At 45.6% G+C, this 1,153,433-nt stretch overlaps 1 protein-coding gene across 4 annotated transcripts; it reads right to left on the bottom strand.

Annotated features, from left to right (window-relative positions):
• Positions 1-264,356: 264,356 nt before the first annotated feature.
• On the bottom strand, positions 264,357-1,014,187 carry LOC141259324 (probable cation-transporting ATPase 13A5). Of its 4 annotated transcripts, none has more exons than XM_073675084.1 (30): positions 1,014,053-1,014,187; positions 852,660-852,830; positions 852,334-852,465; positions 786,668-786,738; positions 786,100-786,180; positions 785,566-785,635; positions 622,994-623,128; positions 622,837-622,909; positions 591,508-591,639; positions 590,907-591,077; positions 575,838-575,995; positions 567,762-567,950; positions 543,268-543,329; positions 542,807-542,957; positions 542,181-542,267; positions 536,965-537,121; positions 536,284-536,401; positions 534,957-535,081; positions 501,859-502,022; positions 501,066-501,188; positions 498,899-498,978; positions 497,240-497,282; positions 418,584-418,693; positions 418,072-418,168; positions 403,864-403,936; positions 403,559-403,733; positions 324,391-324,560; positions 295,567-295,655; positions 288,029-288,109; positions 264,357-266,978 (listed from the first exon to the last, which is right to left on the bottom strand). In XM_073675084.1, the coding sequence occupies exons 1-30, from the start codon at positions 1,014,098-1,014,100 to the stop codon at positions 266,733-266,735; spliced, it is 3,582 nt and encodes a 1,193-aa protein (XP_073531185.1). In that variant the 5' UTR covers positions 1,014,101-1,014,187; the 3' UTR covers positions 264,357-266,732. The 4 variants fall into 4 exon arrangements, with proteins under 4 accessions (XP_073531185.1, XP_073531184.1, XP_073531186.1 ...); XM_073675083.1 differs by having other exon boundaries at positions 501,066-501,192; positions 501,860-502,022; XM_073675085.1 differs by lacking the exon at positions 288,029-288,109 and having other exon boundaries at positions 501,066-501,192; positions 501,860-502,022.
• Positions 1,014,188-1,153,433: the final 139,246 nt, after the last annotated feature.

Genomic DNA, 1,153,433 nt, shown 5'->3' with positions numbered 1-1,153,433 from the left:
ATACAGTAAGGTTTTTAATATAGACAGTATAGGTACCGTCCCAATTTAGGGTCACCTTGCCGCTGGTGGGATGGCTTGTATACTTTTTTTGATCAAAAATAGTTCACTAAGTACCCTATATTTATTATGCAACTTTGCTTTACATTTATATATAATGATGGTAGGGTATGAGATATATTTTTGTCTTTTGTAGGTTTTGCTTCTTTTTGCTAGTGTGAACATGCTCCTATTTCTTGCATGTCTACCATCTTAGACCTCAGTTCACATTGCTTGGTTTTTTGTCTTATTTGCATTCTTTGCAATTTAAGGGTGTGGCATCCCCTTTGTTGAGCTGGTTAGTATATGTGTAGCTTACCACGGGCCTAGGTGTTCTGGAGTTGGGACCCGGTCCTATTTGTCTACCCTTTTATATGCATTACTTCAACTTTGATATACAGTAAGGTTTTTAATATAGACAGTATAGGTATCGTCCCAATTTAGGGTCACCTTGCCGCTGGTGGGACGGCTTGTATACTTTTTTTGATCAAAAATAGTTCACTAAGTACCCTATATTTATTATGCAACTTTGCTTTACATTTATATATAATGATGGTAGGGTATGAGATATATTTTTGTCTTTTGTAGGTTTTGCTTCTTTTTGCTAGTGTGAACATGCTCCTATTTCTTGCATGTCTACCATCTTAGACCTCAGTTCACATTGCTTGGTTTTTTGTCTTGTTTGCATTCTGTGCAATTTAAGGGTGTGGCATCCCCTTTGTTGAGCTGGTTAGTATATGTGTAGCTTACCACGGGCCTAGGTGGTCTGGAGTTGGGACCCGGTCCTATTTGTCTACCCTTTTATATGCATTACTTCAACTTTGATATACAGTAAGGTTTTTAATATAGACAGTATAGGTACCGTCCCAATTTAGGGTCACCTTGCCGCTGGTGGGACGGCTTGTATACTTTTTTTGATCCAAAATAGTTCACTAAGTACCCTATATTTATTATGCAACTTTGCTTTACATTTATATATAATGATGGTAGGGTATGAGATATATTTTTGTCTTTTGTAGGTTTTGCTTCTTTTTGCTAGTGTGAACATGCTCCTATTTCTTGCATGTCTACCATCTTAGACCTCAGTTCACATTGCTTGGTTTTTTGTCTTGTTTGCATTCTGTGCAATTTAAGGGTGTGGCATCCCCTTTGTTGAGCTGGTTAGTATATGTGTAGCTTACCACGGGCCTAGGTGGTCTGGATTTGGGACCCGGTCCTATTTGTCTACCCTTTTATATGCATTACTTCAACTTTGATATACAGTAAGGTTTTTAATATAGACAGTATAGGTACCGTCCCAATTTAGGGTCACCTTGCCGCTGGTGGGATGGCTTGTATACTTTTTTTGATCAAAAATAGTTCACTAAGTACCCTATATTTATTATGCAACTTTGCTTTACATTTATATATAATGATGGTAGGGTATGAGATATATTTTTGTCTTTTGTAGGTTTTGCTTCTTTTTGCTAGTGTGAACATGCTCCTATTTCTTGCATGTCTACCATCTTAGACCTCAGTTCACATTGCTTGGTTTTTTGTCTTATTTGCATTCTTTGCAATTTAAGGGTGTGGCATCCCCTTTGTTGAGCTGGTTAGTATATGTGTAGCTTACCACGGGCCTAGGTGGTCTGGAATTGGGACCCGGTCCTATTTGTCTACCCTTTTATATGCATTACTTCAACTTTGATATACAGTAAGGTTTTTAATATAGACAGTATAGGTACCGTCCCAATTTAGGGTCACCTTGCCGCTGGTGGGACGGCTTGTATACTTTTTTTGATCAAAAATAGTTCACTAAGTACCCTATATTTATTATGCAACTTTGCTTTACATTTATATATAATGATGGTAGGGTATGAGATATATTTTTGTCTTTTGTAGGTTTTGCTTCTTTTTGCTAGTGTGAACATGCTCCTATTTCTTGCATGTCTACCATCTTAGACCTCAGTTCACATTGCTTGGTTTTTTGTCTTGTTTGCATTCTGTGCAATTTAAGGGTGTGGCATCCCCTTTGTTGAGCTGGTTAGTATATGTGTAGCTTACCACGGGCCTAGGTGGTCTGGAGTTGGGACACAGTCCTATTTGTCTACCCTTTTATATGCATTACTTCAACTTTGATATACAGTAAGGTTTTTAATATAGACAGTATAGGTACCGTCCCAATTTAGGGTCACCTTGCTGCTGGTGGGACGGCTTGTATACTTTTTTTGATCAAAAATAGTTCACTAAGTACCCTATATTTATTATGCAACTTTGCTTTACATTTATATATAATGATGGTAGGGTATGAGATATATTTTTGTCTTTTGTAGGTTTTGCTTCTTTTTGCTAGTGTGAACATGCTCCTATTTCTTGCATGTCTACCATCTTAGACCTCAGTTCACATTGCTTGGTTTTTTGTCTTGTTTGCATTCTGTGCAATTTAAGGGTGTGGCATCCCCTTTGTTGAGCTGGTTAGTATATGTGTAGCTTACCACGGGCCTAGGTGGTCTGGATTTGGGACCCGGTCCTATTTGTCTACCCTTTTATATGCATTACTTCAACTTTGATATACAGTAAGGTTTTTAATATAGACAGTATAGGTACCGTCCCAATTTAGGGTCACCTTGCCGCTGGTGGGATGGCTTGTATACTTTTTTTGATCAAAAATAGTTCACTAAGTACCTTATATTTATTATGCAACTTTGCTTTACATTTATATATAATGATGGTAGGGTATGAGATATATTTTTGTCTTTTGTAGGTTTTGCTTCTTTTTGCTAGTGTGAACATGCTCCTATTTCTTGCATGTCTACCATCTTAGACCTCAGTTCACATTGCTTGGTTTTTTGTCTTATTTGCATTCTTTGCAATTTAAGGGTGTGGCATCCCCTTTGTTGAGCTGGTTAGTATATGTGTAGCTTACCACGGGCCTAGGTGGTCTGGAATTGGGACCCTGTCCTATTTGTCTACCCTTTTATATGCATTACTTCAACTTTGATATACAGTAAGGTTTTTAATATAGACAGTATAGGTACCGTCCCAATTTAGGGTCACCTTGCCGCTGGTGGGACGGCTTGTATACTTTTTTTGATCAAAAATAGTTCACTAAGTACCCTATATTTATTATGCAACTTTGCTTTACATTTATATATAATGATGGTAGGGTATGAGATATATTTTTGTCTTTTGTAGGTTTTGCTTCTTTTTGCTAGTGTGAACATGCTCCTATTTCTTGCATGTCTACCATCTTAGACCACAGTTCACATTGCTTGGTTTTTTGTCTTGTTTGCATTCTGTGCAATTTAAGGGTGTGGCATCCCCTTTGTTGAGCTGGTTAGTATATGTGTAGCTTACCACGGGACTAGGTGGTCTGGAGTTGGGACACAGTCCTATTTGTCTACCCTTTTATATGCATTACTTCAACTTTGATATACAGTAAGGTTTTTAATATAGACAGTATAGGTACCGTCCCAATTTAGGGTCACCTTGCCGCTGGTGGGACGGCTTGTATACTTTTTTTGATCAAAAATAGTTCACTAAGTACCCTATATTTATTATGCAACTTTGCTTTACATTTATATATAATGATGGTAGGGTATGAGATATATTTTTGTCTTTTGTAGGTTTTGCTTCTTTTTGCTAGTGTGAACATGCTCCTATTTCTTGCATGTCTACCATCTTAGACCTCAGTTCACATTGCTTGGTTTTTTGTCTTGTTTGCATTCTTTGCAATTTAAGGGTGTGGCATCCCCTTTGTTGAGCTGGTTAGTATATGTGTAGCTTACCACGGGCCTAGGTGGTCTGGAGTTGGAACCCGGTCCTATTTGTCTACCCTTTTATATGCATTACTTCAACTTTGATATACAGTAAGGTTTTTAATATAGACAGTATAGGTACCGTCCCAATTTAGGGTCACCTTGCCGCTGGTGGGACGGCTTGTATACTTTTTTTGATCAAAAATAGTTCACTAAGTACCCTATATTTATTATGCAACTTTGCTTTACATTTATATATAATGATGGTAGGGTATGAGATATATTTTTGTCTTTTGTAGGTTTTGCTTCTTTTTGCTAGTGTGAACATGCTCCTATTTCTTGCATGTCTACCATCTTAGACCTCAGTTCACATTGCTTGGTTTTTTGTCTTGTTTGCATTCTGTGCAATTTAAGGGTGTGGCATCCCCTTTGTTGAGCTGGTTAGTATATGTGTAGCTTACCACGGGCCTAGGTGGTCTGGAGTTGGGACCCGGTCCTATTTGTCTACCCTTTTATATGCATTACTTCAACTTTGATATACAGTAAGGTTTTTAATATAGACAGTATAGGTACCGTCCCAATTTAGGGTCACCTTGCCGCTGGTGGGACGGCTGGTATACTTTTTTTGATCAAAAATAGTTCACTAAGTACCCTATATTTATTATGCAACTTTGCTTTACATTTATATATAATGATGGTAGGGTATGAGATATATTTTTGTCTTTTGTAGGTTTTGCTTCTTTTTGCTAGTGTGAACATGCTCCTATTTCTTGCATGTCTAGCATCTTAGACCTCAGTTCACATTGCTTGGTTTTTTGTCTTGTTTGCATTCTTTGCAATTTAAGGGTGTGGCATCCCCTTTGTTGAGCTGGTTAGTATATGTGTAGCTTACCACGGGCCTAGGTGGTCTGGAGTTGGGACCCGATCCTATTTGTCTACCCTTTTATATGCATTACTTCAACTTTGATATACAGTAAGGTTTTTAATATAGACAGTATAGGTACCGTCCCAATTTAGGGTCACCTTGCTGCTGGTGGGACGGCTTGTATACTTTTTTTGATCAAAAATAGTTCACTAAGTACCCTATATTTATTATGCAACTTTGGTTTACATTTATATATAATGATGGTAGGGTATGAGATATATTTTTGTCTTTTGTAGGTTTTGCTTCTTTTTGCTAGTGTGAACATGCTCCTATTTCTTGCATGTCTACCTTCTTAGACCTCAGTTTACATTGCTTGGTTTTTTCCATGGAGGCTAGGCAGACCAGAAGGTGACACTAATGGCATCCCAATGGCCCCTGTCAACAACCCAGAAACAACAGTGCCGAGAACTTCTTCAGCGGAACCAGGACCTGTTTTCAGAGCTACCAAGACGTACGCAGTTTGATGAACAAGGAATCCTGATGGAACCACATGTGCAGGTGAACCAAAAGGCGTATAGCATCCCCGAAGTCCGCCGCAAGGTGATTTCTAAAGGCTAAAATTTACACGTATACAATACCCTGCGATGATGAACTCAGATTAGTGTCAGCTAGTGATGAGCGAGCATGCACGCTACTGCTCGGTGCTCGCCCGAGCATCTCACTGCTCGAGATGCTCGGTGCTCGCCGAGTATTTCCGGGTTGCTCGGGCAGGAAATCTGGTCCCCTACCTGCATGTTTGGCATGCCTTAGAGAGCAAATAAACATGCAGGGATTGACTGCCATGCACTGTAATGCCGCAGCCATGTTGGTTGTGGGCATTACAGTGATTGGCTGGCCGTACAGCGTCATCAGGTCTATATCAGACATGGCGCCGCCATGCTCGTCACAGTCACTCGGGATCAGACAGTGTAGGGAGAGCTGCTGCTGCGTCAGGGACAGATTTGATTGTGTATTAGGTAGTGTAGGGAGAAAAACCGTATATTACACATATCCATTTTAACAAACAGTCCTTCTGAGGACTAATACATCTGCAGAGATATCAGGCAGGCAGGGTGTATAGGCGGGCAGTGTACATAGCAGACTGCAGGGCATATAGCACAAGAGGCTCCATTCCAATTCTGCCTTCTGCTGCTGTTAAATATTTCTATACAAAGGCCCAGGTCTCAGGGGCCAGGAATACTTTTCTTTGGATCTTAATCCTCATTATTTGCTTAAATAGCAATCCAGAGAACATCATTTTTTCTGCGCCAATTGCTTGTTAGCACTGCAGAATACAGCCAGGTCCTTTCCATATTAGAGCGCTAGAAATCCAGGAATTTAAAACCGTGTTTTCTCCGTCACATGGATCACATATACGTTGTCAGAAAATACTGACATATCTGGCCTCCATTAAAAATTTCCTTTAGTGTGTCATTGAAGTAATTCACCGCAGTTTGCTGTTCAAACTACTTACCTACAGGCCAGGTATTTAAAACTCTGTTTTCTCCGTCACATGGATCACATTTACGTTGTCGGAAAATACTGCCATTTCTGGCCTCAATTAAAATTTTCCTTCAGTGTGTCATTGAAGCAATTCACCGAAGTTTGCTGTTCAAACTACTTACCTACAGGCCAGGTATTTAAAACTCAGTTTTCTCCATCAAACGGATCACATACATGTTGTCAGAAAATACTGCCATTTCTGGCATCCATTAAAAATTTCCTTTAGTGTGTCATTGAAGCAATTCACTGCAGTTTGCTGTTCAAACTACTTACCTACACGTCAGGTATTTAAAACTCTGTTTTCTCCGTCACACGGATCACATATACGTTGTCAGAAAATACTGCCATTTCTTGCCTCCATTAAAAATTTCCTTTAGTGTGTCATTGAAGCAATTCACCGCAGTTTGCTGTTCAAACTACTTACCTACAGGACAGGTATTTAAAACTCTGTTTTCTCCATCACACGGATCACAGATAAGTTCGCTCCAAACTCAGTCATTTGTAGTGAGCGTGGAAGATACTGTCCTCCATTTAAAGTGGGCAAGGCATGTGGCAAGGGACGGGGAACTGAATGTAATGGTAATGGTGCATGCAGAGGCCGAGGACAAGGCCGTGGGCAGGCTGAAATTGTGCACAACAAACACCCACATCTTCTCGCCTGACCTTCCTGTCCCAATTTCTAGGGGACCGCAGCACACCACTAATGAACCCAGAGCAGTGGTTGTTGGCTGGATAGCGGATAATGCTTCCAGTCATTTAGCCACCACCACCACCCTGTCTTCCACACGGTCAAGTCTCAGTAGCCATGAGTCTGGACCGCATATTCCTCACCCTGATCCTCCTTCCTCCCACCATGCCGAGTACCCAGAGACAACTGATCCCACACTTGGACACTCTGAAGAGCTGGTCACTTTTCCATTTATAGATTCGGGCCTCTCGACCGGTCCACTTGAAGCGGGTCAAGAGGAGATCGCGTGTAGCGATGCCCAAATATTTGAGCAGCCAGGGTCACACGAAGGTGACGGTGGGAAAGTGTCACAAGAGGTGGACGATGATGAGACACAATTGCCAGAAAGTCAGGAGGAGGACCAGGGTGCGGAAGTGGAAGACGAGATGGTGGATGATATAGTAACTGACCCAACCTGGCAGGAGGACATGCAGAGCGAGGACAGCAGCACACAGGGAGGGAGGCAGAGCACCCCAACAGGCAGGAAGAAGCAGTGTGGTGGCCGCAGACAGAAGGCAGGCAACCATTTCCCGTAACACCAACACAAAGGAAGTTGCCAGTACAACTGTTAGGTCTTCCCGAGTCTGGTTGTTTTTTAAAGACTCTGCCTATCACCCAAAAAAGGCCATTTGCACCACCTGCCAGGCCAGCATCAGCAGGGGTGGCAAAAAGACCAGCCTGACCACCACCAGCATGATCAGGCACATTGCAGCAAAGCACCCGACATTGTGGGCCGAACCCCAGGGTTCAGGAACAGTGTCTGCGGGTGGCACCATTGCTTCTTCTGCTGTTGTGCATGCAAGCCAATCCACTGTCCATGGTGTATGCGAAGACGCCTCCTGCCATGCACTTATGATTGCACACTCTCAAGTAGCACCATCAGGAAACACATCCATGCCCTTGTCCCAGCGCAGCGTTCAGTTGTCCATATCCCAGCCCTTGGAACGCAAGCGCAAATATGCAGCCAACGCCCCACAGGCCACACTTCTAAATTCTCACATTTCACGACTGCTTGTGCTCGAAATGTTGCCTTTTAGGCTTGTGGAGACAGAAGCATTCCGCAACCTGATGGCGGCGGCCGTCCCTCGGTACTCGGTCCCCAGACGCCACTATTTCTCCCGGTGTGCCGTCCCCACATTACACAAGCACTTGTCCCAAAACATTAGCCGTGCTCTCAACAAAGCAGTTAACGGTAAATTCCACCTAACCACGGACACGTGGACAAGTGCTTGTGGGCAGGGATGGTACATCTCGCTGACGGCACACTGGGTTAACATGGAAGCCGGGAACCAGTCGAACCTTGGGACGGTACACGTCCTCCCGACGCCAAGGATTGCGGGCCCTAGATCAAAAAGGGTTGCCCCCACGGTCTACAGCTCCTGCACCTCATCCTCCTCAGCCTTCTCCTCCTCTTCAGCCTCCATCTCCGAAATGACCACATCATTCACAAGCTGGAAGCACTGCAGCACTGCCTCGGCCAAACGGCAACAGGCTGTACTGAAGCTAATATGCTTAGCTGAAAAACCACACAATTCTGAAGAGTTGTGGACAGCTCTGAAAGAGCAGGCAGATCTGTGGCTTACACCACTGAACCTACAGCCAGGCATGGTCGTGTGTGACAAAGGCCGGAACCTGGTAGCGGTTCTGAGTTGAGGCGAGCTCACACACGTACCATGCCTGGCCCATGTGTTTAACCTCGTGGTTCAGTGGCTTGTCAAATCCTACCCGGAGCTGCTGGTTCTGCTTGTTAAAGTATTCCGCCTGTGTGCCCATTTTAGAAAGTCAGCTACAGCTTCTGCCGCCCTTGCCGTGCTTCAGCAGCATTTGCAGCTTCCCGTTCACAGACTAGTGTGTGATGTATCCACGCATTGGAACTCTATACTGCAGATGTTGGGAAGGACTTGTGAGCAGAAGAGGGCAGTTGTTGAGTACCAGCATCCACAGGCCGTCGGTATTCAGTTCAGACTCCACATATAAGACCTCAGGAGTGGACATGGATTTCAGACATATGTACCATCCTCCAAAACTTTGAGGATTCCACCAAGATGGTGAGCGGTGATGACACCATAAATAGCATTACGATCCCGCTTCTCTGTCTTCTGAAACGCTCTCTGCTCACAAGGAAAGAGGATGTATTGCAGACGGAGCACGATGAGATGGAGCAAGGAACAATACAGGGTGATTACACACAGCCAAGTCTGATTTCATCCCAACGTGGATTGGGTGACAATGAGGAAGAGCAGGAGGAGGAGGAAGGACAGGTGCTAGTTTCATGCACTATAGACGGTACTACCTGCACAGCTGTCATACCGTCTGTTCAGCGTGGATGGCCAGAGGACAGAGAGGAGGAGGAGGAGGTGAGCATGTTCAGTCATCCTCTTGGTGAGGACACGGAAGTCTTGCCTGTTAGTAGTCTGGCACACATGGCTGAGTTTATGTTACGCTGCCTTTCCCATGACCCTCGTGTTCTCAAAATTTTGGGTGACAGTCATTACTGGTTGGTGACACTTCTAGATCCACGCTACAAGGAGAACTCTATATCTCTTATTCCTGAGGCGGACAGGTCTACAAAAATGGGGCTGTACCAGAAGGCCCTTGTTGCGGAACTATTAAAGAAATTCCCATCTGAAAATGCTGGCGGCAGAGGGCACACTTCGTTAGACAACCAAGGAGTACAGGCGAGAGAGACGCAACTTCAATCCAGCAGAGGCAGGGGAACACTGTCAAAGTTCTGGGATAGTTTTCTCAAACCCTCCCATCGCACAGGCCCTGAGGCGCGTGGTACTTTCACAAGGAGTGTAAAGTTTGGGAAGATGCTGAGGGAGTACCTTGTCGACCATACCCACGTCCTCCGGGATTCCGCTGTGCCTTATAATTATTGGGTATCCAAGCTGGACACGTGGAATGAACTGGCTCTCTATGCCTTGGAGGTCCTGGCCTGCCCTGCCGCCAGCGTTTTATCAGAGCGGGTTTTTAGTGCCGCTGGTGGAATTATAACTGATAAGCGAATCCGCATGTCAACTGAAAATGCTGACAGGCTGACACTTATAAAAATGAACAAAGGCTGGATTGGGCCAGACTTCTCAACACCACCAAATGATAGCAACATAACATAAACTCAAATCCAGTGTCTTTTCTTGGGACGTGTATTCCCATGCACAATTTGACACCCACACATGGGTACACGCTTCCTGATTTTGGCTATTTGCTCTTGTCCTCCTCCTTCTCCTCATCCTCCACCACCATATCACCAGGGTGACCGTGATCCGTGATGCAACACCCACAGAATTTTTTTAAAGGGTGTTTACGATGCATGTAAAAAAATTTTTTATACATTATGTTCATGTATACTCCCCAGGGGTAAATGTTTGTCAGCCCATACACTTAGTGCAAGGGCATTACAAGTATAGGAGACCCGCTCCTTTCTAATGGGAACATTTTTTTATGAGGCCCTCCTCCACGTCTCTTCCAAGGGTCATTGAAGTGACTCCAAATTTTTTGGCAGCCCTTGCATTCACTGCATAGGCCAACACTATGCAAGACTCTCTCCTTTCTAATGGGAATTTGTCGTTACTGTGGCCTTGCTCTATGTGTCTTTAAATTCTTAGTGAGGTTTTTCCTAAAATTGGTCAGCCGTTGGACTCACTGCATACCCTATAACTGTATAACAGACTCTCTCCTTTCTAATGGGAACATGTTGTACTTGTTACTGTGGCCCTGCTCTGTGTGTCTTTAAATTCTTAGTGGGGTTTTTCCTAAAATTGGTCAGCCGTTGGAGTCACTGCATACCCTATAACTGTATAGCACATTCTCTCCTTTCTAAATGCATTCACTGCATAGGCCAACACTATGCAAGACTCTCTCCTTTCTAATGGGAATTTGTCGTTACTGTGGCCCTGCTCTATGTGTCTTTAAAATCTTAGTGGGTTTTTTCCCAAATTTTGGCAGCCCTTGCAGTCACAGCATGGGCATTACACCCGTTCCTTTTTAATGGGAACATTTTTTTTTTACTGAGACCCTCCTCTGTCTCTTCAAAGGGGTATTGGGTTGCATCCAAATTTTTGGTAGCCCTTGCAGTCACTGGATATGCAATAACAATATAGGAGACCCACTTGTTAATAGTGGGAACAACAAAACATAGCCGGCTGATGGCTCTCTAACAATAGCGAGGGCCGACTGCTGGCCTTCTAAGAATAGTAAGGGCCGTCTGATGGCCTTATAAAAATAGGCTTTATGACTTTCAGAGTCCCTCCATCATAAATAAAACAGGATGTGTCTGATGATGTGTCACACACCACATTGCCAGATAAGGTTGTAAAATGTTAAAATGACATTTCCCGGTGAATGCATTTGTTTTAAAAAATAACGTAAAAAACACAAAACAATAGGATCTTTCTTTAGTATAAAAAATAGCGTCACCAATTTAACCTCAATGTAATCACATTGTTCAGCTCATGCACCTCCTCCACCATCTCCGAAATGACTACATCAGTCACAAGCTGACAGCACTGCAGCACTGCCTTGACCAAGCGGCAACAGGCTGTGCTGAAGATAACATGCTTAATGCTTAATTGACAAACCGCCCAGCGCTGCAGAGTTGTTGAAAGCTGTAACACAGCTGCCTGATCTGTGGCTCTCACCGCTGAACATACAGCCAGGCATGGTCGTGTGTGACAATGGACGGAACCTTGTGACGGAGAAATGACAGCCGGGGTAGATACGGTTTCACTCTATGCCAGTCCTTTCACTGAGCTAAAGAATATGGCTGTGGTGAAATACAACTCCCACTGAGAAGCTGTTTCAGATTGAAAAACATTGTGCTCACCAGAGGATTTGATTCTGAGGGATAACCTTTCTCACCCGCTCAAGAGCCCCAGAGCAGCTGCAAAGTTAGAGCTATCAAGAACTCTCCTGAGGTAGAAGCCAAGGCACACCAGAGGATTCTCTGTTGGGACCGTCCAACCCTGCCGAGAAGCAGTCCTTGCTAAGAAAAGTGTGTGGGAAGGTTCCCAGACACTCTATTTTTACTGAGGAGGAAACACAAGCAAACACGGGGAGAACATACAAAGTCCTGGCATATGTTGTCCTTTTTGGGAACCCAGGACCCCAGCGCTGCAAGGCTTCAGTGCTAACCACTGATCCAGTGTGCTGCTGTTTACTCTCTAATATCTAACAGGCTGGAGAAACTTGCACCTACTGAAACTCTATCTTCAGCTCGTTTGGGAGAAAATGTATTTGGGCAGCCACTCAGTCTACCAAATAAAATTTCTGAGAAGGAAATTGGGGATGGCTTTGCTACTGGTACTGGGGGCAGTGCTAATACCATGGCGTTGTACCATAGTTTGCTGGAAATATTCCAGGCTGGTAGGAGGCAAGCAAATTCCCACAGAAAAGTACCAGCAGTAATGTTCAGGCCATATTTCAAGTGCAAGCAGCTTTAGAGGACTTCCTGGGAGAAATGACACGCAGGGTAGATACGGTTTCCCTCTATGCCAGTCCTTTCACCGAGCTAAATACAACGCTCAGCAAAAAAAGTTGTGGACTGGCTCTGTACCATCCCTGGCCACATTCACCTGTCCACGTGTTTGTGATTAGGCGGTCCTTCCCAGTACGTGCACTGGGGAGGGCACGGGTAATGTTGTGGGACCCGTGCTTGTGGAAGGCGGAGGCGATACCGGGAAATATAGTGCCAGCTGCGGACCGAGTATGGACACCCGGCCGCCGCGGGCATGAAGTTGTGAAAAACTTGCGCCTCTGCGAGCTTAAAAGGCCATATTTCAAGTGCAAAGAGCTGCCCAGAAATCTGGCAGTTTAGTGTTGTGGCCTGTGTGTGGGTGGGTGGGTGGCTGCATACTTGCACTTGCATTCCAAGTAACAGAAAACTAAGCAGATGGTGGCCTCTATCATCATCATGGCCTCACCTCGGCACTATGAACTCTACTGAAGGAGAAGCCAGGGCCCGCCGGAGGAGTCTCCGGTTCTCTGGTGGGCCCATTCAACCCAGCGAAAAACAGCCCTGGCTAAGAAAAGTGTAGGGGAAGGTTCCCGGACACTCTATGGCTGCTTTTTTAATGTGGGTTAGCCATGCTTATGCATGTTATTTCTCAAAACGCATTACAGATCAGGCCTTTGTCCTCCTCAGTATTCAAGACATTAAATGCGCAAAGAAAGATATGTGTGTTTCAAAGCACCACCGACAAGTGAAAGTTGATGTTGGATGGGCTGCCATTGCTTCAGCAACAAGCTCAATTACAGGACTTCCTGGGAGAAATGACACGCAGGGTAGATACGGTTTCCCTCTATGCCAGTCCTTTCACCGTGCTAAATACAACTCTCAGCAAAAAAAGTTGTGGACTGGCTCCGTACCATCCCTGGTCACATTCACCTGTCCACGTGTTTGTGGTTAGGCGGTCCTTCCCAGTAAGTGCACTGGGGAGGGCACGGGTAATGTTGTGGGACCCATACTTGTGGAAGGCGGAGGCGATACCGGGAAATATAGTGGCGGCTGGGGACTGAGTATGGGCACCCGGCCGCCGCTGGCATGAGGTTATGAAAAGCTTCAGCCTCCACGAGCCTAAAAGGCCACATTTCAAGTGCAAGCAACTGTCAAAAATTTGGCAGTATAGTATTGCAACCTGTGGGCGGGTTGGTGGCTGCCTGCATACTTGCGCTTGCATTCCAAGGAATGGGGTAGGGACAACTGAACGCTGCAGTGTGACAAGGATGTGGATGGTGACTGTTGCAAGTCTGCAACGACAGATGCATGGCGGGCAGCATCTTCGCATGCGCCAAGGATCACTTATGATGGGCACACTTTTAGGCAGTGACCTGGGAGTCAGAGATGCTTCCAGGCGTCTTCCCCATGCTGTTCCCATGTCTTTTCAGCACTGTATGCATGTGTCTGATGATGTGTCACACACCACATGGCCTGATAAGGTTGTATAATGTTAAAATGACATTTCCTGGTGAATGCATTTGTCTTGGTTGAAAGCAATGCAATAGTGCAAAAACGAATCAAAAACGCTACGTGTGAACATAGCCCAAGTTGTGGAGGAGTATTTTTGTTTTTGGTTATTTAATTTGCCTTATATACAAGTCATTACCCTGGAAAGGATGTTCCTTAACATATTTCCCAAGAAAATCCATTTTGGTTTCGTTTTTGCATTTTTTATTGTGAGTCCGTAAAAGTGGCGTAATACTATGACCACGTTGCTGACAGCAGTGATCTGGGATTCAGAGATTCTTCCAGGGGTCTTCCCAATGCTGTTCCCATGTCATTTGAGCACTGTTCCCATCGATTTGGGCAATTTTTAAGCCCTCTGAAGACAGCCGGCTGCAGCCGCCTGCAAAATGCTCGAGTTTCCCATAGACTTACATTGGGCTCGTTGCTCAGGTTGAGCACCCGAGTACTCCAATTTGCTCGACCCGAGCAACGAGTACCCTAGCATTTTAGTGCTTGCTCATCACTAGTGTCAGCCAGATACATCACCTCCCTGGACTTGACGAAGGGTTGCTGGCAAATCTTCTGTCAGAGTGTCAAGAAGAAGACAAACTCCTTTTCACATGAGGGTTTCTTCAAGTATACCAGAAGCCCATTGGGTCTGCAAAGAGATCCAGCTATCTTCCGAAGGGCCATAGACTGGATCTTAGCTCCTCACAAAAAGTATGCCGCTGCTTACCTCGACGATATTCTGATATTCAGCCCTGATTGGGGAAGTCATCTGCAGAAGGTCCAGGCCATGCTGGATGCGTTGAGGAAAGTGGGGTTTACTATGAACCCAAAGAAGTGTGCCATTGGAAAAAAGAAGGAAAAATACCTGGGCTACAGGACTTTATCTTTCATGTGAACACAGGCCTGGGAAGCTGTATAGTAATGCAGATACCAGTTTAGACTCCCCTGTTTGGTGACTGAAGGTGCCAAAACCTACTGCTTTGGCAGAGGGGGGGAATATGTGACAAGGTCACTGGCAAAGTACTAGAGGGGTGATATGTAGCACTAGGATTGATAGCTGCAGTAATTGTTGTAGGAAAAAGTTTCCAGCACACAAGTAAGTTAATCAGACATCTTGCTTCTAGGGTGTTTAAAGCACCTGTAGAAAGGGAGGAACTGGGAGGATACAAAAACACAGATGTGCAGAGCATTTGTGTGTGTAGTGGGCTGGAGGTGGAAGCTCTGAGCTGTTTGTGGCACACATGCTGGATGTATGGATATTGCAGGTCTCCGGGTGTGAATTCCTTTGTTAAAGGACATGGACGCTGGAATATAAGCCATGTGGGCTAAACAGCACTATTGTATGAACTTGTTATTTTATGTTTTACCTTCTGCCAGACAAAGGCAGTATTTATGTTTTTCTGGTGACGAAATTTATGAGAACTGCAATAAAACAGCCGCACTTTAAAAAGAAAAAGTTCATGTGTCTGCCTCTTTAAGAAGCCGAGTGAGTCGATCTACCACACCATCTATCTATCTATCTATCTATCTATCTATCTATCTATCTATCTATCTATCTATCTATCTATCTATCTATCTATCTATTTATATATATAACTATCTAGCTGTCTATCTAACTATCTATCCATCTTATCTACATATATATATAATATATAAAGCTGAATGTGTGTGTGTGTACAGTGGTGGCCAAAAGTATTGGCACCCCTGCAATTCTGTCAGATAATACTCAGTTTCTTCCTGAAAATGATTGCAATGACAAATTTTTTGGTATTATTATCTTCATTTAATTTGTTTGCAAGGAAAAAACACAAAAGAGAATGAAGCAAAAATCAAATCATTGATCATTTCACACAAAACTCCAAAAATGGGCCAGACAAAAGTATTGGCACCCTCAGCCTAATACTTCGTTGCACAACCTTTAGCCAAAATAACTGCGAACAACCGCTTCCGGTAACCATCAATGAGTTTCTTACAATGCTCTGCTGGAATTGTAGACCATTCTTCTTTGGTAAACTGCTCCAGGTCCCTGATATTTGAAGGGTGCCTTCTCCAAACTGCCATTTTGAGATCTCTCCACAGGTGTTCTATGGGATTTAGGTCTGGACTCATTGCTGGCCACCTTAGAAGTCTCCAGTGCTTTCTCTCAAACCATTTTATAGTGCTTTTGGAAGTGTGTTTTGGGTCATTGTCCTGCTGGAAGACCCATGACTTCTGAGGGAGACCCAGCTTTCTCACACTGGGCCCTACATTATGCTGCAAAATTTGTTGGTAGTCTTCAGACTTCATAATGCCATGCACACGGTCAAGCAGTCCAGTGCCAGAGGCAGCAAAGCAACCCCAAAACATCAGGGAACCTCAGCCATGTTTGACTGTAGGGACCGTGTTCTTTTCTTTGAATGCCTCTTTTTTTTCCAGTACACTCTATGTTGATGCTTTTTCCCAAAAAGCTCTACTTTTGTCTCATCTGACCAGAGAACATTCTTCCAAAATGTTTTAGGCTTTCTCAGGTAAGTTTTGGCAAACTCCAGCCTAGCTTTTTATGTCTCGGGGTAAGAAGTGGGGTCTTCCTGGGTATCCTACCATACAGTCCCTTTTCATTCAGACGCCGACGGATAGTACGGGTTGACACTGTTGTACCCTCGGACTGCAGGGCAGCTTGAACTTGTTTGGATGTTAGTCGAGGTTCTTTATCCACCATCCGCACAATCTTGCGTTGAAATCTCTCGTCAATTTTTCTTTTCCGTCCACATCTAGGGAGGTTAGCCACAGTGTCATGGGCTTTAAACTTCTTGATGACACTGCGCACGGAAGACACAGGAACATTCAGGTCTTTGGAGATGGACTTGCAGCTTTGAGATTGCTTATGCTTCCTCACAATTTGGTTTCTCAAGTCCTCAGACAGTTCTTTGTTTTTCTTTCTTTTCTCCATGCTCAATGTGCTACACACAAGGACACAGGACAGAGGTTGAGTCAACTTTAATCCATGTTACCTGGCTGCAAGTGTGATTTAGTTATTGCCAACACCTGATAGGTGCCACAGGTAAGTTACAGGTGCTGTTAATTACACGAATTAGAGAAGCATCACATGATTTTTCAAACAGTGCCAATACTTTTGTCCACCCCCTTTTTTAGGTTTAGTGTGGAATTATATCCAATTTGGATTTAGAACAATTCTTTTTGTGTTTTTTCATTGAAGACAAATTAAATGAAGATAATAATACCAAAGAATTTGTGATTGCAATCATTTTCAGGAAGAAACTGAGTATTATCTGACAGAATTGCAGGGGTGCCAATACTTTTGGCCACCACTGTATGTATGTATATAGGTATGTACTGTATGTGTGTATGTCCGGGATTGGCATCTGCACCGTCGCAGCTACAGACACAAAATTTTGCACAGTCACACATCTGGACCCCGAGAGCGTCATAGGCTATGTTGTGAGGTGACATTTTAACCCCGCGCGTTCCAATTCACCAAACAATTTTGCCCCTATCTACATAATGGGGAAAAATTGAAAGGAAAAGTGTTGCAGGCAAATTGACAGCTGCCACATGTGAACAAGGGAGAAATAAAGAATGAGAGCAATGGCGCCAAAGAGTATATAACGTACTGTTGCTAATGTGGGACCCCGACATGGGATACTCATACTCACCACACACGGGGATATGAACACACACACAAAATGCTCCACACACTACCACGTGCTTGAACACATATACCACCCTCAGCACACACAAAACTCATCTCACAAAGATTTATCAGGCTGCCAATAGCAACCAATCACAGCTCAGCTTCTATTTTGCTACAGTTAATTAATCTGAGCTGTGATTGGTTAATATAGGCAACAAAGGACATTCTCTGTATAACAAAGCTTGTGTAAGGTAATAAGATGTCAGTTAAGGTGTGTTGGTGGAAAGGCTGATGTCAGTCACATTACTTCTATTTGAGAGGATATAGAAACTGCCAGTTACAGACTATTTTTACCACAATAATGCCTCATAAGAAAAGCAATTTCATGGCACGAATGTCAGCTGATGCGAAAAGAAAAGCTGCATAACGGGCCAATGAAAAATGTGAAGACGGAGAAACAAGGCTGACACACATGAGAACAGCAGCTGCTTCCTCAAGAGTCAATGAACTTTCTGAGCAGAGGGAAGCGAGGCTTGCAGACAAGAGAACAAGAGCTGCTTCCTCAAGGACCAATGAACTTTCTGAGGAGAGGGAAGCGAGGCTTGCAGACATGAAAACAAGAGCTGCTTCCTCAAGAGCCAATTAACTTTCTGAGGACAGGGAAGCGAGGCTTGCAGACATGAAAACAAGAGCTGCTTCCTCAAGGGACAATGAACTTTCTGAGGAGAGGGAAGCGAGGCTTGCAGACAAGAGAACAAGAACTGCTTCCTCAAGAGCCAATGAACTTTCTGAGGAGAGGGAAGTGAGGCTTGCAGATAAGAAAAGAAGAGCTGCTTCCTCAAGAGCCAATGAGTCATCTCAGCAGAGAGAAGGCCGACTTGCCAAGAAGAGAATTGCTATTTCTTCCACCAGGTCACAGGAAATGGTTGGAGATTTGAAACATGCTGCCTTTTGTTACCAGTCAGACATAAACTATCAGGATAATCCTAAAGTTCAGATAGGAAAAATGGATGTAGTCTGCATGTACTGCAGTACCCTGAAATGGAAAGATGAACCGCCAGGTCTATGCTGTGCAAATGGCAAGATAATACTTCCACCTCTCCTGTCACCACTAGATCCACTAAAGTCTCTGATGACAGGTACCAGTACAATATCAAAGCATTTCTTGGACAACATTAGGAAGTACAACTCCTGATTCCAAATGACATCATTAGGTGCAACAAAAGAAATGTTTACAACAGGATTTATGCCGACATTTAAAGTTCAAGGACAGGTTTACCACTCAATTGGCTCACTGCTTCCATTACAAGGAGAAGAACCTCAATTTCTTCAACTCTTCTTTATGGGAAATGGAGAAGCAGAGGCTCAGCGGAGATGCTCTTTAATTCCTAACACTCGCCTTGATATTGTCACTATTTTGCAGCAGTTCCTTCACTCCAACAATCTATATGCACAATTTTTCAAGACTACACTTGAATGCATGCCAAAAGACGATTACAAGGTTCTCATTCGAGCTGACAAAACACCACAAGGTGAACATCAGCGAAGTTTCAATGCTCCCTAATTTGATGAGGTAGCCATCTTGATTGTAGGTAATGATTTTCAAAGCCGTGACATTGTGCTTCAGAAAAGGAACAATAATTTGCAACGAGTAGCAGAAACTCACAGGTCCTATGATTCTCTGCAATATCCTATCATCTTTTGGCAGGGACAGGATGGCTATCACTTTGGAATACCTCAGACAGATCCTACAACAGGCAACCCTTCAGGAAAAAAAAGTGTCTGCCATGGACTTCTATGCATATAGGATTATGACAAGATTTGCAGGGGCATTGGAGTTCCTCCAAATTTTTATCAGTCGCTGCTTCACTGCATAGGCAAACAGTATGGAAAACTCACTTCCTAATAATGGGAACATTGTTTTCAGGAGGTCCTCCGACCTCTACTTCTCTTGCAATGGGCATTGGAGTGCCTCCAAATTTTTGTCAGCCGTTGCTTCACTGCATAGGCAAACTGTATGGGAGACTCACTTCCTAATAATGGGAGCATTGTTTTCAGGAGGCCCTCCTACCTTTACTTCTCTTGCAATGGGCATTGGAGCTCCTCCAATTTTTTGCCAGTTGTTGCTTCACTGCATAGGCAAACAGTATGGGAGACCCACTTCCTAATAATGGGAACATTGTTTTCAGGAGGTCTTTCGACCTCTAGGTCTCTTGCAATGGGCATTGGAATTCCTCCAAATTTTTGGCAGCCGTTGCTTCACTGCATAGGCAAACATGCAGACCCGCTCCTTTCAAATGGGAATATGTCTTTAAATTGTTAGTGGGATTTTTCCAAAATTTTGGCTACCGTTGGACTCACTGCATACCCTATAACTGTATAGCAGACCCTCTCCTTTCTAATGAGAACATGTCATTACTGTGGCCCAGCTCTATGTGTCTTTAAATTGTTAGTGCCATTTTTCCCAACTTTTGGCAGACCTTGCATTACCACTATAGGAGACTTGCTCCTTTTTAATGGGAACATTTTTATTACTGCGACCCTCCTCTATGTTTGGCAGCCCTTGCAGTCACTGCATATGCAATAACAATATAGGAGACCCATTTGTTAGTAATGGGAACAACAAAGCATAGCCGGCTGATGGCTCTTTAACAAAGGTGAGGGCAAACTGCTGGCCCTTTAAGAATAGTAAGGGCCGCTTGATGACCCTATAAAAATAGGCTTTGCGGCTTTCAGAATCCCTCTATCATAAATGAAGCAGGATGTGTCTGATGATGTGTCACACACCACATGACCAGATAACGTTGTAAAATGTTAAAATGACATTTCCCGGGGAATGCATCTGTCTTAGAAAATAACGCAAAAAAAAATAAAATAAATAATAACACATTAGGATATTTGTTTAGTATAAAAACCAGACTCGCCAATGTAACCTCAATGTAATCACATTGTTCAGCTCCTGCACCTCGTCCTCCAGTTCGGCCTCCATCTCCAAAATGACCACATCAGTCACAAGCTGAAAGCACTGCAGCACTGTCTTGGCCAAATGGCAACAGGATGTGCTGAAGATAATATGCTTAATTCTTAGGTGACAAACTGCCCACTGCAGCAGAGTTGCTGAAAGCTGTAACAAAGCAGCCTGATCTGTGGCTCTCACCACTGAATATACAGCCAGTCAATGGGCAGAATCTGGCGACTGAGGAATGACAGCAGGAGTAGATACGGTTTCCCTCTATGCCAGTCCTTTCACTGAGCTAAAGAATATGGCTGTGGTGAAATACAACTCCCACTGAGAAATAGTTTCAAACAGAAAAACTTTGGGCCCACCAGAGGATTTGATTCTGAGGGCTAACCTTTCTCCCCTGCTCAAGAGCTCCATAGCTGCTGCAAAGTTAGCGCTATCATGAACTTTCCTGAGGTAGAAGCCAAGGCACACCAGAGGATTCTCTGTTGGGACCGTCCAACCCTGCCGAGAAGCAGTCCTGGCTAAGAAAAGTGTGTGGAAAGGTTCCCGGACGCTCCTTTTTGTGAAACTAATGTATTTGGGCAGCCACTCAGTCTACCAAATAGAATTCCTGAGAAAAGAAATTGGGGATGGCTTTGCTACTGGTACTGGGGGCAGTGCTAATACCATGGCGTCATACCATAGTTCATTGGAAATATTGCAGGTTGGTAGGAGGCAAGCAGATTCCTACAGAAAATTACCAACAGTAATGTTCAGGGACCCTTGCTTGTGGAAGGCGGTGACGATACCGGGAGAAATAGTGGCGGCTGGGGACAGAGTATGGACACCCGGCCGCCGCCGCCATGAGGTTGTGAAAAACTTTCTCCTCCATGAGCCTAAAAGGCCACATTTCAAGTGCAAGCAGCTGTCTAAAATTTGGCATTATAGTATTGCAGCCTGTGGGTGGGTAGGTGGGTGGCTGGCTGCATACTTGCGCTTGCATTCCAAGTAACAGAAAACTAAGCAGATGGTGGCCTCAATCATCATCATAGCCCCGCCTTGGCACTATGAACTCTCCTGAAGGAGAAGTTAAGGCCCACCAAAGGAGTCTCTAGTTCTCTGGTGGGCCTGTCCAACCCTGCCGAGAAGCAGCCCTGGCTAAGAAAAGTGTGGGGGAAGGTTCCCGGACACTCCATGTCTGCTTTTTTTAATATGGGTTGGACGTGCTTAATTGCATGTTATTTCTGAAACCACATTGCAGATCAGGCCATTGCCCAACTCTGTAGTCATGAAATTAAAGGGCAAAGAAACATGTTTGTCTGTCAAAGCACCACCGACAACTGCGAGCTGATGTTGGATGGGCTGCTGCCATTGCTTATGTACCAAGCTGCATTAGAGGACTTCTTGGGAGAAATAACAGCTGTAGTAGATACGGTTTCTCAAGTCCTTTCACCAAGCTAAAAAATATGGTTATGGTGAAATACAACTCACCGACAAGCTGTGGACTTGCTCCGTACCGTCCCTGGCCACATTCACTTGTCCACGTGTTTGTGGTTAGGCGGTCCTTCCCAGTAAGTCCACTGGGGAGGGCACAGGTAATGTTGTAGGAACTGTGCTTGTGGAAGGCGGAGACGACACCGGGAGAAATATTGGTGGCTGGGGACCGAGTATGGACACCCGGCTGCCACCGCCATAAGGTTGTGGACAGCTTCTGCCTCCACGTGCCGAAAAAGGCCACATTTCAAGTGCAAGCAGCTGTCAAAAATTTGGCAGTATAGTATTGCAGACTGTGGGTGGGTGGCTGGCTGCATGCTTGCGCTTGCATTCCAAGGAATGGAATAGGGACAACTAAACGCTGCGCTGGGACAAGGACATGGACTGTGATTGTTGCAAGTCTGCAATGACAGGTGCATGGCGGGAGGCATCTTCGCATGCGCCAAGGATCACTTATGATGTGCACACTTTTAGGCAGTGACCTGGAAGTCAGAGATGCTTCCAGGGGTCTTCCCCATGCTGTTTCCATGTCTTTTCAGCACTGTATGCATGTGTCTGATGATGTGTCACACACCACATGGCCAGATAAGGTTGTAAAATGTTAAAATTACATTTCCCAGTGAATACATTTGTCTTGTTTGTGTGAACATAGCCCAAGGTGTGGAGGAGCATTTTTGTTTATTTTTTTCCCTATATACAAGTCATTGCCCTGGAAAGGATGTTCCTTAACATTTTTCACAGGAAAATTCATTTTGGTTTTGTTTTTGCATGTTTTATTGTGAGTCCGAAAAAGTGACATAATACCTCTGACAACATTGTTGGCAGCAGTGATTTATACATCCAAAATGCTTCCAGGGGTCTTCCCCATGCTGATCCCATGTCATTTGAGCACAGTTCCCATTGATTTGGGCAATTCTAGGTCCTTTGCAAACCGCCGGGGAAGCCGCCTGAAAAGTGCTTACGTTTCCCATAGATTTACATTGGGCTTGTTACTCGGTCCGAGCACTTGAGCATTCCAATTTGCTCTACCTGAACAACGAGTACCCGAGAATTTTAGCGCACGCTCATCACTAGATATCATCATCTTTAGTACAGATTGGCATACCCACCTGTCTCACGTACAAGCGGTGCTGGATTCTCTCAGTCAAGCAGTGCTGGATTCACTCAGTCACGGGGCTAACAGCGAACCCCAAAAAATGCGCGATAGGTCTTGAGGAAGCCCCATACTTAGGGTACATGATTGGCCGTGGGGTTATCAAACTCCAAGTAAATAAGATTGAGGCCATTCAAAACTGGCCCAGGCCTTTGACTACCAAACAGGTGAGAGTGTTTCTTGGCATCATTGGGTACTACCGCCGGTTTATACCTAATTTTGCTGGGAGAACGGCACCCTTGACTGATCTCCTAAAGGGGAAGAAGTCAGTCATGGTTCGATAGAACCCTCAGGTGGAGGAAACGTTCCAGGACATGAAGTTGGCATTGTGTGGACAGCCGTTCCTCACCAGTCCCAACTTCAAAAAAGGCTTCATCGTGCAAAAGGATGTCTCAGAGGTAGGCCTAGGAGCGGTACTGTCGCAAGAGTTGAACGGAAAAGAACATCTGGTCACCTACTTGGGCAGGAAACTTACCCCTGCAGAAAAAAATTATAGCATAGTGGAGGAGTGCTTGGCAATTAAGTGGGCCTTGGAGTCCCTACGCTATTCTTTGCTCAGGCGACAGTTTCACTTAGTTACGGACCATTCACCTCTCGTCTGGATGAGAAACGCAAGCGAGAGGAATGCGCGGGTCACCAGATGGTTCCTGTCCCTACAAAATTTTAGTTTTTCAGTGGAACATCGGGCTGGGAAGTCGCAGGGAAATGTGGATGCCCTGTCACGGGCACCCTGTATGGTGACAAAGTGTTCAACCCCACAAGTTTGAACACAGGGGGGGATATGTGAGGCAGTGAGAGGGATCATATGCGAGGGACGGTATGTATCCCCCAGGATGCACATAGAAGAATTTTGAACCCACTGGAGTGCATTGCTATTACAGACACAGCTGTGATTGCAGTGCAGAGTAAAAGTAAAGTTTGAACTTTTTGGCTAAGTTGGATTTAAGAAAACCCGGCATGGCCTTTTATTCTTGGAGTGGTCTACAGGAAGGCAGTGGGGTGGTCCACTCACTCCAGCACGGGACTTACAAGTGGCTTATGGCCACAGATTCCCTTTTAAAACATGCAGTGAAGTTTGGATGTGTCAGTGTTGGTATTGCTAGCAGCATAGCAGGAAAGCTCTGCAAGCTTGTGTGAGGCTGAACACAGGCCTGTGAAGGCACCGCATCTGACGCACCCTGAATGACAGGGCGCGGCCGTCTCCCATGGCAACAGGGTTATATGAACTGTGTTGATATCCCGGTTGCAATCCGGAGGACAGCTTTTGCTTTGAAGTGTGAGTTTTGCTGAATAAAGCCATTTAAGTTGGACTTTCCTTGGGTCACTCCCTCATTTCTGCACAGTGTGAACACTGCCGCACTACAAATGACTGGCATAAAGCGGAAGCGTCTGAGTAATGATTAGCCAGATAGATGACCTTGGCTGCAGCATTAAGGCTGGACTGGAGAGGGGAAAGTCGATTGAGGAGGAGGCCAATTAATAGAGAGTTACAGTAGTCAAGATAGGAGTGTTTCCTGGAATCATTTCTGGGGACAGGTCCAGGATGTAAGTTTTGGGGCTTACGTGGAAAGGATGAGGATGGTAATATCCCCCCTTCATGTAGTGGTAGACTGTTCATGGGGTACTGGGGGTGTCAATCTGAACTACTGATTCCTTTCTTCCCTGTTCTTCTTGATCATGTACTGCTATATCATCCTCATCTCTTTCTTCATTCTTCTTTTTATAGACTGTATTAATTATTGGAGCTAAAATGGCTGCTGGGGCGGAAGTGCAATTACTACTTGAATAGGTGGCCTGACTTAAGATGGCTGCTGGGCCGGATGTGCCCTGATTTAAGATGGCCGCTGCAGTCTGGATTCTACATTTGACAGAATGTACATGTTCAGTCCTTCAGAAAATATATATGTATGAGGTATCCATGGTTCAGATGCAGCTGCTGCAACCGACACACTTTCCTCAGGTGATGACTGATTGGCATTCTCTCCACATCTGTCCTTTCACTTTCCTTGTCATTCTATACAAAGCTTCAGCATTCTGTAATAGTACCTGGGGTGCTTCTCTTTACCCATTAACACATTCTTTCATTCCTTCTTATCTAATCCTCCTCCTTTTGGGGTCAGAAAGAGGGTCTTTTTCACACGTTTTTTTCCTTGCTTTCTCCGCTACCGACACTGTGGGCTGTGTGTCTTCTGCATGTGTTGACTGATTACTCCCACCCATTTTAGCATCTAACGCTTGAAGGTATGGTCTGAGAGACATATGTGTCTTATTTCTGGAAACAAGGTTACCACAGGGTTTTAGATAGTTAACCTAGTAGGCGTATTTAATCTCAGTGTTTAAATTATGGACACGTGCTTGTCTTATGTTTAGAAATAGGGAAAAGGGTTCGCAGTGACTTGTGATAGCTAATACTTAGCTAATACTTTGAACACAGTGATAAAGGAGGTTCAGCTCTAGAGATGAGCGGTGTTCGACTAGAACTGTTCGCCAATCTCAAATTCGAGCTGTTTTGGGCAGTGTTCGAGTCGTTCGTCGAACGCGAACGATTTGCCAAAAATTCGGCTGTTCGAGGTTATGTTCGATAACTGTTCGTGCATGAAAAGCGTGTCCTGCATGTCTGGCGCTATTTAGAGCACCAATCATGCAGGGATTGTCTGCCACTCACTGTAATGCCACAGCCATGGTGGTTGTAGCATTACAGTGGTTGCCCAATTCAATGGGAACAGTGCTCACAGTGAAACATGAAAAGCCGGCAATTCAGCAGCGGCATACACCAGTACCCGACAATTTAGAACAGAAAGAATAGAGTATCACACATAGATTAGATAGATAGAAACATGTCAGTCACATATATAAGAAGTACAGTGACAGTGTTGGTTACTGTACTTGTCATTTAGTGTTAAAGGATTAATTTAAAAAAATATTAGAGTTTTCATGCACCGTCTCTTTAAAAAAGCCGGGTGGCAATTCAGCATCGGTACTCGACAATTTATAACAGAAAGAATAGAGCATCACATTTAGATTAGATAGATAAAAAAATGTCAGTCACATATATAATAATTACAGTGATAGTGTTGATTATTGTACTTGTCATTTAATGTTAAAATAAAGGATTTATTAAAAAAAATTTGGCGTGGGGTTCCCCGTAATTTTAGTCTCTAGCGGAGGTTAAACAGACGGCTGGGGCAGATGTTTGAAGCCTGGGAAGGGGGTAATACCCATGGAGCTTCCCAGGCTACTAATATCAGCCCCCAGCTGAATACCTAGACTTTACTAGCTATTAAAATGGGGACCCCAAAAAAAAACGATGTGGGGTCCCCCCTATTTTAATAGCTAGCAAAGGCTAGGCAGACAGCTGGGGCTGATATTAATAGCCCAGGAAGGGTGCCATGAATATTGGCCCCCTCCCAGGTTAGAAATACCAGCCGTTAGTCGCCCCAGAAATGGCGCATCCATAGGATGATTATTAGGTAACTTAATAAAAAACAAATATAATCCCATCTCACTTGTTTATTTTCACCAGGTAAACCAATATCAGTGCACAAAATTTAGAAATAAGCATTTCTGACATGCAAAAACAAAAACCAAAAAAATTAGTGATCAATATAGCCACCTTTCTTTATGATGACAGTCAACAGCCTTCCATCCATAGATTCTGTCAGTTGCTTGATCTGTTTTCGATCAACATTGCAGCAGTCACCACAGCCTCCCAGACACTGTTCCGAGAGGTGTACTGTTTTCCCTCCCTGTAGATCTCACATTTTATGATGGACCACAGGTTCTCTATTGGGTTCAGATCAGGTGAACAAGGGGGCCATGTCATTATTTTTTCTTCTTTTAGACCCTTACTGGCCAGCCACGCTGTGGAGTAGTTGGATGCATGTGATCGAGCATTGTCCTGCATGAAAATCATGTTTTTCTTGAATGATACCGACTTCTTCCTGTACCACTGCTTGAAGAAGTTGTCTTCCAGAAACTGGCAGTAGGTCTGCCATAGGATGCGTCAATTCTGGCACTTAGCCTCGCTCTTCCCACTGCCCTGTAGCGGTGGCAGTGGGGTAATAGGGCTGGGGTTGATGTCAGCTTATAATGCCAGCTGACATCAAGCCCAGGTTAGTAATGGAGAGGCGTCTATAAGACACCCCCATTACTAACCCCATAGTCAAAGTTAAAAAAAAACATAAACACCCAGAATAAAGTCCTTTAATTGAAATAAACACACAATTCTTTATTGTTCTAAATTAAACCATACTTACCATTATGCCCATTCCAGCTGAAGCCAACGATCTCCTGCAATAAAAGTTAAATAATACACCAACATCATCCTTACCTTTCCATGGTTCCCAGGATGGCTCCAGCTCTGCTACATTCACATGACAGGCTGGATCGCAGCCGAAAGCTGCCATCCATCTTGCCATGCCGCAAACACTGAGAAGCGCAGGCATGCTTGTGCTCCTCAGTGTCTGGCTGTGACGGCATCCAGATGAGCCGAGTTCATGTCCAATCACTTACTTACTTATTATATATGTGACTGACATGTTTCTATCTATCTAATCTATGTGAGATGCTCTATTCTTTCTGTTGTAAATTGTCGGGTACCGATGCTGAATTGCCGGCCGGCTTTTTTAAAGAGACGGTGCATGAAAACACTATTATTTTTTTAATAAATTCTTTAACACTAAATGACAAGTACAGTAACCAACACTGTCACTGTACTTCTTATATATGTGACTGACATGTTTCTATCTATATAATCTATGTGTGATGCTATATTTTTTCTGTTCTAAATTTTCGGGTACTGGTGTATGCCGCTGCTGAATTGCTGGCTTTTCATGTTTCACTGTGAGCACTGTTCCCATCGATTTGGGCAACCACTGTAATGCCACAACCGCCATGGCTGTGACATTACAGTGAGTGGCAGACAATCCCTGCATGATGTAAAAAAATCCAGTTACGCTTTTGGTTCACGAACAGTTATCGAACATAACCTCGAACAGCCGAATCTTTTGCAAATCGTTCGCGTTTGTCGAACGACTCGAACACCGCCCAAAACAGCTCGAATTTGAGATTGGCGAACAGTTCTAGTCGAACACCGCTCATCTCTACTCACCTTCTGATGCCTCGCGGTCTTCTCTCTGGTGTGTCCAGTCTTTCATACAGCTCTTGGTGGTGTAAAAGGACCTTACATGACATCATTTAGTCATGTGACAGATCATTCGACCGCCAACTTCAGCGGTCATGTGACCTGTAGCATGACTAAATGATGTCATGGAAGGTCCTTTTACACCATCGCGAGCTACCGGGAGCCAGGACTCACCACAGAGGAGACCGGGTGACATCGGAAGGTATGTATAAGGTATATTTTTTATTTTAAATTCTTTTTCTTACAGGTACTATGGTACCCGGGTCAGGAGGAGAGTCTCCTCTTCTCCAGACCCGGGTACCATCTGCACATTAATCGCTTAATATCCACATGTGCACATGTAGTCACACGGATATTAAGCAATTCAATGCAAGTCAATGGCGTCAATTACGCTGCTTGTCCGTAAAATTAATGGACATGCTGCAGATTTTTCCGCAATGATAATCCGCGGTGGAAATTTCCGCAGCATGTGCACAGCACATACGGATTATCATTGGGGACCATGGGGCACGTATTACCAGAGTTTTTTAAGTGTTTTCGCTGGGGAAATTCCGTGGCAAAAACACTTGAAAAATGCATAGTGGGCATGCAGCCTAACACAAATGGACACAGAAAAATGCAACTACGCTTAGTTAATAATTAACCACAGTAGCTTAGCTTCAATAGACTTTGTTCTCAAACACTAAATTGCACCAGTTAAAACATCAGAAGAAACACAATCTTATCCTTTTTAAGAAATTCTCTATTTACATGAATATTTTATCACTCTATTTTACAGCTCTGAAGTACGTAAAAACAGACCAGTTTATAACTAACTGGTGGCCGCGACCAATCATCGAATCGTATTAGTGAGGACTGGGGAGCGGCGCTGCCTGTGCGGGTACTTCCGCTGTGAGCAGCCGGAACATGACCAGCTGCTCGCAGCAGAAGTATCCCGACCGGCGGCGCCACTCCCCGGTCCTCCCTTCACACTTGCCATCGGGAGATCAGCGGCCCTAGCCTCTGATCTCCCAACGGTAGCCACATGGAGGTCAGCAATGCTGACCTCTGTGCAAAGCGGTGTTTAAATTTGGCGCCAATATCGCTGATTGGTCGCAGCCGGCGGTCGCGACCAATCAGCACAGCGGTGTTTAAATTTGGTGCCAATATCGCTGATTGGTCGCGGCCGGCGGCTGCGACCAATCAGCGAATTGTATTAGTGAGGACCGGGGAGCGGCGCTGCCTGTGCTGGTACTTTCGCTATGAGCAGCTGGGACATGACTGGCTGCTCGCAGCAGAAGTATCCCGACCGGCGGCGCCGCTCCCCGGTCCTCCCTTCACACTTGCCGTCGGGAGATCAGCGGCCCTAGCCGCTGATCTCCCGACGTTAGCCGCATGAAGGTCAGCCATGTCGCCGGTCGGGGTACTTCTGCTGCATCGCCGCTCACCTCTGTGCAGATCGGTGTTTAAAGTTGGCACCAATATCGCTGATTGGTCACTGCCGGCGGCCACGACCAATCAGCACAGCGGTGTTTAAATTTGACACCAATATCGCTGATTCGTCGCGTCCGGCGGCCGCGACCAATCAGCAGAGCGGTGTTTAAACTTGGCGCCCATATCGCTGATTGATCGCAGCCGGCGGCCGCGACCAATCACCGTCGTATTAGTGTGGGCCCGGGAGCGGCGCTGCCTGTGCGGGTACTTCCGCTGCGAGCAGCCGGGAGATGAGCAGCTGCTCGCAGCAGAAGCATCCCGACCGGCGGCGCCGCTCTCCGGTCCTCCCATCACACTTGCCGTCGGGAGATCAGCGGCCCTAGCACCACCGGTCGGGGTAGTTCTGCTGCGAGCCGCCGGGAGATGACCGCCTGGCGCCGGTCATCTCCCGGCTGCATCGCCGCTGACGTCCATGCGGCAGATGAGCCGCTAACGGCCGCCATATTTTTCTGAAATCCCACTTCGCTGATTGGCCGCGGCCGGACCAATCAGCGACTTGGGATTTCCTGGACAGAAGGACAGACAGACAGACAGAAAGACAGACAGGATAAGACAATTATATATATATTAGATTCTTTACTAAAATCAGTCTTACAATGATTTCACAATCTCACTAATCTCACAATGTATACAGAATGAATTCAAAACTTTTACTTTTACCTATATGCTACCTTTTTAGTATGCCTCCTGCCCGCAAATCATACACACAACATAAACAGATACGGATAGAAAAACAGCTTCTGATAACGCTACTACCAAACTTTGCAACAGTATTCAACTGAATGTTTAACCAAGTACCACCACATTACACAACCTATATGCCAGCCTGATTCGTAGAGATGACAAGTCTATTCCTGGGCAATACATACACTTTAAGCAGACAGGGATACAGCAATCACTTAATCACATCAATATGATAGTTCTAATTATCCTTCCACCCGTATAGTACTAAACTACAGCTGGAACACAACACCTTAGCTAGGTGGTTGAGGATGGGAAACTGCAATAAGTCATCAGTCACTCACTTAGAAATTGGAACGGCATACAAAATCACCAACCCCCTACCTATACTTAAAGAGATAAAAAGGGCAGGAACCATAAAACTTTAAAAATTTCAATAAAACATTGGCCAGGCCAAGAGCAGGTCCGGTACCAGAGTGACAGTGAATTTGTTCAGTACATCACCCTGTCTTTTTCAAGCTGGCTGAGGTAACAATCAGGTATGCAAACAGTATAGCAGAGAGAGATAAGGCAGAAAGAAAGCAGACAATTAAGGAAATCGTATGACCTGGTTCAAGAGAGTAGGACTTGTCAGTGTCAGTCACTGTGTCCATGTCTGACAGCTAACTGACCTTTTATCTCAGCATGGAGGCATGAGAGGTATTAGGTAAGATGAATAATTTTCTTACCTAGTTAGGAGTCGCAATCTCCTTCCTTGAGTGTGTACCTTCTGAGATTAGAGGTCCTTGTTTGAAGCTGGTCACCCCCGAATGTCTCGTCCTAGACCCATGTTGAGCGCCAATTGTTATGGGCACACAAAATGTGTGTTCTCATCTTAGTTGTCTGCCGCCAAATTGCTATAGGATCTATACAACCGCAGAAGGCACAAATGAGACTGGAATCGTGTCCCAAATGAGTTCTGCTTTATTGGTCAAATACACAGCTTTTTATAGGGAATCTCGGGGAATTCAGGGAATTTCCACTTTAATCATTATCTGCTTTATCTCATAATTGGTACAGACATTTGTCACCATATGTCATTTTCTATATTACCTTAATGGTAATAAATAAAACAATTGGGTCAAGCTGACCTCTGGTCTGGCACATAGGGTTCATAGGTGAATCAGTATGATCAGTTATCATAATTACCCATAATTATCCTATAAGCAGTAAAAGTCCATTCTCAGAGTCATTGGGGTTTTTCTATTTGGTAATATTTAGTGATGAGCGAGTACCGTAATATTTGTAATCGCTATACTCGTAGCGAGTACTTTGTAATAATCGCGCATTCGTTCCGAATAGCGAGTACATTGTAAGTCAATGGGAAATGCAAGTAATTTTCTGCTGGACCCTACAAAAGGGTCTAGGGGCCTGAGGAAAAGGCTGAAATTGATGGGAAAGTGATGAAACAGAATAGGAAGAGCCTGGAGAACATGCCTGCATGCATTTCTGACTCACATATGAATTCTGGAAATAACTTTATAGCAGTATTATGCCACTTTTACAGACACACAAGAACAACTACCAAACCTAACCTAAATTGCATTTAACAGGCCAAAAAGGTTAAGAAACAGTCTTTTTCTGCATAATCACTTTTATGTAAGGCTAAATAAACCAGAGAAACCAAAAACATATCCCTTTTAGCATTTGTTCACACATACTGTTGTGGCTTTTTTTCACCTTTTACAATTGGGAGAGCCCTGACTTTTTGTAGGTCCCTCCATCATTTTTAGTTCGGTATTCCTCAGCACTTTACAAGCACAGCTAGAACGTACCAGTAGGTATGTTGATCTTTGACCTGAGAGGCCTCAGATGGCTCCATCATTGACACTCAGATAGTGGAATACATATTCCATAGCAGTTTACAATGTGCCCATTGTAGCATTGGGCTTGATTCTCCTCCTCTTCCTCCTCCACCACCACCATGTGATACTGCAGCCCTAAATTCAAATGTTCAGAGGGCCTGCAGTGGGCAGGAAAGCTGAGTTTTGTGAGAACCCTCATGTGGCCCTGTAACATACATTTTGAAGTGCCCCCCTCTAGAAATTTTGCAGGTCCCTCTTGTGTACATTTGAGAGTGCCCTCAGATATTCATATAGTAGGGCCCTCACTCTAATATTTAACTCATTTAAGGGCAGAGACTACAGATAAAAAGGCCAAGAGACATTGAGTACTAGAAGGTAGCAGTGAGTGGGGCCTGCGATCCTCAGGTATGGCTGAACTCTTTGAACCAGAAAAATAAAGCTGCACTAGTCAAGTGGATGACAAGCTCAAATATATCACTTGTGTAAGTCAATGGACAAAGGATATATGGTGCCTCCCCTCCAGGATGGTTTGGAGAAGCTTCTCCAAAAGGCTCAGAGATATTGATTGTCAATATTCCCCAGATTATATAGCAAGAGAAGACTTCTTGATACTGTACTACTTGGTCCAGTGCAGAATGTGCATCATATTTCCAAAAATTACTCCTGGGGGCTGTGTCATAGGTGCAGGAAGATTCCATGATAAGGGCCTCCCTTGACAAACATTATCTACGATGGAGTACTGTAGTAGTTGTGGCCCTCAATTCAAGTTTTCAGAGGGCCATCAGTCGGTCATCAACAGTCAGTGTAAATTTCTATTGAATATGAATCCCCTATCTCAGTCACAATGTGGCACAACCTGTGACAAGGGCCTCCAATGACAAATATTAGTTTGGTAGGATTACTGTACATTCCATATTTGTCCACTGCACAATGTGCATAGGGTTTGTAAAAATTAGCCCTATGGGCTGAGTCATGGTTGACGCAGGAAGCCACCATCCCAAAGGCCTCCAATCACAAATAGAAGTTAGGTAGGAGTAGGAATACTGTCCTGGTTTGTCCACTGCACAATGTGCATAGGGATTGTAAAAATTAGCCCTATGGGCTGAGTCATGGTTAACGAAGGAAGGAAATGGGATTTTATGGGAAGGGGGTGACGTTAACAGCAGTATCATGAATCTGCACTTTTGGTGAATTTAGGTTGGCTTGCTGTCATCTGAAGGGATTACAAACTGTGGAGATATCCAGTCCTTGTTGAGTTTAATCAGAGTAAGTCTGTTTGCATTTTCCATGGAGAGGCGTGTGCGCCTATCAGTAATGATTGCCCCAGCAGAACTGAAAACACGTTCAGACACCACACTAGCAGCCGGGCAGGCCAGTACCTCCAAGGCATATAAGGAGAGTTGGGCCAAGTGTTCAGCTTAGACACCCAATAATTAAAGGGAACTAAAGCGTCAGAAAGGACGCACGTATGGTTACTTAAGTAACCCTTGACCATGTTCTTCAATTTATCCCTCCTTGGCATTGTTACAGTCACAGATAGCCCTTGCTGTTGTGCTGTTTTACTGAAAATTGCCCAACTTGTGCACATTTTCCCCCCACCTAATTTGGAGCTGGTGTTCGTGTCTCTCCCCATTATCCCTTGGTGTTGAAAAGAGACGGTACCTCTGCCACCAGCATTGTCTGACGGTGATGTTTTCAGCAACTGATCTACAAAGGCCCTCTTGAATGATTCCATTGTAAAACTCTTTGGTGACTCCAAAAGGAGATAAGGAAATTTCTCCTTGTACCATGGATCGAGAAAGGTGGCCAACCAGTATAGGTTGTTGGATAAAATGTGTATCACGCGAGGGTCTTGCCACAGACACTTACACATGAACTGTGCCATGTGGGCCAAGCGGCAAAAAAGCAAATGTTCTGTGTCCCCAACAGTAGAAACAGTACCTATCCTCTCCTCACGCTGACTTGCCTCCTTCTCCACCTCCTCCAGACATGAAGCTTGGGTTGGGTGTTCCCTCTGTGGCATTATGAGTCCCCTCGGTGACACAGAAAAACAAGTCCTCTCCCTCTTCATCCTCCTCATCTTCCTCCTTATCACGTTGGTTCAGAATATTGACTGGGCTGGGTAGCATCACCTATTGGAAAATCTGGCTTCATACCAACATTCTGTGCACTCAAAGCTTCCTCTTTGAGATTGTGCAGTGATTGTTTCAAAAGACACAGCAGCGGGATGGTTGCGCTGATAATAGCCTGATCACCACTCACGAGGTTGGTGCTGTACTCAAAGCTCTCAAGAACCTCAGAAATGTCAGCTATCCACACCCACTCGAAAGTTGTTATGTGTGGTGGCTGACTCTCAGTCTGATGGGCATGTTGAAGTTGGTATCCAGCTACTGCTCTCTGCTGTTCGCTAATCCGCGTCAACATATAATATGTTGAGTTCCACCGCGTGGGCAGGTTGTAAATGAATCGATGACTTGGCAAATTCAAGCACTTTTGCAGTGCTGTAAGAGCAGCAAAAGTGGTAGAGGAATGGCAGAAAAGGGCACTAATACGGTGAACCTTCTCAAGTAGGTACGGCAAGTCACGGTAAGTTTTCAGAAATTTCTGAACAACTAGATTCAGCACGTGAGCCATACATGGCACGTGTATAAGGTTTCCAACCTTTAAAGCCGCCATCAGGTTACACCCATTATCGCAGATGACTAGACCGGGTTTGGGGGTGCAGCATGAAGAGCCACTGATCCGTCTGTTGTTTTAAAGCTTGCCATAGCTCTACTGCAGTGTGTGCTTTCTGACCTAAACAGATCAGTTTCAGCAGAGCGTGTTGCCGCTTTGCAGATGCTCTGCTGCACAGGTCCCAGCTTCATAGTCATGGGGGGGTAAATTAGCAGAGGATGAGGACCAGGAGGAGAGTACAGAGGAAGTGAAATATGAAGAGGCGGAAACCCTGACAGAAGTTGAGCCCACTATTCTTGGCGTGGTTAGGATGTGTGATATTCCAGTTTGCGCCTTTGTCCCACCCTCCACCAGGTTCACCCAGTGTGCCGTCACAGAAATGTATCGTCCCTGTCTACAACAACTTGTCCAGGTTTCTGTTGTTAGGTGGACTTTCCCGGTTACGGCGTTGGTGAGAGCACGGTTCAGATTGTTTAACATGTACTTGTGTAATGCATGGATGGCACACCGGGCAAAATAGTGGCGGCTGGGAACATTGTATCGTGGGGCAGCCACAGCCAAGAGATCACGGAAAGACTGTGTTCCCTTAAGTCTAAATGGCAACATCTCCACAGCTAGCAATTTGGCAATTTGCGAGTTTAGTATTTGTGCCTGTGGGTGCGTGGCTGGGTATTTACTCTTTCTTTCCAATCTCTCAGGCACGGACAATTGGACGCTTCGCTGGGACAAGGAAGTGGATGTGGTTGATGACTGTTGTGTGTGAGCAACCGCAGCTTGTGGGCTGGAGGTATGAGCGCCTGCTTCCTGAACAGCAGATTCTGAAGGACATAACCCAGGCAACATGGTATTGGTTTGACCCGCAGACGCAGATTTGGTACCCTTGTGTTCTGTCCACTTATTGGGGTGCTTGGCTGCCATGTGGTTTTGCATACTGGTGGTGCTCAGGTTGCCTTTGCCTTGGCCTCTGCTCAACTTGGTATGGCAGATGGTACAGACTACAATGTTTTTCTCTGAAGGACTTTTCGAAAAAAAATTCCACACAGCACCTGAAAGCCCCCTTGCCCTGACTTGGCACACAGCGGGGGTGCTCTTTGGAACAGTTGACCCAGTTCTCACTCTGGGCAAACCACAGCCCCTTGCTGCCTGTGTTGGTGCTACATATCCATCTTCATCTGTGTTGCTGCCATGGCTATGTGTGCCAACGGTCCAGGTCGGATCAGTGGACTCATCATCGACCACCTTCTCTTCCATCTCATCCTCCTTCCCAGTTGACATTGTAGTCTGACCTGATGGCAACTATGTCTCCTCATCATCAGCCTCCACCTCTGGAAACAGTAAATGACATTCCTCCAAGTGGCTTTCTTCTGGCCGTAGTTCCTCAAATACTTGAGCATCACCGCACACCACCTCCTCTTGTCCCTCTTCAATGCTGCATGGTGATAGGCCAGCGCCAACCAAAGGATACGTACCAAACAGATCCTTGGAGTGGCCAAGCTTGGGGTCATAGGTCTCCTGTGACTGATAATGGCGGGAGGAAGGAGAACCAGCTTCAGGATTGGATGAGCCAGCCTTCTGTGTATCGACAGTAGACTGTGGGGTCGTGAAAGATTTGTTGCTACTTGGCAAATGCGTAGAGGCCTTGTTTGCTATCCAAGACATAATCTGCTCTCGCTCTTCTGGTTTCCACACACGTTTATGTTCCAGACTGGGAAATTTTTCCAGGAACATAGTGGATGCATCAAACTTCTTCTGACCTGACAACGACTGAGTGCCTTCTCGCACACCACTAGCAATACCACATCCACATCCCTTAACAACAGGCTTTTTTGGCATTTTGGGTTTTGTTTACAGATTTTCAGATGTTGATGGTACAAGCCAAGCTAGCTGTCACAGCCAAAATAGTGGGTAAAATGGCCTGGTGCATGCTCGGCAGCAGGCAGTAGGAAATGTTTCTACTACTGCTTTGTGTAGAGCACTAAACGCCTTTTTAAGGGGACTAATGTGGATAGAAGGCAGGCTGTCACCCCAAAAACAGCTGGGAAAATGGGCGGGTGCATGCCTTGTAGCAGGCAGTAGGAAATGTTTGGACTACTGCTTTGCATTGGACGCTAACCACCTTTTTAAGTGGACAAATGTGGACAGCAGAAGCCAGACTCTGACCCCTAAAACAGCGGGGAAAATATACCGCTGCTTTTAAAAATAAAGGCAGAACAAAATGCTACTACTCTGTGTGCTGGAAAAATATTGCTTTGCCTCTGACAAGAGCTGTTTTAAGATGGACACTGGAAGAAAACTTTAACCTCTTCCTACCTAATACACAATCATAGAATCATAGAATCATAGAATGGTAGAGTTGGAAGGGACCTCCTGGGTCATCTGGTCCAACCCCCTGCTCAAAGCAGGATTCACTAGATCATCTCAGACAGATGTCTGTCCAGCCTCTGAAGACGTCCATTGAAGGGGAACTCACCACCTCTCGTGGCAGCCTGTTCCACTCATTAATCACCCTAACTGTCAAAAAGTTTTTTCTAATATCTAATCTGTGTCTCCTCCCATTTAGTTTCATCCCATTGCTTCTAGTCTTTCCTTGTGCAAATGAGAATAAAGATGATCCTTCTACAATGTGACAGCCCTTGACATATTTGTAGACAGCTATTAAGTCTCCTCTCAGTCTTCTTTTTTGCAAGCTAAACATTCCCAAATCCTGCAACCGTTTCTCATAGGACATGGTTTGCAGACCAGTCACCATTCTGGTCGCTCTTCTCTGAACTTGCTCCAGTTTGTCTATGTCTTTTTTAAAATGTGGTGCCCAAAACTGTACACAGTATTCCAGATGAGGTCTGACCAAAGAGGAGTAAAGACCGATAATGACTTCACGTGATCTAGACTGTATGCTTCTGTTAATACATCCCAGAATTGTATTTGCCTTTTTTTGCTGCTGCATCACACTGTTGACTCATGTTCAGTCTATGATCTATTAGTATACCTAAGTCTTTTTCACATGTACTGTTGCTTAGCTCTATTCCTCCCATTCTGTATATGCTTTTTTCATTTTTATTGCCTAGATGTAGTACTTTGCATTTTTCCCTGTTAAAAACCATTCTGTTGGTTGCTGCCCACTGCTCCAGTTTATTTAGGTCTTTTTGAATCCTCTCTCTCTCTTCTCTAGTATTAGCTATCCCTCCTAGCTTTGTGTCATCAGCAAATTTAATCAGTTTACCCTCAATTCCTTCATCTAAATCATTGATAAAGATGTTGAACAATACAGGTCCCAGGACGGAGCCCTGTGGTACCCCACTTGAGACATTCATCCAGCTGGATGTGAAGCCATTTACAACCACCCTTTGAGTCCGATCACTAAGCCAGTTATGAATCCACCTAACAGTTGCCTGGTCCATTGCATACTTGGTCATTTTTTCAATAAGGATGGTGTGAGATACTTTGTCAAATGTTTTGCTGAAGTCAAGATATACTATATCTACAGCACTTCCCTGATCCACCCAGTCAGTGATTCTGTCATAGAAGGAAATTAAGTTAGTCTGACATGACTTGTTAGTTACAAACCCATGCTGACTCTGGTTAATCACTTCATTCTTATCCATGTACTTACATACATGTTGTTTAATAATTTGTTCAAAGATCTTTCCTGGTATAGAAGTCAGACTCACCGGCCTATAGTTCCCTGGGTCCACCTTCTTCCCCTTTTTGAAGATAGGAACAACATTTGCTCTTCTCCAGTCTTCTGGGACTTCTCCTGTGCTCCAAGAATTTTCAAAGATTATGGAGAGTGGTTCTAAAATTTCTTCTACGATCTCCTTCAGTACTCTGGGGTGTAATTCATCTGGACCTGGAGACTTGAACTCATTTATGTTAGCTAAATATTCCCTCACAATCTTTCTGTTTACAGATAACTTGGATTCCTCTATTCCTTTAAAAGGACAGTGAAGATCAGTTGATGTTACATTTTCTTTCTGAGAGAAAACAGATGCAAAATAGGAATTAAAAAGTTCGGCCTTCTCAACATCCTCTCTTACCATTTCTCCATTTTTATCCTGTAAAAATCCTATAGCATCTTTGACTTTTCTTTTACTTTTGACATACCCCCAAAATCCTTTTTTATTGCTTTTGACATCTCTTGCAAGCCTTAATTCATTGTCAGCTTTAGCTAACCTGATACGTGCCCTGCAGGATCTGCAGACTGCATTATAATCTTCTTTAGATATGCCTCCCTCTTTCCATTTAATAAACATTTCTTTCTTTCTTTTTAGCATGTGTTTAAGTTCTGTGTTCATCCATCCTGGTTTCCTTAAATGCTTCCCATTCTTCCTACTTTTCGGGATTGTTAACGATTGTGCTTTGAGAATCTCATTTTTAAAAATTTCCCATCCTTCCTGGACATTTTTGTCCTTAAGGACATCCAGCCATTGGATCCCTCCTATTCTCTTTCTGAGTCTCTTAAAATCTGCCTTTCTAAAATCTAACCTTGAAATTTGAGTCTTCACATGTCTTCCTCCTCTAGTTATCCAAAATTCTATAATAGCATGATCGCTGCCTCCTAGGGTCCCAGCCACCTTTACCTCCTCAACCATTTCCTCCCTGTTTATAAGGATTAGATCCAAAGTAGCAGATCCCCTTGTTTTCTCCCCTACCTTTTGGAAGATAAAGTTGTCAGCAAGAGAGGATAAGAATTTGCTTGACCTGTTAGTTTTACTTGAGAGAGATTCCCAACAAATGTCTGGATAGTTGAAATCTCCCATGACCACTACGTCATATTTTTTGGAGAACTTGGTCATTTGATACATAAAGAGTTCATCCATATCTTCAGCTTGCCCAGGTGGCCTGTAGTAAATGCCTACAATGGTGTCCTTTCCGTTGTTCTCTCCTTGTATTCTTACCCAAACAGTTTCCACAGAACTCCCAGTCTCTGAAGCTTCAATCTCTGTGCAGATATACGCTTTTCTAACATACAATGCAACACCTCCTCCTCGTTTATCAAGTCTGTTTCTTGCAAATAAGTTGTATCCTTTTAGCCTTTTATTCCAATCATGTGTATCGTCCCACCAAGTTTCAGTGATTCCAATGACATCATATTCCTTTTCCTGCATTAGTAGTTCCAATTCTCCTTGTTTGTTGCCCATGCTTTGTGCATTTGTATAAAAACATTTTAGTTTGTGATTGGTTTCTCTTCCTCCCATATTTTTATTATTTAAATTGTTTTGTCTTTGTTCTTCCTTTCCACTTCCAATAGCAGAGATCTCAATAGTATTTGTCAGCTGTATGGCTTTTTCTGGCCTTTTGCTTCCCTTCCCACATTGTTCTAGTTTAAAGCTCTTCTGATGAGTGTAGCAAGGCGACTTCCAAATACATGTTTTCCAGTCTTCGTAAGGTGCACCCCATCTCTAGCAAGTAGTCCATCATATAGGTAATTCATTCCGTGATCCAGAAATCCAAATCCTTGTTGACGGCACCATCGACGTAGCCAGTTGTTCACCTGTAGAATCTTATTCCACCTCATTGTTCCATGGCCATCCACTGGGAGGATGGATGAGAAGACCACCTGCGCTCCCAATTCTTTCACTTTCTTGCCTAAGTCTTCAAAGTCACTGCAGATGGTTTCCAGGTCCTTTCTTGCGGTGTCATTTGTCCCCACATGTATTAGCAGGAATGGGTAGTGATCTGTAGGTCTGAAGAGTCTTGATATCCTGTCAGACACATCTTTAATTTTTGCTCCTGGAAGACAGCACATTTCTCTTGAGGTTATGTCTGGTCTGCAGATAGCGGCCTCTGTTCCTCTTAACAGGGAATCCCCCATGACCACCACTCTCCGTTTTTTCTTCACAACATTCTTCTTTCTCCATCCAGGAGGATTCTGAGGGCTTACAAGGTTATTCATTGCTGGCAAAGTCTTATTTTGCTGTATTTCTTCATGGTTCTCCTGCGTGAGAGCCTGGTACTGGTTCCTGAGCAGTATGGGTGCTGACTGCCTCTCGATCCTCCTGCTTCTGTGGGTCACATGCTTCCATTCCTCTGTTTCGTCAGGTGCAGTTCGAATTTCTTCTCTTTCTGAATCATGAAGAGATAATTCTGCTCTGTCTAAGAACTCTTCACCTTCCTTAATGATTTTCAAGGTAGTTAACCTCTCTTCTAGATTTCGCAACTTTTCCTCCAACAGGGACACAAGCTTGCATTTCTGGCATGTGAAGTTTGGCTTTTCCACTGGCAAGTCTGTGAACATGTAGCAGGATATGCAGCTCACCAAATGGCTCCTGGACTCTTCCATGTTCTTATTGTTAATGTTCTGAAAACAGTGAAAAAAGCTTAAAAAAAAAAGCTTAAAAAAAAAGCTTCAAAATGCGCGTGCCGGCCGGCGCGCGGTTTACCGATGTCCTCTTTTCAGCTCCAACAGCCAAAATCCAGTGTTCTTTGAGCTCGCGGAGACTCTTCACTTACCCCAAAATGCAGTGGGACTATGCAAATTATCTCCTCAGGACTCCTCCCCTGGTTTTTGATCTCTACCTCCCTGTGCTCTGACGTTGTTGTGTGTCTTCAGCTCTGAAAAGAGTTATTTTTTAATGGTATTATGGAGCTTGTGAGTGTCTCCTTTAAACATTGAACTAGTATACACTGCAGGTAGCCTTTAAATGGGTAGTCCCACCTCCAAGATCCTATCCCAATATGTAGTAGGTGTAATTAAAGTAATTTTAGCAAATATCTCCAATTAGAAATGTAGTATATTTTTTCTGATTCGCTATCTCTCTTTTCTTTATGGGCAGGCATCACTGGACCTTAGGTATCCATGGTTACGTCCACTGATAAAGTCACAGTTAGTTAGCTAGTTGCTAGTGGACGTTACCATGGATACCTAAGGTCCTGCGATGCCTACCCATGAGGTAAGAGAGATAGCGAATCAAAAATACTATAGTACATTTCTAATTGGAGACATTTGCTAATATTATTATTATTACTCCTACATATTGGGATAGGATCTTGGAGATGGGTATACCCCTTTAAAAGGGCTTTTGTTTTATCAAAAGGCCTAAACACTCTCCATAGCAGCTCTGCGATGTCTCCCTATGCTTGTAGAACGCAGGCTCCAGATGCAATGTGCACAAAATGGTGGCAGCAGGGCTTAAATAGACCCTATGATGCTGCATGGACAGCCAATCACAGTAATGCCACAACCAAGATGTCTGCGGCATTACTGTGATTGGTAAATGTCTGCGGCATTACTGTGATTGGTTAAGAAGCCCAGCATGTTTAGTGGCTGCAAAGGAGGCACCAAAACTGCAGGGCGGGACATCAGAATATAGTGAGGCGAGTACAGAAATACTCGCAATATAACGAGTAACCCGAATACTGTACTATCCGTGTGAACAGCGAATGGTAACGAATACACTCGATCATCACAAGTAATTGTTAGGTAGCCTGTAAACTTTGACTGGATAAGGTGACTGGAGCTACGTGGAACATCTTAGACTTTGGATTTATGCAATTCCTAATATGTATATAAGTATGAAGTTACATTTCAATATAACTTCAATGAATATACATATTTTATATCCTTATCATTTTTATGAGAACCTCTGAATGACATCTGAATGACAAGAGTGATGAGTAAATGAGTATAAGGGACAAACAAATGAGTCCCTGATTTAGATAAGAGGTTCGGTTAGGCGTGGTCCCCTGTATGTGACAGGGAATATTCAACTCACCTTGAGTTGAAACAGGCAGAGTGATTGAGATTAGGGAATCTACGTGAAAGGAAAAAAAATATCGCCATGAAATAGATCCCTGAATGAGCACGCATGAAAGAATCGTTATTTGTCATTTTTGTGACTCTGTGATGTTATTCTGTGATTCTGGGTATAATATGTCAGGCTGAGTCCTACAGGAGTTTCATGTGGAATTCTTGGAGTTTTCTGTGTTATGTTGAACAAATAATAAGCCTATCTCATAGAAGGTATGACATTTGGAATGGTTCCTGTGTGTTATGTATGATCAATCTGTTCAATTTATCCTAGGGAGTCATTGATCTGTCCCTATAGTGAACCGCCTTGGTTTTATTACCCTAACTATGAGAATGAAGGTTTTGAAGACTGTATATTAATTATTCCTTTTTAACAAAAGTAATGAGCTTGTTAAGTACTGACAGCAGGTGCTACTCGACTCTTGTGTATGAGAGAGCAGGGGCGAATCTGCTCCAGATGTGCAGCTGTGGGCCTGTCAGTCTCTGTGAGAAATACTTTGCCTATTTTAGGAAATGCTGAAAGTGATTATTTGGTCATCAGTGTGTGATTGTACCTGCTTCCAGTTGTGTGCTGTATGACTGCTGTACAGCTGGTTAAGGATCAGCAGAGATGGGTAGCCAGCTGCACGGCTGATCTAGTAGGTGAAAGCCTGGGCCTTCCTACTTTAGTCAGCAGGTTTTTGTGGTGAGAGGCCGTGTGAGCCTTCCCATGGTCAATGAAGCTGGTCTGGTAGGAGAGGCCTATCACATGTGGGCTTTCCTATTACAGTCAGTTGGTATAATGGGGTGAGAGAGCTACCAGAGCCTTCCCGTTACACCCTGTAGGTCTGCCGGGTGAGAGAGCTATGAGACCCTTTCTGCTACACCTTGCCATCTCAATCTGACTTGCTAGAGTTTGGCCTGTGGACTAAGGTCCAGGCACACTGAGGGAGGGCATTTGCAGAAAGGTGAGTAGTGTGGAGAATAAGTCAAAGCCATGGGCAACTTGTTCTGTGTGCAGTCAGGGTCCCCCAATGGGATCCAAAACAGCTATAGAGATAATAAAAGACAGAGAAGGAAAGGAAGCAGTGAAAAATATGGGACCAACACTGAAAAAGGCAGACATGCCAGAGTGTGGATGTTTGGATGTACAAAAATGGGACAGTTTTAGGGAGCGAAATAAGAGTTGGATAAAAGACAAGAGAAGAGAACAACAGGTGAATAAATGGTGTCGGGTGGCTGAGGAAACACATCAGTATGTCTGTAAAGAGACTGCAGTGGGGTGTAAAGTGTATTATGAATGTTTTGATGCACAAAAATCTAAGACTATGACTGCTACAGTTCCATCATTGTGTGCCCAGAGACCTAGACAAGATGGATGGACTTGTAAACATTATAGTCAGCAAAACCCAGACTCGAGAGATACTTGTGTGACATGTACTACCACCCGACCTAAGCGAGTTACACTGACTTCGATCCAGACAAGATCACATGTAGTGACAGAAGGCGCTGACACAGAAGTGAGGGTTTTGACTTTTGAGAAGGAAGCTGACAGTAACCCTGAGAGGGAGGAAGATGTGGGACGCCATGTCACCTCCACCCAACATCCTGTTACCTCCACCACCAGACAACCATCCACATCAGGACTGAGAGGGGTGACTAGAGTAAGACAGACAGAGGAGTATTATCCCTGGAGCCCCTCTGACCAGTTAGCTATGCAGAAACAGCTGCCGGACCCTGAGAGCCAACCTTTCCCAGTTTACAAACAAATACAGACAATACAACAGACGTTTAAGTGCACTTGGGCAGACCTAGAGAGTTTGGTGACTGCAAAGCCAGGTGACGTACTAGGACATATAATCAAGACTCAAGCATGGAGCGTGAGTGGTCAACCTGTACGGTCTGGGGAGATGTACTGTGAAGCACTGAAAGAATGGAACACTGAAACAATCAGAGCAGTCTGTACTACTGACTGACGTGACACAGCAAAAAGGAGAAAGTATAGAAACATACTTTGGACAGACATGGGGTACAGTGCCAGGAACATTCTTGATATTAAAATACTGATAAGAGCATTCATTGTCGGTATGAATAAAGGACTACATAGGGCAGTACAGACAGCCAAACCTGAATGGAGAACTATGGACCCAAAATATCTCTCACAAGTTGCCAGAGGAGTTTAACAGGCAAGGACCAAGCGACCAATCATGTATGGTAAAGCACAAGGGAAACAGTGGAGACAAAGTAGGGAACCAAATGACCTTACAAGAGTGCAGTACTTGAATTGTGGGGAAGATGGACATTACGCCAAACATTGTAAAAACTTTAGGAAGGAGACAGAGCAGACTGACTGACATTCCACCTCCTCTGCCTTCAGTCTAGGAGCCACTCCTCCATGTCTAAAAAAAAATCAATAGCTCTCCCTAGGGGTATAAAAGAATATGTTCAGGCAGGGGGCACTGGTACAAAAATCATCCCCCTGTAACACCCCCTTGTATACCATTTAAAAAAAAAAAAAAGAGGTTTCCCTGACACAGAATGGTACATGATTTGAGATCAATTAATGATGTTATAGAGAGTGTGACCTTGATTGTTTCTAACACACACACACATTACTGGCACACATCCCAACGACCTCTAAATGTTTCACAGTAATTGACTTGACAAATGCATTTTTCTCTGTGCCGGGTTACTGCACGGACTACTGGACAAACCGGATGTTGACAACTTTTCTCTGTGCCCCTTCACCCTGACTGTCAGTATCTTTTCACCTTCACACATGAAAGGAAACAGTACTGCTAGACAGTCCTCCCACAAGGAGGAATGAACTTCCCTACCATTGATTCAACAGCAATGGCAAGGATCCTGTAGCAATGGCAATCACCTCATCCACAGATCGTGCTATTACAGCACGTGGATGACCCCTTGCTCTGCTATCTGGACCAGACATCCTGCAAGGAAGCCAGTTTCCTTGGTCTGTTTCTTAGCAGCAAAAGGTTGCAAAGTCTCACGTGACCCATTACAATTCTGAAAACAAAAGGTGACACTTTTGGGCTGGGTGTCCTATTGTAGCCTTGGATAAGCTCAGCTTCCCAAATGATGCAACCACTCTATGACTGTTTATCATCAGACCTCTTTGATTTCACTTAGGAAGTTATTCATTCTTTTAATTCTCTCAAACTGCTCATTGTGCCAGCCCCAGCCTTAGGCATGACATGCTATGATCAGATGATCAGCCATTTTCTTGTTTTGCACAGAGCAAGGAGGTCATGCAGTACTGACACAACAGCATGATGACAGACAAACACCAATAGCTTAGTACTCAGCACAATTTGACCCAGTGATCAGAGGATCTCCCACGTGGGTCTGTGCTGTATGTGCTGCTGCACTACTGCTAGGAAAGGCATGCAAGATCACATTGACTTTTCCTTTGATAATTATCAATAATTATTATTATTATAATTTACTCTCCACATGGCATTCAAGCTATACTCGTACAGGTTCAGCCAAAGCACCTGTCTATGGCCAGACAACTCAAACTTGAATGTGCTCTTAATTCCTGAGTATGTCACCCTGAAAAGATGTAGTGTTCTGAATCCAGCCACTGTTCTGCCTGTGGATTCAGAAAAGGAGGAATTGGTGACAGTGTTATCAAGTGAGGAAGAGTATTTTGACATGGCACTTGAACATGATGGCATAGAACTAATGAGTCAAGAGACAGTGGGTTTTTCACATGTTCATGATAAACCTGTTACTAATACAGATTTTGAGTTTTTTATGTAGATGGCTCCAGATACCACCAGGATGGGAGATTGTACACTGGATATGCAGTAGTATCCTCACATGAGGTAATCCGAGCTGAACCACTCTCTCCTCACATGACAGCACAGGAGGCAGAGTTGAAGGCACTCACTAAAGCGTGTAGAGCTGCTGCAGGTAAAGGTACATAGATTCAAGTTATGGATGTGGAATTTCACCTGATAATAGCCCCATCTGGAGAAGCAGAAACTTTCTTACATCAGCTGGTAAGCAAATTAAAAAAAATGCAGAGCTGGTGAAATAATTAATGGACTCATTAATGTTACCAGTCCAGGTTGGCATAATCAAGGTGAAAGCACACACAAAATGTGACTCCCTATAGTTAGCGGGCAATAGAAGGGCAGACGAGGCTGATAAAGTAGCAGCAAGGTGGACTAGGGAGCAGAGGACTGTGGCAGGGAGTCAATGAATTCCAGCCACGGCCAGTCTGGACATCCTGAAATCCCTTGAGCATCAGGCTACCCCCACAGAGAAGGAACACTGGAGAAAAATGGGAGCTGTGCTAAACTCAAATGGAGTATGGGAGACTAGGGATAGATTGTGCTTCCGGAGGCCCTGTTACTTGTGATGGTGCAAGCAACCCATGGCCCCACACACGCCTCGAAAAGTCACATGCGTACCATGGTAAATACCTTCTGGATCACTCCTGGTTTAAGTTACACAGCCGCAAAACACTGCAGATATGATGTCCCAGAAACCATAGAGAGTGACAGGGGTACACACTTCACTTCTAGGAATAAAAACAAGCATTTAACACCCCATATAGGCCACAAAGCAGTGGAAAAGTGGAGAGGTTAAATGGGACACTAAAACTAAAAGCTATATCAGACATAGGAAAGAACTGGGTAGAGTGCTTGCCACTTGCACTCTTTTCAGTCAGACACACGCCAAATAGAAAGACAAGATTGTCTCCTTTTAAAGTCTTGTTTGGAAGTGCCCCAAAGACAGAGCCTGTACTTCCTGCAGGTACTACAAATACAACACGATACTAAGACAGCATATGCCCAGGCCTTGCAGAAAAAAATTTGATGTGGTGCATAAACATGTGTTTCATCCATTCCAGATCCTAATGCAAGTGCAGACGTGCATCAATTGAATCCAGGTGATTGGGTGTTCATACGAAGACACATGAGAAGGAGCCTAGATCCACGATTTAATGGCCAATTCCAAGTCCAGATGACCACATCCACCTCAGTGAAGCTTGAGGGAAGGCCCAACTGGATCCACGTCAGTCACTTCAAAAAGGTCACTTCACTGACAAAATGAATGTCCTTTTTTATCATCCTGCTCGGAGTAGCAGGATTATTGCACCCTACAGAGACTCTGGATAGACTTTTAAATATGGACTGGGACAACAAACTTATTCGACATCATGCTTTTCTTATAAAGGACATGGAAGGAGGAAAGCCCAAAGACTGTTGACTGTTGGATCTGCACACACAGCCCAGTATCTACAAGGACTATGCCATATTTAGAGTATCTGCAAGGACTATGCCGTACTTAGCCTTACCTCTGGAGCCACAAGAGGTATAAACCCCAAACTTCATACACAAATGAGAACTGGACTCAATCTAAATTTTGGGGAAAGGCTGTGCCCTGTGATATATCTGCTTCATGGACTATAGTCGGATGAGTCACTAATCCCTGATTTCAGTTAAATATACAGTAGCGGAAATAAATATTTGATCCCTTGCTGTTTTTGTAAGTTTGCCCACTGACAAAGATATGAACAGACTATAATTTTAAGGGTAGGTTAATTTTAACATTGAGAGATAGAATATCCCCCCCCCAAAAAAAATCAATAAAATCACATTGTATAAATTTTATATTTTTTTTGCATTTTGCAGTGAGAAATAAGTATTTGATCCCCTACAAACCATTATGAGTTCTTGCTCCTACAGACCAGTTAGATGGTCCTAATCAATTTGTTACCTGCATAAAATACTCCTGTCCACAGACTCAATTAATCAGTCAGACTCTAACCTCTACAACATGGGCAAGACCAAAGAGCTTTCTAAGGAAGTCAGGGACAAGATCATAGACCTGCACAAAGCTGGAATGGGCTGCAAAACCATAAGTAAGACGTTGGGTGAGAAGGAGAAAACTTTTCGTGCAATAGTAAGAAATACTAAATGACTGTCAATCGACATCGATCTGGGGCACCATGCAAAATCTCACCTTGTGGGGTATCCTTGATTATGAGGAAGGTGAGAGGTCAGCCTAAAATTACACGGGGGGAACTTGTTAATAATCTCAAGGCAGGATCACAGTCACCAAGAAAACCATTGGTAACACATTATGCTTTAACGGTTTAAAATCCTGAAGTGCCAGCAAGCTCTCCCTGTTCAAGGAAGCACATATGCAGGCCCGACTGAAGTTTGCCAATGAACACCTGGATGATACTGTGACTTATTGGGAGAAGGTGCTGTGGTGAGATGAGACAAAAATTGAGCTCTTTGGCATTAGCTCAACTCGCAGTGTTTGGAGGAAGAAGAAGGATGAGTGCAACCCTAAGAACATCGTCCCAACCGTGAAGCATGGTGGGGAAAACATTATACTTTGGGGGTGCTTTTCTGCAAAGGGGACATAATGACTGCACTGTACTGAAGGGAAGATGTATGGGGTCATGTACAGTACAGACCAAAAGTTTGGATACATCTAATCATTTAAAGAATTTTCTGTATTTTCATGACTTTGAAAATTGTACATTCACACTGAAGGCATCAAAACTATGAATTAACACGTGGAATTATATACTTAACAAAAAAGTGTGAAGCAGCTGAAAATATGTCTTATATTCTTGGTTCTTCAAAGTATCCACCTTTTGCTTTGGTGACTGCTTTGCACACTCTAGGCATTCTCTTGAGGAGCTTCAAGAGGTAGTCACCGGAAATGGTTTTCACTTCACAGGTGTGTCCTGTCAGGTTTAATAAGTTGGATTTCTTGCCTTATAAATGGGGTTGGGACCATCAGTTGTGTTGTGCAGAAGTCAGGTGGATACAGAGCTGATAGTCCTATTGAATAGACTGTTAGAATTTGCATTATGGCAAGAAAAAAGCAGCTAAGTAAAGAAAAACGAGTGGCCATCATTACTTTAAGAAATGAAGGTCAGTCAGTCCGAAAAATTGGGCAAACTTTTAAAGTGTCCCCAAGTGCAGTTGCAAAAACCATCAAGTGCTACAAAGAAACTGGCTCACATGAGGACCGCCCCAGGAAAGGAAGACCAAGAGTCACCTCTGCTTCTGAGGATAAGTTTATCCGAGTCACCAGCCTCAGAAATCTCAGGTTAACAGCAGCTCAGATTAGAGACCAGGTCAATGCCACACAGAGTTCTAGCAGCAGACACATTTCTACAACAACTGTTAAGAGGAGACTTTGTGCAGCAGGCCTTCATGGTAAAATAGCTGCTAGGAAACCACTGCTAAGGACAGGCAACAAGCAGAAGAGACTTGTTTGGGCTAAAGAGCACAATGAACGGACATTAGACCAGTGGAAATCTGTGCTTTGGTCTGATGAGTCCAAATTTGAGATCTTTGGTTCCAACCACTGTGTCTTTGTGCAACGCAGAAAAGGTGAACGGATGGACTCTACATGCCTGGTTCCCACCGTGAAGCATGGAGGAGGAGGTGTGATGGTGTGGGGGTGCTTTGCTGGTGACACTGTTAGGGATTTATTCAAAATTGAAGGCATACTGAACCAGCATGGCTACCACAGCATCCTACAGCGGCATGCTATTCCATCCGGTTTGCGTTTAGTTGGACCATCATTTATTTTTCAACAGGACAATGACCCCAAACACACCTCCAGGCTGTGTAAGGGCTTTTTGACCAAGGAGGAGAGTGATGGAGTGCTACGCCAGATGACCTGGCCTCCACAGTCACCAGACCTGAACCCAATCGAGATGGTTTGGGGTGAGCTGGACCACAGAGTGAAGGCAAAAGGGCCAACAAGTGCTAAGCATCTCTGGGAACTCCTTCAAGATTGTTATAAGACCATTTCCGGTGACTACCTCTTGAAGCTATAATAATAGCAGAAATCTGGCACTCCAAAAATATGATGAGAAAAGAATTTAAGAATTTTTTTATTATATGTTTCTTTGATGTTTCGGCCTCATATGGCCTGCTTCAGAACTGTAAATTAAATTAACATAATTATATATATATATATGGGTATAACCCCCATATTATAGAATGAATAACACAACAGTTACTACACATATGAATCACATTTTGTATACTTGATATAGAGATAAGGCAAGTATACAATAGAGATATTACATAATACAAAAAGCAAGGCTCCTCTCAACAGGCGTGAATCACAGACATAAGACCATATAATAGACATAATGGAAAAATCTAGTAATACATATCAATATATCATGAATTACTATGGGTTATCATGAATCATCATTACCAGGGTTCTGCCCAGTGGATGTGTAGAAGCAACCCACCAATGACTGTAAAACAGAAAAATATGCCATGGATCACTGAGAAAGTGCACACAGTAACATCACAATAATTATATTATAATTTCAAAGTTCAAATTGCAGCTCACCAGGATTAGAATAATGCTGTGTTTGGAGAAAAAGCACTACCGTGCTGGGGAAGATACGGTGTCTGCCATAGCAATCTAACATGTTTATATACTTCCTGATCGCGGAGCTGAATGAGCGTCCGGAAGTCACATGATAGCCTATTAGACGCGTCACCGGAAGTGACGCGTCGGAAGGAATATGTCACCGCTAGGCGCCATATTGGTGGGATAAAAGTGATGTTATGTGTTCTATGTTGTAGTGTCCACCCGGAAATACCATAGCAGTTTTATATGTAAGCGGCTGACTAGTCAGACTAGACAAAACATTGGGAGATACCTTTGATATATTGATATAAGGAACAATGATCAGATGTGGTTGAACAAACTGCAAAAGCACAATTTAGATACTAGAATAAGGGATGAAAATATGGATATAAGAAGATTAGGACCAAGAGAAGAAAAAAGGAAAAGATTATATGACACCAGGGGGGGGGGGAAGAATGATAACATTATTATCATAAAGAAATATAAATAAAGACTGAATAGAAAAAGAAAAAATAATAAAAATATAAAATAAAAAATAAAAAGTAAAATGTAAAAATAAAAAATATAATAAAAAAAAAAAAAATAAAATAAAAATAAGAAATAAAAATAAAAAATTAAAAATTAAATGTAAAAATAAAAATAAAATAAAAAACACAAAATTAGCAAAAATGATTATAGATACAAAATGTAATCATACCAACCAGTTTGATGTTGGGACTCAATTTAGACGGCTCTATTGTGAGAATAAATAGAAAAAAAGAAGAAAAGAAGAATTAGATAAAACTCGAAATTTCATAATCCCTATTCAAACCCCTTGGTTCTAAGGTATCCAATCTATGTATCAAAAAGGATTCACGACGTTTTAATGTTTTGATTCTGTTGCCTCCTCTCCTAGGAACTGGCACACATTCAAGAACTTGAAATTTAAGCTGAGCTATACTGTGTTTTTTATACGCTCAAAATGAGATGGAATGGGTAGATAGGTCTTGCCACAACGAATACTAGATTTATGCTGCGATATGCGGTCCCGTATATGTTGAGTGGTCCCACCAACATACACCAGACCGCATGGGCACTACCTCATGAAGCTCATCAAGAGAATGCCAAGAGTGTGCAAAGCAGTCATCAAAGCAAAAGGTGGCTACTAGTGATGAGTGAGCATGCTCTCCATTGCTCGGTACTCGCCCAAGCATCTCAGTACTCGAGATGCTCGGAGCTCGCCGAGTACTTGCGCGATGCTCGGGCGGGAGCTCGGGTCCCTGTCCTGCATGTTTGGCGCTATTTAGAGCACCAATAATGCAGGGATTGTTGCCACTCACTGTAATGTCACAGCCATGGTGGTTGTGGCATTACAGTAATTGCCCAAATCAATGGGAACAGTGCTCCCAGTGAAACATGAAAAGCCGGCAATTCACCAGCGGCATACATCAGTACCCGACAATTTAGAACCGAAAGAATAGAGCATCACAATTAGATTAGATAGATAGAAACATGTCAGTCACATATATAATAAGTACAGTGACAGTGTTGGTTACTGTACTTGTTATTTAGTGTTAAAATAAAGGATTTATTAAAAAAAAAATTAGCGTCGAGTTCCCCGTAATTTTACTCTCTAGCAGAGGTTAAGCAGATGGCTGGGGCAGATGTTTGAAGCCTGGGAAGGGGGTAATACTCACAGAGCTTCCCAGGCAACGAATATCAGCCCCCAGCTGAATAGCTATCCTTTACTAGCTATTAAAATGGGGGACCCAAAAAAATGACATGCACCCCAGACGTTCACTTGAACTGCAACTTGAGTTCTGACAACATGCCAAAAATCCAGCCTGTAACCAAAGCCTTAATTATCAAGAGGCTGAAGACCAGATCCACTGCAGAGGTGGCTGGCACCTTTAATGTGTCTCAGGGTCAAATACAAAGAATAAAAAAAAGATTTGAAGAGACTGGAGAGGTGTTTGACAAGCCCAGGTCTGGCAGACCCCGCAAGACAACTGCTCAGGAGTAGTATTGAGCGAGCATGCTCGACACTGCTCGGTACTCGCCTGAGCATCTCACTACTCGGGATGTTGGGCGAGCACCGAGCATTTTCGGGTTACTCGGGTGGGAGCTGGGGTCTCCGCCCTGCACGTTTGGTGCTCTTTACAGAGCCAATGAACATGCAGGGATTGCCAGCCTGTCACTGTAATGCCGCAGCCATGTTGTTTGTGGGCATTACAGTGATTGGCTGGCCGCACAGCATCACCTCGAGTATTTATAACCGGGCGCCGCCATCTTGGACACAGTCGCCCGGGATCAAACAGTGTAGGGTCAGTGCTGCTGAGTTAGGGAGAGATATATAGTGCGAAATAGGTAGTGTAGGGTCTCTAAAGCCTGCCAAATCAAGCAAAAAGTCCTTCTCAGGACTAATATCCATCCCAGATATCAGGCAGCCAGGCAGGCTGTATAGGAGATGCAGTGGTTATACCAACAAACACTGCATTACAGTCCTGTGTGCTCCTGCTGGTCAAATTGCTAGACTTATCCCCCGGTCTCAGGGGCCAGGAAAAATCCTTTTTTTTTTTCATCTAAATCCTGTATATTTTTTTTTTCCTCAGTCAGACTGTACAAATACGCGTCTTATTAACCTTTTGGTTAACACCAATATATCTGTTTAGCAGATTCTGGTGTAAGCCAGATAACTAGAACTGTGGTTTTGCAGTTCCACAGTTCAAATCTCTGTATTATCCTGGTTTTGGCTTTTTTTATATTAAAAAAAACAGTAATAGTGTCTCCCTGACTGTTCAGACACAAATATATCTGTGTAAAAGCTTCTGGTGTAGGCCAGATAACTAGAACTGTGGTTTTGCAGTTCCACGGTTCAAATCTCTGTATTATCCTGCTTTTGGCCTTTTTTCCGTAAAAAAAAACAGTAATAGTGTCTCCCTAACTGTTCAGACACAAATATATCTGTTTAAAAGAGTCTGGTGTAGGCCAGAGAAATAGAACTGTGGTTTTCCTCTTCCACGGTTGTAATCTCCTTTTTGTTAACCTTTTTCCGTTGATAGTGCGAGTGTAAGCTATTTTACTTCATTTACAATGGGCAAGACGCGTGGCAAGGGACGTGGAACTGGACGTCCTGGTGATGGTGTGTATAGAGGACGGGGCCGTGGCCAAGGTGAAAATGTGCCAAAACCAACAGCCACATCTTCTCGCTCCCACTTCTTGGCCGAACTACTAGGGAAGCACACTAAAACACCAGTATTGCGAACTGATCAGTGTGAACAGGTTATTCATTGGATAGCAGATAATTCTTCCAGTTACCTTGGCACCACCAACTCCGGTCTGTCTTCCACACGGTAAAGTTTTAGTAGCCAAGAGTCTCGACCGCATACTCCTCCTCACCCTGATGCTCCTTCCTCCCACCATGCCGAGTGTCGTCAGACAGCAACTGATCCCACAGTTGGACACTCTGAAGAGCTGTTCACTGGTGCATTTCCATACTTGTGCCCCTCGCCTGCTCCGCTTTTAGTGGTGGAAGAGGAGATCCCATGTAGCGATGCCCAAATATTTGAACAGCCACGGCCTTGGAAGTCGACGCTGGCAATTTGTCACAAGAGGTGGACGATGATGAGACACAATTGCCACGAAGTGAGGAGGACGATCATGGTGCGGAAGTGGAAGAGGAGGAGGTGGTGGATGATCTAGTAACTGACCCAACGTGGCAGGAGGACACGTGGAACGAGGCCAGCAGCACACAGGGGGAGGGAAGCAGAGTACCCCAACAGGCAGGAAGAAGCAGAGTGATGGCCGCAGACAGAAGGCGGGCACAGTTCCCCGTAACACCAACACGAGGGACGTTGCCAGTACAACCGGTAGGTCTTCCAGAGTCTGGAATTTTTTTAAATACTCTGCTGATAACCCCAAAAGGCCATTTGTACCACCTGCCATGCCAGCATCAGCAGGGGTGACAAAATTACCAGCCTGAACACCACCAGCATGATCAGGCACATGTCAGCAAAGCACCCGACTTTGTGGGGCGAACCCCAGGGTCCACGACCAGTGTCAGCGGGTGTCACCACTGCTTCTTCCGCTGTTGTGTGTAAGAGAACCCCCTGTTGTGCGTGAAAGGCAATCCCCTGTCCATACTGCATGTAAAGATGCCCCCTCCTCTCAGTCTTCACTTGTTATGGCAGTTTCTCAAGAAACAGCATCAACGTCCACGTCCCACCGCAGTGTTCAATTGTCTATATCCCAGAGCTTTGAACGAAAGCGCAAATTCGCAGCCAACGCCCCACAGGCCACAGTCCTAAATTCGCACATTTCACGACTGCTTGCGTTGGAAATGCTGCCTTTTAGGCAGGTGGAGACGGAATCCTTCCGCAACCTTATGGCGGTGGCCGTCCCTCGGTACTCGGTCCCCAGCCAACACTATTTTGCCCGGTCTGCCATCCCCGCACTACACAAGCATGTGTCCCAAAACATCTGCCGTGCCATCAACAATGCAGTTACTTGGAGAATCCACCTGACAACGGACACGTGGACAAGTGCTTGTGGCCAGGGACGGTACATCTCCCTGACGGCACACTGGGTAAGCATAGTGGAAGCCGGGACCCAGTCAGACCTTGGGACGGAACACATCCTCCCCACACCGAGGATTGCGGGCCCTATGTCAGTCAGAGTAGCCCCCACAGTGTACAGCTCCTGTGCACCATCCTCCTCCTCCACCTACTCATGTTCAGCCTCCATCTCAGATATCACCACATCAGTCACAAGCTGGAACCACTGCAGTACTGCCTCAGCCAAGCGGCAACAGGCTGTGCTGAAACTCATAAGCTTAGGTGAAAAACCTCACACTGCTTGTGAGTTGGGTACAGATGTGAAAGAGCAGGCAGATCTGTGGCTGAGACCGCTGTACCTACATCCAGGCATGGTCGTGTGTGACAATGGCCGTCACCTGGTGGCGGCTCTGAGGCGAGGTGAGATCACACACGTACCATACCTGGCTCATGTGCTTAACCTCGTGGTTCAGTGGTTTCTTAAATCATACCCCGAGATGCCAGATCTGCTCGTCAAAGTATGCCGTCTGTCAGCTCATTTTTGGAAGTCGGCTACAGCTTCCGCCGCCCTTACCGCCCAGCAGCGTTTGCAGCTCCCCGCACATCGACTGGTATGTGATGTCCCTACACGTTGGAACTCTACCCTCCACATGTTGCAAAGGAATTGTGAGCAGAAGAGTGTAGTTGTGGAGTACCAGTTGCAACAAGGCTGTCGATTTTCAGGTCAGACTCCACACATAAGACCTCAGGAGTGGACCTGGATGCCTGACATATGTACCATCCTGACAAACTTTGAGGAGTCCACCAAGATGGTGAGTGACGATGACGCCATCATTAGCGTCAGCATCCCACTTGTCTGTCTTTTGCAATGCTCTCTGCAGAGAATTAAAGAGGAGGCATTGCAGCCAGAGAATGATGAGATGGATCAAGAAGCCATAATGGAAGATTACACACAGCCCAGCCTCATCTCATCCCAACGTGCATTGGGGGACAATGAGGGAGAGGAGGAGGAGGAGGAGGAGGAGGAACAGGAGCTGGTATCATGCGCTGTAGACGGTAGTACCTGTACAACTGTCATGCTGTCGGTTCAGCGTGGGTGGCCTGAGGACAGGGGGGAGGAGGAGGAGGAGGAGAGCATGGTCAGTCATCATCTTGGTGAGGACACGGAAGTCTTGCCCGTTACCAGTCTGGCACACATGGCTGACTTTATGTTACGCTGCCTTAACCGTGACCCTCGCGTTGTCAAAATGTTGGGTGACAGTCATTACTGGTTGGTGACACTTTTAGACCCCCGCTACAAGCAGAACTTTCACTCTCTTATTCCTGAGGTGGAGAGGTCTACAAAAATGGGGCAGTACCAGAAGGCCCTTGCTGCAGAACTGTTAAAAAAATTTCCATCTGACCACGCTATCGGCAGAGGACACAGTTCATTGACCAACTAAGGCGTACAGGCGAGAGAGACTCAACTCCAATTCAGCAGAGGCAGGGGAACACTGTCAACATTCTGGGACAGTTTTCTGAGACCCACCCAGCTTACAGACCCTGAGGCGTGGGGTACTCTCACAAGGAGTGGAAAGTTTCAAAAGATGTTGAGGGAGTACCTTGCCGACCATACCAGCATCCTCCGTGATTCCTCTGTGCCTTTTAATTATTTTGTATCCAAGCCGGACACATGGAATGAACTCACTCTGTATGCCTTGGAGGTCCTAGCCTGCCCTGCCGCTAGCGTGATATCGGAGCGTGTTTTTAGTGCCACTGGGTGAATTAGAACTGACATTCGCCTTTCAACTGACAATGCCGACAAGCTGACCCTTATCAAAATGAAGGGGCATTGATATTGTCTTTTTATTCCACTGTGACCTCCACCACTCTTCCAAGGGGCATTCATAGTCTTTTTATTCCACGGCGATCTCCACCACTCTTCCAAGGGGCATTAAAACTGTCTTGTTAAGCTACGGTGACCTCTACCACTCTTCCAAGGGGCATTAAAATTGTCTTGTTAAACCACTCTGAACTCCACAGCTCTTCTAAGGGGCATTAAAACCATCTTATTAAGCTACTGTGACCTCCACCACTCTTCCAAGGGGCATTAAAACAGTCTTGTTAAACCACTCTGACCTCCACATCTCTTGCAAGGGGCATTGAAACTGTCTTATTAAGCTACTGTGACCTCCACCACTCTGCCAAGGGGCATTAAAACCATCTTGTTAAGCTACTGTGACCTCCACCACACTTCCAAGGGCCATTAAAACCATCTTGTTAAGCTACTGTGACCTCCACCACTCTTCCAAGGGCCATTAAGACCGTCTTGTTAAACTACTCTGACCTCCACGTTTCTTCCAAGGGGCATTAAAACTGTCTTGTTAAGCTACTGTGACCTCCACCACTCTTCCAAGGGACATTAAAACCATCTTGTTAAGCTACTGTGACCTCCACGTCTCTTCCAAGGGGCATTTAAACTGGCTTGTTAAGCTACTGTGACCTCCACGTCTCTTCCAAGGGGCATTAAAACCATCTTGTTAAACCATGCTGACCTCCACCTCTCTTCCAAGGAGCATTAAAACCATCTTCTTAAACCACTTACCTCTACATCTCTTCCAAGGGGCATTAAAAGCGTCTTGTTAAGCTACTGTGACCTCCACGTCTCTTCCAAGGGGCAACAAAACCATCTTGTTAAACCACTCTGACCTCCACGTCTCTTCCAAGGGGCATTAAATCCGTCTTGTTAAACCACTCTAACCTCCATGACTCTTCCAACGGGCATTACATTTCCTCCTAATTTTAGTCAGCTTTTGCTTTTCAATGCATAGGCGAACACTAAGGGAGACCCACTCCCCAATAATGGGTTGAAGGTTTTTAGTACGCTGTAATCCATGTCTGTTTCAAGGGGCATTGCAGTTCCTCATAATTTTTGGAAAGCCTTCCATTCACTGCTTAGGCCAACAGTGCACAGGAGACCCAGTTGCTATAAATGGAAAAAATGGTTTAGTTAAGGCCCTCTGACCTCCATGTCACTTCCAAGGGGCATTGGAGTGCCTCAAAATTTTTGGTAGGCAATGCACTCACTGTATGCCTTATAACTGTGTAGCCAAACCACTCCTTTTGGTACAGAAATATATTCTACAAGACATGTGTGGTTGACTGGCCTGATATTGATGTGAATGGTCCCTGTTCCTCCTGCTCTCTCTCCTTTGCCACCACCTCATCCATCATTCATCACCTGAAGCTTTGTTTTAACGGGAGTCATAGAACTGGGGTAGTAGCAGGAAAACATCCAGCAATCCTCGGAGGAGGTAGGATATGCGCCAAAACGCTGACCACCTCAGGCCTAGCCGCTACTACATACATGCGCTTGCATTCCAAGGAACAGAAAGCTAAGGAGATGGATGGCCTCATGATCATGAATAATTTACTCATTGTATAGGAGGCTGACCACTGCTGCTGTCTACCTTTTGAACTTTGTGTTGAAGCCTGATTGACCCAGGACCCGCAATCCTCTATGTCTGGAGGACGTGTTGCATCCCAGTGTCCACCTGTGTCCCGGCTTCCACAATATTAACCCAGTGTGAAGGCGTCAGTCAGATGGACCATCCCTGGCCACATTCACTTGTCCACATGTTTGTGGTTAGGCTGTCCTTCAAATAGGGGTGGCTGGGGACCATTTATGGACACCCGGCCGCCCCCAGACGGCTGGGGACCGTGTGTGGGCACCCGGCTGTGGGGCGGCTGGGGACCGAGTCTGGACACTCGGCCGCCCCCTGGTGGCTGGGGACCAAGCGTGGACACCCGGCCTGCTGGGCGGCTGAGGACTTAGTATGGATACCAGGCCGCTGACGCAGCCATGACGTGGTGGCCAGATTCTGCCTCCACATGCCTAAAAGGCCCAATTTCAAGTGCAAGCAAGCAGTATGGTATTGCAGCCTGGGGTGGGTGGGTGGCAGGCTGCACACTTGCGCTTGCATTGCAAGGAATGGGGGAGGTACAATTGAACACTGCCCTGGGACAAGGACTTGCACGGGGATAGTTGCAAGTCTGCATCTTCTGATGCGGCAAGATCACTTCAGATGGGCACACTTTTAGGCAGTGACCTGGGTGTCAGAGATGCTTCCAGGGGTCTTCCCCATGCTGTTCCCATGTCTTTTCAGCACTGTATGCATGTGTCACACAGCACATGGCAGAAAAGGTTGTAAAATGTTAAAATTACATTTCCCGGTGAATGCATTTGTCACAGTTGAAAGCAATACAAAAGTGCAAAAACGCATAAAAAATGCTACTTGTGAACATAGCCCAAGGTGTGGAGGAGTATTTTTGTTTTTGGTTATTTATTTTACCTTATACACAAGTCTTTACCCTGGAAAGGATGTTCCTTAACATATTTCACAGGAAAACCGTTTCAGTTTCGTTTTTGAACGTGTTATTGTGAGCCCGTAAAACTGGCTTAATACCTCTGACCATATTGTTGACAGCAGTGACCTGGGGGTCAGAAATTCTTCATGGGGCGACCCCCATTCTGTCCCCATGTCATTTGAGCACTTTTTAGGCTTTCTGCAGACTGCCGGGGGTGCGGCCGCAAAAATGCTCGGGTCTCCCATAGACTAACATTGGGCTCGTTTCTTGGGTCGAGCACCCGAGTGTCACGGTGAGCTCGGCCCGAGCTTCGAGCACCCAAGCATTTTAGTGCTTGCTCAACACTAATAGGCACACATCCTTGGTGTTTGAGAGGGATTTTGGGAGGTACCGCTCACCCGACCCTTACATGAACTGCAGGATGTCAGTGAGTTGTAAGGTGGCAACAGGACTGATTGACAGTACGGGGTCCCTGAACAGATGCAAATCAGGGATCCTGGAGGTGGTCAGATCCTTCTACTCGCACCTCTTGGGAAGGAGGGATCCAGATCGGGATGAGATGTCGGCTTTCCTGGCTGAAATCATCCCTGAGCCAGGGGATGACCCCTCTCTTCATGTTTTGGCAGAAGCAATCAGGGAAGAGGAAGTGAGACGGGCGATTGATGGGCTTCGTCCCAAAAAAAAAATTTAAATAATCAAAAGAAAAAATCGCTTTGTCCGGATGGCTTAACATCTGAGTTTTACAAGACTTTTAGGGACTCCTTGGTCCCCCTCTTGACTGAAGTGTTTAATGAGTATCTCTCCTCGGACTCTGCCCAGCTCAATGAGGAAGTTAGCCTTGATTATTCTGTCAAAGGGTAAAGACTCGTCCCGTATTGAGAATTGGCGTTCCATAGCACTTCTCAATACGGACCGAAAAGGTTCTGGCAAAGGTGCTTTTTAATCGGTTGGTGAAATTTGCACCCCGGCTCCATTCGGGGGCCCAGCACTGCTCTGTTCCAGGCCGCAGTACATTTATGGCTGTGCTCGGCGTCCGGGAGGCAGTGGAGCAGGGCAGGTCACTGGAAGGGGTACTTGCTGTCCTTAGACCAGGCGAAAGCCTTTGACCGGGTTAACCATGAGTACCTCTGGTCCGTCCTTCTGAGGTACGGTCTGCCCGGGTGGTTTGTTGATTGGTTGAGAGTGTTATACAATGGGGCAGAGAGTTTTCCGCTCATGAACGGTTGGGTCGGATACCCTTTTGAGGTGAAGTCTGGCGTCCGCCAGGGCTGTCCTTTGAGCCCGCCGTTATACGTGTTCGCGATCGACCCCCTTTTAAAGAGGGTGGAGCGTGGACCGTTGGTGGGAGTCAGGATTGACCGGGCGGAGCCAGAGGCCACCTTGAGGGTAATGGCGTATGCCGATGATGTTTCCCTTTTTGTATCCTCGAGAGGGGAGGCAGATTGGGTCATGTCTGAGGTGGAGCACTACTCGGGGGCATCCGGGTCCATGAGCAACCGGGATAAGTGTGAGAGCCTCTGGCTGGGAGGGGGAGATCCTAGTTTTGATCTCCCAGACACCGTTCCAGGGCATTAGGCCACAGCAAAAATATTAGGCATCAGTTTTGTCCAAGGGGACTATCCCCAGCAAAATTGGGAGGGCAGACTTATGATCGCCGCCCTGAAGGTGGATCAGTGGAAGGGTTGGTCCTTGACCCTGAGGGAAAGGGTTAGCCTTGCCAAAGGGTATTTGCTCCCTTTATTAATATACTTGGGCAGTGTCTGCATCTTGCCAGAACCTCTTTTGACACGGTTCTACAGCCTGTAATTCCAGCTATTGTGGGGGAATAGGCTGAACCTAATCAAAAGGGAGGTCACGTACCGCACGAGAAGACTAGGAGGGTTGTATATGGTCAACCCAGTGGTGTTTCTAGTAAACACCTTTCTTAAGGCAATCATCGCCAACCAAGGGTTAGAGAGGGCTCCTCCGTGTGTATTCTCCTGTAGGAGGTGGTTTCGGCCTTTCTTCCAGGAATGGGAGACAGGAGGGCAGGTGAAAGACCTTCGAATGCCTCATGGGCATCTTCCGGCTTAGGCTATCCCCGGTTCTGAAGGTGATCCGCCGGTGGGGTCTGGGAGTGTGGGAGATCAGGACCTTGTCAAGGAGGTTACTTGACAATAGGGTCCTGTTGACCCACTTTCAGAAGCCCCTGGCGCTCAAGGATTGCCCAAGCCGGGATCTGGAGGCAGGGCTTGGGTTATTAAACTCTAAACGGATCCCCTTGAAGTTTTGGGACTTGGCTTGGCACTGCTTCCATGGGAGACTGTATATGAGGGACAACCTGAAGTACAGGAACTCTGATGACCGGGATTGTCCCCACGAGGAGTGTGGCAGCATGCTTGAAAGCATTGAGCACTTCCTGCTTTGGTGTCCTGCTTTAATACAGAGGTCTACAGTAGGGTGGGTGCTTCCATTGGCTGGCCCAGGCTGGCAGGCCTTTCCTATGCGGAGTGGGCCTATGGGGCATTCAGGTCCCTTGGTGGCCGAGATCAGGGCACTGTTTTCTTAGTTAGCTTAGTGACTAGGTTCTACACGTGGAACGCACGGTGTTTAGTGTCCACCCAGCAGAAAGACCTCCCCCGGTAAGAGGTGATTAGGAACATCCTGGGTGACATGGCAAAAGTGTGCTCGCTGGAGTATGAGAGGCTGGGTGCAGGGAGGGCTTCCCTTCTATTGAGGGGGTTCTCATTTAATGTGCCCTAGGGAGAGTTAGGTTCCGTGTGTCTGTGATGGGGTGAGTTAGTCTCTTTCTATATTTTATATTTTATATTTATTTTGTAGGGTCAGACATTTGTGTAGGGTCAGGGAGGGACAGATAGGGACAGTCTTCAGGGACAGGTAGTTAGTATTAGGTTGGTAGAGAGGGCCAGTGAGGGACAGGTAGGGACAGGTAAGGAAAGATTGGTAGGGCGGTATCCTTTTTCTTTATTAGGGAGGGACAGGATGGTGTGTGTTAGATTAGGGGGAGAGCCTCTGTAGTCTCCAGTTCCCTGGTGGTGGGCTGCCACCCTCACTTGTAGTCTTTTGTTTTGTGATATTGGAAACCGGAATATAGGGCTTGCAAGCACCAAACTTAGGTCTGATTTTGATTATAGCTAGTTCCTTAGAGTAAATTGTTATGTTGTCTAGATATATTGTTATGTTGTGTATTGTACTATTATGTTGCATATCGTTTATTGTATGTATATTAAGTGGTATGTGTATTATGATGCGTGTGGGGGGGTTAGTTTAGGTTGGCTGGGGGGGCGGGGTTGTGGTGTTTTGTGGGAAAAATTGGTCGTTCTGAGAAGGCAAAAGGACCTTTTTGTGTGAAATAGGCCACAAACTTTAGTGGGACCTTGTTGTGGTAAGGCCACAGACTCTCGTGGGACCTTGGTTGTTAAAAAATGGTGGTGGTAAAAAAATAAATAAATTAATAACAATTTTCAAAAAAAAAAAGAGAGGGTTTTTCGTATGTATAGGTGTTAAGTTTTTTGGCCAGGTGGCCTGTCTCTTATTTTGGGCGATGGGCCAGGTTTTTTTTTAGTTTTCCTTTTGTTAGGGGGTTAGGTGTGAATGTGAGCGAATGTTGGGGGTATTTTGAAAGGATGTATTAAAAAAGGAGAAGGTTAAGTAAGGAGTACGTAAGGTCTTCCCTTGCCGGGGGGGTTCTTGGAAAAGTAAGGACATTTCTGAGTGCATGTATTTTGCTGGACTCTGGAGAGTCTTGGACTCACTGGGGTTCTAGGACTATACTTTGCTGGGGTTTTAGTTGTTCTTGTACAGTGTTTGTATTTGTGTTTTTGTACTTTTCTAATTAAAAAAAGAGTTCCAGTTCTGTCTGCTGGTGCTTTTACAGATATTTGAAGAAACAGACCCACAGATCCTGGGCCAGGAGTAATTTTTTTTTTTATCTTAATCCTGATTATTTGCTTAAAAAGCAATCCAGAGAACACCGTTTTTCCGGCCATTTGCTTGTTGGCACTGCAGAATACAGCCCGGTCCTTTCCATATTACAGCGCTAAAAATCCAGCTATTTAAAACTGTGGTTTGTCCATCACACGGATCACATACAGATGCAGCTCATTAAATTAAAATAATATCAGAAAGTTAATTTATTTCAGTTCTTCAATACAAAAAGTGAAACTCATATAGAGTTATTACAAACAGAGTAATCTATTTCAAGGGTTTATTTCTGTTAATGTTGATGATTATGGCTTACAGCCAATGAAAAGACAAAAGTCATTATTTCAGAAAATTAAAATAATTACCTAAAACACCTGCAAAGGTTTCCAAAACATGAATGATGACTTGACAGATGTTAAGAAGGCAGTGATTGACACACTCCACAAGGTCCCAGAGTTCCAATTTTCATTTGGAAATCAAGGTCCCAGAGTCTGGAGGAAGAGTGGAAAGGCACACAATCCAAGCTGTTTGCGGTCTAGTGTGAAGTTTCCACAATCAGTGATGGTTTGGGGGGCCATGTCATCTGCTGGTGTAGGTCCACTGTGTTTTATCAAGACCAAAGTCAGCGCAGCTGAGTCCCAGGTCACTGCTGTCAGAGTATTATGCCACTTTTACAGATTTACAATAAAACATACAAAAACAAAACCAAAATAGATTTTCCTGGAAAATATATTAATAAACATCCTTTCCAGGGTAATGACTTGTATATAAGGCAAAATAAATAACCAAAACGAAAAATACTCCTCCACACCTTGGGCTATGTTCACACGTAGCGTTTTTGATGCGTTTTTGCACTTTTGCATTGCTTTCAACAAAGACAAATGCATTCACTGGGAAATGTCATTTTAACATTTTACAACCTTATCTGTCCATGTGGTGTGTGACACATCATCAGACACATGCATACAGTGCTGAAAAGACATGGGAACAGCATGGGGAAGACCTCTGGATGCATTTCTGATTCCCAGGTCACTTCCTAAAAGTGTGTTCATCATAAGTGATCCTTGGCACATGTGAAGATGCCTCCCGCCATGCACCTGTCTTTGCAGACTTGCAACAATCACCGTCCACGTCCTTGTCCCAGTGCAGGGTTCAGTTGTCTCTACCCCATGCAGCCAGCCACCCACCCACAGGCTGCAGTACTATACTGCCAAATTTTTGACAGCTGCTTGCACTTGAAATGTGGCCTTTTCCGGCACGTGGAGGCAGAAGCTGTCCACAACCTTATGGCGGCGGCAGCCGGGTGTCCATACTCGGTCCCCAGCCACCAATATTTCTCCCGGTGTCGTCTCCGCCTTCCACAAGCACAGTTCCTACAACATTACCTGTGCCCTCCCCAGTGCACTTACTGGGAAGGACCGCCTAACCACAAACACGTGGACAAGTGAATGTGGCCAGGGACGGTACGGAGCAAGTCAACAGCTTGTCGGTGAGTTGTATTTCACCATAACCATATTTTTTAGCTTGGTGAAAGGACTTGAGAAACCGTATCTACTACAGCTGTTATTTCTCCCAAGAAGTCCTCTAATGCAGCTTGGTGCATAAGCAATGGCAGCAGCCCATCCAACATCAGCTCGCAGTTGTCGGTGGTGCTTCGACAGACAAACATGTTTCTTTGCCCTTTAATTTCATGACTACAGAGTTGGGCAATGGCCTGATCTGCAATGTGGTTTCAGAAATAACATGCAATTAAGCACGTCCAACCCATATTAAAAAAAGCAGCCATGGAGTGTCCGGGAACCTTCCCCCACACTTTTCTTAGCCAGGGCTGCTTCTCGGCAGGGTTGGACAGGCCCACCAGAGAACTAGAGACTCCTTTGGTGGGCCTTAACTTCTCCTTCAGGAGAGTTCATAGTGCCAAGGCGGGGCTATGATGATGATTGAGGCCACCATCTGCTTAGTTTTCTGTTACTTGGAATGCAAGCGCAAGTATGCAGCCAGCCACCCACCTACCCACCCACAGGCTGCAATACTATAATGCCAAATTTTAGACAGCTGCTTGCACTTGAAATGTGGCCTTTTAGGCACGTGGAGGCGGAAGGTGTCCACAACCTCATGGCGGCGGCAGCCGGTTGTCCATACTCAGTCCCCAGCCGCCAATATTTCTCCCGGTGTCGTCTCCACCTTCGACAAGCACGGGTCCCACAACATTATCCGTGCCCTCCCCAGTGCACTTACTGCGAAGGACCATCTAAATAAACATGTGGACAGGTGAATGTGGCCAGGGATGGTACGGAGCCAGTCCACAGCTTTTTTTGCTGAGAGTTGTATTTAGCTCGGTGAAAGGACTGGCATAGAGGGAAACCATATCTTCCCTGGGTGTCATTTCTCCCAGGAAGTCCTCTAATGCAGCTTGTTGCAGAAGCAATGGCAGCCCGCCCAACATCAAACATCAACTCGCACTTGTCGGTGGTCCTTTGCCACACAAACATCTTTCTTTGCGCATTTAATTTCATAAATACAGAGTTGGACAATGGCCTGATCTGCAATGCAGTTTAAGAAATAACATGCATAAGCATGTCCGATCCACATTAAAAAAAGCAGCCATAGAGTGTCCGGGAACCTTCCCCCACAATTCTTAGCCAGGGCTGCTTCTTGGCAGGGTTAGATGGGCCCACCAGAGAACCAAAGACTCCTCCGGTGGGCCCTGGCTTCTCCTTCAGGAGAGTTCATAGTGCCGAGGTGAGGCCATGATGATGATTAAGGCCACCATCTGCTTAGTTTTCTGTTACTTGGAGTGCAAGTGCAAGTATGCAGCCAGCCACCCACCCACAGGCCACAACACTAAACTGCCAGATTTCTGGGCAGCAGCTTGCACTTGAAATATGGCCTTTTAGGCTCGTGGAGGTGGAAACCTTTCACAACCTCATTCCGGCAGCGGCCGGGTGTCCATACTCAGACCCCAACCGCCACTATTTCTCCCGGTATCGTCTCCGCCTTCCACTATCACAGGTCCCACAACATTACCCGTGCCCTCCCCAGTGCACTTACTGGGAAGGACCGCCTACCCACAAACACGTGGACAGGTGAATGCGGCCATGAACGGCACGGAGCCAGTCCACAGCTTTTTTTGCTGAGAGTTGTATTTAGCTTGGTAAAAGGACTGGAATAGAGGGAAACCGTATCTACTCCGGCTGTCATTTCTCCGTCACCAGGTTCCGCACATTGTCACACACGACCATGCGTGGCTGTATTTTCAGCAGTGAGAACCACAGATCAGGCTGCTGTGTTACAGCTTTCAACAACAATACAGCGCTGGGCGGTTTGTCAATTAAGCATGTTATCTTCAGCACAGCCTCTTGCCGCTTGGCCAAGGCAGTGCTGCAGTGCTGTCAGCTTGTGACTGATGTGGTCATTTCGGAGATGGAGGAGGAGGTGCAGGAGCTGAACAATGTGATTACATTGAGGTTAAATTGGTGAAGCTATTTTTTATACTAAAGAAAGATCCTATTGTATTTTTTTTACGTTATTTTTTAAGACAAATGCATTCAGCGGGAAATGTCATTTTAACATTTTACAACCTTATCTGGAAATGTAGTGTGCGACACATCATCAGACACATACTGTTTTTTTTATGATGGAGAGACTCTGAAAGTCATAAAGCCTATTTTTATAGGGACATCATACGGCCCTTACTATTCTTAAAAGGTCAGCAGTAGGTCCTCACTATTGTTAGAGAGCCATCAGCAGGCTATGCTTTGAAGTTCCAATTATTAACAAGTGTGTCTTCTATACTGTTATTGCGTATTCAGTGACTGTAAGGGCTGCTAAAAATTTGGACGTAACCCAATACCACTATGAAGAGACATAGAGGAGGGTCTCAGTAAAAAAAATGTTCCCATTATAAAGGAGCGGGTCTCCTATAGTGGTAATGCTGTGACTGCAAGGGCTGCCAAAATTTGGGAAAAACCCCATTAAGAATTTAAAGACACATAGAGCAGGGCCACAGTAACAAGTAAAACATGTTCCCATTAGAAAGAAGAGAGTCTCCTATACGGTTATAGGGTACGCAATGAGTCCAACGGCTGACCAATTTTAGGAAAAAAAGCACTAAGAATATAAAGACACATGGGGCAGGGCCACAGTAACGACAAATTCCCATAAGAAAGGAGGGAGTCTCCCATAGTGTTGGCTTATGCATTGAATGCAAGGGCTGCCAAAAATTTGGAGGCACTTCAATGCTCCTTGGAAGAGACGTGGAGGAGGGCCTCATAAAAAAATGTTCCCAATAGAAAAGAGCAGACCTCCTATACTTGTAATGCCCATGCACTAAGTGTATGGGCTGACAAACATTTACCCCTGGGGGGTATACATGAACATACTGTATAATTTTTTTTTTTTACGGGCATCATAAACACCCTTAATTATGTGGGTGATGCATCACGGACCACAGTCACCCTGGTGATATGGTGGAGGATGAGGAGAAGGAGGAGGACAAGAGCAAATAGCCAAAATCAGAAAGCGTATACCCATGTGTGGGTGTGAAAAGGTGCATGGGAATACACCTCTGAAGAAAAGACACTGGATTGGAGTTTATGTTATGCTGCTATCATTCGGTGGTGTTAAGAAGTCTGGCCCAATCCAGCCCTTGCTCATTATTATAAGAGTCAGCCTGTCAGCATTTTCAGTTGACAGGCAGATGCGCTTATCAGTTATAATTCCACCAGCGGCACTAAAAACCCGCTCTGATAAAACGCTGGCGGCAAGGCAGGCCAGGACCTCCAAGGCATACAGAGCCAGTTCATTCCATGTATCCAGCTTGGATACCCAATAATTATAAGGCACAGACGAATTACAGAGGACATTGGTACGGTCGGCAAGGTACTCCCTCAGCATCTTCCAAAACTTTGCACTCCTTGTTAGAGTACCTCTTGCCTCATGGCCTGTGCGATGGGAGGGTCTGAGAATACTCTCCCAGAACTTTGTCAGTGTTCCCCTGCCTCTGCTGGACTGAAGTTGTGTCTCTCTCACCTGTACTCCTTGGTTGTTCAATGAAGTGTGACCTCTGCTACCAGCGTTTTCAGATGGGAATTTTTTTAATAGTTCCGCAACAAGGGCCTTCTGGTGCAGCCCCATTTTTGTAGACCTGTCCACCTCAGGAATAAGAGATATAAAGTTCTCCTTGTAGCATGGGTCTAGAAGTGTCACCAACCAGTAATGGCTGTCACCCAAAATTTTGAGAACGTGAGGGTCATGGGAAAGGCAGCGTAACATAAGCTCAGCCATGCGTGCCAGACTACTAATAGGCAAGACTTCTGTGTCCTCACCAAGAGGATGACTGACCATGCTCTCCTCCTCCTCCTCCTCCTCTCTGTCCTCTGGCCATTCATGCTGAACAGACGGTATGACAGCTGTGCAGGTAGTACCATCTATAGGGCATGAAACTAACTCCTGTCCTTCCTCCTCCTCTTCCTCATTGTCACACAATCCACGTTGGGATGAGATGAGGCTTGGCTGTGTGTAATCACCTTGTATTGTTCCTTGCTCCATCTCATCGTGCTCCGCCTGCAATGCATCTTCTTTGATTGTGAGCAGAGAGCGTTTCAGAAGACAGATAAGCGGGATGGTGATGCTAATTATGGCATCATCACCGCTCACCATCTTGGTGGAGTCCTCAAAGTTTTGGAGGATGGTACATATGTCTGACATCCATGTCCACTCCTGAGGCCTTATGTGTGGAGTCTGAACTGAATACCGATGGCCTTGTTGATGCTGGTACTCAACAACTGCCCTTTCTGCTCACAAATCCTTCACAACATGGGCAGTGTAGACCCGTGGAGACATCACACACCAGTCTGTGAGCCGGAAGCTGCAAACGCTGCTGAAACACTGCAAGGGCGGCAGGAGCTGTGACTGACTTTCAGAAATGGGCACCAGGCGTCGTACTTTATCAAGCAGATCCGGCAGCTCCGGGTAGGATTTGAGAAACTGCTGAACCACGAGGTTAAGCCAATGGGCCAGTAATGTTAAGTGTGTGAGCTCGCCTCGCCTCAGAGCCGCCAACAGGTTTCAGCCATTGTCACACACGACCATGCCGGGCTGTAGGTTCAGCGGTGTGAGCCACAGATCTGCCTGCTCTTTCAGAGCTGTCCACAACTCTTCAGCATTGCTCGGTTTGTCACCTAAGCATATTAGCTTCAGCACAGCCTGTTGCGGCCTGGCCAAGGCAGTGCTGCAGTGCTTCTAGCTTGTGACTGATGTGGTCATTTCGGAGATGGAGGCTGAGAAGGAGGAAGAGGCTGGAGTTTTAAATACATGGCGTGTAGGTAAGTATTTTGAACAGCAAACTGGTGTGAATTGCTTCCCTGACACGCTAAAGGAAATTTTTAATGGAGGCCAGAAATGGCAGTATTTTCTGACAACGTATATGTAGTGATGAGCGAACGCGCTCGCCACTACTTGGTACTCGCCCGAGCATCATGGTGCTCGACAAGCTCGGCGATTATTTCCGGGTTGCTCGGATGGGAACTCGGGTTCCCTCCCTGAATGTTTGGCACTCTTTAGTGAGTCAATGAACATGCAGGTATTGCCTGCCATGCACTGTAATGCCGTAGCCATGTTGGTTGTGGGTATTACAGTGATTGGCTGGCCACACAGCATCATCAGGTCTATATAAGACCTGGCGCCGCCATGCTCGTCAGTCACTCCAGATCAGACAGTGTAGGGAGAGCTGCTGCTGTGTCAAGGAGAGATTTAATTGTGTATTAGGTAGTGTAGGGAGAAAAACCGTACATTACACATATCCATGTTAGCAAAACAGTCCTTTTCAGGACTAACTAATCCATCTGTAGAGATATCAAGCAGGCAGTGTATATAGGCAGGCATGGTATATAACAGACTGCAGTGCATAAACTGTAGGACAAGAGGCTCCATTCCATTTCTGTCTTCTGCTGCAGTTATATTTCTAAAAATAGGCCCAGGTCTCAGGAATAATTTTTTTTGCATCTTAATCCTCATAATTTGCTTAAAAAGCAATCCAGAGAACACCATTTTTCTGCAACATTTGCTTGTTGGCACTGCAGAAAACAACCAGGTCCTTTCCATATTACAGCACTAAAAATCCAGCTATTTAAAACTGCGTTTTCTCCGTCACATGAATCACATATACGTTTTCAGAAAATACTGCCATTTCTGGCCTCCATTAAAAAAAATTTTCAGTGTGTCAGTGAAGCAATTCACACAAGTTTGCTGTTCAAACTACTTACCTACAGGCAAGGTATTTAAAACTGTGTTTTCTCCGTCAAACTGCTCACATATAAGTTCGCTCCAAACTCAATCATTTGTAGTGAGCGTGGAAGATACTATCCTCCGTTTAAAATGGGCAAGGCACGTGGCATGGGAAGGGTAACTGGACGTGATGGTAATGGTGCATGCAGAGGCCGAGGACAAGGCCGTGGGAAAGCCGAAATTGTGCCACAACAAACACCCACATCTTCTCGCCTGACCTTCTTGTCCCAATTTCTAGGGGACCACAACACACCACTATTGAACCCAGAGCAGTGTCAAAAGGTTGTTGGTTGGATAGCAGATAATGCTTCCAGTCACTTAGTGACCACCCTGTCTTCCACACGGTCAAGTCTCAGTAGCCGTGAGTCTGCATATTCCTCACCCTGATCCTCCTTCCTCCCACCATGCCAAGTACCCAGAGACAACTGATCCCACACTTGGACACTCTGTAGAGCTGTTCACTTTTCCATTTATAGGTTCGGGCCTCTCGCCCGGTCCACTTGAAGCGGGGCAAGAGGAGATCGCGTGTAGCGATGCCCAAATATTTGAGCAGCCACGGTCACACGAAGGCGACGATGGGAAAGTGTCACAAGAGGTGGACGATGATGAGACACAATTGCCAGAAAGTCAGAAGGAGGATCAGGGTGCGGAAGTGGAAGACAAAGTGGTGGATGATATAGTAACTGACCCAACCTGGCAGGAGGACATGCAGAGCGAGAACAGCAGCACACAGGGGGAGGGAGGCAGAGCACCCTAACAGGCAGGAAGAAGCAGTGTGGTGGCCGCAGATAGAAGGCAGGCAACCATTCCCCGTAACACCAACACGAAGGAAGTTGCCAGACTCTGCTGATAACCCCAAAAAGACCATTTGCACCACCTGCCAGGCCATAATCAGCAGGGGTGGCAAAACGAGCAGCCTGACCACCACCAGCATGAACAGGCATATGGCAGCAAAGCACCCGACTAAGTGGGCCAAACCCCAGGGTCTAGGAACGGTGTCTGCGGGTGGCACCATTGCTTCTTTCACTGTTGTGGATGCAAGCCAATCCCCTGTCCATGATACATGCGAAGATGCCTCCTGCCCTGCACCTGTCGTTGCACACTCTCAAGTAGCAGCGTCAGGAAGCACGTCCATGTCCTTGTCCCAGCGCAGCGTTCAGTTGTCCATACCCCAGTCCTGCAAATATGCAGCCAACGGTCTACATCTCCTGCACCTCATCCTCCTCCTGTTCTTCAGCCTCCATCTCCGAAATGACCACATCAATCACAAGCTGGAAGCACTGTAGCACTGCCTCGGCCAAGCAACAACAGGCTGTGCTGAAGCTAATATGCTTAGGTGAAAAACCGCACAATGCAGAAGAGTTGTGGACAGCTCTGAAAGAGCAGGCAGATCTGTGGCTCACACCGCTGAACCTACAGCCAGGCATGGTCATGTGTGACAATGGCCGGAACCTGGTGGCGGCTCTGAGGCGAGGCGAGCTCACACACGTACCATGCCTGGCCAATGTGCTTAACCTCGTGGTTCGGCGGTTTCTCAAATCCTACCCGGAGCGGCCGGATCTGCTTGTTAAAGTATGCCGCCTGTGTGCCCATTTTAGAAAATCAGCTACAGCTTCCAACGCCCTTGCAGTGTTTCAGCAGCGTTTGCAGCTTCCAGCTCACAGACTGGTGTGTGATGTCCCCACGCGTTGGATCTCTACACTCCAGATGTTGTGAAGGATTTATGAGCAGAAGAGGGCAGTTGTTGAGTACCAGCATCAACAAGGCCGTCTGTATTCAGTTCAGACTCCACACATAATACCTCAGGAGTGGACATGGATGTCAGACATATGTACCATCCTCCAAAACTTTGAGGACTCCAAGATGTTGAGCAGTGATGACGCCATAATTAGCCTCACCATACTGTTTCTCTGTCTTCTGAAACGCTCTCTGCTCACAATCAAAGAGGATGCATTGCAGGCCTTGCATGATGAGATGGAGCAAGGAACAATACAGGGTGATTACACACAACCAAGCCTCTTCTCATCCCAACGTGGATTGTGTGACAATCAGGAAGAGGAGGAGGAGGAGGAGGAGGAGGAAGGACAGGAGCTAGTTTCATGCACTATAGATGGCACTACCTGCACAGCTGTCATACCATCTGTTCAGCGTGGATGGCCAGAGGACAGAGAGGAGGAGGAGGAGAGCATGGTCAGTCATCCTCTTGGTGAGGACACAGAAGTCTTGCCTATTAGTAGTCTGGCACGCAAGGCTGAACTTATGTTACGCTGCCTTTCCCATGACCCTCACGTTCTCAAAATTTTGGGTGACAGCCATTACTGGTTGGTGACACTTCTAGACCCACGCTACAAGGAGAACTTTACACATCTCTTATTCTTGAGGCGGACAGGTCTACAAAAATGGGGCTGTACCAGAAGGCCCTTGTTGCGGAACTATTAAAAATATTCCCATCTAAAAAACGCTGGCGGCAGATGGCACACTTCGTTGGACAACCAAGGAGTACAGGCAAGAGAGACACAACTCCAATCCAGCAGAGGCAGGGGAACACTGTCAAAGTTCTGGGAGAGTTTTCTCAGACACTCCCATCGGACAGGCCCTGAGGTGCAGGGTACTCTCAGAAGGAGTGCAAAGTTTGGGAAGATGCTGAGAGAGTACCCTGCCGACCGTACCAATGTCCTACGTGATTCCGCTGTGCCTTATAATTATTGGGTGTCCAAGCTGGATACTTGGAACGAATGGCTCTCTATGCCTTGGAGGTACTGGCCTGCCTTGCCGCCAGCGTTTTATCAGAGAGGGTTTTTAGTGCCGCTGGTGGAATTATAACTGATAAGCGCATCCGCCTGTCAACTGAAAATGCTGACAGGCTGACTCTTATAAAAATGAACAAGGGCTGGATTGGGCCAGACTTCTCAACACCACCCATTGATAGCAGCGTAACATAAACTCAAATCCAGTGTCTTTTCTTGAGAGGTGTATTCCCATGCACCTTTTCACACCCACACATGGGTATACGCTTTCTGATTTTGGCTATTTGCTCTTGTCCTCCTCATCCTCCACCACCATTTCAACAGGGTGACCATGGTCCATGATGCAACACAACATTTTTTTAAAGGGCGTTTATGATGCCGGTGAATTTTTTTTTTATTTTATACAGTATGTTCATGTATACCCCCCAGGGGTAAATGTTTGTCAGCACATGCACTTAGTGCATGGGCATTACAAGTATAGGAGGCCCGCTCCTTTCTAATGGGAACATTTTTTTATGAGGCCCCCCTCCACGTCTCTTCCAAGAGGCATTGAAGTGCCTCCAAATTTTTGGCAGCCCTTGCATTCACTGCATAAGCCAACACTATGGGAGACTCTCTCCTTTCTAATGGGAATTTGTTGTTACGGTGACCCTGCTCTATATGTCTTTAAATTCTTCGTGGTGTTTTTCCTAAAATTGGTCAGCCGTTGGACACACTGCATGCTCTATAACTGTATAGCAGACCCTCTCCTTTCTAATGGGAACATGTCGTACCTTGTTACTGTGGCACTGCTCCATGTGTATTTAAATTCTTAGTTGGGTTTTTCCTAAAATTTTGGCAGCCCTTGCAGTCACAGCATGGGCATTACCACTTATAGGAGACCCGCTCCTTTATAATGGGAACATTTTTTTTACTGAGACCCTTCTCTGTTTCTTCTAAGTGGTATTGGGTTGCATCCAAATTTTTGGCAGCCCTTGCAGTCACTGGATGCGCAATAACAGTATAGGAGACCCACTTGTTAATAATGGCAACAACAAAGCATAGCTGGCTGATGGCTCTCTAACAATAGCGAGGGCCGACTGCTGGCCATTTAAGAATAGTAAGGGCCGTCTGATGTCCCTATAAAAATAGGCTTTATGACTTTCAGAGTCCCTCCATCATAAATAAAACAGGAAGTGTCTGATGATGTGTCACACACCACATTGCCAACTAAGGTTGCAAAATGTTAAAATGACATTTCCTGATGAATGCATTTGTCTTAAAAAAAAAAAAAAACAATAGGTTCTTTCTTTATTATAAAAAGCAGTGTCACCAATTTAACCTCAATGTAATCACATTGATCAGCTCATTCACCTCCTCCTCCATCTCCGAAATGATCACATCAGTCACAAGCTGACAGCACCGCAGCACTGCCTTGGCCAAGCGGCAAGAGGCTGTGCTGAAGATAACATGCTTAATGCTTAATTGACAAACCGCCCAGCGCTGCAGAGTTGTTGAAAGCTGTAATACAGCAGCCTGATCTGTGGCTCTCACTGCTGAACATACAGCCAGGCATGGTCATGTGTGACAATGTGCCGAACCTGGTGACAGTGAAATGACAGCCGGGGTAGATATCGTTTCCCTCTATGCCAGTCCTTTCACCGAGCTAAAGCATATGGCTGTGGTGAAATACAACTCCCACTGAGTAGCTGTTTCAGATTGAAAAACATTCAATCAAGAGCCCAATAGCAGCTGCAAAGTTAGCGCTATCATGAACTTTCCTGAAGAAGAAGCCAAGGCACACCAGAGTATTCTCTGGTGGGACCTTCCAACCCTGCTGAGAAGCAGTCCTGGTTAAGAAAAGTGTGTGGAAAGGTTCCCGGACACTCTATGGCTGCTTTTTTACTGAGGTGGAAACCCACGCAAACATGGGGAGAACAAGCAAAGTCCTTGCAGGTGTTGTCCTTGCTGGGATTTGAACCATGGATCCCAGCGCTGCAAGTCTTCAGTGCTAACCACTGATCCATTGTGCTGCCGTTCACACTCTAATATCTAACAGGCTGGAGAAACTTGCATCTGCTGCCACTCTATCTTCAGCTCCTTTGTGAGAAAATGTATTTGGGTAGCCACTCAGTCTACCAAATAAAATTCCTGAGTAGGAAATTGGGGATGGCTTCGCTACTGGTACTGGGGGCAGTGCTTATACCATGGCGTCATACCATAGTTTGCTAGAAATATTCCAGGCTGTTTGGAGGCAAGCAAATTCCCCCAGAAAAGTACCAGCAGTAATGTTCAGGGACCAGCGCTTGTAGAAGACGAAGACAACATCGGGAGAAATAGTGACGGCTGGGGACCGAGTATGGACCCGAGGCATGAGGCATGTGGTTGTGAAAAGCTTCCGCCTCCACGAGCCTAAAATGCCACATTTCAAGTGTAAGCAGTAGTGTTGATTGAGCACTAAAATGCTCGGGTGCTCGAAGCTCGGGCCGAGCTCACCGTGATACTCGGGTGCTCGACCTGAGCAACGAGCCCAATGTTAGTCTATGGGAGACCCGAACATTTTTGCTGCGGCACCCCCAGCGGTCTGTAGAAAGCCTAAAAAGTGCCCAAAATTATAGTGGCAGTGCTCAAATGACATGGGGACAGCATGGGGATCGCCCTAGGAAGCATTTCTGACCCCCAGGTCACTGCTGTCAACAACATGGTCAGAGGTATTAAGCCACTTTTACGGGCTCACAATGAAACGCTCAAAAACAAAACTGAAAAGGTTTTCCTGTGAAATATGTTAAGGAACATCCTTTCCAGGGTAAAGACTTGTGTATAAGGTAAAATAAATAACCAAAAACAAAATACTCCTCCACACCTTGGGCTATGTTCACAAGTAGCATTTTTTATGCGTTTTTGCACTTTGGTATTGCTTTCAACCGTGACAAATGCTTTCATCGGGAAATGTAATTTTAACATTTTACAACCTTATCTGGCCATGTGCTGTGTGACACATGCATACAGTGCTGAAAAGACATGGGAACAGCATGGGGAAGACCCCTGGAAGCATCTCTGACACCCAGGTCACTGCCTAAAAGTGTGCCCATCAGAAGTGATCCTTGCCGCATCAGAAGATGCAGACTTGTAACTATCCCCGTTCAAGTCCTTGTCACAGGGCAGTGTTCAGTTGTGCCTCCCCCATTCCTTGCAATGCAAGCGCAAGTATGCAGCCTGCCACCCATCTACCCCCAGGCTGCAATACCATACTGCTTGCTTGCACTTGAAATTAGGCCTTTTAGGCATGTGGAGGCGGAATCTGGCCACCACATCATGGCTGCGTCGGCGGCCTGGTATCCATACTCAGTCCCCAGCCGCCCAGGGGCCGGGTGTCCAAGCTTGGTCCCCAGCCGCCAGGGGGTGGCCGGGTGTCCACATTCAGTCCCCAGCCGCCTGGGGGGCGGCCGGTTGTCCATATTCAGTCCCCAGCCGCCTGGGGGTGGCCGGGTGTCCATAAACGGTCCCCAGCCGCCCCCATTTGTCCCAGTGCCCCTTATAGACAAGCACACATACCAAATCATTACCTGTGCCCTCCCCAGTGCATTTAGTGGGAAGGGCAGCCTAACCACAGACACGTGGACAAGTGATTGCGGCCAGGGATGGTCCATCTCACTGACGCCTTCACACTGGGTTAATATTGTGGAAGCCGGGACACAGTTGGACACTGGGATGCAACACGTCCTCCAGACAGAGGATTGCGGGTCCTGGGTCAATCAGGCTTCAACACAAAGTTCAGAAGGTAGACCACAGCATTCGTCGGCCTCCTACACAACGAGTAAATTATTCAAGATCATGAGGCCATCCATCTCCTTAGATTTCTGTTCCTTGGAATGCAAGCGAATGTATGTAGTAGCTGCTAGGCCTGAGGTGGTCAGTGTTTTGGCGCATATCCTACCTCCTCCGAGGATTGCTGGATGTTTTCCTGCTACTATCCCCATTCTATGACTCCCGTTAAAAAACAAAGCTTCAGGTGATCAATGATGGATGAGGTGGTGGCAAATGAGAAAGAGCAGGAGGAACAGGGACCATTCACATCAATATCAGGCCAGTCAACCACACATGTCTTGTAGGATATGTTTCTGTACCAAAAGGAGCGGTTCGGCTACACAGTTATAGGGCATACAGTGAGTGCAATGCCTACGAAAAATTTTGAGGCACTCTAATTCCCCTTGGAAGTGACATGGAGGTCAGAGGGCCTTAACTAAACCATTTTTTCCATTTATAGCAACTGGGTCTCCTGTACACTGTTGGCCTAAGCAGTGAATGGAAGGCTTTTCAAAAATTATGAGGAACGGCAATGCCCCTTGAAACAGACGTGGATTACTGCGTACTAAATACCTTCAACCCATTTTTGGGGAGTGGGTCTCGTTTAGTGTTTGCCTATGTATTGAAAAGAAAAAGCTGACAAAAATTAGGAGGAAATGCAATGCCCGTTGGCAGAGTTGTGGAGGTTAGGAGTAATTAAAAATAACATTTCAATGCCCCTTGGAAAAGCTGTGGAGTTCGCAGTGGAATAAACTGACAATATCAATGCCCCTTGGAAGAGTGGTGGAGGTTACAGTGGAATAAAAAAACAATATCAATGCCCCTTGAAAGAGTGGTGGAGGACCCAGTGGAATAAAAAGACAATATCAATGCCCCTTGGAAGAGTGGTGGAGGTCCCAGTGGAATAAAATCACAATATCAATGACCCTTGGAAGAGACGTGGAGGTCACAGCAGCTTAACAAGACGGTTTTAATGCCCCTTACAAGAGCCATGCAGTACAGCATATTAAAAACATTATTCCCATTATTGGGGAGTGGGTCTCCCATAGTCTTTGCCTATGCCTTCCAAGCAAAAGCTGAAAAAAATTAGGACGGAGGAACTTGCAATGCTGGCAACACGGACCACGGTCACCCTGGTGGTATAGTGGTGGTGGAGGCTGAGGATAAGGAGAAGAGCAAAAAACAGCCGAAATGAGGAAGCATATACCCATGTGTGGGTGTGAAGCGGTGCATGGGAATACACCTCCCAAAATAGCACAGTGGATTTGACTTTATGTTACTCTGCTGTCATTTGGTGGTGATGAGAAGTCTGGCCCAATCCAGCCCTTGTTCATTTTGATAAGAGTCAGCTTGTCAGCATTGTCATTTGACAGGCGAGTGAGCTTATCAGTTATAGTTCCCCCAGCGGCACTAAAAACACGCTCCGATAACACTCTATCGGCAGGGCAGGCCAGGACCTCCAAGGTATACAGAGCGAGTTCATTCCATGTGTCCAGCTTGGATACCCAATAATTAAAAAGCACAGAGGACACTGGTACGGTCAGCAAGGTACTCCCTCACCATCTTTTGAAACTTTCCACTCCTTGTGAGAGTATCCCGCAGCCTTAGGGCCTGTAAGCTGGGCGGGTCTCAGAAAACTGTCCCAGAATGTTGACAGTCTTGCCCTGCCTCTGCTGGATTGGTGTTGCCTCTCTCTCGCTTGTACGCCTTTTTTGGTCAACGAACTGTGACCTCTGTCGCTAGCGTGTTCAGTTGGGAATTTTTTTAACAGTTCTGCAGCAAGCGCCTTCTGGTACTGCCCCATTTTAGTAGACCTCTCCACCTCAGGAATAAGAGAGTGAAAGTTCTCCTTGTAGTGGGGGTCTAAAAGTGTCACTAACCAGTAATGACTGTCACTCAACATTTTGACAACGCGAGTTTCGCGGTTAAAGCAGCGTAACATAAAGTCAGCCATGTGTGCCAGACTGGTAACGGGCAAGACTTCCGTGTCCTCACCGAGATGATGACTGACCATGCTCTCCTCCTCCCCCCTGTCCTCAAACCACCCACGCTGAACCGACGGTATGACAGTTGTACAGGTACTACCGTCTACAGCGCATGATACCAGCTACTGTTCTTCCTCCTCCTCCTACTCCTCTCTCTCATTGTCCCCCAATGCACGTTGGGACGAGATGAGACTGGGCTGTGTGTAATCGCCCGCCACGGCTTCTTGATCCATCTCATCATGCTCTGGCTGAAATGCCTCCTCTTTAATTCTCTGCAGAGAGCGTTGCAAAAGACAGACAAGTGGGATGCTGACGCTAATGATGGTGTCATCGCCACTCACTATCTTGTTGGACTCCTCAAAGTTTGTCAGGATGGTACATATCTCAGACATCCAGGTCCACTCCTGAGGTCTTATGTGTGGAGTCTGACATGATTATCGACGGCCTTGTTGCAGCTGGTAGTCCACAACTGCTCTCTTCTGCTCACAAATCCTTTGCAACATGTGGAGGGTAGAGTTCCAATGTGTGGGGACATCACACACCAGTCGGTGTGCCGGAAGCTGCTAACGCTGCTGCAACACAGCAAGGGCGGCGGAAGCTGTAGCTGACTTGAGAAAATGAGCTGACAGGCGGCGTACTTTGACGAGCAGATCTGGCAACTCGGGGTACGATTTAAGAAACCGCTAAACCACGAGGTTAAGCACATGAGCCAGGCATGGTACGTGTGTGATCTCACCTCAGAGCCGCCACCAGGTTACAGCCATTGTCACATACGACCATGCCTGGATGTAGGTTCAGCGGTCTCAGCCACAGATCTGCCTGCGCTTTCACTGCTGTCCACAAATCACAAGCAGTGTGAAGTTCATCACCTAAGCTTATGTGTTTCAGCACAGCCTGTTGCCGCTTGGCAGAGGCAGTACTGCAGTGCTTCCAGCTTGTAACTGATGTGTTGATATCTGAGATGGAGGCTGAACATGAGGAGGATGATGCGCAGGAGCTGTACACTGTGGGGGCAACTCCGACTGACATAGGGCCCGCAATCCTCGGTGTGGGGAGGATGTGTTCCGTTCCAAGGTGCGACTGGGTCCCGACTTCCACTATGTTTACCCAGTATGCCGTCATGGAGATGTACCGTCCCTAGCCACAAGCACTTGTCCGTTGTCAGGTGGACTCTCCCAGTAACTGCGTTGTTGAGGGCACAGCAAATGTTTTGGGACACGTGCTTGTGTAGTGCGGGGATGGCACACCGGGCAAAATAGTGTCGGCTGGGGACTGAGTACCGAGGGACGGCCACCGCCATAAGGTTGCGGAAGCAGTCGTGAAATGTGCGAATTTAGGACTGTGGCGCGTTGGCTGCGAATTTGCGCTTTTGTTCAAAGGTCTGGGATATAGACAATTGAACACTGCAGTGGGACGTGGACGTGGACGTTGATGCTGTTTCTTGAGAAACTGCCATAACAAGTGAAGACTGAGAGGAGGGGGCATCTTTGCATGCGGTATGGACAGAGGATTGCCTTGCACGCACATCAGGGGGTTCTCTTACACACACAACAGCGGAAGAAGCAGTGGTGGCACCTGCTGACACTGGTCGTGGACCCTGGGGTTCGCCCCACAAAGTTGGGTGCTTTGCTGACATGTGCCCGACTCTGGAAGACCTACCGGTTGTACTAGCAACGTCCCTCATGTTGGTGTTACGGGGAATGGTTGCCCGCCTTCTGTCTGTGGCCACCACACTGCTTCTTCCTGCCTGTTGGGGTACTCTGCCTCCCTCCCCCTGTGTGCTCTTGGCCTCGCTCTGCATGTCCTCCTGCCACGTTGGGTCAGTTACTAGATCATCCACCACCTCCTCCTCTTCCACTTCCGCACCACGGTCCTCCTCCTCTCTTCGTGGCAATTGTGTCTCGTCATCGTCCACCTCTTGTGACAAATTGACAGAGTCACCTTCCTGTGGCCGTGGCTGTTCAAATATTTGGCCATCGCTACATGGGATCTCCTCACGAAGCAGGCGATGGGCACAAATATGGAAATGGACCAGTGAACAGCTCTTTAGAGTGTCCAACTGTGGGATCAGTTGCTGTCTGACGACACCCGGCATGGTGGGAGGATGGAGCATCAGGGTGAGGGGGAGTATGCAGTTGACCTTGTGGAAGACAGACCGGAGCTGGTGGTGCCCATGTGACTGGAAGTATTATCTGCTATCCAATTAATAACCTGTTCACACTGATCAGTTCGCAATAGTGGTGTTGCTGTGTGCTTCCCTAGTAATTCGGTCAAGAACTGGGAGCGAGAAGATGTGGCTGTTGGTTGTGGCACATTTTCACCTTGGCCAGGGCCCCGTCCTCTGTATGCACCATCACCAGAACGTCCAGTTCCATGTCCCTTGCCACGCGCCTCACCCATTGTAAATGAAGTAAAATAGCTTACACTCGCACTATCAATGGCAAAAGGGTAATAAAAAGGAGATTAGAACCGTGGAAGAGGAAAACCACAGTTCTATTTCTCTGGCCTACATCAGAATCTTTTAAACAGATATATTTGTGTTTGAACAGTCAGCAAGACACTCAAACTCTTTTTTTTTTTTATGGAAAAAAGCCAAAAAAGTGGATAATACAGAGATTTGACCCGTGGAACTGCAAAACCACAGTTCTAGTTATCTGGCCGAAACCAGACTCTTTTAAACGGATATATTTGTGTCTGAACACTCACAGACACACTTTTGGGGGATACCAAAAGGTTAATAAGACGGGTATTTGTACAGTCTGACTGAGGGAAAAAAAAAAGGATTTAGATGAATAAAAAAGAATTTTTCATGGCCCCTGAAACCTCGGGCTAAGTCTAGCAATTTGTGAAGCAACACACAGGACTGCAATGCAGTGTTTGTTGGTATAACCACTGTGTCTCCTATACAGCCTGCCTGCCTGATATCTGGGATGGATATTAGTCCTGAGAAGGACGGTTTGTTTGATTTTGCAGGCTTTAGAGACAATACACTACCTATTTCGCAGTATAAATCTCTCCCTAGCTCAGCAGCTCTCGTCCTACACTGTCTGATCCGGAGCGACTGTGTCCAAGATGGCGACGCCCAGTTTTAAATTCTCGAGGTGATGCTGTGTGGCCAGCCAATCACTGTAATGCCCACAAACAACATGGCTGCGGCATTACAGTGACCGGCTGGCAATCCCTGCATGTTCATTGGCTCTGTAAAGAGCGCCAAACATGCAGGGCGGAGACCCGAGCTCCCGCCCGAGTAACCCGAAAATGCTCGGTGCTCGCCAAACATCCCGAGTAGTGAGATGCTCGGGCGAGTTGCGAGCAGTGTCGAGCATGCTCGCTCAACACTAGTAAGCAGCTTTACAAGATTTCCTGTGAGAAATGACATGCAGGCTAGATAGGGTTTCCCTCTATGCCAGTCCTTTCACCGAGCTAAATACAACTGTCAGCAAAAAAAGTTGTGGAATAGCTCCGTACTACCACTTGAAGCTCATCAAGAGAATGCCAAGAGTGTGCAAAGCAGTCATCAAAGCAAAAGGTGGCTACTTTGAAAAACCTAGAATATAAGATATATTTTCAGTTGTTTCACACTTTTTGTTAAGTATATAATTCCACATGTGTTAATTCATAGTTTTGATGCCTTCAGTGTAAATGTACAATTTTCATAGTCATGAAAATACAGAAAAATCTTTAAATAAGAAGGTGTGTCAAAACTTTTGGTCTGTACTGTATGTGATCCGTGTGACGGAGAAAACAGAGTTTTAAATACCTGGCCTGTAGATAATATTATACAACAACCCATTTGGATCACAAAGGAGAAAAATGGAGCCTTCAATAGCTTAGAACGATTATTCAAATTTTATTACATATAAAGATTAAAATCAGTAACAAAAAACACCCATATAACATTCATGCACAAAAAAGTGATCAACAAAGACCTCAAGCTGTGATCAGCCAGTGGCGTCAATTACAATGTGGTATCATGAATAGTGACTATGCCACAAGGGCATTCCTATATGTAGTACATACTGATAGTATCTAATGAGTCCATAAGTTAAACCCTGAGCCAAAAGGAAGGTATAGTACCTAGTACATCTTGGTAGTTATCAATAGGCTCAAGGGAGAATACATATAAAATAATTGGACTCATGAACATACCCAGTAGTTGGAGATGGACACCAATGGGACCGTCAGCCTGGTGAAAAGATTCCCCACGTCCCCTACGCACATTTCGCTTGTATAAATGACTGCTTCATCATGGGGGAATATACACCTATACCTTCCAGGACCTTCTTATACCATGTGATGAGTCACATGGTGTAGCCTCAGCCAATGGGAAAAAATGCACCTATACTTTCCAGGACCTTCTTACACCATGTGATGAGTCACATGGTGTAGTCTCAGCCAATGGGTGATGGTTCTGATGGTGTAGCCTCAGCCAATGGGGGAATATGCACCTATACCTTCCAGAACCTTCATGGCGGCTCCAGGTCTGATATAGACCTGATGACGCTGTGCGGCCAGCCAATCACTGTAATGCCACAACCACCATGGCTGCGGCATTACAATGAGTGGCAGGCTATCCCTGCATGTTGATTGGTGCTCTAAAGAGCCCCAAACATGTAGGGAGGGGACCCGAGCTCCCGTCGATCAACCCAGGAATTACTCGGCGAGCGCCGAGCATCTCGAGCAGTAGCGAGCATGCTCGCTCATCAGTAGTAGTGAGTGAACATGGGTTTAAGCTAAGTCTATATCTTTCAAATTTTTGTTGGTTATATATTAGGCATGCTCTCCTGATGAACCCATTGAAGGGAAAACGCGTCACGCTATATGCATACTTTCTGTCATGTCTATATAATAGCATGAAGATGCCTGCTATTTGGATGAGTGACTACACTGTGTTCCAAATTATTATGCAAATAATATTTTCTCCGATTTTCCCAAATTACCTATATGAATTGCAGTCATTGTAATTTTCCAGTCAAATAACTATTAGAGTACAATTGAAATGTTTTTGTACAAACTGCCTATGATAACAGTATATTTTTTAAAAAATAAAAAACTCAAACTGCAATCAAAATGCATGTTCCAAATTATGCACAGCAGAGTTTTCAACCTTTTCATTTTAATAAAGAACAAAAAAATTGTCATTTTTGGAATTATTCTTCAGGTAAGAGGAGTGTGTATGGCGCCGGAGATCGCGGTATGCATTCAGTGTCTACACATGCCGTGATCTCCGGAGCCATACTTGCATACTTACCTTACCGGGAGGAATGTGCCGTGGCACCTCTCTCCTCACCAGTGGCCGAGGCAGGAGTGAAGGCATTGGAATCGGCACATACGCATAGCGCTGTCCAGCGTAATTTTACTGAAGACACATTTGCAGTATGTCTTCAGCAAAATGGTGCCGGACAGCGTGGTATGGGCATGCGTGTACTCCGGCGCTGCACTCCTCCCCCGGTCTGGATGAGGGCTACCATGCATACCAGGATGAGGGGTACCATACATACCAGGATAGGGATGAGGGGTACCATACATACCAGAATAGGGATGAGGGGTGCCATGCATACCAGGATGAGGGCTGGGGTGCCATGCATACCAGGATTGGGGGATGAGAAGGCCATACATGCCAGGATTGGGGGATGAGAGGTGCCATACATATCAGAATTGGGATGAGGGGTGCCATGAGTGTGACCGGAGCGTAAGTGTGTGACTTGTGATTCAGCGACTTTGAATTCAGGGAGTTTGGAAGGGAAGAATTTGGACTGAATTGCTGTCTGTATTTTATTAATTCTTTACATTTTTTTTACTTAACATTTCTGTCTAGTGCAATCCCCATTAGGAAATGAGCTCTATTATTGACAATACTATCCAGTGTACATCTTGCTACATGTATGCAATCCTTGAACAGTGCATACTGCTGTGCAAGATGTGCGCTCGTTAGGCATTTGGAAGCCCAGGTACTGGATCTAAATGAGCCATTGACAATATGGAAAGGAGTCTGCTGCTTACTGGGGTAGATATGGTAGTAGGGAGCTGCAGGATAGTGAGGCAGCTAGCTGGGTGTCAGTTAGAAGGGGGGGTAGAGACAAGAGTGCCAGGGAGGCTCGACCTGACCTGGCACACCCCAATAAGTTTGCAAAGTTGGCAGATGAGGTGGGTGTCGGTACAGAGGTAGCACTGCTGCAGCATGGCATGTCCTCTGAAAGCCAGGGGAGTGTTAGCTCCTGTAAGGGGGAAAATAGGAGAGCAGGGCAGGTCAGGCAGGTGCTGGTAGTGGGGGACTCAATTATTAGGGGAAAACATAGGGAAATCTGTCACAAAGACAGGGATCATCGAACAGTGTGCTGCTTACCTGGCGCTCGAGTCCGTCACATTGCTGATCGGGTTGACAGGTTACTGGGAGGGGCTGGTGAGGACCCAGCGGTCATGGTGCACATTGGCACAAATGACAAAGTTATGGGTAGGTGGAAGGTCCTTAAAGATGATTTCAGGGAATTAGGCTGCAAGCTTAAAGCAAGGACCTCTCTGAAATACTGCCTATACCTTCTGCCACACCAGAGAGGCAATGGGAGATTAGGGAGATTAATAAGTGGCTCAGGAATTGGTGTAGGAAGGAAGGGTTTGGGTTCCTGGAGAACTGGGCCGACTTCTCAGTTGGCTACAGGTTCTAGGCTAGGGACGTGCTGCACCTCAATGCGGAGGGTGCAGCTGTGCTGGGGGACAAAATGGCTAGAAGGTTGGAGGAGTATTTAAACTAGAGATTGGGTGGGAGGGTATTCATTTTATAGTTGGGGAAGATAGTGCAGATAGTGACCTGGGCACAAATAAACAAATTGGGGGTGGAGTTAGAACAGTCAATATAGTAAGAAGCAATAGAGGTACAGAGAGATACATAAAATGCATGTACACTAATGCCAGATGCCTCACCAACAAAATGGAGGAATTAGAATTAATTTTGTTGGAAAATAATTATGACATGGTGGGGTTATCTGAGACATGGCTGGACGAGAGCCACGACTGGGCAGTTAATTTACAGGGCTATAGTCTGTTCAGAAATGACCGTACAAACAAGCGAGGGGGGGGTGTGTTTGTATGTAAAATCATCCTTAAAACCCTTCTTGCGTGAGAAGATATGTGAATCTAATCAAAATGTAGAGTCCCTGTGGGTGGAGATAAGGGGAGGGGGAAAAATAATAAATTACTGATAGGGGTTTGTTATAAGTCTCCAAAAATAATGGAAGCAGCGGAGAATATCCTCATAACACAAATAGATTAAGCAGCGACTCAAGGAGAAGTCATTATTATGGGGGACTTCAACTACCCTGAAATACATTGGGGAACAGAAACCTGTAGCTCAAGCAAAGGTAATAGATTTTTGACAACTTTGAGAGACAATTACCTTTCACAACTGGTTCAGAACCCAACAAGAAGGGGGGGCACCGCTAGACCTAATATTAACCAATAGGCCAGACCGCATATCAAATATACGAGTTGGGGGTCACTTGGGTAATAGTGATCACAAAATAATAAGTTTTCATGTATCCTTTAATAAGAAGTGTAGTAGAGGGGTTACAAGGACACTAAACTTCAGGAAGGCACATTTCCAACGATTGAGAGATGATCTCAGTGCAATAAACTGGGACGATATCCTGAGACAAAAACTACACAAAGCAAATGGGAGACATTTATTAGTGTCCTGAATAGGACCTGTGCACAATATATACCCTATGTGAATAAGCATGCTAGAAATAGGAGGAAACGACTATGGCTAAATGGAGCTGTAAGGGGCGCAATAAGTGACAAAAAAAATCATTTAGAGAACTAAAGCAAGTAGGTAATGATGAGGCATTAAAAAAATACTGAAAATTTAAATAAATAATGTAAAAAACAAATCAAGGCAACAGAGAATGAGACAGAGAGACCCATTGCCAGAGAAAGTAAAAATAATCCCAAAATATTCTTTAACTACATAAAAAGTAAAAAACTGTCAAACTAATATGATCAGCTTTTATGAGGAGGCAAGTTCCAGACTGGACCAAGGAAATGCAGTGAATGTTGTGTATATGGACTTTTCAAAAGCTCTTGATATGGTTCCACACAAAAGGTTGATACATAAAATGAGAACACTGGGGATAGGGGAGTATATATGTATGTTGGTTAAGAACTGGCTCAATGATAGGAAACAAAGGGTGGTTATTAATGGAAAACACTCAGACTGGGTCCCAGTTAACAGTGGGGTACCACAGGGTTCAGTATTGGGTGCGCTTCTTTTTAACATATTTATTAATGATCTTGTAGGGGGCATACAGAGTAGTATTTCAATATTTGCAGATGACACTAAACTCTGCTGGGTAATCAATACAGAGGAGGACAATTTTATATTACAGGAGGATCTATGTAAACTAGAAGCTTGGGTTGATAAATGGCAAATGAGCTTTAATGGGGATAAATGTAAGGTAATGCACTTGGGCAAAGGAAATAAAATGTATAATTATATGCTTAATTGTAAAACACTGGGCAAAACTGTCACTGAGAAGTACCTGGATGTATTGATGGACGACAGGCTCACATTTGGTGGCCAGTGTCAGGCAGCTGCTGCAAAGGCAAATAAAATAATGGGATGCATTAAAAGAGGCATAGATGCTCACGAGGAGAACATAATTTTACCTCTATACAAGTCACTAGTGCGACCACACTTAGAATACTGTGTACAGCTCTGGTCTCCGGTGTATAAGAAAGACATAGCTGAACTAGAGATGCAGAGAAGAGCGACCAAGGTTATTAGAGGACTGGGGGGTATGCAATACCAAGACAGGTTATTACACTTGGGGTTATTTAGTTTGGAAAAACGAAGGCTTTGGGGTGATCTTATTATTATGTACAAGTATATAAGGGGACAGTACAAAGACCTTTCTACTGATCTTTTTACTCTGAGGCCTGAGACGGGGACAAGGGGGCATCTTCTACGTCTGGAGGAAAGAAAGCTTAATCATAATCACAGATGCGGATTCTTTACTGTAAGAACAGTGAGACTTTGGAACTCTTTGCCGCATGATGTTGTAATGAGTGATTCACTACTAAAATTTAGGAAGGGCATGGATGCCTTTCTTGAAAAGTATAATATTACAGGTTATATATATTAGATTCCTTGATAGGGCGTTGATCCAGGGAACTAGACTGATTGTCGTATGGAGTCAGGAAGGAATTTTTTTTTCCCCAATGTGGAGCTTAGTGTTTGCCACTTTTTTTTTTTTTGCCTTCCTCTGGATCAACATGTTAGACTATGGGTTGAACTAGATGGACTTAGTCTTCCTTCAACCTTAAAAACTATGTTACTATGTATACCAGGATGAGGGGTACCATGCATACCAGGATGGGGTGCCATGCATATTAGGATGAGGGGTACCATACATACCAGGTTAGGTATGAGGGGTACCATACATACCAGCATGAGGGAAGGGGTGCCATGCATACCAGAATGAGGGATTGGGTACCATACATACCAGGATAAGGATGAGGGGTGCCATGCATACCAGGGTAGGATGGGGGCAGCACAAATCCCAGGATGGGGGGCAGCACATACCAGCATGGGAGACCATAAGACCATATACCAATAAAAATGCTCACCACCCGCTATTATATAGCGGTGTTGTCAAATTACCATGTATTTTTAATATATCTTTAATAAAAGTGATGTTTTATTAAATATTTGTTTATTTAGTGTTTAAGTCAGTGAAACTGTTGATTAATGAACTATATTTTTTGGAGGCTAATTTCCGCTTCTGCAGCTTGTAAGGTTATAATCATCTTACTTTCTATTAGTTATTATTTTCTTCTATTCTCAGATGAGATGTCACAAGCAACGTCCTCCGGCAAAAAATCCTTCATTAAAATGCAGCTATTGAACAAAGCTGTTGGTAATGGGACTTTTAAGTAGTGTTGAGCCACCCCCGTAGTGTTCGGGTTCGGTTCGGTTCGTCGAACACCGGGATGTTCGAGGAACTGTTCGTCGAACTGTTCGTCGAACACCTTAGAACACCGTCGAACACCGTTAAAACCAATGGCAGGCAAACAAAAACACATAGAAACACATAGAAAACACCTGCAAAGATGTCCAAAAGCTGACAAACTGCTCAGAAGACACTCTCTTTAAAAAAGCCGGCCGGCAATTCAGCAGCGGCATACACCGGTACCCGACAATTTAGACAAGAAGGAATAGAGCATCACACATAGATTAGATAGATAGAAACATGTCAGTCACATATATATGAAGTACAGTGACAGTGTTGGTTACTGCACTTGTCATTTAGTGTAAAGGATTTATTAAAAAAAATATTAGTGTTTTCATGCACCGTCTCTTTAAAAAAGCCGGCCGGCAATTCAGCATCTGTACCCGACATTTTATAACAGACAGAATAGAGCATCATACATAGATTAGATAGATAGAAACATGTCAGTCACATATATAATAAGTACAGTGATAGTGTTGCTTACTGTACTTGTCATTTAGTGTAAAGGATTTATTTAAAAAAATAATAGTGTTTTCATGCACTGTCTCTTTAAAAAAGCCGGCCGGCAATTCAGCAGCGGTACCCGACAATTTAGAACAGAAAGATAGAGCATCACACATAGATTAGATAGATAGAAACATGTCAGTCACATATATATGAAGTACAGTGATAGTGTTGGTTACTGTACTTGTCATTTAGTATTAAAATAAAGGATTTATTATTAAAAAAATTGGCGTAGGGTTCCCCTTAATTTTAGGCTCTAGCGGAGGTTAAGCAGACGGCTGGGGCAGATGTTTGAAGCCTGGGAAGGGGGTAATACCCACGGAGCTTCCCAGGCTACTAATATCAGCCCCCAGCTGAATACATAGCCTTTACTAGCTATTAAAATGGGGGACCCCCCAAAAAAAATGACGTGGGGTCCCCCCTAATTTAATAGCTAGCAAAGGCTAGGCAGACAGCTGGGGGCTGATATTAATAGCCCAGGAAGGGAGCCATGAATATTGGCCCCCTCCCAGGCTAGAAACACCAGCCGTCAGCCGCCCCAGAAATGGCGCATTCATAGGATGCGCCAATTCTGGCACTTAGCCTCGCTCTTCCACGCTGCCCTGGTGCGGTGGCAGTGGGGTAATAGGGTTGGGGTTGATGTCAGCTTATAATGCCAGCTGACATCAAGCCCAGGTTAGTAATGGAGAGACGTCTATAAGACACCCCCATTACTAACCCCATAGTCAAAGTTAAAAAAAACACAAACACCCAGAATAAAGTCCTTTAATTGAAATAAAGACACAATCCTTTATTGTTCTAAATTAAACCATACTTACCATCACGCCCATTCCAGCTGAAGCCAACGATCTCCTGCAATAAAAGAAAAATAATAAAGCAACCTCATCCTTACCTTTCCATGGTTCCCACGACAGCTTCAGCTCTGCTACATCGAGATGACAGGCTGGACCGCAGCAGAACGCTGCCATCCAGCCTGTCATCCCGCAGACACTGAGAAGCGCAGGCTTGCTTGCGCTGCTCAGCGTCTCTCTGTGACGACATCCAGATGAGCCGAGTTCATGTCCAATGAACTCGGCTCACCTCATGCACGTCACTGACAGCGTGGGAAAATTCTCACGCTGAAGCGCTGATTGCAGGAGAATTTTCCCACGCTGTCAGTGACGTGCAGGAGGTGAGCTGAGTTCATTGGACATGAGCTCACCTCATGCACATCACTGACAGCGTGGGAGAATTCTCCTGCACTCAGCACTTCAGCGTGAGAATTTTCCCACGCTGTCAGTGACGTGCATGAGGTGAGCCGAGTTCATTGGACATGACCTCGGCTCATCTGGATGCCGTCACAGCGAGACAGTGAGGAGCGCAAGCATGCCTGCGCTTCTCAGTGTCTGCGGGATGAGAGGCTGGATGGCAGCGTTCTGCTGCGGTCCAGCCTGTCATCTCGATGTAGCAGAGCTGAAGCTGTCGTGGGAACCATGGAAAGGTAAGGATGAGGTTGGTTTATTATTTTTCTTTTATTGCAGGAGATCGTTGGCTTCAGCTGGAATGGGTGTGATGGTAAGTATGGTTTAATTTAGAACAATAAAGAATTGTGTCTTTATTTCAATTAAAGGACTTTATTCTGGGTGTTGTGTTTTTTTTAAATACTTTACTAGAAATTCATGGCGGTCATGTCTAATACTGGCGTGACCCCATGAATTTTGGGCTTGGGGCCAGCTGATAATACCAAGCTGGCCCTAACCCCTTTATTACCCAGTGAGCCACCGCACCAGGGCCCTGGATGAGTTGGGTACAGCGCCAGAAGATGGCGCTTCTATGAACGCGCCATTTTCCGGGGTGGCTGCGGACTGCAATTTGTAGCGGGGGGGGGCCCAGAAAGCTTGGGCCTCCCTGCGCTGCAGATTCCAGCCCCCAGCTGCCTAGTTGTACCTGGCTGGACACAAAAATAGGGCGAAGCCCCACGTACTTTTTTTTTAATTATTTCATGAAATTCATGAAATAATTAAGAAAAAAAGGGCTTCCCTATATTGTTGTGTCCGGCCAGGTACAAATAGGCAGCTGGTGGATGGGGGCAGCCCGTTCCTGCCTGCTGTACCTGGCTGGACACAAATATAGTGCGAAGCCCCACTTCAATTTTTTTAAATTATTTCAGGAAATTCATGAAATAATTTAAAAAAAATTGACGTGGGGCTTCGCACTATATTTGTGTCCAGCCAGGTACAGCAGGCAGGAACGGGCTGCCCCCAACCACCAGCTGCCTATTTGTACCTGGCCGGACACAACAATATAGGGAAGCCCTTTTTTTCTTAATTATTTCATGAAATAATTTAAAGAAAATTGACGTGGGGCTTCGCCCTGTTTTTGTGTCCAGCCAGGTACAACTAGGCAGCTGGGGGCTGGAATCCGCAGCGCAGGGAGGCCCAAGCTTTCTGGGCCACCCCCGCTGCAAATTGCAGTCCGCAGCCACCCCGGAAAATGGCGCGTTCGTAGAAGAGCCATCTTCTGGCGCTGTACCCAACTCATCCAGGGCCCTGATGCGGTGGCTCACTGGGTAATAAAGGGGTTAGGGCCAGCTTGGCATTATCAGCTGGCCCTAAGCCCGAAATTCATGGGGTCACGCCAATATTAGACATGACCACCATGAATTTCTAGTAAAGTATTTAAAAAAAACACAACACCCAGAAAAAAGTCCTTTAATTGAAATAAACACACAATTCTTTATTGTTCTAAATTAAACCATACTTACCATCACGCCCATTCCAGCTGAAGCCAACGATCTCCTGAAATAAAAGAAAAATAATAAAGCAACATCATCCTTACCTTTCCATGGTTCCCATGACAGCTTCAGCTCTGCTACATCGAGATGACAGGCTGGACCGCAGCAGAACGCTGCCATCCAGCCTGTCATCCCGCAGACACTGAGAAGCGCAGGCTTGCTTGCGCTCCACAGTGTCTCTCTGTGAGGGCATCCAGATGAGCCGAGTTAATGTCCAATGAACTCGGCTCACCTCATGCACGTCACTGACAGCGTGGGAAAATTCTCCTGCACTCAGCGCTTCAGCGTGGGAGAATTCTCACACTGAAGCGCTGAGTGCAGGAGAATTCTCCCACGCTGTCAGTGACGTGCAGGAGGTGAGCTGAGTTCATTGGACATGAGCTCACCTTATGCACGTCACTGACAGCGTGGGAAAATTCTCCTGCACTCAGCGCTTCAGCGTGGGAGAATTCTCACGCTGAAGCGCTGAGTGCAGGAGAATTCTCCCACGCTGTCAGTGACGTGCAGGAGGTGAGCTGAGTTCATTGGACATGAGCTCACCTTATGCACGTCACTGACAGCGTGGGAGAATTCTCCTGCACTCACCGCTTCAGCGTGAGAATTTTCCCACGCTGTCAGTGATGTGCATGAGGTGAGCCGAGTTCATTGGACATGAACTCGGCTCATCTGGATGTCGTCACAGAGAGACGCTGAGCAGCGCAAGCAAGCCTGCTCTTCTCAGTGTCTGCGGGATGACAGGCTGGATGGCAGCGTTCTGCTGCGGTCCAGCCTGTCATCTCGATGTAGCAGAGCTGAAGCTGTCGTGGGAACCATGGAAAGGTAAGGATGAGGTTGCTTTATTATTTTTCTTTTATTGCAGGAGATCGTTGGCTTCAGCTTGAATGGGCGTGACGGTAAGTATGGTTTAATTTAGAACAATAAAGGATTGTGTCTTTATTTCAATTAAAGGACTTTATTCTGGGTGTTTGTGTTTTTTTTAACTTTGACTATGGGGTTAGTAATGGGGGTGTCTTATAGACGCCTCTCCATTACTAACCTGGGCTTGATGTCAGCTGGCATTATAAGCTGACATCAACCCCAACCCTATTACCCCCTGCCACCGCACCAGGGCAGCGTGGAAGAGCGAGGCTAAGTGCCAGAATTGGCGCATCCTATGAATGCGCCATTTCTGGGGCGGCTGACGGCTGGTGTTTCTAGCCTGGGAGGGGGCCAATATTCATGGCTCCCTTCCTGGGCTATTAATATCAGCCCCCAGCTGTCTGCCTAGCCTTTGCTAGCTATTAAATTAGGGGGGACCCCACGTCATTTTTTTGGGGGTGTCCCCCATTTTAATAGCTAGTAAAGGCTATGTATTCAGCTGGGGGCTGATATTAGTAGCCTGGGAAGCTCCGTGGGTATTACCCCCTTCCCAGGCTTCAAACATCTTCCCCAGCCGTCTGCTTAACCTCCGCTAGAGCCTAAAATTAAGGGGAACCCCACGCCAATTTTTTTAATAATAAATCCTTTATTTTAATACTAAATGACAAGTACAGTAACCAACACTATCACTGTACTTCACATATATGTGACTGACATGTTTCTATCTATCTAATCTATGTGTGATTCTCTATTCCTTCTATTCTAAATTGTCGGGTACCGCTGCTGAATTGCCGGCCAGCTTTTTTAAAGAGACGGTGCATGAAAACACTATTATTTTTTTTGATAAATCCTTTACGCTAAATGACAAGTACAGTAAGCAGCACTTTCACTGTACTTCGTATATATGTGGCTGACATGTTTATATCTATCTAATCTATGTGTGAAGCTCTATTCTTTCGGTTCTAAATTGTCGGGTATCGGTGTATGCCGCTGCTGAATTGCCGGCTTTTCATGTTTCACTGTTGGCACTGTTCCCATCGATTTGGGCAATCACTGTAATGCCACAACCACCATGGCTGTGGCATTACAGTGAGTGGCAGACAATCCCTGCATGATTGGTGCTCTAAATAGCGCCAGACATGCAGGACACGCTTTTGGTGCATGAACAGTTATCGAACATAACCTCGAACAGCCGAATTTTTTGCAAATCGTTCGGGTTCGTCGAACAACTCGAACACCGCCCAAAACAGCTCGAATTTGAGATTGGCGAACAGTTCTAGTCGAACACCGCTCATCTCTACTTTTAAGGTCAAAAATAAATATGACCTTGAATTTCCAGCCCTTCCCTGTGAAGAAATCATTCATCAAGCACAAGTCCTAATAGATTCGATAGTGGGCACTGATTTGCTGAGGACAAACTGTGAGCAATTGTCCGTCTTGCTGCGTTATGGAGAAAACATTTATATTCCGATATTTTTAAAGCAGTACTTTATTGAATTGTGGATAATTCACAAAGAAAAAAAGTTAAAATTTCTAAAGGCCATTACTCCTTGCATTCTGGACCCATACTTTCAATAACACCAGAAAACTGCAGTGAGTCTCTATTCAGCCTTAACAACTTTCCAATGAATAATTAGAAAGAATCTAAAGAAAATTTATATACAATGTTGCATTCATGGATCATATTTAGGATCCTACTAAATTGTGTTATATTTATAAAAAAAGGGGCAGGGGCACTTAGAATGATATACTTAGCGCTGCTATTTTGTATACTTTTCTTTGTTACCTTATCGCTTGAATATTTTTACATCGATGGTTTGTGGCCAAAATGTCAGTGTCCTCCACATATTAGCCCACTATATATAATGAAGAGGAAATTAAATTGAGCTTTAAACTTTGCTTACAATTTTTTCAGCATCCTCTCTGCTTAATAAAAAAATACATTGAATACGTTTTTAGCACATTATTTTGGCGGTCGGCGTATATACTGGGCAAATTTTAATATGTACAGTACAGACCAAAAGTTTGGACATGCATTCTCATTTAAAGATTTTTCTGTATTTTCATGACTATGAAAATTGTACATTCACACTGAAGGCATCAAAACTATGAATTAACACATGTGGAATTATATACTTAACAAAAAGTGTGAAAAAACTGAAAATATGTCTTATATTCTAGCTTATTCAAAGTAGCCACCTTTAGCTTTGATGACTGCTTTGCACACTCTTGGCATTCTCTTGATGAGCTTCAAGAGGTAGTCACAAGAGATGAGCGGTGTTCAACTAGAACTGTTCGCCAATCTCAAATTCGAGCTGGTTTGGGCGGTGATCGAGTCGTACGACGAACGCGAACGATTTGCAAAAAATTCGGCTGTTCGAGGTTATGTTCGATAACTGTTCGTGCACCAAAAGCGTAACTGGATTTTTTCACATCATGCAGGGATTGTCTGCCACTCACTGTAATGTCACAGCCATGGTGGTTGTGGCATTACAGTCTTTGCCCAAATCAATGGGAACAGTGCTCACAGTGAAACATGAAAAGCCGGGCATTCAGCAGCGGCATACACCGGTACCCGACAATTTATAACAGAAAGAATAGAGCATCACACATAGATTAGATAAATAGAAACATGTCAGTCACATATATAATAAGTACAGTGATAGTGTTGATTACTGTACTTGTCATTTAGTGTTAAAATAAAGGATTTATTAAAAAAAAAATTGGCGTGGGGTTCCCCGTAATTTTAGTCTCTAGCGGAGGTTAAGCAGATGGCTGGGGCAGATGTTTGAAGCCTGGGAAGGGGGTAATACCCACGGAGCATCCCAAGCTACTAATATCAGCCCCCAGCTGAATACCTAGCCTTTACTAGCTATAAAAATGGGGGACCCCCCCAAAAAAATGACATGGGGTCCCCCCTATTTTAATAGCTAGCAAAGGCTAGGCAGACAGCTGGGGGCTGATATTAATAGCCCAGAAAGAGTGCCATGAATATTGGCCCCCTCCCAGGCTAGAAACACCAGCCGTCAGCCGCCCCAGAAATGGCGCATCCATAGGATGCGCCAATTCTGGCACCTAGCCTCGCTCTTCCCACTGCCCTGTAGCGGTGGCAGTGGGTCTAATAGGGCTGGGGTTGATGTTAGCTTATAATGCCAGCTGACATAAAGCCCAGGTTAGTAATGGAGAGGCGTCTATAAGACACCCCCATTACTAACCCCATAGTCAAAGTTAAAAAAAAAACACAACACCCAGAATAAAGTCCTTTAATTGAAATAAACACAGAATTCTTTATTGTTCTAAATTAAACCATACTTACCATCACGCCCATTCCAGCTGACGCCAACGATCTCCTGCAATAAAAATAAAATAATAAACCAAATTCATCCTTACCTTTCCATGGTTCCCAGGACGGCTCCAGCTCTGCTACATTCACATGACAGGCTGGATCGCAGCCAAAAACTGCCATCCAGCTTGCCATGCTGCAGACACTGAGAAGCGCAGGCATGCTTGTGCTCCTCAGTTTCTGGCTGTGAGGGCTGTGACGGCTTTTTTAAAGAGAGTGTCTTCTGAGCAGTTTGTCAGCTTTTGTACACCTTTTGAAGGTGTTTTCTATGTGTTTTTGTTTGCCTGCCATTGGTTTTAATGGTGTTCGACAGTGTTCTAAGGTGTTCGACGAACAGTTCCATGAACATCCCGGTGTTCGACGAACCGAACCCGAACACTACGGGGGTGGCTCAACACTAGTAGTCACTGGAAATGGTTTTCACTTCACAGGTGTGCCTTATCAGGTTTAATAAGTGGGATTTCTTGCCTTATAAATGGGGTTGGGACCATCAATTGTGTTGTGCAGAAGTTTGGTGGATACACAGCTGCTAGTCCTACTGAATAGACTGTTAGCTGCTTTTTTCTTGCCATAATACAAATTCTAAGTAAAGAAAAATGAGTGGCCATCATTACTTTAAGAAATTAAGGTCAGTCAGTCCGAAAAATTGGGAAAACTTTGAAAGCGTCCCCAAGGGCAGTTGCAAAAACCAGCAAGCGCTACAAAGAAACTGTCTCACATGTGGACCGCCCCAGGAAAGGAAGACCAAGAGTCACCTCTGCTTCTGAGGATAAGTTTATCGGAGTCACCAACCTCAGAAATTGCAGGTTAACAGCAGCTCAGATTAGAGACCAGGTCAATGCCACACAGAGTTCTAGCAGCAGACACATCTCTACAACAACTTTAAAGAGGAGACTTTGTGCAGCAGGCCTTCATGGTAAAATAGCTGCTAGGAAACCACTGCTAAGGACAGGCAACAAGCAGAAGAGACTTAATTGGGCCAAAGAACACAAGGAATGGACATTAGACCAGTGGAAATCAGTGCTTTCGTCTGATGAGTCCAAATTTGAGATCCTTGGTTCCAACCACTGTGTCTTTGTGTGATGCAGAAAAGGTGAACGGATGGACTCTACATGCCTGGTTCCCACCGTGAAGCATGGGAGAGGAGGTGTGATGGTGCTTTGCTGGTGACACTGTTGAGGATTTATTCAAAATTGAAGGCATACTGGACCAGCATGGCTACCACAGCATCTTGCAGCGGCATTCTATTGCATCCGGTTTGCGTTTAGTTGGACCATCATTTATTTTTCAACAGGACAATGACCCCAAACACACCTCCAGGCTGTGTAAGGGCTATTTGATCAAGAAGGAGAGTGATGGAGTGCTATGCCAGATGACCTGGCCTCCACAGTCACCAGACCTGAACCCAATCGAGATGGTTTGGGGTGAGCTGGACTGCAGAGTGAAAGCAAAAGGGCCAACAAGTGCTAAGCATCTCTGGGAACTCCTTCAAGATTGTTGGAAGACCATTTCCGGTGACTACCACTTGAAGCTTATCAAGAGAATGCCAAGAGTGTGCAAAGCAGTCATCAAAGCAAAAGGTCGCTACTTTGAAGAACCTAGAATATAAGACATATTTTCAGTTGTTTCACACTTTTTTGTTAAGTATATAATTCCACATGTGTTAATTCATAGTTTAGATGCCTTCAGTGTGAATGTACAATTTTCGTAGTCATGAAAATGCAGAAAAATCTTTAAATGAGAAGGTGTGTCCAAACTTTTGGCTGTACTGTATATCCTGACAACCCCATAGACCCTAATTGACAACTCTTTGTTAAAAGGGTGTTCATTTGGCAAAACCTTGGTTGCAATAAGTCATAATTTCTCAGACCCAACTGTATAGAAAGTAAGGCTTTTTAATACCAGTGTATATAAACTATGTGTACCGTAGACTTGCTCAAGTAGTTTTCCTAAAGGAAAGAAGACTGTTACTGACCAAGTAAAGGCAAACCATTCCACTCTTCTAAACACAATTGCGGATACATTGGCACACAAAGCTTTTTTGTTACTGGCACTTCACGAGGAACAAGATGCTTGTTTTCTACAGTGCACACATGAGGTAGAATTCTTTAATATTGCAGAATAAAACAATCTGGATCATACTCACTGATTAGTGATGAGCGAGCGTGCTCACCACTATTTGATACTGAATCGAGCATCGGGTTGCTCGGGCATGTTCGATACTTGATCAAGTATCCCTGGTGCGCTCATGCTTGAATCCCCGCCCTGCATATTTCACGGCTGTTTTTGAGCCACTAAACATGTGGGGATTGCCTGCCAATCACGGTAATACAATAGCCATGTTGGCTACTGCCATTACTATGAATGGCCGGCCATATCATATCAACTGGTCTATATAAGACTGGGTGAAGTGATGCTCTCCTCACTGTAAATCAGAAACAGAATAGGGATAGTTGATGGAGAAGGGAAAGTTTGTGTTACAGGCCTATAGTCAGGGTTTATAGCCTTACAGTTCTTACAGCTGAAACCTAAAGCCAAATACTCCTCTTCAGTGCTACATCTATTGTTTTCAATATAAATATTGCTATTAGCTGTATTTAGTGTAAGGATAGCTGCTGGAAAAGGGAGAGCAGTGCATTACAGGCCTTGCTGCAGAAACCTAAAACCAAAACTCCCTATCAGGGCTACATCAATTATATTAGTGCATTATAAGCCTAGAGGCAGGGTTTATAACCCTACATTCCTTGCTGCAGAAAACTAAAACCAAAACTCCTTATCAGGCCCTCATATATTCAATTCTAGTCCCTAATAATACCACTCTTAGCTGCGTACCTAATTTAATATGTGCAAGGCGTCCGGTAAGGGATGGGGAAGTGAACGTGCTGCTGATGGTGCAAGCCGAGGCTGAGGCCATGACCCAGGTGAAACCGTGCTAGCTTTATGTGCACAACAAACAAGCTCAACCACGATACCTAGCTTCTTGTTCCACATTGCAGGGAGCGCAGGACACCACTCTTGAAGCCAAAACAGTGCAAACAGGTGGTCGGTTGGATTGCAGATAATGCTTCCATTATGCTTCCAGCACCACCCTGTCTTCCACGCGGTCCGGTCAAACTAGTCAAGAGTCTGGACTGGACTGGTCTAATCCTCACATTGATCCTCCTTCCTCCCACCATGGCAAGTCCCACACTTGGACACTCCGAGAAACGCTTTAGGTTAACATGTGTTATTTTTGGCCCTGAAAGTTTTAAGAGAGAAATGATTAGAGGGTGTGTAGTGATGTCCAAATATTTGAGCAGTCACAGTCAGAAGCAGATGATGGTGGGGAAGGGGAATTAATGTCTGAAGAGGTAGATGATGATAAGACACAGTTGCCAACAAGTGATGTACTTAAGTCAACAAGTCAAGAGGTCCAGAGTGCGGAAGTGGAAGATGAGGTGGTGGACAATGAAGTCATTGGCCCAATATGGGAAGGTGCCATGTAGAGCGAGGCCAGCAGCTCAGAGGTGGAGGTATCCACAACACCGCAACATGCGGGAAGAGGCAGTGGGGTGACCAGAGGGAGAAGGGGGGCAACTAGTTCCCAGAGCACCCAAACGTGGCAAGATCTCAGGTGAAGGGTTAGGTTTTTCCCAGTATGGTGCTTTTTTTACAGAAAGTGCGGACAAGAAAACAATCATTTGCAACTGTGCTGTACCAAGATCAGCAGGGAGATGACCACTACCACTGTGACCACCAACAGCATGTTCAGGTACTTGTCATCCAATTAGCCAACTAGGTGGGTGATACTACTGCCTCCTCCCCTGTGCTACGTACTTTCCAATCTCCTATCCAGGACGCAGGTGATGATGCCTCATGCCCTGCACCACCTGTTGTTGGACATTCGCAAGCACCATTAGAAACCACATCCACTTCCTTGTCCCAGCACAGTGTTCAGCTATCCCTACCCCAGGTCTTGTAACACAAGCAGAAAAATGCAGCCACCCACCCACAGGCCCAAACACTAAACAGACACATTTCCAGACTGCTTGTCCTTTAAAGGTTGCAGCTTACATTTGTGGACTCTGAGGCTGTCCGCAAACTCATGGCTGTTGCCGTCCCACAGTATTCAGTCCCCAGCCACCACTATTTCTCCCTTTGTGACGTTCTCGCCTTACACAAGTATGTGTGCCATAACATCACCTGTGGCTTGACCAATGCAGTTGCTGGGAAGGTCCATTTAACCACCGACACGTGGACAAGTTCTTGTAGTCAGGGATGCTACATGTCACGGGGATACTGTGACAGAGAAGAGGCAGAAGATGTCTGGATACTCAAACTCCTAAACTCATTAGAACTGCTTCACCTTCCATTTCACCGTTCAGGTTTTCATTGCTCTGTCATTGCACGGGTTATTCAGCTCTGTTGATCTTTTGGAGCTCTTCATCCTGAATTGTCTCAGCTGTTCTGTGTTGGCTACTCCCTTCTGGAGGTCCAAAGAGGCAAGCCATGAAGAACTATATCACAGAAAGTCTGGTAAGGCTACTGTCCCACTACCAGTATTTGGTCAGTATTTTTTCTCAGGAGTGGGAGCCAAAACCAGGTGAGGAACAATCAGAGAAATGGTATAATAGGAAAAAGTGCACCAATTCTGCATTTTTGACCCACTCCAGGTATTGGCTCCCACTCTTGAGAAAAAATACTGACCAAACACTGATAGTGGAGATGTAGCCTAAGGGTCATATCAGACCCTTCTCATCCCCCATTGAAGCTGGGCTTTTCTTTGTTAAGAAAAAAGATGGGGGTTATGCCCCTACTTAGATTTCCGAGAACTAAATTGGATTACGGTTCGAGATCCATATCCCCCTCCCTCTCTTCCAGACCTGTTTAATCAGATCATCGGGGCTAAGTGGTTTTCTAAATTGGATCTCAGGGGGGCAAATATTCTCATTCGTATAAAGGAGGGGGATGAGTGGAAGACTTCTTTTAATCCACCAGAGGGACACTATGAAAACCTTGTTATGCCATTTGGATTGACTAATTCTCCCACCGTTCTTCAGCACTTTGTAAATTACATTTTTCGTCATCTGACAGGTAGATTTGTGGTAGTATATCTGGATGACATATTGATTTATTCGCTGAACCTCGAGTCACATCAGGTACATGTCAGGCAGGTCTTATAAATACTCAGCGACAATAAATTATATGTCAAACCAGAGAAATGTATGTTTTCGGTTCAGGAGATCATGTTCTCGGGTATTTCTTATTATCCATTGCTTTTCTCATCAATCCGGCGTAAGTCCGAAAGGCGGTACTGGATTGGGATCTTTCTGAAGACTTAAAAGCTTTACAAAGATTTTTAGGTTTCACAATTATTACTGTAAGTTCATCAAGAACTTTTCGGTAGTGGCCAAACCACTGACAGATATGACAGAAGTGGTCTGGTCCAGCCTGTGAGGCATTTACTAACTTAGAGATCTTTTGCTTCTGCACTGATTCTTATACATGTATGCACATTTCGCGTGTTAAACACATGCTTTCTCAAGGGTAAGAAAGCACGAAATGTGCATACGTAGGGCTCTGCACTTTCTGCGTGTGCATTCCCTGGGGGGACTTCACCTGCTACATGGGTAAGGTTTTTTTCATTGAATTATTCGATGGTGGTTTTTCTGACATACTTTCATTTACACATGTGTGACATAGGACAGATTGTATACATGTCAAGATTCCACCTGTCAGTCATAATTTAATACCTTCTATATTAGCATGTTCCATGTGTTTTCCCTACCTCAGGGTTTTTGCTTGTTGCTATTTTGCCTGTCCTGGTACTTTGCAAGGACGTTTTTAACCAGTATTTACTAAAAGATTTATATTTTATACACACTCCCTTTGCTCCTCATCTTTTCAAGTATTCATTTAGGAGTGTTCTAGATTTCTTTACATGCATGAAAGATCTATGATGATTAGTGTTGAGCGAGCACTAAAATGCTCGGGTGCTCAAAGCGTGGGCCGAGCTCACCATAATACTCGGGTGCTCGACCCGAGCAACGAGCCCAATGTTAGTCTATGGGAGACCCGAGCATTTTTGCTGCACCCCCGGCAGTCTGTAGAAAGCCTAAAAAGTGCCCAAACCGATAGTGACAGTGCTCAAATGACATGGGGACAGCATGGGGATCGCCCCAGGAAGCATTTCTGACCCCCCAGGTCACTGCTGTCAACAACATGGTCAGAGGTATTTAGCAGCTTTTACGGGCTCACAATAAAATGTTCAAAAACGAAACTGAAACTGCTTTCCTGTGAAATATGTTAAGGAACATCCTTTCCAGGGTAAAGACTTGTGTATAAGGTAAAATAATTAACCAAAAACAAAAATACTCCTCCATACCTTGGGCTATGTTCATAAGTAGCATTTTTTATGTGTTTTTGCACTTTTGTATTACTTTCAACAGCGACAAATGCATTCACCGGGAAATGTCATTTTAACATTTTACAACCTTATCTGGCCATGTGCTGTGTGATACATGCATACAGTGTTGAAAAGACATGGGAACAGCATGGGGATGACCCCTGGAAGCATCTCTGACACCCAGGTCACTGCCTAAAAGTGTGCCCATCAGAAGTGATCCTTGCCGCATCAGAAGTTGCAGACTTGCAACTATCCCCATGCAAGTCCTTGTCCCGGGGCAGTGTTCAATTGTACCTCCCCCATTCCTTGCAATGCAAGCAAAAATATGCAGCCAACCACCCACCCACCCCCAGGTTGAAATACCATACTGCTTTCTTGCACTTGAAATTTGGCTTTTTAGGCATGTGGAGGTGGAATCTGGCATCAGCGTCATGGCTGCATCGGCGGCCTGGTATCCATACTCAGTCCCCAGCTACCCAGCGGCCAGGTGTCCACGCTTGGTCCCCTGCTGCCAGGGGGCGGCCGGGTGTCAATATTCGGTTTCCAGCCGCCCCATGGCCGGGTGCCCACACACGGTCCCCAGCCACCTGGGGGTGACCGGGTGCCCAAACATGCTCCCCAGCCACCTGCGGGCAGCCGGGTGTCCATAAACGGTCCCCAGCCACCCCTATTTGTCCCAGTGCGCCTTATACACAAGCGTGCATACCAAAACATAACCTGTGCCCTCCCCAGTGCATTTAGTGGGAAGGACAGCCTAGCCACAAACACGTGGACAAGTGAATGTGGCCAGGGATGGTCCATCTCACTGACGCCTTCACACTGGGTTAATATTGTGGAAGCCGGGACACAGTTGGACACTGGGATGCAAAATGTCCTCCAGACATTGACACAGTACCCGCAATCCTCTATCAGGCTTCAACACAAAGTTCAGAAGGTGGACAGCAGCAACTGTCGGCCTCCTACCTAATGAGTAAATTATTCTTGATCATGAGGCCATCCATCTCCTTAGCTTTCTGTTCCTTGGAATGCAAGCGCATGTATGTAGTAGCAGCTAGGCCTGAGGTGGTCAGCGTTTTGGCGCATATGCTACCTCCTCCGAGGATTGCTGGATGCTTTCCTGCTACTATCCCATTTCTATGACTCCCGTTAAAACAAAGCTTCAGGTGATGGATGAGGTGGTGGCAAAGGAGAAAGAGCAGGAGGAACAGGGACCATTCACATCAATATCAGGCCAGTCAACCACACATGTCTTAAAAACAGACAATGTGAACTGAGGTCTAAGATGGCAGACATACAAGAAACAGAGGCATGTTCACACTAGCAAAAAAGAAAAAAAAGAAGCAAGACAAAAATATATCTCATACCCTACCATAATTATATATAAATGTAAAGCAAAGTTGCATAATAAATATAGGGTACTTAGTGAACTATTTTTGATCAAAAAAAGTATACAAGCCATCCCACCAGCGGCAAGGTGACCCTAAATTGGGACGGTACCTATACTGCCTATATTAAAAACCTTACTGTATATCAAAGTTGAAGTAATGCATATAAAAGGGTAGACAAATAGGACCGGGTCCCAACTCCAGACCACCTAGGCCCGTGGTAAGCTACATATATACCAATCAGCTCAACAAAGGGCATGCCACACCCTTAAATTGCACAGAATGCAAACAAGTCAAAAAAACAGACAATGTGAACTGAGGTCTAAGATGGCAGACATACAAGAAACAGAGGCATGTTCACACTAGCAAAAAAGAAAAAAAAGAAGCAAGACAAAAATATATCTCATACCCTACCATAATTATATATAAATGTAAAGCAAAGTTGCATAATAAATATAGGGTACTTAGTGAACTATTTTTGATCAAAAAAAGTATACAAGCCGTCCCACCAGCGGCAAGGTGACCCTAAATTGGGACGGTACCTATACTGCCTATATTAAAAACCTTACTGTATATCAAAGTTGAAGTAATGCATATAAAAGGGTAGACAAATAGGACCGGGTCCCAACTCCAGACCACCTAGGCCCGTGGTAAGCTACATATATACCAATCAGCTCAACAAAGGGCATGCCACACCCTTAAATTGCACAGAATGCAAACAAGTCAAAAAAACAGACAATGTGAACTGAGGTCTAAGATGGCAGACATACAAGAAACAGAGGCATGTTCACACTAGCAAAAAAGAAAAAAAAGAAGCAAGACAAAAATATATCTCATACCCTACCATAATTATATATAAATGTAAAGCAAAGTTGCATAATAAATATAGGGTACTTAGTGAACTATTTTTGATCAAAAAAAGTATACAAGCCGTCCCACCAGCGGCAAGGTGACCCTAAATTGGGACGGTACCTATACTGCCTATATTAAAAACCTTACTGTATATCAAAGTTGAAGTAATGCATATAAAAGGGTAGACAAATAGGACCGGGTCCCAACTCCAGACCACCTAGGCCCGTGGTAAGCTACATATATACCAATCAGCTCAACAAAGGGCATGCCACACCCTTAAATTGCACAGAATGCAAACAAGTCAAAAAAACAGACAATGTGAACTGAGGTCTAAGATGGCAGACATACAAGAAACAGAGGCATGTTCACACTAGCAAAAAAGAAAAAAAAGAAGCAAGACAAAAATATATCTCATACCCTACCATAATTATATATAAATGTAAAGCAAAGTTGCATAATAAATATAGGGTACTTAGTGAACTATTTTTGATCAAAAAAACCACACATGTCTTGTAGGATATGTTTCTGTACAAAAAGGAGCGGTTTGGCGACACAGTTATAGGGCATACAGTGAGTGCAATGCCTACCAAAAATTTTGAGGCACACCAATGCCCCTTGGAAGTGACATGGAGGTCAGAGGGCCTTAACTAAACCGTTTTTTCCATTTATAGCATCTGCGGCCCTCTTATCCATACTCAGTACCCAGCCACCCGGCAGCCGGGTGTCCATACTCGGTCCCCAGCCGCCCCGCGGCCGGGTGTCCACACACGGTCCCCTGCCGCCAGGGGGCGGCCGGGTGACCGTAAACCCGTAATATGTATGGGTGACTGCTGTTTTTCTTTCCCATGTGCATGACCTTACATTTATCGGCATTGAACCCCATTTGCCATTTTTTGGCCCAACTCCCCAATTTATCTAAATCCTCCTGTAGCTGTGCCCTATCCTCATCTGTATTAACTACTTTACAAAGTTTAGTATCATCTGCAAATATTGCTATTTTACTATGCAACCCTTCCACTAGATCATTAATAAATATATTAAATAATATAGGGCCCAAGACTGACCCTTGAGGCACCCCGCTAGTAACCCTGACACACCCTGAGCTTACTCCATTGATAACCACCCTCTGCTTTCTATCACTCAGCCAGCTATTTACCCACTTGCACACATTATCCCCCAGACCAAGCATTCTCATTTTATATACCAACCTTTTGTGTGGCACGGTATCAAACGCTTTGGAGAAGTCAAGGTTAGTGTTGAGCCACCCCCGTAGTGTTCGAGTTCGGTTCGGTTCGTCGAACACCCGTGTGTTCGCCGAACTGTTCGTCGAACTGTTCGTCGAACACCTTCGAACACCGTTAAAACCAATGGCAGGCAAACAAAAACACATAGAAACACATAGAAAACACCTTCAAAGGTGTCCAAAAGCTGACAAACTGCTCAGAAGACATAACTAACACATGGAAAAGTGACAAGTACATATAGTCATGCGAAAATAAAAGAGGTGGAGGAGTAAAAGGAGGGGGAGACACAGATATAGGCATGTCATGCCCTTCTAAAATCCAAAAAGTGAGAAGCCGACACGGCCAGTCCGCTCCTGCCCGTGCCACCTCCGTGTCGCCGGGTTTGTGCCAGAGCCGCGGTGAACCCTGACGGCCAGCCCCCCTCTCCCAATACTGGTGCCTGTCCGCTGGTGGGTCGAGCGAGCCCCCCTGTGGTGGAGGCAGCTCTAAGCTTTTTAATTTAAATTGTCTCTCTAATTTGAATGAATACACTTTAAATCCATTTACAAGGATCTATTGGAGGGCAAGTCTCATGCCAGCAGCCGCGGTAATTCCAGCTCCAGTAGCGTCCACTAAAGCTGCTGCAGTTAAAAAGCTTTTATAAGGATCGAGCTCGGCTGTCCACCGCAAGGCATCCTACTGCCAGTCCCAGCCCCTATGCCTTGGGGTGCCTCCTGATGCTCTTCACTAAGTATCCCATGTTCCCGAAGCATTTCCTTTGAAAAAATTAAGTGTCTAAACTACAGGTGGTGCAGCTTGCTTAACAGCCGGGATAATCCGCTCACTAGCAGACACTGCTACTAGGCACAAAGTATTTCCTGGGCTAGATGCAGTTAAAAATTTGTAATTAGATACTCTCGTTGGATGCTGAGAAAGCATTCCATAGAGTCTCCTGGCACGCCATATATGATTCTCTTAAAAAGCTTGGGGTAGGGGTCTAGGGGACCCTTTTATAGCCAAAATCACGGCCCTGTATCGCAATACGTCACCTAGGCTGAAGATAAATGGAACTGTAGCACCCTGAGGGCTCGGTTGCTACAGACGTATTGCACCTCACCCAGAGGTGTGATATCTCACTCTCAGGTAAGGATGTAGTGTGGATCAGGACCCGACACCTGCATGCATTACACCACATTGCCGTGGGGCAGGGCGACCAATATGCCCCTGAGATGGGCACGACAGTCCCTGTCCCTGGCTGGAGTGGGGGGAGGGAACACTGAGGAAGGGGAACCCTGTAGTGCAGGAGCAGGGAGGAAGCAGTTCCTGGGTGCATTGAGAAGGGAGTATAAAACGTGGGCACCATCTTAGTTCAGTGCAGAGAAGTCTGAGCAGAAGTGGCAGGGAGCAGGGGCTCTGCATGAGCTCTGCTCCGGAGGCGGGCCTAGTAACAGAGGCCCAGGCCTGGAAGAGGGAGAAGGAAGGAAGAGGAGTGGAGAAGGCTCCAGGAACGAGGAATGAAGGGATCCCAGGGGTGCGGACGGGCGAGTCGCCACCGCACGCCCGAATCCACCTGCGTGGAGGGGTCAGGCCAAAGGGGGAGACCGGTCCCCGAACTAGTGGAGGCAGGAAACGACCCTCAGCTAGAAACCGGAAGCTCTGACATTTTATGTGGCGCAGCCCCTTGCTACACCCGCTAGGAAGGCACCACATAGGGTCAGGGAAACTGGCGCCAAGTTTACCAAGAGGAGGCCCGAGGCAGCCGGACAGAAGTGTTGGTAAGAAAGGCCAGACAAAGGACACACAAAGGGGGTCCTGTGAAGTGCTCCAAAGTTATCTGGGAGTTGTCTGAGCCCCTCACCTGGTGAGCACAGTACGACGTGGGCAGCCGTTACCTGCAGACGTGGTCTGGATAATAAGAACTGTGAGTAAAGGCCCTGAACTGCATCACTGACTCCGTGTCGTTACTGCTGCTGCCCTGCACCATCACCCCCATCCTCCGCATACACTGCCCTGAGGCTATACTCCTCCCGTGGGGAGTTATGCTACGCTCTGCTGCACCCACAACACCAGCCTCAGTGGTCTGCCCTGTAGCGGCGGTTCACTCTGACCGCAATCCATGGGTGTCATAGTCGGACATTTAAACATGAAAACCACATAAATAGTTCCGCCACTGGTTTGACCGCCCTGAGCCACGGAACTGGGTCGCCGCCACGAAGACTACAACCACCAGCATCCACCAAAAAGGGTCCGGCTCCGGGTGTCCCAAGGCCCAGGGGGTGCGTCAGAACATTTTCATCACCTTTCACAATCACCAATGGGACAAGGCAGTGATGTCCTCTGTCCCCTCTCTTATACATCCTAGTGACGGAGCACCTGCTCTCATCAATTGGCCATAACCCCAATATTAGGTGGATTGAGGTGGGAGGCACCGAGTACAAGTGCTCTCTATTTGCTGATGATGTCCTAGTATATATCACTCAATCACATATATCCATCCATGCTGTTATGGCTGAAATAGATCACTTTGTTACATGGTAAAATTTTAAAATCAATGCAGCGAAGTCTGAGGCCCTCGATGTCTCCCTCCCCAAATCCATATAGGATTCCATCCAGTCCAACTTTCCCTTTGCCTGGCCCTCACAGGGTATCAAATACTTAGGAATTCCTATTCATAGAGACCTCTCCCATCTATGTTATCTTAATTTTGGGCCCTTTATTGAACAACTCCATACAGACCACGGTTGGCAAGTTAGAACTGTAAGATTCACTACGTGAACCACTGGTGTTTTGTGGAAAAGCACATGTACACTGCGTTCCAAATTATTATACAAAAAGTGTTTAGGAGTGATAAGGGAAGAATTTGTTTGTTTGTCAGTTAAACTCATTGATGGTGATGTGTGTCAGGGCTCTTTATATCACTGTAAGCAATTGCAGACACCTGTGCTAATTAGTTTGGCAGGTGTGTCCAATGAAAGGCAAGACTACTTAAGAAGGCTCTCTCACATTATTAAGCAGCCTACATTTTCTGCCAAAATGGGAAAGAAAAAGGATGTGTCGGCTGCTGAGAAGCAACAAATTGTGGAGTGTTTAGGTCAAGGCATGACTACAATCAACATTGTGCGATGATCAGGATGAAGTGTCTTGGCAATCAAGAAGTATGTAGCTGATTCACAGTACACACGTGTGCGTGCTGATAAGGGCAAATTGAGGACTCTTTCCTACAGGCAATTACGTCAGGTTGAAAGAGCAGCGGCAAAAAAGCCTTGTCATAGCAGCAGACAAGTTTTTGAAGCTGCTTGTGCCTCCAACGTCCCCCGAACAACAAGATGCAGGGTCCTTCAGAGGTTTGCAGCTGTGCATGCGCCATCCTGTCGACCTCCTCTATCCACTTCACACAAGCAGAAACGGCTCCAGTGGGCCAAACATTACATGAAGACTGATTTCAAAACTGTTTTGTTCACGGATGAGTGCCGTGCAGCGCTCGATGGTCCAGATGGATGGAGTGGAGGATGGCTGGTTGATGGACACCCCACGCAAACACGGCTACAGCGCCAACAAGGAGGAGGTGGAGTAATGTTTTGGGCTGGAATCATGGGGAGAGAGATTGTCGGCCCCTTTAGGATCCCTGAAGGCGCTAAAGATGAACTCCATAATGTATGTGGATTTTCTCAAACAGCACTTCCTGCCATGGTTCAAGAAGAAGAACCGTGTATTTCACAGCAAGATCATTTTTCTGCATGATAATGCACCATCTCATGCTGCACATAAAACATCTGCATCTCTGGCTGATATGGGCATAAAAGGGGACAAACTTATGGTGTGACCCCCATGCTCCCCTGACCTCTACCCCATTCAGAACCTTTGGAGCATCATTAAAAGGAGTGTCTATGATGGCGGGAGGCAGTTCACATCTAAGCAACAGCTCTGGGAGGGTATTCTGTCCTCATGCAAAACAATTGAAGCAGAAACCATCCAAAACCTGACAAATTCAATGGACGAGAGAGTTCAGAAGCTCCTTTCGAACAAGGGGTCCTATGTGAAAATGTAACATCACCTAGAATAAAGTTTTGAGTTGAAAACTGTTTGATTTCAGTTTCTAACAACCTGCTAATGCTTATAATTTCAAAAATGACCATTTTTTTTGTCTTTATTAAAATGAAAAGGTTGATCGAAAAGTTTGGGGGATCTAAGAGTGTGGCAACCCAGTAGTCATGATTACTTCGAATTCTGACAATATGAGGGTCATGCTGCAGGTAGTGCAGCAAGAAGGCACTTATGTGCCTTGCGCATCTCGGAGCCCCAAAATTATTTTCCGGGCTAGATGCAGCTAAAAATTATTTTTAATTTTAAATCTGGTGAAGCTTTAGTATAGATGGCCTAATAGGATCAGTGCTGCACACTGCTACAAAGCCCAAATTATTTTCCAGTCAAGCTACAGATAAACATGATTAGTAATTTGAAAGCTTAAAACGGTTGGTAGGGTGATTTTAACCAATCATCAAGCTTTTACTCTCCCCAGGATGACACAGGGGTAGAAAAGTCGTTTCGGATCCATGATTTGTTCATCTTTATGAACGTGAGTCTGTCTACATTATCAGTGGAGAGCCGCGTGCGCTTATCTGTCAGCACACCACCAGCAGCGCTGAACACACGTTCAGACAGAACGCTGGCTGCGGGGCATGACAAGATCTCCAAGGCGTAAGTGGCTAGCTCCGGCCATTTATCCAGATTGGAAGCCCAAAAAGAGCAAGGGTCCAGTGACACAGTCGTGGCTTCAATGTTTACTTGGAGATACTCCTGTACCATCGTCTCTAGGCGTTGACTATGTGTCAGACTTCTTGTCTCCTGTGGCCTTGCAAAGGATGGGCTAAAAAAGTGGTGAAATGATTCCGCAAAATTGATGTTACCAGCAGATACTGTGGTTCTGTTACGGTTTGAGTGCTGAACACTTGACGGTCCCACGGTTGGCAAGTTGGAACTGTGAGATTCACTACGTGCACCACTGGTATTTTGTGGAAAAGCACATGTAAGATTCTGCAACAGTCTCTGCTGATACTCCTGCATGCGTGCATCCCTTTCTATGGCAGGAATAATTTCTGCAAATTTACTTTTGTACCGGGGATCTAACAGTGTGGCAACCCAGTAGTCAGGATTATTTCTAATTCTCACAATTCGAGGGTCATGTTGCAGGTAGTGCAGCAAGAAGGCACTCATGTGTGTTGCGCATCCAGGAGCACCAAGTCCCTGTTGTGTTGGTGGCGAGGTAACAATCATGCTTCCTTCCTCTGTCCTCTCCCCCCAACCTCGCACAACAGAAATGTGATCAAGGTCTCCCTCATCTGATGAGTCTTCCATCAGTTCGTCCTCCACTTCTTCCTGGGCTCCTGCACCTTCCTCACTAGTTTGGCTGCTACCATGCGCCCTGGTAAAACCATCTCTCCCACCCTCACATGCCTGCCGCCTTGGTGCTGCCGACCGTCTGGACCTTGCAGATGTTAGCCCTTCCACATACAACTCCTCCTCCTCTACTTCCTCCACCTCCTCTTGTGCCACCACCTGACTCCGAATTCTGTTTAACATGTGCTCCAGCATGTAAATCACCGGAATAGTCATGCTGATAATGGCATCGTCAGCACTAAACATCTTCGTCGCCATTTCAAAACTGTGCAGAAGGGTGCATAGGTCCCTGATCTGAGACCACTCCTCCAGCGTGATTTGCCCCACCTCTGAATCTCGTTGGCCCAGGCTATACGTCAGAACGTATTGCACCAGGGCTTGTCGGTGCTGCCACAGTCGCTGCAACATGTGCAGAGTTGAATTCCACCGGGTAGGCACATCGCATTTTAGCCGGTGAAGTGGCAGGCCCAACGACTTCTGTAGAGATGTAAGTCGCTGAGCTGCGGGATGCGAACGGCGGAAGTGAGCACACAGCGACCGTGCCCTCTGCAGAAGGCCATCTAGTCTGGGATAGTGGGCTAAAAATTGCTGGACAACCAGGTTCAACACGTGAGCCATACAAGGCACGTGTGTGACATTGCCCCGGCGAAGGGCCGCACCCAGGTTTGCAGCATTGTCGCACACGGCCTTCCCTGGTTTCAGGTCCAGTGGAGACAACCATTCATGAAATTGGTTCTCCAGAGCTGACCACAACTCCTCAGCTGTGTGACTCACATTTCCCAGACATTTCAATGTAAAAACCGCCTGATGACGTTGAGCCCTACTGCCAGCATAGTAAGGAGGTGTGCAGGATCCCTTCTGCGCAGTTAGAAAGCTTGTGGCATGACCAGACAGGCTTTGGGTGCAGGTGGAAGACCGAGAGGAGGTTGAGGAGGCAGAAGCAGTGGAGGAACTTTGACATAAAGAGGATTGACGCACAACTCGTGGGGACGGCAAGACTTGGACAGCAGCCCCTTGTCCTGCTGTCACCATAGTTACCCAGTGCCCAGTCAGCGACATGTAACGCCCTTGTCCATGCCTACTCGTCCAAGTGTCTGTGGTGAAATGCACCCTGTCACACACAGAGTTTCTCAAAGAAGCGGTGATGTTGTGTGCGACATGCTGGTGGAGCGCAGGCACACCTTTCTTTGAGAAGTAGTGCCGACTGGGCATCTGGTACTGGGGCACTGCGACGGACATAAGGTCTCGAAAATCCTCTGTGTCCACCAGGCGGAAAGGCAGCATTTCTGTAGCCAAGAGCTTGCAGATGGTGAAATTCAACCTCTTAGCTTTCTCATGGCTAGGAGGAAATGGTCTTTTACTTGTCCACATCTGAGGGACCGAGGGCTGGCTATTGTGCTTAGACGGGGTTGATAAGGGTGTCCCCGGCAAACTGCCGGTCTGTGAGGAAGATGCAGGCGGACATGTTAGGTTGCCTTGATCCAAAGGTGGTGCTATCGATGTCGGACAGCGCTCAACACCAGCTGGTGTTACCACCTCCAAAGAAAATGATGACCTGCCAATCACGCTGGCTGTTGCGGGTAAAGAGGTGGCAGGTCTGCGCCCCAAAACAGGTGTGACTGCTGTCCCCCCAGTCACAGAGGATGAAGAGGCCGCGGATGCACAAGATATGGCAGACGGTGATTGGCCCGGCCGGCTAGGCCGCATTGTAGCACACTGAGCTTCCCACTGCAACTTATGCTTCATGTCCATGTGCCGGTTCATGCATGAAGTACTCAAACTATGTATTTTTTGGCCTCTACTTAGCTTTTGCTGACAAATGTTACAGATAACACGAGTTGGGTCATCTTTATCGATCTGAAAAAATGCCCAGGCTATGCAAGGCTTAGCACCCATGCGACCTGAAGAGCCACCACGACTTGTGGTGAGAGGCAGAGTTGTGTTTGAGGATGCAGTTGTTGACGTGCTTCCAGTACTACGTCTCTGTCCAGGAAGGCGCAACCTGACCTCGACGTCACTAGCATCTTCCTCCACCTCCTCTGCTGACCTCATCTCTTGGCTGACTGTGGGTTGACAGTAAGTGGGATCTCCGACCTCATCATCATCACCCTGTGCGTTATCACACCCGTCGTCCTCAGAGCCAACCTGTTCCTGCCCTGACAAAAAACTAAAGTTGTCGCTCCAATCAGGTATTTGAGTCTTATCATCGTCTTCCTCATTGTCTCCACCAACAGGAGTTACAGTTTGGGAATGAGGGTCTACATTATGGTCAGAACCTTCTGCGTCTGGTCCTGGATCCGACTCATAAAGATTCTGGGCATCAGTGCAGATCATTTCCTCGTCTGGATTCACAGAAGCGCTGGAGTCGACCTCTGATTCCCAGGCTATAGTATGAGTAAACAGCTCTGCAGACTCAACCATCTGTTCTACCTCATACTCAGACGGGCAGCTGGAGATTTGGGAGCTGTGAGGAAGCAAGTGCGATTTGGGTGACACCTTTGAGGACTGGAGTATTTGTGATGTTGAAGTTGATGTGGAGGAGAGCCCACTTAAAGGAGCACTTGATATCCGTTGAAGCACCTGCTGTTTTTGTGCCTCATCTGGAATTTTTAGCGATTGGCGTGGCCGTAAGAAAGGGATCTTATCACATTGTCCGCTAAAAGAAGTAGACATTTTAGTTTGGCTGGAAGATGGTCTTTCTTCTGCAGATGTTACTGTTGCTTTAACACCTACCCAACGGACACAACCTTTTTTCCCCTTCCCAACACGCCTATTCCCCTTTCCACCAGCAGCAGGCCTTTTTCCACTCATTTTGGTGGTTAACTAATTCACAACTCTGGAGTTGTTTGCACAAAAAAACAATGGATGGTAACCGAGCAGAGCTGAGTGGCCAAATTGTGGTATTAGGCCAAAACTATTGGCTGGGTTAGATGCAGAAAAAAATTATTTTGAATTTGCAACCTGATCGAGGTCAGTATAGATGGACTAATACAAATAGTCCCACACACTGCTAGAAGCCCAAATATTTTTTCAGAGGTACTGTAGATGCAGATAAAAATTATTTTTAATTTGCAACCTGATGGAGGTCAGTATAGATGGACTAATAGACCAAGTCCCACACACTGCTAGAAGCCCAAATATTTTTTCAGAGCTAGATGCAGAAAAAAATTATTTTTAATTTGCAACCTGATGGAGGTCAGTATAGATGGACTAATAGACCAAGTCCCACACACCGCTAGAAGCCCAACTATTTTTTCAGAGCTAGATGCAGAAAAAAATTATATTCAATTTGCAACCTGCTGGAGGTCAGTATAGAAGGACTAATAGAACAAGTCCCACACACTGCTAGAAGCCCAAATATTTTTTCAGAGCTAAATGAAGAAAAAAATTATTTTTAATTTGCAACCTGATGGAGGTCAGTATAGATGGACTAATAGACCAAGTCCCACACACTGCTAGAAGCCCAAATATTTTTTCAGAGCTAGATGCAGAAAAAAATTATTTTTAATTTGCAACCTGATGGAGGTCAGTATAGATGGACTAATAGACCAAGTCCCACACACCGCTAGAAGCCCAAATATTTTTTCAGAGCTAGATGCAGAAAAAAATTATTTTTAATTTGCAACCTGATGGAGGTCAGTATAGATGGACTAATAGACCAAGTCCCACACACTGCTAGAAGCCCAAATATTTTTTCAGAGCTAGATGCAGAAAAAAATTATTTTTAATTTGCAACCTGATGGAGGTCAGTATAGATGGACTAATAGACCAAGTCCCACACACCGCTAGAAGCCCAAATATTTTTTCAGAGCTAGATGCAGAAAAAAATTATTTTTAATTTGCAACCTGATGGAGGTCAGTATAGATGGACTAATAGACCAAGTCCCACACACTGCTAGAAGCCCAAATATTTTTTCAGAGCTAGATGCAGAAAAAAATTATTTTTAATTTGCAACCTGATGGAGGTCAGTATAGATGGACTAATAGACCAAGTCCCACACACCGCTAGAAGCCCAAATATTTTTTCAGAGCTAGATGCAGAAAAAAATTATATTCAATTTGCAACCCGCTGGAGGTCAGTATAGAAGGACTAATAGAACAAGTCCCACACACTGCTAGAAGCCCAAATATTTTTTCAGAGCTAAATGAAGAAAAAAATTATTTTTAATTTGTAACCTGATGGAGGTCAGTATAGATGGACTAATAGACCAAGTCCCACACACTGCTAGAAGCCCAAATATTTTTTCAGAGCTAGATGCAGAAAAAAATTATTTTTAATTTGCAACCTGATGGAGGTCAGTATAGATGGACTAATAGACCAAGTCCCACACACTGCTAGAAGCCCAAATATTTTTTCAGAGCTAGATGCAGAAAAAAATTATATTCAGTTTGCAACCTGATGGAGGTCAGTATAGATGGACTAATAGAATGATGCTATGCCCAAAAGATTTTACTTCACTAGGTGCAGTAAAAAAATTGGTATTCTATACACAGGTGTTATATCTTGCAACACAGATAGGCTACTCCACTGACTAACACACTCTGCAATAGGCCAAAAAGGATTAGCTTTGCTAGATTCAGCCAAATGCTGTGAAAAAAACTTGCACAGCACTGGCACAGACCTGCCTGGCAAAAACTGATAGGAACTCATGTAACCTAGTCCTGAAAAGGACTCCAATTACAATTAGTCTTTACTCCCACAATCTATCTATTTAAGAGCACAGACCTGCCTGATAAAAGTCGTAGGAAATGCTGTAACCTAGTCCTTAAAAGGACTGCAATCACAACTATTCCCTACTCCCAAGCTATCTGTATATTTGTGCGAAAATTGGCTTGAAATTAACAAGGTATAGCGCACACAGCAACAGCGGTGCCGTCTAACACGCAGCTGCAGCAGTGAGAAAATGGTGGCGACGGGGAAAATGGCTTGGTCTTATAGGGCAAGGACATGTGACATACACTGCCAATGACACATGCCCTTGCTTGTGTGAAAAAAAGCACTTCGCTCCGTGTGTGCGCTGCTGATAGGCTGACAGATTGCACCTCCCCACTGCAAATGCGGGAAAGAGAAAAAAAAATGGAGATCTTCATTGTTCCTGCAGAGATCCATCCCCTGCCCCTCCCCCCACCCCGCTGTACACTCAAACTGCGTATTAACATTAATTTTCATCATTACTGAGAAAAAATCCAGTTATGATTTTGGTGCACGAACAGTTATCGAACATAACCTCGAACAGCCGAATTTTTCTCAAATTGTTCGTGTTCGCCGAACGGCTCGAACACCGCCCAAAACAGCTCGAATTTGAGATTGGCGAACAGTTCGAGTAGAACAACGCTCATCTCTAGTCAAGGTATACAACATCCACTGACTCTCCCCGGTCCAGCTGTGAGCTCACCTCCTCGTAGAAGGCGATCAGGTTTGTTTGGCAGGAGCAATCCCTCATGAATCCATGTTGATATGGAGTTAGACAGTTATTATCATTAAGATATTCTACAATAGCATCTCTAAGAAATCCTTAAAACAATTTACCCACAACAGCCGTTAAGCTGACTGGTCTATAGTTCCCAGGGTCACTTTTAGACCCCTTTTTGAATATTGGTACCACATTTGCTTGGCGCCAGTCTAGTGGGACAGTCCCTGTCCATAAAGAGTGCTTGAATATAAGATACAGCAGCCTGTCTATCACATTACTTAATTCTTTTAGTACCCGGAGGTGTATGTCATCTGTGTTAGAACCTTGCTGTTAGGTTTTTTTTCCTTTGCTGGTCACATGACCTTGTTGGCCTATTTAATCCTGCTCCGCCCTTCTGGCTTTGCTGGACTTCATTGTATATCTACTTTCTAGCTAGCCTGTGCTCTGTATCTAACTCTGTTAGTTTGCTTGGTCTACGGACCTCTATGTTCTATCTATTTTGTTTGTTCGTCTGTCTGCTACTATTTCTGTTAGGAGGTGTCCCATATTCCTCCCAGTCCTTAGTACTTGTAGGGATTCCCTCCTCACATCTATAGGTCTCCGTACAGACTAGATTAGGACTTTAGCAGGTCTGATCGCAGGATCAGGTTCCCTGTTACATCATAGGGATTCAGCTGAGTCTTATAGTAGGGACAGATCTCCTCTCTTTCCTTAGCTTTGGTAGCAGAACATAACAGTAAGTCCAGCCTGCAAATTCTCTAAGGAAAGATTTTTTTTTTTTTTTTTTGTTCCATCATGGTGTCGGTTCAGGATTTGGCTAAACACCTGCAGGGACTCTCTCTGGAAGTGGCCGAGCTCCGTCAGCACGTGAGTAACTGTCCTGGAGCATATTTCTTGGAGCCTAAGGTATGTTTGCCGGATTTATTTTTTGGTGAACATCGTGAATTTTTTTCATTTAAAAATGCTTGCTTATTGTATTTTCGTTTGAGACCCAAGTCCTCTGGGGATGAATCCCAGCGCGTAGGGTTCATAATGTCCCTTTTGCGCAAAGAGCCTCAGGAGTGGGCCTTTTCTTTGCAACCTAGTGATACATGCTTCAGATCAGTGGATAGTTTTTTTTCTGCTTTAGGACTATTATATGATGATCCTGACCGTGTGGCATCAGCTGAGACTGAGTTGAGACGTTTAAAACAAGGATCAGGTAATGTCGAAAAATATTGTACTCATTTTCGTCGTTGGTCCACTCAAACAGGGTGGAACGATTCTGCTCTGAAAAGTCTATTTCTTGCTGGGCTCAGTGAACGGGTTAAAGACCTGCTAATTGCTTATCCTACACCTGAGGATTTGCAACAGGCTATGCAATTAGCTATACGGGTGGATAGAAGACTGCGTGCTAGGGTTAATGAGAGCAAATCCTCTGCTATGTCAGTTTCTGGTTATGAGAATGTGTGTACTAACAGTGGTGAACCGATGGAGATTGGATCGGTGGCACCTCGCTCTCAAGAAAAAGACCGTCGTTTTTCAGAAGGCTTGTGTTTCTATTGCGGAAAATCTGGTCATTTGATTAAAGGCTGTGAGCTTCGTATGAAGAAAGAAAAAAAAATGGTCAGTCACGCCCGTATTGCCTGTTTAAATTCCAAGGGTGTATTTTTAGCTGCTTCCACGATTGCTCAGGAAAAATTAATGGAATTTCGGGTGTTTGTTGATTGCGGGTCTACACTGAATGTAATTGATGGGGGATTCGTGGAAAAACTCAATTTAAAACCTGAACCTTTATCATCCCCCATTGCTGTGGTTTCTGTGGATGGCTCCCCTTTGAAGAATATTACTCTCAAGGTCAGTGAATTTCCTCTCACTATTAATGGTGTTCACCATGAGAAATTGGATTTGGTAGTGTTGAATAACTTGCCTTCTCCAGTAATATTGGGTTTGCCCTGGTTAAAATTTCACAATCCTGTACTGGATTGGTCTACGAGTGAAATTAAATCCTGGAGCCATAAATGTTATGACAAGTGTTGTAACGGGCGTATTGCAGCTTTGGATAGGGGAGAATTGCCTGTTCCTATTCAGGATTTTTGGAGAGTTTTTTCTGAGAAGGAATCGCAGGTTTTGCCTCCCCATAGAGACTATGATTGTTCTATTGAATTTGTCCCTGGAGCGACTCTTCCTAAAAGTCGTTTATTTAACCTTACCATTCCTGAGAGGAAGGCTTTGGAGGAATACATACAGACAAGTTTGGCCGCCGGTCACATTAGGCCCTCTAAGTCTCCTGTGGCGGTTGGATTTTTTTTTGTAAAAAAAAAGGACGGCGGTTTACGTCCTTGTCTGGATTTTCGTGAGATTAACAAAATTACGGTACGCAATCCTTACCCACTGCCATTGATTCCTGATCTGTTTAACCAGTTATTGGGGGCCAAGTGGTTCTCTAAAATTGACCTTAAGGGGGCATACAATCTGTTGCGCATGAAGGAGGGTGATGAATGGAAGACTGCTTTTAACACTCCTGTGGGTCATTTTGAGAATCTGGTTATGCCTTTTGGTCTTACTAATGCTCCTGCATTTTTTCAGAATCTGATTAATGACATCCTTAGACCTTTGATCGGTAAAAATGTGGTTGTGTATTTGGATGACATTTTGATTTATTCGCCAGATCTGGAGTCTCATTGGCGGAGCGTGCGTGAGGTATTACAGTTATTAATGGACAATTCGCTTTTTGCTAAGCTGGAGAAATGTGAGTTCGCTGTACAGAGAATTAGTTTTTTGGGCTACATTATCTCCAGCAAAGGTTTTGAGATGGATCCGGTTAAGGTTCAGGCTGTGCAGGAATGGCCTAGGCCTATTGGTTTGAAATCGATACAGAGGTTTTTGGGTTTCGCCAATTACTACAGAAAATTCATAAAAAATTTTTCTAGTATTGTCAAACCTCTGACTGATCTCACCAGGAAAGGTGCTGATGCGGTTCAGTGGTCTTCTGAGGCCATTGAAGCTTTTGTGTATCTCAAGGAGAGGTTCACCTCTGCTCCCATCCTTATGCAGCCTGATGTTACTAGGCCGTTTTTGGTTGAGGTTGATGCTTCCTCTGTGGGGGTTGGCGCAGTATTGTCTCAGGATAACGGGGATGGATTACATCCCTGTGCCTTTTTTTCAAAAAAATTTTCGGAGACTGAACTGAATTACGATATTGGTAATCGGGAATTATTGGCTATTAAACTCACATTTGAACACTGGCGCCACTTTTTGGAAGGTGCGGAATTTCCCGTTCAGGTTCTTACGGATCATAAAAATCTGATATATCTTGATGCTGCCAAGCGCCTGAATGCCCGTCAGGCTAGGTGGGCACTGTTTTTCTCGCGGTTTAATTTCTCCGTTACTTACATCCCTGGTACTAAGAATGTTAAGGCGGATGCCTTGTCTCGCAGTTTTTCTCCCATAGTCGGTGCTGAGAAAGAGGAAAACATTTTACAAGAAGGTGTTGTGATAGCTGCTTTAGACTCCGTTTTGGAAGATGAGATTCTTAAAGCACAGGAGAATGCCCCATCTAACACTCCTCATGGGAGGTTGTTTGTGCCTGGGACCTTTAGGAGAGATTTGTTTGTTGAGTGTCACGAATCTCGGTTGGCAGGTCATCCCGGAATCTCTGAGACCAAGAGACTGGTGGGTCGCAGTTTTTGGTGGCCTGGATGGCAGAAGGAAGTCATTAAGTGGGTGCGCCAATGTACTATATGTGCTAGATCTAAGTCCTCACATACTCCTGCTGCGGGGTTGCTTTGTCCTTTGGAGGTCCCCAGTGCTCCTTGGACACATTTGGCTATGGACTTTATAACTGACCTTCCCTCCTCTGAGGGTTTTACTGTCATCTGGGTGGTCGTGGACCGTTTTAGCAAGATGTGTCACTTGGTTCCCTTCGTCAAACTGCCCTGCGCTAAAACTCTCGCTAAGGCCTTTGTCAAGGAAATTGTCAGACTTCATGGCGTTCCTACTGACATTGTTTCTGATAGGGGTCCTCAGTTCGTGGCTCGTTTTTGGCGTGCCTTTTGTGACAGGTTGGGAATTCATTTGTCGTTTTCGTCCGGATATCATCCTGAATCTAATGGCCAGACAGAAAGGAAAAACCAGGATGTTGAGCAGTTCTTGCGTTGTTTTGTGGCAGACAATCAAGAGGGGTGGTCTGAGTTTCTGCCACTTGCCGAATTTGCTCTGAACAATCATACATCTTCTTCTGCTGGTTGTTCGCCTTTTGTTTGTTGTTCTGGGAGACATCCGTCGTTTGGGTCGTTCTCCAAGTTGGGATCTGCCGTGCCTGAGGAGGAGAATTTTTCCGGTGATTTGGAAAGAGTTTGGACGGATGTGCGTGGTAATCTTCAGGAGGCCAACAGAAAATCTAAAGACTACTTTGATAGGAAACGACAGGAGGTTTTGTTCGCTGTTGGTGACATGGTTTGGTTGTCCTCTAGGAATCTGCGGTTGAGGATTCCTTCTAAGAAATTGGGTCCCAAGTTTGTAGGGCCCTTTAAGGTGCTTCAGGTTGTCAACCAATCTGCTGTTAGGTTGGAGGTTCCTACCTCCTGGAGAATTAATCCGGTCTTTCATGTCTCTCTGTTAAAAAAAGCTGTTGTGTCGGATGGTGACGCCTCTGCCTCTGTTCCTCCGGTGGTGGAGGACGGGGAATATGAAATTTCTCGCATCCTTGACTCTAGACGGTATAGAGGTAGTTTGCAGTATCTTGTGGCCTGGAAAGGTTTCGGACCCGAGGATAACTCTTGGGTGAGGTCAGATGATGTTTCCGCGTCCAGACTTATCAGAGCGTTTCACAGGAGATTTCCTGATAAGCCTGGTCCTAGGGGATCCGGAGGATCCTCTTAGAAGGGGGGGTACTGTTAGAACCTTGCTGTTAGGTTTTTTTTCCTTTGCTGGTCACATGACCTTGTTGGCCTATTTAATCCTGCTCCGCCCTTCTGGCTTTGCTGGACTTCATTGTATATCTACTTTCTAGCTAGCCTGTGCTCTGTATCTAACTCTGTTAGTTTGCTTGGTCTACGGACCTCTATGTTCTATCTATTTTGTTTGTTCGTCTGTCTGCTACTATTTCTGTTAGGAGGTGTCCCATATTCCTCCCAGTCCTTAGTACTTGTAGGGATTCCCTCCTCACATCTATAGGTCTCCGTACAGACTAGATTAGGACTTTAGCAGGTCTGATCGCAGGATCAGGTTCCCTGTTACATCGTAGGGATTCAGCTGAGTCTTATAGTAGGGACAGATCTCCTCTCTTTCCTTAGCTTTGGTAGCAGAACATAACAATCTGGGCCTGGTGACTTGTCTATTTTGATATTATTTAGGCGTTTCTGAACTTCCTCCTGGGTTAGGTGGGTGATATTTAGCGGAGGGTTTACTTTATCACTCTGCATTTCTTCCGATAAATTGTTTTCTTTTGTGAAAACAGTGGAGAAGGAGCTATTGAGTAGGTTTGCTTTACCCTCATCGCCCTCTATGATTTTACCCAGGTTATTTTTCAATGGGCCAACGCCATCAGTTTTTATCCTTTTACTGTTTATATAGTTAAAGAACAGTTTGGGATTCGTTTTACTTTCCTTGGCAATTAGTCTCTCTGTCTCCTCTTTTGCTATTCTTATTTGTTTCTTACAGATTTTGTTTTTTTCCCTATAAGATATTAGCGCTTCCTCGCTGCCTTCTTGTTTAAGTTTACCGAAAGCCCTTTTTTTGTTTTTCATTGCCCTCTTGACTTCCTTATTTAGCCACATTGGCTTCCTCCTATTCCTAGCCCATTTACTCCCATAAGGTATGTACCTTCTACAGTGACTATGTAGGACTGTTTTGAAAATTTCCCATTTTCTATCCATGCTCCTATTACTAAAGATACTATCCCAGTCTATAAGGTGAAGGGCATCTCTTAGCTGATCAAACTTTGCCCTCCTGAAGTTCAGTGTTTTTGTGACTCCCTTGCTGGGCACCCTACTGAAGCACATGTAGAATTGTATAATGTTGTGGTCACTATTTCCCAGGTGCCCCCGACCTGCACCTCAGTTATTCTGTCTGGCCTGTTAGTTAATATTAAGTCTAAAAGGGCCGTCCCTCTAGTTGGTTCCTGCACAAGTTGTGACAAATAATTGTCTTTGATAATTGACAGAAACCTGTTTCCTTTCTGAGATCTACAGCTTTCGGTTTCCCAGTCTATATCAGGGTAGTTGAAGTCCCCCATAATAATCACCTCGTTATTTTTTGCTACCTCGTCTATTTGTCTCATTAATAGACTTTCCGTGGCTTCTGCTATATTTGGTGGTTTATAACAGATTCCTATGATAATTTTATTATTGTTTTTTGCCCCCTGTATCTCCACCCATAAGGACTCGACCTCCTCATTTCCCTCCCATACATCCTCCCGTATTGTAGGCTTTAGACACATCTTTACATATAGACAGACTCCACCCCCTTTCCGACTTCTTCGATCCCTTCTAAAAAGACTGTAACCCTGTAAGTTAACTGCCCAGTCATAGCTTTCATCTAACCATGTCTCGGTTATTCCAACTATGTCATAGTTACCTGTAGATATTTCTGCTTCCAGTTCATCCATCTTGTTTGTCAGGCTCCTGGCATTTGCTAGCACGCAGTTTACACGATTTTGTTTTGTTCCAATCTTCTCCCTGTGGATTGTATTAGAAATTTTCTTACCTCCCTTCCAAGTATCTTGTCTTGGACCTTCTCTGTCGCACTTCATATCTTTCATTAGTATGTTCTCTGGTTGCATGTTCGTGTCCGGCGTTTTTCTTCCCATCCCCTCTTCTTCTAGTTTAACGCCCTCCTGATGAGTGTTGCGAGTCTCCTGGCGAATGTGTGTTTCCCGGGTTTGTTGAGGTGTAGTCCGTCTCTGGCAAGGAGTCCGTCATAGAGGTAATTCACACCGTGGTCCAGGAATCCAAATCCTTGTTGTCTGCACCATCGTCTCAGCCAGTTGTTCACATCAAGGATCCTGTTCCATCTCCTGATGCCATGCCCGTCTACTGGAAGGATAGAAGAAAAAACTACCTGCGCATCCAGTTCTTTTACTTTCTTCCCCAATGCTTCAAAGTCCTTGTAGATTGTCGGTAGGTCCTTCATTGCCGTGTCATTGGTGCCAACATGTATCAGAAGAAATGGGTGGACATCCTTGGAACTGATGAGCTTCGGTATCCTATCGGTAACATCCTTGATCTTCGCCCCTGGGAGGCAGCATACTTCTCTTGCGGTTATGTCTGGTCTGCAGTTAGCTGCTTCTGTTCCTCTCAGTAGTGAGTCTCCCACCACCACCACTCTTCTTCCCTTCTCGGCTGTCCTTTTTCTTGTCGCTTCTGGGTGTTTCTGGGTGCTCTTTTCTTTTTTGCTTGCTGGTAGTTCCTCATCCTTAGGTGTGCCATCTTCGTCCTCCACAAGTCCTTGGAATCTGTTTCTCAGTTGTGTGGTTGGTGGTGTCTCCATGGTCTTCTTGCTTCTTTTGGTCACTTGCCTCCACTTGTCTGCCTCTGGAGGTTCTCTGATGCTTCCTTGACTTTCCGTGACCAGTAGTGACGCTTCTGTTCTGTCCAGGAAGTCTTCATTTTCCTTGATGAGTTTTAATATCGCAATTCTATCTTCCAGTCCCCGCATCTTTTCTTCTAAAAGAGCCAGTAGTCTACACTTCTGTCAGGTGAAGTTGGTTTCAGCTTCTGGTCGATCTGTGAACATGTAGCACATGTTGCATCTCACCATGTAGGTTGTCACATCTGCAATGCTGCTCTTTGTCCCTGCTGACTTGATGTCTGTCTTCTTTCTTGTGATACCCTAGGATAAACAAATTAACCAAATTCAACGATCTTCTAGTTGAAGGAGACTCTTTGCTTTTCCCAGAAGGCACCTGGAATAAGCAAATTGTCCTCTTCAAGCTTCAATCCCTGGTTTGGCGATGCTTTCCAAGCAGCTGGTCCCGGCTGTACCCAACGATCTTCTAGCTGAAGGAGACTCTTCGCTTTTCCCAGAAGGCACCTGGAATATGCAAATTGTCCTCTTCAAGCTTCAATCCCTGGTTTGGCGATGCTTTCCAAGCAGCTGGTCCCGGCTGTACCCAACGATCTTCTAGCTGTAGGAGACTCTTCGCTTTTCCCAGAAGGCACCTGGAATATGCAAATTGTCCTCTTCAAGCTTCAATCCCTGGTTTGGCGATGCTTTCCGAGCAGCTGGTCCCGGCTGTACCCAACGATCTTCTAGCTGAAGGAGACTCTTCGCTTTTCCCAGAAGGCACCTAGAATATGCAAACTGTCCTCTTCAAGCTTCAATCCCTGGTTTGGCGATGCTTTCCAAGCAGCTGGTCCCGGCTGTACCCAACGATCTTCTAGCTGAAGGAGACTCTTCGCTTTTCCCAGAAGGCACCTGGAATATGCAAATTGTCCTCTTCAAGCTTCAATCCCTGGTTTGGCGATGCTTTCCAAGCAGCTGGTCCCGGCTGTACCCAACGATCTTCTAGCTGAAGGAGACTCTTCTCTTTTCCCAGAAGGCACCTGGAATATGCAAATTGTCCTCTTCAAGCTTCAATCCCCGCCAAAGATGGGGCATCTTTGCATGCAGTATGGACAGGGGATTGCCTTGCACGCACAACATGGGGTTCTCTTACACGCACAACAGCAGAAGAAGCAGAGGTGACACCCGCTGACACTGGTCGTGGACCCTGGGGTTCGCCCCACAAAGTCGGGTGCTTTGCTGACATGTGCCTGATCATGCTGGTGGTGGTCAGGCTGCTAGTATTGTCACCCTTGCTGATGCTTGCCTGGCAGGTGGTACAAATGGCCTTTTTGAGGTTATCAGCAGAGTCTTTAAAAAAATTCCCGACTCTGGAAGACCTACCAGTTGTACTGGCAGCGTCCCTCGTGTTGGCGCCATGGGGAATGGCTGCCCGCCTTCTGTCTGCGGCCACCACACTGCTTCTTCCTGCCTGTTGGGGTACTCTGCATCTCTCTCCCTGTGTGCTGCTGGCCTCGCTCTGCGTGTCCTCCTGCCACGTTGGGTCAGTTACTAGATCATCCACCACCTCCTCCTTTTCCATTTCCGCACCGCGGTCCTCCTCCTCACTTCGTGGCAATTGTGTCTCATCATCATCCACCTCTTTTGACAAATTGCCATCGTCGCCTTCCTGTGGCCCTGGCTGTTCAAATATTTGGCCATCGCTACATGGGAACTCCTCTTCCACCACTTCAAGCAGAGCAGGCGAGGGGCCAAAATAGGGAAATGGACCAGTGAACAGCTCTTCAGAGTGTCCAACTGTGGGATCAGTTGCTGTCTGACGACACTCGGCATGGTGGGAGGAAGGAGCATCAGAGTGAGGAGGAGTATGCAGTCGAGACTCACGGCTACTAACACATGACCGTGTTGAAGACAGACCGGAGGTGGTGGTGCCCAGGTGAGTGGAAGTATTATCTGCTATCCAATTAATAACCTGTTCTCACTCATCAGTTCGCAATAGTGGTGCTGTTGTGTGCTTCGCCAGTAATTCGGTCAAGAACTGGGAGCGAGAAGATGTGGCTGTTAGTTGTGGCACATTTTCACCTTGGCCACGGTCCCGTCCTCTGCACGCACCATCACCAGAACGTCCAGTTCCATGTCCCTTGCCACGCGCCTTGCCCATTGTAAATGAAGTAAAATAGCTTACACTCGCACTATCAATGGAAAAAGGGTAATAAAAAGGAGATTTGAACCGTGGAAGAGGAAAACCACAGTTCTAGTTATCTTACCTATACCAGACACTTTTATACAGATATATTTGTGTCTGAACAGTCAGCGAGACACTAAAACTTTCTTTTTATGTAAAATGGTGGATTACACCTAGATTTGAACAGTGGAAGAGGAAAACCACAGTTCTACACCGCATGCAGAATAATTAGGCAAATGATTTTTTTGTTCACTTTGATACTTTTTATACATGTTGTCCTACTCCAAGCTGCATAGGCTTGAGAGCCAACTATCAATTAAGTTAATCTGGTGATGTGCATCTCTGTAATGAGGAGGGGTGTTGTCTAATGACATCAACACCCTATATAAGGTGTGCTTAATTATTAAGCGTTTCATGGCAAATAGCCAACAGGGTCACAAGAAGCGTGTTGGCCAAAAAAGGCGCAAAATAACTGCCCATGAATTGAAGAAAATCAAGCGTGAAGCTGCCAAGATGCCATACGCCACCAGTTTTGCCATATTTCGGAGCAGCAATGTTACTGGAGTATCAAAAAGCACAAGGTGTGCGATACTCAGGGACATGGCCAAGGTAAGGATGGCTGAAAAACAACCACCTTTGAACAAGAAACATAAGATAAAATGTCAAGAATGGACCAAGAAATATCTTATGAATGAAATTTAAAAGGTTTTATGGACTGATGAAATGAGAGTGACTCTTGATAGGCCAGAGGCTGGATCAATATAGGGCAGAGAGCTCCACTCCGACTCAGACGCCAGCAAGGTGGAGGTGGGGTACTAGTATGCACCGGTATCATCAAAGATGAACTTGTGGGACCTTTTCGGGTTGAGGATGGAATGAAGCTCAACTCCTAGACCTGCTGCCAGTTTCTGGAAGACCACTTCTCCAAGCAGTGGTGCAGGAAGAAGTCGGTATCGTTCAAGAAAAACATGATTTTCATGCAGGACAATGCTCCATCACATGCATCCAACTACTCCACAACGTGGCTGGTCAGTAAAGGTCTAAAAGAAGAAAAAATAATGACATGGCCCCCTTGTTCACCTGATCTGAACCCCATAGAGAACCTGTGGTCCATCATAAAATGTGAGATCTACAGGGAGGGAAAACAGTACACCTCTCGGAACAGTGTCTGGGAGGCTGTAGTGGCTGCTGCACGCAATGTTGATCGAAAACAGATCAAGCAACTGACAGAATCTATGGATGGAAGGCTGTTGAGTGTCATCTTGAAGAAAGGTGGCTATATTGATCACTATTTTTTGGTTTTTGCATGTCAGAAATGTTTATTTCTACATTTTGTGCACTGATAATGGTTTACCTGGTGAAAATAAACAAGTGAGATGGGATTATATTTGGTTTTTATTAAGTTGCCTAACAATTCTGCACAGTAATAGCTACCTGCACAAACAGATATCCTCCTAAGATAGCCAAAACTAAAAAAATCCCACTCCAACATCCAAAAATATTAAGCATGGATATTTATGAGTCTTTTGGGTTGATTGAGAACATAGTTGTTGATCAATAATAAAAATAATCCTCTAAAATACAACTTGCCTAATAATTCTGCACACAGTGTAGTTATCTGGCCTACACCAGAATATTTTAAACAGATATATTTGTGTCAGAACAGTCTGCGAGACACTGAAACAGTTTTTTTTGTGCAAAAAGGTCGATTACACCCAGATTTGAATAGTGGAAGAGGAAAACCACAGTTCTAGTTATCTGGCCTACACCAGACTCTTTTAAACAGAGGGGGGAATACCAAAAGGTTAAAAAGACTAGTATTTGTACAGTCTGACTGAGGAGAAAAAAAAAAAGAGGATTTAGATGAAAAAAAAAAGGATTTTTCATTGCCCCTGAGACCTGGGGCTAAGTCTAGCAATTTGAAAAGCAGCACACAGAACTGTAATGCAGTGTTTGTTGGTATAACCACTGCATCTCTTATACAGCCTGCTTGCCTGCCTGATATCTGGGATGGTTATTAGTCCTGAGAAGAACAGTTTGTTTGATTTTGCAGGCTTTAGAGACCCTACACCACCTATTTCGGAGTATAAATCTCTCCTAAGCTCTGAAGCACTCTCCCTACACCATCTAATCCGGAGCGACTGTGTCCAAGATGGCGGCGCCCAGTTTTAAATACTCGAGGTGACGCTATGCGGCCAGCCAAACACTGTAATGCCCACAACCAACATGGCTGCGGCATTACAGTGACAGGCTGGCAATCCCTGCATGTTCATTGGCACTGTAAAGAGCGTCGAACATGGAGGGCAGAGACCCGAGCTCCCGCCCGAGTAACCCGGAAATGCTCGGTGCTCGCCGAACATCCCGAGTAGTGAGATGCTCGGGCAAGTACCGAGCAGTGTCGAGCATGCTCGCTCAACACTAATAATGATCTATTTATTTGTATTTCATTTTGCCTATGGGTCTTGTATTTCAAAAATGATTCTTATACAGCCTGACGTCACTCAGCCATTCATTGTAGAGGTTTATGCATCAGAAGTGGGGTTTGGGGCTGTATTGTCGCAGGGTTCATCTCCAAGTAAATGGCATCTGTGTATATACTTCTCCAAGAAATTGTGACTTATAGGCTGGGGGATAAGAACATTAAACTGGATGTTTTATATTGTTGTTTTCCGTGCGAAGAAAGTGATTGTGCATCGGTTGCTATATTACAGAAAGGTGTAGTTATTGCTACTCAGGGGGACGCCCCGGTTGCATGTCCTTCAGGTAAACTGTTTGTCCCTGTGAAACTCCATCTTAGATGGCTGGACATCGTGGTAATAAAGCCACCAGGGATTCTTGCTCATCGTTTTTAGTGGTCTAGAGTGCACCAGGATGTTTGGGAATAAGTAGCTGCCTGAATCACTAGTAAAACCAAACATACTCATCCATCCAGGGCTCTTCAACCTTTGGCAATTGCCTGTAGTTCATGGACTCATTTGTCTGTAGATTTCATCATTGATCTCCCCGTGTCAGAAGGAAACACTGCTATATTGGTGGTGGTGGATAGAGATGGGCGAATATTTCAATATTCAGTTCGGATTACGTTCGCCGAATTTGCAATATTCGTCGATTTATTCATTGAATATTTGTAGAACATTAGCGAACACCATAGGATTCAATGGGGGGGCAAAAACAAACGCATACACAACACCTTCAAACAGGCCCAAAACCTGCCAGAACACATCAAATTAGGGGTAGACACCAGGAACGTGCCATCAATTGATCCAGAGTACAAGAACTATAATAATTATTATTATTGCAGCAACATTTATCCCGTGGCGCTTTACATGTGAAAAGGGGTCACCGACTGGTGCAAGAGGATAGAGGACCCAGCCTGCGAGGGCGTACAAACAATCTACAAGGGATGGGTGAGGATACAGTAGGTCAGAGTACAGCTAGTCGTGCAGCGGTATGCTGGAGTGAGGGTTACCGCAGATTGTACGCTTGTCAGAAGAAGTGGATCTTAAGCTCCATTTTCAAGGTTTCCACGGTAGGCGAGAGTCTGATGTGTTAGGGTACAGAGTTACACAGTAGGGGAGATGCACAGGACAAATCTTGTATGCGATAGGGGAAAGAAGAGATAAAAGGGAAGTAGAGAGAAGGAGATCTTGGAAGGATGGGAGGTTGCATGCAGGTAACTTGTACAGGGAGACTAGGTCACACATGTATGGAGGAGACAGGTTTTTGATTGCTTGGTATGCCAAAATTAGGCTTATCAACTGGAATCAGCACAGATTAGGATAGATTGGAGGGCTGCGAGAGTGGTAAAATCGAGGCCATAGAGCTGGAGCTTGTAGTAGTCAAGGCGGGAGATGATGAGGGTGCGCATCGATGCTTTTCTAGATTCATGGTTGAGTAATGTGCGGATCCCCGAGATAATTTGGAGTTGGAGTTAGCAGCAAGTGGAAAGGGCTTGGATTTGAGATTTGAAGGACAGATTAGAATCAAGCTTGCGGGACTGGGGAGAGTGAGTAGCCATTCACTTTGCTGGATTGGTCAGCTGGGGGGAATAATAAGATTGTGGAAAGATGATGCATTCGGTTTTATCCATGTTAAGTTTTACAAATCTAGCAGAGAAAAAAGATGAAATAGAGGACACTATTGATGAGCAAGCACTAAAATGCTCGGGTACGCATTGCTTCGGTCGAGCAAATTGGAATTGAGTGCTCGGACCGAGTAACGATCCCAATGTAAGTCTATAGGAAACTCAAGCATTTTTCCAGCGGCATCCCTGGTGGTCTGCAGAGGGCCTAAAAATGGTCCAAATCAATTGAAACAGTGCTCAAATGACATGGGAACAGATTGGGGAAGACCCCTGGAAGCTTTTCTGACTCCCAGGTCACTGCTGTCAACAACGTTGTTAGAGGTATTACGCCACTTATACGGACTCACAATAAATCATGCAAAAACTAAACCAAAATGGATTTTCCTGGGAAATATGTTAAAGAACATCCTTTCCAGGGTAATGACATACTGCCTAAAAGTGTGCCCATCATAAGTGATCCTTGGTGCTTGCAAAGATGCCTCCCACCATGCAACTGTCATTGCAGACTTGCAACAATCACCGTCCACGTCCTTGTCCCAGTGCAGCGTTCAGTTGTCCACACTCCATTTCTTGGAATGCAAGCATAAGATTGCCGCCAGCCACCTACCCACCCACAGGTTGCAATAATATACTGCCAAATTTTTGACAGCTGCTTGCACTTGAAATGTGGCCTTTCAGGTGGGTGGAGGTGGAAGCTTTTCACAACCTCATGGCGGCGGCGGGTGTCCATACCGCCACTGTCTCTCCCGTTGTCGTCTCCGCCTTCCACAAGCATGGGTCCCACAACATTACCCGTGCCTTCCCCATTGCACTTAGGTGGGAGCTACCGCCTAACCACAAATATGTGGACAGGTGAATATGGTACAGAACCAGTCCACATTAAAAATGGAGCCATAGAGTGTCCGGGAACCTTCCCAAACACATTTCTTAGCCAGGGCTACTTCTCAGCAGGGTTGGACAGGTTCATCAGAGAAATGGAGACTCCTCTGGTGGGCCCTGGCTTCTCTATCAGGAGAGTTCATAGTGCTGAGGTGAGGACTCGTGATGATGATAGAGTCCACCATCTGCTTGCGAAATCAAAATTTATTTTCCTTGAAAAAAACATTAAGGAACATTCTTTCCAGGGTAATGACTTGCATATAAGGCAAAATAATAACCCCCCAAAATAATGCTCTTCCACACCTTGGGCTATGTTTACACATAGTGTTTTTGATGCATTTTTGCACATCTGCATTGCTTTCAATGGTGAAAAATACATTCACCGGTAAATGTCATTTTAACATTTTACTACCCTATCTTGCCTTGTGGTGTGTGAGACATGATCCGACACATCCTGTTTCATTTTAGAAGGAGGGACTCTGAAAGTCACAAACACTATTTTTATAGGGCCATCAGGCGGCCCTTACTATTCTTAAAGTGCCAGCAGTCGGCTATGCTTTGTTGTTCCCATTATTAAACAGTGGGACTCCTATACTGTTATTGTGTATGCAGTGACTGCAATGGCTTCCAAATATTTGGAGGAACTTCAATGCCCCATGCAAGAGACGTAGAGGTCAGAGGGCCTCCTGAAAACAATGTTCCCATTATTAGGCAGTGGGTCTCCCATACTGTTTGCATATGCAATGAATGCAATGGCTGTCAAAAACTTGGAGGCACTCCAATTCCCCTTTCAAGAGACGCAGAGGAGGGTCTCCTGAAAACCTTGTTCTCATTATTAGTAAGTGGGTCACCCATACTGTTTGCCTATGCAGTGAATGCAATGGCTGCCAAGAATTTGGAGGAACTCGAATGCCCTTTGCAAGAGATGTAGATATGGTGATATGGTGGTGGAGGATAAGGATGAGAAGGAGGAGGACAGAGCAAATAGACAAAATCAGTAAGCGTATACCCATGTCTGGATGTGAAGACAGAGGTGCATGCGAATAAAGTTAGACCACCCCAAAAAAACCACTGTATTTGAGTTTAGTCTACGCTGCTATCATTTGGTGGTGTTGAAAAGCCAGGCCCAATCCAGCTCTTGTTCATTTTTATAAGAGTCAGCCTGTCAGCATTTTCAGTTGACAGGTGGATGTGACGCGCCCCCTGGGCCATGTTCTGTAGCGTTGAGCACGCGGGGAATACCCGGAGCCGGATCTGTTGGGGGTGGTAGTCCTCGTGGCGGTGACCCGGTCCGTGCCCAGGGTGGTCAAACTAAGTGGCAGTGCTCGGCATTAAGATGTTATAGAGTTCGACTACGCCACCCGTTGATTGCGGCTATGAACCCGCCGCTGCAGGGCAGACCGCTGAGGCCGGTGGTACGGTGGTGCAGCGTGGATGGTATAACCCCCAACGGGAGGGGTATAGCCTCAGGGCAGCTAATGAGGCAGGGAGGAATGATGGTGGTAGTGGTGGTGTGACAAGGAATCACTGAGACGTGCGGTTGCAGTTTTCACAGCTTTACTCACAGTTCTTTATCAGGTCACTTGTGCGCAGTAAGGACCACCCGAGCTGTGCTGCGCCCACCAGGTGAGGGACTCGGTTAACTCCCAGGCAATTCCGGAGCGTGGTCCAGAGCTCCCCTCTCTTCCTTCCTACTGGCCGTCCCCACCAGGGACCCACCTTTGTCCGGCTCCCTCGGGCCTTCTGGTGGTGAAACCTTTCCCGGTTTCCCTGACCCTATATGGTATGCCTTCCTGGTGGATGTGGCGAGGGGTCGCGCCAAAACTTGACCACGACCTCCGGTTCCTGGCTAAGGATAATTGGCCTCCACCAGTTTGGGATCCGGCACCCTGTTCTGCCAACCCTTCACCCGGTATCTTGTGGGATCTCAGGGTTCCCTCTGTGCTTGCGTCTCTGGGCCTTTCCTTGTGTTTCTGTTCCTTCTCTCTCTCTGTCTCAGGTCTCACTTCAGGCTTGCCTCTGGAGCTGGGCCCAGACTGAGCCACAGCTCCCTGTCAGCCCTCTCTGGCTGAGCTCCTCTCCTCTTCTCCTCCTGCCTGAACTGAACCCTGATCTAAGATGGTGCCCACCTTATATACCTCCCTCTATGTGTGAGCCCAGGTGACCAGCACCCAATGGGCTCCTACCTATGCCCAGAGTCCCTCCGCTGTCTGCTCCTACACCACAGGGATATTCCTCCCCCCTCCCCACTCCAGCCGGGGACAGACGCTGTCGTACCTGCACATCTATCTGGTGGGAGTACCGTTGATCTGTCCCCCGGAAATGGGGTGAGTGTAGTGTATGCAGCTAACTGAGCTCCGTTCCACACTCCAACCTTACCCGGGAGTAGAATACCACACCTCTGGTTCGAGGTGCAATACCCCTGTAGCAACCGAGTCCTCAGGGTGCTACATTCCCCCCTGGTAAACCACAGCACGTCCTCGGGCTGGAATAGAATAAAACAATTAGACATACAAAAATTTTTAGAGTGCACTCACATATAAGATATTAACTATGAACTCATCCCTTTATGGGAGGTACTCTTCTCCTAGAACGTTACAGGTATAAAACATTTTCCTATGACATTATAAAATATCTGGCTAATGCCACCGGAACTCTTTTGTAAAACATTATGCAAGATTTTGGCGTTACTGTTTTAGCAGCATAATAAACTTTCTATTATAAGACATTTTCACATACAACGTTTTCAGAACATATTCTTGATTTCTGGCCACGGTGCAACTTGTGACCAGGTAAAGTGCAACAGTCACCAATTCCGTAGTAGAAAAAACAGTTCCTTATAAAACCAGTAGGGGGCGCTTTAAGAAGCGCAACTATTTACAGGGTGTTGACCGCTCTCAGTCCTCGGCCAGTGGGGAATAAGGAAATGGCTGCTCACAATCCTCAGCCTGGTTAGGGATAGGGGCACACAGGAAACAGTTCTTTAACAGTTCCACACTAGTCCCAACGGGGACCACACTCCAATTAGCAGCATGACAGGTACCCTTACGGGTAACTATATACAGTTTCAGTTACCGTTCATTAGTAACGATGTCCTCCTGCTCCTTCCTGAGGGTAGTCTTCAGACCCGTCCGGGTCCTCTTGGTCTTCCTCATACTGCATCTCCTCCTCAGTCAGCCGGTGTACGTGAAGGGCGTACGGTCCTTTAGCACACTGATGCCGGGTGAAGGCGACCACATCACCCGGGTAGAGGTCACGTCCGCGGTGTCCCTCCGGCAGGTGGCTCTCGACATCCCTGCGGGTGAGAAAGACGTCGCCGGGGGTTCGGTGATCCCGGATAAAGCCCCAGCCTTTCTCCAGTTGAAACTTTATTACGGTCCCGTTGGCGCGGGGACCGTGGGCCGTACGGGGGTTTCGTCGGGCCCGGCGTTTCTGCTCCGCGCTTTGGGCCTGCAGCTGTTCCTCGCGGATCCGCCTCTCTCGCCGTTCTCTCCCAAAGACCTCTAGCTGATGACGGCAGCACTCCTCACGCCGGGCTGCGGCCGCCCGGGTCTCCTTGGTGAACCCCATGAGGTCCTCACCGGTCGGATCCATGCGAATTGGGCGTCCTCCAACGGGAGCGGGACAATTTTGGCGGGCGCCGGTGCCGGGATCAGAGGCTCACACAGGGGCCGTTCCCTCCGGAGTCGGGGGTTGATGTACTCCGGTGGCCACACGAAGGGCAGCCCGTCCGGGCTAGTATGCTGCGCGAAGAGATCTTCGCCCAGGGGCAGCACTGTGGAGGTCGAGGGCGCTGTGGGGGCAGCGGTGCCCGGAGGTACTCGGCCTTGCGTCCAGGCCGGAGGCATCCTCTTTGGGTCCAGGTATGGCACCTTTGGGGAGGAGGGCGCTGGAGGGGCAACGGCGCCCGGATGCACCAGGCCTTGCGACCAGGCCGGTGGCACAGTGGAGGTAGAGGGCGCTGTGGAGACCGCGGCGCCCGGGGGTACTCGGCCTTGCGACCAGGCCGGTGGCACTTCCTGTTTTGCCGCGCTCAGGGTCGAGGGGCGTGGCGTAACAGAGGGCGCGACCGCGGCTCCTGCCGCTTGAGGCCTAGTTGGGAGCAGCGGCGGTGCGGCAATGGGCGCGGTGAGTATGACTTCGGGCTCTGCGATGGGGAGCTGGGGCAGGTTTACGGCTACTGGGCACGAGGTGATGACGTCCCCATTACCTGCTTCCATCCCTGCGGCTCCCTCCGCGGCGTCGTCTCCGGCCTTCGTCCCTCCTGCACCATCCTCAGGGGCAGACATGCCCCATGTTGCGGGTGGCGTCCTCTGCTGACGGGTTCCAGCCTGCTGGGCCATCTCCCTTCTCCATTTGGCCAGTGCTTCCTGCTGTACTCGGGCCATCTTCCGGGCCAAGGCCTCCAGCGCGGTCTGTGCACGCTCCCGATCTCTGGGGAGCTGTGCCAGGATCTCCACCAGGCCTTCTGGGGTGGCGGCCTGCAGCAGGCCCCGGACCACGGGGTCGGTACCGCTTGTCTCTTCCTCCATCCCCGGGTGCGATCTGTCCAGACTCCTCCAGGCCGCACCCATCTTCTCAACTTTGTTCTCTATCCGCCCCCATTGGGAGTGGCCCCGGGGCAACTTGGCGACTGTCAGTCTCAGGGGCAGCCCCCCCACGCTGATGGACATTTCTATCATTGCAGTCTCTGCTGGTGGGGGCGGTTCCCGCTTTTGGCGCCCTTCTGGGACCACGCCCACGATGGGAGGTGGTCTCTTGTCACCCTCTGGCACGCCCATAATGGCGTCCGCTCTGCTAGGGCGGGAAATCGTCTCAGATGGCGGGAATCGTCTCCCAACGGCGGGAAACTCCGCGGATGGCGGGCAAAGGCTGCAGATGGCGGGCAAACGGCGGGAAACAACCCGAGATGGCGTCCGATGGCGGGGACCATCTGGAACTGGCGGGAGACTTCTTCTTACGGTACATGTGAACTTTTCTTCAGGCACGCAGTACCCGGTGGTTGCGGGCACGAGATCCTGCCGACTACGCCAAAGTTGACGCGCCCCCTGGGCCATGTTCTGTAGCGTTGCGCACGCGGGGAATACCCGGAGCCGGATCTGTTGGGGGTGGTAGTCCTCGTGGCGGTGACCCGGTCCGTGCCCAGGGTGGTCAAACTAAGTGGCAGTGCTCGGCATTAAGATGTTATAGAGTTCGACTACGCCACCCGTTGATTGCGGCTATGAACCCGCCGCTGCAGGGCAGACCGCTGAGGCCGGTGGTACGGTGGTGCAGCGTGGATGGTATAACCCCCAACGGGAGGGGTATAGCCTCAGGGCAGCTAATGAGGCAGGGAGGAATGATGGTGGTAGTGGTGGTGTGACAAGGAATCACTGAGACGTGCGGTTGCAGTTTTCACAGCTTTACTCACAGTTCTTTATCAGGTCACTTGTGCGCAGTAAGGACCACCCGAGCCGTGCTGCGCCCACCAGGTGAGGGACTCGGTTAACTCCCAGGCAATTCCGGAGCGTGGTCCAGAGCTCCCCTCTCTTCCTTCCTACTGGCCGTCCCCACCAGGGACCCACCTTTGTCCGGCTCCCTCGGGCCTTCTGGTGGTGAAACCTTTCCCGGTTTCCCTGACCCTATATGGTATGCCTTCCTGGTGGATGTGGCGAGGGGTCGCGCCAAAACTTGACCACGACCTCCGGTTCCTGGCTAAGGATAATTGGCCTCCACCAGTTTGGGATCCGGCACCCTGTTCTGCCAACCCTTCACCCGGTATCTTGTGGGATCTCAGGGTTCCCTCTGTGCTTGCGTCTCTGGGCCTTTCCTTGTGTTTCTGTTCCTTCTCTCTCTCTGTCTCAGGTCTCACTTCAGGCTTGCCTCTGGAGCTGGGCCCAGACTGAGCCACAGCTCCCTGTCAGCCCTCTCTGGCTGAGCTCCTCTCCTCTTCTCCTCCTGCCTGAACTGAACCCTGATCTAAGATGGTGCCCACCTTATATACCTCCCTCTATGTGTGAGCCCAGGTGACCAGCACCCAATGGGCTCCTACCTATGCCCAGAGTCCCTCCCCTGTCTGCTCCTACACCACAGGGATATTCCTCCCCCCTCCCCACTCCAGCCGGGGACAGACGCTGTCGTACCTGCACATCTATCTGGTGGGAGTACCGTTGATCTGTCCCCCGGAAATGGGGTGAGTGTAGTGTATGCAGCTAACTGAGCTCCGTTCCACACTCCATCCTTACCCGGGAGTGGAATACCACACCTATGGTTCGAGGTGCAATACCCCAGTAGCAACCGAGTCCTCAGGGTGCTACAGATGCGCCTATCTGTTATAATTCCACCAGCACTGAAAAGCTGCTCTTACATGCTAGCGGCAGGGCAGACCAGGACCTCTAAGGTGTAGATAGCCAGTTTATTCCACGTGTCCAGCTTGGATACCCAATAATTATAAGGCACAGAGGAATCACGGAGGACGTTGGTACGGTTGGCAAGGTACTCCCTCAGCATCCTCTGAAACTTTTCCCTCCTTGTGAGAGTACCCCACGCCTCAGGGCTTGTGCGATGGGAGTTTCTGAGAAAACTGCCCAAGAACTTTAACAGTGTTCCCCTGCTTCTGGATTGGATTTGGGTTTCTCTCACCTGTACTCCTTGGTTGTCCAACGAACTTTGACCTCTGCCGCCAGCGTTTTCAGATGGGCATTTTTTTTAATAATTCCGTAGCAAGGGCATTCTGGTACTGCCCCATTTTATTAGGCCTGTTCAGCATGGGAATAAGACACACAAAGTTCTCTTTGTAGCGTGGGTCTAGAATTGTCACCAACCAGTAATAACTGTCTCCCAAAATTTGGAAAACGTGGGTGTCACAGGAATGGCAGCATAACATAAACTCAGCCATGTGTGGCAGACTGCAAAAAGACAAGATTTCCATGTCCTCATCAAGAGGACGACTGACTATGCTCTCCTTCTCCTCCTCTTCCTCTTCCTCCCTGTCCTCAGGCAATCCACGCTGAACAGTCCTTATGACATTTGCGCAGGTAGTACTGTCTATAGCAGAGGAAATCAGACACTGTTTACTGATGCTGGTAGTCAACTACTGCCATCTTCTCACAAATCCTTCCCAACATCTGCAATGTAGAGTTCCAATGAATGGGGACATCACACACCAGTCAGTGAGCTGGAAGCTGCAAATGCTGCTAAAATGGGCACACGCGGTATACTTTGAAAAGAAGATGCGACAGATCTGGGTAGGTTTTGAGAAACCACTGACCCAAGAAGTTAAGCACATGGGGCAGGCATGGTATGTGTGTGATCATGCCTCGCTTCAGAGCCGCAGCCAATTTCGGGCCATTGTCACACACGACCATGCCTGGCTGTAGGGTCAGCGGTGTGGGCCAGAGATCTGCCTGCTCTTTCAGAGCTTTCCACAACTCTTCAGCGGTGTGTGGTTTGTCACCTAAGAATATTAGCTTCAGCACAGCCTGTTGATGCTTGGCCGAGGCAGTGCTGCAGTGTTTCCAGCTTCTGACGGATGTGGACATTTCGGAGATGGAGGCTGAAGAGGAGGAGGTGCAGGAGCTGTAGAATTTGAGGGCAACCCTGATTGACCCAGGGCCCGCAATCCACAGCGTCGGGAAGACGTGTTCCATCCCAAGGACTGACTGGGTCCTGGCTTCCACAATGTTAACCAAGTGTGCCATCAGCGGGATGTACCATCCCTGCCCACAAGCACTTGTCCACGTGTCTGTGGTTAGGTGGAGTTTCCCAGTAACTGCGTTGTTGAGTGTACGGCTAATGTTGTGGGACACATGCTCGCGTAATGCTGGGACGGCACACCGGAAGAAATAGTGGCAGCTCGGGACCAAGTACCGAGGGACGGCCGCCAACATCAGGTTGCGGAAAGCTTCTGTCTCCATGAGAATAAAAGGCAACATTTTGAACGCAAGCAGTCACGAAATATGTGAATTTAGTAGTGTGGCTTGTGGGGCGTTGGCTGTGTATTTGCACTTGCATTCCAAGGACTGGAGTAGGGACAACTAAACGCTAGGAAAAGGACTTGGACGTGCTTGCTGATGGTGCTAGTTGAGAGTGTGCAAAGACAGGTGCAGGGTGGGAGGCATCTTTGCATGCGCCATGCACAAGGGATTGGCGTGCACGCACAACAGTGGAAGAAGCAGTGGTGTCACCCACAGACACTGTTACTGGACCTTAGGGTTCAGCCCACTAAGTAGGATGCTTTTCTGCCATATGCCTGATCATGATGTTGGTGATCTGGATGCTAGTTTTGCTACCCCTGCTAATGCTGGCAGACAGGTGGTGCAAATAGCCTTTTTGGGGTTATCTGCAGAGTCTTTAAAAAAACAACCAGACTCTGGAAGACCTAACAGTTGTACTGGCAACTTCCGTCGTGCTGGTGTTATGGGAAACGCTTTTCCTCCTTGTATCTGCGGCCACCACACTGCTTCTTCCTGCCTGTTTTGGTGCTATGCCTCCCTCCCCCTGTGTGCTGCTGCCCTCGCTTTGCATGTCCCTCTGCCAGGTTGAGTCAGTTACTATATCATCCACCACCTCATTTTCCACTTCCGCTTCCTGGTCCTCCTCCTGATTTTCTGGCAATTGTGTCTCATCATCATCCACCTCTTGCGACAGTAATTGCACTTTCCCACAGTTGCCTTCATGTGACCGAGGCTGCTGAAATATTTGGGCATCGATACACGCGTTCTCCTCTTGACTCGCTCGAAGCTGGCTGGGCGAGAGGCCCGAATCTGCAAATAGAAAAGTGAACAGCTCTTCTGAGTGTCCAAGTGTAGGATCAGTTGTCTCCAGGCACTCGGCATCGTGGGAGGAAGGAGGATTAGGGTGATGAATATGCGATCCAGACTCACGGCTTCTAAGACTTGACCGTGTGGAAGACAGGGTGGTAGTGGTGGTGGCAAAGTGACTGGAAGCATTATCTGCTATCCAACTAACAACCTTTTGACATTGCTCTGGGTTCAATAGTGGTGTGCTTCGGTCCCCTAGCAATTGGGACAGGAAGGTCAGGCGACAAGATGTAGGTGTTTGAAGCAAGAAGCTTGCCCATTGCCACGGCCCCGGCGAGGTTATCCCCCATCCCGTCACACCCGGCATCCACCGCACGCGCATTCATTGACAGAGCGCGCGGTGGATGCTGGGTGTGACACGATGGTGGATAACCCCACCCACAGCCCGTCATTCACCATGCTACGCGGAACAGGAGACCCCTGGCTGCAGCCGCTAATATTCGTGATGTAAGCGGAAGCAAGAGCCGGCTGCAGCCGGGGGAATTACGTGCTGGCTGTGCGTGGTCAGCGATGTTGTCACAAGAAGTATTGACAACATGACGTAATTACAAAATTCATTAGGGGCCCCGGGGGGATACATTGGGGGGTTAATTTAAAGTAGTGCACAACCCATTTAAACACTGCTTCGCTGATTAGTCGCGCCCGGTTGGCCGCATACATATTCTAGAATACCCGATGCGTTAGAATCGGGCCACCATCTAGTACTTATTATAAACAAGCAATTCTCTCCCTGACTCGGCAGCACCATACTCTGCCTGTTTCCAGGGTAGACTGTGACGAGCATAGCAGAGCCAGGTCTTATATAGACCTGATGACGCTGTGCGGCCAGCCAATCATTGCACTGCCCCAACCAACATGACTACGGCATCACAATGCATGACAAGCAATCCCTGCATATTCATTGGCTCTCTAAAGAGTGCCACACATGCATGTCGAGGATCCGAACTCCCGCCCGAGCCACCCGGAAATAGTTGATGAGCGCCGAGCTTGTTGAGCTCTGTGATGCTCGGGCGAGTACAGAGTAGTGGCGAGCACGTTCGCTCATCACTAGAGGACACACATTGTGGGATTCTGGTTAGCAAGGTGGTGATATCAGGTCCAGAGAGGTAGATCTGTGTGTCATAAGCATAGAGGTGATATTGAAAGCTGTAAAACTATGAGCTGTCCCAGGCCAAAGGTGTATATGGAAAAGAGCAGGGGTCATAGAACTGAACCTTGTGGGACACCGACACATGCGGGTAAGATGAGGATGTGGTGTGTGAGTGGGAGACACTGAATGTCCTGCCAGTTAGGTATGAAAAGATCCAAGATAGGGCCAACTTTGTGACGCCAAGAGATGAGAGTCTGTAGTAAGAGGGAATAGACTACTGTGTAGAAGGCAGATGACAGGTCTAGGAATAGGAGGACAGAGTAGTCTTGCTTGGATTTGACAGTTAGTAGGACATTGTTGACTTTACTCACGGCAGTTTCAGTGGAATGGTGCAGTCGGAAGCCAGATTGTAGGCAGTCAAAGAGGGAGTAGGAGGAGCGGTGGGAGGACAGTTCAAAATAGACGTGCTGATTCAGCAGTTTGTAGGCATAGGGGATAAGTGAGATGGGGTGATAGCTAGACATAGGATGGGTCAAGGGAGGGCTTTTGGAGGGTGGGTGTGATCGAGGTATGTTTGAATCATGAGGGGAAGACACCAGTTGTTAGTGACAGGTTGAAGAGGGGAGTTAGGCTTGGGATGAAGACTGTAGTATGCTTTGAAATGAGGTGGGAAGGTATTGGGTCAAGTTCACAGGTGGTGAGATGTGATTTGGAGAGTAAAGATGATCTTCCGTGATGGCGGAGAAGCTGGTTTTGGAGGAGGAGAGTTGAGTAGTTATGAGGAGGGGCTGTTGGGACTTTAAGCAAAAGCTTTGCCCTATGTTGTCAATCTTCTGCTTGAAGAATGAGGCTAAGTCTTCAGCTGAAATGAGAGGAGAGGGAGGGGGAGCTGGTGTACAGAAGAGAGACTTGAAAGTACTGAACAGCTGTTTAGGGTTGTGAGACATGTATTATATAAGAGATTAGAAGTAGGTTTGTTTTGCTGCAGGGAACAATTGTGCTGCATTTTGAAAACTTGTGTAACTGGATTCCACTCCCTTTCTTTGGCAACCGCACAGCATTATGCCTTGTAGATGAGGGGCAGGAAGAACATGTGCTCCAGTAGATGACAAGCGCTGCATCAAGTGGCCTCTGCTCCTCTTCCTCCACCTTAACATCACACACAGTACAGTCCTCAGAGGTGGCACCCCAATTACCCTTGTCACAACTCTCCAACTGACTGTGGGGAAGCACAAATGGGCGAGTCTGCAGAGTTGTTCACACATTCTATTCGGGGGAATCAAAGGTTTGATCCAAATCTTCACAGACTCAAGAGGGGGAAAGCATGTGTAGCGATGACTAAAATTTTTTTCAATTGATCCGGGCCCGGACGAAGTAGTGTCCGAGAAGAATCCAAACCCTCATCACCAGACATTAACCCCTGGGGGTGAGCATAGATGATTTGGAGAATGAAATAAGTACACACCAGAACATGGAGAACTAAACTAATATACAACAGGGGTTGGAAAACTAAACTACTAAACAGCTAGGGTTGGAGAACTAAACTACTACACCTCAGGGGATGGAGAACTAAACCACTAGATATCAAGGTGTAACTAGCCAAGAGTGTTGGAATCCCCAAGGCTTGCGAGACAATCCTCTATGTCTAACACTTTCTCCAGTGCTTCTGCCTCCTCCACTTCCTCTAGGGCCTCCACCTGCACCCACAACCTCAGCCTTAATGAGACACACCTTCTAACAGTGCAGAGAGAATCCCCCTTACCTCCATACTGCACAGCCAGGGCTCACCTCAATCAGGCAGTGTTAAAATTAATATACCTTGGAAATCGCAGTCATACATCTGAAGAGTTGTTGACAGCTCTCTAGGCCGAGTTTGAGCATTGCCTTTCTCCACTGAACCTGGAGCAAGGGAAGGCCATGTGCGATAACGGTACAAACCAGGTGGCGGCCCTATGTCGGGGCAACCTCACACACGTGCCTTGCATGGCTCACAACCTCAACCTGATGGTGCAGCATTTTCTCCGCCACAATCCAGGCCTGGATGCGCAGCGGTGGTCGGTCCCCTAGACCATGAGCAAACTCCTTCATAATAATAGAGGTCACCATCTCCTTACCTTGCTGGTACTTTTCTGTGGGAATTAGCTTGTCTCCAACCAGCCAGAAATATCCAGTGAATGGCACACGGTTTGGTATTAGCACCCAGTATCAGAAGCGAATCCATCCACAATTTCCATACCTCAGGAATTTTATTTGGTAGACTGGGTGCCCAAACATTAGTTTCTCACAAAGGAGCTGAAGACACTGATTGGCAGTAGGTGCAGGTTTCTCCAGGATGACCTGTTTGTTATTGTTAGATATCAGAGGGAGAACATAATTATGCTTTACCAAGGTGCCATATTGCATCTTAAGTCTTATAGACCCTGCACTTGGTGGCTTAAATTCTACAGGATGGTGGGGAAGGAGACAGGAGGTTGTGGAGTTGCAATAGCTCTGGTGGTGTTGAGGTGACTTTGAGGCAATGGCATGCTGTAGGCTGTCTTGAAGAGATGGTCTTTCAGGTTCTGTTTGAAGGATCCGAATGTGGTGGCTAATCAGACGTGTTGAGGCACAGAATTCCAGAGGATGGGGGATATTTGGTAGAAGTGTTGGAGGCAATTGGGTGAGGAACAAATAAGTGTGGAGGAGAGAAGGAGGTCTTGGGAGATCCAGAGATTACGTTAGGGAATATATCGTGAGATTAATTCAGAGAAGTATGGAGAAGAAAGGTTATTGATGGCTTTGTAGGTCAGTGTTAGTAGTTTGAACTGGATATGCTGGGCAATTGGAAGCCAGTGAAGGAATATTATAGATTGCAATCTTATACATTGCTGAAGCCAGTCAACTGTAAAAAAAAATCAGCCATGGAGTGTCCGTGAACCTTCACACAGACTTTTCTTAGCCAGGGCCACTTCTTGGCAGGGTTGGATGGGCAAACCAGAGAACCAAAGACTCCTCGGGGGGGGGGGGCCTGGCTTCTCTTTCAGGAGAGTTCATAATGCAAACCTTGCAGGTTGTGATGATTATAGAGGTCATCATCTTCTTAGTTTGCTGCTGGTACTTTTCTGGGGGAATGAGCTTGTCTCCAACCAGTCTGGAATATTTCCAGTGAATTATGGCACTCCATTGGTATTAGCAGTGCACCCAGTACCAGAAGCAAAGCCATCCATAATTTCCTTCTCAGGAATTTTATTTGGTAGACTGAGTGGCTTCCGAAACATTATTTTTTCACAAAGATGCTGAAGATATTGAGTGGCACTAGGTGCAAGTTTCTCCAGCATGTTAGACCGGAGATTATGTAAGGAAATTTATCTGAAGATTAGTTCACCGATGTGAGGAGGAGAAAGGTTTTGGTTGTCTTTGTAGGTCAGTGTTAGTAGTTTGAACTGGATATGCTGGGCAATTGGGAGCCAGTGAAAGGATCTTAAAGATTGCAAACATATAGATTGCTGGAGCCAGTCCACAGTTAAAAAGCAGCCATAGAGTGTCCAGGAACCTTCCCACAGAATTTTCTTAGCCAGGGCTGCTGGCATCTCCTTCAGGAGAGTTCATAGCACAAACCTTGCAGCTTCTATGGGGCTCTTGAGGGGGGGGGGGAAGGTTGTCCCTTAGAATCAAATCTTCTGGTGGGCCCAATGTTATTCAGTCTTATACTGCTTCTCGGTGACAGTTGTATTCACCTCAGCCATGTTCTTTAGCTCTGTGAAAGGACTGGCATAGAGGGAAACTGTATCTACTCCGGCTGTCACTTCTCCCATGAAAGTCCTCTAATGCAGCTTGTTCCATAAGCAATGACAGCCTATCCAATATCAGCTCACACTTTCGGTGGTGCTTCAACACAAAAATATTCTTCTTTGCACCTTGAATTTCATGACTACAGAGTTGTGCAATGGCCTGATCTGCAATGTGAAATAACGTGCATAAGCAAAACCAAAGTTTAGGCGACTGAAGGTCATCATTATGCGAAACTCATACAGCTTTCTCACAGACTGAAATAGTGGCATAATGAGTTTCAAAACAGCTAAGACTTCCCTGTCTTCACCAAGAGGATGACTGTCCATGTTCTCCTCCTCCATCTCATTATAACCCAATCTGCGTTGAGATAAGATGAGGCTGGGCTCTGTAGTGTCACCCTGTATAGTTCCTTGCTCTGCCTGCAATGCCTCCTCTTTAATTGTGATCAGCGAGCATTTCAGTAGACAGAGTAGCGGGACGGTGATGCTAATTATGGCGTCATCACAGTTCACCATCTTGGTGGAGTTCTCAAAGTTCTCAAAGTTTTGGAGGATGGCACAGATGTCAGACATCCATGCTCATTCAACAGCTCTTATGTGCGGAGGCTGACCTGAATTCCAACGGACATGTTGCAGCCGGTACTCAACAACTGCCCTCTGCTGATATATAAGGACTAGATACAAATATGCTCAGACGCTGATGTGTCTATATCTGAAAAAACCTACATATGTGACACATAAACTGAATTATTTTAAAAAATATAACATTTATTGAATCAATAGAGATGATAAAATATACATAGAAAGATAAAATGGGGAAAAGGTAACACAATATAGAGGTTACTGGGAGAGACAATAATTATAGTGTGGTTTTTACATATGCATAATCAATTCATTATATACCAAGCAAAACATAAGTTTGCAGCCTGTATTTAAATAAAGTCCACAATAAAGTGCATAGTGCTAATGATAGACTCCATAGATAAGAATATAATGTGCTACATCATACGTTAATGCGCATGGTATACAAAGACAAAAAGTATAATGATAATAAAATTTGTACTGACCCAGATATCCAAATCCAACAAGCGTTTCGCCAGGGGCTTTGACGAGGATATGATGTCAGAAGGTGAGTGGGAAGTATTTATCAGGAGCCGGACCAATGAACAGTGTGTTTGATAAATGGCCGTTATGCTGTATATGTTTATTGTAACATGGCGCCATGTTTGATGTGCCTCACACCGCTGCCCCGTACTGAGCTGCGACTCCCGGGAGCACAGAGCAGGCGGGGAAGCCAGGTGTCGGCATGCGTGTCATTGTGGAACGCAAAACCGGAAGTGATGTAATACACGTCATGTAGGAGGAGTGTAACAGGAAGAGCGTTCCACGGTGGAACGCATACATAATCAGGAAACGCCAGTGCAGCGATAAGATGCAGAACAGACAGAGAAAAGAGAAGAAAGAAGAGATATAGATGTGCTAAGAATGTGGATGGACAAAAGTGAATGATGGTGTGTAGTGTATTGTGTGACAGGTGATACTAGTGGACTGTAATGTGACATGAAAGTGGAATATATATAAATTTAGTAGGCAATAATGTACATAAGTGCATGTGTATATAAGTAATAATGACAAGCTGAAGAAGAGTATAGTGATGATGTAGAGAGAAAAGAATAGTGTGAGGAGGTGAAATAAAATATACAAGATGAAATCATGTAATACAATAAGGGAAGAATTGATGTGAATGTGAGAAATTGTATATAACATAAAGAGAGAACATGTGTATATAAAAGATAAAAATGGGAGTATATGTAAACATGTGATCAAAGAAAATACTGGAAATATAACTACATAAGAAAATGGCACGTACTGTAAATACATAAAAAATATATATATATGGATTTATGAAAAATACATAATAAACCATGTCTGCATATTGAATATTTATAAATATTTACAAATCATATTGTCACCATGAATTGATGAATGCTGAATCATACAGGCATATACCCAGACACTGCTGTTATACCATAACACTATAATTATAGTAACATGTAGATCAATATATAATAATAATATAGTGTATTTGTTGATTGAAGGAAGATGAGGAAGATGCAGAAAATGGCCGGCTCCGAGAAGAGACCAAATGCAAGTGAATCGTCAGGCGAAAGAAGTAGAACGACCAGAGAAAAGAAGTAAGTAACAGATAAAACTAATTAAAAACTAATAGAACAAATGTATACGAATGACCGTAAAAAATACCTCAATGGAAACACTCAGATTTAAAGAAAGGAAACAAAGCTATTTGTTTCATTAAGGCCATAGGGGGTCAAGGTGTTCAAAACGGTGATCCGCCTTGCTTCCCTCTGTGCTAACGTTTTCTTCCAATTGCCACCTCTAATACCAGGATAAACCCTGTCAATGCCACTTACCTGGAGACCGGAGGAGTTGCAGTCGTGAAATTGTTTGAATTGACGGGGTAGCGTTTTAAGATGATCCAGATTTTCAACCTCCCTGGCTGCCTTGATGTCAAGAACATGCTCTCTTGTTCGTCTTTGGAGTTCTCTTGAGGTTAAACCAATATATTTTTTGCCACAGGGGCATTTTGCACAGTAAATAACCCCAGTGGTCGTACAAGTAATACTATGAGTGATCTTAAATTCTTTTGTTTGGTCTGAGTTGGTGAAGATTTTTGTGGATTCGATATTAACACAGGCTACACATGAGCCGCATGGCGGCAACCCCACGGAGGGCCCCTCGATCCAAATAGACCTTTTGTGCCAGAAGATTCCAGGTGACTGTGGACCAAAAGATCTTTCAGGTTTTTTGAACGTCGATACGTGATTACAGGGTTAGGCGGTAAATACCTATTGAGGGTCTGATCAATTTGTAACACTTTCCAATGTTTCTTCAAGACTTGCCACATTTCACTATTTCGGGCGTTATAGGTGGAAATAAATCGCACCATGTCTTCCTTAATTTTTTCTCTCGTATGATAGAGGAGATCCTTTCTTTTCAAGCACTTTGCTCTACGGTAGCCATGATAGATAATTCTATCATTATAACCCCTATTCTGGAATCTGGTTTTGAGGTCTAAGGCTTGATTTTCAAATTAAGAGTCATTGGAACAAATGCGCCGCATTCTTAAGAATTGTCCAGTAGGGATGCTTCTGATGAGATTTTTTGGATGTGAAGATTCCGCATGGAGCAGTGTATTTGCAGAGGTGGATTTGTGGAAGACATCTGTTTGGATGAAACCATTGGGGTCAATATCCAATATGACATCTAGGTATTCAATTTTTCTTTTCCTGTCTTGAAGGTGAGTTTTATATTGCGATCATTTCTGTTGAGTAAGTTGATCAGAGATGTAACATCTTGGATGGATCCCTGCCATAGAAAAAAGATGTCCTCTATGTATCTGCCCCAGTACAAGATGTTATTGATTAGAGGCAGAGGGTTGGTCATAAAGATCTCCCTCTCCAACAGCCCCAGGAATAAATTTGCATATGAGGGGGGCACATGCCACCCCCATTGCGGTACCCCGGAGCTGTAGGAAGATGGAATCTTGGAAGAGAAAGAAATTGTGGCTCAATGCAAAATGTAATAGTTGCATAATTAGTGTTCTAAGATTTTCGGCATAATTGGACATAATAAGAAAAATATTTACCGCCTTTAAGCCGTCCTCGTGATCAATTGAGGTTTAGAGAGATTCTACATCACATGTGACCATCAGGACATCATTGTCCACATGAATGCCATCTACTTTTTTTTAGAAAATCCGTTGTATCTTGAATGAAAGAAGGAAGTGTTTGAACTAGAGGACGTAATACATGGTCTATGAATTTACATATTGGTTCGCAAAAATTTTCCACACCTGAAACTATAGGCCTACCTGGGGGGTTGGTCACATCCTTATGAACTTTGGGGATCAAATATAGTGTGGCGATACGAGGGTCTTTGTTGAACAGATAATCACATTCCTTCTTTGTTAGTGTGCCTCGGGTTTCTGCTTCATCCAAGATAGATCGAAGTTCAACCTGATATTTAGACATGGGACTAAATGTGTTTTTTGTATGATTTCCCATCTCCAAGTTGTTTTTTAGCTTCCCGTATGTACATAGAAGTAGGCCATAGGACCACATTGCCACCCTTGTCCAAAGGTTTTATAATTACATCCTGTAATTGTTTAAGTTCGTTGATTGCTTTTCTCTCTTCCCTAGTACAGTTATCGTATGGTAGAGATGAAACAATTTGTTTGAATTCATCATCTACCAGCCGGACAAAGAGGTCGATGTTGGAATACATAGATAAAGGAGGGAAACGCTGGGATTTGGGAATGATTGATGTGGGTAACTTACTTGTTTGGATATGTTCTTGTTCATCCAAGAGACTCTGGAGGACGCTCACTGCTTCCTGTTCCTCTAGAGTGGTGAATAAATCTATATCAGCAGGTCTATGGAACAATTTTTTAAAAGTCAATTTTCGAGCAAATGGAGATCTTTTAATGCAGTGAAATAATCAAAACCTGTTGTTGGTGAAAATGATAAACCCTTACAGAGAACATCATTTTGTGATTGAGTGAGTACATGCTGAGATAGATTAATTACCTTCATTGAAGAGGACGCAGTGTCAGAATCAACTTGGTTAAGGTCCCTCAGTTTGTTCTTCTTGGATCCAAAGTTTTTTTGTCCCAACCTAGTGTTATAATTTGTTGTCGTGGTGGATGATCCCATTAGTTCACTGTCCGTTGATACTGAAGATGATGTAGATATTTTGCGTTCGCCTTGAGAAGACTGAGGAAATTTCCACTTGTAAATTTTATTGTTCTCTTTATCTTGACAATCTCGTTGGTATTTGGATGTTTTTGTGGTCTTGATCTGTTTCTCCCATAGGGAAAAATATTCTTCCATATCACTGTAAAATTTGTCCCAATCATCTTTTAAGATGAGGGATTTGAGTTTGTCCTGTAGTGAATTAATTTCTTGGTAAGTTTCGACTAATGTAGTACTATTTTTCTTGATAATAAGACCAAGAAAATTGTTTCAACAAGCATTACATATCTCTTCCCACTGGGAGGAGAAATCTGGATCATCTTTACCATAGGAGGGGAAGACTTGAACTCGGAGACCACGTGGCATGAGCTTTTCTTCCAGATATTGTTCTAACGTGAATTTGTTCCACCATATCTTAAGACGGCGGTGATAAAGAAGTTTAAGAGAGTGTTTTAAATTGTGTGAAGTTCTAAGATCATTCGATACAATTTGTGTACCTTTCCCTTTAAAACTGATAGAGCTTGGCTGTGCCAAGCTGCCTCCTTGGCATGAAAATCCATGGTAAGACAATGCAAAACCTCTGTAATGATACAGGAATAAGCAAATACATAAGGACTATATACAGTACAAATATGCTCAGACGTTGATGTGTCTATTAGAGATGAGCGTTGTTCTACTCGAACTGTTCGCCAATCTCAAATTCGAGCTGTTTTGGGCGGTGTTCGAGCCGGTCGGCGAACACGAACAATTTGAGAAAAATTCGGCTGTTCGAGGTTATGTTCGATAACTGTTCGTGCACCAAAATCATAACTGGATTTTTTCTCAGTAATGATGAAAATTAATGTTAATACGCAGTTTGAGTGTACAGCGGGGCGGGGGGAGGGGCAGGGGATGGATCTCTGCAGGAACAATGAAGATCTCCATTTTTTTTTCTCTTTCCCGCATTTGCAGTGGGGAGGTGCAATCTGTCAGCCTATCAGCAGCGCACACACGGAGCGAAGTGCTTTTTTTCACACAAGCAAGGGCATGTGTGATTGGCAGTGTATGTCACATGTCCTTGCCCTATAAGACCAAGCCATTTTCCCCGTCGCCACCATTTTCTCACTGCTGCAGCTGCGTGTTAGACGGCACCGCTGTTGCTGTGTGCGCTATACCTTGTTAATTTCAAGCCAATTTTCGCACAAATATACAGATAGCTTGGGAGTAGGGAATAGTTGTGATTGCAGTCCTTTTAAGGACTAGGTTACAGCATTTCCTACGACTTTTATCAGGCAGGTCTGTGCTCTTAAATAGATAGATTGTGGGAGTAAAGACTAATTGTAATTGGAGTCCTTTTCAGGACTAGGTTACATCAGTTCCTATCAGTTTTTGCCAGGCAGGTCTGTGCCAGTGCTGTGCAAGTTTTTTTCACAGCATTTGGCTGAATCTAGCAAAGCTAATCCTTTTTGGCCTATTGCAGAGTGTGTTAGTCAGTGGAGTAGCCTATCTGTGTTGCAAGATATACCACCTGTGTATAGAATACCAATTTTTTTACTGCACCTAGTGAAGTAAAATCTTTTGGGCATAGCATCATTCTATTAGTCCATCTATACTGACCTCCATCAGGTTGCAAACTGAATATAATTTTTTTCTGCATCTAGCTCTGAAAAAATATTTGGGCTTCTAGCAGTGTGTGGGACTTGGTCTATTAGTCCATCTATACTGACCTCCATCAGGTTGCAAATTAAAAATAATTTTTTTCTTCATTTAGCTCTGAAAAAATATTTGGGCTTCTAGCAGTGTGTGGGACTTGTTCTATTAGTCCTTCTATACTGACCTCCAGCAGGTTGCAAATTGAATATAATTTTTTTCTGCATCTAGCTCTGAAAAAATATTTGGGCTTCTAGCGGTGTGTGGGACTTGGTCTATTAGTCCATCTATACTGACCTCCATCAGGTTGCAAATTAAAAATAATTTTTTTCTGCATCTAGCTCTGAAAAAATATTTGGGCTTCTAGCAGTGTGTGGGACTTGGTCTATTAGTCCATCTATACTGACCTCCATCAGGTTGCAAATTAAAAATAATTTTTTTCTTCATTTATCTCTGAAAAAATATTTGGGCTTCTAGCAGCGTGTGGGACTTGTTCTATTAGTCCATCTATACTGACCTCCATCAGGTTGCAAATTAAAAATAATTTTTTTCTGCATCTAGCTCTGAAAAAATATTTGGGCTTCTAGCAGTGTGTGGGACTTGGTCTATTAGTCCATCTATACTGACCTCCATCAGGTTGCAAATTAAAAATAATTTTTTTCTGCATCTAGCTCTGAAAAAATATTTGGGCTTCTAGCAGTGTGTGGGACTTGGTCTATTAGTCCATCTATACTGACCTCCATCAGGTTGCAAATTGAATAAAAAAATTTTCTGCATCTAGCTCTGAAAAAATATTTGGGCTTCTAGCGGTGTGTGGGACTTGGTCTATTAGTCCATCTATACTGACCTCCATCAGGTTGCAAATTAAAAATAATTTATTTCTGCATCTAGCTCTGAAAAAATATTTGGGCTTCTAGCAGTGTGTGGGACTTGGTCTATTAGTCCATCTATACTGACCTCCATCAGGTTGCAAATTAAAAATAATTTTTTTCTTCATTTAGCTCTGAAAAAATATTTGGGCTTCTAGCAGTGTGTGGGACTTGTTCTATTAGTTCTTCTATACTGACGTCCAGCAGGTTGCAAATTGAATATAATTTTTTTCTGCATCTAGCTCTGAAAAAATATTTGGGCTTCTAGCGGTGTGTGGGACTTGGTCTATTAGTCCATCTATACTGACCTCCATCAGGTTGCAAATTAAAAATATTTTTTTTCTGCATCTAGCTCTGAAAAAATATTTGGGCTTCTAGCAGTGTGTGGGACTTGGTCTATTAGTCCATCTATACTGACCTCCATCAGGTTGCAAATTAAAAATAATTTTTTTCTGCATCTAGCTCTGAAAAAATATTTGGGCTTCTAGCAGTGTGTGGGACTTGGTCTATTAGTCCATCTATACTGACCTCCATCAGGTTGCAAATTAAAAATAATTTTTTTCTTCATTTAGCTCTGAAAAAATATTTGGGCTTCTAGCAGTGTGTGGGACTTGTTCTATTAGTCCTTCTATACTGACCTCCAGCAGGTTGCAAATTGAATATAATTTTTTTCTGCATCTAGCTCTGAAAAAATATTTGGGCTTCTGGCGGTGTGTGGGACTTGGTCTATTAGTCCATCTATACTGACCTCCATCAGGTTGCAAATTAAAAATAATTTTTTTCTGCATCTAGCTCTGAAAAAATATTTGGGCTTCTAGCGGTGTGTGGGACTTGGTCTATTAGTCCATCTATACTGACCTCCATCAGGTTGCAAATTAAAAATAATTTTTTTCTGCATCTAGCTCTGAAAAAATATTTGGGCTTCTAGCAGTGTGTGGGACTTGGTCTATTAGTCCATCTATACTGACCTCCATCAGGTTGCAAATTGAATAAAAAAAATTTCTGCATCTAGCTCTGAAAAAATATTTGGGCTTCTAGCGGTGTGTGGGACTTGGTCTATTAGTCCATCTATACTGACCTCCATCAGGTTGCAAATTAAAAATAATTTTTTTCTGCATCTAACCCAGCCAATAGTTTTGGCCTAATACCACAGTTTGGCCACTCAGCTCTGCTCGGTTACCATCCATTGTTTTTTTGTGCAAACAACTCCAGAGTTGTGAATTAGTTAACCACGAAAATGAGTGGAAAAAGGCCTGCTGCTGGTGGAAAGGGGAATAGGCGTGTTGGGAAGGGGAAAAAAGGTTGTGTCCGTAGGGGAAGGTGCAGAAGAAAGACCATCTTCCAGCCAAACTAAAATGTCTACTTCTTTTAGCGGACAATGTGATAAGATCCCTTTCTTACGGCCACGCCAATCGCTACAAATTCCAGATGAGGCACAAAAACAGCAGGTGCTTCAACGGATATCAAGTGCTCCTTTAAGTGGGCTCTCCTCCACATCAACTTCAACATCACAAATACTCCAGTCCTCAAAGGTGTCACCCAAATCGCACTTGCTTCCTCACAGCTCCCAAATCTCCAGCTGCCCGTCTGAGTATGAGGTAGAACAGATGGTTGAGTCTGCAGAGCTGTTTACTCATACTATAGCCTGGGAATCAGAGGTCGACTCCAGCGCTTCTGTGAATCCAGACGAGGAAATGATCTGCACTGATGCCCAGAATCTTTATGAGTCGGATCCAGGACCAGACGCAGAAGGTTCTGACCATAATGTAGACCCTCATTCCCAAACTGTAACTCCTGTTGGTGGAGACAATGAGGAAGACGATGATAAGACTCAAATACCTGATTGGAGCGACAACTTTAGTTTTTTGTCAGGGCAGGAACAGGTTGGCTCTGAGGACGACGGGTGTGATAACGCACAGGGTGATGATGATGAGGTCGGAGATCCCACTTACTGTCAACCCACAGTCAGCCAAGAGATGAGGTCAGCAGAGGAGGTGGAGGAAGATGCTAGTGACGACGAGGTCAGGTTGCGCCTTCCTGGACAGAGACGTAGTACTGGAAGCACCTCAACAACTGCATCCTCAAACACAACTCTGCCTCTCACCACAAGTCGTGGTGGCTCTTCAGGTCGCATGGGTGCTAAGCCTTGCATAGCCTGGGCATTTTTTCAGATCGATAAAGATGACCCAACTCGTGTTATCTGTAACATTTGTCAGCAAAAGCTAAGTAGAGGCCAAAAAATACATAGTTTGAGTACTTCATGCATGAACCGGCACATGGACATGAAGCATAAGTTGCAGTGGGAAGCTCAGTGTGCTACAATGCGGTCTAGCCGGCCGGGCCAACCACCGTCTGCCATATCTTGTGCATCCGCGGCCTCTTCATCCTCTGTGACTGGGGGGACAGCAGTCACACCTGTTTTGGGGCGCAGACCTGCCACCTCTTTACCCGCAACAGCCAGCGTGATTGGCAGGTCATCATTTTCTTTGGAGGTGGTAACACCAGCTGGTCTTGAGCGCTGTCCGACATCGATAGCACCACCTTTGGATCAAGGCAACCTAACATGTCCGCCTGCATCTTCCTCACAGACCGGCAGTTTGCCGGGGACACCCTTATCAACCCCGTCTAAGCACAATAGCCAGCCCTCGGTCCCTCAGATGTGGACAAGTAAAAGACCATTTCCTCCTAGCCATGAGAAAGCTAAGAGGTTGAATTTCACCATCTGCAAGCTCTTGGCTACAGAAATGCTGCCTTTCCGCCTGGTGGACACAGAGGATTTTCGAGACCTTATGTCCGTCGCAGTGCCCCAGTACCAGATGCCCAGTCGGCACTACTTCTCAAAGAAAGGTGTGCCTGCGCTCCACCAGCATGTCGCACACAACATCACCGCTTCTTTGAGAAACTCTGTGTGTGACAGGGTGCATTTCACCACAGACACTTGGACGAGTAGGCATGGACAGGGGCGTTACATGTCGCTGACTGGGCACTGGGTAACTATGGTGACAGCAGGACAAGGGGCTGCTGTCCAAGTCTTGCCGTCCCCACGAGTTGTGCGTCAATCCTCTTTATGTCATTTTTCCTCCACTGCTTCTGCCTCCTCAACCTCCTCTCGGTCTTCCACCTTCACCCAAAGCCTGTCTGGTCATGCCACAAGCTTTCTAACTGCGCAGAAGGGATCCTGCACACCTCCTTACTATGCTGGCAGTAGGGCTCAACGTCATCAGGCGGTTTTTACATTGAAATGTCTGGGAAATGTGAGTCACACAGCTGAGGAGTTGTGGTCAGCTCTGGAGAACCAATTTCATGAATGGTTGTCTCCACTGGACCTGAAACCAGGGAAGGCCGTGTGCGACAATGCTGCAAACCTGGGTGCGGCCCTTCGCCGGGGCAATGTCACACACGTGCCTTGTATGGCTCACGTGTTGAACCTGGTTGTCCAGCAATTTTTAGCCCACTATCCCAGACTAGATGGCCTTCTGCAGAGGGCACGGTCGCTGTGTGCTCACTTCCGCCGTTCGCATCCCGCAGCTCAGCGACTTACATCTCTACAGAAGTCGTTGGGCCTGCCACTTCACCGGCTAAAATGCGATGTGCCTACCCGGTGGAATTCAACTCTGCACATGTTGCAGCGACTGTGGCAGCACCGACAAGCCCTGGTGCAATACGTTCTGACGTATAGCCTGGGCCAACAAGATTCAGAGGTGGGGCAAATCACGCTGGAGGAGTGGTCTCAGATCGGGGACCTATGCACCCTTCTGCACAGTTTTGAAATGGCGACGAAGATGTTTAGTGCTGACGATGCCATTATCAGCATGACTATTCCGGTGATTTACATGCTGGAGCACATGTTAAACAGAATTCGGAGTCAGGTGGTGGCACAAGAGGAGGTGGAGGAAGTAGAGGAGGAGGAGTTGTATGCGGAAGGGCTAACATCTGCAAGGTCCAGACGGTCGGCAGCACCAGGGCGGCAGGCATGTGAGGGTGGGGGAGATGATTTTACCAGGGCGCATGGTAGCAGCCAAACTAGTGAGGAAGGTGCAGGAGCCCAGGAAGAAGTGGAGGACGAACTGATGGAAGACTCATCAGATGAGGGAGACCTTGATCACATTTCTGTTGTGCGAGGTTGGGGGGAGAGGACAGAGGAAGGAAGCATGATTGTTACCTCGCCACCAACACAACAGGGACTTGGTGCTCCTGGATGCGCAACACACATGAGTGCCTTCTTGCTGCACTACCTGCAACATGACCCTCGAATTGTGAGAATTAGAAATAATCCTGACTACTGGGTTGCCACACTGTTAGATCCCCGGTACAAAAGTAAATTTGCAGAAATTATTCCTGCCATAGAAAGGGATGCACGCATGCAGGAGTATCAGCAGAGACTGTTGCAGAATCTTACATGTGCTTTTCCACAAAATACCAGTGGTGCACGTAGTGAATCTCACAGTTCCAACTTGCCAACCGTGGGACCGTCAAGTGTTCAGCACTCAAACCGTAACAGAACCACAGTATCTGCTGGTAACATCAATTTTGCGCAATCATTTCACCACTTTTTTAGCCCATCCTTTGCAAGGCCACAGGAGACAAGAAGTCTGACACATAGTCAACGCCTAGAGACGATGGTACAGGAGTATCTCCAAGTAAACATTGAAGCCACGACTGTGTCACTGGACCCTTGCTCTTTTTGGGCTTCCAATCTGGATAAATGGCCGGAGCTAGCCACTTACGCCTTGGAGATCTTGTCATGCCCCGCAGCCAGCGTTCTGTCTGAACGTGTGTTCAGCGCTGCTGGTGGTGTGCTGACAGATAAGCGCACGCGGCTCTCCACTGATAATGTAGACAGACTCACGTTCATAAAGATGAACAAATCATGGATCCGAAACGACTTTTCTACCCCTGTGTCATCCTGGGGAGAGTAAAAGCTTGATGATTGGTTAAAATCACCCTACCAACCGTTTTAAGCTTTCAAATTACTAATCATGTTTATCTGTATCTTGACTGGAAAATAATTTGGGCTTTGTAGCAGTGTGCAGCACTGATCCTATTAGGCCATCTATAATAAGCTTCACCAGATTTAAAATTAAAAATAATTTTTAGCTGCATCTAGCCCGGAAAATAATTTTGGGGCTCCGAGATGCGCAAGACACATAAGTGCCTTCTTGCTGCACTACCTGCAGCATGACCCTCATATTGTCAGAATTCGAAGTAATCATGACTACTGGGTTGCCACACTCTTAGATCCCCCAAACTTTTCGATCAACCTTTTCATTTTAATAAAGACCAAAAAAATGGTCATTTTTGAAATTATAAGCATTAGCAGGTTGTTAGAAACTGAAATCAAACAGTTTTCAACTCAAAACTTTATTCTAGGTGATGTTACATTTTCACATAGGACCCCTTGTTCGAAAGGAGCTTCTGAACTCTCTCGTCCATTGAATTTGTCAGGTTTTGGATGGTTTCTGCTTCAATTGTTTTGCATGAGGACAGAATACCCTCCCAGAGCTGTTGCTTAGATGTGAACTGCCTCCCGCCATCATAGACACTCCTTTTAATGATGCTCCAAAGGTTCTGAATGGGGTAGAGGTCAGGGGAGCATGGGGGTCACACCATAAGTTTGTCCCCTTTTATGCCCATATCAGCCAGAGATGCAGATGTTTTATGTGCAGCATGAGATGGTGCATTATCATGCAGAAAAATGATCTTGCTGTGAAATACACGGTTCTTCTTCTTGAACCATGGCAGGAAGTGCTGTTTGAGAAAATCCACATACATTATGGAGTTCATCTTTAGCGCCTTCAGGGATCCTAAAGGGGCCGACAATCTCTCTCCCCATGATTCCAGCCCAAAACATTACTCCACCTCCTCCTTGTTGGCGCTGTAGCCGTGTTTGCGTGGGGTGTCCATCAACCAGCCATCCTCCACTCCATTCATCTGGACCATCGAGCGCTGCACGGCACTCATCCGTGAACAAAACAGTTTTGAAATCAGTCTTCATGTAATGTTTGGCCCACTGGAGCCGTTTCTGCTTGTGTGAAGTGGATAGAGGAGGTCGACAGGATGGCGTATGCACAGCTGCAAACCTCTGAAGGACCCTGCATCTTGTTGTTCGGGGGACGTTGGAGGCACAAGCAGCTTCAAAAACTTGTCTGCTGCTATGACAAGGCTTTTTTGCCGCTGCTCTTTCAACCTGACGTAATTGCCTGTAGGAAAGAGTCCTCAATTTGCCCTTATCAGCACGCACACGTGTGTACTGTGAATCAGCTACATACTTCTTGATTGCCAAGACACTTCATCCTGATCATCGCACAATGTTGATTGTAGTCATGCCTTGACCTAAACACTCCACAATTTGTTGCTTCTCAGCAGCCGACACATCCTTTTTCTTTCCCATTTTGGCAGAAAATGTAGGCTGCTTAATAATGTGAGAGAGCCTTCTTAAGTAGTCTTGCCTTTCATTGGACACACCTGCCAAACTAATTAGCACAGGTGTCTGCAATTGCTTACAGTGATATAAAGAGCCCTGACACACATCACCATCAATGAGTTTAACTGACAAACAAACAAATTCTTCCCTTATCACTCCTAAACACTTTTTGCATAATAATTTGGAACGCGGTGTACATGTGCTTTTCCACAAAACACCAGTGGTTCACGTAGTGAATCTTACAGTTCTAACTTGCCAACCGTGGTCTGTATGGAATTGTTCAATAAAGGGCCCAAAATTAAGATAACATAGATGGGAGAGGTCTCTATGAATAGGAATTCCTAAGTATTTGATACCCTGTGAGGGCCAGGCAAAGGGAAAGTTGGACTGGATGGAATCCTATATGGATTTAGGGAGGGAGACATCGAGGGCCTCAGACTTCGCTGCATTGATTTTAAAATTTTACCATGTAACAAAGTGATCTATTTCAGCCATAACAGCAGGGATGGATATATGTGATTGAGTGATATATACTAGGACATCATCAGCAAATAGAGAGCACTTGTACTCGGTGCCTCCCACCTCAATCCACCTAATATTGGGGTTATGGCGAACTGATGAGAGCAGGTGCTCCGTCACTAGGATGTATAAGAGAGGGGACAGAGGACATCCCTGCCTTGTCCCATTGGTGATTGTGAAAGGTGATGAAAATGTTCTGACGCACCCCCTGGGCCTTGGGACACCCGGAGCCGGACCCTTTTTGGTGGATGCTGGTGGTTGTAGTCTTCGTGGCGGCGATCCGGTTCCGTGGCTCAGGGCGGTCAAACCAGTGGCGGAACTATTTATGTGGTTTTGATGTTTAAATGTCCGACTACGCCACCCGTGGATTGCGGTCAGAGTGAACCGCCGCTACAGGGCAGACCGCTAAGGCTGGTGTTGTGGGTGCAGCAGAGCGTAGCATAACTCCCCACGGGAGGAGTATAGCCTCAGGGCAGTGTATGCGGAGGATGGGGGTGATGGTGCAGGGCAGCAGCAGTAACGACACGGAGTCAGTGATGCAGTTCAGGGCCTTTACTCACAGTTCTTATTATCCAGACCACGTCTGCAGGTAACGGCTGCCCACGTCGTACTGTGCTCACCAGGTGAGGGGCTCAGACAACTCCCAGATAACTTTGGAGCGCTTCACAGGACCCCCTTTGTGTGTCCTTTGTCTGGCCTTTCTTACCAACACTTCTGTCCGGCTGCCTCGGGCCTCCTCTTGGTAAACTTGGCGCCAGTTTCCCTGACCCTATGTGGTGCCATCCTAGCGGGTGGAGCAAGGGGCTGCGCCACATAAAATGTCAGAGCCTCCGGTTTCTAGCTGAGGGTCGTTTCCTGCCTCCACTAGTTCAGGGACCGGTCTCCCCCTTTGGCCTGACCCCTCCACGCAGGTGGATTCGGGCGTGCGGTGGCGACTCGCCCGTCCGCACCCCTGGGATCCCTTCATTCCTCGTTCCTGGAGCCTTCTCCGCTCCTCTTCCTTCCTTCTCCCTCTTGCAGGCCTGGGCCTCTGTTACTAGGCCCGCCTCCGGAGCAGAGCTCATGCAGAGCCCCTGCTCCCTGCCACTTCTGCTCAGACTTCTCTGCACTGAACTAAGATGGTGCCCACCTTTTATACTCCCTTCTCAATGCACCCAGGAACTGCTTCCTCCCTGCTCCTGCACTGCAGGGTTCCCCTTCCTCAGTGTTCCCTCCCCCCACTCCAGCCAGGGACAGGGACTGTCGTGCCCATCTCAGGGGCATATTGGTCGCCCTGCCCCACGGCAATGTGGTGTAATGCATGCAGGTGTCGGGTCCTGATCCACACTCCATCCTTATCTGAGAGTGAGATATCACACCTCTGGGTGAGGTGCAATACGTCTGTAGCAACCGAGCCCTCGGTGCTACAGTTCCATTTATCTTCAGCCTAGGTGACGTATTGTGATACAGGGCCGTGATTTTGGCTATAAAAGGGTCCCCTAGACCCCTACCCCAAGCTTTTTAAGAGAATCATATATGGCGTGCCAGGAGACTCTATGGAATGCTTTCTCAGCATCCAACGAGAGTATCTACTTACAAATTTTTAACTGCATCTAGCCCAGGAAATACTTTGTGCCTAGTAGCAGTGTCTGCTAGTCAGCGGATTATCCCGGCTGTTAAGCAAGCTACACCACCTGTAGTTTGGACACTTAATTTTTTCAAAGGAAATGCTTCGGGACCACGGGATACTTAGTGAAGAGCATCAGGAGGCACCCCAAGGCATAGGGGCTGGGACTGGCACTAGGATGCCTTGCGGTGGACAGCCGAGCTCGATCCTTATAAAAGCTTTTTAACTGCAGCAGCTTTAGTGGACGCTACTGGAGCTGGAATTACGCGGCTGCTGGCATGAGACTTGCCCTCCAATAGATCCTTGTAAATGGATTTAAAGTGTATTCATTCAAATTAGAGGGACAATTTAAATTAAAAAGCTTAGAGCTGCCTCCACCACAGGGGGGCTCTCTCGACCCACCAGCGGACAGGCACCAGTATTGGGAGAGGGGGGCTGGCCGTCAGGGTTCACCGCGGCTCTGGCACAAACCCGGCGACACGGAGGTGGCACGGGCAGGAGCGGACTGGCCGTCTCGGCTTCTCACTTTTTGGATTTTAGAAGGGCATGACATGCCTATATCTGTGTCTCCCCCTCCTTTTACTCCTCCACCTCTTTTCTTTTCGCATGACTATATGTACTTGTCACTTTTCCATGTGTTAGTTGTGTCTTCTGAGCAGTTTGTCAGCTTTTGGACACCTTTGAAGGTGTTTTCTATGTGTTTCTATGTGTTTTTGTTTGCCTGCCATTGGTTTTAACGGTGTTCGAAGGTGTTCGACGAACAGTTCGACGAACAGTTCGGCGAACACACGGGTGTTCGACGAACCGAACCGAACTCGAACACTACGGGGGTGGCTCAACACTAGTGTCTATATCTGAAAAAACCTACATATGTGACACATAAACTGAATTATTTATAAAATATAACATTAATTGAATCAATAGAGATGATAAAATATACATAGAAGGATAAAATGGGGAAAAGGTAACACAATAGAGAGGTTACTGGGAGAGACAATAATTATAGTGTGGTTTTTACATATACATAATCAATTCATTATATACCAAACAAAACATAAGTTTGCAGCCTGTATTTAAATAAAGTCCACAATAAAGTGCATAGTGCTAATGATAGACTCCATAGATAAGAATATAATGTGCTACATCATAAGTTAATGTGCATGGTATACAAAGACAAAAAGTATAATGATAATAAAATTTGTACTGACCCAGACAACCAAATCCAACGCGCGTTTTGCCAGGGGCTTTGACGAGTATATGATGTCAGAAGGTGAGTGGGAAGTATTTATCAGGAGCCGGACCAATGAACAGTGTGTGTGGTAAATGGCCATTATGCTCTATATGTTTATTGTAACATGGCGCCATGTTTGATGTGCCTCATACCGCTGCCTAGTACTGAGCTGCGACTCCCAGGAGCGCAGAGCAGGCGGGAAGCCAGGTGTCGGCGTGTGTGTCATTGTGGAACGCAAAACCGGAAGTGATGTAATGCATGTCATGTAGGAGGAGTGTAACAGGAAGAGCGTTCCACGGTGGAACGCATACATAATCAGGAAATGCCATTGCAGCGATAAGAGGCAGAACAGACAGAGAAAAGAGAAGAAAGAAGAGATATAGATGTGCTAAGAATGTGGATGGACAAAAGTGAATGATGGTGTGTAGTGTATTGTGTGACAGGTGATACTAGTGGACTGTAATGTGACATGAAAGTGGAATATATATAAATATAGTAGGCAATAATGTACATAAGTGAATGTGTATATAAGTGATAATGACAAGCTGAAGAAGAGTATAGTGATGATATAGAGAGAAAAGAATAGTGTGAGGAGGTGAAATAAAATAGACAAGATGAAATCCTGTAATACAATCTGGGAAGAATTGATGTGTATGTGAGAAATTGTGTATAACATAAAGAGAGAACATGTGTCTATAAAAGATAAAAATGGGAGTATATGTAAACATGTGATTAAAGAAAATATAACTACATAAGAAAATGGCACGTACAGTAAATACATAAAAAGAAAATATATGAATATATGAAAAATACATAATAAACCATGTCTGCATATTGAATATTTATAAATATTTACAAATCATATTGTCACCATTAATTGATGAATGATGAATGTTGAATCATACAGGCATATACCCAGACACTGCTGTTATACCATAACAATATAATTATAGTAGATCAATATATAATAATAATATAGTGTATTTGTTGATTGAAGGAAGATGAGGAAGATGCAGAAAATGGCCGGTTCCGAGAAGAGACCAAATACAAGTGAATCGTCAGGTGAAAGAACTGGAACTGCCCTCTGCTGCTCACAAATCCTTCCCAACATCTGCAACGTTGGTTTCCAACATGTGGTGACATCGCACAACAGTCGGTGAGCTGGAAGCTGAAAACGCTGCTGAAGCACTGCAAGGGTGGTGGAAGCTGTAGCTGACTTTCTGAAATGGACACACACGCTTTGTACTTTCATAAGCAGCTCTGGCAGATCTGGGTAGGTTTTGAGAAGCTGCTAAACCACTAAGTTGAGCATATTTAGTGCTCTCTCATTACTAATATGTACCCCTGTATGGAGAACACTATCAGCACCAAAGATTTAAAAGATGAAATATAGCCTGCCTTATATACCACGGCAGTAAAAAAAACTATTTTGATTATATTATGTGTACCCCTGTGACAATAATATCTGCACCAAAGAATTAATTTCACTAGGGTAGAACTAATATAATGGTGACTGACAACTCTTCCACTGCAGCTAACACAGCAGATGGAGACCCAATCAGGAGTGTTCACATTTCAAAATATTAGGGCCTGATACCACTATTTCCTTGGCCAGCAAATTGGAGATGATGGAGTTCAATTTCTTAGCTTTGTTATATGTAGGAGGAAGCAATCTTTTAAGTGACCACAACTATGGGACCGAGGCCTGGCTGCAATGCTGAGAGAGGGCGGAGTACAGTGAACTGGACAGACTGCTGGACCATGAATGAGGTGCAGGTGGAGATGTTATGGTGGATTGAGAAAGATGTGGAATCCTCGGTGAAACAAACACTGCAGGCATGTCCACTTTCGTTACAGCTGACGGGCTCTCTATCAGCCTGACTGAAGTGGGTAAAGAACTGGAGGCTCTGTGGTCAGAGACCTCCGGGAAAATACTTGGCATGGTAACAGAGGAGGAGGAAGAAGCAGCAGATGCGATTGATGGGGCGGCTGATGGTTGTTGAGGTCCGCTGGTCCACCGATCCGCATTTTATCGCAGTGAGATTGGCAGAGTAACGCATGTTGATTGCGTATGTGAAGTTTCATGCATGTTGTAGTCAAATTATTGCACTTTTTCCCTCTAGTGAGTTTTTTCTTGCAAAGCTTGCAGATAACGTGAGTTGGCTCATCCTTTGTGGTCTCAAAAAAAGGCCCAGGCTAGGCAACCCTTGCCTCTCCTGCGAGCTGCAGACCCGCGATGGCTGCTGGCAAGAGCCACAGATGTGGCTAAGGATGCAGTGCTCCTTGCACTTGCATCTCTCCGTGTCTGCGCCGCAGGGTGAAACCTAACCTCCTCATCTTCACCCTCCACCCCCTTAGATGAGCTACTCAGCTGTGTGGCTCTGGGTTCACACCAAATGGGATCTACAACCTCATCATCTTCCAATTTGTTATCCCATTCCTTGACCTGAGAGACACCCTCCTCCTCTTCTTGCCCTGACAGCACAGTACAATCCACGTGACCCTCACGTATCTGAGTCTCATCAGTATGAACCCACCCACCCACGGGGGTTAACTTAACTTCTGCTGACGAGGATCAGGATGCTGCGTGGACCCTATTTTTTTCCCCTGTATGGAGAACAATATTTGTAACAAAGAATTTTAAGCTGAGATGTAGCCTACTTTATATACCACGGTATTAAGAAAAACTATTTTCAGTTTATCATGTCTGTGTACCCCTGTGTGGAGAGCAATATCTGCACCAAAAATTTATTTCACTAGAGTATAACTATTGTAAAGGAGACCAAAACCTCTTCCACTACAGCCAACCCAGCACATGGAGACCCAATCAGGAGTGTTCACACTTCCATAAATTAAGGCCTAACACCACTGAAGTGGCATCAATTTCAATACAGTAGAAATAATATAATTAGTAACGACACCTCCTACAGCCAACGCATTAGATAAAGACTCAATCAGGAGTGTTCACATTTGAAAACATTGGGCCTAAAACCACCAAAGTGGCATCAATTTCACTAGAGTATAAGTAGTATAATGGGGACCAACGCTTATTCCACTGCAGCCAACCCAATAGATGGAGAACCAGTCAGGATTCCCCACATTTCCAAAAATTTGTGGCAGACACCAACAAAGTGGCATCAATTTCAGTACAGTACAAATTGTAGAATTAGGAACGACACCTCTTCCACTACGGCCAACTCAGTAGATGGAGACCCAAACAGGAGTGTTCACATTTGAAAACATTTGGGCCTAAAACCACCAAAGTGGCATCAATCTCAGTACCGTAGAAATAGTATAATTAGGACTGACACTTCTTCCCCTACAGCCAACCCATTAGATCGAGACTCAGTCAGGAGTGTTCACATTTAAAAGCATTTGGGCCTAAAACCACAATAGTGGCATCAATTTTAGTAGAGTATAAATTGTAGAATTAGTTAATGACACCCCTTCTACTACAGCCAACCCAGGAGATGGAGACCTAACCTGGACTGTTCACATTTCCCTTAACTAGGGTCTAACACCAGCAAAGTGGTATCAATTTGAGTACAGTAGAAATTGTAGAATTAGGAACAACACCTCTTCCACTACAGCCAACCCAATGGATTGAGAGACCAAATTTATATTCTCCACATTTCAAAAAATTAGGGCCTAAAACCTGCAGAAGCAGCAGCAAGACCAGGCACACAAGCCATATCACAGACTGCAATTCTGCAAGATCAATGCAGCATACTAAAAACTACTGTTTGTGGACAGTGTATACAGCACAATAGGGTCCATTGCACTTTCTGGCTGCTGCTGCTGTTAAAGATATCCATAACCCTACATATCAGGGCTATTTTTTTTACTCTTAAACCTGATTATTTGCTTAAAAAGCAATACCACCCTGCAACCTCACCACCACCAGAGCTGCTGCAACTCCCCACCTACTGTCTCCTTCCCCATCTCGTACAATGTAAGCCTGAAGGGCAGGATCATCTTCCCTCTGTACCAGTCTATCATTGTTAGTTCATTCACTGCAAATGATATCTGTATTTTGTATGTGACCCCTTCTTATGTACAGCACCATGGAATCAATGGCGCTATATAAATAAATAATAGTAAAAAAAGAAAAATATAGTACACTATTTTACTGCTCCATTTGCTTGTCAGCAGAATACAGCCAGATGTTTTTGATTTTATTCGCATTGCTGTATTGTGGAAGCAGAGAAACTTTTCCATCATCAGATGTCATCCCATATTGCTGCGGTAATAATACAGACCTTTTGTGGAGCGTGCCAAATATTACACTCGATTTAAAGTCTGGCAGCTGTGTTTTGTTGAACCTATTCACACTTGGTCGCTGATCAATACCACATCTATAAGGCCACTTTCTAAAATCATGGTCATCACGCGTGATCCAATAATACTGCCATAATAATCCTGACATTTTTGGGAGCGTGCCAAATATTATACTCCATTTAAAGTCTGGCAGCTATGTTTTGTTGAACCCATTTACACTTGATCGCTGACCAATACTATACTACAAGACCATTGGCTAAATCTGTGGTCGTCACATGTGATCCCATATTACTGTCGTAATAATACAGACATTTTGTGGACCAAGCCCAATATTACACTCCATGTAAAATGGTCAAGGCTCATGGCAAGGTGAAGTGGAGGTGATGGTGATGGTGCGCGCAGAGTCCGAGACCGTGGGCAGATGAAACTGTGACAAGTTGAGAGAAAATACAGCTCCAGCAATATAAAATCTAAAATATTTCTTTATTGTAAAGTGGATAAAAATGTAGGTGATTGTCAAGAGCAATTCTTTCAAGTACAGTAGAAGAAAAAGGTGCTGATAAATAACAACTGGACGCGTTTTGAGCACTCTGCATGCCCTTAGACTCTTTGTTAATGCAGAGAACAGGAAGGAGGTATTTAACAACCTGTGTGAACATACTTACCATAATTATTCTTCATTATGCATTAGGTGAGCAAGCAATCATTAAAACCATTATGTTAAAAATACATATGGAGTATCAGCTAAAATCATCCAGATAAATATAAAATATGGACAATTAATCAGTAGTGTAGCATGATTTCTATCTTTAGGTTTAAATCTGGAGGAACACGAGTGTTTAATAAGTAAATCCAAAAGGCTTCACGATCGCGCAGCTGCCGTTTTTATTACCGCCTCTGGTGTGCTTTTGGACATGTTCAATGGCATAAACTTCGCAATGTGTAATCTGTTGTGTGCATTGATGAAGTGTTTGGATATGTTACATACATTACAGTTAGAAGGTTGAATTACGTCATGCAAATGTTCTCTTACCCTAGTTTTCAGTTTTCTAGTGGTTGAGCCAACATATTTTAGATTGCAAGCTAGACTTTCTATAATATATACTACTGATTCAGAATTACAATTCAAAAAGATTTTGATATTATATGATTTAGTTCCATCAGAGCATGAAAAGTAGGGGGTCTTATGGGAAACTTTACAAGTTTTACAAGGGAACTGACCGCACTTAAAATAACCTGACATCGATAGCCAATGTTGTGAATGGGGTTTACTATAAGAGTCATATAAGCTGGGTGATCACTAGCTACCAATGGTGGGAGCACGTCTGCAAACAATTCGGGTTGCCTTCACTAAGGATTTTGTCCATAATTTCGTCATTTCTCAAAATATGTAAATTGCGGTGCATTATGTCCGAGATTGATCTAAAGTGACAGCTGTATGTAAGAACTAAGGTGGGTTTATGTGATGAATTGGAATTTTTTATTTTTACTTTCTGGGATATCAAATTTTCTCTACTTTTTGGAATCCACTATATATGAGTGACTCGTTCCAAAGTCGAGTTGGACTAGCTCTTAATATATGTTTAATGGTTATTACTTCTTTAATATATGATGACATAATATTGCAATTCCATTTAGCTCTTGTTAGTTCCCCCACTGGGATAGCCTTAATGGTATGTGACTATATGCGCGTAGAAGAGTGATACCCACAACTTTTTTTCTGTGAGTACAACTAGAAACAGGCATCCCTGATTTTGCACTTAAGCATAAATCCAAAAAACAAATTGTGTACTGATGATGGAATGAAGTGAATTTTAAATTAAATGGATTGTTTAAAAAGTCCACAAAAAGAGAAATTAAAGGCAAATCATTGCCGCACACCATCACCAAATCATCTATGTATCCTGCGTACCACATGATTTAACCCAAAAAGGGATTTGATTCACTGTAAATATAGGTCTCTTTCCACCATGCCATAACAAGATTTGCTACTCATGGGGAGAACTTGGCCCCATGGAAATGCCATTTTTTTGTAGATAGAATTTTTTATTAAAAAGAAAATAATTATGGGTAAGTAGAAAGAATAAAGTTGATTTGATAAATAATCTGTGTTCATCAGTATATGTACTGTATTTAGTAAGGTGAAAATCTACAGCTGGAATAGCAATTTGATTTGATGTGACACGCAAGTATACAGAGAGATGATATCACAGGTAAGCCAAGACCAAATGACATTCCAAAACATGTTAAGGGCATCCTTTGGGTCCCTAAGGTAACCTGGAATACACTGAACCAGGGGCTGCAACACCGTGTCCAACAATTGACAAAGGCGTTCTCCCAAAGCCCCGATGCCCGATACTATGGGACACATAGGGGATGAAAGAACGCCTTTATGAATTTTCGGTAAGGCGTGCATTATTGGGATAGTAGTATTCTGTACAGTTAGAAATTCCATTATTTTTTTTTAAACAACCCTATAGAAAAACCCTCTTGGATAACAGCATTGCAAGCTGCAGAAAACACTGAAGAGAGATCATGTATGAAGAGGGAGTATGTCTCACCAGACAACAACTGTTCGGTGGAGGAAACGTAGTCCCCTTCACCCATGACAACCACTGAACCTCCTTTTTCCGACATTTTGATTATAATGTCAGATCGGGAACACAAGTTTGTGAGAGTTTTTTATTCTGTTTTTATAATTTTTTTCTATTAGAAGACAAATTAGTGGTAGTTAACAAATTTTTTATGTCTCGTTCCACATTGTCCTGAAAACAATCCATGACATCTGTTCTTGTTTACACAGGATAAAACAGAGGATTTTTCATCTGAAAGGAATTAATTAAGTTTGTATCAGAAGATGGTTTTTCAGTTGAACTCAATTCCATAAGGCATAATAAGCTGTTCTGTTCCAAGAAATAATTATCCGGGAAGGTTTCCATGGGATCCTCCAAATCTTGTGATTCTGAAAAGAAATGTTTTTTTATTGTCAAGTCCAGGACACATTTGTTAATATCTTTTATAAAAGCATAGATGTCCAATTTAGAATTGGTAGGAACAAAATTCATGCCACGGGATAAAAGTTTAATCTCTGCATCAGATAATGTCACTGATGATAAATTAACTACATATAGTGCTATGTTTTGTTGAAGCTCCTCAGGCGACTTCTGAAGAAAGTCGATGTGTTCTGCCTCCCCTTCTTGTGAATTTTTTGTTGCCTTTGTAAATTTGCACAGTTTTTTATAATAGCTAGATAGTGATCTATTAGTGTAGATTTTATTACCAGCAGTATTTCCAGTGTTTTTCTGAAACATGTTCACTAGTGATGAGCGTGTCTTGCCACTGCTTGGTACTCGCCCGAACATCACTGTGCTTGACATGCTCAACACTTAGCGAGTATTTCCGGGTTGCTCGGGTGGGAGCTCCGGTCCCAGCCCTGCATCTTTAGCGCTCTTTAGAGAGCCAATGAACAGGCAGGGATTGCTTGCGAAACACTGTAATGCCGTAGTCATGTTGGTTGGCCATACAGTGATTGGCTGGCCGTATAGCGTCATTGGGTCTATATAAGACCTGGTGCCCCTATGCTTGTCACAGTCTCACCTGGAAATAGGCAAAGTATGGAGAGCTGCGCTGAGTGAGGGAGAGATTTGCTTGTTTATTAGTTAGTATAGGTATTCCACAGCATATCTATATATCCATCTGAACTAACAGTCCTTCTGAGGACTAATCAAGCTGCATATATTTAGTGGTGATAGCAGGAGTTAGGCAGGCAGGCAGGGTTTGTGGCAGTGTATACAGCATAAGAGGGTCCATTGAACGTTCTGTCTGCTGCTGCTGTTACAGATATCCGTAGACATAGCCGCAGATATCAGGGGCCGAAGCTAATTTTTTTTGTTTCTTAATCCTGAATATTTGCTTAAAAAGCAATACAGAGTACACTATTTTAGTGCTCCATTTGCTTGATAGCACTGCAAAATACAGCCAGATCTTTTCATCATCAGACATGATCCCATATTACAGCGATTAAAATCCACAAATTTGTAGTGAACGTGGAATTTATTGTCCTCCATTTAGAGTCTGTAGCAGTGTGTCCGTCAGATGTATCACATATAACTGTGGTACAAATCTAGCCATTTGTAGTGAAAGTGGAAAATATTGTCCTCCATTTAGAGTTTTGTATCAATGTGTCAGTGAAGCTATTCACACGTGGTCGCTGTAAAGAATAGTAAACTGCAGGGCTGCTATTTAAAACTGTGGGTGTCAGTCAGATGTATCACATAAAACTGCGGTACAAATCCAGCCATTTGATGTGAACGTGGAAAATATTGTCCTCCATTTAGAGTTTGTAGCAGTGTGTCAGTGAAGCTACACACATCTGTCGTGTGTGACAATGGACGGATCCTGGTGGCAGTTCTGAGGCAAGGCGAGCTCACACATGTACCATGCTTGGCCCATATGCTTAACCTCATGGTTCAGCGGTTTCTCAAAACCTACCTGGAGCTGCCGGATCAGCTTGTCAAAATACGCTGCTAGTGTGCCCATTTTAGAAAGTCAGCTACAGTTTCCACCGCCCTAGCTGTGCTTCAGCAGAGTTTGCAGCTTCTGGCTCACTGACTGGTGTGTGATGTCCCCTCATGTTGGAACTCTACACTGCAGATGTTGGAAAGGATTTGTGAGCAGAAGAGGGCAGTTGTTGACTACCAGCATCACCAAGGCCATCGGTATTCAGTTCAGAGTCCACACATAAGACCTCAGGAGTGGGCATGGATGTCAGACATATGTACCATAATCCAAAACTTGAGTACTCTACCAAAATGGTGAGCGGCGATGACGCCAAAATTAGCGTCACCATCCCACTTCTCTGTCTTCTGAAACGCTCTCTGCTCAAAATCAAAGATGATGCATTGCAGCCAGAGGACAATGAGATGGAGAAAGGAACCATACAGGGTGAATACACACAGCCCAGCCTCATCTCATCCCAACATGGATTGGGTGACATTGAGGAAGAGAAGGAGGAGGAGGAGGAAGAACAGGAGCTAGTTTCATGCGCTATAGACAATACTACCTGCACAATTGTCAAACCAACTTTTCAGTGTGGATGGCCTGAGGACAGGGAGGAGGAGAGATGGAGGAGGAGGAGAGCATGGTCAGTCGTCCTCTTGGTGAGGACACGGAAGTCTTGCCTGTTAGCAGTCTGGCACGGATGGCTGAGTTTGTTACGCTACCTTTCCTGTGACCCTCGTGTTTTTAAAATTTTGGGTGACAGTCATTACTGGTTGGTGACACTTCTAGACCCATGCTACAAGAAGAACTTTATATCTCCTATTCCTGATACGGACAGGTCTACAAAAATGGGGCAGTACCAGTATTAAAAAAAATTCCCATCTGAAAACGCTGGCGGCAGAGGTCACAGTTCGTTGAACAACCAAGGAGTACAGGCAAGAGAGACATTACTCCAATCCAGCAGAGACAGAGGAACACTGTCAAAGTTCTGGGACAGTTTTCTCAGCCCCTCCCATTACACAGGCCCTGAGGCGCGGGGTACTCTCACAAGGAGTGCAAAGTTTGGGAAGATGCTGAAGGAGTACCTTGCCGACCGTACCAATGTCCTCCATGATTCCTCTCTGCCTTATAATTATTGGATATCCAAGCTGGACACGTGGAATTAACTGGCTCTCTACGCCTTGGAGGTCTTGGCCTGCCCTGCTGCTAGCATTTTATCAGAGCAGGTTTTTAGTGCCGCTGGTTGAATTATAACTGATAAGCTCAGCCACCTGTCAGCTGAAAATGCTGACAGGCTGACTCTTATAAAAATGAACATGGGCTGGATTGGGCCAGACTTGTCAACACCACCGAATGAAAGCAGCGTAACATAAACTCAAATCCAGTGTCTTTTTTTGGGAGGTGTATTCCCATGCACCTTTTCTTTTCACACCCACACATGGGTATATGATTCCTGATTTTGGCTATTTGCTCTTGTCTTCCTCCTTCTCCTCATCCTCATCTTCCACCACCATATCACCAGGGTGACCGAGGTCTGTGATGTAACACTCAACACATTTTTTTTAAAGGGTGTTTATGATGCCCGTAAACATTTTTTTTATACAGTATGTTCATGTATACCCCCAGGGGTAAATGCTCAAGTTTCCCATAGACTTACATTGGGCTCGTTGTTCGGGCCCAATTTGCTCGACCCGAGCATCGAGCACCCGAGCATTTTAGTGCTCGCCCATCACTACTACTAATCTATTCTGTGTACCCTATTACTGTAAGTTGAGTGTTTTCTATATGTATTATTCTAGAATCCATGTCAGTGGAAGCACTTAGATAATCCCAATACCTCCTCCTAAGCACAGATTCACTATTTCATAGTATTATATAAAACTCATTGTCATTAATTTAAGAGAAATCTTGAAATAGTCATAGAAAAATATGGCTTAATGGGAAAAAGAAATAAACTGTATAAGCTTAATTGTGCATTCAACTTAACATATTTTTCATTTTCTAGGCTCATATCTCAGATTTCATGATATATCATGGGGGTACATGACCCTGCTCCTCTCACAGTACCATAAGGTTAAATGAAAAACTGTGTACTACCTGAAACCACCTGTAGGGAGAGGCTAGATTCTTGCTGCATACAAACTCATTATACAGTTTAGGTCGAGCTGTATACAGTTAGGTCCATATATATTTGGACAGAGACAACATTTTTCTAATTTTGGTTCTAGACATTACCACAATGAACTTTAAACAAAACAATTCAGATGCAGTTGAAGTTCAGACTTTCAGCTTTCATTTGAGGGTATCCACATTAAAATTGGATGAAGGGTTTAGGAGTTTCAGCTCCTTAACATGTGCCACCCTGTTTTTAAAGGGACCAAAAGTAATTGGACAGATTAAATAATTGTAAATACAATGTTCATTTCTAGTACTTGGTTGAAAACCCTTTGTTGGCAATGACTGCCTGAAGTCTTGAACTCATGGACATCACCAGACGCTGTGTTTCCTCCTTTTTGATGCTCTGCCAGGCGTTCACGGCGGTGGTTTTCAGTTACTGTTTGTTTGTGGGCCTTTCTGTCTGAAGTTTAGTCTTTAACAAGTGAAATGCATGCTCAATTGGGTTGAGATCAGGTGACTGACTTGGCCATTCAAGAATATTCCACTTCTTTGCTTTAATAAACTCCTGGGTTGCTTTGGCTTTATGTTTTGGGTCATTGTCAATCTGTAGTATGAAACGACGACCAAGCAGTTTGGCTGTATTTGGCTGGATGTGAGCACACAGTATGGCTCTGAATACATCAGAATTCATTCGGCTGCTTCTGTCCTTTGTCACATCATCAATAAACGCTAGTGACCAAGTGCCACTGGCAGCCATGCATGCCCAAGCCATCACACTGCCTCCACCGTGTTTTACAGATGATGTGGTATGCTTTGGATCATGAGCTGTACCACGCCTTCGCCATACTTTTCTCTTTCTATCATTCTGGTAGAGGTTGATCTTGGTTTCATCTGTCCAAAGAATGTTCTTCCAGAACTGTGCTGGCTTTTTTAGATGTTTTTTAGCAAAGTCCAGTCTAGCCTTTTTATTCTTGTTGCTTATGAGTGACTTGCACCGCGCAGTGAACCCTCTGTATTTACTTTCATGCAGTCTTCTCTTTATGGTAGATTTGGATATTGATACGCCTACCTCCTGGAGAGTGTTGTTCACCTTGTTGGCTGTTGTGAAGGGGCTTCTCTTCACCATGGAGATTATTCTGCGATCATCCACCACCGTTGTCTTCCGTGGGCGTCCAGGTCTTTTTGCATTGATGAGTTCACCAGTACTTTCTTTCTTTCTCAGGATGTACCAAACTGTAGATTTTGCCACTCCTAATATTGTAGCTATATCTCGGATGGGTTTTTTCTGTTTTTGCAGCTTAAGGATGGCTTGTTTCAACTGCATGGAGAGCTCCTTTGACCGCATGTTTACTTCACACCAAAACCTTCCAAATGCAAGCACCACACCTCAAATCAAATCCAGGCCTTTTATCTGCTTAATTGAGAATGACATAACGAAAGGATTGCCCACACCTGTCCATGAAATAGCCTTGGAGTCAATTGTCCAATTACTTTTGGTCCCTTTAAAAACACGGTGGCACATGTTAAGGAGCTGAAACTCCTAAACCCTTCATCCAATTTTAATGTGGATACCCTCAAATGAAAGCTGAAAGTCTGAACTTCAACTGCATCTGAATTGTTTTGTTTAAAATTCATTGTGGTAATGTCTAGAACCAAAATTAGAAAAATGTTGTCTCTGTCCAAATATATATGGACCTAACTGTATATCTGTATGCAGTATCATCCCGCTAGTGTTGGCTGCAAACATTGAAAACACCCCTTCCTTTTTTTTTTTATTTTACCGCTGGAGTGGTTCTTCCAATCTAAGGTCCCAGACTCTTAAGGTAAGCCTCTTATAACTTCCCTGCTGGCATCTTCACCTTTTAACACCTGCTGGTCTCCAACAGTTTGAGACCTGCCAGATCGCTCCAGTGTTTCATAATAAAATAGTGATTTTTATAGGTGATCTCTTGTTTGGAATGCTTCTTTTTCCCTTTATGTACTCTATATTGGTATGCTTAAAGAATGGAGACGACTGTAATTTTTATTGTGGGTATACTTCAACTGTGAGAGACAGAATCTAAGAATAAAAACCAGAAAATCACATTGCATGATTTTTAACTAATTAAATTGCATTATATTGCATGAAAAAAGTATTTGATCGCCTACTAACCAGCAAGAATTCTGTCTCTCACAGACCTGTTTATTTTTCTTTCAGAAGCCCTCTACTCTGCACTCATTATCTGTATTAAATTGCACTTGTTTGAACTCGTTACCTGTACAAAAGAAAACTGTCCACACACTCAATCATTCACTCTCCAACCTCTCCACCATTGCCAAGACCAAAGAGCTGTCTGCGTACATCAGGGACAAAATTGTAGACCTGCAAAAGGCTGGAATAGGTTACAGGGGACAATAGGTAAGCAGCTTGATGAGAAACCAACAACTGTTGGTGGAATTATTAGAAAATGGAAGAAACACACTCCATTCTTTGTAGGTGGGAAAACTTGCAAAATTGACAGTGTATAAAATACTTATTTTCCCCACTGTAGGTATAGGCTTCTAAGTGATATAGCTTAATAAAAATATATTTTCAAGAATTTATAGTGAAACAAAATGACTTACCTCCACACTATGCAAAACAGCAAAAAGTATAATAGGCATTCCTAATATTTCTAACCTCCAGTAATAGACAGTGCAGACAAGCTAGCAGGGGAGAGAAAAATCAACTATCCAGTATGTAAAATTCAAAGATAATAAATAGACCCTGTCCTTTACAATTGCAAATATAATCAATAATATAGCGGTAGATACGTCCCTCTGTCTGAAGCCTATATAGACTGCGCAAGCACGACGCACCTGCGCAGTCTGGCTACAGACCGAAGACCGCATCCAGCCATTACAGGTAAGAGGAGTGTATGGTGCTGGAGATCACGGTATGCATAGTCATTGATATGCCATAAGGACATACTTACCTGACCCAGAGGAGTGTTCCCGCGGCGCCTCTATTATGGCGTCGGAATTGGCGAATGCGCATAGCGCGCTTTTCGATGCCATTTTACTGAGGACACATTTGTAGTGTGTCTTCATCAAAATGGCGCCAGACACTGCGGTATGGGCACGCGCGTATTCTGGCACTGCAGTCCGCCACCCGGCCAGAACAGAGGCAGAATGGGACACAACGCTGGAGCACAGATAAGAAAGGTGAGTGGAATTGTTTTATTTTAATACGTATGTGCAGCGTGATGGTGATGAGGGGCCATGCATATCAGGATTGGGGGATGAGGAGTACCATGCTTACCAGGATATGGATGACGGGCCATACATACAAGGATAGGGATCAGGGGGGCCATACATACCAGGATTGGGAGATGAGGGGTACCATGCTTACCAGGATTGGGGGATGAGGGGTACCATGCTTACCAGGATACAGATGAGGGGCCATACATGCCAGGATAGGTATGAGGAGGCCATACATACCAGAATTGGGGCATGAGGGGTACCATGCTTACCAGGATAGGGATGAGGGGTGCCATACATACCAGGATAGGGATGAGGGGTGCCATACATACCAGGATAGGGATGAGGGGGTACCATGCATACCAGGATAGGGATGAGGGGTGAAATACATACCAGGATAGGGATGAGGGGTGCCATACATACCAGGATAGGGATGAGGGGACATCCATACCAGGATACAGATGAAGAGCCATCCATACCAGGATTGGGGATAAGGTGGTACCATGCATACCAGGATAGGGATAAGGGGGTATCATTCATACCAGGATAGGGATGAGGGGTGCCATGCATACCAGGATAAGGATCTGGAGTGCCATACATACCAGGATTGGGGATGAGGGGTGCCATACATACCAGGATAGGGATAAGGGGCCATGCATACCCGGATTGGGGAAGAGGGGGATCATACAAACCAGGATACGGATGAGGGGCTATGCATACAAGGATAAGGATGAGGGGCTATACATACTAGGATTGGGGATGAGGGGGGCCATACAAACCAGGATAGGGATGAGAGGCATACATATGAGGATAGGGATGAGGGGCCATGCATACCAGGATACAGAAGAGTGACCATGCATACCAGGATACGGATGAGGGGCCATGCATACCAGGATAGGAATGAGGGGGTACCATGCATACCAGGATAGGGATGAAGGGGTACCATGCATACCAGGATAGGGATGAGGGGGTACCATGCATACCAGGGTAGGGATGAGGGGGTACCATGCATACCAGGATAGGGATGAGGGGGTACCAAGCATACAAGGATATAGATGAGTGGTGCCATACATACCAGGATAGGGATGAGGGGGTACCATGCATACCAGGATAGATATGAGTGGTGCCATATATTCCAGGATAGGGATGAGCGGGTACCATGCATACCAGGATAGGGATGAGGGGTGCCATGCATACCAGGATGGGGATGAGGGGTGCCATGCATATCTGGATAAGGATGAGGGGTGCCATGCATACCAGGATAGGGATGAGGGGTGCCATGCATACCAGGATAGGGATGAGGGGTGTCATGCATACCAGGAAAAGGGGTGCCATGCATACCAGGATAAGGATTTGGGGTGACATACATACCAGGATAAGGATGAGGGGTGCCGTGCATACCAGGATAGGGATGAGGAGTGCCATGCATACCAGGAAAAGGGGTGCAATGCATACCAGGATAAGGATGAGGAGTGCCATACATAACCAGGATAAGGATGATGGGTGAAATGCATAGCAGGATAGGGATGAGGTGTGCTATGCATACCAGAATAAGGATGAGGGGTGCCGTGCATAACAGGATAGGGGATGAGAGGTGTCAATCATACCAGTATTGGGGATGAGGGGTGCCATGCATACCAGGATAGGGATGAGGGATGCCATGCATACCAGGATAGGGATGAGGGATGCTATGAATATGAGGATAAGGATGAGGGAGACCTTGCATACCAGGAGAAGGATGATTGGGGCCTTGTACATAAGGATGAGGGGTGTCTTGCAAACCAGGATGGGGATCAGGGGTGCCATGCATACCGGGATGGAGGGGTGCCATGCATACCGGGATGGAGGGGTGCCATGCATGGGATATTAACAGAATTGGGGGACCTCTATAATATAACCAGGGATGTGTCCTTCTGTCCAAAGCCTCTATAGAATGCACAAGCGAGACGCGCCTGCGCAGTCTGGCTCCAGACAGAAGAACGCATCCAGTCGTTACAGGTAGGAGAAGTATATGGCGCCATAAGTACATACCTGACATGAAGGAATGTTGTCGCGGCACCTCTGTTTTGGCCGGAATCCGGGGGAGGAGTGCGGCGTCGAAATCGGCGCATGCACATAGCGCGCTATCCAGCACCATTTTATTGAAGACACATTGGCACCGGACAGCGCAGTATGGGCACACGTGTACTCTGGCCCCACACTCCTCCCCCGGCCTCCGGATGAGGGCTGCACATAACAGGATGGGGTCTTTGGGGTGCACATAACAGGATGGGGTCTGCACATAACAGGATGGGGGCAGCACATAACAGGATTGGGGAGCAGGATGGAGGGTGCACATAGCAGGATGGGGGCTATACATAATAGGATGAGGGCTACACATAATAGGATGGGGGCTGCACATAGCAGGATGGGGACTGCACATAGCAGGATGGGGGCTGCACATAGCAGGATGGGGGCAGCACATAGCAGGTTGGGGGCTGCACATAACAGGATGGGGGAGCATATACCAATAAAAATGCTCGCCACCCAGGCATAGAATGGGTTCAATAGCTAGTAAATTATATTTACAGATTTTCACCAAAACTGTATATCACCCATACCGTAAAATGAACTACCTAGTTATCACTTCAGTCCAGTAACATATTTAGAGAGATCTGCTGTTTTTACAATATTTTTCATGAATGGCCATTGATCTACAATTCTGAATCAAGGTTAGAAATCTTTGACAGTGAATATAAATAGATGACTGTGAAGCATAAATGTAATTTTTGCCAAAGTCTCTGTTCAGATTAGTGAATGCTAATATTCTATAGCATTGTATATCTCCAATCTTTTAATAATAAACATTTATAGTGAAATAAGGAGTAAAGATTAGTGATGAGCGAACGTGCTAGCCACTTCTTGGTACTCGCCCGAGCATCACTTTGCTCGACAAGCTCGGTGAGTATTTTCGGGTTGCAAGGGCAGGAACTGGGGTCCCCTCCCTGCATGTTTGGTGGGAGTAGGGAGTACTGTAGAGGTTCTGCTGAGTCAAGGAGAGATTTGCTTGTTTATAGTTAGTATAGGTATTCCACAACATATATCTATATCCATCTGAACTAACAGTCCTTCTTAGGACTAATCCAGCTGCATATATTCAGTGGTGATAGCAGGAGTTAGGCAGGCAGGGTATGTGGCAGACCTCAGTGCATATAGTGCAAGAGGGTCAATTGAATGTCCTGTTAGTATAGGTATTCCACTATATATATATATATATATATATATATATATACTGTATATATATATATATATATATATATATATTCATCTGAACTAACAGTCCTTATGAGGACTAATTCAGCTGCATATAATCAATGCTAGGCAGGCAGGCTGTGCATGTGTATGATACAGTACAAGAGTGTCCATTGAACATCCTTTCTGCTGCTGCTGTAATAATTACAGATATTTGTAGACATAGCCCCAGATATCAGGGGCCAGGGCAATTTTTTTTAACTTAATTTTGGTTATTTGCATAAAAAGCAATCCAGAGCAGTGCTTCCCAAACTCCAGTCCTCATGGCCCCCACAGGTCACGTTTTCAGGATTTCCTTAGTGTTACACAGGTGATGGAAGTATCATCAAGGCATTAGGAATTTTCTCATCTGTGCAACACTATGGAAATCCTGAAAACGTGACCTGTGGGGGTCCGTGAGGATGGGGTTTGGGATACATTGATCCAGAGTATACCATTTTTCTGCTACATTTGCTTGTTAGCGCTACAAAAAAAAAGCCAGATCTGTTCCATATGTCAGCGAAAAAAATCCAGAAATTTGAACTGAACGTGGAAAATATTGGCCTCCTTTTCCATTCTGTTGCAGTGTGTTAGTCAAGCTATTCACACTAGGTGTCTGAAGAATAGTATTAGTAAATGATAGGCCTGCTGTCGAAAACCATGGTTCTGTGTCAGACTTATCACCTATAAGACTGTTCTAAAATCAGCCATTTCTTCCATTTCCATTCTGTTGCAGTGTGTCAGTCAAGCTTTTCACACTAGGACTCTGTGTAGAATAATATTAGTAAATTACAGGACTGCTATTTAAAACCGTGGTTCTCTGTCAGACATATCACCTATAAAATTGTTCCAAAATCAGCCATTTCCATTCTGTTTCAGTGTGTCGGTCAAGCTATTCACACTAGGTGTCTGAGAAGAATAGTGTTAGTAAATTACAGGCCTGCTATTTAAAAACATGGTTTTCTGTCAGACATATCACCTATAAGACTGTTCCAAAATCAGCCATTTCTTCCATTTCCATTCTATTGTAGTGTGTCGGTCAAGCTATTCACACTAGATCTCTGTATAGAATATTAGTAAATTACAGGCCTGCTATTTAAAACCGTGATTCTCTGTCAGACATATCACCTATAAGACTGTTCCAGAATCAGCCATTTCTTCCATTTCCATTCTGTTGCATATTGTCGGTCAAGCTATTCACACTAGGTCTCTATGTAGAATAATAATAGTAAATTACAGGCCTGCTATTTACTTTCCAATATTTTTATTAACGTTTTATAGATAAAAGGAAAATAAAGGGAGGAAGGAGGGAAAGGGTGAATGGAATGAGAAAAGGGAAGGAATCATACATTGAATCAAGGGTAAATATCTTAAAGGTTACAATAGTAAAATTAAAGAAAAATAAAGCAATTAAAAATCATAAATTTAAATATCAAATTCACCTGAATATAAGTAATCAAGTAGAAGGAATTAAGGATATAATTTCATCCAACTAGACCATTTTTTAACATATTTGTTAAAACAGTCATTAGTTATGGCAAATTTTTGTTCGAAGGTGTTATGCAATTTTATTCTTTCGACAATATCATTAAAAAGAGGAGGTTCAGAATTTTTCCAATGAAAGGCGATCGCATATTTGACAGTCAAAAGTATATGAATAATGATTGGCCTATCAGATGTGTCAAAGCTGTCCAATCCAATGGACAACAGAGGCAATTGTGGTGTAAGATTGAAAGTCTTATTGGAAATTTTCCCAATAAGGTCAGAGGTTTGAGACCATAGTAGTTTAATTTTTGGGCATCTCCAAAATATATGTAATAGATCTCTATTTAGTCCGCAATTTCGCCAGCAATTTGGGTGGAATTCTGAATTAATATGTGATAACTAGTGTTAAGCGAGCACTAAAATGCTTGGGTGTTCGAAGCTCGGGGCGAACTCGCCGTGATACTCGGGTGCTCGACCCAAGCAACGAACCCAATGTTAGTCTATGGGAGACCCGAGCACTTTTGCGGCGGCACCCCAGGCAGTCTGTAGAAAGCCTAAAAAGTGCCCTAAACGATAGTGACAGTGCTCAAAAGACATGGAGACAGCATGGGAATCGCCCCAGGAAGTATTTCTGACTCCCAGGTCCCAGCTGTCAACAACGTGGTCAGAGGTATTAAGCCATTTTTAAGGGGCTCGCAATAAAACGTTCAAAAAAGAAACTGAAATGGTTTTCCTGTGAAATATGTTAAGGAACATACTTTCCAGGGTAAAGACTTGTGTATAATGTAAGATAAATAGCCACAAACAGAAATACTCCTCCACACCTTGGGCTATGTTCACAAGTAGCATTTTTTATGCATTTTTGCACTTTTGTATTGCTTTCAACTGTGACAAATGCATTCACCGGGAAATGTCATTTTAACATTTAACAATCTTATCTGGCCATGTGCTGTGTGACACATGCATACAGTGCTGAAAATAGATGGGAACAGCATGGGGAAGACCCCTGGAAGCATCTCTGACACCCAGGTGACTGCCTAAAAGTGTGCTAATCAGAAGTGATACTTGCCAAATCAGAAGATGCAGACTTGCAGCTATCCCCGTGCAAGTCCTTCTCCCAGGACAGTGTTCAATTGTACCTCCCCCATTCCTTGCAATGCAAGCACAAGTATGCAGCCTGCCACCCACCCACCCCCAGGCAGCAATACCTTACTGCTAGCTTTCTTGCACTTGAAATGGGGCCTTTTAGTTTGGAGGAGGCTGAAGCTGGCCACTACCTCATGGCTGGGTCGGCAGAGTGGTATCCATACTCAGTCCCCAGCCACCCGGCGGCCGGGTGTCCACGCTCGGTCACCAGCCGCCAGGGGGCAGCCGGGTGTCCATACTTGATCCCCAGCCGCCCCGCAGCTTGGGGGTCCACACACGGTCCCCAGCCGACTGGGGGCGGCCGGGTGTCCATAAACGGTCCCCAGCTGCCCCTATTTCTCCTTGGAACATCCCCCCACACACTTTTCTTAGCCCTGGCTGCTTTAGGGCAGCATTGGACGAGCCCACCAGAGAACCAGACTCCTCCGGTGGGCCCTGGCTTCTCCATCAGGGGAGTTGAGAGTGCCAAGGTGAGGAGCATGATGATGATGATAGAAGTTAGCATCTGCTTTGTTTTCTTGGAATGCAAGCGCATGTATGGAGTTGCGGCTAGGCCTGAGGTTGTCAGCGTTTTGGCGCTTATCCTACCTCCTCCGAGGATTGCTGGATGTTTTCCTGCTACTATCCCAGTTCCATGACTCCCGTTAAAACAAAGCTTCAGGTGATGAATGATGGATGAGGTGATGGCAAAGGAGAAAGAGCAGGAGGAACAGGGACCATTCACATCAAGATCAGGCCAGTCAACCACACATGTCTAGTAGGATATGTTTCTGTACCAAAAGGAACGGTTTGGCTACACAGTTATAGGGCATGCAGTGAGTGCAATGCCTACCAAAAATTTCAAGGCACTCCAATACCCCTTGGAAGTGACATGGAGGTCAGAGGGCCTAAACTAAACCATTTTTTTCCATTATAGCAACTGGGTCTCCTGTGCACTGTTGGCCTAAGCATTGAGTGGAAGGCTTTCCAAAAAATATGAGGAACTGCAATGCCCCTTGAAACTGACGTGGATTACAGCATACTAAAAACCTTCTACCCATTATTGGGGAGTGGGTCTCCCTTAGTGTTCACCTATGCATTGAAAAGCAAAAGCTGACTAAAATTAGAAGGAAATGCAATGCCCGTTGAAAGAATGGTGGAGTTCACAGTGGAATAAAAAGACAATATCAATGCCCCTGGGAAAAGTTGTGGAGGTTGCAGTAGCTTAACAAGACGGTTTTAATGCCCCTTGGAAGAGACGTGGAGGTCGCAGTAGCTTAACAAGATGGTTTTAATGCCCCTTGGAAGAAACGTGGAGGTTGCAGTAGCTTAACAAGATGGTTTTAATGCCCCTGTGAAGAGACGTGGCGGTCGCAGTAGCTTAACAAGACGGTTTTAATGCCCCTTGGAAAAGTGGTGGAGGTCGCATTAGCTTAACAAGACGGTTTTAATGCCCCTTGGAAGAGACGTGGAGGTCGCAGTGGAATAAAAAGACAATATCAATGCCCCTGGGAAAAGTGGTGGAGGTCGCATTAGCTTAATAAGACGGTTTTAATGCCCCTTGGAAGAGTGGTGGAGGTCGCAGTAGTTTAACAAGACAGCTTTAATGCCCCTTGGAAGAGACGTGGACGTCGCAGTGGAATAAAAAGACAATATAAATGCCCCTGGGAAAAGTGGTGGAGGTCGCAATAGCTTAACAAGACAGCGTTAATGCCCCTTGGAAAAGTGGTGGAGGTCGCAGTAGCTTAACCAGATGGTTCTAATGCCCCTTGGAAGAGACGTGGAGGTTGCAGTAGCTTAACAAAACGGTTTTAATGCCCCTTGGAAGAGACGTGGAGGTTGCAGTAGCTTAACAAGATGGTTTTAATGCCCCTTGGAAAAGTGGTGGAGGTCGCATTAGCTTAACAAGACGGTTTAAATGCCCCTTACAAGAGCCATGCAGTACAGCATATTAAAAACATTATTCCCATTATTGGGGAGTGGGTCTCCCATAGTCTTTGCCTATGCCTTCCAAGCAAAAGCTGCCAAAAATTAGGACGGAGGAACTTGCAATGCTTGCAACACGGACCACGGTCACCCTGGTGGTACAGTGGTGGTGGAGGCTGAGGATAAGGAGAAGAGCAAAAAAAAGCTGAATTGAGGAAGCGTATACCCATGTGTGGGTGTGAAGCGGTGCATGGGAATACACCTCCCGAAATAACACAGTGGATTTGACTTTGTTACTCTGGTGTCGTTTGGTTGTGATGAGAAGTCTGGCCCAATCCAGCCCTTGTTCATTTTGATAAGGGTCAGCTTGTCAGCATTGTCAGGTGACAGGCGAGTGCACTTATCAGTTATAATTCCCCCAGCGGCACTAAAAACACGCTCCGATAACACGCTAGCGGCAGGGCAGGCCAGGACTTCCAAGGCATACAGAGCGAGTTCATTCCAAGTGTCCAGCTTGGATTCCCAATATTTAAAAGGCACAGAGGAATCACAGAGGACGCTGGTACGGTCGGCAAGGTACTCCCTCACCATCTTTTGAAACTTTCCACTCCTTGTGAGAGTACCTCGCGCCTCAGGGCCTGTAAGCTGGGCGGGTCTCAGAAAACTGTCCCAGAATGTTGACAGTGTTCCCCTGCCTCTATTGGGTTCGAGTTGCGTCTCTCTCGCCTGTACGCCTTGGTTGGTCAACGAACTGTGACCTTTGCCTCTAGCGTGTTCAGATGGGAATTTTTTTAACAGTTCTGCAGCAAGTGCCTTCTGGTACTGCCCCATTTTTGTAGACCTCTCCACCTCAGAAATAAGAGAGTGAAAGTTCTCCTTGTAGCGGGGGTCTAAAAGTGTCACCAACCAGTAATGACTGTCACCCAACATTTTGGCAACGCGACGGTCACGGTTAAGGCAGAGTAACATAATGTCAGCCATGCGTGCCAGACTGGTAATGGGCAATACTTTTGTGTCCTCACCAAGATGACGACTGACCATGCTCTCCTCCTCCTCCTCCTCCTCCTCCTCCTCCTCCCCCCTGTCCTCAGGCCACCCACGCTGAACCGACTGTATGACAGTTGTACAGGTACTACCGTCTACAGCGCATGATACCAGCTCCTGTTTTTCCTCCTCCTCCTCCTCCTCTCCCTCATTGTCCCCCAATGCACGTTCGGATGAGATGAGGCTGGGCTGTGTGTAACCGCCCGCTACGGCTTCTGGATCCATCTCATCATACTCTGACTGCAATGCCTCCTCTTTAATTCTCTGCAGAGAGCATTGCAAAAGACAGACAAGTGGGGTGCTGACGCTAATGATGGCGTCATCGCCACTCACCATCTTGGTGGACTCCTCAAAGTTTGTCAGGATGGTACATATCTCAGACATCCAGGTCCACTCCTGAGGTCTTATGTGTGGAGTCTGACCTGAATATCGATGGCCTTGTTGCAGCTGGTACTCCACAACTGCTCTCTTCTGCTCACAAATCCTTTCCAACATGTGGAGGGTAGAGTTCCAACGTGTGGGGACATCACACACCAGTCGGTGTGCCGGAAGCTGCAAACGCTGCTGCAACACAGCAAGGGTGGCGGAAGCTGTAGCCAACTTGCGAAAATGAGCTGACAGGCGGCGTACTTTGACGAGCAGATCTGGCAACTCGGGGTACGATTTAAGAAACCGCTGAACCACGAGGTTAAGCACATAAGCCAGGCACGGTACGTGTGTGATCTCGCCTCGACTCAGAGCCACCACCAGGTTACGGCCATTGTCACACACGACCATGCCTGGATGTAGGTTCAGCGGTCTCAGCCACAGATCTGCCTGCTCTTTCACAGCTGTCCACAACTCACAAGCAGTGTGAGGTTTATCACCTAAGTTTATGAGTTTCAGCACAGCCTGTTGCCGCGTGGCTGAGGCAGTACTGCAGTGCTTCCAGCTTGTAACTGATGTGGTGATATCTGAGATGGAGACTGAACATGAGGAGGAGGAGGAGGAGGATGCGCAGGAGCTGTACACTGTGAGGGCAACTCTGACTGACATAGGGCCCGCAATCCTCGGTGTGGGGAGGATGTGTTCCGTCCCAAAGTCCGACTGGGTCCTGGCTTCCACTATGTTTACCCTGTGTGCGGTCAGGGAGATGTACCGTCCCAGGCCATAAGCACTTGTCCACGTGTCTGTTGTCAGGTGGACTCTCCCAGTAACTGCTTTGTTGCGGGCATGGCAGATGTTTTGGGACATGTGCTTGTGTAGTGCGGGGATTGCACACTGGGCAAAATAGTGTTGGCTGGGGACAGAGTACCGAGGGACGGCCACCGCCATAAGGTTGCGGAAGGATTCCGTCTCCACCACCCTAAAAGGCATCATTTCCAACACAAGCAGTCGTGAAATGTGCGAATTTAGGACTGTGGCCTGTGGGGCATTGGCTGCAAATTTGCGCTTTCGTTCAATGCCGCGGGAATATGGACAATTGAACGCTGCGGTGGGACTTGGACGTGGACGTTGATGCTGTTTCTTGAGAAACTGCCATAACAAGTGAAGACTGAGAGGAGGGGGCATCTTTGCATGCAGTATGGACAGGGGATTGCCTTGCACACACAACAGGGGGTTCTATTACATGCACAACAGCAGAAGAAGCAGTGGTGACACCCGCTGACACTGGTCGTGGACCCTGGGGTTCGCCCCAAAAAGTCGGGTGGTTTGCTGCCAGGTGCCTGATCATGCTGGTCAGGCTGGTAGTTTTGTCACCCCTGCTGATGCTGGTATGGCAGGTGGTACAAATGGCCTTTTTGGGGTTATCAGCAGAGTCTTTAAAAAAATTCCAGACTCTGGAAGATCTACCAGTTGTACTGGCAACGTCCCTCGTGTTGGTGTTACGGGGAACTGTTGCCCGCCTTCTGTGTGCGGCCACCACTCTGCTTCTTCCTGCCTGTTGGGGTACTCTGCCTCCCTCCCCCTGTGTCCTGCTGGCCTAACTCTGCGTGTCCTCCTGCCACGTTGGGTCAGTTACTATATCATCCACCACCTCTCCCTCTTCCACTTGCGCACCACGATCCTCCTCCTCACTTCGTGGAAATTGTGTCTCGTCATCGTCCACCTCTTGTGACAAATTGCCAGCGTCGACTTCCTGTGGCCATGGCCGTGGCTGTTCAAATATTTTGGCATCGCTACATGGGATCTCCTCTTCCACAACTTCAAGCGGAGCATGCGAGGGGCACAAATATGGAAATGGACCAGTGAAAAGCTCTTCAGAGTGTCCAGCTGTGGGATCAGTTGCTGTCTGATGACACTCGGCATGATGGGAGGAAGGAGCATCAGGCTGAGGAGGAGTATGTGATCGAGACTTATGGCTACTAAAACTTGACCGTGTGGAAGCCAGGTGGTGGTGCCCAGGTAACTGGAAGTATTATTTGCTATCCAATTAATAAACTGTTCACACTGATCAGTTCGCAATACTTGTATTGTTCTGTGCTTCCCTAGTAATTCGGTCAAGAAGTGGGAGCGAGAAGATGTGGCTGTTGGTTGTGGCACATTTTCACCTTGGGCACGTCCTTTACACGCACCATCACCAGAACGTCCAGTTCCACGTCCCTTGCCACACACCTTGCCCATTGTAAATGAAGTAAAATAGCTTACACTCGCACTATCAATGGAAAAAGGGCAATAAAATGGAGATTAGAACCATGGAAGAGGAAAACCACAGTTCTATTTCTCTGGCCTACACCAGAATCTTTTAAACAGATATATTTGCGACTGAACAGACAGGGAGACACTATTACTGTTTTTTTTTACGTAAAACAGGGCAAAAGCTGGATATTTGAACCGTGAAACTGCAAAACCACAGCTCTATTTTACTGGCGTATACCAGACTTTTTAAAATAGATATATTTGGGGCTGAACAGTCAGCAACACACTCAAACTGTTTTTTTCATGTAAAAAAGGCCCAAAAGTGGATAATACAGAGATTTGAACCGTGGAACTGCAAAACCACAGTTATATTTTCCTGGCCTACACCAGACTCTTTTAAACATATATATTGGTGTCTGACCAGTCAGGGAGACACTATTACAGATTTTTTTTTACGGAAAAAAAAATGCCAAAAACAGGATAATACAGAGATTTGACCCATGGAACTGCAAAACCACAGTTATATTTTTCTGGCCTACACCAGACTCTTTTAAACAGATATATTGGTGTCTGACCAGTCAGGGAGACACTATTACAGTTTTTTTTTACGGCAATAAATGCTAAAAATAGGATAATACAGAGATTTGACCCGTGGAACTGCAAAACCACAGTTATATTTTTCTGTCCTACACCAGACTCTTTTAAACAGTTATATTGATGTCTGAACAGTCACATACACACTCAATTTTTTTTTTTTGGGGGGGAATACCAAAAGGTTAATAAGACGTGTATTTGGACAGTCTGACTGAGGGAAAAAGAAAATACAGGATTTAGATGAAAAAAAAGGATTTTTCCTGGCCCCTGAGACCGGGGTGATAAGTCTAGCAATTTGACCAACAGGAGCACACAGGACTGTAATGCAGCGTTTCCTGGTATAACCACTGCATCTCCTATACAGCCTGCCTGCCTGCCTGCCTGATAGCTGGGATGGATATTAGTCCTGAGAAGGACTGTTTGTTTGATTTGGCAGGCTTTAGAGACCCTATACTACCTATTTCGCACTATATATCTCTCCCTAACTCAGCAGCACTGACCCTACATTGGCTGATCTGGAGCGACTGTGCACAAGATGGCGGCGCCCGGTTTTAAATACTCGAGGTGACGCTGTGCGGCCAGCCAATCACTGTAATGCCCACAAACAACATGGCTGCGGCATTACAGTGACTGGCTGGCAATCTCTGCATGTTCATTGGCTCTGTAAAGAGCACCAAACATGCAGGGCGGAGACCCGAGCTCCCGCCCGAGTAACCCGGAAATGCTCGTTGCTCGCCAACATCCCGAGTAGTGAGATGCTCGGGTGAGTAACGAGCAGTGTCGAGCATGCTCACTCAACACTAGTGATAACCTAGTTGGGGTGAAATACCACCTTGAGAGTAGTTGAAAATAAGACTCGTGGAGAGACATAGATATATTTGAGGAGTATGTATGAGTGATTACATTCTCCCAATCTTCTGGCTGGAAAGAGAAATCTAGAATTCTTTCCCATTTAGACATATAGGAATTTTTAATCATTTTTGTATCATTGTGATACCATTTATAAATATTACTGGTGCTCCAGAAAATCTTATGATTGTGATTATTCAAAAAATTAGAGGAAGCTTCAGAACAAAGAGGTTTATTGACAGTGAAGTTATGAATAAGGTCTTTTAATAGTAAATATGCTAAAAATTCATCTGTATTGAGATTGAATTTCTCTTTAAGAACTTTAAAAGGGAGACAATTTTCTCCATCATGAATATCCTTAAGTTTTTTAATTCCTATCTCCAGCCACCGTTGGGGTATTGAAGAACCATACAAGGATACAATAAAAGTAAGTGAAAAGTTTCTTAAATGATTGATTCTATTTGAACCTCTATTAGGTTTGGATAGCTTTCTCCATGCGAGAATGAGAGCATTAAAGATGGGGTGCGAATAATTCAAATGTTTGTTTGTAAGGATGTGACTAAAAAGTAGATTGCGGGGGTGAGTATTATTATTTAAGAACGTTTCTAGTTCTAGCCAAGCTGGAGTTTCTGGAGGGGAAAACCAATATGTACTTTGTTTAATAAGATTTGCATAATAATAAGCCGAAATATTTGGGAAGCCGAGACCCCCATGCGATTTACTTTTGAATAATATATTATTAGCGACTCTAGGCTTCTTATACTTGCAAATGAAGGAGTTTAATAAAAGTTTAAGGTTCATTCAGGCCTGCTATTTAAAACCGTGGTTCTCTGTCAGACTTATCACCTATAAGAGTGTTCCAAAATCAGCCATTTCTTCCATTTCCATTCTATTGCAGTGTGTCGGTCAAGCTATTCACACTAGGTGTCTGTGAAGAATTATATTAGTAAATTCCAGGCCTGCTATTTAAAACCGTGGTTCTCTGTCAGACATATCACCTATAAGAGTGTTCCAAAATCAGCCATTTCTCGTGAACGTAGATAATATTATCCTCCATTTAAAATGGACAAGGTGCGTGGCAAGGCATTGGGAAGTGGACATGATGATGAGCTTTCATGCAGAAGCTGAGGTCAAAAATGTGGCCGTGGGCAAGCTGAAATTATGCCACAACAAACACCCACATCTTGTGGCTCGACCTTCCTGTCCCAATTACTAGGGGATCACAGTACACCACCATTGAACCCAGAGCAGTGTCAAAAGATTGTTGGTTGGATAGAAGATAATGCTTCCAGTCACTTTGCCACCACCACCTGTCTTCCACACGGTCAAGTCTCAGTAGCCATGAGTCTGGACCGCATATTCCTCACCCTGATCCTCCTTCCTCCCACCATGCCGAGTGCCTGGAGACACCTGATACCACACTTGGACACTCTGAAGAGCTGTTCACTTTTCCATTTGTAGATTCAGGCCTCCCGCCTGGCCAGCTTTAAGCGAGTAAAGAGGAGAACGCGTGTAGCAATGCCCAAATATTGGATCAGCCACGGTCACACAAAGGCGACGGTGGGAAAGTGCAATTACTGTCGCAAGAGAAGGATGATGATGATGAGACACAATTGCCAGAAAGTGAGAAGGAGGACCAGGGTGCAGAAGTGGAATGGAAGGTGGTGGATGATATAGTAACTGACCCAACCTGGCAGGGAGACATACAGAGCGAAGACAGCAGCACAAAGAGGGAGGGAGGCGTAGCACCACTTCACGGTACTCATCCGAGCATCTCAGTACTCGAGATGCTCGGAGCTCGCCGAGTACTTGTGCGATGCTCGGACGGGAGCTTGGGTCCCCGTCCTGCATGTTTTGTGCTCTTTAGAGCGCCAATCAACATGCAGGGATTGCCTGCCACTCACTGTAATACCGTAGCCATGTTGGTTGGGGCATTACAGTGATTGCCCAAATCGATGGGAACAGTGCTCAGTGAAACATAAAAAGCCGGCAATTCATCAGAAGCATACAGTTATAACATCGGTACCCGACAATTTAGAACAGAAAGAATAGAGCATCACACATAGATTAGATAGATAGAAACATGTCAGTCACATATATAATAAGTACAGTGACAGTGTTGGTTACTGTATTTGTCATTTAGTGTTAAAATAAAGGATTTATTAAAAAAAAATTGGCATGGGGATCCCCGTAATTTTAGTCTCTAGCAGAGCTTAAGCAGACGGCTGGGGCAGATGTTTGAAGCCTGGGAAGGGGGTAATGCCCACGGAGCTTCCCAGGCTACTAATATCAGTCCCCAGCTGAAAACCTAACCTTTACTAGCTATTAAAATGGGGGACCCAAAAAAAATGACGTGGGGTCCCCCTATTTTAATAGCTAGCAAAGGCTAGGCGGACAGCTGGGGGCTGATATTAACAGCCCAGGAAGGGTGCCATGAATATTGGCCCCCTCCCAGGCTAGAAACACCAGCCCTCAGCCGCCCCAGAAATGGCGCATCCATAGGATGTGCCAATTCTGGCACTTAGCCTCGCTCTTCCCACTGCCCTGTTGTGGTGGCAGTGGGGTAATAGGGCTGGGGTTAATGTCAGCTTATAATGCTAGCTGACATCAAGCCCAGGTTAGCAATGGGGGGGCGTCTATAAGACGGCCTCATTACTAACCCCATAGTGAAAGTGAAAAAAAAACACCAACACCCACAATATAATATTTTAATTGAAATAAACACACAATACTTTAATGTTCTAAATTAAACTCTAATTACCATTACGCCCGTTCCAGCTGAATCCCATGTCTCCTGCAATAAAAGTAAAATAATTAACAAACCTCATCCTTACTTTTCCATGGTTCCCACGACAGCTCCAACTCTGCTACATTGAGATGGCAGGCTGGATCGTAGCAGAACGCTGCCATCCAGCTTACCATGCTGCAGAGACACTGAGAAGATGTCCAATGAACTCAGCTCACCTCATGCATGTCACTGACAGCACGGGAGAATTCTCCTGCGCATGCGGTGCCGGCAAATGATGTCACCGCGTGAGCAGGAGAATACTCCCACGCTGTTTGTGACGTGCATGAGGTGAGCCGAGTTCATTGGACATGAACTCGGCTCATCTGGATGCCGTTGCAGCGAGACACTGTGGAGCGCAAGCATGCCTGCACTCGGCAGTGTCTCTGAAGAATGACAAGCTGGATGGCAGCGTTCTGCTACGCTCCAGCCTGCCATCTCAATGTAGCAGAGCTGGAGCCGTCGTGGGAACCATGGAAAGGTAAGAATGAGGTTTGTTAATTATTTTACTTTTATTGGAGGAGACATGGGATTCTTCTGGAAAGGGTGAAATGGTAAGTAGAGTTTAATTTAGAACATTAAAGTATTGTGTGTTTATTTCAATTAAAAGATTTTATTCTGGGTGTTGGGTTTTTTTCACTTTCACTATAGGGTTAGTAATGGGGGCGCCTTATAGACGCCTCCCCATTACTAACCTGGGCTTGATGTCAGCTAGCATTATAAGCTGACATCAACCCCAGCCCTATTACCCCACTGCCACCGCTACAGGGCAGTGGGAAGAGTGAGGCTAAGTGCAGAATTGGCACATCCTATAGATGCGCCATTTCTGGGGCGGCTGAGGGCTGGTGTTTCTAGCCTGGGAGGGAGCCAACATTCATGGCACCCTTCTTGTGCTATTAATAACAGCCCCAAGCTATCTGCCTAGCCTTTGCTAGCTATTAAAATAGGGGGACCCCACGTCATTTTTTTGGATCCCCCATTTTAATAGCCAGTAAAGGAAAGGTATTCAGCTGGGGGCTGATATTAGTAGCCTGGGAAGCTCCGTGGGCATTACCCCCTTCCCAGGCTTCAAACATCTGCCCGAGCCGTTTGCTTAACCTCCGCTAGAGACTAAAATTACTGGGATTCCCATGCCTATATTTTTTTCATACATCCTTTATTTTAACACTAAATGACAAGTACAATAACCAACACTGTCACTGTACTTATTACAGTTAGGCGCATATATATTTGGACAGAGACAACATTTTTCTAATTTTGGTTCTAGACATTACCACAATGAATTTTAAACAAAACAATTCTGATGCAGTTGAAGTTCAGACTTTCAGCTTTCATTTGAGGGTATCCACATTAAAATTGGATGAAGGGTTTAGGAGTTTCAGCTCCTTAACATGTGCCACCCTGTTTTTAAAGGGACCAAAAGTAATTGGACAATTGACTCCAAGGCTATTTCATGGACAGGTGTGGGCAATCCCTTCGTTATGTCATTCTCAATTAAGCAGATTAAAGGCCTGGAGTTGATTTGAGGTGTGGTGCTTGCATTTGGAAGGTTTTGGTGTGCAGTAAACATGTGGTCAAAGGAGCTCTGCATGCAGTTGAAACAAGCCATCCTTAAGTTGCAAAAACAGAAAAAACCCATCCGAGAAATTGCTACAATATTAGGAGTGGCAAAATCTACAGTTTGGTACATCCTGAGAAAGAAAGAAACAACTGGTGACCTCATCAATGCAAAAAGACCTGGGCGCCCACGGAAGACAACAGTGGTGGATGATCGCAGAATAATCTCCATGGTGAAGAGAAACCCCTTCACAACAGCCAACCAAGTGAACAACACTCTCCAGGAGGTAGGCGTATCAAAATCCAAATCTACCATAAAGAGAAGACTGCATGAAAGTAAATACAGAGGGTTCACTGCACGGTGCAAGCCACTCATAAGCATCAAGAATAAAAAGGCTAGACTTAACTTTGCTAAAAAACATCTAAAAAAGCCAGCACGGTTCTGGAAGAACATTCTTTGGACAGATGAAACCAAGATCAACTTCTACCAGAATGATGGAAAGAGAAAAGTATTGCGAAGGTGTGGTACAGCTCATGATCCAAAGCATACCACATCATCTGTAAAACACGGCAGAGGCAGTGTGATGACTTGGGCATGCATGGCTGCCAGTGGCACTGGGTCACTAATGTTTATTGATGATGTGACACAGGACAGAAGCAGCCGAATTAATTCTCATGTATTCAGAGCCATACTGTGTACTCAGATCCAGCCAAATGCAGCCAAACTGATTGCTCGTCGTTTCATACTACAGATGGACAATGACCCAAAACATAAAGCCAAAGCAACCCAGGTGTTTATTAAAGCAAAGAAGGGGAATATTCTTGAATGGCCAAGTCAGTCACCTGATCTCAACCCAATTGAGCATGCATTTCACTTGTTAAAGACTAAACTTCAGACAGAAAGGCCCACAAACAAACAGCAAATGAAAACCACTGCAGTGAAGGCCTGGCAGAGCATCAAAAAGGACGAAACACAGCGTCTGGTGATGTCCATGAGTTCAAGACTTCAGGCAGTCATTGCTAACAAAGGGTTTTCAACCAAGTAGTAGAAATGAACATTTTATGTACAATTATTTAATCTGTCCAATTACTTTTGGTCCCTTTAAAAACAGGCTGGCACATGTTAAGGTGATGAAACTCCTTCTCTTCATCTAATTTTAATGTGGATACCCTCAAATGAAAGCTGAAAGTCTGAACTTCAACTGTATCTGAATTGTTTTGTTTAAAATTCATTGTGGTAATGTCTAGAACCAAAATTCGAAAAATGTTGTCTCTGTCCAAATATATATGGACCTAACTGTATATATGTGACGGACATGTTTCTATCTAATCTATGTGTGATGCTCTATTCTTTCTGTTCTAAATTGTCGGGTACCGATGTTATAACTGTATGCGACTGCTGAATTGCTGGCTTTTTAAAAGAGACTGGTGCGTGAAAATCGGAGGGCGATACTGTGTTCCGAGTGTCCTGCTATGTTTTTCATGCACCCTCCTATATACCCTGCCTGCCTGTCTGCCTATATATTCTGCCTGCCTGCCTGACATGTTTCATTGAGCACTGTTCCCATCGATTTGGGCAATTTTTGACCTTCTGCAGACTGACGGAGGGACCGCCAGAAAAATGCTCGAGTTTCCCATAGACTTACATTGGGCTCGGTGCTCGGGTCGAGCAACCGAGTATCACGATGTGCTCGGCCCGAGCTTTGACCATCCGAGCATTTTAGTGCTTGATCAACACTACTCGTAACGCCAACACGAAGGAAGTAGCCAGTACAACTGTTAGGCCTTCCCGAGACTGGTTATTTTTTAAAGACTCTGCTGATAACCCCAAAAAGGCCATTTGCACCACCTGCCAGGCCAGCATCAGCTGGAGTAGCAAAACTAGCAGCCTGACCACCACCAGCATGATCAAGCACATGGCAGCAAAGCACCTGACTGAGTGGGCCAAGCCCCAGGGTCCAGCAACAGTGTCTGCGGGTGACACCACTGCTTCTTCCGCTGTTGTGCGTGCATGCCAATCCCCTTACCATGGTGCATGCCAAGATGCCTCCCGCCCTGCACCTGTCGTTGCACACTCTCAAATAGCACCATCACCAAGCACGTCCATGTCCTTGTCTCAGCGCAGCGCTCAGTTGTCCATACCCCAGTCCTTGGAACGCAAGCGCACATAAGCAGCCAACGTCCCACAGGCCACACTGCTAAATTCACACATTTTGCGACTTCTTGCGTTCGAAATGTTGCCTTTTAGGCTCGTGGAGATGGAAGCTTTCCGCAACCTGATGGTGGCGGCCATCCCTCGGTACTCGGTCGCCAGCCGCCACTAATTCTCCTGGTGTGCCGTCCCCACATTACACGATCACGTGTCCCTTAACATTAGACGTGCCCTCAACAACGCAGTGACCGGGAAAGTCCACCTAACCATGGACACGTATACAAGTGGTTGTGGGCAGGAACGGTACATCTTGCTGACGGCACACTGCAATAACATAGTGGAAGCCTGGACCCAGTCAGACCTTGGGACGGAATACGTCCTCCCGACGCCAAGGATTGTGGGCCTTGGGTCAATCAGGGTTGCCTCCATATTCTGCAGCTCCTGCACCTCCTCCTCCTCCTCTTCAGCCTTCATATCCAAAATGACCACATCAGTCACAAGCTGGAAGAAGAGCAGCACTGCCTCGGCCAAGTGGCAACAGGCTGTGCTGAAGCTAATATGCTTAGGTGACAAACCGCACAACGCTGAAGAATTGTGGACAGCTCTGAAAGAGCAGGCAGATCTGTGGCTGACACCGCTGACCCTACAGCCAGGCATGGTTGAGTGTAACAATGGCCGGAACCTAGTGGTGGCTCTGAAGCAAGGCAAGCTCACACAAGTACCATACCTGGCCCATGTGCTTAGCCTCGTGGTTCAGTGGTTTCTCAAAACCTACCCAGATCTTCCGAATCTTCTTGTCAAAGTACGCTGCTTTTGTGCCCATTTTAGAAAGTCACCGACAGCTTCCGCCGCCCTTGCCGTGCTTCAGCAGTGTTTGCAACTTCTAGCTCACCGACAGATCTACGATGTCCCCATCCATTGGAACTCTACATTGCAGATGGTGGGAAGGATTTGTGAGCAGAAGAGGGCATTTGTTGACTACCAGCATCAACAAGGCTGTTGGTATTCAGTTCAGACTCCACACGTAAGACCTCAGGAGTGGACATGGATGTCAGACATATGTACCATACTCCAAAACTTTGAGGACTCCACAAAGATGGTGAGTGGTGATGATGCCAAAATTAGCATCACAATCCCACTTCTCTGTCTTCTGAAACGCTCTCTGCTCACAATCAAAGAGGATTTAATGCAGGCAGAGCACAATGAGATGGAGCAAGGAACCATACAGGGTGATTCCAAACAGCCCAACCTCATCTCATCCCAACGTGGATTGGGGACAATGAGGAAGAGGAGGAGGAGGAAGAACAGGAGCTTGTTTCCTGCGCTATAGACATTACTACCTGCACAACTGTTATACCGTTTGTTCAGCGTGGATGGCCTAAGGACAGGGAGGAAAAGGAAGAGGATGCGAAGGAGAGCATGATCAGTCATCCTCTTGGTGAGGACACAGAAGTTTTGCCTCTTTGCAGTCTGGCACACAAGGCTGAGTTTATGTTACGCTGCATTTCCCGTGACCCTCGTGTTGTCCAAGTTTTGGGTGACAGTCATTACTGGTTATTGACACTTCTAGACCCAAGCGACAAGGAGAACTTTCTGTCTCTTATTCCCACGCAGGACAGGCCTAATAAAAATGTGCAGTACGAGGCCCTTGTTCCAGAATTATTTAAAAAATTCCCATCTGAAAACGCTGGTGGCAGAGGTCACAGTTCATTGGACAACCAAGGAGTACAGGCGAGAGATACACAAATGCAATCCAGCAGAGGCAGGGGAACACCCTCCCATCGCACAAGCCCTGAGGCGCGGGTTACTCTCCCAAAGAGGGAAAAGTTTCGGAAGATGGTGACGGAGTACCTTACCAACCATACCAACATCCTCCGTGATTACACTGTGCCTTAGAATTATTGGGTATCCAAGCTGGACACGTGGCATGAACTGGCTCTCTAAGCCTTGGAGGTCCTAGCCTGTCCTGCCGCTAGAGTTTTGTCAGAGTGGGTTCTTGGTGCCACCGGTGGAATTATAATTGATAGGCGCATCTGCCTGTCAACTGAAAATGCTGACAGGCTGACTCCTATAAAAATGAACAAGGGGTGGATTGGGCCAGAATTCTCAACACCACCGAATGATAGCAGCGTAACAAACTCAAATGCAGTGTCTTTTTTTTGGTAGGTCTTACTCTGTTCCCATTCATCTCTGTCTTCACACCCAGACATGGGTATACACGTCCTGATTCTGTCTATTTGCTTTTGTCCTCCTCCTTCTCCTCATCCTTCACATTCTCCTCCATATCACCACCATATCTACCATATCAGCATATCTATGTTTCTTGCAAGGGGCATTGGAGTTTCTCCAAATTTTTGGCAGCAGTTGCATTGGCAAACAGTATGGGAGACCCACTTCCTAATAATTGGAGCATTTTTTTTCTGGAGGCCCTCCAACCTCTACGTCTCTTTAAAGGGCTATTGGAGTTCTTCCATTTTGGTTGAGTTTTTGTATATTTATTGGGAGTCCATAAAAGTGGCATAATACCTCTGACAACATTGTTGACAGCAGTGACCTCGGAGTCATAAATGCTTCCAGGCGTCTTCCCCATGCTGTTCCCATGTCATTTAAGCATTGTTCCCATCGAAATGGGCAATATTTAGGCCCTCTGCAGAGCTGCCGGAAAAATGCTTGAGTTTCCCATACACTTACACTAGGCTCGTTACGCGGACCGAGCACTCGAGCATACCAATTTGCTCAACTTGAACAACGAGTACCCGAACATTTTAGTGCTCGCTCATCACTAGTAAAGATGTCTAATACCCATTCTTCCTTTCATTTATCTATAATTATGCACACAGGGTCAGACTAGACTGGCGGGGTATCGGAGAGCCTGGCTAGACACATAAGGGGGGCCACTGGCTGGACACATAAGAGGGGGCCTGACTGGACACATAAGGGGGGAGCCTGGCTGGACACATTAGGGTGGGGCTGGCTGGACACATGGGAGGTGGAGCTGCTGGCTGGACACATAAGGGGGAGCCTGGCTGGACACATAAGGAGGGAGCCTGGTTGGACACATAAGGGGGGAGCCTGGCTGGACACATAAGGGGGGCTTGCTGGACACATAATGGGGAGCCTGGCTGGACACATAAGGGAGGAGTCTGGCTGGACACAAAAGGGGGGAGCCTGGCTGGACACATAAGGGGGGCTAGCTGAACACATAAGGGGAGGCTGGCTGGACACATGAGGGGGGACCTGACTGGACTCATAATGGGGGGCTGGATGGACACATAAGGGGGGGCTGGCTGGACACATGAGGGGGGCCTTTCTGGACACATGAGGGGGGCCTGGCTGTACACATAAGTGGGGTCTGGATGGACACATAAGAGGGACTGGCTGGACACATGGGAAGGAGGGGGGCAGGATGGGTATATTGCAGACAGGCTGGACGCATAGAGGTCAGGATGGATATATGGGGGGCAGGCTGGACACATGGGGGCCAGGATGGATATATGGGGGGGCAGGCTGGACACATGGAGGCCAGGATGGATATATGGGGGGCAGGATGGACACATAGAGGCCAGTATGGATATATGGGGGGGTAGGCTGAACACATGGAGGCCAGGATGGATATATGGGGGGCAGGCTGGACACATGGAGGCCAGGATGGATATATGGGGGGCAGGCTGGACACATGGGGGCCAGGATGGATATATGGGGGGGCAGGCTGGACACATGGAGGCCAGGATGGATATATGGGGGGCAGGATGGACACATAGAGGCCAGTATGGATATATGGGGGGGTAGGCTGAACACATGGAGGCCAGGATGGATATATGGGGGGCAGGCTGGACACATGGAGGCCAGGATTGATATATGAGGGGCAGGCTGGATACATGGGGGCAAGGACGGATATATGGGAGGGGGCAGGCTGGAAACATGGAGGCCAGAACGAATATATGGGGGGCAGGCTGGACACATGGGGGGCTAGGATTGATACATAGGAGGGGCAGGCTGGACACATGGGGAGCTAGGATGGATATTTGGGGGGTGTCAGGATGAATATATGCAGGGGGGCAGGATGGATATATGGGGGGGCAGACTGGACAAGTGACTTAATTATTGTTTGGGGGCCAGATTAAGGATTTTCTGCAGAGATGAGTCCTGGCTGGAAGAAATGATGGCCGTCTGTGCCAGATGAAGAAGAAAAGTGAAGATGAAAGATTTCACCTAGAGACGTCACTGGTGAGTCAGTGTACACTTACACTGTATAGTACATACAGAGCTCCTGTGTATGTCACTGTTGATCACTGTATTACCTGTACACTATATACAGAGCTCATTTTTATAATGTCACTGGTGATAACTGTGTTACCTGAACACTGACACTATATACAGATCTCCTGTGTATAATGTCATTGGTGGTAATAACAGTGTTGTTAGTATTGTGGTTTGTATTCATGATCATTATTGTAGTATTTGGTCACTTTGTGGTGGTAATATGTGGTCCGGTCATGGTGTGGCCGTATTTGTTCCTTGTGTGTGGTAATATTGGGTCACTATGTGGTGGTAATATGTGATCTGGTCATGGTGTGGCGATATTTGCTCCTTGTGTGTAGTATTATTCGGTCACTTTGTGGTGGTAATATGTGGTCTGGTCATGGTGTGGCTGTATTTATTCCTTGTATGTGGTATTATTCAGTCGCAATGTGGTGGTAATATGTGATCTGGTCATGGTGTGGTGATATTTGTCCCTTTTGTATGAGGTATTATTGGTGTTGGTATAGTGGATTGTGTTGTGCATGGCGGTCATTTGTTCTCGCTGATATTAACTAGGAAAATATTTTTTTCTATTAGGACTGAGCCTCACTGTTAGTATTTGGTCAGTATTTTTTCTCAGGAGTGGGAGACAAAACGAGGAGTGGGTGATAAATGCTGAATTGGCGACTTGTTTCTATTATACCTTTTCTCTGATTGTTGCTCACCTGGTTTGCTCCCACTCCTGAGAAAAAATGCTGACTGGATACTGACTAGTGATGAGCGAACACTAAAATGTTCAGGTACTCGTTGCTCGGTCGAGCACATTGGAATACTCGGGTGCTCGATCCGAGCAACGAGCCATATGTAAGTCTATGGGAAACTCGAGCATTTTTCAGGCGGCTCCCCCGGCGGTCTGCAGAGGGCCTAAAAATTGCCCAAATCGATGGGAACAGTGCTCAAATGACATGGGAATAGCATGGGGATGCCACTTTTACGGACTCACAATAAAATTTACAAAAACGAAACCAAAATGGATTTTCCTGGGAAATATGTTAAGGAACATCCTTTCCAGGGTAATGACTCGTATATAAGGCAAAATAAATAACCAAAAACCAAAAATACTCCTCCACACCTTGGGCTATGTTCACACGTAGCGTTTTTGATGCATTCTTGCACTTATCAAGACAAATGCATTCACCAGAAAATATCATTTTAACATTTTCCAACCTTATCCGGCCATGTGGTGTGTGACACATCATCAGACACATGCATACAGTGCTGAAAAGACATGGGGACACCATGGAAAAGACCTCTGGAAGCATCTCTGACTCCCAGGTCACTGCCTAAAAGTTTGCCCATCATAAATGATCCTTGGCGCATGCGAAGATGCCTCCCGCCATGCACCTGTCATTGCAGACTTGCAACAATCACCGTCCACATCCTTGTCCCAGTGCAGCGTTCAGTTGTCCCAACCCCATTCCTTGGAATGCAAGCGCAAGTATGCAGCCAGCCACCCACCAACCCACAGGCTGCAATGCTATACTGCCAATTTTTTGACATCTGCTTGCACTTGAAATGTGGCCTTTTAGGCTCTTGGAGGCGGAAGCTGTCCACAATCTTATGGCAGCGGCGACCAGGTATCCATACTCGGTCCCCAGCCGCCACTATTTGTCCCAGTGTCGTCTCCACCTTCCACAAGCACGGGTCCCATAACATTACCTGTGCCCTCCTCAAGGCACTTACTGGGAATGACCGCCCAACCACAAACACGTGGACAGGTGAATGTGGCCAGGGACGGTACAGAGGCAGTCCACAGCTTTTTTTGCTGAGTTGTATTTCCCCACAGCCATATTCTTTAGCTTGGTGAAAGGACTTGGGAAACTATATCTACCCAGCTGTCATTTCTCCCAGGAAGCCCTCTAAAGCATCTTTTGCAGAAGCAATGGCAGCCCATCCAGCATCAACTCGCACTTCTCGGTGGTGCTTTGACACACACAAACATCTTTCTTTGCACATTTAATTTCATGACTACAGAGTTGGGCAATGGCCTGATCTGCAAACCGGTTTGAGAAATAACATGCATAAGCACATGCGATCCACATTAAAAAAATAGCCATACAGTGTCCGGGAACCTTCCCCCACACTTTTCTTAGCCAGAGCTGCTTCTCGGCAGGGTTGGATAGACCCACAAGAAAACCGGAGACTAGTGTTGAGCATTCCGATACTGAAATATCGGGTATCGGAGTTCCGATACTGAGTTCCGATACTTTTAGAATATTGAATACCGGAATCGGAAGTTCCCATAATGCCTGCACTCTGCAGTGTCTCTGAAGGATGACAAGCTGGATGGCAGCGCTTAGCTTACTGTACTTGTCATTTAGTGTTAAAGGATTTATTTAAAAAAAATAATAGTGTTTTCATGCACCGTCTCTTTAAAAAAGCCGGCCGTCAATTCAGCATCGGTACACGACAATTTAGAACAGAAAGAATAGAGCATCACACATAGATTAGATACACAGAAACATGTCAGTCACATATATAAGAAGTACAGTGATAGTGATGATTACTGTACTTGTCATTTAGTGTTAAAGTATTTATTAAAAAAAATAATAGTGTTTTCATGCACCGTCTCTTTAAAAAAGCTGGCCGGCAATTCAGCATCGGTACCCGACAATTTAGAATAGAAAGAATAGAGCATCACACATAGATTAGATACATAGAAACATGTCAGTCACATATATAAGGAGTACAGTGATAGTGTTGATTACTGTACTTGTCATTTAGTGTTAAAATAAAGGATTTATTAAAAAAGAAATTGGAGTGGGGTTCCCCGTAATTTTAGTCTCTAGCGGAGGTTAAGCAGAGGGCTGGGGCAGATGTTTGAAGCCTGGGAAGGGGGTAATACCCACGGAGCTTCCGAGGCTGCTAATATCAGCCCGCAGCTGAATACCTAGCATTTACTAGCTATTAAAATGGGGGACCCCCAAAAAAATGACGTGGGGTCCCCCCTATTTTAATAGCTAGCAAAGGCTAGGCATACAGCTGGGGGCTGATATTAATAGCCCAGGAAGGGTGCCATGAATATTGGCCCCCTCCCAGGCTAGAAACACCAGCCGTCAGCCGCCCCAGAAATGGCGCATCTGTGACACCCCAGGGGTCTGGTTGCCACAGTAATAGAAATATTATGTCTGAGAGCAAGTGGGAGGTTTCTCTGGTCAGGAGCCCTAAGCATGCAACATGGCCCACCCAGACCTGGGAGGGGAGGAATCTGCCCTTATAAACTGGGTCTGGGGCGGGATTAGACAGAGACAGAGCCTGCAGAACAAGCAGAGCAGTCAGAGTCAGAGTGAAGTCCCAGACAGAGACGCAGTCAGGTCTGGAGGACAGCAGACACAGGGAAAGTGACAACAGGAGCTCTGTAGGAGCAGTAGCTGAATACCAGGGCCTGGAGCTGAGCAGAGTTCGCCCTGGTTGAAGACACTAATACCGGACACGGAGTCCGAGGCTGTGGGGACATCCAGGTCCAGCAGCAGAATCCAACCGGCAGGGGATTCCATGTCCTCTGGCCTTAGAAACCCGAAGGCACGGTCACAAGCAAGGGACCAGCACCGCCATCGTGAAGCGGAGGCTAACGGAAGGCCCCAAGTCACCGGCCATACGGGTGAGCACCACACGGTATACTCAGGGACGTGGGCTACTTCTATCCGCATAGAGCAAGGTAGCCAGGAAAGAGTGCAGATAATCGGGGAGGCCTACAACTCCACCTGGCCAGAGGAGATCCTGCTTGCTCACAGACTGACCAGGCCCCTACTGCTAACCAGTACTCCCAGGAGGGTCTGCTTTATACCATCAGTAAAGACCCTGAACTGCACCACACGTCTCTGTGTTTCATCGCCTCACCAGCACCATTACTACTGGGACGCTCACACCATCACTCCCATCATCCACATTAGCTGCCCTGAGGCAATACTTTTCCCGTGGGGAGTTATCCCATACTCGGCTGCGCAAACTACATCAGCCTCAGCGGTCTGCAGCGCAGCGGCGGTCCCCACTGACCGCAATCCACTGGTGGCGTAGTCGGACATTGTTATTACTTAAGACTGCCACTGGTTTGGCCGCCCTGGGCACGGACCAGGTCGCCGCCACACTGAGACTACAACCCCCACCGATCCGGCTCCGGGTGTCCCCCTGCACAGCACAGGCCCAGGGGGCGCGTCACATCCATACGTCAGTGACGTGTATGAGGTGAGCTGAGTTCATAGGACATAACCTCGGTTCATCTGGATTCCATCACAGCCAGACACTGCAGAGAGCAAGCATGCCTGCGCTTCTCAGTGTCTGCGGCATGGCAAGCTGGATGGCAGCATTCGGCTGCGATCCAGTCTGTCGTGTGAATGTAGCAGAGCTGGAGCCATCGTGGGAACCAAGGAAAGGTAAGGATGAGGTTGCTTTATTATTTTACTTTTATTGCAGAAGACATTGGCTTCAGCTGGAATGGGCATGATGGTAAGTATAGTTTAATTTAGAACATTAAAAAGTTGTGTGTTTATTTCAATTAAAGGACTTTATTCTGGGTGTTGTGTTTTTTTAAATATTTTACTAGAAATTCATGGTGGTCATGTCTAATATAGGCGTGACCCCATGAATTTCGGGCTTAGGGCCAGCTGATAATGCCAAGTTGGCCCTAACCCCTTTATTACCCAGTGAGCCACTGCACCAGGGCCCTGGATGAGTTGGGTACAACGCCAGAAGATGGCGCTTCTATGAACGCGCCATTTTCTGGGGTGGCTGCGGACTGCAATTTGCAGGGGGGGGGGCAGAAAGCTTGGGCCTCCCTGCGCTGCGGATTCCAGCCCCCAGCTGCCTAGATATACCTGGCTGGACACAAAAATAGGGCGAAGCCCCACGGCAATTTTTTTAAAATAATTTCATGAAATTCATGAAATAATTAAAAAAAAGAGCTTCCCTGTATTTTTGTTTCCAGCCAGGTACAAATAGGCATCTGGGGTTGGGGGCAGCCCGTTCCTGCCTGCTGTACCTGGCTGGACACAAAAACATGGCAAAGGCCCCGTCAAATTTTTGGTGAAAAATTCAATAAAAATTAAAAAAAAAAACACATTTAGGGACTGCATCTTTATTAACCCCTCCACGTGAGGGATTAATAAAGATTAATGATTTTTTTTTTTTGTTATTTTTTAATTAATTTTTCCCAAAAACTTTGATGTGGGTTTCGCCATATTTTTGTATGCCAGCCAGGTATAGCATCCAGGAACGGGCTGCCCCCATCCACCAGATGCCTATTTATACCTGGCCGGACACAACAATATAGGTAACCCTTTTTTTTTTTATTTCATGAATTTCATGAAATAATTAAAAGAAAAATACGTGGGGCCTCGCCCTATTTTTGTGTCCAGCCAGGTACAACTAGGCAGCTGGTGGCTGGAATCTGCAGCGCAGGGAGGCCCAAGCTTCCCCCCCCCCCGCTGCAAATTGCAGTCCGCAGCCACCCCAGAAAATGGCGCGTTCATAGAAGCACCATTTTCTGGTGCTGTACCCAACTCATCCAGGGCCCTGGTGCGGTGGCTCACTGGGTAATAATGGGGTTAGGGCCAGCTTGGCATTATCAGCTGGCCCTAAGCCTGAAATTCATGGGGTCACGCCAATATTAGACATGACTGCCATGAATTTCGAGTAAAGCATTTAAGAAAAACACAACACCCAGAAAAAAGTCCTTTAATTGAAATAAACACACAATTTTTTAATGTTCTAAATTAAACCATACTTACCATCCCGCCCATTCCAGCTGAAGCCAATGTCTTCTGCAATAAAATTAAAATAATAAAGAATCCTTACCTTTCCATGGTTTCCACGATGGCTCCAGCTATGTTAAATTCACATGACAGGCTGGATCGCAGCCGAAAGCTGCCATCCAACTAGCCATGCCGCAGACACTGAGAAGCGCAGGCATGCTTGCGCTCTGCAGTGTCTCTGAAGGATGACAAGCTGGATGGCAGCGTTCAGCTGCGATCCGGCCTGTCATCTCAATGCCATCCCAGTGTGGGAGAATTCTCCTGCTCAAGCGCAGAGCGCAGGGGAATTCTCCCACGCTATCAGTGACGTGCATGAGGTGAGCTGAGTTCATTGGACATGAGCTCACCTCATGCACGTCACTGACAGCGTGAGAAAATTCCCCTGCGCTCAGCGCTTCAGCAGGAGAATTCTTTCCTGCTCACCGCATGTGCAGGAGAATTCTCCCACGCTGTCAGTGACGTGCATGAGGTGAGCTGAGTTCATTGGACATGACCTCGGCTCATCTGGATGCCATCACAGCCAGACACTGAGGAGCGCAAACATGCCTGCGCTTCTCAGTGTCTGCGTCATGGCAAGCTGGATGGCAGCTTTTGGCTGCGATCCAGCCTGTCATGGGAATGTAGCAGAGCTGGAGCCGTCGTGGGAACCATGGAAAGGTAAGGATGAAGTTGCTTTATTATTTTACATTTATTGCAGAAGACATTGGCTTCAGCTGGAATGGGCGTGATGGTAAGTATGGTTTAATTTAGAACAATAAATAATTGTGTGTTTATTTCAATTAAAGGACTTTATTCTGGGTGTTTGTGTTTTTTTAACTTTGACTATGGGGTTAGTAATGGTGGTGTCTTATAGACGCCTCTCCATTACTAACCTGGGCTTGATGTCAGCTGGCATCATAAGCTGACATCAACCCCAGCCCTATTAACCCAAAGCCACCACTACAGGGCAGTGGGAAGAGCGAGGCAAAGTGCCAGAATTGGCACATCCTATTGATGCGCCATTTCTGGGGTGGCTGACGGCTGGTGTTTCTAGCCTGGGAGGGGGCCAATATTCATGGCACCCTTCCTGGGCTATTAATATCAGCCCCCAGCTGTGTGCCTAGCCTTTGCTAGCTATTAAAATAGGGGGGACCCCATGTCATTTTTTGGCTAGTAAAGGCTAGGTATTCAGCTGGGGGCTGATATTAGTAGCTTGGGAATCTCCGTGGGTATTACCCCCTTCCCAGACTTCAAACATCTGCCCCAGCCATCTGCTTAACCTCCGCTAGAGACTAAAATTACGGGGAACCCCACTCCAATTTTTTTTTTTAATAAATCCTTTATTGTAACACTAAATAACAAGTACAGTAATCAACACTATCACTGTACTTCTTATATATGTGACTGACATGTTTCTATGTATCTAATCTATGTGTGATGCTCTATTCATTCTATTCTAAATTGTCGGGTACCGATGCTGAATTGCCGTCCGGCTTTTTTAAAGAGACGGTGCATGAAAACACTATTATTTTTTTTAATAAATCCTTTAACACTAAATGACAAGTACAGTAAGCAACACTGTCACGGTACTTCTTATATATGTGACTGACATGTTTCTATCTATCTAATCTCTGTGTGATGCTCTAATCTTTCTGTTCTAAATTGACGGGTACCGGTGTAATCCGCTGCTGAATTGCCGGCTTTTCATGTAATACATTCTACATTATTCTTAGTTGTTTTCCTTCATGTAGAATTAACCTACAAGGAAAGAAAGGGTTTATTTTCATTCCGATATTTGTGTCCCATTGACTTGCATTGGTTTCCGGTATCTGAATCGGCGATATCCGATATTTTTTGGGTATCGGTCCGATCCAATCCGATCCGATATTTCCCAATATCGGAAGGTATCGCTCAACACTACCGGAGTCTCCTCCGGTGGGCCCTGGCTTCTCCTTCAGTAGAGTTCATAGTGCCGAGGTGAGGCCATGATGTTGATAGAGGCCAACATCTGATTAGTTTTCTGTTACTTGGAATGCAAGTGCAAGTATGCAGCCAGCCACCCACAGGCTGCAATCCTAAACTGCCAGATTTCTGGGCAGCTGCTTGCACTTGAAATGTGGCCTTTTAGGCTCGTGGAAGCGGAAGCTTTTCTCAACCTCATGCCTCATGCCTCGTGTCCATACTCAGTCCCCAGCCGCCGCTATTTCTCCCGGTGTTGTCTCCGCCTTCTACAAGCGCGGGTCCCTGAACATTACTGTTGATACTTTTCTGTGGGAATTTGCTTGCCTCTTGCCAGCCTGGAATATTTCCAGTAAACTATGGTACGACGTCATGGTATTAGCACTGCCCCCAGTAACAGTAGCAAAGCCATCCCCAATTTCCTTCTCAGGAATTTTATTTGGTAGACTGAGTGGCTGCCCAAATACATTAGTTTCTCACAAAGTAGCTGAAGATAGAGTGGCAGTAGGTACAAGTGTGTCACCCCAGGCCTGGATGCCACAAATATTAAAGGCTGTGTCTGAGAGCAGGAGGGAGGTTTCCTGGTCAGGGACCATTAGCATGCAGCACCTCCTGTCCCAGGCCAGTAGGGGGAGCAGGCTGCCCCTATAAAAGCTGGAACTGGGGCAGGGTTAGAGAGACCAGAACCCACTTCTTAAGTGACCAGAAGGGTTCTCAGAGACGAAGGACAGGTCAGCAGCAGCTGAGGAGTCCGTGAGGCAGAGGAGAAGCTGCGAGCCAGGGACAGAGGCGACGAGAGCCAGTCCTGACTGAGAGAACTACACTACCGGACATTGGGGTCCGAGGCTGTCAGGGTTGCAAGCCCAGCAGCAGAGAACCAACCCGCGAGGGATTTCAGGTCCCTTGGCCTAAGAAGCCTGGAGGCTCCGCCACGCAGAGGGACCAGTACAGCACGAGGAAGCAAAAGGTACCTAAGGCCCGAGTCTCAAGCCATACAGGCGAAGTACACGGCCAGCTCAGGGACGTGGGCTATTAATCCACAAAAAGTGGGATAGTCAGCAAGGGCAGAGAGAGAACGGTAGGCCTACACACTCACCTTGACCAGTGGGGCTCGCCCGAATGCTCTCAGATACCCAGGCCCATTCCTAACCGATACTCCTGTTGGGTCAGTAATAACATCTGCAATAAAGACCCTGGACTGTTTGAAGCGGACTGTGAACTCTTACTATTGCGGCCTGCACTATCACCCCCAGCATTCACATACGCTGCCCTGAGGCTACACTCTTCCCGTGGGGAGTTATCCTACCCCTGTGCTGCACACCAACACCAGCCTCAGCGGTCTTCCTTGCAGCGGCGGTCATCCCTGACCGCAATCCACGGGTGGCATAGTCGGACATTCATAACTCCATAAATAGACTGCCACAGCATTTGGTCTGACCACCCTGAGCCACGGGATCGGGTTGCCACTACTACCCCCATCAGCACCATACACAAGAAGGCCCGGTTCCGGGTGCCCCATGGCCAGGGGGCGAGTCAGCTTTGGTGTAGTCGGCAGGATTGTGACCAACCCACCACAAACGGGTATTGCGTGCCTGAAAAAGACTTTATACTTACCTGAGTGAAGTTTCCCGCCAATCTGAGCCGTTTCCCGCCATCTTCAGCCTTTTTACCGCCATCGGATGCCATCTTCGGGACTCCGCGCGAGAAGAAGAGGGGCGTGGACATCAAAAACGAGCGAGACCTGAAGCTCTGCCCTACGCTGAGACGCTGCGCAAGGTCCTGGAAGGAGAGAGAGCGACGCTGACGTCATCACCCCGCGACGCAAGGTCCTCACCCAGAGCATCACGAGCGGAGCCGCGGCCTACAGAAGAGGATCGTCGGAAGGTAGGCCACGGTTAACTAGGGGGGAGGAAGATGTCGGACGTGGAGGGACCCTCTACCAACAGCATTGCCGCCGCAGCTGTGATGCCGTTTTCCATGCCCTATATCCCCGGAGCGGCCTGGCTGCCACAGTATGCTGGCGAGTCACATACCTTGGGCGACTTTAAGGAAAGGCTGTATAGCCTGTTCAAAGTTTATCCCCTGACAGAAGAACAAAAAGTAAGCATACTGATAGGACAGTTAACTGGTGCGGCCCAGCGGGAGGTAAAGTCTTAGACAGCTGAGGAGAAAAGGACTGTAAGGGGGGTTCTGACCCGTCTACGGGACACCTTTGATACCTGTACCTCAGCAGAAATCAAAATGCGGTTCTATGGATGTAAGCAGCGAGCTCAAGATAACATCAGAGACTATGTCCTAAATTTACAGGAAGCCTTGGGGGCAATTAAGCAAGCTGACCCTGGCAGCGTGCAGGATACCGATAAACTGTTGACTGATCAGTTCATAGAAGGTCTTCTGTCCAGCGCCCACAGAACCAAGCTGCGCCTCATGGCCCTACAGAACCCCGATTTGACTTTTGCACAGTTCAAAGATAGGGCCATCCGGGTGCTCCGAGAACAAGCACCAGGTGGCGCTGTAGTTTCTCGGCACCCTGCCATCACTTACCACCAGGAGGCAGCGCCCTACCCTGCAGACCTTGAGGGGGCTGATGCGCAGGCCCTAAATCCATCCCCGCCTGCAAACCTGCACCATCAGGTCCAAGAACTAACAAAGAGTGTTGCTGCATTGACCAGGACCGTACAGTCATTACAGATGGACCAGTCAGGACCAATCAAGCTGGCTTCCAGTCCGGAGGATGTCCCGTGGTGTTGACGGAGGAGGATCCCGTCGTTCAGAGGGAGGCCCGCCGATCGTTACACTGAGGATGGACAGCCGATTTGCCGCCGTTGCAGCTAGCCGGGACACGTAGCCAGGTATAGTACTTTAAATGGGTCTGACCTGGGGCAGAGGGCCAACCCCCAGGCATAAGGTCACCAGGCCCATCTAATTGGCGTGATAAGTACGTAGGGGGACGCCCGGTTTTACCCGTAGTGCTGGACGGTATCCCCATGAGTACACTGCTGGACACCGGGTCCCAAGTGACTACCATCCCCTATGTACTTTTCAAGCAGTACTGGAGTGACACTGACATAACCCGCTATCCAGACAGTGACTTGAGCATCATCGCCAGCAATGGCCAGCCCGTGCCACAGGTGGGGTTCAGAGAGATGACCATTAAGATTGGTAAAGATGAACTGCCGGCACAGGGAGTGATCATTGTGGACATTGACCGTCGAGAAAGTCACCCTAAAATAACCTTGGGTACTAACGTGATTGAAAATTGTCTTTCAGAAGTGATTGTAATTTTGCAGCAGGTGGCGATGAATGCGAGCTCCAGCCAACAGGGGTCCTCCAGAAGCAGATAAGAGCCCTGATGAGATGGCAACAGTTAGAACTGTCTGGTGGTGAGATCGGTAGCGTGAGGATGAGCAACCCGTTCCCCATTGCCATGCCTCCCAAAAGTGAAATGATGATCTGGTGTCGGACTGCAATCGGGTTAAGAGGGAGAGACTACCAAGCCATGGTAGAACCCATGTACTCAGACAGCAGGCCCACCATTTTGACAGCCCGGGGGGTGGTTGATATCCGCCATGGAAGGGTGCCCATCCGGATCTTAAACATTGGGGAAAGGGAAGTACACTTGCCCCGGTACGCTACACTAGCCAAATTGTTTGCCGTCGAACGCAATGCTCTCAGGGTCGTGGAACCCTTGCCTCCATCTTCCCCTGTGGAGGGTAATGGCTCCCAGAAACCTAAGGAGGACTGGTGCCAGAAACTCCACGTGGGTGCTGACTCCACTCCCTTGCACCAAAAACAAGGAGTCTACCGGGTGGTTCAGGAGTACGAGAGAATCTTTAGTAAGCACCCGCTAGACTTCGGCAGGGTGAAAGGGGTAGAACACCACATCCCCACGGGAAGCCACCCACCAATAAAAGAGAGATACAGACCTGTACCCCCCGCACATTATCAGAATGCAAAGGGCATGCTGAGAGAAATGAAAGAAGCCGGGGTCATTAGAGACATCTGTAGCCCCTGGGCAGCCCCCTTGGTTCTGGTAAAAAAGAAAGACGGTACCATGAGAATGTGCGTGAACTATAGACAAATCAATCGTATCACCCATAAAGACGTGTACCCGTTACCTAGTACAGAGGAGTCTTTAGCCGCACTAAAATCAGCTAATTTCTTCTCTACTTTGGACCTTACTAGCGGGTACTGGCAGGTTCCTGTGGCAGAGGCTGACAAGGAGAAGACCGCCTTCACCACCCCGATGGGATTGAGTGAATTCAACTGTATGCCATTCGGGCTCTGCAATGCACCCGGGACCTTCCAGAGGCTGATGGAATGCTGTCTAGGGCACCGAAACTTCGAGACGGTCCTACTTTACCTGGACGACGTGATCATCTATTCGAAGACCTACGAGGACCATCTAAAACATCTGGCAGAGGTGTTCGAAGCCCTGGCAGGCTATGGCATGAAAGTGAAACCCTCCAAGTGCCATCTGTTAAAGCCGAAGGTACAGTACCTGGGGCATGTGGTGAGTGCAGAAGGAGTAGCCCCCGACCCTGACAAGGTCACAGTAATCAAGAGCTGGCCAAGCCCCTCAAACATCAAAGAAGTGAGGGAGTTCCTCGGGTTGGTAGGCTACTACCGAAGGTTCATCCCAGGGTTCACAAAGATGGCGGCTCCAATGCAGGACCTCCTGATAGGTCAGTCTAAATCCAGAAGTCAAAAGCCACTCTTCAAGTGAGACAAGACGGAAGAGGAGTCCTTCAGGCCAGTTGAAGATGGCCCTCATGGGGGATGAGATCCTGGCCTACCCCGATTATGGCCAGCCTTTTATCCTCCACTCAGACGCCAGTAATGTGGGGTTAGGAGCCGTACTGTCCCAAAACCAACAGGGCAGAGAAAGGGTGATCGCGTACGCCAGCCGGAAGCTGAGGCCCACTGAAAGAAACCCGGAGAATTACAGCTCCTTCAAGCTAGAATTCTTGGCAGTGGTGTTAGCCGTCACAGAACGGTTTAAGCATTACCTGGCCTGATCAAAGTTCACTGTGTACATGGACAACAACGCGTTGACACACCTGGACAATGCAAGACTAGGTGCCCTAGAACAGCGATGGATGGCCCGGCTATCAAATTATGACTTCACAATCAAGTACCGGGCGGGCAGAACCAACGCCAACGCAGACGCCCTATCAAGAATGCCCCACCTTCCCGAAGGAGAAGAAGACTTGGAAGAGCTGGAGGAAGTAGTGCTCCCTGCGTTCCACTGGTATTTGGCCACTCAGTATTCTCACCGGGTAAGAGACAAGACCTAACCATCGTCATGTTCAACCCCTTACCCCACCATGGCTGGGCTGAAACGCAAGATGGTGACCCTGCAATTCGCCTGGTGAAAGACCTGTTAACCCAGGCAGACGCTAGCCCTGGCCCGGACGCTCCAGAGGAAGCCAAGCAGTTATGGAAGGAGAAAAGCAGGCTATTCCTCTACAAAGGTAAGCTGTGCAGAAGGCTTGTCAACCACCGGACGCACGAGCTGACCTGGCAGGTAGTGGTCCCGAGACGGGATGCAGCAATGGTCCTGGAGGCCTACCATGACAGAGCGGGACACTTCGGGTGGAAGAAACTGGAGTTCCTACTGAGAGAGCGGTTCTACTGGATCGGTATGAGAGGGGCCATAGAGAAGTGGTGCAGGGACTGCGGCCCATGTCACCTCAGAAGGAACGACCGTACCAGCCAGAAGACACCCTTGAGGCCCATCGTCACCAGGCAGCCTCTTGAGCTTGTAGCTCTGGACCATGTGAAGTTGGCTCCAAGCCGATCCGGCTACATCTATGCCCTCACGATTGTGGACCATTACTCCCGGTTCTTGGTGGTGGTCCCGGTTAAAGACTTGATGGCCCAAACGGCGGCCAGAGCCTTCCAACAACACTTCTGCCGTCCACACGGGTATCCGGAACAGGTCATGACAGATCAAGTTCCAGCGTTTGAGGCGGAAGTCTTCCAGGAGTTCTGCAACCTCTACGGCTGCAGGAAGATTCGGACAACGCCTTACCACCCACAAACCAACGGGCTGTGTGAGAAAATTAATAATATCGTCATTGATCTCCTCAAGACGTTGCCCCTGGAAGAACGCAGCCTGTGGCCGGAGAAGCTGCCAGATCTGATAGACTTGTACAACCATATCCCGGTGAACGCTACAAATTGCACCCCGGCTTACCTGATGCGAGCAAGACCAGGTAAGCTGCTGGTAGACCTGGAGATGGGAGTCCTGACACCCGAGGACACCTCCCCAGACGCGGACTGGGATACGGAACAGCGGCTACAGTACAGGAAGGTACAGGAGAGTGTGGAGAGGAGTCTGGCTCAAGCGAGAGACAAGCAAGAGAGGCTCTTCAACCAACACGCCCCTGCTGGTCCCCTGGAACCTGGAGAGCAGATCCTGAAGCGGAAGAGAAGGCTTCACAAGCTAGATGACCAGTGGGAGAGCGATCCGTACACAGTACTGCCGTCCAACCACGACAACCCGAAGGTATGTGTAATTAACAAGGATGGAGGAGAAACCACTAGCACTGTCTCCAGAGACCACCTAAAATGGTGCCCCGAGCAACTGCAGAATCCAAGAGAAGATCAAGATGACCTTGAACCCGCAGAGGACAAGGAAGAAATGGTCAGCACCATTCTCGGAGAGTTCCCCCGGTCCTGGACTCGGATAAACAATGCCATAGTGGTACCCGTCCTACACTTCCTTCAACTTACCCAGCAGGAGCCTACAGGAGAGCAGGAAGAACAAGCATCCCCGGAGGCAGAAGAACCCACGCCAGCAGCCCAGGAGAGTCAACCCTCTGCTGACAGTGAGCCTGCCATGCCTGCGGTAAGCCAAAGGACCCGCAGACAGCTGCCTGCCCTGCCTGTAAACTCAGCTAGTAGCGGTACCCTAAATTCTAGTGGGGAAAGCCAGGTTAGACCACCACCAGACAGTGGGTTACGCAGGTCAACCCGGATCACTAGGAGTCAAATAACAACTCGCTGGAAAATCTGAATGTAAAGTATATAGTTAATGTTTTATGTTTGTTATCCGAGTATTAATACTGTTTTCCAGTTTTTCCTAGTATAATGGACTGACAGGTCATGGACACTGGATGACCGGAACTACCATGTAGATAGTTGCACCTTGGTGCCCTCTTGTGAAGATGGCCACAGAAGAAAAACCTGTCCGGCGTGGGTCCCTTGTGGCTCAAAGTAGTTAGCTCGGCATTGTGACCACGCCCAAGGCCAGGAACTTGGGGTTTATGGAGACAGGTCCCCACATTGTGGAAAACTTCACCTTGTTGGGTGATATGGACACCCGGTCACGGAAGCGCCGTGACCTTAAGGACAAAATATACGTGTATATATGTTATGTTGTTGTTTATACCCTGTTTGTTGTTGGCCAAAAAGGCTTAGTCCCGGAGTACTAAATTTAACTAGGGGGGAATGTGTCACCCCAGGCCTGGATGCCACAAATATTAAAGGCTGTGTCTGAGAGCAGGAGCAAGGTTCCCTGGTCAGGGACCATTAGCATGCAGCACCTCCTGTCCCAGGCCAGTAGGGGAGCAGGCTGCCCCTATAAATGCTGGAACTGGGGCAGGGTAAGAGAAACCAGAACCCACTTCTGAAGTGTCCAGAAGGGTTCTCAGAGACGAGGGACAGGTCAGCAGCAGCTGAGGAGTCCGTGAGGCAGAGGAGAAGCTGCGAGCCAGGGACAGAGGCGACGAGAGCCAGTCCTGGCTGAGAGAACAACACTACCGGACATTGGGGTCCGCCACGCAGAGGGACCAGTACAGCACGAGGAAGCAAAAGGTACCTAAGGCACGAGTCGCAAGCCATACAGGCGAAGTACACGGCCAGCTCAGGGATGTGGGCTATTACACCACAAAAAGGGGGATAGTCAGCAAGGGCAGAGAGAGAACGGTAGGCCTACACACTCACCCTGACCAGTGGGGCTCGCCCGAATGCTCTCAGATACCCAGGTCCATTCCTAACCGGTACTCCTGTTGGGTCAGTAATAACATCTGCAATAAAGACCCTGGACTGTTTGAAGCGGACTGTGAACTCTTACTATTGCGGCCTGCACTATCACCCCCAGCATTCACATACGCTGCCCTGAGGCTACACTCTTCCCGTGGGGAGTTATCCTACCCCTGTGCTGCACACCAACACCAGCCTCAGCTGTCTGCCTGGCAGCGGCGGTCATCCCTGACCGCAATCCCCGGGTGGCATAGTCAGACATTCATAACTCCATAAATAGACTGCCACAGCATTTGGTCTGATCACCCTGAGCCACGGGATCGGGTTGCCACTACTACCCCCATCAGCACCAAAAACAAGAAGGCCCGGTTCTGGGTGCCCCATGGCCCAGGGGGCGAGTCACAAGTTTCTCCAGCCTGTTAGAGGGTGAAAGACAGCACAATGGATCAGTGGTTAGCACTGAAGCCTTGCAGCGCTGGGATCCTGGGTTCAAATCCCAGCAAGGACAACATCTGCAAGGACTTTGTATGTTCTCCCCATGTTTGCGTGGGCTTCCACCTCAGTAAAAAAGCAGCCATAAAGTGTCCAGGAACCTTCCCACACACTTTTCTTAGCCAGGACTGCTTCTCGGCAGGGTTGGACTTGGACGGTCCCACCAGAGAATCCTCTGGTGTGCCCTGGCTTCTACATCAGGAGAGTTCATGATAGTGCTAACTTTGCAGCTGCTATGGGGCTCTTGATCGGCGGAGAAAGGTGAGCCCTCAGAATTAGTGATGAACGAGCATGCTCACTACTGCTCGGTGTTCGCCAAATCATCTCACTGCTCAAGATGTTCGCCGCTCGCCGAGTATTTCTGGGGTTGCTCGGCGGGAACTCGAGTTTCCCTCCCTGCATGTTTGGCGCTCTTTAGAGCGCCAATCAACATGCAGGGATTGTCTGCCAATCACTGTAATGCCGTAGCCATGTTGGTTGTGGCATTACAGTGACTGGCTGGCCGCACAGCATCATCAGGTCTATATCAGACCTGGCACCGCCATGCTAGTCACAGTCACTCTGGAATCAGGCAGAGTAGGAAGAGGTGCTGTTGCATCAGGGGAAGATTTGCTTGTGTACTAGGTAGTGTAGGGAGAAACACCGTACATTACACATATCCACCTTAACAAACAGTCCTTTTGAGGACTAACTAATCCATCTGCAGAGATATCAGGCAGGCAGTGTATATAGGCAGGCAGGCAGGGTATATAGCAGACTGCAGTGCATATAGAACAAGAGGCTCCATTCCAATTCTGCCTTCTGCTGCTGTTAGATATTTTTATACAAAGGCCCAGGTCTCAGGGGCCAGGAATACTTTTTTTTGGATCTTAATCCTCATTATTTGCTTAAAAGCAATTCAGGGAACACCGTTTTTCTGCGCCATTTGCTTGTTGGCACTGCAGAATACAGCCATCTCCTTTCCATATTACAGCGCTAGAAATCCAGCTATTTAAAACTGTGTTTTCTCCGTCACACGGATCGCATATACGTTGTTAGAAAATACTGGCATTTCTGGCCTCCATTAAAAATTTCTTTCAGTGTGTCAGTGAAGCAATTCACACCAGTTTGCTGTTCAAACTACTTACCTACAGGCCAGGTATTTAAAACTCTGTTTTCTCCGTCACACAGATCACATATACGTTGTCAGAAAATACTGCCATTTCTGGCCTCCATTATAAATTTCCTTTAGTATGTCAGTGAAGCAATTCACACCAGTTTGCTGTTCAAACTACTTACCTAAAGGCCAGGTATTTAAAACTCTGTTCTCTCAGTCACACGCATCACATATACGTTGTCAGAAAATACTGCCATTTCTGGCCTCCATTAAAAATTTCCTTTAGTGTGTCAGTGAAGCAATTCACACCAGTTTGCTGTTCAAACTACTTACCTACAGGCCAGGTATTTAAAACTCTGTTTTCTCCATCACACGGATCACATACCACACCTGGCAAAAATTATGGAATCACTGGGCTCAGAGGATGTTCATTCAGTTGTTTAATGGTGTTGAAAAAAAGCAGATCACAGTCTTGGCACAAAACTAAAGTCATTTCAAATGGCAACTTTAGGGCTTTAAGAAATACTAAAAGAAATCAAGATAAAAAATGGGGTACTCAGTAAGGGTAATTTTTTTCAGACTAAGCAGAGGGAAAAAATTTTGGAATCACTCAATTCTGAGGAAAAAATTATGGAATCACCCTATAAATTTTCATTTCCAAAACTAACACCTACATCAAATGAGATCTGCTCGTTAGTCTGCATCTAAAAAGGAGTGATCACACCTTGGAGAGCTGTTGCACCAAGTGGACTGACATGAATCATGGCTCCAACACGAGAGAGGTCAACTGAAACAAAGGAGATGATTATCAAACTCTTAAAAGAAGGTAAATCATCACGCAATGTTGCAAAAGATGTTGGTTGTTCAGTCAGCTGTGTCTAAAATCTGGACCAAATACAAACAACATGGGAAGGTTGTTAAAGGCAAACATACTAGTAGACCAAGAAAGACATCAAAGCGTCAAGACCGGAAACTTAAATCAATATGTCTCCAAAACAGGAAATGCACAACAAAACAAATGAGGAACGAATGGGAGGAAACTGGAGTCAATGTCTGTGACCAAAGTGTAAGAAACCGCCTAAGGGAAATCGGATTTACATACAGAAAACGTAAACAAAAGCCATCATTAACAACTAAATAGAAAAAAACATGGTTACAATGGGGTAAGGAAAAGCAATCGTGTACTGTGGATGAATGGATGAAAGTCATATTCAGTGATGAATTGCGAATCTGAATTGGGCAAGGTGATGATGCTGGAACTTTTGTTTGGTGCCGTTCCAATGAGATTTATAAAGATGACTGCATGAAGAGAACATGCAAATTTCCACAGTCATTGATGATATGGGGCTGTATGTCAGGTAAAGGCACTGGGGAGATGGCTGTCATTACATCTTCAATAAATGCCCAAGTTTACATTGATACTTTGGACAGCTTTCTTATACCATCAATTGAAAGGATGTTTGGGGATGATGACATCATTTTTCAAGATGATAATGCATCCTGCAATAGAGCAAAAACTGTGAAAACATTCCTTGAAAGAAGACTAATGTTGAGCGAGCACTAAAATGCTCGAGTGCTTGAAGCTCGGGCCGGGCTCGCCGTGATACTCGGGTGCTCGACGCGAGCAACGAGCCCAATGTTAGTCTATGGGAGACCCGAGCATTTTTGCGGCGGCACCCCCGGCAGTCTTTTAAAAGCCTAAAAAGTGCCCAAAACGATAGTGACAGTGCTCAAATGACATGAGGACAGCATGGGGATCGCCCCAGGAAGCATTTCTGACCCCCAGGTCACTGCTGTCAACAACGTGGTCTGAGGTATTAAGCCACTTTTAAGGGCTCACAATAAAACGTTCAAAAACGAAACTGAAACTGCTTTCCTGTGAAATATGTTAAGGAAGTACCTTTCCAGGGTAAAGACTTGTGTATAAGGTAAAATAAATAACCAAAAAAAAAAATACTCCTCCACACCTTGGGCTATGTTCACAAGTAGCATTTTTTATGCGTTTTTGCACTTTTGTACTGCTTTCAACCGTGACAAATGCATTCACCGGGAATTGACATTTTAACATTTTACAATCTTATCTGGCCATGTGCTGTGTGACACATGCATACAGTGCTGAAAAGACATGGGAACAGCATGGGGAAGACCCCTGAAAGCATCTCTGACACCCAGGTCACTGCTTAAAAGTGTGCCCTTCAGAAGTCATCCTGGCCGCATCAGAAGATGCAGACTTGCAACTATGCCCGTGCAAGTTCTTGTCCCAGGGCAGTGTTCAATTGTACCTCCCCCATTCCTTGCAATGCAAGCGCAAATATGCAGCCAACCACTCACCCACCCCCATGCTGCAATACCATACTCCTTGCTTGCACTTGAAATTGGGCCTTTTAGGCATGTGGAGGCGGAATCTGGCCACCACGTCATGGCTGCGTTGGCAGCCTGTAATCCATACTCAGTCCCTAGCTGCACGGCGGCCGGGTGTCCACACTCAGTCCCCAGCCGTCAGGGGGCGGCGGGGTGTCCATAATAGGTCCCCAGCCGCCCCGCGGCCGGGTGTCCACACACGGTCCCCAGCCGCCTGGGGGCAGCCAGGTGTCCATAAACAGTCCCCAGCCACCCCTATTTATCCTGTCAGCTTCCCTCCACACACTTTTCTTAGCCTGCCTTCTTTAGGGCAGCATTGGACGAGCCCACCACAGAACCAGACTCCACCGGTGGGCCCTGGCTTCTCCATCAGGGGAGTTGAGAGTGCCAAGGTGAGGAGCATGATGATGATGATAGAAGTTAGCATCTGCTTAGTTTTCTTTTAATGCAAGTGTAAGTGTGCAGCCTGCCACCCACCCCCAGGCTGCAATGCAATACTGACAGCTTTCAATCAAAATGGGGTCTTTTAATTTGGAGGAGGCCGAAGCTGGCCACTACCTCATGGCTGCTTCGTCAGCGAGGTATCCATACTCAGTCCCCAGCCACCCCTATTTGTCCCGGTGTGCCTTATACATAAGATTAAGAGCGCATACCAAAACATTACCTGTGCCCTCCCCAGTGCATTTAGTGGGAAGGACAGCCTATTCCGCTGTAGTGTGTGCATACCATGTTCATGATACATGCGAAGATGCCTCCCACATTGCACCTGTCGTTGCAGACTTGCAACTATCCCCGTTCAAGTCCTTGTCCCAGGGCAGTGTTCAATTGTACCTCTCCCATTCCTTGCAATGCAAGCGCAAGTATGCAGCCTGCCACCAACCCACCCACCCCCAGGCTGCAATACCATACTGCTTGCTTGCACTTGAAATGGGGCCTTTTAGGCATGTGGAGGCGGAATCTGGCCACCACGTCATGGCTGCGTTGGCAGCCTGGTATCCCTTCTCAGTCCCCAGCCGCCCGGCGGCCGGGTGTCCACATTCGGTCCCCAGCCGCCAGGCGGCGGCCGGGTGTCCGCACACGGTCCCCAGCCGCCTGGGGGCGGCCGGGTGTCCATAAATAGTCCCAAGCCACCCCTATTTCTCCTGTCAACTTCCCGCCACACACTTTTCTTAGCCCGGCCTGCTTTAGGGCAGCATTGGACGAGCCCACCAGAGAACCAGACTCCTCTGGTGGGCCCTGGCTTCTCCATCAGGGGAGTTGAGAGTGCCAAGGTGAGGAGCATGATGATGATGATAGAAGTTAGCATCTGCTTTGTTTTCTTGGAATGCAAACGCATGTATGTAGTGGCGGCTAGGCCTGAGGTGGTCAGCGTTTTGGCGCATATCCTACCTCCTCTGAGGATTGCTGGATATTTTCCTGCTACTATCCCAGTTCTTTGACTCCTGTTTAAACAAAGCTTCAGGTGATAAATTATGGATGAGGTAGTGGCAAAGGAGAAAGAGCAGGAGGAACAGGGACCATTCACATCAATATCAGGCCAGTCAACCACATATGTCTTGTAGGATATGTTTCTGTAACAAAAGGAGCAGTTCGGCTACACAGTTATAGGGCATACAGTGAGTGCAATGCCTACCAAAAACTTTGAGGCACTCCAATGCCCCTTGGAAATAACATGGAGGTCAGAGGGCCTTAACTAAACCATTTTTTCCATTTATAGCAACTGGGTCTCCTGTACACTGTTGGCCTAAGCAGTGAATGGAAGGCTTTCCAAAAATTATGAGGAACTGCAATGCCCCTTGAAACAGACGTGGATTACAGCGTACTAAAAACCTTCTACCCATTATTGGGGAGAGGGTCTCCCTTAGTTTTCGACTTTGCATTGAAAAGCAAAAGCTGACTAAAATTAGGAGGAAATGCAATGCCCGTTGGAAGAGTCGTGGAGGTTAGAGGTAATTAAAAACAAAATTTCAATGCCCCTTGGAAGAGCTGTGGAGTTCAGAGTGGCTTAAGAAGATGCTTTTAATGCCCTTTTGAAGAGACGTGGAGGTGCCAGTAGCTTAACAAGACGGTTTTAATGCCCCTCGAAAAAGTAGTGGAGGTCCCAGTAGCTTAACAAGACGGTTTTAATGCCCCTCGGAAAAGTGGTGGAGGTCACAATAGCTTAACAAGACGCTTTTAATACCCCTAAGAAGAGACGTGGAGGTCCCAGTAGCTTAACAAGACGGTTTTAATGCCCCTCTGAAAAATGGTGGAGGTCCCAGTAGCTCAACAAGATGGTTTTAATGCCCCTTGGAAAAGTGGTGGAGGTCACAGTAGCTTAACAAGATGCTTTTAATGCCCCTCAGAAGAGACGTGGAGGTCCCAGTAGCTTAACAAGTCGGTTTTAATGCCCCTCGGAAAAGTGGTGGAGGTCACAGTAGCTTAACAAGACGCTTTTAATGCCCCTCGGAAAAGTGGTGGAGGTCGCAGTGGCATAACAAGACGCTTTTAATGCCCCTTACAAGAGCCACACAGTACAGCATCTTAAAAATATTATTCCCATTATTGGCGAGTGGGTCTCCCACAGTGTTTGCTTATGCCTTCCAAGCAAAAGCTGACAAAAATAAGGACGGAGGAACTTTCAATAATGGCAAAACGGACCACGGTCACCCTGGTGGTATAGTGGTGGTGGAGGCTGAGGATAAGGAGAAGAACATAAAACAGCAGAAATGAGGAAGCGTATACCCATGTGTGGGAGTGAAGTGGTGCATGGGAATACACCTCCCGAAATAACACAGTGGATTTGACTTTGTGTTACTCTGCTGTAATTTGGTGTGATGAGAAGTCTGGCCCAATCCAGCCCTTGTTCATTTTGATAAGGGTCAGCTTGTCAGCATTGTCAGTTGACAGGCGAGTGCACTTATCAGTTATAATTCCCCCAGCGGCACTAAAAACATGCTCCGATAACACGCTAGCGGCAGGGCCGGCCAGGACCTCCAAGGCGTACAGAGCGAGTTCATTCCCAGTGTCCAGCTTGGATACCCAATAATTAAAAGGCACAGAGGAATCATGGAGGACGCTGGTACGGTCGGCAAGTTACTCCCTCACCATCTTTTGAAACTTTCCACTCCTTGTGAGAGTACCCCGCGCATCAGGGTCTGTAAGCTGGTTGGGTCTCAACAAACTGTCCCAGAACGTTGACAGTGTTGCCCTGCCTCTGCTGGATTGGAGTTGCCTCTCTCTCGCTTGTACGCCTTGGTTGGTCAACGAACTGTGACCTCTGCCGCTAGCGTGTTCAGATGGGAATTTTTTTAACAGTTCGGCAGCAAGGGCCTTCTAGTACTGCACCATTTTTGTAGACCTCTCCACCTCAGGAATAAGAGAGTGAAAGTTCTCCTTGTAACGGGGGTCTAAAAGTGTTACCATCCAGTAATGACTGTCACCCAACATTTTGACAATGCGACGGTCACGGTTAAGGCAGCGTAACATAAAGTCAGCCATGCGTGCCAGACTGGTAACGGGCAAGACTTCCATGTCCTCATCAAGATGATGACTGACCATGCTCTCCTCCTCCTCCTCCTCCTCCTCCCCCCAGTCCTCAGGCCACCCACGCTGAACCGACGGTATGACAGTTGTACAGGTACTACCATTTACAGCGCATGATACAAGCTCCCGTTCTTCCTCCTCTTAATCCTCCTCCTCTTCCTCATTGTCTCCCAATGCACGTTGGGATGAGATGAGGCTTGGCTGCGTGTAATCGACCGCTATGGCATCTTGATCCATCTCATCATACTCTGGCTGCAATGCCTCCTCTTTAATTCTCTGCAGAGAGCGTTGCAAAAGACAAGTGGAATGCTGACGCTAATGATGGTGTCATCGCCACTCACCATCTTGGTGGACTCCTCAAAGTTTGTCAAGATGGTACATATATCAGACATCCAGGTCCACTCCTGAGGTCTTATGTGTGGAGTCTGACCTGAATATTGACGGCCTTGTTGCAGCTGGTACTCCACAACTGCTCTCTTCTGCTCACAAATCCTGTGCAACATGTGGAGGGTAGAGTTCCAACGTGTGGGGACATCACACACCAGTCTGTGTGACGGAAGCTGCAAGTGCTGCTGCAACACAGCAAGGGCGGCGGAAGCTGTAGCCGACTTGCGAAAATGAGCTGACAGGCGGCGTACTTTGACGAGCAGATCTGGCAACTCGGGGTACGATTTAAGAAACCGCTGAACCACGAGGTAAAGCACATGAGCCAGGCATGGTACCTGTGTGATCTTGCCTCGTCTCAGAGCCGCCACCAGGTTACGGCCATTGTCACACACGACCATGCCTGGATGTAGGTTCAGCGGTCTCAGCCACAGATCTGCCTGATCTTTCACAGCTGTCCACAACTCACAAGCAGTGTGAGGTTTCTCACCTAAGCTTATGAGTTTCAGCACAGCCTGCTGCCGCTTGGCGGAGGCAGTACTGCAGTGCTTCCAGCTTGTAACTGATGTGGTGATATCTGAGATGGAGGCTGAATATGAGGAGGAGGAGGATGATGCGCAGGAGTTGTACACTGTGGGAGCAACTGTGACTGACATAGGGCCCACAATCCTTGGTGTGGGGAGGATGTGTTCTGTCCCAATGTTCGACTGGGTCCCGGCTTCCATTATGTTTACCCAGTGTGCCGTCAGGGAGATGTACCGTCCCTGGCCACAAGCACTCTTCCACGTATCCGTTGTCTGGTGGACTCTCCCAGTAACTGCGTTGTTGAGGGCACGGCAGATGTTTTGGGACACGTACTTGTGTAGTGCGGGGATGGCACACCAGGCAAAATAGTGTCGGCTGGGGACCGAGTACCGAGGGACGGCCACCGCCATAAGGTTGCGGAAGGATTCCGTCTCCACCAGCCTAAAAGGCAGCATTTCTAACGCAAGCAGTCATGAAATGTGCGAATTTAGGACTGTGGCCTGTGGGGCGTTAGCTGCGAATTTCCGCTTTCATTCAGAGGTCTGGGATATAGACAATTGAACGCTGCGGTGGGACGTGGACGTGGACGTTGATGCTGTTTCTTGAGAAACTGCCATAACAAGTGAAGACTGAGAGGAGGGGGCATCTTTGCATGCAGTATGGACAGGGGACTGCCTTGCACACAAAACAGGGGGTTCAATTGCACGCACAACAGCGGAAGAAGGAGTGGTGACACCCACTGACACTGGTCGTGGACCCAGGGCTTCGCCCCACAAAGTCAGGTGCTTTGCTGCCATGTGCCTGATCATGTTGGTGGTGGTCAGGCTGGTAGTTTTGCCACCCCTGCTGATGCTGGCATGGCAGGTGGTACAAATGGCCTTTTTGGGGTTATCAGCAGAGTCTTTAAAAAAATTCCAGACTCTGGAAGACCTACAGGTTGTACTGGCAACGTCCCTCGTGTTGGTGTTACGGGGAACTGTTTCCCGCCTTCTGTGTGCGGCCACCACACTGCTTCTTCCTGCCTGTTGGGGTACTCTGCCTCCCTCACCCTGTGTGCTGCTGGCCTCGCTCTTCATGTCCTCCTGCCACATTGGGTCAGTTACTAGATCATCCACCACCTTCTCCTCTTCCACTTGCGCACCACGAACCTCCTCCTCACTCCCTGGAAATTGTGTCTCGTCATCGTCCACCTCTTATGACAAATTACCAGCGTCGACTTCCTGTGGCCGTGGTTGTTCAAATATTTTGACATCGCTACATGGGATCTCCTCTTCCACCACTTCAAGCGAAGAAGGCGAGGGGCACAAATCTAGAAATGGACCAGTGAACAGCTCTTCAGAGTGTCCAAGTGTGGGATCAGTTGCTGTCTGACGACACTCGGCATGGTGGGAGGAAGGAGTATCAGGGTGAGGAGGAGTATGTGATCGAGACTCACGGCTACTGGAAGTATTATCTGCTATCCAATTAATAACCTGTTCACACTGATCAGTTCGCAGTACTGGTGTTGTTCTGTGCTTCCCTAGTAATTCGGTCAAGAAGTGGGAGCGAGAAGATGTGGCTGTTGGTTGTGGCACATTTTCACTTTGGCCACGGCCCCATCCTCTGCACGCACCATCACCAGCACGTCCAGTTTCCACGTCCCTTGCCACGCACCTTGCCCATTGTAAATGAAGTAAAATAGCTTACACTCGCACTATCAATTGAAAAAGGGTAATAAAAAGTAGATTAGAACCGTGGAAGAGGAAAACCACAGTTCTATTTCTCTGGCCTACACCCGACTCTTTTAAACAATCTGAATAATCAGGGAGAAACTATAGCTGTTTTTCTTTACAGAAAAAATACCAAAAGCTGAATAATAGAGATTTTTTACCGTGGAATGGCAAAACCACAGCTATTGTTTACTGGGGTATACCAGAAAATTTTAAATAGATAAATTTGCGGCTGAACAGTGAGCGACACACTCAAACTGTTTTTTTTAGGTAAAAATGGCCCAAAAGTGGATAATACAGAGGTTTGAACAGTGGAACTGCAAAACCACACTTGTTTTTCTCGGGCCTACACCAGACTATTTTCAACAGATATATTTGTGTCTGAACTATCAGGAGAAACTACTGTTTTTCTTTACGGCAAAAAATGCAAAAAAGCAGGATAATACAGAGATTTGACCCGTGGAACTGCAAAACTACACTTGTATTTCTCGGGCCTACACCAGACTATTTTCAACAGTTATATTTGTGTCTGAACAATCAGGAGACACTACTGTTTTTCTTTACAGCAAAAAATGAAAAAAAGCAGGATAATACAGAGATTTGACCCGTGGAACTGCAAAACCACACTTGTATTTCTCGGGCCTACACCAGACTATTATCAACAGATATATTTGTGTCTGAACAATCAGGAGACCCTACTGTTTTTCTTTACGGCAAAAAAGGCAAAAAAGCAGGATAATACAGAGATTTGACCCGTGGAACGGCAAAACCACACTTGTATTTCTCAGGCCTACACCAGACTATTTTCAACAGATATATTTGTGTCTGAACAATCAGGGGACACTACTGTTTTTCTTTACAGCAAAAAATGCAAAAAAGCAGGATAATACAGAGATTTGACACGTGGAACTGCAAAACCACACTTGTATTTCTCGGGCCTACACCAGACTATTTTCAACAGATATATTTGTGTCTGAACAATCAGGAGACACTACTGTTTTTCTTTACGGCAAAAAACGCAAAAAAGCAGGATAATACAGAGATTTGACACGTGGAAATACAAAACCACACTTGTATTTCTCGGGCCTATATCAGACTATTTTCAACAGTTATATTTGTGTCTGAACAATCAGGAGTCACTACTGTTTTTCTTTACAGCAAAAAATGCAAAAAGCAGGATAATACAGAGATTTGACCCGTGGAACTGCAAAACCACACTTGTATTTCTTGGGCCTACACCAGACTATTTTCAACAGATATATTTGTGTCTGAACAATCAGGAGACACTACAGTTTTTCTTTACGGCAAAAAATGCCAAAAAGCAGGATAATACAGAGATTTGACCCATGGTACTGAAAAAGCACACTTGTATTTCTCAGACCTACACCAGACTATTTTCAACAGATATATTTGTGTCTGGACAATCAGGAGACACTACTGTTTTTCTTTACGGCAAGAAATGCCAAAAAGCAGGATAATACAGAGATTTGACCAGTGGAACAGCAAAACTACAGTTGTAATTTACTGGTTTATACCAGATTTTTTTAAATATATATATTTGCGGCTGAACAGTGAGCGACACACTCAAACTGTTTTTTCTTAGATACAAACGGCCCAAAAGTGGATAATACAGAGGTTTGAACTGTGGAACTGCAAAACCACACTTCTGTTTCTCTGGTCTACACCAGACTATTTTCAACAGATATATTTGTGTCTGAAAAATCAGGGAGACACTATTAGCTTTTTTTTTATGGCAAAAAATGCCAAATGCAGGATAATAGAGATTTTTTACCGTGGAACAGCAAAACCACAGTTATAATTTACTGGTGTATACCAGACTTTTTTAAATATATATGTTTGCGGCTGAACAGTGAGCGACACACTCAAACTGTTTTTTTTAGATACAAATGGCCCAAAAGTGGATAATACATAGGTTTGAACCGTGGAACTGCAAAACCACACTTGTGTTCCTCGGGCCTATATCAGACTATTTTCAACAGATCTATTTGTGTCTGAACAATCAGGAGACACTACTGTTTTTCTTTACGGCAAAAAATGCTAAAAAGCAGGATAATACAGAGATTTGACCCGTGGAACTGCAAAACCACACTTGTATTTCTCGGGCCTACACCAGACTATTTTCAACAGATATATTTGTGTCTAAACAATCAGGAGACACTACTGTTTTTCTTTACAGCAAAAAATGCAAAAAAGCAGGATAATACAGAGATTTTTTACCGTGGAACAGCAAAACCACAGTTATAATTTACTGGTGTATACCAGACTTTTTAAAATATATATATTTGCGGCTGAACAGTGAGCGACACACTCAAACTGTTTTTTTTTAGATACAAACGGCCCAAAAGTGGATAATACAGAGGTTTGAACTGTGGAGCTGCAAAACCACACTTCTGTTTCTCTGGTCTACACCAGACTATTTTCAACAGATATATTTGTGTCTGAACAATCAGGAGACACTATTATTTATTTTTTATGTTAAAAAATGCCAAAAGCAGGATAATAGAGATTTTTTGCCGTGGAACAGCAAAACCACAGTTATAATTTACTGGTGTACACCAGACTTTTTTAAGTATATATATTTGCGGCTGAACAGTGAGCGACACACTCAAACTGTTTTTTTTAGATACAAATGGCCCAAAAATGGATAATACAGAGGTTTGAACCGTGGAACTGCAAAACCACACTTCTATTTCTCTAGCCTACACCAGACTATTTTCAACAGACATACTTGTGTCTGAAAAATCAGAGACACACTTTTTTTGGGGGGGGAAAGGGGTGACACCAAAAAGTTTATAAGATGGGTATTTGTACAGTGTGAAGGAGGAAAAAAAAAAGAGGATTTAGATGAAAAAAAAGGATTTTTCCTGGCCCCCGAGAACTGGAGCTAAGTCCAGCAATTTCAGCAACAGTAGCACACAGGACTGTAATGCAGCGTTTTCTGGTATAATCACTGCGTCTCCTATACAGCCTGCCTGCCTGCCTGATATCTGGGATGGATATTAGTCCTGAGAAGGACTGTTTTTTTGATCTGGCAGCCTTTACAGACCCTACACCAACTATTTTGCAGGATATATCTTTCCCTAAATCAGCAGCGCTGTCCCTACACTGTCTGATCCGGAGCGACTGTGTCCAAGATGGCGGCGCCTCATTTTAAATACTCGAGGTGACGCTGTGCGGCCAGCCAATCACTGTAATGCCCACAAACAACATGGCTGTGGCATTACAGTGACTGGCTGGCAATCCCTGCATGTTCATTGGCTCTGTAAAGAGCGCCAAAAATGCAGGGCGGAGACCCGAGCTCCCGCCCGAGTAACCCGGAAATGCTCGGTGCTCGCCTAACATCCCGAGTAGCGTGATGCTAGGGCGAGTACCGAGCAGTGTTGAGCATGCTCGCTCAACACTAAAGAAGACACATAAGGGCAATGTCATGGCCTGAAAATAGTCTGGATCTGAATCCAATTGAAAATTTTTGGTGGAAGTTGAAGAAAATGGTCCATGACAAGGCTCCAACCTGCAAAGCTGATCTGGCAACAGCAATCAGAAAAAGTTGGAGCCAGATTGATGAAGAGCACTGTTTGTCACTCATTAAGTCCATGCCTCAGAGACTGCAAGCTGTTATTAAAGCCAGAGGTGGTGCAACAAAATACTAGTGATGTATTGGAGTGTTTTTTGTGTGTTTGTTTTTCATGATTCCATAATTTTTTCCCTCTGCTTGGTCTGAAAAAAATTATTCTTACTGAGTACCACATTTTTTATCTTGATTTCTTTTAGTGTTTCTTAAAGCCATAAAGTTGCCATTTGAAATGACTTAAGTTTTGTGCCATGTCTGTGATCTGTTTTTTTTAAACAACATTAAACAACTGAACGAACATCCTCCGAGCCCGGTGATTCCATAATTTTTGCCAGGGGTTGTATATGTTGTAAGAAAATGCTGCCATTTCTGGCATCCATTAAAAATTTCTTTCAGTGTGTCAGTGAAGCAATTCACACCAGTTTGCTCTTCAAATTACCTACCTACAGGCCAGGTATTTAAAACTGTTTTCTCCTTCACACGGATCACATATACGTTGTGAGAAAATACTGCCATTTCTGGCCTCCATTAAAATTTTCCTTCAGTGTGTCAGTGAAGCAATTCACACCAGTTTGCTGTACAAATTAGTTACCTACAGGCCAGGTATTTAAAACTCTGTTTTCTCTGTCACACGGATCACATATACGTTGTCAGAAAATACTGCCATTTCTGGCCTACATTAAAAATTTCTTTCAGTGTGTCAGTGAAGCAATTCACACCAGTTTGCTGTTCAAACTAGTTACCTACAGGCCAGGTATTTAAAACTCTATATTCTCCGTCACACGGATCACATATAAGTTCGCTCCAAACTCAGTCATTTGTTGTGAGCGTGGAAGATACTGTCCTCCATTTAAAATGGGCAAGGCATGTGGCAAGGGACGGGGAACTGGACGTGATGGTGATGGTGCATGCAGAGGCCGAGGACAAGGCTGTGGACAAGCTGAAATTGTGCCACAACAAACACCCACATCTTCTCACCCGACCTTTCTGTCCCAATTCCTAGGGGACCGCGGTACACCACTATTGAACCCAGAGCAATGTCAAAAGGTTGTTGGTTGGATAGCGGATAATGCTTCCAGTCACTTAGCCACCACCACCACCCTGTCTTCCACATGGTCAAGTCTCAGTAGCCGTGAGTCTGGACTACATATTCCTCACACTGATCCTCCTTCCTTCCACCATGCCGAGTGCCCAGAGACAACTGATCCCACACTTGGACACTCTGAAGAGCTGTTCACTTTTCCATTTAAAGATTCGGCATGAATATGGCACATTCGGATTCGTGATCGCAAAGGCGAGCAAAGTTTCTTAAAATTGGAAAAGATCAACGAATTTGCGCGGGACCGCGAATACAGGGCAACCACGGCGTTTTGAACAGTTTTGTTAGCATAGTGTATGATGAACGGTGACATGTGCCAGGTGAGTGTGGGGGCTGTGGAGAGCTTAGAACAGGTCAGATCAGCAGTGCATTGTATTTTTTTTTTCCTGTGGGCAGTAACTTTAACTGAGGAAAGCGCGGCTAGTCAATCATAGCGCAGGAAGCATGTACACTGTCCAGACATAAGGGCTTCTGCAATTGGTTGCAGAAATCACATGACCTCTCAATATAAAAACTGGCCATGTTCCCTCAGTGCCATTATATCCATGTCACTGCAGGAGACAAACGCAGCTCAGTGTTCTCCTGTGTAATGAGAGGTATTAGCTAGATAGATGGGCGCTTGTGTGGTAGTCAGATAGTGTAGATAATTCCTGGCCTGTGTACCTCTGCAACCACTTGTGTAGCACATTTTTGGTGTTCTTGTGCAAGTACTGAGATTCTGACAGAAACAGAGGGCCCATGCCATACAATAGTGCTGTGCACCGCTGGTATAAAGCTCCATGTGTCTGTATACCTTGAATCTTTTTTTGCACTTTATAATGTGATCAAGCCAGCTCAGTGCGCCTTTTCATTTAGTGGGGTTGAAATTGTGAAGTTTTTTTAGTGTCAGAAACTATTTTAGTGGAGTTGAACTTCAGGTGGTTTCAGAGTGAAAAAATACATTTTTTCTCTTGCTACGCCCGGTCCAAAAAATATTTTTTCCTGTGCCAAACGTCATACGGTGCTATAAGACAGCTATTACGCCAGTGGCGGTCAAATTCAGCTCGTACGCACAGTCAAACCTATATATATTTTTGGTCGGCAGGCTTATGTTAGTGGACGGCCTACTGCACTCTCTTCCTTTGGCAGCCGCACAGCGATACGCCTTGTTGATAAGGACTAGAAAGAGGATGGCAAGCTCTGCTTCCAGTGGCCTCTCCTCTTCTTCCTCCACCTAAACATCACATGCAGTACAGTCCACAGAGGTGGCACCCCAATTACCCATGCTTCCCCCCCTGCGTCACAATTGGCCAACTGCCTATCTGACTGTAGCGAACCACAGATGGACGAGTCTGTAGAGCTCTTAACCTATTCTACACCATGGGCATCAAAAGTGTACTCCAAACAGTCACAAAGTCAAGGGGAGGAAAGCATCTGCACCAATGCTCAAAATTATTTTAGCTTGGATTTGGGGCAGGACGAAGTAGAGTCCGAGCAGGTTCCTGACCCTCATCACCGGACGTTAACCGCAGAGGAGAGAGTTGATCCCGATGAGACTTAGATACCTGAGGCTCATGCAGACTGTACTGTGCTGTCAGGGCAACATGAGGAGAGGGGTCACTCTGAGGACGAGGAATGGGATAACACATTGGATGATGACGAGGCGGGGAAGGAGCTGCTCCACAAATCTTGGAATTCCCAAGGCTTGCAGAAGAAACCTCTGTATTTCCAACTTCCTCCACTGCTTTTGCGTCCTTCACTTCCTCTAGGGCCTCCACCTGTGCACTCAACCTCTGCTTTAACGAGAAACGCGTTCCAAGGGTGCGCAGCGAATACACACCACCTCCGTACTGCGCAGTCAGGGCTCACTGTAATCAGGCAGTTTTCAAATTAATATGCCTTGGAGATCGCAGTCATACAGGTGAAGAGTTGTGGGCAGCTCTCCAGGTTCAGTTTGAGCAATGGCTGTTTCCACTGAACCTAGAGCCAGGGAAGGCCATGTGCGATAACGGTGCGAACCTGTTAGCGGCCCTAGGCCGAGGAAAGTGGTACAGCGATTTCTCCACCACTATCCTGGCCTGGATGATCTGCTTCACAATGTATGGAAGCTGTGTGCTCACTTCCGCCGTTCGCACCACTCATGTCATCGACTTGCATCGATACAGAGGTCTTTGTCCGTGCCAGTTAACAGGTTGATCTGTGATGTGCCGACACGTTGGAATTCCACTCTGCACATGTTGCAGTGACTGTGCCAGCGGCAACGAGCTCTGACGCAGTATGTCATGATGTATAGCTTGGGGCACGGCAGTACGGACTTGGGGCATATCACGTTTGCGGAGTGGGAACAGATTAAGGACCTCTGCACCCCTCTGCACGGTTTTGAAATGGCTACTAAACTGGTTAGCGCTGATGATGCTGTCATCAGCATCACTATTCTGGTCATATAAATGCTGGAGCAAACTTTGAATAACCTGCGACAGAAGGTGGTGGCCCCAGGAGAAGAGGAGGATGCGGAAGGGATACCAATGTCTCAAATTTCCGTGACACAGGCGGATGCCAAGTGACGGTGGATTACAGCGATCGAGGGGGTTTTGTGATACCGGGTAAACTATTACTGAAGGTGCAAGAGCCGAGGAACTAATGGAGGAGGAAGAGGTGATGGGCGAGCAGCTGTCAGAGGATAATTATCCCCTCTCATTTGAACATGGTTGGCAGGAGGGGACGGAGGAAACAAGCATCAGTGTTACGCAGCCCACACTACAGCCTGGCTTTGCACCTCCTGGAAGAGCCCAACATATGAGTGCATTCTTGATGCACTATCAGCAACATGATCCCCATATATTTAGGATTCAAAATAATGCTGACTGCTGGGTTCCCACTCTGTTAGATCCACGTTACAAGAGTCAATTTTGCCAGATGCTTCCTGCCCTGGAAAGGGACCCGCTTATGTTGGAGTATTGAAACAAGGTTTTAAGCAACTTTAATAGAGGTTTTCCCCAAGATAACAGTGAGGCACACAGTGTGCATCGCAGCTGTAGTCTTTCAACTTCCGACACGTCAGTTCGTCAAAGACAAAACATTAGCAGCAGAAGAGTAAGTGGCAGAAGCAATTTCTGGGAGTCCTTTCACACATTTTTTGCACCAACTCGTGCACCAGCACAACAGAGTACAATTCTGACATGTGGTGAATGACTGGAGAGGATGGTGGAGGAGTATTTAGAGCTTAATATGAATACCATCAGGTAGGATTTTGACCCTTTTACATTTTGGTCTTCAAAAATGGATGTATGGCCTGAGCTTGCCTCTCACACCTTGGAGGTTTTATCATGCCCAGCAGCCAGCGTTGTCTCTGAACGTGTCTTCAGCTCTGCTAGTAGTGTCTTGATGGATAAACGCACCTGGCTGTCCCCTGAATGTGTAGACCGCCTAACTTTCATCAAGATGAACAAGTCATGGATCTCCAAGGACTTTTGCACCCCATTTGCAGACTGTACAGAGTAGGTTATATTGTTGTTTTGAGTGTGCTGCATTGATCTCTTGAAATTGCAGTCTGTGATATAGTTATGTTCTGCAACTTAGAACTAAGGAATAGGAGGGAAAAGATGTCCCTGAACTGAGACTCAGCTTAACTCTATTCTGGGGTGGGTGCCCTATTACTTGTGAATAGCCCCACCGAAACTCCTACACTGAACTCAAAAGAAGACCTGTAGGATAGGGAAAGGGGTCCCTAAAAGATCTAACGACTGGGAGCAAAAGCAGGAGACCTCCTAACAGAAAAGTTAGTTGCAGAAACAAAAATTAAAGGAAACAAAACTGGTGGAACAAGAAGTCCCAGGATAACAATAGTCAAAAGCAAGAACTAAACCAGGCTACTTAGCCAGAGCACATGCGTTACAACACTGATGTCCAGCAGGGAATGGGGGCAGGTGCTGGGTAATAAAGAGTGCAGAGATCACGTGACCAAGAAACCCAGCACCAGAGGAAAAGACTAGAAGCTAGCAAACCACAACAAGATGGCCGATAGTAAAACAACATAGATTCTAACAGATATGGCCTCTATGCCTGCTCTTGGTGCTGCTGCAGGTTTTAGGCCCTAATTTTGGGAAATGTGGAGAATTCTGATTGTGTCTCCATCCATTGGGTTGGCTATAGTGGGACATGTTTGGGTCTGCGTAAAACTTCTTGCAGTCTGATGACATTGATGCCACTTCGGTGGTGTTAGGCCCTCATTTAGGGCAATGTGAACACTCCAGGTTAGGTCTCCATCTCCTGGGTTGGCTGTACTGGAAGAGGTGGGGGTCTTATTTACACTATTTCTATTGTAGTGAAATTGATTAGACATTGCTAGTGTCTGCAATAAATGTTTTGAAATGTGGAGAATCTTGATTGGGTCTCCATCTCTTGGGTTGGCTGTAATGGAACTGGTTTAAGCCTCCTTTGCAATACTTATAATCTGGTGAAATTGATGCCACTTCAGTGGTGTTAGGCCCTCATTAAGGGCAATGTGAACACTCCTGGTTATGTCTCCATCTCTTTGGTTGTCTGTACTGGAAGAGATGTGGGTCTCATTTACACTATTTCTACTGTAGTGAAATAGATTACACTTTGCTGGCGTTTGCCACAAATTTTTGGGAATGTGGAGAATCCAGAATAGGTCTCCACTCCATTTAGTTGACTGTAGTGGAAGAGGTTTTGGTCTCCATGCATTTCTATAGTTATACTGTAGTGAAATTAGGCATTTGGTGCAGATATTGTTCTCCCCAAAAGGGTACACAAACATAATAAACTCTAAATTCATTTTCAATAAACAACCCTCAGCCGCCCCATCAAACACCTCTGCTGCTTCTTCCTTCTCCTCTGTTGCCGTGCCAAGTTGGGTCACACAGGTGTCCGACAGAACCAGTTGTATACCCGCTGCAGTTAGGCTGAGTGACAGCCCATCAGCTGTAAGTGAAGCAGACATGCCTCCTGTGTTTGCTTCTCTGAGCACACCACATGTTTCTCAATCCACCGTAACATCTCCGCCTGCACCTCACTCACAGTTTATCGGTTTGTCCGTTTCACTGAACTCTGCCCTCTCTCAGCACTGCAGTAAGCCCTCATTCCCGCTGTTGTGGTAATTTAAAAGATTGTTTCATCCTACACATGACAAAGCTAAGAGGTTGAACTCAACCATCTCCAATCTGTTGGCCACGGAAATGGTAGTCTTAGGCCCTATTTTTTTAAATGTAAACACTTCCGATTAAGTCTGCATCTCCTGGATTGGCTGTAGTGGGACAGGTATGGGTCTGCGTTAAACTACTTGTAGTTTGATGACATTGATGCCACTTCGGTGGTGTCAGGCAATGTGAAAACTCCTGGTTATGTCTCCATCTCTTGGGTTGTCTGTACTGGAAGAGATGTGGGTCTTATTTACACTATTTCTACAGTAGTGAAATTGATGCCACTTTGCTGACGTCTGCCACTATTTTTTTTAAATGTGGGGGATCCTGATTGGGTCTCCATCTATTGCGTTGGCTGTATTGGAAACTTCCTGCTCTGCAGTCTAAATCGTGTAAGGTCGCGTATCAGTCCTTGCTGCACTTCTGATACAGACTCTGCTTGCTGCACTCTGATATAGACTCTGCCTGCTGCACTCTGATACAGACTTTGCTTGCTGCACTCTGATACAGACTCTGGCTGCTGCACTCCTGAAACAGACTCTGCCTGCTGCACTCCTGATACAGACTCTGCCTGCTGCACTCCTGAAACAGACTCTGCCATCTGCACTCCTGATACAGACTCTGGCTGCTGCACTCTGATACAGACTCTGCCATCTGCATTCCTTATACAGACTGTGCCTGCTGCACTCCTGATACAGACTCTGGTTGCTGCACTCTGATACAGACAATGCTTGCTGCACTCTGATACAGACTCTGCCTGCTGCACTCTTGATACAGACTCTGTCTACTGCACTCTGATACAGACTCTGGCTGCTGCACTCCTGATACAGACTCTGGCTGCTGCACTCTGATACAGACTTTGCCTTCTGCACTCCTGCTATAGACTCTGCCTGCTGCACTCCTGATACAGACTCTGCCCTCTCTCAGCACTGCAGTAATCCCTAAATCCCACTGTTGTGGTCATTTAAAAGATTGTTACATCCTAGACATGTCAAAGCTAAGAGGTTGAACTCAACTATCTCCAATCTGTTGGCCACGGAAATGATAGTCTTAGGCCCTATTTTTTAAATGTAAACACTTCCGATTGAGTCTGCATCTCCTGGATTGGCTGTAGTGGGACAGGTATGGGACTGCGTTAACCTACTTGTAGTCTGATGACATTGATGCCACTTCGGTGGTCTTAGGCAATGTGAAAACTCCTGGTTATGTCTCCATCTCTTGGGTTGTCTGTACTGGAAGAGATGTGGGTCTTATTTACACTATTTCTACAGTAGTGAAATTGATGCCACTTTGCTGACGTCTGCCACTATTTTTTTTAAATGTGGGAGATCCTGATTGGGTCTCCATCTATTGGGTTGGCTGTATTGGAACCTTCCTGTTCTGCAGTCTAAATCGTGTAAGGTCGCGTACCAGTCCTTGCTGTACTTCGGATACAGACTCTGCTTGCTGCACTCTGATACAGACTCTGCCTGCTGCACTTCTGAAGCAGACTCTGGCTGCTGTACTCCTGAAACAGACTCTGGCTGCTGTACTCCTGAAACAGACTCTGCCTGCTGCACTCCTGATACAGCCTCTGCCTGCTGCACTCCTCAAACAGACTCTGCCATCTGCACTCCTGATACAGATTCTGACAGCTGCACTCCTGAAACAGACTCTGCCTGCTGCACTCCTGATACAGCCTCTGCCTGCTGCACTCCTCAAACAGACTCTGCCATCTGCACTCCTGATACAGACTCTGACAGCTGCACTCCTGATACAGACTCTGGCTGCTGCACTCTGATACAGACTCTGCCATTTGCATTCCTTATACAGACTGTGCCTGCTCCACTCCTGATACAGACTCTGTCTGCTGCACTCTCATACAGATTTTCCTGCTGCACTCATTATACAGACTCTGCCTGCTGCACTCCTGATACAGACTTTGCCTGCTGCACTCCTGATACAGACTCTTCCTGATGTACTCCTGATACAGACTCTGCCTGCTGCACTCTGATACAGACTCTGTCTGCTTCACTCCTGATACAGCCTCTGGCTGCTTCAATCCTGATACAGACTCTGCCTGCTGCACAGACTCTGTCTGCTTCACTCCTGATACAGCCTCTGGCTGCTTCAATCCTGATACAGACTCTGCCTGCTGCACTCCTGATACAGACTCTGCCTTCTGCACTCCTGATACAAACTCTGGCAGCTGCACTCGTGATACAGACTCTAGCTGCTGCACTCTGATACAGACTCTGCCATCTGCATTCCTGATAAAGACTCTGGCTGCTGCACTCCTGATACAGACTCTGGCTGCTGCACTCCTGATACAGACTGTGCCTGCTCTACTCTGGTACGGACTTTAACTGCTGCACTCCTGATACTGACTCTGGCTTCTGCACTCCTGATACAGACTCTGCCTGCTTCACTCTGATATAGACTCTGGCTGCTGCACTCCTGATACAGACTCTGCCTGCTGCACTCCTGATACAGACTCTGGCTGCTGCACTCCTGATACAGACTCTGGATGCTGCACTCTGATACAGACTCTGTCTGCTGCACTCCTGATACAGACTCTGCCCTCTCTCAGCACTGCAGTAAGCCCTAAATCCCGCTGTTGTGGTCATTTAAAAGATTGCTACATCCTACACATGACAAAGCTAAGAGGTTGAACTCAACTATCTCCAATCTGTTGGCCACGGAAATGATAGTCTTAGGCCCTATTTTTTTAAATGTAAACACTTCCGATTGAGTCTGCATCTCCTGGATTGGCTTTAGTGGGACAGGTATGGGTCTGCGTTAACCTACTTGTAGTCTGATGACATTGATGCCACTTCAGTGGTGTTAGGCAATGTGAAAACTCCTGGTTATGTCTCCATCTCTTGGGTTGTCTGTACTGGAAGAGGTGTGGGTCTTATTTACACTATTTCTACAGTAGTGAAATTGATGCCACTTTGCTGACGTCTGCCACTATTTTTTTTAAATGTGGGGGATCCTGATTGGGTCTCCATCTATTGCGTTGGCTGTATTGCAACCTTCCTGCTCTGCAGTCTAAATCGTGTAAGGTCGCGTATCAGTCCTTGCTGCACTTCTGATACAGACTCTGCTTGCTGCACTCTGATATAGACTCTGCCTGCTGCACTCTGATACAGACTTTGCTTGCTGCATTCCTGATACAGACTATGCTTGCTGCACTCTGATAGAGACTCTGGCTGCTGCACTCCTGAAACAGACTCTGCCTTCTGCACTCCTGAAACAGACTCTGTCATCTGCACTCCTGATACAGACTCTGACAGCTGCACTCCTGATACAGACTCTGGCTGCTGCACTCAGATACAGACTCTGCCATCTGCATTCCTTATACAGACTGTGCCTGCTGCACTCCTGATACAGACTCTGGCTGCTGCTCTCTGATACAGACTATGCATGCTGCACTCTGATACAGACTCTGCCTGCTGCACTCTTGATACAGACTCTGTCTGCTGCACTCTGATACAGACTCTGCCTGCTGCACTCCTGATACAGACTCTGCCTGCTGCACTCCTGATACAGACTTTGATTGCTGCACTCATGAGACAGACTCTGTCTTCTGCACTCCTGCTATAGACTCTGTCTGCTGCACTCCTGATACAGACTCTGCCTGCTGAACTCCAGATACAAACTTTGCCTGCTGCACTCCTGATACAGACTTTGCCTTTTGCACTCCTGCTATAGACTCTGCCTGCTGCACTCCTGATACAGACTCTGGCTGCTCCACTCTGAAACAGATTCTGCCTGCTGCACTCCTGATACATACTCTGCCTACTGCACTCTGATACAGACTCTGCATGCTGCACTCCTGATACTGACTTTGCCTTTTGCACTCCTCATACAGACTCTGCCTTCTGCACTCTGATACAGACTCTGCCATCTGCATTTCTGATACAGACTCTGGCTACTGCACTTTGATACAGACTCTGCCTGCTTCACTCTGATGCAGACTTTGCCTGCTGCACTCATGATACAGACTCTGCCTGCTGCACTCCTGACACAGACTCTGGCTGCTGCACTCCTGATACAGACTCTGCCTGCTGCACTCCTGATACAGACTCTGTCTGCTGCACTCCTGATACAGACTCTGTCTGCTGCACTCCTGATACAGACTCTGCCTGCTGCACTCCAGAAACAAACTTTGCCTGCTGCACTCCTGATACAGACTTTGCCTTCTGCACTCCTGCTATAGACTCTGCCTGCTGCACTCCTCTCTTAGACTCTGGCTGCTCCACTCTGAAACAGATTCTGCCTGCTGCACTCCTGATACAGACTCTGCCTGCTGCACTCTGATACAGACTCTGCCATCTGCATTTCTGATACAGACTCTGGCTACTGCACTCTGATACAGACTCTGCCTGCTGCACTCCTGATACAGACTCTGCCTGCTGCTCTCCTGATACAGACTCTGCCTGCTGCACTCTGATACAGACTCTGCCTGCTGCACTCTGATACAGACTCTGTCTGCTTCACTCCTGATACAGACTCTGGCTGCTTCACTCCTGATACAGACTCTGGCTGCTTCACTCCTGATACAGACTCTGGCTGGTTCTCTCCTGATACTGACTCTGGCTGCTTCACTCTTGATACAGACTCGGGCTGCTTCACTCCTGATACAGACTCTGCCTGCTGCACTCCTGATACAGACTCTGCCTGCTGCACTCCTGATACAGACTCTGCCTGCTGCACTCTGATACAGATTCTGCCTGCTGCACGCTTGATATAGACTCTGCCTGCTGTGCCATCTAGTCTGTCCTACTGGGTCCAGCTGCTGAAAGTCCGTTGGTTTGTCCTGCAGTGGCATCAGGCGTTCATCGGGAGCCAAGTCTAACCTCACCATGAGAGGCTCTAGTGAACAGTCCGGTGCTCGTTTAATCATGCCCCTCCAGGCTCTCCGGGTCCGTGGCACATTGGTTCCAAAATCCACGTCCGTGACCTTCCTGTTCTGCAGTCTAAGTTGTGTAAGGTTGCATACCAGTCCTTGCTGCACTCCGGATACAGACTCTGGCTGCTGCACTCCTGATACAGACTCTGCTTGCTGCACTCTGATATAGACTCTGCCTGCTACACTCTGATACAGAATCTGCTGCTGCACTCCTGATACAGACTCTGTCTGCTGCACTCCTGATACAGACTCTGCCTGCTGCACTCCTGACACAGACTCTGGCTGCTGCACTCCTGATACAGACTCTGCCTGCTGCATTCCTGATACAGACTCTGTCTGCTGCACTCCTGATACAGACTCTGTCTGCTGCACTCCTGATACAGACTCTGCCTGCTGCACTCCAGAAACAAACTTTGCCTGCTGCACTCCTGATACAGACTTTGCCTTCTGCACTCCTGCTATAGACTCTGCCTGCTGCACTCCTCTCTTAGACTCTGGCTGCTCCACTCTGAAACAGATTCTGCCTGCTGCACTCCTGATACAGACTCTGCCTGCTGCACTCTGATACAGACTCTGCATGGTGCACTCCTGATACAGACTTTGCCTTTTGCACTCCTGATGCAGACTCTGCCTTCTGCACTCTGATACAGACTCTGCCATCTGCATTTCTGATACAGACTCTGGCTACTGCACTCTGATACAGACTCTGCCTGCTTCACTCTGATACAGACTTTGCCTTCTGCACTCATGATACAGAATCTACCTGCTGCACTCCTGACACAGACTCTGCCTGCTGCACTCCTGATACAGACTCTGCCTGCTGCACTCCTGATACAGACTCTGCCTGCTGCTCTCCTGATACAGACTCTGCCTGCTGCACTCTGATACAGACTCTGTCTGCTTCACTCCTGATAAAGACTCTGGCTGCTGCACTCCTGATACAGACTCTGGCTGCTTCACTCCTGATACAGACTCTGGCTGGTTCTCTCCTGATACTGACTCTGGCTGCTTCACTCTTGATACAGACTCGGGCTGCTTCACTCCTAATACAGACTCTGCCTGCTGCACTCCTGATACAGACTCTGCCTGCTGCACTCCTGATACAGACTCTGCCTGCTGCACTCTGATACAGATTCTGCCTGCTGAACGCTTGATATAGACTCTGCCTGCTGTGCCATCTAGTCTGTCCTACTGGGTCCAGCTGCTGAAAGTCCGTTGGTTTGTCCTGCAGTGGCATCAGGCGTTCATCGGGAGCCAAGTCTAACCTCACCATGAGAGGCTCTACTGAACAGTCCGGTGCTCGTTTAGTCATGCCCCTCCAGGCTCTCCGGGTCCGTGGCACATTGGTTCCAAAATCCACGTCCGTGACCTTCCTGTTCTGCAGTCTAAGTTGTGTAAGGTTGCATACCAGTCCTTGCTGCACTCCGGATACAGACTCTGGCTGCTGCACTCCTGATACAGACTCTGCTTGCTGCACTCTGATATAGACTCTGCCTGCTACACTCTGATACAGAATCTGCTGCTGCACTCCTGATACAGACTCTATCTGCTTCACTCCTGTTAAAGACTATGCCTGCTGCTCTCTGATAGAGACTTTGCTTGCTGCACTCCTGATACAGACCCTGCCTTCTGCACTCCTGACACAGACTCTGGCTGCTGCACTCCTGATACAGACTCTGGCTGCTGCACTCCTGATACAGACTCTGGCTGCTGCACTCCTGATACAGACTCTGGCTGCTGCACTCCTGATACAGACTCTGCCTGCTGCTCTCTGATAGAGACTTTGCTTGCTGCACTCCTGATACAGACCCTGCCTTCTGCACTCCTGACACAGACTCTGGCTGCTGCACTCCTGATACAGACTCTGGCTGCTGCACTCCTGATACAGACTCTGGCTGCTGCACTCCTGATACATACTCTGGCTGCTGCACTCTGATACAGACTCTGCCTGCTGCACTCTGATACAGACACTGCTTGCTGCACTCTTGCTAAAGACTCTGCCTGCTGCACTCCTGAAACAGACTCTGGCTGATGCACTCTGATACAGACTCTGCCTGCTGCACTACTGATACTGACTCTTCCTGATGTACTCCTGATACAGACTCTGCCTGCTGCACTCTGATACAGACTCTGTCTGCTTCACTCCTGATACAGCCTCTGGCTGCTTCAATCCTGATACAGACTCTGCCTGCTGCACAGACTCTGTCTGCTTCACTCCTGATACAGCCTCTGGCTGCTTCAATCCTGATACAGACTCTGCCTGCTGCACTCCTGATACAGACTCTGCCTTCTGCACTCCTGATACAAACTCTGGCAGCTGCACTCGTGATACAGACTCTAGCTGCTGCACTCTGATACAGACTCTGCCATCTGCATTCCTGATAAAGACTCTGGCTGCTGCACTCCTGATACAGACTCTGGCTGCTGCACTCCTGATACAGACTGTGCCTGCTCTACTCTGGTACGGACTTTAACTGCTGCACTCCTGATACTGACTCTGGCTTCTGCACTCCTGATACAGACTCTGCCTGCTTCACTCTGATATAGACTCTGGCTGCTGCACTCCTGATACAGACTCTGCCTGCTGCACTCCTGATACAGACTCTGGCTGCTGCACTCCTGATACAGACTCTGGCTGCTGCACTCTGATACAGACTCTGTCTGCTGCACTCCTGATACAGACTCTGCCCTCTCTCAGCACTGCAGTAAGCCCTAAATCCCGCTGTTGTGGTCATTTAAAAGATTGCTACATCCTACACATGACAAAGCTAAGAGGTTGAACTCAACTATCTCCAATCTGTTGGCCACGGAAATGATAGTCTTAGGCCCTATTTTTTTAAATGTAAACACTTCCGATTGAGTCTGCATCTCCTGGATTGGCTTTAGTGGGACAGGTATGGGTCTGCGTTAACCTACTTGTAGTCTGATGACATTGATGCCACTTCAGTGGTGTTAGGCAATGTGAAAACTCCTGGTTATGTCTCCATCTCTTGGGTTGTCTGTACTGGAAGAGGTGTGGGTCTTATTTACACTATTTCTACAGTAGTGAAATTGATGCCACTTTGCTGACGTCTGCCACTATTTTTTTTAAATGTGGGGGATCCTGATTGGGTCTCCATCTATTGCGTTGGCTGTATTGCAACCTTCCTGCTCTGCAGTCTAAATCGTGTAAGGTCGCGTATCAGTCCTTGCTGCACTTCTGATACAGACTCTGCTTGCTGCACTCTGATATAGACTCTGCCTGCTGCACTCTGATACAGACTTTGCTTGCTGCATTCCTGATACAGACTATGCTTGCTGCACTCTGATAGAGACTCTGGCTGCTGCACTCCTGAAACAGACTCTGCCTTCTGCACTCCTGAAACAGACTCTGTCATCTGCACTCCTGATACAGACTCTGACAGCTGCACTCCTGATACAGACTCTGGCTGCTGCACTCAGATACAGACTCTGCCATCTGCATTCCTTATACAGACTGTGCCTGCTGCACTCCTGATACAGACTCTGGCTGCTGCTCTCTGATACAGACTATGCATGCTGCACTCTGATACAGACTCTGCCTGCTGCACTCTTGATACAGACTCTGTCTGCTGCACTCTGATACAGACTCTGCCTGCTGCACTCCTGATACAGACTCTGCCTGCTGCACTCCTGATACAGACTTTGATTGCTGCACTCATGAGACAGACTCTGTCTTCTGCACTCCTGCTATAGACTCTGTCTGCTGCACTCCTGATACAGACTCTGCCTGCTGAACTCCAGATACAAACTTTGCCTGCTGCACTCCTGATACAGACTTTGCCTTTTGCACTCCTGCTATAGACTCTGCCTGCTGCACTCCTGATACAGACTCTGGCTGCTCCACTCTGAAACAGATTCTGCCTGCTGCACTCCTGATACATACTCTGCCTACTGCACTCTGATACAGACTCTGCATGCTGCACTCCTGATACTGACTTTGCCTTTTGCACTCCTCATACAGACTCTGCCTTCTGCACTCTGATACAGACTCTGCCATCTGCATTTCTGATACAGACTCTGGCTACTGCACTTTGATACAGACTCTGCCTGCTTCACTCTGATGCAGACTTTGCCTGCTGCACTCATGATACAGACTCTGCCTGCTGCACTCCTGACACAGACTCTGGCTGCTGCACTCCTGATACAGACTCTGCCTGCTGCACTCCTGATACAGACTCTGTCTGCTGCACTCCTGATACAGACTCTGTCTGCTGCACTCCTGATACAGACTCTGCCTGCTGCACTCCAGAAACAAACTTTGCCTGCTGCACTCCTGATACAGACTTTGCCTTCTGCACTCCTGCTATAGACTCTGCCTGCTGCACTCCTCTCTTAGACTCTGGCTGCTCCACTCTGAAACAGATTCTGCCTGCTGCACTCCTGATACAGACTCTGCCTGCTGCACTCTGATACAGACTCTGCCATCTGCATTTCTGATACAGACTCTGGCTACTGCACTCTGATACAGACTCTGCCTGCTGCACTCCTGATACAGACTCTGCCTGCTGCTCTCCTGATACAGACTCTGCCTGCTGCACTCTGATACAGACTCTGCCTGCTGCACTCTGATACAGACTCTGTCTGCTTCACTCCTGATACAGACTCTGGCTGCTTCACTCCTGATACAGACTCTGGCTGGTTCTCTCCTGATACTGACTCTGGCTGCTTCACTCTTGATACAGACTCGGGCTGCTTCACTCCTGATACAGACTCTGCCTGCTGCACTCCTGATACAGACTCTGCCTGCTGCACTCCTGATACAGACTCTGCCTGCTGCACTCTGATACAGATTCTGCCTGCTGCACGCTTGATATAGACTCTGCCTGCTGTGCCATCTAGTCTGTCCTACTGGGTCCAGCTGCTGAAAGTCCGTTGGTTTGTCCTGCAGTGGCATCAGGCGTTCATCGGGAGCCAAGTCTAACCTCACCATGAGAGGCTCTAGTGAACAGTCCGGTGCTCGTTTAATCATGCCCCTCCAGGCTCTCCGGGTCCGTGGCACATTGGTTCCAAAATCCACGTCCGTGACCTTCCTGTTCTGCAGTCTAAGTTGTGTAAGGTTGCATACCAGTCCTTGCTGCACTCCGGATACAGACTCTGGCTGCTGCACTCCTGATACAGACTCTGCTTGCTGCACTCTGATATAGACTCTGCCTGCTACACTCTGATACAGAATCTGCTGCTGCACTCCTGATACAGACTCTGTCTGCTGCACTCCTGATACAGACTCTGCCTGCTGCACTCCTGACACAGACTCTGGCTGCTGCACTCCTGATACAGACTCTGCCTGCTGCATTCCTGATACAGACTCTGTCTGCTGCACTCCTGATACAGACTCTGTCTGCTGCACTCCTGATACAGACTCTGCCTGCTGCACTCCAGAAACAAACTTTGCCTGCTGCACTCCTGATACAGACTTTGCCTTCTGCACTCCTGCTATAGACTCTGCCTGCTGCACTCCTCTCTTAGACTCTGGCTGCTCCACTCTGAAACAGATTCTGCCTGCTGCACTCCTGATACAGACTCTGCCTGCTGCACTCTGATACAGACTCTGCATGGTGCACTCCTGATACAGACTTTGCCTTTTGCACTCCTGATGCAGACTCTGCCTTCTGCACTCTGATACAGACTCTGCCATCTGCATTTCTGATACAGACTCTGGCTACTGCACTCTGATACAGACTCTGCCTGCTTCACTCTGATACAGACTTTGCCTTCTGCACTCATGATACAGAATCTACCTGCTGCACTCCTGACACAGACTCTGCCTGCTGCACTCCTGATACAGACTCTGCCTGCTGCACTCCTGATACAGACTCTGCCTGCTGCTCTCCTGATACAGACTCTGCCTGCTGCACTCTGATACAGACTCTGTCTGCTTCACTCCTGATAAAGACTCTGGCTGCTGCACTCCTGATACAGACTCTGGCTGCTTCACTCCTGATACAGACTCTGGCTGGTTCTCTCCTGATACTGACTCTGGCTGCTTCACTCTTGATACAGACTCGGGCTGCTTCACTCCTAATACAGACTCTGCCTGCTGCACTCCTGATACAGACTCTGCCTGCTGCACTCCTGATACAGACTCTGCCTGCTGCACTCTGATACAGATTCTGCCTGCTGAACGCTTGATATAGACTCTGCCTGCTGTGCCATCTAGTCTGTCCTACTGGGTCCAGCTGCTGAAAGTCCGTTGGTTTGTCCTGCAGTGGCATCAGGCGTTCATCGGGAGCCAAGTCTAACCTCACCATGAGAGGCTCTACTGAACAGTCCGGTGCTCGTTTAGTCATGCCCCTCCAGGCTCTCCGGGTCCGTGGCACATTGGTTCCAAAATCCACGTCCGTGACCTTCCTGTTCTGCAGTCTAAGTTGTGTAAGGTTGCATACCAGTCCTTGCTGCACTCCGGATACAGACTCTGGCTGCTGCACTCCTGATACAGACTCTGCTTGCTGCACTCTGATATAGACTCTGCCTGCTACACTCTGATACAGAATCTGCTGCTGCACTCCTGATACAGACTCTATCTGCTTCACTCCTGTTAAAGACTATGCCTGCTGCTCTCTGATAGAGACTTTGCTTGCTGCACTCCTGATACAGACCCTGCCTTCTGCACTCCTGACACAGACTCTGGCTGCTGCACTCCTGATACAGACTCTGGCTGCTGCACTCCTGATACAGACTCTGGCTGCTGCACTCCTGATACAGACTCTGGCTGCTGCACTCCTGATACAGACTCTGCCTGCTGCTCTCTGATAGAGACTTTGCTTGCTGCACTCCTGATACAGACCCTGCCTTCTGCACTCCTGACACAGACTCTGGCTGCTGCACTCCTGATACAGACTCTGGCTGCTGCACTCCTGATACAGACTCTGGCTGCTGCACTCCTGATACATACTCTGGCTGCTGCACTCTGATACAGACTCTGCCTGCTGCACTCTGATACAGACACTGCTTGCTGCACTCTTGCTAAAGACTCTGCCTGCTGCACTCCTGAAACAGACTCTGGCTGATGCACTCTGATACAGACTCTGCCTGCTGCACTACTGATACTGACTCTGCCTGCTGCACTCCTGATACAGACTCTGCCTGCGGCACACTGATACAGACTCTGCCTGCTGCACTCTGATACAGACTCTTCCTGCTGGACTCCTGATACAGACTCTGGCTGAGGCACTCTGATACAGACTCTGCCTGCTGAAGTCTGATACAGGCTCTGCCTGCTGCGCCATCTAGTCTGTCCTACTGGGTCCAGCTGCTGCGCGTCCGTTGGTCTGTCCTGGAGTTGCACCTGGCATTCATTGGGAGCCAAGTCTAACCTCACCATAAGATGCTCTAGTGTATTGTCCGGTGCTCGCTTAGTCATGCCCCAACAGGCTCTCCATGGTCTGTGGCGCATTGGTTCCACAAACCACGTCCGTGACAGTGCGCCCTCGCAGGCAGGGTCCTCTATCCTGTAGTACCAGATGTTGACCCCTTTTGACATGTAAAGCATAACTGCCCAAATGTCACTGTCACAGTAATAATAATCATAGTACTTTTAAAGTGCTGCCGAATATGTTGGCGCTATAAAAATAAAAATTATTCTTATTATTGTACTTTGGGTCAATTGATGGCACTTCCCTGGTGTCTACACCTAATTTTATGTGTTTTGGCAGCTTTTGGTCCCGTTTCCAGGTGTTCTCTATGAATTTTTTTGGTCCCCCCATTGACTTCTATGGGATTCGGAAACGTTCGACGAACATTCGGAGAATAAATTCGGTGAATATCAATTTCTTCGGTGAACTTTTCCGAACCGAACATTGAAATGTTTAACTCATGCCTACTCAACACCACCATAGCTACTACAACCTCCCAACCTACTGTCTCCTTCCCTCACCATCCTGTAGAACAGGGGTCTCAAACACGCGGCCCGCGGGCCGCATGCGGCCCCTGAGGCTGCTTTATGCGGCCCGCAGGCACAGACCCCTTGACGATCCCGACCTGGTCCAGGAGGAGCCGCCGACAGCAGCGCTGAATTGCCACACAGAGACTGTTTCCCAGCACTGCATTTCCAATGCCAGCCGCTGGCCAATCAGAGGCCAGCAGCTGATATCTGCGTGTCGGCGCAGCGAGTATGACGTCATTGCCATATGCAAATGTCAGCTGCTGGCCTCTGATTGGCCAGCGGCTGGCATTGGAAATGCAGTGCTGGGAAACAGTCTCTGTGTGGCAATTCAGCGCTGCTGTCGGCGGCTCCTCCTGGACCAGGTCGGGATCGTCAAGGGGTCTGACTCTGTGGTGTCTGCGGGCCACATCTGCAGGAAGGCCGCCGAGGGAACGGAGGACAGGTGAGAATCATCTTTTTTTTTTTCTATTTTATGTGTGTGAAGAACAACACAGGGGGCACATAGCCACAAGAGGGGACCTGGATGGGGCACATAGCCACAGGATGGGGACCTGGATGGGGCACATAGCCACAAGAGGGGACCTGGATGGGGCACATAGCCACAGGATGGGGACCTGGATGGGGCACATAGCCACAAGAGGGGACCTGGATGGGGCACATAGCCACAGGATGGGGACCTGGATGGGGCACATAGCCACAAGAGGGGACCTGGATGGGGCACATAGCCACAGGATGGGGACCTGGATGGGGCACATAGCCACAAGAGGGGACCTGGATGGGGCACATAGCCACAGGATGGGGACCTGGATGGGGCACATAGCCACAAGATGGGGACCTGGATGGGGCACATAGCCACAGGATGGGGACCTGGATGGGGCACATAGCCACAAGAGGGGACCTGGATGGGGCACATAGCCACAAGATGGGGACCTGGATGGGGCACATAGCCACAAGATGGGGACCTGGATGGGGCACATAGCCACAAGATGGGGACCTGGATGGGGCACATAGCCACAAGATGGGGACCTGGATGGGGCACATAGCCACAAGATGGGGACCTGGATGGGGCACATAGCCACAAGATGGGGACCTGGATGGGGCACATAGCCACAAGATGGGGACCTGGATGGGGCACATAGCCACAGGATGGGGACCTGGATGGGGCACAGAGCCTCAAGATGTGGACCTGGATGGGGCACATAGCCACAAGATGGGGACCTGGATGGGGCACAGAGCCACAAGATGGGGACCAGAGCCACAACATGGGGACCTGGATGGGGCACATAGCCACAAGATGGGGACCTGGATGGGGCACATAGCCACAGGATGGGGACCTGGATGGGGCACATAGCCACAAGAGGGGACCTGGATGGGGCACATAGCCACAAGATGGGGACCTGGATGGGGCACATAGCCACAAGATGGGGACCTGGATGGGGCACATAGCCACAGGATGGGGACCTGGATGGGGCACAGAGCCTCAAGATGTGGACCTGGATGGGGCACAGAGCCTCAAGATGTGGACCTGGATGGGGCACATAGCCACAAGATGGGGACCTGGATGGGGCACAGAGCCACAAGATGGGGACCAGAGCCACAACATGGGGACCTGGATGGGGCACATAGCCACAAGATGGGGACCTGGATGGGGCACATAGCCACAGGATGGGGACCTGGATGGGGCACATAGCCACAAGAGGGGACCTGGATGGGGCACATAGCCACAAGATGGGGACCTGGATGGGGCACATAGCCACAAGATGGGGACCTGGATGGGGCACAGAGCCACAAGATGGGGACCTGGATGGGGCACAGAGCCACAAGATGGGGACCTGGATGGGGCACAGAGCCACAAGATGGGGACCTGGATGGGGCACAGAGCCACAAGATGGGGACCAGAGCCATAAGATGGGGACCTGGATGGGGAACATTGCCACAGGATGGGGACCTGGATGGGGCACATAGCCCCAAGATGGGGACCTGGATGAGGCACATTAGTACAAGATGGGCGCCAGGATGGGGAACGTTGCTACAGGATGGGGACCTGGATTGGGCACATAGCCACAGGATGGGGACCTGGATGGGGCACATTAGTACAAGATGGGGACTTGGATGGGGAACATTACTACAAGATGTTTTCTATTATTACTATATGATGCTAATTGTAAGACAATATTACTGTATGTGGCCAATTGGGGGAAATAAAATTGTAAAAAAAATAAAAAATAAAATAAAGCATGAAAAAATATTGGGCACTAAAAATGCTGTTTTATATGTAAACTAAAGTAAACACAAAAAAGTGCACGTTTATTATCGCCACATCCATAACGACCCAAGCCATAAAAAAATAAACACGGCAAAAATGTTCAAAAGGTGTATACAAAAAAAATGGTATCACTAAAAATGTCATATTGAACAAAGAATGCGGCCCCCCAAATTCAAATTTTTTCCATGTGCGGCCCATATACCCAGCCGAGTTTGAGACCCCTGCTGTAGAATGTAAGCTCGCATGTGCAGGATCTATAAGACTTAAGATGCAATCTGGCACCTTGGCAAAGCCCAATTCTGTTCTCCCTCTGATTTCTAACATGCTGTAGAAACTTGCACCTACTGCCACTCAGTGTATTCTGCTCCTTTGTGACAGACTAAAATTTGGGCAGCCACTCAGTCTACCAAATAAAATTCCTGAAAAGGAAATTGTGGATGGCTTCTCTTCTGGTACAGGGTGCTGTGCTAATACCATGGTGTGCCATAATTCACTGGAAATATTCCATGCTGGCTGAAGACAAGCTCATTCCCACAGAAAAATACCAGCAGCAAGCTAGGGAGATGGTGGCCTCTGTCATCATGAAGAAGTTAGCTCATTGTCTAGTTGTCTGATTTTTATACTAAAGATCCTGCTCATTTTTATAGTTTTAAGTGTGCATTGAGAGACCATGGTTTCTAAAGCAGCACATCCAGGCCCGGGATTGTGGTGGAGAAATTATTGTACCATCAAGGTGAGGATGCGAGCGCGTGTCTGAGGTTACCCCGGCGTATGGCCGACACCAGGTTTTCACATTTATCGCACACGGCCTTCCCTTGCTCCAGGCTCAGTGGAGACAGCCATTGCTCAAACTCGGCCTGTAGAGCTGTCCACAACTCCTCAGTTGGATGACTGCGATCTCCAAGGCATAATAATTTTAACACTGCCTGATTGTGGTGAGCCCTGGCTGCGCAGTACAGAGGTGGGGGGTTTTCTATCTGCACTGTTGGAACGTGTGTCTCATTAAGGCAGAGGTTGAGGGCGCAGGTGGAGGCCCTAGAGGAGGTGGAGAAGGCAGTAGCACTGAAAGAAGTGTTAGACACAGAGGTATGTCCCTCAAGCCTTGGGGATTTCCAACACTTTCTGTCTAGTGACACCTTGGTGTCTAATGGTTTAGTTCTCCATCCCCTGATGCGCAGTAGTTTAGTTTTCCAACCCCTGTTGTCTATTAGTTTAGTTCTCCATGCTCTGGTGTATATTTGTTTCATTCTCCAATCCTATCTGTTTAGTAGTTTAGTTCTTTAACCCCCGTTGTCTATTAGTTTGGTTCTTCATCTTCTGGTGTCTAGTGGTTTAGTTCTCCTTCCCCTGGTGTGTAGTAGTTTAGTTTTCCAACCCCTGTTATCTATTAGTTTAGCTCTCCATGTTCTGCTGTGTATTTGTTCATTCTCCAACCCATCCATGCCCACCCCAGGGGTTAATATCTGATGACGAGGGTTTGGATTCTGCTCGGACCCTACTTCAACCAGCCTCGAATCAACTGAAAAAAAATGTAGTCATCGCTATACATGCTTTCCCCCTCTTGAGACTGTGAAGCTATGATGCCCTAGAATAGAATGTGTGAACAGCTCTGCAGATTCGCCCATCTGTGGTTCCCCACAGTCAGTTGGGCAGTTGGAGAGTTGTGACACGGGTGAAAGCAAGGGTAATTGGGGTGCCACCTCTAAGGACTGTATGTGACATGCATAATTAGTGCTGTTGTAGAGTGTGACATGCATAAGTAGTGTGGTTGCTTTAGAAGCATCCTGCAACTAGAGGGGTTAACACAGTCACAGGAGAAGGGGACAGTTTTATCAGAGCCCCAGGGGGATTGTGGGGAAGTTGTTTACTGTCTGGCCGGAGCCAAAGAGAAAGGTGGCTTATGATCTGTATCTCAAAGAAGGCAAGGGAACAGAATTCAGGTCAGGAGGGAAGCTAATCAAAGGTCAGTTAGACTCCCTGAGCTAACAGTGTGGAGTATTATCGGCCAGGAAGAAAAGGACTGGAAGGAAGCTTGTCATAGAGATCATCTCTCTCATCACAATCCCCCCCCCCCTCCATCTCCATGCAGGATAAAGAATGCTGTGTACTATTGAGTCCTTGTGAAGGAAAAGCCTGTGTTTGCGTATGCATTAAAACTGTGCTGTACTGTGCTGCCGGATAATAAACTGTGTGTTGCTGTGCTGCAAAGGAGACTGTAGTGTTATTACTGGAGCTGGTTGCTCTAAGAGACATTTGCATTGCACTGGCCGTACCTCATTAAATGTTACTGTTCTACCGTTTATGAAGACTCTTGTCAGATGTGTTAGGTCAGCAACTGAATCTATTGTGTGCCTGAGAGAAGCTGCAGCCTATGGTCACCCTGAGTAATGGTTCCACCAGGATTCCAACGAATTCATGAAACCCGTCTCGCCCCTATCTGAACTTAGGCAGCGTGCGTGTAACATGTACTGTGTGTGATGTTAAGGTGGAGGAAGAGGATCAGATGCCACTTGATGCAGCGCTTGTCATCTACTGGAGCACATGTTCTTTCTGGCCCTCATCTACAAAGCGTACCGCTCTCTCGGCATCACAGACTTGGCCCTATCTTGGATCTCTTTATACCTAACCGAGCGTGATTTGTAGAACTTAACATGGATAAAACCAAATTCATCATCTTTCCACCATCTCATTCTCCCCCCAACTAACCCATCCATCAAAGTTAATGGCTGCTCACTCTGATCTGTCCTTCAAACGTCAGATCCAAGCCCTTTCCGCTTGCTTCTGACTCCAACTCCAAAATATCTCCAGTATCCGCACATTCCTCAACCATGAATCTACCAATACAGCAGTGCACGCCCTCATCAATCATCTTCCGCCTGGACCAAGTCTCCCGGTACTTACCTGCACGCAACCTCCCATCCTTCCAAGATCTCCTTCTCTACTTCCCTCTTTCTTATCTTTTCTTGTCACAATCGCATACAAGTTTTGTCCCGTGCATCTCCCCTACTGTGGAACTCTGTACCCCAACACATCAGACTGTCGCCTACCATGGAAACCTTGAAAAGGAAGCTGAAGAAGACCCACTTCTTCTGACAAGCGTACAATCTGCAGTAACACTCGCTCCACCATAATGCTACACCTCCAGCTGTACCATGACCTACTGTATCCTCAACCATCCCTTGTAGATTGTTTGTGCGCCCTCGCGGGCAGGGTCTTCTTTCCTCTTGTTCCAGTTGCTGACCCCTTTTAACATGCAAAGTGCCACGGAATAAATGTCGCTACGATAATAATTATAGTACTTATACTCTGGGTCAATTGATGGCAATTTACTGGTGTCTGCCCCTAATTTGATGTGTTTCCCCCCCCCCCACCCGTTGAATCCCGTGGTGTTTGGCTATGTTCGGGGAATATTCGACGAATAAGTCGGCGAATGTTGAAAATTTGACGATAGCAATACAAACCGAATGTTGAAACATTCTCTCATCTCCATTCCTTACCATCATGCCATTGTGGCTTTTTAATGTGGTTTTTCTCTATTTTTTTAGGGTTTCTAATGATTTTATATGTGGTGTTTTTATAAGCTATTTGTTTTTGTAAACTCATATTCTGTTTTTGTCCCTCAAATTTTTCTTCTCAGAAATACTCAGAGTTGTGACCCTAAAGTCTCAACATGCATATGTTTTTGGGATAACTTCTAGCCCTTCAGCGCTATCAAGAATGTAGCTATGGACTGTATACTCCTCTCTGTATAGCATTTTTGCTCTCTCTTCACTGGACGTTTGTGAGCAAAAATGTATTTCTCTTTGTTGTGGTAATTATACTCAATTTTCACAGATGTTTATACCTGCTGTATGTGGAATTCTAATAATTTCTGATAATACCATGTTTCAGTCTCTTGTAACAATGTGTAGCACTATTGTAATGATATTGTATAATAATCATATGTTGGATATACTGTCCATATACAAACTTCTGGTGTCATTAGGTATTCTGCTATTTGGGATATGTGGGGAAAATTCCTACCCTCTAGGATCCTTACCTGGATATGTGGCATATGTGATGGACTGGTTATGACAAGGTTCGACTGTATTTGCGCATGTCCGCACACTGGGTTATGTTATAGTTACATTTAATATGGGGTTAACCCAAAAGATATATGATCTTAGTGTTATCATGCATGCACACACTTGAACCTATGACACAAGATAGCCCTTGTGGGCATAACCTTACATGCCACTCATTTTTACATATTTTTTTTTTATATATTTTATGTGCCTTGCTGTTTTCTTTGCCCAACTCATCGGTACCATTGGCTCCATCCCCCCTGTACATCTATGTCTGATTTCCCAATTGCCCGCCGGTACTTTAAACCCCTTTTGGCATTTCTTGTATGATGAGTGCGCAGGTGCGCTTGTCCCTCCTCGGCCATGCGTCCACCTCCCCATCGTCACTCCTGTCCCGATCGTGTGGTGTGCAGCCTGGCGCCGGCCACCCCACGTGACCATGGCGTTGGAGGGGTGGGGCAGTGGATGCGCCACACGATTGGGTTAGCCAGCGCACATGCACTGAAGGAGTCACCAGCCTGTGGACCAAGTCGGTCAGGTGACCACAAGTTCCTAGTACTTGTAGTACATATTCCATCTTGTAGCCACGCCCCCCGAAGAAGCTAGTTTTGCGAAACACACATTTGGGACCCGATATCTACAGTGCCACCACTCCCTGGACCAAGGGTAAATAATTTATAAATATATGGTTTACTTATCCCTGCATGGTTATTGAGGTGTCTGAATAATAGTGATTCATGTTAGCACTTATCTGTGGTATATGATACCGATGTGCTTGGACTTATAGTGATTCATGTGAGTACATACCTGTGACACATGACATATGGTTACACTATTGCCTCTTATATCCTCCATGAGCTTACCTTTGACCAATATATGGTCATGCACAGCATAGCACTATATTCACTTTAGCAGTGGTTGTCACTGTCAGACTCCTATTCTGAGTTTTGCTTTCTTCGTTATACTTCTTAAGTTATTGCCCTTTTTTGTTGATCTTCTAGTGATATTTTCTATTGATATATCATGTCTACATTGTATTAAATCTAAATAAAATGCATTTGTAGTTTCATAGCATTTGACTCATTGCTCTCCCTTTTCTATATGTATTTTGAGTCTCTATTATGACATTGGCTTTTTTTAAATATAGACAGTTGTTTTTGATCTTTTTTTAGATGATCCAGGATAATGTTTAATGCTTTTAAATGAAAACCCATCTTGGTGGTCTTGGTGTAACTTCTGCTCTGGATTTCAGCAGTGTCAGCTGGTTGTACTGAAGGTTTGGTTTTTATTTTACTCACTTATATAGCACCATTAATTCCACATTGCTTTACATACAATATCGGCACTGTCCTTATTGGGGCTCACAATCTAAAGTCCCTATCAGTGTGTCTTTGGAATGTGAGAGGAAACACATGCAAATATGGGGAGAACATACAAACTCCTTGCAGATGTTGTCCTTGGTGAGATTTGAACCTAGGACCCCAGCGCTGCAAAGCACCAGTGCTAACCACTGAGCCACCATGCTGCCTATAGGCTCACACTAACGTTTAGAAGTTCGCTTTTCTTTTCTAATATTAAAACTGTAAACTAGAAAAACACCCAAGAAATTAAACCATCGCATTATGATCACAATCAGTGACAGATGGTCCAAACCAAACTGATATAGGTTTTGTCATTTTACTGAAAAAAATTACCATAGTACAGCTTTTTCTTTTGGTGAAATTGATGGACATTGTGAGTTCAGAGCCTCAGAGTCAAGTGCGAACAAAACTAAACATAATTTTCATTGCATCATATTAACCTCTTCATTAATGACCTTGTGGATGGGACTGAGAGTAAAGTGTCAGTCTTTGCTGATGACACCAAATTATGTAAGATATTAAAATCTGACCTTAACATTAAAATATTGCAGAATGATCTGGATAAGATGTGTGAATGGGAAAACACTTGGCAGATGAGGTTTAATGTAGATAAATGTAGAGTAATGCACCTCGGACAGAGTAATCCTATTGCTGAACATACATTAAATGGGAGAATACTCAGGATTACAGAATAAAAGGATTTGGATATTCTGGTTGCAAGTGAGCTAGCTGAGCAGCAGTACTCAATGTCAGGCAGCAGCCGCCAAAGCAAACACGATTTTAGGGTGTATAAAGAGAGAAAAAAAAACTGTGATCCCAACGTATTGTTACCCTTTTATCACTGGTGAGGACTCATCTAGAATATGGGATCAAGTTTTGGACTCCACATTTTTAAAAGGGTATTCAGAAGTTAGAGTCAGTTCAAATGCAGGCAACTAGATTATTACAAGGATTGGAAGGCCTCTCATTTGATGAGAGGTTGGAAAAGTTGGGCATGTTTAGCTAAGAAAAAAAGACTTCTCAGAGGAGAGCTCATCTATATGTATAAATATATGTGTGGTTAGTACAAAGTACTGACACATGACTTATTCCTTACAATGACCATGCTAAGGACCAGTGGGCACTCATTACAGTTGGAAGAAAGGCGATTCCGGCAGCTAAATAGGAAAGGGTTCTTTACAGTTAGAGCAGTCAGGCTGCTACTCAAGAGGTAGTGATGGCAGACACTGTAAAAGCTTTTAAAAAGGGGCTGGATGATTTCCTCAGTACAAATAATATTGTGGGTTATAATTAAATTAGTAACAAAATGTATAATTGGTGGAGAAAGGCTGACCTTGATAGACTTTTTTCAACCTATGTGGATGAATAGACAACTAATCATTCAGATCAATGAACATGGAATATAATGAACCACAAGTACAGCTGAACCTTGCATTTGATGAGAACTTCCAGACCAGGTACAATGTTCATGTAATAGGGGAGAATAAGGAATCTGGCGCACAAATTAATCTAGGACTTAAAGATGACGATGCCGTTGATGGATACGTAAATGAGACCGATGAAGTGACTGTATTCTAAATCTTATAAGTTAATAAAAATCCCATTTGATTCTACATGGGGCATTTTATATGTACAATGTGTCCAGTTCAAGGCAGGTCTAAGAAAAATAATAAAAATAAACATCATAGGAATGATGGACAGTTCACAGAGTAGAAGCTATAAGATGTAGTACACTGGAATGACTCAAGGCATTAAAAAGTATCAAGATAGACCTGATTAAATATTTAACCATAGACTAGAACACAGAGTTTTTCTATTCTTTATCTTTCTGTAAGCATGAATTTATGTTAACATACCTCTGTGTACCTTTGTACTTTGATCACTTGTGCCTAATAAATGTATGTACATGTTACATATATGTATTTGTACTTTTTCCAATGAATAATTTATGATATATTACCGTCTTTGTAATCATAATGTACTGCAGGTAAAAATGTAAAATTATGAACATTTGAAAAGCAAAAATAAAAACAAAGCATATTTATGCTGTGGATATATATTATTTTATTAATAATTTCTCACTTTGTTTGCAGGAATGAGCACGTATTACAGTTTAGAGGGGGATAAGCATAGGTTTTACTTCTGAGTTATACATTACTAGTGTAAGGCCTGAGTCTCAAAGAGATTACACGTACCAGTCATAGGGAATTATATCAAAGAGGTTGCTGTATAGTTGGGCCCAATTACATTTGAAAAAAAAGATTATAGATGAACAATAAGCCCCACTGCAATGCTTACATGTAGTCACGTTTTAAAGAAATATATTTATTAAAAAGTTATATCACAGACAACTTCTTTAAGGCCTCATTCAGACATCTGAGTATGTTCATATATGCAAAAAATTGGTACGAGTGTCATCAGTGTTTTCTATCAGAGATTCATCAGTGTTTGGTCAGTTTTTACCATCAGTGCTTCATTAGTGACTTTCACATATGGAAAATTGAATACATAAAATACAAAGCTTCTTGTATCTTTTAACATGTTAATCACAGACAGCACACGGACAGCACTGATGGTATCCATATGCTGTAAATGATTTTCACGAACCCATAGACTTGTACGGGTGATTTTCATGCATGATGCTGGTTAAAAAAAGACATGTCTCCGATTTTTGCTACTGACACACAGTCAGCAAAAAAATAACAGACATATGAAAAGCCACATAGACAATATGGCTATGTGCGCACGATCAGGAATTGCTTGCAGAAATTCCACGCATTTTTGATGGTCTGTTTTTGCATTGATATGCGTTTTTTGTGCGTTTTTGCCATGCATTTTTTACAATGCTTTATATAGGAAAAACGCAGTATGAGGCAGTGACTGGGATTGTATACAAGGGACGGTATATACAGTGCTGGCCAAAAGTATTGGCACCCCTGCAATTCTGACAGATAATACTCAGTTTCTTCCTGAAAATTATTGCAATCACAAATTCTTTGGTATTATTCTCTTCATTTAATTTGTCTTCAATGAAAAAAACACAAAAAGAATTGTCCTAAAGCCAAATTGGATATAATTCCACACCAAACCTAAAAAAGGGGTGGACAAAAGTATTGGCACCGTTTGAAAAATCATGTGATGCTTCTCTAATTCGTGTAATTAGCAGCACTGTAACTTACCTGTGGCACCTAACAGGTGTTGGCAATAACTAAATCACACTTGCAGCCAGTTAACATGGATTAAAGTTGACTCAACCTCTGTCCTGTGTCCTTGTGTGTACCACATTGAGCATGGAGAAAAGAAAGAAGACCAAAGAACTGTCTGAGGACTTGAGAAACCAAATTGTGAGGAAGCATGAGCAATATCAAGGCTACAAGTCCTTCTCCAAAGACCTGAATGTTCCTGTGTCTTCCGTGCGCAGGGTCATCAAGAAGTTTAAAGCCCATGGTACTGTGGCTAACCTCCCTAGATGTGGACGGAAAAGAAAAATTGACGAGAGATTTCAACGCAAGATTGTGCGGATGGTGGATAAAGAACCTTGACTAATATCCAAACAAGTTCAAGCTGCCCTGCAGTCCGAGGGTACAACAGTGTCAACCCGTACTATCCGTCGGCGTCTGAATGAAAAGGGACTGTATGGTAGGATACCCAGGAAGACCCCACTTATTACCCCCAGACATAAAAAAGCCAGGCAGAAGTTTGCCAAAACTTACCTGAGAAAGCCTAAAACATTTTGGAAGAATGTTCTCTGGTCAGATGAGACAAAAGTAGAGCTTTTTGGGAAAATGCATCAACATAGAATGTACAGGAAAAAAAAGAGGCATTCAAAGAAAAGAACACGGTCCCTACAGTCAAACATGGCGGAAGTTCCCTGATGTTTTGGGGTTGCTTTGCTGCCTCTGGCACTAGACTGCTTGACCGTGTGCATGGCATTATGAAGTCTGAAGACTACCAACAAATTTTGTAGGGCCCAGTGTGTGAAAGCTGGGTCTCCCTCAGAGGTCATGGGTCTTCCAGCAGGACAATGACCCAAAACAGACTTCCAAAAGCACTATAAAATGGTTTTAGAGAAAGCACTGGAGACTTCTAAGGTGGCCAGCAATGAGTCCAGACCTGAATCCCATAGAACACCTGGGGAGAGATCTCAAAATGGCAGTTTGGAGAAGGCACCCTTCAAATATCAGGGACCTGGAGCAGTTTGCCAAAGAAGAATGGTCTACAATTCCAGCAGAGCATTGTAAGAAACTCATTGATGGTTACCGGAAGTGGTTGTTCGCAGTTATTTTGGCTAAAGGTTGTGCAACCAAGTATTAGGCTGAGGGTGCCAATACTTTTGTCCGGCCCTTTTTTTGGAGTTTTGTGTGAAATGATCAATGATTTGATTTTTGCTTCATTCTCTTTTGTGTTTTTTCCTTGCAAGCAAATTAAATGAAGAGAATAATACCAAAGAATTTGTGATTGCAATCATTTTCAGGAAGAAACTGAGCATTATCTGACAGAATTGCAGGGGTGCCAATACTTTTAGCCAGCACTGTATTCCCCAGAATAAGTACAGACCCCAATTAAACCCATCGGAGTGCATTGCAGTCACAGACACAGCTGCGGCTGAAATGCAGGAATGAAGGTGAGCAGTGACCTGGTCAGGCTATCTGGCTAAGGCAGATTACGTAAAACCCGGCAGGGCTTTCATTTCTTGGGGGAGGCTACAGGAAGGCAGTGGGGCGGCCTCCTCCCTCCAGCCCGGGTTTTCCAGTGGCTCTTGCCACAGGTCCTTGAAAAACCCTGCATTAAGGGTTAGTGTTGTTCAGTGTTGGGACCTGCTTGGAGCATAGCAGGAAAGTTCGGCGGGCTTGTGAGCAGCTGAACCCACACCTGGGAAGGCTCTGCACCTGCCAGGCTGGGGGTTGCCCGGCGTGGCCGTTGCCCCCGGCAACTGTTGTTATGGACTTGTGTTAACCCGTCTGCAAACCGGAGGACTTTCTGTTTACCTGTAATTTTTGCTGAATAAAAGCTGCTTATGTTGGACTTGCTTGGGACACTGCCTCATTTACTGCACGGTGTGAACACCGCCGCCCTACAGCTTGGTGGAGAATGCGGGCATTGTGACTGCGGCATACCCCACCGGAAGCTGCATGACCACAATCCGACCTGCCACCTTTCAGCCCCACCCCGTGGACAAAATGGAGGAGCTGTTAAAGCAGTTGGTACTCACCCAGCAGCAGCAACTGCAGTCTCAGCGGCAACAGCAGGAGCAGCACCAGAGTCTCCAATGGCAACAGCAGGAACAGCAGCACAATAAGCAGCAGCAGCTACTGTACCAGCAGCAGCAAAAAACAAATTGCTGCCCTGCAGGAAACGGCCACAACGCCGATCCTGGAACATCGAGAGGCCCGGGACAAGGTTCGCTCAGCGTTGAGGAAGATGGGACCGGAGGACGACATGAAAGCCTTCCTGACCATCTACGAACGCACAGCAGAGTGGGAAAACCTACCTGCTGGCCAGTGGGAGGAAGTGGTGGCTCATTTTTTGGTCGGCGATGCCCAGAAGGCCTACTTCGACCTCAGTCGGGAGGATGCCAAGGACTACCAGAGGCTCAAAGGCGAGATCATTGCCCGACTAGGAGTCAATACATACGCGAGGGCTCAGCGCGTATTTTCATGGTCTTTTGTGGAGACCCGACCCGCCCGGTCTCAGGCTTATGACCTTCTGCAGCTGGTAAGGAGGTGGCTCCAGCCAGAGACTTTGACTCCAGCCCAGATGGCGGAGAGGGTGGTGGTCGACCGGCTGGTCAGGACTCTGCTGGCCGCTTTCCAACGTTGGGTGGGGCAAGGGGAACCCGGCACCCTCGACCAGATGGTCAGCCTGATTGAGTGGTACTTGGCCACTCAGGGCTTTATACTGGACTCTGCCCCCTCAAGATTGTCACACCGGACCATGCCAAACCAGGAACCGGAAAAGGTGTCGCGTCCCTCTGCTGAGGACAGTCAATACCGTACCCGTGCTGAAGGGGAACCCCAGAGTGAGAGTGGCAGGAGACCGGTTCCCACCCAAATGGTCTTAAGAACTAACAGTACGTCCGCCATTAGGTGCTGGCAATGTCAGGGGCTGGGACATGTGGTTGCTAACTGCCCCCTGACTATAGAGCTCATGAACTGTGGGTATAACCGCCGGGTCTCACTGTACTCCGGGACCGTCTGCACTGCGAGTGCCAACCCCCCCCAAACAGTGAACCCCAACTGTGCCAGGTACTGGTTAATGGGTACCCAACAGAGGTCCTCCTAGACTCGGGGAGCCTAGTGACTTTGGTACATGAGTCGCTGGTGGCAGGAGACAACCCCAGTGGATGGACAGTCAGGGTTGTGTGTATTCATGGCGACCTCCGAGAATACCCAACCGCGGAGGTAGTGTTGTCCACGCCATGTGGGAATACGAAACATGTGGTGGGGGTGGTAAAAACTCTTCCCTATGGGAATGTGTTGGGAAGAGACCTGCCTCTATTCTGGACTCTGTGGAAAAACAGAAACCACTCTTCCCCGGTAAAATTTATTACGGCGCTATTCCCGAAGAACCCGAGTAAGGAGTACCTGCCATAGGGGTGTCCAACCTAGGGACAGAGTGTGACCCCAATAGGTTTCACTTAGACGTGATGGCAGGAGAGGTCGAGGAGACCCCATAAATCCCCAAGCTGGAAGTGTCCCAGGGCACGTTTCGGACAGCTCAGCTACAGGATCCTACCCTGACTCAGGTGCAGAAAAGGGAGTTAGATGTAAATGGGGTAACTCAACAGCCCGGTGTAGATACTGTTATTCCACGAATGGTGGTCAACGTTGAGTTGCTCTATAGGGTAGACAAAATCAGGGACGAGGTCATGGAACAGTTAGTGGTGCCTCAGTCGTACCGTTGGGCGGTTTTGGAAATGGCACACACACACCTGCTGGGTGGACATTTAGGGGTTAAAAAGACGCAAGAGTGTATCTTGCAGTGGTTCTTTTGGCCTGGGATTTACGCGGAGGTTCAAAAGTACTGTGAATCCTGCCCTGAATGTCAGCTGACCACACCCACCACAAGCTTTCGTAGCCCATTGGTACCTCCGCCAGTGAAAGAGGTACTTTTTGAACGGATTGCAATGGACTTAGTAGGGCCCTTTGTAAAATCCTCTCGAGGCCACAAACATATACTTGTGGTCATCGACTGTGCCACCCGCTACACGGAGGCTCTAGAACTACTCAATACCTTGGCAAAACTGTTTGAACAGGAGCTGTTTGCCATGTTCTATCACCTTGGTCTACCTAAGGAGATCCTGATGGATCAAGGGACCCCATTTATGTCTAAGGTGATGAGAGAACTGTGCAAACTATTAAAAATAAAACAATTGCGCACCTCGGCGTATCACCTTCAAACCGACAGGGTAGTAAAACGGTTCAATAAAACCCAGAAGTCCGTGTTAAAAAAGGTGGTTTCTAAGGAAGGAAGGGATTGGGATATATTACTACCCTATTTGATGTTCGCCATCCGAGAGGTACCCCAGGCTTCCACAAGGTTCTCTCCCTTTGAGTTATTGTACGACAGACACCCTAGGGGTCTGTTTGAAGTAGCCAAAGAGACGGGGGAACAAGAGCCGACTCCACATAGGAGTATAATTGAACACGTGGCTAGTATGCAGGATCGGATCACTACGGTCGCGCCCATCGTGAAAAAAGCATCTGTTAGATGCCCAGGCAGCACAGAGGCGCACATATAATAAAAGAGCTACGGTCAGGTCTTTTAACAAGGGTGATCGGGTGGTAGTACGTGTACCCTCAGCCAGGGGTGTGTCCGGGGGAGAGGTCAGGATAAGTGATGCTCTCACTAAACAGCAGCGACGGGAGGCTTGCTCGCTGGTGCAGTAGAATGCCGATGTGTTCTCAGAGCTACTGGGTAGGACTGGGGTTCTCCAGCATGACATTGTCACCGAACCTGGTGTAAGGGTACGAATGAGACCGTGCTGGGTACCCGAAGCGTGGAGGCAAGCCATCATGGCTGAAGTAAACATATGCTCCAGTTAGGAGTCATCAAGGAATCACGGAGTAAATGGGCTAGCCCCATTGTACTGATCCCGAAACCAGATAAATCATTACGCTCCTGTAACGATTTCCGGAAATTAAATGAAGTGTCGAAGTTGGACCTTTGTCCAACGCCAAGGAGAGGAATGCGCGAGTCACCAGGTGGTTTCTGTCACTGCGAAATTTCAGTTCTCTGTAGAAGTCGCAGGCAAACGCGGATGCCCTGTCCCGGGCACCCTTTATGGTGACAAATGTTCAACCCCACAAGTTTGAACAGGATGGGAGGGGGGATATGTGAGGCAATGAATGGGATCGTATACGAGTGACGGTATATATTCCCCAGAATGTTTACAGAGACCTGTTAAATCCATTGGATTGCATTGCAGTCACAGACACAGCTGCAGCTGCAATGCAGGATGGAAGATGAGCATAGACCTGGTCAGGCTATCTGGCTAATGCAGATTAAGTAAAACCCGGCAGGGTCTTCATTTCTTGGAGGAGGCTACAGGAAGGCAGTGGGGTGGCCTCCTCCCTCCAGCCCGGGTTTTCCAGTGGCTCTTGCCACAGGTCCTTTAAAAACCCTGCATTAAGGGTTAGTGGTGTTCAGTGTTGGGACCTGCTAGGAGCATAGCAGGAAAGCTTGGCGGGCCTGTGAGTAGCTGAACCCACGCCTGGGAAAGCTCTGCACCTGTCAGGCTCTGAGAGGTCTGGCGCAGCCATTGCCCCCGGCAACCGTTGTTATGGACTTGTGTTAACCCGTCTGCAAACCGGAGGACTTTCTGTTTACCTGTAAGTTGCTGAATAAAAGCTGCTTATATTGGACTTGCTTGGGTCACTGCCTCAGTTACTGCACGGTGTGAACACCTCCGCCCTACAGCAGGCAAATCCGCACAAAGAATGGGCATGCTACTTCTTTTTCCGCACATGAAATTCAGTCAGGAAATTTCTGATCATGTGCACAGATCTTCCAAATTCCCATAGGAAATACTGGGATAAGGATTACAATGAGTTTTTGGCCCATTTCTGTGCAAAAAAAACACACAAAAATGCAACAAAAATGCAGTGTGCACATACCCTAATAGGTTTGAGTTCTATAAGTGAAAACCACCAATAGAACAAATATGTGAAAAACTGATATCTGAATGAGGCCTAAAAGTGGGTATATCATTCTTTTATGGGGAAGCAGCATCATATTTAACTCACATTTTATCAAAATTGTATTTAAAATGTTTCTAATTCATGCATAAAAAAATATAGAACAGTGTTAAAATGCCTTTGACCCTCTAACTACAGCTGATTACATGAGGATATTTTGCTTAACTTGGCTCCAAGTATTTTTAAAGAGGTTGCCCTAGGACTGACATATTGATGGAGTAGGCCATCAATATGAAATATAGTACACCGGGTAACCCAACCGATCATCGAAAAGGTGCAGTGAGTATATATAAGCGATGTATAAGCGAGGGCAAATCTCAGCAGCACCATACATTGCTTAGTGGCCACTGCTGCGTTCTACTATACTTTATCTCTTACTAAGTGCAGTACTCCACATCGTGGAGGTCCGGGTGTTGGACCCCAACTGATCTCAAATGTATGACCTATCCTATTTATTGGGTTCACTGCCTTTTCACTAGCAAAATAAGCATTTCTTTTCAGGTTTGCTGCATCTACATTACAGTTAAAATCATCTCTTCAGATTCATCTGGTGCAATGCTACAATGGCGGTTACTATAAGTTAAAATGCTGCAATCCTCTGCAGTGACGTTTTGGATGGCATAGTCCTTTCTGTTCTGTGGAGGCCACTCTGGATCTTTCTGTATTTTCCTTTGCAACTTTCTGTATTGGCTCTTTGATTTGTAGTTAAAGAATCGCTTTATCCCGAGCCAGAGTTTTCTATTTTCAATAAACCACATCTAGGAAAAATAAAAATAATGGAAAAAAAATGAGTTGGTCTAAAACGGCAGTATAAGAAGCTGGTACTATTAGGTATGAAGGATATATACCAAGTTGTTAGCTATTGTGGTGCTCTTTTCTAGTGTTGAGCCACCCCCATAATGTTCGGGTTCGGTTCGGTTCGTCGAACACCGGGATGTTCGAGGAACTGTTCGTCGAACACCTTAGAACACCGTCGAACACCGTTAAAACCAATGGCAGGCAAACAAAAACACATAGAAACACATAGAAAACACCTTCAAAGGTGTCCAAAAGCTTACAAACTGCTCAGAAGACGCTCTCTCTAAAAAAGCCGGCCGGCAATTCAGCAGCGGCATACACCGGTACCCGACTATTTAGACAAGAAGGAATAGAGCATCACACATAGATTAGATAGATAGAAACATGTCAGTCACATATATAAGAAGTACAGTGACAGTGTTGGTTACTGTACTTGTCATTTAGTGTAAAGGATTTATTAAAAAAAATATTAGTGTTTTCATGCACCGTCTCTTTAAAAAAGCCGGCCGGCAATTCAGCAACAGTACCCGACAATTTAGAACAGAAAGAATAGAGCTTCACGCATAGATTAGATAGATAGAAACATGTCAGTCACATATATAATAAGTACAGTGACAGTGTTGCTTACTGTACTTGTCATTTAGTGTAAAGGATTTATTTAAAAAAATAATAGTGTTTTCATGCACCGTCTCTTTAAAGAAGCCGGCCAGAAATTCAGCAGCGGTACCCGACAATTTAGAACAGAAAGATAGAGCATCACACATAGATTAGATAGATAGAAACATGTCAGTCACATATATAAGAAGTACAGTGACAGTGTTGGTTACTGTACTTGTCATTTAGTGTTAAAATAAAGGATTTATTAAAAAAAAAATTGTCGTGGGGTTCCCCGTAATTTTAGTCTCTAGCGGAGGTTAAGCAGACGGCTGGGGCAGATGTTTGAAGCCTGGGAAGGGGGTAATACCCATGGAGCTTCCCAGGCTACTAAAATCAGCCCCCAGCTGAATACCTAGCCTTTACTAGCTATATTAAAATGGTGGACCCCCCCCAAAAAATGACGTGGGGTCCGCCCTATTTTAATAGCTAGCAAAGGCTAGACAGACAGCTGGGGGCTGATATTAATAGCCCAGGAAGGGTGCCATGAATATTGGCCCCCTCCCAGGCTAGAAACACCAGCCGTCAGCCTTCCCAGAAATGGCGCATCCATAGGATGCGCCAATTCTGGCACTTAGACTCGCTCTTCCCACTGCCCTGTAGCGGTGGCAGTGGGGTAATAGGGTTGGGGTTGATGTCAGCTTATAATGCCAGCTGACATCAAGCCCAGGTTAGTAATGGAGAGGCGTCTATAAGACACCCCCATTACTAACCCCATAGTCAAAGTTACAAAAAAACACAAACACCCAGAATAAAGCCCTTTAATTGAAATAAAGACACAATTCTTTATTGTTCTAAATTAAACCATACTTACCATCACGCCCATTCCAGCTGAAGCCAATGATGTCCTGCAATAAAAGAAAAATAATAAAGCAAAATCATCCTTACCTTTCGATGGTTCCCAGGACATCTCCAGATCTGCTACATCGAGATGACAGGCTGGACCGCAGCAGAAAGCTGCCATCCAACCTGTTATCCCGCAGACACTGAGAAGTGCAGGCATGCTTGCGCTCCTCAGTGTCTGGCTGTGATGGCATCCAGATGAGCCGACAATGAACTCAGCTCACCTCATGCACGTCACTGACAGCGTGGGAGAATTCTCCTGCGCATGCTTTGAGCATGAGAGAATTCTCCTGCTGAAGCGCTGAGCGCAGGAGAATTTTCCCACGCTGTCAGTGATGTGCATGAAGTGAGCTGAGTTCATTGGACATGACCTCGGCTCATCTGGATGCCGTCACAGCCTGACACTGAGGAGCGCAAGCATGCCTGCGCTTCTCAGTGTCTGCGGGATGACAGGCTGGATGGCAGCTTTCTGCTGCGGTCCAGCCTGTCATCTCGATGTAGCAGAGCTGGAGCTGTCCTGGGAACCATCGAAAGGTAAGGATGATGTTGCTTTATTATTTTTCTTTTATTGCAGGAGATCGTTGGCTTCAGCTGGTATGGGCGTGATGGTAAGTATGGTTTAATTTAGAACAATTAAGAATTGTGTGTTTATTTCAATTAAAGGACTTTATTCTGGGTGTTGTGTTTTTTTAAAATACTTTACTAGAAATTCATGGTGGTCATGTCTAATATTGGCGTGACCCCATGAATTTCGGGCTGAGGGCCAGCTGATAATGCCAAGCTGGCCCTAACCCCTTTATTACCCAGTGAGCCACCGCACCAGGGCCGTGGATGAGTTGGGTACAGCGCCAGAAGATGGCGCTTCTATGAACGCGCCATTTTCCGGGTTGGCTGCGGACTGCAATTGCAGCAGGTGGGGCCCAGAAAGCATGGGCCTCCCTGCACTACAGATTCCAGCCCCCAGCTGCCTAGTTGTACCTGGCTGGACACAAAAATAGGGTGAAGCCCCACTTCAATTCTTTTTTAATTATTTCATGAAATAGTAAAAAAAAAGGGCTTCCCTATATTGTTGTGTCCGGCCAGGTACAAATAGGCAGCTGGTGGTTGGGGGCAGCCCGTTCCTGCCTGCTGTACCTGACTGGACACAAATATAATGCGAAGCCCCACGTCAATTTTTTTTAAATTATTTCATGAATTTCCTGAAATAATGTAAAAAAAATTGACGTGGGGCTTCGCACTATATTTGTGTCCAGCCAGGTACAGCAGGCAGGAACGGGCTGCCCCCAACCACCAGCTGCCTATTTGTACCTGGTTGGACACAACAATATAGGGAAGCCCTTTTTTTCTTAATTATTTCGTAAATTTCATGAAATAATTAAAAAAAAAATAGTGGGGCTTCGCCCTATTTTTGTGTCCAGCCAGGTACATCTAGGCAGCTGGGGCTGGAATCCGCAGCGCAGGGAGGCCCAAGCTTTCTGCCCCCCCCCCCCCCGCTGCAAATTGCAGTCCGCAGCCACCCCGGAAAAAGGCGCATTCATAGAAGCGCCATTCTCCTGCACTCAGCGCTTCAGCGTGAGAATTCTCCCACGCTGTCAGTGACGTGCATGAGGTGAGCTGAGATCATTGGACATGAACTCACCTCATGCACGTCACTGACAGCGTGGGAAAATTCTCCTGCACTCAGCGCTTCAGCGTGAGAAATTTCCCACGCTGTCAGTGACGTGCATGAGGTGAGTTCATGTCCAATGATCTCAGCTCACCTCATGCACGTCACTGACAGCGTGGGAGAATTCTCACGCTGAAGCGCTGAGTGCAGGAGAATTTTCCCACGCTGTCAGTGACGTGAATGAGGTGAGCCGAGTTCATTGGACATGAACTCGGCTCATCTTTATGCCGTCACAGCGAGACACTGAGGAGCGCAAGCATGCCTGCGCTTCTCAGTGTGTGCGGCATGGCAAGCTGGATGGCAGCGTTCTGCTGCGATCCAGCCTGTTATGTGAATGTAGCAGAGCTGAAGCCGTCGTGGGAACCATGGAAAGGTAAGGATGATGTTGCTTTATTATTTTATTTTTATTGCAGAAGACATTGGCTTCAGCTGGAATGGGCATGATGGTAAGTATGGTTTAATTTAGAACAATAAAGAATTGTGTCTTTATTTCAATTAAAGGACTTTATTCTGGGTGTTTGTGTTTTTTTTTAACTTTGACTATGGGGTTAGTAATGGGGGTGTCTTATAGACGCCTCTCCATTACCAACCTGGGCTTGATGTCAGCTGGCATTATAAGCTGACATCAACCCCAGCCCTATTACCCCACTGCCACCACTACAGGGCAGTGGGAAGAGCGAGGCTAAGTGCCAGAATTGGCGCAGTCTATGGATGCGCCATTTCTGTGGCGGCTGACGGCTGGTGTTTCTAGCCTGGGAGGGGGCCAATATTCATGGCACCCTTTCTGGGCTATTAATATCAGCCCCCAGCTGTCTGCCTAGCCTTTGCTAGCTATTAAAATAGGGGGACCCCACGTCATTTTTTTGGGGGGGTCCCCCATTTTAATAGCTAGTAAAGGCTAGGTATTCAGCTGGGGGCTGATATTAGTAGCCTGGGAAGCTCCGTGGGTATTACCCCCTTCCCAGGCTTCAAACATTTGCCCCAGCCGTCTGCTTAACCTCTACTAGAGCCTAAAATTATGGGGAACCCCACGCCAATTTTTTTTTAAATAAATCCTTTATTTTAACACTAAATGACAAGTACAGTAATCAACACTGCCACTGTACTTCATATATATGTGACTGACATGTTTCTATCTAATCTATGTGTGATTCTCTATTCCTTCTATTCTAAATTGTCGGGTACCGCTGCTGAAATGACGGCCGGCTTTTTTAAAGAGACGGTGCATGAAAACACTTATTTTTTTTTAATAAATCCTTTACACTAAATGACAAGTACAGTAAGCAACACTGTCACTGTACTTCTTATATATGTGACTGACATGTTTCTATCTATCTAATCTATGTGCGATTCTCTATTCTTTCTGTTCTAGATTGTCGGGTACCGGTGTATGCCGCTGCTGAATTGCCGGCTTTTCATGTTTCACTGTGAGCACTGTTCCCATCGATTTGGGCAATCACTGTAATGTCACAACCACCATGACTGTGGCATTACAGTGAGTGGCAGACAATCCCTGCATGATTGGTGCTCTAAATAGCGCCAGACATGCAGGACACGCTTTTGGTGCACGAACAGTTAACGAACATAACCTCGTACAGCCGAATTTTTTGCAAATCGTTCGGGTTCGTCGAACAACTCGAACACCGCTCAAAACAGCTCGAATTTGAGATTGGCGAACAGTTCTAGTCGAACACCGCTCATCTCTACTCTTTTCTTATCAGCAAAAGCAGTCCCAAGTAAATAAAACGGTTATTGTGAGTATATATTCCCATAGCCACCAGAGACTCAGGCTCAAGGCATCTTATAAGCAAACTATGAGGAGTTGTAAGGATCTGTGGGTTTCTCTCCTATGCAAAATGAAACTCTTTTAGCTTATACAGTGGATTAAATAAGTATTTAACATGTCATCTATTTTCTAAGTAAATATATTTCTAAAGGTGCGATTGACATGAAATTCTCACTAGGTGTCGGTAACAACCCATCCAATCCACACAGGCAAAGAAATCAAACTATTGATGTCCATAAATTGAGATATGTATGATAATGAGAAATGACACAGGTAAAAAGTATTGAACATGCTTACTGAAATTTATTTAATACTTCGTACAAAAGTCTTTGTTGGTGATGACAGCTTGATGACACCTCCTGTATGGAGAAACTAGTCGCATGAATTGCTAAGGTGTGACTTTGTCCCATTCTACCACACAAACATTTTAAATCCTGAAGGTTCCACTGACTCCTTTTATGAACTCTGAGCTTTAATTCCTTCCATAAATATTCTATTGGATTCAGGTCAGGTGATTGGCTGGGCCATTCTAGCAGCTTTATTTTCTTTCTCTGAAACCAATTGAGAGTTTCCTTGGCTGTGTGTTTGGGATCATTATCTTGCCTCGTTTTATCTCCATCATCATCCTGGTAGATGGCAGCAGATTTTTATTAAGAATGTCTCCGTACATTTGTCTATTCATCCTTCCATCAATTTATGAAGTTTGCCAGTGCCATATGCTTAAAAACAGCCCCACACCATGATGTTCCCACCTCCATGCATCACTGTTGGTATGGTGTTTTTGAGTGATCTGCAGTGCCCTTTGGCCTCCAAACATGGTGCGTATTATTACATCCAAAGAGTTCAGTTTTGGTCTCATCTGAGCAGAATATATTTTTCCAATATTTCACAGGCTTGTCTAAATGTTGTTGAGCAAACTTTAAATTAGTTTGAACATGCTTTTTATTCAGCAAATGGAGTCTTGCGTTATGAGTGTGTATACAGGCCATAGAGGTTGAGTGCATTACTTATAGTTTTCTCTGAAACAATTGTACATGATGATTCCAGGTCTTCTGTAACTCTCCACAGGTGATCAATTGCTCTTGGACAAATCTTCTGATAATTCTTTGTCAACTCCTTTGTCTGAAATCTTGCAGGGATCAACTGGTCGTGGCCAGTTTATGGTGAAATTATGTTCTTTCTACATCTGGATTATGGCCCCAACAGTGCAGACTGGAACCTTCAGTAGTTTAGAAAGTCTTCTGAAACCAATGGCATCAGTATGTTTTTGACATCTTTTTATAGGCCATCAGTTGATACAGCTGATATATTTTTTTCACTAAGTGGTAGGATTGCTCACTAATTATTGATAGATTTCAGTTAGCTTCTATGGCTTCTTGCACCTCTCTTTCTTCAGGTGTTCAATACTTTTTCCCTGTATAATTTCGCATAATTAGAAATAACTTAATTTACGAACATCTATGGTTTGATTCATTTGCCTGTGTGGATTGGATGAGTTGTTACCGATATCCGGTGAGAATTTTATGTTAACAGCACTTTTAGAAATATATTTACTTAAAAAATTGGTGATGTGTTCATTATTTCACTCTCTGTATCTGAGCATATCTTGTGCACAGAGCTGGTGACAGAGTGTCTTGGAGATCTATATACACATTAGTACACAGTTGTACTCAAGTCAAGACTCACAAGTGTATATAATACCTTTATGAATGTTAGGTGGTGGTTGGGACACTAAAAAATAAACCTATGAGGAAGCAACTGAACTTTGCAAGTTAGCAATCAGAAGACTTACAAGATCTACCATTTCAAAACTCATGGTCTTTCAGTATGTCACAGTCTACTATTTGGTTACCATTGATCTAGCATAATGAAGGAATAGAGGCCCTATTTACAGTGATAGTTATCCTTGGCAGGAGAAGATAGAAGGAGGAAAAAGAACAGAGAGCTCTGCCTGAGCGTAGTAATTAATTGTAATGTTATGGAGAGGTGAAGTGTATGTAATGAACGCACCCAAAATGGTTGTAGTGGACAGGCACAACACTGGCAGAAAATTTAGAAGAGGACTGGAGTTTCTCCTCTGGTATGCAGCTCATCCAATGCTGTGGTAGTGTGTTTTTCCTGGCCCTGAAGCCACTCCACGTGGAGGTATACAAGGAAAGAAGAACTTGGGATGGCTCTTCCGTGTGAATGTGGAAATCAGACAGTCCATATATCCATATTAAATTTCTTGCTTTTAAAAATAGATTTTACTGTCAAACCACATTTACCATAAAAAAAAGTTTAAAAGCACGACGCGTTTCAATTTATTTGAGTCTTCATCAGGTGTTTTTTAAAAGATTGTTTATGGTAAATGTGGTTTGACAGTAAAATCTGTTTTTAAAACCAATAAATTTAATATGGATATATGGACTGTCTGATCTCCACATTCAAACTGAAGCACCATCCGAAGTTCTTCTTTCCCAATTATTGTGATGTATCACTTACTGGGCTGTGTTTTTCTTGTTTAATACAAAGTGTTTTATCAGCAGGAGATTATTACTACAGGACAACTCGTGCATCCTAGTCCAACCACACCCCAAGCACTGATTAGCAGCTCTATAAAATGTACATAGAAAGATTTGTAGTGGCCGGGGTTATACACAGCTCAACAACTGATCTTTGCTAGAACTGCAGCAGAGAAAACTGTGATTCTATCATAACTGCTGCACCCAGTAAACTAAGTGATCCATCGCTGTAATCAGGGTCTCAGCCCCTATCTCAGGGTGCTGGCAGATTACATTGAAAAAACCTGTTGATAGATTCCCTTTAAAATAGAGAACAGTTTTAACATAAGCATCTTAATTAGTGATAAGCGAGTGAGCTCGCCACTGCTCAGTACTTGCCCGAGCATCTCACTGCTCGAGATGCTCGGTGAGTTTTTCCGGGATACTTGGGCGGGAACTCAGGTCGCCACCCCACATGTTTGGTGTTCTTTAGACAGCCAATGAACATGCAGGGATTGTCTGCCACTCAATGTAATTCAGTAGCCATCTTGGTGGTGGCATTACATTGATTGGCTGGCAGTATAGCGTCATCGGGTCTATATCAGACCTGGTGATCCTATGCTTATCACAGTCTACCCCGGAAACAGGCAGCGTAGAGAGAGGTGCTGCTGAGTGAGGGACAGTATTGGCGGTTTAATAGTTAGGTATGCAATGCTGGCCAAAAGTATTGGCACCCCTGCAATTCTGTCAGATAATACTCAGTTTCTTCCTGAAAATGATTGCAATCACAAATTCTTTGGTATTATTCTCTTCATTTAATTTGTCTTCAATGAAAAAAACACAAAAATAATTGTCTGAAAGCCAAATTGGATATAATTCCACACCAAACCTAAAAAAGGGGGTGGACAAAAGTATTGGCACCCTTTGAAAAATCATGTGATGCTTCTCTAATTCGTGTAATTAACAGCACCTGTAACTTACCTGTGGCACCTAACAGGTGTTGGCAATAACTAAAGCACACTTGCAGCCAGTTAACATGGATTAAAGTTGACTCAACCTCTGTCCTGTGTCCTTGGGTGTACCACATTGAGCATGGAGAAAAGAAAGAAGACCAAAGAACTGTCTGAGGACTTGAGAAACCAAATTGTGAGGAAGCATGAGCAATCTCAAGGCTACAAGTCCATCTCCAAAGACCTGAATGTTCCTGTGTCTTCCGTGCGCAGTGTCATCAAGAAGTTTAAAGCCCATGGCACTGTGGCTAACCTCCCTAGATGTGGACGGAAAAGAAAAATTGGCGAGAGATTTCAACGCAAGATTGTGCGGATGGTGGATAAAGAACCTCGACTAACATCCAAACAAGTTCAAGCTGCCCTGCAGTCCGAGGGTACAACAGTGTCAACCCGTACTATCCGTCGGCGTCTGAATGAAAAGGGACTGTATGGTAGGATACCCAGGAAGACCCCATTTATTACCCCGAGACCTAAAAAAGCCAGGCTGGAGTTTGCCAAAACTTACCTGAGAAAGTCTAAAACGTTTTGGAAGAATGTACTCTGTCAGATGAGACAAAAGTAGAGCTTTTTGGAAAAAAGCATCAACACAGAGTGTACAGGAAAAAAAAAGAGGCATTCAAAGAAAAGAACACGGTCCCTACAGTCAAACATGGCGGAGGTTCCCTGATGTTTTGGGGTTGCTTTGCTGCCTCTGGCACTGGACTGCTTGACCGTGTGCATGGCATTATGAAGTCTGAAGACTACCAACAAATTTTGCAGCATAATATAGGGTCTTCCAGCAGGACAATGACCCCAAACACACTTCCAAAATCACTATAAAATGGTTTGAGAGAAAGCACTGGAGACTTCTAAGGTGGCCAGCAATGAGTGCAGACCTGAATCACATAGAACACCTGTGGAGAGATCTCAAAATAGCAGTTTGGAGAAGGCACCCTTCAAATATCAGGGACCTGGAGCAGTTTGCCAAAGAAGAATGGTCTACAATTCCAGCAGAGCATTGTAAGAAACTCATTGATGGTTGTTCGCAGTTATTTTGGCTAAAGGTTGTGGAACCAAGTATTAGGCTGAGGGTGCCAATACTTTTGTCCGGCCCTTTTCTGGAGTTTTGTTTGAAATGATCAATGATTTGATTTTTGCTTCATTCTCTTTTGTGTTTTTTCCTTGCAAGCAAATTAAATGAAGAGAAAAACACCAAAGAATTTGTGATTGCAATGATTTTCAGGAAGAAACTAAGTATTATCTGACAGAATTGCAGGGGTGCCAATACTTTTGGCCAGCACTGTAGGTATTCCACAAGTACATATATATATCCATATGAACTAATAGTCCTTTTGAGGACTAATACAGCTGCATATATTCAGTGGTGATAGCAGGAGTTAGGCAGAGATTTTGGAAATTATACAGCAAGCACAATAGGGTACATTGCACATTCTGTCTGCTGCTACCTATTACAGATATCCATTGCATTAGATATCAGGGCTAATTTTTTTTTTGCTCTTAATCCGGATTATTTGCTTAAAAAACAATACAGTACACCATTTTACTACTCCATTTGTTTGTTAGCACTGCAGAATGCAGCCAGATCTTTTCCATCATCAGACGTGATCCCATATTACTGTGGTACAAATCCAGAAATTTGTAGGGAACACGTAAAATATTAAAGTCTATTTACAGTTTGGCAGTAGTGTGTTGGTGAAGCTATTCACACGTGGTCGCTGACAAATAATACTAAACTGCAAGGCCAGTGCTTAAAATCGTGGGCGTTCATCAGACCAGGACCGGCGTCAGCACCCAGGCAAGTGCCGGAGCCCTGAGCAGGCGGGGGGGCCCACTCGCCATCGGGCACCCCGCCGCGCTATGGGACCGGTGAGCTGAGGAGAGCGGTGCCAGCGCCCTCCCCCCCACTTGCTCAGGGCCCCGGAACCCGGCGCAATACTTACTTCTCCCCGTGCCTCCGCAGCAGCTCTGGTCTCTTCTGCGGCTGCTGCACAGTGACGTCTCAGGTCAGAGGGTGCGGTGACGGTGCAGAGCAGGAAGACGCCGGCGACGCTGGAGTCCGGAGCAGCGGCAGCAGGTGAGTATTTGATTTTTTTTTTATTGTATGGAGGCATGGGGCATTATATGGTGGAGGGGTGTGACATCCTGTATGGGGCATTATATGGTGGGGGTGTGTGACATCCTGCATGGGGCATTATATCGTGGGGGGGTTGTGATATCCTGCATGGGGCATTATATGGTGGGGAGGGGGGTGACATCCTGCATGGGGCATTATAAGCGAGTGGGGGGTGTGACATCCTGCATGGGGCATTATAAGTGAGGGGGGGGTGTGATATCCTGCATGGGGCATTATAAGCGAGGGGGGTGTGTGACATCCTGAATAGGGCATTATAAGGGCGGGTGGGTGACATCCTGCATGGGGCATTATAAGGGAGGGGGTGTGTGACATCCTGCATGGGGCATTATAAGGGAGGGGGTGTGTGAAATACTGCATAGGGAATTAAAAGGGGGGGAAGTGACATCCTGCATAGGGCATTATATGGGGGGGAGTGACATCCTGCATGGGGCATTATAAGGGAGGGGGTGTGTGACATCCTGCATGGGGCATTATTAGGGGGGGTGACATCCTGCATGGGGCATTATTAGGGGGTGACATCCTGCATGGGACATTATATGGGAGGGGACAGTCTGCATGGGGCATTATGTGGGGGGAACAGCCTGCGTGGGGAATTATGTGGGGGGCACAGCCTGCATGGAGCATTATGTGGGGGCCAGTATCCTGTATGGAGCATTATATGGGGGCCAGTATCCTGTATGGAGCGTTATATGGGGGCCAGTATCTTGTATGGAGCATTTTATGGGGGTCAGTATTCTGTATGGAGCGATTTGCCGGTTTCTGAGCTATTGTGGAATTTACAATAGATATCGCTCATGTAATGTAAGAAGTGAAATCTTTGGCATTGTAATATATATATATATATATATATATATTTCTCTGCGGTATCTGTTCATCATGAATCGTGGTATGTGTTAAAGGGGCCCACTGAGACTCTTTCACCCGGGGCCAAGAAAAACCTGGAGCCGGCCCTTCGTCAGACATACCAGATATTACTGCGATACAAATCCAGAAATTTGTAGGGGGCATGTAAAATATTATAGTCCAGTTACAGTTTGGCATTAGTGTGTTGGTGAATCTATTCACACATGGTCACTGACAAATAATACTAAACTACAAGGCCGGTGCTTAAAACCATGGGCGTCAATCAGACATATCAGATATTACTGCTGTACAAATTCAGAAGTTTGTAGAGGACGTGTAAAATATTATACTCAATTTAAAATGGGCAACGTGCATGGCAAAGGATGGGGACGTGGACGTGATGGTGCACGCATAGGCCGAGGCCGTGGGCAAGCTTAAATTGTGCCTACTGAGGGAGCACAACAAGCACCCACATCATGTCACCCTAGCTTCCTGTCCCACCTTATAGGGTGCCGCAAAACACCACTATTGAACACAGAGCAGTGTGAAAAGATTGTTGGTTGGATCGCAGATAATGTTTCCAGTCAGTTTGGTACCACCACCACCACCCTGTCTTCCAAATGGTCCAGTCTCAGAAGCTGTAATTCTGGACCACATATTTCTCACTCTGATCCTCCTTCCTCCCACCATGCCGAGTGTCCAGAGACAAGTGATCCCACACTTGGACACTCCGAAAAGCTGTTCAATTTCCCAGTCAAAGATTCAGGCCTCTCGCCTGACCCGCTTCAAGCGGTGCAAGAGGAGATCGCATGTTGCAATGTCCAAAAATTTGAGCAGTGATGGTCACGCGAAGGTGGGAAAGTGCAATTACCATCGCAAGAGGTGGATGATGATGAAACACAATTGCCAGAAAGTCAGAAAGAGGACCAAGGTGTGGAAGAGGAAGACGAGGTGGTGGACAATGAAGTCACTGATCCAACTTGACAAGGTGACATGCATAAGTGAGGACTGCAGCACAAAGGACGAGGCAGGCATAGAACCACAACAGGCAGGAAAAAGTAGTGGGGTGGCCACGGACACAAAGTGGGCAACTGTTCCCCGAAACACCAACACGAGGGAAGTTGGAACTGTTAGGTCTTCCAGAGTCTGGCAGTTTTTTAAAGACTGTCCAGACAGTCCCAAAAAGGCCATTTGCAACATCTGCCTTGCCAGCAACAGCAGAGGCAACAAAACTACCAGCTTGACCACCACCAGCATGCTCAGGCACATAACAGCAAAGCACCCGAATAGGTGGGCCGAACGCCAGGTTCTAGAAACAGTGTCTGCTGGTGCCACCACTGCCTGTCCCGCTGTTGTGCGTGCACGCCAATCCCCTGTCCATGGCACTGGTGAAGATGTCTCCCACCCTGCACCTGTCGTTGCACACTTGCAACCACCACCATCAGCACCCAGGTCCACATCCTTGTCCCAGCGTAGAATTCATTTGTCCCTACCCCAGTCTTTTGAATGCAAGCGCAAATACGCAGCCAACGCCCCACAGATCACAATAGTACTTGGTCCCAAGCCGCCACTATTTCTCCCAGTGTGCCATCCCTGCCTTCAACAAGCACTTGTCCCAGAACATTTCCCGTGTCCTCAACAATGCAGCTACTGGGAAGGTCCACCTAACCACAGACACGTGGACAAGTGTTTTTGGCTAGGGACAGAACATCTTGCTGATGGTACACTGAGTTAATATAGTGAAAGCCGGGACCCAGTCGGACCGTGGAACAGAACACATCCTCCTGACACCGAAGATTGTGGGCCCTGGGTGAATCAGGGTTGCCCCCACATTCTACATCTCCTGCATCACCTCCTCCTCGTCTTCAGGCTCCATCTCCAATATGACCACATCAGTCGCAAGCTGGAAGCACTGCAGCACTGTCTCGGCCAAGCGGCAACAAGCTGTGCTGAAGCTAATATGGTTAGGGGACAAACTGCACTCTGCTGCAGAGTTGTTGAGAACTGTAAAACAGCAGGCATATCTGTGGCTGTCACCATTGAACCTACCTTGATTTGCCTGAGCTGCTTGTCAAAGTATGCCAAGTGTGTGCCCATTTTAGAAAGTCAGCTACAGCTTCCGCCGCCCTTGCAGTGCTTCAACAGCGTTTGCAGCTTTCAGCTCACCAACTGGTGTACGATGTCCCCACGCATTGTAACTCAACGTTGCAGATGTTGAGAAAGATTTGTGAGCAACACAGGGCAGTTGTTGAGTACCAGCATTAAAACGCCCATCGATATTCAGGTCAGCCTCCGCACATAAGAGATTCGGAGTAGGTATGGATCTTAGACATGTGCCGTCCTCCAAAACTTTGAGGACTCCACCAAAATGATGAGCAGCGATGACGCTATATTTAATGTCACCATCCCGCTTCTCTGCCTTCTGAAACAATCGCTGCTCACAATTAAAGAAGAGGCATTGCAGGCGGAGCATGATGAGATGGAGCAAGGAACCATACAGGGTGATTCCATACAGCCCAGCTTCTTCTCATCTCAAAGTGGATTGGTTGACAATGAGGAATAGGAGGAGTAGGTGGAACAGGAGATAGTTTACTGCGCTATAGACGGTACTACTCACGCAACTGTCATACTGTCTGCTCAGTGTGTATGGCCTAAGGAGAGGGAGAAGGAGGTAGAGGACTAGAGTATGGTCAGGGAAGTTTTGCCTGTTAGCAGTCTGGCAAACATGAGTTTATGGTACGCTGACTTTCCCGTGACCCTTGCGTTCTCCAAATTTTGGGTGACAGTCATTACAGGTTGGTGACACTTCTTGACCCAGGCTACAAGGAAAACTTTCTATCTCTCATTCCCGAAGCGGACAAGTCTACTAAAATGGTGCAGTACCAGAAGTCCATTGTTGCCAATTATTAAAAAAATTCCCATCTCAAAGTTTGTTGGACAACCAAGGAGTTCACATTGGACCTATAGAAGCACCGGAAGGTTGCAAAGTAGCCGTAGTTCTCTGTTCCTTTTTCCCTCACACGTCTCTTCGGGCCTCTCGTTTGACGGTCACTAATATGTCCCGTCTTTGAGAATAAAGGACTGCTTTTACAAGATTTGCTGCCTTTATCGACTTTCTTCATATTTGCAACCAAGGAGTACAGGCGAGAGAGACACAAATGCGATGCAGCAGAGGCAGGGGAACACTGTCAAAGATCTGGGACAGTTTTCTCAGACCCTCCCATCGCACAGGCCCTGATGAGTGGGGTACTCTCACAAGGAGGGATCATTTTTTGAAGATGCTGAGGGAGTACCGTACCAATGTCCTCTGTTATTCCTCTGTGCCTTATAATTATTGGGTATCCAAACTGGACACGTGGCATGAACTGGCTCTCTAGGCCTTGGATGTCCTGGCCTGCCCTGCCGCTAGCGTTTTGTCAGTGCGGGTCTTTGTACCGCCGGGGGCATTATAACTAATAGGCACATCTGCATGTCAACTGAAAATGCTGACAGGCTGACTCTTACAAAAATGAACAAGGGCTGGATTAAGCCAGACTTCTCAATACAACCAAATGAAAGCAGCGTAACATAAGCTCAAATCCATTTTTTGGGAGGTTTATTCCCATGCACCTCTTCACACCCAGACATGAATATATGTTTCCTAATTTTATCTATTTTCTGTTGTTCTCCTCCTCTTCCTTCTCCTCATCCTCAACCCCCACCACCATATCACCAGGGTGACCGTGATGCAACACCCACATAATTTTGTTTAAGGGTGTTTATAATGCCCGTAAGAAATTTTTATTATACAGTATGTTCATGTAAACCCCCCAGGGGTAAATGCTTTTCAGCCCATGCACTTAGTGCATGGGCATTACAAGTATAGCAGACCCACTCCTTAATAATGGGAAAAAAATTTTTAATGAGGCCCTCCTAAACATCTCTTCCAAGGGGCATTAGATTGCGTCCAAATTTTTGGCAGCCCTTACAGTCACAGCATACGCAATAACAGTAAATGAGAACAGCTCCTTTATAAAGAGAACATTTTTTTAATGAGGCCCTCCTCTATGTCTCTTCCAAGGGGCATTGGAGTGCGTCCAAATTTTTCTCAGCCCTTGCATTCACTGCATATTCAATAACAGTATAAGAAACCCGCTTCCTAATAATGGGAACATTTTTTTAACTGAAGCCCCCCTCTATGTCTCTTCAAAGGGGTATTGAGGTGCGTCTACATATTTGGCAGCCCTTGCATTCACTAGCATTCACTAGCATTCACTACATAGGCATTGATAGTATAGACAGTATGACATGACCATCTCCTTTAAAATGGGAATATTTTATTAACTGAAGCCCTCCTCTGTCTATTCAAAGGGGTATTGGGGTGCGTCCACATATTTGGCAGCCCTTGCATTCACTGCATAGGCAATAACATTAAAGGAGACCTGCTTCTTTATAATAGGAACATTTTTTAACTGAAGCACTCCTTTATGTCTCTTCAAAGGGGTATTGAGGTGCATCCACATATTTGGCAGATCTTGCATTCACTGCTTAAGCAATAACAGTATAGGATACATTCTCCTTTATAATGGGAGCATTTATTTAACTGAAGCAATCCTCTATGTCTCTTCAAATGAGTATTGGGGTGCGTCCACATATTTGGCATCTCTTGCATTCACTACATAGGCAATAACAGTATAAGAAGCCAGCTTCCTAATAATGAGAAAAAAATGTAACTAAAGTCCCCCTCTTCTATGTCTCTTCAAAGGGGAATTGGAGTGTGTCCACATATTTGGCAGCCCTTGCATTCACTGCATAGGCAATAATCGTATAGGAGACCTCCTTTATAATGGGAACATTTTTTAACTGAAGCCCTCCTCTATGTCTCTTCAAGGGGGTATTGGGGTTCGTCCACAAATTTGGCAGCCCTTGTATTCACTGCATAGACAATAACAGTATAGGAGACCCGCTTCCTAATAATGGGAACATTTTTTTTAACTGAAGCCCTCCTCTATGTCTCTTCAAAGGGGTATTGGGGTGCATCAACATATTTGGCAGCCCTTGCATTCATTGCATAGGCATTAACCTTATAGAAGACTCACTCTTTAATAATGGGAACAACAAAGCATAGCCAGCTGATGGCCCTCTAACATTAGTGAGGGCTGCCTGATGGCCCTGTAAAAATAGGCTTTGTGACTATAAATGAAACAGGATGTGTCTGATCATGTTTCACACACCACATGGGCAGATAAAGTTGTAAAATTTTACAATGACATTTACTGGTGAATGTATTTTCACCATTGAAAGCAATGCAAAAGTGCAAAAACGCATCAAAAATGCTACGTGTGAACATAGCCCAAGGTGTGGAGGAACATTTTTTTGCCTTATATACAAGTCATTACCCTGGAATGAATGTCCCTTGACGTTTTGTCCAGGAAAATCCTTTTTGATTTTGTTTTCGTATGTTTTATTATGAGTCCGGAAAAATAGCCTAATACTCTGACAACATTGTTTACAGCACTGACCTGGGAGTCTCTATGGCTTACAGGGGGGCTCCCCCATGCTTTTCTCATATCATTTGAGCACTGTTCACATCGATTTGGCTAATTTTTAGGCTCCCTGCAGACCACCAGGGGGATCACTGTAAAAATGCTTGAGTTTCCCATAGACTTACATTTGGCTCATTGCTTGGGTCAAGCACCCGAGCATTCCAATTTGCTTGACCCGAGCAACGAGCACCCGAGCATTTTAGTGCTCGCTCATCACTACTCACCACTACAATAGGACAATACAAGGAAGGGAAGACAAAAAATGGGAAGATAACAATATAAAATACACTTATCTCTCCAACAGAAATAACAATAGCAACGAACACCACAGCTTCTCCAGAGACTGGCTCCTTCAAAGAGGTCAGCATAGAATGAACTATAACTCCCAGTCAGCTAATGGATCATATGTCTATTTAAAAGACCTTCGGAGTGGCACCAACCAACATCAGCTGGCCCCTAACAAAAGGCTGCCAGCAAGAGACTAACATTAACCCTTGCTGGACCAAAGGGAAAAAAACTACATTTAGGCTGCGTGCCCACGTTGCGTATTACAAGCGTATATGCTGCCGAATTTCCGCAGCGTAAACGCTTGTAAAACGCATGTATATCCGCACCCATGGTCCCCAATGGCATTCCGCAATGTCAATGCCCATGCTGCGGATTTTTCCGCAGCGTATATGCTGCGGACAAAAATCCGCAGCATGTTCATTAATTTTGCGGAATCGCAGCGGAATCAATGTGCGGATGGTACCCAAGTCTGGATGAGAGGAGACTCTCATCCAGACCTGGATACCAAAGAACCTGTAAAAAAAAGAATAAAATAAAGTTTATACTTATCTTCTGATGTTTTCCCTCCGTTGCGCTGTTGTGTGAAGGACCTGCCACGTCATTGAGTCATGTGACCCATCACATGACTCAATGACTTCACCGCAGGTCCTGCACACACCAGCGTGAGCCGCTCAAGACTCCGGATGGGGCAGAGAATGCATCGGAAGGTGAGTATAAACTTTATTTTTTTATTTTTTACCATTCTGATTCTTTTTTTTTAACTATTACTTGGTCACACTATATAAATCCATGCCGGTTGCATGGATTTATATAGTGTGAACAAGTTGTCAAGCACTTTTCCAAGTGATGCTTAAATCACTTGGAGAAGTACTTGATAACCCGCATGCGGAAATGCATGCAAAGACGCTGCAAAGACGCCTCACAAACACTTCTACCTGGCGGGAAAACTGCATGTAAAATCCGCATGCGATTTTCCGGCCAGGGAGAAGCGTAAAAAATATGCTTCAGTTCCGCAACGTGGGCACTTAGCCTTAAATTACAGCATAACCAGAGCTGACAGCAATCTCCAAATTATATGTGGCAACCAGGAAGCTAAGGAGATGGTAGCCTCTATCATCATGAAGGAATTAGCTTGTTGTCTAGTGACCAGGTTTTTATACTAAAGATCCTACTCATTTTTATAGTTTTAAGTGAGTACACAGAGACTGTGGTTTCTGCAGAAGCACATCCAGGCCAGAATAGTGGCAGAGAAATTGCTGTACCATCAGGTTGAGGATGCGAGACATGTAAGGCACGTGTGTGAGGTTTCCCTGGTGTTGGGCTGCCACCAGTTTTGCACCGTTATCGCACGTCCTTCCCTTGCTCCAGGTTCAGTGGAGACAGTCATTGCTCAAACTCGGCATGCATAGCTGTACACAACTCTTGATCAGTTTGACTGCGAAATCCAAGGCATTTTAATTGAAACAATGCCTGATTGCAGTGAGCCCTGGCTGCGCAGTACAGAGGTGGAGGGGGGGATTGTATCTGCACTGTTGGAACATGTGTCTCATTAAGGCAGAGGTTGAGGGCACAGGTGGACACCCTAGAGGAGATGGAGGAGGCATAAGCACTGGAGGAAGTGTTAGATACAAAGGTTTGTCCTGCAAGCCTTGGGGCTTTCAAGACTTTCTGTCTAGTGACACCTTGGTGTCTGGTGGTTTAGTTCTACATGCCCTGGTGTTTAGTAGTTTAGTTCTCCAACCCTAGCTGTTTAGTTGTTTAGTTTTCCAACCCCTGTTGTCTATTACTTTAGTGCTCTGTGTTCTGCGGTTTATGTTTCGTTCTCCAACCCATCCATGCACACTCCCAGGGGTTAACGTTTGGTGACGAGGGTTTGGATTCTGCTCGGACCCTACTTCTTCTGGGCCCCAGATCAACAGAACAAAAATTTTGGGCATCGCTACACATGCTTTCCCCCTCTTGAGTCTGTGAAGCTTTGGAGCAGACCTCTGATGCCATGGAATAAAATGAGTGAATACCTCTGTAGACTCGCCCATCTGTGCTTCCCCACAGTCACTTGGACGGTTGGAGAGTTGTGACGTGGGTGAAAACAAGGGTAATTGGGGTGCCACCTCTAAGGACTGTACTGTGTGTGATGTTAAGTTGGAGGAAGAGGAGCAGAAGCCACTTGATGCAGCGCTTGTCATCTACTGGAGCACATGTTCTTTCTGGCCCTCATCTACAAAGTGTACCGCTGTCTCGGCATCACAGATTTGGCCCTAACTTGGATCTCTTTATACCTAACCGACCAGACATTCAGTGTCTCCCACTCACACGTCACCTCCTCATCTCGCCCTCTATGTGTTAGTGTCCCCCAAGGTTCAGTTCAAGGACCCTTGCTCTTCTCCATCTACACCTTTGGCCTGGGACAGCTCATCGAGTCTCATGGCTTTCAGTATCACCTCTACGCTGATGACACACAGATCTACCCCTCTGGACCTGATATCACCTTCTTACTAACCAGAATCCCACAATGTGTGTCCGCTATTTCATCTTACTTCTGTGCTAGATTTGTAAAACTTAACATGGATAAAACAAAATTCATGATCTTTCCACCATCTCATTCACCTCTCCTCCCTCAAATAAGCCATCCATCAAAGTCAATGGCTGCCCACTCTGATCTGTCCTTCAAACGTCAGATCCAAGCCATTTCCACTTGCTGCCGACTCCAGCGCCAAAATATCTCCGGTATCTGCACATTCCTCAAGCATGAATCTTCCAAAACACCAGAGCACAGCCTCATCATCTCCCGCCTTAACTACTGCAAGCTCCTGCTCTGTGGACTCTGTTCTACCACTCTCGCACCCCTAGAATCTATCCTAAACTATGCAGGCTGGCTAATCCACCTATCTCATTGCTATTCCTCGGCTTCTCCCCTCTGTCAATCCCTGCATTGGCTCCCCGTTGCCTAGAGACTCCAGTTGAAAGCCTAACTTTGGCATACCAAGCCATTGAAAACCAGTCTCCTCCATACATGTGTGACCTAGTCTTCCTGTACATACCAGCATGCAACCTCCCATCCTTACAAAGATCTCCTTCTCTACTTCCCTCTTATCTCTTCTTGCCACAATCACATACAAGATTTGTCCTATGCATCTACCCTACTGTGGGACTCTGTACACCAACACATCAGACTCTCGCCTACCATGGAAACCTTGAAAAGGAAGCTGAAGACCCACTTCTTCTGACAAGCATACAATCTGCGGTAACCCTCGCTCCAGCATACCGCTGCACGACCAGCTGTACCCTCACCTACTGTATCCTCACCCACCCCTTGTAGATTGTATGTGCGCCCTCCACTATTGTACCAGACCCCTTTTCACATGTAAAGCACCATGGAATAAATGTCGCTATAATATTAAATAAAAATTATACTATTTGTACTCTGGGTCAATTGATGGCACTTTCCTGGTGTCTGCCCCTAATTTGATGTGTTTTGCAGCTTTTGGGCCATTTGAAGGTGATGTGTATGTGTTTGTTTTTACCCCCCATTGAACCTTATGGCATTCGGTAACATTTGGCGAATATTCGACGAATAAATTGACGAATATTGCAAATTCGATGATCGTAATCCGAACCAAATATTGAAATATTCGCTCATCTTTACTCATCACTAATCTCAATGCGTGTTTTTCCTCTCTCTGTATGTTTTGAAAGTATGGCAAGAAGTGCAATATTTTGTTTGTTAACATTTTTTATAGTAAATAGTTGATGAATATAATACTCTAAGAACATTTACCTCCGCAATGTATGACACGATGAAGAGAACAAGCACCATGATCAAGATGTACCTTCTCCAGTAATATGGAGTACACACAAGCTGAATAATGAATAAAGAGACACGAGTGAGCAATGATTTATACAAAAAATAATACTTATAAAATACATAAGAAATCAAACTGTTTTGATTTTTAATAATTAGGATAAGGTAAATATTAGAAAATTAATATAATTTTGACAAATGTAATTAACCATATTGACACAGATTCTAACAAAATTAGCTTTAATTCAACAGATGGCTTGTGTGGATATGAAATACTGTATATATTTGCATGTAATGGGCATTTAAAGGGAGTCTGTCATCAGATTTATGCTTTCTAATCTGAGGTTAGCATAAAATAGTGACAGAAACCCTAATTCTAAAAGGGTGTCACTTAGAAGGCTCCTTTCTGAAGTTTTCATAAAAATCACTGTTTTATTTGCTGCACATCTGCTAATTATCTCAATGAAGTGCTCTTTATAACCCTACCTGCACCACTGACTGACAGATTTCTCTGTACACTGTGCATAAGAAGAAAGCGGCCAATCAATGGTGAAGACATAAGTGGGCTGTGCTGCTGGAGTACATCAATTCTTCAGAGATGATGATGATGATGAAAAGGCTTTTTATTCACAACGCGTTTCAACACCATACCAGCATCTTTTTCACGTTTCGTCACTGATGCCAGGACAGCATTGAAACGTGTTTTAAATAAATATCATTATCATCATCATCATCATCATCGCAGCCCACTTACGTGTTCATCCTACAGGATCTAATATCTCCTGGAGGATTTATCCACCAGCCACAGAGCAGCATCAGCTGTTTTTCTTCATGCCTTTATAGGAGTTGTGCCAGTCACAACTCCATCAGGTCAGTGTAACCAGCACTCTCTTACTCTCCCTCCATAGGGTATCACCCTATTGTGCGCTCTGTTCCCCACATTTAGATTTACATATAATCAATGGTGAGGGGTAGAGATAGCCAGAGAACATGAATATCAACGACTATGCAGCAGCAGTTCATAACGAAGAAACAGCAGAAAAAAATGTGTTTTTTATCAAAACTGCTGCAAAAAGCCCAATCAGTGGCACACCACTGAAATAAGGGACTCTGCCTCTCTTTTTTGCTATTGTCCGATGGGGCATCAAAAACTTAGTGACAGAGTCACAAATTTCCTTACAGACACAGTTTTCTCCAGCAGAAAATTTAAAAAAGCCATCATATTTATCTTGTTTAGTCTGAGTTCCCTTTTGGAAACTGTTACAATGTTCTGTGACTAAAAAGGAGTGGATCAGGCAAATTTTGAATTCTCCTGTTCACACAGATTTTCTCATTAAATTTGATTTGCAAGTTATTTATGTGAATTTAATGTCCTTTATTACTTTCTGGGTTCTCTCCAGACCCTAGACCATAATAAACATTAGATGTAAAAATTAAAGAAAAATCCTAAAACTCTGCTTAATGCTCTCCTCTCTGGTCCCTGCATTGACAAGGCCTGGGACAGTTCGCACAAGTATGTGTAAGGTCATGATGTTATGATATGCGCCGTAACCTTACTGGGCCACATCAGAGCCGGAATTACCAGCCTGGTAGACCCGGAGATTCAGCGATTACAGCGGTGATAAGAAGATGTGATGAGGACAGTGAGGAGCAGAGGGCGAGAGAGGAGCAGTATCTATTTTTTTATTTTAACCTTTGATGGTCCTTTATGGTTCAAATTTTGCTTAATCCATGTGAATCGAAATGAGATAAAATTCACATTAGTGAATGCGGACTTTATGTAATATTCAGATATTATTCAGTTCCACTCAAACATATTCGCTCATCTCTCTGTGTCAATTGCTGGGAAGAATAGTTTTGCATGAAGCAATAATCTGTCAATTAAAATGATAGACACCAAGACGTCACAAAACTGTCCTTTATAATCAATGGGTCAGTGGGCAGCAGGTCCATCTCTCCCATAACAGATCCAGGACTACTCCACAGTTTCTGTTACAGCTAGCAGCCATGATGAAGATATGAACCAAACTTTTTCTGCATGATATTTATTTACTATATTTATATCTCTTTTCATATTTTAATCCCTTTCTGACAGCGTCAGTAATAGTACGTAGCTGCGCCCTGGGCCTATTGGGCCAGCTACATACTATTACATGCGCTGCGATCTCGCCCGCACACAGTTGATTGTCACAGCTGACACCCGGTGCTATGTGCCAGGAGAGGTCCCGCACCGCTCCCGGCACATTAACCCCTGAAATGCTGCTATAGAAGTCGATCGCAGCATTGCGGGGGCAAGGGGAGGTAAGCGCCGATACTTACCTCCTCTCCGGCATCACGTGGGGTCTGCGGTTGCTCACAGATGTTGTCATGGTGACCTGGTGTTGTAATGACAACATCCGGGTCACCAGGAGGCAGGAAATTACTTTGGTCATGTGCTAAACTGATAAATCATGTGGTATAGCCGTATATAGCAGTCACATCACAGGTAATCCATGAGAAGTTCTCACACCTTTCTTGTATTTTATTATATTAAGGACATGCTTGCTGTTTCTGATATAACTTGGAGAGATCGGAGCCAGAGGTTGAAGGTGTTAATCAAGCCATTTACCAAAGTGCACACACAGCGAACCCACACCAGAGACAATGGGTCTAAGTGGAGGTGGAAATTTTTTTAACATGTAGGATCAACTTTAAGCTTGCAATAAGTTTCAGCATCTTGTAACATATCTAGAATTTCATGTTCATATAAATCTTTGTCTAGTATTACAACAGAACCATCTTTATCAGAGTTTCTTATAACAATGTTTGGATTATTTTGTAAGGTTTTTAAAGCTTTCTGCTGTTGAAAGGTGAGGTTAGATTTGTATTTTTTCTGATTTTCATGTAAAGTTTTTAGCTCTTCTTCAACCACATGCTGAAAATCGTCCATTGCCGGACTTCTAGTGTGAATTGGGAAGAAATCCGGATTAGGGACTCTCTGGAAAAAATTGTCATCTAATGTTTTTTGGCTTTCTTCAGATAGTGAATGTAAATTAATTAATGACATCTGACGCGCCCCCTGGGCCGTGGGGTACTCGGCAGCCGGGCCTCTGGTTGCTGTGGGATATCACGGTAGCTGGCTCGGTCCGTGACCCAGGGGGGTCAGTACAAGGGGGAGATATAGGGGATTTGGGAAAGTTTGCGACGCCACCTGTGGATTGCGGCTAGAGGGAGCCGCAGCTGCGGAGCAGTCCCCTGGAGCTGGTGTTGCAGCAGCAGAGATGGTGTGGCTCTCCACATGGATGGTGGTGCAGGGGAGAGATGGCAGGACGGTCTCGGAGGAAAGACGGACACTCACATGGTGGTAAGCTTCAGTACCTTTACAGGTGATGCTGCAGGCACGGTCCAGGATACTCCAGGCAAAGGGCACACTTTTGGACTCTCCCCAGTGAGCGGGTATAGGGCCTCCTGATCCGTTGCTTTATTCTCTAAGCTTCTGACCTGCCTGGAGCTAGGCCTAGCTTGGTTACTGTCTCTCTTTGCACCTGCTGACCTGGTAGTAGGGCCTTCTCTTGGAGATCACTCTCCCTGGACGCTGGGGCCTCCGTGACTCCTAGCCCTGGTACTGTAGTCAGCGTTTGGTGAACCTGGGACCTGTAGTCCTCCAGGGGTTCCGGTGGTTCCTACTGGGTATAAAGGGTCCCTGTAGGTGCGGACCCGGTGTCCGTTATATATATCGGGGTGAGCCTGGTATGGTCCTCTGCCCCCTTGCTACTTCTTCCTTCTCCTCTCTGCCTTCGGCCCACTCAAGGCCCTCACTAGGCTTTCACACGTGCTGTAGGCTTTCGCTCGCCTAAGCACAGCCAGCTCGCTGCCTCTTCACTGCTCTCTGAGCGGTAGCACACTCTCTGCTCACTCTGAGCTGTGTTTCTCTCTGTCTCTGAACACTAAACTCCAACTAAACTGAGCTGCCTGGCTCCACCCTCCCTATATATTTCCCTAAAGGGCTCCCTCTGCTGGTCTGAGGTGGTAGGGTGAAGATGTGTGAATGTGTGAGGGCCTCTTGTGGAGAAGTCCAGCCATGCACCCTTCTGGGTTCTGTGGCACCAATGCGCAGCAGGGCGCCACACATCTGCTCAAAAAACATCACATTAGAATATTCATTCTGGTTTGTCCTTGCATCATTATTACAATTATCCTCAATCTCATGTTGCCCTTGTGCAAAATGTTTTTTTATAGTAAGACATCTCATGAATTTGTTCACATTCATTAAGGTGGGAAGTAATTCAAAACGTTTCGTAGGTACAAATTTCAAGCCTTTCTTTAGTACTTCTTGCTGAGTTTGATTTATAATGTTGGCTGACAGGTTAATCACTGTAAGATCTTCATCTCTCATTTCCTCTGCCGTGTTGGATAATTGTGCATGCTTTTTGCGATGCTTCCTCCCTGCTCGTCTTGTTTTTTTTAGTGGCTGACGGCGTGGCATATTGTGAAGAATAAAAGTAGATCTGTTTTTTGGCTACACATTGTGATTTGTTGAACATTCAGCTTTATCACTTTCAAAATCAGATGAATCCCTATTGCCATCTTTGGATTTCAGTTCAGATGATGTAAAACTCACACGTGGATTGTTATACCTGCTTTTCCTTCCATTTTTCTCATATTTATTTTTTAATATTGACTTAGGGTTTTCCTTATATTGATGCCAGTTATAAACAACATTATTTTCATAATCTTGTAAATCTCTTTTAAATATATTTTGTTTTACTACAGTTATAGTATCTGCCAGTTTACCCACATTTTCATTTATCCTAGTTTTAGAGGCAATATAAAATTCGGCTAATGAATTCTCAATTTCCTTTATTTTAATTTCAATGGATTCCATTTTATTTTTCTCATGTTTTATTAATTCCATTAAATTGGTCGAGCATGCTGAAAAAAATACCGTCCCATTCATTCAAAAACTCATTATTATATATTTGTGTAGGACATTTCTTGATTCTTAAACCACGAGGGATCATAGTTTTTTCCATATATGTTTGCAATGTTGTTGAGTCCCACCAAGTTCTGAGCCTAATTGTTATTTCATTCTCTAGGTTAATTAATGTTTCTTTTATGTTGTTAGGGTCAGTAATCACATTGCTGCTTATGCATTGAAAAAATGTCAGCTGCTTTTTGAATTCTGGCTTGACTATCCACATTGAAAAAATCCTCCTCCCCAGAGGTAGAGGCATCCATTTAGAATTTCAGCAATATTAACATGAAAAAAAAAAAAAATTCTGAGATAAGAAAAAAAAATTTGAGGGACAAAAATTATTATTTTTTTCTTTTTTCTTTTCTTCTTCCCTTTTTATGTTGTAAATAGTATATATGTTAAGTACATATAGTTGTAAACTTGGTTCTTTTTATACAAATATTTATAATCCTTGGGGAGCACGGATAATGGCCGACATGAATCAGTATATAAAAATGTAAAAGTTCATCCAGCTCACCATATGAAGTGGAATTCCTCAGGACGTGCTGGGATTGAGAGCCTGTGTTGGCAGCAGGGTGGATCAACGGCAGGAAAGAGAGATTTATCCAGCACAAAATCCAGGGAATTAATTAAAAACTTGAAATTTATTCAAACATGATTAAAAAGAGTACATGTTAAAAAATGCTCTAAGCAGCATGCTATCTGACGTGTTTCGAACTGTGTGTTCTAATTCATAGTATAACATGTGTTAGCACAATAGATCAAATAAGTATTGCGGGTATTCGAGTGACATGCTCGAGTCTCCGCCCCATATGCTTCGCAGCCCAAAAAAAGTTGTTGGGATTGCCTGCCATGCACAAGGGACTCGAACATGTCACTCGAGCACCCGTGATACATGATGCATACCAGAGAACCCGATGCAAACTCAAGTAGCGAGCATTTGCGCTCAAGACTAATGACAACTTATTCAATATGATGACCTAATGTTATCAAATTCTGTCGTACCCCTGGGTTCAAAATGTTTACTGTACCCCTTGATAAAATCCTTTAGGGGTCTAGATTCCAAAATGGAGTCAATTGTGGAGGGGTTTCCAGTATTTAGGCACATCAGAGGCTCCCGAAATGCGACATGGCATCCACTCTTGATTCCAGCCAAACAGTGTATTTTCCCCACATATGGGGTATTGGCATACTCAGGAGAAATTGCACAATAGTTTTTAGGTTCCATTTTCTCCTCTTACCCTTGTGAAAATAAAAAAATTTAATTTTGGGCTACAAGATCATTTTTTTATTTTCACGGCTCCATGTTATAAATTTCTGTGAAGCACCTGGGGGTTATGGGTGCTCACCACACATCTAGATAAGTTCCCTGAGGGCTCTAGTTTCCAAAATAGTGTCCCTTGTGGGGAGTTTCCACTGTTTAGGCACATCAGGGGCTCTCCAAATGCAACATGGCATCTGCTAATTATTCAAGCAAATTTTACATTCAAAAAGTCAAATGGCGCTCCTTCCCTTCTGAGCCCTGCTGTCCACCCAAACAGTGTTTTTTCCCCACGTATGGGGTATCTACATACTCAGGGGAAATTGCGCAACAAATTTTGGGGTCCATTTTTTAACTATTACTCCTGCAAAAATAAAAAAATGTGGGTCTAAAGTAAGATTTTGGTAAAAAAAAGTGAAATGTTAATTTTTTTCTTCCCCATTCCAAAAATTCTTGTGAAGCACCTGAAGGGCTAATAAACTTCTTGAATGTGATTTTGAGCACCTTGAGGGGTGCAGTTTTTAGAATGGTGTCACATTTGGGTATTTTCTGTCATAAAGGCCCCTCAAAGTCACTTCAAATGTGATGTGGTCCCTAAAAAAATGGTTTTGTCCATTTTGTTGTAAAAATGAGAAATCGCTGGTCAATTTTTAACCCTTATAGCTCCCTAATAAAAAAAATTTTGGTTCCAAAATTGTGCTGATGTAAAGTAGTCATGTGGGAAATGTCATTTATTAACTATTTTGTGTGACATATCTCTCTGATTTAAGGGCATAAAAATTAAAATTTTGAAAATTGCAAAATTTTCAAAATTTTTGCCAAATTTAATTTTTTTCACAAAGAAACGCAAGTGATATCGAAGAAATTTTACCACTATGATGAGTACAATATGTCATGAAAAAACAATCTCATAATCAGCAGGATCCGTTGAAGCGTTCCAGAGGTATTACCTCATAAAATAACAGTGGTCTGATTTGTAAAAATTGGCCCGGTCATTAACGTGCAAACCACCCTCGAGGGTAAAGGAGGTAATGAAAAATAATGAAATCAATGGCCTAATATATTGGGTTAGTTGCTTACTTATTAATTTCTATAAAGTAAAATCGATATTCATATTAATTTGTGCATCGTCTATCTTTATAGTCAATGAGAGCAGTGATATCAAGTTACAATGTTTGATTAAACAGATAAAAGAAAATTAAAGTATCATGTGGAGTCCTACCATACACTGAAAACAGATACTTGCAAAATAAAATAAGATTTGAGCTTTGATCATATATACAATCTAAAATACTTTACCTCCATAGCAGTGTATAATGTCTCAATATCAGCAAAGATGACAAACAGATAAGCCACAATTTGGATTACAATCAAAAATGACAGCACATCTGAAAAAAAATAATTAGGACAATCAACATGTGTGAATAAAAAATGTAGATGGTACGTCTTGCAAGTAATACCTAATAAATATTAACATAAGCCATGGACTTGTCTTTTCTCTATGTACAACAAATAATTATAGTTCCAAGTTTGAAAGTTTAACATACAGTTTATGGTAAAAAACGAAAAATTAAAAGACATAAGCCCCAATTCATAAAGACTTTCATGCTGGTCTTGATAAGTGGGCAGGGTGGAGTGTGAGGCTCTTGATTCATTAGGAAGTGCACACCTTTTAATGAAGCAGGCGAGATGTGCACCTCACCACAAATTTTACTTCAATGCCTGTTGGAGTAATATTTGTGATGTAGCGAATGCGGCCTCTCATCCTGAATTTGAGGAGCAAGGGTTGCCACACAGTCACTCCTCAGCTCAGCCCACATTCAAAAGTTGCAACATTTTTGTTGCACTAAATTTTATAACTTTTCAACACTTTTTAAACCAGAATTCTGGGGAAAAAGCTTTTGTGGATCAGACACCGTTTTTCTTTAAATGGTACAAATCAATATTAGAGATTCACACCATAAAGACTCCTAATTTAGTATACTCATCTTATGTTGTTGTGTGAAGTGCCGGCAATCAAGCAGCGCCGGCCATCCTGCACTGATTCTGGGGTAGCAGCCCGGGCCCCGACAGCGAGTGGGCCCCCCTCATGGTCCAGGGGCATGTCTATGATGGCCATTAAACACGCGCCAGCGGCCCTGCACAGCCACATGCTAGAGGAGCTGGACGGGACACAGGCCGGAGGCAAGTGAGCGAGGCTTGTCGCCAGCTTCCCCACTCCCAATATTAAAAATATTTCTAATGTGTGTGTGTGTGTGTGTACATGTATGATGTGAATGTCTGTGTATGTCAGTGTGTATGACTGTATATTTATTTGTCTGTTGTATATGTGTTTTTAAGAATTTGTGTTCAAATATGTACATATGTCTGTATGTGTAATTATCTGCGTATATCTTTGTGAATGTGCATATTGTTTGTGTGCATATGTGTGTACCATGTGCATATGTGTGCAAGCCTGCATGTGTTTGCATGTCTGCGTACTGTATGTGTGCGTACTGTGTGCATGTGCATGTCTGCATACTCTGTGTGTGCATGTGTGCGTGCATGTCTGCATATTGTGTGCATGTTCATGTCTGCGTACTGTGTATGTGCAAGTCTGCGTACCGTGTGTGTGTGCAAATCTGCATACTATGTGCATGTGCAAGTCTGCGCACTGTGTGTGTGTGCATGTCTGCATACTGTGTGCATGTGCATGTCTGTGTACAGTGTGCGTGTGCATGTCTGCGTACTGTGTGCGTGTGCATGTCTGCGTACTGTGTGTGTGTGCATGTCTGTATACTGTGCATGTGTGTGCATGTTTGCATATGTGAAGGATGAGGGGATAGCCTGGGCCCTGTGTTGTCTATTTCTCCACCGTATCTGTGCATCATGAATGGTGGTATGTGTTAAAGGGGCCCACTGAGACTCTCCCGGGGCCCACGAAAACCTGGAACAAGCCCTGTATAGCAACAATTTATTTTTTAAGGTGAACAAGTACAGATAACTTGTTTTGGTGTGTAATATCTTCTTGAAATCAGTCTATTAAATCCTTTTACAAAGAGTGGACTGCACAAGTTCTCACCTTCTAAGGGTGATGTCTCATAATTGCATCATAAAACCTTGGCATTTAGAAAACAAAATTGGCAACATTTTTGGGAATCCCCTTAAAGCCAGGAAAGTTTTCAACCTGAAGAAAAATACCCATCTGAAATTTTGACAGCTATACAATATTAAAATTGCATTCTCTGCTGACTTGCTCGATCCATCAGGGAAGATGAGCACTTTGCTTTAGGTTGCACACTTCCCTGACTGTAAGTAGGCTGCATCTTGCCATCCACACACATAGATATCTATATCTATCTATATCTCTCTCTATTATTCTGTGTATATATGTGTATATATATATATATATATATATATATATATATATATATATATATATATACACAGTACAGAACAAAAGTTTGGACACACCTTCTCATTTAAAGATTTCTCTGTATTTTCATGACTATGAAAATTGTACATTCACACTGAAGGCATCAAAACTATGAATTAACACATGTGGAATTATATACTTAACAAAAAAGTGTGAAACAATTGAAAATATGTCTTATATTCTAGGTTCTTCAAAGTAGCCACCTTTTGCTTTGATGACTGCTTTGCACACTCTTGGCATTCTCTTGATGAGCTTCAAGAGGTAGTCACTGGAAATGGTTTTCACTTCACAGGTGTGCCCTGACAGGTTTAATAAGTGGGATTTCTTGCCTTATAAATGGGGTTGAGACCATCAGTTGTGTTGTGCAGAAGTCTGGTGGATACACAGCTGATAGTCCTACTGAATAGACTGTTAGAATTTGTATTATGGCAAGAAAAAAGCAGCTAAGTAAAGAAAAACGAGTGGCCATCATTACTTTAAGAAATGAAGGTCAGTCTGTGCGAAAAATTGGGAATACTTTGAAAGTGTCCCCAAGTGCAGTTGCAAAAACCATCCAGCGCTACAAATAAACTGGCTCACATGAGGACCACCCCAGGAAAGGAAGACCAAGAGTCACCTCTGCTTCTGAGGATAAGTTTATCCGAGTCACCAGCCTCAGAAATCGCAGGTTAACAGCAGCTCAGATTAGAGACCAGGTCAATGCCACACAGAGTTCTAGCAGCAGACACATCTCTACAACAACTAAGAGGAGACTTTGTGCAGCAGGCCTTCATGGTAAACTAGCTGCTAGGAAACCACTGCTAAGGACAGGCAAAAAGCAGAAGAGACTTGAGAATGGGGCGTAGGTTCACCTTCCAGCAGGACAACAACCCTAAACATACTAAAATGGCCCAGTCAAAGTCCAGATCTAAATCCCATAGAGAATCGGTGGCAAGAATTGAAACTTGCTGTTGATAAATGCTCACCATCCAATCTCATTGAGTTGGAGCTGGTTTGCAAAGAAGACTGGGCAAAAATGTCAGCCTCTAGATATGAAAAGCTGGTAGAGACATACCCTAAAACAGATGCAGCAGTAATTACAGTGAAAGGTGGTCCAATAAAAATATTAACTCAGGATGACTGAATACAAATACAGGCCACAATGTTCAGATTTGTATTTTTAAATTATTTAGAAAACCATACATAATTTCTTTTAAACTTCACAAATACTTGCCAATTTGTATTGGTATATCACAGAAAATCCTAATAAAATACTTTAAAGTATGTGAGTGTAACGTGAAAAAATGTTGAAAAGTTCATGTGGTATGAATACTTTTTCAAGGCACTGTATATATTGTGACAAGGTCACTGGAAAAGTACTGGAGGGGAGATATGTAGCACTGGGATGGATTGCTGCAGTAATTATACATAGGAAAAAGGTTCCAGCACACGAGTGTGTTAAACAGCCATTTTGGTGCAAGGGTAATTAAAGCACCTGTAGAGAGGAAGGAACTCAGGGGATAAAATCACATCGTTGCAGAGAAATTGGTGTGAGGAGGACCTGGAGGCACAAGCTCTGGACATGTGGTGTGCATGTTAAGGAAAGCTAAATATTGGGTTATTTTTGTTAGTGAAGCGGCGGTTACCTGTTTCATCAAGGACTGTGCCATATGTTATGTTTTTGTTTTCCTGTTAGACTGGGAAGGCCGTGTTTGTGTTGCTAACAATGCTGTGGCTTATTCAGTGCTCTTAATAAGCCACAAAAGATTTAAAGAGACAGTGTTGTTGTGTACCTCTGTAGTGAGCCGATCTACCACAGTTGGTGCTAGAAGTGCCAGCAAGATCCCCAGGAAGCAAGCGTGATGGCTGTGGACAGGCTACATATCCTGGGTGAAGACGGCTGTGAGCATGGAACAGCGGACAGACAATATGGAGGAGCTGATCAAGCATCTGGTCCAAAGCCAACACCAGCAGCACCAGCAGCACCTGCAACAGTTACAGCAGCACCAGGAGCAGCATCCGAAGCAGCAACAGCATCGGAAGCAACCTCAGCAGCAACAGCTGGCACAACAGGAGACAAATAAGCTGCCTGTGTAACAGCTGCAGCAGCAGCATCAACAGCAGCTCCAACAGTACCAGCAGCAGCAGCAGATTGATTTACTCACAGAAACGGTCCGTGGCACAGCAGTGGCTCCGACTCCAATGTCAGCTGATGATTTCTCTGTCCAGAAGGCGGTGAGGAGAGCCTTGCAGAAAATGACCTGGGGTGACGATATAAAGGCCTTTTTAACCGTTTTTGTGAGGGTTGCCAATAGAGAGAAACACCCGCCAGAGCAGTGGGCTGAAGTCCTGGTGCCATACTTAACGGAAAAGCCACAAAAGGCCTACTATGATTTGGCCTTAAAGGATCCAAAAGAATATGAAAAATTGAAAACAGAAATTTTGGCGAGCTTGGGGGAGACAATGTCCGTCAGGGCACAACGGGTCCACCGCTGGGCATATCATGACAAACCCCCTCAATCACAAATGTTTGATCTGCTGCACCTCATCCAAAAGTGGTTACAGTCAGAGTCCTCTACCCCAGCTCAGATGGTGGAGTGAGTTGTAATGGACCGGTTCGTGCAATCCCTTCCGAGCCCGATGCTGACTTGGGTTTCCCAGGGAGATCCCCGGAACGTCGATGACTTGGTTGGACTGGTCGAAAGGAGTCAGAAGTTCGACAGGTCTGTGGGGAGGCAACCCATTCCATACTAGGGGTATAGGTTAAAAAGGGAATGGGGCGTCCAAAGTCCAAGGGGGCGACAGAGGTCATGCCAAGGACCTCATTGGGAGATGTAATTTGCTGGAGATGTCACGGCCCAGGTCATATAGCTGCCCATTGTCTCCTGACCAACAAGCAAATGGACTGCAGAATGGGACATCAATATTCATTCTACGCATATCCAGCTTGCAGTGTGGACTGTCCACCCGGCAAGGGGCCCCAAGTTTGTATTGTCAAAGTGAATGACATACAAATGACTGAACTAATAGACTACGGGAGTTTGTTGACCCTCATGAGGCACACACTCCCTCTGCAATTGATCACTGGAAAGAAGGTGGGCATCTGCTGCATTCATGGGGATGCTAAAGACTATTCGGTGGCCAGAGTGGTCATTAAGACGGACCGAGGTATTGAGTCCCATGAGGTCGGCGTGGTCCAGGCTTTGTTGTACCCAATCATCATAGGCCGGGACTTTGTGTTGTTTTGGGACTTGTGAAGGAGGGGCTGAGACCATAATTGCTCACGAAAGAAACGGGTTGGCACTAAAGAAATCACACCAACCTCAGAGTCTGATGGGTTTACTTTTGGTGTAATGGGAGAAGAAGAGAAAGTAGTATCCCCTGTGGCAGACATTGCAGAGCTAAGGGTGACCAAAGAAAATTTTGGGTTCACCCAACATAGGGACCTAACTCTAAAAGAGACATTCAATAAAGTAACAGTCATAAACGGCATAGCACAGGAGTCAGGGGCTCCCACCAGGTTTCTGTATTTCATGTTGAGTGGGGACTTATTGAACCGGGTCACTAAGGTGAGGGAGGAGAAAGCGGAGCAATTATTGGTACCAGGACCCTATAGACAAAGGGTGTTGGACAGGGCCTATTCACATGTCTTGGGTGGCCATCTGGGGGTGGGCAAAACTGAACAACGGGTCATGCAGAGGTATTGACCCAGATGTGAAAGTGAAATCCTAAAATATTGCAAGTCCTGTCCCACTTGCTAGATAACCGCTAACTCCTCTCCATTCCAAAATCCTCTCATACCGCTATTCGTCAAGGCTGGGCAACTGAGAAACCAAGTTGAAACTCCATGTGGACTGGATAGACCAGAAGGTAACACTAAGGGCATCCCTGTGGCAGAGACACTGTCACAAGCCCAGAAACAACAGTGCCAAGAACTTCTTCAGTGGAACAGGGACCTGTTTTCGGAGTTACCAAGACATACGCAGGTTGATAAGCAAGGAATCTTGACAGAACCACATGTGCAGGTGAACCAAAAGCCATAAAGAGTCTTTGAAGTCTACCACAAGTTGATTTTTAAGGAAGGGGCTAAAAATTACACATATCCGAGACCCCGCAACAAACTCATATTGAAGCTAGGATCAACCAGATACAACACCTCCTTGCACCTAACAAAAGGTTACTGGCAAATCCTCTTCTTTCACAGCGCCAAGAAGAAGATGACCTTACACCTGATGGTTGCTTCCAGTATACCAGGAGCCCATTGGGCCTGAAAAGAGACCCAGCTACCTTCCGAAGGGCCATAGACCGGACCTTAGCCCCTCAAAAAAAACATGCCACAGCTTATCTCAACGACATTGTGATATTCCTCCCGGATTGGGGAAGTCATCTACAGAAAGTCAAGACTGCGCTGGATGCGCTGAATAAAGGGGGGTTTACCAAATACCCAAAGAAATGTGTCATCGGGAAAAAGAAGGGGAAACACATGGGCTACATCATTGGAAGAAGCAGAGATGGCGTACTTCATCTTTCATGTGAATACAGACCTGGGAAGCTGCACGGTAATGCAGATGCCAGTTTAGACTCCACTGTTTTGTGACTAAAGGTGCCAAAACCTACAGCTTTGGACAGAGGGGGGAATATGTGACAAGGTCACTGGCAAAGGACTGGAAGGGAGATATGTAGCACTGGGATGGATAGCTGCAGTAATTATACATAGGAAAAAGGTTCCAGCACACAAGTGTATTAAACAGCCATCTTGGTGCTAGGAAGATTAAAGCACCTGTAGAGAGGAAGGAACTCAGAGGATAAAATGACAGCCTTGCAGAGCATTTGGTATGGGGAGGGCCTGGAGGCACAAGCTCTGGAGCTGTGGTGTGCATGTTAAGGAAAGCTAAATCTTGGGTTATTTTTGTTCCTGAAGTGGGCAGTTACCAGTTTCAACAAGGACTGTGCCATACATTATGTTTTTGTTTTCTTGTTAGGCCGGGAAGGCCTTGCTTGTGTTGCTAACAATGCTGTGGCTTATGCAGTGCTCTTAAAGGAGTTGTTCAGTACTTTTTAGTATGGCCTAAATGTCCCCCAATGTATTTACCCTCTTCAGATAAGAGTTTTTGTAAATACCTCTCTTTGTCCTTCTTGCCTATGAGCGGCCCTACAGCGGGCCACTCACAGGCATCATGTGACCCCCAGCTGCAGCCTCTTCTGATGTCACGTCAAGTGAGGCATGACATCAGTGATGCGGTCCCCGCGGTGGATGCTGGGCTGTGAGAGGGATTACCCCCCGCGTCACAGCCCAACATCCCAGCATCCAGCCCACACTTTTCCAATGAATAAAGAGAGGGTAAGCGTGCAGTGGATGCTGGGTGTGACGCGCAGTGTAACCCCGCCCACAGACCATCACTTACCGTGGAATGCAGCACAGAGTCACGCCTGGCTGCAGTCGGAACTTGACGTGATATCAGCGGTTGTCAGAGTCGGCTGCAGCCGAGGGTCACATGATGCCTGTGAACGGCCAGCCATAGCGCCGCTCACAGGTAAGAAGGACCAACAGAGACATTAACAAAAACCCTTACCTGAAGAGGGTAAATAGATTATGGGACATTTGGGCCATAGTAAAAAAAACTGGACATCTTCCTTAATAAACCACAGAAGATTTAAAGAGACAGTGTTCTTGTGTACCTCTGTATATACAGTTGTGCTCAAAGTTTACGTACACCGGCAGAACTTTTGCTTTCTTTGCCTTGTTTCAGAGAATATGAATGATAACAAAAAAATTTTTTATACACTCATGGTTATTGGTTGGATGAAGCCATTTATTGACAAACTACTGTGTTTTCTCTTTTTAAATCTTAATGACAACCAAAAACATCCAAATGACCCTGATCAAAAGTTCACATACCCCAGTTCTTAATACCGTGTATAGCCCCCTCTAACATCAATGACAACTTGAAGTCTTTTGTGGTAGTTGTGGATGAGGGTCTTTATTTTCTCAGATGGTTAAGCTGCCCATTCTTCTTGACAAAAAACCTCCAGTTCCTGTAAATTCCTGGCCTGTCTAGCATGAACCGTGTGCTTGAGATCTCCCCAGAGTGACTCAATGATATTGAGGTCAGGAGACTGAGATGGCCACTCCAGAACCTTCAATTTGTTCTGCTGTAGCCAATGACAGGTCGACTTGGCCTTGTGTTTTAGATCGTTGTCATGATGGAACATCCAAGTACGTTCCAAGCACAGCTTCTGGGCTGATGAGTGCAAATTTGCCTCCAGTATATGCTGATAACATGCGCCATTCATCCTTCCTTCAACTTTAAGGCTGTGTGCCCACGATGTGTTTTTTAAGTGTTTCCACAGCGGCAAAAATGCTGCAGAAATGCTTAAAAAATGCATGGTAGAAGGCCTGCCATGTTCCCCAATGATAATCCGCATGTGCTGTGCACATGCTGCGGAGATTTCCGCTGCGGATTATCATTGCGGAAAAAAACGCAGCACTACCAATTATTTTGTGGAAGTGCTGCGTTTTCGCCGCCATTGACTTGCATTAGATCGCATGTATTATGCATCACTGTATATGTAGATGCGCATTTCATGCATTCTAATGTGCGGATGGTACCCAGGTCTAGAGGAGAGGAGACTCTCCTCCGGACCCGGGTACCATAGAAAACTGTAAAAGAAAGAATAAAATAAAAAATAAATATATAGTTTCCTTCTGGCGGCCCGCGGGGCGCTCCTCCTCGCATGCCGACAGTTCGAGATGTACTGAAGGACCTGCGCTGACGTCAGAGTCATGTGACGGGTCACGCGACGCTGACGTCGGCAGGTCCTTCAGTGTAGCGCTGCCGGCAGCCGGGACAGAGGGAAACAAGACACCGGGGGCCATCGGAACGTAAGTATAGATTTCTTTTTTATTTTTTACCATTCTTTAAGGTCACACTATATAAATCCATGCTGTTAGCATGGATTTATATAGTGTGACCAAGTTGACAAGCACTTTCCAAGTGATGCTAAAATCGCTTGGAAAGCGCTTGTTAACCCCCATGCGCAAATGCAAGTGAAGAATGCTTCACTTACGCATGTCCCTGGCAGGAAAACGCATGTACAATCCGCATGTACAATCCGCATGCGCTTTTTTCTGCCAGGGAGATGCAGAAACGCTCAGGAAAAAATCCTGAGCATTTCTGCATCGTGGGCACATAGCCTTACCAAGTTTACTGTGCCTTTGCAGCTCACACATCGCCAAAACATCAGCGATCCACCTCTGTGCTTTACAGTAGAAATGGTGTTCCTTTCATCATAGGCCTTGTTGACCTCTCTCCAAATGTAACGTTTATGGTTGTCATCAAAAAGTAAAATTTTAGTCTCATCACTCCAAATTACCTCGTTCCAGAAATTTTGAGGCTTGTCTCTGTGCTGTTTGGTGTATTGTAGGCGAGATAATTTGTGGCATTTGCGCAGTAATAGCTTTCTTCTGGCGACTCGACCATGCAGCCCATTTTTCTTCAAGTGCTTCCTTATTGTGCATCTTGAAACTGCCAGACCGCTAGTTTTCAGAGAGTCCTGAATAGCTGCTGATGTTATTTGTGGATTTTTCTTTGCATCCCAAACAATTTTCCTGGCAGTTGTGTCCAAAATTCTTGTTGGTCTACCTAACCGTGGTTTGGTTTTTACAGAGCCCCTGATTTTCCATTTGTTAATCACAGTTTGAATGCTGCTGACTGGCATTATCAATTCCTTGGATATCTTTTTGTATCCCTTTCCTGTGTTATACAGTTCAACTACCTTTTCCCGTAGATCCGTTGACATTTCTTTTGCTTTCCCCATGACTCACAATCCAGAAACGTCAGTGGCTGGATGAAAGATGCAAGAGTCTGTATGGATCCCAGAAACTCACTCAGCTTTTATGCACACACACTGATTACAAGCAAACAGGTCACAGGTGAGTATGTTACCTTTACTAGCCATTTAAACCAATTTGTGTCAAATTCTGTGCATATTATCAGGCCAAAATCACCAGGGTATGTTAACTTTTGATCAGGGTCATTTGGATGTTTTTGGTTGTCGAACAAATTTAAAAAGAGAAAACACAGTAGTTTGACAACAAATGGCTTCACCCAACCGATAACCATGAGTGGAGAAAAAGTTTTTTTGTAATCGTTCATATTCTCTGAAACAAGGCAAAGAAAGCAAAAATTCTTCCGGGGTATGTAAACTTTTGAGCACAAGTGTATATATCTATCTATATATATATATATATATATATATATATATGTATATATATATATATATATATATATATATATATATATATATATCTGATATAACTGTCTATCTATATACAGCGGGTTTATCTATATACAGTGGGTGAAATAAGTATTGAACAAGTCACAAATTTTCTAAGTAAATATATTTCTAAAGATGCAATTACCATGAAATTCTCCCCAGATATCGCTAACAATCCATCCAATCCACACAGGCAAAGAAATCAAACCTTAGATGTCCATAAATTAAGTTATGTGCAATAATGAGAAATTACACAGGGAAAAAGTATTGAACATACTTGCTGATATTTAACTAATGTTTCGTACAAAAGCCTTTGTTGGTGATGACAGCTTCAATACACCTCCTGTGTGGAGAAACTAGTTGCATACATTGCTCAGATGTGATTTTGGCCCATTATTCCAAACAAACACTCTTCAAGTTCTGAAGGATCTGTGGGCTTCCTCTATGAACTTTGAGCTTCAGTTCCTTCCATAAATTTTCTATTGGATTCAGATCAGGTGAATGCCTGGGCCATTCTAGCAACCTTATTTTCTTTCTTTGAAACCAATTGAGAGTTTCCTTGGCTGAGTGTTTGTGATCATTGTCTTGCTGAAATGTCCACCCTCATTTCATCTTAATTATCCTTGCAGATGGCAGCCGATTTTTTTCAAGAATGTCTCTGTACATTTGTCCATTCATCCTTCTTTCAATAATATGAAGTTTGCCAGTGCTGTATGCTGAAAAACAGTCTCACTGTTGGTATGGTGTGTTTGGGGTGATATGCAGTGCATTTTGGCCTCCCGACATGGTGTGTATTCTAGAATCCAAAGAGTTCAACTTTGGTCTCATCTGACCAGACTATATTTCACAAGCTTTGGTAAATGCTGTTGAGAAAACTTTAAACGTACTTGAACATGCTTTTCCTTCATCAATGGAGTCTTGCGTGGTTACTGGTTCTTTCAGTAGTTTAAAAATTTTTCTGTAACCAATACCATCAGTATGTTGTTTTGCAACAAAAAAGTTGCAAAGGTCTTGAGACAGCTCACTAGTTTTACCATCATGGGATGTTTCTTGTTTGGCACCTTGGTAATGACATCTTTTTATAGGCCATCAGTTGAACCAGCTCATATTATTTTTCACAAAGTGGCTGGATTACTTTCTAATTACTGATAGATTTCAGCTGGTGTCATGACTTTCCAGGGGTTTTTGCATCCCTATTTCTTCAAGTATTCAATACGTTTTCCTTGTGTCATTTCTCATTATTACACATAATTTAATTTATAGACATCTATGGTTTGATTTCTTTATCTATTTGGATTGGATTGGTTGTTAACAATGTGGCACCCCAGGGGTCTGGTTTCCACAGTAATAGCAGTATTACGTTTGTGAGCAGGTGGGAGGTCTCCTGGGCAGGAATCCTAAGCATGCCACACCTACTGCCCAGTCCTGGGAGGGGAAGAACTTCCCCTATATAAACTGGGGCTGAGGCAGGGTTAGAGAGAGGAGTTCCAGACAGAGACGGAGTCTGGTCTGGACACGCAGAAACAGGGACAGATAGACATCAGGAGCTCTGTAGGAGCCAAGGAGAAGCGCCAGGGGCTGGAGCTGTGCAGAGCTCGCCCTGGGAGAAGGTACAAAAACCGGACACAGGAGTCCGAGGCTGTGGGGACTAAGATATACCCAGCAGCAGAATCCATCTGGCAGGGGATTCCAGGTCCTCTGGCCATAAAAGCCCGGAGGCTCAGTCACAACGAAGGGACCAGCACCGCCATCCCGGAGCGGAGGCTAACAGGAGGCCCCAGGTCACCAGCCATACGGGTGAGCACCACACGGTATACCCAGGGACGTGGGCTACTTGTAACCGCCGAAAGCAGGGTAGCCAGGAAGGGTACAGACTAACGGGAAGGCCTACAACTCCACCTGGCCAGGGGAACTCCGGCTTACTCGCAGACTAACCAGGATCCAACTACTAGCCAGTACTCCCGGGGGAATTTGCCTTGTACCATCAGTAAAGACCCTGAACTGTACCCTCGCGTTTCCGTGCTTCCTTGTCGCACCGTTAGTGCTGGGACATCCACACCATCACTCCCAACATCATCCACATCCGCTGCCCTGAGGCCATACCTCTCCCGTTGGGGGTTATATCAACATTGCTGCACACCTATACCACCGGCATCAGCGGTCTGCCCTGGGTGGCGTAGTCGGACACTAATACCATCATACCAATAACCGCCACTTAGTTTGACCACCCTGGGCGCGGAACGGGTCACCGCCACACGAAGACTACTACCCCCATCGGATCCGGCTCCGGGTATCCCCCACGCGCACGCGCGCCGCATTACAGCACTGGCCCAGGGGGTGAGTCAATTTTGGCGTAGTCGGCAGGATTACGTGCCCGCAACCACCGGGTACTGCGTGCCTGAAAAAAGAGACTTTTATACTTACCTGTGGTGAAGTTTCCCGCCGTCCGGAGTCGTTTCCTGCCATCTGGAGCCGATTCCCGCCATCCGACGCCATCTTCTGCCTTCTTCCCGCCATCCGTGGAGTTTTCCCGCCATTGGACGCCATCTTGAGGGTGCCGCGCGGGAAGAAGAGGGGCGTGGACTCCGAAAGCCTGCGAGAACTGAAGCCCCGCCTCACGTCCGGACGTTGCGTAAGGTCCTGGAAGGAGCCCAGCAGACACCGACGTCACAGGAGCGCAACGGAAGGTCCTCAACCCTGACGATCCACTGCGGAGCCGTGGCCTACGGAAGAGGATCATCGCAAGGTAGGCCACGGTCCACTAGGGGGGAGGAGAATGTCGGATACGGAGGAGAGCTTCACCGCCACAGCCGCCGCCAGCGCCACCGCTGCTGCGGTCATGCCTTTCACCATGCCCTATATCCCGGGGGCAGCCTGGCTACCCCAGTACTCAGGGGAGTCACATACCCTAAATGACTTCAGAGAAAGGCTGGATAGCCTCTTCCAGGTGTATCCCCTCACGGAGGCGCAAAAAGTGAGCATCCTGGTGGCCCAATTAATCGGGGCAGCCCAAAGGGAGGTAAAGTCCTGGCCACTTGGGAGGAAGAGGACTGTCATAGACATACTAACCCGGCTGAAAGACACATTTGACACCCGCACCTCAGCCGAAATAAAACTAAGATTTTATGGGTGCAAACAACGGGCACATGAGAGTATAAGAGACTATGCTCTAAACCTACAAGAGGCCCTGAGAGCCATTAAGCAGGCAGACCCTGACAGCGTGGGAAATGAAGATAAGCTGTTGACTGAACAATTCATTGAGGGTCTACTGTGCAATGCCCACCAAACCCAGTTGCGGGTAATGGCCTTACAGGACCCTGACCTGGACTTTGCACAGTTCAAGGACAGAGCCATCCGGGTGCTCTGAGAACCGGCACCAGGTGGCGCTGTGACCCACAGGCGCCCTGCTATCACTTATCACCAGGAGACGGCGCCCTTGTCTGCAGGGCCTGTGGGAGCTGATGCGCAGGCTTTAAACAGTGACCCGGCTACAGACCTGCACCATCAGGTCCAAGAGCTAACTAAAATCGTTGCCGCGCTAACCCGAACTGTGCAGTCTTTACAGGTTTCTACTGCAGGGAAGATCGAGCTGGCATCCGGACCGGAGGACATCCCGTGGCGCCGACCAAGGAGGACCCCACCGGCCAGAGGAAGACCCAGCGATCGATACAACGAGGACGGACGACCTATTTGCCGCCGCTGCAATCAACCCGGACATGTGGCAAGGTACTGTCATTTAAACGGGCACAACCTGGGGTAGAGGGCCAACCCCCAGGCATAAGACCATCAGGCCCATCAAACTGGCGTGATAAATACGTAGGGGGACGTCCAATCTTGCCTGTGGTACTGGATGGCATTCCTATGGGTGCCCTACTAGACACTGGGTCACAGGTCACCACCATCCCGTACGTGCTCTTTAAGCAGTACTGGAATGATTCGGACATAACCCGCTACCCAGACGACGACCTGAGTATCATCGCCAGCAATGGTCAGCCCGTGCCGCAGGTGGGATTCAAGGAGGTGACCATTAAAATCGGTAAAGTCGAACTGGCGGCACAAGGACTGATTGTAGTGGACATAGACCGTCATGAGAGTCACCCTAGAATCACCCTGGGAACCAATGTAATTGAAAATTGTCTTGCAGAGGTGATTCTCATTTAACAGCAGGTTGCCAAGAACGCCAGTTCCGGCCAGCAGCGTGTGCTCCAAAAAGAGATCCGGGCACTAATGAAGCGGCAACAGGTGGAACTATCTGGTGGTGAGATAGGTAGCGTGAGAATGTGTGACCCGTTCCCTATTGCCATGCCCCCAAAAAGTGAGATGATGATTTGGTGCCGGGCAGCTATTGGTCTAAGAGGTAGAGACTACCAAGCAATGGTAGAACCCGTCTACTCAGACAGTAGGCCCACCATTTTGACAGCACGGGGGGTGGTCGATGTACGCCATGGGAGGGTGCCCGTTCGCATCATAAATATCGGTGAGAGAGAAGTACACCTGCCCCGGTATGCCACGCTAGCTAAATTGTTCACCATAAACCAGAATTCTGTACAGGCCGTGGAACCCTTGCCTCCATCTCAACCAGAGGAAGGTAACGGCTCTAAGAAACCAATGGAGGACTGGTGTCAGCAACTACATTTGGGTACTGACTCCACTCCCTCACACCAGAAACAGGGAGTCTATCGGGTGGTTCAAGAGTACGAGAGAGTGTTTAGTAAACACCCGTTAGACTTTGGGCGAGTAAAGGGGGTAGAACACCACATCCCCACGGGAGACCATCCTCCCATAAAGGAGAGATACCGACCCGTACCCCCTGCACACTACCAACACGCCAAGGGGATGCTTAGAGACATGAAGGAGGCCGGGGTAATCAGGGACAGCTGTAGCCCCTGGGCAGCTCCACTAGTCTTAGTGAAAAAGAAGGACAACACTATGAGAATGTGTGTAGACTACAGGAAGGTCAACCGTATCACACACAAAGATGCGTACCCGTTACCAAGGATAGAAGAGTCCTTAACTGCATTAAAATCTGCTAACTTCTTCTCTACTTTGGATCTCACTAGCGGGTACTGGCAGGTTCCTGTAGCAGAGGCAGACCGGGAGAAGACCGCATTCACCACCCCGATGGGTCTCAGCGAATTTAACTGTATGCCGTTCGGGCTCTGCAACGCACCAGGAACCTTCCAACGGTTGATGGAATGCTGTCTGGGACACCGGAACTTCGAGACGGTCCTGTTATACCTGGACGATGTCATCGTCTATTCCAAGACCTACGAGGATCACCTGAAACACCTGGCGGAAGTGTTTGAAGCTCTGGCAAACTACGGCCTAAAGGTGAAACCCTCCAAGTGTCACCTCCTGAAACCAAAGGTGCAATACCTGGGACACGTGGTGAGTGCTGACGGAGTGGCTCCCGACCCTGATAAGATCACTGTAATTAAGGACTGGCCAAGACCCTCCAGCATAAAGGAAGTGCGGCAGTTCCTCGGGTTGGTAGGCTACTACCGAAGATTCATTCCCGGTTTCACCAAAATGGCAGCCCCTATGCAGGACCTCCTGATAGGTCAATCTCTGAAAGCCAAAAACCAGAAGCCGCCCTTCAGGTGGGAAAAGCTGGAAGAGGAGTCCTTCTGCCAGCTGAAGATGGCCCTCACGGGGGATGAAATCCTGGCATATCCAGACTACAGCCAGCCCTTTATCCTCCACACGGACGCAAGCAACATCGGGCTAGGAGCCGTACTGTCCCAGATCCAGCAGGGGAAAGAACGGGTAATCGCTTACGCCAGCCGAAAGCTACGGCCCACGGAGAGGAACCCTGAGAATTATAGCTCATTTAAGCTGGAGTTCCTGGCAGTAGTGTGGGCAGTGACCGAACGTTTCAAGCATTACCTTGCCTCCTCCAAATTCACTGTGTACACGGATAACAACCCGTTGACACACCTGGACACTGCAAGGCTCGGTGCCCTGGAACAGAGATGGATGGCCCGCCTGTCCAACTTTGAATTCACCATCAAATACCGGGCAGGACGCTCAAATGCCAACGCGGATGCCCTGCCTAGAATGCCGAACTTACCGGATGTAGGGGAAGATCCAGAAGATCTGGAAGAAGTTGAGCTCCCTGCGTTCCACCGTCATGGGATTACCCTGTATTCCAACCGTGTGAAGGACAGGCGCTCCGCGACGTTCAATCCCTTGCCCCACTACAACTGGGCGGAGACGCAAGACAGTGATCCTGCAGTCCGCCTGGTGAAGGAAATGCTGACCCAAGCCGATGCCAGTCTGGACCCAGACGCCCCAGAGGAGACTAAGCAACTGTGGAAGGAGAAAAGTAGGCTGTTCCTCTACAGGGAGAAGTTGTGCCGGAGAATGGTTAACTCTCGAACGCATGAGTTGACCTGGCAGGTAGTGGTCCCCAGACGAGACACGGCTATGATTCTGGAGGCGTACCACAACGGAGCAGGACATTTCGGGTGGAAGAAGCTGGAGTTCTTATTGCGTGAACGGTTCTACTGGGTAGGCATGAGAGGAGCCATCGAGAGGTGGTGCAGAGACTGTGGACCGTGCCACCTAAGAAGGAAGGACCGTGCCAGCCAGAAGACTCCCTTGCAGCCCATCATCACCCGACAGCCACTGGAACTGGTAGCCCTGGACCATGTGAAACTGGCTCCAAGCAGATCTGGGTATGTCTACGCCCTCACAATCGTAGATCATTACTCCCGGTTCCTGGTGGTGGTCCCGGTCAAGGACTTAACGGCTCAAACAGCAGCTAGAGCCTTCCAGCAGCACTTCTGCCGTCCACACGGGTACCCGGACCAAGTGCTGACAGACCAAGGGCCAGCCTTCGAAGCGGAAGTCTTCCAGGAGTTCTGCAACCTGTATGGCTGCACGAAGATAAGAACAATGCCCTATCACCCACAAACTAATGGACTCTGCGAGAAGATGAACCAGGTGGTGATAGACCTCCTGAAAACATTGCCCCTGGAAGAACGCAGTATGTGGCCTGAGAAGCTGCCTGATCTGGTGGACCTATACAACCACATCCCTGTAGGTTCTACCAACTGTACCCCGGCTTACCTAATGAGAGCGAGACCTGGTAAGCTGCCTATCGACCTGGATATGGGAGTCCTGACGCCCGAGGACACCTCGCCAGAGGCAGACTGGGATACAGGGCGGCAGCAGCAGTATCGGAAAGTGCAGGAGAGCGTGGAGCGAAGTCTGTCTCAAGCTAGAGAAAGGCAAGAGAGGGCTTATAATCAGTATGCTCCCGCTGTTCCCCTGGTACCTGGAGAGCAGGTCTTGAAGAGGAAAAGACGGCTCCACAAGTTGGACGACCAGTGGGAGAAGGACCCGTACACCGTACTGCCATCAAGCCATGAGAGCCCAAAGATTTGCGTGATCAGTAAGGATGGAGGAGAAACCACAGCCGTTGTCTCCAGAGACCACCTGAAGAAGTGTCCCGAGCAGCTGCAAAGCCCTGAAGAAGAAGATCAAGAAAACCCTCGACCCGCAGAGGAAAGGGAAGAAATGATCAGGACTGTACTCGGAGACTTCCCCCGGTCTTGGACACAAGTAAACGGTGCTGTCATGGTACCCGTCCTCACCTTTCTCCAGCCAGCCCCGCAAGTGCCTACAGAAGAACCAGTAGAGCTGGAAGAGCAGCTGGCCCAAGAGGCAGAAGAGTCCACACCGGCAGGCTCACTCTGCTAGTAGTGAGCCTGCCGTGCCCCTAGTGAGCCAAAGAGTGCGCAGAAAGCTGCCCAGCCTGCCCATAACACCTCCTACACCCTGTAGTGCAGGACCAGTTAGTGAGCTCCGTAGGTCCACTAGGGTTACCAGAGGCCAGATGCCCGTACGTTGGAGAATCTAAGTTGGCTAGTTGCTTTAACTATTTTATGGTTACCTGTTTTGTTGTAGCCGTTGCTAATTATGTTTTTCAGTTGCAGATTTCTTTATATGGACTGACAGATTTTGGACAGTGAGTAACCGGAACTCTGTTGTAAATATGTTTGGAGCTTAACCCAGGAATGGACTACAGACTGTTAAAGACTCGGGGCAGGACAGACCCCTACCTGCTTACGGCTCCCTGTTCTTTGGTGAAATGGACACCCTTATTGCTTCCCGGTTACGGACACGCCGTGACCATCTCATGTATTTAATTGTTATTGTTTATACCCTGTTATGTTTAGTCCGGGAGTACTAAATTTCACTAGGGGGGAATGTGGCACCCCAGGGGTCTGGTTTCCACAGTAATAGCAGTATTACGTCTGTGAGCAGGTGGGAGGTCTCCTGGGCAGGAATCCTAAGCATGCCACACCTCCTGCCCAGTCCTGGGAGGGGAAGAACTTCCCCTATATAAACTGGGGCTGAGGCAGGGTTAGAGAGAGGAGTTCCAGACAGAGACGGAGTCTGGTCTGGACACGCAGAAACAGGGACAGATAGACATCAGGAGCTCTGTAGGAGCCAAGGAGAAGCGCCAGGGGCTGGAGCTGTGCAGAGCTCGCCCTGGGAGAAGGTACAAAAACCGGACACAGGAGTCCGAGGCTGTGGGGACTAAGATATACCCAGCAGCAGAATCCATCCGGCAGGGGATTCCAGGTCCTCTGGCCATAAAAGCCCGGAGGCTCAGTCACAACGAAGGGTCCAGCACCGCCATCCCGGAGCGGAGGCTAACAGGAGGCCCCAGGTCACCAGCCATACGGGTGAGCACCACACGGTATACCCAGGGACGTGGGCTACTTGTAACCGCCGAAAGCAGGGTAGCCAGGAAGGGTACAGACTAACGGGAAGGCCTACAACTCCACCTGGCCAGGGGAACTCCGGCTTACTCGCAGACTAACCAGGCCCCAACTACTAGCCAGTACTCCCGGGGGAATTTGCCTTGTACCATCAGTAAAGACCCTGAACTGTACCCTCGCGTTTCCGTGCTTCCTTGTCGCACCGTTAGTGCTGGGACATCCACACCATCACTCCCAACATCATCCACATCCGCTGCCCTGAGGCCATACCTCTCCCGTTGGGGGTTATATCAACATTGCTGCACACCTATATCACCGGCCTCAGCGGTCTGCCCTGCAGCGGCGGTTTCATAACCGCATTCAACGGGTGGCGTAGTCGGACACTAATACCATCATACCAATAACCGCCACTTAGTTTGACCACCCTGGGCGCGGACCGGGTCACCGCCACACGAAGACTACTACCCCCATCGGATCCGGCTCCGGGTATCCCCCACGCGCACGCGCCGCATTACAGCACTGGCCCAGGGGGTGAGTCAACAACATCTGATGAGAATTTCATGTCAAAAGCAACTTTTAGTAGTATATTTAGTAAGAAAATTGGTGACATGTTCAATACTTTATTCACCTGCTGTACATACAGTATATGTATATCTATAAATATACAGCTGTGGCCAAAACTGTTGGCACTAGTGATGAGCGAGGACTAAAATGCTCGGGTGCTCGTTACTCGGGTCAAGCTAATTGGAATGCTCGAGTGCTCGACCCGAGCAACGAGCCCAATGTAAGTCTATGGGAAACTCGAGCATTTTTTTGGCACCCCTCCCCGGAGGTCTGCAGTGGGCCTTAAAATTGCCCAAATTGATGACAACAGTGCTCAAATGACATGGGAACAGCATGAGGAAGACCCCTGGAAGCATCTCTGACTCCCAGGTCACTGCTATGAATAATGTTGCCAAAATATTACGCCACTTTTACAGGCTCACAATAAAACATACAAAAACTCAACCAAAATGTATTTTCCTGTGTAATGTCTTGTATATAATGCAAAATAAATAATCAAAAACAGAAATGATCCTGCACACCTTGGGAAATGTTCACACATAGCGTTTTTGATGCGTTTTTGCACTTTTGCATTGCTTTCAACAGTGAAAAATACATTTACCAGTAAATGCCATTTTAACATTTTACTACCTTATCTGGCCATGTGGTGTGAGAGACATAGACACATACTGTTTCATTTATGAAGGAGGGACTCTGAAAGTCACAAAGCTTATTTTTATAGGGCCATCAGGTAGCCTTTACTATTCTTAAAGGGCCAGCAGTTGGCCCTCACTATTGTTAGAGGGCCATCAGCCGGCTCTGATTTGTTGTTCCCATTATTAAAGAGTGGGTCTCCTATACTGTTATTGCTTATACAGTGACTGCAAGGGCTGCCAAAAATTTGGACTCACCCCAATACCAATTTGAAGACACATGGAAGTGGGCCTCAGTAACAAAATGTTCCCGTTAGGAAGGAGCGGTTCTGCTATACAGTTATTGCGTATGTAGTGACTGCAACGGCTGCCTAAATGTAGGAAAAACCCCAATACCAATTTAAAGACACATAGAGGTGGGCCTCATTAACAAAATGTTCCCATTAGAAAAGAGCGGTTCTGCTATACAGTTATTGCGCATGCAGTGACGACAACGGCTACCTAAATTTGAGAAATACCCCTAATACCAATTTGAAGACACATAGAGGTGGACCTCAGTAACAAAATGTTCCCATTATAAAGGAGCGATTCTGCTGTACAGTTATTGCAAATGCAGTGACTACAACGGGTACCTAAATTTGAGAAATACCCCTAATACCAATTTGAAGACAAATAGAGGTGGGCCCCAGTAACAAAATGTTCCCATTATAAAGGAGCAGTTCTGTTATATAGCTATTGTGTATGCAGTGACTGCAATGGCTGCCTAAATTTAGGAGCACAAGGACGTGGATGTGGTTGCTGATGGTGGTAGTTGCGAGTGTGCAATGACATGTGCAGGGTGGGAGACATCTTTGCATGCGCCATGGATAGGGGATTGGCATGCACACACAACAGCAGAACAAGCAGAGGTGTCACCCGCAGACACTTTTTCTGGACCCTGGCGTTTGGCCCACCTAGTCTAGTGCTTTGCTGTCATGTGCCTGAGCTTGCTGGTGGTGGTCAGGCTGCTAGTTTTGCTACCCCTGCTGATACTGGCTTGGCGGTGCAAATGGCCTTTTTGGGTGTATCTGCAGAGTCTTTAAAAAACAACCAGACTCGGTAAGATCTAACAGTTATACTGGCAACTTCCGTCATGTTGGTCTTCCGGGGAACAGTTGCCTAACTTTTGTCTGTGGCCACCACACTGCTTGCTCCTTCCTCTTGTGGTGCCACGCCTCCCTCCCCCTGTGTTCTGCTGTCCTCGCTCTGCATTTCACTTTGCCAGGTTGGGTCAGTGACTTCATTGTCCACCACCTCATCTTCCACTTCGGCATCCAGGTCCTCCTCCTGACTTTCTGGCAATTGTCTCGTCATCCTCCACCTCTTGTGGTAGTAATTGCACTTTCCCACCATTGCCTTCATGTGACCGTGGCTGCTCAAAGATTTGAGCATCACTACACGCTTTCTCCTCTTGCCCCGCTTGAAGCTGGCCAGGTGAGAGGCTCAAATCTATAAATGGAAAAGTAAACAGCTCTTCGGAGTGTCCAAGTGTGGGATAAGTTGTCTCCGGGCACTCAGCATGGTGGAAGGAAGGAGGATCAGGGTGAGGTATATATGCGGTCAAGACTCACTGCTGCTGAGACTTGACCGTGTGGAAGACAGGGTGGTGACGGTGGCAAAGTGACTGGAAGCATTATCTGGTATGCAACAAACAACCTTTTGACTCTGCTCTGGGTTCAATAGTGGTGGGCTGCGGTCCCCTAGTAATTGGGACAGGAAGATAGGGCAACATGATATGGGTGCTTGTTGTGGCACAATTTCAGCTTGCCCCCGGCCTTGGCATGCACCATCAACATCACGCCCACTTCCCTGTCCCTTGCCATGCACCTTGCCCATTTTAAATGAAGTATAATATCTTGAACGTCCCCTACAAATTGCTGGGGACTGCAGTAATATCTGATATGTGTGACGGGACACCCATGATTTTAAGCACTGCCCTTCTAGTTTAGTATTGGTCAGCGACCACATGTGAATATGTTCACTACCACACTGCTGACAAACTGTAAATGGAGTATAATATCTTGAACGTCCCCCACAAAGGGTTGGATTTGTACCGTAGTTAAATGTGATACGTCTGACGGACGCCCACGGATTTAAATAACGGGCTTGTAGTTTCCTATTATTGCTAGCGACCACACAGTGCTGCCAAATTGTAAATGGAGCTCAGTATTTTGCATGGCCGCTACAAATGGCTAGATTTGTACCGCAGTTATATGTGATACATCTGATGGACGCCCACAGTTTTAAATAGCGGGCCTGTAGTTTTCTATTATTGCCAGCGACCACGTGTGAATAGCTTCACTGACTCACGGGTGCCAAACTGTAAATGGAGGACAATATTTTGCGGTCACTACAAATGGCTGGATTTGTACCGCAGTTATATGTGATACGTCTGATGGATGCCCACTGTCATAGAAATAGTAAGAATTTCTCCAAAACTGCTCTCCCCCCCTCCTTTATCAACCATCTGTCAGAGTAGACAAGTAGGCAAATGCTAGTACAAAGGGAGCTACTGACCTAATTAACATACGAGTGTATTTTCTAGTGGCATCAGCTTGTGATAAATATACACCTAGGTGAAAAGGATGTAGTTGAATTCTCTCTCACCCCCCAGGGCACCCCCTATTTTCCCAACAGAAGTTTTCAGTCTCGCCGGCACTGACATGAAATATGGAATATCAGATGTTCTATGATTCTGATAATGGGACACATATTTTTAGCAGCAAGCAGCAGGGTCAGCTAAGGAACAATACGCTTATTTTTCTGTAGATGTATGCCCCTCCGGTGAGCTGTGGTGCAAAAGTACCAAGATAACGGACCATGGTTATGCTATGTGTAACTAGACAACCAACAGAAGATTAGACCCCTAAAATATAACTTTTATTCGAATATGCTAAAAAGGACTCAGTAGTCACCATAACAACAAACACAAAAACAAGACAAAATGCCAGGGAACAGGGATAAGTCACACATCAGTCAGGAAGAATTACGGGCTCTATCTGTCCCTATTTTGTCCCTAAATTCTCTCCCTTCCTGACAGCGGAGGTTGGCGCCCTAATTTTTGCTCCGTGGCGCCCCCGCTCAACGTCGGTGTCCCTAATATCCCTGGTAAATCTCTATCTTTATATTTAAAAAACCACAATCGTGAATAAAAGATAGAGAAAAGTGAACGTACAGATTAAGAAGCCGACAATTCATCATAGATATGCATTTAAGGAGACCCAAGTCTATATATTGCGACAATAATAATAGCCCTGGGAATTTTTTAGAAGGTAAAATTTGTCTCAAGATAGCTGGTTTATTACATTCATACACAAGCCAGCATATACTAAATAACCAAAGCTAATAAAGCAGGTTCTGTTATATATGAGACTAATCCCCAGAAGTAATGCCCACAGACCGGTATCACATGTGCATCCTGCTCTATGTCGTTCTAAGTTGTCAGAGCCAGAATGTGATAGAGACTGTAACACATACAAGCAAAACAAATGACCAATTCTAAATGCATTATAACAATCTCAATATCATTTAGTAAGGAATAGCATTTATCATTGGTAATGCATTATGTCACATCTCATAGATATCAAAGAAATAACACAAATGATTAGTGATTCCTAATATCCTATGTCAGAAAATACAGGGACTTAGCACTTATCATAGATAGTCCCTTATATCATGTCCCAAATGCAAAGACAGTCTGATATCATATAAATAGACAGGGAGCAACACTTATCATTGATGATCCCTCATATCTCGTCCCAACGCGTTTCTCCCTGGTACTCTCCAGGGTTCATCAGGGGAACTGGAGAGGCAATCAATCCTTCTCTCCAGACTCTCAGTCAGTGCTGCATATGAAGAAATGGGAACATCTCCCACATATATAGACACCCACACTAATCTCCCAATGTTCACTAATTGTACCTGGTATTAGACGCCCCCTTTTTCCACCATGTCACTCACCCTGGCAGTCCAGCGCACGCCATTTTTTTATTTATTCACAGGTACAATTAGTGAACATTGGGAGATGAGTGTGGGTGTCTATATATGTGGGAGATGTTCCCATTTCTTCATATGCAGCACTGACTGAGCGTCTGGAGAGAAGGATTGATTGCCTCTCCACTTCCCCTGATGAACCCTGGAGAGTACCAGGGAGAAACGCGTTGGGATGAGATATGAGGGATCATCAATGATAAGTGTTGCTCCCTGTCTATTTATATGATATCAGACTGTCTTTGCATTTGGGACATGATATGAGGGACTATCTATGATAAGTGCTAAATCCCTGTATATTCTGACATAGGATATTAGGAATCACTAATGATTTGTGTTATTTCTTTGATATCTATGAGATGTGACATAATGCATTACCAATGATAAATGCTATTCCTTACTAAATGATATTGAGATTGTTATAATGCATTTAGAATTGGTCATTTGTTTTGCTTGTATGTGTTACAGTCTCTATCACATTCTGGCTCTGACAACTTAGAACGACATAGAGCAGGATGCACATGTGATATCGGTCTGTGGGCATTACTTCTGGAGATCAGTCTCATATATAACAGAACCTGCTTTATTAGCTTTGGTTATTTAGTATATGCTGGCTTGTGTATGAATGTAATAAACCAGCTATCTTGAGACAAATTTTACCTTCTAAAAAATTCCCAGGGCTATTATTATTGTCGCAATATATAGACTTGGGTCTCCTTAAATGCATATCTATGATGAATTGTCGGCTTCTTAATCTGTACGTTCACTTTTCTCTATCTTTTATTCACGATTGTGGTTTTTTAAATATAAAGATAGAGATTTACCAGGGATATTAGGGACACCGACGTTGAGCGGGGGCGCCACGGAGCAAAAATTAGGGTGCCAACCTCCGCTGTCAGGAAGGGAGAGAATTTAGGGACAAAATAGGGACAGATAGAGCCCGTAATCCTTCCTGACTGATGTGTGACTTATCCCTGTTCCCTGGCATTTTGTCTTGTTTTTGTGTTTGTTGTTATGGTGACTACTGAGTCCTTTTTAGCATATTCGAATAAAAGTTATATTTTAGGGGTCTAATCTTCTGTTGGTTGTCTAGTTTTGCAATTGGGCCCCGCTTATACATTCCTTGTTCAGGTGTTTAATCTTATGCTATGTGTAGTCTCTAAAGAAAGGTAAATTCATAATAAGAATATGGCGTCACTTGCAATGTTCTACAATCAACCAGCCATAAGTTATCCCAGAAGTTAGAGATTTTAATAAAAATATGAAGGCTTGAGCCCAGCCCATGTGATGTCATCACAGGAGGTGTGTGGGCAGGTCCCCTCTTCAACACAAAAGACCCAGTCGAGGATGGATCATCCCTCATGTTGGAAGCTGCATATTTACATGAAGCATGGTTCACGTTCGCTGAATGGCATTGGAGCGCTTCCCCCCTGCTAACCTGAATTGTCTTTGCGATCTTTATAGTAAGTTCTTCTTTAACCCCATTTATTTTGTGTAACTGTATATTCTGTTCCCCTTTGTAAAACCTTTTGTATATTTTTCATAAACACTGCCTCCCTTTTGGATTAAATATAAAATTTAATAGTCCTTTTTTCTTTTGTCCTGTAATCGTTCCTCCCCCAAAGCTAAGTACGCTACAAGAAAGCAGACGTCCGATTGGGTCTGTATTATATTTTAAACTTGATCGGTGGTGGCAGTGAATAACATTAATTGGGCTATCGTGAAGCTGGTAGTAACTGTACTGGGGCGTATACACATATTCCATGCGTTGGAATCCGGACGTGTGTATGCCATATGCTCTCTGCTCGCTTGCCAATACCTATGTAGAGACTGAGCGGGATCATGTGTGCACGAATTCTTGACAAATCCTGAACAAAGTGATGGCAGTGATAGGTTATTGTGTGATCTCCCCGGTGTCGTCTCAGACGTCCCTGACACCCACGGTTTTTAATACCGGGTTTGCAGTTTCCTATTATTGCCAGCGACCACACGCTGCTGCCAAACTCTAAATGGAGGACAATATTTTGCATTTTTCAGCTTGACAAAGGACGCTGGCTGGCGTTGGATAGGCGTTTCCATGTGAATTTCCATGTACCTTGTGACCTCATCAGATTTTAAAATGATGTAATTAAAACTTGGAATTTTTTAATATAACTTTTTGGAGCTGGAATTTTTCACTTCTTTTTTGCATTAATTCCACGTGTGACCACACGTTGTTCCTGGTTTCAATACGTTGAAATCTGTGGAGGGTGAGCTGACTTCCATTTGTTTTCTATTGTTATAAATATTTTGCATGATCGTTACAAATGACTGGATTTGTACCGTAGTTATATCTGGTATGTCTGACAGACGCCCACGGTTTTAAATAGCGAACTTGTGGTTTCCTATTATTGCCAGTGACGTGTGAGTAGCTTCACTGACACGCTGCTGCCAAACTGTAAATGGAGGACAATATTTTGCACGGTCGCTGCAAATGGCTGGATTTGTACTGCAGTTTTATGTAATTTGTCTGATTCACGCCCACTATTTTACCATAAATAGCGTGCTTGTAGTTTCCTATTATTGCCAGCGACCACGTGTGAATAGCTTCACTGACGCACTGCTGCCAAACTGTGAATGTAGTACAATATTTTCCACGTTCACGATAAATTTCTGGATTTTTATCGCTCTAATATGAGATCACATCTGATGATGGAAAAGATCTGGCTGTATTCTGCTGTGCTAAAAAGCAACTGGAGCAGTAAAATGTTGGACTCTATTATTTTTTTAGAAAATAATCAAGATTAAGATAACAAAAAAACAAAGATTTTCCCTGGCCCCTGATATCTGGGGCTGTGTCTATGGATATCTGTAACAGCAGGAGCAGACAGATCGTGCAATGGACCCTATTGTGCTGTATAGTGTTCACAAATTTATCTGTCTGCCTAACTCCTGCTATCACCAATGAATATATGCAGCAGGATTAGTCCTCAGAAGGACTGTTAGTTCATATGGATATGTATTTTGGTGTGGAATACCTATACCTAACTATTACACCACCAATTCTGTCCCTCACACAGCAGCACTTCTCCCTACTCTACCTTTTTCCAGGTTAGACTGTGATGAGCATAGGGGCACCAGATCTTATATAGACCTGATGATGATAGGCATCCAGCCAATCACTGTAATGCCATAACCAACATGGCTACGGCATTACAGTACATGGCAAGCAAGAGGGGACTTGAGCTCCCGCCTGAGCATCCCGGAAATACTCGCCGAGCATGTCGAGCAGTGAGATGCTTGGGTGAGTACCGAGCATTGTTGAGTATGATACTAGTTTGCACCCTTGAAATTATTCCAGAAAATAAAGTATGTCTCGCAGAAAATTATTGCAATTTAAATGAGTTGTTTATTTTCTTTGTGTGTATTGGAACAATACAAAAAAACTGAAAAAAGGAAAATTTCAAGCAAAGCCCGTAAATAGGGGGCTGGACAAAATTGTTGGCATCATCAACTTATTTGGTTGCATACCCGTTGGAATAAATAACTGCAATCAATTGCTTCCTATATATAACCATCATCAAGATTCTTCCACCTCTCAACTGGAATTGTGTTCTCTTCTTTTGCAAACTGGTCTATCCTGGTCTATCATATTTGAAGGGTGCCTTTTCCAAACAGCAATTTTAAGATCTCTCCACAGTTTTGTTTCCATCTTTTTCTGGTTGCTTCTTGAAGTATACTTGGGGTCATTGTCCTGCTGCAAGATCCATGACCTAGGATGCAAACCCATCTTTCTGACACCGGGCACTATGTTACGACCCAAAATCCCATGGTAATCTTCAGATTTCATGATGCATTGCACAGAGTCAAGGCTCCCAGTTCCAGAGCCAGCAAAACAACCCCAAAACATCTTTTAACTTCCCCGATATTTAACTGTAGGTACTGTGTTCTTTTATTGACCTACAACTGGAAACTATGAATATTTGTAAGTATTAAAAAATCTCTAAAACAAATAGATATAAAATCAATCATATTTTATTGACATATTATGTTAAAAAATCATATACCATACACTGTAAAGTTATTACAGATGCATGGAGATTGCACAAAGAGGAATTATTCAATCAAAGAAAAGTGATGGAAACCAAGGTAAGACTATAATGTAATTACCTAGTTAGATTTGTTTTTATCAGCACAGAAAATAGCCGCCGACAGAACATAAAATGTAATTTGTCTGCAATAGGATTCTATCGGTCAGGCATAGTCACTTTAAAGCAAAAATGCATCGATTGCTAGCTTACCCACATTGACACCAACTTGTGGGGTCCACCACAGCCACCCCGACACGTGTTTCGCACTCACTGCATTGACACTCCCCTTGCATTTTCTAGATCAATTTCGAGGTGCTAACACTTTCAGCCATGACTTTATATACAGTGCAGTATAGAAAAGGGTGACAGGTTCCCTTAATAGATATATATATATATATATATATTTGTTATATATTTCCACTTACAGTTAGTATATAGAGGTTGTCGGAATGGCCTTCCTTTGGCAAATACAATTTCTTCAATAATTAGATGAAAACCAGTTATAGGGAACATTGTTGTTGTTAAGAAATTCTCTGCGTGTCCATGTTTTCTCACTGTATCCTTCACTGTGCTATGGTTTAATGGAAGACATGCGCTGTGGATGAGAATAGCAGCGATTATGATAGTACTGTGTTGTCACGTGACTTTATTAATCTTATCCAAGGCTGTTTCCTGCATTACGCCCAGTATTAATGGGGTGGGTTAGTACTTGGACAACTCCTTCTCATTCCTAAAGTTTGAGTCTTTAAAAATAAAAACACCTATACTCACCTCTGGTGACGGTGCCACTATGACACTGTCAGCACATTACTGGAGCTCATGTGAAGTTGTTGCATCACGTGAGTCCTGCGCCCAATTATTGCTGGCGTCACTGTCCCAACCTTTGGACAAATCGAACATCAAGATGAAGTCAGAAAGCAACCACAGTCCTGGCTTACTGTTGATATTCAATACTTCTGATATCAGTGACAGTGATGACAGCACTGACTGGGTGCAGGGCTTACATGACGTTCCAACCTAATGTGAGCCCCGGGAACGTGAGTGTCGGCACCATTGGAACGGCACCAGCACCAACACCGGAGGTGAGTATATATGTTTTTATTTTAATGGTGCCTTACATGAGGAATGAGAAGGGGTTGTCCAAATAGTTGACAACCCCTTTCTTATATACCAGCTGCTGAAACCCAGAATAGGAATTAATATGCATAAAAATCTACAGTATTTTGTTGAACATAACAGTAATTTTCAGTTGATAAATCAGATGTGCTCAAAGCAACATTTTTAAGGCTTTTATATTATACACCTGACTGCAAAAGATGAATGGCAGTCCTTTTCATTATAGTCTATGATAGTTACATAAATGGCCAATCCGACAGAACTAGGTTTTTTTCATGACTGTTGAAAACTTTTAGCATCATGAAGCGCGGCTACATCTCCGATGCAATGGGAAAAGTGACTGCACAGAATCAGAAAGGAGGGATCAAGAAACCCATTATGTATGTAGAGTGCATCCTTATGCCACAAAGGTGTCAAATTAGAAAAACCTAGGTTTCTTTTCTTTTATTTTTTTTCAACAGTAAGCGAAGCCTCTAATTACATCCCATGCTCACGTGACCAATAACATGAACACCATATGTTGGTCTAATAAAATAAGATCTGGTTTTAATTGCCATGCTAATGTGACTGGTGGAGTAGGGGGCACAGGCACAGATTACAGCCATCAGAGAAGAAAGATGGAGAGAGAATGTTTTACTCAGAAGATCTACTCAATTCTGAATGTGCAAATCCGCAAGGAGGTATATCAGAGTAAGAAGATCTTGAAAATAAACGAACAATGCAGAAATAACATCTTCTAAAAACACATATACTATTTTAAAAAATATTTTAATGACAAAGGTATACATGCCCCTTTTAATTGTCTCAAATTTCTTCATAATATGTAAACATAATCTGCAAATGACTTAATCCTTTCTGCATTAGGATGGGAATTAACCTTCTAAGAAGGAGTCCGCATTTGTGGAGCAGGCTCAGGAGCTGAGCTCACTCCACATACTCACTCCACACACAGTTGATGCCTGATATATTACACTAGTTATTGAACCAGTTCTACGCTCAGGTGGTGAACATTTTTATTGGTACATTTTTAATTTTATTAATGAAGCTGGAGTCAGCATGTGCACATACCACGTTATCTTGCGCCATTTGTTTAAAGACTCTGTGTTTGCGAATTTGCATATACAGTGTCTTCAATAAAACGGCGCTGGAGATCGCTGTATGCGCCTGCGCTGACTCCAGGACTATTTTATTGAAGTAATGTATCATAATATCAACATAGCAGTGCGCACGCGCCGGCCATATGGATGATGGTGATGGCCAGGGTATGCGAACTGCTATGTTGACATTGTAGTAGAAACTACAACGTGTGCACATACCGCGATCTCCGGCAACGTTTTATTGAAGACACCCTGTCTGCGAATTCACATACACAATGTCTTCAATAAAACTGCGCCGTAGTAATAACAGTAATAATAATAATTTTTATTTACATAGCACCAACATATTCCGCAGCACTTTAGAATTATCAGGGACATGTACAGACAATGAATTCAATACAAGGTACGACAGTTTAAACAGTTACATTAGGAATGAGGTCCCTGCTCGCAAGCATTCAATCTGCAAGTAAATGGGGGAAACAATAGGTGAAAAGTGCTTGTTATTTCAGGTCTACCAATTATAACAAATTGGGATTTTCATATAAGGCTGCATGATCCGGTTATCAGCCCGTATGTTTAAGTGCAATAATCAAGTGTCGAGTGCAGTTATCATGTGCATGGAGGGTGTGGAGACAGATGAATAGTATGTAACAGGTTCTGAATAATATTTAGAAGGGGGGAACATTGGAAAGTTAGTTTACTGAGTTGAGGTGGTAGGCTTGTTTAAAGAGATAGGTTTTTAAAGCATGCTTGAAGACGTGGTGGCTAGGCATCAGTCAGATCGTCTGGGGTATAGCATTCCATAGAACTGGTGCGGAACAAGAGAAGTCTTGGAGATGGAGGTGCGAGGTTCGGATTATTGGGGATGTTAGTTTTAGGTCATTTGTAGAATGGAGGGCACGTGTAGGGCTATAGACAGATATGAGAGAGGAGATATAAGGTGGTGCAGAACTGTGGAGAGCTTTGTGGGTGAGAGCGATGAGTTTATATTGGACCCCGTAGCGAATGGGTAACCAGTGTAATGACTGGCACAAGATGGAGGCATCGGTGAAACCACTTGACAGAAATACGACCCAGGCTGCCGCATTCAGGATGGATTGGAGATGAGAAAGTTGGGTAAGAGGGAGACCGATCAGAAGAGAGTTGCAGTAGTCCAGACAAGAGTGAATAAGAGTGACAGTAAGAGTTTTAGCAGTTTCAAAGGTGAGAAAAGGTCAGATGCTGGAGATGTTTTTAAGATGCAGGTGACAAGAGTGGATGAGTGATTGGATATAGGGATTAAAGGAAAGTTTATTGTCGAATATGACCCCAAAGCAGAAGGCGTGCTGCTTGGGAGTTATGGTTGAACCCTCCAAAGTATTTTCAATGTTAGGTAGAGTTGGGTTAGTAGAGGGGAGAAACACAAGAAGTTCAGTTTTGGAGAGATTCAGTTTAAGATAGAGGGAGGACATGATGTTAGAGACAGCAGAAAGACAATCCTTGGTATTTTGTATCACGGTAGGGGTAATGTCAAGGGAAGAAGTGTATAACTGGGTGTCATCAGCATAGAGATGATACTGGAACCCAAATCTGCTGATTGTTTGTCCAATAGGGGCAGAGTATACAAAAAAGAGCAGGGGGGCTAGGACTGAGCCCTGCGGAATCCCGATAGTAAAGGGACGAGGAGAGGAAGAGGAGCCGACAAAAGATACAGTGAAGGAGTGGTCAGAGAGGTAGGAGGAGAACCAGGAGAGAACAGTGTCCTTGAGGCCTATAGAGCAGAGCATAGTGAGGAGGAGCTGGTGATCCACAGAGTCAAAAGCGGCAGAGAGATCCAGGAGAATCAGCAGGGAGCAATGACTTTTGGATTTAGCTGTTAGTAGATCAGGAGTGGACCAAGCGTTCCAGGAGTTTAGAGATGAATGGAAGATTAGAGACCGGTCTGTAGTTAGCACTGCTGTTCTGGTCCAGAGATGGCTTTTTAAGTAAAGGGGTTATAATGACATGTTTAAATGAGGAGAGAAAGATACCTGAAGAAAGAGAGAGGTTAAATATTCTAGTCAGGTGACCACCGGTGAGAGAGACTGCAAGAGATGTGAGGGAATGGGGTCACTGTTGCACGTTGTGTGCCTAGAAGAAGCGAGGAGCTGGGTAACTTCTTCTGTGACAGGCTCAAAGAAGGCAAGTGAGCTTAAAGTGCATCAGGAAAGGGGATTCAGGCACTGAGGAGATTGGTCCTCTACGTCACTGAAGATGTGGTTGATTTTTTCTAAGAAATAAGTGGCCAGATCCTTAGGTTGGTGATGGGGACCTGTGTTTAGATTTCACAAGGGAGTTTAAGGTTTCAAAAAGTCATTTTGGATTGTTGGATAATGAAGTGATGAGGGTGGTGAAGTAGGATTGTTTGGCCAGATGAAGGGCAGAGTTATAGGTTTTGAGCATGAATTTATAGTGGATGAAGTCTTCTGATAAAAGTGATTTTCTCCACTGACGCTCAGCACACCTTGAGCAACTCTGAAGAAAACATGTTTGCATCATGTGCCAGGGCGGCTGTTGTCTGTGTTGGGTCTTTCTGCATGTAAAATGTGCTGCTTTATCTAGGGCACTCTTCAGTGTATTATTTTAGTGTGACAGTGCTAAGTCTGGACAGGAGAGGATGTGTGTAGGTTGTCCATAAGCTGCTGGTTATTAATGGTACGTGTATTCCTATAAGCGGGGTGTCCCAGATGAGGGGACAATTCTTGACAGAGAAGGAAAGAAGGTTGTGGTCCAAGAGCGGGAGAGGGGAGTTAGTAAAGTCATGCAGTGAGTAGACAGGAGAAGACCAGGTTCAGAGTATTCCCGTCTTCATGCGTAGGAGAGTTAGTAAACTGTGAGAGGCCGAATGAGGAAGTTAGAGAAAGTAGATGAGAAACAGATTAGGAGAACATATCATCGATTGGGATATTAAAGTCTCCCATGATGAGGGTGGAGATGTCACAGGATAGAAAGTGGGGAAGCCAGGTGGCAAAGTGATCCAGAAACTGGTGGGAGGAGCATGGAGGGCGATACACAACTGCCACTCGGTGGCTGTTGGCAGTGGTGTCTGACTGCTGGATCCAGGTTTCTGTAATAGCCCGAAGGTTAAGGGAATTAGAGAGGAAAAAATTGTGAATGTAAGTTAGTTTGTTACACACAGACCGTGTATTCCAGAGTGCACAATGGAAAGCGATAGGAGAGGGGCATGCACTGAATGTTAATAAGATTAGCAGAGTTTCTATATGCAGCTGGAGGAGAGTAGTGTACAGTCATGGCCAAAAGTATTGAGAATGAGACAAATAGTAATTTTTCCAAAGTTTACTGCTTCATTTTTTGTAATGGTAATTTGCATATACTCCTGAATGTCAAAGAGTGATCAGCAATTACTGTACTTGCAAAGTCAATATTTGCCCAGAAAATGAACTTTAACCCCTAAAACACATTTCAACATCATTGCAGTCCTGCCTTAAAAGGAGCAGCTATCATCGTTTTAGTGATTGATCCATTAACACAGGTGTGGGTGTTGATGAGGACAGGGCTGGCGATCAATCAGTCATGATTAAGTAAGAATGACATCACTGGACACTTTAAAAGGAGGCTTGTTCTTGGTATCATTGTTTCTCTTCAGTTAACCATGGTTATCTCTAAAGAAACACGTGCAGCCATCATTGCACTGCACAAAAATGGCCTAACAGGGAAGAGTATCACAGCTACAAAGATTGCACCTCAGTCAACAATCTATCGCATCATCAAGAACTTCAAGGAGAGAGCTTCCATTTTTGTCAAAAAGGCTCCAGGGCGCCCAAGAAGGACCAGCAAGCGCCAGGACCGTATCTTAAAACTGTTTCAGCTGCGGGATCGGACTACCAGCAGTGCCGAGCTTGGTCAGGAATGGCAGCAGGCTGGTGTGAGTGCTTCTGAACGCACTGTGAGGCGGAGACTCTTTGAGCAAGGGCTGGTTTCAAGGAGGGCAGCAAAGAAGCCACTTCTCTCCAGAAAAAACATCAGGGACCGACTGATATTCTGCAAAAGGTACAGGGAGTGGACTGCTGAGGACTGGGGCAAAGTCATTTTCTCTGATGAATCCCCTTTTCGATTGTTTGGGACATCTGGAAAACAGCTTATTCGGAGAAGAAGAGGTGAGCGCTACCACCAGTCTTGTCTCATGCCAACTGTAAAGCATCCTGAAACCATTCATGTGTGGGGTTGCTCCTCAGCCAAGGGAATCGGCTCACTCACAGTCTTGCCTAAAAACACAGCCATGAATAAAGAATGGTACCAGAATGTCCTCCAAGAGCAACTTCTCGTAACCGTCCAAGAGCAGTTTGGCGCCCAACAATGCCTTTTCCAGCATGATGGAGCACCTTGCCATAAAGCAAAGGTGATAACTAAATGGCTCATGGAACAAAACATAGAGATTTTGGGTCCATGGCCTGGAAACTCCCCAGATCTTAATCCCATTGAGAACTTGTGGTCAATCATCAAGAGACGGGTGGACAAACAAAAACCAACAAATTCTGGCAAAATGCAAGCATTGATTATGCAAGAATGGACTGCTATCAGTCAGGATTTGGTCCAAAAGTTGATTGAGAGCATGCCAGGGATAATTACAGAGGTCTTGAAGAAGAAGGGGCAACACTGCAAATATTGACTTGCTGCATTAACTCATTCTAACTGTCAATATAACCTATTGGTACTCATAATATGATTGCAATTATATTTCTGTATGTGATATAAACATCAGTCAAACACTTATAAAAACCAGAGGCCAGCAGATCATGTGAAAATATAATTTTGGTGTCATTCTCAAAACTTTTGGCCATGACTGTATGCTAGTGGAGGGAGACACAGGGTTGGGGGAGATGTTGCCAGCGACTAGTAGAAGGAGAAAAAAGAGAAAGAGCAGGTGGTGCATTGATTTGTATGAACATTTTGAGTGCTGTTTAGAGGAAGTGGATGGTTTGGAGTGGGTGAGAAATGTCAGTAGAGCCTCAGAGTTATACATGGGAGAGGGGAGAGGGGGTTATGGAGAATGTGTTAAAGGGTGGGTGACTTGTGAGAAAGCAGAAGCAGAGTGATATGACCAATGCTTTTTTGAATGTCTTATGCACCTTACCTGTCTACTGCATTGTCCAACTACCATGTATAACTGGTTATTAAAAGCACTTTAAACTATTGCACTTAAAATCTTTTGCACGCGTGTCTAGCACAGAACTTAAGATATATGGAATGAAATATCTGCTAGAGACTCCAACACCAATTGGCCACATTGAGTAATTATCCAATTAGCACATGGCCAGAGCAGGCATTACTATGCAGGATAAATAAACCAATGTAGAACAGAGAGGCCATAAACAGTGAGGAGATAGCTTTGAACACTTTAAAACAGAAAAAAAAAGAGAAAAGAAAAAACACAGAAGCAATAAATAAATACCATGGAAAAAATCTTGGTAGATAATATGGGCCTGTTCACACTTGTCAGATAGCACACAAATGGAAGGATGAATAAATACCATGCAAAAAATCTGTACCGCATACCGTATTCCGGTATACGCACATGCTGTCTCTGGTGTCACACTGCGTAGGTGCCACACTACACAAGCGCCACCCATCCCGGCATCGGACTGAAGGATGCTTCCAGCATTATGTATAAGATGTACTTATAATACAGGGGTAAACTCACTTACGATAAGCTCTGTATATATCATGTACTGATAATACTTGGGGTGTACTTACTTACGCTGTGCATTGCATATACAATATGCTGATAATACGGCGGGTGTACTCACTTACGCTGAGCACAGTATGTATAAGGTGCTGATTATACAGGGGTATACTCACTTAAGCTGTGCACTGAAGTAAATATAAAATGGACTGATAATATGGGGGTGTATTCACTTACGCTGAGTGCTCTATATATAATGTACTGATAACACGGGGTGTACTCACTTATGCTGAGTGTTGTGTATATATAATATACTAATAATACAGGGGGTGTATTCACTTATGCCGAGCGCTGTATAAATAGTGTACTGATAATGCGAGGGTGTACTCAATTATGCTGAGCACTTTATATACTGTATAATGTACTGTTAATACAGGGTGCGTACTCACTTATGGTAAGCTCTTTGTATGTATAATGTACTGATAATACAGGGGTGAACTCACTTATGCTGAGCGCTGTATATATATAATGTACTGATAATACGAGGGTGTACTCACTTATGCTGAGCGCTGTATTTATCATGTACTGATAATACAAGAGTATACTCAGTTATACTGAGCGCTGTATTTACATATAATGTACTGATATTACAGGGGGTGTACTCAATTATGCTGAGCGCTGTATAAATAATGTATTGATAATAAGGGGTGAACTCACTTATGCTAAGCACTGTATATTTAATGTACTGATAATACAGGGGTTTACTCATTTATGCTGAGCACTGTATATTTAATGTACTGATAATACAGGGGTTTACTCATTTATGCTGAGCGCTGAACATATAATGTACTGATAATACGAGTGTGCACTCACGGATTTGTCTCTCTCTTTCTCTCTTTCTCTTTTCTTGGACATAATATCGTTATTGCGTCACACTGAGAATGTCCAGTCTATAGAGGCTTCGGACAGAAAGACACATCCCTGGTTACAATAATACTATTTTTTTATTTTTATAGTGCCAACATTCCGCAGCACTTTACAATTTTAGGGGGGGGGCTTGAACAGACAAAAAGACATTACAGAATAAGCATAACTCAGATATTAAAAGGAGTGAGGGTCCTGCTCGCAAGCTTACATTCTATGATGAAATAGGGGGGACACGAAAGGTTAAAAGTACAAATATTGTATAATACAGCTATAATATAAATAGGGTAATTACATCACACTAGATGAACTGGTCGCCAGCCAATATGTGTACAGTATAGACAGAGGCTATTCAGTGCACAGATGGTATGAACATGATTTTGAAGAAAATTTTGGTATGTGCCAAACTGGGACAGTTAGATAAGTGTGATAAGGTGATAGACAAGTCTAAAGAAATGGGTTTTTAGGGCATGCTTAAAACTGTGGGTATTGGGAATTAATCGAATTGTCCTGGGTATTGCATTCCAAAGAATTGGCGCAGTACGCATGAAATCCTGGAGACGGGAGTGGGAGGTTCGGATTATGGAGGATTTTAGTCTTAAATCATTAGCAGAACGGAGGGCATGGGAAAGGTGGTAGACTGAGATGAGGGAGGAGATGTAGAATGGTGCTGAATCGTGGAGAGCTTTGTGGGTAAGAGTGATAAGTTTATATTGAACTCTGTATTGAATGGACAACCAATGCAATGACTGGCACAGGGAAGAGGCATCGGTGTAGTGGTTGGTGAGGAATATGATCCTGGCTGCTGCGTTCAGGATGGATTAGAGAGGGGAGAGTTTAGTAAGAGAAAGACCGATTAGCAGAGAGTTGCAGTACTCCAGACGAGAATGAATAAGAGCTACAATAAGAGTTTTTACTGAGTCAAAGGTAGGAAAAGTTCTGATTGTAGAGATTTTTTTGAGGTGTAGATGACACAAGCGAGAGAGTGATTTGATGTGGGGAGTGAAGGAAAGATCTGAATCAAGTATGACTCCAAGACAACGGGCATGTTGCTGGGGAGTAATGGTGAAGCCACAAATGGGAATGTAAATATCGGGCACAGGTAGGTTAGTGGAGGGAGGAAATATGAGTAGTTCAGTTTTAGACAGATTCAATTTTAGATAGAGGGAGGACATATTGTTAGAGATAGCGGAAAGACAATCACTGGTATTTTGTAATAATGCAGGGGTGATGTCCGGAGAAGAGGTGTATAATTGGGTGTCATCAGCATAGAGATTGTTGGTCCATTAGGAACGGTGTATAAGGAGAAAAGAAGGGGGCCTAGGACTGATCCTTGAGGAACCCCGACAATAAGGGGAAGGGGAGAGGAAGAGGAGCCATCAAAAGACACAGTGAAGGAGCAGTCAGAGAGGTAGGAGGAGAACCAGGATAGAACAGTGTCCTTGAGGCCAATAGAGTGGAGCATAGTGAGCAGGAGCTGGTGATCCACAGTACGCTTCAGGGCAGAGTCAGGACATGAGAGGGATGAGATTGGGGCCAATGATGATTGTAATGTTTTTATGAATTTCTGGGTGTTAATGGCATGTATATTTATATAAGTGTGGAAAGTGGGGGTGTCTTGAGCAGGGAGACATGTCTTGAAATAGAATGAAAGAAGGTTGTGGTCAGAGAGCGGAAGAGGAGAGTTAGTAAAGTCATGTATTGAACAGAGCCAGGCGAAGATCAGATCAAGAGTATTTCCATCTTCGTGTGTGGGAGAGTTAGTAAGCTGTGAAATACCGAAGGAGAAACTTAGCGATAAAAGATGAGGGGCAGATGAGGATAGGGGATCACCAATTGGGATGTTAAAGTCCCATGATGAGAGTGGGAATGTCACAGGATAGAAATAATGCTGTTATCCTGCAGATATGCGGCTAAAATGCAGGTTAATAGCGTTATTCTGCTGCCTGGCGCCTGAGAAAATTAATTTTATTCTCCCCGCCAGCATTCGGTTTCAGTCATGGGTTTGGGATCGCAGCGGGTTCAGTCATTGCTCTGAGAGTGTCCGTTGTAACTGCGCCTCCAGCCTTGACTGCCACTCACTCTGCATTAGGGCTGGATGGGTTCCCCAGCCTGGTATATGCTCCCCAATCCTGCCTGCGCTGCAGCTCCATCTATCCATTAATACTGCTCATCCATACATCCATCCATGCTGTTCATCCATGCTACTTATCCATCCATCCATCCATGCTGCTCATTCATCCATCCATCCATCCATGGTGCTCATCCATCCATGCTTCTTATCCATGCTGCTCATCCATCCATGCTGTTCATCCATCCATCCATCCATGCTGCTCATCCATGCTGCTCATCCATCCATCCATCCATGCTGCTCATTCATCCATCCATCCATGGTGCTCATCCATCCATGCTTCTTATCCATGCTGCTCATCCTTCCATGCTGCTCATCCATCCATCTACAAACACTCCTACTCACCTGTCCCCCGCTCTCCTGCAGCACATCATCTGAGTCAGGGGTGGGCAATTAATTTTCCCCAGAGGCCACATGAGAGACCATGACTGTTGTGGAGGGCCAAACCAATAGGCCAAAATTAATTCTGCTCAATATTAATATTAATTGTATGACTTAATATTGAGCAGAATTAAGTGTGTTGACATCCCTCTATATAACTTTTGAACTCAAATACAGCCCCTTCTATATATCAAAACACTCAGTTGTGAACTGTAGCCTGAGTAAAGAAGAGATCCATCCAAATAAAACCAATCAAATTTTATTATTAACATCATAGATAAAAAACATTAAAAAAGCAGAATACCATAAGGGGATGCAAGACTCCCACACTAAATATTCATTTTTTCAAGCACAGTGAAACACACATGCACAGCTTTTTAATTTTTTTTAATCTATGATGTTAATAATAAAATTTGATTAATAAACCCCTTCTATATATCATATGAGCCCCCCACAGCCCATTGTATACTGTAAGAGCCTTCACACACCCTCCCCATATACAGCACGAGCCCCACACAGCATCCTCATATGCAGAATGAACCCCACACAGCCTCCCATATACAGCATGAGCCCCACACAGCCTCCCCATATACAGCACGAGCTTTACACAGTCTCCTCATACACAGCATGAGCCCCACACAGCCTCCTCATAACCAGCATGAGCCCCACACAGGCTCCCCATAACCAGCATGAGCCCCACACAGCGTTCCCATATCCAGCATGAGCACCAGACAACCTCCTCATGTCCAGCATGAGAGGCCCACAGCCTTCCCATGTCCAGCATGAGAGCCCCATAGCCTTCCCATGCCCAGTATGAAAGTCCCACAGCCTTCCCATGTCCAGCATGAGAGCCCCACAGCCTTCCCATGTCTAGCATGAGAGCCCTATAGCCTCCCCATGTCCAGTATCAGAGCCCCATAGCCTCCCCATGTCCAGCATGAGAGCCCCACAGCCACCCCATGTCCAGGATGAAAGCCCCATAGCCTCTCCATGTCCAGGATGAGACCATAATAGCCTCCCCATTTCCAGGATGAGACCCCAATAGCCTTCCCATGTCCAGGATGAGAGCCTTAAAGCCTCCACATGTCCAGGATGAGTCCCCCATAGCCTCCCCATGTCCAGGATGAGACCATAATAGCCTCCCCATTTCCAGGATGAGACCCCAATAGCCTCCCCATGTCCAGGATGAGAGCCTTATAGGCTCCCCATGTCCAGGATGAGACCCCCTTCTCTCTCCATGTCCAGTATGAGAGCCTTATAGCATCCCCATGTCCAGGATGAGACCCCTGTAGCCTCGCCATGTCCAGCATGAGACCTCCCTAGCCTCCCAATGTCCAGGATGAGAGCCTTATAGCCTCCGCATATCCAGGATGAGACCCCCATAGCCACGTCATGTCCAGGATGAGACCCCCATAGCCACCCCATGGCCATGAAAGCCTTATATCCTCCTCATGTCCAGGATGAGAGCCTTAGAGCTTTCCGATGTCCAGGAGGAGAGCCTTATAGCCTCCCCATGTTCAAGATGAGAGCTATAAAGCCTCCACATGTCCAGGATGAGTCCCCCATAGCCTCCCCATGTTCAGGATGAGAGCCTCATAGCCTCCCGATGTCCAGGTTGAGAGCCTCATGGCCGTCCCTTGTTCAGGATGAGACCCCCATAGCCTCCCTATGTCCAGGATGAGAGCCTTATAGTCTCTCCATGTCTGGGATGAGACCCCCATAGCCTCCCCATGTCCAGGATGAGACCCCCATAGCCTCCCCATGTCCTGCATGAGAGCCTTATAGATTCCCCATGTCCAGCATGAGACCTCCATTGCCTCTCCATGTCCAAAATGAGAACCCCATAGCCTCACCATGTCCAGCATGAGACCCCCATAACCTCCCATACACATGAAAAAAAGAACACCACATACTCACCTTGGTCCCATTCACCTGGCACTTTGCCTGTGCCTCTGATCCTGTCTCCGGTGCGCGGACTTTCTGCAGTACACAGCTGATGCGATTAAATTACGTCATTGTGTCAACTGTTTCACACGCTGATTGGTGGAGGAGGCCCCTCCTCCACCAATGCAGTCAATGCGAATGGAGACAGCGGGCGGATGGAGACAGTGGGCGGGCGGGCGTGGGATGGCACGGTGAGGCCCAGGTCTGGTCTGAGGTAAATATTTAAATAAAATGGTGCCAGAATCTGCGCATGCACATACCGCGCTATCCAACTCATTTTGTTGAAGACATTGCAAATTTGTCTTTAACAAAATGGCCCCGGAGATCGCAGTATGCGGTCAGCGCCTGCACATAGTGCTATCTCCGGTGCCACACTTCTCGTCCTCCTCCCATTCTGGATGTGTTCTTCTGTCTCTGGCCACACGGCACAGGCGCAGTGAGCATGCACTGTCTATAGAGGCTTCAGACAGAAAGACACATCCCTGATTATATTATAAACTTGCTACTGAACCCGTTCTATGCCCGGGTGGTGAGCACTTTTATTGGTATATGGTCTCCCATGCTGGTATGTGCTGACCCCTCCTGGTAATTGTGCTGCCCCCATCCTGTCCCCACCATCCTATCCTGGTACGCATGGCACCCCTCATCCCCAATCCTGGTATGCATGGCACCCCTCATCCCTATCCTGGTATGCATGGCACCCCTCATCCCTATCCTGGTATTCGTGGCACCCCTCATCCCTATCCTGGTATGCGTGGCACCCCTCATCCCTATCCTGGTATATGCATAGTACCCCTCACCCCCCATTCCTGGTATATGCATGGTACCCTTCACCCCCCAATCCTGGTATATGCGTGGTACCCCTCACCCCCCCAATCCTGGTATATGCGTGGTACCCCTCACCCTCTAATCCTGGTATATGAGTGGTACCCCTCACCCCCCAATCCTGGTATATGCGTGGTACCCCTCACCCCCTATCTTGATATATGCGTGGTACCCCTCACCCCCAATGCTGGTATATGCGTGGTCCCCTCACCCCCCAATGCTGGTATATGCGTGGTACCCCTTCACCCCCCAATCCTGGTATATGCGTGGTACCCCTTCACCCCCCAATCTTGGTATATGCGTGGTACCCCTTCACCCCCCAATCCTGGTATATGCTTGGTACCCCTTCACCCCCCAATCCTGGTATATGCGTGGTACCCCTTCACCCCCCAATCCTGGTTTATGCGTGGTACCCCTCACCTCCCAATCCTGGTATGCATGGTCCCCTCACCCCCCAATCCTGGTATGCATGGTTGGTCTCCTCACCCCACCATCCTGGTATATGCATGGTCCCCTCACCCCACAATCCTGGTATATGCATGGTCCCCTCACCCCCAAATCCTGGTATGCATGGTCTCCTCACCCCACAATCCTGGTATATGCATGGTCCCCTCATCCCACAATCCTGCTATGTGTGGTCCCCTCATCCCTTTCACACTGTACACACATACAAAAAAAATAAACAGTTATACTCACCTTTCTTCCCTGTACTCCAGCGCTGCTGCGTCCTGTTATGCCGGACACCGTGGGAGGAGTGCGGCGACGGAGCACCGCGCTGTCTGGCGCCATTTTGCTGAAGACACACTGTAAATGTGTCTTCAGTAAAATAGCGCTGGATAGCGCTATGCGCAAGCACCGGTCCGACGCCTCACTCCTGCCCCGGTCTCCGGCGAAGAGAGGCGCCGCAGCAACGCTCCTCCCGGTCAGGTAAGTATGCAAGTATGGCGCCGGAGATCACAGTATGCGTTCAGTGTCTACGCATACCGCGATCTCCGGCGCCATAACCTCCTCTTACCTGTAACAGCTGGATGCCTGCTTCTGTCTGGAGCCAGACTGCACGTCACGAATGCGCAGTCTATTGAGGCTTCAGACAGAGGGATGCATCCCCGGTTATATTATAGATAGCTGGCATCAATCTCTAACAGACGTGGCTGGAGCTGAGTTCCAACTGTGGCAGTTAACCATGTAACTGTCACTGTCATGGCATTACACAATAAATATATATCTCTTATTTATACAGTGCACAAATAAATAACACCGACACGTTGACTTGTGTGGATAAATTTTGGCCACAGCCTTTAATTATAATTTTATAATTATACAAATGCAACCTTTATTCAAAAACAACTTTACTCAACTTTTATTAACCAACTACTTTACCACCAATAATTGCAGCTTAGTAAAAAACTCAAGCCCATTAACCAAAAACAATTCTGTCCATTCAGATACCTGAGCGACTAACCCTACCAGGCCATTTTTGCCTAACCAGGCAAACTTGGCCCCAACCCATCAAAAGCTATGTCAATCATAGCTTACAAATTTAAATTCAAGATGTCATTCCCAATATCTGAGAGATGCACCAAATCATCCCTCTACAGGCTGGGCAATCCAACTTCCAAGTCAGTGTGTTTAAATTGAAAAAACACAGTTCAATGGTAAAAATGTTAAAGTTGACCAATTCAAACGTTTTCTAATCTTATCACAATAACGAAGGTCCGCTGACTTCACTCAAAGCAACCTTGGAATAATTTCGGAAAAAATTATCTTTACTCTTGGAAACCATCTTCGGATCTCCGCCAACCCCTTCTGAATCTGGAACAAAAACTCCACAGTCCCCATTCTCATAATGTCGCTTCCTCCCAATTGTACAATCAATAATCTGTCGCTAATCAACATTACTTGCTTAATCAGACCATCCTATATCTGACCTTGTATCCCTAGCCAACATACTAGAAGCCGCTCAGGGGGCAGCAACAAGTTGAGTCCGTAGCACCTCTGCTGTGCTCTGATTTCCGTCCAGTGGATGAATGAAAGGTCCAGAATCCATACCGTGTGACCTTTAAAAACTATATATAAGATTAAGATAGAATAGAAATTATTATTTCCTAATATACAACCGATAGCAGTTAGAGTCCCATCCTCCCAGCCTTTTTATAACTTTTTCACTAAGTTTCAACCTAGCGGCTTCTGTTGCCGCCCAAGTACAAAATGAGTGGGTTGAGAAATACCTTTCCCTAAACCCAACTGAAACAAACATTTCCTAAGAACGCTTCAGAACTGTCATTGCGTTAATGGCAGACCAGATTGGTGCAGCAAAAGATGTTCGCCCCCTGCTGGCCTAAAGCCTAAATATTTATTTGTTAAAGAAACTGGACATATCTCAACTTCCAGGAAGCACATCAAACGTAAGCTAATGCTCTTTTTCGGAAGGATATTTTTTAGATCTTGCTATGTGAATTACCATATCACCTGAATTAACTGATACACATTTCAAAACCAACCCATCAGCTCTCCAATTCTTAGCGCACCAAAAAATAGCAGCGAGGCAGCAACTGAAAAAATAAGACACAAAAGGATTAAAATAACATGACTGTGAGACTAGACAAAAAACCTTTAAAATACTAGGAGTAATGGGGCACCTACCATCCCTGAAACAATGATCTTTCTTGTATCAATTTAGAATTTTCTTTACAAGGAAAAAACTGTTCAATGTCTGACCCCCAACTATTTTAAGAAAAAAAGGAAACCCGTGCCAAATATTTTAACACCATACAATAAGCCAGCCCATTTTGAAACAATATCAAACAAAATGCTGAAGTCATTTGCTCACAGCTCCTAAACAACTCCCACTTCCTGCATTTACAGAAACTATACCATTGCTCCCATGCTGTCAAATAACCACTCCAAGTCGACACCGCCCTAAACCTCTGTAAGAGCTCCATCACTAGGACCAAATCAATACCCATAAGACCTCTGGACTCCACCCACTCTATGAAAGAGGAACAAACCTCGAAGTAAAAACAAAAAATCATCCCATAGGGAGACATTTATTTAAATTAAATAAACCTTTAACCTGAAAGACCTAATGAATTATAACCATCTGGGTGAATAGGCAGTAATCGAAACACCGCTTCAATATCCACCTTAGCCATTAATGCCCCTGACACAATAGCTTTAATTATTTCTGCAGCTTGATCAAATGATGCATAGGACACAGACACTTGCTTACTGTCTATACTGTCATTCAAAGAAGCACCAAATGGATATGAAAAATGCTGAATTAACCTGAAAGAGCCCAGCTCTTTCTTTAAGACTAACCCCAGAGGTGCTAGTCAGTAAATGGCTACTCAAAAAATGGACCAGCCATTCTTCCTGCATTCATTTCTTTGTCTATCTTAGCCATCACCACCTCTGGATGTAGCTCTGCTGATAATAGATTGTTAACCCATACACAACTCGAACCCTTAAATGAAAGAATAACAAAACCCTCTTCAAAACCTTTAGTTAATAATCTGGCCATTTTGCGGTTTGGATACTGCTCTAACCACATTAGGATGTTCTCCAACCTTACCGGCGTCAGTGCTTTTACTGATATATTCCCTTGTAGAGGGCCGACCCGGCATAATTGCTTTCTTTTTTAAAATATCTCGCCATTGGGTGCACTTCTCCACAAAAGGAACACTCATATCTATACTTACATGAGTTTGACCATTTACATTGAGTCTCACTAAAGGCAAAACAAGTCCCTTTCCTAAAAACTGACTGTGTTGTAGCCTTTTGCTTCCCATCCGCCCTAGCTGGTAACATTAAACTGAGCCAAAGCCGTACATCTTTAACCCCCCCATTTAAGTTAAGGGAAAACTGCTAACTGACTAAAATTCTCATCATAGAAATTCCAGCTAAGGTATCCTCTTTTTTCTCTTTTCTAGCTAGTAATTCCTATGATGCAGGCAACAATGATAATAAATCTACAAATTCATTGTGCCATATTTTCTCCTTTACTAACCTAGCCAAGTGATAACCTAGCGGAGACACTGCACATGCAATTTACTCCTTGTAACAAGCCTCTCCCACTCCTTCAACCCCAGATGCTATGGGAGCTATAACTGACTCCTGCTCCCTCCCAGTCCCCTCAAAGCCTTCATCAAGGTGCCTCCAAACATCAGCAAACCCCAGGATCCTGGGGGACCAGTTAACAGATCCAAACTGATCTACATTATCGGGGAACATACCCTTTAAGGATGATACTATATTGGACAGCTGTGATAAAGCAGTGGGGAGGTAATTATGGGGGAGATTGTACTCACCACCTGCAGGCTGCTCGTCCTGCTTGCCGCTCTGCTCAAAGCGATGACCATCATCTTGCTCCTCTGCTTGCCCCCTGTCAGACCCGGGACTATCAACAGCCACATTCGGCTGGAAGTCCACCGGGCCCTGACAGGCCTGCTGTGTTGCATGTGTAGCTGCTGCACTCCTCTGTCCCAGTCTCTTCCCCAGCGCTGCAGAGCCTCGGACCTCGGAAGGTGAGTAGATGATTCTACTATTCTTCTGCCTGGACCCACTGCGCATGCCTACGCCTCCCAATGACGTCATCATGAACCTTGGCGCCGCTCCGGTAATGTCCTCACTATCTTCTTTCGGGACACCGCTCACTCGCATCTCGAGCTCCGGGCCGACAGGATCTTCTGGCAGTGCCTCCAGGCACCGCTGCAAGCAAGACATGGCACAATTATCTCCCATCTTCCCCCGCAGCATGTATACATGCGGATGTTATGCGGTTCAATGCAAGTCGATGGCGGCAATTTCGCCGCGATTACGCACAAGGAATGGACATGCTGCAGATTTTTCCGCAATTATAATCCGCAGCGGAAATTTCTGCAGCATGTGCACAGCACATGCGGATAATCATTGGGAAACATGGCAGACAACTTACCAAGCATGCTTCCCTCTGTTGACAAGCTTTTTGGAGATGGAAATTTCATTCTCCAGCAGTATTTGGCACCTGTCCACACTGCCAAAAGTACCAATATCTAGTTTAAAAACAACAGCATCACTGTGCTTGATTGGCCAGTAAACTCACCTGACCTTAACCCCATAGAGAATCTATGGGGTATTGTCAAGAGGAAGATGAGAGATACCAGACCCAACAGTGCAGACAAGCTGAAGACTGCTATCAAAGCAACCTGGGCTTCCATAACACCTCAGCAGTGCCACAGGCTGATCGCCGCCATGCCAGGCCGCATTGATGCAGTAATTGATGCAAAAGAAGTCCCGACCAAGTATTGAGTGCATTTACTGAACATTTATTTCAGTAGATCAACATTTCAAATTTTAAAAACATTTTTCAAACTGTTTTTATAAAGTATTCTAATTTACTGAAATAATGACCTTTGAGTTTTCATTAGCTGTAAGCCATAATCATCAACATTAACAGAAATAAACACTTGAAATAGATCACTCTGTTTGTAATGACTCTATATAATACATGAGTTTCAATTTTTGTATTGAAGAACTGAAATAAATCAACTTTTTGATGATATTCTTATTTAGTGAGATGCACCTGTATATATATACCGTATATTCCGGCGTATAAGACGACTTTTGAAGACTGAAAAATCTTCTGTCTAGTCTGGGGTCGTCTTATACGCCGGTAATGCTTTTGAACTTTCAGAAATTGACATGCGGGGATACTCTGGGGGTGTTAATAAGCTGCCGTGGCCGTATCCCTGCCATGTCGGAGTTAATATAAGGTGGAGGGAGTTAAAATACGGCGGCGGTAGGTCCAGACAGTCAGCGCTTCTGTGCTGAAACTGACACATCGCTGCGTATTCCCAGCTCCGGACACAGCGCAGGACTTCTGTGCCGACAGCTTTCACTTGTCACAGAAGCGGTGCGCTGTGTCCGGAGCAGGGAAGTTCGCATCGCTTCTGTGACAATATATGAAAAGCCGGCAATTCAGCAGCGGCATAAGCCGGCACCCGACAATTTAGAATAGAAAGAATAGAGCTTCACACATAGATTAGATAGATAGAAACATGTCAGTCACATATATATGAAGTACAGTGACAGTATTGCTTACTGTACTTGTCATTTAGTGTAAAGGATTTATTAAAACAAATATTAGTGTTTTCATGCACCGTCTCTTTAAAAAAGCCGGCCGGCAATTCAGCATCTGTACCCGACAATTTATAACAGAAAGATAGAGCATCACACATAGATTAGATAGATAGAAACATGTCAGTCACATATATAAGAAGTATAGTGATAGTGTTGATTACTGTACTTGTCATCTAGTGTTAAAATAACGGATTTATTTTAAAAAAAATTGGCGTGGGGTTCCCCGTAATTTTAGTCTCTAGCGGAGGTTAAGCAGACAGCTGGGGCAGATGTTTGAAGCCTGGGAAGGGGGTAATACCCACGGAGCTTCCCAGGCTACTAATATCAGCCCCCAGCTGAATACCTAGCCTTTACTAGCTATTAAAATGGGGGACCCCCCCAAAAAAATGACGTGGGGTCCCCCCTAATTTAATAGCTAGCAAAGGCTAGGCAGACAGCTGGGGGCTGATATTAATAGCCCAGGAAGGGAGCCATGAATATTGGCCCCCTCCCAGGCTAGAAACACCAGCCGTCAGCCGCCCCAGAAATGGCGCATCCATAGGATGCGCCAATTCTGGCACTTAGCCTCGCTCTTCCACGCTGCCCTAGTGCGGTGGCAGGGGGTAATAGGGCTGGGGTTGAAGTCAGCTTATAATGCCAGCTGACATCAAGCCCAGGTTAGTAATGGAGAGGCGTCTATAAGACTCCCCCATTACTAACCCCATAGTAAAAGTTAAAAAAAACACAAACACCCAGAATAAAGTCCTTTAATTGAAATAAACACACAATTCTTTATTGTTCTAAATTAAACCATACTTACCATCACGCCCATTCCAGCTGAAGCCAACGATCTCCTGCAATAAAAGTAAAATAATAAAGCAACCTCATCCTTACCTCTCCATGGTTCCCAGGACCGATCCAGCTCTGCTACATTCACATGACAGGCTGGACCGCAGCAGAACGCTGCCATCCAGCCTGTCATCCCGCAGACACTGAGAAGCGCAGGCATGCTTGCGCTCTGCAGTGTCTGGCTGTGACGGCATCCAGATGAGCCGACAATGAACTCAGCTCACCTCCTGGACGTCCGTCACTGACAGCGTGGGAAACTTCTACTGCGCATGCGGGGAGCAGGAGAATTTTCCCACGCTGTCAGTGACGTGCATGAGGTGAGCCGAGTTCATTGGACATGATCTCGGCTCATCTGGATGCCGTCACAGTCAGACACTGAGGAGCACAAGCATGCCTGCGCTTCTCAGTGTCTGCCGCATGGCAAGCTGAACGGCAGCGTTCTGCTGCGGTCCAGCCTGTCATGTGAATGTAGCAGAGCTGGACCGGTCCTGGGAACCATGGAGAGGTAAGGATGAGGTTGCTTTATTATTTTACTTTTATTGCAGGAGATCGTTGGCTTCAGCTGGAATGGGCGTGATGGTAAGTATGGTTTAATTTAGAACATTAAAAAATTGTGTCTTTATTTCAATTAAAGGACTTTATTCTGGGTGTTTGTGTTTTTTTTAATTACTTTACTAGAAATTCATGGCGGTCATGTCTAATATTGGCGTGACCCCATGAATTTCGGGCTTAGGGCCAGCTGATAATGCCAAGCTGGCCTTAACCCCTTTATTACCCAGTGAGCCACCGCACCAGGGCCCTGGATGAGTTGGGTACAGCGCCAGAAGATGGCGCTTCTATGAACGCGCCATTTTCTGGGGTGGCTGCGGACTGCAATTTGCAGCGGGGGGGGGCCAGAAAGCTTGGGCCTCCCTGCGCTGCAGATTCCAGCCCCCAGCTGCCTAGTTGTACCTGGCTGGACACAAAAATAGGGCGAAGCCCCACGTCTTTTTTTTTTAATTATTTCATGAAATAATTAAAAAAAAAAGGGCTTCCCTATATTGTTGTGTCCGGCCAGGTACAAATAGGCAGCTGGTGGTTGGGGGCAGCCCGTTCCTGCCTGCTGTACCTGGCTGGACACAAAAATATGGCGAAGCCCACGTCAACATTTTTGGGAAAAATTAATTACAAAATTAATAATAATTTAGGGACTGCATCTTTATTAACCCCTCAATTATCATTTAGTGTTAAAATAAAGGATTTTTTAAAAAGAAAATTGGCGTGGGATCCACCATCATTATAGTCTCTAGCGGAGGTTAAGCAGACGGCTGGGGCATATGTTTGAAGTCTGGGAAGGGGGTAATACCCACGGAGCTTCCCAGGCTACTAATATCAGCCCCCAGCTGAATACCTAGCCTTTACTAGCTATTAGAATGGGGGACCCCCCCAAAAAATGACGTGGGGTCCCCCCTATTTTAATATGTTTATGAGTGACAGTTTTCCTGCTATATACCAGCATGTCATAAGAATTTAAATTAAAAAAAGGACCATGTTAAATTCAAATCTGTTTTTTTTTAATTTTTACCGGTGTTTGGTATGCGTTGGAAAAGGGGTAGTCTTATACGGTGAATATATCCTAAACTCTATATTTTAACAGGAAAGTAGGGGGGTCGTCTTATACACCAGGTCGTCTTATACGCCGGAATATACGGTGTATATATATATATATATATATATATATATATATATATATATATATATATACACTATATATATAAATATACAGTATATACACACAGACACACACATGTACACACACACACACACATGTACACACACATATATATACACTGCTCAAAAAAATAAAGGGAACACTTAAACAACAGACTATAACTACAAGTAAATCAAACTTCTATGAAATCAAACTGTCCACTTAGGAAGCAACACTGATTGACAATCAATTTCACATGCTGTTGTGCAAATGGAATAGACAATAGATGGAAATTATTGGCAATTATCAAGACACCCTCAACAAAGGAGTGGTTCTGCAGGTGGGGACCACAGACCACATCTCAGTACCAATGCTTTCTGGCTGATGTTTTGGTCACTTTTGAATGTTAGTTGTGCTTTCACACTCGTCGTAGCATGAGATGGACTCTACAACCCACAGAAGATGCTCAGAAGGTGCAGCTCATCCAGGAAGGCACATTAATGCGAGCTGTGACAAGAAGGTTTGCTGTGTCTGTCAGCGTAGTGTCCAGAGGCTGGAGGAGCTACCAGGAGACAGGCCAGTACACTAGGAGACGTGGAGGGGGCCGTAGGAGGGCAACAACCCAGCAGCAGGACCGCTACCTCTGCCTTTGAGCAAGGATGAACAGGAGAAGCACTGCCAGAGCCCTGCAAAATGATCTCCAGCAGGCTACAAATGTGCATGTGTCTGCACAAACGGTTAGAGACCGACTCCATGAGGGTGGTATGAGGGCCCGACGTCCACAGATGGGGGCTGTGCTCACAGCCCAACACCGTGCAGGATGCTTGGCATTTGCCATAGAACACCAGGATTGGCAAAGTCGCCACTGACGCCCTGTGCTCTTCACAGATGAAAGCAGGTTCACACTGAGCACTTGTGACAGACGTGACAGAGTCTGGAGATGCCGTGGAGAGCGATCTGCTGCCTGCAACATTCTTCAGCATGACCGGTTTGGCAGTGGGTCAGAAATGGTGTGGTGTGGCATTTCTTTGGAGGGCCGCACAGCCCTCCATGTGCTTGCCAGAGGTAGCCTGACTGCCATTAGGTACTGAGATGAGATCCTCAGACCCCTTGTGAGACCATATGCTGGTGCAGTTGGACCTGGGTTCTCCCTAATGCAGGACAATGTCAGACCTCATGTGGCTAGAGTGTGTCAGCAGTTCCTGCAAGATGAAGGCATTGAAGCTATGGACTGGTTTGCCCGTTTCCCAGACCTGAATCCGATTGAGCCCATCTGGGACATCATGTCTCGCTCCACACTACTAAATTCACACATTTCACGAATGCTTGCACTCGAAATGTTGCCTTTTAGGCTCGCAGAGACAGAAGCTTTCCACAACTTGATGGCGGCGGCCGTCTCTCGGTACTTGGTACGCAGCCACCACTATATTTCCATGTTGTGCCATTCCCGCATTATAAGAGAATGTGTCCCTCAACATTAGCCGTGCCTTCAACAATGCATATACTGGGAAAGTCCACCTAAACACGGACACCTGGACAAGTGCTTGTGGGCAGGGACGGTACATCTCGCTGATGGCACACTGGGTTAATATAGTGGAAGCCAGGACCCAGACATAACACGTCCTCCAGACGCGGAGGATTGCTGGGCCTGGGTCAATCAGGGTTGCCCCCACATTATACAGCTCCTGCACCTCCTCCTCCTCTTCAGCATCAATCTCCAAAATGATCACATCAGTCAGAAGCTGGAAGCACTGCAGCACTGCCTTGGCTGTGCTGAAGCTAATATGCTTAGGTGACAAATTGCACAATGCTGTAGAGTTGTGAACAGCTCTGAAAGAGTAGGCAGATCTGTGACTGACACTGCTGACCCTACAGCCAGGCATGGTCATGTGTGACAATGGCCGGAACCTGGTGATGGCTTTGAAGCGAGGCGAGCTCACACATGTACCATGCCTGGCCCATGTGCTCAACCTCATGGTTCAGCGGTTTCTCAAATCCTTCCCAGATTTGCCAGATCTGCTTGTCAAAGTAAGCCGCATGTGTGCCCTTTTTAGAAAGTCAGCTACAGCTTCCACCGCCCTTCCCATGCTTCAGCAGCATTTGCAGCTTCCAGCTCACCGACTGGAATGCGATGTCCCCACGAGTTCGAACTCTACATTACAGATGTTGGGAAGGATTTGTGAGCAGAAGTGGGCAGTTCTTGACTACCAGCATCAACAAGGCGGTCAGCATTCAGTTCAGACGTCACACATAAGACCTCAGGAGTGGACATGGATGTCAAACATCTGTACCATCCTCCAAAACTTTGAGGACTCCACTAAGATGGTGAGCGGCGATGACGCCATAATTAGCATAAACATCTCGCATCTCTGAATACTGAAATGCTCTCTGCACACAATTAAAGAGGATGCATTGCAGGCAGAGCACGATGAGATGGAGCAAGGAACCATACAGGGTGATTACACACAGCCCAGCCTCATCTTATTCCAACGTGGATTGGGTGACAACAATGAGGAAGAGGAGGAGGAGGAAGAAAAGGAGCTAGTTTCCTGTGCTATAGACGGTACTACCTGCACAACTGTCATATCGTCTGTTCAACGTGGATGGCCAGAGGACAGGGAAGAGGAGGTGCAGAGCATGGTCATTCGTCCTCTTGATGAGGACACGGAAATATTGCCCGTTAGCAGTCTGGCACACATGGCTGAGTTTATGTTATGCTGCCTTGCCTGTGACCCTCACGTTGTCCAAATTTTGGGTGACAGTCATTACTGGTTGGTGACACTTCTAGACCAACGCTACAAGGAGAAGTTTCTGTCTCTTATTCCCGTGCTGGACCGGCCTAATAATATGGGGCAGTACCAGAAGGCCCTTGTTGAGGAATTATTAAAAAAAATCTCATCTGAAAACATTGGCGGCAGAGGTCACATTTCGTTGGACAACCAAGGAGTACAGGCGAGAGAGACACAAATCCAATCCAGCAGTGGAAGGGGAACACTGTCAAAGCTCTGGGACAGTTTTCTCAGACCGTCGCACAGGCCCTGAGGTGCAGGGTACTCTCACAAGGAGGGAAAAGTTTTGAAAGATGCTGAGGGAGTACCTTGCCGACCGTACCAATGTCCTCCATAATTCCTCTGTGCCTTATAATTATTGGGTATCCAAGCTGGACACGTGGCATGAAGTGGCTCTCTACGCCTTGGAGGTCTTGGCCTGCACAGATGCTAGCGTTTTGCCAGAGAGGGTTTTTAGTGCCGCTAGTGGAATTATAACCAATGGGCGCATCCGCCTGTCAACTGAAAATGCTGACAGGCTGACTCTTGTAAAAATGAACAAGGGCTGGATTGTGCCAGACTTCTCAACACCACCGAATGATAGCAGCGGAACATAAACTCAAATACATTGTCTTTGTTTGGGAGGCCCAACACTATTTACATGCACCTCTGTCTTCACACCCAGACATGGGTATACGCTTCCTGATTTTATCTATTTGCTCTTGTCCTCCTCCTTCTCCTTCTCCTCATCCTCCACCACAATATCACCATTATATCTACCATATCACCATATCTACGTCTCTTGCAAGGGGCATCGGAATTCCTCCATATTTTTAGCAGCCGTTGCATTCACTGAATAGGCAAACAGTATGGGAGACCCACTTCCTAATAATGGGAACATTGTTCTCAGGAGGCCCTCTGACCTCTACGTCTCTTTCAAGGGGCATTGGTGTTCCTCCAAATTTTTGCCCGCCGTTGCAGTCACTGCATATGCAAGAACAGTATTGGAGACCCACTCCTTTCTAATGGAAACATGTTGTTACTGGGGCCCACCTCTATGTGTCTTTAAATTGTTATTGGGATTTTTCCTACATTTTGGCAGCCATTGTACTCACTGCATACCCTATAACTGTATAGCAGACCCGCTCCTTTCTAATGGAAACATGCCGTACTTGTTACTGAGGCCCACTTCTATGTGTCTTTAAATTGTTATTGGGGTTTTTCGCTAATTTTGGCAGCAGTTGTACTAACTGCATACCCTAACACTGTTATGATCTGCAAAAAGTACTAAAGAAAGATAGGGGAAAGTTGTCCCTACAGTAAGACTAAGCTGAATCCGTACGATGTAGCGGGCTGCCTGTTCCTAGCGAACAGATCCGCCTAAGTCCTCGGCTAGTCTGAACGAAGACTTATAGCATAAGGGGAGGGGTCCCTAAAAAAACTAAGGACAGGAACAAAATTGGGACACCTCCTAAACAGGGAAGTTGTTGCAGAACACAAAAAGACAAACAGACAAAAAGGTACTAGAGGTCTCAGAAGGACCAAACGAGCAGTCAACAGTCAAACACTGAAATCCAGCACAGCCAGGAGGGCGGAGCTGGAATATAAAGGCAGGTGGTCACGTGACCACAAAACACAAGATGGAAAAACAAACAGGAGGGTTCTAACAGTACTCCCTCTTTTATGAGGATCCTCCGGATCCTCCAGGCCCAGGCCTATCTGCAAATCTCTTGTGGAAAGCTTTAACAAGCCTAGGAGCAGAGACATCATCCGCACTTACCCAGGAGTTATCTTCGGGACCGAAACCCTTCCAGAAGACAAGATATTGTAATCTCTCTCTATGCCATCTAGAATTCAGGATACAAGAAATTTCATATTCGCCGTCTTCCACCACAGGACGAACTGTGACAGTGGAATCCCTATCTGATACATCAGCCTTTTTCAACAAGGAAACATGAAACACAGGATTAATCTTCCAGGAAGTAGGGATATCCAACCTAACCGCAGACGGGTTAACAACCTGAAGCACTTTAAATGGACCCACAAACTTAGAACCCAGTTTTTTAGAGGGAATCCTCAACCGCAGGTTCTTTGAGGACAACCAAACCATGTCACCCACAGTAAACAAAACCTCCTTATGTTTCCTGTCAAAATACTTCTTGGACTTCTTGTTAGCCTCTTGAAGGTTGCAATGTACTGTACATTAATACAAACTCTCTCCAAATCACTGGAAAAATTCTCCTCCTGTACAGCCGAACTCAATTTGGAGAACGAACCAAAAGACGGATGTCTCACAGTACAACAAAAAAAAGGAGAACACCCAGCAGAGGAGGATGTATGACTGTTAAGAGCAAATTCTGCGAAAGGCAGAAACTCAGACCACACCTCTTGATTGTCCGCCACAAAACAATGCAAAAACTGTTCTACATCCTGGTTCTTTCTTTCAGTCTGTCCATTAGACTCAGGATGATACCCAGATGAAAATGACAAATGGACTCCCAACCTGTCACAAAAAGCACGCCAAAAGCGAGCCACAAACTGAGGTCCTCTATCAGAAACAATATCCGTGGGAAGGCCATGAAGCTTGACAATCTCCTTAACAAATGCCTTAGTGAGTGTCTTGGCGCAGGGCAACTTAATGAATGGAACCAAATGACACATCTTACTAAACCGGTCCACGACCAGCCAGATGACAGTAAACTGTGAACACCTGAATAGAAAATCTAGTGCCTTCCAAAAAATGACGCCAATGTTCAAACGCGAGTTTAATAGCTAGCAGCTCTCAATTTCCAACATCATAATTCAGTTCGGTTTCCGAAAAAATTTTCAAAAAGAAGGCACAAGGATGTACTCCATCCTTGTTCTCCTGAGACAAAACTGCTCTGACCCCCACCGATGAATCATCGACCTCGACCAAAAAAGGCTTGGTCTCATCAGGCTGCATAAGGATAGGGGCAGAACTGAACCTCTCTTTGAGATACTCAAACGCTTCAATTGCCTCAGTAGTCCACTGGACCGTATTCGCACCTTTCCTGGTGAGATCGGTCAGAGGCTTAACAATTACAGAAAAATTGTTAATGAATTTCCTGTAATAATTGGCAAAACCCAAAAATCTTTGTATAGATTTCAAACCAATAGGCCTAGGCCATTCCTGCACAGTCTGAACCTTCACCGGGTCCATCTCAAAGCCCTCACTGGAGACAATGTAGCTCAAAAAACTAATTTTCTGCACAGCGAACTCACATTTCTCCAGCTTAGCAAAGAGTGAATTATCACTCAATAACTGCAAAACTTCACGTACACTCTGCCAATGGGACTCTAGATCTGATGAATAAATCAAAATGTCATCCAAATACACAACCACATTCTTACCAATCAAAAGTCTCAGGATGTCATTAATAAGGTTCTGAAAAAATGCAGGTGCATTGGTAAGACCAAAAAGCATCACCAGATTCTCAAAATGACCTACCGGAGTGTTAAAAGCAGTTTTCCGTTCATCACCCTCCTTCACTCGTAACAAATTGTATGCCCCCCGGAGATCAATTTTAGAGAACCACTTTGCCCCCACCAACTGGTTAAACAAGTCAGGAATAAACGGCAATGGGTAGGAATTGCGTACGGTAATCTTATTAATTTCACGAAAATCCAGACATGGACGTAAACCCCAGTTCTTTTTTTTAACAAACAAAAATCCAACTGCCACTGGCGACTTAGAAGGTCTAATGTGCTAATGTGACCAGCAGCCAGGCTAGTCTGTATGTACTCCTCCAAGGCCTTTCTTTCAGGGATAGTCAGATTAAAAAAGCGACTCTTGGGAAGAGTAGCTCCAGGAACCAACTCAATGGTGCAATCATAATTAATATGAGGAGGCAAAACTTGCGACTCCTGCTCTGAAAAGACCCTCCAAAAATCTTGAATAGGTACAGGTAATTCCCCTTTTTCCACAGCCGCAATGTGACCATTACAACATTTATCATATCACTTCGGACTCCAAGACTTAATCACATTAGTAGACCAGTCCAGCAAAGGATTGTGCAGTTTTAACCAAGGCAAACCCAAAACAACCAGAGAGGGTAAATTATCTAATATAACCAAGTCCAAAATTTCTTGGTGAACTCCATTGATAGTGAGGGAAAATGCAGCAAACTTGCGAGTAATGCATTTCAAGGGAGTGTTATCAATTGCAATCACAGAAATAGGTGATGAGAAAGGTTTGGATTTCAATTTAAGTTTTTCCAAAAACCCTTTATCAATCACATTAAATGTTGAACCACAATCCACAAATACCTGAAATTCAATCAAATTTTCCTGCAAAGTAGTACTCCCAGAAAGAAATACTCCTGCAGAGCGTAAACAAGCTATACGGGCTTAACTGACCTTTTTTTTTTCTTTAAACGAAGCTCACAATACTTAATCAAATGGTCAGCATTATCACAATAAAGACACAATCCCTCGGCGAACCTCCGGTGTCTTTCGTGAGACGGGAGCGACTTCGCTCCAACCTCCATCGGTTCTCTGCCGTCAGAACAGATTTTCTGGGGACTAGGACCTGCATTACAGGAGTCTTTACCTCATTCTGTCTAAATCTCAGTCTCCTATTCACACGAGCAGCTAATTGCATGGCATCCTGCAGAGTCTCAGGTGCGGGGAATGCAAATAGCAAATCCTTTACCCATTTACTCAGACCAGCAAGAAATAGACATTTCAGAGCAGGATCATTTCATCTAACTTACGAGGCCCATCTACTGAAGTGTGTGCAATAATTTTCAACATCACCTGACCCCTGATTCAAACGCTTGAGTTCTGCCTCAGCAGATGAGACTCGATATAATAACCCCATAGCAGAAAAAACTCTTCTACAGACCTTAAACATGGATCATTAGGTTGGAGAAAAAAGGCCCATCCCTGTGGTTCTTTGAGCAAAAGTGACATAATAAAACCAATGCGCTGTGATTCATTCCCAGAGGACCTTGGTCTCAAACGAAAATATAACAAACAAGCATTTTTAAAGGAAAAAAAATCTTGCTGTTTACGATAAAAAACATCAGGCAGTCCTACCTTGGGTTCAACAAAATGCACTTCAGAACAGCTACTCACGTGTTGCTGGAGCTTGGCTACCTCCAGAGACAATCCCTGCAGGCGTTGAGCCAAATCCTTGACGGAAACCATAGTGATCCCCGAAATTCTTTCCTTTTAGCTGGACTTACTGTTATGATCTGCAACAAGTACTAAGGAAAGATAGGGGAAAGCAGTCCCTACAGTGAGATTAAGCTGAATCCCTACGATGTAGCGGGTTGCCTGTTCCTAGCGAACAGACCCGCCTAAGTCCTCGGCTAGACTGAACGAAGACCTATAGCATAAGGGGAGGGGTCCCTAAAACAACTAAGGATTGGGACAAAAATTGGACACCTCCTAAACAGAGAAGTTGTTGCAGAACACAAAAAGAAAAACAGACAAAAAGATACTAGAGGTCCCAGAAGGACCAAACGAACTGACAGATAAAGGCACAGAAGCACCTGGCTGGAGAAACAGTCAAACACTGAAGTCCAGCACAGCTAGGAGGGCGGAGCTGGAATACAAAGGCAGTTGGTCACGTCACTGAAAAACATAGATGGAAAAACAAACAGGAGGGTTCTAACAAAAACTGTATAGCAGCCCCAACAAGTCGTTACTAACGCCTACCTCTATGTGTCTTTAAATTGTTATTGGGGTTTTTCCCAAATTTTGGCAGCTGTTGTACTCACTGCATACCCTATAACTGAATAGCAGAACTGCTCCTTTCTATGAACATGTCATTACTGAGGCACCTCTATGCGCCTCTTCCAAGGGGCATTGAAGTGCCTCCAAATTTTTGGCAGCCCTTGCATGCACTGCATAGGCCAACACTATGGGAGACTCTCTCCTTTCTAATGGGAACTTGCCGTTACTGTGGCCCTGCTCTGTGTGTCTTTAAATTCTTAGTGGGGTTTTTCCTAAAATTGGTCAGCCGTTGGACTCACTGAATACCTTATAACTGTATAGCAGACGCTCTCTTTTCTAATGGGAACATGTCGTACTTGTTACTGTGGCCCTGCTCCGTGTGTCTTTAAATTCTTAGTGGGATTTTTCCTAAAATTGGTCAGCCGTTGGACTCACTGCATACCCTATAACTGTATAGCAGAACCTCTCCTTTCTAATGGGAACATGTCGTACTCGTTACTGAGGCCCACCTCTATGTGTCTTTAAATTGTTATTGGGGTTTTTTCAAAATTTTGGCAGCCGTTTTACTCACTGCATACCCTATAAACGAATAGCAGAACTGCTCCATTCTAAGAACATGTCATTACTGAGGCCCACCTCTATTTGTCTTTAAATTGTTATTGGGGTATTTCCCAAATTTTGGCAGCCGCAGCACGCACTGCATATGCAATAATTGTATAGCAGACCTGCTCCTTTCTAATTGGAACATGTTGTACTCGTTACTGAGGCCCACCTTTAGGTGTCTTTAAATTGTTATTGGGGTTTTTGCTAAATTTCGGCAGCCGTTGTACTCACTGCTTACCCTATAACTGGATAGCAGAACCGCTCCTTTCTAGGAACATGTCACTACTGAGGCCCACCTCTATGTGTCTTTAAATTGTTTTGGGTTTTTTTCCTAAATTTTGGCAGCAGTTGTACTCACTGCATACCCTATAACTGTAAAGCAGAACCTCTCCTTTCTAATGGGAACATGTCAAACTCATTACTGAGCCCCACCTCTATGTGTCTTTAAGTTGTTATTGGGGTTTTTACAAAATTTTGGCAGCCCTTGCACTCACTGCATGAGCATTACCAATATAGGAGACCGACTCCTTTATAATGGGAACATTTTCTTTACTAAGGTTCTCCTCTATGTCTCTTCAAAGGGGTACTGGGGTGAGACCCACTCTTTAATAATGGGAAAAGAAAATCATAGCCGACTGGTGGCCCTTTAAGAATAGTAAGGGCTGCCTGATGGCCCTATAAAAATAGTCTTTGTGACTTTCAGTGTCCCTCCTTCATAAATGAAACAGGACGTGTCTGATGATGTCTCACACATCACATGGCGAGATAAGGTAATAAAATGTTAAAATTACATTTACCGGTGAATGTATTTTTCACCGTTGAAAGTAATGCAAAACTGCAAAAATGCATCAAAAACGCAATGTGTGAACATAGGCCAAAGTGTGGAGGAGCATTTTTGTTTTTATATCTTTTTCCTTATATATAAGTCATTACCCTGGAAAGTATGTTTCTTAACATTTTTCCCAGGAAAATCCATTTTGTTTTTGTTTTTGTATGTTTAATTTTCAGTCCGTTAATGTGGCGTAATACTCTGACAACATTGTTGACAGCAGAGACCTGGGAGTCAGAGATGCTTCCAGGGGTCTTCTCCATGCTGTTCCCATGTCATTTGAGCACTGTTCCCATCAATTTGGGCTATTTTTAGGCCCTTTGCAGATTGCTGGGGAAGGGGGGGTGGTGCTGGAAAAATGCTCGAGATTCCCATAGACTTACATAGGCTCATTGCTCATTCCAATTTGCTCAACCTGAGCAATGAGTACCCGAGAATTTTAGTGCTTGCTCATCACTATCCTGCTCCCTCCACCCTGTTGGTATGGTGCTGCCCCCATCCTGTTTGTGTGGTGCTGCCCCCATCCTGGTTGGTGCTGCCCCCATCCTGGTTGTGTGGTGCTGCCCCCATCCAGGTTGTGTTGTGCTGCCCCCATCCTGCTTGTGTTGTGCTGCCCCCATCCTGATTTGTGGTTCTGCCCCCATCCTGGCTGTGTGGTGCTGCCCCCATCCTGTTTGTGTGGTGCTGCCCCCATCCTGTTTGTGTGGTGCTGTCCCCATCCTGGTTTTGTGGTGCTTTCCCCATTCTGGTTGTGTGGTGCTGCCCCCATCCTGGTTGTGTGGTGATGCCCTCATCCTGTTTGTGTGGTGCTACCCCCATCTTGCTTGTGTGGTGCTGCCCCCATCCTGTTTTTGTAGTGCTACCCCCATCCTGTTTGTGCGGTGCTGCCCCCATCCTGGTTGTGTAGTGCTGACACCATCCTGGTTGTGTGGTGCGGTCCCCATTCTGTTTGTGTGGTGCTGCCCCCATCCTAGTTGTGTTGTGCTGCCCCTGTCATGTTTGTGTGGTGCAGTGGAGCTACCCCCATCCTGTTTGTGTGGTACTGCCCCCATCCTATTTCTGTGGTGCTGCCCCTATCCTGGTTGTGAGGTGCTGCCCCCATTCTGATTGTGTGGTGCTACCCCAATCCTGGTGGTGTGGTGCTGCCCCCATCCTGGTTGTGTGGTGCTGCCGCATCCTGTTTGGTTCGTGCTGTCCCCATCCTGTTTTGTTTGTGCTGCCCCATCCTGTTTCTTTTGTGCTGCCCCCATCCTGTATCAATTAAATAAAAAAAACACTCCTACTCACCTTTCCATCGCTCCTCTGCAACACATCGCCTATGTTATTTCACTAAAATGAAACTGAGCAATCAACGTATTTAATTTTGCAGAGTGTATTCAACAAAATGGTGCCAGAGTTCACGCCTGTGCGTACCACGCTGTCCGGCGTCATTTTGTTGAAGACACACTGCAAATGTGTCTTCACTAAAATGGCGCCGGTTAGCGTGCTATGCACATGCGCCGATTCTGATGCCGCACTCCTCCTCGGCCTCTGGTCCGAACAGAGGCACCGTGGCAACACTCCTCCTGGTCAGGTATGTTCTTATGGAGCTAAAGATCGCAGTATGCATTCAGTGTACTCCTCTTACCTGTCACCTGTAATGGCTGGATGCATTCTTCTGTCTGTAGCCAGACTGCGCTGGCGCATCGCGCTTGCACCGTCTATCGAGGCTTCAGACAGACGAACACATCTCGCGTTATGTTATAGATATACACACACACATGTATACACACACATATACAGTACAGACCAAAAGTTTGGACACACCTTCTCATTTAAAGATTTTTCTGTATTTTCATGACTTTGAAAATTGTACATTCATCAAAACTATGAATTAACACATGTGGAATTATATACTTAACAAAAAAGTGTGAAACAACTGAAAATATGTCTTATATTCTAGGTTCTTCAAAGTAGCCACCTTTTGCTTTGATGACTGCTTTGCACACTCTTGGCATTCTCTTGATGAGCTTCAAGAGGTAGTCACCGGAAATGGTTTTCACTTCACAGGTGTGCCCTCTCAAGTTTAATACGTGGGATTTCTTGCCTTATAAATGGGGTTGGGACCATCAGTTGTGTTGTGCAGAAGTCTGGTGGATACACAGCTGATAGTCATAGAATCATAGAATCATAGAATCATAGAATGGTAGAGTTGGAAGGGACCTCCTGGGTCATCTGGTCAAACCCCCTGCTCAAAGCAGGATTCACTAGATCATCTCAGACAGATGTCTGTCCAGCCTCTGTTTGAAGACGTCCATTGAAGGGGAACTCACCACCTCTCGTGGCAGCCTGTTCCACTCATTAATCACCCTAACTGTCAAAAAGTTTTTTCTAATATCTAATCTGTGTCTCCTCCCATTTAGTTTCATCCCATTGCTTCTAGTCTTTCCTTGTGCAAATGAGAATAAAGATGATCCTTCTACAATGTGACAGCCCTTGACATATTTGTAGACAGCTATTAAGTCTCCTCTCAGTCTTCTTTTTTGCAAGCTAAACATTCCCAAATCCTGCAACCGTTCCTCATAGGACATGGTTTGCAGACCAGTCACCATTCTGGTCGCTCTTCTCTGAACTTGCTCCAGTTTGTCTATGTCTGTTTTAAAATGTGGTGCCCAAAACTGTACACAGTATTCCAGATGAGGTCTGACCAAAGAGGAGTAAAGACCGATAATGACTTCACGTGATCTAGACTGTATGCTTCTGTTAATACATCCCAGAATTGTATTTGCCTTTTTTGCTGCTGCATCACACTGTTGACTCATGTTCAGTCTATGATCTATTAGTATACCTAAGTCTTTTTCACATGTACTGTTGCTTAGCTCTATTCCTCCCATTCTGTATATGCTTTTTTCATTTTTATTGCCCAGATGTAGTACTTTGCATTTTTCCCTGTTAAAAACCATTCTGTTGGTTGCTGCCCACTGCTCCAGTTTATTTAGGTCTTTTTGAATCCTCTCTCTCTCTTCTCTAGTATTAGCTATCCCTCCTAGCTTTGTGTCATCAGCATATTTAATCAGTTTACCCTCAATTCCTTCATCTAAATCATTGATAAAGATGTTGAACAATACAGGTCCCAGGACGGAGCCCTGTGGTACCCCACTTGAGACATTCATCCAGCTGGATGTGAAGCCATTTACAACCACCCTTTGAGTCCGATCACTAAGCCAGTTATGAATCCACCTAACAGTTGCCTGGTCCATTGCATACTTGGTCATTTTTTCAATAAGGATGGTGTGAGATACTTTGTCAAATGCTTTGCTGAAGTCAAGATATACTATATCTACAGCATTTCCCTGATCCACCCAGTCAGTGATTCTGTCATAGAAGGAAATTAAGTTAGTCTGACATGACTTGTTAGTTACAAACCCATGCTGACTCTGGTTAATCACTTCATTCTTATCCATGTACTTACATACATGTTGTTTAATAATTTGTTCAAAGATCTTTCCTGGTATAGAAGTCAGACTCACCGGCCTATAGTTCCCTGGGTCCACCTTCTTCCCCTTTTTGAAGATAGGAACAACATTTGCTCTTCTCCAGTCTTCTGGGACTTCTCCTGTTCTCCAAGAATTTTCAAAGATTATGGAGAGTGGTTCTAAAATTTCTTCTACGATCTCCTTCAGTACTCTGGGGTGTAATTCATCTGGACCTGGAGACTTGAACTCATTTATGTTAGCTAAATATTCCCTCACAATCTTTCTGTTTACAGATAACTTGGATTCCTCTATTCCTTTAAAAGGACAGTGAAGATCAGTTGATGTTACATTTTCTTTCTGAGAGAAAACAGATGCAAAATAGGAATTAAAAAGTTCGGCCTTCTCAACATCCTCTCTTACCATTTCTCCATTTTCATCCTGTAAAAATCCTATAGCATCTTTGACTTTTCTTTTACTTTTGACATACCCCCAAAATCCTTTTTTATTGCTTTTGACATCTCTTGCAAGCCTTAATTCATTGTCAGCTTTAGCTAACCTGATACGTGCCCTGCAGGATCTGCAGACTGCATTATAATCTTCGTTAGATATGCCTCCCTCTTTCCATTTAATAAACATTTCTTTCTTTCTTTTTAGCATGTGTTTAAGTTCTGTGTTCATCCATCCTGGTTTCCTTAAATGCTTCCCATTCTTCCTACTTTTCGGGATTGTTAACGATTGTGCTTTGAGAATCTCATTTTTAAAAATTTCCCATCATTCCTGGACATTTTTGTCCTTAAGGAAGTCCTACTGAATAGACTGTTGGAATTTGTATTATGGCAAGAAAAAAGCAGCTAAATAAAGAAAAACGAGTGGCCATCATTACTTTAAGACATGAAGGTCAGTCAGTCTGAAAAGTTGGGAAAACTTTGAAAGTGTCCCCAAGTGCAGTTGCAAAAACCATCAAGCGCTACAAAGAAACTGGCTCACATGAGGACCGCCCCAGGAAACGAAGACCAAGAGTCACCTCTGCTTCTGAGGATAAGTTTATCCGAGTCACCAGCCTCAGAAATCGCAGGTTAACAGCAGCTCAGATTAGAGACCAGGTCAATGCCACACAGAGTTCTAGCAGCAGACACATCTCTACAACAACTGTTAAGAGGAGACTTTGTGCAGCAGGCCTTCATGGTAAAATAGCTGCTAGGAAACCACTGCTAAGGACAGGCAACAAGCAGAAGAGACTTGTTTGGGCTAAAGAACACAAGGAATGGACATTAGACCAGTGGAAATCTGTGCTTTGGTCTGATGAGTCCAAATTTGAGATCTTTGGTTCCAACCACCGTGTCTTTGTGCGACGCAGAAAAGGTGAACGGATGGACTCTACATGCCTGGTTCCCACCGTGAAGCATGGAGGAGGAGGTGTGATGGTGTGGGGGTGCTTTGCTGGTGACACTGTTGGCGATTTATTCAAAATTGAAGGCATACTGAACCAGCATGGCTACCACAGCATCTTGCAGCGGCATGCTATTCCATTCGGTTTGCATTTAGTTGGACCATCATTTATTTTTCAACAGGACAATGACCCCAAACACACCTCCAGGCTGTGTAAAGGCTATTTGACCAGGAACGAGAGTGATGGGGTGCTACGCCAGATGACCTGGCCTCCACAGTCACCAGACCTGATCCCAATCGAGATGGTTTGGGGTGAGCTGGACTGCAAAGTGAAGGCAAAAAGGCCAACAAATGCTAAGCATCTCTGGGAACTCCTTCAAGATTGTTGGAAGACCATTTCCGGTGACTACCTCTTGAAGCTCATCAAGAGAATGCCAAGAGTGTGCAAAGCAGTCATCAAAGCAAAAGGTGGCTACTTTGAAGAACCTAGAATATAAGACATATTTTCAGTTGTTTCACACTTTTTTGTTAAGTATATAATTCCACATGTGTTAATTCATAGTTTTGATGCCTTCAGTGTGAATGTACAATTTTCATAGTAATGAAAATACAGAAAAATCTTTAAATGAGAAGGTGTGTCCAAACTTTTGGTCTGTACTGTATATATATATATATATATATATATATATATATATATATATATAAATATATATATATATACAGTACAGACCAAAAGTTTGGACACACCTTCTCATTTAAAGATTTTTTTGTCCAAACTTTTGGTCTGTACTGTATATATATATATATATATATATATATATATATTTTGCAGTGCTCTCTTAATTTTTGCCTGATCTACATATATATATATATATATATATATATATATATATATCTATGTATATATATATATATATATATATATATATATATATATATATACAGTACAGACCAAAAGTTTGGACACACCTTCTCATTTAAAGATTTTTCTGTATTTTCATTGCTATGAAAATTGTACATTCACACTGAAGGCATCAACACTATGAATTAACACATGTGGAATTATACACTTAACAAAAAAGTGTGAAACAACTGAAAATATGTCTTATATTCTAGGTTCTTCAAAGTAGCCACCTTTTGCTTTGATGACTGCTTTGCACACTCTTGGCATTCTCTTGATGAGCTTCAAGAGTTAGTCACCGGAAATGGTCTTCACTTCACAGGTGTGCCCTGTCAGGTTTAATAAGTGGGATTTCTTGCCTTATAAATGGGGTTGGGACCATCAGTTGTGTTGTGCAGAAGTCTGGTGGATACACAGCTGATAGTCCTACTGAATAGACTGTTAGAATTTGTATTATGGCAAGAAAAAAGCAGCTAAGTAAAGAAAAATGAGTGGCCATCATTACTTTAAGAAATGAAGGTCAGTCAGTGCGAAAAATTGGGAAAACTTTGAAAGTGTCCACAAGTGCAGTTGCAAAAACCATCAATCGCTACAAAGAAACTGGCTCACATGAGGACCGCCCCAGGAAAGGAAGACAAAGAGTCACCTCTGCTTCTGAGGATAAGTTTATCCGAGTCACCAGCCTCAGAAATCGCAGGTTAACAGCAGCTCAGATTAGAGACCAGGTCAATGCCACACAGAGTTCTAGCAGCAGACACATCTGTTCAACAACTGTTAAGAGGAGACTTTGTGCAGCAGGCCTTCATGGTAAAATAGCCGCTTGGAAACCCCTGCTAAGGACAGGCAACAAGCAGAAGAGACTTGTTTGGGCTAAAGAACACAAGGAATGGACATTAGACCAGTGGAAATCTGCTTTGGTCTGATGAGTTCAAATTTGAGATCTTTGGTTTCAACCACCGTGTCTTTGTGCGATGCTGAAAAGGTGAACGGATGGCTCTACATGCCTGGTTCCCACCATGAAGCATGGAGGAGGAGTTGTGATGGTGTGGGGGTGCTTTGCTGGTGACACTGTTGGGGATTTATTCAAAATTGAAGGCATACTTAACCAGCATGGCTACCACAGCATCTTGCAGTGGCATGCTATTCCATCAGGTTTGCGTTTAGTTGGACCATCATTTATTTTTCAACAGGACAATGACCCCAAACACACCTCCAGGCTGTGTAAGGGCTATTTGACCAAGGAGGAGAGTGATGGGGTGCTACGCCAGTTGAGCTGGCCTCCACAGTCACCAGACCTGAACCCAATCGAGATGGTTTGGGGTGAACTGGACCACAGAGTGAAGGCAAAAGTGCCAACAAGTGCTAAGCATCTCTGGGAACTCCTTCAAGATTGTTGGAAGACCATTTCCGGTGACTACCTCTTGAAGCTCATCAAGAGAATGCCAAGAGTGTGCAAAGCAGTCATCAAAGAAAAAGGTGGCTACTTTGAAGAACCTAGAATATAAGACATATTTTCAGTTGTTTCACACTTTTTTGTTTAGTATATAATTCCACATGTGTTAATTCATAGTTTTGATGCCTTCAGTGTGAATGTACAATTTTCATAGTCATGAAAATACAGAAAAAATCTTTAAATTAGAAGGTGTGTCCAAACTTTTGGTCTGTACCTTATATATATATATATAAATATATATATATATATATTTATATTTATATACAGCTCAGGCAAAAATTAAGAGACCACTGCAAAATTTTCATTTTCTCTGATTTTTCTTTTTAAAGGTATATTTTTGAGTAAAATGTACATTGTTATTTTCTTCTATAAACTACTGACAACATGTCTCCAAAATTCAAAGCTAAAAATTTTCTATTTATTTGCAGCAAATGAGAAATCGTCAAAATAATAAAAAAGAAACAGTGCTTTCAGACCTCAAATAATGCAAAGAAAACAAGTTCTAATTCATTTAGAAACAACAATACTCATGTTTTAACTCAGGAAGAGTTCAGAAATCAAAATTTGGTGGAATAACCATGATTTTTAATCACATCTTTAATGCATCTTGGCATGCTTTCCACCAGTCTTTCACACTGCTTTTGGGTGACCTTAAGCCAGTCCTGGCACAAAAATTTAACCAGTTCTTCTTTGTTTGATGGCTTGTGACCATCCATCTTCTTCTTGATTACATTCCAGAGGTTTTCAATGGGGTTCAGGTTCTGGAGATTGGCCTGGCAGTGACAGGGTCTTGATGTGGTGCTCCTTCATCCACACATTGATTGACCTAGCTGTGTGGCATGGGGCATTGTCCTGCTGGAAAAAAACAGTCCTCAGAGTTGGGGAACATTGCCTGAGCAGAAGGAAGCAAGTGTTTTTCAAGGATAACCTTGTATGTGGCTTGATTCAAACGTCCTTCGCAAAGATTAATCTGCCCAATTCCAACCTTGCTGAAGCATCCCCAGATCATCACTGACCCTCCACCAAATTTCACAGTGGGTGCAAGACACTGTGGCTTGTATGCCTCTCCAGGTCTCTGTCTAACCATTAGATGACCAGGTGTTGGGCAAAGCTGAAAATTTGATCAGAGAAGATTACCTTATTCCAGTCCTCTATGGTCCAATCCTTATGGTCTTTGGCAAACTTCAGCCTGGCTCTCATTTGCTTCTCATTGATGAAAGGCTTTTTTATAGCTTTGCATGACTTGAGGCCTGCCTCTAGGAGCCTGTTATGAACTGTTCTTGCCATGCACTTCACCCCAGCTGCCATTTGCCATTCCTTTTGTAGGCCATTTGATGTCATCCTGCCGTTGCTGAGTGACATTCGAATAAGATGACGGTCATCCCGGTCAGTGGAGAGTCACTTTCGCCCTCTGCCCGTCTGTAGCTTTGTTGTCCACAATGTATGCTGCTTGACCCTGTTGTAATAGACTGCTGTCTTTGAAATTTTATGGATGGAGGCAACATGACTCTCACTGTATCCCTCTGCTAATAAAGCCAGAATTGAGCCCTTCTTTTCCTCACTCAAAACTTTTCTTTTCAACTCCTTTGGCATGGTTAAAAGTTATTTTTTTATTCAAATTACTTTTGGGGTATTCCTAGCACTTGTTTTGTCATCCAGCTTGTCCTATTGCAAGAGGATTGTGAAAACCACAGCAGTGTTTTTTATACTTTCCCTCATTATATAAGATTTGGTTCAGGTGATCACCTAATCAGAAGCACATCAAGTAGAATGAGGTGTACTTTGGTTTGAATTCAACTGACACTGGAATGGAATGGCTGTCAGACATGTAGAGATGGTGATTTTTAGAAAACTGTTCAGTGGTCTCTTAATTTTTGCCAGAGCTGCATATATATATATATATATATATATATATATATATATATATATATATATATATATATATACAGTACAGACAAAAAGTTTGGACACACCTTCTCATTTAAAGATTTTTCTGTATATTCATGACTATGAAAATTGTACATTCACACTGAAGGCATCAAAACTATGAATTAACACACGTGGAATTATATGTTTAACAAAAAAGTGTGAAACAACTGACAATATGTCTTATATTCTAGGTTCTTCAAAGTAGTCACCTTTTGCTTTGATGACTGCTTTGCACACTCTTGGCATTTTCTTGATGAGCTTCAAGAGGTAGTCACCGGAAATGGTTTTCACTTCACAGGTGTGTCCTGTCCGGTTTAATAAGTGGGATTTATTACCTTATAAATGGGGTTGGGACCATCAGTTGTGTTGTGCAAAAGTCTGGTGGATACACAGCTGATAGTCCTACTGAATAGACTGTTAGAATTTGTATTATGGCAAGAAAAAAGCAGCTAAGTAAAGAAAAACGAGTGGCCATCATTACTTTAAGAAATGAAGGTCAGTCAGTCCGAAAAATTGGGCAAAGTTTGAATATGTCCCCAAGTGCAGTTGCAAAAACTATCAAGCGCTACAAAGAAACTGGCTCACATGAGGACCGCCCCAGGAAAGGAAGACCAAGAGTCACCTCTGCTTCTGAGGATGTTTATCCGAGTCACCAGCCTCAGAAATCACAGGTTGACAGCAGCTCAGATTAGAGACCAGGTCAATGCCACACAGAGTTCTAGCAGCAGACACATTTCTACAACAATTGTTAAGAGGAGACTTTGTGCAGCTGGCCTTCATGGTAAAATAGCTGCTAGGAAACCACTGCTAAGGACAGGCAACAAGCAGAAGAGACTTGTTTGGGCTAAAGAACACAAGGAATGGACATTAGACCAGTGTAAATCTGTGCTTTGGTCTGATGAGTCCAAATTTGAGATCTTTGGTTCCAACCACCATGTCTTTGTGCGACGCAGAAAAGGTGAACGGATGGACTCTACATGCCTGGTTCCCACCGTGAAGCATGGAGGAAGAGGTGTGATGGTGTGGGGGTGCTTTGCTGGTGACACTGTTGGGGATTTATTCAAAATTGAAGGCATACTGAACCAGCATGGCTACCACAGCATCTTGCAGCGGCATGCTACTCCATCCAGGTTTGTGTTTAGTTGGACCATCACTTATTTTTCAACAGGACAAAGACCGCAAACACACCTCCAGGCTGTGTAAGGGCTATTTGACCAAGAAGGAGAGTGATGGGGTACCACGCCAGATTAACTGTCCTCCACAGTCACCCGACCTGAACCCAATCGAGATGGTTTGGGGTGAGCTGGACCGCAAAGTGAAGGCAAAAGGGACAACAAGTGCTAAGCATCTCTGGGAACTCCTTCAAGATTGTTGGAAGACCATTTCCGGTGACTACCTCTTGAAGCTCATCAAGAAAATGCCAAGAGTGTGCAAAGCAGTCATCAAAGCAAAAGGTGACTACTTTGAAGAACCTAGAATATAAGACATATTTTCAGTTGTTTCACACTTTTTTGTTAAACATATAATTCCACATGTGTTAATTCATAGTTTTGATGCCTTCAGTGTGAATGTACAATTTTCATAGTCATGAAAATACAGAAAAATCTTTAAATGAGAAGGTGTGTCCAAAGTTTTGGTCTGTATTGTATATATATATATATATATATATATATATATATATATATATACATATACACATATATATATATACATACACACATATAAATATATACACACAGACATACAGTTAGGTCCATATATATTTGGACAGAGACAACATTTTTCTAATTTTGGTTCTAGACATTACTACATTGAATTTTAAACAACACAATTCAGATGCAGTTGAATTTCAGACTTTCAGCTTTCATTTGAGGGTATCCACATTAAAATTGGATGAAGGGTTTATGAGTTTCAGCTCCTTAACATGTGTCACCCTGTTTTTAAAGGGACCAAAAGTAATTGGACAGATTAAATAATTGTAAATAAAATGTTGATTTATAGCACTTGGTTGAAAACCCTTTATTGACAATGACTGCCTGAAGTCTTGAACTCATAGACATTACCAGATGCTGTGTTTCCTCCTTTTTGATGCTCTGCCAGGCCTTCACTGCGGTGGTTTTCAGTTGCTGTTTGTTTGTGGGCCTTTCTGTCTGAAGTTTAGTCTTTAACAAGTGAAATGCATGCTCAATTGGGTTTAGATCAGGTGACTGACTTGGCCATTCAAGAATATTCCACTTCTTTGCTTTAATAAACTCCTGGTTTGCTTTGGCTTTGTTTTGGGTCACTCTTTGTCCATCTGTAAAATGAAACGATGACCAATCAGTTTGGCTGCATTTGGCTGGATCTGAGCACACAGTATGGCTCTGAATACATCAGAATTCATTTGGCTGCTTCTGTCCTGTGTCACATCATCAATAAACGCTAGTGACCCAGTGCCACTGGCAGCCGTGTATTCCCAAGCCATCACACTGCATCCGCCGTGTTTTACAGATGATGTGGTATGCTTTCGATCATGAGCTGTACCACGCCTTCGCCATACTTTTCTCTTTCCATCATTCTGGTAGAGGTTGATCTTGGTTTCATCTGTCCAAAGAATGTTCTTCCAGAACTGTGCTGGCTTTTTTAGATGTTTTTAGCAAAGTCCAGTCTAGCCTTTTTATTCTTGATGCTTATGAGTGGCTTGCACCGTGCAGTGAACCCTCTGTATTTACTTTCACGCAGTCTTCTCTTTATGGTAAATTTGGATATTGATACGCCAACCTCCTGGAGAGTGTTGTTCACTTGGTTGGCTGTTGTGAACGGGTTTCTCTTCACCATGGAGATTATTCTCCGATCGTCCACCACTGTTGTCTTCCGTGGGCTTTTTGCATTGATGAGTTCACCAGTGCTTTCTTTCTCAGGATGTACCAAACTGTAGATTTTGCCACTCCTAATATTGTAGCAATTTCTCGGAAGGGTTTTTTCTGTTTTTGCTGCTTAAGAATGGCTTGTTTCACCTGCATGGAGAGTTCCTTTGACCGCATGTTTGCTAGTGTTGAGCCACCCCCGTAGTGTTCGAGTTCGGTCCGGTTCGTCGAACACCCGTATGTTCGCCGAACTGTTCGTCGAACTGTTCGTCGAATACCTTCGAACACCGTTAAAACCAATGGCAGGCAAACAAAAACACATAGAAACACATAGAAAACACCTTCAAAGGTGTCCAAAAGCTGACAAACTGCTGAGAAGACACAACTAATACATGGAAAAGTGACAAGTACATATAGGCATGCGAAAAGAAAAGAGGTGGAGGAGTAAAAGGAGGGGGAGACACAGATATAGGCATGTCATGCCCTTCTAAAACCAAAAAAGTGCTAAGCCGACACGGCTAGTCCGTTCCTGCCCGTGCGACCTCCGTGTCGCCGGGTTTGTGCCAGAGCCGCGGTGGACCCTGACGACCAGCCACCCTCTCCCAATACTGGTGCCTGTCCGCTGGTGGGTCGAGCGAGCCCCCCTGCGGTGGAGGCAGGTCTAATCTATTTAATTTAAATTGTCTCTCTAATTTGAATGAGTACACTTTAAATCCTTTTACAAGGATCTATTGAAGGGCAAGTCTCATGCCAGCAGCCGTGGTAATTCCAGCTCCAGTAGCGTCCACAGACACTGCTACTAGGCACACAGTATTTCCTGGGCTATATGCAGTTAAAAATTTGTAATTAGATACTCTCGTTGGATGCTGAGAAAGCATTCCATAAAGTCTCCTGGCACACCATATATTATTCTCTTAAAAAGCTTGGGGTAGGGGTCTAGGGGACCGTTTTATAGCCAAAATCACGGCCCTGTATCACAATACGTCACGTAGGCTGAAGATAAATGGAACATTTTCATCACCTTTCATAATCACCAATGGGACAAGGCAGGGATGTCCTCTGTCCCCTCTGTTATACATCCTAGTGACGGAGCACCTGCTCTCATCAATTCGCCATAATCCCAATATTAGGTGGATTGAGGTGGGAGGCACCGAGTACAAGTGCTCTGCATTTGCTGATGATGTCCTAGTATATATCACTCAATCACATATATCCATCCCTGCTGTTATGGCTGAAATAGATCACTTTGTTACATGGTCAAATTTTAAAATCAATGCAGCGAAGTCTGAGGCCCTCGATGTCTCCCTCCCCAAATCCATACAGGATTCCATCCAGTCCAACTTTCTCTTTGCCTGGCCCTCACAGGGTATCAAATACTTAGGAATTCGTATTCATAGAGACCTCTCCCGTCTATGTTATCTTAATTTTTGGCCCTTTATTGAACAACTCCATACAGACCACGGTTGGCAAGTTAGAACAGTAAGATTCACTACGGGAACCACTGGTGTTTTGTGGAAAAGCACATGTACACTGTGTTCCAAATTATTATGCAAAAAGTGTTTAGGAGTGATAAGGTAAGAATTTTTTTGTTTGCCAGTTAAACTCATTGATGGTGATGTGTGTCAGGGCTCTTTATATCACTGTAAGCAATTGCAGACACCTGTGCTAATTAGTTTGGCAGGTGTGTCCAATGAAAGGCAAGACTACTTAAGAAGGCTGTCCCACATTATTAAGCAGCGTACATTTTCTGCCAAAATGGGAAAGAAAAAGGATGTGTCGGCTGCTGAGAAGCAACAAATTGTGGAGTGTTTAGGTCAAGGCATGACTACAATCAACATTGCCAAGACACTTCATCCTGATCATCGCACAATCAAGAAGTATGTAGCTGATTCACAGTACACAGGTGTGCGTGCTGATAAGGGAAAATTGAGGACTGTTTCCTACAGGCCATTACGTCAGGTTAAAAGAGCAGTGGCAAAAAAGCCTTGTCATAGCAGCAGACAAGTTTTTGAAGCTGCTGGTGCCTCCAACGTCCCCCGAACAACAAGATGCAGGGTCCTTCAGAGGTTTGCAGCTGTGCGTAAGCCTTCCTGTCGACCTCCTCTATCCACTGTACACAAGCAGAAACGGCTCCAGTGGGCCAAACAATACATGAAGACTGACTTCAAAACTGTTTTGTTCACCGATGAGTGCCGTGCAACGCTCGATGGTCCAGATGGATGGAGTGGAGGATGGCAGGTTGATGGACACCCCATGCAAACATGGCTATGGCGCCAACAAGGAGGAGGTGGAGTAATGTTTTGGGCTGGAATCATAGGAAGAGAGATTGTCGGCCCCTTTAGGATCCCTGAAGGGGTAAAGATGAACTCCATAATGTATGTGAAGTTTCTCAAACAGCACTTCCTGCCATGGTTATAGAAGAAGAACCGTGTATTCCGCAGCAAGATCATTTTCATGCATGATAATGCACCGTCTCATGCTGCACATAACACATCTGCATCTCTGGCTGATATGGGTATAAAAAGGGACAAACTTATGATGTGATCCCCATGCTCCCCTGACCTCAACCCCATTGAGAACCTCTGGAGCATCATCAAAAGGAGTGTCTATGATGGCAGGAGGCAGTTCACATCTAAGCAACAGCTCTGGGAGGGTATTCTGTCCTCATGCAAAACAATTGAAGCAGAAACCATCCAAAACCTGACAAATTCAATGGACGAGAGAGTTCAGAAGCTCCTTTTGAACAAGGGGTCCTATGTGCAAATGTAACATCACCTAGAATAAAGTTTTGAGTTGAAAACTGTTTGATTTCAGTTTCTAATAACCTGCTAATGCTTATAATTTCAAAAATGACCATTTTTTTGTTCTTTATTAAAATGAAAAGGTTGATCGAAGAGTGTGGGGGATCTAAGAGTGTGGCAACCCAGTAATCAGGATTATTTTGAATTCTGACAATCTGAGGGTCATGTTGCAGGTAGTGCAGCAAGAAGGCACTCATGTGTCTTGCGCATCTAGGAGCCCCAAAATTATTTTCCGGGCTAGATGCAGCTAAAAATTATTATTAATTTGAAAGCTGGTGGAGCTTAGTATAGATGGCCTAATAGAATCAGTACTGCAAACTGCTACAAGGCCCAAATTATTTTCCAGCCAAGATACAGATAAACATGATTAGTAATTTGAAAGCTTAAAACGATTGCTGAGGTGATTTTAACAAATCATCAAGCTTTTACTCTCCCCAGGATGACACAGGGGTAGAAAATTCATTTCGGATCCATGATTTGTTCATCTTTATGAACGTGAGTCTGTCTACATTATCAGTGGAGAGCCGCGTGCGCTTATCTGTCAGCACACCACCAGCAGCGCTGAACACATGTTCAGACAGAACGCTGGCTGCGGGGCATGACAAGATCTCTAAGGCGTAAGTGGCGAGCTCCAGCCATTTATCCAGATTGGAAGCCCAAAAAGAGCAAGGGTCCAGTGACACAGTCATGGCTTCAATGTTTACTTGGAGATACTCCTGTACCATTGTCTCTAGGCGTTGACTATGTGTCAGACTTCTTTTCTGCTGTGGCATTGCAAAGGATGGGCTAAAAAAGTGGTGAAATTATTCCGCAAAATTGATGTTACCAGCAGATACTGTGTTTCTGTTACGTTTTGAGTGATGAACACTTGACGGTCCCACGGTTGGCAAGTTGGAACTGTGAGATTCACTACGTGTTTTGTGGAAAAGCACATGTAAGATTCTGCAACAGTCTCTGCTGATACTCCTGCATGCGTGCATCTCTTTCTATGGCAGGAATAATTTCTGCAAATTTACTTTTGTACCGGGGATCTAACAGTGTGGCAACCCAGTAATCAGGATTATTTCTAATTCTCACAATTCGATGGTCATGTTGCAGGTAGTGCAGCAAGAAGGCACTCATGTGTCTTGGGCATCCAGTAGCACCAAGTCCCTGTTGTGTTGGTGGCAAGGTAACAATCATGCTTCCTTCCTCTGCCCTCACCCCCAACCTTGCACAACAGAAATGTGATCAAGGTCTCCCTCATCTGATGAGTCTTCCATCAGTTCGTCCTCCACTTTTTCCTGGGTTCCTGCACCTTCCTCACTAGTTTGGCTGCTACCATGCGCCCTGGTTAAACCATCTCCCCCACCCTCACATGCCTGCTGCCTTGGTGCTGCCGACCATCTGGACCTTGCAGATGTTAGCCCTTCCGCATACAACTCCTCCTCCTCTACTTCCTCCACCTCCTCTTGTGCCACCACTTGACACCGAATTCTGTTTAACATGTGCTCCAGCATGTAAATCACCGGAATAGTCATGCCGATAATGGCATCATCAGCACTAAACATCTTCGTCGCCATTTCAAAACTGTGCAGAATGGTGCATAGGTCCCTGATCTGAGACCACTCCTCCAGCGTGATTTGCCCCACCTCTGGATCTCGTTGGCCCAGGCTATACATCAGAACATATTGCACCAGGGCTTGTCGGTGCTGCCACAGTCGCTGCAACATGTGTAGAGTTGAATTCCACCGGGTAGGCACATCGCATTTTAGCCAGTGAAGTGGCAGGCCCATCGACTTCTGTAGAGATGTCGCTGAGCTGCAGGATGCGAACGGCAGAAGTGAGCACACAGCGACCGTGCCCTCTGCAGAAGGCCATCTAGTCCGGGATAGTGGGCTAAAAATTGCTGGACAACCAGGTTCAACATGTGAGCCATACAAGGCACGTGTGTGACATTGCCCCGGCGAAGGGCCACACCCAGGTTTGCAACATTGTCGCACACAGCCTTCCCTGGTTTCAGGTCCAGTGGAGACAACCATTCATGAAACTGGTTCTCCAGAGCTGACCACAACTCCTCAGCTGTGTGACTCACATTTTCGAGACATTTTAAAGTAAAAGCTGCCTGATGACGTTGAGCCCTGCTGCCAGCATAGTAAGGAGGTGTGCAGGATCCCTTCTGCACAGTTAGAAAGCTTGTGGCATGACCAGACAGGCTTTGGGTGCAGGTGGAGGACCGAGAGGAGGTTGAGGAGGCAGAAGCAGTGGAGGAACTTCGAGATAAAGAAGATTGACGCACAACTCGTGGGGACGGCAAGACTTGGACAGCAGCCCCTTGTCCTGCTGTCACCATAGTTACCCAGTGCCCAGTCAGCGACATGTAACGCCCCTGTCCATGCCTACTTGTCCAAGTGTCTGTGGTGAAATGCACCCTGTCACACACAGAGTTTCTCAAAGAAGCGGTGATGTTGCGTGCGAAATGCTGGTGGAGCGCAGGCACACCTTTCTTAGAGAAGTAGTGCCAACTGGGCATCTGGTACTGGGGCACTGCGACGGACATAAGGTCTCGAAAATCCTCTGTGTCCACCAGGCAGAAAGGCAGCATTTCTGTAGCCAAGAGTTTGCAGATGGTGAAATTCAACCTCTTAGCTTTCTCATAGCTAGGAGGAAAAGGTCTTTTACTTGTCCACATCTGAGGGACCGAGGGCTGGCTGTTGTGCTTAGACGGGGTTGAGAAGGGTGTCCCCGGCAAACTGCCGGTCTGTGGGGAAGATGCAGGCGGACATGTTAGGTTGCCTTGATCCAAAGGTGGTGCTATCGATGTCGGACAGTGCTGAACACCAGCTGGTGTTTCCACCTCCAAAGTAAATGATGACCTGCCAATCACGCTGGCTGTTGCGGGTAAAGAGGTGGCAGGTCTGCGTCCCAAAACAGGTGTGACTGCTGTCCCCCCCAGTCACAGAGGATGAAGAGGCCGCGGATGCACAAGATGTGCCAGACGGTGGTTGGCCCAGCCGGCTAGGCCGCATTGTAGCACAGTGAGCTTCCCACTGCAACTTATGCTTCATATCCATGTGCCGGTTCATTCATGAAGTACTCAAACTATGTATTTTTTGGCCTCTACTTAGCTTTTGCTGCCAAATTTTACAGATAACACGAGTTGGGTCATCTTTATCGATCTGAAAAAATGCCCAGGCAATGCAAGACTTAGCACCCATGCGACCTGAAGAGCCACCACAACTTGTGGTCAGAGGCAGAGTTGTGTTTGAGGATGCAGTTGTTGATGTGCTTCCAGTACTACGTCTCTCTCCAGGAAGGCGCAACCTGACCTCGTCGTCACTAGCATCCTCCTCCACCTCCTCTGCTGACCTCATCGACTGGCTGACTGTGGTTGACAGTAAGTGGGATCTCCAACCTCGTCATCATCACCCTGTGTGTTATCACACCCGTCGTCCTCAGAGCCAACCTCTTCCTGCCCTGACAAAAAACTAAAGTTGTCGCTCCAATCAGGTATTTGAGTCTCATCATCATCTTCCTCATTGTCTCCACCAACAGGAGTTACAGTTTGGGAACTTGGGTCTACATTATGGTCAGAACCTTCTGCGTCTGGTCCTGGATCCGACTCATAAAGATTCTGGGCATCAGTGTAGATCATTTCCTCGTCTGGATTCACAGAAGCTCTGGAGCCGACCTCTGATTCCCAGGCTATAGTATGAGTAAACAGCTCTGCAGACTCAACCATCTGTTCTACCCCATACTCAGATGGGCAGCTGGAGACTTGGGAGCTGTGAGGAAGCAAGTGCGATTGGGGTGACACCTCTGAGGACTGGAGTATTTGTGATGTTCAAGTTGATGTGGAGGAGAGCCCACTCAAAGGAGCACTTGATATCCGTTGAAGCACCTGCTGTTTTTGTGCCTCATTTGGAATTTGAAGCGATTGGCGTGGCCGTAAGAAAGGGATCATATCACATTGTCCGATAAAAGAAGTAGACATCTTAGTTTGGCTGGAAGATGGTCTTTCTTCTGCAGATGTTACTGTTGCTTTAACACCTACCCCACGGACACAACCTTTTCTTCCCTTCCCAACACGCCTCTTCCCCTTTCAACCAGCAGCAGGCCTTTTTCCACTCATTTTGGTGGTTAACTAATTGACAACTTTGGAGTTGTTTGCACAAAAAACAATGGATGGGAACCAAGCGGAGCTGAGTGGCCAAACTGTGGTATTAGCCCAAAAGTATTGGCTGGGTTAGATGCAGATAAAAATTATTTTGAATTTGCAACCTGGTGGAGGTAAGTATAGATGGACTAATAGAACAAGTCCCACACATTGCTACAAGCCAAAATATTTTTTCAGAGCTAGATGCAGATAAAAATTATATTGAATTTGCAACCTGGTGGAGGTTAGTATAGATGGACTAATAGAACAAGTCCCACACACTGCTACAAGCCGAAATATTTTTTCAGAGCTAGATGCAGATAAAAATTATTTTGAATTTGCAACCTGGTGGAGGTTAGTATAGATGGACTAATAAAACAAGTCCCACACACTGCTACAAGCCGAAATATTTTTTCAGAGCTAGATGCAGAAAAAAATGATATTGAATTTGGAACCTGGTGGAGGTTAGTATAGATGGACTAATAGAACAAGTCCCACACACTGCTACAAGCCGAAATATTTTTTCAGAGCTAGATGCAGAAAAAAATTATATTGAATTTGCAACCTGGTGGAGGTTAGTATAGATGGACTAATAGAACAAGTCCCACACACTGCTACAAGCCGAAATATTTTTCAGAGCTAGATGCAGATAAAAATTATTTTGAATTTGCAACCTGGTGGAGGTTAGTATAGATGGACTAATAGAACAAGTCCCACACACTGCTACAAACCGAAATATTTTTTCAGAGCTAGATGCAGATAAAAATTATATTGAATTTGCAACCTGGTGGAAGTTAGTATAGATGGACTAATAGAACAAGTCCCACACACTGCTACAAGCCGAAATATTTTTTCAGAGCTAGATGCAGATAAAAATTATTTTGAATTTGCACCCGGTGGAGGTTAGTATAGATAGACTAATAGAACAAGTCCCACACACTGTTACAAGCCAAAATATTTTTTCAGAGCTAGATGCAGAAAAAAATTATATTGAATTTGCAACCTGGTGGAGGTTAGTATAGATGGAATAATAGAACAAGTCCCACACACTGCTACAAGCCGAAATATTTTTTCAGAGCTAGATGCAGATAAAAATGATTTTGAATTTGCAATCTGGTGGAGGTTAGTATAGATGGACTAATAGAATGATGCTATGCCCAAAAGGTTTTACTTCACTAGGTGCAGTAAAAATATTGGTATTCTATACACAGGTGGTGTAGCTTGCAACAAAGATAGGCTACTCCACTGACTAACACACACTGCAAGAGGCCAAAAAGGATTTGCTTTGCTAGATTTAGCCAAATGCTGTGAAAAAAACTTGCACTGCACTGGCACAGACCTGCCTGGCAAAAATTGATAGGAACTGATGTAACCTAGCCCTCAAAAGGACTGCAATTACAATTAGTCTTTACTCCCAACCTATCTATTTAAGAGCACAGACCTGCCTGATAAAAGTGATAGGAGCTGATGTAACCTAGCCCTGAAAAGGACTGCAATTACAATTAGTCTTTACTCCCAACCTATCTATTTAAGAGCACAGACCTGCCTGATAAAAGTCGTAGGAAATGATGTAGCCTAGTCCTTAAAAGGACTTAAATCTCAACTATTCCCTACTCCCAAGCTATCTGTAGATTTGTGCGAAAATTGGCTTGAAATTATAAAGTATAGCGCACACAGCAACAGCGGTGCTGTCTAACACGCAGTGCAGCAGTGAGAAAATGGTGGCGATGGGGAAAATGGCTGGGTCTTATAGGGCAAGGACATGTGACATACACTGCCAATGACACATGCCCTTGCTTGTGTGAAAAAAAGCAGTTCGCTCCGTGTGTGCGCAGCTGATAGGCTGACAGATTGCACCTCCCCACTGTAAATGCGGGAAAGAGAAAAAAAAATGGAGATCTTCATTATTTATGCAGAGATCCATCCCCTGCCCCTCGCCCCGCCCCGCTGTACACTCAAACTGCGTATTAACATTAATTTTCAGCATTACTGAGAAAAAATCCAGTTATGATTTTGGTGCACGAACAGTTATCGAACATAACCTCGAACAGCCGAATTTTTTTCAAATTGTTCGTGTTCGCCGAACGGCTCGAACACCGCCCTAAACAGCTCGAATTTGAGATTGGCGAACAGTTCGAGTCGAACACCGCTCATCTCTAATGTTTACTTCTCAGCAAAACCTTCCAAATGCAAGCACCACACCTCAAATCAACTCCAGGCCTTTTATCTGTTTAATTGAGAATGACATAACGAAGGGATTGCCCACAACTGTCCATGAAATAGCCTTGGAGTCAATTGTCCAATTACTTTTGGTCCCTTTAAAAACAGGGTGGCACATGTTAAGGAGCTGAAACTTCTAAACCCTTCATCAAATTTTAATGTGGATACCCTCAAATGAAAGCTGAAAGTCTGAACTTCAACTGCATCTGAATTGTTTTGTTTAAAATTCATTGTGGTAATGTCTAGAACCAAAATTAGAAAAATGTTGTCTCTGTCCAAATATATATGGACCTAACTGAATACAAATATATATTGTGGTAAAATGACTTGCTCGACTATCCCAGATGGAGACACAGGACACACGGTTCGGGTTAAAGTCCTGCTGGTTTATTATGTGTAAACTCCAGCAGCGTTCCACAAAAATAAACAGGCCCTCTCATGGGTTAACAGGGAAACAAAAAGGTAAAGTACAGCAGAGTCCACTAGCGAGCGGGGCTTTGCCCACTCCAAGTAACACAGTGAAGTCTCATCAAACACCAGTCCTCCGGAGTTGCTCTCTGGCTTCACCAAACACAGCAAGGAGACTTCACTCTCCAGACCACACACCACAGAAAAAAATAGTGACTGAGCATTTAAACTTGCTCAGCCAAATCTTGAGGGGAGGTAGGGGGAATGGCCTCCCACCCTCTTTGTCATTCCCATAAAACCACACCCTTTCGGATTTAACCCCCAACATATAACATGCTGGAGGAAAGTTTGTAGGTTTTAGCTCACAGAGGCTAGCAGCCGGTGTGACACATACCTCCCCTCGCATACAAGACCAGTGACTCTGTCACAATACATATATATATATATATATATATATATATGTATATATATATATATATATATATATGACGCGACCCTGGGCCTGCTGTGTCGTGCGGCATCGCGCGCACGGGGGCTTACCCGGAGCCGGATCAGATGGGGGTAGTAGTCTCGTGGCGGTGACCCGGTCCGTGCCCAGGGAGTCAAACTGAGCGGCAGTATTAGGCAGCAGATGTTAGAATGTTCGACTACGCCACCCGTGGATTGCGGTCACGGAACCGCCGCTGCACGGCAGTCCGCTGAGGCCGGTGTTGTTTGTGCAGCTGAGAATGAGATGACTCCCCACGGGAGGAGTATGGCCTCAGGGCAGATCTGTTAGAGATGATGATGGGAGTGATGGTGCGGGTGTCCCAGTGCTGAGGGTGCAGGTGTGACGGCAGGAACACAGAGGCGGGAAGTGCAGTTTCAAAAGCTTTTACTCACAGTTCTTTATCAGATCCTTGTGCACAGTAGGACCACCCGAGCCGTGCTGCGTCCACCAGGTCAGGGACTCGGCCAACTCCCAGGCGATTCCAGAGCATGGTCCAGAGCTCCCCTCTCTTCCTTCCTACTGGCCGTCCTCACCAGGGACCGACCTATGTCCGGCTTCCTCGGGCCTTATGGGGCAAAACCTCTCTCCGGCTTTCCTGACCCTATGTGGCGTGCCTTCCTGGTGGATGTGGCGAGGGGTCGTGCCAAAGCTTGACCACGACCTCCGGTTCCTGGCTAAGGATGATTGACCTCCACCAGTTTGGGATCCGGTACCCTTCTCTGCCAACCCTTCACCCGTTTTAGTTCACTCATGGGATCTCAGGGTTCCTTCTGCTTGCGTCTCTGGGCCTTTCCTAGTGTTCCTCTTCTTCCTTCCCTCTCTTTGCTTCAGGCCTGGCTCTGGAGCTGGGCCCAGACGGAGCCACAGCTCCCCCTCAGCCCTCTCTGGCTGAGCTCCTCTCTCCACTCCTCCAGGCTGAACAGGACCTTGTCTCAAGATGGTGCCCACCTTATATACTCCCTCTGACACCCGAGCCCAGGTGACTAGCACCCAATGGGCTCCTACCTATGCCCAGAGTCCCTCCCCTGTCTGCTCCTACACTACTGGGATGTCCCCCCCCCCCCCACTCCAGCCAGGGACAGACGCTGTCGTACCTGCACATCTATCTGGTGGGAGTACCGTTCTTCTGTCCCCCGGAAATGGGGTGAGTGTAGTGCATGCAGCTATCTGAGCTCTGTCTCACACTCCATCCTTACCCGGGAGTGGAATACCACACCTCTGGTTTGAGGTGCAATACTCCTGTAGCAGCCGAGTACTCGGGGTGCTACATATATATATACAGTACAGACCAAAAGTTTGGACGTACATTCTCATTTAAAGATTTTTCTGTATTTTCTTGAGTATGAAAATTGTACATTCACACTGAAGGCATCAAAACTATAAATTAACATGTGGCGCCCCTGAGGGTTCAGTCGCAACAGGGGTACTGCACCTCAGTTTGAGGTGTGGTATCTCCTCTTCCAGGTAAGGATGGAGCATTTCTCAGGACCCCATTTCACCATTCAACACTACACCACTCCTGTCCTGTAGGGGGCTTAAATGCACCAGAGTGCTGCCCCGGCCCAGGATAGAGGAGATGGGGGGCACCAAAAATAGGGGGAACCATGTAGTGGGTGAGGGTGGAGGACACACTTTTAGGTTACACTTAGTATTTCATATTTAATCTACGGCCATCTTAGGTTCCTGGGTCTTTGATTGTGATCTTCATCGCTGATTGTGGCTTTCTGCTAGAACCTGCAGCCTATTGAAGATACACGGTCCTCATACTCTGGCCTTGAGGCGAGGAGCGGGCAGGAGTTAACCACTGTCACTACCCGGTCAAGGTCCCTACCTAAAAAGGCCTGGAGGGGAGCAGAGGAGAGAGGCTCCACAGGCAAAAGGATCCCAGGGAGATGCAGATGGAGCGGCATACGCCACCTGTACTCTTTATTCTGGCCTAGTCAGAGGGACTCGTGCTGCAAGAGGGGTGACCGGCCCCCGATATCTGACTTTGTTACTTCACGTCTCAGTCGTGGATCCCAGGAGGGATACGGACGGAGCAGCATATGCCACCTGTACCTCTCTACCTGCGTTTATCAAGAGGGTCCCTGCCTTACACCTAGTTCTAACCACACATACGGTCAGGAGAAGACTTAGTGGGAGAACTCATCAAGGAGAGGAACACACACCAGAGGGGTCTCGACAGGTGCTCCTGATCAACCTGGAAAGTGCTGGACCCCCCCTTCCTGGTGGCCGCAGTACGCCGCGAGGAGCAGAGGGAAGCTTTGCGGCTAAAGTTCATCTGAATGTGAGTAAAAACCCTGGATGATTTCACACCCCGCTTCAGCCTGTTATTTCCTGTGCGGCACTGCACCCACCATCCTTCCTCACACTGACCTGAGGCCTGCTCCACCTGCGGGGAGCCGTCCCATCTTAGCTGCCTGTAACACCGGCCTCAGTGGACTGAAACAACGCCGGTGCTCATCACCGGAAACCGTAGGTGGCGTAGTCGGAAAATACCACTCAACCCTGAAAGCCCATTAAACCTTTTATGTGACGGCCCTGGGCACGGACCGGGTCCAGGCCACGACTGCCACCCCCAACATCCGACCCGGTTCCGAGTAACCCCATCTCCCAGGGAGGGCTGTGAGCGTCACACAACTTGGCGTAGTCGGCAGGATTGCGTGCCTGCATCAACGGAAGAGAATAACCTCCATTGCCGACGGGTACTGTGTGCCTTTTCACTAAAAGACTGTCGTTATACACTCCCTGTGGTGCCCGCCCAAGAAGTATGGACGCTATTATGTGCAAAAACGACAGCAACCAAAGTCCTCCCACCGTGGGCCTGGCTCCCCAATGGCGCCAAAAGTGCAGACTGCCCCCTCCAGCAGAGACTGTCCGCATGGTGATGTCTGTCAAAACGGATGGGACGTCCCTGGGAGTGCCCGTCAGCCAGCCACCCTGGAGCCGCCCCAAAAGAAGGAGGGGAGAGAGACGCTACCTTGCAGTCAAGATGGATAAGGCAGAAGAGAAGTCATCCGAGGCCTCCAACGCTGTTCCACGAGCTGCCGCCTTCCTCGGTATGAAGGGAATATGCCTGACCCTGGAGGAGGCCGAGTTTCTCCGAGAAGAAACCCCGGACTTGACCAGAAGAGTCGCGGAGGCCCAGCAAATGGTCGCCGCAGAGTGGAGAAAGACTGTGCTGCAGAGCATCCAGGCCCGCTGCCAGAGCTCATCATGTCGGTCCGTGGAGGCCGCAGCCCAGGCGGAGGAAGCCTAGGAGGCCGTGCTCAACACGGGAGTGGGTAAGATGGAAATCCCCAACCCGTGCGCGGGACGCACTGTACCACTTCTAAGTGTCCTGCCGGCACCCCTGTCTCTGGGCGCCATCCAATGGGAGCAGCTATCGGCTCCAGAGGCCAAGGCCCAAGCCACTGCTGTCTCCAGAGACCTGCTATACCTCCCGGCTCTGGGCCCAGAAGGTCCTGAGTCTCGTGGGGTATCCACCTTCCCCAACCAGGACTGATCCGCATTAGTAGGGGATCTGCACCAGCCTCCACTTCTGCCGCTCTCTGCACCTCCAGTCACCTGCCTGGCGGCAGACGAGTATGTCTGGGACAACCAGGGGGGTGACCTGATAGGCTTCCCCCAGGAGACCCGGGCTGAAGCGCGGAGGAGTGGGGAGATGTGCCGAAAGCAGCTCCTCCAATTTGACAAGGAGCGACGCCAGAAGGAGGTCCGCTGCGAGCGCCTGGAGGTGCGAACCAAGGCCGCAAAGTCACGGGCCCGCCAGGCAGAGGCCCCCCGTCCAAGCCCCCGGGAGGAAGGCCCAATTGTACGCTTTCACCAGGAGGCCGGATGGGGCTTCATTCGCAGCCCACAGTTCCATCAAGGCGTGTTCGTTAATTGGCGGGATGTCGAATCGCGGCTGGAGCAAGGCCACCCTGACCAGAACCTCTACCCGGGCGACTTGGTGTCCTACACCCGCCACCACGGGGAGCATGGATAGTATGCCCTGGACGTCCACAGGGTGTTCAAAGGGGATGCCCCAACTCACCTGCCCGTAGAGGACCGGTCAGGCTCAGTGGGCAAAAACTAGCCTTTTCCCAAATGGGGATACCGCTTCTGAGCAGCCCGGGGAGATGTATCTCCCTGTTGAGTGAACTGTTGTGTTTTGGTTTTCTTTTCTACTCCCGGATTTGAGTTTGAAGAGACATTAGTCCCTGCGGACACTGGCAGTAGACAGACTCACCTTGTATATAGTTTTGCATCTATTTAGGTGCTCCCTATTGGTTTTATGCAAAACTGCTTCTACTTCTACCTCAGACCTCAGAAGTAAAACCTGTCTGGAGTGGCTTTCCTGGAGGTCCAACTCAGGATCTCCATGCCCTGCAGCCACCCCAGGGCCTACGTTGAGGGTTTGGGACAGGTCCCTCATGCTGCTGAACTGACACTTTTCTGCTGAACTGACACTTTTCTACAATGTTTTATACTGGTCAGTCTATATGCATAATGTCGCTTTACTGTTTTTCTACATTTATACCATATTATATTTAAATTATATACAGTACAGACCAAAAGTTTGGACACACCTTCTCATTTAAAGATTTTTCTGTATTTTCATGACTATGAAAATTGTACATTCACACTGAAGGCATCAAAACTATGAATTAACACATGTGGAATTATATACTTAACAAAAAAAGTGTGAAACAACTGAAAATATGTCTTATATTCTAGGTTCTTCACAGTAGCCACCTTTTGCTTTGATGACTGCTTTGCACCCTCTTGGCATTCTCTTGATGAGCTTCAAGAGGTAGTCACCGGAAATGGTCTTCCAACAATCTTGAAGGAGTTCCCAGAGATGCTTAGCCCTTGTTGGCCCTTTTGCCTTCACTCTGCGGTCCAGCTCACCCCAAACCATCTCGATTGGGTTCAGGTCTGGTGACTCTGGAGGCCAGGTCATCTGGCGTAGCACCCCATCACTCTCCTTCTTGGTCAAATAGCCCTTACACAGCCTGGAGGTGTGTTTGGGGTCATTGTCCTGTTGAAAAATAAATGATGGTCCAACTAAACGCAAACCAGATGGAATAGCATGCCGCTGCAAGATGCTGTGGTAGCCATGCTTGTTCAGTATGCCTTCAATTTTGAATAAATCCCCAACAGTGTCACCAGCAAAGCACCCCCACTACATCACATGCTGGTTCAGTATGCCTTCAATTTTGAATAAATCCCCAACAGTGTCACCAGCAAAGCACCCCCACTACATCACACCTCCTCCTCCATGCTTCACGGTGGGAACCAGGCATGTAGAGTCCATCCGTTCACCTTTTCTGCGTCGCACAAAGACACGGTGGTTGGAACCAAAGATCTCAAATTTGGACTCATCAGACCAAAGCACAGATTTCCACTGGTCTAATGTCCATTCCTTGTGTTCTTTAGCCCAAACAAGTCTCTTCTGCTTGTTGCTTGTCCTTAGCAGTGGTTTCCTAGCAGCTATTTTACCATGAAGGCCTGCTGCACAAAGTCTCCTCTTAACAGTTGTTGTAGAGATGTGTCTGCTGCTAGAACTCTGTGTGGCATTGACCTGGTCTCTAATCTGAGCTGCTGTTAACCTGCGATTTCTGAGGCTGGTGACTCAGATAAACTTATCCTCAGAAGCAGAGGTGACTCTTGGTCTTCCTTTCCTGGGGCGGTCCTCATGTGAGCCAGTTTCTTTGTAGCGCTTGATCGTTTTTGCAACTGCACTTGGGGACACTTTCAAAGTTTTCCCAATTTTTCGCACTGACTGACCTATGATGGCCACTCGTTTTTCTTTACTTAGCTGCTTTTTTCTTGCCATAATACAAATTCTAACAGTCTATTCAGTAGGGCTATCAGCGGTGTATCCACCAGACTTCTGCCCAACACAACTGATGGTCCCAACCCTATTTATAAGGCAAGAAATCCCACTTATTAAACCTGACAGGGCACACCTGTGAAGTGAAAACCATTTCCGGTGACTACCTCTTGAAGCTCATCAAGAGAATGCCCAGAGTGTGCAAAGCAGTCATCAAAGCAAAAGGTGGCTACTTTGAAGAACCTAGAATATAAGACATATTTTCAGTTGTTTCACACTTTTTTGTTAAGTATATAATTCCACATGTGTTAATTCATAGTTTTGATGCCTTCAGTGTGAATGTACAATTTTCATAGTCATGAAAATACAGAAAAATCTTTAAATGAGAAGGTGTGTCCAAACTTTTGGTCTGTACTGTATATCATGCAAAGTTCAAGAATTTGAGCCTCCCATAAAGGGAAGATCGTTTTATTGTTATTGTTATGCAAAAATTTGAAATGTCTGTACCACTTTTTACTCTATTGCAGCCCGCGGACGTGCTGTGTTTCACCAGGGGGGAATGTGGCGCCCCTGAGGGATCAGTCACCACAGGGGTACTGCACCTCAGTTTGAGGTGTGGTATCTCCTCTTCCAGGTAAGGTTGAGCATTTCTCAGGACCCCATTTCACCATTCAACACTACACCACTCCTGTCCTGTAAGGGGCCTAAATGCATCAGGGTGCTGCCCCGGCCCGGTATAGAGGAGATGGGGGGAACCAAAGATAGGGGGAACCATGTAGTGGGTGAGGGTGGAGGACACACTTTTAGGTTACACTTAGTATTTCATATTTAATCTACGGCCATGTGAGGTTCAAGGGTCTTTTATTGTGATCTTCATCACTGATTGTGGCTTTCTGCTAGAACCTGCAGCCTATTGAAGATACACGGTGCTCATACTCTGGCCTTGAGGCGAGGAGCGGGCTGGAGTTAACCACTGTCTCTACCCGGTCAAGGTCCCTACCTAAGAAGGCCTGGAGGGGAGCAGAGGAGAGAGGCTCCACAGGCAAAAGGATTCCAGGGGGATACAGATGGAACGGCATATGCCACCTGTACTCTTTATTCTGGCCTAGACAGAGGGACTCCTGCTGCAAGAGGGGTGACCGGCCCCCGATATCTGGCTTTGTTACTTCACGTCTCAGTCAGAAAAGCCCGGAGGCTTAGTGGATAACAGGAGGGATACGGACGGAGCGGCATACGCCACCTGTACCTCTCTATCTGCGTTTATCCAGAAGGACCCGGCCTTACACCTAGTTCTAACCACACATACGGTCAGGAGAAGACTTAGTGGGAGAACTCATCAAGGAGAGGAACACACACCAGAGGGGTCTCGACAGGTGCTCCTGATCAACCTGGAAAGTGCTGGACCCCCCCCTTCCTGGTGGCCGCAGTACGCCGCGAGGAGCAGAGGGAAGCTTAGCGGCTAAAGTTCATCTGAATGTGAGTAAAAACCCAGGATGACTTCACACCCCGCTTCAGCCTGTTATTCCCTGCGTGGCACTGCACCCACAATCCTTCCTCACACTGCCCTGAAGCCTGCTCCACTTGCGGGGAGCCATCCTATCTTAGCTGCCTGTAACACCGGCCTCAGTGGACTGAAACAGCACCGGAAACCGTAGGTGGCGTAGTCGGAAAATACCACTCAACCCTGAAAGCCCATTAAACATTTTATGTGACAGCCCTGGCACGGACCGGTTCCAGGCCACAACTCCAACCCCCTACATCTGACCCGGTTCTGAGTAACCCCATCTCCCAGGGAGGGCTGTGAGCATCGCACAACTACATGTGGAATTATATACTTAACAAAAAAGTGTGAAACAACTGAAAATATGTCTTATATTCTAGGTTCTTCAAAGTAGCCACCTTTTGCTTTGATAACTGCTTTGCACACTCTTTGCATTCTCTTGATGATCTTCAAGAGGTAGTCACCGGAAATGGTCTTCCAACAATCTTGAAGGAGTTCCCAGAGATGCTTAGCACTTGTTGGCCCTTTTGCCTTCACTCTGCGGTCCAGCTCACCCCAAACCATCTCGATTGGGTTCAGGTCTGGTGACTGTGGAGGCCAGCTCATCTGGCGCAGCACCCCATCTCTCTCCTTCTTGGTCAAATAGCCCTTACACAGCCTGGAGGTGTGTTTGGGGTCACTGTCCTGTTGAAAAATAAATGATGGTCCAACTAAATGCAAACCGGATGGAATAGCATGCCGCTGCAAGATGCTGTGGTAGCCATGCTGGTTCAGTATGCCTTCAATTTTGAATAAATCCCCAACAGTGTCACCAGCAAAGCACCCCCACACCATCACACCTCCTCCTCCATGCTTCACGGTGGGAACCAGGTATGCAGAGTCCATCCGTTCACCTTTTCTGCGTCGCACAAAGACACGGTGGTTGAAATCAAAGATCTCAAATTTGGACTCATCAGACCAAAGCACAGATTTCCACTGGTCTAATGTCCATTCCTTGTGTTCTTTAGCCCAAACAAGTCTCTTCTGCTTGTTGCCTGTCCTTAGCAGTGGTTTCCTAGCAGCTATTTTACCATTAAGGCCTGCTGCACAAAGTCTCCTCTTAACAGTTGTTGAACAGATGTGTCTGCTGCTAGAACTCTGTGTGGCATTGACCTGGTCTCTAATCTGAGCGGCTGTCAACCTGCGATTTCTGAGGCTGGTGACTCGGATAAACTTATCCTCAGAAGCAGAGGTGACTCTTGGTCTTCCTTTCCTGGAGCGGTCCTCATGTGAGCCAGTTTCTTTGTAGCGCTTGATGGTTTTTACAACTGCACTTGGGGACACTTTCAAAGTTTTCCCAATTTTTTTGGACTGACTGACCTTCATTTCTTAAAGTAACGATGGCCACTCGTTTTTCTTGCCATAATACAAATTCTAACAGTCTATTCAGTAGGACTATCAGCTGTGTATCCACCAGACTTTTGCACAACACAACTGATGGTCCCAAACCCATTTATAAGGCAAGAAATCCCACTTATTAAACCTGACAGGGCACACCAGTGAAGTGAAAACCATTTCCGGTGACTACCTCTTGAAGCACATCAAGAGAATGGCAAAAGTGTGCAAAGCAGTCATCAAAGCACAAGGTGTCTACTTTGAAGAACCTAGAATATAAGACATATTTTCAGTTGTTTCACATTTTTTTGTTAAGTATTAGTGTTGAGCGATCATGCTCGACACTGCTCGGTACTCGCCCGAGCATCACACTACTCGGGATGTTCGGCGAGCACCGAGCATTTCCGGGTTACTCGGGCAGGAGCTCGAGTCTCCGCCCTGCATGTTTGGCGCTCTTTACAGAGCCAATGAACATGCAGGGGTTGCCTGCCAGTCACTGTAATGCTGCAGCCATGTTGTTTGTGGCCATTACAGTGATTGACTGGCCGCACAGCGTCACCTCGAGTATTTAAAACCAGGCGCCGCCATATTGGACACAGTCTCTCCGGATTAGACAGTGTAGGGACAGCGTTACTGAGCTAGGGAGAGATTTATCCTGCAAAATAGTTAGTGTAGTGTCTGTAAAGGTGCCATATCAAACAAACAGTCCTTCTCAGGACTAATATCCATCCCAGATATCAGGCAGGCAGGCGGGCTGTATAGGACACGCAGTGGTTATACCAGCAAACGCTGCATTACAGTCCTGTGTGCTCCTGTTGCTGAAATTGCTGGACTTAGCTCCAGGTCTCGGGGGCCAGTAAAAATCCTTTTTTTTCATCTAAATCCTCTTTTTTTTTCCTCCTTCACACTGTACAAATGCCCGTCTTAATAACCTATTGGTGTCCCCCCCCCCCGCAAAAAAAAAAAAAGTGTGTCTCTTATTTTTCAGACACAAATATATCTGTTGAAAAGAGTCTGATATAGGCCACAGAAACAGAAGTGTGGTTTTGCAGTTCCACAGTTCAAATCTCTGTAGTATCCAGTTTTGGGCCTTTTGTATCTAAAAAAAACCAGTTTGAGAGTGTCGCTCACTGTTCAGCTGCAAATATATATTTTTAAAAAAGTCTGGTATACACCAGTAAATTAAAACTGTGGTTTTGCTGTTCCACGGTAAAAAATCTCTATTATCCTGTTTTTCACATTTTTTGCCTTAAAAAACACAGTAGTGTCTCCTGACTGTTCTGACACAAAAATATATATGTTGAAAATAGTCTGTTGTAGGCCCGACAAATCCAAGTGTGGTTTTGCAGTTCCTTGGGTCAAATCTCTGTAGTATCCAGTTTTGGGCCTTTTGTATCTAAAAAAAGAACAGTTTCAGTGTGTCGCTCACTGTTCAGCCGCAAATCTATATTTTTTAAAAAGTCTGGTATACACCAGTAAATTAAAACTGTGGTTTTGCTGTTCCACGGTAAAAAATCTCTATTATCCTGTTTTTCGCATTTTTTGCCTTAAAAAAAAACAGTAGTGCCTCCTGACTGTTGTGACACAAAAATATATCTGTTGAAAATAGTCTGGTGTAGGCCCGACAAATCCCAGTGTGGTTTTGCAGTTCCACGGGTCAAATCTCTGTAGTATCCAGTTTTGGACCTTTTGTATCTAAAAAAAAACAGTTTGAGTGTGTCGCTCACTGTTCAGCCGCAAATCTAAAATGTGCCTTAAAAAAAAACAGTATTGTCTCCTGACTGTTTTGACACAAAAATATATCTGTTGAAATCAATCTGTTGTAGGCCCGACAAATCCCAGCAGGTCTATTATCCAGTTTTGGGCCATTTGTATCTAAAAAAAACAGTTTGAGTGTGTCGCTCACTGTTCAGCCGCAAATATATATATTTAAAATTGTATGGTATACCCCAGTAAACAATAACTGTGGTTTTGCCATTCCATGGTAAAAAATCTCTATTACTCAGGTTTTGGTATTTTTTCCGTAAAGAAAAACAGTAATATTTTCTCCCTGATTGAACTGATTGTTTAAAAGAGTCAGGTGTAGGCCAGAGAAATAGAACTGTGGTTTTCCTCTTCCACGGTTCTAATCTACTCTTTATTACCCTTTCTCCATTGATAGTGCGAGTGTAAGCTATTTTACTTCCTTTACAATGGGCAAGGCGCGTGGCAAGGGACGTGGAAGTGGACGTTCTGGTGATGGTGTGTGCAGAGGACGGGGCCGTGGCCAAGGTGAAAATGTGCCACAACCAACAGCCACATCTTCTCGCTCCCACTTCTTGACCGAATTACTAGGGAAGCACAGAACAAAAACCAGTATTGCGAACTTATCAGTGTGAACAGGTTATTAATTGGATAGCAGATAATACTTCCAGTTACCTGGGCACCACCAACTCCGGTCTGTCTTCCACACGGTCAACTTTTAGTAGCGGTGAGTCTCGACCGCATGCTCCTCCTCACCCTGATGCTCCTTCCTCCCACCATGCCGAGTGTCGTCAGACAGCAACTGATCCCACACTTGAACACTCTGAAGAGCTGTTCACTGGTCCATTTCCAGATTTGTGCCCCTCGCCTGCTCCGCTTGAAGTGGTGGTAGAGGAGATCCCATGTAGGGATGCCCAAATATTTGAACAGCCACGGCCGCAGGAAGTCGACGCTGGCAATTTGTCACAAGATGTGGACGATGACAAGACACAATTGCCAGGAAGTGAGGAGGAGCATCGTGGTGCGCAAGTGGAAGAGGAGGAGGTGGTGGATGATCTAGTAACTGACCCAACGTGGAAGGAGGACATGCAGAGTGAGGCCAGCAGCACACAGGGGGAGGGAGGCAGAGTACCCCAACAGGCAGGAAGAAGCAGTGTGGTGGCCGCAGACAGAAGGCAGGCAACCGCTCCCCTTAACACCAACACGAGGGACGTTGCCAGTACAAGCGGTAGGTCTTCCAGAGTCTGGAATTTTTTTACAGACTCTGCTGATAACCCCAAAATGGCCACCTGTACCACCTGCCATGCCAGCAGCAGCAGGGGTGACAAAACTACCAGCCTGACCACCACCAGCATGATCAGGCACATGGCAGCAAAGCACCCACTTTGTGGGGCGAACCCCAGGGTCCATGACCAGTGTCAGCGGGTGTCACCATTGCTTCATCCACTGTTGTGCGTGCAATAGAACCCCCTGTTGTGTGTGCAAGGCAATCTCCTGTCCATACTGCATGTAAAGATTCCCCCTCCTCTCAGTCTTCACTTGTTATGGCAGTTTGTCAAGAAACAGCATCAACGTCCACGTCCACGTCCCACAGCAGCATTCAATTGTCCATATCCCAGACCTATGAACGAATGGGGAAATTTGCAGCTAACGCCCCACAGGCCACAGTCCTAAATTCACACATTTCACGACTGCCAGCGTTGGAAATGCTGCCTTTTAGGCAGCAACCTTATGGCAGTGGCCGTCCCTTGGTACTTGGTCCCCAGCCGACACTATTTTGCCCGGTGTGCCATCCCCGCACTACACAATCACGTGTCCCAAAACATCTGCCGTGCCCTCATCAACGCAGTTACTGGGAGAGTCCACCTGACAACGGACACGTGGACAAGTGCTTGTGGCCATGGACAGTACATCTCCCTGACGGCACACTGGGTAAACATAGTAGAAGCAGGGAACCAGTCGGACCTTGGGACGGAACACATCCTCCCCACACCGAGGATTGCGGGCCCTATGTCAGTTAGAGTTGCCCCCACAGTGTACAGTTCCTGCGCATCATCCTCCTCCTCCTCCTCATGTTCAGCCTCCATCTCAGATATCACCACATCAGTTACAAGCTGGAAGCACTGCAGTACTGCCTCCGCCAAGCGGCAACAGGCTGTGCTGAAACTCATAAGCTTAGGTGATAAACCTCACACTGCTTGTGAGTTGTGGACAGCTGTGAAACAGCAGGCAGATCTGTGGCTGAGACCACTGAACCTACATCCAGGCATGGTCTTGTGTGACAATGGCCGTAAGCTGGTGGCGGCTCTGAGGCGAGGCGAGATCACACAGGTACCATGCCTTGCTCATGTGCTTAACCTCGTGGTTCAGCGGTTTCTTAAATTGTACCCCGAGTTGACAGATCTGCTTGTGAAAGTACGCCGCCTGTCAGCTCATTTTCGCAAGTCGGATACAGTTTCCGCCGCCCTTGCAGTGTTGCAGCAGCGTTTGCAGCTTCCGGCACACCGACTGGTGTGTGATGTCCCCACACATTGGAACTCTACCCTCCACATTTTGTTAAGGATTTGTGAGCAGAAGAGAGCAGTTGTGGAGTACCAACTGCTACAAGGCCGTCGATATTCAGGTCAGACTCCTCACATAAAACCTCAGGAGTGGACCTGGATGTCTGACATATGTACCATGCTGACAAACTTTGAGGAGGCCACCAAGATGGTGAGTGGCGATGATGCCATCATTAGTGTCAGCATCCCACTTGTCTGTCTTTTGCAATGCTCTCTGCAGAGAATTAAAGAGGAGGCATTGCAGCCAGAGTATGATGAAATGGATCAAGAAGCCATAGCGGGCGATTACACACAGCCCAGCCTCATCTCATCCCAACGTGCATTGGGGGACAATGAGAGAGAGGAGGAGGAGGAGGAGGAGGAAGAACAGGAGCTGGTATCATGCGCTGTAGATGGTAGTACCTGTACAACTGTCATACCGTTGGTTCAGCGTGGGTGGCCTGAGGACAGGGGGGAGGAGGAGGAGGAGAGCATGGTCAGTAGTCATCTTGGTGAGGACATGGAAATCTTGCCCGTTACCAGTCTGGCACGCAAGGCTGACTTTATGTTACACTGCCTTAACCGTGACCCTCGCGTTGTCAAAATGTTGGGTGACAGTCATTACTGGTTGGTGACACTTGTAGACCCCCGCTACAAGGTGAACTTTCACTCTCTTATTCCTGAGGTGGAGGGGTCTACAAAAATGGGGCAGTACCAGAAAGCCCTTGCTGCAGAACTGTTAAAAAAAATTCCCATCTGAACACGCTAGCGGCAGAGGTCACAGTTCCTTGCCCAACCAAGGCGTACATGCGAGAGAGACTCAACTCCAATCCAGCAGAGGCAGGGGAACACTGTCAATGTTCTGGGACAGTTTTCTCAGACCCTCCCTTCGGACAGACCCTGAGGCGTGGGGTAGTCTCATAAGGAGTGGAAAGTTTCAAAAGATGGTGAGGGAGTACCTTGCTGACAATACCAGCATCCTCCGTGATTCCTCTGTGCCTTTTAATTATTGGGTATCCAAGCTGGACATTTGGAATGAAATCGCTCTGTATGCCTTGGAGGTCCTGGCCTGCCCTGCTGCTAGCGTGTTATCGGAGCGTGTTTTTAGTGCCGCTAGGGGAATTATAACTGATAAGCGCACTCGCCTGTCAACTGACAATGCTGACAAGCTGACCCTTATCAAAATGAACAAGGGCTGGATTGGGACAGACTTCTCATCACCACCAAATGACAGCAGAGTAACATAAAGTCAAATCCACTGTGTTATTTCGGGAGGTGTATTCACATGCAACGCTTCACACCCACACATGGGTATATGCTTCCTCATTTCGGCTGTTTTATGTTCTTCTCCTTATCCTCAGCCTCCACCACCACTATACCACCATGGTGACCGTGGTCCGTGTTGCCATTATTGAAAGTTCCTCCATCCTGATTTTTGTCAGCTTTTGCTTGGAAGGCATAAGCAAAGACTGTGGGAGACCCACTCCCCAATAATGGGAATAATATTTTTAAGATGCTGTATGGCTCTTCCAAAGTGCATTAAAAGTGTCTTGTTATACCACTCTGACCTCCATGTCTCTTCTGAGGGGAATAAAAAGTGTCTTGTTATACCACTCTGACCTCCACGTCTCTTCCAAGGGGCATTAAAACCGTCTTGTTATACCACTCTGACCTCCACGTCTCTTCTGAGGGGCATTAAAAGCGTCTTGTTATACCACTCTGACCTCCACGTCTCTTCTGACGGGCATTAAAAGCATCTTGTTATACCACTCTGACCTCCACGTCTCTTGTAAGGGGCATTAAAAGCGTCTTGTTAAGCTACTGGGACCTCCACGACTCTTCGAACGGGCATTGCATTTCCTCATAATTTTTGGAAGCTTTTGCTTAGGAGGCATAAGCAAATACTATGGGAGACCCACTCCCCAATAATGGGACTAATGTTTGTAATATGCTGTACTGCATGGCTCTTGTAAGAGGCATTGCAAGTTGCTCCGTCCTAATTTTTGGAAGCTTTTGCTTGGAACTCATAAGCAAATACTATGGGAGACCCACTCCCCAATAATGGGAATAATGTTTTTAAGATGCTGTACTGTATGGCTCTTGTAAGGGGCATTAAAACCGTCTTCTTAAACCACTCTGAACTCCACAGCTCTTCCAAGGGGCATTAAATCCGTCTTGTTAAGCTACTGTGACCTCCACGTCTCTTCCACAGGGCATTGATATTGTCTTTTTATTCCACTGCGACCTCCACCACTCTTCCAAGGGGCATTAAACTGTCTTGTTAAGCTACTGTGACCTCCACGTCTCTTCAAAGGAGCATTAAAAGTGTCTTCTTAAGCCACTCTGAACTCCACAGCTCTTCCAAGGGGCATTGAAATGTTGTTTTTAATTACCTTACCTCTAATCTCCACGACTCTTCCAACAGGCATTGCATTTCCTCCTAATTTTAGTCAGCTTTTGCTTTTCAATGCAAAGGCGAAAACTAAAGGAGACACACTCCCCAATAATGGGTAGAAGGTTTTTAGTACACTGTAATCCATGTCTGTTTCAAGGGGCATTGGAGTTACTCATAATTTTTGGAAAGCCTTCCATTCACTGCTTAGGCCAACAGTGCACAGGAGACCCAGTTGCTATAAATGGAAAAAAAAGGTTTAGTTAAGGCCCTCTGACCTCCATGTCATTTCCAAGGGGCATTGGAGTGCCTCAAAATTTTTGGTAGGCATTGCACTAACTGTATGCCCTATAACTGTGTAGCCGAACCGCTCGTTTTGTTACAGAAACATAACCTACAAGACATATGTAGTTGACTGGCCTGATATTGATGTGAATGGTACCTGTTCCTCCTGCTTTTTCTCCTTTGCCACTACCTCATCCATCATTTATCACCTGAAGCTTTGTTTTAACGGGAGTCATAGAACTTGGATAGTAGCATGAAAACATCCAGCAATCCTCGGAGGAGGTAGGATATGTGCCAAAATGCTGACCACCTCAGGCCTAGCCGCTACTACATACATGCGCTTGCATTCCTTGAAAACAAAGCAGATGCTAACTTCTATCATCATCATCATGCTCCTCACCTTGGCACTCTCAACTCCCCTGATGGAGAAGCCAGGGCCCACCGGAGGAGTATGGTTCTCTGGTGGACTCGTCCAATGCTGCCCTAAAGTAGACCGGGCTAAGAAAAGTCTGTGGGGATGTTCCGCGGAGAAGTCGGGGCTGATGGGGACCGAGTGTGGACACCCGAACGCCCCCTGGCGGCTGTGGACCGAGAGTGGACACCCGGCCGCTGGGCGGCTGGGGATTGAGTATGATACCTCGCTGCCGAAGCAGCCATGAGGTAGTTGCCAGCTTTGGCCTCCTCCAAACTAAAAGGCCCCATTTCAAGTGCAAGCTAGCATTATGGTATTGCAGCCTGCGGGTGGGTGGGTGGTTGGCTGCATATTTGCGCTTGCATTGCAAGGAATGGGGGAGGTACAATTGAACACTGCCCTGGGACAAGGACTTCCACGGGGATAGTTGCAAGTCTGCATCTTCTGATGCGGCAAGGATCACTTCTGATGGGCACACTTTTAGGCAGTGACCAGGGAGTCAGAGATGCTTCCAGGGGTCTTCCCCATGCTGTCCCCATGTCTTTTTAGCACTGTATGTGTCACACAGCACATGGCCAGATAAAGTTGTAAAATGTTAAAATGACATTTGCCGGTGAATGCATTTGTCACAGTTGAAAGCAATGCAAAAGTGCAAAAACGCATGAAAAATGCTACTTGTGAACATAGCCCAAGGTGTGGAGGAGTATTTTTGTTTTTGGTTATTTATTTTACCTTATACACAAGTCTTTACCCTGGAAAAGATATTCCTTAACATATTTCACAATTAAAAAAGTTTCACTTTCGTTTTTGAACGTTTTATTATGAGCCTGTAAAAGTGGCTTAATACCTCTGAACACGTTGTTGACAACAGTGACCTGGGGGTCAGAAATGCTTCCTGGAGCGATCCCCATGCTGTCCCCATGTCATTTGAGCACTGTCACTATCGTTTTGGGCACTTTTTAGGCTTTCTACAGACTGCCGGGGGTGCCGCCGCAAAAATGCTCGGGTCTCCCATCGACTAACATTGGGCTCGTTGCTCGGGTCGAGCACCTGAGTATTACGGCGAGCTCGGCCCGAGCTTCGAGCACCTGAGCATTTTAGTGCTCACTCAACACTATTAAGTATATAATTCCACATGTGTTAATTCATAGTTTTGATGCCTTCAGTGTGAATGTACAATTTTCATAGTCATGAAAATACAGAAAAATCTTTAAATGAGAAGGTGTGTCCAAACTTTTGGTCTGTACTGTATATATATATATATATATATATACACACACCTACATATATGTACACATGTAAATATATAGAAAAAAATGGAGGAGAAATTGAGTATAATTGACTCATATAAAACAACATTTTATTAAGTAGAAAAGGATAAAACTACAAAAGGATAACTAATGTGCACAAAAGATGAGAAACAGACAATATAAATGCACATGGCCTAGAATTCCCATAAATCATATCAATAACGTCCTACATATACATATACAATTCATAGTGCATTCAGAATACATAGTGAGGCAGTAGAATATACATAGTTAATCAAATAAACCAATGCATGCCAATGCTATGTATGTGTGTCCTTCTGTGCCTCTGAATCAAGTAGTAGGATTACCAGAAAGGCTGTAGAACTTGTGAAAAGGAAGGCCAGCACACAGAAAGGATCCCCCTCAAAGACCCCTACACGTGTTTCACTCTTAGTTTTTGCCGCTTCATCATGGAGGATATAGACAACAAGTCCTCCAGGACCTTTAAATACCCATGGTGCCTTGTAATGTGTTAATAATCAACCAATGGTAGAGCACAGGTAGCACAGTATAAACCCTAATGGGGATCTGTCAAGGACCTGTGACCTGTCACATGGTCTCTTTACCACTATGACCCCGGTCACCTGGCCTGTTCTGAATCTCCCGCCCCTGATGGTTCAAATCAGCGCATGCGTGCCTGAATCCCGGCAACACCACTCACCACAGCCGGCATCACCACCACCGCGCGTGTGCGGGAGCCAGGGCACATCATCATGGCACCTGCGCACACGCGCAGCGGAACTAAACGCCCCGGGGAGAACAGATCGCAGGAACAGGGCAGCGCATGCGCACTGCACCACCAATGAAGAAATGACATCAATAAAGAGGCAGTACAGCTACAGCTATATAGAGGGAACCATTCTAGCATGGAGCAATCAGGTAAGGGCTTAATCACTAAGAAGGTCTTTGATGGCCTTGTGATTTCCAGTCCCAAAATGCCAACTTTTTATCTACTCCCCAAGGTCCACAAGGACCCTGTCACCCCTCCGGGACGTCCAATTGTGTCTGGTATTGATGGTCTTTGTGACCCTATCTGTAGATTCATCGATTACTATCTAAAACCATTGGTGGAGACACTCTCATCATACGTCAAGGACAGGATGGACGTCCTGAACAGGGTGGACGGGGTCTCTGTGGACCGGGATTGGATTATCGTAACAGCTGACATCGAGTCGCTGTATACGTGTATTTACCATAGGGATGGACTTTGAGTTGTCCGCTTTTTCCTGGGGGGCACCGATCGGGAGGGTCCTCTGTGTGAGTTGGTGGTCGAGCTTCTCCAGTTTGTGCTCACACATAATTTTTTTGTTTTCAAGGATTGTTTCTACCTCCAGCAACGTGGCACTGCCATGGGTGCAGCCTGTGCGCCCTCGTATGCCAACCTCTTCTGGGATACTGGGACAGGGGCATTTTTGGCGGCGAGGGCGGGTGGGCCTTTGACCATGTGCAGTACTGGCTGAGGTATATTGATGACATTTTATTTTTTTGGCATTGCATGGCTGTGGAGCTCGACTCCTTTATGGGGGAGCTGAATAAGAATTCCATGAACATCAGACTTACATACAAATATGACGCTCGTCGTATTGATTTCATGGACATCAGTTTGGAGATGGACGATCGAGTCTTCCTCCAGACTGACGTGTTCAGGAAGACGACTTTGGTGAATTCTCTTCTTCATGCTTCCTCTGCCCATCATAGCTCCACTATTAGGGCCACCTTGATCGGTCAATTGCTCCGGATGAGGCGGATATGCTCGACGGAGGAACTGTTCCGTGTACAGGCAGATGACCTCAGGGAAAGATTCTCCCAAAGGGGATACAGTAGAAGGAGTATTAGGGCAGACTTCAATAGGGCTAAAAACACCTCATGCAAACAGTTACTTCAACCGAGGGGTATGAGGAATGGACTTGACCAAACAGATTCATTTCGACCTATAATCATGAGTGGGAGACAATGAGGTCAATTATGAGTTAGCATGGGTCAATCCTTAAAACGGAACCATGTTTAATGTAATGCTTGTGGATGGGGCCTTCAATGACCCCGAGGCATAGTAACAATTTGAAGGATCTCTTGACTCATAGTCATTACGCCCCCCTCACTCCAGGACTCTTTGGAGCCCGACGTTCTCTGTTGAGATGTTTACTGTGTGGCCCCTGTTTGGCTTGTGCCAATATTATTTGGACCACTAACTTTTCCCCTGTTGCCACACTCGACGGTTTGACATCCAACACTATATTACTTGCAGCACCACACATGTGGTTTATTATGCCAAATGTGGGTGCCCTAAAGTATATGTAGGGCTCACTCCAAGGGAGCTGCGTGTAAGGACTAGGGAACATTCACATGACATTGCGGCTGCTGCAACTGTGTCTGACACTTCAACCCATAACACTCTGCCACGCCACTTCAGACAATTTCACAACTGTAATGCTAAAACATTGTCTGTAAGGGGTATTGATGTGGTGCATGGAGGGATTAGAGGTGGAAATCTCAAAAAAATGCTTGCGCAAAAAGAAGCACGATGGATCACAATATTGGGGTCCACTACTCCCTATGGTCTCAATGAGACCATCAGATTCTCATTTTTCTGTAGGCAGCGCTTTGGTTCTAAGCTTTTTATAATTTTTCCCTTTTTTTCTTGTTTTTGTTTATTTTGGATGTGGTTACATTTTTGGTTATTTATCTCATTTTGACACTTCTTTGTCTGACAGTGATCCATTCCCATGGTGCTGTGTTGAAATTGGAGCCACTACATATTTTCAAAGAATATATTGCTACAGGGGACCTCTGGCATTATCATCATCTCTATATACAGTACAGACCAAAAGTTTGGACACACCTTCTCATTTAAAGATTTTTCTTTATTTTCATGACTATGAAAAGTGTACATTCACACTGAAGGCATCAAAACTATGAATTAACACAAGTGGAATTATATACTTAATAAAAAAAGTGTGAAACAACTGAAAATATGTCTTATATTCTAGGTACTTAAAAGCAGCCACCTTTTGCTTTAATGACTGCTTTGCACACTCTTGGCATTCTCTTGATGAGCTTCAAAAGGTAGTCACTGGAAATGGTCTTCCAACAATTTTGAAGGAGTTCCCAGAGATGCTTAGCACTTGTTGGCCCTTTTGCCTTCACTCTGCGGTCCAGCTCACCCCAAACCATCTCGATTGGGTTCAGGTCTGGTGACTGTGGAGGCCAGCTCATCTGGTGTAGCACCCCATCACTCTACTTCTTGGTCAAATAGCCCTTACACAGCCTGGAGGTGTGTTTGGGGTCATTGTCCTGTTGAAAAATAAATGATGGTCCAACTAAATGCAAACCGGATGGAATAGCATGCCGCTGCAAGATGCTGCCGTAGCCATGCTGGTTCAGTATGCCTTCAATTTTGAATAAATCCCCAACAGTGTCACCAGCAAAGCACCCCCACACCATCACACCTCCTCCTCCATGCTTCACGGTGGGAACCAGGCATGTAGAGTCCATCCGTTCACCTTTTCTGCGTCGCACAAAGACACGGTGGTTGGAACCAAAGATCTCAAATTTGGACTCATCAGACCAAAGCACAGATTTCCACTGGTCTAATGTCCATCCCTTGTATTCTTTAGCCCATACAAGTCTCTTCTGCTGGTTGCCTGTCCTTAGCAGTGGTTTCCTAGCAGCTATTTTACCATAAAGGCCAGCTGCACAAAGTCTCCTCTTAACAATTGTTGAAGAGTTGTGTCTGCTGCTAGAACTCTGTGTGGCATTGACCTGGTCTCTAATCTAAGCTGCTGTTAACCTGCGATTTCTTAGGCTGGTGACTCAGATAAACTTATCCTCAGAAGCAGAGGTGACTTTTGGTCTTCATTTCCTGGGGCGGTCCTTATGTGAGCCAGATTCTTTGTAGCGCTTGATGGTTTTTGCAACTGCACTTGGGGACACTTTCAAAGTTTGCCCAATTATTCAGACTGACAGACAATAATTTCTTAAAGTAATGATGGCCACTCGTTTTTTTTTACTTAGCTGCTTTTTTTTTGCCATAATACAAATTCTAACAGTTTATTCAGTAGGATTATCAGCTGTGTATCCACCAGACTTCTGCACAACACAACTGATGGTCCCAACCCCATTTATAAGGCAAGAAATCCCACTTATTAAACCTGACATGGCACACCTGTGATGCTCATCAAGAGAATGCCAAGAGTGTGCAAAGCAGTCATTAAAGCAAAAGGTGGCTACTTTGAAGAACCTAGAATATAAGACATATTTTCAGTTGTTTCACACTTTTTTGTTAAGTATATAATTCCACATGTGTTAATTCATAGTTTTGATGCCTTCAGTGTGAATGTACAATTTTCATAGTCATGAAAATACAGCAAAATGTTTAAATGAAAAGGTGTGTCCAAACTTTTGGTCTGTACTGTATATCTGGACCTATTGGATATTCACGTATGTATTATTTAAATGTGATCTTATATTTGTGCTAGTTCCGTTCTTACCTGATTGCTCCATGCTAGTATGGTTCCCTCTATATAGCTGTAACTGTTGTGGCTCATTATTGATGTCATTTCTTCATTGGTGGTGCAGTGCACATGCGCTGCCCTATCCCTGCAATCTGCTCTCCACCGGGCGTCTAGTTCTGCTGCGCGCGTGCGTGGGTGTCATGGTGACGCATCCTGGCTCCCGCATCCGGGCGCACATGCGCCGACTTGTACCATCAGCGGTGGGAGATTCAGAACAGGCCAGGTGACCGGGTCATAATGGCAATGAGACCATGTGACAGGTCACAAGTCCTTGACAGATCCCTATTAGGGTTTATACTGTGCTCCCGGTGCTCTACCATTGGTTGATTATTAACACATTACAAGGCACCATGGGTATTTAAAGGTCCTGGAGGACTTGTCTATATCCCCCATGATGAAGCGGCAAATACTAAGAGCAAAACGCACGTAGGGGTCTTAGAGTGGGATCATTTCTGTGTGCTGGCTTTCCTTTTCACAAGTTCTACAGCCTTTCTGGTGTGTCTTGAGTCCTACTACTTGATTCAGAGGCACAGAAGGACACACAAACATATCATCGGCATGCATTGGTTTATTTGATTAACTATGTATATTCCACTGCCTCACTATGTATTCTGAATGCACTATGCACAGTTCAGGACTCCGGTGCTCAGGAAAGACATATTGGAGCTAGAGAGGGTACAAAGGAGGGCGACTAAGGTAATAAAGGGAATGGAGGGACTAGAATACCCAGAGAGGTTGTCAAAATTAGGCCTATTTACGTTGCAAAAGAGAAGGCTTAGGGGGGACCTCATAAACATGTATAAATACATCAGGGGGCAGTACAGAGATCTCTCCCATGACCTGTTTATACCAAGGATGGTGACAAAGACGAGGGGGCACACTATGCGTCTGGAGGAAAGGAGGTTCCTGCACCAGCATAGAAGGGGATTCTTTACGGTCAGAGCCGTGAGACTCTGGAACTCTCTGGGAGAGGAAGTGGTGATGTCCAACTCACTTAATGAGCTCAAGAGAGGCCTGGACTTCTTTCTTGAGAACAATAAAATTACATCTTATGCTTAGTGATAGTTAATTAATCCAGGGATTTAATCTGACTGCCAGATTGGTGTCGGGAAGTGAATTTTCCTCAATCATGTAAATTGGCCTATAACACATGGTTTTTTTTTGCCTTCCCCTGGATCAACGCTGCGGAATAGCTGCAGTGCACAAGAAATAGGCTGAACTGGATGGACGCTTGTCTTTTTTCGGCCTTATAAACTATGTAACTATGTAACTATGAATTGTATATGTATATGTAGGACGTTATTCATATGATTTATGGGAATTCTAGGCCATGTGCATTTATATTGTCTGTTTCTCATCATGTTTGTCCATTTGTATTTTTATCTTTTCTACTTAATAAAATGCTGTTTTATATGAGTCAATTATACTCCATTTTGCCTCCATTTTTTTCTACAAATGTATAGAGTGTGACTAGGGGTACTCATTTGATATTTTTCTTCTGAGTACCTTGACACATTGATAATGCTATTTTTGGGGCTGAATCTCTACATGGAAATATATATATATATATATCTATATATATATATATATACATATATACATGTATATACAGTGTGTATATATATATATATATATATATATATATATATACACAATTCTTACATGCAATATACAAACATGCATGCACTCTCCACATAAATGTGAACATTTGACACAAGTATATACACACACAATTACACATACACTGGCCATGTACAGAAGCTGGAAATAAATAAACCCCCTTTTGTCTGGCATATACAGTATCTTCTTTCAGTAGCTGTAGTTTCTGTTTCCCACATCTCTCCTCTCAGCCCTGCTTGTTGTCACACAGTGGGGGAGGGACACCATCATTACCCAGGTGGCTGCAGGAGTCTTCAGAAGATCGGAACTTTAGTGCTGGATAGTGTGGGGGGAAATAGGCAGCCAAACAGCAAGAACATCATGCAGGGATTTACCACAGAAGAGGGAGGTAGATGGAGGAAACACAAGGGCAGCACTCCAGCTCACTGCCTGGTGAGTAATGGTGGAAGTTACAGGACTTGGTAGACACACAGCTGATTTTGCTGTCCCAGCAGATATACAGCAGGATCCCTGGGTTACTACTGACTGACTGGATAGTTACCATTGTATACAGCATCCCAGCGATCCTTGCTCTGCATCTCACCCCTAGCTGAGCAAGTGTAGTATTACATCATGGGAGAGTGACGTCAGCAGAGCAGAGGAGCTTGGGGAACCCCCTGAAGGCTTGTCAGCTTAAGTCTGCTCAGTTAAATAACAGGCTCCTGCCAAGAAAGGGAGTTTTTATCCCACTTGGTATATGCCTTGTTTATAATTTTTTTGTCAATTTATTGATATTTTTACTCGTGCTTTTAAATTAAATACTAAAAAATTTAGTAATAGGTCCACTTTAAATTTGCACATGCCAGCGTTCGCGCACACTGGGTGCCATTAGTCCCCAGCAACATGATCGGGGGGGAATAGATGGTTTACTATAACAATCTGTGGTCTTCTGAAGACCCTCATCATTGTAATCCCGGTACTCATGAGCCCTCGGCTGAGCTTCATAACAGACAAAAATTTCCACTATAAATTACATCTCTGTGGTATTGTAGTATATACTGTAGTTTAAGTGATAAAATGATCACAGATGCAAGGTCCCTTCACTTCACCTTCCTAAGAAAATGTAATAATAAATCAAAGCTTCGTATGTGCACAAAATTGGTACACCCAAAAGCCTTAGCTCACTGTGGAAAACACAAGCCCTCAAAAGTCCATATTGATGGAAAACTAAATAAGTTATGGCCCTTGGAAGAAGCTGAGTAAAAAACAAAAGCGCAAAAATGAAAAATGCCCTTGTTCTTAAAGGGTTAACACTATAACGATATAACAATCATCACTTTTGTATATGCAAACATTACACACTCCATTACACACATAAAAAAACTTATACAAATATGAACTGAACTAATCATTGTACAGTACATGGCTGACCAAGTGTCTATTCTGGCTCCAGTGAACAAATTTACCTGAAGACATCAGTTTCATTGTACCATGGCTGCTGCTGAAGCAAAAAGAAAGCTGTGGATTGGACAATCAAAGAAAATGTAAGGTGCATGAAAATGGACAGTAATAAAGTTGGAGAGAGAAGCTGTCCCGAGGGTCTGTAAGGAGCCAACTTTGGGGCTGGATAGTTTAAACTCACTAGAAAAAGAAAGAGACAAATATTTTTTGTAAACTCATAAAAATCTGACATAAATATGCTAATAATATGTGTCCAAAATAGCAGCGACATCTGTGAGAACAATTAGATAAATTGTAAAAATATACTGACTAGTCAAGGTAACTGTGATGTTGATAGCCAAATCTTGCATGAGATACTGATAATTTCCAAGAAGTGTATTTTTCTGAAAAAAAAAAGATTCATACATTATTCCCTAACATTTTTATTAAATTACAGGTTTCCTTTGTATTTATGATTAACTCCAGAACCAAATAGGGTTTGGTGGTTTCTTAATATTAAAAGGGTTGTCCGGCTCTCGGGTACAAGTCTGCATTTACTCTATGTGACTGCAGACTTGTTTATCCTCACAGCGCGCAGTGTGTGTGCTATCAGGATTCTCCGATGCCAGGAACAGGCAGGCGCATGACTGCAAGAATGTGATTTGCATACATGCGGTCATGTGCCGACAAGATGTATGCTGGCCTCACTCAATACAAGTGAATTGAGCAAAGCTGAATACGTCTAGTTGAAATGTAGCCGGAGTATACAAATTGCATACCTTTGGTCACACATGTGTTAAAATGCTGATGTAGTCATTTTTTGCCCAGTAACAGTCAGTAGCAGACATGATTACTAGTAGGGACTAGCCCAGGATGGAAGGAGTTATATAGAAACTAGCTGATTTTCTGTTATGACTTAAATAAGGCCCAGCATTTAGTAGTGCACAAATGATATACAGATCTTATAGATTTAGGCAGTTGTTATAGCACAATTCCATATCTGTTTTTGAAAGAAGACAGCAAAGTAGGATATGTAAAGGGAATCTGTCAGCAGTTTTTCCGTCTTAATCTGAGAGCACCATGATGTAATGGAAAAGACCCTGATTGCAGTGATGTGTCACTTACTGTGCTGTGTTTTGCTATTTCAATATACAGTAATCAGTGCTTATATCAGCAGGAGATTATCACTATAAGACAAGATGCCTTGTGCCTGGTAATCCAACCCCACTCCACCACTGATTAGCAGCTTTCTGTCACTATACAATGTACACAGAAAGCTGCAAATCAGTGTTGTGGGCGGAGTTATACAAAGATCAACATCTGAGCAATGATGAGAGTACTAGTGTCTGTTCCTGCACTGTCTGACTGTAAAAATAAGAATAAAATAGAAAATCCTTATACTCACTTGTCCGGAGATGTCCCCAGCTGTAATCCATGCGACCGATCACACCGAGTAGCTGGGGAGAATGATTCCTGCAGCGAGCGGGCCCGGAGCTGTGCTCAGTGAGTGACAGGACACTGCTCCTGAGATCAGCATAGTTCTGGGGCCCGCTCACTGCAGGAGTCATTCTCCCCGGCTCCTCAGCGTCAGTGGTTACATGGATTACAGCAGGGGACACTTAGGACAGGTGATTATTTTATTCTTATTTTTACAGTTGGACACTGCGGGAGCAGACACTACTACTCTCATCATTGTCCCTGCTGGTGCTGACTGCAGCGCCGGCAGGGAACCATGATGAGGGCAGCATTCGGCACCCGGCACTTGGGAACAGAGCTAACTGTACACTGATTCCTAAGCGCTGGTACATGTGCGCCTGATGCGGCACACGGCTGCCACACATGGACACAAAGATCTCCGGTATGGGCTTTTCCGGTACCGGAACTATCCGGACGTGTGAAACCGCCTTAACAATGTGAGATTTCCTAGTAGTGTATGCAGCTTGTTTTAATGTGTTAAAGTGGCCTCAAAAAGTTGTGGTCAGTTGTAAGTGGAGCAATAAGTGGGATAAGTTGAAGAAACAGGCCCAGAAGAAAGGAGAAATAAGAAGCTATTAACAGGAAGAAAGATGTTAGAGTGGAATGGAAAGTAATGAGCATGTTGAGCTGTGTTACTTAATTCTTAGCAGGCGTTCAGTAAGATTGAAAACGAGAGAGGGTTGAGAGGTAGAGAGAGAGAGATGTTGGAGAAGTCCATGCAGCAATCTGTGACAGACTCAGTCTACAATATGAAAAATTGGTGAATGCCATTTCAAGATTTGTGTGAATAGAATTACACATTATTCAAATTCAAAGTGACCTGCTGATTTCTACTCAAATTCAGTTAGACACAAGTTTGATTCAGTCTTCTTAAATCTACATACATATGGTATATGCAATAATTGATCCTTAAGTATTTTGGGCAACAATGCCCTTTGCTAAAGGCATTAACCCAAAAACACAAAAGCAAATTTCATATGGAATTATACCTAATATCGAGTTTTAGTAGTCTCTATACTTGACCCTTTTCCTTCTATTCTGAAATTTATCAAGCTAGTGCAGGTTTGTGCACGAAATGCAAATCAGGAAATTCAAGTACGTCAGTGATTTGTATATTACAACATTAAAAATACCATATTTTGCAGATTTTAAGGCCCACCAGATTATAAGACGCACCTCAAATTTTGGGGTGCAAAATAGAAAAAAAATGAGTTTTTTTTAAATAAAATGGTGCACCTAATAATCTTTTTTACCTGGGGGGCAGCGGTGGTGGAGCGGGGGTCACACATGCCGGAGATTGGCGGCAGAGGCGGCTGCGGCAGGAGTCGGGTGAAGCTGCGGACTCCGTCCTCAGAAGAAGTGTCGCTGATTCAAGGCGGTGGTGGTGGCTAGAGATGAGTGAACATTTCAATGTTCAGTTTGGAAATGTTCGCCGAATATTTAGACATTCGCCAATTTTATTCATCAGATGTTCGTCGAAAATTACCGAACGCCATAGCATTCAATGGAGGGACAAAAAAGCATATGCAACACCTTCAAATGGGCCCAGACGCTGCAAAAATACATCAAATAAGAGGTAGACACCAGGAAAGTGCCATCAATTGACCCAGAGTACAAGTACTATAATTATTATTACTATTACAGCTACATTTATTCCATGGCGCATTACATGTGAAATGGGATCACGGACCGGTACAAGAGGAGAGAGGACCCTGCCCGCGTGAGCACACAGACAATCTACAAGGGATGGGTGAGGGTACAGTAGGTCAGGGTACAGCTAGTTGTGCCGCGGAATGCTGGAGCGAGGGTTACCACAGATTGTACGCTTGTCACAAGAAGTGGGTCTTCAGCTTCCTTTTTAAAGTTTCCACGGTAGGCGACAGTCTGATGTGTTGGGGTACAGAGTTACACTGTAGGATAGATGCACAGGACAAATCTTGTATGTGATCGTGGCAAGAAGAGATAAGAGGGAAGTAGAGAAGGAGATCTGGGAAGGATTGGAGGTTGCGTGCAGGTAACTAGTACAAGGAGACTAGGTCACACATGTATGGAGGAGACAGGTTTTCGATGGCTCGGTATGCCAAAGTTAGGCTTTTCAACTGGAGTCTCTGGGCAACAGGGAGCCAGCACAGGGATTGACAGAGGGGAGAAGCCTGGGAATAGCGGTGTGACAGGTGGATTAATCAGCCAGAGCAGTTTATGATAGATTGGAGGGGAGCGAGAGTGGTAGAAGGGAGGCCACTGAGCGGAACCTAGTCGTAGTCGAGGAGGGAGTTGATGAGGGCGTGCACTGGTGTTTTTCTAGATTCACGGTTGAAGAATGTGCAGATCCGCAAGATACTTTGGAGTTGGAGTCAGCATCAAATGAAAAGTGCATGGATCTGACGTTTGAAGGACAGATCAGAGTCAAGCTTGGACTGGCGAGAATGGGCAGTCATTCAGTTTGATGGATAAGTCAGTAGGGGGGGATGAATGAGATAGTGGAAAGATGATGCATTCTGTTTTATCCATGTTAATTTTTACAAATCTAGCAGAGAAGAAATATGAAATACAGGACACACATTGTGGGATTCTGGTTAGTAAGGAGGTGATATCAGGTCTAGAGAGGTAGATCTGTGTGTCATCAGTATAGAGGTCATACTGAAAGCCTTAAGACTATGAGATGTCCCAGGCCGAAGGTGTAGATGGAGAAGAGCCTGGGTCCCAGAACTGAACCATGGGGGACACCAACACATAGGGGGTGAGATGAGGAGGTGGTGTGGGAGTAGGAGACACTGAATGCCCAGTCGGTTAGGTATGAAAAGATCCAAGACAGGGTCAAGTCTGTGATGCCAAGAGATGAGAGTCCGTAGTAAGAGGGTATGGTGTACTGTGTAGAAGGCAATTGACAGGTCTAGGAGAAGGAGGACAGAGTAGTCTTGCTTGGATTTGGCAGTTAGTAGGTCATTGGTGACTTTAGTCAGGGCAGTTTCAGTGGAATGGTGACATTGGAAGCCAGATTGTAAGCAGTCAAAGAGGGTGCAGGAGGACAGGTGGGAGGACAGTTCAAAATAGACTTGTTGATCCAGTAGTTTGGATGAATAGGGGAGAAGTGAGATGAGGCGATAGCTAAACATAGGATGGGTCGAGGGAGGGCTTTTAGAGGATGAGTATGATCGAGGTATGTTTGAAAACTGAGGGGAAGACGCCAGTTGTTAATGACATGTTGAAGAGGAGGGTTAGGCTTGGGATGAAGGCTGTGGTGTGGTTTGGAATGAGGTGGGGTGGTATTGGGTCAAGTTTACAGGTGGTGAGATGTGATTTGGAAAGTAAAGATGATCTGCCATGATGGTGGAGAAGCTGGTTTTGGAGGAGGAGAGTTGTGTCGTTATGATAAGGGGCTGTTGGGACTTTAAGCAAAAGCTTTGCCCTATGTTGTTAATCTTCTGCTTAAAGAATATGGCTAAGTCTTCAGCTGAGATGAGAAGAGAGGAGAGGGAGTGGGAGCTGGTGGACAGAGGAGGGACTTGAAAGTACTGAATAGCTGTTTAGGGTTGTGAGACACGTATATGAGAGATGAGAGATGAGAAGTAAATTTGTTTTGCTGCAATAAGAAATTGTGCAGCATTTTTAAAACTTCTGTTACTGGACTCCACTCCCTTTCTTTGGCAGTCAAACAGTGGCATGCCTTGTAGATGAGGGGTAGGAAGAACATATGCTCTAGTAGATGACAAGTGCTGCAACAAGTGGCCTCTGCTCCTCTTCCTCCACCTTAACATCACACACACTACAGTCCTCAATTACCCTTGTTTTCACCAATGTCACAACTCTCCAACCGGCCAACTGAATGTCGGAAAGCACAGATGGGTGAGTCTGCAGAGCTCTTCACATATTCTAATCCGGGGCATCAGAGATCTGATCCAAAGCTTCACAGACTAAAGAGTGGGAAAGAATGTGTAGCGATGCCCAAAATTTTTTTCAGTTGATCCGGGCCCGGACAAAGTTGGGTCCCAGAAGAATCCAAGCCCTCGTCACCACACGTTAACCCCTGGGGGTGGGCATGAATGGGTTGGAGAAAGAAATAAATACACACCAGAACATGGAGAACTAAACTAATATACAAGAGGGGTTGGAAGACTAAACTACTAAACATCTAAGTTTGGAGAAAGAAACAAATACACACCAGAACATGGAGAACTAAAGTAATAGAAAACAGGGGTTGGAGAACGAAACTAATAAGACAACAGGGGTTGGAAAATGAACCTACTAAACAGCTTGGGTTGGAGAACTAAACCACTACACACCAGGGGATGGAGAACTAAACTACTAGACACCAAGGTGTCACTAGACAGCAAGTGTTGGACTCTGCAAGGCTAGTGGGACAAATCTCTGTATCTAACACTTCCTCCACTAGAGCCTCCACTAGTGCCCTCAACCTCTGCCTTAATGAGGCAAAATGTTCCAACAGTGGAGAGAGAATCCCCCACCTCCATTCTGTGCAGCTAGGGTTTACCGCAATCAGCCAGTGTTAAAATTAATATGCCTTGGAGATCGTAGTCATACAGCTGAAGAATTGTGGACAGTGCTCCAGGCCGAGTTTGAGCAATGGCTGTCTCTGCAGAAACTGGAGCAAGGGAAGGCTGTGGGCGATAACTAGGCAAACCTGGTGGAGGCACTACGCCAGGGCAACCTCAGACACGTGGCTCGCATCCTCAACCTGATGGTACAGCAATTTCTCCGCCACTATCCCAGCCTGGAAGCACTGCTGCAAAAACCATGGTCTCTGCGTGTTCACTTAAAACTATAAAAATGAGCAGGATCTTTTGTATTAAAGCCAGACTACTAGACAACAAGCAAACTCTTTCATGATGATAGAGGCCAAAATCTCCATAGCTTTCTGGTACTTTTCTGTGGGAATGAATTTGTCTCCAAGTGAATGGCATGCCATGGTTTGGTATTAGCACCCAGTACCAGTAGCAAAGCCATCCACAATTTCCGTATCTCAGGAATTTCATTTGGTAGACTGGCTAAGCAAACATTAGTTTCTCACAAAGGAGCTGAAGACACTGAGTGGAAGTAGGTGCAAGTTTCTCCAGCATGACCTGTTTGTTATTGTTAGATATCAGAGGGAAACCATTACTGGGCTTTGCCAAGGTGCCATATTGCTTCTTAAGTCTTATAGACCCTGCACTTGCGGCCTTGCATTCTACAGGATGGTGGGGAAGGAGACAGTACGTTGTGGAGTTGCATTGACTCCGGTGGTGTTGAGCTGGCAGCTAGGCAATGGCAGGCTGTAGGCTGTCTTGAAGAAATGGGTTTTCAGGTTGTGTCTGAAGGATCCGAATGTGGTGGCTAATCGGACGTGTTGAGGAACAGAATTCCAGAGGATGAGGGATATTTGGTAGAAGCATTGGAGGCGATTGGGTGAGGAACAAATAAGTGTGGAGAGAAGGAGATCTTGGGAGGACCAGAGATTATGTAAGGGAATATATATTGGGAGATTATATCAGAGATGTATTGAGATGAAAGGTTAGGGATGTCTTTGTACGTCAGTGTTAGTAGTTTGAACTGGAAATGCTGGGCAATTGGGAACCAGTGAAGGGATCTTACAGATTGCAATCTTATGGATTGCTGGAGCCAGTCCACAGTAAAAAAAGCAGCCATAGAGTGTCTGGAAACCTTCCTCTGACTTTTCCTAGCCAAGACTGCTTCTCAGCAGGGCTGAACGGGCCCACCAGAGAACAGGAGACTCCTCCGGTGGGCCCTGGCTTCTACATCAGGAGAGTTCATAGTGCAAATCTTGCAGGTTGTGATGATGATGAGGCCATCCATCTCCTTAGTTTTCTGTTACTTGGAATGCAAGTATGCAGCCAGCCAACATGTGGTGACATTGCACAACAGATGGTGAGCTGGAAGCTGCAAACTGTGCTGAAGCAATGCCAGAGTGGCGGAAGCTATAGCTGACTTTCTTAAATGGGCACACACGCATTGTACTTTCCCAAGTAGCTCTGGCAGATCTGGGCAGGTTTTGAAAAACCGCTAAACCACTAAGTTGAGCACATTTAGTGCTCTCTCAATACTAATGTGTACCCCTGTATGGAGAACAATATCAGCACCGAAAAATTAAAAGATGAAATATAGCCTGCTTTTTATACCACGGTACTAAGAAAACCAATTTCGATTAAATCTTGTGTACCCTTGTGACAAAAATATCTGCACCAAATAATTAATTTCACTAGAGTAGAACTAGTATAATGGAGACAGAAACCTTTTCCACTACAGCCAAACCCAATAGATGGCGACCCAATCAGGATTCTCCACATTTCCAAAAATTAGTGGCAGATACCAGCAAAGTGGCATCAATTTCAGCAGAGTAGAAATAGTTTAATGGAGACAGAAACCTCTTCCGCTACAGCCAAACTCAATAAATGCAGACTCAATCAGGATTCCCCACATTTCCAAAAATTTGTGGCAGACACCAGGAAAGTGGCATCAACTTCAGTACAGTAGATATTGTAGAATTAGGAACGACACTCCTTCCCCTACAGCCAACTCAGTAGATGGAGACTCAATCAGAAGTGTTTACATTTCCCTAAATTAGGGTATAACACCACCAAAGTGGCATAAATTTCACAAGAGTAGAAGTAGTTTAATGGAGACAGAAGCTTCTTCCACTACAGCTAAACCCAGTAAATGGAGACCTAATCAGGATTCTCCACATTTCCAAAAATTAGTAGCAGACACCAGCAAAGTGGCATTAATTTCACCAGAGTAGAAGTAGTTTAATGGAGACAGAAACCTCTTCCACTACAGCCAAATCCAATAAATGGAGACCCAATCAGGATTCCCCACATTTCCAAAAATTAGTTGCAGACATCAATATAGTGGCATCAATTTCAATACAGTAGAAATTTTAGAATTAGGAATGACACCTCTTCCCCTACAGCCAACCCAGTAGATGGAGCCTCAATCAGGAGTGTCCACATTCCATGGCCTACAGATTGGAAATGCTGGAGTTAAGCCTCTTAGCTTTGTCATGTGTAGGAGTAAGCAATCTTTTACGTGACCACAACTGCGGGACCGAGGGCTGGCTGCAGTTCTGAGAGAGGGTGGAGTATGGTGAAACTGACAAACTGCTAGACCGTGAGTGAGATGCAGGCGGGGATGTTACGGTGGATTAAGAAACGTGGTGTGCTCAGTGAAACAAATACAGCAGGCATTTCCGCTTCTGTTACAGTTGAAGGGCTCTCACTCTGCCTGACTGGAGTGAGTATACAACCGTAGGTTCTGTGGTAGGAGACCTGCATGACAATACTTGGCATGGTAACAGAGGAGAAGGAAGAAGCAGCAGATGCGTTTGATGGGGCGGCTGATGGTTGCTTATTGAAAACCAATTTTGAGTTTATTATGTTTGTTTACCCCTTTGTGGAGAACAATATCTGCACTAAATAATTAATTTCACTAGAATATAACTATACAAATGGATGGAGATCAAAACCTCTTCCACTACAACCAATCCAGGAGATAAAGACCTAACCAGGTGTTCCCATTTCCCTAAATTAGGGTCTAACACCACCAAAGTGTCATCAATTTCATCAGAGTAGAAGTAGTTTAATGGAGTAAGAAACCTCTTCTACTACAGCCAAACCCAATATATGGAAACCCAATCAGGATTCTCCACAATTCCAAAAATTAGTGGCAGACACCAGCAATGTGGCATTAATTTCACTACAGTAGAAATTGTAGAATTAGGAACCAAAACCTCTTCCACTACAGCCAACCCTCCAGATAGGGACTCAATCAGGAGTGCACCATCCTCTCCAGACGTGTCAGACTGGTACTCTGTTGTGTAGTTGCACGAGCTGGTGTAAAAAAAGTGTGAAAGGACTCAAAGAAATTGCTTCTGCCACTTACACTTCTGCTGATGCAAATATTTTGGCGTAGACAAATTGACGTGCCGGAGATTGTAAGTGTAGAGCTGTGATGAATTCTGTGTGCCTCATTGCTGGCATGGGGAAAACCTATGTTAAGGTTGTGTAAAAGTGTGTTGCTATATTCCAGCATTCACAGGTCCCTTTCCAGGGCGGGAAGCATCTGGCAAAATTTACTCTTATAACGTGGATCTAACAGAGTGGCAACCCAGTAGTCAGCAATATTTCAAATCATAACTATACGAGGATCATGTTGCAGATGTGCAGAAAGAACGCACTCATATGTCGGACTCTTTCCTGCAGTTCAAGCCCATGCTGTGTTGGTAAAATAGAAAAATAGTCAGCACTCCGTAGCTGTTTGTATTCTTTTAGCGGTGCACGTGGAAAGGTAACATCGCAAAGAGAGAAAAGGTCCTGGCACTCACATGTAGCGAATCAGTCATTTATTCACATCAGCAACAAAACATTTCAACTCTAACAGACCTTTTCTCTCTTTGGCATGCTGTGTTTGTGGCTGGGTAATTCTGATGCTTGCTTCCTCCGTCCCCTCAAGCCAAACACAAACAGAGAAGGGATGATTATTCTCTTCATGTTCTGACTGTTGCTCGCCCATTACATCTTCCTCTTCCATTCATTCTTCGCCTTCACTAACACCTTCACTAACAGTTTTTATGGTATCGCCAACCCCCCTCGATCACAGTGAACCACCCTCCCTTTGCACCCTGAGATGTACCCTAGTGTATGACATTAATAACAGAAGAAAGTATTTTTTTAGTGTGAATGAGGCCTGTATAACATAGGAGATATGTGTCACGGGTGTGTCAGAGGTGACAGTCGCCCTGCAGTTGGTTGCAGGAGATCTCTATTTTTGGCATTACAGACATCTTCTTAGAGGCTGGCTGTCTCTAGGACCCAGCGGTTACCTCCCTCGGGCTAATTAGCTCCCTGGAGGTGCCGGCGATATTCTTTACTACTTGTCAGGCTTTAGCAAGAGCAATACATTGTCCTCTCTGAAGTTTGAGGCCGTGTGCACATTTGTCTGGAGTCGTCTAAAGCTAAGCAATCCCCCCTGTTTGTGTACCCTTGTTGTCTATAGAGTTTAGTGGAGATCGACTAGTTCTCATCTCCTCCTTTCCCTAGCCTTAGCCATTTGCCAGGGAAAGTCAGGGTGGGGTACGCGTGCAGCGATTGGTGAAGAGCCAATATAGGGACGGTAATTGAGGCAGGGTGACATTAGACCAGACTAGAAGGTCTCCTCTTCCCTCTTTCCCTTGAGTCTGGGCTCCCTTTCCCTCTTACCTTTGTGTAGCACCAAGTCTTTCCCACACCTGTCATGACAATATGTTACAAATAATTTCAAACTGAGATGTTCCCTACTGTATCACATTAGTAACAGAAGAAAGTATTTTTTTATTGTGGATGAGGCCTGTGTAACATACGAGATATTCTACTAACTAATAAAAAACTGAGATATCCCGTGCTGTATAAAGTTAGGAATCGAAGAAAGTATTTTTTGACTGTGGATGAGGCCTGTATAACATAGAACATATTCTCCAAGATATTTAAAACTCCGATCTAGCCTGCTGTATCACGTTAGTCACAGTAAAAAATAAATTTTTTCACTCTGCATAAAGCTGAATTTCACCGCCACTAAAATAGTAGGTGACTTTTAGCAGAGTGTATCATTTTTGCCACACAAACAAATCTTTGATGGACTGTGTCTAGTAACAAAAAAAATCAATTTTTTTACTCTGAAAACAGCTGAAGTTCACCGCCACTAACGTAGTAGCTGATGTATAGCAGAGTGCATGACGTTTGCCACACAAAAATATATTTCGTTGACTGTGGATAGCAATATATTTTTTTACTCTGAAAACAGCTGAGGTTTACTGCCACTAAGATAGTAGGTGGCTTTTAGCAGAGCGTATCACGTTTGCGACACAAAAAAAACTTTTGGGGTCTCTGCTTGCCAACAGAAAAAAAATATTTGTTTTACTGTGCATTCTGCTGAAGTTCATCCACCAAAAAAATAACAAACTGGGCTAACACAGATTGGACTATCACATTAGCAAATAAAAAAAAAATGTTTTGTGCTCTGCACTCAGAAGCACTGCACTGACAAGCTCTGCACATAGCTGAATTTCAGCCCCACAAAATCAGAAAGTGGCCTACAAGTGCTTGCTTGCTTTATCACATTAGCAAGTGCAAAAATAGATTGCAGGCATACTGCATGGGGCACAGTACAACCGATGCACTACACTGTTCTATGGCATGGGCCCTGCTCTATCTGTCAGAATCTCATTGCATAAGATAAAAAAAAATGTGCTGCAAGGTTGATTGAACAGGTACACAGCACAGGACTTATGCTCACTATCTGACTTCCAAACAAGTGCCAATCTATCTAGCTAATATCTCTCAGTACACAGGACAGAGAACACTGAGCAGCGTCTGTCTCCTTCAGTAACATGGATAAAATTGCGCTGAGGGACCATGGACATGTGATTTCAGCAGCCAATTGCAGAAGCCCTTGTGTCTGGACAGTGTGTATGCTTCCTGCACTCTGATTGGCTAGCTGAGCTTTCCTCACTTAAAGTTACAGGGAAAAAAAAATTTCAAGTAAGCCGCTGATCTGACCTGTTCTAAGCTATCCCCAGCCCTGCACTCATCTACCACGCCCCCCACTCATCATACACATGCACTATGCTAGCAAAACTGTCAAAAACTCTGTAGTTGCCCCGCAATCATGTTCCAGCATTTATTCGCTGAACGTTGCCGATTTTTCCCTAATTTAAGAAATTTTGCTTGCGACAATTCTTCTGAGGACGAGGCACGCAGCATCACCCCGCTACCGCCGCAGCCGCCACCAACCTCCTGTATCTGGGACCTGATCTGACACCGCCTCCCAAGGTAAAATACCGTCAGTTTGCATTATAAGACGCACCCCCTTTTTCCTCCCAAATTTAGGGCGAAAAAAGTGCATCTTATAAACCGAAAAATACGGTAATAATGAAAATCCTGGTGATTTTAGTTCTGAAGCCAAGAAAGAACATACATTTTGGACATACAGTACAGACCAAAAGTTTGGACACACCTCATTTAAAGATTTTTCTGTATTTTCATGACTATGAAAATTGTACATTCACACTGAAGGCATCAAAACTATGAATTAACACATGTGGAATTATATTCTTAACAAAAAAGTGTGAAACAACTGAAAATATATCTTATATTCTAGGTTCTTCAAAGTAGCCACCTTTTGCTTTGATGACTGCTTTGCACACTCTTGGCATTCTCTTGATGAGCTTCAAGAGGTAGTCACCAGAAATGGACTTCCAACAATCTTGAAGGAGTTCCCAGAGATGCTTAGCACTTGTTGGCCCTTTTGTCTTCACTCTGCGGTCCAGCTAACCCCTAACCATCTCGATTGGGTTCAGGTCTGGTGACTGTGGAGGACAGGTCATCTGGTGAAGCACCGCATCACTCTCCTTCTTGGTCAAATAGCCCTTACACAGCCTGGAGGTGTGTTTGGGGTCATTGTCCTGTTGAAAAATAAATGATAGTCCAACTAAATTCAAACTGGATGGAATAGCATGCCGCTGCAAGATGCTGTGGTAGCCATGCAGGTTCAGTATGCCTTCAATTTTGAATAAATCCCCAACAGTGTCAGCAGCAAAGCACCCCCACACCCTCACACCTCCTCCTCCATGCTTCATGGTGGGAACCAGGCATGTAGAGTCCATCCGTTCACCTTTTCTGCGTCGCACAAAGACACGGTGGTTGGAACCAAAGATCTCAAATTTGGACTCATCAGAACAAAGCATAGATTTCCACTGGTCTAATGTCCATTCCTTGTGTTCTTTAGCCCAAACAAGTCTCTTCTGCTTGTTGCCTGTCCTTATCAGTGGTTTCCTAGCAGCTATTTTACCATGAAGGCCCGCTGCACAAAGTGTCCTCTTAACAGTTGTTGTAGAGATGTGTCTGCTGCTAGAACTATGTGTGGCATTGACCTGGTCTCTAATCTGAGATGCTGTTAACCTGCGATTTCTTAGGCTGGTGACTCGGATAAACGTGTCCTCAGAAGCAGAGGTGACTCTTGGTCTTCCTTTCCTGGGGCGGTCCTCATGTGAGCCAGTTTCTTTGTTGTGCTTGATGGTTTTTGCAACTGCAGTTGGGGACACTATCAAAGTTTTCCCAATTTTTCGCACTGACTGACCTTCATTTCTTACACTGTGTTCCAAATTATTATGCAAATAATATTTTCTCAGATTTTCGAACAAGGGGTCCTATGTGCAAATGTAACATCACCTAGAATAAAGTTTTGAGTTGAAAACTGTTTGATTTCAGTTTGTAATAACCTGCTAATGCTTATAATTTCAAAAATGACAATTTTTTGGTTCTTTATTAAAATGAAAAGGTTGAAAACTCTGCTGTGCACAATAATTTGGAACATGCATTTTGAGTGAGTTTTTCATTTTTTTTAAAATATACTGTTATCATAGGCAGTATGTACAAAAACCTTTCAATTGTACTCTAATAGTTATTTGACTGGAAAATTACAATGACTGCAATTCATATAGGTAATTTGGGAAAATCTGAGAAAATATTATTTGCGTAATAATTTGGAACACAGTGTAAAGTAATGATGGTCACTCATTTTTCTTTACTTAGCTGATTGTTTCTTGCCATAATACAAATTCTAACAGTCTATTCAGTAGGACTATCAGCTGTGTATCCACCAGACTTCTGCACAACACAACTGATGGTCCCAACCCCATTTATAACGCAAGAAATCCCACTTATTAAACCTGACAGGGCACACCTGTGAAGTGAAGACCATTTCCGGTGACTAACTCTTGAATCTCATCAAGAGAATGCCAAGAGTGTGCAAAGCAGTCATCAAAGCAAAAGGTGGCTACTTTGAAGAACCTTGAATATAAGACATATTTTCAGTTGTTTCACGCTTTTTTGTTAAGTATATAATTCCACATGTGTTAATTCATAGTTTTGATGCCTTCAGTGTGAATGTACAATTTTCATAGTCATGAAAATACAGAAAGATCTTTAAATGAGAAGGTGCGTCCAAACTTTTGGTCTGTACTGTACATTCATGACATACATTTTGGATGAACGGAAAAAGGAAAGGAAAGTCTTACCCAAAAAAGAAATAATATGCAAACTATTCCAATGAACTGAAACATAGTCAAGAATTTGAAGAGGGAGAATGATGTAACCAGAGTATTCCGACCTTCCCTGCATAGAAACACAATATTTTTGTTATTTGTAAAAGGTACATTGTCCAAAGTTACTGTAACACAATAATATTTGTAATAAAAAAAATATTTTATAGTCAGCCGTTATTAATTGATACAAAAATTTAATTGGAAAAATTCAGTTAAATTGAATGTGTATATGGAGCTGAACCACAATATCAATATCAAGCATAACCCATGAACAAAACTCCTGTGGTCTATTCCAATCACAAGATGATCTACTGCAATATCATTAGGAAACTTATCACATTGAGTAAATCAGTGGTGGTTCACACTGATCCAAATTCCAGATAAAAAGTATCACAACTGTTTAAGCCAAAATAACCTTTTTAAAGCAGTCAAGTAGGATGCACTTTCAAATGTAGATGTATTTTCCAGATTAATGCAAAACTTACTTGATGAGCAATGGAACACATTCAATATTTGGAATTTTGGAAGTAAATGGAGATGCAACAGATGCTTCTAATTCAGAGAGTGAAATGCCGGCATGAGCCATTTTAAGTGCCTGGAAGTAGTGAATAATATATGAAATATTATGTTTCATGATAAATGATAATTGCTATTATATCCTATACTTTTACCTAACTTCGATGTTTTCAGAATTAAAATCAGCAATATATCTACAGTTAGATTAGTTAGCCATTGTAGTAGAATCAGAGACAAATGGTCTAAATTATACAACTGGCCATAGGAATTCCTATGCGTCTGGGAAGACATATAAGTTACTGGGGCTGGCTTAAAGGGCACATCCACCCCTGAGGAAATTTTTGACAAACCATGCAGCTTTTCAAATCTCACCACTGTGTAATATACACATCTCTTGAATTCTGCTCTTCTGAAAAGAGTCATCACGTGACTGCAAGTATGTGATTCGCAAATGTACTGACTAGAGTTTCAGCCACTTTGTTCAAAAGATTTTATTGATCGATTGAGACATGTGGCTGCAACTCGGCAAATCACATACTTTTCGGTCTTGTGATGACCTCTGGACTGGGCAAGCGGCGCTGAATCGTAGCGATGTGTACATTACATACTGCTAGGATTTGTCAAGCTGCAGGACTTGTGAAAAATTTCCTTAGGAGTGGACATCACCTTTAATAAAACTCTCTTGCCATACTGAGCCCAAAATATAATCACATAGAATAATTGTTAGTATTGTTAACCCCAGATATACTATCTTACATAGCTAATCACTTCCTGCCTTTTATATGCACAGTCTATAATACATTGCAATACAAAAGCAGTAAAAAGCAGAAAAAAATACAAATGTAAAAAGTTGTCTCAGTTAACACAGCATAAATGTGGTATTTGAAAAAAAACGTTTTTATTGTATAAAAGTTAAAAATTTAAAAAATACCCATATGTTGCATTCCCATAATTGTAACAACCTGTGTAATGAATGCTTTCCGTTCTGTGAATCCAATATGCATATATTGTACCTGTTTTGTGTACAATAATTGAAGACCGTATGATTGCGACAGTTTTCAATTTTTATTTATAGTCTTCATTTGTTCAATTGAGGAAAAACAAATTAACTTCTTTGTGTTTTTATTTGGAGATGAGTGTATCATGGACAATTCTAATTCACATGTTCTTGGGTTTTTCATAGGAAATTTGCAAATTTAATGTCCCCTTTTATGCTCTAAGGTCTTTCCAGACCAAAGAGCATAATTAGCGTAATATGTAAAAAAATAACAAAATCCTTATACTCATCTTACCACTCACTTCTATGGCCTCTCCACTACTCACCGTCACCTCTCTGTTCCTCACCACATCTTCTGATCCCCGGGTCTCTAATACCGGCGCTTTTGCTACTTCTGAGGCTTAGGAGGGTTCTGCTCAAGTCATGGTAGTTCACAGAGCATGTTGTTCCTTCGGCACGTATGCACAGTACTCTCCCAGCCTCATATAAGCCAGACATCTGGGAATCTAACACAAGCGGCAGGAAATCAAGGTATATGTGGCGAGCACTAGACAGATAGCAGTGAGTAAGGAGGGGCAAGGCAGGTGAGTGTAAGGATTTTTTAAATTTTCTTACTCTTTTGATGGCCATATATGGTTCATAAAAATGCCAGCCAGGGACTGCTATTTTGCTCATTCCTTGTAAAAACGAATTACACATAATCCACTTTTGACACATACAGGTTTTTTGTAAAATTGGAGTAAAATTTAATTCCACTCAAATTTATTTGCTCATCTCTACTTGTAATGTAATGTTCTGGGTTCAACAAAACATTGAACATCAGCATTTATGTAGAGAGATGTGAGCTCACTACATCGCTAAATTGTGAAAGCAGTCATGGATGAAAATCAACTGTACAGACGTTAACTTTGGTTTTCACAAAGTTTCCTGCTCCAGTTTTTAGAATGGTGATTTGCATGAACTTTAGGGGCCCGATTCATCATAAAATTTCCAATAGTTTTTTTAGAGTGAATACCTCTCAATTTGTGACTTTTTGATTTGCAACAAAATTTGTGCCTTTTTTCTACTTGTCTTTTGTAATTTAGTTAATTTTCTGATTTTTAAGTCAATGTGGATTTTCCAGATGTTTTACATAGGATCATGAACAGCAAATTTTTAAAAAAGTTTAAAAATTTGTAGCAACTCTAGTTCAATCATCCTGTTTAGTGATTTTGTGTACGCAAGTTATTTTGGCTAATTTTTCCATTATTTTGTGAAACGTGACTTTTACTGACAAAAAAATCACAACAGTTAGAGACGAAAAAAAATACAATTTTGGGCTTTGCGTAATAGTCAAGAATGACATGCACTATTTTGATGAATTTGGCACAAAAATAGTCAGCGAAAACCACAAGTAAAAAAAGAATGTCATGTCTCTCCCTTCAGTGCGGGCTCCGGCGATGAGCCCAAACCTTTCCAGGGACATGACATCTGATCTCTGACAGCAGCATTTAACATGGCCATGGCGGAAGGACGTCATAAGTCCTGCCCATCGGCGCCCATGTCACATGACTGCGGGTTGCCGATGGGTTGGCATTATAACCCGGGATCTGCAGGAGACCCCTGGGGTTGTCATTACCGGGATGCTATAAGCTCCGCCCAATGGTCAGCGCTCATAGCAAATGAGCATTTTTAGTACACATAGGTAATCTGTTGAACGCCTTGTCATGTATTCCACAGAGAAAACACCAGGGAGATCACGCAATATCTCACCGTGCCGTCACTGTGTCATGGATTTCATCCAGAATCGTGAGCGATTCTGACTACCCACTGCTTAGGTATCGGCAAGCGACCAGTGAGCATATGGCATCACACCTCTGGATTTCAACACATGGAATCCGTGTTTACACCCTCCATACGGTCACTGTCAGCTTCACGATAGCCCAATTATTAATATTTGCTGCCAACACAGGCCGAGATTGAAATATAATAAAGGCCTGGCTGGACGATAGCATTCTGGTAGCGTATATGGCTTCGGGGGAGGGAACAATTACAGCACAAAAGAAACAGAACTATTAAATTTTATATTTAATCCAAAAGGGAGGCAGTGTTATGAAAAATATACAAAGATTTTACAAAGGGGACAATACAATACAGAATATGCAGTTACACAATATAATAAGGATAAAGGAAGAAACTTACTATACGATAAGTTATCCCACCAACCAGATTTTTAATACAAACATGAGGGGTGGAGTCGAGCCCACATGATGTCAGCACAGGGGGGAGTGTGGGCAAGTCTATCCCTTCGGTATAAAATAGTTTGCTGAGGTTGCAGATTCATTCATTGCCAGAGGGGTATATGGACTATAAGCAACGGATCCTGTTCTATAACAGTCTAATCAAATCGGGGAGCCCCTCCTCCACCAATAATGAATCGTCTCAGCGATCGTATACTAAGTTTCTTCCTTTATCCTTATTATATTGTGTAACTGCATATTCTGGTACCATATTTTCTATCATGATTTCACCTTCATTTTGAGACCACTAGTGATGGGCAAACACTAAAATGCTCAGGTGCTCATTGCTCGGATCGGTCTTCAGAGGGCCTAAAAATTGCTCAAATCGATGGGAGCAGTGCTCAAATGTCATGGGAACAGCATGGGGAAGACCCCTGGAAGCATTTCTGACTCCCAGGTCACTGCTGTGAACAATGTTGTCAGAGGTATTACGCCACTTTTACGGACTCACAATAAAAAATACAAAACGGAAACCAAAATGAATTATCCTGGCAAAAATGTTAAGGAACATCATTTCTAGGGTAATGACTTGTATATAAGGCAAAATAAATAACCAAAAACAAAAATACTCCTCACACCTTCGACTATGTTCACACGTAGTGTTTTTGATGCGTTTTTGCACTTTTGCATTGCTTTCAACCGTGACAAATGCATTCACCAGGAAATGTCATTTTAACAATTTACAACCTTATCTGGCCATATGGTGTGTGAGACATTATCAGACACATCGTGTTTAATTTATAAAGGAAGGACTCTGAAAGTCACAAAACCTACTTTTATAGGGCCATCAGGTGGCCTTAACTATTCTTAAAGGGCCAGCAGTCGGCCCTCACTATTCGTAGAGAGCCATCAGCCGGCTATGCTTTGTTGTTCCCATTACTAAAGAGTGGGTCTCCTATACTGTTATTGCATATGCAGTGAATGGAAGGGCTGCCCAAAATTTGGACGCACCCCAATACTCTTTTGAAAATTTGGAGGCACCCCAATACCCCTTCAAAGAGACTTAGAGGAGGGCCTCCTGAAAATAATGTTTCCATTATGAGGAAGTGGGTCTCCCATAGGGTTGGCCTATGCAGTGAATGTAAGGGCTGCCAAAAATTGGGAGGCACTCCAATGCCCCTTGGAAAAGATGTGGAGGAGGGCCTCATAAAAAAATGTTCCCATTAGAAAGGAGTGGGTCTCCTGTATTTGTAGTGCCCATGCACTAAGTGTATGGACTGTCAAACATTTACCCCTGGGGGGTATACATGAGCATACTGTATAAAAAAAATTTTTACGGGCATCATAAACACCCTTTAAAAAATTATGTGGGTGTTGCATCATGGACCACGGTCACCCTGGTGATATGGTGGTGGAGGATGAGGATGAGGAGAAGGAGGAGGACAAAAGCAAATAGCCAAAATCAGGAAGCATATACCTATGTGTGGGTGTGAAAAGGAGCATGGAAATACACCTCCGAAAAAATCAAATTGGATTTGAGTTTATGTTACGCTGTGGTATTGAGAATTCTGGCCCAATCCAGCCCTTGTTCATTTTTAGAATACACCAAAAATAATGAGGGCAAAAAAACAACTATATAACCCAAAGTTGAAAATTGCCAATACTTTAATGAAAAACATTTAAAAAGTACATACAACAATAATAAAAACAAGGCACACCACAGATGAAAAAGGTTGTAGGGTGCCTGGACCCATAATATGTATAAGCTGACAACTATGTCATTCAAATGGCTAACATAGGCATATAGTTGATAATTAGTACAAAATACGATATTAAATACATCGAGCAACAGAGAAAATATATATACTTGTTACAGAGAATAATAACAATCCATAAATATATAAATTAATAGTTAATAGATAACCTCTGTTGGTCAATCATCCCAGTACAATTACATGTATAAATATCAATGCCCAAAGGGACTATTAAAGAGAATGAGATATAACCATAATTACCAATGAGCTCATGTCAGTGGTCCAGGCACCCACCACGCACCCGACGTGCCTTTAGAGACCTCGAATCCCTTAAAGGAGTGGTTATTAAACCATCCGATAAGGGGGGTAATGTGGTCATTTGGCCAATGGCCATGTATGAAAAGGAGATGTATAGGTTACTGTAATGCACACGCCCGGACTGACTGGCGTGTGCGTGTTTATGTAGTGATTCCACTGTGCCATGATCCGGAGAGTGCCTGAAGGGGCGTAACTAAGTATCTGCCCGATTCGACCAAGGTCGCACGACGGCATACGACGCCAGTGCACCAGGGAGGAACCGAGCAGAGGAACCACGGTCTACTCCAGGTCAGACTCCGGACACGGCTGTTGACCCACACCGGGGAATACAGGAACAGGCAGACTAGAGCACAGGCTGGGTATGGTCCAGTACAGACTGGGAGACAAATTCGAAACCGCAGACGCGGTGGACAGAGCTGAGCAAAGCGAAAACCGCAGACGAGGTGGACAGAGCTGAGCAAAGCGAAAACCGCAGACGCGGTGGACAGAGCTGAGCAAAGCGAAAACCGCAGACGCGGTGGACAGAGCTGAGCAAAGCGAAAACCGCAGACGCGGTGGACAGAGCTGAGCAAAGCGAAAGCCGCAGACGCGGTGGACAGAGCTGAGCAAAGCGAAAACCGCAGACGCGGTGGACAGAGCTGAGCAAAGCGAAAACCGCAGACGCGGTGGACAGAGCTGAGCAAAGCGAAAACCGCAGACGCGGTGGACAGAGCTGAGCAAAGCGAAAACCGCAGACGCGGTGGACAGAGCTGAGCAAAGTGAAAACCGCAGACGCGGTGGACAGAGCTGAGCAAAGCGAAAACCGCAGACGCGGTGGACAGAGCTGAGCAAAGCGAAAACCGCAGACGCGGTGGACATAGCTGAGCAAAGCGAAAACCGCAGACGCGGTGGACAGAGCTGAGCAAAGCGAAAACCGCAGACGCGGTGGACAGAGCTGAGCAAAGCGAAAACCGCAGACGCGGTGGACAGAGCTGAGCAAAGCGAAAACCGCAGACGCGGTGGACAGAGCTGAGCAAAGCGAAAACCGCAGACGCGGTGGACAGAGCTGAGCAAAGCGAAAACCGCAGACGCGGTGGACAGAGCTGAGCAAAGCGAAAACCGCAGACGCGGGGGACAGAGCTGAGCAAAGCGAAAACCGCAGACGCGGTGGACAGAGCTGAGCAAAGCGAAAACCGCAGACGCGGTGGATAGAGCTGAGCAAAGCGAAAACCGCCAACGCGGTGGACAAGGCTTTGTTCACACAGAACAGACTAGAGGGGAAAGGCAGAACCAGATACCCACAGGGTACTTGCAGAGAAGTAGCGAGTGGACCACAAACTCACAAACGGAAGTACAGTGACAACGAGCAGGAGTTAGGTACGAGTACAGACTCTGCAGAAAAAGGAAAGGAACGGACATAGAGAAAAAACAGGTAAAAGATAGGAGAGAGTTCAGACTGGAACTGAGTGTACGGAGGAGACCGACACTACAGCGGGATACAGGAGCGGGTCTGGGAATACGGCCCCCAGAGAGGCGGGACGAACAGGCAAGGAGCGTGTTCAGACTGGCCTGGAAATACAGCCTCCAGGAAGGCGGAACGAACAGGCAAGGAACGAGTACAGACTGCAGGTTAAGGTACACAGATAGGACACAGTACAGACATGGAAACAGATACTGCAAGACAGGTAACATAGACAGGACCTGGCATGTCAGAGACAAAAGCCAACTGACAGGGCAAGATGCTCAGGCATGGGTTAATTGGAGCAGCTGTTTTAAATACCAGGTGACAGACAGCAATAGGCTGAGGACGCACAAGGGGTGTGCCCACAGCAGGTACAAAAAGCAGGAAGTGATCGGGCGCCGCCCTTAAGCAGCAGACACAGAGGCAAACAGACAGCATGGAGGGAAGCCAGAGAGACACTCTGGACTGGAGATCAAGTGCGCGCTCTTGCACAGTGGGAGATGGACCACTATGCAAGGACGCCGCCAGGTATGTTACAGTACCCCCCCCTTACGCCCCCTCTTCTTCAGGCCTGCCAGAATGTTCCGCAGGGAATTCGAGGGCCAATCCTTCACTTCAAGGAGATCACTTCCACTGTCCACTGGAGAAACTGGTCTCATCTGGTTAGCTAGGATGCTACCTCCTATCCAGCCATCCTCAGCAACAGACGAAACGGGTGGAGTACCAAGAACAGCACACAGGGAAGTCTCTCTCCACTTATTATCAGGTAGCACCCCAGAGGGTTCAGGAGACAACTGGAAGTCCTCCGCCGGGTTGGAGGGGTGCAGAGACTCGGAGGTAACCTCTGCTTCAGGGTACATCTTATCAAGCTCACAGGATGAAATGGGCGTGGTATCAGGTACAAGATGTAGAAAAGTCCCTGTTACCTTGTTATCTGGTGGTACCCAGGAGGATTCAGGAAACAACTGGGGGTCCTCCGCCGGGTGGGAATAGTGCAGAGACTCAGGGGTAACCTCTGCTTCGGCGTACACTAGGTCGGACTCGCTAGATGAAGCGGGCGAGGTATCAGGTACCGAGTATAGGAAAATACCTGTCCATTCGCTATCAGGTAGCACCCCGAAGGGTTCAGGAGACAACTGGAGCTCCTCCGCCTGGTTGGAGGGGTCTAGAGACTCGGGGATAACCTCTGCTTCGGAGTACACTAAGTCGGACTCACTGGAAGAAGCGGCCGAGGTAACAGGTACCGAGTATAGGAGAGTCTCAGTCCATTCGCTATCAGGTAGCACCCCGAAGGGTTCAGGAGACAACTGGAGGCCCTCCGCCTGGTCGGAGGGGTGTAGAGACTCGGGGATAACCTCTGCTTCGGAGTACACTAGGTCGGACTCACTGGAAGAAGCGACCGAGGTAACAGGTACCGAGTATAGGAAAGTCTCAGTCCATTCGCTATCAGGTAGCACCCCGAAGGGTTCAGGAGACAACTGGAGGTCCTCCGCCTGGTCGGAGGGGTGTAGAGACTCGGGGATAGCCTCTGCTTTGGAGTACACTAGGTCGGACTCACTGGAAGAAGTGGCCGAGGTATCAGGTACCGAGTATAGGAGAGTCTCTGTCCATTCGCTATCAGGTAGCACCCCAAAGGGTTCAGGAGAAAACTGGAGGTCCTCCGCCTGGTCGGAGGGGTGTAGAGACTCGGGGGTAACCTCTGCTTCGGAGTACACTAGGTCGGACTCACTGGAAGAAGCGGGCAAGGCATCAGATCCAGGATATAGGAAAGTCTCTGTCCATTCGCTACCAGGTAGCACCCCAAAGGGTTCAGGAGACAACTGGACGAAGCGGGCGAGGTATCAGGTGCAGGGTATAGGGAAGTCTCTCTCCAATTGTCCTCAAGTGGTATCCCGGGAGATTCAGGGGGCAACAGGGGGTCCTCCGGTGTGAATTCTGGGTGGGCAACAGTCTATTCGGGCAGGAGAACTGGTGCACTACCTACGCACATTACCCGTTGGGGCTTCTCCGGGATACAGGGAGATGAAGCTTCAGTAGGGACTTTAAGGTTGGGGTCAGGAGGTCTCAGGGAGGACAGACCCTGGCGTGACAGCTTGCCTCTACGTCTAGCACGTCTGGACTGCCTCTTGAGGTTGGGAGAAGTATTCCGGAGAGTGTAGTCACCCTGTGAGGATTCTGGGTGGGCAGTAGTCTCATTGGGCTGGAGGACTATTGCGCTACCCACACACATTACCCATCGGGGCTGCTCCGGGATACTGGGAAGTGAAGCTTCAGCAGGAGCCTCCGGGTTAGGATCATCGAAGACCATTAGAAAGGCCACCAGGAAGGCCATTATGTCTAGGACGATAGGATCCTGTGCGTCCCATAGGGGAATGATCCAATTCAAGGCATCACCCGCTAGGTAAGACATCATGAATCCCACCTTAACCCGATCTGTGGGAAAACAGAGGGTAGAACTTGAAGTGTAGCATGCATTGCTCCACAAATGCACGACTCTGTCTTGGATCCCCATAGTAACGTGGCGGATCCGCAGGAACGAGAGCTGATAGATCCATCTGGACGGGTGCGTAATTCGCCTGGAACTCAGCTAGAGAAAAAAATAAATAAATAAATTTTATTTATTTTTAATGCACGTATTCGCTGGAAAAAGTCTCAGAGAGCGAAGGCCGTGGGGCTCAACGGGAACCATGGCCTGAGCATGCTGTAATGCACACGCCCGGACTGACTGGCGTGTGCGTGTTTATGTAGTGATTCCACTGTGCCATGAACCGGAGAGTGCCTGAAGGGGCGTAACTAAGTATCTGCCCGATCCAACCAAGGTCGCACGACGGCATACGACGCCAGTGCACCAGGGAGGAACCGAGCAGAGGAACCAGGGTCTACTCCAGGTCAGACTCCGGACACGGCTGTTGACCCACACCGGGGAATACAGGAACAGGCAGACTAGAGCACAGGCTGGGTACGGTCCAGTACAGACTGGGAGACAAATTCGAAACTGCAGACGCGGTGGACAGAGCTGAGCAAAGTGAAAACCGCAGACGTGGTGGACAGAGCTGAGCAAAGCGAAAACCGCAGACGCGGTGGACAGAGCTGAGCAAAGCGAAAACCGCAGACGCGGTGGACAGAGCTGAGCAAAGCGAAAACCGCAGACGCGGTGGACAGAGCTGAGCAAAGCGAAAACCGCAGACGCGGTGGACAGAGCTGAGCAAAGCGAAAACCGCAGACGCGGTGGACAGAACTGAGCAAAGCGAAAACCGCAGACGCGGTGGACAGAGCTGAGCAAAGCGAAAACCGCAGACGCGGTGGACAGAGCTGAGCAAAGCGAAAACCGCAGACGCGGTGGACAGAGCTGAGCAAAGAGAAAACCGCAGACGCGGTGGACAGAGCTGAGCAAAGCGAAAACCGCAGACGCGGTGGACAGAGCTGAGCAAAGCAAAAACCGCAGACGCGGTGGACAGAGCTGAGCAAAGCGAAAACCGCAGACGCGGTGGACAGAGCTGAGCAAAGCGAAAACCGCAGACGCGGTGGACAGAGCTGAGCAAAGCGAAAACCGCAGACGCGGTGGACAGAGCTGAGCAAAGCGAAAACCGCAGACGCGGTGGACAGAGCTGAGCAAAGCGAAAACCGCAGACGCGGTGGACAGAGCTGAGCAAAGCGAAAACCGCAGACGCGGTGGACAGAGCTGAGCAAAGCGAAAACCGCAGACGCGGGGGACAGAGCTGAGCAAAGCGAAAACCGCAGACGCGGTGGACAGAGCTGAGCAAAGCGAAAACCGCAGACGCGGTGGACAGAGCTGAGCAAAGCGAAAACCGCAGACGCGGTGAATAGAGCTGAGCAAAGCGAAAACTGCAGACGCGGTGGATAAAGCTGAGCAAAGCGAAAACCGCCAACGCGGTGGACAAGGCTTTGTTCACACAGAACAGACTAGAGGGGAAAGGCAGAACCAGATACCCACAGGGTACTTGCAGAGAAGTAGCGAGTGGACCACAAACTCACAAATGGAAGTACAGTGACAACGAGCAGGAGTTAGGTACGAGTACAGACTCTGCAGAAAAAGGAAAGGAACGGACATAGAGAAAAAACAGGTAAAAGATAGGAGAGAGTTCAGACTGGAACTGAGTGTACGGAGGAGACCGACACTACAGCGGGATACAGGAGCGGGTCTGGGAATACTGCCCCCAGAGAGGCGGGACGAACAGGCAAGGAGCGTGTTCAGACTGGCCTGGAAATACAGCCTCCAGGAAGGCGGAACGAACAGGCAAGGAACGAGTACAGACTGCAGGTTAAGGTACACAGATAGGACACAGTACAGACATGGAAACAGATACTGCAAGACAGGTAACATAGACAGGACCTGGCATGTCAGAGACAAATGCCAACTGACAGGGCAAGATGCTCAGGCATGGGTTAATTGGAGCAGCTGTTTTAAATACCAGGTGACAGACAGCAATAGGCTGAGGACGCACAAGGGGTGTGCCCACAGCAGGTACAAAAAGCAGGAAGTGATCGGGTGCCGCCCTTAAGCAGCAGACACAGAGGCAAACAGACAGCATGGAGGGAAGCCAGAGAGACACTCTGAACTGGAGATCATGTGCGCGCTCTTGCACAGTGGGAGATGGACCACTATGCAAGGACGCCGCCAGGTATGTTACAGTTACTCAGAAATGATGATTGCTATCATAGATTGACATTTAACCCATTGTCTAAATTTAGGAGTGAACTACACATATTGTTATCAGATGCAGTGGACAAAGGGATTCTGACTACGAAACAAATGGAAGGCCTTTGGATTGATGAACCGACAGTAGCAGGAATCTACCTCCTCCCGAAAATTCATAAGGATCCCCTAACACCTCCAGGTAGGCCGATTGTATCAGGGATAAACAGCATTTGTGATCCTCTATGCAAAAAAATAGATTATTATTTACGACCTATGGTTGAGACACTTTCGTCTTACCTTAAGGATACTAATGATGTATTGAGGAAATTAGACGGTCTTCAACTTGAGCCAAACATGTGGTTGGTCACATGTGACGTGGAGTCACTGTATACATCTATCCGACACAGAGATGGCATAGAGGCTGTGCGTTTTTTCTTGAGTTTCAGTAATCTTGATGGAGATTTGGGCTCATGTCTCCTGACTGCTTTGAATTTTTTCTTAACGCATAACTTCTTCATGTTTCGGGATGCTCTCTACCTGCAGCGCCAGGGCACAGCTATGGGGGGCGTCTTGTGCGCCCTCGTATGCTAATTTGTTCCTGGGACTGTGGGAGAGAAGCATTTTTCAGACTTGCCCTCCTACCTTGGCGAATCGGGTGATATCATGGTGGCGTTACATCGATGATGTGCTCCTAATTTGGCAGGGTTCACAGGATGAACTCTGTTCTTTTTTCAATGATCTTAATAACAATGACCTAAATGTCAAGTTAACTTATAAAAGCAGCAGGGAATGCATTGAATTTCTAGATATCTTGATACAGGTGGATGGTGATGGGAATATCGAGACGGACCTGTTCCGGAAGAGTACTTCTGCCAACACCCTCCTCCATGCTTCATCACAGCACCCGAAACATCTGATCAATAACATACAGTTGGACAATTCCTTAGAGCAAGAAGGATATGCTCCAATACTCGTCTTTTTGAAAAACAGGCAGAGGATCTGTATAGAAGGTTCAATGACCGGGGTTACGGGAAGAAGCCTATTTGCAGAGCTTATGCAAGAGCTCACAATAGTGAAAGAACTGACCTTCTAAAAAATAAATCACGTACTATGCAATTGGATTCAAAGGTACGTTGTGTCTTTGATTACAATTCTCATAGTGAGGAGGTATATGCGATCATGCAGAAGCATTGGGCAGTCCTATCATTGGACAAAACTATCTCTGAATTCATTGACACCAAGCCATCCATCACATATAGAAGAGCCAAGAATCTTTGTGATCAATTGGTTCATAGTTATCACAAGGGACCAGGGACGGGATTTATCTTTGGCTCAAAAGGTCCTAAATGGGGATGTTCACCATGCCATAAATGTGTTGCCTGCAAGAATGTTGACACTACGGAATCTTTTCTCGATTCAAAAGGTTTAAGATACAAAATTACCTACAACATCAATTGTACTACCAAGGCGGTCATTTATCATGCCACATGTCCGTGTGGTCTGATATATATAGGAATGACGACACGTGAATTCATTAGATGGATCCATGAACATGTCCTGGACATCAAGGGGGCTGGACAAGAGGAGGATTTATCTTTATTAAAACCGATCCCCCGTCACTTTAAAGTGACTCACAATTCTGACCCAACTGGATTGGTGTTTAGAGGCATTGATCGTGTTTTTTTGAGCCCCAGAGGTGGTAACTGGAAGAAACTATTGGCCCAAAAAGAAACAAAATGTATTTATAAATTGAATACTATATCCCCCCACGGACTCAATGATCATAACAGCTTTGTGCCTTTCCTCTAAATTGCCTCGTACTTCTATGGAGGTTCTTTCCACCTTTTGACCTGAGTCCTATTTATGCTGGTTTTATTCCATTTTTATCCCCCCCCTTTTTTATTGTTTTTTGTTGTATGTTGTTGTTTTCCCTTGGGGTTTTTGGATTCCTAGGCCTTCCTGTGATGGATGCCATATGCCGTCTGTTTGATTGACTCATATTCATTTTTTTGCCGTTTTTACTATTGTTTTTTTACTGTCTATTGCACTACGTCATGATGCATTAGTTATTTTATGCACATAACATGCTCCTTGACAATACGTATATATGTATAGCACATGTCACTATTAGTACATGAGGTACTCCTTAATAATATATTTGTATATAGTTTTTTACTATTATGGATTGGTGCTATATATGTATTTTTTGCACATATATTTTTTGCACATGTCACTTTGAGTTATTGTTTTTTATTACATTCGTAAAAATTTTTTTTACATGTTATGTTTATGTACATAACTGTTCTAATATTAATATGTTTACATTCATAACACATGTCACCTTTAGTGAACTTTTTTATACATTCTTATATAGTTTTTTACTACATACGTGTCTATGTGCACATGTCACTTTAAGGATTTATTGTTATGTTACTTTTTGCATATGGGGCATTTTTCAATATATTCTTATTCGCTTTTTTACCATTATGGACTTGTACTACATATTTGTCCATGTGCACATGTCACTGTAAGGTTTTATAATTTTTTTATTACACCTGTACACACATTTATTTTTTCGCTTTTTTATTTTTATTTATCATTCTTTATACCACACATGTTCACAAGTTTTTCACATGTCACTTTGAGTACACGTGGCACTTTGTTTTTTCTGTATTATTTTTTCTTTTTTCTGTATTTTTTTTTTTTTTTTAATGGTCATATGTTATTTAATTTTTTTTTCATGACTTCTGGTATTTGTGATATTTATCATCATATTTTTCTCCCATTTTTATTTTATTACTTTTATGTTTCTTTTATTTTTTATTCTTTATTATTTTTATTTTTTCACTATATTTTTTATTTTTATATTTATTTTTATTTTTATTATTTTTTCTATTTCCTTCTCACTACTTTTTTTATACTTATATATTTTTTCTTTTTTTTACCATTATTCTTATTTTTCTATTGCTATTCCATGTGCTTTTTCTGTATTTGTGTTGTATTTGTGTATGCACTTTTCACTTCATGTAGGTGTTTTTTTTTATCTATTTAATAATAAAAGAATATTTGTACTTCGTCCTCTTTTGTTATGCCTATCTAGTTTCATTTTTCACTTTATTCATATACATATATCTTTTCCTTTTTTTCTATTTGCACACTCACAAATTATCTGTTTCGTGATATCCTCCTGGATCTCTATATCCATTCTTTGTGTGTTTTGTGAATTCTGCCTGCCTAGTTTAGAATGGCAGCTATTGCGCACGCGCTGAATGGGGTAAAACATGAATCATGTGATTCAGTCCCGATCATGTGACCATTTGTGTCACATGATGGGAAGAACCTCTTTCTCAATTATGTTCGAACCCAGAAGTTCCGGGGCACGACGTACGGCATGGACAACGCTCCTTTGCGGTAGTGAAACAGCACACAGGTATTCATGGCAACGGCAATTACGGGTTAGGTTGCGGTTGACTGTTATGACGCAGCTGCATATGATGACTAATCGGAACGGCATTGGCCAGGGATCCTTATATTTACCTACCCATTCCAGCATCCCATCACCCCTGGACAAAGCATTTCCTGTGTGAAACGCGCGTGGGGTGCGTGGTGGGTGCCTGGACCACTGACCTGAGCTCATTGGTAATTATGGTTATATCTCATTCTCTTTAATAGTCCCTTTGGGCATTGATATTTATACATGTAATTGTACTGGGATGATTGACCAACAGAGGTTATCAATTAACTATTAATTTATATATTTATGGATTGTTATTATTCTCTGTAACACGTATATATATTTTCTCTGTTGCTTGATGTATTTAATATCTCATTTTGTACTGATTATCAACTACAGTCATGGCCAAAAGTTTTGAGAATGACACCAAAATTATATTTTCACATGATCTGCTGGCCTCTGGTTTTTATTAGTGTTTGTCTGATGTTTATATCACATACAGAAATATAATTGCAATCATATTATGAGTACCAATAGGTTATATTGACAGTTAGAATCAGTTAATGCAGCAAGTCAATATTTGCAGTGTTGCCCCTTCTTCTTCAAGACCTCTGTAATTCTCCCTGGCATGCTCTCAATCAACTTTTGGACCAAATCCTGACTGATAGCAGTCAATTCTTGCATAATCAATGCTTGCATTTTACCAGAATTTGTTGGTTTTTGTTTGTCCACCCGTCTCTTGATGATTGACCACAAGTTCTCAATGGGATTAAGATCTGGGGAGTTTCCAGGCCATGGACTCAAAATCTCTGTTTTGTTCCATGAGCCATTTAGTTATCACCTTTGCTTTATGGCAAGGTGCTCCATCATGCTGGAAAAGGCATTTTTGGGCGCCAAACTGCTCTTGGACGGTTGGGAGAAGTTGCTCTTGGAGGACATTCTGGTACCATTCTTTATTCATGGCTGTGTTTTTAGGCAAGACTGTGAGTGAGCCGATTCCCTTGGCTGAGAAGCAACCCCACTCATGAATGGTTTCAGGATGCTTTACAGTTGGCATGAGACAAGACTGGTGGTAGCGCTCACCTCTTCTTCTCCGAATAAGCTGTTTTCCAGATGTCCCAAACAATCGAAAAGGGGATTCATCAGAGAAAATGACTTTGCCCCTGTCCTCAGCAGTCCACTCCCTGTACCTTTTGCAGAATATCAGTCGGTCTCTGATGTTTTTTTTGGAGAGAAGTGGCTTCTTTGCTGCCCTCCTTGAAACGAGCCCTTGCTCAAAGAGTCTCCGCCTCACAGTGCATGCAGAAGCACTCACACCAGCCTGCTGCCATTCCTGAGCAAGCTCGGCACTGCTGGTAGTCCGATCCCGCAGCTGAAACAGTTTTAAGATACGGTTCTGGCGCTTGCTGGTCTTTCTTGGGCGCCCTGGAGCCTTTTTGACAACAATGGAAGCTCTCTCCTTGAAGTTCTTGATGATGCGATAGATTGTTGACTGAGGTGCAGTCTTTGTAGCTGTGATACTCTTCCCTGTTAGGCCATTTTTGTGCAGTGCAATGATGGCTGCATGTGTTTCTTTAGAGATAACCATGGTTAACTGAAGAGAAACAATGATACCAAGAACCAGCCTCCTTTTAAAGTGTCCAGTGATGTCATTCTTACTTAATCATGACTGATTGATCGCCAGCCCTGTCCTCATCAACACCCACACCTGTGTTAATGGATCAATCACTAAAACGTTGTTAGCTGCTCCTTTTAAGGCAGGACTGCAATGATGTTGAAATGTGTTTTGGGGGTTAAAGTTCATTTTCTGGGCAAATATTGACTTTGCAAGTACAGTAATTGCTGTTAAGCTGATCACTCTTTGACATTCAGGAGTATATGCAAATTGCCATTACAAAAAATGAAGCAGTAAACTTTGGAAAAATTACTATTTGTCTCATTCTCAATACTTTTGGCCATGACTGTATATGCCTATGTTAGCCATTTGAATGACATGGTTGTCAGCTCATACATATTATGGGTCCAGGCACCATACCACCTTTTTCATCTGTGGTGTGCCTTGTTTTTATTATTGTTGAATGTACTTTTTAAATGTTTTTCATTAAAGTATTGGCAATTTTCAACTTTGGATCATATAGTTGTTTTTTTGCCCTCATTATTTTTGGTGTATTCTAGGTCTGTTTGGCCCATTTGATTCATTGGTGTCCTCGTTCATTTTTATAAGAGTCAGCCTGTCAGCATTTTCAGTTGACCGGCGGATGCGCTTATCAGTTATAATTCCACCAGCGGCACCCGCTCTGATAAAAAGCTAGCGGCAGGGCAGGCCAGGACTTCAAAGGCGTAGAGGGCCAGTTCATTCCAAGCTGGATATTCAATAATTATAAGGTAAAGAGGAATCACAGAAGACATTGGTACGGTTGGCAAGGTGCTCCCTCAGTATCTTCCCAAACTTTGCACTCCTTGTGAGAGTACCCCGCGCCTCAGGGCCTGTGCAATGCGAGGGGCTGAGAAAACTCTCCCAGAACGTTGACAGTGTTTCCCTGCCTCTGCTGGATTGAATTTCTGTCTCTCTCGCCTTTACTCCATGGTTGTCCAACAAACTGTGACCTTTGCAGCCAGTATTTTCAGATGGGAATTTTTTTAATAGTTCCGCAACAAGTGCCTTCTGGTACTGCCCCATTTTTGTAGAACTGTCCACTTCAGGAATAAGCGATAGAAAGTTCTTCTTGTAGCGTGGGTCAAGAAGTGTCACCAACCAGTAATGACTGTCACCAAAAATTTTGAGAATGTGAGGTTCACTGGAAAGGCAGCGTAGCATAAACTCAGCCATGCGTTCCAGAGTGCTAACAGGCAAGACTTCTATGTCCTCACCAAGAGGACGACTGACCTTCTCCTCCTCCTCCCTGTCCTTAGGCCATCCACGCTGAACAGACGGTATGACAGTTGTGCCGGTAGTACCATCTATAGCGCATGAAACTAGCTCCTGTTCTTCCTCCTCCTCCTCCTCTTCCTCATTGTCACCCAATTCACGTTGGGATGAGATGAGGCTGGGCTGTTTGTAATCACCCTGCTTGGTTCCTTGCTCCATCTCATCGTACTCCTCCTGCAATGCATCCTCTTTGATTGTGAGCAGAGAGCATTTCAGAAGACAGCGAAGTGGGATCGTGAAGTTAATTATGGCATCATCGCCACTCACCATCTTGGTGGAGTCCTCAAAGTTTTGGAGGATGGTACAGATGTCTGACATCCATGTCCACTCCTGAAGTCTTATGTGTGGAGTCTGAACTGAATACCGATGGCCTTGTTGATACTGGTAGTCAACAACTGCCCTCTTCTGCTCACAAATCCTTCCCAACATCTGCAGTGTAGAGTTCTAACGCGTGGGGACATCACACAATAGTTGGTGAGCCGTAAGCTGCAAACGCTGCTGAAGCACGGCAAGGGCGGCGGAAGCTGTAGCTGACTTTCTTAAATAGGCACACAGGTGGCGTACTTTTACAAGCAGATCAGGCCGCTCCGGGTAGGTTTTGAGAAACCGCTGAACCATGAGGTTAAGCACATGGGCCAGGCATGGTACATGTGTGAGCTTGCCTCAGAGCCGCGACCAGGTTCAAGCCATTGTCACACATGACCATGCCTGGCTGTAGGTTCAGCGGTGTCAGCCACAGATCTGCCTGCTCTTTCAGAGCTGTCCACAACTTTTCAGCATTGTGCGATTTGTCACCTAAGCATATTAGCTTCAGCACAGCCTGTTGCCGCTTGGCTTAGGCAGTGCTGCAGTGCTTTAAGCTTGTGACTGATGCGGTAATCTCGGAGATGGAGGCTGAAGAGGAGGAGGAGGCTGAGGAGGATGAGGTGCAGGAGCTGTAGACTGTGGGGGCAACCCTGATTGACCTAGGGCCCACAATCCTCGACGTCGGGAGAATATGTTCCATCCCAAGGTCGGACTGGGTCCCGGCTTCCACTTTGTTAACCCAGTGTGCCATAAGCGATATGTACCATCCCTGCCCACAAGCACTTGTTCACGTGTCCGTGCTTGGGTGAACATTCCCACTAACTGCATTGTTGAGGGCAAGGCTAATGTCTCGGGACACGTGCTTGTGTAATGCGGGGACGGCCCACCGGGAGAAATAGTGGCTGCTGGGGACCGAGTACTGAGAGACGGCTGCCGCCATCAGGTTGTGGAAAGCTTCTGTCTGCACAAGCAACATTTCGAGCGCAAGCAGTCGCGAAATGGGGGAATTTAGAAATGTGGCCTGTGGGGCATTGGCTGCGTATTTTCGTTTGCATTCCAAGGACTGGGGTATGGACAACTGAACGCTGCGCTGGGACAAACACGTGCATGCCGATGGTACTAGATGAGAGTGTGCAATGACAGGTGCAGGGCAGGAGGCATCTTCGCATGCATTATGGACAGGGGAGTGGCTTGCACGCACAACAGCGGAAGAAGCAGTGGTGTCACCCGCAGAAACTGTTCCTGGACCCTGGGGTTTGGTCCACTTAGTCGGGTGCTTTGCTGCCATGTGCCTGATCATACTGGTCATGGTCAGGCTGGTAGTTTTGCTACCATTGGTAATGCTGGCCTGGCAGATTGTGCAAATGGCCTTTTTGGAGTAATCGGCAGAGTTTTAAAAAAATAACCAGACTCAGGAAGACCTAACAGTTGAAGTGGCAACATCCATTATGTTGGTTTTTACAAGGAATGGTTGCCCGCCTTCTATCTGCGGCCGCCACACTTCTTTTTCCTGCCTGTTGGGGTGCTCTGCCTCCCTCCCCCTGTGTGCTGATGTCCTCACTCTGCATGTCTTCCTGCCAGATTGGGTCAGTTACTATATCATCCACCACCTCGTCTTCCACTTCTGCACCCTGGTCCTCCTCCTGACTTTCTGGCAATTGTGTCTCATCATCGTCCACCTCTTGTGACACTTTCCCACTGTTGCCTTCGTATGAACGTGGCTGCTCAAATATTTGGTCATTGCTACATGCAATCTCCTTTTTCCCCACTGCAAGTGGACCAGGCGAGAGGCACGAATCTATAAATGGAAAAGTGAACAGCTCTTCGGAGTGTCCAAGTGTGGGATCAGTTGTCTCCGAGTACTCGGCATGGTGGGAGGAAGGAGAATCAGGGAAGAAGGGTGGTGGTGGCTAAGTGACTGGAAGCATTATCTGCTATCCAACCAATAACCTTTTCACACTGCTCTGTGTTAAATAGTGGTGTTCTGTGGTCCCATATTAATTGAGACAGGAAGGTCGAGCGAGAAGATGTGGGTGTTTGTTGTAGCAAAATTTCAGCTTGCCCATGGCCTCTGCATGCACCATCACCATCCCGTAAGGTTCCCCATCCCTTGCCACGCGCCTTGCTCATTTTAAATGGAGGACAATATCTTCCACGCTCACAACAAATGAATTTGGAGCGACCTTATATGTGATCAGTGTGACGGACAAACCACAGTTTTAAATAGCTGGCCTGTATGTAACTATTTTTAACAACGCCGACCTCGAGTCAATAAGTTTGCTGACACACTGCAACAAAATTTCATTGGAGGCCAGAAATGGCAGAATTTTCAGTGCAATTATATGTGATCCGTGTGACTGACAAACCACAGTTTTAAATAGCTGGATTTTTAGCGCTGTAACATGGAAAGGACCTGGCTGTATTCTGCAATGCCAACAAGCAAACGGCGCAGAAAAACTGTGTTCGCTGGATTGCTTTTAAAGCAAATAATCAGGATTAAGCTAAAAAAAAAAAAAAAATTCCTGGCCCTGATACCTGGGGCTATTTCTAGAAATATCTGTAAGAGCAGCAGCAGACAGAACTGGAATGGACCCTCTTGCTATGTGCACTGTAGTCTGCTTTATACCCTGCCTGCTTGCCTAGCACTGATATCTCTGTGTAGTGCCGGCGTCCCTGCCCTCTGCTAGGCAGGGACGCTGTTCCCCTCACCGCTCTGCTCCGTGCCCGACGTCCCTCTCCCGCTCTGCTGGCAGCGCGCGCTCCTTCCCGGCCACTGTGCTTAGGGAGCGCGCGCGCGCCCTCCCTCCCTCTTAAAGGGGCCGCGCGCGCCGTCCTAAGGAGTCCCCGGCCAATGGCCGGAGGACTTTACCATATATAAGGCACCTCCTCCAAAATGGAGGTGCCCGAGCAATGTTGTTGCACCGTTCTACTCTGCTTCAGCCCTCAGGTCCCATTGCCAGTTACCTGCCAGTTACCTGCCAGATTCCTGCCAGCTTGCTGTCCTAATCCTGCCTGATTTCCTGTTACCTGCCTGCCTGCCTGAGGTCCGACGGTCTGCCTTACAACTCTGGTCAGTCTGTCTAAGGACCAACTTGCCCGCTCACCTGGGAGCGCACATCAGCTACCTGCCTGCTTGCCTGAGGTCCGACGGTCTGCCTTAAAACTCCGGTCAGTCTGTCTATGGACCAGCTTGCCCGCTCACCTGGGAGCGCTTCTCCGCTACCTGCCTGCTTGCCTGCCCAGAGGCTCCGCTGTCACGTGCTGTGACCACCAGCTATTCCAGACTCTTGCCCGCTCACCTGGGAGCGCTTCTCCGCTACCTGCCTGCTTGCCTACCTGGAGGCTCCGCCGTCACGTGCTGTGACCACCTGCTATTCCAGAGACTCTCGCTTGCTCACCTGGGAGCACACATCCTCCATCTGCCTTGCTAGCCTACCTGGAGGTTCAGCCATCACAGGTCGTACCTACCCCTTACCTAGAGACTGCCCCGGTCACTTGCCGTGACCTCCAGCCCGTTCTTCCAGAGACTGCCCCGGTCACTTGCCGTGACCTCCAGCCCGTTCTTCCAGAGACTGCCCTGATCACTTGCCGTGACCTCCTGCCCGTACACCCAGAGACTGTCCCGGTCACCTGCTGTGACTGCCTGCCTGGTCGCCACCCGCTCCCTTACAAGGACCGCTCCCTTGTATAGTAGCCCAGAGGTTCCGCCTCCCAGACCCGTTACACTCTGCAGCTGGATTAGTCCTCAGAAGGACTGTTAGTTGAGATGGATATGTAGAGAATCTTGTAGAATAACTGCACTAACTAATAAACAACCAAATCTCTCCCTAGCTCAGCTGCATCTATCCCTACACTGCCTGATTGCGAAGTAGACTGAGACAAGGATGGCGGCGCCAGGTCTGATATAGACCTGATGACGCTGTGCGGCCAGCCAATCACTGTAATGCCACAACCATTATGGCTGCGGCATTAGAGTGTGTGGCAGACAATCCATGCATGTTTATTGGTGCTGTAAAGAGATCCAGACATGCAGGGAGGGGACCCGAGCTCCCACCTAGCAACCCCGGAAATACTCGGCGAGCACCAAGCATCCCGAGCAATGAAATGCTCGTGCGAGCACCGAGCAGTAGCGAGCATGCTCGCTCATCACTAGAGACCACGAGTAATGTTTTTGCGACCCGTCATTCTGGTGCTTTTGCGCTACAGCTCGAAGGAGGGGTTTTGGCTATGAAAAAAATGAGCATATCACTTCTTGGCTGACCCTGCCACTAAAAATATAGGTCCCCATCATTATCGGATGTATGGAACTTTAGTTATTCCATATTTTGTTTTCGGCTCCGCATTGCCTGGAGATTTTTGTTAACTCTCTTTGAAATCCTGGGAACGCAATTTCAGCAGGCATCTGTAGATTTATCGCAAGCCTGCGTCTAATTGCCCCCTGCCTTTTCCAGGGGAAATCTACTCACATTTTAAGTAGGCTGGAGGCATCTATCTGGCCAGCATTTGTGTACAAGGCCTTACTCATGAGTGTGCTAATTGGGGCTTTGTGCTGAGATTTTTATGGAGACAGTTCTTGTACTGCCAAGTGGTGAGGGGGGCTTCAGGGGGGAGAAATGTTTAATATTTTCTTAATATCTCCTTGACATTAATATTTTCATGATATCTCCCCCTCTTTTAGGTGGTGTAAGGGGTAATTTACAGATTGCCCCTTTAAGCTCACCTCCTGGCCCACCTTTCCTGCTGATCCAACAAGCTGTGGACCCAACTGGCCCACAACTCTGACCGAATGGGGATTCAGATGTCTGATCACCCTGACCGCTTCGGGATACATTTTCCCCACACCTCTGACAGGTTATTGGTAGCTTCCTCTTAACATGCCTGGTTGTGGGGCCTACTCTTCCTGCCATCATTTTTACCTTGGGAGCTGTGCTCACTATAGGAGAGCTACGACCGGCCATGCCACAGTCCGTCGTGACACTAGTCAGAGGCATGGAACCATTTTCCCTATGATCCCCGTGTTTCTCTCCATCCTTCCTCATCAACTCTGGAGCCGTGCAGCTACCATTGAAAATGCCACTATCTGGCGTGACACTGGTCACCAGCATGGGACGTGCTTCCTGGTGTCCGTGCCTGCTCCCCTTGCCCATAGCACTTATGCTGGCTCGCTTTAGAGGATCCTCAGCTGCATCACCCCATGGGGTGAGGTGGCTGAGTTCCCCTTTACCACAAAACACATGTTCATTATGCATTACATTGACATTGACAGTGGTATAACATGACATATCAGATCTGGGAGTGTTGTCAGGAATGTATTGGGCAACCAACCATCCCAGATCAGTTCCCAATAGCACATTAGTGGGGAGATTCCTTGACACCCCTACTTCCCTTAACCCCCTCCCCTCACCCCAGTCCAGGAAAACTCGGACCATTGGAATGGGATGGCGAACACCCCCAAACCTAGTGACAGTCAGGGTGTTCCCAGGAATGAGTCCCTCTGGTAATGCGAACTTAGGGCGGATGAGGGTAAATTCTGTGCCAGAGTCCTTAAGGCCAACTGTAATGGTGTTGCCCACAGTAACCAGTTGTAAGTTCTCCCGGGCCCAGCCAACCGCCCCACCCACAAAAAGAATGGCTGCAGTAGGCCCTGGGGCCTCAAGTGTGGTGTTCATCTTCTGCCTCTTCGGGCAGACAAAGCTGGCGTGACCCATTTGGTCACAAATATAACATTTACAGGAGTCAAATGCAGTCCAGGTGCTGGGGCAGAACCTGCTGAGGGCCGGCTGGCTGGAACACTGGGGATGGTTGTAGGCTTACCCCTTTTCCAACTGGCAGTGGCTGACTTTCGCACTTCTTGTGTGCGGTGGGCCTCATAGGCATGACATATTTGTGACCCGTCATTCCGGTGCTTTTGCTCTATAGCTCCATGGAGGGTTTTCTTCAACAACAAAAAATGAGCATATCGCTCTTTGGCTGACCCTGCCACTAAAAATATAGGTCCCATCATTATCGGATATATGGAACTTTAGTTATTATATATTTCGTTTTCGGTCTGAAGTGCCTGGAGATTCTTGTTAACTCTCTTTGAAATCCCAGGAACGCAATTTCAACAGGCATCTGTAGGTTTATCGCAAGCATGCTTTTAATTGCTCCATGCCTTTTCCAGGGGAAATCTACTCACATTTTAAGTAGGCTAGTGGCACCTATCTGGCTAGCATTTGTGTACAAGGTCCTACTCATGAGTGTGCTAATTGGGGCTTTGTGTTGAGATTTTTATGGAGACAGTTCTTGTACTGACAAGTGGTGAGTGGGGCATCAGGGGGGAAAAATGGTTAATATGTTCTTAATATCTCCCAGACATTAATATCTCCATGACACGCCTGTGTTTAGCACAGGCAATCAGAACATCGCAGCTTCTAGTCTCACATGGAGACTATTGAAGCAAGTGAAAAGTAAAAAAAAATGTTTTTAAAAATATTTAAAAAATTAAAAAAATATGAAAGTTTAACTCACCCCCCCTTTCGCCCCATTCAAAATAAAACAATAAAAAAATCAAATATACATATATTTGGTTTTGACGTGTTCTGAATTACCCAACCTACCAATATATAAAGAATTAATAACATCGATAAACGGCGTACTGAGAAAAAAAATGAAAACTCCAGAATTACGTTTTTTTGATCGCTGCAACATTGCAATAAAATGCAATAACGGGCGATCAAAACATCATATCTACCACAATATGGTATTAATAAAAACATCAGCTTGGCGCACAAAAAATAAGCCCTCACCCATCTCGAGATCCTGAAAAATGGAGATACTACAGGTCTCAAAAAATGGTAACTTGTTTTTTTTTTAACAATATTTGGATTTTTTTTTTGCAATTTCACCGCACTTTTGTCCCATTCTCCAGTACAGGATATGGTAAAACCAATGGTGTCATTCAAAAGTAAAACTTGTCCCGCAAAAGTAAGCCCTCACATGGCCATATTGAAGAAAAAATAAAAAAGTTATGGCTCTGCGAAGATTGGGAGCAAAAAACAAAAGCGCAAAAATGGAAAATGGCCCATGGGTGAAGGGGTTAAAAAAGAGCATGCAATGAATCAGGCCTTAGATTGTTATGAAGAGTTGTAGTATCCTGGTACCCATTCTTCAACTGCTCAGTGAAACAGTTGTCAATTGGCAGTAGATCTGTTCAGTGTGCTAGAATTACTTTGCCCATCCTCTCCCCTTCACAACATATTCCACCACCACTTCAGCACCTTAGCGGTACATTAAACAGTACTCCTGCTATGCCCCTTTTTGGTACTAGTGACCACGCATGAGCCCCCTATCAGGAAGCATCACGGCTTCCATTGTTAACTCCGCATTGCAGACAATCTGCCTTTGGCCAATCGCGCATGTGCCCCCTAACAGGAATCGTCAGCGCTTCCATAGCAACCACCACACTAGCTCCAGCACTCGGCCTAACCGTGCCTCTATGACGCAACTTCTGGGGGCGTGTCCGCCCCTGACGCACTCCCGGTCTGGCGGTACACGCCGGCTTTATGAACCATGGGGAGACACTTCACTCCACACATGGACAAGACAACAGGGCATGGGAGCACCCTTACACCGTGACATTAAGTTAACCAGCGATTTCTCTTCTTAGACCTTCCCTCCTCCCCCTTGCTTTACCTTATACACTATTTACCTCCAGTCACTTCAGGTACTAGCTGTTTATTCCTTTGACCCATTTAACGCATGTTTCCCTTTAAGTAATGTACTCATGCATCTCTGTTTTCCTTTCAGTGACGCTTTGAAAAAGACCCAGTAGGGTCGAAACGTTGTCATCTATATTTGGTCACATGCAAGCCCAATATGTTTTGCACTTTTGAATTCTGCTTATCACGGAATATTATTAAACTGTTCATCACCCAAGCCCAGAGTGTGCAGTGAAGCTTTTATTTCTAGAATCACTTTAGTCACTGTGAGTTAGGAAATATGTAATGCATAAAGTGTTGTGTCCCAGGTTGTACATGTATATATGTATCTGCATGCTAGCCATGCTTGCAGATAAGTATACATGTATATATTGGCCCCACATCTCCCCATGTATTTCAGTGTGTTTGCTGCTGGGGGAGGATTTAATAGAATGTCCAGCCATGTGCTAAAACAGGCTTTGTGAGTATGGTTGGACCTTAGCCAGTGGGAAGGAATAACATCATTTCCTGGGACATTAAGCTGGACTTAAAACCCCAGAACCCACATGTGCTAGTCCTTCTTTGACTCTTGGAGATGGACACTTCAAGACATGGCTGAGTATCTCTCTTCCCCTGTAACTTCTTTACTTACTAGCCCTACATACCCTGTACTAACCCTCCTAGATATTGATATCGTTGTATCTGTATATATATATATATATATATATATATATATATATAGGGAAAGTTAGTATAGTTGGGTGGGCCGATATTGTATGAGTGATTAGGAAACATGGGGGGAAAATATATTAGGTATTTGGGAATTGTATATCCATCTTGTGTGCTATTTTTATTATTATTGTGTACTGTGTTAGTGGGATAAATAGTAGTATATTAACTGTAGACTTTTGTGTAATAAGTACCTTTTATTAGTACACGGTTTTGTCTCAGTTGGTATACAGTATAAGGCACAGATAACTTTAGTAGAAATTAATTATTAATAGTCAAGTCTGATGTAATAGTGGACCTCAATAGAGGTGTAGGAGAGTTCCCCATTATGACTGATATTTTTGGAGGAAAACCCGCCCTTTTACAAAGGCGAGCCAGCCCCAACTGTTGCAATTTTGTCTTTCGTGCTTAGCTCTGTGAAAACCTGTGTTCGCTGTCCGTGAACTGATCAGGCCGGAGGGACGTGGACAGAGATAGCATTGATACATGGTGATGTGTTGTGCTATTCATTCGGTGCCCTGATAGTTCAGACAAGTGACACAGCTCTTCAACCTGAGTGATACACGATAGAAAATCCACAACAGAAGAACCCAATTTTTTTTTTCTTCTTTTCCTTTGAACTCGCCCTTTTACAATGGCGAGCAAGCTCCAACTGTTGTGATTTTGTTTTTCGTGTTTTGCTGTGTGATTTTCTGTGGTCGCTGTCTGTGAGCTGATCAGGCCGGAGGGATGTGGACAGAGATAGCATTGATACACGGTGACGTGTTGTGCTATTCTGTGCATTCGGTGCCCTGATAGTTCAGATGAGTGATGCAGCTCTTCAGCCTGAGTGATACACAATACAAAATCCAAAACAGAAGAACCTAATCTTTTGTTTTCTATTCCTTTAATCTCGCCCTTTTACATTGGTGAGCCAGCCCCAACTGTTGTGATTTTATTTTTCGAGTTTTGCTCTGTGATTATCTGTGGTCATTGTCTGTGAACTGATCAGGTCAGAGAGGCGTGGACAGGTTACATTGATACAGGGTGAACTGTTGTGTAATTCTGTGCATTCAGAGCGCTGAAAGTTAAGACGAATGATGGAGCTTTTCAGCACGAGCTGTACACGGGACAAAAACTATAACAGAGAACCTAATCTTTTGTTTTGAGATTTTTAATGTTTTTCTGTTCGCTTTGTAAACTTTGAGCATTTGGGGTGATATATACCAAGGCAGACTATCAAAGAGGCATAGTCATTGCTCTGAAGAGAAAGTCCAGCTGGTCAGGAAAAGGCATTCCGGAAGTAAAAGGACCTTTTTCAAGCAGCAAAGAAGGGACAAGGAGGACGACCAGAGTGGCCCCAGGAAGAGTGAGTATGGATTTATCCACCTTGAAATGCTTGGCAAAACGCAGTAAATTTAACCCAGTGCACCCCAGTACACCCAAATCTGCAGAACTGCTATGGTCTGCTCTATTGGAGCAAGCATGTGCTCATGATAGTATGTGTATAGACAGACTATCGGTTTTGAATAAAACAAGCAAACGGCTCCACACGCTAGCAAAACTGATTTGTGTATATGAGGACTCACTGTGTAAGGAAGATCCCCCAAAGTTTCACTGCCCGTGTTGTGTAACAAATTTGCAGAGAGTTTGTAGCTTACAGACACAACTGGCAGAGAATGGTAAATGTGATATGGATGGAGATAAGCAGATCTGCATGCTTGAATCGCAACTGCTTGAGATAAAAAATCATTGTCTTGATATTGGTGCACAGCTGACTCGGTCTGGGGCTGAGATCAAAGCTTGTAAGGACAAGGTAGCAGCTAGTGATTCCATAATCAATCTATTGAGTGTTGATCCTGATACTAGATCCCAACTGATTACAAATTTGCAAAATATCATCAATGATTTTTCAAACGTGGTGTCGGCCTTCTCTTTGTCTCTGAGACCAAGGTCAGATTCTCTACCAATTGTGCCCTGTGCAGGGCAAAAAGGGTGAAGTGATAGATCAAATATTTAATCAAATTTTGATCCAATCAATAAATGTAACGACAAGTGTAAAATAATGAGAAAATGCAAACCTAAAATTGTTAAAAGTGCATCCCTAGTGATGGAACAGTTTAAAATATACAGACAAAAGGAAGTATATTCTGTTAGGGGCCCTACATCAAGCATGACATCCATTAGATGTTATGCCTGTGATGGCTCAGGTCATATTGCCAGGTACTGCAAATTGTCAGGTACAAGGAGAGAGGAAATATTGTTCTGTTAAATGTTTTAAATGTGGTCACTTTGGACACATTGCAAGGAATTGTCATTGCACAATTAATTGTGAGAAGTCCAGCATGGAGAACAGACATTTACAGAGACAAACTAGAATTTTCTCTCAGTCTCATGTGCCCCACTATGTGCAGATGTGTCAAAATGGCCGACTACAAGCAAGGGATGAAAGGGTACATTTTGCTCCCTAGTAAGGCCTTGATTTAAACTCAATAAGCTGAGTTTCTAACAGTCCTGTACTGTTCTATATGTATACAGTTGTTTTGTCTTATTAGTTTATTTTACTGTTCTGTTGTTTACTAGGTTTGTTCTTTTACAGTTTAAATATATCGTTAGACCTGTGAGTCTCAGACAGGTGGCAGAAAGGTTTTATAGGAGTATGCAATTTATAACAGGATTTGTTAGTATGCTGGTTCTTTTCTGTTTTCTATCAGACCCCTTGTCAAGTAAATGAGGTTTATTTGCTGGTACTTTTATTTTTAGCTTTAGTTTTTCCATAGGACTCATAAGGTTAAGAGTAGCACAGATCGCAGGAATGTTTATTTATTTATTTTTTTTGTTTTGTTTTCATTTGATAATAGAGTCACATCCGTTGATGAGCTGGTTTTGCTGCATGGACTAAGATAGGTAGAGAGGTGTGGACAGGTATATATTGTGCACCTAGGCCTTGAAGTTCAGGCCGATAATTTGTTAATGTTTTTTTTTGCTTTCTGTGCATTTTGGATTGAGAAAATGGTGTATTACGTGAACTAAGACAGGCAGAGAAGCATGGACAGGTAACGGACGTACACGATGGAGTGTCGTGTTTTACTGTGTGTTTAGACCTTGAAGTTTGGACGGATAACCTGGTTTTGTTTAAATCTTGATGCAGGATACAACTAAAAACAGTGAACCTTTAGTTTTCCTAAGTGTATTAACATTTTCCCTTTGATAATAGAGCCATATCCACGAGTGAGCTGGTTTGGCGGCATGGACTAAGAGAGGTAGAGAGGTGTGGACAGGTATATATTGTGCACCTAGGCCTTGAAGTTACAGCTGGTTGTGGTTGCCTACATATCTTAATCGGTAGTATGTGGCAACGGGGAGTACCGAACCCAGGGATGAGCAGTTTCATGATGAGGCTGGCAAACTGGGATGTTACTCCAGAAATCCTGAATTAGTTCAAGCCAACTATACACGATGAGCCTTTGTCTCTGTGTAGTCTGTTTGAAGCTATGTACAGGAGAATAAGTAGCTGCGAGCACTGTGTGTTACTCTTTTGTATTGTGAAAAACTGGAAGGGGTGTCTGTATGGGAAACAGAAGCAATTGACTAGGAGCATACTAAAGAAAAATTGCATTAATTTTGTGGGGTTCAAGAGAGTCAAAGCATTACCTATGCAATAAGAATTTGCTAGGCAGCTCAGGAAAGGTTAACAGGGGGAGGTTACCCTGAAGGAACAGGAGTTTGAATGGACAGGGAAGATCAAAATAAGGAAGGTTATCCCGTGCCAGGATGTTGATTAACTGCACCGGGAGAACTCCCAGGAGCGTATTGTTCCCTTAATCCCATTTTAGGTATCGATGTAGCAGAGCATAGTGCTGAAGAACACCTATCACTACTGAGAGAAGTCTTGACCTTCACCCAGATACCCCTGAGAGACTCCAGAAGACCCCTCTTGTGTTTGTCACAGAGCTGAAACATCTCCTCTCATATTTTAGCCATCAGGAGGAGACTGTAATAAAGCCCCAAAGCTGCCTCTTCCGGTCATTGCCTCCTGGTCGTATTCTTATATATTGGACTGTTTCTGATTTGCAGGAGGATCAAAAGACTGTCTACCCAACTGCACAGAAGTCAGGCTGAGCACCATGAGCTCAGCCAGAGATGGGGGTTAAGGACATAAGACAAATACAGTCTTTTACCCTGAATCCAATATATATTGTGTATATATAATTTAATGTAAATTTATGAGTTTTACTGTATACTGAAATTCCATATGTGTGCATATAGACACTTTAGGTGTAAATGCAGAACTACCTGTGCATGGACATACTCAGTCCACAGTAAGTGTGTTCATGTGTTGGTGTTCATGCATTTGCAGCCGGTAGTTAACTCCAATTGCACATGGGTCAATCATTTGCATGTGCTTTATGGATCAGTTAGAATACATGCTATTTTAGCTCAAGTCTCTATATGCATTCAAACCAAAAGCTTATTTTGGAATGGAATTGTAATGTGTGTTCTGTGTGAATGGGGAAATAGAGTTAGGTTTGTCTAGGGACAGGTCCCCTCACTTTATAAAGTATTTGCCACTTCAACCCCAGCTATTCTGAAGTTCGTAAGTGATGGATTGAATGTCTGTTAGAATCAGACGGTGTTTCTTCCCGCAGTCTACTTAGGTATTGTGACACAACTCCCTACTCGAGAAATTCTGCCCTGCCTAGTAAAGATCTGCGTATCTATCCATGGATGAAACTCATCAAAGATCTTCAATCAAGACTACAGGAAAAGTGGCTGATTAAAGTCGTTCCTGAGGGAAGTCGTGCCTCTACTGAAAGACCACGATTGATCGTACCCCAAAAAAAAGGAGGTGCTCAAAGAAACCACGTGGTGAGGCCCAACTACAGACTGTGACACCCAGCAGTCTCATCACGCCAGGAGTACGCATAATCCCGCAGAAGCAAGCTACTGGAGAGGAATAGAAAGACTTGTCAGGATGAGGGGTAAACACAGGATAGTGACTTGGGCCAACCTATACACTGAGGGTAAAGCCATTCCAGAGTCTGACCAGCAAGACCACTTTGGGCTAGGCAGATACCTGAAGACTGGCAATGACAGGACCACAGAAAAAAGACTTTAACAACAAAAAGACTTTGATTAAAGATCCTAGAAAGAAGCCGAGTGTATTTTGTGGCGCCCCACAGGGATGCTGCACTTCTTTAATGGAGTGTGGTGTCCCTCCTCTGAGGTAAGGCCGGTGTGATAGTCGTGACCCAACCTTTTGCATCCAACACCACACTTCTCCACCAGAGGGAGCTAGTGTGCACTATGTGCTGCTCCCCTGGTTAGAGGGAGACTGGGGAACACAAAGTGGTAGGAACCAGTTAGTGGATGAGGGTGAAGGACTTACAAGTTAGTTACACTTTAAATTTCATATTTAATAAAAAGCCATTTTGGCTCTGGGGTTCTGTGTGCTGGTCCTCGGTCCTGTTCTCTGACTGTATCCGGACAGTACTCGGCTGTTCTATGGCTGTACCTTGACTGGTGTCAGAACGTGATCTCCTACCCTGAAAGTGGATCCTGTGTGGGCCTGCAGGGGATGGAGACACGGCCCTAGTCCCTAGGCCTTGGGATGATGGGCAGGCGGGAGATTAGGAATATCTCAGCCCAGTCGAGGACCATGAGCAAGAAGGCCCGGGAGCTCTAGAGTGTGGCTCCACAGCAAATGGATCCCAGGCAGGATGCAGACGGAGCGGAGTACGCCACCTGTCCTAGCCAACCTGATATATTCGGAGGGGTACCAGCCCCCGACACCCAACCTTGCTACTCTATGTCCTGGTCGGGAAAGCCCGGTAGGCCCAGAGGATCCCACCGGGCATCGGATGGAGAGGAATTGCCACCCGTACCCTAGTTCTGAGAGGAGCTCAGAGGGAGTCCTGGCCTATTTGCACACACACGGACAGGAAAGGGTGAGGTCTGTAGTGCAGGAACACTCTGGTGTAGGGACCCAACTGAATGCTGGACTTCCTCGGAGGTAGTCGGACCCCCGTCCCTGGTAGCCGCAGGACTCCGTGGGGAGCAGGGAGTCGCTTCCCGCTGTCGTCTCTAAGTGAGTAAAGCCTTGGAAGTTCACCCCTATGGCCTCCGGACTGTTTATTCTGCGCCATGCCACGCGACACGGTGCCCGTACTCCCCGCACTGCTACTCCCCCTTCCATCCTGTCTGCCTGCCCCGAGGCCTTGCTCCGCCTGTGGGGAGCAGCGAGAACTTTGGCCGCCATGACACTGGGCCTCGGCGGACTGCAGCAGCGCTGGTGATCCTTCACCAGGCACCACAGGTGGCGCAGTCGTTAAATAAGCCACTCAACCCGGACGAGCCCACAACATCTTCCTTTTCATGTGACGGCCATGAGCACGGGACGGGTCCGGGCCACGGCTGCACTCCATCTCTTCATCTCAGGACCCGACACCGAGTCCCCCATCACCCAAGGTAAACTCAAAACAAAAAGGGCTCTTTCGAGAATGAGGACGTCAAATATTCTGTGGAGGGATACGTTGGATTATGGTGAAAGGCAGGGAAGAGCTGACGGCCGTAATGGGTGATGTCTAGGTAACTAAGTGCAGTATTATACTTCATTCCATCCTGAACTGTAACAACTTATAAATGGGGCTTGAGTATGCAAATAAATCCCAGTACAACACTTCCCTCAAATTTCATTGTCGTGTTCTCGACAACAGGGGTATTGTAAAGGGAAGTGTCCCAGGTTGTACATGTATATATGTATCTGGATGTGTAAGGGGGAAGGCCGTGAGAATGGGGTTTGGGAAACACTGGTATATAGTTTAAGCACAGATAACGTTAGTGGATATTAATTATTAATAGTCAAGTTTGATGTTAATAGTCAATATCGGACCTCAATAGAGGTGTAGGAGAGTTCCCCATTAATAACTGATATTTTGGGAGGAAAACCCACCCTTTTACAGTTGTAATGTGCGTACACTAAGGAATGATAAATGTGCATTGTGCTTTGTACTTTGCTGCCATCTACTGGCTGATGTACAGTATGTGTATGAAAGTTAGGTAGTCAATATCCTCACCACCAGCCACTGTATAAGCGGCTGACACGCTTCCTGTAAACTGATACAAATCAGTTCTGTCCACTGTTGCCCAGGGAGAGGAAGAGAGCATTACAACTCCCAAAATCTATTCCATTTCTGAGGGGACATCATTTTCCATATAATTACATCTACAAAGGAATGAAGTTTACCATAGTCAGGAAAGATAATACTGAACAAGAGCTCTCCTTCATACTGGTCTCTTTATGCGCTTCCAACGGTAAACAGTGCTATGTGACTTCCACACCATGAACTGTGTCACAGTAATTCCCAAAACAGTGAGTAACTCCATACTACTAGTAAGTGGCCACAGGGGCCACCCCGTGAAGGTCCCTTCATCAGTGAAGTATTACTTGGACTGTGCATTTCTATAACAATTCCTCCAATAGCAAGTGAAGTGAACTGTACTCCAGCTTCCCTGAGAGGCGCCAGACATGCTGCTTCATAAGTAGACATCTCCTCTTATACACAATATTCTGAGTATCCTACACTGTGAAATACATCCACACAGAGACTGTAACTTGTTACTTCCTTCAGTAAAGAAGTGCTCATTTTGGAATTTCACATGTGTGTCTGGTTGTTTCAGGTTGCACTAACAGAATGGGCACTCTAACACCTGCATCCAGACATCACCCATATAGGAGGGAGCTTTATACCATCTCCATAAGTGCAACCACTCACTATTGACAATTGTTGTAGACACGAGGGAAGTGTTTATGGGTCCAGCAGCCCAGTTCAGCTACTGTGACATTAACATATGCTGCCAGTGGAACTACATATCCCAGCTGGCCCCTCTGAAACATATGGTACCTTCTCTGTGGCTCACCACAGAGTGATCAGATCATTCCCACTGATTTTCAACCCTGCCACAAAATGTATTTATATCATTTCAGTGATCTTCTTGTACTTCAGGAAAAAGTGTTAAAGAGAATAAAGCAGCTGATATTATGCTGTTATGCTGATTGAATGATAAGTTGCTTTAAAAGGGGGCTGCTGTTATAAAAAAACATTTTTAACCATGGTTACCTCAAAGGAAACACGTGTAGTCATCAATGCTTTGCATCAAAAGGGCTTCACATGCAAGAATATTACTGTTTGTAAGCTTTCCCCCAAATTAACCATTTATCAGATCTTCAAGAACTTCAAAGAGAGATGTTCAATTGTTGTGAAGAAGTCATAATGGTGTCCAATAAACTCTGGGAAGTACCAAGACCATCTGCTAAACAGGATTCAGTTATGGGATTGATTCAATAATAGTGCAGAACTTGCTCAGAAATAGCAGCAGGAAGGAGTTAGTGAATCTGCATACACAGTGAGGCAAAGCTTTTGAAGACTGAATTGATGTCTAGTAGTGTTGAGCGAGCACTAAAATGCTCGGGTGCTATGGGAGACTCGAGCATTTTTGCGGTGGCACCCCCGGCAGTCTTTTAAAAGCCTAACAAGTGCCCAAAACGATAGTGACAGTGCTCAAATGACATGGGGACAGCATGGGGATCGCCCCAGGAAGCATTTCTGACCCCCAGGTCACTGCTGTCAACAACGTGGTCAGAGGTATTAAGCCACTTTTACAGGCTCACAATAAAACGAAAGTGAAACTTTTTTCCTGTGAAATATGTTAAGGAACATCCTTTCCAGGGAAAAGACTTGTGTATAAGTTAAAATAAATGACCAAAAACAAAAATACTCCTCCACACCTTCGGCTATCTTCACAAGTAGCATTTTTTATGCGTTTTTGCACTTTTGTATTGCTTTCAACTATGACAAATGCATTCACCGGGAAATGTCATTTTAACATTTTACAACCTCATCTGGCCATGTGCTGTGTGACACATGCATAAAGTGCTGAAAAGACATGGGAACAGCATGGGGAAGACCCCTGGAAGCATCTCTGACTCCCAGGTCACTGTCTAAAAGTGTGCCCATCATAAGTGATCCTTGCCGCATCAGAAGATGCAGACTTGCAACTATCCCCATGCAAGTTCTAGTCCCAGGGCAGTGTTCAATTGTACCTCCCCCATTCCTTGCAATACAAGCGCAAGTATGCAGCCTGCCACCCACCCACCCCCAGGCAGCAATACCATACTGCTTGCTTGCTTGAACTTGAAATTGGGCCTTTTAGGCATGTGGAGGCAGAATCTGGCCACCACGTCATGGCTGTGTTGGCGGCCTGGAATCCATACTCAGTCCCCAGCCGCCCGGCGGCCGGGTGTCCATACTCAGTCCCCAGCCGCCCCGCGGCCGAGTGTCCACATGGTCCCCAGCCGCCTGGGGGCAGTCGGGTGTCCATAAACGGTCCCCAGCCGCCCCCATTTCTCCTTGGAACATCCCCCCACACACTTTTCTTTGCCCGGCCTGCTTTAGGCAGCATTGGACGAGCCCACCAGAGAACCAGACTCCTCCGGTGGGCCCTGACTTCTCCATCGGTGGAGTTGAGAGTGCCAAGCTGAGGAGCATGATGATGATGACAGAAGTTAGCATCTGCTATGTTTTCTTTTAATGCAAGTGTAAGTGTGCAGCCTGCCACCCACCCACTCCGAGACTGCAATTCATACTGCTTGCTTGCACTTGAAATGGGGCCTTTTAGTTTAGAGGAGGCCGAAGCTGGCCACTACCTCATGGCTGCTTCGGCAGCGAGGTATCCATACTCAGTCCCCAGCCGCCCCTATTTGTCCTGGTGTGCCTTATACATAAGATTAAGCGCGTATACCAAAACATTACCTGTGCCCTCCCCAGTGCATTTAGTGGGAAGGAGAGCCTATTCCGCTGTAGTGTGTGCAAGCCAAACCCCTGTTAATGGTACATGCGAAGATGCCTCCCACCTTGCACCTGTCGTTGCAGACTTGCAACTATCCCCATTCAAGTCCTTGTCCCAGGGCAGTGTTCAATTGTACCTCTCCCATTCCTTGCAATGCAAGCGCAAGTATGCAGCCTGCCACCCACCCACCCCCAGGCTGCAATACCATACTGCTTGCTTGCTTGCACTTTAAATTGGGCCTTTTAGGCATGTGGAGGGGGAATCTGGCCACCACACCATGGCTGTGTCGGCGGCCTGGTATCTATACTCAGTCCCCAGCCGCCTGGTGGCCGGGTGTCCCCGCTTGCTCCTCAGCCTCCAGGGGGTGGCCGGGTGTCCATACTCGGTCCCCAGCCACCCCTATTTGTACCGGTAACCTTTCCCACACTTTTCTTAGCCTGGCCTGCTTTAGGGCAGCATTGGCCGAGCCCACCGGACTATCAGACTCCTCCGGTGGGCCCTGGCTTTTCCATCAGGGGAGTTGAGAGTGCCAAGGTGAGGAGCATGATGAGGATGATAGAAGTTAGCATCTGCTTTGTTTTGTTGTAATGCAAGCGCATGTATGTAGTAGCGGCTAGGCCTGAGGAGGTCAGTGTTTTGGCACATATCCTACCTCCTCCGAGGATTGCTGGATGTTTTCCTGCTACTATCCAAGTTCTATGACTCCCGTTAAATCAAAGCTTCAGGTGATAAATGATGGATGAGGTAGTGGCAAAGGAGAAAGAGCAGGAGGAACAGGGACCATTCACATCAATATCAGGCCAGTCAACCAGATATGTCTTGTAGGATATGTTTCTGTAACTAAAGGAGCGGTTCGGCTACACAGTTATAGGGCATACAGTGAGTGCAATGCCTACCAAAAATATCGAGGCACTCCAATGCCCCTTGGAAATGACATGGAGGTCAGAGGGTGTTAACTAAACCTTTTTTTCCATTTACAGCAACTGGGTCTCCTGTGCACTGTTGGCCTAAGCAGTGAATGGAATGCTTTCCAAAAATTATGAGGTACTGCAATGCCCCTTACAAGAGCCATGTGTGGCACCCCAGGGGTCTGGTCACCACAGTAATAGAGATTACGTCGGAGAGCAAGTGGGAGGTTTCCTGGTCAGGATCCCTTAAACATGCAACATCCTCCTGCCCCAGTCCTGGGAGGGGAGAATTCTGCCCTTATAAACTGGATCTGGGGTGGGGTTGAGTGAGTCAGAGAACAGAGAACAGTCAGAGTCAGAGTGAGAGCAAGGGAAAGTAACAGCAAGGAGCTCTGTAGGAGCTAGGAGCTAAAGACGAGGGGCTGGAAGCTGAGCAGAGCTCGCCCTGGCAGAAGACAATAGGAACCGGACACAGGAGTCCGAAGCTGTGAGGACTTATATATCCAGCAGCAGAAACCAGCCGGCAGGGGATTTCAGGTCCTCTGGCCATACAAGCCCGGAGGCTCAGTCACAAGCAAGGGACCAGCACCGCCGTCGTGGAGCGGAGGCTAACAGAAGGCCCCAAGTCACCAGCCATACGGGTGAGCACTACATGGTACACTCAGGGACGTGGGCTACTTCTACCCGCTTACAGCAAGGTAACCAGGAAGAGTGCAGACAGACAGGGAGGCCTACAACTCCACCTGGCCAGGGGAACTCCTGCTTGCTCACAGACTGACCAGGCCTCTAATGCTAGCCAGTACTCCCGGGAGGGTCTACCTTATAATCATCAGTAAAGACCCTGAACTGCACTGCAAAGACTCTGAGTCATTCCTGCTGCGCTCGTGCACCATCACCCCCATCATCCACACTCACTGCCCTGTGGCTATACTCCTCCTGAGGGGAGTTATCCCATTTTATGCTGCGCACACAACACCAGCCTCAGCAGTCTGCCTCGCAGTGGTGGTACTCCCTGACCGCAATCCACGGGTGGCGCAGTCGGACAATTAACCTCAAAACCTAAGAAAGATTGCCACTGGTTTGACCAGCCTGAGCCAGGGGACCGGGTCACCGCCACGGAGACTACTGACCCCAGAGACCCGGCACCGGGTATCCCACACACGTCTACACACGGCCCAGGGGGCGCGTCACATGCAGTACAGCATATTACAAACCTAAGTCCCATTATTGGGGAGTGGGTGTCCCATAGTATTTGCTTATGCCTTGCAAGCAAAAGCTGTCAAAAATTAGGAAGGAGCAACTTGCAATGCCCCTTACAAGAGCCATGCAGTACAGCATATTACAAACATAAGTCCCATTATTGGGGAGTGGGTCTCCCATAGTATTTGCTTATGCTTTCCCAGCAAAAGCTGCCAAAAATTAGGACGGAGGAACTTGCAATGCCCCTTACAAGAGCCATGCAGTACAGCATATTACAAATATAAGTCCCATTATTGGGGAGTGGGTGTCCCATGGTATTTGCTTATGCTTTCCCAGCAAAAGCTGCCAAAAATTAGGATGGAGGAACTTGCAATGCTGGCACCCTGGTGGTATAGTGGTGGTGGAGGCTGAGGATAAGGAGAAGAAGATTAAACAGCCGAAACGAGGAAGCGTATACCCATTTGTGGGTGTGAAGCGGTGCATGTGAATACACCTCCCGAAATAACACAGTGGATTTGACTTTATGTTACTCTGCTGTCATTTGGTGGTGATGAGAAGTCTGGCCCAATCCAGCCCTTGTTCATTTTGATAAGGGTCAGCTTGTCAGCATTGTCAGTTGACAGGCGAGTGCGCTTATCAGTTATAATTCCCCCAGGGGCACTAAAAACACGCTCCGATAACACGCTAGCGGCAGGGCAGGCCAGGACCTCCAAGACGTACAGAGCGAATTCATTCCAAGTGTCCAGCTTGGATACCCAAAAATTAAAAGGCACAGAGGAATCACGGAGGACGCTGGTACGATCGGCAAGGTACTCCCTCACCATCCACTCCTTGTGAGAGTACCCCGCGCCTCAGGGCCTGTAAGCTGGGCGGGTGTCAGAAAACTGTCCCAGAACGTTGACAGTGTTCCCCTGCCTCTGCTGGATTGGAGTTGTATCTCTCTCGCCTGTACGCCTTGGTTGGACAACGAACTGTGACCTCTGCCACTAGCGTGTTCAGATGGGAATTTTTTTAAGAGTTCTGCAGCAAGGGCCTTCTGGTATTGCCCTATTTTTGTAGACCTCTCCACCTCAGGAATAAGAGAGTGAAAGTTCTCCTTGTAGCGGGGGTCTACAAGTGTCACCAACCAGTAATGACTGTCACCCAACATTTTGACAACGCGAGGGTCACGGTTAAGGCAGCGTAACATAAAGTCAGCCATGCGTGCCAGACTGGTAACGGGCAAGATTTCCGTGCCCTCACCAAGATGACGACTGACCATGCTCTCCTCCTCCTCCTCCTCTTCCTCCTCCCCCTGTCCTCAGGCCACCCACGCTGAACCGACGGTATGACACTTGTACAGGTACTACCATCTACAACGCATGATAGCAGCTCCTGTTCTTCCTCCTCCTCCTCCTCCTCCTCTCCCTCATTGTCCCCCAATGCACGTTGGGATGAGATGAGGCTGGGCTGTGTGTAATCGCCCGCTACGGCTTCTTGATCCATCTCATCATACTCTGGCTGCAATGCCTCCTCTTTAATTCTCTGCAGAGAGCGTTGCAAAAGACAGACAAGTGGGATGCTGACACTAATGATGGCGTCATCGCCACTCACCATCTTGGTGGCCTCCTCAAAGTTTGTCAGGATGGTACATATGTCAGACATCCAGGTCCACTCCTGAGGTCTTATATGTGGAATCTGACCTGAATATCAACGGCCTTGTTGCAGCTGGTACTCCACAACTGCTCTCTTCTGCTCACAAATCCTTTGCAACATGTGGAGGGTAGAGTTCCAACGTGTGGGGACATCACACACCAGTCGGTGTGCCGGAAGCTGCAAACGCTGCTGCAACACAGCAAGGGCGGCGGAAGCTGTAGCCGACTTGCGAAAATGAGCTGACAGGCGGAGTACTTTCACGAGCAGATCTGGCAACTTGGGGTATGATTTAAGAAACCGATGAACCACGAGGTTAAGCACATGAGCCAGGCATGGTACGTGTGTGATCTCACCTCGCCTCAGAGCCGCCACCTGGTTACGGCCATTGTCACACACGACCATGCCGTGATGTAGGTTCAGCGGTCTCAGCCACAGATCTGCCTGCTCTTTCACAGCTGTCCACAGCTCACAAGCAGTGTGAGGTTTATCACCTAAGCTTATGAGTTTCAGCACAGCCTGTTGCCGCTTGGCGGAGGCAGTACTGCAATGCTTCCAGCTTGTAACTGATGTGGTGATATCTGAGATGGAGGCTGAACATGAGGAGGAGGAGGAGGAGGATGCGCAGGAGCTGTACACTGTGGGGGCAACTCTGACTGACATAGGGCCCGCAATCCTTGGTGTGGGGAGGATGTGTTCCATCCCAAGGTCCGACTGGGTCCCGGCTTCCACTATGTTTACCCAGTGTGCCGTCAGAGAGATGTATCGTCCCTGGCCACAAGCACTTGTCCACGTGTCCGTTGTCAGGTGGACTCTCCCAGTAACTGCGTTGTTGAGGGCACGGCAGATGCTTTGGGACACGTGCTTGTGTAGTGCGGGGATGGCACACCGGGCAAAATAGTGTCGGCTGGGGACCGAGTACCGAGGGACGGCCACCGCCATAAGATTGCGGAAGGATTCTGTCTCCACCAGCCTAAAAGGCAGCATTTCCGATGCAAGCAGTCGTGAAATGTGCGAATTTAGGACTGTGGCCTGTGGGGCGTTAGCTGCGAATTTCCGCTTTCGTTCAAAGGTCTGGGATATGGACAATTGAACGCTGCGATGGGACATGGACGTGGACGTTGATGCTGTTTCTTGAGAAACTGCCATAACAAGTGAAGACTGAGAGGAGGGGGCATCTTTACATGCAGTATGGACAGGGGATTGTGATGCGCCCCCTGGGCCAGTGCTGTTAGGGATACCCGGAGCCGGATCAGATGGGGGTTGTAGTCTCCGAGTGGCTGTGACCCGGTCCGTGCCCAGGGTGTCAAACTCAGTGTGTGGCAGTCCTTATAGATGTTACTAGATGTTCTTTTATGTCGACTACGCCACCCGTTGATTTGCGGTCAAAAGGCCGCCGCTGCAAGATGGTCCGCTGAGGCTGGTGGTGTGTGTGCAGCTGCGGTAGTATAACCCCCAACGGGAGGGGTATAGCCTCAGGGGGTCAGCCGTGGAGGATGGTGGTTGTGAAGGTGCAGCAAAGAGACTCAGAGGTCTAAAATGCAGTTCCAGGGTTTTACTTACTGGTGTTGCTCGGGTCACTGTGTACAGCAGTGACCACCCGAGCCGTGCTGCGTCCACCAGGTCCTGGACTCGGTCAACTCCCAGGCAACTCCGGAGTGTGGTCCTGAGCTCCTTTCTGACTCTCCCTTCTTCTGGCCGTTCCCACCAGGGATCCACCTAAGTCCGGCTCCCTCGGGCCTCTTAATGGTAAACCCTTGTCTCTGGGTTCCCTGACCCTATTCTTGGTCTGCCTTCCGGGTGGATTTAGTGGGTGGTCGTGGCAGATCCTGCCCACGACCTCCGGTCTCTGGCTGAGGATTAGTGCTGTAGCCTCCACCAGCTTGGGATCCGGTACCCTGTTGCCGACCCTTCACCCTATTAGCTCTCTTATGGGCTCTTGGGGTCCCCTCTTCCTGCGCCTCTGGGTCCCTCTTCCTTCTCCTCTGCTCTGCTTCTCAGGCTCTCAGACAGACTGTCTGACTGGCTGACTGACAACTGACTGACTGACCCTGATCTACGATGGTGCCCACCTTATATACTCCCTCTATGTGTGAGCTCAGGTGACCAGCACCCAATGAGCTCCTAGCTTTACCCAGTCTGCTCCCCCTATCTGCCCCTACACTACTGGGATGTTCCACCCCCCCTCCCACTCCAGCCAAGGACAGACTCGGTCGTACCTGCACATTTATTAAGTGGGAGTACCGTCGGTCTGTCCCCCGGAAATGGGATGTGTGTAGTGCATGCAGCCTACTAGCTCAGTTCCACACTCCATCCTTACCCGGGAGTGGAATACCACAACTCTGGGTTGAGGTGCAATACCCCTGTAGCAGCCGAATCCTCAGGGTGCTACAATTGCCTTGCACACACAACAGGGGGTTCTATTGCATGCACAACAGTGGAAGAAGCAGTGGTGACACCCGCTGACACTGGTCGTGGACCCTGGGTTTCGCCCCACAAAGTCGGGTGCTTTGCTGCCATGTGCCTGATCATGCTGGTGGTGGTCAGGCTGGTAGTTTTGTCACCCCTGCTGATGCTGGCATGGCAGGTGGAACATATGGCCTTTTTGGGGTTATCAGCAGAGTCTTTAAAAAAATTCCAGACTCTGGAAGACCTACCGCTTGTACTGGCAACGTCCCTCGTGTTGGTGTTACGGGGAATGGTTGCCTGCCTTCTATCTGTGGCCACCACACTGCTTCTTCCTACCTGTTGGGGTACTCTGCCTCCCTCCCCCTGTGTGCTGCTGGCCTCACTCTGCATGTCCTCCTTCCACGTTGGGTCAGTTACTAGATCATCCACCACCTCCTCCTCTTCCACTTGCGCACCACGATCCTCCTCCTCACTTCCTGGCAATTGTGTCTCGTCATCGTCCACCTCTTGTGACAGATTGCCAACGTCGACTTCCTGTGGCCGTGGCTGTTCAAATATTTGGGCATCGCAACATGGGATCTCCTCTTCCACCACTTCAAGCGTATCAGGCGAGGGGCCCAAATATGGAAATGGACCAGTGAACAGCTCTTTAGAGTGTCCAAGTGTGGGATCACTTGCTGTCTGACGACACTCGGCATGGTGGGATGAAGGAGCATCAGGGTGAGGAGGAGTATGCGGTCGAGACTCACGGCTACTAAGAGTTGACCATGTGGAAGACAGACCGGAGGTGGTGGTGCCCAGGTAACTGGAAGTATTTTCTGCTATCCAATTAATAACCTGTTCACACTGATCAGTTCTCAATACTGGTGTTGTTCTGTGCTTCCCTAGTAATTCGGTCAAGAAGTGGGAGCGAGAAGATGTGGCTGTTGGTTGTGGCACATTTTCACCTTGGCCACGGCCCCGTCCTCTGCACGAACCATCACCAGAACGTCCACTTCCACGTCCCTTGCCACGCGCCTTGCCCATTGTAAATGAAGTAAAATAGCTTACACTTGCACTATCAATGGAAAAAGGGTAATAAAGAGTAGATTAGAACCGTGGAAGAGGAAAACCACAGTTATTGTTTACTGCGGTATACCACACTTTTTTAAATAGAGATATTTGCGGCTGAACAGTGAGCGACACACTCAAACTGCTTTTTTTTTAGATACCAAAGGCCCAAAACTGGATAGTACAGCGATTCGACCCATGGAACTGCGAAACCACACTGGGATGTCGGGCCTACACAAGACTATTTTCAACAGATATATTTTTGTGTCACAACAGTCAGGAGACACTACTGTTTTTCTTTACGGAAAAAACTACCAAAACCTGAATAATAGAGATTTTTTACCGTGGGATGGCAAAACCACAGTTATTGTTTACTGGGGTATACCACACTTTTTTAAATAGAGATATTTGCGGCTGAACAGTGAGCGACACACTCAAACTGCTTTTTTTTTAGATACCAAAGGCCCAAAACTGGATAGTACAGCGATTTGACCCATGGAACTGCGAAACCACACTGGGATGTCGGGCCTACACAAGACTATTTTCAACAGATATATTTTTGTGTCACAACAGTCAGGAGACACTATTGTTTTTCTTTACGGAAAAAACTACCAAAACCTGAATAATAGAGATTTTTTACCGTGGGATGGCAAAACCACAGTTATTGTTTACTGGGGTATACCACACTTTTTTAAATAGAGATATTTGCGGCTGAACAGTGAGCGACACACTCAAACTGCTTTTTTTTTAGATACCAAAGGCCCAAAACTGGATAGTACAGAGATTTGACCCGTGGAACTGCGAAACCACACTGGGATGTCGGGCCTACACAAGACTATTTTCAACAGATATATTTTTGTGTCACAACAGTCAGGAGACACTACTGTTTGTCTTTACGGAAAAAACTACCAAAACCTGAATAATAGAGATTTTTTACCATGGAACAGCAAAACCACAGTTAAAATTTACTGGTGTATACCAGGCTTTTTAAAATATATATATATTTGCGGCTGAACAGTGAGCGACACACTCAAACTGCTTTTTTTAGATACAAATGGCCCAAAAGTGGATAATACAGAGGTTTGTACCGTGGAACTGCAAAACCACACTTGTATTTCTCGGGCCTACACCAGACTATTTTCAACAGATATATTTGTGTCTGAAAAATCAGGGAGACACTATTTTGTTTTTTTTTTACAGCAAAAAATGCAAAAAGCAGGATAATAGAGATTTTTACCGTGGAACAGCAAAAGCACACTTCTGTCTCTCTGGCCTACACCAGACTATTTTCAACAGATATATTTGTGTCTGAAAAATCAGGGAGACACTATTATTATTTTTATACAGCAAAAAATGCCAAAAACAGGATAATAGAGATGTTTTACCGTGGAACATCAAAACCACAGTAATAATTTACCGGTGTATACCAGGCTTTTTAAAATATATATATATTTGCGGCTGAACAGTGAGCGACACACTCAAACTGTTTTTTTTAGATACAAATGGCCCATAGAACTGCAAAACCACACTTCTATTTCTCTGGCCTACACCAGACTATTTTCAACAGATATATTTGTGTCTGAAAAATCAGAGGCACATTTTTTTTTGGGGGGGGGGGGCACCAAAAGGTTAATAAGATGGGTATTTGTACATTGTGAAGGAGGAAAAAAAAAAGAGGATTTAGATAAAAAAAAGGATTTTTCCTGGCCCCCGGGACCTGGAGCTAAGTCCAGCAATTTCAGCAACAGGAGCAGCACACAGGACTGTAATGCAGCGTTTGCTGGTATAACCACTGCGTCTCCTATACAGCCTGCCTGCCTGCCTGCCTGATATACCTGGGATGGATATTAGTCCTGAGAAGGACTGTTTGTTTGATCTGGCAGCCTTTACAGACCCTACACTAACTATTTTGCAGGATATATCTCTCCCTAAATCAGCAGCGCTGTCCCTACACTGTCTGATCCGGAGCGACTGTGTCCAAGATGGCGGCGCCCGGTTTTAAATACTCGAGGTGACGCTGTTCGGCCAGCCAATCACTGTAATGCCCACAAACCACATGGCTGCGGCATTAAAACCAGACAATGTGAACTGAGGTCTAAGATGGCAGACATACAAGAAACAGAGGCATGTTCACACTAGCAAAAAAGAAGCAAGCTTCTTTTTTGCTATGGCTGCGGCATTACAGTGACTGGCTGGCAATCCCTGCATGTTCATTGGCTCTGTAAAGAGCGCCAAACATGCAGGGCGGAGACCCGAGCTCCCGCCCGAGTAACCCGGAAATGCTCGGTGCTCGCCGAACATCCCGAGTAGCGTGATGCTCGGGTGAGTACCGAGCAGTGTCGAGCATGTTCGCTCAACACTAATGTCTAGAAATGCAGCAATAAATGCACTTCTTAAAAGAAAAACATCAAGGACAGACTGACATTCTGCAGGAAGTATGGGGATTGGACTGCAGAGTACAGTGTCCATTTTAGGACATGATCAGATATCAAAATCAAACATCAGAATGATGTCAGTTTGAGGCTAAATACCCTTTCTGAGAACTGATTTGATAAGTGTTTCTGACAAGTCATTTTGACAAGTGATTCTGAAGAGTGATTTTGATGAATGATTTTGACGAGTGATTCTGACAAGTGATTCTGACGAGTGATTTTGATGAGTGATTTTGATGAGTGATTCTGACAAGTGATTCTGACAAGTGATTTTGACGAGTGATTTTGATGAGTGATTCTGACAAGTGATTTTGACAAATGATTCTGACAAGTGATTCTGACAAGTGATTTTGACAAGTGATTTTGATATGTGATTTTGACGAGTGATTTTGATGAGTGATTCTGACAAGTGATTTTGGCAAATGATTCTGACAAGTGATTCTGACAAGTGATTTTGACAAGTGATTTTGATATGTGATTTTGACGAGTGATTTTGATGAGTGATTCTGACAAGTAATTCTGACAAGTGATTTTGACAAGTGATTCTGACAAGTGACTTTGACAAGTGACTTTTACAACTGTAATAATAATAATAAAAAAAAAAAGTAACTACGCTGATGGGACTTGAACCCAAAACTTTGTGTCTCAAAGCCAATGCACTAACCACTGAGCTATAAACTCAGTTCTAAAAGCTTAGGAGTTCTATTTGGTTATATGTTTTTCAGTGCAAACCTGTCTAAAACTCATTGGAACTTATGTACAGAATAAATAGTCATAATTAAAAAAAAAATCTTATTCCTATGAGGATTTGAACTCTAAAACAGTAGTTTTAGAGACTGATGCCTTACCATTAAGCTATCCAACCAAGTGATACTAACTAATAGCTTTTCTTGTCTTATGAGATCAACCATGAAAATACTCAGGGTGACTAAAAGTCATTGTGATTCTGATTCTGATGTTTGAAGAAAGTCACACATCAGACTCACACATCAAAATCAAACATCATTTGAATTTGGCTTGCTTGCAGTCTGTGCATAAGTCCCAATGAGTTTCAGACAAGTTTGCACTGAAAATCATACAAACCAAATAGAAGTCCTAGGTTTTCACAACTGAGTTTATAGCTTAGTGGTTAGTGCACTGGCAATGGGACACAGAATTTTGGGTTCAGGTCCCATCAGAGAACAATTACTTTTTTTATTATTATTATTACAGTTGTAAAAGTCACTTCTCAGAGTCAATTTTCAAAATCACTCGTCAGAATCGCTCATCAGAATCACTTATCAAAATCAGCTCTCAGACAGAGTGTTTAGCCTCAAACTGACATCATTCTAATGTTTGATTTTGATATCTGATCATGTCCTAAAATGGACACTAGCAAAAAAGAAGCAAGACAAAAATATATCTCATACCCTACCATAATTATATATAAATGTAAAGCAAAATTGCATAATAAATATAGGGTACTTAGTGAACTATTTTTGATCAAAAAAAGTATACAAGCCGTCCCACCAGCGGCAAGGTGACCCTAAATTGGGACGGTACCTATACTGCCTATATTAAAAACCTTACTGTATATCAAAGTTGAAGTAATGCATATAAAAGGGTAGACAAATAGGACCGGGTCCCAACTCCAGACCACCTAGGCCCGTGGTAAGCTACATATATACCAATCAGCTCAACAAAGGGCATGCCACACCCTTAAATTGCACAGAATGCAAACAAGTCAAAAAACCAGACAATGTGAACTGAGGTCTAAGATGGCAGACATACAAGAAACAGAGGCATGTTCACACTAGCAAAAAAGAAGCAAGACAAAAATATATCTCATACCCTACCATAATTATATATAAATGTAAAGCAAAATTGCATAATAAATATAGGGTACTTAGTGAACTATTTTTGATCAAAAAAAGTATACAAGCCGTCCCACCAGCGGCAAGGTGACCCTAAATTGGGACGGTACCTATACTGCCTATATTAAAAACCTTACTGTATATCAAAGTTGAAGTAATGCATATAAAAGGGTAGACAAATAGGACCGGGTCCCAACTCCAGACCACCTAGGCCCGTGGTAAGCTACATATATACCAATCAGCTCAACAAAGGGCATGCCACACCCTTAAATTGCACAGAATGCAAACAAGTCAAAAAACCAGACAATGTGAACTGAGGTCTAAGATGGCAGACATACAAGAAACAGAGGCATGTTCACACTAGCAAAAAAGAAGCAAGACAAAAATATATCTCATACCCTACCATAATGATATATAAATGTAAAGCAAAATTGCATAATAAATATAGGGTACTTAGTGAACTATTTTTGATCAAAAAAAGTATACAAGCCGTCCCACCAGCGGCAAGGTGACCCTAAATTGGGACGGTACCTATACTGCCTATATTAAAAACCTTACTGTATATCAAAGTTGAAGTAATGCATATAAAAGGGTAGACAAATAGGACCGGGTCCCAACTCCAGACCACCTAGGCCCGTGGTAAGCTACATATATACCAATCAGCTCAACAAAGGGCATACCTCAGTTCACATTGTCTGGTTTTTTGACTTGTTTGCATTCTGTGCAATTTAAGGGTGTGGCATGCCCTTTGTTGAGCTGATTGGTATATATGTAGCTTACCACGGGCCTAGGTGGTCTGGAGTTGGGACCCGGTCCTATTTGTCTACCCTTTTATATGCATTACTTCAACTTTGATATACAGTAAGGTTTTTAATATAGGCAGTATAGGTACCGTCCCAATTTAGGGTCACCTTGCCGCTGGTGGGACGGCTTGTATACTTTTTTTGATCAAAAATAGTTCACTAAGTACCCTATATTTATTATGCAATTTTGCTTTACATTTATATATAATTATGGTAGGGTATGAGATATATTTTTGTCTTGCTTCTTTTTTGCTAGTGTGAACATGCCTCTGTTTCTTGTATGTCTGCCATCTTAGACCTCAGTTCACATTGTCTGTTTTTTTGACTTGTTTGCATTCTGTGCAATTTAAGGGTGTGGCATGCCCTTTGTTGAGCTGATTGGTATATATGTAGCTTACCACGGGCCTAGGTGGTCTGGAGTTGGGACCCGGTCCTATTTGTCTACCCTTTTATATGCATTACTTCAACTTTGATATACAGTAAGGTTTTTAATATAGGCAGTATAGGTACCGTCCCAATTTAGGGTCACCTTGCCGCTGGTGGGACGGCTTGTATACTTTTTTTGATCAAAAATAGTTCACTAAGTACCCTATATTTATTATGCAATTTTGCTTTACATTTATATATAATTATGGTAGGGTATGAGATATATTTTTGTCTTGCTTCTTTTTTGCTAGTGTGAACATGCCTCTGTTTCTTGTATGTCTGCCATCTTAGACCTCAGTTCACATTGTCTGGTTTTTTGACTTGTTTGCATTCTGTGCAATTTAAGGGTGTGGCATGCCCTTTGTTGAGCTGATTGGTATATATGTAGCTTACCACGGGCCTAGGTGGTCTGGAGTTGGGACCCGGTCCTATTTGTCTACCCTTTTATATGCATTACTTCAACTTTGATATACAGTAAGGTTTTTAATATAGGCAGTATAGGTACCGTCCCAATTTAGGGTCACCTTGCCGCTGGTGGGACGGCTTGTATACTTTTTTTGATCAAAAATAGTTCACTAAGTACCCTATATTTATTATGCAATTTTGCTTTACATTTATATATAATTATGGTAGGGTATGAGATATATTTTTGTCTTGCTTCTTTTTTGCTAGTGTGAACATGCCTCTGTTTCTTGTATGTCTGCCATCTTAGACCTCAGTTCACATTGTCTGGTTTTTTGACTTGTTTGCATTCTGTGCAATTTAAGGGTGTGGCATGCCCTTTGTTGAGCTGATTGGTATATATGTAGCTTACCACGGGCCTAGGTGGTCTGGAGTTGGGACCCGGTCCTATTTGTCTACCCTTTTATATGCATTACTTCAACTTTGATATACAGTAAGGTTTTTAATATAGGCAGTATAGGTACCGTCCCAATTTAGGGTCACCTTGCCGCTGGTGGGACGGCTTGTATACTTTTTTTGATCAAAAATAGTTCACTAAGTACCCTATATTTATTATGCAATTTTGCTTTACATTTATATATAATTATGGTAGGGTATGAGATATATTTTTGTCTTGCTTCTTTTTTGCTAGTGTGAACATGCCTCTGTTTCTTGTATGTCTGCCATCTTAGACCTCAGTTCACATTGTCTGGTTTTTTGACTTGTTTGCATTCTGTGCAATTTAAGGGTGTGGCATGCCCTTTGTTGAGCTGATTGGTATATATGTAGCTTACCACGGGCCTAGGTGGTCTGGAGTTGGGACCCGGTCCTATTTGTCTACCCTTTTATATGCATTACTTCAACTTTGATATACAGTAAGGTTTTTAATATAGGCAGTATAGGTACCGTCCCAATTTAGGGTCACCTTGCCGCTGGTGGGACGGCTTGTATACTTTTTTTGATCAAAAATAGTTCACTAAGTACCCTATATTTATTATGCAATTTTGCTTTACATTTATATATAATTATGGTAGGGTATGAGATATATTTTTGTCTTGCTTCTTTTTTGCTAGTGTGAACATGCCTCTGTTTCTTGTATGTCTGCCATCTTAGACCTCAGTTCACATTGTCTGGTTTTTTGACTTGTTTGCATTCTGTGCAATTTAAGGGTGTGGCATGCCCTTTGTTGAGCTGATTGGTATATATGTAGCTTACCACGGGCCTAGGTGGTCTGGAGTTGGGACCCGGTCCTATTTGTCTACCCTTTTATATGCATTACTTCAACTTTGATATACAGTAAGGTTTTTAATATAGGCAGTATAGGTACCGTCCCAATTTAGGGTCACCTTGCCGCTGGTGGGACGGCTTGTATACTTTTTTTGATCAAAAATAGTTCACTAAGTACCCTATATTTATTATGCAATTTTGCTTTACATTTATATATAATTATGGTAGGGTATGAGATATATTTTTGTCTTGCTTCTTTTTTGCTAGTGTGAACATGCCTCTGTTTCTTGTATGTCTGCCATCTTAGACCTCAGTTCACATTGTCTGGTTTTTTGACTTGTTTGCATTCTGTGCAATTTAAGGGTGTGGCATGCCCTTTGTTGAGCTGATTGGTATATATGTAGCTTACCACGGGCCTAGGTGGTCTGGAGTTGGGACCCGGTCCTATTTGTCTACCCTTTTATATGCATTACTTCAACTTTGATATACAGTAAGGTTTTTAATATAGGCAGTATAGGTACCGTCCCAATTTAGGGTCACCTTGCCGCTGGTGGGACGGCTTGTATACTTTTTTTGATCAAAAATAGTTCACTAAGTACCCTATATTTATTATGCAATTTTGCTTTACATTTATATATAATTATGGTAGGGTATGAGATATATTTTTGTCTTGCTTCTTTTTTGCTAGTGTGAACATGCCTCTGTTTCTTGTATGTCTGCCATCTTAGACCTCAGTTCACATTGTCTGGTTTTTTGACTTGTTTGCATTCTGTGCAATTTAAGGGTGTGGCATGCCCTTTGTTGAGCTGATTGGTATATATGTAGCTTACCACGGGCCTAGGTGGTCTGGAGTTGGGACCCGGTCCTATTTGTCTACCCTTTTATATGCATTACTTCAACTTTGATATACAGTAAAGTTTTTTATATAGGCAGTATAGGTACCGTCCCAATTTAGGGTCACCTTGCCGCTGGTGGGATGGCTTGTATACTTTTTTTGATCAAAAATAGTTCACTAAGTACCCTATATTTATTATGCAATTTTGCTTTACATTTATATATAATTATGGTAGGGTATGAGATATATTTTTGTCTTGCTTCTTTTTTGCTAGTGTGAACATGGCTCTGTTTCTTGTATGTCTGCCATCTTAGACCTCAGTTCACATTGTCTGGTTTTTTGACTTGTTTGCATTCTGTGCAATTTAAGGGTGTGGCATGCCCTTTGTTGAGCTGATTGGTATATATGTAGCTTACCACGGGCCTAGGTGGTCTGGAGTTGGGACCCGGTCCTATTTGTCTACCCTTTTATATGCATTACTTCAACTTTGATATACAGTAAGGTTTTTAATATAGGCAGTATAGGTACCGTCCCAATTTAGGGTCACCTTGCCGCTGGTGGGACGGCTTGTATACTTTTTTTGATCAAAAATAGTTCACTAAGTACCCTATATTTATTATGCAATTTTGCTTTACATTTATATATAATTATGGTAGGGTATGAGATATATTTTTGTCTTGCTTCTTTTTTGCTAGTGTGAACATGCCTCTGTTTCTTGTATGTCTGCCATCTTAGACCTCAGTTCACATTGTCTGGTTTTTTGACTTGTTTGCATTCTGTGCAATTTAAGGGTGTGGCATGCCCTTTGTTGAGCTGATTGGTATATATGTAGCTTACCACGGGCCTAGGTGGTCTGGAGTTGGGACCCGGTCCTATTTGTCTACCCTTTTATATGCATTACTTCAACTTTGATATACAGTAAGGTTTTTAATATAGGCAGTATAGGTACCGTCCCAATTTAGGGTCACCTTGCCGCTGGTGGGACGGCTTGTATACTTTTTTTGATCAAAAATAGTTCACTAAGTACCCTATATTTATTATGCAATTTTGCTTTACATTTATATATAATTATGGTAGGGTATGAGATATATTTTTGTCTTGCTTCTTTTTTGCTAGTGTGAACATGCCTCTGTTTCTTGTATGTCTGCCATCTTAGACCTCAGTTCACATTGTCTGGTTTTTTGACTTGTTTGCATTCTGTGCAATTTAAGGGTGTGGCATGCCCTTTGTTGAGCTGATTGGTATATATGTAGCTTACCACGGGCCTAGGTGGTCTGGAGTTGGGACCCGGTCCTATTTGTCTACCCTTTTATATGCATTACTTCAACTTTGATATACAGTAAGGTTTTTAATATAGGCAGTATAGGTACCGTCCCAATTTAGGGTCACCTTGCCGCTGGTGGGACGGCTTGTATACTTTTTTTGATCAAAAATAGTTCACTAAGTACCCTATATTTATTATGCAATTTTGCTTTACATTTATATATCATTATGGTAGGGTATGAGATATATTTTTGTCTTGCTTCTTTTTTGCTAGTGTGAACATGCCTCTGTTTCTTGTATGTCTGCCATCTTAGACCTCAGTTCACATTGTCTGGTTTTTTGACTTGTTTGCATTCTGTGCAATTTAAGGGTGTGGCATGCCCTTTGTTGAGCTGATTGGTATATATGTAGCTTACCACGGGCCTAGGTGGTCTGGAGTTGGGACCCGGTCCTATTTGTCTACCCTTTTATATGCATTACTTCAACTTTGATATACAGTAAGGTTTTTAATATAGGCAGTATAGGTACCGTCCCAATTTAGGGTCACCTTGCCGCTGGTGGGACGGCTTGTATACTTTTTTTGATCAAAAATAGTTCACTAAGTACCCTATATTTATTATGCAATTTTGCTTTACATTTATATATAATTATGGTAGGGTATGAGATATATTTTTGTCTTGCTTCTTTTTTGCTAGTGTGAACATGCCTCTGTTTCTTGTATGTCTGCCATCTTAGACCTCAGTTCACATTGTCTGTTTTTTTGACTTGTTTGCATTCTGTGCAATTTAAGGGTGTGGCATGCCCTTTGTTGAGCTGATTGGTATATATGTAGCTTACCACGGGCCTAGGTGGTCTGGAGTTGGGACCCGGTCCTATTTGTCTACCCTTTTATATGCATTACTTCAACTTTGATATACAGTAAGGTTTTTAATATAGGCAGTATAGGTACCGTCCCAATTTAGGGTCACCTTGCCGCTGGTGGGACGGCTTGTATACTTTTTTTGATCAAAAATAGTTCACTAAGTACCCTATATTTATTATGCAATTTTGCTTTACATTTATATATAATTATGGTAGGGTATGAGATATATTTTTGTCTTGCTTCTTTTTTGCTAGTGTGAACATGCCTCTGTTTCTTGTATGTCTGCCATCTTAGACCTCAGTTCACATTGTCTGGTTTTTTGACTTGTTTGCATTCTGTGCAATTTAAGGGTGTGGCATGCCCTTTGTTGAGCTGATTGGTATATATGTAGCTTACCACGGGCCTAGGTGGTCTGGAGTTGGGACCCGGTCCTATTTGTCTACCCTTTTATATGCATTACTTCAACTTTGATATACAGTAAGGTTTTTAATATAGGCAGTATAGGTACCGTCCCAATTTAGGGTCACCTTGCCGCTGGTGGGACGGCTTGTATACTTTTTTTGATCAAAAATAGTTCACTAAGTACCCTATATTTATTATGCAATTTTGCTTTACATTTATATATAATTATGGTAGGGTATGAGATATATTTTTGTCTTGCTTCTTTTTTGCTAGTGTGAACATGCCTCTGTTTCTTGTATGTCTGCCATCTTAGACCTCAGTTCACATTGTCTGTTTTTTTGACTTGTTTGCATTCTGTGCAATTTAAGGGTGTGGCATGCCCTTTGTTGAGCTGATTGGTATATATGTAGCTTACCACGGGCCTAGGTGGTCTGGAGTTGGGACCCGGTCCTATTTGTCTACCCTTTTATATGCATTACTTCAACTTTGATATACAGTAAGGTTTTTAATATAGGCAGTATAGGTACCGTCCCAATTTAGGGTCACCTTGCCGCTGGTGGGACGGCTTGTATACTTTTTTTGATCAAAAATAGTTCACTAAGTACCCTATATTTATTATGCAATTTTGCTTTACATTTATATATAATTATGGTAGGGTATGAGATATATTTTTGTCTTGCTTCTTTTTTGCTAGTGTGAACATGCCTCTGTTTCTTGTATGTCTGCCATCTTAGACCTCAGTTCACATTGTCTGGTTTTTTGACTTGTTTGCATTCTGTGCAATTTAAGGGTGTGGCATGCCCTTTGTTGAGCTGATTGGTATATATGTAGCTTACCACGGGCCTAGGTGGTCTGGAGTTGGGACCCGGTCCTATTTGTCTACCCTTTTATATGCATTACTTCAACTTTGATATACAGTAAGGTTTTTAATATAGGCAGTATAGGTACCGTCCCAATTTAAGGTCACCTTGCCGCTGGTGGGACGGCTTGTATACTTTTTTTGATCAAAAATAGTTCACTAAGTACCCTATATTTATTATGCAATTTTGCTTTACATTTATATATAATTATGGTAGGGTATGAGATATATTTTTGTCTTGCTTCTTTTTTGCTAGTGTGAACATGCCTCTGTTTCTTGTATGTCTGCCATCTTAGACCTCAGTTCACATTGTCTGGTTTTTTGACTTGTTTGCATTCTGTGCAATTTAAGGGTGTGGCATGCCCTTTGTTGAGCTGATTGGTATATATGTAGCTTACCACGGGCCTAGGTGGTCTGGAGTTGGGACCCGGTCCTATTTGTCTACCCTTTTATATGCATTACTTCAACTTTGATATACAGTAAGGTTTTTAATATAGGCAGTATAGGTACCGTCCCAATTTAGGGTCACCTTGCCGCTGGTGGGACGGCTTGTATACTTTTTTTGATCAAAAATAGTTCACTAAGTACCCTATATTTATTATGCAATTTTGCTTTACATTTATATATAATTATGGTAGGGTATGAGATATATTTTTGTCTTGCTTCTTTTTTGCTAGTGTGAACATGCCTCTGTTTCTTGTATGTCTGCCATCTTAGACCTCAGTTCACATTGTCTGGTTTTTTGACTTGTTTGCATTCTGTGCAATTTAAGGGTGTGGCATGCCCTTTGTTGAGCTGATTGGTATATATGTAGCTTACCACGGGCCTAGGTGGTCTGGAGTTGGGACCCGGTCCTATTTGTCTACCCTTTTATATGCATTACTTCAACTTTGATATACAGTAAGGTTTTTAATATAGGCAGTATAGGTACCGTCCCAATTTAGGGTCACCTTGCCGCTGGTGGGACGGCTTGTATACTTTTTTTGATCAAAAATAGTTCACTAAGTACCCTATATTTATTATGCAATTTTGCTTTACATTTATATATAATTATGGTAGGGTATGAGATATATTTTTGTCTTGCTTCTTTTTTGCTAGTGTGAACATGCCTCTGTTTCTTGTATGTCTGCCATCTTAGACCTCAGTTCACATTGTCTGGTTTTTTGACTTGTTTGCATTCTGTGCAATTTAAGGGTGTGGCATGCCCTTTGTTGAGCTGATTGGTATATATGTAGCTTACCACGGGCCTAGGTGGTCTGGAGTTGGGACCCGGTCCTATTTGTCTACCCTTTTATATGCATTACTTCAACTTTGATATACAGTAAGGTTTTTAATATAGGCAGTATAGGTACCGTCCCAATTTAGGGTCACCTTGCCGCTGGTGGGACGGCTTGTATACTTTTTTTGATCAAAAATAGTTCACTAAGTACCCTATATTTATTATGCAATTTTGCTTTACATTTATATATAATTATGGTAGGGTATGAGATATATTTTTGTCTTGCTTCTTTTTTGCTAGTGTGAACATGCCTCTGTTTCTTGTATGTCTGCCATCTTAGACCTCAGTTCACATTGTCTGGTTTTTTGACTTGTTTGCATTCTGTGCAATTTAAGGGTGTGGCATGCCCTTTGTTGAGCTGATTGGTATATATGTAGCTTACCACGGGCCTAGGTGGTCTGGAGTTGGGACCCGGTCCTATTTGTCTACCCTTTTATATGCATTACTTCAACTTTGATATACAGTAAGGTTTTTAATATAGGCAGTATAGGTACCGTCCCAATTTAGGGTCACCTTGCCGCTGGTGGGACGGCTTGTATACTTTTTTTGATCAAAAATAGTTCACTAAGTACCCTATATTTATTATGCAATTTTGCTTTACATTTATATATAATTATGGTAGGGTATGAGATATATTTTTGTCTTGCTTCTTTTTTGCTAGTGTGAACATGCCTCTGTTTCTTGTATGTCTGCCATCTTAGACCTCAGTTCACATTGTCTGGTTTTTTGACTTGTTTGCATTCTGTGCAATTTAAGGGTGTGGCATGCCCTTTGTTGAGCTGATTGGTATATATGTAGCTTACCACGGGCCTAGGTGGTCTGGAGTTGGGACCCGGTCCTATTTGTCTACCCTTTTATATGCATTACTTCAACTTTGATATACAGTAAGGTTTTTAATATAGGCAGTATAGGTACCGTCCCAATTTAGGGTCACCTTGCCGCTGGTGGGACGGCTTGTATACTTTTTTTGATCAAAAATAGTTCACTAAGTACCCTATATTTATTATGCAATTTTGCTTTACATTTATATATAATTATGGTAGGGTATGAGATATATTTTTGTCTTGCTTCTTTTTTGCTAGTGTGAACATGCCTCTGTTTCTTGTATGTCTGCCATCTTAGACCTCAGTTCACATTGTCTGGTTTTTTGACTTGTTTGCATTCTGTGCAATTTAAGGGTGTGGCATGCCCTTTGTTGAGCTGATTGGTATATATGTAGCTTACCACGGGCCTAGGTGGTCTGGAGTTGGGACCCGGTCCTATTTGTCTACCCTTTTATATGCATTACTTCAACTTTGATATACAGTAAAGTTTTTTATATAGGCAGTATAGGTACCGTCCCAATTTAGGGTCACCTTGCCGCTGGTGGGATGGCTTGTATACTTTTTTTGATCAAAAATAGTTCACTAAGTACCCTATATTTATTATGCAATTTTGCTTTACATTTATATATAATTATGGTAGGGTATGAGATATATTTTTGTCTTGCTTCTTTTTTGCTAGTGTGAACATGGCTCTGTTTCTTGTATGTCTGCCATCTTAGACCTCAGTTCACATTGTCTGGTTTTTTGACTTGTTTGCATTCTGTGCAATTTAAGGGTGTGGCATGCCCTTTGTTGAGCTGATTGGTATATATGTAGCTTACCACGGGCCTAGGTGGTCTGGAGTTGGGACCCGGTCCTATTTGTCTACCCTTTTATATGCATTACTTCAACTTTGATATACAGTAAGGTTTTTAATATAGGCAGTATAGGTACCGTCCCAATTTAGGGTCACCTTGCCGCTGGTGGGACGGCTTGTATACTTTTTTTGATCAAAAATAGTTCACTAAGTACCCTATATTTATTATGCAATTTTGCTTTACATTTATATATAATTATGGTAGGGTATGAGATATATTTTTGTCTTGCTTCTTTTTTGCTAGTGTGAACATGCCTCTGTTTCTTGTATGTCTGCCATCTTAGACCTCAGTTCACATTGTCTGGTTTTTTGACTTGTTTGCATTCTGTGCAATTTAAGGGTGTGGCATGCCCTTTGTTGAGCTGATTGGTATATATGTAGCTTACCACGGGCCTAGGTGGTCTGGAGTTGGGACCCGGTCCTATTTGTCTACCCTTTTATATGCATTACTTCAACTTTGATATACAGTAAGGTTTTTAATATAGGCAGTATAGGTACCGTCCCAATTTAGGGTCACCTTGCCGCTGGTGGGACGGCTTGTATACTTTTTTTGATCAAAAATAGTTCACTAAGTACCCTATATTTATTATGCAATTTTGCTTTACATTTATATATAATTATGGTAGGGTATGAGATATATTTTTGTCTTGCTTCTTTTTTGCTAGTGTGAACATGCCTCTGTTTCTTGTATGTCTGCCATCTTAGACCTCAGTTCACATTGTCTGGTTTTTTGACTTGTTTGCATTCTGTGCAATTTAAGGGTGTGGCATGCCCTTTGTTGAGCTGATTGTTATATATGTAGCTTACCACGGGCCTAGGTGGTCTGGAGTTGGGACCCGGTCCTATTTGTCTACCCTTTTATATGCATTACTTCAACTTTGATATACAGTAAGGTTTTTAATATAGGCAGTATAGGTACCGTCCCAATTTAGGGTCACCTTGCCGCTGGTGGGACGGCTTGTATACTTTTTTTGATCAAAAATAGTTCACTAAGTACCCTATATTTATTATGCAATTTTGCTTTACATTTATATATAATTATGGTAGGGTATGAGATATATTTTTGTCTTGCTTCTTTTTTGCTAGTGTGAACATGCCTCTGTTTCTTGTATGTCTGCCATCTTAGACCTCAGTTCACATTGTCTGGTTTTTTGACTTGTTTGCATTCTGTGCAATTTAAGGGTGTGGCATGCCCTTTGTTGAGCTGATTGGTATATATGTAGCTTACCACGGGCCTAGGTGGTCTGGAGTTGGGACCCGGTCCTATTTGTCTACCCTTTTATATGCATTACTTCAACTTTGATATACAGTAAGGTTTTTAATATAGGCAGTATAGGTACCGTCCCAATTTAGGGTCACCTTGCCGCTGGTGGGACGGCTTGTATACTTTTTTTGATCAAAAATAGTTCACTAAGTACCCTATATTTATTATGCAATTTTGCTTTACATTTATATATAATTATGGTAGGGTATGAGATATATTTTTGTCTTGCTTCTTTTTTGTTAGTGTGAACATGCCTCTGTTTCTTGTATGTCTGCCATCTTAGACCTCAGTTCACATTGTCTGGTTTTTTGACTTGTTTGCATTCTGTGCAATTTAAGGGTGTGGCATGCCCTTTGTTGAGCTGATTGGTATATATGTAGCTTACCACGGGCCTAGGTGGTCTGGAGTTGGGACCCGGTCCTATTTGTCTACCCTTTTATATGCATTACTTCAACTTTGATATACAGTAAGGTTTTTAATATAGGCAGTATAGGTACCGTCCCAATTTAGGGTCACCTTGCCGCTGGTGGGACGGCTTGTATACTTTTTTTGATCAAAAATAGTTCACTAAGTACCCTATATTTATTATGCAATTTTGCTTTACATTTATATATAATTATGGTAGGGTATGAGATATATTTTTGTCTTGCTTCTTTTTTGCTAGTGTGAACATGCCTCTGTTTCTTGTATGTCTGCCATCTTAGACCTCAGTTCACATTGTCTGGTTTTTTGACTTGTTTGCATTCTGTGCAATTTAAGGGTGTGGCATGCCCTTTGTTGAGCTGATTGGTATATATGTAGCTTACCACGGGCCTAGGTGGTCTAGAGTTGGGACCCGGTCCTATTTGTCTACCCTTTTATATGCATTACTTCAACTTTGATATACAGTAAGGTTTTTAATATAGGCAGTATAGGTACCGTCCCAATTTAGGGTCACCTTGCCGCTGGTGGGACGGCTTGTATACTTTTTTTGATCAAAAATAGTTCACTAAGTACCCTATATTTATTATGCAATTTTGCTTTACATTTATATATAATTATGGTAGGGTATGAGATATATTTTTGTCTTGCTTCTTTTTTGCTAGTGTGAACATGCCTCTGTTTCTTGTATGTCTGCCATCTTAGACCTCAGTTCACATTGTCTGGTTTTTTGACTTGTTTGCATTCTGTGCAATTTAAGGGTGTGGCATGCCCTTTGTTGAGCTGATTGGTATATATGTAGCTTACCACGGGCCTAGGTGGTCTGGAGTTGGGACCCGGTCCTATTTGTCTACCCTTTTATATGCATTACTTCAACTTTGATATACAGTAAGGTTTTTAATATAGGCAGTATAGGTACCGTCCCAATTTAGGGTCACCTTGCCGCTGGTGGGACGGCTTGTATACTTTTTTTGATCAAAAATAGTTCACTAAGTACCCTATATTTATTATGCAATTTTGCTTTACATTTATATATAATTATGGTAGGGTATGAGATATATTTTTGTCTTGCTTCTTTTTTGCTAGTGTGAACATGCCTCTGTTTCTTGTATGTCTGCCATCTTAGACCTCCGTTCACATTGTCTGTTTTTTTGACTTGTTTGCATTCTGTGCAATTTAAGGGTGTGGCATGCCCTTTGTTGAGCTGATTGGTATATATGTAGCTTACCACGGGCCTAGGTGGTCTGGACTTGGGACCCGGTCCTATTTGTCTACCCTTTTATATGCATTACTTCAACTTTGATATACAGTAAGGTTTTTAATATAGGCAGTATAGGTACCGTCCCAATTTAGGGTCACCTTGCCGCTGGTGGGACGGCTTGTATACTTTTTTTGATCAAAAATAGTTCACTAAGTACCCTATATTTATTATGCAATTTTGCTTTACATTTATATATAATTATGGTAGGGTATGAGATATATTTTTGTCTTGCTTCTTTTTTGCTAGTGTGAACATGCCTCTGTTTCTTGTATGTCTGCCATCTTAGACCTCAGTTCACATTGTCTGGTTTTTTGACTTGTTTGCATTCTGTGCAATTTAAGGGTGTGGCATGCCCTTTGTTGAGCTGATTGGTATATATGTAGCTTACCACGGGCCTAGGTGGTCTGGAGTTGGGACCCGTTCCTATTTGTCTACCCTTTTATATGCATTACTTCAACTTTGATATACAGTAAGGTTTTTAATATAGGCAGTATAGGTACCGTCCCAATTTAGGGTCACCTTGCCGCTGGTGGGACGGCTTGTATACTTTTTTTGATCAAAAATAGTTCACTAAGTACCCTATATTTATTATGCAATTTTGCTTTACATTTATATATAATTATGGTAGGGTATGAGATATATTTTTGTCTTGCTTCTTTTTTGCTAGTGTGAACATGCCTCTGTTTCTTGTATGTCTGCCATCTTAGACCTCAGTTCACATTGTCTGGTTTTTTGACTTGTTTGCATTCTGTGCAATTTAAGGGTGTGGCATGCCCTTTGTTGAGCTGATTGGTATATATGTAGCTTACCACGGGCCTAGGTGGTCTGGAGTTGGGACCCGGTCCTATTTGTCTACCCTTTTATATGCATTACTTCAACTTTGATATACAGTAAGGTTTTTAATATAGGCAGTATAGGTACCGTTCCAATTTAGGGTCACCTTGCCGCTGGTGGGACGGCTTGTATACTTTTTTTGATCAAAAATAGTTCACTAAGTACCCTATATTTATTATGCAATTTTGCTTTACATTTATATATAATTATGGTAGGGTATGAGATATATTTTTGTCTTGCTTCTTTTTTGCTAGTGTGAACATGCCTCTGTTTCTTGTATGTCTGCCATCTTAGACCTCAGTTCACATTGTCTGGTTTTTTGACTTGTTTGCATTCTGTGCAATTTAAGGGTGTGGCATGCCCTTTGTTGAGCTGATTGGTATATATGTAGCTTACCACGGGCCTAGGTGGTCTGGAGTTGGGACCCGTTCCTATTTGTCTACCCTTTTATATGCATTACTTCAACTTTGATATACAGTAAGGTTTTTAATATAGGCAGTATAGGTACCGTCCCAATTTAGGGTCACCTTGCCGCTGGTGGGACGGCTTGTATACTTTTTTTGATCAAAAATAGTTCACTAAGTACCCTATATTTATTATGCAATTTTGCTTTACATTTATATATAATTATGGTAGGGTATGAGATATATTTTTGTCTTGCTTCTTTTTTGCTAGTGTGAACATGCCTCTGTTTCTTGTATGTCTGTCATCTTAGACCTCAGTTCACATTGTCTGGTTTTTTGACTTGTTTGCATTCTGTGCAATTTAAGGGTGTGGCATGCCCTTTGTTGAGCTGATTGGTATATATGTAGCTTACCACGGGCCTAGGTGGTCTGGAGTTGGGACCCGGTCCTATTTGTCTACCCTTTTATATGCATTACTTCAACTTTGATATACAGTAAGGTTTTTAATATAGGCAGTATAGGTACCGTCCCAATTTAGGGTCACCTTGCCGCTGGTGGGACGGCTTGTATACTTTTTTTGATCAAAAATAGTTCACTAAGTACCCTATATTTATTATGCAATTTTGCTTTACATTTATATATAATTATGGTAGGGTATGAGATATATTTTTGTCTTGCTTCTTTTTTGCTAGTGTGAACATGCCTCTGTTTCTTGTATGTCTGCCATCTTAGACCTCAGTTCACATTGTCTGGTTTTTTGACTTGTTTGCATTCTGTGCAATTTAAGGGTGTGGCATGCCCTTTGTTGAGCTGATTGGTATATATGTAGCTTACCACGGGCCTAGGTGGTCTGGAGTTGGGACCCGGTCCTATTTGTCTACCCTTTTATATGCATTACTTCAATTTTGATATACAGTAAGGTTTTTAATATAGGCAGTATAGGTACCGTCCCAATTTAGGGTCACCTTGCCGCTGGTGGGACGGCTTGTATACTTTTTTTGATCAAAAATAGTTCACTAAGTACCCTATATTTATTATGCAATTTTGCTTTACATTTATATATAATTATGGTAGGGTATGAGATATATTTTTGTCTTGCTTCTTTTTTGCTAGTGTGAACATGCCTCTGTTTCTTGTATGTCTGCCATCTTAGACCTCAGTTCACATTGTCTGGTTTTTTGACTTGTTTGCATTCTGTGCAATTTAAGGGTGTGGCATGCCCTTTGTTGAGCTGATTGGTATATATGTAGCTTACCACGGGCCTAGGTGGTCTGGAGTTGGGACCCGGTCCTATTTGTCTACCCTTTTATATGCATTACTTCAACTTTGATATACAGTAAGGTTTTTAATATAGGCAGTATAGGTACCGTCCCAATTTAGGGTCACCTTGCCGCTGGTGGGACGGCTTGTATACTTTTTTTGATCAAAAATAGTTCACTAAGTACCCTATATTTATTATGCAATTTTGCTTTACATTTATATATAATTATGGTAGGGTATGAGATATATTTTTGTCTTGCTTCTTTTTTGCTAGTGTGAACATGCCTCTGTTTCTTGTATGTCTGCCATCTTAGACCTCAGTTCACATTGTCTGGTTTTTTGACTTGTTTGCATTCTGTGCAATTTAAGGGTGTGGCATGCCCTTTGTTGAGCTGATTGGTATATATGTAGCTTACCACGGGCCTAGGTGGTCTGGAGTTGGGACCCGGTCCTATTTGTCTACCCTTTTATATGCATTACTTCAACTTTGATATACAGTAAGGTTTTTAATATAGGCAGTATAGGTACCGTCCCAATTTAGGGTCACCTTGCCGCTGGTGGGACGGCTTGTATACTTTTTTTGATCAAAAATAGTTCACTAAGTACCCTATATTTATTATGCAATTTTGCTTTACATTTATATATAATTATGGTAGGGTATGAGATATATTTTTGTCTTGCTTCTTTTTTGCTAGTGTGAACATGCCTCTGTTTCTTGTATGTCTGCCATCTTAGACCTCAGTTCACATTGTCTGGTTTTTTGACTTGTTTGCATTCTGTGCAATTTAAGGGTGTGGCATGCCCTTTGTTGAGCTGATTGGTATATATGTAGCTTACCACGGGCCTAGGTGGTCTAGAGTTGGGACCCGGTCCTATTTGTCTACCCTTTTATATGCATTACTTCAACTTTGATATACAGTAAGGTTTTTAATATAGGCAGTATAGGTACCGTCCCAATTTAGGGTCACCTTGCCGCTGGTGGGACGGCTTGTATACTTTTTTTGATCAAAAATAGTTCACTAAGTACCCTATATTTATTATGCAATTTTGCTTTACATTTATATATAATTATGGTAGGGTATGAGATATATTTTTGTCTTGCTTCTTTTTTGCTAGTGTGAACATGCCTCTGTTTCTTGTATGTCTGCCATCTTAGACCTCAGTTCACATTGTCTGGTTTTTTGACTTGTTTGCATTCTGTGCAATTTAAGGGTGTGGCATGCCCTTTGTTGAGCTGATTGGTATATATGTAGCTTACCACGGGCCTAGGTGGTCTGGAGTTGGGACCCGGTCCTATTTGTCTACCCTTTTATATGCATTACTTCAACTTTGATATACAGTAAGGTTTTTAATATAGGCAGTATAGGTACCGTCCCAATTTAGGGTCACCTTGCCGCTGGTGGGACGGCTTGTATACTTTTTTTGATCAAAAATAGTTCACTAAGTACCCTATATTTATTATGTATTTTTGCTTTACATTTATATATAATTATGGTAGGGTATGAGATATATTTTTGTCTTGCTTCTTTTTTGCTAGTGTGAACATGCCTCTGTTTCTTGTATGTCTGCCATCTTAGACCTCAGTTCACATTGTCTGGTTTTTTGACTTGTTTGCATTCTGTGCAATTTAAGGGTGTGGCATGCCCTTTGTTGAGCTGATTGGTATATATGTAGCTTACCACGGGCCTAGGTGGTCTGGAGTTGGGACCCGGTCCTATTTGTCTACCCTTTTATATGCATTACTTCAACTTTGATATACAGTAAGGTTTTTAATATAGGCAGTATAGGTACCGTCCCAATTTAGGGTCACCTTGCCGCTGGTGGGACGGCTTGTATACTTTTTTTGATCAAAAATAGTTCACTAAGTACCCTATATTTATTATGCAATTTTGCTTTACATTTATATATAATTATGGTAGGGTATGAGATATATTTTTGTCTTGCTTCTTTTTTGCTAGTGTGAACATGCCTCTGTTTCTTGTATGTCTGCCATCTTAGACCTCAGTTCACATTGTCTGGTTTCCTAAAATGGACACTGTAGCAGAGGACTGGAGTAGAACTGTTTTCTCTGGTAAAGCCCCTTTCAGACTGAGACATCGGGAAGAATGATTGTCCAGAGAAGAAAATGTGAGCTATAACATAAGTTCTTTGTCATGCTAACAGTAAAATATCCTGAGACCATATGTGGGGCTGCTTTTCATCCAAGGGAGTGGTTTCATTCACAATTTTGCTTAAGAACATGGCTTTACATGAATTAAAAAATGGCATGCAAACATCCTCAAGGAGCAATTTCTCCCAGCAATCCAGTAGCAATTTGGTGATTAACAATGATTTTTCAGTGTGATGGAGAGCCATGTCACAAGTAGAGATGAGCGTTGTTCGACTCTAACTGTTCGCCAATCTCAAATTTGAGCTGTTTTGGGCGGTGTTCGAGCCGTTCGGCGAACACGAACAATTTGAAAAAAATTCGGCTGTTCGAGGTTATGTTCGATAACTGTTCGTGCACCAAAATCATAACTGGATTTTTTCTCAGTAATGCTGAAAATGAATGTTAATACGCCGTTTGAGTGTTCAGCGGGGTGGGGGGAGGAGCAGGGGATGGATCTCTGCAGAAATAATGAAGATCTCCATTTTTTTTTCTCTTTCCCACATTTACAGTGGGCAGGTGCAATCTGTCAGCCTATCAGCAGAGCACACATGGAGCGAACTGCTTTTTTTCACACAAGCAAGGGCATGTGTCATTGGCAGTGTATGTCACATGTCCTTGCCCTATAAGACCCAGCCATTTTCCCCGTCGCCACCATTTTCTCACTGCTGCAGCTGCGTGTTAGACGGCACCGCTGTTGCTGTGTGCGCTATACCTTGTTAATTTAAAGCCAATTTTCGCACAAATCTACAGATAGCTTGGGAGTAGGGAAGAGTTGTGATTGCAGTCCTTTTAAGGACTAGGTTACAGCATTTCCTACGACTTTTATCAGGCAGGTCTGTGCTCTTAAATAGATAGGTTGGGAGTAAAGACTAATTGTAATTGCAGTCCTTTTCAGGACTAGGTTACATGAGTTCCTATCAGTTTTTGCCAGGCAGGTCTGTGCCAGTGCTGTGCAAGTTTTTTTCACAGCATTTGGCTAAATCTAGCAAAGCTAATCCTTTTTGGCCTATTGCAGAGTGTGTTAGTCAGTGGAGTAGCCTATCTGTGTTGCAAGATATAACAACTGTGTATAGAATACCAATTTTTTACTGCACCTAGTGAAGTAAAACCTTTTGGGCATAGCATCATTCTATTAGTCCATCTATACTGACCTCCATAAGGTTGCAAATTGAATATAATTTTTTTCTGCATCTAGCTCTGAAAAAATATTTGGGCTTCTAACAGTGTGTGTGACTTGGTCTATTAGTCCATCTATACTGACCTCCATCAGGTTGCAAATTAAAAATAATTTTTATCTGCATCTAGCTCTGAAAAAATATTGGGGCTTCTAGCAGTGTGTGGGACTTGTTCTATTAGTCCATCTATGCTGACCTCCGTCAGGTTGCAAATTGAATATAATTTTTTTCTGCATCTAGCTTGAAAAAATATTTGGGCTTCTAGCAGTGTGTGGGACTTGTTCTATTAGCCATCTATACTGACCTCCATCAGGTTGCAAATTCAATATAATTTTTTTCTGCATCTAGCTCTGAAAAAATATTTGGGCTTCTAGCAGTGTGTGGGACTTGTTCTATTAGTCCATCTATACTGACCTCCATCAGGTTGCAAATTGAATATAATTTTTTTCTGCATCTAGCTCTGAAAAAATATTTGGGCTTCTAGCAGTGTGTGGGACTTGGTCTATTAGTCCATCTATACTGACCTCCATCAGGTTGCAAATTGAATATAATTTTTTTCTGCATCTAGCTCTGAAAAAATATTTGAGCTTCTAGCAGTGTGTGGGACTTGGTCCATTAGTCCATCTATACTGACCTCCATCAGGTTGCAAATTGAATATAATTTTTTTCTGCATCTAGCTCTGAAAAAATATTTAGGCTTCTAGCAGTGTGTGGGACTTGTTCTATTAGGCCATCTATACTGACCTCCATCAGGTTGCAAATTGAATATAATTTTTTTCTGCATCTAACCCAGCCAATAGTTTTGGCCTAATACCACAGTTTCACCACTCAGCTCTGCTCAGTTCCCATCCATTGTTTTTTTGTGCAAACAACTCCAGAGTTGTGAATTAGTTAACCACCAAAATGAGTGGAAAAAGGCCTGCTGCTGGTGGAAAGGGGAATAGGCGTGTTGGGAAGGGGAAAAAAGGTTGTGTCCGTGGGGTAGGTGTTAAAGCAACAGTAACATCTGCAGAAGAAAGACCATCTTCCAGCCAAACTAAAATGTCTACTTCTTTTAGCGGACAATGTGATAAGATCCCTTTCTTATGGCCACACCAATCGCTACAAAAACAGCAGGTGCTTCAACGGATATCAGGTCTCCTTTAAGTGGGCTCTCCTCCACATCAACTTCAACATCACAAATACTCCAGTCCTCAAAGGTGTCACCCCAATCGCACTTGCTTCCTCACAGCTCCCAAATCTCCAGCTGCCCGTCTGAGTATGAGGTAGAACAGATGGTTGAGTCTGCAGAGCTGTTTACTCATACTATAGCCTGGGAATCAGAGGTCGACTCCAGCGCTTCTGTGAATCCAGACGAGGAAATGATCTGCACTGATGCCCAGAATCTTTATGAGTCGGATCCAGGACCAGACGCTGAAGGTTCTGACCATAATGTAGACCCTCATTCCCAAACTGTAACTCATGTTGGTGGAGACAATGAGGAAGACGATGATGAGACTCAAATACCTGATTGGAGCGACAACTTTAGTTTTTTGTCAGGGCAGGAACAGGTTGGCTCTGAGGACGACGGGTGTGATAACGCACAGGGTGATGATGATGAGGTTGGACATCCCACTTACTGTCAACCCACAGTCAGCCAAGAGATGAGGTCAGCAGAGGAGGTGGAGGAGAATGCTAGTGACGACGAGGTCAGGCTGCGCCTTCCTGGAGAGAGACGTAGTACTGGAAGCACGTCAACAACTGCATCCTCAAACACAACTCTGCCTCTCACCACAAGTCGTGGTGGCTCTTCAGGTCGCATGGGTGCTAAGCCTTGCATAGCCTGGGCATTTTTTCAGATCGATAAAGATGACCCAACTCGTGTTACCTGTAACATTTGTCAGCAAAAGCTAAGTAGAGGCCAAAAAATACATACTTTGAGTACTTCATGCATGAACCGGCACATGGACATGAAGCATAAGTTGCAGTGGGAAGCTCACTGTGCTACAATGCGGCCTAGCCGGCCGGGCCAACCACCGTCTGCCATATCTTGTGCATCCACGGCCTCTTCATCCTCTGTGACTGGGGGGACAGCAGTCACACCTGTTTTGGGACGCAGACCTGCCACCTCTTTACCCGCAACAGCCAGCGTGATTGGCAGGTCATCATTTTCTTTGGAGGTGGTAACACCAGCTGGTGTTGAGCGCTGTCCGACATCGAGAGCACCACCTTTGGATCAAGGCAACCTAACATGTCCACCTGCATCTTCCTCACAGACCGGCAGTTTGCCGGGGACACCCTTATCAACCCCGTCTAAGCACAATAGCCAGCCCTCGGTCCCTCAGATGTGGACAAGTAAAAGACCATTTCCTCCTAGCCATGAGAAAGCTAAGAGGTTGAATTTCACCATCTGCAAGCTCTTGGCTACACAAATGCTGCCTTTCCGCCTGGTGGACACAGAGGATTTTCGAGACCTTATGTCCGTCGCAGTGCCCCAGTAACAGATGCCCAGTCGGCACTACTTCTCAAAGAAAGGTGTGCCTGCGCTCCACCAGCATGTCGCACACAACATCACCGCTTCTTTGAGAAACTCTGTGTGTGACAGGGTGCATTTCACCACAGACACTTGGACGAGTAGGCATGGACAGGGGCGTTACATGTCGCTGACTGGGCACTGGGTAACTATGGTGACAGCAGGACAAGGGGCTGCTGTCCAAGTCTTGTCGTCCCCACGAGTTGTGCGTCAATCCTCTTTATCTCAAAGTTCCTCCACTGCTTCTGCCTCCTCAACCTCCTCTCGGTCCTCCACCTGCACCCAAAGCCTGTCTGGTCATGCCACAAGCTTTCTAACTGCGCAGAAGGGATCCTGCACACCTTCTTACTATGCTGGCAGTAGGGCTCAATGTCATCAGGCGGTTTTTACTTTGAAATGTCTGGGAAATGTGAGTCACACAGCTGAGGAGTTGTGGTCAGCTCTGGAGAACCAATTTCATGAATGGTTGTCTCCACTGGACCTGAAACCAGGGAAGGCCGTGTGCGACAATGCTGCAAACTAGGGTGCGGCCCTTCGCCGGGGCAATGTCACACACGTGCCATGTATGGCTCACGTGTTGAACCTGGTTGTCCAGCAATTTTTAGCCCACTATCCCGGACTAGATGGCCTTCTGCAGAGGGCACAGTCGCTGTGTGCTCACTTCCGCCGTTCGCATCCCGCAGCTCAGCGACTTACATCTCTACAGAAGTCGTTGGGCCTTCCACTTCACCGGCTAAAATGCGATGTGCCTACCCGGTGGAATTCAACTCTGCACATGTTGCAGCGACTGTGGCAGCACCGACAAGCCCTGGTGCAATACGTTCTGACGTATAGCCTGGGCCAACGAGATCCAGAGGTGGGGCAAATCACGCTGGAGGAGTGGTCTCAGATCAGGGACCTATGCACCCTTCTGCACAGTTTTGAAATGGCGACGAAGATGTTTAGTGCTGACGATGCCATTATCAGCATGACTATTCCGGTGATTTACATGCTGGAGCACATGTTAAACAGAATTCGGAGTCAGCTGGTGGCACAAGAGGAGGTGGAGGAAGTAGAGGAGGAGGAGTTGTATGCGGAAGGGCTAACATCTGCAAGGTCCAGACGGTCGGCAGCACCAAGGCGGCAGGCATGTGAGGGTGGGGGAGATGGTTTTACCAGGGCGCATGGTAGCAGCCAAACTAGTGAGGAAGGTGCAGGAGCCCAGGAAGAAGTGGAGGACGAACTGATGGAAGACTCATCAGATGAAGGAGACCTTGATCACATTTCTGCTGTGCGAGGTTGGAGGGAGAGGACAGAGGAAGGAAGCATGATTGTTACCTCGCCACCAACACAACAGGGACTTGGTGCTCCTGGATGCGCAAGACACATGAGTGCCTTCTTGCTGCACTACCTGCAACATGACCCTCGAATTGTGAGTATTAGAAATAATCCTGACTACTGGGTTGCCACACTGTTAGATCCTCGGTACAAAAGTAAATTTGCAGAAATTATTCCTGCCATAGAAAGGGATGCACTCATGCAGGAGTATCAGCAGAGACTGTTGCAGAATCTTACATGTGCTTTTCCACAAAACACCAGTGGTGCACGTAGTGAATCTCACAGTTCCAACTTGCCAACCGTGGGACCGTCGAGTGTTCAGCACTCAAACCGTAACAGAAACACAGTATCTGCTGGTAACATCAATTTTGCGGAATCATTTCACCACTTTTTTAGCCCATCCTTTGCAAGGCCACAGGAGACAAGAAGTCTGACACATAGTCAACGCCTAGAGACGATGGTACAGGAGTATCTCCAAGTAAACATTGAAGCCATGACTGTGTCACTGGACCCTTGCTCTTTTTGGGCTTCCAATCTGGATAAATGGCTGGAGCTAGCCACTGACGCCTTGGAGATCTTGTCATGCCCCGCAGCCATCGTTCTGTCTGAGCGTGTGTTCAGCGCTGCTGGTGGTGAGCTGACAGATAAGCGCATGCGGCTCTCCACTGATAATGTAGACAGACTCACGTTCATAAAGATGAACAAATCATGGATACGAAATGACTTTTCTACCCCTGTGTCATCCTGGGGGGAGTAAAAGCTTGATGATTGGTTAAAATCACCTCACCAACCGTTTTAAGCTTTCAAATTACTAATCATGTTTATCTGTATCTTGGCTGGAAAATAATTTGGGCTTTGTAGCAGTGTGCAGCACTGATTCTAATAGGCCATCTATACTAAGCTCCACCAGATTTAAAATTACTAATCATGTTTATCAGTATCTTGGCTGGAAAATAATTTGGGCTTTGTAGCAGTGTGCAGTACTGATTCTATTAGGCCATCTATACTAAGCTCCATCAGATTTAAAATTAATAATAATTTTTAGCTGCATCTAGCCCGGAAAATAATTTTGGGTCTCCGAGATACGCAAGACACATAAGTGCCTTCTTGCTGCACTACCTGCAACATGACCCTCAGATTGTCAGAATTCGAAGTAATCCTGACTACTGGGTTGCCACACTCTTAGATCCCCCACACTCTTCAATCAACCTTTTCATTTTAATAAAGACCAAGAAAATGGTCATTTTTGAAATTATAAGCATTAGCAGGTTATTAGAAACTGAAATCAAACAGTTTTCAACTCAAAACTTTATTCTAGGTGATGTTACATTTGCACATAGGACCCCTTGTTCGAAAGGAGCTTCTGAACTCTCTCGTCCATTGAATTTGTCAGGTTTTGGATGGTTTCTGCTTCAATTGTTTTGCATGAGGACAGAATACCCTCCCAGAGCTGTTGCTTAGATGTGAACTGCCTCCCGCCATCATAGACACTCCTTTTGATGATGCTCCAGAGGTTCTGAATGGGGTAGAGGTCAGGGGAGCATGGGGGTCACAGCATAAGGTTGTCCCCTTTTATGCCCATATCAGCCAGAGATGCAGATGTGTTATGTGCAGCATGAGACGGTGCATTATCATGCATAAAAATGATCTTGCTGTGGAATACACGGTTCTTCTTCTTGAACCATGGCAGGAAGTGCTGTTTGAGAAACTCCACATACATTATGGAGTTCATCTTTACCCCTTCAGGGATCCTAAAGGGGCAGACAATCTCTCTCCCCATGATTCCAGCCCAAAACATTACCCCACCTCCTCCTTGTTGGCGCTATAGCCGTGTTTGCGTGTGGTGTCCATCAACCAGCCATCCTCCACTCCATCCATCTGGACCATCGAGCGTTGCACGGCACTCATCCGTGAACAAAACAGTTTTGAAATCAGTCTTCATGTAATGTTTGGCCCACTGGAGCCGTTTCTGCTTGTGTGAAGTGGATAGAGGAGGTCGACAGGATGGCGTACGCACAGCTGCAAACCTCTGAAGGACCCTGCATCTTGTTGATCGGGGGACGTTGGAGGCACCAGCAGCTTCAAAAACTTGTCTGCTGCTATGACAAGGCTTTTTTGCCGCTGCTCTTTTAACCTGACGTAATTGCCTGTAGGAAAGAGTCCTCAATTTGCCCTTATCAGCACGCACACGTGTGTACTGTGAATCAGCTACATACTTCTTGATTGCCAAAACACTTCATCCTGATCATCGCACAATGTTGATTGAAGTCATGCTTTGACCTAAACACTCCACAATTTGTTGCTTCTCAGCAGCCGACACATCCTTTTTCTTTCCCATTTTGGCAGAAAATGTAGGCTGCTTAATAATGTGGGACAGCCTTCTTAAGTAGTCTTGCCTTTCATTGGACACACCTGCCAAACTAATTAGCACAGGTGTCTGCAATTGCTTACAGTGATATAAAGAGCCCTGACACACATCACCATCAATGAGTTTAACTGACAAACAAACAAATTCTTCCCTTATCACTCCTAAACACTTTTTGCATAATAATTTGGAACACAGTGTACATGTGCTTTTCCACAAAACACCAGTGGTTCACGTAGTGAATCTTACAGTTCTAACTTGCCAACCGTGGTCTGTATGGAGTTGTTCAATAAAGGGCCCAAAATTAAGATAACATAGACGGGAGAGGTCTCTATGAATAGGAATTCCTAAGTATTTGATACCCTGTGAGGGCCAGGCAAAGGGAAAGTTGGACTGGATGGAATCCTGTATGGATTTTGGGAGGGAGACATCGAGGGCCTCAGACTTCGCTGCATTGATTTTAAAATTTGACCATGTAACAAAGTGATCTATTTCAGCCATAACAGCAGGGATGGATATATGTGATTGAGTGATATATACTAGGACATCATCAGCAAATAGAGAGCACTTGTATTCGGTGCCTCCCACCTCAATCCACCTAATATTGGGGTTATGGCGAATTGATGAGAGCAGGTGCTCCGTCACTAGGATGTATAAGAGAGGGGACAGAGGACATCCCTGCCTTGTCCCATTGGTGATTATGAAAGGTGATGAAAATGTTCTGACGCGCCCCCTGGGCCTTGGGACACCCGGAGCCGGACCCTTTTTGGTGGATGCTGGTGGTTGTAGTCTCCGTGGCGGCGACCCGGTTCCGTGGCTCAGGGCGGTCAAACCAGTGGCGGAACTATTTATGTGGTTTTGATGTTTAAATATCCGACTACGCCACCCGTGGATTGCGGTCAGAGTGAACCGCCGCTGCAGGGCAGACCGCTGAGGCTGGTGTTGTGGGTGCAGCAGAGCGTAGCATAACTCCCCACGGGAGGAGTATAGCCTCAGGGCAGTGTATGCGGAGGATGGGGGTAATGGTGCAGGGCAGCAGCAGTAACGACACGGAGTCAGTGATGCAGTCCAGGGCCTTTACTCACAGTTCTTATTATCCAGACCACGTCTGCAGGTAACGACTGCCCACGTCGTATTGTGCTTACCAGGTGGGGGGCTCAGACAACTCCCAGATAACTTTGGAGCGCTTCACAGGACCCCCATTGTGTGTCCTTTGTCTGGTCTTTCTTACCAACGCTTCTGTCCGGCTGCCTCGGGCCTCCTCTTGGTAAACTTGGCGCCAGTTTCCCTGACCCTATGTGGTGCCTTCCTAGCGGGTGTAGCGAGGGGCTGCGCCAAATAAAATGTCACAGCCTCCGGTTTCTAGCTGAGGGTCATTTCCCGCCTCCACTAGTTTCGGGGACCGGTCTCCCCCTTTGGCCTGACCCCTCCACGCAGGTGGATTCGGGCGTGCAGTGGCGACTCGCCCGTCCGCACCCCTGGGATCCCTTCGTTCCTCGTTCCTGGAGCCTTCTCCGCTCCTCTTTCTTCCTTGTCCCCCTTCCAGGCCTGGGCCTCTGTTACTAGGCCCGCCTCCGGAGCAGAGCTCATGCAGAGCCCCTGCTCCCTGTCACTTCTGCTCAGACTTCTCTGCACTGAACTAAGATGGTGCCCACCTTTTATACTTCCTTCTCAATGCACCCAGGAACTGCTTCCTCCCTGCTCCTGCACTACAGGGTTCCCCTTCCTCAGTGTTCCCTCCCCCCACTCCAGCCAGGGACAGGGACTGTCGTGCCCATCTCCGAGGCATATTGGTCGCCCTGCCCCACGGCAATGTGTTGTAATGCATGCAGGTGTCGGGGTCCTGATCCACACTCCATCCTTACCTGAAATTGAGATATCACACCTCTGGGTGAGGTGCAATACCTCTGTAGCAACCAAGCCCTCGGGGTGCTACGGTTCCACTTATCTTCAGCCTAGGCGATGTATTGCGATACAGGGCCATGATTTTGGCTTTAAAAGGGTCTCCTAGACCCCTACCCCAAGCTTTTTAAGAGAATAATATATGGCGTGCCAGGAGACTCTATGGAATGCTTTCTCAGCATCCAACGAGAGTATCTAATTACAAATTTTTAACTGCATCTAGCCAAGGAAATACTTTGTGCCTAGTAGCAGTGTCTGCTAGTCAGCAGATTATCCCAGCTGTTAAGCAAGCTACACCACCTGTAGTTTGGACACTTAATTTTTTCAAAGGAAATGCTTCGGGACCCCGGGATACTCAGTGAAGAACATCAGGAGGCACCCCAAGGCATAGGGGCTGGGACTGGCGGTAGGACGCCTTGCGGTGGACCGCCGAGCTCGATCCTTAAAAAAGCTTTTTAACTGCAGCAGCTTTAGTGGACGCTACTGGAGCTGGAATTACGCGGCTGCTGGCATGAGACTTGCCCTCCAATAGATCCTTGTAAAAGGATTTAAAGTGTATTCATTCAAATTAGAGAGACAATTTAAATTAAAAAGCTTAGACCTGCCTCCACCACAGGGGGCTCGCTCGACCCACCAGCGGACAGGCACCAGTATTGGGAGAGGGGGGCTGGCCGTCAGGGTCCACCGCGGCTCTGGCACAAACCCGGCGACACGGAGGTGGCACGGGCAGGAACGGACTGGACGTGTCGGCTTCTCACTTTTTGGATTTTAGAAGGGCATGACATGCCTATATCTGTGTCTCCCCCTCCTTTTACTCCTCCACCTCTTTTCTTTTCGCATGACTATATGTACTTGTCACTTTTCCATGTGTTAGTTGTGTCTTCTGAGCAGTTTGTCAGCTTTTGGACACCTTTGAAGGTGTTTTCTATGTGTTTCTATGTGTTTTTGTTTGCCTGCCATTGGTTTTAACGGTGTTCAATGGTGTTCGACGAACAGTTCGACGAACAGTTTGGCGAACACAAGGGTGTTCGACGAACCGAACCGAACTCGTACACTACGGGGGTGGCTCAACACTAGCCACAAGGCAAAAATGATAACTAAATGCACAGCATAACATACCAACACTAGTGCTTCATCAATGATCTAACTATCTATATCAGCAGCTAAAGGTTGAATCAAGACCCGTGCAACTGTGTTTTCTGATCTAGCATCTTCCACAAAGGAGGAATGCCTGCGTTATCCACTTTACTTGCATTCCATTAGGAGGATGTGGTCAAAATGACTTTGATCAAAGTTTACAAAGTTCCCGTACATATACAGAGTAATTTCCTAATGATGCATGAAAAACGCTGCTCAAGACCACGCGGTTTTACGCATTTTTGACGTGTTTTTGATGCATTTTTTTAAGCATTTTTTGAAGCGTTTTTATACATCAATGAATGCTTTTTGGAGCTAAATAAAGTTATTTGATGAGACATTGCTTAAACCCTTCGATTACCATCAAAACTGGGGTGAGTATATTGGTTAATTTAAATTATTAAAGAATGTGTCTGTTGTATTTCAATTAAATTGTTTACTCTGTGTCTGTGTGTTTATTTAATTCTTTACTTTAATTAGGTTTGTTCATGAAAAGGTCTGATTGACACCTTGTCATGACCAAATAAAAGAGCTAGGTGTCAGCTGATTCCATTCGCCCACTCTCATTAGCATTTCTATTCATGTAATTTATGCTGCTGCTGTGAGCTGCTATTTTTAGCCTGGGAAGGTGCCATTTGCAAACATGGTCCCTGGCTATTATAACAGCTCATAGCTGGCTCCTTAGCCTCTATGTCCCCCCAATCAGCACTCAGTGGTGCTTTGGATGCTGTGTATTTTTGTTGTGTCCAAAACACGCTGTTCTAATGCCGCACTTTTTTTGTCGGTACATGTGAATGCATCATAGATAATGACACTTCAATCAGTCAAAATGTGCAGCGAAATCTAGCGTGTCTGCTACAGAAATTGACATGCTGTGTGGTGAGTATGGTTATGTGGCCATGGTCAGGAAATGCTGCAGGTTTGAAGCTGCGTGTTTCTACAGTGTCAAACCCTCGGCATTCAGATGGTACAGTATAGTGGATAGGATCTCTAGAAATCCCATGTCCACTATGTGTGCATCAGAGGCTGAAAATTATCTGCGGACACTAACATGCGGCTTTTCTATCAGGTCCGCAGCATGTCAAATTCTCTTGCGGAGTCGCTAGTCTCCACAACAGAAATTTGACCCCTAGAATGTATAGAATGCAGTAAATCCACATGGTTCAGTGAACACATGTGGATTTACCTGCATTCAATAGAATGCAATGTTTTGGACGCAGCAAAAAATATGCGTCCAAAGCACTGCTACGTCCCGATCGTGGACACAGAGCCCAAAATGTAAAAAAATGGCATGAGCTCCCACGTCATTTTTATAACCAGCAGAGGGAAAGCCGACTGCTGGGGGCTGATATTAGTAGCCGGGGAAGTGGCCATTAGCCAACAATATCAGCCCACAGCTGTTTGTTTAGACTTAACTGGTTAGATTACAGGGGAAACCCAGAAAAAAATTGACGTGGGGTCCTCCTATAAAATCTAACCGAAAAGGCTAAACTAGACAGCTGCGGGCTGATATTAATAGCCAGGGAAGGGGCCATGGATACTAACCCCCTCCACGGCTATTAATTTCACCCCTCAGCAGTCGATAAGATGCACCAAATCTGGCGCTTACCCTCCGATCTTTCCACTGCCCTCTTCGGTGGCGCATGGGGTAATGAGGTTGGGGTTCACGTCAGCCTTGTATTGGTGGCTGACTTGTTGCCCAGGTTAGTAATGGAGTGCATATATAAGATGTCCCCTTTACTAACTGAGTATTAAAATGATCGCCGCCTTTTCAATAGAAACACGGCCAGAATAAAGTATTTTATTGAAATTAGTTCTACAATTTTTTTTATTACCTTCTCATTCCCCGAATCCCTCGAGCTCCTGAAGAAAACGTAAAAAAACAAACAACCATATACCTCACGTGTCCGCTGTGAACAACGTAGTCCACGATCACCACCAAAGAGTATCCCATGACGATCCGTGTCACTTCTACAGCAGTAACATCAGCAATCACTAATGTCACTGCTGTAGAAGACAGCAGTGTATACTGACAGGGGTGTAAAATCACCCCTGTCAGTATACATGCTGCTGCAGGAGGTCACTGGGGTTCAACCGCTGAAGATCAGCTGATCAGCCTCGGTGAGCTCTCTCCGCCATCACCCTGGGAACTTTCTTCTGAAGGTTCTTCTGCTGATCGCCCACATCACCGCAGGTCCTAGCAGCTCAGGGAGCATTGGATGACCGCCAGGGACCAGGAGGACACCGGGGGCCGCCGTACAGGCGAGTATAGAGGTTTTTTTTATTCTTTTTTACTTTTTTCTTTTTTTCACTGGGGGCATGCGGGCTGGGCAGAGCAGACTACTGCTCCTCCGAGCCATGCTGCTCTCGCTGTTATCAGAGGGAGCGGCAGTCGGATGAGAGGAGTAATAGTCCTCCTCTCGCGACCAGGGTACCACATGCAGCGCATTTCCGGTGGGAATTTGCGCCCATTGGCTTTAATTGAAACCCAGCAAATCTGCAAATATAGATATTATACCTTCGGGTTTGCAGCGGTTCAGTGCAAGTCAATGGGCACAAATTTGCGGCAGAAACTGCCAAACAATGGCCATGCTGTGTTTTTTTTTCCGCAATGGTAATCCGGAGTGAAAATGTCAGTATGTCTATGGCATGTGGGAAAAAAATGGAGGTGCTCTCAATACTGTGTGCCGATATATAATATGCCGATATATCACAATAAATTTGTGTTTTATCGTCTTACATTTCCTTACCCCACAATCATTGGCTCCATCTCCACACATCCCAACAAAATAGCTACAACAAAAAATTAAGGTCAGTTAGTTGCTTATATAATACATAATATATTTATACTCCCCAATATTGAAATTGCAACACCGAGAAAGAAAAGTCCGGAAATTATAGAAATCTCAGGATAGATAGACATATTAAAGGGGTTGTCCAGGACTATTTTATTTATTTTTTACTATGGGTCTAAAAACTAACATAGCAGGTAATTGCTAACTACCTGCCTGTTCTACCCAGTAATTCTGCTCAAGATCAACAGAGCAGCTCTTCCTCTTCCTGGCTGATCAGTCGATGGAGTGTGACTGCCTACGTCATGCTAATTGACAGCCGCTCGTTTCTGAGTCTGCAAAGACTGGGTGTAACAGGCAGGTAGTTAGCAACTACTGTACCTGCCTGATATTTCTTAGGCCCATAGTAAAAACAGTTAAATAATCCTGGATAACCCCTTTAAAGAATTGCAAATGATGAAAAAATGAAACATTATTTTTAAAACATTTAGCATTTAGTATTGAGTATAAGCACCCCTGCGCAAAAATACATGCACTCATGCTATTAATGAGGTTATTGGTTGCCTGAGGAATGTTCTGCCATGCTGAATGAATTTAGGCACTCAAATCAACAAGATCAGATCAAGGTTTCTCCAAAGTATCCCAGGGCCGTTTTTCAATATAACAATGCCAGGCATATTGCCTGTGCTACTGTGAGTAGTCAGCATGGCCTAAACGTGCTACCATGGCAAGCAGCATCTTCAAACTCATCTTCCATGAAGCACCTCTAGGACATCATTAGTCATCAATTGCAAAGGGAGTTGCCAGAAGCGGATTTTAATGATTTGTGTGTCCAAGTGCATTCAGCATGGCAGAACGTTCCTCAGACAATCATTAAGGCTATGTGCCCACAATGCAGAATTGAAGGAAAAAATTTCCGCAGCGTTTCTGCATGTCCTTGGCAGTAAAAACGCTTGCATATTTTACACGCGTTTTTTAAACATTTTTGCAGCGTTTTTACATGAGGATTTGACTTGCATTTTTCAAATGCATTGTGACCTCAAACCCGCCTGTATAAACGCCCAAATAATGGACATGCTGCAGATTTTTCCGCAAGGAAAATCCACTGCGGAAAATTCCGCAGAATGTGCACAGAACATGCAGATTTTTCATTGGGGACCATGGGGCACGGATTACCAAGCGTTTTTAAAGCGTTTACGCTGCCGAAATTCCGCATCAAAAACGCTTGAAAAACGCATAGTGGGCACACAGCCTAACAACCTGAATGATAGCATGCTAAGGTATGTAAGTGCATATATGTCTGTTTGTGGTGCTCATACTTAATATTGAATGAATTGAGGTGTATTGAAAATTTTGTTTCCTTTTTTTCATTTTTTAACATGTCTATTGATCCTGTAATTTCCATAATACCACGACTTTTCCTTTTTGGTGTTGCAATTTCAATGTTGAAGATTCTAAGTGTATATTAATGATACATAATTTGTAAGTCTGAAAAAGTCATCCAGTTCAGCCTTTTTCCCCTGCAATGATAATCCACAGGATGGCAAAAATCTTCATTTCCTCAATGTATATTTTAAATTGGGCACAGTTTTATTAAAAGGAATGTTTCAAACTTACTCTAATTTTTGAAGCTCTTCAATAAGACTCGACTTTTGCCTTGGAGTCATTCTTGCGAAAATGGTTCCATTTAATAGTACCTTAAAACAACAATATTAAATCTTAAGCTTTATAAAACCCCATGCTTTATACATATGCAGTATAGTTAAAAATAACCCTACAAAGTGTCCACTTATCTGAATACAACAACAGAGGTGCAATGTATGGGACACCATCTTTCCAATGGTCTTAGGGATTTTCTTCCCTATTGAAAACCATTTTACTGAAAAATATATCAACTTCTATACATATAAAAATAAAGTGCACAAAATGATTGAAGAAACTGAATTTCTAGTTTTACAAATAAATCATCAATTGGGTATCTCAATATAAAGTCTGACATTAAGGGTATGTTCACACGACCAATTTCTCCACGTCCGAGAAAAACGGTCCAGTTATTCGGTTCAGCGTTTGATCAGAGTTTGATCGCAGAATTATCAGTTTTTCTTGGACGTAAAGAGAGAAAAAAATCTTCTCCTTCACCATTCTGTCAGGTCCAATTTGTTTTCACAGACCCATTTGCATTTCCGATTTTAAGACAACACTTAGATCAAAATTGGACTTCTTCAATTTTTTCCATGGGCTACATCGACTACATCTGAATGACAAAATCAGATATGTGTACAACCCCATAGAATATCATGAAATCCAAGGATAGCACTCGTACAGGAAAACTGTTCGTGTGCACAAGCCGTAATGTAGAAGGGATAGCATAATGTTTATTAAAGCAGATATATCAGGGACTCAGTCTGGTCTCTTTAAATTCCCTATAAAAGTGGTATGGTTTTAGGAAACAAATTACGAATTTATTGGTGCAATGTTAATAAGACTTTGGGCAGGTGCACACGACCGTAGAACCTCTCATTCGAAAGAAACGGGTCAATCATGCAAATGACATTCTGGTCAAACTCTGATCAGAATTTGATCCGAGAGTCAGCATTGTGTGATCCGATTTTCTCGGATGAGAGAATCAGAACACACTGTGAGGAAAATCAGGAGAACAAAATTTCTCCATCTTCTCTATTGTGCCAGTGTGTGCACTGCCCTCAGATGTCATTCCAGTGTAGTCCAATGTTTCCCATACACTCATTGACTTGCATGGTCAAGTGTGATCCGATAATCAGATGAAACTCGAACACGCTGCAATTTTTTCCTAGGATAGGCTTGGTCTGAGGAAAAAGTCAGACATGTGCATGGCCCCACAGAATAATATTGGTCTGAGAGTGATTCGATGTTTTGTCGGACTACACTTGGATGGAAAATACGGTGGTGTAAGCAAGCCCTTAAGATGTCTAATTCCAATTAAACCAGAACACTGATAAAGGGAATATGTTAGTAGGATCAACTTTCTTAAGCCGTCTATATTGGCATGCAGTTCATAGGAATCTAAACAAAATTACATCTTGATATCTACAATCTGATGTCTTATTCCAGAGAAATCCATGTTTTTCTGATATATAAATGACCTCGTCCAGGCTATGGGGAGGATGCTGCCTGGAAGATAACTCTGCCTCCATAGTTTATTTTAAATAAAAGGGGGAGTTACCAGAGTGAGACAAGTAACTGACACAGGACAGGAGAAATTAACTTTGTCTTTTTGTAAACACATTATTTGCAGCTCCCTTAGCTCTGCTGTATTGTATCAATATTGCTATCTGTGAGAGGGAAGTTGAAGCTGAGAGAAACCTGCAGATGTGTCAGGTATAATCACACACAGCTCTGCAGTGACATCAGGGGAGAAGAGAACGACCACCACATATCACACTGGTATCTCCCCCTTCATGTAAAATAATCTCTGGAGGCAGAGTCATCTTCCAGGCAGCCTCCTCCCCATAGCCTGGAAGAGGTCATTTATATAAAGTGATAAAAGATGATTTCTCCACAATAAGGCATCTGATATGAGGCATACAGGCAGGACTTTTTTTCAGCAGTCTATAATCTGTATTCCAATATAATTAGTTTAGATAGGTCAAATGTGATGACAGATTCCCTTTAAAAAGAGAATGGAACCACTCCACTGCCTGAAGATCAGACCCTCCTGAACCAGACAATGCACTTTTCATGAATTAAACATATTTAAAAAAAATATAAGTAAATGTGAAGACAAAACTATATTTTCCCCACTTACCTTTGGCAGCAAATTGGAAAAATATTGAGCTAAAACCTGATAGGACTTTCCATTCATTGCAAAGTGAAAGTTTCCGAGGGTTGTGGGATTATTAATCCATCCTTCACTAACATTAATTTGTGACTCCAAAAAAGAGAAAAAATAGATTATAAATATCTAAAAACGTTTTACATTTTTTGTTATAATAATGTAACATGTTTTTTTAAAAAAACTTTTAAATAACTGTTTTATGTCACCATATTCGAAAAGACTTACCTTTTTCTGTTGATGGGAATGTATGCGGACTTGTTTTTTGTGGTAGGAGCTTTATGTATTTCTATTTGTACTACTTTGGGGGACTTTTTTTTTTTTTTTCTAAATGAGTTAAACTGATGCGATCAGATCTAGCTGTGGTTGCATCAGTTATGGGTATGTGCTGACTTAAAACAACCCTCATAAATTCAGATTTGGGTCCCTAAATTATGCAAATTCAAAATCATTTAAAAAAATAAATAAAACATGGAGCAACTCTGGAATTCATGTCAATTGGTATTTAGTTATAATTTCCCCTGACTTCTACTTTGATTATTGAAGGGAAGTGATATGAAATAAACTTTTCAGACTGTAAATATGTATTTTCCTAATTGCTTCAGATTGCATGGACATCAATTTTTTGCCAATATATGTAATAGCTCAATCCTTATACTGTAGCATAAATGCAATTTTGCATATTAGATTGTACATACCCTACTTTGATTTAATATATTCAGTTCTATTATTAAAGTTTTTTTTTTAATTCTGTAATATAACATACCTTTAAATAGATTCCACTTCCTTGACTTTCAGTCAAAGAATGCCAAGTAACTGAAGCAGGTAAATCTTTCTCAGGTTCACAGGCCACCAACATAATTATGTTGCTGTTGGAGGGAATCATTCCTGATTTTTTACCAACGGTCACAGCTGTCTGAAGGTTATCGCCTAAAAAAATACAAGACTATAGAAAGTCCAAGGTAAAGGACGATAATGCTACCGAGTACTTAAATGTTAAATATAAAGCTTCAAGATGGAGCAGCAGTACCCTTATTGTACATCTCTCCATTTATACCACTTTCTTCTCTATGACATTGGCACTGTGTACTAAAAAAATGTGTTGCATTTGGACTTTAGATACAGTGATATCTATGTGCTTTCTTATAGGAACATGCTGAACAGATTGAAATCTAAATAGAGGTAGACGCAATTACAATTACAATTGGCCTGTAGATGCAGTGACCACGGCTGTGGATGTAGTTCTACTGCCTATGGAAAGTTGAAGACAATGGCAACTTCCTGATAAGGAACTGGGATTTAGGGTATGGTCATATGCCCATGGATCCTCTCATCCAAGAAAATCGGGTTGATTGTTCTAATGACACTCTGATCAATCTCTGATCAACGTTTGATCCGAGTCTCAGCATAGAGTGATACAATTCAAACAGACCTGAATGGGTGAGTGGCATCCGATTTCACAGTGAAATTGCAGAATACTAAGATTTTTTTCACTGACAGATTTTGTCAGTGAAAAAATGTATGCATCAGCACTGCCTGATTAAATAATATTGGTCGAAGTGTTATACTATAAAAAATTCGATACCACTCGTCTGATGTATACTATGATGTGAGCGAGTCTTTAGAAGAAGTCTAAAGCACAAATGGCTGAGCTTAATAAGGGAAAGATGTAACACTGGTTCATAAACGTGTAACAGCACAGCAAAAAGTGAATTATCATTTAACCCCTTCCCCCCACGAGCCTGTTTTCACCTTCCTGACCAGGCCAAATTTTACAATTCTGACCAGTGTCACTTTATGTCGTAATAACTCTGAAGCGCTTCAATGTATACAGTGATTCTGAGATTATTTTTTCATGACACATTGTACTTTATGTTAGGCTATGTGCCCACGATGCAGAAATGCTCAGGATTTTTTCCTGAGCGTTTCTGCATTTCCCTGGCAGAAAAAACGCATGTGGATTGTACATGCATTTTTCCTGCCAGGGACATGCGGATGTGAAGCGTTCTTCACATGCATTTCCGCATGTGGGTTGACAAGCGCTTTCCAAGCGATTTTAGCATCAAGCATGCAAACGGCATGGTTTTATATAGTGTGACCGTAAAGAATGGTAAAAAATAAAAAAATAAATCTATACTTACCTTCCGATGGCCTCCAGAGTCTTTATTCGCTCCGTCCTGGCTTGCCAGCAGCTCGCAGTACACTACACTGAAGGACCTGCCGTCACATGACTATGATGTCAGCGGAGGTCCTTCAGTCCACCGCGATCTGCCGGCAAGCGAAGACAAGCGCACCTAGCGCCATCAGAAGGTAAATATAATATTTATTTTTTATTTTATTCTTTTTTTTACAGGTTCTATAGTACCCGTGTCTGGAGGAGAGTCTCCTGTCCTCCAGACCCGGGTACCATCCGCACATGGAAACGTTTGGATTCCGCATGTACATATCCAGTGATGCGGAATCCAAGTGTTCCAAAGAAAGTCAATGGCGGTGAAAACGCAGCGCTTCCGCAAAATAATTGGTAGTGCTGCGTTTTTTTCCGCAATGATAACCCGCAGGGGAAATTTCCGCAGCATGTGCACAGCACATGCGAATTATCAATGGGGAACATGGAAGACCTTCTGCGATGCATTTTTTAAGCGATTCTGCAGCGTTTTTGCCGCTGCGGAAACGCTTAAAAAACACATCGTGGGCACACAGTCTAAGTGGTAAATTTATATTGAAATGTTTTGCATTTATTTGTGAAAATATCAGAATGTTGGTGAAAATTTTGCAATTTTCACACTTTTAATTTGTATGCCCTTTAACCAGATAGTTATATTACACAAAATAGTTAATAATTAACATTTACCACATGTCTACTTTAAATCAGCATATTTTTTTTTTAAATAAGAAACTTAGAAGGGTTAAAAGTTTATCATCAATATTTCATTTTTTCCAACAAACTTTACAAAAACAATTTTTTAGGGACCACATCACATTTGAAGTGACCTTGAGAGGCCTATATGACAAAAAATACAGTCACCATTTTAAAATCTTACTAATCCTTCAGATGCTTCACAGGAATTAATGCAATGTGGAAGGAAAAAATAAAAATTTTACTTTTTCCCACAAAAATGGCTTTAGCCCCAAATTTTGCACTTTCGCAAGGTAACAGGAGAAAATGAACAGTACAATTTGTTTTGAAAATTTTCCTGAGTACACTGATACCACGTATGTGGTCAAAACTACTTTTGAGGCACGGTACAAACCTCAGAAGGGAAGAAGCACCATATTAGAGTTCAGATTTTGCTGGAATGCTTTGCAGGTGCATGTCATATTGTCAGAGCCCCTGAGGTACCAGAACAGCAGTAACACCCATAAGTGACTCCATTTTACAAATTACACCCCCCAATAAATTCATCTAGGGGTGCAGGGAGCATGTTGACACCACATGTGCCTCACATTAATTCATATCATTGGGCGTTGAAGAAATAATAATTACATTTTCACAACTAAAATGTTATTTTAGCTCCAAGTTTTACATTTTTATAAGGGCTTGTAGGAAAAAATGGTCCACGTAGTTTGGTGTGCAATTTCTCCTGAGTGCACCAATTGGGATATACTTTTTAGGCACAGTGAAAAGCTCAGAAGGGAAGGAGCACCATATCATACTGCAGATTTTACTGATATGATTTTCAGGTGCCATGACCAACTGGGAGAGCCCCTGAGGTGCCAGAACAGCAGAACCCCCTATAAGTAACCCAATTTACAAACTATACCTCTCAATGAGTTCATCTAGAGATGCAGTGATCATATTGACAGCACGGGTGTGTCACAGAATTTTATTCCATTGGGCATTGAAGAAAAAATAATTACATTTTTGCCACAAAAATGATGTTTTAGCCCAAAATTTTACATTTTCACACATCAGAATGGGTAAAAATTGCACCAATATTTGTCACACAATTTCTGCTGAATGTGGCAATACTTGAGTGAACATATAAATCCTTTAAAACCAATAATTTTAGTAGATTTCTAAAAAAACCACCAATACCACTGTGTTTTAAAATGAGATAAAGCTAACCATAAATGGTATATAACACATCCCAAAAGAGGATTATTAATTAGTAGTGTTGAGCGAGCACTAAAATGCTCGGGTGCTCGAAGCTCGGGCCGAGCTCACTGTGATACTTGGGTGCTCGACCCGAGCAACGAGCCCAATGTTAGTCTATGGGAGACCCGAACATTTTTGCGGCGGCTCCCCCGGCAGTCTGTAGAAAGCCTAAAAAGTGCCCAAAACGATAGTGACAGTGCTCAAATGACATGGGGACAGCATGGGGATCGCCCCTGGAAGCATTTCTGACTCCCAGGTCACTGCTGTCAACAACGTGGTCAGAGGTATTAAGCCACTTTTACAGGCTCACAATAAAACGTTCAAAAACGAAAGTGAAAGTGCTTTCCTGTGAAATATGTTAACCCCTTAACGATCATTGTTCTTTCTGTTTTTGTGTTTTCCTTTTTTGCTCCCCTTCTTTCCAGAGCCAGAACTTTTTTAATTTTCGTTCAATATGGGCATGTGAGGGCTTATTTTTTGCGGGACGAGTTGTACTTTTAAACACCATCACTGGTTTTACCATATCTTGTGCTGGAAAATGGGAAAAAAATTCCAAGTGCAGTGAAACTGCAAAAAAAATGCAATTCCACAGTTGTTTTTTGGGTCCTTTTTTTACCACGTTCACAGATTGCTAAATCTGACCTGCCATCATTATTTTCCAGGTCGTTACGAGTTCATAGACACCAAACATGTATAGGTTCTTTTTTATTTAAGTGGTGAAAAAAAAATCCAAAGCTTGCTAAAAAAACAAAAAAAAATGACGCCATTTTCCGAGACCCTTAGCTTCTCCATTTTTCGGGATCTGGGGCCAGGTGAGGGCTTATTTTTTGCATGCCGGGCTGACGTTTTTATTGATACCATTTTGGGGTAGATCCGATGTTTTGATCGCCCGTTATAGCATTTTATTGCAAAGTTGTAGCGACCAAAAAAACTTAATTCTGGCGTTTAAAATTTTTTTCTCGTTACGCCGTTTACTGATTGTATTAATTCTTCTTTTACATTGATAGATCGGGCGATTCTGAACGCGGCGATACCAAATAAGTGTATGTGTTTTTTTTTTTATATATATATATATTTTATTTTGAATGGGGCGAAAGGGGGGTGACTTAAACTTTTATATATTTTTTATTTTTTTTATTTTTTTAAAAACTTTTTTTTTACACTTTCTGCTTGCTTCTATAGTCTCCAGAGGAGACTAGAAGCAGCAGTTGTCTGATTGTTTCTACTGCATACAAGCGATGAGCAGATCGCTTGTATGCAGGAGAAATGCTCACTTGCTATGAGCGCTGACCACTAGGTGGCGCTCATAGCAATTGAGACATGACAACCACAGGCGTCTGCTGCAGACCTTGAGTTGTCATGCCCACCCATTGGTGACCCGCGATCACGTGACGGGGTCACTGATGGGCGGGGCTTAGGACTCCCGGAAGCGCGAGTTAAATGCCACTGACAGAGATTTAACATGTTAACAGCCGCGGGTGGATTGCGATTCCAATAATCAGCTGACATGTGCTCGCTTCAGTGCGGGCTCACCGCCGGAGCCCCCGCTGAACCGGCCTTCCCGACCTGATGCGTACTATTACTGACCAGGTCGGAAAGGGGTTAAGGAACATCCTTTCCAGGGTAAAGACTTGTGTATAAGGTAAAATAAATAACCAAAAACAAAAATACTCCTCCACACCTTGGGCTATGTTCACAAGTAGCATTTTTTATGTGTTTTTGCACGTTTGTATTGCTTTCAACCATGACAAATGCATTCACCGGGAAATGTAATTGTAACCTACCTGGCGGCGTCCTTGCATGGTGGTCCATCTCCCACTGTGCAAGAGCGCGCACTTGATCTCCAGTCCAGAATGTCTCTCTGGCTTCCCTCCATGCTGTCTGTTTGTGTCTGTTTCTGCTGCTTAAGGGCGGCGCCCGATCACTTCCTGCTTTTTGTACCTGCTGTGGGTCACACCCCTTGTGCATCCTCAGCCTATTGCTGTCTGTCACCTGGTATATAGCTCAGCTGCTCCCATCTATCCCTGCCTGAGCATAGTGTTTCATTCAGTGTGTGCTTTCACTCTGAAGGTGCCAGGTCCCGTTCTTTGTCTCCTGTCTTGGGGTATCAGTTCCCGTGTCTGAACTGAGTCCTGTCTATGTCTCCTGCCTTGCGGTATCAGTTCCCGTGTCTGAACTGAGTCCTGTCTATGTCTCCTGCCTTGTGGTATCAGTTCCCGTGTCTGAACTGAGTCCTGTCTGTGTACTCTTGCCTGCTGCCTTTCCTGGAGGCTGTATTTCCAGTCCTGTCTGAACATGCTCCTAGCCTGTTCCTCCCGCCTTCTAGGGGCCGATTACCTAGATCCGTTCCTGTATCTTGTCTGTCCTGTCTGAACACGCTCCTTGCCTGTTCGTCCCGCCTCTCTGGGGGCCGATTACCCAGACCTGCTCCTGTATCTTGTCTGTCCTGTCTGAACACGCTCCTTGCCTGTTCGTCCCGCCTCTCTGGGGGGCCGTATTCCCAGACCCGCTCCTGTGTCCCGCTCCTGTGTCGGTCTCGTCCGTACACTCAGTTCCAGTCTGTACTCTCTCCTATCTTTCATCTGTCTTTTCTCTATGTCTGTTCCTTTCCTTTTTCTGCAGAGTCTGAACTCGTACCTAACTCCTGCCTGTTGTCTCTGTACTCCCGTTTGTGAGTTTGTGGTCCACTCGCTACTTCACTGCAAGTACCCTGTGGGTGTCTGGCTCTGCCTTTCCCTTCCTGTCTGTTCCGTGTGAACAGAGCCCTGTCCCCCTACTCAGCCTTGCCTGCTCTGACTCCCTTGCTCACCGCTCCGGCGGTTCTAGCCTGCTCTGACTCCTTTGCTCACCGCTCCGGCGGTTGTAGCCTGCTCTGACTCCTTTGCTCACCGCTCCGGCGGTTCTAGCCTGCTCTGACTCCTTTGCTCGCTGCTCCGGCAGCCTTGCTCCGCTCTGACCCTTTTGCTCGCTGCTCCGGCAGTCTCGCTCCACTCTTGCTCACCGCTCCAGGCGGCCTCGTCCTGCTTTACTCTTGCTCACTGCTCCAGCAGTCTCGCTCAGCTCTGATCCTTTGTTCACCGCTCCTGGCGGCCTTGTCCTGCTCTACTCTTGCTCACCGCTCCAGGCGGCCTTGTCCTGCCCTGTTCTCGCTCACCTCTCTGGGCGGCCTCACTCTGCTGTGTTTGTCCGCCACATCTGTGGTTCTGTTCCTGAGTCCCAGTGTGTACTGGGTCCTATCCCGCCAGTGTCCCTACCTGCTAGTGCCTCCCTGTCTGCACTCTAGCTGTGCTTGCCTGTACCCCTCTGCCTGTATTGTTCCTGAGTCCCAGTGTGTACTGGGTCCTATCCCGCCTGTGTTCCTACCTGCTAGTGCCTCCCTGTCTGCACTCTAGCTGTGCTTGCCTGTACACCCCTGCCTGCATACCCGCGTGCCTGCATACCAGTCGTGCCTGCCTATACCCACCAGTCTGTGTGCCAGCCTACAAGTCTGTTCCTGTATTCCCCTGTGTGGGTCAACAGCCGTGTCCGGGGTCTGTCCTGGAGTAGCACCTGGTCCCTCTGCTCGGTTCCTCCTTGGTGCACTGGCGTCGTATGCCGTCGTGCGACCCTGGTCGGTTCGGGTGAATACCTAGTTAAGCCCCTCCAGGCATTCACTCTCCGGCACGGTCCAGTGGAATCACTACAATCACACGCACACGCCGCTCAGCCCGGGCGTGTGCATAACAGCATGCTCAGGCCATGGTTCCCGTTGAGCCCCACGGCCTTCGCTCTCTGAGAAGTTTTCCAGCGAATACATGCTTTAAAATAAATAAATAAATTTTTTTTTTTTCCTTAGCTGAGTTCCAGGCAATTACGCACCGTCCAGATGGATCTATCAACTCTCGTTTCTGCGGATCCGCCACGTTACTATGGGGATCCAAGACAGTGTCGTGCATTTGTGGAGCAATGCATGCTACACTTTAAGGCCTACCCTCTCTATTTTCCTTCCGATTGGGCTAAAGTGGCCTTTATGATTGACTACCTAGCGGGTGATGCCTTGAAATGGGTCACCCCCCTATGGGAAGCATGGGATCCTGTCGTCCTTGACCTGCAGGCCTTCCTGGTGGCCTTTCGTATGGTCTTCGAGGACCCTAACCCTGAAGCCCCTGCTGAAGCTTCACTTCCCAATATCCCGGAGCAGCCCCGACGGGTAATGTGTGTGGGTAGCGCAATAGTCCTCCAGCCCAATGAGACTACTGCCCACCCAGAATCCTCACAGGGTGACTACGCTTTCCGGAATACTTCTCCCAACCTCAAGAGGCAGTCCAGACGTGCTAGACGTAGAGGCAAGCCGTCACGCCAGGGTCTGTCCTCCCTGAGACCTCCTGACCCCAACCTTGAAGTCCCTACTGAAGCTTCATCTCCCTGTATCCCGGAGAAGCCCCAACGGGTAATGTGCGTGGGTAGTGCACCAGTTCTCCTGCCCGAAGAGACTTCTGCCCATCCAGACTCCACACAGGAGAACTTCCTGCACCCGGCATCAGATGCTTCACCCACTTTAACCGGTGTGCATGTCCAAGGATGCTCCAAAGCTGTGGTTACCTCAGAGTCTGTGCACCTCTACTACCTGGTGGAGGACCCCCTGTTGCCTCCTGAATCCTCCGGGATACCACTCGATGACAAATGGAGAGAGACTTCTCTACACCCGGTACTCGATAATTTGTCCGCTTCGTCCTGTGAGCCTGACAATGGGTACCCCAAAGTGGTAGTTACCCCCGAGTCTCTACACCCCTCCGACCAGGCGGAGGACCTCCAGTTGTCTCCTGAACCCTTCGGGGTGCTACCTGGTAGCGAAAGGACAGAGACTCTCCTATACTCTGTACCTGATACCTCGCTCGCTTCGTCCAGTGAGTCCAACCTAGTGTACTCCGAAGCAGAGGTTACTCCCGAGTCTCTACACCCCTCCGACCAGGCGGAGGACCTCCAGTTGTCTCCAGAACCCTTCGGGGTGCTACCTGGTAGCGAAAGGACAGAGACTCTCCTATACTCTGTACCTGATACCTCGCTCGCTTCGTCCACTGAGTCCAACCTAGTGTACTCCGAAGCAGTGGTTACTCCCGAGTCTCTACACCCCTCCGACCAGGCGGAGGACCTCCAGTTGTCTCCAGAACCCTTCTGGGTGCCACCTGGTGGTGAATGGACAGAGACTTTCCTATATCCTAGATCTGATACCTCGCTTGCTTCGTCCAGTGAGTCCGACCTAGTGTACTCTGAAGCAGAGGTTACCTGTGAGTCTCTACACCCCTCTGACCAGGCGGAGGACCGCCAGTTGTCTCCAGAACCCTTCGGGGTGCCACCTGGTGGTGAATGGACAGAGACTTTCCTATACTCGGTACCCGATACCTCGCCTGCTTCGTCCAGTGAGTCCGACCTAGTGTACTCTGAAGCAGATGTTTTCTCTGAGCCTCTGCACTCTTCTGACCCGGCGGAGGACCTCCAGTTGTTTCCTGAATCCTCCGGGGTACCACCAGATAACAAAGAGGCAGTGACTTTTCCTCATTATGTACCTGATAACCTGTCTATTTCTTCCTGTGAGCTTGACAAGATGTACCTCGAAGCAGAGATTACCCCCAAGTCTCTGTCCTCCTCCAACCCGGTGAAGGACTTCCAGTTGTCTCCTGTACCCTCTGGGGTGCCACCTGAAAATATGTGGAGAGAGACTTCCTTGTGTGCTGTTCCTGGTACTCCACCCGTTTCGTCTGTTGCTGAGGATGGCTGGATAGGAGGTAGCATCCTAGCTAACCAGATGAGATCAGTTTTTCCTGTGGACAGTGGAAGTGATCTCCTTGAAGTGAACGACTGGTCCTCGAATTCCATGCGGAAGATTCTGGCAGGCCTGAAGAAGAGGGGGCGTAAGGGGGGGGGTACTGTAACATACCTGGCGGCGTCCTTGCATGGTGGTCCATCTCCCACTGTGCAAGAGCGCGCACTTGATCTCCAGTCCAGAATGTCTCTCTGGCTTCCCTCCATGCTGTCTGTTTGTGTCTGTTTCTGCTGCTTAAGGGCGGCGCCCGATCACTTCCTGCTTTTTGTACCTGCTGTGGGTCACACCCCTTGTGCATCCTCAGCCTATTGCTGTCTGTCACCTGGTATATAGCTCAGCTGCTCCCATCTATCCCTGCCTGAGCATAGTGTTTCATTCAGTGTGTGCTTTCACTCTGAAGGTGCCAGGTCCCGTTCTTTGTCTCCTGTCTTGCGGTATCAGTTCCCGTGTCTGAACTGAGTCCTGTCTATGTCTCCTGCCTTGCGGTATCAGTTCCCGTGTCTGAACTGAGTCCTGTCTATGTCTCCTGCCTTGCGGTATCAGTTCCCGTGTCTGAACTGAGTCCTGTCTGTGTACTCTTGCCTGCTGCCTTTCCTGGAGGCTGTATTTCCAGTCCTGTCTGAACATGCTCCTAGCCTGTTCCTCCCGCCTTCTAGGGGCCGATTACCTAGATCCGTTCCTGTATCTTGTCTGTCCTGTCTGAACACGCTCCTTGCCTGTTCGTCCCGCCTCTCTGGGGGCCGATTACCCAGACCTGCTCCTGTATCTTGTCTGTCCTGTCTGAACACGCTCCTTGCCTGTTCGTCCCGCCTCTCTGGGGGCCGTATTCCCAGACCCGCTCCTGTGTCCCGCTCCTGTGTCGGTCTCGTCCGTACACTCAGTTCCAGTCTGTACTCTCTCCTATCTTTCATCTGTCTTTTCTCTATGTCTGTTCCTTTCCTTTTTCTGCAGAGTCTGAACTCGTACCTAACTCCTGCCTGTTGTCTCTGTACTCCCGTTTGTGAGTTTGTGGTCCACTCGCTACTTCACTGCAAGTACCCTGTGGGTGTCTGGCTCTGCCTTTCCCTTCCTGTCTGTTCCGTGTGAACAGAGCCCTGTCCCCCCTACTCAGCCTTGCCTGCTCTGACTCCTTTGCTCACCGCTCCGGCGGTTCTAGCCTGCTCTGACTCCTTTGCTCACCGCTCCGGCGGTTCTAGCCTGCTCTGACTCCTTTGCTCACCGCTCCGGCGGTTCTAGCCTGCTCTGACTCCTTTGCTCATCGCTCCGGCGGTTCTAGCCTGCTCTGACTCCTTTGCTCACCGCTCCGGCGGTTCTAGTCTGCTCTGACTCCTTTGCTTACCGCTCCGGCGGTTCTAGCCTGCTCTGACTCCTTTGCTCGCTGCTCCGGCAGCCTTGCTCCGCTCTGACCCTTTTGCTCACTGCTCCGGCAGTCTCGCTCCACTCTTGCTCACCGCTCCAGGCGGCCTCGTCCTGCTTTACCCTTGCTCACTGCTCCAGCAGTCTCGCTCAGCTCTGATCCTTTGTTCACCGCTCCTGGCGGCCTTGTCCTGCTCTACTCTTGCTCACCGCTCCAGGCGGCCTTGTCCTGCCCTGTTCTCGCTCACCTCTCTGGGCGGCCTCACTCTGCTGTGTTTGTCCGCCACATCTGTGGTTCTGTTCCTGAGTCCCAGTGTGTACTGGGTCCTATCCCGCCAGTGTCCCTACCTGCTAGTGCCTCCCTGTCTGCACTCTAGCTGTGCTTGCCTGTACCCCTCTGCCTGTATTGTTCCTGAGTCCCAGTGTGTACTGGGTCCTATCCCGCCTGTGTTCCTACCTGCTAGTGCCTCCCTGTCTGCACTCTAGCTGTGCTTGCCTGTACCCCCCTGCCTGCATACCCGCCTGCCTGCATACCAGTCGTGCCTGCCTATACCCACCAGTCTGTGTGCCAGCCTACCAGTCTGTTCCTGTATTCCCCTGTGTGGGTCAACAGCCGTGTCCGGGGTCTGTCCTGGAGTAGCACCTGGTCCCTCTGCTCGGTTCCTCCTTGGTGCACTGGCGTCGTATGCCGTCGTGCGACCCTGGTCGGATCGGGTGAATACCTAGTTAAGCCCCTCCAGGCATTCACTCTCCGGCACGGTCCAGTGGAATCACTACAATCACACGCACACGCCGCTCAGCCCGGGCGTGTGCATAACAGTAATTTTAACATTTTACAACCTTATCTGGCCATGTGCTGTGTGACACATGCATACAGTGCTAAAAAGACATGGGAACAGCATGGGGAAGACCCCTGGAAGCATCTCTGACACCCAGGTCACTGCCTAAAAGTGTGCCCATCAGAAGTGATCCTTGCCGCATCAGAAGATGCAGACTTGCAACAATCCCTGTGCAAGTCCTTGTCCCAGGGCAGTGTTCAATTGTACCTCCCCCATAACTTGCAATACAAGCGCAAGTATGCAGCCTGCCACCCACCCACCCCCAGGCTGCAATACCATACTGCTAGCTTGCTTGCACTTGAAATTGGGCCTTTTAGGCATGTGGAGGTGGAATCTGGCCACCACGTCATGGCTGCGTCGGTAGCCTGGTATTCATACTCAGTCCCCAGCCACCCGGCGACCGGGTGTCCATACTCAGTCCCCAGCCGCCCCGCGGCCGGGTGCCCACACACAGTCCCCAGCCGCGTGGGGGTGGCCGGGTGTCCATAAACGGTCCCCAGCCGCCCCTATTTGTCCCGGTGCGCCTTATACACAAGCGTGCATACCAAAACATTACCTGTGCCCTCCCCAGTGCATTTAGTGGGAAGGACAGCCTAACCACAAACACGTGGACAAGTGAATGTGGCCAGGAATGGTCCATCTCACTGACGCCTTCACACTGGGTTAATATTGTGGAAGCCAGGACACAGTTGGACACTGGGATGCAACACGTCCTCCAGACATAGAGGATTGCGGGTCCTGGGTCAATCAGGCTTCAACACAAAGTTCAGAAGGTAGACAGCAGCAGTGGTCTTCCTCCTACACAACGAGTAAATTATTCATGATCATGAGGCCATCCACCTCCTTAGCTTTCTGTTCCTTGGAATGCAAGCGCATGTATGTAGTAGCAACTAGGCCTGAGGTGGTCAGCGTTTTGGCGCATATTCTACCTCCTTCGAGGATTGCTGGATGTTTTCCTGCTACTATCCCAGTTCTATGACTCCCGTTAAAACAAAGCTTCAGGTGATGAATGATGGATGAGGTGGTGGCAAAGGAGAAAGAGCAGGAGGAACAGGGACCATTCACATCAATATCAGGCCAGCCAACCACACATGTCTTGTAGGATATGTTTCTGTAACAAAAGGAGCAGTTCGGCTACACAGTTATAGGGCATACAGTGAGTGCAATGCCTACCAAAAATTTCGAGCCACTCCAATGCCCCTTGGAAATGACATGGAGGTCAGAGGGCGTTAACTAAACCTTTTTTTCGATTTATAGCAACTGGGTCTCCCGTGCACTGTTGGTCTAAGCAGTGAACGGAAGGCTTTCCAAAAATTATGAGGAACTGCAATGCCCCTTACAAGAGCCATGTGTGGCACCCCAGGGGTCTGGTCACCACAGTAATAGAGATATTACGTCGGAGAGCAAGTGGGAGGTTTCCTGGTCAGGATCCCTTAAACATGCAACATCCTCCTGCCCCAGTCCTGGGAGGGGAGAATTCTGCCCTTATAAACTGGATCTGGAGCGGGGTTGAGTGAGTCAGAGAACAGTCAGAGTCAGAGTGAGAGCAAGGGAAAGTAACAGCAAGGAGCTCTGTAGGAGCTAGGAGCTAAAGACCAGGGACTGGAAGCTGAGCAGAGCTCGCCCTGGCAGAAGACAATAGGAACCGGACACAGGAGTCCGAAGCTGTGAGAACTTATATATCCAGCAGCAGAAACCAGCCGGCAGGGGATTTCAGGTCCTCTGGCCATAGAAGCCCGGAGGCTCAGTCACAAGCAAGGGACCAGCACCGCCGTCGTGGAGCGGAGGCTAACAGAAGGCCCCAAGTCACCAGCCATACGGGTGAGCACTACACGGTACACTCAGGGACGTGGGCTACTTCTGCCCGCTTACAGCAAGGTAGCCAGGAAGAGTGCAGACAGACGGGGAGGCCTACAACTCCACCTGGCCAGGGGAACTCCTGCTTGCTCACAGACTGACCAGGTCTCTTATGCTAGCCAGTACTCCCGGGAGGGTCTACCTTATAATCATCAGTAAAGACCCTGAACTGCACTGCAAATACTCTGAGTCGTTCCTGCTGTGCTCGTGCACCATCACCCCCATCATCCACACTCACTGCCCTGAGGCTATACTCCTCCCGAGGGGAGTTATCCCATTCTATGCTGCGCACACAACACCAGCCTCAGCGGTCTGCGTCGCAGCGTGGTACTCCCTGACCGCAATCCACGGGTGGCGCAGTCGGACAATTAACCTCAAAACCTAAGAAAGACTGCCACTGGTTTGACCAGCCTGAGCCACGGGACCGGGTCACCGCCACGGAGACTACAGACCCCAGAGACCCGGCACCAGGTATCCCACACACGTGTACACACGGCCCAGGGGGCGCGTCACATGCAGTACAGCATATTACAAACATAAGTCCCATTATTGGGGAGTGGGTGTCCCATAGTATTTGCTTATGCCTTGCAAGCAAAAGCTGCCAAAAATTAGGACGGAGCAACTTGCAATGCCCCTTACCAGAGCCATGCAGTACAGCATATTACAAACATAAGTCCCATTATTGGGGAGTGGGTCTCCCATAGTATTTGCTTATGCTTTCCCAGCAAAAGCTGCCAAAAATTAGGACGGAGCAACTAGCAATGCCCCTTACAAGAGCCATGCAGTACAGCATATTACAAACATAAGTCCCATTATTGGGGAGTGGGTGTCCCATGGTATTTGCTTATGCTTTCCCAGCAAAAGCTGCCAAAAATTAGGACGGAGCAACTTGCAATGCCCCTTACAAGAGCCATGCAGTACAGCATATTACAAACATAAGTCCCATTATTGGGGAGTGGGTCTCCCATAGTATTTGCTTATGCTTTCCCAGCACAAGCTGCCAAAAATTAGGACGGAGCAACTTGCAATGCCCCTTACAAGAGCCATGCAGTACAGCATATTACAAACATAAGTCCCATTATTGGGGAGTGGGTGTCCCATGGTATTTGCTTATGCTTTCCCAGCAAAAGCTGCCAAAAATTAGGATGGAGGAACTTGCAATGCTGGCACCCTGGTGGTATAGTGGTGGTGGAGGCTGAAGATAAGGAGAAGAAGATTAAACAGCCGAAACGAGGAAGCGTATACCCATGTGTGGGTGTGAAGCGCTGCATGTGAATACACCTCCCGAAATAACACAGTGGATTTGACTTTATGTTACTGTGCTGTCATTTGGTGGTGATGAGAAGTCTGGCCCAATCCAGCCCTTGTTCATTTTGATAAGGGTCAGCTTGTCAGCATTGTCAGTTGACAGGCGAGTGCGCTTATCAGTTATAATTCCCCCAGCGGCACTAAAAACACGCTCCGATAAAACGCTAGCGGCAGGGCAGGCCAGGACCTCCAAGGCGTACAGAGCGAGTTCATTTCAAGTGTCCAGCTTGGATACCCAATAATTAAAAGGCACAGAGGAATCACGGAGGACGCTGGAACGATCGGCAAGGTACTCCCTCACCATCTTTTGAAACTTTCCACTCCTTGTGAGAGTACCCCGCGCCTCAGGGCCTGTAAGCTGGGAGGGTGTCAGAAAACTGTCCCAGAACGTTGACAGTGTTCCCCTGCCTCTGCTGGATTGGAGTTGCATCTCTCTCGCCTGTACGCCTTGGTTGGGCAACGAACTGTGACCTCTGCCGCTAGCGTGTTCAGATGGGAATTTTTTTAAGAGTTCTGCAGCAAGGGCCTTCTGGTATTGCCCCATTTTTGTAGACCTCTCCATCTCAGGAATAAGAGAGTGAAAGTTCTTCTTGTAGTGGGGGTCTACAAGTGTCACCAACCAGTAATGACTGTCACCCAACATTTTGACAACGCGAGGGTCACGGTTAAGGCAGCGTAACATAAAGTCAGCCATGTGTGCCAGACTGGTAACGGGCAAGATTTCCGTGTCCTCACCAAGATGACAACTGACCATGCTCTCCTCCTCCTCCCCCCTGTCCTCAGGCCACCCACGCTGAACCGACGGTATGACACTTGTACAGGTACTACCGTCTACAACGCATGATAGCAGCTCCTGTTCTTCCTCCTCCTCCTCCTCCTCCTCTCCCTCATTGTCCCCCAATGCACGTTGGGATGAGATGAGGCTGGGCTGTGTGTAATCGCCCGCTACGGCTTCTTGATCCATCTCATCATACTCTGGCTGCAATGCCTCCTCTTTAATTCTCTGCAGAGAGCATTGCAAAAGACAGACAAGTGTGATGCTGACACTAATGATGGCGTCATCGCCATTCACCATCTTGGTGGCCTCCTCAAAGTTTGTCAGGATGGTACATATGTCAGACATCCAGGTCCACTCCTGAGGTCTTATGTGTGGAGTCTGACCTGAATATCGACGGCCTTGTTGCAGCTGGTACTCCAGAACTGCTCTCTTCTGCTCACAAATCCTTTGCAACATGTGGAGGGTAGAGTTCCAACGTGTGGGGACATCACACACCAGTCGGTGTGCCGGAAGCTGCAAACGCTGCTGCAACACAGCAAGGGCGGCGGAAGCTGTAGCCGACTTGCAAAAATGAGCTGACAGGCGGCGTACTTTCACAAGCAGATCTGGCAACTTGGGGTACGATTTAAGAAACCGCTGAACCACGAGGTTAAGCACATGAGCCAGGCATGGTACGTGTGTGATCTCACCTCGCCTCAGAGCCGCCACCAGGTTACGGCCATTGTCACACACGACCATGCCGGGATGTAGGTTCAGCGGTCTCAGCCACAGATCTGCCTGCTCTTTCACAGCTGTCCACAACTCACAAGCAGTGTGAGGTTTATCACCTAAGCTTATGAGTTTCAGCACAGCCTGTTGCCGCTTGGTGGAGGCAGTACTGCAATGCTTCCAGCTTGTAACTGATGTGGTGATATCTGAGATGGAGGCTGAACATGAGGAGGAGGAGGAGGAGGATGCGCAGGAGCTGTACACCTTGGGGGCAACTCTGACTGACATAGGGCCCGCAATCCTCGGTGTGGGGAGGATGTGTTCCGTCCCAAGGTCCGACTGGGTCCCGGCTTCCACTATGTTTACCCAGTGTGCCGTCAGAGAGATGTACCGTCCCTGGCCACAAGCACTTGTCCACATGTCCGTTGTCAGGTGGACTCTCCCAGTAACTGCGTTGTTGAAGGCACGGCAGATGCTTTGGGACATGTGCTTGTGTAGTGCGGGGATGGCACACCGGGCAAAATAGTGTCGGCTGGGGACCGAGTACCGAGGGACCGCCACCGGCATAAGATTGCGGAAGTATTCCGTCTCCACCAGCCTAAAAGGCAGCATTTCCAATGCAAGCAGTCATGAAATGTGCGAATTTAGGACTGTGGCCTGTGGGGCGTTAGCTGCGAATTTCCGCTTTCTTTCAAAGGTCTGGGATATGGACAATTGAACGCTGCGGTGGGACGTGGACGTGGACGTTGATGCTGTTTCTTGAGAACCTGCCATAACAAGTGAAGACTGAGAGGAGGGGGCATCTTTACATGCAGTATGGACAGGGGATTGCCTTGCACACACAACAGGGGGTTCTATTGCACACACAACAGTGGAAGAAGCAGTGGTGACACCCGCTGACACTGGTCGTGGACCCTGGGTTTCGCCCCACAAAGTCGGGTGCTTTGCTGCCATGTGCCTGATCATGCTGGTGGTGGTCAGGCTGGTAGTTTTGTCACCCCTGCTGATGCTGGCATGGCAGGTGAAACATATGGCCTTTTTGGGGTTATCAGCAGAGTCTTTAAAAAAATTCCAGACTCTGGAAGACCTACCGCTTGTACTGGCAACGTCCCTCGTGTTGGTGTTACGGGGAACGGTTGCCTGCCTTCTGTCTGCGGCCACCACACTGCTTCTTCCTGCCTGTTGGGGTACTCTGCCTCCCTCCCCCTGTGTGCTGCTGGCCTCACTCTGCATGTCCTCCTTCCATGTTGGGTCAGTTACTAGATCATCCACCACCTCCTCCTCTTCCACTTGCGCACCACGATCCTCCTCCTCACTTCCTGGCAATTGTGTCTCGTCATCGTCCACCTCTTGCGACAGATTGCCAACGTCGACTTCCTGTGGCCGTGGCTGTTCAAATAATTGGGCATCGCAACATGGGATCTCCTCTTCCACCACTTCAAGCGTATCAGGCGAGGGGCTCAAATATGGAAATGGACCAGTGAACAGCTCTTCAGAGTGTCCAAGTGTGGGATCACTTGCAGTCTGACGACACTCGGCATGGTGGGAGGAAGGAGCATCAGGGTGAGGAGGAGTATGCGGTCGAGACTCACGGCTACCAAGAGTTGACCGTGTGGAAGACAGACCGGAGGTGGTGGTGCCCAGGTAACTGGAAGTATTGTCTGCTATCCAATTAATAACCTGTTCACACTGATCAGTTCTCAATACTGGTGTTGTTCTGTGCTTCCCTAGTAATTTGGTCAAGAAGTGGGAGCGAGATGTGGCTGTTGGTTGTGGCACATTTTCACCTTGGCCACGGCCCCGTCCTCTGCACGAACCATCACCAGAACGTCCACTTCCACGTCCCTTGCCACGCGCCTTGCCCATTGTAAATGAAGTAAAATAGCTTACACTTGCACTATCAATTGAAAAAGGGTAATAAAGAGTAGATTAGAACCTTGGAAGAGGAAAACAACAGTTATTGTTTACAGGGGTATACCACACTTTTTTAAATAGAGATATTTGCGGCTGAACAGTGAGCGACACACTCAAACTGCTATTTTTTTAGATACCAAAGGCCCAAAACTGGATAGTACAGCGATTTGACCTGTGGAACTGCGAAACCACACTGGGATGTCGGGCCTACACAAGACTATTTTCAACAGATATATTTTTGTGTCACAACAGTCAGGAGACACTACTGTTTTTCTTTACGGAAAAAACTACCAAAACCTGAATAATAGAGATTTTTTACCGTGGAACAGCAAAACCACAGTTAAAATTTACTGGTGTATACCAGACTTTTTAAAATATATATATATTTGCGGCTGAACAGTGAGCGACACACTCAAACTGTTTTTTTTAGATACAAATGGCCCAAAAGTGGGTAATACAGAGGTTTGTACCGTGGAACTGCAAAACCACACTTGTATTTCTCGGGTCTACACCAGACTATTTTCAACAGATATATTTGTGTCTGAAAAATCAGGGAGACACTATTTTTTTTTACAGCAAAAAATACAAAAAGCAGGATAATAGAGATTTTTTACCATGGAACAGCAAAAGCACACTTCTGTCTCTCTGGCCTACACCAGACTATTTTCAACAGATATATTTGTGTCTAAAAAATCAGGGAGACACTATTATTATTTTTATACAGCAAAAAATGCCAAAAACAGGATAATAGAGATGTTTTACCGTGGAACAGCAAAACCACAGTAATAATTTACTGGTGTATACCAGGCTTTTTAAAATATATATATATTTGCGGCTGTACAGTAAGCGACACACTCAAACTGTTTTTTTTAGATACAAATGGCCCAAAAGTGGATAATACAGAGGTTTGTACCGTGGAACTGCAAAACCACACTTGTATTTCTCGGGCCTACACCAGACTATTTTCAACAGATATATTTGTGTCTGAAAAATCAGGGAGACACTATTTTTTTTTTTTTTACAGCAAAAAATGCAAAAAGCAGGATAATAGAGATTTTTTACAGTGGAACAGCAAAAGCACACTTCTGTCTCTCTGGCCTACACCAGACTATTTTCAACAGATATATTTGTGTCTGAAAAATCAGGGAGACACTATTATTATTTTTATACAGCAAAAAATGCCAAAAACAGGATAATAGAGATGTTTTACCATGGAACATCAAAATCACAGTAATAATTTACTGGTGTATACCAGGCTTTTTAAAATATATATATATTTGCGGCTGAACAGTGAGCGACACACTCAAACTGTTTTTTTAGATACAAATGGCCCATAGAACTGCAAAACCACACTTCTATTTATCTGGCCTACACCAGACTATTTTCAACAGATATATTTGTGTCTGAAAAATCAGAGGCACATTTTTTTTTTTGGGGGGGGGGGGGGGGCACCAAAAGGTTAATAAGATGGGTATTTGTACATTGTGAAGGAGGAAAAAAAAAAGAGGATTTAGATAAAAAAAAGGATTTTTCCTGGCCCCCGGGACCTGTAGCTAAGACCACCAATTTCAGCAACAGGAGCAGCACACAGGACTGTAATGCAGCGTTTGCTGGTATAACCACTGCGTCTCCTATACAGCCTGCCTGCCTGCCTGATATACCTGGGATGGATATTAGTCCTGAGAAGGACTGTTTGTTTGATCTGGCAGCCTTTACAGACCCTACACTAACTATTTTGCAGGATATATCTCTCCCTAAATCAGCAGCGCTGTCCCTACACTGTCTGATCCGCAGCGACTGTGTCCAAGATGGCGGCGCCCGGTTTTAAATACTCGAGGTGACGCTGTGCGGCCAGCCAATCACTGTAATGCCCACAAACAACATGGCTGCGGCATTACAGTGACAGGCTGGCATTCCTGCATGTTCATTGGCTCTGTAAAGAGCGCCAAACATGCAGAGCGGAGACCCGAGCTCCCGCCCGAGTAACCCGGAAGTGCTCGGTACTCGCCGAACATCCCGAGTAGCGTGATGCTCGGGCGAGTACCGAGCAGTGTCGAGCATGTTCGATCAACACTATTAATTAGAGATGAGCGGTGTTCGACTCGAACTGTTCGCCAATCTCAAATTTGAGCTGTTTTGGGCGGTGTTCGAGCCGTTCGGCGAACACGAACAATTTGAAAAAAATGCGGCTGTTCGAGGTTATGTTCGATAACTGTTCGTGCACCAAAATCATAACTGGATTTTTTCTCAGTAATGTTGAAAATTAATGTTAATACGCAGTTTGAGTGTACAGCGGGGCGGGCGGAGGGGCAGGGGATGGATCTCAGCAGGAATAATGAAGATCTCCATTTTTTTTTCTCTTTCCCGCATTTACAGTGGGGAGGTGCAGTCTGTCAGCCTATCAGCAGCGCACACACGGAGCGAACTGATTTTTTTTACACAAGCAAGTGCATGTGTCATTGGCAGTGTATGTCACATGTCCTTGCCCTATAAGACCCAGCCATTTTCCCCATCGCCACCATTTTCTCACTGCTGTAGCTGCGTGTTAGACGGCACCGCTGTTGCTGTGTGCGCTATACTTTGTAAATTTCAAGCCAATTTTCGCACAAATCTACAGATAGCTTGGGAGTAGGGAAGAGTTGTAATTGCGGTCCTTTTAAGGACTAGGTTACATCATTTCCTACGACTTTTATCAGGCAGGTCTGTGCTCTTAAATAGATAGGTTGTGGGAGTAAAGACTAATTGTAATTGCAGTCCTTTTCAGAGCTAGGTTACATCAGTTCCTATCACTTTTATCAGGCAGGTCTGTGCTCTTAAATAGATAGGTTGGGAGTAAAGACTAATTGTAATTGCAGTCCTTTTCAGGGCTAGGTTACATCAGTTCCTATGACTTTTGCCAGGCAGGTCTGTGCCAGTGCTTTGCAAGTTTTTTTCACAGCATTTGGCTAAATCTAGCAAAGCAAATCCTTTTTGGCCTATTGCAGAGTGTGTTAGTCAGTGGAGTAGCCTATCTGTGTTGAAAGCTACACCACCTATGTATAGAATACAATTTTTTTTACTGCACCTAGTGAAGTAAAACCTTTTGGGCATAGCATCATTCTATTAGTCCATCTATACTAACCTCCACCAGGTTGCAAATTCAATATAATATTTTTCTGCATCGAGCTCTGAAAAAATATTTAGGCTTATAGCAGTGTGTGGGACTTGTTCTATTAGTCCATCTATACTGACCTCCATCAAGTTGCAAATTCAATATAATTTTTTTCTGCATCTAGCTCTGAAAAAAATATTTAGGCTTCTAGCAGTGTGTGGGACTTGGTCTATTAGTCCATCTATACTGACCTCCATGAGGTTGCAAATTCAATATAATTTTTTTCTGCATCTACCTCTGAAAAAATATTTAGGCTTCTAGCAGTGTGTGGGACTTGGTCTATTAGTCCATCTATACTAACCTCCATCAGGTTGCAAATTCAATATAATTTTTTTCTGCATCTAGCTCTGAAAAAATATTTAGGCTTCTAGCAGTGTGTGGGACTTGGTCTATTAGTCCATCTATACTAACCTCCACCAGGTTGCAAATTCCATATAATTTTTATCTGCATCTAGCTCTGAAAAAATATTTAGGCTTCTAGCAGTGTGTGGGACTTGTTCTATTAGTCCATCTATACTGACCTCAATCAGGTTGCATATTCAATATAATTTTTATCTGCATCTAGCTCTGAAAAAATATTTAGGCTTCTAGCAGTCTGTGGAACTTGGTCTATTAGTCCATGTATACTGACCTCCATCAGGTTGCAAATTCAATATAATTTTTTTCTGCATCTAGCTCTGAAAAAATATTTAGGCTTCTAGCAGTGTGTGGGACTTGGTCTATTAGTCCATCTATAGTAACCTCCACCAGGTTGCAAATTAAAAATAATTTTTATCTGCATCTAGCTCTGAAAAAATATTTAGTCTTCTAGCAGTGTGTGGGACTTGTTCTATTAGTCCATCTATACTGACCTCCATCAGGTTGCAAATTCAATATAATTTTTTTCTGCATCTAGCTCTGAAAAAATATTTCAGCTTCTAGCAGTGTGTGGGACCTGTTCTATTAGTCCATCTATACTGCCCTCCATCAGGTTGCAAATTCAATATAATTTTTATCTGCATCTAACCCAGCCAATACTTTTGGCCTAATACCACAGTTTGGCCCCTCAGCTCTGCTCGCTTCCCATCCATTGTTTTTTTGTGCAAACAACTCCAGAGTTGTGAATTTGTTAACCACCAAAATGAGTGGAAAAAGGCCTGCTGCTGGTGGAAAGGGGAATAGGCGTGTTGGGAAGGGGAAAAAAGGTTGTGTCCGTGGGGTAGGTGTTAAAGCAACAGTAACATCTGCAGAAGAAAGACCATCTTCCAGTCAAACTAAAATGTCTACTTCTTTTAGCGGACAATGTGATAAGATCCCTTTCTTACGGCCACGCCAATCGCTACAAATTCCAGATGAGGCACAAAAACAGCAGGTGCTTCAACGGATATCAAGTGCTCCTTTAAGTGGGCTCTCCTCCACCTCAACTTCAACATCACAAATACTCCAGTCCTCAGAGGTGTCACCCCAATCGCACTTGCTTCCTCACAGCTCCCAAGTCTCCAGCTGCCCGTCTGTGTATGGGGTCGAACAGATGGTTGAGTCGGCAGAGCTGTTTACTCATACTATAGCCTGGGAATCAGAGGTCGGCTCCAGAGCTTCTGTGAATAAAGACTAGGAAATGATCTGCACTGATGCCCAGAATCTTTATGAGTCGGATCCAGGACCAGACGCAGAAGGTGCTGACCATAATGTAGACCCTCGTTCCCAAACTGTAACTCCTGTTGGTGGAGACAATGAGGAAGACGATGATGAGACTCAAATACCTGATTGGAGCGACAACTTGAGTTTTTTGTCAGGTCAGGAACACGTTGGCTCTGAGGACGACGGGTGTGATAACACACAGGGTGATGATGATAAGGTTGGAGATCCCACTTACTGTCAACCCACAGTCAGCCAAGAGATGAGGTCAGCAGAGGAGGTGGAGGAGGATGCTAGTGACGACGAGGTCAGGTTGCGCCTTCCTGGACAGAGACATAGTACTGGAAGCATGTCAACAACTGCATCCTCAAACACAACTCTGCCTCTGACCACAAGTCGTGGTGGCTCTTCAGGTCACATGGGTGCTAAGCCTTGCATAGCCTGGGCATTTTTTCAGATCGATAAAGATGACCCAACTCGTGTTATCTGTAACATTTGTCAGCAAAAGCTAAATAGAGGCCAAAAAATACATAGTTTGAGTACTTCATGCATGAACCGGCAGATGGACATGAAGCATAAGTTGCAGTGGGAAGCTCACTGTGCTACAATGCGGCCTAGCCGGCCGGGCCAACCACCGTCTTCCACATCTTGTGCATCCGCGGCCTCTTCCTCCTGTTTTGGGACGCAGACCTGCCACCTCTTTACCCGCAACAGCCAGCGTGATTGGCAGGTCATCATTTTCTTTGGAGGTGGTAACACCAGCTGGTGTTGAGCGCTGTCCGACATCGATAGCACCACCTTTGGATCAAGGCAACCTAACATGTCCGCCTGCATCTTCCTCACAGACCGGCAGTTTGCCGGGGACACCCTTCTCAACCCCGTCTAAGCACAACAGCCAGCCCTCGGTCCCTCAGATGTGGACAAGTAAAAGACCATTTCCTCCTAGCCATGAGAAAGCTAAGAGGTTGAATTTCACCATCTGCAAGCTCTTGGCTACAGAAATGCTGCCTTTCCGCCTGGTGGACACAGAGGATTTTTGAGACCTTATGTCCGTCGCAGTGCCCCAGTACCAGATGCCCAGTCGGAACTACTTCTCAAAGAAAGGTGTGCCTGCTCTCCACCAGCATGTCGCACACAACATCACCGCTTCTTTGAGAAACTCTGTGTGTGACAGGGTGCATTTCACCACAGACACTTGGACGAGTAGGCATGGACAAGGACGTTACATGTTGCTGACTGGGCACTGAGTAACTATGGTGACAGCAGGACAAGGGGCTGCTGTCCAAGTCTTGCCGTCCCCACGAGTTGTGCGTCAATCCTCTTTATCTCAAAGTTCCTCCACTGCTTCTGCCTCCTCAACATCCTCTCGGTCCTCCACCTGCACCCAAAGCCTGTCTGGTCATGCCACAAGCTTTCTAACTGCGCAGAAGGGACCCTGCACACCTCCTTACTATGCTGGCAGCAGGGCTCAACGTCATCAGGCAGTTTTTACTTTGAAATGTCTGGGAAATGTGAGTCACACAGCTGAGGAGTTGTGGTCAGCTCTGTAGAACCAGTTTCATGAATGTTTGTCTCCACTGGACCTGAAACCAGGGAAGGCCGTGTGCGACAATGCTACAAACCTGAGTGCGGCCCTTCGCCGGGGCAATGTCACACACGTGACTTGTATGGCTCACGTGTTGAACCTGGTTGTCCAGCAATTTTTAGCCCACTATCCCGGACTAGATGGCCTTCTGCAGAGGGCACGGTCGCTGTGTGCTCCCTTCCGCAGTTTGCATCCCGCAGCTCAGCGACTTACATCTCTACAGAAGTCGTTGGGCCTGCCACTTCACCGGCTAAAATGCGATGTGCCTACCCGGTGGAATTCAACTCTGCACATGTTGCAGCGACTGTGGCAGCACCGACAATCCCTGGTGCAATACGTTGTGACGTATAGCCTGGGCCAACGAGTTCCAGAGGTGGGGCAAATCACGCTGGAGGAGTGGTCTCAGATCAGGCACCTATGCACCCTTCTGCACAGTTTTGAAATGGCGACGAAGATGTTTAGTGCTGACGATGCCATTATCAGCTTGACTATTCCGGTGATTTACATGCTGGAGCACATGTTAAACAGAATTCGGAGTCAGGTGGTGGCACAAGAGGAGGTGGAGGAAGTAGAGGAGGAGGAGTTGTATGCGGAAGGGCTAACATCTGCAAGGTCCAGACGGTCGGCAGCACCAAGGCGGCAGGCATGTGAGGGTGGGGGAGATGGTTTTACCAGGGCACATGGTAGCAGCCAAATTAGTGAGGAAGGTGCAGGATCCCAGGAAGCAGTGGAGGACGAACTGATGGAAGACTCATCAGATGAGGGAGACCTTGATCACATTTCTGTTGTGCGAGGTTGGGGGGAGAGGACAGAGGAAGGAAGCATGATTATTACCTCGCCACCAACACAACAGGGACTTGGTGCTCCTGGATGCGCAAGACACATGAGTGCCTTCTTGCTGCACTACCTGCAACATGACCCTCGAATTGTGAGAATTAGAAATAATCCTGACTACTGGGTTGCCACACTGTTAGATCCCCGGTACAAAAGTAAATTTGCAGAAATTATTCCTGCCATAGAAAGAGATGCACGCATGCAGGAGTATCAGCAGAGACTGTTGCAGAATCTTACATGTGCTTTTCCACAAAACACCAGTGGTGCACGTAGTGAATCTCACAGTTCCAACTTGCCAACCGTGGGACCGTTGAGTGTTCAGCACTCAAACCGTAACAGAAACACAGTATCTGCTGGTAACATCAATTTTGCGTAATCATTTCACCACTTTTTTAGCCCATACTTTGCAAGGCCACTGGAGACAAGAAGTCTGACACATAGTCAACGCCTAGAGACGATGGTACAGGAGTATCTCCAAGTAAACATTGAAGCCATGACTGTGTCATTAGACCCTTGCTCTTTTTGGGCTTCCAATCTGGATAAATGGCCGGAGCTTGCCACAAACGCCTTGGAGATCTTGTCTTGCCCTGCAGCCAGCGTTCTGTCTAAATGTGTGTTCAGCGCTGCTGGTGGTGTGCTGACAGATAAGCGCACGCGGCTCTCCACTGATAATGTAGACAGGCTCACGTTCATAAAGATGAACAAATCATGGATCCGAAATGATTTTTCTACCCCTGTGTCATCCTGGGGAGAGTAAAAGCTTGATGATTTGTTAAAATCACCTCACCAACCATTTTAAGCTTTACAATTACTAATCATGTTTATCTGTATCTTGGCTGGAAAATAATTTGGGCTTTGTAGCAGTGTGCAGTACTGATTCTATCAGGCCATCTATACTAAGCTCCACCAGCTTTCAAATTAGTAATAATTTTTAGCTGCATCTAGCCCGGAAAATAATTTTGGGTCTCCTAGATGCGCAAGACACATGAGTGCCTTCTTGCTGCACTACCTAAAACATGACCCTCAGATTGTCAGAATTTGAAGTAATCCTGACTACTGGGTTGCCACACTGTTAGGTCCCCCACACTCTTCGATCAACCTTTTCATTTTAATAAAGAACAAAAATATGGTCATTTTTGAAATTATAAGCATTAGCAGGTTATTAGAAACTGAAATCAAACAGTTTTCAACTCAAAACTTTATTCTAGGTTATGTTACATTTGCACATAGGACCCCTTGTTCGAAAGGAGATTCTAAACTGTCTCATCCATTGAACTTGTCAGGTTTTGGATGGTTTCTGCTTCAATTGTTTTGCATGAGGACAGAATACCCTCCCAGAGCAGTTGCTTAGATGTGAACTGCCTCCCGCCATCATAGACACTCCTTTTGATGATGCTCCAGAGGATCTGAATGGGGTTGAGGTCAGGGGAGCATGGGGGTCACACTATAAGTTTGTCCCCTTTTATGCCCATATCAGCTAGAGATGCAGATGTGTTATGTGCAGCATGAGATCGTGCATTATCATGCATGAAAATGATCTTGCTGTGGAATACACGGTTCTTCTTCTTGAACCATGGCAGGAAGTGCTGTTTGAGAAACTCCACATACATTATGGAGTTCATCTTTACCCCTTCAGGGATCCTAAAGGGGCCGACAATCTCTCTCCCCATGATTCCAGCTCAAAACAATACTCCACCTCCTCCTTATTGGCGCTGTAGCCGTGTTTGCGTGGGGTGTCCATCAACCAGCCATCCTCCACTCCATCCATCTGGACCATCGAGCGTTGCACGGCACTCATCGTTGAACAAAACAGTTTTGAAGTCAGTCTTCATGTATTGTTTGGCCCACTGGAGCCGTTTCTGCTTGTGTGCAGTGGATAGAGGAGGTCGACAGGATGGCTTACGCACAGCTGCAAACCTCTGAAGGACTCTGCATCTTGTTGTTCGGGGGACGTTGGAGGCACCAGCAGCTTCAAAAACGTGTCTGCTGCTATGACAAGGCTTTTTTGCCGCTGCTCTTTTAACCTGACGTAATTGCCTGTAGGAAAGAGTCCTCAATTTTCCCTTATCAGCACGCACACGTGTGTACTGTGAATCAGCTACATACTTCATGATTGTGCGATGATCAGGATGAATTGTCTTGGCAATGTTGATTGTAGTCATGCCTTGACCTAAACACTCCACAATTTGTTGCTTCTCAGCAGCCGACACATCCTTTTTCTTTCCCATTTTGGCAGAAAATGTAGGCTGCTTAATAATTTGGGACAGCATTCTTAAGTAGTCTTGCCTTTCATTGGACACACCTGCCAAACTAATTAGCACAGGTGTCTGCAATTGCTTACAGTGATATAAAGAGCCCTGACACACATCACCACCAATGAGTTTAACTGACAAACAAACAAATTCTTCCCTTATCACTCCTAAACACTTTTTGCATAATAATTTGGAACACAGTGTACATATGCTTTTCCACAAAACACCAGTGGTTCACGTAGTGAATCTTACAGTTCTAACTTACCAACCCTGGTCTGTATGGAGTTGTTCAATAAAGGGTCCAAAATTAAGATAACATAGACGGGAGAGGTCTCTATGAATAGGAATTCCTAAGTATTTGATACCCTGTGAGGGCCAGGCAAAGGGAAAGTTGGACTGGATGGAATCCTGTATGGATTTGGGGAGGGAGACATCGAGGGCCTCAGACTTCGCTGCATTGATTTTAAAATTTGACCATGTAACAAAGTGATCTATTTCAGCCATAACAGCAGGGATGGATATATGTGATTGAGTGATATATACTAGGACATCATCAGCAAATGCAGAGCAATTGTACTCGTGCCTCCCACCTCAATCCACCTAATATTGGGGTTATGGCGAATTGATGAGAGCAGGTGCTCCGTCACTAGGATGTATAAGAGAGGGGACAGAGGACATCCCTGCCTTGTCGCATTGGTGATTATGAAAGGTGATGAAAATGTTCTGACGCGCCCCCTGGGTCTTGGGACACCCGGAGCCGGACCCTTTTTGGTGGATGCTGGTGGTTGTAGTCTCTGTGGCGGCGACCCGGTTCCGTTGCTCAGGGCGGTCAAACCAGTGGCGGAACTATTTATGTGGTTTTGATGTTTAAATGTCCGACTACGCCACCCGTGGATTGCGGTCAGAGTGAACCGCCGCTGCAGGGCAGATCGCTGAGGCTGGTGTTATGGGTGCAGCAGAGCGTAGTATAACTCCCCATTGGAGGAGTATAGCCTCAGGACAGTGTATGCGGAGGATGGGGGTGATGGTGCAGGGCAGCAGCAGTAACGCCACGGAGTCAGTGATGCAGTCCAGGGCCTTTACTCACAGTTCTTATTATCAAGACAACTTCTGCAGGTAACGGCTGCCCACGTCGTACTGTGCTCACCAGGTGAGGGGCTCAGACAACTCCAAGATAACTTTTGAGCGCTTCACAGGACCCCCTTTGTGTGTCCTTTGTCTGGCCTTTCTTACCAATGCTTCTGTCCGGCTGCCTCGGGCTTCCTCTTGGTAAACTTGGCGCCAATTTCCCTGACCCTATGTGGTGCCTTCCTAGCGGGTGTAGCGAGGGGCTGCGCCACATAAAATGTCAAAGCCTCCGGTTTCTAGCTGAGGGTCGTTTCCCGCCTCCACTAGTTTCGGGGACCTGTCTCCCCCTTTGGCCTGACCCCTCCACGCAGGTGGATTCGGGCGTGCGGTGGCGACTCGCCCGTCCGCACCCCTGGGATCCCTTCGTTCCTCGTTCCTAGAGCCTTCTCCGCTCCTCTTCCTTCCTTCTCCCTCTTCCAGGCCTGGGCCTCTGTTACTAGGCCCGCCTCCGGAGCAGAGCTCATGCAGAGCCCCTGCTCCCTGTCACTTCTGCTCAGACTTCTCTGCACTGAACTAAGATGGTGCCCACCTTTTATACTCCCTTCTCAATGCACCCAGGAACTGCTTCCTCCCTGCTCCTGCACTACAGGGTTTCCCTTCCTCGGTGTTCCCTCCCCCCACTCCAGCCAGGGACTGTCATGCCCATCTCAGGGGCATATTGGTCGCCCTGCCCCACGGCAATGTGGTGTAATGCATGCAGGTGTCGGGGTCCTGATCCACACTCCATCCTTACCTGAGAGTGAGATATCACACCTCTGGGTGAGGTGCAATACCTCTGTAGCAACCGAGCCCTCAGAGTGCTACAGTTCCATTTATCTTCAGCCTAGGTGACGTATTGCGATACAGGGCCGTGATTTTGGCTATAAAAGGGTCCCCTAGACCCCTACCCCAAGCTTTTTAAGAGAATAATATATGGCGTGCCAGGAGACTCTATGGAATGCTTTCTCAGCATCCAAAGAGAGTATCTAATTACAAATTTTTAACTGCATCTAGCCCAGGAAATACTTTGTGCCTAGTAGCAGTATCTGCTAGTCAGCGGATTATCCCAGCTGTTAAGCAAGCTACACCACCTGTAGTTTGGACACTTCATTTTTTCAAAGGAAATGCTTCGGGACCCCGGGATACTCAGTGAAGAGCATCAGGAGGCACCCCAAGGCATAGGGGCTGGGACTGGCGGTAGGACGCCTTGCGGTGGACAGCCGAGCTAGATCCTTATCAAGGCTTTTTAACTGCAGCAGCTTTAGTGGACGCCACTGGAGCTGGAATTACGCGGCTGCTGGCATGAGACTTGCCCTCCAATAGATCCTTGCAAAAGGATTTAAAGTGTATTCATTCAAATTAGAGAGACAATTTAAATTAAAATGCTTAGACCTGCCTCCACCACAGGAGGGCTCGCTCGAACCACCAGTGGACAGGCACCAGTATTGGGAGAGGGGGGCTGGCCGTTAGGGTCCACCGCAGCTCTGGCACAAACCCGGCGACACGGAGGTCGCACCACGGGCAGGAACGGACTGGCCGTGTCGGCTTCGCACTTTTTCTGTTTTAGAAGGGCATGACATGCCTATATCTGTGTCTTCCCCTCCTTTTACTCCTCCACCTCTTTTCTTTTCGCATGACTATATGTACTTGTCACTTTTCCATGTGTTAGATGTGTCTTCTGAGCAGTTTGTCAGCTTTTGGACACCTTTGAAGGTGTTTTCTATGTGTTTCTATGTGTTTTTGTTTGCCTGCCATTGGTTTTAACGGTGTTCGAAGGTGTTCGACAAACAGTTCGACGAACAGTTCGGCGAACATACGGGTGTTCGACGAACCGAACTCGAACACTACGGGGGTGGCTCAATACTATTATTAATATGAAGGACGGACTTAAAATAACCCTGATAGCCATTTAAAGATCATGCCTATTGTGGAGGTTGGCACCTTAAAAAGTGAATTTGGCGCCCCCACTCCATGGTGACTGTCCCTAACTATCCCTGTAATGCCCTAAGTGAGCTATAACAGAAGAATAAGGTGACTGCCTAATCTAATACAATGATTTTCCTGGCATAGGTATAATGAAGTATTAAAATAAACCCAGATATACAGTACAGACCAAAAGTTTGGACACACCTTCTCATTTAAAGATTTTTCTGTATTTTCATGACTATGAAAATTGTACATTAACACTGAAGGCATCAAAACTATGAATTAACACATGTGGAATTATATACTTAACAAAAAAGTGTGAAACAACTGAAAATATGTCTTATATTCTAGGTTCTTCAAAGTAGCCACCTTTTGCTTTGATGACTGCTTTGCACGCTCTTGGCATTCTCTTGATGAGCTTCAAGAGGTAGTCACCAGAAATGGTCTTCTAACAATCTTGAAGGAGTTCCTAGAGATGCTTAGCACTTGTTGGCCCTTTTGCCTTCACTCTGTGGTCCAGCTCACCCCAAACCATCTCGATTGGGTTCAGGTCTGGTGACTGTGGAGGCCAAGTCATCTGGCGTAGCACCCCATCACTCGCCTTCCTGGTCAAATAGCCCTTACACAGCCTGGAGGTGTGTTTGGGGTCATTGTCCTGTTGAAAAATAAATGATGGTCCAACTAAATGCAAACTGGATGGAATAGAATGCCGCTGCAAGATGCTGTGGTAGCCATGCTTGTTCAGTATGCCTTCAATTTTGAAGAATTCCCCAACAGTGTCACCAGCAAAGCACCCCCACACCATCACACCTACTCCTCCATGCTTCACGGAGGGAACCAGGCATGTAGAGTCCATCCATTCACCTTTTATGCGTCGCACAAAGACACGGTGGTTGGAACCAAAGATCTAAAATTTGGACTCATCAGACCAAAGCACAGATTTCCACTGGTCTAATGTTCATTCCTTGTGTTCTTTAGCCCAAACAAGTCTCTTCTGCGTGTTGCCTGTCCTTAGCAGTGGTTTCCTAGCAGCTATTTTACCATGAAGGCCTGCTGCACAAAGTCTCCTCTTAACAGTTGTTGTAGAGATGTGTCTGCTGCAAGAACTCTGAGTGGCATTGAGCTGGTCTCTAATCTGAGCTGTTGTTAATCTGCGATTTCTGAGGCTGGTGACTCGGATAAACTTATCCTCAGAAGCAGAGGTGACTCTTGGTCTTCCTTTCCTGAGGCGGTTCTCATGTGAGCCAATTTCTTTGTAGGGCTTGATGGTTTTTGCAACTGCACTTGGGAACACTTTCAAAATTTGCCCAATTTTTCACACTAACTGACCTTCATTTCTTAAAGTAATGATGGCCACTCGTTTTTCTTTACTTAGCTGCTTTTTTCTTGCCATAATACAAATTCTAAAAGTCTATTCAGTAGGACTATCAGCTGTGTATCCAGCAGACTTCTGCACAACACAACTGATGGTCCCAACCCCTTTTATAAGGCAAGAAATCCCACTTATTAAACCTGAAAGGGCACACCTATGAAGTCAAAACCATTTCCGGTGACTACCTCTTGAAGCTCATCAAGAGAATGCCAAGAGTGTGCAAAGCAGTCATCAAAGCAAAAGGTGGCTACTTTGAAGAACCTAGAATATAAGACATATTTTCAGTTGTTTCACACTTTTTTGTTAAGTATATAATTCCACATGTGTTAATTCATAGTATTAATGCCTTCAGTGTGAATGTACAATGTTCATAGTTATAAAAATACAAAAAAATCTTTAAATGAGAAGGTGTGTCCAAATTTTTGGTCTGTACTATATATGACACAGAAACTAATATTCAATTAAATATAACATTTATTAATGATATAAAAACAAATGGATAAAATAAAGGGAAAAAAATGACACAAAGAAGGACCAGACAAAGGGAGGTCAGCAATATTAGACAATAGCAAAATATCATACATATGACACAATATATACCATAAATAGTATCAAGCAGGGGACTAGGCAGTTTAATATAACCCACTAAGAAAAAAGACTAGATAAATGCATAAATATTAAGGTGTATAGTGATATTAAGAGTTAAGTGCATAGTGCTAGATCAACAACTCTATAGGGACCTATGTACTAATAAATAATAGTGAAGTCAAATTAGTGACATGATCAATATTATACCCCTGTTGTCAGGAATAAATATAGCCGCATCAATTAATATGGTATAAATAAACATATGTACAAAAAGTACCTCATATCAATAAAATAATAATAAAATCCAAAAATAATACTGACCCCCTCATGGCTGGACAGATCCAAAGCGCATTGCGCCGATTGCTTTTACAAACCTCAGCAAGCTAAAAACATTTGGACTAAGTAACACCCGTAACAGTCCAATTATGTTTTTGTAAAAAAAATAATAATTAAGGAATAATAATGAATATCTAATATTATAGCACTGGATCTTAACTACAACCAGTAAAAAAAAAAAAAAAGCTTAATTATTGTCCTGTTCACAGAGTTTGGAGCTTTCTTTACTCTGTACAGGACTCTATTTTTGGTAACACTCGTAACACCCAGCTTTAACATTTTTTTCAGTACTATTTAAATAGTAAGTATTAAGACATTTCTGCTTCTACCTTAAAAACAAATGTGGTATGTTTCCTTATAATTTAATTATACATTTTAACAAGTGTTAATGTAACACTTCCTAAATGTAATAATAATTAAATGAAAAACAAAAATACCTGTGACCATGACAGTCCTAATATTGGCTTCACTGAGTTCTTGTAGTACAGAACTGGTTTCTGGTTTAAGTCGATTTTCTAGGATCAGTAGGCCAAGAAATGTAAGGTCACGCTCCACTACTTCCCTTTTAAGATAAAATATTTTCATTAAAGCAGCAGTAAATTTGTGTCCTTCATCTATAAGTCATTATCTTTGTGTAGTACTTGTCCAGCATTTAGCTTCCTCTGACACTTCTTTTTCCCTTCTAGGAAAGTACTCAACTGGCAATTACTTTCTTGTAGTTAAAGGAAATCTGACAGCTGATGCAGAGAGAGACATGTCACTCAAGGGAAACCACCAGGAACCTCCCTGTCCGGCTAGTCCCTATTTGGTCTAGGCCCCGGCGGCCTATAAAGTATGTTTTTTCTCGGAAATGCTGCAGTGTTTCAGAGCCAGACATACCTGGCTGAAATCATACAGGCAATGTCTGATATATGCTGCTCATGGATCTGGCAGCATGTATTAGCTGTCAGGTTCCCTTTAAGTGCTAATTCTTTTCAAGCAGCAGAACTATTAAGGAGTGATTTGAATTTAGTTTCACTGTTTAGTGATATTTTTGGCAGTCTAATGCCTCTTGTCTTATCACATACACAGCCTTACAAAATTATACATTTACATATCAGAGAGGACTTGTACAGACAATAAATACATAGTAGAGTAACACATAATTCATTAGATACCAATAGTAGTGAGGGCCCTGCTCGCAAGCTTACAATTTATGAGGAAATAGGGGTGACACGAAAGGTAAATGGTTAAAAGTGCTTGTACTATAATGTCCAGCCATCAATATAATAAATAAGGTATTCATATAATGCTGCATGAGTCAGTTACCTGCCAGTATCTGTATAAGTATAGATACAAAGTACTATTAAGTGCATGGAGGGTGTGCACACAGATACTATGAGGAACCAGATTTGGAAGGGCAAAACTGGAATAGTTAAATAAGTAGAGTGAGGCGATAGGCCAGTCTAAAGAAATGCCTATCGCTTCACCTCAACGCACTATGAGAAGTTGCACAAAATATTATGAGTTTTGTTGTTTTTCAAAGTGGGCTGAGATGGGGAGTAGACGGGGTGGGATAGGGCATGGCAACGCTCAACTGACAAATTCATCAAAAATGGCAGCATACATTGTGCCAGGAATCTTTCTCCAGTTCCTGACTGAAAAAACATTTCTGCTGAGGTGTATATAAGCGAGTGCACATCCCTCATGAAGACTGGCATACAAAACCCCAGTATTAATAAATTGGGGTCTATATACTGAAGTATATGTAAAAGTCATTGTTACCTGTCTGTGTCAAAAGACTCTGGCAGATCTTCTTTTTGCAGTGACCGACAAGCTAGCCCAATTACTCGGAAGCCTTGTATTGTGTAGTCATCAAGTTTCTGAGAGAAGTTGTCTGGAACTAGTAAGAAATGACAAACACTACTCAAAATCAAAATTATCTATAGCCATATAGACTGTAGTAAAATACTCCATATGTTGATTACAGTTCCATAAATTTAGGTAGGAATATTTTATAATTATAAAAATCATAGACAGACAGATTTATACTTTCCTTTGTATTAGAAGTGAATATTTATGATTGCACACATGCCAAATTGTGCTAAAATTAGGTGCAAACAATGCTGCAAAGTGAACTAATAGGTGGTGTAAAGTTAGATAGTGTATATGTCCAAAGATGCACTGAAGTTAAAGTTTATATTGCCCTACTTGTTGATCTCAAAGAAATAGCACAAGTATGGCAATATACTGTAAATATCTAAATGGACCATAATTTGCATAATTATATATTCATAACCAATTTATTTTTACCTATTGTGCAAACTTCCACATTTTGAATTATCCAGATTTTTGCATTTTATAACCAGTGTACAAATGTAAAATATTAAGTCAACAAATAATTAGTCAATAATGACACTACACATCATAGCTATTCTAACTTTACTATACTTGCTTTGTAGTTACCTGTTTCTGGTTTGCAAAAGCACACTACCATTTCAGGTGCCCCTTTCATGAACAGTGTCATATTACTCTCTCCAATGACCTGGGCAATGACAGACATGCGCTGTGAAGTGGAGGAGAATGGGAACTGGTGCAGAATAAGAATTCCTTCCACTGGTGTCTACTTGATGCAGATATAAGAATTTGAGAAACTGTTATTAATGAACGAGAATTTAATTATCTTGTACTGCTTATAGCAAATTCAATATATAAAATGCTGTTTATAAGCAATAATGGTACATTAACACATTTCATTCATTTAACCCTGCTGTTCTGATCGCATTTACTATACACTTGTACTGTTTCGGGTCAATATGACCCGACCTATAAAAAATGTTGATTTTAGCTACTGTAAGTGTTTTATTTGAATACCTATTTCATTATTAAACTGTATGTGAACATGGTTGATCATAAACAAATGAAAATTTTTTCAGAAAAAGGTTACACGGGCTGTTTGCAATTATGTTCGCTTTATAGCATTCTGCACACAAATAACAAACATGCTTTAGATTTCTATTACTATAATAAGAAATCTAACTAAATATAACTTTGTGTTAACATATTTTATAAAACAACAAATGAAAAATAATGAAAAAAACGAACTATAGAAATAAATAACAATAAAAGAGAAAAAAATCTATAACCAGTTTCACAAAAAAAGAGCTTATATACTACAGTAAGGGCCCCATCACTCTACCAGCAATGAAGAAAGTGCAGTGTGACCGCTACGCTTGCAATGCTGGAGCCTCGCATTTGTGACGTTGCAGGATCGCAATCGCAGCGTGCATCTCTGTATGTGTGATGGGACCCTAAAACAGACCCTGTTCAAATCTGTACTCAATGCTCATCCATGCAATCAATATATCACATCAGTGAGAATATATCCCCTCCTAGACAAACATTCAGTCTACACAAGCCTAAGGGTACCTTTAGACTGGCACACATTAGCTTACATCATGACACAGTAATCAAAAAATGACTTTAAAATATGCAATCTAAAGAACAGAATTGAATAATTTGAGAAGAAAAGCATAGCTTATATGCTACATACCTGTAAAGATGTGTATTCACAGCTCAGTGTCCTCTCTCACAAAATTGAAAGAGAAATGACTGGATGAATCATCATTAGGTGTCTACAAACTTGTAATCAATCAGTTTGCATATTTTTAGGGTGAAATGTAGTCACTGTGCTGTTTCATATAAAGCTAAGCTTAAGGAGAGAGCTTCCTCAGGATATTAGAAAGAACATTATAGACAAATGTGTTAAAGGTAAAGAACATAAGACCATTTGGAAAAGCTTGATGTTCCTGTTACTACAGCTGCAAATATTATTCAGAAGTTTAAGGTCCATCAGACTATAGGCAACCACCCTGGATGTAGCCGCAAGAGGAAAATTGATGACAAATTGAACAGACGGATAATACAAATGATTACCAAAAAGCCAAGAACAATTTTGAAAGAGATTAGAAGTGAACTCAAAAATCAAAGTGCATTAGTGATCGAGGATGAATCCACTGTTGAAAGCAAATCATAAAAAAGCGAGACTGGAATTTGACAAAATGCATATTGATAAGTCACATCTTCTGGGAGAATGTCCTTTGGACAGATGAGACAAACTGGAGATTTTTTGGCAAATCACATCACCTTTGTTCACAGATGCAAAAATGAAGCACACACAGAAGAGAACAGTGTACCTGCTGTGAAACATGGAGGAGGCTCAGTTACAGTGAGTGCGGAAAGTATTCAGACCCCTTTAAATTTTTCACTCTTTGTTTCATTGCAGCCATTTGGTAAATTCTAAAAAGTTCATTTTTTTTCTCATTACAGTACACTCTGCACCCCATCTTGCCTGAAAAAATACAGAAATGGAGACATTTTTACAAATTTATAAAAAAGAACAACTGAAATATCACATGGTCATAAGTATTCAGACCATTTGCTCAGCATTGAGTAGAAGCACACTTTTGAGCTACAATAGCCTTGAGTCTTCTTGGGAATGATGCAACAAGTTTTTCACACCTGTATTTGGGGATCCTCTGCCATTCTTCTTTGCAGATCCTCTCCAGTTCCGTCAGGATGGATGGTGAACGTTGGTGGACAGCCATTTTCAGATCTCTCCAGGGATGCTCAATTGGGTTTAGGTTAGGGCTCTGGCTGGGCCAGTCAAGAATGGTCACAAAGTTGTTCTGAAGCCACTCCTTTGCTATTTTAGCTGTGTGTTTAGGGTCATTGTCTTGTTGGAAGGTGAACCTTCGGCCAAGTCTGAGGTCCAGAGCACTCTGGAAGAGGTTTTCATCCAGGATATCTCTGTACTTGGCAACATTCATGTTTCCTTCAATTGCAACCAGTCATCCTGTCCCTGCAGCTGAAAAACACCCCATAGCACGATGCTGCCACCACCATGTTTCACTGTTGGAATTATATTGGGCAGGTGATGAGCAGTGCCTAGTTTCCTCCACACATACCGCTTAAAATTATCACCAAAAAGTTCTATCTTTGTCTCATCTGACCAGAAAATCTTATTTCTCATAGTCTGGGAGTCCTTCATGTGTTTTTGAGCAAACTCTATGCAGGCTTTCATATGTCTGCATTGGGGAGAGGCTTCCGTCGGGCCACTTTGCCATAAAGGCCCGACTGGTGGAGGGCTGCAGTGATAGTTGACTTTGTGGAACTTTCTCCCATCTCCGTACTGCATCTCTGGAGCTCATCCACAGTGATTTTGGGGTTTTCCTTTACCTCTTTCACCAAGGCTCTTCTCCTACAATTACTCAGTTTGGCTGGACGGCCAGGTCTAGGAAGACTTCTGGTGGTCCCAAACTTCTTCCATTTAAGGATTATGGAGGCCACTGTGCTCGTATGAGCCTTGAGTGATGCAGAAATTATTTAATAACCTTGGCCAGATCTGTGCCTTGCCACAATTTTGTCTCTTAGCTCTTTGGGCAGTTCCTTTGAGCTCATGATTCTCATTTGCTTGTCTGACATGCATTGTGAGCTGTGAGGTCTTATATAGACAGGTGTGTACCTTTCCAAATCAAGTCCTATCAGTTTAATTAAACACAGTTGGACTCCAATGAATGAGTAGAACCATCTCAAGGAGGATCACAAGGAAATGGACAGCATGTGACTTAAATATGAGTGTCTGAGCAAAGGGTCTGAATACTTGTGACCATGTGATATTTCAGTTTTTCTTTTTTAATAAATTTGCAAAAATTTCGACATTTCTGTTTTTTTTTTCAGTCAAGATGGAGTGCAGAGTGTACTTTAATGAGAAAAAAAATGAACTTTTTAGAATTTACCAAATGGCTGCAATGAAACAAAGAGTGAAAAATGTAAAGGGGTCTGAATATTTTCCGTACCCACTGTATGTCTTGGTACTGCTTTGCTGCATCTGGAACAGGGTGTCTTGAATCTGTGTAGGTTACAATGAAGTCTCAAGCCAATCAAGGCATTTCAGAGTGAAATGTGCTGCCCAGTGTTAGAAAGCTTGGTCTGAGTCGCAGGTCAGGGGTCCTTCAAAAGGATAATAACCCAAAACACACTGCTAAAATATCCAAAACTGGCTAACAGCAAAGCAATTGACTATTCTGAAGTGGCCTTCTATGGGCCCTGATCTAATTCCTATAGAATATGTGTTGAAGGAGCTGAATCATGCAGTCTGGAGAAGACTCCTTCACACCTGAGACAACTGGAGCAGTTTGCTCATGAGAAGTAGGCCAAAATACCTGTGGACAGGTGCAGAAGTCTCATTGAGAGTTACAGAAATCATTTGCTTGCAGTGATTGCCTCAAAGGTTGTGAAACTAAATATTAAGTTAAAGACTAACATAATTTTTGCCCAGCCCATTTTCATTCGTTTTTTTTTTTCATTTTCTGTTGAAATACAATTAAATAGCATTGTCTGATATTAGTTGATATTCTGTAAGTTTAACTTTAAAATGTCTTTTATCAGTTTCAAGTTACAGTATTTCAGTGATCATTGTGGGTTCTTCTTACCTTTACAGAGGAGTGCCGACCATTTTGTCCATGTGTGCATATATATTTGTAGAACAGCCGGTTACTGCTTCAGATAGCATGGGCACAACACCTATGCTTGTGCCATTCATCAGAGGTAACTGTATGTCTGATTATGGGATTTTCCCTGCATTCTAGACATACCAGAATTATGCTCATTTGTGGAAAGTAGTTAAAGAGTACTTATCACCTGTATGTGGCTGGTCTCTATGTTTACTTAAACAGTGGGCAGCTGCAATTAGTAGTTTTTACTAATTTGCTTTCATTAAAAATATGCCCATAATAATTCCTTGTTAGGGTCTATAGGACAAGAAAAACAATGATCAAAACTTTTTAAATTCGAATTCTTCAGATTTGTCAAAATTGACCACAAATTCAATTTACGCCAAATAAATTTGCTGCAAATTGTTGTTAGTTTAACTGTTCTGAAAATATGTGTCTAACGCTCTGAGGTCTCCAAGGAGTGTATGAAACTCATTTTAATGTGTTTAGCGGTAAACTGGCCTCAGTTATTTGAAAGTGAGCTGAGTCAATGACAGAGAAGATAGAGGAGAAAGAGAGAATACATGCACAGCATCACAACTTCCAGATAACTACCATCAATGACAGAGGATATAATTGTCTCTCTGGGTTGGTACTGATATGCCAGTGGGCTGTTTTATAGATGATTGGTACTCTTTAAGGCCAAAATAGGCTTAGTCCTTAAAATGTATTTAATATTAATGTTCATTATTACACTTTAAATGCAATAAAAAATCCTAAGCAGCCCAACATGGTGTAAAATAAAAATATATATATTAATTTACAGATCCTCCACTTACTTTCTAGTGCTATCTGGGTCTGTTTTTTTGTTGGTGATTAGCATGTGACTTCTGCAGCCAATCACTGGTCACAGAAGTGAAAAATGTTTGGCTGAGGTGGTCACATAGCGATTTGTTTAATACAATGTACAGGTTCACGGAGGGAAACCTGGGCGCTGATAGATAAGGAGTCTATTTTTTTATTTTTTTTTTATACCAGGCTCTGCTGCTTTTGTCATTACTTTTAAAAGTTGAACCATAACTTTAATACTCATGATATTAAAGATTAAAAACATAATCAGGAACACATTTAACGTGTTAAACTTTTTTCATGCTGAAAAATAACATTAGGGAAATACAATTAACTTACCTTTGCAGCAGTAGGTCCAGGTTTCACCAGTGTACAGCGATTACATGGGTCATTTTCTCTGACTTTTACATTGTATTCTTCAAGTTCCTGTTCAAAATATTAAGTTCAGATTTATTAATGAAGGGTTATTACTATCAGAGCCATTTATGCCTGAGTCAGTCTGTCTGTTTTAGACACAGTTTTCAAAGATTGGTGAACTTCTGACCATCTCTGCCTCTCCAACATGCTGTAGTATATACAGTCGTGTAACTTATCTAAGTAAATTGACCTTTCAGCTGTTTTCCATTAGTACTACTTACTTTTCCAGCCTTTTGTTAACTCTGTCACAACTTTGTTGAGATGTATTGTTGCCATCAATTTCTAAATGTTTTAAGTTTTTTCAAATGAAAAGAAAAAATGTCTAGCTTTAAACTTCTGATTTTTTTATGTTCCTTTGTAAATAATATATGGCAATAAGAAATTTCTAAATCATTGCATTCTTGTTTTCTTTACATATTACACAGTGTCCCAACTTTTTTGGAATTTGAGATGTATATGGGTGTATATAAATATAGCAGAATGTATAGTAGAATGGTATATTCTTATAAAATGTTAACATATAAACTTTTTTTTGACATGTGACTTACCCAACCTGTTCCATCAAACATCTTCAAGTCCAATGGATCTCCTAGTAATTCTCCATCCAAAGTGATAAGTGAGTGGCAACTTGTCATTGCTTGAAGTATTGGACACCAGCATAGATCATCAGAAGAAGTGAAAACTGTCATATCCTGAAAACTAAAAATGTATATTGAAGCATATAACATTATTTAACTAATATTCATTTTAAATGTAAGATTTTCTAGAAAAAAAAGAAGTGAGTGGTTTAAAAAATAGTAAAAACATAGCAGACACCATTGTGAGAGCAAGGGTTTGGCAGAATATGGGGTCCCTTGGGGCTCATTTAAAGAAGGATAGCACAATTTATTGATTAAAAAAAATAGCAATTGCTTTGCCATTGAATGATTGAATGATTGCAATGGCCACTGAGCTTGTTTCGCTCCTGGTAGAAATACACTTTATAGTTGATCTACTGACTAAAACTTACCAGCTTTTCTCACAAGGAAGAACACCATACAAATCCAAGATGTCTTCTGTCAAAGTGCCAGTCTATATAGAAATTAATGGAAACATTTTATGCAGATGTGAAAATATTTTGACTCTAAGGCCACTTTCAGGCAAGTAATATAGACACATTTTAGCATCCTTATTTCGGACACAGCATCTAGAACTACAGATTCTACTGAGCTTTTGTTTGATCACCATAAGATCCTAGCAGTCCACCATCCACGAGTAAGTAGACAGAGTAAAAGGAGCTGATATCCAGCACCGGAACTAATAAAATTCAATACTTACATTAAAAACAATAAAACACACCATGGGGGGACATGAAACACCTGATGCGTTTAAGACAGCGATGTCCATTGTCTTAGACATACCTATGAAAAAGGACATCACATCACTGTCCGAAACACGTTTGGTGTTTCATGTCCCTCCATGGCACGTTTTATTGTTTTTTAATGTTGATCTAATTCTGTTCTGGCTCTCAACTACCTTTACCGTAACTATTAAGGACTATAAAATAACTTTTTATGAGGTAGAGCAGCAATCAAACATGTTTTTCACCTAGAAAATATATACCTTTTAGATCTTTAAAAAAAAATCTGACATGAGATTCATGCTGTCTCTAGTTGTGCAGCATGAATCAGACAGGCTGCATTATTACGGTTGTGTATGTTTTTCTCTGAAACACTGTGGTGGTTCTAAGAAAACATACTTTGATGAGTCGACAAAGGACTATGTGTCTCAAATGACTAGTTTTGAATGACAAGTCAGGTCCTGTGGATCTTCTCCCACCCAAATCCCTTATTGTTGACAAGCCTCTCTATGCACACACATAGGGAGAGCAGGTGTGCATCCAGGGGAGGCAAGCGGGGCATGATGCAGTGGTCCAAGGTTTCTCTCCAGCAGCATTTTGCAACTTACGTAGTGGGAGTTGGTTATTCTGAGTCGGCTGTCAAGTGTGCCGGCTCTCAGTGATCAATTGTACTCGTGTCTTTCAGGTGCGAGTACAATTGAAGCCCTGACCGCATCAGGGCGAAGTCAGCAGTGTGATCAGGTCATGTGATCATGCTGCTGATGTCATTCTTTGGTGCCACATAGTTGTCAGAAGTTTGATGTGGTAAATGCTTTGATAGAGCTGAAGACACAAAAGTTTTTCATAAATAGGGGAAGGGGGAAGACATTTGAGTAAACAGTATGGAGAGAGAAGGTGGGGGAAATGTTTGCGGACACAGTATCTGGAGTGAGGTAGGATGGTTGCAGACACAGTATGGGGAGTGTGGGGGGCATATATGTGGACTCACTATGGGAGCAAACGTTGTGAGAAATTTTGAGGACAGTATGGGGAGTGATGGGGATGGGTGTGGATACAGTATGGGGAGCAAAGGGGCGGGATGGGTGTGGACATAGTATAGGGAGCATATAGGGGAAGAATTTTGAAGACACAGTATGGGGAGTGAGAGGGTTTGTGTATGTGGACACAGTATGGGAGAAAACGAGGGGAGAAATTTGAGGACAGTATTGTGATAAAGGGGGGATTAGCGCAGATACAGTATGGGGAGCAAAGGGGCGGGATGGATGTGGACACAGCACAGGGAGCAGATGAGGTAGATGAGTGCATACACAGTATGAGGAGTGAGGAAGCATGATGGGTGCGCACACAGTATAGGGAGTGAGAAGGGCAAATTTGAGGACACAGTATGAGGAGCGAGGGGTGGATAGCCACGGACACAGTATGGGAAGCGAGGGGGGAGCAATTTGAGCACAGTATGGGGAGCGAAGGGGTGGGTTTGATGTGGACACAGTATGGGGAATGCGGGGATGGAATGTATGGGAACACAGTAGGAGGAACGGGGATGGGTGTGGACATAGTATGGGGAATAAGAGGGAGAGATGGGTTCGGACAATATGAGAGTAGGGGGGATGAGTGTGGAAACAGTATGGGAAGTGGGGGATGTGTCATAAGACTATTGAGGGAAATAGTATGAGGAGACAGTATGGGATGAGAAAAATGTGAGGGGACAGAGAATAAAAACTAGTTAGTGGAGGGGTAGTATACAGAGGGGGCAGCATGGCTGGACAGTGTGAGGCCAAAAGAAGGAGGGGACAGTATGCAGAGGAGGGGGAGTGTGATGAGAAAGCACAAAATAGGGCAGTATAGGTGGACACTGTGTGAGAGGACAGAGGAAAGATGGGGCCCAGTATGGGAAGGAGAGGGCAGTATGGAGGGTATTTACCATAAGAAGGACAGTGTGTGGGCTATATTTTGAGCAGGGAATGCAATGAGGTGCAATTATTTATTCAAGGGCACAGCGTAGGGCAGATATTTTATTCAGTAGCATTATAATGACACTGCTATTTTGTATTATGTGGGGATGTGCTGCATAAGACAGGAGAGGATCGAAGTCTGCAGAGGTGAGCTGTGGCTGTGGAAAGTCACCATGGCATCGGGACAAGATGAAGAAAAGAAAGAGAACAACTCCAATTAGAGACAATGTCATCTATGAGCTACCTGGATGTAAATATTTATTTGTGATTCAGACTGATTCTCATCAGTACTGTGGTTCCTGTATAATCCGCAGTCTTATGATGACTGATATCAACAACTCCCAATATCTTCTTACCATTGTTAAGGATGTATTGGAAGTTGTAGCTTCATACAATACAAATGTATATGGGTCTGACCTGACATTACAATTGATGTACCATGTACTGATGGTGGTGCTGGTGCTGAATTTATGTATTTATGGTCGTCATAGTGGCGTATTCATGCACTGATGGCTTTTCTTGTAATGTATTCCTGTACTGATGAGGGTTTCTTGTCTGTGTTTCTGAATGGATGGGGGTTCTACGGAAATAATTCTGCACTGCTGATAGTTCTGATGATAAATTTCTGTATTGATGAGGGTTGTGATGCTGTGTTTCTGTATTGATGGGGGTTCTAGTGATGTAGTTCTGTATTGCTGGTGGTTCGGGTGGTGGATTATTGCGCTGTTATTGGTTTTGATTCTGTACACTTGTAACAATCCATAACTTGTAAGATTACGTGATACATGGCTATGTTAATAAAGTGCTGTAACGTCTGACAAGTTAAGGGATAATATGTTTTTATTTATGTCAGGAGCATTAAAGGGGTTTTCCAAGTTTGTGATGAGTCTGCAGTCATTCTATGTTACTGCAGACTTCTAAATTCTCACTGCGCACAGAGCATACTGTTAGGATTCTCTAATGTTGATGGTGAGAGTATATTACCGATCATATTATCACTGGGTACACAATGAATCATGTCTGCCTTCTCTGTGAAGAGTTTGGTTAAGTCAGCCATCCAGCTCACCAGCCCCTAGCTACACAATATTCTGAAAACTGCTTACCATGAGAAACACACTAGCCCACATATTGAGATTCACGGAAAGGCGGTGAGGAGGAGATACCACTCACACCCCATATCCGTGTTGCCAGCTTGTACAAAATGTATATAAACAGGAGGAGAAATGAGCACATTGGCATGAAAAAGCTTTATTAATAATTCATATAAAACGCCATTTATTAATGGCAGAATACGTAATGTAAAGTGCAGACATGCAGATCAAAAAACCCCACTTAATCTTTAGCCCAAAAGAAGGGTAATATAAATGTATTCAAAGAAATACATAAATAGCCTGAAACATACAAATATTGCACACACATACTCCTAGAATGGAGGAAATGTAATAAGTATTAAGTATAAATGAGAAAGCAATAGGGACAGAAAAGAAAGATAAACTGGGGCAGGAAGAGGTAGTGTACATGGACATATCAATATACCACTAAGTATATGGGGATCCCGTCTATCACAGTCCTGTTATATTAGTCAGTTGCCATAGTGCATCTCATTTGCAGGACAATGGTGACTCACCCCAAGATAGTGTCACATGTAGAAAGGGGACCACAGGAGGGCAGGTGTCTGTCGGGGAGGACTGCCTCGACACGCGTTTCGCGGGTGCTTTTTCAAGAGGCGTAAATCAGAGAAGCACAAGGACCTTTTTAAATATATATCTCTCCGCCCCCTCAGAGGCATCACATGTGTTGTCATGTGATAAATGAAGATGGCCGACAATGGGATGGTGTAAACGGCGCATGCGCCTGGATAATCACCGCCCACCGCGGCCCCGCACCACCCATCATGACGCGGGCACAACCCGTAAGTGTCTCTAGGACCACATCCGGGCGGCGCGCCGACGCCATGGAGACAGATGACGTGAGGACGCGGAGCACGAGCCACCCAGCGCATGCGCACAGCAACATCCCATAGCCCTTCCCTGTGTCACAATGCAATGAGCCCCAACTCCATGCATCGACTTCCATAAAGTTAGCGACATAATGAATAGGAACATAGAGTAATCGCTGTAGTGGATAAAAGACCACTATAGTTAAAGAAAAATGAATGATGAAAAAACTATATAGAGAAAATAATAAAGATAAGGGAAGGAGGGGAAGAAAGAAAATATAAATATAAGGAATAAAAAATATCAGTAAAGCAATTATCAAAAATAACAAAGATTAATGATGAACAGACAGCTATATCATTGTGAGTCATTCATCCAAGGGTGTTGCTGTGGAGACAGCTACGATATCCTAGATGTCTGGACATCAAGACAAAGATCAGGTGAGTAGAGATGAGCGTTGTTCTACTCAAACTGTTCGCCAATCTCAAATTCGAGCTGTTTTGGACGGGTGTTCGAGCCGTTCGGCGAACACGAACGATTTGAGAAAAATTCGGCTGTTCGAGGTTATGTTCGATAACTGTTCGTGCACCAAAATCATAACTGGATTTTTTCTCAGTAATGATGAAAATTAATGTTAATACGCAGTTTGAGTGTACAGCGGGGTGGGGGGAGGGGCAGGGGATGGATCTCTGCAGGAATAATGAAGATCTCCATTTTTTTTTCTCTTTCCCGCATTTGCAGTGGGGAGGTGCAGTCTGTCAGCCTATCAGCAGCGCACACACGGAGCGAACTGATGTTTTTCACACAAGCAAGGGCATGTGTTATTGGCAGTGTATGTCACATGTCCTTGCCCTATAAGACCAAGCCATTTTCCCCATCGCCACCATTTTCTCACTGCTGCAGCTGCGTGTTAGACGGCACCGCTGTTGCTGTGTGCGCTATACCTTGTTAATTTCAAGCCAATTTTCGCACAAATCTACAGATAGCTTGGGAGTAGGGAATAGTTGTGATTGCAGTCCTTTTAAGGACTAGGTTACAGCATTTCCTACGACTTTTATCAGGCAGGTCTGTGCTCTTAAATAGATAGATTGTGGGAGTAAAGACTAATTGTAATTGCAGTCCTTTTCAGGACTAGGTTACATCAGTTCCTATCAGTTTTTGCCAGGCAGGTCTGTGCCAGTGCTGTGCAAGTTTTTTTCAAAGCATTTGGCTGAATCTAGCAAAGCTAATCCTTTTTGGCCTATTGCAGAGTGTGTTAGTCAGTGGAGTAGCCTATCTGTGTTGCAAGATATACCACCTGTGTATAGAATACCAATTTTTTTACTGCACCTAGTGAAGTAAAATCTTTTGGGCATAGCATCATTCTATTAGTCCATCTATACTGACCTCCATCAGGTTGCAAATTGAATATAATTTTTTTCTGCATCTAGCTCTGAAAAAATATTTGGGCTTCTAGCAGTGTGTGGGACTTGTTCTATTAGTCCATCTATACTGACCTCCATCAGGTTGCAAATTAAAAATAATTTTTATCTGCATCTAGATCTGAAAAAATATTTGGCCTTCTAGCAGTGTGTGGGACTTTCTCTATTAGTCCATCTATACTGACCTCCATCAGGTTGCAAATTAAAAATAATTTTTATCTGCATCTACCTCTGAAAAAATATTTGGGCTTCTAGCTGTGTGTGGGACTTGTTCTATTAGTCCATCTATACTGACCTCCATCAGGTTGCAAACTGAATATATTTTTTTCTGCATCTAGCTCTGAAAAAATATTTGGCCTTCTAGCAGTGTGTGGGACTTTCTCTGTTAGTACATCTATACTGACCTCCATCAGGTTGCAAACTGAATATATTTTTTTTCTGCATCTACCTCTGAAAAAATATTGGGCTTCTAGCTGTGTGTGGGACTTGTTCTATTAATCCATCTATACAGACCTCCATTCAGGTTGCAAACTGAATATATATTTTTTCTGCATCTACCTCTGAAAAAATATTGGGCTTCTAGCTGTGTGTGAGACTTGTTCTATTAATCCATCTATACAGACCTCCATCAGGTTGCAAACTGAATATAATTTTTTTCTGCATCTAGCTCTGAAAAAATAGTTGGCCTTCTAGCAGTGTGTGGGACTTTCTCTATTAGTCCATCTATACTGACCTCCATCAGGTTGCAAATTAAAAATAATTTTTATCTGCATCTAGCTCTGAAAAAATATTTGGCCTTCTAGCAGTGTGTAGGACTTTCTCTATTAGTCCATCTATACTGACCTCCATCAGGTTGCAAATTAAAAATAATTTTTATCTGCATCTACCTCTGAAAAAATATTTGGGCTTCTAGCTGTGTGTGGGACTTGTTCTATTTGTCCATCTATACTGACCTCTATCAGGTTGCAAACCGAATATAATTTTTTTCTGCATCTAGCTCTGAAAAAATATTTGGCCTTCTAGTAGTGTGTGGGACTTTCTCTATTAGTCCATCTATACTGACCTCCATCAGGTTGCAAATTAAAAATAATTTTTATCTGCATCTAGCTCTGAAAAAATATTTGGCCTTCTAGCAGTGTGTGGGACTTTCTCTATTAGTCCATCTATACTGACCTCCATCAGGTTGCAAATTAAAAATAATTTTTATCTGCATCTACCTCTGAAAAAATATTTGGGCTTCTAGCTGTGTGTGGGACTTGTTCTATTAGTCCATCTATACTGACCTCCATCAGGTTGCAAACTGAATATAATTTTTTTCTGCATCTAGCTCTGAAAAAATATTTGGCCTTCTAGCAGTGTGTGGGACTTTCTCTATTAGTCCATCTATACTGACCTCCATCAGGTTGCAAATTAAAAATAATTTTTATCTGCATCTAGCTCTGAAAAAATATTTGGCCTTCTAGCAGTGTGTGGGACTTTCTCTATTAGTCCATCTATACTGACCTCCATCAGGTTGCAAACTGAATATATTTTTATTCTGCATCTACCTATGAAAAAATATTTCGGCTTCTAGCTGTGTGTGGGACTTGTTCTATTAGTCCATCTATACTGACCTCCATCAGGTTGCAAACTGAATATAATTTTTTTCTGCATCTACCTCTGAAAAAATATTTGGGCTTCTAGCTGTGTGTAGGACTTGTTCTATTAGTCCATCTATACTGACCTCCATCAGGTTGCAAACTGAATATAATTTTTTTCTGCATCTAGCTCTGAAAAAATATTTGGCCTTCTACCAGTGTGTGGGACTTGTTCTATTAGTCCACCTATACTGACCTCCATCAGGTTGCAAATTCAAAATAATTTTTTGTCTGCATCTAGCTCTGAAAAATATTTGGCCTTCTAGCAGTGTGTGGGACTTTCTCTATTAGTCCATCTATACTGACCTCCATCAGGTTGCAAACTGAATATATTTTTATTCTGCATCTACCTCTGAAAAAATATTTGGGCTTCTAGCTGTGTGTGGGACTTGTTCTATTAGTCCATCTATACTGACCTCCATCAGGTTGCAAACTGAATATAATTTTTTCTGCATCTAGCTCTGAAAAAATATTTGGCCTTCTAGCAGTGTGTGGGACTTTCTCTATTAGTCCATCTATACTGACCTCCATCAGGTTGCAAATTAAAAATAATTTTTATCTGCATCTAGATCTGAAAAAATATTTGGCCTTCTAGCAGTGTGTGGGACTTTCTCTATTAGTCCATCTATACTGACCTCCATCAGGTTGCAAATTAAAAATAATTTTTATCTGCATCTACCTCTGAAAAAATATTTGGGCTTCTAGCTGTGTGTGGGACTTGTTCTATTAGTCCATCTATACTGACCTCCATCAGGTTGCAAACTGAATATATTTTTTTCTGCATCTAGCTCTGAAAAAATATTTGGCCTTCTAGCAGTGTGTGGGACTTTCTCTATTAGTCCATCTATACTGACCTCCATCAGATTGAAAACTGAATATATTTTTTTTCTGCATCTACCTCTGAAAAAATATTGGGCTTCTAGCTGTGTGTGGGACTTGTTCTATTAATCCATCTATACAGGCCTCCATTCAGGTTGCAAACTGAATATATTTTTTTTCTGCATCTACCTCTGAAAAAATATTGGGCTTCTAGCTGTGTGTGGGACTTGTTCTATTAATCCATCTATACAGACCTCCATCAGGTTGCAAACTGAATATAATTTTTTTCTGCATCTAGCTCTGAAAAAATAGTTGGCCTTCTAGCAGTGTGTGGGAATTTCTCTATTAGTCCATCTATACTGACCTCCATCAGGTTGCAAATTAAAAATAATTTTTATCTGCATCTAGCTCTGAAAAAATATTTGGCCTTCTAGCAGTGTGTAGGACTTTCTCTATTAGTCCATCTATACTGACCTCCATCAGGTTGCAAATTAAAAATAATTTTTATCTGCATCTACCTCTGAAAAAATATTTGAGCTTCTAGCTGTGTGTGGGACTTGTTCTATTTGTCCATCTATACTGACCTCTATCAGGTTGCAAACTGAATATAATTTTTTTCTGCATCTAGCTCTGAAAAAATATTTGGGCTTCTAGTAGTGTGTGGGACTTTCTCTATTAGTCCATCTATACTGACCTCCATCAGGTTGCAAATTAAAAATAATTTTTATCTGCATCTGGCTCTGAAAAAATATTTGGCCTTCTAGCAGTGTGTGGGACTTTCTCTATTAGTCCATCTATACTGACCTCCATCAGGTTGCAAATTAAAAATAATTTTTATCTGCGTCTAGCTCTGAAAAAATATTTGGCCTTCTAGCAGTGTGTGGGACTTTCTCTATTAGTCCATCTATACTGACCTCCATCAGGTTGCAAATTAAAAATAATTTTTATCTGCATCTACCTCTGAAAAAATATTTGGGCTTCTAGCTGTGTGTGGGACTTGTTCTATTAGTCCATCTATACTGACCTCCATCAGGTTGCAAACTGAATATAATTTTTTACTGCATCTAGCTCTGAAAAAATATTTGGCCTTCTAGCAGTGTGTGGGACTTTCTCTATTAGTCCATCTATACTGACCTCCATCAGGTTGCAAATTAAAAATAATTTTTATCTGCATCTAGCTCTGAAAAAATATTTGGCCTTCTAGCAGTGTGTGGGACTTTCTCTATTAGTCCATCTATACTGACCTCCATCAGGTTGCAAATTAAAAATAATTTTTATCTGCATCTAGCTCTGAAAAAATATTTGGCCTTCTAGCAGTGTGTGGGACTTTCTCTATTAGTCCACCTATACTGACCTCCATCAGGTTGCAAATTAAAAATAATTTTTATCTGCATCTACCTCTGAAAAAATATTTGGGCTTCTAGCTGTGTGTGGGACTTGTTCTATTAGTCCATCTATACTGATCTCCATCAGGTTGCAAACTGAATATAATTTTTTTTCTGCATCTAGCTCTGAAAAAATATTTGGCCTTCTAGCAGTGTGTGGGACTTTCTCTATTAGTCCATCTATACTGACCTCCATCAGGTTGCAAATTAAAAATATTTTTTTTTCTGCATCTACCTCTGAAAAAATATTGGGCTTCTAGCTGTGTGTGGGACTTGTTCTATTAATCCATCTATACAGACTTCCATCAGGTTGCAAACTGAATATAATTTTTTTCTGCATCTACCTCTGAAAAAATATTTGGGCTTCTAGCTGTGTGTAGGACTTGTTCTATTAGTCCATCTATACTGACCTCCATCAGGTTGCAAACTGAATATAATTTTTTTCTGCATCTAGCTCTGAAAAAATATTTGGCCTTCTACCAGTGTGTGGGACTTGTTCTATTAGTCCACCTATACTGACCTCCATCAGGTTGCAAATTCAAAATAATTTTTTGTCTGCATCTAGCTCTGAAAAATATTTGGCCTTCTAGCAGTGTGTGGGACTTTCTCTATTAGTCCATCTATACTGACCTCCATCAGGTTGCAAACTGAATATATTTTTATTCTGCATCTACCTCTGAAAAAATATTTGGGCTTCTAGCTGTGTGTGGGACTTGTTCCATTAGTCCATCTATACTGACCTCCATCAGGTTGCAAACTGAATATAATTTTTTCTGCATCTAGCTCTGAAAAAATATTTGGCCTTCTAGCAGTGTGTGGGACTTTCTCTATTAGTCCATCTATACTGACCTCCATCAGGTTGCAAATTAAAAATAATTTTTATCTGCATCTAGATCTGAAAAAATATTTGGCCTTCTAGCAGTGTGTGGGACTTTCTCTATTAGTCCATCTATACTGACCTCCATCAGGTTGCAAATTAAAAATAATTTTTATCTGCATCTACCTCTGAAAAAATATTTGGGCTTCTAGCTGTGTGTGGGACTTGTTCTATTAGTCCATCTATACTGACCTCCATCAGGTTGCAAACTGAATATATTTTTTTCTGCATCTAGCTCTGAAAAAATATTTGGCCTTCTAGCAGTGTGTGGGACTTTCTCTATTAGTCCATCTATACTGACCTCCATCAGGTTGCAAACTGAATATATTTTTTTTCTGCATCTACCTCTGAAAAAATATTGGGCTTCTAGCTGTGTGTGGGACTTGTTCTATTAATCCATCTATACAGACCTCCATTCAGGTTGCAAACTGAATATATTTTTTTTCTGCATCTACCTCTGAAAAAATATTGGGCTTCTAGCTGTGTGTGGGACTTGTTCTATTAATCCATCTATACAGACCTCCATCAGGTTGCAAACTGAATATATTTTTTTTCTGCATCTAGCTCTGAAAAAATAGTTGGCCTTCTAGCAGTGTGTGGGACTTTCTCTATTAGTCCATCTATACTGACCTCCATCAGGTTGCAAATTAAAAATAATTTTTATCTGCATCTAGCTCTGAAAAAATATTTGGCCTTCTAGCAGTGTGTAGGACTTTCTCTATTAGTCCATCTATACTGACCTCCATCAGGTTGCAAATTAAAAATAATTTTTTTCTGCATCTACCTCTGAAAAAATATTTGGGCTTCTAGCTGTGTGTGGGACTTGTTCTATTAGTCCATCTATACTGATCTCCATCAGGTTGCAAACTGAATATATTTTTTTTCTGCATCTACCTCTGGAAAAATATTGGGCTTCTAGCTGTGTGTGGGACTTGTTCTATTAATCCATCTATACAGACCTCCATTCAGGTTGCAAACTGAATATATTTTTTTTCTGCATCTACCTCTGAAAAAATATTGGGCTTCTAGCTGTGTGTGGGACTTGTTCTATTAATCCATCTATACAGACCTCCATCAGGTTGCAAACTGAATATAATTTTTTTCTGCATCTAGCTCTGAAAAAATAGTTGGCCTTCTAGCAGTGTGTGGGACTTTCTCTATTAGTCCATCTATACTGACCTCCATCAGGTTGCAAATTAAAAATAATTTTTATCTGCATCTAGCTCTGAAAAAATATTTGGCCTTCTAGCAGTGTGTAGGACTTTCTCTATTAGTCCATCTATACTGACCTCCATCAGGTTGCAAATTAAAAATAATTTTTAGCTGCATCTACCTCTGAAAAAATATTTAGGCTTCTAGCTGTGTGTGGGACTTGTTCTATTTGTCCATCTATACTGACCTCTATCAGGTTGCAAACTGAATATAATTTTTTTCTGCATCTAGCTCTGAAAAAATATTTGGGCTTCTAGTAGTGTGTGGGACTTTCTCTATTAGTCCATCTATACTGACCTCCATCAGGTTGCAAATTAAAAATAATTTTTATCTGCATCTAGCTCTGAAAAAATATTTGGCCTTCTAGCAGTGTGTGGGACTTTCTCTATTAGTCCATCTATACTGACCTCCATCAGGTTGCAAATTAAAAATAATTTTTATCTGCATCTAGCTCTGAAAAAATATTTGGCCTTCTAGCAGTGTGTGGGACTTTCTCTATTAGTCCATCTATACTGACCTCCATCAGGTTGCAAATTAAAAATAATTTTTATCTGCATCTACCTCTGAAAAAATATTTGGGCTTCTAGCTGTGTGTGGGACTTGTTCTATTAGTCCATCTATACTGACCTCCATCAGGTTGCAAACTGAATATAATTTTTTTCTGCATCTAGCTCTGAAAAAATATTTGGCCTTCTAGCAGTGTGTGGGACTTTCTCTATTAGTCCATCTATACTGACCTCCATCAGGTTGCAAATTAAAAATAATTTTTATCTGCATCTAGCTCTGAAAAAATATTTGGCCTTCTAGCAGTGTGTGGGACTTTCTCTATTAGTCCATCTATACTGACCTCCATCAGGTTGCAAATTAAAAATAATTTTTATCTGCATCTAGCTCTGAAAAAATATTTGGCCTTCTAGCAGTGTGTGGGACTTTCTCTATTAGTCCACCTATACTGACCTCCATCAGGTTGCAAATTAAAAATAATTTTTATCTGCATCTACCTCTGAAAAAATATTTGGGCTTCTAGCAGTGTGTGGGACTTTCTCTATTAGTCCATCTATACTGACCTCCATCAGGTTGCAAATTAAAAATAATTTTTTTTCTGCATCCACCTCTGAAAAAATATTGGGCTTCTAGCTGTGTGTGGGACTTGTTCTATTAATCCATCTATACAGACCTCCATCAGGTTGCAAACTGAATATAATTTTTTTCTGCATCTACCTCTGAAAAAATATTTGGGCTTCTAGCTGTGTGTAGGACTTGTTCTATTAGTCCATCTATACTGACCTCCATCAGGTTGCAAACTGAATATAATTTTTTTCTGCATCTAGCTCTGAAAAAATATTTGGCCTTCTACCAGTGTGTGGGACTTGTTCTATTAGTCCACCTATACTGACCTCCATCAGGTTGCAAATTCAAAATAATTTTTTGTCTGCATCTAGCTCTGAAAAAATATTTGGCCTTCTAGCAGTGTGTGGGACTTTCTCTATTAGTCCATCTATACTGACCTCCATCAGGTTGCAAACTGAATATATTTTTATTCTGCATCTACCTCTGAAAAAATATTTGGGCTTCTAGCTGTGTGTGGGACTTGTTCTATTAGTCCATCTATACTGACCTCCATCAGGTTGCAAATCGAATATAATTTTTTTCTCCATCTAACCCAGCCAATAGTTTTGGCCAAATACCACAGTTTGGCCACTCAGCTCTGCTCGGTTCCCATCCATTGTTTTTTTGTGCAAACAACTCCAGAGTTGTGAATTAGTTAACCACCAAAATGAGTGGAAAAAGGCCTGCTGCTAGTGGAAAGGGGAATAGGCGTGTTGGGAAGGGGAAAAAAGGTTGTGTCCGTGGGGTAGGTGTTAAAGCAACAGTAACATCTGCAGAAGAAAGACCATCTTCCAGCCAAACTAAAATGTCTACTTCTTTTAGCGGACAATGTGATAAGATCCCTTTCTTACGGCCACGCCAATCGCTACAATTTCCAGATGAGGCACAAAAACAGCAGGTGCTTCAACGGATATCAAGTGCTCCTTTAAGTGGGCTCTCCTCCACATCAACTTCAACATCACAAATACTCCAGTCCTCAAAGGTGTCACCCCAATCGCACTTGCTTCCTCACAGCTCCCAAATCTCCAGCTGCCCGTTTGAGTATGAGGTAGAACAGATGGTTGAGTCTGCAGAGCTGTTTACTCGTACTATAGCCTGGGAATCAGAGGTCGACTCCAGCGCTTCTGTGAATCCAGACGAGGAAATGATCTGCACTGATGCCCAGAATCTTTATGAGTCGGATCCAGGACCAGACGCAGAAGGTTCTGACCATAATGTAGACCCTCATTCCCAAACTGTAACTCCTGTTGGTGGAGACAATGAGGAAGACGATGATGAGACTCAAATACCTGATTGGAGCGACAACTTGAGTTTTTTGTCAGGGCAGGAACAGGTTGGCTCTGAGGACGACGGGTGTGATAACGCACAGGGTGATGATGATGAGGTTGGAGATCCCACTTACTGTCAACCCACAGTCAGCCAAGAGATGAGGTCAGCAGAGGAGGTGGAGGAAGATGCTAGTGACGACGAGGTCAGGTTGCGCCTTCCTGGACAGAGACGTAGTACTGGAAGCACGTCAACAACTGCATCCTCAAACACAACTCTGCCTCTCACCACAAGTCGTGGTGGCTCTTCAGGTCGCATGGGTGCTAAGCCTTGCATAGCCTGGGCATTTTTTCAGATCGATAAAGATGACCCAACTCGTGTTATCTGTAACATTTGTCAGCAAAAGCTAAGTAGAGGCCAAAAAATACATAGTTTGAGTACTTCATGCATGAACCGGCACATGGACATGAAGCATAAGTTGCAGTGGGAAGCTCAGTGTGCTACAATGCGGCCTAGCCGGCCGGGCCAACCACCGTCTGCCATATCTTGTGCATCCGCGGCCTCTTCATCCTCTGTGACTGGGGGGACAGCAGTCACACCTGTTTTGGGGCACAGACCTGCCACCTCTTTACCCGCAACAGCCAGCGTGATTGGCAGGTCATCATTTTCTTTGGAGGTGGTAACACCAGCTGGTGTTGAGCGCTGTCCGACATCGATAGCACCACCTTTGGATCAAGGCAACCTAACATGTCCGCCTGCATCTTCCTCACAGACCGGCAGTTTGCCGGGGACACCCTTATCAACCCCGTCTAAGCACAATAGCCAGCCCTCGGTCCCTCAGATGTGGACAAGTAAAAGACCATTTCCTCCTAGCCATGAGAAAGCTAAGAGGTTGAATTTCACCATCTGCAAGCTCTTGGCTACAGAAATGCTGCCTTTCCGCCTGGTGGACACAGAGGATTTTCGAGACCTTATGTCCGTCGCAGTGCCCCAGTACCAGATGCCCAGTCGGCACTACTTCTCAAAGAAAGGTGTGCCTGCGCTCCACCAGCATGTCGCACACAACATCACCGCTTCTTTGAGAAACTCTGTGTGTGACAGGGTGCATTTCACCACAGACACTTGGACGAGTAGGCATGGACAGGGGCGTTACATGTCGCTGACTGGGCACTGGGTAACTATGGTGACAGCAGGACAAGGGGCTGCTGTCCAAGTCTTGCCGTCCCCACGAGTTGTGCGTCAATCCTCTTTATGTCAAAGTTCCTCCACTGCTTCTGCCTCCTCAACCTCCTCTCGGTCTTCCACCTGCACCCAAAGCCTGTCTGGTCATGCCACAAGCTTTCTAACTGCGCAGAAGGGATCCTGCACACCTCCTTACTATGCTGGCAGTAGGGCTCAACGTCATCAGGTGGTTTTTACTTTGAAATGTCTGGGAAATGTGAGTCACACAGCTGAGGAGTTGTAGTCAGCTCTGGAGAACCAATTTCATGAATGTTTGTCTCCACTGGACCTGAAACCAGGGAAGGCCATGTGCGACAATGCTGCAAATCTGGGTGCGGCCCTTCGCCGGGGCAATGTCACACACGTGCCTTGTATGGCTCACGTGTTGAACCTGGTTGTCCAGCAATGTTTAGCCCACTATCCCAGACTAGATGGCCTTCTGCAGAGGGCACGGTCGCTGTGTGCTCACTTCCGCCGTTCGCATCCCGCAGCTCAGCGACTTACATCTCTACAGAAGTCGTTGGGCCTGCCACTTCACCGGCTAAAATGCGATGTGCCTACCCGGTGGAATTCAACTCTGCACATGTTGCAGCGACTGTGGCAGCACCGACAAGCCCTGGTGCAATACGTTCTGATGTATAGCCTGGGCCAACGAGATCCAGAGGTGGGGCAAATCACGCTGGAGGAGTGGTCTCAGATCAGGGACCTATGCACCCTTCTGCACAGTTTTGAAATGGCGACGAAGATGTTTAGTGCTGACGATGCCATTATCAGCATGACTATTCCGGTGATTTACATGCTGGAGCACATGTTAAACAGAATTTGGAGTCAGGTAGTGGCACAAGAGGAGGTGGAGGAAGTAGAGGAGGAGGAGTTGTATGTGGAAGGGCTAACATCTGCAAGGTCCAGACGGTCGGCAGCACCAAGGCGGCAGGCATGTGAGTGTGGGGGAGATGGTTTTACCAGGGTGCATGGTAGCAGCCAAACTAGTGAGGAAGGTGCAGGAGCCCAGGAAGAAGTGGAGGACGAACTGATGGAAGACTCATCAGATGAGGGAGACCTTGATCACATTTCTGTTGTGCGAGGTTGGGGGTAGAGGACAGAGGAAGGAAGCATGATTGTTACCTCGCCACCAACACAACAGGGACTTGGTGCTCCTGGATGCGCAACACACATGAGTGCCTTCTTGCTGCACTACCTGCAACATGACCCTCGAATTGTGAGAATTAGAAATAATCCTGACTACTGGGTTGCCACACTGTTAGATCCCCGGTACAAAAGTAAATTTGCAGAAATTATTCCTGCCATAGAAAGAGATGCACGCATGCAGGAGTATCAGCAGAGACTGTTGCAGAATCTTACATGTGCTTTTCCACAAAACACCAGTGGTGCACGTAGTGAATCTCACAGTTCCAACTTGCCAACCGTGGGACCGTCAAGTGTTCAGCACTCAAACCGTAACAGAACCACAGTATCTGCTGGTAACATCAATTTTGCGGAATCATTTCACCACTTTTTTAGCCCATCCTTTACAAGGCCACAGGAGACAAGAAGTCTGACACATAGTCAACGCCTAGAGACGATGGTACAGGAGTATCTCCAAGTAAACATTGAAGCCATGACTGTGTCACTGGACCCTTGCTCTTTTTGGGCTTCCAATCTGGATAAATGGCCGGAGCTAGCCACTTACGCCTTGGAGATCTTGTCATGCCCCGCAGCCAGCGTTCTGTCTGAACGTGTGTTCAGCGCTGCTGGTGGTGTGCTGACAGATAAGCGCACGCGGCTCTCCACTGATAATGTAGACAGACTCACGTTCATAAAGATGAACAAATCATGGATCCGAAACGACTTTTCTACCCCTGTGTCATCCTGGGGAGAGTAAAAGCTTGATGATTGGTTAAAATCACCCTACCAACCGTTTTAAGCTTCCAAATTACTAATCATGTTTATCTGTATCTTGGCTGGAAAATAATTTGGGCTTTGTAGCAGTGTGCAGCACTGATTCTATTAGGCCATCTATAATAAGCTCCACCAGATTTAAAATTACTAATCATGTTTATCTGTATCTTGGCTGGAAAATAATTTGGGCTTTGTAGCAGTGTGCAGCACTGATCCTATTAGGCCATCTATACTAAGCTCCACCAGATTTAAAATTAATAATAATTTTTAGCTGCATCTAGCCCGGAAAATAATTTTGGGGCTCCGAGACGCGCAAGACACATAAGTGCCTTCTTGCTGCACTACCTGCAACATGACCCTCATATTGTCAGAATTCAAAGTAATCATGACTACTGGGTTGCCACACTCTTAGCTCCCCCAAACTTTTCGATCAACCTTTTCATTTTAAAAAAATGGTCATTTTTGAAATTATAAGCATTAGCAGGTTATTAGAAACTGAAATCAAACAGTTTTCAACTCAAAACTTTATTCTAGGTGATGTTACATTTTCACATAGGACCCCTTGTTCGAAAGGAGCTTCTGAACTCTCTCTTCCATTGAATTTGTCAGGTTTTGGATGGTTTCTGCTTCAATTGTTTTGCATGAGGACAGAATACCTTCCCAGAGGTGTTGCTTAGATGTGAACTGCCTCCCGCCATCATAGACACTCTGTTAGAACCTTGCTCTTAGGTTTTTTTTCCTTTGCTGGTCACATGACCTTGTTGGCCTATTTAATCCTGCTCCGCCCTTCTGGCTTTGCTGGACTTCATTGTATATCTACTTTCTAGCTAGCCTGTGCTCTGTGTCTTGCTCTGTTAGTTTGCTTGGTCTACGGACCTCTATGTTCTATATATTTTGTTTGTTCGTCTGTCTGCTACTATTTCTGTTAGGAGGTGTCCCATATTCCTCCCAGTCCTTAGTACTTGTAGGGATTCCTTCCCCACATCTATAGGTCTCCGTACAGACTAGCTTAGGACTTTAGCAGGTCTGATCGCAGGATCAGGTCCCCTGTTACATCGTAGGGATTAAGCTGAGTTCTATCGTAGGGACAGATCTCCTCTCTTTCCATAGCTCTGGTAGCAGAACATAACACACTCCTTTTGATGATGCTCCAGAGGTTCTGAATGGGGTAGAGGTCAGGGGAGCATGGGGGTCACACCATAAGTTTGTCCCCTTTTATGCCCATATCAGCCAGAGATGCAGATGTTTTATGTGCAGCATGAGATGGTGCATTATCATGCAAAAAAATGATCTTGCTGTGAAATACACGGTTCTTCTTCTTGAACCATGGCAGGAAGTGCTGTTTGAGAAAATCCACATACATTATGGAGTTCATCTTTAGCGCCTTCAGGGATCCTAAAGGGACCGACAATCTCTCTCCCCATGATTCCAGCCCAAAACATTACTCCACCTCCTCCTTGTTGGCGCTGTAGCCGTGTTTGCGTGGGGTGTCCATCAACCAGCCATCCTCCACTCCATCCATCTGGACCATCGAGCGCTGCACGGCACTCATCCGTGAACAAAACAGTTTTGAAATCAGTCTTCATGTAATGTTTAGCCCACTGGAGCCGTTTCTGCTTGTGTGAAGTGGATAGAGGAGGTCGACAGGATGGCGTATGCACAGCTGCAAACCTCTGAAGGACCCTGCATCTTGTTGTTCGGGGGACGTTGGAGGCACCAGCAGCTTCAAAAACTTGTCTGCTGCTATGACAAGGCTTTTTTGCCGCTGCTCTTTTAACCTGACGTAATTGCCTGTAGGAAAGAGTCCTCAATTTGCCCTTATCAGCACGCACACGTGTGTACTGTGAATCAGCTACATACTTCTTGATTGCCAAGACACTTCATCCTGATCATCGCACAATGTTGATTGTAGTCATGCCTTGACCTAAACACTCCACAATTTGTTGCTTCTCAGCAGCCGACACATCCTTTTTCTTTCCCATTTTGGCAGAAAATGTAGGCTGCTTAATAATGTGAGACAGCCTTCTTAAGTAGTCTTGCCTTTCATTGGACACACCTGCCAAACTAATTAGCACAGGTGTCTGCAATTGCTTACAGTGATATAAAGAGCCCTGACACACATCACCATCAATGAGTTTAACTGACAAACAAACAAATTCTTCCCTTATCACTCCTAAACACTTTTTGCATAATAATTTGGAACACAGTGTACATGTGCTTTTCCACAAAACACCAGTGGTTCACGTAGTGAATCTTACAGTTCTAACTTGCCAACCGTGGTCTGTATGGAGTTGTTCAATAAAGGGCCCAAAATTAAGATAACATAGATGGGAGAGGTCTCTATGAATATGAATTCCTAAGTATTTGATACCCTGTGAGGGCCAGGCAAAGGGAAAGTTGGACTGGATGGAATCCTATATGGATTTGGGGAGGGAGACATCGAGGACCTCAGACTTCGCTGCATTGATTTTAAAATTTGACCATGTAACAAAGTGATCTATTTCAGCCATAACAGCATGGATGGATATATGTGATTGAGTGATATATACTAGGACATCATCAGCAAATGCAGAGCACTTGTACTCGGTGCCTCCCACCTCAATCCACCTAATATTGGGGTTATGGCGAATTGATGAGAGCAGGTGCTCCGTCACTAGGATGTATAAGAGAGGGGACAGAGGACATCCCTGCCTTGTCCCATTGGTGATTGTGAAAGGTGATAAAAATGTTGTGATGCACCCCCTGGGCCTTGGGACACCCGGAGCTGGACCCTTTTTGGTGGATGCTGGTGGTTGTAGTCTTCGTGGCGGCGACCCGGTTCCGTGGCTCAGGGTGGTCAAACCAGTGGCGGAACTATTTATGTGGTTTTGATGTTTAAATGTCCGACTACGCCACCCGTGGATTGCGGTCAGAGTGAACCGCCGCTGCAGGGCAGACCGCTGAGGCTGGTGTTGTGGGTGCAGCAGAGTGTAGCATAACTCCCCACGGGAGGAGTATAGCCTCAGGGCAGTGTATGCGGAGGATTGGGGTGATGGTGCAGGGCAGCAGCAGTAACGACACGGAGTCAGTGATGCAGTCCAGGGCCTTTACTCACAGTTCTTATTATCCAGACCATGTCTGCAGGTAACGGCTGCCCACGTCGTACTGTGCTCACCAGGTGAGGGGCTCAGACAACTCCCAGATAACTTTGGAGCGCTTCACAGGACCCCCTTTGTGTGTCCTTTGTCTGGCCTTTCTTACCAACCCTTCTGTCCGGCTGCCTCGGGCCTCCTCTTGGTAAACTTGGCGCCAGTTTCCCTGACCCTATGTGGTGCCTTCCTAGCGGGTGTAGCGAGGGGCTGCGTCACATAAAATGTCAGAGCCTCCGGTTTCTAGCTGAGGGTCGTTTCCTGCCTCCACTAGGTTCGGGGACCGGTCTCCCCCTTTGGCCTGACCCCTCCACGCAGGTGGATTCGGGCGTGCGGTGGCGACTCGCCCGTCCGCACCCCTGGGATCCCTTCATTCCTCGTTCCTGGAGCCTTCTTCGCTCCTCTTCCTTCCTTCTCCCTCTTCCAGGCCTGGGCCTCTGTTACTAGGCCCGCCTCCGGAGCAGAGCTCATGCAGAGCACCTGCTCCCTGCCACTTCTGCTCAGACTTCTCTGCACTGAACTAAGATGGTGCCCACCTTTTATACTCCCTTCTCAATGCACCCAGGAACTGCTTCCTCCCTGCTCCTGCACTACAGGGTTCCCCTTCCTCAGTGTTCCCTCCCCCCACTCCAGCCAGGGACAGGGACTGTCGTGCCCATCTCAGAGGCATATTGGTCGCCCTGCCCCATGGCAATGTGGTGTAATGCATGCAGGTGTCGGGTCCTGATCCACACTCCATCCTTACCTGAGAGTGAGATATCACACCTCTGGGTGAGGTGCAATACCTCTGTAGCAACCGAGCCCTCAGGGTGCTACAGTTCCATTTATCTTCAGCCTAGGTGACGTATTGTGATACAGGGCCGTGATTTTGGCTATAAAAGGGTCCCCTAGACCCCTACCCCAAGCTTTTTAAGAGAATCATATATGGCGTGCCAGGAGACTCTATGGAATGCTTTCTCAGCATCCAACGAGAGTATCTAATTACAAATTTTTAACTGCATCTAGCCCAGGAAATACTTTGTGCCTAGTAGCAGTGTCTGCTAGTCAGTGGATTATCCCGGCTGTTAAGCTAGCTACACCACCTGTAGTTTGGACACTTAATTTTTTCAAAGGAAATGCTTCGGGACCACGGGATACTCAGTGAAGAGCATCAGGAGGCACCCCAAGGCATAGGGGCTGGGACTGGCAGTAGGATGCCTTGCGGTGGACAGCCGAGCTCGATCCTTATAAAAGCTTTTTAACTGCAGCAGCTTTAGTGGACGCTACTGGAGCTGGAATTACGCGGCTGCTGGCATGAGACTTGCCCTCCAATAGATCCTTGTAAATGGATTTAAAGTGTATTCATTCAAATTAGAGAGACAATTTAAATTAAAAAGCTTAGAGCTGCCTCCACCACAGGGGGGCTCGCTCGACCCACCAGCGGACAGGCACCAGTATTGGGAGAGGGGGGCTGGCCGTCAGGGTTCACCGCGGCTCTGGCACAAACCCGGCGACACGGAGGTGGCACGGGCAGGAGCGGACTGAACGTGTCGGCTTCTCACTTTTTGGATTTTAGAAGGGCATGACATGCCTATATTTGTGTCTCCCCCTCCTTTTACTCCTCCACCTCTTTTCTTTTCGCATGACTATATGTACTTGTCACTTTTCCATGCGTTAGTTGTGTCTTCTGAGCAGTTTGTCAGCTTTTGGACACCTTTGAAGGTGTTTTCTATGTGTTTCTATGTGTTTTTGTTTGCCTGTCATTGGTTTTAACGGTGTTCGAAGGTGTTCGACGAACAGTTCGACGAACAGTTCGGCGAACACACGGGTGTTCGACGAACCGAACCGAACTCGAACACTACGGGGGTGGCTCAACACTACAGGTGAGGTCCTTGAAGAAAAATCACAAAACAAAAAAATAAACACAAATTAAAAATCTATATAAAAGGGGTTAAAAAGACAGAAAACCAAAATAGCCCCCATACGTTGGAATATACAGCAGGGATCGCAGGAGAGCACAATCAATCAATTCCATCAAGTATCTTAATATTCAAATGTAGGACATACAATACACTCAATGGTAAAATATTAAATAAATTACAGAACTAGGATGAGTCGAATCAAAGAAATGGCTCAAACCCCAAGCTCTCATTCAGACCCCGTGGCGCCAGGGTGTCCAAGGTAATGATCCACCTCGGCTCCTTTTGTGCCAGGAGACGTTAGGCATTACCACCCCGAGAGCCCTGACCGACCACATCAATACCACGTATTTTCAGTGACTGCGGATCACAGTTGTGGACGGCCATGAAATGTCGAGGCAGTGTCTTGAGCTCCCGGGGATCAGAGGCTGACCGGGCCACACCAATGTCCCTAACGTGCTCACGAACCCTGATTCGTAACTCCCTAGATGTTAGTCCAGCATATATTAACCCGCACCCACATGTGGCGTAATACACCACATGTGTGGTGCTGCAGGAAACATAGTGCAGACATCTGGGATATCGTAGCTGTCTCCACAGCAACTCCCTTGGATGAATGACTCACAATGATTTAGCTGTCTGTTCATCATTAATATTTGTTATTTTTGATAATTGCTTTACTGATATTTTTTATTCCTTATATTTATATTTTCTTTCTTCCCCTCCTTCCCTTGTCTTTATTATTTTCTCTATATATTCTTTTCATCATTCATTTTTCTTTAACTATAGTGGTCTTTTATCCACTACAGCGATTACTCTATGTTCCTATTCATTACGTGACTAACTTTATGGAAATCGATGCACAGAGTTGGGGCCCGTTGCATTGTGACACTGGGAAGGGCTAAGGGATGTTGCTGTGCGCATGCGCTGGGTGGCTCGCGCTCCGCGTCCTCGCGTCATCTGTCTCCGTTGCGTCGGCGCGCCCGCCGGATGTGGTTCTAGCGACACTTCCGGGTTGCGCCCGCGTCATGATGGGTGGTGCGGGGCCGCGGTGGGCGGTGATTATCTCGGCGCATGCGCCGTTTACACCATCCCATTGTCGGCCATCTTCATTTATCACATGACAACACATGTGATGCCTCTGAGGGGGCGGAGAGATATAGATTTAAAAAGGTCCTTGTGCTTCCCTGATTTACACCTCTTGAAAAAGCACGCGCGTCTAGGCAGTCCTCCCCGACAGACACCTGCCCTCCTGTGGTCCCCTTTCTACATGTGACACTATCTTGGGGTGAGTCACCATTGTCCTGCAAATGAGATGCACTATGGCAGCTGACTAATATAACAGGACTGTGATAGACGGGATCCCCATATACTTAGTGGTATATTGATATGTCCATGTACACTACCTCTTCCTGCCCTGGTTTATCTTTCTTTTCTGTCCCTATTGCTTTCTCATTTATACTTAATACTTATTACATTTCCTCCATTCTAGGAGGATGTGTGTGCAATATTTGTATGTTTCAGGCTATTTATGTATTTCTTTGAATACATTTATATTACCCTTCTTTTGGGCTAAAGATTAAGTGGGTTTTTTTGATCTGCATGTCTGCACTTTACATTACGTATTCTGCCTTTAATAAATGGAGTTTTATATGAATTATTAATAAAGCTTTTTCATGCCAATGTGCTCGTTTCTCCTCCTGTTTATAAACTGCTTACCATACAGTGATATTTTTGAACATTAGTGCAGAGTAACGTATGTATATAAAAGGACAAGAAACTCCTGTACTGCTGGTGCACCGATTGTATTTGAACTGTAAAGAGCTTGGAACTTGCGGCAAGACATTGTGATTTATTTACAGGTGCAATGCATATTAAATGCATTACGTTTCGGTCAAACCATTGACCTTCATCAGATACACAGATTGCTACAGAGAAAATGAGAATCATGTGTCAAGGAAAGTGACCTAGTAATAGAGGTACATTGCTGTGCAAATGACGCCACATCTATGGCACCACTTACTCTGCAGTGTACCGCTATTCCAGGGGGGTTCCTTAACACAGGATTCTCATTATATCTGTAGCAATTTGTGCATATGATGACTATTAATGTTTTCAACATAGCTTAATGCACTTACTACGCATTGCACCTGTAAATAAATGACCTTGATATAGTTCTTGCAATGAGTGCCAAGTTCTTCATTATTGCAGAGTAAAGTATGAGCTGCCCAGAAGTCTATAGTCTTTGGCCTGTCCAGAAGTGGTTACATTTACAAAAACATTATAAATTCTTGTTTATTTTTTGTTCTTTGTAATATTATAATTGTGCTCAGTATTGCATAGAGAAATAGTGCAGCTAGCATCAAGGAGCCACTAAAATAGATAAACCAAATTGAACTTACTTTATCAAAACATACAAGATTCAACTGCCCAGCTAAATTGATCCTTTGAGGACTAATACAGAAGATGTCCTGTTTTTTCAGCCTTGTTTGACCACACAGGAGACAAATTGTAAGTGATGCAGGAAGGGCTGCGTTGACTGCAACAGTTAACATCAAAAATGACATTAGCACAATGTCATGAACACTGGCCTGGGAAAAAAATACAAGTATTTTTTAATTACATCAGTTGATGTATTTTGAGACATTGTTACTCAAAAAAAATCCCAGTGAAATTATAAAAATATGTTTCTAAACATGATTTGGTCACAAACGTTGCATTGAAATAAATTAAAAAGCAAATAGGTGCAGAAGGCACCTTAAATCAGTCATCCACCAGCTATTACATCTACATCGGGTATTGAACTGCTTATATGTAGACTATCACATCCTTAACAGGTAATGTGCACACCTGGCAGGTATAATCCATTTCTATTCTCCTATTCTAATTAAGGCAACAAGTTCATGACAGGTATGTGACGCGCCCCCTGGGCCATATTCTTCAGGGGGAATATCCGGAGCCGGATCAGATGGGAGTTGTAGTCTTCCGAGTGGCTGTGACCCGGTCCGTGCCCAGGGTGTCAAACTCAGTGTATGTGGCAGTCCTACAGATGTTATAAAGTTCTTAATGTCGACTACGCCACCCGTTGTATTGCGGTCACTATGGCCGCCGCTGCAGCAGGGTCCGCTGAGGCTGATGGTGTAGGTGCAGCTTTTGGTGGTATAACCCCCAACGGGTGGGGTATAGCCTCAGGGGGTCAGGTGCAGAGGATGGGGGTTGTGGTGGTGCAGCATAGATGTTAAAGGAAGACAGAGTCGGGTTGTGCAGTTTAGGATATTTACTCACTGCTGATGTTCCGGTCACTCCAGCTTCAAGTGACCTCCCGAGCCGTGCTGCGTCCACCAGGTCCTGGATCCAGCCAACCCCCAAGCGAGTCCGGAGCGTGACCCTGAGCTCTCCTTCTGTCCTTTCTCTGGCCGTCCCCACTATTGATCCACCCAGGTCCAGCTCCCTCGGGCCTTCTGTTGGGAGACCCTTGGCCTTGGGTTCCCTGACCCTCCACGTGGTATGCCTTCGTGGTGGATGTGGTGGGTGGCCGTGGCAGACGCTGCCCACGGCCTCCGGTCTCTGGCTGGGGTGTGTTTTTGCCCCCCACCAGCTTGGGTTCCGGTACCCTGATGCCGACTCTTCACCTGTTGCTTGAATTTGGGTTCTCAGAGTCCTCTCTTTGTCCCCTCTCTGGGTCTTTCTTGCTCCTCTTCCTCCTCTGACTTCTCTCTGCAAAAGGCTGACAGACTGACTGACCCTGATCTCTGATGGTGCCCACCTTATATACACCCTCTATGTGTGAGCTCAGGTGACCAGCACCCAATGAGCTCCTATCTTTACCCAGGCTGCTCCCCCTATCTGCCCCTACACTACTTGGGATGTACCACCCCCCTCCCACTCCAGCCAGGAACAGACTCGGTCGTACCTGCACATTTCTAAGTGGGAGTACCGTCGGCCTGTTCCTCGGAAATGGGATGTATGTAGTGCATGCAGCCTACCGAGCTCAGGTCCACACTCCATCCTTACCCGGGAGTGGAATATCACACCTCTGGGTTGAGGTGCAATACCCCTGTAGCAGCCGAATCCTCAGGGTGCTACATTCCCCCCTGGTAAATCACAGCACGTCCTCGGGCTGTAAGATAAAAACAACACCAAACATACAAATTTTTGCATAAACATAAACATAATAAAACATCATATAAAACTTTTCATAAAAAACATTCTCGTCGCCTCAGGCTCCTCCTCCGGTCACTGTGCAACGTGTGACCGGGTAAAGTGCGACAGTCTCTCTAGAAAACTGGTTTTCCTATAAAACCGGTAGAGGGCGCTTTAGGACGCGCAACTATTTACAGGGGAAGTGGCCGCTCTCAGTCCTCGGCCAGGTATTGGGGAGGAATGACCGCTCTCAGTCCTCGGTCAGTGGGATTTAGGGGTTGAACGGGTAACAGTTCACACATGCTGGTCCCAACGGGGACTATATACAGTAACAGTTTCAGTTTATGGTGCCCCGACGGGCAACTATATACAGCTCCTGCTTCGCTGTACTTAACGACGGCGTCCTCCTGCTCTTTCTTTATTGTTACCTTTGGCTTCAGACCCGTCCGGGCACGTATGCTGGGCAAACAGATCTTCTCCCAGATGCGGCACTCTTGGTCTTATGGGCGCGGTGGTGTTAGCGCCCGGGTTGCCCGGGCCTTGCGGCCAGGCCTGGGGTATCTGGAAGGTGAAGGGCACCGTAAGGACGGCGGCGCCCTGGGCTACTTGGCCCTGCGACCAGGCCGGGGGCTCCGCGGAGGTAGGGGGCGCTGTTGGTATTGCGGCGCCCGGGGGTACTAGGCCTTGCGACCAGGCTGGTGGTACTTCCTGCTTGGTCACGCTCGGGGTCGAGGCGTGTGACGTCACAGGGGTCGCAGCTCCCGTTTGAGGCCTAGTCTGCGGCGGTGACGTTGCAGCGACGGGCACGGCAGGATAGACTTCGGGCTCTGCGACGGGGAGCTGGGGCAGGTACGCGGTTTCCCGGTTTGGGGTATAGACGTCCCCTTTACCTGCCTCCACTCGTTCGGCTCCCTTCTCGGCGCCGTCTCCGGCCTTCAATCCTCCCGCGCCATCCTCAGAGGCGGTCGGTCTCCTCGTCTTGGGTGGCGTGCTCCGCTGACAGGTCTCGGTCTGCTGGGCCATCTCTCGGCTCCACTCCGCCAACGTCTCTCGCTGCACCCGGGCCATCCTCCTTGCGAGGCCCTCCAGAGCGGTCTGTGCACACTCCCGGTCTCGGGGGAGCTGTGCTAGGACCTCCACTAGGCCTAGTGGGGTCGTTGCTTCCAGCAGGCTCCTGACCAACGGGTCGGTGCTGCTCTGCTCTCCTCCTGTTGTCTCCAGCAGGCTCCTGGCCAGCGGGCCGGTGCTGCTCTGCTCTCTCTCTTCTGTTTCTAGCAGGCTCCTGGCCAACGGGCCGGTGCTCCTCTGCTTTCTCGCCATCTCCGGGTAAGCTCCTCCGATACTCTTCTCCAGGCTTCTTGCCTCCGGGTGCGCTCGCTCCAGACTGCTCCAGGCGGCACCCATCTTTGCTCTCTTCTTTCGTCTCCTCCCCCTTCGAGGGCGGTCCCGGGGCCACTTGGTGATTGTCAGCTCCAGGGGCTGTTCTTTCACGCTGACAGACACCTCTAGCATCACAGTCTCTGTTGGTGGGGGCGGTTTCCACTTTTGGCGCCATTTTCGGTCCTGGCCCACGATGGGAGGTGGCCTCTTGCCATCCTCTGGCACGCCCATAATGGCGTCCGCTCTGGCAAGGCGGGAAATCTTCGGAAATGGCGGGAATCGCTTCCCAGTGGCGGGAAACTCTGCAGATGGCGGGAAAAAGCTGTTAATGGCGGACAACCGGCGGGAATCGACTGGTGATGGGGTCCGATGGCATGGACCCTCCGGAACCGGCAGGAGACTTCTTTTTGAGGTAAATTCGTTCTTTTCTTCAGGCACGCAGTACCCGGGTGTTGCGGGCACGTAATCCTGCCGACTACGCCAAAGTTGACGCGCCCCCTGGGCCATATTCTTTAGGGGGAATATCCGGAGCCGGATCAGATGGGAGTTGTAGTCTTCCGAGTGGCTGTGACCCGGTCCGTGCCCAGGGTGTCAAACTCAGTTGTATGTGGCAGTCCTACAGATGTTAATAAGTTCTTTATTGTCGACTACGCCACCCGTTGTATTGCGGTCACTATGGCCGCCGCTGCAGCAGGGTCCGCTGAGGCTGATGGTGTAGGTGCAGCTTTTGGTGGTATAACCCCCAACGGGTGGGGTATAGCCTCAGGGGGTCAGGTGCAGAGGATGGGGGTTGTGGTGGTGCAGCATAGATGTTAAAGGAAGACAGAGTCGGGTTGTGCAGTTTAGGGTATTTACTCACTGCTGATGTTCCGGTCACTCCAGCTTCAAGTGACCTCCCGAGCCGTGCTGCGTCCACCAGGTCCTGGATCCAGCCAACCCCCAAGCGAGTCCGGAGCGTGACCCTGAGCTCTCCTTCTCAGTCCTCCCACTTCGAGGGCGGTCCCGGGGCCACTTGGTGATTGTCAGCTCCAGGGGCAGTTCTTTCACGCTGACAGACACCTCTAGCATCACAGTCTCTGTTGGTGGGGGCGGTTTCCACTTTTGGCGCCATTTTCGGTCCTGGCCCACGATGGGAGGTGGCCTCTCGCCACCCTCTGGCACGCCCATAATGGCGTCCGCTCTTCCAAGGCGGGAAACCTTTGGAAATGGCGGGAATCGTCTCCCAGTGGCGGGAAACTCTGCAGATGGCGGGAAAAAGCTGTTAATGGCGGACAACCGGCGGGAATCGATCTGTGATGGAGTCCGATGGCATGGACCCTCCGGAACCGGCAGGAGACTTCTTTTTGAGGTAAATTCGTTCTTTTCTTCAGGCACGCAGTACCCGGGTGTTGCGGGCACGTAATCCTGCCGACTACGCCAAAGTTGACGCGCCCCCTGGGCCATATTCTTCAGGGGGAATATCCGGAGCCGGATCAGATGGGAGTTGTAGTCTTCCGAGTGGCTGTGACCCGGTCCGTGCCCAGGGTGTCAAACTCAGTGTATGTGGCAGTCCTACAGATGTTATAAAGTTCTTAATGTCGACTACGCCACCCGTTGTATTGCGGTCACTATGGCCGCCGCTGCAGCAGGGTCCGCTGAGGCTGATGGTGTAGGTGCAGCTTTTGGTGGTATAACCCCCAACGGGTGGGGTATAGCCTCAGGGGGTCAGGTGCAGAGGATGGGGGTTGTGGTGGTGCAGCATAGATGTTAAAGGAAGACAGAGTCGGGTTGTGCAGTTTAGGATATTTACTCACTGCTGATGTTCCGGTCACTCCAGCTTCAAGTGACCTCCCGAGCCGTGCTGCGTCCACCAGGTCCTGGATCCAGCCAACCCCCAAGCGAGTCCGGAGCGTGACCCTGAGCTCTCCTTCTGTCCTTTCTCTGGCTGTCCCCACTATTGATCCACCCAGGTCCAGCTCCCTCGGGCCTTCTGTTGGGAGACCCTTGGCCTTGGGTTCCCTGACCCTCCACGTGGTATGCCTTCGTGGTGGATGTGGTGGGTGGCCGTGGCAGACGCTGCCCACGGCCTCCGGTCTCTGGCTGGGGTGTGTTTTTGCCCCCCACCAGCTTGGGTTCCGGTACCCTGATGCCGACTCTTCACCCGTTGCTTGAATTTGGGTTCTCAGAGTCCTCTCTTTGTCCCCTCTCTGGGTCTTTCTTGCTCCTCTTCCTCCTCTGACTTCTCTCTGCAAAAGGCTGACAGACTGACTGACCCTGATCTCTGATGGTGCCCACCTTATATACACCCTCTATGTGTGAGCTCAGGTGACCAGCACCCAATGAGCTCCTATCTTTACCCAGGCTGCTCCCCCTATCTGCCCCTACACTACTTGGGATGTACCACCCCCCTCCCACTCCAGCCAGGAACAGACTCGGTCGTACCTGCACATTTCTAAGTGGGAGTACCGTCGGCCTGTTCCTCGGAAATGGGATGTATGTAGTGCATGCAGCCTACCGAGCTCAGGTCCACACTCCATCCTTACCCGGGAGTGGAATATCACACCTCTGGGTTGAGGTGCAATACCCCTGTAGCAGCCGAATCCTCAGGGTGCTACATATGCACACCAAGCTCAACATCAGCTGTGTCTCTCAGCACCTGATGTACAATTGAGAGGTGCTGTAAAAGCCTTTTAATTATATTTTTATATCTGGCAGATTCATTGGAGAAATTTCAACAAAAGCCTCATTTGTCCATATTGGTTTTGCAGAAATCCATGTGCTGGCAAATGAAGTAATCTGCCGCATATAGCGATACCCTAATAACATAAGCCTCCATGAACAGAATGTACCTCATAACTGTGTGTAGTGATGGTGAGTAGAAAAGAGCAGATCTACACTTCACCAAATTTTCCCCCAAAATTTGATTTTCGGTGAATTATTTAATTACTTAATTAAATGTCTCTGATATGTGTATAACACTCTGAATTCTTCTTAGAGTCTACTGAAACTGTTTTGAGCTCTGTAATGCAAACAAAACCTTTTTAATATCACAAAGACGTCAACCTATCTGGCTAGAGGAAAATGAATGGTAAGCGGTGGTAAATAGCAGCCTATGTAACCACACACATCAGTTTCAGACTTTGCTAGATACTTACAATGGGGGAAATAAGTATTTGATCCCTTGCTGTTTTTGTAAGTTTGCTCACTGACAAAGACATGAACAGTCTATAATTTTAAAGGTAGGTTAATTTTAACATTGAGAGATAGAATATCCCCCCCAAAAAAAAAAAATCAAGAAAATCACATTGTATAAATTAGATAATTTTTTTTTTCATTTTGCAGTGAGAAATAAGTATTTGCTCCCTCCTGCAAACAACACTTAATACTTGGTGGCAAAACCCTTGTTGGCAAGCGCAGCAGTCAGACGTTTTTTGTAATGAGGTTTGTGCACATGTCAGGGAGAATTTTGCTCCACTCCTCTTTGCAGATCATCTCTAAATCATTAAGATTTTGAGGCAGTCACTTGGCAACTCAGAGCTTCAACTGCCTCCATAAGTTTTCTATGGGATTAACATCTGGAGACTGGCTAGGCCACTCCATGACCTTAATGTGCTTATTTTTGAGCCACTCCTTTGTTGCCTTGGCTGTATGTTTTGGGTCATTGTCTTGCTGGAATACTCAGCCACGACCCATTTTTAATGTCCTGGCGGAGGGAAGGAGGTTGTCACTCAGGATTTTACAGTACATGGCTCCATCCATTATCCGATTGATGAGGTGAAGTAGTCCTTTGCCCTTAGCAGAGAAACACCCCCAAAACATAATGTTTCCACCTCCATGCTTGACCGTGGGGATGGTGTTCTTTGGGTCATAGGCAGCATTTCTCTTCCTCCAAACACGGCGAGTTGAGTTAATGCCAAAGAGATCAATTTTTGTCTCATCTGACCACAGCACCTTCTCCCAATAATTCACAGAATCATCCAAGTGTTCATTGGCAAACTTCAGATGGGCCTGCACATGTGCCTTCTTGAGCAGGGGGACCTTGCGGGCACTGCAGGATTTTAAACCTTTAAGGCGTAATGTGTTACCAATGGTTTTCTTGGTGACAGATCAATGTCGATTGACAGTCAATTTGTATTTCTTCCATTTTCCTACTATTGCAACAACAGTTGTCTCCTTCTCACCCAATATCTTATTTATGGTTTTGTAACCCATTCCAGCTTTGTACAGGTATATGATCTTGTCCCTGACATCCTTAGAAAGCTCTTTGGTCTTGGCCATGTTGTAGAGGTTAGAGTCTGACTGATTTATTGAGTCTGTGGACAGGAGTCTTTTATACAGGTGACTGTCTGTAAAAAAGACTCCTGTTGGAGTCTTTAATGTAGGTAACGAGTTGATTAGGGGCATCTAAGTGGTCTGTAGGAGCCAGAACTCATAATGGTTTGTAGGGGATCAAATACTTATTTCCCCCATGTATACTGTATAAACAGTCCAAAAACTATTTCTTTTTAGGGGCAGATGCATGCCTTGGTGTTCTTTATACACAGGCAGTGCACACAGAAGAAAAGAAGCAATGGCATTTTAAGATTCTTGGGTGAAAAAAATATACCTTATTTTGGGAGAATAAAGAGCTTAGCACTTTGCTAAACAAAGAAGCAATAGCATAAAATGGTGTTCCAGACATTGTCTTTTACACTGTTATACTGTCTATGATAGCCTTCCCTCCATCCCATGCCCCTGATTGGTTGAGTTTGACACAGTGATTTGATTGCTGCAGGGCATTATGGGAAAGCCCACATCTGTACCTTACACCATTAGCATTCTGACTGAGTCATCATCTTTTGTTCATGCGGACTCACAAGTGGGTTAGAATGGCTAACCCCCTAAAAAGCTATATAGACATAAACAATTTTAAACAGCACCAATAAGAAGGACTAAATACTGTCATACTGCTCTTATGATACATATTATTAACTTACCCCATTCTTCTTGTGCACAGCTGCAGTGTAGAAAACGCCAAATATAGCAAAACCCACAAGTACCATGAGAAATCTAATGGCCTCTCTATGCAGTTTAACACTCATTGGTTTGTTATATAGAATGGCTCTTACTAGATCTCCTTTCGCAGTATTGAATCCTAAACAATACAAAAATATTATAAAAATATTTACATATCAAACTCCAATTAACCTATTGTTTTCTTTATAACTGTGCATTTATTGAAAATTTTCACAAATACAGAAATAACATATTACTTTATGACAACAATGTACTTAGTAAAGTATCAAAAGTAAGATGAAATCTTGCGCTAAATAGCTCCAATAGATTTTTGTAAGCGAAAATAAAAATAACAGATGAAACATCAAATTATTACAAGAAATTACAGGACACACACAAAATCAAAAGTACTATTTTAAATAGTGTTGAGCGAGCACTAAAATGCTCGGGTGCTCGAAGATCGGGCCGAGTTCACCGTGATACTCGGGTGTTCGACCCGAGCAACGAGCCCAATGTTAGTCTATGGGAGACCCGAGCATTTTTGCGCCGGCACCCCCGGCAGTCTGTAGAAAGCCTAAAAAGTGCCTAAAACGATAGTGACAGTGCTCAAATGACATGGGGACAGCATGGGGATCGCCCCAGGAAGCATTTCTGACCCCCAGGTCACTGCTGTCAACAACGTGTTCAGAAGTATTAAGCCACTTTTACGGGCTCACAATAAAACGTTCAAAAATGAAACTGAAACTGTTTAACTGTGAAATATGTTAAGGAACATCCTTTCCAGGGTAAAGACTTGTATATAAGGTAAAATAAATAACCAAAAACAAAAATACTCCTCCACACCTTGGGCTATGTTCATAAGTAGCATTTTTTATGTGTTTTTGCACTTTTGTATTGCTTTCAACCGTGACAAATGCATTCACCGGGAAATGTCATTTTAACATTTTACAAGCTTATCTGGCTATGTGCTGTGTGACACATGCATACAGTGCTGAAAAGACATGGGAACAGCATGGGGAAGACCCCTGGAAGCATCTCTGACACCCAGGTCACTGCCTAAAAGTGTGCCCATCAGAAGTGATCCTTGCCGCATCAGAAGATGCAGACTTGCAACTATCCCCGTGCAAGTCCTTGTCCCAGGGCAGTGTTCAATTGTACCTCCCCCATTCCTTGCAATGCAAGTGCAAATATGCAGCCAACCACCCACCCGCCCGCAGGCTGCAATACTATACTGCTAGCTAGCACTTGAAATAGGGCCTTTTAGTTTGGAGGAGGCCGAAGCTGGCCACTACTTCATGGCTGCTTCGGCAGCGAGGTCTCCATACTCAGTCACCAGCCGCCACTATTTGTCCCGGTAACCTTCCCCACACTTTTCTTAGCCTGACCGGCTTTAGGGCAGCAATGGACGAGCCCACCAGACAACCAGACTCCTCCGGTGGGCCCTGGCTTCTCCATCAGGGGAGTTGAGAGTGCCAAGGTGAGGAGCATGGTGATGATGATAGAAGTTAGCATTTGCTTTGTTTTCTTGGAATGCAAGCGTAAGTGTGCAGCCTGCCACCCACCCACCCCCAGGCTGCAATACCATACAGCTAGTTTGCACTTGAAATGGGGCCTTTTAGTTTGGAGGAGGCCGAAGCTGGCCACTACCTCATGGCTGCTTCGGCAGCGAGGTCTCCAAACTCAGTCCCTAGCCGCCACTATTTGTCTCGGTAAACTTCCCCACACTTTTCTTAGCCTGGCCGGCTTTAGGGCAGCAATGGACGAGCCCACCAGACAACCAGACTCCTCCGGTGGGCCCTGGCTTCTCCATCAGGGGAGTTGGGAGTGCCAAGGTGAGGAGCATGGTGATGATGATAGAAGTTAGCATTTGCTTTGTTTTCTTGGAATGCAAGCGTAAGTGTGCAGCCTGCCACCCACACACCCCCAGGCTGCAATACCATACAGCTAGTTTGCACTTTAAATGGGGCCTTTTAGTTTGGAGGAGGCCGAAGCTGGCCACTACCTCATGGCTGCTTCGGCAGCGAGGTCTCCATACTCAGTCGCCAGCCGCCACTATTTGTCCCGGTAACCTTCCCCACACTTTTCTTAGCCTGGCCAGCTTTAGGGCAGGATTGGACAAGCCCACCAGACAACCAGACTCCTCCGGTGGGCCCTGGCTTCTCCATCAGGGGAGTTGAGAGTGCCAAGGTGAGGAGCATGATGATGATGATAGAAGTTAGCATCTGCTTTGTTTTCTTGGAATGCAAGCATAAGTGTGCAGCCTGCCACCCACCCACCCCCAGGCTGTAATACCAAACTGCTACCTTGCTTGCACTTGAAATGAGGCCTTTTAGGCTTGTGGAGGAAGATGCCTGCCACAATGTCATGGCTGTGTTGGCGGCCTGGTATCCATACTCAGTCCCCAGCCGCCCGGTGGCCGGGTGTCCACATTTGATCTCCAGCCGCCAGTGGGCGGCCGGGTGTCCATACTCTGTCCCCAGCCGCCCCGTGGCCGGGTGCCCACACACGGTCCCCAGCCGCCTGGGGGCTGCCGGGAGTCCATAAACGGTCCCCAGCCTCCCCTATTTGTCCCGGTGCGCCTTATACACAAGCGCGCATACCAAAACATTACCTGTGCCCTCCCCAGTGCATTTAGTGGGAAGGACAGCCTAACCACAAACACGTGGACAAGTGAATGTGGCCAGGGATGGTCCATCTCATTGACGCATTCACACTGTGTTAATATTGTGGAAGCCGGGACACAGCTGGACACTGGGATGCAACACGTCCTCCTGACATAGAGGATTGCGGGTCCTGGGTCAATCAGGCTTCAACACAAAGTTCAGAAGGTAGACAGCAGCAGTGGTCGGCCTCCTACAAAAGAGTAAATTATTCATGATCATGAGGCCATCCATCTCCTTTGCTTTCTGTTCCTTGGAATGCAAGCGCATGTATGTAGTAGCGGCAAGGCCTGAGGTGGTCAGCGTTTTGGCGCATATCCTACCTCCTCCGAGGATTGCTGGATGTTTTCCTGCTACTATCCCAGTTCTATGACTCCCGTTAAAACAAAGCTTCAGGTGATGAATGATGGATGACGTGGTGGCAAAGTAGAAAGAGCAGGAGGAACAGGGACCATTCACATCAATATCAGGCCAGTCAACCAGATATGTCTTGTAGGATTTGTTTCTGTACCAAAAGGAGCAGTTCGACTACACAGTTAGAGGGCATACAGTGAGTAATGCCAACCAAAAATTTCGAGGCACTCCAATGCCCCTTGGAAGTGACATGAAGGTCAGAGGGCCTTAATAAAACCCTTTTTTCCATTTATAGCAACTGGGTCTCCTGTACACTGTTGGCCTAAGCAATGAATGGAAGGCTTTCCAAAAATTATGAGGAACTGCAATGCCCCTTGAAACAGACGTGGATTACAGCGTACTAAAAACCTTCTACCCATTATAGGGGAGTGGGTCTCCCTTAGTGTTCGTCTATGCATTGAAAAGCAAATGCTGACTAAAATTAGGATGAAATGCAATGCCCGTTGGAAGAGTCGTGGAGGTTAGAGGTAATTAAAATTTGAATGCCCCTTGGAAGAGCTGTGGAGTTCAGAGTGGTTTAACAAGATGGTTTTAATGCCCCTTGGAAGAGACGTGGAGGTCACAGTTGCTTAACAAGATGGTTTTAATGCCCCTTGGAAGAGACGTGGAGTTCAGAGTGGTTTAACAAGACGGTTTTATTGTCCCTTGGAAGAGATGTGGAGGTCCCAGTGGAATAAAAAGACAATATCAATGCCCCTTGGAAGAGTGGTTGAGGTCCCAGTGCAATAAAAAGACAATATCAATGGCCCTTGGAAGAGTGGTGGAGGTTACAGTGGAATAAAAAGACAATATCAATGCCCCTTGGAAGAGTGGTGGAGGTCGCAGTGGAATAAAAAGACAATATCAATGCCCCTTGGAAGAGTGGTGGAGGTCCCAGTGGAATAAAAAGACAATATCAATGACCCTTGGAAGAGACGTGGAGGTCACAGTAGCTTAACAAGACGGTTTTAATGCCCCTTGGAAGAGACGTGGAGGTCACACTGGAATAAAAAGACAATATCAATGCCCCTTGGAATAGACGTTCAGGTCCCAGTGACATAAAAAGACAATATAAATGACCCTTGGAAGAGACGTGGAGGTCACAGTAGCTTAACAAGACGATTTTAATGCCCCTTACAAGAGCCATGCAGTACAGCATATTACAAACATTATTCCCATTATTGGGGAGTGGGTCTCCCATAGTCTTTGCCTATGCCTTCCAAGCAAAAGCCGCCAAAAATTAGGATGGAGGAAATTGCAATACCCCTTACAAGAGCCATGCAGTACAGCATATTAAAAAGATTATTCCCATTATTGGGGAGTGCATCTCACATAGTCTTTGCCTATGCTTTCCAAGCAAAAGCAGCCAAAAATTAGGATGGAGGAGCTTGCAATGCCCCTTACAAGAGCCATGCAGTACAGCATATTAAAAACATTATTCCCATTATTGGGGAGTGGGAATTCCATAGTATTTGCCTATGCCTTCAAAGCAAAAGCTGCCAAAAATTAGGATGGAGAAACTTGCAATGCCCCTTACAAGAGCCAGGCAGTACAGCATATTAAAAACATTATTCCCATTATTTAGGAGGGGGTCTCCTATAGTCTTTGCCTATGCCTTCCAAGCAAAAGCTGACAAAAATTAGGATGGAGGAACTTGCAATGTCCCTTACAAGAGCCATGCAGTACAGCATATTAAAAACATTATTCCCTTAATTGGGGAGTGGGTCTCCCATAGTCGTTGCCTATGCCTTCCAAGCAAAAGCTGCCAAAAATTAGGACGGAGGAACTTGCAATGCTGGCAACACAGACCACGGTCACCCTGTTGGTATAGTGGTTGTGGAGGCTGAGGATAAGGAGAAAAGCAAAAAACAGCCGAAATGAGGAAGCGTCTACCCATGTGAAGCGGTGCATGGGAATACACCTCCCAAAATAACACAGTGGATTTGACTTTATGTTACTCTGCTGTCATTTGGTGGTGATGAGAAGTCTGGCCCCATCCAGCCCTTGTTCATTTTGATAAGGGTCAGCTTGTCAGCATTGTCAGTTGACAGGTAAGTGCGCTTATCAGTTATAATTCCCCCAGTGGCACTAAAAACACGCTCCGATAACACGCTAGCGGCAGGGCAGGCCAGGAGCTCCAAGGCGTACAGAGCGAGCTCATTCCAAGTGTCCTGCTTGGATACCCAATAATTAAAAGGCACAGAGGAATCACAGAGGACACTGGTACGGTCGGCAAGGTACTCCCTCACCAGCTTTTGAAACTTTCCACTCCTTGTGAGAGAACCCCGCGCCTCAGGGCCTGTAAGCTGGGCGGGTGTCAGAAAACTGCCCCAGAATGTTGACAGAGCTCCCCTGCCTCTGCTGGATTGGAGTTGCATCTCTCTCGCCTGTACGCCTCTGCCGCTAGCGTGTTCAGATGGGAATTTTTTTAACAGTTCTGCAGCAAGGGCCTTCTGGTACTGCCCCATTTTTGTAGACCCCTCTACCTCAGGAATAAGACAGCGAAAGTTCTCCTTGTAGCGGGGGTCTAAAAGAGTCACCAACCAGTAATGACTGTCACCCAACATTTTGACAATGCGAGGGTCACGGTTAAGATAGCGTAGCATAAAGTCAGCCATGCTTGCCAGACTGGTAACGGGCAAGACTTCCGTGTCCTCACCAAGATCATGACTGACCATGCTCTCCTCCTCCTCCTCCCCCCCCCCCTTGTCCTCAGGCCACCCACGCTGAGGTCTTATGTGTGGAGTCTGACCTGAATATCGACGGCCTTGTTGCAGCTGGTACTCCACAACTGCTCTCTTCTGCTCACAAATCCTTTGCAACATGTAGAGGGTAGAGTTCCAACGTGTGGAGACATCACACACCAGTCGGTGTGCGGGAAGCTGCAAACGCTGCTGTAACACAGCAAGGGCGGCGGAAGCTGTAGCCTACTTTCGAAAATGAGCTGACAGGTGGCGTACTTTGACGAGCAGTTCTGGCAACTCGGGGTACGATTTAAGAGACCGCTGAACTAGGTTAAGCACATGAGCCAGGCCTGGTACGTGTGTGATCTCGCCTCGCCTCAGAGCCGCCACCAGGTTACGGCCATTGTCACACACGACCATGCCTAGATGTAGGTTCAGCGGTCTCAGCCACAGATCTGCCTGCTCTTTCATAACTGTCCACAACTCACAAGCAGTGTGAGGTTTATCAACTAAGCTTATGAGTTTCAGCACAGCCTGTTACCGCTTGGCTGAGGCAGTACTGCAGTGTTTCCAGCTTGTAACTGATGTGGTGATATCTGAGATGGAGGCTGAACATGAGGAGGAGGAGGAGGATGATGCGCAGGAGCTGTACATTGTTGGGGCAACTCTGACTGACATAGGGCCCACAATCCTCAGTGTGGGGAGGATGTGTTCCGTCCCAAGGTCCGACTGGGTCCCGGCTTCCACTATTTTTACCCAGTGTGCCATCAGGGAGATGTACCATCTCTGGCCACAAGCACTTGTCCACGTGTCCGTTGTCAGGTGGATTTTCCCAGTAACTGCGTTGTTGAGAGCACGGCAGATGTTTTGGGACACGTGCTTGTCTTGCGGGGATGGGACACCGGGCAAAATAGTGTCGGCTGGGGACCAAGTAACCAGGGACGGCCACCGCCATAAGGTTGTGGAAGGATTCCCTCTCCACCAGCCAAAAAGGCAGCATTTCCAACGCAAGCAGTCATAAAATGTGCGAATTTAGGACTGTGGCCTGTGGGGCGTTGGCTGGGAATTTGCGCTTTCGTTCAAAGGTCTGGGATATGGACAATTGAACGCTGCGGTGGGACGTGGACGTTGGTGTTGTTTCTTGAGAAACTGCCATAACAAGTGAAGACTGAGAGGAGGGGGAATCTTTGCATGCTGTATGGACAGGGCATTGCCTTGCACGCACAACAGAGGGTACTCTTACACGCACAACAGCGGAAGAAGCAGTGGTGACACCCGCTGACACTGGTCGTGAACCCTGGGGTTCGCCCCACAAAGTCTGGTGCTTTGCTGACATGTGCCTGATCATGCTGGTGGTGGTCAGGCTGGTAGTTTTGTCACCCCTGCTGATGCTGGCCTGGCAGGTGGTGCAAATGGCCTTTTTGGGGTTATCAGCAGAGTCTTTAAAAAAATTCCAGACTCTGGAAGACCTACTGGTTGTACTGGCAACGTCCCTCGTGTTGGTGTTAAGGGGAACGGTTGCCCGCCTTCTGTCTGCAGTCACCACACTTCTTCTTCCTGCCTGTTGGAGTACTCTACCTCCCTCCCCCTGTGTGCTGCAGGCCTTGCTCTGCGTGTCCTCCTGCCACATTGGGTCAGTTACTAGATCATCCACCACCTCCTCGTCTTCCACTTCCGCACCACGGTCCTCCTCCTCACTTCGTGGCAATTGTGTCTCGTCATCGTCCACTACTTGTGACAAATTGCCAGCGTCGACTTCCTGTGGCCGTGGCTGTTCAAATATTTGGCCATCGCTACATGGGATCTCCTCTTCCATCACTTCAAGCGGAGGGGCCCAAATATGGAAATGGACCAGTGAACAGCTCTTCAGAGTGTCCAACTGTGGGATCAGTTGCTGTCTGACAACACTTGGCATGGTGGGAGGAAGGAGCATCAGGGTGAGGAGGAGTATGCGGTCGAGACTCATGGCTACTAACACTTGACCGTGTGGAAGACAGACCGGAGGTGGTGGTGCCCAGGTGACTGGAAGTATTATCTGCTATCCAATTAATAACCTGTTCACACTGATCAGTTCGCAATAGTGGTACTGTTGTTCAGTGCTTCCCTAGTAATTCGGTCAAGAACTGGGAGCGAGAAGATGTGGCTGTTGGTTGTGGCACATTTTCACCTTGGTCACGACCCCGTCCTCTGCACGCACCATCACCAGAACGTCCAGTTCCACGTCTCTTGCCACGCACCTTGCCCAATGTAAATAAAGTAAAGTAGCTTACACTCGCACGATCAATGGCAAAAGGGTAATAAAAAGGAGATTAGAACAGTTCTAGTTCTCTGGCCTACACAAGAATCTTTTAAACAGATATATTTGTGTCTGAACAGTCAGCGAGACTCTCAAACAGTTTTTTTTATGGCAAAAAGGTGGATAACACCCAGATTTGAACCGTGGAAGAGGAAAACCACAGTTCTAATTTCCTGGCATATACCAGACTTTTTTAAATAGATATATTTGTGTCTGAACAGTCAGCGAGACACTCAAACTTTTTTTTTTATGGAAAAAAGGCAAAAAAGTGGATAATACAGAGATTTGAACCGTGGAACTGCAAAACCACAGTACTAGTTATCTAGCCAAAACCTGACTCTTTTAAACAGATATATTTGTGTCTGAACACTCACAGACACACTCAATTTTTTTTTTTTGGGGGGGGGATATCAAAAGGTTAATAAGTCTGACTGAGGAAAAAAAAAAAGAGAATTTAGATGAAAAAAAAAAGGATTTTTCCTGGCCCCTGAGACCTGGGGCTAAGTCTAGCAATTTGAGCAGCAGCAGCACACAGGACTGTAATGCAGTGTTTGTTGGTATAACCACTGCTTCTCCTATACAGCCTGCCTGCCTGCCTGATATCTGGGATGGATATTAGTCCTCAGAAGGACTGTTTGTTTGATTTTGCAGGCTTTAGAGACCCTACACTACCCTTTTCACAGTATAAATCTCTCCCTAGCTCAGCAGCACTCTCCCTACACTGTCTGATCTGGAGCGACTGTGTCCAAGATGGCGGCACCCGGTTTTAAATACTCGAGGTGACGCTGTGTGGCCAGCAAATCACTGTAATGCCCACAACCAACATGGCTGCGGCATTACAGTGACTGGCTGGCAATCCCTGCATGTTCATTGGCTCTGTAAAGAGCGCCAAACATACGGGGCGGAGACCCGACCTCCCGCCCGAGTAACCCGAAAATGCTCGGTGCTCACCGAACATTCCGAGTAGTGAGATACTCGGGCGAGTACCGAGCAGTGTTGAGCATGCTCGCTCAACACTATTCCTAAAGTAATGCAATAGGGGACATCTCATTTTGAAATTGTTTGGAGAATATGTCATAGGTTTTATCGGCCTCATGCACACTAACAAATTTCTTTTGTCTGTTAGTAACGTTATACGGCAGGCCATATCTAATCTTTTCATTTAGGCTGTGTGCCCACAACGTTTTTCAAGCGTTTTTGCCGTGGAATTTTCACAGCGAAAACGCTTAAAAAACACTTGGTAATACATGCCCCATGGTCCCCAATGATAATCCGCATGTGATGTGCACATGCTGCGGAAATTTACACTGCGGATTATCATTGCGGAAAAATACACAGCATGTCCATTAATTTTGCGGACACGGAGCATAATCACGGCCATTGACTTGCATTGGACCTCGTGACATCTGCATCACTGCATCTGCACATGCGGATATCACACAGTTCAATGTGCGGATGAGCCGGTTGCATGGATTTATATAGTATAATGTTCAATGTGCCGGTTGCATGGATTAATATAGTGTGAACAAGTTGTCAAGCACTTTTCCAAGTGATGCTAAAATCGCTTGTAAAAGCGCTTGATAACCCGTATGCAGAAATGCATGCAAAAACGCTTGACAAACGCTTCTACCTGGCGGGAAAAACACATGTAAAAAACGCATGCGTTTTTCCTGCCAGGGAGAAGCGGAAAAAATATGCAGCATTTCTGCATTGTGGGCACATAGCCTTAGTGTTGTTGAAATTCAGGTGTGTACTGAGCTATTGCACATGAAAAAAACATATTTTTCTTTAGTAAATTGCTTGCTCCTACCACTGTATCGGACCAACATGAGTGGGAAAAAGAGAGGTCATGGTGGAAGGGGGAATAGGCTTGGTGTTCAAGGTGTACGTGAGGCACGTGGTAATGTTAGTGAAAATACTAGTGAACCAACACAAACAGGTCCAAAGACAGCTGACAATTTAGGTTAGTGGACGGCCTACTGCATTCCCTTCCTTTGGCAGCCGCGCAGCGATATGCCTTGTTGATAAGGCCCAGAAAGAGCAGGTGCTCCAGTGGATGGCAAGTTCTGCTTCCAGTTCCCTCTCCTCTTCTTCCTCCACCTCAACATCACAGGCAGTACAGTCCACAGAGGTGGCACCCCAATTACCCATGCTTCCCACCGCGTCACAACTGGCCAACTGCCCAACTGACTGTAGCGAACCACAGATGGGCGAGTCTGTAGAACTCTTCACCCATTCTACCCCGTGGGATAACACATTGGATGATGACGACGTTGAACATCCTACTTGGTGTGAACCCAGAGTCACACAGCCGAGTAGCTCATCTAAGGAGGTGGAGGAGGAAGACGAGGAGGTTACATTTCGCCCTACAGCGCAGACACGGAGTGATGCAAACACGTAGAGCACTGCATCCTTAGCAGCAAGGGTTTGCTTAGCATAGGCCATTTTTGTCACTGCAAAGGATGAGCCAACTCACGTTATATGCAAACTTTGCGATAGAAAACTCAGTAGAGGGAAAAACTGCAATAATTTGACTACTACATGCATGCACGTTCACATGCTCAAACAACATTCTTTACGCTGGGAATCTTACTGCGCTGAAATGAGGACCGGCGCACCTCAACAACCATCAGCTGCCCCATCAAACGCATCCGCTGCTTCTTCCTCTTCCTCTTTTACCATGCCAAGGTGTGTCACGCAGGTGTCCGACAGAACCAGCTGTATACCCACTGCAGTTAGGCTGAGTGACAGCCCGTCTGCTGTAAGTGAAGTGGACATGCCTGCTGTGTTTGTTTCTGTGAGCACACCACATGTTTCTCAATTAACGGTATCATCTCCGCCTGCACCTCACTCATGGTCTATCGGTTTGTCCGTTTCACCATATTGGGTTGGCTGTAGTGTAACCTTCCCGTTCTGCAGTCTAAGTTGTGTAAGGTTGCGTACCAGTCCTTGCTGCACTCTGCCTGCTGCACTCTGATACTGACTCTGCCAGCTGCACTCTGATACTGACTCTGCCTGCTGCACTCCTGATACAGGCTCTGCCTGCTGCACTCCTGATACAGGCTCTGCCTGCTGCACTCCTGATACAGACTCTGTCTGCTGCACTTCTGATACAGACTCTGCCTGCTGCACTCTGATACAGACTCTGCCTGCTGCACTCTGAAACAGACTCGGCCTGCTGGACTCCTGATACAGACTCTGCCTGCTGAACTCCTGATACAGACTCTGCCTGCTGCACTCTGCTACAGACACTGCCCACTGCACTCTGATACAGACTCTGCCTGCTGCATTATCTAATCTGTCCTACTTGTCCAGCTGCTGCGCGTCCGTTGGTCTGTCCTGGAGTTGCACCTGGCATTCATCGGGAGCCAAGTCTAACCTCACCATCAGAGACTCTAGTGAACAGTCCGGTGCTCGCTTAGTCATGCCCCTCCAGGCTCTCCGGGGTCCGTGGCACAGTGGTTCCAGAAACCATGTCCGTAACAGTGCACCCTCGCAGTCAGGGTCCTCTCTCCTGTTGTATCAGTCGGTGACCCCTTTTGACATGTAAAGCGCAACTGAATAAATGTCATTGTCACAGTAATAATAATTATAGTACTTGTACTCTGGGACAATTGATGGCACTTCCCTGGAGTCTACATCTAATTTGATGTGTTTTGGCAGCTTTTGGTCTATTTCTAGATTTTGTATATTCATTTTTTTGGTTCCCCCATTGACTACTATGGGATTCGGAAATGTTCAACGAGCATTCGGAGAATAAAATCGGCGAATATCAATTTGTTTGGCGAACTTTTCCAAACCGAAGATTGAAATGTTCACTCATGCCTACTCACAACCCTAAACAGCTATTTAGTACTTTCAAGTCCCTCGTCTGTCCACCAGCTCCCCCTCCCTCTCCTCTCATCTCAGCTGAAGACTTAGTCTCATTCTTCATGCAGAAGATTGACAACATAGGGCAAAGCTTTTGCTTTATGTCCTAACAGCCTCTTCTCTCACATAACGTTTTAACGCTCCTCCTCCAAAACCAGCTTCCTCGCCATGACGGAAGATCATCTTTACTCTCCAAATCACATCTCACCAACTGTGAACTTGACCTAATACCATCCCACCTCATTCCAAACCACATCACAGTCTTCATCCCAAGCCAAACTCTCCTTTTCTACCTGTCACTAACAACTGGCATCTTCCCCTCATGATTCAAACATACCTCGATCACACCCATCCTCCAAATCACTCCCTTGACCCATCCTATCTTTAGCTATCACCCCATCTCACTTCTCCCCTATGCCTCCAAACTTCTGGATCAACATGTCTATTTTGAACTGTCCTCCCACCTTTCCTCCTGCTTCCTCTTTGACCGCTTACAATCAGGCTCCCGACCTCACCATTCCACTGAAACTGCCCTAACTAAAGTCACCAACGACCTACTAATTGCCAAATCCAAGCCAGACTACTCTGTCTTCCTCCTCCTAGACCGGTCATCTGCCTTCGACACAGTAGACCATACCTTCTTGCTACAGCCTCTCATCTCTCGGCATCACAGATTTGGCCCTTTCTTGGATCTTTTCATACCTAACCGACAGGACATTCAGTGTCTCCCATTCACACACCACCTCCTCATCTCACCCCTATGTGTCTGCATCCCCTAAGGTTCAGTTGTAGTGCCCAGGTTTTTCTCAATTTACATCTTCTTCCTGGGACAGCTCATAGTCTCACGGCTTTCAGTATCACCTCTATGCTGATGACACACAGATCTACCTCTCTGGACCTGATATTACCTCCTTACTAACGAGAATCTCACAATGTGTGTCCTGTATTTCATCTTTCTTCTCTGCTAAAAATTAACAGGGATAAAACAGAATGCATCATCTTTCCCCCATCTCATTCATCCCTCCCAACTGACCTATCCATCAAAGTGAATGGCTGCTCACTCTCCCCAGTCGCGCAAGCTTGACTCTGATCTATCCTTCAAACGTCAGATCGAAATCCTTTCCACTTGCTGCTGACTCCAACTCCAAAGTATCTCGGGGATCCACACATTCCTCAACCATGAATGTAGAAAAACATCAGTGCACGCCCTCATCATCTCCCGCCTCGATTACTACAAGCTTCTGCTCTGTGGCCTCCCTTCTACCACTCTCACACCCCTCCAATCAATCCTAAGCTGTGCTGGCTGATTAATCCACCTGTCACCCCTCTATTTCCAAGCTTCTCCCCTCTATCAATCCCTGCGCTGGCTCCCTGTTGCCCAGAGACTCCAGTTGAAAAGCCTAACTTTGGCATACCAAGCCATCGAAAACCTGTGTCCTTCATACATTTGTTACCAAGTCTCCCTGTACTAGTTACCTGCACGCAACCTCCCATCCTTCCAAGATCTCCTTCTCTACTTCCCTCTTATCTCTTCTTGTCACGATCGCATACAAGATTTGTCCCATTAATCTCCACTACTGTGTAGCTCTGTACTTCAACCCATCACATTCTTGCCTACCATACAAACCTTGAAAAGGAAGCTGAAGACTTCTTGTGACAAGCGTACAATCTGTGGTAACCCTCGCTCCAGCATACCACTGCACGACTAGCTGTACCCTGAGATACTGTATCCTCACCCATCCCTTGTAGATTGTTTGTGCACCCTCACGGGCAGGGTCTTCTCTCCTTTTGTGCCAGTCAATGAGTCACCGACATGTAAAGCGCCACGAAATAAATGTTGCGGTAATAATAATAACAGTAATAATTTTTATAGTACTTGTACTGTGGGTATTGATGGCACTTTCCAGGTGTCTCCCCCTAATTTGATGTGTTTTGGCAGCTTTTGGGAACATTTAAAGGTGTTGTGTATGCATTTTTATTGTCATCCCATTGAATCCTATGGCGTTCGGTAATGTTTGACGAACATTCGACGAATAAATCGGCGAATATTGCAAATTCAGCAATCGTAATCCGAATCGAATATTGAAACATTCGCTCATCTCTAACAGCAACCCACCGGTGACCCATGAGCACATCACAGGCACGCCGATGGGTGCATGAAATGATGTGCCCCCATGCCTGTGCGTGTTAAATACTAATGTCAGAGATTGACAATGGCATTTAATAGTCTAACAGTCATGGGCTCCACTTTACTCCACCTGCAAATATTAGAAGCATATTAGAAGCAGGTCCTGGCTGTAACACACACCAATGGCCTGCTGGGTATGGGGTGACCCCATGAGCCCACTCCATACACCCACTTCTGACTTCCGCTGTACATGTACGGCGCATGTCACGAAAAGGTTAAAGGGCTTCCCTCATTGTGTCCAGTATGTCTGCAGAGAATCTATGCCTAGGAGAACCAAATGTTTAAAAAATTGGGTATAGTTTGTAAATCACTATACTGTTATCAACATCATCGTTATTAATGTTATTTATCAGACGCAGTATTTTCCGAAAAATGTTTTATTGGAAATATCTGTTTGGTTTGTAAAATACATTTTCAAACACTGTGTTAGAAAGCTTTGAGGCAATATAAGGTGTCTGCTGTCTTTCATTCAGCATCCTTGCATATTTTCTGGGTCAAAGAGAAACTATAAGACCATCTCTACCTCTGGAGGACTCAATTTATGCATATATTAAATAATTTGCCCAATGATTGTAAAGGAAGCTGTGTATTTCCTCCCTTTTACCAAAACAGAGTAAAACCACGTTTAAAAATTGGCTGCGATGCTGGAAGAAAGTCTCTTGCTGCGATATTCATTAAAAGGTTCTTTAATGTCTACTACGCATTTCAATGCTGTACTGGCATCTTTATCAAGTGTAAAAAAAAACAATTCCTCCCTGTGTCATTTCTTCCATTTTGCCTGTGCTGGCGTTGCAGATTAATTGAGCATCTGCTGCCAAATTCTAGCATAAATTACAGAAGACTGCGTGGGGTTCCAACACCACCTTATTAATCTATCACATTGATTGTTAAAAATACGTAACCTCTTTCGGCAGCTTTTAAACTATATACCGTACATATGTGAAAACCAAAATACCCACCAGTTTGTAGGACAACAGCTTTTACAAGATCTTGACTGCTTCTTTTAGTCTGGATGACCTCAGTTCCACAAAAAAGAACATGTTTTTTGTAGTCATCACCACTGTGTTCCATCCAAGGAAAGGAATTGTTAATATTTGGGAGTGGTGTCTTCGTCACAGGGATACTTTCACCTTGAAATTGAATTTAAAGGTATGTTTTTAAGTTATCTGTAAATCAATTTTCCGGTTCATGAGCATGAAGATCCATCAGTGTCACATACTTGCAGAGTATAGACAAATATTAAGTAAATAAAAGCAAATCAATGCAAAATAAATTTGAACCTTTCATTTCAACAAATAGCTTTGGATTACATGTAAGAAATTAAGCTAAATGGGGTAACTTATAAATGAAGTCTTTTTCGATCCTCTCTAATTTCTTTTATTGACGTAATAGCAGTGAGTCAGCACATGCTATGATGCCTCATAAAAGCCTTAAAACACTCTAGACTCTACTGTCCGCAATATACCCTTGCAAAAACTTAAAGGAATTACTGTATAATATCTCAACAATTAAAAATTTAGATAATTTTAAATAATGGAGAAAATAATGAAATATCCATACCGGTTAACATTGCTTCATTCACAGTACATCCTCCATTGATTAAAATGGCATCACATGGTAAGAAAAGCTTGTTTCCTCCCAAAACAATGACATCGCCTGGAACCAAGGACTGAGATTGGACTTCGGTAAGTTCTGTTAAAAATAAACACAACAATAATTACATTAAAAAAATATTTCTAGGAGAAGAAAGGTCAAACAATATTTAACCGGTTCCTGACCGCCCACTGTAGATAAACGTCGGCGCTTGCTGGGCTCTGTGCAGAGCCGACGTTTAAAAACGGTGGGTGGTCTCGCAGCGCTCAGGGCCCCCAGGGTCCTACAAGCGCTGCGATTGCGGTGCAGAGCATTAACTCTGACAGGGGACATCATCGGGACCTGATTGGATCTGGTCCCAATGATGTTAACCCTTTGCTGTCTTCTATATGCCGCGATCTATAGTGATCGTGGCATATAGAAGAGAGCAGGAGGAGAGGGGGTCGTCCACTTACCTCTCTGACGGCCCCCTTATACCTTCCAGGACCTGACGTTGCTATGGCAGCTGGAGGTCACATGATCGCCTCCAGATCTGCCATATATGGTGTCCTGCCTGGCTCAGCCTGCAGCTGAAACCTGGCAGGAGACTCTGACTGTGAAACAGTCAGCGAAGATCTCATGTAATGTAATACATGTCTATTAGATTACATGAGATCAGTGATCAGAAAAATAAAAATTAATGTCCCATACAGGGACTAAGTAAAAATGTAAAAAAAAAGTAAAAAAAAATGTTTTTAAACTGTTAAAAAAAATCACAAAATAAATAAAAATAAATAAAATATTAAACCAATAAATCCGTATATTTATGCAAAACAAAAAAAAGTACACATATTTGGTATCGCCGCGTCCGAAACAACCCAATCTATAAAACTGTCACACTAATTAACTCCTTCTGTGCACACCGTTATAAAAATAAATAAAAAACGGAGCAAAAAAATATGCTTTTTCATCATATCGCCAAACAAAAAGTGGAAAAAAATGCGATCAAAATGCAAAATGGAAATAAAAATGGTACCAATGAAAACATCATCATGTTCCGCAAAAAAAAAGCCACCATACAGCTCCATCAGCCGAAAAATAAAAAAGTTAAAGCGCTCAGAATAAAGCAATGCAAAAAAAATATTTTTTCTATTAAATTGTTTTATTGTGTAAAAGCGCCAAAACATAAAAAAAATATACAGTAAGTGTAGTATCGCTGTAAACGTACCGACCCGAAGAATAACGCTGCCTGATCACTTTTACCACACCCAGAACGGCATAAAAAAAAACTCCAAAAACAATTCCTGAATTGTTGGTTTTTGTTAATTTTACCTCCCAAAAAACGGAATAGAAAGCGATCAAAAAATGTCACGTACCCAAAAATGGTACCAATAAAAATGTAAACTCGTTCCGCAAAAAACAAGCCATCACATGACTCTGTCGGCCGAAATATGGAAAAATTATAGCTCTCAAAATATGGCGATGCAAAAACTAGATTTGGAAAAAAAAGCGTCTCTTAGTGTTTGACAGCTGTCAGTCATAAAAACCCGATATAAATCTGGTATCTCTGTAATCGCACCGACCCGAAGAATAAAGTAATCTAATCAGTTATATCACACGTGGAACGGCGTAAAAAATAAATAAAACCAATTCTTCACCTGCTACTGATTTGTTTATTGTGTCTCCCAAAGATCGCTGTAAGGCTCTGCTCACATTTATCCTGTGCTCTGCGCTGAGCACTTACACCAGAGTTTCCGTGTAAATCTCTGAAATACGTGATTCAGATGGAACCCATGATGGAAGATTCCCTGTAATGAGGCAGATATATGCCACTGTGGATGCCATCTGGCCTGTGATACCACGGTGTCATTTGTTTTAGGCATGCATAAAAGTGTGGTTGGCCACAAAAAGGACACTGCTAAACAGAGGCCAGACGGAGTCCAGAGTAACTCTGCTGCTTCATTACAGTGAATGGATCCCGCAGGGGTTTCATCTGAATTACATCACTTGGAAATTTAGATGGAAACCCCGATGTAAGTGCTCAGCCTAGAGCACCGGATAAATGTTACGTAAAATGTTGCCAATAAAAGCTTCAACTCAGTCCTCAAAAAAGCTAGTCCCCACTCAGGTCCGTCATCTGTTAAAAATATAAGGGACTTCCAAGTTACTTGTAGCAGAAAGGCTCTGGAAAAGTGAAATGGCCCTTGCCCCCCAAAAGAAATTCAGAAAATTTTGTGCTCCCATATCCAAATGCCTATTCTACAATAATTTGTTCTCCAATTGTCAAATAGCGCTCCGTCCTTCCCAGATCTCGCCGTATGGCTGAGCGGTACGATACAGCCACATATGGGGTATTGCCACTTTTAGAAGAAATTGTGTGACACATTTCGGCACCATTTTTACCCATTACCCTGTGTGAAAATGTAAAATCTGAGGGTAAAACATTTTTTTGAGGTAAAAATATAATTATGCTTTTTTCACTGCCCAATAGTATAAATTTAAAAATTAAAAAATACTCACTACTTCACTAGATGAATTCCTTGAGAGGTGTAGTTTACAAAATGGGGTCACTTGTGGGGGTTTCTGCTGTTTCGTCATGTCAGCGACTCTTCAAATGTGACATGGTGTCTGCAACCTATCCCAGCCAACATAGCGCTCCTTTCTCTTTCGAACCCTGCCGTACACCAAAGCAGTGGTTTTCCCCCACATATGGGGTATCGGCGTACTCAGGAGAAATTGAACAACAAATTTCACGGTGCAATTTATCCTGTTACCCTTAAGATAATGCAAAATTAGGGAATGAAAAACATTTTTTTGTGGGAAAAATGTGAAAATTTTATTTTTACAGCTCATTATTATAAACTTCTGTGAAGCACCTTGGGGTTCAAGGTGCTCACCACACATCTACATAAGTTCCCTAAGGGGTCTAGTTTCTAAAATAGTGTCACTTGTGGGGGGTTTCCACTGTTTAGGCACATCAGGGGCTCCCCAAATGCAACATGGCGTCCGCTAATTATTCAGACAAATTTTACATTCAAAAAGTCTAATGGCGCGCCTTCCCTTCCGAACCCTGCAGTGCACCCAAACAGTGGTTTGCCTCCACATATGGGGTATCAGCGTGTTCAGGAGAAATTGCACAACAAATTTCATGGTGCAATTTATCCTATTACCCTTATAATAATGCAAAATTAAGGGATGAAAAACGTTTTTGTGGGAAAAATGTGAAAATTTTATTTTTACAGCTCAATATTATAAACTTCTGTGAAGCACCTTTGGGTTTAAGGTGCTCACCACACATCTAGATAAGTTCCCTAAGGGGTCTAGTTTCCAAAATGGTGTCACTTGTGGGGGGTTTCCACTGTTTAGGAACATCAGGGGCTCTCCAAACGCAACATGGCGCCTGCTAATTATTCAGACAAATTTTACATTCAAAAAGTCTAATGGCGCTCCTTTCCTTCCGAACCCTGCAGTGCACCCAAACAGTGGTTTTTCATCACACATGGGGTATCAGCGCGCTCAAGAGAAATTGCAAAAAAAATTTTGGGGTCCAATTTTTCCTGATACCCCTGTGAAAATAAAAAAAAATTGGGTCTAAATTAACATTTTTGTGAAAAAAGTTAAATGTTAATTTTTTTCTTCCACATTCCAAAAATTCCTGTGAAGTACCTGAAGGGTTAATAAAGTTCTTGAATATGGTTTTGAGTACCTTGAGGGGTGCAGTTTTTAGAATGGTGTCACTTTTGGGTATTTTCTGTCATAAAGACCCCTCAAAGTGACTTCAAATATGATGTGGTCCCTAAAAAAATGTTTTTGCAAATTTTGTTGGAAAAATGAGAAATCGCTGGTCAACTTTTAACCCTTATAGCTCCCTAACAAAACAAAATTTTGGTTCCAAAATTGTGCTGATGTAAAGTAGACATGTGGGAAATGTTATTTATTAACAATTTTGTGTGACATATCTCTCTGATTTAAGGGCATAAAAATTCAAAGTTTGAAAATTGCAAAAATTTACAAAATTTTCGCCAAATTTCAGATTTTTTCACAAATAAACGCAAGTGATATCGAAGAAATTTTACCACTATCATGAAGTACAATATGTCACGAAAAAACATTCTCAGAATCAGGGAGATCCGTTGAAGCGTTCCAGAGTAATTGCTTCATAAAATGACAGTGGTCAGAATTGAAAAAATTGGCCCGGTCACGAAGGCAAAAACAGGCTCTCGTGCGAAGTGCTTAAGGGGGGTTTCTGTGGTTTCATAAATTGTGTAAGAGCAACATTGTATAACCATAACTCAGGTTTCATATCTTCACCTTTTTTCTTGCTACAGTGTGGTTACCACCGATACTGCCGTATGTTTTTTGTTTTTTATATATATTATATATATTTATAGATGACTGAAGAAAATTGATGTGAATTGAATTTACTGAAATTCGCAGGTCACAGCAAATTTGAACAATTTGCAGTTTGATTTACATGGATCTAAAAAAAATGACAGGTGCCATTTCACACATTGCTGATGATCACACTAGCCAGATAATCAAGATTCATCAAGACCTGTGTAAGCCTCTTCATGAATCAGGAGTGTTGGACACTTTTGAGTCTGATTCACATCAAATCCTCCCCCTGACTAGCTGGATTAAGATTTGTGGCATAGCGAACGTTGCTGCCCGTCATGAATTTGACAAGCAGTGGTCACCACACCCCTGTTCTGCCCTAGCTCCACATATTTTGATGGAACTGGGAGTGACAGGCATGAAGAAGGCAAAAGTTGCAAAATTTAAGTGCAGCTCCGAGCTTCTCCTAAATTTCACAACTTTTCAAAGCTTTTATTCCAGAATTCATAGCGTGAAAGCTTTGATATCTATAATATAGCCAGGGACGTGTCCTTCCGTCCGAAGCCTCTATAGACTGAGCATGCTCAGTGTGACACCATGACGACACTATGTCCAGGACAAGAAAGAGAGAAAGAGAGAGACAAATTCATGAGTACACCCCCATATTATCAGTACATTATATATACAGCAGTCAGCATAAGTGAGTATGACGCTCCCCCAGGGCTGTGGGGTACTCGGCAGCCGGGCCTCTGGATGCCGGTGGGGGATATCACGATGGCTGGCCCGGTCCGTGGCCCAGGGCGGTCAACAAAAAGGGGAATTATTTATAGGGGATTTGTAAAGTGTTCGTGACGCCCCCTGTGGAATACGGCTAAAGGGAGCCGCCGCTGCGGAGCAGTCCTCTGAGGCAGATGTTAGGGCAGCTTATGATGGAACGGCTCCCCACAGGTGGAGCGGGCCTCAGGGCAGCGTGGGGTAATGGATGGTGATACAGGGGAGAGACGGCCAGGGCGGTTCAGGAAGAAATTACAGACACTCACACGGGGATTCGCTTGGGTACCTTTACTGGTGTAGATGCAGGTATGATCCAGGGTACTCGGTAGGCAGGGTACACTTCTGGACTCTCCCCAGTGAGCGGGTATAGGGCCTCCTGATCCGTTGCTTCCACTTGCTAAGCTTCTGAACTGCCTGGAGCTTGGCCTGGCTTAATTACTATCTCTCTCCCTTGCACCTGCTGACCTGGTGGTAGGACCTTCTCTTGGAGATCACTCTCCCTGGACGCTGGGGCCTCCGTGACTCCTAGCCCTGGTATAGTAGTCAGCGTTGGTCGGCCTGGGACTTGTAGCCCTCCAGGTATCCGGTGGTCCCTACTGGGTATAAAGGGTCCCTGTAGGCTCTGACCCGGTGTCCGGTGTATATTTCGGGGTGAGCCTGGTACGCTCCTCTGCCCCCCTCAACTCCTCTCTCCTTTCCTCTTTGCCGTCGGCCACTCTCAGGGCCCTCACTACTGCAACAGCAGATGAGCTGCGTCTACGCTGCTCTCAGCGTCAGCACGCTCTTAGACTCTAACAACTAACTGAGCTGCCTGGCTCCACCCTCCATATATATATCCCTAACGGGCTCCCTCTGCTGGTCTGAGGTGGTAGGGTGGAGGTGTGTGAATGTAATGAGGGCCTCTTGTGGAGAAGTCCATCCATGCGCCCTACTGGGTTCTGTGGCACCTGTGCATAGCAGGGCGCCACATTCCCCCCTAGTACAATTCAGTACTCCTGCACTGAAGCATTATTTTAACATTTTACAACAATAACAACAATAATAACAATTGTAATAATTCTAATAACAATAGAGTTACAGTAAGTCCCATAACCTGGTGTCCATTTTACCGATGAAAGAACATGAGGGACCCGCCTGAAAACCCTCAACGTAGGCCCTGGGCATGGCTACAGGGCATAGGTGATCCAGGTGCTGGACCACGTCTTCGGCCACGCCAAATGGGTTTTTGTTCTGTGGTCGCTTAAGGAGGCACTCCAGGGAGTGTAACTATGTATAGGAACAGTTTTTGGGCTGCTCAAGTCCTCAGCCTACAAGTCTTTATACCCTGACGGGTAACTAAAGGCACATATATTGTCCAGTTCACGTAATAAACAATAACAGTAGCAATACCCACTGGGTAACTATTTACATGGTAGGCACTTCATTCTTATTCCCTATACCTGGCAGGGATCTGGCCTTTTGTACTGTGTGTTGACCTACGTAGTACTGGGGTGTTGTCGATGTCTGTGTTTGTACTGTCTGTTACCCTGTCAGATCAACGCGTGGGCAAATTGTAAAACTGTCTTAACCTCTCGATGGGACAGACAAGTACACTGGTTACTGGGCCAACTGGCTCTGCTTCTGCCGGTGATCCTTCTTCCGGGGATTCATCCTGAGCAGGCTCTTCTGGGGCACTTACAGGTCTTTCTTGCAGTGGAGGGTCTTCTGGCTGTTGGTAGAAGTGCATCACAGGTATTATTACGGCTCCATCCAGTTGAGGCCAATCTGTCGGGAAATCTCATAAGACAGTATGGAGTACATCTTCTTTGGGTCCTTCAGTCACTATAAGAGGCATTTCTTCTTGTGGCTTCAATAGACCTGGGCACAACTTCAAACGGTCTCTTGAGACTGCTGCAACTGTCTTACCTCCATCTTTACTGATTAGACAGGTTTTTCTATTGTCGAACCTGGAATCCAACTGTCACGGGTGTGTTGCCACGAAGATCGTCACGAGTACACAGCCTGACTTCTCGCAGCTGACTTGTTGGTGCTTTGTGTTTCTCGGCAGTGAGGGAGTTAATTCTCTCTCTCTCTCTGGGCTAGATGAGGTCCAGCCTCGCCCAGCTGCAATCAATACTTCTGTAGTTAGACTCCTTCATATACCTGCTGGTCTGTTTGGGAGGTGTCGGTGAAAGCATTTCATTCAGACTGACAGAGCGGATCGTGGTGTTTGGAGTTGCTGAGATAAGTGTATTTGGAAGTGTTTTTTCCCTTTCCTCGCTTTATCATTTATCTCCTTTCCCGTTGGTTTTCCCTCTGTTGTAGTTGAGAAGTTGTTTGTATGCAAGGTGGTTTTGGTTTTTCCCTTGTACTGTCTCGTTCGTCTAAATACTGTGTTTGGGCATATTATTTCTTGTTCCCTTTGGTTGTGATCGGGGTCCTTCTCAGGACTAGATTACTGAGGTGCAGGGATCTTCAGGAGGTAGGGGTTACGCTGGCGGCCTGGACCTCTGTACCTTTAACAGTACCTCCAGGTTGAGGGATTAGTCAGGGCCCCAGCTTAGGGTCAGCTTAGGCCTCCTACCTCCAGTATACAGAGACAGCGTGACATTTTCACCGACCCGCTTAGTTTTTCTCCAGCTACCATGGATCCAGTAGCCGGTCTAGCTCGGCAATTGCAGAGTTTGTCCATGGAGCTGGCGGACGTTAGGTCCAAGGTTTGGCATCCTCAGGAGCAAGCCGGACCAGAACCTAAAGTAGCTCTCCCTGATAGGTTCACTGGGGGGCGGGACAAGTTTTTTGTTTTCCGGGAGGCATGTAAATTGTACTTTCGGCTGCGGCCTCGGTCATCGGGGAGTGAAGAACAAAGGGTGGGAATTGTCATCTCGCTCCTACAAGGGGACCCACAATCTTGGGCGTTCTCTCTTCCCCCGGGTTCCCCGGCTCTCCAGTCAGTGGATAGGTTTTTTGCTGCCCTGGGACTCGTATATGATGACCCAGATCGGATCTCCCTTGCTGAGTCTAAGTTACGTAGGATCCAGCAGGGAGATCGTCCGGCGGAGGAATTCTGTTCGGAGTTCCGTAGGTGGGCCACGGACACCCAGTGGAATGACCCGGCTCTTAGGAGCCAGTTTTGTCATGGTTTATCCGACAAATTGCAGGATGTGTTGGCACAGTATGACTCTCCCGTGTCTCTGGAAGCCGCTATGGCCCTTGCTATTCGCGTGGACAGACGGCTTCGGGAGAGGTGCGGGATAACTCTACCCCCTGTGATGACTCCACCTCCTACAAGGTCCCCTCATATGGTGGTTCCCCTGGTCAGTCCTGAGGAGCCTATGCAATTAGGAGGGACATCATTTCGGGGGAGTGGACCGGTGGTGCGCCATAAGGCAGGAAGGTGTTTCTTCTGCGGGAGAAAGGGACATTTTATTGGGGGGTGTCCATCCCGTCCCTTGCAGAGTGAAGAGTCGTCGGAAAACTGTTGATCCCAGGTTGTGTGGTGGACGGCAATCTGGGAGTAGGTATTTCGTCCCTAGGTTCGTCTCAGTTTCTCGTACCGGCGGAGGTGGTGGTGGGTACGAGAACTGAGAGGATATCTGTTCTTCTGGATAGTGGGGCCGGGGCTAATCTGGTTGATGCTCGGTTTGCCCGGGTTCAAGGTATGCGGTTGAGTGAGTTGGCTAAACCCATTCCCATATTCTCGATCGATGCCAGGCCTCTCGGGCAGGGAAGTTTTTTGCAAGCTGTGCATGACGTAAAACTTCAAGTGTGGGCAATACATAAAGAACTGTTGTCTTGCTACGTGTTGGAGGGTCTTCCCACTCCTATTGTGTTGGGCCTTCCTTGGTTAGCTAAGCATAACCCGGTTATTAATTGGCAAACCAGGGAGATAAGCCAATGGAGTAAATTCTGTAATAAAAACTGCATGAACACGGTCATTGGTGCGGTTACTCCTTGGGTTTTACCTCCATTTCTGGCGGACTTTGAGGATGTATTCTCGGAGAATGGGTGTCAGGAACTACCTCCTCATCGCGTGTATGACTGTTCTGTAAAACTGCTCCCTGAGGCCAAGTTACCTAAAGCTAGGTTGTATAACCTTTCTGGTCCTGAGAGGCAGGCCATGAAGGATTATATCTCAGAAAGTCTGGCTAAGGGGCATATTAGACCTTCATCTTCACCGGTGGCTGCGGGGTTCTTCTTTGTTAAGAAGAAAGATGGAGGCCTACGCCCTTGCCTGGATTTCCGTGAACTTAATCGGATTACGGTCCGAGATCCGTATCCGCTCCCACTTATTCCCGATCTCTTTAATCAGATCGTGGGCGCCAAATGGTTCTCTAAGTTGGATCTCAGGGGGGCGTACAATCTGATTAGGATGAAGGAGGGGGATGAGTGGAAGACGGCGTTTAACACTCCGGAGGGGCATTATGAGAACCTTGTCATGCCATTCGGTCTGACTAATGCCCCGGCGGTGTTCCAACACTTTGTTAATGACATTTTTCGCCGCTTGGTGGGACAGTTTGTTGTCATATATCTGGATGATATCCTAATTTACTCGCCGGATCTGGTGTCTCATCAGGAGCACGTTAGGCAGGTGTTACAGATTTTGCGGGATAATAAACTGTATGCCAAGTGGGAAAAGTGTGTGTTCGCCGTACAGGAACTCCAGTTTTTAGGCTTCCTGGTTTCAGCGTCCGGTTTTCGTATGGACCCTGGGAAAGTGCGGGCAGTTCTTGAGTGGGATCGGCCAGAGAATCTTAAGGCACTACAACGTTTCCTGGGGTTTGCTAATTATTACCGAAAGTTCATTCGTAATTTCTCGTCCATGGTTAAGCCTCTCACTGACATGACTAAAAAGGGTACGGATTTTTCTAGGTGGTCTGACAAGGCTTGTCAAGCATTCTCCTCTTTGAAAAAATGTTTTGCCTCGGCGCCCATACTCATTCAACCTGATGCGTCTCAGCCATTCATTGTAGAGGTAGACACTTCCGAGGTAGGGGTGGGAGCAGTATTGTCACAGGGTTCGTCCCCTGGTAAGTGGCATCCGTGCGCCTTTTTCTCTAAAAAATTGTCGTCCGCTGAGAGGAATTACGATGTCGGCAATAGGGAACTCTTGGCCATTAAGTTAGCTTTTGAGGAGTGGCGCCATTTTTTGGAGGGGGCAGTTCATCCGGTCACCGTCATCACCGATCACAAGAACCTGCTATATCTGGAGTCCGCGAAACGTCTGAATCCCAGACAAGCTAGGTGGTCATTGTTTTTTACCAGGTTTAATTTTGTCGTTACATATCGTCCTGGGTCAAAAAATGTAAAGGCGGATGCCTTATCTCGTAGTTTCCCTGGGGCCGGGAATACGGACGACCCGATTCCTATCCTTCAGGAGGGGGTGGTGGTCTCGGCAGTATGCTCTGAGCTGGAGGAGGAGGTATTGGAGGCTCAGGGGGACGCCCCTGTTGGACCTCCAGGGAGACTGTTTGTTCCAGATCAGTTGCGACAGAAGGTGATCGAGGCACACCATAACTCAGTTTTTGCAGGACACCCGGGGAGTAAAGCAACTGTGGATCTCCTCTCGCGTCGGTTTTGGTGGCCTAACTTACATAAGGAGGTGGTAACTTTTGTCGCGTCCTGTGGGGTTTGTGCGCGCTCTAAGACCTCACATACCCGTCCGTCTGGGGCCCTCTTACCTTTGAAGATCCCGGGGCGTCCTTGGACTCATCTGTCTATGGACTTTATTACGGACCTCCCTCCGTCTTCGGGTAAAACGGTCATACTTGTTGTAGTGGACAGGTTAAGCAAGATGGCACATTTTATCGCTCTTCCGGCTCTCCCTAATGCTAAAACTCTTGCGCAGGTGTTCATTGGGGAGATTGTGAGGCTTCATGGGGTACCCTCCGAGGTGGTGTCTGATCGGGGGTCTCAGTTTGTGTCTAAGTTCTGGAAGGCGTTTTGTGCACGGCGGGGGATGCAGTTGTCATTCTCATCGGCTTTTCATCCTCAGACCAATGGTCAGACGGAACGTATGAACCAGAGCTTGGAGACATATCTCCGGTGTTTTGTGTCAGAGAACCAGGAGGACTGGGCTTCTTTCTTACCTCTGGCAGAGTTTGCTCTTAATAATAGGCGGAGCGAGTCCACTGGTAAGTCCCCGTTTTTTGGGGCATATGGTTTTCACCCCCAGTTTTGTACTTTCAGTGGGGGGGGCTCTTCGGGGGTTCCTGAGGAGGAACGATTTTCCTCATCACTCGCTTCAGTATGGAGAGGGGTGCTGAAGAGTCTGAATACTATGGGGAACCGATACAAACGTATGGCTGATAGGAGGAGAGTGTCTGGTCCGGACCTAAGTGTGAACGATCGGGTATGGTTGTCTACCAGGAATATAAAACTTAAGGTTCCCTCCTGGAAACTGGGTCCCAGGTTCATCGGGCCGTACAGAATCAGTTCTATTATTAATCCGGTGGCATTCCGTCTTGACCTCCCCCCTACGTTTAAAATTCACAACGTGTTTCACAGATCATTACTTAAGAGGTATGTGGCGCCGGTGGTACCGTCACTTTTACCTCCCCCTCCAGTGGTTGTCAATGGTAACTTGGAGTTCCAGGTATCGAGGGTCATTGATTCACGCTTTAATCGCCGGTCCCTTCAGTACCTGGTTCATTGGAAGGGGTATGGTCCTGAGGAGAGGATGTGGGTTCCTGCGTCGGATATTAACGCTGACCGATTAGTTCGGGCCTTCCACACGACTCACCCGGATAAACCTGGCCCTGAGGGTCCGGAGGCCCCTCGTAGAAGGGGGGGTACTGTCACGGGTGTGTTGCCACGAAGATCGTCACGAGTACACAGCCTGACTTCTCGCAGCTGACTTGTTGGTGCTTTGTGTTTCTCGGCAGTGAGGGAGTTAATTCTCTCTCTCTCTCTGGGCTAGATGAGGTCCAGCCTCGCCCAGCTGCAATCAATACTTCTGTAGTTAGACTCCTTCATATACCTGCTGGTCTGTTTGGGAGGTGTCGGTGAAAGCATTTCATTCAGACTGACAGAGCGGATCGTGGTGTTTGGAGTTGCTGAGATAAGTGTATTTGGAAGTGTTTTTTCCCTTTCCCCGCTTTATCATTTATCTCCTTTCCCGTTGGTTTTCCCTCTGTTGTAGTTGAGAAGTTGTTTGTATGCAAGGTGGTTTTGGTTTTTCCCTTGTACTGTCTCGTTCGTCTAAATACTGTGTTTGGGCATATTATTTCTTGTTCCCTTTGGTTGTGATCGGGGTCCTTCTCAGGACTAGATTACTGAGGTGCAGGGATCTTCAGGAGGTAGGGGTTACGCTGGCGGCCTTGACCTCTGTACCTTTAACAGTACCTCCAGGTTGAGGGATTAGTCAGGCCCCAGCTTAGGGTCAGCTTAGGCCTCCTACCTCCAGTATACAGAGACAGCGTGACACCAACACAGTGTAAGGCTCTCTTTCCCACTGGTCATCAAGCTTGTGGTTTCTTCTCTTTCGCTTCAGCACAACTTCTCTAGGTGTTAAGGGTTCTGCGGGTGCACTCTTGTTGTACTGTGCTTCCTGCTTGTCTCTCACCCTATTTAGACTGTCTTCGACACAGGCCTGTACTCTCTTGTTATGCCTCTATCGGGTCGTATCCCAGTCTTCAGTGGACATGTCTGCTTCTGGCTCTACCACTCCAAGCTCCAGGTCCATGGGCAACTTTCCGGGTCTTGCTCTCATGAGGTACGCTGGAGTACAATTGGTGGACCTCACAGGTATGTGATTGTACAGATCTACCAGGTTAGGTAGACTGTCTGGCCACTGATTCCTTTCTTCTAGAGGTAAGGTCTTCAGCAGGTCTATAACGATATTGTTCATCTTTTCACATAGACCATTAGTTTGAGGGTGGTACGGCGTAGTCCGAATCTTCTTACACCCGTACAGATGGCAAAACTCCATGAACAACTCGGCTTCAAAGGCAGGGCCTTGATCGGTCAGCACCTTATCCGGGTATCCATGGGGCCTGCAGAAGTATGCTTGGAATGTCCTTGCTGCAGTTTCTGCCGTCAGATCCTTGACGGGGGCTACCACCAGGAACCGGAAGTAGTGATCCACCATGGTCAGAGCATAAGAGTAGCCTGACCTGCTGGGCGACAGCTTGACGTGATCAAAAGCGACAATCTCCAGGGGCTGGGTTGTCTTGATGGACTGCAAGGGTGCTTCCTGGCTGCTGTAGTCTTTTCTTCTGAGGCTACAGGGTCCACAATCCCGGCACCACCTCTCTATGAAACTCTGCATTCCAACCCAATAAAACCGACTGTTCAGGAGGGTTTCCAGCTTCTTCCAGCCGAAGTGCCCTGCTTGATTGTGGTAGGCCTCCAACACCATCTGGATGTCTGTCCTGGGCACTACGATCTGCCATACCATCTCATGGGTCCTGGGGTTAACATACCTTCGGCACAGCTTCTCTCTATAGATGAACAGCCGGCTCCTCTCATTCCACAGTTGCTTGGCTTGTGGAGAAGCATCCTTCTCCAGGGAGGAACCTTCCTGGGTTATCAGTTCCTTGATACGGCTGACAACCGGGTCGCTGTCCTGGGTCTCCTTATAGCTGTTGTGGGGCAGAGGATTTAGCGTCTTACCACGATACCTCCTGGAGGTACGCTGCTCGTGGACCATCACATTTCTATGGAAGGCAGGTAGCTCAATCTCCTCCAGGTCATCCACTTCTTCTTCAGTGTCCGACTGGTGAGGCATTCTGGATAGGGCATCGGCGTTGGCGTTCTAGTGGCCTGCCCGGTACTTGATAGTGAACTGATAGTTTGACAGTCGGGCCATCCAACGCTGTTCCATGGCTCCCAACTTGATGTGTCAGGGGGTTGTTGTCAGTATAGGCCGTGAACTTTGTGGAGGCCAGGTAGTGCTTGAATCGTTCAGTGATGGCCCAGACCAAGGCCAGGAACTCCAACTTGAAGGAGCTATAGTTTTCTGGATTCCTCTCGGTAGGACGAAGCTTCCTGCTGGCATAGGTAATCACCTTCTATTTGCCATACTGCTTCTGGCTTAATACAGATCCTAGTCCCTCGTTGCTGGCATCAGTGTACAGCAGGAATGGTTGGCTGTAGTCAGGGTAGGCCAGGATTTCTTCGCCAGTCAGGATCTCTTTCATCACTGCAAAGGACTCAGCCTGCTCTTTACCCCACTGGAAGGGGGGATTTTTGCCTCTGTGGGACTGTCCTACCAGGAGATCTTGCAAAGGCGCTGCCTTCTTGGTGTAGTCCTTTACAAACCTCCGGTAATACCCGACCAGTCCCAGAAACTGACGTACCTCCTTGAGATTCTTCGGTTCCGGCCATTTCTGGATGGCAGTGACCTTCTCCGGGTCTGGTGCTACTCCTTCTGGACTGACGATGTGCCCCAGGTACTGAACCTTCTGTTTGAGCAGGTGGCACTTGGAAGGCTTCAATTTCATCACATACCGGGACAATGCTTCAAATACCTCCACCAGGTGCTTCAAATGGTCCTCATACGTCTTGGAGTACAGTATCACGTCATCCTGGTATAGCAGCATGGTCTCGAAGTTACGGTGTCCCAATCAGCAGTCCATCAATCTCTGGAACGTTCCAGGGGCATTGCAGAGTCCGAACGGCATACTGTTGAACTCGCAGAGCCCCATTGGGGTAGTGAAGGCCGTCTTCTCCCGGTCCTCCTCAGCAAATGTTACTTGCCAGTACTCACAAGTGAGGTCAAGGGTAGAGAAGAAATTTGCAGACTTTAACGCAGTCAGGGATTCTTCTATACGGGGCAAAGGGTATGCATCTTTATGTGTTATGCGGTTTACCTGTCTGTAATCTACACACATAGTCATGCTTCCATCCTTTTTCCTGACCAGGACCAGGGGAGCTGCCCAGGGGCTACAGCTATCTCTTATTACCCCTGCCTTCTTCATATCATGCAACATTTCCTTTGCTTTCTGGTAGGGTGCTGGTGGTATGGGCCTGTAACGTTCTTTGATGGGTAGATGGTCACCTGTGGGTATATGGTGTTGTACCCCTTTAATCCTCCCAAAGTCAAGTTGGTGTTTGCTAAATACCTGTTCGTATTCCTGGACCACAATGTGTACACCTTGTTTTTGATGGACAGGAGTGGCGTCAGTCCCAACATGGAGCTCTTAACACCAATCCTCCAGCTGAGCTTCGGAGTCATTGTCCTCCACTGTATCTGGTGAGGTCAAGGATTCCACTGAGTGTATGGCATTATCATTCACAGTACATAACCTGGCAACAGTGGCGTATCTTGGTAATTTAACTTCCTCCTCCACACAATTTAGGAGACGTATGGGTACCCTCCCATTGCGTACATCAACTACCCCTCTAGCAGTCAAGAGTGTAGGTCTGTGCTCAGAGCTTATGGGCTCCACTACCGCCTGGTAGTTCTGTCCCTTGAGACCGATTGCTGCCCTACACCAAATCAGCATTTCACTCATTGGGGGAATCACAATGGGTATCGGGTCTGTCCCCCGTACATTACCAATCTCACCACCTGTTAGCTTTACATGTTGCTGGTATAGGAGGGCTCGAATCTCCCTCTGGAGCACCTTCCTCTGCCCTGGTTTGGCAGTGTCAGCAATCTGCTGGAGCAAAAACAACACTTCTCCCAAACAGTTACCAACAATATTCGTACCAAGTATCATATACAAATCTGTATCACCAGGGTTAGATTCTATTACAATCAGTCCTTGGTCCTTTAGTTCCGCTCTCCCCACCTTCACTGTCACGTCCTTAACCCCAACTAGGTTAAGAGGAGAGACGTTAGAGGCATGCACAGAGAGGTTTGGGGATGGCGGGCGGAGCTCATCTACAGACCAGTACCTTTTGTAGAGGACATCAGGTATGATGGTTACCTGTGAGCCGGTGACCAGTAATGCAGGTGTAGCAATGCCGTCCAGCACGATGGACAGGAAAGGCCTCCCTCCTACGAACCGATGGTACCAGCTTGATGGGCCTGATTGATTTAGTCCTGGGTGCTGGCCCTCGGCCCCAGGGTTTGCTTGTTTAAAGGACAGTTCCGCGCTGTGTGGCCTGCCTTGTGGCAGCGGTAACAGATGAAGTTTCCTGGTGGGCGATGTTGGTCGTTAGTCCTCCCACGGGGTGATGTTGTCCTCCTTCTTCTCATCCAGGGGACATCCTCAGGGCTGTCGGCGAGTAGTATCCTTCCTTCCGGCTCAGGCTCCGTCTGTAACTGCAGGGTTCTCAGGACAGTGGCCAGGGCTTTACTTAGCTGGCGCACTTCAGAGCGCAGGCTGTCCAGCTTGCTAGGGGGCACTGTTTGCGTCTTTGTTTCAGCCGTTAATGAAGGAGCAGTGGGTCCTGCGAGCACTGGGGTGGCCCCACCCTGGTAACGGTGGACAGCAGTCCCTGATGTTTCCAGGGGCTGTAGACCCTTAATAGCCATGTCCTTCAGGGTGTCAAAGGTGGCGTCTGGATGATCTAAAGCCCACCACAGTACAGTTCTGCTCTCCTCCTGGGACCTCAACCCCCGGATGAACTGTTCCGTCAGCATTTTATTTTCATCTTGTATGCTGGCTGGACTAACCTGTTTCAGGGCCCGCAGGGCTTCCTGTAAGCGCCAGGCGTAGTCCCGGATACTGTCCTCAGGTTTCTGGACACAATGGTAGAACCTTATCCGGAGATCTGTCTCAGTGCGGTTTTCAAACACAGTTTGCAGTCTCTTAAAGATAGTGGATACTGATTCCTGGTCTGCGGCTGGCCAGGTTTCAACTTCCCGCTCTGCGGCACCAGTCAATTGTCCCCGCACAACAGCGGCTCTCTGTTTACCAGTCATAGAATACATGTCCAGTACACCACATATTTTTCTCTTGAACCCAGACAGGGTGTCTGGTTTGCCATCATACTGGGGAAGCCATTTCGCTCCAGGGATATACGGCAGGGCCATGGGTATCAACGGGGTCACGACCCCTGCTGGTGGAGCGGCCGCTCCGGCCTGTGCCGCGCCGGTAGCAAGTTGAGCATCAGGAGCGTTAACCGGTGCGCCGGCGGCTTGCGGGTCATCGGCCATGGTTGCGCCCCCCTAGTAAACCGTAGCCTACCTTCTTCACTTCTTATCAGGTAGGCCGCAGCTCCGCGGGTGACGATCTTCTTCTAGGACCTTGCGTCGCTCGCGTCTGACGTCAGAGCATCCTCTGGACTCCTTCCAGGACCTGACGCTTCCAGGTTCGACGTCAGGGGCGGGGCGTGTCCTGGGCTTTGCGCGCTTCCAGCGATTACGCCTCTCCGATTCCCGCGGTTACGCCCCTCTTCTTCCCGCACGGCGACAGGAAGATGGCGGACAATGGTGGGAAAACTTCACCACAGTGAGTATTACAGTCTGTTAAGGCGCATAGTACCCGGTGGCAACGGGCACGGAATCCTGTTCGGGGACGCCTGAAGCTGACGTGCCCCCAGGGCTGTGGGGTACTCGGCAGCTGGGCCTCTGGATGCCGGTGGGGGATATCACGGTGGCTGGCCCGGTCCGTGGCCCAGGGCGGTCAACAAAAAGGGGAATTATTTATAGGGGATTTGTAAAGTGTTCGTGACGCCACCTGTGGAATGCGGCTAAAGGGAGCCGCCGCTGCTGAGCAATCCTCTGAGGCAGATGTTAGGGCAGCTTATGATGGAACGGCTCCCCACAGGTGGAGCGGGCCTCAGGGCAGCATGGGGTAATGGATGGTGGTACAGGGGAGAGACGGCCAGGGCGGTTCAAGAAGAAATGATGGACACTCACACGGGGGTTCGCTTCGGTACCTTTAGTGGTGTAGATGCAGGTATGGTCCAGGTTACTCGGTAGGCAGGGTACACTTCTCGACTCTCCCCAGTGAGCGGGTATAGGGCCTCCTGATCCATTGCTTCCATTTGCTAAGCTTCTGACCTGCCTGGAGCTAGGCCAGGCTTAATTACTGTCTCTCTCTCTTGCACCTGCTGACCTGGTGGTAGGGCCTTCTCTTGGAGATCACTCTCCCTGGAACCTGGGGCCTCTGTGACTTCTAGCCCTGGTACAGTAGTCAGCGTTGGTCGGCCAGTCCTCCAGGTATCTGGTGGTCCCTACTGGGTATAAAGGGTCCCTGTAGGCACGGACCGGGTGTCCGGTGTATATTTCGGGGTGAGCCTGGTACACTCCTCTGCCCCCCTCAACTCCTCTCCTTTCCTCTTTGCCGTCGGTCACATTCAGGGCCCTCACTACGGCAGCAGCAGATGAGCTGCGTCTACGCTGCTCTCAGCGTCAGCACGCTCTCAGACTCTAACAACTAACTGAGCTGCCTGGCTCCACCCTCCATATATATATCCTTAACGGGCTCCCTCTGCTGGCCTGAGGTGGTAGGGTGGAGGTGTGTGAATGTAATGAGGGACTCCTGTGGAGAAGTCCATCCATGCACCCTACTGGGTTCTGTGGCACCTGTGTGTAGCAGGGCGCCACAAGTACACACCCTGTATTCTCAGTACGTTATACATACAGAGCTCAGCGTAAGTGAGTACACTCACCTGTATTCTCAGTACGTTGTATATACAGCACTCAGTACATTACATCTACAGCGCTCAGCATAAGTGAGTACACCCCCTGTATACTCAGTACGTTATACATACAGCGCTTAGTGTAAGTGAGTACACCCCCATGTATTCTCAGTATGTTATACACACAGCGCATACCACACTATGGCGCCATTGTTTTGAAGATACTGTTTATGCAAATTTGCAGACAATGTCTTTAAAAAAAATGGCACAGTATAGCACGGTGTGCGCACGTGCTGACTCTGGCACCTTTAATAAAATTAAAAATCTTCCATTAAAAATGCTCGCCACCCAGGCGTTCAATAGCTAGTACTGTATATCGGGCCCATTGTGTGCACAAACACTAATAGATAAGGTCAGGGAAATCAGTGGCCATTTTAGGCATTGACTGGGTAGGGATAAAAAGTCAGAAAAGCCTAAATGAGAGTGTGGTATACTACTGCAGTGCTAAAGAACATAAAAATTGGGAATAATAGTATTTATTTGTGAATAATAAAACACATATTCAAGTGATAGGAAGGTGCTGCTCCTGCAGAGTCTGTGTGCTTGGCAATTGATTGGTCCATGATATACATCAGTGCAGCACTTTAATAACACAAATATTTTCCATTCTTCATGCATTACAAACAAGGAGGGCAGATTAAATCCTCTCAGCCCCAATTTTTCCTATTGAAGAGAAATACTGAAACCAAGCCTTGTCTATGAGAGAAAGTGTGCTTCCAGGCTTGTAAGATGGACAAGCCATAAGCGATATCTTTCTTTGCATGGTTTTTATTTTTTTTAAAGACAAAAGAAAAATCTCAAGATTCCTGAATCTAAAATGCAACTGTAAATTTTTGAAAACAAAAATACAGTTGATTGTTGTAGGTGCTGGTTTTTGGATTGTGTACCTAGCTTTTCTTTTTGAGACAGACCCATAGGATTTACTTTTTACATATTTTGTCGAGGAGGTGGGTAGTATATTGAGAAAATTAAAAAACAAGTTTGTAAAAATTATACAGACATTATTTTTGGCATATCAGTTTTACTAGTCCCTTTTAGCAACCATATGCCCCACAACTATATTGTGGTTTGATGCTGAATTTTAAAAGTTGTGTACCTATCAGGCATTTGTTTTTACACTTTCCTCTTTGGCATGAGAGATTATATTTGCTGATCAAAAACCCTAAAAACTAATTATTACATTAAATCTAGACATTACACTGTGCAAGTCTGTTTTGTCACAGCTGTTTAAGTTTGCCAATTGGAGACATGTAGACCCCATACACACCTTTACTATAGATGTGCTGTTGTATTAACTGTCACGTTTACCTTCCCTAGCATTTTTGATTGATTGTATATTTTTGCAGGCTTTTTAAACTTTTTTGTAAAATTTATAATTGTGTCCAATGCTGCTGAAGTCTGGAAAGCAAATTGGAGTGCAGAGGAATTAATGTTACAAGGTGATGGAGATACCATTAAGAGCAGAGTCGATTTCTATCCAGCAGATCCCCTGGAGGAAAATCTGCTTCTTCTGCTATGAGCTTGGGAGTAAGTGACGTTGCGACTGATATTGGTGTAGGAAGGTAAACAGTGCCTGACAGTCTATTGGTGGTCGTGCTGATGGCAATTTCTATGTGCGGGCATCTTGGGTGTGTGAATTATTTTCTTAATTGATGGAGGACTAACCTTTTGAAGTATGCAGGCTGTGCTGTTGTAAAATACACAGCGTACATTCTGGCACACATCAGCTAGGAATCACATCTCTCCATCAGAATATGAAATGGTATCACCTACTCAAATGGGGAAAGCAAATTGACCAGAAAAATGAGCAAAGCTCAGGCTCTCCTTATTCCGCTCATGACCATCTCCATCATCATCATCATCATTTACTGCTTTCCAAACTCTTCCTCCTCTCTCTCCATTACTTTGTGCCCAACATTTCTGTGCTCAGGAAATAAGCATTTTGCTGTCTGCATAGAAACTGAACTCGAATATGTCCAAGTTCCCCACAATTGAGGTTGAATCACCTGGATTTTACTACCTTTTGCAAATAATTGCGCACACTAATTTATTGAATACTGTAATCTCTGCTTTATACTTTCACATGTCAGAGACTGTGGACCACTCCTTGGAATTGACATTGTCTCAAGTTGCACCAATTACAGCAGCAGTTAAGACCATTGAACTTACATGTACTTAATGGCCCTTCGTTTGATTCATTGTTTTGTAAAGATGCATGATTGTTTTTTTCTGGTACAAGAGCAATGGGAAAAATCCAGCAATCCCAAAAGATAAAAAATTTTATTTAAAACTTCACATTTAATGAAACTCAATTAAAAACATATTAAAGGGGAAAAGGGACATAAAAAATTAGAGAAAGGATGACGCATTTGGAACCAGGATGGTTCTTCCTCATACCCTACTAGGTTATAAAATGCCCAACGTCTAAAAATAGGGAAATAAGGAAAGGATTGGCATCAACTAGCATAATTAGTATATCTGAAGCGATCATCACAGGTGAGTGCTAAAAGTCAGATTTGACATTTGAATAACATATGCACACGCAAAGGAAAAATAATTCCATGCAATATGCCAAAACTGTCTGTTACAAAAAACATGTAAAGATACACACAAAAATATGGATTCTAATATAGGAGAAATGAACAACAAGATATAAGGAAAATACATGCTGTATCCTCTTGGAGTATGTACAGTACGTATTTTCCTTATATCTTGTTGTATCTCACCCATCCTTCATGTTGGGATTTTCCCCTTTCGTGTATCGCTACCTCGATTGAAAGATCCCGGGGCTACATTACACTTCGAGAGAGCTGATAAGTACTTTTTTCCTTTTTTTTTTTTCTGGGGGTTTGGTGACTTTTATACACTGTCTTCACATCGTCTGCAATGCATTTTCCCCAACACCAACGAGCAATAGGGAATAACAAGAACAACAATATATAAAATGTCACCCAGGATGATTCCCAGGCCTTAAATTTGATTTTGCTAAATTTTTTTAAAATATGCTCCCTTGAACAAAGTTGTTTTTATCTCCAAACGATTATGTGGGCACTTCAACCTTTCTTTTGTGGTGAAGAATGTCTACCAGGATTTTCAGCAATAGAGCAATATGACTAAGCCAATGGCTAATTTATGAAATTGCAACGTGATGGAACTTGCCACTGCATATGTTGAAAACAACATCAGGCGAGGAAGGGGGGTGACAGATAACATTATGCAACATACAAGTAACATGCATGAGTTACTTTGAAATCTGTCATTGTTCATGAGGGCCACAAGTCAGTAACTGAAGTTTTTAAAAGAGGGTACAAAATTCTTTGTATTCCATAACTCAAAATATTGGTAATATCAGTGTACCATAAAGGGCAAACAATTTTAAAACAAAATTCATTGTCTTGCATGACTTAAATGTTTGGTACTTTTCAGAGTTTTCACATTTTTACTGAAATTAATATTTTGGCTTCAAAGTCTGGTGTGAATTCCCTATTTAGGATCCTGCAATGATTGGACCCCTGTACAGGATTAGGCACAAAATGAAAAAAATATTTAAAAAAAAAATTGTTGGGCTTCTATGACTCCCAATTTTCTTTAGGCCTCTGGATCTCTGTTTCACCATTAAATTTTGTGTATGAATTTTATTGGGACAATCTATACTGCCATGATTTGCTCTGGTAGGATCCTATGCAAAACTGAGCATCTGAACATCGATGGGCCCAGAGGGAAACATTTATTTAAAAAAATTATTGGGATTTGATGACTGTCAAATTTCTTTCGGTCTCAGATTTTTTCTTATTTTAGTGAAATACCTATTTTTTATGGGTCACCATCCATGGTAAATTCGGGTAGTAGGACCGTGCATAGAATTGGGCCCTCTGAGCAGGGAGGTCGCAAAAGGAAAAATTGTTGAGAAGAAAAATTCTTTGTATTCCATTGATGCAATTTCCTTGAACAAAATTCTCAATTTTTGTGTAAATAATGTTTTTTTTTTAGTTCAGGTGAAGTTTGAACCTTTTTTTTAAGTTCAGGTGAAGGTGAACCTGCATAGGTTTTGGCCAGTACCAGGGTCTCATAGTATTTTTCTACTTATAGTCCTAGTATTCCCTATGAAATAAATACCACTTAGCTTAGATACTTGGATCTAGCTTATTGCTGTCGGATATGAATAAATATATATATTACTTTTTTCTTGAGGTATCATATCTTTTAGCATTTCAGGCTCAAAAGAATTCAATATATATTAGTAATGCCTAATTCTTCTTGTTGTGGGTTATCTATTGCCATTTCTTCAGCTACAACATTATACACTGCTCAAAAAAATAAAGAGAACACTTAAGCAACAGAATAAAACTCCAAGTAAATCAAACTTCTGTGAAATCAAACTGTCCACTTAGGAAACAACACTGATTGACAATTAATTTCACATGCTGCTGTGCAAATGGAATAGACAATAGATGGAAATTATTGGCAATTATCAAGACACCCTCAATAAAGGAGTGGTTCTGCAAGTGGGGACCACAGACCACATCTCAGTACCAATGCTTTCTGGCTGATGTTTTGGTCACTTTTGAATGTTAGTTGTGCTTTCACAATCGTGGTAGCATGAGACGGACTTTACAGCCAACAGAAGTTGCTCAGGTAGTGCAGCTCATCCAGGATGGCACATCATTGCTAGCTGTGGCAAGAAAGTTTGCTGTGTCTGTCAGCGTACTGTCCAGAGGCTGGAGGTGCTACCAGGAGACAGGCCAGTACACCAGGTGACGAGGAGGGGGCCGTAGGAGGGCAACAACCCAGCAGCAGGACTGCTACCTCCGCCTTTGTGCAAGGAGGAACAGGAGGAGCACTGCCAGAGCCCTGCAAAATGACCTCCAGCAAGCCACAAATGTGCATGTGTCTGCACAAACGGTTAGAAACCAATTCCATGAGGGTGGTATGAGGGCCCGACGACCACAGATGGGGGTTGTGCTCACAGCCCAACACCGTGCAGGACGCTTGGCATTTGCCACAGAACACCAGGATTGGCAAAGTCTCCACTGACGCCCTGTGATCTTCACAGATTAAAGCAGGTTCACACTGAGCACATGTGACAGACGTGACAGAGTCTGGAGATGCCGTGGAGAGCGATCTGCTGCCTGCAACATCCTTCAGCATGACTGGTTTGGCAGTGGGTCAGTAATGGTGTGGGGTGGCATTTCTTTGGAGGGCCGCACAGCCCTCCATGTGCTCGCCAGAGTTAGCCTGACAGCCATTAGGTACCAAGATGAGATCCTCAGACCCCTTGTGAGACCATACGCTGGTGCGGTTGGCCCTGGGTTCCTCCTAATGCAGGACAATGCCAGACCTCATGTGGCTGGAGTGTGTCAGCAGTTCATGCCAGATGAAGTCATTGAATTTATGGACGGGCCCACCCTTTCCCCAGATCCGATTGAGCACATCTGGGACATCATGTCTCGCTCCATCTACCAACGTCACGTTGCACCACAGACTGTCCAGGAGTTGGTGGATGCTTTAGTCCAGGTCTGGGAGGAGATCCCATAGGAGACCATCAGCAACCTCATCAGGAGCATGCCCAGGCATTGTAAGGAGGTCATACAGGCACGTGGAGGCCACACACAATACTGAGCCTCATTTTGACTTGTTTTAAGGACATTACATCAAAGTTGGATCAGCCTGTAGTGTGTTTTTCCACTTTAATTTTGGGGGTGACTCCAAGTTTAGGCCTCCATTGGTTAATAAATTTGATTTCCATTGATGATTTTTGTGTGATTTTGTTGTCAGCGCATTTAGCTTTGTACAGAGAAAAGTATTCAATGAGAATATTTCATTCATTCAGATCTAGGATGTGTTATTTGAGTGTTCCCTTTATTTTTTTGAGCAGTGTAGTTCTGCAATACAACATAATTCTGCAATTCATTCAGCAGTGTCAACTCTTGGCACGAAGTCACATGGATGGAGAGGATGATCAATTGAGGAATACAACCCTGATTTTCAATTTCCCATGGACTGGACACAATGAGATCATCCAAAATTGGACACACAGATACAGTCGTGTTGCCACAAAAATGATATGTCCATCATCAAGTCCCGGACCTTCATGCATCGTTTTGCATAGTCAATTAGGTTTGGCACAAACCACAGGCCTACACAGGTAAATTCTGAGTTGGGCCCCATGCATGAAATTACCGTCATTCTCATGAAACAACAGGGAAGGAAAGAACGGTGTGCCTGATCACAAAATTGTAAAAGGGATCATTTTTGGATAGTCTTTTTTAAAATAAAAAAAATGAAAATTTGTTTGTGCTATTCATTAAATGGGCTCCTAGTTACCACCAATTACCAACCGTTTATACATAGCTACATATGCTGAGATCAATTGGACATTATTAAAGCTGTGTTTGTATTAAAGTGCTCAAAAAATAAATGTTTGATAGAGGCCTGAGATAAAAATAGTGTTACACATATCTTTTTCAGGCAATTAGAGGCTTAGCAGTATTGAGATTCACAAATCGATTTGCTGCAAATTACTGATGAGCGAGCACTAAAATGCTTGGGTGCTCATTGCTCGGGTCGAGTAAATTGTAATGGTCGGGTGCTTGACCCGAGCAACGAGCCCAATGTAAGTCAATGAGAAACTCAAGCATTTTTCCAGCGGCCTTTTCCCTGAAGGTCTGCAGGGAGCCTAAAAATTATCCAAATCAATGGGAACAGTGCTGAAATTACATGGGAACAGCATGGGGAAGACCCCTGGAAGCTTCTCTGACTCCCAGGTCACTTCTGTGTACAATATCAGAGTATTATGCCACTTGAACAGACTCATAATAAAACATACAAAAACAAAGCCAAAATGGATTTTCCTAGAAAAAACGTTAAGGAACATTCTTTCCCGCGTAATGACTTGTATATAAGGCAAAAAAATAACAAAAAAAAATCCTTTTCAACACCTTGGTCTATGTTCACACGTAGTGTTTTTGATGCGTTTTTGCACTTTTGCCTTGCTTTCAATGGTGAAAAATGACATTTACTGGTCCTGTACTACCTTATCTGCCCATGTGGTGTGTGAGACATGATCACACACCTCCTGTTTCATTTATGAAGGAGGGACTCTGAAAGTCACAAAGACTATTTTTACAGGGCCATCAGGTGACCCTTACTATTGTTAAAGGGGAAGCAGTCGGCACTCACTATTTTTAGAGGGCCATCAGCTGGCTATGCTTTGCTGTTCCCAATATTAAAGAGTGGGTCTCCTATACTGTTATTGCCAAAAATTTGGACACACCCCAATACCCCTTTGAAGAGATGTAGAGGAGGGCCTCATTAAAAAATTGTTCCCATTATTAAGGAGTTGATGTCCTATAGTGGCAATGCCCATGCAGTGGCTGCAAGGGCTGCCAAAAAATTGGACGCACTCCAATACACCTTTGAAGAGATGTAGAGGAGATCCTCATTCAAATTTTTTTTACCATTGTTAAGGAGTGGATCCCCTATGCTGGTAATGAACATACAGTATTGCATACAGAATGTTAGAGGTAGGCCTCTAAAAAAATATCCTACAGGCATCATAAACACCCTTAAAAATAATAATGTGGGTGTTGCATTATGGTCACCCTGGTAATATGGTGGTGGAGGATGAGGAGAAGGAGGAGGACAACAGAAAATAGACAAAGTGTATACCCATGTCTGGGTGTGAAGTGGTGCATGAGAATAGACCTCCCAAAAAAAGGCACTGGATTTGACTTTATGTTCATCTGCTATCATCTGGTGGTGTTGAGAAGTCTAGCCCTATCCAGCCCTTGTTCTTTTTGATAAGAGTCCGCCGGTCAGAATTTTCAGTTGACAGGCGGATGCACCTATCAGTTATAATGCCCCTGGAGGCATAAAAAACCCACTCTGACAAAACACTAGCGGAACCGCAGGGCAGGACCTCCAAGGTGTAGAGAGCCAGTTCATGCCATGTGTCTAGCTTGGATACCCAATAGTTAGAAGGCACAGAGGAATCACAGAGGACGTTGTTACGGTTAGGAAGGTACTCCTTCAGTGTCTTTTAAAAGTTTTCTCTCCTTGTCAGAGCACCCTGTGCATCAGGACCTGGGCGCTAGGAGGGGCTGAGAAAACCTGTCCCACATGTTTGACAGTGTTCTCCTGCCTTTGCTGCATCCTATTTGTGTCTCCCTCGCTTGTACTCCTTGCTTGTCCAAGGAACTGTGATCTCTGCTGCCAGCATTTTCAGATGGTCATTTTTTTAATAATTCCACAACAAGGGCCTTCTCATACTGCACCATTTTATTAGGCCTGTCCTGCAAAGGAATAAGAGACATAAAGTTCTCCCTGTAGTGTGGGTCTAGAAGCATTACCAACCAGTAATGACTGTCCCCCAAAATTTGGACAACACGAGGGTCATGGGAAAGACTGCGTAACATAAACTCAGCCATGTATGCAAGACTGCCAGCAGGCAAGACTTCCCTGTCCTGATCAAAAGAATGACTTTCCATGCTTTCCTCCTCATCCTCCTCCTCATTCTCCCTCTCCACAAGCCATCCACGCTGAACACACAGTATGACAGTTGTGTGGGTATTACCATCTGTAACACAGGAGAAAAGCTCCTGTTCCTTCTCCTCTTCCTCTTCCTCATTGTCACCCAATCCGCTTTGGGATGAGATGAGGCTGGGCTGTATGGCATCACCCTGTATGGTTCCTTGCTCTAACTCATCATGCTCCACCTGCAATACCTCCTCTTTAATTGTGAGCAGCAAGTGTTTCAGTAGACAGAGAAGCATGTTGATGCTAATTATGTCATCATAGCTGCTCACCATTTTGGCAAAGTCCTCAAAGTTTAGGAGGACGCCACAGATGTCTGACATCCATGTCCACTGATCAGCTCTTATGTGCGGAGGCTGACCTGAATACTGATGGGCATGTTGAAGCTGGTACTCAACAACTGCCCTCTGCTGCTCACAAATCCTTCCCAAAGTCTGCAACTTTGAGTTCCAACATGTGGCGACATCGCACACCAGTCGTTGAGCTGGACGCTGCAAATGCTGCTGAAGCACAGCGGGGGAAGCAGAAGCTGATGAAGACTTTCATAAATGAGAAACCACTGAACCACAAGGTTGAGTACATGGGCCAGGCATGGTATGTGCGTGAGCTTGAATCGCTTTAGAGCCACCCCCAGGTTCCGGCCATTGTCACACATGACCAGGCCTGGCTGTAGGTTCAGCCGTGACAGCCACAGATCTGCCTTCTCTTTTACAGCTGTCAGCAACTCTGCAGCAGTGTGTGGTTTGTAACCTAAGCATATTAGCTTCAGAACAACCTATTGCCACTTGACCGAGGCAGTGCTGCAGTGCTTCCAGCTTCCGACTGATGTAGTCATTTCAGAGATGAAGGCTGAGGAGGAGGTGGAGGAGCTGTAGAATGTGGGGGCAACCCTGATTGACCCAGGGCTCTCAATCCTTGGCATCGAGAGGACATGTTCCACCCCAGGGTCTGACTGGCTCCCAGCTTCCACTATATTAATCCAGTGTGCCGTCAGCGAGAGGTACCATCCCTGGCCACAAGCACTCGTCCACATGTCCGTGGTTAGTTGGACCTTCCTAGTAACTGTGTTGTTGAGGGCACGGGTAATGTTCTTGGATACGTGCTTGTGTAAGGCGGGGATGGCACACTGGGAGAAATAGTGGCAGCTGGGGACCGAGTACCGAGGGACGGCCGCCGCCATCAGGTATCAGATTCTCAGGTATTAGTATTAGATTCTAAAAGTTTATATTGCAAAAACAATTAATAAATGCAGGTACTCATTTAATGCTTATACCAAAGCAGGGAATGCATGTTGCAAGGCATCACTATAGCACTGAAGACTATGAATGTCATATATTGAAACTAGAACAATCTCAACCAGTCCTGTAGTGGCAAATAACTAGATCCATCCTGGTGTTATACCATGTTTCAAAGTTTCAACACCTGGGGGTCTCAGAAAGCGAGTTGGAGGTAAGATGTTTGGTAGACTTTTGTAGTGTGACCTGTGAGGCATATGCTGCGTATTTTCACTTGGGACAAGGACTGGGGTAGGGACAAATGGATGCTGCACTGGTACAAGGACCTGGTTGCTGACGGTGATGGTTGCAAATGTGCAATGACAGGTGCAGGGCGGGAGGCATCTTTGCCTGCATCATGGACGGAGGCTTGGTGTACACATACAACAGTGGAACAGGCAGTAGTGTCACCCGCAGACACTGTTTCTGGACCCTGGTGTTTGGCCCACCTAATCGGGTGCTTTGCTGTCATGTGCTTGAGCATGCTGGTGGTGGTCAGGCAGGTAGTTTTGCTTCCCCTACTGATGCTGGCACAGCAGAGGTTGCAAACAGCCTTTTTGGGGTTATCTGGACAGTCTTTAAAAAAGAGCCAAACTCTGGAAAGCCTAACAGTTGGACTGGATACTTCCTTCGTGTTCGTGTACCGGGGAGTAGTTGCCCGCCTTGTGTCTGTGCCACCCCACTGCTTGTTCCTACCTGTTGTGGTGCTACACCTCGCTCTTCTTCTGTGCTGCTGTCCTTGCTTTGCATTTCACCTTGCCAGGTTGGGTCAGTGACTTCATCGTCCACCACCTCGTCTTCCTTGCCCGCACCCTAGTCCTCCTCCTGATTTTCTGCCAATTGTGTTTCATCATCATCCACCTCTTGTGACAGTAATTGCACTTTATCACCATTGCCTTCGTGTGACCGTGGCTGCTCAAATATTTGGGCATCGCTACATGCGATCTCCTATTACCCCGCTTGAAGCGGAGCAGGTGAGAGGCCCGAATCTATAAATGGGAAAGTGAACAGCCCTTCGCAGTGTCCAAGTGTGGGATCACTTGTTTTCGGGCACTTAGCATGGTGGGAGGAAGGAGGATAAGGGCGAGGAATATGTGGTCCAAATTCATGGCTACTGAGACTGGACCGTGTGGAAGACAGAGTGGTGGTGGTGGTACCAAACTGACTTAAAGTATAAGGTCAGACAGAAAGGTAGGGCAACATGATGTGGGTGCTTGCTGTGCTCCCTCAGCAGGCACAATTTCAGCTTTCCCACGGCCTCAGCCTCTGCGGGCACCATCACAATCACATCCACTTCCCCTTGCCATTTTAAATGGAGTACAATATTTGGCACGCTCCAAAAAAGTCTTTATTATTACCGCAGTAATATGAGATCTTATGTGACGACCACAGTTTTAGGCTGTCACCTCGTTGAATAGTATTGGTCAGCGACCAAGTGTGAATAGGTTCAACAACACACAGCTAAGTGACTTTAAATGGAGTATATTTGGCACGCTCCACAAAATGTTTGTATTATTATGGCAGTAATATGGGATCACGTGTGACGACCACAGTTTTAGGCTGTCGTCTTGTAGTATAGTATTGGTCAGCGACCAAGTGTGAATAAGTTCCGCAACACACAGCTGGCTGACTTTAAATGGATTATATTTAGCACACTCCACAAAATGTCTGTATTATACCGCAGTAATATTGGATCACGTCTGATGGTGGAAAAGTTTCTCTGTTTCCACAATAAAGCAATGCGAATAATGCTATATTATGATAACAAGCAAATGGAGCAGTAAAATAGTGTACTGTATTGTTTTTTAAGCAAACAGTCAGGATTAAGAGCAAAAAAAATAATTAGCCCTGATATCTAGGGCTACTTTGGCTATCTGTAACAGCAGCAGCAGACAGAACGTACAATGGACCCTATTCTGCTGTGTACAGTTTCCACAAACTCTGCCTGCCTAACTCCTGCTATCACTAGGATTAATATATGCAGCTGAATTAGTCCTTAGAAGGACTGTTAGTTGAGATGTATATTGCTCTGGAATACTTATACCTAGCTAAATAAACTGCCAATTCTGTCCTTCACTTAGCGGCACCTCTCCCTACTCTGCCTGTCTGAAGGGTAGACTGTGGTGAGCATAGGGTCACCAGGTCTTATATAGACCCGATGACACTATGCGGCCAGCCAATCAGTGTAATGCCACAACCAACAAGGCTACAGCAGCACTGTAAGTGGCAGGCATTCCCTTCATGTTAATTGGCTGTCTAAAAAGAGCACCAAACATGTGAGGGGGAACTCGAGCTCCCGCCCGAGCATCCCGCAATTACTCGCCGAGCATCTCGAGCAGTGAGATTCTCAGGCAAGTAATGAGCAGTGGAAGCACGCTCGCTCATCATTACTGCAAATCAAATTCTTTCAAAAAATGAATAAAATCTGTTGAATTAGAATTTTAAATGATTTGATGTTTTCTAGTCATATATCATTTGTGTGATCACTACAGCCAATTACTGGCCTCAGCAATCACATGCCATATATGCCACCATGACTACTGAAGCTAGTGATTAGCTACATTGGTTATTAAAACAATACATGGCATGTGACCAACTGCAGGGCAGATGGACATTACTGGAATGACTGGTGACTTGAAATAGGAGTTGTGAATAATTTTATTATCATTGACTGCTATTAGGCAAATATATACATTACATAAGTTACATATGTCATTCTGTATTTTGTACCAGAAGGTACTACTTTCACGTAATTATACTTTTGCATGTTTGTTTCAATGTACATTTGTAAATCTATAAATGAAAGAGAAAACACCAAAGACATACACACTACTAAATAGCTACATGTTACTATAAGTAAATGAATGTTTTCTGTAACTGTTACCTCCATTTTTATGAAGCACTGAAACCAAAATGCTGTTGTAGGATGCTGACATTCTGTGCAGTTTGACTGATTGCTAAAATGAAAAAAGAAGAGGATTTATTTTTTGTTAAGGAAAATGGAATATAACACGGTTTTCTTTAAACACAAACATACAAACCTTTCTTAAATTATATACCGTTGCAGAAATGGACAAGATTGTCATAAATAAAATAGCGAGGCTATATTCATAGTATGATGTTGCTATCCAAATACTTAATGAATAGGCTTGGAACACATAAAATGGGTTGAAAACCTGTAAAGTAGAAAAAATAATTGTTTAACATATTCACAGCTTTAACAATTGTAAAAGAATTATTTCCTCTTAGTTCCAAGAACCCCAATCTAGTATTGAATTTGAATATACCTGAAGAAGATCAGATGTTGTCTATACTACACAAAATACACAGAAAACTTGTGGACAATGGCGTATGTCAGATGATCTATTAAGTGCAATTAAATGAATTTTATTCTGTGTGAATATTACTTAAAGCTGTTCATGCTCTTTTTATATGCTGTTTTTGATTACATCCACAGACTTTTTCAGGCTTTCGTTGTCCCAACTTTTTTAAATGATTTTCTGCCATCACTTTCTAAATTAGTTATTTTTTAATTAAAGTTTTGCATCTGCATAATTAAGCTGAGATTCTCAGACTATGTAAATCCAATGACTTTGCCTCTCCCCGACTCCACCTTGATATGTCTGGTGTGTGTGGGTAGCGGTTAGAGATGAGCAAATGTTTTGATATTCGGGTTCGGGTTCCGATCGGCGAATCTGCAATATTCACTGATTTATTCATCGAATATTTGACGAACGTTACCGAACGTCTTAGGATTCAATGGGGGGCAAAAAAAATGCATATGCAACACCTTCAAATGGGCCCAAAAGCTGCCAAAATGCATCATATTAGGGGTAGACACCTGGAAATTGCCATTAATTGACCCAGAGTACAAGTACTATAATTATTATTATTATTACAGAGACATTTATTCCGTGGCGCTTTACATGTCAAAAGGGGTCACCGTCGGTGACTCACCCACTGGTACAAGAGGAGAGAGGACCCTGCCCGCGAGGGCGCATAAACAATCTACAAGGGATGGGTGAGGATACAGTAGGTCAGTGTCACGTTGTCTCTGTATACTGGAGGTAGGGGGCCTAAGCTGACCCTAAGCTGGGGCCCTGACTAATCCCTCAACCTGGAGGTACTGTTAAAGGTACAGAGGTCCAGGCCGCCAGCATAACCCCTACCTCCTGAGGATCCCTGCACCTAAGTAATCTAGTCCTGAGAAGGACCCCGATCACAACAAAAGGGGACAAGTAATAATATGCCCACATACAGTACTTAGACGAACGAGATAGTACAAGGGAAAAACCAAAACCACCTTGCATACAAAAACTACACAACTACAACAGAGGGAACACCAACGGGAAAGGAGATAAATGATAAAGCGAGGAAGGGAAAACCACTCCAAATACACTTAGCTCTGAAACTCCAAGTACCACGATCCGCTCTGTTAGTCTGCATGAAATGCTTTCACCGACACTTCCCTAACAGACCAGCAGGCATTTGAAGGAGTCTCACTACAGCAGCATTGATTGCAGCTGGGCGAGGCTGGACCTCGTCTAGCACAGAGAGAGAGAGAATTAACTCCCTCACTGCCGAAAAACACAAAGCACCAAAAAGTCAGCTGCGAGAAGTCAGGCTGTGTAATCGTGACGATCTTCGTGGCGACACACCCGTGACAGTCAGGGTACAGCTAATCATGCAGCGGTATGCTGGAGCGAGGCTTACTGCAGACTGTACACTTGTCACAAGAAGTGGGTCTTCAGATTCCTTTTCAAGGTTTCCACGGTAGGCGACACTCTGATGTGTTGGGCTACAACGTTACACAGTAGGTGAGATGCATGGGACAAATCTTGCATGCGATTGTGACAAGAAGAGATAAGAGGGAAGTAGAGAAGAAGATCTTGGAAGGATGGGAGGTTGCATGTAGGTAACTAGTACAGGGAGACTAGGTCACACATGTATAGAGGAGACAGGTTTTCGATGGCTTGTTATGCCAAAGTTAGGCTTTTCAACTGGAGTCTCTGGGCAACAAGGAGCCAGCGCAGGGATAGACAGAGGGGAGAAGCCTGGGAATAGAGGGGTCACAGGTGATTTAATCAGCCAGCACAGCTTAGGATAGATTGGAGGGGTGCGAGAGTGGTAGAAGGGAGGCCACAGAGCAGAAGCTTGTGGTAGTCGAAGTGGTTGATGATGAGGGTGTGCACTGGTGTTTTTCTAGATTCATGGTTGAAGAATGTGTGGATCCTCAAGATACTTTGGAGTTGGAGTCAGCAGCAAGTGGAAAGGGATTGGATCTGATGTTTGAAGGACAGATCAGAGTCAAGCTTGCGGGACTGTGGAGAGATGGCAGCCATTCACTTTGATGGATATGTCAGTTGGGGGGGATGAATGAGATGGTGGAAAGATGATGCATTCTGTTTTATCCCTGTTAATTTTTACAAATCTAGCAGAGAAGAAAGATGAAATATAGGACACACATTGTCAGATTCTGGTTAGTAAGGAGGTGATATAAGGTCCAAAGAGGTAGATCTGTGTGACATTAGCATAGAGGTGATACTGAAAACCGTGAGACTATGAGCTGTCCCAGGAAGAAGATGTAGATGGAGAGGAGCCTGGGTCCTACAACTGAACCTTGGGGGACTCAGACACATAGGGGGTGAGATGAGGAGGTGGTGTGTGAATGGGAGACACAGAATGTGCTGTCGGTTAGGTATGAAAAGATCCAAGATAGGGCCAAGTCTGTGATGCCGAGAGAAGAGAGTCTTTAGTAAGAGGGTATGGTCTACTGTGTCAAAGGCAGATGACGGGTCTAGGAGGAGGAGGACAGAGTAGTCTTGCTTGGATTTGGCAGTTAGTAGGTCCTTGGTGACTTTAGTCAGGGCAGTTTCAATAGAATGGTGAGGTCAGAAGCCAGATTGTAAGCGGTCAAAAAGGGAGCAGGAGGAGAGGTTTGAAGACGGTTCAAAATAGACATGTTGATCCAGTAGTTTGGAGGCATAGGGGAGAAGTGAGATGGGGCAATTGCTAAACATAGGAAGGGTCAAGGGAGGGCTTTTGGAGGATGAGTGTGATCGAGGTATGTTTGAAAAATGAGGGGAAGATGTCAGTTGTTAGTGACAGGTTGAAAAGGAGTGTTAGGCTTGGGATGAAGACTGTGGTACAGTTTGGAATGAGGTGGGATGGTGTTGGGTCAAGTTCACAGGTGGTGAGATGTGATTTGGAGAGTAAAGATGATCTTCCATGATGGTGGGAAAGCTGGTTTTGGAGGAGGAGAATTGAGTCGTTATGAGAAGGGGCTGTTGGGACTTTAAGCAAACACTTTGCCCTATCTTGTGTTTGAAGAATGAGGCTAAGTCTTCAGCTGAGATAAAAGGAGAGGCGAGGGTGGGGAACTGGTGGACAGAGGAGGGACTTGAAAGTACTGAATAGCTGTTTAGGGTTGTGAGACACATATGATATGAGAGATGAGAAGTAGGTACAGTGCATTGTGAAAGTATTTGGCCCCCTTAAACTTTTCTACCTTTTGCCACATTTCTGGCTTCAAACATAAAGATATACAATTCTAATTTTTTTGGGAAGAATCAACAAGTGGGACTCAATTGTGAAGTGGAACGAAATTTATTGGATATTTTAAACTATTTTAACAAATTAAAAACTGAAAAGTGGGGCGTGCAATATTATTCGGCCCCTTTACTTTCAGTGCAGAAAACTCACTCCAGAAGTTCAGTGAGGATCTCTGTTGTCCTAAATGACAGGTAATGATAAATGGAATTCACCTGTGTGTAATCAAGTCTCTGTATAAATGCACCTGCTCTGTGATAGTCTCAGGGTTCTGTTTCAAGTGCAGAGAGCATCATGAATAGTGTTGAGCCACCCCCGTAGTGTTCGAGTTCGGTTCGGTTCGTCGAACACCCGTGTGTTCGCCGAACTGTTCGTCGAACTGTTCGTCGAACACCTTCGAACACCGTTAAAACCAATGGCAGGCAAACAAAAACACATAGAAACACATAGAAAACACCTTCAAAGGTGTCCAAAAGCTGACAAACTGCTCAGAAGACACAACTAACACATGGAAAAGTGACAAGTACATATAGTCATGCGAAAAGAAAAGAGGTGGAGGAGTAAAAGGAGGGGGAGACACAGATATAGGCATGTCATGCCCTTCTAAAATCCAAAAAGTGAGAAGCCGAGACGGCCAGTCCGCTCCTGCCCGTGCCACCTCCGTGTCGCCGGGTTTGTGCCAGAGCCGCGGTGAACCCTGACGGCCAGCCCCCCTCTCCCAATACTGGTGCCTGTCCGCTGGTGGGTCGAGAGAGCCCCCTGTGGTGGAGGCAGCTCTAAGCTTTTTAATTTAAATTGTCCCTCTAATTTGAATGAATACACTTTAAATCCATTTACAAGGATCTATTGGAGGGCAAGTCTCATGCCAGCAGCCGCGTAATTCCAGCTCCAGTAGCGTCCACTAAAGCTGCTGCAGTTAAAAAGCTTTTATAAGGATCGAGCTCGGCTGTCCACCGCAAGGCATCCTAGTGCCAGTCCCAGCCCCTATGCCTTGGGGTGCCTCCTGATGCTCTTCACTAAGTATCCCGTGGTCCCGAAGCATTTCCTTTGAAAAAATTAAGTGTCCAAACTACAGGTGGTGTAGCTTGCTTAACAGCCGGGATAATCCGCTGACTAGCAGACACTGCTACTAGGCACAAAGTATTTCCTGGGCTAGATGCAGTTAAAAATTTGTAAGTAGATACTCTCGTTGGATGCTGAGAAAGCATTCCATAGAGTCTCCTGGCACGCCATATATGATTCTCTTAAAAAGCTTGGGGTAGGGGTCTAGGGGACCCTTTTATAGCCAAAATCACGGCCCTGTATCACAATACGTCACCTAGGCTGAAGATAAATGGAACTGTAGCACCGAGGGCTCGGTTGCTACAGAAGTATTGCACCTCACCCAGAGGTGTGATATCTCACTCTCAGATAAGGATGGAGTGTGGATCAGGACCCGACACCTGCATGCATTACACCACATTGCCGTGGGGCAGGGCGACCAATATGCCCCTGAGATGGGCACGACAGTCCCTGTCCCTGGCTGGAGTGGGGGGAGGGAACACTGAGGAAGGGGAACCCTGCAGTGCAGGAGCAGGGAGGAAGCAGTTCCTGGGTGCATTGAGAAGGGAGTATAAAAGGTGGGCACCATCTTAGTTCAGTGCAGAGAAGTCTGAGCAGAAGTGGCAGGGAGCAGGGGCTCTGCATGAGCTCTGCTCCGGAGGCGGGCCTAGTAACAGAGGACCAGGCCTGCAAGAGGGAGAAGGAAGGAAGAGGAGTGGAGAAGGCTCCAGGAACGAGGAATGAAGGGATCCCAGGGGTGCGGACGGGCGAGTCGCCACCGCACGCCCGAATCCACCTGCGTGGAGGGGTCAGGCCAAAGGGGGAGACCGGTCCCCGAACTAGTGGAGGCAGGAAACGACCCTCAGCTAGAAACCGGAGGCTCTGACATTTTATGTGGCGCAGCCCCTTGCTCCACCCGCTAGGAAGGCACCACATAGGGTCAGGGAAACTGGCGCCAAGTTTACCAAGAGGAGGCCCGAGGCAGCCGGACAGAAGTGTTGGTAAGAAAGGCCAGACAAAGGACACACAAAGGGGGTCCTGTGAAGCGCTCCAAAGTTATCTGGGAGTTGTCTGAGCCCCTCACCTGGTGAGCACAGTACGACGTGGGCAGCCGTTACCTGCAGACGTGGTCTGGATAATAAGAACTGTGAGTAAAGGCCCTGAACTGCATCACTGACTCCGTGTCGTTACTGCTGCTGCCCTGCACCATCACCCCCATCCTCCGCATACACTGCCCTGAGGCTATACTCCTCCCGTGGGGAGTTATGCTACGCTCTGCTGCACCCACAACACCAGCCTTAGCGGTCTGCCCTGTAGCGGCGGTTCACTCTGACCGCAATCCACGGGTGGCGTAGTCGGACATTTAAACATCAAAACCACATAAATAGTTCCGCCACTGGTTTGACCGCCCTGAGCCACGGAACCGGATCGCCGCCACGAAGACTACAACCACCAGCATCCACCAAAAAGGGTCCGGCTCCGGGTGTCCCAAGGCCCAGGGGGTGCGTCAGAACATTTTCATCACCTTTCACAATCACCAATGGGACAAGGCAGGGATGTCCTCTGTCCCCTCTCTTATACATCCTAGTGACGGAGCACCTGCTCTCATCAATTCGCCATAACCCCAATATTAGGTGGATTGAGGTGGGAGGCACCGAGTACAAGTGCTCTCTATTTGCTGATGATGTCCTAGTATATATCACTCAATCACATATATCCATCCCTGCTGTTATGGCTGAAATAGATCACTTTGTTACATGGTAAAATTTTAAAATCAATGCAGCGAAGTCTGAGGCCCTCGATGTCTCCCTCCCTAAATCCATATAGGATTCCATCCAGTCTAACTTTCCCTTTGCCTGGCCCTCACAGGGTATCAAATACTTAGGAATTCCTATTCATAGAGACCTCTCCCATCTATGTTATCTTAATTTTGGGCCCTTTATTGAACAATTCCATACAGACCACGGTTGGCAAGTTGGAACTGTGAGATTCACTACGTGCACCACTGGTATTTTGTGGAAAAGCACATGTAAGATTCTGCAACAGTCTCTGCTGATACTCCTGCATGCGTGCATCCCTTTCTATGGCAGGAATAATTTCTGCAAATTTACTTTTGTACCGGGGATCTAACAGTGTGGCAACCCAGTAGTCAGGATTATTTCTAATTCTCACAATTCGAGGGTCATGTTGCAGGTAGTGCAGCAAGAAGGCACTCATGTGTGTTGCGCATCCAGGAGCACCAAGTCCCTGTTGTGTTGGTGGTGAGGTAACAATCATGCTTCCTTCCTCTGTCCTCTCCCCCCAACCTCGCACAACAGAAATGTGATCAAGGTCTCCCTCATCTGATGAGTCTTCCATCAGTTCGTCCTCCACTTCTTCCTGGGCTCCTGCACCTTCCTCACTAGTTTGGCTGCTACCATGCGCCCTGGTAAAATCATCTCCCCAACCCTCACATGCCTGCCGCCCTGGTGCTGCCGACCGTCTGGACCTTGCAGATGTTAGCCCTTCCGCATACAACTCCTCCTCCTCTACTTCCTCCACCTCCTCTTGTGCCACCACCTGACTCCGAATTCTGTTTAACATGTGCTCCAGCATGTAAATCACCGGAATAGTCATGCTGATAATGGCATCGTCAGCACTAAACATCTTCGTCGCCATTTCAAAACTGTGCAGAAGGGTGCATAGGTCCCTGATCTGAGACCACTCCTCCAGCGTGATTTGCCCCACCTCTGAATCTCGTTGGCCCAGGCTATACGTCAGAACGTATTGCACCAGGGCTTGTCGGTGCTGCCACAGTCGCTGCAACATGTGCAGAGTTGAATTCCACCGGGTAGGCACATCGCATTTTAGCCGGTGAAGTGGCAGGCCCAACGACTTCTGTAGAGATGTAAGTCGCTGAGCTGCGGGATGCGAACGGCGGAAGTGAGCACACAGCGACCGTGCCCTCTGCAGAAGGCCATCTAGTCTGGGATAGTGGGCTAAAAATTGCTGGACAACCAGGTTCAACACGTGAGCCATACAAGGCACGTGTGTGACATTGCCCCGGCGAAGGGCCGCACCCAGGTTTGCAGCATTGTCGCACACGGCCTTCCCTGGTTTCAGGTCCAGTGGAGACAACCATTCATGAAATTGGTTCTCCAGAGCTGACCACAACTCCTCAGCTGTGTGACTCACATTTCACAGACATTTCAATGTAAAAACCGCCTGATGACGTTGAGCCCTACTGCCAGCATAGTAAGGAGGTGTGCAGGATCCCTTCTGCGCAGTTAGAAAGCTTGTGGCATGACCAGACAGGCTTTGGGTGCAGGTGGAAGACCGAGAGGAGGTTGAGGAGGCAGAAGCAGTGGAGGAAAAATGACATAAAGAGGATTGACGCACAACTCGTGGGGACGGCAAGACTTGGACAGCAGCCCCTTGTCCTGCTGTCACCATAGTTACCCAGTGCCCAGTCAGCGACATGTAACGCCCCTGTCCATGCCTACTCATCCAAGTGTCTGTGGTGAAATGCACCCTGTCACACACAGAGTTTCTCAAAGAAGCGGTGATGTTGTGTGCGACATGCTGGTGGAGCGCAGGCACACCTTTCTTTGAGAAGTAGTGCCGACTGGGCATCTGGTACTGGGGCACTACGACGGACATAAGGTCTCGAAAATCCTCTGTGTCCACCAGGCGGAAAGGCAGCATTTCTGTAGCCAAGAGCTTGCAGATGGTGAAATTCAACCTCTTAGCTTTCTCATGGCTAGGAGGAAATGGTCTTTTACTTGTCCACATCTGAGGGACCGAGGGCTGGCTATTGTGCTTAGACGGGGTTGATAAGGGTGTCCCCGGCAAACTGCCGGTCTGTGTGGAAGATGCAGGCGGACATGTTAGGTTGCCTTGATCCAAAGGTGGTGCTATCGATGTCGGACAGCGCTCAAGACCAGCTGGTGTTACCACCTTCAAAGAAAATGATGACCTGCCAATCACGCTGGCTGTTGCGGGTAAAGAGGTGGCAGGTCTGCGCCCCAAAACAGGTGTGACTGCTGTCCCCCCAGTCACAGAGGATGAAGAGGCCGCGGATGCACAAGATATGGCAGACGGTGGTTGGCCCGGCCGGCTAGACCGCATTGTAGCACACTGAGCTTCCCACTGCAACTTATGCTTCATGTCCATGTGCCGGTTCATACATGAAGTACTCAAACTATGTATTTTTTGGCCTCTACTTAGCTTTTGCTGACAAATGTTACAGATAACACGAGTTGGGTCATCTTTATCGATCTGAAAAAATGCCCAGGCTATGCAAGGCTTAGCACCCATGCGACCTGAAGAGCCACCACGACTTGTGGTGAGAGGCAGAGTTGTGTTTGAGGATGCAGTTGTTGACGTGCTTCCAGTACTACGTCTCTGTCCAGGAAGGCGAAACCTGACCTCGTCGTCACTAGCATCTTCCTCCACCTCCTCTGCTGACCTCATCTCTTGGCTGACTGTGGGTTGACAGTAAGTGGGATCTCCGACCTCATCATCATCACCCTGTGCGTTATCACACCCGTCGTCCTCAGAGCCAACCTGTTCCTGCCCTGACAAAAAACTAAAGTTGTCGCTCCAATCAGGTATTTGAGTCTTATCATCGTCTTCCTCATTGTCTCCACCAACAGGAGTTACAGTTTGGGAATGAGGGTCTACATTATGGTCAGAACCTTCTGCGTCTGGTCCTGGATCCGACTCATAAAGATTCTGGGCATCAGTGCAGATCATTTCCTCGTCTGGATTCACAGAAGCGCTGGAGTCGACCTCTGATTCCCAGGCTATAGTATGAGTAAACAGCTCTGCAGACTCAACCATCTGTTCTACCTCATACTAAGACGGGCAGCTGGAGATTTGGGAGCTGTGAGGAAGCAAGTGCGATTTGGGTGACACCTTTGAGGACTGGAGTATTTGTGATGTTGAAGTTGATGTGGAGGAGAGCCCACTTAAAGGAGCACTTGATATCCGTTGAAGCACCTGCTGTTTTTGTGCCTCATCTGGAATTTGTAGCGATTGGCGTGGCCGTAAGAAAGGGATCTTATCACATTGTCCGCTAAAAGAAGTAGACATTTTAGTTTGGCTGGAAGATGGTCTTTCTTCTGCACCTACCCCACGGACACAACCTTTTTTCCCCTTCCCAACACGCCTATTCCCCTTTCCACTAGCAGCAGGCCTTTTTCCACTCATTTTGGTGGTTAACTAATTCACAACTCTGGAGTTGTTTGCACAAAAAAAACAATGGATGGTAACCGAGCAGAGCTGAGTGGCCAAACTGTGGTATTAGGCCAAAACTATTGGCTGGGTTAGATGCAGAAAAAAATTATTTTTAATTTGCAACCTGATGGAGGTCAGTATAGATGGACTAATAGACCAAGTCCCACACACCGCTAGAAGCCCAAATATTTTTTCAGAGCTAGATGCAGAAAAAAATTATTTTTAATTTGCAACCTGATGGAGGTCAGTATAGATGGACTAATAGACCAAGTCCCACACACCGCTAGAAGCCCAAATATTTTTTCAGAGCTAGATGCAGAAAAAAATTATTTTTAATTTGCAACCTGATGGAGGTCAGTATAGATGGACTAATAGACCAAGTCCCACACACCGCTAGAAGCCCAAATATTTTTTCAGAGCTAGATGCAGAAAAAAATTATATTCAATTTGCAACCTGCTGGAGGTCAGTATAGAAGGACTAATAGAACAAGTCCCACACACTGCTAGAAGCCCAAATATTTTTTCAGAGCTAAATGAAGAAAAAAATTATTTTTAATTTGCAACCTGATGGAGGTCAGTATAGATGGACTAATAGACCAAGTCCCACACACTGCTAGAAGCCCAAATATTTTTTCAGAGCTAGATGCAGAAAAAAATTATTTTTAATTTGCAACCTGATGGAGGTCAGTATAGATGGACTAATAGACCAAGTCCCACACACCGCTAGAAGCCCAAATATTTTTTCAGAGCTAGATGCAGAAAATTTTTTTATTCAATTTGCAACCTGATGGAGGTCAGTATAGATGGACTAATAGACCAAGTCCCACACACTGCTAGAAGCCCAAATATTTTTTCAGAGCTAGATGCAGAAAAAAATTATTTTTAATTTGCAACCTGATGGAGGTCAGTATAGATGGACTAATAGACCAAGTCCCACACACTGCTAGAAGCCCAAATATTTTTTCAGAGCTAGATGCAGAAAAAAATTATTTTTAATTTGCAACCTGATGGAGGTCAGTATAGATGGACTAATAGAACAAGTCCCACACGCTGCTAGAAGCCCAAATATTTTTTCAGAGATAAATGAAGAAAAAAATTATTTTTAATTTGCAACCTGATGGAGGTCAGTATAGATGGACTAATAGACCAAGTCCCACACACTGCTAGAAGCCCAAATATTTTTTCAGAGCTAGATGCAGAAAAAAATTATTTTTAATTTTCAACCTGATGGAGGTCAGTATAGATGGACTAATAGACCAAGTCCCACACACCGCTAGAAGCCCAAATATTTTTTCAGAGCTAGATGCAGAAAAAAATTATATTCAATTTGCAACCTGCTGGAGGTCAGTATAGAAGGACTAATAGAACAAGTCCCACACACTGCTAGAAGCCCAAATATTTTTTCAGAGCTAGATGCAGAAAAAAAATATTTTTAATTTGCAACCTGATGGAGGTCAGTATAGATGGACTAATAGACCAAGTCCCACACACCGCTAGAAGCCCAAATATTTTTTCAGAGCTAGATGCAGAAATTTTTTTTATTCAATTTGCAACCTGATGGAGGTCAGTATAGATGGACTAATAGACCAAGTCCCACACACTGCTAGAAGCCCAAATATTTTTTCAGAGCTAGATGCAGAAAAAAATTATTTTTAATTTGCAACCTGATGGAGGTCAGTATAGATGGACTAATAGACCAAGTCCCACACACTGCTAGAAGCCCAAATATTTTTTCAGAGCTAGATGCAGAAAAAAATTATTTTTAATTTGAAACCTGATGGAGGTCAGTATAGATGGACTAATAGAACAAGTCCCACACGCTGCTAGAAGCCCAAATATTTTTTCAGAGATAAATGAAGAAAAAAATTATTTTTAATTTGCAACCTGATGGAGGTCAGTATAGATGGACTAATAGACCAAGTCCCACACACTGCTAGATGCCCAAATATTTTTTCAGAGCTAGATGCAGAAAAAAATTATTTTTAATTTGCAACCTGATGGAGGTCAGTATAGATGGACTAATAGACCAAGTCCCACGCACCGCTAGAAGCCCAAATATTTTTTCAGAGCTAGATGCAGAAAAAAATTATATTCAATTTGCAACCTGCTGGAGGTCAGTATAGAAGGACTAATAGAACAAGTCCCACACACTGCTAGAAGCCCAAATATTTTTTCAGAGCTAAATGAAGAAAAAAATTATTTTTAATTTGCAACCTGATGGAGGTCAGTATAGATGGACTAATAGACCAAGTCCCACACACTGCTAGAAGCCCAAATATTTTTTCAGAGCTAGATGCAGAAAAAAATTATATTCAGTTTGCAACCTGATGGAGGTCAGTATAGATGGACTAATAGAATGATGCTATGCCCAAAAGATTTTACTTCACTAGGTGCAGTAAAAAAATTGGTATTCTATACACAGGTGGTATATCTTGCAACACAGATAGGCTACTCCACTGACTAACACACTCTGCAAAAGGCCAAAAAGGATTAGCTTTGCTAGATTCAGCCAAATGCTGTGAAAAAAACTTGCACAGCACTGGCACAGACCTGCCTGGCAAAAACTGATAGGAACTGATGTAACCTAGTCCTGAAAAGGACTCCAATTACAATTAGTCTTTACTCCCACAATCTATCTATTTAAGAGCACAGACCTGCCTGATAAAAGTCGTAGGAAATGCTGTAACCTAGTCCTTAAAAGGACTGCAATCACAACTATTCCCTACTCCCAAGCTATCTGTATATTTGTGCGAAAATTGGCTTGAAATTAACAAGGTATAGCGCACACAGCAACAGCGGTGCCGTCTAACACGCAGCTGCAGCAGTGAGAAAATGGTGGCGACGGGGAAAATGGCTTGGTCTTATAGGGCAAGGACATGTGACATACACTGCCAATCACACATGCCCTTGCTTGTGTGAAAAAAAGCACTTCGCTCCGTGTGTGCGCTGCTGATAGGCTGACAGATTGCACCTCCCCACTGCAAATGCGGGAAAGAGAAAAAAAAATGGAGATCTTCATTGTTCCTGCAGAGATCCATCCCCTGCCCCTCCCCCCGCCCCGCTGTACACTCAAACTGCGTATTAACATTAATTTTCATCATTACTGAGAAAAAATCCAGTTATGATTTTGGTGCACGAACAGTTATCGAACATAACCTCGAACAGCCGAATTTTTCTCAAATTGTTCGTGTTCGCCGACCGGCTCGAACACCGCCCAAAACAGCTCGAATTTGAGATTGGCGAACAGTTCGAGTAGAACAACGCTCATCTCTAATCATGAAGACCAAGGAACACACCAGGCAGGTCCGAGATACTGTTGTGGTGAAGTTTAAAGCCGGATTTGGATACAAAAAGATTTCCCAAGTTTTAAACATCTCAAGGAGCACTGTGAAAGTGATCATATTGAAATGGAAGGAGTATCAGACCACTGCAAATCTACCAAGACCCGGCCGTCCCTCTAAACTTTCATCTTGAACAAGGAAAAGACTGATCAGAGATGTAGCCAAAAGGCCCATGATCACTCTGGATGAACTGCTGAGATCTACAGCTGAGGTGGGAGAGTCTGTCCATAGGACAACAATCAGTTGTACACTGAACAAATCTGGCCTTTATGAAAGAGTGGCAAGAAGAAAGCCATTTCTCAAAGATATCCATAAAAATTCTCGTTTGAAGTTTACCACAAGACACCTGGGAGACACACCAAACATGGGGAATAAGGTGCTCTGGTCAGATGAAACCAAAATCAAACTTTTTGGCCACAATGCAAAATGATATGTTTGGCGTAAAAGCAACACAGCTCATGACCCTCAAAACATCACCCCCACTGTCAAACATGGTCGTGGCAGCATCATGGTTTGAGCCTGCTTTTCTTCAGCAGGGACAGGGAAGATGGTTAAAATTGATGGGAAGATGGACGGAGCCAAATACAGGACCATTCTGGAAGAAAACCTGTTGGACAATGACAATGATCCCAAACATAAAGCAAAATCTACAATAGAATGGTTCAAAAATAAATGTATCCAGGTGTTAGAATGGCCAAGTCAAAGTCCAGACCTGAATCCAATCGAGAATCTGTGGAAAGAGCTGAAAACTGCTGTTCACAAACGCTCTCCATCCAACCTCAATGAGCTCAAGCTGTTTTGAAGGAAGAATGGTCAAGAATTTCAGCCTCTCGATGTGCAAAACTAATAGAGACATACCCCAAGAGACTTGCAGCTGTAATCGCAGTAAAAAAGGTGGCGCTACAAAGTATTAACTCAAGGGGGCCGAATAATATTGCATGCCCCACTTTTCAGTTTTTAATTTGTTAAAAAAGTTTAAAATATCCAATAAATTTAATTCCACTTCGCGATTGTGTCCCACTTGTTCTTCATTCTTCCCCCAAAAAATAGAATTTTATATCTTTATGTTTGAAGCCAGAAATGTGGCAAAAGGTAGAAAAGTTCGAGGGGGCCAAATACTTTCACAATGCACTGTATGTTTTGCTGCAGTGAGAAATTGTGCAGCATTTTGAAAACTTCTGTTAATGGACTTTACTCCCTTTCTTTGGCAGTCACACAGCAGTACGCTTTGTAGATGAGTGGCAGGAAGAACATGTGCTCCACTAGATGACAAGCGCTGTATCAAGTGGACTCTGCTCCTCTTCCTCCACCTTAACATCACACACAGTACAGTCCTCAGAGGTGGCACTCCAATTAACCTTGTTTGCACACACGTCACAACTCTCCAACTGACCAACTGACTGTGCGGAAGCACAGATGGGCGAGTCTGCAGAGTTTTTCACACATTTGTCCAAACCCTCCTCAACAGACGTTAACCCCTGGGGGTGGGCATGGATGGGTTGGAGAAAGATATAAGCACATATGGAGAACTAAACTAATATACAACAGAAGTTGGAAAACTAAACTACTAAACAGCTAAGGTTGGAGAATGAAACAAATACACACCTGAACATGGAGAACTAAACTAATAGAAAACAGGGGTTGATGAACTAAACTAATATACAACAGGGGTTGGAAAACTAACCTACTAAACAGCTAGGGTTGGAGAACTAAACCACTACACCAGGGGATGGAGAACTAAAACACTAGACACCAAGGTGTCACAAGACGGCAAGTGTTGGAATCCCCAAGGATTGTAGGACAAATCTCCGAATCTAACACTTCCTCCAGTGCTTCTGCATCCTCCACCCCCTCTATGGCCTCCACCTGCGCCCTCAACCTCTGCCTTAATGAGACACATGTTCCAACAGTGCAGAGAGAATCCCCCCCACCTCTGTACTGCACAGCCAGGGCTCACCGCAATCAGGCAGTGTTAAAATTAATTAGCCATGGAGATTGCAGTCATACAGCTGAAGAGTTGTGGACAGCGCTCCAAGACGAGTTTGAACAATGGCTGTCTCCACTGAAACTGGAGCAAGGGAAGGCCATGGGCAATAACAGCACAAACCTGGAGGAGGCCCTACTCCATGGCAACCTCAGACACGTGTCTTGCATGGCTCACATCTTCAACCTGATGGTACAGCAATTTCTCCGCCACTGTCCTAGCCTGGAAGCACTGCTGCAGAAACCATGGTCTCTGCGTGTTCACTTAAAACTATAAAAATGAATAGGATCTTTAGTATTAAAGCCAGACTACTAGACAATGAGCAAACTCCTTCATGATGATAGAGGCCACCATCTCCTTAGCTTGCTGGTACGTTTCTGTGGGAATGAGCTTGTCTCCAATCAGCCAGGAATATCCAGTGAATTGCACGCCACAGTTTGGTATTAACACCCAGTACCAGAAGCAAATCTATCCACAATTTTCATACCTCAGGAATTTTATTTGGTAGGTGCATGTTTCCCCACCTAGGTGAATTAGGTGCATGTTTCCCCACCATGACCTGTTTGTTATTGTTAGATATCAGATGGACAACATAACTGGGCTTTGCCAAGGTGCCATATTGCATCTTAACTCTTATAGACCCTGTACTTGCGGCCTTACATTCTACAGGATGGTGGGGAAGGAGAAAGTAGGTTGTGAAGTTGCATTAGCTCCGGTGGTGTTGAGGTGCGGCTGTAGGCTCTCTTTAGGAGATGGGTTTTCAGGTTGTTCTGAAGGACCTGAAGGTGGTGGCTAATCAGACTTGTTGAGGCACAGAATTCCAGAGGATGGGGGATATTTGGTAGAAGTATAGGAGGCGATTTTGTGAGGAACAAATAAGTGTGGAGAGAAGGAGGTCTTGGGAGGACCGGAGATTACGTAAGGGAATATATCGGGAGATTAGTTCAGAGATGTACGGGGAAGAAAAGTTATGGATGGCTTTGTACGTCAGTATTAGTAGTTTGAACTGGACACACTGGGCAATTGGGAGCCAGTGAAGGGATCGTATCTAGTGATGAGCGAATGCACTCGCCACTGCTCGGTACTCGCCCGAGAATAACTGTGCTTGACGAGCTCGGCACTTGGCGAGTATTTCCGATTTGCTCGGGTGGGAACTCGGGTCCCCTCCCTGCATGTTTGGCGCTCCTTAGAGAACCAATGAACATGTAGAGATTGCCTGCCACACACTGTAATTCTCTAGCCATGTTGGTTGTGGGCACTACAGTGATTGGCTGGCAGCACAGTATCATTAGGTGCATATAAGACCGGGGGCCGCCATGTTCGTCACAGTCTACCCCGGAATCAAGCAGAGTAGGGAGAGCTGCTTCTGCGTCAGGGAGAGATTTGCTTGTTTATAGTTAGTATACGTATTCCACAACATATATCTTTATCCATCTGAACCAACAGTCCTTCTGAGGACTAATCCAGCTGCATATAATCAGTGCTAGGTAGACAAGAAGTGTATGTGGCAGACTGCAGTCTGTAAAACAGCACAAGAGGCCATGGTTTTCTGTCAGACATATCACGAAAAGACTTCACAAATCATACATTTCTTCCATTTTCATTCCATTGCAGTGTGTCGGTGATGGTATTCACACTAGTTCTCCGTGTGGAATAATATTAGTAAATTACAGGCCTACAATTTAAAGCCGTTGTTCTCTGTCAGACATATTACCGAAAAGACTTCTAAAATCATACATTTCTTCCATTTTCATTCCGTTGCAGTGTGTTGGTGACGCTATTCATACTAGGTCTCTGTGTAGATTAATATTAGTAAATTACAGGCCTACGATTGAAAATCGTGGTTCTCTGTCAAACATATCACATATAACTGCGTTCCAAAATCAGTAATTTCTCGTGAATGTGGAAAATATTGTCCTCCATTTAAAATGGACAAGGTGCTGGTAAGGGACGGGGCAGTGGACGTGATGGTGATGGTGCATGCAGAGGCCGTGGACGTGGACAAGGTGAAATTGTGGCACAAAAAACACCCTCATCTTCTCACTCCACCTTCCTTGTCCCAATTACTAGGGGACCGCAGAGCACCACTATTGAACACACAACAGTGTGAAAAGGTTATTGGTTGGATAGCATATAATGCTATCACTTGGCCACCACCACCTCCACCCTGTGTTCCACACGGTCAAGTCTCAGTAGCCGTGAGTCTGGACCGCATATTCCTCACCCTGATTCTCCTTCCTCCCACCATGTCCCACCATGTCGGGTGCCCGGAGACAACTGATCCCACACTTGGACACTCAGAAGAGCTGTTCACTTTTCCATTTGTACATTCGGCCTCTTGCCCCGGCAGCTTCAAGCGAGTCAAGAGGAGAACGCGTGTAGCGATGCCCAAATAATGCTGCGGTAATAATAGAGACTTTTTTGGAGCGTGCCAAATATTGTACTCCATTTAAAATGGGCAAGGCGCATGGCAAGGGGAAGTGGATGTGATGATGATGATGGTGGCCGCAGAGGCCAAGGCCGTGAGCAAGCTGAAATTGTGCCTGCACAACAAGCACAACAAGCACAACAAGCACCCACATCATTTGCCCCACGTTTCTGTCCCACCTTATAGGGTGCTACGGAATACCACTATTCAACCCAAAGCAGTGTGAAAAGGTTGTTGGTTGGATGGCAGATAATGCTTCCAGTCAGTTTGGTACCACCACCACCACCCTGTCTTCCACACGGTCCAGTCTCAGTAGCCGTGAAACTGGACCACATATTCCTCACCCTTATCCTCTTTCCTCCCACTATGCCGAGTGACCAAAAACAAGTGATCCCACACTTGGACACTCCGAAGAGCTCTTTACTTTCCCATTTATAGATTCGGGCCTCTCGCCTGCTCCGCTTCAAGCGGGGCAATAGAAGATCGCATTTAGCATTGCCCAAATATTTGAGCAGCCACGGTCACATGAAGGCGACGGTGGTAAAGTGCAATTACTGTCGCAAGAGATAGATGATGATGATGAGACACAATTGCCAGAAAGTCAGGAAGAGGACCAGGGTGTGGAAGTGGAAGACGAGGTGGTGGATGATATAGTAACTGATCCAACCTGGCAGAGGGATACACAGAATGAGGAAAGCAGCACACATTGGGAGGAAGGAGTAGAACCACAACAGGCAGGAAGGAGCAGTGTGGTGGCTGCAGATACAAGACGGGAAAGCGTTCCTTGTAACGCCAACACAACGGAAGTTGCCAGTACAACTGTTAGGTCTTCCCGAGTCTGGTTATATTTTAAAGACTCTGCTGATAACCATAAAAAGACCATTTGCACCACCTGCCAGGCCAGCATCAGCAGAGGTGGCAAAATGACCAGCCTGACCACCACAAGCATGATCAGGCACATGATGGCAGCAAAGCACCCGACTTTGTGTGCCGAACCCCAGGGTCCAGGAACAGTGTCTGCAGGTGGCACCATTGCTTCTTTCACTGTTGTGCATGCAAGCCAATCCCCTGTCCATGGTGCATGTGAAGATGCCTCCTTCCCTGCACCTGTAGTTGCACAGACTCAAGTAGCACCATCAGCAAGCATGTCCACGTCCTTGTCCCAGCGCAGCGTTCAGTTGTCCATACCCCAGTCCTTGGAACGCAAGCGCAAATACGCAGCCAACGCCCCACAGGCCACAATACTAAATTTCCACATTTCACGACTGCTTGCACTCGAAATGTTGCCTTTTAAGCTCGTGGAGACGGAAGCATTCCGCAACCTGATGGCAGCGGCCATCCCCAGCCACCACTTTTTCTCCCAGTGTGCCATCCCCGCATTACACAAGCACGTGTCCCAAAACATTAGCCGTGCCCTCAACAATGCAGTTACCGGGAAAGTCCACCTAACCACGTACATGTGGACAAGTGCTTGTGGGTAGGCATGGTACATCTCGCTGATGGCACACTAGGTTAACATAGTGGAAGCCGAGACCCAGTCAGACCTTGAGACGGAACAGGTCCTCCTGACGCCAAGGATTGCGGGCCCTAAGTCAATCAGGGTTGCCCCCACAGTCTACAGCTCCTGCACCTCATCCTCCTTAGCCTCCTCCTCCTCTTCAGCCTCCATCTCCAAAATGACCACATCAGTCACAAGCTGGAAGCACTGCAGCACAGGCTGTGCTGAAGCTAATATGCTTAGGTGACAAACCGCACAATGCTGAAGAATTGTGAACAGCTGTAAAAAAGCAGGCAGATCTGTGGCTCACACCGCTGAACCTACAGCCAGGTTCATGTGTGACAATGGCCGGAATCTGGTGGCAGCTCTGAGGCGAGATGAGCTCACACACGTACCATGCCTGGCCCATGTGCTTAACCTCATGGTTCAGTGGTTTCTCAAATCCTACCCGATCTGCCAGTTCTGCTTGATAAAGTATGCCGCCTGTGTGCCCTTTTTAGAAAGTCACCTACAGCTTCCGCCGCCCTTGCCGTGTTTCAGCAGTGTTTGCAGCTTCCGGCTCACAGACTGGTGTGTGGTGCCCCCACGCATTGGAACTCTACACTGCAGATGTTGGGAAGGATTTGTGAGCAGAAGAGGGCAGTTGTTGAGTATCAGCATCAACAAGGCTGTCGATATTCAGTTCAGACTCCACACATAAGACCTCAGGAGTGGACATGGATGTCAGACATACAGTATGTACCATGATCCAAAATTTTGAGGAGTCCACCAAGATGGTAAGCGGCAATAACGCCATATTTAGCGTCACCATCCCGCTTCTCTGTCTTCTGAAATGCTCTCTGCTCACAAACAAAGAGGATGCATTACAGGTGGAGCATTATGAGATGGAGCAAGGAACCATACAGGGTGATTACAAACAACCAAGCCTCATCTCATCCCAATGTGGATTGGGTGACAATGAGGAAGAGGAGGAGGAAGAAGGACAGGAGTTAGTTTCATGCACTATGGACGGTACTACCTGCACAGCTGTCATACCGTCTGTTCAGCGTGGATGGCCAGAATACAGAGAGAAGGAGGAGGAGAGCATGGTCAGTCATCCTCTTGGTGAGGACACGGAAGTCTTGCTTGTTAGTAGTCTGGCACGCATGGCTGAGTTTATGTTACGCTGCCTTTCCCATGACCCTCGCGTACTCAAAATTTTTGGTGACAGTCATTACTGGTTGGTGACACTTCTAGACCCATGCTACAATGAGAACTTTATATCTCTTATTCCTGAGATGAACAGGTCTACAAAAATGGGGTATACCAGAAAGCCCTTGTTGCGGAACTATTAAAAAAATTCCCATCTGAAAATGCTGGCAGCAGAGGGCACATTTCATTGGACAACCAAGGAGGACAGGCAAGAGAGACACAACTTCAATCCAGCAGAGGCAGAGGAACACTGTCAAAGTTCTGGGAGAGTTTTTTCAGACCCTCCCATCGCATCTGAGGTGCGGGGTACTCTCACAAGGAGTGCAAAGTTTGGGAAGATGCTGAGGGAGTACCTTGCCGACCGTACCAATGTCCTCTGTGCCTTATAATTATTGGTTATCCAAGCTGGATACGTGGAATGAACTGGCTCTCTATGCCTTGGAGGTCCTGGCTTGCCCTGCTGCCAGCGTTTTATCAGAGCGGGTTTTTTAGTGCCGCTGGTGGAATTATAACTGATAAGCGCATCCGCCTGTCAACTGAAAATGCTGACAGGCTGACTCTTATAAAAATGAACAAGGGCTGGATTGGGCCAGACTTCTCAACACCACCGAATGATAGCAGTGTCTTTTCTTGGGAGGTGTATTTCAGCTATTTGCTCTTGTCCTCCTTCTCCTCATCCTCCACCACCAAATCACCAGGGTGACCATGGGCCGTGATGCAACACCCACATAATTTATTTAAAGGCCATTTATGATGCCTGTAAAAAAAAAATTTTATACAGTATGTTCATGTATACCCCCCAGGGGTAAATGTTTGTCAGCCCATACACTTAGTGTATGGGCATTACAAGTCTAGGAGGCCCGCTACTTTCTAATGCCAATAATTTTTATGAGGCCCTCCTCCACGTCTTTTCCAAGGGGCATTGAAGTGTCTCTACATTTTTGGCAGCCTTTGCATTCATTGCATAGGCCAACACTATGGGAGACTCTCTCCTTTCTAATGGGAATTTGTCGTTACTGTGGCCCTGCTCTAAGTTCCCTTTAAATTGTTAGTGGGGTTTTTCCTAAATTTGGTCAGCCGTTGGACTCACTGCATACCCTATAACTGTATAGCAGACCCTCTCCTTTCTAATGGGAACATGTCGTACTTGTTACTGTGGCCCTGCTCTATGTGTCTTTAAATTCTTAGTGGGGTTTTTCCTAAATTTGGTCAGCCGTTGGACTCACTGTATATCCTAAAACTGTATAGCAGACTCTCTCCTTTCTAATGGGAATTTGTTGTTACTGTGGCCCTGCTCTATGTGTCTTTAATTTCTTAGTGGGCTTTTTCCTAAATTTGGTCAGCCGTCGGACTCAGTGCATACCCTATAACTGTATAGCAGACTCTCTCCTTTCTAATGGGAACATGTCGTACTCGTTACTGTGTCTTTCAGAGTCCCTCAATCATCGATGAAACAGGATGTGTCTGATGATGTGTCACATACCACATTGCCAGATAAGGTTGTAAAATGTTAAAATGACATTTCCCTGTGAATGCATTTGCCTTAAAATATAACGTAAACAAAAAAAAAACAGTAGGATCTTTCTTTAGTATAAAAAAAGAGTTGCCAATGAAACCTCAATGTAATTACATTGCTCAGCTCCTGCACCTCCTCCTCCATCTCCGAAATGACCACATCAGTCACAAGCTGAAAGCACTGCAGCACTACCTTGGCCAAGCGGCAACAGGCTGTGCTGAAGATAACATGCTTAATGCTTAGGTGACAAACCGCCCAGCGCTGCAGAGTTGTTGAAAGCTGTAACACAGCAGCTTGATCTGTGTCTCTCACCGCTGAACATACAGCCAGGCATGGTCGTGTGTGACAGTGGGCAGAACCTGGTGATGGAGAAATGACAGCCTGATTAGATACGGTTTCCCTCTATGCCAGTCCTTTCACCAAGCTAAAGAATATGGCTGTGGTGAAATACAACTCCCACTGAGAAGCTGTTTGAAAAACATTGGGCCCACCAGAGGATTTGATTCTAAGGGCTCACCTTTCTCCCCCGCTCAAGAGCCCCATAGCAGCTGCAAAGTTAGCGCTATCATGAACTCTTCTGATGTAGAAGCCAGGGCACACCAGAGGATTTTCTGGTGGGACCGTCCAACCCTGCCGAGAAGCAGTCCTGTCTAAGAAAAGTGTGTGGGAAGGTTCCCAGACACTCTATGGCAGCGTTTTTACTGAGGTGGAAACCCATGCAAACACGGGGAGAACATACAAAATCCTTGCAGATGTTGCCCTTGCTGGGATTTGAACCCAGGATCCCAGCGCTGCAAGGCTTCAGTGCTAACCACTGATCCAATGTGCTGCCGTTCACCCTCTGATATCTCCCTCTGGAGAAACTTGAACCTACTGCCACTCTATCTTCAGCTCCTTTGTGAGAAACTAATGTATTTGGGTGGCCACTCAGTCTACCAAATAAAATTCCTGAGAAGGAAATTGGGGAAGGCTTCGCTACTGGAACTGGTAGTAGTGCTAATACCATGACATCGTACCATAGTTTACTAGAAATATTCCAGGCTGGTAGGAGGCAAGGAGATTCCCACAGAAAAGTACCAGCAGTAATGTTCAGGGACCCGCACTTGTAGAAGGTGGAGACAGCATCGGGAGAAATAGTGGCGGCTGGGGACCGAGTATGGACACGAGGCATGAGGTTGTGAAACGCTTCAGCTTCCACGAGCCTAAAAGGCCACATTTCAAGTGAAAGCAGCTTTAGAGGACTTCCTTGGAGAAATGAGAGCTGGGTAGATATGGTTTCCCAAGTCCTTTCACCAAGCTAATGAATATGGTTGTGATGAAATACATCTCAACAAAAAAAGCTGTGGACTGGCTCTGTACCGTCCCTGGCCACAGTTACCTGTCCACGTGTTTGTGGTTAGGCGGTCCTTCCCAGTAAGTGCACTGGGGAGGGCACAGGTAATGTTGTGGGACCCATGCTTGTGGAAGGCGGAGACGACACCGGAAGAAACAGTGGCGGCTGGGGACCGAGTATGGACACCCGGCCGCCGCCGGCATAAGGTTATGAAAAGTTTCCTCCTCCACGAGCCTAAAAGGCCACATTTCAAGTGCAAGCAGCTGTCAAAAATTTGGCAGTATAGTATTGCAGCCTGTGGGCGAGTGGCTCGCTGCATACTAGCGCTTGCATTCCAAGGAATGGGGTAGGGACAACTGAACACTGCACTGGGACAAGGACTTGGACGGTGATTGTTGCAAGTCTGCAACGACAGGTGCATGGCGGGAGGCATCTTCAAATGCGCCAAGGATCACTTATGATGGGCACACTTTTAGGCAGTGACCTGGGAGTCAGAGATGCTTCCAAGGGTCTTCCCCATGCTGTTCCCATTTTATTTGAGCACTGTTCCCATCGATTTGGGCAATTTGTAGGCCCTCCGCAGACCGCCGGGGGGAACCGCCTGAAAAATGCTTGAGCTTCCCATAGACTTACATTGGGTTCGTTGCTCGCGTCAAGCACCCGAGTATTCCAATTGAGCTGCTTCATAAAGTACGGAAGCTGGGTGCACATCCTTCATGTCATCGGTTTACATCGATACAAAGGTCTTTGTCCGTGCCAGTTAACAAGTTTATCTGCGACGTGCCGATGCGGTGGAATTCCACTCTGCACATGTTCCAGCGACTGTGCCAGCAACAATGAGCTCTGACGCAGTAAGTCATGATGTATAGCTTGGGGCATATCACGTTTGCGGAGTCGCGAACAGATTAAGGACCTCTGCACGGTTTTGAAATGGCTACTAAAATGGTTAGCGCTGACAATGCTGTCATCAGCATCACTATTCCGGTCATATACATGATGGAACAAACTTTGAATAACATGCGGCAGGAGGTGGTGGCCCCAAAAGAAGAGGAGGATGAGGAAGGGATACCAATGTCTCAAATTTCCAGACTGTCGTCACACAGACGGATGCCAAGTGAGGGTCGACTATAGCGATCGAGGGGGTTTGATGATACCAGGCAAACTGTTAGTGAAGGTGCAAGAGCCGAGGAACTAATGGAGGAGGAAGAGGTGATGGGCGAGCAGCTGTCAGAGGATGAAGAGGATAATCATCCCCTCTCATTTGAACGTGGTTGGCAGGAGGGTATGGCGGAAGCAAGCATCAGTGTTATGCAGCCCACAATACAGCCTGGCTTTTGACCTCCTGGAAGGGCCCGGCATATGAGTGCCTTCTCGATGCACTATCTACAACAGGATCCCCGTATAGTTAGGATTCCAAATAATGCTGACTACTGGGTTGCTACTCTGTTAGATCCACGTTATAAGAGTCAATTTTGCCAGATGCTTCCCACCCTGGAAAGGGACCCGCTTATGTTGGAGTACCGAAACAAGCTTTTAAGCAACCTTAATAGAGGTTTTCTTCAAGATAACAGTGAGGCACACAGTGTGCGTCACAGCTATAGTCTTTCAAACTTCGGCACGTCAGTTCGTCAATGCCAAAACATTAGCAGCAGCAGCAGAGTAAGTGGCAGAAACAATTTCTGTGAGTCCTTTCACACTTTTTTTGCACCAGCTCATGCACCAGCACAACAGAGTGCAAGTCTGACATGTGGTGAACGACTGGAAAGGATGGTGGAGGAGTATCTCAAGTTCAATATCAATACCCTCAGGGAGATTTTGGACCCTTTTACATTTTGGTCTTCAAAAATTGATGAATGGCCTGAGCTCGCCTCTCACGCCTTGGAAGATTTATCATGCCCGGCAGCCAGCGTTCTTTCTGAACATGTCTTCAGTGCTGCTGTGTCTTGATGGATAAGCACACCTGGCTGTTCCCTGAAAGTGTAAACTGCCTAACTTTCATCAAGATGAAAAAGTCAAGGATCTCCAAGGACTTTTGCACCCCAATTGCAGACTGTACAGAGTAGGCAATGTTGTCGTTTTGAGTGATATGGCTTCTGTGCCTGCTCTTGCTGCTGCTGCTGCAGGTTTTAGGCCCTAATTTTGGGAAATGTGGAGAATTCTGATTTTGTCTCGTCTCCATCCATTGGGTTAGATGTAGTGGGACAGGTTTGGGTCAGCGTTAAACTACTTGTAGTCTGATGACATTTATGCCACTTTGGTGGTGTTAGGCCCTCATTTAGGGCAATGTGAATACTCCTGGTTAGGTCTCCATCTCCTGGGTTGGCTGTACTAAAAGAGGTGTGGGTCTTATTTACACTATTTGTACAGTAGTGAAATTGGTGCCACTTTGCGTCTGCCACTAATTTTATTAAATGTGGGGAATCCTGATTGGGTCCATCTATTGGGTTGGCTGTAGTGGAACCTTCCTGTTCTGCAGTCTAAGTTCTGTAAGGTTGTGTACTAGTCCTTGCTGCACTCCTGATACAGACTCTGCCTGCTGCACTCCTGATACAGACTCTGCCTGCTGCACTCCTGATACAGGCTCTGCCTGCTGCACTCCTGATACAGGCTCTGCCTGCTGCACTCCTGATACAGGCTATGCCTGCTGCACTCTGATACAGACTATGCCTGCTGCATTCCTTATACAGACTCTGCCTGCTGCACTCTGATACAGACTCTGCCTGCTGCACTCTGATACAGACTCTCCTTCCTGCACACTGACACCGACTCTGCCTGTGCACTCCTGATACAGACTCTGCCTGCTGCACTCCTGATACAGACTTTGCCTACTGCACTCTGATACAGACTCAGCCTGCTGCACTCCTGATACAGACTCTGTCTGCTGCACTCTAATTCAGACTCTGCCTGCTGCACTCTGATACAGATTATGCCTGTGCAATCAGATACAGACTCTGCCTGCTGCACTCCTGATACAGACTCTGCCTGCTGCACTCTGATACAGACTCTGCCTGCTGCACTCTGATACAGACTCTGCCTGCTGAACTCTGATACAGACTCTGCCTGCTGCACTCCTAATACAGACTCTGCCTGCTGCACTCCTGATACAGACTCTGCCAGTTGCACTCCTGATACAGGCTCTGCATGCTGCACTCCTGATACAGGCTATGCCTGCTGCACTCTGATACAGACTCTGCCTGCTGCACTCCTGATACAGACTCTGCCTGCTGCACTCCTGATACAGACTCTGCCTGCTGCACTCTGATACAGACTCTGCCTGCTGCACTCCTGATACAGACTCTGCCTGTGCACTCCTGATACAGACTCTGCCTGCTGCACTCTGATACAGACTCTGCCTGCTGCACACTGACAGCGACTCTGCCTTTGCACTTGACGCGCCCCCTGGGCCGTGGGGTACTCGGTGCCGGGCCGGTCTTCGCTTAGGGAAATGTCACAGTGGCGGTGACCCGGTCCGTGACCCAGGGCGGTCATTAAAAAGGGGTTTTGGATAGGGGATTATAGTTTATATATACAAAGTTCGTGACGCCACCTGTGGTATGCGGCTAAGGGAGCCGCCGCTGTGGAGCAGGTCCTCTGGAGCTGATGTTACTGCAGCAGGGATGGTGTGGCTCTCCACAGGTAGAGCTTAGTCCCAGGGCAGTGTAGATGTAATAGGTTGTGCTGGGCGTTGTAGTGCAGGGTTTGATAGCGCAGCAATGATCACAGAGACAATGAAGTGCAGTCCTCAGGGTCTTTACTCACGTTTTTTGCAGTGCAAGTAACAGGTACCAAAGTAACTTCCCTCGTCGTGCTGCGCTTACTCAGGGAGGGGTTCAGTCCACCCTCAGGTATCTCCGGAGTACTGAACGGGACCCCATTCTGTGTCCTCTCTTCCATGTGCTCCCCTAAGCTACTTCCTCCACTCACACCCACTACATAGTTCCTCCCCCCCAGCTAGGGACCCGGGACTGTGCCCTACCTTAGGAGCAATCTCGCCCTACCCCCACTGCGGGTATGTGTTGGATGCAGGTGTTAGGGTCCTGAGCTGTACTCCTTCCTTACCTGAGAGTGAGATACCACATCTCTGGGTGAGATGCAGTACCTCTGGGGCGCCCGAACCCCCAGGGGCGCCACATACCCCCCTGGTAAAACACAGCAAGTCCGCGGGCTGGAACAGAGTAAAAACAGGGTATTTTAAAGACATGCAAATTTTAGATGCATCACATATAAGATCATAAACATAACATCTTTTCTTCCATTTATGGGAGGCACATTACTTCAACGTTACTGGTTACGTTATCAAAACATTATGAGACTTTTTAAATAACATTTTTCTTATAGGTGCAATTCAGTGAACATGAGGGACCCGTCCGAAAACCCTCAACGTAGGCCCTGGGCGGGGCTGCAGGGCATGAGTGATCCAGGTGGTGAACCACGTCTTCGGCCACGCCAAACTGGTTTTTGTTCTGAGGTCATTTGTTGTTCCATAAAACCAATAAGGGGCACTTTAAGAAGTGCAATTATGTACAATGGAAAGTTTTTAGGGAGATCACTGTCCTCTACCCCAGTGTCTCTATACCCTCACCAGGTAACTAAATGAATAAAACTTTCTGTACCTTTCCAGGTAACTATTTACAGTTTCTGCAAAACAAACAGTTTAACATGGGTGCTCCCTCCGGGGGAACTCTTGGTTCCTACAGGTTGACCCAGCCGGGTTTTCAGCCTGGGGCTGCGGGGGCATGTCTCTTTTCTTTGCCACCCGGTATACCTGAAGGGCGTACCACCCGCGTTCGCCCTTGTGGTGTGTAAAGGTGACGTAGTCGCCGGGGTACAGATTTCGGCCGGGATGCCCCTGTTGGAGGTGGGGTTCCACATCCCACCGGTTCACAAACACATCTCTGTCGGTGTGTGGTTCCCTCACAAAGCCCCACTCCACGTCTAGGTCGAACTTAACGATGATCCCCTGCGGGCGGGGACTAGGGGTGGTAGCTCTGGCTTGGCGGGCCCGGGTTTTTGCCGCCATGTTGCGCGCCTCCATCCTTTACCACCGCACCTGTCGGCCGTGACGTTCCCGCTCCAGCTGCAGGAGCTCCCTCCTGCAGTGCTCTTCCCTCCGGAGGGCCAGGGCCTGCATCTCCCACGGGAACCCCATGAGGTCCCCTCCTCGGTTATCCCACCGGAACTCTTCTCCGCCTGGGCAGGTAACCGGGGGTGCAGGCGCAGGTGCTAGCGGGGGTCCCTGCTGGTCCTCATATCGGGCGGACCAGTCATAGACGGTGTTTCCGTAGGTCCACTAAGGCGCGGGGGCAGGTGGCTCCGGTAGGGGGCTAAGGAGCAAATCGGCGGAGCAAGCGCCCGGCTACGGGATCTCCGCCAGGGGGTCTGGGAGCCAGTCAATAATGCAGGTGTCCGGGACGGGAGATTCCGCCTGGAGACCGGGGAGCAGATCGGCAGAGCTGGCGCACAAGGTTGGAGGTTCCGCCGGGGAGCCCAGGGGCAGGTCGGTGAAGCAGGCGCCCGGGATCGGAGGTTCCGCCGGGGAGCCCAGGAGTAGGTCGATGGAGCAGGCACCTGGGATCGGAGGTTCCGCCGGGGAGCCCAGGAGTAGGTCGGTGGAGCAGGCGCCCGGGATCCAAGGTTCTGCCGGGGAGCCCAGGAGCAGGCTAGCACTCTCAGTGCCCGGGACAGGGAGTCTCTCCTTACCTGCTCCCGCGGCCGCGCTTGTGCTGTCCTCTGCCTCCTGGCTCCGTTCAGGTTCCTCCGGGGCTGGAGCGCTGCTGGTGGAGTGCAGCGCTGGCTGCTGCCCGATCACCAGCTTCTTCAGCAGCTCCTTTTCCAGTCGGGCGATGGCGTCCGGCTGGGCACTCTCCATTCTCCTTCCCAGCTCCTGGATTTCCATCTGGAGGAATTCAGTATCCTCCAGGGATAGCTCTGCCATGGCCTCCTCCAAGGTAAGAGGCCTTGCCGCCTGTTGCAGACCACGGATGGGAGCTGGCTCCTGACTCTTCATCTTGCCCTCCAGATGCAGTCTGTCTGGACTCTTGGAGACCACACCCTGTCTTCCAGGTTTTTTTTCTCCTCTCCCCTTTCGTGGGCGTTTCCATGGCAACTTGCTGTCGGACACACTTTGGGGTGACCCCCCCAGCTTGACAGACACATCCACATACATGGTCACTGTTGCTCGGGGCGGGCCTCACTTTTGGCGCCATTCTGGGACCCCGCCCACAATGGGAGGAAGTTTCTGGTTGTCTTTTAGCTCGCACATAATGGCGCCCGTTATTCTGGGGTGGGCGCCACATTGAGTACAAAACACAGTCTTTAGCCGCACAATACTCGGTGATAACGGGTGGGCTCATATGCTGTTCGTGACGCCAAAGATGATGTGCCCCCTGGGCCGTGGAGTACTCGGTGCTGGGCCGTGGAGTACTCGGTGCTGGGCCGGTCATTGCTTAGGGAAATGTCACAGTGGCGGTGACCCAGTCCATACCCAGGGCGGTCATTAAAAAGGGGTTATGGATAGGGGATTATAGTTTATATATACAAAGTTTGTGACACCACCTGTGGTATGCGGCTAAGGGAGCCACCGCTGAAGAGAAGGTCCTCTGGAGCTGATGTTACTGCAGCAGGGATGGTGTGGCTCTCCACAGGTAGAGCTTAGCTCTAGGGCAGTGTAGATGTAATAGGTTGTGCTGGACATTGTAGTGCAGGGTTTGATGGCGCAGCAATGATCACAGAGACAATGAAGTTGTTACGCTCGCGCCCGGACAGACTGGCATGAGCGTGATTAGTGATCCCACTGTACCATGAACCGAGGAGTGCCTGGAGGGGCGTAACTAAGTATCAACCCGATCCGACCAAGGTCGCAAGGCGGCTTAGTTGACTCCGTGGACCAAGGAGGAACCGAGCAAAGGGACCAGGTGCGTCTCCAGGTCAGACCCCGGTCACAGTTGTTGACCCACACCGGGGAATGCAGGGACAGGCAGGTTAGACTGGCATACAGGCAGGTGGGTATTGGCAAGTATGGCTGGTATGCAGACAGGTGGGTACTGGCAAGTACGGTTGGAATGCAGACAGGTGGGCACTGGCAAGCATGGCTGGTATGCAGACAGGTGGGCACAGGCAAGCACGGATGGTGTGCAGACAGGGAGATACTGGCAAGCATGGCTGGAGTGTAGACAGGAAGGTACTAGCAGGTTGGAGAACAGGCTGGATAGGGTCCAGTAAAGACTGGGAGACAGGTACAGAGCCGCAGATGCAGTAGACAAGCAGAGTAAAGCGAAACCGCTGGAGCGGAGTACAAGGCAGAGCAGAGAGGAACTGCTGGTGCGGTGAGCAAGCAGAGTGGAGCGAAAACCGCAGGTGCGGTGGGCAAGGCAGAGCAGAGCGTAACCGCCGGAGCGGTGGACAAGGCAGAGCAGAGAGAAACCGCAGGTGCGGTGGACAAGGCAGAGCAGAGCGGAACCACCGGAGCGGTGGGTAAGGTGGTGCAGAGAGAAACTCCGGAGCAGTGGGCAAGGCAGAGCAGAGAGAAGCCACCGGAGCGGTGACCAAGTCAGAGCAGAGAGAAACCGCTGGTGTGGTGAGCAAGGTAGAGCAGAGAGAAGCCGCCAGAGCGGTGGGTAAGGCAGAGCAGAGGGAAGCCGCCGGAGCGGTGGGCAAGTCAGAGCAGAGAGAAACCGCCGGAGCGGTGGGCAAAACAGAGCGGAGCGAAACCGCAGGTGCGGTAGACGAGGCAGAGAGGACAGGGCTCTGTTCACATGGAACAGACTGGAAAATACAGGAAGATGGCTAGAACACAGGAGGAAGATACGGAGGAAGGGAAAGGGGACAAGCAGAACCAGATACACACAAGGTACTTCCTATGAAGTAGCGAGTGGACACAAAAATCACAAACAGAAGTACAGAGACAACGAGTTGGAGTTAGGTGCAGGTGCAGATGCTGCAGGAAAAGGGAAGGTACGGACATAGAGACAAACAGTTAACAGGCTATGATACAGTTCAGACAGGAACTGCTACTGCAATGAGATACAAGAACGAGCCTGGGTATACAGCCCCCAGAGTGGCAGAAACAGACTAGAAGTCACAGGTAACAGGCCTGGGTATACAGCCCTCAGAGTGGCAGAAACAGACTAGAAGTCAGAGATAACAGGTCTGGGTATGCAGCCCCCAGAGAGGCGGAAAAAGACTAGAAACAGGACCTGGCAATTCAGTAGCAAAGACTAACTGAGTGAAGGTGTTGCTCAGGCACCTCCTTCTGGGTGGAGGGGGTTTAAATATCCAGAGACTCACAGCAATATGCTGGAGACGCATTAGGGGTGCGCCCACAGCAGCTATAAGAATCAGGAAGTAACCGGGCCACCGCCCTAAGCAGTCAGTCAAGAGACATGCACACAGCATAAACCGGGGCAAGGTTTGTAGGCTGGACTGAGAGGTAAGATTGCGGTATTGCATAGTGGGAGGTGGTGCACTATGCAAGCACGCCACCAGGGATGTTACAGTACCCCCCCCTTTACGCCCCCTCTTCTTCAAGCCTGCAAGGGTCGTCTGCAGAGAATTTGGAGGCCAATCCTTCTCTTCAAGAGGATTACCTCTTCTGTCCACTAGAGGAAGCTAAACTGGTCTCATCATCTTGGTGACTAGGATGCTTCCTCCTATCAAGCCATCCTCAGCAACAGATGAAGTGGGTGAAGTACCAGGAACAACACGCAGAAAAGTCTCTCTCCATTTGTTATCAGGTAGCACCCTGGTGGGTTCAGGAGACAACTGGAGGTCCTCCGCCTGGTTGGAGGGGTGCAGAGACTCGGGGGTAACCACCGCCTTGACGTACACTTTGCCAAGCTTACTGGATGAAGTGGGCAGCGTACCAGGTACCGGGTGTAGGAAAGTCTCTCTCCATTTATCAGGTAGCACCCCGGGGAATTCAGGAGACAACTGGAGGTCCTCCGCCTGGTTGGAGGGGTACAGAGATTCGGGGGTAACCACTGCCTTGACGTACACTTTGCCAAGCTTACTGGATGAAGTGGGCGGCGTACCAGGTACCGGGTGTAGGAAAGTCTCTCTCCGTTTATCAGGTAGCACCCCGGGGAATTCAGGAGACCACTGGAGGTCCTCCGCCTGGTTGGAGAAATGCAGAGACTCGGGGGTAATCACTGCTTTGAAGTACACTTTGCCAAGCTTACTGGATGAGCATGGCAAAATACCAGGTACAGGGTGTGGGAAAATCTCTCTCCATTTGTTATCAGGTAGCACCCCGGAGGATTCAGGAGACAAGTGGAGGTCCTCCACCTGGTTGGAGGGGTGCAGAGACTCGGTGGTAACCACCGCCTTGATGGACGTAAGACCAGATTTATTAGAGACGGAGGGTCCTTGCTTTGGGACCATCTTCAATCTGGTTTCAGAGATGACATGTCTGTAAGGCGGAACGGTACCTGAAGCCAGATCATTGGTACAATCGTCGAGACTGTGTGGGGACATCGCCTCCGCTTCTCTTCCTTTGGAGACTTCAGCGCACAGCGAGTCAGCGACTAGCAGATGTGGTGAAGAAGAAGAAGAAACTGCTGAATGTCCTGAAGATATGGGGACTGGACACCCCTTGTACCTTAGCAGTCCCCCAGGATACACCATGCAAGATCTCCAGACCTGAGCGGGCACTAGATCTCTCGGCTCTGGTCGACCTGTGGGTAAGCCAGTCAGCACCTGGAATGTGAACTTCTTCATATATATTGCTCCAATCTGGAGCTTAATTTGTACAGACATATTTTGATGGTTTCTAAGTAGGGCTCGTCCTTCTGCTGACAATGCCCAAACCGGCTTTTGGAGTTGTCGGACGGGAATCAGACACCGACTCTTCAAATCTTTAAGCCCGAAACTTCCGGTAAATACGATGCCTTCACTTGCCACGGAGACAGTCACGGTCATCTGTGGAGAGGAAACACTAACGCCAAGGGCAGCCTCTCCTACAGGCCTAATGTCTTGGGATTCTCCAACCTTCGCTGGACAAAGAGCGTCAGGGGGTCCCAAACCACCGCAGCGGGACCGCAATCCGATTTTGTGACTGAGTTCTGGCTTCTGCTTTGCCTGACGAACATAGTCATCCTTCATGGATTCTGTGCGGAAAGCTGCCTCTACAGGCTGGGGAACAGGAGGTCTTTGGGAGGACAGAACCTGGCGTGACGGTTTACCTCTACGCCTTGCACGTCTGGACTGCCTCGGTTGGGAAGAGAAGTATTCTGTGTAGCATAGTCATCCTGTGTGGATTCTGAGTGGGCAGCAGTCTCTTCGGGCTGGAGAACTGTTAGGCTATCTACACATATTACCCATCGGGGCTGCTCCGGATTATTGGGAAGGGAAGCTTTAGCAGAGGCTTCAGGCTTAGGGTCATCGAAGAACATTAGAAAGGCCACCAGGAAGGCCTGCAGGTCAAAGATGATAGGATCCCATGCTTCAAATAGGGGGGTGATCCATTTCAAGGCATCACTCGCTAGGTAGGACATCATGAATGCTACTTTAACCCGATCAGTAGGAAAATAGTGAGCATAGAACTTGAAATGCAGCATGCATTGCTCCACAAATGCACGGCTTCATTTTGGATCCCCATAGTACCGTGGTGGATCCACAGAAACGAGAGCTGATAGATCCATTTGGGCTGGTGCGTAAATCGCCTAGGCCATAGCTTGAGAAAAAATTTTTTTTCTTGGTGCACGTATTCGCCAGACAAGGATTCAAAATGACTGTGAGAGCGAAAGGCCGTGGGGCTCAACGGGAACCATGGCCTGAGCAAACTGTTACGCTCGCCCCCGGACTGACTAGCATGAGCGTGATTAGTGATCCCACTGTACCATGAACCGAGGAGTGCCTGGAGGGGCGTAACTAAGTATCAACCCGATCCGACCAAGGTCGCACGGCGGCTTAGCCAACTCCGTGGACCAAGGAGGAACCGAGCAGAGGGACCAGGTTCGAATCCAGGTCAGACCCCGGTCACAGTTGTTGACCCACACCGGGGAATGCAGGAACAGGCAGGTTAGACTGGCATACAGGCAGGTGGGTATTGGCAAGTATGGCTGGTATGCAGACAGGTGGGTACTGGCAAGTACGGTTGGTATGCAGACAGGTGGGCACTGGCAAGCACGGCTGGTATGCAGACAGGTGGGCACAGGCAAGCATGGCTGGTATGCAGACAGGGAGATACTGGCAAGCACGGCTGGAGCGGAACCGCCGGAGCGGTGGACAAGGCAGAGCAGAGAGGAACTGCTGGTGCAGTGAGCAAGCAGAGCGGAGCGAAAACCGCAGGTGCGGTGGGCAAGGCAGAGCAGAGCGGAACCGCCAGAGCGATGGACAAGGCAGAGCAGAGAGAGACTGCAGGTGTGGTGGACAAGGCAGAGCAGAGAGGAACCGCAGGAGAGGTGGGCAAGGAAGAGCAGAGAGAAACCGCCTGAGCGGTGGGCAAGACAGAGCGGAGCGAAACCACAGGTGCAGTAGACAAGGCAGAGAGGACAGGGCTCTGTTCACATGGAACAGACTGAAAAATACAGGAAGATGGCTAGAACACAGGAGGAAGATACGGAGGAAGGGAAAAGGGACAAGCAGAACCAGATACACACAAGGTACTTCCTATGAAGTAGCGAGTGGACACAAAAATCACAAACAGAAGTACAGAGACAACGAGTTGGAGTTAGGTGCAGGTTCAGATGCTGCAGGAATAGGGAAGGTACGGACATAGAGACAAACAGTTAACAGGCTAGGATACAGTTCAGACAGGAACGCATTAGGGGTGCGCCCACAGGAGCTAAAATAATCAGGAAGTAATCTCCGGAGTACTTAACGGGAGCCCCATCTTTGTCCTTTCTCTGGCCGTCTCCCTGCACCTCATACCAAGTGTCCCAATCCGGTACCTGCGGGCCTTGTCGGGCGATGTCTGTTCCGTCCCATGGGTCCTCTATAGCTACCTTCTTGGTGATACTGATGTGGACTGTTGGCTGCAGGACTTGAAATACTGCAGCCTCCGGTTTCTAGTTCAGACATAGAGTGCTCTGCTAGTTGAGGGACCGGTCCCCTTTGTGTGGCCTGACCCCTCCACCTCCTGGTAGATTCGGGTGTACGGGTGGCTTCCAGCACTGTCCGTACCACTGGGGTCCCTTCTTCTGTTCCTGGAGCTCTCCCTGCTCCCTCTCCTCTTTCTTCAGTCCTGGGCCTCTCCTCAGGCCCTCTGCCTGAGCAGAGCTCCTGCAGAGACCTGCTCCACTCCTCTCACTGTAGACTGTTCTCTCTCTCTCCTCAGACTGAACTCACTGTCCAAACAAGATGGCTTCTCTATTTATACCTTTCTTCCATGTGCTCCCCTAAGCTACTTCCTCCACCCACACCCACTACATAGTTCCTCCCCCCCAGCTAGGGACCCGGGACTGTGCTCTCCCTTAGGAGCAATCTCGCCCTACCCCCACTGCGGGTATGTGTTGGATGCAGGTGTTAGGGTCCTGAGCTGTACTCCTTCCTTACCTGAGAGTGAGATACCACACCTCTGGGTGAGATGAAGTACCTCTGTGGCGACCGAACCCTCAGGGGCGCCACACACTCCTGATACAGACTCTACCAGCTGCACTCGTGATGCAGACTCTACCTGCTGCACTCCTGATACAGACTCTGCTTGCTGCACTCTGATACAGACTCTGCCTGCTGCACACTGACACAGACTCTGCCTGTGCACTCCTGATACAGACTCTGCCTGTGCAATCTGATACAGACTCTGCCTGCTGCACTCTGATACCAACTCTGCCTGTGCACTCCTGATACAGACTCTGCCTGCTGCACTATGATACAGACTCTGCTTGCTGCACTCTGATACAGACTCTGCCTGTGCACTCTGTTACAGACTCTGCCTGCTGCACTCGGATACAGACTCTGCCTGCTGCACTCCTGATACAGACTCTGGCTGTTGCACTCTGATACAGGCTCTGCCTGCTGCACTCTGATACAGAATCTGCCTGCTGCACTCTGATACAGACTTTGCCTTTTGCACTCTGATACAGACTCTGCCTGCTGCACTCTGATACAGACTCTGCCCTTCGACCTCTACGTCTCTTGCAAGGGGCATTGGAATTCCTCCAAATTTTTGGCAGCTGTTGCATTCACTGCATAGGAAAACAGTATGGGAGACCCGCTCCTTTCTAATGAAAAAATGTTGTTACTGTGGCCCTGCTCTATGTGTCTTTAAATTGTTAGTGCGGGTTTTTACTAAATTTTGGCAGCCGTTGGACTCACTGCATACCCTACAACTGTATAGCAGACCCTCTCCTTTCTAATGGGAACATGTCGTTAATGTGGCCCAGCTCTATGTGTCTTTAAATTGTTAGTAGGGTTTTTCCTAAATTTTGTCAGCCCTTGCAGTCACAGAATGGACATTAGAACTATAGGAGACCATCTCCTTTATAATGGGAATTGTTTTTTTACTGAGACCCTCCTTTATGTCTCTTCAAAGGGGTATTATGTAGCGTCCAAATTTCTGGCATCCATTGCAGTCACTGCATACGCAATAACAGTATAGAAGACCCACTCATTAATAATGGGAGCAACAAAGCATAGCCGGCTGATGGCTCTCTAACAATAGCGAGGGCCGACTGCTGGCACTTTAAAAATAGTAAGAGCCGCCTGATGACCCTATAAAAATAGGCTTTGTGACTTTCATAAATGAAACAGGATGTGTCTGATGATGTGTCACACACAACATGGCCAGATAAGGTTGTAAAATGCCAAAATGACATTTCCCGGTGATTGCATTTGTCTTAAAAATTAAGGTAAAAAATATAAATGAATAAAAAAAATAAATAAAAACACAGTAGGATATTTGTTTAGTATAAAAACCAGACTCACCAATATAACCTCAAAGTAATCACATTGTTCAGCTCCTGCACCTCCTTCTCCAGTTCGGCCTCCATCTTCGAAGTGACCACATCAGTCACAAGCTGAAAGCACTGCAGCACTGCCTTGGCCAAGCGGCAACAGGCTGTGCTGAAGATAACATGCTTAATTCTTAGGTGACAAACCACCCACCGCTGCAGAGTTGTTGAAAGCTGTAACACAGCAGCCAAATCTGTGGCTCTCACTGCTGAACATAGAGCCAGGCATGGTCATGTGTGACAATGGGCAGAACCTGGCGATGGAGATATGACAGCAGGAGTAGATACGGTTTCCCTCTATGCCAGTCCTTTCACTGAGCTAAAGAATATGGCTGTGGTGAAATACAACTACCACTGAGAAGCAGTTTCAAACTGAAAAACATTGTGCCCACCAGAGGATTTGATTCTGAGGGCTCACCTTTCTCCCCCACTCAAGAGCTCAATAGCTTCTGCAAAGTTTGCGCTATCATGAACTCTCCTTATGGAGAAGCCAGGGCACACCAGAAGATTCTCTGATGGGACTGTCCAACCCTGCCGAGAAGCAGTCCTGGCTAAGAAAATAGTGTGGGAAGGTTCCCGGACACTCTATGGCAACTTTTTTACTGAGGTGGAAACCCACGCAAACACGGGGAGAACATTCAAAATCCTTGGAGATGTTGTCCTTGCTGGGATTTGAAGATGCAAGGCTTCAGTACTAACCACTGAGCCAATGTGCTGCCGTTCACCCTCTGATATCGAACAGGCTGGAGAAACTTGCACCTGCTGCCACGCTATCTTCAGCTCCTTTGTGAGAAACTAATGTATTTGGGCAGCCACTCTGTCTACCAAATAGAATTCCTGAGAAGGAATTTGGGGATGGCTTCGCTATTGGTAATGGAGGCAGTGCTAATACCATGGCGTCGTACCATAGTTCACAGGAAATATTACAGGCTGATAGTAGGCAAGCAGATTCCCACAGAAAAGTACCAGCTGTAATGTTCAGGGACCCTTGCTTGTGGAAGGCGGAGATGACACCGGGACAAATGGTGGTGGCTGAGGACCGAGTATGGACACCCGGCCGCTGCTATGAGGTTGTGAATAGTGTTGAGCCACCCCCGTAGTGTTCGAGTTCGGTTCGGTTCGTCGAACACCCGTGTGTTCGCCGAACTGTTCGTCGAACTGTTCGTCGAACACCTTCGAACACCGTTAAAACCAATGGCAGGCAAACAAAAACACATAGAAACACATAGAAAACACCTTCAAAGGTGTCCAAAAGCTGACAAACTGCTCAGAAGACACAACTAACACATAGAAAAGTGACAAGTACATATAGTCATGCGAAAAGAAAAGAGGTGGAGGAGTAAAAGGAGGGGGAGACACAGATATAGGCATGTCATGCCCTTCTAAAATCCAAAAAGTGAGAAGCCGACACGTTCAGTCCGCTCCTGCCCGTGCCACCTCCGTGTCGCCGGGTTTGTGCCAGAGCCGCAGTGAACCCTGACGGCCAGCCCCCCTCTCCCAATACTGGTGCCTGTCCGCTGGTGGGTCGAGCGAGCCCCCCTGTGGTGGAGGCAGCTCTAAGCTTTTTAATTTAAATTGTCTCTCTAATTTGAATGAATACACTTTAAATCCATTTACAAGGATCTATTGGAGGGCAAGTCTCATGCCAGCAGCCGCGTAATTCCAGCTCCAGTAGCGTCCACTAAAGCTGCTGCAGTTAAAAAGCTTTTATAAGGATCGAGCTCGGCTGTCCACCGCAAGGCATCCTACTGCCAGTCCCAGCCCCTATGCCTTGGGGTGCCTCCTGATGCTCTTCACTGAGTATCCCGTGGTCCCGAAGCATTTCCTTTGAAAAAATTAAGTGTCCAAACTACAGGTGGTGTAGCTTGCTTAACAGCCGGGATAATCCGCTGACTAGCAGACACTGCTACTAGGCACAAAGCATTTCCTGGGCAAGATGCAGTTAAAAATTTGTAATTAGATACTCTCGTTGGATGCTGAGAAAGCATTCCATAGAGTCTCCTGGCACGCCATATATGATTCTCTTAAAAAGCTTAGGGTAGGGGTCTAGGGGACCCTTTTATAGCCAAAATCATGGCCCTGTATCACAATACGTCACCTAGGCTGAAGATAAATGGAACTGTAGCACCCTGAGGGCTCGGTTGCTACAGAGGTATTGCACCTCACCCAGAGGTGTGATATCTCACTCTCAGGTAAGGATGGAGTGTGGATCAGGACCCGACACCTACATGCATTACACCACATTGCCGTGGGGCAGGGCGACCAATATGCCTCTGAGATGAGCACGACAGTCCCTGTCCCTGGCTGGAGTGGGGGGAGGGAACACTGAGGAAGGGGAACCCTGTAGTGCAGGAGCAGGGAGGAAGCAGGGAAACTGGCACCAAGTTTACCAAGAGGAGGCCCGAGGCAGCCGGACAGAAGTGTTGGTAAGAAAGGCCAGACAAAGGACACACAAAGGGGGTCCTGTGAAGCGCTCCAAAGTTATCTGGGAGTTGTCTGAGCCCCTCACCTGGTGAGCACAGTACGACGTGGGCAGCCGTTACCTGCAGACGTGGTCTGGATAATAAGAACTGTGAGTAAAGGCCCTGGACTGCATCACTGACTCCGTGTCGATACTGCTGCTGCCCTGCACCATCACCCCCATCATCCGCATACACTGCCCTGAGGCTATACTCCTCCCGTGGGGAGTTATGCTACGCTCTGCTGCACCCACAACACCAGCCTCAGCGGTCTGCCCTGCAGCGGCGGTTCACTCTGACCGCAATCCACGGGTGGCGTAGTCGGACATTTAAACATCAAAACCACATAAATAGTTCCGCCACTGGTTTGACCACCCTGAGCCACGGAACCGGGTTGCCGCCACGAAGACTACAACCACCAGCATCCACCAAAAAGGGTCCGGCTCCGGGTGTCCCAAGGCCCAGGGGGTGCATCAGAACATTTTCATCACCTTTCACAATCACCAATGGGACAAGGCAGGGATGTCCTCTGTCCCCTCTCTTATACATCCTAGTGACGGAGCACCTGCTCTCATCAATTCGCCATAACCCCAATATTAGGTGGATTGAGGTGGGAGGCACTGAGTACAAGTGCTCTCTATTTGCTGATGATGTCCTAGTATATATCACTCAATCACATATATCCATCCATGCTGTTATGGCTGAAATAGATCACTTTGGTACATGGTCAAATTTTAAAATCAATGCAGGGAAGTTTGAGGCCCTCGATGTCTCCCTCCCCAAATCCATATAGGATTCCATCCAGTCCAACTTTCCCTTTGCCTGGCCCTCACAGGGTATCAAATACTTAGGAATTCCTATTCATAGAGACCTCTCCCATCTATGTTATCTTAATTTTGGGCCCTTTATTGAACATCTCCATACAGACCACGGTTGGCAAGTTAGAACTGTAAGATTCACTACGTGAACCACTGGTGTTTTGTGGAAAAGCACATGTATACTGTGTTCCAAATTATTATGAAAAAAGTGTTTAGGAGTGATAAGGGAAGAATTTGTTTGTTTGTCAGTTAAACTCATTGATGGTGATGTGTGTCAGGGCTCTTTATATCACTGTAAGCAATTGCAGACACCTGTGCTAATTAGTTTGGCAGGTGTGTCCAATGAAAGGCAAGACTACTTAAGAAGGCTGTCTCACATTATTAAGCAGCCTACATTTTCTGCCAAAATGGGAAAGAAAAAGGATGTGTCGGCTGCTGAGAAGCAACAAATTGTGGAGTGTTTAGGTCAAGGCATGACTACAATCAACATTGTGCGATGATCAGGATGAAGTGTCTTGGCAATCAAGAAGTATGTAGCTGATTCACAGTACACACGTGTGCGTGCTGATAAGGGCAAATTGAGGACTCTTTCCTACAGGCAATTACGTCAGGTTAAAAGAGCAGCGGCAAAAAAGCCTTGTCATAGCAGCAGACAAGTTTTTGAAGCTGCTGGTGCCTCCAACGTCCCCCGAACAACAAGATGCAGGGTCCTTCAGAGGTTTGCAGCTGTGCATACGCCATCCTGTCGACCTCCTCTATCCACTTCACACAAGCAGAAACGGCTCCAGTGGGCCAAACATTACATGAAGACTGATTTCAAAACTGTTTTGTTCACGGATGAGTGCCGTGCAGCGCTCGATGGTCCAGATGGGTGGAGTTGAGGATGGCTGGTTGATGGACACCCAACGCAAACACGGCTACAGCGCCAACAAGGAGGAGGTGGAGTAATGTTTTGGGCTGGAATCATGGGGAGAGAGATTGTCGGCCCCTTTAGGATCCCTGAAGGCGCTAAAGATGAACTCCATAATTTATGTGGATTTTCTCAAACAGCACTTCCTGCCATGGTTCAAGAAGAAGAACCGTGTATTTCACAGCAAGATCATTTTTTTGCACGATAATGCACCATCTTATGCTGCACATAAAACACCTGCATCTCTGGCTGATATGGGCATAAAAGGGGACAAACTTATGGTGTGACCCCCATGCTCCCCTGACCTCTACCCCATTCAGAACCTCTGGAGCATCATCAAAAGGAGTGTCTATGATGGCGGGAGGCAGTTCACATCTAAGCAACAGCTCTGGGAGGGTATTCTGTCCTCATGCAAAACAATTGAAGCAGAAACCATCCAAAACCTTACAAATTCAATGGACGAGAGAGTTCAGAAGCTCCTTTCGAACAAGGGGTCCTATGTGAAAATGTAACATCACCTAGAATAAAGTTTTGAGTTGAAAACTGTTTGATTTCAGTTTCTAATAACCTGCTAATGCTTATAATTTCAAAAATGACCATTTTTTTGGTCTTTATTAAAATGAAAAGGTTGATCGAAAAATTTGGGGGATCTAAGAGTGTGGCAACCCAGTAGTCATGATTACTTCGAATTCTGACAATATGAGGGTCATGTTGCAGGTAGTGCAGCAAGAAGGCACTTATGTGCCTTGCGCATCTCGGAGCCCCAAAATTATTTTCCGGGCTAGATGCAGCTAAAAATTATTATTAATTTTAAATCTGGTGGAGCTTAGTATAGATGGCCTAATAGGATCAGTGCTGCACACTGCTACAAAGCCCAAATTATTTTCCAGTCAAGATACAGATAAACATGATTAGTAATTTTAAATCTGGTGGAGCCTAGTATAGATGGTCTAATAGAATCAGTGCTGCACACTGCTACAAAGCCCAAATTATTTTCCAGCCAAGATACAGATAAACATGATTAGTAATTTGAAAGCTTAAAACGGTTGGTAGGGTGATTTTAACCAATCATCAAGCTTTTACTCTCCCCAGGATGACACAGGGGTAGAAAAGTCATTTCGGATCCATGATTTGTTCATCTTTATGAACGTGAGTGTGTCTACATTATCAGTGGAGAGCCGCGTGCGCTTATCTTTCAGCACACCACCAGCAGCGCTGAACACACGTTCAGACAGAACGCTGGCTGCGGGGCATGACAAGATCTCCAAGGCGTAAGTGGCTAGCTCCGGCCATTTATCCAGATTGGAAGCCCAAAAAGAGCAAGGGTCCAGTGACACAGTCATGGCTTCAATGTTTACTTGGAGATACTCCTGTACCATCGTCTCTAGGCGTTGACTATGTGTCAGACTTCTTGTCTCCTGTGGCCTTGCAAAGGATGGGCTAAAAAAGTGGTGAAATGATTCCGCAAAATTGATGTTACCAGCAGATACTGTGGTTCTGTTACGGTTTGAGTGCTGAACACTTGACGGTCCCACGGTTGGCAAGTTGGAACTGTGAGATTCACTACGTGCACCACTGGTGTTTTGTGGAAAAGCACATGTAAGATTCTGCAACAGTCTCTGCTGATACTCCTGCATGCGTGCATCCCTTTCTATGGCAGGAATAATTTCGGCAAATTTACTTTTGTACCGGGGATCTAACAGTGTGGCAACCCAGTAGTCAGGATTATTTCTAATTCTCACAATTCGAGGGTCATGTTGCAGGTAGTGCAGCAAGAAGGCACTCATGTGTGTTGCGCATCCAGGAGCACCAAGTCCCTGTTGTGTTGGTGGCGAGGTAACAATCATGCTTCCTTCCTCTGTCCTCTCCCCCCAACCTCGCACAACAGAAATGTGATCAAGGTCTCCCTCATCTGATGAGTCTTCCATCAGTTCGTCCTCCACTTCTTCCTGGGCTCCTGCACCTTCCTCACTAGTTTGGCTGCTACCATGCGCCCTGGTAAAACCATCTCCCCCACCCTCACATGCCTGCCGCCTTGGTGCTGCCGACCGTCTGGAACTTGCAGATGTTAGCCCTTCCGCATACAACTCCTCCTCCTCTACTTCCTCCACCTCCTCTTGTGCCACCACCTGACTCCGAATTCTGTTTAACATGTGCTCCAGCATGTAAATCACCGGAATAGTCATGCTGATAATGGCATCATCAGCACTAAACATCTTCGTCGCCATTTCAAAACTGTGCAGAAGGGTGCATAGGTCCCTGATCTGAGACCACTCCTACAGCGTGATTTGCCCCACCTCTGGATCTCGTTGGCCCAGGCTATACGTCAGAACGTATTGCACCAGGGCTTGTCGGTGCTGCCACAGTCTCTGCAACATGTGCAGAGTTGAATTCCACCGGGTAGGCACATCGCATTTTAGCCAGTGAAGTGGCAGGCCCAACGACTTCTGTAGAGATGTAAGTCGCTGAGAAGCGGGATGCGAACGGCGGAAATGAGCACACAGCGACCGTGCCCTCTGCAGAAGGCCATCTAGTCTGGGATAGTGGGCTAAAAATTGCTGGACAACCAGGTTCAACACGTGAGCCATACAAGGCACGTGTGTGACATTGCCCCGGTGAAGGGCCGCACCCAGGTTTGCAGCATTGTCGCACACGGCCTTCCCTGGTTTCAGGTCCAGTCGAGACAACCATTCATGAAATTGGTTCTCCAGAGCTGACCACAACTCCTCAGCTGTGTGACTCACATTTCCCAGACATTTCAATGTAAAAACCGCCTGATGACGTTGAGCCCTACTGCCAGCATAGTAAGGAGGTGTGCAGGATCCCTTCTGCGCAGTTAGAAAGCTTGTGGCATGACCAGACAGGCTTTGGGTGCAGGTGGAAGACCGAGAGGAGGTTGAGGAGGCAGAAGCAGTGGAGGAACTTTGACATAAAGAGGATTGACGCACAACTCGTGGGGACGGCAAGACTTGGACAGCAGCCCCTTGTCCTGCTGTCACCATAGTTACCCAGTGCCCAGTCAGCGAAATGTAACGTCCCTGTCCATGCCTACTCGTCCAAGTGTCTGTGGTGAAATGCACCCTGTTACACACAGAGTTTCTCAAAGAAGCGGTGATGTTGTGTGAGACATGCTGGTGGAGCGCAGGCACACCTTTCTTTGAGAAGTAGTGCCGACTGGGCATCTGGTAGTGGGGCACTGCAACGGACATAAGGTCTCGAAAATCCTCTGTGTCCACCAGGCGGAAAGGCAGCATTTCTGTAGCCAAGAGCTTGCAGATGTTGAAATTCAACCTCTTAGCTTTCTCATGGCTAGGAGGAAATGGTCTTTTACTTGTCCACATCTGAGGGACCGAGGGCTGGCTATTGTGCTTAGACGGGGTTGATAAGGGTGTCCCCGGCAAACTGCCGGTCTGTGAGGAAGATGCAGGCGGACATGTTAGGTTGCCTTGATCCAAAGGTGGTGCTATCGATGTCGGACAGCGCTCAACACCAGCTGGTGTTACCACCTCCAAAGAAAATGATGACCTGCCAATCACGCTGGCTGTTGCGGGTAAAGAGGTGGCAGGTCTGCGCCCCAAAACAGGTGTGACTGCTGTCCCCCCAGTCACAGAGGATGAAGAGGCCGCGGATGCACAAGATATGGCAGACGGCGGTTGGCCCGGCCGGCTTGGCCGCATTGTAGCACACTGAGCTTCCCACTGCAACTTATGCTTCATGTCCATGTGCCGGTTCATGCATGAAGTACTCAAACTATGTATTTTTTGGCCTCTACTTAGCTTTTGCTGACAAATGTTACAGATAACACGAGTTGGGTCATCTTTATCAATCTGAAAAAATGCCCAGGCTATGCAAGGCTTAGCACCCATGCGACCTGAAGAGCCACCACGACTTGTGGTGAGAGGCAGAGTTGTGTTTGAGGATGCAGTTGTTGACGTGCTTCCAGTCCTACGTCTCTGTCCAGGAAGGCGCAACCTGACCTTGTCGTCACTAGCATCTTCCTCCACCTCCTCTGCTGATCTCATCTCTTGGCTGACTGTGGGTTGACAGTAAGTGGGATCTCCAACCTCATCATCATCACCCTGTGCGTTATCACACCCGTCGTCCTCAGAGCCAACCTGTTCCTGCCCTGACAAAAAACTAAAGTTGTCGCTCCAATCAGGTATTTGAGTGTCATCATCGTCTTCCTCATTGTCTCCACCAACAGGAGTTACAGTTTGGGAATGATGGTCTACATTATGGTCAGAATCTTCTGCGTCTGGTCCTGGATCCGACTCATAAAGATTCTGGGCATCAGTGCAGATCATTTCCTCGTCTGGATTCACAGAAGCGCTGGAGTCGACCTCTGATTCCCAGGCTATAGTATGAGAAAACAGCTCTGCAGACTCAACCATCTGTTCTACCTCATACTCAGACGGGCAGCTGGAGATTTGGGAGCTGTGAGGAAGCAAATGCGATTGGGGTGACACCTTTGAGGACTGGAGTATTTGTGATGTTGAAGTTGATGTGGAGGAGAGCCCACTTAAAGGAGCACTTGATATCCGTTGAAGCACCTGCTGTTTTTGTGCCTCATCTGGAATTTTAGCCATTGGCGTGGCCGTAAGAAAGGGATCTTATCACATTGTCCGCTAAAAGAAGTAGACATTTTAGTTTGGCTGGAAGATGGTCTTTCTTCTGCAGATGTTACTGTTGCTTTAACACCTACCCCATGGACACAACCTTTTTTTCCCCTTCCCAACACGCCTATTCCCCTTTCCACCAGCAGCAGGCCTTTTTCCACTCATTTTGGTGGTTAACTAATTCACAACTCTGGAGTTGTTTGCACAAAAAAACAATGGATGGGAACCGAGCAGAGCTGAGTGGCCAAACTGTGGTATTAGGCCAAAACTATTGGCTGGGTTAGATGCAGAAAAAAATTATATTCAATTTGCAACCTGATGGAGGTCAGTATAGATGGACTAATAGAACAAGTCCCACACACAGCTAGAAGCCCAAATATTTTTTCAGAGGTAGATGCAGAAAAAAATTGTATTCAGTTTGCAACCTGATGGAGGTCAGTATAGATGGACTAATAGAACAAGTCCTACACACAGCTAGAAGCCCAAATATTTTTTCAGAGGTAGATGCAGAAAAAAAATATATTCAGTTTGCAACCTGATGGAGGTTAGTATAGATGGACTAATAGAGAAAGTCCCAAACACTGCTAGAAGCCCAAATATTTTTTCAGAGGTAGATGCAGAAAAAAATTATATTCAGTTTGCAACCTGATGGAGGTCTGTATAGATGGATTAATAGAACAAGTCCCACACACAGCTAGAAGCCCAATATTTTTTCAGAGGTAGATGCAGAAAAAAAATATATTCAGTTTGCAACCTGATGGAGGTCAGTATAGATGGACTAATAGAGAAAGTCCCACACACTGCTAGAAGGCCAAATATTTTTTCAGAGCTAGATGCAGACAAAAAATTATTTTTAATTTGCAACCTGATGGAGGTCAGTATAGATGGACTAATAGAGAAAGTCCCACACACTGCTAGAAGGCCAAATATTTTTTCAGAGCTAGATGCAGATATTAATTATTTTTAATTTGCAACCTGATGGAGGTCAGTATAGATGGACTAATAGAGAATGTCCCACACACTGCTAGAAGGCCAAATATTTTTTCAGAGCTAGATGCAGAAAAAAATTATATTCAGTTTGCAACCTGATGGAGGTCAGTATAGATGGACTAATAAAACAAGTCCCACACACAGCTAGAAGCCCAAATATTTTTTCAGAGGTAGATGCAGAAAAAAATTATATTCAGTTTGCAACCTGAAGGAGGTCTGTATAGATGGATTAATAGAACAAGTCCCACACACAGCTAGAAGCCCAAAATTTTTTCAGAGGTAGATGCAGAAAAAAAATATATTCAGTTTGCAACTTGATGGAGGTCAGTATAGATGGACTAATAGAGAAAGTCCCACACACTGCTAGAAGGCCAAATATTTTTTCAGAGCTAGATGCAGACAAAAAATTATTTTTAATTTGCAACCTGATGGAGGTCAGTATAGATGGACTAATAGAGAAAGTCCCACACACTGCTAGAAGGCCAAATATTTTTTCAGAGCTAGATGCAGATATAAATTATTTTTAATTTGCAACCTGATGGAGGTCAGTATAGATGGACTAATAGAGAAAGTCCCACACACTGCTAGAAGGCCAAATATTTTTTCAGAGGTAGATGCAGAAAAAAATTATATTCAGTTTGCATCCTGATGGAGGTCAGTATAGATGGACTAATAGAACAAGTCCCACACACAGCTAGAACGCCAAATATTTTTTCAGAGGTAGATGCAGATAAAAATTATTTTTAATTTGCAGCCTAATGGAGGTCAGTATAGATGGACTAATAGAGAAAGTCCCACACACTGCTAGAAGGCCAAATATTTTTTCAGAGCTAGATGCAGATAAAAAATTATTTTGAATTTGCAACCTGATGGAGGTCAGTATAGATGGACTAATAGAGAAAGTCCCACACACTGCTAGAAGGCCAAATGTTTTTTCAGAGCTAGATGCAGATAAAAATTATTTTGAATTTGCAACCTGATGGAGGTCAGTATAGATGGACAAATAGAGAAAGTCCCACACACTGCTAGAAGGCCAAATATTTTTTCAGAGCTAGATGTAGAAAAAAATTATATTCAGTTTGCAACCTGTTGGAGGTCAGTATAGATGGACTAGTAGAACAAGTCCCACACACAGCTAGAAGCCCAAATATTTTTTCAGAGGTAGATGCAGAAAAAAATTATATTCAGTTTGCAACCTGATGGAGGTCAGTATAGATGGACTAATAGAACAAGTCCCACACACAGCTAGAAGCCCAAATATTATTCAGAGGTAGATGCAGAAAAAAATTATATTCAGTTTGCAACCTGATGGAGGTCTGTATAGATGGATTAATAGAACAAGTCCCACACACAGCTAGAAGCCCAATATTTTTTCAGAGGTAGATGCAGAAAAAAAATATATTCAGTTTGCAACCTGATGGAGGTCAGTATAGATGGACTAATAGAGAAAGTCCCACACACTGCTAGAAGGCCAAATATTTTTTCAGAGCTAGATGCAGACAAAAAATTATTTTTAATTTGCAACCTGATGGAGGTCAGTATAGATGGACTAATAGAGAAAGTCCCACACACTGCTAGAAGGCCAAATATTTTTTCAGAGCTAGATGCAGATATTAATTATTTTTAATTTGCAACCTGATGGAGGTCAGTATAGATGGACTAATAGAGAATGTCCCACACACTGCTAGAAGGCCAAATATTTTTTCAGAGCTAGATGCAGAAAAAAATTATATTCAGTTTGCAACCTGATGGAGGTCAGTATAGATGGACTAATAAAACAAGTCCCACACACAGCTAGAAGCCCAAATATTTTTTCAGAGGTAGATGCAGAAAAAAATTATATTCAGTTTGCAACCTGAAGGAGGTCTGTATAGATGGATTAATAGAACAAGTCCCACACACAGCTAGAAGCCCAAAATTTTTTCAGAGGTAGATGCAGAAAAAAAATATATTCAGTTTGCAACTTGATGGAGGTCAGTATAGATGGACTAATAGAGAAAGTCCCACACACTGCTAGAAGGCCAAATATTTTTTCAGAGCTAGATGCAGACAAAAAATTATTTTTAATTTGCAACCTGATGGAGGTCAGTATAGATGGACTAATAGAGAAAGTCCCACACACTGCTAGAAGGCCAAATATTTTTTCAGAGCTAGATGCAGATATAAATTATTTTTAATTTGCAACCTGATGGAGGTCAGTATAGATGGACTAATAGAGAAAGTCCCACACACTGCTAGAAGGCCAAATATTTTTTCAGAGGTAAATGCAGAAAAAAATTATATTCAGTTTGCATCCTGATGGAGGTCAGTATAGATGGACTAATAGAACAAGTCCCACACACAGCTAGAACGCCAAATATTTTTTCAGAGGTAGATGCAGATAAAAATTATTTTTAATTTGCAGCCTAATGGAGGTCAGTATAGATGGACTAATAGAGAAAGTCCCACACACTGCTAGAAGGCCAAATATTTTTTCAGAGCTAGATGCAGATAAAAAATTATATTGAATTTGCAACCTGATGGAGGTCAGTATAGATGGACTAATAGAGAAAGTCCCACACACTGCTAGAAGGCCAAATGTTTTTTCAGAGCTAGATGCAGATAAAAATTATTTTGAATTTGCAACCTGATGGAGGTCAGTATAGATGGACAAATAGAGAAAGTCCCACACACTGCTAGAAGGCCAAATATTTTTTCAGAGCTAGATGTAGAAAAAAATTATATTCAGTTTGCAACCTGATGGAGGTCAGTATAGATGGACTAGTAGAACAAGTCCCACACACAGCTAGAAGCCCAAATATTTTTTCAGAGGTAGATGCAGAAAAAAATTATATTCAGTTTGCAACCTGATGGAGGTCAGTATAGATGGACTAATAGAACAAGTCCCACACACAGCTAGAAGCCCAAATATTATTCAGAGGTAGATGCAGAAAAAAATTATATTCAGTTTGCAACCTGATGGAGGTCTGTATAGATGGATTAATAGAACAAGTCCCACACACAGCTAGAAGCCCAATATTTTTTCAGAGGTAGATGCAGAAAAAAAATATATTCAGTTTGCAACCTGATGGAGGTCAGTATAGATGGACTAATAGAGAAAGTCCCACACACTGCTAGAAGGCCAAATATTTTTTCAGAGCTAGATGCAGACAAAAAATTATTTTTAATTTGCAACCTGATGGAGGTCAGTATAGATGGACTAATAGAGAAAGTCCCACACACTGCTAGAAGGCCAAATATTTTTTCAGAGCTAGATGCAGATATAAATTATTTTTAATTTGCAACCTGATGGAGGTCAGTATAGATGGACTAATAGAGAAAGTCCCACACACTGCTAGAAGGCCAAATATTTTTTCAGAGCTTGATGCAGAAAAAAATTATATTCAGTTTGCAACCTGATGGAGGTCAGTATAGATGGACTAATAGAACAAGTCCCACACACAGCTAGAAGGCCAAATATTTTTTCAGAGGTAGATGCAGATAAAAATTATTTTTAATTTGCAGCCTGATGGAGGTCAGTATAGATGGGCTAATAGAGAAAGTCACACACACTGCTAGAAGGCCAAATATTTTTTCAGAGCTAGATGCAGAAAAAAAGTATTTTGAATTTGCAACCTGATGGAGGTCAGTATAGATGGACTAATAGAGAAAGTCCCACACACTGCTAGAAGGCCAAATATATTTTCAGAGCTAGATGCAGAAAAAAATTATATTCAGTTTGCAACCTGATGGAGGTCAGTATAGATGGACTAATAGAACAAGTCCCACACACAGCTAGAAGCCCAAATATTTTTTCAGAGGTAGATGCAGAAAAAAATTATATTCAGTTTGCAACCTGATGGAGGTCAGTATAGATGGACTAATAGAACAAGTCCCACACACAGCTAGAAGCCCAAATATTTTTTCAGAGGTAGATGCAGAAAAAAATTATATTCAGTTTGCAACCTGATGGAGGTCTGTATAGATGGATTAATAGAACAAGTCCCAAACACAGCTAGAAGCCCAAATATTTTTTCAGAGGTAAATGCAGAAAAAAATTATATTCAGTTTGCAACCTGATGGAGGTCAGTATAGATGGACTAATTAAGAAAGTCCCACACACTGCTAGAAGGCCAAATATTTTTTCAGAGCTAGATGCAGACAAAAAATTATTTTTAATTTGCAACCTGATGGAGGTCAGTATAGATGGACTAATAGAGAAAGTCCCACACACTGCTATAAGGCCAAATATTTTTTCAGAGCTAGATGCAGATATAAATTATTTTTAATTTGCAACCTGATGGAGGTCAGTATAGATGGACTAATAGAGAAAGTCCCACACACTGCTAGAAGGCCAAATATTTTTTCAGAGCTAGATGCAGAAAAAAATTATATTCAGTTTGCAAACTGATGGAGGTCAGTATAGATGGACTAATAGAACAAGTCCCACACACAGCTAGAAGGCCAAATATTTTTTCAGAGGTAGATGCAGAAAAAAATTATATTCAGTTTGCAACCTGATGGAGGTCTGTATAGATGGATTAATAGAACAAGTCCCACACACAGCTAGAAGCCCAATATTTTTTCAGAGGTAGATGCAGAAAAAAAATATATTCAGTTTGCAACCTGATGGAGGTCAGTATAGATGGACTAATAGAGAAAGTCCCACACACTGCTAGAAGGCCAAATATTTTTTCAGAGCTAGATGCAGACAAAAAATTATTTTTAATTTGCAACCTGATGGAGGTCAGTATAGATGGACTAATAGAGAAAGTCCCACACACTGCTAGAAGGCCAAATATTTTTTCAGAGCTAGATGCAGATATAAATTATTTTTAATTTGCAGCCTGATGGAGGTCAGTATAGATGGACTAACAGAGAAAGTCCCACACACTGCTTGAAGGCCAAATGTTTTTTCAGAGCTAGATGCAGACAAAAAATTATTTTGAATTTGCAACCTGATGGAGGTCAGTATAGATGGACTAATAGAGAAAGTCCTACACACTGCTAGATGGCCAAATATTTTTTCAGAGCTAGATGCAGACAAAAAATTATTTTTAATTTGCAACCTGATGGAGGTCAGTATAGATGGACTAATAGAGAAAGTCCCACACACTGCTAGAAGGCCAAATATTTTTTCAGAGCTAGATCCAGAAAAAAATTATATTCAGTTTGCAACCTGATGGAGGTCAGTATAGATGGACTAATAGAACAAGTCCCACACACAGCTAGAAGCCCAAATATTTTTCAGAGGTAGATGCAGATAAAAATTATTTTTAATTTGCAACCTGATGGAGGTCAATATAGATGGACTAATAGAGAAAGCCCCACACACTGCTAGAAGGCCAAATATTTTTTCAGAGCTAGATGCAGACAAAAAATTATTTTGAATTTGCAGCGTGATGGAGGTCAGTATAGGTGGACTAATAGAACAAGTCCCACACACTGCTAGAAGGCCAAATATTTTTTCAGAGGTAGATGCAGAAAAAAATTAAATTCAGTTTGCAACCTGATGGAGGTCTGTATAGATGGATTAATAGAACAAGTCCCACACACAGCTAGAAGCCCAAATATTTTTTCAGAGGCAGATGCAGAAAAATATTATATTCAGTTTGCAATCTGATGGAGGTCTGTATAGATGGATTAATAGAACAAGTCCCACACACAGCTAGGAGCCCAATATTTTTTCAGAGGTAGATGCAGAAAAAAAATATATTCAGTTTGCAACCTGATGGAGGTCAGTATAGATGGACTAATAGAGAAAGTCCCACACACTGCTAGAAGGCCAAATATTTTTTCAGAGCTAGATGCAGAAAAAAAATATTTTTAATTTGCAACCTGATGGAGGTCAGTATAGATGGACTAATAGAGAAAGTCCCACACACTGCTAGAAGGCCAAATATTTTTTCAGAGCTAGATGCAGATATAAATTATTTTTAATTTGCAACCTGATGGAGGTCAGTATAGATGGACTAATAGAGAAAGTCCCACACACTGCTAGAAGGACAAATATTTTTTCAGAGCTAGATGCAGAAAAAAATTATATTCAGTTTGCAACCTGATGGAGGTCAGTATAGATGGACTAATAGAACAAGTCCCACACACAGCTAGAATCCCAAATATTTTTTCAGAGGTAGATGCAGAAAAAAATTATATTCAGTTTGCAACCTGATGGAGGTCTGTATAGATGGATTAATAGAAAAAGTCCCACACACAGCTAGAAGCCCAATATTTTTTCAGAGGTAGATGCAGAAAAAAAATATATTCAGTGTGCTACCTGATGGAGGTCAGTATAGATGGACTAACAGAGAAAGTCCCACACACTGCTAGAAGGCCAAATATTTTTTCAGAGCTAGATGCAGACAAAAAATTATTTTTAATTTGCAACCTGATGGAGGTCAGTATAGATGGACTAATAGAGAAAGTCCCACACACTGCTAGAAGGCCAAATATTTTTTCAGAGCTAGATGCAGATATAAATTATTTTTAATTTGCAACCTGATGGAGGTCAGTATAGATGGACTAATAGAGAAAGTCCCACACACTGCTAGAAGGCCAAATATTTTTTCAGAGCTAGATGCAGAAAAAAATTATATTCAGTTTGCAACCTGATGGAGGTCAGTATAGATGGACTAATAGAACAAGTCCCACACACAGCTAGAAGGCCAAATATTTTTTCAGAGGTAGATGCAGATAAAAATTATTTTTAATTTGCAGCCTGATGGAGGTCAGTATAGATGGGCTAATAGAGAAAGTCGCACACACTGCTAGAAGGCCAAATATTTTTTCAGAGCTAGATGCAGACAAAAAATTATTTTGAATTTGCAACCTGATGGAGGTCAGTATAGATGGACTAATAGAGAAAGTCCCACACACTGTTAGAAGGCCAAATATTTTTTCAGAGCTAGATGCAGAAAAAAAATTATATTCAGTTTGCAACCTGATGGAGGTCAGTATAGATGGACTAATAGAACAAGTCCCACACACAGCTAGAAGCCCAAATATTTTTTCAGAGGTAGATGCAGAAAAAAATTATATTCAGTTTGCAACCTGATGGAGGTCTGTATAGATGGATTAATAGAACAAGTCCCACACACAGCTAGAAGCCCAAATATTTTTTCATAGGTAGATGCAGAAAAAAATTAAATTCAGTTTGCAACCTGATGGAGGTCTGTATAGATGGATTAATTGAACAAGTCCCAAACACAGCTAGAAGCCCAATATTTTTTCAGAGGTAGATGCAGAAAAAAATATATTCAGTTTGCAACCTGATGGAGGTCAGTATAGATGGACTAATAGAGAAAGTCCCACACACTGATAGAAGGCCAAATATTTTTTCAGAGCTAGATGCAGACAAAAAATTATTTTTAATTTGCAACCTGATGGAGGTCAGTATAGATGGACTAATAGAGAAAGTCCCACACACTGCTAGAAGGCCAAATATTTTTTCAGAGCTAGATGCAGATATAAATTATTTTTAATTTGCAACCTGATGGAGGTCAGTATAGATGGACTAATAGAGAAAGTCCCACACACTGCTAGAAGGCCAAATATTTTTTCAGAGCTAGATGCAGAAAAAAATTATATTCAGTTTGCAACCTGATGGAGGTCAGTATAGATGGACTAATAGAACAAGTCCCACACACAGCTAGAAGCCCAAATATTTTTTCAGAGGTAGATGCAGAAAAAAATTATATTCAGTTTGCAACCTGATGGAGGTCTGTATAGATGGATTAATAGAACAAGTCCCACACACTGCTAGAAGCCCAATATTTTTTCAGAGGTAGATGCAGAAAAAAAATATATTCAGTTTGCAACCTGATGGAGGTCAGTATAGATGGACTAATAGAGAAAGTCCCACACACTGCTAGAAGGCCAAATATTTTTTTCAGAACTAGATGCAGACAAAAAATTATTTTTAATTTGCAACCTGATGGAGGTCAGTATAGATGGACTAATAGAGAAAGTCCCACACACTGCTAGAAGGCCAAATATTTTTCAGAGCTAGATGCAGATATAAATTATTTTTAATTTGCAACCTGATGGAGGTCAGTATAGATGGACTAATAGAGAAAGTCCCACACACTGCTAGAAGGCCAAATATTTTTTCAGAGCTAGATGCAGAAAATAATTATATTCAGTTTGCAACCTGATGGAGGTCAGTATAGATGGACTAATAGACCAAGTCCCACACACAGCTAGAAGGCCAAATATTTTTTCAGAGGTAGATGCAGATAAAAATTATTTTTAATTTGCAGCCTGATGGAGGTCAGTATAGATGGGCTAATAGAGAAAGTCGCACACACTGCTAGAAAGCCAAATATTTTTTCAGAGCTAGATGCAGACAAAAAATTATTTTGAATTTGCAACCTGATGGAGGTCAGTATAGATGGACTAATAGAGAAAGTCCCACACACTGCTAGAAGGCCAAATATTTTTTCAGAGCTAGATGCAGAAAAAAAATTATATTCAGTTTGCAACCTGATGGAGGTCAGTATAGATGGACTAATAGAACAAGTCCCACACACAGCTAGAAGCCCAAATATTTTTTCAGAGGTAGATGCAGAAAAAAATTATATTCAGTTTGCAACCTGATGGAGGTCTGTATAGATGGATTAATAGAACAAGTCCCACACACAGCTAGAAGCCCAAATATTTTTTCATAGGTAGATGCAGAAAAAAATTAAATTCAGTTTGCAACCTGATGGAGGTCTGTATAGATGGATTAATTGAACAAGTCCCACACACAGCTAGAAGCCCAATATTTTTTCAGAGCTAGATGCAGATATAAATTATTTTTAATTTGCAACCTGATGGAGGTCAGTATAGATGGACTAATAGAGAAAGTCCCACACACTGCTAGAAGGCCAAATATTTTTTCAGAGCTAGATGCAGAAAAAAATTATATTCAGTTTGCAACCTGATGGAGGTCAGTATAGATGGACTAATAGAACAAGTCCCACACACAGCTAGAAGCCCAAATATTTTTTCAGAGGTAGATGCAGAAAAAAATTATATTCAGTTTGCAACCTGATGGAGGTCTGTATAGATGGATTAATAGAACAAGTCCCACACACTGCTAGAAGCCCAATATTTTTTCAGAGGTAGATGCAGAAAAAAAATATATTCAGTTTGCAACCTGATGGAGGTCAGTATAGATGGACTAATAGAGAAAGTCCCACACACTGCTAGAAGGCCAAATATTTTTTTCAGAACTAGATGCAGACAAAAAATTATTTTTAATTTGCAACCTGATGGAGGTCAGTATAGATGGACTAATAGAGAAAGTCCCACACACTGCTAGAAGGCCAAATATTTTTCAGAGCTAGATGCAGATATAAATTATTTTTAATTTGCAACCTGATGGAGGTCAGTATAGATGGACTAATAGAGAAAGTCCCACACACTGCTAGAAGGCCAAATATTTTTTCAGAGCTAGATGCAGAAAATAATTATATTCAGTTTGCAACCTGATGGAGGTCAGTATAGATGGACTAATAGACCAAGTCCCACACACAGCTAGAAGGCCAAATATATTTTCAGAGGTAGATGCAGATAAAAATTATTTTTAATTTGCAGCCTGATGGAGGTCAGTATAGATGGGCTAATAGAGAAAGTCGCACACACTGCTAGAAGGCCAAATATTTTTTCAGAGCTAGATGCAGACAAAAAATTATTTTGAATTTGCAACCTGATGGAGGTCAGTATAGATGGACTAATAGAGAAAGTCCCACACACTGCTAGAAGGCCAAATATTTTTTCAGAGCTAGATGCAGAAAAAAAATTATATTCAGTTTGCAACCTGATGGAGGTCAGTATAGATGGACTAATAGAACAAGTCCCACACACAGCTAGAAGCCCAAATATTTTTTCAGAGGTAGATGCAGAAAAAAATTATATTCAGTTTGCAACCTGATGGAGGTCTGTATAGATGGATTAATAGAACAAGTCCCACACACAGCTAGAAGCCCAAATATTTTTTCATAGGTAGATGCAGAAAAAAATTAAATTCAGTTTGCAACCTGATGGAGGTCTGTATAGATGGATTAATTGAACAAGTCCCACACACAGCTAGAAGCCCAATATTTTTTCAGAGGTAGATGCAGAAAAAAATAGATTCAGTTTGCAACCTGATGGAGGTCAGTATAGATGGACTAATAGAGAAAGTCCCACACACTGCTAGAAGGCCAAATATTTTTTCAGAGCTAGATGCAGACAAAAAATTATTTTTAATTTGCAACCTGATGGAGGTCAGTATAGATGGACTAATAGAGAAAGTCCCACACACTGCTAGAAGGCCAAATATTTTTTCAGAGCTAGATGCAGATATAAATTATTTTTAATTTGCAACCTGATGGAGGTCAGTATAGAAGGACTAATAGAGAAAGTCCCACACACTGCTAGAAGGCCAAATATTTTTTCAGAGCTAGATGCAGAAAAAAATTATATTCAGTTTGCAACCTGATGGAGGTCAGAATAGATGGACTAATAGAACAAGTCCCACACACAGCTAGAAGCCCAAATATTTTTTCAGAGGTAGATGCAGAAAAAAATTATATTCAGTTTGCAACCTGATGGAGGTCTGTATAGATGGATTAATAGAACAAGTCCCACACACTGCTAGAAGCCCAATATTTTTTCAGAGGTAGATGCAGAAAAAAAATATATTCAGTTTGCAACCTGATGGAGGTCAGTATAGATGGACTAATAGAGAAAGTCCCACACACTGCTAGAAGGCCAAATATTTTTTTCAGAACTAGATGCAGACAAAAAATTATTTTTAATTTGCAACCTGATGGAGGTCAGTATAGATGGACTAATAGAGAAAGTCCCACACACTGCTAGAAGGCCAAATATTTTTTCAGAGCTAGATGCAGATATAAATTATTTTTAATTTGCAACCTGATGGAGGTCAGTATAGATGGACTAATAGAGAAAGTCCCACACACTGCTAGAAGGCCAAATATTTTTTCAGAGCTAGATGCAGAAAAAAAATATATTCAGTTTGCAACCTGATGGAGGTCAGTATAGATGGACTAATAGAACAAGTCCCACACACAGCTAGAAGGCCAAATATTTTTTCAGAGGTAGATGCAGATAAAAATTATTTTTAATTTGCAGCCTGATGGAGGTCAGTATAGATGGACTAATAGAGAAAGTCCCACACACTGCTAGAAGGCCAAATATTTTTTCAGAGCTAGATGCAGACAAAAAATTATTTTGAATTTGCAACCTGATGGAGGTCAGTATAGATGGACTAATAGAGAAAGTCCCACACACTGCTAGATGGCCAAATATTTTTTCAGAGCTAGATGCAGACAAAAAATTATTTTTAATTTGCAACCTGATGGAGGTCAGTATAGATGCACTAATAGAGAAAGTCCCACACACTGCTAGAAGGCCAAATATTTTTTCAGAGCTAGATGCAGATAAAAATTATTTTTAATTTGCAACCTGATGGAGGTCAGTATAGATGGACTAATAGAGAAAGTCCCACACACTGCTAGAAGGCCAAATATTTTTTCAGAGCTAGATGCAGAAAAAAATTATATTCAGTTTGCAACCTGATGGAGGTCAGTATAGGTGGACTAATAGAACAAGTCCCACACACAGCTAGAAGCCCAAATATTTTTCAGAGGTAGATGCAGATAAAAATTATTTTTAATTTGCAACCTGATGGAGGTCAGTATAGATGGACTAATAGAGAAAGTCCCACACACTGCTAGAAGGCCAAATATTTTTTCAGAGCTAGATGCAGACAAAAAATTATTTTGAATTTGCAGCGTGATGGAGGTCAGTATAGATGGACTAATAGAACAAGTCCCACACACTGCTAGAAGCCCAAATATTTTTTCAGAGCTAGATGCAGAAAAAAATTATATTCAATTTGCAACCTGTTGGAGGTCAGTATAGATGGACTAATAGAATGATGCTATGCCCAAAAGATTTTACTTCACTAGGTGCAATAAAAAAATTGGTATTCTATACACAGGTGGTATATCTTGCAACACAGATAGGCTACTCCACTGATTAACACACTCTGCAATTGGCCAAAAAGGATTAGCTTTGCTAGATTCAGCCAAATGCTGTGAAAAAAAACTTGCACAGCACTGGCACAGACCTGCCTGGCAAAAACTGATAGGAACTGATGTAACCTAGTCCTGAAAAGGACTGCAATTACAATTAGTCTTTACTCCCACAATCTATCTATTTAAGAGCACAGACCTGCCTGATAAAAGTCGTAGGAAATGCTGTAACCTAGTCCTTAAAAGGACTGCAATCACAACTATTCCCTACTCCCAAGCTATCTGTAGATTTGTGCGAAAATTGGCTTGAAATTAACAAGGTATAGCGCACACAGCAACAGCGGTGCCGTCTAACACGCAGCTGCAGCAGTGTGAAAATGGTGGCGACGGGGAAAATGGCTTGGTCTTATAGGGCAAGGACATGTGACATACACTGCCAATGACACATGCCCTTGCTTGTGTGAAAAAAAGCACTTCGCTCCGTGTGTGCGCTGCTGATAGGCTGACAGATTGCACCTCCCCACTGTAAATGCGGGAAAGAGAAAAAAAAATGGAGATCTTCATTATTCCTGCAGAGATCCATCCCCTGCCCCTCCCCCCACCCCGCTGTACACTCAAACTGCGTATTAACATTAATTTTCATCATTACTGAGAAAAAATCCAGTTATGATTTTGGTGCACGAACAGTTATCGAACATAACCTCGAACAGCCGAATTTTTCTCAAATCGTTCGTGTTCGCCGAACGGCTCGAACACCGCCCAAAACAGCTCGAATTTGAGATTGGCGAACAGTTCGAGTCGAACAACGCTCATCTCTAGTTGTGAAAAGCTTTCGCCTCCACGAGCCTAAAAGGCCACATTTCAAGTGCAAGCAGCTGCCCAGAAATCTGGCAGTTTACTATTGCGGCCTTTTATGGGTGGCTGGGTGGCTGGCTGCATACTTGGGCTTACATTCCAAGTAACAAAAAACTAAGCATATGGTGGCCTCTATCATCATCATCGCCTCACCTCGGCACCATAAACTCTCCTGATGGAGAAGCCAGGGCCCACCGGAGGAGTCTCCGGTTCTCTGGTGGGCCTGTCCAACCCTGCCAAGAAGCAGCCCTGGCTAAAAAATGTGTGTGGGAAGGTTCCCGGACACTCTGTGACTGATTTTTTTTTATGTGAATTGAACGTGCTTAATTGCATGTTATTTCTGAAACAGCATTGCAGATCAGGCCATTGCCCAACTCTGTAGTCATGAAAATAAAGAACAAAGAAAGATGTTTGTGTGTCGAAGCACCACCGACAAGTGCGAGCTGATGTTGGACGGGCTGCCATTGCTTATGCGACAAGCTGCATTAGAGGACTCCCTGAGAGAAATGACATCTGGAGTAGATACGGTTTCCCAAGTCAGTGCTTTCACTAAGCTATAAAATATGGCTATGGTGAAATACAACTCACTGACAAGCTGTGGACTGGCTACGTACCGTCCCTGGCCACATTCACCTATCCCCGTGTTTGTGGTTAGGCAGTCCTTCCCAGTAAGAGCACTAGGGAGGGCACGGGTAATGTTGTAAGACCCGTGCTTGTGGAAGGCGGAGATGACACCGTGACTAATATTGGAGCTGGAGACCGAGTATGGACACCCGGCCGCCGCCGTCATGAGGTCGTGAAAAGCTTCCGCCTGCACAAGCCTAAAAGGCCACATTTCAAGTGCAAGCAGCTGTCAAAAATTTGGCAGTATAGTAATGCAGCCTGTGGGTGGGTGGGTGGCTGGCTGCATACTTGCACTTGCATTCCAAGGAATGGGGTAGGGACAAATGAACACTGCGCTGGGACAAGGACGTGGACGGTGATTGTTGGCAGTCTGCAATGACAGAAGCATCTTCGCATGCTCCAAGGATCACTTGTGATAGGCCCACTTTTAGGCAGTAACCTGGGAGTCAGAGATGCTTCTAGGGGTCTTCCCCATGCTGTTCCCATATCTTTTCAGCACTGTATGCATGTTTCTAATCATGTGTCACACACCACATGGCCAGATAAGGTAGTAAAATGTTAAAATGACATTACCCAGTGAATGCATTTGTCTTGGTTGAAAGCAATGCAAAAGTGCAAAAACGCATCAAAAACGCTATGTGTGAACATAGCCCAAGGTGTGGAGGAGCATTTTTGGATTTGTGTATTTATTTTTGCCTTATACAGTGGTGGCCAAAAGTATTGGCACCCCTTCTCCAAACTGCCATTTTGAGATCTCTCCACAGGTGTTCTATGGGATTCAGGTCTGGACTCATTGCTGGCCACCTTAGAAGTCTCCAGTGCTTTCTCTCAAACCATTTTATAGTGCTTTTGGAAGTGTGTTTTGGGTCATTGTCCTGCTGGAAGACCCATGACCTCTGAGGGAGACTCAGCTTTCTCACACTGGGCCCTACATTATGCTGCAAAATTTGTTGGTAGTCTTCAGACTTCATAATGCCATGCACTCGGTCAAGCAGTCCAGTGCCAGAGGCAGCAAAGCAACCCCAAAACATCAGTGAACCTTCGCCATGTTTGACTGTAGGGACCGTGTTCTTTTCTTTGACTGCCTCATTTTTTTTCATGTACACTCTATGTTGATGCTTTTTCCCAAAAAGCTCTACTTTTGTCTCATCTGACCAGAGAACATTCTTCCAAAATGTTTTAGGCTTTCTCAGGTAAGTTTTGGCATACTCCAGCCTGGCTTTTTTATGTCTCGGGGTAAGAAGTGGGGTCTTCCTGGGTATCCTACCATACAGTCCCTTTTCATTCAGACGCCGATAGTACGGGTCGACACTGTTGCACCCTCGGACTGCAGGGCAGTTTGAACTTGTTTGGATGTTAGTCGAGGTTCTTTATCCACCATCCGCACAATCTTGCATTGAAATCTCTCGTCAATTTTTCTTTTCCGTCCACATCTAGGGAGGTTAGCCACAGTGCCATGGGCTTTAAACTTCTTGATGACACTGTGCACGGAAGACACAGGAACATTCAGGTCTTTGGAGATGGACTTGTAGCCTTCAGATTGCTCATGCTTCCTCACAATTTGGTTTCTCAAGTCCTCAAGACAGTTCTTTGGTCTTCTTTCTTTTCTCCATGCTCAATGTGGTACACACAAGGACACAGGACAGAGGTTGAGTCAACTTTAATCCATGTTAACTGGCTGCAAGTGTGATTTAGTTATTGCCAACACCTGTTAGGTGCCACAGGTAAGCTACAGGTGCTGTTAATTACACGAATTAGAGAAGCATCACATGATTTTTCAAACAGTGCCAATACTTTTGTCCACCCCCTTTTTTAGGTTTGGTGTGGAATTATATCCAATTTGGCTTTAGGACAATTCTTTTTGTGTTTTTTCTTTGAAGACAAATTAAATGAAGATAATAATACCAAAGAATTTGTGATTGCAATCATTTTCAGGAAGAAACTGAGTATTATCTGACAGAATTGCAGGGATGCCAATACTTTTGGCCACCACTGTATACAAGTCATTACCCTGGAAAGGATGTTCCTTAACATTTTTCCCAGAAAAATTCATTTCGGTTTCGTTTTTGCATGTTTTATTGTGAGTCCGTAAAAGTGGCGTAATACCTCTGACTGTTATGATCTGCTACAAGCACAAGGAAAGAAAGGAGATCTGTCCCTACAATAGAACTAAGCTAGATCCCTACGATGTAACCGGGAACCTGATCCTGCGATCAGACCCGCTAAAGTCCTCGGCTAGTCTGTACGAAGACCTGTAGATGCAAGGAAGGGATCCCTACAAGAACTAGGGACTGGGATAAAGTTGGACACCTCCTAGCAGAAATTGTAGCAGTAAAAGACAAACACACAACATAGAACAAAGGTCCGAAGACCTAGGAAAAGTGACTGAGATAGGTAACTAAGCACCAAGCTAGCTTAAGTGTAGAAATTACAATGAAGTCCAGCAAGGCCAGGAGGGCGGAGCAGGACTAAATAGGCATAAAAGGTCATGTGACCAGCAAGATAGAAAAAACCTAACAGGAGAGTTCTAACAGTACCCCCTCTTCTATGAGGATCCTCCGGATCCCCTAGGACCAGGCTTATCAGGAAACCTCTTGTGAAACGCTCTGACAAGTCTGGAAGCAGAAATCCTTCCAAGCGACGAGATACTGCAAACTCCCTCTATACCGTCTAGAATTTAGGATGTGGGAAATTTCGTATTCCCCGTCCTCCACCACCGGAGGAACAGTGGCAGAGGCGTCACCATCCGACACATAAGCTCTTTTCAACTGAGAAACATGAAACACCGGATTAATCTTCCAGGAGGTGGGAACCTCCAACCTAACAGCAGATTGGTTAACTACCTGAAGCACCTTAAAGGGCCCTACAAACTTGGGTCCCAATTTTTTAGAAGGAATCCTCAACCGCAGATTCTTAGAAGACAACCAAACCATGTCACCAATAGCAAACAAAACCTCTTGCCGTTTCCTATCAAAGTACCTCTTAGATTTTTTGTTAGCCTCCTGAAGATTACCACGCACATCCGTCCAAACTCTCTCCAAATCACCGGAAAAACTCTCCTCCTCAGGCACAGCCGATACCAATTTGGAGAATGACCCAAAAGACGGATGTCTCCCAGAGCAACAAAAAAAAGGCGAACACCCAGCAGAAGAGGATGTATGGTTGTTAAGAGCAAATTCAGCAAGCGGCAGAAACTCAGACCACCCCTCTTGATTGTCTGCCACAAAACAACGCAAGAACTGCTCAACATCCTGATTCTTCCTTTCTGTCTGGCTATTAGACTCAGGATGATATCCGGATGAAAACGACAAATGAACTCCCAACCTGTCACAAAAAGCATGCCAAAAATGAGCCACGAACTGAGGTTCCCTGTCCGAAACAAAGTCAGTAGGAATGCCATGTAATCTGACAATTTCCTTGACAAAGGCCTTAGCGAGTGTCTTAGCGCAGGGCAATTTGATGAAAGGAACCAAGTGACACATCTTGCTAAAACGGTCCATGACCACCCAGATGACAGTGAAACCCTCAAAGGGGGGAAGGTCAGTAATAAAGTCCATAGCCAGATGTGTCTCCAGGCTGCAATAGGAACCTCCAGAGGGCAAAGCAACCCCACTGCAGGAGTATGTGAAGACTTAGATCTAGCACACACCGTACATTGACGCACCCACTTAATGACTTCCTTCTGCCATCCAGGCCACCAAAAACTGTGACTCACAAGTAGAGATGAGCGTTGTTCTACTCGAACTGTTCGCCAATCTCAAATTCGAGCTGTTTTGGGCGGTGTTCGAGCCGGTCGGCGAACACGAACAATTTGAGAAAAATTCGGCTGTTCGAGGTTATGTTCGATAACTGTTCGTGCACCAAAATCATAACTGGATTTTTTCTCAGTAATGATGAAAATTAATGTTAATACGCAGTTTGAGTGTACAGCGGGGCGGGGGGAGGGGCAGGGGATGGATCTCTGCAGGAACAATGAAGATCTCCATTTTTTTTTCTCTTTCCCGCATTTGCAGTGGGGAGGTGCAATCTGTCAGCCTATCAGCAGCGCACACACGGAGCGAAGTGCTTTTTTTCACACAAGCAAGGGCATGTGTGATTGGCAGTGTATGTCACATGTCCTTGCCCTATAAGACCAAGCCATTTTCCCCGTCGCCACCATTTTCTCACTGCTGCAGCTGCGTGTTAGACGGCACCGCTGTTGCTGTGTGCGCTATACCTTGTTAATTTCAAGCCAATTTTCGCACAAATATACAGATAGCTTGGGAGTAGGGAATAGTTGTGATTGCAGTCCTTTTAAGGACTAGGTTACAGCATTTCCTACGACTTTTATCAGGCAGGTCTATGCTCTTAAATATATAGATTGTGGGAGTAAAGACTAATTGTAATTGGAGTCCTTTTCAGGACTAGGTTACATGAGTTCCTATCAGTTTTTGCCAGGCAGGTCTGTGCCAGTGCTGTGCAAGTTTTTTTCACAGCATTTGGCTGAATCTAGCAAAGCTAATCCTTTTTGGCCTATTGCAGAGTGTGTTAGTCAGTGGAGTAGCCTATCTGTGTTGCAAGATATACCACCTGTGTATAGAATACCAATTTTTTTACTGCACCTAGTGAAGTAAAATCTTTTGGGCATAGCATCATTCTATTAGTCCATCTATACTGACCTCCATCAGGTTGCAAACTGAATATAATTTTTTTCTGCATCTAGCTCTGAAAAAATATTTGGGCTTCTAGCAGTGTGTGGGACTTGGTCTATTAGTCCATCTATACTGACCTCCATCAGGTTGCAAATTAAAAATAATTTTTTTCTTCATTTAGCTCTGAAAAAATATTTGGGCTTCTAGCAGTGTGTGGGACTTGTTCTATTAGTCCTTCTACACTGACCTCCAGCAGGTTGCAAATTGAATATAATTTTTTTCTGCATCTAGCTCTGAAAAAATATTTGGGCTTCTAGCGGTGTGTGGGATTTGGTCTATTAGTCCATCTATACTGACCTCCATCAGGTTGCAAATTAAAAATAATTTTTTTCTGCATCTAGCTCTGAAAAAATATTTGGGCTTCTAGCAGTGTGTGGGACTTGGTCTATTAGTCCATCTATACTGACCTCCATCAGGTTGCAATTTAAAAATAATTTTTTTCTTCATTTATCTCTGAAAAAATATTTGGGCTTCTAGCAGCGTGTGGGACTTGTTCTATTAGTCCATCTATACTGACCTCCATCAGGTTGCAAATTAAAAATAATTTTTTTCTGCATCTAGCTCTGAAAAAATATTTGGGCTTCTAGCAGTGTGTGGGACTTGGTCTATTAGTCCATCTATACTGACCTCCATCAGGTTGCAAATTAAAAATAATTTTTTTCTGCATCTAGCTCTGAAAAAATATTTGGGCTTCTAGCAGTGTGTGGGACTTGTTCTATTAGTCCTTCTATACTGACCTCCAGCAGGTTGCAAATTGAATATAATTTTTTTCTGCATCTAGCTCTGAAAAAATATTTGGGCTTCTAGCAGTGTGTGGGACTTGGTCTATTAGTCCATCTATACTGACCTCCATCAGGTTGCAAATTAAAAATAATTTTTTTCTTCATTTAGCTCTGAAAAAATATTTGGGCTTCTAGCAGTGTGTGGGACTTGTTCTATTAGTCCTTCTATACTGACCTCCATCAGGTTGCAAATTAAAAATAATTTTTTTCTGCATCTAGCTCTGAAAAAATATTTGGGCTTCTAGCAGTGTGTGGGACTTGGTCTATTAGTCCATCTATACTGACCTCCATCAGGTTGCAAATTAAAAATAATTTTTTTCTTCATTTATCTCTGAAAAAATATTTGGGCTTCTAGCAGCGTGTGGGACTTGTTCTATTAGTCCATCTATACTGACCTCCATCAGGTTGCAAATTAAAAATAATTTTTTTCTGCATCTAGCTCTGAAAAAATATTTGGGCTTCTAGCAGTGTGTGGGACTTGGTCTATTAGTCCATCTATACTGACCTCCATCAGGTTGCAAATTAAAAATAATTTTTTTCTGCATCTAGCTCTGAAAAAATATTTGGGCTTCTAGCAGTGTGTGGGACTTGGTCTATTAGTCCATCTATACTGACCTCCATCAGGTTGCAAATTGAATAAAAAAATTTTCTGCATCTAGCTCTGAAAAAATATTTGGGCTTCTAGCGGTGTGTGGGACTTGGTCTATTAGTCCATCTATACTGACCTCCATCAGGTTGCAAATTAAAATTAATTTTTTTCTGCATCTAACCCAGCCAATAGTTTTGGCCTAATACCACAGTTTGGCCACTCAGCTCTGCTCGGTTACCATCCATTGTTTTTTTGTGCAAACAACTCCAGAGTTGTGAATTAGTTAACCACCAAAATGAGTGGAAAAAGGCCTGCTGCTGGTGGAAAGGGGAATAGGCGTGTTGGGAAGGGGAAAAAAGGTTGTGTCCGTGGGGTAGGTGCAGAAGAAAGACCATCTTCCAGCCAAACTAAAATGTCTACTTCTTTTAGCGGACAATGTGATAAGATCCCTTTCTTACGGCCACGCCAATCGCTACAAATTCCAGATGAGGCACAAAAACAGCAGGTGCTTCAACGGATATCAAGTGCTCCTTTAAGTGGGCTCTCCTCCACATCAACTTCAACATCACAAATACTCCAGTCCTCAAAGGTGTCACCCAAATCGCACTTGCTTCCTCACAGCTCCCAAATCTCCAGCTGCCCGTCTGAGTATGAGGTAGAACAGATGGTTGAGTCTGCAGAGCTGTTTACTCATACTATAGCCTGGGAATCAGAGGTCGACTCCAGCACTTCTGTGAATCCAGACGAGGAAATGATCTGCACTGATGCCCAGAATCTTTATGAGTCGGATCCAGGACCAGACGCAGAAGGTTCTGACCATAATGTAGACCCTCATTCCCAAACTGTAACTCCTGTTGGTGGAGACAATGAGGAAGACGATGATAAGACTCAAATACCTGATTGGAGCGACAACTTTAGTTTTTTGTCAGGGCAGGAACAGGTTGGCTCTGAGGACGACGGGTGTGATAACGCACAGGGTGATGATGATGAGGTCGGAGATCCCACTTACTGTCAACCCACAGTCAGCCAAGAGATGAGGTCAGCAGAGGAGGTGGAGGAAGATGCTAGTGACGACGAGGTCAGGTTGCGCCTTCCTGGACAGAGACGTAGTACTGGAAGCACGTCAACAACTGCATCCTCAAACACAACTCTGCCTCTCACCACAAGTCGTGGTGGCTCTTCAGGTCGCATGGGTGCTAAGCCTTGCATAGCCTGGGCATTTTTTCAGATCGATAAAGATGACCCAACTCGTGTTATCTGTAACATTTGTCAGCAAAAGCTAAGTAGAGGCCAAAAAATACATAGTTTGAGTACTTCATGCATGAACCGGCACATGGACATGAAGCATAAGTTGCAGTGGGAAGCTCAGTGTGCTACAATGCGGTCTAGCCGGCCGGGCCAACCACCGTCTGCCATATCTTGTGCATCCGCGGCCTCTTCATCCTCTGTGACTGGGGGGACAGCAGTCACACCTGTTTTGGGGCGCAGACCTGCCACCTCTTTACCCGCAACAGCCAGCGTGATTGGCAGGTCATCATTTTCTTTGGAGGTGGTAACACCAGCTGGTCTTGAGCGCTGTCCGACATCGATAGCACCACCTTTGGATCAAGGCAACCTAACATGTCCGCATGCATCTTCCTCACAGACCGGCAGTTTGCCGGGGACACCCTTATCAACCCCGTCTAAGCACAATAGCCAGCCCTCGGTCCCTCAGATGTGGACAAGTAAAAGACCATTTCCTCCTAGCCATGAGAAAGCTAAGAGGTTGAATTTCACCATCTGCAAGCTCTTGGCTACAGAAATGCTGCCTTTCCGCCTGGTGGACACAGAGGATTTTCGAGACCTTATGTCCGTCGCAGTGCCCCAGTACCAGATGCCCAGTCGGCACTACTTCTCAAAGAAAGGTGTGCCTGCGCTCCACCAGCATGTCGCACACAACATCACCGCTTCTTTGAGAAACTCTGTGTGTGACAGGGTGCATTTCACCACAGACACTTGGACGAGTAGGCATGGACAGGGGCGTTACATGTCGCTGACTGGGCACTGGGTAACTATGGTGACAGCAGGACAAGGGGCTGCTGTCCAAGTCTTGCCGTCCCCACGAGTTGTGCGTCAATCCTCTTTATGTAATTTTTCCTCCACTGCTTCTGCCTCCTCAACCTCCTCTCGGTCTTCCACCTGCACCCAAAGCCTGTCTGGTCATGCCACAAGCTTTCTAACTGCGCAGAAGGGATCCTGCACACCTCCTTACTATGCTGGCAGTAGGGCTCAACGTCATCAGGCGGTTTTTACATTGAAATGTCTGGGAAATGTGAGTCACACAGCTGAGGAGTTGTGGTCAGCTCTGGAGAACCAATTTCATGAATGGTTGTTTCCACTGGACCTGAAACCAGGGAAGGCCATGTGCGACAATCCTGCAAACCTGGGTGCGGCCCTTCGCCGGGGCAATGTCACACACGTGCCTTGTATGGCTCACGTGTTGAACCTGGTTGTCCAGCAATTTTTAGCCCACTATCCCAGACTAGATGGCCTTCTGCAGAGCGCACGGTCGCTGTGTGCTCACTTCCGCCGTTCGCATCCCGCAGCTCAGCGACTTACATCTCTACAGAAGTCGTTGGGCCTGCCACTTCACCGGCTAAAATGCGATGTGTCTACCCGGTGGAATTCAACTCTGCACATGTTGCAGCGACTGTGGCAGCACCGACAAGCCCTGGTGCAATACGTTCTGACGTATAGCCTGGGCCAACGAGATTCAGAGGTGGGGCAAATCACGCTGGAGGAGTGGTCTCAGATCAGGGACCTATGCACCCTTCTGCACAGTTTTGAAATGGCGACGAAGATGTTTAGTGCTGACGATGCCATTATCAGCATGACTATTCCGGTGATTTACATGCTGGAGCACATGTTAAACAGAATTCGGAGTCAGGTGGTGGCACAAGAGGAGGTGGAGGAAGTAGAGGAGGAGGAGTTGTATGCGGAAGGGCTAACATCTGCAAGGTCCAGACGGTCGGCAGCACCAGGGCGGCAGGCATGTGAGGGTGGGGGAGATGATTTTACCAGGGCGCATGGTAGCAGCCAAACTAGTGAGGAAGGTGCAGGAGCCCAGGAAGAAGTGGAGGACGAACTGATGGAAGACTCATCAGATGAGGGAGACCTTGATCACATTTCTGTTGTGCGAGGTTGGGGGGAGAGGACAGAGGAAGGAAGCATGATTGTTACCTCGCCACCAACACAACAGGGACTTGGTGCTCCTGGATGCGCAACACACATGAGTGCCTTCTTGCTGCACTACCTGCAACATGACCCTCGAATTGTGAGAATTAGAAATAATCCTGACTACTGGGTTGCCACACTGTTAGATCCCCGGTACAAAAGTAAATTTGCAGAAATTATTCCTGCCATAGAAAGGGATGCACGCATGCAGGAGTATCAGCAGAGACTGTTGCAGAATCTTACATGTGCTTTTCCACAAAATACCAGTGGTGCACGTAGTGAATCTCACAGTTCCAACTTGCCAACCGTGGTCTGTATGGAATTGTTCAATAAAGGGCCCAAAATTAAGATAACATAGATGGGAGAGGTCTCTATGAATAGGAATTCCTAAGTATTTGATACCCTGTGAGGGCCAGGCAAAGGGAAAGTTGGACTGGATGGAATCCTATATGGATTTAGGGAGGGAGACATCGAGGGCCTCAGACTTCGCTGCATTGATTTTAAAATTTTACCATGTAACAAAGTGATCTATTTCAGCCATAACAGCAGGGATGGATATATGTGATTGAGTGATATATACTAGGACATCATCAGCAAATAGAGAGCACTTGTACTCGGTGCCTCCCACCTCAATCCACCTAATATTGGGGTTATGGCGAATTGATGAGAGCAGGTGCTCCGTCACTAGGATGTATAAGAGAGGGGACAGAGGACATCCCTGCCTTGTCCCATTGGTGATTGTGAAAGGTGATGAAAATGTTCTGACGCACCCCCTGGGCCTTGGGACACCCGGAGCCGGACCCTTTTTGGTGGATGCTGGTGGTTGTAGTCTTCGTGGCGGCGATCCGGTTCCGTGGCTCAGGGCGGTCAAACCAGTGGCGGAACTATTTATGTGGTTTTGATGTTTAAATGTCCGACTACGCCACCCGTGGATTGCGGTCAGAGTGAACCGCCGCTACAGGGCAGACCGCTAAGGCTGGTGTTGTGGGTGCAGCAGAGCGTAGCATAACTCCCCACGGGAGGAGTATAGCCTCAGGGCAGTGTATGCGGAGGATGGGGTGATGGTGCAGGGCAGCAGCAGTAACGACACGGAGTCAGTGATGCAGTTCAGGGCCTTTACTCACAGTTCTTATTATCCAGACCACGTCTGCAGGTAACGGCTGCCCACGTCGTACTGTGCTCACCAGGTGAGGGGCTCAGACAACTCCCAGATAGCTTTGGAGCGCTTCACAGGACCCCCTTTGTGTGTCCTTTGTCTGGCCTTTCTTACCAACACTTCTGTCCGGCTGCCTCGGGCCTCCTCTTGGTAAACTTGGCGCCAGTTTCCCTGACCCTATGTGGTGCCTTCCTAGCGGGTGGAGCAAGGGGCTGCGCCACATAAAATGTCAGAGCCTCCGGTTTCTAGCTGAGGGTCGTTTCCTGCCTCCACTAGTTCGGGGACCGGTCTCCCCCTTTGGCCTGACCCCTCCACGCAGGTGGATTCAGGCGTGCGGTGGCGACTCGCCCGTCCGCACCCCTGGGATCCCTTCATTCCTCGTTCCTGGAGCCTTCTCCGCTCCTCTTCCTTCCTTCTCCCTCTTGCAGGCCTGGGCCTCTGTTACTAGGCCCGCCTCCGGAGCAGAGCTCATGCAGAGCCCCTGCTCCCTGCCACTTCTGCTCAGACTTCTCTGCACTGAACTAAGATGGTGCCCACCTTTTATACTCCCTTCTCAATGCACCCAGGAACTGCTTCCTCCCTGCTCCTGCACTGCAGGGTTCCCCTTCCTCAGTGTTCCCTCCCCCCACTCCAGCCAGGGACAGGGACTGTCGTGCCCATCTCAGGGGCATATTGGTCGCCCTGCCCCACGGCAATGTGGTGTAATGCATGCAGGTGTCGGGTCCTGATCCACACTCCATCCTTATCTGAGAGTGAGATATCACACCTCTGGGTGAGGTGCAATACGTCTGTAGCAACCGAGCCCTCGGTGCTACAGTTCCATTTATCTTCAGCCTAGGTGACGTACTGTGATACAGGGCCGTGATTTTGGCTATACCCCTACCCCAAGCTTTTTAAGAGAATCATATATGGCGTGCCAGGAGACTCTATGGAATGCTTTCTCAGCATCCAACGAGAGTATCTACTTACAAATTTTTAACTGCATCTAGCCCAGGAAATACTTTGTGCCTAGTAGCAGTGTCTGCTAGTCAGCGGATTATCCCGGCTGTTAAGCAAGCTACACCACCTGTAGTTTGGACACTTAATTTTTTCAAAGGAAATGCTTCGGGACCACGGGATACTTAGTGAAGAGCATCAGGAGGCACCCCAAGGCATAGGGGCTGGGACTGGCACTAGGATGCCTTGCGGTGGACAGCCGAGCTCGATCCTTATAAAAGCTTTTTAACTGCAGCAGCTTTAGTGGACGCTACTGGAGCTGGAATTACGCGGCTGCTGGCATGAGACTTGCCCTCCAATAGATCCTTGTAAATGGATTTAAAGTGTATTCATTCAAATTAGAGGGACAATTTAAATTAAAAAGCTTAGAGCTGCCTCCACCACAGGGGGGCTCTCTCGACCCACCAGCGGACAGGCACCAGTATTGGGAGAGGGAGGCTGGCCGTCAGGGTTCACCGCGGCTCTGGCACAAACCCGGCGACACGGAGGTGGCACGGGCAGGAGCGGACTGGCCATCTCGGCTTCTCACTTTTTGGATTTTAGAAGGGCATGACATGCCTATATCTGTGTCTCCCCCTCCTTTTACTCCTCCACCTCTTTTCTTTTCGCATGACTATATGTACTTGTCACTTTTCCATGTGTTAGTTGTGTCTTCTGAGCAGTTTGTCAGCTTTTGGACACCTTTGAAGGTGTTTTCTATGTTTTTCTATGTGTTTTTGTTTGCCTGCCATTGGTTTTAACGGTGTTCGAAGGTGTTCGACGAACAGTTCGGCGAACACACGGGTGTTCGACGAACCGAACCGAACTCGAACACTACGGGGGTGGCTCAACACTACTCACAAGTCTCTTGGTCTCAGAAATTCCTGGATGACCTGCCAACCGAGACTCATGACACTCGACAAACAAATATCTCCTAAAGGTCCTAGGCACAAGCAACCTCCCATGGGGAGTGTTAGATGGGGCATTCTCCTGTGCTTTAAGAATCTCATCTTCCAAAACGGAGTCCAAAGCAGCAATCACAACACCTTCTTGTAAAATGCTCTCCTCCTCCTCAGTACCGACCATGGGAGAAAAGCTGCGAGACAAAGCATCAGCTTTAACATTCTTGGTGCCCGGGATGTAAGTAACGGAAAAATTAAACCGCGAGAAAAAAAGTGCCCACCTAGCCTGACGGGCATTCAAGCGCTTGGCAGCATCAAGATAGATCAGATTTTTATGATCAGTGAAAACCTGAATGGGAAATTCAGCACCTTCCAAGAGATGACGCCAGTGTTCAAATGTGAATTTAATAGCCAGCAATTCCCGATTACCAATATCGTAATTAAGTTCAGTCTCAGAAAATTTTTTTGAAAAAAAAGCACAGGGATGTACTCCATCTTTGATTTCCTGAGACAACACCGCACCGACCCCCACCGAAGAAGCATCAACCTCAACCAAAAACGGCTTAGTCACATCAGGCTGCATAAGGATGGGAGCAGAGCTGAACCTCTCCTTTAGAAACACAAAAGCTTCAATGGCCTCAGAAGTCCAATGAACCGCATTAGCACCTTTCCTGGTGAGATCAGTCTGTGGTTTGACAATAATAGAAACATTTTTAATGAATTTTCTGTAATAATTGGCGAAACCCAAAAACCTCTGTATCGATTTCAAACCAATAGGCCTAGGCCATTCCTGCACAGCTTGAACTTTCACCGGGTCCATCTCAAAGCCCTCGCTGGAGATAATGTAGCCCAAAAAACTAATTCTCTGTATAGCGAACTCACATTTCTCCAGCTTAGCAAAAAGCGAATTGTCAATTAATAACTGTAATACCTCACGTACGCTCCGCCAATGAGACTCCAGATCCGGTGAATAAATCAAAATGTCATCCAAATACACAACCACATTTTTGCCGATCAAAGGTCTAAGGATGTCATTAATAAGATTCTGAAAAAATGCTGGTGCATTGGTAAGACCAAAAGGCATAACCAGATTCTCAAAATGACCCACAGGAGTGTTAAAAGCAGTCTTCCATTCATCACCCTCCTTCATGCGCAACAAATTGTATGCGCCCCGGAGATCAATTTTAGAGAACCACTTGGCCCCCACTAACTGGTTAAACAAATCAGGAATCAATGGCAGTGGGTAAGGATTGCGTACAGTAATTTTATTAATCTCACGAAAATCCAGACAAGGACGTAAACCGCCGTCCCTTTTTTTAACAAAAAAAAATCCAAAAGCCACAGGAGACTTGGAAGGCCTAATGTGACCGGCGGCCAAACTTGTCTGTATGTATTCCTCCAAAGCCTTTCTCTCAGGAATAGTAAGATTAAATAAACGACTTTTAGGAAGAGTTGCTCCAGGGACAAATTCAATGGTACAATCATAGTCTCTATGGGGAGGCAAAATTTGTGACTCTTCCTCAGAAAAAACTCTCCAAAAATCCTGAATAGGTACAGGTAATTCCCCTTTTTCCACCGCAGCAATACGTCCATTACAACACTTGTCATAACACTTAGGGCTCCAGGACTTAATTTCATTGATATTAAACCAAAAAACCTGGCACTCAAATAGACTTGAAGATTTCTTAGAGGATTTTTTCAAAAATAATAATTTTTAATGATAATGTAGTACAATAAGCAGACGTTTCGGTCCCACGGACCTTCATCGGTGTACAGAAGAAATCAAGAGGAGAAAAGCTGTGAGGTATGGTAATAAAGAGTGGCTGTAACAAGGAAGAACGCGGTGTCCACCGCTTGTTCTAGGCTGGAACAAGCGGTGGACACCGCGTTATTGTACTACATTATCATTAAAAATTATTATTTTTGAAAAAATCCTCTAAGAAATCTTCAAGTCTATTTGAGTGCCAGGTTTTTTGGTTTAATATTACGTCGGGCTTGCAACCCTACCTGAGCACCTCACTACTCCAGGAGTGCGGTAGTTTCTCTATTTTTAATTTCATTGGTAGACCAATCCAGTACAGGATTGTGCAATTTTAACCAAGGCAATCCCAAAACTACTGGAGAAGGCAAATTATTTAATACTACCAAATCCAGATTCTCTTGGTGAACACCATTAATAGTGAGGGGAAATTCACAGACCTTGTGAATAACACTCTTCAAGGGAGAGCCATCGACAGAAACCACAGCAATAGGGGATGACAAAGGTTTGGGTTTTAATTTAAGTTTTTCCAAGAATCCCCCATCAATCACATTCAGAGTAGAACCACAATCCACGAATTCCCGAAATTCAATTAATTGTTCCTGAGCAGCAGTAGTAGCAGAAAGAAATACACCCTTAGTATTTAAACAGGCTATTCGGGCGTAACTGACCTTTTTTTTTCCTTTGTTCATACGCAGCACACAGTTCTTAATAAAATGGTCAGATTTCCCACAATAAAAGCACAAACCTTCAGAATACCTGCGGTCTTTTTCCTGAGAGCGGGGTGCCATTGCCCCAATCTCCATCGGCTCTCCAATGTCAGTACAGACCCTCTCAAGACTCGGAACTGACATGGCAGAGGATTTACTCTCATTAACCCTTGCACGCAGTCTCCTGTCCACCCGTATAGCTAATTGCATTCCCTCCTGCAAGTTTCCAGGTGTGGGATAAGCAATCAGCAAATTCTTAACCCTTTCACCAAGCCCCGCAAGAAACAAACTTTTCAAAGCTGAATCGTTCCACCCCACCTGGGCAGACCACCAACGGAAGTGAGAACAATATTTTTCCACATTACCTGATCCCTGCCTCAAATGTCTCAATTCAGTCTCAGCTGATGAGACACGATCAGGATCATCATACAACAAACCTAAAGCAGAAAAAAAACTATCCACTGATCTAAAGCATGGATCACTAGGTTGGAGAGAAAAGGCCCAACCCTGAGGTTCTTTGCGCAAAAGTGACATTATGAACCCTATACGCTGTGATTCATCAACAGAGGATCTGGGTCTAAAACGAAAATACAACAAACAAGCATTTTTAAAGGAAAAAAATTCTTGTTGATCACCAAAAAATAAATCAGGCAAATGTACCTTTGGCTCCACAAAATGTGCTCCAGAACAGCTACTCACGTGTTGTTGGAGCTCGGCCACCTCCAGAGAGAGTCCCTGCAGGCAATGAGCCAAATCCTGAACCGACACCATGATGGAAACTGGAAGTCTTTCCTTAGAGATATTTTTGGTCTGGACTTACTGTTATGATCTGCTACAAGCACTAAGGAAAGAAAGGAGATCTGTCCCTACAATAGAACTAAGCTAGATCCCTACGATGTAACGGGGAACCTGATCCTGCGATCAGACCCGCTAAAGTCCTCGGCTAGTCTGTACGAAGACCTATAGATGCAAGGAAGGGATCCCTACAAGAACTAGGGACTGGGATAAAGTTGGACACCTCCTAGAAGAAATTGTAGCAGTAAAAGACAAACACACAACATAGAACAAAGGTCCGAAGACCTAGGAAAACTGACTGAGAAAGGTAACTAAGCACCAAGCTAGCTTAAGAGTAGAAATTACAATGAAGTCCAGCAAGGCCAGGAGAGCGGAGCAGGACTAAATAGGCAAAAAAGGTCATGTGACCAGCAAGATAGAAAAAACCTAAGAGGAGAGTTCTAACACTGACAACAGTGTAATTGCATTCCTTTTCAGGGCTAGTTTACATCAGTTCTTATCACTTTTTGACAGGCAAGTCTGTGCCAGTGCTGTGCAAGATTTTTTCACAGCATTTGGCTAAATCTAGCAAATCCTTTTTGGCCTATTGCAGAGTGTGTTAGTCAGTGGAGTAGCCTATCTGTGTTGCAAGCTACACCACCTGTGTATAGAATACAAATTTTTTTACTGCACCTAGTGAAGTAAAACCTTTTGGGCATAGCATCATTCTATTAGTCCATCTATACTAACCTCCACCAGGTTGCAAATTCAATATAATTTTTTTTTGCAAAGAGCTCTGAAAAAATATTTAGGCTTGTAGCAGTGTGTGGGACTTGTTCTATTAGTCCATCTATACTGACCTCCATCAGGTTGCAAATTCAATATAATTTTTTTCTTCATCTAGCTCTGAAAAAATATTTCAGCTTGTAGCAGTGTGTGGGAATTGTTCTATTAGTCCATCTATACTGACTTCCATCAGGTTGCAAATTCAATATAATTTTTTTCTGCATCTAGCTCTGAAAAAATATTTTGGCGTCAAGCAGTTTGTGGGACATGTTCTATTAGTCCATCTATACTGACCTCCATCAGGTTGAAAAATCAATATAATTTTTTTCTGCATCTAGAACAGAAAAAATATTTCGGCTTCTAGCAGTGTGTGGGACTTGTTCTATTAGTCCATCTATACTAACCTCCATCAGGTTGCAAATTCAATAAAAAAATTTTCTGCATCTAGCTCTGAAAAAATATTTAGGCTTCTAGCAGTGTGTGGGACTTGTTCTATTAGTTCATCTATACTGACCTCCATCAGGTTGCAAATTCAATATAATTTTTTTCTGCATCTAGCTCTGAAAAAATGTCAGCTTGTAGCAGTGTGTGGGACTTATTCTATTAGTCCATCTATACTGACCTCCATCAGGTTGCAAATTCAATATAATTTTTTCTGCATCTAGCTCTGAAAAAATATTTGGGCTTCTAGCAGTGTGTGGGACTTGTTCTATTAGTCCATCTATACTGACCTCCATCAGGTTGCAAATTCAATATAATTTGTTTCTGCTCTAGCTCTGAAAAAAATATTTTGGCTTCTAGCAGTGTGTGGGACTTGTTCTATTAGTCCATCTATACTGACCTCCAACAGGTTGCAAATTCAATATCCTTTTTTTCTGCATCTAGCTCTGAAAAAATATTTCAGCTTGTAGCAGTGTGTGGGACCTGTTCTATTAGTCCATCTATACTGACCTCCATCAGGTTGTAAATTCAATATAATTTTTTTCTGCATCTAGCTCTGAAAAATTATTTCAGCTTGTAGCAGTGTGTGGGTCTTGTTCTATTAGTCCATCTATACTGACCTCCATCAGGTTGTAAATTCAATCTAATTTTTTTCTGCATCGAGCTCTGAAAAAATATTTCGGCATCTAGCAGTGTGTGGGACTTGTTCTATTAGTCCATCTATACTGACCTCCATCAGGTTGAAAATTCAATATAAATTTTTTCTGCATCTAGCTCTGAAAAAATATTTCGGCTTCTAGCAGTGTGTGGGACTTGTTCTATTAGTCCATCTATACTGACCTCCATCAGGTTGCAAATTCAATATAATTTTTTTCTGCATCGAGCTCTGGAAAAATATCTCGGCTTCTAGCACTGTGTGGGACTTGTTCTATTAGTCCATCTATACTGACCTCCATCAGGTTGCAAGTTCAATATAATTTTTTTCTGCATCGAGGTCTGATAAAATATTTTGGTTTCTAGCAGTGTGTGGGACTTGTTCTATTAGTCCATCTATACTGACCTCCATCAGGCTGCAAATTCAATATAATTTTTTTCTGCATCAAGCTCTAATAAAATATTTAGGCTTCTAGCAGTGTGTGGGACGTGTTCTATTAGTCCATCTATACTAACCTCCATCAAGTTGCAAATGCAATATGATTTTTATCTGCATCTAACCCAGCCAATACTTTTGGGCTAATACCACAATTTGGCCACTCAGCTCTGCTCGGTTCCCATCCATTGTATTTTGTCCAAACAACTCCAGAGTCGTGAATTAGTTAACCACCAAAATGAGTGGAAAAAGGCCTGCTGCTGGTGGAAAGGGGAATAGGTGTGTTGGGAAGGGAAAAAAAGGTTGTGTCCGCGGGGTAGGTGTTAAAGCAACACTAACATCTGCAGAAGAAAGACCATCTTCCAGCCAAACTAAGATGTCCACTTCTTTTAGCGGACAATATGATAAGATCCCTTTTTTACGGCCACGCCAATCGCTACAAATTTCAGATGAGGCACAAAAACAGCAGGAGCTTCAACAGATATCAAGTGCTCCTTTAAGTGGGCTCTCCTCCACCTCAACTTCAACATCACAAATACTCCAGTCCTCAGAGGTATCACCCCAATCGCACTTGCTTCCTCACAGCTCCCAAGTCTCCAGCTGCCCGTCTGAGTATGGGGTAGAACAGATGGTTGAGTCTGCAGAGCTGTTTACTCATACTATAGCCTGGGAATCAGAGGTCGGATCCAGAGCTTCTGTGAATCCAGACGAGTAAATGATCTGCACTGATGCCCAGAATCTTTATGAGTCAGATCCAGGACCAGACGCAGAAGGTTCTGACCATAATGTAGACCCTCATTTCCAAACTGTAACTCCTGTTGGTGGAGACAATGAGGAGGACGATGATGAGACTCAAATACCTGATTGGCGCGACAACTTTAGTTTTTTGTCAAGGCAGGAACAGGTTGGCACTGATGACGACTGGTGTGATGACACACAGGGTGATGATGATGAGGTTGGAGATCCCACTTACTGTCAATCCACAGTCAGCCAAGAGATGAGGTCAGCAGAGGAGGTGGAGGAGGATGCTAGTGACGACGAGGTCAGGTTGCACCTTCCTGGACAGAGACGTAGTACTGGAAGCACGTCAACAACTGCATCCTCAAACACAACTCTGCCTCTGACCACAAGTCGTGGTGGCTCTTCAGGTCACATGGGTGCTAAGCCTTGCATAGCCTGGGCATTTTTTCAGATCGATAAAGATGACCCAACTCGTGTTATCTGTAACATTTGTCAGCAAAAGCTAAGTAGAGGCCAAAAAATACATAGTTGAGTACTTCATGCATGAAATGGCACATGGACATGAAGCATAAGTTGCAATGGGAAGATCACTGTGCTACAATGCGGCCTAGACGGCCGGGCCAACCACCGTCTGCCACATCTTGTGCATCTGCGGCCTCTTCATCCTCTGTGACTGGGGGGACAGCAGTCACACCTGTTTTGGGATGCAGGCCTGCCACCTCTTTACCCGCAACAGCCAGCGTGATTGGCAGGTCATCATTTTCTTTGGAGGTGATAACACCAGCTGGTGTTCAGCGCTGTCCGACATCGATAGCACCACCTTTGGATCAAGGCAACCTAACATGTCCACCTGCATCCTCTTCACAGACCGGCAGTTTGCCGGGGACACCCTTCTCAACCCCGTCTAAGCACAACAGCCAGCCCTCGGTCCCTCAGATGTGGACAAGTAAAAGACCATTTCCTCCTAGCCATGAGAAAGCTAAGAGATTGAATTTCACCATCTGCAAGCTCTTGGCTACAGAAATGCTGCCTTTCCGCCTGGTTGACACAGAGGATTTTCGAGACCTTATGTTCGTCGCAGTGCTCCAGTACCAGATGCCCAGTCGGCACTACTTCTCAAAGAAAGGTGTGCCTGCGCTCCACCAGCATGTCGCACACAACATCACCGCTTCTTCGAGAAACTCTGTGTGTGAAAGGGTGCATTTCACCACAGACACTAGGACGAGTAGGCATGGACAGGGGCGTTACATGTCACTGACTGGGCACTGGGTAACTATGGTGACAGCAGGTCAAGGGGCTGCTGTCCAAGTCTTGCCGTCCCCACGAGTTGTGCGTAAATCCTCTTTATCTCAAAGTTCCTCCACTGCTTCTGCCTCCTCAACCTCCTCTCGGTCCTCCACCTGCACCCAAACCCTGTCTGGTCATGCCACAAGCTTTCTAACTGCGCAGAAGGGATCCTGCACACCTCCTTACTATGCTGGCAGCAGGGATCAACGTCATCAGGCGGTTTTTACTTTGAAATGTCTGGGAAATGTGAGTCACACAGCTGAGGAGTTGTGGTCAGCTCTGGAGAACCAGTTTCATGAATGGTTGTCTCCACTGGACCTGAAACCAGGGAAGGCCGTGTGCGACAATGCTGCAAACCTGGGTGCGGCCCTTCGCTGGGGCAATGTCACACACGTGCCTTGTATGGCTCACGCATTGAACCTGGTTGTCCAGCAATTTTTAGCCCACTATCCCGGACTAGATGGCCTTCTGCAGAGGGCACGGTCGCTGTGTGCTCATTTCCACCGTTCGCATTCCGCAGCTCAGCGACTTACATCTCAACAGAAGTCGCTGGGCCTGCCACTTCACCGGCTAAAATGCGATGTGCCTACCGGGTGGAATTCAACTCTGCACATGTTGCAGTGACTGTGGCAGCACCGACAAGCCCTGGTGCAATATGTTCTGACATATAGCCTACGTTCTGATGTATAGCCTGGGCCAACGGGATCCAGAGGTGGGGCAAATCACGCTGGAGGAGTGGTCTCAGATCAGGGACCTATGCACCCTTCTGCACAGTTTTGAAATGGCGACGAAGATGTTTAGTGCTGACGATGCCATTATCAGCATGACTATTCCGGTGATTTACATGCTGGAGCACATGTTAAACAGAATTCGGAGTCAGGTGGTGGCACAAGAGGAGGTGGAGGAAGGAGAGGAGGAGGAGCTGTATGCGGAAGAGCTAACATCTGCAAGGTCCAGACGGTCGGCAGCACCAAGGCGGCAGGCATGTGAGGGTGGGGGAGATGGTTTTACCAGGGCGCATGGTAGCAGCCAAACTAGTGAGGAAGGTGCAGGAGCCCAGGAAGAAGTGGATGACGAACTGATGGAAGACTCATCAGATGAGGGAGACCTTGATCACATTTCTGTTGTGCGAGGTTGGGGGGAGAGGACAGAGGAAGAAAGCATGATTGTTACCTTGCCACCAACACAACAGGGACTTGGTGCTCCTGGATGCGCAAGACACATGAGTGCCTTCTTGCTGCACTACCTGCAACATGAGCCTCGAATTGTGAGAATTAGAAATAATCCTGACTACTGGGTTGCCACACTGTTAGATACCCGGTGCAAAAGTAAATTTATAGAAATTATTCCTGCCATAGAAAGGGATGCACGCATGCAGAAGTATCAGCAGAGACTGTTGCAGAATCTTACATGTGCTTTTCCACAAAATACCAGTGGTGCACGTAGTGAATTTCACAGTTCCAACTTGCCAACCGTGGGACCGTCGAGTGTTCATCACTCAAACCGTAACAGAAACACAGTATCTGCTGGTAACATCAATTTTGCGGAATCATTTCACCACTTTTTTAGCCCATCCTTTGCAAGGCCACAGGAGACAAGAAGTCTGACACATAGTCAACGCCTAGAGACGATGGCACAGGAGTATCTCCAAGTAAACATTGAAACCATGACTGTGTCACTGGACCCTTGCTCTTTTTGGGCTTCCAATCTGGATAAATGGCCGGAGCTCGCCACTTACGCCTTGGAGATCTTGTCATGCCCTGCAGCCAGCGTTCTGTCTGAACGTGTGTTCAGCGCTGCTGGTGGTGTGCTGACAGATAAGCGCACGCGGCTCTCCACTGATAATGTAGACAGACTCACGTTCATAAAGATGAACAAATCATGGATCCGAAACGACTTTTCTACCCCTGTGTCATCCTGGGGAGAGTAAAAGCTTGATGATTTGTTAAAATCACCTCACCAACCGTTTTAAGCTTTAAAATTACTAATCATGTTTATCTGTATCTTGGCTGGAAAATAATTTGGGCTTTGTAGCAGTGTGCAATACTGATTCTATTAGGCCATCTATAATAAGCTCCACCAGATTTAAAATGACTAATCATGTTTATCTGTATGTTGGCTGGAAAATAATTTGGGCTTTGTAGCAGTTTGCAGTACTGATTCTATTAGGCCATCTATACTAAGCTCAACCAGCTTTCAAATTAATAATAAGTTTTAGCTGCATCTAGCCCGGAAAATAATTTTGGGTCTCCTAGATGCGCAAGACACATGAGTGCCTTCTTGCTGCACTACCTGCAACATGACCCTCAGATTGTCAGAATTCGAAGTAATCCTGACTACTGGGTTGCCACACTCTTAGACCCCCCACACTCTTCGATCAACCTTTTCATTTTAATAAAGAACAAAAAAATGGTAATTTTTGAAATTATAAGCATTAGCAAGTTATTAGAAACTGAAATCAAACAGTTTTCAACTCAAAACTTTATTCTAGGTGATGTTTCATTTGCACATAGGACCCCTTGTTCGAAAGGAGCTTCTGAACTCTCTCGTCCATTGAATTTGTCAGGTTTTGGATGGTTTCTGCTTCAATTGTTTTGCATGAGGACAGAATATCCTCCCAGAGCTGTTGCTTAGATGTGAACTGCCTCCCGCCATCATAGACACTACTTTTGATGATGCTCCAGAGGTTCTGAATGGGGTTGAGGTCAGGGGAGCATGGGGGTCACACCATAAGTTTGTCCCCTTTTATGCCCATATCAGCCAGAGATGCAGATGTGTTATGTGCAGCATGAGATGGTGCATTATCATGCATGAAAATGATCTTGCTGCGGAATACATGGTTCTTCTTCTTGAACCATGGCAGGAAGTGCTGTTTGAGAAACTCCACATACATTATGGAGTTCATCTTTACCCCTTCAGGGATCCTAAAGGGGCCGACAATCTCTCTCCCCATGATTCCAGCGCAAAACATTACTCCACCTCCTCCTTGTTGGCGCTGTAGCCATGTTTGTGTGGGGTGTCCATCAACCAGCCATCCTCCACTCCATCTATCTGGACCATCGAGCGTTGCACGGCACTCATCGGTGAACAAAACAATTTTGAAGTCAGTCTTCATTTATTGTTTGGCCCACTGGAGCCGTTTCTGCTTGTGTGCAGTGGATAGAGGAGGTCGACAGGATGGCTTAAACACAGCTGCAAACCTCTGAAGGAGTCTGCATCTTGTTGTTCGGGGGACGTTGGAGGCACCAGCAGCTTCAAAAACTTGTCTTCTGCTATGACAAGGCTTTTTTGCCACTGCTCTTTTAACCTGACGTAATTGCCTGTAGGAAAGAGTCCTCAATTTTCCCTTATAAGCATGCACACATGTGTACTGTGAATCAGCTACATACTTCTTGATTGTGCGATGATCAGGATGAAGTGTCTTGGCAATGTTGATTGTAGTCATGCCTTGACCTAAACACTCCACAATTTGTTGCTTCTCAGCAGCCGACACATCCTTTTTCTTTCCCATTTTGGCAGAAAATGTAGGCTGCTTAATAATGTAGGACAGCCTTCTTAAATAGTCTTGCCTTTCATTGGACACACCTGCCAAACTAATTAGCACAGGTGTCTGCAATTGCTTACAGTGATATAAAGAGCCCTGACACACATCACCATCAATGAGTTTAACTGACAAACAAACAAATTCTTCCCTTATCACTCCTAAACACTTTTTTCATAATAATTTGGAACACAGTGTACATGTACTTTTCCACAAAACACCAGTGGTTCACGTAGTGAATCTTACAGTTCTAACTTGCCAACCGTGGTCTGTATGGAGTTGTTCAATAAAGGACCCAAAATTAAGATAACATAGACGGGAGAGGTCTCTATGAATACGAATTCCTAAGTATTTGATACCCTGTGAGGGCCAGGCAAAGGGAAAGTTGGACTGGATGGAATCCTATATGGATTTGGGGAGGGAGACATCGAGGGCCTCAGACTTCGCTGCATTGATTTTAAAATTTTACCATGTACCAAAGTGATCTATTTCAGCCAAAACAGCAGGGATGGATACATGTGATTGAGTGATATATACTAGAACATCATCAGCAAATGCAGAGCACTTGTACTCAGTGCCTCCCACCTCAATCCACCTATTATTGGGGTTATGGCGAATTGATGAGAGCAGGTGCTCCGTCACTAGGATGTATAAGAGAGGGGACAGAGGACATCCCTGCCTTGTCCCATTGGTGATTATGAAAGGTGATGAAAATGTTCCATTTACCTTCAGCCTAGGTGACGTATTGCGATACAGGGCCGTGATTTTGCCTATAAAAGGGTCCCCTAGACCCCTTCCCAAAGCTTTTTAAGGGAATAATATGTGGCGTGCCTGGAGACTCCATGGAGTGCTTTCTCAGCATCCAACGAGAGTATCTAATTACAAAGTTTTAACTGCATCTAGCCCAGAAAATACTTTGTGCCTAGTAGCAGTGTCTGCTAATCAGCGGATTGTCCCAGCTGTTAAGCAAGCAACACCACCTGTAGTTTGGACACTTAATTTTTTCAAAGGAAGTGGTTCGGGCCCCCGGGACACTCAGTGAAGAGCATCGGGGAGACACCCCAAGGCATAGGGGCTGGGACTGGCGGTAGGACGCCTTGCGGTGGACCGCCGAGCTCGATCCTTATAAAAGCTTTTTAACTGCAGCAGCTTTAGTGGACTCTACTGGAGCTGGAATTACGCGGCTGCTGGCATGAGACTTGCCCTCCAATAGATCCTTGCAAAAGGATTTAAAGTGTATTCATTCAAATTAGAGTGACAATTTAAATTAAAAAGCTTAGACCAGCCTCCACCACAGGTGGGCTCGCTCGACCCACCAGCGGACAGGCACCAATACTGGGAGAGGGGGGCTGGCCGTCAGGGTCCACCGCAGCTCTGGCACAAACCCGGCGACACGGAGGTCGCACGGGCAGGAACGGACTGGCCGTGTCGGCTTCGCACTTTTTTGGTTTTAGAAGGGAATGACATGCCTATATCTGTGTCTCCCCCTCCTTTTACTCCTCCACCTCTTTTCTTTTCTTATGTCTATATGTACTTGTCACTTTTCCATGTGTTAGTTGTGTCATCTGAGCAGTTTGTCAGCTTTTGGACACCTTTGAAGGTGTTTTCTATGTATTTCTATGTGTTTTTGTTTGCCAGCCATTGGTTTTAACGGTGTTCGAAGGTGTTCGACGAACAGTTCGATGAACAGTTCGGCGAACATAAGGGTGTTCGACGAACCGAACCGAACTCGAACACTACGGGGATGGCTCAACACTAGTTGTGATGATGATGAGGCCATTCATCTCCTTAGTTTTCTGTTACTTAGAATGCAAGCGCAAGTATGCAGCAAGCCATCCACCCACCTACCCACAGGCCACAATACTAAACTGGCACATTTCTGGACAGCTGCTTACCCTTGAAATGTTGCCTTTTAGGCTCGTGGAGGCAGAAGCTTTTCACAACCTCATGGAGGCGGCAGGGTCTCCATATTGTGTCCCTAGCCACCACTATTTCTCCTGGTGTCACCTCCACCTTCCACAAGCACGGGTCCCAGAACATTACTGCTGGTACTTTTCTGAGGGAATCTGCTTGCCTGGAATATTTCCAGTGAACTATGAGATGACACCATGGTATTAGCAGTGCTCCCAGTACCAATAGTGAAGCCATCCACAATTTCCTTCTCAGGAATTTTATTTGGTAGACTGAGTGGATGCCCAATTAAATTAGTTTCTCACAAAGGAGCTGAAGATATGGAGTGGCAGTAGGTGCAATTTTCTTCAGTTTGTTAGATACTAGATGGAGAATGGCAGCACAGTGGCTCAGTGGTTGACACTGAAGCCTTGCAGCGCTGGGATCCTGGGTTTAAATCCCAGCAAGGACAACATCTGCAAGGATTTTGTATGTTCTCCCTGTGTTTGCATGTGTTTTCCCCTCAGTAAAAAAGCAACCAAAGAGTGTCCAGGAACCTCCACACAGTCTTTTCTTAGCCAGGACTGCTTCTCAGCAGGGTTGGACGAACCAACCAAAGAACCGGAGAATCCTCTGAAGGGGCCCTGGCTTTCCCTTCAGAAGAGTTCATAGTGCAGACCTTGCAGCTGCTATGGGGCTCTTGAGCAGGGGAGAAAGGTGATCCCTCAGAATCAAATCTTCTGGTGGTCCCAATGTTCTTCAGTCTGAAACTGCTTCTCTGTAAGAGTTGTATGTCACCATAGCCATTTTCTTTAGCTCAGTGAAAGGAATGGCATAGAGAGAAACTGTATCCACTTCGGCTGTAATTTCTCCCAAACAGTCCTCTAATGCAGCTTGTTGCATAAGCAATGGCAGCCTGACCAACATCAGCTCACACTTCTCGGTGGTGCTTAGTCACAGACAGAGATCTTTCTTTAGGCCTTGATTTTAATCACTACAGAGTTGGACAATGGCCTGATCAGCTATGCTTTTTGAGAAATAATGTGCATAAGCAAAGAAATGGTTTAGGCTACTGAAGATCATTAAGCGAAACACATACAGCTTTCCCACAGACTGAAAGGCTTCCAAGACAGCCAAGAGTTCTCTGTCCTCACCAACAGAAAACTGTCCATGTTCACCTCCTCATCCTCCTCTTCCTCATTATCACCCAATCCGTGTTGAGATGAGATGATGCTGGGCTGTATAGTTCTTTGCTCCGCCTGCAATGCCTACTCTTTAACTGTAAGCATCGAGCGTTTCAGTAGAAAGAGAAACAGGATGGTGCCGCGCACCATCTTGGTGGAGTCCTCAAAGGTTTGGTGGATGGCACAGATGTCAGACATCCATGCCCACTCATTAGTTCTTATGTGTGGAGGCTGACCTGAATGCTGATGGGAATGTTGAAGTTGGTGCTCAACAACTGCCCTCTGCTGCTCACAAATCCTTCCCAACATCTGTAACTTTGACTTCCAACATGTGGAGACATCGCACAACAGTTAGTGAGCTGGAAGATGCAAACGCTGCTGAAGCACTGCCAGAGTGGCGGAAACTATAGCTGATTTTCTGAAAAGGGCACACACGAGATGTACTTTCACAAGCAGCTCTGGCTGATAAGGGTAGGTTTTGAAAAACCGCTGAACCACTAAGTTGAGCACATTTAGTGCTCTCTTATTACTAATGTATACCCTTTTATGTAGCACAATATCAGCACCAAAGAATTAAAAGATGAAATATAGCCTGCTTTATATACCACAGTACTAAGAAAACGAATTTCGATTATATCTTGTGCACCCCTGTGACAAAAATATCTGCATCAAAGAATTAATTTCACTAGACTAAAGCTAGTATAATGATGACCAACAACTGTTCCACTACAGCCAACCCAGCAAAAGGAGACCAAATCAGGATTCTCCACATTTCCAAAAAATAGTGGCAGACACCAGCAAAGTGGCATCAATTTCACTACAGTAGAAATAGTGTAATTAGGATTGATACCTCTTTCTGTACAGCCAACCCAGTAGATAGAGACTCAATCAGAAGTGTTTACATTTTTCTAAATTAGGGCCTAACACTACCAAAGTGGCATCAATTTCACCAGAGAACAAGTAGTTTAATGGAGACGGAAACCTCTTCCACTACAGCCAAACCCAATAGATGGAGATCCAATCAGGATTCTCCACATTTTCAAAAATTAGTGGCAGACACCAGCCAAGTGGCATCAATTTCACTTCAGTAGAAAAAGTGTAATTAGGACCAACACCTCTTCCAGTACATCCAACCCAGTAGATGGATACACAATCAGGACTATTCATATTTAAAATGTTAGGGCCTAAGTCCACAATTTTTGTGGCCTACAGATTGAAGATGGTGGAGTTCAGCCTCTTAGCTTTGTCATGTGTAGGAGTAAACAATCTTTTATGCGACCACAACTGCGGGACTGAGGACTGGCTGGCTGCAGTGCTGAGAGAGGGCGGAGTACCGTGAATCGGACAAACTGCTAGACCGTGAATGAGGTGCAGGCAGAGCTGTTACGGTGGATTGAGAAACATGTGGTGTGCTCAGTGAAACAAACACAGCAGGCATGTTCGCTTCTGTTCCAACTGACGGGTTCTTACACAGCCTGACTGGAGTGGGTGTACAACCATAGGTTCTGTGGTCGAAGACCTGCGTGACAATACTTGGCACGGTAACATAGGAGGAGGAAGAAGCAGCAGATGTGTTTGATGGGGAGGCTGACGATTCTTTATTTAAACCAATTTTGAGTTAATCATGTTTGTGTACCCCTTTGTGAAAAACAATATCTGCACCAAATAATCAATTTTCCTAGAGTAGAACTATTCTAATGGATGAAGGCCAAAACCTCTTTCACTACAGCCAATGCAGGAGATGGAGACTTAACCAGAAGTGTTCACATTTCCCTAAATTAGGGCCTAACACCAACAAAGTGGCATCAATTTCACTAGAGTAGAAGTAGTATAATGGGGATTGACAACTCTCCCACTACAGCCAACCCAACAGATGGAGACTAGTGTTGAGCGAATTTGATCGGCAAATGTTCGAAAGCTTCAAATTCGGCACGACTAGGGAACATTCGGATTCATTATCGCAAAGGCGAGCAAATTTTCTTAAAATCGGAAAAGTGCAATGAATATGCGTGGGACCGTGAATCCAGGCAACCACGGCATTTTTAACAGTTTTGTTAGCAAAGTGCAAGTGTATGATGAGCGGTGACATGTGCCAGGTGAGTGTGGGGGCTGTGGAGAGCTTAGAACCGGTCAGATCAGTGGCGCATTTTTTTTTTTTCCTGTGGGCTGTAACTTTAACTGAGGAAAGCGTGGCCAGCCAATCATAGCGCAGGAAGCATCTACACTGTCCAGACATAAGGGCTTCTGCAATTGGCTGCAGAAATTACATGTCTTCTCAATATAAAAAGCGGCCATGTTCTCTCAGCACTATTATATCCATGTCACTGCTGGAGACAGACGCAGCTCAGTGTTCTCCTGTGCAATGAGATATATTAGCTAGATAGCTTGTGTGGTAGTCAGATAGTGTAGATAATTCCTGGCTTGTGTACCTCTGCAATCGCTGATGCAGCACATTTTTGCTGTTCTTGTGCAAGTACTGAGATTCTGACAGAAGCGGAGGGCCCATGCCATACAATAGTGCTGAGCACCGCTGGTATAGAGTTCCATGTCTCAGTATACCTTGAATCTTTTTGGCACTTGCTAATGTGATCAAGCAAGCGCAGTGCACCTTTTAATTTAGTGGGGTTGAAATTGTGCTCTGTACAGTCTGCAGAGCTTCTTATTGCAGATCACAAAATCAGTTTTTTTTTCTGTTGCTATTGTGATATTGAAAGCTGTGTGCACTAAAGTTTTTTTTAGTGTCAGATACTATTTTAGTGGAGTTGAACTTCAGGTGGTTTCAGAGTAAAAAAATAATTTTTTTCTCTTGCTACGCCCTGTCCAAAAAATATTTTTTCCTGTGCCAAAAGTCATACAGTGCTATAAGCCAGCTACTACGTCAGTGGCAGTCAAATTCAGCTTGTCTGCACAGTCAAACCTATATATATTTTGGGTTGGCAGGCAGAGTCCACCAAAGGTTTTTTACTGTGGCAAAGTTGATCCAGTCTGCTAAGGGGCAGATCCTATTTTAGTGGTGTTGAACTTGTCCTGGTGTCACAGTAAAAAACAAAAAAACCTCTTACTAGGCCCAGTCCAAAAAATATTTTTTCCTGTGCCAAAAGTCATAAAGTGCTATAAGCCAGCTATTACGTCAGTGGTGTTCAATGTCAGCTGGATGCAGAGTAACCCAAAAATATTTTTTGCTCTGAGTAAAGTGATACAGCTGGCTAGATCTGAGTTTGAAATATTTTGTCGCAAATATTCTATGTCATACTGACCTCATCCACATTAAAAAAAAAATGTCTTCTGTTCCTAAAGTAATACAGCAGGGGCCATCTCAGTTTGAAACTGTTTGGAGAATATCTCGTAGGTTTTATGGGCCTCATGCACACTAACAAATTTCTTTTGTCTGGTAGTATCGTTATACGGCAGGCCATATCTTACCTTGTCATTTAGTGTCGCTGAAATTCAGGTGTGTGCTGAGCTATTGCACAGGAAAAAAACTTATTTTTCTTTAGTTAATTGCGTGCTCCTACCACTGCATTGAACCAACATGAGTGGGAAAAAGAGAGGGCGTGGTGGAATGGGGAATAGGCTTGGTGTTCAAGGAGTACGTGAGGCACGTGGCAATGTTAGTGAAAGCACTAGTGAACCAACATAAACAGGTCCTATCCAAAGACAACTGACAACTTATGTTAGTGGACGGCCTACTGCACTCATTTCCTTTGGCAGCCGCACAGCGATACACCTTGTTGATAAGGCCCAGAAAGAGCAAGTGTTCCAGTGGATGGCAAGCTCTGCTTCCAGTGCCCTCTCCTTTTCTTCCTCCACCTCAAAATCACACGCAGTACAGTCCACAGAGGTGGCACCCCAAATACCCATGCTTACCCCCGCATCACAACTGGCCAACTGCCCAACTGACTGTAGCGAACCACAGATGGGCGAGTCTGTAGAACTCTTCACCCATTCTACACCATGGGCATCAGAAGTAGTGTTGGGCCACCCCCGTAGTGTTCGAGTTCGGTTCGGTTCGTCGAACACCCGTGTGTTCGCCGAACTGTTCGTCGAACTGTTCGTCGAACACCTTCGAACACCGTTAAAACCAATGGCAGGCAAACAAAAACACATAGAAACACATAGAAAACACCTTCAAAGGTGTCCAAAAGCTGACAAACTGCTCAGAAGACATAACTAACACATGGAAAAGTGACAAGTACATATAGTCATGCGAAAATAAAAGAGGTGGAGGAGTAAAAGGAGGGGGAGACACAGATATAGGCATGTCATGCCCTTCTAAAATCCAAAAAGTGAGAAGCCGACACGGCCAGTCCGCTCCTGCCCGTGCCACCTCCGCGGTGAACCCTGACGGCCAGCCCCCCTCTCCCAATACTGGTGCCTGTCCGCTGGTGGGTCGAGCGAGCCCCCCTGTGGTGGAGGCAGCTCTAAGCTTTTTAATTTAAATTGTCTCTCTAATTTGAATGAATACACTTTAAATCCATTTACAAGGATCTATTGGAGGGCAAGTCTCATGCCAGCAGCCGCGGTAATTCCAGCTCCAGTAGCGTCCACTAAAGCTGCTGCAGTTAAAAAGCTTTTATAAGGATCGAGCTCGGCTGTCCACCGCAAGGCATCCTACTGCCAGTCCCAGCCCCTATGCCTTGGGGTGCCTCCTGATGCTCTTCACTAAGTATCCCATGGTCCCGAAGCATTTCCTTTGAAAAAATTAAGTGTCTAAACTACAGGTGGTGCAGCTTGCTTAACAGCCGGGATAATCCGCTTACTAGCAGACACTGCTACTAGGCACAAAGTATTTCCTGGGCTAGATGCAGTTAAAATTTGTAATTAGATACTCTCGTTGGATGCTGAGAAAGCATTCCATAGAGTCTCCTGGCACGCCATATATGATTCTCTTAAAAAGCTTGGGGTAGGGGTCTAGGGGACCCTTTTATAGCCAAAATCACGGCCCTGTATCGCAATACGTCACCTAGGCTGAAGATAAATGGAACTGTAGCACCCTGAGGGCTCGGTTGCTAAAGACGTATTGCACCTCACCCAGAGGTGTGATATCTCACTCTCAGGTAAGGATGGAGTGTGGATCAGGACCCGACACCTGCATGCATTACACCACATTGCCGTGGGGCAGGGCGACCAATATGCCCCTGAGATGGGCACGACAGTCCCTGTCCCTGGCTGGAGTGGGGGGAGGGAACACTGAGGAAGGGGAACCCTGTAGTGCAGGAGCAGGGAGGAAGCAGTTCCTGGGTGCATTGAGAAGGGAGTATAAAAGGTGGGCACCATCTTAGTTCAGTGCAGAGAAGTCTGAGCAGAAGTGGCAGGGAGCAGGGGCTCTGCATGAGCTCTGCTCCGGAGGCGGGCCTAGTAACAGAGGCCCAGGCCTGGAAGAGGGAGAAGGAAGGAAGAGGAGCGGAGAAGGCTCCAGGAACGAGGAATGAAGGGATCCCAGGGGTGCGGACGGGCGAGTCGCCACCGCACGCCCGAATCCACCTGCGTGGAGGGGTCAGGCCAAAGGGGGAGACCGGTCCCCGAACTAGTGGAGGCAGGAAACGACCCTCAGCTAGAAACCGGAGGCTCTGACATTTTATGTGGCGCAGCCCCTCGCTACACCCGCTAGGAAGGCACCACATAGGGTCAGGGAAACTGGCGCCAAGTTTACCAAGAGGAGGCCCGAGGCAGCCGGACAGAAGTGTTGGTAAGAAAGGCCAGACAAAGGACACACAAAGGGGGTCCTGTGAAGTGCTCCAAAGTTATCTGGGAGTTGTCTGAGCCCCTCACCTGGTGAGCACAGTACGACGTGGGCAGCCGTTACCTGCAGACGTGGTCTGGATAATAAGAACTGTGAGTAAAGGCCCTGAACTGCATCACTGACTCCGTGTCGTTACTGCTGCTGCCCTGCACCATCACCCCCATCCTCCGCATACACTGCCCTGAGGCTATACTCCTCCCGTGGGGAGTTATGCTATGCTCTGCTGCACCCACAACACCAGCCTCAGTGGTCTGCCCTGTAGCGGCGGTTCACTCTGACCGCAATCCACGGGTGGCGTAGTCGGACATTTAAACATGAAAACCACATAAATAGTTCCGCCACTGGTTTGACCGCCCTGAGCCACGGAACTGGGTCGCCGCCACGAAGACTACAACCACCAGCATCCACCAAAAAGGGTCCGGCTCCGGGTGTCCCAAGGCCCAGGGGGTGCGTCAGAACATTTTCATCACCTTTCACAATCACCAATGGGACAAGGCAGTGATGTCCTCTGTCCCCTCTCTTATACATCCTAGTGACGGAGCACCTGCTCTCATCAATTCGCCATAACCCCAATATTAGGTGGATTGAGGTGGGAGGCACCGAGTACAAGTGCTCTCTATTTGCTGATGATGTCCTAGTATATATCACTCAATCACATATATCAATCCATGCTGTTATGGCTGAAATAGATCACTTTGTTACATGGTAAAATTTTAAAATCAATGCAGCGAAGTCTGAGGCCCTCGATGTCTCCCTCCCCAAATCCATATAGGATTCCATCCAGTCCAACTTTCCATTTGCCTGGCCCTCACAGGGTATCAAATACTTAGGAATTCCTATTCATAGAGACCTCTCCCATCTATGTTATCTTAATTTTGGGCCCTTTATTGAACAACTCCATACAGACCACGGTTGGCAAGTTAGAACTGTAAGATTCACTACGTGAACCACTGGTGTTTTGTGGAAAAGCACATGTACACTGCGTTCCAAATTATTATACAAAAAGTGTTTAGGAGTGATAAGGGAAGAATTTGTTTGTTTGTCAGTTAAACTCATTGATGGTGATGTGTGTCAGGGCTCTTTATATCACTGTAAGCAATTGCAGACACCTGTGCTAATTAGTTTGGCAGGTGTGTCCAATGAAAGGCAAGACTACTTAAGAAGGCTCTCTCACATTATTAAGCAGCCTACATTTTCTGCCAAAATGGGAAAGAAAAAGGATGTGTCGGCTGCTGAGAAGCAACAAATTGTGGAGTGTTTAGGTCAAGGCATGACTACAATCAACATTGTGCGATGATCAGGATGAAGTGTCTTGGCAATCAAGAAGTATGTAGCTGATTCACAGTACACACGTGTGCGTGCTGATAAGGGCAAATTGAGGACTCTTTCCTACAGGCAATTACGTCAGGTTGAAAGAGCAGCGGCAAAAAAGCCTTCTCATAGCAGCAGACAAGTTTTTGAAGCTGCTTGTGCCTCCAACGTCCCCCGAACAACAAGATGCAGGGTCCTTCAGAGGTTTGCAGCTGTGCATGCGCCATCCTGTCGACCTCCTCTATCCACTTCACACAAGCAGAAACGGCTCCAGTGGGCCAAACATTACATGAAGACTGATTTCAAAACTGTTTTGTTCACGGATGAGTGCCGTGCAGCGCTCGATGGTCCAGATGGATGGAGTGGAGGATGGCTGGTTGATGGACACCCCACGCAAACACGGCTACAGCGCCAACAAGGAGGAGGTGGAGTAATGTTTTGGGCTGGAATCATGGGGAGAGAGATTGTCGGCCCCTTTAGGATCCCTGAAGGCGCTAAAGATGAACTCCATAATGTATGTGGATTTTCTCAAACAGCACTTCCTGCCATGGTTCAAGAAGAAGAACCGTGTATTTCACAGCAAGATCATTTTTCTGCATGATAATGCACCATCTCATGCTGCACATAAAACATCTGCATCTCTGGCTGATATGGGCATAAAAGGGGACAAACTTATGGTGTGACCCCCATGCTCCCCTGACCTCTACCCCATTCAGAACCTTTGGAGCATCATTAAAAGGAGTGTCTATGATGGCGGGAGGCAGTTCACATCTAAGCAACAGCTCTGGGAGGGTATTCTGTCCTCATGCAAAACAATTGAAGCAGAAACCATCCAAAACCTGACAAATTCAATGGACGAGAGAGTTCAGAAGCTCCTTTCGAACAAGGGGTCCTATGTGAAAATGTAACATCACCTAGAATAAAGTTTTGAGTTGAAAACTGTTTGATTTCAGTTTCTAACAACCTGCTAATGCTTATAATTTCAAAAATGACCATTTTTTTGGTCTTTATTAAAATGAAAAGGTTGATCGAAAAGTTTGGGGGATCTAAGAGTGTGGCAACCCAGTAGTCATGATTACTTCGAATTCTGACAATATGAGGGTCATGCTGCAGGTAGTGCAGCAAGAAGGCACTTATGTGCCTTGCGCATCTCGGAGCCCCAAAATTATTTTCCGGGCTAGATGCAGCTAAAAATTATTTTTAATTTTAAATCTGGTGAAGCTTTAGTATAGATGGCCTAATAGGATCAGTGCTGCACACTGCTACAAAGCCCAAATTATTTTCCAGTCAAGATACAGATAAACATGATTAGTAATTTGAAAGCTTAAAACGGTTGGTAGGGTGATTTTAACCAATCATCAAGCTTTTACTCTCCCCAGGATGACACAGGGGTAGAAAAGTCGTTTCGGATCCATGATTTGTTCATCTTTATGAACGTGAGTCTGTCTACATTATCAGTGGAGAGCCGCGTGCGCTTATCTGTCAGCACACCACCAGCAGCGCTGAACACACGTTCAGACAGAACGCTGGCTGCGGGGCATGACAAGATCTCCAAGGCGTAAGTGGCTAGCTCCGGCCATTTATCCAGATTGGAAGCCCAAAAAGAGCAAGGGTCCAGTGACACAGTCGTGGCTTCAATGTTTACTTGGAGATACTCCTGTACCATCGTCTCTAGGCGTTGACTATGTGTCAGACTTCTTGTCTCCTGTGGCCTTGCAAAGGATGGGCTAAAAAAGTGGTGAAATGATTCCGCAAAATTGATGTTACCAGCAGATACTGTGGTTCTGTCACGGTTTGAGTGCTGAACACTTGACGGTCCCACGGTTGGCAAGTTGGAACTGTGAGATTCACTACGTGCACCACTGGTATTTTGTGGAAAAGCACATGTAAGATTCTGCAACAGTCTCTGCTGATACTCCTGCATGCGTGCATCCCTTTCTATGGCAGGAATAATTTCTGCAAATTTACTTTTGTACCGGGGATCTAACAGTGTGGCAACCCAGTAGTCAGGATTATTTCTAATTCTCACAATTCGAGGGTCATGTTGCAGGTAGTGCAGCAAGAAGGCACTCATGTGTGTTGCGCATCCAGGAGCACCAAGTCCCTGTTGTGTTGGTGGCGAGGTAACAATCATGCTTCCTTCCTCTGTCCTCTCCCCCCAACCTCGCACAACAGAAATGTGATCAAGGTCTCCCTCATCTGATGAGTCTTCCATCAGTTCGTCCTCCACTTCTTCCTGGGCTCCTGCACCTTCCTCACTAGTTTGGCTGCTACCATGCGCCCTGGTAAAACCATCTCCCCCACCCTCACATGCCTGCCGCCTTGGTGCTGCCGACCGTCTGGACCTTGCAGATGTTAGCCCTTCCGCATACAACTCCTCCTCCTCTACTTCCTCCACCTCCTCTTGTGCCACCACCTGACTCCGAATTCTGTTTAACATGTGCTCCAGCATGTAAATCACCGGAATAGTCATGCTGATAATGGCATCGTCAGCACTAAACATCTTCGTCGCCATTTCAAAACTGTGCAGAAGGGTGCATAGGTCCTTGATCTGAGACCACTCCTCAAGCGTGATTTGCCCCACCTCTGAATCTCGTTGGCCCAGGCTATACGTCAGAACGTATTGCACCAGGGCTTGTCAGTGCTGCCACAGTCGCTGCAACATGTGCAGAGTTGAATTCCACCGGGTAGGCACATCGCATTTTAGCCGGTGAAGTGGCAGGCCCAACGACTTCTGTAGAGATGTAAGTCGCTGAGCTGCGGGATGCGAACGGCGGAAGTGAGCACACAGCGACCGTGCCCTCTGCAGAAGGCCATCTAGTCTGGGATAATGGGCTAAAAATTGCTGGACAACCAGGTTCAACACGTGAGCCATACAAGGCACGTGTGTGACATTGCCCCGGCGAAGGGCCGCACCTAGGTTTGCAGCATTGTCGCACACGGCCTTCCCTGGTTTCAGGTCCAGTGGAGACAACCATTCATGAAATTGGTTCTCCAGAGCTGACCACAACTCCTCAGCTGTGTGACTCACATTTCCCAGACATTTCAATGTAAAAACCGCCTGATGACGTTGAGCCCTACTGCCAGCATAGTAAGGAGGTGTGCAGGATCCCTTCTGCGCAGTTAGAAAGCTTGTGGCATGACCAGACAGGCTTTGGGTGCAGGTGGAAGACCGAGAGGAGGTTGAGGAGGCAGAAGCAGTGGTGGAACTTTGACATAAAGAGGATTGACGCACAACTCGTGGGGACGGCAAGACTTGGACAGCAGCCCCTTGTCCTGCTGTCACCATAGTTACCCAGTGCCCAGTCAGCGACATGTAACGCCCCTGTCCATGCCTACTCGTCCAAGTGTCTGTGGTGAAATGCACCCTGTCACACACAGAGTTTCTCAAAGAAGCGGTGATGTTGTGTGCGACATGCTGGTGGAGCGCAGGCACACCTTTCTTTGAGAAGTAGTGCCGACTGGGCATCTGGTACTGGGGCACTGCGACGGACATAAGGTTTCGAAAATCCTCTGTGTCCACCAGGCGGAAAGGCAGCATTTCTGTAGCCAAGAGCTTGCAGATGGTGAAATTCAACCTCTTAGCTTTCTCATGGCTAGGAGGAAATGGTCTTTTACTTGTCCACATCTGAGGGACCGAGGGCTGGCTATTGTGCTTAGACGGGGTTGATAAGGGTGTCCCCGGCAAACTGCCGGTCTGTGAGGAAGATGCAGGCGGACATGTTAGGTTGCCTTGATCCAAAGGTGGTGCTATCGATGTCGGACAGCGCTCAAGACCAGCTGGTGTTACCACCTCCAAAGAAAATGATGACCTGCCAATCACGCTGGCTGTTGCGGGTAAAGAGGTGGCAGGTCTGCGCCCCAAAACAGGTGTGACTGCTGTCCCCCCAGTCACAGAGGATGAAGAGGCCGCGGATGCACAAGATATGGCAGACGGTGGTGGGCCCGGCCGGCTAGACCGCATTGTAGCACACTGAGCTTCCCACTGCAACTTATGCTTCATGTCCATGTGCCGGTTCATGCATGAAGTACTCAAACTATGTATTTTTTGGCCTCTACTTAGCTTTTGCTGACAAATGTTACAGATAACACGAGTTGGGTCATCTTTATCGATCTGAAAAAATGCCCAGGCTATGCAAGGCTTAGCACCCATGCGACCTGAAGAGCCACCACGACTTGTGGTGAGAGGCAGAGTTTTGTTTGAGGATGCAGTTGTTGACGTGCTTCCAGTACTACGTCTCTGTCCAGGAAGGCGCAACCTGACCTCGTCGTCACTAGCATCTTCCTCCACCTCCTCTGCTGACCTCATCTCTTGGCTGACTGTGGGTTGACAGTAAGTGGGATCTCCGACCTCATCATCATCACCCTGTGCGTTATCACACCCGTCGTCCTCAGAGCCAACCTGTTCCTGCCCTGACAAAAAACTAAAGTTGTCGCTCCAATCAGGTATTTGAGTCTTATCATCGTCTTCCTCATTGTCTCCACCAACAGGAGTTACAGTTTGGGAATGAGGGTCTACATTATGGTCAGAACCTTCTGCGTCTGGTCCTGGATCCGACTCATAAAGATTCTGGGCATCAGTGCAGATCATTTCCTCGTCTGGATTCACAGAAGCGCTGGAGTCGACCTCTGATTCCCAGGCTATAGTATGAGTAAACAACTCTGCAGACTCAACCATCTGTTCTACCTCATACTCAGACGGGCAGCTGGAGATTTGGGAGCTGTGAGGAAGCAAGTGCGATTTGGGTGACACCTTTGAGGACTGGAGTATTTGTGATGTTGAAGTTGATGTGGAGGAGAGCCCACTTAAAGGAGCACTTGATATCCGTTGAAGCACCTGCTGTTTTTGTGCCTCATCTGGAATTTGTAGCGATTGGTGTGGCCGTAAGAAAGGGATCTTATCACATTGTCCGCTAAAAGAAGTAGACATTTTAGTTTGGCTGGAAGATGGTCTTTCTTCTGCACCTACCCCACGGACACAACCTTTTTTCCCCTTCCCAACACGCCTATTCCCCTTTCCACTAGCAGCAGGCCTTTTTCCACTCATTTTGGTGGTTAACTAATTCACAACTCTGGAGTTGTTTGCACAAAAAAACAATGGATGGTAACCGAGCAGAGCTGAGTGGCCAAACTGTGGTATTAGGCCAAAACTATTGGCTGGGTTAGATGCAGAAAAAAAATATTTTTAATTTGCAACCTGATGGAGGTCAGTATAGATGGACTAATAGACCAAGTCCCACACACCGCTAGAAGCCCAAATATTTTTTCAGAGCTAGATGCAGAAATTTTTTTTATTCAATTTGCAACCTGATGGAGGTCAGTATAGATGGACTAATAGACCAAGTCCCACACACTGCTAGAAGCCCAAATATTTTTTCAGAGCTAGATGCAGAAAAAAATTATTTTTAATTTGCAACCTGATGGAGGTCAGTATAGATGGACTAATAGACCAAGTCCCACACACTGCTAGAAGCCCAAATATTTTTTCAGAGCTAGATGCAGAAAAAAATTATTTTTAATTTGCAACCTGATGGAGGTCAGTATAGATGGACTAATAGAACAAGTCCCACACGCTGCTAGAAGCCCAAATATTTTTTCAGAGATAAATGAAGAAAAAAATTATTTTTAATTTGCAACCTGATGGAGGTCAGTATAGATGGACTAATAGACCAAGTCCCACACACTGCTAGAAGCCCAAATATTTTTTCAGAGCTAGATGCAGAAAAAAAATATTTTTAATTTGCAACCTGATGGAGGTCAGTATAGATGGACTAATAGACCAAGTCCCACACACCGCTAGAAGCCCAAATATTTTTTCAGAGCTAGATGCAGAAAAAAATTATATTCAATTTGCAACCTGCTGGAGGTCAGTATAGAAGGACTAATAGAACAAGTCCCACACACTGCTAGAAGCCCAAATATTTTTTCAGAGCTAAATGAAGAAAAAAATTATTTTTAATTTGCAACCTGATGGAGGTCAGTATAGATGGACTAATAGACCAAGTCCCACACACCGCTAGAAGCCCAAATATTTTTTCAGAGCTAGATGCAGAAAATTTTTTTATTCAATTTGCAACCTGATGGAGGTCAGTATAGATGGACTAATAGACCAAGTCCCACACACTGCTAGAAGCCCAAATATTTTTTCAGAGCTAGATGCAGAAAAAAATTATTTTTAATTTGCAACCTGATGGAGGTCAGTATAGATGGACTAATAGACCAAGTCCCACACACTGCTAGAAGCCCAAATATTTTTTCAGAGCTAGATGCAGAAAAAAATTATATTCAGTGTGCAACCTGATGGAGGTCAGTATAGATGGACTAATAGAATGATGCTATGCCCAAAAGATTTTACTTCACTAGGTGCAGTAAAAAAATTGGTATTCTATACACAGGTGGTATATCTTGCAACACAGATAGGCTACTCCACTGACTAACACACTCTGCAATAGGCCAAAAAGGATTAGCTTTGCTAGATTCAGCCAAATGCTGTGAAAAAAACTTGCACAGCACTGGCACAGACCTGCCTGGCAAAAACTGATAGGAACTGATGTAACCTAGTCCTGAAAAGGACTCCAATTACAATTAGTCTTTACTCCCACAATCTATCTATTTAAGAGCACAGACCTGCCTGATAAAAGTCGTAGGAAATGCTGTAACCTAGTCCTTAAAAGGACTGCAATCACAACTATTCCCTACTCCCAAGCTATCTGTATATTTGTGCGAAAATTGGCTTGAAATTAACAAGGTATAGCACACACAGCAACAGCGGTGCCGTCTAACACGCAGCTGCAGCAGTGAGAAAATGGTGGCGACGGGGAAAATGGCTTGGTCTTATAGGGCAAGGACATGTGACATACACTGCCAATCACACATGCCCTTGCTTGTGTGAAAAAAAGCACTTCGCTCCGTGTGTGCGCTGCTGATAGGCTGACAGATTGCACCTCCCCACTGCAAATGCGGGAAAGAGAAAAAAAAATGGAGATCTTCATTGTTCCTGCAGAGATCCATCCCCTGCCCCTCCCCCCGCCCCGCTGTACACTCAAACTGCGTATTAACATTAATTTTCATCATTACTGAGAAAAAATCCAGTTATGATTTTGGTGCACGAACAGTTATCGAACATAACCTCGAACAGCCGAATTTTTCTCAAATTGTTCGTGTTCGCCGACCGGCTCGAACACCGCCCAAAACAGCTCGAATTTGAGATTGGCGAACAGTTCGAGTAGAACAACGCTCATCTCTAATCAGAAGTGAACTCCAAACAGTCACAGAGTCAAGGGGAGAAAAGCATCTGCACCGATGCCCAAATTTTTTTTAGGTTGGATTCGGGGCAGGACGAAGTAGGGTCTGAGCAGGTTCCTGACCCTCGTCACCATACGTTAACTGCAGGGGAGGGAGGTGATCCTGATGAGAATCGATGCGGACTGTACTGTACTGTGCTGTCAGGGCAACAAGAGGAGAGGGGTCAATCTGAGGGTGAGGAATGGGATAACACATTGGATGATGACGAGGTTGAAGATCCTACTTGGTGTGAACTTAGAGTCACGCAGCCGAGTAGCTCATCTGCAGAGGAGGAGACGAGGAGTTTACATTTCGCCCTACGGCGCACACACAGAGTGATGCAAGCACAAGGAGCACTGCATCCTTAGCCACAACCATGGCAGCAGGGGTTGCCTAGCATGGGCATTTTTTGTCACTGCAAAGGATGAGCCAACTCACGTTATCTGCAAACTTTGCGATAAAAAACTCAATAGAGGGAAAAACTGCAATAATTTGACTACTACATGCATGAAGGTTTACATGCTCAAACAACATTCTTTACGCTGGGAATCTTACCACGCTGAAATGCGGACCAGCGCACCTCAGCAACCATCGGCTGCCCCCTCAAATGCATCTGCTGCTTCTTCCTCCTCCTCTGTTACTGTGCCAAGTATTGTCACGCAGGTCTCCCATCGCAGAAACTCCGGTTCTTTACCCGCTCCAGTCGGGCTGAGTGACAGCCCGTCAGCTGTAACGAAAGCGGACACGCCTGATGCTTTTGTTTCACCGAGCACAACGCATGTTTCTCAATCCACCGTAACATCTGCATCTCACTTATGCTCCACCAGTTTTTCCAGTTCGCCATACTCAGTCATCTCTCTACACTTTAGCCAGCCCTCAATCCAGCTGATGTGGTCATGTAAAAGATTGTTTCATCCTACACATGACAAAGCTATGAGGTTGAACTCCACCATCTCCAATCTGTTGGACACGGAAATGGTGGTCTTAGGCCCTATTTTTTTAAATGTAAACACTTCCGATTGAGTCTGCATCTCCTGGGTTGGCTGTAGTGGGACAGGTATGGGTCTGCGTTAAACTACTTGTAGTCTGATGACAGTGATGCCACTTCTGTGGTGTTAGGCCCTCATTTAAGGCAATGTGAACACTCCTGGTTAGGTCTCCATCTCCTGGGTTTGCTGTACTGGAAGAGGTATGGGTCTTATTTACACTATTTCTACAGTAATGAAATTGATGCCACTTGGCTGGCATCTGCCACAATTTTTTTTAAATGTGGGGAATCCTGATTGGGTCTCCATCTATTGGGTTGGCTTTAGTGGAAACCTCCTGTTCTGCAGTCTAAGTTGTGTAAGGTTGCGTACCGTCGGGCCACTATGTGGCCTTTCCAAATCAAGTTCTATCAGTTTAATTAAACACAGCTGGACTCCAATGAAGGACTAGAACCATCTCAAGGAGGATCACAAGGAAATGGACAGCATGTGACTTAAATATGAGTGTCTGAGCAAAGAGTCTGAATACCCAGTTTTTCTTTCTTTATAAATTTGCAAACATTTCTACATTTCTGTTTTTTTCAGTCAAGATAGGGTGCAGTGTACTTTAATGAGAAAAAAAAAAAAACTTTTTAGAATTTACCAAATGGCTGCAATGAAACAAAGAGTGAAAAATTTAAAGGGGTCTGAATACTTTCCGTATCCACTGTATGCTTCATTACACAGGAGCACACTCAGCAGCATCTGTCTCCAGCAGTGACATGGATAAAATGGCACTGAGGGAACATGGCCGCTTTTTATATAGACAGGACATGTGATTTGAGCAGCCAATGGCAGAAGCCCTTGTGTCTGGACAGTGTGGATGCTTCCTGTGTTGTGATTGGCTAGCCACGTTTTCCTCACTCAAGTTACAGGGAAAAAAAAAAATTACAAATGCGTCACTGATCTAACCGGTTCTCAGCTATCACCAGCCCCCCCACTCATCTTCCATGTCCTCCTCCTCATAATACACAAGCACTATGCTAGCAAAACTGTTAAAAATGCTGTAGTTGCCCCGCATCACAATCCCGAACTTATTCGCCAAATGATGCAGATTTTCGCCAATTTTAAGTAAAAATGCTTTAACTGAGCACTGAGCATTTCAGTAGACAGAGAAGCAGGATGGTGACTCTAATTATAGCGGCATCGCCGCTCACCATCTTGGTGGAGTCCTCAAAGTTTTGATGGACGGCATAGATGACATCCATGCCCACTCATCAGCTCTTATGTGTGGAGACAGACCTGAATGACGATGGACATGTTGAAGCTGGTGCTCAACAACTGCCCTCTGCTGCTCATAAATCCTTCCCAACATCTGCAACTTTAATTTCCAACATGAGGTGACATCGCACAACAGTCAGTGAGCTGGAAGCTGCAAACGCTGCTGGAGTGGCTGAAGCTAAAGCTGACTTTTTTAAATGAGCACACATGCGTTGTACTTTCACAAGCAGCTGTGGCTGATCTGGGTAGGTTTTGAAAAAACGCTGAACCACTAAGTTGAGCACATTTAGTGCTCTCGCATTTTTAATGTATACCCCTGTATGGAGAACGATAACAGCACCGAAGAATTAAAAGATGAAATATAGCTTGCTTTACAGTATATACCATGGTACTAAGAAAACCAATTTCGATTATATCTTGTGTACCCCTATGACAAAAATATCTGCATCAAAGAACACAGCATATGGAGACCCAATCAGGATTCTCCTCATTTCCAAAAATTAATGGCAGACACCAGCACAGTGGAATCAATTTCACTACAGTAGAAATAGTGTAATTAGAACCAACAACTCTTCCAGTAAAGCCAATGGAGTAGATAGAGACTCATTCAGAAGTGCTTACATTTTCCTAAATTAGGGCCTAACACCACCAAAGTGGCATCAATTTCACCAGAGAAATAGTTTAATGGAGACCGAAACCTCTTCCACTACAGCCAAACCCAATAGATGGAGACCCAATCAAGATTCTCCACATTTCCAAAAATTAGTGGCAGACACCAGCAAAATTGTATCAATTTCGCTACAGTAGAAAAAGTGTAATTAGGAACAACACCTCTTCCAGTACAACCAACCCAGTAGATGGGTACACAATCAGGACTATTCACATTTAAAAAAATTATTGCCTAAGTCCAACATTTCCGTAGCCTACAGATTGGAGATGGTGGAGTTCAATCTCTTAGCTTTGTCATGTGTAGAAGTAAAAAATCATTTATGCGACCACAACTGTGGTACTGAGGGCTGGCTGCAGTGTTGAGAGAGAGTGGAGTATGGTGAAACGGACAAACTGCTAGACCATGAGTGAGGTGCAGGCAGAGATGTTACAGTGGATTGAGAAACATGTGGTGTGCTCAGTGAAACAAACACAGCAGGCATTTCCACTTTTTTTTACAGCTGACGGGCTCTCACTCAGACTGACTGGAGTGGTTATACAACCATAGGTTTTGTGATCGGAGACCTGCGTGACAATACTTGGCACGGTAACAGAGGAGGAGGAGGAAGAAGCAGCAGATGCGTGTGATGGGGCGGCTGATGTTTGTTTATTTAAACCAATTTTGAGTTTATCATGTTTGTGTACCCCTTTGTGGAGAACAATATCTGCACCAAATAATTAATTTCACTAGAGTAGAACTATTCTAATGGATAAAGACCAAAGCCTCTTCCACTACAGCCAACGCAGGAGATGTAGACCTAACCAGAAGTGTTCACATTTTCCTAAATTAGGGCATAACACCAACAAAGTAGCATCAATTTCACTAGAAGTAGTATAATGGGTATTGACAACTCTCCCACTACAGCCAACCCAACAGATGGAGACCCAATCACGATTCTCCACATTTCCAAAAATTAGTGGCAGACAGCAGCAAAGTTGCATCAACTTCACTACAGTAGAAATTGTATAATTAGGCACCAAAACCTCTTCCACTACAGCCAACCCAGTAGATGGAGACTCAATCAGGAGCTCACCATCCTCTCCAGTCGCTCATCACATGTCAGACTTATACTCTGTTGTGCAGGTGCACGACCTGGTCTAAAAAATGTGTGAAAGGACTCACAGGAATCTATTTTTTTACTCTGAAAATAGCTGAAGTTCACCGCCACTAAAATAGTAGGTGGCTTTTAGCAGAGTGTATCACGTTAGCGACACAAAAAAATCTTTTGTGGACTCTGCCAAGCAAGACAAAAAATATATATTTTACTCTGAAAACAGCTGAAGTTCACCACCACTAAAATAGCGGAGTCTATCACGTTTGTGACACAAAAAATCTTTTGTGGACTCTGCCTGCCAACAGAAAAAAATATATTTGTTTTACTGTGCATACAGGTGAATTTCACCCACCAAAAAAAATGACAAACTGGGCTAACACAGCTTGCACTATCACATTAGCAAATGAAAAAAAAAGGTTTTTGCGCTCTGTCCTGGGAGGCACTGCAGAGTTTGCTGAATTTCAACCACACAAAATCAAAAAGTGGCCTACAAGGGCTTGAATGCTTTATCACATTAGCAAATGCAAAAATAGTTTGAAGGTATACTCGTGCATACAGCACAATACAACCAGTGCACTGTTCTATGGCATGGCATGGGCCCTGCAGCTTTTGTCTGAATGTCAGTAATTGCACAAGAAAAAAAAATGTGCTGCAAGGTCGATTGAACAGGTACACAGCAGAGGACTTATCTACACTATCTGACTTCCAAACAAGCGCCCATCTATTTAGCTAATATGTTTCATTACACAGGAGCACACTCAGCAGCGTCTGTCTCCAGCAGTGACATGGATAAAATGGTGCTGAGGGAACATGGCCGCTTTTTATATAGAGATGACATGTGATTTGAGCAACCAATGGCAGAAGGCCTTGCGTCTGGACAGTTTGGATGCTTCCTGTGTTGTGATTGGCTAGCCACGTTTTCCTCACTCAAGTTACAGGGGAAAAAAAAAATTACAAACGCGCCGCTGATCTGACCTGTTCTGAGCTATCACCAGCCCCCCACTCATCTACCATGCCCCCCTGCTCATCATACACAAGCACTATGCTAGAAAAACTGTTAAAAATTCTGTAGTTGCCCCGCAATCACGTTCCTGCACTTATTCGCCGAACTATGCAGATTTTCGCCAATTTTAAGTAAAAATGCTCGCCTTTCTGATCACGAATTTGAATGTGCCACATTCATGTCAAAATAAAGTTTGGAGATCAGATTTCGAACATATTCGCTTATCACTAGTAGCGATGACATCGGACGCCGACCCCGGGGCTTCCAGTATCTGAGTGGCCAATGCGAGTGCAGCTCATAACCACTGTCCCCGTCATTGTTGAGTCAAAATATAAAAAGCCAGTGTCTCTACCTCAAACTTAGCAAACTTACCCCCCCGGAAGAAGCTAAGAGAAAAATATGTGTTAAAATGCTAATTCCTCTGCAGGTTTTGCCCTCCTATTATTATCTTCTCTTTTGTCTTTGGTATTTTTACTAGTGATGAGCGAATGTGCTCGCCACTACTTGGTACTCGACCGAGCATCACGGTGCTCTACATGCTCGGCGAGGATTTTTCGGGCTGCTCGGGCGGGAGCTTGGGTCCCTGCTCTGCTCATTTGGCACTCTTTATAGAGCCAATGAACATGCAGGGATTGCTTGCCACACACTGTAATGCCATAGCCATGTTGATTGTGGGCATTACAGTGATTGGCTGGCCGCACAGCGTCATCAGGTCTATACAAGACCTGGCGCAGCTATGCTCGTCACAGTCTAGCCCTGAAACAGGCAGAGTAGGGAGAGCTGCTGATAAGTCAGGGAGATATTTGCTGGTTTATAGTTAGTATAGGTATTCCACAACATATATATGTATATACATATATATATATATATATATATATCCATCTGAACTAACAGTCATTCCGAGGACTAATCCAGCTGTATATATTCAGTGATGATAGCAGGAGTTAGGCAGACAGGCAGTGTATGTGACAGACTGCAGTGCATGATACAGCACAAAAGGGTCCACTGCACATTCTGTCTGCTGCTGCTGTGACAGATATTTGTAGACATAGCCCCAGATATCAGGGGCCAGGGCTAATTTTTTTTTTTTTTATAATATCCTGGTTATTTGCTTAAAAAGCAAGGCAGGCAGGGTATGTTACAGATTGCATTGCATGATACAGCACAAAAGGGTCCATTATACATTCTGACTGATCCTGCTATTTCAGATATTTGTAGACATAGCCCCAGGTATCAGGGGCCAGGGCTAATTTTTTTTTATCTCAATCCTGATTATATGCTTATAAAGCAATCCAGAGAACACAATTTTTCTGCTTCATTTGCTTGTTAGCACTGCAGAATACAGCCAGATCTTTTCCATATTACAGTGAAAAAAATCCAGAAATTTGAAGTGAATGCAAAAAATATTGGCCTCCATTTCCATTTTGTTGCAGTGTGTCAGTGAAGTTATTCACACGAGGTCACTGTGAAGAATAGTATTAGTAAACTACAGGCCCGCTATTTAAAACCGTGGTTCTCTGTCAGACGTATCACATACAACTGCATTCCAAAATCAGCCATCTCTGGCTTCCATTTCCATTTGTTTGCAGTGTGTCGGTGAAGCTATTCACACGAGGTCACTGTGAAGAATTGTATTAGTAAACTATGGGCCCGCTATTTAAAACTATGGTTCTCTTTCAGACGTATCACATATAACTGCGTTCCAAAATCAGCCATTTCTGCTTCTATTTCCATTTTGTTGCAGTGTGTCGGTGAAGCTATTCACAAGAGGTCGCTGTGAAGAAAAGTATTAGTAAACTACAGGCCTGCTATTTAACACCATGGTTCTCTGTCAGACGGATCATATATAACTGCGTTCCAAAATCAGTCATTTCTGGCTTCCATTTCTATTTTGTTGCAGTGTGTCGGTGAAGCTATTCACACGAAGTCGCAGTGAAGAATTGAATTAGTTAACTACAGACCCGCTATTTAAAACCATGGTTCTCTGTCAGACGTATTACATATAACTGCATTCCAAATTTATTCATTTCTGGCCTCCATTTACATTTTGTTGCAGTGTTTTGGTCAAGCTATTCACACAAGGTCACTGTGAAGAATAGCATTAGGAAACTACAGGCCTGCTATTTAAAACCGTGGTTCTCTGTCAGACGTATCACATATAACTGCGTTCCAAAATCAGCCATTTCTAGTGAACTTGGAAAATATTGTGCTCCATTTAAAATGGGCAAGATGCGTGGCAAGGGACGGGGAAGTGGACGTGATGGTGATGGTGCATGCAGTGGCCGAGGCCGTGGCCATGGGCAAGCTGAATTTGTGCCAAAGCAAACACCCACATCTTGTCGCTCGACCTTCCTGTCCCAATCACTAGAGGACCGCAGAACACCACTATTGAACACAGAGCAGTGTCAAAAGGTTGGTAGTTGGATAGCCAATAATGCTTCCAGTCACTTTGCCACCACCATCATCTCCACCCTGTCTTCAAGACGGTCAAGTCTCAGTAGCCGTGAGTCTGGGCAGCATATTCCTCACCCTGACACTCCTTCCTCCCACCAAGTTGAGTTTCCGGAGACAACTGATCCCACACTTGGACACTCAGAAGAGCTGTTCACATTTCCATTTATAGATTCGGGCCTCTTACTCGGCTAGCTTCAAGAGGGTGAAGAGGAGAACAAGGGTAGCAATGCCCAAATATTTGAGCAAACACAGTCACACAAAGACAATGGTGGGAACATTTAATTACTGTCGCAAGAGGTGGATGATGATGATGAGACACAATTTCCAGAAAGCCAGGAGGAGGACCAGGGTGTGGAAGTGGAAAACGAGGTGGTCGATGACATAGTAACTGACCCAACCTGGCAGAGAGGACAGCAGCACACAGGGGGAGGCATAGAACCACAACAAGCAGGAAGAAGCAGTGTGTTGGACACAGATACAAGGCGGGAAAGGATTCCCTGTAACGCCAACATGACAGAAGTTGCCAGTACAACTGTTAGGTCTTCCCGAGTCTGTTTGTTTTTTTAAAGACTCTGTAGATAACCCCAAAAAGGCCATTTGCACCACCTGCCAGGCCAGCATCAGCAGGGGTAACAAAACTAGCAGCCTGACCACCACCAGCATGATCAGGCACATGGCAGCAAAGCACCCAACTAAGTGGGCCAAACCTCAGGGTCCAGAATCAGTGTCTGCGGGTGACAACACTGCTTTTTCCGCTGTTGTGCGTGTATGCCAATCCCCTGTCCATGGCGCATGCGAAGTTGCCTCCTGCCCTGGACCTGTCATTGCACACTCTCAACTGGCACCATCTGCAAGCACGTCCACGTCCTTTTCCCAGCGCAGCGTTCAGTTGTCCCTACCTGAGTCCTTGGAATGCAAGCGCAAATCCGTAGCCAATGGCCCACAGGCCACACTACTAAATTCACTCATTTCGTGAAATCTTGCAGTCAAAATGTTGCTTTTTAGGCTTGTGGAGATGAAAGCTTTTCGCAACGTGATGGTGGCTGCCGTCCTTCGGTGCTCGGTCCCTAGCCGCCACTATTTCTCCTGGTGTGTCGTCCCGGCATTTCAAAAGCACGTGTCCCACAACATTAGCCGAGCCCTCAACAATGCAGTTACTGGGAAAGTCCACCTAACCACGTGAACAAGTGCTTGTGGGCAGGGACAGTACATCTTGCTGACGGCACACTGGGTTAATATAGTGGAAGCCAGGACCCAGTCGGACCTTGTGACAGAACACGTCCTCTTGACGCCAAGGATTGCGGGCCCATGGTCAATCAGGGTTGCCCTCACATTCTACAGCTGCTGCACCTCCTCCTCCGCTTCAGCCTCCATCTCCAAAATGACCACATCAGTCACAAGCTGGAAGCACTGCAACACCGCCTCGGCCAAGAAGCAACAGGCTGTGCTGAAGCTAATATGCACAGGTGACAAACCACAAAATGCTGAAGAGTTATGGACAGCTCTGAAAGAGGAGGCAGATTTGTCACTGACATCACTGACCCTGCAGCCAGGCATAGTCGTGTTTAAACATTGCCGGAACCTGGTGGCGGCTCAGAAGCAAGGCAAGCTCACACACGGACACGTACATGTACCATACCTGGCCCATGTGCTTAACCTCGTGGTTCAGCGATTTCTCAAAATCTACCCAGATCTGCGGGATCTGGTTGTCAAAGTACGCCGTGTGTGTGTCCATTTTAGAAAGTCAGCTACAGCTTCCGCTGCCCTTGCTGTGCTTCAGCGGTATTTGCAGCTTCCAGCTCACTGACTGGTGTGCAATGTCCCCACGCATTGGAACTCTACATTGCATATGTTGGAAAGGATTTGTGAGCAGAAGAGGGCTGTTGTTGACTACCAGTAACAACAAGACGGTATGCACAACTGTCATACTGTCTGTTCAGTATGGATGGCCTGAAGACAGGGAGGAGGAGGAGAAGCATCATGAGGATTAGAGCATGGTCAGGACACGGAATTCTTGCCTGTTAGCAGTCTGGCACGCATGGCTGAATTTATGTTACGCTGCCTTTCCCGTGACACTCGCGTTGTCCAAATTGAGGGTGACAGTCATTACTGGTTGATGACACTTCTAGACCCAGGCCAGAAGGAAAACTTTCTGTCTCTTATTCTCTTGTCGGACAGACCTAATAAATGGGGCAGTACGAGAAGGCGCTTTTTGCGGAATTATTAAAAATATTCCAATATGAAAACGCTGGCGGCAGAGGTCACAGTTCGTTTGACAACCAAGGCATACAGGCGAGAGAGACACAAATGCAATGCAGCAGAGGCAGGGAAACACTGTCAAAGTTTTGGGACAGTTTTCTGAGACCCTCCCATCACACAGGCCCTGTGGCGCGGAGTACTCTCACAAGGAGGGAAAAGTTTCAGAAGATGCTGAGAGAGTACCTTCCCGACCATACCAACGTCCTCCGTGATTCTTCTGTTCCTTTTAATTATTGGATATCCAACCAGGACACGTGGCATGAACTGGCTGTCTACGCCTTGGAGGTCCTGGCCTGCCCTGTTGCTAGCGTTTTGTCAGAGCGGGTTTTTAGTGCCGCTGGTAGAATTATAACCGATAGGCGCATCCGCCTCTCAACTGAAAATGCTGACAGGCTGACTCTTATGAAAATGAACAATGGCTGGATTGGGCCAGACTTTGCAACACCACCGAAAGATAGCGGCGTAACATAAACTCAAATACTGTCTTCAAACCCAGAAATGGGTATACACTTCATGATTTTGTCTATTTGCTCTTGTCCTCCTCCTTCTCCTCATCCTCAACCTCCACCACCATATCACCACCATATCTACCATATCACCATATCTACGTCTCTTGCAAGGGACATTTGGAGTGCCTTCAAATTTTTGGCAGCCGTTGCATTCACTGCATAGGCAAAAAGTAGGGGAGACCCACTTCCTAATAATGGGAACATTGTTTTCAGGAAGCCCTCCGACCTCTACGTTTCTGGCAAGGGGCATTGGAGCTCCTCCAAATTTTTTACATCTGTTGCATTCAAAGCATAGGCAAACAGCATGGGAGACCACTTCCTAATAATGGGAACACTTTTTTCTGGAGGCCCTCCTCTACGTCTCTTGCAAGGGGCATTGGAGTGCCTCCAAATTTTTGCCAGCTGTTGCACTCACTGCATATGCATGAATAGTATGGGAGACCCACTTCTATCTAGCGGGAACATGTCATTACAGTAACCACCTCTATGTGTATTTAACTTGCTATTGGGATTTTTCCAAAATTTGGCAGCCGTTGTAGTCACTGCATACCATATAACTGTATAGCAGACCATCTCCTTCTAATGGGAACATGTCGTTACTGTGGCCCAACTCTATGTGTCTTTAAATTTTTATTGTCATTTTTCCTAAATTTTGGCAGCAGTTGTACTCACTGCATAACCTATAACTGTATAGCAGACCCGCTCCTTTCTAATGGAAACATGATGTACTCCTTTCTGAGGCCCACCTCTATATGTCTTTAAATTGTTATTGTTTTTTTTCCAAAATTTTGGCAGCCCTTGCAGTCACAGCATGGGCATTACCAATATAGGAGACCTAGTCCTTTATAATGGGAACATTTTTTTTACTGAGGCCCTCCTCTTTGTCTCTTCAAAGGGGTATTGGGGTGCGTCCAAATTTTTGGCATCCCTTGCAATCACTGCATACGCAATAACAGCATAGGAGACCCACTCTTTAATAATGGGAACAACAAAGCTTTAAGAATAGTAAGGGCCGCCTGATTGCCGTATAAAAATAGGCTTTGTGACTTTCAGAGTCCCTCCTTCATAAATGAAACAGGATGTGTCTGATGATGTCTCACACACCATATGGCAAGATAAGGTAGTAAAATGTTAAAATGACATTTACTCGTGAATGCATTTGTCATGGTTGAAAGCAATGCAAAAGTGCAAAAACGCATCAAAAATGCTACGTGTGAACATAGCTCAAGGTGAGGAGGGGCATTTTTGTTTTTGGTTATTTATTTTACCTTATATACAAGTCATTACCCTGGAAAGAATGTTCCTTAACATTTTTCCCAGGAAAATCCATTTTGGTTTACTTTTTGTATGTTTTATTGTGAGTCGGTAAAAGTGGCGTAATACGTCTGACAACATTGTTGACAGCAGTGACCTGGGAGTCAGAAATGCTTCTAGGGGTCTTCCCCATGCTGTTCCCATGCCATGTGAGCACTGTTCCCATCGATTTGGGCAATTTTTAGGCCGACCGTCGGGGGGTAGAGGCCGCCAGAAAAATGCTCGAGTTTAGAATAGACTTATGTTGGGCTCATTACTCGGACCGAGCACTCGAGCATTCCAATTTGCTCGACTCGAACAACGAGTACCTGAGCATTTTAGTGCTCTCTCATCACTACTCCCAAATAGAAGTTGATCTCCTTCATTTCCACGTTTTACTCTGTCTGTGCACCATATGGGATACATATGTGATTCCGTCCTTGTTTGCCCACATTTATGTGTGGTCATGAAAGGCACTGAAAATCAGTGTAGCACAGCACAACCTAATAAAAATTCGGCAGCAGGTTTAAGTGGCATAAATGAAAGACATTACACATGTAAGACACCAAGTACATATCTCATTCTACAATAAATGTACTTGTGCTCTTTATAGACTTTGGTACAATATAACCTAAGTAAACTGTATTGGGACTTTGTATTGTCACTGTTGGGGACAGTATACAATGCCCTTTATTTTTTTGGTATAATCTTCCTAATATATCTCTACTACTTTGGACTATATCATTACCCCAACTCCCCCCCCCCCCTCTTCTACCCTGGAGAACCAAGAAATTAGCACAATCGTAGATCAACAATGTTTCTGACATTAGCCTCTCCACGTCTTTACATAACCACGGTAGTTTTAATACTAATATTTTTTTCTATGTTCTGTTGTCCAAACCTGGGTGTGTCTTATAGTTAGGTGCATCTTATAGACTGAAAAATATGGTAGGTATGTATCCAATTACAGGCTGATGCCTTCTTTTTTGCACAGACATATCGCCTGAGTGTGTGCTTCTCTTTATATATAATATTTTTTAATTAAATATGTCTAACTTTCAACTTCTGATTTATGTTCTATGTTCTGTTGTGGATAAAATACGTCTATGAGAGATTTCCAAGTCATTGCATTTTTGTTTTCTTTACTTTTTATATAGCATACTTTTTTGGAATTGCAGTTGCAGATAAAGATCACTGTTATACAACAGTAATGCAGGTTCTTCTTAACTAGTGTTGAGCGAGCATGCTCAACACTGCTCGGTACTCGCCCGAGCATCACGCTACTTGAGATGTTCGGCGAGCACCGAGCATTTCCGGGTTACTCGGGCGGGAGCTCGGGTCTCCGCCCTGCATGTTTGGCGCTCTTTGCAGAGCCAATGAACATGCAGGGATTGCCAGCCAGTCACTGTAATGCCACAGCCATGTTGTTTGTGGGCATTACAGTGATTGGCAGGCCGCACAGCATCACCTCGAGTATTTAAAACCGGGCGCCGCCATCTTGAACACAGTCGCTCCGCATTAGACAGTGTAGGGACAGTGCTGCTGAGCTCGGGAGAGATTTTTCCTGCGAAATAGTTAGTGTAGGGTCTGTAAAGGCTGCCAGAACAAACAAACAGTCCTTCTCAGGACTAATATCCATCCCAGATATCAGGCAGGCAGGCAGGCTGTATAGGAGACGCAGTGGTTATACCAGCAAACGCTGCATTACAGTCCTGTGTGCTCCTGTTTCTGAAATTGCTGAACTTAGCTCCAGGTCTCGGGGGCCAGTAAAAATCCTTTTTTTTTCATCTAAATCCTCTTTTTTTTTCCTTCTTCACACTGTACAAATACCCTTCTTATTAACCTATTGGTGTCCCCCCCCCCCCAAAAAAAAGTGTGTCTCTGATTTTTCCGACACAAATATATCTGTTGAAAAGAGTCTGGTATAGGCCACAGAAACAGAAGTGTGGTTTTGCAGTTCCACAGGTCAAATCTCTGTATTATCCTGTTTTGGGCCTCTTGTATCTAAAAAAAAACAGTTTGAGTGTGTCTCTCACTGTTCAGCCGCAAATATATATTTTTAAAAAAGTCTGGTATACACCAGTAAATTAAAACTGTGGTTTTGCTGTTCCATGGTAAAAAATCTCTGTTATCCTGTTTTTCGCTTTTTTTGACTTAAAAAAAAACAGTAGTGTCTCCTGACTGTTCTGACACAAAAATATATCTGTTGAAAATAGTCTGTTGTAAGCACGACAAATCCCAGTGTGGTTTTGCATTTCCACGGGTCAAATCTCTGTATTATCCAGTTTTGGGCCTTTTGTATCTAAAAAAAAAACAGTTTGAGTGTGTCGCTCACTGTTCAGCCGCAAATATATACATTTAAAAAAGTCTGGTATACACCAGTAAATTATAACTGTGGGTTTGCTGTTCCACAGTAAAAAATCTCTATTATCCTGCTTTTCGCATTTTTTGCCTTAAAGAAAAACAGTAGTTTCTCCTGACGGTCCTGACATAAAAATATATCTGTTGAAAATAGTCTGCTGTAGGCCCGACAAATCCCAGTGTGGTTTTGCAGTTCCACGGGTCAAATCTCTGTATTATCCAGTTTTGGGCCTTTTGTATATAAAAAAAAAACAGTTTGAGTGTGTCGCTCACTGTTCAGCCACAAATCTATATATTTTAAAAAGTCTGGTATGCACCAGTAAATTATAACTGTGGGTTTGCTGTTCCATGGTAAAAAATCTCTATTATCTTGCTTTTCGCATTTTTTGCCTTAAAAAAAAACAGTAGTGTCTCCTGACGATTCTGACACAAAAATATATCTGTTGAAAATAGTCTGTTGTAGGCCCAACAAATCCCAGTGTGGTTTTGCAGTTCCACGGGTCAAATCTCTGTATTATCCAGTTTTGGGCCTTTTGTATCTAAAAAAAAACATTTTGAGCGTGTCGCTCACTGTTCAGCCACAAATCTATATATTTAAAAAAGTCTGGTATACACCAGTAAATTAAGACTGAGGTTTTGCTGTTCCACCGTAAAAAATCTCTATTATCCTGCTTTTCGCTTTTTTTGCCTAAAAAAAACCAGTAGTGTCTCCTGACTGTTCTGACACAAAAATATATCTGTTGAAAATAGTCTGTTGTAGGCCCGACAAATCCCAGTGTGGTTTTGCAGTTCCACGGGTCAAATCTCTGTAGTATCCAGTTTTGGGCCTTTTGTATCTAAAAAAAAACAGTTTGAGTGTGTCGCTCACTGTTCAGCTGCAAATATATATATTTAAAATTTTATGGGATACCACAGTAAACAATAACTGTGGTTTTGCCATTCCAAGGTAAAAAATCTCTATTATTCAGGTTTTGGCATTTTTTCCGTAAAGAAAAACAGTAATAGTTTATCCCTGATTGTTTTGATTGTTTAAAAGAGTCGGGTGTAGGCCAGAGAAATAGAACTGTGGTTTTCCTCTTCCACGGTTCTAATCTACTTTTTATTACCCTTTTTCCATTGATAGTGCGAGTGTAAGCTATTTTACTTCCTTTACAATGGGCAAGGCGCGTGACAAGGGACCTGGAAGTGGACGTTCTGGTGATGGTGCGTGCAGCGGACGGGGCCGGGGCCAAGGTGAAAATGTGCCACAACCAACAGCCACATCTTCTCGCTCCCACTTCTTGACCGAATTACTAGGGAAGCACAGAACAACATGAGTATTGCGAACTGATCAGTTTGAACAGATTATTAATTGGATAGCAGATAATACTTCCAGTTACCTGAGCACCACCACCTCCGGTCTGTCTTCCACACGGTCAACTCTTTGTAGCCGTGAATCTCGACCGCATACTCCTCCTCACCCTGATGCTCCTCCCCCCCCACCATGCCGAGTGTCGTCAGACAGCAACTGATCCCACACTTGGACACTCTGAAGAGCTGTTCACTGGTCCATTTCCAGATTTGTGCCCCTCGCCTGCTCCGCCTGAAGTGGTGGAAGAGGAGATCCCATGTAGAGATGCCCAAATATTTAAACAGCCACGGTCACAGGAAGTCGACGCTGGCAATTTGTCCCAAGAGGTGGACGATGACGAGACACAATTGCCAGGAAGTTAGGAGGAGGATCGTGGTGCGCAAGTGGAAGAGGAGGAGGTGGTGGATGATCTAGTAACTGACTCAATGTGGCAGGAGGACATGCAGAGTGAGGCCAGCAGCACACAGGGGGAGGTAGGCCGAGTACCCAACAGGCAGGAAGAAGCAGTGTGGTGGCCACAGACAGAAGGTGGGAAACCGTTCCCCGTAACACCAACACGAGGGACGTTGCCAGTACAAGCGGTAGGTCTTCCAGAGTCTGGAATTGTTTTAAAGACTCTGCTGATAACCCCAAAAAGGCCATTTGTACCACCAGCCATGCCAGCAGAAGCAGGGGTGACAAAACTACCAGCCTGACCACCACCAGCATGATCAGGCACATTGCAGCAAAGCACCCGACTTTGTGGGGCGAACCCCAGGGTCCACGACCAGTGTCAGCGGGTGTCACCACTGCTTCTTCCGCTGTTGTGCGTGCAATAGAACCCCCTGTTGTGTGTGCAAGGCAATCCCCTGTCCATACTGCATGTAAAGATGACCTCTCCTCTCAGTCTTCACTTGTCATGGCAGTTTCTCAAGAAACAACATCAACGTCCACGTCCACATCCCACCGCAGCGTTCAATTGTCCATATCCCAGACATTTGAATGAAAGCGGAAATTCGCAGCTAACGCCCCACAGGCCACAGTCCTAAATTCGCACATTTCATGACTGCTTGTGTTGGAAATGCTGCCTTTTAGGCTGGTGGAGATAGAATCCTTGCGCAACCTTATGGCAGTGGCCGTCCCTCGGTACTCGGTCCCCTGCCGACACTATTTTGCCCGGTGTGCCATCCCCGCACTACACAAGCACGTGTCCCAAAACATCTGCCGTGCCCTCAACAACGCAGTTACTGGGTGAGTCCACCTGACAATGGACACGTGGACAAGTGCTTGTGGCCCAGGACGGTACATCTCCCTGATGGCACACTGGGTAAACATAGAGGAAGTTGGGACCCAGTCGGACCTTGGGACGGAACACATCCTCCCCACACCGAGGATTGCGGGCCCTATGTCAGTCAGAGTTGCCCCCACAGTGTACAGCTCCTGTGCATCATCCTCCTCCTCCTCCTCATGCTCAGCCTCCATCTCAGATATCACCACATCAGTTACAAGCCGGAAGCACTGCAGTACTGCCTCTGCCAAGCGGCAACAGGCTGTGCTGAAACTCATAAGCTTAGGTGATAAACCTCACACTGCTTGTGAGTTGTGGACAGCTGTGAAAGAGCAGGCAGAACTGTGGCTGAGACCGCTGAACCTACATCCAGGAATGGTCATGTGTGACAATGGCCGTAACCTGGTGGCGGCTCTGAAGCGAGGTGAGATCACACACGTATCATGCCTGGCTCATGTGCTTAACCTCGTGGTTCAGCGGTTTCTTAAATCGTACCCCGAGTTGCCAGATCTGCTCGTGAAAGTACGCCGCCTGTCAGCTCATTTTCGCAAGTCAGCTACAGCTTCCGCCGCCCTTGCTGTGTTGCAGAAGCATTTGCAGCTTCCGGCACACCGACTGCTGTGTGATGTCCCCACACGTTGGAACTCTACCCTCCACATGTTGCTAAGGATTTGTGAGCAGAAGAGAGCAGTTGTGGAGTACCAGCTGCAACAAGGCCGTCGATATCAGGTCAGACTCCACACATAAGACCTCAGGAGTGGACCTGGATGTCTGACATATGTACCCTCCTGACAAACTTTGAGGAGGCCACCAAGATAGTGAGTGGCGATGACGCCATCATTAATGTCAAGATCCCACTTGTCTGTCTTTTGCAACGCTCTCTGCAGAGAAATAAAGAGGAGGAATTGCAGCCAGAGTATGATGAGATGGATCAAGAAGCCGTAGCGGGCGATTACACACAGCCCAGCCTCATCTCATCCCAACGTGCATTGGGGGACAATGAGGGAGAGGAGGAGGAGGAGGAAGAATAGGAGCTGGTATCATGCGCTGTAGACGGTAGTACCTCTACAACTGTCATACCGTCGGTTCAGCGTGGGTGGCCTGAGGACAGCGGGGAGGAGGAGGAGGAGAGCATGGTCAGTCGTCATCTTGGTGAGGACACGGAAATCTTGCCCGTTACCAGTCTGGCATGCATGGCTGACTTTATGTTACGCTGCCTTAACCGTGACCCTCGCATTGTCAAAATGTTGGGTGACAATTATTACTGGTTGGAGACACTTGTAGACCCCCGCTACAAGGAGAACTTTCACTCTCTTATTCCTGAGGTGGAGAGGTCTACAAAAATGGGGCAGTACCAGAAGGCCCTTGCTGCAGAACTGTTAAAAAAATTCCCATCTAAACACGCTAGCAGCAGAGGTCACAGTTCGTTGTTGCCCAACCAAGGCGTACATGCGAGAGAGATGCAACTCCAATCCAGCAGAGGCAGCGGAACACTGTCAACGTTCTGGGAAAGTTTTCTCAGACCCTCCCTTTGGACAGACCCTGAGGCGTGGGGTACTGTCACAAGGAGTGGAACGTTTCAAAAGATGGTGAGGGAGTACCTTGCCGACCGTACCAGCGTCCTCCATGATTCCTCTGTGCCTTTTAATTATTGGGTATCCAAGCTGGACACTTGGAATGAACTCGCTCTGTACGCCTTGGAGGTCCTGGCCTGCCCTGCCGCTAGCGTGTTATCGGAGCGTATTTTAGTGCCGCTGGGGGAATTATAACTGATAAGCGCACTCGCCTGTCAACTGACAATGCTGACAAGCTGACCCTTATCAAAGTGAACAAGGGCTGGATTGGGCCAGACTTCTCATCACCACCAAATGACATCAGAGTAACATAAAGTCAAATCCACTGTGTTATTTCGGGAGGTGTATTCTCATGCACCTCTTCACACCCACACATGGGTATACGCTTCCTCATTTCGGCTGTTTTATGTTCTTCTCCTTATCCTCAGCCTCCACCACCACTGTACCACTAGGGTGACCGTGGTCCGTGTTGCCATTATTGAAAGTTCCTCCATCCTGATTTTTGTCAGCTTTTGCTTGGAAGGCATAAGCAAAGACTGTGGGAGACCCACTCCCCAATAATGGGAATAATATTTTTAAGATGCTGTAATGTATGGCTCTTCAAAAGGGCATTAAAAGTATCTTGTTATACCACTCTGACCTCCACGTCTCTTCTGAGGTGCATTAAAAGCGTCTTGTTATACCACTCTGTCCTCCACCTCTCTTCTGTGGGGCATTAAAAGCGTCTTGTTAAGCTACTGGGACCTCCACGACTCTTCGAACGGGCATTGCATTTCCTCATAATTTTTGAAAGCTTTTGCTTGGAAGGCATAAGCAAATACTATGGGAGACCCACTCCCCAATAATGGGACTTATGTTTGTAATATGCTGTACTGCATGGCTCTTGTAAGGGGCATTGCAAGTTGCTCCATCCTAATTTTTGGAAGTTTTTGCTTGGAAGACATAAGCAAATACTATGGGAGACCCACTACCCAATAATGGGACTAATGTTTGTAATATGCTGTACTGCATGGCTCTTGTAAGAGGCATTGCAAGTTGCTCCGTCCTATTTTTTGGAAGCTTTTGCTTGGAAGGCATAAGCAAATACTATGGGAGACCCACTCCCCAATAATGGGACTTATGTTTGTAATATGCTGTACTGCATGGCTCTTGTAAGGGGCATTGCAAATTGCTCCGTCGTAATTTTTGGAAGCTTTTGCTTGGAAGACATAAGCAATTACTATGGGAGACCCACTCCCCAATAATGGGACTAATGTTTGTAATATGCTGTACTGCATGGCTCTTGTAAGGGGCATTGCAAGTGCCTCAAAATTTTTGGTAGGCATTGCACTCACTGTATGCCCTATAACTGTGTAGCCAAACCGATCCTTTTGTTACAGAAACATATCCTACAAGATATATGTGGTTGACTGGCCTCATCCATCATTTATCACCTGAAGCTTTGTTTTAACGGGAGTCATAGAACTTGGATAGTAGCAGGAAAACATCCAGCAATCCTCGGAGGAGGTAGGATATGCGCCAAAACGCTGGCCACCTCAGGCCTAGCCGCTACTACATACATGCGCTTGCATTCCAACAAAACAAAGCAGATGCTAACTTCTATCATCATCATCATGCTCCTCACCTTGGCACTCTCAACTCCCCTGATGGAGAAGCCAGGGCCCACCGGAGGAGTCTGGTTCTCTGATGGGCTCATCCAATGCTGCCCTAAAGTAGGCCGGGCTAAGAAAAGTCTGTGGGAATGCTCTGCGGAGAAATTGGGGTGACTGGGGACCGTTTATGGACACCCGGCCGCCCCCAGGAGGCTGGGGACCGTGTGTGGACACCCGGCCGCGGGGCGGCTGGGGACCGAGTGTGGACACCCGGCCGCCCCCTGGTGGCAGAGGTCCGAGCGTGGACACCTGGCCGCCGGGCGGCTGGGGACTGAGAATGGATACCTCACTGCCGAAGCAGCCATGAGGTAGTGGCCAGCTTCGGCCTCCTCAAAACTAAAAGGCCCAATTTCAAGTGCAAGCTAACAGTATGGTATTGCAGCCTGGGGGTGGGTGGGTGGTTGGCTGCATACTTGCGCTTGCATTGCAAGGAATGGGGGAGATACAATTGAACACTGCCCTGGGACAAGGACTTGCACGGGGATAGTTGCTTCTGATGCGGCAAGGATCACTTCTGATGGGCACACTTTTAGGCAGTGACCTGGGAGTCAGAGATGCTTCCAGGGGTCTTCCCCATGCTGTCCCCATGTCTTTTCAGCACTTTATGCATGTGTCACAAAGCACATGGCCAGATAAGGTTGTAAAATGTTAAAATGACATTTCCCGATGAATGCATTTGTCACAGTTGAAAGCAATACAAAAGTGCAAAAACGCATAAAAAATGCTAATTGTGAACATAGCCCAAGGTGTTGAGGAGTATTTTTGTTTTTGGTTATTTATTTTACCTTATACACAAGTCTTTACCCTGGAAAATAAATTCCTTAACATATTCCACAGGAAAAAAGTTTCACTTTCGTTTTTGAACGTTTTATTATGAGCCTGTAAAAGTGGCTTAATACCTCTGAACACGTTGTTGACAACAGTGACCTTGGGGTCAGAAATGCTTCCTGGGGCGATCCCCATGCTGTCCCCATGTCATTTGAGCACTGTCACTATAGTTTTGGGCACTTTTTAGGCTTTCTACAGACTGCCGGGGGTGCCGCCGCAAAAATGCTCGGGTCTCCCGTAGACTAACATTGGGCTCGTTGCTCGGGTCGAGCACCCGAGTATCACGGCGAGCTCGGGCCGAGCTTCGAGCACCCGAGCATTTTAGTGCTCGCTCAACATTATTCTTAACCATTTATATTTAGAAGCAATACCTGAACTTCTGAGGTTTTACTGAGCCAGACTTAGATCACTTTAGGATCTGAAGATGGTGTATCAGTCAGTAAAACTTCTGGAGGTCTGTGTACTGCATATGTACTACAGCTACTGGAATGCACCAGTATTACTGATGTCTGAAAGCAGTCTAAGGATTCTTCCCATGAACCAAAGAAAAAATAAGCCAATGCTGAATGCGGCAATGTTTTTTTTTTTATTTAGCTTGCAGTACAAGGAGAGGCTTAGGCTGGCGTATGCCCAATAGAATTATTGCTTTCAAATAATATGTCTCAGAAAATGTCCTAACAAAGGGCTCTTGTTTAGAATTCAGATTATTTTCTTTGCTGCAGATTAAAATACTAAAGCATTGCAAAGTGTAACATGATGCAAGTAGTGATGAGCGAGTACTAAAATGTTCAAGTACTCGATGTTCGGGTCGAGCAAATGCTTGGTCTGAGCAATGAGCCCAATGTAAATCTATGGGAAAATCGATCATTTTTACGGCGCACCCCCCTCCCCATGGGCGGTCTGCAGAGGGCCTAAAAATTGTCGAAATCGATTGGAACAGTGCTCAAATGACATGGTAACAGCATGGGGAAGATCCTTGTAAGCATCTCTGACTCTCAAGTCACTGCAGTCAACAATGTTGTCAGAGGTATTACGCCACTTCTACTGACAATAAAACATACAAAAACGAAACCAAAATGGATTTTCCAAGAAAAATGTTAAGGAACATCCTTTCCAGGGTAATGACTTGTATATAAGGCAAGATAAATAACCAAAAACAAAAATGCTTCTCCACACCTCGGGCTATGTTCACACGCAGTGTTTTTGATGCATTTTTGCACTTTTGCATTGCTATTAGTGGTGAAAAATGCATTAACCTGGAAATGTAATTTTAACATTTTACAACCTTATCTGGCCATGTAGTGTGTGACATATCCTGTTTCATTTATGAAGGAGGGACTCTGAAAGTCATAAAGACTATTTTGATAGGGCCATCAGGTGGCCTTACTGTTCTTAAAGGGCCAGCAGTCGGCTATGCTTTGTTATTCCCATTATTAAAGAATGGGTCTCCTATACTGTTATTGCTTTTGGAGTGACTGCAAGGGCTGCCAAAAATTTGGACCCACACCAATACCCCTTTAAAGAGACATAGAGGAGGGTCTCAGTAAAAAAGATGTTCCCATTATAAAGGAGTAGGTCTCCTATAGTGGTAATGCCCATGCAGTGACTGCAAGGGCTGCCAAAATTTGGGAAAAACCCTAAGAAAAATTTAAAGACACATAGAGCTGGGTCACAGTAAAGAGTATGACATGTTCCCATTAGAAAGGAGCGGGTCTTCTATACAGTTATGGGGTATACAGTGAGTCCAACCGCTGCCAAAATTTAGGAAAACCCCCACTAACAACTTAAAGACACATAGAGCTGGGCCACAGTAATGACATATTCCCATTAGAGAGGAGCGGGTCTGCCATACAGTTATAGGGTATGCAGTGAGTACAACGGCTGCCAAAATTTAGGAAAAACCCCACTAACAATTTAAACATACATAGAGCTTGGACAAATTAACGACATGTTCCCATTAAAAATGAATGGGTCTCCCATACTGTTCATGCGTATGCAGTGACTGAAACGGCTGCCAAAAATATGGAGTCACTCCAGTGCCCCTTGCAAGAGACGTAGAGTTCAGAGGGTATCCTGAAAACAATGTTCCCATTATTAGGAAGTGGGTCTCCCATACTGTTTACCTATGCAGTGAATGCAACGGCTACCAAAAATTTGGAGGAACTCCAATGTCCCTTGCAAGAGACGGAGAGGTCGGGGTGCCTCCTGAATACAATTTTCCCATTATTAGGAAGTTGATCTCCCATACTGTTTGCCTATGCAGTGAATTCAATGGCTGCCAAAAATTTGGAGGAACGTCAATGTTCCTTGAAAGAGATATAGAGGTCGGAGGGCCTCCTGAAAACAATATTCCCATTATTAGGAAGTGGTTCTCCCATACTGTTTGCCTATACAGTGAATGCAACGGATGCCACAAATTTGGAGGAACTCCAATGTCCCTTGCAAGAGACATAGATATGGTGATATAGTTGATATGGTGGTGATATGGTGATGGTGGATGAGGATGTGGAGAAGGAGGAGGAGAAGAGCAAATAGACATAATCAGGAAGCATATACCCATGTCTGGGTGTGAAGACAGATGCATGGGAATAGAGTTAGACCTCCCAAAAAAACAATCTATTTGAGTTTATGTTACGCTGCTATCATTCGGTGGTGTTGAGAGGTCTGACCCAATCCAGCCCTTGTTCATTTTTATAAGAGTAAGCCTGGCAGCATTTTCAGTTGACAGGCGGATGCGCCTATCGGTTAAAATTCCACCAACTGATTAAAAAACCCGCTCTGACAAAATGCTAGTGGCATGGCAGGCCTGGACCTCCAAGGCGTAGAGAGCCAGTTAGTGCAACATGTCCAGCTTGGATACCCAATAATTATAAGGCACAGAGGAATCACGGAGGATGTTGGTACGGTCAGCAAGGTACTCCCTCAGCATCTGTACCCCGTGCCTCAGGGCCTGTGCAACGGGAGGGTCTGAGAAAACTGTCCCAGAACTTGGACAGTGTTCCCCTGTCTCAGCAGGATTGCATTTGGGTCTCCCTCGCCTATACTCCTTGGTTGTACAATGAACTCAGACCTCTGCCGCCAGCGTTTTAAGATGGGAATTTTTTTTAATAATTCCGCAACAAGGGCCTTCTCGTACTGCCCCATTTTATTTGGCCTGTCCTGCGCGGGAATAAGAGACAGAAAGTTACCCCTGTAGCGTGGGTCTAGACGTGTCACCAACCAGTAATAACTGTCACCTAAAATTTGGACAATGCTATTGTCATGGGAGAGGCAGCGTAACATAAACTCAGCCATGTGTGCCAGACTGCTAACAGGCCAGACTTCCATGTCCTCACCAAGAGGACGACTGACCATGCTCTCCTCCTCATCCTCCTCCTCCCTGTCCTCAGGCCATCGACGCTGAACAGACGGTATGACAGTTGTGAAGGTAATACCGTCTATAGCGCAGGAAACTAGCTCCTGTTCTTCTCTTCCTCCTCTTCCTCATTGTCACCTAATTTACATTGGGATGAGATGAGGCTGGGCTGTGTGGAATCACCCTGTATGGTTCTTTGCTCCATCTCATCATGATCTGCCTGCAATAAATCCTCTTTCATTGCTAGCTGACAGCATTTCAGAAGACAGAGAAGAGGGATGGTGACGCTATTTATGGCGTCATCACAGCTCACCATCTTGGTGGAGTCCTCAAAGTTTTGGAGGATGGTACAGATGTCTGACATCCATGTCCACTCCTGAGGTCTTATATGTGGAGTGTAGTATCGGCGTTTCCGCCTCCTGCCGGGCAGAGACGCCGTTCCCCTCACCGCCGCGGTAGAGGTCCGGCGTCTTCCTGCGCCCCTGCTGCTGTGGTGCGCACCGCGCGCAGCTTCCCGGGCACTGTGCTTAGGGCACGCACGCTCCCTCCCTCTTAAAGGGGCCGCGCGCGCCGTCCTATAGTGTCCCCGGCCAATGGGCGGAAGACTTCTCATATATAAGGCACCTCCTCCAAAATGGAGGTGCCTGTGCAAGGTTGTTGTTCCGTGTGCTAACACTTGCTTCAGCCCTTTAGGTCCCGCTGCCTGTCAGTCCAGCCCGCCAGTCTGTCTAACAGTCCAGACCACCTCTCTGTCTACAGCTCAGCCCACCAGCCTGCTTACCTGGAGCACCTGTCTGCAACCTGTCGTGCTCGCCAGCCTGCCTTCCCAGAGCACTTACCAGTTATCTGCCGTGTCCGCCTGCTTGCCTACCCGGAGCACCTGTCTGACTTTCTGCCGTACCAGCCCACTTATCTACCCGAACCACCCGTCTGCCTTCCTGCTGTGCTCATCCTCTATACCGGTCAGCTCCTGTCATCTGACCCATGGGAGTCACCTGCTCTCACGCAAGGTTGGTCCCAGAGTGGCACCTGGTCCACCTGCCCGGTCCCTCCCTGGTTCACGGGGTCGACTGAGCCGCCGTGTGACCTGGGTAAGTCTGAGTAGGCACTTAGTAATGCCCCTCTGGTCCCTCCTTGCACTGCAGCACAGAGGTTCCACCACCCGGACCCATAACATGGAGTCTGACCTGAATACCGATGGCTTTGTTGATGCTAGTTGTCAACAACTGCCCTCTTCTGCTCACAAATCCTTCCCAACATCTGCAATGTAGAGTTCCAATGCCTGGGAACATCGCACACCAGTCGGTGAGCTGGAAGCTGCAAACGCTGCTGAATCACGGCAATGGCAGTGGAAGCTGTAGCTGACTTTCTAAAATGGGCACACACACGGCGTACTTTCATATGCAGATCCGGCAGATCTGGGTTGGTTTTGAGAAACTGCTGAACCATGAGGTGAAGCACATGGGCCAGGCATGGTATGTGTGTGAGCTTACCTCACTTCAGAGCCGCCATCAGGTTCCTGCCATTGTCACACACGACCATGCCTGACTGTTAGGTCAGCGGTGTCAGCCACAGATCTGTCTGCTCTTTCAGGGCTGTCCACAACTCTTCAGCATTGTGCAGTTTGTCACCTAAGCATATTAGCTTCAGCACAGTCTGTTGCCGCTTGGCCGAGGCAGGGCTGCAGTGCTTCCAGCTTGTAACTGATGTCATTTCAGAGATGGAGGCTGAATAGGAGGAGGAGGAGGTGCAGGAGCAGTAGAATGTGGGAGCAGCCCTAATTGACCAAAGGCACGCAATTCTCGGCGTCGGGAGGACGTGTTCCGTTCCAAGGTCTGACTGGGTCCTGGCTTCCACTATATAAACCCAGTGTGCCATTGGTGAGATGCACCATCCCTGCCCACTTGTACACGTGTCCGTGGTTAAGTGGACTTTCCCAGTAACTGCGTTGTTGAAGGCACGCCTAATGTTGTGTGACATGTGCTCGTGTAATGTTAGGATGGCACATCGGGAGAAATAGTGGTGGCTGTGGCTATTTGGTTAATTCTAAAAAGTTCATTTTTTTTCTCATTAAAGTACACTATGCACCCCATCTTAACTGAAAAAAAAACAGAAATGTAGAAATTTTTGCAAATTTATTAAAAAAGAAGATCACAAGGTCATAAGTATTCAGACACTTTGTTCAGTATTGAGCAGAAGCACCCTTTTGAGCTAGTACAGCCATGAGTCTTCTTGGGAATGATGCAACAAGTTTTTCACACCTGGATTTGGGGATCCTCTGCCATTCTTCTTTGCAGATTCTCTCCAGTTCCAACACGTTGGATGGTGAACATTGATGGACAGCCACCACCATGTTTCATTGTTGGGATTGTATTGGGCAGGTGATGAGCAGTGCCTGGTTTTCTTCACACATACCGCTTAGAACACCAAAAAGTTCTATCTTCGTCTCATCAGACCAGAGAATCTTATTTCTCATAGTCTGGGCATCCTTCATGTGTTTTTGAGCAAACTCTATGCGGGCTTTCATATGTCTTGCACTGAGGGCTTCTGTTGGGCCACTCTGCCATAAAGGCCCGATTGGTGGAGGGCTACAGTGACTTTGTGGAACTTTCTCCCATCTCCCTACTGTATCTATGGAGCTCAGCCACAGTGATCTTGGGGTTCTTCTTTACCTTTCTCACCAAGGCTCTTCTCCCACGAATGCTCAATTTGGCTGGACGGCCAGGTCTAGGAAGACTTCTGGTGGTCCCAAACTTCTTCCATTTAAGGATTATGGAGGCCACTGTGCTCTTTGGAATCTTGAGTAATGCAGAAATTCTTTTGTAACCTTGGCCAGATCTGTGCCTTGCGACAATTCCGTCTCTGAGTTCCTTGGGCAGTTCCTTTGAGCTCATGATTCTCATTTGGTCTGACATGCACTGTGAGCTGTGAGGTCTTATATAGACAGATGTGTCCCTTTCCAAATCAACTCCTATCAGTTTAATTAAACACAGCTGGACTCCAATGAAGGAGTAGAACCATCTCAAGGGGGATCACTAGAAAATGGACAGCATGTGACTTAAATATGAGTGTCTGAACAAAGGGTCTGAATACTTATGACCATGTGATATTTCAGTTTTTCTTTTTTAATAAATTTGCAAAAATTTCCACATTTCTGCTTTCTCAGTCAAGATGGGGTTCAGAGTGTACTTTAATGAGAAGAAAATGTACTTTTTAGAATTTACTAAATGGCTGCAATGAAATAAAGAGTGGAAAATTTCAAGGGGTCTGAATACTTTCCATATCCACTGTAAATAGCAGGCCTGTAGTATATGAATACTATTCTTCACAGAGATCTAATGTGAATTACTTGACCGACACACTGCAACAAAATGGAAATGGAAGGCCGAAATGGCTGATTTTGGAATGCTGGTATATGTGATATGTCTGACAGAGAACCATGGTTTTAAATAGCGGGCCTGTAGTTGACTAATACTATTCTTCACAGAGACCTAGTGTGAATAGCTTGACTGACACACTGCAACGAAATGGAAATGGAAGCCAGAAATGGCTGATTTTGGAATGCTGTTATACGTGATAAGTCTGACAGTGAATCATGGTTTTAAATAGCAGTCCTGTAGTTTACAAATACTATTCCTAACAGAGACCTAGTGTGAAAAGCTTGACTAACACACTGCAACGGAATGGAAGGCAGAAATATCTGATTTTGGAACGCTGTTATATGTGATACGTCTGACAGAGAACCACGGTTTTCAATAGCACGCCTGTAGTATACTAATACTATTCTTCACAGAGACCTAGTGTGAATAGCTTGACCGACACACTGCAATGAAATGGAAATGGAAGCCAGAAATGGCTGATTTTGAAAAGCTGTTATATGTGATACGTCTGACAGAGAACCACGGTTTTAACCCCTTAAGCCCCGGAGCATTTTTCGTTTTTGCATTTTCGTTTTTGCTCCCCTTGTTCCCAGAGCCATAGCGTTTTTATTTTTCCATCAATATGGCCATGTGAGGGCTTATTTTTTTGTGGGACGAGTTGTACTTTTCAACGCCATTACTAGTTTTACCATATCCTGTACGGGAAAACGGGAAAAAAATACCAAGTGCGGTAAAATTGCAAAAAAAGTGCAATACCACAGTTGTTTTTTATTTATTTTTTTTACCACGTTCACTGAATGCTAAAACTGACCTGCTCTTCTTATTCCACAGGTCATTACGAGTTCATAGACATCAAACATGTATAGGTTCTTTTATATTTAAGTGGTGAAAAAAAATTCCAAAATTTGGTAAAAAAATAAATAAAAAAATAGCGCCATTTTCTAAGACCCGTAGCATCTCCATTTTTCGTGATCTGGGGCTGATTGATGGCTTATTTTTTGCGCGCCGGGCAAACGTTTTTATTTATAACATTTGGGGTAGATCCGATGTTTTGATCGCCCGTTATTGCATTTTATTGCAATTTTGCGGCAACCAAAAAACGTAATTCTGGCGTTTAGAATCTTTTTCTCGTTACGCCGTTTACCAATCGGATTAATTATTTTTTTATATTGATAGATCGGGCGATTCTGAACGCGGCGATACCAAATATGTGTATGTGGGTTTTTTTTTATATATTTTATTTTGAATGGGGCGAAAGGGGGGTGATTTAAACTTTTATATTTTTTTATTTTTTTTTATATTTTTAAAAACTTTTTTTTTTTACTTTTTGCATGCTTCTATAGTCTCCATAGGAGACTTGAAGCAGCAACTATCCGATCGCCCCTGCTACATACAGGGGACGAGCAGGTCCCCTGCATGCAGCAGAAATGGTCCTGTGCTATGAGCGCCGACCACTAGGTGGCGCTCATAGCGACAAGATCATGACAACCACAGGCGTCTGCTGCAAACCCTGGGTTGTCATGCACGCCCATCGGCGACCCGCAATCACGTGACGGGGTCGCCGGTGGGCGGGGCTTATGACGCGCTACCCGGAAGCACGCGTTAAATGCTGCTGTCGGAGATTGACAGCAGCATTTAACATGTTAACAGCCGCGGGTGGATCGCGATTCCACCCGCGGCTGTTGCGGGCACATGTCAGCTGTAAGAATCAGCTGACATGTGCTCCGTTCAGTGAGGGCTCAGCGCAGCAGCCCTCACTGAACGGGGGGATCACAAATATGCGTACTAATACGTTCCCGGTAAGTAAGGGGTTAAATAGCAGGCATGTAGTTTAGTAATACTATACTTCCCAGAGACATAGTGTAAATAACTTGACTGACACACTGCAATGAAATGGAAGGCTGAAATAGCTGAATTTGGAATGCTTTTATATGTGATACATCTGACAGAGAACCACGGTTTTAAATAGAAGGCCTGTTGTTTACTAATACTATTCTTCACAGAGACCTAGTGTGAATAGCTTCACCGACACACTGCAAAAAAATGGAAAAGGAGGCCAATATTTTCCACGTTCAGTTCAAATTTCTGGATTTTTATCGCTGAAATATGGAATAGATCTGGCTTTATTCTGCAGTGAGAACAAGCAAATGAAGCAGAAAAGTGGTGTACTCTGAATTGCTTTTTAAGCAAATAACCAGGATTAAGATTAAAAAATGTGCCCTGGCCCCTGATACCTGGGGCTATGTCTACAAATATCTGTAAGAACAGCAGCAGCAGACAGATTGTTACTTGGACCCTCTTTTGCTGTATCATGCACTGCAGTCTGCCACATACACTGCCTGCCTGCCTAACTCCTGGTATCTCCACTGAATATATGCAGCTGGATTAGTCCTCAGAAGAACTGTTAGTTCAGATGGATATATATATATATATATATATATATATATATATATATGTTGTGGAATACCTCTCTCCACTCTGCCTGGTTCCGGAGTAGCTGCGATGAGCATAGCGGCGCCAGGTCATAAATAGACCTGACGACGCTGTTCGGCCAGCCAATCACTGTAATGCCCACAACCAACATGGATACGGAATTGCAGTGTGTGGCAAGCAATCCCTGCATGTTCACTGGCTCTCTAAAGCGCAACCCGGAAATACTCGCTGAGCACCGAGCTTGTCGAGCACCGTGATGCTCGGGCGAGTACCAAGCAGTGGAGAGCACGTTCGTTCATCACTAGCTCCAAGTTTTGAAAAGCCACTTTGCCTTTCTTTATCCTCATAAATCTAGGTAGAAATAACTCAGACATTGTTGAAATATTCCAAAAAGCACAAAATTGAAAAATAACATCTTCCTGTAAATCCTGATTTACACAACGTGAAAAGATAGACATTGCACTCTGCAACTCCGCCTGTGGAAGTACTGTGCCAAATGCCGCTGTATGTACTTTGCAACCCTGCCTGTGGGAGTACTGTGCCAAAGGCTGCTATGTGTACTCTGCAGCCGTGTCAGTACGAGCACTGTGCATAAAAAAATAATTCTACTCTGCAGCCGTCTCGTTGACATTTGTAGGCCAAACAAATAATATTTCTGGACACTGTGTCTTTTCTAGTAGTGCGACAAATAAATTAATCTCAGTAGCCATTGGTAGGGCAAACATATAATTTTTCTGGACCGCTGTGTATTTTCTAGTAGTGTGGCAAATAGATAAATCTCAGCAGCCTTGTCATTGTCATTTGTAAACCAAACAAATAATTTTACTGGACAGCTGTGTCTATACGAGTAGTGTGGCAAAAAAATAAATCTACTCTTTACAGCACAAAATTTCAGGCCCCCATTGGCTCTGTGGGTACGATTTTAATTAACTTCTATGGGGGTACTCTGCCCCATGCTTTGTGGGTGAAATATGTGGGGGTACTCTGCACACTGGTCTGTGGGTGAAGTTTTTAATCAGCTTCTGTGGGGGTACTGTGCCCCATGGCCGGGAGGTGACATTTTTAACCAGCTTCTGTGGGAGTATTCTGCCCCATGCTTTGTGGGTGAAAATAAACTTGTAAGCTGCTTCTGTGGGGGTACTGTGCCCCATGGTCTGTGGGTGAAATTTCTAAGCTACTTTTGTGGAGTTACTCTGCCCCATGCTTTGTGGGTAACATTTTTAATCAGCTCTGTGGGTGTACTGGGCCCCATGCTCTGTGAGTGAAATTTTTAATCAGATTCAGTGGTGGTACTGTGCCCCATGGTTGGGGAGTGAAATTTTTAACTAGACTGGTGGTAGCAAGCCTCAGTCTCTGTGGGGACACTGTTTAAAATTTTTATGTTATTCATTTGCTTCCTATTTTACCATGATTGCTATGGTGACAGAACCCCTGCACATTTGTTTGCAGGGTAATTGTCCTTCTCTTACCCACGTGCTTCCTTTTACATCCCCATAGCCCTTACTCTGACCATTTTGCAGTCATTTACAGCACCAAAGTTCTGGTCCCCGTTGACTTATATGGAGTTCAGGGTCAGGGGTCAAGTTCAAGTCAAGTTCGGGTCCAAGGGTCCGCCCATCCCTACTGCAGATTCATCAGGAGGCAAAGCTACATGTTTTTCTGCTCAAAGGAGGGACTGAGAGCAGCATCACATGCAGTTGCTTACTGGCTAAGTCAGGATCTACTGAAAAGCAGGAGGAGGAGAAGTATAAGGAGCCGCACTCCATGAGTGCTGCTATGTAGATGGATGTCACAAGGGATCAGCAGTGAAGAGCGAATTATGTCACTACATCACTGATTCCCTTGTGTCATCCTTTTACAAAGCAGCTTTCATAGAGAGCAGTTCCTTCTACTTTTTACTTCTCTTCCAGATCCTAAGATGATCCAGACACTCACTCTCTCAGTGACGCTCCCCCAGGGCCGTGGGGTACTCGGCAGCTGGGCCTTTGGTTGCTCGGGGGATTTCACGGTGGCTGGCCCGGTCCGTGACCCAGGGTGGTCAGTAAAAAGGGGAAGCTTATTAGGGATTTGGGAAAGTGTTTGTCACGCCACCTGTGGAATACGGCTAAAGGGAGCCGCCGCTGCGGAGCAGTCCTCTGGAGCTGGTGTTACGGCAGCATGGATGGTGTAGCTCTCCACAGGTAGAGCTGGCTCCAGGGCAGTGTAGTATGATGGTGGTTGCGTTGGGCGTTGTAGTGCGGTGAGGGAAGGGTGGCGCAGATAAAGAATGGACGGAGGCAGTGCGGCGCAGTCATTCGAGTTTTTTCTCACAGTTCACATTGCAGTTCCACCGGTGCACTGTACAGGTGCTATCCTCCCTCGTCGCGCTGCGTTCACCAGACAGGGGTTCAGCACTTCCTCAGGCAGATTAGGAGTACCGGACAGAACCCCACTTTCTCGTGTTCCTAGCTAGACCGACTTCACGCTGGGTCTTTTTCCCTCCTGCCCTGCGCTGCCCACTCTCAATCTCCGGTTTTTCCAGCCGAGACCTGGAGTACATGACTGGGCCAGGGGCCGGTCCCCTTCTTGCGGCCTACGATCCCTCAGTCTTCTGACAGATGGGGGGCGTACGGGTGCCTTCCTTCACTCGCCGTACCCCCTAGGATCCCTTCTTAGAACGGAGCCTACTCCTCTGCTCCCCTCCTGGGCCTCTATCACTAGGCCCCTACTTGTGGAGCAGAGCTCCTACTGAGACTCTGCTCCCGGACTGTTCTTCTGAACTGTCCTCTCACTACTCTGCTCACTGTTCTGCCACCCTAAAATGGCTTCCCTATTTTATACTCCTACCAAAGTGCTCCCTTAAACTACTTCCTCCACCCACACCCACTACTGGTTCCCCCTACCCCTGGGTTCCCCCCCACTCCAGCCAGGGACAGGGCTGAGCAAGAACATACATTGCGTCTTGCCCTTCCAGCTGGCCTGGAACAGTGTAGTGTTGGATGCAGGTGTTGGGGTTCCGGGCAGCACTCCCTCCTTACCTGAGAGAAGGAGACACCACACCTCTGGGTGAGGTGCAGTACCCCTGTGGCGACTGAACCCTCAGGGGCGCCACACTCCCTCCTGGTAAAACACAGCACGTCCGCGGGCTGGAACAGAGCAAAACAGGGATAAATTGACATGCAAATTTTTAAGAATGAATTTGCATATTTGATTATACAACACAACATTTCTTCCCTTTATGGGAGGCACATCACTTAACGTTGCGGGTTACATTTTTCAAACATTAGAAAACACTTTTTAATAACATTCCTTGTAACAGGTTACAGTTCATGCTGTAACCGAGTGTCCATTTTACTTTTAAAACTGGTGCAACAAGTAGCAGCATGAGGGACCCGTCCGCAACCCCCCAACGTAGGCCCTGGGCGCGGCTGCAGAGCATAGGCGATCCTGGAGTTGGACCACGGCTTCCGCCACGCCAAACGGGTTTTTGTTCTGTTGTCATGGTTACTAATATAAAACCAATAGGGTGCACTTTAAGAAGTGCAGAACTATTTACAACATCAGTCTTTGGCTGTTCACAGTCCCCAGCCTGGAATCTGTATACCCTGACGGGTAATCATATAAACACACAGTGCAAATGAAACATTATTAACCTTTCACACTGTACCCTTACAGGTGATTATATACACACTGTCCAGTCCCACTTACTAAACTAATAGTGGGGTCCCCGCCTGGGGTACGGCTGATTTTTACCTGACCCAGTCGAGTCATATGGTATGTCCTGCGGGGGTGTGTCCTCGATGACGCGGTACACTTGCAGGGCGTACCAACCGCGTTCCCCATGGTGACGGGTGTAGGTGACCTTGTCACCGGGGTAGAGATTCCGGTCGGGATGGCCCTCTTCCAGCTCGGGCTCCATATCCCGCCGGTTAACGAAAATGTCCCTAGCAAAATTGGGATCTCTTATGAAGCCCCACCCAGCCTTAAGGTCCAACTTTACCACGACTCCTTCGTCGCGGGGGCTGGGGTAGGCTGACTCTGCCTGGCGGACTTGGGCCTTTGCGGCCTTGTCCCGGGCCTCCAAGAGTTCACAGCATGCCCGCCGAGCGCGCCGCTCCTTCTCCAGTTGCCGGAGCTCCCGCCTGCAGAACTCCTTCCTCTGCAGGGCTTTGGCCTGGGTCTCCCGCGTTAACCTCATCAGGTCCCCCCCCGGTTGTCCTAGCAAAACTCCTCTCCACCGGAATAAGCAATCAGGGGCGCTGGTATCGGGAGTAGCGGGTAAGGCTGCTGGTCCTTGAACCGGGCGGACCAATCGAAGCCCGGCGCGCCGTATACCCACTCGGGTGCCGGAGGTGGAGGCGACGGGAAGGAACCAAGTAAAAGGCTCCCAGTTTCCGTGCCCAGGAGTGAAGGTTCCAGGAGGGCACTAAGTGGAGGCTCCTCAAGGTCAGCGCCCGGGGGTGGAGGTTCCGGGCTCAGCAGCGGCTCCAGAGAGGGCATGGCGGCAAACGGGGAGTGCTGGGGAAAGAGGCCCAGGGGCAGGTCGGCGCTTGCAGCACCCGGGACAGGGGACTCTTTCCTACCTGCTCCTGTGCTGCATCCGGCCTCCTGGTACTCAGCGGGCTCCGCCGGGGCTGAAGTGCCGCTTCTGGATTCTGGCGCTGCTTTCCGCCTTCCTGCCATCTTTTCTAACAGCTCGCTCCTCCATCTGGTGACCGCTGCCTGCTGAGCCTGTTCCACTTGCCGGCTCCAGGACTTCACTTTGGAGGAACTCCATGTCCTACTGGGACAACTTTGCGACTTTTCCCTCCTGGGTGAGGGGATTTGCTTGATACTGCAGCAGGCCAGAGGCGGAGGCTTCATCTTCGCATCCATCCATGCTGGTGTGGCGCCCTGCGGCGCATTGGTGCCACAGATCCTAGAGGGGTGCATGGACGGATTCCTCCACAAGAGGCCCTCATAGCATACACACACCTCCACCTTCCACCTCAGACCACCAGAGGGAGCCCGATAGGGATATAAAAAGGAAAGGTGGAGCTAGGCAGTTAGTCAGTCTGCTGCGGCCAGAGAGGTTGTCAGGTCAGTACAGACTCTGTGAGCTCAGTCAGTGAGCCTAGGGCGTGCCGACGCCTTAAGAGCGGTGAAGAGTAGCGAGGCCTAATGCCAGTGTGAAGCCTAGTGAGGGCCCTGAGCGTGACTGAAGGCAAGTGGAGTAAGCGAGCTACATAGGGGGCAGAGGGGCTTAGCCAGCTCACCCCAAGACCATATACCGGACACCGGGTCCGCGTCTGCAGGGATCTCTACGACCAGCAGAAACAACCGTAACCCCTGGCGAACTATATGTCCCAGGAACACCAAAAGCTGACTGTCATACCAGGGTCAGGAGTCACTGAGGCCCAAGAAACCAGGGAGTGTGATCTCCAACAGAAGGCCCTACCACCAGGTCAGCCAGTTCAAGACAGAAACCAAGTTAGGCCTAGCTCCAGGCAGGTCTGAAACTTATCAGGAAAAGGCAAGAAACAGGAGGCCCCACACCCGCTCACTGGGGAGAGTCCTGAAATGCACCCTTCACCCTACAGTGCCCTGGATCATGCCTGAAACACCACCAGTGAAGGTACTGAAGTGAACTGTTGTGAGTGTGCCTATTCTTCTTCTGACCCGGCTGGGTCCCCTCTGTCCTGCATCCCTTCCCCTACGCTGCCCTGAGGCCCCGCTCCACCTGTGGGGAGCCGCACCAACTAAGCTGCCTGATCACCGGCCTCAGAGGACTGTAGCAGCGCTGGTGATCCTCACCAGACACCACGGGTGGCGTCACGAACTTTCCCCTATCCCATACACCTTTTCCCGCAATTCCTTGCTTTTTAAGAGTGACCACAGGGTACGGGCCTGGGAGCCGGCCACCGCGACATCCCGTCCCCCAAAACTAACAGCAAGGCCCGGGTGCCGAGTAGTCGTCCCCATCCCCTGGGCGCATCATCTTTTCCTGGCGTCACAAAAAGGATTCCGTGCCCGCTCCAATGACGGAGTGTTGTGCCCATTGCCACCGGGTACTGTGCGCCTTTGATCAAAAACTGTGTATTTAACTGTGGCGGAGATCGCCGCCATTGTTGTGCCGCCGAGCGGGAAGAAGGACGTAACCGCGGGAAACTGAGAGGCGTACCTGCTGAAGCGCGCGAAGCCCCGGACACGGCCAACACCTCGACGTCAAACCAGGAAGCGCCAGGTCCAGGAGGTAGCGCCGAAGAATGCTCTGACGTAGGACGCAAGCGACGCAAGGCCCTGAAGGAAGACCATCACCTGCACAGCTGCGGCCTACTGGAAGAAAAGAAGGTAGGCCAGAGTTCGCTAGGGGGGCGCCAGAATGTCCGAAGAACAGCACAACACCGGAGTACCAGTTAACTGCCCTGATAATCAACCCGCGCTTGGCGCCGAGCAGGCCGAAGCAGCCGCTCCACCAGCAGAGCATGTAACTAGAGATGAGCAGTGTTCGACTAGAACTGTTCGCCAATCTCAAATTCGAGCTGTTTTGGGCGTTGTTCGAGTCGTTCGACGAACGCGAACGATTTGCAAAAAATTCGGCTGTTCGAGGTTATGTTCGATAACTGTTCGTGCACCAAAAGCGTAACTGGATTTCAATCATGCAGGGATTGTCTGCCACTCACTGTAATACCACAGCCATGGTGGTTGTGGCATTACAGTGATTGCCCAAATCGATGGGAACAGTGCTCACAGTGAAACATGAAAAGCCGGCAATTCAGCAACGGCATACACCGGTACCCGACAATTTAGAACCGAAAGAATAGAGTATCACACATAGATTAGATAGATAGAAACATGGCAGTCACATATATAAAAAGTACAGTGACAGTGTTTGTTACTGTACTTGGCATTTAGTGTAAAGGATTTATTAAAAAAAAATTTAGTGTTTTCATGCACCGTCTCTTTAAAAAAGCCGTCCGGCAATTCAACATCGGTACCCGACAATTTATAACAGAAAGAATAGAGCATCACGCATAGATTAGATAGAAAGAAACATGTCAGTCACATATATAAGAAGTACAGTGATAGTGTTGATTACTGTACTTGTCATTTAGTGTTAATATAAAGGATTTATTAAAAAAAAAATTGGCGTGGGGTTCCCCGTAATTTTAGTCTCTAGCGGAGGTTAAGCAGACGGCTGTGGCAGATGTTTGAAGCCTGGGAAGGGGGTAATACCCACGGAGCTTCCCAGGCTACTAATATCAGCCCCCAGCTGAATACCTAGCCTTTACTAGCTACTAAAATGGGGGACCCAAAAAAAAATGACGCAGGGTCCCCCCTATTTTAATAGCTAGCAAAGGCTAGGCAGACAGCTGGGGGCTGATATTAATAGCCCAGGAAGGGAGCCATGAATATTGGCCCCCTCCCAGGCTAGAAACACCAGCCATCAGCTGCCCCAGAAATGGCGCATCCATAGGATGCGCCAATTCTGGCACTTAGCCTCGCTCTTCCCACTGCCCTGTAGCGGTGGCAGTGGGGTAATAGGGTTGGGGTTGATGTCAGCTCATAATGCCAGCTGACATCAAGCCCAGGTTAGTAATGGAGAGGCGTCTATAAGACACCCCCATTACTAACCCCATAGTCAAAGTTACAAAAAAACACAAACACCCAGAATAAAGTCCTTTAATTGAAATAAAGACACAATTCTTTATTGTTCTAAATTAAACCATACTTACCATCACGCCCATTCCAGCTGAAGCCAACGATCTCCTGCAATAAAAGTAAAATAATAAAGCAATATCATCCTTACCTTTCCATGGTTCCCACGACAGCTTCAGCTCTGCTACATTCACATGACAGACTGGATCGCAGCAGAACGCTACCATCCAGCTTGCCATGTGGCAGACACTGAGAAGCGCAGGCATGCTTGCGCTCCTCAGTGTCTGGCTGTGACGGCATCTAGATGAGCCGAGTTCATGTCCAATGAACTCAGCTCACCTCATGCACGTCACTGACAGCGTGGGAAAATTCTCCTGCGCATGCGGTGATTGCAGGAGAATTTTCCCACGCTGTCAGTGACGTGCATGAGGTGAGCTCATGTCCAATGAACTCGGCTCACCTCATGCACGTCACTGACAGCGTGGAAAAATTCTCAGCGCTCAGCGCTTGACCAGGAGAATTCTCCCACGCTGGGATGGCAATGAGATGACAGGCTGGATCACAGCTGAGCGCTGCCATCCAGCATGCCATCATTCATAGACACTGCAGAGCGCAGGCATGCTAGCGCTCTGCAGTGTCTCTGAAGGATGACAAGCCGGATGGCAGCGCTCAGCTGTGATCCAGCCTGTCATCTCAATGCCATCCCAGCGTGGGAGAATTCTCCTGCTCAATCGCTGAGCGCTGAGAATTTTTCCACGCTGTCAGTGACGTGCATGAAGTGAGCCGAGTTCATTGGACCTGAGCTCGCCTCATGCACGTCACTGACAGCGTGGGAACATTCTCCTGCACTCACCGCATGCACAGGAGAATTTTCCCACGCTGTCAGTGACGTGCATGAGGTGAGCTGAGTTCATTGGACATGAACTCGGCTCATCTGGATGCCGTCACAGCCAGACACTGAGGAGTGCAAGCATGCCTGCGCTTCTCAGTGTCTGCCGCATGGCAAGCTGGATGGCAGCGTTCTGCTGCAGTCCAGCCTGTCATGTGAATGTAGCAGAGCTGAAGCTGTTGTGGGAACCATGGAAAGGTAAGGATGATGTTGCTTTATTATTTTACTTTTATTGCAGGAGATCGTTGGCTTCAGCTGGCATGGGCGTGATGGTAAGTATGGTTTAATTTAGAACAATAAAGAATTGTGTCTTTATTTCAATTAAAGGACTTTATTCTGGGTGTTTGTGTTTTTTTGTAACTTTGACTATGGGGTTAGTAATGGGGGTGTCTTATAGACGCCTCTCCATTACTAACCTGAGCTTGATGTCAGCTGGCATTATAAGCTGACATCAACCCCAGCCCTATTACCTCACTGCCACCGCTACAGGGCAGTGGGAAGAGCGAGGCTAAGTGCCAGAATTGGCACATCCTATGGATGCGCCATTTCTAGGGCGGCTGAGGGCTGGTGCTTCTAGCCTGGGAGGGGGCCAATATTCATGGCTCCCTTCCTGGGCTATTAATATCAGCCCCCAGCTGTCTGCCTAGCCTTTGCTAGCTATTAAAATAGGGGGGACCCCACGTCATTTTTTTGGGGGTCCCCCATTTTAATAGCTAGTAAAGGCTAGGTATTAAGCTGGGGGCTGATATTAGTAGCCTGGGAAGCTCCGTGGGTATTACCCCCTTCCCAGGCTTCAAACAACTGCCCCAGCCATCTGCTTAACCTCCGCTAGAGACTAAAATTACGGGGAACCCCACGCCAATTTTTTTTTTAATAAATCCTTTATTTTAACACTAAATGACAAGTACAGTAACCAACACTATCACTGTACTTCTTATATATGTGACAGACATGTTTCTATCTATCTAATCTATGTGTGATGCTCTAATCTATCTGTTATAAATTGTCGGGTACCGATGCTGAATTGCCGGCCGCTTTTTTAAAGAGACGGTGCATGAAAACACTAATATTTTTTTAAATAAATCCTTTAACACTAAATGACAAGTACAGTAACCAACACTGTCGCTGTACTTCTTATATATGTGACTGACATGTTTCTATCTATCTAATCTATGTGTGATGCTCTATTCCTTCTTGTCTAAATTGTCGGGTACCGGTGTATGCCGCTGCTGAATTGCCGGCCGGCTTTTTTAAAGAGAGTGTCTTCTGAGCAGTTTGTCAGCTTTTGGACACCTTTGAAGAGGTTTTCTATGTGTTTCTATGTGTTTTTGTTGCCTGCCTTTGGTTTTAATGGTGTTCAACGGTGTTCTAAGGTGTTCGACGAACAGTTCCTCGAACATCCCGGTGTTCGACGAACCGAACCGAACCCAAACACTACGGGGTTGGCTCAACACTACTTGTAACCCCTGTCATACCCATGGCCCTACCGTACATCCCTGGAGTAAAGTGGCTCCCCCAGTACAGCAGCAAACCAGATACCGTGTCTGGATTCAAAAGGAAAATATGCGGTATACTGGACATGTACTCTATGACAGGCAAGCAAAGAGCCGCTGTTGTATTGGGACAATTGACTGGTGCTGCGGAGAGAGAAGTAGAAACCTGGTCGGCCGCAGACCAGGAGTCAGTGTCCACAATCTTTAAAAAGTTACAGACTGTCTTTGAGAATCGTACTGAGACAGACCTCCGGATGAGGTTCTACAACTGCTCTCAGCAACTGGAGGACAGTGTTCGGGACTATGCCTGGCGTTTACAAGGGGCCCTGCGAGCTCTGAAACAGGTTAGTTCAACCAGCATCGATAATGAAAATAAAATGCTGAAGGAACAGTTTATCCGGGACTGAGGTCTCAAGAGGAGAGCAGGACTGTGCATTGGTGGTCCCTGGATCATCCAGATGCAATCTTTGACTCCCTTAAGGACATGGCTATAAAAGGACTGCAGCCCCTGGAAACAACTGCTATCCAATGTTACCAGGGTGGGGCCACCCCAATGCCTGCAGCATCCACCTTTTCCCTGGTGGCTGCTGAAGCCAAGGTGCAAGCAACGTCCCCTAGTGAGCTAGACAGCCAGCGCTCTGAAGTGCGTCAGTTGAGCAAAACCCTGACCACTGTATTGAGTGCCTGCAGCTGCGGATGGAGCCTGAGGAGGAAGGAAGTATCCTGCTAGCCGACTGCCCTGAGGATGTCCCCTGGATGAGGAGGAGGACAACACCACCCCCTGGGAGGACCAGCGACCAATGCCGCCCGCCGAGGGACTCTGTCTGCCACCGCTGCCACAAGACCAGTCACGCCGTTCAGAGCTGTCCTTTAAAAGAGAAAACCCTGGGGCCGAGGGCCGACACCCAGGAGTAGACCCCCCAGGCCCATCAAACTGGTACCGCAGGTTCGTGGGAGGAAGACCTTTCCTGTCCATTGTGCTGGACGGCATTGCGACACCCACTGGACACAGGATCTCAGGTAACCATCATGCCTGATGTCCTCTATGAAAGGTTCTGTTCCATAGACGAACTTTACCCGCCAGATCCCAATCTTTCCGTGTATGCCTCAAATGGCCTCCCCCTTAACCTAGTCAGGGTAAAGGATGTGCCAGTAAAGGTGGGAAGAGTGGAACTGAAGGACCAGGGATTAATTGTAGTAGAGACTAATCCTGATGATACAGACTTGTATATGGTACTTGACACAAATGTTGTTAGTAACTGTTTGGGAGAAGTGTTGTTCTTGCTCCAACAGATAGCTGACACTGCCAGACCAGGGCAGAGAAGGGTGCTGCAGAAAGAGATCCGAGCCCTTATGTACCAGCAACAGGTAAAGCTAACAGGCGGTGAAATTGGTAATGTACGGGTGACAGACCCGGTACCCATTGTGATTCCCCCGATGAGTGAAATGCTGATTTGGTGTAGAGCAGCAATAGGTCTCAAAGGACGGAGCTACCAGGCGGTAGTAGAGCCCCTTAGCTCGGAACATAGGCCTACACTCTTGACTGCCAGAGGGGTAGTTGATGTACGCAATGGGAGGGTGCCCGTACGCCTCCTAAACTATGGGGAGGACGAGGTTAGATTACCACGCCACGCCACTGTTGCCAAACTGTACACAGTAAATAACAAATTCATACACGCGGCGGAGTCCTTAATCTCACCAGACGAAGTGGAGGATAATGACCCGGCAACTCAGGTGGAGGATTGGTGTCAACAGCTCCATGTTGGGACAGATACCACTCCTGCCCTTCAGAAGCAGGGTGTACACCGGGTGGTTCAGGGAGGATTAAGGGGGTTCAACACCATATCCCAACAGGTGACCATCCATCCATCAAAGAACGTTACAGGCCTATACCACCGGCACACTACCAGAAGGCAAAGGAGATGTTGCACGACATGAAGAAGGCAGGGGTAGTAAGGGATAGTTGTAGTCCCTGGGCAGCTCCCCTAGTTCTAGTCAGGAAAAAGGACCGAAGCATAAGAATGTGTGTAGATTACAGACAAGTAAATCGCATTACACATAAAGATGCATACCCTTTACCACGTATAGAGGAATCCCTGGCTGCCTTAAAGTCTGCAAATTACTTCTAAACCCTTGAACTCACTAGTGGGTACTGGCAAGTAGCTGTTGCTGAGGAGGATCGGGAGAAGACGGCCTTCACTACCCCGATGGGACTCTGCGAGTTCAATAGTATGCCGTTTGGACTCTGCAATGCCCCCGGAACGTTCCAGAGATTGATGGAGTGCTGCCTGGGACACCGCATTTTCGAGACTGTACTACTATACCTGGACGATGTGATAGTGTACTCCAAAACGTATGAGGACCACTTGAAGCACCTGGCGGAGGTATTTGAGTCGCTGTCCCGGTATGGGATGAAGCTGAAGCCCTCAAAGTGCCACCTGCTCAAGAGAAAGGTACAGTACCTGGGGCACATCGTTAGTCCAGAGGGAGTAGCACCAGACCCGGAGAAGGTCACTGCCATCCAGAAATGGCCAGAGCCGAAGAGCCTCAAGGAGGTACGTTAGTTCATGGGACTAGTCGGATATTACCGGAGGTTTGTGAAGGACTATACTAAGAAAGCGGTGCCTCTGCAAGACCTCCTTGTAGGACAGTCCCCCAGAGGCAGAAACCCCCCGTTCCAGTGGAGTAAGGAGCAAGCTGAATCCTTTAAGGTGATGAAGGAGATCCTGACCGGCGAAGAGATCCTAGCCTACCCTGACTACAGCCAACCTTTCCTGCTGTACACTGATGCCAGCAACGAAGGATTAGGAGCTGTACTGAGTCAGAAGCAGAATGGCCGAGAGAAGGTGATCGCCTATGCAAGCAGGAAGCTCCGCCCGACTGAGAGGAACCCGGAGAACTATAGCAGCTTCAAGTTAGAGTTCCTGGCCCTGGTCTGGGCCATCACCGAACGGTTCAAGCACTATCTAGCCTCCAGTAAATTTACTGCCTTCACTGATAACAACCCCTTGACCCATCTGGAAACAGCCAAGTTAGGAGCCATGGAACAACGATGGATGGCTCGGCTGTCAAACTATCAATTCACTATTAAGCACCGGGCGGGCCGCAAGAACACCAACGCCGATGCACTGTCCAGGATGCCTCACCAGTCGGACACTGAAGAAGAAGTGGATGACCTGGAGGAGATTGAACTACCTGCCTTTCATCGTAATGGAATGGTCCACGAGCAACGAGCCTCCAGGAGGCCTCGCGGTAAGACGTTAAACCCCCTGCCTCACCACAGCTGGAAAGAGACCCAGGACAGCGACCCAGTTGTCAGCCATATCAAAAAGCTGATAACCAGGAAGGTTCCTCCCTGGAGAAGGAAGCGTCTCTACAAGCCAAGCAGCTGTGGAATGAGAAGAGCCGGTTGTTCATCTATAGAGAGAAACTGTGCCGGAGGTACGTCAACCCCAAAACCCATGAGATGGTATGGCAGATAGTGGTGCCCAAGAAAAACATCCAGATGGTGTTGGAAGCCTACCACGATCAGGCGGGGCACTTTCGCTGGAAGAAGCTAGAAACCCTGCTGTAAAGTCGGTTTTATTGGGTAGGAATGAGAGGTGGTGTCGGAATTGTGGACCCTGTAGCCTCAGAAGAAAAGAATACAGCAGCCAGAAGGCACCCCTGCAACCCATCAAGACCACTCGTCCCTTGGAGATCGTGGCCCTGGATCATGTCAAGCTGTCACCCAGCAGGTCAGGATATTCCTATGCCCTGACCATGGTGGATCACTACTCCCGGTTCCTGGTGGTCGCCCCCGTCAAGGACCTGATGGCAGAAACTGCGGCGACGACGTTCCAGGCATACTTCTGCAGGCCCCTTGGATACCCGGAGCAGGTGCTGACAGATCAAGGCTCAGCCTTTGAAGCCGAATTGTTCAAGGAGTTCTGCCATCTGTACGGGTGTAAAAAGATCCGGACTACACCGTACCACCCCCAAACCAACGGTCTCTGTGAAAAGATGAATAACATCGTCATCGACCTGCTGAAGACCTTACCTCTAGAGGAGAGAAATCAGTGGCCAGACCTACTACCTGACCTGGTAGGTCTGTACAACCACATTCTTGTGAGTTCCACCAATTGTACTCCAGCATATCTCATGCGAGTCAGACCCGGGAAGTTGCCCATGGACCTGGAGCTTGGTGTAGTAGAACCAGAAGCAGATATGTCCACTGAGGACTGGGACACGACCAGACAGGAGAAGTACAGAAGAGTACAGGCCTGTGTCGAAGACAGTCTCACTCAGGTAAGGGATAAGCAGGAAGCCCACTACAATAAAAGTGCACCCGCAGAACCATTCACACCAGGAGAAGTGGTGTTAAAGAGGAAAAGGAGAAACCACAAACTTGATGACCAGTGGGAGAGAGAACCCTACACTGTGTTAAACTCAAGATTTGATAACAAGAAGACCTGCCTAATTAGTAGAGAAGGAGGAAGAACGACTGCAGCGGTATCCAGAAACCATCTGAAGTTGTGACCTGACCTGCTAAAGCCCCAAGAAGAAGTGCCTTTCACCCTACCGGAGGAGCCTAAAGAAGCAGTACTCCATACTGACTTAGGAGATTTCCCGGCAGATTGGCCTCAACTAGGAGGAGCAGTAATACTACCTGTGATCCACTTCTTTCAACAGTCAGAAGACCCTCTACAGCAAGTAGAGCCTGTAAGTGCTTCAGAAGAGCCTGCTCAAGAAGAATCCCCGGAAGAAGGATCCCCAGTTGGAGCAGAGCAAGAAGGCCAAGCCAATGGTATACTTGACAGTCCTGTAGAGAGGCTAAGGCAGCCCTGCAGTTCCCAACACTTAGAACTGACAGAATGGGAGGTAGTGCAAATACTAGTGCCTCACGCATCCCTGTACCACGTAGGTCGACACGTAGCACACGAGGTCAGACCCCTGTCAGATACAGAGAGTAAAGAAGGAAACTCTGACAGTATAGATAGTTGCCCCTGGGGTATTATATTGTGTATTTTCATGTATATGTATTTATTAACTTGTGTTTTGCCTTACTAATGGACAATGTAAGTGAAATGGACACTCTCCCTTGTTGCCTCTAGTTACCCGTCAGGGTACATACAGAACTTTGTGGCTGAGGACTGTGTGCAGCCCAAAAACTGCTTCATGTAAATAATTGCACTCCCTGGAGTGCCCCTTTAGGTGACCTCAGAATAAAAAAAACCTGTCTGGTGTGGCACAAGTGGAGGTCCAACTCAGGATCGCCATGTCCTGCAGCCACCCCAGGGCCTACGTGGAGGGTTTGCTTTGGACAGGTCCCTCAAGCTACCAAGTACTCTACCCTGTGAGATGGACATCCTGTCGGGGAACCTCACCGGAGGAGACTTGAATTCTGGGGTTGCCTATTGAATTGTATATATCTATTTATTATTTATAATGTTTCATATATAACATTTAAGCAAAGTGCCTCCCATAAAGGGAAGAGTTATTGTCATTGTTGTTATAAAAAGTACTTCAGTCCGGGAGTACTGAGCTTTGTTAGGGGGGAATGTGGCGCCCTGCTGCACATTGGTGCCACAGATCCTAGAGGGGTGCATGGACGGATTCCTCCACAAGAGGCCCTCATAGCATAAACACACCTCCACCATCCACCTCAGATAACCAGAGGGAGCCCAATAGGGATATAAATAGGAAAGGTGGAGCTAGGCAGTTAGTCAGTCTGCTGCGGCCAGAGAGGTTGTCAGGTCAGTACAGACTCAGTGAGCTCAGTCAGTGAGCCTAGGGCGTGCCGACGCCATAAGAGCGGTGAAGAGTAGCGAGGCCTACTGCCAGTATGAAGCCTAGTGAGGGCCCCGAGCATGGCCGAAGGCAAGTGGAGTAAGCGAGCTACATAGGGGGCAGAGTAGCTTAGCCAGCTCACCCCAAGACCATATACCGGACACCAGGTCCGAGTCTGCAGGGATCTCTGCGACCAGCAGAAACAACCGGAACCCCTGGCGAACTATATGTCCCAGGAACACCAAAAGCTGACTGTCATACCAGGGTCAGGAGTCACTGAGGCCCAAGAAACCAAGGAGTGTGATCTCCAACAGAAGGCCCTACCACCAGGTCAGCCGGTGCAAGACAGAGACCAAGTTAGGCCTAGCTCCAGGCAGGTCAGAAACTTATCAAGAAAAGGCAAGAAACAGGAGGCCCCTCACCCGCTCACTGGGGAGAAATGCACCCTTCACCCTACAGTGCCCTGGATCGTGCCTGAAACACCACCAGTAAAGGTACTGAAGTGAACTGTTGTGAGTGTGCCTTTTCTTCTTCTGACCCGGCTGGGTCCCCTCTGTCCTGCATTCCTTCCCCTACGCTGCCCTGAGGCCCCGCTCCACCTGTGGGGAGCCGCACCAACTAAGCTGCCTGATCACCGACCTCAGAGGACTGTAGCAGCACTGGTGATCCTCACCAGACACCACGGTTGGCGTCACAAACTTTCCCCTATCCCGTACACCTTTTCCGCCAATTCCTTGCTTTGTAAGAGTGACCCCAGGGTACGGGCCCGGGAGACGGCCACCGCGACATCCCGTCCCCCAAAACTAACAGCAAGGCCCGGGTGCCGAGTAGTCGTTCCCATCCCCTGGGAGCGTCACTGGCTGCCGGGTGCGGTCTGTCTAGACTGATTAAGACCACACCCTGTCTCCATTCCTTCTCTCCTCCTCCTCACTTCTTTCGGGGGCGGTCCCATGGCAATCTGCTGTCGGTCACTCCCTGTGACGGCCTCACTGCCTTGACGGACACATCTATGCAGACAGTCACTGTTGCAAGGGGCAGGGTTGCTATTGGCGCCATTCTGGGACCAGGCCCACGATGGGAGGTTCCATTTTGTTGTCTTTGAGCACGCATATAATGGCGCCCGTTCTTCTGGGGCGGGCGCCACATTCAGTAACATAACACAGTTCTTTAGGCACACTTCACCCGCCGGTACGAGTTGGTCACGCATCCTGTTCGTGACGCCAAGACATGACTCACCCCCAGGGCCATGGGGTACTCGGCAGCCGGGCCTCTGGTTGCTCGGAGGATATCACGGTGGCTTGCCCGGTCCGTGACCCAAGGCGGTCAGTAAAAAGGGGAAGCTTATAGGAGATTTGGGAAAGTGTTCGTGACTAGTGTTGAGCCACCCCCGTAGTGTTCGAGTTTGGTTTGGTTCGTCGAACACCCTTGTGTTCGCCGAACTGTTCGTCGAACTGTTCGTCGAACACCTTCGAACACCGTTAAAACCAATGGCACGGAAACAAAAACACATAGCAAAACATAGAAAACACCTTCAAAGGTGTCCAAAAGCTGACAAACTGCTCAGAAGACATAACTAACACATGGAAAAGTGACAAGTACATATAGTCATGCGAAAAGAAAAGAGGTGGAGGAGTAAAAGGAGGGGGAGACACAGATTTAGGCATGTCATGCCCTTCTAAAATCCAAAAAGTGAGAAGCCGACACGGCCAGTCCGTTCCTGCCCGTGCCACCTCCGTTTCTGCCAGAGCCGCGGTGGACCCTGACGGCCAGCCCCCCTCTCCCAATACTGGTGCCTGTCCGCTGGTGGGTCGAGCGAGCCCCCCTGTGGTGGAGGCAGCTCTAAGCTTTTTAATTTAAATTGTCTCTCTAATTTGAATGAATACACTTTAAATCCTTTTACAAGGATCTATTGAAGGGCAAGTCTCATGCCAGCAGTCGCGTAATTCCAGCTCCAGTAGCGTCCACTAAAGCTGCTGCAGTTAAAAAGCTTTTATAAGGATCGAGCTCGGCTGTCCACCGCAAGGCGTCCTACCGCCAGTCCCAGCCCCTATGCCTTGGGGTGCCTCCTGATGCTCTTCACTGAGTATCCCGTGGTCCCGAAGCATTTCCTTTGAAAAAATTAAGTGTCCAAACTACAGGTGGTGTAGCTTGCTTAACAGCCGGGATAATCCGCTGTCTAGCAGACACTGCGACAAGGCACAAAGTATTTCCTGGGCTAGATGCAGTTAAAAATTTGTAATTAGATACTCTCGTTGGATGCTGATAAAGCATTCCATAGAGTCTCCTGGCACGCCATATATTATTCTCTTAAAAAGCTTGGGGTAGGGGTCTAGGGGACCCTTTTATAGCCAAAATCACGCCCTGTATCGCAATGCGTCACCTAGGCTGAAGATAAATGGAACTGTAGCACCCCGAGGGCTCGGTTGCTGCAGAGGTATTGCACCTCACCCAGAGGTGTGATATCTCACTCTCAGGTAAGGATGGAGTGTGGATCAGGACCCCGACACCTGCATGCATTACACCACATTGCCGTGGGGCAGGGCGACCAATATGCCCCTGAGATGGGCACGACAGTCCCTGTCCCTGGCTGGAGTGGGGGGAGGGAACACTGAGGAAGGGGAACCCTGTAGTGCAGGAGCAGGGAGGAAGCAGTTCCTGGGTGCATTGAGAAGGTAGTATAAAAGGTGGGCACCATCTTAGTTCAGTGCAGAGAAGTCTGAGCAGAAGCGACAGGGAGCAGGGGCTCTGCATGAACTCTGCTCCAGAGGCGGGCTTAGTAACAAAGGCCCAGGCCTGGAAGAGGGAGAAGGAAGGAAGAGGAGCGGAGAAGGCTCCAGGAACAAGGAACGAAGGGATCCCAGGGGTGTGGACGGGCGAGTCGCCACCGCACGCCCGAATCCACCTGCGTGGAGGGGTCAGGCCAAAGGGGGAGACCGGTCCCCGAAACTAGTGGAGGCGGGAAACAACCCTCAGCTAGAAATCGGAGGCTGTTACATTTTATGTGGCGCAGCCCCTCGCTACACCCGCTAGGAGGGCAGCACATAGGGTCAGGGAAACTGGCGCCAAGTTTACCAACAGGAGGCCCGAGGCAGCCGGACAGAAGGGTTGGTAAGAAAGGCCAGAGAAAGGACAAACAAAGGGGGTACTGTGAAGCGCTTCAAAGTTATCTGGGAGTTGTCTGAGCCCCTCACCTGGTGAGCACAGTACGACGTGGGCAGCCATTACCTGCAGAAGTGGTCTGGATAATAAGAACTGTGAGCAAAGGCCCTGGACTGCATCACTGACTCCGTGTCGTTACTGCTGCTGCCCTGCACCATCACCCCCATCCTTCGCATACACTGCCCTGAGGCTATACTCCTCCCGTGGGGAGTTATGCTATGCTCTGCAGCACCCACAACACCAGCCTCAGCGGTCTGCCCTGCAGCGGCGGTTCACTCTGACCGCAATCCACGGGTGTCGTAGTCGGACATTTAAACATCAAAACCACATAAATAGTTCCGCCACTGGTTTGACCGCCCTGAGCCACGGAACCGGGTCGCCGCCACAGAGACTACAACCACCAGCATCCACCAAAAAGGGTCCGTCTCCGGATGTCCCAAGGCCCAGGGGGCGCGTCAGAACATTTTCATCACCTTTCATAATCACCAATGGGACAAGGCAGGGATGTCCTCTGTCCCCTCTCTTATACATCCTAGTGACGGAGCACCTGCTCTCATCAATTCGCCATAACCCAAATATTAGGTGGATTGAGGTGGAAGGCACCGAGTACAAGTGCTCTCTATTTGCTGATGATGTCCTAGTATATATCACTCAATCACATATATCCATCCCTGCTGTTATGGCTGAAATAGATCACTTTGTTACATGGTCAAATTTTAAAATCAATACTGCGAAGTCTGATGCCCTCGATGTCTCCCTCCCCAAATCCATACAGGATTCCATCCAGTCCAACTTTCCCTTTGCCTGGCCCTCACAGGGTATCAAATACTTAGGAATTCGTATTCATAGAGACCTCTCCCGTCTATGTTATCTTAATTTTGGGCCCTTTATTGAACAACTCCATACAGACCACGGTTGGCAAGTTAGAACTGTAAGATTCACTACGTGAACCACTGGTGTTTTGTGGAAAAGCACATGTACACTGTGCTCCAAATTATTATGCAAAAAGTGTTTAGGAGTGATAAGGGAAGAATTTGTTTGTTTGTCAGTTAAACTCATTGATGGTGATGTGTGTCAGGGCTCTTTATATCACTATAAGCAATTGCAGACACCTGTGCTAATTAGTTTGGCAGGTGTGTCCAATGAACGGCAAGACTACTTAAGAAGGCTGTCCCACATTATTAAGCAGCCTACATTTTCTGCCAAAATGGGAAAGAAAAAGGATGTGTCGGCTGCTGAGAAGCAACAAATTGTGGAGTGTTTAGGTCAAGGCATGACTACAATCAACATTGTGCGATGATCAGGATGAAGTGTCTTGGCAATCAAGAAGTATGTAGCTGATTCACAGTACACACGTGTGCGTGCTGATAAGGGCAAATTGAGGACTCTTTCCTACAGGCAATTACGTCAGGTTAAAATAGCAGCGGCAAAAAAGCCTTGTCATAGCAGCAGACAAGTTTTTGAAGCTGCTGGTGCCTCCAACGTCCCCCGAACAACAAGATGCAGGGTCCTTCAGAGGTTTGCAGCTGTGCGTACGCCATCCTGTCGACCTCCTCTATCCACTGCACACAAGCAGAAACGGTTCCAGTGGGCCAAACATTACATGAAGACTGATTTCAAAACTGTTTTTTTCACGGATGAGTGCCGTGCAACGCTCGATGGTCCAGATGGATGGAGTGGAGGATGGCTGGTTAATGGACACCCCACGCAAACACGGCTACAGCGCCAACAAGGAGGAGGTGGAGTAATGTTTTGGGCTGGAATCATGGGGAGAGAGATTGTCAGCCCCTTTAGGATCCCTGAAGGGGTAAAGATGAACTCCATAATGTATGTGGAGTTTCTCAAACAGCACTTCCTGCCATGGTTCAAGAAGAAGAACCGTGTATTCCGCAGCAAGATCATTTTCATGCATGATAATGCACCGTCTCATGCTGCACATAACACATCTGCATCTCTGGCTGATATGGGCATAAAAGGGGACAAACTTATGGTGTGACCCCCATGCTCCCCTGACCTCTACCCCATTCAGAACCTCTGGAGCATCATCAAAAGGAGTGTCTATGATGGCGGGAGGCAGTTCACATCTAAGCAACACCTCTGGGAGGGTACTCTGTCCTCATGCCAAACAATTGAAGCAGAAACCATCCAAAACCTGACAAATTCAATGGACGAGAGAGTTCAGAAGCTCCTTTCGAACAAGGGGTCCTATGTGCAAATGTAACATCACCTAGAATAAAGTTTTGAGTTGAAAACTGTTTGATTTCAGTTTCTAATAACCTGCTAATGCTTATAATTTCAAAAATGACCATTTTTTTGGTCTTTATTAAAATGAAAAGGTTGATCGAAGAGTGTGGGGGATCTAAGAGTGTGGCAACCCAGTAGTCAGGATTACTTCGAATTCTGACAATCTGAGGGTCATGTTGCAGGTAGTGCAGCAAGAAGGCACTTATGTGTCTTGCGCATCTCGGAGCCCCAAAATTATTTTCCGGGCTAGATGCAGCTAAAAATTATTATTAATTTTAAATCTGGTGGAGCTTAGTATAGATGGCCTAATAGAATCAGTACTGCACACTGCTGCAAAGCCCAAATTATTTTCCAGCCAAGATATAGATAAACATGATTAGTAATTTGAAAGCTTAAAATGGTTGGTGAGGTGATTTTAACCAATCATCAAGCTTTTACTCTCTCCAGGATGACACAGGGGTAGAAAAGTCGTTTCGGATCCATGATTTGTTCATCTTTATGAACGTGAGTCTGTCTACATTATCAGTGGAGAGCTGCGTGCGCTTATCTGTCAGCACACCACCAGCAGCGCTGAACACACGTTCAGACAGAATGCTGGCTGCGGGGCATGACAAGATCTCCAAGGCGTAAGTGGCGAGCTCCGGCCATTTATCCAAATTGGAAGCCCAAAAAGAGCAAGGGTCCAGTGACACAGTCATGGCTTCAATGTTTACTTGGAGATACTCCTGTACCATCGTCTCTAGGCGTTGACTATGTGTCAGACTTCTTGTCTCCTGTGGCCTTGCAAAGGATGAGCTAAAAAAGTGGTGAAATGATTCCGCAAAATTGATGTTACCAGCAGATAAAGTGTTTCTGTTACGGTTTGAGTGCTGAACACTCGACGGTCCCACGGTTGGCAAGTTGGAACTGTGAGATTCACTACGTGCACCACTGGTGTTTTGTGGAAAAGCACATGTAAGATTCTGCAACAGTCTCTGCTGATACTCCTGCATGCATGCATCCCTTTCTATGGCAGGAATTATTTCTGCAAATTTACTTTTGTACCGGGGATCTAACAGTGTGGCAACCCAGTAGTCAGGATTATTTCTAATTCTCCCAATTCGAGGGTCATGTTGCAGGTAGTGCAGCAAGAAGGCACTCATGTGTCTTGCGCATCCAGGAGCACCAAGTCCCTGTTTTGTTGGTGGCGAGGTAACAATCATGCTTCCTTCCTCTGTCCTCTCCCCCCAACCTCGCACAACAGAAATGTGATCAAGGTCTCCTCATCTGATGAGTCTTCCATCAGTTCGTCCTCCACTTCTTCCTGGGCTCCTGCACCTTCCTCACTAGTTTGGCTGCTACCATGCGCCCTGGTAAAACCATCTCCCCCACCCTCACATGCCTGCCGCCTTGGTGCTGCCGACCGTCTGGACCTTGCAGATGTTAGCCCTTCCGCATACAACTCCTCCACCTCTACTTCCTCCACCTCCTCTTGTGCCACCACCTGACTCCGGATTCTGTTTAACATGTGCTCCAGCATGTAAATCACCGGAATAGTCATGCGGATAATGACATCGTCACCACTAAACATCTTCGTCGCCATTTCTAAATTGTGCAGAAGGGTGCATAGGTCCCTGATCTGAGACCACTCCTCCAGCGTGATTTGCCCCACCTCTGGATCCCGTTGGCCCAGGCTATACATCAGAACGTATTGCACCAGGGCTTGTCAGTGCTGCCGCAGTCGCTGCAACATGTGCAGAGTTGAATTCCACCGGGAAGGCACATCGCATTTTAGCCGGTGAAGTGGCAGGCCCAACGACTTCTGTAGAGATGTAAGTCGCTGAGCTGCGGGATGCGAACGGCGGAAGTGAGCACACAGCGACCATGCCCTCTGCAGAAGGCCATCTATTCCGGGATAGTGGGCTAAAAATTGCTGGATAACCAGGTTCAACACGTGAGCCATACAAGGCACGTGTGTGACATTGCCCCGGCGAAGGGCCGCACCCAGGTTTGCAGCATTGTCGCACATGGCCTTCCCTGGTTTCAGGTCCAGTGGAGACAACCATTCATGAAATTGGTTCTCCAGAGCTGACCACAACTCCTCAGCTGTGTGACTCACATTTCCCAGACATTTCAAAGTAAAAACAGCCTGATGACGTTGAGCCCTACTGCCAGCATAGTAAGGAGGTGTGCAGGATCCCTTCTGCGCAGTTAGAAAGCTTGTGGCATGACCAGACAGGCTTTGGGTGCAGGTGGAGGACCGAGAGGAGGTTGAGGAGGCAGAAGCAGTGGAGGAACTTTGCCATAAAGAGGATTGACGCACAACTCGTGGGGACGGCAAGACTTGGACAGCAGCCCCTTGTCCTGCTGTCACCAGAGTTACTCAGTGCCCACTCAGCGACATGTAACGCCCCTGTCCACGCCTACTCGTCCAAGTGTCTGTGGTGAAATGCACCCTGTCACACACAGAGTTTCTCAAAGAAGCGGTGATGTTGTGTGCGACATGCTGGTGGAGCGCAGGCACACCTTTCTTTGAGAAGTAGTGCCGACTGGGCATCTGGTACTGGGGAACTGTGATGGACATAAGGTATCGAAAATCCTCTGTGTCCACCAGGCAGAAAGGCAGCATTTCTGTGGCCAAGAGCTTGCAGATGGTGAAATTCAACCTCTTAGCTTTCTCATGGCTAGGAGGAAATGGTCTTTTACTTGTCCACATCTGAGGGACCGAGGGCTGGCTATTGTGCTTAGACGGGGTTGATAAGGGTGTCCCCGGCAAACTGCCGGTCTGTGAGGAAGATGCAGGCGGACATGTTAGGTTGCCTTGATCCAAAGGTGGTGCTATCGATGTCGGACAGCGCTCAACACCAGCTGGTGTTACCACCTCCAAAGAAAATGATGCGGGTAAAGAGGTGGCAGGTCTGTGTCCCAAAACAGGTGTGACTGCTGTCCCCCCAGTCAGAGAGGATGAAAAGGCCGCAGATACACAAGATGGGGCAGACGGTGGTTGGCCCGGCCGGCTAGGCCGCATTGTAGCACAGTGAGCTTCCCACTGCAACTTATGCTTCATGTCTATGTGCCGGTTCATGCATGAAGTACTCAAACTATGTATTTTTTGGCCTCTACTTAGCTTTTGTTGACAAATGTTACAGATAACACGAGTTGGGTCATCTTTATCGATCTGAAGAAATGCCCAGGCTATGCAAGGCTTAGCACCCATGCGACCTGAAGAGCCACCACGACTTGTGGTCAGAGGCAGAGTTGTGTTTGAGGATGCAGTTGTTGACGTGCTTCCAGTACTACGTCTCTGTCCAGGAAGGCTCAACCTGACCTCGTCGTCACTAGCATCCTCCTCCACCTCCTCTGCTGACCTCATCTCTTGACTGACTGTGGGTTGACAGTAAGGGAGATCTCCAACCTCATCATCATCACCCTGTGTGTTATCACACCCGTCGTCCTCAGAGACAACCTGTTCCTGCCCTGACAAAAAACTAAAGTTGTCGCTCCAATCAGGTATTTGAGTCTCATCATCGTCTTCCTCATTTTCTCCACCAACAGGAGTTACAGTTTGGGAATGAGGGTCTACATTATGGTCAGAACCTTCTGCGTCTGGTCCTGGATCCGACTCATAAAGATTCTGGTCATCAGTGCAGATCATTTCCTCGTCTGGATTCACAGAAGCGCTGGTGCCGACCTCTGATTCCCAGGCTATAGTATGAGTAAACAGCTCTACAGACTCAACCATCTGTTCTACCTCATACTCAGACGGGCAGCTAGAGATTTGGGAGCTGTGAGGAAGCAAGTGCGATTGGGGTGACACCTCTGAGGACTGGAGTATTTGTGATGTTGAAGTTGATGTGGAGGAGAGCCCACTTAAAGGAGCACTTGATATCCGTTGAAGCACCTGCTGTTTTTGTGCCTCATCTGGAACTTGTAGCGATTGGCGTGGCCGTAAGAAAGGGATCTTATCACATTGTCCGCTAAAAGAAGTAGACATTTTAGTTTTGCTGGAAGATGGTCTTTCTTCTGCAGATGTTACTGTTGCTTTAACACCTACTCCACGGACACAACCTTTTTTCCCCTTCCCAACACGCCTATTCCCCTTTCCACCAGCAGCAGGACATTTTCCACTCATTTTGGGGGTTAACTAACTCACAACTCTGGAGTTGTTTGCACAAGAAAACAATGGATGGGAACCGAGCAGAGCTGAGTGGCGAAACTGTGGTATTAGGCCAAAACTATTGTCTGGGTTAGATGCAGAAAAAAATTATATTCAGTTTGCAACCTGATGGAGGTCAGTATAGATGGACTAATAGAACAAGTCCCACACACAGCTAGAAGCCCAAATATTTTTTCAGAGGTAGATGCAGAAAAAAATTATATTCAATTTGCAACCTGATGGAGGTCAGTATAGATGGACTAATAGAACAAGTCCCACACACTGCTAGAAGGCCAAATATTTTTTCAGAGCTACATGCAGAAAAAAATTATATTCAATTTGCAACCTGATGGAGGTCAGTATAGATGGACTAATAGAACAAGTCCTACACACAGCTAGAAGCCCAAATATTTTTTCAGTGGTAGATGCAGAAAAAAATTATATTCAATTTGCAACCTGATGGAGGTCAGCATAGATGGACTAATAGAACAAGTCGCACACACTGCTAGAAGGCCAAATATTTTTTCAGAGCTAGATGCAGAAAAATATATTCAAATTGCAACCTGATGGAGGTCAGTATAGATGGACTAATAGAACAAGTCCCACACACTGCTAGAAGGCCAAATATTCTTTCAGAGCTAGATGCAGAAAAATATTATATTCAATTTGCAACCTGATGGAGGCCAGTATAGATGGACTAATAGAACAAGTCCCACACACAGCGAGAAGCCCAAATATTTTTTCAGAGGTAGATGCAGAAAAAAATTATATTCAATTTGCAACCTGATGGAGGTCAGTATAGATGGACTAATAGAACAAGTCCCACACACTGCTAGAAGGCCAAATATTTTTTCAGAGCTAGATGCATAAAAAAATTATATTCAATTTGTAACCTGATGGAGGTCAGTATAGATGGACTAATAGAATAAGTCCCACACACTGCTAGAAGGCCAAATATTTTTTCAGAGCTAGATGCAGAAAAAAATTATATTCAATTTGCAACCTGATGGAGGTCAGTATAGATGGACTAATAGAACAAGTCCCACACACTGCTAGAAGGCCAAATATTTTTTCAGAGCTGGATGCAGAAAAAAATTATATTCAATTTTCAACCTGATGGAGGTCAGTATAGATGGACTAATAGAACAAGTCCCACACACTGCTAGAAGGCCAAATATTTTTTCAGAGCTAGATGCAGAAACAAAATTATATTCAATTTGCAACCTGATGGAGGTCAGCATAGATGGACTAATAGAACAAGTCCCACACACTGCTAGAAGGCCAAATATTTTTTCAGAGCTAGATGCAGAAAAAAATTATATTCAATTTGCAACCTGATGGAGGTCAGTATAGATGGACTAATAGAACAAGTCCCACACACTGCTAGAAGGCCAAATATTTTTTCAGAGCTAGATGCAGAAAAATATTATATTCAATTTGCAAACTGATGGAGGTCAGTATAGATGGGCTAATAGAACAAGTCCCACACACTGCTAGAAGCCCAAATATTTTTTCAGAGCTAGATGCAGAAAAATATTATATTCAATTTGCAACCTGATGGAGGTCAGTATAGATGGACTAATAGAGCAAGTCCCACACACTGCTAGAAGGCCAAATATTTTTTCAGAGCTAGATGCAGAAAAATATTATATTCAATTTGCAACCTGATGGAGGTCAGTATAGATGGACTAATAGAACAAGTCCCACACACAGCTAGAAGCCGAAATATTTTTTCAGAGGTAGATGCAGAAAAAAAATTTATTCAATTTGCAACCTTATGGAGGTCAGTATAGATGGACTAATAGAATGATGCTATGCCCAAAAGGTTTTACTTCACTTGGTGCAGTAAAAAAATGGCATTCTATACACAGGTGGTGTAGCTTGCAACACAGATAGGCTACTCCACTGCCTAACACACTCTGCAATAGGCCAAAAAGGATTAGCTTTGCTAAATTTAGCCAAATGCTGTGAAAAAAAACTTGCACAGCACTGGCACAGACCTGCCTGTCAAAAACTGATAGGAACTGATCAAACTTAGTCCTGAAAAGGACTGCAATTACAAATAGTCTTTACTCCCAACCTATCTATTTAAGAGCACAGACCTGCCTGATAAAAGTCGTAGGAAATGCTGTAACCTAGTCCTTAAAAGGACTGCAATCACAACTATTCCCTACTCCCAAGCTATCTGTAGATTTGTGCGAAAATTGGCTTGAAATTAACAAGGTATAGCGCACACAGCAACAGCGGTGCCGTCTAACACGCAGCTGCAGCAGTGAGAAAATGGTGGCGACGGGGAAAATGTCTGGGTCATATAGGGCAAGGACATGTGACATACACTGCCAATGACACATGCCCTTACTTGTGTGAAAAAAAGCACTTTGCTCCGTGTGTGCGCTGCTGATAGGCTGACAGATTGCACCTCCCCACTGTAAATGCGGGAAAGAGAAAAAAAAATGGAGATCTTCATTATTCCTGCAGAGATCCATCCCCTGCCCCTCCCCCCGCCCCGCTGTACACTCAAACTGCGTATTAACATTAATTTTCATCATTACTGAGAAAAAATCCAGTTATGACTTTGGTGCACGAACAGTTATCGAACATAACCTCGAACAGCCGAATTTTTTTCAAATCGTTCGTGTTCGCCGAACGGCTTGGACACTGCCCAAAACAGCTCGAATTTGAGATTGACGAACAGTTCAAGTCGAACACCGCTCATCTCTATTCGTGACGCCACCTGTGGAATGCGGCTAAAGGGAGCCGCTGCTGCGGAGCAGTTCTCTGGAGCTGGTGTTACGGCTGCAGGGTTGGTGTGGCTCTCCACAAGTAGAGCTGGCTCCAGGGCAGTGTAGTAAGATAGTGGTTGCGTTGGGCGTTGTAGTGCGGTGAGGGAAGGGTGGCGCAGATAAAGAATGGACGGAGGCAGTGCGGTGCAGTCATCCGAGTTTTTACTCACAGTTCACATTGCAGTTCCACCGGTGCACTGTACAGGTGCTAGCCTCCCTCGTCGCACTGCGTTCACCAGGCATGGGTTCAGCACTTCCTCAGGCAGATTAGGAGTACCGGACAGAACCCCACTTTCTCATGTTCCTAGCTAGACCGACTTCACGCTGGGTCTTTCTCCCTCCTGCCTGCGCTGCCCACTCTCAATCCCGCTTGGGTGCTCTGAAGTCCCTCCTGTAAGTCGGAGTTCCTGGTCCTGCTTGACCCTCCTGGGGATTAGAATGCGGCTTCGTCAACTGACTATATAAGCCAGAAGCCTTCGGTTTTTCCAGCCGAGACCTGGAATACACGACTGGGCCAGGGGTCGGTCCCCTTCTTGCGGCCTACGATGCCCTCTGTCTTCTGACAGATGCGGGGCATGCGGGTGCCTTCCTGCACTCGCCGAACCCCCTAGGATCCCCTCTTAGAACGGAGCCTACTCCTCTGCAAACCCTCCTGGGCCTCTATCACTAGGCCCCTACTTGTGGATCAGAGCTCCTACTGAGACTCTGCTCCCGGACTGTTCTTCTGAATTGTCCTCTCACTACTCTTCTCACTGTTCTGCCACCCTAAAATGGCTTCCCTATTTTATACTCCTACCAAAGTGTTCCCTTAAACTACTTCCTCCACCCACACCCACTACTGGTTCCCCCTACCTCTTGGTTCCCCCCACTCCAGCCAGAGACAGGGCTCAGCAGGAACATACATTGCATCTTGCCCTTCCAGCTGGACTGGAGCAGTGTAGTGTTGGATGCAGGTGTTGGGGTTCCGGGCAGCACTCCCTCCTTACCTGAGAGGAGACACCACACCTCTGGGTGAGGTGCAGTACGTCTGTGGCGACTGAACCCTCAGGGGTGCCACATCAGCCTTCTTGTCCACTATTGAACATGATTTATTCGTCCTAAGCAACCAGATCTCGTGATAACTTGCGAGATCTCACTGTGAAGGAGAGAAAGATCATGTTCAATGCTGGGGAGTGATGTATTGCCTCTAGGCAGAAAGTCAGCAATTTGCAAATCACTTTATCTAATAATTTTAAATACTTACTATATATTTAGAAAGTTCATTTTATTTTTAATTTCTGAATTAATCAACAAGATATTAATGGGTTGTTAATCTTGATGATAGGTTCTCTTTAAGTACAGTAATTACTATCTTCAAACCAAAAACATACAGTCAGAACAATGGCATATCATTCAAAAGATAGGCAGATAGTCTAAGTAGACTAATATACAATTTTAAAGGTTAGAAAAGTAACCAGATTAATAACACAGTATATCCAAGATAGAGATGATATCTATCTATCTTGTGCCAATTATATCAACATGACTGTTTGGCCCAGTGATTGACTGCAGTGGCCAAGTGCTCTACTCAAGACTCTGCACTGCAGCCGTTGTAGACCAAGGAGGTCATAAAATTCCTTTTCATATTTTAAGATACAGCAAGACTGTGTACTAAATAAATGAAAATTGAAAATGCTTTTAAATGGATATTCTCATGTTATTAAATTGATTTAATTAGTTAGCATGAAAATAAGCTAGTTTGCAATTTACTTCTTTTTTTAACTACTTTCATTCTTCTTCTGTGAGAGCTTTTATCTTACATAGAGTAGAGTTAGTTTCAACGGAGTTCTTCCACTGGGTCCTGGCGGAGTGTGTGCAGTAGCTAAATTCCAGGAAAGAAGTTAAGTCCTAATATGCTAGCCAGCATTCTCCAGACCAGTGATTTCTAAACAATGGTTAATTGCTTAATTGCCTTTCCCTCTCTCACCACTGGTGACTGAGCGGCTGTTATAAATCTTTGCAAACTCATCAGTCTCCACAATCAGCTGCTTCAGGATCTTTTAATCATGGCTTTCACTTTCCTGAGCCGTGTGAATTGTTTAAGTGCCCTGTTATTGTGACGCCCTGCGGCTGCAGGCTGTCACAGAACTCCTGGGTGTTGCACAGACGGATTCTCCCCAGTGGCCTCAATACATGCAGACACCTCCACCCGAGTCCACTAGATGGAGCCCTGTCAGGTATATATATACTGGGTGGTGGAGTTCAGGAAGTTAGTCAGTGGGAAGCAGTGAGTGTAACATGATGCTGCAGCACCAGAGAAGCTGAAGTCTGTGTGGCTGAAAGCCAGGCTAGGCCCAGGCTGCAGGCTAGCCTGGCCAGTGAGGGCCTAGAGTGGGCCAAAAGGCAGAGGAGAAGAGAAGAGCCATCTGGGACAGATGGACCATAGAAGGTTCATCCCAGATGCAAGCCGGGCACCGGGCCCGTGCCTATAGGGTTCTCTATGCCCAGTGGGGAATCCGGCATACCGAGGAAGATTTTATATCCCTCAGTCCACCCGTGAAAACTGCACATTCAGAGGACTAGGTACCACGAAGTCCCCGGTGTCCAGGGATAGTGGTAACCAGTGGGAAAGCCCTCGCCGCCAAGCAGACAGGTGAGAGAAACATCAAGGAAGCTAGACACTGTTCAAGGCAGGTCAGAAGCTCCAAGGAGAGAGACAGGAAGATATAGACAAGGAGGCCTTACACCCGCTCACTGGGGAGCAAGTCCAGAAGTGCACACCACCTACAAGTACCCCGGACCGTACCTGACTACCATCATCAGTAAAGGCACTGAAGCGAACCCCTGTGTGCGTGTCTGTTCTTCCTCTGATCCGGCTGCGTCCCATCTCTCCTGCAACCCTTCACACCATCCCTGCCCCGGGGGCCCGCTCCACCTGTGGGGAGCAGAAACACCTCAGCTGCCATCCCAACACCCCGGGAGGTCTGAAGCAGAGCGGGTAATCATTACCAGGTACCACAGGTGGCGTCACGAACTGTTTATTTATTTTATCCAAGTTCCAATCACCTTTTTCAAGAGTGACCCCAGGGTACGGGCCCGGGAGCCGACCACGCGACATCCCCAAACCAGGTAAAGGCCTGGGTACCGAGTCATCCCCATCCCCTGGGCGCGTCATTATCTCTATATGTAAATATAGTGATGAGTGTAGAATAGAGAACAAACTACTAATAGCTGGATGTGATACAGAAGAACTTGTGCTGACCATTATAGTTCTAGTAATATTACAGCTCTGCTACTAACCAGAACTCTCACTCAAATAAGAGAGCTCCTCTCTATGTACAACCCTCCTTCCCCCAGAAACTAGGAAATTAGGAGACTGCAGAGTTGTGAGCTGCTCATGAGACAACTTAAGAATAACTCTTTAAGTTTCAGATATTTTGACTTTGCAGTATTAAAATAGTATAGTAACAAGTTGGAGGACAACTGCTATATTTATATATTTTAACTGAATTTAACATGAAACACTATTTTGAAATATGTAAGCAATACATAGCAATTGCTCTTGAATTCTTACCTATATTTTTATTCATTATTTTTGTAAAACATTGCGGAAGTTGTTGCTGTTATATCATACAATGATATAGTTTAATGCAATATACAGTAAACAGTCTGAAGTTATATTGAATAAAGATTTATTATCTTACCTCTTTTGACAGTAGTTTCCACACAGGAGTGACCTTCACTGTAATTGTGTTTAGTCCACAGATCTGTAATCTGCCCAAACATAATACAAGTAATAACTGTACAATAGCCGTATGACATAGATCTATAATGCTATGTGGTATTCTAGTTTTATCTTAATAAAGCCTTATCACTGTAAAATGCAAAGTTATGTAGGTTTCCAATATAATTTCTTTCATTTCCAATCAGATTTAAAGAGCTCTTCTTGCTGTCAATGATATAAAACCTTATCAATCATGCAACTGTATGGTTTATTACAACAAAGCTCTTTTTTCTAGTGAGCCTCCTACCTATATAACCAGGTTTTCACCTTCTGGATATCAACAATGAATGCTTTTATCCACTGAGAGGAATCAGAGATAGTGACAGCAATTAATGCACTAACTTTTCATTTTACAGTCAATCTGCTGTAATTATAAAAAAAAAACTGGAAAACCAGTATAACATAATTTCAGAAATTGTACTGATGAAAGGATAGGGGATAATGGTGTTTATACCTGATTTCCTGTTCTTCTTTGATGAGGCCAAAACTATATTTGGAGTGTATATCTGAACAAGAGAGGTCTTTGTCCAGAACGCTAAAAAGAAAATATCTTTGATTATTAAATTGATTGATAAAATAGAGCTCTAAAGGAGTCATCCAGAAGTGGAATTTGTTTCTATGGCGCTAAGTACTTATCATCAGGTATTTGCTAACTACTTGCCTTTTGTGCTGTGTGACTATCTTTCCCAGCTCAGAGTGGTCATGGACCACTCCTGATGATGATTCTCCTACTTTCATGTGATGTCAAGTCGACTGAACAGTTCCTTCTCTTCTGTCACTGTCAATGTCATGTTGACAGACAGCTCTCTGATCGGCAGATGGGAAGAGAAGGAACTGTTCTGTGGATGTGATGTCACAGGAAGTAGGAGAATCACTGCCAAGAGTGGTACGTGACCACTCTGGGCCAAGAGGGATCATCATAGGACAGAACAGGCAGGCAGTTAGCCGATAACAGCTTAGCCACATAGAAAAACCATTAAGTCGCAGATAATCCCTTTAAATTTTATTTGTAGTTCACTTACCCAATTTTTATAAACTTGCTCTCAGAGGGAATCCAGACATATCGTATTTTTTGCACTTGTATATATCTTACCTAATCGTATCAATGAGAGAAATCAGTAAGCAATGAATAATAAAAGGACTTATGTATCACAATTAAGACAGCATCTATGGCTAGTACATGCTTCTCGACTGATGGGGTTTATCCTATTAACCCGTAAGCTTTTCTAAATGCAGACATGAAAGGAGAATAACAACTGAACTTGTATAATTTGGGATAGAGAAACCAATAAATCCTAGTAGAGACTCAGCAGGTTAAACTTGGGAACAAGCTTACTTTGGTCACAAGGAACCATAACACAACAGTATGGCACTGCTGGTTCCTTTTTGTATTTTACAACAACTCTCATTATGTGCTTTACTGCTTCATACGATATCAGGACAACAACTAGCATCTTCTAAAGGACTTGAGAACCACAGGGTTCTTTTTACAACTCTTCTTCATTCAAAACTACCTGGTTCTTCTCACAACTCCGCTCCAATCACAGTTCCCTCACATCTAATCCTGTTGTGGTCACAAGTAGTACAGATATCCTAACTCAGTCTCAGCCGTGAACTAAACTACCCAAGCATGCACTAATTTCTTCCCATCAGAAAACATGCACCTACTATGGTGGCCAATTTTAAGGACTAGTGCATAAGTATAATGCATATAATAATCCTTATGATAATAATACTATATACACACAGAGCTTAAGATGTATTCTTCCCTGCCAAGAACACATTAACTCTAACTTTAACCATAATAAAGGGTACAGTATATGCTAGAGATGAGAGGATAATTAGAAATTCAAATTCACCAACTTCACTAAATTTTCCCCCAAATTTTGATTTGTGTTGAATTAATTCATGAGAATCTCAATACTAGAAACATGAGAGAGAGAACTCCTCTGAACATAAAAGCTTACAATATACAGGAGAGAGAGAGGATTCTGGTAACCATAAGAGCTTACACTCTACAGGAGAGAGAGAGGACCCTACTGACCATACAGTAAGTGTTTACACTCTACAAGATAGAGAGAGGACAATAAGAACTTATACTCTACAGGAGTGAGAGAGGTCACTACTGACCATGAGAGCTTACACTCTACAAGAGAAAGAAGCCATAGTAGGTTATGTAACGTGGCACAGGGCAGTAGTCGTAGGCAAGGTACTCGTCTTTCATGCCCTGACATGCTACATGAAAATGGGGGTCCTGACTGTGTGTCCTCTTATTACCTGGGCGATACACCTCTGCAGACTGCATGTTGACACTATATCGGGCAGGCCAGGACAGGTTTGTTAGAGAATTGAGGGAAACCAAAGTCCAAAAATAAACTTCTTTTTGCTGAACACGAACTTGATAAGAACTATGTACATCAGATAATATGCACATTTCTTCACAAAGGTTTCTCTTGCATTAAGTAGACATGGCCACTTCTCGGTTACATGTAATAACACTTAATTTCTCTTGCACTTCACACTCTTGTATCTCATGGCAATCCAGCAAATGATAATGGGAGACTTCATCTTCCTCTGTGAGGGCAGCAGGGGTTGAGGTGTAATGCTATGGTCGCACACAGCTACTTTCAGCTCCCAACTGACTAATGAGGACCCCACTGCTTGAGGTACATCAAGTGACCATTACTTCCTTTCAATATACACAATTGAGCTTCCTTTCACTGTAGATAACTGTTCACTAGAGTTCTGCTGATATAATTCCTTTTTGCTCAATCCCCTTTAAGTGGGCCTTCTGTTTCCCCTGGGTTCAGTTCCATAGCGTTTAGGTGGCCTGTCTGACCTGGATTTCAATCTTTCAAATGACTCAATATAGTTCCCCGGTCTTTAGGATGTATTATCTGATGTCCTGTGGTCCTTTTTCTCCGCACATAACACACTGAAACATGTCAGTCTGCCAACTGTCAGACCTGAAGTTTTTCTCTGCTGAACGCTGGACTCTATCTTAAGTACAAAAAAGACGAAAATGCTATCAACTCACCATTGCTGATGCTGGAAATACAAAATCCAACGTTGATGCATGGAAAAACGCAGGGCCAGCAAGCCCGCTGAGAAACCACAGAACAAGTAAAAAAGGAAAAACTGGCACTAAAAAGTTATACAAATAAAAAATGTATTAGGTCATTTAAAAATAAAAAATGACAGACATGAGACAAAATAAATCAAACAAAAATGGGGGAAGGATGGGGGAAGGACAAAATCTTATGCGTTTCGGACAAGCATGTCCTTAGTCTTTGGTCATGGCTATGAATAAGGACATACTTGTCCGAAAGGCATATGTTTTGTACCCCTTCATTTCCCAATTTTTGCTTGATTTTTTGTCTCATGTCTGTCATTTTTTTATTTTTAAATGACCTATAAAATGTTTTCTTTTTATAACTTTTTGGTGCCGTTTTTTTCTTTTTACTATATCTAACTTACTATCTGGAAGTCATCTTCTGTCTTCCCACATAGGCCCTCACATTCTTGGATAGTCCTAACAGTTAATTCTACAGTATTTTCAGCTAAGTGCATGCAAATTGTCAAACAGCAGGAATCACATTTAAACAGCTCAATGCATTATATGTAGTGTTGAGCATTCCGATACTGTAATATCGGGTATCGGCCGATATTCGCGGTATCGGAATTCCGATACTTAATTCCGATACTTTTACAATATCGGATACCGGAATCGGAAGTTCCCATAATGCCTGCGCTCTGTAGTGTCTGTGAAGGATGACAAGTTGGATGGCAGCGCGATCCAGCCTGTCATCAGAATGCCATCCCAGCGGGGGAGAATTCTCCTGATTGTTTAAAAGCCGGCGGGCGGTATAAAGCCGCCGGCTTTTAAACAATCACACAGCCCCATACTGCTTCCCCGCAGCCTCCCACCCCGATCCTCCGCTCCCCTCGCCACCTCCCATCCCGATCGTAAGTTAGGACCGGGCGGGGAGCGCAGCTCCAAGGAGCGGGGAGTGAAGGACCCGGGCGGGGAAGCCGGCAGTGAAAAGACTTCACCGCCGGCTTTCCCGTTCTGTGCTTTCCCGCCGGTTATTTCAAATGAACAGCTGAGGTATCAGGTGATGCCGATCAGCTGTTCATTTGAAGTCGCCGCGGTGCCCTCAGAGGGTTCATGTGAGTTCATGCTTGACTGCATGAACTCACATGAACTTTCCCACGGCCGCACAGGTCAGCCTCACCTCCCAGACCCGTCATGATTAGTGTGTGTGCGGGGTGTGTGCGCGATGTTTGTGCGGGTGTGCGCGGTGTCTGTGCGATGTGTGCGGGGTGTGTGTGCGGGGTGTCTGTGCGATGTGTGCGGGTGTGTGCGTGCAGGCAGACATAGGCCGATGTGACACTACTACTCCCATCGGCCTATGTCTGTCCCCCGTCCACTCCTGCCAGCAGGATCAGCTCAATGGGAGCAGTAGTTCCCATCAGACTGATCCTGCTATTTAAATTGCCCTACTGTGTCCCCAATAAATGTTAAATACACGTCATTGGTGGCCAGTGGTTACCTAAAAGAAATTAGTTCATACATTACCTGTCCCCGCCGATCGCCACCTAAAATAAAGTAAAAAATAAAAAACTACACCTATACTCACCAAGACACCTAATTCCCCGAAGCCATCGATCTCCTGTAATAAAATATAAAATAATAAACCACAACCTTATCCTTACCCCTCCGTAGTAGTCCACGAGTGTCCCACGAAGATCTCCAGTTCAGAGCAGCCACATAGAATGTGACCGCTCTGAACCGCTGCCGCCGCTAGAATGACAGCATAAGCGGGTTCACCGGAGTTCAGGCAGCGCTGCTCCGGTTAGCTGCTTTACGGCCCTGCTGTATAGTGAGAAATTCCCACGGTACAGCAGTGCCGTAAAGGAGGTCTCCGGAGCTGCGCTGACTGAATGCACTCCGGTGACCTCAGTCAGTGGCTCCCGCTGCCGGGAGCGGACGTGTTCCCGGCAGCGTGAGCTTACAGCAGCCATGCACAGCTGTCACCATCTCCAGATGTGACAGCTGTGCATGGGAGATCAGCGCAGGAACGTGGACAGGTAACTATTATTTTTAGTAAACTAAGAATTAAATAAAATTGTGTGTTTTATTTCAAATAAATTATTTTTTTCTGGGTGTAGTGTGTGTTTTTTCTTTTTAACACTTTGTAGGTTAGTAATGGGGGTGTCTTATAGACGCCCATCATTACTAACCTGGGCTTCATGGCAGCTGGCGCTGACATGAACCCCACCACTATTACCCCCTGCCACCGCACCAGGGCAGCGTGGAAGAGCGAGGCTAAGTGCCAGAGTTGGCGCATCCTATGGATGCGCCATTTCTGGGGCGGCTGACGACTGGTGTTTCTAGCCTGGGAGGGGGCCAATATTCATGGCACCCTTCCTGGGCTATTAATATCAGCCCCCAGCTGTCTGCCTAGCCTTTGCTAGCTATTAAAATAGGGGGGACCCCACGTCATTTTTTTTGGGGGGGTCCCCCATTTTAATAGCTAGTAAAGGCTAGGTATTCAGCTGGGGGCTGATATTAGTAGCCTGGGAAGCTCCGTGGGTTTTACCCCCTTCCCAGGCTTCAAACATCTGCCCCAGCCGTCTGCTTAACCTCCGCTAGAGACTAAAATTATGGGGGATCCCACGCCATTTTTTTTTTAAATAAATCCATTATTTTAACACTAAATGACATTTGAGGAGTTAATAAAGATGCAGTCCCTAAATTATTATTTATTTTTTAATTAATTTTTCCCAAAACTTTTGACGTGGGCTTCGCCATATTTTTGTATGCCAGCCAGGTACAGCATCCAGCTTCTATGAACGCGCCATTTTCCGGAGCGGCTGCGGACTGCAATTTTCAGCGGGGGGCAGAAAGCTTGGGCCTCCCTGCGCTGCAGATTCCATCCCCCAGCTGCCTAGTTGTACCTGGCTGGACACAAAAATAGGGAGAAGCTCCACGTTTTTTTTTTTTTAATTATTTCATGAAATTCATGGAATAATTAAGAAAAAAAGGGCTTCCCTATATTGTTGTGTCCAACCAGGTATAAATAGGCAGCTGGTGGTTGGGGGCAGCCCGTTCCTGCCTGCTGTACCTGGCTGGACCCAAATATAGTGCAAAGCCCCACGTCAATTTTTTTTAAATTATTTCAGGAAATTCATGAAATAATTAAAAAAAAATTATGTGGGGCTTCGCCCTATATTTGTGTCCAGTCAGGTACAGCAGGCAGGAACGGGCTGCCCCCAACCACCAGCTGCCTATTTGTACCTAGCCGGACACAACAATATAGGGAAGCCCTTTTTTTCTTAATTATTCCATGAATTTCATGAAATAATTAAAAAAAAAAAATACGTGGGGCTTCGCCCTATTTTTGTGCCCAGCCAGATACAACTAGGCAGCTGGGGGCTGGAATCCGCAGCGCAGGGAGACCCAAGCTTTCTGGGCCACCCCCGCTGCAAATTACAGTCCGCAGCCGCCCCAGAAAATGGCGCGTTCATAGAAGCGCCATCTTCTGGCGCTGTACCCAACTCATCCAGGGCCCTGGTGCGGTGGCTCACTGGGTAATAAAGGGGTTAAGGCCAGCTTGGCATTATCAGCTGGCCCTAAGCCCGAAATTCATGGGGTCACGCCAATATTAGACATGACCACCATGAATTTCTAGTAAAGTATTTAAAAAAACACAACACCCAGAAAAAAGTCCTTTAATTGAAATAAAGACACAATTCTTTATTGTTCTAAATTAAACCATACTTACCATCACGCCCATTCCAGCTGAAGCCAACGATCTCCTGCAATAAAAGTAAAATAATAAAGCAACATCATCCTTACCTTTCCATGGCTCCCACGACAGCTTCAGCTCTGCTACATTGAGATGACAGGCTGGACCGCAGCAGAACGCTGCCATCCATCCTGTCATCCCGCAGACACTGAGAAGCGCAGGCATACTTCCACTCCTCAGTGTCTGGCTGTGACGGCATCCAGATGAGCCGAGGTCATGTCCAATGAACTCAGCTCACCTCATGTACGTCACTGACAGCGTGGGAAAATTCTCCTGCACTCAGCACTTCAGCATGAGAATTTTCCCACGCTGTCAGTGACGTGCATGAGGTGAGCTGAGTTCATTGGACATGAACTCGTCTCATCTTTATGCCGTCACAGCCAGACACTGCAGAGCGCAAGCATGCCTGCGCTTCTCAGTGTCTGCGGGATGACAGGCTGGATGGCAGCGTTCTGCTGCGGTCCAGCCTGTCATCTCGATGTAGCAGAGCTGAAGCTGTCGTGGGAACCATGGAAAGGTAAGGATGAGGTTGCTTTATTATTTTACTTTTATTGCAGGAGATCGTTGGCTTCAGCTGGAATGGGCGTGATGGTAAGTATGGTTTAATTTAGAACAATAAAGGATTGTGTCTTTATTTCAATTAAAGGACTTTATTCTGGGTGTTGTGTTTTCTTTTAACTTTGACTATGGGGTTAGTAATGGGGGTGTCTTATAGACGCCTCTCCATTAGTAACCTGGGCTTGATGTCATCTGGCATTATAAGCTGACATCAACCCCAGCCCTATTACCCCCTGCCACCGCACCAGGGCAGCGTGGAAGAGCGAGGCTAAGTGCCAGAATTGGCGCATCCTATGGATGCGCCATTTCTGGGGCGGCTGACGGCTGGTGTTTCTAGCCTGGGAGGGGGCCAATATTCATGGCACCCTTCCTGGGCTATTAATATCAGCCCCCAGCTGTCTGCCTAGCCTGTGCTAGCTATTAAATTAGGGGGGACCCCACGTTATTTTTTTTGGGGGGTTCCCCCATTTTAATAGCTAGTAAAGGCTAGGTATTCAGCTGGGGGCTGATATTAGTAGCCTGGGAAGCTCCGTGGGTATTACCCCCTTCCCAGGCTTCAAACATTTGCCCCAGCTGTCTGCTTAACCTCCGCTAGAGCCTAAAATTAAGGGGAACCCCACGCCAATTTTTTTTTAAATAAATCCTTTATTTTAACACTAAATGACAAGTACAGTAATCAACACTATCACTGTACTTCATATATATGTGACTGACATGTTTCTATCTATCTAATCTATGTGTGATTCTCTATTCTTTCTATTCTAAATTGTCGGGTACAGATGCTGAATTGCCGGCCGGCTTTCTTAAAGAGACGGTGCATGAAAACACTATTATTTTTTTAAATAAATCCTTTACACTAAATGACAAGTACAGTAAGCAACACTGTCACTGTACTTCTTATATATGTGGCTGACATGTTTCTATCTATCTAATCTATGTGTGAAGCTATATTCTGTCTGTTATAAATTGTCGGGTACCGCTGCTGAATTGCCGGCCGGCTTTTTTAAAGAGACGGTGCACGAAAACACTAATATTTTTTTTAATAAATCCTTTACACTAAATGACAAGTACAGTAAGCAGCACTGTCACTGTACTTCATATATATGTGACTGACATGTTTCTATCTATCTAATCTATGTGTGATGCTCTATTCTTTCTGTTGTAAATTGTCGGGTACCGGTGTATGCCGCTGATGAATTGCCGGCTTTTCATGTCATTCTACATTATTCTTAGTTGTTTTACTTCATGTAGAATTAACCTACAAGGAAAGAAAGGGTTTATTTTCATTCCGATATTTGTGTCCCATTGACTTGCATTGGTTTCCGGTATCGGAATCGGCGATATCCGATACTTTTTGGGTATCGGCCCGATCCAATCCGATACGATATTTCCTGATATCGGAAGGTATCGCTCAACACTAATTATATGACATCACATATCTTCAAAGGGGGGTGTGGGCAGGACATCCACTTCCTTACACTTAGGGTATGTGCTCATGATGCTGAATTGATGCAGATTTTTCCTGAGCATTTTTGCCTCCTCTCCCTGGCAGAAAAAAATGCATGCAGATTTTACATTCATTTTTTCTGCCAGGGAGAAGCGTTTTTTAAGCGTTTTTGCATGCATATTCGCATGCGTTTTTTCAAACGCTTTTCCAAGCAATTTTGTGCATCACTTGGAAAAGTGCTTGACAAGTTGGTCACACAATATAAATCCATGCAACTGGACAGAGGACGCCACCGGAGAGGAGACCGGGGGCTGCCGGAAAGAGGTAAGTATAATGCTTTTTTTATTTTTTACGTTTTAATTCTTTTTTTACTAATGGTACCTGGGTCTGGAAGAGAGTCTCCTCTTCTCCAGACCTGGGTACCATCCGCACATTGAGCCACATAACATCCGCATGCATACATGTATACATGTGGATGTTATATGGTTCAGTGCAAGTCAATGGCGGCGATTTTGCCGCGATTACGCACGAGAAATGGTTGTGCTGCGTTTTTTTCCGCAATGATAATCCGCAGCAGAAATTTCCGCAGCATGTGCACAGCACATGCGATTATCATTGGGAAACATGGCAGACAACTTAACAAGCTTTTTTATTGCATTTTTGCGGCAGAAATGCCACCGCGGAAACGCATTAAATCTGCATCGTGGGCACACAGCCTTACACTCTATAGGCGCGAGAAACTTAGTCACTCTAGAGATTGAAAATGACTCTACTGTGCTCCACTGTGAGCTACTGATCTGTGATCGCCCAGATACTGACCACCACTGTACAAGGTATGATAACAATCTGTGAAAGGTCTTAGCTGCAGGGCATTATCGGGAGGTCCACGCGGTAATGCTGACTGATTTTAGCCTGCTCTGTGATGCTTTAGTAGTATGGGATATGGTGCAAGGCAAGTTTTTTTTCTGCAAACCTCAAATCAAGTCTCAAAATGTTTGAATTTGCATAAAATCATGAATTTCTGGAAATTTCATTCACACTCAAACCTCCGTACATTGATCCACTCATTTTTAGTATATACTATAAACTAAGATCCGTGCAGTCCACTTGTATTATAATTATATTAAGGGTTCGTTCACACTTGCGTATAAATCTGACGAGTGCAATCCAATAAAAAAATTAAATTGCACTCAGACCAATGTTATTCAATGAGGCAGTGTAGATTTTTCTTAGCTGTACTTGGCACGAGAAAAAAATTGCAGCGTGCTGTGATTTTATGCCGAAATCAGTACAATGCGAGAAAAAAAATCACATGCCATACGGACCATCAATATAGCATCTGATTTTTATGGAAACATTATAATTCTATTCCATAGGAAATTGGAAATGGCCCTGAGAATGATTAATAGCTGCTGAGCAAAAAACAGATTGCATACGGACAGCACATGGATGACAAGTGAGAGAAAATCGTCCCACTCTCCTGGATGAGAAAGGGGCCAATTTTTTATATGCCAGTGTGAGCGTACCCTAATAGTAACTAAGGTGCATAAGCCAAAAGCAATATAACATGACAATCTTAATTTAACAAAAGGGGAGAACCACCACTCTCAGAAGACAGCTCAAACAGAGTATAGCCACTCATTTCCATGTTTAAGTGGCACCAATTCAAATAATTAACCCCTTTCTGGCCCAAGACGTACTACTACGTATCTGTGCCCTGGGTCTTATGGGCCAGATATGTATTATTACACCCTGGCGATTTCGCCCGCACAGAGGCTGTGCAAGCACGATCGCCGCCAGGTGTCAGCTGATTATTACAGCTAACACCCGGTACTATGTAAGGAGCGATGCCACACCACTCCCTGCACATTAACCCTCAAAATGCTGCGATCGAAGTTGATGGCAGCTTTGTGGGAGCAAGGGGTAGGTAATAGTGTTGAGCCACCCCCGTAGTGTTCGAGTTCGGTTCGGTTCGTCGAACACCCGTGTGTTCGCCGAACTGTTCGTCGAACTGTTCGTCGAACACCTTCGAACACCGTTAAAACCAATGGCAGGCAAACAAAAACACATAGAAACACATAGAAAACACCTTCAAAGGTGTCCAAAAGCTGACAAACTGCTCAGAAGACACAACTAACACATGGAAAAGTGACAAGTACATATAGTCATGCGAAAAGAAAAGAGGTGGAGGAGTAAAAGGAGGGGGAGACACAGATATAGGCATGTCATGCCCTTCTAAAATCCAAAAAGTGAGAAGCCGAGACGGCCAGTCCGCTCCTGCCTGTGCCACCTCCGTGTCGCCGGGTTTGTGCCAGAGCCGCGGTGAACCCTGACGGCCAGCCCCCCTCTCCCAATACTGGTGCCTGTCCGCTGGTGGGTCGAGAGAGCCCCCCTGTGGTGGAGGCAGCTCTAAGCTTTTTAATTTAAATTGTCCCTCTAATTTGAATGAATACACTTTAAATCCATTTACAAGGATCTATTGGAGGGCAAGTCTCATGCCAGCAGCCGCGTAATTCCAGCTCCAGTAGCGTCCACTAAAGCTGCTGCAGTTAAAAAGCTTTTATAAGGATCGAGCTCGGCTGTCCACCGCAAGGCATCCTAGTGCCAGTCCCAGCCCCTATGCCTTGGGGTGCCTCCTGATGCTCTTCACTAAGTATCCCGTGGTCCTGAAGCATTTCCTTTGAAAAAGTTAAGTGTCCAATAATCCGCTGACTAGCAGACACTGCTACTAGGCACAAAGTATTTCCTGGGCTAGATGCAGTTAAAAATTTGTAAGTAGATACTCTCGTTGGATGCTGAGAAAGCATTCCATAGAGTCTCCTGGCACGCCATATATGATTCTCTTAAAAAGCTTGGGGTAGGGGTCTAGGGGACCCTTTTATAGCCAAAATCACGGCCCTGTATCACAATACGTCACTTAGGCTGAAGATAAATGGAACTGTAGCACCGAGGGCTCGGTTGCTACAGACGTATTGCACCTCACCCAGAGGTGTGATATCTCACTCTCAGATAAGGATGGAGTGTGGATCAGGACCCGACACCTGCATGCATTACACCACATTGCCGTGGGGCAGGGCGACCAATATGCCCCTGAGATGGGCACGACAGTCCCTGTCCCTGGCTGGAGTGGGGGGAGGGAACACTGAGGAAGGGGAACCCTGCAGTGCAGGAGCAGGGAGGAAGCAGTTCCTGGGTGCATTGAGAAGGGAGTATAAAAGGTGGGCACCATCTTAGTTCAGTGCAGAGAAGTCTGAGCAGAAGTGGCAGGGAGCAGGGGCTCTGCATGAGCTCTGCTCCGGAGGCGGGCCTAGTAACAGAGGCCCAGGCCTGCAAGAGGGAGAAGGAAGGAAGAGGAGCGGAGAAGGCTCCAGGAACGAGGAATGAAGGGATCCCAGGGGTGCGGACGGGCGAGTCGCCACCGCACGCCCGAATCCACCTGCGTGGAGGGGTCAGGCCAAAGGGGGAGACCGGTCCCCGAACTAGTGGAGGCAGGAAACGACCCTCAGCTAGAAACCGGAGGCTCTGACATTTTATGTGGCGCAGCCCCTTGCTCCACCCGCTAGGAAGGCACCACATAGGGTCAGGGAAACTGGCGCCAAGTTTACCAAGAGGAGGCCCGAGGCAGCCGGACAGAAGTGTTGGTAAGAAAGGCCAGACAAAGGACACACAAAGGGGGTCCTGTGAAGCGCTCCAAAGTTATCTGGGAGTTGTCTGAGCCCCTCACCTGGTGAGCACAGTACGACGTGGGCAGCCGTTACCTGCAGACGTGGTCTGGATAATAAGAACTGTGAGTAAAGGCCCTGAACTGCATCACTGACTCCGTGTCGTTACTGCTGCTGCCCTGCACCATCACCCCCATCCTCCGCATACACTGCCCTGAGGCTATACTCCTCCCGTGGGGAGTTATGCTACGCTCTGCTGCACCCACAACACCAGCCTTAGCGGTCTGCCCTGTAGCGGCGGTTCACTCTGACCGCAATCCACGGGTGGCGTGGTCGGACATTTAAACATCAAAACCACATAAATAGTTCCGCCACTGGTTTGACCGCCCTGAGCCACGGAACCGGATCGCCGCCACGAAGACTACAACCACCAGCATCCACCAAAAAGGGTCCGGCTCCGGGTGTCCCAAGGCCCAGGGGGTGCGTCAGAACATTTTCATCACCTTTCACAATCACCAATGGGACAAGGCAGGGATGTCCTCTGTCCCCTCTCTTATACATCCTAGTGACGGAGCACCTGCTCTCATCAATTCGCCATAACCCCAATATTAGGTGGATTGAGGTGGGAGGCACCGAGTACAAGTGCTCTCTATTTGCTGATGATGTCCTAGTATATATCACTCAATCACATATATCCATCCCTGCTGTTATGGCTGAAATAGATCACTTTGTTACATGGTAAAATTTTAAAATCAATGCAGCGAAGTCTGAGGCCCTCGATGTCTCCCTCCCTAAATCCATATAGGATTCCATCCAGTCCAACTTTCCCTTTGCCTGGCCCTCACAGGGTATCAAATACTTAGGAATTCCTATTCATAGAGACCTCTCCCATCTATGTTATCTTAATTTTGGGCCCTTTATTGAACAATTCCATACAGACCACGGTTGGCAAGTTAGAACTGTAAGATTCACTACGTGAACCACTGGTGTTTTGTGGAAAAGCACATGTACACCGCGTTCCAAATTATTATGCAAAAAGTGTTTAGGAGTGATAAGGGAAGAATTTGTTTGTTTGTCAGTTAAACTCATTGATGGTGATGTGTGTCAGGGCTCTTTATATCACTGTAAGCAATTGCAGACACCTGTGCTAATTAGTTTGGCAGGTGTGTCCAATGAAAGGCAAGACTACTTAAGAAGGCTCTCTCACATTATTAAGCAGCCTACATTTTCTGCCAAAATGGGAAAGAAAAAGGATGTGTCGGCTGCTGAGAAGCAACAAATTGTGGAGTGTTTAGGTCAAGGCATGACTACAATCAACATTGTGCGATGATCAGGATGAAGTGTCTTGGCAATCAAGAAGTATGTAGCTGATTCACAGTACACACGTGTGCGTGCTGATAAGGGCAAATTGAGGACTCTTTCCTACAGGCAATTACGTCAGGTTGAAAGAGCAGCGGCAAAAAAGCCTTGTCATAGCAGCAGACAAGTTTTTGAAGCTGCTTGTGCCTCCAACGTCCCCCGAACAACAAGATGCAGGGTCCTTCAGAGGTTTGCAGCTGTGCATACGCCATCCTGTCGACCTCCTCTATCCACTTCACACAAGCAGAAACGGCTCCAGTGGGCCAAACATTACATGAAGACTGATTTCAAAACTGTTTTGTTCACGGATGAGTGCCGTGCAGCGCTCGATGGTCCAGATGAATGGAGTGGAGGATGGCTGGTTGATGGACACCCCACGCAAACACGGCTACAGCGCCAACAAGGAGGAGGTGGAGTAATGTTTTGGGCTGGAATCATGGGGAGAGAGATTGTCGGCCCCTTTAGGATCCCTGAAGGCGCTAAAGATGAACTCCATAATGTATGTGGATTTTCTCAAACAGCACTTCCTGCCATGGTTCAAGAAGAAGAACCGTGTATTTCACAGCAAGATCATTTTTCTGCATGATAATGCACCATCTCATGCTGCACATAAAACATCTGCATCTCTGGCTGATATGGGCATAAAAGGGGACAAACTTATGGTGTGACCCCCATGCTCCCCTGACCTCTACCCCATTCAGAACCTTTGGAGCATCATTAAAAGGAGTGTCTATGATGGCGGGAGGCAGTTCACATCTAAGCAACAGCTCTGGGAGGGTATTCTGTCCTCATGCAAAACAATTGAAGCAGAAACCATCCAAAACCTGACAAATTCAATGGACGAGAGAGTTCAGAAGCTCCTTTCGAACAAGGGGTCCTATGTGAAAATGTAACATCACCTAGAATAAAGTTTTGAGTTGAAAACTGTTTGATTTCAGTTTCTAACAACTTGCTAATGCTTATAATTTCAAAAATGACCATTTTTTTGGTCTTTATTAAAATGAAAAGGTTGATCGAAAAGTTTGGGGGATCTAAGAGTGTGGCAACCCAGTAGTCATGATTACTTCGAATTCTGACAATATGAGGGTCATGCTGCAGGTAGTGCAGCAAGAAGGCACTTATGTGTCTTGCGCATCTCGGAGCCCCAAAATTATTTTCCGGGCTAGATGCAGCTAAAAATTATTTTTAATTTTAAATCTGGTGAAGCTTATTATAGATGGCCTAATAGGATCAGTGCTGCACACTGCTACAAAGCCCAAATTATTTTCCAGTCAAGATACAGATAAACATGATTAGTAATTTGAAAGCTTAAAACGGTTGGTAGGGTGATTTTAACCAATCATCAAGCTTTTACTCTCCCCAGGATGACACAGGGGTAGAAAAGTCGTTTCGGATCCATGATTTGTTCATCTTTATGAACGTGAGTCTGTCTACATTATCAGTGGAGAGCCGCGTGCGCTTATCTGTCAGCACACCACCAGCAGCGCTGAACACACGTTCAGACAGAACGCTGGCTGCGGGGCATGACAAGATCTCCAAGGCGTAAGTGGCTAGCTCCGGCCATTTATCCAGATTGGAAGCCCAAAAAGAGCAAGGGTCCAGTGACACAGTCGTGGCTTCAATGTTTACTTGGAGATACTCCTGTACCATCGTCTCTAGGCGTTGACTATGTGTCAGACTTCTTGTCTCCTGTGGCCTTGCAAAAGATGGGCTAAAAAAGTGGTGAAATGATTCCGCAAAATTGATGTTACCAGCAGATACTGTGGTTCTGTTACGGTTTGAGTGCTGAACACTTGACGGTCCCACGGTTGGCAAGTTGGAACTGTGAGATTCACTACGTGCACCACTGGTATTTTGTGGAAAAGCACATGTAAGATTCTGCAACAGTCTCTGCTGATACTCCTGCATGCGTGCATCCCTTTCTATGGCAGGAATAATTTCTGCAAATTTACTTTTGTACCGGGGATCTAACAGTGTGGCAACCCAGTAGTCAGGATTATTTCTAATTCTCACAATTCGAGGGTCATGTTGCAGGTAGTGCAGCAAGAAGGCACTCATGTGTGTTGCGCATCCAGGAGCACCAAGTCCCTGTTGTGTTGGTGGCGAGGTAACAATCATGATTCCTTCCTCTGTCCTCTCCCCCCAACCTCGCACAACAGAAATGTGATCAAGGTCTCCCTCATCTGATGAGTCTTCCATCAGTTCGTCCTCCACTTCTTCCTGGGCTCCTGCACCTTCCTCACTAGTTTGGCTGCTACCATGCGCCCTGGTAAAATCATCTCCCCCACCCTCACATGCCTGCCGCCTTGGTGCTGCCGACCGTCTGGACCTTGCAGATGTTAGCCCTTCCGCATACAACTCCTCCTCCTCTACTTCCTCCACCTCCTCTTGTGCCACCACCTGACTCCGAATTCTGTTTAACATGTGCTCCAGCATGTAAATCACCGGAATAGTCATGCTGATAATGGCATCGTCAGCACTAAACATCTTCGTCGCCATTTCAAAACTGTGCAGAAGGGTGCATAGGTCCCTGATCTGAGACCACTCCTCCAGCGTGATTTGCCCCACCTCTGAATCTCGTTGGCCCAGGCTATACGTCAGAACGTATTGCACCAGGGCTTGTCGGTGCTGCCACAGTCGCTGCAACATGTGCAGAGTTGAATTCCACCGGGTAGGCACATCGCATTTTAGCCGGTGAAGTGGCAGGCCCAACGACTTCTGTAGAGATGTAAGTCGCTGAGCTGCGGGATGCGAACGGCGGAAGTGAGCACACAGCGACCGTGCCCTCTGCAGAAGGCCATCTAGTCTGGGATAGTGGGCTAAAAATTGCTGGACAACCAGGTTCAACACGTGAGCCATACAAGGCACGTGTGTGACATTGCCCCGGCGAAGGGCCGCACCCAGGTTTGCAGCATTGTCGCACACGGCCTTCCCTGGTTTCAGGTCCAGTGGAGACAACCATTCATGAAATTGGTTCTCCAGAGCTGACCACAACTCCTCAGCTGTGTGACTCACATTTCCCAGACATTTCAATGTAAAAACCGCCTGATGACGTTGAGCCCTTCTGCCAGCATAGTAAGGAGGTGTGCAGGATCCCTTCTGCGCAGTTAGAAAGCTTGTGGCATGACCAGACAGGCTTTGGGTGCAGGTTGAAGACCGAGAGGAGGTTGAGGAGGCAGAAGCAGTGGAGGAACTTTGACATAAAGAGGATTGACGCACAACTCGTGGGGACGGCAAGACTTGGACAGCAGCCCCTTGTCCTGCTGTCACCATAGTTACCCAGTGCCCAGTCAGCGACATGTAACGCCCCTGTCCATGCCTACTCGTCCAAGTGTCTGTGGTGAAATGCACCCTGTCACACACAGAGTTTCTCAAAGAAGCGGTGATGTTGTGTGCGACATGCTGGTGGAGCGCAGGCACACCTTTCTTTGAGAAGTAGTGCCGACTGGGCATCTGGTACTGGGGCACTGCGACGGACATAAGGTCTCGAAAATCCTCTGTGTCCACCAGGCGGAAAGGCAGCATTTCTGTAGCCAAGAGCTTGCAGATGGTGAAATTCAACCTCTTAGCTTTCTCATGGCTAGGAGGAAATGGTCTTTTACTTGTCCACATCTGAGGGACCGAGGGCTGGCTATTGTGCTTAGACGGGGTTGATAAGGGTGTCCCCGGCAAACTGCCGGTCTGTGAGGAAGATGCAGGCGGACATGTTAGGTTGCCTTGATCCAAAGGTGGTGCTATCGATGTCGGACAGCGCTCAAGACCAGCTGGTGTTACCACCTCCAAAGAAAATGATGACCTGCCAATCACGCTGGCTGTTGCGGGTAAAGAGGTGGCAGGTCTGCGCCCCAAAACAGGTGTGACTGCTGTCCCCCCAGTCACAGAGGATGAAGAGGCCGCGGATGCACAAGATATGGCAGACGGTGGTTGGCCCGGCCGGCTAGGCCGCATTGTAGCACACTGAGCTTCCCACTGCAACTTATGCTTCATGTCCATGTGCCGGTTCATGCATGAAGTACTCAAACTATGTATTTTTTGGCCTCTACTTAGCTTTTGCTGACAAATGTTACAGATAACACGAGTTGGGTCATCTTTATCGATCTGAAAAAATGCCCAGGCTATGCAAGGCTTAGCACCCATGCGACCTGAAGAGCCACCACGACTTGTGGTGAGAGGCAGAGTTGTGTTTGAGGATGCAGTTGTTGACGTGCTTCCAGTACTACGTCTCTGTCCAGGAAGGCGCAACCTGACCTCGTCGTCACTAGCATCTTCCTCCACCTCCTCTGCTGACCTCATCTCTTGGCTGACTGTGGGTTGACAGTAAGTGGGATCTCCGACCTCATCATCATCACCCTGTGCGTTATCACACCCGTCGTCCTCAGAGCCAACCTGTTCCTGCCCTGACAAAAAACTAAAGTTGTCGCTCCAATCAGGTATTTGAGTCTTATCATCGTCTTCCTCATTGTCTCCACCAACAGGAGTTACAGTTTGGGAATGAGGGTCTACATTATGGTCAGAACCTTCTGCGTCTGGTCCTGGATCCGACTCATAAAGATTCTGGGCATCAGTGCAGATCATTTCCTCGTCTGGATTCACAGAAGCGCTGGAGTCGACCTCTGATTCCCAGGCTATAGTATGAGTAAACAGCTCTGCAGACTCAACCATCTGTTCTACCTCATACTCAGACGGGCAGCTGGAGATTTGGGAGCTGTGAGGAAGCAAGTGCGATTTGGGTGACACCTTTGAGGACTGGAGTATTTGTGATGTTGATGTTGATGTGGAGGAGAGCCCACTTAAAGGAGCACTTGATATCCGTTGAAGCACCTGCTGTTTTTGTGCCTCATCTGGAATTTGTAGCGATTGGCGTGGCCGTAAGAAAGGGATCTTATCACATTGTCCGCTAAAAGAAGTAGACATTTTAGCTTGGCTGGAAGATGGTCTTTCTTCTGCACCTACCCCACGGACACAACCTTTTTTCCCCTTCCCAACACGCCTATTCCCCTTTCCACCAGCAGCAGGCCTTTTTCCACTCATTTTGGTGGTTAACTAATTCACAACTCTGGAGTTGTTTGCACAAAAAAACAATGGATGGTAACCGAGCAGAGCTGAGTGGCCAAACTGTGGTATTAGGCCAAAACTATTGGCTGGGTTAGATGCAGAAAAAAATTATTTTTAATTTGCAACCTGATGGAGGTCAGTACAGATGGACTAATAGACCAAGTCCCACACACCGCTAGAAGCCCAAATATTTTTTCAGAGCTAGATGCAGAAAATTTTTTTATTCAATTTGCAACCTGATGGAGGTCAGTATAGATGGACTAATAGACCAAGTCCCACACACTGCTAGAAGCCCAAATATTTTTTCAGAGCTAGATGCAGAAAAAAATTATTTTTAATTTGCAACCTGATGGAGGTCAGTATAGATGGACTAATAGACCAAGTCCCACACACCGCTAGAAGCCCAAATATTTTTTCAGAGCTAGATGCAGAAAAAAATTATATTCAATTTGCAACCTGCTGGAGGTCAGTATAGAAGGACTAATAGAACAAGTCCCACACACTGCTAGAAGCCCAAATATTTTTTCAGAGCTAAATGAAGAAAAAAATTATTTTTAATTTGCAACCTGATGGAGGTCAGTATAGATGGACTAATAGACCAAGTCCCACACACTGCTAGAAGCCCAAATATTTTTTCAGAGCTAGATGCAGAAAAAAATTATTTTTAATTTGCAACCTGATGGAGGTCAGTATAGATGGACTAATAGACCAAGTCCCACACACCGCTAGAAGCCCAAATATTTTTTCAGAGCTAGATGCAGAAAAAAAATATATTCAATTTGCAACCTGCTGGAGGTCAGTATAGAAGGACTAATAGAACAAGTCCCACACACTGCTAGAAGCCCAAATATTTTTTCAGAGCTAAATGAAGAAAAAAAATATTTTTAATTTGCAACCTGATGGAGGTCAGTATAGATGGACTAATAGACCAAGTCCCACACACTGCTAGAAGCCCAAATATTTTTTCAGAGCTAGATGCAGAAAAAAATTATTTTTAATTTGCAACCTGATGGAGGTCAGTATAGATGGACTAATAGACCAAGTCCCACACACCGCTAGAAGCCCAAATATTTTTTCAGAGCTAGATGCAGAACATTTTTTTATTCAATTTGCAACCTGATGGAGGTCAGTATAGATGGACTAATAGACCAAGTCCCACACACTGCTAGAAGCCCAAATATTTTTTCAGAGCTAGATGCAGAAAAAAATTATTTTTAATTTGCAACCTGATGGAGGTCAGTATAGATGGACTAATAGAACAAGTCCCACACGCTGCTAGAAGCCCAAATATTTTTTCAGAGATAAATGAAGAAAAAAATTATTTTTAATTTGCAACCTGATGGAGGTCAGTATAGATGGACTAATAGACCAAGTCCCACACACTGCTAGAAGCCCAAATATTTTTTCAGAGCTAGATGCAGAAAAAAAATATTTTTAATTTGCAACCTGATGGAGGTCAGTATAGATGGACTAATAGAATGATGCTATGCCCAAAAGATTTTACTTCACTAGGTGCAGTAAAAAAATTGGTATTCTATACACAGGTGGTATATCTTGCAACACAGATAGGCTACTCCACTGACTAACACACTCTGCAATAGGCCAAAAAGGATTAGCTTTGCTAGATTCAGCCAAATGCTGTGAAAAAAACTTGCACAGCACTGGCACAGACCTGCCTGGCAAAAACTGATAGGAACTGATGTAACCTAGTCCTGAAAAGGACTCCAATTACAATTAGTCTTTACTCCCACAATCTATCTATTTAAGAGCACAGACCTGCTTGATAAAAGTCATAGGAAATGCTGTAACCTAGTCCTTAAAAGGACTGCAATCACAACTATTCCCTACTCCCAAGCTATCTGTATATTTGTGCGAAAATTGGCTTGAAATTAACAAGGTATAGCGCACACAGCAACAGCGGTGCCGTCTAACACGCAGCTGCAGCAGTGAGAAAATGGTGGCGACGGGGAAAATGGCTTGGTCTTATAGGGCAAGGACATGTGACATACACTGCCAATCACCCATGCCCTTGCTTGTGTGAAAAAAAGCACTTCGCTCCGTGTGTGCGCTGCTGATAGGCTGACAGATTGCACCTCCCCACTGCAAATGCGGGAAAGAGAAAAAAAAATGGAGATCTTCATTGTTCCTGCAGAGATCCATCCCCTGCCCCTCCCCCCGCCCCGCTGTACACTCAAACTGCGTATTAACATTAATTTTCATCATTACTGAGGAAAAATCCAGTTATGATTTTGGTGCACGAACAGTTATCGAACATAACCTCGAACAGCCGAATTTTTCTCAAATTGTTCGTGTTCGCCGACCGGCTCGAACACCGCCCAAAACAGCTCGAATTTGAGATTGGCGAACAGTTCGAGTAGAACAACGCTCATCTCTACTCATGATCATGAATAATTTACTCTTGTGTAGGAGGCCGACATCTGCTGCTGTCTACCTTCTGAACTTTGTGTTGAAGCCTGATTGACCCAGGACCCGCAATCCTCTAAGTTTGGAGGACGTGTTGCATCCCAGTGTCCAACTGTGTCGAGGCTTCCACAATATTAACCCAGTATGATGGCATCAGTCATATGGACCATCCCTGGCCACATTCACTTGTCCACGTGTTTGTGGTTAGGCTGTCCTTTAAATAGGGGCGGCAGGGGACCGTTTATGGACACATGGCCGCCCCCAGGCGGCTGGGGACTGTGTGTGGGCACCCGGCCGTGGGGCGGCTGGGGACCAAGTATGGACACCCGTCCGCCCCCTGGCGGCTGGGGACCAAGCGTGGACACCGGGCCGCCGGGCGGCTGGGGACTGAGTATGGATACCCGGCCGCCGACGCAGCCATGACGTGGTGGCCAGGTTCCGCCTCCACATGCCTAAAAGGCCCAATTTCAAGTGCAAGCAAGCAGTATGATATTGCAGCCTGGGGGTGGGTGGGTGGCAGGCTGCATACTTGCGCTTGCATTGCAAGGAATGGGGGAGGTAAAATTGAACACTGCCCTGGGACAAGGACTTGCACGGGGATAGTTGCAAGTCTGCATCTTCTGATGCGGCAAGGATCACTTCTGATGGGCACACTTTTAGGCAGTGACCTGGGTGTCAGAGATGCTTCAAGGGGTCTTCCCCAAGCTGTTCCCATGTCTTTTCAGCACTGTATGCATGTGTCACACAGCACATGGCCAGATATGGTTGTAAAATGTTAAAATGACTTTTCCCGGTGAATGCATTTGTCACGGTTGAAAGCAATACAAAAGTGCAAAAACGCATAAAAAATGCTACTTGTGAACATAGCCCAAGGTGTGGAGGAGTATTTTTGTTTTTGGTTATTTATTTTACCTTATACACAAGTCTTTACCATGGAAAGGATGTTCCTTAACATATTTCACAGGAAAGCAGTTTCAGTTTCGTTTTTGAACGTTTTTTTGTGAGCCCGTAAAAGTGGCTTAATACCTCTGACAGCAGTTGTTGACAGCAGTGACCAGGGGGTCAGAAATGCTTCCTGGGGCAATCCCCATGCTGTTCCCATGTCATTTGAGCACTGTCACTATCGTTTTGGGCACTTTTTAGGCTTTCTACAGACTGCCGGTGGTGCCGCAGCAAAAATGCTCAGGTCTCCCATAGACTAACATTGGGCTCATTGCTCGGGTCGAGCACCTGAGTATCACGGTGAGCATTTTAGTTCTCGCTCAACACTACTCATAACGTTAAAATTTGTGGACAAGCTACAAAAGATCTATGTTAGAACCCTCCTGTTAGTTCTTTTTCTATTTTGTTTGTCACATGACCTTCTGCCTATATAATCCTGCTCCGCCCTTCTGGCCTTACTGGACTTCAGTGTTACATTTACTCTTAAGCTAGCCAGGTGCCTTGTACCTAACTCTGTAGTTTGCTTCGTCTTTGGACCACTAGTACTTTTTGTTTGTTGGTCTTTGCTCTGCTACAATTTCTGCTAGGAGGTGTCCAACTATATCCCAGTCCTTAGTTCTTGTAGGGACCCCTCCCTTATATCTATAGGTCTGCGTTCAGACTAGCCGAGGACTTAGGCGGGTCTGTTCACAAGGAACAGGTCCCCCCCTGCATCGTAGGGAATCAGTTTAGTCCTATTGTAGGGACAGTTTTCCTTTCTTTCCTTAGTGCTTGTAGCAGTTCATAACAGTAAGTCCAGCCCAAAATAAAACACTCAGAGGAAAGTAATCCAGATATCAGCATGGTGTCAGTTCAGGAGTTGGCTCAACGCCTGCAGGGACTGTCTTTTGAGGTGGCCGAGCTCCAGCAACACGTGAGTATCTGTCCTGGAGCGCATTTTTTCGAACCGAAGGTAGGACTGCCAGATTTTTTTTATGGTAAACAGCAAGATATTTTTCCCTTTAAAAACACTTGTTTATTATATTTTCGTTTAAGACCCAGATCCTCGGGGAATGAATCACAGCGCAATGGGTTTATAATGTCACTTTTGCGTAAAGAACCACATGGATGTGCCTTTTCTCTACAACCTAATGATCCGTGTTTTAGATCTGTGGAAGATTTTTTTTCTGCTATGGGGTTGTTGTATGATGATCCTGATCGAGTCTCATCTGCTGAAACGGAATTAAGACGTTTGAAGCAGGGATCAGGTGATGTGGAAAATTATTGTACATACTACAGAAGATGGTCGGCCGAAGTGGAATGGAATGCCCCAGCATTAAAATGTCTGTTTCTTGCTGGTCTCGGTGAAAGGGTTAAGGATCTGCTGATTGCCATCCCAAAACCTGGAACCTTGCAGGAGGCAATGCAATTAGCTATACGTGTGGACAGGAGACTGCGTGCTAGGATTAATGAGAAATCTACTGCTATGGCAGCTCCTAGTTTTCAGAGGGTCTGCTCGGAAGGTGGTGAACCGATGGAGATTGGGGCGATGTCACCCCACTCTCAGGAAAAAGACCGCAGGTTTGCTAAGGGATTGTGTTTTTATTGCGGTAAATCTAACCACTTTATTAAGAACTGTGTGCTTCGTTTGAACAACGAAAAAAAAAAAGAGGTCAGTTACGCACATATAGCTTGTTTAAACTCAAAAGGAGTATTTCTTTCTGGAAGCACCTCATTCCAGGAGGAGTTGATTGAATTTCGGGTATTTGTGGATTGTGGTTCTACACTCAATGTGATTGATAAGGGATTTTTGGAAAAATTTAAATTAGAATCCAAACTTTTGTCATCCCCTATTTCTGTAGTTGCTGTTGATGGCTCTCCCTTGAAATGTATTACTCACAAGGTTTTTGAATTTCCCCTGACCATTAATGGTATTCACCAAGAGAATTTGGATTTGGCGGTATTAAATAATTTGCCTTCTCCAGTGGTTTTGGGGATACCTTGGTTAAAATTGCACAATCCTGTACTGGACTGGTCTACCCAAGAAATTAAGTCTTGGAGTCCTAAGTGTCATAATAAATGTTGTAACAGTTGCATTGCTGCTGTGGAAAGAGGGGAATTACCTGTACCTATTCAGGATTTTTGGAAGTTTTTTTCTTAGGAGGAGTCGGAAGTTTTGCCTCCTCATAGGGACTATGATTGCACCATTGAGTTTGCTCCTGGAGCTACTCTTCCCAAGAGTCGCTTATTTAATCTAACTATCCCTGAGAGAAAGGCCTTGGAGGAATACATACAGACAAGCTTGGCCACCGGTCACATTAGACCTTCTAAGTCTCCTGTGGCTGTTGGATTTTTTTTTGTAAAGAAAAAGGACGGCGGTTTACGTCTATGTCTGGACTTTCGCGAAATTAATAAAATTACCGTACGCAATTCCTACCCACTGCCATTAATTCCTGACTTGTTCAACCAGTTAGTGGGGGCCAAGTGGTTCTCTAAAATTGATCTCCGGGGGGCATACAATTTGTTACGTATGAAGGAAGGTGATGAATGGAAAACTGCTTTTAACACTCCGGTGGGTCATTTTGAGAATCTGGTTATGCCTTTTGGTCATACCAATGCACCAGCGTTTTTTCAGAACCTTATTAATGACATCCTAAGACCGTTGATTGGTAAGAATGTGGTTGTGTATTTGGATGACATTTTGATTTATTCGCCGGATCTGGAGTCTCATTGGCAGAGCATACGTGAGGTATTGCAGTTGTTAAGTGACAATTCGCTTTTTGCTAAGCTAGAGAAATGTGAGTTGGGCTACATTATCTCCAGCGAGGGCTTTGAGATGGACCCGGTGAAGGTTCAGGCGGTGCAGGAATGGCCTAGGCCTATTGGTTTGAAATCGATACAGAGATTTTTGGGTTTCGCCAATTATTACAGAAAATTCATTAAGAATTTTTCTATAGTTGTTAAGCCGCTGACCGATCTCACCAGGAAAGGTGCGAATACGGTTCAGTGGACTACGGAGGCCATTGAAGCTTTTGTGTATCTTAAGGAGAGGTTCAGTTCTGCCACCATCCTTATGCAGCCTGATGAGACCAAGCCTTTTTTGGTCGAAGTAAATGCTTCTTCGGTGGGGGTCGGGGCTGTTTTGTCTCAGGAAAACAAGGAAGGAATACATCCCTGTGCCTTGTTTTCAAAAAAATTTTCTGAGACCGAACTTAATTACGATGTTGATAATCGGGAATTGCTGGCTATTAAACTCGCATTTGAACATTGGCGTCATCTCTTGGAAGGTGCTAAATTTCCCATTCAGGTTTTCACTGATCATAAGAATCTGATCTACCTTGATGCTGCCAAGCGCTTGAATGCCCGTCAGGCAAGGTGGGCACTTTTTTTTTCACTGTTTAATTTTTCTGTTACTTACATCCCGGGTACCAAGAATGTAAAAGCTGATGCTTTAGCTCACAGCTTTTCTCCCATGGTTGGTACCGAGGAGGAGGAGAGCATTTTACAGGAAGGTGTTGTGATAGCAGCATTGGACTCCGTCTTGGAAGATGGGATTCTGAATAGTGTTGAGCCACCCTCGTAGTGTTCGAGTTCGGTTCGGTTCGTCGAACACCCGTGTGTTCGCCGAACTGTTCGTCGAACTGTTCGTCGAACACCTTCGAACACCGTTAAAACCAATGGCAGGCAAACAAAAACACATAGAAACACATAGAAAACACCTTCAAAGGTGTCCAAAAGCTGACAAACTGCTCAGAAGACACAACTAACACATGGAAAAGTGACAAGTACATATAGTCATGCGAAAAGAAAAGAGGTGGAGGAGTAAAAGGAGGGGGAGACACAGATATAGGCATGTCATGATATTCTAAAATCCAAAAAGTGAGAAGCCGACACGGCCAGTCCGTTCCTGCCCGTGCCACCTCTGTGTCGCCGGGTTTGTGCCAGAGCCGCGGTGGACCCTGACGGCTAGCCCCCCTATCCCAATACTGGTGCCTGTCCGCCGGTGGGTCGAGGCCCCCCACGGTGGGGGGGGAGTAACATCTGCAGAAGAAAGACCATCTTCCAGCCAAACTAAGATGTCGACTTCTTTTCGTGGACAATGTGATACGATCCCATTCTTACGGACACACCCATTGCTACAAATTCTAAATGAGGCACAAAAACAGCAGGTGCTTCAACGGATATCAAGTGCTCCTTCAAGTGCGCTCTCCATCACCTCAATTTCAACATCACAAATACTCCAGTCCTCAGAGGTGTCACCCCAATCGCACTTGCTTCCTCACAGTTCCCAAGTCTCCAGCTGCCCGTCTGAGTATGGGGTAGCACAGATGGTTGAGTCTGCACAGCTGTTTACTCATACTATAGCCTGGGAAACGGAGGTCTGCTCCAGAGCTTCTGTTAATCCAGATGAGGAAATGATCTGATCTGATGCCCAGAATCTTTATAAGTCGGATCCAGGACCAGATGAAGAAGGTTCTGAGCATAATGTAGACCCTTGTTCCCAAACTGTAACTCCTGTTGGTGGAGACAATGATGAAGACGATGATGAGACTCAAATACCTGATTGAAGCGACAACTTGACTATTCGGTCAGGGCAGGAAGAGGTTGGCTCTGAGGACGACGGGTGTGATAACACACAGGGTGATGATGACGAGGTTGGAGATCCCACTTACTGTCAACCCACAGTCAGCCAGTCGATGAGGTCAGCAGAGGAGGTGGAGGAGGATGTGACTAGCCCTGGGGATGGGGATGACTCGGTACCCGGGCATTTGCCTGGCCTTGGGGATGTCGCGGTGGTCGGCTCCCTGGCCCGTACCCTGGGGTCTCTCTTTAAAAGGGTGGATAATTGATAATTTTATAAGAGTTCATGACGCCACCTGTGGTATCTGGTGACAAGCACCAGCGCTGCAGCAGTCCACTGAGGCCGGTGATAAGGCAGCTCGATGGTATAGCTCCCCACAGGTGGACCTAGGTCTCAGGGCAGCGTATGCAGGGGGAATGCAGGACAGGCGAGACCCAGCTGGGTCAGAGCAAGAACGGGAACGGACACGGTAGTCACTTCAGTACCTTTTACTGGTGGAAATTCAGGCACATCCCGGGGCACTGTAGGGTGAAGGGTGCATATCAGGATCCTCCCCAATGAGAGGGTGTAGGGCCTCCTGTTTCTTGCCTCTGCATAGTAAGTTTCTGACCTGCCTGGAGCTAGGCCTAACTTTGTCTCTGTCCTGCGCTGGTTGACCTTGTGGTAGGGCCTTCTCTTGGAGTTCACGCTCCCAGTATGCGGGGCCTAAGCGTCTCCTGGCTCTGTTACATATCAGCACCTTAGCGATCCTGGGACTTGTAGTTCTCCAGGGATTCCGGTTATGCCTTACTGGGTCATAGAGATACCAGTAAGCTCGGATCCTGTGTCCGGTAAATGCTTCGGGGTGAGCTGGTTAAGCTCCTCTGCCCCTTATGTACTAACTCGCCACTCGCCTTCGGCCTACTCGGGCCCTCACTAGGCTATACACACTAACGGCAACTTGCCGCGCTTCACTGATCTTACGGCACCGGCACACCTTAAGCTCTATCTGGGCTCCCTGAATCTAGCAAGCAGGAGCCTCGTGCTCCACTGCTGAACTATTAACTGCGTTCTCTAGACTAGACTGAGCCCCACTGCAGACTGACCTCTCTTAGGCTTCTCTACTGCAGGAACTCTTCAGAGGAACTGAACTGCCTAGCTCCACCTTCCCTATTTATATCCCTAACGGGCTCCCTCTGCTGGTCTGAGGTGGAAGGTGGAGATGTGTGAATGTTTATGGGGGCCTCTTGTGGAGGATTCCATCAATGCACTCTTCTAGGATCTGTGATACCAAGCGCAGCGGGGCATCACAGATGCTATTGACGACGAGGTTAGGTTGCGCCTTCCTGAACAGAGACAGAGTACTGGAAGCACGTCAACAACTGCATCCTCAACCACAACTCTGCCTCTGACCACAAGTCGTAGTGGCTCTTCAGGTCACATGGGCTCTAAGCCTTGCATAGCCTGGGCATTTATTCAGATCGATAAGGATGACCCAACTCGTGTTATCTGTAATATTTGTCAGCAAAAGCTAAGTAGAGGCCAAAAAATCCATAGTTTGAGTACTTCATGCATGTACCGTCACATGGATATGAAGCATAAGTTGCAGTGGGAAGCTCACTGTACTACAATGCGGCCTAGCCGGCTGGGCCAACCACAGTCTGCCCCATCTTGTGCATCCGCAGCCTCTTCATCCTCTGTGACTGGGGGGACAGCAGTCACACATGTTTTTGGACGCAGACCTGCCACCTCTTTACCCGCAACAGCCAGTGTGATTGGCAGGTCGTCAGTTCATTGGGAAGTGGAAACACCTGCTAGTGTTGAGCGCTCTCCGACATCGAGAGCACCACCTTTGGATCAAGGCAACCTAACATGTCCGCCTGCATCTTCCTCACAGACCGGCAGTTTGCCAGGGACACCCTACTCAACACCGTCTAATCACAGCAGCCAGCCCTCTGTCCCTCAGATGTGGAAAAGTAAAAGACCATTTCCTCCTAGCCATGAGAAAGCTAAGAGGTTGAATTTCACCATCTGCAAGCTGTTGGCTACAGAAATGCTGCCTTTCCACCTGGAGGACACAGAGGATTTTCAAGACCTTATGTCCGTCACAGTGCCCCAGTACCAGATGCCCAGTCGGCACTACTTCTCAAAGAAAGGTGTGCCTGCGCTCCACTAGCATGTCGCACACAACATCACCGCTTCTTTGAGAAACTCTGTGTGTGACAGGGTGCACTTCACCACAGACACTTGGACGAGAAGGAATGGACAGGGGCGTTACATGTCGCTGACTGGGCACTGGGTAACTATGGTGACAGCAGGACAAGGGGCTGCTGTCCAAGTCTTACCGTCCCCACGAGTTGTGCGTCAATCCTCTTTATCTCGAAGTTCCTCCACTGCTTCTGCCTCCTCAACCTCCTCTCGGTCCTCCACCTGCACCCAAAGCCTGTCTGGTAATGCCACCTGCTTTCTAACTGCGCAGAAGGAATCCTGCAGACCTCCTTACTATGCTGGCAGCAGGGCTCAACGGCATCAGTGTTTACTTTGAAATGTCTGGGAAATGTGAGTCACAGAGCTAAGGAGTTGTGGTCAGCTCTGGAGACCCAGTTTCATGAAAGGTTGTCTCCACTGGACCTGCAACCAGGGAAGGCCATGTGCGACAATGCTGCAAACCTGGGTGCGGCACTTCGCTGGGGCAATGTCACACACGTGCCTTGTATGGCTCACGTGTTGAACCTGGTTGTCCAGCAATTTTTAGCCCACTATCCCGGACTAGATGGCCTTCTGCAGAGGGCACGGTCGCTGTGTGCTCACTTCCGCCGTTCGCATCCCGCAGTTCAACGACTTACATCTCTACAGAAGTCGTTGGGCCTGCCAGTTCACCGGCTGAAATGCGATGTGCCGACACGGTGGAATTCAACTCTGCACATGTTGCAGCGACTGTGGCAGCACCGACAAGCCCTGGTGCAATACGTTCTGACGTATAGCCTGGGCCAACGAGATCCAGAGGTGGGGCAAATCACGCTGCAGGAGTGGTCTCAGATCAGGGACCTATGAAGTTGATGCGCCCCCTGGGCCATGGGGTACCCTGAGCCGGGCCGGTAGACGCTGGGGGTTGTAGTCACTGTGGCGGTGACCCAGTCCGTGACCCAGGGTGGTCAATCCAAGGGTAATTTGTATATATGGATTTTATAATGTCTGACTACGCCACCTGTGGAGTGCGGCCAAAGGGGCCGTCGCTGCGGAACAGTCCTCTGAAGCTGGTGGTTTTGCAGCAACGGTATTATTACTCACCACAGGAAGAGTGTAGCTTCAGGGCAGTGTGGGTGGATGATGGTGGTTGTAGTGCAGGGAGTCAGTAATGAACACAGAGTCCGTGTGATGCCGTCTCAAGATATTACTCACAGTTGTTGTAGTCCAGATTACAGGTACCAGAGAAATCTCCCCCGTCGTGCTGTGCATACTCAGTGAGGGGCTCAGTCCACCCCCAGATAGCTCCGGAGTACTTAGCAGGACCCCCTTCTGTGTGTCCTTTCTCTGGCCTTCTCCCTGCACCTCACACCCAGTGACACTTCTATCCGGTATCCTCGGGCCTTGGCGGGTGACGTGTGTTCCGTCCCCTGGGTCCTATGTGGCTACCTTCTTAGTGAGACTGGTGTGGACTTTGGCCTGCAGTACATGAAATGCAGCAGCCTCCGGTTTCTAGTTGAGCCTTGCTGTTTCTCCGCTAGTTGAGGGACAGGTTCCCCTTATCTGGCCTGACCCCTCTACCTCCTGGTAGCAGCGGGAGTACGGGTGGCCTTCTGCACGGCCCGTAGCCGTAGGGTCCCTTCGGTTCCTGGAGCCTTCCAGCTCCCACTCCTCTCTTCTCTCCTTCAGTCCTGGGCCTCCCAGGCTAGGCCCGCCTCCGGAGCAGAGCTCATGCCTAGTCTCTGCTCCTGTCACTTTTCCTCCTCTGTCTGGCTTGCTCTTTCTAAGATGGCTTCCTATTTATACTCTCCTTGTCATGTGCTCCCCTAAGCTGCTCCCCTAAGCACCCACTACATAGGACCCTCAAATCAGCTAGGGACCTGGGACTGTGCTCTCCCTTAGGAGCAATCTCGCCCTACTCCCACTGCGGGTATGTGTTGGATGCAGGAGTCAGGGTCCCGAGCCATACGCCTTCCTTACCTGAGGGTGAGATACCACACCTCTGGGTGAGATGTAGTAACTCTGTGGCGACTGAACCCTCAGGGGCGCCACACACCCTTCTGCACAGTTTTGAAATGGCGACGAAGATGTTTAGTGCTGACGACGATGCCATTATCAGCATGACTATTCCGGTGATTTACATGCTGGAGCACACATTAAACAGAATTCAGAGTCAGGTGGTGGGACAAGAGGAGGTGGAGGAAGAAGAGGAGGAGTCGTATGCGGAAGGGATAACATCTCCAAGGTCCAGACGGTTGGCAGCACCAGGGCGGCAGGCATGGGAGGGTGGGGGAGAGGGATTAACCAGGGCGCATGGTAGCAGCCAAACTGTTGAGGAAGGTGCAGGAGCCGAGGAAGAAGTGGAGGACGAACTGGCGATGGGCATGGAAGACTCATCAGATGAGGGAGAACTTGATCACATTTGTGTTGTGCGAGGTTGGAGGGAGAGGGCAGAGGAAGGAAGCATGATTCTTACCTCGCTACCAACACAACAAGGACTTGGTACTTCTGGATGCGCAAGACACATGAGTGCCTTCTTGCTGCACTACCTTCAACATGACCCCCGGATTGTCAGAATTCGAAGTAATCCCGACTACTGGGTTGCCACACTCTTAGATCCCCGGTACAAAAGTATATTTGCCGAAATAATTCCTGCCATAAAAAGGTATTGACGAATGCAGGAGTATCTGCAGACGCTGTTGCAGAATCTTACATGTGCTTTTCCACAAAACACCAGTGGTGCACATAGTGAATATCACAGTTCTAACTTGCCAACGGTGGGACTGTCGAGTCTTCATCACTCAAACAGTAACAGTAACACAGTATCTGCTGGTAACAGCAATTTTGTGGAATCGTTTCACCACTTTTTTAGACCATCCTTTGCAAGGCCACAGGAGACAAGAAGTCTGACACATAGTCAATGCCTAGAGAGGATGGTACAGGAGAATCTCCAAGTGAACATCGAAGCCATGACTGTGTCACTGGACCCTTGCTCATTTTGGTATTCCAATCTGGAATAATCGCCGGAGCTCGCCACTCACGCCTTGGAGATCTTGTCATGCCATGCAGCCAGCGTTCTCTCTGAACGTGTGTTCAGCGCTGCTGGTGGTGTGCTGATAAGCGCACGCGGCTGTCCACTGAGAATGTAGACAGACTCACGTTCATAAAGATGAACAAATCATGGATTCGCAAGGACATTTCTACCCCTGTGTCATCCTTGGGAGACTAAAAGCTTGGGGATTTGGTAAAATCACCTCACCAACCGTTTTAAGCAACAGTGGGGCAATTGATGCCACTTAACCCTAGAACGCATGACCATAAAAATCTACACTTTCACATACCTGGGGCCCTTTAGGCCCGTGTGCATATAACATGGAATAACTCAAACTCAAATGACAAACAACTATATACATGAAGAATACCTAGAGTTTCAAAATTCTAACTAAAGTAATCTTGCAGAAAATAGAAAACAATTAACTGGGCGGGCCTGCAAGGCCACAGGTATGCGTTCTAGGGTTAAGTGGTGTCTGTGCCACAATTTTGGGAGTCCCCTTGCTGTGTCTTACGTGACGTTGGCATCGTCAATTCCAGGTGGGTTGGGTCGCACCCCCCCCTTTTAACTGTAAGAAACTACATACACTATGGCTTGGGGTAACACAGATGGTTGAGTCTGAAGAGCTGTTTACTCAGAGGTCTGCTCCAAATCTTCAGTGTCTGCTAGTCAGCGTAGAATTTTTAACTGCATCTAGCCTAGGCAATACTTTGGGCGTAGTAGCCCAGCTGCGAAGCAAGCTGCACCGCCTGTGTATCTAATAAGAATTTTTAAATGAATCTAGCCTAGGCAGACTGTGGGGACCCCCAACCAAACCCAGACGCTCAGCCCCCCTACTGCCCCCCTTTCATGGACAATGCAATAATGTAACTCTTACAACTGGATGGGTGAGGATCGGTCACAGCTTTATTAACTCTTTATACTCATTCCATTAGAAAGGAATTTTATTTCTAAAATAATTCAGCTTGTTGCAGCATGCCCTGGGTCCCCACTCCGGCAAGTTGGCCAACAAGTGTAACTCTCCAACATGTCCTTTCTATTTCCAGGCCACGGAGGATCCAGCGTACTCGTATGCAGGACTCTGACCCCCACCCATCACTCTTAATGCTTGTTCCACTCCGTCCTGGAGTCCTGACAGGAATATGTCCAGTCCAATATCTATTAAGTGAACACCGTCGGGCCGTATGAGGCCTGCTTTATCTCCTTCCAGTTGTCGGTGTCGTATCACTACACCGCCTCTGTCTCTTCTAAATTTTGCCATCCGAATATTTATTACCCGCCTTGTCCATTCGATGGCCGTGATGTCTCGCGCACCTTGCCATACCGCTATCGGCACAATCTCTGACCATACTATAGCTAATTTTGTGAAAAATTCTCTGAAGCGCTCAGTGTCTAGTTTCATTATTGCCATTAGTTATGCGCTCTTGTGATGACCTAGGTTGTTTCCCCCGGCCTGTATAACTAAGATGACCGGACCTCTTGCCTCTCTCCCTACCTTGATTACCTCCATTAGTACGTGTGGCCATAGCAGGCCTCTAATACCTCTCCAGTTGAAATATGTGTTATGAAACTCTAATTTCCTCCCGCCTGGGCGGACTTTCGCCCTTTTTTGTGCCCAATATATATACGAGTGGCCTATCACTCACACTGTTGGCTTAGCGTCACCTGTAAAAGAAACAAACCACGTTAGGATAACAAGTCCGGTCTTATGTATCTCGCCAAACACGTGGATCGCCATCTCCCTATCCTCTGAACTTCCGTTTCTGACAGTCCTGCTCTTGCTGCTTCCGTGGCGGCACCTATGCGGAATGAGTGTGTCCCGTAATCTTTGGGGTGGTTCCCAGCCGATGTTATGCATTTATTAAATATAGCTTGGAACAGGTATCTTGATAATGGCGTTCCATCAATGTGTGATAGGAAGAAATTACTTTGTGATCTGATGGTTAGATATGTTTTTACTAATGTTACCCGACTCAGTGTACCGTTTGTGGGTTGTAGAAGTACCCAAGTACCCCTGCCCGCTGGAACCGTTTTCGATTGGTGTATGCGTAGACGTATTGCATTATTGGCTATGACTACGTCCTGGTGTAATAAGCCTCCACTGGTGGTAATTTTGGATTGAGGGACTAATTCGCTTATACATAGCACCCCGAAGAAGGCGATCACAAATGCAGTAGACATTAGTGTTGCTTCAAATTGTGAGTGTCATGTTAATGGTGTTAGGAATATGATGTGAGAAATCAGTTTTAGTGACACGGGACGGGACGTCTACATTCCTGACTTGGCTGACCCCTTTTCCACCCTTTTATGGATTGTCTGATGATGAATCTTTGTCACATCTCCCCAATTCAGTAGTTGGAAGTGAAATGCTACTCCGGTCAGACACCGCTGCGCTGACGCTCCTGATATGTCCCTCATCATTAGCTGGTGGAGAAATTCTATGGTGACTTGTGATCTGGCTTGTTCACATTGGTCAACCCGTCTGCCTGCTACTAGTCGTGTCCACTCTTCCCATGCCTTACCGTATGCTTGCCACGTTGACGGGGCAACTGACGCTCTGATTAATGGCATCAACTATTCGCCACTAGATCCCATAGGGAGGGTGGGCAACTGTTGCCCAATGGGTGGGCGTTGTGGAAGAGCTCTGAGAAAATCTGCCAATTGAATTGTTATAAAGCGTTAGCAGCAGCTTTATACCCCTCAGCATAGTGGCTAGCGCGGACCCATACATTGTGTTTTAGGCACAGGAATGCTAGCCTGCGTAGTAGGCCTAGCACTGGGAGAGACGATGATGCCATTTATTAATGCAGTGCGCTAGGCTGGTGTTTTGTGTTATGAAGCGTATATTTTTGTTAGCCAGGCGCGCGCCCCATATTTCTATTGCTACCACTATTGGGAAAAATTATTTTCAGGGCTAGATGCAGCTAAAAATTATTATTAATTTCAAAGCTGGTGGAGCTTGGTATAGATGGCCTAATACAATGAGTCCCACACACTGCTAGAAGCCCAAATATGTTTTCAGAGCTAGATGCAGATAAAAATTATTTTTAATTTGCAACCTGATGGAGGTCAGTATAGATGAACTAATAGACCCAGTCCCACACACTGCTAGAAGCCCAAATATTTTTTCAGAGCTAGATGCAGAAAAAAATTATATTCAATTTGCAGCCTGATGGAGGTCAGTATAGATGGACTAATAGAACAAGTCCCACTCACTGCTAGAAGCCCAAATATTTTTTCAGAGCTAGATGCAGAAAAAAATGATATTCAATTTGCAACCTGATGGAGGTCAGTATAGATGGACTAATAGACCAAGTCCCACACACTGCTAGAAGCCCAAATACTTTTTCAGAGCTAGATGCAGATAAAAATTATTTTTAATTTGCAACCTGATGGAGATCAGTATAGATGGATTAATGGAGAAAGTCCCACACACTGCTAGAAGGCCAAATATTTTTTCAGAGCTAGATGCAGAAAAAAATTATATTCAGTTTGCAACCTGATGGAGGTCAGTATAGATGGACTAATAGAACAAGTCCCACACACTGCTAGAAGGCCAAATATTTTTTCAGAGCTAGATGCAGAAAAAAATTATATTCAGTTTGCAACCTGATGAAGGTCAGTATAGATGGACTAATAGAACAAGTCCCACACACTGCTAGAAGCCCAAATATTTTTTCAGAGCTAGATGCAGAAAAAAATTATATTCAATTTGCAACCTGATGGAGGTCAGTATAGATGGACTAATAGAATGATGCTATGCCCAAAAGATTTTACTTCACTAGGTGCAGTAAAAAAATTGGTATTCTATACACAGGTGGTATGTCTTGCAACACAGATAGGCTACTCCACTGACTAACACACTCTGCAATAGGCCAAAAAGGATTAGCTTTGCTAGATTCAGCCAAATGCTGTGAAAAAAACTTGCACAGCACTGGCACAGACCTGCCTGGCAAAAACTGATAGGAACTGATGTAACCTAGTCCGGAAAAGGACTGCAATTACAATTAGTCTTTACTCCCACAATCTATCTATTTAAGAGCACAGACCTGCCTGATAAAAGTCGTAGGAAATGCTGTAACCTAGTCCTTAAAAGGATTGCAATCACAACTATTCCCTACTCCCAAGCTATCTGTAGATTTGTGCGAAAATTGGCTTGAAATTAACAAGGTATAGCACAAACAGCAACAGCGGTGCCGTCTAACACGCAGCTGCAGCAGTGAGAAAATGGTGGCGACAGGGAAAATGGCTGGGTCTTATAGGGCAAGGACATGTGACATACACTGCCAATGACACATGCCCTTGCTTGTGTGAAAAAAAGCACTTCGCTCCGTGTGTGCGCTGCTGATAGGCTGACAGATTGCACCTCCCCACTGTAAATGCGGGAAAGAGAAGAAAAAATGGAGTTCTTCATTATTCCTGCAGAGATCCATCCCCTGCCCCTCCCCCCACACCGCTGTACACTCAAGCTGCGTATTAACATTAATTTTCATCATTACTGAGAAAAAATCCAGTTATGATTTTGGTGCACGAACAGTTATCGAACATAACCTCGAACAGCCGAATTTTTCTCAAATCGTTCGTGTTCGCCGAACGGCTCGAACACCACCCAAAACAGCTCGAATTTGAGATTGGCGAACAGTTCGAGTAGAACAACGCTCATCTCTAATTCTGAAAGCCCAGGAGGATTCCCCGTCTAACACTCCCCATGGGAGGTTGTTTGTGCCTAGGAACTTTAGGAGAGATTTGTATGTGGAGTGTCATGAGTCTCGGTTGGCAGGTCATCCAGGAATTTCTGAGACTAAAAGACTTGTAGGTCGCAGTTTTTGGTGGCCTGGGTGGCAGAAGGAAGTCATTAAGTGGGTGCGTCAATATACTGTGTGTGCTAGATCTAAGCACATGCTCCTGCTGCGGGGTTGCTTTTCCCTCTGGAGGCTCCTAGTGCACCTTGGACGCATCTTGCTATGGATTTTATTACTGACCTTGCTGCCTCTGAGGGTTTCACTGTCATCTGGGTGGTCATGGACCGTTTTAGCAAGATGTGTCACTTGGTTCCTTTCATCAAACTGCCCTGCGCTAAGACACTCACTAAGGCTTTTGTTAAGGAAATTGTCAGACTCCATGGCGTTCCTACCAACATTGTTTCCGATAGGGGACCTCAGTTCATGGCTCTTTTTTGGCGTGCCTTTTGTGACAGGTTGGGAGTTCATTTGTCATTTTCATCTGGATATCATCCTGAGTCTAATGGACAGACAGAAAGAAAGAACCAGGATGTTGAGCAGTTTTTGCGTTGTTTTGTGGCTGACAATCAAGAGGGGTGGTCTGAGTTTCTGCCACTTGCTGAATTTGCTCTTAACAACCATACATCCTCTTCTGCTGGGTGTTCTCCTTTTTTTTGTTGTACTGGGAGACATCCGTCGTTTGGGTCATTCTCCAAATTGGTATCGGCTGTGCCGGAGAAGGAGAATTTTTCCGGTGATTTGGAGAGAGTTTGGACTGATGTACGTTGTAACCTTCAAGAGGCTAACGAAAAATCTAAGAGGTACTTTGACAGGAAACGTCAAGAGGTTTTGTTTACGGTTGGTGACATGGATTGGTTGTCCTCTAAGAATCTTCGGTTGAGGACTCCTTCTAAGAAATTGGGCCCGAAATTTGTAGGGCCATTTAAGGTACTTCAGGTAGCTAACCAATCTGCTGTTAGGTTGGAGGTTCCCACCTCCTGGAAGATTCATCCGGTGTTTCATGTTTCCTTATTGAAAAAAGCTGAGGTTTCGGATAGGGACGCCACTGTCTCTGTTCCTCCGGTGGTGGAAGACGGTGAATATGAAATTTCTAGCTTTCTTAATTCTAGATGGCATAGAGGGAGATTGCAGTATCTCGTCGCTTGGAAAGGTTTCGGTCCCGAGGATAACTCCTGGGTAAAGGCGGATGATGTCTCTGCTCCTTGACTTATCAGAGCATTTCACAGGAGGTTTCCTGATAGACCTGGGCCTGGAGGATCCGGAGGATCCTCATTAGAAGAGGGGGTACTGTTAGAACCCTCCTGTTAGTTCTTTTTCTATTTTGTTGGTCACATGACTTTCTGCCTATATAATCCAGCTCCGCCCTTCTGGCCTTGATGGACTTCAGTGTTAAATTTACTCTTAAGCTAGCCAGGTGCCTTGTACCTAACTTTGTAGTTTACTTCGTCTTTGGACCACTAGTACTTTTTGCTTGTTTGTCTTTGCTCTGCTACAATTTCTGCTAGGAGGTGTCCAACTATATCCCAGTCCTTAGTTCTTGTAGGGACCCCTCCCTTATATCTATAGGTCTGCGTTCAGACTAGCCAAGGACTTAGGCGGGTCTGTTCACAAGGAACAGGTCCCCCGCTGCATGGTAGGGAATCAGCTTAGTCCTATTGTAGGGACAGTTTCCCTTTCTTTCCTTAGTGCTTGTAGCAGTTCATAACAATCTACAGAATATTGTGCAATATCTAAGAAAAAGGATTGCACTGCAATCTTAACAGATCCTTCTATTACAAAATCAAAACCATCCACCCACCCTTCCACCTTTCAGGCTTGGAGACCGTGCAATATTTTGTGGATTTATCAACCAGTGCAGATTGAACTTTGGTGCATCACCCTGCTCACTTCCATACTGACAGAGCAAAAGTATTGTGTAGCATTATGCTACTGACACATAAAGCTTTGGCTTGTACCAGGGCCCTTATTGAAACTCATGATGATTGACTTAATGATCTGGAGGCTTTCCTCGCTGCTATGAGCCAGGTGTTTGATGACCATAATTTTTGTGCAATAGCTTCAGCAACACTGATGGCACTATGCCAGAGTAAACACTCTTTTGTTGAGTAGGTCACAGAATTCAGATGGTGGGGGATTAATACCGAATGGAATAATGCTGCAAAATTATATTTAACCCTGCTGTTCTGTTCGGGTCTATATGACCCGAAATTAAATTTGAGACCCTGTAGATTATTTATTATGCGGATCTGAAACTTGTGATTAATTGACTTTTCCTCATTTGAGGGGTTCTTACTATGAGTGTTGTTTTTTTTTGTTTTTTTGTTTACTTTTTGCTACACGCTGATTGTTACACTTGTACTGTTCGGGTCAATATGAGTCAGTAACATTTTATACTGTTCATCAGGTCACCAATTATTTCTGCCTGTGAAATTTATTTGTTTTCCTGTGTACTTCATCTCATTGTTCAAAAGGGTGGAGGTTTCACTGTTCTTATCAGTGAGCAAGTACTCATCCAGTCATTTCTCTTTCAATTCTGTGAGAGATGACACTGAGCTGTGAATACACATCTTTACAGGTATGTAGCATATAAGCTATGCTTTTCTTCTCAAATTATTCAATTCTGTTCTTTAGATTGCATATTGTATAGCCATTTTTTGATTACTGTGTCATGATGTAAGCTAATGTGTGCCCGTCTACATGTACCCTTAGGCTTGTGTAGACTTAATGTTTGTCTCGGAGGGGATGTATTCTCACTGATATGATATATTGATTGCATGGATGAGCATTGAGTACAGATTTGAACAGGGTCTGTTTTAGGGCCCCATCACACACAGATGCACCCTGCGATTGCGATGCTGCAATGTCACAAGCGCGAGGCTCCAGCATCGCAAGCGTAGCGGTCACACTGCACTTTCTTCATCGCTGGGAGAGCGACGGGGCCCTTATTGTAGGGTATTGACTTGTATATAAAACAAAAAAAATAACCAAAAACAAAAATGCTCCTCCACACATTGGGCTATGTTCACACGTAGCGTTTTTGATGCGTTTCTTTTGCACTTTTGCATTGCTTTCAACCGTGACAAATGCATTTACCAGGAAATGTCATTTTAACATTTTACAACCTTATCTAGCCATTTGGTGTTTGAGATATCATCAGACACATCGTGTTTCATTTATTAAGGAGGGACTCTGAAAGTCACAAAGCCTATTTTTATAGGGCCATCAAGCGGCCTTTACTATTCTTAAAGGGCCAACAGTCGGCCCTCACTATTCTTAGAGAGCCATCAGCCGGCTATGTTTTATTGTTCCCATTAGTAAAGAGTGGGACTCCTATACTGTTATTGCGTATGCAGTGAGTGGCAGGGCAGCCCAAAATTTGGACGCACCCCAAGACCACTTTGAAAATTTGGATGCACCCCAATACACCTTTGAATAGACTTAGAGTAGGGCCTCCTGAAAACAATGTTCCCATTATTAGGAAGTGGGTCTCCCATTGTGTTAGCCTATGCAGTGAATGCAAGGGTTGCCAAAAATTTGGAGGCACTCCAATGCCCCTGGAAGAGACATAGAGGGCCTCATCAAAAAATGTTCCCATTATTAGGAAGTGGGTGTCTCATAGTGCTGGCCTATGCAGTGAATGTAAGGGTTGCCAAAAATTGAGAGGCACTCCAATGCTCCTTGGAAGAGATGTGGAGGTCCGAGGGCCTCCTGAAAACAATGTTCCCATTATTAGGAAGTGGGTCTCCCATTGTGTTTGCCTATGCAGTGAATGCAAGGGCTGCCAAAAATTTGGAGGCACTTCAATGCCCCTTGGAATTGACATGGAGGTCAGAAGGCCTCCTCAAAACAATGTTCCCATTATTAGGAAGTGGGTCTCCGATAGTGCAGGCATATGCAGTGAATGCAAGGGTAGCCAAAAATTTGGAGGCACTCCAATGCCCCTTGGAAGAGATGTGGAGGTCCGAGGGCCTCCTAAAACCAATGTTCCCATTATTAGGAAGTAGGTCTCCCATTGTGTTTGCCTATGCAGTGAATGCAAGGGCTGCCAAAAATTGAGAGGCACTCCAATGCCCCTTGGAAGAGATGTGGAGGAGGGCATCAGAAAAAAATGTTCCCATAATTAGGAAGTGGGTCTCCCATAGTGTTGACCTATGCAGTGAATGCAAGGGTTGCCCAAAATTTCGAGGCACTTCAAAGTCCCTTGGAAGAGACATGGAGGTCAGAAGGCCTCCTCAAAACAATTTTCCCATTATTAGGAAGTTGGTCTCCCATAGTGCTGGCCTATGCAGTGAATGCAAGGGTTGCCAAAAATTTTAAGGCACTCCAATGCCCCTTGGAAGAGACGTGGAGGTCAGAGGGCCTCCTGAAAACAATGTTCCCATTATTAGGTAGTGGGTCTCCCATTGTGTTTGCCTATGCAGTGAATGCAAAGGCTGCCAAAAATTGGGAGGCACTCCAATGCCTCTTGGAAGAGACGTGGAGGAGGGCCTCATAAAAAAATGTTCCCATTAGAAAGGAGGGGGCCTCCTATACTTGTAATGCCCATGCACTAAGATACACTGCATCAATTTTTTTTTACGGCCATCATAAACACCCTTTAAAAAAAGTATGTGGGTGTTGCATCATGGACCACGGTCACCCTGGTGATATGGTGGTGGAGGATGAGGAGAAGGAGGAGGACAAGAGCAAATAGCTAAAATCAGGAAGCGTATAACCACGTGTGGGTGTGAAAAGGTGCATGGGAATTCACCTCCCAAGAAAAAACACTGTATTTGAGTTTAAGTTACGCTGCTATTATTCAGTGGTGTTGAGAAGTCTGGGCCAATCCAGCCCTTGTTCATTTTTATAAGAGTCAGCCTGTCAGCATTTTCAGTTGACTGGAGGATGCGCTTATCAATTATAATTCCACCAGCGGCAGTAAAAACCAGCTCTGATAAAACACTGGCGGCAGGACAGGCCAGGACCTCCAAGGCATAGAGAGCCAGTTCATTCCACGTATCCAGCTTGGATACCCAATAATTATAAGGCACAGAGGAATCACGGAGGACATTGGTACGGTCGGCAAGGTACTCCCTCAGCATCTTCCCAAACTTTGCACTCCTTGTGAGAGTACCCCGCGCCTCACGGCTTGTGCGATGGGAGGGGCTGAGAAAATTCTCCCAGAACATTGACAGTGTTCCCCTGCTTCTGCTGGATTGAAGTTGTGTCTCTCTCGCCTGTACTCCTTGGTTGTCCAACGAAGTGTGCCCTCTGCCGCCAGCGTTATCAGATGGGAATTTTTTTAATAGTTCCGCAACAAGGGCCTTGTGGTACAGCCCCATTTTTGTAGACCTTTCCTCCTCAGGAATAAGAGATATAAAGTTCTAGAGGGTCTAGAAGTGTCACCAACTAGTAATGACTGTCACCCAAAATTTTGAGAACAGAAGGGTCATGGGAAAGGCAGCGTAACATAAACTCAGCCATGCATGCCAGACTACTAATAGGCAAGACTTCCGTGTCCTCACCAAGAGGATGACTGACCATGCTCTCCTCCTCCTCCTCCTCTCTGTCCTCTGGCCATCCATACTGAACAGACTTTATGACAGCTGTGCAGATAGTACCATCTATAGCTCATGAAACTAGCTCCTGTTCTTCCTCCTCCTCCTCCTCTTCCTTATTGTCACCCAATCCACGTTGGGATGAGATGAGGCTGGGCTGTGTGTAATCACCCTGTATGGTTCCTTGCTCCATCTCATCATACTCCGCCTGCAATGCATCCTCTTTGATTGTGAGCACAGAGCGTTTCAGAAGACAGAGAAGCGAGATGGTGACGCTAATTATGGTGTCATCGCCGCTCACCAACCTGGTGGAGTCCTCAAAGTTTTTGTGGATGGTGCATATGTCTGACATCCATGTCCACTCCTGAAGTCTTATGTGTGGAGTCTGAACTGAAAACCAATGGCCTTGTTGATGCTGGTACTCAACAACTGCCCTCTTCTGCTCACAAATCCTTCCCAACATCTGCAGTGTAGAGTTCCAACACATGGGGACATCACACACCAGTCTGTGAGCCGGAAGCTGCAAATGCTGCTGAAACATGGCAAGGGCGGCGGAAGCAGAAGCTGACTTTCTAAAATGGGCACACAGGTGGCTTACTTTAACAAGCAGATCCGGCAGCTCCAAGAGAAACCGCTGAACCAAGAGGTTAAGCACATGCGCCAGGCATGGTACGTGTGTAAGCTCGCCTCGCCTCAGAATTGCCACCAGGTTCCGGCCATTGTCACACATGACCATGCCTGGCTGTAGGTTTAGTGGTGTGAGCCACTGATCTGCCTGCTCTTTCAGAGTTGTCCACAATTCTTCAGCATTGTGCGGTTTGTCACCTAAGCATATTAGCTTCAGCACAGCCTGTTGACACTTGGCCGAGGCAGTGCTGCAGTGCTTCCAGCTTGTAACTGATGTGGTGATATATATATATATATATATATATATAAAGGCTGAAGAGGAGGGGGAGGCTGAGGAGGATGAGGTGCAGGAGCTGTAGACCGTGGGAGCAACCCTGATTGACCTAGGGCCCGCAATCCTTGGCGTCGGGAGGATGTGTTCCATCCCAAGGTCCGACTGGGTCCCGTCTTCCACTATGTTAACCCAGTGTGCCATCAGCGAGATGTACCGTCCCTGCCCACAAGCACTTGTCCACGTGTCTGAGGTTAGGTGGACTTTCCCGGTAACTGCGGTGTTTGTTTTGGGACACCTGCTTGTGTAATGCGGGGACGGCACACTGGGAGAAATAGTGGTGACTGGGGACTGAGTACCGAGGGACGGCCGCCGCCATCAGGTTGCAGAATGCTTCCATCTCCATTAGCCTAAAAGGCAACATTTTGAGCGCAAGCTGTCGTGAAATGTGAGAATTTAGTAGTGTGGCCTGTGGGGCCTTGGCTGCGTATTTGCACTTGCGTTCCAAGGACTGGGGTATGGACAACTGAACGCTGCACTGGGATAAGGACGTGGACGTGCTTCCTGATGCTGCTACTTGAGAGTGTGCAACGACAGGTGCATGCACCATGGACAGGGGATTGGCTTGCGTTCACAACAGCTGAAAAAGCAATGGTGCCACCTGCAGACACTGTTCCTGGACCCTGGGGTTCAGCCGACAAAATCGGGTGCTTTGCTGCCATGTGCCTGATCATGCTGGTGGTGGTCAGGCTGGTTGTTTTGCCACCCCTGCTGATGCTGGCCTGGCAGGTGATGCAAATGGCCTTTTTTGGGATATCGGCAGCGTCTTTAAAAAACAACCAGACTTGGGAAGACCTAACAGATGTACTCGCAACTTCCTTCGCGTTGGTGTTACGGGGAATGGTTGCCTGCCTTCTGCCTGCGGCAATTACACTGCTTCTTCCTGCCTGTTAAGGTGCTCTGCCTCTCTCCCCCTGTTTGCTGCTTTCCTCGCTCTGCATGTCCTCCGGCCAGGTTGGGTCAGTTACTATATCATCCACCACCTCGTCTTCCATTTCCCCACCCTGGTCCTCCTCCTCCTCCTGACTTTCTGGCAATTATGTCTCATCATCGTCCACCCCTTGTGACACTTTCCTACTGTTGCCTTCGTGTGACCGTGGCTGCTCAAATATTTGGGCATCGCTACATGCGATCTACTTGACCTGCTTCAAGTGGACTGGGCAAGAGGCCCGAATCTATAAATAGGAAAGTGAACAGCTCTTCAAAGTTTCCAAGTGTGGGATCAGTTGTCTCCGGGCACTCGGCATGGTGGGAGGAAGGAGGATCAGGGTGAGGAATATGCGGTCCAGAGTCACGACTACTGAGACTTGACCGTGTGGAAGACAGGGTGGTGGTGGTGGTGGCTAAGTGACCAGGGATTGAAGCTTGAAGAGGACAATTTGCATATTCCAGGTGCCTTCTGGGAAAAGCGAAGAGTCTCCTTCAGCTAGAAGATCGTTGGGTACAGCCGGGACCAGCTGCTTGGAAAGCATCGCCAAACCAGGGATTGAAGCTTGAAGAGGACAATTTGCATATTCCAGGTGCCTTCTGGGAAAAGCGAAGAGTCTCCTTCAGCTAGAAGATCGTTGGGTACAGCCGGGACCAGCTGCTTGGAAAGCATCGCCAAACCAGGGATTGAAGCTTGAAGAGGACAATTTGCATATTCCAGGTGCCTTCTGGGAAAAGCGAAGAGTCTCCTTCAGCTAGAAGATCGTTGGGTACAGTCGGGACCAGCTGCTTGGAAGGCATCGCCAAACCAGGGATTGAAGCTTGAAGAGGACAATTTGCATATTGCAGGTGCCTTCTGGGAAAAGCAAAGAGTCTCCTTCAGCTAGAAGATCGTTGGGTACAGCCGGGACCAGCTGCTTGGAAAGCATCACCAAACCAGGGATTGTAGCTTGAAGAGGACAAATTGCATATTCCAGGTGCCTTCTGGGAAAAGCGAAGAGTCTCCTTCAGCTAGAAGATCGTTGGGTACAGCCGGGACCAGCTGCTTGGAAAGCATCGCCAAACCGCGCGCCTGACAGCGCGCAAATTTGTTTAATTTGTTTATCCTAGGGTATCACAAGAAAGAAGACAGACATCAAGTCAGCAGGGACAAGGAGCAGCATGTCAGATGTGACAACCTACATGGTGAGCTGCAACATGTGCTACATGTTCACAGATCGACCAGAAGCTGAAACCAACTTCACCTGTCAGAAGTGTAGACTGCTGGCTGTTTTAGAAGAAAAGGGACGGGGACTGGAAGAAAGAATTGCGACATTAAAACTCATCAAGGAAAATGAAGACTTCCTGGACAGAACAGAAGCGTCACTACTGGTCACAGAAAGTGAAGGAAGCGTCAGAGAACCTCCAGAGGCAGACAAGTGGAGGCAAGTGACCAAAAGAAGCAAGAAGACCATGGAGACACCACCAACCACACAACTGAGAAACAGATTCCAAGGACTTGTGGAGGACGAAGATGGCACACCTAAAGATGAGGAACTACCAGCAAGCAAAAAAGAAAAGAGTACCCAGAAACACCCAGAAGCGACAAGAAAAAGGACAGCCAAGAAGGGAAGAAGAGTGGTGGTGGTGGGAGACTCACTACTGAGAGGAACAGAAGCAGCTATCTGCAGACCGGACATAACCACAAGAGAAGTATGTTGCCTCCCAGGGGCGAAGATCAAGGATGTTACTGATAGGATACCGAAGCTCATCAGTTCCAAGGATGTCCACCCATTTCTTCTGATACATGTTGGCACCAATGACACGGCAAAGAAGGACCTACCGACAATCTGCAAGGACTTTGAAGCATTGGGGAAGAAAGTAAAAGAACTGGATGCGCAGGTAGTTTTTTCTTCTATCCTTCCAGTAGACGGGCATGGCGTCAAGAGATGGAACAGGATCCTTGATGTGAACAACTGGCTGAGACGATGGTGCAGACAACAAGGATTTGGATTCCTGGACCACGGTGTGAATTACCTCTATGACGGACTCCTTGCCAGAGACGGACTACACCTCAACAAACCCGGGAAACACACATTCGCCAGGAGACTCGCAACACTCATCAGGAGGGCGTTAAACTAGAAGAAGAGGGGATGGGAAGAAAAACACCGGACACGAACATGCAACCAGAGAACATACTAATGAAAGATATTAAGTGCGACAAAGAAGGTTCAAGACAAGATACTTGGAAGGGAGGTAAGAAAATTTCAAATACAATCCACAGGGAGAAGATTGGAACAAAACAAAATCGTGTAAACTGCGTGCTAGCAAATGCCAGAAGCCTGACAAACAAGATGGATGAACTGGAAGCAGAAATATCTACAGGTAACTATGACATAGTGGGAATAACCGAGACATGGTTAGATGAAAGCTATGACTGGGCAGTTAACTTACAGGGTTACAGTCTGTTTAGAAGGGATCGAAGAAATCGGAAAGGGGGTGGAGTCTGTCTATGTGTAAAGACGTGTCTAAAGCCTACAATACGGGAGGATGTATGGAAGGGAAATGAGGAGGTCGAGTCCTTATGGGTGGAGATACATGGGGTAAAAAACAATAATAAAATTATCATAGGAGTCTGTTATAAACCACCAAACATAGCAGAAGCCACGGAAAGTCTATTAATGAGAGAAATAGACGAAGTAGCAAAAAATAACGGGGAGATTATTATGGGGGACTTCAACTACCCCGATATAGACTGGGAAACCGAAAGCTGTAGATCTCAGAAAGGAAACAGGTTTCTGTCAATTATCAAAGACAATTATTTGTCACAACTTGTGCAGGAACCAACTAGAGGGACGGCCCTTTTAGACTTAATATTAACTAACAGGCCAGACAGAATAACTGAGGTGCAGGTCGGGGGGCACCTGGGAAATAGTGACCACAACATTATACAATTCCACATGTGCTTCAGTAGAGTGCCCAGCAAGGGAGTCACAAAAACACTGAACTTCAGGAGGGCAAAGTTTGATCAGCTAAGAGATGCCCTTCACCTTATAGACTGGGATAGTATCTTTAGTAATAGGAGCACAGATAGAAAATGGGAAATCTTCAAAACAGTCCTACATAGTCACTGTAGAAGGTACATACCTTATGGGAATAAAAGGGCTAGGAATAGGAGGAAGCCAATGTGGCTAAATAAGGAAGTCAAGAGGGCAATGAAAAACAAAAAAAGGGCTTTCGGTAAACTTAAACAAGAAGGCAGCGAGGAAGCGCTAATATCTTATAGGGAAAAAAACAAAATCTGTAAGAAACAAATAAGAATAGCAAAAGAGGAGACAGAGAGACTAATTGCCAAGGAAAGTAAAACGAATCCCAAACTGTTCTTTAACTATATAAACAGTAAAAGGATTAAAACTGATGGAGTTGGCCCATTGAAAAATAACCTGGGTAAAATCATAGAGGGCGATGAGGGTAAAGCAAATCTACTCAATAGCTTCTTCTCCACTGTTTTCACAAAAGAAAACAATTTATCGGAGGAAATGCAGAGTGATAAAGTAAACCCTCCGCTAAATATCATCCACCTAACCCAGGAGGAAGTTCAGAAACGCCTAAATAATATCAAAATAGACAAGTCACCAGGCCCAGATGACATACACCCCCGGGTACTAAAAGAATTAAGTAATGTGATAGACAGACCGCTGTATCTTATATTCAAGCACTCTTTATGGACAGGGACTGTCCCACTTGACTGGCGCCAAGCAAATGTGGTACCAATATTCAAAAAGGGGTCTAAACGTGACCCTGGGAACTATAGACCAGTAAGCTTAACGTCTGTTGTGGGTAAATTGTTTGAAGGATTTCTTAGAGATGCTATTGTAGAATATCTTAATGATAATAACTGTCTAACTCCATATCAACATGGATTCATGAGGGATCGCTCCTGCCAAACAAACTTGATCGCCTTCTACGAGGAGGTGAGCTCACAGCTGGACCGGGGGGAGTCAGTGGATGTTGTATACCTTGACTTCTCCAAAGCGTTTGATACCGTGCCACACAAAAGGTTGGTATATAAAATGAGAATGCTTGGTCTGGGGGATAATGCGTGCAAGTGGGTAAATAGCTGGCTGAGTGATAGAAAGCAGAGGGTGGTTATCAATGGAGTAAGCTCAGGGTGTGTCAGGGTTACTAGCGGGGTGCCTCAAGGGTCTGTCTTGGGCCCTATATTATTTAATATATTTATTAATGATCTAGTGGAAGGGTTGCATAGTAAAATAGCAATATTTGCAGATGATACTAAACTTTGTAAAGTAGTTAATACAGATGAGGATAGGGCACAGCTACAGGAGGATTTAGATAAATTGGGGAGTTGGGCCAAAAAATGGCAAATGGGGTTCAATGCCGATAAATGTAAGGTCATGCACATGGGAAAGAAAAACAGCAGTCACCCATACATATTAAATGGGAAACCGTTGGGGAAATCTGACATGGAGAAGGACCTGGGCGTCTTGGTTAATAGCAAATTAAATTGGAGTGCCCAGTGTCAGGCAGCAGCTGCGAAGGCAAATAGAGTCATGGCATGCATCAGAAGAGGAATAGGGGCATATGATGAGAACATTGTTCTTCCTCTGTATAAAGCGCTGGTAAGGCCACACTTAGAATATTGCGCACAGTTCTGGGCTTCGGTGCTCAGGAAAGACATATTGGAGCTAGAGAGGGTTCAAAGGAGGGCGACTAAGGTAATAAAGGGAATGGAGGGACTAGAATACCCAGAGAGGTTGTCAAAATTAGGCCTATTTACGTTGGAAAAGAGAAGGCTTAGGGGAGACCTCATAAACATGTATAAATACATCAGGGGGCAGTACAGAGATCTCTCCCATGACCTGTTTATACCAAGGATGGAGACAAAGACGAGGGGGCACACTATGCGTCTGGAGGAAAAGAGGTTCCTGCACCAGCATAGAAGGGGATTCTTTACGGTCAGAGCAGTGAGACCCTGGTACTCTCTGGGAGAGGAAGTAGTGATGTCCAACTCACTTAATGAGTTCAAGAGAGGCCTGGACGCCTTTCTTGAGAACAATAAAATTACATCTTATGCTTAGTTAATTAATTAATCCAGGGATTTAATCTGACTGCCAGATTGGTGTCGGGAAGTGAATTTTTCCTCAATGATGTAAATTGGCCTATACCGCTTGGTTTTTTTTTTGCCTTCCCCTGGATCAACGCTGCGGAATAGCTGCAGTGCACAAGAAATAGGCTGAACTGGATGGACGCTTGTGTTTTTCGGCTTTATAAACTATGTAACTATGTAACATTATCCGCTATCCAAACAACAACCTTTTGACACTGCTCTGGGATCAATAGTGGTTTGCTGCGTTCCCCTAGGAATTGGGACAGGAAGGTTGGGCGAGAAGATATGGGTGTTTGTTGTGGCACAATTTCAGCTCGCTCACGGCCTTGTCCTCTGCCTCTGCATGCACCATCACCATCACGTCCAGTTCCCCGTCCCTTGCCACATGCCTTGCCCATTTTAAATGAAGGACAATATCTTACACGTTCACCAAAAATGACTGAATTTAGAGCAAACTTATATGTGATCCGTGTGACGGAGAAAACACAGTTTTAAATACCTGGCCTGTAGGTAACTATTTTGAACAGCAAACTGGTGTCAATTGCTTCACTGACACACTTAAAGAAATTTTTAATGTAGGCCAGAAATGGCAGTATTTTCTGAAAACGTATATGTGATCCGTGTGACGGAGAAAACACCGTTTTAAATACCAGGCCTGTAGGTAACTGTTTTGAACAGCAAACCGATGTCAAAAACTTTGCTGACACAGTGAAAAAAAATTTGAATGGAGAAAACACAGTTTTAAATAGCTGGATTTTTAGCGCTGTAATATGGAAAGGACCTGGCTGTATTCTGCAGTGTCAACAAGCAAATGGCGCAGAAAAACAATGTTCTCTGGATTGCTATTTAAGCAAATAATGAAGATTAAGATCCAAAAAAAAGTATTCCTGGCCCCTGAGACCTGGGCCTTTGTCTAGAAATATCTAACAGCAGCAGAAGGCAGAATTGGAATGGAGCCTCTTGTGCTATATGCACTGCAGTCTGCTATATACCCTGCCTGCCTACAGTTATATGAAAAAGTTTGGGCACCCCTATTAATCTTAAGCTTAATGTTTTATAAAAATTGGTGTTTTTGCAACAGCTATTTCAGTTTGATATATGTAATAACTGTTGGACACAGTAATGTTTCTGCCTTGAAATGAGGTTTATTGTATTAACAGAAAATGTGCAATCTGCATTCAAACAAAATTTGACAGGTGCATAAGTATGGGCACCTCACCAGAAAAGTGACATTAATATTTAGTAGATCCTCCTTTTGCAAAAATAACAGCCTCTAGTCGCTTCCTATAGCTTTTAATGATTTCCTGGATGCTGGATGAAGGTATTTTTGACCATTCCTCTTTACAAAACAATTCCAGTTCAGTTAAGTTTGATGGTCGCCGAGCATGGACAGCCCTCTTCAAATGATCCCACAGATGTTCAATGATATTCAGGTCTGGGGACTGGGATGGCCATTCAAGAACATTGTAATTGTTCCTCTGCATGAATGCCTGAGTAGATTTGGAGCGGTGTTTTGGATCATTGTCTTGCTGAAAGATCCATCCCCTGTGTAACTTCAACTTTGTCACTGATTCTTGAACATTATTGTCAAGAATCTGTTGATACTGAGTGGAATCCATGCGTCCCTCAACTTTAACAAGATTCCCGGTGCCGGCATTGGCCACACAGCCCCAAAGCATGATGGAACCTCCACCAAATTTTACTGTGGGTAGCAAGTGTTTTTCTTGGAATGCTGTGTTTTTTTGCCGCCATGCATAACGCCTTTTTGTATGACCAAACAACTCAATATTGGTTATATCAGTCCACAGGACCTTCTTCCAAAAAGAAATTGGCTTCTCCAAATGTGCTTTTGCATACCTCAGCCGACTCTGTTTGTGGCGTGCTTGCAGAAACGGCTTCTTTCGCATCACTCTCCCATACAGCTTCTCCTTGTGCAAAGTGCGTTGTATAGTTGACTGATGCACAGTGACACCATCTGCAGCAAGTTGATGCTGCAGCTCTCTGGAGGTGGTCTGAGGATTGTCCTTGACTGAACTCACCATTCTTCTTCTCTGCCTTTCTGATGTTTTTCTTGGCCTGCCACTTCTGGCCTTAACAAGAACTGTCCCTGTGTTCTTCCATTTCCTTACTATGTTCCTCACAGTGGAAACTGACAGGTTAAATCTCTGAGACAGCTTTTTGTATCCTTCCCCTGAACAACTATGTTGAATAATCTTTGTTTTCAGATCATTTGACAGTTGTTTTGAGGAGTCCATGATGCCACTCTTCAGAGGAGATTCAAACAGGAGCACAACTTGCAAGTGGCCACTTTAAGTAGCTTTTCTCATGATTGCATACACCTGGCTATGAAGTTCAAAGCTCAATGAGGTTACAAAACCAAAAATAGTGCTTTAGTAAGTCCGTAAAAAGTAGGTAGGAGTATTTAAAACAAGAAAATGATAAGGGTGCCCATACTTATGCACCTGTCAAATTTTGTTTGAATGCAGATTGCACATTTTCTGCTAGTACAATAAACCTCATTTCAAGGCAGAAACATTACTGTGTCCAACAGTTATTACATATATCAAACTGAAATAGCTGTTGCAAAACACCAATTTTTATAAAACATTAAGCTTAAGATTAATAGGGGTGCCCAAACTTTTTCATATAACTGTATATACACGGCCTGCCTGATATCTCTGCATATGCTTTAGTCCTCAGAAGGACTGTTTGTTAAGATAGATATGTGTAATGTATGGTTTTTCTCCCTACAATACCTAATACACAAGCAAATCTCTCCCTAGCTCAGCAGCACCTCTACCTACTCCTGATTCCAGAGTGACTGTGACGAGCATGGCGGCGCCAGTTATGATATAGACCTGATGACGCTGTGCTGCCAGCCAATCACTGTAATGCCTCAACCACCATGGCTGCGGCATTACAATGAGTGGCAGGCAATCCCTGCATGTTGATTGGCGCTCTAAAGAGCACCAAACATGCAGGAAGGGGACCCGAGCATCCGCCCGAGCATCTCGCAAGTACTCGGCGAGCTCCAAGCATCTCGACTACTGAGATGCTTGGGCGAGTACCGAGTACTTGCGAATATGCTCGATCATCACTAGTTCCATCAAACAGAAATCCAGTTCTATAGTCTCTACTCAAGGATTGTAAATGGACACTAGCAAGATTCAAGCTATCACTGAGTGGCCAATGCCAAAAAAGTGAAAGAAGTCCATTTATGGGCTTTGCCAATTTTTACAGACGTTTCATTAAGAATGTTTCAGGTATAATTGCATCAATTACTGAATTAATAAAGAAATGCATATCGTTTGTTTGGTCTTCTCAACCACAAAATGCTTTTTCTTGCCTGAAGACAAAGTTCACCACAGCTTCTATACTATTATTATTATTTATTTATATAGCGCCATTAATTCCATAGTGCTGTACATAGGGAGGGGCTACATACCAAATACAGATACCACTTACAGTAAACAAAACTAACAAGGATAGACTGGTACAGAGGTAGGAGGACTATGCCCTTGCAGGCTTACATTCTACAGGAATAGGGAAAGAGACAGTAGGTTGGGGGGTTGCGGTAGCTCCGGTGTTGTTGAGGTGGCAGCAGGCAATGTCATGGCAGGCTGTAAGCTTGTTTGAAGAGATGGGTTTTCAGGTTTCATCTGAAGGGTCCAAGTGTGACGGAAAATTGGACGTGTTGAGGCACAGAATTCCATAGGATGGGGGATATTTGGGAGAAATCTTGGAGGCGACTAGGCGAGTAATGAATAAGTGCGCAGGAGAGAAGGAGGTCTTGGGAGGACCAGAGATTACGTAAGGGAATGTATTGGGAGATTAGTTCAGAGATGTACTGAGGAGATTGGCTTTGTAAGTCAGTGTTAGTAGATTGAACTGGATACGCTGGACAATTGGGAGCCAGTGAAGGGATTTTCAAAGGGGGATAGCAGATGAGTAGCGAGGCGAGAGATGAACTAGTCGCGCAGCAGAGTTAAGGATGGACTGGAGGGGTGCGAGAGTGTTAGCAGGAAGGCTAAAGAGGAGGATGTTGCAGTAGTCGAGGCGGGAGATAATGAGTGCATGCACAAGCAGTTTAGCAGATTGAGGGTTGAGGAAAGCACGGATTCTGGAAATAGTTTTGAGGTGACAGGAGGTGGAGTTGACAGGAGGTGGCGAGAGCTTGGATGTGGGGTTTGAAGGACAGGGAAGAGTCAAGGGTTACTCCGAGGCAGCTGATTGCAGGTACAAGGGAAAGTGTGATGTCATTTATTGTGATAGAAAGGTCAGGTGGGGAAGATATGCGAGATGTGGGAAAGATGATGAGTTCAGTTTTGTCCACATTGACATTGAGGAAGTGGGAGGAGAAGAAGGAGGATGTGGCTGCTAGACATGCTGGGATTCTAGAAGTCAGAGAGGTGACATCTGTGCCAGAGAGGTAGATTTGGGTGTCATCAGCGTACAGATGGTACTGGAAGCCATGGGATTTTCTGAGCTGTCCCAGGCCAAGGGTATAGATTGAGAAGAGTAGGGGTCCTAGGACAGAGCCTTGAGGGGCTCCATCAGAGAGGGGGCAGGGTGAGGAGGTTGTCTGGGAGTGGGAGATGCTAAATGTGCAGTTAGCAAGGTATGAGGAGATCCAGGATAGGGCAAGGTTTTTGACGCCAAAGGAAGAGAGGATCTATAGTAGGAGGCAGTGGTCAATTGTGTCGAAAGCAGAGGACAGGTCAAGAAGAAGGAGTACAGAGAATTTCCTGTTAGCTTTGGCTGTAAGTAAGTCATTGGTGATTTTGGTAAGGGCAGTTTCAGTGGAATGGTGGGGGTAGAAGCCGGATTATCAGTTGTCGAAGAGAGAGTTAGATGAGAAGTGAGAGGAAAGTTCAGAGTGAACGTGTTGCTCAAGGAGCTTGGAGGCAAATGGGAGCAGCAATATGGGACAGTAGCTGGACAAGGTGGTTGGGTCGAGGGTGGCTTTTTGAGGATGGACGTGACTGTGGCATGTTTAAAAGCAGCAGTGAAGGTTCCAGATGTTAGTGATAGGTTGAAGAGATGGGTTAGGGATGGGATGAGTGTTTGGGTGAGGTTGGGGAGAAGGTGGAATAGGATGGGGTCGAGTGCACAAGTGATGAGGTGTGATTTGGAGAGAAGACAAATAAGGTCTCCTTCCGTGATGGTGAGAAGGGAGGTTATGGGGGAAGGGCAATGGTCTGGAGAACAAAGGGGTTGTGATGGTTGGGCAGTAAAGCTTTGCTTGGTCAATCTTGTTTTTGAAGTGTTTGGCAAACTCCTCAGCAGAGATGACAGAGGTCAGAGGGTTCAGTGGAGGGTGGAGGAGAGATTTAAAAGTGTTGAATAGCTGTTTGGGGTTGTAGGATAAGGAAGATATGGGGCTGTGAAGTAGGCCCGTTTAGCAGAGGTGAGGGCTGATTTGAATGCGAGTGTTGCTTGTTTGAATGTAGTAAAGTCATCTTGATAATATGTTTTTTTCCAACGCCGCTACGCAACCCTGGAAGCTTGTCGAAGCTGTTTAGTGAGGTTGCTGTGCCAGGGTTGCCTATTGACTCGTCGTGCTCTGGCATGCATAAGACGGACGACCGAGTCAATAGCTGATGCAAGAGTGGCATTGTAGAAAGCAGTGGGGCTGTCTACTAATTCAGCCCAATCCTGAACATGCCTATATTGTGGAAGTGGATGCTTCAGACGGAGCAGTAGGGGCCATTCTATCACAAAGAACAGGAGCAAAAGATTTGCTACATCCTGGTGCTTATTTCTCCAGAAGTTTGACCATGTCAGAGAAGAATTATGATGTTGGGAACAAAGAGCTCTTATCTACCATTGCTGCTTTCAAGGAATGGAGACATTACCTAGAAGGAGCAGCTCAACAAATTGTTGTTCTAACTGACCATCGTAACGTTGATTTTATCTGGTCTGCCTAATGTTTGTCTCGATGGAGCCTCATTCTTAAACGATTCAACTTTATTATCTCTTACAGACCTTGCGGTAAGGCTGATCTTCTCCAAAGATCCTTCTAAAGAAGTGCCACCAACAACTATTCTGCCTGAATCAAACTTCCCGGGGGTGATCCATAACAAAGACTTTGTGGAAGATATATAGGAAGCATATGAGACACACCCAATTTTTCTGCATCCATCAGATTATATATCTCTTACCTTTCAAAATAAAGTATGGACTCATAATCATTGCATCTTTGTTCCAGAAACTGTGAGACTTAAAGTATTAAAACTAGTCTATGACTCCAAATTATCAGGACACATAGTAATTTAAAAAAAAAACAAGAATTTCTGTCTCATTTTTTTTGGTTGTCCAATTGCCAAAAAGTTGTTAAACAATATGTATCTTCCTGTAACACCTGTGCCATGTATAAAACTCCCCGCACATCACCAATAGGATTATTGCAGCCTCTGAAAATTCCATCTCGTCATTGGGGCTCTATATCTATGGACTTTATTGTGGAACTACCAGTTTCAAAGGGAAAGAGTTCAATCCTAGTAGTGGTGGACCGACTCAACAAAGCAGCACATTTTGTCCCCTGCACTGGTTTACCTTCTGCTAAAGAGACTGCTGATCTTATATTTCAAAATGGGTTTCGTCTTCCAGATGAAGTCGCCTCTGATTGTGGAACACAATTGGCATTGAGATTCTGGAAGAATCTTTGTGCAGCATTGGAAATTGATGTCAGTTTATCCTCTGCATTCCATCCGCTATCTAATTGTCACACTGAACGCACAAACCAAACCTTAGAGCAAAAAGATGCTACTTTTGTCATCTCCAGGATGACTGGATTGATTGGCTTCCTATGGCAGAATTTGCATACAACAATTCTCAAAATGCTTTGACCAAACAAACACCATTCTTCACAAATTCTGAGTGCCATCCAATTATTCTTCCTAATTTTCCAAGAGAAACGCTTATCCCTGCTGTCACCAACAGAATACAATCCCTTCAACAGAATCTGGCAATACTAAAAGACACTTTAAGAATTGCTCAGGAGAAATATAAGGAAGCAGTAGATAAATCTCGCAGACCTTCTCCAAGTTTTCAAGTGGGTGATGAAGTATTGCTTTCCACCAAGAATTTGAAACTCCTTATACCCTCACCAAAACTGGTTCAAAAATGTATTGGTCATTTTAAAATAATTGGGCAAGTTAGAGCTGAAGCTTTTTACCTTCAACTGCCCAGAACAATGAAGATATATCTAGTGTTACATGTCTCCTTACTAAAAACATTTGTCCTTTTCCAGTGCATTGTCTACCTCCTCCTGATTCTATTGAAGTAGATGGGAAAGAAAATTACACAGATGAAAAGGTCATGGATTCCAGAATATTCAGAAACAAGTTGCAGTACTTAATAAAGTGGCAAGGGTACGGCCCTGAAAATAACTCCTGGGAACCTGTAGAAAATATCAAAGCTCCTTGACTGTTTAAAGAGTTTCACGAAAAATACTCACATAAACCAAGCAAAACATTGTCCGGATGCTGCTGTTGAAAGGGGAAGCTACAGTTTGACCACTAGTGAATGCTATTGTTCACCATAATATTTGTGCTGCAAGCCCACTGCTTACCACTGGAGGCTGCTGTTGTGTTCTGCAATTGCACTTTACTAAGGTGGCAGATTATGAACCTATGGGATGCATCTTGTTTCCTGTTTGGGCCTACTTAAAGCCCCATGGATCTCTCACTCATTGCTTGAGTATTGTGTCTAGCTGTTAGCCTTGTTCCAGTCTCCAGTGCCTGAACATTCTTACCCAGATTGTTCTCACTTATCTACAGATTGTTTCCTACAACTCCTTTTGCTCACTCCAAGAACTTCTACTACTGCCGGCTGTTCCTGCTCGTGCTCTTCGGCCACTCGTTTCCAGCAGTACTATGCCAGTAATGTAACAGCAGCACAAAAGGAAATGAGACTGTAGGTCTTGCTTCAGTGATAATTTATTTTGATCCAGAAAGGAGTCAAAAACACAGTATTTGTCACGAACAACTGTTGCGAGGTGCCGGTAGGCAGAAATTTAGTAGAGCAATAAAGTAAATCGTAAGATCTCTTTCATGTAAAGGACCTGTGTGGAGCAGGAGCCAGGAATCAGGAAATGTGGCAAGCAGGGTATAAGCCATGGCTTTTGTGTGCTGAGGTTCCTTCCTCAACAAATCTGGATCACGTAACAAAAAAGGTACTATACATTGATTTTGCAAGCTAACTCATAAATTTTTGAATATAAATCAGATAATAACCCTTTGAATTAATTTGGAGTTTTAAATCCAATAGAAAAGTAAAAATTGTTTTCTTTTATTTACACTGTGTTATTATGCAAATTCTCTATTTCTCTGATTTTCCTAAATTGTTGACCCAAATAAGTCAGTATAATGTTCAAATCATCAACTGTTAGAGTATAAATCAAATTTTATTGGACAAAACTCTAAATGATAACATTTTTTTTCAAAACTAAGATAACTTAAATGCTTGATTCAAAATTATTATGCACAGCAGAGTTTCCAAACATTTTATAGGTTGCAAATGTGACATGCAGAAGTAGTGCTGTTGTGCTTCAGAAGTATCCAGCAACTAGAGGGGTTAACACAGTCAAAAGAGACAGGGAGTGGTTAGCAGAGCCCCAGGGGGGTTGTGGGGAACTTATTTACTGTTCTGGCTGGAGCCAAGGGGAGAAGTGGTGTGTGTGATCTGTATCTCACAGAAGTGCAGGAAAGAGAACAGAATTCAAGTCCAGGGTGAAGCTCAACACAGGTCAGATACCCTGCACTGTTAGTTCAGGAAGTCTACAGTCGGGCAGGAAGATAAGGACTGGAAGGAATTGTGTCACAGAGATCATCGCCCTCATCAAACCTCCCCTCCTCCATTGCCATGCAGGATAAAGAATGCTGTATACTACTGAGTCCTTGGGAAGGAAAAGCCCGCTATTTATGCATAGAAGTGTGCTACCAAGAGATCTAATCTACGCTGAATTATGTTACTGTGCCTGCTTTATGAGACTGTACTGTAATGAAGATTGCTGCTGTAATATCCCTTAATTGCACTGGCCGTGATTCAGATTAAATTCCACTGTCAAAGTGTTGAAAAAGACTCTTGTCAGATGTGTTTGGTCAGCAACTGAATCTATCGTGTGCCTGAGAGAAGCTGTAGCATATGGTCACCCTGAGTAACGGTTCCCCCAGGATTCCAACAATCTCATGAAACCCGTCTCGCCCTATCTGAACCTAGTGGCGTGCGTGTAACTTTGGTGGCCTGTATGGGTATAATCATGGAGACCCTTCAGTGCCACCTCCGAGAGGGAACCTTAAAACATCAACAAAACAGAGGACCGCCAGAGCTGACTGGGAGGAAGTAATAGGAGAACTGCGAGCCGAGTTGATTGAGGTGAAAAAGTTGATTCTTTCCAGGCCAGAACCTCTATCTCTCAGAGCCGGGAGTGGGTTCCAAAATAGAAGATACCCGGCATGTGAAGCATGCCGTTCATCAAATCAGAGTACAGTGTGTGTCCACTGTCTAAGATGTGGTGAGAAAGGACATTATGCCAAGGAATGCCAGTGGTCACGGTCGTTTGGGTTAAAAGACAGGAGGTTGCCAGTGCTAGGCGACTGATAACCGCGACACGGAAGTGGCCCCAGAAGTAAATTCAAATCTCACCAAACCCCAGACCAGCGCAGGAGGTAAAATGGCTGCGTCAGTACTATCCCCAAGTCTGTTCCCGTCTTCAACAGCTGCAACAGAGACGTATTCCTGTCAGGAGGATTCTTCGGTCAGTAAAGATAGCCTCATCAGCCTAATCAGTGAAAGGTGCTTTATACACAGTGCCAGCTAGATGGACTCCTGGTAAAATCACTGTGGGTCACAGGAGCCCAAGAGAGCCTTTTAAATGAAAAATGGAGAAGGCACTACCTGCCACATACCTGCCTTCAGTCGCTAAAAGAACTCTTAGGACCAGTGGAACTCCACAGCAAAGCCGTCAACCAGACCGAGTTCCCTTTCATAGGCTGGGTGGAAGTGACTTTCCAACTGAGGGCCATGAAGAACAGCTACACCATTGAGCTTTTGGTACCTTTTCTCGTGACCAGTGATCAGAATGTGGTAGAGGATCCTATCCTGGGTTATAATGAAATCAGTGAGGTCATCATGAAACACAAGTCAGGGACGCTGGTGGTGGATGCAATTGCCACATCACTTGCCATACCCAACGCCGTGGCGGAAAATGTGATTCATAGAGTAAAGAAGGTACAGAATACAGTGGACCTAAAAGAAGTCAAGGTAGGCTGGCGCCCAACCATCATCCCTGCAAACCAAATGGTGGGGGTGAGGAGAAGAGTCCGGGTAGAACCGGGAAGAAAAGTCCAGAAAAGACTGTTTGTGCCAAAAGACTACTCAGAACTTCCAGAAGGCCTAGTTAAAGGTGAGACTGTGCTTACGATTCCTACTGGTGGGTTTGCTCTAGTGACAGTCTGTTACATGTCTGTGCCGAAACCATTACACCATGAAGTGAAAGAGTATTTGCAAGATCTAATCAACAGAGGTTGGGCCCAAAAGTCAAAGTCGTCTTATTCCTCTCCTATTGTTTGTGTTAGGAAGAAGTACGGTACATTGAGACTCTGCTGTGATTACCGGGAAGTAAACCGAAAGTCAGTACCTGATCGGCACCCGATACCAAAGATTCAAGATATGCTGGATAGCCTATCAGGAAGTACCTGGTTCTCTGTCCTTGATCAGGGTAAAGCATACCATCAAGGGTTTGTTGAAGAGTCCAGTAGACCCTTGACAGCATTCATCACACCGTGGGGGTTATATGAGTGGATCCGCATACCGTTTGGGCTCAGTTCAGCTCCAGCAGAATTCCAGAGGAGCATGGAGACATGTTTAGAAAAATTGAGGGACAATATCTGCCAGCCGTACTTGGATGACTATGTGATACACAGCAAAACCTTCCGGAAGCATGTTGAAAACGTAAGGAACCTATTACAGCAGTATCAACAACATGGAGTTAAGTTGACCCCAAAGAAGTGTGAACTGTTCAAAAGGCAAGACCGATTTCTAGGGAAAATTGTGTCCAGAGAAGAATATACCATGGACCCAGAAGAAATCGCTCCGTTACTGGCCTTAAAAGACAAGCGGCCCTCTACTGTCGGGGAGTTGAGGCAGATCTTAGGATTCCTCTCCTAATATCGTACTTACATTTTGAACTTCTCCAGGATTGCCGCCCCACTATGCCTCCTCTTAGGGGGAACAACAGAGTCAACAACACCCATGGAGAAAAAGAAGAACACGGGTAGGACCGGGCTTAAGAGAAACAACGCCGTTTCGTCCCAACAGCCCATTCTCTGGACAGCAGACCACCAGGAAGTATTAGAAGAACTAGAAGACTACCTGGTAAAACCACGCATCTTGGGATATCCTGATTTCAGCTTACCATTTGTTCCTCATTGTGACGCTTCTCAAGTTCGACTGGGAGCTGCCCTGTATCAGCATCAAGATGGAAAAATGAGAGTCATCTGTTACGGTTCTAGTACGTTGACAGACGCCGAGAAGAATTACCATCTACATTCAGGAAAATTGGAGTTCCTGGCACTGAAATGGGCTATCTGTGAATGATTTAGAGATTATCTCTACTACAACAAAGAGTTTGAGATAACACTGACAACAACCCTTTGGCCTATGTCCTCACTACAGCCAAACTGACTTCAATTTCAGCATCATGTACAGGCCAGGAAAATACAATGCAGATGCTGACGGATTGTTGAGAATGCCACTAGAGCCTGAGGAGTTCATGCAAGAATGCTTGGAGGAAGTCAGTCTGGAAGCAATTGAGAACACTACCCAAGCAGTGCAAGCTTATCAAGAGGAAGACACACCATTGTGGTGTCCGTTGACATTGGAAACCACCATAAAAGCAAGAGAACATGATCACCCCGTGTCCATTCAACAACTGCCAAAAGGAAAAATCCATATAGCACAATGGGAAGATCAGATAATTGGTAGAATACTACTTTATGTGGACCAAAATTAGTTTCCACGTAAAGGAGAGAGAGATATTGAGTCACCAGCAGTATCTGTTTTAGTTAAAGAATGGACGAAGCTCTACTTCAGTGAAAACGGTATCCTGTATCGTAAAGGTTGATAAAACCAGCAGTTAGTACTACCCAGTGTATTCGGTAGGTTGGTCTTCAAAGAACTCCATGAAAACATGAGACACATGGGAGTGGAAAGGACAACCAACTTGATCCATGAACGTTTCTTCTGGCCGTACATGCAGAGCGATATTGAGAGGTACGTGACCAGGGATTGTGGGTGTCTGAAAGATAAACGTCCCAACACATCAACCCAGGCACCTATGGGCAATATCCAAACTATGTATCTGTTTGAGATGGTCTCAATAGACTTTCTATATCTCGAGACGTGCAAGGGTGGTTACGAATACATATTGGTGGTGATGGAACATTTTGCTCAATTTGCCCAAGCATATGCCACCACCAATAAAGCTGGTCGAACAGCAGCAGAGAAGATCTTCAATGATTTTGCTTTGAGGTTTGGGTTCCCTACAAGGTTATACCACAACCAAGGAAGAGAATTTGAGAACCAGCTCTTTGCCAAGCTAGGAAAGTACTGTAGAATTCAGAGATCCCACACAACGCCCTATCACCCAGAGGGTAATGGACAAGTGGAACATTTTAACCAGACATTATTGTCAACAGCTGACGAGAAGAAAGACTGGAAGAATTCTCTGTCAAAAGTGGTACATGCCTATAACTGTACAAAGAGCGATGCAACGGGTTACTCACCCATCCTCCTATTGTATGGACGATCGCCAAGACTGCCAATCGACATCATGTTCGATACTCCGGTGTCAGAGACTTACAGAATGTATCCAGAGTACGTTCGGAAATGAAAGGAACGGATGGCAGAGGCATACAACATAGCTTCCAAAGTGGTTATGCAAGGAGAGTGCAAGAGTAAGTGTGGCGCCCTGCTGCGCACTGTGCCACAGATCCCAGAGGGGTGCATGGATGGAATTCTCCCCAGTGGCCTCAATACATGCAGACACCTCCACCCAAGTCCACTAGATGGAGCCCTGTCAGGTATATAAATACTGAGGGGTGGAGTTCAGGAAGTCAGTCAGTGGGAAGCAGACAGTGTCACACCATGCTGCAGCTCCAGTCAAGCTGAAGTCTGTGTGGCTGAAGGCCAGGCTAGGCCCAAGCTGCGAGCTAGTCTGGCCAGTGAGAGCCTGGAGCGGGCTAGAAGGCAAGTGAGAGTTCCTGTCAGGCACAGACAGGAACAGAACTCACAGAGTCTGCTCAGGGAGTCTGCATAAGAGAGTCTGCAGACTGAGGAGAAGAAGGAGAAACGCATAGGGGGCAGAGGAGCATAACAGGCTCACCCCGAACCATATACCGGACACCGTGTCCGCGCCTACAAGGATCTTTATGACCAGTAGGAACAACCGGAATCCCTGGAGAACTACAAGTCCCAGGTTAACCAACCACTGACCACAGCAACAGGGTTAGGTACCACTAAGGCTCCAGTGACCAGGAATAGTGGGAACCAGGAGAAAACCCTATCGCCGGGTCAGTAGGTACAAGAAGGAAGCAGTAAGCAAGCCAGGTCTAGCTCCAGGCAGGCCCAAAGCTTAGAGAGTAAAAGACACAGATCAAGAGGCCTTACACCTGCTCAATGGGGAGAGTCCAGAAGTGTACCCTTTGCCCTGAGTAGCCCTGGACCGTACCTGCATCACCACCAGTAAAGGTATTGAAGTTTACCCTTGTGTGTGTGCCTGTACTTCCTCTGGGACTGTCCTGCCCTCTCCCTCCTGCTTCCACCATCTTTCTACACCTCTACACTGCCCTGATGCCTGCTCCACCTGTGGGGAGCCGTCCCATCATAACTGCCCCTAACATCAGCCTCAGTGGACTGTCGCAGCGCTGGTAACCTCTTGTCAGAATCCACAGGTGGCGTCACGAACATTTACAAACCTATTATCCCAATATACATTCCCCTCTTTTCAGTTGTCCGCCCTGGGCCACGGACCGGGCCAGCCACAGTGATATCCCCAAAGTGTCTAAGAGGCCCGTGCTGCAGAGTACCCCACGGCCCTGGGGGCGCGACATAAGGAGCACTATGATCGAAAATGTTATGGAGCAGAATAGGCACAGGGAAGCCAGGTGCTAGTCAAGAACGTACGTAAGAAAGGTGGCCCAGGAAAACTTCGTTCGTACTGGGAAGACAAGGTGTATGTGGTCATAAAGAGGAAAGCCGATGACATTTCAGTGTATGAAATTAGATTGGAAAGAGGGGACAAGAAAACCAGAATAGTCAATCGGAATTTATTACTACCCTGTTATTATCTCCCACCACAAAAAGACTTCCCAGAAGCAGACCGACATCATCCGAGATCAACTAAGGGACCACCACAGACTGAAGCTTCGGAGGTGGATAGTGACCTTGGAAGTTCCAATGAAGAAGAACATACCGTTGTATTTCTCTGACCGGCATGGAGAGGGATGTACCATCCTCAGGAGAGTGAACTAAGTCCCGAGGCTCCAGAGTTTGTACCAAGGAGTACAGCTGAAGATCAATTCAGATCTGGTGATCGAACACCGGTCCCTGAAGAGACCGATCCACACTCAGGAGCAGCGGAATTACCAGACCATGTGGAAACAGGCAATTCAGAAGTACAGGAACTTACAGAGGCAGCTCCAAGAGCATCTGAGGAAGCATGGGAAATGAGTGCGGCGGAAGAAACTTCTGTGACCGAAGAACTCATGATATCTGAGGAACAACCCACCAAGAGGATGTTGACTCGAGAAGTGAGGAGGCCCGTGATGCTGACGTATGAGACACTTGATGAATCGAGTCAAGTGCCAAGGACTGTCGACTGGAAACAGGTATCTCTGCTTACGGACCAGGTAAGCCCACTGGAGTGGTATTCACCACCGAGAGGCAGTATGGAAGATGTTGTCTACTGGAAATACTTGTTTTCATGCTTTGATTTTCCTTAAAAGACTTTGTAGAAACCTAAAGCATAGTGAGAGAGAGCTGGTTGAAGACGCACAAAATGCTCCAGCTGAAGAGACGCTGATTGTGTTAATTGTGTTGTTTATTTCTTACAGGAGAACCACAAGAAAAAGGTCATAGAATAGGTTGTTATAATTGTTTATAAATATTATGCCAATTTGACAATGCAAATTTGTATATAAAGTTACTCAACTTTCACCATTGTCTCAGAATTGGTCAGATTGACAAATTAAGATGAATGTCGAGGGCGACATTCAAAAAGGAGGGAAGAGTGTGATATGCAGCCAAAGGGAGAAATAGTGTGTGTGATCTGTATCTCATAGAAGTGCAGGAAAGAGAACATGATTCAAGTCCAGGGTGAAGCTCAACACAGGTCAGATACCCTGCACTGTTAGTTCAGGAAGTCTATCATCGGGCAGGAAGATAAGGACTGGAAGGGATTGTGTCACAGAGATCATCTCCCTCATCAAACCTCCCCTCCTCCATAGCCATGCAGGATAAAGAATGCTGTGTACTACTGAGTCCTTGTGAAGGAAAAGCCTGCTGTTTATGCGTATAAGTGTGCTGCCAAGAGATCTAATCTGCGCTGAGTTATGCTACTGAAGAGACTAACATTACTGTGCCTGCTTTATGAGGCTTTACTGTAATGTATTGTTGCTGTAATATCCCTTAATTGCACTGGCCATGCTTCAGATTAAATTCCACTGTTAAAGTGTTGAAAAAGACTCTTGTTAGATGTGTTTGGTCAGCAACTGAATCTATCGTGTGCCTGAGAGTAGCTGCAGCCTATGGTCGCCCTGAGTAACGGTTCCCCCAGGATTCCAACAAATTCATGAAACCCGTCTTGCCCTATCTGAACCTAGTGGCGTACATGTAACACAAAGAACTGAAAATGGTCAAATTTATTGAAAGCAACAACCTTTTCAATCAAAAACATCTTAAGAGGCCAAATTACATGTTAGCATAGGACCCTGTCTTTGAAATCACCTTCACAATTCTTACATCCATTGATGTTTTTTAGTTTTGGAATACTTTGTTTGAATTTTTTTGCAGGATGTCAGAATAGCCTTTCAGATCTGCTGTTTTGATGTTAACTGCCTCCCACTTTCATAGACCTTTTGCTTGAGAACACTCCAAAGCTTCTCAATAGTTTTGAGGTCAGGGAAGGTTGGTGGTCGCATCATGAGTTTCTCTCATCTTTTGTCCATATTAGCCAATGATTCGGAGGTATTCTTTTCAGCATGAGATTATGCATTATCATGCATGAAGATGAATTTGCTACATATGTTTTTTTTTGCAACATGGAACAAAGCGGTCAGTCAGAAACTCTATAAACTTTGCTGAGGTAATTTTCACACCTTTGGGTATCATAAAGGCTCCACCAGCATTCTGTCAATTATTCCTGCCCAAAACATGACTTTACCACCTCCTTGCTGACGTTACAGCCTTGTTGGGACATGGTGGCCATCCACTGCTCCATCCATCTGGGCCATTAAGGGTTACACGGCACTCATCAGTGGACTAGACTGTTTTAAAATTGTTTTTCATGTATGACTGGGCCCACTTCAACCATTTCTGCTTGTGAACACTGTTTAGGGGTGGCCAAATAATATGTTTATGCATAACTGAAAGCCTCTGGAGGGTCCTACACCTTGAGGTTCACGTGACTCCAGAGTTACTAGCAGCTTCAAATACATATTTCTGCTTTGTAATGGTATTTTAGCTTCTGCTCTGTTAATCTGATGAATTTGTCTGGCAGAAATCTTCCTCATTATGGCTTTATCTGCATGAACCCTTCTGTGCTCTGTAGCAGCCACAAATCTCTTCACAGAACGATGACCAAGTTTAAGTTTTTGTGAAGTATCCAATGTTTTCATACCTTGTCCAAGGCATTGCACTATTTAATGCTTTTCGGCAACATAAAGATCCTTTTTCTTTCTCATATTGCTTGAAACCCATGGCCTGCTTAATAATGTGGAATGCAAATTAAGTAGTATTCATTTAATTGGGCTCACCTGGAAAACTAATTATCACAGGTGATTAAGATTTATTTCAGTGATCCAAAGAGCCATGAGGCACAATACCATCCATGAGTATATTTGAAAAACAAAAAATTACATCTTTATTACACTTAAATCAAATTTGCATAATAATTTGGAACCCGGTGTAAATATCAGTTAGGTCCAAAACCTGTGCTGTTTGATTTTACAAATTTAGAGACTTCTTTGGGCTTTTTTTTCAGTAACTGAGCTTCACCCCTATTCTCTTTGTATGGTCAGAGTTAAAGTATACCTTCAGTTATAAATGAAAAAAACAAACATAAAATCAACATTATTATTTTGACAGGACAAAACTTACTTTGCCTTCTGGCTCCATTATAGATTTGCATATGTATGAATTTTCATCACTTATAATGAAAGAACCAGTTTTCGTTGTTTTATGAAGATTAACCTGGATTACTGACTTCTTTATGTAGTCTTTAAATTCTCCCTGCAGAAATATTGTAGAATATATAGAAATGGAGAGACACAAGGTGGTAATGAATTAATTTGTAGTAGCCTTGGGCTGAAATATACACAAATCACAAAAAGTTAATCTGGACATTACATATTTTTTCATAATGGTGTAATAAGAATGTTGAACTACTTATTCTAATTTGATAAATGATAAAATGCTGTACTTACAGTTTGCAGCAAAACTGTATCAGCATTTGCTAAGTAACATGGAACACAGTGACACCAAACATCCAGCTCTGGCTTCCAATAAAAGAGCAATTTTAGGAACCCTAAAGAAAATATGTACCCAAGTACACACAAAATATTTCTCCACCTCTCTGATTTGTATCCAAATATCTCCTAAAAAAGAAGAAAAGAAAAGAATAGTACAAGAATAAAATAAAAATGGACAAGTATTAAAGAGGACCTTTAACCAAATTTTTCATGCTGAACTGGACACATGATGTAATAGTGGCTGCAAATTATCATAAAATGTTGTTACACTATTGTTCTTTTTTTAAAATTTGCCTTTCATTTGTGGAGATATTAGCAATCAAAGTAATTATCTCATAATGAAATAATTTTTGTTAAGTTCAATTGAGTGTTGTCAGATAGTGTTCACTGGGAGCGTGTATTTCTTCCCACTGTATGACTAAGACCAATCATAAGAAGGCAGCAAAACAGGAGACAAATTAATAAACCCCCACTATAGCTTAGAGCAAGTTTCTCAGTGAGTGAGATGTATAATGTCAGAAACTGGTTTCCTGGTCTAACCTCTTGCATGTGTAATAGTGTTGAGCGAGTATGTTCTGTCCGAGTATGCTCGGGCCGAGCTCCGAGTATTTACAGCTGCTCGATGATAAGGTTAAATCGCTTCCGTGTGCATGATTTGCAACTGTTTGTCAGCTTTATTACATGTGAGGAATGTGTAAGAAATAGACATTCCTCACAAGTAGTAAAACTGTCAAACAGTCGCAAATCATGCACACGGGAGTGATTTAACCTTATCACCAAGCAGCTATAAATACTCGGAGCTCGGCCCGAGCATACTCGGCGAAGGGGTTAATAGAACATACTCGCTCAACACTAATGTGTAAGGGTTAGTGTTGAGCGAGCACTAAAATGCTCGGGTGCTCGAAGCTCGGGCCGAGCTCACTGTGATACTCGGGTGCTCGACCCGAGCAACGAGCCCAATGTTAGTCTATGGGAGACCCGAACATTTTTGCGGCGGCTCCCCCGGCAGTCTGTAGAAAGCCTAAAAAGTGCCCAAAACGATAGTGACAGTGCTCAAATGACATGGGGACAGCATGGGTATCGCCCCAGGAAGCATTTCTGACCCCCAGGTCACTGCTGTCAACAACGTGGTCAGAAGTATTAAGCCACTTTTACAGGCTCACAATAAAACGTTCAAAAACGAAAGTGAAAGTGCTTTCCTGTGAAATATGTTAACCCCTTAACGACCATGGGTCTTTCTGTTTTTGTGTTTTCCTTTTATGCTCCCCTTCTTCCCAGAGCCAGAACTTTTTTAATTTTCATTCAATATGGCCATGTGAGGGCTTATTTTTTGCGGGACGAGTTGTACTTTTAAACAGCATCACTGGTTTTACCATATCGTGTGCTGGAAAATGGGAAAAAAATTCCAAGTGCAGTGAAACTGCAAAAAAATGCAATTCCACAGTTGTTTTTTGGATCCTTTTTTTACCACATTCACAGATTGCTAAAACTGACCTGCCATCATTATTTTCCAGGTCGTTACGAGTTCATAGACACCAAACATGTATAGGTTCTTTTTTACTTAAGTGGTGAAAAAAAAATCCAAAGCTTGCTTAAAAAACAAAAAAAAATGACGCCATTTTCCGAGACCCTTAGCTTCTCCATTTTTCGGGATCTGGGGCCAGGTGAGAGCTTATTTTTTGCGTGCCGGGCTGACGTTTTTATTGATACCATTTTGTGGTAGATCCGATGTTTTGATCGCCCATTATTGCATTTTATTGCAAAGTTGTAGCGACCAAAAAAACTTAATTCTGGCGTTTAAAATTTTTTTCTCGTTACGCCGTTTACTGATTGTATTAATTCTTCTTTTATATTGATAGATCGGGCGATTCTGAACGCGGCGATACCAAATATGTGTATGTGATTTTTTTTTATATATATATATATTTTATTTTGAATGGGGCGAAAGGGGGGTGACTTAAACTTTTATATATTTTATTTTTTTTTTTTTTAAAAACTTTTTTTTTTACACTTTCTGCTTGCTTCTATAGTCTCCAGAGGAGACTAGAAGCAGCAGTTGTCTGATTGCTTCTACTGCATACAAGCAATGAGCAGATCGCTTGTATGCAGGAGAAATGCTCACTTGCTATGAGCGCTGACCACTAGGTGGCGCTCATAGCAATTGAGACATGACAACCACAGGCGTCTGCTGCAGACCCTGAGTTGTCATGCCCACCCATTGGTGACCAGCGATCACGTGACGGGGTCACTGATGGGCGGGGCTTAGGACTCCCGGAAGAGCGAGTTAAATGCCACTGTCAGAGATTTAACATGTTAACAGCCGCGGGTGGATTGCGATTCCAATAATCAGCTGACATGTGCTCGCTTCAGTGCGGGCTCACCGCCGGAGCCCCCGCTGAACCAGCCTTCCCGACCTGGTGCGTACTATTACTGACCAGGTCGGAAAGGGGTTAAGGAACATCTTTTCCAGGGTAAAGACTTGAGTATAAGGTAAAATAAATAACCAAAAACAAAAATACTCCTCCACACCTTGGGCTATGTTCACAAGTAGCATTTTTTATGCGTTTTTGCACGTTTGTATTGCTTTCAACCGTGACAAATGCATTCACCGGGAAATGTCATTTTAACATTTTACAACCTTATCTGGCCATGTGCTGTGTGACACATGCATACAGTGCTAAAAAGACATGGGAACAGCATGGGGAAGACCCCTGGAAGCATCTCTGACACCCAGGTCACTGCCTAAAAGTGTGCCCATCAGAAGTGATCCTTGCCGCATCAGAAGGTGCAGACTTGCAACTATTCCCGTGCAAGTCCTTGTCCCAGGGCAGTGTTCAATTGTACCTCCCCCATAACTTGCAATACAAGCGCAAGTATGCAGCCTGCCACCCACCCACCCCCAGGCTGCAATACCATACTGCTAGCTTGCTTGCACTTGAAATTGGGCCTTTTAGGCATGTGGAGGTGGAATCTGGCCACCACGTCATGGCTGCGTCGGTAGCCTGTTATTCATACTCAGTCCCCAGCCGCCCGGCGGCCGGGTGTCCACGCTTGGTCCCCAGCCGCCAGGGGGCGGCCGGGTGTCCATACTCAGTCCCCAGCCGCCCCGCGGCCGGGTGCCCACTCACAGTCCCCAGCCGTGTGGGGGTGGCCGGGTGTCCATAAACGGTCCCCAGCCGCCCCTATTTGTCCCGGTGCGCCTTATACACAAGCGCGCATACCAAAACATTACCTGTGCCCTCCCCAGTGCATTTAGTGGGAAGGACAGTCTAACCACATACACGTGGACAAGTGAATGTGGCCAGGAATGGTCCATCTCACTGACGCCTTCACACTGGGTTGCAACACGTTGGACACTGGGATGCAACACGTCCTCCAGACATAGAGGATTGCGGGTCCTGGGTCAATCAGGCTTCAACACAAAGTTCAGAAGGTAGACAGCAGCAGTGGTCGGCCTCCTACACAACGAGTAAATTATTCATAACCATGAGGCCATCCACCTCCTTAGCTTTCTGTTCCTTGGAATGCAAGCGCATGTATGTAGTAGCAGCTAGGCCTGAGGTGGTCAGCGTTTTGGCGCATATTCTACCTCCTTCGAGGATTGCTGGATGTTTTCCTGCTACTATCCCAGTTCTATGACTCCTGTTAAAACAAAGCTTCAGGTGATGAATGATGGATGAGGTGGTGGCAAAGGAGAAAGAGCAGGAGGAACAGGGACCATTCACATCAATATCAGGCCAGCCAACCACACATGTCTTGTAGGATATGTTTCTGTACCAAAAGGAGCGGTTCAGCTACACAGTTATAAGGCATACAGTGAATGCAATGCCTACCAAAAATTTCGAGGCACTCCAATGCCACTTGGAAGTGACATGGAGGTCAGAGGGCCTTAACTAAACCGTTTTTTCCATTTATAGCAACTGGGTCTCCTGTACACTGTTGGCCTAAGCAGGGAATGGAAGGCTTTCCAAAAATTATTAGTCACTGCAATGCCCCTTGAAACAGACGTGGATTACAGCATATTAAAAACCTTCTACCCATTATTGGGGAGTGGGTCTCCCTTAGTGTTCGCCTATGCATTGAAAAGCAAAAGCTGACAAAAATTAGGAGGAAATGCAATGCCCATTGCAAGAGTCGTGGAGGTTAGAGGTAATTAAAAATAACATGTCAATTCCCCTTGGAAGAGCTGTGGAGTTCTGAGTGGTTTAACAAGACGGTTTTAATGCCCCTTAGAAGAGACGTGGAGTTCAGAGTGGTTTAACAAGACCGTTTTAATGCCCCTTGGAAGAGATGTAGAGGTCACAGTAGCTTAACAAGATGGTTCTAATGCCCCTTGGAAGAGACGTGGAGTTCAGAGTGGTTTAACAAGACAGTTTTAATGCCCCTTGAAAGAGTGGTGGAGGTTACAGTGGAATAAAAAGACAATATCAATGCCCCGTGGAAGAGACGTGGAGGTCACAGTAGCTTAACAAGACAGTTTTAATGCCCCTTGGAAGAGTGGTGGAGGTCGCAGTGGAATAAAAAGACAATATCAATGCCCCTTGGAAGAGTGGTGGAGGTTACAGTGGATTAAAAAGACAATATCAACGCCCTGTGGAAGAGACGTGGAGGTCACAGTAGCTTAACAAGATGCTTTTAATGCCCCTTGGAAGAGTGGTGGAGGTCGCAGTGGAATAAAAAGACAATATTAACGACCCTTGGAAGAGACGTGGAGGTCACAGTAGCTTAACAAGACGATTTTAATGCCCCTTACAAGAGCCATGCAGTACAGCATATTAAAAACATTATTCCCATTATTGGGGAGTGGATCTCCCATAGTCTTTGCCTATGCCTTCCAAGCAAAAGCTGCCAAAAATTAGGACAGAGGAACTTGCAATGCTGACAACATGGACCACGGTCACCCTGGTGGTATAGTGGTCGTGGAGGCAGAGGATAAGGAGAAGAGCAAAAAACAGACAAAATGAGGAAGCGTATACCCATGTGTGGGTGTGAAGCGATGCATGGGAATACACCTCCCGAAATAACACAGTGGATTTGACTTTATGTTACTCTGCTGTCATTTGGTGGTGATGAGAAGTCTGGCCCAAACCAGCCCTTGTTCATTTTGATAAGGGTCAGCTTGTCAGCATTGTCAGTTGACAGGCGAGTGCGCTTATCAGTTATAATTCCCCCAGCGGCACTAAAAACACGCTCCGATAACACGCTAGCGGCAGGGCAGGCCAGGACCTCCAAGGCATACAAAGTGAGTTCATTCCAAGTGTCCAGCTTGGATACCCAATAATTAAAAACAGAGGAATCACGGAGGATGCTGGTACTCCCTCACCATCTTTTGAAACTTTCCACTCCTTGTGAGAGTACCCTGCGCCTCAGGGCCTGTAAGCTGGGCAGGTCTCAGAAAACTGTCCTAGAACATTGACAGTGTTCCCCTGCCTCTGCTGGATTTTAGTTGCGTCTCTCTCGCCTGTATGCCTTAGTTGGGCAGCGAACTGTGACCTCTGCCGCTACCGTGTTCAGATAGGAATTTTTTTAATAGTTCTGCAGCAAGGGCCTTCTGGTACTGCCCCATTTTTGTAGATCTCTCCAACTCAGGAATAAGAGAGTGAAAGTTCTCCTTGTAGAGGGGGTCTAAAAGTGTCATCAACCAGTAATGACTGTCACCCAACATTTTGACAATGCGAGGGTCACGGTTAAGGCAGCGTAACATAAAGTCAGCCATGGGTGCCAGACTGGTAACGGGCAAGACTTCCGTGTCCTCACCAAGATGACGACTGATAGTGTTGAGCGATCACTAAAATGCTCGGTTGATCGAAGCTCGGGCCGAGCTTACCGTGATACTCGGGTGCTCGACCCGAGCAACGAGCCCAATGTTAGTCTATGAGAGACCCAAGCATTTTTGCGGCAGCACCCCTGGCAGTCTGTAGAAAGCCTAAAAAGTGCCCAAATGATAGTGACAGTGCTCAAAAGACATGGGGGCATCATGGGGATCGCCCCTGGAAGCATTTCTGACCCCCAGGTCACTGCTGTCAACAACGTGGTCAGAGGTATTAAGCCACTTTTGCGGGCTCACAATAAAACGTTCAAAAACGAAACTGAAATGGTTTTCCTGTGAAATATGTTAAGGAATTTCCTTTCCAGGGTAAAAACTTGTGTATAAGGTAAAATAAATAACCAAAAACAAAAATACTCCTCCACACCTTGGGCTATGTTCACAAGTAGCATTTTTCATGCGTTTATGCACTTTTGTATTGCTTTCAACCGTGACAAATGCGTTCACCGGGAAATGTCATTTTAACATTTTACAACCTTATCTGGCCATGTGCTGTGTGACACATGCATACAGTGCTGAAAAGACAAGGGATCAGCATGGGGAAGACCCCTGGAAGCATCTCTGACCCCCAGGTCACTGTCTAAAAGTGTGCCCATCAGAAGTGATCCTTCAATTGTACCTCCCCCATTCCTTGCAATGCAAGTGAAAATATGCAGCCAACCACCCACCCACCCGCAGGCTGCAATACCATACTGCTAGCTTTCACTTGAAATGGGGCCTTTTAGTTTGGAGGAGGCCGAAGCTGGCCACTACCTCATGGCCGCTTCGACAGCGAGGTATCCATACTCTGTCCCCAGCCGCCCGGTGGCCGGGTGTCCACGCTCGGTCCCCAGCCGCCAGGTGGCGGGCAGGTGTCCATACTCGGTCCCCAGCCGCCCTGATTTCTCCTGTCACCTTCCCCCACACTTTTCTTAGCCTGGCCTGCTTTAGGGCAGCATTGGACGAGCCCACCAGAGAACCAGGCTCCTCCGGTGGGCCCTGGCTTCTCCATCAGGGGAGTTGAGAGTGCCTAGTAGAGATGAGCGTTGTTCTACTCGAACTGTTCGCCAAATCTCAAATTCGAGCTGTTTTGGGCGGTGTTCGAGCCGTTCGGCGAACACGAACAATTTGAGAAAAATTCGGCTGTTCGAGGTTATGTTCGATAACTGTTCGTGCACCAAAATCATAACTGGATTTTTTCTCAGTAATGATGAAAATTAATGTTAATACGCAGTTTGAGTGTACAGCGGGGTGGGGGGAGGGGCAGGGGATGGATCTCTGCAGGAACAATGAAGATCTCCATTTTTTTTTCTCTTTCCCGCATTTACAGTGGGGAGTTGCAATCTGTCAGCCTATCAGCAGCGCACACACGGAGCGAAGTGCTTTTTTTCACACAAGCAAGGGCATGTGTCATTGGCAGTGTATGTCACATGTCCTTGCCCTATAAGACCAAGCCATTTTCCCCGTCGCCACCATTTTCTCACTGCTGCAGCTGCGTGTTAGACGGCACCGCTGTTGCTGTGTGCGCTATACCTTGTTAATTTCAAGCCAATTTTCGCACAAATATACAGATAGCTTGGGAGTAGGGAATAGTTGTGATTGCAGTCCTTTTAAGGACTAGGTTACAGCATTTCCTACGACTTTTATCAGGCAGGTCTGTGCTCTTAAATAGATAGGTTGTGGGAGTAAAGACTAATTGTAATTGTAGTCCTTTTGAGGACTAGGTTACATCAGTTCCTATCAGTTTTTGCCAGGCAGGTCTGTGCCAGTGCTGTGCAAGTTTTTTTCACAGCATTTGGCTGAATCTAGCAAAGCTAATCCTTTTTGGCCTATTGCAGAGTGTGTTAGTCAGTGGAGTAGCCTATCTGTGTTGCAAGATATACCACCTGTGTATAGAATACCAATTTTTTTACTGCACCTAGTGAAGTAAAATCTTTTGGGCATAGCATCATTCTATTAGTCCATCTATACTGACCTCCATCAGGTTGCAAACTGAATCTAATTTTTTTCTGCATCTAGCTCTGAAAAAATATTGGGCTTCTAGCTGTGTGTGGGTCTTGTTCTATTAATCCATCTATACTGACCTCCATCAGGTTGCAAACTGAATATAATTTTTTTCTGCATCTAGCTCTGAAAAAATATTGGGCTTCTAGCTGTGTGTGGGTCTTGTTCTATTAATCCATCTATACTGACCTCCATCAGGTTGCAAACTGAATATAATTTTTTTCTGCATCTACCTCTGAAAAAATATTGGGCTTCTAGCTGTGTGTGGGTCTTGTTCTATTAATCCATCTATACTGACCTCCATCAGGTTGCAAACTGAATATAACTTTTTTCTGCATCTAGCTCTGAAAAAATATTTGGCCTTCTAGCAGTGTGTGGGACTTGTTCTATTAGTCCACCTATACTGACCTCCATCAGGTTGCAAACTGAATATATTTTTTTCTGCATCTACCTCTGAAAAAATATTGGGCTTCTAGCTGTGTGTGGGACTTGTTGTATTAGTCCATCTATACTGACCTCCATCAGGTTGCAAACTGAATATATTTTTTTCTGCATCTACCTCTGAAAAAATATTGGGCTTCTAGCTGTGTGTGGGTCTTGTTCTATTAATCCATCAATACAGACCTCCATCAGGTTGCAAACTGAATATAATTTTTTTCTGCATCTAGCTCTGAAAAAATATTTGGCCTTCTAGTAGTGTGTGGGACTTTCTCTGTTAGTCCATCTATACTGACCTCCATCAGGTTGCAAACTGAATATATTTTTTTCTGCATCTACCTCTGAAAAAATATTGGGCTTCTAGCTGTGTGTGGGTCTTGTTCTATTAATCCATCTATACTGACCTCCATCAGGTTGCAAACTGAATATAATTTTTTTCTGCATCTAGCTCTGAAAAAATATTTGGCCTTCTAGTAGTGTGTCGGACTTTCTCTATTAGTCCATCTATACTGACCTCCATCAGGTTGCAAATTAAAAATAATTTTTATCTGCATCTACAGTACCTCTGAAAAAATATTTGGGCTTCTAGCTGTGTGTGGGACTTGTTGTATTAGTCCATCTATACTGACCTCCATCAGGTTGCAAACTGAATATATTTTTTTCTGCATCTACCTCTGAAAAAATATTGGGCTTCTAGCTGTGTGTGGGACTTGTTGTATTAGTCCATCTATACTGACCTCCATCAGGTTGCAAACTGAATATATTTTTTTCTGCATCTACCTCTGAAAAAATATTGGGCTTCTAGCTGTGTGTGGGTCTTGTTCTATTAATCCATCTATACAGACCTCCATCAGGTAGCAAACTGAATATAATTTTTTTCTGCATCTAGCTCTGAAAAAATATTTGGCCTTCTAGTAGTGTGTGGGACTTTCTCTGTTAGTCCATCTATACTGACCTCCATCAGGTTGCAAACTGAATATATTTTTTTCTGCATCTACCTCTGAAAAAATATTGGGCTTCTAGCTTTGTGTGGGACTTGTTGTATTAGTCCATCTATACTGACCTCCATCAGGTTGCAAATTGAATATAATTTTTTTCTGCATCTAACCCAGCCAATAGTTTTGGCCTAATACCACAGTTTGGCCACTCAGCTCTGCTCGGTTACCATCCATTGTTTTTTTGTGCAAACAACTCCAGAGTTGTGAATTAGTTAACCACCAAAATGAGTGGAAAAAGGCCTGCTGCTGGTGGAAAGGGGAATAGGCGTGTTGGGAAGGGGAAAAAAGGTTGTGTCCGTGGGGTAGGTGTTAAAGCAACAGTAACATCTGCAGAAGAAAGACCATCTTCCAGCCAAACTAAAATGTCTACTTCTTTTAGCGGACAATGTGATAAGATCCCTTTCTTACGGCCACGCCAATCACTACAAATTCCAGATGAGGCACCAAAACAGCAGGTGCTTCAACGGATATCAAGTGCTCCTTTAAGTGGGCTCTCCTCCACATCAACTTCAACATCACAAATACTCCAGTCCTCAAAGGTGTCACCCAAATCGCACTTGCTTCCTCACAGCTCCCAAATCTCCAGCTGCCCGTCTGAGTATGAGGTAGAACAGATGGTTGAGTCTGCAGAGCTGTTTACTCATACTATAGCCTGGGAATCAGAGGTCGACTCCAGCGCTTCTGTGAATCCAGACGAGGAAATGATCTGCACTGATGCCCAGAATCTTTATGAGTCGGATCCAGGACCAGACGCAGAAGATTCTGACCATAATGTAGACCCTCATTCCCAAACTGTAACTCCTGTTGGTGGAGACAATGAGGAAGACGATGATAAGACTCAAATACCTGATTGGAGCGACAACTTTAGTTTTTTGTCAGGGCAGGAACAGGTTGGCTCTGAGGACGACGGGTGTGATAACACACAGGGTGATGATGATGAGGTTGGAGATCCCACTTACTGTCAACCCACAGTCAGCCAAGAGATGAGGTCAGCAGAGGAGGTGGAGGAAGATGCTAGTGACGACGAGGTCAGGTTGCGCCTTCCTGGACAGAGACGTAGTACTGGAAGCACGTCAACAACTGCATCCTCAAACACAACTCTGCCTCTCACCACAAGTCGTGGTGGCTCTTCAGGTCGCATGGGTGCTAAGCCTTGCATAGCCTGGGCATTTTTTCAGATCGATAAAGATGACCCAACTCGTGTTATCTGTAACATTTGTCAGCAAAAGCTAAGTAGAGGCCAAAAAATACATAGTTTGAGTACTTCATGCATGAACCGGCACATGGACATGAAGCATAAGTTGCAGTGGGAAGCTCAGTGTGCTACAATGCGGCCTAGCCGGCCGGGCCAACCACCGTCTGCCATATCTTGTGCATCCGCGGCCTCTTCATCCTCTGTGACTGGGGGGACAGCAGTCACACCTGTTTTGGGGCGCAGACCTGCCACCTCTTTACCCGCAACAGCCAGCGTGATTGGCAGGTCATCATTTTCTTTGGAGGTGGTAACACCAGCTGGTGTTGAGCGCTGTCCGACATCGATAGCACCACCTTTGGATCAAGGCAACCTAACATGTCCGCCTGCATCTTCCTCACAGACCGGCAGTTTGCCGGGGACACCCTTATCAACCCCGTCTAAGCACAATAGCCAGCCCTCGGTCCCTCAGATGTGGACAAGTAAAAGGCCATGAGAAAGCTAAGAGGTTGAATTTCACCATCTGCAAGCTCTTGGCTACAGAAATGCTGCCTTTCCGCCTGGTGGACACAGAGGATTTTCGAGACCTTATGTCCGTCGCAGTGCCCCAGTACCAGATGCCCAGTCGGCACTACTTCTCAAAGAAAGGTGTGCCTGCGCTCCACCAGCATGTCGCACACAACATCACCGCTTCTTTGAGAAACTCTGTGTGTGACAGGGTGCATTTCACCACAGACACTTGGACGAGTAGGCATGGACAGGGGCGTTACATGTCGCTGACTGGGCACTGGGTAACTATGGTGACAGCAGGACAAGGGGCTGCTGTCCAAGTCTTGCCGTCCCCACGAGTTGTGCGTCAATCCTCTTTATGTCAAAGTTCCTCCACTGCTTCTGCCTCCTCAACCTCCTCTCGGTCTTCCACCTGCACCCAAAGCCTGACTGGTCATGCCACAAGCTTTCTAACTGCGCAGAAGGGATCCTGCACACCTCCTTACTATGCTGGCAGTAGGGCTCAACGTCATCAGGCGGTTTTTACTTTGAAATGTCTGGGAAATGTGAGTCACACAGCTGAGGAGTTGTGGTCAGCTCTGGAGAACCAATTTCATGAATGGCTGTCTCCACTGGACCTGAAACCAGGGAAGGCCGTGTGCGACAATGCTGCAAACCTGGGTGCGGCCCTTCGCCGGGGCAATGTCACACACGTGCCTTGTATGGCTCACGTGTTGAACCTGGTTGTCCAGCAATTTTTAGCCCACTATCCCAGACTAGATGGCCTTCTGCAGAGGGCACGGTCGCTGTGTGCTCACTTCCGCCGTTCGCATCCCGCAGCTCAGCGACTTACATCTCTACAGAAGTCGTTGGGCCTGCCACTTCACCGGCTAAAATGCGATGTGCCTACCCGGTGGAATTCAACTCTGCACATGTTGCAGCGACTGTGGCAGCACCGACAAGCCCTGGTGCAATACGTTCTGACGTATAGCTTGGGCCAACGAGATCCAGAGGTGGGACAAATCACGCTGGAGGAGTGGTCTCAGATCAGGGACCTATGCACCCTTCTGCACAGTTTTGAAATGGCGACGAAGATGTTTAGTGCTGATGATGCCATTATCAGCATGACTATTCCGCTGATTTACATGCTGGAGCACATGTTAAACAGAATTCGGAGTCAGGTGGTGGCACAAGAGGAGGTGGAGGAAGTAGAGGAGGAGGAGTTGTATGCGGAAGGGCTAACATCTGCAAGGTCCAGACGGTCGGCAGCACCAAGGCGGCAGGCATGTGAGGGTGGGGGAGATGGTTTTACCAGGGCTCATGGTAGCAGCCAAACTAGTGAGGAAGGTGCAGGAGCCCAGGAAGAAGTGGAGGACGAACTGATGGAAGACTCATCAGATGAGGGAGACCTTGATCACATTTCTGTTGTGCGAGGTTGGGGGGAGAGGACAGAGGAAGGAAGCATGATTGTTACCTCGCCACCAACACAACAGGGACTTGGTGCTCCTGGATGCGCAACACACATGAGTGCCTTCTTGCTGCACTACCTGCAACATGACCCTCGAATTGTATTAGAAATAATCCTGACTACTGGGTTGCCACACTGTTAGATCCCCGGTACAAAAGTAAATTTGCCGAAATTATTCCTGCCATAGAAAGGGATGCACGCATGCAGGAGTATCAGCAGAGACTGTTGCAGAATCTTACATGTGCTTTTCCACAAAACACCAGTGGTGCACGTAGTGAATCTCACAGTTCCAATTTGCCAACCGTGGGACCGTCAAGTGTTCAGCACTCAAACCGTAACAGAACCACAGTATCTGCTGGTAACATCAATTTTGCGGAATCATTTCACCACTTTTTTAGCCCATCCTTTGCAAGGCCACAGGAGACAAGAAGTCTGACACATAGTCAACGCCTAGAGACGATGGTACAGGAGTATCTCCAAGTAAACATTGAAGCCACGACTGTGTCACTGGACCCTTGCTCTTTTTGGGCTTCCAATCTGGATAAATGGCCGGAGCTAGCCACTTACGCCTTGGAGATCTTGTCATGCCCCGCAGCCAGCGTTCTGTCTGAACGTGTGTTCAGCGCTGCTGGTGGTGTGCTGACAGATAAGCGCACGCGGCTCTCCACTGATAATGTAGACAGACTCACGTTCATAAAGATGAACAAATCATGGATCCGAAACGACTTTTCTACCCCTGTGTCATCCTGGGGAGAGTAAAAGCTTGATGATTGGTTAAAATCACCCTACCAACCGTTTTAAGCTTTCAAATTACTAATCATGTTTATCTGTATCTTGACTGGAAAATAATTTGGGCTTTGTAGCAGTGTGCAGCACTGATCCTATTAGGCCATCTATAATAAGCTCCACCAGATTTAAAATTAAAAATAATTTTTAGCTGCATCTAGCCCGGAAAATAATTTTGGGGCTCCGAGATGCGCAAGACACATAAGTGCCTTCTTGCTGCACTACCTGCAGCATGACCCTCATATTGTCAGAATTTCAAGTAATCATGACTACTGGGTTGCCACACTCTTAGATCCCCCAAACTTTTCGATCAACCTTTTCATTTTAATAAAGACCTAAAAAATGGTCATTTTTGAAATTATAAGCATTAGCAGGTTGCTAGAAACTGAAATCAAACAGTTTTCAACTCAAAACTTTATTCTAGGTGATGTTACATTTTCACATAGGACCCCTTGTTCGAAAGGAGCTTCTGAACTCTCTCGTCCATTGAATTTGTCAGGTTTTGGATGGTTTCTGCTTCAATTGTTTTGCATGAGGACAGAATACCCTCCCAGAGCTGTTGCTTAGATGTGAACTGCCTCCCGCCATCATAGACACTCCTTTTAATGATGCTCCAAAGGTTCTGAATGTGGTAGAGGTCAGGGGAGCATGGGGGTCACACCATAAGTTTGTCCCCTTTTATGCCCATATCAGCCAGAGATGCAGATGTTTTATGTGCAGCATGAGATGCTGCATTATCATGCAGAAAAATGATCTTGCTGTGAAATACACGGTTCTTCTTCTTGAACCATGGCAGGAAGTGCTGTTTGAGAAAATCCACATACATTATGGAGTTCATCTTTAGCGCCTTCAGGGATCCTAAAGGGGCCGACAATCTCTCTCCCCATGATTCCAGCCCAAAACATTACTCCACCTCCTCCTTGTTGGCGCTGTAGCCGTGTTTGCGTGGGGTGTCCATCAACCAGCCATCCTCCACTCCATCCATCTGGACCATCGAGCGCTGCACGGCACTCATCCGTGAACAAAACAGTTTTGAAATCAGTCTTCATGTAATGTTTGGCCCACTGGAGCCGTTTCTGCTTGTGTGAAGTGGATAGAGGAGGTCGACAGGATGGCGTATGCACAGCTGCAAACCTCTGAAGGACCCTGCATCTTGTTGTTCGGGGGACGTTGGGGGCACAAGCAGCTTCAAAAACTTGTCTGCTGCTATGACAAGGCTTTTTTGCCGCTGCTCTTTCAACCTGACGTAATTGCCTGTAGGAAAGAGTCCTCAATTTGCCCTTATCAGCACGCACACGTGTGTACTGTGAATCAGCTACATACTTCTTGATTGCCAAGACACTTCATCCTGATCATCGCACAATGTTGATTGTAGTCATGCCTTGACCTAAACACTCCACAATTTGTTGCTTCTCAGCAGCCGACACATCCTTTTTCTTTCTCATTTTGGCAGAAAATGTAGGCTGCTTAATAATGTGAGAGAGCCTTCTTAAGTAGTCTTGCCTTTCATTGGACACACCTGCCAAACTAATTAGCACAGGTGTCTGCAATTGCTTACAGTGATATAAAGAGCCCTGACACACATCACCATCAATGAGTTTAACTGACAAACAAACAAATTCTTCCCTTATCACTCCTAAACACTTTTTGCATAATAATTTGGAACGCAGTGTACATGTGCTTTTCCACAAAACACCAGTGGTTCACGTAGTGAATCTTACAGTTCTAACTTGCCAACCGTGGTCTGTATGGAATTGTTCAATAAAGGGCCCAAAATTAAGATAACATAGATGGGAGAGGTCTCTATGAATAGGAATTCCTAAGTATTTGATACCCTGTGAGGGCCAGGCAAAGGGAAAGTTGGACTGGATGGAATCCTATATGGATTTGGGGAGGGAGACATCGAGGGCCTCAGACTTCGCTGCATTGATTTTAAAATTTTACCATGTAACAAAGTGATCTATTTCAGCCATAACAGCAGGGATGGATATATGTGATTGAGTGATATATACTAGGACATCATCAGCAAATAGAGAGCACTTGTACTCGGTGCCTCCCACCTCAATCCACCTAATATTGGGGTTATGGCGAATTGATGAGAGCAGGTGCTCCGTCACTAGGATGTATAAGAGAGGGGACAGAGGACATCCCTGCCTTGTCCCATTGGTGATTGTGAAAGGTGATGAAAATGTTCTGACGCACCCCCTGGGCCTTGGGACACCCGGAGCCGGACCCTTTTTGGTGGATGCTGGTGGTTGTAGTCTTCGTGGCGGCGACCCGGTTCCGTGGCTCAGGGCGGTCAAACCAGTGGCGGAACTATTTATGTGGTTTTGATGTTTAAATGTCCGACTACGCCACCCGTGGATTGCGGTCAGAGTGAACCGCCGCTCCAGGGCAGACCGCTGAGGCTGGTGTTGTGGGTGCAGCAGAGCGTAGCATAACTCCCCACGGGAGGAGTATAGCCTCAGGGCAGTGTATGCGGAGGATGGGGGTGATGGTGCAGGGCAGCAGCAGTAACGACACGGAGTCAGTGATGCAGTCCAGGGCCTTTACTCACAGTTCTTATTATCCAGACCACGTCTGCAGGTAACGGCTGCCCACGTCGTACTGTGCTCACCAGGTGAGGGGCTCAGACAACTCCCAGATAACTTTGGAGCACTTCACAGGACCCCCTTTGTGTGTCCTTTGTCTGGCCTTTCTTACCAACACTTCTGTCCGGCTGCCTCGGGCCTCCTCTTGGTAAACTTGGCGCCAGTTTCCCTGACCCTATGTGGTGCCTTCCTAGCAGGTGTAGCGAGGGGCTGCGCCACATAAAATGTCAGAGCCTCCGGTTTCTAGCTGAGGGTCGTTTCCTGCCTCCACTAGTTCGGGGACCGGTCTCCCCCTTTGGCCTGACCCCTCCACGCAGGTGGATTCGGGCGTGCGGTGGCGACTCGCCCGTCCGCACCCCTGGGATCCCTTCATTCCTCGTTCCTGGAGCCTTCTCCGCTCCTCTTCCTTCCTTCTCCCTCTTCCAGGCCTGGACCTCTGTTACTAGGCCCGCCTCCGGAGCAGAGCTCATGCAGAGCCCCTGCTCCCTGCCACTTCTGCTCAGACTTCTCTGCACTGAACTAAGATGGTGCCCACCTTTTATACTCCCTTCTCAATGCACCCAGGAACTGCTTTCTCCCTGCTCCTGCACTACAGGGTTCCCCTTCCTCAGTGTTCCCTCCCCCCACTCCAGCCAGGGACAGGGACTGTCGTGCCCATCTCAGGGGCATATTGGTCGCCCTGCCCCACGGCAATGTGGTGTAATGCATGCAGGTGTCGGGTCCTGATCCACACTCCATCCTTACCTGAGAGTGAGATATCACACCTCTGGATGAGGTGCAATACGTCTGTAGCAACCGAGCCCTCAGGGTGCTACAGTTCCATTTATCTTCAGCCTAGGTGACGTATTGCGATACAGGGCCGTGATTTTGGCTATAAAAGGGTCCCCTAGACCCCTACCCCAAGCTTTTTAAGAGAATCATATATGGCGTGCCAGGAGACTCTATGGAATGCTTTCTCAGCATCCAACGAGAGTATCTAATTACAAATTTTTAACTGCATCTAGCCCAGGAAATACTTTGTGCCTAGTAGCAGTGTCTGCTAGTCAGCGGATTATCCCGGCTGTTAAGCAAGCTACACCACCTGTAGTTTAGACACTTAATTTTTTCAAAGGAAATGCTTCGGGACCATGGGATACTTAGTGAAGAGCATCAGGAGGCACCCCAAGGCATAGGGGCTGGGACTGGCAGTAGGATGCCTTGCAGTGGACAGCCGAGCTCGATCCTTATAAAAGCTTTTTAACTGCAGCAGCTTTAGTGGACGCTACTGGAGCTGGAATTACCGCGGCTGCTGGCATGAGACTTGCCCTCCAATAGATCCTTGTAAATGGATTTAAAGTGTATTCATTCAATTAGAGAGACAATTTAAATTAAAAAGCTTAGAGCTGCCTCCACCACAGGGGGGCTCGCTCGACCCACCAGCGGACAGGCACCAGTATTGGGAGAGGGGGGCTGGCCGTCAGGGTTCACCGCGGCTCTGGCACAAACCCGGCGACACGGAGGGGGCACGGGCAGGAGCGGACTGGCCGTGTCGGCTTCTCAATTTTTGGATTTTAGAAGGGCATGACATGCCTATATCTGTGTCTCCCCCTCCTTTTACTCCTCCACCTCTTTTATTTTCGCATGACTATATGTACTTGTCACTTTTCCATGTGTTAGTTATGTCTTCTGAGCAGTTTGTCAGCTTTTGGACACCTTTGAAGGTGTTTTCTATGTGTTTCTATGTGTTTTTGTTTGCCTGCCATTGGTTTTAACGGTGTTCGAAGGTGTTCGACGAACAGTTCGACGAACAGTTCGGCGAACACACGGGTGTTCGACGAACCGAACCGAACTCGAACACTACGGGGGTGGCTCAACACTAGTCCCAAGGTCCGACTGGGTCCCGGCTTCCACTATGTTTACCCAGTGTGCTGTCAGAGAGATGTACCTTCCCAGGCCACAAGCACTTGTCCACGTGTCCGTTGTTAGGTGGACTCTCCCAGTAACTGCATTGTTGAGGGCACGGCAGATGCTTTGGGACACGTGCTTGTGTAGTGCGGGGATGGCACACCGGGCAAAATAGTGTCGGCTGGGGACCGAGTACCGAGGGACGGCCACCGCCATAAGATTGCGGAAGGATTCCGTCTCCACCAGCCTAAAAGGCAGCATTTCCAATGCAAGCAGTCGTGAAATGTGCGAATTTAGGACTGTGGCCTGTGGGGCGTTAGCTGCGAATTTCCGCTTTCGTTCAAAGGTTTGGGATATGGACAATTGAACGCTGCGGTGGGACGTGGACGTGGACGTTGATGCTGTTTCTTGAGAAACTGCCATAACAAGTGAAGACTGAGAGGAGGGGGCATCTTTACATGCAGTATGGACAGGGGATTGCCTTGCACACACAACAGGGGGTTCTATTGCATGCACAACAGTGGAAGAAGCAGTGGTGACACCCGCTGACACCGGTCGTGGACCCTGGGTTTCGCCCCACAAAGTCGGGTGCTTTGCTGCCATGTGCCTGATCATGCTGGTGGTGGTCAGGCTGGTAGTTTTGTCACCCCTGCTGATGCTGGCATGGCAGGAGGAACATATGGCCTTTTTTGGGGTTATCAGCAGAGTATTTAAAAAAATTCCAGACTCTGGAAGACCTACCGCTTGTACTGGCAACGTCCCTCGTGTTGGTGTTACGGGGAACGGTTGCCTGCCTTCTGTCTGCGGCCACCACACTGCTTCTTCCTGCCTGTTGGGGTACTCTGCCTCCCTCCCCCTGTGTGCTGCTGGCCTCACTCGGCATGTCCTCCTTCCACGTTGGGTCAGTTACTAGATCATCCACCACCTCCTCCTCTTCCACTTGCGCACCACGATCCTCCTCCTCACTTCCTGGCAATTGTGTCTCGTCATCGTCCACCTCTTGTGACAGATTGCCAACGTCGACTTCCTGTGGCCGTGGCTGTTCAAATATTTGGGCATCGCAACATGGGATCTCCTCTTCCACCACTTCAAGCGTATCAGGCGAGGGGCCCAAATATGGAAATGGACCAGTGAACAGCTCTTCAGAGTGTCCAAGTGTGGGATCACTTGCTGTCTGACGACACTCGGCATGGTGGGAGGAAGGAGCATCAGCGTGAGGAGGAGTATGCGGTCGAGACTCACGGCTACTAAGAGTTGACCGTGTGGAAGACAGACCGGAGGTGGTGGTGCCCAGGTAACTGGAAGTATTGTCTGATATCCAATTAATAACCTGTTCACACTGATCAGTTCTCAATACTGGTGTTGTTCTGTGCTTCCCTAGTAATTCGGTCAAGTAGTGAGAGCGAGAAGATGTGGCTGTTGGTTGTGGCACATTTTCACCTTGGCCACGACCCCGTCCTCTGCACGAACCATCACCAGAACGTCCACTTCCACGTCCCTTGCCACGCGCCTTGCCCATTGTAAATGAAGTAAAATAGCTTACACTTGCACTATCAATGGAAAAAGGGTAATAAAGAGTAGATTAGAACCGTGGAAGAGGAAAACCACAGTTATTGTTTACTGGGGTATACCACACTTTTTTAAATAGAGATATTTGCGGCTGAACAGTGAGCAACACACTCAAACTGCTTTTTTTTAGATACCAAAGGCCCAAAACTGGATAGTACAGCGATTTGACCCGTGGAACTGCGAAACGACACTGGGATGTCGGGCCTATGCAAGACTATTTTCAACAGATATATTTTTGTGTCACAACAGTCAGGAGACACTACTGTTTTTCTTTACGGAAAAAACTACCAAAACCTGAATAATAGAGATTTTTTACCGTGGAACATCAAAACCACAGTTATAATTTACTGGTGTATACCAGGCTTTTTAAAATATATTTATATTTGCGGCTGAACAGTGAGCGACACACTCAAACTGTTTTTTTTAGATACAAATGGCCCAAAAGTGGATAATACAGAGGTTTGTACCGTGGAACTGCAAAACCACACTTGTATTTCTCGGGCCTACACCAGACTATTTTCAACAAATATATTTGTGTCTGAAAAATCAGGGAGACACTATTTATTTTTTTTTTTACAGCAAAAAATACAAAAAGCAGGATAATAGAGATTTTTTACTGTGGAACAGCAAAAGCACACTTCTGTCTCTCTGGCCTACACCAGACTATTTTCAACAGATATATTTGTGTCTGAAAAATCAGGGAGACACTATTATTATTTTTATACAGCAAAAAATGCCAAAAACAGGATAATAGAGATGTTTTACCGTGGAACATCAAAACCACAGTAATAATTTACTGGTGTATACCAGGCTTTTTAATATATATATATTTGCGGCTGAACAGTGAGCGACACACTCAAACTGTTTTTTTTAGATACAAATGGCCCAAAAGTGGATAATACAGAGTCTTGTACCGTGGAACTGCAAAACCACACTTGTATTTCTCGGGCCTACACCAGACTATTTTCAACAGATATATTTGTGTCTGAAAAATCAGGGAGACACTATTTTTTTTTTTTTTTACAGCAAAAAATGCAAAAAGCAGGATAATAGAGATTTTTTACCGTGGAACAGCAAAAGCACACTTCTGTCTCTCTGGCCTACACCAGACTATTTTCAACAGATATATTTGTGTCTGAAAAATCAGGGAGACACTATTATTATTTTTATACAGCAAAAAATGCCAAAAACAGGATAATAGAGATGTTTTACCGTGGAACATCAAAACCACAGTAATAATTTACTGGTGTATACCAGGCTTTTTAAAATATATATATATTTGCGGCTGAACAGTGAGCGACACACTCAAACTGTTTTTTTTAGATACAAATGGCCCAAAAGTGGATAATACAGAGGTTTGTACCGTGGAACTGCAAAACCACACTTGTATTTCTCGGGCCTACACCAGACTATTTTCAACAGATATATTTGTGTCTGAAAAATCAGGGAGACACTATTATTATTTTTATACAGCAAAAAATGCCAAAAACAGGATAATAGAGATGTTTTACCGTGGAACATCAAAACCACAGTAATAATTTACTGGTGTATACCAGGCTTTTTAAAATATATATATATTTGCGGCTGAACAGTGAGCGACACACTCAAACTGTTTTTTTTAGATACAAATGGCCCAAAAGTGGATAATACAGAGGTTTGTACCGTGGAACTGCAAAACCACACTTGTATTTCTCGGGCCTACACCAGACTATTTTCAACAGATATATTTGTGTCTGAAAAATCAGGGAGACACTATTATTATTTTTATACAGCAAAAAATGACAAAAACAGGATAATAGAGATGGTTTACCGTGGAACATCAAAACCACAGTAATAATTTACTGGTGTATACCAGGCTTTTTAAAATATATATATATTTGCGGCTGAACAGTGAGCGACACACTCAAACTGTTTTTTTAAAATACAAATGGCCCAAAAGTGGATAATACAGAGGTTTGTACCGTGGAACTGCAAAACCACACTTGTATTTCTCGGGCCTACACCAGACTATTTTCAACAGATATATTTGTGTCTGAAAAATCAGGGAGACACTATTATTATTTTTATACAGCAAAAAATGCCAAAAACAGGATAATAGAGATGTTTTACCGTGGAACATCAAAACCACAGTAATAATTTACTGGTGTATACCAGGCTTTTTAAAATATATATATATTTGCGGCTGAACAGTGAGCGACACACTCAAACTGTTTTTTTTAGATACAAATGGCCCAAAAGTGGATAATACAGAGGTTTCTACCGTGGAACTGCAAAACCACACTTGTATTTCTCGGGCCTACACCAGACTATTTTCAACAGATATATTTGTGTCTGAAAAATCAGGGAGACACTATTATTATTTTTATACAGCAAAAAATGCCAAAAACAGGATAATAGAGATGTTTTACCGTGTAACATCAAAACCACAGTAATAATTTACTGGTGTATACCAGGCTTTTTAAAATATATATATATATTTGCGGCTGAACAGTGAGCGACACACTCAAACTGTTTTTTTTAGATACAAATGGCCCAAAAGTGGATAATACAGAGGTTTGTACCGTGGAACTGCAAAACCACACTTGTATTTCTCGGGCCTACACCAGACTATTTTCAACAGATATATTTGTGTCTGAAAAATCAGGGAGACACTATTTTTTTTTTTTACAGCAAAAAATGCAAAAAGCAGGATAATAGAGATTTTTTACAGTGGAACAGCAAAAGCACACTTCTGTCTCTCTGGCCTACACCAGACTATTTTCAACAGATATATTTGTGTCTGAAAAATCAGGGAGACACTATTATTATTTTTATACAGCAAAAAATGCCAAAAACAGGATAATAGAGATGTTTTACCGTGGAACATCAAAACCACAGTAATAATTTACTGGTGTATACCAGGCTTTTTAAAATATATATATATTTGCGGCTGAACAGTGAGCGACACACTCAAACTGTTTTTTTTAGATACAAATGGCCCAAAATTGGATAATACAGAGGTTTGTACTGTGGAACTGCAAAACCACACTTGTATTTCTCGGGCCTACACCAGACTATTTTCAACAGATATATTTGTGTCTGAAATATCAGGGAGACACTATTATTATTTTTATACAGCAAAAAATGCCAAAAACAGGATAATAGAGATGTTTTACCGTGGAACATCAAAACCACAGTAATAATTTACTGGTGTATACCAGGCTTTTTAAAATATATATATATTTGCGGCTGAACAGTGAGCGAAACACTCAAACTGTTTTTTTTTAGATACAAATGGCCCAAAAGTGGATAATACAGAGGTTTGTACCGTGGAACTGCAAAACCACACTTGTATTTCTCGGGCCTACACCAGACTATTTTCAACAGATATATTTGTGTCTGAAAAATCAGGGAGACACTATTTTTTTTATTTTTTAAAGCAAAAAATGCAAAAAGCAGGATAATAGAGATTTTTTACCGTGGAACAGCAAAAGCACACTTCTGTCTCTCTGGCCTTCACCAGACTATTTTCAACAGATATATTTGTGTCTGAAAAATCAGGGAGACACTATTATTATTTTTATACAGCAAAAAATGCCAAAAACAGGATAATAGAGATGTTTTACCGTGGAACATCAAAACCACAGTAATAATTTACTGGTGTATACCAGGCTTTTTAAAATATATATATATTTGCGGCTGAACAGTGAGCGACACACTCAAACTGTTTTTTTTAGATACAAATGGCCCAAAAGTGGATAATACAGAGGTTTGTACCGTGGAACTGCAAAACCACACTTGTATTTCTCGGGCCTACACCAGACTATTTTCAACAGATATATTTGTGTCTGAAAATCAGGGAGACACTATTTTTTTTTTTTTTACAGCAAAAACTGCAAAAAGCAGGATAATAGAGATTTTTTACCGTGGAACAGCAAAAGCACACTTCTGTCTCTCTGGCCTACACCAGACTATTTTCAACACATATATTTGTGTCTGAAAAATCAGGGAGACACTATTATTATTTTTATACAGCAAAAAATGCCAAAAACAGGATAATAGAGATGTTTTACCGTGGAACATCAAAACCACAGTAATAATTTACTGTTGTATACCAGTCTTTTTAAAATATATATATATTTGCGGCTGAACAGTGAGCGACACACTCAAACTGTTTTTTTTAGATACAAATGGCCCAAAAGTGGATAATACAGAGGTTTGTACCGTGGAACTGCAAAACCACACTTGTATTTCTCGGGCCTACACCATACTATTTTCAACAGATATATTTGTGTCTGAAAAATCAGGGAGACACTATTTTTTTTTTTTTACAGCAAAAACTGGCAAAAAGCAGGATAATAGAGATTTTTTACTGTGGAACAGCAAAAGCACACTTCTGTCTCTCTGGCCTACACCAGACTATTTTCAACAGATATATTTGTGTCTGAAAAATCAGGGAGACACTATTATTATTTTTATACAGCAAAAAATGCCAAAAACAGGATAATAGAGATGTTTTACCATGGAACATCAAAACCACAGTAATAATTTACTGGTGTATACCAGGCTTTTTAAAATATATATATATTTGCGGCTGAACAGTGAGCGACACACTCAAACTGTTTTTTTTAGATACAAATGGCCCATAGAACTGCAAAACCACACTTCTATTTCTCTGGCCTACACCAGACTGTTTTCAACAGATATATTTGTGTCTGAAAAATCAGAGGCACACTTTTTTTTTTGGGGGGGGGGGGCACCAAAATGTTAATAAGATGGGTATTTGTACATTGTGAAGGAGGAAAAAAAAAAGAGGATTTAGATAAAAAAAAGGATTTTTCCTGTCCCCCGGGACCTGGTGCTAAGTCCAGCAATTTCAGCAACAGGAGCAGCACACAGGACTGTAATGCAGCGTTTGCTGGTATAACCACTGCGTCTCCTATACAGTCTTCCTGCCTGCCTGCCTGATATACCTGGGATGGATATTAGTCCTGAGAAGGACTGCTTGTTTGATCTGGCAGCCTTTACAGACCCTACACTAACTATTTTGCAGGATATATCTCTCCCTAAATCAGCAGCGCTGTCCCTACACAGTCTGATCCGGAGCGACTGTGTCCAAGATGGCGGCGCCCGGTTTTAAATACTCGAGGTGACGCTGTGCGGCCAGCCAATCACTGTAATGCCCACAAACAACACGGCTGCGGCATTACAGTGACTGGCTGGCAATCCCTGCATGTTCATTGGCTCTGTAAAGAGCGCCAAACATGCAGGGCGGAGACCCGAGCTCCCGCCCGAGTAACCCGGAAATGCTCGGTGCTCGCCGAACATCCCGAGTAGCGTGATGCTCGGGCGAGTACCGAGCAGTGTCGAGCATGTTCGCTCAACACTAGTAAGGGTTAATCACAGTTTACTGTATTCTTTGAGATTTGTGATGTAATATACGATCTGACCAGTAGGAGAGGCCAGAGTTGCAGCACAGGGGTTTGGCAGTTGATGACTGTTGCTAGGAGAGTTCAAGGACTGATTGAAGCTACGCATAGTTGGAAAAAGGTCTGGATATAGCCAGGCGACCCTGGATCTGTTTTTGGTGACTCTGGGATGTATTGTTTGGCTAGACATGAACTGACTCGGTGAAGACAAACAAGTACACAGCATCTTGGGCTAGGCCATGTGAAGCTCTATCTCAAAGGACTTTGAGAAGCTCTGCATTAGAGAGATCAATATTCTCTGAGAGATTCAAGTCAGCATTTCTGATTATTCTGGACTCAGCCCAGCAAGGACACTTCAGTCTTAGGATGTACTGATACCATTAACAATTGAATATATATGCGTATATATATAAATAACTTTAGGGAGGTCTAGTTTGTTTGGTGTCACAATTTCTGTTGCCCTTCTACACTTTGACCACTAGTGGCCGCTATTGTTCATTTTAATATTGTGCTGCAGATTCACTCCTTACCACTGGAGGCTGCTATTGTATTCTGCAATTGCACTTTACCAAAATGGCGGGTTCTGAATCTATGGAATCCATCTTGTTTCCTGTTTGGGCCTACTTAAAACCGCATTTCCTGTTTGGGCCTACTCCTTGCTTGAGTATTGTGTCTACCTGTTAGCCTAACTTCAGTCTCCAGCTCTTGAACATTCTTACCTAGACTGTTCTATTAATCTACGGATTGTTTCCTACAAACTCCTAGCTATCATGAAGAACTTTTACTATCGCTTGCTGTTCCTGTACTCCTTCGGCCACTGGTTTCCAGCAGTACTACGCCAGTGTCATAACATTAGGAGAAAAGGACTCTTCTGTAAGAGACACTTCAAAAAACTGCTCCGAGTAGGCAATTACTAGAGTACTGGCACAACACTCTCGTTTTATGGCTTTATGCATAGAAAGGGTTAATTGCATGTATTTTTGCTGGCATATAACTGTTTATTCTGTTAAGTGTACCTGTGAATACTCTTATTCGGTGTTGTTGAGAGTAATTGCTGTCATCGTATTTGTTATTTATTCATTGTTTACCTACAATTTTTTCCTTTTTTTTTATATATAAACTGTTATATATTATCTAATATTTGCACATGTCTGCTGATTTTTGCTGTACCTCTCGTCCTATGGCTGTCCCTGTCCCATGTTTCCCATGAGTCAGTGTAGGCAGAGGGTCTGTACAGCTGAGTTTAACTGTGTCACATTACAAAATGCCCTCATAAGGCTATATTGACTGAAAAATAAAAAATTTGGGGAAGAAGGTGAGAAAAAAGTGAAAGTGCACAAGTGAAAATTGGCCATGGCCAAAAGGGTATTTTGGTCTACATAAATTATCACCTATCCACTATAAACAGATCAATAAAATGTTACTTTGATTCAGATAACAATTTGCATCCCCTGATGACATCTCAAATCTGAGAAAAGAAACGTGTCGGGAGGTTTTTGGGATACTATCTTGAGGACCATACTTGGGTCCTGGCCTTGTTGGGACAGGAACATATACAGAGGGCATGACAGGGAACATTGGCTCTGACAGCGGCTCCAGGATATTTGAACAAATCATTCCAGTATGGCTTTCCTCTATGGATGAAATGGGTAACTTCGATACTTTTTTGTACACTTTTTTGCACTCTGACACTTTCTATTTATTGTTTGTCCTATCCTATTGTGGTACTTGTTATAAGGTGACATTGTGATTTAGGTATCCGCAATTAAAAATTGTCTATACCTAGGTAACAAGTTTTCTAAGGTCTGAGTATTTTTTAGGGTGAACACTAACTTACCTGTGGACCTAGTTTTGTGTTTTGTAATATCTGTGGGAGAATTGTATCCAGGACTTTTTAGAGTATTCCAAATAAAATTATTTTTTAAAGGCATTGTCCAGTACTTTATATTACCCTTACCCCCTAATGTATCCCTCCGGGGCCTCTAAGACTTTTTGTAATTACCTTACGTTGCAGATAATGCCTGTGAGCGGCCCTATCACTGGCTGCTCACAGGCATCACGTAACCCCCGGCTGCAGCCGGCTCTGACATTCGCTGATATCAAAACAAGTGCTACCACCAGCTGGGGGTCTTTGTCTTCTGAGTTTCAGGTGGATGCCAGGCTGTGGGCGGGGATACCCCCCGCCTCTCCCCATTCATTGGGAAAGCGCGCATGACACGTGGGATAATCCCACCCACAACTCAGCAGCCACTGCGGGGACCCAAGCGCTGAGTCATGCCTCACTTGTCGTGATGTCAGCGCGGGGTCACGTGATGCCTGTGAGCGGCCACCGATAGCACCACTCTCAGGCATTATCAGCAACGTTAGGTAATTACAAAAAGTCTTAGGGGCCCCAGGGGGATACATTGGGGGAGTAATATAAGGTACTGTACAACTTGAATCTTTTCATGCTACACTGTTCAACTAGTCTTACATGTATGCCAATATCTGTGGTCTTGATGTGAAGAAATCATCTTTTATTCTTGTGTGCTAATGATTTCTTTCAGGCTCTGAGGCGTGCGGTGCCTGGAAGAAAACTTGGCCTCCAATCTTTGATGAGAGGGGGGTGGTATGCAAATGAAGATCGGAGTCCGAGAATAGATGATAGATAAGTTAAAGGGAATCTGTCACACCCTGGGATGTTTTTACCTATTAATATAGGCATACAAGTAATAGAATGGTTAAACTAGTCTTACCTGTATGCCCATATCTGCGGTCTTGATGTGCAGATATGCACATCTTGATGCGCAGTGCCTGAAAGAAAACTTGGTCTCCGATCTTTGATGGAAGGGGGGAGGTATGCAAATGAAGATAGGAGGCCGAGTTTCCTGCCAAGTACAGAATGCCCCAGAACCTGGAATAAATCATTAGCCTACACGAATAAAAGACAATTTCTGCACATCAAGACCGCAGATATGGGCATACAGGTATGACTATTTAAATTATTCTAAACCTGTATGCCTATATTGACTTAAACATCCCAGAGGGTGACAGATTCCCTTTAACTTGTCTATAATCTATTCTATAAAAAATATATACTATAGCCATTTCATCTATATATCAAATGAAATATCAACAGTTATATATATTATATATATTCAAAATATTCCATGCATTAAAAACTTTCATGTCAGTAGCTGAATGAATTTTCATAGGCATTTGTTTTGGTTTATCCTGGACTGTGTGGGAGAGAAATAGAAATTCATAATAAATAAAATTGATTATCAAGCCTATAGGTGAATGTTTTACTTTTTTTTATTTTATTTTATTCACTTATATAGTATCATTAATTACACAGCACTTTAAAGACATCACCATCATCACTGTCCCCATTGGGGCTCACAATATAATTCCCTATCAGTATGTATTTGAAGTGTGAAAGGAAACACATGGAGAATATACAAATTCCTTGCAAATGGTTGTTCTTGATGGGAATTACACCCAGGACCCTAGCACTGCAAGGAAACAAAGCTAACTGCTGAGCCACTATGCTGCCCTATGTTACTGCAGTGGTGTGATAAAGTGTTTGCCTCCTTCCTGATTTCTTATTCTTTTACATGTTTGTCACACTTAAATGTTTCAGATCACAAAACAAAATATTAGACAACGATAACACATGTAATCACAAAATGCAGTTTTTAATGAAGGTCTTTATTATTAATGGAAAAACAAATCCAAACCTACAGGGCCCTGTGTGAAAAAAGTGATTGCCCTCAAAACCTAATAACTGGTTGGGCCACCCGAAGCAGCAACAACTGCAATCAAGCATTTTTAATAACTGGCAATAAGTCTTTTACAACACTCTGGAGGAATTTTGGCCTACTCATCTTTTGCAATATTGTTGTAATTCTGTCACACTGGAGGATATCCAAGTATGAACTGTCTTTTTAAGGTTTACAGCCCAATGTTTACTATACAAGTAACACTAATATTACATTAAACCCTTCATGACTGGAGCATTTCCATTTTTGTGTTTTCGTTTTTTGCTCCCCTTGTTCCCAGAGCCATAACTTTTTTTATTTTTCGGTCAATATGGCCATGTGAGGGCTTATTTTTTGCGGGAACAGTTGTACTTTTGAACATCATCACTGGTTTTACCATATTGTTTACTGGAAAAAGGTAAAAAAAAATCCAATTCGAAAGTCTTTTTTTTTTTTTTTTACCACGTTCTCTGAATGTTAAAACTGGCCTGCCATTTTTATTCTCCAGGTCATTATGAGATCATAGACACCAAACATGTATAGGTTCTTTTTTATTTAAGTAGTAGAAAAAAAAAATGGCACAATTTTCCGAGACCCGTAGCTTCTCCATTTTTCGGGATCTGGGGCCAGGTGAGGGTTTATTTTTTGCATGCAGAGCTGATGTATTTATTGATACTATCTTGGGGTAGATCCAATGTTTTGATCGCCCGTTATTGCAATTTATTGCAATGTTGTGGCGACCAAAAAAACGTAATTCTGGCGTTTAGAATTTTTTTCTAGTTACGCTGTTTAGAGAAAGGATAAATAATTTTTTTATATTGATAGATCGGGCGATTCTGAATGCGGCAATACCAAATATATGCATCTGGGGTTTTTATTTTTATTATTTTATTTTGAATGGGGCGAAAGAGGGGTAATTAAAACTTTCATTTTTTTTCCTTTTTTGAATACATTTTTTACACTTTTTGCTTGCTTGCTTCAATAGTCTCCATGGGAGACTAGAAGCAGCACTTATCCAATCGCCTCTGCTGCATACAGGCGATGAGCAGATCGCCTGTATGCAGCAGATTTGCTCACAGCAGATTCGCTCATTTGCCTAGCACTGAGCGGCGATCATAGCAATCTGGCCATCACAACCACAGGGGTCTGCTGCGGATCCCGAGTTGTCATGCCAACCCATCGGTGACCCGCGATCATGTGACGGTGTCACCGATGGGCGGGGTCAATGCCATGCTTCCGGCATGGCGATGTTAAATGTCACTGTCAGAGATTGACAGCAGCATTTAACTGGTTAACAGCCGTGGGTGGATCACGATTCCACCCCCGGCTGTTGCGGGCACATGTTAGCTGTATAAATCAGCTGACATTTGCCCGGTTTAGTGCGGGCTCAACGCCAGAGCCCGCGCTGAACAGGGAATGATGAAAAGTAAAGGGGTTAAAGAAGCATTCCCATCTAAATTTTTATCATTTTAATATATTATATGTTGGCATATGCAACAGATTAGGACTTATTATAAGTGAAAGGAGGACTTTATACTAACCAGACAGCAGATGGCGATAGTGTGTAAAGTTATATGCTTGCTGTAATGGTGGGAGAAAATCTCTCAATTGTTGGTTGTTTTTACTTCCTGTGTTTTTCTTTCTTTCCTGAATGAGTTATGTCAGAAGCACACGAACTGTATGACACTGAATTGTATCTCATGTTTAACCAGTATGAAGTAAATACTGTTTACTCAAGATATCTTGCTGATTGAAGCTCTCGTAAGTACAGTGGTGACTGTAAGAAGATGCACTCTGCGACAGGTTATGGGCCCAGACACTAAAACCCAGACACTACAGGCCCGCACTACAAGAGGATCCTGGTTTATAACCCTAGATAACGGAGCACACAGATAAGCTCTGTAAAGAGAAGGAAATAAATCCAGATACAGAGTGACAAAGGAATTCATGATCCCAGGAGCTGGATATAATTACAGAGAATTCAACACAGGCAGGACATACAGGAACTATCAGCAAGAAAAACAGCAGAATATCTTCAGTACAACTCTCTAAACAAGTAAGACTATATAAAGATGATGAGTAACACAGAACTGAAATTCACAGTAGCTAAACTGAATAGTGAAAATTATCAGTTATGGAAATGCAAAGTAGAGATGTTGTTATCTAAGGATGATTTATGGGAAGTAATTGTTACAGAAAGACCAGATCAAGATAATCAGACATGGGATAAGAAGAATAGACAAGCGAGAGCCACCATTAGCTTATTAGTGGATGATGCTCAATTAATACATATAAGAAATGAAGAAACAGCTAAAGGAATGTGGGAAAAGTTAAGAAAACTGTATGAAAGACCTAGCTTGAATCACAAGTTATTTTTATTAAGAAAGCTTTACAGTATGAGGTTGAGTGCAAATGACGACATGCAGAAGCACATATTCTCAATGATGGAAGTGATATCACAGCTAAGATCTATTGGTGAAGACATTAAAGATAGTCATGTAGCAGCTATATTATTGTGCAGTTTACCAGATTCGTACACAGCCTTGATAAATGCCCTTGAGACGAGACCAGAAACTGACATTACATTAGATTTTGTGAAAACAAGACTAATAGATGAATATCAGAGAAGAAAAGAACAAAGAAATGATTCTTCTACTGAAAAGGACAGTGAAAATGCTCTTAAAGCTACAGAATTTAAAAAACCTTATAATAAAGAGACAAGAGAATGCTTCAGATGTAAGAAAAAAGGTAATTTAAAGAAAGACTGTACCATATGGAAAGCAGAACAACAAAAATTACAACATAAAAAGCATACACAGAAAGTAAAAGACACAATTTCCGATTCTTGTGAGAATAATTGGAATGGCACATTTAAAGTAACAGACAAGAAATCATCACTTGGTTGGTTTATTGATTCAGGAGCAACGAGTCATATGACAAGTGACAAGAATTTCTTTACTGATCTAGATTTAGATAAGAAAGAAGCCATTTATCTTGCAGATGGAAGCAAAATAACCGCAGAAGGTATCGGATAAAGTATGCTAAATTGTTCAAACAAGTTCGGACAAGATTCAAAGATACTTGTACAGGATGTGTTGTATGTTCCAAAATTGGAAGGTGGATTATTATCTGTGAAACATTTAACAGCAAAAGGACTTACAGTAAAATTCAAAGACAATGAGTGTGCAATTATTGCAGGAAACAAGGTGATAACCAAAGTCAAGGCAGATGAACAATTATATCACTTTGACACACCAAAGGAACAGATGAAGGCATGTACACATGATCACAAAAACTGTATTCACATGTGGCATAGACGTCTAGGACATAGACACCCTGACAGTATAAGGGAACTACAGAGAAAAGAATTGACAAAAGATTTAAAGATATCAGATTGCTCAATTACCGTAAGATGTGAATGTTGTATAAAATCCAAAGCCACAAGGATATCTATTCCAAAAGAAAGTGAGATGAAAAGCGAAAGACCACTTGATTTGGTGCATACTGACGTATGTGGACCCATGACAGTGACTACATCAGGAGGCAATAGATACATGTTGACTTTTATAGACGACTACTCAAGATACACAGTCACATACTTAATTAAGAACAAAAGTGAAGTTTTTGATAAACTTGTAGACTATGTAACAAGATCAAGTAACAAATTTCAAAGGAAGCCAATTGTCATCAGAAGTGATAATGGAGGTGAATTTACAGGTCACAGAATAGAAGACTACTTGAGACAAAATGGAATAGAACACCAGAAAACTGTTCCATAACACATGAACAAAATGGAGTAGCAGAAAGGAAAAACAGAACTCTAACAGAAATGATAAGATGTATGCTGACGGATTCCAAACTACCAGAGAAATATTGGGGTGAGGCAGCTACATATCTACAGAACCGACTTTTTTCCAGAAAACTGACGAAAACTCCATATGAACTGTGGCAAGGTATGAAACCAAGTGTCAATCATTTAAAAGTTTTTGGATGTAAAGTTTTTATATTCATTCCAACAGAAAAAAATTCCAAACTTCAAAACAGATCCATGGAAGGAATATTAGTTGGATATAGTGAAAATTGCAAAGGATATAGAATCCTAGATCCCAAAACAGACAGAGTTACGGTGAGTAACAGTGTGACATTCATTGAAGATTTAAATGAAGACATTATGATTTCAGTTGAAACAAAAAATGAGAAAAACAATAGTGACATAACTGAAGAAATATCTGATGAGAAAGAAGTAGAAATCAATGAAGAACAAAATACTGAAAGTGAAGAATCACAACTACAAACAGACACAGAACCAAGATGTTCAATGAGAGAGAACAAAGGAAAACCACCAAAACGTCTCTCATACAAGACAAGCATAAGAAAAATCTATGAGCCTACCTCTTGGGAAGACATATCTAAACTTCCTGAAGAAGAAGCTAATAAATGGATAGAAGCAACAGAAACAGAAATTAAATCCATGCATGATTCAAATACATGGACACTAACAGATTTGCCAGAAGGAAGAAAAGCCATAGGATGTAAATGGATTTTTAAAGTAAAATACCAAACAGATGGCACAGCTGAAATATACCGAGCAAGACTCGTAGCTAAAGGGTATTCTCAAAAATATGGAGAAGACTATGATGAGACATTTGCTCCAGTTGTCAAACACACTACAATAAGAACTTTACTTACAGTTGCGGCAATGAAACAGATGGAACTGAGACATCTGGATGTAAAGACAGCTTTTCTGAATGGAGATTTAACAGAAGACATTTACATGGAACAACCTCCAGGATTCAAAGATGAAAGAAATCCAAACAAAGTTTGCAAACTACAGAAAAGCATATATGGTTTAAAGCAAGCAGCTAAAGCGTGGAATGACAAAATCACGGAAGTACTTACTAATGAAAAATTTCAAAGAAGCAAAGCTGATCCATGCTTGCACACAAAAAGGCTGATTAATAGATGGATTTATGTACTCATATATGTAGACGACATTTTGATTCATTTTAAACAAGAAAGGGATAAAGAAAACATTATAAAAATCCTGAAGCAACATTTCGAAATCAAAGACTTGGGAAATGTAAAACAGTACCTAGGAATACAGGTAGAAAGAGAAGAAGACGGAAGTTTCCTACTGAATCAAAATCACATGATTCAAGACATAACAGAAAAATTTGGATTAAAGGATGCAAAAACAATAAAGTCTCCAATGGAAACTAATTATCTCAAAGAGATGAACAGTGAAAAAAATATTCTACTAAGAATACAGAACAGCAATAGGAAAACTACTGTATCTAGCGACTGTTACAAGACCAGACATTGCAGCAGCAGTAGGAATCCTGAGTAGATATGTATCAAAATCAAATAAAGCTGATTGAAATGCCGTGAAGAGAGTAATGGGTTATTTGAAAGGAACTAGCAATGTTAAGCTGAAATTATCCACAAGTGATAATTGCATTTTAACAGGATATGTTGATGCAGATTGGGCTGGAGATCCAACTGACAGAAGATCTACCAGTGGACATATTTTTTTTCTCTCAGGTGGACCAATAAGTTGGACAAGTAAGAAACAGTCAATTGTGACACTGTCTTCAACAGAAGCAGAATATGTTGCTGCAGCACATGCGAGTCAAGAAGTACTGTGGTTAAGACAATTGTTGACAGAATTAGGACAACCATAGTTGGAACCAACAAAACTGAAAGAGGACAATCAAGTATGTCGTGTTCTTGCTCAGATGGAAAGAGTCAATCCAAGAACCAAGCATATTGATGAGAAATATCATTTATTGAGAGATCATCAGGAACAAGGAGTCTTGAAGTTAGAGTATTGTCCTACTGAAGAAATGATAGCAGACATCTTCACGAAGGCGTTGAATGCTGATAAACACCAAAGACTAATAAAAATGTTGGGTTTGATTGAATAAGTCCTTACTGTTGAGAAAGGGTGTTGGCATATGCAACAGATTAGGACTTATTATTAGTGTTGAGCGAGCACTAAAATGCTCGGGTGCTCGAAGCTCGGGCCGAGCTCGCCGTGATACTCGGGTGCTCGACCCGAGCAACGAGCCCAATGTTAGTCTATGGGAGACTCGAGCATTTTTGCGGTGGCACCCCCGGCAGTCTTTTAAAAGCCTAACAAGTGCCCAAAACGATAGTGACAGTGCTCAAATGACATGGGGACAGCATCAGGATCGCCCCAGGAAGCATTTCTGACCCCCAGGTCACTGCTGTCAACAACGTGGTCAGAGGTATTAAGCCACTTTTACAGGCTCACAATAAAACGAAAGTGAAACTTTTTCCCCGTGAAATATGTTAAGGAACATCCTTTCCAGGGAAAAGACTTGTGTATAAGTTAAAATAAATGACCAAAAACAAAAATACTCCTCCACACCTTCGGCTATGTTCACAAGTAGCATTTTTTATGCGTTTTTGCACTTTTGTATTGCTTTCAACTATGACAAATGCATTCACCGGGAAATGTCATTTTAACATTTTACAACCTTATCTGGCCATGTGCTGTGTGACACATGCATAAAGTGCTGAAAAGACATGGGAACAGCATGGGGAAGACCCCTGGAAGCATCTCTGACTCCCAGGTCACTGTCTAACAGTGTGCCCATCAGAAGTGATCCTTGCCGCATCAGAAGATGCAAACTTGCAACTATCCCCATGCAAGTTCTAGTCCCAGGGCAGTGTTCAATTGTACCTCCCCAATTCCTTGCAATACAAGCGCAAGTATGCAGCATGCCACCCACCCACCCCCAGGCTGCAATACCATACTGCTTGCTTGCTTGAACTTGAAATTGGGCCTTTTAGGCATGTGGAGGCGGAATCTGGCCACCACGTCATGGCTGTGTTGGCGGCCTGGAATCCATACTCAGTCCCCAGCTGCCCGGCGGCCGGGTGTCCATACTCAGTCCCCAGCCGCCCCGCGGCCGAGTGTCCACACGGTCCCCAGCCGCCTGGGGGCAGTCGGGTGTCCATAAACGGTCCCCAGCCGCCCCCATTTCTCCTTGGAACATCCCCCCACACACTTTTCTTAGCCCGGCCTGCTTTAGGCAGCATTGGACGAGCCCACCAGAGAACTAGACTCCTCTGGTGGGCCCTGACTTCTCCATCGGTGGAGTTGAGAGTGCCAAGCTGAGGAGCATGATGATGATGACAGAAGTTAGCATCTGCTATGTTTTCTTTTAATGCAAGTGTAAGTGTGCTGCCTGCCACCCACCCACCCCCAGACTGCAATTCATACTGCTAGCTTGCACTTGAAATGGGGCCTTTTAGTTTAGAGGAGGCCGAAGCTGGCCACTACCTCATGGCTGCTTCGGCAGCGAGGTATCCATACTCAGTCCCCAGCCGCCCCTATTTGTCCTGGTGTGCCTTATACATAAGATTAAGCGCGTATACCAAAACATTACCTGTGCCCTCCCCAGTGCATTTAGTGGGAAGGAGAGCCTATTCCGCTGTAGTGTGTGCATGCCAAACCCCTGTTCATGGTACATGCGAAGATGCCTCCCACCTTGCACCTGTCGTTGCAGACTTGCAACTATCCCCATTCAAGTCCTTGTCCCAGGGCAGTGTTCAATTGTACCTCTCCCATTCCTTGCAATGCAAGCGCAAGTATGCAGCCTGCCACCCACCCACCCCCAGGCTGCAATACCATACTGCTTGCTTGCTTGCACTTTAAATTGGGCCTTTTAGGCATGTGGAGGCGGAATCTGGCCACCACGCCATGGCTGTGTCGGTGGCCTGGTATCCATACTCAGTCCCCAGCCGCCTGGTGGCCGGGTGTCCCCGCTTGCTCCCCAGCCTCCAAGGGGTGGCCGGGTGTCCATACTCGGTCCCCAGCCACCCCTATTTGTACCGGTAACCTTTCCCACACTTTTCTTAGCCTGGCCTGCTTTAGGGCAGCATTGGCCGAGCCCACCAGACTATCTGACTCCTCCGGTGGGCCCTGGCTTCTCCATCAGGGGAGTTGAGAGTGCCAAGGTGAGGAGCATGATGAGGATGATAGAAGTTAGCATCTGCTTTGTTTTGTTGTAATGCATGTATGTAGTAGCGGCTAGGCCTGAGGAGGTCAGCGTTTTGGCGCATATCCTACCTCCTCCGAGGATTGCTGGATGTTTTCCTGTTACTACTATCCAAGTTCTATGACTCCTGTTAAAACAAAGCTTCAGGTGATAAATGATGGATGAGGTAGTGGCAAAGGAGAAAGAGCAGGAGGAACAGGGACCATTCACATCAATATCAGGCCAGTCAACCAGATATGTCTTGTAGGATATGTTTCTGTAACAAAAGGAGCGGTTCGGCTACACAGTTAAAGGGCATACAGTGAGTGCAATGCCTACCAAAAATTTCGAGGCACTCCAATGCCCCTTGGAAATGACATGGAGGTCAGAGGGCGTTAACTAAACCTTTTTTTCCATTTATAGCAACTGGGTCTCCTGTGCACTGTTGGCCTAAGCAGTGAATGGGATGCTTTCCAAAAATTATGAGGTACTGCAATGCCCCTTACAAGAGCCATGTGTGGCACCCCAGGGGTCTGGTCACCACAGTAATAGAGATTACGTCGGAGAGCAAGTGGGAGGTTTCCTGGTTAGGATCCCTTAAATATGCAACATCCTCCTGCCCCAGTCCTGGGAGGGGAGAATTCTGCCCTTATAAACTGGATCTGGGGTGGGGTTGAGTGAGTCAGAGAACAGAGAACAGTCAGAGTCAGAGTGAGAGCAGGGGAAAGTAACAGCAAGGAGCTCTGTAGGAGCTAGGAGCTAAAGACGAGGGGCTGGAAGCTGAGCAGAGCTCGCCCTGGCAGAAGACAATAGGAACCGGACACAGGAGTCCGAAGCTATGAGGACTTATATATCCAGCAGCAGAAATCAGCTGGCAGGGGATTTCAGGTCCTCTGGCCATAGAAGCCCGGAGGCTCAGTCACAAGCAAGGGACCAGCACCGCCGTCGTGGAGCGGAGGCTAACAGAAGGCCCCAAGTCACCAGCCATACGGGTGAGCACTAAACGGTACACTCAGGGACGTGGGCTACTTCTACCCGCTTACAGCAAGGTAGCCAGGAAGAGTGCAGACAGACGGGGAGGCCTACAACTCCACCTGGCCAGGGGAACTCCTGCTTGCTCACAGACTGACCAGGCCTCTTATGCTAGCCAGTACTCCCGGGAGGGTCTACCTTATAATCATCAGTAAAGACCCTGAACTGCACTGCAAAGACTCTGAGTCATTCCTGCTGCGCTCGTGCACCATCACCCTCATCATCCACACTCACTGCCCTGAGGCTATACTCCTCCCGAGGGGAGTTATCCCATTTTATGCTGCGCACACAACACCAGCCTCAGCGGTCTGCCTCGCAGCGGTGGTACTCCCTGACCGCAATCCACGGGTGGCGCAGTCGGACAATTAACCTCAAAACCTAAGAAAGATTGACACTGGTTTGACCAGCCTGAGCCACGGGACCGGGTCACCGCCACAGAGACTACAGACCCCAGAGACCCGGCACCGGGTATCCCACACACGTGTACACACGGCCCAGGGGGCGCGTCACATGCAGTACAGCATATTACAAACATAACTCCCATTATTGGGGAGTGGGTGTCCCATAGTATTTGATTATGCCTTGCAAGCAAAAGCTGCCAAAAATTAGGATGGAGCAACTTGCAATGCCCCTTACAAGAGCCATGCAGTACAGCATATTACAAACATAAGTCCCATTATTGGGGAGTGGGTCTCCCATAGTATTTGCTTATGCTTTCCCAGCAAAATCTGCCAAAATTTAGGATGGAGCAACTTGCAATGCCCCTTACAAGAGCCATGCAGTACAGCATATTACAAACATAAGTCCCGTTATTGGGGAGTGGGTGTCCCATGGTATTTGCTTATGCTTTCCCAGCAAAAGCTGACAAAAATTAGGACGGAGGAACTTGCAATCCTGGCACCCTGGTGGTATAGTGGTGGTGGAGCCTGAGGATAAGGAGAAGAAGATTAAACAGCCGAAACGAGGAAGCGTATACCCATGTGTGGGTGTGAAGCGGTGCATGTGAATACACCTCCCGAAATAACACAGTGGATTTGACTTTATGTTACTCTGCTGTCATTTGGTGGTGATGAGAAGTCTGGCCCAATCCAGCCCTTGTTCATTTTGATAAGGGTCAGCTTGTCAGCATTGTCAGTTGACAGGCGAGTGCGCTTATCAGTTATAATTCCCCCAGCGGCACTAAAAACACGCTCCGATAGCACGCTAGCGGCAGGGCAGGCCAGGACCTCCAAGGCGTACAGAGCGAGTTCATTCCAAGTGTCCAGCTTGGATACCCAATAATTAAAAGGCACAGAGGAATCATGGAGGACGCTGGTACGATCTGCAAGGTACTCCCTCACCATCTTTTGAAACTTTCCACTCCTTGTGAGAGTACCCCGTGCCTCAGGGCCTGTAAGCTGTGCGGGTGTCAGAAAACTGTCCCAGAACATTGACAGTGTTCCCCTGCCTCTGCTGGATTGGAGTTGCATCTCTCTCGCCTGTACGCCTTGGTTGGGCCACGAACTGTGACCTCTGCCGCTAGCGTGTTCAGATGGGAATTTTTTTTAGAGTTCTGCAGCAAGGGCCTTCTGGTATTGCCCCATTTTCGTAGACCTCTCCACCTCAGGAATAAGAGAGTGAAAGTTCTCCTTGTAGCGGGGGTCTACAAGTGTCACCAACCAGTAATGACTGTCACCCAACATTTTGACAACGCGAGGGTCACGGTTAAGGCAGCATAACATAAAGTCAGCCATGCGTGCCAGACTGGTAACGGGCAAGATTTCCGTGTCCTCACCAAGATGACGACTGACCATGCTCTCCTCCTCCTCCTCTTCCTCCTCCCCCCTGTCCTCAGGCCACCCACGCTGAACCGACGGTATGACACTTGTACAGGTACTACCGTCTACAACGCATGATAGCAGCTCCTGTTCTTCCTCCTCCTCCTCGTCCCCCAATGCACGTTGGGATGAGATGAGGCTGGGCTGTGTGTAATCGCCCGCTACGGCTTCTTTATCCATCTCATCATACTCTGGCTGCAATGCCTCCTCTTTAATTCTCTGCAGAGAGCGTTGCAAAAGACAGACAAGTGGGATGCTGACACTAATGATGGCGTCATCGCCACTCACCATCTTGGTGGCCTCCTCAAAGTTTGTCTGGATGGTACATATGTCAGACATCCAGGTCCACTCCAGAGGTCTTATGTGTGGAGTCTGACCTGAATATCGACGGCCTTGTTGCAGCTGGTACTCCACAACTGCTCTCTTCTGCTCACAAATCCTTTGCAACATGTGGAGGGTAGAGTTCCAACGTGTGGGGACATCACACACCAGTCGGTGTGCCGGAAGCTGCAAACGCTGCTGCAACACAGCAAGGGCGGCGGAAGCTGTAGCCGACTTGCGAAAATGAGCTGACAGGCAGCGTACTTTCACGAGCAGAACTGGCAACTCGGGGTACGATTTAAGAAACCACTGAACCACGAGGTTAAGCACATGAGCCAGGCATGGTACGTGTGTGATCTCACCTCGCCTCAGAGCCATGCCGGGATGTAGGTTTAGCGGTCTCAGCCACAGATCTGCCTGCTCTTTCACAGCTGTCCACAACTCACAAGCAGTGTGAGGTTTATCACCTAAGCTTATGAGTTTCAGCTCAGCCTGTTGCCGCTTGGCGGAGGCAGTACTGCAATGCTTCCAGCTTGTAACTGATGTGGTGATATCTGAGATGGAGGCTGAACATGAGGAGGAGGAGGAGGAGGAGGAGGATGCGCAGGAGCTGTACACTGTGGGAGCAACTCTGACTGACATAGGGCCCGCAATCCTCGGTGTGGGGAGGATGTGTTCCGTCCCAAGGTCCGAATGGGTCCCGGCTTCCACTATGTTTACCCAGTGTGCCGTCAGAGAGATGTACCGTCCCTGGCCACAAGCACTTGTCCACGTGTCCGTTGTCAGGTGGACTCTCCCAGTAACTGCATTGTTGAGGGCACGGCAGATGCTTTGGGACACGTGCTTGTGTAGTGCGGGGATGGCACGCCGGGCAAAATAGTGTCGGCTGGGGACCGAGTACCGAGGGACGGCCACCGCCATAAGATTGCGGAAGGATTCCGTCTCCACCAGCCTAAAAGGCAGCATTTCCAATGCAAGCAGTCGTGAAATGTGCGAATTTAGGACTGTGGCCTGTGGGGCGTTAGCTGCGAATTTCCACTTTCGTTCAAAGGTCTGGGATATGGACAATTGAACGCTGCGGTGGGACGTGGACGTGGACGTTGATGCTGTTTCTTGAGAAACTGCCATAACAAGTGAAGACTGAGAGGAGGGGGCATCTTTACATGCTGTATGGACAGGGGATTGCCTTGCACACACAACAGGGGGTTCTATTGCACGCACAACAGTGGAAGAAGCAGTGGTGACACCCGCTGACACTGGTCGTGGACCCTGAGTTTCGCCCCACAAAGTCGGGTGCTTTGCTGCCATGTGCCTGATCATGCTGGTGGTGGTCAGGCTGGTAGTTTTGTCACCCCTGCTGATGCTGGCATGGCAGGTGGAACATATGGCCTTTTTGGGGTTATCAGCAGAGTCTTTAAAAAAATTCCAGACTCTGGAAGACCTACCGCTTGTACTGGCAACGTCCCTCGTGTTGGTGTTACGGGGAACGGTTGCCTGCCTTCTGTCTGCGGCCACCACACTGCTTCTTCCTGCCTGTTGGGGTACTCTGCCTCCCTCCCCCTGTGTGCTGCTGGCCTCACTCTGCATGTCCTCCTTCCACGTTGGGTCAGTTACTAGATCATCCACCACCTCCTCCTCTTCCACTTGCGCACCACGATCCTCCTCCTCACTTCCTGGTAATTGTGTCACATCATCGTCCACCTCTTGTGACAGATTGCCAACGTCGACTTCCTGTTGCTGTGGCTGTTCAATATTTGGGCATCGCAACATGGGATCTCCTCTTCCACCACTTCAAGCGTATCAGGCGAGGGGCCCAAATATGGAAATGGACGAGTGAACAGCTCTTCAGAGTGTCCAAGTGTGGGATCACTTGCTGTCTGACGACACTCGGCATGGTGGGAGGAAGGAGCATCAGGGTGAGGAGGAGTATGCGGTCGAGACTCACGGCTACTAAGAGTTGACCGTGTGGAAGACAGACCGGAGGTGGTGGTGCCCAGGTAACTGGAAGTATTGTCTGCTATCCAATTAATAACCTGTTCACACTGATCAGTTCTCAATACTGGTGTTGTTCTGTGCTTCCCTAGTAATTCGGTCAAGAAGTGGGAGCGAGAAGATGTGGCTGTTGGTTGTGGCACATTTTCACCTTGGCCACGGCCCCGTCCTCTGCACGAACCATCACAAGAACGTCCACTTCCACGTCCCTTGCCACGCGCCTTGCCCATTGTAAATGAAGTAAAATAGCTTACACTTGCACTATCAATGGAAAAAGGGTAATAAAGAGTAGATTAGAACCGTGGAAGAGGAAAACCGCAGTTATTGTTTACTGGGGTATACCACACTTTTTTAAATAGAGATATTTGCGGCTGAACAGTGAGCGACACACTCAAACTGCTTTTTTTTTAGATACCAAAGGCCCAAAACTGGATAGTACAGCGATTTGACCCGTGGAACTGCGAAACCACACTGGGATGTCGGGCCTACACAAGACTACTTTCAACAGATATATTTTTGTGTCACAACAGTCAGGAGACACTACTGTTTTTCTTTACGGAAAAAACTACCAAAACCTGAATAATAGAGATTTTTTACCGTGGAACAGCAAAACCACAGTTATAATTTACTGGAGTATACCAGGCTTTTTAAAATATATATGTATATATGCGGCTGAACAGTGAGCGACACACTCAAACTGTTTTTTTTAGATACAAATGGTCCAAAAGTGGATAATACAGAGGTTTGTACCGTGGAACTGCAAAACCACACTTGTATTTCTCGGGCCTACACCAGACTATTTTCAACAGATATATTTGTGTCTGAAAAATCAGGGAGACACTATTTTTTTTTTTTTTTTACAGCAAAAAATGCAAAAAGCAGGATAATAGAGATTTTTTACCGTGGAACAGCAAAAGCACACTTCTGTCTCTCTGGCCTACACTAGACTATTTTCAACAGATATATTTGTGTCTGAAAAATCCGGGAGACACTATTTTTTTTTTTTTTACAGCAAAAAATGCAAAAAGCAGGATAATAGAGATTTTTTACCGTGGAACATCAAAACCACAGTAATAATTTACTGGTGTATACCAGGCTTTTTAAAATATATATATATTTGCGGCTGAACAGTGAGCGACACACTCAAACTGTTTTTTTTAGATACAAATGGCCCAAAAGTGGATAATACAGAGGTTTGTACCGTGGAACTGCAAAACCACACTTGTATTTCTCGGGCCTACACCAGACTATTTTCAACAGATATATTTGTGTCTGAAAAATCAGGGAGACACTATTTTTATTTTTTTTACAGCAAAAAATGCAAAAAGCAGGATAATAGAGATTTTTTACCGTGGAACGGCAAAAGCACACTTCTGTCTCTCTGGCCTACACCAGACTATTTTCAACAGATATATTTGTGTCTGAAAAATCAGGGAGACACTTATTATATTTATACTGCAAAAAATGCCAAAAACAGGATAATAGAGATGTTTTACCGTGGAACATCAAAACCACAGTAATAATTTACTGGTGTATACCAGGCTTTTTAAAATATATATATATTTGCGGCTGAACAGTGAGCGACACACTCAAACTGTTTCTTTTAGATACAAATGGCCCATAGAACTGCAAAACCACACTTCTATTTCTCTGGCCTACACCAGACTATTTTCAACAGATATATTTGTGTCTGAAAAATCAGAGGCACACTTTTTTTTTGGGGGGGGGGGGGGCACCAAAAGGTTAATAAGATGGGTATTTGTACATTGTGAAGGAGGAAAAAAAAAAGAGGATTTAGATTAAAGAAAAGGATTTTTCCTGGCCCCCGGGACCTGGAGCTAAGTCCAGCAATTTCAGCAACAGGAGCAGCACACAGGACTGTAATGCAGCGTTTGCTGGTATAACCACTGCGTCTCCTATACAGCCTGCCTGCCTGCCTGCCTGATATACCTGGGATGGATATTAGTCCTGAGAAGGACTGTTTGTTTGATCTGGCAGCCTTTACAGACCCTACACTAACTATTTTGCAGGATATATCTCTCCCTAAATCAGCAGCGCTGTCCCTACACTGTCTGATCCGGAGTGACTGTGTCCAAGATGGCGGCGCCCGGTTTTAAATACTCGAGGTGACGCTGTGCGGCCAGCCAATCACTGTAATGCCCACAAACAACATGGCTGCGGCATTACAGTGACTGGCTGGCAATCCCTGCATGTTCATTGGCTCTGTAAAGAGTGCCAAACATGCAGGGCGGAGACCCGAGCTCCCGCCCGAGTAACCCGGAAATGCTCGGTGCTCGCCGAACATCCCGAGTAGCGTGATGCTCAGGCGAGTACCGAGCAGTGTCGAGCATGTTCGCTCAACACTACTTATTATAAGTGAAAGGAGGACTTTATACTATCCAGGCAGCAGATGGCGATAGTGTGTAAAGTTATATGCTTGCTGTAATGGTGGGAGAAATTCTCTCAATTGTTGGTTGTTTTTACTTCCTGTGTTTTTCTTTCTTTCCTGAATGAGTTATGTCAGCAGCACACGGACTGTGTGACATGGAATTGTATCTCATGTTTAACCAGTATGAAGTAAATACTGTTTACTCAAGATATCTTGCTGATTGAAGCTCTCGTAAGTACAGTGGTGACTGTAAGAAGATGCACTCTGCAACATTGTAATCATCATATTATAAAACACTGTTTACTTGCAATTGCACATTTTATCCTTCTACCCAGTTAATTCTTCTCTTTACCCTTAGGTCTATGACATCAATTGATTAAAAACTGACAAGCTGAATCCTTCTAAACTTTGTGTAGAAACAGGTGGTCAATTTTCCCTGTACAAGTCATGAGTCACTGCAAAAAGTCTCTGACAGGAGAAGGAGCAGATCAGTTGGATCAGGAGTTGAAGAGGGGGATGATTTTTGCAGCGACAAGAAACTTCCTGTTTCTACATAAAGCAGAGAAAAGAGAAGAATTAGCTGGGTGTAAAGGCAAAAAGAGCAATTGTAAATGTACAGAGGGTACGGAAAGTATTCAGAACCCTTTAAATTTTTCACTCTTTGTTTCATTACAGCCATTTGGTAAATTGTAAAAACTTCATTTTTTTTCTCATTAAAGTACACTCTGCACCTAATCTTGACTGAAAAAAAACAGAAATGTAGAAATTTTTGCAAATATATTAAAAAAGAAAAACTGAAAGATCACAAGGTCATAATTATTCAGTCCCTTTGCTCAGTATTGAGTAGAAGCACCCTTTTGAGAGAGTACAGCCATGAGTCTTCTTGGGTGTGATGCAACAAGCTTTTCACACCTGGATTTGGGGATCCTCTGCCATTCTTCCTTGCAGATCCTCTCCAGTTACGTCAGGTTGGATGGTGAATGTTGGTGGACAGCCATTTTTAGGTCTCTCCAGAGATGCTCAATTGGGTTTAGGTCAGGGCTCTGGCTGGGCAAGTTAAAAATGGTCACAGAGTTGTTCTGAAGCCACTCCTATGTTATTTTAGCTGTGTGCTTAGGGTCATTGTCTTGTTGGTAGGTGAACCTTCGGCCAAGTCTGAGGTCCAGAGCACTCTGGAAGAGGTTTTCATCCAGGATATCTCTGTACTTGGCTGCATCCATGTTTCCTTCAATTGCAACCAGTAGTCCTGTCCCTGCAGCTGAAAAACACCCCCATAGCATGATGCTGCCACCACCATGTTTCACTGTTGGGATTGTATTGGGCAGGTGATGAGCAGTGCCTGGTTTTCTCCACACATACCTCTTAGAATTATCACCAAGTTCTATCTTTTTCTCATCAGACCAGAGAATCTTATTTCTCTTAGTCTGGGCATCCTTCATGTATTTTTGAGCAAACTCTATGCAGGCTTTCATATGTCTTGCACTGAGGAGAGGCTTGCGTCAGGCCGTCTGTCATAGAGGCCCGACTTGTGGAGGGATGCAGTGAAAGTTGACTTTGTGGAACTTTCTCCCACCTCCATATTGCATCTCTGGAGCTCAGGTACAGTGATCTTAGGTTTCTTCTTTACCTCTCTCACCAAGGCTCTTCTCCCACGATTGCTCAGTTTGGCTGGACGGCCAGGTCTAGGAAGACTTCTGGTGGTCCCAAACTTCTTTCATTTAAGGATTATGGAGGCCACTGTGCTCTTAGGAACCTTGAGTAATACAGAAATTCTTTTGTAACCTTGGCCAAATCTGTGCTTTGCCACAATTATGTCTCTGAGCTCCTTGGGCAGTTCCTTTGAGCTCTTGATTTTCATTTGGTCCGACATGCACTGTGAGATGTCAGGTCTTATTTAGACAGGTATGTGCCTTTCCAAATCAAGTCCTATCAGTTTAATTAAACACAGCTGGACTCCAATGAAGGAGTAGAACCATATCAAGGAGGATCATAAAGAAATGGACACCATGTGACTTAAATATGAGTGTCTGAGCAAAGGGTCCTTATACTTATGACGATGTGATATTTCAGTTTTTCTTTTTTAATAAATTTGCAAAAATGTCTAGATTTCTGTTTTTTTTTTTTATTCAAGATGAGATGCAGAGTGTACTTTAATGAGAAAAAAATTAACTTTTTAGAATTTACCAAATGGCTGCAATGAAACAAGGAGTGAAAAATTAAAAGGGGTCTGAATACTTTCCGTGCCCACTGTATATATACAGTGCTATGTAATATGATGACTGCAATATATTAAGAGGATAAAAACTTTGAAGGGGAGTGCTTCTTTAAATAGAGTTTTTAGTCATGCAATTTAAGAATTCTTAAAGTCTTAATCTATAATCTGCACAATACTGTGAAGTTAATTAAGACCCTAAATAGCAGCAAATGTTAAATACATCAAGTAGCAAGCTTGGACATGCTTAGTTCTATTCTGACTGCAAAATTCCTAAGGGAAAATTACTTTAATATCTGAAAACTTGGAATATCAGGCAAATGACACATTTAACAGTTCTAAAAGGGTTTGTGCACACAACGTATTTGTCAAGCGGGCACACATGTAACAAAAGCTGTATGTAAGAGTAGTAAATCAATGCAAAAAGTAATGAAATATGCATAAATATTTCAAAACAACTTGCTGAGCATATTTTCTCTTCAGCATTTTTTAACCTCTTCAGTGAAGTAACCTGGCCATTTTTCAGCTGCCTTCTGCTTAGAAGTCGCTAACTAGTTTATTCATTACAAGCTCAAAAAAAAAAAAAAAAACGCAAGCAAAAGACTTTGTAAAAATGGCCAAATAGATGCCAAAAACATTGCTTCAGGACAAACGACACCAGCATATTCTAAAGCTTCTCCCTCTTAAAAAACTTGCTGTGTTCGCTCATGTGACGCACCTCATTCTCGAAGGAGCCCTCTTGGCTTACCCTGGGTGATGGGGGACTCGGTGTCGGGTCCTGTGACGAAGAGATGGGATGTAGCCGTGGCCCGGACCCGACCCGTGCTCAGGGCCGTCACATGAAAAGGAAGATGTTGTGGGCTCATCCGGGTTGAGTGGCTTATTTTAACGACTACACCACCTGTGGTGCCTGGTGAAGGATCACCAGCGCCGCTACAGTCCACTGAGGCATGGTGTTACCACGGCCAAAGTTCTTACTACTCCCCACAGGCGGAGCAAGGCCTCAGGGCAGAGGGACAGGATGGAGTGGGTAGTAGTTGAGGAGAAGGGATCCCGCATCCCGCTGTGTGGCGCAGAAACGACAGTCCGGAGGACATAGGGGTGAACTTCCAAGGCTTTACTCACTTAGATGGCAAAGGAAGGCGACTCCCTGCTCCCCGTGGAGTCCTGCGTTCACCAGAGATGGGGGTCCGACAACCTCCGAGTAAGTCCAGCATTCAGTTGCGACCTTACAGCAGAGTGTTCCTGAACTACAGACCGATTCCCTTCCTGTCCGTGCGTGTACAAATAGGCCGGGTCTCCCTCTGAGCTCCTCTCAGAACAAGGGTACGGGTGGCAATTCATCTCCATCCGATACCCGATGGGATCCTCTGGGCCTAACCGGGCTTTCCCGTCCAGGACATAGAGTAACAAGGTCGGGTGTCGGGGGCCGGTACCCCTCTTGCAGCCGGAGTCCCGCTGAATATATCAGGTAGGCGAGGACAGGTGGCATACACCGCTCAGTCTGCATCCTGCCTGGGATCCATTTGCTGTGGAGCCACACTCCTGGGCTCCGGGCCTTCTTGATCATGGTCCTTGGCCGGGTTGAGACATTCCCCGTCTACAACCTACCTCTCGTCCCAAGGCCAGGGTACGAGGGCTGTGTCCCTGCCGGCGCAGGCCCACACAGGATCTGCGCTCCCGGAGGGAGGTCACATTACACACAGTATTTTGACAGCACAGAGCGACCAACTAATCAACTCGGGAGAATTAGCAGAAGGACGAAGATCAAATATGGCTTTGAATTAAATATGAAATCTAAAGTGTAACTAACTTGTAAGTCCTCCACCCTCACTCACTAACTGGTTCCTACCACTTTGTGTTCCCCAGTCTCCCTGTAACTAGGGGAGCAGCACCTGGTGCATACTAGCTCCCTCCGGTGGAGAAGTGTGGTGTTGGATGCAAAAGGTTAGGTCACGACTATCACACCGGCCTTACCTCAGAGGAGGAACACTACACTCCATTAAAGAAGTGCAGCATCCCTGTGGTGGTCGAACCCTTAGAGGCGCCACATTCCCCCCTGGTAAAACACAGCACGTCCACGGGCTGCAAAAGAAGCAACACCCAGGAAATTCTCTTTTTATAATAACAAGAAAACTATCCTCCCTTTATGGGAGGCACATATCTTAAACGTTACTTAACACGGCATACAATATAAAAGTACAAAAGTCTAAAATTATAAAATTATAAAAGTGCTAGCATTTTCCAGAGACATTATTGCAAACAGACAGATTAAAGTGCAAGGACGCAGAGTCAGTTCAGAAGTGCGAGGGACCTGTCCTAAACCCTCAACGTGGGCCCTGGGGTGGCTGCAGGGCATGAAGATCCCGAGTTGGACCTCCCGGGGAGCCACCCTGACAGGTTTTCCTTCTGAGGTTTTGAGGTAGAGAATATCCACGGTTTTACAAAAAACCAATATGGAACACCTAAAAAGATGCAAACTATATACATGGGTAAAGAGTCTGTCTGCTGCAAGTCCGCAGGGACACGTGTCTCTAGAAAAACCGGGTAAGAAATCAAACATAATAGAAAAAGTCACACATTAAAACTTGTGAACAAAACTGCAACAGCCGGGGGCTGCTTTAAACCTCGGGCTGTCTCCTTGCAAAGGGCTCATTCCTCCCGACGGAGGCTAGCCAGTCCCCTGAAGCTGAGCGCGGTGTGGCATCACTCCCAGACTCTTTATGCACGTCCAGGGCGTACTAGCCACGCTCCCCCTGGTGGCGAGAGAAAGTCACTGTGTCACCCAGGAAGAGGTTCCGACCGGGGTGTCCCCTCCTTAAACGCGGCACGACGTCCCGCCGGCTGATGAACACATCGTCCTGGAACTGGGGACACCGAATGAAGCCCCACCCTGCCTCATGGGGGAAACGGACGACTTGACCTTCTAATCGGGGACTGGGACGGGTGGCCTCCTCCTGACGCGTTCGAGACTTAGCAGCTTTGGTCCGGACCTCGAGGCACTCACAGCGCTGCTACCACCGAAGCTGCTCCCATGCGAGCTGGAATATCTGGTCGCTGCACCACTGGCTCCTCCTCCGCGCTTCAGCCCGGGTCTCCTGGGGGAAGCCCATCAGGTCGCCCCCCTGGTTTTCCCAGGCCCACTCCTCAGCCTCGGGCCAGGTTACTGCGGGTAGCGGGGTAAGAACGGGTTGCTGCGAGTCCTCTGTATGCGCGGACCAGTCCGGATTGGAGCCGGTAGTTTCCTCCGCAGCTTCAGGCACCTCAGAATCAGGGTTTGGGTGGCATCGCAGGTTCCCACCAATGGCTGCCGACTGCAGCTCTGGAGCCAACGCTTACTCCCAGGTGATCGCATGGGGAATTAGGTACTCCGTCATGAGGTCCAGGATAATCACGGTAGGCTCTGCAGCCGGGGCAGGGGCTGCACACTCACCCGCCGCCGGGTCGCCCTCGACCTCCGTCACTGCGTCGACTTGTCCTGGAACCTCCACTCCTTGGCGGCGGTCCCGGATAAGCAGCAGCATCTCCTCCTGCCACGCAGCCGTCGCCGCCTCTGGGCCTCTCTCTGCCTTCTTAAGAGTCCCGGAGCTTCCTGCTGGAGAAATGCAATATCTCCCGGGGTCAACCCGCTGCCGCCTTGCTCTCTGCCGGGTGAAGGGCCTGAACCGGGTTCAGTAGTTGCGTGGACTTGCTCCCCAGAGGTGTCCATGTCCGCCTCCGTTGATTGCCAAGCTCCGACTGCAATGGCCGCACCTTTTTGCTTTTCTTCTTCCTCCTCATTCGAGGCGGTTCCTGGGCGGAATGCTGACAGGCCCGCCTTCGTTCAGCCCATCCGGTTTGACGGGCATTACCCCGCGGACAGTCTCTGATGGAAGGGGCAGTCCACAATTTTGGCGCCAAGCGGGAGCCCAGCCCACGATGGGAGGCGTTCAAAGGCAGTCTTTTCACAGGATTATGGTGCCTGTTCTTCGTGGGCGGGCGCCATTTTAAGTGTAAAACGACAGTTCAAGGTGTAAGGCACACAGTACCCGGTAGCAATGGGTTCTTCTACCTTTGCTGCGGGCACGCGATTCTGCCGACTACGCCAGGTTTGTGACGTACCTCATTCTCGATGGAGCCCTTTTGGCTTACCCTGCGTGATGGGGGACTCGGTGTCGGGTCCTGTGACGAAGAGATGGGATGTAGCCGTGGCCCGGATCCGACCCGTGCTCAGGGCCGTCACATGAAAAGGAAGATGTTTTGGGCTCGTCCGGGTTGAGTCACTTATTTTAACGACTACGCCACCTGTGGTGCCTGGTGAAGGGTCACCAGCACAGCTACAGTCCGCTGAGGCATGGTGTTACCACGGCCAAAGTTCTTACTACTCCCCACAGGCAGAGCAAGGCCTCAGGGCAGAGGGACAGGATGGAGGGGGTAGTAGTTGAGGAGTAGGGATCCTGCATCCCGCTGTGTGGCGCAGAAATGACAGTCCGGAGGCCATAGGGGTGAACTTCCAAGGCTTTACTCACTTTGAGGGCAAAGAAAGGCGACTCCCTGCTCCCCGCGGAGTCCTGCGTTCACCAGAGACGGGGGTCCGACAACCTCCGAGTAAGTCCAGCATTCAGTCGCGACCTTACATCAGAGTGTTCCTGAACTACAGACCGATTCCCTTCCTGTCCGTGTGTACAAATAGGCCGGGTCTCCCTCTGAGCTCCTCTCAGAACAAGGGTACGGGTGGCAATTCCTCTCCATCCGATACCCGATGGGATCCTCTGGGCCTAACCGGGCTTTCCCATCCAGGACGTAGAGTAACAAGGTCGGGTGTCTGGGGCCGGTACCCCTCTTGCAGCCGGAGTCCCGCTGAATATATCAGGTAGGCGAGGACAGGTGGCGTACACCGCTCCGTCTGCATCCTGCCTGGGATCCATTTGCTGTGGAGCCACACTCCTGGGCTCCGGGCCTTCTTGATCATGGTCCTTGGCCGGGTTGAGACATTCCCCGTCTACAACCTACCTCTCGTCCCAAGGCCAGGGTACGAGGGCTGTGTCCCTGCCGGCGCAGGCCCACACAGGATCTGCGCTCCCGGAGGGAGGTCACATTACACACAGTATTTTGACAGCACAGAGCGACCAACTAATAAACTAGGGAGAATTAGCAGAAGGACGAAGATCAAAGATGGCTTTGAATTAAATATGAAATCTAAAGTGTAACTAACTTGTAAGTCCTCCACCCTCGCCCACTAACTGGTTCCTACCACTTTGTGTTCCTCAGTCTCCCTGTAACCAGGGGAGCAGCACCTAGTGCATACTAGCTCCCTCCGGTGGAGAAGTGTGGTGTTGGATGCAAAAGGTTAGGTCACGACTATCACACCGGCCTTACCTCAGAGGAGGAACACTAAACTCCATTAAAGAAGTGCAGCATCCCTGTGGCGGTTGAACCCTCAGGGGTGCCACACTCATGTCTAAATATTGTTGTGTGCACATACCCTAAGGGTGTTCAACAAAAAATAGATACACAAAGAGTATGCACAATATTTTTTACTAAACTTTCCCAAGCATTGATTAACTCTATTAAGACCTAGGAACTTTCTTTTTGCTTTTACATATTTTGCTCCTTCTCCTTTAACCTCCATAACATTTTTGTAGCCATATGAGGGATTGCTTTATGGCAGATGAGTTGTAGTTTGGAATGACGCGTTTCATATTCTCTCGTCCATGGACCTATTTGAGGGCTTGTTTTTTTACACAACTGACTATAGCTTTATTGATACCATTTTGGGATACATGCAACATGTTGAAAACTTTTTACTGGGAAAGTGCAGCGACTGGAAAATGGCAATTCTGGCATTTCAGTTTTTTTTTAGTATTTAATATACAGTTTACATAATTTAATATTTTGATATATTGGTCTTTTACAGATACAACAATACTAAATATTAATGATGAGCATGCTCGCCGCTGCTCAATACTTGGGCACCCTCGATACTCGATCGAATATCGCAGATGCTCGAGCGCCATGCTTGAGTCCTGCCCCGCCACATATGTTTGCCACCTGCTAGACAGCCAATGAATATGCGTGATTGCCTGCCACACACGGTAATGCAGTAGCCATGCACTGGCATTACTGTGATTGGCCGGCCGCATCGTGTCATGGGGTCTTAGATAATATCCAATGATGTGATGCTTGGCAGAGTGTGTTCAGGAAGCAGTTCAAGGAGAGTTGTTATTGGAGGGACAGCGTAGTTTAGAGCAGGGATATATTAAGGTTTTAATAATATTGCTATTGTAGTACTTGTATACTGCTCCTGCAGTATTAAAACAACAGTCCTTTTCAGGGCTAAATATTTTCCTTTCTTTAAAAATGCTGTTACCTGCTGTGACAGAGTCACTGGCATGGTATATGAGGGGAGGTATGTGTCAAACAGGTTGCTAGCCTATGTGAACTGAAACCAGTGGACTTTCTGCCAGCATGTTATATGCTGGTGGGTTAACTCACTTAAAGGGTGTGTTTAAATGTTCAGTCCTGTTTTTTTTTCTTTGAGTTCTGTTTGGAGAGGCAAGATCTCCAGACTGGACAGCCATAGCTCAGGAGGGAGCTGAAGGCTGGACATAACCTGGGTGGGCGAACCGCACACACATATATGGACTGTGCTATAGTTTATCTTTTGTCACAGGGCCCTGTGACATGCAGGGAGGTGGGGTATGTATGAAAGTAGGGTTAGTAGGCGGGGATTTCATGGCATCCTCCGGACGCCAAGTTTAGCAGAAATAATTTAATAAAAAGCTATTACACAGAAATCAGACTGCTAATATGGGCCATACAGGAGAGTATAGATTTACATTTCTATCACCTATATGCCCATATTAGCGGTCTGATAGGTCCCAGGGAAGTGACAGATTCCCTTTAAGTCAACAAGTCAAAAGGACCAGAGAGTGGAAGTGGAAGACGAGGTGGTGGTCGATGAAGTAACTGACCCTACCTAGCAAGGCCAGCAGCACAGAGGGGGAGGGATCCACAGCACCGCAACAGGCAGGAAGAGGCAGTGCGGTGGCCAGAGGGAGAAGACAGGCAACTGTTCTCCAGAGCACCCACACTTGTCAAGTTCCCAGGCCAAGGTTTAGGTGTTCCCTAGTCTGGCGCTTTTTTAAAGAAAGTGAGGACGACAAATGAATGTTCATTTTCAACCTGTGCCATACCAAGATCAGCAGGGGCTTGACAACTACCAGCGTAACCACCATCAGAATGCACATATTATCAAAGCACCTTACTAAGTGGTCCAAGTCCACAATCAGTGACTGCGGGTGACACCACTGCCTCTTCCCTTGTGCTACGTGCTTGCCAATTGACTATCCATTATGCAAGCACAGACGCCTCCCGCTCTGCACTTGTCGTTGCACATTCGCAAGCACCATCATCAACACGTCCAATTCCTTGTCACATCACAGCATTCAGCTGTCCCTACCCCAGGCCTTGCAACGCAAGCGTAAATACCTAGCCATTCACCCACAATTCCAAACACTAAATGGGCACATTTCCAAACTGCTTGCCCTGGAAATGTCACCGTTTAAGCTTGTGGACACTGAGGATTTCCGTAACTTTATAGCAGCACCCATGCCTCGCTACTCAGTCCCCAGCCGCCACCTTTTTTCCCGCTGTGCTGTGCCCCACCTTATACCAGCATGAGTCCAATAACATCACCCGTGCCCTGACCAATGCAGTTACTGTGAAGGTCCACTTAACGACCAACACAGGGACAAGTGCTTGTCGCCAGGAATGCTATATTTCCCACACTAGGTGAACCTTGAGGAATCAACGAAGATGATGAGTGGTGATGACACCATAAACAGCGTAACCATACTGCTTCGGTCTCTACTGGAACACTCGCAGCTCACAATTGAAGAGGAAGCTTTTGCATGTAGACCAGGTGGAAATGGAGGAAGAAAATACACAGGGTGATGTTAACTAGCTTAGTCTCATCTCATCTTCTCAGCGTGGATTGCGTGATAATGAAGAGGCTGAGGAGGAGGAACTGGAGATGGTTGCCTATGCTACAAAGGGAACTACCCACACCATCTTCATCCCATCTGTTCAGCATGGATGAGCTGAAGAGGAGGAGAGGGAGTAGGAGAGGGAGGAGGAGATGGAGTGTCATCCAACTGGTGAGGACAGGAAAGTCTTGCCTACTCTGAGTCAGGCACACATGACTGATCTTATGTCCTGCTGCCTTTCTCGTGACCCTCACGTTATATACATTTTAGCCACTACTGATCACAGTTTGTTCACCCTTCTCAACCCACATTACAAGGAGAACGTTCCATCCCTCCTTCCTGTGGCAAAGAGGGCTAGTAAAATGGTGCAATACCAGAAGGCACTAGTTGAACAATTAGTAAAAAAAATCCCATCTGACAACACTGGCGGCCGAGGTCCTAGGTCACCCAGGTCCCACAAAGGCAGGAAAAAAACATCAAAGGTCTGGTACAGTTTCATTAGACCCTCCCTGTGCCCAGGCCCTGATGTGCGGGGTAGTGTTGAAGGAAAAGTTTTGAAGATGGTGAAGGAGTACCCAGCCCACCATACCAGTGTCCTCCGTGGTTCCTCTATGTCATACAACTATTGGGTATTCAAGTTGGACATGTGGCATGAACTGTCCTTTTATGCCTTGGGGGTGCTGGCCTGCTCTGCCGCTAGTGTTTTGTCAGAACTGGTTTTTAGAGTCGCAGAGGGCATAATAGGCGCATCCACCTGTCAACTGAAAATGCTGACAGGCTGACTTTTATCAAAATGAACAAGGGCTGGATTGGACCAGACTTCTCAACCCCACCAGATGACAGCAGCGGAACATAAAGCCAATTCAAATATTCCTTTTTTTCTGGTGTACTCCCATGCACCACTTCCCAATCAAAAAAAAGGTACATGGGTCATAGTTTCTTCTTTCCATCCACTTCATTTATTTTCTTGCTTTCACAGCACTCCTGTTAGGGTTTTCCAGAAAAACGTTCAAGTTTCCCATTAACTTCCATTATCGAGTCCAAGCATCCAACCTGCTCAATTCAAGTACCGAGCACTCGACCATTTTTATGCACGATCATTACTACTAAATATATTTGGTATTAATTTTTTAATTTATATATTTTTGACAGGTAATGATTTTAACTTTTACATTTTTTCACTTTCATTTTAGATTTGTTTTAACTTTTTAGGGGACTTGAATCTGTGCTTGTTTGATTGCTTATACTACTTAGTATAATGCAACAGTATTGCAAAATATGCTGCAGCCTACAGCTGTGTGCACATGGTGCGTTTTTGGCGCTTTTTCACTGTGTTTTATCCCAACGGAATTGGCCAAAAATGCTGGGGAATCCTTCTGCCAGCTAATTCAATGACAATCCTGAAGTGCTGTGCACATGATTGGGAATTTTCTTGTCAGGATTTGCATTGCATTTAAATCTGCAGCATGTCAGTTCTTTGTTCTTTTTTGCCACGTTTTTCACCCATTGATTTCTATTGAGTCAGTTAAATCTGCAGTTTAAACGCGGCTATAAAATATTTGTGGATTTGCTGCTGATTTTTGCTGCGTATTTGTCTAACTCAATTGAAGGTAATGGGTCAAAAACGTGGCAAAAACGCACAAAGAATTGACCGCGGGTCACAGGCGTCGACTGATGAGTGGCTACTCCTCCCATCAGCCTATGTCTACAGCTGCTTATAACAGCGATAGCAGGCACCACTGATGGTTGCTATCATCAATCGGTGCCTGTGCTCACAGAGTAAAAAAAAAAGTTAAAATAAATATTAAAATAAAACCACCATATACTCACCTATCCTAATCCCGAGTGTCCCATGGCAATCAGATCTCCCGGAAGCACTCTATACACTGACAGGAGCGTGATCGCTCCTGGAAGTGCATAGTGCTGAGCTTCCGGGAGAAAGGTCACCGGAGTTCAATCAGCTGATGAGCTCCGGTGACCTCACTTACTGCACCAACGCTGAGTGAGAAAATTCTCACTCAGTGGTGGTGCCTTAAGTGAGGTCACCGAAGCTTGTCAGCCGATTGAACTCTGGTGACCTCTCTCCCCAAAGCTCAGCACTATGCACTGCCAGCAGCGATCATGCTAGAACAGTCATGTCAGTGATTGCTGATGTGACTGCTCTAGAACTGACCCAGATCTTCGTGGAACACTCTGGATTATGTCATCATATCAGACAGGTGAGGAATATGGTTGTTTTTTTTTTTTTTTTTTTTACATAGCAACCTTATACTGAAGCTACAGACGCAAGGACTTGTGGAACTATACGTAGATGGGTAAGGAATTGGCTAAATGATAGGAAACAAAGAGTCATCATAAATGGTACATAGTCAGCAGTGGGGTGCCACAGGGATCTGTGCTAGGACCAATTCTTTTTTAACCTCCTTATTAATCACCTTGGGGATGGGATTGAAAGTAAAGTGTAAGTTTTTGCTGATGACTAGTGTTGAGTGAATTTGTTCAGCATTTCAAATTTGTGTTCGTGTTCGGGGTTCCGGCTTGTTCGTGCCAAAAAATTGGCTCCGCCCATGAACATCCCTGATTTGCCACGTTGATGTTATCTTCATGTGTTATGGGTCCAGGTGGTGCAACCTCTGTGCTTCGTTGCAAGGAGGAACTAGAGGGGCATGACTAAGTGCCTACACGGCCCGACCAAGGTCACACGGTGGCTTTGTCAACTCCGTGAACCAGGGAGGAACCAGGCAGGTTGACCAGGTGCCACTCTGGGACCGACCTCGTGTGAGAGCAGGTGACTCCCAGGGGTCAGATGGCAGGAACTGACCGGTACAGCGGATGAGCACGGCAGGAAGGCTGACAGGTGGATCAGGTAGATAAGCAGGCTGGTCCGGCAGATAGCCAGACGGGTGATCTGGGTAGGCGGGCACGGCAGGTAACTAGCAGGTGCTTCGGGTAGATTGGCTGGTGGGCACGACAGGTAACAGGCAGGTGCTCCAGGTAGGCAGACTGGCGGGCACAGCAGGTTACAGACAGGTGCTCCAGGTAAGCAGGCTGGCGGCATGGCAGGTTACAAACAGGTGCTTAAGGTAAGCAGGCTGGTGGACAGAACTGTAGACAGACTGGAGAACAGAACAATTAGACAGGCTGGCAGGCCGGACTGACATAAGACTGGCAGGCAGGACTGACAGGCAGCGGGACCAGAGGGCTGGAGCAAGTGTTTAGCACACGGAACAACAACCTTGCACAGGAATCTCCATATTGGAGGAGGTGCCTAATATAGGGGAAGTCCTCCAGCCATTGGCGCGCGCAACCCCTTTAAGAGGGAGCGATCGCACCCTAAGCACAGAGCCCGGGAAGCTGCGCGCAAAGCATGCCACAGCAGCAGGGGAGCGGGAGGATACCGGACCTGGACTGCGGCTGTGAGGGGAACGGCATCTGCCCGGCCTCTCTTCCTCAGGCCCGCAAGAATTTTTTTAAGAAGATGAGGGGCATGAATGGTTTTCCTGGGTTCCCAAGACCTCTCCTCAGGGCCAATCCCCTTCAATCCACAAGAAAGAAAGTCTTTCCTCCTACCCTATTGGTGGCCAAAATGTTTTCTACCTCAAAGACATCCTCAGCAGAGACAGGAGCTGGAGTGGTACCTGGATCGTTAGAGAAAGAATTAAGGACAACAGGTTTGAGGAGAGACACATGAAAGGAGTTGGGTGACCAGGAGTTTCAGCTTGTAAGCCACGGGAATTATTTGGTTCAGAGCCTCGAACGGACTGATGAACCGCGGACCCAACTTATAGGAAGGTATCTTGAGACTAACATATTTGGAGGAAAGCTAGACCTTGTCTCCCGGACGGAATTGTGGCGGATCCAGGCGTCTCTTATCAGCATGTTTGTTCATCCGCTCGGAAGACTGAAAAAGTGCAGATCTAGTGTCTTCCCAAATAGCTGAAAATTCGCTGACAAGAGACTCTGCGGCAGGATTGTCCACTGAAGAAGAGAAGGGGAACGGAATCTGGGGGTGTTGACCGTAGACCACAAAGAATGGGGATTTGGAATAGGACTCGCTTTCATGGTTATTATAGGAGAACTCGGCCCAGGGCAGGAGCTCAACCCAATCGTTATGGTGAGCGTTGACAAAGTGCCAAAGAAAGCTGGTATGAACCTGGTTGATATGTTCCACTTGACCATTGGACTGAGGATGATAAGCAGAGGAGAAATCCAAGGAGACATCCAGCAGTTTACACGTTGCTCTCCAGAAGCGCGAAGTGAATGGAACACCGCGATCAGATACAATGTGGAGGGGTAGGCCATGGAGACGAAACATGTGATGAATGAAGTCCTTAGCCAGCACAGATGCAAACGGAAGACCAGGCAGAGGGATGAAGTGGGCCATTTTAGAAAAGCGGTCAGCGACCACCCAAATAACAGTACAACCGGCAGAAACAGGGAGATCTTTAATGAAGTCCATTGCAATGTGTTGCCACGGAGCAGAAGGCACGGGAAGAGGAAGAAGACGGCCGAATGGAAGGTGCCTGGGAACCTTGTTACGGGCACAGGAGGAACAAGCCGCGACGAAGTCCGCAACATCCTTGCGCAGGGAAGACCACCAGTAATGTCGGGCGATGAGCAAAAAGGTCTTCCTCTGGCCAGCATGACTGGCTAGTTTGGATGAATGGCCCCAGAGTAGAACCTTTTTATGATACGGAACCACTACAAAGGTCTTACTGGGTGGAAGATTAGACAGGTCAAACGGGGCCACAGTCATTACTTTGGGGGGGTCGATGATATGTAGAAGTTCCTCCTCTTGGTCGGAAGACAGGAATGAGTGGGATAGAGCATCAGCTTTAATGTTCTTGTCTGCCGGGCGGTAATGCAGAGTGAAGCAGAATCGGGCAAAGAAAAGAGACCACCTGGCCTGGCGCAGATTTAATCTTTGGGCGTTCCGCAAATAAGCAAGGTTTTTGTGGTCAGTGTAGATGACCACCGGGTGCAGAGCCCCTTCCATCAAGTAGCACCACTCCTCCAGAGCTAATTTGATGGCTAGCAGCTTACGATCTCCTATGGAGTAATTGCGCTCAGCGAGGAGAAGAGCTTGGAGAAGAAGCCGCAGGTTACCATTCTCCCGGACGAGGACTTCTGGATGAGCACCGCTCCGGCTCCGGAGGAGGATGCATCAACCTCCAGGAAGAACTGCTTGTTGCAATCCGGACGGTGTAGCACAGGGGCAGAAGAGAAGGCTTGTTTCAGGGAGACGATTCCCTGGGATTTGCTCCTTTGTGGGTGAGCATGGAGATGGGAGCAGTCCGGGAGGAGAAATGAGGAATGAAGAGGCGGTAATAATTTGCGAAACCCAGCCCAGGAATCACTGAATCGTCTTCCACCACTCCGGACGGGGCCACTTTAAGACGGCAGAGACCTTCTCTGGATCCATCTGCATTCCAGTCTCGGAGATAATATAGCCCAGGAACGGTAGAGAGGTCTGCTGAAAGAGGCATTTCTCAAACTTAGCGTATAGGTGATTCTGCCGGAGCCTTATCAGAACCTGACGAACATCCCTCTGGTGTGAGGGCAGATCTAGAGAGAAGACCAAGCTATCGTTCATGTATACCACTACGCAAGAATGCAGAAGATCATGGAAGATGTCGTTAACCAGCTCTTGGAAGAAGGCTGGAGCATTACAGAGACCAAAGGGCATCACGCGGTACTCATAGTGACCATCCCCGGTGTTGAATGCCGTCTTCCACTCGTCTCCCTGGCGGATCCGGATCAAACTATACGCCCCATGAAGATCGAGCTTAGTGAAGATCTTCGCGCCTTTAAGGTGGTCAAACAGCTCCGAGATGAGAGGCAGGGGGTACTTATTTTTTATGGTAATCTGGTTAAGGCCCCTGTAATCAATACAGGGACATAGAGAGCCATCTTTCTTCTTGATGAAGAAGAATCCTGCACTAGCCGGAGAGGTGGATTTCTGGAAAAATCCCCTACCAAGATTCTCCTCTATGTACTCAGACATGGCCCGGATCTCAGCCAGCAACAAGGGGTAGATACGCCCGCGGGGAGGAGAAGCACCAGGTACCAGGTCGATGGGGCAATCATATGGCCTATGAGGTGGTAGTGTCTCTGCTTCCATTTTGTCGAAGACGTCCGCATAGGACCAGTAGGGTGCTGGTAGACCAGGTAGATTAGCCGGAGTAGACGGGGGTCGAGCTGAACGAACCAGAACCAGACAGGACACATGGCATTCCTGACCCCAACGGAGCACTTCATCAGATCTCCAATTCAGGATGGGCTCATGTCTTTGTAACCAGGGCAGACCAAGCAAGAGGGGGTGAGAGAGACCAGACAGCGCATGAAAGGAGATCTTCTCCGAGTGCAGCATTCCCACCTGAAGGGTTACAGGCTCTGTTACGAGTAAGATGGTCTCCGGAAGAAGCCTCCCATCCACGGAGGCAACCGCCAACGGTTCAGCCAGACATACAGTAGGAATCTGATACCACTCCAGCCTGTTAAACAGCCTGTTTAATGAGATTCCCAGCGGCTCCAGAATCCAGATGGGCAATCTCGAAGAAGTGGGTCTAACCACTGGAAATAGAAACAGACAGAGTCAAGGACGGAGAGGATTTACTCTCACCTAGGACGACCTCTCCAAGTGATCCTAGACACTGGAGTTTCCCGGCCTCACCGAGCAGGAACAGATCTGATGCTCTTTACTGCCACAATAGAAGCAACTCCCCTCGGCTTGGCGCATCTCCTGGCGAGACTTGACCATCTTGGTTTGGTCAATTTGCATGGGCTCAGGCGAACATGCCCTGGGAATTGCAGATTGTGAGGCTGGCTTTTGGAATACAGGAGCGAGACGCGGAAATCTTCTCTCCCAGGTAGTCTCCTTAGCACGTTCGAGAAAACGGATGTCAATCCGCGTAGCTAATGACACCAGGTCGTCCAGGGTGGAATTGATGACATGACCGGCTAGCTCATCCTTGATCCATCCAGAAAGACTCTCCCAGAAGGTGGACACCAGGGCCTACTTGTTCCAGGCAAGCTCAGATTAGAGTGTTCGGAAATGTATGGAATACTGGACCACGGTGAGACTACCTTGGCGGAGACGGAGAAGTGAGGAAGCAGTAGAAGATTTTCGTCCAGGCTCATCAAAGACCTTCCGGAAGGCAGCGAGGAAAGCCAGAACATCGGACACCAGGGGATCCCCTCTTTCCCCACAGAGGGTTTAGCCATGCCAATGCCTCCCCGGTGAGGTGAGACATGATGAACGCCACTTTGGCCCGGTCGGAAGGCAACTGATGTGCCAGGAGTTCAAAGTGCAGCGTTCACTGATTTAAGATGCCCCGACATAAGACGGGGTCACCACCAAAACGTGGAGGCGCAGAGAGCCGGGGTCCAGAGCCAGGTGCCATAGCGCCAGTAGGTTGAAGTGCCACCGGAGCGGGTGCCCATCGGCTGCAGATGGACACAAACAGGGTGGACAGCGTGTCCAGGCAGGAGTTGATAGTCCGCAGATAGGACAGGATAGTCTCCTGTTGGGATCTCTGACGTGAGACCTCCTGGTACAGATCAGAGAGTGAAGGAGCCTGGGGCCCACCTGGTTCCGTGGCCTGTGCAAACTGTTATGGGACCGGGTGGTGGAACCTCTGTGCTTCGGTGTAAGGAGGGTCCAGAGGGGCGTGTCTAAGTGCCTACATGGCTCGACCAAGGTCACATGGCGGCTTAGTCGACTCCGTGAACCAGGGAGGAACCGGGCAGGTGGACCAGGTGCCACTCAGGGACCGACTTTGTGTGAGAGCAGGTAACTCCCATGGGCAGATGGCAGGAACTGACCGGTGCAGCGGATGAGCATGGCAGATAGCCAGACGGGTGGACAGGGTAGGCGAGCAGGCAGGCATGGCAGGTAACTGGCAGGTGCTTTGGGTACATTGGCTGGCGGGCACGACAGGTAACAGGCAGGTGCTCCAGATAGGCAGACTGGCGGGCATGGCAGGTTACAGACACGTGCTCCAGGTAAGCAGGCTGGCGGGTGCAGCAGGTTACAGACAGGTGCTCCAGGTAAGCAGGCTGGCGAACACAACTGTAGACAGACTGGAGAACATAACTATTAGACAGGCTGGCGGGCAGGACTGACAGAAGACTGGCAGGCTAGACTGACAGGCAACGGGACCTGAGGACTGGAGCAAGTGTTAGCACACGGAACAACAACCTTGCACAGGCACCTCCATATTGGAGGAGGTGCCTAATATAGGGGAAGTCCTCTGGCCATTGGCCGGGGACTCTATAGGACGGCGCGTATGGCCCCTTTAAGAGGGAGGGAGTGCACGCGTGCCCTAAGCACAGAGCCCGGGAAGCTGCGCGCAGAGCATGCCACAGCAGCAGGGGAGCGGGAGGATGCCGGACCTGAACTGCGGCGGTGAGGGGAACGGTGTCTCTGCCCAGCTGGAGGCAGAGATGCCGATGCTACAGCTCGACAGCATGGCAAATCAGGGATGTTTGTGGGCGGAGCCAATTTTTGAGTGCGAAGAAGCCGGAACCCCAAACACGAATTTGAAATGCCGAACAAATTCGCTCAACACTACTGATGACGTCAAACTATGTAGGATATTAAAATGTGATCTTGATATTACGATATTGCATAACGATCTGGATAACATGACTGAATGGGCAAACACTTGGCAGATGAAGTTTAATGTAGATAAATGTAGAGTAATGCACCTAGGACGGAGTAATCCTACAGAACAGGAGAAGGATTTGGGTATTCAGGTTACAAGTTAGCTGAGCAGCAGTACTCAATGTCAAGCAGAAAAAATGTTCAATAAGACTAGAGATCAACCTGTTGCATACAAATAAGCTAGTAACATGGAAGAAAAAGGTATGCAACAGAAAGGAGAACTCTAGATAAGTAACAAAACTTTATTAATACATAATGAGCCAAAACACAGACAAAAATATAAAAACAGTTAAAACCCAAAACATGTCAAATAACCCACAATCGGATTATGACACCCCTGAACCACCCAAACTGACAGATCACAGGCAGAAAATCACAATCAAATGACAACGTGATTAAAGATACAATACCTGATAAGTATCTCAACAACTTACACTGATGCATAAAAAGATGAAAAAGCAAATACAAACGAGTTAAACACATAAATGTACAGATAAATACAGCGTATAAGTCATGAGAGGAAAAAACTATATAGCGCAAGTGCATGAAGGTCAAGCATGACAGACTAACAACTGCCGGACTAAATAATGGTAGACACAGGATAGAAAATCTTATGCAAAAATATGTACCTATATAGCATATTGCGCAAACTACTCAACAATGCTAATAATAATAGCATTGGATACCCACATACATGATCCAAAAATAGATCATTGAAACAAAAGGGCAATGTTTATGCAGTAAATAGGCTTGCAAGAGAGATAGAAAACAGCCAGTCATTAAGATATACTTATAGCATTGATGCAAATACTAAACCTGTGTCCACAACAGCAATCATGGGTGGAGAAGGGGATGAAAACCACACGCGTATCGCCCAAATGTTAAGTAGCAGCCGCAAAAGCAAACAAGATTTTAGGGTGTATAAAAAGAAATAAAATCCCGTGATCCCAACATATTGTTACCCCTTTATAAATCACTGGTGAGGCCACATCTGGAATATGGGATCCAGTTTTGGGCTCCACATTTTAAAAAGGCTATTCAGAAGTTAGAGTCAGTTCAAAGGTGGGCAACTAGATTATTACATGGTATGGAAGGCCTCTCATATGATGAGAGGTTGAAAAAGTTGAGCTTGTTTAGCTTAGAAAAATGGCACCTCAGAGGGGATCTCATTTACATGTATAAATATATGTGTGGTCAGTACAAAGGTCTAGCACATGACTTATTCCTTCCAAAGACTATACTAAGGACCAGGGGGCACTCATTACATGTTGAAGAAAGGCGATTCTGTCACCTAAACAGGAAAGGGTTCTTTACTGTCAGAGCAGTTGGACTGTGGAATGCCCTACCACAAGAGGTAGTAATGGCAGATACTATAACAGCTTTCAAAAAAGGGCTGGATGATTTCCTTGATACAGGTAACACTGTGGGTTACAGTTAAATTAGCTAAAATGTTACACCTATGGTAGTGCATTTGATCAAGGGTTCATGTACTGATCGCCTTTTCTCGGGGTCATGAAGGAATTTTTCCCCGTGATGCAAATTGGCTGAATGTGTCCTGGGATTTTTGCCTTCTTCTGGATCAACAGATTTATGTACAGGGATATTAGCAATACAATAAGAGTATTACAAAAAATTAAACAAATTAAAAAATTATAAACTGGTTCATTTTTAATTGTATTAGTGCAGTAATAATAAAAATGGTAACACATTTGTGAAGCCTAGTTCCAGTAAGTTAGTGCAGTGTTAGTGTAGGGCGTACAATTGGGGGAGAAAGGTTGAACTTGATGGGCCTAGGTCTTTATTCAACCTACGTTACAGGTGATAATGGCTTCAAATGGAATGGACATTAGGTGAGTATTTTTGTTGTTAATTATTTTCTGTTTTTTAGAAGAGATGATGGCTTCAGGGGATTAGGCGTTAGGTGAGTATAACTGTGTTTTTATCTTTAAATAAATTATTAAAACAGTGCGTACTTTTATTTCAAATAAAGGATTTTTTTCAAGCCATGTGTTTATTTCAAAATCTTTACTTTGGGGTTAGTAATGGGGGCGTCTTATAGACGCCACTCCATTACTATGGGAAGAGCAAGGCTATGTGCCAGATTTGGCGCATCTTATGGATGCGCCATTTCTGGGGCCGCTAAGGCCTGAGATTATTAGCCTCGGAAAGGGACAGTATCATTGGACCCTTCCCTGGCTATTAATATCAGCTCACATCTGTCTGTTTACCCTTTGCTGGTTAGATTTTATAGGGGGACACTACATCAAATTTTTTCAGGGGGCCCCCTGTAATCTAAACAGTAAACACTAAGCAACCAGCTGTGAGCTGTTTTTAATACCCAAGGAACATTTTTGGCTAATGGTCCATTCCCTGGCTAGTAATAACAGGCCCCAGTGGTTGGTTTTCCCTCTGCTGGTTATGAAAATGACATGGGAGCCCACGCCATTTTTTTGATTTAATTAATATTATTTCATTTATAATAAATCCCATGCCCACTGTACTTGTGTTTGACGATTCGTAAACGCATTCTCATCAAGTCAATTTCTGCTGCAGATTTTGTTCAATTGAAATCTCAAATCCGCATGTACTGACAAAAACAAGTGCGGCATTAGAACGCAGCATTTTGGATGCAGCGAAAAAATGCTGCGTCAAAGGCGCTGCTGGTTCCTGATCGTGTGGACGTACCTACCCTAAAGGCAAACCAAACAGCTGTGAGCTGTTACTAATAGCCAGAGAACATGTTGGCCTACTGCCCCCTTCCTAGGCTAAAAATAGCAGCCCTCAGCAGCCCCAGAAATGGCACTTCATATTTGAATGGTATTAGGGTTAATGGGATTAGGTAATGGGATTAGCTGTCGCTCATACTAAGCCATAGGTTTAGTAATGAAGAGAAAGAGGAACAAAAGAACAGCTTCCAATCCAGGGTGTTGAATTCAAATCTTGAGTTTATTCCGCAGTCAAAAATGTACGTTTCAACCACATATTGGTCTTTATGAAGTATACTCATATACACAACTGGTCGGTTTTTATAGTGTGTCCTGCGCTCAAGCAGCAATCCACACCTCCAACCCGCCCACATACAAACAAACTTAATCCATAATTCATTTATTTTAAATATTTGTACAAACTTGATGATCTTAATACAAATACATACAAATACAAAAACAAACTATGATAATCACATATAAAAAGTTCAATGCAGCTCTTATTAATGTACGAATCAAAAACAAGCTACGCTGAAACCATAGAATCCACCCACCAATCACCATTTATCAGCTAATATATATGCATAAGGTGAATGCCACCTATAAGAGCCTCAAATCCCAAGCACACACCGTATAAGGAAACCTTACCTTTAATATGTTAGTCCCCAACAATGAATACTCAAAAGTGGCCCTCCATGTCATAAAAACTAGCCAATCCATATGCTACCCAGGGTCAGCACATCATTTCCGATCCATCCCGATAACATAGGACGTCATAAATCATGTGGGTGATCACATGTCACCCAAGGTATTCATCCTGCCGCAATCCGGAAGCAGGCAGGAGTAAGCAAAAGGCGACAGTCTTAAGGCAACTGCCACTGCATCACCACACCATCACGGATCACGTGGGGAACCACGTGTATTATACATGACTATCATCAATGTTACCCAGAAGCAGGAGTGAGCAGGTCAGCGACGCCTGTAGCCAAGCAATCACCACCGCATCGCCACTGCTATCATTATGTGATCGCAGCCTAAGGCTATGTGCCCACGATGCAGAAATGAAGCAGAAAATTTCTGCAGCATTTCTGCATCTCCCTGGCAGAAAAAACGCATGCAGATTGTGCATGCGTTTTTCCTGCAGAATACATGCGGAATACGTGCGGATTCACATGCGTATCCACATGCGTTAACGCATGTGTTTCCGCATGCGGACTGACAAGCACTTTCCAGCATCACTTGGAAAGTGCTTGACAACTAGGTCACACTGTATAAATGCATGCAAATGGCATGGATTTATATAGTGTGACCGTAAAAATAAAAAAATAAAGCCATACTTACCTCCGATGCCCCGCCGCGTGTGCTGTCGCGCTCATCCTGGCTTCTTCCTGGTTGCTGGGCTCTCGCGAGACAGCCTGTGGTCACATGACCGCGACGTCATCTCAGGACCTGGAAGGAGAAGCGCTGCCGGCCCGCGAGAAGGTGAATATAAACTTTATTTATTATTTTATTCATTTTTTTACAGGTACAATGGTACCCAGGTCTGGATGAGAGTCTTCTCTCCTCCAGAACTGGGTACCATCCGCACATTGAAACACATATAATCCGCGTATACAAACGTACAGACACGGATTATATGCGTCTCAATGCAAGTCAATGGCGGCAATTCCGCTGCGCTTCCGCAAAATTAATGAACATGCAGCGGATTTATGAACGCTGCAGAAACGCTGCGGAAAAATCCGCAGCATGTGCATTGACATTGCGGAATGCCATTGGGGACCATGGGTTGCGGATTACCAAGCATTTTTGATGCGTTTCCGCTGCGGAAATTCCGCAGCGGAAACGCATGAAAAACGCATCATGGGCACGCAGCCTTAGCCCACATATGGATCAGCAGGAAAAAAACAGAATCAGTGTGTCAATATCAATAAATACAATTAATTGCTATATTAACATATAGATAAATAGGAGTAGTGCATTATAGAACTTGCGCGTCTCCACGCATCCATATTATCTAATAACTCTCGTCACCCATATATCTAACGCACATCAAAGGGGAATTGACATAAAGAAGAAAGAGCAGACAGACTATGGAAAACAAGGGCATGGGGAACATATTCATATAATAGCAATACAACATCAATAATTCCACTAGATATAATCAAATCTTCCATGATATCCAGAGGTCACCACCATGCCATTGTCTCTATAGGTACATCGTTGTGCATCCTGCTCATGTTCACACATTCCAATAATATAGTCAAGGTAACTCTTATCCACCCAGAGTGAACCCTACCTACAAATAAAAGAAAAAAGTAAAAGGATAAAGTTAAAAACCAATGATCCCCTCCTTTGCACCGGAACACTATCGATCACTCTGAACCTCAACTGGTTCACTGAATGAATGCTTTGTCTCTATAAAATGTCTAGGAACAAGAAAATCAGTGAGTCCAGTCCGGATTGTGTTTGCAAATACGGCCCTAGTCTCCATTGTGCTCTCACCCACATAAACTAGCCCACAAGAGCACACAATCATATAGATAACAAAACTAGATGTACATGTAAACCTTTCTTTGAGTGTATACTTCTTACCCTTATGGGGATGAGAAAAAGTGTCCCCCTTGATCAAATTACCACAACAAGCACATCCAAGGCAGGGAAAATTCAGTACTCAATGTCATCTGAAAAGATGTTTTAGATGAACCAAAATCAGATCTCACTAATCGGTCCTTTATGTTCCGAACTCGCCTATGAGATAGGAGTGGTCGGGATGCAAAGTCTGGTATTGTGGGAAGCTCCTTTTGTAGCAATGCCCAGTGCTTATTTAAAATCCTAGAAATCTGTCCATTCACCGGGAAATAAGTAGATACAAATGGGATTCTTTTGATTTTCTGTCTAGTGTCAGCCCTTTTCAGCAGCTAATCCCATCTCAGGCATAATGCCTTATCCTTGTATGCATGAACCTCTCTTGCAGGATAACCTCTAGACATAAGTTTCGCACACATCCCCTTCAATCTTGCATCTATTCGTTTGTCACTAGACACAACCTGTCTCACCCTAATTAGCTGACTCCACAGTAAGGAGCTCACCATCTTTCTAGGGTGATTACTGTTAAAATACAGCAAACTGCTCCTTTCTGTACTTTTTACAAATAAATCTGCTCTTAATTTACCATCCTCCTTGTATATAAAAGGATCAAGAAACTGCACATGTGTTGAAGAATGCATCAACGTAAATTGTAGTTCCGGGAACATATGCTTCAACTCATTCCGAAAAGATAAAAGTTCAGCAAAATTTCCCTCCCATATCAGAAAGATGTCATCAATACAACGCAACTAGGCTCGAACATGGCAAAAGAGGATGGATTTTGCTCGGCGCTCGGTGAGTATTTCCCGGATGCTCGGGCAGGAGCTATGGTCCCCGCCCCCGAATGTTTGGCACTCTTTAGAGAGCCAATGAACATGCAGGGATTGTGCAGGGAATTATAACTGATAAGCGCTTCCGCCTGTCAACTGAAAATGCTGACAGGCTGACTCTTATAAAAATGAACAAGGGCTGGATTGGGCCAGACTTTTCAACACTACCGAATGATAATAGAGGAATATAAACTCAAATCCAGTGGCTTTTTTGGGAGATCTATTCCCACGCACCTTTCACACCCAGGCATGGGTATACGCTTCCTGATTTTGTCTATTTTCTGTTGTCCTCCTCCTTCTCTTCATCCTCATCCTCCACTACCATATCACCAGGGTGACCGTGATGCAACACCCACATAATTTTTTTAAGGGTGTTTATGATGCCCATATGAATTGTTTGTTATACAGTTTGTTCATGTATACCCCCCAGGGGTAAATGATTTTAAGCGCATACATTTAGTGCATGGGCATTACAAGTATAAGAGACCCACTCCTTTATAATGGGAACATTTTTTTTATGATGACCTCCACTACATCTCTCCTCTACATCTCTTCCAAGGGGGATTGGAGTGTGTACAAATTTTTGGCAGTCCTTGCAGTCACTGCATACAAAAGAACAGTATTGGAGACCCGCTCCTTTATAATGGGAACATTTTGTTACTGAGGCCCTCCTCTACGTCTCTTCAAAGGTGTATTGGGATGCATCGAAAATTTAGGCAGCCGCTGCAGTCACTATATAGGCATTAACTGTATAGCAGAACCGCTCCTTTATAACTGGAACATTTTGTTACTGAGGCCCTCCTCTATTTAAATTGGTATTTAGGTTTTTCCTAAATTTAGGCAGCTGTTGCAGTCACTGCATGCGCAAAATCTGTATTGCAGAACCACTCCTTTTTAATGGGAACATTTTTTTTACTGAGGCCCTCCTCTACGTCTCTTCAAAGGGGTATTGAGATTAGAGATGAGCGTTGTTCTACTCGAACTGTTCGCCAATCTCAAATTCGAGCTGTTTTGGGCGGTGTTCGAGCCGTTCGGCGAACACGAACAATTTGAGAAAAATTCGGCTGTTCGAGGTTATGTTCGATAACTGTTCGTGCACCAAAATCATAACTGGATTTTTTCTCAGTAATGATGAAAATTAATGTTAATACGCAGTTTGAGTGTACAGCAGGGTGGGGGGAGGGGCAGGGGATGGATCTCTGCAGGAACAATGAAGATCTCCATTTTTTTTTCTCTTTCCCGCATTTACAGTGGGGAGGTGCAATCTGTCAGCCTATCAGCAGCGCACACACGGAGCGAAGTGCTTTTTTTCACAGAAGCAAAGGCATGTGTCATTGGCAGTGTATGTCACATGTCCTTGCCCTATAAGACCAAGCCATTTTCCCCGTCGCCACCATTTTCTCACTGCTGCAGCTGCGTGTTAGACGGCACCGCTGTTGCTGTGTGCGCTATACCTTGTTAATTTCAAGCCAATTTTCGCACAAATATACAGATAGCTTGGGAGTAGGGAATAGTTGTGATTGCAGTCCTTTTAAGGACTAGGTTACAGCATTTCCTACGACTTTTATCAGGCAGGTCTGTGCTCTTAAATAGATAGGTTGTGGGAGTAAAGACTAATTGTAATTGGAGTCCTTTTCAGGACTAGGTTACATCAGTTCCTATCAGTTTTTGCCAGGCAGGTCTGTGCCAGTGCTGTGCAAGTTTTTTTCACAGCATTTGGCTGAATCTAGCAAAGCTAATCCTTTTTGGCCTATTGCAGAGTGTGTTAGTCAGTGGAGTAGCCTATCTGTGTTGCAAGATATACCACCTGTGTATAGAATACCAATTTTTTTACTGCACCTAGTGAAGTAAAATCTTTTGGGCATAGCATCATTCTATTAGTCCATCTATACTGACCTCCATCAGGTTGCAAACTGAATCTAATTTTTTTCTGCATCTAGCTCTGAAAAAATATTGGGCTTCTAGCTGTGTGTGGGTCTTGTTCTATTAATCCATCTATACTGACCTCCATCAGGTTGCAAACTGAATATAATTTTTTTCTGCATCTAGCTCTGAAAAAATATTGGGCTTCTAGCTGTGTGTGGGTCTTGTTCTATTAATCCATCTATACTGACCTCCATCAGGTTGCAAACTGAATATAATTTTTTTCTGCATCTAGCTCTGAAAAAATATTGGGCTTCTAGCTGTGTGTGGGTCTTGTTCTATTAATCCATCTATACTGACCTCCATCAGGTTGCAAACTGAATATAAATTTTTTCTGCATCTAGCTCTGAAAAAATATTTGGCCTTCTAGCAGTGTGTGGGACTTGTTCTATTAGTCCACCTATACTGACCTCCATCAGGTTGCAAACTGAATATATTTTTTTCTGCATCTACCTCTGAAAAAATATTGGGCTTCTAGCTGTGTGTGGGACTTGTTGTATTAGTCCATCTATACTGACCTCCATCAGGTTGCAAACTGAATATATTTTTTTCTGCATCTACCTCTGAAAAAATATTGGGCTTCTAGCTGTGTGTGGGACTTGTTGTATTAGTCCATCTATACTGACCTCCATCAGGTTGCAAACTGAATATATTTTTTTCTGCATCTAGCTCTGAAAAAATATTGGGCTTCTAGCTGTGTGTGGGTCTTGTTCTATTAATCCATCTATACTGACCTCCATCAGGTTGCAAACTGAATATAATTTTTTTCTGCATCTAGCTCTGAAAAAATATTGGGCTTCTAGCTGTGTGTGGGTCTTGTTCTATTAATCCATCTATACTGACCTCCATCAGGTTGCAAACTGAATATAATTTTTTTCTGCATCTAGCTCTGAAAAAATATTGGGCTTCTAGCTGTGTGTGGGTCTTGTTCTATTAATCCATCTATACTGACCTCCATCAGGTTGCAAACTGAATATAATTTTTTTCTGCATCTAGCTCTGAAAAAATATTTGGCCTTCTAGCAGTGTGTGGGACTTGTTCTATTAGTCCACCTATACTGACCTCCATCAGGTTGCAAACTGAATATATTTTTTTCTGCATCTACCTCTGAAAAAATATTGGGCTTCTAGCTGTGTGTGGGACTTGTTGTATTAGTCCATCTATACTGACCTCCATCAGGTTGCAAACTGAATATATTTTTTTCTGCATCTACCTCTGAAAAAATATTGGGCTTCTAGCTGTGTGTGGGACTTGTTGTATTAGTCCATCTATACTGACCTCCATCAGGTTGCAAACTGAATATATTTTTTTCTGCATCTAGCTCTGAAAAAATATTGGGCTTCTAGCTGTGTGTGGGTCTTGTTCTATTAATCCATCTATACTGACCTCCATCAGGTTGCAAACTGAATATAATTTTTTTCTGCATCTAGCTCTGAAAAAATATTGGGCTTCTAGCTGTGTGTGAGTCTTGTTCTATTAATCCATCTATACTGACCTCCATCAGGTTGCAAACGGAATATAATTTTTTTCTGCATCTAGCTCTGAAAAAATATTGGGCTTCTAGCTGTGTGTGGGTCTTGTTCTATTAATCCATCTATACTGACCTCCATCAGGTTGCAAACTGAATATAATTTTTTTCTGCATCTAGCTCTGAAAAAATATTGGGCTTCTAGCTGTGTGTGAGTCTTGTTCTATTAATCCATCTATACTGACCTCCATCAGGTTGCAAACGGAATATAATTTTTTTCTGCATCTAGCTCTGAAAAAATATTGGGCTTCTAGCTGTGTGTGGGTCTTGTTCTATTAATCCATCTATACTGACCTCCATCAGGTTGCAAACTGAATATAATTTTTTTCTGCATCTAGCTCTGAAAAAATATTGGGCTTCTAGCTGTGTGTGGGTCTTGTTCTATTAATCCATCTATACTGACCTCCATCAGGTTGCAAACTGAATATAATTTTTTTCTGCATCTAGCTCTGAAAAAATATTTGGCCTTCTAGCAGTGTGTGGGACTTGTTCTATTAGTCCACCTATACTGACCTCCATCAGGTTGCAAACTGAATATATTTTTTTCTGCATCTAGCTCTGAAAAAATATTGGGCTTCTAGCTGTGTGTGGGTCTTGTTCTATTAATCCATCTATACTGACCTCCATCAGGTTGCAAACTGAATATAATTTTTTTCTGCATCTAGCTCTGAAAAAATATTTGGCCTTCTAGCAGTGTGTGGGACTTGTTCTATTAGTCCACCTATACTGACCTCCATCAGGTTGCAAACTGAATATATTTTTTTCTGCATCTACCTCTGAAAAAATATTGGGCTTCTAGCTGTGTGTGGGACTTGTTGTATTAGTCCATCTATACTGACCTCCATCAGGTTGCAAACTGAATATATTTTTTTCTACATCTACCTCTGAAAAAATATTGGGCTTCTAGCTGTGTGTGGGACTTGTTGTATTAGTCCATCTATACTGACCTCCATCAGGTTGCAAATTGAATATAATTTTTTTCTGCATCTAACCCAGCCAATAGTTTTGGCCTAATACCACAGTTTGGCCACTCAGCTCTGCTCGGTTACCATCCATTGTTTTTTTGTGCAAACAACTCCAGAGTTGTGAATTAGTTAACCACCAAAATGAGTGGAAAAAGGCCTGCTGCTGGTGGAAAGGGGAATAGGCGTGTTGGGAAGGGGAAAAAAGGTTGTTTCCGTGGGGTAGGTGTTAAAGCAACAGTAACATCTGCAGAAGAAAGACCATCTTCCAGCCAAACTAAAATGTCTACTTCTTTTAGCGGACAATGTGATAAGATCCCTTTCTTACGGCCACGCCAATCGCTACAAATTCCAGATGAGGCACAAAAACAGCAGGTGCTTCAACGGATATCAAGTGCTCCTTTAAGTGGGCTCTCCTCCACATCAACTTCAACATCACAAATACTCCAGTCCTCAAAGGTGTCACCCAAATCGCACTTGCTTCCTCACAGCTCCCAAATCTCCAGCTGCCCGTCTGAGTATGAGGTAGAACAGATGGTTGAGTCTGCAGAGCTGTTTACTCATACTATAGCCTGGGAATCAGAGGTCGACTCCAGCGCTTCTGTGAATCCAGACGAGGAAATGATCTGCACTGATGCCCAGAATCTTTATGAGTCGGATCCAGGACCAGACGCAGAAGGTTCTGACCATAATGTAGACCCTCATTCCCAAACTGTAACTCCTGTTGGTGGAGACAATGAGGAAGACGATGATAAGACTCAAATACCTGATTGGAGCGACAACTTTAGTTTTTTGTCAGGGCAGGAACAGGTTGGCTCTGAGGACGACGGGTGTGATAACACACAGGGTGATGATGATTAGGTTGGAGATCCCACTTACTGTCAACCCACAGTCAGCCAAGAGATGAGGTCAGCAGAGGAGGTGGAGGAAGATGCTAGTGACGACGAGGTCAGGTTGCGCCTTCCTGGACAGAGACGTAGTACTGGAAGCACGTCAACAACTGCATCCTCAAACACAACTCTGCCTCTCACCACAAGTCGTGGTGGCTCTTCAGGTCGCATGGGTGCTAAGCCTTGCATAGCCTGGGCATTTTTTCAGATCGATAAAGATGACCCAACTCGTGTTATCTGTAACATTTGTCAGCAAAAGCTAAGTAGAGGCCAAAAAATACATAGTTTGAGTACTTCATGCATGAACCGGCACATGGACATGAAGCATAAGTTGCAGTGGGAAGCTCAGTGTGTTACAATGCGGCCTAGCCGGCCGGGCCAACCACCGTCTGCCATATCTTGTGCATCCGCGGCCTCTTCATCCTCTGTGACTGGGGGGACAGCAGTCACACCTGTTTTGGGGCGCAGACCTGCCACCTCTTTACCCGCAACAGCCAGCGTGATTGGCAGGTCATCATTTTCTTTGGAGGTGGGAACACCAGCTGGTGTTGAGCGCTGTCCGACATCGATAGCACCACCTTTGGATCAAGGCAACCTAACATGTCCGCCTGCATCTTCCTCACAGACCGGCAGTTTGCCGGGGACACCCTTATCAACCCCGTCTAAGCACAATAGCCAGCCCTCGGTCCCTCAGATGTGGACAAGTAAAAGACCATTTCCTCCTAGCCATGAGAAAGCTAAGAGGTTGAATTTCACCATCTGCAAGCTCTTGGCTACAGAAATGCTGCCTTTCCGCCTGGTGGACACAGAGGATTTTCGAGACCTTATGTCCGTCGCAGTGCCCCAGTACCAGATGCCCAGTCGGCACTACTTCTCAAAGAAAGGTGTGCCTGTGCTCCACCAGCATGTCGCACACAACATCACCGCTTCTTTGAGAAACTCTGTGTGTGACAGGGTGCATTTCACCACAGACACTTGGACGAGTAGGCATGGACAGGGGCGTTACATGTCGCTGACTGGGCACTGGGTAACTATGGTGACAGCAGGACAAGGGGCTGCTGTCCAAGTCTTGCCGTCCCCACGAGTTGTGCGTCAATCCTCTTTATGTCAAAGTTCCTCCACTGCTTCTGCCTCCTCAACCTCCTCTCGGTCTTCCACCTGCACCCAAAGCCTGTCTGGTCATGCCACAAGCTTTCTAACTGCGCAGAAGGGATCCTGCACACCTCCTTACTATGCTGGCAGTAGGGCTCAACGTCATCAGGCGGTTTTTACATTGAAATGTCTGGGAAATGTGAGTCACACAGCTGAGGAGTTGTGGTCAGCTCTGGAGAACCAATTTCATGAATGGTTGTCTCCACTGGACCTGAAACCAGGGAAGGCCGTGTGCGACAATGCTGCAAACCTGGGTGCGGCCCTTCGCCGGGGCAATGTCACACACGTGCCTTGTATGGCTCACGTGTTGAACCTGATTGTCCAGCAATTTTTAGCCCACTATCCCAGACTAGATGGCCTTCTGCAGAGGGCACGGTCGCTGTGTGCTCACTTCCGCCGTTCGCATCCCGCAGCTCAGCGACTTACATCTCTACAGAAGTCGTTGGGCCTGCCACTTCACCGGCTAAAATGCGATGTGCCTACCCGGTGGAATTCAACTCTGCACATGTTGCAGCGACTGTGGCAGCACCGACAAGCCCTGGTGCAATACGTTCTGACGTATAGCCTGGGCCAACGAGATTCAGAGGTGGGGCAAATCACGCTGGAGGAGTGGTCTCAGATCAGGGACCTATGCACCCTTCTGCACAGTTTTGAAATGGCGACGAAGATGTTTAGTGCTGACGATGCCATTATCAGCATGACTATTCCGGTGATTTACATGCTGGAGCACATGTTAAACAGAATTCGGAGTCAGGTGGTGGCACAAGAGGAGATGGAGGAAGTAGAGGAGGAGGAGTTGTATGCGGAAGGGCTAACATCTGCAAGGTCCAGACGGTCGGCAGCACCAAGGCGGCAGGCATGTGAGGGTGGGGGAGATGGTTTTACCAGGGCGCATGGTAGCAGCCAAACTAGTGAGGAAGGTGCAGGAGCCCAGGAAGAAGTGGAGGACGAACTGATGGAAGACTCATCAGATGAGGGAGACCTTGATCACACTTCTGTTGTGCGAGGTTGGGGGGAGAGGACAGAGGAAGGAAGCATGATTGTTACCTCGCCACCAACACAACAGGGACTTGGTGCTCCTGGATGCGCAACACACATGAGTGCCTTCTTGCTGCACTATCTGCAACATGACCCTCGAATTGTGAGAATTAGAAATAATCCTGACTACTGGGTTGCCACACTGTTAGATCCCCGGTACAAAAGTAAATTTGCAGAAATTATTCCTGCATAGAAAGGGATGCACGCATGCAGGAGTATCAGCAGAGACTGTTGCAGAATCTTACATGTGCTTTTCCACAAAATACCAGTGGTGCACGTAGTGAATCTCACAGTTCCAACTTGCCAACCGTGGGACCGTCAAGTGTTCAGCACTCAAACCGTAACAGAACCACAGTATCTGCTGGTAACATCAATTTTGCGGAATCATTTCACCACTTTTTTAGCCCATCCTTTGCAAGGCCACAGGAGACAAGAAGTCTGACACATAGTCAACGCCTAGAGACGATGGTACAGGAGTATCTCCAAGTAAACATTGAAGCCACGACTGTGTCACTGGACCCTTGCTCTTTTTGGGCTTCCAATCTGGATAAATGGCCGGATCTAGCCACTTACGCCTTGGAGATCTTGTCATGTCCCGCAGCCAGCATTCTGTCTGAACGTGTGTTCAGCGCTGCTGGTGGTGTGCTGACAGATAAGCGCACGCGGCTCTCCACTGATAATGTAGACAGACTCACGTTCATAAAGATGAACAAATCATGGATCTGAAATGACTTTTCTACCCCTGTGTCATCCTGGGGAGAGTAAAAGCTTGATGATTGGTTAAAATCACCCTACCAACCGTTTTAAGCTTTCAAATTACTAATCATGTTTATCTGTATCTTGACTGGAAAATAATTTGGGCTTTGTAGCAGTGTGCAGCACTGATCCTATTAGGCCATCTATACTAAAGCTTCACCAGATTTAAAATTTAAAATAATTTTTAGCTGCATCTAGCCCGGAAAATAATTTTGGGGCTCCGAGATGCGCAAGACACATAAGTGCCTTCTTGCTGCACTACCTGCAGCATGACCCTCATATTGTCAGAATTCGAAGTAATCATGACTACTGGGTTGCCACATTCTTAGATCCCCCAAACTTTTCGATCAACCTTTTCATTTTAATAAAGACCAAAAAAATGGTCATTTTTGAAATTATAAGCATTAGCAGGTTGCTAGAAACTGAAATCAAACAGTTTTCAACTCAAAACTTTATTATAGGTGATGTTACATTTTCACATAGGACCCCTTGTTCGAAAGGAGCTTCTGAACTCTCTCGTCCATTGAATTTGTCAGGTTTTGGATGGTTTCTGCTTCAATTGTTTTGCATGAGGACAGAATACCCTCCCAGAGCTGTTGCTTAGATGTGAACTGCCTCCCGCCATCATAGACACTCCTTTTAATGATGCTCCAAAGGTTCTGAATGGGGTAGAGGTCAGGGGAGCATGGGGGTCACACCATAAGTTTGTCCCCTTTTATGCCCATATCAGCCAGAGATGCAGATGTTTTATGTGCAGCATGAGATGGTGCATTATCATGCAGAAAAATGATCTTGCTGTGAAATACACGGTTCTTCTTCTTGAACCATGGCAGGAAGTGCTGTTTGAGAAAATCCACATACATTATGGAGTTCATCTTTAGCGCCTTCAGGGATCCTAAAGGGGCCGACAATCTCTCTCCCCATGATTCCAGCCCAAAACATTACTCCACCTCCTCCTTGTTGGCGCTGTAGCCATGTTTGCGTGGGGTGTCCATCAACCAGCCATCCTCCACTCCATCCATCTGGACCATCGAGCGCTGCACGGCACTCATCCGTGAACAAAACTGTTTTGAAATCAGTCTTCATGTAATGTTTGGCCCACTGGAGCCGTTTCTGCTTGTGTGAAGTGGATAGAGGAGGTCGACAGGATGGCATATGCACAGCTGCAAACCTCTGAAGGACCCTGCATCTTGTTGTTCGGGGGACGTTGGAGGCACAAGCAGCTTCAAAAACTTGTCTGCTGCTATGACAAGGCTTTTTGGCCGCTGCTCTTTCAACCTGACGTAATTGCCTGTAGGAAAGAGTCCTCAATTTGCCCTTATCAGCACGCACACGTGTGTACTGTGAATCAGCTACATACTTCTTGATTGCCAAGACACTTCATCCTGATCATCGCACAATGTTGATTGTAGTCATGCCTTGACCTAAACACTCCACAATTTGTTGCTTCTCAGCAGCCGACACATCCTTTTTCTTTCCCATTTTGGCAGAAAATGTAGGCTGCTTAATAATGTGAGAGAGCCTTCTTAAGTAGTCTTGCCTTTCATTGGACACACCTGCCAAACTAATTAGCACAGGTGTCTGCAATTGCTTACAGTGATATAAAGAGCCCTGACACACATCACCATCAATGAGTTTAACTGACAAACAAACAAATTCCTCCCTTATCACTCCTAAACACTTTTTGCATAATAATTTGGAACGCAGTGTACATGTGCTTTTCCACAAAACACCAGCGGTTCACGTAGTGAATCTTACAGTTCTAACTTGCCAACCGTGGTCTGTATGGAGTTGTTCAATAAAGGGCCCAAAATTAAGATAACATAGATGGGAGAGGTCTCTATGAATAGGAATTCCTAAGTATTTGATACCCTGTGAGGGACAGGCAAAGGGAAAGTTGGACTGGATGGAATCCTATATGGATTTGGGGAGGGAGACATCGAGGGCCTCAGACTTCGCTGCATTGATTTTAAAATTTGACCATGTAACAAAGTGATCTATTTCAGCCATAACAGCAGGGATGGATATATGTGATTGAGTGATATATACTAGGACATCATCAGCAAATAGAGAGCACTTGTACTCGGTGCCTCCCACCTCAATCCACCTAATATTGGGGTTATGGCAAATTGATGAGAGCAGGTGCTCCGTCACTAGGATGTATAAGAGAGGGGACAGAGAACATCCCTGCCTTGTCCCATTGGTGATTGTGAAAGGTGATGAAAATGTTCTGACGCGCCCCCTGGGCCTTGGGACACCCGGAGCCGGACCCTTTTTGGTGGATGCTGGTGGTTGTAGTCTCCGTGGCGGCAACCCGGTTCCGTGGCTCAGGGCGGTCAAACCAGTGGCGGAACTATTTATGTGGTTTTGATGTTTAAATGTCCGACTACGCCACCCGTGGATTGCGGTCAGAGTGAACCGCCGCTCCAGGGCAGACCGCTGAGGCTGGTGTTGTGGGTGCAGCAGAGCGTAGCATAACTCCCCACTGGAGGAGTATAGCCTCAGGGCAGTGTATGCGGAGGATGGGGGTGATGGTGCAGGGCAGCAGCAGTAACGACACGGAGTCAGTGATGCAGTCCACGGCCTTTACTCACAGTTCTTATTATCCAGACCACGTCTGCAGGTAACGGCTGCCCACGTCGTACTGTGCTCACCAGGTGAGGGGCTCAGACAACTCCCAGATAACTTTGGAGCACTTCACAGGACCCCCTTTGTGTGTCCTTTGTCTGGCCTTTCTTACCAACACTTCTGTCCGGCTGCCTCGGGCCTCCTCTTGGTAAACTTGGCGCCAGTTTCCCTGACCCTATGTGGTGCCTTCCTAGCGGGTGTAGCGAGGGGCTGCGCCACATAAAATGTCAGAGCCTCCGGTTTCTAGCTGAGGGTCGTTTCCTGCCTCCACTAGTTCGGGGACCGGTCTCCCCCTTTGGCCTGACCCCTCCACGCAGGTGGATTCGGGCGTGCGGTGGCGACTCGCCCGTCCGCACCCCTGGGATCCCTTCATTCCTCGTTCCTGGAGCCTTCTCCGCTCCTCTTCCTTCCTTCTCCCTCTTCCAGGCCTGGGCCTCTGTTACTAGGCCCGCCTCCGGAGCAGAGCTCATGCAGAGCCCCTGCTCCCTGCCACTTCTGCTCAGACTTCTCTGCACTGAACTAAGATGGTGCCCACCTTTTATACTCCCTTCTCAATGCACCCAGGAACTGCTTCCTCCCTGCTCCTGCACTACAGGGTTCCCCTTCCTCAGTGTTCCCTCCCCCCACTCCAGCCAGGGACAGGGACTGTCAAGCCCATCTCAGGGGCATATTGGTCGCCCTGCCCCACGGCAATGTGGTGTAATGCATGCAGGTGTCGGGTCCTGATCCACACTCCATCCTTACCTGAGAGTGAGATATCACACCTCTGGGTGAGGTGCAATACGTCTGTAGCAACCGAGCCCTCAGGGTGCTACAGTTCCATTTATCTTCAGCCTAGGTGACGTATTGCGATACAGGGCCGTGATTTTGGCTATAAAAGGGTCCCCTAGACCCCTACCCCAAGCTTTTTAAGAGAATCATATATGGCGTGCCAGGAGACTCTATGGAATGCTTTCTCAGCATCCAACGAGAGTATCTAATTACAAATTTTTAACTGCATCTAGCCCAGGAAATACTTTGTGCCTAGTAGCAGTGTCTGCTAGTCAGCGGATTATCCCGGCTGTTAAGCAAGCTACACCACCTGTAGTTTAGACACTTAATTTTTTCAAAGGAAATGATTCGGGACCATGGGATACTTAGTGAAGAGCATCAGGAGGCACCCCAAGGCATAGGGGCTGGGACTGGCATTAGGATGCCTTGCGGTGGACAGCCGAGCTCGATCCTTATAAAAGCTTTTTAACTGCAGCAGCTTTAGTGGACGCTACTGGAGCTGGAATTACGCGGCTGCTGGCATGAGATCCTTGTAAATGGATTTAAAGTGTATTCATTCAAATTAGAGAGACAATTTAAATTAAAAAGCTTAGAGCTGCCTCCACCACAGGGGGGCTCGCTCGACCCACCAGCGGACAGGCACCAGTATTGGGAGAGGGGGGCTGGCCGTCAGGGTTCACCGCGGCTCTGGCACAAACCCGGCGACACGGAGGTGGCACGGGCAGGAGCGGACTGGCCGTGTCGGCTTCTCACTTTTTGGATTTTAGAAGGGCATGACATGCCTATATCTGTGTCTCCCCCTCCTTTTACTCCTCCACCTCTTTTATTTTCGCATGACTATATGTACTTGTCACTTTTCCATGTGTTAGTTATGTCTTCTGAGCAGTTTGTCAGCTTTTGGACACCTTTGAAGGTGTTTTCTATGTGTTTCTATGTGTTTTTGTTTGCCTGCCATTGTTTTTAACGGTGTTCGAAGGTGTTCGACGAACAGTTCGACGAACAGTTCGGCGAACACACGGGTGTTCGACGAACCGAACCGAACTCGAACACTACGGGGGTGGCTCAACACTAATTGAGATGTGTTGAAAATTTAGGCAGCCGCTGCAGTCATTGCATACGCAATAACTGTATAGCAGAAATGTTCCTTTATAATGGGAACATTTTGTTACTGAGGCCCTCCTCTATGTGTCTTTAAATTGGTATTGGGGGTTTTCCTAAATTGAGGCAGACATTGCAGTCACTGCATACGCAAAAACTGTATAGCAGAGCCGCACCTTTATAATGGAAACATTTTGTTACTGAGGCCCTCCTCTTCAAAGGGGTACTGGGATGCGTCAAAAATTTAGGCAGCGGTTGCAGTCACAGCATACGCAATAATGGTGTAGCAGAAATGCTCCTTTATAATGGGAACATTTTGATATTGAGGCCCTCCCTCTATGTCTCTTCAAATTGGTATTGGGGTTTTTCCAAACTTTTGGCAGCCCTTTCAGTCACTGCATACGCAATAACAGTATAGGAGACCCGCTCCTTAATAATGGGAAATATTTTTTTTTAAATCAAGCCTTCTATGTCTCTTCAAAGGGGTATTGGGTTTTTTCCAAATTTTGGGTAGCCTTTGCAGTCACCGCAAACGCTATAACACTATACAAGACCCGCTCCTTAAAAATGGGAACAACAAAGCATAGCCAGTTGATGGCCCTCAAAAAATAGTGAAGGACGACTGCTAGCCCTTTAAGAATAGTAAGGGCCGCCTAATGGATCTATAAAAATCGGCTTTGTGACTTTCATTGTCCCTCCTTCATAAATGAAACAGGATATGTCTGATCATGTCTCATACACCACATGAGCAGATAAAGTAGTAAAATGTTAAAATGACATTAACTGGTAAATGTATTTTTCACGGTTGAAAGCAGTGAAAAAGTGCAAAAACTCATCAAAAACGCTACGTGTGAACACAGCCCAAGGTGTGGCGCAGCATTTTTGTTCTTGTTTTTTTATTTTGCCTTATATACAAGTCATTACCATGGAAAGAATGTTCCTTAACATTTTTTCCAGGAAAATCCATTTTGGTTTAGTTTTTGTATGTTTTACTGAGAGTCCGTTAAAGTGGCATAATACTCTAACAACATTGTTCACAGCAGTGACGTTGGAGTCAGAGATGCTTCCAGGGGTCTTCCCCATGATGTTCCCATGTCATTTAAGCACTGTTCCCATCGATTTAAGCCCTCTGCAGACCGTCGAGGGAGGGGGATCACCAGAAAAATGCTCGAGTTTCCCATAGATTTACATTGGGCTCGTTGTTCGGGTCGAATATCCGAGCATTCCAATTTGCTCGACCCGAGCAACGCGCACCCGAGCATTTTAGTGCTCACTCATCACTAGTCTTGACCGCTCCTATCTTATAGGCGAGGTTGGAACTTAAAGGACCGATTGGTGAGATCTGATTTTGGTTCATCTAAAACAGCTTTTCAGGTGACAAAGAGCACTCCAAGTATGGCGAATTTTCACTGCCTTGGATGTGCTTGTTGTGGTAATTTGATCAATGGGGATACTTTTTCTTATCGCCATACGGTTAAGAAATATACACTCAAAGAGAGGTTCACATGTACATGTCGCTTTGTTATCTATATGATTGTGTGCCCTTGTGAGCAGGTCTATGTGGGTGAGACCACAATGTAGATTAGGTCCCACATTAGCAAGCACAAGAGTACAATCTGGACTGGACTCACTGATTTGCCAGTTCCTAGACATTTTGTAAAGAAAAGGTATTCAGTAGTGTTGAGCCACCCCCGTAGTGTTCGGGTTCGGTTCGGTTCGTCGAACACCGGGATGTTCGAGGAACTGTTCGTCGTACTGTTCGTCGAACACCTTAGAACACCGTCGAACACCGTTAAAACCAATGGCAGGCAAACAAAAACACATAGAAACACATAGAAAACACCTTCAAAGGTGTCCAAAAGCTGACAAACTGCTCAGAAGACGCTCTCTTTAAAAAAGTCGGCCGGCAATTCAGCAGCGGCATACACCGGTACCCGACAATTTAGATAAGAAGGAATAGAGCCTCACACATAGATTAGATAGATAGAAACATGTCAGTCACACATATAAGAAGCACAGTGACAGTGTTGCTTACTGTACTTGTCATTTAGAGTGTAAAGGATTTATTAAAAAAAATAATAGTGTTTTCATGCACCGTCTCTTTAAAAAAGCCGGCCGGCAATTCAGCAGCGGTACCCGACAATTTATAACAGAAAGAATAGAGCATCACACATAGATAGATATAAACATGCCAATCACATATATAATAAGTACAGTGATAGTGTTGGTTACTGTACTTGTCATTTAGTGTAAAGGATTTATTAAAAAAAATAATAGTGTTTTCATGCACCGTCTCTTTAAAAAAGCCGGCCGGCAATTCAGCAGCGGTACCCGACAATTTAGAACAGAAAGATAGAGCATCACACATAGATTAGATAGATAGAAACATGTCAATCACATATATATGAAGTACAGTGACAGTGTTGATTACTGTACTTGTCATTTAGTGTTAAAATAAAGGATTTATTAAAAAAAAAATTGGCGTGGGGTTCCCCGTAATTTTAGTCTCTAGCGGAGGTTAAGCAGACGGCTGGGGCAGATGTTTGAAGCCTGGGAAGGGGGTAATACCCACGGAGCTTCCCAGGCTACTAATATCAGCCCCCAGCTGAATACCTAGCCTTTACTAGCTATTAAAATGGGGGACCCCCCCAAAAAAATGACGTGGGGTCCCCCCTATTTTAATAGCTAGCAAAGGCTAGGCAGACAGCTGGGGGCTGATATTAATAGCCCAGGAAGGGTGCCATGAATATTGGCCCCCTCCCAGGCTAGAAACACCAGCCGTCAGCCGCCCCAGAAATGGCGCATCCATAGGATGCGCCAATTCTGGCACTTAGCCTCGCTCTTCCCACTGCCCTGTAGCGGTAGCAGTGGGGTAATAGGGCTGGGGTTGATGTCAGCTTATAATGCCAGCTGACATCAAGCCCAGGTTAGTAATGGAGAGGCGTCTATAAGACACCCCCATTACTAACCCCATAGTCAAAGTTAAAAAAAAAAACACAAACACCCAGAATAAAGTCCTTTAATTGAAATAAACACACAATTCTTTATTGTTCTAAATTAAACCATAATTAAATTTGGCGCCAATACTACTGATTGGTCGCGGACGGCGACCGCGATCAATCAGCAGAGCGGTGTTTAAATTTGGCGCCAATAATGCTGATTAGTCGCGGCCGGCATCCGCGACCAATTAGCAGAGCGGGGTTTAAATTTGGCGCCAATCTCGCTGATTGGTCGCGGCTGGAGTCCGCGACCAATCAGCAGAGCGTTGTTTAAATTTGGCGCCAATCTCACTGATTGGATGCGTCTGGCATCCGCGACCAATCAGCAGAGCGTTGTTTACATTTGGCGCCAAGCTCGCTGATTGGTCACGGCCGCTATTTAAATGTGGCGCCCAAATCGGTGATTGGTCGCGGGCAGCGTCCGTGACCAATCAGCAGAGCGGTGTTTAACTTTAGCGCCAAGATCACTGATTGGTCGCGTGCGGAGAGCGCGACCAATCAGCTAATCGTATTGGTGAGGACCGGGGAGCGCCGCTGCCTGGTCGGATACTTCCGTTGCGAGAAGCCGGGAGATGAGCGACTGCTCGCAGCAGAAGTATCCCGACCCGCAGCGCCGCTCCCCGATCCTCCCTTGACACCCTAGCCGCTGATGTCCCCACAGTATCCGCATGGTGTTACAAAGATCCGGACATTTGTGTTAAAAATCGCTGATTGGTCGCCAAATTTAAATATCAGCCTCATGCATGTCACTGACAGCGTGGGAAAATTCTCCTGCACTCAGCGCTTCAGCGTGAGAATTCTCCCACGCTGTCAGTGACGTGCATGAGGTGAGCCGAGTTCATTGTCGGCTCATCTTTATGCCGTCACAGCGAGACACTGAGGAGCGCAAGCATGCTTGCGCTTCTCAGTGTCCGCGGGATGACAGGCTGGATGGCAGCGTTCTGCTGCGGTCCAGCCTGTCATCTCAATGTAGCAGAGCTGAAGCTGTCCTGGGAACCATGGAAAGGTAAGGATGAGGTTGCTTTAATATTTTACTTTTATTGCAGGAGATCGTTGGCTTCAGCTGGAATGGGCGTGGTGGTAAGTATGGTTTAATTTAGAACAATAAAGGATTGTGTCTTTATTTCAATTAAAGGACTTTAATCTAGGTGTTTGTGTTTTCTTTTAACTTTGACTATGGGGTTAGTAAAGGGGGTGTCTTATAGACGCCTCTCCATTACTAACCTGGGCTTGATGTCAGCTGGCATTATAAGCTGACATCAACCCCAGCCCTATTACCCCACTGCCACCGCTACAGGGCAGTGGGAAGAGCGAGGCTAAGTGCCAGAATTGGCGCATCCTATGCATGCGCCATTTCTGGGGCGGCTGACGGCTGGTGTTTCTAGCCTGGGAGGGGGCCAATATTCATGGCACCCTTCCTGGGCTATTAATATCAGCCCCCAGCTGTCTGCCTAGCCTTTGCTAGCTATTAAAATAGGGGGGACCCCACGTCATTTTTTTTGGGGGGTTCCCCATTTTAATAGCTAGTAAAGGCTAGGTATTCCACTGGGGGCTGATATTAGTAGCCTGGGAAGCTCCGTGGGTATTACCCCCTTCCCAGGCTTCAAACATCTGCCCCAGCCGTCTGCTTAACCTCCGCTAGAGACTAAAATTACGGGGAACCCCACGCCAATTTTTTTTAAATAAATCCTTTATTTTAACACTAAATGACAAGTACAGTAATCAACACTATCACTGTACTTCTTATATATGTGACTGACATGTTTCTATCTATCTAATCTATGTGTGATGCTCTATTCCTTCTATTCTAAATTGTCGGGTACCGCTGCTGAATTGCCGGCCGGCTTTTTTAAAGAGACGGTGCATGAAAACACTATTATTATCCCTGCATGATTGGTGCTCTAAATAGCGCCAGACATGCAGGACAAGCTTTTGGTGCACGAACAGTTATCGAACATATCCTCGAACAGCCGAATTTTTTGCAAATCGTTTCGGTTCGTCGAACAACTCGAACACCGCCCAAAACAGCTCGAATTTGAGATTGGCGAACAGTTCTAGTCGAACACCGCTCATCTCTAGTATTCAGTGAACCAGTTGAGGTTCAGAGTGATCAATAGTGTTCCGGAGCACAGGAGGGGTGGTGATAGGCAGAAGAAGTTAAAAAGAAGAGAATTACTCTGGATATTTGAATTAGGTACTTTACAGTCAAAGGGGCTTAACATAGAATATAACTTACATAATAGCCTGCCTAATCACATTTCCTTATCTCATGGGGTCTCATTGGTTTTTAACTTTATCCTTTTTCTTTTTTCATTTATTTGTAGGTAGGGTATACTTTGGGTGGATAAGGGTTAACTCAACTACATTATTAGAATGTGTGAACATGAGTAAGATGCACAACGATTGATCTATGGGGACAATGGCATGTGGTGACCTCTGGATATCATGGAAGATTTGATTATATCTACTGGAATTATTGATGTTGTATTGTTATTATATGAAGATGTCCCCCATGTCCTTGTTTTTCATAGTCTGTCTGTTCTTTTCTCATTATGTCCGTTCCCCTTTGATGTGTGTTAGATATATGGGTGGCGAGAGTTATTAGATAATATGGACGCATGGAGACACTCAAGTTCTATACTGTACTTCTATGTATCTATATGTTAATATAGCAATTAACTGTATTTATTAATATTGACACACTGATTGTGTTTTTTTCCTGCTTATCCTTATGTGGGCTAAGGCTGCGATCGTATGATCCCCACTCATCTGTTACGCAGTGGTGATGTGGTGGCGGTGGCCTGGAGACTGGCGCCGGTCGCTTGTTCCTGCCTGCTTCCGGATCGCGACAGGATGGATCACGTCAGTGACAGGTGATCAACCACGTGATTTATGACGTCCTATGTTACCGGGATAGACCGGAAATTATGTTGTGACCCTGGGTAGCATATGGATTGGGTAGTTTTTACGACATGGAGGGCCGCTTTTAAAAAATCATGATTGGGGACTAACATATGTGGCACCCCAGGGGGTCTGGTTGCCACAGTGGTAGTAATACCATGTCTGGGAGCAAAACAGGAGTTTCCTGGTCAGGGAACACACTACATGCAACACCTCCTGCTCCAGACAAGAAAAGGGGAGGATCCAGCCCTATATAACTGGATCTGGAGGCGAGGTTAGTGAGTTCAGTTTAGTCTGAGTCAGTGTCAGGAGTCTGATAGGACACTGAGGAGCAAGAAGCCAGGGAATGGAGCTGTGCAGAGCTCGTCCTGGCAGAGTACATACAGAGAACCGGACACCGGAGTCCGAGGCTGTGGGGATTGTATATCCAGCAGCAGATACCGCAAGGCAGGATATTGCAGGTCTCCTGGCCCCAGAAGCCCGGAGGCTCAGCCACACGAGGGGACCAGTACCGCCACAGAGGAGAGAGGAATACACGGGATCCGAGTCGCCAGTCATACGGGTGAGCAGCACGTTACACTCAGGGACGTGGGCTACAATACGACTATAAGCAGGATAGCCAAAGAGTTCAGTCAGAACGGCAGGCATACAACTCCACCTGGCCAGGGGAATTCTAGGATTGCTCCCAGACTGACCAGGCCCTCATCCCTGGCAAGTACTCCCGTTGGGGCCTATATAATTACCACCAGTAAAGACCCCAGGACCGCACTGCAAAGACTCTGTGTTGTTATTACTGATCCAGGCACTATCACCACCATCATCCACTTATGCTGCCCTGAAGCTGTACTCTACCTGTGGAGAGTTACATCACCCTGCTGCACACAACACCAGCTTCAGCGGACTGCCCCGCAGCGGCAGTTCCTAATAATCGCATTCCACAGGTGGTGTAGTCGGATAAAACACTTAGACTGGTTTGACCGCCCTGGGTCACAGACGTGGTCGCCGCCACGGTGACTACAACCCCCAGCGTCTACAAGGCCCGGCTCTGGGTGCCCCCCACGGCCCAGGGGGCGCGACAACTTTGGCGTAGTCGGCAGGATTACGTGCCCACTACCACCGGGTACTGCGCGCCTTCACAGACTGTGTCGCATACCGTGGTGAAGTTTTCCCGCCATCTGCTGTCGTTTTCCCGCCATCGTCCGCCATTTTCGGGTCGCCGCGTGGGAAGAAAAGGGGCTGAACCGCTGGAAACGCGCGAAGTCTAAAGCCCCGCCCCACGCGCTGACACAACGCCAGGTCCTGGAAGGAGCCCCAGCGAGCGCTGACGTCAGACGCGAGCGATGCCAGGTCCTGCAAGGAGACCATCGCCTGAGGAACTGCAGTCTACGGAGAGAAAGAGAAGGAAGGTAGGCCACGGTTCACTAGGGGGGAGGAAGACGCCGGATATGGAGGGAACTTCCACCGCCAGTGCGGCCGCTGCCGCAGTGATGCCATTCACAATGCCCTATATCCCGGTAGCGGCGTGGCTGCCCCAGTACTCAGGAGATTCGCACACCCTGAGTGACTTCAAAGAGAGACTAAGGTATATCCCCTGTCCGAGGAACAGAAAGTGAGCATCCTTATAGGCCAGTTGATTGGTGCCGCCCAGAGAGAGGTAAAATCCTGGTCAGCCAGAGAAAAAGGGACTGTAAAGGAGATACTGGCCTGCCTAATGAACACTTTTGACACCCGCACCACCACAGAGGTAAAAATGAAGTTCTATGGGTGCAAACAACGGGCACAGGACAGTGTACGGGACTATGCTTTAAACCTGCAGGAGGCACTGAGGGCTATCAAACAGGTAGACCCTGACAGTGTGCGAGATGAAAACAGACTGTTAACCGAACAATTTATTGAGGGTTTATTGTCCAGCGCCCACCGAACTCAGCTGCACATAATGGCTCTGCAAAACCCTGACTTGGACTTTGCTCAGTTTAAGGACAGGGCCATCCAGGTGCTACGGGAACCAGCACCAGGTGGCGTTACAGCTTACCGGCGCTCAGCTATCACCTACCACCAGGAGGTGGCACCCTTTTCCCCGGAGCCTGTAGGGCTGATGCGCAGACTCTGGACAATGCCCAGTCTACAGACCTGCACCATCAGGTCCAAGAGTTAACCAAAAGTGTAGCTGCACTAACCAAAACTGTACAGTCCTTGCAGGTGTCTCCCAAAGGAAAGATCGAGTTGGCTTCCAGTCCGGAGGACGTCCCGTGGCGCCGACAGAAGAGGATTCCACCATCCAGAGGGAGGAACAGCGACCGCTACGACCAGGACGGACAACCTATCTGCCGCCGCTGCAACCAGCCAGGACATTATGCAAGGTACTGTCATTTAAATGAGCAAAACCTGGGGCAGAGGGCCAACCCCCAGGCATAAGACCACCAGGCCCATCAAGCTGGCGAGACAAATATGTGGGAGGACGACCGGTCCTGCCTGTCGTGCTGGACAGCTTTCCAATGAGCGCGTTGCTGGACACCGGATCCCAGGTGACCACCATACCCTACATTCTTTTCAAACGGTACTGGACTGACTCTGACATCACCCGCCATCCAGATGAACATTTGAGCATTTATGCCAGCAATGGTCAACCCGTACCTCAGGTGGGGTTCAAAGAAGTGACCATAAAGGTTGGCAAAGTTGAACTGCCAGCACAAGGACTGATAATTGTCGACATTGATCACCGAGAAAGTCATCCTATGATAACTTTAGGCACTAATGTCATTGAAAATTGTCTTGCAGAGATAATTGTCTTATTGCGCAGGTTGCGGAAACCGCCAGTTCCAGCCAGCAGCGGGTTCTACAAAGAGAGATCAGAGCCCTGATGAAAAGACAACAGGTAGAACTGTCTGGTGGTGAAATTGGTAGTGTTAGGATGAGTGACCCATTCCCAATCGCCATGCCCCCAAAAAGTGAAATGATGATATGGTGCCGGGCCGCTATTGGTCTAAGGGGTAGAGATTACCAGGCCTTGGTAGAGCCCGTCTACTCTGACAGTAGGCCCACCATTTTGACAGCCCGGGGGGTGGTTGATGTCCGCCATCGGAGGGTACCCGTCCGCATCCTAAACATTGGGGAGAGAGAAGTCCATTTTCACCGGTATGCCACCCTAGCCAAACTGTTCACTGTCAACCAGAATTCTATAAAGACAGTGGAACCCTTGCCTCCATCCTAACAGGCGGAGGATAACGGCCCCAAGGGACAAATGGAGGACTGGTGTCAGAAGCTGCATGTGGGCACTGAATCCACCCCTCCACACCAAAAACAAGGAGTGTACAAGGTGGTACAGGAATACAAAAGGGTCTTCAGTGAACATCCACTTGACTCCGGGCAGGTAAAAGGGGTTCAACACCATATCCCTACGGGAGACCATCCACCCATTAAAGAAAGGTATCGGCCTGTACCCCCAGCACACTACCAAAATGCCAAAGGGATGTTGCAGTTGCAGCCCCTGGGCAGCTCCATTGGTTCTTGTAAAGAAAAAGGATGGCACTATGAGAATGTGTGTAGACTACAGGAAAATCAACCGCATAACACACAAAGATGCATACCCGCTACCCAGGTTAGAGAAGTCACTAGTAGAGATGAGCGTTGTTCGACTCGAACTGTTCGCTAATCTCAAATTCGAGCTGTTTTCGGCGGTGTTCGAGCCGTTCGGCGAACACGAACGATTTGAAAAAAATTCGGCTGTTCGAGGTTATGTTCGATAACTGTTCGTGCACCAAAATCATAACTGGATTTTTTCTCAGTAATGATGAAAATTAATGTTAATACGCAGTTTGAGTGTACAGCGGGGCGAGGGGAGGGGCAGGGGATGGATCTCTGCAGGAATAATGAAGATCTCCATTTTTTCTTTCTCTTTCCCGCATTTACAGTGGGGAGGTGCAATCTGTCAGCCTATCAGCAGCGCACACACGGAGCGAAGTGCTTTTTTTCACACAAGCAAGGGCATGTGTCATTGGCAGTGTATGTCACATGTCCTTGCCCTATAAGACCCAGCCATTTTCCCCGTCGCCACCATTTTTTCACTGCTGCAGCTGTGTGTTAAACGGCACCGCTGTTGCTGTGTGCGCTATACCTTGTTAATTTCAAGCCAATTTTCGCACAAATCTACAGATAGCTTGGGAGTAGGAAATAGTTGTGATTGCAGTCCTTTAAAGGACTAGGTTACAGCATTTCCTACGACTTTTATCAGGCCGGTCTGTGCTCTTAAATAGATAGGTTGTGGGAGTAAAGACTAATTGTAATTGCAGTCCTTTTCAGGACTAAGTTACATCAGTTCCTATCAGTTCTTGCCAGGCAGGTCTGTGCCAGTGCTGTGCAAGTTTTTTTTCACAGGATTTGGCTAAATCTAGCAAAGCTAATCCTTTTTGGCCTATTGCAGAGTGTGTTGGTCAGTGGACTAGCCTATCTGTGTTGCAAGCTACACCACCTGTGTATAGAATACCAATTTTTTTACTGCACCTAGTGAAGTAAAACCTTTTGGGCATAGCATCATTCTATTAGTCCATCTATACTGACCTCCATCGGGTTGCAAACTGAATATAATTTTTTTCTGCATCTAGCTCTGAAAAAATATTTGCCCTTCTAGCAGTGTGTGGGACTTGTTCTATTAGTCAATCTATACTGACCTCTATCAGGTGGCAAATTGAAAACAATATTTTTCTGCATCTAGCTCTGAAAAAATATTTGGCCTTCTAGCAGTGTGTGGGACTTGTTCTATTAGTCCATCTATACTGACCTCCATCAGGTTGCAAATTGAATATAATATTTTTTTGCATCTAGCTCTGAAAAAATATTTGGCCTTCTAGCAGTGTGTGGGACTTGTTCTATTAGTCCATCTATACTGACCTCCATCAGTTTGCAAATTGAAAATAATTTTTATCTGCATCTAGCTCTGAAAAAATATGTGGCCTTCTAGCAGTGTGTGGGACTTGTTCTATTAGTCCATGTATACTGACCTCCATCAGGTTGCAAATTGAATATAATTTTTTTCTGCATCTAGCTCTGAAAAAATATTTGGCCTTCTAGCAGTGTGTGGGACTTGTTCTATTAATCCATCTATACTGACCTCCATCAGGTTGCAAATTGAATACAATATTTTTCTGCATCTAGCTCTGAAAAAATATTTGGCCTTCTAGCAGTGTGTGGGACTTGTTCTATTAGTCCATCTATACTGAACTCCATCAGGTTGCAAATTGAATACAATATTTTTCTGCATCTAGCTCTGAAAAAATATTTGGCCTTCTAGCAGTGTGTGGGACGTGTTCTATTAGTCCATCTATACTGACCTCCATCAGGTTGCAAATTCAAAATAATTTTTATCTGCATCTAGCTCTGAAAAAATATTTGGCCTTCTAGCAGTATTTGGGACTTGTTCTATCAGTCCATCTATACTGACCTCCATCACGTTGCAAATTGAATATAACTTTTTTCTGCATCTAGCTCTGAAAAAATATTTGGGCTTCTAGCAGTGTGTGGGACTTGTTCTATTAGTCCATCCATACTGACCTCCATCAGGTTGCAAATTGAATATAATTTTTTTCTGCATCTAGCTCTGAAAAAATATTTGGCCTTCTAGCAGTGTGTGGGACTTGTTCTATTAGTCCATCTATACTGACCTCCATCAGGTTGCAAATTGAATACAATTTTTTTCTGCATCTAGCTCTGAAAAAATATTTCGGCTTCTAGCAGTGTGTGGGACTTGTTCTATTAGTCCATCTATACTGACCTCCATCAGGTTGCAAACTGAATATAATTTTTTTCTGAATCTAGCTCTGAAAAAATATTTGGCCTTCTAGCAGTGTGTGGGACTTGTTCTATTTGTCCATCTATACTGACCTCCATCAGAATGCAAACTGAATATAATTTTTTTCTGCATCTACCTCTGAAAAAATATTTGGGCTTCTAGCTGTGTGTGGGACTTGTTCTATTAGTCCATCTATACTGACCTCCATCAGGTTGCAAATTGAATATAATATTTTTCGGCATCTAGCTCTGAAAAAATATTTGGCCTTTTAGCAGTGTGTGGGACTTGTTCTATTAGTCCATCTATACTGACCTCCATCAGGTTGCAAATTCAAAATAATTTTTAGCTGCATCTAGCTCTGAAAAATCTTTGGCCTTCTAGCAGTTTGTGGGACTTGTTCTATTCGTCCATCTATACTGACCTCCATCAGGTTGAAAATTGAATATAATTTTTTTCTGCATCCAGCTCTGAAAAAATATTTGGCCTTGTAGCAGTGTGTGGGACTTGTTCTATTAGTCCATCAATACTGACCTCCATCACGTTGCAAATTGAATATAATTTTTTTCTGCATCTAGCTCTGAAAAAATATTTGGCCTTCTAGCAGTGTGTGGGACTTGTTCTATTAGTCGATCTATACTGACCGCCATCACGTTGCAAATTGAATATAATTTTTTTCTGCATCTAGCTCTGAAAAAATATTTGGGCTTCTAGCAGTGTGTGGGACTTGTTCTATTAGTCCATCTATACTGACCTCCATCAGGTTGCAAACTGAATATAATTTTTTTCTGCATCTACCTCTGAAAAATTATTTGGGCTTCTAGCAGTGTGAGCGACTTGTTCTATTAGTCCATCTATACTGACCTCCATCAGTTTGCAAACTGAATATAATTTTTTTCTGCATCTACCTCTGAAAAAATATTTGGGCTTCTAGCAGTGTGTGTGACTTATTCTATTAGTCCATCTATACTGACCTCCATCAGGTTGCAAATTGAATATAATATTTTTCTGCATCTAGCTCTGAAAAAATATTTGGCCTTCTAGTAGTGTGTGGGACTTGTACTATTAGTCCATCTATACTGACCTCCATCAGGTTGCAAACTGAATATAATTTTTTTCTGCATCTACCTCTGAAAAAATATTTGGGCTTCTAGCAGTGTGTGGGACTTGTTCTATTAGTCCAGCTATACTGACCTCCATCAGGTTGCAAATTGAATATAATTTTTTTCTGCATCTCGCTCTGAAAAAATATTTGGGCTTCTAGCAGTGTGTGGGACTTGTTCTAATAGTCCATCTATACTGACCTCCATCAGGTTGCAAACTGAATATAATTTTTTTCTGCATCTACCTCTGAAAAAATATTTGGGCTTCTAGCAGTGTGTGGGACTTGTTCTGTTAGTCCATCTATACTGACCTCCATCAGGTTGCAAACTGAATATAATTTTTTTCTGCATCTACCTCTGAAAAAATATTTGGGCTTCTAGCAGTGTGTGGGACTTGTTCTATAAGTCCATCTATACTGACCTCCATCAGGTTGCAAACTGAATATAATATTTTTCTGCATCTACCTCTGAAAAAATATTTGGGCTTCTAGCTGTGTGTGGGACTTGTTCTATTAGTCCATCTATACTGACCTCCATCAGGTTGCAAATTGAATATAATATTTTTCGGCATCTAGCTCTGAAAAAATATTTGGCCTTTTAGCAGTGTGTGGGACTTGTTCTATTAGTCCATCTATACTGACCTCCATCAGGTTGCAAATTCAAAATAATTTTTAGCTGCATCTAGCTCTGAAAAAATCTTTGGCCTTCTAGCAGTTTTTGGGACTTGTTCTATTCGTCCATCTATACTGACCTCCATCAGGTTGAAAATTGAATATAATTTTTTTCTGCATCTAGCTCTGAAAAAATATTTGGCCTTCTAGCAGTGTGTGGGACTTGTTCTATTAGTCCATCAATACTGACCTCCATCACGTTGCAAATTGAATATAATTTTTTTCTGCATCTAGCTCTGAAAAAATATTTGGCCTTCTAGCAGTGTGTGGGACTTGTTCTATTAGTCCATCTATAGACACCTCCATCAGGTTGCAAATTGAATATAATTTTTTTTTGCATCTAGCTCTGAAAAAATATTTTGCTTCTAGCAGTGTGTGGGACTTGTTCTATTAGTCCATCTATACTGACCTCCATCAGGTTGCAAACTGAATATAATTTTTTTCTGCATCTACCTCTGAAAAATTATTTGGGCTTCTAGCAGTGTGTTCGACTTGTTCTATTAGTCCATCTATACTGACCTCCATCAGGTTGCAAATTGAATATAATTTTTTTATGCATCTAGCTCTGAAAAAATATTTGGGCTTCTAGCAGTGTGTGGGACTTGTTCTATTAGTCCATCTATACTGACCTCCATCAGGTTGCAAATTGAATATAATTTTTTTCTGCATCTAGCTCTGAAAAAATATTTGGGCTTCTAGCAGTGTGTGGGACTTGTTCTATTAGTCCATCTATACTGACCTCCATCAGGTTGCAAACTGAATATAATTTTTTTCTGCATCTACCTCTGAAAAAAATATTTGGGCTTCTAGCAGTGTGTGGGACTTGTTCTATTAGTCCATCTATACTGACCTCCATCAGGTTGCAAACTGAATATAATTTTTTTCTGCATCTACCTCTGAAAAAATATTTGGGCTTCTAGCTGTGTGTGGGACTTGTTCTATTAGTCCATCTATACTGACCTCCATCAGGTTGCAAATTGAATATAATATTTTTCTGCATCTAGCTCTGAAAAAATATTTGGCCTTCTAGCAGTGTGTGGGACTTGTTCTATTAGTCCATCTATACTGACCTCCATCAGGTTGCAAACTGAATATAATTTTTTTCTGCATCTACCTCTGAAAAAATATTTGGGCTTCTAGCAGTGTGTGGGACTTGTTCTATTAGTCCATCTATACTGACCTCCATCAGGTTGCAAATTGAATATAATTTTTTTCTGCATCCAGCTCTGAAAAAATATTTGGGCTTCTTGCAGTGTTTGGGACTTGTTCTAATAGTCCATCTATACTGACCTCCATCAGGTTGCAAATTGAATATAATATTTTTCTGCATCTAGATCTGAAAAAATATTTGGCCTTCTAGCAGTGTGTGGTACTTGTTCTATTAGTCCATCTATACTGACCTCCATCAGGTTGCAAACTGAATATAATTTTTTTCTGCATCTACCTCTGAAAAAATATTTGGGCTTCTTGCAGTGTGTGGGACTTGTTCTATTAGTCCATCTATACTGATCTCCATCAGGTTGCAAATTGAATATAATATTTTTCTGCATCTAGCTCTGAAAAATATTTGGCCTTCTAGCAGTGTGTGGGACTTGTTCTATTAGTCCATCTATACTGACCTCCATCAGGTTGCAAACTGAATATAATTTTTTTCTGCATCTACCTCTGAAAAAATATTTGGGCTTCTAGCTGTGTGTGGGACTTGTTCTATTAGTCCATCTATACTGACCTCCATCAGGTTGCAAATTGAATATAATATTTTTCTGCATCTAGCTCTGAAAAAATATTTGGCCTTCTAGCAGTGTGTGGGACTTGTTCTATTAGTCCATCTATACTGACCTCCATCAGGTTGCAAACTGAATATAATTTTTTTCTGCATCTACCTCTGAAAAAATATTTGGGCTTCTAGCAGTGTGTGGGACTTGTTCTATTAGTCCATCTATACTGACCTCCATCAGGTTGCAAATTGAATATAATTTTTTTCTGCATCCAGCTCTGAAAAAATATTTGGGCTTCTAGCAGTGTTTGGGACTTGTTCTAATAGTCCATCTATACTGACCTCCATCAGGTTGCAAATTGAATATAATATTTTTCTGCATCTAGCTCTGAAAAAATATTTGGCCTTCTAGCAGTGTGTGGGACTTGTTCTATTAGTCCATCTATACTGACCTCCATCAGGTGGCAAACTGAATATAATTTTTTTCTGCATCTACCTCTGAAAAAATATTTGGGCTTCTTGCAGTGTGTGGGACTTGTTCTATTAGTCCATCTATACTGATCTCCATCAGGTTGCAAATTGAATATAATATTTTTCTGCATCTAGCTCTGAAAAATATTTGGCCTTCTAGCAGTGTGTGGGACTTGTTCAATTAGTCCATCTATACTGACCTCCATCAGGTTGCAAACTGAATATAATTTTTTTCTGCATCTACCTCTGAAAAAATATTTGGGCTTCTAGCAGTGTGTGGGACTTGTTCTATTAGTCCATCTATACTGACCTCCATCAGGTTGCAAATTGAATATAATTTTTTTCTGCATCCAGCTCTGAAAAAATATTTAGGCTTCTAGCAGTGTTTGGGACTTGTTCTAATAGTCCATCTATACTGACCTCCATCAGGTTGCAAATTGAATATAATATTTTTCTGCATCTAGCTCTGAAAAAATATTTGGCCTTCTAGCAGTGTGTGGGACTTGTTCTATTAGTCCATCTATACTGACCTCCATCAGGTTGCAAACTGAATATAATTTTTTTCTGCATCTACCTCTGAAAAAATATTTGGGCTTCTTGCAGTGTGTGGGACTTGTTCTATTAGTCCATCTATACTGATCTCCATCAGGTTGCAAATTGAATATAATATTTTTCTGCATCTAGCTCTGAAAAATATTTGGCCTTCTAGCAGTGTGTGGGACTTGTTCTATTAGTCCATCTATACTGACCTCCATCAGGTTGCAAATTGAATATAATTTTTTTCTGCATCTAACCCAGACAATAGTTTTGGCCTAAAACCACAGTTTCGCCACTCAGCTCTGCTCGGTTCCCATCCATTGTTTTTTTGTGCAAACAACTCCAGAGTTGTGAATTAGTTAACCACCAAAATGAGTGGAAAAAGGCCTGCTGCTGGTGGAAAGGGGAATAGGCGTGCTGGGAAGGGGCAAAAAGGTTGTGTCTGTGGAGTAGGTGTTAAAGCAACAGTAACATCTGCAAAAGAAAGACCATCTTCCAGCAAAACTAAAATGTCTACTTCTTTTAGCGGACCATGTGATAAGATCCCTTTCTTACGGCCACGCCAATCGCTACAAATTCCAGATGAGGCACAAAAACAGCAGGTGCTTCAACGGTTATCAAGTGCTCCTTTAAGTGGGCTCTCCTCCACATCAACTTCAACATCACAAATACTCCAGTCCTCAGAGGTGTCACCCTAATCGCACTTGCTTCCTCACAGCTCCCAAATCTCCAGCTGCCCGTCTGAGTAAGAGGTAGAACAGATGGTTGAGTCTGCAGAGCTGTTTACTCATACTATAGCCTGGGAATCAGAGGTCGGCTCCAGCACTTCTGTGAATCCAGACGAGGAAATGATCTGCACTGATGCCCAGAATCTTTATGAGTCGGATCGAGGACCAGACGCAGAAGGTTCTGACCATAATGTAGACCCTCATTCCCAAACTGTAACTCCTGTTGGTGGAGACAATGAGGAAGACGATGATGAAACTCAAATACCTGATTGGAGCGACAAATTTAGTTTTTTCTCATGGCAGGAACAGGTTGGCTCTGAGGACGACGGGTGTGATAACACACAGGGTGATGATGATGAGGTTGGAGATCCCACTTACTGTCAACCCGCAGTCAGCCAAGAGATGAGGTCAGCAGAGGAGGTGGAGGAGGATGCTAGTGACGACGAGGTCAGGTTGCGCCTTCCTGGACAGAGACGTAGTACTGGAAGCACGTCAACAACTGCATCCTCAAACACAACTCTGCCTCTGACCACAAGTCGTGGTGGCTCTTCAGGTCGCATGGGTGCTAAGACTTGCATAGCCGGGGCATTTTTTCAGATCGATAAAGATGACCCAACTAGTGTTATGTGTATGCATGAACCGGCACATGGACATGAAGCATAAGTTGCAGTGGGAAGCTCACTGTGCTACAATGCGGCCTAGCCGGCCGGGCAAACCACCGTCTGCCCCATCTTGTGAATCTGTGGCCTCTTCATCCTCTGTGACTGGGGGGACAGCAGTCACACCTGTTTTGGGACGCAGACCTGCCACCTCTTTACCCGCAACAGCCAGCGTGATTGGCAGGTCATCATTTTCTTTGGAGGTGGTAACACCAGCTGGTGTTGAGCGCTGTCCGACATCGATAGCACCACCTTTGGATCAAGGCAACCTAGCATATCCGTCTGCATCTTCCTCACAGACTGGCAGTTTGCCGGGGACACCCTTATCAACCCCGTCTAAGCACAACAGCCAGCCCTCAGTCCCTCAGATGTGGACAAGTAAAAGACCATTTCCTCCTAGCCATGAGAAAGCTAAGAGGTTGAATTTCACCATCTGCAATCTCTTGGCTACAGAAATGCTGCCTTTCCGCCTGGTGGACACAGAGGATTTTCGAGACCTTATGTCCGTCACAGTGGCCCAGTACCAGATGCCCAGTCGGCACTACTTCTCAAAGAAAGGTGTGCCTGCGCTCCACCAGCATGTCGCACACAACATCACCGCTTCTTTGAGAAACTCTGTGTGTGACAGGGTGCATTTCACCACAGACACTTGGACGAGTAGGCATGGACAGGGGCGTTACATGTCGCTGATTGGGCACTGAGTAACCATGGTCACAGCAGGACAAGGGGCTGCTGTCCAAGTCTTGCCGTCCCCACGAGTTGTGCGTCAATCCTCTTTATGTCAAAGTTCCTCCACTGCTTCTGCCTCCTCAACCTCCTCTCGGTCCTCCACCTGCACCCAAAGCCTGTCTGGTCATGCCACAAGCTTTCTAACTTCGCAGAAGGAATTCTGCACACCTCCTTACTATGCTGGCAGTAGGAATCAACGTCATCAGGCGGTTTTTACTTTGAAATGTCTGGGAAATGTGAGTCACACAGCTGAGGAGTTGTGGTCAGCTCTGGAGAACCAATTTCATGAATGGTTGTCTCCACTGGACCTGAAACCAGGGAAGGCCGTGTGCGACAATGCTGCAAACCTGGGTGCGGCCCTTCGCCGGGGCAATGTCACACATGTGCCTTGTATGGCTCACGTGTTGAACCTGGTTGTCCAGCAATTTTTAGCCCACTATCCCGGACTAGATGGCCTTCTGCAGAGGGCACGGTCGCTGTGTGCTCACTTCCGCCGTTCGCATCCCGCAGCTCAGCGACTTACATCTCTACAGAAGTCGTTGGGCCTGCCACTTCACCGGATAAAATGCGATGAGCCTACCCGGTGGAATTCAACTCTGCACGTGTTGCAGCGACTGAGGCAGCACCAACAAGCCCTGGTGCAATACATTCTGACGTATAGGCTGGGCCAACGGGATCCAGAGGTGGGGCAAATCACGCTGGAGGAGTGGTCTCAGATCAGGGACCTATGCACCCTTCTGCACAGTTTTGAAATGGCGACAAAAATGTTTAGTGCTGACGATGCCATTATCAGCATGACTATTCCGGTGATTTACATGCTGGAGCACATGTTAAACAGAATTCGGAGTCAGGTTGTGGCACAAGAGGAGGTGGAGGAAGTAGAGGAGGAGGAGTTGTATGCGGAAGGGCTAACATCTGCAAGGTCCAGACGGTCGGTAGCACCAAGGCGGCAGGCATGTGAGGGTGGGGGAGATGGTTTTACCAGGGCGCATGGTAGCAGCCAAACTAGTGAGGAAGGTGCAGGAGCCCAGGAAGGAGTGGAGGACGAACTGATGGAAGACTCATCAGATGAGGGAGACCTTGATCACATTTCTGTTGTGCGAGGTTGGGGGGAGAGGACAGAGGAAGGAAGCATGATTGTTACCTCGCCACCAACACAACAGGGACTTGGTGCTCCTGGATGCGCAAGACACATGAGTGCCTTCTTGCTGCACTACCTGCAACATGACCCTCGAATTGGGAGAATTAGAAATATTCCTGACTACTGGGTTGCCACACTGTTAGATCCCCAGTACAAAAGTAAATTTGCAGAAATAATTCCTGCCATAGAAAGGGATGCACGCATGCAGGAGTATCAGCAGAGACTGTTGCAGAATCTTACATGTGCTTTTCCACAAAACACCAGTGGTGCACATAGTGAATCTCACAGTTCCAACTTGCCAACCGTGGGACCGTCGAGTGTTTAGCACTCAAACCGTAACAGAAACACAGTATCTGCTGGTAACATCAATTTTGCGGAATCATTTCACCACTTTTTTAGCTCATCCTTTGCAAGGCCATAGGAGACACGAAGTCTGACACATAGTCAACGCCTAGAGACGATGGTACAGGAGTATCTCCAAGTAAACATTGAAGCCATGACTGTGTCACTGGACCCTTGCTCTTTTTGGGCTTCCAATCTGGATAAATGGCCGGAGCTCGCCACTTACGCCTTGGAGATCTTGTCATGCCCCGCAGCCAGCGTTCTGTCTGAACATGTGTCCAGCGCTGCTGGTGGTGTGCTGACAGATAAGCGCACGAAGCTCTCCACTGATAATGTAGACAGACTCACGTTCATAAAGATGAACAAATCATGGATCCGAAATGACTTTTCTACCCCTGTGTCATCCTTGGGAGAGTAAAAGCTTGATGATTGGTTAAAATCACCTCACCAACCGTTTTAAGCTTTCAAATTACTAATCATGATTATCTGTATCTTGGCTGGAAAATTATTTGGGCTTTGTAGCAGTGTGCAGTAATGATTCTATTAGGCCATCTATACTAAGCTCCACCAGATTTAAAATTACTAATCATGTTTATCTGTATCTTGGCTGGAAAATTATTTGGGCTTTGTAGCAGTGTGCAGTAATGATTCTATTAGGCCATCTATACTAAGCTCCAACAGATTTAAAATTACTAATCATGTTTATCTGTATCTTGGCTGGAAAATTATTTGGGCTTTGTAGCAGTGTGCAGTACTGATTCTATTAGGCCATCTATACTAAGCTCCACCAGATTTAAAATTAATAATAATTTTTAGCTGCATTTAGCCCGGAAAATAATTTTGGGGCTCCGAGATGCACAAGACACATAAGTGCCTTCTTGCTGCACTACCTGCAACATGACCCTCAGATTGTCAGAATTCGAAGTAATCCTGACTACTGGGTTGCCACACTCTTAGATCCCCCACTCTCTTCGATCAACCTTTTCATTTTAATAAAGACCAAAAAAATGGTCATTTTTGAAATTATAAGCATTAGCAGGTTATTAGAAGCTGAAATCAAACAGTTTTCAACTCAAAACTTTATTCTAGGTAATGTTACATTTGCACATAGGACCCCTTGTTCGAAAGGAGCTTCTGAACTCTCTCGTCCATTGAATTTGTCAGGTTTTGGATGGTTTCTGTTTCAATTGTTTTGCATGAGGACAGAATACCCTCCCAGAGCTGTTGCTTAGATGTGAACTGCCTCCCGCCATCATAGACACTCCTTTTGATGATGCTCCAGAGGTTCTGAATGGGGTAGAGGTCAGGAGAGCTTGGTGGTCACACCATAAGTTTGTCCCCTTTTATGCCCATATCAGCCAGAGATGCAGATGTGTTATGTGCAGCATGAGACGGTGCATTATCATGCATGAAAATGATCTTGCTGCGGAATACACGGTTCTTCTTCTTGAACCATGGCAGGAAGTGCTGTTTGAGAAACTCCACATACATTATGGAGTTCATCTTTACCCCTTCAGGGATCCTAAAGGGGCTGACAATCTCTCTCACCATGATTCCAGCCCAAAACATTACTCCACCTCCTCCTTGTTGGCACTGTAGCCGTGTTTGAGTGGGGTGTCCATCAACCAGCCATCCTCCACTCAATCCATCTGGACCATCGAGCGTTGCACGGCACTCATCCGTGAACAAAACAGTTTTGAAATCAGTCTTCATGTAATGTTTGGCCCACTGGAGCCATTTCTGCTTGTGTGCAGTGGATAGAGGAGGTCGACAGGATGGCGTACGCACAGCTGCAAACCTCTGAAGGACCCTGCATCTTGTTGTTCGGGGGACGTTGGAGGCACCAGCAGCTTCAAAAACTTGTCTGCTGCTATGACAAGGCTTTTTTGCCGCTGCTCTTTTAACCTGACATAATTGCCTGTAGGAAAGAGTCCTCAATTTGCCCTTATCAGCACGCACACGTGTGTACTGTGAATCAGCTACATACTTCTTGATTGTGCAATGATCAAGATGAAGTGTCTTGGCAATGTTGATTGCAGTCATGCCTTGACCTAAACACTCCACAATTTGTTGCTTCTCAGCAGCCGACACATCCTTTTTCTTTCACATTTTGGCAGAAAATGTAGGCTGCTTAATAATGTGGGACAGCCTTCTTAAGTAGTCTTGCCGTTCGTTGGACACAACTGCCAAACTAATTAGCACAGGTGTCTGCAATTGCTTACAGTGATATAAAGAGCCCTGACACACATCACCATCAATGAGTTTAACTGACAAACAAACAAATTCTTCCCTTATCACTCCTAAACACTTTTTGCATAATAATTTGGAACACAGTGTACATGTGCATTTCCACAAAACACCAGTGGTTCACGTAGTGAATCTTACAGTTCTAACTTGCCAACCGTGGTCTTTATGGAGTTGTTCAATAAAGGGCCCAAAATTAAGATAACATAGACGGGAGAGGTCTCTATGAATAGGAATTCCTAAGAATTTGATACCCTGTGAGGGCCAGGCAAAGGGAAAGTTGGACTGGATGGAATCCTGTATGGATTTGGGGAGGGAGACATCGAGGGCCTCAAACTTCGCTGTATTGATTTTAAAATTTGACCATGTAACAAAGTGATCTATTTCAGCCACAACAGCCTGCTGATGGATATATGTGATTGACATCATCAGCAAATGCAGAGCACTTGTACTCGGTGCCTCCCACCTCAATCCACCTAATATTGGGGTTATGGCGAATTGATGAGAGCAGGTGCTCCGTCACTAGGATGTATAAGAGAGGGGACAGAGGACATCCCTGCCTTGTCCCATTGGTGATTATGAAAGGTGATGAAAATGTTCTGACGCGCCCCCTGGGCCTTGGGACATCCGGAGCCGGACCCTTTTTGGTGGATGCTGGTGGTTGTAGTCTCCGTGGCGGCGACCCGGTTCCGTGGCTCAGGGCGGTCAAAGCAGTGGCGGTACTATTTATGTGGTTTTGATGTTTAAATGTCCGACTACGCCACCCGTGGATTGCGGTCAGAGTGAACCGCCGCTGCAGGGCAGACCGCTGAGGCTGGTGTTGTGGGTGCAGCAGAGCGTAGCATAACTCCCCACGGGAGGAGTATAGCCTCAGGGCAGTGTATGCGGAGGATGAGGGTGATGGTGCAGGGCAGCAGCAGTAACGACACGGAGTCAGTGATGCAGTCCAGGGCCTTTACTCAGAGTTCATATTATCCAGACCACTTCTGCAGGTAACGGCTGCCCACGTCGTACTGTGCTCACCAGGTGAGGGGCTCAGACAACTCCCAGATAACTTTGGAGCGCTTCACAGGACCCCCTTTGTGTGTCCTTTGTCTGGCCTTTCTTACCAACCCTTCTGTCCGGCTGCCTCGGGCCTCCTCTTGGTAAACTTGGCGCCAGTTTCCCTGACCCTATGTGCTACCCTCCTAGCGGGTGTAGCGAGGGGCTGCACCACATAAAATGTCACAGCCTCCGGTTTCTAGCTGAGGGTCGTTTCCCGCCTCCACTAGTTTCGGGGACCGGTCTCCCCCTTTGGCCTGACCCCTCCACGCAGGTGGATTCGGGCTTGCGGTGGCGACTCGCCCCTGGGATCCCTTTGTTCCTCGTTCCTGGAGCCTTCTCCGCTCCTCTTCCTTCCTTCTCCCTCTTCCAGGCCTGGGCCTCTGTTACTAGGCCCACCTCTGGAGCAGAGCTCATGCAGAGCCCCTGCTCCCTGTCACTTCTGCTCAGACTTCTCTGCACTGAACTAAGATGGTGCCCACCTTTTATACTCCCTTCTCAATGCACCCAGGGACTGCTTCCTCCCTGCTCCTGCACTACAGGGTTCCCCTTCCTCAGTGTTCCCTCCCCCCACTCCAGCCAGGGACAGGGACTGTTGTGCCCATCTCAGGGGCATATTGGTCGCCCTGCCCCACGGCAATGTGGTGTAATGCATGCAGGTGTCGGGGTCCTGATCCACACTCCATCCTTACCTGAGAGTGAGATATCACACCTCTGGGTGAGGTGCAATACCTCTGCAGCAACCGAGCCCTCGGGGTGCTACAGTTCCATTTATCTTCAGCCTAGGTGATGCATTGCGATACAGGGCCGTGATTTTGGCTATAAAAGGGTCCCCTAGACCCCTACCTCAAGCTTTTTAAGAGAATAATATGTGGCGTGCCAGGAGACTCTATGGAATGCTTTCTCAGCATCCAACGAGAGTATCTAATTACAAATTTTTAACTGCATCTAGCCCAGGAAATACTTTGTGCCTAGTAGCAGTGTCTGCTAGTCAGCGGATTATCCCAGCTGTTAAGCAAGCTACACCACCTGTAGTTTGGACACTTAATTTTTTCAAAGGAAATGCTTCGGGACCACGGGATACTCAGTGAAGAGCATCAGGAGGCACCCCAAGGCATAGGGGCTGGGACTGGCGGTAGGACGCCTTGCGGTGGACAGCCGAGCTCGATCCTTATAAAAGCTTTTTAACTGCAGCAGCTTTAGTGGACGCTACTGGAGCTGGAATTACACGGCTGCTGGCATGAGACTTGCCCTTCAATAGATCCTTGTAAAAGGATTTAAAGTGTATTCATTCAAATTAGAGAGACAATTTAAATTAAAAAGCTTAGAGCTGCCTCCACCACAGGGGGGCTCGCTCGACCCACCAGCGGACAGGCACCAGTATTGGGAGAGGGGGGCTGGCCATCAGGGTCCACCGCGGCTCTGGCACAAACGGAGGAGGCACGGGCAGGAACGGACTGGCCGTGTCGGCTTCTCACTTTTTGGATTTTAGAAGGGCATGACATGCCTATATCTGTGTCTCCCCCTCCTTTTACTCCTCCACCTCTTTTCTTTTCGCATGACTATATGTACTTGTCACTTTTCCATGTGTTAGTTATGTCTTCTGAGCAGTTTGTCAGGTTTTGGACACCTTTGAAGGTGTTTTCTATGTGTTTCTATGTGTTTTTGTTTGCCTGCCATTGGTTTTAACGGTGTTCGAAGGTGTTCGACGAACAGTTCGACGAACAGTTCGGCGAACACACGGGTGTTCGACGAACCGAACCGAAATCGAACACTACGGGGGTGGCTCAACACTAGTCACTAGCTGTGTTAAAATCTGCTAACTATTTCTCTACTTTGGATCTTACTAGTGGGTATTGGCAGGTTCCTGTAGCAGAGGCGGATAAGGAGAAGACCGCATTCACCACCCCGATGGGCCTCAGCGAGTTCACATTCATGCCATTCGGGCTCTGCAACACCCCAGGAACCTTCCAGCGGTTGATGGAGTGCTGTCTGGGACATAAGAATTTCGAGACGGTCCTGCTGTACCTGGATGACGTCATTGTATACTCCCAGACATATGAGGACCATCTGAAGCACCTGGCAGAAGTGTTTGACGCCCTGGCTGGCTTTGGTCTAAAGGTGAAGCCCTCAAAATGTCATCTGCTGAAGCCCAAGGTACAGTACCTGGGGCACGTGGTGATCGCTGACAGTGTAGCTCCAGACCCCGATAAAATCACAGTAATCAAGGTCTGGCCAAGACCCTCCACCGTAAAGGAAGTGCGGCAGTTCCTCGGGTTGGTAGGCTACTATCGAAGATTTATTCCAGGCTTCACCAAGATGGCGGCACCCATGCAGGACCTCCTGATAGGCCAGTCCAGGAAGGCCAAAAACCAGAAGCCGCCGTTCAAATGGGACAAGCTGGAAGATGAGTCCTTCCACCAACTGAAAATGGCCCTCACAGGGGACGAGATCCTGGCTTACCCTGATTATGGCCAGCCCTTCATCCTCCACACGGACGCGAGCAACGTGGGACTGGGAGCGATGCTGTCCCAGATCCAGCAGGGCAGAGAGCGGGTAATCGCTTATGCCAGCAGGAAGCACCGGCCCACAGAAAGGAACCCTGAAAATTACAGCTCCTTCAAGCTAGAGTTCCTCGCATAGGTATGGGCAGTGACAGAGCGCTTTAAGCATTACCTCGCCTCTTCCAAGTTCACCGTATTTACAGACAACAACCCGCTGACACACCTGGACACTGCGAAACTTGGTGCACTGGAGCAGAGATGGATGGTCCGACTTTCCAAATTATGAATTCACCATCACGTATCGGGCTGGGCGCAAGAATGCCAACGCATATGCACTATCCAGGATGCCTAACTTGCCAGATGGGGGAGAAGACCCAGAAGAACTGGAAGAGATAGAAATCCCCTCTTTCCACCGTCATGGGATAACTCAGTGCTCCCACTGTGTGAAATACAGGTACTCTGCCACCTAAGAGGTCACGTTCAATCCCTTGCCCCACCATGGATGGGCAGAAACACAAGACAGTGACCCGGCCGTCCACCTAGTCAAAGAGTTGCTGACACGAGCCGACTCATACCCTGACCCAGATGCTCCAGAGGAGACCAAACAGCTATGGAAAGAGAAGAGTAAGCTGTTCATCTATGAAGGGAAGCTGTGTCGAAGAACTGTCAACTCCCGGACGAACGAGCTGGTCTGGCAGGTGGTAGTCCCGAGGCGGGACGCGTCTATGGTCTTGGAAGCGTACCACGATGGAGCAGGACACTTCGGATTGAAAAAGCTGGAAGTCCTGCTGCATGAACGGTTCTATTGGGTTGGCATGAGAGGAACAATCGAGAGGTGGTGTCGAGACTGCGGACCGTGCAACCTGAGAAGGAAAGACCGTGCCAGTCAGAGGGCTCCCCTGCAACCCATCATAACCAACAGCCACTCGAACTGGTAGCCCTGGACCATGTGAAGCTGTCCCCAAGCAGGTCAGGCTATGTCTACGCTCTCACCATTGTAGACCACTACTCCCGGTTCCTGGTAGTAGTGACAGTCAAGGACCAAACGGCTCAGACAGCAGCCAGAGCTTTCCAACAGCACTTATGCCACCCGCACGGTCACCCAGAACGCGTGCTAACTGACCAAGGTCTGGCCTTCGAAGCGGAGGTATTCCAGGAGTTCTGCAACCTGTGCGGCTGCAAGAAGATCAGGACAACACCTTATCACCCCCAGACCAACGGGATGTAAACCAGGTGGTGATAGACCTACTGAAGACTTTGCCCCTGGAGGAACGCAGTCTGTGGCCAGAAAAGTTGCCAGACCTCTACAATCATATCCCAGTGAATTCCACCAACTGCACACCAGCGTACCTGATGCGAGCGAGACCTGGTAAGCTGCCCATCGACCTGGATATGGGAGTTCTGATGCCAAAGGACGCCTCAACAGATGCAGATTGGGACACTGAGCAGCAACAGCAATACCGTAAGGTACAGGAGAGTGTTGAAAGAAGTCTGTCTCAAGCAAGAGAAAGGCAAGAGAGGACTTAAAATCAACATGCACCTGCTGCCCCCTTGTCACCTGGAGAGCAAGTCCTAAAGAGGAAGAGGCGACTCCACAAGTTGGATGACCAGTGGGAAAAAGAGCCGTATACCATTTTACCATCAAACCATGATAACACCAAGGTGTGCCTCATAAGTAAGGATGGAGGTGAGACAACAGCAACAGTTTCCAGAGACCACCTGAAGAAATGTCCCGAGCAGCTATAGCATGCTGAAGAAGGCCAAGATATCCCTCAACCCGCAGAGGAAGTGGAAGAAATGGTCAGCACAGTACTCGGAGAATTTCCCCGGTCATGGACACAAATAAATAATGCAATAGTTGTGCCAGTCCTTACATTTCTCCAACCAGCCCCTCAAGAAGCTACGGAAGTCGAAGTAGAGTTGGAAGAACCATTGGCCCCGGAGACAGAAGATTCCTCATCAGCAGCCCAGGAGAATCTACCCTCTGCTAGTAGCGAGCCTGTCATACCCACGGTAAGCCAAAGGATCCATAGGAAGCTGCCCAACCTACCAGTGACACCTCAAAATACCAGTAGTGCAGGTCACACAGTGCCCACTACACCAGGGGTAGGGAAAGGGACCAGAGTGGAACACAGACAGACAGTGTGTTACGCAGGTCTACCAGAATCACCAGAGGTCAGATCCCTGCTCACTGGAAAATTTAAGTGTAATGTATAACTGTAATGTTGAAATGTGTGCATTTAACCTGTTCTTCCAGTTACCCGACAGGTTTCAGAGACTTTTAGGTTATGAACAATGAAGAACCAAAAACTCTGCCTGTAAATAGTTGCACCTGGAAAGTGCCCCTTTTGTGCCAGACCACAGAACAAAAACCCGTTGAGGTGGCTGAAGACGTGGTCCAACACCGGATCATCAATGCCCTGTAGCCACCCCAGGGCCTCCGTGGAGGGTTTGGGATGGGTCCCTCAAACTACATCTTCGGTGAAATGGACACCTGGTTACGGATGATACCGTGACCTATAATGACTGTAAATATGTTCATGTATTGTATATTGTTGCCTGTTATATTTTTGCAAAATATGTTCAGTCCCGGAATACTGAAATTTACTAGGGGGGAATGTGGCTTCCCAGGGGGTCTGGTTGCCACAGTGGTAGTAATACCATGTCTGGGAGCAAAACAGGAGTTTCCTGGTCAGGGAACACACTACACGCAACACCTCTTGCTCCAGACCAGAAAAGGGGAGGATCCTGCCCTATATAACTGGATCTGGAGGCGGGGTTAGTGAGTTCAGTTTAGTCTGAGTCAGTGTCAGGAATCTGATAGGACACTGAGGAGCAAGAAGCCAGGGACTGGAGCTGTGCAGAGCTCGTCCTAGCAGAGTACATACAGAGAACCGGACACCGGAGTCCGAGGCTGTGGGGATTGTATATCCAGCAGCAGATACCACAAGGCAGGAGATTGCAGGTCTCCTGGCCCCAGAAGCCCGGAGGCTCAGCCACACGAGAGGACCAGTACCGCCACAGAGGAGCGAGGAATACACGGGATCCGAGTCGCCAGTCATACGGGTGAGCAGCACGTTACACTCAGGGACGTGGGCTACAATACGACTATAAGCGGGATAGCCCAAGAGTTCAGTCAGAATGGCAGGCCTACAACTCTACCTGGCCAGGGGAATTCTAGGATTGCTCCCAGACTGACCAGGCCCTCATCCCTAGCAAGTACTCCCATTGGGGCCTATATAATTACCACCAGTAAAGACCCCAGGACCGCACTGCAAAGACTCTGTGTTGTTATTACTGATCCAGGCACTATCACCACCATCATCCACTTATGCTGCCCTGAAGCTACACTCTACCTGTGGGGAGTTACATCACCCTGCTGCGCACACCACCAGCTTCAGCAGACTGACCCGCAGCGGCGGTTCCTAATAACCGCATTCCACAGGTGGCGTAGTCGGACTATACACTTAGACTACCCTGGTTTGACCGCCCTGGGTCACAGACCGGGTCGCCGCCATGGTGACTAAAACCCCCAGCGTCTACAAGGCCCGGCTCCGGGTGCCCACCATGGCCCAGGGGGCGTGTCACATATAGTAGGAATGAATGTGTCGCATGGATTTTTGTCATTCTACATCAACTAAGGAATGTGCTCTTCAGACCTGTGGGGTCATCACAACACTGGACTTAGTCACAGGACAATAAAACCTTCACAGTCCTTATCTATTAACTGCTAAAATATTTATAGCCAGAACTATTTATCTCTCCCATAGTAATAGCTCTGCTTTGCGTCACCTGTCTCATCTATTGTATTATTTCTGTGTCCTTTTGTGTATAAATATGTGACTCTTCAGATTTTGCGTTATACTAGCCTGATGAAGAGACCTGAGTAGTCTCGAAAGTTTGCAATTTGTTACCATCTTTTCAGTTAACCATTAAAAGGTATTAACCACTGAGGACTCTCAAATCTAAATATTTTTCAAGTTTGTATGAATATTTAATAGAAATGAATCATGGATTAAGTTTGTTTGTATGTGGGTGGGTTAGAGGTGGGGATTGGTGCTTGAGCCCAGGAAACACTATAAAACCCGGCCAGTTGTGTATATGAGTATACTTGATAAAGACCAATATGTGGTTGAAATGTTGTACGTTTTTGATGGTGTAATAAACGCAAGATTTGAATTCAACACCCTGGATTGGACGCTTTTCTTTTGCTCCTCTACTATTGATTTTGTTCCAATTGGGTTCCTTGGTATGCTGAAAGAGCATCCTAAATAACCTGGTACTGTCAGCTGCTGTCTTTGTCTAGTAATGAAGAGGTGTCAGCCAGGTACCCTCATTACTAAACCTGTAAGTAAAGAGTTAAATAAACACACAGACCAAGAATAAAACACTTTATTTGAAATAAAACAAACACATTCTTTTATAATTTAAATTAACGCATATACTCACCCCAGGTCCAATGGTAATCCAAGGGTTAAAGCGATGTCCCATGTTTTTTTTTTCAAACATCTTTATTTAGCTCCAAAAAACATTCACTGCTGTACAAAATTGCATAAAAAACACATGCAAAAATGCAACAAAACCCCACATTTTTTTCCAGAGTTTTTGCTGCCAAGAGATTCAGAAATCTTAAATAAATTTCTACAATCAAATACTCAACGTATGCACAAAAGCTGCAATAACTCATGTGGGGTGAAAAATTACTAATTGACATATAGCAGAGCTTGGAAGGGAATGAATACTAATTGATTTTTGCAGTACAAATTTGGCAAGAATATATCGTAAGACACAAGCTTGCTTTTGCAGGGTCCCCAAAGGTACAGAACAACAACAAAAAAACAACAATGACATTATTTTGAAAGTTATAACAACACCAAATAATTCATTTTGAGGTGTACTGAGTATTTTGAATCCACAGGGCCGTGAAATGAAACATTTAATTTTTCTCTTTAAAACATTGATGTAGCCCTAAATATATAGGTTACAGAGTGTGCCCAATTTTTCGGACTGACTGACCTTCATTTCTTAAAGTAATGATTAGAGATGAGCGGTGTTCGACTAGAACTGTTCGCCAATCTCAAATTCGAGCTGTTTTGGGCGGTGTTCGAGTTGTTCGACGAACCCGAACGATTTGCAAAAAATTCGGCTGTTCGAGGTTATGTTCGATAACTGTTCGTGCACCAAAAGCGTGTCCTGCATGTCTGGCGCTATTTAGAGCACCAATCATGCAGGGATTGTCTGCCACTCACTGTAATGTCACAGCCATGGTGGTTGTGGCATTACAGTGATTGCCCAAATCGATGGGAACAGTGCCAACAGTGAAACATGAAAAGCCGGCAATTCAGCAGCGGCATACACCTGTACCCGAAAATTTAGAACCGAAAGAATAGAGCTTCACACATAGATTAGATAGATATAAACATGTCAGCCACATATATACGAAGTACAGTGAAAGTGCTGCTTACTGTACTTGTCATTTAGCGTAAAGGATTTATCAAAAAAAATATTAGTGTTTTCGTGCACCGTCTCTTTAAAAAAGCCGGCCGGCAATTCAGCAGCGGTACCCGACAATTTATAACAGACAGAATAGAGCTTCACACATAGATTAGATAGATAGAAACATGTCAGTCACATATATATGAAGTACAGTGACAGTGTTGCTTACTGTACTTGTCATTTAGTGTAAAGGATTTATCAAAAAAAATAATAGTGTTTTCATGCACCGTCTCTTTAAAAAAGCCGGCCGGCAATTCAGCAGCGGTACCCGACAATTTATAACAGACAGAATAGAGCTTCACACATAGATTAGATAGATAGAAACATGTCAGTCACATATATATGAAGTACAGTGATAGTGTTGGTTACTGTACTTGTCATTTAGTATTAAAATAAAGGATTTATTATTAAAAAAATTGGCGAGGGGTTCCCCTTAATTTTAGGCTCTAGCGGAGGTTAAGCAGACGGCTGGGGCAGATGTTTGAAGCCTGGGAAGGGGGTAATACCCACGGAGCTTCCCAGGCTACTAATATCAGCCCCCAGCTGAATACATAGCCTTTACTAGCTATTAAAATGGGGGACCCCCCAAAAAAAATGACGTGGGGTCCCCCCTAATTTAATAGCTAGCAAAGGCTAGGCAGACAGCTGGGGGCTGATATTAATAGCCCAGGAAGGGAGCCATGAATATTGGCCCCCTCCCAGGCTAGAAACACCAGCCGTCAGCCGCCCCAGAAATGGCGCATTCATAGGATGCGCCAATTCTGGCACTTAGCCTCGCTCTTCCACGCTGCCCTGGTGCGGTGGCAGGGGGTAATAGGGTTGGGGTTGATGTCAGCTTATAATGCCAGCTGACATCAAGCCCAGGTTAGTAATGGAGAGGCGTCTATAAGACACCCCCATTACTAATCCCATAGTCAAAGTTAAAAAAAACACAAACACCCAGAATAAAGTCCTTTAATTGAAATAAAGACACAATCCTTTATTGTTCTAAATTAAACCATACTTACCGTCACGCCCATTCCAGCTGAAGCCAACGATCTCCTGCAATAAAAGAAAAATAATAAAGCAACCTCATCCTTACCTTTCCATGGTTCCCACGACAGCTTCAGCTCTGCTACATCGAGATGACAGGCTGGACCGCAGCAGAACGCTGCCATCCAGCCTCTCATCCCGCAGACACTGAGAAGCGCAGGCTTGCTTGCGCTGCTCAGCGTCTCTCTGTGACGACATCCAGATGAGCCGAGTTCATGTCCAATGAACTCGGCTCACCTCATGCACGTCACTGACAGCGTGGGAAAATTCTCACGCTGAAGCGGTGAGTGCAGGAGAATTCTCCCACGCTGTCAGTGACGTGCATAAGGTGAGCTCATGTCCAATGAACTCAGCTCACCTCCTGCACGTCACTGACAGCGTGGGAGAATTCTCCTGCACTCAGCGCTTCAGTGTGAGAATTCTCCCACGCTGAAGCGCTGAGTGCAGGAGAATTTTCCCACGCTGTCAGTGACGTGCATGAGGTGAGCCGAGTTCATTGGACATGAACTCGGCTCATCTGGATGCCCTCACAGAGAGACACTGTGGAGCGCAAGCAAGCCTGCGCTTCTCAGTGTCTGCGGGATGACAGGCTGGATGGCAGCGTTCTGCTGCGGTCCAGCCTGTCATCTCGATGTAGCAGAGCTGAAGCTGTCATGGGAACCATGGAAAGGTAAGGATGATGTTGCTTTATTATTTTTCTTTTATTTCAGGAGATCGTTGGCTTCAGCTGGAATGGGCGTGATGGTAAGTATGGTTTAATTTAGAACAATAAAGAATTGTGTGTTTATTTCAATTAAAGGACTTTTTTCTGGGTGTTGTGTTTTTTTTAAATACTTTACTAGAAATTCATGGTGGTCATGTCTAATATTGGCGTGACCCCATGAATTTCGGGCTTAGGGCCAGCTGATAATGCCAAGCTGGCCCTAACCCCTTTATTACCCAGTGAGCCACCGCATCAGGGCCCTGGATGAGTTGGGTACAGCGCCAGAAGATGGCGCTTCTATGAATGCGCCACTTTCCGGGGTGGCTGCGGACTGCAATTTGCAGCGGGGGTGGCCCAGAAAGCTTGGGCCTCCCTGCGCTGCGGATTCCAGCCCCCAGCTGCCTAGTTGTACCTGGCTGGACACAAAAACAGGGCGAAGCCCCACGTCAATTTTCTTTAAATTATTTCATGAAATAATTAAGAAAAAAAGGGCTTCCCTATATTGTTGTGTCCGACCAGGTACAAATAGGCAGCTGGTGGTTGGGGGCAGCCCGTTCCTGCCTGCTGTACCTGGCTGGACACAAATATAGTGCGAAGCCCCACGTCAATTTTTTTTAAATTATTTCATGAATTTCCTGAAATAATTTAAAAAAATTGAAGTGGGGCTTCGCACTATATTTGTGTCCAGCCAGGTATAGCAGGCAGGAACGGGCTGCCCCCATCCACCAGCTGCCTATTTGTACCTGGCCGGACACAACAATATAGGGAAGCCCTTTTTTCTTAATTATTTCATGAATTTCATGAAATAATTAAAAAAAATTGAAGTGGGGCTTCGCACTATATTTGTGTCCAGCCAGGTACAGCAGGCAGGAACGGGCTGCCCCCAACCACCAGCTGCCTATTTGTACCTGGCCGGACACAACAATATAGGGAAGGCCTTTTTTTCTTAATTATTTCATGAATTTCATGAAATAATTAAAAAAAAAGTACATGGGGTTTCGCCCTATTTTTGTGTCCAGCCAGGTACAACTAGGCAGCTGGGGGCTGGAATCTGCAGCGCAGGGAGGCCCAAGCTTTCTGGGCCCCCCCCCGCTACAAATTGCAGTCCGCAGCCACCCCAGAAAATGGCGCGTTCATAGAAGCGCCATCTTCTGGCGCTGTACCCAACTCATCCAGGGCCCTGGTGCGGTGGCTCACTGGGTAATAAAGGGGTTAGGGCCAGCTTGGTATTATCAGCTGGCCCCAAGCCCAAAATTCATGGGGTCACGCCAGTATTAGACATGACCGCCATGAATTTCTAGTAAAGTATTTAAAAAAAACACAACACCCAGAATAAAGTCCTTTAATTGAAATAAAGACACAATTCTTTATTGTTCTAAATTAAACCATACTTACCATCACATCCATTCCAGCTGAAGCCAACGATCTCCTGCAATAAAAGAAAAATAATAAACCAACCTCATCCTTACCTTTCCATGGTTCCCACGACAGCTTCAGCTCTGCTACATCGAGATGACAGGCTGGACCGCAGCAGAACGCTGCCATCCAGTCTGTCATCCCGCAGACACTGAGAAGCGCAGGCATGCTTGCGCTCCTCACTGTCTCGCTTTGACGGCATCCAGATGAGCCGAGGTCATGTCCAATGAACTCGGCTCACCTCATGCACGTCACTGACAGCGTGGGAAAATTCCCACGCTGAAGTGCTGAGTGCAGGAGAATTCTCCCACGCTGTCAGTGATGTGCATGAGGTGAGCTCATGTCCAATGAACTCAGCTCACCTCCTGCACGTCACTGACAGCGTCACTGATGCTCTATTCTTTCTGTTCTAAATTGTCGGGTACAGATGCTGAATTGCCGGCCGGCTTTTTTAAAGAGACGGTGCATGAAAACACTATTATTTTTTTAAATAAATCCTTTACACTAAATGACAAGTGCAGTAACCAACACTGTCACTGTGCTTCTTATATGTGTGACTGACATGTTTCTATCTATCTAATCTATGTGTGATGCTCTATTCCTTCTTGTCTAAATTGTCGGGTACCGGTGTATGCCGCTGCTGAATTTGCCGGCCGGCTTTTTTAAAGAGAGTGTCTTCTGAGCAGTTTGTCAGCTTTTGGACACCTTTGCAGGTGTTTTCTATGTGTTTCTATGTGTTTTTGTTTGCCTGCCATTGGTTTTAACGGTGTTCGACGGTGTTCTAAGGTGTTCGACGAACAGTTCGACGAACAGTTCCCCGAACACTACGGGGGTGGCTCAACACTAGTAATGATGGCCACTCGTTTTTCTTTACTTAGCTGCTTTTTTCTTGCCATAATGCAAATTCTAACAGTCTATTCAGTAGGACTATCAGCTGTGTATCCACCAGACTTCTGCAAAACACAACTGATAGTCCCAACCCCATTTATAAGGCAAGAAATCCCACTTATTAAACCTGACAGGGCACACCTGTGAAGTGAAAACCATTTCCGGTGACTACCTCTTGAAGCTCATCAAGAGAATGCCAAGAGTGTGCAAAGCAGTCATCAAAGCAAAAGGTGGCTACTTTGAAGAACCTAGAATATAAGACATATTTTCAGTTGTTTCACACTTTTTTGTTAACTATATAATTCCACATGTGTTAATTTATAGTTTTGATGCCTTCAGTGTGAATGTACAATTTTCAAAGTCATGAAAATACAGAAAAATCTTTAAATGAGAAGGTGTGTCCAAATTTTTGGTCTGTACTCTACATACAAATATCCCGTACACCTGAAAAAAACCACATACTCACCTTGCTCCTGTTCCCCCAGTGCTCTGCACCAGTCTCCTGTGCAATAAGTCTGAGCAGCATCGCGATGAAATATCATCATCGCGTCTGCTGTCTCACACTCTGATTGGTGGAAGATGGAGCCGGTGGCCCCATTCTCCACCAATGTATTCACTGTTGTCTGCTGCCAGAGGATGGACAGCGGGCAGGGGAGGGAAAGGTGCGGCTTGTGGGCCACTGTTTCAGCATTTCGGCTATCTCAATCCGCGGGTCGGACTAAAACAGCCAGAGGGCCAGATGTGGCCTTGCCTTAAGGTATCAAAACAGCAGAAAGTCCCCAAAATTAACCCCAGTTTGGAAAGCACACCTTATTAAGAAGTGAACTAGGGGTGTATTGAACTCACACTGAATTTTATAACCGTGGGCTGTGAAAATGAAAAAAATCAGTTTTTCCACTAAAATGTTACTTTAGCCCCAAAGTTATCATTTTCAGTAACAGAAGAAAAAGAACTACAAAGTTTGTTCAAAGTTATTGTTAGACAATTTCTTCTGGGTACATCAATGCTGCATAGAATCATAGAATTTTACAGTTGGAAGGAACCTCCAGTGTCATAGTGTTCAACCCCTTGCTCAATGCAGAATTCACTAAATCATCTCAGACAGATGACTGTCCAGCCACTGTATGGTCAGAAAGTATGGTTTGGACACATGGCAGGGCTTAGAAGAGAAAGAGTGCTATTTGACTTTTAGAGTGCAAATTTGTTCGGAATAGAGTGACCCTAATTTTGAAATAATATAATATAATAGAAAGAAGTAATATTTCTCATAGAAATCATATAGGGTTAGAGTGAGTGTTTTTACCCTAGAGTTATTTCACAGAATATTATGACATTGGGATGTTAAAATAAAAAAATGCATGTTTTACACTAAAATGTTGTTTTAGCCCCAAATTTTTAATTTACATAAGTAGAAAAAGAAAATTGATACCACATTTTATTACACAATTTCTACCAAATGTGTTAATACCCCATGTGTGGCTGTACTCTACAGTCTGATCACATTGCCAAAGTCGGAAGGGAATACATCGTATTCTTTCTAACAGCAAATTTGGCTGGAATAGTTTGCAGACACCATTTACGGAGCTCCTGAAGTGCCTGACCAGAGCTGTTGGAGAAGAGAGTCAGCTATAGTATAATGATGACAATAAAAAGTAGACACGGCACTTCTGGTGGGTTAGTGCGCAAGTAGGATCCTATCTCGTCAAATAATATATGGAAACTTGGCACTCGATTGTGATAAGTAGAGATTAAATTTTATTTATGGTATTATCCAGAAAATAGAGACAGATTGGTCTACAACTCCATCGCTTCTCCTCATTAGTGTTGGATATTGCATAGCTCTGCCTTGAGCTGTACAAACAGTGACTCCTTATCCAGCTGACTGATGAAGGTCGAGTAGACCGAAACGTCTATTTATTTTCTGGATAATACTGTCAAGGTAAAATATATATATTATAGGAAATCAATTAGTTTCTTTTAATAGATTACCTAATCAGTGTGAATTAATATTGAGATGATGGAATAATCTATGTGTATGTATGTATGCAAATGTGTATATGCACATGGATTATGTTAATAGTTAATGAATATATAACTAACAGTGCCTGTTCTTATTGTAGACATGAGTAACTAAATGATTTCCTGGGAATGACGTATGCATGTGCATGGCTGATAACAGAGAGATGCATGTCGAGTTGGCAAATATGGCACTGAGAGACGACTTCACCCCTCCCATCAGAATTCCTAAGGCGTTACTGAGGCCAAGAGATACATGGATGAGCAAATTGCAGTGTGCCAAGCTATCAGAAGAAGCAATGAATTTTACTAATCCCACCTAGAAGTAGAATACTATATAACCCCATGTCTACGTAATAAAGTATGCCATTTTGCGTGGTTCAGTCTCTGAGTGAAGTTTTTCAACAAGATTAGCAAATTTGGTTAATTAGCTTCTTTGCATGCACTCGGACATCTTTAATTTGGAGGAGAGCAGTTAAATAGTGTATCTTAAATTGGTGAAACCTCCACAAATGGTGCCGTGACTCGGATCACACTCGAGGGGACTCACCGGACCACCTACGGACGAGCCGGGACTGCTCAAAGCGAAAGCCTGATCAACTCTCATCACTGAATACGGTAAGTCTGCAGATGTAATGAATCCGTAGTGATTATTCATATTTTGAACGGTCTCTGGTAAGTTTGTGGTGTCTAGATTGGCCCTTAGGGACAGCCCCGTGTGACTGGGCGGGTCCATGCTGTGTGATTCCAAGAACTCTGGTGAGTAGTTGCTCTTGGCTAACTGCAGCTCTGTGGTTTCTGAGGTGTTCTGTCCCATTAGAACGATCTTTGTACGCAGTGGCGTACAAGTATACACTTGAGAATTTAGGAAAATTTCTTTGTTTATAATGCGAGCACACGGGGAGCGACGTTGCTGATAAGTCGTGTATTAAGACACCATTAGGACGCGGGCATGCGGGGCCTCTATTAACCGTTTCCCGACCGCCAACTCTACATAAACGTCGGCGCTGCCTGGGCTCTGTGCAGCGCCGATGTTTATGAATGGTCGGTGGTCCCGCAGCCCTCAGGACCCCCAGGGTCCTGAAAATGCTACGTTTGCGGTTCAAAGTGATAGCTCTGATAGGGGATATCATCGGGACCTGATTGGATCAGGTCCCAATGATGTTAACCCTTTGCTATTTTCTATATGCCGCAATCTATAGTGATCGCGGCATTTAGAAGATAGTGAAAGGAGAGGGGGTCGTCCACTTACCTCTCCGACGGCCCCCTGATTTCTTCCAGGACCTGCCGTTGTTATGGCAGCCGGAGGTCACATGACCGCCTCCTGATCTGCCATATATGGTGTCCTGCTAGGCTCAGCTCAGTGTGAAACTGTCAGCAAAGTTCTCATGCAATGCAATACATGTCTATTGCATTGCATGAGAACAGTGATTAGAAAAATAAAAATTAATGTCCCATACAGGACTAAGTAAAAATGTAAAAAAAAGTCTAAAAAATGTTTTCAAACTGTTAAAAAAAATTACAAAATAAATAAAAATAAATAAATAAAATATTAAACCAATAAATCCGTATATTTATGCAAAAACAAAAAAAGTACACATATTTGGTATCGCCACGTCCAAAACAACCCGATCTATAAAACTGTCACACTAATTAACTCCTTCTGTGCACACCGTAATAAAAATAAATAAAAAACGGAGCAAAAAACTATGCTTTTTCATCATATCGCCAATCAAAAAGTGGAAAAAAATGCGATCAAAAAACAAAATGGAAATAAAAATGGTACCGCTGAAAACATCATCTTGTTCCGCAAAAAAAAAGCCGCCATACAGCTCCATCAGCTGAAAAATAAAAAAGTTATAGCTCTCAGAATAAAGCGATGCAAAAAAAATATTTTAACTATAAAATTGTTTTATTGTGTAAAAGCGCCAAAACATAAAAAAAATATACAGTAAGTGTAGTATCGCTGTAAACATACTGACCCGAAGAATAACGCTGCCTTATCAATTTTACCACACGCAGAACGCCATAAAAAAAACCCTTAAAAAACAATTCCTGAATTGTTGGTTTTTGTTAATTTTACCTCCCAAAAAACGGAATAGAAATCGATCAAAAAATGTCACGTACTCAAAAATGGTACGAATAAAAATGTCAACTCGTCCCGCAAAAAACAAGTCATAGCATGACTCTGTCGGCCGAAATATGGAAAAATTTTAGCTCTCAAAATATGGCGATGCAAAAACTAGATTTTGCAAAGAAAGCGTCTCTTAGTGTCTGACAGCTGTCAGTCATAAAAACCCGATATAAATCTGATATCTCCGTAATCACACCGACCCAAAGAATAAAGTAATCTCATCACTTATACCGAACGAGGAACGGCGTAAAAAATAAATAAAACCAATTCTTCACCTGCTACTGATTTGTTTATTATGTCTCCCAAAGATCGCAGTAAGGCTCTGCTCACATTTATCCTGCGCTCTGCGCTGAGCACTTACACCAGAGTTTCCATGTAAATCTCCGAAATACGTGATTCAGACGGAACCTATGACGGAAGTTTCCCTGTAATGAGGCAGATATAGGCCACTGTGGATGCCATCTGGCCTGTGATACCACGGTTTCAGTTTTTTTAGGCGTGCATAAAGGTGCGGTTGGCCACAGTTTTGTGCACTTCTGAAAAAAAGGACACCACTAAACAGAGGCCAGACAGAGTCCAGAGTAACTCTGCTGCCTCATTACAGTGAATGGATCCCGCAGGGGTTTCATCTGAATTACATCACTTGGAAATTTAGATGGAAACCCTGACGTAAGTGCTCAGCCTAGAGCGCCGGATAAATGTTACGTAAAATGTTCCCAATAAAAGCTTCAACTCAGTCCTCAAAAAAAGCTAGTCCCCACTCAGGTCCGTCATCTGTTAAAAATATAAGGGACTTCCAAGTTACTGGTAGCAGAAAGGCTCTGGAAAAGCGAAATGGCCCTTGCCCCCCAAAAGAAATTCTGGAAATGTTGTGCTCCTAAATCCAAATGCCTATTCTACAATAATTTGTTCACCAATTGTCAAATAGCGCTCCGTCCCTCCCAGATCTTGCTGTATGGCTAAGCGGTACGATACAGCCACATATATTGCCACTTTTAGAAGAAATTGTGTGACACATTTCGGCACCATTTTTACCCATTGCCCTGTGTGAAAATGTAAAATCTGAAGGTAAAACTTTTTTTGTGGTAAAAATACAATTATGTTTTCTTCACTGCCCAATGGTATAAATTTAAAAATTAAAAAATACTCACTACTTCCCTAGATGAATTCCTTGAGAGGTGTAGTTTACAAAATGGGGTCACTTGTGGGGGTTTCTGCTTTTTCGGCATGTCAGCGACTCTTCAAATGTGACATGGTGTCTGCAACCTATCCCAGCCAACATAGCGCTCCTTTCTCTTCCGAACCTTGCTGTACACTAAAGCAGTGGTTTTCCCCCACATATGGGGTATCGGCGTACTGAGGAGAAATTGCACAACAAATTTCATGGTACAATTTCTCCTGTTATCCTTATGATAATGCAAAATTAGGGGATGAAAAACATTTTTTGTTGGAAAAATGTGAAAATTTTATTTTTACGGCTCAATATTATAAACTTCTGTGAAACACCTGGGGGTGCAAAGTGCTTATCACACATCTAGATAAGTTCCCTAAGGGGTCTAGTTTCCAAAATGGTGTCACTTGTGGGGGGTTTCTACCGTTTAGGCATATCAGGGGCTCCCCAAATGCAACATGGCGTCCGCTCATTATTCAAGCAAATTTTACATTCAAAAAGTCTAATGGCGCTCCTTCCCTTCCGAACCCTGCAGTGCGCCTAAACAGTGGTTTTCCCTCACATATGGGGTATCAGCGCGCTAATGAGAAATTGCACTACAAATTGTGTATTCCATTTTTTCCTGTTACCCTTGTGAAAATAAAAAAATTGGGTCTAAAGTAACATTTTTGTGAAAAAAACTTAAATGCTCATTGTTTTCTTCCACATTCCAAAAATTCCCGTGAAACACCTGAAGTGTTAATAAACTTCTTGAATGTGGTTTTGAGCACCTTGAGGGGTGCAGTTTTTAGAATGGTGTCACTTTTGGGTATTTTCTGTCATAAAGGCTCCTCAAAGTCAATTCAAATAAGATGTGGTCCCTAAAAAAATGTTTTTGTAAATTTTGTTATAAAAATGAGAAATCGCTGGTCAACTTTTAACCCTTACAGCTTCCTAACAAAAAAAAATTTTGGTTCCAAAATTGTGCTGAGGCAAGTGGGAAATGTTATTTATTAACTATTTTGGGTGACATATTTCTCTGATTTAAGGGCATGAAAATTCAAAGTTTGAAAATAGCAAAATTTTCAAAATTTTCGCCAAATTTTAGATTTTTTCACAAATAAACACAAGTGATATCGAAGAAATGTTACCACTATCATGAAGTACAATATGTCACGAAAAAACAATCTCAGAATCAGGGGAATCTGTTGAAGCGCTCCAGAGTAATTTCTTCATAAAATGACAGTGGTCAGAATTGAAAAAATTGGCCTGGTCACGAAGGCAAAAACAGGCTCTGGCGCAAAGTGGTTAAGTCGTGCATTAAGTCTTGGGACACGTGGGGAGTGAAGTTGCTGATAAGTCACGTGTTAAGACGCCATTAGGACGTGGGCATGCGGGATCTACCAATCCTCTATTAAGACGTGGAATACGTGGGGAGCCAACTGCATCGTTAAGCCGTATATTACGACGTCACTAGGACGCAGGTGCGTGGGGTGTTCCGTACTTCATTAAGTCGTAGAAGAATCAATTCAGTGCTTGGTAGGGAGTGTAGGGACCTGTTACAATTCTACTTGCGTATCAGCTGCCTGATCTGATCATAAGTCTAAGGGGACGGAACGCCTGGAGCCAAAATCATGGAAAAACTAAAGACATTGTTTGTGTCGCAGGGGTCACTCGATCAGGAGTGACAGGACCCCAAAGATATAGTTGCTACAAGAGAAGGAAGGAAATATGTAGAGAAAACCAAAAAAGTAATGTCATTGTGTGGGTTGTACCCGGGGGATAGATTACAGTATGAGGTGTTGAATGCAGCAATTTGTGAAAACAGGGGAAAACTGGAAGATAATGGGTTGTTGCAAATGCATACATGTGAAAAAAGGTTGCGCTGAGTTTATCGAAAGAAGGGTTTGTGGAGATTGAGGATAGGGATAACAAAGGAAACTGGTTATTTCTATGTTAGAGAGATGCCTCCGCCACCGCCCTATAATGGCGGTGCAATGAATTGTTGGGTGTGTTCTAATTGTGGCCAGCAGAATCCATTGTCAGCAGATTGTGTTGCATGTCACGCGCCCCATCCAGGAGGCCCACCCCTCGCTACTACCCAAGCCATTCCTAGTGCCGCCATCCTCATCCGTTATACCTATGTCCGCCCAAAGTTCCAACACTTCCTGCAGCGGCCATGTTACTACACCCATTGCATCACCTCCGGCCTCTGACCAGATGTCAGTGGGTGTGCTCCTTCCCAGTGGCACACACCCTTCCTGTAGTGTGCGTCCTTCCAGTGGCGGCCATCTTGGCGCACCTGGAATACAGGCCGCAATACACCCTACACCCAGAACATCAACCGCAACATTTACTCCTATACCAGTGTGTCTGGTTGTCACTCTGGAAGGTGCGTACTATGTTACAAAAGACTATGTCCCTCTCTATCCTCATTTCCTTAGTGCCGAAACTCTTTTCAATAGTCCGGAGTTCCGGCAGGCCCTTAACCGAAGGAGAAATACTATTGAACCGGAGGAGCCATGGGATGAAGAGGCAGCAGCACCACCACCACCACCACCATCAGCGTCCACACCAATAAGAGATCCAGAAGGTAAACCGGTTCGTGTGACATTTCGTACACCAATATCAGAATTCTCTCTGGATCGGGAGGATTCCCGTGCCACCCTTTCAGATGAAGAATAACCACAGGTGTGGAAACCATGGACAGAAAGAATGATTTGGAGTCATTAAAGCTACTAACAGCAGGTCTGGGGGATCTGGTAACACAGCGGGTGGATGCTATAGTTAAAGTAGCAAACCCTAGATTACAACATAGGGGAGGAGTGGCTAAGGGTATTGTGCAAGCCAGAGGTAATGCTATTCAGGAAGACTGTAACAGCACTGGCAGCCATCAGACCATAGAGATTACCATGCAGTCTTATCATTCATGCAGTAGGCCCAGTGTATGATGAAGATCATCATGAACAGTGTGTGTCACAACTCAGAGCTACAATCAACAATATTCTGAACTATGCTGGAACAAGGAACTTTACTTCTATTGCTCTTCCTGCTATAATTTCTGGAATGTATGGATTTCCTATGTAAGCCTGTGCCCAAGCAATAGTCCAATCTATACGGGAGTATAGAGGACTAACTATGTTGGAGGAGATAAGACTAATCAGCAATGACTATCATAAATCTCAAATTCTCACCCGAGATGTGGAAAGTGCCATAGCTAGATCAGACCCACTCAGCCACCAGATGATCTCAGAACATAACCCAAATTAACTATTTCCTAGACAAACAAGCCCACCTCGTGTTGCTGTGTTGTCGGTATCTCCCTCAACATCTTCTCAGTCAGAATCTCCAGTGCCAGATCACCATAATAGATATGTGGCATTCACACCCTCACAAGTTAATCAAGTGATTAGTCAACTACCTACCCCGACAGACACCCTATGGCGTTCCACAGAATAATCAGACAAATTCAACAAACTCATTCAGCCACTTGGAAAGATGTTCATGAAATCACTAGCATTAAAGAGGGAGATGCCTTTTCACCAATAATTCAAATATCTCTGAATGACAGCCAAGTGACAGACAAGGAGACTTACCAATCAGGAGGAGACTTTTGTCAACAACTTCAGCAGTGGGCCAAGGAAAGGCTCACAGACTCATCTACCAGTGTATTGGACTGTTCTCAAGTATCAGGGGAGAATGTCGAAAAACTTTACACCAGAATCTATACTCAGTTCAAGGATCAAGGGTTCGATGAAGGTCAGAGGCTCCAACAGAATCTGCTAGTCACTTCATTTGTTAGGGGACTGAGAGAGGAAATCTCAGTGAAGCTTACAGACTCCAGGCCAGAATACGTGGACATGTCCTCGCAGAAGGTACTCCTTATTGCTAAAGCTATAGAGAAACAATTGAATGCTGTACCAAGGCCTGCTCCAGCGCCTGCTCCAGCACCTGCTCAAGAGAATTACCCTATGAATCGCTTATTTCTGATGATTTCCTTTCATGTGTGGGAGTGGATGGAAAACCACACTCATCCCGACTAACATTTCCATTGCCTATAAGGAAACAACAGAAACTGCGGGCCAAATTGCTTGTGTCAGCCACCTGCCCGCTTAATTTGTTGGGAGCAGATCTACTCCAGAAGTCAAATGCTCAGATATCATATGATGAGAATGGAATGCATCTCGATGTCTCTACTCCGTTATCATTAGAGTAACAAACAAAGGTACATGCTCTCTGATTTTGTGTCATCCAATTTGCAATAACCAACATACCACAGCATTATCTTGACTGCATACCACCTGAACTCTGGTCTCAAGATCCTGATGATATAGGCCGACTGCCTGTCCCGTCAGTCCAAGTTTTCCTGAAAGAAGGTGCATGGATTCCCAGACTCCCACAGTACCCACTGAAATCAGCCCAAGAAGTGTCATTAGATGCCCAGATTTACCAAGAATTACTCAAGAAACTAGAATTAATTCCCTGTGTTTCTCCTGCTAATACTCCATTGTTTCCAGTGAAGAAGAAAACTGCAAAAGGAGAACCAGATAAATTTAGGATGGTGCAAGATCTGAGAGCTGTGAATGCAGTTACAATCCTGGAGACCCCAGTGGTGCCAAATCCACATACATTACTCACTGAAATTTCCCCTGAGGCAACGCATTTTACAGTAATCGACTTAGCAAACGCCTTCTTCAGTGTGCCTCTGCATCCAGACTGTCAGTTTCTTTTTGCTTTTACACACAAAGGAGTAGAGTACACCTGGACCGTTATTCCTAAGGAGCTCAGAACTCTCCTCATTACCTCACACTGGCCTTAACTACCTGTCTCCAACCCTGGAAGAGTGAGAACCCTGAAGTCAAATTGATACAATATGTCGATGATCTACTCCTCTGTTGTCCCGATGACCAAACTTGCCACAGGTTCAGCTATCCTTTGCCCCAATTTCTGGCCACCATCTGATGCAAAGTTGCTCTGCGAAAGCTACAATGGTGTTGTACCAAAGTTGTGTTTTTAGGTCATTGCATATCTTAAGGTACCAAGCATCTCACTGAAGAGCGGAAACCTGCCATCCGTGACATCCCGTACCCGAGAACTATCAAACAACTCCAAGCTTTCCTGGGAATGGTCTCATACGGCAGGCAGTGGATTGCTAACGCGTCAGTTCTCATGCAACCTCCATATGATCGGGTCCACTCTTCTGAGCTTGACCTGCATTTTGACCAAGAAGCTGAGGATGCAATGGACCAGTTGAAAGAACTCATCATTTCAGCCCCTGCACTGGGAATTCCCAACTATGAATTTCCATTCTTTCTATTTGTCTCTGAAGCATGTGGCCATGCCTCAGGAGTTCTGGCACAAAAACATGGAGGCCACATGAGACCCATCGGATCTTATTCCAGTAAATTGGATCCAGTGGCGCAAACAGCTCCAACATGTCTCAAAGCAGTGCTGACAGCTACAGAACTCCTCCACAGAACAGCAGATGTTGTACTTGGCCATACTACAACTATACTGGCCCCTCATGATTTGAAAGCTATCCTTGCACAAACCCAGCACATCCATCTATCTATTCAATGTCGTGTCAGAATCTAATGTGAGCTCCTTTTACCAGAAAATATAGCTCTTCGGCGATGTACTGTCTTGAAACCCTCCACTCTGCTTCCTCTGTCAAGGGGGGACTTCTCTGAAGACTTAGTGGGGTCCTCAGAAGACCATGATTACCCTGATTCGAGTGACCATGATTGCTTTGAGGTCATGAAGGCAGAAACCTGTCACCAACCTACTGTCTCTGAGCAGCCACTGTCTGAAGTGGATCTGATACTGCATACTGACGGGTCCAGATACGCAGATGAATATGGAACTTACCATACCGAATATGCGGTGGTGTCCCCACCAACAGTTTTGTTTCTGCTGGACCACTGCCATCTTATATGTCAGCTCAAGAGGCCGAACTGTATGCTCTGACCGAAGCCTGCAAGTGCGCAGAGAGTCGAGTGGCCAATATCTACACGGACTCGAGGTACGGATTCGGGATTGTCCACGACTCTGGCCTGATATGGGCCATGAGGGGCAACCAGACAGCCAGTGGAGCTCCAATCCGGAATGTAGCGGCAGTGAGAAGTCAGCTAGAAGCTCTGAAGTTACCTAGGCAAGTGGCAGTGATCAAAATTAAGGCTCATGGGAAACTGAATTCGGAGGAAGCCAAGGGGAATCTTCTGGCTGACATTACAGCAAAAGCAGCAGCTATGGAACCAATATTTCCAGAGGAAGCAAAGTTGTCGGGGGGTACGGAGGTTTTTGTGCTCACCAGAAGTCAGAGACAACGAGGGGATGAGGAAGAAATGGGAATGAGAAATTTGGGGTTGGAAGAAGAAGAGGAGGAAGATGAAGAGGAGCAAAGACTGGAAGACAATCCAGCATACAGGACTTTAGTGGACTGACAGAATGTGGTAGCAGGAGAAGAAAAGCAAGAATGGATCAAACGGGGAGGAACGTTTTGCAATGACGGAATCTGGAGAGTAGGAAGAAGAGTATGTTTGCCAAGAGCACTGTATCCTGCAGTGGTTCAGTGGGCTCATGGAAAGGTACATAGAGGGAAGAATCAGATGATTTCAGCTATCAATAAACTCTATATTGCACCCGAGATCTCAGTTCTTGCTACAAACTATACTAGGAGCTGTGAGATTTGTAACACTTGTAAACCTGGAAGAACAGAACATGTGCCAAAGAAGAAACTGGCAAAGTCACAGTATCCTTTCCAGAGAATCCAAATTGAACATATGCAATTACCCAAGAGTGGAAGATATGAATATTTTCTGGTGGTGGTGGATATGTTTTCCGGCTGGACAGAAGCATACCCAGTAGCCAATATGGCCACTAGAACTACAGTGAAAAGGCTTCTGGCAGAGCTTATCTGCAGATTTGGGATTCCAGAAGTCATTGAAAGTGATCAAGGACCCACCTTCACTGCAGAAGTTACCAAATCAATCTGGGAGATGATTGGGGCAGAGTTGGGCCTGAATTCTCCTTATCATCCTCAAAGTAGCGGCAAAGTTGAAAGGATGAATGGCACTTTGAAAAACAAAATTCTTAAAGCCAGTAAAGAATTGTCACTTCCATGGCCAGAGGTGCTGCTTATTGCCCTATACTCAGTCTGAAATACCCTGAAAAAAACCACAGGGCTCACACCATATGAGATCTTGCATGGGGGGCCACCAAGAATGGGTCGATATTACCCACAGCAGCTTAGTTCAGGGAATGATAAGCTTGTGAATTTTGTTGTCGGACTTGCTAAAGAGTTAAAAATAACACATGCTACAGTGTGCTCTTCTATTCTAGACTCAGATCCTGAACCAGGTACTCGCAGCATCCAGCCTGGAGATTTTGTCTGGATAAAGAATCACGTGTGAGGCACACTGGATGCCAGATTTGAAGGGCCCTACCAAGTGTTGCTTACATCAACTACGGCTGTGAAATTCGAAGGCCGAACATCATGCCTAGGGGGGTGCCAGACGAATTCAAGGCCCGAGACTAAGTGAAGGCAGGATTGGAGTCCATAATATCCATAAAAACCAATAACAAGAACGTAGATTGGATAAATTACATATATTATAACCAACAAAGATTTGGCAATTACACCAAAGATGCCTTACAAGGTATAGCTGACCACCATCTAGCACCCACATCTACCATGGCCTTCCAAAACAGAATAGCTCTGGATATGTTACTTGCAGAAAAAGGACAGGTATGCAAAATGATAGGTGAGCATTGTTGTACTTATATCCCAGACAATACCGGCCCCACAGAGAAAGTTACTAAGGCTCTCAAAAAATTGACAGATTTAAGTGAAGAACTGGAAAGGAATTCAGGTGTGACTGGTCCCTGGGATAAATATTTTTCTTGGATGAGAGATTGGAAGAGTTGGTTAATCCAAGGGGGAATTATTTTAGTAAGTGTGATAATTCTAATTAGTGTATTGCTAATCTGTGTGATTCCCTGTGTCAAGAGGTTAATTGCCAAAACAGTAGATGCAGCAGTACCTGTCAGCATCTTGTCCGGAGAATCTAATGAAGAGGCCTATGAACAAACAGTTCCCCATAGAACAAAGGTGTTGTACGAGAGAGATTACTGGAAGCAAATGGGTTTGTAAATAGTGTTGAGCCACCCCCGTAGTGTTCAAGTTTGGTTCGGTTCGTCGAACATCCGTATGTTCGCCGAACTGTTCGTTGAACTGTTCGTCGAACACCTTCGAACACCGTTAAAACCAATGGCAGGCAAACAAAAATACATAGAAACACATAGAAAACACATAGAAACACTTCAAAGGTGTCCAAAAGTTGACAAACTGCTCAGAAGACACAACTAACACATGGAAAAGTGACAAGTACATATAGTCATGCGAAAAGAAAAGAGGCGGAGGAGTAAAAGGAGGGGGAGACACAGATATAGCCATGTCATGCCCTTCAAAAATCAAGAAAGGCTGGAGTAAAAATCTAAAATCAGCCTACCAACACCCAGACGTCGTGACAAGAAAATTAAAAAAAGAAATATCTTTAGGTAGAATGGCGGTTCCATTCAGAACACTTTCCTTACCAGACTTAGTGGTATCCCCGTTGTGAGTTGTGCAAAAAACGGAACCCAATACATTCGGACTAATCCACCATTTGTCATATCCAAGGGGCAGGTCCGTAAATGACAACATCGATGCGGAACCAAGTACAGTAGTATATACGGTACATCCTTTGACAAGGCAATCAGGCCCCCTCTCCCAATACTGGTGCCTGTCCGCTGGTGGGTCGAGCCCCCCCGCGGTGGGGGGAAGTAACATATGCAAAAGAAAGACCATCTTCCAGCCAAACTAAGATGTCTACTTCTTTTTGTGGACAATGTGATATGATCCCATTCTTACGGACACGCCCATCGCTACAAATTCCAGATGAGGCACAAAAACAGCAGGTGCTTCAACGGATATCAAGTGCTCCTTCAAGTGGGCTCTCCTCCACCTCAACTTCAACATCACAAATACTCCAGTCCTCAGAAGTGTCACCCCAATCGCACTTGCTTCCTCACATCTCTCAAGTCTCCAGCTGCCCGTCTGAGTATGGGGTAACACAGATGGTTGAGTCTGCACAGCTGTTTACTCATACTATAGCCTGGGAAACGGAGGTCTACTCCAGAGCTTTTGTTAATCCAGACGAGGAAATGATCTGCACTGATGCCCAGAATCTTTATGAGTCGGATCCAGGACCAGATGAAGAAGGTTCTGAGCATAATGTAGACCCTCGGTCCCAACTGTAACTCTTGTTGGTGGAGACAATGATGAAGACAATGATGAGACTCAAATACCTGATTGGAGCGACAACTTGACTTTTCTGTCGGGGCAGGAAGAGGTTGGCTCTGAGGACGACGGGTGTGAGAACATACAGGGTGATGATGATGAGGTTGGAGATCCCACTTACTGTCAACCCACAGTCAGGGGATGGGGATGACTCGGTACCTGGGCCTTTGCCTGGCCTTTGGGATGTCGCGGTGGTCGGCTCCCGGGCCCGTACCCTGGGGTCACTCTTTAAAAGGGTGGATAATTGTTAATTTTATAAGAGTTCGTGACGCCACCTGTGGTATCTGGTGAGAAGCACCAGCGCTGCAGCAGTCCACTGAGGGCGGTGATAAGGCAGCTCTATGGTATAGCTCCCCACATGTGGAGCTAGGCCTCAGAAAAGCGTATGCATGGGGAATGCAGGACAGGCGAGACCCAGCTGGGTCACAGCAAGAGCGGGAATGGACACGGTAGTCACTTCAGTACCTTTTACTGGTGGAAATTCAGGCACATCCCGGAGCACTGTAGGGTGAAGGGTGCATATCAGGATCCTCCCCAATGAGCGGGTGTAGGGCTTCCTGTTTCTTGCCTCTGCGTAGTAAGTTTCTGACCTGCCTGGAGCTAGGCCTAACTTTGTCTCTGTCCTGCTCTGGCTGACCTTGTGGTAGTGCCTTGTCTTGGAGTTCACGCTCCCAGTATGCGGGGCCTAAGCGTCTCCTGGCTCTGTTACGTATCAGCACCTTAGCAATCCTGGGACTTGTAGTTCTCCAGGGATTCCGGTTATGCCTTACTGGGTCATAGAGATCCCGGTAAGCTCGGATCCGGTGTCCGGTAAATGCTTCGGGGTGAGCTGGTTAAGCTCCTCTGCCCCCTATGTACTAACTCTCCACTCGCCTTCGGCCTACTCGGGCCCTCACTAGTCTATACACACTAACGGCAGCTTGCCGCGCTTCACCGATCTTATGGCGCCGGCACACCTTAAGCTCTAACTGGGCTACCTGAATCTAGCTAACAGGAGCCTCGTGCTCCACTGGTGAACTATTAACTGAGTTCTCTAGACTAGACTGAGCTCCACTGCAGGCTGACCTCTCTTAGGCTACTACAGGAACTCTTCAGAGGAACTGAACTGCCTAGCTCCACCTTCCCTATTTATATCCCTAACGGGCTCCCTCTGCTGGTCTGAGGTGGAAGGTGGAGATGTGTGAATGTTTATGGGGGCCTCTTGTGGAGGATTCCATCAATGCACTCTTCTAGGATCTGTGATACCAAGCGCAGCTGGGCGTCACAGATGCTATTGAGGACGAGGTTAGGTTGCTCCTTCCTGGACAGAGACGGAGTACTGGAAGAACGTCAACAACTGCATACTCAACCACAACTTTGCCTCTGACCACAAGTCGTAGTGGCTCTTCAGGTCGCATGGGCTCTAAGCCTTGCATAGTCTGGGCATTTTTTCAGATCGATAAGGATGACCCAACTCGTGTTATCTGTAACATTTGTCACCAAAACCTAAGTAGAGGCTAAAAAATCCATAGTTTGAGTACTTCATGCATGAACCGTCACATGGATATGAAGCATAAGTTGCAGTGGGAAGCTCACTGTGCTACAATGCGGCCTAGCGGGCCGGGCCAACCACCGTCTGCCCCATCTTGTGCATCCGTGGCCTCTTCATCCTCTGTAACTGGGGGGACAGCAGTCACACATGTTTTTGGACGCAGACCTGCCACCTCTTTACCCGCAACAGCCAGTGTGATTGGCAGGTCATCATTTCATTTGGAAGTGGAAACACCAGCTGGTGTTGAGCGCTCTCCGACATCGAGAGCACCACCTTTGGATCAAGGCAGCCTAACTTTTCCACCTGCATCTTCCTCACAGACCGGCAAGTTTGCCGGGGACACCCTACTCAACCCCGTCTAAGCACAACAGCCAGCCCTCGGTCCCTCAGATGTGGACAAGTAAAAGACCATTTCCACCTAGCCATGAGAAAGCTAAGAGGTTGAATTTCACCATCTGCAAGCTGTTGGCTACAGAAATGCTGCCTTTCCGCCTGGTTTACACAGAGGATTTTCGAGACCTTATGTCTGTCGCAGTGCCCCAGTACCAGATGCCCAGTCAGCACTACTTCTTAAAAAAGGTGTGCCTGCGCTCCACCAGCATGTCACACACAACATCACCGCTTCTTTGAGAAACTCTGTGTGTGACAGGGTGCATTTCACCACAGACACTTGGGCGAGTAGGCATGGACAGGGGCATTACATGTCGCTGACTGGGCACTGGCTAACTATGGTGACAGCAGGACAAAGGGCTGCTGTCCAAGTCTTGCCGTCCCCACGAGTTGTACGTCAATCCTCTTTATCTAGAAGTTCCTCCACTGCTTCTGCCTACTCAACCCCCTCTCGGTCCTCCACCTGCACCCAAAGCCTATCTGGTAATGCCACCCGCTTTCTAACTGCGCAGAAGGAATCCTGCACACCTCCTTACTATGCTGGCAGCAGGGCTCAACGGCATCAGGCGGTGTTTACTTTGAAATGTCTGGGAAATGTGAGTCACACAGCTGAGAAGTTGTGGTCAACTCTGGAGACCCAGTTTCATGAATGGTTGTCTCCATTGGACCTGCAACCAGGGAAGGCCGTGTGCGACAATGCTGCAAACCTGGGTGCGGGCCTTCACCGGGGCAATGTCACACACGTGCCTTGTATGGCTCACGTGTTGAACCTGGTTGTCCATCAATTTTTAGCCCACTATCCAGGACTAGATGGGCTTCTGCAGAGGGCACGGTCGCTGTGTGATCACTTCCGCCATTCGCATCCTGCAGCTCAACGACTTAGATCTCTACAGAAGTCGTTGGGCCTGCCAGTTCACCGGCTGAAATGCGATGTGCCGACACGGTGGAATTCAACTCTGCACATGTTGCAGCGACTGTGGCAGCACCGACAAGCACTGGTGCAATACGTTCTGACGTATAGCCAGGGCCAATGAGATCCAGAGGTGGGGCAAATCACACTGCAGGAGTGGTCTCAGATCAGGGACCTATGAAGTTGACGCGCCCCTTGGGCCGTGGGGTACACGGAGCCGGGACAGTAGACGCTGGGGGTTGTAGTCACTGTGGCGACGACCCGGTCCGTGACCCAGGGCGGTCAATCCAAGGGTAATTTGTATATATGGGTTTTATAATGTCCGACTACGCCACCTGTGAAGTGCGGCCAAAGTGGCCGCCGGTGCGGAACAGTCCTCTGAAGCTGGTGGTTTTGCAGCAATGGTATTATTACTCCCCACAGGAAGAGTGTAGCGTCAGGGCAGTGTGGGTGGATGATGGTGGTTGTAGTGCAGGGAGTCAGTAATGAACACAGAGTCCGTGTGATGCATTCCCAAGATCTTTTCTCACAGTTGTTGCAGTCCAGATTATAGGTACCAGAGCAATCTCCCCCGTCGTGCTGTGCGTACTCAGTGAGGGGCTCAGTCCATCCCCAGATAGCTCCGGAGTACTTAGCAGGACCCCCTTCTGTGTGTCCTTTCTCTGGCCTTCTACCTTCACCTCACACTCAGTGACACTTCTATCCGGTATCCTCGGGCCTTGGCGGGCGAAGTGTGTTCCGTCCCCTGGGTCCTATGTGGCTACCTTCTAAGTGAGACTGGTGTGGACTTTGGCCTGTAGTACATGAAATGCTGCAGCCTCCGGTTTCTAGTTGAGCCTTGCTGTTTCTCCGCTAGTTGAGGGACCGATTCCCCTTATCTGGCCTGACCTCTCTACCTCCTGGTAGCAGCGGGCATACGGGTGGCCTTCTGCATGGCCCGTACCCCTAGGGTCCCTTTGGTTCCTGGAGCCTTCCTGCTCCCACTCCTCTCTTCTCTCCTTCAGTCCTGGGCCTCCCAGGCCAGGCCCGCCTACGAAGCAGAGCTCATGCAGAGCCTCTGCTCCTGTCATTTCTCCTCTGACTGGCTTGCTCTTTCTAAGATGGCTTCCTATTTATACTCTCCCTGTCATGTGCTCCCCTAAGCTGCTTTCTCCACCCACACCCACTACATAGGACCCTCCCAACAGCTAGGGACCTGGGACTGTGCTCTCCCTTAGGAGCAATATTGCCCTACCCCCACTGCGGGTATGTGTTGAATGCAGGTGTTAGGATCCCGAGCCATACTCCTTCCTTACCTGAGGGTGAGATACCACACCTCTGGGTGAGATGCAGTACCTCTGTGGCGACTGAACCCTCAGGGGCGCCACACACCCTTCTGCACAGTTTTGAAATGGCGACGATGATGTTTAGTGCTGACGACGATGCCATTATCAGCATGACTATTCTGGTGATTTACATGCTGGAGCACACGTTAAACAGAATTCAGAGTCAGGTGGTGGGACAAGAAGAGGTGGAGGAAGTAGAGGAGGAGTCGTATGTGGAAGGGATAACATCTAAAAGGTCCAGACGGTCGGCAGCACCAAGGCAGCAGGCATGGGAGGGTGGGGGAGAGGGATTAACCAGGGCGCATGGTAGCAGCCAAACTGTTGAGGAAGGTGCAGGAGCCGAGGAAGAAGTGGAGGACGAACTGGCGATGGGCATGTAAGACTCATCAGATGAGGGAGACCTTGATCACATTTCTGTTGTTCGAGGTTGGGGAGAGAGGGCAGAGGAAGGAAGCATGATTCTTACCTCGCTACCAACACAACAAGGACTTGGTCACCCTGGATGCGCAAGACACATGAGTGCCTTCTTGCTGCACTACCTGCAACATGACCCTCGGATTGTCAGAATTCGAAGTAATCCCGACTACTGGGTTGCCACACTGTTAGATCCCCGGTACAAAAGTAAATTTGCCGAAATAATTCCTGCCATAGAAAGGGATTCACGCATGCAGGAGTATCAGCAGAGGCTGTTGCAGAATCTTACATGTGCTTTTCCACAAAACACCAGTGGTGCACGAAGTGAATCTCACAGTTCTAACTTGCAAACTGTGGGACTGTCGAGTCTTCATCACTCAAACCGTAACAGCAACACAGTATCTGCTGGTAACAGCAATTTTGTGGAATCGTTTCACCACTGTTTTAGACCATCCTTTGCAAGTCCACAGGAGACAAGAAGTCTGACACATAGTCAACACCTAGAGAGGATGGTACAGGAGTATCTCCAAGTGAACATCGAAGCTATGACTGTGTCACTGGACCCTTGCTCATTTTGGGCTTCCAATCTGGAAAAATGTCCGGAGCTCGCCACTCATGCCTTGGAGATCTTGTCATGCCCTGCAGCCAGCGTTCTCTCTGAATGTGTGTTCAGTGCTGCTGGTGGTGTGCTGACAGATAAGCGTACGTGGCTGTCCACTGAGAATGTAGACAGACTCACGTTCATAAAGATGAACAAATCATGGATCCCCAAGGACTTTTCTACCCCTCTGTCATCCTGGGGAGACTAAAAGCTTGAGGATTTGGTAAAATCACCTCACCAACCGTTTTAATCAACTCTGGGGCAATTGATGCCACTTAAGTGGTGTCTGTGCCACAATTTTTGGAAAAAATGGAGACTCTTTTTGGAGTCCCCTTGCTGTGTTTTACGTGACGTTGGCATCGTCAATTCCAGGTGGGTTGGGTTGCTTCCCCCCTTTTAACTGTAAGAAACTACATACTCTATGGCTTGGGGTAACACAGATGGTTGAGTCTGAAGAGCTGTTTACTCAGAGGTCTGCTCCAAAGCTTCAGTGTCTGCTAGTCAGCATAGAATTTTTAACTGCATCTAGCCTAGGCAATACTTTGGGCGTAGTAGCCCAGCTGCGAAGCAAGCTGCACCGCCTGTGTATCTAATAAGAAATTTTAAATGCATCTAGCCTAGGCAGACTGTGGGGACCCCCAACCAAACCCAGACGCTCAGCCCCCCTACCGCCCCCCTTTCCTTGACAATACAATAATGTAACTCTTACAACTGGATGGGTGAGGATCAGTCACAGCTTTATTAACTCTTTATACTCATTCAAAAAGAAAGGCATTTTATTTCTAAAATAATTCAGCTTGTTGCAGTATGCCCTGGGTCTCCACACCGGCAAGTTGGCCAACAAGTGTAACTCTCCAACATGACCTTTCTATTTCCAGGCCACGGAGGATCCTGCGTACTCGTATGCAGGACTCTGACCCCCATCCATCACTCTTAATGCTTGTTCCACTCCATCCTGGAGTCCTGACAGGAATATATCCAGTCCAATATCCATTAAGTGAACACCGTCGGGCCGCATTAGAGGCCTGCTTTATCTCCTTCCAGTTGTCGGTGTTGTATCACTACACGCCTCTGTCTCTTCTAAATTTTGCCAACCGAATATTTATTACCCGCCATGTCCGTTCGATGGCCGTGATGTCTCGTGCACCTTGCCATACCGCTATCGGCACAATCTCTGACCATACTATAGTTAGTTTTGTGAAAAATTCTCTGAAGCGCTCAGTGTCTAGTTTCATAATTGCCATTAGTTATGCGCTCTTGTGATGACCTAAGTCGTTTCCCCCGGCCTGTATAACTAAGATGACAGGACCTCTTGCCTCTCTCCCTACCTTGATTACCTCCATTAGTACCTGTGGCCATAGCAGGCCTCTAATTCCTCTCCAGTTGAAATATGTGTTATGAAACTCTAATTTCCTCCCGCCTGGGCTGACTTTCGCCCTTTTTTCTGCCCAATATATACGAGTGGCCTATCACCCACACTGTTGGCTTAGCGTCAGCTGTAAAAGAAACAAACCTCGTTAGGATAACAAGTCCGGTCTTATGTATCTCGCCAAACACTTGGATCGCCATCTCCCTATCCTCTGAACTTCCGTTTCTGACAGTCCTGCTCTTGCTGCTTCCGTGGCTGCTCCTATGCGGAATGAGTGTGTCCCGTAATCTTTGGGGTGGTTCCCTGCCAATGTTATGCATTTATTAAATATAGCTTGGAACTGGTATCTTGATAATGGCATTCCATCAATGTGTGATAGGAAGAAATTACTTTGTGATCTGATGGTTATATATGTTTTTAGTATTGTTACCCGACTCAGTGTACCGTTTGTGGGTTGTTGAAGTACCCAAGTGCCCCTGCCCGCTGGAACCGTTTTCGATTGGCGTATGCGTAGACGTATTGCATTATTGGCTATGACTACGTCCTGGTGTAATAAGCCTCCACTGGTGGTAATTTTGGATTGAGGGACTAATTCGCTTATGCATAGCGCCCCGAAGAAGGCGATCGCAAATGCAGTAGACAGTAGTGTTGCTTCAAATTGTGAGTGTCATGTTAATGGGGTTAGGGATATGATGTGAGAAATCAGTTTTAGTGACACGGGACGAGACGTCTACACTCCTGACTTGGCTGACCCCTTTTCCACCCTGTTATGGATTGTCTGATGATGAATCTCTTTGTCACATCTCCCCAATTCAGTAGCTGGAAGTGAAATGCTACTCCGGTCAGACACCGCTGTGCTGACGCCCCTGATATGCCCCTCATCATTAGCTGGTGGAGAAATTCTATGGTGACTTGTAATCTGGCTTGTTCACATTGGTCAACCCATCTGCCTGCTACTTGTCGTATCCACTCTTCCCATGCCTTACCGTATGCTTGCCACGTCGACGGGGCAACTGACGCTCTGATTAATTGCATCAACTATTCCCCACTAGATCCCATAGGGAGGGTGGGCAACTGTTGCCCGATGGGTGGGCGTTGGGGAGGAGTTCTGTGAAAATCTGCCAACTGAATTGTGATAAAGCGTTAGCAGCAGCTTTAGACCCCTCAGCATCGTGGCTAGCGTGGACCCATACATTGTTTTTCAGGCACAGGAATGCTAGCCGGCGTAGACAGGAGAGACGAAGATGCCATCTTATTATTGCAGTGCGCTAGGCTGGTGTTTTTTGTTATGAAGCGTATATTTTTGTTAGTCAGGAGCGCGCCCCATATTTCTATTGCTACCACTATTGGGAAGAAAAAAATTTTTTCGGGCCAGATGCAGCTAAAAATCATTATTAATTTCAAAGCTGGTGGAGCTTGGTATAGATGGCCTAATACAATGAGTACCACACACTGCTACTATGCCCAAAATTATTTTCCAGGCAAGATGCAGGTAAAAATTATTATTAATTTCAAAGCTGGTGGAGCTTAGTATAGATGGCCTAATAGAATGAGTACCACACACTGCTAATATGCCCAAAATTATTTTACAGGCAAGATGCAGCTAAAAATTATTATTGCATTCAAAACTGGTGGAGCTTGGTGTAGATGGACTAATACAATGAGTACCTCACACTGCTACTATGCCCAAAATTATTTTTCAGGCAAGATGCAGCTAAAAATTATTAGTAATTTGAAAGCTGGTGGAGCTTAGTATAGATGGCCTACTAAAATGAGTACCACACACTGCTAATATGCCCAAAATTATTTTACAGGCAAGATGCAGCTAAAAATTATTATTAATTTCAAAGCTGGTGGAGCTTGGTATAGATGGCCTAATACAATGAGTACCACAGACTGCTATTATGCCCAAAATTATTTTACAGGCAAGATGCAGCTAAAAATTATTATTAATTTCAAAGCTGGTGGAGCTTGGTATAGATGGCCTAATACAATGAGTACCACACACTGCTACTATGCCTACAATTATTTTCCAGGCAAGATGCAGCTAAAAATTATTAGTAATTTGAAAGCTGGTGGAGCTTAGTATAGGTGCCCTAATCGAATGAGTACCACACACTGCTAATATGCCCAAAATTATTTTACAGGCAAGATGCAGCTAAAAATTATTATTGCTTTCAAAACTGGTGGAGCTTGGTGTAGATGGCCTAATACAATGAGTACCACACACTGCTACTATGCCCAAAATTATTTTTCAGGCAAGATGCAGCTAAAAATTCTTAGTAATTTGAAAGCTGGTGGAGCTTAGTATAGATGGCCTACTAAAATGAGTACCACACACTGCTAATATGCCCAAAATTATTTTCCAGGCAAGATGCAGCTAAAAATTATTATTAATTTCAAAGCTGGTGGAGCTTGATATAGATAGCCTAATACAATGAGTACCACACACTTCTATTATGCCCAAAATTATTTTACAGGCAAGATGCAGCTAAAAATTATTATTAATTTCAAAGCTGGTGGAGCTTGGTATAGATGGCCTAATACAATGAGTACCACACACTGCTACTATGCCTAAAATTATTTTCCAGGCAAGATGCAGCTAAAAATTATTAGTAATTTGAAAGCTGGTGGAGCTTAGTATAGGTGGCCTAATAGAATGAGTACCACACACTGCTAATATGCCCAAAATTAGTTTACAGGCAAGATGCAGCTAAAAATTATTATTAATTTCAAAGCTGGTGGAGTTTGGTATAGATGGCCTAATACAATGAGTACCACACACTGCTACTATGCCCAAAATTATATTACAGGCAAGATGCAGCTAAAAATTATTATTAATTTCAAAGCTGGTGAAGCTTGGTATAGATGGCCTAATACAATGAGTACCACACACTACTACTATTCCCAAAATTATTTTCCAGGCAAGATGCAGCTAAAAATGATTATTAATTTCAAAACTGGTGGAGCTTGGTATAGATGGCCTAATACAATGAGTACCACACACTGCTACTATGCCCAAAATTATTTTCCAGGCAAGATGCAGCTAAAAATGTATAGTAATTTGAAAGCTGGTGGAGCTAAGTATAGATGGCCTAATAGAATGAGTACCACACACTGCTAATATGCCCAAAATTATTTTCCGGGCAAGATGCAGCTAAAAATTATTATTAATTTCAAAGCTGGTGGAGCTTGGTATAGATGGCCTAATACAATGAGTACCACACACTGGTACTATGCCCAAAATTATTTTCCAGGCAAGATGCAGCTAAATATTATTATTAATTTCCAAGCTGGTGGAGCTTGGTATAGATGGCCCAATACAATGAGTACCACACATTACTACTATGCCCAAAATTATTTTCCAGGCAAGATGCAGCTAAAAAATATTATTAATTTCAAAACTGGTGGAGCTTGGTATAGATGGCCTAATACAATGAGTACCACACACTGCTACTATGCCCAAAATTATTTTCCGGACAAGATGCAGCTAAAAATTATTCATAATTTGAAAGCTGGTGGAGCTTAGTATAGATGGCCTAATAGAATGAGTACCACACACTGCTAATATGCCCAAAATTAGCTTAGAGGCAAGATGCAGCTAAAAATTATTATTAATTTCAAAGCTGGGGGAGCTTGGCATAGATGGCCTAATACAATGAGTACCACACACTGCTACTAAGCCCAAAATTATTTTCCGGACAAGATGCAGCTAAAAATTATTATTAATTTGCTACCTGGTGGAGGTTAGTATAGATGGACTAATAGCACAAGTCCCACACACTGCTACAAGCCGATGCCCAAATATTTTTTCAGAGCTAGACGCAGATAAAAATTATTTTGAATTTGCAACCTGGTGGAGGTTAGTATAGATGGACTAATAGAACTAGTCCCACACACTGCTACAAGCCGAAGCCAAAATATTTTTTCAGAGCTAGATGCAGATAAACATTATTTTGAATTTGCAACCTGGTGGAGGTTAGTATAGATGGACTAATAGAACAAGTTCCACACACTGCTAAAAGCCGAAGCTCAAATATTTTTTCAGAGCTAGATGCAGATAAAAATTATTTTGAATTTGCAACCTGCTGGAGGTTAGTATAGATGGACTAATAGAACAAGTCCCACACACTGCTACAAGCCCAAGTCCACATATTTTTTCAGAGCTAGATGCAGATAAAAATTATTTTCAATTTGGAACCTGGTGGAGGTTAGTATAGATGGACTAATAGAGCAAGTCCCACACACTGCTACGAGCCCAAGCCCAAATATTTTTTCAGCGCTAGATGCAGATAAAAATTATTTTGAATTTGCAACCTGGTGGAGGTTAGTATAGATGGACTATTAGAATGATGCTATGCCCAAAAGGTTTTACTTCACTAGGTGCAGTAAAAAAATGTGTATTCTATACACAGGTGGTGTAGCTTGCAACACAGATAGGCTACTCCACTGACTAACACACACTGCAAGTGGACAAAAAGGATTTGCTTAGCTAGAGTTAGCCAAATGCTGTGAAAAAAACTTGCACAGCACTGGCACAGACCTGCCTGGTGATAGGAACTGATGTAACCTAGCCCTCAAAAGGTCTGCAATCACAATTAGTCTTTACTCCCAACCTATCTATTTAAGAGCACAGACCTGCCTGATAAAAGTCATAGGAAATGATGTAACCTAGTCCTCAAAAGGACTGCAATCACAACTATTCCCTACTCCCAAGCTATCTGTAGATTTGTGCGAAAATTGGCTTGAAATTAACACTAAAAGTATAGCGCACACAGCAACAGCGGTGCCGTCTAACAAGCAGCTGCAGCAGTGAGAAAATGGTGGCGACGGGGAAAATGGCTGGGTCTTATAGGGCAAGGACATGTGACATACACTGCTAATGACACATGCCCTTGCTTATGTGAAAAAAAGCACTTCGCTCCATGTGTGCGCTGCTGATAGGCTGACAGATTGCACCTCCCCACTGTAAATGCGGGAAAGAGAAAAAAAAATGGAGATCTTCAATATTTCTGCAGAGATCCATCCCCTGCCCCTCCCCCCGCCCCGCTGTACACTCAAACTGCATATTAACATTAATTTTCAGCATTACTGAGAAAAAATCCAGTTATGATTTTGGTGCACGAACAGTTATCAAACATAACCTCGAACAGCCAAATTTTTTTCAAATTGTTCGTGTTCGCCGAACGGCTAGAACACCGCCCAAAACATCTCGAATTTGAGATTGGCGAATAGTTCGAGTCGAACACCGCTCATCTCTATTTGTAAAGTTAATATCCATATTTCTGTGTTAGTGGTGGCCCTCGATTACCCAGTCACTAGATCTTTTAAGGTCTCCATCCCTTTCCTGTAGGTCTCCGTTTCAGTAAGATTTAGGAAACGTCAGTGGGTCCGTCTAAAAGGGACACATTGTAGGGTTCCAGAATTGTCTTAACATAGGGTCAATTCCTTCTCCCCCTCTGATTTTTAGCATATGGATATTAAAAGCAAATAATTGATTTTAGGGGGGTCTGGCAAGGTAAAATATATATATTTTAGAAAATCAATTAGTTTCTTTTAAAAGATTACCTAATCAGTGTGAATTAATATAGAGATAATGGAATAATCTATGTGTATGTATGTATGCAAATGTGTATATGCACATGGATTATGTTAATAGTTAATGAATATATAACTAACAGTGTCTGTTCTTATTGTAGACATGAACAACTAAATGATTTCCTGGGATTGACGTATGCATGTGCATGGCTGATAACAGAGAGATTCATGTCAAGTTGGCAAAGATGGCGCTGATAGACAACTTCACCCCTCCCATCAGAATTGTTAAGGCATTACTGAGGCCAAGAGATACATGGATGAGCAAATTGCAGTGTGCCAAGGTATCAGAAAGAGCAATGAATTTTACTAATCCCACCTAGAAGTAGAATACTATATAACCCCATGTCTACGTAATAAAGTATGCCATTTTGCGTTGTTCAGTCTCTGAGTGAAGTTTTTCAACAAGATTAGCAAATTTGGTTAATTAGCTTCTTTGCATGCACTCAGACATCTTTAATTTGGAGGAGAGCAGTTACCTAGTGTATCTTAAATTGGTGAAACCTCCACAATACTATAAATAAAATGTCATCTCTACTTATCATAATCGAGTGCCAAGTTTCCATATATTATAGTATAATGATGACAACTTCTGCTGATGGTGCAAGTTCTGCTTCTGAGCAGGCTTCATCTCCATGCGACACATACAACCCTTTGTGGGATCTCATTGCTCGCTGTGCCGTACATGTACATTGGATATTGGAAAAAGATTAAATATGTGCTATATTTTCTGTGTTTTCTTACTTACATAGGAGAACTCTTGTCCCCTTCAATGACAAGTCAGATCCATTGTTAAGACCCTGACAGCCATGGTAACCCAACGGCACATGCTTACCGAGGGTTTTCTAAGGGTTTTCTAGATATCTTTAACCACTTCACGACTGATGGCGTCAACAGTTATATCCCTGCTTTTGGTGTGGTCTCCGGCGCTGAGCCTGAATCTTTTGCCTGCTATTCAAGTTGCCTCCATTTTGCCCCATTAAAAAAAAAATACACATAAATGGTATCACGGCATTCAGAATTGTTTTTTTGGTCGCTGCAACATTGCATTAAAATGTAATAACAGACGATTAAAACATCGTATCTACCCCAAAGTGTTATCAATCAAAATGTCAGCTGAAGCTGCAAAAAATAAGCTATCACCTAGACCCAGGTCACGAAAAATAAGAATGTTACGGGTCTCGGAAAATGGCGACAAACACAAAAACATTTTTTCATACAAATTTCAGAATTTTTTTTTACCATTTAAATAAATAATAAACTATACATGTTTGGTATCTGCGTACTCATACTGACCCATACTGATTCTCCAGCACCTGGAGAATCGTATTACCAGGTCAGTTTTACCATATACTGAACATGGTAAATAAAAAAAAAATAAATAAAAAAACAATTGTGAAATTGCACTTTTTTTGCGATTTCACCACACTTGGAAGTTTTTTTCCATTTTCCAGTACAACATATGGTAAAATCAATGGTGTTATTCAAAAGGACAACTTGTACCACTAAAAACAAGCCCTCAAATGGGCCATATTGCCCAAAAAAAAGTTATAGCTCTTGGAAGCAGGAGAGGGAAGTACAAAAATGGAAAATCACTCAAGAGTGAAGGAGATGAACAAACTAATACAAAACTTAGGGGGTTTTGGTAGATTAAAAATTTGGTCTCTTTTATTGCCATTACAACTACAGATAGAAGAACTTGCAAGTTTCTGACACACAGTTAGGGTAGGGATACAACTGACATTGTCTAGATTTTTTTATTTATGTTTATTTAGTCTTTAGTTCCTGTGAAAGACAATTTCGTAATACATCTAAAGCAGGTATCAGTAATAAAAGTTGTTCCCAGGACGTGATGTAATTGTACCATCAATATTGGTTTCAGAAAAGATTAGTGACTTGAGAATTTATTATTACTCTGCTGCATGTACAAAATATTCCATTCTTGTTTTTATCTAATGCAGAGTAAAATATTGCTGCTGGGCATCTATACCCATCAGATTCTCCTCTATTTGTGTTCTGGTGACTTCCTCACCTCTTTTGTTAATGACTTCCTCCTTAACGGTCTTGCTATAACACTATTGGCAGTATATATGAAGTTCCTGGAATTGACAAAGCATTTTCGATACAAATTCCTGGGTGGTTGATAACATAATTGTTCCGTTGTCACTAGAGATGAGCGGTGATCGACTCGAACTGTTCGCCAATCTCAAATTCAAGCTGTTTTGGGCGGTGTTCGAGCCGTTCGGCGAACCCGAACGATTTGAAAAAAATTCAGCCGTTCGAGGTTATGTTCGATAACTGTTCGTGCACCAAAATCATAACTGGATTTTTTCTCAGTAATGCGGAAAATTAATGTTAATATGCAGTTTGAGTGTACAGCGGGGCGGGGGGAGGGGCAGGGGATGGATCTCTGCAAAAATAATGAAGATCTCCATTTTTTTTTCTCTTTCCCGCATTTACAGTGGGGAGGTGCAATCTGTCAGTCTATCAGCAGCGCACACATGGAGCGAACTGCTTTTTTTCACACAAGCAAGGGCATGTGTCATTGGCAGTGTATGTCACATGTCCTTGCCCTATAAGACCCAGCCATTTTCCCCGTCGCCACCATTTTCTCACTGCTGCAGCTGCGTGTTAGACGGCACCGCTGTTGCTGTGTGCTCTATACTTTGTTAATTTGAAGCCAATTTTCGCACAAATCTACAGATAGCTTGGGAGTAGGGAATAGTTGTGATTGCAGTCCTTTTAAGGACTAGGTTACATCATTTCCTACGACTTTTATCAGGCAGGTCTGTGCTCTTAAATAGATAGGTTGGGAGTAAAGACTAATTGTAATTGCAGTCCTTTTGAGGGCTAGGTTACATCAGTTCCTATCACTTTTTTTGCCAGGCAGGTCTGTGCCAGTGCTGTGCAAGTTTTTTTCACAGCATTTGGCTAAATCTAGCAAAGCAAATCCTTTTTGTCCTCTTGCAGTGAGTGTTAGTCAGTGGAGAAGCCTATCTGTGTTGCAAGCTACACCACCTGTGTATAGAATACACATTTTTTTACTGCACCTAGTGAAGTAAAACCTTTTGGGCATAGCATCATTCTATTAGTCCATCTATAGTAACCTCCACCAGGTTGCAAATTCAAAATAATTTTTATCTGCATATAGCTCTGAAAAAATATTTGGGCTTCGGCTTGTAGCAATGTGTGGGACTTGTTCTATTAGTCCATCTATACTAACCTCCATCAGGTTGCAAATTCAATATAAATTTTTTCTGCATCTAGCTCTGAAAAAATATTTCGGCTTGTAGCAGTGTGTGGGACTTGTTCTATTAGTCCATCTATACTAACCTCCAGCAGGTTGCACATTCAAAATAATTTTTATCTGCATCTAGCTCTGAAAAAATATTTCGGCTTGTAGCAGTGTGTGGGACTTGTTCTATAAGTCCATCTATACTAACCTCCATCAGGTTGCAAATTTAATATAATTTTTTTCTGCATCTAGCTCTGAAAAAATATTTCGGCTTGTAGCAGTGTGTGGGACTTGTTCTATTAGTCCATCTATACTTACCTCCAGCAGGTTGCAAATTCAAAATAATTTTTATCTGCAACTAGCTCTGAAAAAATATTTCGGCTTGTAGCAGTGTGTGGGACTTGTTCTATTAGTCCATCTATACTAACCTCCAAAAGGTTGCAAATTTAATACAATTTTTTTCTGCATCTAGCTCTGAAAAAATATTTCGGCTTGTAGCAGTGTGTGGGACTTGTTCTATTAGTCCATCTATACTTACCTCCAGCAGGTTGCAAATTCAAAATAATTTTTATCTGCATCTAGCTCTGAAAAAATATTTCGGCTTGTAGCAGTGTGTGGGACTTGTTCTATTAGTCCATCTATACTAACCTCCAAAAGGATGCAAATTCAATATAATTTTTTTCTGCATCTAGCTCTGAAAAAATATTTCGGCTTGTAGCAATGTGTGGGAATTGTTCTATTAGTCCATCTATACTAACCTCCATGAGGTTGCAAATTCAAAATAATTTTTATCTGCAACTAGCTCTGAAAAAATATTTCGGCTTGTAGCAGTGTGTGGGACTTGTTCTATTAGTCCATCTATACTAACCTCCAAAAGGTTGCAAATTTAATATAATTTTTTTCTGCATCTAGCTCTGAAAAAATATTTCGGCTTGTAGCAGTGTGTGGGACTTGTTCTATTAGTCCATCTATACTTACCTCCAGCAGGTTGCAAATTCAAAATAATTTTTATCTGCATCTAGCTCTGAAAAAATATTTCGGCTTGTAGCAGTGTGTGGGACTTGTTCTATTAGTCCATCTATACTAACCTCCAAAAGGTTGCAAATTCAATATAATTTTTTTCTGCATCTAGCTCTGAAAAAATATTTCGGCTTGTAGCAGTGTGTGGGAATTGTTCTATTAGTCCATCTATACTAACCTCCATCAGGTTGCAAATTCAATATAATTTTTTTCTGCATCTATCTCTGAAAAAATATTTCGGCTTGTAGCAGTGTGTGGGACTTGTTCTATTAGTCCATCTATACTAACATCCAGCAGGTTGCAAATTCAAAATAATTTTTATCTGCATCTAGCTCTGAAAAAATATTTCGGCTTGTAGCAGTGTGTGGGACTTGTTCTATTAGTCCATCTATACTAACCTCCATCAAGTTGCAAATTCAATATAATTTTTTTCCGCATCTAGCTCTGAAAAAATATTTCTGCTTGTTACAGTGTGTGGGACTTGTTCTATTAGTCCATATATACTAACCTCCAGCAGCTTGCAAATTCACAATAATTTTTATCTGCATCTAGCTCTGAAAAAATATTTCAGCTTGTAGCAGTGTGTGGGACTTGTTCTATTAGACCATCTATACTAACCTCCATCAGGTTGCAAGTTCAATATAATTTTTTTCTGCATCTAGCTCTGAAAAAATATTTTGGCTTGTAGCAGTGTGTGGGACTTGTTCTATTAGTCCATCTATACTAACCTCCAGCAGGTTGCAAATTCAAAATAATTTTTGTCTGAATCTATCTCTGAAATTTTTTTTCGCTTGTAGCAGTGTGTGGGACTTGTTCTATTAGTCCATCTATACTAACCTCCAGCAGGTTGCAAATTCAATATAATTTTTTTCTGCATCTAGCTCTGAAAAAATATTTCGGCTTGTGGCAGTGTGTGGGACTTCTTCTATTAGTCCATCTATACTAACCTACATCAGGTTGCAAATTCAATATAATTTTTTTCTGCATCTAGTTCTGAAAAAATATTTCGGCTTGTAGCAGTGTGTGGGACTTGTTCTATTAGTCCATCTATAATAACCTCCATCAGGTTGCAAATTCAATATAATTTTTTTCTACATCTAGCTCTGAAAAAATATTTCGGCTTGTAGCAGTGTGTGAGACTTGTTCTATTAGTCCATCTATACTAACCTCCAGCAGGTTGCAAATTCAAAATAATTTTTATCTGCATCTAGCTCTGAAAAAATATTTTGGCTTGTAGCAGTGTGTGGGACTTGTTCTATTTGTCCATCTATACTAACCGCCATCTGGATGCAAATTCAATATAATTTTTTTCTGCATCTAGCTCTGAAAAAATATTTCGGCTTGTAACAGTGTGTGGGACTTGTTCTATTAGTCCATCTATACTAACCTCCAGCAGGTTGCAAATTCAAAATAATTTTTATCTGCATCTAGCTCTGAAAAAATATTTCGGCTTGTAGCAGTGTGTGGGACTTGTTCTATTAGTCCATCTTTACTTACCTCCATCAGGTTGCAAATTCAATATAATTTTTTTCTGCATCTAGCTCTGAAAAAATATTTCGGCTTGCAGCAGTGTGTGGGACTTGTTCTATTAGTCCATCTATACTAACCTCCATCAGGTTGCAAATTCAATATAATTTTTTTCTGCATCTAGCTCTGAAAATTTTTTTCGGCTTCTAGCAGTGTGTGGGACTTGTTCTATTAGTCCATCTAAACTAACCTCCAGCAGGTTGCAAATTCATTATAATTTTTATCTGCATCTAACCCAGCCAATACTTTTGGGCTAATACCACAGTTTGGCTACTCAGCTCTGCTCGGTTCCCATCCATTGTTTTTTGTGCAAACAACTCCAGAGTTGTCAATTCGTTAACCACCAAAATGAGTGGAAAAAGCCCTGCTGCTGGTGGAAAGGGGAATAGGCTTGTTGGGAAGGGAAAAAAAGGTTGTGTCCGAGGGGTAGGTGTTAAAGCAACAGTAACATCTGCAGAAGAAAGACCATCTTCCTGCCAAACTAAGATGTCTACTTTTTTTTGCAGACAGTGTGATAAGATCCCTTTCTTACGGCCACACCAATAGCTACAAATTCCAGATGAGGCACAAAAACAGCAGGTGCTTCAACGGATATCAAGTGCTCCTTTAAGTGGGCTCTCCTCCACCTCAACTTCAACATCACAAATACTCCAGTCCTCAGAGGTGTCACCCCAATCGCACTTGCATCCTCAAAGCTCCCAAGTCTCCAGCTGCCCGTCTGAGTATGGGGTAGAACAGATGGTTGAGTCTGCAGAGCTGTTTACTCATACTATAGCCTGGGAATCAGAGGTCGGCTCCAGAGCTTCTGTGAATCCAGACGAGGAAATGATCTGCACTGATGCCCAGAATCTTTATGAGTCGGATCCAGGACCAGACGCAGAAGGTTCTGACCATAATGTAGACCCTTGTTCCCAAACTGTAGCTCCTGTTGGTGGAGACAATGAGGAAGATGATGATGAGACTCAAATATCTGATTGGAGCGACAACTTTAGTTTTTTGTCAGGGCAGGAAGAGATTGGCTCTGAGGACGACGGGTGTGATAACATACAGGGTGATGATGATGAGGTTGGAGATCCCACTTACTGTCAACTCACAGTCAGCCAAGAGATGAGGTCAGCAAAGGAAGTGGAGGAGGATGCTAGTGACGGCGAGGTCAGGTTGCGCCTTCCTGGACAGAGACGTAGTACTGCAACAACTGCATCCTCAAACACAGCTCTGCCTCTGACCACAAGTCGTGGTGGCTCTTCAGGTCGCATGGGTGCTAAGCCTTGCATAGCCTGGGCATTTTTTTCAGATCGATAAAGATGACCCAGCTCGTGTTATCTGTAACATTTGTCAGCAAAAGCTAAGTAGAGGCCAAAAAATACATAGTTTGAGTACTTCATGCATGAACCGGCACATGGATATGAAGCATAAGTTGCAGTGGGAAGCTCACTGTGCTACAATGCGGCCTAGCCGGCCGGGCCAACCACCGTCTGCCACATCTTGTGCATCCGCGGCCTCTTCATCCTCTGTGACTGGGGGGGACAGCAGTCACACCTGTTTTGGGACGCAGACCTGCCACCTCTTTACCCGCAACAGCCAGCGTGATTGGCAGGTCATCATTTTCTTTGGAGGTGGAAACACCAGCTGGTGTTTAGCGCTGTCTGACATCGATAGCACCACCTTTGGATCAAGGCAACCTAACATGTCCGCCTGCATCTTCATCACAGACCGGTAGTTTGCCAGGGACACCCTTCTCAACCCCGTCTAAGCACAGCAGCCAGCGATCGGACCCTCAGATGCAGACAAGTAAAAGACCATTTCCTCCTAGCCATGAGAAAGCTAAGAGGTTGAATTTCACCATCTGCAAGCTCTTGGCTACAGAAATGCTTCCTTTCCGCTTGGTGGACAGAGACGATTTTCGAGACCTTATGTCTGTCGCAGTGCCCCAGTACCAGATGCCAAGTCGGCACTACTTCTCAAAGAAAGGTGTGCCTACGCTCCACCAGCATGTTGCACACAACATCACCGCTTCTTTAAGAAACTCTGTGTGTGACAGGGTGCATTTCACCACAGACACTTGTATGAGTAGGCATGGACAGGGGCGATACATGTCGCTGACTGGGCACTGGGTAACTATGGTGACAGCAGGACAAGGGGCTGCTGTCCAAGTCTTGCCCTCCCCATGAGTTATGCGTCAATCATCTTTATCTCAAAATTCCTCCACTGCTTCTGCCTCCTCAACATCCTCTCGGGCCTCCACGTGCACCCAAAGCCTGTCTGGTCATGCCACAAGCTTTCTAACTGCGCATAAGGGATCCTGCACACTTCCTTACTACGCTGGCAGCAGGGCTCAACGTCATCAGGCGGTTTTTACTTTGAAATGTCTGGGAAATGTGAGTCACACAGCTGAGGAGTTGTGGTCAGCTCCGGAGAACCAGTTTCATGAATGGTTGTCTCCACTGGACCTGAAACCAGGGAAGGCCATGTGCGACAATGCAGCAAACCTGGGTGCGGCCCTTCGCCGGGGCAATGTCACACACGTGCCTTGTATGGCTCACATGTTGAACCTGGTTGTCAAGCAATTTTTAGCCCACTATCCCGGACTAGATGGGCTTCTGCAGAGGGCACGGTCGCTGTGTGCTCACTTCCGCCGTTAGCATCCCGCAGCTCAGCGACTTACATCTCTTCAGAAGTCGTTGGGCCTGCCACTTCACTGGATAAAATGCGATGTGCCTACCTGGTGGAATTCAACTCTGCACATGTTGCAGCGACTGTGGCAGCACTGACAAGCCCTGGTGCAATACGTTGTGACGTATAGCCTGGGCCAACGAGATTCAGAGGTGGGGCAAATCACGCTGGAGGAGTGGTCTCAGATCAGGGACCTATGCACCCTTCTGCACAGTTTTGAAATGGCGGCGAAGATGTTTAGTGCTGACGTTGCCATTATCAGCATCACTATTCCGGTGATTTACATGCTGGAGCACATGATAAACAGAATTCTGAGTCAGGTGGTGGCACAAGAGGAGGTGGAGGAAGTAGAGGAGGAGGAGTTGTATACGGAAGGGCTAACATCTGCAAGGTCCAGACGGTCGGCAGCACCAAGGCGGCAGGCATGTGAGGGTGGGGGAGATGGTTTTACCAGGGTGCATGGTAGCAGCCAAACTAGTGAGGAAGGTGCAGGAGCCCAGGAAGAAGTGGAGGACGAACTGATGGAAGACTCATTAGATGAGGGAGACCTTGATCACATTTCTGTTGTGCGAGGTTGGGGGGAGAGGGCAGAGGAAGGAAGCATGATTGTTACCTCGCCACCAACACAGCAGGGACTTGGTGCTCCTGGATGCGCAAGACACATGAGTCCCTTCTTGCTGCACTACCTGCAACATGACCCTCGAATTGTGAGAATTAGAAATAATCCTGACTACTGGGTTGCCACACTGTTAGATCCCCGGTACAAAAGTAAATTTGCAGAAATTATTCCTGCCATAGAAAGAGATGCACGCATGCAGGAGTATCAGCAGAGACTGTTGCAGAATCTTACATGTGTTTTTCCCCAAAACACTAGTGGTGCACGTAGTGAATCTCACAGTTCCAACTTGCCAACCGTGGGACCGTCAAGTGTTCAGCTCTCAAAACGTAACAGAAACACAGTATCTGATGGTAACATCAATTTTGCAGAATCATTTCACCACTTTTTTAGCCCATCCTTTGCAAGGCCACAGGAGACAAGAAGTCTGACACATAGTCAACGCCTAGAGATGATGGTACAGGAGTATCTCCAAGTAAACATTGAAGCCATGACTGTGTCACTGGAACCTAGCTCTTTTTGGGCTTCCAATCTGGATAAATGGCCAGAGCTCGCCACTTACGGCTTGGAGATCTTGTCATGTCCCGCAGCCAGTGTTCTGTCTGAACGTGTGTTCAGCGCTGCTGGTGGTGTGCTGACACATAAGCGCACACGGCTCTCCACTGATAATGTAGACAAACTCACGTTCATAAAGATGAACAAATCATGGATCCGAAATGACTTTTCTACCCCTGTGTCATCCTGGGGAAAGTAAAACCTTGATGATTTAAACTTTCAAATTACTAATCATGTTTATCTGTTTCTTGGCTGGAAAATAATTTGGGCCTTGTAGCAGTGTGCAGTACTGATTCTATTAGGCCATCTATACTAAACTCCACCAGATTTAAAATTACTAATCGTGTTTATCTGTATCTTGGCTGGAAAATAATTTGGGCTTTGTAGCAGTTTGCAGTACTGATTCTATTAGGCCATCTGTACTAAGCTCCACCAGCTTTCAAATGAATAATAATTTTTAGCTGCATCTAGCCCAGAAAATAATTTTGGGGCTCCTAGATGCGCAAGACACATGAGTGCCTTCTCGATGCACTACCTGCAACATGACCCTCAGATTGTCAGAATTCGAAGTAATCCTGACTACTGGGTTACCACACTCTTAGATCCCCCACTCTCTTCGATCAACCTTTTCATTTTAACAAAAAAATGGTCATTTTTGAAATTATAAGCATTAGCAGGTTACTAGAAACTGAAATTAAACAGTTTTCAACTCAAAACTTTATTCTAGGTGATGTTACATTTGCACATAGCACACCTTGTTCGAAAGGAGCTTCTGAACTCTCTCGTCCATTGAATTTGTCAGGTTTTGAATGATTTCTGCTTCAATTGTTTTGCATGAGGACAGAATACCCTCCCAGAGCTGTTGCTTAGATGTGAACTGTCTCCCGCCATCATATACACTCCTTTTGATGATGCTCCAGAGGTTCTGAATGGGGTTGAGGTCAGGGGAGCATGGGGGTCACACCATAAGTTTGTCCCCTTTTATGCCCATATCAGCCAGAGATGCAGATGTGTTATGTGCAGCATGAGACGGTGCATTATCATGCATGAAAATGATCTTGCTGCGGAATACACGGTTCTTCTTCTTGAACCATGGCAGGAAGTGCTGTTTGAGAAACTCCACATACATTATGGAGTTCATCTTTATCCCTTCAGGGATCCTAAAGGGGCCGACAATCTCTCTCCCCATGATTCCAGCCCAAAACATTTCTCCACCTCCTCCTTGTTGGTGCTGTAGCCGTGTTTGAGTGGGGTGTCCATCAACCAGCCATCCTCCACTCCATCCATCTGGACCATCGAGCATTGAACGGCACTCATCGGTGGACAAAACAGTTTTGAAGTCAGTCTTCATGTATTGTTTGGCCCACTGGAGCCGTTTCTGCTTGTGTGCAGTCGATAGAGGAGGTCGACAGGTTGGCTTACGCACAGCTGCAAACCTCTGAAGGACTCTGCATCTTGTTCGGGGGACGTTAGAGGCACCAGCAGCTTCAAAAACTTGTCTGCTGCTATGACAAGGTTTTTTTGCCACTGCTCTTTTAACCTGACGTAATTGCCTGTAGGAAAGAGTCCTCAATTTTACCTTATCAGCACGCACACGTGTGTACTGTGAATCAGCTACATACTTCTTGATTGAGTGATGATCAGGATGAAGTGTCTTGGCAATGTTGATTGTAGTCATGCCTTGACCTAAACACTTCACAATTTGTTGCTTCTCAGCAGCCAACACATTCTTTTTCTTTCCCATTTTGGCAGAAAATGTAGGCTGCTTAATAATGTGGGACAGCCTTCTTAAGTAGTCTTGCCTTTCATTGGACACACCTGCCAAACTAATTAGCACAGGTGTCTGCAATTGCTTACAGTGATATAAAGAGCCCTGACACACATCACCATCAATGAGTTTAACTGACAAACAAAAAAATTCTTACCTTATTACTCCTAAACACTTTTTGCATAATAATTTGGAACACAGTGTACATGTGCTTTTCCCAAAACACCAGTGGTTCACGTAGTGAATCTTACAGTTCTAACTTGCCAACCGTGGTCTTTATGGAGTTGTTCAATAAAGGGCCCAAAATTAAGATAACATAGACGGGAGAGGTCTCTATAAATAGGAATTCCTAAGTATTTGATACCCTGTGAGGGCCAGGCAAAGGGAAAGTTGGACTGGATAGATTCCTGTATGGATTTGGGGAGGGAGACATCAAGGGCCTCAGACTTCGCTGCATTGATTTTAAAATTTTACCATGTAACAAAGTGATCTATTTCAGCCATAACAGCAGGGATGGATATATGTGATTGAGTGATATATACTAGGATATCATCAGCAAATGCAGAGCACTTGTACTCGGTGCCTCCCACCTCAATCCACCTAATATTGGGGTTATGGCGAATTGATAAGAGCAGGTGCTCCGCCACTAGGATGTATAAGAGAGGGGACAGAGGACATCCCTGCCTTGTCCCATTGGTGATTATGAAAGGTGATGAAAATGTTCCATTTATCTTCAGCCTAGGTGACGTATTGCGATACAGGGACGTGATTTTGCCTATAAAAGGGTCCCCTACACCCCTACCCCAAGCTTTTTAAGAGAATAATATATGGCATGCCAGGAGACTCTATGGAATGCTTTCTCAGCATCCAATGAGAGTATCTAATTACAAATTTTTAACTGCATCTAGCCCAGGAAATACTTTGTGCCTAGTAGCAGTGTCTGCTAGTCAGCGGATTATCCCAGCTGTTAAGCAAGCTACACCACCTGTAGTTTGGACACTTAATTTTTTCAAAGGAAATGCTTCGGGCCCCGGGACACTCAGTGAAGAGCATCGGGGAGGCACCCCAAGGCATAGGGGCTTGGACTGGCGGTAAAACGCCTTGCGGTGGACTGCCGAGCTCGATCCTTTTAAAAGCTTTTTAACTGCAGCAGCTTTAGTGGACGCTACTGGAGCTGGAATTACGCGGCTGCTGGCATGAGACTTGCCCTCCAATAGATCCTTGTAAAAGAATTTAAAGTGTATTCATTCAAATTAGAGAGACAATTTAAATTAAAAAGATTAGACCTACCTCCACCGCAGGGGGGCTCGCTCAATGGGGTTGAGATCTGGTGACTGCGCTGACCACTCCATTACAGATAGAATACCAGCTGCCTGTTTCTTCCCTAAATAGTTTATGCATAATTTAGAGGTGTGCTTTGGGTCATTGTACTGTTGTAGGATGAAATTGGCTCCAAACAAGCGCTGTCCACAGGGTATGGCATGGCATTACAAAATGGAGTGATAGCTTTCCTTATTCAATATCCCATTTACCTTGTACAAATCTCCCACTTTACCAGCACCAAAGCAACCCCAGACCATCACATTACCTCCACTATGCTTGACAGATGGCATCAGGCACTCTTCCAGCATCTTTTCAGTTGTTCTGCGTCTCACAAATGTTCTTCTGTGTGACCCAAACACCTCAAACTTTGATTTATCTGTCCATAAAACTTTTTTCCAATCTTCCTCTGTCCAATGTTTGTGTTCTTTTGCCCATATTAATCTTTTCCTTTTATTAGTCATTCTCAGATATGGCTTTTTTTTTTGCCACTTTGCCCTGAAGGCCAGCATCCCGGAGTTGTGTCTTTACTGTAGTGGTTGACACTGGTGTTTTGCGTGTACTATTTAATGAAGCTGCCAGTTGAGGAGCTGAGAGGCGTCGATTTCTCACACTAGAGACTCTAATGTACTTGTCTTGTTGCTCAGTTGTGTAGCGGGGCCTCCCAGTTCTCTTTATACTCTGGTTAGAGCCTGTTTGTGCTCTCCTCTGAAGGGTGTAGTACACATCGTTGTAGGAAATCTTCAGTTTCTTGCCAATTTCTCGCATGGAATAGCCTTCATTTCTAAGAACAAGAATAGACTGTCGAGTTTCAGATGAAAGTTCCCTTTTTCTGGCCATTTTGAGAGTTTCATAGAACAAACAAATGTAATGCTCCAGATTCTCAACTAGCTCAAAGGAAGGTCAATTTTATAGCTTCTTAAATCAGCCAAACCATTTTCATCTGGGCTAACATACTTTTGCAAGGGTTTTCTAGGGTTTTCTAAAGATCCATTAGCCTTCTTACACGGTTAGCAAACAAAATGTACCATTAAAACACTGGAGTTGTGGTTGTTGGAAATAGGCCTCTATACACCTATGTAGATATTGCAATAAAAACAAGACATTTGCAGCTAGAATAATCATTCGCCACATTACCAATGTATAGAGTGTATTTCTGATTCATTTAATGTTAGCTTCATTGAAAAAAATGTGCTTTTCTTTCAAAAATAATGAAATTTCTAAATGACCTCAAACTTTTGAACGGTAGTATAACTCTGCCCTTCACCTCTCCAAATAAGCTTATTTCAACACACTCATCATGTCACGATCCAACAATATGAAACCTTTCATCCCCTCCTCAGTCCAAGAGTTCAGGCCCCAACAACCCACTTCAGCACTGACGATCTGGCCAATTATTTCAAAGAAAAAATTGACCATATCCGACAGGAAATATTCTTCCAATCCCTTAATATCATACTTTCTCTTCCCTCTTGAACCCTATGTAGCTCACTTTCTGTCCTTGAACCAGTCACAGAAGAAGAGGTTACCCATCTACTCGCATCTTCTTGCCCTACTACCTGTACCAGTGACCCTATTCCCACATATATTCTTCAGTCCCTTTCCCTGGCTGTCTCCACTCATCTAACTAAAATATTTAACCTCTCTCATCTGGTATATTTCTCTCCTCTTTCAAACATGCCAGCATACACCCCTAATTAAAAAACATCCTTTGACCAGAACTGTGTTGTTAACTATGGACCTGTCTCTAATCTCCCCTTTATATCTAAACTGCTGAAATATTTCGTCCACTCCCATCTAATCCGCTATCTCTCAAGTAACACTCTTCTTGACCCTTTACAATCCAGTTTCCACAGTTTTCACTCTATTGAAGCTGCCCTTACTAAAGCCTCTAATGATTTACTAACAGCTAAATCTAATGGTCACTACTCCCTGCTGATTCTCCTGGATCTCTCTGCAGCATTTGACACTGTGGATCACCAGCTCCTCCTCACTATGCTCCACTCTATCAGCTTCAAAGATACTGCTCTCTCTTGGTTCTCCTCCTACCTGTCTGACTGCTTCTTCACTGTATGCTTTTCTGGCTCCTTTTCTTCACCTCTTCCCTTTACAATCGGAGTTCCACAGAGTTCAGTTCTAGGTCTCCTCCTATTCTCCTTATATACTATCCCTATTGGACAAACCATCAATAGATTTGGTTTTCAATACCACTTATATGCTGATGACACCCAATTATACATATCATCTCCAGATATCACCCCTGCATTGCTACAAAATACCAGTGATTGTCTTTTTGTCATCTTGAACATCATTTCTTCCCTCTATCTAAAACTGAATCTGTCAAAAATGGAACTCCTTGTGTTTCCTCACTCTACTAACCTTCCCAAGCCCAATATTGCCATTTCCGAGAGTGGTTCTACCACTATTCCCATGAAGCATGCCCACTGTCTTGGGGTTATATTTGACACAGATCTTTCCTTCACTCCCCATATCCGATCATTATCTTGCTAAAATCACCTACACCTCAAAAACATCTCTAGAATTCAACATTTTCTTACCTTTGACCCTGCAAAAACTCTTACTATTGCTTTTATGCATTCTTGTCTGGACTACTGCAACTCTACTAATCGGTATCCCTCTTGTTAAACTCTCCCTTCTCCTATCCATCCAGCAGCCAGGATCATATTCCCCTCTAATCACTACAGAGATGCCTCTGCCCTGTGCTAGTCATTGCTCTGGTTGCCCATTCGCAACAGAGTGCAATATAAACTTTCCACTCTCAACCAGAAAGCACTCCACAGTTCTGTTCCACATTACATCTCCTCCCTCATCTCTCTATCACCTCACCTGTGCCCCCCATTCCGCTAATGACCTAAGATTAACATCCTCAATAATCCAACCGAACCTCCCACTCCCGTCTTAAAGACTTCTCGTGAGCGGAACCACTTCTCTCGAATCCACTACCAAGGACAATTCGATTAATTCCCAATACACACAGTTTTAAGATTGCCCTAAAACGCACTTCCTTAGACTGGCCTATTGCCTCACCGAACTTATGTAACTATTACATTTTTGCCCTTTCAAAATATTCTTTCAAATTTGGTCCTTCATAGCATCTGTTTACACACCCTCCATGCACTTAATAGCACTTTGTATCTGTACTTATACAGATATTGGCTGGTAACCAGCTCATGCAGCGTAATTTGAATACCCTATTATAGTGATGGCTGGAATATACAATGCAAGCACTTTTCACCATTTACCTATTGTGTCTCCCATATTTCCTCATAGATTGTAAGCTTGTGAGCAGAGTCCTCACTCCTCTTGGTATCTGTTGAATATTCTGTTTACTCTTTTATGTCTTTATTGTCTGTCAAGTACCCTCTGAAATATAAAGTGCTGCCAAATGTCTTGGCACTTTTGAAATAAAAATTATTATTATTATAGTAGGTTGTGACAGTGCTCCTCCATTGTTAGGACTGGCACAAGATTAGCAGTTACTTAGTAGGGGGCAAGGATACAAGTCTGAAGTCACTCTGCATTATCCTCACATCGTGCACATTGCGTGCTGTGAGGATTCCCCATGCTGGCTCCAGGAGCGGTGGGCTCATGACTGCAAGTATGTGATTTGCATATGTAAGGCCACGCGACAAATAGATGGGCGCAGCCTCGCTCAATACAACTGTATGAGCAAGGTCAGACACAGACTTGTTCGAATGTGGCTGAAAGTATGCAAATCGCATACTTGTGTTCACATGATCTCCCGCTCCCGTTGCCAGCGCTGAAGAATCCTCACAGTGCACGCAATATAAGGATTCACAAGTCTACAATCACATAGACATAGAGGGACTGCAGACTAGTAGCCTAAGGCAGGACAACCCCTTTAGTTATTAAATTCTCCAAATGTTTCATTTCAAATTCATAAATACAGATAATATATGGATTCCTCTAAGCTAAGAGAATTGTACCCACTCTATCCTCTAATCTGGAAAACAATACTTAATTCTGCTTTATCACACTTTTTTAGTGTGTTTGAACCCTTAAATTACAACATGAGTTTCAAGTGCTTTTATAGCATTAATTCTGATTGCTGAAGTCCTAGAGAAGCTTATAGGAAAATGGCATATCCAGAACATGCTACATTTTAGAAAAACTCTACTTATTCCAGGAACACCACATCTATGTCACAAATCAAGACAAATTGTAGGTAACACTTCCTATATTTCACTATACATTGTGAAGTAATATCTGACCACCAACCACAAATTTTTTGGCCTCATCAGGTGAAAGGTGCATGGATATATTTGACTTATGCTCCCATTCCAAACAGCAAGCATTCAATGCAATGTATGATACCAACTAATTGTAGATGGCTCCATGGCAACCCCAGAGAATGCACAACATTTTCATCACTATAAGGGCTCGTTCACACAATTGCATTTTCTGTCCAGGCGTAGTTCCTTTTTTTTTTTTCACGGAACGAATATGCATGTGAAAAAAATCGCAACATACATTATTCTCTTCCGCACAAGAATTACAAGTGAGAGAAAAATTGTCAGAGTTTTCTGGATGAAACTGATGATTTTTTTTACACTCATTTCAACCTGGCCTAATAGGAGATCAAGAAGAAGGTGGGGAAAAATGTGGACATTCGTTATCATTATCTCCAATTTATAAAATATAAATTTTTAAAAAGTATATATTTAAATGACCCTTGACTGCAGTTAAAATGCTGACACTTTGTATTCAGAGTTACACTAAGACGAAGAACACGTTTAAAAATAATAATGTCTATATAAATTATACAGTAGGTAAATAGATCATGTCAAGAAAATGAAGCAAAGCAGAAAAGTCACATGTTGAACAGGGGCTAAATATTTATTGGTACCGAATCCATCAATATACATTGCAGCCAACTATTAATGTAAACCCTAATAAATTAGGATCACTATTACAAAAACAATAGTCATACATGCTGTTAACTATTTGCATCCACTATAACACATATCACACAGCATATACAGTACATAATAACTGATTATATACTAGTTACATTCAGTTGCAGGAGATGACAGACCTTTAGCTGTTCTTATATTTGCCCCATCAGCACTCACCATTTCATTCTCCTCTCCTTCATTAAGCACTGCATGATTTTCTGCCATTTCTTCATGCACCAGTAACACAGTGTAAAGCTGAGCACGGGAATGTGGCAAGTCTTAATCCCTTCTGATCTGCAAACTTTTCACTGCAAAACTTTTGTCTCCTGAAAGTACAGCCTCCAGATTTGCCTACAGACTCTTATTGGATCTTGTTGTTATGTAGGAAATTTTTATATTGGACACAAATATTTCCTTCACATGATGTATTAGGATTTTATATAACACAGTGAATCTTATTTAAAGTATGTTCAAATTCTCTGCTTTCTCGTTTTAATATATATATATTAGGAATTTAGATTGTAGATTCAAGTGACAAGGAGCAATATGAGTATTGTCATTGGATACAATAGAAAAATAATGTGGGTGCTGTATAAGCAATAAAAAAGAAATACTGAGCAAAAACGTATCCAGGTAGCACATAAGATGATACTGAACTTTACTGTAGATCTATTGATGTGTAATATCTAGCAATGTTTTTCAAAAGCATTTTATTGAGAAAGTAATAGAAGATATGGTAGGGTGATAAAAGGGTGGGAATGGGCAAACTTTCAACTAGGGAAATGAGAATAATGAAGGAAGCAATGAAAGGGGGAAAGGGAAAGATCAGTGGAGCACTCCAACTTATTTTCAGCCTACAACCCTAACCTTCAGAACCGAAACATGCAACACTTGCAGGAGTCAGGTATCTAAGAGATTTTGTATGCCCAGGTAAAAGTACAGCAGGTTTTATATATTACTCAGCATTAAAACAAAAGCTTGCTTACATGGTGCACTATTAGTGCTTGTTCATATATACTGCAGCGGCAAATGCTCTGCCCAGATTTGCACTCTGAAAGTACAGAATGCAACAGTTAGATTGCAGTATCAGCAATGTGCATGAGATTTCAGTACATCCATCCACATGCTACAGAAAACATTGTTGGTCAGTACTTTGAACTAAAAAAACAAGCATATATATATATATATATATATATATATATATATATATATATATATATATATACTGTATATATACATATATAAATAAGGACTAAGCATAAATGAGTACATCACATTTGAAAAGTAAAATTTTAATCAATATTTCCCTAAGCACAAGAACAATTTCCAAACTTTTGACAAGACCGAGTTTCATAGAACATTTTTTAACCCATAATATGAAAGTAAAGTGAGTAATATAACTTTCATTACAGAAATGTCAGTTTAACTCAGATTAGATGATGCAAAAATGAACAAAATGCATATCAAAAATCACTATATCTAGTATTTTGTACGACCTTCATGGTTTTTAAAAACAGTACAAAGTCTTCTAGGCATGGAACGAACAAGTTGGCGACATAATGCAACATTTATCTTTTCCCATTCTTCAAGAACGACCTCTTTTAGAGTCTGGATACTGGATGGAGAATGATGTTCAACTTGTCTCTTCAGAATTTCCCATCAGTGTTCAATTGGGATCAGATCAGGAGACATATTTGACCAATGAAATCACTTTCACCCTGGTCTTTGTCAGAAATGCAACAGTGGCCTTAGATGCTTGTTTTTGATCATTGTCGTATTGGAAAAATTCACATCTACCAAGGACACGGCGTGCTAGCAGCATCGTCTCTTTCAATCTAGAGCAGTACAACTGTGAATTCATGATAACATCAATGAAATGTAGCTCCTGACACTAGGAACGCTCTTACAGCCTCACAGAAGGGTACTGAAAACACCGTGTTTCACAATAGGCACCATGAATTTTTCTTTGTGTGGCACCCCAGGGGTCCGGTTGCCACAGTTGCATTGCCTCCCTCACAAGGGGTGATGCCATGCCTGGAAGCAAAGAGGGGTCCCCTAATCAGGTTTACCAGCATACAATACTTTCCTTGCTCCAGACTAGAAAGGGGAGCTCCTCCCCTTTGAAACTGGAATCTGGAAGCGGGGTTTGTAAGAGTGAGTTGAGAGGAGTTGAAGACAAGTCAGCGATGAGGAAAGACCTGGGGAAGGGAGCTGTGAACAAGCTCACCCCAGAGAGAAGTGCAAAGGAACCGGACACCGGAGTCCGTGGCTGTAGGGCACTGAAGGCCCAGCAGCTAAATCCGGGGAGCAGGAGACTGCATGTCTCCTGGCCCCACAAAACGCCCGGTGGCTCAGCAGCATTATAGAGCACAGCACCGCCAAGTGGGAGCGACACTTGAAGAAAGCCCGAGCTGCCTGCCATATGGGTGAGGAAAAAGACATTAAACTCAGGGACGTGTGCCACAGCATAGCTTCAAGCAGCAGGGCCAAAGAGAATAGCACAGAGGGAAGTCCTACAACTCCACCTGGCGAGGTGAATCCCCAACTTGCTTCCAGGCCGCCCCGACCTCCACTACCAGCTACTACCTGTGCCCCGGTCTGCTCTGACAAGCGGCAAGTAAAAACAGAGGAAACCGCCATTAATTTGTTGTCTGGTCAGCCCTGCATTACTCCGCACCAACAACATCTACCTCCACAATTCTTCATATACTGCCCTATAGCCTAGCTCTGCCTGTGGATAGCTAAACCAACTCTGCTGCGTCACCATCAGCTCCAGTGGATCTGCACCGCAGCAGCGGGCTCACAAAGCCGCATACCACAGGTGGCATCACTAGCATTATCTCTAAAAACTTTATTCCCCTTTTGCCTTTTTCTTTAATTGACCACCCTGGGTCATGGACTGGGTCACTGCCACTGTGACATCCCCCAGCACCGACCGGCCCAGCTATCGAGTACCCCACGGCCCAGGGACAGCATCAGACTTGGCGTCACGAACAGGATTGTCATAGCCCGGTATAACCGGGTACTCTGTGCCATAGACTTTGCTGAACTGTATCATCACATCATTTGCCGTCAGCTGAGGGGAAGCAGGAGGCCCCGATCCGGAACCGCTGGGTAAGAGATCCCTCTCACATGGAGAGCAGCATACTGGTACGTCAGCAGAACTCCAGGACCAGGCTGAGGTTCAATAGGGGGGGAGGAAGATGCCCAACCCGGGAGAGGATCCAGCAGCGGGCGCAGCTGCCGCCATTGTAATGCCGTTATCCATGCCATATATACCAGGGGCGGCGTGGTTGCCCCAGTACTCAGGGGAGTCGCACACCCTGAGTGACTTTGAGGAGAGACTGCGCAGTTTCTTCCAAGTGTACCCTCTGTCTGAGGAGCAGAAAGTCAGCATCCTTACAGGCCTGCTAATCGGTGCAGCCCAGAGGGCGGTGAAGTCCTGGCCGGGCAGGGACAAAAGCACTGTTAAGGAAATACTGGCCCGGTTAAAGGATACCTTTGACACCCGCACAGCAGCAGAGATTAAAATGAAGTTCTACGGGTGCAAACAAAGGGTGCAGGACAGTGTACGAGACTATGCTGTAAACCTGCAGGAGGCGCTGCGGGCCATTAAACAGGTAGATGCTGACAGTGTGCGAGACGAGGACAGATTGCTAACCGAACAGTTTATGGAGGGGCTCATGTCTAACGCTCACCGGACACAGCGGCGCATTATGGCTCTGCAAAACTCTGATCTGGACTTTGTGTAATTTAAAGACCGGGCCATCCGGGTGCTGCGGGAATCAACCCCAAGTGGCACTGCAACCCTCCGGTGCCCAGCTATCACATACCACCAGGAGGTGGAGTTCCTTTCCCCGGCACCTGTGGAGGCTGATGCGCAGACCCTAGATAATGACCCATCTGCAGACCTACGCCTTCAGGTCCAGGAGCTGACCAAAAGTGTGGCTACACTAACCAAAACTGTGCAGGCCATGCAAGTGTCTCCAAAGGAAAGGATCCAGCTGGCTACCAGTCCAGATGACGTCCCGTGGCGACGGCAGAGAAGGATTCCACCGACCAGAGGGAGAAACAGCGATCTCTATGACCAGAACGGACAACCTAAGATGACCAGGCCCACAAGCTGGCGAGACAAGTACGTGGGAGGACGACCGGTCCTACCTGTCCTGCTTGATGGCATCCCGATGAACGCATTGCTGGACACTGGTTCCCAGGTGACAACAATGCCATATATTCTTTATAAAGGATATTGGACTGATTCAGACATTTCCAGCAGTCCAGATGAACATATAAACATCTTTGCCAGCAATGGTCAGCCCTGGCCTCAGGTGGGGTATAAAGAGGTGACCATAAAGGTTGGCCGAGTAGAATTGCTATCATAAGTAGTGTTGAGCCACCCCCGTAGTGATCGAGTTCGGTTCGTCGAACACCCGTATGTTCGCTGAACTGCTCGTCGAACTGTTCGTCGAACACCTTCGAACACCGTTGAAACCAATGGCAGGCAAACAAAAACACATAGAAACACATAGAAAACACATAGAAAACACTTCAAAGGTGTCCAAAAGCTGACAAACTGCTCAGAAGACACAACTAGCACATGGAAAAGTGACAAGTACATATAGTCATGCGAAAAGAAAAGAGGTGGAGGAGTAAAAGGAGGGGGAGACACAGATATAGGCATGTCATGCCCTTCTAAAATCAAGAAAGGCTGGAGTAAAAATCTAAAATCAGCCTACCAACACCCAGACGTCGCGATAAGAAAATTAAAAAAAGAAATATCTTTAGGTAGAATAGCGGTTCCATTCAGAACACTTTCCTTACAAGACGTAGTCGTATCCCCGTTGTGAGTTGTGCCAAAAACGGAACCCAATACATTCGGACTAATCCACCATTTGTCATATCCAAGGGGCAGGTCCATAAATGACAACATCGAAGTGGAACCAAGTACAGTAGTATATACTGTACATCCTTTGACAAGGCAATCAGGCGGATCAAGAAGTTGGGAAGGGTCACCCTAATGGCCAAAACAGATATTTATGCGGCGTTCCGGTTACTTACTACCTGTGCATCCGAATAGTGTCCACCTATTGGGCTGCTTCTGGGAAGGAGCATACTATATAGATCGCTATTTGCCCATGGGGTGCTCCAGATCCTGCTCACTATTTGAGGCGTTTAGTTGCTTCCTCGAATGTGTTGTAATGGATGTTTCTAAGGGGGCACATATTATCCATTACTTCGACAACTTCTTATGCCTGGGCCCAAAAGATTCGCCACAGTGTGAATACACGCGGTTGTCCACCTGTGAGAAGGAGAGAGCTGGAGGGAGAGCGGACACCACAGAGCCGAGGGGTTAGATGGAGAACGGAAGAAGGAAAGAGGGTGAGGGAGGTAAGGGAGTACATTGGAAGGCCGACCTGAGCTCCCCCACGTTCCTGCTGGGCGGGGAGCAGCCCTTGGAAGAAAAGCCGCTTCCGCATCCCTTTGAGGTTACGGGCGCAAGCGGCAAGAGGGACTACGCTGGAGTGCCAAGCTGACACAGCCAGTCCGTTCCTGCCCGTGCGACCTCCGTGTCGCCGGGTTTATGCCAGAGCCGCGGTGGACCCTGACGGCCAGCCCCCCTCTCCCAATACTGGTGCCTGTCCGCTGGTGGGTTGAGCCCCCCCGCGGTGGTGGGGGAGTAACATCTGCAGAAGAAAGACCATCTTCCAGCCAAACTAAGATGTCTACTTCTTTTCGTGGACAATGTGATACGATCCCTTTCTTACGGACACGCCCATCGCTACAAATTCCAGATGAGGCACAAAAACAGCAGGTGCTTCAACAGATATCAAGCGATACTTCAAGTGGGCTCTCCTCCACCTCAACTTCAACATCACAAATACTCCAGTCCTCAGAGGTGTCACCCCAATCGCACTTGCTTCCTCACAGCTCCCAAGTCTCCAGCTGCCCGTCTGAGTATGGGGTAACACAGATGGTTGAGTCTGCACAGCTGTTTACTCATACTATAGCCTGGGAAATGGAGGTCTGCTCCAGAGCTTCTGTTAATCCAGATGAGGAAATGATCTGCACTGATGCCCAGAATCTTTATGAGTCGGATCCAGGACCAGATGAAGAAGGTTCTGACCATAATGTAGACCCTCGTTCCCAAACTTTAACTCCTGTTGGTGGAGACAATGATGAAGACGATGATGAGACTCAAATACCTGATTGGAGCGACAACTTGACTTTTCGGTCAGGGCAGGAAAAGGTTGGCTCTGAGTACAACGGGTGTGAGAACACATAGGGTGATGATGACGAGGTTGGAGATCCCACTTACTGTCAACCCACAGTCAGCCAGTCAATGAGGTCAGCAGAGGAGGTGGAGGAGGATGTGACTAGCCCAGGGGATGGGGATGACTCGGTACCCGGGCCTTTGCCTGGCCTTGGGGATGTCACCGTGGTCGGCTCCCGGGCCCGTACCCTGGGGTCACTCTTTAAAAGGGTGGATAATTATTAATTTTATAAGAGTTCGTGATGCCACTATGGTATCTGGTGAGAAGCACCAGCACTGCAGAAGTCCACTGAGGCCGGTGATAAAGCAGCTCAATGGTATAGTTCCCCACAGGTGGAGCTAGGCCTCAGAAAAGCGTATGCAGGGGGAATGAAGGACAGACGAGACCCAGCTGGGTCAGAGCAAGAACAGGAACGGACACGGTAGTCTCTTCAGTACCTTTTACTGTTGGAAATTCAGGCACATCCCGCAGCACTGTAGGGTGAAGGGTGCATATCAGGATCCACCCCAATGAGCGGGTGTAGGGCCTCCTGTTTCTTGCCTCTGCGTAGTAAGTTTCTGACCTGCCTGGAGCTAGGCCTAACTTTGTCTCTGTCCTGCGCTGGCTGACCTTGTGGTAGGGCCTTGTCTTGAAGTTCACGCTCCCAGTATGCGGGGCCTAAGCGTCTCCTGGCTCTGTTACGTATCAGCACCTTAGCGATCCTGGGACTTGTAGTTCTCCAGGGATTCCGGTTATGCCTTACTGGGTCATAGAGATCCCGGTAAGCTCGGATCCGATGTCCGGTAATTGCTTCGGGGTGAGCTGGATAAGCTCATCTGCCCCCTATGTACTAACTCTCCACTCGCCTTCAGCCTACTCGGGCCCTCACTAGGCTATACACACTAACGGCAGCTTGCCGCGCTTCACCGATCTTATGGCGCCGGCACACCTTAAGCTCTAACTGGGCTCCCTGAATCTAACTAACAGGAGCCTCGTGCTCCACTGCTGAACTATTAACTGAGTTCTCTAGACTACACTAAGCTCCACTGCAGACTGACCTCTCTTAGGCTTCTCTACTGCAGGAACTCTTCAGAGGAACTGAACTGCCTAGCTCCACCTTCCCTATTTATATCCCTAACGGGCTCCCTCTGCTGGCCTGAGGTGGAAGGTGGAGATGTGTGAATGTTTATGGGGGCCTATTGTGGAGGATTCCATCAATGCACTCTTCTAGGATCTGTGATACCAAGTGTAGCTGGGCATCACAGATGCTATTGACGATGAGGTTAGGTTGCACCTTCCTGGACAGAGACGGAGTAGTGGAAGCACGTCAACAACTGCATCCTCAAACACAACTCTGCCTCTGACCACAAGTCGTAGTGGCTCTTCAGGTCGCATGCCTCTAAGCCTTGCATAGCCTGGGCATTTTTTCAGATCGATAAGGATGACCCAACTCGTGTTATCTGTAATATTTGTCACCAAAAGCTAAGTAGAGGCCAAAAAATCCATAGTTTGAGTACTTCATGCATGAACCGTCACATGGATATGAAGCATAAGTTGCAGTGGGAAGCTCACTGTGCTACAATGCGGCCTAGCGGGCCGGGCCAACCACCGTCTGCCCCATCATTCATGTTTTTGGACGCAGACCTGCCACCTCTTTACCCGCAACAGCCAGTGTGATTGGCAGGTCATCATTTCATTTGGAAGTGGAAACACCAGCTGGTGTTGAGTGTTCTCCGACATCAAGAGCACCACCTTTGGATCAAGGCAACCTAACTTTTCCGCCTGCATCTTCCTCACAGACCGGCAAGTTTGCCGGGGACACCCTACTCAACCCCATCTAAGCACAACAGCCAGCCCTCGGTCCCTCAAATGTCGACAAGTAAAAGACCATTTCCTCCTAGCCATGACAAAGCGAAGAGGTTGAATTTCACCATCTGCAAGCTGTTGGCTACAGAAATGCTGCCTTTCCACCTGGTGGACACAGAGGATTTTCAAGACCTTATGTCCGTCGCAGTGCCCCAGTACCAGATGCCCAGTCGGCACTACTTCTCAAAGAAAGGTGTGCCTGCGCTCCACCAGCATGTCGCACACAACATCACCGCTTTTTTGAGAAACTCTGTGTGTGACAGGGTGCATTTCACCAGAGACACTTCGGCGAATAGGCATGGACAGGGGCGTTACATGTCGCTGACTGGGCACTGGGTAACTATGGTGACAGCAGGACAAGGGGCTGCTGTCCAAGTCTTGCCGTCCCCACGAGTTGTACATCAATCCTCTTTATCTCGAAGTTCCTCCACTGCTTCTGCCTACTCAACCTCCTCTCGGTCCTCCACCTGCACCCAAAGCCTGTCTGGTAATGCCACCCGCTTTCTAACTGCGCAGAAGGAATCCTGCACACCTCCTTACTATGCAGGCATCAGGGCTCAACGGCATCAGGCTGTGTTTACTTTGAAATGTCTGGGAAATGTGAGTCACACAGCTGAGGAGTTGTGGTCAGCTCTGGAGACCCAGTTTCATGAATGGTTGGCTCCACTGGACCTGCAACCAGGGAAGGCCGTGTGCGACAATGCTGCAAACCTGGGTGAGGCCCTTCGCCAGGGCAATGTCACACACGTGCCTTGTATGGCTCACGTGTTGAACCTGGTTGTCCAGCAATTTTTAGCCCACTATCCCGGACTAGATGGCCTTCTGCAGAGGGCACGGTCGCTGTGTGCTCACTTCCGCCGTTCGCATCCCGCAGCTCAACGACTTACATCTCTACAGAAGTCGTTGGGCCTGCCAGTTCACCGGCTGAAATGCGATGTGCCAACATGGTGGAATTCAACTCTGCACATGTTACAGCGACTGTGGCAGCACCAACAAGCCCTGGTGCAATACGTTCTGACGTATAGCCTGGGCCAACGAGATCCAGAGGTGGGGCAAATCACGCTGCAGGAGTGGTCTCAGATAAGGGACCTATGAAGTTGACATGCCCCCTGGGCCGTGGGGTACCTGGAGCCGGGCCGGTAGACGCTGGGGGTTGTAGTCACTGTGGAGGTGACCCGGTCCGTGACCCAGGGCGGTCAATCCAAGGGTAATTTGTATATATTGGTTTTATAATGTCCGACTACGCCACCTGTGGAGTGCGGCCAAAGGGGCCGCCGCTGCGGAACAGTCCTCTGTATCTGGTGGTTTTGCAGCAATGGTATTACTACTCCTCACAGGAAGAGTGTAGCTTCAGGGCAGTGTGGGTGGATGATGGTGGTTGTAGTGCAGGAAGTCAGTAATGAACACAGAGTCTGTGTGATGCAGTCCCAAGATCTTTTCTCACAGTTGTTGCAGTCCAGATTACAGGTACCAGATCAATCTCCCCCGTTGTGCTGTGCGTACTCAGTGAGGGGCTCAGTCCACGCCCAGATAGCTCCGGAGTACTTAGCAGGACCCCCTTCTGTGTGTCCTTTCTCTGGCCTTCTCCCTGCACCTCACACCCAGTGACACTTCTATCCGGTATCCTCGGGCCTTGGCGGGCGACGTGTGTTCCGTCCCCTGGGTCCTATGTGGCCTCCTTCTTTGTGAGACTGGTGTGGACTTTGGCCTGTAGTACATGAAATGCTGCAGCCTCCGGTTTCTAGTTGAGCTTCGCTGTTTCTCCGCTAGTTGAGGGACCGGTTCCCCTTATCTGGCCTGACCCCTCTACCTCCTGGTAGCAGCGGGCGTTCGGGTGGCCTTCTGCACGGCCGTACCCCTAGGGTCCTTTCGGTTCCTGGAGCCTTCCTGCTTCCACTCCTCTCTTCTCTCCTTCAGTCCTGGGCCTTTCAGGCTAGGCCCGCCTCCGGAGCAGAGCTCATGCGGAGCCTCTGCTCCTGTCACTTCTCCTCCTCTGACTGGCTTGCTCTTTCTATGATGGCTTCCTATTTATACTCTCCCTGTCATGTGCGGAAGGAGTCGTATGCGGAAGGGATAACATCTCCAAGGTCCAGACGGTTGGCAGCACCAAGGCGGCAGGCATGGGAGGGTGGGGGAGAGGGATTAACCAGGGCGCATGGTAGCAGCCAAACTGTTGAGGAAGGTGCAGGAGCCGAGGAAGAAGTTGAGGACGAACTGGCGATGGGCATGTAAGACTCATCAGATGAGGGAGACCTTGATCACATTTCTGTTGTGTGAGGTTGGGGGAGAAGGCAGAGGAAGGAAGCATGATTCTTACCTCGCTGCCAACACAACAAGGACTTGGTCCTCCTGGATGCGCAAGACACGAGTGCCTTCTTGCTGCACTACCTGCAACATGACCCTTGGATTGACATAATTCGAAGTAATCCCAACTACTGGGTTGCCAAACTCTTAGATCCCCGGTACAAAAGTAAATTTGCCAAAATAATTCCTGCCCTAGAAAGGAATTCACTCATGCAGGAGTATCTGCAGAGGCTGTTGCAGAATCTTACATGTGCTTTTCCACAAAACACCAGTGGTGCACGTAGTGAATCTCACAGTTCTAACTTGCAAACCGTGGGACTGTCGAGTCTTCATCATTCAAACCGTAACAGTAACACAGTATCTGCTGGTAACAGCAATTTTGTGGAATCGTTTCACCACTTTCTTAGACTATCCTTTGCAAGGCCACAGGAGACAAGAAGTCTAACACATAGTCAACGCCTAGAGAGGATGGTACAGGAGTATCTCCAAGTGAACATCGAAGCCATGACTGTGTTCCTGGACTCTTGCTCATTTTGGGCTTCCAATCTGGAAAAATGTCCGGAGCTCGCCACTCACGCCTTGGAGATCTTGTCATGTCCTGCAGCCAGCATTCTCTCTGAATGTGTGTTCAGCGCTGCTGGTAGTGTGCTGACAGATAAGCGCACGCGGCTGTCCACTGAGAATGTAGACAGACTCACGTTCATAAAGATGAACAAATCATGGATGCGCAAGGACTTTTCTACCCCTGTGTCATCCTGGGGAGACTAAAAGCTTGAGGATTTTGTAAAATCACCTCACCAACCGTTTTAAGCAACTCTGGGGAAATTGATGCCACTTAAGTGGTGTCTGTGCCACAATTTTTGGAAAAAATAGAGACTCCCCTTGCTGTGTTTTACGTGACGTTGGCATCGTCAATTCCAGGTGGGTTGGGTTGCCCCCCCCCTTTTAACTGTAAGAAACTACATACACTATGGCTTGGGGTAACACAGATGGTTGAGTCTGAAGAGCTGTTTACTCAGGGGTCTGCTCCAAAGCTTCAGTGTCTGCTAGTCTGCGAATAATTTTTAACTGCATCTAGCCTAGTTAATACTTTGGGCATAGTGGCCCAGCTGCGAAGCAAGCTGCACCGCCTGTGTATCTAATAAGAATTTTTAAATGCAACTAGCTCAGGCAGACTGTGGGGACCCCCAACCAAACCCAGACGCTCAGCCCCCCTACCGCCCCCCTTTCCTTGACAATACCATAATGTAACTCTTACAACTGGATGGGTGAGGATCGGTCACAGCTTTATTAACTTTTTATACTCATTCGATTAGAAAGGCATTTTATTTCTAAAATAATTCAGCTTGTTGCAGCATGCCCTGGGTCTCCACACCGGCAAGTTGGCCAACAAGTGTAACGCTCCAACATGTCCTTTCTATTTCCAGGCCACGGAGGATCCTGCGTACTCGTATGCAGGACTCTGACCCCCATCCATCACTTTTAACGCTTCTTCCACTCCGTCCTGGAGTCCTGACAGGAATATGTCCAGTCCAATATCCATTAAGTGAACACCGTCGGGCCGTATGAGGCCTGCTTTATCTCCTTCCAGTTGTCGTTGTTGTATCTCTACACCGCCTCTATCTCTTCTAAATATTGCCATCCGAATATTTATTACCCGCCTTGTCCGTTCGATGGCCGTGATGTCTCGCGCACCTTGCCATACCGCTATCGGCACAATCTCTGACCATACTATAGTTAGTTATGTGAAAAATTCTCTGAAGCGCTCATTGTCTAGTTTCATTATTGCCATTAGTTATGCGCTCTTGTGATGACCTAAGTAGTTTCCCCCGGCCTGTATAACTAAGATGACCGGACCTCTTGCCTCTCTCCCTACCTTGATTACCTCCATTAGTACCTGTGGTCATAGCAGGCCTCTAATACCTCTCCAGTTGAAATATGTGTTATGAAACTCTGATTTCCTCCCGCCTGGGCGGACTTTCGCCCTTTTTTCTGCCCAATATATATACGAGTGGCCTATCACCCACACTGTTGGCTTAGCGTAGACGTATTGCATTATTGGCTATGACTACGTCCTGGTGTAATAAGCCACCACTGGTGGTAATTTTGGATTGAGGGACTAATTCGCTTATGCATAGCGCCTCGAAGAAGGCGATCGCAAATGCAGTAGACAGTAGTGTTGCTTCAAATTGTGAGTGTCATGTTAATGGTGTTAGGGATATGATGTGAGAAATCAGTTTTAGTGACACGGGACGGGATGTCTACACTCGTGACTTGGCTGACCCCTTTTTCACCCTTTTATGGATTGTCTGATGATGAATCTCTTTGTCACATGTCCCCAATTCAGTAGTTGGAAGTAAAATGCTACTCCGGTCAGACACCGCTGTGCTGATGCCCCTGATATGCCCCTCATCATTAGCTGGTGGAGAAATTCTATGGTGACTTGTAATCTGGCTTGTTCACATTGGTCAACCCGTCTGCCTGCTACTAGTCATGTCCACTCTTCCCATGCCTTACCGTATGCTTGCCACGTCGATGGGGCAACTGACGCTCTGATTAATGGCATCAACTATTTGCCACTAGATCCCATAGGGAGGGTGGGCAACTGTTGCCCGATGGGTGGGCGTTGGGGAGGAGTTCTGTCAAAATCTGCCAATTGAATTGTGATAAAGCGTTAGCAGCAGCTTTAGACCCCCCCAGCATCGTGGCTAGCGTGGACCCATACATTGTGTTTTAGGCACAGGAATGCTAGCCAGCGTAGTAGGCCTAGCACTGGGAGAGATGATGATGCCATCTTATTAATGCAGTGCGCTAAGCTGGTGTTTTTTGTTATGAAGCGTATATTTTTGTTAGCCAGGCGCGTGCCCCAAATTTCTATTGCTACTACTATTGGGAAGAAAAAATATTTTCCGGGCTAGATGCAGCTAAAAATTATTATTAATTTCAAAGCTGGTGGAGCTTGGTATAGATGGCCTAATACAATGAGTACCACACACTGCTACAAGCCCAAATATTTTTTCAGAGCTAGATGCAGATAAAAATTATTTTTAATTTGCAACCTGGTGGAGGTTAGTATAGATGGACTAATAGAACAAGTCCCACACACTGCTACAAGCCCAAATATTTTTTCAGAGCTATATGCAGCTAAAAATTCTTATTCATTTCAAAGCTGGTGGAGCTTGGTATTGATGGCCTAATACAATGAGTACCACACACTGCTACAAGCCCAAATATTTTTTCAGAGCTAGATGCAGATAAAAATTATTTTTAATTTGCAACCTGGTGGAGGTTAGTATAGATAGACTAATAGAACAAGTCCCACACACTGCTACAAGCCCAAATATTTTTTCAGAGCTAGATGCAGATAAAAATCATTTTGAATTTGCAACCTGGTGGAGGTTAGTATAGATGGACTAATAGAATGATGCTATGCCCAAAAGGTTTTACTTGTCTAGGTGCAGTAAAAAAATTTGTATTCTATACACAGGTGGTGTAGCTTGCAACACAGATAGGCTTCTCCACTGACTAACACACACTGCAAGAGGACAAAAAGGATTTGCTTAGCTAGAGTTAGCCAAATGCTGTGAAAAAAACTTGCACAACACTGGCACAGACCTGCCTGGCAAAAAGTGATAGGAACTGATGTAACCTAGCCCTCAAAAGGACTGCAATTACAATTAGTCCCTACTCCCAATCTATCTATTTAAGAGCACAGACCTGTCTGATAAAAGTCGTAGGAAATGATGTAACCTAGTCTTCAAAAGGACTGCAATCACAAATATTCCCTACTCCCAAGCTATCTGTAGATTTGTGTGAAAATTGACTTGAAATTCACACTCAAAGTATAGCACACACAGCAACAGCGGTGCCGTCTAACACGCAGCTGCAGCAGTGAGAAAATGGAGGCTACTTGGAAAATGGCTGCCAATGACACATGCCCTTGCTTGTGTGAAAAAAAGCAGTTCGCTCCGTGTGTGTGCTGCTGATAGGCTGACAGATTGCACCCCCCCACTGTAAATGCGGGATAGAGAAAAAAAAATGGAGATCTTCATTATTTATGCAGAGATCCATCCCCTGCCGCTTCCCCCGCCCCGCTGTACTCTCAAACTACGTATTAACATTAATTTTCAGCATTACTGAGAAAAATCCAGTTATGATTTTGGTGCACGAACAGTTATCGAACATAACCTCGAACGGCTGAATTTTTTTCAAATCGTTCGGGTTCGTCGAACGGCTCGAACACCGCCCAAAACAGCTCGAATTTGAGATTGGCGAACAGTTTGAGTTGAACACCACTCATCTCTAATCATAAGGGATGCTTATTGTTGATATTGATCGCCGAGAAAGCCATCCTATGATAACTATAGGCACCAATGTGATAGAGAATTATCTTGGGGAAATTATTGTTTTGTTGCAACAGGTCACAGAGACTGCCAGTTCTAGTCAGCAGAGAGTTCTGCAGAAAGAGATCAAAGCCCTGATACAGAGACAACAGGTAGAGCTGTCTGTTGGAGAAGTCGGCAGTGTCAGAGTGAGTGATCCATTCCCTATTGCAATGCCCCCTAGGAGTGAAATGTTAATATGGTGTCGGGCAGCAATAGGTCTCAGGGGTCAAGATTATCAGGCCCTGGTAGAACCCGTGTACTCTGAAAGTAAGCCCATCATTTTGACAGCCAGGGGGGTAGTCTATGTCCGCAAGGGGAGAGTACCGATATGCATCCTGAATTGCGGGGAGAGAGAGGTCCATTTACCCTTGTTAAGTTGTTCACTGTCAGTAACAACGCAATAAAGGCAGTGGAACCCTTGCCTCCGTCCGAACAGGCGGAGGACAATGGCCCCAAGGGGCAGATGAAGGATTGGTGTCAGAAGCTACAAGTAGGCACTGACTCCACCCCTTTGCACCAAAAGCATGAAGTGTACCCGGTGGTCCAAGAATATGAACGAGTCTTTAGCAAACACCCACTAGACTTTGGGCAGTTAAAAGGGGTCCAACATCATATCCCCACAGGAGATCATCCGCCCATTTTAAAGAGAGGTGCCGGCCTGTACCCCCAGCTCACTATCAATGTGCCAAGGGAATGTTACGGGAGATGAAGGAGGCTGGGGTGATTAGAGATAGTTGTAGCCCCTGGGCAGCTCCATTAGTCCTCGTTAGAAAGAAATATGGTACAATGAGGATGTGTGTTGACTATAGGCAGATTAACCACATTACACATAAGAATGCCTACCCATTACCCAGAATTGAGGAATCATTAGCTGCACTAAGATCCACTTTTTCTCCACTTTGGATCTCACCAGTGGGTATTGGCAGGTTCCCGTGGCAGAGGCGGATAGAGAGAAGACCTCGTTTACGACACCAATGGGCCTTAGCAAGTTTAACTGCATGCCATTCGGGCTCTGCAACGCCCCAGGAACATTCCAGCGGTTAATGGAGTGTTACCTAGGACACAAAACTTTGAAACCATTCTGCTGTACCTTGACGAAGTAATCATCTACTCAAAGACATACAAAGACCACCTGGGGCACCTGGCCGAGGTGTTCGAAGCCCTATCTGGTTTTGGCCTGAGAGTAAAGCCATCCAAGTGCCACCTGTTGAAGCCCAAGGTGCAGTACCTAGGCCATGTTTTAAGCGCCAAAGGTGTAGCACCAGACCCTGAAAAAGTCACTGTGATAAAGGACTGGCCAAGACCCTCCACTATCAAGGAAGTGCGGAAGTTTCTCGGGCTGGTAGGCTACTACAGGAGATTCATCAAGGGTTTCACCAAGATAGCGGCACCCATGCAGGACCTCTTAGTTGGCCAGTCCAAGAAGGCCAAGAACCCGGATCCTTTGTTCAAGTGGAGTAAAAAAGAAAACGAATCCTTCACTCGACTGAAAGTGGCTCTTACGGGAGACGAAGTCCTGGCCTACCCGGACTATGGCCAACCCTTTATACTCTATACGGATGCCAGCAACATAGGATTGGGAGCGGTGCTGTCCCAGGTACAGCAGGGCAGAGAGAGAGTGATTGCTCCGCCCCACGGAAAGGAATCCCAACAACTATATTTCCTTCAAGTTGGAGTTTTTGGCCATAGTCTGGGCTGTAACAGAGCGCTTCAAACATTACCTGGCTTCAGCGAAGTTTACAATTTTCACAGACAATAATCCACTGACCCACCTTGAAACAGCGAAGCTAGGTGCGCTGGAGCAGTGATGGATCGCCCGGCTGTCCAACTATGAGTTTACCATCAAGTATCGGGACGGGCATAAAAACGCTAATGCTGATGCGCTTTCCAGGATGACTGACTTGCCAGATGGGGGAGAAGACCCGGAAGTGCTGGAGGAGATAGAGCTACCGGATTTCCATCGTCACGGGGTGACCCAGTGCTCCCACTGTGTGAGGGACAAGCGCTCTGCCAACAGAGAGGCCATGTTTAACCCATTGCCCCACCATGGATGGGCAGAGATGCAGGATAGTGACCCAGCTGTCCACCTAGTAAAAGAGTTGCTGACACAAGCTGACTCGCATTCTAGTCCCGATGCTCCACAGGAGACCCAACAGTTGTGGAAGGAGAAGGGCAAGATGTTCATGTACGAGGGAAAGATGTGTCAGAGGAGCATCAACTCCCGGACACACAAACTGGTCTGGCAGGTGGTAGTCCCGAGGAAGGATGCCCCAATGGTCTTAGAGGCGTACCACGATGGAGCAGGACACTTCGGGTGGAAGAAGTTGGAAGTCCTGCTATGTGAGCGATTCTACTGGGTTGGCATGAGGAAAACAATTGAGAGATGGTGTCGAGAATGTGGTCCATGCAACCTGAGATGGAAAGATTGTGATAGCCAGAGGGCTCCCCTGCTTCCCATAGTCACCAAACAATCACTTGAACTGGTAGCCTTGGACCATGTGAAGCTAGTCCCAAGTCGGTCAGGTTATGTCTACGCTCTCTCTATAGTAGACCACTACTCCCGGTTCCTGGTAGTAGTGCCAGTGAAGGATCAGACGGCTAAGATGGCAGCCAAAGCGTTTCAACAACAATTTTTTCGCCCACTCGGTTACCCTGAACAAGTGCTTACCGACCAAGGCCCAGCCTTTGAAGTGTTCATCCCCAGACCAACGGGTTGTGCGAGAATATAAACCAGGTGGTAATAGACCTGTTGAAGACGTTGCCCCTTGAAGAACGTAACCTGTGGCCAGAGAAGTTGCCGGATTTGGTAGACCTTTATAACCACATCCCAGTGAACTCCACCAGCTGTACACCCACCTACCTGATGAGAGCAAGACCTGGCAAGTTACCCATTGACTTAGACATGGGAGTTTTAACACCTGAGACGACATCACCAGATGCAGATTGGGATTCGGAGAGGCAGCAACAATACCGCAAGGTGCAAAAATGTGGAGAGAGAAGTTTGTCCCAGGTGAGACAGAGGCAGGAAAGAACTTATAATCAGCATGCACCTGCAGTTCCCTTGTCGCCTGGAGAACAAGTACTCAAAAAGAAGAGACAAGTTCACAAATTAGACAATCAGTGGGAGGTTGAGCCATACACTGTCTAACCTTCAAATTTCGACAGCACCAAAGTATGCCTCATCAGTAAAGATGGAGGAGAGACTTTGGCGGCAGTCTCAAGAGACCACCTGAAAATATGCCTGATCAATTGAGACACCAAGAGGAAGACCAAAACAGCCCCCAGCACACAGAAAAGGTGGAAGATATGGTTCAAACCATCTTTGGAGAATTTCCCCGGTCTTGGACACAGGTGAACCAAGCAATCGTGGTACCTGTCCTGACCTTTCCCCAAGTAGCCTTACCAGAAGCCACAGAGACTCTAGAACAGCTAAGAGACCAGATGGCCCCAGCAACAGATAACACAACCGCAGTGGAACAAGTGAATCCACCCCCTGCTAGCGGTGAATCTGTCATGCCCATGGTGAGTCAAAGAAGTCGTAGAAGACTACCAAGCCTACCGGTGTTACCTCAGACTAACTGTAGAGTAGTTCACACTGAGCCCACCTCACCAGTGGTAGACACTAAAGACCCGGGTAGGTCATTGGCAACAAATGTACTGCGTAGATCAACCCGTAGTACCATAGGTCAGCTCCCTGCCCGTTATAGGGACTAAAGTGTAATAAAATAAAAGTGTATAGTATATAGTTGCAACCGTTAAGATATAGTTATTAGATTTATGGACAAATGGACCACAGGACTAGGTGTGTTCAGGACAATGTTGAATAAAGTTAATTGTTGAACTTGAAAATAAACCGCAGACATGGCCAAAAGCCAGACCCATCAAAAGAGAGATAGGGCAGCACAGCAGCACATTGGCTCAGTGGTTAGCTGGGGTCCTGGGTTCAAATCCCACCAAGGACAACATCTGCAAGGAGTTTTTATTTTCTCCCCGTGTTTTCGTGGGTTTCCTCCCACACTCCAAAGACATACTGATAAGGGAATGTAGATTGTGAGCCCCAATGGGGACAGTGCCAATAATGTCTGTAAATTGTCTGCATTGTAAAGCGCTGTGGAATATGTTGGCGCCATATAAATAAGAAGATTATGATTATTATTGCATGATTAATAAGGGATGCAAGAAAAGCTGTTGACCATGTCTATATCTTCATTGTTGATCTTAATGTAGACTTTCTCATTGGTGCTAGCACTGGCGTACCGTTCATAGTGACAGACCCTGCTGCCGCTGTAGGGCCCGTGAACTGGGAGACCTGGTGTTAGAGTTTTCATATACAGGAGCGGTGTGTAGAGGGAGCAGTAAGGAGGAGCGTCATTGTGACAGGCAGCTAAGAGATGCAGCCAGTTCTGAGCCACAGGAGGGAGAGACCACCATCTAATCCCTGCTGAGCCCACACTCCTGCAGTATTATCCCCAGCCATCTCTGAGCAGCAGGAGCAGCAACACAAGCACCTGTACAGTGTCCATTTTAGGGAATGATCAGATATCAAAATCAAACATCAGAATGATGTCATATTGAGGCTAAATACCCTGTCTGAGAACTGATTTTGATAAGTGATTCTAACAACTGATTCAGACGAGTGATTTTGATGTGTGATTCTGACGAGTGATTTTGATGAGTCATTCTGACAAGTGATTTTGACGAGTGATTCTGACAAGTGATTGTGACAAATGATTCTGACAAGTGATTTTGATGAGTGATTCTGACAAGTGATTTTGACGAGTGATTTTGAGTGATTTTGACAAGTGATTCTGACAAGTGATTTTGACGAGTGATTTTGATGAGTGATTCTGACAAGTGATTCTGACAAGTGATTTTGACAAGTGATTCTGACAAGTGACTTTGACAAGTGGCTTTTACTACTGTAATAATAATAAAAAAAAATAAAATAACTGTTTGCTGATGGGACTTGAACCCAAAATTCTGTGTCCCAAAGCCAGTGCACTAGCCACTGTGCTATAAACTCAGTATATATCTTAGGAGTTCTATTTTGTTATATGATTTTCAGTGCAAACTTGTCTAAAACTCATTGGGACTTATGCACAGACTGCAAGCAAGCCAAATTCAAATGATGTTTGATTTTGATGTGTGAGTCTGATGTGTGACTTTCTTCAAACATCAGAATCAGAATCACAATGACTTTTAGTCACCCTGAGTATTTTCATGGTTGATCTCATAAGACAAGAAAAGCTATCAGTTAGTATCTCTTGACTGGATAGCTTAATGGTAAGGCATCAGTCTCTGAAACTGCAGTGTTAAAGATCAAATCCTGATAGTAAAAAAAAATTTTTATTATGGCTATTAAGCACACAAACTACAGGGTTGTTTTACTTTTAATATCTGAAACTCTGATTGTCATCCTGATGTGTCTACTTGCATGGTAAATTACATAGCAAAAGTAAATTGGGAGTTTGTAGCCAATACTTGGGTGGATGGAAATAAAAAATTACAGTAAAGACATTTTATCATTAGACCCCTTTAAGAAATTATGAAAATATAAAGTCACTTGGAAATAGATATGTAGTAAATTATTGCCTCCCAATTCACTTTGGCTATGTAATTTACCATGCAAATAGACAGCGTGTCTGAAACTCTCAACACATCAGGATAACAATCAGAATGTCAGATATTAAAAGTAAAACACCCCTGGAGTTTGTGTGCTAAATAGTGTTGAGCGAGCCCGAGCATCTCACTACTTGGGATGTTTGGCGAGCACTGAGCATTTCCGGGTTACTTGGGCGGGAGCTCGGGTCTCCGCTCTGCACGTTTGGTGCTCTTTACAGAGCCAATGAACATGCAGGGATTGCCAGCCAGTCACTGTAATGCCGCAGCAATGTTGGTTGTGGGCATTACAGTGATTGGCTGGCCGCACAGCATCACCTCGAGTATTTAAAACCGGGCGCCGCCATCTTGGACACAGTCGCTCCGGATCACTGTGTAGGGAGAGTGCTGCTGAGCTAGGGAGAGATTTATACTGCGAAATAGGTAGTGTAGGGTCTCTAAAGCCTGCAAAATCAACAAACAGTCCTTCTCAGGACTAATATCCATCCCAGATATCAGGCAGGCAAGCTTTTTAGGAGACGCAGTGGTTTTACCAACAAACACTGCATTACAGTCCTGTGTGATGCTTTTAAAATTGCTAGACTTAGCCACAGGTCTCAGGGGCCAGGAAAAATCCTTTTTTTTTCATCTAAATCCTCTTTTTTTTTTTTTTTTTCCTCAGTCAGTCTGTACAAACACCTGTCTTATTAACCTTTTGGTATTCCCCCCCCCCCCAAAAAAAATTTAGTGTGTCTGTGAGTGATCAGACACAAATAATTCTGTTTAAAAGAGTCTGGTGTAGGCCAGATAACTAGAAGTGTGGTTTTGCAGTTCCACAGTTAAAATCTCTGTATTATCCACTTTTTTGCCTTTTTTCCATTAAAAAAAAAATATTTTGAGTATCTCTCTGACTGTACAGACCCAAATATATCTGTTTAAAAGAGTCTAGTGTAGGCAAGATAACTAGAACTGTGGTTTTGCAGTTCCACGGTTCAAATCTCTGTAATATCCACTGTTTTGAATTTTTCCATAAAAAAAAAACAATTTGAGTTTCTCGCTGACTGTTCAGACACAAATATATCTGTTTAAAAGATTCTGGTGTAAGCCAGATAACTAGAACTGTGGTTTTCCTCTTCCATGGTTCAAACCTGGGTGTAATCCACCTTTTTGCATAAAAAAAACCATTTTGAGTGTCTCGCTGACTGTTCAGACACAAATATATCTGTTTAAAAGATTCTGGTGTAGGCCAGATAACTAGAACTGTGGTTTTCCGCTTCCACAGTTCAAATCTCCTTTTTGTAAATCTTTTGCCATTGATAGTGCGAGTGTAAGCTATTTTACTTCATTTACAATGGTCAAGGCGCGTGGCAAGGGACGTGGAACTGGAGGTTCTGGTGATGGTGCGTGCAGAGGATGGGGCCGTGGCCAAGGTGAAAATGTGCCACAACCAACAGCCACATCTTCTTGCTCCCAGTTCTTGACCGAATTACTAGGGAAGCACACAACAGCACCACTACTGCAAACTGATCAGTGTGAACAGGTTACTAATTGGATAGCAGATAATACTTCCAGTCACCTGGGCACCACCACCTCTGGTCTGTCTTCCACACGGTCAAGTGTTAGTAGCCGTGAGTCTCGACTGCATACTCCTCCTCACCCTGATGCTCCTTCCTCCCACCATGCCGAGTGTCATCAGACAGCAACTGATCCCACAGTTGGACACTCTGAAGAGCTGTTCACTAGTCCATTTCCATATTTGGGCCTCTCGCCTGCTCCGCTTGAAGTGGTGGAAGAGGAGATCCCATGTAGTGATGCCCAAATATTTGAACAGCCACGGCCACGGCCACATGAAGACGACCCTGGCAATTTGTCACAAGAGGTGGACGATGACGAGACACAATTGCCACATAGTGAGGAGTAGGACCATGGTGCGGAAGTGGAAGAGGAGGAGGTGGTGGATGATATAGTAACTGACCCAACGTGGCAGGAGGACACGCAGAGTGAGGCCAGCAGCACACAGGTGGAGGGAGGCAGAGTACCCCAACAGGCAAGAAGAAGCAGTGTGATGGCCGCAGACAGAAAGCGTTCAACCCCTCCCCGTAACACCAACACGAGGCACGTTGCCAGTACAACCGTAGGTCTTCCAGAGTCTAGAATTTTTTTCAAGACTGTTGATAACCCCAAAAAGGCCATTTATACCACCTGCCAGGCCAGCATCAGCAGGGGTGACAAAACTACCAGCCTGAACACCACCAGCATGATCAGGCACATGTCAGCAAAGCACCCGACTTTGTGGGGTGAACCCCAGGGTCCACGACCAGTGTCAGCGGGTGTCACCACTGATTCTTCCGCTGTTGTGCGTGTAAGAGAACCCCCTGTTGTGCGTGCAAGGCAATCCATACTGCATGCAAAGATGCCCCCTCCTCTCAGTCTTCACTTGTTATGGCAGTTTCTCAAGAAACAGCATCAACGTCCACTTCCACGTCCCACCGCAGCGTTCAATTGTCCATATCCCAGACCTTTGAACGAAAGCAAAAATTCGCAGTCAACGCCCCCAGGCCACAGTCCTAAATTCACACATTTCACGACAGCTTGCGTTGGAAATGCTGCCTGTTAGGCTGGTGGAGACGGAATCCTTCCACAACCTTATGACGGTGGCCATCCCTCGGTACTCGGTTCCCAACCGACACTATTTTGCCCAGTATGCCATCCCCGCACTATACAAGCAAGTGTCCCAAAACATCTGCCGTGCCTTCAACAACGCAATTACTGGGAGAGTCCACCTGACAACGGACACGTGGACAAGTGCTTGTGGCTAGGGACGGTACATCTCCCTGATGGCACACTGGGTAAACATAGTGGAAGTCGGGACCCAGTCAGACCTTGGGACGGAACACATCCTCCCCACACTGAGGATTGCGGGCCCTATGTCAGTCAGAGTTGCCCCCACAGTGTACAGCTCCTGCGCATCATCCTCCTCCTCCTCCTCATGTTCAGCCTCCATCTCAGCTATCACCACATCAGTTACAAGCTGGAAGCACTGCAGTACTGCCTCAGCCAAGCGGCAACAGGCTGTGCTGAAACTCATAAGCTTAGGTGTTAAACCTCACACTGTTTGTGAGTTGTGGACAGCTGTGAAAGAGCAGGCAGATCTGTGGCTGAGACCGCTGAACCTACTTCCAGGCATGGTCGTGTGTAACAATGGCCGTAACCTGGTGGCGGCTCTGAGGCGAGGCGAGATCACACACGTACCATGCCTGGCTCATGTGCTTAACCTTGTGGTTCAGCGGTTTCTTAAATTGTACCCCGAGTTGCCCGATATGCTCGTCAAAGTATGCCGCCTGTCAGCTCATTTTCGCAAATCGGCTACAGCTTCCGCCGCTCTTGCTATGTTGCAGCAGCGTTTGCAGCTTCCAGCACACCGACTGGTGTGTGATGTCCCCACATGTTGGAATTCTACCCTCCACATGTTGCAAAGGATTTGTGAGCAGAAGAGAGCAGTTGTGGAGTACCAGCTGCAACAAGGCTGTCGATATTCAGGTCAGACTCCACACATGAGACCTCAGGAGTTGACCTGGATGTCTGACATATGTACCATCCTGACAAACTTTGAGGAGTCCACCAAGATGGTGAGTGGCGATGATGTCATCATTAGCATCAGCATCCCACTTGTCTGTCTTTTGCAATGCTCTCTGCAGAGAAATAAAGAGGAGGCATTGCAGCTAGAGTATGATGAGATGGATCAAGAAGCCGTAGCGGGCGATTACACACAGCCCAGCCTCATCTCATCCCAACGTGCATTGGGAGACAATGAGGGACAGGAGGAGGAGGAGGAGGAAGAACAGGAGCTGGTATCATGCACTGTAGACGGTAGTACCTGTACAACTGTCATACCGTCGGTTCAGCGTGGGTGGCCTGAGGACAGGGGGGGAGGAGGAGGAGGAGAGCATGATCAGTAGTCTTCTTGGTGAGGACATGGAAGTCTTGCCCATTACCAGTCTGGCACGCATGGCTGACTTTATATTACGCTGCCTTAACCGTGACCCTCGCGTTGTAAAAATGTTGGGTGACAGTAATTACTGATTGGTGACACTTGAAGACCCCCGCTACAAGGAGAACTTTCACTCTCTTATTCCTGAGGTGGAGAGGTCTACAAAAATGGGGCAGTACCAGAAGGCCCTTGCTGCACAACTGTTGAAAACATTCCCATCTGAACATGCTAGCGGCAGAGGTCACAGTTCGTTGACTAACCAAGGGGTACAGGCGAGAGAGACACACCTCCAATCCAGCCGAGGCAGGAGAACACTGTCAACGTTCTGGGACAGTTTTCTGAGACCCGCCCAGCTTACAGGCCCTGAGGCGCGGGGTACTCTCACAAGGAGTGGAAAGTTTCAAAAGATGGTGAGGGAGTACCTTGCGACCGTACCAGCATCCTCCGTGATTCCTCTGTGCCTTTTAATTATTGGGTATCCAAGCTATAAACTTGGAGGGCACTCGGTCTGTACACCTTAGAGGTCCTGGCCTGCCCTGATGCTAGCGTGTTATCGGAGCGTGTTTTTAGTGCCGCTGGGGGAATTATAGCTGATAAGCGCACTCGCCTGTCAACTGACAATGCTGACAAGCTGACCCTTATCAAAATGAACAAGGGCTGGATTGGGCCAGTCTTCTCATCACCACCAAATGACAGCAGAGTAACATAAAGTCAAATCCACTGTGTTATTTCGGGAGGTGTATTCCCATGCACAGCTTCACACCCACACATGGGTATATGCTTCCTCATTTCGGCTGTTTTTTGCTCTTTTACTTATCCTCAGCCTCCACCCCCACTATACCACCAGGGTGACCGTGGTCCATGTTGCCAGCATTGCAAGTTCCTCCGTCCTAATTTTTAGCAGCTTTTGCTTGGAAGGCATAGGCAAAGACTATGGGAGACCCATTCCCCAATAATGGGAATAATGTTTTTAATATGCTGCACTTCATGGCTCTTGTAAGGGGAATTAAAATAGTCTTGTTAAGCTACTGTGACTACCACCACTCTTCCAAGGTGCATTGATATTGTCTTTTTATTCCACTGGGACCTCCACCACTCTTCCAAGGGGCATTGATATTGTCTTTTTATTCCACTGGAACCTCCACCACTCTTCCAAGGGGCATTGACATTGTCTTTTTATTCCACTGGGACCTCCACGTCTCTTCCAAGGGGCATTAAAACTGTCTTGTTAAACCACTCTGAACTCCATGTCTCTTCCAAGGGGCATTAAAACCAACTTGTTAAGCTACTGTGACCTCCACGTCTCTTCCAAGGGGCATTAAAACCGTCTTGATAAACCACTCTGAACTCCACAGCTCTTCCAAGGGACATTGATATTGTATTTTTATTCCACTGCGACCTCCACCACTCTTCCAAGAGGCATTGATATTGTCTTTTTATTCCACTGGGTCCTCCACCACTCTTCCAAAGGGCATTTATATTGTCTTTTAATTCCACTGGACCTCCACGTCTCTTCAAAGGGGAATTAAAACTGTGTTGTTAAACCACTCTATACAACACGTCTCTCCCAAGGGGCATTAAAACCGTCTTGTTAAGCTACTGTGACCTCCACATCTCTTCCAAGGGGCATTAAAACCATCTTGTTAACCTACTGTGACCTCCATGTCTCTTTCAAGGGGCATTAAAACCATCTTGTTAAACCTCTTTGAACTCCACGTCTCTTCCAAGGGGCATTAAATCCATCTTGTTAAGCTACTATGACCTCCACGTCTCTTCCAAGGGGCATTAAAACCGTCTTGTAAAGCTACTGTGAGCTTCACGTCTCTTCCAAGGGGCATTAAAACCGTCTTGTTAAGCTACTGTGACCACCACGTCTCTTCCATGGGGCATTTATATTGTCTTTTTATTCCACTGCGACCTAGACCACTCTTCCAAGGGGCATTGATATTGTCTTTTTATTCCACTGTAACCTGTACCACTCTTCCAAGGGGCATTGATATTGTCTTTTTATTCCACTGGGACCTCCAGCACTCATCCAAGGGGCATTGATATTGTCTTTTTAATCCACTGGGACCTCCACCACTCTTCCATGGGGCATTGATATTGTCTTTTTATTCCACTGGGACCTCCACCACTCTTCCAAGGGCCAGCGATATTGTCTTTTTATTCCACTGGGACCTCCACGTCTCTTCCAAGGCACATTAAAACTGTCTTGTAAAACCACTCTGAAATCCATGTCTCTTCCAAGGGGCATTAAAACCAACTTGTTAAGCTTCTGTGACCTACATGTCTTCTCCAAGGGGCATTAAAACAGTCTTGATAAACCTCTCTGAACTCCACAGCTCTTCCAAGGGGCATTGATATTGTCTTTTTATTCCACTGGACCTCCACCACTCTTCCATGGGGCATTGATATTGTCTTTTTATTCCACTGGGACCTCCACCACTCTTTCTAGGGCCATTGATATTGTCTTTTTATTTCACTGGGACCTCCACCACTCTTCCAAGGGGCATTGACATTGTCTGTTTATTCCACTGGGACCTTCACGTCTCTTCAAAGTGGCATTAAAACCGTCTTGTTAAGCTACTGTGACCTCCACGTCTCTTCCAAGGGGCATTAAAACCGTCTTGTTAAACCACTCTGACCTCCACATCTCTTCGAAGGGGCATTAAAATCGTCTTGTTAAGCTGCTGTGACCTCCAAGTCTCTTCCAATGGGCATTAAAAGCGTCTTGTTAAACCACTTTGAACTCCACGTCTCTTCGAAGGGGCATAAAAGCCATCTTGTTAAGCTACTGTGACCTCCATGTCTCTTCCAAGGGGCATTAAAACCATTTTGTTAAACCACTCTGAACTCCACGTCCCTTCCAATGGGCATTAAAACCGTCTTGTTAAGCTACTGTGACCTCCACCTCTCTTCCAAAGGGCATTAAACCATCTTGTTAAGCTACTGTGACCTCCACGTCTCTTCCAAGGGGCATTGATATTGTCTTTTTATTCCACTGCGACCTCCACCACTCTTCCAAGGGGCATTTTATTGTCTTTTTATTCCACTGGGACCTCCACCACTCTTCCAAGGGGCATTTATATTGTCTTTTTATTCCACTGCGACCTCCACCACTCTACCAAGGGGCATTTATATTGTCTTTTTATTCCACTGGGACCTCCACCACTCTTCCAAGGGCCAGCGATATTGTCTTTTTATTCCACTGGGACCTCCACCACTCTTCCAAGGGGCATTGATATTGTCTTTTTATTGCACAGGCACCTCGACGTCTCTTCCAAGGGGTATTAAAACCGTCTTGCTAAACCACCCTGAACTCCACATCTCTTCCAAGGGGCATTAAAACCGACTTGTTAAGCTACTGTGAACTCCACGTCTCTTCCAAGGGGCATTAAAATCATTTTGTTAAACCACTCTGAACTCCACGTCTCTTCCAAGGGGCATTAAATCCATCTGGTTAAGCTACTGTGACCTCCACGTCTCTTCTAAGGGGCATTAAAAAATTCTAGTTAAAACACTCTGAACTCCACGTCTCTTCCAAGGGGCATTAAAACCGTCTTGTTAAGCTACTGTGACCTCCACGTCTCTTCCAAAGGGCATTAAAACCGTCTTGTTAAGCTACTGTGACCTCCACGTCTCTCTTCCAAGGGGCATTGATATTGTATTTTTATTCCACTGCGACCTCCGCCACTCTTCCAAGGGACATTAATATTGTCTTTTTAATCCACTGTAACCTCCACCACTCTTCCAAGGGGCATTGATTTTGTCTTTTTATTCCACTGGAACCTCCACCACACTTCCAAGGGCCATTGATATTGTCTTTTTATTCCACTGGGACCTCCACCACTCTTCCAAGAGCCATTGATATTGTCTTTTTATTCCACTGTAACCTCCACCACTCTTCCAAGGGGCATTGATATTGTCTTTTTATTCCACTGGGACCTCCTCCACCTCACTTCCAAGGGGCATAGATATTGTCTTTTTATTCCACTGGGACCTCCACCACTCTTCCATGGGGGCATTGATATTGTCTTTTTATTCCACTGGGACCTCCACCACTCTTCCAAGGGGCATTGATATTGTCTTTTTATTCCACTGGGACCACCAGCACTCTTCCAAGGGACATTGATATTGTCTTTTTATTCAACTGGGACCTTCACGTCTCTTCCAAGGGGCATTAAAACCGTCTTGTTAAACAACTCTGAACTCCACGTCTCTTCCAAGTGGCATTAAAACCGTTTTGTTAAGCTACAGTGACCTCCACGTCTCTTCCAAGGGGCATTAAAACCGTCTTGTTAAACCACTCTGAACTCCACGTCACTTCCAAGGGGCATTTAAACTGTCTTGTTAAGCTACTGTGACCTCCACCTTTCTTCCAAGGGGCATTAAAACCATCTTGTTAAGCTACTGTGACCTCCACGTCTCTTCCAAGGGAAATTGATATTGACTTTTTATTCCACTGCGACCTAGACCACTCTTACAAGGGCCATTAATAGTGTCTTTTTATTCCACTGAGACCTGTACCACTCTTCCAAGGTTCATTGATATTGTCTTTTTATTCCACTGGGACCTCCACGTCTCTTCCAAGGTGCATTAAAACCGTCTTGTTTAACCACTCTGAACTCCACGTCTCTTCCAAGGGGCATTAAAACCATCTTGTTAAGCTACTGTGACCCCCACGTCTCTTCCAAGGGGCATTTGTATTGTCTTTTTATTCCACTACGACCTCAACCACTCTTCCAAGGGGAATTTATGTTGTCTTTTTATTCCACTGGGAACTCTACCACTCTTCCAAGGGGCATTGATATTGTCTTTTTATTACACTGGGACCTCCACCACTCTTCCAAGGGGCATTGATATTGTCTTTTTATTCCACTGGGACCTCCACCACTCTTCCAAGGGTCATTGATATTGTCTTTTTATTCCACTGGGACCTCCTAGTCTCTTCCAAGTGTTATTAAAACCGTCTTGTTAAACCACTCTGAACTCCACGTCTCTACCAAGGGGCATTAAAACCGTCTTGTTAAGCTACTGTGACCTCCCCGTCTCTTCCAAGGGGCATTAAAATCATTTTGCTAAACCACTCTGAACTCCACGTCTCTTCCAAGGGGCATTAAAACCGTCTTGTTAAGCTGCTGTGACCTCCACGTCTCTTCCAAGGGGCATTAAAACCGTATTTTTAAGCTACTGTGACCTCCACGTCTCTCTTCGAATGGGCATTGAAATTGTATTTTTATTCCACTGTAACCTCCATCACTCTTCCAAGGGGCATTGATATTGTCTTTTTATTCCACTGGGACCTCCTCCACCTCACTTCCAAGGGGCATACATATTGTCTTTTTATTCCACTGGGACCTCCACCACTCTTCCATGGGGGCATTAATATTGTCTTTTTATTCCACTGGGACCTCCACCACTCTTCCAAGGGGCATTGATATTGTCTTTTTATTCCACTGGGACCTCCACCACTCTTCCAAGGGACATTGATATTGTCTTTTTATTCCACTGGGATCTTCACGTCTCTTCAAAGGGGCATTAAAACCGTCTTGTTAAAACTATCTGAACTCCACGTCTCTTCCAAGTGGCATTAAAACCGTCTTGTTAAGCTACTGTGACCTCCACGTCTCTTCCAAGGGGCATTAAAACCGTCTTGTTAAACCACTCTGAACTCCACGTCTCTTCCAAGGGGCATTTAAACCATCTTGTTAAGTTACTGTGACCTCCACGTCCCTTCCAATGGGCTTTAAAAGCATTTTGTTAAACCACTCTGATCTCCACGTCTTTTCCAAGGAGCATTAAAACCATCTTGTTAAGCTACTGTGACCTCCACGTCTCTTCCAAGGTGCATTAAAACCCTCTTGTTAAACCACTCTGAACTCTACGTCTCTTCCAATGGGCATTAAAACCGTCTTGTTAAACCACTCTGAACTCCACGTCTCTTCCAAGGGGCATTAAAATCGTCTTGTTAAGCTACTGTGACCTCCAAGTCTCTTCCAATGGGCATTAAAAGCGTCTTGTTAAACCACTTTGAACTCCACGTCTCTTCGAAGGGGCATAAAAGCCATCTTGTTAAGCTACTGTGACCTCCACGTCTCTTCCAAGGGGCATTAAAACCATTTTATTAAATCACTCTGAACTCCACGTCTCTTCCAATGGGCATTAAAATCGTCTTGTTAAGCTACTGTGACCTCCACCTCTCTTCCAAGGGGCATTAAACCATCTTCTTAAGCTACTGTGACCTCCACGTCTCTTCCAAGGGGCATTGATATTGTCTTTTTATTCCACTGCGACCTCCACCACTCTTCCAAGGGGCATTTTATTGTCTTTTTATTCCACTGTGACCTCCACCACTCTTCCAAGGGGCATTTATATTGTCTTTTTTTTCCAATGGGACTTCCACCACTCTTCCAAGGGGCATTGATATTGTCTTTTTATTCCACTGGGACCTCCACCACTCTTCCAAGGGGCATTGATATTGTATTTTTTATCCACTGGGACCTCCACCACTCTTCCAAGGGGCATTGATATTGTCTTTTTATTGCACAGGCACCTCCAAGTCTCTTCCAAGGGGTATTAAAACCGTCTTGTTAAACCACTCTGAACTCCACATCTCTTCCAAGGGGCATTAAAACCGACTTGTTAAGCTACTGTGAACTCCACGTCTCTTCCAAGGGGCATTAAAATCATTTTATTAAACCACTCTGAACTCCACGTCTCTTCCAAGGGGCATTAAATCCGTCTGGTTAAGCTACTGTGACCTCCACGTCTCTTCCAAGGGGCATTAAAACCTTCTAGTTAAAATACTCTGAACTCCACGTCTCTTCCAAGGGGCATTAAAACCGTCTTGTTAAGCTACTGTGACCTCCACGTCTCTTCCAAAGGGCATTAAAACCGTCTTGTTAAGCTACTTTGACCTCCACGTCTCCCTTCCAAGGGGCATTAATATTGTCTTTTTAATCCACTGTAACCTCCACCACTCTTCCAAGGGGCATTGATTTTGTCTTTTTATTCCACTGCAACCTCTACCACACTTCCAAGGGCCATTGATATTGTCTTTTTATTCCACTGGGACCTCCACCACTCTTCCAAGGGCCATTGATATTGTCTTTTTATTTCACTGGGACCTCCACCACTCTTCCAAGGGTCATTAAAACCGTCTTGTTAAACCACTTTGAACTCCACGTCGCTTCCAAGTGGCAATAAAACCGTCTTGTTAAGCTAGTGTGACCTCCATGTCTCTTCCAAGGGGCATTAAAACCGTATTGTTAAACCACTCTGAGCTCCACGTCTCTTCCAAAGGGCATTAAAACTATCTTGTTAAGCTGCTGTGACCTCCACGTCTCTTCCAAGGAGCATTAAAATTGTCTTGTTAAATCACTCTGAACTCCACGTCTCTTCCAATGGGCATTAAAACCGTCTTGTTAAGCTACTGTGACCTCTACCTCTCTTCCAAGGGGCATTAAAACCATCTTGTTAAGCTACTGTGACCTCCACGTCTCTTCCAAGGGGAATTGATCTTTTTATTCCACTGCGACCTAGACCACTCTTCCAAGGGGCATTAATATTGTCTTTTTATTCCACTGAGACCTCCACCACTCTTCCAAGGGGCATTGGATATTGCCTTTTTATTCCACTGGGACCTTCACATCTCTTCCAAGGGGCATTAAAACCATCTTGTTTAACCACTCTGAACTCCACCACTCTTCCAAGGGGCATTTATATTGTCTTTTTATTCCACTGGGACCTCCACCACTCTTCCAAGGGGCATTGATATTGTCTTTTTATTCCACTGGGACCTCCACCACTCTTCCAAGGGGCATTGATACTGTCTTTTTATTCCAGTGGGACCTCCACCACTCTTCCAAGGGGCATTGATATTGTCTTTTTATTCCACTGGGACCTCCACGTCTCTTCCAAGGAGCATTAAAATTGTCTTGTTAAACCACTCTGAACTCCACATCTCTTCTAAGGGGCATTAAATCGGTCTTGTTAAGCTACTGTGACCTCCACGTCTCTTCCAAGGGGCATTGATATTGTCTTTTTATTCCACTGCGACCTCCACTACTCTTCCAAGGGGCATTTATATTGTCTTTTTATTCCACTGGGACCTCCACCACTCTTCCAAGCGGCATTGATATTGTCTTTTTATTCCACTGGGACCTCCACCACTCTTCCAATGGGCATTGATATTGTCTTTTTATTCCACTGGGACCTCCACCGCTCTTCCAAGGGGCATTGATATTGTCTTTTTATTCCACTGGGACCTCCATCACTCTTCCAAGGAGCATTGATATTGTCTTTTTATTCCACTGGGACCTCCACGTCTCTTCCAAGGGATATTAAAACCGTCTTGTTAAACCACTCTGAACTCCACGTCTCTTCCAAGGGGCATTAAATCCGTCTTGTTAAGCTACTGTGACCTCCACGTCTCTTCCAACGGGCATTAAAACAATCTAGTTAAAACACTCTGAACTCCACGTCTCTTCCAAGGGGCATTAAATCCGTCTTGTTAAGCTACTGTGACCTCCACGTCTCTCCTCGAAGGGGCATTGATATTGTATTTTTATTCCACAGCGACCTCCACCACTCTTCCAAGGGGCATTGATATTGTCTTTTTATACCACTGTAACCTCCACCACTCTTCCAAGGGGCATAGATATTGTCTTTTTATTCCACTGGGACCTCCACCACTCTTCCATGGGGGCATTGATATTGTCTTTTTATTCCACTGGGACCTCCACCACTCTTCCAAGGGGCATTGATATTGTCTTTTTATTCCACTGGGACCACCACCACTCTTCCAAGGGACATTGATATTATCTTTTTATTCCACTGGGACCTTCACGTCTCTTCCAAGGGGCATTAAAACCGTCTTGTTAAACAACTCTGAACTCCACGTCTCTTCCAAGTGGCATTAAAACCGTTTTGTTAAGCTACACTGACCTCCACGTCTCTTCCAAGGGGCATTAAAACCGTCTTGTTAAACCACTCTGAACTCCACGTCTCTTCCAAGGGGCATTTAAACTGTCTTGTTAAGCTACTGTGACCTCCACCTCTCTTCCAAGGGGCATTAAAACCATCTTGTTAAGCTACTGTGACCTCCCCCTCTCTTCCAAGGGAAATTGATATTGACTTTTTATTCCACTGCGACCTAGACTACTCTTCCAAGGGGCATTAATAGTGTATTTTTATTCCACTGAGACCTGTACCACTCTTCCAAGGGTCATTGATATTGTCTTTTTATTCCACTGGGACCTCCACGTCTCTTCCAAGGGGCATTAAAACCGTCTTCTTAAGCTACTGTGACCTCCCCGTCTCTTCCAAGGGGCATTAAAATCATTTTGCTAAACCTCTCTGAACTCCACGTCTCTTCCAAGGGGCATTAAATCCGTCTTGTTAAGCTACTGTGACCTCCACGTCTCTTCCAAGGGGCATTAAAACCATCTAGTTAAAACACTCTGAACTCCACGTCTCTTGCAAGGGGCATTAAAACCGTCTTGTTAAGCTGCTGTGACCTCCACATCTCTTCCAAGGGGCATTAAAACCGTCTTGTTAAACCACTCTGAACTCTACGTCTCTTCCAATGGGCATTAAAACTGTCTTGTTAAACCACTCTGAACTCCACGTCTCTTCCAAGGGGCATTAAAATCGTCTTGTTAAGCTACTGTGACCTCCAAGTCTCTTCCAATGGGCATTAAAAGCATCTTGTTAAACCAATTTGAACTCCACGTCTCTTCGAAGGGGAATAAAAGCCATCTTGTTAAGCTACTGTGACCTCCACGTCTCTTCCAAGGGGCATTAAAACCATTTTGTTAAACCACTCTGAACTCCACGTCTCTTCCAATGGGCATTAAAACCGTCTTGTTAAGCTACTGTGACCTCCACCTCTCTTCCAAGGGGCATTAAACCATCTTGTTAAGCTACTGTGACCTCCACGTCTCTTCCAAGGGGCATTGATATTGTCTTTTCATTCCACTGCGACCTCCACCACTCTTCCAAGGGGCATTTTATTGTCTTTTTATTCCACTGGGACGTCCAACACTCTTCCAAGGGGCTTATATATTGTCTTTTTATTCCACTGCGACCTCCACCACTCTTCCAAGGGGCATTTATATTGTCTTTTTATTCCACTGGGACCTCCACCACTCTTCCAAGGGGCATTGATATTGTATTTTTTATCCACTGGGACCTACACCACTCTTCCAAGGGGAATTGATATTGTCATTTTATTGCACAGGCACCTCCACGTCTCTTCCAAGGGGTATTAAAACCGTCTTGTTAAACCACTCTGAACTCCACATCTCTTCCAAGGGGCATTAAATCCGTCTGGTTAAGCTACTGTGACCTCCACGTCTCTTCCAAGGGGCATTAAAACCTTCTAGTTAAAACACTCTGAACTCCACGTCTCTTCCAAGTGGCAATAAAACCGTCTTGTTAAGCTAGTGTGACCTCCATGTCTCTTCCAAGGGGCATTAAAACCGTCTTGTTAAACCACTCTGAACTCCACGTCTCTTCCAAGGGGCATTTAAACCGTGTTTTTATTCCACTGGGACCTCCACCACTCTTCCAAGGGCCATTGATATTGTCTTTTTATTTCACTGGGACCTCCACCACTCTTCCAAGGGGCATTGATATTGTCTTTTTATTCCACTGGGACCTTCACGTCTCTTCCAAGGGTCATTAAAACCGTCTTGTTAAACCACTCTGAACTCCACGTCTCTTCCAAGTGGCAATAAAACCGTCTTGTTAAGCTAGTGTGACCTCCATGTCTCTTCCAAGGGGCATTAAAACCGTCTTGTTAAACCACTCTGAACTCCACGTCTCTTCCAAATGGCATTTAAACCGTCTTGTTAAGCTACTGTGACCTCCACGTCCCTTCCAAGGGGCATTAAAAGCATTTTGTTAAACCACTCTCATCAGCACGTCTCTTCCAAGGGGCATTAAAACTATCTTGTTAAGCTGCTGTGACCTCCACCTCTATTCCAAGGAGCATTAAAATTGTCTTGTTAAATCACTCTGAACTCCACGTCTCTTCCAATGGGCATTAAAACCGTCTTGTTAAGCTACTGTGACCTCTACCTCTCTTCCAAGGGGCATTAAAACCATCTTGTTAAGCTACTGTGACCTCTACGTCTCTTCCAATGGGAATTGATATTGTCTTTTTATTACACTGCGACCTAGACCACTCTTCCAAGGGGCATTAATATTGTCTTTTTATTCCACTGAGACCTCCACCACTCTTCCAAGGGGCATTGGATATTGCCTTTTTATTCCACTGGGACCTCCACATCTCTTCCAAGGGGCATTAAAACCATATTGTTTAACCACTCTGAACTCCACGTCTCTTCCAAGGGGCATTAAAACCCTCTTGATAAGCTACTGTGACCTCCACGTCTCTTCCAAGGGGCATTTATGTTGTCTTTTTATTCCACTGCGACCTCCACCACTCTTCCAAGGGGCATTTATATTGTCTTTTTATTCCACTGGGACCTCCACCACTCTTCCAAGGGGCATTGATATTGTCTTTTTATTCCACTGGGACCTCCATCACTCTTCCAAGGGGCATTGATATTGTCTTTTTATTCCACTGGGACCTCCACATCTCTTTCAAGGGGTATTAAAACCGTCTTGTTAAACCACACTGAACTCCACGTCTCTTCCAAGGGGCATTAAAACCGTCTTGTTAAGCTACTGTGACCTCCACGTCTCTTCCAAGATGCATTAAAATCATTTTGTTAAACCACTCTGAACTCCACGTCTCTTCCAAGGGGCATTATATCCGTCTTGTTAAGCTTCTGTGACCTCCACGTCTCTCTTTGAAGGGGCATTGATATTGTATTTTTATTCCACAGTGACCTCTACCACTCTTCCAATTGGCATTGATATTGTCTTTTTATTCCACTGTAACCTCCACCACTCTTCCAAGGGGCATTGATATTGTCTTTTTATTCCACTAGGACCTCCTCCACCTCTCTTCCAAGGGGCATAGATATTGTCTTTTTATTCCACTGGGACCTCCACCACTCTTCCATGGGGGCATTTATATTGTCTTTTTATTCCACTGGGACCTCCACCACTCTTCCAAGGGGCATTGATATTGTCTTTTTATTCCACTGGGACCACCACCACTCTTCCAAGGGACATTGATATTGTCTTTTTATTCCACTGGGACCTTCACGTCTCTTCCAAGGGGCATTAAAACCGTCTTGTTAAACCACTCTGAACTCCACGTCTCTTCCAAGGGGCATTAAAACCATCTTGTTAAGCTACTGTGACCTCCACGTCTCTTCCAAGGGGCATTTATATTGTCTTTTTATTCCACTGCGACCTCCACCACTCTTCCAAGGGGCATTTATGTTGTCTTTTTATTCCACTGGGAACTCTACCACTCTTCCAAGGGGCATTGATATTGTCTTTGTATTCCACTGGGACCTCCACCACTCTTCCAAGGGGCATTGATATTGTCTTTTTATTTCACTGGGACCTCCACCACTCTTCCAAGCAGCATTGATATTGTCTTTTTATTCCACTGGGACCTCCACGTCTCTTTCAAGTGTTATTAAAACCGTCTTGTTAAACCACTCTGAACTCCACGTCTCTACCAAGGGGCATTAAAACCGTCTTGTTAAGCTACTGTGACCTCCCCGTCTCTTCCAAGGGGCATTAAAATCATTTTGCTAAACCACTCTGAACTCCACGTCTCTTCCAAGGGGCACTAAATACGTCTGGTTAAGCTACTGTGACCTCCACGTCTCTTCCAAGGGACATTAAAACCATCTAGTTAAAACACTCTGAACTCCACGTCTCTTCCAAGGGGCATTAAAACTGTCTTGTTAAGCTGCTGTGACCTCCACGTCTCTTCCAAGGGGCATTAAAACCGTCTTTTTAAGCTACTGTAACCTCCACGTCTCTCTTCGAATGGGCATTGATATTGTATTTTTATTCCACTGCGACCTCCACCACTCTTCCAAGGGGCATTGATATTTTCGTTTTATTCCACTGTAACCTCCACCACTCTTCCAAGGGGCATTGATATTGTCTTTTTATTCCACTGGGACCTCCTCCACCTCACTTCCAAGGGGCATACATATTGTCTTTTTATTCCACTGGGACCTCCACCACTCTTCCATGGCGGCATTAATATTGTCTTTTTATTCCACTGGGACCTCCACCACTCTTCCAAGGTTCATTGATATTGTCTTTTTATTCCACTGGGACCTCCACCACTCTTCCAAGGGACATTGATATTGTCTTTTTATTCCACTGGGATCTTCACGTCTCTTCCAAGGGGCATTAAAACCGTCTTGTTAAACCACTCTGAACTCCACGTCTCTTCCAAGTGGCATTAAAACCGTCTTGTTAAGCTACTGTGACCTCCACGTCTCTTCCAAGGGGCATTAAAACCGTCTTGTTAAACCACTCTGAACTCCACGTCTCTTCCAAGGGGCATTTAAACCGTCTTGTTAAGCTACTGTGACCTCCACGTCCCTTCCAAGGGGCATTAAAAGCATTTTTTTAAACCACTCTCATCAGCACGTCTCTTCCAAGGGGCATTAAAACTATCTTGTTAAGCTGTTGTGACCTCCACGTCTCTTCCAAGGAGCATTAAAATTGTCTTGTTAAATCACTCTGAACTCCACGTCTCTTCCAATGGGCATTAAAACCGTCTTGTTAAGCTACTGTGACCTCTAACTCTCTTCCAAGGGGCATTAAAACCATCTTGTTAAGCTACTGTGACCTCTACGTCTCTTCCAATGGGAATTGATATTGTCTTTTTATTCCACTGCGACCTAGACCACTCTTCCAAGGGGCATTAATATTGTCTTTTTATTCCACTGAGACCTCCACCACTCTTCCAAGGGGCATTGGATATTGCCTTTTTATTCCACTGGGACCTCCACATCTCTTCCAAGGGGCATTAAAACCATCTTGTTTAACCACTCTGAACTCCACGTCTCTTCCAAGGGGCATTTATATTGTCTTTTTATTCCACTGGGACCTCCACCACTCTTCCAAGGGGCATTTATATTGTCTTTTTATTCCACTGGGACCTCCACCACTCTTCGAAGGGGCATTGATATTGTCTTTTTATTCCACTGGGACCTCCATCACTCTTCCAAGGAGCATTGATATTGTCTTTTTATTCCACTGGGACCTCCACATCTCTTCCAAGGGGTATTAAAACCGTCTTGTTAAACCACACTGAACTCCACGTCTCTTCCAAGGGGCATTAAAACCGTCTTGTTAAGCTACTGTGACCTCCACGTCTCTTCCAAGATGCATTAAAATCGTTTTGTTAAACCACTCTGAACTCCACGTCTCTTCCAAGGGGCATTAAATCCGTCTTGTTAAGCTACTGTGACCTCCACGTCTCTTCCAAGGGGCATTGATATTGTCTTTTCATTCCACTGCGACCTCCACTACTCTTCCAAGGGGCATTTATATTGTCTTTTTATTCCACTGGGACCTCCACCACTCTTCCAAGGGGCATTGATATTGTCTTTTTATTCCACTGGGACCTCCACCACTCTTCCAAGGGGCATTGATATTGTCTTTTTATTCCACTGGGACCTCCATCGCTCTTCCAAGGGGCATTGATATTGTCTTTTTATTCAACTGGGACCTCCATCGCTCTTCCAAGGGGCATTGATATTGTCTTTTTATTCCACTGGGACCTCCATCACTCTTCCAAGGAGCATTGATATTGTCTTTTTATTCCACTGGGACCTCCACGTCCCTTCCAAGGGGCATTAAAAGCATTTTGTTAAACCACTCTCATCAGCACGTCTCTTCCAAGGGGCATTAAAACTATCTTGTTAAGCTGTTGTGACCTCCACGTCTCTTCCAAGGAGCATTAAAATTGTCTTGTTAAATCACTCTGAACTCCACGTCTCTTCCAATGGGCATTAAAACCGTCTTGTTAAGCTACTGTGACCTCTACCTCTCTTCCAAGGGGCATTAAAACCATCTTGTTAAGCTACTGTGACCTCTACGTCTCTTCCAATGGGAATTGATATTGTCTTTCTATTCCACTGCGACCTAGACCACTCTTCCAAGGGGCATTAATATTGTCTTTTTATTCCACTGAGACCTCCACCACTCTTCCAAGGGGCATTGGATATTGCCTTTTTATTCCACTGGGACCTCCACATCTCTTCCAAGGGGCATTAAAACCATCTTGTTTAACCACTCTGAACTCCACGTCTCTTCCAAGGGGCATTAAAACCATCTTGATAAGCTACTGTGACCTCCACGTCTCTTCCAAGGGGCATTTATATTGTCTTTTTATTCCACTGGGACCTCCACCACTCTTCCAAGGGGCATTTATATTGTCTTTTTATTCCACTGGGACCTCCACCACTCTTCGAAGGGGCATTGATATTGTCTTTTTATTCCACTGGGACCTCCATCACTCTTCCAAGGAGCATTGATATTGTCTTTTTATTCCACTGGGACCTCCACATCTCTTCCAAGGGGTATTAAAACCGTCTTGTTAAACCACACTGAACTCCACGTCTCTTCCAAGGGGCATTAAAACCGTCTTGTTAAGCTACTGTGACCTCCACGTCTCTTCCAAGATGCATTAAAATCGTTTTGTTAAACCACTCTGAACTCCACGTCTCTTCCAAGGGGCATTAAATCCGTCTTGTTAAGCTACTGTGACCTCCACGTCTCTTCCAAGGGGCATTGATATTGTCTTTTCATTCCACTGCGACCTCCACTACTCTTCCAAGGGGCATTTATATTGTCTTTTTATTCCACTGGGACCTCCACCACTCTTCCAAGGGGCATTGATATTGTCTTTTTATTCCACTGGGACCTCCACCACTCTTCCAAGGGGCATTGATATTGTCTTTTTATTCCACTGGGACCTCCATCGCTCTTCCAAGGGGCATTGATATTGTCTTTTTATTCCACTGGGACCTCCATCACTCTTCCAAGGAGCATTGATATTGTCTTTTTATTCCACTGGGACCTCCACGTCCCTTCCAAGGGGCATTAAAAGCATTTTGTTAAACCACTCTCATCAGCACGTCTCTTCCAAGGGGCATTAAACTATCTTGTTAAGCTGCTGTGACCTCCACGTCTCTTCCAAGGAGCATTAAAATTGTCTTGTTAAATCACTCTGAACTCCACGTCTCTTCCAATGGGCATTAAAACCGTCTTGTTAAGCTACTGTGACCTCTACCTCTCTTCCAAGGGGCATTAAAACCATCTTGTTAAGCTACTGTGACCTCCACGTCTCTTCCAAGGGGAATTGATATTGTCTTTTTATTCCACTGCGACCTAGACCACTCTTCCAAGGGGCATTAATATTGTCTTTTTATTGTTAGAACCTTGCTCTTAGGTTTTTTTTCCTTTGCTGGTCACATGACCTTTTTGGCCTATTTAAGCCTGCTCCGCCCTTCTGGCTTTGCTGGACTTCATTGTTTAACTACTTTCTAGCTAGCCTGTGCTCTGTATCTAACTCTGTTAGTTTGCTTGGTCTACGGACCTCTTTGTTCTATATATTTTGTTTGTTCGTCTGTCTGCTACTATTTCTGTTAGGAGGTGTCCCATTTTCCTCCCAGTCCTTAGTACTTGTAGGGATTCCTTCCCCACATCTATAGGTCTCCGTACAGACTAGCTTAGGACTTTAGCAGGTCTGATCGCAGGATCAGGTCCCCTGTTACATCGTAGGGATTAAGCTGAGTTCTGTCGTAGGGACAGATCTCCTCTCTTTCCTTTGCTCTGGTAGCAGAACATAACAGTAAGTCCAGCCCAGCAAATGCTCTAAGGAAAGATTTTTTCTGTTCCATCATGGTGTCGGTTCTGGATTTGGCTAAACACCTGCAGGGACTCTCTTTGGAGGTGACTGAGCTCCGTCAACACGTGAGTAACTGTCCTGGAGCACATTTCTTGGAGCCTAAGGTACGTTTGCCGGATTTATTTTTTGGTGAACACCGAGAATTTTTTTCATTTAAAAATGCTTGCTTATTGTATTTTCGTTTGAGACCCAAGTCCTCTGGGGATGATTCCCAGCGCATAGGGTTTATAATGTCACTTTTGCGCAAAGAGCCTCAGGAGTGGGCCTTTTCTTTGCAACCTAGTGATACATGCTTCAATTCAGTGGATAGTTTTTTTTCTGCTTTGGGACTATTATATGATGATCCTGATTGTGTCTCATCAGCTGAGACTGAGTTAAGACGTTTGAGACAGGGATCAGGTAATGTGGAAAAATATTGTACTCATTTCCGTCAATGGTCTACTCAAACAGGGTGGAACGATTCTGCTCTGAAAAGTCTATTTCTTGCTGGGCTCAGTGAAAGGGTTAAAGACCTGCTAATTGCTTATCCTACACCTGAAGATTTGCAACAGGCTATGCAATTAGCTATACGGGTGGATAGGAGACTGCGTGCAAGGGTTAATGAGAGCAAATCCTCTGCTATGTCAGTTTCTGGTTATGAGAATGTGTGTACTAACAGTGGTGAACCAATGGAGATTGGAGCGATGGCACCTCGCTCTCAAGAAAAAGATCGCAGATTTTCTGAAGGCTTGTGTTTCTATTGCGGAAAATCTGGTCATTTAATTAAAGACTGTGAGCTTCGTATCAAGGAAGAAAAAAAAATGGTCAGTCATGCCCGTATTGCCTGTTTAAATTCCAAGGGTGTATTTTTAGCTGCTTCCACGATTGCTCAGGAAAAATTAATGGAATTTCGGGTGTTTGTTGATTGTGGGTCTACTCTGAATGTTATTGATGGGGGATTCTTGGAAAGACTCAATTTAAAACCCGAACCTTTATCATCCCCCATTGCTGTGGTTTCGGTGGATGGTTCCCCTTTGAAGAATATTACTCTCAAGGTCTGTGAATTTCCTCTCACTATTAATGGTGTTCACCACGAGAAATTGGATTTGGTAGTTTTGAATAACTTGCCTTCTCCAGTAATATTGGGATTGCCCTGGTTAAAATTTCACAATCCTGTACTGGATTGGTCTACCAGTGAAATTAAATCCTGGAGCCATAAATGTTATGACAAGTGTTGTAACGGGCGTATTGCAGCTTTAGATAGGGGAGAATTGCCTGTTCCTATTCAGGATTTTTGGAGAGTTTTTTCTGAGAAGGAATCGCAGGTTTTGCCTCCCCATAGAGACTATGATTGTTCTATTGAATTTGTCCCTGGAGCGACTCTTCCTAAAAGTCGTTTATTTAACCTTACTATTCCTGAGAGGAAGGCTTTAGAGGAATACATACAGACAAGTTTGGCCGCCGGTCACATTAGGCCCTCTAAGTCTCCTGTGGCGGTTGGATTTTTTTTTTGTAAAAAAAAAGGACGGCGGTTTACGTCCTTGTCTGGATTTTCGTGAGATTAACAAAATTACTGTACGCAATCCTTACCCACTGCCATTGATTCCTGATCTGTTTAACCAGTTAATGGGGGCCAAGTGGTTCTCTAAAATTGACCTTAAGGGGGCATACAATCTGTTGCGCATGAAGGAGGGTGACGAATGGAAGACTGCTTTTAACACTCCTGTGGGTCATTTTGAGAATCTGGTTATGCCTTTTGGTCTTACTAATGCTCCTGCATTTTTTCAGAATCTTATTAATGACATCCTTAGACCTTTGATCGGCAAAAATGTGGTTGTGTATTTGGATGACATTTTGATTTATTCGCCGGATCTGGAGTCTCATTGGCAGAGCGTACGTGAGGTATTACAGTTATTAATGGACAATTCGCTTTTTGCTAAGCTGGAGAAATGTGAGTTCGCTGTACAGAGAATTAGTTTTTTGGGTTACATTATCTCCAGCGAAGGTTTTGAGATGGACCCGGTTAAAGTTCAAGCTGTACAGGAATGGCCTAGGCCTATTGGTTTGAAATCGATACAGAGGTTTTTAGGTTTCGCCAATTATTACAGAAAATTCATAAAAAATTTTTCTAGTATTGTCAAACCTCTGACCGATCTCACCAGGAAAGGTGCTGATGTGGTTCAGTGGTCTTCTGAGGCCATTGAAGCTTTTGTGTATCTCAAGGAGAGGTTCACCTCTGCTCCCATCCTTATGCAGCCTGATGTGACTAAGCCGTTTTTGGTTGAGGTTGATGCTTCCTCTGTGGGGGTTGGCGCAGTATTGTCTCAGGATAACGGGGATGGATTACATCCCTGTGCCTTTTTTTCAAAAAATTTTTCGGAGACTGAACTGAATTACGATATTGGTAATCGGGAATTATTGGCTATTAAACTCGCATTTGAACACTGGCGTCACTTCTTGGAAGGTGCGGAATTTCCCGTTCAGGTTCTTACGGATCATAAAAATCTGATATATCTTGATGCTGCCAAGCGCCTGAATGCCCGTCAGGCTAGGTGGGCACTGTTTTTCTCGCGGTTTAATTTCTCCGTTACTTACATCCCTGGTACTAAGAATGTTAAGGCGGATGCCTTGTCTCGCAGTTTTTCTCCCATAGTCGGTGCTGAGAAAGAGGAGAATATTTTACAAGAAGGTGTTGTGATAGCTGCTTTGGACTCCGTTTTAGAAGATGAGATTCTTAAAGCACAGGAGAATGCCCCATCTAACACTCCTCATGGCAGGTTGTTTGTGCCTGGGACCTTTAGGAGAGATTTGTTTGTTGAGTGTCACAAATCTCGGTTGGCAGGTCATCCCGGAATCTCTGAGACCAAGAGACTGGTGGGTCGCAGTTTTTGGTGGCCTGGATGGCAGAAGGAAGTCATTAAGTGGGTGCGTCAATGTACTATATGTGCTAGATCTAAGTCCTCACATACTCCTGCTGCGGGGTTGCTTTGTCCTTTGGAGGTTCCCAGTGCTCCTTGGACACATTTGGCTATGGACTTTATAACTGACCTTCCCCCCTCTGAGGGTTTTACTGTCATCTGGGTGGTCGTGGACCGTTTTAGCAAGATGTGTCACTTGGTTCCCTTCGTCAAACTGCCCTGCGCTAAGACTCTCGCTAAGGCCTTTGTCAAGGAAATTGTCAGACTTCATGGCGTTCCTACTGACATTGTTTCTGATAGGGGTCCTCAGTTCGAGGCTCATTTTTGGCGTGCCTTTTGTGACAGGTTGGGAGTTCATTTATCGTTCTCGTCCGGATATCATCCTGAATCTAATGGCCAGACAGAAAGGAAAAACCAGGATGTTGAGCAGTTCTTGCGTTGTTTTGTGGCAGACAATCAAGAGGGGTGGTCTGAGTTTCTGCCACTTGCTGAATTTGCTCTGAACAATCATACATCTTCTTCTGCTGGTTGTTCGCCTTTTTTTTGTTGTTCTGGGAGACATCCGTCGTTTGGGTCGTTCTCCAAGTTGGGATCTGCCGTGCCTGAGGAGGAGAATTTTTCCGGTGATTTGGAGAGAGTTTGGACGGATGTGCGTGGTAATCTTCAGGAGGCCAACAGAAAATCTAAGGACTACTTTGATAGGAAAGGGCAGGAGGTTTTGTTCGCTGTTGGTGACATGGTTTGGTTGTCCTCTAGGAATCTGCGGTTGAGGATTCCTTCAAAGAAATTGTGTCCCAAGTTTGTAGGGCCCTTTAAGGTGCTTCAGGTTGTCAACCAATCTGCTGTTAGGTTGGAGGTTCCTACCTTCTGTAGAATTAATCCGGTATTTCATGTCTCTCTGTTGAAAAAAGCTGTTGTATCGGATTGTGACGCCTCTGCCTCTGTTCCTCCGGTGGCGGAGGACGGGGAATATGAAATTTCTCGCATCCTTAACTCTAGACTGTATAGAGGTAGTTTGCAGTATCTTGTGGCCTGGAAAGGTTTCGGACCCGAGGATAACTCTTGGGTGAGGTCGGATGATGTTTCCGCGTCCAGACTTATCAGAGCGTTTCACAGGAGATTTCCTGATAAGCCTGGTCCTAGGGGATCCGGAGGATCCTCTTAGAAGGGGGGGGACTGTTAGAACCTTGCTCTTAGGTTTTTTTTCCTTTGCTGGTCAGATGACCTTGTTGGCCTATTTAAGCCTGCTCCGCCCTTCTGGCTTTGCTGGACTTCATTGTTTAACTACTTTCTAGCTAGCCTGTGCTCTGTATCTAACTCTGTTAGTTTGCTTGGTCTACGGACCTCTTTGTTCTATATATTTTGTTTGTTCGTCTGTCTGCTACTATTTCTGTTAGGAGGTGTCCCATTTCCCTCCCAGTCCTTAGTACTTGTAGGGATTCCTTCCCCACATCTATAGGTCTCCGTACAGACTAGCTTAGGACTTTAGAAGGTCTGATCGCAGGATCAGGTCCCCTGTTACATCGTAGGGATTAAGCTGAGTTCTATCGTAGGGACAGATCTCCTCTCTATCCTTAGCTCTGGTAGCAGAACATAACATTTATTCCACTGAGACCTCCACCACTCTTCCAAGGGGCATTGGATATTGCCTTTTTATTCCACTGGGACCTCCACATCTCTCCAAGGGGCATTAACACCATCTTGTTTAACCACTCTGAACTCCACGTCTCTTCCAAGGGGCATTAAAACCATCTTGTTAAGCTACTGTGACCTCCACGTCTCTTCCAAGGGGCATTTATGTTGTCTTTTTATTCCACTGGGACCTCCACCGCTCTTCCAAGGGGCATTGATATTGTCTTTTTATTCCACTGGGACCTCCACCGCTCTTCCAAGGGGCATTGATATTGTCTTTTTATTCCACTGGGACCTCCATCACTCTTCCAAGGAGCATTGATATTGTCTTTTTATTCCACTGAGACCTCCACGTCTCTTCCAAGGGGTATTAAAACCGTCTTGTTAAACCACTCTGAACTCCACGTCTCTTCCAAGGGGCATTAAATCCGTCTTGTTAAGCTACTGTGACCTCCACGTCTCTCTTCGAAGGGGCATTGATATTGTATTTTTATTCCACAGCGACCTCCACCACTCTTCCAAGGGGCATTGATATTGTCTTTTTATTCCACTGTAACCTCCACCACTCTTCCAAGGGGCATTGATATTGTCTTTTTATTCCACTGGGACCTCCTCCACCTCACTTCCAAGGGGCATAGATATTGACTTTTTATTCCACTGGGACCTCCCCCACTCTTCCATGGGGGCATTGATATTGTCTTTTTATTCCACTGGGACCTCCACCACTCTTCCAAGGGGCATTGATATTGTCTTTTTATTCCACTGGGACCACCACCACTCTTCCAAGGGACATTGATATTGTCTTTTTATTCCACTGGGACCTTCACGTCTCTTCCAAGGGGCATTAAAACCGTCTTGTTAAACAACTCTGAACTCCACGTCTCTTCCAAGTGGCATTAAAACCGTTTTGTTAAGCTACAGTGACCTCCACGTCTCTTCCAAGGGGCATTAAAACCGTCTTGTTAAACCACTTTGAACTCCACGTCTCTTCCAAGGGGCATTTAAACTGTCTTGTTAAGCTACTGTGACCTCCACCTCTCTTCCAAGGGGCATTAAAACCATCTTGTTAAGCTACTGTTACCTCCACGTCTCTTCCAAGGGAAATTGATATTGACTTTTTATTCCACTGCGACCTAGACCACTCTTCCAAGGGGCATTAATAGTGTATTTTTATTCCACTGAGACCTGTACCACTCTTCCAAGGGTCATTGATATTGTCTTTTTATTCCACTGGAACCTCCACGCCTCTTCCAAGGGGCATTAAAACTGTCTTGTTTAACCACTCTGAACTCCACGTCTCTTCCAAAGGGCATTAAAACCATCTTGTTAAGCTACTTTGACCTCCACGTCTCTTCCAAGGGGCATTTATATTGTCTTTTTATTCCACTGCGACCTCCACCACTCTTCCAAGGGGCATTTATGTTGTCTTTTTATTCCACTGGGAACTCTACCACTCTTCCAAGGGGCATTGATATTGTCTTTTTATTCCACTGGGACCTCCACCACTCTTCCAAGGGGCTTTGATATTGTCTTTTTATTTCACTGGGACCTCCACCACTCTTCCAAGCAGCATTGATATTGTCTTTTTATTCCACTGGGACCTCCACGTCTCTTCCAAGTGTTATTAAAACCGTCTTGTTAAACCACTCTGAACTCCACGTCTCTTCCAAGGGGCATTAAATCCGTCTGGTTAAGCTACTGTGACCTCCACGTCTCTTTGAAGGGGCATTAAAACCATCTAGTTAAAACACTCTGAACTCCACGTCTCTTCCAAGGGGCATTAAAACTGTCTTGTTAAGCTGCTGTGACCTCCACGTCTCTTCCAAGGGGCATTAAAACCGTCTTTTTAAGCTACTGTGACCTCCACGTCTCACTTCGAATGGGCATTGATATTGTATTTTTATTCCACTGCGACCTCCACCACTCTTCCAAGGGGCATTGATATTGTCTTTTTTTTCCACTGTAACCTCCACCACTCTTCCAAGGGGCATTGATATTGTCTTTTTATTCCACTGGGACCTAATCCACTTCACTTCCAAGGGGCATACATATTGTATTTTTATTCCACTGGGACCTCCACCACTCTTCCATGGCGGCATTAGTATTGTCTTTTTATTCCACTGGGACCTCCACCACTCTTCCAAGGGGCATTGATATTGTCTTTTTATTCCACTGCGACCTCCACGTCTCTTCCAAGGGGCAATTAAACCATCTTGTTAAACCACTCTTAACTCCACGTCTCTTCCAAGGGGCATTAAAATCGTCTTGTTAAACCACTCTGAACATCACAGCTCTTCCAAGGGGCTTTGAAATATTGTTTTTAATTACCTCTATCCTTCACGACTCTTCCAATGGGCATTGCATTTCCTTCTCATTTTAGTCAGCTGTTGCTCTTCAATGCATAAGCGCACAATATGGGAGACCCACTCCCCAATAATGGGTAGAATGTTTTAAGTACGCAGTAATCCACGTCTGTTTCAAGGGGCATTGCAGTTTCTTATAATTTTTGGAAAGCCTTACATTCACTGCTTAGGCCAACAGTGTACAGGAGACCTAGTTTCTATAAATGGAAAAAACGGTTTAGCTAAGGCCCTCTGACCTCTATGTCACTTCCAAGGGGCATTAGAGTGCCTCGAAATTTTTGGTAAGCATTGCACTCACTGTATGCCCTATAACTGTGTAGCCGAACCGCTCCTTTTGGTACAGAAACATATCCTACAAGACATGTGTGGTTGACTGTCCTGATATTGATGTGAATGGTCCCTGTTCCTCCTGCTCTTTCTCCTTTGCCACCACCTCATCCATCATTCATCACCTGAAGCTTTGTTTTAACGGGAGTCATAGAACTGAGATAGTAGCAGGAAAACATCCAGCAATCTTTGTAGGAGGTAGTATATGTGCCAAAACGCTGACCCCCTCAGGCCTAGCTGCTACTACATACATGCGCTTGCATTCCAAGGAACAGAAATCTAAGGAGATGGATGGCCTCATGATCATGAATAATTTACTCATTGTGTAGGAGACTGACCACTGCTGCTGTCTATCTTTTGAACTTTGTGTTGAAGCCAAATTGACCCAGGACCCGCGATCCTCTATGTCTGGAGGACGTGTTGCATCCCAGTGTCCAACTGTGTCCCGGCTTCCACAATATTAACCCAGTGTGAAGGCGTCAGTGAGATGGACCATCCCTGGCCACATTCACTTGTCCACGTGTTTGTGGTTAGGCTGTCCTTCCCACTAAATGCACTGGGGAGGGCACAGGTAATGTTTTGGTATGCGTGCTTATGTATAAGGCGCACCGGGACAAATAGGGGCGGCTGGGGACCGTTTATGGACATCCGGCCGCCCCTGGGCGGCTGGGGACCAAGCGTGGACACCCAGCCGCCGGGAGGCTGGGGACTGAGTATGGATACCATGCCGCCGATGCAGCCATGATGTGGTGGCCAGATTCCACCTCCACATGCCTAAAAGGCCCAATTTCAAGTGCAAGCCAGCAGTATGGTATTGCAGCCTGGGGGTGGGTGGGTGGCAGGCTGCATACTTGCACTTGCATTGCAAGGAATGGGGGAGGTACATTTGAACACTGCCCTGGGACAAGGACTTGCGCGGGGATAGTTGCAAGTCTGCATCTTCTGATCCGGCAAGGATCACTTCTGATGAGCACACTTTTAGGCTGTGACCTGCATGTCAGAGATGCTTCCAGGGGTCTTCCCCTTGCTGTTCCCATGTCTTTTCAGCACTGTATGCAAGTGTCACACAGCACATGGCCAGATAAGGTTGTAAAATTTTAAAATGACATTTCCCGGTGAATGCATTTGTCACGGTTGAAAGCAATACAAAAGTGCAAAAACGCATAAAAAATGCTACTTGTGAACATAGCCCAAGGTGTGGAGGACTATTTTTGTCTTTGGTTATTTATTTTACCTTATACACAAGTCTTTACCCTGGAAAGGATGTTCCTTAACATATTTCACAGGAACGCAGTTTCAGTTTCGTTTTTGAACGTTTTATTGTGAGCCCGTTAAAGTGGCTTAATACCTTTGACCACGTTGTTGACAGCAGTGACCTGGGGGTCAGAAATGCTTCGTGGGGCGATCCCCATGATGTCCCCATGTCATTTGAGCACTGTCACTAATGTTTTGGGCACTTTTTAGGCTTTCTACAGACTGCCGGGGGTTCTGCCGCAAAAATGCTCGGGACTCCCATAGATTAACATTGGGCTCGTTGCTCGGGTCAAGCACCCGAGTATCACCGTGAGCTCGGCCCGAGCTTCGAGCACCCGAGTATTTTAGTGCTAGCTCAACACTAGTGCTAAAAAGTCATAATAAAAAATAATAATAATATTTTCCTATCAGGATTTGAACTCTTAACACTGAAGTTTCAGAGGCTGATGCCTTACCATTAAGCTATCCAATCAAGAGATACTAACTGCTAGCTTTTCTTGTCTTATGAGATCAACCTTAAAAATAATCAGGGTGACTAAAAGTTATTGTGATTCTGATTCTGATGTTTGAAGAAAGTCACACATCAGACTCACACATCAAAATCAAACATCATTTGAATTTGGCTTGCTTGCAGTCTGTGCATAAGTCCCAATGAGTTTTAGACAAGTTTGCACTGAAAATCGTATAACCAAATAGAACTCCTGAGTTTCTACAACTAAGTTAATAGCTCAGTTGTTTGTGCACTGGCTTTGGGACACAAAGTCTCATAAGCAAACAGTTTCTTTTTTTTTTATTATTATTACAGTTGTAAAAGTCACTTGTCAGAGTCACTTGTCAGAATCACTTGTCAAAATCACTTGTCAGAATCGCTCATCAAAATCACTCGTCAGAATCACTTGTCAGAATCGCTCATCAAAATCACCCATCAAAATCATTTGTCAAAATCACTTGTCAGAATCACTTGTCAAAATCACTTGTCAGAATCACTTGTCATAATCACTCATCAAAATCACTCGTCAGAATCACTTATCAAAATCAGTTCTCAGACAGGGTATTTAGCCTCAGACTGACATCATTCTGATGTTTGATTTTGATATCTGATCATGTCCTAAAATGAACACTGGACACCCGGTGAGTGTCTGAGCCTGTGCTACTAAAGTATCTTGAAAGTGTCCTGATAAGTGTTATGCACACGCCCGGACTGACTGGCGTGTGCGGGTGTTGTGGTTCCACTGGACCATGGACCGGAGAGTGCCTGGAGGGGCGTGACTAAGTATCTGGCTGATCCGACCAAGGTGGCACGACGGCATACGACGCCAGTGCACCAGGGAGAAACCGGGCAGAGGGACCAGGTGCTACTCCAGGGCAAACTCCGGACACGGGGGTTGACCCACACTGGGATTACTGGAACAGGCAGGTTAGGCTGGCACAGACTGGTGGATGTAAGCAAACACGGCAGGTATGCAGATGGGTGGATACAGGCGAGTATGCAGGCAGGGAGGTACTGGCCGAAAGGACGGGCTGGAGCACAGAAAGGTTAAGACCCAGTACAGACTGGGTCACAGAACCGCAGATGCGGTAGACAACCACAGCAGAGAGGGAACGCCCGAAGCGGTGGGCAAGAACAGAGCAGGACGGGGCTGCAGGAGCAGCGAGCACAAGCAGGGCAGGACAGGACTGCCGGAGCAGCGGGCAGAAGCAGGGCAGGACAGGACTGCCGGAGCAGCGGGCAGAAGCAGGGCAGGACAGGACTGCCGGAGCAGCGGGCAGAAGCAGGGCAGGACAGGACTGCCGGAGCAGCGGGCAGAAGCAGGGCAGGACAGGACTGCCGGAGCAGCGGGCAGAAGCAGGGCAGGACAGGACTGCCGGAGCAGCGGGCAGAAGCAGGGCAGGACAGGACTGCCGGAGCAGTGAGCAAAAGGGTCAGAGCGGAGCAAGGCTGCCGGAGCAGTGAGCAAAAGGGTCAGAGCGGAGCAAGGCTGCGGAGCAGTGAGCAAGGAGTCAGAGCAGGCTAGAACCGCCGGAGCGGTAAGCAAAGGAGTCAGAGCAGACTAGAACCGCCGGAGCGGTGAGCAAAGGAGTCAGAGCAGGCTAGAACCGCCGGAGCGGTGAGCAAAGGAGTCAGAGCAGGCTAGAACCGCCAGAGCGGTAAGCAAAGGAGTCAGAGCAGACTAGAACCGCCGGAGCGGTGAGCAAAGGAGTCAGAGCAGGCTAGAACCGCCGGAGCGGTGAGCAAAGGAGTCAGAGCAGGCTAGAACCGCCGGAGCGGTGAGCAAAGGAGTCAGAGCAGGCTAGAACCGCCGGAGCAGTGAGCAAAGGAGTCAGAGCAGGCAAGGCTGAGTAGGGGGGACAGGGCTCTGTTCACACGGAACAGACAGGAAGGGAAAGGCAGAGCCAGACACCCACAGGGTACTTGCAGAGAAGTAGCGAGTGGACCACAAACTCACAAACGGGAGTACAGAGACAACAAGCAGGAGTTAGGTACGAGTTCAGACTCTGCAGAAAAAGGAAGGGAACGGACATAGAGGCAAAACAGGTAAAGGATAGGAGAGAGTTCAGACTGGAACTGAGTGTACAGAGGAGACCGACACTGCAGCGGAATACAGGAGCGGGTCTGGGAATACGGCCCCCAGAGAGGCAGGACGAACAGGCAAGGAGCGTGTTCAGACAGGACAGACAAGATACAGGAGCGGGTCTAGGTAATCGGCCCCTAGAAGGCGGGAGGAACAGGCTAGGAGCGTGTTCAGACAGGTCAGACAAGATACAGGAACGGGTCTAGGTAATCGGCCCCTAGAAGGCAGGAGGAACAGGCTAGGAGCGTGTTCAGACAGGCCTGGAAATACAGCCTCCAGGATAGGCAGACAAGAGAACACAGAACGGGACCTGGCACCTTCAGAGTGCAAGCACACACTGAATGAAACACTATGCTCAGGCAGGAATAGATGGGAGCAGCTGAGCTATATACCAGGTGACAGACAGCAATAGGCTGAGGACGCACAAGGGGTGTGACCCACAGCAGGTACAAAAAGCAGGAAGTGATCGGGCGCCGCCCTTAAGCAGCAGAAACAGACACAAACAGACAGCATGGAGGGAAGCCAGAGAGACATTCTGGACTGGAGATCAAGTGCGCGCTCTTGCACAGTGGGAGATGGACCACCATGCAAGGACGCCGCCAGGTATGTTACAATAAGCCCCAGTCCAGACGTGCAGCAGATGCATCGTCAGTGAGTCAGCTGATATGCTGACTGACAGCACCAGCCATACTATTAGCGCGTGTGTCAGCTATAAATGCTGGTAAGCGCAAAGCGCGGTCTGTGCCACTGACGCCTCCCCCATCACCTCCTGCAGTGAAACATAAGGTTGACTGTGCGCAATCTGCCCCATGACAGGACATTGCAGCCCCACTCTCAAGTTTCCCACAGGTGTCATTTACATTTCCAAAGTGCTGTGAAAAACTTCAGTCTTTGGAATTGAGCTGCTGGGTCCGGTCATCAGGCAAATTGGGCACAGCCAGCCTTATCCTTCTCTGCCAGAGGTGAGTGGGGTCACCAGGACACTGTTGTCATCAGGATTTACATTTCATAAACACATACATACAGTATATACACACACACATACACTAAATATATATAGTGGTATATCAGCTCACTTGGTTGCACATAGAGGTACACAGGAACACTGTCTCGTTAAATCTTCTGCTGAATTTATTAAGGACACTGCATAAACTACAGCAATGTTAGTAAAAACAAACAGGGCCTTCCTGGCCTAACAGAAAAAAAACATAACGTATGGCACAGTCCTTGTTGCTACGGGTAATCGCCCGCTTCAGGAACAACACAACCCAAGGTTTAGCTTTCCTTAACATGAGCAACACACCTTGGTCTATGATCACACATAGCGTTTTTGATGTGTTTTTGTATTTTTGCATTGTTTTCAACCAAGATGAATGCATTCACTGGGAAATGTCATTTCAACATTTTACAACCTTATCTGGCCATGTGGTATGGGTCTCCCATAGTGTTTGCCTATACAGTGAAGACACGGCAGCCAAAAATTTGGAGGAACTCCAATGCCCCTTGCAAGAGACGTAGAGGTCAGAAAGTCTCCTAAAAACAATGTTCTCATTACTAGGAAGTGGGTCTCCCCTAGTGTTTGCCTATGCAGTGAAGCAACGGCTGCAAAAATTTGGAGAAACTCCAATGCTCCTTGCAATAGATGTAGAGGTCAAAGAGTCTCCTAAAAACAATGTTCCCATTATTAGGAAGTGGGTCTCCCATAGTGTCTGACTAGGCAGTGAAGCAACGGCTACCAAAAATTTGGATTTGGAAGAATTCCAATGCCTCTTGCAAGAGACGTAGAGGTCAGGGAGCCTCCTAAAAACATTGTTTCCTTTATTAGGAAGTGGATCTCTCATAGTGTTTACATATGCAGTGAAGCAACGGCTGCGAAAAATTTGGAGGAACTCCAATGCCCCTTGCAAGAGATGTAGAGGTCAGAGAGCCTCCTAAAAACAATGTTCCCATAATAAGGAAGTGGGTCTCCCATAGTGTCTGACAAGGCAGTGAAGCAACGGCTACCAAAAATTTGGATTTGGAAGAATTCCAATGCCTCTTGCAAGAGACGTAGAGGTCAGGGAGCCTCCTAAAAACAATGTTTCCAGTATTAGGAAGTGGGTCTCTCATAGTGTTTGCCTATGTAGTGAAGCAACAGCTGCCAAAAATTTGCAGAAACTTCAATGCCCCTTGCAAGACACGTAGAGGTCAGAAAGCCGTCTAAAAATAATGTTCCCATTATTAGGAAGTAGGTCCACCGTAGTGTTTGGCTTTGCTGTGAAGCAATGGCTGCCAAAAATTTGGAGGAACTCCAATGCCCCTTGTAAGAGACGTAGAGGTCAGAGAGCCTGCTAAAACCCATGTTCCCAATATTAGGAAGTGGGTCTCCCATAGTGTTTGAATATGCAGTAAAGCAACGACTGCCAAATATTTGGAGGAACTTTGAAGCCCCTTGTAAGACACGTAGAGGTAAGAGAGCCTCCTAAAAACAATGTTCCCACTATTAAGAAGTGGGTATCCCATAGTATTTCCCTATGCAGTGAAGCAACGGCTTCCAAAAATTTGGAAGAACTCCAATGCCCTTTGCAATAGACCTAGATGTCAAAGAGCCTCATAAAAACAATGTTCCCATTATTAGGAAGTGGGTCTCTCATATAATTTGCCTATGCAGTGAAGCAACAGCTGCCAAAAATTTGGAGGAACTTCAATGCCCCTTGCAATAGAGGTAGATGTCCGAGAGCCTCCTAAAAACAATGTTCCCACTAGTAGGAAGTGGGTCTCCCATAATGTTTTCCTATGCAGTGAATCAACGGCTAACAAAAATTTGGAGGGACTCCAAAGCCCCTTGTAAGAGACGTAGAGGTCAGAGAACCCCCTAAAAAAAATGTTCCCACTATTAGGAAGTGGGTCTCCCATAGTGTTTGCCAATGCAGTGAAGCAACTGCTGCCAAAAATTTGGAAGAACTCCAATGCCTCCTGCAATAGACGGAGAGGTCAGAGAGTCTCCTAAAAACAATCTTACTACTATTAGGAAGTGGGTTTCCCTTAGTGTTTTCCTATGCAGTGAATCAACGGCTGCAAAAATCTGGAGGAACTTCAAAGCCCCTTGCATGGTAAGTAGAGGTCAGAGAGCCTCCTAAAAAAAAATATTCTCAATACTAGTAAGTGGGTCTCCAAAAATGTTTGCTGTGCAGTGAATGGCTGCCAAAAATTTGGAGGAACTACAATGCCCTTTGCAAGAGACGTAGAGTTCATATAACCTCCTAAAGACAATGTTCCCAATATTAGGAAGCAGGTCTGCCATAGTGTTTGCCTATGCAGTAAAGCAACGGCTGCCAAAAATTTGGAGGAACTTCAATGCCCCTTGCAAATCACGTAGAGGTCAGAAAGCCTCCTAAAAACAATGTTCCCATTATTAGGAAGTGGGTATCCCATAGTGTTTGCCTATGCAGTGAAGCAACGGCTGCCAAAAATTAGGAGGAACTCCAATGCCGTTTGCTATAGAGGTAGATGTCAGACAGCCTACTAAAAACAATGTTCCCATGAGTAAGAAGTGGGTCTCTCGTTGAGTTTTCCTATGCAGTGAATAAACGGCTGTTAAAAATTTGCAGGAACAACAAAGCCCCTTGCATGGGTAGTATAGGTCAGAGAGCCTCTTAAAAACAATGTTCCCATTATTAAGAAGTGGGTCTTCCATAGTGTTTGCTTAGGCAGTGAAGCAATGGCAGCCAAAAATTTGGAGGAACTCCAAAGTCCCTTGTAAGAGACGTAGAGGTCAAAGAGCCTCCTAAAAAAATGTTCCCACTATTAGGAAGTGGGTCTCCCATAGTGTTTGCCAATGCACTGAAACAACGGCTGCCAAAAATTTGGAGGAACTCCAATGCCTCTTGCAATAGACGTAGAGGTCAGAGAGTCTCCTAAAAACAATGTTACCACTACTAAGAAGTGGGTCTCCCATAGTGTTTTCCCATGAAGTGAATCAAAGGCTGAAAAAATCTGGAGGATCTTCAAAGCCCCTTGCATTGGACGTAGAGGTCAGAGAGCCTCCTAAAAAAAAAATATTCTCAATACTAGTAAGTGGGTCTCCAAAAATGTTTGCTGTGCAGTGAAGCAACGGTTGCCAAAAATTTGGAGGAACTACAATGCCCTTTGCAAGAGACGTAGAGTTCATATAGCCTCCTAAAAACAATGTTCCCAATATTAGAAAGTGGGTCTGCCATAGTGTTTGCCTATGCAGTAAAATAACGGCTGCCAAAAATTTGGAGGAACTTGAATGCCCCTTGCAAGACACGTAGAGGTCAGAAAGCCTCCTAAAAACAATGTTCCCATTATTAGGAAGTGGGTCCACTGTAGTGTTTGCCTTTGCAGTGAAGCAATTGCTGTCAAAAATTTGGAGGAGCTACAATGACCCTTGCAAGACACGTGGAAGTCAAAGTCACCTAGAAACAATGTTCCCATTATTAGGAAGTGGGTCTACCATAGTGTTTGCCTATGCAGTGAAGCAACGGCTGCCAAAAATTTGGAGGAACTCTGAAGCCCCTTGTAAGATAAGTAAAGGTAAGAGAACCTCCTAAAAACAATTTTCACACTATTAGGAAGTGGGTCTCCCATAGTGTTTGCCTATGCAGTGAAGCAACGGCTGTCAAAAATTTGGAAGAAATCCAATGCCCTTTGTAATAGACGTAGATGTCAAAGAGCCTCCTAAAAGCAATGTTCCCATTATTAGGAAGTGGTTCTCCCATACTATTTGCCTATGCAGTGAAGCAACGGCTGCCAAAAATTTGGAGGAGCTCCAATGCCCCTTGCAAGACACGTAGAAGTCAAAGTCACCTAAAAACAATGTTCCCATTAGTAGGAATTGGGTCTACCATAGTGTTTGCCTATGCAGTGAAGCTACGGCTGTCAAAAATTTGGAGGAACTCTGAAGCCCCTTGTAAGACACGTAGATGTAAGGGAGCCTATTAAAAGCAATGTTCCCACTATTAGGAAGTAAGTCTCCCATAATGTTTGAATATGCAGAGAAGCAGCGGATGCCACAAATTTGGAGGAACTCCAATGCCATTTGCAATAGATGTAGATGTCAGAAAGCCTCCTAAAAGCAATGTTCCCATTATTAGGAAGTGGGTCTCCCATAGTGTTTGCCTATGCAGTGAAGCAACAGATGCCAAAAATTTGGAGGAACTCCAATGCCATTTGCAATAGATGTAGATGTCAGAGAGCCTCCTAAAACAATGTTCCCATTATGAGGAAGTGGGTCTCCCATAGTGTTTGCCTATGCAGTGAATCAATGGCTGCCAAAAATTTGGAGGAACTCCAATGTCCCTTGCAAGAGGCGTAGAGGTCAGAGAGCCTCGTAAAACAATGTTCCCATTATTAGGAAGTGGTTCTCCCATAGTGTTTGCCTATGCAGTGAAGCAACGGCAGCCATAAATTTGGAGGAACCCCAATGCCATTTGCTATAGACGTAGATGTCAGAGAGTCTCCTAAAACAATGTTCCCACTAGTAGTAAGTGGGTCTCCCACTGAGTTTTCTTATGCTCTGAATAAACGGCTGCCAAAAATTTGCAGGAACTCCAAAACCCCTTGCATGGGATGTAGAGGTCAGAGAGCCTCTTAAAAACAACGTTCCCATTATTAGGAAGTGGGTCTCCCATAGTGTTTTCCTGTGCAGTGAATCAACGGCTGCCAAAAATTTGGAGGAACTCTAAAGCCCCTTGTAAGAGACGTTGAGGTAAGAGAGCCTCCTAAAAAAAATGTTCCCACTTTTAGGAAGTGTGTCTCCCATAGTGTTTGCCAAAGCAGGGAAGCAACGGCTGCCAAAAATTTGGAGGAATACCAATGCCTCTTGCAACAGACGTAGAGGTCAAAGAGCGTCCTAAAAACAATTTTACCACTATTAGGAAGTGTGTCTCCCATAGTGTTTTCCTATGCAGTGAATCAATGGCTGCAAAAATTTGGAGGAGCTTCAAAGCTCCTTGTAAGAGACGTAGAGTTCATATAGCCTCCTAAAAACAATGTTCCCAATATTAGGAAGTGGGTCGCCCATATTGTTTGCCTATGTAGAGAAGCAACGGCTCCCACAAATTTAGAGGAACTCCAATGCCTCTTGCAAGAGACGTAGAGGTCAGAGAGCCTCCTAAAAACAATGTTACCACTATTAGGAAGTGGGTCTCCCATAGTGTTTTCCTATGCAGTGAATCAACGGCTGCAAAAATTTGGAGAAACTTCAAAGACCCTTTCATGGGAAGCAGAGGGCAGAGAGCCTCCTAAAAAAATATTCTCCATACTAGTAAGTGGGTCTCCAAAAATGTTTGACTGTGCACTGAAGCAACGGCTACCAAAAATTTGGAGGACCTCCAATACCCTTTGTAAGAGACGTAGAGGTCAGAGAGCCTCCTTAAAACAATGTTCCCATTATTAGGAAGTGGGTCTTCCATATTGTTTGCCTATGTAGTGAAGCAACGGCTGCCAAAAATTTGGAGGAACTCCAATGCCCCTAGCAAGAGATGTACAGGTCAGAGGGCCTCCTAAAAACAATGTTCCCATTATTAGGAAGTGGGTCTCCCATAGTGTTTGCTATGCAGTGAAGCAACGGCTGCCAAAAATTTGGATTTGCAGGAACTCCAAAGCCCCTTGCAAGACAAGTAGAGGTCAGACTGCCTACTAAAAACAATGTTCCCATTATTAGGAAGTGGGTCTCCCATAGTGTTTGCCTATGCAGTGAAGCAACAGCTACCAAAAATTTGGATTTGTAGGAACTCCAAAGCCCCTTGCATGGGAAATATAGGTCAGAGAGCCTCTTAAAAACAATGTTCCCATTATTAAGAAGTGGGTCTTCCATAGTGTTTGCCTAGGCAATGAAGCAATGGCAGCCAAAAATTTGGAGGAACTCCAAAGCCCCTTGTAAGAGACGTAGAGGTCAGAGAGCCTCCTAAAACAATGTTCCCATTTTTAGAAAGTGGGTCTCCGATAGTGCTTGCCTATGCATTGAAGCAACAGCTGACAAAATTTTTCAGGAACTCCAAAGCACCTTGAATGGGAAGTAGAGGTCAGGGAGCCTCCTAAAAATAATGTCCCCATTATTAGGAAGTGGGTCTCCCATAGTATTTGAATATGCAGTGAAGTAATGGCTGCCAAAAATTTGGAGGAACTACAATGCCCTTTACAAGAGATGTAGAGGTCAGAGAGCCTCCTAAAAACAATGTTCCCATTATTAGGAAGTGGGTCTCCCAAAGTGTTTGCTATGCAGTGAAGCAACGGCTGACAAAAATTTGGATTTGTAGGAACTCCAAAGCCCCTTGCAAGACAAGTAGAGGTCAGAAAGCCTCCTAAAACAATGTTCACATTATTAGGAAGTGGTTCTGCCTTAGTATTTACCTATGCAGTGAAGCAACGGATGCCAAAAGTTTGGAGGAACTCCAATGACTCTTGCAAGAAATTTAGATTTCAGAGAGCCTCCTAAAAACAATGTTCCCATTATTAGGAAGTGGGTCTCCGATAGTGTTTGAATATGCAGTGAAGCAACAACTGCCAAAAATTTGGAGGAACTCCAATGCCCCTTGCAAGAGACGTAGAGGTCAGAGAGCCTCATAAAAACAATGTTCCCATTATTAGGAAGTGGGTCTCACAAGGTGTTTGCCTATGCAGTGAAGTAACCGCTGCCAATAATTTGGAGGAACTCCAATACCCCTTGCAAGAGACGTAGAGGTCAGAGAGCCTACTAAAAAAAATGTTCCCACTATTAGGAAGTGCGTCTCCCATAGTGTTTTCCAATGCAGTGAAGCAACGGCTGCCAAAAATTTGGAGGAATACCAATGCCTTTTGCAACAGACGTAGAGGTCAGAGAGGCTCCTAAAAACATTTTTGCCACTATTAGGAAGTGTGTCTCCCATAGTGTTTTCCTATGCAGTGAATCAAAGGCTGCAAAAATTTGGAGGAACTTCAAAGCCCCTTGCATGGGAAGAAGAGGTCAGAGAGCCTCCTAAAAAAAAAATACTCAATACTAGTAAGTGGGTCTCCAAAAATTTTTGCCTGTGCAGTGAAGCAATGGCTGCCAAAAATTTAGAGGAACTTTAATGCTCTTTGTAAGAGACGTAGAGTTCATATAGCCTCCTAAAAACAATGTTCCCAATATTAGGAAGCGGGTCTCCATTAGTGTTTGCCTATGCAGAGAAGCAACGGCTCCCAAAAATTTGGAGGAACTCCAATGCCTCTTGCAAGAGACGAAAGAGGTCAGAGAGCCTCCTAAAACCATGTTACCACTATAAGGAAGTGGGTCTCCCATAGTGTTTTCCTATACAGTGAATCAACGGCTGCAAAAATTTGGAGAAACTTCAAAGCCCCTTTCATGGGAAGTAGAGGTCAGAGAGCCTCCTAAAAAAAAATATTCTCAATACCAGTAAGTGAGTCTCCAAAAATGTTTGACTGTGCAGCGAAGCAACGGCCACCAAAAATTTGAAGGAACTCCAATGCCCTTTGTAAGAGACGAAGAGATCAGAGAGCCTCCTTAAAACAATGTTCCCATTATTAGGAAGTGGATCTCCCATAGTGTTTTCCTATGCAGTGAAGCAATGGCTGTCCAAATTTGGAGGAACTCCAATGCCCCTTGCAAGAGATGTAGAGGTCAGACTGCCTCCTAAAAACAATGTTCCCATTATTAGGAAGTGGATCTCCCATAGTTTTTGCCTATGCAGTGAAGCAACAGCTACCAAAAATTTGGATTTGTAGGAACTCCAATGCCCCTAGCAAGAGACGTAGAGGTCAGACTGCCTCCTAAAAACAATGTTCCCATTATTAGGAAGTGGATCTCCCATAGTTTTTGCCTATGCATTGAAGCAACGGCTGCCAAAAATTTGGAGGAACTGAAAAGCCCTTTGCAAGAGACGTAGATGTCAGAGGGCCGTCCTAAAATCAATGCTCCCACAATTAGGAAGTTGGTCTCCCATAGTGTTTTCCTTTGCAGTTAATCAACGGCTGCCAAAAATTTTCAGGATCTCCAAAGCCCCTTGAATGGGAAGTAGAGGTCAGAGAGCCTCCTAAAAACAATGTCCCCATTATTAGGAAGTTGGTCTCTCATAGTGTTTGCCGATGCAGTGAAGCAACGGCTGCCAAAAATTTTGGAAGAACTCCAATGCCCATTGCAAGAGACTTAGAGATGAGAGAGCCTCCTAAAAACAATGTTCCCATTAAAAGGAAGTTGGTCTCCCATAGTGTTTGAATATGCAGTGATGTAACAGCTGCCAAAAATTTGGAGGAACTACAATGCCCTTTACAAGAGATGTAGAGGTCAGAGAGCCTCCTAAAAACAATGTTCCCATTATTAGGAAGTGGGTCTCCCATAGTGTTTGCTATGAAGTGAAGCAATGGCTGCCAAAAATTTGGATTTGGAGGAACTCCAAAGCCCCTTGCAAGACAAGTAGAGGTCAGAAAGCCTCCTAAAACAATGTTCACATTATTAGGAAGTGGTTCTGCCATAGCATTTGCCGATGCAGTGAAGCGACAGCTTCCAAAAATTTGGAGGAACTCCAATGCCCCTTGTAAGAGGCGTAGAGGTCAGAGAGCCTCCTAAAAACAATAATTCCATTGTTAGAAAGTGGGTCACCAATTGTGTTTGCCTATGCAGTGAAGCAACGGCTGCCAAAAATATGGAGGAACTCCAATGCCCCTTGCAAGAGACGAAGAGGTCAGAGTGCCTCCTAAAAACAATGTTCCCATTATTAGGAAGTGGGTTTCCCACAGAGTTTGCCTATGCAGTGAAGCAAGGGCTGCAAAAATTTGGAGGAACTCCAATGCCCCTTGCAAGACACGGTGAGGTCAGAGAGCCTCCTAAGAACAATGTTCTCATTATAAGGAAATATGTCTCCCTTGGTGTTTGCCAAGCAGTGAAACAACGGCTGCTAAAAATTTGGAGGAACTCCAATGCCCCTTGAGAGAGATGTAGAGGTCAGAGAGCCTGATAAAATATAGAATTAGGCTTACCGGTAAATCGGTTTCTAATAACCCACCATGACAGCACACAGGAGGATATAACCCCACCCTAATAGGGACAGGCAATACGAAGAGGTTTAAATAGCCCCTCCCACATCCTCCCTCCAGTGTTATTACAAAGGACCACAAGAGTATAGATGCTTCAAATTAATTTTTTTTTCTACTGATCCAGCTCTAGTAGAAACAATAAGCGAGGGGGAGGGAATTACCCGTGCTGTCGTGATGGGTTATTAGAAACCGTATTACCGATAAGTCTAATTCTATTCTCTCTAATAACCCCCCACGACAGCACACAGGAGGTATACCAAAGATATACTAGGAAGGGACAATAGTCTGAAGGACCTTCCTTCCGAAGGCTAAATCTCCAGCAGACATTATGTCTCGTCTGTAATGTTTGGAGAAAGTATGAATTGAGGACCATTTAGCATCTCTGCAAATCTGTTCGATGGATGCGCTGGCTTTTTCAGCCCAGGAGACAGCTTTTGCCCTTATAGAATGGGCCTTGAGCTTTGCTGGAGGAAGTAGATCCTGGATCTGGTAAGTCTCCGTAATTGCCCTCTTAATTCAGTTGGCTATTGTGGATTTTTCTGCCTTCTTTCCTCTGTTTGGACCTTGTGTGTGGACAAATAGGTTCTTGTCTTTCCTTCCTTCTTCTGTTTCCTGAAGATAGTGCAGTACTATTCTCCGAACATCCAGAGTGTGGAATTCCATTTCTTTTTAGTCTTTTGGGTTGTCACAAAATGATGGAAGGATTATCTCCTGAGATCTGTGGAAATTTGAGACCACCTTAGGTAGAAATGAAGTGTCAAGTTGGAAAATTAGACGATCTTCCAGGATTCTCAGGTAGGGTTCGTTGGCTGAAAGGGAATGTAGTTCACACACTCTTCTTGCTGTAGTTATTGCCACCAGGAAAGCCGTCTTCCATGTCAGCCTGTCCAGTCTTATGGCTGATAAGGGCTCAAAGGGTGAAAGGGTTAACCCCTTCAGAACAATGTTAAGGTCCCAGGGGGAAACCAAGTCTGTTACTGTAGGGTGGATGCGGGTGGCTGCTGTCATAAATCTTCTCACCCACTGATGTTCCGATAGTCTTTGATCAAAGTATGAACTTAATGCCGCTACCTGGACCTTAAGAGTACTAGGTTTGAGACCTTTGTCCAGACCTTCTTGTAAAAAATCTATAATCTGAGCCACATCAGCCCTATAAGGGTCTGGGCGAGTGGGCGCACACCACCTTAAGAAGGTTTTCCAGATCTTATGGTAAATGGTGTTCATTACAGGTTTCCTGCTCTTCTGGAGAGTTTTGATGACTTTCTCTGAGAGGCCCCTTGTTTTTAATCAGGAATTCAGAAGGCAGGCAGTTAGGTGTAGTCTCTCGGGATCCGGATGGTGAATTAGTCCCTGGAGAAGGAGATCTTTGATGGGAGGAAGGATTAGCGGGCTCTCCACACTCAGACTGGTTAACATTCCGAACCAACATCTTTTTGGCCAGAGAGGGGCCACTAGGATTACTCTGGTCCCTTCGGTCCTTATCTTCTGTAAGGTTTTTGAAAGAATAGGCAGTGAGGGAAAGGCATATGCTAGTTTGAGTTCCCATTGGTAAGCGAACGCGTCCACACCCAAGCAAGGGCCATTTGGATCCAGGGAGAAATATTGAGGTACTTTCGCCTTCTGGTGTCCGGCGAAGAGATCTACCTCTGGATAGCCCCATCTCTCGACTAACATCTGGAAGACGTCTGGGTTTAGGCTCCACTCTCCTGAATGAATCTTTGTTCTGCTTAAGAAGTCAGCCTGGATATTGACTAAACATTTGATATGAAGAGCTGACAGGGATAGAAGATGTTCTTCAGCCCAGAAAATATTCTTGCGGAGATTGCTTTTAAGCATTCGTATCTTGTGCCCCCTTGAAGACGAAGATGGGCTATCGTGGTGATATTGTCTGAAAATATCTGAATGTGAGATTTCTGGACCAGAGGCTCTGCTGCTCTGAGGACTTACTCTACGGCTTTTAATTCTGTGAAATTTGATGAGCGCTGGCTCACCTCTTTGGTCCATATACCCTGGAATAGCTCTTGGGAGACCATGGCTTCCCATCCCTTCTCGAGCATTCCACTTTTATGGTTATTAGCGGATTCTGATTCCATGGTACTCCTCTGTTCAGATTTTTTACGCTCAGCTACCAGAATAGAGAGGTCCTTACCTGTGGTGGTATAGGAATTCTCCTGTTCAGAGACCGTGGAGATCTGTCCCAATTCATAAGGTCTGTAATGTTCAGGTATGTGCCTTAGCCCAGGCCACCATCTGAATACAGGATGTCATAGACCCAAGGACCGACAAGGAATCTCTCAATGATACTGATCTCCTGCTCTTTAGGATATTGATCTTTGCTTTTATCATGACCTGTTTTTGTTTGGGCAGGAATGACATCTGGCTGTGGGAATCCAATAGTACTAGAAATGTTTTTGTCATGGAGGGAACCATATCCGATTTTTTGTGGTTCACTAACCAGCCCAGAGACGATAGGATCGGAATGGTCAACTGTAGATGTTCTTGAAGTACTGGTACTGAGGGCCCAATTAATAACAGGTCGTCGAGGTATGGTACTATTGATATATTCTGACCCCAGATATAAGCCATGACTTCTGCCATGACTTTTGTAAATATTTGCGGGGCTGGTGATATTCTAAATGGGAGAACATTGAATTGATAGTGGACTATTTGTTCCCCTTGAGCCACTGCGAATCTTTGGAACCTCCTGTGAAGTGGATGTATGGGGATGTGATAATATGCATCCTGGAGGTCGATTGTGGCCATGACATAGTCCTGTCCTATCAGGGGGACCGTCGACCTTATGGATTCCATCTTGAATCGTTGGTAGTGGATATACTGATTCAGTGGCCTTAGATTGATAATAACTTGGTGTGAGCCATTTGGTTTTTTTATTAGGAAGAGTCTGGAATAATGTCCTGTGCCTATCTCTCTTGTAGGAACCAGGGATATCACCCCTGAGGACAATAGGTCTGTAAGACTGAATATCAGGGTGGCCTGATGACTCTGAGAGGAGAGCTGTGTTAACTTTATCCTCTCTGGAGGATAGGAGGAGAAATTTATTGTATAAACTCGACATCCCTCAGGACCCATGGGTCTGAGCAGATTTCTTTCCACTGAGTGAGAAAATTCGAGATGCGGCCCCAGACTGTCCAGACGTCATGGTCTTTTCTGACGTTGATTTTGGGAGAGAAAAAGATTTTTGCCTCCTCTACCTTTTGGGTGGCTCCATCGTCCTGTTTTCCCTTTACCCCTATTTTAAGGGGTCTGCTCCTGGGGGGGGATGAAAAGGCCTTTTCCTCACATTCCTAGGTTCTGGGAGGGCCTTCTTCTTGTCTGAGGCCTTCTCTAGAAGATCATCTAGGGCTGACCCGAACATGTATTTCCCTTTAAAGGGGATGGAACACAATTTCATTTCTGATGCCACATCGCCGCTCCAGGATTTCAACCATAGGGCCCCTCTTGCAGAGTTTAATAGCGCAGATGCTCTTGCCACCACTCTCACTTATTCTGCAGAAGTGTCTTCTAAAAACCCCGTAGCTTTCTGTAGATGCGCTAGGGATGCCAAGATGTCTTCTATGGGTGTGCCTGAGACTTGGTGTTCCTCCAGTTGATCTAGCCAACGAGCCATTGATCGAGCTACGCCCGTAGAGACTGCATTGGTCTTTAATACTGCTGCCGTGGTCTCCCTGGATTTTCTGAGTAGTCCCTCCACTTTACGTTCCAAGGGGTCTTTTGAGAGGAATCTTCAAAGGAGAATGTGGTTTTCTTTGCCACTCGTGCAATTTGGATATCCACTCTTGGGACTTCAGACCAGCATTCTGCCATCTCATTGTCTACAGGAAATCTATCCTTTAACTCTGTAGGGGTATTTAACCTCTTTTCTGGAGGTTCCCACTCCTCTAAGTCCCTAATACTCTGGTGTATAAGCAACACCAATTTTTTTCTGGAACGTAGCCCCCCAAGCATCTGATCCTGTACTGTTTAGGGAACTTTTTCTTCCTTGGCCTCCATAGTCCTCCTTACTGCCATGAGGAGTTCCTCCAAGCTATCTGATGGAAAGTAATATCTCTCTCACTGGGAGTTATCAGGAGTTGGACTCAGTTCACCTTCCTCTGGAAGATTTTCCGAGATATATACAGTACAGACCAAAAGTTTGGACACACCTTCTCATTTAAAGATTTTTCTGTATTTTCATGACTATGACAATTGTACATTCACACTAAAGGCATCAAAACTATGAATTAACACATATGGAATTATATACTTAACAAAAAAGTGTGAAACAACTGAAAATATGTCTTATATTCTAGGTTCTTCAAAGTAGCCTCCTTTTGCTTTGATGACTGCTTTGCACACTCTTGGCATTCTCTTGATGAGCTTCAAGTGGTAGTCACCGGAAATGGTTTTCACTTCACAGGTGTGCCCTGTCAGGTTTAATAAGTGGGATTTCTTGCCTTATAAATGGGGTTGGGACCATCAGTTGTGTTGTGCAGAAGTCTGGTGGATACACAGCTGATAGTCCTACTGAATAAACTATTAGAATTTGTATTATGGCAAGAAAAAAGCAGCTAAGTAAAGAAAAATGAGTGGCCATCATTACTTTAAGAAATGAAGATCAGTCAGTTCGAAAAATTGGGAAAACTTTGAAAGTATCCCCAAGTGCAGTTGCAAAAACCATCAAGCGCTACAAAGAAACTGGCTCACACGAGGACCGCCCCAGGAAAGGAAGACCAAGAGTCACCTCTGCTTCTGAGGATAAGTTTATCCGAGTCACCATCCTCCGAAATCGCAGGTTAACAGCAGCTCAGATTAGAGACCAGGTCAATGCCACACAGAGTTCTAGCAGCAGACACATCTCTGCAGCAACTGTTAAGAGGAGACTTTGTGCAGCAGGCCTTCATGGTAAAATAGCTGCTAGGAAACCACTGCTAAGGACAGGCAACAAGCAGAAGAGACTTGTTTGGGCTAAAGAACTCAAGGAATGGACATTAGACCAGTGGAAATCTGTGCTTTAGTCTGGTGAGTCCAAATTTGAGATCTTTGGTTCCAACCACCGTGTCTTTGTGCGACGCAGAAAAGGTGAACGGATGGACTCTACATACCTGGTTCCCACTGTGAAGCATGGAGGAGGAGGTGTGATGGTGTGGGGGTGCTTTGCTGGTGACACTGTTGGGGATTTATTCAAAATTGAACCAGCTGGCTACCACAGCATCTTGCAGCGGCATGCTATTCCATCCGGTTTGCGTTTAGTTGGACCATCATTTATTTTTCAACAGAACAATGACCCCAAACACACCTCCAGGCTGTGTAAAGGCTATTTGACCAAGAAGGAGAGTGATGGGGTGCTACGCCAGATGACCTGGCCTCCACAGTCACCAGACCTGAACCCAATCGAGATGGTTTGGGGTGAGCTGGACCGCAGAGTGAAGGCAAAAGGGCCAAGAAGTGCTAAGCATCTCTGGGAACTTCATCAAGATTGTTGGAAGACCATTTCCGGTGACTACCACTTGAAGCTCATCAAAAGAATGTCAAGAGTGTGCAAGGCAGTCATTAAAGCAAAAGGTGGCTACTTTGAAGAACCTAGAATATAAGACATATTTCCAGTTGTTTCGCACTTTTTTGTTAAGTATATAATTCCACATGTGTTAATTCATAGTTTTGATGCCTTCAATGTGAATGTACAATTTTCATAGTCATGAAAATACAGAAAAATCTTTAAATGAGAAGGTGTGTCCAAACTTTTGGTCTGTACTGTATCTCCTCTTGAGAGTCTTCCATTCCTCCCTCTGGCAGGCTAATTTTCCTCTTTTTGGCTGCTGGGGGAGTAAATGTAGAACCCTGACTAGGTGAGGGCGTAGGGGGAGCGGCCGAGGCTAAGGAGGATTTGATCACTTGACGTACAATCCCCTTTATTTCTTCCATTAAAGAAGGTTGTTCCTGCCTGATAATATTCTCCGTACAGTCCTTGCATAGGGGCTTTCTATGGGGGAACGATAGTTTTTTTGTACAGATGGGACATCTGCGTGACGGTTTAACTTTGTCTCCAGATGCAGGTTCTGTGTCCCCCTACAAGAGAGAGGAGAAAGGAAGGAGAGCTATAATCACTATTACTTGCATCTGGAGATGGACTACCAGTGACCTACTTACTGGGACTGGACCGGCGCTGCTCTCTACAGATGCAGAGCGAGAAGCTTCAACAGACAAGGTTTTATCCTACTTCCAGATGTCTTCTTGTCCAGGGCTCCTTTATGGGCGACTTGACCAGCACCTCCCTCTGTTTAGAGGGCTCCTGCCCCGGTGTCCAGGTGAAGACTTGTGATCACCGGCGGCATTACCGCTCTTTTTCCCCTTAGCTTCTGATGCGGTCCACAGTGGAACGCAAAATTGACGAAAGTAACGTCATCATCCACCGCTCGGCTTCCGACGTCACTTCCGGCGCCGCGGCATGCGCTCCACATCCTGTAGCTGGCATCGCCCGCGCATCCAGCGGGGGAGAGGAGGAGGAGATGGACTGGAGAGCTCAAAGAGGCTACAGGTCATAAGATCCTGCAGACCTTGCCCGAGAGCGCAGACTGCAGAAGGGGCTCCCGAATCCGGAGGAGACGGGAGCAGCGCCCTGAGGAGGAGAGGTAAAACCGCTCGATCCTCCGCTGCCTGGCTGAAAGCTTCCCCAAGTGCCTGCCGCCGGCCCAGCACACCGGGGATGACCTCTACATCCCTGATAGGGACAGGAAATAACACTAGAGGGAGGTTGTGGGAGGGGCTATTTTAACCTCTTCGTATTTCCTGTCCCTATTAGGGTGGGGTTACATCCTCCTGTGTGCTGTCGTAGGGGGTTATTAGAGCAAGAATGTTCCCATTATTAGCAAGTGGGTCTCCCACAGTGTTTGTCTATGCAGTGCAGCAATGGCTGCCAAAAATTTGGAGGAACTCCAATGCCCCTTGCAAGAGACGTAGAGGTCAGAGAGCTTCCTAAAAATATGATTTCCCATTATTAGGAAGTGGGTCTCCCATAGTGTTTGCCTATGCAGTGAAGCAATGGTTTCCAAAAATTTGGAGGAACTCCATTGCCCCTTGCAAGACACGTTGAGGTAAGAAAGCCTCCTAAAAACAATGTTCCCATTATAAGGAAGTGTGTCTCCCATGGTGTTTGCCTATGCAGTGAAGTAACGGCTGCCAAAAATTTGGAAGAACGCCAATGCCCTTTGCAAGAGACGTAGAGGTCAGAGAGCCTCCTAAAAACAATGTTCCCATTATTAGTAAGTGGGTCTAATATAGTGTTTGCCTATCCAGTGAAGCAATTGCTGTCCAAAATTTGGAGGAACTCCAATGCTCCTTGCAAGAGACGTAGAGGTCAGAGAGCCTCCTAAAAACAATGTTCCCATTATTAGGAAGTGGGTCTCCCATAGTGTTTGAATAAGCAGTGAAGCAATTGCTGCCAAAAATTTGGAGGAACTCCAAAGCCCCTTGCAAAAGATGTAGAGGTCAGAGAGCCTCCTTAAAACAATGTTCCCATTATTAGGAAGTGGGTCTCCTATAGTGTTTGCCTATGTAGTGAAGCAACGGCTGCCATAAGTTTGGAGGAAATCCAATGCCCCTTGCAAGAGAAGCAGAGGTCAGAGAGCCTCGTAAAAACAATGTTCCCATTATTAGGAAGTGGGTCTCCCATAATGTTTGTCTATGTAGTGCAGCAACGGCTGCCAAACATTTGGAGGAACTCCAATGCCCCTTGCAAGAGACGTAGAGGTCAGAGAGCCTCGTAAAAACAATGTTCCCATTATTAGGAAGTGGGTCACCCATAATGTTTGCCAATGCATTGAAGTAATGGTTGCCAAAAACTTGGAGGAACTCCAATGCCCATTGCAAGACACATTGAGGTCAGAAAGCCTCCTAAAAACAATTTTCCCATTTTGAGGACGTGGGTCTCCCATGGTGTTTGAATATGCAGTGAAGCAATGACTGCCAAAAATTTGGGGGAACTCCAATGCCCTTTGCAAGTAACCTAGAGGTCAGAGAGCTTCCTACAAACAATGTTCCCATTATTAGGAAATGAGTCTCCCATAGTGTTTGCCTATGCAGTGAAGCAACGGCTGCCAAAAATTTGGAGGAACTCCAATGCCACTTGCAAGGAAAGTAGAGGTCAGAGAGCCTCCTAAAAACAATGTTATCAATACTAGGAAATGGGTCTCCCATAGTGTTTGCCTATTCAGTGATGCAACGACTGCCAATAAATTGGAGGAACTCCAATGCCCCTTGCAATAGACGTACAGGTCAGTGCACCTCTTAAAAACAATTTTCCCATTATTAGGAAGTGGGTCTCACAAAGTGTTTGCCTATGCAGTGAAGCAATGACTGCCAAAAATTTGGAGGAACTCCAATGCCCCTTGCAAGAGACATAGATATGTTTATATGATATATACAGTACATAGTGGAATACTTAGACTAACAGGACGTTCAATGGACCCTCTTGCTGTTTGCAGTCCGCCGCATACACTGCATGCCTGCCTAAGTCCTGCTATCACCTTCAGCACTGAAAATATGCAGCTGGATTAGTCCTCAGAAATACCATGTCTGAGAGCAAGCATGGGTTTTCCTGGTGAGGAGCACTATTGCATGCAATGCCTCCTGCCCCAGTCCAGGGAGGGGAGGAACCTGCCCTTTATAAACTTGATCTGGGGCTGGGTTAGCAGAGTAGAGTCGAGTCAACTTCTAGTCCAGAGGAAGGGACAGAGGAGCAGCAAGGAGCTCTGTAGGAGACAGGAGCTGAAGGCCAGGGACAGGAGCTAGCAGAGCTCGTCCTGGCCGAAGACGCAGAGAACCAGACACCGGAATCCGAGGCTGTGAGGATATCCACATCCAGCAGCAGAAACCACCTGGCAGGGATTTCAGGTCCTCTGGCCATAGAAAGCCCAGAGGCTCAGTCACACGCAAGGGACCGGCACCGCCATCGAGGAGCGGAAGGTACCAAAGGCCCCAAGTCACCAGCCATACGGGTGAGCACCACACGGTACACTCAGGGACGTGGGCTACTGACGACTATAGCAGGGTAGCCAGGAAGAGTGCAGTCAGACGGGAAGGCCTACACCTCCACCTGGCCAGGGGGACTCTTGTTCGCTCACAGACTGACCAGGCCTCTAATGTTAGCCAGTACTCCCGGCAGGGCCTTCTTCATTACCAACAGTATAGACCCTGAACTGCACTGCACGGACTCTGAGTCATTTCTGCTGCGCCCATGCACCACAACCCTCACCATCTACACACACTGCCCTGAGGCTATACTCCTCCGGTGGGGAGTTATACTACCATCTGCTGCGCACACAACATCAGCCTCAGCGGTCTGCCCCGCAGCGGCGGTTCTCAGTGACCGCAATCCACAGGTGGCGTAGTCGGACATTTCAACATTAAAAACCAAGTAAACAGATCCGCCACTGGTTTGTCCACCCTGAGCCATGGGACCGGGTCGCCGCCACGGAGATTACAACCCCTGACATTACACAGAGACCCGGTTCCGGGTATTGCCCCCACACGGCCCAGGGGGCGCATCAGATATATATAGATGTTGTGGTATACCTACACTAACTAATAACCAAATCTCTTCCTAGCTCAGCAGCATCTCCCCCTACACTGCCTGTTTCCGGGGTAGACTGTGATGAGCATGGCGGAGTTAGGTCTTATATAGACCTGATGACACTGTGCGGCCAGCCAATCACTGTAATGCCGCAACCAACATGGCTATGGCATTACAGTGTGTGGCAGGCAATCACTGCATGTTCATTGGCTTTCTAAAGAGCGCAAAACATGCAGGGAGGGGACCCGAGCTCCAGCCCGAGGAGGGGACCCGAGCTCCCGCTCGAGCAGTGAGATGCTCTGGCGAGTACCGAGCATGCTCGCTCATCACTAGCTATTGTGTGTGTGAAAGTTGGGAGAGATAGCTGTTGGCCATACAATTAGCCAAACAATCATTTGTATTATAGCTCTCTGTATATGGAGGGCTTAATGTTCACAAAAAAAGTTTTCTTGGGTGACACCACTGCTTCTTCTGCTGTTGTGCGTGCACCCCAGTCCCCTGTCCATGGTGCATGTGAAGATGCCTCCCACCCTGCACATGTCTTTGTACACGCTCAAGTAGCACCATCAGCTTGTACCAGTGCAGAGTTCAGTTGTCCCTACCCCACTCCTTGGAACGAATGCGCAAATACGCAGCCAAGGCCCTACAGGCCTCACTGCTAAATTCTCACATTTCGTAAATGCTTGCGTTCGAAATGTTGCATTTTAGTCTCATGGAGAAGGAGGCTTTCCGCAACCTGATGGCAGCAGCCGTCCTTCAGTACTCGGTCCCCTGCCGCCACTATTTCTCCCAGTGTGCCGTCCCCGCCTTATGCGAGCTTGTATCCCACAACATTAGATGTGCCCTCAACAATGCAGTTACTAGGAAAGTCCACCTAACCACGGACACGTGGACAAGTGCTTGTGGGCACGGATGGTACATCTCATTGACGACAGACTGGGTTAATATAGAGGAAGCCGGTACCCAGTCGGACATTGGGAAGGAACACGTCCTCCCGACGCTGAGGATTGCAGGTCCTGGGTCAATCAGGGTTGCCCCCACATTCTACAGCTCCTGCACCTCCTCCTCTTCAGCCTCCATCTCCAAAATGACCACAAGCTGGAAGCACAGTCACAAGCTGGAAGCACTGTAGCACTGACTCGGCCAAGCGGCAACAGGCTGTGCTGAAGCTAATAGGCTTAGGTGACAAACCACACAATGCTAAAGAGTTGTGGACAGCTCTGAAAAAGTAGGAAGATCTGTGGCTGACACTGCTGACCATACAGCCAGGAATTGTCATGTGTGACAATGGCCGGAGCCTAGTGGCGGCTCTTAGGCGAGATGAGCTCATACATGTACCATGCCTGGCCCATGTGCTTAACCTCATGTTTCAGCGGTTTCTCAAAACCTACCCGGAGCTGCCGGATTTGCTTGTCAAAGTACGCTGCATGTGTACCAATTTTAGAAAGTCAGCTACAGCTTCTGCCAGCTCTTGCCGTGCTTCAGCAGTGTTTGCAGTTTCCACCTGCAGTTTTCCGACTGATCTGCAATGTCCCCTTGCGTTGGAACTTTACATTGCAGATGTTGGGAAAGATTTGTGAGCAGAAGAGGGTAGTTGTTGACTACCAGCATCAACAAGGCGGTCGGTATTCAGGTCAGACTACACACATAAGACCTCAGGAGTGGACATGGATATCAGACATATGTACCATCCTCCAAAACTTTGAGGACTCCTCCAAGATGGTGAGAGGCGATGACGCCATAATTAGCATCACCACCCCGCTTCTCTGTCTTCTAAAATGCTCTCAGCTCACAATTAAAGAGGATGCATTGCAGGCGGAGCACGATGAGATGGAGCAAGGAACCATACAGGGTGATTACACACAGCCCAGCCTCATCTCATCCCAATGTATATTGGGTGACAATGAGGAAGAGGAGGAGGAAGAACAGGAGCTAGTTTCCTGCGAAATAGACGGCACTACCTGCACAACTGTCATACCGTCTGTTCAGAGTGGATGGCCTGAGGACAGGGAGGAGGAGAAAGAGGAGGAGGATGATGAGGAGAGAATGGTCAGTCGTCCTCTTGGTGAGGACATGGAAGTCTTGCCACTTTGCAGTCTGGCACACATGGCTGAGTTTATGTTACGCTACCTTTCCCATGACCCTCGCGTTGTCCAAATTTTGGGTGACAGTCATTACTGGTTGGTGACACTTCTAGACCCATGCTACAAGGAGAACTTTCTGTCTCTTATTCCCACGCAGGACAGGCCTAATAAAATGGTGCAGTACGAGAAGGCTCTTGTTGCGGAATTATTTAAAAAATTCCCATCTGAAAACACTGTTGGCAGAGGTCACAGTTTGTTGGACAACCAAGGAGTACAGACAAGAGAGACACAAATGCAATCCAGCAGAGGCAGAGGAACACTGTCAAAGTTCTGGGACAGTTTTCTTAGACCCTCCCATCACACAGGCCTTGAGGCGTGGGGTATTCTCCCAATGAGGGAAAAGTTTCAGAAGATGGTGAGGGAGTACCTTGCCGACCGTACCAACATCCTCCGTGATTCCTCTGGGACTTATAATTATTGCGTATCCAAGCTGGACACGTGGTATTAACTGACTCTCTACGCCTTGGAGGTCCTGGCCTGCCCTGCCGCTAGCATTTTGTCAGAGTGGGTTTTTAGTGCCAACTGTGAAATTATAACCGATAGGCACATCTGCCTGTCAACTGAAAACGCTGACAGGCTGACTCTAATAAAAATGAACAAGGGCTGGATTTGGCCAGACTTCTCAACACCACCGAATGACAGCAGTGCAACATAAACTCAAATACAGTGTCTTTTGGAGGTATTACTCTATTTCCATGCACCTCTGTCTTCACAGCCAGACATGGGTATACACTTCCTTATTTTGTCTATTAGCTCTTGTCCTCCTTCTTCTCCTCATCCTCATCCTCATCCTCCTCCATATAACCAATATATCTACCATATCACCTTATCTACGTCTCTTGCAAGGGGCATTGGAGACCCACTTCCTGATAATGGGAACATTGTTTTCAGGAGGCCCTCTGACCTCTACTTCTCTTGCAAGGAGCACTGGAGTTCTTCCAAATTTTTGTCAGCCCTTGCATTTACTGCATAGGCAAACAGAATGGGAGACTCACATCTTTTTTAATAGGAACATCTCGTACTCTTTAATGTAGCCCTGCTCTATGTGTGTTTAAATTGTTTGTGGGGTTTTTCCTAAATTTTGGCAGCTGTTGGACTCTCTGTATACCCTCTAACAGGATAGCAGACACTCTACTTTCTAATAGGAATATTTTGTTACTGTGGCCCAGCTCTATGTGTGTTTAAATTGTTAGTGGGATTTCTCCTAAATATTGGCAGATGTTGGACTCACTACATACCCTATAACTGGATAGCAGTCCCTCTCCTTTCTAATAAGAAAATGTTGTTACTGTGGCCCAGCTCTATGTGTGTTTAAATTGTTAGTAGGGTTTTGCTAAATTTTGGCAGCCGTTGGACTCACTGCAAACCATATAACTGGATAGCAGACCCTCTTCTTTCTAATAGGAACATGTAATTTCTGTAGCACATCTCTATGTTTTTTAAATTGTTAGAGGTGTTTTTCCTAAATTTTGGCAGTCGTTGGACTCACTGCATACCCTATAACTGGATAGCAGACCCTCTCCTTTCTAATGGGAACATGTCGTTACTGTGGCCCAGCTCTTTGTGTGTTTAAATTGTTAGTGGGGTTTTCCCTAAATTTTGGCAGTCGTTGGACTCACTGCATACCCTATAACTGGATAGCAGACCCTCTTCTTTCTAATAGGAACATGTAATTTCTGTAGCACATCTCTATGTTTTTTAAATTGTTAGAGGTGTTTTTCCTAAATTTTGGCAGCCATTGCATTCACTACATACCCTATAACTGGAAAGTAGACCCTCTCCTTTCTAATGGGAACATGTCGATATTGTGGCTCAGCTCTATGTGTCTTTAAATTGTTAGTGGGGTTTTTCCTAAATTTTGGCAGCTGTTGGACTCACTACACACCCTATAACTGAATAGCAGACACTCTCCTTTCTAATGGGAACATAACGTGCTCGTTACTTTAGCCCAGCTCTCTGTGTGTATAAATTGTTAGTGGGGTTTTTCCTAATTTTTGGCAGGTGTTTGACTCACTGTAAACCCTATATCTGGATAGCAGACCCTCTGTAACATCCCTGGCAGCGTGCTGGCATGGCTTACCACCTTCCACCATGCAAGACCGCCATCTTATCTAATAGTCCAGGCTGCACACTTTGCGCCAGTACCTGCTGTGTGCATGTCTCTTGTCTGATTGCTTAGGGCGGCGGCGCGGTTACTGCTTGATTCATATAGTCACTGTGTGCGCACTCCTAATGCCTCCACAGCTTATTGTTGTGAGTCACTGGATACTTAAACCCCCTCCACCCAGTAGGAGGTGCCTGAGCAACACTTTCTTTCAGTGTGTTCTGTGCAACTGAGTTGCAAGGTCCTGTTCTGTATCTTGTCTGTTTCTGCCACCCTTCAAAGCTGAGCACCCAGGCCTGTTACCTGTATCTGTGACTTCTAGTTTGTTCCGCCACCCTGGGGGCTGTATACCCAGGCTCGTTGCCTGTATCTGTTACTTCTAGTCTGTTTCTGCCACCCTGGGGGCTGAGTTCCCAGGCTCGTTCCTGTATCTTGTTCCTGGTTCAGTTCCTGTCTGAACAGTGTCCTAGCCCGTTACCTGTTTGTCTCTATGTTCGTATCTTTCCTTTTCCTGCAGTGTCTGAACCTGCACCTCACTCCAACTTGTTGTCTCTGTACTTCTGTTTGTGAGTTTATTGCTCTGCTTGTCTACCGCACCTGTGGGTTTTGCTCTGCTCTGTTTGTCTACCGCACCTGCGAGTTTTGTTCTGCTCTGCTTATCTACCGCACCTGCGGGTTTTGCTTTGTTTTGCTTGTCTACCGCACCTACGGATTTTGCTCTTCTCTGCTTGTCTACCGCACCTGCGGGTTTTGCTCTGCTCTGCTTGTCTACCGCACCTGCAGGTTTTGCTCTGCTCTGCTTGTCTACCGCACCTGCGGGTTTTGCTGTGCTTTGCTTGTCTACCGCACTTGTGGGTTTTGCTCCGCTCTGCTTGTCTACCGCATCTGTGGGTTTTGCTCTGCTCTGCTTGTCTACCGCACCTGCGGGTTTTGCTCTGCTCTGCTTGTCTACTGCACCTACTGGTTTTGCTCTGCTCTGCTTGTCTACCGCACCTGCGGGTTTTGCTCTGCTCTGCTTGTCTGCCACACTTTCGGCTCTATTCCTGTATCCCAGTCGGTACTGGTCCCTATCCTGCCTGCGTTCGTACCTGCCAGTACCTACCTGTCTGTATACCAGCCGTGCCTGCCACTATCGACCTGTCTGCATGCCAGCCGTGCCTGTCAGTACTCACCTGTCTGCATACCAGTCGTGCCTGCCATTACCCACCTGTCAGTATGCCAGCCTAACCTGCATTTTCCTGCATTCCCCGGTGTGGGTCAACAGCTGTGACCGGGGTCTGCTCTGGAGTAGCACCTGGTCCCTCTGCTCGGTTCCTCCCTGTTTCACGGAGTCGACTGAGCCGCGGTGCGACATTGGTCAGACTGAGTTGATACTTAGTCACGCCCCTCCAGGCACTCCTCGTTTCATGGTCCAGTGGGATCACTAACCACGCTCACGCCAGTCAGTCCAGGCGTGAGCATAACAGTTTGCTCAGGCCATGGTCTCCGTTGAGCCCCACGGCCCTTCACTCTCGGAGACATTTGAATTCTTGTCTTGCGAATACGTGCACCAAGGAAAACATTTTTCTCAAGCTGAGGTCCAGGCGATTTACGCACCAGCCCAAATGGAGCTATCAGTACTCGTTCCTGCGGATCCACCACGGTACTCTGGGGATCCAAAACAAAGCCATGCGTTTGTGGAGCAATGTATGCAGCATTACAAATTCAGTGCTCACTATTTTCCCACTGATCGGGTTAAAGTAGCATTTATGTTGTCCTACCTAGCGGATGATGCCTTGAATTGGATCACCCCCCTATGGGAAGCATGGGATCTTTTCGCCTCTGATCTGCAGGCCTTCCTGTTGGCCTTTCTAATGGTCTTCAATGACCCTAACCCTGAGGCTTCTGCTAAAGCTTCCCTTCCCAATATCCTGGAGCAGTCCCGATGGGTGATGCATGTAGGTAGTCCACCAGCTCTCCAGCCTGAAGAGACTGCTGCCCACACAGAATCCACACAGGATGACAATGCTCCACAGAATACTTCTCTTTCCAACCTCAAGAGGCAGTCCAGACGTGCAAGGCGTAGAGGTAAACCGTCACGCCAGGTTCTGTCTTCCCAAAGACCTCCTGTTCCTCAGCCTGTAGAGGCAGCTACCCGCACAGAATCCATGAAGGATAACCATGTTCGTCAGGCAAAGCAGAACCTGGAACTCAGTCACAAAATTGGATTGCGGTCCCGCTGCGGTTGTTTGGGACACCCTGACGGTCTTTGTCCAGCGAAGGTTGGAGAATCCCAAGGCCTGTAGGAGAGGCTGCCCTTGGCGTTACTGTTTCCTCTTCACAGATGACCATGACTGTCTCCGTGGCAAGTGAAGGCCTCGGATTAACCAGAAGTTTCGGGCGTCGGTCTCTGATTCCCGTTCGAAAACTCCAGACTCTGGTTGGGGCATTGTCAGCGGAAGGACAAGCCTTACTCAGAAACAGTCAAAATATGTCTGTACAAATTAAGCTCCAGATTGGAGCATTACACATGAAGAAGTTCACATTCCAGGTGCTGTCTGGTTTACCCACAGGTCGTCTAGAGCCGAGAGATCTAGTGCCTGCTCAGGTCTGGAGATCCTGCACGGTGTTTCCAGGGGGACTGCTGTGGTACAAGGGGTGTCCAGTCCTCATATCTTCAGGACAGTCAGCAGTGTCTTCTTCTTCTTCTTCACCAGATCTGCTAGTCGCTGATTCGCTGTGCGCTGAAGTCTCCAAAGGAATGGAAGCGGAGGCATTGTCCCCACACAGTCTCGACGATTGTACCAATGATCTGGCTTCAGGTACTGCCCCGCCTCGCAGGCGTGTCATCTCAGAAACCAGACTTAGGTTGGTCCCTAAGCAAGGATCCTCCATCTCTAATAAATCTGGCAATAAGTCCATCAAGGCAGAGGCTACCTCCAAGTCTCTGCACCACTCCAATCAGGCGGAGGACTTCCAGTTGTCTCAGGAATCCTCTGGGGTGCTACCTGATAACAAATGAAGAGAGACTTTTCTGCACCCTGTACCTGGTACTTCAACCACTTCATCCAGTAAGCTTGGCAAAGTGTATGTCAAGGCAGTGGTTACCCCCGAGTCTCTGCAACCCTCCAACCCGGTGTAGGATCTCCAGTTGTCCCATGAATCCTTTGGGGTGCTACACAATATTAACAAATGGAGAGAGACTTTCCTGTGTCCTGTTCAAGGTACTTCACTCACTTCATCTGTTGCTGAGGCTGGCTCGATGGCAGGAAGCATCCTAGTCACCAAGATGGTGAGACCAGTTTCGTTCCCTCTAGTGGACAGAAGAGGTAATCTTTAGTGTTGAGCGAGCACTAAAATGCTCGGGTGCTCGAAGCTCGGGCTGAGCTCACCGTGATACTCGGGTGCTCGACCCGAGCAACGAGTCCAATGTTAGTCTATGGGAGACCAGAGCATTTTTGCGGCAGCACCCCCGGCAGTCTGTAGAAAGCCTAAAAAGTGCCCAAAACGATAGTGACAGTGCTCAAATGACATGGGGACAGCATGGGGATCACCCCAGGTAGCATTTATGACCCCCAGGTCAGTGCTGTCAACAACGTGGTCAGAGGTATTAAACCACTTTTACGGGCTCACAATAAAACGTTCAAAAACGAAACTGAAACTGCTTTCCTGTGAAATATGTTAAGGAACATCCTTTCCAGGGTAAAGACTTGTGTATAAGGTAAAATAAATAACCAAAAACAAAAATACTCCTCCACACCTTGGGCTATGTTCACAAGTAGCATTTTTTATGCATTTTTGCACTTTTGTATTGCTTTCAACCGTAACAAATGCATTCACCGGGAAATGTAATTTTAGCATTCTACAACCTTATCTGGCCATGTGCTGTGTGACACATGCATACAGTGCTGAAAAGACATGGGAACAGCATGGGGAAGACCCCTGGAAGCATCTCTCACACCCAGGTCACTGCCTAAAAGTGTGCCCATCAGAAGTGATCCTTGCCGCATCAGAAGATGCAGATTTGCAACTATCCCCGTGCAAGTCCTTGTCACAGGGCAGTGTTCAATTGTACCTCCCCATTCCTTGCAATGCAAGCGCAATTATGCAGCCTTCCACCCACCCAACCACAGGCTGCAATACCATACTGCTTGCTTGCTTGCACTTGAAATTGGGCCTTTTAAGCATGTGGAGGCAGAATCTGGCCACCACATCATGCCTGCGTCGGAGGCCTGGTATCCATACTCGTTCCTGAGCCACCCCGCGGCCGGGTACTCACACACGGTCCCCAGCCGCCAGGGGGCGGCCGGGTGTTCATAAACGGTCCCCAGCTTCCCCTATTTGTCCCGGTGCGCCTTATACACAACCGCGCATACCAAAACATTACCTGTGCCCTCCCCAGTGCATTTAGTGGGAAGGACCACAAACACGTGGACAAGTGAATGTGGCAAGGAATGGTCCATCTCACTGACGCCTTCACACTGGGTTAATATTGTGGAATCCGGGAAACAGTTGGACACTGGGATGCAACATGTCCTCCAGACATAGAGGATTGCGGGTCCTGGGTCAATCAGGCTTCAACACAAAGTTCAGAAGGTAGACAGCAGCAGTGATCGGCCTCCCACACAACGAGTAAATTATTCATGATCATGAGGCCATCCATCTCCTTAGCTTTCTATTCCTTGGAATGCAAGCGCATGTATGTAGTAGCGGCTAGGCCTGAGGTGGTCAGTGTTTTGGCGCATATCCTACCTCCTCCGAGGATTGCTGGATGTTCTCCTGCTACTATCCCAGTTCTATGACTCCCGTTAAAACAATGCTTCAGGTGATGAATGATGGATGAGGTGGTGGCAAAGGAGAAAGAGCAGGAGGAACAGGGACCATTCACATCAATATCAGGCCAGTCAACCACACATGTCTTGTAGGATATATTTCTGTACCAAAAGGAGCAGTTCGGCTACACAGTTATAGGGCATACAGTGAGTACAATGCTTACCAAAAATTTCGAGGAACTCCAATGCCCCTTGGAAGTGACATGGAGGTCAGAGAGCCTTAACTAAACTGTTTTTTCCATTTGTAGCAACTGGGTTTCCTATACACGGTTGGCTCAAGCAGTGAATGGAAGGCTTTCCAAAAATTATGAGGAACTGCAATGCCCCTTGAAACAGATGTGGATTACAGCGTACTAAAAACCATCTACCCATTTTTGGGGAGTGGATCTCCCTTAGTGTTCGCCTATGCATTGAAAAGCAAAAGCTGACAAAAATAAGGAGGAAATGCAATACTCTTTGGAAGAGTCGTGGAGGTTAGAGTTACTTAAAAACAACATTTCAATGCCCCTTGGAAGAGACGTGGAGGTCACAGTAGCTTAACAAGACAGTTTTAATGCCCCTTGGAAGAGATGTGGAGGTCAGAGTGGTTTAACAAGATGGTTTTAATGCCCCTTGGAAGAGACGTGGAGGTCTGAGTGCCTTAAAAAGACGGTTTTAATGCCCCTTGGAAGAGACATGGAGGTTAGCGTGGTTTAAAAATACAGTTTTAATACTCCTAGGAAGAGACGTGGAGGTCAGAGTGTTTTAATAAGACGGTTTTAATGCCCCTTGGATGAGACGTGGAGGTTAGAGTGGTTTAACAAGATTGTTTTAATGCCCCTTGGAAGAGATGTTGAGGTCAGAGTGGTTTAACAAGATGGTTTCAATGCCCCTTGGATGAGACGTGAAGGTCAGAGTAGTTTAACAAGATGGTGTTAATGCTCCTTGGAAGAGACGTGGAGGTCAGAGAGTTTTAACAAGACGGTTTTAATGCCCCTTTGAAGAGACATGGAGGTCACAGTAGCTTAACAAGATGGTTTTAATGCCCCTTGGAAGAGACGTGGAGTTCAGAGTGGTTTAAAAAGACGGTTTTAATGCCCCTTGGAAGAGACCTGGAGGTCAGAGTGGTTTAACAAGAAGGTTTTAATGCTCCTTGCATGAGACGTGGAGGTCACAGTAGCTTAACAAGATGGTTTTAATGCCCCTTCAAAGAGACTTGGAGGTCAGTGTGGTTTAACAAGATGGTTTTAATGCCCTTTGAAAGAGACGTGGAAGTCAGAGTGGTTTAACAAGATGGTTTCAATGCCCCTTGGATGAGACATGGAGGTCAGAGTGGTTTAACAAGATGGTTTCAATGCCCCTTGGATGAGACATGGAGGTCAGAGTGGTTTAAAAAGATGGTTTTAATGCCCCTTGGAAGAGACCTGGAGGTCAGAGTGGTTTAACAAGAAGGTTTTAATGCCCCTTTGAAGAGACATGGAGGTTACAGTAGCTTAACAAGACGGTTTTAATTCCCCTTGGAAGAGACGTGGATTTCAGAGTGGTTTAACAAGACGGTTTTAATGCCCCTTGGAAGAGATGTGGAGGTCAGAGTGGTTTAACAAGGCGGTTTTAATGCCCCTTGGAAGAGACGTGGAGGTCAGAGTGGTTAAAAAAGACGGTTTTAATGCCCCTTGGAAGACACCTGGAGATCAAAGAGGTTTAACAAGAAGGTTTTAATGCCCCTTGCAAGAGACGTGGAGGTCACAGTAGCTTAACAAGATGGTTTTAATGCCCCTTGGAAGAGACTTGGAGGACAGAGTGGTTTAACAAGACGGTTTTAATGCCCATTGGAAGAGACGTGGAGTCAGAGTGGTTTAACAATACGGTTTTAATTCCCCTTAGAAAAGACGTGGAGGTCACAGTAGCTTAAAAAGATGTTTTTAATGCCCCTTGGAAGGGACGTGTAGGTCACAGTAGCTTAACAAGACGGTTTTCATGCACCTTGGAAGAGACGTGGAGGTCAGAGTGGTTTAACAAGACGATTTTAATGCCCCTTGGAAGAGACGTGGAGGTCAGAGTCGTTTAAAAAGATGGTTTTAATGCCCCTTGGAAGAGAAGTTGACGTCACAGTAGCTTAACAAAACGATTTTAATGCCCCTTGGAAGAGGCGTGGAGTTCAGAGTGGTTAAACAAGACGGTTTTAATGCCCCTTGTAAGAGACCTGGAGGTCAGAGAGGTTTAAAAGAAGGTTTTAATGCCCCTTGCAAGAGATGTGGAGGTCACAGTAGCTTAACAAGATGGTTTTAATGCCCCTTGGAAGAGACTTGGAGGTCAGAGTGATTTAACAAGACAGTTTTAATGCACCTTGGAAGAGACGTGGAGGTCAGAGTGGTTTAACAATACGGTTTTAATGCCCCTTGGAAGAGACGTGGAGGTCACCGTAGCTTAAAAAGACGGTTTTAATGCCCCTTGGAAGGGACATGGAGGTCACAGTAGCTTAACAAGACGGTTTTCATGCCCCTTGGAAGAGACGTGGAGGTCAGAGTGGTTTAACAAGATGATTTTAATGCCCCTTGGAAGATAGGTGGAGGTCAGAGAGGTTTAACAAGATAGTTTTAATGCCCCTTGGAAGATACGTGGAGGTCACAGTAGCTTAACAATACGGTTTTAATGCCCCTTTGAAGAGATGTGGAGTTCAGAGTGGTTTAACAAGACGGTTTTAATGCCCCTTGGAAGAGACGTGGAGGTCAGAGTGGTTTAACAAGACGGTTTTAATGCCCCTTGCAAGAGATGTGGAGGTCACAGTAGCTTAACAAGATGGTTTTAATGCCCCTTGGAAGAGACGTGGAGGTCAGTGTGGTTTAACAAGACGGTTTTAATGGCCCTTGGAAGAGACGTGGAGGTCAGAGTGGTTAAACAATACGGTTTTAATGCCCCTTGGAAGAGACGTGGAGGTCAGAGTGGTTTAACAAGATGGTTTTAGTGCCCCTTGGAAGAGACATGAAGGTCAGAGTGATTTAACAAGACGGTTTTAATGCCCCTTGGAAGAAACGTGGAGGTCACAGTAGCTTAACAACACAATTTTAATGCCCTTACAAGAGCCATGCAGTACAGCATATTAAAAATATTATTCCCATTATTGGGGAGTGGGTCTCCCATAGTCTTTACCTATGCCTTCCAAGCAAAAGCTGCCAAAAATTAGGACGGAGGAACCTGTAATGCTGGCAACACGGACCACAGTCACTCTGGTGGTATAGTGGTGGTTAACGCTGAGGATAAGTAGAAGAGCAAAAAACAGCCGAAATGAGGAAGCGTATACCTATGTGTGGGTGTTAAGCGGTGCATGGAATACACCTCCCAAAATAACACAGTGGATTTGACTTTATGTTATTCTGCTGTCATTTGGTGGTGATGAGTAGAGATGAGCGGTGTTCGACTCGAACTGTTCGCCAATCTCAAATTCGAGCTGTTTTGGCCGGTGTTCGAGCCGTTCGGCGAACACGAACAATTTGAAAAAAATTCGGCTGTTCGAGGTTATGTTCAATAACTGTTCGTGCACCAAAATCATAACTGGATTTTTTCTCAGTAATGCGGAAAATTAATGTTAATACGCAGTTTGAGTGTACAGAGGGGTGGGGGGAGGGGCAGGGGATGGATCTCTGCAGGAATAATGAAGATCTCCATTTTTTTTCTCTTTCCCGCATTTACAGTGGGTAGATGCAATCTGTCAGCCTATCAGCAGCGCACACACGGAGCGAACTGCTTTTTTTCACAGAAGCAAGGGCATGTGTCATTGGCAGTGTATGTCACATGTCCTTGCCCTAAAAGACCAAGCCATTTTCCCCGTCGCCACCATTTTCTCACTGCTGCAGCTGCGTGTTAGACGGCACTGCTGTTGCTGTGTGCGCTATACTTTGTTAATTTCAAGCCAATTTTCACACAAATCTACAGATAGCTTGGGAGTAGGGAATAGTTGTGATTGCAGTAGTTTTAAGGACTAGGTTACATCATTTCCTACGACTTTTATCAGGCAGGTCTGTGCTCTTAAATAGATAGGTTGGGAGTAAAGACTAATTGTAATTGCAGTCCTTTTCAGGGCTAGGTTACATCAGTTCCTATCACTTTTATCAGGCAGGTCTGTGCTCTTAAATAGATAGGTTGGGAGTAAAGACTAATTGTAATTGCAGTCCTTTTGAGGGCTAGGTTACATCAGTTCCTATCACTTTTTGACAGGCAGGTCTGTTTTAGTGCTGTGCAAGTTTTTTTCACAGCATTTGGCTAAATCTAGCAAAGCAAATCCTTTTTGTACTCTTGCAGTGTGTGTTAGTCAGTGGAGCAGCCTATCTTTGTTGCAAGCTACACCACCTGTGTATAGAATACAATTTTTTTTACTGCACCTAGTGAAGTAAAACCTTTTGGGCATAGCATCATTCTATTTGTCCATCTATACTAACCTCCAACAGGTTGCAAATGCAATATAATTTTTTTCTGCATCTAGCTCAGAAAAAATATTTTTCTGGCTTGTAGCAGTGTGTGGGACTTGTTCTACTAGTTCATTTATACTAACCTCCACCAGGTTGAAAATTCAATATCATTTTTTTCTGCATCTAGCTCTGAAAAAATATTTCAGCTTGTAGCAGTGTGTGGGACTTGTTCTATTAGTCCATCTATACTAACCTCCACCAGGTTGCAAATTCAATATAATTTTTATCTGCATCTAGCTCTGAAAAAATATTTCGGTTTGTAGCAGTGTGTGGGACTTGTTCTATTAGTCCATCTATACAAACCTACACCAGGTTGCAAATTCAGTATAATTTTTTCTGCATTTAGCTCTGAAAACATATTTCGGCTTGTAGCAGTGTGTTGGACTTGTTCTATTAGTCCATCTATACTAACCTCCACCAGGTTGCAAATTCAATATAATTTTTTTCTGCATCTAGCTCTGAAAAAATATTTCGGCTTGCAGCAGTGTGTGGGACTTGTTCTATTAGTCCATCTATACAAACCTACACCAAGGTTGCAAATTCAATATAATTTTTTTCTGCATCTAGCTCTGAAAACATATTTCGGCTTGTAGCAGTGTGTTGGACTTGTTCTATTAGTCCATCTATACTAACCTCCACCAGGTTGCAAATTCAATATAAATTTTTCTGCATCTAGCTCTGAAAAAATATTTCGGCTTGTAGCAGTGTGTGGGACTTGTTCTATTAGTTCATCTATATTAACCTCCACCAGGTTGCAAATTCAATATAATTTTTTCTGCATCTAGCTCTGAAAAAATATTTCGGCTTGTAGCAGTGTGTGGGACTTGTTCTCTTAGTCCATCTATACTAACCTCCACAAGGTTGCAAATTCAATAAAAAAAATTTCTGCATCTAGCTCTGAAAAAATATTTCGGCTTGTAGCAGTGTGGGGGACTTGTTCTATTAGTCCATCTATACTAACCTCCACCAGGTTGCAAATTCAATATAATTTTTATCTGCATCTAACCCAGCCAATACTTTTGGGCTAATACCACAGTTTGGCCACTCAGCTCTGCTCGGTTCCCATCCATTGTTTTTTGTGGAAACAACTCCAGAGTTGTGAATTAGTTAACCACCAAAATGAGTGGAAAAAGGCCTGCTGCTGGTGGAAAGGGGAATAGGCATGTTGGGAAGGGAAAAAAAGGTTGTGTCCATGGGGTAGGTGTTAAAGCAACAGTAACATCTGCAGAAGAAAGACCATCTTCCAGCCAAACTAAGATGTCTGCTTCTTTTAGCGGACAATGTGATAAGATCCCTTTCTTACGGCCATGCCAATGGCTACAAATTCCAGATGAGGCACAAAAACAGCAGGTGCTTCTACGGATATCAAGTGCTCCTTTAAGTGGGCTCTCCTCCACCTCAACTTCAACATCACAAATGCTCCAGTCCTCGGAGGTGTCTCCCCAATCGCACTTGCTTCCTCACAGCTACGAAGTCTCCAGCTGCCCGTCTGAGTATGGGGTAGAACAGATGGTTGAGTCTGCAGAGCTGTTTACTCATACTATAGCCTGGGAATCAGAGGTCGGCTCCAGAGCTTCTGTGCATCCAGACGAGGAAATGATCTGCACTGATGCCCAGAATCTTTATGAGTCGGATCCAGGACCAGACGCAGAAGGTTCTGACCATAATGTAGACCCTCGTTCCCAAACTGTAACTCCTGTTGGTGGAGACAATGAGGAAGACAATGATGAGACTCAAATACCTGACTGGAGTGACAACTTTAGGTTTTTGTCAGGGCAGGAAGAGGTTGGCTCTGAGGACGACGGGTGTGATAACACACAGGGTGATGATGACGAGGTTGGAGATCCCACTTACTGTCAACCCATAGTCAGCCAAGAGATGAGGTCAGCAGAGGAGGTGGAGGAGGATGCTAGTGACGACGAGGTCAGGTTGCGCCTTCCTGGACAGAGACGTAGTACTGGAATCACGTCAACAACTGCATCCTCAAACACAACTCTGCCTCTGACCAAAAGTCGTGGTGGCTCTTCAGGTCGCATGGGTGCTAAGCCTTGCATAGCATGGGCATTTTTTCAGATCAATAAAGGTGACCCAACTCGTGTTATCTGTAACATTTGTCAGCAAAAGCTAAGTAGAGGCCAAAAAATACATAGTTTGAGTACTTCATGCATGAACCGGCACATGGATATGAAGCATAAGTTGCAGTGGGAAGCTCACTGTGCTTCAATGCGGCCTAGCCGGCCGGGCCAACCGCCGTCTGCCACATCTTGTGCATCCGGGGCCTCTTCATCCTCTCTGACTGGGGGGACAGCAGTCACACCTGTTTTGGGACGCAGACCTGTCACCTCTTTACCCGCAACAGCCAGCGTGATTGGCAGGTCATCATTTTCTTTGGAGGTGGAAACACCAGCTGGTGCTCAGCGCTGTCCGACATCGATAGCACCACCTTTGGATCAAGGCAACCTAACATGTCCGCCTGCATCTTCCTCACAGACCGGCAGTTTGCTGGGGACACCCTTCTCAACCCCGTCTAAGCACAACAGCCAGCCCTCGGTCCCTCAGATGTAGACAAGTAAAAGACCATTTCCTCCTAGCCATGAGAAAGCTAAGAGGTTGAATTTCACCATCTGCAAGCTCTTGGCCACAGAAATGCTGCCTTTCCGCCTAGTGGACACAGAGGATTTTCGAGACCTAAAGTCCGTCGAAGTGCCCCATTACCAGATGCCCAGTCGGCACTACTTCTCAAAGAAAGGTGGCCTGCGAACCACAAGCATGTCGCACACAACATCACCGCTTCTTTGAGAAACTCTGTGTGTGACAGGGTGCATTTCACCACAGACACTTGGACGAGTAGGTATGGACAGGGGCGTTACATGTCGCTGACTGGGCACTGGGTAACTATGGTGACAGCTGGACAAGGGGCTGCTGTCAAAGTCTTGCCGTCCCCACGAGTTGTGCGTCAATCCTCTTTATCTCAAAGTTCCTCCACTGCTTCTGCCTCCTCAACCTCCTCTCGGTCCTCCACCTGCACCCAAAGCCTGTCTGGTCATGCCACAAGCTTTCTAACTGCTCAGAAGGGATCCTGCACACCTCCTTACTATGCTGGCAGCAGGTCTCAACGTCATCAGGCGGTTTTTACTTTGAAATGTCTGGGAAATGTGGTCACACAGCTGAGGAGTTGTGGTCAGCTCTGGAGAACCAGTTTCATGAATGGTTGTCTCCACTGGACCTGAAACCAGGGAAGGCCGTGTGCAACAATGCTGCAAACCTGGGTGCGGCCCTTCGCCGGGGCAATGTCAAACACGTGCCTTGTATGGCTCACGTGTTGAACCTGGTTGTCCAGCAATTTTTAGCCCACTATCCCGGACTAGATGACCTTCTGCAGTGGGCACGGTCGCTGTGTGCTCACTTCCGCCATTCGCATCCCGCAGCTCAGCGACTTACATCTCTACAGAAGTCGTTGGGCCTGCCAGCTCACCGACTAAAATGCGATGTGCCTACCCGGTGGAATTCAACTCTGCACATGTTGCAGCGACTGTGGCAGCACCGACAAGCCCTGGTGCAATACGTTCTGACGTATAGCCTGGGCCAACGAGATCCAGAGATGGGGCAAATCACGCTGGAGGAGTGGTCTCAGATCAGGGACCTTCTGCACAGTTTTGAAATGGCGACGAAGATGTTTAGTGCTGACGATGCCATTATCAGCTTGACTATTCCAGTGATTTACATGCTGGAGCACATGTTAAACAGAATTCGGAGTCAGGTGGTGGCACAAGAGGAGGTGGAGGAAGTAGAGGAGGGGAGTTGTATGCGGAAGGGCTAACATCTGCAAGGTCCAGACGGTCGGCAGCACCAAGGCGGCAGGCATGTGAGGGTGGGGGAGATGGTTTTACCAGGATGCATGGTAGCAGCCAAACTAGTGAGGAAGGTGCAGGAGCCCAGGAAGAAGTGGAGGACGAACTGATGGAAAACTCATCAGATGAGGGAGACCTTTATTACACTTCTGTTGTGTGAGGTTGGGGGGAGAGGGCAGAGGAAGGAAGCATGGTTGTTACCTCGCCACCAACACAACAGGGACTTGGTGCTCCTGGATGCGCAAGACACATGAGTGTCTTCTTGATGCACTACATGCAACATGACCCTCGAATTGTGAGAATTAGAAATATTCCTGACTACTGGGTTGCCACACTGTTAGATCCCCGGTACAAAAGTAGATTTGCAGAAATTATTCCTGCCATAGAAAGAGATGCACGCATGCAGGAGTATCAGCAGAGACTGTTGCAGGATCTTACATGTGCTTTTCCCCAAAACACTAGTGGTGCACCTAGGGAATCTCACAGTTCCAACTTGCCAACCGTGGGACCGTCGAGTGTTCAGCACTCAAAACATAACAGAAACACAGTATCTGCTGGTAACATCAATTTTGCGGAATAATTTCACCACTTTTTTAGCTCATCCTTTGCAAGGCCACAGGAGACAAAAAGTCTGACACATAGTCAACGCCTAGAGACGATGGTACAGGAGTATCTCCAAGTAAACATTGAAGCCATGACTGTGTCACTGGACCCTTGCTCTTTTTGGGCTTCCAATCTGGATAAATGGCCGGAGCTCGCCACTTACGCCTTGGAGATCTTGTCATGCCCCGCAGCCTGCATTCTGTCTGAACGTGTGTTCAGCGCTGCTGGTGGTGTGCTGACAGATAAGCGCACGCGGCTCTCCACTGATAATGTGGACAGACTCACGTTCATAAAGATGAACAAATCATGGATCCGAAAAGACTTTTCTACCCCTGTGTCTTCCTGGGAAGAGTAAAAGCTTGTTGATTTGTTAAAATCACCGCACCAACCGTTTTAAGCTTTCAAATTACTAATCATGTTTATCTGTATCTTGGCTGGAAAATAATTTGGGCCTTGTAGCAGTGTGCAGTGCTGATTCAATTAGGCCATCTATACTAAAATCCACCAGATTTAAAATTACTATTCATGTTTATCTGTATCTTGGCTGGAAAATAATTTGGGCTTTGTAGTTGTTTGCAGTACTGATTCTATTAGGCCATCTATACTAAGCTCCACCAGCTTTCAAATTAATAATAATTTTTAGCTGCATCTAACCCTGAAAATAATTTTGGGGCTCCTAGATGCGCAAGACACATGAGTGCCTTCTTGCTGCACTACCTGCAACATGACCCTCAGATTGTCAGAATTCGAAATAATCCTGACTACTGGGTTGCCACACTCTTAGATCCCCCACACACTTCGATCAACCTTTTCATTTTAATAAAGACTTCTGAACTTTCTCGTCCATTGAATTTGTCAGATTTTGGATGGTTTCTGCTTCAATTGTTTTGCACGAGGACAGAATAGCCTCCCAGAGCTGTTGCTTAGATGTGAACTGCCTCCCGCCATCATAGACACTCCTTTTGATGATGCTCCAGAGGTTCTCAATGGGGTTGAGGTCAGGGGAGCATGGGGGTCACACCATAAGTTTGTCCCCTTTTATGCCCATATCAGCCAGAGATGCAGATGTGTTTTGTGCAGCATGAGACGGTGCATTATCATGCATGAAAATGATCTTGCTGCGGAATACACGGTTCTTCTTCTTGAACGATGGCAGGAAGTGCTGTTTGAGAAACTCCACATACATTATGGAGTTCATCTTTACGCCTTCAGGTATCCTAAAGGGGCCGACAATCTCTCTCCCCATGATTCCAGACCAAAACATTACTCCACCTCCTCCTTGTTGGCGCCGTAGCCGTGTTTGCGTGGGGTGTCCATCAACCAGCCATTCTCCACTCCATCCATCTGGACCATCGAGCGTTGCACGGCACTCATCGGTGAACAAAACAGTTTTGAAGTCAGTCTTCATGTATTGTTTGGCCCACTGGAGCCGTTTCTGCTTGTGTACAGTGGATAGAGGAGGTCGACAGGATGGCTTACGCACAGCTGCAAACCTCTGAAGGACCCTGCATCTTGTTGTTCGGGGGACGTTGGAGGCACCAGCAGCTTCAAAAACTTGTCTGCCGCTATGACAAGGCTTTTTTGCCGCTGCTCTTTTAAGCTGACGTAATTGCCTGTAGGAAAGAGTCCTCAATTTTCCCTTATCAGCACGCACACGTGTGTACTGTGAATCAGCTAAATACTTCTTGATTGTGCGATGATCAGGATGAAGTGTCTTGGAAATGTTGATTGTAGTCATGCCTTGACCTAAACACTCCGCAGTTTGTTGCTTCTCAGCAGCTGACACATCCTTTTTCTTTCCCATTTTGGCAGAAAATGTAGGCTGCTTAATAATGTGGGACAGCCTTCTTAAGTAGTCTTGCCTTTCATTGGACACACCTGCCAAACTAATTAGCACAGGTGTCTGCAATTGCTTACAGTGGTATAAAGAGCCCTGACACACATCATCATCAATGAGTTTAACTGAGAAACAAAAAAATTCTTACCTTATCACTCCTAAACACTTTTTGCATAATAATTTTGAACACAGTGTACATGTGCTTTTCCACAAAACACCAGTGGTTCACGTAGTGAATCTTACAGTTTTAACTTGCCAACCGTGGTCTGTATGGAGTTGTTCAATAAAGGGCCCAAAATTGAGATAACATAGACGGGAGAGGTCTCTATGAATTGTAATTCCTAAGTATTTGATACCCTGTGAGGGCCAGGCAAAGGGAAAGTTGGACTGGATGGAATCCTGTGTGGATTTGGGGAGGGAGACATCGAGGGCTTCAGACTTCGCTGCATTGATTTTAAAATTTGACCATGTAACAAAGTGATCTATTTCAGCCATAACAGCAGGGATGGATATATGTGATTGAGTGATATATACTAGGACATCATCAGCAAATAGAGAGCACTTGTACTCGGTGCCTCCCACCTCAATCCACCTAATATTGGGGTTATGGCAAATTGATGAGAGCAGGTGCTCCGTCACTATGATGTATAAGAGAGGGGACAGAGGACATCCCTGCCTTGTCCCATTGGTGATTATGAAAGGTGATGAAAATGTTCCATTTATCTTCAGCCTAGGTGACGTATTGCGATACAGGGCCGTGATTTTGGCTATAAAAGGGTCCCCTAGACCCATACCCCAAGCTTTTTAAGAGAATAATATATGGCATGCCAGGAGACTCTGTGGAATGCTTTCTCAGCATCCAACGAGAGTATCTAATTACAAATTTTTAACTGCATCTAGCCCAGGAAATACTGTGTGCCTAGTACCAGTGTCTGCTAGTCAGCGGATTATCCCAGCTGTTAAGCAAGCTACACCACCTGTTGTTTGGACACTTAATTTTTTCAAAGGAAATGGTTCGGGCCCCCGGGACACTCAGTGAAGAGCATCAGGAGGCACCCCAAGGCACAGGAGCTGGGACTGGCGTCAGGATGCCTTGCTGTGGACCGCCAAGCTCTATCCTTATAAAAGCTTTTTAACTGCAGCAGCTTTAGTGGACTCTACTGGAGCTGGAATTCCCGCAGCTGCTGGCATCAGACTTGCCCTCCAATAGATCCTTGTAAAAGGATTTAAAGTGTACTCATTCAAATTAGAGAGACAATTTAAATGAAAAAGCTTAGACCTGCCTCCACCGCAGGGGAGCTCGCTCGACCCACCAGTGGACAGGCACCAGTATTGGGAGAGGGGGGCTGGCCGTCAGGGTCCACCGCAGCTCTGGCACAAACCCGGCGACACAGAGGTCGCACGGGCAGTAACGGACTGGCCGTGTCGGCTTCACACTTTTCTGGTTTTAGAAGGGCATGACATGCCTATATCTGTGTCTCCCCCTCCTTTTACTCCTCCACCTCTTTTCTTTTCGCATGACTATATGTACTTGTCACTTTTCCATGTGTTAGTTGTGTCTTCTGAGCAGTTTGTCAGCTTTTGGACACCTTTGAAGGTGTTTTCTATGTGTTTCTATGTGTTTTTGTTTGCCTGCCATTGGTTTTAACGGTGTTCGAAGGTGTTCGACGAACAGTTCGACGAGCAGTTCAGCGAACATACGGGTGTTCGATGAACTGAACCGAACTCGAACACTACGGGGGTGGCGCAACACTAGTGATGAGAAGTCTTGCCCAATCCAGCCCTTGTTCATTTTGATAAGGGTCAGCTTGTCAGTATTGTCAGTGACAGGCGAGTGCGCTTATCAGTTATAATTCCCCCAGCGGCACTAAAAACATGCTCCGATAACACGCTAGGGGCAGGGCAGGTCAGGACCTCCAAGGCGTACAGAGCGAGTTCATTCCAAGTGTCCAGCTTGGATACCCAATAATTAAAAGGCACAGAGGAATCCCGGAGGACGCTGGTACGGTCGGCAAGGTACTCCCTCACCATCTTTTGAAACTTTCCACTCCTTGTGAGAGTACCCCGCGCCTCAAGGCCTGTAAGCTGGGCGGGTCTCAGAAAACTGTCCCAGAACATTGACAGTGTTCCCCAGCCTCTGCTGGATTGGAGTTGTGTCTCTCTCGCATGTACGCCTTGGTTGGGCAACGAACTGTGACCTCTGCCGCTAGCGTGTTCAGATGGGAATTTTTGTAACAGTTCTGCAGCAAGGGCCTTTTGGTACTGCCCCATTTTTGTAGGCCTCTCCACCACAGGAATAAGAGAGTGAAAGTTCTCCTTGTAGCGGGGGTCTAAAAGTGTCACCAACCAGTAATGACTGTCACCCAACATTTTTACAACGCGAGGGTCACGGTTAAGGCAGTGTAAAATAAAATCAGCCATGCGTGAAAGACTGGTAACGGCCAAGACTTCCGTGTCCTCATCAAGATGACGACTGACCATGCTCTCCTCCTCCTCCTCCTCCTCCCCCCTGTCCTCAGGCCACCCATGCTGAACCGACGGTATGACAGTTGTACAGGTACTACCGTCTACAGTGCATGATACCAGCTGCTGTTCTTCCTCCTCCTCCTCCTCCTCTCCCTCATTGTCCCCCAATGCACGATGGGATTAGATGAGGCTGGGCTGTGTGTAATCGCCCGCTAATGCTTCTTGATCCATCTCATCATACTCTGGCTGCAATGCCTCCTCTTTAATTCTCTGCAGAGAGCGTTGCAAAAGACAGACAAGTGGGATGCTGACGCTAATGATGGCGTCATCGCCACTCACCATCTTGGTGGACTTCTCAAAGTTTGTCAGGATGGTACATATGTCAGACATCCAGGTCCACTCCTGACGTCTTATGTGTGGAGTCTGATCTGAATATCGACGGCTTTGTTGCAGCTCGTACTCCACAACTACTCTCTTCTGCTCACAAATCCTTTGCAACATGTGGAGGGTAGAGTTCCAACATGTGGGAACATCACACACCAATCGGTGTGCCGGAAGCTGCAAACGCTGCTGCAACACAGCAAGGGCGGCGGAAGCTGTAGCCGACTTCCGATAATGAGCTGACAGGCGGCGTACTTTGACGAGCAGATCTGGCAACTAGGGGTTCGATGTAAGAAAACGCTGAACCATGAGGTTAAGCACATGAGCCAGGCATGGTACGTGTGTGATTTCGCCTCGCCTCAGAGCCGCCACCAGTTTACTGCCATTGTCACACACGACCATGCCTGGATGTAGGTTCAGCGGTCTCAGCCACAGATCTGCCTGCTCTTTCACAGCTGTCCACAACTCACAAGCAGTGTGTGGTTTATCACATAAGCTTATGAGTTTCAGCACAGCCAGTTGCCGCTTGGCTGAGGCAGTACTGCAGTGCTTCCAGCTTGTAACTGATGTGGCGATATCTGAGATGGAGGCTGAACATGAGGAGAAGGAGGATGATGCGCAGGAGCTGTACACTGTGGGGGCAACTCTGACTGACATAGGGCCCGCAATCCTTAGTGTGGGGAGGATGTGTTAAGTCCCAAGTTCTGACTGGGTCCTGGCTTCCACTATGTTTACCCAGTGTGCCTTCAGGGAGATGTACCGTCCCTGGCCTCAAGCACTTGTCCACGTGTCCGTTGTCAGGTGTACTCTCCCAGTAACTGCGTTGTTGAGGGCATGGCAGATGTTTTGGGACACGCGCTTTTGAAGTGCGGGGATGGCACACCGGGAAAAATAGTGTCGGCTGGGGACCGAGTACCAAGGGACGGCCACCGCCATAAGGTTGTGGAAGGATTCCATCTCCACTAGCCTAAAAGGCAGCAATTCCAACATAAGCAGTCGTGAAATGTGCGAAATTAGGACTTCCGCACGACAGCAGAAGAAGCAATGGTGACACCCGCTGACACTGGTCGAGGACCCTGGGGTTCGCCTCACAAAGTTGGGAGCTTTGCTGACGTGTGCCTGAACATGCTGGTGTTGGTCAGGCTGGTAGGTTTGTCACCCCTGCTGATGATGGCCTGGCAGGTTGTACAAATGGCCTTTTTGGGGTTATCAGCAGAGTCTTTAAAAAAATTCCAGACTCTGGAAGACCTACCAGTTGTACTGGCAACGTCCCTCGTGTTGGTGTTACGGGGTACGGTTGCCAGCCTTCTGTCTGCGGCCACCACACTGCTTCTTCCTTCCTGTTGGGGTACTCTGCCTCCCTCCCCCTGTGTGCTGCTAGCCTCGCTCTGCGTGTCCTCCTGCCATGTTGGGTCAGTTACTAGATCATCCACCACCTCCTCCTCTTCCACCTCCGCACCACGGTCCTCCTCCTCACTTCGTGGCAATTGTGTCTCGTCATCGTCCACCTCTTGTGACAAATTGCCAGCATCGCATTCCTGTGGCCGTGGCTGTTCAAATATTTGGCCATCGCTACATGGGATCTCCTCTTCCACCACTTCAAGCGGAGCAGGCGAGAGGCACAAATATGAAAATGGATCAGTGAACAGTAGAGATGAGCGGTGTTTGACTAGAACTGTTCGCCAATCTCAAATTCGAGCTGTTTTTTGCGGTGTTCGAGTCGATTTGCAAAAAATTTGGCTGTTCGAGGTTATGTTCGATAACTGTTCGTGCACCAAAAGCGTGTCCTGCATGTCTGGTGCTATTTAGAGCACCAATCATGCAGGGATTGTCCGCCACTCACTGTAATGCCACAGCCATGGTGGTTGTGGCATTACAGTGGTTGCCCAAATCGATGGGAACAGTGCTCACAGTGAAACATGAAAAGCCGGCAATTCAGCAGCGGCATACACCGGTACCCGACAATTTAGAACCAAAAGAATAGAGTATCACACATAGATTAGATAGATAGAAACATGTCAGTCACATATATAAGAAGAGCAGTGACAGTGTTGGTTACTGTACTTGTCATTTAGTGTTAAAGGATTTATTAAAAAAAATATTAGTGTTTTCATGCACTGTCTCTTTAAAAAAGACGGCCGGCAATTCAGCAGCGATACCCGACATTTTATAACAGAAAGAATAGAGCATCACACATAGATTAGATAGATAGAAACATGTCAGTCACATATATAAGAAGTACAGTGATAGTGTTGATTACTGTACTTGTCATTTAGTGTTAAAATAAAGGATTTATTAAAAACAAAATTGGATTTAGATGAAAAAAAAAAGATTTTTCCTGGCACCTGAGACCTGGGGCTAAGTCTATCAATTTGAGCAGCTGTAGCACACAGGACTGTATTGCACTGTTTGTTGGTATAACCACTGCGTCTCCAATACAGCCTGCCTGCCTGATATCTGGGATGGATATAAGTCCTGAGAAGGACTGTTTGTTTGATTTGGCAGAATTTAGAGACCCTACACTACCTATTTCGCACTATATATCTCTCCCTAACTCAGCAGCACTGACCCTACACTGATCACGGGCGACTGTGTCCAAGATGGCGGAGCCCGGTTTTAAATACTCGAGGTGACTCTGTGCGGCCAGCCAATCACTGTAATGCCCAAAACCAACATGGCTGCGGCATTACAGTGACTGGCTGGCAATCTCCGCATGTTCATTGGCTCTGTAAAGAGTGCAGGGCATGTAAGACCGCCATCTTACCTATTAGTCCAGGCTGCACACTTTGCTCCAATACCTGCTGTGTGCATGTCTCTTGTCTGATTGCTTAGGGCGGCGGCGCAGTTTCTGCTTGGTTCTTATAGTTACTGTGTGCGCACTCCTAATGCCTCCCCAGCTTATTGTTGTGAGTCACTGGACACTTGAACCCCCTCCACCCAGTAGGAGGTGCCTGAGCAACACTTTCTTTCAGTGTGTTCTGTGCAACTGAGTTGCCAGGTCCTGTTCCGTATCTTGTCTGTTTCTGCCACCCTGGGGGCTGAGTACCCAGGCCTGTTACCTGTATCTGTGACTTCTAGTTTGTTCCGCCACCCTGGGGGCTGTATACCCAGGCCCGTTGCCTGTATCTGTTACTTCTAGTCTGTTTCCGCCACCCTGTGGGCTGAGCTCCCAGGCTCGTTGCTGTATCTAGTTCCTGGTTCAGTTTCTGTCTTAACAGTGTCCTAGCCCATTACTTGTTTGTCTCTATGTTCTTATCTTTCCTTTTCCTGCAGTGTCTGAACCTGCACCTCACTCCAACTTGTTGTCTCTGTACTTCTGTTTGTGAGTTTAGTGTCCACTCGCTACTTCATTGTAAGTACCTTGTGTGTATTTGCTCTGCTTGTATACTGCACCTGCGGATTTTGCTCTGCTCTACTTTTCGACCGCACTTGCGGGTTTTGCTCTGCTTTGCTTGTCTACCGCACCTGCGGGTTTTGCTCTACTCTGCTTGTCTACCGCACCTGCGGGTTTTGCTCTGCCCTGCTTGTCTACCGCACCTGCGGGTTTTGCTCTCCTCTGCTCGTCTACCGCACCTGCGGGTTTTGCTCTGCTCTGCTTGTCTACCGCACCTGCGGGTTTTGCTCTGCTTTGCTTGTCTACTGCACCTGCGGGTTTTGCTCTGCTCTGCTTGTCTACCGCACCTGCGGGTTTTGCTCTGCTCTGCTTGTCTACCGCACCTGTGGGTTTTGCTCTGCTTGTCTTCCGCACTTGTAGCTCTGTTCCTGTATCCCAGTCTGTACTGGTACCTATCCTGCCTGCGTTCCTATCTGCCAGTACCCACCTGTCTGTATACTAGCCGTGCCTGCCAGTATCCACCTGTCTGCATGCCAGCCATGCCTGCCAGTACCCACCTGTCTGCATATCAGCAGTGCCTGCCAGTACCCACCTGTCAGAATGCCAGCCTAACCTGCCTGTTCCTGCATTCCCCGCTGTGGGTCAACAGCTGTGACAGGGGTCTGGCCTGGAGTAGCGCCTGGTCCCTCTGCTGGGTTCTTCCCTGTTTCACGGAGTCGACTGAGCCGTCGTGCGACTTTGGTGGAACCGAGTTGATACTTAGTCACGCCCCTCCAGGCTCTCCTCGGTTCATGGTCCAGTGGGATCACTAATCACGCTCATGCCAGTATGTCCGGGCGTGTGAGTAACACCCTCTACTAACTAATTGAAACATGTCGTACTCGTTACTGTGGCCCAGCACTTCGTGTGTTTAAATTGTTAGTGGGGTTTATCCTAAATTTTTGCAGTCGTTGGACTCACTGCATACCCAATAACTGGATAGCAGACTCTCACCTTTCTAACAGGAACATGTCGATACTGTGGCTATAAATTGTTAGTGGGTTTTTTCCTAAATTTTGGTTGCCGTTGGACTTACCACATACCCTATCACTGGTAGCAGACACTCTCCTTTCTAATGGGTACATGTTGTTACAGTGTCCCAACTCTATGTGTGTTTAAATTGTTAGTGTGGTTTTTCTAAATTTTGGCAGCCATTGAACTCACTGCATACCCTATAACTGGATAGCAGAACCTCTTCTTTCTAATAGGAAAATGTCGCTACAGTGGCACAGCTCTATGTGTATTTAAATTGTTAGTGGGGTTTTTCCTACATTTTTCAGCTGTTGGACGCACTGCATACCCTATAACTGGATAGCAGACTCTCTCCTTTCTACTAAGAACATGTCGTTATTGTGGCCCAGCTCTATGTGTCTTTAAATCGTTAGTGGGGTGTTTCCTAAATTTTGGCAGCAGTTGGACTCACTGTATACCCTATAACTGGATAGCAGACCCTCTCCTTTCTAATAGGAACTTGTCATTTCTGTGGCCTAGCTCTATGTATGTTTAAATTGCTAGTGGGGTTTTTCCTAAATTTTGGCAGCCGTTGGACACACTACATACCCTATAACTAGATAGCAGACCCTCTCCTTCTAAGAAAAAAATGTTGTTAATGTGGCCCAGCTCTATGTGTGTTTAAATTGTTAGTGGTGTTTTGCTAAATTTTGGAAGCCGCTGGACTCACTGCAAACCCTATAACTGGATAGCAGACCCTCTACTAACTAATTGAAACATGTCGCACTCGTTACTGTGGCCCAGCTCTGTGTGTTTAAATTGTTAGTGAGGTTTTTCCTGAATTTTTGCAGCCGTTGGACTCACTGCATACGCTATAACTGGATAGCAGACTCTCACCTTTCTAACAGGAACATGTCGATACTGTGGCTATAAATTGTTAGTGGGTTTTTTCCTAAATTTTGGTTGCCGTTGGACTTACCACATACCCTATCACTGGTAGCAGACACTCTCCTTTCTAATGGGTACATGTTGTTACAGTGTCCCAACTCTATGTGTGTTTAAATTGTTAGTGTGGTTTTTCTAAATTTTGGCAGCCATTGAACTCACTGCATACCCTATAACTGGATAGCAGAACCTCTTCTTTCTAATAGGAAAATGTCGCTACAGTGGCACAGCTCTATGTGTATTTAAATTGTTAGTGGGGTTTTTCCTACATTTTTCAGCTGTTGGACGCACTGCATACCCTATAACTGGATAGCAGACTCTCTCCTTTCTACTAAGAACATGTCGTTATTGTGGCCCAGCTCTATGTGTCTTTAAATCGTTAGTGGGGTGTTTCCTAAATTTTGGCAGCAGTTGGACTCACTGTATACCCTATAACTGGATAGCAGACCCTCTCCTTTCTAATAGGAACTTGTCATTTCTGTGGCCTAGCTCTATGTATGTTTAAATTGCTAGTGGGGTTTTTCCTAAATTTTGGCAGCCGTTGGACACACTACATACCCTATAACTAGATAGCAGACCCTCTCCTTCTAAGAAAAAAATGTTGTTAATGTGGCCCAGCTCTATGTGTGTTTAAATTGTTAGTGGTGTTTTGCTAAATTTTGGAAGCCGCTGGACTCACTGCAAACCCTATAACTGGATAGCAGACCCTCTACTAACTAATTGAAACATGTCGCACTCGTTACTGTGGCCCAGCTCTGTGTGTTTAAATTGTTAGTGAGGTTTTTCCTGAATTTTTGCAGCCGTTGGACTCACTGCATACGCTATAACTGGATAGCAGACTCTCTCCATTCTAATAGGAACATGTCGGTACTGTGGCACAGCTCTGAATGTGATTCAATTGTTAGTGCTTTTTTTTCTAAATTTTGGCAGACTTTGGACTCAATACATACCCACTAACTGGATAGCAGACCCTCTCCTTTCTAATATGAACATGTGGTTACTGTGGCCCTGCTCTATGTGTGTTTACATTGTTAGTGGGGTTTTACCTAAATTTTGGCAACCGTTGGACTCACTGCATACCATGTAACTGGATAGCAGGCCCTCTTCTTTCTAATAGGAAAATGTCGCTACAGTGGCACAGCTCTATATGTTTTAAATTGTTAGAGGGGTTTTCCTAAATTTTGGCAGCCGTTGGACTTACTACATATTCTATAACTGAATAGCAGACACGCTCGTTTCTGATAGAAACATGTCGTGCTCTTTACTGTGGCCCAGCTCTATGTGTGTTTAAATTGTTAGTGGGATTTTTCCTAAATTTTGGCAACAGTTGGACTCACTGCATACCCAATAACTGGATAGCAGACCCTCTCCTATCTAATGGGAACATTTCATTACTGTGGCCCAGCTCTATGTGTCTTTAAATTGTTAGTGGCGTTATTCTTATATTTTAGCAGCCGTTGGACTCACGACATACCCTTCAACTGTATGGCAGACTTTCTCCTTTCTCATAGGAAGATTTCATTACTGTGGCCCAGCTCTCTGTGTGTTTAAATTGTTAGTGAGGTTTTTTCTAAATTTTGGCAGCCGTTGAACTCACTGTATACCCTATAACTGTATAGCAGAACCTCTTCTTTCTAATAGGAAAATGTCGCTACAGTGGCACAGCTCTATGTGTGATTAAATTGTTAGAGGGGTTTTTCGTAAATTTTGGCAGCCGTAGAACTCACTGCATACCCAATAACTGGATAGCAGACCCTCTCCTTTCTAATAAGAACATGTCGTTATTATGGCCCAGCTCTATGTGTCTTTAAATCATTAGTGGGGTTTTTCCTAAATTTTGGCTGCAGTTGGACTCACTGCATACACTATAACTGGATAGCAGACTCTTTCCTTTCAAATAGGAACATGTCATTTCTATTGTCCAGCTCTGTGTGTGTTTAAATTATTGGTGGGGTTTTTCCTAAATTTTGGCCGACGTTGGACTCACTGCATACCCTATAACTGGACAGCAGATCCTCTCCTTTCTAATAGGAAAATGACATTACTGTGGCACAGCTCTATGTGTGTATAAATTGTTAGTGGGCTTTTTCCTAAATTTTGGCAGCCGTTGGACTCACTGCATACCCTATAACAGGATAGCAGATCTTCTCCTTTCAAATGGGAACATGTCGTTACTGTGGCCCAGCTCTATTTGTGTTTAAATTGTTAGTGGGATTTTTCCTGAATTTTGGCAGCCATTTGAATCACTACATGCCCTATAACTGGATAGCAGACCCTATCCTTTCTAATGAGTACATGTCGTATTCGTTACTGTGGCCCAGCTCTCAGTGTGTTTAAATTGTTAGTGGGGTTTTTCCTACATTTTGGCAGTCGTTGAACTCACTACATACTATATAACTGGATAGCAGACACTCTCCTTTCTAAAGGTAACATGTCATTACTGTGGCCCAGCTCGATGTGTGTATTAATTGTTATTGGGGTTTTTCCAAAATTTTGGCAGCCGTAGAACTCACTGCATACCCTATAACTGGATAGCAGACCCTCTCCTTTCTAATAAGAACATGTCGTTATTGTGGCCCAGCTCTATGTGTCTTTAAATCGTTAGTGGGGTGTTTCCTCAATTTTGGCTGCAGTTGGACTCACTGCATACCCTATAACTGGATAGCAGACCATCTCCTTTCTGATAGGAACATGTAATATATTTGGCCCAGGTATGTGTGTGTTTAAATTGTTGGTGGGGTTTTTCCTAAATTTTGGCAGCCGTTGGACTCACTATATACCCTATAACTGGATAGCAGCCCCTATCCTTTCAAATAGGAACATGTAATTTCTGTTGCCCAGCTCTGTGTGTGTTTAAAATGTTGGTGGGGTTTTTCATAAATTTTGGCAGCCGTTGGACTCACTGCATACCCTATAACTGGATAGCAGACCATCTACTTTCTAATAAAAACATGTCGCTACTGTGGCCCTGCTCTATGTGTCTTTAAATCGTTAGTTGGGTTTTTCCTAAATTTTCGCAGCCATTGGACTCACTGCATACCCTATAACTGGATAGCAGACCATGTCCTTTCTAATTGGAACATGTCATTACTGTGGCCCAGCTCTGTGTGTTTTTAAATTGTTAGTGGGCTTTTTCCTAAATTTTGGCAGCCGTTGGACTCACTGCATACCCTATAACTGGATAGCAGATCTTCTCCTTTCTAATAGGAAAATGTCGTTACTGTGGCATAGCTCTTTGTGTGTATAAATTGATGGTGAGCTTTTTCCTAAATTTTGGCATCCGTTGGACTCACTGCATACCCTATAACTGGATAGCAGATGTTCTCCTTTCTAATGGAAACATGTGGTTACTGTGACCCAGCTCTATGTGTGTTTAAATTGTTAGTTGGATTTTTCCTGAATTTTGGCAGCCCTTTGACGCACTACATACCCTATAACTGGATAGCAGACCCTATCCTTTCTAATGGGAACATGTCGTATTCGTTACTATGGCTGAGCTCTCGGTGACTTAAATTGTTAATGGGGTTTTTACTCAATTTTGGCAGCCGTTGGACTCACTACATATCCTATAACAGGATAGCAGACCCTTTCCTTTCTAATAGGAACATTTCATTACTGTGGCCCAACTCAATGTGTGTTTAAATTGTTAGTGGGGTTTTTTCTAAATTTTGGCAGCCGTTGATCTCACTGCATACCCAATACCTGGATAGCAGACTCTCTCCTTTCTAATGGGAACATGTCGTTATTGTGGCCCAGCTCTATGTGTCTTTAAATCGTTAGTGGGGGTTTTCCTAAATTTTGGCAGCAGTTGATTCACTGCATACCCTATAACTGGATAGCAGATCCTATCCTTTCAAATAGGAACATGTAATTTCTGTGGCCCAGCTCTATGTGTGTATAAATTGTTAGTGGGCTTTTTCCTAAATTTTGGCCGCCATTGGACTCACTACATACCCTATAACTGATAGCAGATCTTCTCCTTTCTAAGGGTAACATGTCATTACTGTGGCCCAGCTTGATGTGTGTATTAATTGTTAGTGGGGTTTTTCATAAATTTTGGCCGCCATTGGACTCACTACATACCGTATAACTGGATAGCAGATCCTCTCCTTTCTAATAGGAAAATGTCATTACTGTGGCACAGCTCTATGTGTCTTTAGATCGTTAGTGGGGTTTTTCCTAAATTTTGGCAGCAGTTGGACTCACTGCATACCCTATAACTGGATAGCAGACCATCTCCTTTCTTATAGGAACATGTAATTTATTTGGCCCAGGTATGTGTGTGTTTAAATTGTAGGTGGGGTTTTTCCTAAATTTTGGCAGCCGTTGGACTCACTATATACCCTATAACTGGATAGCAGACCCTCTCCTTTCTAATGGGAACATGTCGTATTCGTTACTGTTCCTGAGCTCTCGGTGTGTTTAAATTGTTAGTGGGGTTTTTACTAAATTTTGGCAGCCGTTGGACTCACTACATATCCTATAACTGGATAGCAGACCCTCTCCTTTCTAATAGGAACATTTCATTACTGTGGCCCAACTCAATGTGTGTTTAAATTGTTAGTGTTTTTTTTTCTAAATTTTGGCAGCCGTTGATCTCACTGCACACCCTATAACTAGACAGCAGAACCTCTTCTTTCTAATAGGAAAATGTCGCTACAGTGGCACAGCTCTATGTGTCTTTAAATTGTTAGAGGGGTTTTCCTAAATTTTGGCAGCCGTAGAACTCACTGCATACCCAATAACTGGATAGCAGACTCTCTCCTTTCTAATAAGAACATGTCGTTATTGTGGCCCAGCTCTATGTGTCTTTAAATCGTTAGTGGGGGTTTTCCTAAATTTTGGCAGCAGTTGACTCACTGCATACCCTAAAACAGGATAGCAGACCCTATCCTTTCAAATAGGAACATGTAATTTCTGTGGCACAGCTCTGTGTGTGTTTAAATTGTTGGTGGGGTTTTTCCTAAATTTTGGCTGCCATTGGACTCACTGCATACCCTATAACAGGATAGCAGATCTTCTCCTTTCTAATGGTAACATGTCATTACTGTGGCCCAGCTCGATGTGTGTATTAATTGTTAGTGGGGTTTTTCCTAAATTTTGGCCGCCATTGGACTCACTGCATACCCTATAACTGGATAGCAGATCCTCTCCTTTCTAATAGGAAAATGTCATTACTGTGGCACAGCTCTATGTGTCTTTAAATCGTTAGTGGGGTTTCTCTTAAATTTTGGCAGCAGTTGGACTCACTGCATACCCTATAACTGTATAGCAGACCATCTCCTTTCTTATAGGAACATGTAATTTATTTGGCCCAGGTATGTGTGTGTTTAAATTGTAGGTGGGGTTTTTCCTAAATTTTGGCAGCCGTTGGACTCACTATATACCCTATAACTGGATAGCAGACCCTATCCTTTCAATTAGGAACATGTAATTTCTGTGGCCCAGCTCTGTGTGTGTTTAAATTGTTGGTGGGGTTTTTCCTGAATTTTGGCAGCCGTTGGACTCCCTGCATACCCTATAACTGGATTGTGGCACCCAGGGGATGGGGACTACTCGGCGCCCGGGCCTTAATGCCTGGCCTAGGGGGATGTTGCGGTGGTCGGCTCCCGGGCCCGTACCCTGTGGTCTCTCTTAAAAAAAAAGGGGTTAAATGGAAAATGAAAGTTCGTGACGCCACCTGTGGTGTCTGGTGAGGACCACCAGCGCTGCGGCAGTCCATTGAGGCCGGTGCTACGGCAGCTATGATGGGGTAGCTCCCCACAGGTGGAGCTAGGCCTCAGGGCAGCGGTGTTCGGTAAGGTGCAATATATGGTGGTGACCCAGCCGGGTCCAAGGAAAAAATGGGAGACAAACTCACATTTGGCTTCAGTACCTTTTTACTGGTGGAGTTGCGGTACCGCCCGGAGCACTGTAGGGTGAGGGGTGCACTGCAGGTCTCTCCCCAGTGAGCAGGTATAGGGCCTCCTGTATCCTTGCCGCTTGTGTAGTTTATGGCCTGTCTGAAACTAGGCCTAACTTAGTCCTTGTGTTGCACCGGCTGACCTGGTGTTAGGGCCTTTTGCTGAAGAGCACACTCCTGGCATGGCGGAGCCTCCGTGCCTACTGGTCCTGTTACGTGTCAGCTCCTGGGCTATCCTGAGACCTGAAGTCTTCCAGGAAAGATCCGGTTGTTTTCCACAGAGGGTATACTGCTCTGCAGACTCGGAGCCGGTGTCCGGTATATTTCTGGGGTGAGCTTATGAAGCTCCTCGGTCCCCGATGCTACTGTTCCACTAGCCTTCGGCCTACTCTGGGCCCTCACTAGGCTATACACACTGGCAGTAAGCTGGCTGCCTCTTCTGCCGCTCTTTAGAGCGTCGGCAACGCTCCTAGCTGTCTCTCTCTGAGCTGCTTGCAGCAGACTCCAAACAACTCCTCTCAGCAGAAGCCTGCTGAGTCACTAACCTTCTGTGTCTCAGCAGAGACTCCTGACTGGACTCACTCCTTAGACAGCTGACTGAATTCCCTCTCTTCCTCCCTCCACCCTCCTTTATATATTCACTAAAGGGCTCCCTCTGGTGGTTCTGAGGTAGGGTGGAGGTGTGTGTATGCTCTGAGGGCCTCTTGTGGAGAAAACCTGAAATGCACCCCTCTTTGGTCTGTGACTCCATGCACAGCAGGGCGTCACAGGTTAGCAGACTCTCTCCTTTCTAATAAAAACATATCGTTACTGTGGCCCAGCTCTATGTGTCTTTAAATCGTTAGTTGGGTTTTTCCTAAATTTTCGCAGCCATTGGACTCACTGCATACCCTATAACTGGATAGCAGACTCACTAATTTCTAATGAGAACATCTCGATACTGTGGCCCAGCTCTAAGTATGTGTTTAAATTGTTTGTGGGTTTTTTCCTAAACTTTGGCAGCCGTTGGACCCACTACATAATCTATAACTGTATAGCAGATCCTCTCCTTTCTAATTGGATCATGTCATTACTGTGACCCAGCTCTGCGTGTGTTTAAATTGTTAGTGGGCTTTTTCCTAAATTTTGGCAGCCGTTGGACTCACTGCATACCCTATAACTGGATAGCAGATCCTCTCCTTTCTAATAGGAAAATGTCGCTACTGTGGCAGAGCTCTATGTGTGTATAAATTGTTGGTGGGCTTTTTCCTAAATTTTGGCAGCCGTTGGACTCACTGCATACCCTATAACTGGATAGCAGATCTACTCCTTTCTAATGGGAACATGTCGTTACTGTGGCCCAGCTCTATTTGTGTTTAAATTGTTAGTGGGATTTTTCCTGAATTTTTGCAGCCGTTTGAATCTCTACATAACCCAATAATTGGATAGCAGACCCTCTCCTTTGTAATGGTAACATGTCATTACTGTGGCCCAGCTCGATGTGTGTATTAATTGTTAGTGGGGTTTTCCTATGTTTTGGCAGCCATAGAACTCACTGCATACCCTATAACTGGATAGCAGAACCTCTTCTTTCTAATAGCAAAATGTCGCTACAGTGGCCCAGCTCTATGTGTGTTTAAATTGTTAGTGGGATTTTTCCTGAATTTTGGCAGCCATTTGAATCACTACATGCCCTATAACTGGATAGCAGACCCTATCCTTTCTAATGAGTACATGTCGTATTCGTTACTGTGGCCCAGCTCTCAGTGTGTTTAAATTGTTAGTGGGGATTTTCCTACATTTTGGCAGTCGTTGAACTCACTACATACTATATAACTGAACAGCAGACACTCTCCTTTCTAAAGGTAACATGTCATTACTGTTTCCCAGCTCGATGTGTGTATTAATTGTTATTGGGGTTTTTCCAAAATTTTGGCAGCCGTAGAACTCACTGCATACCCTATAACTGGATAGCAGACTCTCTCCTTTCTAATAAGGACATGTCGTTATTGTGGCCCAGATCTATGTGTCTTTAAATCGTTAGTGGGGTGTTTCCTCAATTTTGGCTGCAGTTGGACTCACTGCATACCCTATAACTGGATAGCAGACCATCTCCTTTCTGATATTAACATGTAATATATTTGGCCCAGGTATGTGTGTGTTTAAATTGTTGGTGGGGTTTTTCCTAAATTTTGGCAGCCATTGGACTCACTGCATACCCTATAACTGGATAGCAGACCATCTCCTTTCTGATATTAACATGTAATATATTTGGCCCAGCTCTGTGTGTGTTTAAAATGTTGGTGGGGTTTTTCATAAATTTTGGCAGCCGTTGGACTCACTGCATACCCTATAACTGGATAGCAGACCATCTCCTTTCTAATAAAAACATGTCGCTACTGTGGCCCTGCTCTATGTGTCTTTAAATCGTTAGTTGGGTTTTTCCTAAATTTTCGCAGCCATTGGACTCACTGCATACCCTATAACTGGATAGCAGACCATGTCCTTTCTAATTGGAACATGTCATTACTGTGGCCCAGCTCTGTGTGTTTTTAAATTGTTAGTGGGCTTTTTCCTAAATTTTGGCAGCCGTTGGACTCACTGCATACCCTATAACTGGATAGCAGATCTCTCCTTTCTAATAGGAAAATGTCGTTACTGTGGCCCTGCTCTATGTGTGTATAAATTGTTGGTGGGCTTTTTCCTAAATTTTGGCATCCGTTGGACTCACTGCATACCCTATAACTGGATAGCAGATATTCTCCTTTCTAATGGGAACATGTCGTTACTGTGAACCAGCTCTATGTGTGTTTAAATTGTTAGTGGGATTTTTCCTGAATTTTGGCAGCCGTTTGACTCACTACATACCCTATAACTGGATAGCAGACCCTATCCTTTCTAATGGGAACATGTCGTATTCGTTACTGTGGCCGAGCTCTCGGTGAGTTTAAATTGTTAAAGGGGTTTTTGCTAAATTTTGGCAGCCGTTGGACACACTACATATCCTATAACAGGATAGCAGACCCTTTCCTTTCTAATAGGAACATTTCATTACTGTGGCCCAACTCAATGTGTGTTTAAATTGTTAGTGGGGTTTTTTCTAAATTTTGGCAGCCGTTGATCTCACTGCATACCCAATACCTGGATAGCAGACTCTCTCCTTTCTAATAAGAACATGTCGTTATTGTGGCCCAGCTCTATGTGTCTTTAAATTGTTAGTGGGGTTTTTTCTAAATTTTGGCAGCCGTTGATCTCACTGCATACCCAATACCTGGATAGCAGACCCTATCCTTTCAAATAGGAACATGTAATTTCTGTGGTCCAGCTCTGTGTGTGTTTAAATTGTTGGTGGGGTTTTTCCTAAATTTTGGCCGCCATTGGACTCACTGCATACCCTATAACTGGATAGCAGATCCTCTCCTTTCTAATAGGAAAATGTCGTTACTGTGGCACAGCTCTATGTGTGTATAAATTGTTAGTGGGCTTTTTCCTAAATTTTGGCCGCCATTGGACTCACTACATACCCTATAACTGGATAGCAGATCTTCTCCTTTCTAATGGTAACATGTCATTACTGTGGCCCAGCTCGATGTGTGTATTAATTGTTAGTGAGTTTTTTCCTAAATTTTGGCCGCCATTGGACTCACTACATACCGTATAACTGGATAGCAGATCCTCTCCTTTCTAATAGGAAAATGTCATTACTGTGGCACAGCTCTATGTGTCTTTAGATCGTTAGTGGGGATTTTCCTAAATTTTGGCAGCAGTTGGACTCACTGCATACCCTATAACTGGATAGCAGACCATCTCCTTTCTTATAGGAACATGTAATTTATTTGGCCCAGGTATGTGTGTGTTTAAATTGTAGGTGGGGTTTTTCCTAAATTTTGGCAGCCGTTGGACTCACTATATACCCTATAACTGGATAGCAGACCCTCTCCTTTCTAATGGGAACATGTCGTATTCGTTACTGTGGCTGAGCTCTCGGTGTGTTTAAATTGTTAGTGGGGTTTTTACTAAATTTTGGCAGCCGTTGGACTCACTACATATCCTATAACTGGATAGCAGACCCTCTCCTTTCTAATAGGAACATTTCATTACTGTGGCCCAACTCAATGTGTGTTTAAATTGTTAGTGGGGTTTTTTCTAAATTTTGGCAGCCGTTGATCTCACTGCATACCCTATAACTGGACAGCAGAACCTCTTCTTTCTAATAGGAAAATGTCGCTACAGTGGCACAGCTCTATGTGTCTTTAAATTGTTAGAGGGGTTTTCCTAAATTTTGGCAGCCGTAGAACTCACTGCATACCCAATAACTGGATAGCAGACTCTCTCCTTTCTAATAAGAACATGTCGTTATTGTGGCCCAGCTCTATGTGTCTTTAAATCGTTAGTGGGGGTTTTCCTAAATTTTGGCAGCAGTTGACTCACTGCATACCCTATAACTGGATAGCAGACCCTATCCTTTCAAATAGGAACATGTAATTTCTGTGGCACAGCTCTGTGTGTGTTTAAATTGTTGGTGGGGTTTTTCCTAAATTTTGGCTGCCATTGGACTCACTGCATACCCTATAACTGGATAGCAGATCCTCTCCTTTCTAATAGGAAAATGTCATTACTGTGGCACAGCTCTATGTGTCTTTAAATCGTTAGTGGGGTTTCTCCTAAATTTTGGCAGCAGTTGGACTCACTGCATACCCTATAACTGTATAGCAGACCATCTCCTTTCTTATAGGAACATGTAATTTATTTGGCCGAGGTATGTGTGTGTTTAAATTGTAGGTGGGGTTTTTCCTAAATTTTGGCAGCCGTTGGACTCACTATATACCCTATAACTGGATAGCAGACCCTATCCTTTCAATTAGGAACATGTAATTTCTGTGGCCCAGCTCTGTGTGTGTTTAAATTGTTGGTGGGGTTTTTCCTGAATTTTGGCAGCCGTTGGACTCCCTGCATACCCTATAACTGGATTGTGGCACCCAGGGGATGGGGACTACTCGGCGCCCGGGCCTTAATGCCTGGCCTAGGGGGATGTTGCGGTGGTCGGCTCCCGGGCCTGTACCCTGTGGTCTCTCTTAAAAAAAAAGGGGTTAAATGAAAATGAAAGTTCGTGACGCCACCTGTGGTGTCTGGTGAGGACCACCAGCGCTGCGGCAGTCCACTGAGGCCGGTGTTACGGCAGCTATGATGGGGTAGCTCCCCACAGGTGGAGCTAGGCCTCAGGGCAGCGGTGTTCAGTAAGGTGCAATATATGGTGGTGACCCAGCCGGGTCCAAGGAAAAAATGGGAGACACACTCACATTTGGCTTCAGTACCTTTTTACTGGTGGAGTTGTGGTACCGCCCAGAGCACTGTAGGGTGAGGGGTGCACTGCAGGTCTCTCCCCAGTGAGCAGGTATAGGGCCTCCTGTATCCTTGCCGCTTGTGTAGTTTATGGCATGTCTGAAACTAGGCCTAACTTAGTCCTTGTGTTGCGCCGGCTGATCTGGTGTTAGGGCCTTTTGCTGAAGAGCACACTCCTGGCATGGCGGAGCCTCCGTGCCTACTGGTCCTGTTACGTGTCAGCTCCTGGGCTATCCTGAGACCTGAAGTCTTCCAGGAAAGATGCGGTTGTTTTCCACAGAGGGTATACTGCTCTGCAGACTCGGAGCCGGTGTCCGGTATATTTCTGGGGTGAGCTTATGAAGCTCCTCGGTCCCCGATGCTACTGTTCCACTAGCCTTCGGCCTTCTCCGGGCCCTCACTAGGCTATACACCCTGGCAGTAAGCTGGCTGCCTCTTCTGCCGCTCTTTAGAGCGTCGACAACGCTCCTAGCTGTCTCTCTCTGAGCTGCTTGCAGCAGACTCCAAACAACTCCTCTCAGCAGAAGCCTGCTGAGTCACTAACCTTCTGTGTCTCAGCAGAGACTCCTGACTGGACTCACTCCTTAGACAACTGACTGAATTCCCTCTCTTCCTGCCTCCACCCTCCTTTATATATTCACTAAAGGGCTCCCTCTGGTGGTTCTGAGGTAGGGTGGAGGTGTGTGTATGCTCTGAGGGCCTCTTGTGGAGAAAACCTGAAATGCACCCCTCTTTGGTCTGTGACTCCATGCACAGCAGGGCGTCACAGGATAGCAGACTCTCTCCTTTCTAATAAAAACATATCGTTACTGTGGCCCAGCTCTATGTGTCTTTAAATCGTTAGTTGGGTTTTTCCTAAATTTTCGCAGCCATTGGACTCACTGCATACCCTATAACTGGATAGCAGACTCACTAATTTCTAATGAGAATATCTCGATACTGTGGCCCAGCTCTAAGTATGTGTTTAAATTGTTTGTGGGTTTTTTCCTAAACTTTGGCAGCCGTTGGACCCACTACATAATCTATAACTGTATAGCAGATCCTCTCCTTTCTAATTGGATCATGTCATTACTGTGGCCCAGCTCTGCGTGTGTTTAAATTGTTAGTGGGCTTTTTCCTAAATTTTGGCAGCCGTTGGACTCACTGCATACCCTATAACTGGATAGCAGATCCTCTCCTTTCTAATAGGAAAATGTCGCTACTGTGGCACAGCTCTATGTGTGTATAAATTGTTGGTGGGCTTTTTCCTAAATTTTGGCAGCCGTTGGACTCACTGCATACCCTATAACTGGATAGCAGATCTACTCCTTTCTAATGGGAACATGTCGTTACTGTGGCCCAGCTCTCAGTGTGTTTAAATTGTTAGTGGGATTTTTCCTGAATTTTGGCAGCCGTTTGACTCACTACATACCCTATAATTGGATAGCAGACCCTATCCTTTCTAATGGGAACATGTCCTATTCGTTACTGTTGCCCAGCTCTCGGTGTGTTTAAATTGTTAGTGGGCTTTTTCCTAGATTTTGGCAGCTGTTGGACTCACTGTATACCCTATAACTGGATAGCAGATCCTCTCCTTTCTAATAGGAACATGTCGTTACTGTTGCCCAGCTCTCGGTGTGTTTAAATTGTTAGTGGGGTTTTTCAGTTCGACGCGCCCCCAGGGCTGTGGGGTACTTGGCAGCCGGGCCTCTGGTTGCTGGGGGGTATCACGGTGGCTGGCCCGGTCCGTGGCCCATGGCGGTCAATAAAAATGGGTTATTTATAGGGGATTTGGAAAGTGTTCGTGATGCCACCTGTGGAATGCGGCCAAATAGAGCAGTCCTCTATAGTTGGTGTTATGGCAGCAGGGATGGTGTGGCTCTCCACAGGTAGAGATAGCTGCAGGGCAGTTTAGGTATGGTAAGTTGCGCTGGGCATTGTAGTGCCGGGAGGGACGGTTGGTGCAGATGAAAGAATGGACGGAGGCAGTACGGTGCAGTCATCCGAGTTTTTACTCACAGTTCTTATGACAGTTCCACTGGTGCACTGTACAGGTGTCAGCCTCCTACGTCGCGCTGCATTCACCAGGCAGTGGTTCAGCGTCCCATCTCATGCTGCACATAACACATCTGCATCTCTGGCTGCTATGGGCATAAAAGGGGACAAACTTATGGTGTGGCACCCATGCTCCCCTGACCTCAACCCCATTGAGAACCTCTGGATCATCATCAAAAGGAGTGTCTATGATTGCGGGAGGCAGTTCACATCTAAGCAACAGCTCTGGGAGGGTATTCTGTCCTCATGCAAAACAATTAAAGCAGAAACCATCCAAAACCTGACAAATTCAATGGACGAGAGAGTTCAGAAGCTCCTTTCGAACAAGGGGTCCTATGTGCAAATGTAACATCACCTAGAATAAAGTTTTGAGTTGAAAACTGTTTGATTTCAGTTTGTAATAACCTGCTAATGCTTATAATTTCAAAAATGACCATTTTTTTGTTCTTTATTTAAATGAAAAGGTTGAAAACTCGGCTGTGCATAATAATTTGGAACATGCATTTTGAGTGCAGTTTGAGTTTTTTATTTTTTTAAAAATATACTGTTATCATAGGCAGTTTGTACAAAAACCTTTCAATTGTACTCTAATAGTTATTTGACTGGAAAATTACAATGACTGCAATTCATATAGGTAATTTGGGAAAATCTGAGAAAATATTATTTGCGTAATAATTTGGAACACAGTGTATATAAGCCAGAAGCCTTCGGTTTTCCCAGCCGAGACCTAGAGTAACACGGCTGTACCAGGGGCCGGTCCCCTTCTTGCGGCCTATGATCCCTCTGTCTTCTGACAGATTCGGGGAGTACGGGTGCCGTCCTGCACTCGCTGTACCCCCTGGGATCCCTTCTTTACTAGAACAGAGCCTACTCCTCTGCTCCCCACCTGGGCCTCTAGGACTGGGCCCTACTTGTGGAGCAGAGGTCCTAAAGAGACTCTGCTCCCTGATTGACTGTCCTCACTGTCTGAACTCTCTGTTCTGCCACCCTAAGAAGGCTTCCCTTTTTATATCTCTCTCTATAGTGCTCCCCTAAACTGCTTCCTCCACCCACACCCACTACTGGTTCCCCCTACCTTTGGGTTCCCCCCACTCCAGCCAGGGACAGGGCTCAGCATCTACGCACATGCTTGTTGCCCTTCTAGCCGGCCTGGAGTAGTGTAGTGTTGGATGCAGGTGTTAGGGTTCCGGGCAGCACTCCCTCCATACCTGAGAGAAGGGAATACCACACCTCTGGGTGAGTAGCAGTACCTCTATGGCGACTGAACCCTCAGGGGCGCCACAGTTTAACTCACTACATACCCTATAACTGGATAGCAGATCCTCTCCTTTCTAATGGTAACATGTTTTTACTGTGGCCCAGCTTGATGTGTGTATAAATTGTTAGTGGGGTTTTCCTAAATTTTGTTAGCTGTTGGACTCACTGCATATCCTGTAACAGGATAGCAGACCCTCTCCTTTCTAATAGTAACATGTGTTTACTATTGTTTAGCAATATGTGTGTTTAAATTGTTAGTGGGATTTTTCCTAAATTTTGACAGTCGTTGGACTCACTGCATACCCTATAACTGGATAGCAGACCCTCTCCTTTCTAATAAGAACATGTCATTACTGAGGCCCAGCTCTATGTGTTTTCAAATCGTTAGTGGGGTTTTTTCTAATTTTTGTCAGGCACTGGACTCACTACATACCCTATAACTTGGTAGCAGACCCTCTCCTATCTAATGGGAACATGTCGTTACTGTGGCCCAGCTCTATGTGTCTTTAAATTGTTAGTGGAGTTTTTCTTATATTTTGGCAGCCAGTGGACACACTACATACCTATAACTGGATAGCAGACTCTTTCCTTTCTAATAAGAACATGTCATTACTATGGCCCAGCTCTATGTGTCTTTAAATTGTTAGTGGGATTTTTCCTAAATTTTGGCAGCCAGTGGACTCACTGCATACCCTACAACTGGATAGAAGACACTCTCTTTTCTAATGGGAATATGTCGTGCTTGTTACTGTTGCCTAGTTCTATGTGTCTCTAAATCGTTAGTGGGGTTTTTCCTAAATTTTGGCAGCCGTTGGACTCACTACATACCCTACAACTGGATAACGGACCCTCTCCTTTCTCTAATTGGAACATGTCATTACTGTGGCCCAGCTCTGTGTGTGTTTAAATTGTTAGTGGGCTTTTTCCTAAATTTTGGCAGCCGTTGGACTCACTACATAACCTACAACTGGATAGCAGACCCTCTCCTTTCTGATTGGAACATGTCATTACTGTGGCCCAGCTCTGTGTGTGTTTAAATTGTTAGTGGGCTTTGTCCTAAATTTTGGCAGCCGTTGGACTCACTGCATACCCTACAACTGGATAGCAGATCCTCTCCTTTCTAAAAGGAACATATCGTTATTGTGGCCCAGCTCTCAGTGTGTTTAAATTGTTAGAAGGATTTTTCCTAAATTTTGGCAGCCGTTGGACTCACTACATACCCTATAACTGGATAGCAGACCCTCTCCTTTCTAATTGGAACATGTCATTACTGTGGCCCAGCTCTGTGTGTGTTTAAATTGGTGGTGGGGTTTTTCCTAAATTTTGACAGCCGTTGGACTCACTACATACCCTATAACTGGACAGCAGACTTTCTCATATTTTAAGAGACCATCTAGTTACTTGGCCAATCTCTCTGTGTGTTTAAATTGTTAGTGGGATTTTTCCTAAATTTTGGCAGTCGTTGGACTCCCTGCATATTATATAACTGGATAGCAGACCCTCTTCTTTCTAATAGGAACATGTCATTACTGTTGTCACAGCTCTATGTGTGTTAAATTGTTAGTGGGGTTTTTTCAAAATTTTGGCAGCCATTGGACTCACTACATACCCTATAACTGAATAGAAGACACCCTCCTTTCTAATGGGAATATGTCGTGCTTGTTACTGTGGCCCATCTCTATGTGTCTTTAAATTGTTATTGTGGTTTTCCACAAATTTTGGCAGCTCTTGCAGTCACTGCATGGGCATTATCACTACAGGAGACCCACTCCTTTATAATGGGAACATTTTTTTACTGAGACCCTCCTCTATGTCTCTTCAAAGGGGTATTGGGGTGCGTCCAATTTTTTGACAGACCTTGCAATCACTACATATGAAATAACAGTATAGTAGACCCACTCTTTAATAATGGGAACAACAAAGCATAGCCGACTGCTGGCCCTTTAAGAATAGTAAGGCTGTAAATATAGTGTTTGTGACTTTCAGAGTCCCTCCTTCATAAATGAAACATTGTGTGTCTGATTATGTCTCACACACCACATGGCCAGATAAGGCTGTAAAATGTTAAAATTACATTTCCTGTTGAATGCATTTGTCACTGTTGAAAGCAATACAAAAGTGCAAAAACACATAAAAAACGCTACGTGTTAACTTAGCTCAAGATGTGGAAGAGAATTTTTGATTCTAGTTATTTATTTTTCCTTATATAGAAGTCATTACCCTGGAAAGGATGTTCCTTAACATAAGCCCCTGGAAAATCCATTTTGGTTTTGTTTTTGTATGTTTTATTGTGAGTCCGTAAAAGTGGCATAATACCTCTGACAACATTGTTGACAGCAGTGATCTGGGAGTCAGAGATTTTTCCAGGGGTCTTCCCCATGCTGTTTCCATGTCATTTGAGCACTGATCCCATCGATTTGGGTAATTTTTAGGCCCTCTGCAGACCGACGGAGGGAGCCATTGGAAAAATGCTTGAGTTTCTTATAGACTTACATTGGGCTCGTTACTCTGACCGAGCACTCGAGCTTTCCAATGTGCTCGACCATAGCAATGAGTACCCGAGCATTTTAGTGCTCGCTCATCACTAGTGTTCATATTAATGCCCAATCTTCTTGCTTTTTTATTTCAATTTCAAAATCAGCTTTTTCAAGTCCTTCTCACTTTTTGCAAGAAGGGCTGTATGATCAGTATGTCTCAGATCATTGAAGGTCCATTCCCCTATTTTTACCCCAGCACTCGAATCATCTAAGCCCAGCTTCCTTATTATTACTTCCGCTTAAAGGTTAAAAAAAAGAAAGAGGATGCATCCTTGTTTTGTGCCCTTTTTTACCTTAAACCATTGTGTATGTGACGCGCCCCCTGGGCCGTGTGTGGGGGGAATACCCAGAGCCGGGTCTCTGTGTAAAGTCAGGGGTTGTAGTCTCCGTGGCGGCGACCCGGACCCGTGGTTCAGGGTGGTCCAACCAGTGGCGGATCTGTTTCCTTGGTTTTTAATGTTGAAATGTCCGACTACGCCACCCGTGGATTGCGGTCACTGAGAACCGCTGCTGCGGGGCAGACCGCTGAGGCTGATCTTGTGTGTGCAGCTGAGGGTAGTATAACTCCCCACGGGAGGAGTATAGCCTCAGGGTAGCGTGTGTAGATGGTGAGGGTTGTGGTGCATGGGTGCAGCAGAAATGACTCAGAGTCCGTGCAGTGCAGTTCAGGGTCTTTACTGTTGTTAATGAAGAAGGCCCTGCCAGGAGTACTGGCTAACATTAGAGGCCTGGTCAGTCTGTGAGCGAACAAGAGTCCCCCTGGCCAGGTGGAGGTGTAGGCCTTCCCGTCTGACTGCACTCTTCCTGGCTACCCTGCTGTAGTCGTGTAATAGCCCACGTCCCTGAGTGTACCGTGTGGTGCTCACCCGTATGGCTGGTGACTTGGGGCCTTTGGTACCTTCCACTCCTCGATGGCGGTGCCGGTCCCTTGCGTGTGACTGAGACTCCGGGCTTTCTATGGCCAGAGGACCTGAAATCCCCTGCCCGGTGGTTCCTGCTGCTGTATGTGGAAATCCTCACAGCCTTGGACTCCGGTGTCCGGTTCTCTGCGTCTTCTGCCAGGATGAGCTCTATCAGCTCCAATCCCTGGCCTTCAGCTCCTGGCTCCTACAGAGCTCCTTGCTGCTCCTCTGTCCCTTCCTCTGGAACTAACTAACTAACCCCGCCCCAGATCCAGTTTATAAAGGGCAGGTTCCTCCCCTCCCTGGACTGGGGCAGGAGGCGTTGCATGCAATAGTGCTCCTGGCCAGGAATACCCATGCTCGCTCTCAGACATGGTATTTCTACCACTGTGGCAACCAGACCCCTGGGGTGCCACATATATCCATAACTTCATTTATACTGTTTTTTTAACATGCTCCTAAAAGTCGCCTCACCTTGACATGCTTATTATGTCACTCTCCGCAAGGAGAAACGTTACTGCTTGGATACCGGTCAGATGCCTCTCACCCCGGCAAACCATATCTCACACTTTGCCCTGACAATTGAGATGATATTTTTGGCTATTATTCTAAGTCATGTGACAAGGCTTGTTAAAGAGTCAATATTAATGTTTAGGATTGCTACTTCCTATAGGTGGCACTAGAGTTCTAGTGCTCTTCCTCTCTGAAGAGACAATTTGCATTTTAACATGCTCAACCCAGTCAAAAGATTTGCTATAATCAATGAAGCCCAGGTAGAGCTTCTTCTGATACTCCCTTGTCTTTATTATGATCCATCTCATATTTTTGATGTTATTACAGGTCCCTTTACCCTTACTGAATCCAGCTTTGATGCCAGCTATCAAGGATGCTGCTCCTCAATGGTCATTCAAAGCACCTTGTTGGCATGGGGAATCCCGGAAATTTTTGTTTTGTTGGCCCAGTCTCTGGCATCGCCTTTCTTCAGTAGTAGGATGGAAACTGATCTTTTTCAGTCCTTTGGTCAAATGCTAACTTCAAAAGAGATGCCAGGAAAGACAAGAACTTATTTCTGAATGCCCGATGAATGAAGTTTTTAAAAAGGGCTATCCCATACCAAGGAATTCTTCGCTACAGTTAAACAAGTGAAGAATCCTTTCTTAGCACGCTAAGTAACAATCAAAGACCATTACAGGAATTAAATTAGCGACCAATAGAACATCAAGCAAGGATGGGCGGAATACACCGATGAATCATGAGGCGTATGGGAACCAGAGGAACCAAAACAAGACCTATTGAAAAGTGAAGTGGATTTGATGCTGAGACAAGACTGGACAGGATAAGATCAGTTACTGTGTAGTACATTCTAAATTAACTCTTTGTATTATTCTCCCATTAGAAATGCTACTACTTCTTAGTTTTTTTATTTACTTTTTGAAGTTAATAATAGATTTGTATGCCTGAAGTACAGACAATCTCTTATGATGAACTTTGTTTCGTATCACTTGAGAAGCATAAGACTGATGATAATGAAACAATGTCTTATGTTAAAAATAAGACAACCTCATATCAAAGTGAACCATGAATGGTATTTCGCTTATATATGTTAAAGAACTAACCCTGAAGCAAGTTGCTTTTTTGAATTTTCTTCCAAGAGTAGATTCCATTTTCGGATCATAACAGTTAAGAACTGTTTCAATGGCTTTAGGAAAACGTGTGCTTTCCTAACATTTTAACTGTACATTAGGTTATTATGACATTATGTAACAATAAAAGGATTTGCTCCATAAACAGAAAAAAGTACATGGTGTCTTTAAAAAAATATTGATGTTTGTGTAATATGTGAGAACTGTCCAGCTGACCTTTCCAGACAAACAACCTACAGTACTGCAAGTACTTACACAATGTTCCAAGAATAGATGCTCATGTGGATTGCTTGTGATCAGTGATCCTAATCTTTTAGAACTTACAGGGAATCTGCCACCAGGGTTTTGCTCCGCTATCTGACAACAGTATGATGTAGAAGCAGATACATATATATATATATATATATATATATGTATATATATATACACATATGTGTGTGTTCAGTGTACAGGGGACCCCAGTACACTAGTCATTGCTCAGATTCCTGGTGTCATCAGTGGTGGTGGCCGTGACTGACGCACTGACGACAGCGGTATTTAAGTGCTTACCAGGGGGTCGCAAGACCCCCTTAGTAACCATCGGACCTCCAGATGAGAATCCCGGGTCCCGATGGTTACCATGGTACCCTGAGATCATGTGATGATCCCAGGGTACGGTGGCATGTGAGATTAAGCTCATTGCACAGTCAGTGAGTTCAGTAACTCACTGACACATCTCATACACTGCAGTACAGGAGTACTGCAGTGTATGAGACAAGCAATCAAAGTGGAAATTATACATGTCCCACAGTGGGAAAAAGTAAAAAAAAAGTTGAATAAAATATGTAAAAAAGTAAAAAAAAACACAAAAAAGTACACACAAATCACTAAAATCCACTTCACCGCTCAAAATACAGCATTTGTGAGAAAACAAAAATAAACGAAAAAATGTACTTATAATTGGTATCGCCGCATCAAGAATGACCCGCTCTATAAAATGGTCGTGTTATTTAGTTCATTTGGCGAACGTCGTAAAAAATAAATAAAAAACACGCCAGAAATGACGCTTTTTCATCATACTGACTCAAAAAAAAGTGAATAAAATTAGATCAAAAGTCATATGTAAAAGAAATTATATAAATAAAAACGCCAAACCGTCCCACAAAAAACAAGCCATAATATGGCTCATTCGGCAAAAAAAAAAAAAAAAGTTACAGCTTTCAGAATGCGATGATGCAAAATCAAATTCTTTTTGGAAAATACTGTTTTTAGTCTGCAAAAATAGCAAAGCATAAAGACATACACTGCTCAAAAAAATTAAAGGAAACACTTAACAGAATATAACTCCAAGTAACTCAAACTTCTGTGAAATCAAACTGTCCACTTAGGAAGCAACACTGATTGACAATCAATTTCACATGCTGTTGTGCAAATGGAATAGACAATAGATGGAAATTACTGGCAATTATCAAGACACCCTCAATAAAGGAGTGGTTCTGCAGATGGGGACCACAGACCACATCTCAGTACCAATGCTTTCTGTCTGATGTTTTGGTCACTTTTGAATGTTGGTTGTGCTTTCACACTCGTGGTAGCATGAGACGGAGTCTACAACCCACAGGTAGTGCAGCTCATCCAGGATGGCACATCAATGCGAGCTGTGGCAAGAAGGTTTGCTATGTCTGTCAGCATAGTGTCCAGAGGCTGGAGGCGCTACCAGGAGACAGGCCAGTATGCCAGGGAACATGGAGGGGGCCGTAGGAGGACAACAACCCAGCAGCAAGACTGCTATCTCCGCCTTTGTGCAAGGAGGAACAGGAGGAGCACTGCCAGAGCCCTGCAAAATGACCTCCAACAGGTCACAAATGTGCAAGTGTCTGCACAAATGGATAGAAACTGACTCCATGAGGATGGTATGAGGGCCCGACATCCACAGATGGGGGTTGTGCTCACAGCTCAACACCATGCAGGACGCTTGGCATTTGCCACAGAACACCAGGATTGGCAAAGTCGCCCCTGGCGCCCTGTGCTCTTCACAGATGAAAGCAGGTTCACACCGAGCACATGTGACAGACGTGACAGAGTCTGGAGACGCCATGAAGAGCGATCTGCTGCCTGCAACATCCTGCAGCATGACTGGTTTGGCAGTGGGTCAGTAATGGTGTGAGGTGTCATTTCTTTGGAGGGCTGCACAGCCCTCCATGTGCACGCCAGAGGTAGCCTGACTGCCATTAGGTACCAAGATGAGATCCTCATACCCCTTGTGAGACCATATAGCCCTGGGTTCCTCCTAATGCAGGACAATGCCAAATCTCATGTGGCTGGAGTGTGTCAGCAATTCCTGCAAGATGAAGGCATTGAAGCTATGGACTGGCCGGCCAGTTCGCCAGACCTGAATCCGATTGAGCACATCTGGGACATCATGTCTCGCTCCATCCACCAACATCACGTTGCACCACAGACTGTCCAGGAGTTGGCGGATGCTTTAGTCCAGGTCTGGGAGGAGATCCCACAGGAGACCTCATCAGGAGCATGCCCAGGCATTGTAGGGAGGTCATACAGGCACGTGGAGGCCACACACAATACTGAGCCTCATTTTGACTTGTTTTAAGGACATTACATCAAAGTTAGTTCAGCCTGTAGTGTGTTTTTCCACTTTAATTTTGGGGGTAACTCCAAATAAAGGCCTCCATTGGTTAATAAATTTCATTTCCATTGATGATTTTTGTGTGATTTTGTTGTCAGCACATTCAACTTTGTACAGAACAAAGTATTCAATGAGAATATTTCATTCATTCAGATCTAGGATGTGTTATTTGAGTGTTCCCTTTATTTTTTTGAGCAGTGTATATAAATCTGGAATCGCTGTAATCGTACCGACCTGAAAAACAAATCTTTCCTATTACTTTTACCGCACGGCGAACGGCGCAAAAAATAAAAAATAAAAACAATAACTGAATTGCTGGTTTTTGTTCAATCTGTGTCTGAAAGATCTAAATAAAAAGCGATCAAAAATTACTATGTGCCCCAAAATGGTACCAAAAAAATCTGGAACTCGTCTTGCAAAAAATAAGCCATCATACAGCTCTATTCGCCAAAAATTAAAAAAGTTACAGCTCTCAGAATATGGCAATGAAAATAACTACTTTTTTGCTGTGTGACCTCAACAAAACTTAAAAAAAAACATATAAATCTGATATCACTGTAATTGCATCGACCCAAAAAATAAATCCGCCTTATCACTTATACCACACAGTGAACCGGGAAAAAATAAAAATAAGAACTATTCTGGTACTGCTGTCTTTCTTCATTCTGCTTCCAAAAAAATCGTAATAAGGCTCGGTTCACGATTATCCTGCACTCTCCGCTGAGCGCTTATGTTGGGGTTTCCGTGTAAATTCACCAAAAAAACAAGATGGAGCCACTCACTTGTCAGGCCGATGGAGTGCCTTTAGACTGGTCTCTGTTCTGGCAGCATCATTTTAGGCTTTTTTTTAGCACACAAGTGTGGACGACCACAGATCTTTGTGTGCCTAAAAGATGGAGACTACCGAAGCAGATGTCAAACGGACTCCAAAGTGTCTCCATCTGCCTCTTTGTGGTGGTTGGTTCTGTTGGGGGTTTCGTCTGAATAGCATTTTTGTGGGATTTAAACGGAAACCCCGTCATAAGTGCTCAGCGTAGACTGGCGATCCAGTCTTATTCTGGAAGAAATCAAAAATTAAGTACGCCAAAATGTTACCAATAAAACCCCTAATTTATCCCACATAAAACTAGTCCCCTCTCAGGTCTGGCATTTGTCACTGGGACTATAGGGGTCCCACATTACTGGTAGAACAAAGACTCTGGAAAAGTGATGGCTCCCGCCCCTCAAATAAAATCCAGTTAATTCTGCTATCCCAAATCCAAATGCCCCCTCCTTCTGAGCCCCACTGCGCTTAAACCGCATTAAGCGGCCACATGTTTGGCATTATTGTAGTGGGGAGAGCACTAAATTAATGGGGTGAGTTCACCAGAAGAAATGTTTGGGGGCACTACACTTTATGGGGGCACAATGTATGGGCACTAAACTGGCATATTTGGAATTTTCAAAAATAAAACCTGGCATGGAAGTTACATAATAGTCACTGCAGCAGTAGATGAATTCATTGAGATGTGTAATTTCTACAATGGGGTCACTTTTGAGGTTTTTACGCTGTTCCGGCACTTTAGGGGCTCCACAAATGTCGCCCACATACTATTCTACCAAAATCTATGCTCCAAAAGCCAAATAGTGCTCGTTCCTTCTAAGCCCTGTCGGGTGGCCTAACGTTAATTTCTGATGACATATGGGGCATCACCGCATTCGTGAGAAATAGCATAACCAATTACAGTGCTGGCCCAAAGTATTGGCACCCCTGCAATTCTGTCAGATAATACTCAGTTTCTTACTGAAAATGATTGCAATCACAAATTCTTTGGTATTATTATCTTCATTTAATTTGCTTGCAAGGAAAAAACACAAAAGAGAATGAAGCAAAAATCAAATCATTGATCATTTCACACAAAACTCCAAAAAAGGGCCGGACAAAAGTATTGGCACCCTCAGCCTAATACTTGGTTGCACAACCTTTAGCCAAAATAACTGCGAACAACCACTTCCGGTAACCATCAATGAGTTTCTTACAATGGTCTGCTGGAATTGTAGACCATTCTTCTTTGGCAAACTGCTCCAGGTCCCTGATATTTGAAGGGTGCCTTCTCCAAACTGCCATTTTGAGATCTCTCCACAGGTGTTCTATGGGATTTAGGTCTGGACTCATTGCTGGCCACCTTAGAAGTCTCCAGTGCTTTCTCTAAAACCATTTTATAGTGCTTTTGGAAGTGTGTTTTGGGTCATTGTCCTGCTGGAAGACCCATGACCTCTGAGGGAGACCCTGCTTTCTCACACTGGGCCCTACATTATGCTGCAAAATTTGTTGGTAGTCTTCAGACTTCATAATGCCATGCACACGGTCAACCAGTCCAGTACCAGAGGCAGCAAAGCAACCCCAAAACATCAGGGAACCTCCGCCATGTTTGACTGTAGGGACCGTGTTCTTTTCTTTGAATGCCTCTTTTTTTTTCCTATACACTCTATGTTGATGCTTTTTCCCAAAAAGCTCTATATTTGTCTCATCTGACCAGTGAACATTCTTCCAAAACGTTTTAGGCTTTCTCAGGTAAGTTTTGACAAACTCCAGCCTGGCTATTTTATGTCTCGGGGTAAGAAGTGGGGTCTTCCTGGGTAACCTACCATACAGTCCCTTTTCATTCAGACGTCGACGGATAGTACGGGTTGACATTGTTGTACCCTCGGACTGCAGGGCAGCTTGAACTTGTTTGGATGCTGGTCGAGGTTCTTTATCCACCATCCGCACAATCTTGCGTTGAAATCTCTCTTCAATTTTTCTTTTCCGTCCACATCTTGGGAGTTTAGCCACAGTGCCATGGGCTCTAAACTTCTTGATGACACTGCGCACGGAAGACACAGGAACATTCAGGTCTTTGGAGATGGACTTGTAGCCTTGAGATTGCTCATGCTTCCTCACAATTTGATTTCTCAAGTCCTCAGACAGTTCTTTGGTCTTCTTTCTTTTCTCCATGCTCAATGTAGTACACACAAGGACACTGGACAGAGGTTGAGTCAACTTTAATCCATGTTAACTGGCTGCAAGTGTTATTTAGTTATTGCCAACACCTGTTAGGTGCCACAGGTAAGTTACAGGTGCTGTTAATTACATGAATTAGAGAAGCATCACATGATTTTTCAAAGGGTGCCAATACTTTTGTCCACCCCTTTTTTAGGTTTGGTGTGGAATTATATCCAATTTGGCTTTAGGACAATTCTTTTTGTGTTTTTTTCATTGAAGACAAATTAAATGAAGAGAATAATACCAATGAATTTGTGATTGCAATCATTTTTAGGAAGAAACTGAGTATTATCTGACAGAATTGCAGGGGTGCCAATACTTTTGGCCAGCACTGTATATGCAGGAGACATGTTGTGGATAGCTTTGTATGCCATGGTTAGGGTTTTGAACTGGAGTCTCTGGGCAATGGGGGAGCCAGTGAAGGGATTGACAGAGAGGAGAGGCAGGGGAATAGCGGAGGGACAGGTGGATTAGTCGGACAGCAGAGTTTAGGATAGATTGGAGGTGTGCAAGAGTGTTTAAAGGGAGGCCACAGAGCAGGATGTTAGAGTAGTCGAGGAGAGAGATGATGAGGGCGTGCACTAGTGTTTTTGCAGATTCGTGGTTGAGGAATGTGCGGATCCGGAAGATATTTTTGAGTTGGAGTCGGCAGGATATGGAAAGGGCTTGGATATTTGGTTTGAAGGAGAGATCAGAGTCCAGGATTACCCCAAGGCAGCGAGCTTGTGGGACTGGGGAGAGTGAACAACCATTGACGTTGATAGATAGGTCGGATGGGGTGGATGAATGAGATGGTAGAAAGATGATGTATTCTGTTTTGTCCATGTTAAGTTTTAGAAATCTAGCAGAGAGTAAGGATGAAATAGTGGACAGATCTTGTGGGATTTTGGTTAGTAGGGAGGAGATGTCGGGTCTGGAGCGGTAGATCTGTGTGTCATCAGCATAGAGATGATACTGAAAGCCGTGAGACTCAATGAGCTGTCCCAAGCCCTACGTGTAGATGGAGAAGAGGCGGGGTCCTAGGACTGAATCTTGGTGGACACCGACAGATAGGGGCGAGATGAGTAGGTGGTGTGTGAGTGGGAGACACTGAATGTCCGGTCTGTTAGATATGAGAGATCAAAGATAGGGCCAAGTCTGTGATGCCGAGAGATGAGAGAGTCTGTAGTAAGAGGGAATGGTCCACTGTGTCGAAGGCAGATGACAGGTATAGGAGGAGGAGGACAGAGTAGTGTCGTTAGATTTGGCAGCTAGTAGGTCGTTGGTGACTTTAGTCAGGGCAGTTTCAGTAGAATGGTGCAGTCGGAAGCTAGATTGGAGGTGGTCAAAGCGAGAGCAGGAGGAGAGGTGGGAGGACAGTTCAAAGTGGACATGTTGTTCCAGTAGTTTTGAGGCATAGGGGAGAAGTGATATTGGGAGATAGCTAGTCAGAGAGGATGGGTCAAGGGGGGGCTTTTTGAGGATCGATGTGATAGAGGCATGTTTGAAGCATGAGGGGAAGACACCATTTGATAGTGACAGGTTGAAAAGGTGGGTTAGGGTTGGGGTGAAGATAATGGTAAGGTTGGGATGAGGTGAGACGGGATTGGGTCAAGTTCACAGGTGGTGAGGTGTGATTTGGAGAGTAAAGAGGAAAGTTGATCTTCCGTAATGGTGGAGAAGCTGGTTTTGGAGGAGGATTGAGTAGGTGTGAGGAGGGGCTGGGTGGACTTTAGGCAAAAACTTTGTCTTATGGTGTCAATCTTCTGCTTGAAGAATGAGGTAAAGTCTTTGGCTGAGATGAGAGGAGAGGGAGGAGGCACTGGGGAGCAGAGGAGAGAATTGAATGTATTGAAAAGTTGTTTGGGGTTGTAAGACAGGGAGGATATGAGAGATGAGAAGTATGTTTGTTTTGCTGCAGTGAGTGTGGACTTGAAGGTAGTGAGGGACTGTTTGAATGCAATGAAGTGCTCATTGGAGTGGGACCTTTTCTATCTACGCTCAGCAACCCTGGAGGTTCGTAGCAGTTCCTTGGCTAGGCTGGTGTGCCAGGGTTGCCTCTTGATTGTGCGAGCTTCGGTATGTGTGGGGGAGGGCGACCGAATTGAGAGCTTCAGTTGTTGTGGTGTCATATAATGCGGTAGCAACATCTGCATCATGTAAGGATCTGATGTGTGTAAGAGGGAGGAGGGATTCAGAGAGTGAGAGTAGGTCAAGGTGTTTGAGGTTTCTGCAAGGGTATGCTAGTTTGTGGAATGGGGATTGTTGCCCTGGAGAGGAGAAGGTGGAGAATGTAAATAGTTGTGGTCAGAAAGAGGGAGGGGTGAGTTAGAGAGGTTAGACAGAGAACAGAGGCGGGTGAAGATGAGGCCCAGAGTGTGGCCATCTTTGTGAGAGGCTGCAGAAGACCATTGAGTAAGGCCGAAGGAGGAAGTGAGGGATAGAAGCTTAGAGGCAGCAGAGAGAAAAGTGTCAATGGGGATGCTGAAATCACCCATGATGATAGTGGGGATGTCAGTGGAAAGGAAATAAAGTAGCCAGGTGGTGAAATGGTCTAGGAAAGTGGTGGCTGATCCTGGAGGGCGGTAAATGACAGCTTGTTGGAGGTTGGAGGGGAAGTAGATGCGCACACAGTGCACTTCAAAAGAGGGGAGAGTAATGGAGGGTGGCAGTGGGATTTGGGTGAAGGGGCAGTTATCAGGCAGGAGAAAGCCAACTCCTCCACCATGCTTGCCAATGGGGCAGGGTGTGTGGGAAAGGTGGAATCAACCATAGGGGGTGAGCCAGGTTTCGGTGATGCCGAGGAAGGAACGATTGTTAGTTATGAAGAGATCATGGATGTAGGAAAGTTTGTTGCAGACGGAGCGAGCATTGCAGAGAGCTCCAGTTAGTGGGACTGGGGAAGCGGGGCCTGGGCGAATGTGTATGAGTGAACACCTGAACAAGTAATGTATAAGTGGGGCCCAATTACAAAACTAGACAACCAACAGGAGATTAGACCCCTAAAATATAACTTTTATTTGAATATGCAAAAAAGGACTCTATAGTCACCACAACAACAAACACAAAAACAAGACAAAATGCCAGGGAACAGGGATAAGTCACACATCAGTCAGGAAGGATTACGGGCTCTATCTGTCCCTATTTTGTCCCTAAATTCTCTCCCTTCCTGACAGCGGAGGTTGGCACCCTAATTTTTGCTCCGTGGCGCCCCCGCTCAACGTCGGTGTCCCTAATATCCCTGGTAAATATCTATCTTTATATTTAAATAACCACAATCGTGAATAAAAGATAGAGAAAAGTGAACGTACAGCTTAAGAAGCCGACAATTCATCATAGATATGCATTTAAGGAGTCCCAAGTCTGTATATTGCGACAATAATAATAGCCCTGGGAATTTTTAGAAGGTAAGATTTGTCTCAAGATAGCTGGTTTATTACATTCATACATAAACCGGCATATACAAAATAACCAAAGCTAATAAAGCTGGTTCTGTTATATATGAGACTAATCACCAGAAGTAATGCCCACAGACCGATATCACATGTGCAACACTGCTCTATGTCGTTCTAAGTTGTCAGAGCCAGAATGTGATAGAGACTGTAACACATACAAGCAAAACAAATGACCAACTCTAAATGCATTAAAACAATCTCAATATCATTTAGTAAGGAATAGCATTTATCATTGGTAATGCATTATGTCACATCTCATAGATATCAAAGAAATAACACATATCATTGGTGATTCCTAATATCCTATCTCAGAAAATACAGGGACTTAGCACTTATCATAGATAGTCCCTCATATCATGTCCCAAATGCAAAAACAGTCTGATATCATATAAATAGATAGGGAGCAACACTTATCATTGATGATCCCTCATATCTCATCCCAACGCGTTTCTCCCTGGTACTCTCCAGGGTTCATCAGGGGAACTGGAGAGGCAATCAATCCTTCTCTCCAGACGCTCAGTCAGTGCTGCATATGAAGAAATGGGAACATATCCCACATATATAGACACCCACACTAATCTCCCAATGTTCACTAATTGTACCTGTGATTAGACGCCCCCTTTTTCCACCATGTCACGCACCCTGGCAGTCCAGCGCACGCCATTAAGCTCTCACCACGTGAGTAGTGTACATAAAGCACACACCCACAGTCTGGAAATGTGAGCCCCTGTCTCCGCCAGCAGCACATACCGGAAATGAGGTCACTGGAACGCACGCCATGCTGCGTCGAACGCAAACCGGAAGTTCCGCCTCCCACACCCCCCCCCCCCCAGTGATGTAAACAGGAAGTGAGGTCGCTGGAACGCATACCAGAGTCAGCGGAACACACAGCATGAAAGCACATACATAAATGCTTCTGGCTGCAGCACCAGAAGGTGCCCATAACCGTTTTGCAGTACCAATCTGCAGATAACCACCTCAAATAATCATAGACTCATAGATGGTTAACAAAAGGTACACATATAGTCAAACTAAGGGTATGGTATATTGGATTCACCACTGTGGAAAGCACAAATCTATAAGAGCAATACAATAAAATGTATTATTGTGTCTCCATTGAAAAATAATGGAAGGCAGGAAAAAATCCCATTTCTATTGTAAGTAAGTCTCAGTGTTATTCACACATTCTAACTCATCTGCCCTTAAATATTTGTTTATTGTTAAGATAGGGATAAAAATAAAAAAATTCCCATCGTAATAGTGGGTGTAAACAAGTGATAGCCCTCACGGGTGATTATCACCGAAGCTTATTTCTTCTTGCCCCCTAATATCCTACTCTGGATTAAATGAAACTCGAGAAGCTCAAGTGCTCATTAAGACCCCCTGGGGCCATCGACTCCATCCAAAAAATCCAACGGGCTTCCCGCTGGAGAATTCTCTTATTCCAATCTCCCCTTCTGATAGATTGTTCCACAACCTCCAAAACTCTTAATGAGATACATTCAACGTCACCCCCATGCTTTGAATTAACATGCCTGGCAAGTGGTGTATCCCTGCCGTGTCTTATATCTCCAAGATGTTCACCAATTCGAACACGTAGTTCACATTTGGTTTTCCCAATGTAATCCATTGGACATGTACACGTACAGAGATACACCACTCCTGACGTCCTGCAGTTGGCAAAACCTCTCATGTCATACACCCGGTTTGTCACTGCACTTTTAAAGCTCTTTGATGGTGTCACAAATTTACAGAAAGAGCAGTGCCCACACCTAATCGTTCCATTACACCTGTTTTGTAACCAAGTATCCCCCCTTTTTTTTCCTTGGAGTAAAGTGGCTATGTACAACGGCATCCCTAACCGATCTCCCTCTCCTATACGTGACCGAGGGTGTTTTGGAGACAAGGCTCGCCACATCTGGATCGACCTGCAAAATACTCCAATGTCTTTTAACCATATCCATGACTCGTCTCGACTGATCATCATAGGTACCTATCAGGCGTGTAATGGATTCAGAGTCAGGTCTATCCCTTGGGGTAAGAAGGGATGATCTATTTATTTCCTTCGCTTGCGGATTCGCCTTGTTAATTACTCGTTCAGGATACCCCCTCTCACGGAATCTCTCTGATAATTTACATGACTCAGACTGGAAATCATTCCACGTGGAGCAGTTCCTCCGTATACGAAGGAACTGCCCCTTGGGAACGCCCCTCTTGAGTGGGGGAGGATGAAAGCTCCCCCACTCAAGGAGGCTATTTGTTGCCGTTGGTTTCCGATATAGTGACGTTTTCAAAGTGCCATCTCTACTCCTTGATATCTTTAAGTCAAGGAAGGAGATATCCTCCAACCCTACCTCACACGTGAAGGATAGTCCTATGGTATTCATATTCAGATGCGCCACAAAGGACCGAAAGGATGCCTGGTCACCTATCCACAGGACGAGTATGTCGTCTATATATCTACCCCAAAAGAGTATTCGTGGGGCCCAGACGACATCCTCGTCCCTGAACACAATGGTGTCCTCCCACCAGCCCAGGAGCAAATTAGCGTAAGTGGGGGCACAAGGGCTCCCCATTGCTGTGCCCCTGAGCTGGTGGTAACACTTCCCATTAAATAAGACAAAATTGAGACGCAGGACAAAGTCCAATAATTCCAAGAGGAACTTGTTGTGCGGTCCCAAATGTGTCCCCCTGCTCCTCAGATAATACTCGACAGCCTCCAACCCCACTTCATGCCGGATACTACTGTACAAGGCCTCGACATCAATCGAGGCCAAGATGGTTTTGGAGTCAATGGACACACCCTCTAGCCTATTAAGAAGATCCATTGTGTCCCTCAAATAGGACTGGAGGGCCAGCACAAATGGTCTCAGGACTTTGTCCAAGTAGATGCTAGAATTCTGACAAAGGGAGTCAATCCCTGCAACAATAGGTCGCCCCTTTAGGGGACTGATGCCCTTGTGTATCTTTGGGAGAAGGAAGTCAAACTCGTTTTTAGAAAGCAGGTTCATTTTCAATGCACAGGTCAATATCTTGGATAGGCCTATCGTATACTCTTTTGTGGGATCATTACGCAAAATTTCATATGTGGATTTATCAGATAGAAGTCTTTGACACATTTCAATATATTGTGTTTCATCCAGGATGACTGTGTTGCCGCCCTTATCTGAGGGCTTCAACACTATCGCACTGTTGGCACTCAAAGATTCAAGAGCTCTTTTCTCTTTTAGAGGCAGATTTGGGTGAGCTGGTTCACGCCTTGTGTTGATACTCCGGATCTCCTCCGAGACTAATTTCAAAAATATGTCAATACCTCCTAACTCACTCGATGGAGGCATCCTACTGCTCTTGGGTTTTAAGTTAGAGAAAGGTCCTACACCAAGTTCTCTGTGTCCTTCTTCTGATAGTTCTGATAATATCATCACGTCTGGGAGGTCCTCTATAGATATACCCAATTGTTGGCATTTCACTCTATCATTATTCAAAAAGAACTTTCTCCATTTCAATTTCCTGGTAAAAAGGTTAATATCCTTTATCCATGAAAAAGGATCAAATCTTGTTGTCGGCACAAATGTGAGGCCTCTTAAGAGTACAGATCTCTCAGTGTCAGACAAAACATAAGATGAAAGATTCACTATCTGATTACCACTACTCTCCAAAGCTTCTGCAGTCATCGCCGCCACTATCTGCGTGTTTGAGGCCCAGTGCATTCCCGAAGATTATATGGGAGCAGGCCCCTCGTTTCTAAAAAAGAAGAAGATGATTGAGAAGGTGAGGGTACAGACGTACCCGCCCGTTCCATAGTCTGTCCCTGCCATCTCCTTTGATTGTTCCTCCTTCCTCGTCCTCTACCTTTCTGATTAATTTTTACACCTGAGAACCTTGGTCCCCCTTCGGCGTCTGAGGACTCAAGGTCAGATGAGGAGATGTCCACAGGGGGATTGCTCCCCTCACTCAGGGCTGGATAGGCGCGTTTCTCACGGAAATCTGCGCAGTTTCTCAAAGACCTTTTATGTTTTCTATCTTTAAAATTAAGTTGGAATCGTTCTACCGCAGTCTTAAGATTTTCTTCTTTATTAGAGAAATCAGGATTAGTCTTATGGTTCAGAGCTCCCTCGGTTAGTTCTTTTAGTCTTAAAGAGGTTTTTTCCAGTCTGACCTTCTCTTCATCCAACAAAATTTGCATGAACCTCACCGAGGATGCTATGTGCTCCTCTTCCCACTTAGACAACAGACTGGAGGTCCTGCACCTTGGGGCTGGTGAGATATTTATCCTTAGGCCCCTCGGGACTATCCTTTGCTTAATATAATTGTCAAGAGATTGCACCTTCCACCAAGACTTGATGTTATCTTTAAATGTACCTAGAAGCTCTGTGAACACTGCTTTAAGGGAGGGAACTGTTGAGGAGCTATTCTCCAACTCAGCCTCCGAAAAAACCTCTCGAGCATCATCCATCCACCTATTCATGTCAAGGGGACCGGACAAGAAACCAGCCATACTAGAATCTGATTGAACACCTGAACATGGAATGTATAAGCGGGGCCCAATTACAAAACTAGACAACCAACAGGATATTAGACCCCTATCTATTTCCTTCACTTGCTGATACACCTTGTTAATTACTCGTTCAGGATACCCCCTCTCACGGGGGTCCCTGTATTTTCTGAGATAGGATATTAGGAATCACCAATGATATGTGTAATTTCTTTGATATCTATGAGATGTGACATAATGCATTACCAATGATAAATGCTATTCCTTACAAAATGATATTGAGATTGTTTTAATGCATTTAGAGTTAGTCATTTGTTTTGCTTGTATGTGTTACAGTCTCTATCACATTCTGGCTCTGACAACTTAGAACGATATAGAGCAGTGTTGCACATGTGATACCGGTCTGTGGTCATTACTTCTGGTAATTAGTCTCATATATAACAGAACCAGCTTTTTTAGCTTTGGTTATTTAGTATATGCTGGTTTATGTATGAATGTAATAAACCAGCTATCTTGAGACAAATCTTACCTTCTAAAAATTCCCAGGGCTATTATTTTTGTCGCAATATACAGACTTGGGTCTCCTTAAATGCATATCTATGATGAATTGTCGGCTTCTTAATCTGTACGTTCACTTTTTTCTATCTTTTATTCACGATTGTGGTTTTTTAAATATAAAGATAGATATTTACCAAGGATATTAGGGACACCGACGTTGAGTGGGGGCGCCACAGAGCAAAAATTAGGGTGCCAACCTCCGCTGTCAGGAAGGGAGAGAATTTAGGGACAAAATAGGGACAGATAGAGCCCGTAATCCTTCCTGACTGATGTGTGACTTATCCCTGTTCCCTGGCATTTTGTCTTGTTTTTGTGTTTGTTGTTGTGGTGACTATTGAGTCCTTTTTAGCATATTCAAATAAAAGTTATATTCTAGGGGTCTAATCTCCTGTTGGTTGTCTAGCGAATGTGTATGAGGTAATAAGGGTTGTGAGCGTTTGGGATAGATCATGGATAGGAGGTGCAAGTGACTGCGTGGAAGTGGTGATTTGGGGAGATATCGCCATCAGTGAGTAGGAGCATAGAAAGTGTTAGTAGGTGGGAGCAGGAGAGGCCGTGATGTGGCTGCCTTTGTTTGGAGATCGAGGAGTGAATATTGGGGAATAGTTCTATGGAGGAGGTGAGATGAATGAGGAGGATGGAGAGAGAAATGAAAAGTTCATTACTAGGTGTAGGGATTAGGGGAGGTTGTAAGAAGTGAAGGATTAAGGGAGTGAGAGTGAAAACAAACACAAACATTGTTTACAGTGTGCAAGTATCCAGTTCAATTCCCTTCAGGTTCAATTCAGATATAATTCATATCTAATACTTAAGCAATGGGACACTTGAGGCAATGGACATAGACTAAAGTCTAAAGCAGACTCCTTGCTCTCAATATTTGTGCTACAGAAGGCAGTTAGGTGTGAACCAGAGGGGAGTGGCCTCTGCTCATCTATATCAGATAGTTAACACTGAGCCAAATGCAGGGTATTTAAGGCAGAATAAGCAAAGGTCATAAATAAGGGTGGGGGTAGAGCAGTGATTAGATGAGAGACATACCAGAACACATATACAGCCAGAAAAGGTATGGGGGTATCATAGTAGGAGGAAAGCTGGGTTTCAAACCAAAGCATACAGCTAGCAGAGGAATGGAGGAATCACGGTAGGAGGAAAGTTGGGTTTCATACCAAAGCACTCAGCTAGGAAAGGTATGGAGGAATCACAGTAGGAGGAAAGTTGGGTTTCATAACAAAGCATACAGCCAGCAGAGGTATGGGGGAATCACCTTAGGCGGAAAGCTGGGTTTCATAACAAAGCACACAGCTAGCAGAGGTAAGGAGGAATCACAGTAGGAGGAAAGTTGGGTTTCATAACAAAGCACACAGCTAGCAGAGGTATGGAGGAATCACAGAAGGAGGAAAGCTGGGTTTCATACCAAAGCATACAGCCAGCAGAGGTATGGGGGAATCACCTTAGGCGGAAAGCAGGGTTTCATACCAAAGCATACAGCTAGCAGAGATATGGAGAAATCACAGTAGGAGGAAAGCTGGGTTTCATACCAAAGCATACAGCTAGCAGAGATATGGAGGAATCATAATAGGAGGAAAGCTGGGTTTCATATGTGGCGCCCCTGAGTGTTCAGTCGCCACAGGGGTAGTGCACCTCAGATGAGGTGTGGTATCTCCTCTCCCAGGTAAGGATAGAGCATCACTCAGAACCCCACTTCACACTGAACACTACACCTCTCCTGTCCTGTAGGGGGCCTAAATGCACCAGGGTGCTGCCCCGGCCCGGGATAGAGGAGATGTAGGGTAACCAAAGATAGGGGGAACCAAATAGTGGGTGAGGGTGGAGGAAACACTTACAGGAAGCACTTATAGAAGCATATAAAATATACGGCCATCTTTAGTTCAAGGTCTTTGATTGTGGTCTTCTGTCAGGGTCCAGCAAGGGTCTGTAGCTGGCTGAAGATTCACGGTCCTCGTTCTCTGGCCTTGAGACGAGGAGTGGGTCAGAGTTAACAAGTGTCTCTGCCCGGTCAGGGTCCTGTTCTAAGAAGGCCTTGGAGGGGAGCAGAGGAGGTAGGCTCCACAGGCAAAAGGATCCCAGGGGGATAAGGACGGAGCGGAGTCGCCACCTGTATTCTTCACTCTGGCTTAGCCAGAGGGATTCCTGCTGCAAGAGGGGTGACCGGCCCCCGATATCTGACTGTGTACTTCATGTCACTGTTGGAAAAGTCCGGCGGTTTAGTGGATCCCAGGGAGGAACACAAGCGGGTGGAGAGAAGAAGGAGAGGAACACACCAGCGGGGTCTTGACAGGTGCTCCTGATCTACCTGGGAAGTGCTGAACCCCCCTTCCCAGTGGCCGCAGTACGCCGTGTGTATCAGAGAGAAGCTTTGCGGCTGAAAGTGCATCTAAAGTGAGTAAGGGCCCGGATGACTTCATTCACTGCCTCCGCTTGTTTATTCCTGCACGGCACTGCACCCACCATACCTCCATACAGATCGTTCAATTACTGCCCTGAGGCCTACTCCGCCTGTGGGGAGTAGCACTAACCAAGCTGCCAGAACATCAGCCTCAGAGGACTGTTGCAGCACTGGTGGCCTTCACCAGAAACCAAAGGTGGCGTAGTCGAACAACCACTCATCCCAAAAAGCCCATTTTTCAGGTGACAGTCCTGGGCATGGAACGGGCCAAGGCCACGACTGCATCCCCACAACATCTGCAAGGCCCGGCTCCGAGTACCCCACCGCTCAGGGAGGGCGAGTCACATACCTGTAGGAGGAATGAAGAAACAGATCTTGATTAGAATGCGATGGTTGCAGATGATGAGATGCAGTCTGTATGCATCATATTAAATTCAGGTATAATTAATATCTCACACTTAAACAATGGGACTCTTAAGGCGATGGACCCAAACTAAAAGATTGTGAGTTTCACAACCCCCCAGGTGAGCAAATCTTGTTTTACTCTTTTTTTTGTAATCTGGATAAGACACTATTGCGCTTTTTCTCATCCCAGTTTTTATCTAAACATAGCTTTCCTAGCTTACTCCATTCAGAGAGAGACACAGGCACCTCTCTCTCTCATCTACAGCTCACATTTTTAATGGACACTCACCAGTTCCAGTACACTCGATTCTGCTTCATCCAGCAGACTGACTCACCTAGTGAACACAGGCCCTGGTTCTAGTAAACAGCTAAGCAGGTGCATTTAATTAAGACCTGCAGTGCTAGGATTTAACCCAATCCCACTTGGCTTTGCTACATATCGCCCCCCTCTGCCCAAAGCCAAGGTCTGGGCACCATCTGCCAACACACAGAGCTCTGCACCATACAGGTTACGCACAAAGGCTCTGCTGTCTGCACATCACGCACTCAGGCTCCGCTGCCTACACATCACACACACGCCTCCTGCACATCATGCACACAACTCTGCTGCCTGCACGTCACGCACACAGTTCTGCTACACATGCACTGATGCTGGTCTGTGCTCAGTACATAACATCCTCCTCTCTAACCAGTACAGTGAGAGGAAATTCACCATTTACATCATTTGACCTTTTAACTATAACCAACTCCTGGCTGCCTACAGGACTGCTGGGTGTTCCAGATTTAGCCCGTATGTCATAAAATAATGGAAAATCTCAACCAATGACAATAGCATGCAATTAATCCTTGACCACTCCCATTTTGTGGGCCACTGAACCACAGTCTATGCGTATGTCGACCTAGGCCATGGGATAGTCTTTGGCTTCTCTATGCATATACCTTATGCCAACACCTCTTCACACTGCGAAAGTGTGGCCCTTACCATTGTCACCAAATTCCCTGAGTCCTGAAGTCCCATCACTTTGATACCATTCACTGTCACCTCGTATTCCTGAGGGCCCTTGCCAGGATGAGGAACAGCACAGCAGGCAGCCTAGGTGAAGTAAGAATTGCGCTAGTCAATGATGTAGTCCATTGGTTTAGGGAATTGGTCAGTTCCGTCATCTCTCTATACCATGGTACTATGTGAACCTCACTTCTGGCATTGCGGACCCCGATTCTCCTCTGCACAAATCCATTACAGACTGAGAGGAGGTAGTCAGTTCCACCAGACCATAACTGTTTCAAAAAAATATCACCCCTTGGTAGAAGAGCTTGCTATGTTAATATAATTGGAATAAGGTGGTGCAGCTAAAACAAATAATTGTGCATTCAAATCATGAAAAAAAAAAGCAGCACTCAGCATTTACAGGATTAAAAGTCGTTTATTGTAGCAATGAGGACATATTTGCAGCATGCGGGGAGTGCAGGGGAATCAGGAAGATGGCCATTTCGTGTCTGTGCTGACTCTTCCACGGGTCCAGGGTCTTCTTTTTTCTTGGTTTAAATCTATTACAGAGTCAGTTCCCAGCTCTCAGTGCTCCTTCGAGCCTCACTAGTGATATCATGCCAAAGCAGCAATGTTACCTTCCAACAGCACAACTCCTCCAATTATTTCAGACTGTGTTTGCAATGCTGTATCTGCCTTTAGTCAGGGCATTCAATCTTTGTACTGCAATTGCCAGTGCTCTCTGGGACTTCACATCTACATTCTCCACCAATTGTGGGGATTCACTCACTCAGGTATGCATTAGGTAGAGTTCCCACAGGTAATGCGCTTTGGTTCAAACAGGTGCTGTTTCATTGCTTTCATAAAACTCCAAAGAACTCAAAACCAAAAACAGACTCTTCTGGGCACAAAGTATGAAGGCAAATAAACAGTTAATTTAGCAGGGCACATACAATATATCAGTATGGGCTCACCACAACAGATTACAGTCCTTTCTTCCCAAGCAAACTTTATACACAGAAGAAGCACGATCACATTCAGCTTGAGCTCCAGCAGCTTCCAGCACCAAAAGACCTGTGTTCAACTCTGGGCACAGTTTACACTCAACAAGCTTCAGCTTCCACACATTTCTCTGCAGCTCCAACACACAGACTTCCCAGCTTTCCTAGCTGAACCATTCAGTCTCCATTCAGAGAGAGACCCCAGCATGTTTCTCTCTCAGCTACAGCCAGCTCATATTTTAGCTGGACACTCACCAGCTTCAGAACACTCAGCTCTGCTTCATCCAGTCGACTGACACACATAGTGAACACAGGCCCTGGTTCTCAAAAAAATTAGGCAGGTGCACCTAGTTAAGACTTGCAGTACTAGGATTAAACCCAGTCCTACCTGGCTTTATAGACAGACAGACAGAAAGATAGATTTACTTACTGGGCTGAGTCTTGTATTTCTCATAAGGGTATGTGCACATATTTGCTAAAGACATTTCTGCATGAGTTTTTATGAGTTTTTATGCATTGATTCTCATTTGAATTGGTGTAAAATGCTGCAATTGACATGCTAAAGATTTGGACTTGTTGCAAATCTGCAAGGGAAAAATGAGCAACATGTGAAAGAGATTTCAGAAATCTCATTCATTTTGCAGGGACAGTAAAATACTCTGCTTTTTTGAGGCAAAAATGGAATGTATGAAAATACTCCAATACCTCTGTTTTATCTGATGGAGATCTACCTGTTCACTGATTCCTGGGCTGAGCTATCTATAACCCTGACCACATCAATGATTGACAGCTTTCTGTGTATGCTGTGCATAGGAAGAAAGCTGCCAATCAGTGGTGGGGGGAAAGTTATACAGAGTTCATGAATATGGAGGACTAAATGGACATTGACATTTATGAAAACTACAGCAAGCAGCCCAGAAAGTGATATATCACTTGAATCAGAGTCTCTGTTTCTTTATTATGCTGCTCTCATATTAAATGCCTAAAATCTAGTGACTGATTCCCTATAAGGACTACCCACTGTGGATGAAAACTAAAAAAATGACCTATTTTTGCATTAGCTGGGCTTTGTACAGCACCAACATAAATTTACATACATTCTTCTACGGATGATTGAGTCGTCATCTGCAGCTCCAACAACTAGTAATGGGCAAGCACTAAAATGCTCGGGTGCTTGATGCTCGGGTCCAGCACATTGGAATACTTGGGTGCTCGACCCGAGCAATGAACCTGATATAAGTCTATGGGAAACTCGAGCATTTTTCCAGCGGCTCCCCA

Source organism: Phyllobates terribilis, unplaced genomic scaffold (assembly GCF_046119375.1).
Source record: "Phyllobates terribilis strain yellow unplaced genomic scaffold, ASM4611937v1 Scaffold_3__8_contigs__length_932513732, whole genome shotgun sequence".
Classification (NCBI taxonomy): Eukaryota; Metazoa; Chordata; class Amphibia; order Anura; family Dendrobatidae; genus Phyllobates; species Phyllobates terribilis.
This window is presented reverse-complemented; position numbering and strand designations above follow the sequence as displayed.

Coding starts and splice junctions, on each gene's coding strand:
- LOC141259324 (XM_073675083.1), bottom strand. CDS start 1,014,100: ATGGCAGAAAATCATGCAGTGCTTAATGAAGGAGAGGAGAATGAAATG. Junction 502,023..534,956: donor TAGGACTGTCATGGTCACAG/GTATTTTTGTTT, acceptor GTATTTTTTTAG/GCGATAACCTTCAGACAGCT. Junction 288,110..295,566: donor CATTATACACTGCTATGGAG/GTAAAGTATTTT, acceptor TTCATTATTCAG/CTTGTGTGTACTCCATATTA.